At 41.2% G+C, this 1,153,433-nt stretch overlaps 6 protein-coding genes across 22 annotated transcripts; 3 read left to right on the top strand and 3 right to left on the bottom strand.

Annotated features, from left to right (window-relative positions):
• Window positions 1-28,166: 28,166 nt before the first annotated feature.
• Window positions 28,167-54,686, top strand: PAX9 (paired box 9). The gene is made up of 4 exons (XM_077819994.1): window positions 28,167-28,254; window positions 33,091-33,717; window positions 36,776-36,915; window positions 54,432-54,686. Exons 1-4 carry the CDS (start codon window positions 28,167-28,169, stop codon window positions 54,684-54,686), a joined length of 1,110 nt encoding a protein of 369 aa, XP_077676120.1.
• A 4,257-nt stretch (window positions 54,687-58,943) lies between these two features.
• Window positions 58,944-467,462, bottom strand: SLC25A21 (solute carrier family 25 member 21). 15 transcript variants are annotated; one of them, XM_077819085.1, is made up of 13 exons: window positions 466,932-466,977; window positions 340,634-340,758; window positions 325,397-325,522; window positions 324,281-324,456; window positions 206,537-206,585; window positions 145,912-145,995; window positions 100,953-101,019; window positions 85,749-85,808; window positions 82,842-82,949; window positions 77,749-77,913; window positions 64,574-64,755; window positions 63,679-63,731; window positions 58,944-60,595 (listed from the first exon to the last, which is right to left on the bottom strand). In XM_077819085.1, exons 5-13 carry the CDS (start codon window positions 206,563-206,565, stop codon window positions 60,534-60,536), a joined length of 810 nt encoding a protein of 269 aa, XP_077675211.1. In that variant the 5' UTR covers window positions 206,566-206,585; window positions 324,281-324,456; window positions 325,397-325,522; window positions 340,634-340,758; window positions 466,932-466,977; the 3' UTR covers window positions 58,944-60,533. The 15 variants fall into 15 exon arrangements, with proteins under 15 accessions (XP_077675211.1, XP_077675204.1, XP_077675203.1 ...); XM_077819078.1 differs by lacking the exons at window positions 324,281-324,456; window positions 325,397-325,522; window positions 340,634-340,758 and adding exons at window positions 364,777-364,818; window positions 467,336-467,462 and having other exon boundaries at window positions 466,932-467,009; XM_077819077.1 differs by lacking the exons at window positions 324,281-324,456; window positions 325,397-325,522; window positions 340,634-340,758 and adding exons at window positions 364,777-364,818; window positions 467,336-467,455 and having other exon boundaries at window positions 466,932-467,004.
• On the bottom strand, window positions 411,080-412,671 carry LOC144265978 (uncharacterized). Its single transcript, XM_077819093.1, has 2 exons — window positions 412,219-412,671; window positions 411,080-411,644 (listed from the first exon to the last, which is right to left on the bottom strand). Exons 1-2 carry the CDS (start codon window positions 412,601-412,603, stop codon window positions 411,124-411,126), a joined length of 906 nt encoding a protein of 301 aa, XP_077675219.1. The 5' UTR covers window positions 412,604-412,671; the 3' UTR covers window positions 411,080-411,123.
• Window positions 466,892-752,982, top strand: MIPOL1 (mirror-image polydactyly 1). 3 transcript variants are annotated; one of them, XM_077819074.1, is made up of 16 exons: window positions 466,892-467,028; window positions 477,305-477,357; window positions 515,828-515,901; window positions 521,998-522,048; window positions 525,441-525,567; window positions 526,948-527,027; window positions 545,815-546,043; window positions 549,192-549,324; window positions 552,095-552,200; window positions 574,697-574,826; window positions 581,105-581,138; window positions 581,399-581,569; window positions 621,578-621,685; window positions 679,215-679,309; window positions 718,488-718,718; window positions 748,337-752,982. In XM_077819074.1, exons 6-16 carry the CDS (start codon window positions 527,009-527,011, stop codon window positions 748,401-748,403), a joined length of 1,323 nt encoding a protein of 440 aa, XP_077675200.1. In that variant the 5' UTR covers window positions 466,892-467,028; window positions 477,305-477,357; window positions 515,828-515,901; window positions 521,998-522,048; window positions 525,441-525,567; window positions 526,948-527,008; the 3' UTR covers window positions 748,404-752,982. The 3 variants fall into 3 exon arrangements, with proteins under 3 accessions (XP_077675200.1, XP_077675202.1, XP_077675201.1); XM_077819076.1 differs by lacking the exon at window positions 521,998-522,048; XM_077819075.1 differs by lacking the exons at window positions 477,305-477,357; window positions 515,828-515,901; window positions 521,998-522,048 and having other exon boundaries at window positions 466,914-467,028.
• A 40,343-nt stretch (window positions 752,983-793,325) lies between these two features.
• On the bottom strand, window positions 793,326-797,168 carry FOXA1 (forkhead box A1). The gene is made up of 2 exons (XM_077820337.1): window positions 797,094-797,168; window positions 793,326-794,591 (listed from the first exon to the last, which is right to left on the bottom strand). The coding sequence occupies exons 1-2, from the start codon at window positions 797,166-797,168 to the stop codon at window positions 793,326-793,328; spliced, it is 1,341 nt and encodes a 446-aa protein (XP_077676463.1).
• Window positions 797,169-819,016: 21,848 nt separating this feature from the next.
• TTC6 (tetratricopeptide repeat domain 6) lies at window positions 819,017-948,092 on the top strand. Its single transcript, XM_077819995.1, has 30 exons — window positions 819,017-820,180; window positions 827,213-827,296; window positions 839,290-839,511; window positions 840,675-840,817; window positions 845,656-845,865; window positions 857,622-857,781; window positions 860,724-860,828; window positions 863,769-863,873; window positions 875,501-875,928; window positions 877,894-878,386; window positions 880,156-880,285; window positions 887,551-887,726; window positions 888,151-888,287; window positions 897,006-897,175; window positions 898,584-898,704; window positions 906,146-906,296; window positions 907,085-907,167; window positions 909,153-909,229; window positions 910,751-910,911; window positions 920,438-920,572; window positions 922,918-923,067; window positions 929,279-929,419; window positions 930,100-930,213; window positions 932,332-932,451; window positions 936,763-936,836; window positions 942,180-942,390; window positions 944,285-944,437; window positions 944,657-944,827; window positions 945,995-946,220; window positions 947,956-948,092. Exons 1-30 carry the CDS (start codon window positions 819,017-819,019, stop codon window positions 948,090-948,092), a joined length of 5,952 nt encoding a protein of 1,983 aa, XP_077676121.1.
• The last annotated feature ends 205,341 nt before the right edge of the window (window positions 948,093-1,153,433 follow it).

Below are 1,153,433 nucleotides of genomic sequence, written 5' to 3' on the forward strand. Positions count from 1 at the left end.
GGCAGGAAGCCATAAATGGAAGAGTCTTGAGCACCGTCTCTGCTAATCGGGCACTTCCCAGCCTCTGTAGATAATTTTGTAGGTTTTGCTCTGATAATTTTCATTGGGTATGTCTCCACTGCAATGTAAGCTGAGGGTTAGCAGGACTCGGTCAGCTGACCTGTGTTATGGAACCCTGGGCTTGAGCATCTACATTGTATTTTAACCCTAGATTAAGAATTTTCTGACCTGTGCTCAAACCTATGGCTCTGGCGTCCACACTGCAGAGTGCAGACCCCAGTCAAAGTAGCATATCCCAGAGTCACTATGACTTCCCTGCCCCCACAAAATGTGGCCAGTGTAGCTCTAGGAACATGTGGCTCACTTGGCAAAAGACTTGATCAGTTCGCTTTCCATGGCAAACCCAGGAGGCTCTCTGATAGTGTACTGCAGATCGGTGATCAGAACAGAATGGGTTAACACTGACCTGAGCTGCTGCCATTTCTTGGGGAAGGGGTGGGCTTCTATTTTCAATAGCGTGGATTACAGATTGTTGCGATAGAGAGGACTAAGGAAGAGGTCCCATGGAATTGTGGGATGCTTCTGGATGAGTCCTTGGACTTCAGTCAAGCTGGGTGAGGTTACATTGCAGAGCTATAGGGCTCGGACCCTGGGTCTTGGCTTAACTCTAGCTCAGACCCTCCAGCCCTGCATGGTCCTGGGACCTTGAGTCCAAGTCCTGGGTTAGAACAATTTGCATGTAGACACAAGGGAAGTTAGCTTTGTGCCCAGGCTCAAGCACAGGCCTACCATGCAGTGTAGACAGATTGCGTATCTTAATGGTGTTCTTGCAAAAAATAGAAAAAAATTGTAAGGGTGAATGTTTCTTTAGTGTACAATGTCCCCCAAGCTGCAAGCCCTCTGCAACATGAGAATTTTCCATACCTTCCTTTTCTCATATATATGCTTGGGGATAGATTAAGACTAAACAGAGGCTGGTCAAGACAAATGTCACCTTCTTGTGGCTCTTGGACAGACATTTTGACACAACACATCCTCCACCCTGGATGGACTCTGAGATCTAACCCTTTCAAAGGCTCTTGTCATCTTTCCACAAGTCACCTGGGGCTTTCTGGGCTTCCTCCCAGCTCATTTGGGCTTTAAACAGACTCTTCCTTCCAGCCACCCAGACATATTTCTTGATTTCCTCCACGCAGGCAGCCCAGTTGCACCCTGGCCACCTTGTGCAGGATCCTTGTTTCACTTTCTCTGGCCAGTGACTAGCCAGGGGAAGGGCAATCCCTCTCCTGGTCTAGTTCATTGCCACACCTGGGCCCCATCAATTCATGGGACATAGGTCCCAGAGATTCTTCTTTAATCTAACCCTGAAATCTATAAGAGTCTATGTTGCAAATAAACTGACTATACATTCTGCATGGAGAAATTTAGCCTGATACATATGATTGTATGAAAAGAAATAATTTGCCACAGTTGAGTTTCTCCAGTAGGTACTCATCAACCCATATCCTACCAGCAATGACGTTCCCACTAATCTTGTCTATCCAAAGGGAAGAATACCATGCAGTCAGATCTGCTGAAACATAAAGAGCATGTGTGAATAAGCAAAAACTCAAACAAGGTTTCTAAACTAGGTGAGTTATTCTTTTTGTTTTGAACTATGTAGCCACAACCTGAGGTGATATGCATATGTTTCATTGTCTATTTCAATTGTGTATATATTTAAAAGAAGTAGGTGAGGGAGGGAAAGTGCTGGCACTCTGTCTAAACTCTGTCCAATCTCGGTCTCAACAATCCCAAACTCCACCCACAATCCAAGAGCAGTTGATTGCTTTTGCTAAAATTATCAGCATTTACACAGTTAACAATAATGACTTCTAACCTGTCATGCTGGGGCTTCAGTGTTAACAACCTATTGAGATGAATGATGCAAAATAATCTCTCTCTTACATATATCGGAACAATGCTTAGCATAATGGGGCCCAGATCTCAGTTGGGATCTCTAGGCCCTTCTGTTAATAACAAATCCTCATCCCTTTACATTTTTAGCCCGTCACATAGTCTTTGAAGCATTTATAGCATTTATTTCCTCCAGCCAGATGTATATTTGCAGTGTATCTCATTGACAATCTTAGCATTATAGAAGAAAAATATGTTGATGTGATACTACTGTATTTTCTTATGTTGAGCTCAATTTTGCCCACAAATGAATTTGTGCAGCCCCCATTGGACTCTAAAGATCTCAAAGAGCTTTTCAAACATTCAATAATTTGCACAAAGTTCTGCCAGTTGGTTAGTATTATCTTCATTTTACAAAAACCCACATTCAGTCAATCTGCAAACAGAAATGGCAGTGAGTTTGGGTGTTAAGATATTTAACTACCCAATTTGCATTTAGAAAACGTAAGGTGAAAATTTAGATGCCGTTTTTTGAAAATTTGGTTCCAAATCTAAGTCTTCTTTGAAAATAGAATCTGGACATGATCTTTCCCTAGCACACGGAAGCCTTTATGCTTATCTCTCAGGTTTTACAATTTGAAATGTGAAAACATATTGCCCTACTCCTTTTGTCCCTTTTTCTTAAATTTCTTATTAAGCCAATTTAGGTCCCAGTCCAGCAAAGAAGCTAAAATCATGTGCTTAACTTAAAGCATATGAGTAGTCCCATTCAATTACTCACATGCTCAAAGCTCAGTACTTGGTTTGACTGAACAAAATTTGTTCTTCTGTCTTTGCTTCTTTGTTTGCGTATGAACTCCTCCTGTTTTATCAAAGCCAGACTGAGCCTGGCCTTTATTTGGGAATGCAGCTGTTGAGAAGATTTCAATGCGTCTTTACGCCCTTGCATGGCTCATGTAAGGGTCAGCACACTTGCAGTCCCTGCACTTCCTCTATATCCCCCCAGGGGCACACAGCATCCCAAGAGGTGAGGCAGAAGGCTGGGCGATGACTATACCCCCAACTTCCCCTCAGGGGACTGAGACCACACCCATGGGGGAGTGTGGTGCACCCCATAAAAGAGTGTGGCAGGAGTGCATGCCCTCTAAGTGCCAGAGAGCTCTGGGAGGAATTATGCTTCACTTAAATAGTTCCTTTCCAGTACTCTCCCAGAGCAAAGCTCAATTGTATCTTTAAGACATAGCCACTACTGGTACAAGTGAGCCTTTACTAATGAAGGATAACACACAAGCTCAGGTTATAAAAACGTTAGTTGATTTCCCTGAGGTGGCCCAACAGTGTTCTTATTGCTGACTATTTGTACAGCAGTTGAGACCAAAGGCCCCAGTCAGGATCAGTTTATTGCTGTACAAACACACAGGAAGACACAGACCCTGCTTACAAGATATTGAAGCCCTACGTATGGGCTGTTTATGTCATTTTGTTAGTTCAGGGTGGCTGAGCTAGAGCAGCCAAGGGAGACCAGGAGATACATAGATGAGACTTTCCAGGACGCAGTAGAACTGTCCCACTCCCTGGTCTGACAGCCTCTGTGTTGCTGAGGAGGATGAAAGCCTCAGGGAAGGAGAATTTCCAACTGAAGCAGAGGGAAATGATCCCATAGTTGGGACCCTCCTTTCAGATGATGTTGTGGTATCCTCTCACACTGAGGATACCTCTCCGGGGGAGAGAACTCCAGTTATTAGGAAAAGACAGGTATTAGTAATGGGTGATTCGATCATCAGAAACATAGATAGCTGGGTATGTGATGACTGGGAGAACCGCATGGTGACTTGCCTGCCTGGTGTGAAGGTTGCAGATCTCTTGAGACATCTAGATAGGCTAATTTGTAGTGCTGGGGAGGAGTCGGTGGTCATGGCACATGTAGGTACCAGTGACAAAGGGAAGGATAGAGAGGTCCTGGAAGCCAAATTTAGGCTGCTAGGTAAGAGATTGAAGTCCATGACTTCCATGGTAGCATTCTCTGAAATGCTTCCAGTTCCACACGCAGGGCCAGTTAGACAGGCAGAACTGCAGGGTCTCAATGCGTGGATGAGACAATGGGGTAGGGAGGAGGGGATTTATTAGGAACTGGGGAAACCTCTGGGAAAGGGGGAGCCTATACAGGAAGGATGGGCTCCACCTAAACCAAAATGGAACCAGATTGCTGGTGCTTAAAATTAAAAAGGTCATAGAGAAGTTTTTAAACTAAAGGCTGGGGGAAAGCCAACAGGTGCAGAGGAGTACGTAGTTTGGACATGCCTTAGGGGAGGATCTATAAATGGAGATTCCCTTTGTCCTAATAAGGAGGAGAGGAAGGAAGATGATGAAATACAGGTAGGATCTGACGAGAAACAGTCAAAAGAAAAAAAAGTCCCATTCAATTACGTCATGTAATGGCAGACAGCTAAAAAGTGGCAAGTTTTTAAAGTGCTTATATACCAATGGGAGAAATCTAAATAATAAGATGGGTGAACTAGAGTGCCTCGTATTAAATGAGGATATTGATATAATAGGCAACACAGAAACTTGGTGGAATGAGGATAATCTATGGGACACAGTAATACCAGGGTACAAAATATATCGCAAGGACAGAACAGGTCATGCTGGTGGGGGAGTGGCACTATATGTGGGGGAAAAAAAGCAAATGCAGTAAAAATATTAAATGAATCAAATTGTACCACAGAATCTCTACGGATAGTAATCCCATCTTCTAATAATATAGCAGTAGGGATATATGACAGACCACCTGACCAGGATGGTGATAGTGACTGTAAAATGCTCAAGTTGATTATAGAGGCTATTCAAATAAAAAACTAAATAATAATAATAATTAATAATAATAATGGGGGATTTCAACTATCCCTATATTGACTGGGTACAGGTCACCTCAGGAAGGGATGCAGAGATAAAGTTTCTTGACACCTTAAATGATTGCTTCTTGGAGCAGCTAGTCCTGGAACCCACAAGAGGAGAGGCAATTCTTGATTTAGTCCTAAGTGGAGCACAGGATCAGGTCCAAGAGGTGAATATAGCTGGACCGCTTGGTAATAGCTAACATAACATAATTAAATTTAACATCCCTGTGGCAGGGAAAACACCACATCAGCCCAACACTATAGCGTTTAATTTCAGAAAGGGGAACTACACAAAAACGAGGAGGTTAGTTAAACAGAAATTAAAACGTACAGCACCAAAAGTAAAATCCCTGCAAGCTGCATGGAAACTTTTTAAAGACACCATAATAGAGGCTCAACTTAAATGTATACCCCAAATTAAAAAACTTAGTAAGAGAACCAAAAAAGAGCCATGATGGCTAAACAACAAAGTGAAAGAAGCACTGAGAGGCAAAAAGCCATCCTTTCAAAAGTGGAAGTTAAATCCTAATGAGCAAGATATAAAGGAGCATAAACTCTGGCAAGTGAAGTGTAAAAATATAATTAGGAAGGCCAAAAAAGACTTTGAAGAACAGCTAGCCAAAGACTCAAAAAGTAATAGCAAAAAAACTTTTAAGTACATCAGAAGCAGGAAGCCTGCTAAACAACCAGTGGGGCCACTGGACGATCAAGATGTTAAAGGAGCACTCAAGGACAATAAGGCCATTGAGGAGAAACTAAATGAATTCTTTGCATCGGTCTCCAGTTGACAATGTGAGGGAGATTCCTAAACCTAAGCCATTATTTTTAGGTGACAAATCTGAGGAACTATCCCAGATTGAGGTGTCATTAGGAGAGGTTTTGGAACAAATTGATAAACTAAACAGTAGTAAGTCACCAGGACCAGATCGCATTCACCCAAGAGTTCTGAAGGAACTCAAATGTGAAATTGCAGGACTACTAACTGTTGTCTGTAACCTAGAATTTAAATCAGTTTAGAATCATAGAATATCAGGGCTGGAAGGGACCTCAGGAGGTCATCTAGTCCAACCCCTTGCTCAAAGCAGGACCAATCCCCAACTAAATCATCCCAGCCAGGGCTTTGTCAAGCCTGACCTTAAAAATGTCTAAGGAAGCAGACTCCACCACCTCCCTAGGTAATGCATTCCAGTGTTTCACCACCCTTCTAGGGAAGAAGTTTTTGCTAATATCCAACCTAAACCTCACCCCACTGCAACTTGAGACCATTACTCCTTGTTCTGTCATCAGCTACCACTGAGAACAGTCTAGATCCATCCTCTTTGGAACCCCCTTTCAGGTAGTTGAAAGCAGCTATCAAATCCCCCCTCATTCTTCTCTTCCACAGACTAAACAATCCCAGTTCCCTCAGCTTCTCCTCGTAAGTCATGTGTTCCAGTCCCCTAATCATTTCTGTTGCCCTCCACTGGACGTTTTCCAATTTTTCCACATCCTTCATGTAGTGTGGGGCCCAAAACTGGACACAGTACTCCAGATGAGGCCTCACCAATGTTGAATAGAATTTCTGTACCAAATGACTGACAGATGGCTAATGTGACATCAATTTTTAAAAAGGGGCTCCAGAGGTGACCCAGGCAATTACAGGCCCGTAAGCCTGACTTCAGTACTGGGCAAACAGGTTGAAACTATAGTAAAGAACAAAATTGTCAGACACATAGATGAACATAATTTGTTGGGGAATAGTCAACATGGTTTTTATAAAGGGAAATCATGCCTCACCAATCTACTAGAATTATTTGAGGGGGGTCAACATGCATGTGGACAAGGGGGAATTTTGTGTATTTTGATTTTCAGAAAGCCTTTGACAAGGTCCCTCACCAAAGGCTCTTAAGCAAAGTAAGCTGCCACGGGATAAGAGGGAAGGTTCTCTCATGAATTGGTAACTGGCTAAAAGATAGAAAGCAAAGGGTAGGAATAAATGGTCATCTTTCAGAATGGAGAGGTAAATAGTGGTGTCCCCCAGGGGTCTGTACTGGGCCCAGTCTATTCAACATATTCATTAATGATCTGGAAAAAGGGGTAAACAGTGAGGTTGCAAAATCTGCAGATGTTAAGTCCCAGGCAGACTGCGAAGAGCTATAAAAGGATCTCTCAAAACTGGGTGACTGGGCAACAAAATGGCAGATGAAATTCAATGTTGATAAATGCAAAGTAATGCACATTGGAAAACATAATCCCAACTATACATATAAAATGACAGGGTCTAAATTAGCTGTTGCCACTTAAGAAAGAGATCTTGGAGTCACTGTGGATAGTTCTCTGAAAACATCCACTCAATATGCAGCGGCAGTCAAAAAAGTGAACAGAATGTTGTGAATCATTAAGAAAGGGATAGAAAATAGGATAGAAAATATCATATCGCCTCTATATAAATCCATGGTACACCAACATCTTGAATACTGTGTGCAGATGCGGTTGCCCCATCTCAGAAAAGATATATTAGAATTGCAAAAGGTTCATAAAAGGGCAACAAAAATGATTAGGGGTATGGAACGGCTGCCCTATAAGGAGAGATTAATGGGACTTTTCAGCTTGAAAAAGAGATGACTAAGGGGGGATATGATAGAGGTCTATAAAACCATGACTGGTGTGGAGAAAGTAAATAAGGAAGTGTTATTTACTCATTCTCCTAACACAAGAACTAGGGACCACCAAATGAAATTAATAGGCAGCAGGTTTACAACAAACAAAAGAAAGTATTCTTTCACACAATGCACAGTCAACCTGTGCAACTCATTGCCAGGGGATGTTGTGAAGGCCAAGACTATAACAGCGTTCAAAAAAGAACTAGATAGCTATTGATGGACCTATCCTCCATGAATTTATTAGCCAGAATGGGCAGGAATGCTGTCCCTAGCCTCTGTTTGCCAGAAGCTGGGAATAGGCAACAGGGGATGGATCACTTGATGATTATCTGTTCTCTTCATTCCCTCTGGCATTGGCCACTGTCAGAAGACAGGATACTGGGCTAGATGGACCTTTGATCTGACCCAGTATGGCCGTTCTAATGTTCTTAGTTATTCACTTCTTGGTGACAGAACAAAGTTGTTAAAATAATAGCTATTTAAAATCCAAAGGATCTCACTAATTAGGGGCCTATTCTACCTGAGTGTCCTTATTAAAAAGCTAAGCACCCAATATACAAAAAGTCCAGTGGAACCAAATCTGAACTAGACCTAAAGCTCGGGACAAAATTATTGGTATGGCTTTTTCCGTATTTTTACCACCTTCGATGTTAAAGTTACATTAAAAAAATAAAGAAATTCACTGCAGTAACGCATAAGAACAAAATTCTTCCCTCATATGTGTGTGCCTGGCTATCATTGGCTTCAATGACAGCCCTACACGTGCATGTGCATCCGTGACCAACACCATCTTTGCTAATGCAGTGGAGATTGAACCAGGGACCTCCAGAGCTAAAAGCACCAGCTCCTACAGCTGTAGCTAAAGAACCACAGCTTCCTAACTGGGGAGGGGGAGTAACACCTCATATCCTCTGTATAGCAACACAGAGTGGGAGCTGTAATAAACACACAGTGGTAGGTTACTTAGCCTAGGATAAACTTGCCCTCATATCTTCCAAAATATTGCATACGAGAGTCACAAATTCCAATGCAAACAAAATAACTCTTTATATTTTAGTTACTTCATATGTTTATGCATGCAGCTCCATATGTCATTCGTGACTATTGAATACCAGCTATCCTATCTAGTTTAACCAGTTCTGCACTACCACTGACTTACTTTACAAATATTTGGGCTACAATGAAAAGTCAACAATAAAATAAAGCAATGGCGAGTAAAGAATCTCAATCATTAGTGCATTGACAATGAAAAAAAAATAAAACAAAAAGGAATAGGAGAACCCCGAAGTAACATTTATAACTTTCTGTAACAGATCCAAAGTGCTGGAATTAAAAGTTAATCAGAACTTTTAAAGGTTTTGTTCCATTTAAGAACATTAAAAGTGTTTCAAATCTTGAAGAATAGATTTAAAAGAAATTCTAAATCAGAGTCTCTAGATATTAAGTGGAATCCCATACTTTTCTAGATTCTTCAATCTCTAGAAGAAATGTACTTGTCTGTACAATCAAACGGCCAGTCCTGCACAGGGCTGAGCTGTGTTTGAGTGAGTACACTCTGATGTATTATACTCTAGAGTATGTGCTCAAGCATGCTCTGTTGATGCCCAAAGTAAACTTCAGATCCTTGCTCATTGTTTACTCACGCCCAATGCTAGCTGATTTTGTTACCACAAAAATAACATGGAGATGAGGAGATCTGGGGAGGGAAGGGTGGCTGGAACTTGGAAGAACTGGATTATACCAGATCCTGGGATGCATGTACATGTGAGTAGTAACCACTGTTTATAGCAAAATCTTATTCTTCTCAAGTAGAAGGTCTCTACTTAGATCCTAGCACTTCAGGTTCTGGTCATGAAGTGGAGGATAGGACATACAAAACAAAGGACACAGAGATCTAGTTCTCTGCCCCCAATATGTCCCTCATTTCTGACTGTTTTGTGAGGTTTATGACCCCATATTTGGGCTGTTAATCAATTAACACAATACAGGGCGCTCTGTCCACAGTACAGAAAGCCTGACCAGCACATACTCACATAACCAGTAAACAAGAAGCCAGAGCCAAATCTGAGGCTGCTGATTGGTGCAAAACATACCATAGGCACAACCCTCCCACAGCCAGAGATCACATGAGTTACAGGCTATTGAATAGGGCTAATCATTATCCGCATTGGTGTCAGTGAGATTAGGATCAGGCCCAGTGTTCTCTTTTCAAAGTGCAGGCTCAGGCCCTGATTTGTAATTGCAAGTGATTATAGGATTATTAAAATATGAGTTATAGCTAATAGCTACTGTACTGAGTGACACGCTACACATCATTGAGTTCCCAGTCCCGTTGTTTGAACTGTTACTAAGTTACAGTATTGTTACGCACATTTAATTTTAATACCTATTATGAACATAAGCTTTAGTTGGTGAGAGGTAGCTCTTTCCTTGCTATCTGGCAAGCATTTGTTACAGGAATCTAGCTCGTTATTTTCCAGACATAACCTGGACTGAATGGCTAAACACAGCTGCCTTACAGTCACTGTAAACATTCTGTACAAAGGGCAGTTTGCAGTGGAGGCCCCATGGAATGTGACAGTTTGATACCTGGATAAACCTGGGCTGAAATGCTATTTCTACAGCAAAGCTACAGTCACCTGTAGATGTAGGCAAGGAAACCCTGTACTAAGTGTTTCATTCAGTGCTGAGTACCAGCAGAGCTCAGTACCTTGCAGTATGAGGGCCCTATGTGACTGAAATGGGGACAATGAGAAAACAGAAATCTACCACCGCTGGCTATAGAAAGAGGATGAACTGTGTGCAGAAAGTAAGGCAGCAGAGAAAAACTACGACTTGAATGGCCAATTATACATCTTAATCATTCTGCTGTTGCATGGGAATGGAACAGTCACATGGTAGCCATATAAACTCATGCCTGTAAGCACACATGCCTGACCCTGCAGACCTTGCACCTAATCCTACAATCCTGACCCACTCAAGTAGTTCCAGTGGGTAACAGTTGCACGACAGACCACGCTCCCTACCTCCAAATGTTCACATATAGCTTTCATTGACTTCAGTATTCTGAAAGCCTAGATAAATCTGCAGGGAAGGTAAATATGAAACATCCCAATCTACATTCCTTTCTTCTGTTAGGTCAACATCAAAAGGAGTTATCCTCTTGTTTCCTTTAAATAAAGCAGTAAGGTTCTTCTAGGCTTCTGTTTATTCTTTTGGTTCTGTTTTTTTTTAAATGTTTTTAAAATGAGACATTTTCTATGTATCCTTGTTAAACAAGCCTATTATATTTTCCATAAGTACGTCATTTGGGGCCTATCCTGCAGCCCCTACTCATGTGAGTAGTACCACTAAAGCCAATCAGACCACCCACGTGAATAAGGAATGCTGTTTTCAGCTTTTGTTTTAAAAATTCTGTTTAATTTGGTCTTGTTTATTACATAAACTGCCTGTTGCCTTTATTCTGAAATCAGAATATTTGTAATGCAAAGTCAGTGGCTAGAAAGCACTCTCTGACTCTCAGTATTTCCTTTAATATTTGGAATCACAAAGAAGCCTAAGCTAAGATGTGTTCTGAGAAAATATATTAAGGATCAAAATTAGTAATAAAGAGAGATCCTAAAGAAAGAAATGAAAACAAAATAATATCGGAATAGTAACCATAGGCCCAGTCCTGCTCTCAGAGAGCAGATAGCTCTTTAATCTACCTGACAAAGGCGTAACAAAATCCAATGGCTGGAAACAAGCTAGACAAGTTAATACTAGAAATAGCAGGCATATTTTTAACAGTGAGAGTAATTACTCCTTGGAGCAATTTACTAACAATGGACCTCCTTGCTAAGTAAGGTACTACTCCCCAAGACTAATGGTGGCAGAATTGGGCCGATAGGGATTCATTTTTGGAAATTATAGGGCTCACCAGGTGAGGTTCTGAGCAACTCACAAGAGGGACCCTGCATCCCAACACCCTTTGACTGCAACACCCTCTGAGGGCACTCAGCAATTTGGAGTCACATGCTCAGCAGGTCACATGACTGGGCCCTGTGTCTGCAAAAAGATACTATAGTGTTTGAAGAGGTGGGGTGCATGGGGGCATTTCTCCGAACTCTAGTGGAATTCCTTCTGCATGCTGTAATCCACCCCTTCCAAGGACGGATCACTCTTAGGCACGCAACCCCCTGCTCTGGGTGTCCCTAACCTCTGACTGCCAAAAGCTGGGGCTGGATGACCGGGAACAGATCACTTGATAAATTGCCTTGTTCTGTTTATTCCCTGGGAAGCACCTGTCACCTGCCACTGTCAGAAGACAGGATAGTGGGCTAGATGGACCATTGGGTAACAGCTTACTGACCTAGTATGGCCGTTCTTATGTTTTATCCTTGGGTCATAAGGATAGCTCTAGACAAAGCACAGGTTTTTGCCCTTTGCATCGGATTGCACTCAATATTTTTTCATTTGGGGGGATGTATCCAAAAGCTTCCCAAAAGAACTTCATCCGAATGTCTGCAAATCACTTCAATGAGTAGTTTGTCTGAGGATGATGCCTAGTTCTGTGCATTGTGATCGGCTGAAAGGGGCTGTCTTGCAATGTATTGGAAGCTGGATTTCCACTTTTGGGGCCCTCCGGTACAAATGCAGGCACGTACAATTCACTGGAAACAGAGGAAAGACACCTCTTCTCAACGCTCAGAGAGCACTCCAGACAACTGGCTGGACCTCTAGCTAGGATCCCTGCGTGCAGCGCTGAGCCCCCGAGCAATCCCACGACAGTCAATGAGACTGCAAAGGTAAGAAAGACAGAGCCCACTAACATAGGTGCCCTTATTGATTTGGGAGCAGTCTGTTTCTATGAGGCTATTTAAAAAGAGCACAGGGCTATTGCTGTGGTTCTAGGCTTGGGCATGGGAAAGGAGCCGGCGAAGGGAAAGAAGTCAGTGAGAGCCTCGCCATTACTTTAAATGTGTATCGCTCTGGTTTCCTGCGGTCTTGCTTTAAAGTAAATAGACGAGGCACTCATGGTCACCACAATTATCCTGGGATTCACACTCTTTTACACGGATGGTGCCGTGTGTAAATGGGATGAATTACAACGCTTTGCGCGATCTTGCAGGATTTATTATTCTCAAAGCTCTGGGGCTGGGATTCCAGCGCAGGGGGGACTGTCGGCTCGGACGCTGCTCCGAAAGCTCCACCGAGCGCACGAGTGTCTGTCTGCTCGGTGACGGAGGGACCGGTTCTGGAAGCAGCCGTTCCTGGATATTTGCTTCGCATGCACTAAACTGCTCACTGCGTTACAAGTCTGTCCCGGACTTGATCCCGGCATTTCTCCACGAACGCTGTGAATGAGTTTCATTACAAGGACACACACATGCCCCTACATATATACACCGAGGACTTTTTCCGTGTCGATGATTGATCTAAACCAACCGGATTCAATGACTGCTACCAGGATGGCACATGCTCAGAGTAATTAAACTCCATTACCTTTTTTCTGTCCTGAGCTACTTGGCAGACAGCTTGGCTTTCAGTCAGCCCGGCAAGCTGAGCTTCTGGTGGAAAATTAAAAGCGGCCGCTGATCTACTCTTAATCATGTAAACAAGCCGTTAACGGAACCGCCTGTTGATGGGTTCAGATCGCATTGCAGTGAAAAGGTCAGAGCGGTCTGCAAGCTTTATCTCTGGGTCTGTGTTTGTCTGGCTACGTGTGTCAGCCTCCTGATTTAGTGAGATCTCCAGAAAGTCAGCAGAAGGGAGGAAAGTGACAAGGGCTCTAACTCCGGGGAAGAATTAAGTAGCTCGTAGCCTCCCTGTGTGTGTTTCATCGAGAGAGGGCGCCCCAGCCCGCTGATCTTTCCTGGGGGACAATGAAAGGAACACGCAGTGGGAACGCAGCTGCGGGGGATATCTCGCTTCGCTCCCTCGCCTTTCCCACTCGCGGGGCCCCATTCGAAATTCACCTTCCCAACAAGACCAGGGGCCAGCGCGCGGCTTTTCCAGCGAGGCCGCGGCTTGCCCCCCGCAGCCCGGGTGGCCGCTGTTTGCGGTAATGCATTCCAGGTGACGGCCGCGCTGTCAGGATGATGGACGGTGAAGTCCCTTGTCCTGCCTCTCCCGACAGCTTGCCCGCAGCCCCATGTATATCAGAGACATGCACACATCGCCTCGGCCGCTTTTTGCAACCGGCTCGAGGAAAAGAGACCAGAACAACAACAACAAATCAACTACCAAAATGGGCCTGATTCTTTCCTGTCCGGCTCTAAATGGCAACCCACTGATTGCAACGACAGGGACCCCTTCATGCGCTGCTTGTTTGTTCGTTTGTTTGTTTCTATGCTGGGTGACCTTTTTAACAACTCTGGTCGTTTATGTGCAGTCGCATAAATCTACCCCACCAGGCAGGGTCTACACGTCTTTCCGAGCTGGACATGCCCTGGTTTTCTCCTGGGGGCAATCCATTGTTAGAGGCGGTTTCTAACCTATTAGTGTGGACAGCCGTGGTAAAGGGCCATTTCTAATTGATGTCCTCATTGTAAAGCACAGCTGGCTGTGTCAGAGCAATGCATACCCATGGGGAACTTGATTTTTTGCATAAAATCCCTAGGTCCTCCTTTGAGGGAAGACTTGTTCTAAGCGCGGGGGCGGGGAAAATAAATCCCCTCTTCCCAAAGAAACAAATATCAAGCACGGGAATCTAAAACCTGGGACATATCCCGCATCACTTTCCTTTCTATATAGGGCCGATATGAAGTAGGTTTTTCTTAGCAGATAATAGAGCAAATGAAAGCTGTCGTGAAGTCAATACACTGTCTATATGGATATTTTGCTGGGTTAATTTTAAGGGGTTGCACTCTCCAGGTATTTCAAGAGTCTGTTAAATCTTGATGCAAGTGAATTAAGAGCTAGATTAGCGCTCCGGTCTGTAGTAGAAATAACACATCTTCTCGATGGAACTGGATCCTCTGTGGCCGTCTGAATAAGCCCGTGGGGGAAACGATGGTGCGACTCTTAAATGGGCAAGGCTTTCCCTGAACTGCCAGGGAGTTTTGCCTGAATGAGGGCTGCACGCTGGGCCCCTTCGTCGGTGATACACTCGCCTCTGGCTGGGTTAGCAAAGAACCACTCATCCCGCGCGGATTTCACACCGCTTCCACGCTTCTGCAAGGATGCGCAGGAGTGCCCGGGCTCCCGGAGCTAACGTGGGAAGAGATTTCTGCCTTCCCCGTCGCAGGGGGCTTTGGCGCACAGGTTCACACAGAAAGCTAGAGAGCCCCAAGTGAGGTGGATGCTCGGGTGCATTTGCTGCTGGGCTCCTGTGCTACAAACAGCTTGTTTGTGGGTTCCAAAAAGCCGCTAAGCGGATCACTTGCCGAGAAAACAAAGACGCGAGAGCAAGTGAATTCTGGCTGGTTTGTTTTTTAGCAAGCACGGCTGGAAAGCTTCCTAACTGGAGAACTAGGGGCTGCTCCGCTAATTACTTCGGCCAAACTCCGCTTGAAATCACAAGAGCCATAGCGCACCATCAGTTGACTCCATAAAACTCTTCCCTGCGCGTTCTGCTAAGAAGCGGCTGGGGTCCTGGGGTCCCTAATGCGAACGGGCTGCAGGAGCGGCCCTTGGCGTGTTCAAAGTGAAAAAGCAGCCAGGATTTTGTAAGACACAAAAGCTTACCGAGTCCTCTTGTCACGGGTGCCCGGCGTCTATTTTATTCATGGCTTAGCGACGATTTTAACGCTTAATCGTATTAAGAATCTCATTTACAGTCGTCTAACTCTTCAATTAATTGGGACAGGTTGGTCTGGCTAAATATGGATAAGCTGCCTTTGTCCAAACACATATACACATATATGTATCTGATTGGGTGCTTGCACACACAAGGCTATATATAAACATATAGTCTTAATTGTTGAATATAAACAAATACACAGTCTTAATGGCTATCATCGCTAGGTCATGAGGCTTTGTGACTTCATACTGTAAGCATTTTGTCGTATGTCATAGAAGTCAAAACAGAAATGGGGGGGGGGGGGAGAGTCTGTATTAACTATCCAATACCGTATAGATCAGCTTTGGGCCCTTGATGGAGGAAACCCTTCTGATACAATGTATGGAAAGGAACGTTCCTTTTTCTGACCAGGAAAGGAAATTACTCCAGTATAACAATATAATTCCTGGTTCCAAACACACATATGAGTAAATGCAGTAAAGGTTCTTCTCCTTGGGGACTCATTGACCCCACATCACCCCTAGTTACCCTAATGGCAACCCTTTGTGACGTCAAAGGGATACTGAGTCCCAACCTGCTCCCACTCAAGTCAATGGTGGGGGGTTTTACTTTTGTTCTTAGCAGTGCTTTGCAACAGATGCTTTGTGGAGGTGCTTTCGAGCCATGCTGACAGAAAGGTAGTGTGTTACGGTATTAGAGGTATTGCTAAAGGGCTTCTCTGCGGGTTAAAAACAAAACCTTTTGGCGGGGGGGGGGGGGGCACACCTATGCGGAATAGATTGGTCCGCGGTTCAGCAATGGACATTTTTAAAAGTAAACGCCCCCCACAAAGGGCCCGATGCTGAACCAACAGTTGTGGGAATTCAGCACCAATCAGGGCAGCGCCAGTGGCGGGGGGGTTCAGATCCTTCCATCATAGGCTAGTAGTCTTTGCGTACCCCCCACCAGCCCCCCAAATGCGCTCTGTTAATATCCCAGCACTCCATGGCGACAACAACTCTGCAGAGGAGATCTGCGATGGACGAACAGGCCGTTGACGTCTTCCTCATGGGTGACAGAATCAGCCATAGGGCCTCCCTGTTAGAAGAGTTTTACCATCTGAGAGTCAAAACTTGGTGACCAAACTCTGCCCAGTCTTGAACTGACCCGATCTCATTCCAGTTTCAGTGTTTCCTGAACACACTTTCTGTCTGTTACTTGGGTGTGTGTGCGCAACAACACAGAAAAATGAACCCTCCAGCGTCACCGACATAGCGCGAAGGTTGGCAGATCTGGCCCTCCAGCGTAAGGAAATGCCAGAAGCCAAGGTTTTACCCGCCACATTAACTGGGCCACCTTTGGCAACCTGCTTATTTTATGGACCGGTCCAACAACACAATATGTCAACGTTGACATTTAACACAAAGGAAAAGAGTGTGGGTGCAACCTAGCCAAGTAACGTCGCTATTTTCGAGCGTTTGAGCTTGCCACTTTCATGTTGCATTTGTGCTTGGTTTTGTGTGTAATGTTTAAGGAAGGCGGATGGGGCTTGCTGGAAGTTTAAAGGAAAGAAGAAAAAGGGAACCTGGAGGTAATTCGCCAGGGCACAGGAGCTTGCAAGGCCCTTTCTCTTCAGCGAGCCGGCTTGCCTATTTTACAAACTCCAGGCTGGGCCAGTCGCGCTTGCCATTTTCTTTCTCCACAACAATTTGCTGATACAGTCGTCTACGCTTGTAAATTCCGGTCTCCTTGTTTACCTTGCACATCTTGACGCTCCAGTGATTTTTACCAGCAAAATTTGCCATTTCTTTGAGCCAAGTGAACCCGTAGCCATGTCATGTTTTAATGCGCACCTGTAGATTTACAGAATAAATAACTACTGGCCATGATGAGTGTGAAATTCTAGTCAACTCAAAACCTTTTTTCTAGCCAAGCAGACACTTATCCTCTTTAGCGAGTCTAAATCCTCGTGAAGTTTCAAGTCTCAAAAATCAGCCATTTTTATTCCAGCTCTAAATAGTATTCTTAGATTTTTGTTTTTAAATGGGAAACTGTATTTTCCCCACCATATGAAATCCCAAAACGTCTTAAAGGAACTTTGTCCAGCCTTTCCAGGGGAAAAAAGGTATCTTTTGCAATTGAAAATGAAAATTGAAAATTCAGCCCCCAAAGGCAAAGGCTTTTAGCAAGTTGTCAGCATGGTACCCTAAGAAGATATTCCGGACAGTGTTTTGCAGACTCCATAGAGTGGGCATTCGCAGGTGCCTAACTAAAATGTGATCAGGTATTATTAATAAATAATAACTCATTAATCATTGACAGTGAGCGGTAATTCTGGACTGTAATGGTTTGAGTCTTCCTTTTCTGAATATTCTCACGCATAACCTCACAACTTTCTCCACCGTGAAGGGAGTGAAATTTATACTAGATTATATTTTTTGACGGTCACAATTTACTTGTGAAGGCTGCCACAGGGTTTTAAGCAGAAAAATTAAAATCCTGCGTAAACTGACCCTGTGTACTAGCCTGCGAGCATAGTTTTTTGGAAAATTCTGTTTGCCAGAGACCACACGGAAAACAGCAGGGTATTGTTTAGATTTTTTTTAAATGTACGTCCATATATTATCCTGGATCGGTGCACAAGATGTTTGCACTTGATGATGGGAGATGCTATGTGGCTCATAGCGAATTGTGAGCTATTTGCACTGGGGAATGCTGGGATTTTGACACCACAGAGACATCAGGTAATCCCTATATAGTTTATTTAAATTCATTTACGCGGGTACCTTAGTCCAATTGCTTAAATAGCTGTGAAAGCTGGTATGGAAAGTGGTGTATGTACTTGCGACACAGAGCGCTGGGTGACATCCCAGCGTTACACAGTCACTACCCAGCAATGAGCTGTTGTTCCCTACAGCTTGCGAGTTACTCACCTGGCTTAGGGGTTGTGTCTTGGACCTGAAACGTGCTGAGGTCCAATGAATTTTGGTGAGTTTTTGGCTACGCCCTACCCCAGAAACCAGATGAATTTTGCCTGATTTGGGATATTAGTTTGGCATCAAGCGGTGCAGGACCCCCCCACCCCCCGCCGCCGCTTCAAAAAGCCCTCTTTGCCAACAGCCTCTGGGTAAGGTTCGGCCTTAACTTTTGACTCCTCCTGTGGGACTGAGGGGTTGTGTCTGGTGGCCTTCTATTGCACCCTCGCCATCTCTCTTCAGGGATGCTGCTGGTCCAGTCCTTCACCCTTCCTCTCTGCAGAGCCAGCTAGCAGAGTCCTTGCCCCACATATGACCACACATGGCACAAAGTTCCCATCTCCGTCCCCTCTGCCCCCTCAGTCAATAATATAAGGAAGCTCCCCCGGGACGCTAGAGCGCTGCAGGTCCAGGATATGTTCTCCAGGCCCACGGCTGTGCCCATAATCGCCCTTTGACTCGTTTTGGGGGGCTGAGATGTCGGACATTATTACATCACGCTTTTGGGAAAGGGCATTTTTCAGCCTCCAGAGTGAGGGCAAGTTCCATGGGAAGTTACAGTAGCGGGACTGGAGGAGCACATCCTAGGCCTGCTGAGCATTCCCACTGGGGGGCGGGGGGTCAGCCAGCACCACCGCTCCCCCGCGCATGCAGATGTTCCTGCCGTGACGGAGCTAGTGTTAGGACCATGGTGAGGGGTCTGCCTTCAACAGGTAGCTCAGTGGAGGAGCATGAGCATTACTGGTGTGGCAACACTAGGGTACAGGAGTTAGTCTCCAAGGGGGCAATCTTCTCCCTTTCTTGCAGGACTGGAGGACGGGGTTGGGCAGTAAATCTGTCTGTCCCAGGGCGGTGTTATCTGCACTCTCCTACCCTAGCAAGGGATGAGCTGAGCCCATTGCATTGCGCCTTAAACTGCACTGCAGACTAAACAGAGACCTTCTTCTCTCAACTGCGTCCTGCTTCGAAGCAGGGATAGGGAGGCAGGAGGAGGAGAAGCCCCAAGATCAGCCTGCGGGGTGGTGGGGGGCATTGCTTGGGCGAGTGAAGGGGAAAATGGACGTGTACATGGATATGCCGATTTACAAACAAGGAAGGAGCATTCCTTTCTGGCAGTACGGGGGCAATCGTGTGCGGCTGTCTGGGGCCTTGCAGATTGTTTAGCTCAGGATACCTACCGCTCACAAGCAGGAGGCAGCCTATCCATTCGCTTAAACGATCTTTAAAAGGTGAACCCCTAAAGGAAAAGCTGCGGTGATCTCAGGTTAAGGCCCCGAACCTGCCTCCCTCCAGCCCCCCACCCCGCGCTTCCTCTGGCAGCTCGTGGTCGCTCTGAGTGTGCCAGGAAGGTTCACCTGGCTGGGCACAGAAGGCTCCGCAAACCCTGGTTCTGCTGCTAGGTGGCGAAGAGGTCAGACAATGGCACTGCGCGCCCACTGGCTGCGTGCCGCCCAGCGGTGCTCCAGAATGGCTCTGTCCCTTTGCGATGGAGTTGGAGGGCCCGAGGGTGGCAGGGCTGAGGCGGCAGCTGGTGGGATCCGCCATTACACAGAATCTCCGGGCAACAGAGAGGGGATCGTTGTTGCAGCCTGTGACCCCTGGCGTGGACTCTAGAACTGGTGCCCGGCGATGTACTCCAGTGGTTGAGCGGTAGTCAGCGGGCACCAGTACTAGATCTTAAAGACCCCTTGTGCGGGGGCTATTCACCTGGGGGGCCAGAATGGAGCGCGCCTATCCTTTTCTACCCGAGACTGTAGGAAATAGGATTTCTGTTTACATTGTACCACGCCGGGGAATCTCCTCTCTACCCGAGACTCAAGATGCAGGCTGTGCTTTAGCCCGATTCTACTCCTCAGGGACTCACTGTAAAGACTGTATCTATTGTGGATCTGAGATGTTGAACTCCGTATCTCTGTCCTGTGTTTTCAACACGCAGCCCTGAACCGCGGGGGGAATTCTCACGGGCTACAAGTAACAAAGGAGAAGCAGAACAAAATACCGCTTCGCTGGGCCTTTAGATCCTATCGGTTGAAACAGTAAGAAAGATGTCAGACAAACAAGCGTTTCAATACTGGTGTTAATGGGGTCAAACTTTACAGAAATCCTTACATGTGGTCACACCGATTTTCCAGCGCTACACATATATTGCTGTTTGTCCCTGGACCTAGACAGACAAAGTGAAGGTTTCATTCCGGATCTTTTCGTTGCATTTAATGATTAATCCTTTAGGGAATATCCTGCGCTTTTGTGTAAAGCAAACACAAAACAGAAGCCACTAATAAAAGTCGTTTTCTGAAGCCGCTAGAAATCCGAGCAGCAAATAACCTCTGTATTGAATCAATGCCTGACTCGAGTTCGCAAAGATATAGTATCATGCTACCCCCAGGAGTTATTTACATTTGATGAAAAATCACTTTATGTAATTAAAAACATGCAGCTGTAATAAACGTTTCATCAATAGGTTCGCTGATTTAGCTAGACAGAGAGAGATCTGTCCTTTTCAAAAGAATTAGTGTAGATGTTATTTCCTTCCTTTGCCGTAAGAAGCAGATTGACTCTCACATATAAGATAGTTGGTTTAATTTGCTGCCACTTTAAACTATTTTTCTCTTTATAATTGTAACACTAACTCTCAGGAGGACAAGTTTAAGCTAATGCAAAAATTTCCCCATCAACATAAAAGGACTAGTTTCTTTTATCCTTCCGGAAACAGCCAGTCTTGCGCAATGGAATGAACCCTGAATTAAATATTAATTATAATTAATTGATTAATGATATTAAATATAGTACATTATTATTTATGACATAGAGTCTTTCGTTTGAGGTACTTAAATGGAGACGAAAGGTATTTTTAATGGGGTGACCCTGTGTGAGAATCAGCACTAAAATCTGTGTTCTCTCCTTTCTGGGCCAAATGTGTTACTTTACATGGGCTGGTTTTCTAACCAATTTCCTCTCTCTCCCCCCGCTCCCCCTCCTCAATTATTTGTAATTACAAGCCACATAAGCAATTAGACCCCTCCTGGCTAGATAAGTAAATTGGACAACAGCACTTTTTCTGATTAACCAACCGAACAGGTTGCAAGTTTAAATTAAGCGGAGTATCTGTCTGTAATGCCATAAATAAACTCTCATTTCAGTCTCCCCCATCCCCCAGTGAAATCGGAGTACAAATGTACTTTGCTCTACAACTTTGGAAAACACCGTGAACCTAACTTCGGAATTGTTCAAAATATGGATCCAGGCACTTGGGTTATGAAGAAAACAATAACGGACACTGGAATCCACATCCAGGGACACCTTTGTTCTTTTATACGACAAATGAGTAAGTATATGGTTAAAAAGCAATAGCCCAGGAAGAGTTCAGGTGAGTGCAATGGTGATGTGGAGCCCTCTTCATACCAGGTAAACCAGGCAAGGCAAGTATGATGCCACATAGCTAGAGACAGAGGATTTTATTTGCTCTCAAAAGGACTTTTTTTTTTCATAAAGAAAAAGAATTAACCCATCTCTTAAATCGGGAATAACTGTATCCTGCCCAGTTTAAAATTTTAAACGGTAGCTATCCTATAAACCCTACAATGGTTAAAAGTCTGGGCCTGCAGGCCAAAATGTTATTTAAAAAAATTGCTTGGAATTCACCTTTCAAGTCATATGCCATTAATCTCGATTTAATAAAGAAGCATTTTGCATATGCACAGTCTCCACAATGTGCATATAACAGGTGGAAGACAAAGATAGGAAAGCTGCTTGCTTGCTTTCCTAATGCCTTTCCTTCCACTACAAATCCCTTTCTGTTGCAGTACTCAGCAGACCTTCTCTGTCTCCTACTCTTCCCTACAATACCCATCTGTATACGCTGCAGCATTATTCAGATGCACATGTACTCTTGTTCCCCAGAGTGCATACATACCTCCTGCTATCTCACTTCACACTAGTCATTGTAGATAAACACCAAAAATGCTGAATCATGGGTTTCTGGCTAAGATACTAATCATTTTGTTTTAAAAGCACCTCTTCTCCAGAGGGACTGCATAGTAAGAATTGAAATGCAATGATATATCTATATTTTAAAACGTATAAATATAATGTAAACCATTAAAAACCTTCCGATTACTATAAAAGAGAAAATTAGAGGGGCACTAAGAGGGGAAAAAATAAATAAATAAATAATGGACCAACGACGATCATAATAAACAAACATCTCAGCGGGAAATAGTTTTAAGGTGCAAAGTTCAACAGTTGGAAAGGATGAACTGAGATAAAAGTCCAGAGAAAGAAATTTCACACCAGTGGAACTCATGGGGGGAAAACACTATCACCTACCCCCTATAAAATCCGTAAAAGTCTAATGGTCTCAGTGTATCGGGATTTTGAATATATGGCTAAATTTTGCTAATTCCCGGCAAACCCACTGGAGTCAATGGGATTACATAGGTGTAAATAAAGACAGAATTTTGAACATAGTCAAGGCCTGCTCCACTGAAGACTTGAAAAGACACACTAGGCTTTTTTTCTCTCTGGATTGTGGGACATTCTTTATATATGATAGAGAAGCAGAAAAGGCCTAAAACTTCTTATACTTTTTCCTTGCAGTTCACCTTTAAAGTAAAACGTAGAAGAATAGACGTAGACAAATGTACACGTTGAAATTTTCTATCACGGGTATATTTCCCTATCCTGCTAGTTTTGTTGGGTTCTTCCTTTAGAGTCTTTGTCGCTTGGTTTAAAGGCGTAGACTACTCATTTAGGATTTGGAATTGTCAGAGCGGATTGTCTATCCCAGTTACCCATAAAACCTCGCCGCATAGTTGTGTCTTCCCTTTCTGGAATACCTTGTGCACGGGATATAAGTGAGGTACTTCAGCAAAGTAATTTCTTTTTGCCTTTGACTTAGTCAATGGCACATACCTTTCCACCTGTCACGGCACAAATGTGAGGGAGACTCTCAGAAGGAACGCTACAAAGATAAATAACATTTTCTGCAGCCTCAGTGTTCTGAATGGCAAATCTGTTAGCCTCTAAGGTGCCACAAGTACTCCTGTTCTTTTTGCGGATAAGGACTAACACGGCTGCTACTCTGAAACCAGTGTTCTGAATCAGCACCTCTCTCTCTCTCTCTCTTTCTGTGTGTGTGTGTAGAACTGAAAGATAATTTATAGGATCATGCCCTGAAATAAGAATGTTGCAAGAACGGTCATCTGAAATGTTTCCGTTTTGTTTTTAAAACTACTTGAGGAACTATGTATTCCCGTAGATGGCGCTCTTACTAGGTGTTCTGGAAGGAACTGTAAAGATGGGGAAAATTACCTAGAAATTCCCAATTGGTTAGTGTAATCTAGTACAGAACAATAGAGGGATTATTTTCATTTACTCTAAATTAATATAACGTGACACATGCAAACCTGATTTCTTTATTAGAAAAGAATATGTTTTTAAAATCTGTCTTTTTGCTGTTTTATAGCCGTTAGAATTGCCTATTTCCCCTTAGAGACTACGGCTGCTACTCTGAAACCTATTTCCCCTGGTGTCTTTAACCAAAAATCCTAGTGCAAAGACAAATTAACTCAGCACTGAGCATTTAAGTCAAATGTTTTTTTCACAAGGAAAGCCCTAATGAGGCACTGTCTGGTTTCCACGGGGTCTGCTAAGAACAAAGTGATTAAAAGGGCCAAAGAAACTAACACATCATTAAGACAAACCGACAAATGGATCTGGATATTCAAACTAGAATGCTAGGCAGTAATATCGCTGCCGTGATCCCGGATCATACCACTTAACCCAAGTAACTAGCTCCTCCAGAAGCCTCGCCTTAAGCACCCACAGCCTGATCCAAAGCCCACAGAAATCAATGGAAAGACTCCCACTGACTTCCATGGTTTTGGATTTGGCCTTAGCTGTAGCCACAGTGTCCGTTCAGCTGGAAGGAAATGTGGCATCGATAAGCTTAGGGGGGCCATTCCGTCCGCGTGGACAATTTACAATTTAAAAAATAAGGTTTTGGATGTATGTTACCCGCTTGTTTTTCTTAAAGAAATAAAGACATTGCACAATGGAAAAGCCTGGTTGCGTCCTCATTGAAATCGAAGGGAGATTTGTCATTGCTTTCAGTGGAGGCGGGATGAAGTTCTAATGTAAAACGAATGGGTCTGAGTGAGTTCTTCCCCCTCTTTAATTTCCCATCTCTTTACTCATGGGGAATGAAACCTATTAACTTATGCTAGCGCTAGCTGCTTGCTGCTCGCCTCAAGGTGCCTTGACTTTCATCAACGTTATAAGGTACCTACAAACTGTGTCCCCAAGGACTGATCAAGGCGATCTATTATTACACATAATGACACGGCTGAAATGACCGAACCCCTATCAAATCGATATAGACTGGCCTTCCCAGGAGGGCTTTTAAGCTTCCTTCTCACGTACTTACAGCCACGATTCTATCCAAATCCCTTTTGGGACACTCTTTAAGGACATTACAGGAGGACTCAGGTTTAGGGCTGAGTAAGGAACCAGGCGATGGAAACTGTGAATCACAAAATCAGAAACGTCGGTCCTTGCACCGAGGTGGGACGAAATTCACCTTCGGTAGCAAACGCATCCGCAAGCCTGCAAATCCTGCAGCCCCTTCCTCGGGCAAGCATCCCACTTTGAAGTGAATGTGAGCTTTGCCCGAGCAAAGGCGGAAGGATTTGGCCCATACAGATGGCCTTCAGGAAAGCACAGGCTGAGGGCTCCCTACAAATCCTGCGAAAATCATATGCAACAAATTTACTCTTAAAAAGCGGAACAAATCCTCAGTTTTTTTTAAAAAACTACCAATCCCTCGTGAGCTCGCAAAGTGCGCTTATTAGCCAAAGACCTTTACCCCCATAAATTCTTTGACAAGAGGGAGAGAGACTCCTCATTCATTGGCCGTTACTTTCCCCTCCATTTTGAACTTTGTGACTAAATAGATGAGTTTAAGATCCAATTCGATTTTGATTATTCTCCGAATGCGAACCAGTTTCCTTCGCCTTGTAACACGAGGGTGGAAAATGCAAGGTTATTGCTCAGATCTGATCTGGTTTTTGCCTTTTGAGATTTCACTCAACAAAAGCTCATCATATCAAGTCGCATCATGACACTTAGCCCTGAAAGCAAATCGATTCCTAAATGGGAGGTGCGGGTGGGGGGGGGGGGGGGAGAGAAGTATTTTTTCTTCAGAAAGGATGCTTAGGGGTCTGTTAAATCTGAAGTTCATTAATTGTTACACCCCAGTCTTTGGAAATATTTGCTTATACATTTGAATACTAGATTGTTTTCAATGAGTCACGTGTGTATATTATCCCTATACACTACTTTCCTCTAGGCACGTGTATACAGAGAGTGCACATGGATTCATTTCAAAACAAAGAAACTACACGTGTGCACACGTGTATTCCTCACTGATGCAAAGGTGACTGCAGTGTAGAGTAGAGCCAACAAGAGAACAAAAAATAGTGAACTGAAACATGCAACCAGGATTACTATTACTTTTTTCCCGCTCGAAGGCCTCTCCCCAGAAGACTAGAAAGCCATCCCAGTGCCGTATTAACCAGCCCAACTGAACTTCAGGTTTGTGGGGACTGAGTGATCACTGCAGTAAATGCCTAGTTTGCAGCGTTCCGACCAAGAGAGGAACTCGATTTTGAAAATCCCCCTCCCATGATGTCGAAAGCCACTTTCAGCAGCAGGGGTCTGTCAGGGACTTCCTTGAAGTGCATTTTGTCTAAAGACAGCGGAGGAGGATTAGTACCTCTGAGAACTCTGTAAAAACACCGAGCTCGGGGAGTTCCCAGGCGGCGGCCGAAAGACGAGAGAGGCCCTGGGCGATTGCACAGCAAGACCCTTGGATCAGATCGCGCTGGTTCGCGAGGCGCCGTCTGCTCTGCATGCGCGCTCTCCCTCAGCCTGCCGGCACCCGGAGAGGTTCCGCTTGGAGCGGATTTCTCAGTATCTCAAGCACGGTACAGTGCCCGAGATCCCGCGACGATGCTGCGAGAGACCTGCTTATATATATATATATATATACACACACACCCAGGTTAGCCACTGAAACTTGAAGGCCATTTAAACGCTAGACATTCCGGTCACCGGTGGAGCAAATGTTCACACTGTTAACTCATCGCAATCCATATCTAACAGAAAATGCCGAACATAAAGGGGAGGCGCTGTTCACACTGGTATTTAAAGGAAAAGTCCCGTTTTATAGCTCACTGTAGAGACATTTTTAATTGCCTCTGCGAGCGGACCCGGCAGCATACAGTCCCACTCGTTCAGGGCTCGGTCGCTTTTCTAATGTGTTGGCAACACACCTTTTTTCTTTTTCTTTTTTTAAGGGTTCTAAGGTTTTGTATTCCTGTTTGCTAAAAATACCAGCCCTGTTTATTCATCTGCACGCTGTGGGCATATTTACACCACTCACCCACTGACAATGACAAAACCGAAGGTGTGGCTCCCCCCTGCACCTGAGAAAGCTAACCTGAGCACAGGTTTGCCTTGCCTTTCCCCCGGCACCAACCCTGTCGAAAGACTCCACAGACGCTCCCCCAGGCCTTCCCCCTTCCCCACCCCCCCGTCACCCCTCACCCCGGTTGCTTGTTTTGGTGGCGTTTGTAATAACACTGCTCCCGGGGCAGCTCTAGGAAAATGTCTGTTAGGAGATCTCAAATACACACGCATCCTTGTTAGTTTCATCGAGCAGTGGCTGGGTGAAGTGTGCCCTTTTGATTGTGTAAATCAATCGTCCTGAGTAGCATTTCACTGCAATAAGCTCACTCCCCGGCATGAATATAATATCTATGTGTCTATATATGCGCCAGGAGTTTCGGTATTAGCGGAATGACACCACATGAACGCTTTTTCTCTGCGGCCCCATGACATCCAGCCTTTAAAACACACATACAGGGGGCTTTGTCCTTTCTGAAGGTCAGATTTAGGCATTTTATGTACAGAAATGTTCTATTTACCATCCAATTATCCCTATTTGAAGGCGTGCTTTTCAATCTCTACGCTTATTGGGGAGTGGGTTGGAGGGGATTTAGTTTCTGTCAAAAGTCAATCAACACATAACGAACAATTAGAAGTAATTTTAAATGGATCGCTGGGGTGACTGTTTTATTTTACTTAATTTTTAATACGGTTGAAAAGTTTGGGATTTAAATCTCATTTAAACAACAGGGAGTCCGGTGGCACCTTAAAGACTAACAGATTTATTTGAGCATAAGCTTTCGTGGGTAAATATCTTAGTCTTTAAGGTGCCACCGGACTCCTTGTTGTTTTTGTGTACACAGACTAACACGGCTACCCCTGATAAATCTCATTTGGTGTCTGTTGAAATGTCATGGTGGAGAAAAGTATCTTTTTAAAGCAATATTTTTAAACATAGATTCCGGCTGAGATCTCTACAGAAAACGATAGACTGACAGTGTGAGTGTGGATGTGTCTTGTGTCACATGCGTCTGGGTTGCCATTCAAAACTAAGCAAGCCTCAACGATCTAGTATGAGGGATTGATGTGCATTTGGTCTTTAGTAGCCAGAGCAAATTCTTCGTGCAATTCCAAGTGGAGGAAAGATCTCGAGTGAGAACAGGAGGGAAATGCATTCACTAAGGGTCTGATCGAACTCCCCCCATTGAAATGACGGGGAGATTTGCCATTTACTTCAGTGACTGGATCCTGTTCTAAGCCACCGGACTTTAGGTGAGTAAGGACTCCTGGATTGCTTCTCGGTACCAAAGATATCGATGAAGGCCCTTCCCAAAGGCACTCACCGCCAGTGTGTCTATGGCTGCCCCTATCCGTCCCTATTACTGAAAGATGGATCCAACCAGGAGGCCAGATCCTGCATGCTCTGTGACCTCCAAATGCCCATTGACTGCCATGGGAGTTTCGCCCGAGTTCGGCTAGCAGGACTAGATCCTAAATTTGTAATTGAGAAGGATCAGACTTAAGACAGGCGGCCGGGACCTCATTTTGGTAAAATAGGCAAAATCAGATAAATAGCAGCACTATGGAGTTACTCCACCAGCCACGGTGCATGGGAAAAGATTATAAGAAATACTGTCAGGCACGCACTAGTGCTAATTCGGTACAACCTGTTTCCTACCGGAAATACATTAAAACAGGTATTGAGAACTGGACAACACAAAAGAGCCATGTGTAGCGAGACAAGACCACCGCACACAGCCTGGCTTAACTGTAGCTCAAATGCTCAACAGAGCAGACCCGTGGAAGCCTTTACAGTGTGATATTAGTATAATATATGCACAGACGCTGACCTTTCAGGGGAAACCATCCATTTAAACGTGGGGATCCCGTCAATAACCTGCGGATGGCATGCAAAGAAAATCACTGGTCAGTCTAACGTCTTCTGCAGATATAATATACAACAGCTCGGGCCTGATCTAAGGCACCCGCCAAACTCCCCTGGCCTTGAAACGGGAGCAAGATCCGGCCCGCACGTTGCTACAGCACGGTGCAGTTAAAAAGAAACAGATTTATTGCATTAGCCGGCCGGGCTTTCGCGTGTCACCCCTGGACATGCACCCACTCGGCGTTTCCGTTGTTCTTAGGTGCGTATGCTGGCTGCTTTTCTACCCCACCTCTCTCTTATCTGTTCCCAGTAATATCCCTGGGATCAGCTCTGCTCTTGAAGCGGTGCGTTGCACCGATGCAGGTTTGCCTAACTGGGACTCTCCGACTGCACAGCTCCACTGGGAGCAATGGGATTTATCCGCTCTTTGGGTCTAACAGCCCCCTACATTCACAGTTATTCCGCTTGGACGCCCCCTGCGCTTTCCCCCAGGCGCCCCACGGACTGATCGGACTCGAGCAAGAGCCACTTGTCCTGTTTTCAGAGTAACAGCCGTGTTAGTCTGTATTCGCAAAAAGAAAAGGAGGACTTGTGGCACCTTAGAGACTAACCAATTTATTTGAGCATGAGCTTTCCGATGAAGTGAGCTGTAGCTCACGAAAGCTCATGCTCAGATAAATTGGTTAGTCTCTAAGGTGCCACAAGGACTCCTTTTCTTTTTGTCCTGTTTTCTTTCCCGTGTGCAAGCCTGCTCATCTCAGCCCCACCACCGAGCCGCACAACGGCTGGGGAAACTTCCCAAGCGAGCGGCGGTGGTATCCGCTGCCGGTGCCGGCCTGCTCGGAAAGAAGCCCCCTTCCTTCAATTATTTAATTATTTTGTACCTGAAATTAATCTTTTGCCAGGCAGTGGTCAACAGGCTGTTGTATATGATCATGTTTTCCTATTCCTCTCGGTTCCCCCTGCCCTCTACCGACTCACTGTGGCTGTGACCTTTGTTATTTCAGCCCACACTCAGCAGTTAAATGGAAACAAGTTGAGCACGTTCACTTCTGATAAACATTATCCTTAAACCACTGGAGACCCAAGCAGAGTAAACGAGCTTTTCCGACAGGACCACATCAGGAACACACATTGAGAAAGGAAAAGAAACCGAATATCCAAGGGATCAGAGGCGGGGTCGGGGGGGGGGAGGGGGGTTAGACAGGTTGGAAGACACTGAGAGAAAAAGGCACAATGCGAATAAAATAGTCCACACACAGACCTAGATTGGGAGAAACACAGGCAGAGTTGGGGAGAAGACTCTAATGAAGTCAATGGGAGTTTTGGGGTGCTCAAGGAATGCAGGATTGGGCCCTAAATCGCAACGCTAACTGCTAGGACAACTCAGTCTGACACTCTTCATTGTCTTTATAATTAGAATAAGAAAAGACACCAAGAACTAATGGGTAACCACACAGAAAACGATCACACATGCGAGGAAACCTGAAGATTATCTGTGCACTTAGCCATACATTGTGTAAGGCCCTAGTTAGGTCATTACTTACACAGACATTTAGCAACGATCTAGCTTATTTAAAATACATTCAGTTGGTTAAAATGAAAATTGTGTTTGGAGAAAAAGCCAGTCTTGTAATGGATTAGCCTCTATATCAGATTTCGGAAGGGAGTAGGTAATTAATGCAGATCGGAAGTTTTCTGTACATGCACTCCAGTGTATTGTTAAATTACATAATTAGCTTTGATTAATGCTGTATAAGTGTTCCACACATCATTGCCTTCTCTTTTAAAAAAATACACAGAGCACATCAACATACAGTGGCAAAAGGACTTCTGATTCACACTAAAGCCTCTAGAAAGATCAATTTTAACAGCATGCAACGGCGATGGTAAATGTGTGAGAATTGTAGTGTGAGGTATTAGTGAACTTTCACAAACTGAGGAAATCCCACAATTTACAACTAAGATATTTTGAACGTGCAAATCACACTGCTGGCACATAAACGCAGTGCAAAATACGTATCAGAGATCAAATGTATCAATATTCCGAATCTTTTCAAAAAGTCCACAAAATGACCATTCCCTTCCATCAAGAAATAGTTTCAACGTGCAATTGACTCCTGTCTTGTTTCCGGTATTATCCTACTCATTCCTGATTGTGCAGATTCACTAGGGTTTAAAATAATACTGCAAAGGAAGACCGAATATCCATGGAAATTCTATTCTGTCTTCTCACAACCTGCCGCCTTAAAAATCCTCCTCGTTTAATATTCCGTTTGAAAATGATATTTGGAAACAGTTCCAACACACTGCCTTCTGGGCCGATCCGATTTCTGTTATTTTCCGAGTTTATGTTTCAGTCTAATTAATGGATTCTATTTCTTCGCCATTATATAGCATTTACACATCCTATTCCTGCTAGATTCTACTTCTAAACGTAAATTTGAAAGGACAATATCAGAAAATCCTGGCTGGAATGGGAGAGTGCAGAATCTATGCGTGTAGTATGACATATGTGCGGAGTGTGTGTAAGTATGTACACAAACGTATCTAGTGAATCATACAGGCAACAATGCCAAACAAAACACATTCGCACACACACACACACACACCGCATGAAACGCAAGTACTCCAGCGCCTACCAACTTTTTCTGACGATTTTCTTCTATTAATACCAGTCTTAGTGTTTTTGCTAAAGTCAAAATCAGGCATTTACATCTTACAATTAAACAGAATGGAACACTTAAAATAGGAATGAAAAATATAAATTGTCTTTTTTTTTTAATCACGCAGCACGAGTCTATGGAGGTCACACACAATGATCCCCCTCCCCCATCTAAACACAGACTGTGGCATCCACGTGTTATGTATACAACTCACAGATTCATGTGGCTTTCGTACATGCTTTCAGTTCATGACAAAAATAAACTTACCTTTAACAATCACAACTCTCTGGGACGTATGCTAAATAATATATTCACTTGTTAAAAGGCTTTTATTTTAAAATTACAGCAGAATCATGTAAAGACACACAAATCTCCATTACCTGCAAAATAAATGATAAAGAGCTCTGCATTTTTCAAGACGTCGCTGTTATTCCTCCGTGAAACTGCTGACTCCAGTTATTGGATATCAACATCGACGTACTTCTCTGTCTGGTCATTTATTGTGCAAATAGCAATAGCCAGAGAAAACTTGCATGAAATAAAAGGCAGGCGTATCTACAAACTTTGAACAGATTGCTTTCTCTAAAGAGACATGACCAAAATATTGGCACCGTTGACAATAGCCTAGGAAAGGTATTACCAACCCCGCAAGTATGTAAACTCGAACTAACAGATCGGATACACACGTAGAGACAGGACCAACTGATTTTTCTACAAAATAATGCCTTACTACAGTGCTATCATTAAACTATTCCTCAAATTTCCTATATTAATTTCACTCTCTGTGCGACTTACCACTACGTAGGTATTTAATATTCGTCTCTATTGTATTAGGAATCCAGGTGCTGAGCATGCCTGCAAAAGAAAGCGGAAGAGCCTTCCAGGACTATGCTGTCTATCATCATCGAGCACCAATTGGGAGCCCTCTTTTCCTTGGCTCCGCCCCGTGGAGGGGGTGTGCCTCTGGTGACTGATAGACTGAGATGCCCGGCCCAGCTCAGCCCAGCCCACGTTGCTGTGAGATTGAAATGCAGAACTCAAGTCTCTTTCATCGGGAAACAGACTTCCTTTTAGCCTTTTTCCTTACTTTCTTGCTATCTCCTAGAGTGGAAATCAGAGGGACCCGTGGACTTTTCCAGCCGGGATTGCAGGAGGCCGGGAGACTGAATCTGTTGTTAAATTCCCTTTTGGAAGATTAGTCTCATTGGTGTCCTGCTCAGAGCAATGGGTAAGTGGCTGGAAGCTGCAGGCGGGTTCAAGGGCTGTCAAAAGGGAGAGCACCAGTGTGAAATCATGTGCAGCCGCAATTTGCTTATTGACTTTGTTCGTGTTCCTACAAGTTGTAGGAACACGTTAAGGGTCAGCAGCACAGAATGGAGCAAGCTAATGACTGGTTGGTTTATTATTAATGTGATTATGAGAGTACTGGACGGTTGCAGCCTAACGGATGATTTGAGCCTGTGTGGCACATTGTATATTGTTGCTGACATCGATAGCGCAGCGGTGTTAAAAAGTAACACGTTTGCTTCGCAACGCGGGGCTAGTCGTGCTGCTAACAAAGAAGTATGAACAGGAACAAACAGCACTAGAATTGATCTTTTTCTTTAATTACTACTTTCAGGTTCCCTCACCTTTCACGTTTTTGCAGAATTGTCCACCAATTTCGCTGGCTTTCCCCTCTCTTTTTAGGGGGGAGATAAAGAAACTTGTCTGCTTGGGTGATCTCATTTTTCACCTCTGGAATGTGCATTCTGGACTATTTTTAATGGCACAAATCAATGTGCATTGAAAATGTTGCCACGGATTTTTTTAAATGTCAGCCGCATTAGATTAAAACCATTGTAAGTGAAGTGACCGTGGCGCGTTCCCTCTAACCGGTGACATCTGCCTTTTGAGGATTAATAGTCGGGTGTGTTCAAACGGCCCCCCGTGAACCGTTTGCCGTGTCAAATGTGTTTGTGTGTGTGTGTGTTTGCTTGCAGAACCTGCCTTTGGGGAAGTGAACCAGCTCGGAGGGGTGTTTGTGAATGGGAGACCCTTGCCCAATGCCATCCGGCTCCGGATTGTGGAATTGGCCCAACTGGGCATCAGACCCTGTGACATCAGCCGACAACTGCGGGTTTCCCATGGCTGTGTGAGCAAAATCCTGGCGCGCTACAATGAGACTGGCTCCATCCTACCAGGGGCGATCGGAGGCAGCAAGCCTCGGGTCACCACCCCTACGGTGGTGAAACATATCCGGACCTACAAACAAAGAGATCCGGGCATCTTTGCCTGGGAGATTCGAGACCGACTGCTGGCAGATGGTGTGTGTGACAAGTACAATGTGCCTTCGGTCAGCTCCATCAGTCGGATCCTCCGGAACAAAATTGGAAATCTCTCTCAGCAGAGTCACTACGAATCCTACAAACAGCATCAGCCCCCTCCACAGCCTGCTCTGCCTTACAACCACATATACTCCTATCCCAGCCCCATCACTGCTGCAGGAGCCAAAGTGCCAACCCCGCCGGGAGTGCCAGCAATCCCCAGCACCATGGCTATGCCTAGGACCTGGCCCTCTTCCCATTCGGTCACGGATATCCTGGGGATCAGGTCCATAACAGACCAAGGTAAGAAAAGAACCGAAGACGACACTTCTTAGTCACATAGGAATACTATGTTGATAACAAAAGAGAGCCCCTTAACGCCTAATTTCTGGGCATTTTTCTTCGAATATTTCGACTTTTCTCTTTCAGAGCAGGAAGTCTCCAATTCTTGCAACGTTTAGTGATACTTTCATTTATTTATCTCCACAGTTTGTAAACTATATTTTCTCCAGCACACACTAAGATCAGGAACACATTTAATGGGCTTATGATTTTTGGACGTATAATACATAATGCAATGACAAAGGTTGACTTCAGCAATGATAATTTAGCTGAAGAACAGACAGCGTGGGCTAAAAACATTGGCACGTCCACATTAACTCTCTTTCTCTGTATCATGTATCATCACATCTATGGCTTCCTTATCAGTCATTAATGATATAATGATCTCGCATGCCTTCTGTGTATTACATATATTTGTTACCAAATCAGGCATTCGTAAGTGAAAGCATCTTGAAATTACAGAGAAATTCAGTTTCTCTAGTTTTTGCAATCAGGCCAAATTTGCTCAGACGGGAAGTTCAAATGTCACCTAATTGCTTTCATTCTTATGTTTTACTTTGTTTTCCTCCGAAGTGGTGGTCCAGGAAAACGAAACCACTGATACTTAACTTGTATTTGTCCCTTTCCAAGTGACTGCTTTTCTTCTACGCTCCTTCTTTTATTTTCGCTAGAAACATTAGCTTCTCGCTGAACAAGTCTGTGATTTGCATCAAAAAAGAACATTTCCAAGTTTAGTTTTTGTCAAGTAACAAACATTAAATGGGATGAAAGGAGTGTATTTCAAAAATAACTCTGGGCTGTAGCTGTCTCTGTGTCCTGCTCTTGGAAATAGAGTTTGGCTTTCTATTTTCATGGCATGTTTTCAACTACACCCGTTGACTTCACAAGATATCAATATAACACACGCTCCAAATGCATTGGTGTCAGAAGGTTTTTACAAGCAAAGGCAGCCCCCGCATGTTGGACACAGTTTCAGAATATAACTCCCCCGAAACAAAAAAACAAGCCAAACGTATATGCGTGTGGAGCTGGATTTAGAAAATATACATGCTAGAGTATGTTCATTACACGGTGGGTGGAATGTCTGAAATGAACATTACAGGCAAAATTAAATTAGAAATTGAGAAGGTTTTCATGTTTTCTTCCTTTATTAACATCAGATTGGCAACAGGGCCTCTTAAGGTACCATTGAGTGTTTAGATTTCTTTCCTCCTCTGTCAGACTTTGGGATTTACAAGATTTACTACAATATACATTCTCCTCTCCCCCAAGCCACGGTTTGGACTGCTGAACAGCAGAAACTGCATACGAGGGTTGTTTGCTCTTGATTTGTAGGATAAATTGACCTTGCTGACATTTAAAGGAAGCCCCTATTCATGGGAAAGTGTGAGATCAGCAGAAAAGGGGGCTCGCGGAGAGAGCTCAGTTTCTTCAGACAACTTCAGGCTTGTGCCACGGACTGCATTTTCCCTTGCAAGTTGGTTAGAGAGGTAGCTTCTGAACAGAAACAGTTTAACACGAGAGCTCGATCCAGCTCCGACTCAAGTCAACCAGAGGGTTTGCTTTTGATTTCAGCGGGAACAGGCTTGGGATCGCAGCAAGGCACACTTCACCGCTCGGGGAGGAGGTGGTTTCGGAGAACCGGTACTCCGGGTCACGCCGAACAATTTTCGTTGCATGTAAATGTTACAGCCCCGCGAATCCCTAACAGAGTCATAGGCGTTTCAAATCAATGCTTTTTAAAAGTTTTTTTTTTACTGGGGGAGGGGTCATAATTCCGCAGTGCCAGAAGTGCGAACAACACGGCTCTCTTTTCCCTTTGGGGAAAAAAAAGTTACATTATTCCCTTAAATCTACCTTGGAAATAATTATGTCAAGCACCCAGTTATTGTCTTACGCAATTTTCTCCTCTGAAATGACTTGGTGTCAGGGAAAGGTGATGATGAATGGTTCGAAACAGCCCTGGGGCTAGTGCTAATCGGTTGATACTATATGGGTTTCTTTGTATTTCGATTAAATACGGAAATGAAACTTTGAAGGTTTCGCCCCTCTAACTTATGATCGATCTTGTCTCCTATTGTCTTTCTTTCCCTTTGTCTCTCCTGTTTGTCAGTCTTCAACCCCCACCTCCAAAGAGAAACCCAACAGATTTTCTATAGAGAGTGGGGTGGCAGGGTGGGGGTGTACATACATAGAGGTATGCACGCCCACACACACTTATATATACCAATTTACACGTACAGCGATTACATGTATGTAAAAATATATGTGATTTACACACATGCTATATACTTTACACATCAAGTATTTGTAAAATAAAATGTTATAAGGACTTACTCCTTTTTCCAAACAAGCACCAGAAGTCTCCTTCACATTACCGAAAGCTGTAACTCGGTTTCGGGCCATTTGGGGAAGACGAGTACCGCCTATTTAGTACAGAAGTGGAAATGCTATTAAAATATCTTTGAGGTTTAACTTCATAAAGCAGGAGACGTGCATACGTACCTGCATCCCAGTTTTCTCCCCAGGGTTTTTTTATTCTGGGAGAAGAAGGAAATCCAGCTGTTGTAAATGTTATAAATAGGTGTCCGCTGGTGTCAGTCAGGCCGGATCAGTTCTTTTTCTTGATTGCGTGGATAGAAATAGGGAGGATTTGTCACTCAGCTGAGACGGTCTTGCCAGGAGCTGGAGCAGGAGCCCTTTTTATAGTGGGGGTGATGAGAGCCATTGAACCAAACTGTAAACCCTGGCTATGATGGAAACCACTTCACGTAAAGGGGCGCTGCAGCCCCCCCACCCCGACCCCCACCTATGAACGGGAGTTCTGGCCTCCGGTTTACTGGGGTTCTGGGTCACAAGTACAGTTTCAGAGCGATTTCTGGTGTGTGTGTTTGTTAGTGGTGAGCAGAAGGCACAGCCTGTAATCACACATAGCAATTCCTGCCACAAGCCCACTGCCTTGGCACTTCCCAGCTCGTTTTCGGAATCTCTAACGAGCCGCGCCCGTGTCTCCCAACAGTGAGTGACAGCTCGCCCTATCACAGCCCCAAAGTGGAAGAATGGAGCAGCCTGAGCAGAAATAGCTTCCCCCCTTCGGCCCAGCATGCTGTGAATGGACTGGAGAAGAGCTCCCTGGAGCAGGAGGCCAAGTACAGCCAGGTAAAGGAGACAGCGCTTGCTAACCTCAGGCGGGAGGGCTGCACGGTGGGGGGAGCTTTTCTCCTTTCTGTCTGCAAGAAGGTTGCCCGGCTGGATTTCTAATGGCTGGCTGCAGACGGGCCCAAACTCTCCACAGGCTTCTGGGCTCAGCTTGGCTACAGTCTCAAGTCCCAGATCTCAGCACTGTGCTGCTCTCTCCTTATTCACTGCTGTGTTCTGTACTGGGCCGGTTCCCAGGACCGTCCGGGCTGCTGCCGAGTCTGGGTGTCGGTACGATCCCTCCTCTGTACCCTGCCATGTTAGGTGCTGGCTTGTTTAAATGTGCATGAAAAGTCCGGGGAAGAATAATTATAACGCTCTGTAAAGGAACAAGGACCCCATTCTCCCCCACAACCAAACCATAACCCAGCTGCCAGACCCTGGACTGGAGTCGTACCGCTTCCCAATCCGCCTCGTTACCACGTGCGGGAGTCCTCGTGGATCATGGCCCAGGGGGTGTCGAGCTGTATGTGGCTCAGGCTAGGCTCTGATCGCTGCAATGATAAATACTAATAATTAACAAGGTGCCTTTGCCCAGGCGTCTGCACTCTTCAGATTTAATCTCAGCCCCAAGGCCCGCTCCAATGGAGGAGGGAAGGGGGAATCAACTGCACGGGCAATGCGGACTCTGCCTTCCTCACAGGGAGCCCTGGGTTCACGCCGGTTCACGCTGCTGGCGGAACGTCACGAGGCCACTCCTCGGTGCCGGGCTGAAACACCCAGCTCGCCTAGGGCCCGATCCTGCTCCCATTGAAGCCCCCGGGAAATCTCCCCCGGGAACAGGATCGGGCCCGGGAGCGCGGAAATCCCGGGCGCCTTTCTGAGCCCCTGGGCGATGCTGACCCGACACATCTCGGGGGTGGTGTTAAGAAGGCGGCCTCCAGCTGCTTCCCTCTCCTGCCCCCCAGGCCTGGGCAGCGGTGGGACAGCCGCGGCGCCCCTGCAGCGCGTAGGAACCAGACACATCTTAACTCCCCTCCTCCTGCCCTTGGCGCAAAGGTCCCCGAGCTCTTCTGCGCCCCGCGCCCGCTTTGCCAGCCGGCCAACAGGCCGAGCTCGCTCCAAGCAGGGCCCAGGGGTTCTCCAGCCCCGCTCCGTATTCACGGCAAACACCCGGGCCCCGTTTTATCCGCTTCCGAGCCGCACGCTCCCTTTGCCCCGCACCGGGCTCTGCCCTCTCCACTGCAGCCCCCACAGCGCGGGAGCCTGCTGGCACCCAGGGCACGCCAGCAAGGACCTGGCCTTGCAAGGAGTCAAAAAGAAATAGCCGTCCCAAAGCTTGCTGGGAACGTGGGAACGCCACCCACAGGCAGGCAGTCCCCTGGGAAGCTGGCAATAGCCAGATCGGCTTGTGGGCATTTGTATAGCGACCAGCGGCTTCACCCCCTATTGTGAACTGGGTTGGGGGAGATGCACAGCGAGCAGCTGTGAGAGAGGCCAAGTTCCTACTGACAGGTTTCAGAGTAACAGCCGTGTTAGTCTGTATTCGCAAAAAGAAAAGGAGTCCTTGTGGCACCTTAGAGGCTAACCAATTTATTTGAGCATGAGCTTTCGTGAGCTACAGCTCACTTCATCAGATGCATACCGTGGAAACTGCAGCAGACTTTATATATACACAGAGAATATGAAACAATACCTCCTCCCACCCCACTGTCCTGCTGGTAATTCAAGTTCCTAATGTCCATCTATCAATACACCTCACAGCTGGATGTTCACTAAGTGGATTTACCTAGAGAACAGAGCTAGATTTCTGACCCCAGGTATTTTAAGGGTAGCTTGGTTAGAATTCAGACTCACTGCCTTAAAAAGAATCATTCCCAATATGCATTTAAACATATTGAAAATCCACGCCATATTCAGCAGGCGATGGAATAGCTTGGAAAAAGGGGATACAAATTGCTTCTTTGTATGGTTAAGCATTTTTACTCCTAAATATTCTATTTAATTCCTATGCTTTTTCTTACTGAACAATATTAGAAACAGTTGTCCAACTTTTACATTTGCTGATAAGGGATCAAATCATGCCCCCAGGGATAAGCTTTAAATATGACTGACCGGGGTAGCACATTTGTAACAACATTTTTTACACACAGTAAAAACACATTTCGAAACCACAGCACATTTCCCAAAACATGTTAATTCTGCTCTCTGTGCAGAGTCTGAAATTCATGCAGGGGGTGGCTCTACTTTGTTTTGGGAAATTCATGTCCTATATTCAAATTTTGTTATAGTTGGAGGGCAGCATTTTCAGAAGCGTTCAATAAAGGTGTATGGCTTCATTTTTGGATGCCCACTTTGAATCACTTTTTGCCTGATTTTCAGAGCTGAGAGTTCTCCACCCTTTTGAAAATCAAGCACGAGGTGTCTAGAGTTGGGCATCCGAAATCCGATGTTCACAAAATGAACGAACGCTTCTGAAAACATAGCTGCATAGGTTTAATGGAAAAAGCGGTAGGCCCCAAATGTGAGCAACTTTTTTATTATGTTTGCTAACACTATGTACAGTGGTGCTGGAACTAAGGGTGCTGCTGCACCCCCTGGCTTGACGCAGTAACAACAAACACCAAATACATGGTTTCCATCATCAGCACCCTCAATATAAAAAATGTTTCAACACTTCTGACTATGTAAAGCTTTTCTTAAAACTAGCCTATTTTTCCCAATTTCAAATAATGCTAGCAGCCCAACTAAGAGTTGTGATTAATGAAAAAAGCTTTAATGAATTAATTTAATTTCCAAGCTTCTAGTTTTATTAAAATAAATAGTGCATATGCAAACCAGTTAGTGAAAAATATCTTGCCATTGTCCTTTTAAGAACAGCTCAGCTCTGTATATAATGGCTTAGGCCCCCGATCCTTCACACACTTATGCACATGGGTAACTTTATCATGTGACTAAATCCACAGAAGTATTTGCAGGATTAGACCCTGGCCTTGTAAACTGCTGCTTCTATTAGGTTTTCAGTCACCTTAACAGATGAGCTAAAGAACCGTGCAACATAAATTGAACCTTACAATTGTTTTCCACACGAGCGTAGGAAACTGTATTTTACGTCTCATCCTTTCACTATATATGCTTTTGTATATGTATATAAATGTTCTGGTGGAAACACCAATATTATTTAAAAGTTACAAACAACCTAGAAAGTGGACTACAAAAATTACTTTCAAAATGTAGAAAATAAAAAAAAATGGGGGCAAATTCTACACTATTAATAAAGTTGTGTCCACTTAACACATGTATATTGTCCACAGGATATAAAGGCTATGAAAGGCCAAAAAATAGTTAGCAGTTGTGGAAAATGTCATTTTCAGAGCCGTGCATGTTCAAAAATAAAATAAAAATAAAAAGTACTGCTGAGTACTTTTAAAAATATCTTTTTCCTAGAATAGTTTGTGTAGATTAAATCTGTTTTTGGGAAGCCCTAATTTATATTCTGGGCTACTTACAGTATAGTGTTCTTGCTTGTTTACCATAGTATTAATGAAAATGTGTATAACTGCCTTAATTCATAAATTGGCTACTTCTGTGACCCAGAGTATCCTCAAAAGGAAATAAATGCCCAAGAAGAATGTGAATTTTTTTTTTTTGCAGTTTTGACAAGATTCGTGGTTTGAACAGAGCTTTTCCAACAAGGTACAAAATGGATTTCAGATTGAAAGCTCAATGCACAGGCAATTTTCGTATCCGTTTGTTCATTTGGGTTGAAATTCACCCAGCGCGATATGTCTGTGGTAAACATTCTGTGGCAATTAAATCCATCAGCAAGACTGTGAGGCATCTCCACACCTGTTGCAAAGGGAGAACTGCCTGAGTAAACTGGCATGGGCAGGAGGAAAGACCCTTGGGTCTGCACTTATGTGGATGCAGGGTGAGGGTACCTAGAATCGATGGAGTAAGAAGTTTCAGCCGGTATTCATGCTGCACAGAGACTACAGTGAAATACATGCGCTGCCTGTGGGCTACTGGGTGAATGCCATTCCAAGGGGTTCTCTGCACAAATCCTGTTTACTGAAGCTCTATCCAGAGGGGGATGAATGTGCATTTTCACCCATAGAACAGAAGTGATTGGTCTAAAATAATAGATTCAACCCTGTGCTCCAGTTTTACACCAACATAACTAAAGTCAACAGTGCTTCGCTGGCCTAAAACTAGAGTAAAACAGTGGGGAATCAGGCTCTAATGAGAGTCTGAATTGCAGAACAAGGGTGGGGAGAATGTGCCACACTGCATTTCCATAAAGGGTTGAGTGGGCGATGAGAATACAGCTATTACTGATTATCATTATTTATAATTTGTTACGCACCAACAATGTACAAGACACAGACTGTGGTTCCCCTTTGTACCACTTGCACGGGGGCGGGGGGCGGGGGGGGAGAATGCCTCAGTCTGATCGGCTACCCTTACTCCTGTGGAGTGCTTCTTCACTCCACAAGTAGACCAATGGAAAGTCACTCCACATGAGAAAGGGTGGCAGAATTAAGCCCGAAATAAGGTTTTTGTATACAGTGCTGCAGTTTTTGCGATATTTACTTGTTCCATTCTTGTATAAGCAACAGAGTCATTTTAATGGGCCAGATCCTGCAGCTTTTATTCAGGCAACACCCTTTGCAACATGTAGGTGGTGCAGAGTCTCCTTTGTATACTGCCCTTCAGTCCCCACTCGCCACACATCAATGGGAATTTTGTCTGAGTAAGGACTAAAGAATGAGGCCAAAAATCTCCAGATTTTTTGTCCTTAGCCATCACATGCACTTGAAACAAAATCTACTTTTCACATGTACAACATTTTAAGCTCTCCACATTAATAATTTTCTTGTGTCTTTGGAACCCAAAACTTTGTCTATATTTGAGGTTCGACAGCATGAAAACTTTGGCTGGCACGTTCTGATTTTGCATCAAAAGTTCCGTAGCAAATCAAAGAGATGTCTAGTAATGCTCCTATTGATTTTTAATTAACTGATACCTCCAGTCTTAGATTGTATGCAAGCAATTGCATTATATTTTCCCAGTGCATCATTTTACACACTTTTATAGCCAAAGCAGCTTTGCAGACAGCACAGTCTGAGCACAGTGGAACCTGAAGTGGAAAATAGATTTTTCTGGGAACGTGACAGTTTTGGTTCACAAATGCCTCACATCTTTAAACTCAGCAACACAACCACATATATGCATGAAAACATACTTTATTAAGTGTTGAGGGTACTTGTGAGGGTAATTATTGTCTGTGGACATTGATACAAAAAAGTGAACATATCATGCATTTAAAGAAAAGTGATTTCAGGGTTAAGCCGCCTGTATACAGAGTTGCTTTTAGGGAAACTAATTGAAATCCTTGTGGAGCTAAGATAAATAGAATTCCATTTGTACATTGCATTTGAAATGAAGATGTTTTATAAGCATGAACAGTTTGTAAACTGCAATATTAAAAGGCCTAGGTCTTGAACAGACTAATTTTATGGAAGCACAAATTGAATAGTACTAAAGTTTGTATTTGCACTTCTATAATAAAATTAATGCAAGGATTTGGGTTAGGTGTACATATAATTAGTGGAATGTTAGGCAAATATTATCACAATACTTTTCTCAGAATTTATTGTCATGGATATTGCAGACAGAAGACATGCACATTTGACTAGAATGGCTGCTACTTTCTTAACAGGCCAACATTAAGGACTAGTGTCTAAGGACAGGTATCCTGCAAGTTAATTCTGTTGCGGTTTAAATACAAGACAGCACAAAGCTTTAAGCAAGCAAACAGGCTGGTTTGCCAACGGACTGGTTTTGTTAGCTTTTTATTTTTTTTTATATTTTTTTTTGCGCATTACATTTTTTAATAGATAAAAGGAATACATTGACTTTGTTTAATATTTTTATTTATTAATTTTTATTTACTGCATTTTTTGCTTTTGGGCCTTGAGCCCAGTTTTGGGAAGCTTTTCACGGTTTATGTTATTTGGGCGAGATTTTAAGGTTTATGCCTTTGAGAGGAGCTGTGTGTGCACTGCTCCTACACAACACTCCGGGTGTGCCCTGAATGTTGCCAAGTGCATGAACCTTGTATGCATTCTACATAATTCTGTTCTAAGATCTGATTCAAAACCCACTGGAGTTAGTGAAAAGACTCCCATTAACTTAAATGGGCTTTGGATCAGGCCCTGAATAAGGCCCCACTCTAGCAAATCAGAGACACTATTAACGGCTAGAGCTTACACATACTAATATGTAAGAAGCCCTGCTCTCATCCTGAGAGCTTCACTCACCCACAGCCAAACCTTTTATCAGCTATTGAGCATTCACTTTCACAGCCAAACCTTTATCAGCTGTTGAACATTCACTTTTGGAATTTTCAGGAGTTACTCTTCCATCCTCCCAATTGCACCGAGATTCGGAGGTCATGAACTCCAACCTCTTATATCGTAGGGGAGAAACTTTCATATCCAGGCCTCCATTTTAGGGCAATAGAGGGCAAATAACTGCAGATGCAATTCTGCACCCATAATTACTTGCATCAACAGTTTAGGCCACGTAAATATCTAGGATCCTACTCTTTGGTTACAGTGGACAGTGTATTGTGGGTGCAGTGGGCACAGCACCACTAATTATTTTCATCCACAATTATTTGCACCCACAAAAAATGGTGACCCTAGTAAGAGTGAGCTGAATACTTAGCCCTAAATGTTTTGGCCTATTATCTAATCCTCTTACAAGGGTTACTTGCCACAAAATGCCACTAGCAAATTAGTTAGCTGGCATCCTCCACTCCTAATCAGACCCTGAACAGCTGGATTCATAAGTGAAGGTCCAGGGATAGACAAGTCCCTGCTAATATCCTAGAAATGCACTTTCTCCAGGCATCAAGTGTCCTGGGCACTCAGAACATGTTCCCGTTGGCTTCCCTGCCCAGTTAGCTGAAGGGATTATGCTGCCTATTCCTCCCTGAAAAGGGAGGAGTTTAGACCAGAATAGTCTGGCCTGGGAAATGACCAGTCCTGCTGTACTCTGATTAATTGCTCTACACTGGTTCCCACCATCAGGACATTGTCACCAAGGTGGATGATGGTGAGGTCTAGGCATCCATGTCATTGCATGTTGTGGATGAGCGGCATGAGCTGATTCCACTACATACACCTGATTCCTTCCCAGGTGGTCTGGATCGCACCCCATTCGAATCCTATTTGTGAGACCTGCCTATTACTGGCCACCTGCTTCCACGCCCAAAACACAGTGCCCTGCCCAACAATCCACATGGCTTCAGGGCACTCCACCGGGATGAAACTAATAAAGAAAGTCAGAGAGGTGAGTGAATGGTTGGCACCCAGGCTGGCTTCTGAGTGCCAACTGCTTATTGCCTGGACATCACTGTCTGGGAACTCAGTCATGGTAGTCAAGATCATGGCACCTATTCTGAAGGAATGATGAGCTTGACTGTTGAGGGATCCTCATCAGGACCAGATCCTCAGAAACATGGGAATTTGTTAGAAATCCCATAAGCCTTCCTGTGTTTGGAGTGCAGGAGAATGGAGGCAGGAACCTACACCTTGTGCTTTACGGCTGCCATGGCAATTGGGTAGCCAGTTGGGATTGCCTATATTCCCAGTCACAGGCAGGGGGCTCTGATGTCACCCTCATCAGTTTGTCAGCACCTGATAATTGCCCCTGCAAGCTTGGAGCCTTGCTGGACAATGGGAATGCTGGCTTTGGGTGGCGGGTCTCCACTGGGAGGGCAAATTAGTAGCACTGTTAATAGCTCTCCCACCACTCCTATGAGCCAGCAAGTCCTGAGGGAGCCCCATCTCCCTTATTTTCTCCTTCCTGCTGACCCCAGCGTGGTCTGACTATATGGTTAAACATACTATATCAGATAGATATTTTCTATAGAACTTGTGAGAACAATAGACTTTTAACTATCAAAGTAGACAAACAAAACATTCGTTCTTTACCACGTATTATACAGATTTCATGGAGGTGCCAGTTGCAGTCCCATAGTTGGGGCTGAGTTTTAAACTTCTAGCATATCTAATTTCTTTGGAAATTTCATATAACTTTGCATCAAAGGGGGTCTGTAGGTTTACTAGATCCATCTTGGGTATTGGGAGAGCACCCAGCAGAGTTTCAAAGAAGAATGGCCTCCACTTCTATTGTATCATGTTCTGTAAATCGGATTTTGAACTGAAAATGCACACTGGAGCGAATGCACAATGCTCATATGTCACCTGCCTTTTAAGAATGCCACTGTCATGTCTGATGTTAGCAAAGGATTCAGGACAGAGAATTAGAATTCAAAATGATCTGGACAAACTGGAGAAATGGTCTGAAATAAATAGGATGAAATTCAATAAGGACAAATCAGTGGTGAGTTGGAGCCGGTTCGCACTGGTTTACGCGAACTGATTGTTAAATTTTGAAGCCGGTTTAGAGCCAGTTGTTAAAGGGGTGGGCAAACTCCGGCCCGCGGGCCACATGTGGCCCGCAGGACCATCCTGTGCGTCTCGCCTGAGCTCTCGGCTGGGGAGCCCCCCTGTGAATTTTTACGCACCCGAGCCTTCGGCAGCACTTCGGCGGCATTTCGGCGGCGGGTCCTTCAATCATTCCGGGCCTTTGGCGGCAGGTCCTTCAGTGCCACCAAAGACTCGGAGCGACTGAAGGACGTGCCGCCGAAGGCTTGGAGCGACTGAAGGAACCGGTTCTTCAGCTTCTGGCAGCTCATCACTGGGACAAATGCAAGGAAAGGAATAATCAATGGCACAAATACAAATGACTGCCTAGGAAGGAGTACTGGAGAAAAGGATCTGAGGGTTATAGTGGATCACAAACTAAATATGAGTCAACAATGTAATACTGTTGCAAAAAACCAAATATCATTCTGGGATGTATTAACAGGAATGTTGGAAGAAAGACATGAGAAGTAATTCTTCCATTCTACTCAGCACTGATAAGGCCTCAACTGGACTATTGTGTCCAGTTCTGGGCACCACACTTCAGGAAACATGTGGACAAATTGGAGAAAGTCCAGAGGAGAGCAATGGGTCCAAATGATTAAATGTCTAAAATACATGATCTATAACGAAAGGTTGAACAAAAATTGGGTTTGATTAGTTCAGAAAAGAGAAGATGGAGGGGGGACATGATAACAGTCTTCCAGTGTGGAAAAGATTGGCATAAAGAGGAGGGTGATAAACTGTTCTCCTTAACCACAGAGGACAAGACAAGAAGTAATGGGCTTAGATTGCAGCAAGGGAGATTTAGGTTAGACATTAGGAAAAACTTCCTAACTGTAAGGGTAGTTAAGCACTGGAACAAATTAGCTAGGGAGGTTGTGGAATCTCTGTCTCTGGAAGTTTTTCTGAACAGATTAGACACACACCGCTCAGATCTAAATCATACTTTGTCCTGCCTCAGCGCACAGGACCGGACTCAATGTGTGATTGAGGTCCCTTCCAGTCATACATTTCTATGATTCTATGACTGACCTTACCTGTGGTGGACTATAAGTGTGGAATCCACTCCACTGTGAAATCCACATTTCTTTTCTAGAAAAAAACACCCTGACGATATTCAATCCCCTTTCTCTCTCCTCCAAAAAAACGTAAGTTTTGTTTTGTTTATATGACCAATATTGGGTCTCATATGTGTTACCCTTTTATCCTTTATTTCTCTTTTACTACACTGTTGTTGTCATGCTCTCCTTGGGTCTGTTTTTAATGTGTTTGGCTTTTAAAGAAGGTGTTTTCACTTTTATTTCTGTTATATTTTGTTTTGGTGATGTTGTGCAGTGCCCCTGGAAACTTTGGGAGGGGGCTGTTGTTGGTGTGCAAATCAAATTTATTATTACTGTTTCTGAGAGAAGCTTTTTGCTCCCCTAAAGAGACTCAAACTTGGAATTTGATAGCCAAACATAATTAAGACACGTCTTGATGAATATTACAACTGTAGTTACAAAATTCAATTAGTCTGATCCGACTTTATGTGTTATTTGGTGCAGCTGGAGCTGTCTATGAAAAAAGGGAAACAACTTTAAGTTAATAAAAAAGTGCATTAAATATAGGGGGTGGAACCTGCTCATTATTAAGAGAGTGGACCACATTTTATAATGAAGTAGCGTGAATGTCTCTTGGAGTTGCATTACAAAACATTGCATATTGAATTCTAGTTACTATGAACCTATACTGACAGTAAAGTTCTGTGAAAAAAATTACCTCACTTCAGAGAGATCCACTGTGTCTGGACAGCTAGTTAATTAAATACTTGGACCCTGCTCCTGCAAATATTTAAGCATAATTTTATTCATCTGAATAATCTTGTTGAATTCAAATGTAGGTTTGTTAACCTTGCTCCATGTCATGTATATATAAAGAGTAAACCAAGTAAATCCCAGCTCCTGAAAAGCTGTCTTCAGTTTTCACAGCCAGATACTTTGGAAATCAATGCAATTACATTTCCCCTGAGCAATAGACCAAATATAAAGCTACCACACTTACACTGTTAGAATTTTTAAATAATCTAATTTCAAATCTATTGCAGTCTAATATATTTACTGTGCTGAAATTGAGGTAATTTGAATTTGAAGACAGTGTTCTACCTCCTACTAGATAATCCACATTCTTTTCATGTTGAAACTTTCTTTTGAACATTGAAGTTGTTGAATGAAAATTTCCTTCCCCAGTTTTTAAAACAAATCTTATCCTGCTCCCAGTGAAATTAATGAGCATTTGTCTTTGACTTCAGTTGGAAACAGGAGCATGTCCAGTAAAGGTAACTATTTCCAATATGCTGGATACACTACATTATAAAATACGCATAGATTTTTGGATCAAGCATAGTAATGAAAATTCAGCAAATATGGGGTTGCAGAATCCACTCTAAATAGACTACGCATGTATATCTGGCTATATTAGGGACACAACTTGTGGTCAAAATTATTTTTCAGAAAAGTTCTTTTATGACGAGCTTTGTCATAAAAAGGCCAAGTACTGCAGTCCTTACTTAGAGCTCAGCTCTGTAAACTCTTACTCATGCAAGTAATTTTGACTTACATGAGTATCCCCCATTAACATCAATGGAACATTCATGAGTGTTTGTAGGATCATGTAATTTCTCCCACCAATGCCAAAGGCCTTAGTAATGACTGCAGAATTTAGCCCTAATTCTATTTACAACAATCACAACCAAAATTTTATTTTATGTTATTTATTTTAAAAGGTTAGAAGAAATGTATTTGTATTAATTGCATCTTTAGGCAATCCACTCTCCTAAAAGATTTCCATTACATACCTGCTGATGATGTTTTACTTGGAAAATTTGTTTACCCGTCCCTCGGGGATCCCATATGTTAGCTTGATTTATAAATCATATTTACCATCCAATTAAAGGGAGTGATTTAGCATGTTTGCTTCCTTTATATTTACAGTTTGCTTTTGATTGCTTCTAGTCACATTCCTGTAACCTCTCTGACTAGTTATACGTACATCACGAAGTACGTTAAACATATTCGGGGCATTTAAGATGATTTACTCTTACTGTCGGAAGACTAGATTAGCAGCCATGCTCTCTGCTGTAGTTTTCCTTTGCTGTGGAAAAATTTACTCCTTCAGCAGCTACTTTGCAAATGTGTTTTCAGCACATTGGACGCACATTTCCAGTTTGCAGAACTTGCTCCAGCTTTTCATTTTGAAAATGAGCAGTGAGAAAATGTCTTATTTGTGGAGTTATGGTAGCATGCCTATAATTAAGGTTGCTGGCAACACTCCATTCTAAAGGCTAACTGCTGCTCTTAGAAAACCTAGTGTGATAACTTTGATAGTTTGTTTAGTTTGCTTTTGGGCGATGGCTCTACACTGGAGGATAATGTTAATGTGTAAAGTTTGCTGCTCCAAAGAGAGGCATTACATCCACACTGATATTGTGGTTGAGAGATAGCAGCACTGTTTACCAGAGATCCATTCCTATTGACCTGACACAGGCAAAACTGCATCTGATTTCAGTGGTTTGAAGCAAGACTACTGGATCGAGCTCATTAGTGTTGATAAACTTGATAGTCGAGGAAGGCACTGTTTGCCCATGAAAAATGTTGTTTCTCAAGGAAGTTACAATTTGTTTTTCATAGGTGTTTAAAACACCTCTTCAGAATGAAAGCTCCAAAAACACCTTAGCCTAATGGAATATCACAGCAAGCACCAGAACGATGGGTTGATGAGACAGAATAATGGAGGCAACTCTGTGAAAATAATAACCACTGATATTGTCCATCCAGAATATTATGATTTACAGTAACAGACATGAATGTACTGCAATAACTTTGCATGGTATTTTGCATACATTTTAAATAGACACAGTTCCTGCTCTAAAAAGCTCACAGTCATAGAAATCAACGAGGAAGATTTTGCAGGATCAGGCAATAAAGCAGGCACCAACAAACATATGTGTAACAGACAGACAAGGGGGTAAGGGGAGAAGGGATAAGAATTAAATCAAGTAAAAGTAATCGGAATAATTCACTGGTGGAACTCTGGATTTACACTGGGGTAACTCAGAGCAGAATTTGGCCCATGTGGTTTCTACAACCCAAGACTGGAAAAAATGAAAACCATCTAATGGAGATGGTAGAGACTGTGAGCTAAAATAGGAGGGATTGTCTGAGGAATTTGTTCCTTGTCTCTTCAGAAAACACAAGCTAGAGACTGACCCTGCCTCACTGAAGTTAATGGAGTTTGTCATTGACTTCAATAGGAATAGGGTTGATTCTTAAGTATGTCTACACTGTAATTAGACACCTGCAGCTGGCCCGGGCCAGCTGACTTAGGCTCACAGAGCTTGGGCTAAGTAAGGGGCTGCTTAATTGCAGTGTAGACATTCGAGACAGGCTGGAGCCCGAGCTCTGGGACCCTCCCACCTTGTTAATTAGTCTGAACCCTGTGAGCCTGAGTCAGCTGACATGGGCCAGCTGCGAGTTTTTAGTTGCAATGTAGACATACCCTGAGTGGCCAAATGGCCAATGTAAGCTACTTGTTCCAAAGATTATTGAGAGTCAAGTGTCAGTCATTGGCCCCAATGTAATCTCAAATATATAAAGCAAATAAAATGATTTGGCCAAATCCTCAGCTGGCAAAAATAAGTGCAGCTCTGTTGACTTCAGTGGAAAAATTCTGAATTGCAACAGCTGAAGTGCGATGTGGCCAACTATTTTTAAATTATTTTTAAATTTACACTAGTGTAAATCAGGTGTAACTCAGAGGAGCTGCACCTGTGTAAATTTGGTGGAAGCCAGAGCAGAATCAGGCCCTGAATCTTACAAGCACAGTGAGAGAACTTGTTTTGCTAAATTTACAAACCACTAACAAATTGTGGGTTCTATATTTTGAACATAATTCAGAATTGCTGAGGTTCTAGTTTCATTTTACTCTTGCAAAACATGAGTTCTGGGCAGATGCAACATTGGAAAGCAAATGTTTCCCGGGGTCTTCCTCGAAACAGAGCAGTAATTACCTTCCAACGAGATTATTATTTGTATAGCATAGGTTTCCATTCAGTTAGAAATACATTTGTTTGTTTTTAAAATTAAATGTCCCTTGAAAAACAATGGTTTAAATTAAAAGAAAAATATTTTTGAAACTTAAAAAAGTTTCATGAAACTCAGTCCTTTAACAAAGTTCTAAAGGTTTTGCAAACCCATAAACACCACAGGGTTCTCCCCCTCCTAATTATATATGTTTGGATTTTGGTGTTCATTTCCTCCTATTGAAATACACAGGTTGAATTATTCGTCCAATGCATACAGGGTCATGGAATGTAATCCCTTCCATTTAATTTGTAAGTGAATGTAGTGCTTGTAAGAATTGCCAGATTGACAGATGGAGATTCAAGCTCTCTGTTAACCCATACAAAGCAGAATACAGGCAGCATCAATGAAAGCTTCCTCTCACTGCCCCACCTATGTGCCTCAAACCTAATTTGGGAGGTAGACCCATTTCCATGACAGTTTGATCCTTGGTCTCTTTGCTGAAACTTCGGATTAGAGTGCCAATTAGTGCCTACGGTGATGATGGTTTTGTGAGACAAAGACTGGTTAGTTAGGAACTAAAATGAGGCCAATTCATTTAATCAAAGAGGCATCAGATTGTAACAGTTTTTCAGTCATTATCAAACCCTAGGAAAGATTTGAACTGGTGACCAATAGGTGAAAGGCTCCATATTGGACTACAAGTCTCTAGTGCAATTACATTTTAAATCCCAAAGCAATCTGTTTGGGTAATATTATAATATATCAAATCATCAGGGGTGGGGTTTAAGACAAGGGGGGGGCATGCGGGCTTAATTTGACTTTTACAAAATCAGGGTATATTTTTATTATTTATCTTTTATAAAAATGAATGAATCTGTAGTCAAATTTTGTTAATGAACCACCCAGGTAAAATATGCAGTGTAATTCAATAAAACACTGGAACCCTTTCAATAATTAAAATCCATGATTGTCTGTTTTATTCACTGGCATGGTATCATGCTAGGGAAGGTCAATGTAATGATATGTAAGAAGATGAAGTAAGTGTGCATTTGGGCCTAAGCATTTATAAAAAAAAAAAAAAAAACATGCAGTCACCTATCCTTGAATAATGCCTGACAAACTTATTTTAATGACATGGCATATTTTATTTGGTTCCAATTCTACTTACAATGCCAGATTTGCCTCACACAATACACAGTATTCAGTTCTGGAGTGCCAGTCCAGACAAAATTCTCAGTGACTTTAATTACAGTTTTGCCTAGGCAAAGCCTGTAGGACTGGACCCAACAGACAGTGGTTCTTGAAGACCAAAAGTTACACTGCTACCAAGCATAATTATTTTTAATTGTGTGTGAATGGTGTGAAAATAATCACCGTCACTGTAAATCGAACAGCGCATTAATATAGAAATGACAAAGTATCAGAGCACATCTTTGAATGACGCCTTTGAATTCTAATCATCTCTTTTTTCCCCCTCAAGTAAGATGATGCCTCATGCAGTAGAATCTTCAACATATTTTAAGAGGCACAAAGAGAAGCAGTCAGCGTTTGAGACATTCTCTGAGAACATTCTGGAGAATGATATTCTGTACAGCAGATGCTAAACATTCTGTTGTCTTCCTTGTTCACAAAACTGGAGCCTTGTTGTTCCCCCAGATCTGCACACTGTGGGGAATCCGCCTTGGCTTGTGCAGAAGAGGTGGGGAGGGGAGTGAAGTGGTGATGTGGGGGATTGGTGGGAGACACCTGTTACCCTCCAAAATCTGTGGGGAATCCTTGGAAAGGGAATATAGACTTTGGTTGTATAACTTCTGCACAGCGCCACTCATACTTTTAAAGGGAAGAGTTCCAGAGGAAGCCCCCGGAACAGCATTTCATAGCAGGTTTCAGAGTAACAGCCATGTTAGTCTGTATTCACGAAAAGGAGGACTTGTGGCACCTTAGAGACTAACCAATTTATTTGAGCATAAGCTTTCATAGCAGTGCAGCTTTACTTGGAGCTGTACTGACTGGGAACCAGTGAGGAGCTCACTGGGTTCCTGAGCTAGTGCAGAGGCATAGGATATCCATGTTTTGTGGTTTCATGGGAGTTGTAGGATTGATGACCAGTTTTCCCCATGTGGTGGGCAAGCCCCACACTCTTATCAAAAGAATTCAGAGGAAACTCCATGAGGGGCAATTGCCAGAGCTCTTCTTCCCCCTAGACCCCCTGTCAGGCACAATTTCCTTCTCCCCATTTTATACTCACATTATGTATCTTTGTGTTTCAGAGCTTTATAATACATATCTAAGGGCTCCCCTGCCTGTTTCACTCTGGCATGGTAAAGTGCTTTCTGTTATCTGTAGGAAAAGCCCAAGAACATGGTGCAGAAGTGCATTTTATAACACCAGAGCAGGCATGGGAGCCCTCAGGTACCAGAACATTAACTGGGGCTGAATTTCAGATCAAAATTTAGATTTGGAAAAAAATGGCAAATTCAGTTTCAGTTAAACATTTATAAATTTGAAAAACAATATGTTATTTCCACAGCTGTATAATTTGTGTTAATATGCCTGTTAAATACACAAGGCTGGATTCCTCTCTCTCATGCTGGTTTTACTGCTGTAAAACTTTAATTTGACTTCAGTGGATTCACTCCTGAATTTGATTAGTGTAAAAGACAGGAAAATCAGTCCTAACGGAGTTACACTGGTGCTAAATATATATGTGTGAGATCATAACCAGACCTTTACCATTTAGAAAGATCTAAAATGTAGATATAAATCTGAAATTTGGCCAGATGAAATCCAGAGAAGAGAAAAATAGGCAAAGTAGAAAATTTTAATATTATGTGAAGTTTTATTCAAAACAAAAGTCTGCCCCCTTTCTTACATCTCTGTGTTACACAGCTTGGCCCTAGTTCTGCAGAGCACTTAAGCACGTGCTTAACTTTAAGCATGTGCTTAAATCTAATTGCAGTGAATGGAAAAACAACACATGCTTACGTGCTTTGTTGAATCAGGACCCTAAATGCAGTACCCTTATATTTGAATAGAAAACTTCCTTCCTGAAAAAAACAACACTGACACGTAAAATAGCACTACATGAATCAAAACCTGAGCAAGATAAATTACTTCGCTTGGCATGTACTCTGATGAGGAGGCATCTGCAGTGTGTGAATTAAAACATTGACCATTTTTTCATTTGAAAAGGGTGGCATTCCCTTGTGAATTCCTCCTGTGACAGACTGAATGTCTCTCCCTTTTTATTTTAAATAGAAATCCTTACCATCAGCCATAAGTGCTGGAACTAAGGGTGCTGCCAGACCCCCAGGCTTGAGTGATTTCCATCATACACAGGGTTTACAGTTTGTTTCAATGGCTTTCAGCACTCCCACTATAAAAGTTGTTCCAGCACCCCTGCCATCAGCCTATATAAGCACCTAGCAAAAAATGGTAAGGCTCTTGCAATTGCCCTGTAATTGTTCTGCTCACAAAAGTCCCATTGAAGTTAATGGGAGTTGTGAGTAAAGATCATTTGCAAGAGCAGGTCCCAAAGATGTAGAAAAGGTTTAAAAAGACACCACGAATAATAAAACTAGGCACACAGATATCACTTTTCAGCTATACATCTAAACATACTTTACAAAGGCAGGTAAGTATAATTATCCCCATGTTCCAGATGGGAAAACTGAGGCACAAAGGGTGAAATCCTAGCCACATTGAATTCAATGGGAGTTTTGCTATTGACTTGAATGGGATCAGGAGTTCACCCAAAGCAAGCTGAAATGAATTGTCTAAGGTCACACAGCAAGTCAGTGGTAGAACCAGGTAGGTATAGAACCCAAATCTCCTTATTCTCTCACTCCAGTATCCTGCCCACTGGCTCTATCGACATGTGTACAAGTTCACAAGTATTAGGAGTTCATTCTTTCTGAAGCAGAAAAAAAATGTATCTTTATATTTTAGAACCTTTTTTTCCCTCTTTCCCTTTCAGGCACCAAATGGTCTTCCAACGGTCAGCGGTTTTGTCTCAGGACCAACTATGGCGCCTTACCCTACACCAGCCCAAGTGTCCCCTTATATGACATACAGTGCTGCCCCTTCTGGTTATGTGACCGGCCATGGTTGGCAGCATGCTGGAGGCACTCCGCTCTCCCCTCACAACTGTGATATTCCTGCAGCACTGGCATTCAAGGGCATGCAGACAGCCCGAGAAGGTAGTCACTCTGTCACAGCCTCTGCTCTCTGATACGAAACTCATTCTAGAACAACTCTACCTTTTCCCTCCCCTCACTGGCTCAGAGACTGATCTTTTGTGTTGGTGACATTTACAGATTTCTCCCCATGACTTTTCTCCCACAAAATCTTTGGATTGAACTAGCCAAAACAACATAAGAAACGGATCCATGGGTTGTTGCCCTTGCACTGTTTTAAGTAAAGAAGATCTTACATCCCTCAAAGGGCTCATGGGACTTTCATTGGTAAAACCACCCATATTTATTCTAAGTCAACAAGAACTCTTTAAATGTGCAATTGTCGTTGAGATTGTGTACAAATCAATAAAGAAAAATCAATAGGGAAAGATATGCTATGCCTCTAATCAACAAAAGTGGCCAAACAGAAGTTATTTGCTGATGATCTGTCTCTAGAGAACAAATCATTTATCGGCAAAGTTAAGTGATCCACTGTTATTGTTAAGATATTGTGGTTTTTTTTGTTTATCAAATATAGAACCAAGGCAATATGTGGCTCTCACATTCTTCCTGTATTTCATCCTGTTACAAAAACAGTAAGGTGTTTTCATTTCTATCTATTTGTAAATATAAGCTTTGGACAGCATCTGTGTTTTCATTCCACAGTACATTTCTGCTACTTTTTTTATGTTAAAAAGTGACTTTCTAGGTTGTTTCTGTTTCTTGCTTGGTGTAGGCAAGCACCTCAGGTGACTGAGGTTGAGACAGTTCTTTTGGCATGTTTTGTGCATACAATGGAGGCTTCAACATCTTAAGAAAGACATTTTGTTTCTTCAGCAGAGGACTCAAAGGCAATCGACCAAATAACTCTCCCAGGTCATACCCATCTTCCAGAGTCATGACACAACCACACATGTGCCAAGTGTACAAAACAGAAGCAGGTGGAAAATAGCTGAACAAAACCAAGAACTGTAGAGGAAAGTGATTTAAAAGTTTAATGTGAAACTTGTGAAACTTAAAAGAATCAATTTAAGTTAACAAAACCACTGTGAAACAAAACTGTACTGTCATTGTTGGCTTCCCTGTGTTCAGCAATTTCAGCCCCAACATTATGTTGTAACTTTTTGAAAAGAAAAAGCTGTCTTAAACTTTCTGCTTTATTGAATGTAAAAATGGCTCTCGATAAAGTTTACATTGTTGTACATAAACGTGTTTCACTCGTAGGTATACTGGTGGTGGTCCGACAAATACAAATTTATTTAATGTTAAACTCCCTTTTGGCGTTTCTGTATCTACTGGCAAGCATTCTGTCCCAATGATTTTGCTTTAAATTTTTCTACTTGACACTAACCCCCCAAAAGCTAATATTTTGGTCTTTTCAAACTTACCTGTTTTCCAAGGGCAATAATAAAGTTCTGAATATTACTCCAATAAGTCTTCCACATGCTTCCAGACATGTGTGGAACACATGCATGAAAGAAAAAGATTTGAAAATTGGTGTGACATTTCATATCCTTAATAGAATATTAATATATTGTGTACTTTTAGAATTCTTTTGTGCAATAACTTAAAAGAACATCACTAGATATAGACTTTAAAAGACTGCATTAATTACATCATCTTGATTTCTTCTTAGATATATTAAACATTGCTTCAATGGCACGATAAAATCCAGTACCTACTATGGGAATTTCATGCTTTTATTTATAACTCAAATGGCCATAGGCAGATTTCCATGGCACTGTAAAGGAAATAATGAGTAAATAGCTACATATGCCATATGATCAGCAATCCTACACAGAGGTACATACTCTGAGTAGTTCATTAACGTCAATGGGATTGTTCACAGTGTGTAGGTCTTTGCAGGATCGGGGACTAACAAGCAGCTTGAAACTTTGTGGAAAGCTTTCAGAAAAACATATTTCCACAGTAACCATTTGTAATTTCATAAACAGAATGAGGACTACAGATTAGGAATAATCAGCATGGCAGATGGACTCTAAGGGCTGTAGTTAGCTTTGATCTTTGCATAAAAAGACAGTTGAATCATCAGGACTTCTACACACAGAACACAGATATAACCTGGCCCTACAGAAACAAAGATCCTGGAATTCAGCAAAACATCCACTGATTTAGGCCCCAATTCAGCAAAGGACTTCAGCAGTTGTTTAACTTTAACAATGTGCTTAAATCCATCTCTATTCAGAAAAGCATTTGAACATGCACTTAATTTTAAGCACATGCTTAAGCCCACTAAAGGCAATGGGATTTAAGCATATTCTTAAGTGCTTTGTTGAATTGGGAGGGCTTGATTCTGCTCTCATTTGTACCATTTTTACATTGGTAAAACTCTAGTGACTTCAATGGAGTTATTCCATATTTATGCCATTGTAGCTCAGGTCAGAATCTCGCTCAGAGATCCTTAATTCCATGCTAAAGATAATGGTGTCTTAATTCCAGGCAAATTCCCTATTAAAAAAGTAAAAGGGAGAAGAAAAAAATAGGGGAAAATGATTAATAAAAGATTTTCTTGGCAACATGTCATATTTTCCAAGTTTTTTAACTTTTAAACTAATTCTTAGACAAGATACTATAAACATTGAATTAAGAAGCCCATCTGTAATCAGCAACATACGAACACAAACAAGGCACAAGAAATGAAGACAAAAAGAGGAAAAGCCTTCCTGAACTACAGATTTTCCATCCCAAAGCATTAACAGGTCTGTGATAAAAATGCCCCTGTTTCAAAAGGCTGATTCCCTTTCTTTTCTGATCCATAGAGTCCAAGATGGTGTCCCAGTTGAAATAAGAGTCTGCTTTCCTGTGACTCTCATGAGGCATGAGTGTGTCTTTAAATGATACTTAAAGGGTCAGATCCTCAGCTGGTCTAAGCTCTGTTGACTTCAGTGGAGGATATGGCCCAAAGTAATTATTCCATGTGTGGAAATGCAACTTTAATGCAAAGTTTTTTCCTGTATCTGCAGTCCTTTGTTTAGGGCCAGATCTCGGTACATTTACTCACTCTGAATAATACCTTAATCTGTGAGTGGGAAGTCAGTAGGACTATGTGTGGAGTAAGGTGCTACTCAAGGTGAGTAAAGGTATCTGATGTTAATCCTTATTGAGCTATTTATAATTGCTTCTTGGGGTAGTAGGGAGGTTAACATTGTTTTTTGATGTAAAATTACCATGCAGAATTTTCCTTTATCCAAGGACTTTTTGTACAGAATATACATATTGGTTAAACTGAAAGACTGTACATATTAGCTTAATGACCTAACACCTTTAAATCACTTTTAAAGACTAAATCCCCATTTTTATTTTAATGATAAATGGGTCAAAGTCTGTTCTCAGTTGCACAGATGTAAATCTGGAGTAATCCAAGTGGAGTTAATTTGGATTTACACCAGCATAAATGAGAGCAGAATTTAGTCCTCTAACAGTCAACATTTCCCACACTGTGCACATGAAGGGCCCAATCCTGCATTCTCAGAGTACCCAAATCTTTCAAAAGAGAAGCCTGGTGGAGCACCAGGAATAGTGAATAGTGTGGGCTTGAAGAGGTTAAAAAGACACATTTAAAAAAAAATGATTCCACGTTTTCTGCTAATGGTCCTCGTTTTACCAAATGATCAGGCTGAACTATAATTAAAACTAATAGATCATGTTGAAAAATATGTACAACAGAAGGCTGTGTATGTATATACTGAATGTTAAAAGCCTTTTATTTTTATATTTTGAATGCTCTAAATTAATAAAAGAATAATTATAATGTATTTGGTTTTTCTTTTTTCAAAATGTTCCAAGCACTATCTCTTATACTGCGTAAGGGCTGATAATACAATGATCAAATGAGGAATACTTGCCTAGGAATTGTAATAAAATTAAAAAAGGACCATATCTCATTTTGTTGGCTTTAGCTACTGAAGTAACACAGCTTTGAGATGTCAGTATGGTCAAATCCAGACAAAAGAGACATTTTCTGCGTGCATGTCAGTACAAGAATGTTTGAAAATGCTGAGAATGCATTTCTATTCTAACCTTTTTCCGTTTATAATGCATTTAAAAAAAAAAGCATTGCAGATGCCAGACTTCACACCTGAGTTGTCCTTAAAAAAATAATCTGCAAAGATATTCTTCTAGGATTGCTGAAGAGAAAGTTTTGCAATTATCTAGAAGGAAGAACATCTAATATTAGCCAGTACAAATAATGTGTACAGTGATAACATAAATGTTTCCAGCCATTTAAAAATATATAGACAATAGTCAGCAAACAGGACTAGATAAAGGTAATTGTTTATTGTGAACGAAATACAGCCCTTCTAGTATTTAAGAAGACAGCACTTGAACATCAACAGAGAGGTGATACACTACGTGAAGTTAGACTTTGTCTTCAATAAGCATGACAGAAATGTAGTATATCCTATTTCAAATAGCAATTGAAAATAGAAAAAAGTAGGAAAATATATTTGAAATATGAGCTAATTTATACTGAATATCTGGGAAAGCAAACATATTTAATTTCATAACAAAATTCAGTATTTGTTTTTCAGAAAGGCTTATGGTTATCGAATTAAGACTGCATATGGGATATCAGTATAGGACACTGTTTCTTAACCACAAGGGGGTCACGATAGGCAGTCAGGGTGGTCGTGAGGTGTTGAAACATTTATTACAATCTAAAGAAAAGAAAATCTTGATCCCCACTCCTCACCCACCTTTACCCTTCAAGGTCAAGTATTCTCTGTCAACTTCTTGAAACATATACACACACATATACACTGAAATGAATTATATAGGCTTACTGATATATTTTTTATTCTCACATTTACAGCAAATGAAAGGGTGTTCATGATCATTATTTCTCTTGTATCTTTTAATTTGATTTTTTTAAATCTGGAAATAAAAACACTTAGGGTGAAATGTTGGCCCCCACTGAAATCAATGGGAATTTTGTCTTGACTTCAATGGGGCTAGGATCTCCCCTCTGAACATTTTTGTGAAATTTTCAGATGATTACTGTTGGGCAGGAATCAATGGGACTACTCATGTGAATAACTGCTCACAATGTGAGTTCACAATCTGGCCTTATATATCCAAAATGAATTAAATTACCTGTTTGTTTGTTTATTGTCTACTTCACTGACTTCTTTGGTTGTTGTACAATTTTATGTGAGGACAGAATTTAGGTAAATTGAATTATGCTCATCATCTTTCTATGACCTGTTTGAAGTAAGGATAATATTCAATGTATAACTGAGACTATGCAGAATGTTTGACAGTAGGTATTATTTGAGGTATGGGGGCAATCCATCCATCCTTTTCCAAGCATCACTCCCATACTGTGTTAGAACTGCATGATTGGACCCAGGATTTACTTCAGATTTGCAAAGTATGGGTCAGGTCCTCAACTTTAAAGTCAATGGAGCCATGACAATTTATACCAGTGTAGGATTTGGCCCAACATGATTAATGCACTTCTCCTGCTGAGTTCACCTATCAAGAAACTTAACCTGACATTTTAACAATCACTAGTTAAAAAATGGATGCATTTACTAAATGACATAATTTACTGCCCATTACATTTGGTTTGTTCTTGAGAAATTAACTTGTTCCTGTGTTACCTTTATATTTTTTCTTGATCACTGGGGCCCTGATTCAGCAAAGCAAATAAGCACATCAGTGCTTAAAGCTAAACCTGTGCCAATGTGCTCTGCTGGATCAAGGCCATAGGGCCCAATCTTCCAAAGTGATGAGTGCCTTCAACTCTCATTCATATCAAAGAGAACTGTAGCATGAGTTCCTCTTATATTTTGCTTTACCTATGTCCTTTATATCATAACGTGAAATTTATCAGGTATATAATTTCAAACAGTACATTGTTTTAGAAGCAGTACTTCTGATCACCAGTTCTCCTGAAGCCATGCATAAGCATATTCATAAACCAGAAGCATCACTGCACCACCTAGAAAAGAGGACATTATCTTAAGTATCAAATTAGATCCCTTCGATATTTTGCAGGACATATATAGTGTCATTTCTCCTGAACTGAAATTATAAATTGAAATATAATGAAACTGCACTAGCAAAAACTCTCTGGATTCTACCCAATCACCAGTTCTTAAACTATACAAAATTTACCTAACACTGGAACACAAAGTCAATGTGAAAAGCTTGTAAATTAAATCAAGAGCACCCTTACTTTTAAATGCAATTTTCTTACATATTTTTCATACTTTGTTCTAAAAATTTTCAGCAGATGTTTATTTTATTTTTTTAGCTATGGTACAGACAAAACTCTTGATCTGCAAAAAAAAAAAATATATATATATATAGAGAGAGAGAGAGAGAAAGATTTGGACATGAAAAGAATTGAATGAAAAGACACAAATTCTTCACCAGAATTGTGAAAATCCTTGCAAGTAAGATTTGAAAAGGCTTATCAAATGTTTTGTTTGACATTTGGGTTGGATGGTTTAACAGGACCTGTTGTTTGAAAATCATGGTACTGGTATTGAATCTAGTCTTCCCATGGTTCTATCTCATGAATCCACAGGCAAAATGTGGGGTTGATGGATTGATATTGGTAGAATCAAAAGTGTGACTAAGCCCCAGTGCTAATGCAATGAGGGAACTCTGATCGGAGAGAAACAAGCATGACATTCTAAGACTGGGCTATAATTATTATGCAAGTTAAATAAATAGACCCGACACAGTTTCTAACAAGGGGGATTTTCAGAAGGCCTCTGCGTAGCCTCTGAAGAGGCCTATACATTGGGGAAATTATGAAAGATAATTGAAAGATTCTACCCAATACAAGTAAATGTAGCACAACCTCGACTGTAATAACCGAGTAGGGCCCAAAACTTTTCTTTTTTCCCTAATTTTGCCTGTTGGATCAGATAGCTTAATTAGAATGCAGCATCTCTGAAAAGCCAAATAAAAACATCTTCTACTGAACTGAGTTGACCTTTCTGTTCCCATGGGATAGGCTCAGACAATCAGAGACATAGAAATGCCATGTGACTTGTCGCATGTGACTTAGTCCAGCAAACCATGCTCAGACTTGAAATACACTACAAATAGCAGCCTAATAAAGTTCACAGATAGCCAGACCGGGGAGGGGGGGGAGGAGGAGGAGGAGAATTGCAAAAAGGCTTTCACAGACAGTTTGGCAAAGCCATACTAATTTGCAGTCACAAAAAGAACAGGAGTACTTGTGGCACCTTAGAGACAAATTTATTAGAGCATAAGCTTTTGTGGGCTACAGCCCACTTCATCAGATGCATAGAATGGAACATATAGTAAGAAGATATGTGTATATATATATATATACACACACATACAGAGAAGGTGGAAGTTGCCATACAAACTGTAAGAGGCTAATTAATTAAGATGAGCTATTATCAGCAGGGGAAAAAAACTTCTGTAGTGATAATAGCTCATCTTAATTAATTAGCCTCTCACAGTTTGTATGGCAACTTCCACCTTCTCTGTATGTGTGTGTGTATATATATATCATCTTACTAAATGTTCCATTCTATGCATCTGATGAAGTGGGCTGTAGCCCTCTAATAAATTTGTTAGTCTCTAAGGTGCCACAAGTGCTCCTGTTCTTTTTGCAGATACAGACTAACACGGCTGCCACTCTGAAACCTGTCATGTGCAGACATAGTTTGAACTCATGCCAGGGCTGATTTCAAGTACTTAGAGAGTGTGAGTTTTTCATACAGCTCTCTTACACAAACTATTTATGTTGTAGACAGATGGACTTACCTTTTCAGCCACAATTAAAATTGCTTTCTTATTTCATTCAGACAGCAAAACCTATATATTAGTCAATGGGACTATTCATGGGCTTAAAGTTAAGCACATGCTCAATTGCTTTGCTGGATCTGGGGCAGAGTGGTAGCACCTTCTGGAATCAAGTTCTTCATTATAAACTTAGCTACGCTGGCTGGAACAAGGAAAGTGGGGATCTTCCTCCTCCCTGCCCATTGTGGGGGCATTAGGCAGGAGAATGCTGTGTGCTCCCTGGATTGTATCTGGATTCCCTGTGCCCCACCTTTCTATGAAACTGCACAAAGGCCAGGCACAGTCTAGCTCCTGGCTGGAGAAAATCATTTACAGGAACACGCAAGCATTTACAGGAAAATCTCATACATTTTTTATAATGAAAAACACGAAACGTAGGCAGAACAGATACTGTTAACAGACACAGTTACCTATTGGCTTTTAAATCTGTGTAACCTTGCCTATTAAACCACCTACTCCAACTGGAAACACTTGTTTACATGGGAATAAGATTCTGGTCTATTTGCGGTACCTGCACTCTCAGCCAGGCGTGCCGGCTTGGAATGGCAAAACTCGAAAGGCCCCAGATCTGTTCAAACTTACACTCTGTTTCCCATTATCTCTTACAGGCACTGGAAGCAGAAAATAACTAGAGTACAGTGCACTTTGGCTCTGCCTCTACATGTCTCTGATTCACCCCCATGCTAGGCTGGTGTAGAGCCCTTATGCCCGTACTGACCTGGCCAGGGAGGCTCCCTGCAGAAAGGGTGTTCTCAGGGAGCCACTTACGCCAACTTTATGGCGCCTTTACACTATCAAAGAACATGAAGTAGCCTTAATGTAACAGAATCAGGCCCAAGGGGTGAGGGACTGACACTAACTGTTTCTATAAGCATATCCTTCAAGGGTCTTCAAAAGTGTGCCTGAAAAATACGTGGACACATCCATTCGCACATACAACCGAACCTCCTTGTACTTCATGATTTGTTCACTGATCAGGCATCTGCAGGCACCTAAGGTCATTGGGTACACAGTATTCCAATTTAGACATGCAAATATGCTTTTTTGAGGGCAAATTTAGCACAACAAATCCAATTTCTTTAAACAAAAATAAATAATGTAAAGATTAAGGGCCAGATTTATGTACAGTATTTCATTTGTTTTATTGTTATTTATTGAGTCTTAAATTTAAATGGAAACAAGACACAGAAACAAAGAATAAAGAAGAGACAAAAATAATGGAGGCAAAATTACCTGGGCCAAGCCTCATGATCTTGGGAACCAACCCTTTGTACAAAGCCAGGAACCTGTAGCAGAAAGAACAAAAGTTTCAAACAATATTATTTTTCTACAAACAGAATGGAATTTTATCTTATGTTTGCTGAGATACTGGCATAGCACTTACATGCAATTATTTGGAATGACACATGTCCAATACCAGACAGTATCTGGATTTTAACATTTTGCAGAGGTAGATCAGACAAAGAGAAAAAGTTAATCAATGTTCAGTACAAAAGCTATGCTGTGATCCCTCCAATCAGAATCATGACTTTAATCAGTGAGATGCTTTTTACTTTCAAGACAAGTCTGTTAACAACAGCTGCATTACATGGATAAAATGACTGCTATAATTGAATATCAAAGCCACAACTCATTGCTCACTTGAGAAATATTTAAAAAGTTGGAGAAACTTATTGCCAAAAGGTTCTGTCCTCCATTCACTCATTTCATCAATCATTCTCAATGTATAACTGTATTCAGAAATTGCAAGTAGAGATTTTAACTGTGAAATGTTCTGTTGTTCTACTGATATTTTGCATTTGCAAAGCAAAGAGTCAGTTTTGTCATTACCAAGCAAAAAATGCTGTGCTTGAAATGTAGTAGGCATGTATTTGTGGGACATAAATTTCAACAACATAACAGTAGTTTTGCAAATATTAAAAAAGAAAAACCCTACAGCTGAAATAGGAAGAGGTTTCTTCTTACATTTAAAATACATCTCTAAAATGTTACATTGCACTCTCTCAACACATAAGTGCAAGGTAGCTTCATGTTCCTCATCAAATCTGACATATTACAACATAGCTTTATGGACCCATATGAACTAAAACAGAGGCCTGGACATTTTAGTAAAATAAGAATGTTTTACCCTTCTTCCTTATAGACTGTTGCCATAGTTTTAAAACAGGTTCTATACTTGATCTCGCCAGGCTCTGGCTGTGGCCCTTGAATCCTACTTTTTGCAACATCAAAAGGGATATTAACCATTGAGGCTATTGTCCCTGAGACTAGCCCAATTCCAAATTTTCTCAAGAACTCCAAAGTTGGCTCCTAAAAAGAAAGAATGAATGAATGAAAAAGGAAACGGAAGCACCTAAATAGGTTAAACACTACAAAGTAATATGCATTTAATCAGAAAACTTGCACAACACGACACACTCATGTTATTCTAGCGGAACACATTAGGATTTCCTAGGCTGGAACTTGTTTTCTTGACAATCCTATTGGCTATGTTTTTACACATGGTCTAAATTGCTGAAGTACACATTTCCTCACACAGGATTTATAAACACAGTTCATAAAGAAAGACTGGTATGGCATATGGGGATGATTTGTATAATTGGGCTTCACAATGTACTTAGTATTACTGTATCAAAACAGGAGAAATCCAAGCACTCTATTAGCTAATTGGCCAGAATATTTTACAAATGACAGCAACTTCCACCATGAAGCCTACTAAAATGCTCATTTGTGTGTTGGACCCCCAAATGTTAAATTAAATAAAGGCTAATCTCAGTCTGCTGCCATTCCCCTCCAGGTTTTTTACATTTATTTTCACGTGTAGCTGATCCACTGTACTGAGAAGTGCTAGCTTCCTGTTATTAACAATCCAACTTGGTGCAACAGCAAAACAGCCTTCAACATTCTGTGCATTATAAACAGTAGTAACTCACTAAACTAATTGGCTGAAGAATTTACAACTCATTGTTTCTAAACCCTACTATTCTTTCATGGTAAAAGATAGAAACAGATTATAAAGCAGACCTTAAAACATTTTGTTCTCTCTCTGTTTGAGTCTAGATGATCCAATTGTGCTTTACTGGATTCCCTTAGAAAATCTTTCTACCTTGGCATTCTCTATGACATCAAAGTACTCAGTTTATTTGGGAGTCAAATTTTCTTTAACAAAGTCTAATCCCATTTCTGTGAACAGTGTTCATCACAGTGAACTCTGTCATAATGAATTTCCTAGGCTGTCCGTATAACTTTTTATGCCCCTGTTCTTCCATTCTACACCAGCAGAGCAAAAATCCTTTTATATCATACCATGCACTGCATTCATGTTTTGCAAGAAGGCACTCAACACACAGCAAATCAATAGTAAAACAATATAGGATGATGCAATGTCATACATTCAGCTTAATATTAAAAATGTAATAATAATAAAATAATAAGAAGAACAACAATGTTTCTTTTAAAGGTGTTGTTTGAGCCATACACATTCCTGAGGAAAAGAATTCTAAAAAGGAGGTACATAGTGGCCTTACATTTGTTACTGAACATAGGAACAGTCAATAGGTTTTCCTTTGCAGATTTGCAGCTAGGAAAATTAGTTAAAACTTCATAATATAAATTGGACTTCCACGTGTTGTAAGTTTAAAGAGAGGCTTTTAAATCAACACGGTGCTTATATTTAGTTACAGAAAAAGTAACTCCATAATTTCACAATAGAGGGCATTTACTTGGATAATCCCTTTTAAACTAAAAGTAAAACAGCTTTTGTTATAATTAAACATTACACAAAGTTCTCCAGAATGCTTAGCAGCAAATTATTGTCAAGACTATCTGTACAAATCCAAGCTGTGTGCATGCAATTACAATTAAGGCGGGGGGAACCCTGCAACATTTCAGGTTTTACAAAACTTCTAAAACCAACTGTAGCCAGGAGGCGACAAGTGGCACATTTGTATTCAGGGCTGTAAAACAGTCTGAAACCCCCTTTGGGGAGGTAAGCTCTTTGGGGCAGGTACTGTCATTCACTATATGTTTGCATGACACCTAGCACAGTGGATTGCTATTCTAGGTGCTACTGTAATACAAATGTTAAGCAATAATAATTATATATTAAATGTTGAACCTGGGGCCAACTGCATTTGTGCTGTGTCCTGGCAGGTCAGCTCTTTTTGAAATGTTGAGCATTCTCATGTGTATTGGGGTGCTTTGAATTTCAGGGTTATATGCTTTGGGATTAATAGTACCACAGATGCCATGATGCACCAGAGTGTAAAAACAATGCAAATCTAATCAAAATATGACACTTTTATTTCAGAATAAGAGAACTCCTTGACTGAGATGATCCAAACTATTGAGGGAGACATCTAATTCAAAATGCAGCACTTCTGGATGTACCAATGGAATAACTGAAAAACCATATTAGACTATATTTGCCTGTCTTACCTCGAATACTAAATGTCACATGTATAATGGTGTTCAGAAACCAGTGTGGGAACCTGAACAACATGGGCATTCAGGAGTACTGCATTCAGAGACTCTGATTCTGCATCAAGCTGACTACTTGTGGAGAAAGGTCCTACTCAGTGTGGATAAAGATGACAGAATCTGTGCCAAAGAATCTTTAATTATAATCAAATCCTGTTTCTAGGCAAAGGACATGGACCTTACTGTAACTGTGGGAAGTGTTATTTTGTTATTACCTGTCTAATTGCAGCCAATATTTTTAAAATTGTCACTGATTTTGTGATTCAATTTTAGGGTGTTCCTCTTGAGACCCCTTGCTGATTTTCTGAGTGCTGAGGATAAACAGCTTAGAATAAATAATACTTTGCATTTACATAGTACCTTATATGCAAGGATGTCAACATGCTTTCCAAGCTTTAATTAATAATTTTTAACCCCTCTGAATTAAACTGTAAAAGAATGGTCTTCTGCTGTAAAGAACTATGTACAATTATGACAATATACATGATGAATAAATAGTAAGAATAAATTAGTATTACAGCCTGGTCTTTTCAAAGGAACCTAAAGGAATAATACACCAAACCCACTGATTTTCAATGGGATTCAGGCATCTAAGTCTCTTAGACTTCTTTGAAAATTCTAGTCATAATACTCAAGAGTTAAGTAAGACACAAAAGTGTTAAGTGATTTGAAATAAGTCATAAGAAATAAATACATAAACTAAATAAATTTGCCCCAGGTCACGGAGTGGGTCAGTGGAGAATCCAGGAATAGAATGTAGAGGCCAAACTCCTTCATTCTCTGCTCTATACATAGGACTACACTCCCTCTCTCTATATATTTACGACTTGGTGCTATGACTCTACTAGGGATCAGGATAGGTCCATCAAATTAATTTTTACTCATGATCTGATCAGGATTTGAATCAAAGTTTCTAGAGCTGCAATATCAGTACACTGACCTTGCACCATCTAATCACCGTTGCCTGACTTTGAAGGGAACAGCTGTAGCAGCATGTCAGATTGAACCCACTATTTAAGGGAATTATTGGTATAAAAGAAGGAAGTTTTCTGATTTTTTAAAATATGAATGGACGAGACCAAATTCTGCATTGGTGTACACACAAACATTTCTATTGAGTTCAGAGGGATTGCAGAGGTATAAATCAGTGCAGAATTGCTAAAACAACTCTTCAAAGTTTTAAACATGTACTATATGTTCCAAAATTCAACCAAGAAATGAACCAATTAGGTTGGGAAACTTTTGACCAACTCTGAAAAAAAGTTTTTCTTTAGTCTCTCAGATCCCTACCGTGCCCACCTTACAACATCCTAAATAATAGGGAGGTAGCGTAATCTAGTGGAAAGAGCATTGCACCTGGGCAAGTCTCTGAATCTTGGTTCCCTTCACACCCTTTGTCTGTCTTGTGTATTTACACTGAAACCTCTTTGGGGTACAGGCTACTGTGTGTTTAGTCAGACCCTCTAGGAACTAGTGGAATATAATAATAGTAAGTGAAAGCACCATGGAAGAGACTTGGTAACACAAGGTCTCCTACAATGCTCACTATTGCACTTCTATTTGCAATGAATGCTCTTGCTACATTTGTGCCACTTCAGAACCCTTCTTTGAAAGTCTCATTGCCCTAAAGTTGCTCATTTAAATTCTCTAAAATGACTGTAAAAATAACTAACTGTGTAAACAGATGCACAACAACCTTGGGGAATGAATGTACTGCAGATACAAAGCTGTTGTCACAATCCTCAGAGTAACATTTCCACTTGCTCCTGTGGTGGACAGCTGCAGCTTGCTGGCAATCCACTCAGCCCTGGTCTACACTAGGAGTTTAGGTCGAATTTAGCAGCGTTAAATCGATGTAACCCTGCACCCGTCCACACGATGAAGCCCTTTATTTCGACTTACAGGGCTCTTAAAATCGCTTTCCGTACTCCACCCCTGACAAGTGGATTAGCGCTTAAATTGGCCTTGCCGGGTCGAATTTGGGGTACTGTGGACACAATTCGACGGTATTGGCCTCCGGGAGCTAACCCAGAGTGCTCCATTGTGACCGCTCTGGGCAGCACTCTCAACTCAGATGCACTGGCCAGGTAGACAGGAAAAGAACTGCGAACTTTTGAATCTCATTTCCTGTTTGGCCAGCGTGGCAAGCTGCAGGTGACCATGCAGAGCTCATCAGCACAGGTGACCAGGATGGAGTCCCAGAATCGCAAAAGAGCTCCAGCATGGACTGAACGGGAGGTACGGGATCTGATCGCTGTATGGGGAGAGGAATCCGTGCTATCAGAACTCCGTTCCAGTTTTTGAAATGCCAAAACCTTTGTCAAAATCTCCCAGGGCATGAAGGACAGAGGCCATAACAGGGATCCGAAGCAGTGCCGCGTGAAACTTAAGGAGCTGAGGCAAGCCTACCAGAAAACCAGAGGGGCAAACGACCACTCCGGGTCAGAGCCCCAAACATGCCGCTTCTATGATGAGCTGCATGCCATTTTAGGGGGTTCAGCCACCACTACCCCAGCCGTGTTGTTTGACTCCTTCAATGGAGATGGAGGCAACACGGAAGCAGGTTTTGGGGACAAAGACGATGATGATGATGAGGAGGAGGTTGTAGCTAGCTCACAGCAAGCGAGCGGAGAAACCAGTTTTCCCAACAGCCAGGAACTTTTTCTCATCCTGGACCTGGAGCCAGTACCCTCCGAACCTACCCAAGGCTGCCTCCTGGACCCGGCAGGTGGAGAAGGGACCTCCGGTGAGTGTACCTTTTAAAATACTATACATGGTTTAAAAGCAAGCATGTGAAAGGATTAATTTGCCCTGGCATTCGCAGCTCTCCTGGATGTACTCCCAAAGCCTTTGCAAAAGGTTTCTGGGGAGGGCAGCCTTATTGCGTCCTTCATGGTAGGACACTTTACCACTCCAGGCCAGTAACAGGTACTCGGGAATCATTGTACAACAAAGCATTGCAGTGTATGTTTGCTGGTGTTCAAACAACATCCGTTCTTTATCTCTCTGTGTTATCCTCAGGAGAGTGAGATATCATTCATGGTCTCCTGGTTGAAATAGGGTGCTTTTCTTCAGGGGACATTCAGAGGAGCCCATTTCTGCTGAGCTGTTTGCCTGCGGCTGAACAGAAATGTTCCCCGCTGTTAGCCACGGGGAGGGGGGAGAGTTGAGGGGGTAGCCACGCAGTGGGGGGAGGCAAAATGTGACCTTGTAACGAAAGCACATGTGCTATGTATGTAATGTTAACAGCAAGGTTTACCCTGAAAGAGTGTAGCCACTGTTTTATAAAATGTGTCTTTTTAAATACCGCTGTCCCTTTTTTTTTTCTCCACCAGCTGCATGTGTTTCAATGATCACAGGATCTTCTCCTTCCCAGAGGCTAGTGAAGATTAGAAAGAAAAAAAAAACGCACTCGTGATGAAATGTTCTCTGAGCTCATGCTGTCCTCCCACACTGACAGAGCACAGACAAATGCGTGGAGGCAGACAATGTCAGAGTGCAGGAAAGCACAAAATGCCCGGGAGGAGAGGTGGCGGGCTGAAGAGAGTAAGTGGCGGGCTGAAGACAGGGCTGAAGCTCAAATGTGGCGGCAGCGTGATAAGAGGAGGCAGGATTCAATGCTGAGGCTGCTGGAGGACCAAACCAGTATGCTCCAGTTTATGGTTGAGCTGCAGCAAAGGCAGCTGGAGCACAGACTGCCACTACAGCCCCTGTGTAACCAACCACCCTCCTCCCCAAGTTCCATAGCCTCCACACCCAGACGCCCAAGTGGGGGGGGGCACCGGCCAACCAGCCACTCCACCACAGAGGATTGCCCAAAAAAAAGAAGGCTGGCATTCAATAAATTTCAAAGTTGTAAACTTTTAAAGTGATGTGTGGCATTTTCCTTCCCTTCTCCACCACCCCTCCTGGGCTACCTTGGTAATCATCCCCCTATTTGTGTGATGAATGAATAAAGAATGCATGAATGTGAAGCAACAATGACTATTGCCTCTGCAAGCAATGATTAAAGGGAGGAGGGGAGGGTGGTTAGCTTGCAGGGAAGTAGAGTGAACGAAGGGGCGGGGGGTTTCATCAAGGAGAAACAAACAGAACTTTCACACCGTAGCCTGGCCAGTCATGAAACTGGTTTTCAAAGCTTCTCTGATGCGTACCGCGCCCTCCTATGCTCTTCTAACTGCCCTGGTGTCTGGCTGTGCGAAACCAGCAGCCAGACGATTTGCCTCAAACTCCCACCCCACCATAAACGTCTCCCCCTTACTTTCACAGATATTGTGGAGCACACAGCAAGCAGTAATAACAGTGGGAATATTGGTTTCGTTGATCGCTAAGCGAGTCAGTAAACTGCGCCAGTGCGCCTTTAAACGTCCAAATGCACATTCTACCACCATTCTGCACTTGCTCAGCCTGTAGTTGAACAGCTCCGCACTACTGTCCAGGCTGCCTGTCTACGGCTTCATGAGCCATGGCATTAAGGGGTAGGCTGGGTCCCCAAGGATACATATAGGCATTTCAACGTCCCCAACAGTTATTTTCTGGTCTGGGAATAAAGTCCCTTCCTGCAGCTTTTGAAAGAGACCAGAATTCCTGAAGATGCGAGCGTCATGTACCTTTCCCGGCCATCCCACACTGATGTTAGTGAAACGTCCCTTGTGATCCACCAGAGCTTGCAGCACTATTGAAAAGTACCCCTTGCTGTTTATGTACTCGCCGGCTTGGTGCTCCGGTGCCAAGATAGGGATATGGGTTCTGTCTATGGTCCCACCACAGTTAGGGAATCCCATTGCAGCAAAGCCATCCACTATGACCTGCACATTTCCCAGGGTCACTACCCTTGATAGCAGCAGATCTTTGATTGCGTGGGCTACTTGCATCACAGCAGCCCCAACAGTAGACTTGCCCACTCCAAATTGATTCCCAACTGACCGGTAGCTGTCTGGCGTTGCAAGCTTCCACAGGGCTATCGCCACTCGCTTCTCAACTGTGAGGGCTGCTCTCATCTTGGTATTCATGCGCTTCAGGGCAGGGGAAAGCAAGTCACAAAGTTCTATGAAAGTGCATGTGAAATTTTCGCAGCCACTGGGAATCGTCCCAGACCTGCAACACTATGCGGTCCCACCAGTCTGTGCTTGTTTCCCGAGCCCAGAATCAGCGTTCCACAGCATGAACCTGCCCCATTAGCACCATGATGCATGCATTGGCAGGGCCCATGCTTTCAGAGAAATCTGTGTCCATGTCCTGATCACTCACGTGACCGCGCTGACGTCGCCTCCTCGCCCGGTATCGCTTTGCCAGGTTCTGGTGCTGCATATACTGCTGGATAATGTGTGTGGTGTTTAATGTGCTCCTAATTGCCAAAGTGAGCTGAGCGGCCTCCATGCTTGCCTTGGTATGGCGTCCGCACAGAAAAAAGGCACGGAACGATTGTCTGCCGTTGCTCTGACGGAGGGAGGGGCGACTGACGACATGGCTTACAGGGTTGGCTTCAGGGAGCTAAAATCAACAAAGGGGGTGGCTTTACATCAAGGAGTATTTCAGGCAGGACTTCACGGAGGGTTCCAATAAGAAATGGTGCACCTAAGTTATTGTTCTTATTGGAACAAGGAGGTTAGTCTGGCCTCTGATTGATACATGGCTAGATTTACCTCGCTGCACCTTCTCTGTGAGTGACTGCAGTGTGACCTAGAGGAATGAGTCCCCTAGACGGGGGGGGGGGGGGAAGCAAATGAGTACAAAACAAATCTGGTCTATTTCTTGTTTTGATCCATTCCATCTATCTTTTACATCTTTGGCTGGCAGCAGACAGTGCAGAAGGACTGCATGCCATCCACATCTCATGGCTGCTCGGCAGAAGACGGTGCAATATGACTGCTAGCCATCCCCATCTCTTGCCTGCCCGGCAGAAGATGGTACAGTACGACTGCTAGCAATGCGTATTGCCTGCCTGCTCACCATAAGACGGTTCAATAGGATTGACTGCAGGACTATAGAGAATGACCTGGTCAAGTCACTCCAGATTTAGTCCCTGCGCCCATGTCTGCCCAGGCGCTCCTGGCTGACGTGGCCAGGAGCACCTCGGACATGACGATGACGGCTACCAGTCATATTGCACCGTCTGCTGCCAGAAGGCAAGGGGTTGCTGCTACTGTGTAGCAATGCCGTACCGCGTCTGCCAGCACCCAGGAGATATACGGTGACGGTTACCTGAGCGGGCTCCATGCTTGCCATGGTATGGCGTCTGCACAGGTAACTCAGGAAAAAAGGCGCGAAATGATTGTCTACCCTTGCTTTCACGGAGGGAGGGAGAGAACGGGGGCCTGATGATATGTACCCAGAACCACCCGCGACAATGTTTTAGCCCCATCAGGCATTGGGATCTCAACCCAGAATTCCAATGGGCAGCAGAGACTGTGGGAACTGTGGGATAGCTACCCACAGTGCAACACTCCGGAAGTCGACTCTTGCCTCGGTACTGTGGAAGCACTCCGCCGAGTTAATGCACTTAATGCACTTAGAGCATTTTCTGTGGGGACACACACACTCGAATATATAAAACCGATTTCTAAAACACCGATTTCTATAAATTTGACCTTATTCCGTAGTGTAGACATACCCTCAGAGTGATTTGTTTTTCAGCCTTGGGAGTTTCTCACAGTGCAAATTCCCACTGAAATACACAACTCCTTTCTTTTTAATCCAGATTTGGTATGAATTCAGTTTATTATTTATATTACTGTAGAGCCCTGGGAACCCTAGTCATGGACCAAGGACCCCATTGTGTTAGGTGCTGTACAAACACAGACCAAAAAATTGTCCCTGCCACAAAGTGCTTACAATCTAAGTATAAGATGAGACAAGAAATGAATACAGACAGACAGATGAGGTAGTACAAAGAAACAATACTGGTCAGCATGGGTAAGGCAGTGGTATCAATGCACCAGCAGCATGACCATTGTCAAGTTTTTTGTAGGAAGTAATGAAAAGGAAAAATAGAAGAAGGGAGCATAAAAAATATAAAAAGCAGGTGTGAGCAACCTCTTGCCCTCACAGCCATCAAAACCCTTTTGGTGCACTGCTCCCTGAGCCCATCAAAATCAATCTCTCCGAGTCCCCTCCACTAGAAAAAATGCCCTGGTTTCTCCACCTCATCACCCTACATCCTATGTCCCTGTCTCTGCCCTCTGTCTCCAATGTCCTTGTGCAGCTGGTCAGAAAACAGAGACCACATTTTTTAAAAGGGTCTGGTTTGCATCCAATTTTTAGTTTGTCAAAATTTCTCTCTCCTGTATGCCCAGCTGTGCTTTGTCTCCTCCTTCCCCCATATGGCTGTGGGCCTGATTCTTCTGCTTTGCCATGCTCCTTACCTAAGTAACTCTGTACTGAGACATCGGAACTGGAGTAACTGAGGCAGAAGCACTCACTAGCCAGACTCTCTTCCCTTTCAATATAGCATCTCCTGGTGGGGGGAAGACATGTTTGCAGACTTAAAGCAACCCAGGCTGCAGCTGTCACAGCTTGCAGGACGGTCCTGGACAAATGAGATGGTGGGTGACTATGTTTCAGGTACAACATTGTCTTAGTCCTGCTAATTCACATCACATGTGGGAATTTCAGGGTGGGCTGTAGCTCTGAGAAATACCATTCCTTCCCAGTCTCCTCCAGCATGCCTCATAATCATCCTCTGCCTCAGATTTTTTACAGCACTTTGCACCAACAAGAATTTCCCCCCCACATTGGGCTTCTCTGTTTCTTAAAATGTCCTGGGTAGCGTACAACTAAAAGAAAATTCTTCTGCTCTCATATTCTTGCATGACTTTTATTGTTTTTCAAATTTAGCACTCAGGTTTTGCTGCCTCTTCTTTGCGGGCTGAAACTGAAGCTCAACCTGAGCAAGACAGAGCTGATACTGGTGGGCAGAGGAAAGCATTCTGCAGAATGTGTGGCTCTGTTGATGGACGATACACACCCACAAATGATCAGTCCAGTCAACTGACTAGGAATATTCTTGGATTCCTTGCTGGCACTGAGCTTTCACATAACAGCATTCACAAGAATTGCTTACTATCTTCTTCTCTTGGCTAGGAGACTCCGTCCCATCCTGGAGGACAAAGACATGGCCTCTGTCATTCATCCCTTTGTCACCTCCCACTGGATTACAGCAAAGCAATGTATCTGGTCATAAAACCTTCAGCATTTAGAAAACGCCAACTAATATAGAATGCTGCAGAGTGTCTCCTCAGCAACACAGGCTCCTGTGAGTACATCAGACCTGTCCTCTGCTCTCTATACTGGCTGTCCACAGAATCAAGAATCAAGTTCAAGGTCTCAGTCCTTATCTTCAAAGTGCTCCATGGTCTGGGGAATCGAAAAGATCTGGGATGAAGACCGTGGTCAACAACTATGCTTCTCAGGCACAATGGAACTCTGAACAATAACAGTAAGGTTTGTCTGTGCAGAAGAAAGAACTTTCTCTGGGGGTGGTCGGAGACTGTGGAATGAACTCCCTCAAAACTTAGGGTCAGCACAAACTTCACCACTTTCTGCTTCAAGTGCAAGGCACATTTGTTTGACCTTGCCTTCTCTAATATAAACACATCACGACAGGTATAGATATATTACAAAGAACCTCCACCACACTACCAAAACAAGACACCCTCCTGAACACACTTCTCCCTCTGGGAAGCCAATGAGAGAAAAAAATGCCACGTGACAGATGTGTAATCACATTGCTTAATGCACTATTGGAAGGTGCTCAGATACCACAGTGACGAGCACACTAGAAGAACCTATGTAGAATAGAATAGATAGGGGAGCCCTTTCTGTGACATAGCAACTGACTCATCAGCTCCCATATCTGGGCACAAAGGCCCCTTTAACAGGTGACACAGCATACACCTGCAGCAGCTGGATAGATCAATTTGTGCCCAGAAATGAATTTTTTTGGTGGCCACTTTTTAGGACTTATGAGAGTCTTAGGAATGCAGTGTTAAGGTGGGTGACTGCCACTTAGAGGTAGTAGTGAGCAAATATTTTACTTGTTATTCTGAAATTAACATTTACCAACAGATCTAACTATGATAAAAATAGCAAAGGAACATCTATTGGAAGTCTATGAAATGTGTAGCATAAACAAACTGCTATAAAATCAAGAAATTTCAAGGTGAAATAAATTACAAACCAATTCAACTGCTAGTGCAGATGTATAAAAGCTAATACTCTGTGGTGAATAGAACAAGTCTGATTTATTCTGTTTTTAGTAAACAGAGCAGGAGGTTGATTGTAAATGGCGTGTTTAACAAAATAGACTGAACATATGAAAAACTATTCACTTTGAAGACTTACAACCCACACATGTCATTTATATCATTCAGGCACTCAACACAAAAGATTTATTGTTTTTGGCAAAATAAGCTGCAAACATCCTTAATTGGGATGCAAATTTAATGCATAGCTTAACACTGTTGACAGCTAAAAGGCTTATATGGAGATTTCGATACATTTTTCCACTTACGTTACAGATGGTAAGCAGCAGATATATAGTAAAGAGCCAGAGCTATTTAAAAAGTGTACCATTTTTATTTCACAGTTTTTATATGCTTGTCAGCATTACAAGACTTACTTTGAGTTTTTCTTCTTGAGAAGCATATGAAATGAAAAAATTGGTTTTCAGGATGAAATACTTGAGAATAATTGAAAAGATGAAACAGTCTAATCTTTTCAGCTCCAACTGAGAAACAGCTTATTTTATCAAGCCCGTCAGACATTTGATAATTGTTGGCATCTATATTGCTTTCCCACTGATGAAAAAGGATTAGATTACAAATTACAAAGAATTATTGATTTTTTCTGTTCTCCAAATGCTGGAGTTCTTTGTTCACAAATATGTGAGACATAACGCTTGCATATTTAGACCACAGCTGGAATTTTAGGCCTGATCCAACTTCCACTGAAATCAGTGGAAAGATTCTCACTGACTTCAATGAGATTTGGGTCAGACCTATTGTGGTCAGGCCCTGTGCAAACTTCTCTACACAATTGTAGTTAATGCAACCTAATCCTGTAACTGGCTACACCCTTGAAGATGTCTGTCTTCTGATTGTGGTGTATTTGTACACTGAGGACAAGTAGGTGGATTCTGGCCAACAGACTCACTTCCCTTAGATTTAAAATCATACATAAAATATATGTCTCCAGATCTGAATAATTCATTGCATCATACAAAATCTATACAAACTCTGAACTGTCCTCTCCCTCATAATGCAATAACAGCTTTTTATGACATTTTATTTTACTCTAAAAAGTTAGAAAATGGTTGTTATGCCAAATCCTATCACTATCCCTTGACTAGCAGGCAGGAACTCTTCATTATTTCCTAGAAGAAACACCTGACCCTCCATGTCCTTAAGAGAATCTGACTTTTCATATTTTGAAATTTACGATACTCTAAGAATATGTAAACTGGTGAACGGTATTCAAACTAAGGAGCACAATGTAAATATAAATGTAATTTACTCCCATTTCTTAGCATCTTTATGCTGCCAGAAAGGTGCAAAATGGCCTTCATGTAAATGAGAATTTGGCCATTCATATTTTAAAGAATTCCTTGTAGCTCACACTTTGCTTAAAAAGTGAGAATTGCCAATTCTTGTTTTGCTAGAGAAAATAATCTTTGTAATAAAACTTTGTAGGACTCCCAAAAATAGACAAAATGAAGCAAAATGTCTCTCTGAAAAGACCACAGCTTTGCAAGGAAAGGTAGAATTTCAATTAAATTGCCCTGTTTATGACTATCTTTTTGTCTTTCATACAGTACAAAACACTTACCTCATTGACTGGAATAATGTTTTTGACGTTGAAGTAGAATCCAAAGTAAACCATATTAAAAACTCCATGGCGGCCCAATGTTGCAGTGAGGCCTTTGTTGAGTCCACGGAATCCTAAGCCATCAGTTGTAATAATTCGCCGTGCTTGGACAAAGGTTGATGGTTGCTGCACATGTAAAACAAAAGAAAGAAGAAATAATTTTTACAAACAGTAAGTGTAGTAAACTATCCACAGAGCCTCATTTCAAACCAGACCACTATCAACGTGTTACCAACTCTTGTGATTTTATCACGAGTCTCAAAATATTTGGTGCGTTTTCTCAAAGCCCCAGCCCCTGGAATCTTGAGTTATGTGAGAATCACAACTTTCATTGAAAAAAAAAAAAGTTTCTAACCCTCATGATTGCAGAGAAAAGCTTGAAACCATGATCCAAATGTGTCCTAAGGGCTCAGAAACCAGGAGGTGAAGGAAAAGACCCCAAAATTCTTATGTTTTGAAATCTCATGATCCTTATACCAATCTCATGAATTTTTGTTGTCCAACTCATAATTTTTGAATGCGTGGAGTTGGCAATACTGTTATCAGCAGAGACGCTGTGTTGCTAAGGTTGCAGTAGATGAAAAGCCACATACAAAGTGTATTTGAAAATGCCTCTGTATGGATTTAAGAGCCTAACTTTAGGCAAATAATTTTGAAAATCTTGGTCTATATTTATTATAAGTATATTGAAATTAGTGTTTGCGATCTAGTCAAAATGGTTCTCCATTTTCCTGCTTACGCGTCCTAATGGAAATTATGGTTTGCCTCTCTAATGAAACATTTTACTTTAATGGGAGCTGTTGGATTTTGAAAATCAGGCCACTTATTTAAATTCCCTAACCTGGATTTAGGAATCTCATTTAAGATATCCTGTTCTGAAAATCCTGGCCTCAAGGGATAGAAACCTTCTTAGTTCAGGGCATAAGACAACCACTAACTAATGGACGCTAGGAAGAAATTTCCTCTATGGGCAGGTTATTACCTAAGTATCCATTACAAAGATTCTAGCACCTTCCTTTGAGGTATGTGGTATTGGCTGCTGTTTGACAGGCCATCAGAATAGATGCACATTTGATACCACATGGCAAGTCCAGTGTTCCCAAATGTATTGTATTAGATTTGGTACAGTGAATTACTTTCACAGGTTAACATTAACATTTTAGCTCTTTGCTTTAAGTCACAAGTATTAAAAAGGTCATTTAAAAAGCCTGTTTGCTGACTTGTCCTTGGTTTTCACTAAAACATAATGCCACTTTTGTATAACCAAATATTTAATCAGAAAGGCAAAACATTACTTCCACTAAGATGCTTAAACAGGAAAATGTAGAACAGTTTTGACTAGAACTCTGTAAACACTGCTGATGTCAATATACATATTTGTTTAATGGGCTTCAATTTTAAAATATCACCCTGGCAGATCAACATCATCAGCCAAATGATCCCAATTATACCCAACACAACAGGTTACTGCTTATTTAGGTTACAGCCAAGTTTTCTTTTCTTTTACTATTTAGGTTCATTTGTCCTTTGCATATTTAGTAACGAATATTGACCCGCTGATGCTCTGCTATCCATCTCTGTCTGTAGAAATAAAAAACAAACCAACCCTATTTTATCATAATGATTTACTTTTGTAGCTACACACAAAGATATCAAAGCTCTTTACTATAGATGAGCATCTATACACTGAATGCAGATATTCAAACTGGAATTTGATCAGGAGACTAGGATTAATGTCTTTGCTCTTGGAAAAATTCAGACTGGATCTTTAAAGATAACCAGCAGTCATGAACTCAGTTTCAAGTCTCTGCTAAAGAAGGCAACTTCAACAATACAGTGCCCACTGGCATTAAGCTGGATTATTGATTTACTAATGACTCAGAGGGGAAGGGATGCCAGCTGCTGAACACCTGATGCCAGTTTTGGCAGCAGAAGATTTTCGTTGGCAAAGCACAGCTCTGACCTTGGTTAGCTTTTGAAACCTGAAAAGATCCAATGTGTACGGCTGCTAGCGTTTGGCCATTGATAAATACCCACTGCAGTGTTTCTATTAGGGGAATTCCATGATGTCAGAGTGCTGGTGTGTCAAATCTGGGGGTGTTCCTCTTTAAACCAACAGACCCCAGAAAGATGCTCAGATATCACAGAACAATCCAATGGTCAGCATACTATTGGTGTGCAGTCTCCCTTGTTCCTTGAAACAGGCTGTATTTCTTATTTAAAGGTAACAGCCAACATAATATGTAAATTGAATTAAATTTCATCACATGGCATGAACTACACAATGGGATAAGTGCAGACACTGCTTAATCCTTTTAGAAAAACGCTGCATTGTTACAGAGTGAAGACACATCATATAGTAGGTAGTAACAAGAATATGCTACTCATGAGGAAATAGGTCTGGGTTTTGGTAAGTTAAGAATTTTTAAAAGAAAAAATATAATGTCTTCTATTTCTGACATCTCTTTTAGCATATTCAAACAGGAATGGGACAGATCCTCAACTGGCAGAAGTCAACACAGCTCTATTGAAGTCATAAAATCATAGAAAAATGGAACTGGAAAGGACCTCGAGAGGCAGGACTAAGTATTATCTAGACCAATGGTGTCCAATAGAAATTCGATGCTAGCCACACTGCTAGCCATACTTGTGGTTTTGAATTTTTCTTATTAGCCACATTATAAAAAAGCCACATGCATTAGCCACAATTCAATAGCCTACTAGCCACATGTGGCTAGTGGTGAACGTATTGGACACCGCTCATCTAGACCATCCCTGACAGGTGTTTGTCCAACCTGCTCTTAAAAATCCTCAATGATGGAGATTCCACAACCTCCCTAGGCAATTTATTCCCGTGCTTAACCACCCTGACAGTTAGGAAGCTTTTCCTAATGTCCAACCTTAACCGCCCTTGCTGCAATTTAAGCCCATTGCTTCTTGTCCTAACCTCAGAAGTTAAGAACAACAATTTTTCTCCCTCCTCCTTGTAACAACCTTTTATGTTCTTGAAAACTGTTATCATGTCTCCTCTTAGTCTTCTCTTCTCCAGACTAAGCAAACCCAATTTTTTCCATCTTTTCTCATAGGTCATGTTTTCTAGACCTTTAATAATTTCTGTTGCTCTTCTCTGGATTTTCTCCAATTTGTCCAGATCTTTCCTGAAATGTGGCACCCAGAACTGGACACAATACTCCAGCTGAGGTCTAATCGGCACGGAGTAGAGCGGAAGAATTACTTCTCATGTCTTGCTTACAATATTCCTGCTAATACATTCCAGAATGATGTTTGCTTTTTTTTTCAACAGTGCTACACTGCTGACTCATATTTAGCTTGTGATCCACTATGACCCCCAGATCCCTTTCCTCAGTATTCCTTTTTAGGAAGTCATTTCCCATTTTGTATGTGCGCAACTGATTGTTCCTTCCTAAGTGGAGCACTTTGCGTTTGTTCTTTTTGAATTTCATCCTATTTACTTCAGACCATTTCTCCAAGTTTGTCCAGATCACTTTGAATTGTAATCCTATCCTCCAAAGCACTTGCAACCCCTCCCAGCGGTATTGTCTGCAAACTTTATAAGTTACTCTCTATGCCATTTTTGAAATCATTGATGAAGATATTGAATAGAACTGGACCTAGAACTGATCCCTGCGGGACCCCACTCGTTATGCCCTTCCAGTATGACTGTGAACCACTGATAACTACTCTCCGGGAACGATTTTCCAACCAGTTATGCACCCACCTTATAGTAGCTCCATCTAGGCTGTATAGTGAATAGAGTTCAGCCAATTTACACCAGTGGAATATCTGGCATTATATTTTTAGTTACATAAAATGTTAGTAAAATTTACAAAGCACCTAAGTGACTCAGACCCATTTACTTTTTTTTTCAAGAGGACAAATAAAAACTTATTTGATTTTCAATGGGAATTAGGTCCCTAGGTGCTCATTTAGGTGCTTTTGAAAATTTTACATGAATGACTATGACATAACCATAGTACTGCAATTAGGGCATTGTTAGCATTTTCATTAATCATCAGTGTATTTTGATTCCTTTTTTTAAGCTCAAGAGCTTTGATTTCAAAAATTGAAGCTTTGATTTTCTAGAACAATTACTATGAGGAATATCACTGATTTTTTTATTTTATTTTTTTGAAGATCAGAGGAGAAAAACGTAGAGGATATAGGTTTCATTTGGGGGGGGGTAATAATTAATTATAACTCACTGCAAAGAAAAGCAGTGAGGTGGATTAAAAACCCTGTGAGGGAGAATAAAGTCTCTGGAATTTATGTGCGGAGAGGATGTTGTGTTCCCATTTAGTGCTGCTGGAACTAGTTTGCTCACAATATGGTATTAATACATTTATACTCAAAAGGAAAAGTTTGTATCGAGGCAGGCCAATTATATCTGCAGAGGTATAGAGAAGGTCTGATTATTTGTTCATGGAACTGACAGATTGTAATACTGGTTCACGATTTTTTCATATTACAGAGCATGTCATACGAGAGAACGAGAGAGAGAGAGAGAAAGATCTTTTCATTAATCACCTTTCCAGCTCCCCAATTGCTTTACTTTCCATACAGTATTCTCTGTGGCCCTATTGACCATGGAGGAAGGAGTGTCCATGGGTTAGAGTGTTAACCTAGGCTACAGAAGACATAGGTTCAAGTCCCTGCTCTGTGTACTTTCTGTGTAACCTTAGGCAAGTCACTTAACCTCTTTCTATGCCCCAGTTCCCCATCTGTAATATGGCGATAACAGTATTTTCGTATCTTATATGGGTGTTGTAAGAGCATCACAAAGAGGAGTAAAACATCTGGCTCCTAATGTGCAACTAGGTACTTTCCCTATATTTATTATTTTGTCAGCAAAGTTTCCTATTCCACCTTTGTTAAAATAGCATTGCTTAGAGGGAATGGCATTATTTCATCCAAACAGCCTCAGAGAAAGTTTTCTACAATGAGCATAGAGAGTCTGATTAAATATTAAAATTAACTTTTAAAGTATTTCTTATATTTAACAAAGTATTGAAAAAAGAATGGAATAGTTACCATACCTCTGTGAAAGCATTCCGATTTGCTTGTAAGCTAACCTTTACTACTTCAAATGGGTTAACCACAACTGCTTCTGTTAATCCAGATCCCAGACCAGCAACTGCAAACGTCTAGGGAAATTAAATCAATCAATACTTAAAAATCAAGTTTTCATGAGCACTGTTGTAAAATGTCTCATACATCACATGATGAAGCTGAATGATATGATGAAAATGGAGAGACCTTCACTAATGCAGGAGTATACCATTACTAAACAGCTTTAGCCCTTGATTCGATGTTGACAGTTCATGAAGAAGAAATTACAAAAACCAAAACCACATTCCAAAAATTCAAAATAAAACGTCAAAGTCCTATCAACAATGAATTCTCTTTAGCTGGAAGGAAAGCTGTGTTACTGATTTAAGATGCATACATGGAAAAATAATGTTCCTATGTTATATTTGGGTGGAGTTTGAATGCAATAAATAATAATTTTGGTTTTTTAAAATATAGATGTAGCTATGTAATACTTAAAAAAACTTCTGTGTATTCAGCATTAAATCAAATGCACTTAAAATATAGTAAAAGTAATGAATATTCCAGGCTAAATTGTGAAGCACTTACTCAAGCAAAATGCCCACTTAGAAGGAAAATTCTCCATAGGTAAATTTCAACCCTGAGATGACTTAAGTGGTACTTAAGTGGTGCAGAGGGCTGGTGCTGGCCCCCTTCACTGGGGTGAATTCACCCCATCTACTCAAAAGATCAATGGCACAGTATGGCCCTGAGTAAGGCCTGTGCTTTGCACTCAGGTAGAATACGCCAAATTTAGAAAGATAAAAAATGGTTTTCTTTGTTCATAATCGATAAACAACAGCTAAGTTTCAGAGCAGTTAAGAAAATTCAAAATAATTAATCTTGGGCTGTTTGTTTCTTTGTTTTAATCTCCAGTGCCAGCCACGTATAAGCCGCTCCTCTACCACCTTAAACCCACAGCATAGTATATGAGTAAACTGGCTGAAATAGGAAAAGAACCAAGGTGGGAGGAAAGCAATAGTCAGGAAAACTTTCCATTCAGCTCACAGGGGGCCAGACGGTGACTGACTCTGAATGTTCAAGAAGGGAGAGGGTGGCAGGAGCCTTTAACCCTTTGTTCACTTATACAGAGGCAGTCTCTGTCCCAGTCATTCTGCACCCGGAACACTGGCCATGCTGCCAGGAGGGCTATATTTCCCTCATGGGATGGGAGCATGGCCCCACCCCTTCATTAGCAGTTGTCAGTCTGAAGCCAAGGGGAAGAGGGTGGGAACACTTGTTTCTCCTTTTCAGTGGGACATGAACTCCACCAGAAGACCTGGAGGTATTCCACTTGCCTCAGCCTGGAGGTATATAGAAAACCTCTAGGATTCCTCTTCTCCTCCCCACCCCCAATGGCTATGGCATTTAAGACACAAGAGAGCCCTAAGTGTAACTGAAAACGATAGCAATGTAATGAAAGCGGCATTATTCATTAAAAAAATTATTGGGATGTTTGTTGCCCAGTACAGCTGCTATACGAATCAAAGCTGCTCTTTGTTAAGAATGTACGCTGTTATGTTTACTAGTTTTCACCATGCTGTTCTTGGAAAAGGGTGGCAATACACCAAAAAACCTGAAACCTGCTCTTTCCACTTGCCAGGGATGCAAATGACAGCTTCTCCATTGTACATTAAGAAAGGGGGAGTTTGCTGACAACATGAGGGGACTGTAAACAACCATGGCACCAATGGAGTACTTAGGAGGAGGAAGTTTCATGTGAAGAGTTTACTGTCCTGCATGAGAAGGGCAAGAGCATGTTGTTTCACACAGACAGTACCTGGGGTAACGATAAACTAAAGGTTTCCTCTCTATTTTTACACCCTTTAGCAGGCACAGTATAGTCTAATATAGGGCACTTATTCTTACAAGACAAGTAACCATATATTTTCTTTGTCTATCACGAACTTCCATCCCAGGAACCAAAACTGTAAAAAGAATTCTAATCCCAAACTCACCTGACCACAAAATCTATAATCCAGATGTTCAGGATTTTATTATTTATTACATACCCTTTTCCAAGTAGTTCACATTTTTTTAGTCTTGCTTAAAACTCAGATACATGGATTATTATAAACAGAATACAGGTGTCTCTACAAAGTGTGAGGTGTTTTATGCATGCCAAAATCTTTTTAAAAGGGAGTAGACAGGAGACAAGAGATTAAAAGTAGAAACATCAAAATGAAATCTGGTTGAAATTTTTCAGACAAAAATTTTCAATTAAAAATAGCCTTTTAAAAAAAACCATGAAAATTGTTGACATTCTTCATTTTCCCCAGAAAACAGCATCGTGCCACTTTTTCACATTTGTTATTGAAAATATTATAGAAAATGATATAAAAATGGTTGTTGATGTTTTTTGTTTACCAAAAAAAGTTGCTGAAAAGGTTAGCAAGATCTTCATTTAATGAAAAGCTGGGTTTTGATAATCAAAAAATGTCAATAACCATTTCAATCACATTTTCAATGGTGTCTTTGATAAATATATTTCCAAAAATATTGAAAAATAAACAATGTTTTGACCACTTCAAAATGAAAACTTTGAAACTTAGAAATTTTTTTACAAAATGAGTTTTTCCATTTTTTGACCAGCTGCAACTGAAATGTATTTACTATGGTAACTTATTGATTTTTCCAAGATATCACACATTATACTTTTGGACCCTTCCCATGTTTTCCAAGGCAACACCTTCATTTCTGCTATCTGCAGCTCAGATACCTGGCATGTTTTTTCTGTTGTATTTCACACGGGCATCACGCTAAGTATCTTGGTCCTTTTACTTTTGGGGAAGGGTAGAGGGACATCCAATATTTCCTTAAATGAAAGAAAACCCTAATTATGTATTCACACTTACCAATCCTGGTGATAGTGAAGCATGTCCTAGTAATTTCTTGTATTGTTCAAAGGTGAAAAACTATAAATTAAATACAGTTACATTTAAAACTCAGCATTGTTTAGAAGATTTTATTACAAGATATTTATCTGATTTAGAAAAAAGAGACAATGAAGGCCTGATTCTCCACTGTCTCATACCCTCTGTAGGTACAAGTGTAAATGACTACATAAGCTACAAGGTAGTGGAGAATCAGGCCCTTCAGATGATTTCATGAGTAAATAAGGCATAAAGTTAACACAAACGGAATTAAAGACAATGAGCTATTGTACACAAGAGAAGATTTGCAATACATAGTTCTTGCTTTCAATTTACTAACCTTTGCTCTAATGGCTCATTTTCAGATGTTTTTATGTAAGTTACAGAATAGCTAATGTAATCTTTTTTGTAATAAATTAACTATATTATTTCCATTTTTGTCTGATATTAGTACACTTCTCATCAGAGAGATGCAAACTGATAGAATTGCAGAATGGAAGTTTATGTATCTTTCTGTAGTCTTCCACCATGAAATGATATTTTTCTTCCAATTTCTTCTCTCCTTTAAAAATAAGTCTCACACAGAACTGTCTAATTTTGCTTAAGGGACTGTCCTCAGAAGTGCTGGGCATATACAACTCCTCTGAGGATTAGTTTCACAATCAGTGCCTTTTGTACTGTAACTTCAGGGGAGAGATGGGAAACTGGGAAAGCAGGATTGGTCCTGCTTTGAGCAGGGGGTTGGACTAGATGACCTCCCGAGGTCCCTTCCAACCCTGATATTCTATGATTCTAATTTAGTTTTTCCTGCACCTCATTGTAACGAGCCAGCCAGGATTGAATGATACCCATTGTCACCTAAAACTTTCCTTGGATGTTTCAGCACACCAATTGTCCAGTGTTGCCAGATTCAAAGACAGAACAACTGGAGGGCCTTGTTCTTGAAAGAAGAATACACAGGGTGAAACCCTGACCCCACTGAAGTCATTGACAAAGTTCCTGCTGACTTTAATGAAGACAGGATTTCAGCCACAGTTCCCAACTTCTTGGGTGTAAATTCAGAAAGTTCCAAATCATCTAAATTTGCAAATGTACTGCTGAAATAGCTGAAATAATGTTTCATAGAATCATAGAAGATTAGGGTTGGAAGAGACCGCAGGAGGTCATCTAGTCCAACCCCCTGCTCAAAGCAGGACCAACCCCAACTAAATCATCCCAGCCAGGGCTTTGTCAAGCTGCGCCTTAAAAACCTCTAAAGATGGAGATTCCACCACCTCCCTAGGTAACCCATTCCAGTGCTTCACGACCCTCCTAGTGAAACAGTTTTTCCTAACAGCCAACCTAGACCTCCCCCACTGCAACTTGAGACCATTGCTCCTTGTTCTGTCATCTGCCACCACTGAGAACAGCCTAGCTCCATACTCTTTGGAACCCCCCTTCAGGTAGTTGATGGCAGCTATCAAATCCCCCCTTTACTCTTCTCTTCTGCAGACTAAATAAGCCCAGTTCCCTTAGCCTCTTCTCATAAGTCATCCTTTCTGTAGTCGGGGCCCAAAACTGGACACACTATTCCAGATGTGGCCTAACCAGTGCCGAATAGAGGGGAATAATCACTTCCCTTGATCTGCTGGCAATGCTCTTACTAATGCAGCCCAATATGCCGTTAGCCTTCTTGGCAACAAGGGCACACTATTGACTCATATCCAGCTTCTCGTCCACTGTAATCCCCAGGTACTTTTCTGCAGAATTGCTGCTTACCCAGTTGGTCCGCAGCCTGTAGCAGTGCATGGGATTCTTCCGTCCTAAGTGCAGGACTCTGCATTTGTCCTTGTTGAACCTCATCAGATTTCTTTTAACCCAATCCTCCAATTTGTCTAGGTCACTCTGGACCCTATCCCTACCCTCCAGTGTATCTAACTCTCCCCCCAGCTTAGTGTCATCTGTAAACTTGCTGAGGGTGCAATCCATCCCATCATCCAGATCATTAATGAAGATGTTGAAGAAAATCGGCCCCAGGACAGACCCCTGGAGCACTCCACTTCATGCTGGCTGCCAACTAGACATCGAGCCATTGATCATTACCCATTGAGCCCGACAATCTAGCCACCTTTCTATCCACCTTATAGTCCATTCATCCAATCCATACTTTTTTAACTTGCTGGCAAGAATACTGTGGGAGACCATATCAAAAGCTTTGCTAAAGTCAAGATATATCATATCCACTGCTTTCCCCAGATCCACAGATCCAGTTATCTCATCATAGAAGGCAATCAGGTTGGTGAGGCATGACTTGCCCTTGGTGAATCCATGTTGACTGTTCCTGATCACCTTCCTCTCCTCCAAATGCTTCAAAATGGATTCCTTGAGGACCTGCTCCATGATTTTTCCAGGGATTGAGGTGAGGCTGACCAATCTGTAGTTCCCCGGATTCTCCTTCTTCCCTTTTTAAAAGATGGGCACTATATTTGCTTTTTTCCAAACATCTGGGATGTTACTAGGTTGCCTCCCCCATTCAGTAAGGGTCCCACACTTTCCCTGACCTTCTTCTTGTTGCTAACATTCCTGTAGAAACCCTTCTTGTTACCCTACACATCCCTTGCTAGTTGCAACTCCAGTTGTGCTTTGGCCTTCCTTCCATGTCCTGTATGCTCGAGCAATATTTTTATACTCCTCCTGTCATAAATATAAAGGGAAGGGTAAACCCCTTTGAAATCCCTCCTGGCCAGGGGAAAGCTCCTCTCACCTGTAAAGGGTTAAGAAGCTAAAGGTAATCTCGCTGGCACCTGACCAAAATGACCAATGAGGAGACAAGATACTTTCAAAAGCTGGGAGGAGGGAGAGAAACAAAGGGTCTGTGTCTGTCTGTATGCTGGTCTTTGCCAGGGATAGACCAGGAATGGAGTCTTAGAACTTTTAGTAAGTAATCTAGCTAGGTATGTGTTAGATTATGATTTCTTTAAATGGCTGAGAAAAGAATTGTGCTGAATAGAATAACTATTTCTGTCTGTGTATCTTTTTTGTAACTTAAGGTTTTGCCTAGAGGGGTTCTCTATGTTTTTGAATCTAATCACCCTGTAAGATATCTACCATCCTGATTTTACAGGGGGGATTTCTTTATTTCTATTTACTTCTATTTTCTATTAAAAGTCTTCTTGTAAAAAACTGAATGCTTTTTCATTGTTCTCAGATCCAAGGGTTTGGGTCTGTGGTCACCTATGCAAATTGGTGAGGCTTTCTATCCAACATTTCCCAGGAAAGGGGGGGTGCAAGTGTTGGGAGGATTGTTCATTGTTCTTAAGATCCAAGGGTCTGGGTCTGTAGTCACCTAGGCAAATTGGTGAGGCTTTTTATCAAACCTTGTCCAGGAAGTGGGGTGCAGGGTTTTGGGAAGTATTTTGGGGGGAAAGACGCGTCCAAACAGCTCTTCCCCAGTAACCAGTATTAGTTTGGTGGTGGTAGCGGCCATTCCAAGGACCACGGGTGGAATACTTTGTACCTTGGGGAAGTTTTGACCTAAGCTGGTAAAGATAAGCTTAGGAGGTTTTTCATGCAGGTCCCCACATCTGTACCCTGGAGTTCAGAGTGGGGGAGGAACCTTGACATGGTGGCATAGCGGTGGGATTAACCTGAAATCATTTTGAGATCCAGTTGAGATTTTTTGAACTAGAAATACAAATTTTAAAAAGAAATTATTTTTTCCTTTGGAAAGGAAGTCCAGAAAGCAGTTGAAACTGAAAGCAGATTGTTTTTCTCTGCTTTGTGGCCAAGCAGAGACAAAAGGGGATTATCTTGTGAATTGCAGGTTTTCTTTGCCTGGAGGCAGGGTACTTAACTCCTGCAGGGAAATTCACAGTCTTCCAACCCAGAGGTTTTTTTTTCTTTTCTTCCTAAAAGTAAATAGGGGGTGTGTGTTCTACCCATTTGCTTTTCTTTGGGCTGGATAAGCAGGTTTCCAAGTAGTTGGAATTTTTTTGCTTTAATTTGGGCCCAGAGCAGAGACAAGGGAATTGTCTTTTTCTGTAGGCTGACAATCACTATCAGAGAATAGGTATTCTATTCCAGCACAGCAAAATTTTACAGCCAAGTTTTGTTTGTTTATTTCTAAACCTCGGGTGTAAAGTTAGTTAAAAACAGAGAGGTTAGAATGACCAAATCCTCAGCTCGACTACAGCTGGAATTAGCCAAATTTCAGGCTGAGGAAAAACAAAGGGAACATGAAAGACAGATAGAACTCATGCGGCTGGAGAAGGAGGTACAGGAGGCTGCCCACAAGAGGGAAATGGAGGCAAGGAAGCATGTGGAGGAGGAGAAGGAAAAAGAGAGGAAGCATGTGGAGGAGGAGAAGGAAAAAGAGAGGAAGCATGTGGAGGAGGAGAAGGAAAAAGAGAGGAAGCATGTGGAGGAGGTGGAGAGGATAAAGGCCCGGCAGAATATACCAACAAACCCTAGCAATCCTTCTCCAGGTACCACTTCCCATCCCAGAAAGTTCCCCACCTACAAGGCAGGCGATGATACTGAGGCCTTCTTAGAAAACTTCGAAAGGGCCTGCCTTGGGTACAACATCTCTACTGACCAATACATGGTAGAGCTGAGGCCGCAGCTCAGTGGACCCTTAGCTGAGGTGGCAGCTGAAATGCCTAAAGAACACATGAACAAGTATGAACTGTTTAAATCCAAGGCGAGAGTCAGAATGGGGATAACACCCGAGCAGTCTCGTCGGAGGTTCAGAGCCCTAAGGTGGAAACCAGACATGTCATTTACCCGACATGCCTACCACATTGTGAAACATTGGGATGCCTGGATATCAGGAGCAAGTGTTGAATCTCCAGAAAATTTGCCCTTCCTAATGCAAATGGAACAATTCTTAGAGGGTGTTCCTGAGGAAATAGAAAGATACATCCTAGATGGGAAACCCAAAACTGTAATCGAGGCAGGAGAGATTGGAGCCAGATGGGTGGAGGTGGCAGAGAAGAAGAAAACTGGTCGCAGTTGGAGCGGAGACCAGAAGGGACAACCCCAGACCACACCCTATTACCGGGGGCCGCCCAAGGCCCCACCTACCTCCCAAAGAACCCTCCAGACCCCTTATCGTCCTGCCACCCCGTTCTCCAGCAACCCTCCTCGCCCCAGTGACCCGTCAGCTGGACGATGTTTTAAATGTAACGAGCTGGGGCATGTAAAGGCCAACTGCCCCAAGAACCCCAACAGATTACAGTTCATTGCACCGGAATCACACCAGAGGTCCACAGGCCCAGATACTTCCCAGATACCCTTGGAGCGGAGGGAAACTGTGAGTGTGGGCGGGAAGAAGGTCACCGCGTGGAGGGACACCGGAGCACAAGTGTCAGCTATCCATGCTTCCTTGGTGGACCCCAATTTAATCAACCCAGAGATCCAAGTGACGATTCAACCCTTCAAGTCCAACTCTTTCAATTTGCCTACAGCCAAGTTGCCTGTCCAGTTCAAGGGCTGGTCAGGAACATGGACTTTTGCAGTCTATGATGATTATCCCATTCCCATGCTGTTGGGGGAAGACTTGGCGAATCATGTGAAGCAGGCCAAAAGGGTGGGAATGGTCACCCGCAGCCAGGCTAAACAAGCCGTGAGACCTAGCTCTGTTCCGGAAACTTCTATCAGGACCCAGTCAGAGGTGATGGACCCGGACCCCAGGCCAATGTCTGCAACAGCAGTAGTGGATCCAGTCCCAGAGACCCAGACGGATCCAGTCCCAGAACCGGAACCAGCCGAACAACCAACAGCAGACCCCGTGTCAGCACTGAATCCAGTACTGGCAACCTCAACACCAGAGGGCCCCACCGAACCTGAACTGGCAGCAGCCGATAACCCTACACAAGAGGCTCAGCCGGAGCCTGAATCCCAACATAGTGCACCAGCGGAGAGCGGTTCACAGTCAACAGAAACAGCTCCATCCCCTATATCGCTTCCAGAGGGACCAAGCCTAGGTCCACAATCCAATGAGGAACTGATGTCCCCAGCATCAAGGGAACAGTTCCAGACCGAACAGGAAGCAGATGAAAGCCTCCAGAGAGCTTGGACGGCGGCACGGAGCAACCCACCGCCTCTCAGCTCTTCTAATCGATCCAGGTTTGTTGTAGAAAGAGGACTTTTATACAAGGAAACTCTTTCTGGTGGACACCAGGAAGACTGGCATCCTCAGAGACAGTTGGTAGTTCCAACTAAATACCGGGCCAAGCTCTTGAGCTTAGCCCATGATCACCCTAGTGGCCATGCTGGGGTGAACAGGACCAAAGACCGTTTGGGGGGGTCATTCCACTGGGAGGGAATGGGCAAGGATGTTTCTACCTATGTCCAGTCTTGTGAGGTGTGCCAAAGAGTGGGAAAACCCCAAGACCAGGTCAAAGCCCCTCTACAACCACTCCCCATCATTGAAGTTCCATTTCAGCGAGTAGCTGTGGATATTCTGGGTCCTTTTCCGAAAAAGACACCCAGAGGAAAGCAGTACATACTGACTTTCATGGATTTTGCCACCCGACGGCCGGAAGCAGTAGCTCTAAGCAACACCAGGGCTAAAAGTGTGTGCCAGGCACTAGCAGACATTTTTGCCAGGGTAGGTTGGCCCTCCGACATCCTCACAGATGCAGGGACTAATTTCCTGGCAGGAACTATGAAAAAACTTTGGGAAGCTCATGGGGTAAATCACTTGGTTGCCACTCCTTACCACCATCAAACAAATGGCATGGTGGAGAAGTTTAATGGAACTTTGGGGGCCATGATACGTAAATTCGTAAATGAGCACTCCAATGATTGGGACCTAGTATTGCAGCAGTTGCTCTTTGCCTACAGAGCTGTACCACACCCCAGTTTAGGGTTTTCCCCATTTGAACTTGTATATGGCCGTGAGGTTAAGGGGCCATTGCAGTTGGTGAAGCAGCAATGGGAGGGATTTACACCTTCTCCAGGAACTAACATTCTGGACTTTGTAACCAACCTACAAAACACCCTCCGAACCTCTTTAGCCCTTGCTAGAGAAAACTTACAGGATGCTCAAAAAGAGCAAAAAGCCTGGTATGATAAACATGCCAGAGAGCGTTCCTTCAAAGTAGGAGACCAGGTCATGGTCTTAAGGGCGCTCCAGGCCCATAAAATGGAAGCATCGTGGGAAGGGCCATTCATGGTCCAGGAGCGCCTGGGAGCTGTTAATTATCTCATAGCATTCCCCACCTCCAACCGAAAGCCTAAGGTGTACCATATTAATTCTCTAAAGCCCTTTTATTCCAGAGAATTAAAGGTTTGTCAGTTTACAGCCCAGGGAGAAGATGATGCTGAGTGGCCTGAAGGTGTCTACTACGAAGGGAAATGTGGTGGTGGTGTGGAAGAGGTGAACCTCTCCATGACCCTTGGGCGTATGCAGCGACAGCAGATCCAGGAGCTGTGCACTAGCTACGCGCCAACGTTCTCAGCCACCCCAGGACTGACTGAACGGGCATACCACTCCATTGACACAGGTAATGCTCACCCAATTAGGGTCCACCCTTACCGGGTGTCTCCTCAAGCTAAAACTGCTATAGAACGGGAGATCCAGGATATGTTACAGATGGGTGTAATCCGCCCCTCTGAAAGTGCATGGGCATCTCCAGTGGTTCTAGTTCCCAAACCAGATGAGGAAATACGTTTTTGCGTGGACTACCATAAGCTAAATGCTGTAACTCGCCCAGACAACTATCCAATGCCATGCACAGATGAACTATTAGAGAAACTGGGACGGGCCCAGTTCATCTCTACCTTGGACTTAACCAAGGGGTACTGGCAGGTACCGCTAGATGAATCTGCCAAGGAAAAGTCAGCCTTCATCACACATCTCGGGCTGTATGAATTTAATGTACTCCCTTTCGGGCTGCGAAATGCACCCGCCACTTTCTAAAGACTTGTAGATGGTCTCCTAGCGGGATTAGGAGAATATGCAGTCGCCTACCTTGACCACGTGGCCATATTTTCGGATTCCTGGGCAGACCACCTGGAACATCTACAAAAAGTCCTTGAGCGCATAAGGGAGGCAGGACTAACTGTTAAGGCTAAGAAGTGTCAAATAGGCCTAAACAGAGTGACTTACCTTGGACACCAGGTGGGTCAAGGAACTATCAGCCCCCTACAGGCCAAAGTGGATGCTATCCAAAAGTGGCCTGTCCCAAAGTCAAAGAAACAGGTTCAATCCTTCTTAGGCTTGGCCGGTTATTACAGACGATTTGTACCGCACTACAGCCAAATCGCTGCCCCACTGACAGACCTAACCAAAAAGAAACAGCCAAATGCTGTTCAGTGGACCGGAAAGTGTCAGAAGGCCTTTAACAAGCTTAAAGCGACACTCATGTCTGACCCTGTACTAAGGGCCCCAGACTTTGACAAACCGTTCCTAGTAACCACAGATGCATCCGAGCGTGGTGTGGGAGCAGTTTTAATGCAGAAAGGACCTGATCAAGAATTCCACCCTGTAGTGTTTCTCAGCAAAAAACTGTCTGAGAGGGAAAGCAACTGGTCAGTCACTGAAAAAGAATGTTATGCCATTGTCTACGCTCTGGAAAAGCTACGCCCATATGTTTGGGGACGGCGTTTCCACCTGCAAACCGACCATGCTGCACTGAAGTGGCTTCACACCGTCAAAGAAACTAACAAAAAACTTCTTCGGTGGAGTTTAGCTCTCCAAGATTTTGATTTCGACATCCAACACATCTCAGGAGCTTCTAACAAAGTGGCTGATGCACTCTCCCATGAAAGTTTCCCAGAATCAACTGGTTAAAATCGTCCTTGAGATGTGGAAAATATTGTTAGTCTTTATGTACTTGGTAGTATATTTAGAGATGCATGTGTCTTATTAACTCTGTTTTTCCTAGAGCTCCAGGAAGAAATCCCAGCCAGTGTTTCACCCTAGCTGAGATTTGGGGGGCGTGTCATAAATATAAAGGGAAGGGTAAACCCCTTTGAAATCCCTCCTGGCCAGGGGAAAGCTCCTCTCACCTGTAAAGGGTTAAGAAGCTAAAGGTAACCTCGCTGGCACCTGACCAAAATGACCAATGAGGAGACAAGATACTTTCAAAAGCTGGGAGGAGGGAGAGAAACAAAGGGTCTGTGTCTGTCTGTATGCTGGTCTTTGCCAGGGATAGACCAGGAATGGAGTCTTAGAACTTTTAGTAAGTAATCTAGCTAGGTATGTGTTAGATTATGATTTCTTTAAATGGCTGAGAAAAGAATTGTGCTGAATAGAATAACTATTTCTGTCTGTGTATCTTTTTTGTAACTTAAGGTTTTGCCTAGAGGGGTTCTCTATGTTTTTGAATCTAATCACCCTGTAAGATATCTACCATCCTGATTTTACAGGGGGGATTTCTTTATTTCTATTTACTTCTATTTTCTATTAAAAGTCTTCTTGTAAAAAACTGAATGCTTTTTCATTGTTCTCAGATCCAAGGGTTTGGGTCTGTGGTCACCTATGCAAATTGGTGAGGCTTTCTATCCAACATTTCCCAGGAAAGGGGGGGTGCAAGTGTTGGGAGGATTGTTCATTGTTTTTAAGATCCAAGGGTCTGGGTCTGTAGTCACCTAGGCAAATTGGTGAGGCTTTTTACCAAACCTTGTCCAGGAAGTGGGGTGCAGGGTTTTGGGAAGTATTTTGGGGGGAAAGACGCGTCCAAACAGCTCTTCCCCAGTAACCAGTATTAGTTTGGTGGTGGTAGCGGCCATTCCAAGGACCACGGGTGGAATACTTTGTACCTTGGGGAAGTTTTGACCTAAGCTGGTAAAGATAAGCTTAGGAGGTTTTTCATGCAGGTCCCCACATCTGTACCCTGGAGTTCAGAGTGGGGGAGGAACCTTGACACCTCCCTATTCATCTGTCCAAGTTTCCACTTCTTGTAAACTTCCTTTTTGTGTTTAAGCTCATCAGAGATTTCTCCGTAACGCCACGCTGGTCGCCTGTCATATTTGCTATTCTTTCTGCCCATCGGGATGGTTTGTTCCTGCACCCTCAATAAGGCTTCTTTAAAATAAAGCCAGCTCTCCTGTACTCCTTTCCCCCTCATATTAGCCTCTTAGGGGATGCTGCCCATCAGTTCTCTGAGAGAGTCAAAGTCGGCTTTTCTGAAGTCCAGGGTTGGTATTCTGCTGCTCCCCTTTCTTCCTTTTGTCAGGATCCTGAACTCAACCATCTCATGGTCACCGCTGCTGATGCCATCCAGAGTAACTACTTTAAGAACAGTAAATTCTTGCCAGAATGATGAAGTAGGACAGGAGAGAACTTTCAGGGATAGAGAGGGAAGGAGGGGGTCCAAGTTTCAGGTAGAACTTAGAAATATTACAAGTAATAGTCCATATAAGTTTCATGGTTTTATATTTTTGAGAGAGATGAGAATATGCCAGGCTTAGAAGGACTATAAAGCTCACCAGACTTGAGTCTCCCATAATTATCAAACAAGTGTCCAGTACTTCCCTGTCAAAGGATGGTGACTTTGACATGAGGCTTTCAGTACTGAGGGAAGAATAAAGCAACGAAAAATGGAGGTTCTCAGGGCTTTACCACAGATGTATTCTGGGACTTTCTGAACATTTATCAGAAACATGGGGCAAAAGTTACCACTTCCCCACCTCTAAAAAGTGAGTAACCAACAACCTCTTATCTTCCAGACTCCTGCCCAATGTTCCTGCTGCAGTGCTGAATGTGCCCTAGCATTCCATTATTTTTACGAAGCTGATTCAAGCCACCGTGGTATCTCTTGGACCGCTGTTCAATTGGATTCCAACTACAAGGCCAAGATTGTGTGTGGAATCTTCTCCCACCCCTTCATGTGCAGCCAAACTATTCTGCCATGTCAAGGGAAGCAATGGGAAATGTGTCCAGAACTGATATATGTTTCTTGAGAGACACAGGGAATGGAGTTTTCCTGTTAAACACAAGGAGGTGCTTGACCTGTAATGTGCCCAGACCAAGGGAGACAACCTGATACCCCAAGGACTTAGTTTATCACAGAGCTCTGCATATAAAACAACACTTACTCTACAACACGTGTCACTGGAGCATAAGCAGTAAATACCACACTGGCATTTCAACTTGTTCCTGGTGATGTGGGGTCTTCCATGACTCAGGGCCCTGTGCTGCAGCAAGTTTGATAGCATTTTCTGGACCAGATCTGTTTTCTAGTTTCTAGAAAATTTACTAGAATCACATCAGGTACAACAAAGGACCAGACATGAATGGGCTAATGTAACAATGCCAAACTTAAAGCTAGAATAAAATACATATTACATATCTATGACGGCAAATGTAACCCACACACTTCCTGGGTGTGGTGTTCTGTCCTCTCTAGTGGCACCAAGACCACTTAGAGATTAATTAGCCTGTTCTACAGCCTTAGCTAAAAGCCAGTTGGCTTTTAGCTCATGCAGTAGAGACTCATGCACTAAGCTCCAGAGACCCCAGGTTCAATCTCGCCTGACGATGCCCGGGATCTGTCAGTGTTACACGCTGTTGAAACTGTGAAATCTTAGAGCCTGACACTCCAGCCACAGGATACAAATAGCTTCCTCTGTATTCAACAGGAATGACTCTTAGACTCCAGCAGGAGAATTCAGCCCCTAGAATTTAATTGCTTTCCAGACACTGTATTGACTTAACAGCAATCTACAGCACTTAGTGCAAATATGTTTAAGATCAATGCAATAGGTCTGTCAATAATCAAACAAGATAAAAGTGTTAGGCATAAACCTATAATTATCTTTATTGCTAAGTTAAATAACCATGAAATACACCTCTCTTAAACAGTATGCCATAATTTCCAGAGTCAATTTTACTTGTATGGCAAAAGAAAATCTCCGGAAAAATCTCAAGTACCGCAGGGTCCATTATGATACTAATTAAATTCATTTCTTATTTTTGTAAAGTTGCTTTATTCTCTCTCCAGTGTCTTTCTGTAGAGTGCTACCCTTCCCACCTTTCAAGGAATTTCTGCTATTCCGTAATGTTTTCCACAGTCTCCTAGATCTGTGAAATGGCCATAAAAAAAGAAGAAATATACTACCTGGAAATGTTTTGGTCTTAAAAATTTTACCTTAAAGTACTGATAGCTTCCTAAAGTCCCAAATAAAAGAACTGCTTAATAGTAACTCTTTCACATTATGTGAATAGAGGTTTTTTTTAAAGAAAAATAATCAATGCCAGTAAAAACTTAATATAAAATTTAGTTGGACATACCAAAATGACTCTGTGTGTGAATAATTTTGTCAAAAGGCTCTGCATAGATAGACAGGCTTCTATGTCCCCAGTCACTGAAAGGGATGAGCACCCGAAGTGCCTTTAATAACATAGAATGAAGTAATTTATTTTATTATACAATTATATTAACAGCTATCCTCACAAAGTCCAAAGAAACATATATTTAAAATATATGCATTCATATATTTAATAACCAATACTGCCCATCTGGCAAAGATACACTTAAATCTATGTTACACAGAAAAAAGCCAAAGTACTTACCATATGTCTCAATAACTTTAAGGTTAAAATATGCTTGAAACAAGATGTCTGGGAACATATGCACAATATACATTTTCCCAAAAAGTTCATCTGTTAACCATTGTACTGGCACCACCGATTTCTGTTATCCAAGCCCAAGCTAACTCAGGGTTATAAAGTTTTCATCCTTCAGAAATACCAGCTTTCTTTTTAGAAAGGAAAAAAGAGAGATGGAGAGAAAGAGACACAAAGACAGACAGACAAAGGATCAAACTTCTTCAAAGGTGAACCCAGGTCTCTGACACCTAGCTTTAAAGTAAAATATTGCATCAGAACACTTTGGTTTTAATGACTTTATTTTTACATGCAAATAGATGTATCCAGCGAATACATTATTCCATGCAGACAATGTTACATTTCTTCTCAGCAGGAACTCTGCCTTGTTTGTTTATCTTGGTGATCTTTAATTAGTGCAGTCATTTCATAATTCAAGTCACCCTCCCTGTACAATTGGAGCTGTGAAAAATATTCACCACCAAACCAGAAACCACACTGCCAGAAACCAGAAAATGCCCTTCCCACTGTTGAGGCTCCCTCACTGATGGTGAAAGGGAAAAGCTGGAGTTTCCCTAGTTACTGCTCAAGCCTCAAAGTCTTTTGCATGGATGTTGTGGTCCAGATCACCAACAGTTTCACAACCCAGCATACCTAAATGGGAAGGATGTATCCCGAGGCCTGTTAGAGTGAGTGGGGGCTACTGAGGAAGGGAAGGAGAGAAATGAATCTAAGAAACCAGTGATCTTCCTTGGTGTTTCTTGTTCATATCCAAGAAAAGCTAAAGGAATTTTGAATCTACTTAGATTCTCTTTAGCCCAATGTCCATGGGTTTCACAGAGCTCTAAGCAGGATGCTATAACTTGTGCTGTCTGGTAACAGCTTGCAGCAAGTTGCTCCATCAGCCAGGATCTCTGGAGCATATTGCACTCCTATCCTGACCCCTCCTGCCACTGAAATGCCCCCTCTGTGGAATAGTGCTGCTGCATTTAGGCAGCTTTAGATCCTTTTTATGCCCACAGGAGCCGTGCAAAGGAACTTAAGGGAAGCCAAGGATCTCAGCATTGCCAATTCTCACAATTTTACTGAGATTCTTGCGATATTCGGTGTTTTTCTTAAAGCCTCAGCACCAAGAATCCTGTTATTATGTGAGCATATCAGCCTTCATTTAGCAAAAACAAAAAGGTGTAAGTTTTAGCTCTCATGATTATCAAAAGTATGTAGAAAATGTGCATCCTAACAGCTCAAAAACCAGAGAGCAGAGAGATCCTCACATTTATTATTCTTTAACATCGAATGATTTTTAAGACAATCTCATCACTTGGGGCTGGCCTGACTCATGACTTCTGAATGATTGAGGTTGGCAGTACTGGAATCTAGCCCAGTGCCTAAACCTACCCTTTTACTAAGTATATACCAGTACTTGTGCTCAGAAGCAACCATCAGACTGACTTTCTGACCTTTTATCAAGTTAATGTGAAGAAAAGAAAGCACATGATCCAAGTCATTAGGAGGGTTTCAAAATTTCAACCTTCGACTCTGTACTGCAATTCCAAATTAAATACAGCCATAGTTTTTCTTTGTCATATTCAATAATTGTAAGAGACAGTGATTGTCTCATTTGTATCCACAATGATAATAACAGCAGGACTCTACCAAGAGATCTTCTTTAGGATTACGCGATGGGGCTACATTCTATCATTTTACACACATGTAATATCTACATAAGTGAATGGGAACATTGTGTAATGACTGATGGCAGACTAAGGCCCAGATTGATCTGGGGCCTTTGGGGAAAGTAAAACAAAAAAGAGAGAAAATCCAATGAACAGCATTACGCACAGGAGGTCCTTCTACATGTACACACTCAACTGAAGAACCAAAAAATATTAATGCAGAAAACTCCACAATTGTGTGGTGAAAGGTTTTAAAACATCCTAATAAAAGTAAAGTTGTAAGAAGCAATGTAGAGAATGAGGGAAGCATATCAGAACAAATAAAGTTATCATTTAATAGTGAAGGCAATTTGATAGGCCAGTATTAATTTATTTCTACTATAACAGAGCTAAAGGCATAATAACTGTTTGCAGGATTGGGATTTCTGTCTATTAATATGGGTGACTGTAATACACAGAAGGGTATAGGAGGGCTTGTTTTTTTTGAGTGATTGTTCTCAGAGTATAGGAAAACAGCAGGAAGAGGGCACTTGAACTGCACTGACATAATGCTTAATAAATGTTTACTTTGAAGAGTTTCCTTTATGTTTGCATTCATACACATACATATTCCTAGGATTAGTTCTTTTGCATGTTGCTGAGGATTCATAATGAAGTAAAACTTCTATAAAAAGCAAAACATATTAGGATAAAATATTACTTTGAAGTCATAATTTGTTCTTCAGTAATGTCATGCATCTTGCTTAACTATATACTTAGTAATTAAGAGCTTGATGCTTCAGTCCTTAATCAGGCAAAATTTCCATTCTGTCATCAGTAAGAGTTTTTTTTCCTAAGTAAAGACTAGAGGATCATGTCTTAATTCTAACATCAATCGGCACATTTCTTTGGTGAGGGACAAATAGGACATTTTACAGTTACCGATGTTAGTTACTATAACACTTATTTTTAAAAGGAGGAAATATAGTGCTTTACCTTCACTGCCCTTTTGGGTGTTTCAGCCATGATAGGAGGGAGTATGCCTTTGTAGAAACCAAACCATCTATTGGAGAAACAAACAAAGAGTTTTTTGTACACATGTATGAAAGAGCATTAGCCAACAGGGAATTCTATTTTCATTTCAGAATAAAGTAACTAATCTCAGAGCATTCCTAATTATTCAGAACAACCCTCACCGTCAATAGTGAAACTCTGTTTTCTTGCTTATTATGTAACTAACATGCTACCATTTCCACTATACAGTGTTGGAATGACAACTGGAAGCAGCAACGAGTTAACAAAAATGCAATCCACACAGCCAGTACAGTTTAGAAACCTGTTTAAAAGAAAAGAAGAAACTTCTTGTTAATGAAGAACAATCACTTTAGTTTAATCGTTCTTTCTGAACTTCTTAGCTACCCCTTCTTTCCATAGTAACGATGAAAATAGAAAAGTTAGGGCCAAAAATGTGGATATGAGGGGCAAAAAGCATATTCAGAAAGCTGCACACAAAAAATGGCAGGCACCCGTTCAGAGGCTGGATAAAGGCCAATTTGGTTCTAAATGTTGGTTGAAATGTACGAAGGACATTTTATTTGATAATTTAATTTTAAAGATAAAATTTGTAACTACTTCAAAAAAGCATAACAAAGTTAGCTAGTCATATAGAATTGACTGAAATGCAAATTTTTCATCTTAAAAATTCGTTTGGGTGATATAATGTAACTCCCTTAGTGTGGATCTTTGTTCCAATCTAGTGGCTGGTCCCCATAAGAGGTTAATGAGTTGTACAGCTAGGTTTGGGACTTAGTCCCAGTTTAAGTGATAGAGGTTTCTACTTTTTGCGCCCAATTTAGTAAGGCACTTATACACATGCATAATTTAAATCATGTTGTTAGTCCCATTGCTTTCCATGGAACTACTCACATGCTTAAAATTAAGCACATGCTTAAATACCTTGCTGAATTTTGGCCTTCATGCTTAAGACACAGGTTCAAACCTCACTGTAAGCCCAAGTGAGCTCAGTTACAACTACATAAACCTATATAAATAGTGTTGTTCTTACTGGTTTTAATACATCAGTTTTCAGTTTATACAAAAATATTTTAAATATGGTAATAATTAAAATTCATTCACCAGCACAGACTTTATGGTTTTTCAGTGTAGTGAGAAGATACAGAACTAAAGGAGAGAAAGTGCTCCACAGATCCATTCCCAGATCTGCCTCCACCATAGAGAAGGGAGGAGTGCCATCTCTGCCAAAGGCCCTCTTTGTTAAGAGCTGTGTAATCAGGTAGCGATTTGCAATGGACAACAACAACTTTATTGGTCTTAAAAACTTATGAACGATGTTACATATTCTTACATGCCAGTAGATGGTGCTCCTCCTATGAACTAGTTTCATATAATCACATATATACAGTTATATACATAAGTCCTATCACACTCCCTGCTCTTTGTAGGCCTAGGGATAAGTGTGAGGGGAATGTGCATGAGGAGGACATGGAAGTAGAGTTGAAGGGAAATGCATTTGTTCCCTTAGCAGTGGGGAAACAGGTTAGGAAAACAATATTCTGCTATGAATCAAGCAATTTTCAGTTTCACACTCCCTGTCACACACTCTCCCTGTCCCCCCACTCCCCCACCTTAAGTTGAAAAGCAGCTGTCAATCTAGTAGGATGCCCATGGAACGATCGATTGAGAAACCTGCATCATGTGATGCTGTACCTGCCCCATGAGGCATTGCAAACCCTTCCCAAAGCATCCTGCAGCCAGTTGGATGGGGAATAGCTACCCACAGTGCACTGCTCTCTGTGTCAATGCAAGAGCTGCTAGTGAGGATGCACACTGTTGACACAAGGAGCATAGAGTGGACATGCAACAGTGATTTAATTAAAGTGGCATAACTTTTGTTGACAAAACTCTGTAGTGTAGACAAAGCCTTAGATGCAGGCCTTCATCAGAAAAATTACAGAGCAGCAGCGACAATCATTGCAACATGTAGTAAAAGAGAGAGGAAGTGACATCAGATCCCAAATTTGGGAAAATTGGAAAGAATTAAGAAGTAAATGTCTAACAGAAACATAACTACAGTGTTTTATTTTGTTTCAGCATTAAGGATCTAAATGAACATCACCATTCAATTGTATTCTGGGCAACAGCCCAAACTCATCTTTGGAATAGTTGATTTTGAAACATTACAGTCAATCATATCTTCTCAATTTGTTCTTCTTTCAGGCTTTAGGCATCCTTCTGGTTTCCATTTCTTGTTTGGAAGTCTTGAGTCATCTATCCTGGCAACATGACCAACCCAAATCAGTTATTTTCTCCAAATTATATTGAAATAGGGATCTTGCTTCATTTTGCTTGTTTTCTTCCCGTCTTTCACATAATTTTCCTTTTAAGGACCTAATACAAAGCTGAAGGCATGCATACAATATCCTCTTTCTTCTGCTGCTGTCAAATCCAAGTCTTTTACCCACATAGTTCTATAATTGAAACAATGACACAAAATACCTTTAGGGTCCTATTCCGCCTTCACTTACACTGCACCAATCTCAGAATTTGAATGAAAGGGCTGGATTTCATGGCTCTGTCATTTAAGGTTGGCAAGATCTGCAATGTGAATTCACAAAATTTCAGGCATCTTGAGGAGATGGTAATTTAGGTGGGATGCAGATGGATGTCCTTCAACAAAGGAGGGAAACATTCCCAAATGTGGTGAAAGTTACCTAAGTCTTTGCTACGAAACAAGGTGTGTTCTTATCTTGTGCTAGCTAACACATTGTACATTTACAACTAACACAAGGTAAAATCCTACTGATGACAAGGCAGTTGTATTTTTAACATGTGTTAGCAGGTTGAGGCAAGCTCTAGAGTTTCTCCCCTCCACTCTGCCCCGATCTCTACCTCAACTTGCAAACATGTATGAAAAATACATGTTATATGTTACCACGTTAGCAACCTAAGACAGCAAGTTACATAGATTATCCTATTGATACCATTTTAATAGAGACATATCAGTTAAAACTTTCATTGACACATGGAGCCCAGAGTTAGTTATTTCCCTTAGTTCTACCTCATAATTCCACAATCAAGACAGCCACAATCTTAGATACTTGTAAACAACATGACAAGTCATTTTTTTTCTTTTTTATGTACTTACATTGCATTTATTTGCCTTTAAGACATCATTTAGTTTATTATACCAGTATTCTCAACCTTTCCAGACTACTATATCCCTTTTCAGGAGTCTGATTTGTCTTGCGTACTACCAAGTTTCACCTCACTTAAAAACTACCTGCTTACGAAATCAGACACAAAAATACAAAAGTGTCACAGCACACTATTACTGAAAAATTGCTTACTTTCTCATTTTTACAATATAATTATAAAATAAATCAATTAGAATATTACTATTGTACTTATGACACTGCACCCCATATTATTAATAAAATGTTATGATATGAATATGGCATAACTGAGATATGTTTTAAGCAAGATGGGTCATGTGAGGTATCATTGGAAAGGTTATGATTTGCTGAATGTGGTTATCCAATTTGTATTCATGTATCAGTCCTGTATCTGAAGTTAGGAATATTGACTATGTAACAATTACAACTGTGTGTGTACTTGGGGAACACCCACAAGACAGTAGGCAATCAGCCTGAACAGGCTATTAGGAAAGACAATGAAATGGGTCTTTGAAGATGCTCCCATCTTCCTGGAGTTCCTTTCTGTGCACATTACAAGTAAACCTTGTCTCATGGTTGCTTTGACACTGCAAGATCATGTGATCATGTCACCTGGTACAGGGCACCATCTTGAGCTGGTACTTTTCCACTGAAGGGGATGGGGATCAGCCTGGGAAACAAAAGGTTCCCACCATATGTAAATCCTATTTAAGGATGGGAAGGAAGTTAATCAAGGTGGCCAGCTCCTCTCCACTGCCTCCCCACCCAAGAAGGAAGACTGCTGAAAGCACCGGAAGAAACAAAGGAACTAAGCTCGGGAAAAGCAAGGGCTGAGTCCAGACTAAGCCAGGGGTCTAGCCTGTGAAGAGAAATAACTGGAACTCTAACTGCAGAGACTCTGCAACCTGCCTAAAACAACATTTAGGGTGAGAAATTGTTATTTGTAACTTGTTTCTTTAGTGAATTAAGTTTAGGTTGCGTGTTTTGTTTTATTTGCTCAGTAATCTGCTTTGTTCTGTTTGCTATCCCTTATAATCACTTAACGTTTACCTTTGTAGTCAATAAACTTATTTTTGTTTATTCCAAAACCCATTTTGTGCAATTCATATCGGGGGCGGGGCGGGGGGGAGAGGGCTGTGCATATCTTCCTCCACATTGAGAGAGGGGGCGATTTTTATGAGTTTTTGAGGTACAGATCTCTCTTTTCAGCTAAATCCTCCTACACAGAGCTGATTTCAGCCTGTGTCTACAGCTGGGTGTGGCCTTACCTGTGTGTATGCCAGAGAAGGCTTGAGGGCCTGGCACAGCAAGAACAGGGGGAGGAAGCCCGAGCTGGTGGAACGGGTGGGGTCAGTGGGACCCCAGCATATCAGGAGGCATCCTGGGCGGGGGGGTCCAACCCGTCACAGTACTTACACTTCAGTATATAGTACATAGAGCAGTATAAACAAGTCGTTGTCTATATGAAATTTTAATTTGTACTGACTTCACTAGTGCTTTTTACGTAGCCTGTTGTAAAACTAGGCAAATATCTTGATGAGCTGATGTACCCACCCTGGAAGATCTCTGCGTACCCCCAGACGTACGCGTACCCCTGGTTGAGAACCACTGTACTATACAAGCTTTCATGCAGCCAAATAAATATCAGTTTCAGGGCAGAAGATTAAAAAAATATCCACAACATATTTAAATAATTATAATATGTGTTAACACAATCCTAATCTTTTAATATTGTGAACACAGTGCTATAAAGAGTCTTACAAAAAAGAACACAATTTATTTGTGTGACATTTTTTTCACTCCAGAAATACAGTTCAGAGGTATGTATAATATAGGAGGTGCCTGAAAGCCCATTTCCCGGAAACCTGGCCTAATATTCGTAGTAGGGTTAATGTTGTGTTATACGTCCACCACAATACAAATGTCCATGATATAAGAAGCAGGGGAATCAATGGAAGAAGCCAAAGAGAAAGAAATAGGGACAATGTACAGCATGAAATGAGCAATTAAAGAAGGCGAGAATATCAATTAAATGTATTCTTAAAGCACTTCAAAAAATATAGAGCTTTGGAGGAAGAGGCTCAGAAACCATTGGATTGTCCATCATACAGATTAATAATCAGCATCAATCTACTTAATTCATTCAGAATGAAAGTCAGCAGTATATTCACTGCACGCAGGGCAGATTATGAAGTTGTTGAGAACTATCATCCATGTGACTTTTTTTTATTCTTGAAGAGAAATAAGTCCCTTCTCCATGAATCTTAATTACCTCTCAATATCTAGCTCAAAACTCTTGTTAATTTTTAGCTTTCTATACTGTACACTGAATTTAAAAGGGCTAGAGGACTCACCCATAAATAAACCCCAAACAATATGGAAAGATGAGAAACCTGGACCTTCCTCTCTTTTATCTAGCACAACAGAAAGTGAGAATGGAAAAAGGAGATCTATATTAAAAACTGGGCAATGTTCACATTAAAGTCAATTCTTCTCTCACACCATATATTACTCTCATATGTTTTCCATGTTTTGCCATACTCGAGTGCTTATAAAAACAATCCAGTGGGGAAAAAGTCTCATGATCTCTACTCTGTACCTCACAACATACCCAAGATATTCACTAGTGCTCAAAATGCAGATCTTATTCCGGCTTTTTGTTTCTAGGTTACTTATATTTTTTGCTTAAAACTTAACTAAACAATACAGTAGCATACATTGTTAAAGTAGGTTTCAGAGTAGCAGCCGTGTTAGTCTGTATTTGCAAAAAGAAAAGGAGTACTTGTGGCACCTTAGAGACTAACAAATTTATTTGAGCATAAGCTTTCGTGAGCTACAGATCACTTCATTGGATGAAGCTCACGAAAGCTTATGCTCAAATAAATTTGTTAGTCTCTAAGGTGCCACAAGTACTCCTTTTCTTATTGTTAAAGTAGAAGCTTTCATGTATTTTAAATGTATTCTATATTCAAAAATATTTGTAAATACTTGCTTTAAAAAGAGTTATGTTTGAAAGTCTGATAAATTTAAATAAATGACTATCACAAGGCATATGATTTTTCTAATAAATAGGTCAGTCCGTCATGGAACTGAAAGCCATGACCTTCCATGGCTGCTGAGACTCGGCAAGGCTAGAGGCCAGATCTTCATCTGGCATAGATCAGCATATCACCATTTCCTTCAATAGAGCTACACTAATTTACACTTGCTGAGGATCTGGCCATAGGGTCTGGTGCAGCTCCCGCTGAAATCAATGGTAATCTTTCCATTCATTTCACTAGGTGTTACATTGAGTCCTTACAGATCTCTTGTCTGGATAAAAGCACTGACTAGCCTGTAGAATGGGCTGAAATGCCTCACTTCTTTTAATGCACAGAGTTTTGTTCCCACAATAGACATTTCTCTAACTTCCCTTCTGTTTGCAGTAGGAACAAGTTATAGACATGCCAAAACAATTTTGCCTACAGCTTCTAAAACAGAAAAATGCTTCTTTACTGTTCAGTTTGTCAAAACTGGCAGAATGCTTCATTTGTTCCCTATGATTTTTAGCTGTTCAAACACTAGAAGAGAATTTAAATTAATTTCTTTCACCCTTCTGCTAACAGTACTGCCTTTTGCATAACAGGTACAACAGGAAACAATCACTGTTATAAAGCTGCACCACACCTAGATCTATTTAAGCCAAAGAATATACAAAAATACTTTCATTATTACTTCTTGTTACTAAAGGAAATTTAGGTGCTAATGGTTACGTTTATAGCTGTGTATCTATGTCTCTGACAGCAAAATAATTCAACATTGAGGGTACCTGCAGATTTGTTTTCCAGAATGTTTAAAGATAAGGGAGGGAAGTTCTACAGTTATCTAAAAAAGATTTTTGTTTGTCACTTTCCATGAAAAATGATGGCAAATAAATGTACATTTTGAAGTGTGACTGTCTTCATTGAAGATCTCTGAAATTTAGCATTATTTATGCATTTAAGAAGCTGACAACATTTTGTCTCTCCTAATCTCTAATGCCATCTTCTATAAAAGGTAGTTCTTATTTGCACAGTTTCCCTGTTTGCATTAGCAGCACCACCTGTTCTAACCAATGGTGAGATAATAAAAATACAACATTAAGCTGTTTGGAATCATCAGAAAAGTGTGGATCAGGAAGGAAAACTGTGATTGCAAGTTAATTCTAATCTTCATTGGAATAACTCACATTCTTCAGTATCCACATGTGTAGTCACTAGGGAGTTCTCTGGCTACATGTGTTCTTTCCCATCTGCCTGCTAAATCAAAGATCTAAAAGGCACTCAGAGTCATTATACGGATTTGTGACACTCCCAGGAGGATACTGGTTCCATAATGCAGTGAATAATTTACCGAGATATAAAGCCGGATTTTCAGACATCAGCCTCCATTTTTGTGGGCACAGCTTTGCACCTGCAATTATTTGTGCCTGTAATTTAAGTTACTTAGATGTCTCCAATTTGCAGGTGCAATCATTGATGTAGATGTCTAAATAATCTCAATTGCAGGCAAACAGAACTGCAGGTGCAAAATTGTGCCTGCAGTTATTTTCACTTTCAGACCCAGAGACCTGCCTGAGTTCAGAATTAAAATTGGACCCATACTATTTGCATCTATACCAAAAATTATCTTGCTTCAGTATTTTTCATGTTAGGTCAAGAAAACTGTACTTATTTCCTTCACTTTTAAATGGAAAAAGAAAGAAGTGCCTTTTGGTATGAACAAACTAAATATACATATGATAATTAATATGGTGCCATCTTTTCAAACTTTGTACTTTCGGGTACTGTTTTCTCTTAATTTTTGTTCAGCATCTCTAAATGATGAAAGATTCGTGATCTTGTAGTAGTACTGCCCTCAACATCTGTGTTCCATAGAGGGTGACATGGTCATATATGCTTAGGGATTACAGTATTGTAGGCTGTGTACTAGTATTTAGCCAATAGAGGGCAATATGATCATGCACGCACATGTACACACACATTTGAATTTCCAACTACTAGAGGGCTGCGGTACACAGGGATATTGCGGGAGTAAAGCCTATTACTGTACAGATGTGGAAGAAAACCCACAGTAATGGAAAATGTATATCAAAAATGTGAGATGGATATTTGTGGCATCTGCTATGCATGTCAATGAAATCAGATTCTACTTTGAGTCTTTGATCATTATATTAAAAATATAACTGTGTCTTAGATAGTGCTGTTCGTCATAAGGAAAATTATTAATGTATTTTCAGATCAGAAAAATTTCTAGGAGGAGTGTTGTGTGCCCTGAGGAAAGAACATGACTCTTCGAATGAACAAAAAGTTCATACAATGTAGTCCCAGATCTAGGGCTAGAATCACATTGTGTAATAATGGCATGATATATAAAAGCACTGGTACAAGACTGAACTTAAATTCCTGACCCTACTCACCTGACTTGGTTCAGAGTTAAAAAGTTTAACAATTCTGTCACATGAAAGGGCTCATTATGCACTGAGTTTCATGGATGCACACTAACTGAAAGGTCAAAAAATGGAGCACACATTTTCAAATAATTTTGCTTAATTCTAGTTAAACCTAAGGCACAAACAGAGTAGATTGACAGTTATTAGAATTACACTTATTTTAACTTTTTAATCATGATACGTTTCTAGTCAAGCAGCTTCATTTTCAGGCCATAGCCAAAAATGCTACTGAGGGACTTCTAGAACAGTCCACAGTTTTGAATTCTTTCCACCTCCAACCCCTCCCTCAATTTGGTTATACTTCCCTTTTCTTTCCTTCTCACACAGTTTGTAAGGAAAAGACACCCACTACTATTTCGCATGACATGTGTTTCCCCTGGACTTTTTGGTAATCTTTTGGGCTGAATTTCTCAAAGAGGAAGAACACAGCCAGAGCAGATTTAGATGACGCAGCAGTAGTAAAAGCCTTGTGCCCTCTCTCCATTAGTGTCTGCCAGCTGGTGGGGAGGGAGAGAAAAAACTGGGGTAGAGGTGAAAAATAGATGTCTTTCGGTGTTTCTTATGTAATCTATAAGACTAAGCCTATCCTCGGCCTGCAATTAATTAAATGTTTACCAAAGAATACCAACCAAAGTTCTCTGTCAAGCTGTTAGAAGAGGAACTTAACCATATCATATTTGCAATTTGTAACCTATATTCATTACTCTAGATATTAGCTGAGCATTGAGTATATAACTCTGCATTACAGGTCTGCTAATGCCTTCTGCAGCCAGATTTACCAGCTGAGATGCAAGTTTGTGAAAGGAAAAGTCTGTAGAAGTTTGGTGGCCCTAATTAAAAGATATACTGATAGTTTGATGTAAGCCATAGCCCCCTCAATTGTAAAGCACAGAGCTTCCCTTTGCATGTTTCTTTCAGAAAGTAATGCAGTTTGTATCTCAGTGGTGACACATCACACCATGTGATGTGGCAGTCCTTAATGAAGTCTTTATTTTTTTTAAAAAAATCTGCAATCTTTTCTTTGAGTAGCAAACCTGCCTTGGCAGGTCTAACTTGAACATCCCTTTTGAAATGTTTTCTTTTCTTCCTGAATATACTTTTTTGATCAGGCGCCCTTTCCAACTCAACCTCTTTGGTGGAAAAGAAATGTTGCCATCTCAGCATGCAATAAAACAACTTAAATTAATCTTAAATGAGCATACAGTACTTTACTCAACAAACAACAACTGAAAATGTGTCACATAGCAAACCGTGTAAATTCATGACAAGCTCTTCTAACATGTGCATCATGCATTTTTATTCAAGTCTTTTTTTTTAATATCTAAATTGATAACACACTTTAAAAAGCAAGAATATTTCAAACTGAAGTCTATTTGAGTCAAATCTATTTTTTTCTCTGTGTGTGAAGGGACAATTTCTCTGTTCCTTAGTATCAGTTAACCTGACATTTCACAAACATCTGACTAAACTTGCTCAGTAATCAACTCTGTGCATTTATAGCAAAGCTAGGTTAGCAGCAGATTATCTTTCTAAACAGCATATGAAATGATCTCACAGACTGCAAGTGTAACTGCTGTTAGTAACCACAATGCTGTTTTCTTATTTGGCATCATCACAGACCATTACAAAGCCAATATGAATAGTATTTCACTAGGCGTGACTAAATGATTACCTGTTATTGTACAATATTGATTTAGAGACATGCAAAAAGTTTGTCCACCAACAGTAAAACCAGAGATGCTGCAAGAACACTTTTGTATCATTTTGCCAAAGTAACAAGCACTTATAGATGCAATTTCCTTGCAAGCCCAGGCCTTTCAAAACTAGTGGAGTGAAAAACAAACACAGACTTGTATGGCAAGGGTGTGTCCATAGTTCAAAATGCCATGTTTTGTATCATAATTAAAACTGATCTTGAAGGACAAGGTTACAAGCAACTTGAGGGCTGCACACTAGGGGCTCCCACTGGACCTTCCCAAGGAAATGTATGAAATGTTCTCTGTGAAACACACCATGAAAGACTCATTTAAGTGATGTGTTTTGTTATGAGCTTGAAACAACTCATATCTTTTGAAAGGTCAGCAAATGTTTGTGCGTCTTCAGAACACCTGTGCACAGTTTCAGAAGAATCTGGATCACTTATGATTTTATATTGAAACCATGTGAAACTGGCAGTTTCATATGGCTTGGAGACTAAATCAGGTGAAACTCAACAGTTTTGATAGAGTTTCACACTGTGTTTTGGGTTCAGGAAACTCAGAGGATGGTGTCAGCTCACGTGGACTGAAACTGAACTAAATACTCACATTGACTCTCTGAGCCATAATTGCAAAATTTACCACAGTTTTGATCTTTAGTCCCTGCATAACATGTTAAGTAGCTCATCCACTTGTCTAGCTGATGACTGGCATGACAGGAATTATAGTTCTTCTTACTTCTTCATATGTGAAAATCAATAACTGAGTTTCAGGCTCTTACAGCATGATTCACCACCCACTAACATCAATGAGAGCCTTTCAGTAGGCTTCAGATGAGACCTTTAGAGAGAAATTCAAACTTTTAGAGGAACCTTGAAATGAGTTTTAGGGTAAGTTTAAAATCCCCTTCCTTTTCCTGACCACAGATTCTCTTTAGCAGCATAGGTTCCACTAGGTTGTCCAAGTTCTTTCCAGTTGTTTTCATATCTGATCATTTCTTCTTATTTTAGTTCAGCTTCTTGAGAAAGCTTGTGACCCCCAACTCTAGGTAAATAAATGGCCAGAAATAGAAACAGGGCTTTTTTGATGTCCATAGTTACCCAAAAACACAAACATAAAACAGAGCAGGCTAGTGCAATCAAGCACTAAGCAAAGTGTACCATACATCAGTGAAGAGTAAAGTGCAATCATGGTTTAGACTAGAGTGTAAAATAGAAATACACTTTGTTTGCTGAGTTGTGAGTTAAAGTGAAATTCTGATCATGAATATGTAAAACTTAGACATGATAATGTAAAAAGCCGTATGCAACCAATGGAGAGCAGAATGGTAAATGTGATTCTTTCCATTGTCAGTGGGGTTACTCTATTTCCATCTGATTACTCACCTTTTCAAAATTATACAAGCCTCTGGGTACACAGCCTCCATACAAAATTTATACCCAAATTGTACTACACCACAGCAAGCCAAAGCTCATAAAATCTGGTCAGAGATTATTCATAATTAATTGAACTCAAGAATTTTCCGCCTCCCTTTGTCTCTCCATATTTGTTTGTGACGATGTAGTAAAAAACAATGACAAAAGAACCCTTGAAAAACAACCAAAAACACCAAATCAAACCAAACAAACATGCTTTGGATCTCAGTTTTAACCTTTTTATGGAAATCTGGTGCTTGCTGCTTAAAGTTTCCTTATTACCAGGGTCATTGTAATTCTATAAGAGCATATCTGGGCCAAATTCTGTAACAGACTTTAGTGAATTTTGTATCACTGGAAACATCTGCAGCTGTGTGCAGTTCCATATGTGTAGAATCTCTAGGTAGATTTTACAATATTCTTGGTCTTTTTACATTTCAGTGGCCATGTAATCACCCACAGATAATGAAAAATCTTTTCAGTACATTGTCATCTTCATAGAATGGCAGCATGGAAAAACCTCAAATTAGGCCTAAATTGGAAAATTCAAATCACTAAGATTGCATTTTTGTTACAGTTGTCAAAGAAATAAAGGATTACACAAGCCTTATGTTTTTAAAAACACCCATGTAATTTGGGGATTTTTACATATGGGTGGATTGATGTGATGGTAACAGATGCTCATTTTCACTGACAACCTTGAGAGCTGCCAAATCAGTCCTTTGGCTGCATGAGAAACTAAGAGTAACAATAACTCACCAACATCCTGCATCAGCACTGGACCAGACTAATGATCTTTAATTCTTCTCTGGGTGGTGACTTTTTTCCATCATCAAAGGTAAAAATAACTTCAAAATGTGGGGTGTTACTTTGCTTTTGCAAAAGTTGGTTCTGCATTGGCAACTAATATGTTAACATTCCTTCAGTTGTACCAATGCACAAGCTGAGTTTTGGTTATTTGCATTAAAATGGTAGCATAAAGTGTAAGCAATGCTTGTGACACATATCTCCAAACCCCACAGGCACGGAGGATCTACTGATAAAGTAGTCATGGATTCCGACGTATCTGTGCCATGTGGTTAAGATGAAATCACTGAAGTTCACCAATTTACATTGGGCTGGATTTGGTTCAAATCTCTGTTGCGCTCAAGGTCATTGCTAGACCTAGGCTTCATTTCCAGGTGTACGACACACCACTGGCTGAGCCATTTAGACAAACCAGCCCAGCATGTTTGGTTATTTGCTAAGTCACAAGCAAGCCCTGTTTTATGCACAGGGATGGGCAAACCGACTCAGATGAAGTCAAAACTTCCCCTTCACCTTGCTGCTCTTCTTCCTTCTCTTCTCCATCTGCCCCTCTCGCCACATGCGCGCCAAGGACACCACCACTTATTTTTAATGTATAAACCTGCAGGATCCAGCAGCTTTGGCAGCCTCTCAATTCAAATATCACACACGTGGGGATTTCCTTATCAGGATTAACCCACAGTGAGCTGCATGTGAGATGTGCTTCCAACATGACAGCTCCAACACAAAGAGTGTCACACCTAGTGAGCTCCAAATCTTCACTGATTTTCATTGTCTAGGTGCAGTAAGTGAGCAATGGGCATAAAGAGTGGCAAAATGCCTTCACTTTTAATAATCCAAGGCAGTGGCTATCAAACATTTTCATAATCTGAATCATACCTTGAGAGAAAGGTTATAACGTAGACCACCTTCTCTCCATTTCATGGTGACATGAACCACTTCCCTTCCCACTTGTGAATAAAGAGCATCCCTGTGGTGACAACAGTACTGTAAATGTTTACATGGACACATAACATTAGGAATAATTTTTTTGCGCAGCTGCTGGAAATGAATTGAAGAGCCAGCCCCATGTGACCAGCCAGCTCTTTGAAGATCACCAGCAAGATCTCTGTGGACTATGATCCACAGTCAACAGTTTGGAATCAATCATCTAGATGTTACTAATAATAAAGGTAAATAAAGTGATTTGTTTACAACATACAAACTTCAAGCTGACAACATCCATTATTATTTCTACTGTTCGGTTCTTTGATATATTTTCTACTCATGTGCCAAATACAGTTTTTTTGTTTTACATTATATTTTATGCTATACTTAGCTGGACATAAATCAGTATGTAGCCTGTTATGTCTTCCTTCTTCAGTTGATTTTCGGATGTGTTCATTTTTTGCTGTATGTTGTATCCATCCAGCTATGCCATAACAATAGCTTTTTTACTCTCTCATCTAGCGGTAATTTTGAATGAAAAAGCCTCTTCTAGGGATTTCTTCTAAAGTACAACATACATACTTCCTCCTGAATGTGGTAACTGATACGTCAACATTCCACAGTGATAAATAGGTGAGGATGTGGGCTTTCAAGGATAATCTCTTGCCAGTTAATGCTTCATTATCTGACAGACTATTTGATCCCAAGTCTGACACTGCTATGTTTTTGAAGACTCCCAAACTATAGGGAAATCTTCAGTTCCCTATACTTGATTATTGCCTAATATTTCCATTAATTTGTAAATCACAGAAGTGAAAAGCAAGAGTCTTACAAAAACTGTAGAAGGCAAATCACCATTCAGTCATATGCTTGTCATTGCTATTTGTTGATGAGAGTCAAACAATGGATTTTTCAATGTTACCTGTGAATTCAAAGTATAGCATGCTCCATTGTTATCAGAACAAAGATCACTGACTTTGAAAGGTTCAAGATATGTAAACACAGCTGGCACCAGTGACTCAATTGGTAATGCCAGGCAACATACTGCTATGCAAGAAACCCCGGTTCAGGTATGACCTCAGGACTCTTGCCACTCCAGCTATTGGAGTTTGGGAGTCTTACAGAGATAATGTTCCTAGTCCACCGGGAATATATGAGGAATCTCCTTACTGGGACTGCAATAGGAAACCTTTGAATTGTAAATAAGAATCTCTATTGGATATTTCAGAGTAGCAGCCGTGTTAGTCTGTATTCACAAAAAGAAAAGGAGTACTTGTGGCACCTTAGAGACTAACAAATTTATTTGAGCATAAGCTTTCGTGAGCTACAGCTCACTTCATCGGATGCATTCAGTGGAAAATACAGTGAGGAGATTTATATACACACAGAACATGAACAAATGGGTGTTACCATACACACTGTAAGGAGAGTGACAGACTCCAATGAGAGACTGCTGAATTTGCAAACTGGATACAATTAACTTAGGCTTGAATGAAGACTGGGAGTGGATGGGTCATTACACAAAGTAAAACTATTTCCCCATGTTTATTCCCACCCTCCCCCCACTGTTCCTCAGACATTCTTGTCAACTGCTGGAAATGGCCCACCTTGATTATCACTACAAAAGGTTCCCCCCCACTCTCCTGCTGGTAATAGCTCACCTTACCTGATCACTCTCCTTACAGTGTGTATGGTAACACCCACTGTTTCATGTTCTCTGTGTATATAAATCTCCTCGCTGTATTTTCCACTGAATGCATCCGATGAAGAGAGCTGTAGCTCACGAAAGCTTATGCTCAAATAAATTTGTTAGTCTCTAAGGTGCCACAAGTACTCCTTTTCTTTTTGTGGATACAGACTAACACGGCTGCTACTCTGAAACCTGCTATAGGAAAGGTGTCCTCAGTACAAGCTCTTATCTGAAAATGGGCTCAAATGAAGTACAAAGTAAATGGGACTTCTTATTTTCAGTAAAGAGAAAAAACACAAACTCAGTGGGCACTTCTGACATCTCCATTATCCCTATTAAACGTTACCAAACATGCATCTAAGTTGTTCCCATTTTTAGGGCTTTCTTCTGTCAGTTTTGTGCTTCTCCTTTGTGCGATTGATAAGAAACTAGCACAGGCCCCAATCTCACAAAGACACACATACTTCCCCTCTGACTGCAGTGGAATTACTCTCTTGCTTAAAGTTAAGCACACGTGTAACTGTTTGCAGGACCAAGGGCATTGATTGTGTACAACTGAACTAGAAACACACTGTTTTAGTGAGGTAGACAGAGAGACTGTCTTTTTATAAATACCAATGAATCGCTAGTGAATGCTTACTTTTAGCTAAAATATTTTTGCTGCTAGGGCTTGATCCTGGAAGATACTGAGTGCTCACAAACTTAAAACAAGAATCAGCGGTGACTAATTTTGTCTGGTGTTCAGTCTTATAAAACTTAGTGGATACCACAGTAACTGCATTAGTCGTGACTGAAGATACAGTTATTTATTAAAGAAGAGGTTCAAAAGTTCAGTATAAATCTAGATGCCCAAGGATATTCTACAGCTAAGTAAATATAAAACTCATAGATCAAATTCTTTTGAGCAAAGATGCTGCTCAAAATAAGGAAAATGCATAAATAATTAATTAACAGGAATGTTCTAAATCCCCATGTTCCTCTTTTTCCAGTTTCCAACATGCAATGTTGTTGTTTTTCTGAGAATACCCAAACCAGTAAGGTTCAAATTCTGCTCTCCAATGCTTGTTTGTGGCACCTTTCCCCAATACTGTGGCATCATCTCAAGCAAAACAAAAATATAAATATCAGCAGGTTACTAGACAAGAGAGACAAAACTGTTCTGAAAAAAAAAAGCCTTCACAATTAGATTAGATTGATGAGAATCACCCCTGGCTTAAATTTTATCCTAATTGTTCTGTACTGGTCAAGCGATACATGACAAAACAGGGCACAGAAAGTAACTCGGAAACCATAGTTTCCCTTGGCATAATATTATTCAGAGTCTAAGGGATGCCACTGAATTAGAGCCTATTTTTCATAAGCCATAAAGATACGATGATTCTATTTTTGGAACACTCAGGTAAATATTTGGCTAGAAATTTTGCCGGACACCACATGTGATTCTTGGTAATGAGTAGGCAGTCAAGGACTCATTTAGATCTGAGCTACACAGGGGGAAAGACGGTGATACACTACCACAGCTGCACTGCCTAAAGAAACCTGGACAGAGGAACCCCTTGCTACTTCTGTAGCGAGTGCTGCTCCCCACAGTGCAACTCTACTTTCATAGCGATGTCATGCAGAATCTCCTCTCCCGAGGTTGCAAATGCTGCCAGTATTCCAGTGGTCCCAGCTCCAGCTCCTTGAAACCCAGTCAGGATTGCACCCTTTGCTGGTGTGCTTGGTGGGACAAATTGCTCCCTGTACCCTCACCCCCAACCAGTGCACTTGCGCCAGAGCAACCATAACTGGCCCAAAGACTCTGCTGTTCAAAGGCTTTATGACTCAGCATCTGAAGTGCTATGATTCAGCATCTAAAGACTTTAAGGGCTTCGTTCTTTAAGACACACATCTTCAGCACACAGTGGATTCAGCACCTGTGTGTTTAGGGTCCAGAAGGGTGTATATTAATGGGAGAAACAGGCAGAGGGTATCTGGGGACAGGAAAACCTTGGGAGAAGTAGCTGGATGCCTTCTGACAGTAGTCAAAGTGCTTGCTACCACATGGGCTGAATTGCAGAGTACAGCATAGGCTGTCTAATTGGGCATTCTGTGACTGCTACAGAAGGTATTAGAGGGACATGGTGGGTGAGGTAGTATCTTTTATTGGACCAACTTCTGTTTGTAAAACAAAAACATATCACTTCACCCACCTTGTCTCTCTAATGTCCTGGGACCGACACGGCTACAACTACTCTGCGTATAAAGAAGGTATTGTAATCTACATCTATTCAGTGTGGGGCTCTGTCCCCCTTTGGCTGTGGCTGGCTGACAGTTGATGACGCTGGTACGACCTTGGTTAATAGACCTGGTTCTTTTAGGTCAGATAGTAGAGGTTCATGCTTTAAGATACAGAAATCCTAGATTCGATCCCTGGTACTGACAATACACCTAGAGTTGTGGCATTACAATATTCATATTCATTCCTTTTGGAGCAGGAAGAGGACTTTGCAGCTGTGGCAGATCCCTGGGCCATGAATAGTAGAGACTCAGTTTATTTTGAAGGGATCTATTGTTAGAGGGGGATTTACCTTTACATCTGAGGGACTTTGTCTTACCACTGACAAATGCAAACTTTCACTATCATTGGAATGGGAATGACTATTCATTAAGCTGCACGTGCTGTAGTAAACTTCAAATATTCTGTTTCATTCAGGGTCTTATACCACACCCGTGGTTGTGGGAGTAGAAAAGTGAAATTTCCTGCAGGAGGGATTTATTGGAAGGTAGGAAACCTGACAAAGAACTGATGAAATCTGAATGACAATATATTAGCGAGTGGAGGGAAAGTTCCTGTTTTGGAGAACTCTGAATTTAGTAGAAAACACTGCACATTCCCATGAAAGAAACATTAATTTTCATGATATTTTTTCCTCTGAATTATTATTATTATTATTTTGAAATGTCAGCTATGCTGACAAAAATATTGTTTGGAAAGAACAGCTTGATTTTGGTTAATTTTAACTTCTGTTTGGATGAAAGGGATTATAATGACAGCTTGGAAGATTAGTGGTTGACAGTCTGTGACAGTAGTGGTGTATAAATTCTACATGAAGGTATTTTCAGACTGGCTGACCTGTGCTGTCTGCAGAGCTGGAGTTTTGGGTGGCTTTAGGACACCTTTGCAGCTCCCCAATCCAGGGGCTATTTTCGTTCAGAATGAAATTTAGAGCAGTTTTAGGCCTGCTGTAGATTGCAGCATGCTACCTGTGGCCTCAAGGGACTGTTTCTGCAACTGGGGATCATCAGAGTACAGTAACGCTCCTTTCCCCCCACAACACTATGCCAATACCAGACCACTCAAGGCTTTCCCCTATATAGGGGGATTATCAAGAGGGCAGCTAAGCCAGCTTTGAGGTCTCTTTGCACTTCTATAGACAAGGCAGGATTTTATCCCATATGTTCAAGGATGCTTTCTGTGTTCCACTGAACAGAAAATTGCTCCTTCTTTTCTTTTCTTTTCTTTTCTTTTCTTTTCTTTTCTGCTGAAATGATTATCAGGCACACAATACAAACTCAGTAGCAAACCTTGCAGGCTACCAGAACTCAGTTCAGCTGGTATTCAGCTGATGGTGAAGCCAGTGTCATTTAAGTATACACATTACTGCAACAAAAATATATCTGTCTAAGTGTTCTATAATTAACTTTTTCCTGTGAGAGACTTCCTATTCACAGGTGTTTATAAAGTCGTCTCAGATGAATCACAGAAGCAGAAGCTCTGGTCATGCATCAGTTAAAATCAGAAATGAAGCAAGGCAAGGTTAATTGGAATTCTACTAGGCATGCTCATTTCCCATCATTGTTGAAAATATTTTAGATAGCAAAGACAATGGAAATCTTTCTAATGAGCAGGCAGGCTGAGGTCCTTTAATGAGATATAGGAATTGAAGGGTTTTAAAAGAAATGATCGTGTAAGATAGTAAATAGAAAATTATGATTAGTTCAAATGTTTCAATTAGTTTCTATGTGGTTTTATTTGGACCCAGACTTCATGTATTTTACATCTGTTGTGATTCCAAGGGTGCAATCCAGACCAGAGAGGGGTTGTGTCACTACTTGCCCTGCATCCCTGGGTGCCTTACAATGCTTTGGTGCTGTAAAAGCACCAATGGGGGGGAGGGATAGCTCAGTGGTTTGAGCATTGGCCTGCTAAACCCAGAGTTGTGAGTTCAATCCTTGAGGGGGCCATTTAGGGATCTGGGGCAAAAATTGGGGATAGGTCCTGCTTTGAGCAGGGAGTTGGACTCCTGAGGTCCCTTCCAACCCTGATATTCTATGATTCTATGTAGCTCCCAGCCTGGACTGCTCAGAGCTAACCTATAAGCATGCAGGTCAAACCCTGAGTGTCTGCATGCTAGACAGCCCTGGTTTAGCAGCTCTGACCCCAGCAGCTTGTGTACAGCCCTACCGTCCCATTCTGGCTTTCACTAGCCTTGGTTACAACCATCAAGCTGACCCCAACACACTCCCAGTCCTGAATTTCCCCAAAACCATGTGCCCTGATGTGTCCAGTCCTCTGGATAGCTCACAGAAATAATAAGATTCTTTACTCCTTTGAAGAGACAAAAGCACATTACGGTTTATTAACGTAACTGAAGTAAATACCCTTCCCTTCAAATACAGCACTGAGTTGGTTTATAGTAAAAATAAAACAAATTATTAACAATGGGACTTAGGTTAAGGGATGCCAAGTAAAAGGACTAAAGTTAGAAAGGGTTACAAGCAAATAAAAGTGAAGACACAAATCTAAAAGTCTAAAACTTAAGTTGACAAGGTAAATGCTTTATTCAAGATGCTTTATCTCACCAATCTTCCTTCTTCCCAGCCATGGCTGATTTTCCCCTCAATCAGGACCTTCACAGAAGCACAAGATACTGGCTTCCCTTGTCTTCCTAATTGAAAGATCTTTGCCTAAGCAGGTTCCTCACCTATATTCAGTTTCCAGAGACTTCAACTCCCTTTCCCCCTTTGTTGAGGGACGTATCTTTCTCAGCTTGCAAGAGTTATGTTCCCTTGGCTCTTTCTAGTGATGTATGCCAAAGATGGCTCCTATCTTTGCTTATATCTTCCAAAGTTCAGTGACCTTGTTTCAAGAGGCAGGATGACCTCATACTGTTTTTCCCTTCCTGTGGGCTTCCAATCCCCCTGTATCTAAGTAGGGCTTCCTTTGGTTTGATTCCATCATGCTTAATTTACATAGGAGACAGGTAAATATCTGTGACATCTCTCGTGTCTGGAAGAGACCTGTTTCTCCCTTTGTTTGGATACAGACTGTAAAGTCTAATATCAATAAGTATCCATAATTCCTTCTATAGTGGTAATACATACATTTTACAATATTAATCACCAGTGTGTTATCGGTGTTCATAAAACACCTCAGTTGATAAACTTTTATAATACAATAATATTGTATACAATTAGTTGTTTCAATTGCTTGTCACTTGAGATTCAGACCCCCATCTTTATAACCCTGATAAAGTTTCTCTTCCCTGTTTGAAGCTGTGTCCTCTCCCACTTGTTAGCTTGATAATTTTGTTTACCTAATATGTAAATGGACCTTCATCATCTCTGCCTGATGACTGGGCTCCGAGAAGTAAATACACATTCATTTGTCTAGACCCACCTGTTTACCAACTCCCCATGACATGCCTGGTTTAAATACATTTTAGTCATCATTCCAGCATATATCCATAACTCTTAATACACACTGCATACATACATCACACAAGAATATTAATGATCAGTGAGTTATGAGCTTTCTGATGACATATTACACGACACCTTTTAGATACAGATTATAGCCTAGTGAGTTAGGGTATAATGAATTGATCAGGCAAGCCGAAACTCATTAGCTGACACCAGTGACAACCTGGTCCTGTGGCACTGAGATGCTCTTAGGGTCACACCTCCCCTCTTACAAAGCTTCAGGAAGGTTAGTCACTGGCTGACCTCAAGGCAGCAGGTCAGAGCCCTCTTTCCTGCACAAGGCATCTGCCACCATATTTTCTTTTTCCTTTACATAGAGGAAACCTATTTTGTCACCTTTGTCTGTTCAGTTTCAAAAACAAAATATCAGAGGGTATCCATAATTTCATCTATAGAGTTGCTATAAACATTTCACAGTGACATTAATGACCAGTGTGTTATTAGATCTCAAACAATATATTAGATGTCATCTTTCAAATAAATATCATGACACCAGTATGTGAGGTGCAGTAAGTCAGGTCTGACAAGAGTTGCTGACACACAGTAGTGAACTGCCAATGGGCCTGTGGCACACCATCATCTGCAGAACTGCACATTAAACAGACACCAGCTTAGCATAATATATGTATAGTATTTATGGGAGAGAATTATATATGTCTAAATTCTGCTTTCCATTATGCCATTGTAAATTCAGAGTAATTCCACCAAAGTCAAGACATCTGCCATTTAAAGTCTTCTTAAACAAAGATTTAGATAATATGCCACAAAAATCTGTGAAAGAGTAATTCAGTTGATTTTAGCAAATACTATGTATTTTTGTCATTAATGAATGCAGAAAAGGAATACTGTCTATAAAGATTGCTGAGGTAGCCCGTGACACTATAGACCACAATGACCATCTGAGAGGATATAAGGAAAATTCACATTGGAGCGATGCAGTGTCTTAAAAAGTAATAGGAGTTTTCTTCTGAGCCAAATGAATTATCCAGGATGGGAAGAATCAAAGCAGGTTTTAGACAGAAGATAAGCAGCAAAAGTTTGTACAATTCAAAGGTGTTACATTTTCTTATTGGAAAAATTAATTGGAAAGCATTACCATAGCCTAAGCAGTTGAATATAAAACATTATTAGCATTTTCACATCTTGAGTATATACTGTATTGACTATTTTCCTCTGCTTTAAAAGGCCTAATAATACTGTTTACATGATTCATAAAGAATCCTGAATCACAGCTCTGCTCCAGCATATATCTCTGTTCACCTTTCCCCCTATTCTCACTTCTTACGTTCCTTTCAAGTCCACTTCCTGAAAATCTTATTTCTATCCTTCTCCAACTATTGGTTTCATGCCTTCTTCCATGCCATTCCTCATGATTGGAACTCTCTGCCAGCCCTTAAGTGGCAATCATTAGCTCTCTTCTCAGTCATATATGCCTCCACAAAACTTCTTCCATGAGGTCTTAGCATTAACTCATCAAACTGTCCACATTTTATGTGCATTTTCCCCACACACACTCTATTGTCTAGATTTGATTTATATGTTAGCTCCTTAGAGAAAGAGAAGTTTTGCTCTAGGTCAACTGGCATTTAATAAATAACTAGAAAAGAATAAATCCTTAAATAATACTACTATCAGTTTTTCCAAAAGCAGTGGGGCTGTCTGACAATTACCAGTTCAATTTATGAGGACAAATTACTTGTCAATTAAAATATAAAGTTGTAAATTTAGACTGTATATATTGTTGGCTGTATTATATTAAAATGATATGCAGCATCCCAGATGTGGGATATATATTATATCACTTGAAGCAGGAGCTGTTATGGCAAACATAGCAACTACTAAATGAAACAGTTGTACAAAACTTTTATGGATGTGGCCAGAGTGAACATTGGATCAGTCACTGTAAGCCTCTCTGTTTTAATCAAAACAGTTGTGAAAAACATGAAAACCAAGAAGTTAAAATAAAACAACAGGTGTATTAGGAGTAGTATTTTGTAAAGATTATTAATAGGTATAAAATATGTGCATAGTGAGAAAGGGGAAAATGTATTTTAATTACATACTAGGGTTCTGTTTCTCAAAAGAGAGGAGAATAAGGGCTTGATCCATAGGTCATTAAAGTCAGGGGAGGACTTTCCATTGACTTCAGTGGCCTTTGTATCAGGTCCTACAACAGAAACTTTTTCAGTGCTTCTAAATTTATTGTACTTCTTTATTTTCTTAAAGCATAGCAGCATCCATTCATCACACTGGAGTAACAAAGCCGTAACCCGATATATGACAAATATTACAAGCTTAATGGCTGATGTCCATTACTGATGGGACCTGCTTGCTATTTAGAAAAGTTTGGCATTGAAGGATTACTGAGCAAACATAGCACCTGAAGAAACTTGCAAGCAGGAGTCTGTCATCAGGTGTGTGATCGAGGGCATTACCTGAGAACGCTGGCTCTTATCTTAAGTTGGAAACTTCTGCAATTGCCAACAATTCTCAACAAAGAGCTCCTGTCATGGAAGGTTGATACACCGAGTCAGTCTGATGGTGGTTTACCTTCCCAAAGCTTCATTCCTCTTTATGGATCACCTGAGACCAAGCAGCACACTAATCTTTAATAGCTTAAATAGCAAGACAACCTAACAAAATGATGACAATCAAGAGAAAACTGATCTCATGTGGTAGAAAGACAAAATACCAAACATTCCCTCATGATAACTATGAATGATCTACCACTGAAACTGCATTTCCCCCTATCATTTAGCATAGTATTGAGGATAAATCTTCTAACATATCATATCTTAGAATTTCACAAAGGGTGTTGCATTCTACCAATATTAAAATTCCTATTTTTCCATGAAGAGGTCTTCAGCTTCCCTCACTTAGAATTAAGTTTTCATCACTAACCCTCATGAAAAATAAGTCACCTTTACCACAATTTCCCTACTGTAACACTAAAAGAACCAATTAATTTCTATGGTATTTCTGAGAAAGCCAGAGAAACATGGCATTTTTATAAATATGTACAATTATTTTCATTGCCCTCTTACGCAGCAGCACATAACATTATTGTTCCAGCTATGTAACAGCATTTTATTATTTATAGTTTATTAACCTAAGTTGTGAGTAGAGCTGGTGGAGAAATGATTTTTGTTCCTGTGAAAATTTTTCACAATAATGAAAATTTTACATTTTCAGCAATGTTTTTCTTTGAACACTTTTTAAAATGACAATTTTTTAGTTTATAGGTTTTCAGGCTTTTTTTTTTTTTTAATGAAAATCCAAACATTTTGGATGAAAATTTATTTCGGGGTGAAAATATCCATTTTAATCAAAAATCCATTTTTTTGCTGAAAAAAGTTCTGATGAAAATTTTTGAACCAGCTTTAGCTGTGATCCAATAAAAGTGCAAGTGTGAGTAAATATATGGAATGCATACTTTTAAAATTTTCAGATATAATGTAGAACCCTGCTAGAAACAAAAATCGCTGCCCATTAGTTAATACTTTTATTTTATCTATAATATTGTTTGATCATTTTAAGTTAAACGTTAAAAAAAATGGGGGGAACGGAGGGAGATAAATACAGGCTGCACCCTGCAAACTTGTGCTACCAGGCTAATAGAGCTGGTCACAATTTTTCAAACCATTTTTTCTTCTTGTTGTTGAAAAATGATCTTTTAACACATATTTTATGAAAAACTGTTGACATTATAAAAATGTTTTCCACAAAAGATTTTTTGAATTGATATTTTTATGGAACACATCATCAAAATTTATTGTCCACAAAAATCCTGGATTTGGATCAATGAAAAAGTTTAGTTTGTTGAAATATGGCTTTTGGAAAATGAAAATGTTGGATGACTATTTTAGTACTGTTTTATAATATTTTCCATTAAAAATATTTAAAACACTTGAAAAATAAATAATTATGAAGGGCTTTTTTGAACCCTTGAAAATGGAGCAATGTCAACATTTTTTGTGAAGTATTTTTTGACCAGCTATGCTTCCTTCCTGACTAGTCCCCTTGCCTGTTCACAGTGTTAAGCGCTACCCTCGACAATAAGTAGTTGCAGGATCAGGCCCTATGGCTGGCTCAAGAGGCATCAGAAACACGAAGATATTTGTCTGTGCCACAGCGTGCAACTGATACAGGAAAACAGTGATTAAGTATTTTGGTTTTGGCTACCAAATTCCTACTACGCAGAAGAGGCAGGTTATTATTGAAAAGTCCATTTATCATACAAAACATTCTAAACAAAAAAAACCCTGAATGTCACTCAGTCGAAGAACAACACATAGGCAGGTTCAGGCAAAAACAAAGTATGTCAACATGCATTAAGGTGGAAGACAGGCTTTAAAGAACACCCATTTTTTCACACATGGGAACAGATCCCATGTGCATAGCCAGAGTCTGAGACTTTTAGTAACAGTTTCTGCCTCACATGATACATAAGAACTTTAAAAAAACTTGGTTCTGGTTTACAGTGAAAGAGAATGTTCAAAACGAGATCAGAGTGACAGAAATTGACAACATTCTTTAATTTTGTGTTTCTGAGTATATGTTCCAGTGAGAAGATGCAGTGTGTTTCACATAAATGTGTTGCAGAAACTGTTACAGTGTTTGTCATATAAATAATAACAATAACAAAAGAAAAAAAATCAGAAATACAGAATTAAATAAAATAGTGACTACAGCAAAATGGAGCCCCGTTAAAAATATTTCTCAAAATCATTTTTGAGTGTTGAGGTATTTTAGCCATTTAAAACAGGCTAATACCTTATTTTTCACGATTTGACTCCAATTAGTTTTAGAATGCACAATCCCAGTGTGCTGCGGAGAATGATTTAGTTGTACATGGAAGAAAAGTGCTTCTATAAATAGAAAAAGGAAAACAAAAAGAAAACCACAACAAACCCTGCATAAAATGTGAACTCTCCATTTTATGCCCTTTTGTTTAGTGTAAATTCCATTGAAAACCTGTGTGATTGTCATGGATGTATTACTAATTGCACCCACATTGTATTAATGTCACTGTCTTCTGATTTAGATTAATAGTACTCCTTCAATGGTCAAGCATGAATATTTTTGGGATTCCTACAGAACCTGAGGGATGAGATATATAATGTCTTCAAATGCTGCCCAACTTGCATAAAGAAAATTACAAACAGAACAGCACTTTGGAAATCTGGTCAGAGATGAAAGATTAGCACACTTTTAATAGTCATTGCCGCAGTGACTGCTGTATCTCTCAAAGGAAAAAAAATCTGCATGAGAATATTTGACTGACAATGACTCTTTCCTTTAAAACAATATTTTAGAAGTGTCTAATATGTGGATTAATCTCTAAACATTAATAAAACAACTAGCCCATTTACTGGAACAAAACAAGATGATACATATGTTTTCATTGTATATTGCATAATCCAAAGGCAACAGTTCATTAATAAAGGTATTTTATACCTTCTGAAAATTGAAAAATGAAATGTACCAAGAATGTGTATTGAAAGGTGATGGTTTACATTTCAGTATTATGAAATTTTTTACAATGTACTACTTAAAACAGGGAACAAAGTTTTTTATAAAATGTAAATCTCAAGTACATCTATTAATGTGAAAATGTGATCAGTGAATACAATACTACATTTTGCATAGATAACGTTCATATACATTTCATCCCAAAATGCATTTTAGAATTAAATAATCAATTACTCTACTGAATTAAATAAGCACGGCAATGACAAATTGAAAATTATTATAGGTAGGGGAAAGCTGCTATGTTTTCAGGTGAGATTAGTAAAGAAACTGAAATGGTGGAGACACAGAGACTGACTAGAGGGAATTGTAATAGATTTGTTACAAATATACTTTAAGTCCGAAAACAAAAGGAACACTCTGAAATTATGTCTCCTGATTAATTTGATCAGAATATATAAAAAATTGATCAGCAAATAATTCCCCCCCCCCACAAAAATATTTGTATTCCGCACCCTTTTACATACACATTTATGAAGTTTTAATTGAATTTCACAAAACATTGCCAAACATCCCTTTGTAATTTAAAAGGAAGGCTCTTCACCTAAAAGCAATGACTGTTGCTCATCATTACTTATATGCTTCCTGAAAGCTAAATAAAAGTGCTTTGCTTTATGTTCAAAGTACATTCTACACTGTCTGCCAGGTATTTCCTGTGCACATCCCACCTAAATTCTCCTGGCCCTAGTAACTAATGTCTGTGAAGAAAATACTGGCATAATTATAGTTCTAAGCTTCACAAGCAGCCATTTTAAACAGAAAATTGGCTTAGTTGTGTTGACAATCACATTTAAACTGATTCTTTCCAGATGAAAAGATACTTTTTCAAACAATGTAATAAAAATGCAAAGTCAGCTGTTTTAAAAGACATAAAAGTGATTTACAGTACATGTTCTGTGTGTACTGATTTCTTTCCCTCTGGCACAATGGAAGATTTTTTTAAAGGAAAAATTAATTATTAAGAGCTAGCAAAACCCAAAATTACAGAGGAATAAATAATATTGCTTCTTTTAAAAAAAATAACATAACACAGATTTGAAATAAATATTGCTTTTCATTATGTATTTTCTATTGCAATTATGTTTAGAAAATATTAAACATTAAGTTATAATTTTACACTGATGTAATTACACTGAGATAATTAACAATATGGAATATGGCCCCATCATTAGGTTTCAGAGTTACCACCCCAGTGAGAGGAAAAGGGCAATATACAGTTTTCAGAACTATTGTTTCAGCGGTCTGCAGACTACTTAGAAGCAACACTGCATTGGTTCAAATTTGAGAGGGTTTCTTCATAACCATTAGGGCTAGATCCAGTTTCCTTTCCTTTTAAGTGTACAACCTTCAGAAACTGTTTGCAGCACCAGAGATGCACAGATGTATGCAGTTTCAAAACAACAGAAGACATTTAATCATTTTGTTTCCAGGGCTCAACTGAGTTATTGTGCCACAGCCTGAAGTAGAGAATAGTTTGGAGATGACCTGCCCCATGTGGGAGCTCCAGTCAGCAGGACCAGCTCTAAGCACTAGCAAAGCAAGCACGTGCTTGGGGCGGCACAATTCCAGGGGCGGCCTTCCGGCTACCGGGTTTTCGTTTTCTTTTTTTTTTGCTTGGGCAGTTGTGCTCTTGGAACTTGGGGCAGCAAAACACCTACAGCCAGCCATGCCAGTCAGGAGTATTATGCCAACTGAAGAACAGAGGAAGTGTTGTCACTGTATCACATTTGGAAAGCATGCACTTCCCTCTGTGGAGCCAGGGGCTGGGTGATAGAAATTCAGGGACATTGCCCTGGTCTGTCTAGGAAGTTTAGGATTGGCAGATGTGCCCTTGTCCTTACGAGAGCACAAGGACCATTGCACAGCTCTTGTACAGGTTTGTAAAGGATCAAGAATCACCAGACTCAACCAAGCCTTAGGGGCTGTCTCCAGATTTATGTCATGGAGTTACACCACTGTAAAATGAAAGCATTTAAAAACATGTCTGATAATGGTCAAAAATCTTTTCCAGTGTTCATGGAATGTGTGCTTTCTCTTGTTCTTAATTTGCATGCAAGAGTCACATGCTGCGGTGTAAACAGCAGCTTGTTAGAACACACTAAGACTATTTTATTAAATAAGAAAGGCAACTTTCAGTCTAAAATTTTATACCATTTTGGCAAATAAAACCTCTAGTATGTATTAAAAGTAAAGCAAATTCACTGTATTCTGTAAATATGCCAGGTTAAAAACAAAAAACCCACATAGTATAGAGAAAAAAAATCTAAATTATGTACAGCTATTAGAATATAACGTACCCTCTGTTATCCATAATGAATGGAAGCATACAATACATGAGCCACCTGCAGAGGTCAGGAAGGGATTCCCTCCCACCCCCACGTATTCTGATTTGTTTTTGAAATCTCCTTCTTCTGACGCATCAGGGATGTCTACAGTTGGAGATGGAACATTGGATGGGGTGAGATGGGGGCTCTGAGGTGGCACCAAGCATGCTCTCTCACAGCTGCTTGGCTGGCTGGTTCTTGCTCACATGCTCTGGGTCTAACTGATCATCAAATGTGAGGTCAAGAAGGAATTTTCCTCCAGGTCAGACTGGAAGTTATCTTGGGTTTTTTTTCCACCTTCCTCTGCAGCATGTGGGAGCGGATCACCGGCCAGGATTACATGGGTCTATCTCAATCAGTTTCCTGCCACTGGGGGCAAAGAGAGTGGAAGGGGGCTCTGGCATTGCTACACCTTGGTCCCCACCTATCCTCTACCTGTGGCACATAATAATCTGGTCCCTGTGAGTTGTAATACTTTGGTGTAATTTCAGTTGTAGAGGTTACTGTGCAGGTGCTGGGTGGTGTTGATATAGAGGAGGTCAGACTAGATGATCTGGTGGTCTTAAACTCTATGACTATGTAGGGTGACCATATTTCCCAAAGAGAAAACAGGATACCCCCAGCCGCTTGCCCGAGAGCCCCCCCATGCTGTTGTCTGGTTGCGGGAACCCTGTCTCTCCCCCGCCCCAAATATTAGGCTGTTGCCCAGTCATTGGAACCCTGCGGGGCCCCCACATGCTGAAACACTGCTTCCCTCACAACCCTGGCTCCTGCAGGGGGCTGGCATCTCTGCTTGCCCCCTCCACACCACACCCGACTTTTTTGACAAAAGTTGGCAGTCCTGTTTGCTCTTGCCAACTGATCAAGTCAGCAAGAACAAACGGGACAAATGCCTCCTTTGGGGGAAAAAAAAAAACCAAACAGTCAGGATGGCCAGGACAGAGCCTGTAAAAGGGACTGTCCCAGCCAAAATGGGATGTTTGGTCACTCTAACTCTATGATGACACAGACTGATCCTGCAAACCTTATGCATGTGAGTAACCTCACACATCTGAGTAGACCCACTGAATGCACCCATATGTTATCCACTTGCAGGACTGGGACCATAGATGTTAGGATCTTAAACTTGTATTCTACAGCCTGGCTTCCAAAACACAGAGCTTAATTAGTGCTATATGTTTTGTTTGCAAACCAAGCTTAAACTCATTGATTATAACACATAAAATGTTAATAATATTGTTCCTCTGAAAAAAGAAAATTCATACTTGAAAAAAATAGCACAACTAATAACAGCTGGGTCTATGAATAGATAAAATAATGTTGTAGATCATTTCTATGCCTGATTCAAAGGAGGGTTTGAAAGCACAATTATAGAATGAACCCATTTAAATAAGATGGCAAATACTGTGCAGCTGAGACAGATTAATTAACACTGTGTAGATAAAAATATAAATGTCTTCCTATAGCAAAATTATAAGCAAGGAGTGTAAATGAAGTGCTGCTGATGTTTTACTAAATACTGTAGATGGGAAAACTACCTTGTAAGCTATTTAAGGCAGGCACAATCTTTTTATTATGTGTGTACACAACTCCCAGTACAACTGAGCTGATCTCTAATTGGGGCTTCTAGGGGTTATCACAAGGCACTACTAATAAATGTAGGTCAGATATATGTTCTACTGATGCATTTGTGGAGGGCGTGCATAGAAATAGTTAGCACCTCAGCAATATTTAACAGATTTTAAAAGATCTGATTTTAAAAATGTATGAAACTAAAAAAAATATAAGCCAGATAGCTGGTGTAAACAGGCATATCTCCAGTCACTTAATTGTTGTCACAATGATTTACACTGAACTCACATGTCTCCAGTGAGTTGTCATTACACCGACTTACACTAAACTGGCATATCTCCAGAGACTTTGTTGTTGTGAAACTAATTTGCACTAACTTGGCATATCGCCAGTGAATGCAATGTAGTTACACCAATTTACACCAGCTGAGGATCTGGCCCATATGGTCCTAACAAATATACACAGATATATATATATATATATATATACATATATATATATAATTTCACTGCATTCTGTTCCAGTGGAAAAACAAATGAGCATATTGAAAGGAGCACTGATATATTTTGTCTTTCAAATGTTTGATTCTCCAAAGTTATTTTCTAAAAATGGTGTCCTTGTTTATTTTGCCTCTATGACTTCCAGATCAAATTTACTCATTTTCACAGTAAAATGTTTTTCCTAAATACCACCCTTCAAAGCCAACCTAGAATCTGAAAGTTGACCTGTGTTCTGTTTGGTTTGCATATTCCATCCATAATAAAAATTCTGTGAACCAAATTCTGCCCTCAATTACATCTGTGAAACCTCATTGTATTTAGTAAGGTTGTACAAAATTGAGACTAGAATTAGCCCTCAATCCAGAGTCAGAGCAGAATATTTCTCATGTGTTCGAGTGTTAATATTTGAAGGTGGTGTCAGGCAAGCTGTGGGCAGCAATAGAAGATAAATACTCTACACCTAATGACGAAACCTCCTGATAATAATGCCATTGTGAACAGTTAACTATTTGAAGGCAATGTGGCCCACTGGATCTAGACAGGGACTCAGAATATTTGGATTTTATTCTTGGCTCTACTACCGGCCTGCTGTGTCACTTCACTTCTTTATATCTCCATCTGTAAAATGGGGATAATTATAGTCTTGTAGCAAAGCGTTCAGAGGTCTACAGATGAAAAGAACTGTAGAAGAGGTAGGTATCATTATTATTGTTTCACTACTGATCATTTTAGCAGAAACAACCAACTATTCTGGGTTTGTTAGCTGAGCTTCTCTTGATTATAAATTCTTTTTTCTTTCCTTTCCTTTTTTCAGTAACAGACCCACACTTGCAGAAGGGATCACTGTGATCATTCAATTTGACCTCCTGTGTAACTAAAACACACACACACAATGGAACATACTTTTCTATTGTTTGAAAATAAAAACGTCAGTCAAGATTTTTTTGAGGTTTGTAATATCTGTGCGTGGAAATAAGAGACAAAATTGCTACATAAAATGTGAGTATGAATTTTCACAAGAGAGCATGATGTTTTTCACCTACCTTACTAGGCTTGGCAGAATGTATAATTTTGACTGACTATATCAATGTTTATTTTAAAGAATTTTCTATTTTTATCAATTTTGATTTTCACAGTTGCAGGAAATTATGGGAAGGTCAGGCAATTATTTAATGACAGAAAATGTTGAAGTTCAAAAAATTAAAGTTTCATGACGGTTAAAACACAAATTTTCAATCATATAAGACAAAATAGAAAAAATAAATATCACTAACTCAAAGTCTAGTAAGTTCTCAAGCAGCATTTTTCTTACTTTGCTTTTCTGTAAATTTCTATTATTGTTGATGGAAATATTTTTTCATGTGTGTGTGTACAGTGAAATTGACATTTACTGACTACCAAAAAATTGAATCTTTCCCAAGCCTACACATAATCTAAAAATTTGTTCCTCATGCTAGCTACATTTGCTCTAATTTTTTCAAGCAACATATAAATAGCAGTCTCAAAACACAAAGAAAACTCTAAAAATCACAGAATCTTTCCACTTCCTTCCCCCAAAGTTAAACCTAATTTTAATACCCTCATAGACTCTATGCAATGCTTTAGAGTGGTTCTAATCCAAGAGTTTGACATTCATTCAAGCAGAGAATGTAAATGACATGGAGAACACACAATTCTAAAAAAAGAGATAAACAACCAGCCAAAATGGAAAACAGGAATATCATCTGTATACCATATTGCATAGGAGTCTATTTAAAGCAGGGATGCAGATATAGTGAGTGCAAGGATATTGGGGAGTGTACTGAGAAAAATTACATCACATTGCAAACATATACAGAAACATTGTGAGCTATCTTTAAAAGGGCAACAATTTTTGTTAATTTTCCATCAGGAAGGCTGCAATTTCTTCCATAAAATGACACCAAAAAACTAAAATCCATGCTATGGCATCTATTTTCCTTTCATTGTAAGAGCACATGATAAGGCCCCAGTCCCGAGATGGGATCCACATGGATGGATGTCTTCATTCCATGTGGAGCCCTACTGAAATCCGGTTGTAATGTGAGAGTCTTAATTTTGAAAGGAGAACTGGAGAAACAAATAGAGATCTTCATTTCCAAGTGGTTAGTTTAAACACAGCTGAACATTTTCATTATGCACTAAAATAATTCTCTATGTACCTACCCATAATTTGCAAGCATAAATTTCCTGTCAATAAATTCATGCTCACTGAAAATATGCAAACACTCATCTCATCCTGTGCACTACTTCTTTAAAGACATGCAAAGCAAGCACAAGGTTTTGAAAATTTAGCCCTAAGAGTCAAAGTTAAATCCACAAAAGAACAAGGTTCATAGTTAAAGCTGACATTCAGCCCTTTACACTTCCTGTTATATTTACTTACCTCACAGGGGTGTTCTGAGGTTTAATTAGTTGTTTGCAAAACACCTGGAGATTTTCAGGTGATAATATTTTACACATTAATATAGTTGCCATTTCCAATATTTCAAATCACACTCCTTTCGATGAAACCTGTCATTTCTGCAGTAGACACAACTGTATAGGAGAAGGATACATGTGCAGGTTATACAGTGGGTAACCCCCACACAGAAAGGTTAACAAATGTGCAAGGGCAAAGAGAGGGAAAATTAGCTATATGGAGAGGATCCAATGAGCAGTTTGGGTGGGTGAGGAGGCCAGGTTAATGGTCTCCAGGCCTTCTCAGCACCACACCTCCCAGTTCTGGGTGTATCCCTCTCCCACCAGCTGGGGTTAAACGAGTAGCACAAGTTGCTTAGGTGGGAAGTATACCAGAAGGGAGTGGGGAAGGATGGATCTTGGTCTGGTCTTTGGATTTCCGTGAAACTCCTGCCCCTGTTCAGTGGAAGTTAATCCCCACTCTGCAACAGCCATTGAGGGGAGGGGATTTGGGGCATGGTTTTGCCATGCCACCTCCTCCTGACTGGCAACTCCATTTAGGGCTTTGTGCATAGGGCAGCCAAGTGACATGCATCTGGTGTGACACTCACTCATTTGGCAGCTGTCATGCATTCCCACAGCCCAGCTGAGATGTCACACATCCAGCTGGGCTGCAGGAATGGGCAGCAATTATTGCTCGCAGCTGCCAGCAGGCTGGTAATCCCTCTGTCTTTTCCCTCTCTCTGCTCCCCTACTGGATCACAGTGAGGAAGAAGATGAGAGGAACAGCCAGAGCCAGTGGGGAGGGCCACACATCCAACTCTTATCGCCACCCCTATCTTCCAGGCACACAAGCTCAGTTTACCCCACAGCCAGCTCCCAGTTTAAACCCAGCTCCCCAGACAACCCCTACTCTCAATTTTATACCTACACTCAGCTTAACCCACAGACAGCCCGCCCAACCTCCACCTTACCCTGCAGATGGCCTAACCAGTTTCCACACACAGCTTTCAGTTTCTCCTCAGACAGACACCTCCAACTTCCCACCCAGCTACCTCACAACTTCTACCATGCATCTAATCCAAGAACTCAGACTCTCTCCAGCAGTTCCGGCCATCCTCCACCACCCACCCTCCTACCCAGAACCCCCAGACACCCTCCAGCATTCACCCACCCACTTACCTACCCCAGCCAGAGCTGCCAAGATTTGTGCAGTTCCATGTCCTACCTCTGCCACTGCCTGGGGCAGTTTATGGTCATATGCAAATTGCCATATACAGCAGGCTGGCTTGATGGACTCAAGAACAAGGCAGACACTGTTCTAAGGCTACCAGATTCTGCAGACATGAAGGCAATTCTGAGCAGAACAGCCTTGAGCATCTTTTGAGCCATATATGCTTAGCTTACTAACACTGTCAGCACTGTGCAGACCCAAAATGTTGTAAGTAGCTCTAGAAGATCAAGCTGGATTGTTTTCTGCCTGAAGGTATAATAAAAAAAAATTGCCAGATAAATTCTGGCTCCAGAGTTTTTATTGCTATTGATGTTCATGGAGCATGCATAATGCAGAAAATACACACCTTGATTTTCAGATAAACAGGCTTGGCAGTGGCACATTTAAAAAGTGACCAAAAAACCCCCCGAGTTTAGAAGGGGCTTGTTTTGGCTTGCAGACTGTGAAAATTTGGTCTGGAAGTCATTGCTGGTAAATAAATATATAATACCAAAACATCCTTGTTCTCTAACACCACTTTAAAGGATGTAGTTTTTGGCTTAACTTAAAAGTAATGTAAAGAGTTTAGCATCTAACTTAAGCACCCAAAAGCAAGGAAAATTAATACTTATGTCTTCATTTTTTATGGTAGTGCACTGTTTCAAATCATTTTGTTTTATTGAGATCTCAATGGAAGTCTATAGAAAGCATAAGATAAGATGGTGTTTCCACTGAGATCAGAGTTTATCACTGTGCAATAAAATGTTATGAAAAAATAGTTCCCGCAAAAGCTCAGTAGCTGCTTTCTTTTAAAATTTATTTAATTTAATTTTTTTAGTTTATTTTAACATCTTACAATATAGGAAAATGATCAGGGTTATATAACAGGAATGTAATATTATCATTAAAGGCAATTATGAGACAGCACAGTACATAATTCATCTCAGTTGTAGTGCTCGATATATAATTTTTTCCCCTTGAAGTCATTAGTCCTGAAAATAAAATCAGAATTGTGGTTCCAGGTCTACACTTGAAGCGCTTTACCAATACAGGTATACTTGTATACTACACTGGCAAAGCACTCCTATTATGGACACAGCTTATACCAGCCAGCATAACTGTCCATTAGAGATCACACCTCTTCACAACCCTGACCAACATAACTATGCCAGCAAAAGTTTGTAGTGTAGACCAGGCCAGTTGCATTCAGGTCCATCTGTGTATAATGTAAGCAAAATTTATCTCACTCAGCACACTGTATATAAATACACTTCTAAAATGAGCTACCAAATATACAAATATGCAATAAGTCATTTTTTCAAGAAGCTATCATCTTTTACAAGAGTAACACATCTAAGTTATCATTAGTTTTGGTAAAAAGACAGACAACTGAACCTTAAGCAAACTTTATTTCTATTCCCTCTCCCCCAAGTCATTTTTTAAAAAAAACAACTCTAATCTTAGCCCTAGTGTAACTCTACTGAAGTCATTGGAGCCGGACCAGCAATAAATATGGCTCAAAGCTTAATGAAACTAAAAACAGATTCAGAAAGTGTTCCTTAACCAAATAGATTTAACATCTAATGTCTCCACCAGGAATAAAGTCTTAAATAGACTAAGAGAAACAATTTCATTTGCAAAAAGAAAAGGAGTACTTGTGGCACCTTAGAGACTAACCAATTTATTTCAAGCATGAGCTTTCGTGATCTACAGCTCACTTCATCGGATGCATACTGTGGAACCTGCAGAAGACATTATATACACAGAGACCATGAAACAATGCCTCCTCCCATCCCACTCTCCTGCTGGTAATAGCTTATCTAAAGTGATCATCAAATTGGGCCATTTCCAGCACAAATCCAGGTTTTCTCACCCTCCGCCCCCCCCCCACACTCACTCTCCTGCTGGTAATAGCCCATCCAAAGTGACCTCCGCCCCCCCCCACACAAACTCACTCTCCTGCTGGTAATAGCCCATCCAAAGTGACCACTCTCTTTAAAATGTACACATTTTAAAGAGAGTGGTCACTTTGGATGGGCTATTACCAGCAGGAGAGTGAGTTTGTGTGGGGGGGGCGGAGGGTGAGAAAACCTGGATTTGTGCTGGAAATGGCCCAATTTGATGATCACTTTAGATAAGCTATTACCAGCAGGAGAGTGGGGTGGGAGGAGGTATTGTTTCATGGTCTCTGTGTATATAATGTCTTCTGCAGTTTCCACAGTATGCATCCGATGAAGTGAGCTGTAGCTCACGAAAGCTCATGCTCAAATAAATTGGTTAGTCTCTAAGGTGCCACAAGTACTCCTTTTCTTTTTGCGAATACAGACTAACACAGCTGTTACTCTGAAATTTCATTTTGTACTCTCCAAAGACAATCCAGATTCAAGAAAGACTAAACTGCATGTCAAATTTTAATTTTTTACATTCAATGTTTTACTGAATTGGGAACCCATAAAAATTTGACTTTGCTCTCTTCAGACAAATCAACCAAAGTAACAGACTCCTTGACTGAGAACCGGCCAGTTATAGCCCAGAACAATATTTACTGATAAAGTTACAAACCCATGAAAATCCAGGTTTATAATAATGTTGTTACTCACAGACCTTAAACAATAGCATCTATAATTTTAATGCTTTTAACTCAAAATTAGGACAGTGCAGATGAGTATAATTTCCAATGTTTAATATCAGACATAATCCCAAGTGTGTTTAAATACATTTAACATATATATTCCAATAGACTGTTGCTTTATTCTTACATTTCATATTCAAATCAAAGTCACTATCAATAACATAGATGGATGCAGTGGTGAGGAAGACAGTGACAAAAAAAAGTTCATATAATTTGATGTAACCTCATATCTGGAGTCTGAAAAGAATGATTTTTTTTCTGCTCAGCAGTTTCAGTTAATCCTCTGTCTAAACATTTGCCCCAATAAACATCAGATTATTTTTATGTTGGCTATAAACCTGTCAGTCCTCAATAAACAGATATACTCATGGTCGTTTTACTTCTGCTGTCAAAGAACTGTCAATATACACACCAACTCTGAAACTAACCCAAACTGAGAAATCCAAATGTACAACTATTAATTAGCTAAACAGAAAGTTGTTCACGGCATGATAGGTTTCAAGAAGCTCTGGCCACCATACAATAGGCAGCAACTGGAAGATTCCAACAGAAGTTAGCAAAAGCCCTGAAGTTAATACTCCAGCTTCTCTTTAATAGAAAGCTATGTGACCTTTAATGCTCTGTCAGACGGAGCCCTACTTTAAGTAAATCTCAATTAAATTTTATGTTTTGTGGCTCCCGTTTTCTTGTAAGACAAGAAAAAAAAGTTCAAGGGATGGATCCTACTTTGAAGATTTTAATTCCCTGTGGGGACAATTTATTTCCACCTAGAGGGCCTTTCATAGATTTTTTTATTTCCACTTTTGTAGTTGTCAGACTATTTTGTGGATGGAAAGAATCTTGAAGGCCTTTGAAAGTGACAGTGTTCTGCAATTGACTAAATTTGAAATGCTTTTTCTGGTGCTCTGACTTTTCCTTCTATTTGAGAAGAAGAGTGGAATGATGAAAAGTGAATGGTTAAAGAGACCATGGAGAATGTTTATGATGAGGTAGTGTTCTGTGCAACCATGACATTTCAATTATGATACAGCAGTAGCATAGTAGGGGTAACTTTTCATTAAACAGGCATGGCAGTAAATAAAGATGTAAACACACTGGTAAATATTCAGAACATTGAGCAGCATTTTAGGGACTGACCCTGAAAACACAAACTCTTGGCAGAGGGTAGATCGTAACCTTTGAATCTGTCCTGAGTAAGAGATGGTTGCACATTGCCTCAGGAGCAGATCACACAGTTACTCCCTTCCCAGGGCAAAGTTATTTTATCTCTTTTACATGGCAAAGCTTTCTTGCCCCTATGGGCACAGGCAGCTATTCTGTCCAGCAAGTGGTGAGGTGGTTGGTGGTGTTAGGGATGTGGGGAGTACTGGATGAGTAGCCTCTGCTCTCCTTCCTATCTCCAGTGTCACAATCTGAGCACAGCCAAACGAGCAGGGCAGTACGAGGAGCTTACTCTCCCTTAATCCTCTGCACAGGCAAGTAAGGGCTGTGCCACTCTAGCTCACGGTGATAAGGACTTGAATAAATACAGAGGATAGCAAGCACTGTGGCCAGAACTAAACATTTGTAGAAGCAGGCCCTTAGTAACAACATTTTGTTTACCCTGTTATTCCCTGTTCCCCATTTGGTTTATCCACTATGTTTACCTACCTTATGTGTAGTTACATTGTCAAAGTGTATTGGAAAGAAATGCCTTCTTTAATACGAGCAAAACTGAAAAGCAGTAATAAGCACTGATAAAGACAGTGGCTGGAATACAGAAGAAAAAAAGACAGGTAGAATGACTCACATGCTTTGGCTACTAAAGCTGGTCACATTTACTTTTTAAAAAGTAATTGAAAATAAGGGGGATTGGTAAAAGGCATGCTGGTTGCGCAGCTGAAGAAACTGCACCCAAAATTGGCAAGGTCAGATCAGTGCTAGATGCAATAAAAGAGGTTCTATAAATACAATGAGAAGAACTGGCTAGCCAAGATATGGGATTTTTTGAATGGGTAGCTCACGTTGCATAAATCAAGCTAATGCCTTGCACAACACCCACTGTTTGAAGTTCCAATTAATTCTTATTTCAGAACAAAAAAATCTCATGTGTCTTAATTACAAAACTTTGGACTTTATACACTTCAGGAGACTATAGAAAAATATAGTACTTGCCTTTAAAGGTCAGTCAGTTAAAAACATTCATTTGCATGACTTTTTAATTATTTATTGGTTCATGGAAGTACAAACATTGCCTAATTTAAAAAATCTGGCAGTAACAAAACATAATGAAATTTAGCCTATGAAACAATTAAAATGACATTTAAACAAAAAAATAAAACCAGGTCACAACATATCTTTTAACTTTATGGTATTTTAATTTTTTAGATTTACAAAGAAACGTGCAATGAGCTAAGCATAGTTTCATCTGCACCCCAAAACCAGTTTTTTGGGGTGTTCTCTGCCATTTTAAAAAATACACATGCAGGGCCAAATTTTCAACTGAACAGCACCAATTTACAGAAGCAGAGAATTCTAGCCCTTAGTCTTTTGCTGTTTGATCCGACCAATCCACAAATCAAATCTGCATTGAAACCAAGGAAAACCCTTAAAGACTGTACAAACTGGTAATTTATATTTTATTTATGTACACAGCTTCTTTTTTATGAGATGGGCCAGATGGGAAGTACTGTCACCATAGTATTTATTAGGCAGAAAAAAAATCAACTGCATTCTACGGCATCTGGTCAAGATTTTGTGACCACATATTTCAACATATATTTCAATTATATCTGGCAGGATACCATTTTCTCTAAGATCTCAGCTCAGTGATTATTCAGTCAGAATAGCCTTATATGGCAAGACTATAAGGCCAGGAGATCACATGGTTTAACGATTAGAACAAAACAACTGGGGAGTTCAGATCAGTGTATCTAAACTTGGCTGACTTACCACGGGTGAAATTTGCTCCTGTGCAGAGCGCCAGCATAAGGCCCATGCACCATTTAAGTCCCACTTAAGTCTTCAGAATAGGTCCTACATAGCATTTAAGTGGTGCTTTTCATTGGCCGACTTCACAGAAGGGAATTTCTCCCTGGGTGAACTCAAATATTTTACTCTGGAATGAATCTTTCTCTGTCTCCTCTTTATGATTTCTGTCGCTCACGCTGAGCGAGCACTCTCATAATTTCTCTTTGGGCAGTTGCCTCCAGACTTGGGACTGACAGAGCAGCTCCTATATCATACATTTTTTCTGGGTTATTTGTTGATATCTGTTTATTTTAAGCCAAAATTGCTGACTGTGTCTATCAAACTGTCTTTTCTACACCTTCTTCTCTCAGTTTCTTCCCTCTTTAAGCTGGTACTCATGGACAGATGACTGTGACAATGTGACCTCCTGCCTCCCTCCACGCCCCTGGAAAAATGGAATAATTACTTTACAGCTTAGGCATTTCATTTATTACTATAAAGAGCCTCTGTTACAGGGCAGTACATTTATTTTTTGTACATGCTGCTACTTCAGTTACTTTTTCGTACTCTATAAATTTGCTCCCTCCATATCCTCTTCCATACTTCAGTGCCATAGAACAACTGATAGTATTCATTGCCGTCCCTCAGAAATAGCTTCTTCTTTGGGGCACTTAAACTGTTACTTCTTATGATCTGTCTACATTAGGGGATTTTTGCACTAGTGTAGTGCAAAAATCCCTAATGGAGACAGGCCAGTAGACTCATAATTGAACAGAGCTCTGAGAAGAAATTATTTTTTTTGGTCTGTTGGCAACCCGCCCATTCCCCTCTCTCTCCAAATCATTTTGGATTGACTCAACAGGAAAACATGTCAAAATTTCCAACAAATCGAAAAGTCAAGAACATTTTTGTTTCAGATCAAATTAAATGTTTTGTTTGACCCTTTGAGTCTGAGCTTTGACTTTAAAAAAAACCTGAAAGAAATTAACAAAAAAAATCATCATTGTTTTGATTTTTCTCATAAACTTATTTTATCATTTTTAGATTTTTTTTAAATGTTTCAGCAACCCTGAGTCTGAATTTTTCACCAAAAAAAGTGTCAGCTGAAAAAATTCACCCAGCTCTACTGTTGAAGACTCAGGATGAAATCCTGACTCAGCTGAAGTCAATATAAACCCCCTTGTTTATCCAATCATGTAAGATGGGACAAAGGCACCGAGGGGCAGACTTTAAGACTTTGAGCCTTCAATGCCATTTTAAGGACCTGTCTACATTAGAGATATTTGTTCTTCAGTTACAACACGAATCTCTACTACAGATAGACCATAAGTGGAAACAGTTTAAGTGTTCCAAGGTAGCAACTCTTTGTGAGGAACAGCACCGAACAATACCAGTTGTTCTATGTCACAGCAGAGGAATTACAAAATAACATCTCCAACCTTACCAGGGAATACTAGAAGGGCAACACAAAATGTCCTTTTTCAAGCAAACAATAGATTGACAAGAACACATGCATGCTTGATGTTGGATGAAAGAAGCCCATACTATAGAAAGTGTTCATCCCGTAAAACAATAAATCCCACAATCTTGCCTGGGTCATTTTCAGCTTTTGTTATTAGCTTGTTTAAGGTCAAAAGAAGGATCAGGTGAAATTCATAAAGAAATTTCATTTTTCTGCCTCTGAAAATCACCTTTTGTTTCTGCCAAAATATTAGAGACGAATGTAATCACGGTGTTTCACTGATGGCAAGAATTTCTCTCATAGCTTTAGCTAGAACCCACTAGAAACTCCGCGCAATGCACTAGTAGATTAAAATCTTAATTTAGAACCTTTCCCTATACAGTGCTCAAATTCTACTTCTGCCCAGAGGTTCAAACATTAACACTTGAAAACATCAGAAATATTCTGCTCTGACTCCAGACTGAGGTCAACACACTTTCAAAATTAGAAAAATTCTCTACATTTTCTTCTTGTTAACACCACATAACTGAGATCCCTAATCAGTTCTCTTGAGATAATACCACTATCAAGGTTTTCCTTTATTGTTTGTTATCAGTTAAGCCCACCAAAGGACATGCAACAAAGAAGAAAACACTGGGTAGCAAAAGGCTATGGCAGCAGTATTAGGGATGTAAGTGTTATGGTCAGTTGTCTGTGATGTTGCTGATAGAAGAAAGACTGGGAGCAGATCTATTTTGAAAGTTATTGACTTTGTATTTCATATCAAGAACTAGAGATTTTGTAAAGTTGTTTTTGAAGGCAAGCTGCACCACAGATGTCATAAATATAAAGGGAAGTGTAACCACCTTTCTGTACACAGAACTATAAAATCCCTCCCGGCCAGAGGCAAAACCCTTTCACCTGTAAAGGGTTAAGAAGCTAAGATAACCTTGCTGGCACCTGACCAAAATGACCAATGAGGAGACAAGTTACTTTCAAAGCTGGGGGACGGACGGACAAAGGGTCTGTCTGTTTGTGTGATGCTTTTGCCGGGAACTGAACAGGAATGGAGTATTAGAACTTGTTAGTAAGTAATCTAGTTAGAAATGCGTTAGATTTCCTTTTGTTTAAATGGCTGGTAAATAAGCTGTGCTGAATGGAATGTATATTCCTGTTTTTGTGTCTTTTTGTAACTGAAGGTTTTGCCTAGATGGATTCTCTATGTTTTGAATCTGATTACCCTGTAAGGTATTTACCATCCTGATTTTACAGAGGTGATTCTTTTACTTTTTCTTTAATTAAAATTCTTCTTTTAAGAACCTGATTGCTTTTTCATTGTTCTTAAGATCCAAGGGTTTGGGTCTGTGTTCACCTATGCAAATTGGTGAGGATTTTTATCAAGCCTTCTCTAGGAAAGGTGGTGTAGGGCTTGGGGGGATATTTTGGGGGGAGGACGTCTCCAAGTGGGCTCTTTCCCTGTTCTTTGTTTAACACGCTTGGTGGTGGCAGCATAGGATTCAAGGACAAGGCAAAGTTTGTACCTTGAGGAAATTTTAACCTAAGCTGGTAAGAATAAGCTTAGGGGGTCTTTCATGCAGTTTCCCACAACTGTACCCTAGAGTTCTGAGTGGGGAAGGAACCTTGACAACAGGTATGGTATATATTCTGAGTAAGGTAATTTACCACACATTTCCTTGCAAATGGCAATAATATCAGCATTAACTGAGTTATATTAATGGGATAAGTAGTCTTTGTGTCTTTGAGAAATGATTGAAAGTACAATATTTATGTGACAAAAACTCTTGAACAACAAACATGTCTGAGTCTCGCTGCTGAAGAGAAACTCCACAAAGACATATATAAAAAAACTCATTCTAAAGAATATTAGAAAGGGCTATTTACTTGAAATTTATGGTAGGTTATAAATTTGAGGGAAAAAGTCTACCTTTTTAATGTAACTTAATTGAAATGAATATTAGTTGTTCCTTTTCCAAATAAAAATAGAGCAGGGTGAAGGGTTTGTACCTCCAATAATATATTCAAGTTCATATAGTCTCTGTTACTTTACACCCCTGGACTGGACAAAACTACCCAATGATAGAAGAGTTAAAAAAAAGGCTCAAAGTTGGCTAAATAGGAAACATTTTATTCACTTAGTCCCTGAACCTCCAGAGACTCACACACATGCTTAATTTTACACACTGTGAGTTGTCCCACTAAAGTCAAGAAAGACTTCCATTGACTTCAGTAGGCTTTGGATCAGACCCAAAAGACATCAAGCCTCCAGTCCTGCATTCATATCACACCCAAATGCCCACTGAATTCAAAATACTGAATTACTGGTGATTTATACCTGATTTATGCTTTTTTTTAAACAACTAGATGAAGGGATTATACATTTTTCATTTTTCTTTCAGAAGGGATAAAGAATAACACACACACAAATCAGGAAAAACCAGAAATCCTAATTATTTTAGCAAACTTTTGAATGTTTTTTAAAATGTCACATGTCTGATAGGTGTGATGCACAGCAGTTCTTCACCAGGAATCAAAAAGTAACAGAAAGCAACATAATCACTGCAGACGGATTTGCAGACTTCTATCTCACAAACTTAATGGAAACATTTGTAAAGATTTCTTCACTTAGTGATTGAAAACATTAGTTCTGCTACTCTGTACTTATGTAAAAGCACAATTCTATTTAATCCATAGTAAAGTCAAGTACTGAAAATCCATACAGTATAAAATCAGGTTTCTACTGTATTTTCAAAGTTCTTGGGAGTAAGCCTGCAAGCTGTATAAAACTGGGATTTGGCTAATTTGAGTCCCCTCTATTAAAGGTAAGCATCAATCATGCAGAGGTCCTGTTGCTAATGTACTTAACTTTAAACTTGTGAGTAATCCCACTGAACTCACTGGCATCAGTGAGACTGCTCATGTACTGAAAGTTAAGCACATGCTTAAGAGATCTGTTGGATTGGGGTGAGGAACCCTAGAAAAGATCTTAGATGCTCCACAGAACCAAGAAGTTGCTCCTGTGGAGCATTAGTTAGGGCAACTGCTGGGAAGCTAATCCACCTTGGCTAACTTGAAATGCCAGATAATCAGAGTTCAGGAATTGGTGCTGCACTGGATTGGTGTTATTATATATTAAATAGAGAGGATTTTAATGACATAGGTTCTAGGCCAAATCAGTATTACACTATTGAATTCAGTGAGTCCATATTGGTGTAACAAAGAGCATAATTAAGCATCCTGCATCTAAATGATGTGTAAGGCATTTCAGATTGTGTTTATTATGTCAAATAAAATGTTTGCCAAATTCTGACCACAGGAGAAAGGGTTAATTTAAAAGCAGTGTTCCAATGTCTGGAAAGCTGGGTGATTAGAAACAGCCACATAAAATTGACAAATATAACATATGTATTCTTACCCTTCGGTCCGGAAAATAGTCCTAAAACTGTCCCCCAAGCTCTTGTAACTGGTTGGATCAGTTTTCCCTCTTTGAATTTGGAACCTAAAAAATACAATTTATAACAGTATGTGAAGTTAAGGATTTTAAAAGCCACTTTCAGCTTTCCAATTTCTATATAAAAGGGATTTTAAGGTTTATTGATATATCTTATTCATTATTATAGACTGTTCCTGATATTTATTCTTATTAACGCTACTTTCATAGGAGTTATTAAACAAAGAAGAAATACAGTTTTAAAAGTAACTTTTTAGTAGTTCATAGTATTCAGATAGCCAACACTTTTACAATTTACACCTCTTTCTTGTTGTGTAAAAAATAAACTGCTAATCATGGACTTGATCCAAAGTCCATGGAAGTTCATAGGAGTCTTTCAATGGTCTTTGAATCAGACCCTGTTTTCAGAAATCTGAAGTAGCATATTGTAATGCATTTTACCACTGTGAAATGAACCTACCATACAATTTCTTATTTTTAGTGTCTGATCCAACTCCAACTAAAATCATCAGGAGATTCTATTGGAAGTTAGATCAGGCGCCTAACAGTCATTTTTGGACATTTAACACAGAGGCGAACAATATAAAATGCAGCTATCAATACTTTAATGAAGTCACCTTTCTTCTGCTCATATTTTGACACATAATGAGCATTCAGCAGCAGGCTGACAATGCTTGCAGCACATCAGCCTTAAGAAAAACAACAAGATTATGATTGAAGACTGCAAACATACATGCCAGTATTTATAAACTCTGGATAAAGGTGGTCAGCATAACTCACTGTGTTAATCTACTGAGTGCTCCAAATGGGGGTACACCTAACTTCTCAAAGTGCCAATAGAGAAAAGGAAAAAGAGGCTAGAGCGTACATTCCCCATCCCCTCCACCCTTTGTTTTAAAAGTGTGTGTGCGGGGTGGGGGTTGGGGGGATCATGACATCTTTTTCCAGTTTGAGCCTTGGATATACTGTGCTTTTGTTCACAGTTTGATTACACTTAGAAGTCTTTGGCTACATCCTACACAATAAGGGGACTTTGTAGAAAAAATTATCATCTAAAACCAAAATGTGTAGTCTTTCATTATATCTCATTTTTAAAACTGTAGAGCTACAAAGATGCTCACTTGAGTAGCCTAGCCAAGTTCCACATCAAGGGAACTTCAAACAGAGTTGGAAGAACATAATTTCTTTTTAGATTTTTTCAATTACTATCCAGCATCCAAAACAACACAAACACAAATGTTAGTAATCTCAGTTCAGAATAGCATTGTTTGAGGCCATCTACAGACTGCCATTATAACTCATGTAACATCAGCCCTGTGCATTAAATAACGCCTGCTTCAAAGAATCATTCAGACATTAATTATTATAATCAAATACTGCTGGAAGTCCTAAGCAAAAGATAAAACAAGCATGTTTACCTTTTTATTTATGTTCTTCACACATAGCATACAGTGTTTTAGTGTTTTAGACAGAAAACATACAAATATGGCTTCTTAGTCTGATTAGACACCCTCAGCTTCAAATAATACCACCAACTAGTACAATTTTAGTTAAATGATATTAAACAGCAATTTTCTCTTCCATCTCAACTGGATTCAGCAGGATCAAAAAAGGTTTTCACATTTCAGCAAAAGGCATTCTTAGTTTTGCCTATCAGTGTTTCCTAAGCTGTTTGCACTAACAAATCTAAGCATTTTCTTCACTCTGGGAGACAAATTTCCAGTGATGTAATATAATTCTTTGGGCAATTATGAAGGCAAACCCACATCTTTTTTGAATGCATTTAGAAGGAAATGTTGGATCGCTCCATAGTCCTAAGAAAAGCAGTTCAGGCACATGTGGGATCTCCATCTGAGGTAACCTCTTTTATTAGTGAGAGAACTTGCTGCCAAGTTGGCAAAGCAGAGACTGCTGTTCTAGAGGTTTACACTCATGTGAGAGTTGATGCATAACATTTTGTCTGAAAAGAACCCTTGGGAAGGTTAATAGCTGAAAATGCCTCAATGGCATCGCACAAAGTCCAACAGTAATAACAGCAACGGAATGTTGTAAGTTGTTACATTACACTAGCCAAGAAATCAAGACTGAAAAAAAAATCTTAGCACACACACACATGTAGGATTTATACTAATATTAGTATGTTTAAGCCTTGATCATTTATACCTCAAAGTTTAAATTCAAAAGTGATGGGCTCCATTTGTTGTAAAAAGAAACCTTGTAAAAATTCACTAGTAATTGAAAGAAATTGTAGACTAGTATTTACATAGAAAGACTGTCCTAAACCATAAAACTTTTTTCAGAAGTTTTAAGACTTTCGTCCTAAGCAGAAATTTAGAATAAAGGTGATTGTTTCTAAAATACTCTTGGAAAAACGTAGGCCCCTATCCTGTAAATACCTATGCATGTGCTACCTGTACACATTCACATTATTTAACAAGACTACTCATGTGCATAATTTTAAGCACATGCATAAATATTTGCTGGATTGGGGCCTTAATCCTGGGCTACCCCAACAGAGATAATATATATTAAAATTATTTTACTTTAGCTTTATCCTATAGCCACATACAACTGTCCTGTATATTTCTTAATTCTTAATATTTCTGCTCATAAAATGCAGAAACAGAATAAACACTTTAATAAAATAATAGTTAATTTATTTGTATCAGTTTATGGGGTAAAAGGATAACTTCTTACTAAAAATGTTAAATAATATTTTTTACATTTATTTCAATTTCTTTTTTAAAGGGAGAGAAGATCTTAGTATTAAGTGAGTCCATTTGTAACACTGACACAAACAACATATTCCTTCCTTTAGGGTTTTTGGATTAATTCCTTCCCTAGTAAATCTTTTTAATAGCTTTAACAGCAATCCTAAAATATATGCCAATTATGTGCTCTAATGTAGATCTGTGAACTGGGTTATTTGATTTGGAATTGCTTGCCTCAATAAAATAAGGTTTAACTTTTTAATGTACTAGCTAACTGATCACCAGTACTTGTTAGAAGAAGCTAGAGGAAGAACTGACAAGATGTTTATTTGTTTTGCTGGGGGGAGGAGCAGCAGCCACAGCAGCACCCTGTAGTTGTACTAGTAATAATAAAGAAGGGTGAAAGCATTCACTTCAAAAACAACCTGGTCTGTTTTACATTATTCACTAGGGGATTGAGCACAACCTGGAGACACACAATGCTTTTTTTCTGCTTCAAATCTATTTCTCTCTGAAAACAGTATTAACTAAATGCTTATATTCAAGTGAATTTCTTGCGCTTTGGAAACCGGAAGACTGTGTCTTATACATTATTGGCTTGCTAGAATTACAGAAGCGAACCTGCCTGACTAAATAGAAAGGAGCACACATTTCTGGTCTGGTTAAGATTCCGAAGTCTAAAAAGCAAAACCTGCAACTAAACATTTTTCAGAGTCAGAGTGAAAGGACGCTAACAAGATAAGGCCACAGTCCTTTTCTAGGGCTCCATATGGGCACCTGGATCTGCCCATGCAGAGCCCTTTGAAGCACCCGGGTTAAGAGTGCATTAACAACGTTGCCACACAACAAGAAGCAATAGACAGTGGATGCTGCGACAAGGTGCAAGTTTATTGAACGTATCACTAGAAAAAGGTTCAAACAACTGACATTTTCCTCAACTGTAACCTCTTCTCCACCAGCTTTGCTGATTCTCTAGTCTGTTCAAAATGCTGCAGCAATAATTATCTCCCTCTCCCTCCTAAGTCTACCACAAAGGCTTCGTGATGTTTGTAAGAGGAGGCAGTAGCCACTGTCCTCAATCCACCCCAGAAGATTACATAAGAGGAGGGATTCCCAAGCTAGTTGAGGACAAGAGCCTGAAAAGGGAAAGGAAAGGACGGGTCCAGGAACGGTTATGGTTTCAGGTGGAAACCATGTAAAAATAGCCATTTTAAATGCTTTTCTTTTTGAGATTTTTGGTGTTTATTCAAAACCTAAACTCCAAGTTGTAAACCTCTGTGATCCAAAATCAAAGAAGCTATGATTAAATGACCCATATTTGTGCAGCTGTACAACTGCTATTTGTAGGACAAATAATCCCAGGTCCTTCTCACCTGGACATCATGAAAGGGGTAATCTTTATGGACAGAAACTGCCCTTGAATGATTCCTCTGATGTCTTTTGCTTCATCACTCCATGAACCCCCTGGGGAATTAAATCCAGATAGACCGCATGGAAATGCTTGCATAGGTATTGTAAGCAGTTGATCAGGAATTTGTCTAATCATCTCTCTGCCAACAAGTTCCTCAGATCCATAATCCACATGTCTCACAGTTAGGTTGTTACCTTTTATGCTGCTAACTTTTGCTCTGTAAAGTTTTCCATCTTCACTATACTTTGCCATGCAAATATCACCACTTCTAATACTAGATCTGTTAGGCACAAATAAACTCCTCTTCAACACAAAGGATGCCCGTTTTCTTTTGCCATCTGTGCCAGCCATTTCCCATTAGTAATCATTGTACCATTCTGTGAAGCAGTTTCTGTGCAAAACCCTCTTACGTAGAGTGATCATATGTCCCTGAAAATCACACATCTGTTTCCACGGTCTGTCCCACTGTCCTTGCTGTTTTTACAAAATCCAGTGTTTTCTCCCAGTTTTTGTAAACTCCCGCAGTCCCCATATGCTTCCCAGTGACCCCTCCCTCTGCAAAAGTTTGCAAGCCAGTTTTACTCTGAATGCAGTGAAATCCACAGGATGGTGGGGAAAGAGAGGCTGAGGTGAGAGCCAGACACCTGGGAAAGAATTATCCGTAGAAACTCAGCACCCTCTCCATCTACTGCCCCATCGCCAGCTGTTGGAGATATTTGCCACAAGCTTTTCAATCAATGTTAAAAATACTATCATTTCCTTATTGTCAAAAAGGGGTAAATCAGTATTTGATATCTGTATTTAAATATACTGTCAGCAACCAAACCTTGTCCACACAGCATAGACTCATGGAGTCAATCCTGGCTCCATTCAACTCAATAGAACAGGGGTGGCCAACCTGAGCCTGAGAAGGAGCCAGAATTACCAACGTACATTGCCAAAGAGCTGCAGTAATATGTCAGCAGCCCCGCAGCAGCTCCCCCCACCTGCTCCCAGCTTCTCCCACCCACCAGCAGCCCTGCTGATCAGCACCTCCCCCTCCCTCCCCACACATCCCAATCAGCTGTTTGGTGGTGTGCAGGAGGCTCTGGGGGCAGGGGGGAGGAGTGAAGGCACGGCAGGCTCAGGGGAAGGGGTGGGAAGGGGTGGAGTGGGGGGAGGGCCCGTGGCAGAGCCAGGAGTTGAGCAGTGAGCAGCCCCCGGCACACTGGAAAGTTGGCACCTGTAGCTCCAGCCCTAGAGTCGGTGCCTCTACAAGGAGCCGCATATTAACGTCTGAAGAGTCGCATGTGGCTCCGGAGCCACAGGTTGGCCACTCCTGCAACAGAAGTTTTGCCCATTGTCTTCAATGAGGCCAGGATTTCACCCATGAATTCCAGAGATTCTTGGTGCTCAGTACTGTGCTGCCAATGTACCAGTTCTGCTGCTGAGAAGATCAAAGGGAAAGAAAAAATGGGTGCTTTCTCTCTCGCAAGAAAAAAATAGCATTTGGACCATATTCATGATCTTTGTTAATAGGTGAGTCTTCTGTCTCCCCTTTAACTTACACACCCTTATTACGTCTAACTGAGATGACAGCTGCACCGTGCAATTTTAAGATGTGAATCAAATCCTTGATATTTCCTTCCCTGATTGCAAAGTATGAAGGAGGGAAAGCATTTATATGCATACTGTAAATATATAACTTTGGGTACTCAGTCAATTTAGATGATAGATGGAAAATTGTTCAGCATAGTAACAAAAGCAAATTAAATCTTCTGTGCAATGTAAATTCTAAAAAAGCTTTTAAACATGTATAGCTTTCTGAAATGTAAGGTCAACAGCTAGAACTTATACTTTAATTAATTTCCTGTGATTCCAGACATACCTCATTGCAGTTGCTCCTATAAGCATAACTAGATTTGAAAATTGATAGTCTGAGGCTATATTTTTAGCAGTTTACATGCTTATATTCAAATATAACTAGATCACAATTTAAACAGCTATCAAATTTGTTAACTTAAACATTTACTCTGGTGCCATTTGTTAGGGCTGTATATGAATGCAGATTTGCACAGCTACTATAAATGCTGTATATGGCATTACTAGTGCTTAAATTTCATGTGAAACCCGATATTATAAAATGGACCTTGATAAGGTAGTTTATTCTACTATTTGGCACAAATTCTTCAGGTTGTTTATATTACTTATGGGATAATAACTAAATTGAGAGTATAATTCTGCCGTTTATTTTAACAGTAAATCCTTCTAGTCACACAAGCTGTTGAACAAATGAACATTACGTTTCAGAACAAAAACCTAATTATTTTAAGCCATAGATATAAATTATGCAATATATGTGGTTATATTTTAAGTATTATAGGACTGCATTGATGATATTTTAAGTACAAGGCCATAAAGAAACATAGCAGAACAGTAACATTATAGAAACAGGCAAGGGGCAGAATTTTTTTAAAAACCATTTTGCATTTTAGACCTATATTTAGTTTTTACTCTCTACAGAGCTATCTCAGTTTTCTCTACTGTAAATTACTTGCTTCACAAAGGATAAATCATTAGTACAGATGGACAAATACTACAAAAAAGTGTATTCCAACATTCATTTCAATAAAAACTTCATTCACTTTGATGGGATTCATAATCCTTCTTATTTACTTTCTGTGACATTTGGAGGAGCAAATATTTGTTTTTGGAAAGGCAAAATTTTTCAGTTATGTATACAAATATGTATTTGTATGAATATTCACAATGGACATACTTGTATAGCTATCTTGAAAGCTGTATGTGGGTTTGGGAATCCCCTAATTTGGAAGATGAATTCTATGCAGATTAGGTGACCAACCACAGAGTGTGAATAGCAAGTTACAAATACAGTAGTGAAAACTCGTAGTAGAGTTCACAACCAATTCACAGATGGAAGTATTTTCTTGTCAATGAATAATTTCAAATAATGAACAAATCCTGAAAAAGCAAAGTCTGTTCAGAGATAAATTAGCTCCTATTTCTATCTAATAATATGTAGTTCCCTGTGAATAGTTCACCCAGTTCCAGTCATGAGAGTGAGATTACAGAACATTTTCTTTATGCACAATAAATTGATCCCACTTCATTGTAACCTGTTTGTATTATTACACTTTTTGGAGATTTTGTCGCACATCAGTTGCTCAACAGCTTGAGTGGTATTGCATGGTAGCTATCACCAACTGGTGTGCATGGGTTTTTTATCTGGGCAGGGAGGAGGACTGGATGTGAAGATATGTACTAGGGGTAAGGCCAGTGAGATGAAGGAAAAGTAGCAGTCATATTCTTGGGTAAAGGGTATTGTAAAAGTTAGGTGAATTACAAACAACTTAAAAGAGAGCACTGCCCCATATGGTGTCGGGGGCAGAGGGGAGGACAGAAGAAGTCAGGCTGAGGAGAAGCAGCAGACTTAATGCTTTTGTTTTTTGTTTTTTCCTTTGACTGGTAGTAACTACATGACCTGGCAAAAAGGTTTACAAATGTAAGTCACAACACTTAGCTCCAGGTCAAATCTTCTCATGTTCAAAAAAAAATGGACAGTGATAGGTGGCATGGATCTGGCAGAATTCTGGATGGTAAAAAATGGAGGAAGGGGCAGGAGGATTGCCTCAGACCTAGCAGGAGTGGAAAGATTCTTCCTGGAAAACAGGCAGGATGATCTAATTAAAGTCCAGGACTGGGACTCAAGAGGTTCTATTCCAGCCTCTGCCATGGACTTCCTGTGTAGCCTTAGGCAAGCCAATCAATGTGTCTTGATTTACCCATTTGCAAAGCACACATAATGCTTTCTTTCCACACAGGAGTGTACTGTGGCCTGATAAGTACTCTGAGAGATCCACGTGGAAGGTACTAGAGACATGTAAACTATAAATCAAACAATACAAGTAAACATTTGCCATTATTACATTCTCTTGCTGGGACCTGACTGAAAAGCACAGTGGTCAGTCCCAATGAAGAAAACAAGTTAAGAGGCTGAAGAAGAAGAAGACCCAGTTCCTGTAAAGTGGCAAAAAATTAACAATATATCAGGATAAAACCAAGCACAATTAGGTCTCCTCCGAAGTAACAAAATAAGGTTTAGAACTTGTATTCTATTACTAGAGCATGCTGTAGAGACTTGACAAACCATCAGCAGGTTTCACTGAACTACTGTATATTGTAAGTTTTGCATATACATGTTTGAGTATGTGCTTGCATATTCAAGGAAAAGAACATTTAAAGACATCTGAATCTGCCCTGGGATGTGTGTGGAGTTTGTCAAACCACAAACTTTGGCTCAGATTTCAAAACAAGGGCACAGAGTTTACTCTTTTATTTTCAGACTATAAGAGAACTCTGAAACCAATGCTCAATAATCACTCTGCACGGTGTTCATCAGTAAAGGAGGCAGCTTATTGTGTTGTTGTATATTGCACAGGAATTTTTAGCTTTATGGCTGCGTGGGAGTGCTCCATCAGTAAACTACTCATCACTTTGACAGATGAACTAGCTCAAAGGCAACATAATAACCAGCCCAAACAGTCTCCCATCCTGCATCAAAATTCTAACTCTAACTTGTGCATACAATTTAAAAACAAAAAATTTTGTCTGGGAGAAATTCATCTCTGCGCAGAAGCAGAAAAGGCCTCTGCACCACCAAACTCCTTTTCTGAAGTTTTAAGTGGCTCAGCGGTGCGTGGAGTTGGCTCTCTGCATAGGGGTGAATTTCACACTTTGTAATTAGGTGCAATAATCTTGTTCAGGAAGGTTCCTCATCCCTTTTATATTCCCCATTCCTTTTAAAAACGCCTTTCCTTTATTCTTTGTGTTCCAGCTGAGAAGTCTTTTAGTCAGTGAAAAATCCAGGTGGGAGAAGGAAACCAGCACCGACATTTCTTGTCCATATTATGATAAATCAGAACAATTACTTTGCTCTTGTCCCTTCCCAGTTGAAGGGCCGTGAGAAGACGCTTGTTACAAACAAATCTTCTGACAACCTGAAATAGGTGAGGAGCAGAATTCATTCTGAAGTTCTCTTGGGCAACATCATGGTAATTTAAGTTATTTTATTTACTGCTCCAATACTACATGGATAAGGGCTCTAAAAATACCTCCGATACGGAGACAAATTTACAAATCCAAGTCTTCTCCTAGATGTTACCCTATCATAACCCTGATTCATTAAAAAACAAAACAACAATATGAGATCACCAGGAGACAAAAAAGTGCAATGACCTTCTGTTAGGATTGAAGCTCTGAGGAATTATTAAGTCTTTTTTCTCCACACACTAATGTGACTTCTCCTTTATGTTGCACAATGCAAGACAAAACATACAGTAGCTTAAAAGGTAGAACCAAGAACTTTGTTCAAAAATAATTACAAAGCACTTAGAATATTTGGCAAAAACAGAGATGCATGAATTAAACCTGCCCAGGAGCAGGTCTAACTTGCCCATGGAACAGTTCCATGGAAATGTGCTACAGTAATTATGCTGAGGGCTAACAAAAGAAATAATTATAGCAGTCTCACTAGTTCATGACTCTCAAATATTTTATCATCTTCCTGAGAAAGAAATACAGCACAAGCCTCATTCAAACCATACATGTTTTTAATAATCTCATTCAGGAACTGCATTTTTCAAAACTAAATAACTCAAAGTTACCACTATTTTATTCCACATCAAAAACGGGCCAGAAAAATATCAAGCAAACTGCTAGCTGTGATGTTGTGCAAGTACGTTTTTAATTTTGAGGAATGAAATGAGAACATTGCTCAGTACTCAGTCAGTGCTGGTTATACAGTAGAAAAGATACCATATTACAATCTTGAACCTGCAAGCATTTGAGCAAAGAATCTACTGATTTCTATGAAGAATAGAACTACTGCTTATTTCCAAGTTCTGTACTGCACTTACAAAGAAAAGCTAACCTCTTATGCTAATTTCCTTCTTTGCAAAGAAAAACATTTAGGGTATGTCTACACTATGAAATTAAGTCGAATTTCTAGACGTCGGTTTTTTAGAAATCGGTTTTATATATTCGAGTGTGTGTGTCCCCACAGAAAATGCTTAAGTGCATTATGTGCATTAACTCGGTGGAGTGCTTCCACAGTACTGAGGCAAGCGTCGACTTCCAGAGTGTTGCACTGTGGGTAGCTATCCCACAGTTCCCGCAGTCTCCGCTGCCCATTGGAATTCTGGGTTGAGATCCCAATGCCTGATGGGGCTAAAACATTGTCGCGGGTGGTTCTGGGTACATATCGTCAGGCCCCTGTTCCCTCCCTCCCTCCGTGAAAGCAAGGGCAGACAATCGTTTCGCGCCTTTTTTCCTGAGTTACCTGTGCAGACGCCATACCACGGCAAGCATGGAGCCCACTCAGCTCACTGTCACCATATGTCTCCTGGGTGCTGGCAGATGCGGTACTGCATTGCTACACAGTAGCAGCAACCCATTGCCTTGTGGCAGCAGACGGTGCAATAGGACTGGTAGCCACCATCGTCATGTCCGAGGTGCTCCTGATCGCCTCTGTGAGGTCGATCAGGAGCGCCTGGGCAGACATGGGTGCAGGGACTAAATCTGGAGTGACTTGATCAGGTCATTCTCTTTAGTCCTGCAGTCAGTCCTATTGAACCATCTTATGGTGAGCAGGCAGGTGATACGGATTGCTAGTGGTCCTATTGCATCATCTTCTGCCGGGCAGGCAAGAGATGAGGATGGTTAGCAGTCCTATTGTACCATCTTCTGCCGAGCAGCCATGAGATGTGGATGGCATGCAGTCCTTCTGCACCATCTGCTGCCAGCCAAAGATGTAAAAGATAGATGGAGTGTATCAAAACAAGAAATAGACTAGATTTGTTTTGTACTCATTTGCAAACCCCCCCTCGCCCCCTGTCTAGGGGACTCATTCCTCTAGGTCACACTGCAGTCACTCACAGAGAAGGTGCAGCGAGGTAAATCTAGCCATGTATCAATCAGAGGCCAGACTAACCTCCTTGTTCCAATAAGAACAATAACTTAGGTGCACCATTTCTTATTGGAACCCTCCGTGAAGTCCTGCCTGAAATACTCCTTGATGTAAAGCCACCCCCTTTGTTGATTTTAACTCCCTGTAAGCCAACCCTGTAAGCCGTGTCGTCAGTCGCCCCTCCCTGCATCAGAGCAACGGCAAACAATCGTGCATCTGAGTTGAGAGTGCTGTCCAGAGCAGTCACAATGGAGCACTCTGGGATAGCTCCCGGAGGCCAATACCGTCAAATTGTGTCCACAGTACCCCAAATTCGACCCGGCAAGGGCGATTTAAGAGCTAATCCACTTGTTAGGGGTGGAGTAAGGAAATCGATTTTAAGAGCCCTTTAAGTCGAAATAAAGGGCTTCATTGTGTGGACGGGTGCAGGTTTACATCGATTTAACGCTGCTAAATTCGACCTAAAGTCCTAGTGTAGACCAGGGCTTAGAGTAATGAACAGAGGTAGCGTCAGCACACTCAAAATGAAGGGTACAGATCTAGCTTTTGTCAAATTAACTCACAGCCTTGGGGTGCTTTTTGGCTCTTTGTTGTTCCTGGGTTCCCTGATATAAGCGGGGGGTCTTCAACAGCTATACCTGTCCAGGAAGCATCAACCATTACTTTCAGATGTGAACCTGAAAACTGTCCACAACTTGATTACCCTTTAGAAACTATTATAATGTTCTACCCCTGAAGTCCACCCAGATGCTCTAGACAGCGCAGATGAGGGAGGCTGAATATAGAGGCAGGCGGCCAAGGTAACTGCCTCGGGTGCCAGGCTTGCGGGGCGATGAATTCGCAGATTTATAGATCCTAGCTGCAAATGTATTGTCTTATATGACAGGGATAAACCATGCATGCAAATAGTACATCAAAGTTATGAAATGGGCTACAAATGCAATAAAAAATAAGGTATTCAAAAGGTTATTCACAGAGGTTAGGGATCTATTTCAGGAGTAGCTGAGGTTCTGTGGCCTGCAATGTGAAGGAAGTCAGACTGTATGATCACGATGGTCCCTTCTGACCTTGAAGTCTATGAGTCATGGCAGGTAAGATCAAGTGGGAAGCACTTGTTGTAAGAACCCTAGTCGTATTGGTCCCAGGATATCACAGAGATAAGGTGACTGAGGTAATATATTTTATTGGACCAACTTCTGTTGGCCAAAGAGATAAGCTTTCAAGCTGCACAGCACTCTTCTTCAGGTCTTTACTAACCTAAAGATTATGTTGACACTATTGGTTGCTTCAATACATAAATAAACAAATAAATAAATAAATAAAATCAAAGCTATCCTCAGTTATTCTGAAAAGCCTGCTACCAACAAAGGCTGGTCTACTTGTAGGTGTCTAAAATAAAGCACACCTTTGATGAACCACTAGACTGCTGGCAAGTTATTCTAGTGTTCATACTGCTAATTATTTGCTAGTACATTCAAGCAGGAGATTCACTATGAAATTATCTCTAATATTAGATTAGTCAAAATATTAAATTATGTATCTCTAGTAAATCCTAATTAAGTTTTATATCCAGCAAGGAAAGGTTTCAGATTTATTTTAATTCTTACAAAAAGGGCTATGTATTTCTGAATCTTTTTCTTTATGAGGTTTCAATTTCCCTTTTGGTAATCACACAGCACCTTTCCATCTGACTCGGAGAACAGGAAAATGGCTGCTAGTCGATGGTTTTCTGGCAAGAGATTTTTTAAACTGCTATTGAATGAGAAATTAAGATCCCTTTTCAGTTTTCATTAACATTCTGAGTTCTTTTGTGAGATCAACCCCTCTACCCCCTGGTGCATTACTATATTTTTTCATATTGCAATGAATCGGCAAAGAAGAAGTTGTACACCACAACACAGCACACATTAAATTCACTCCCTACTGCCAATGTGGTATAGTCACATGAAGATTTTTTTCCCCTGCAAAAGAAAAGAAATAAGTCAAGACATTTTAAAATATGAAAGCAATATAAAATATGAAATGCATTTTAAGTGAAAAATTGCCAAGAGCAAGCTGCAGTAAGTAAAGTACTGTAAGTAATGTTAGTTTGAGTATCCACCCTGCTTTCAAAAGCTGTACTGAAAAATATATTTCAAAGGGGGGACAGGTTTCAGAGTAACAGCCGTGTTAGTCTGTATTCGCAAAAAGAAAAGGAGTACTTGTGGCACCTTAGAGACTAACCAATTTATTTGAGCATAAGCTTTCGTGAGCTACAGCTCACTTCATCGGGGGGACAGTATCATTAAAGTGTCGTGGTTGAGATTTTCAAAGCAGCAGAGGGGATTTAGCCACATACTGAAATGAGTCGCTAAATCCCATGCATAGCTTCACAAATCTTAACCTGAGTGTCTATTGTTATCAAGAGACAAACCATTTTAAGTGACATACAGTATTTTACATAACTTATATGTTGCTGAGAGCAGTGGTTCTCAAACTAGGGCCGCCGCTTGTTCAGGGAAAGCCCGGTTTGCTTACCTGCCGCGTCCGCAGGTTTGGCCCGTCGTGGCTCCCACTGGCCGCGGTTCGCCGTTCCAGGCCAATGGGAGCTGGGGGAAGCGGCGCAGGCCGAGGGATGTGCTGGCCACCCTTCCTGCATCCCCCATTGGCCTAGAGTGGCGAACCGCAGCCAGTGGGAACCGCGATCGGCCAAACCTGTGGACGCGGCAGGTAAACAAACCGGCCCAGCCTGCCAGGGGCTTTCCCTGAACAAGCGGCGGCCCTAGTTTGAGAACCGCTGGCCTAGAGTAATCATATTTATATGAAGATATTCGCTCTCTCCATAGAAAAATTACCTTTGTTTTTTATTATTAGCTGTAGATAGTTGAACCACCAAAGACACAATTAAAATAAAATTATAACTCTGAAACGAATCCCCTAAAGCAAGGAAATTTACCATTAAAGCCTGAAATTCTATTCTCACCCACCCAGCTGTGCCCCACTATTACAACTTATATGGTATTCGTTATCAGTTTGTGCTTAGCAGCCACACAATTCTTAACATACAGTAGGGCATAACAAGGCAAGTTAAGGGTAAAGTTTCAGGTGAAACTCAATGCCTTCCTTTGCTGTGGTGAATTTAAGTCAAACTACTAACAATATCTAAACAGTTTTAAAGGTTCTCTTATATATAATTTTACTCTACTTTTTTTAAAAAAACCTCTAAGGCATTTTATTAGAATTGAAACAACAGATTGCCTGTCTGTTTTAGAATGGATAGATGTGTAGCCACATTTTAAGGGAATTTTTGATGCAACAGATTCAATTTTCTCCTACAAAGTCACTAAACAAACCTCTGACATCATACATGATAATATCACATTAATCCATAGCATGAAGACATTACAGTGTTAATGTAGATGGGTACTAAGAAATATAGTGGGGAAAAGATACTGTGCCAGAGCAGTGGCCAGCTACTTTTAGACTTCAGTAGCCCTGCTTGTATTGAGTTTTTTCAAAATTTCCCTTTTACCGCCCCTCACAAAAAACCCCACTCAAGATAATCCAGTCCAGGTTGCACAGAAAATTGCAGTTTTAGTACCAAATGGCCAGAAAATTGCAGTTTTAGTACCAAAAACTGTTTGAATCACAGTTGCTAAAAAGGTGTCAGGGTATTATTTTTTCCACAAACAGAACTTAAAAAACCTCACCAAAATGGAATTTTTTGTTATTTGTAAATACATTTTGAAAACTATCAAAGTTCAGCCTTTAATGTTTTTTTACAGCCAAGTTATAAACTCCTGAAAACAGGACTTAATATCGTAATGGAAACACTAACAGACCCCTGACAACAGCAGAGCTAGCCTGCACCTCTATAACACAACACACTTTCCCAGCTGAAAAAACTAGCCAGTTGCCCAGGATAGTGTTGAAAAAGGAGCCCTGTTATTTTAGGAGAGACAGTTACTTGAGAATTGGCACAAAATGGTGAAAATTAAAAAGGAAGGGTTTTTTTCCCCCTAGTCAACCTAACTACTCCATAAAGTAATGCACAAATCATTCATTATAATGAGTCATAACAATGATTTGTGATCTTCCAAGTTTTCATTTTATGCCCCTCTGTTTTTCCTTAAAGACAGGAGGAAAGACAAAGACTGGAAAGTTTGGGTCATATGGATCACGGCACCACTGCTATGTCTGGAATTTTCTTATAAATATCCTATTGCTCTGAGGTTCATAGGCCTGACTGAAACAGCAGGGACAATCTCATTTGTACTTTTATAGTTGTAGAGGGATTTGCAAGAGTTAACATAATTTTCCATAATATTTCTTACTGACTTCAGGAATAAAAGGAGAGTTCCCTTTGTAATCAGTATCTGAAACGTGAAACCTAAAGAAAAACAGGACTTCTTTTAGGTTTAACAAGATTTTTCAAAGTGCTGATAATTTTAAAGGTACAAACAAGATAATTTTTGAAAAAGGGAAAGGATTACAGCCAAATGTTTGTGGGAAGCAGCCACTGCAGTATCTGAGGGACATACTTTGCAACAGGTTTTACTGTCTCTTTGCAACTTTATGTCTTTTTTAAGATTTTTTTTTAAACACTGTTATGTGACTGTTTCTAACCTCATGAAAATCTTCACATCAAAGAAACATCTTAAGGCTCCATTCACAATGGTTTTATACCTCTTTCACCCTCAAAAAACAAAATGTATTATTTTAGCCATCAGCTGGAGTTGAGCACTATCTCACCCTTTTTCAGATTCACAGAAGTCTTTTAAAACCACTTTGTTTGTGTTCTTCTTCAGTCCTCTCCTGTGGATAGCCCACACAAATATGGTTCACTCTTGTCAGTTGTTAGTCCCATCTGCGAAGAATATATATATGCAAAGCTCATTCAGATGTTGGCATGTAACATTTGTAATGGACTAATGGTTTCTCCTGCTTTGGTTCTTCATCACATTCAGTACTTGTACCATCAACCCAGTGAACCAAACCCTGTGGGATCAAGTGGGCCAAATTAAAGATTCACAGATAAAGCTGCAGTGATAGTAACTCATTATCTTAAAAAGACACATACTTATTTTAAAAGCGATATCTGAAAACTAAATATTTCTACTTGTTCCTACTGGGGACAAAATATGGCTAAGAAGTGTATAAGGAAGAGAGTGGTGGCTTGTTGGCATGTTACATTCCACCCCTCCCCCCCCCACACACACACACTTGTGATAGAAGTGACTGGTCAGAAAACGGGAGGTGCTTCACCTCATACAACTTATGTGTCCAATTGCAATATGAAATAATTCTGCTCATTGCAGTTAACTTCCTTTCTGTGGCTCCTCAGTTTTGCTGAGAGAGAGAGAGAGAGAGAGAGAGGCAGCGTGCAGTCATGAATGGGAATCCAGTGGTACCACACCTTGCAAATTCACTCTGCTTCCCCAGTGAAGGGTTGCAAGAACAGGGTAAGGGATGGACTAATACTGCAGATAAATGTTGTAAAATATTGGGCAAAGGAGGAATCAGATGGGCTCCATTTCTCCAGCCATGGGACCTAAAGATCCCCTGCCAATTTTGCAGTGTATCTCAAAGAACAATTGCTCTAGCCTTTCTCCACATCCTCAGGCTGGCCCTATTCATAGTGGGGTGATAACTGTGGACAGGAATTGGTTACACTGGGAGATTTGAGGAATTGGGATAGCAAAACCATCACCACCTTTTTTTTAAGGCCTACCCAAAAATGCTAGGCCAGCTCTGCCCCTTTAAACTTTTTGAACCTTTCTGGTGCCAGGACTGATTTGGCTGCTGTTCACTTTGTGTTAGATTGCCTCAGGTCTCTGAGCAAGTGGACAGAGGCATGGGGGGTGCAAGGAGTCTGCTTTCCTTGTGTGTCCCATACAAAAGCCAAACCAGGAGAGAGCGGAGGCTACACCCTGCTTCCTCCCTGCTCCGATTATTACGTCCATTCCTAAGGGAGACTTCAGGTCCTGTATCCTTTGTACATCACTGGGTGGGAGCATGTATTGCTACAGAAGGGGCAGGGAGGAAATGGGACATGGTCCTGTCCCTTCTCCACACTGGTCTACAGATCAAGCTTGACACACACATCCTTGTGTACCCAGTCCCATTACACATACACACACACACACTCTTATATGCAGGGCAGTGTCTAATAAACACAGCCTAGCCCTCAGGCAGCTGCAGCACCATGGGTATTTGTCTATCATGGCTGCAGCAGCTACTTCAAGAAGAACTTCTCTCCTGCATCCTTTACTTAATGCCATTAAGGTGGACAAAGGGGATGCACCATGTAGATTCTCCCTTGCCCCACACACTCCAAAAGCTGCTCCAACGGAATGATGAGAAGAGGTTGGGGCAAGCTGCAGCTGTACTGAGCTACAGTTGCTGCCATTTGCCTCTCTCCCTGCCTGCCTAGCTCCAGTCTGGAGTTTGAAGAGCTGGTACTGGGAAGGAGCCTGAAACTCCATTCCTCTGATCCTATACCACCAACCAGGAGAAACTTGCTTCTTTTCCTACCTCCCCACTAGGGATTCCATGCCAGCTTGGAGAGCTCTTTCTAAGTCCCCACCAAACACCCAAAATAGGTTATGGGAGACAGTTAAACATCAGCCTCACAAACTTAAGGGGACACATTCCCCAAATGACCACTCAGCCCCACCAGCAAAGAAGATCCCCAGTTTCCAGAAGCTACCTAGATCTACTATACATCTCTGATCTTTACATGACATCAGCTGGCAGCTTTAGTATATCTTAAATTATTTCTTGGGATCAAAGTCACATCTTTTGCTTATCAGCCTCTTTAACATTCTCCTGTAACCCACTTTTTCCTTCCTAACACCCCAACACAAAAGGCTTGTTTAAAGGATCTAGTAAAGTAATTTTTTAAACGATAGTGTCAAATGAGAATGTTTGCAATAAGTTCTCGACAGGATTTGCATCGCAGACATTATGGCCCACGTTGCACTCTCACATGAGGAGGAAAACACCAAGGTTCCTAATGCGTTTTCCTCACACTATCTTCTCTGGTGAGAAAGGCTTGGGAGATTGCAGATTTGGGAGGCTGCATCCCCACTCAAACTACAGACCTGAGTCCTCAGGACTGCACAGTTGGCTCCTGCTGCTTCACTGGTCCCCTGTCAGCATAGCTCCTGCAGAATATGCCTCCTGCTGTTGTTCAGTATTAACAGATAACAGAAGGCTATGACATCGAAATTGGATTGTAAAGCAGGAGATGCTGCCCTCTAGACCAGCACCTTTGCGGTTCCACCCCTTCTCCCTTTGCCCCCACCCCTTAAGAGGTATTCCTGTGTGGCGTTCCAGTGGAAGAGCTTTTCTGCAGGGGAGAGGGATGGTGTGGCAGAGGCAGTGCTTATTCCCTTCCAAATGGATAGGTCTTCAGCATGGATCAATATGAGTCGTTCTGGCCATGTATAAGGGCCAACCAAATCTGGCATCCTGCCTCTGCTTGTGGACAATTTCAGTAGAAGGTGAAAAAACCCACAGAGCACCTAGCCAATTGAACACCACTGTGTATAGAGGAATAAACCCTAAACCTCTAACTTATGGTTAGTTTCCTAACACAGAAGGTTTGATTGCTCTTGTTTTCACATAAGCAACTATATAAGTCTGGTTAGTCTTAAAATTATTCATCCCTTTAAAAAAAGATCACCCGCAGTATTGCTTTCAGTAATCTCTAGTAGCATTTAACTGCACTAATGCTATAGGTTTTTTGCTATGAGTGAAGAAGTACATCCTGAAAACTGCAAGCAGGCAGAACCTGCAAGTCGTTAAACGTCATCAGTTCCCCACATTCTGATCTCACCATTTCAAAACTTTTTCATGCTGGATATCAAAAAGATGTGCAAAACACAGTATAATCTATAAACCACAAATTGCTTCAAATATAAAAGACAGGGAACCCTGACAAGTTCAGAGATGCTTTTAATTTGGGTACTTTTATCTATTTTTTTTCCTTTCCTTTCTCCCCACAATCACAATAAGCACTGTTTTAAGGCGTATCAGAAAAGAAAGGGTTTTTAGGGGTTTGGATAGAGAAAGGATGGTGGCCGGGTGAACATGTTACCACTTTAATATTACAGTTCAAATCTCCAGCCTCTTTGTTCTGCTCACCATTCTCTTATTCATTAATGTTACTCATCTAAGCATAAATCAATAGATTGACATGTGCCACAGAGCTTAGATACCAATTTAACACCTCTGCATAAATTTAGAGAGGAGAATAATAAAATCACTTAGAATTTATTATTTCTAGAATAAGCAGACACAAGTCTTTGAGGATTAATTTCATGCTGTGGGTTAAATTTCACTCTCACGATAGGCCAACTGTTGCCTGGGGCTCTACAGATAATGAACCTGCCAAGGGATTTGCAAGGAAACACTTGTGTTGTTATAAAGCGCATACACTTCCCTTTCTAACCAAGTTCATCCTACATGGCATTAACAAATTACTCTCTCTGTGTCCACGTTTCAGTATAATGTGAGCCTGTGAATGACCCTGAACCAATAGGACATCAGATAAGATCTTCTCAATGCATAAATAGCTATTAAATTTGTCTGAAAGACCCAGACCTCCTGGAGTGAAAACATGAGACATTTTATCTTTTCGGAACTTTATAAGAGCCACAGAAATATTTTCCATGTAGACACGTCTATAGTATGTCAGCTGGCACAATCTAAAACACCTTAAAAATAATTGCAAATGCATTAAATGCAAATGAATTAGCTGTAACGTTGGAACAATAGAGATTTTTTTGGAAGAATTAACCTACCCTAAACAGTCTAAATTAATCTAACCAAAGAAGTTAAGGATTTGGCATCACTGTTTAAACAACTGATTTGCTAAACAGATCAGACACAGTAATTTCTATTATGTCTCTCTCTCTCTCTATATATATATATATATCCTACAGCAGTTTGCATGATCAGTGACCAGAAACTATTTTATACTTTTAGACTAATTGGAACATTAGCAGTGAAAATACGGACCTTTTTCCTATTCAAACCTTTCTTTCTTTTTAGCAAAAATCTTTAAAAGCTTCACCTATTTTTTAAAAAGCTTGTGTAAAGCCATTTCAGATTTTCCAGCCACCCTGTGCTGCTCTGTGTCAGTACGCACTGATAGTGAAGGTGCATTAGATTATTAGACTAGACTTAACCTGATATTATGGGCTAGATTGTGAGTGGCACCTATACAACCACAAAGGGGCAGAGGGACAAGAAAGAAGCTCCCCACTTTGTGCAGCTGCACAAAGCCTGCTCACAGCAGCCATCCCTGTGCCACCTGCATTCTGGGGACAGCAGGGACTCAGAGCCAAAAGGGGGTGGAGTCACGGCCCTGCAGCTCCTCCTACTCCAGACTAGGGTGACCACCTTTTCAAAAGGCAAAAGCAAGACATATGTAGGAGCCATACCCCCTCCACGGCCCTGCCCCCACCCTGTGTCTTCCCCTGAGGCCCTGCCCCCTGCTCCTCCTCTTCCCCCCGAAGTCCCACCCCCTGGTTGGAGGCTGCTCTCAGGCACTTCTGTCCCCTACCCAAGGCAGGTGGAGCGTCCGGGGTTCCCCACAGCAGCCCAGGCTCCCTGGGCAGTTCTTACCACTGCCTGTCTCTGGCTTCTGGCCTGACCAGGTGGCAGGGCCTTGTGGCACGCTGGGGCTAAGGCCCGCCTCAGCCCCTCCTCCAATCAGGAAGAGGCTGGTCCCTGAGTCTCGTGCTGGCACGGAGCGGCACCACAGGGAATCTGGGACAAATGGTATCCTGAAGTAATTCAGCTGGGGACTGGGACTTGAACTCTGCATTTCAGATTTGTCCAATTCAGTGAGCAGTTCTTGCTGGCGGGGGGCACACACTGCTACTCTTGGAAGAATAGAATGTGTCCCCCCCTCTCAGCCACCCTGAGTAATTCAGCCCTGTGCCATATGAGTCAGGCCCACCACATGGCTGGTATCCTCCGCTCTCCTCATGTGGCCAAAGAGAGGACAGGCCAGATTTTGCCCAATGTGCCACATGAAATCATTATGCATACATAAATAGGACCAGATCCTTGGCCTCCTCAAGTCTTTTTGCATAGCTCTAGCAGATTTCTAGAGCATAAGGGACTCCTTGGTTGGAAGAGTGAAGCCTATTGCAGCCTGTCGTGTTGCCAACTCACCACCAATATAGGAGGTACTCCAGGGTGGGGTGGTAGGGCCAAGCAGGATTAAGAAGTCCAAAAGATTCAATAAGGTCACTTATAGCTCCCCTATTCATGTGCTGTGAGTACTGCTCTGGGCTGCCTGGGGCTGCAGTCTACAGTCTTCTCAGCCATAGTTTTAAAAATACGTATACAGGTGCAGTTTTAAGCAAACACAATTTAACAACTACAGAGATTTTAATTTCTAATATTTATATCTGAGGCTTTGCAGATCATACATCTTAAGAATCTTTTTATTATTCACAAGTCAAAATCTGATGTTTGATGCACACGTCACTCCCATTTAAATTAATATAGTTATACTTCTAATTCATTCTATCTATGGTTTTTCTAATCCACTGATACTTGCTTCATGCTAGTGACAAATTCTGCCCTTGGGTACCTGCATAGCTCCTATTCAGGTAAATAATTCATTGCTAAATAATTAATGACAGCCAAGTATGTACATCTGAGAACTGAGACTAAGATTTTCAGAAGTGACCACAGTGATTCTGGGTGTCTCAATTTATGGATGCCTACGTTAAGACCCTTTAAAGGGGACTGATTTTCAGAGGGTGGGTGCTGAACACTTTCTGAAAATCAGGCAGGCCCTTCAAAATGTCTAAAGTTGGGTATGCCAAAGTTGTAGCATCCGAAGTCTCTAGTTACTTTTGAAAACCTTGACCAGAATTTGGCCCTAAATGTGGTTAGAAAGCAATATATATTAGTAGTTAACAAAGCATAGTTAGGAGTTACTTCAAGCAAAAATGCATTATTTGCCTATTAGCATTATTAAATACGATTATTATTGTGGATATGCAAAAGCATTTCACTTTTCACAGCTTTAAAGTCATAAAACGTACAACCCTCTTAATTCAATATTAATCTTTGAGATCAAATTAACTATTACCATGTCCTGAAGCAATTATGTTTCATTTAAGCCAATCAAGGTGATTATTTTAGACACAGTTTATATATATTAAAGGACATTTATCCTCCACCGCACTTGCCTGCCTCACCCCAAGTTCTGTCAATATGGCATCTTTATATTTTTTCTAGAATAGGTTCATAGGAAAATGCTATTTTTCAAGGATCTACCTATTTAATATTGTAAGACTGCATAATCAAACAGACAGTAACACAAAACAGCTCTAACTCTTTCTGTTCAGTATTTTAATGCAGTACAAGACACTGACAAACCACAAATGAATATGGAATCAGTTGACATGACCCCTGAAGAGGAAGAGAATGTAAAAAACACTAACAAGACACATGGTCTCCAGCAGGCTGGAACAAATGAGATTTCCTTTTTTCCTTTTACAGAACGAACATGGTTGGCATTAAGTTTTCCCAAAGTCTAACCAAAGTATCACCATCATTTCTATCTTCACTTCTTCCTGTATTAATTAAAAACTACAGATTACAAACATGCAGTTTTCTTCTGTTCTTGAGGGGGGAAATTCACCTTTGTGCAAAGGACCGCCCAATGTCCTGTGCACCATCTAAGCCCTGAGTTACAGGGTTAAGTATTTCATAGGGTGTCATGCAGGCCCTGTGCACGAAGATGCCTTCCATGCTAATGCATCAGCAGATGTGTACTCCCTGCCCTCCACCCCAATACATTTATTCTTCATATTTACTTCGAGTGACATCTTTCAGGTTATTAAAATGTACATTACACTACAGTCAAAACTCTGCCTCCAGACACTTGCGGCGCATTCACACTAAACTCAGTGGACACTGTGTATATATACTACTTTGATTGTGAATTCTTTGGGGCAGAGACTCTCTTTTTGTTTTTCACAGGCCAGTGCTTGCTTACAGACAGCCCCCCCAACCTGAAGCAAATACTCACCAACAACTACACACCACACAACAAAAACACTAACAAATCCCTGCAACAAATCCCGTTGCCAACTCTGTCCTCATGTCTATTTAAGGGACACCATCATAGGACCTAACCACATCAGCCACGCCATCAGGGGCTCGTTCACCTGCACATCTACCAATGTGATATATGCCATCATGTGCCAGCAATGCCCTTCTGCTATGTACTTTGGCCAAACCGGATAGTCTCTATACAAAAGAATAAATGGACACAAATCAGACATCAAGAATTGTAACATTTAAAAACAAATAGGAGAGCACTTCAATCTCCCTGGACACTCAATAACAGACTTAAAAGTGGCAATTCTTCAACAAAACCTGCAGAACTGGAATTAATTTGAAAACTGGACACCATCAAATTAGGCCTGAAAAAAGATTGAGAGTGGATGGGTCACTACAAAAAGTAATTTTCCCTCTGCAGATACTCACACCTTCTTGTCAATTGTTGGAAATGGGGGCAACGTCCACCTTGATTGCATTGGCTTCATTAGCACTACAAAAGTAATTTTTCCTCTCTTGATATTCACCCCTTCTTTGTTGAGAATAGGCCACTTCCACCTTAATTGAATTGGCCTTGTTAGCACTGACCACCTACTTGGTAAGGCAACTCCCATCTTTTCATGTGTTGTAATACTTATACTGCTCACTGTATTTTTCACTCCATGCATCTGATGAAGTGGGTTTTAGTCCATGAAAGCTTATGCCCAAATACATTTGTTAGTCTCTAAGCTGCCACAAGGACTCCTCTTTTTTTTTGTTCTGTGTTTGTACAGAGCCTAGCACAATGGGGACCTGGTTCATGAATGGAGTTCCTAGGCCTTATGATAATATATGTTTATGGTCACATACACTTATAAAATCTCAACTGCCTGTTCTCTCAATCTCATCTTTCTCTAGAATATAAAAATAAATGCAACCCTGTCTTCATTATTATTCTCTTACTGCACTGATATTAGCCTATTATGCATTGATACTATTTTTGTTAATATATTTGCATTACTAATAAAAACCTTAATAAGAACTTAATATAGAAACAGATACAAATCACCAATGACAATGTTAATTTCAATGAACCATTATGCTACATTTATATTACCTGTGGGACTATTTCATGATGGAGCCTAATCCAACCCAGACCAATTGTGTTTCTTCTATTCCATTTACTTCTAGGCAGAGGACTGCCTAGTTAAGGTTGTCTAATACTTTCTATTATAAGACCCTGTATTCAGTTTCTGATACCTTTGACACACTTTAACTCTTTGGGCTGAAATTTTCCCTGCAGAGTGTCTGCCTCAGGTTGATATATATATACACATTCTTTTCCCCACATTAAAATATTCTTATAACTGTTTTGATGAGAAGCTCCAGTGTCTCCATGCTCTGGAGCAGAGACTTGAAAGTTGGCAGGAGAGTGGCTTTTGTATCATGTACATACCTTTTGCTGTTCCCATGAAAATTCATTCAAATGTGGCCACGTTATAAGCCTCCGAAAAATCTCAGTTTGCACATGCTCAGTGGAGACTTCTTTGGCAGCTAAAGTCTCCAAAGATTCCAAATGCATTGGGCAGGCTCCAGCCCAGAGCTGCAGGGGCCGAGCAACACTCTCCCTACAATTGCTCCTTCCAGTAGCCGCGGGCACAGGAACTGGGAGCAGGGATACTGTCTTTCCTATGCTTTCAATGCTCTTCCAACTTGCACCCAGACAGAAAGGAGGAAAAGGAGGAAGCAGCCTGACTGAGATGCAGAGGGGTGAGGGAAGAGGGGGTTGCAGGAACCAGAGAGTGGGAAAAGCATAGGAGGAGGGGGACAGGACCTAGTGGGGTGGATTGGAGAGAAAGGAGAGGGAGCTAGAAGGTATATAGGTACAAAAGGGAAGGGGGCCAGAATCCAGGGTGGGTGGAGTGGATTGGAGCAGAGGTGGAGGTTGGCAGGAGCTGGGGTGGTGGACAGGAAGAGAGAAGGAAGGGGGCAGGAGCTGAGGGTGGATTGGAGAAGAATGGGTGGGAAGCAGGAACTGGGATGGGAGGAGGATGCATATGAGGACAGGGGGACAGGGACAGGAGTTGGGGTGAGGCTGACAGAGAGAGGCTGGGAACACAAAGGTATATAACCACTGTGCAACCATAATTCGCCTCTTTTTATGTACGCACTATGATACAGACTTTAATTATATGATTACACACTATTAGAGGTGGCTGGAGAATGACAATTGCATTTTGTGACAACTTTCAAGGTTTCAAAATTTGTTTTTGTTCTGCATTGGAATGAAAACAAACCCTTTCAAATGTTTTCAGGAAACAGAATTGTGTCCAAAAGGTCAGTTTTTCAATCTTTCTCACTGTCACTCTTTTTTTGGAAGTGACCAGCAAGTCCGTACTGTATCTCAGAAACCTTCCCTGGAGAAAACTTTGTCAAAATTGATACATATCTGTGAAATGATTTGGTTTAGATGAAACAACATTTTTGGATGAAAAAAGCTGAAAATATTCCACCAGTTCTCCATATTTTTTTTTCTCTGAGATCCCTGCCTCACTCTGTGCACAAGGTGGACAGCGCTCTGCAAATGAATCCGGGTTGTGTCATGAACGAGGTTGTATGAAGCCCATGTAAAGAGCAGAAGACAGGTTTGATGTGCTCACAAGAGTGTGTGTTGTTGAGACTCATTACTGAATAGTTGGCATTTCCTGAGGTATGATGGCTATATGTTCAGGTATACTGCACTGCTGTAGTTCAGCTAGGCGGTGACAACTGTGTGTACTACTGAGTCCAGGTCATTGTTAGATTATCAAATCCTATTCCAATGTCAAAAGAATAAAAGTGCTTTTCATGTTGAACCATTCTACTTTCTCAGCGCTGATTAAAAGCATTGTTGCCCTTAGCTCAGACAGTAGTAAATTGAAGAAAATCAAATTCATGTTTTTTCCTACCAGGAAATGGAATAAGAGAATCAAGAAAAATTTCCACTTGCTAACCATCACTCACTACCACCTATGTTTTTTTCAAAGGGAAGTCATACTCAGGTGAGTTGTATGAGGGAAAAGAACAGCCTTCCTAGGAAGAAATCTGTGATGGGTTGTGCCAGTTTGTTGCCATCTGATCAATTTGAAAAGCCACTTTTGACATTTATAGACCATGAGCTTTCTATCAGTGTATGCCATGTACAGAAAATGTTTTTCAATGGACGATCAGGTGGTTAAGAATCTTATTAATCTCCAGATTAATGGCCACTATAACCCACTGGTACATTAAATCTAAAGCAATATTTACAATGTCGCATAAACACTGAAAACAGTAACTGGACAGAAGCAAAATAGACTCAAGACCATGTTAATTAAGTTTATCAAAATAAATTACTTAATTATCTGTGTCAGGTAAAAATAATTTCCCCAGCAACCTGTTTTTTGTCACGTTTTCAAATGTATAGCCATTCTAGCAAAGAGCTAGGCATCACTTGACAAGCTGAATTAATGCCTCTATAAGCATTAAGCCCATGCTACACAGTGACATCTCTCCAGTAGGTAAACTGCCTCGGAGACTAATGTGTCTTCACTTATTACTTTACTCCTCCTCGCCTAAGCGCTGACATGTCAAAGGGATATAAATGATCTTGTCCTCAAAATAATGTAAAGCTTGCTGCAGTGTAAAATGGAAAACAGAGTGTGCAAGGTCTTGTCAAAATGAAAATCAAGAGCAAGTATTAGGAGGCAGAGCCAGCTCTCTGTAATTTGATCCTTCCACACATCATAATCTCCATTTTATTTTGCCTAATGAGGCAGGAGTTGAAACAGTTGGCTTGATCAAATTCAGATGGCAGCCCTAGAGGAGTGAGCCCCCTGCTGTACTCTTGTCCCGACACCCTTTGTTACCTCCAAGTGAGCTGAGACCAGGCTGTGAACCATGTAAATAGGAGGTTTCCAGGTTAATGAAAAGCTGCAACACCATTTAAAAACCTGGACGGAAGGTTATGCCTTCCTAATCCAAAGAAACTTTCATGCACCTCAGTAATAAAGTTTAATGAATGCTGGTCATTTTGAATCATGGAACTAGAAGCTGAACAAAGGCTAATAGTTTCCTTATAAAATCTCTTTAACTTGTAACCAGTGCTCAGCATTACATTAAAAAGGTATTAATTCATTATCTGATGCCAAAATCAAATATATCAATTAAAAAAGGAAGTCTTTGAAAAGGGTAGTTAATGTTTCTTATGAACTGATGTTTTTATTAGGTGATGGCATGTTTTGTGTTTCATTTCATTAGTTATCTCCTAAGGATCTGCTTTCAACACCAAATCAGAACCTACATGCTACAATCATGTAATATAGTCAATGTAGGTCCACTTGCAGCTTTCAAGTATTCAGAAATGTAAATAAAAAAACTTATTTGCGGCTATATTCGAACAAACAGCAATAAAAGTTAGCAAAATAAACTTTGGTACAGCTCCTCAGCTATTGTAAATTGTCACAGCTTCACTGAAGTTCAGCTGAGGATCTGCCCCTTGATTTGTAATGAAATAACACTTAATGTGAAATTATTTATGCTTTTGACACTAATATTTAATAATGGGCAGAATATAAATACTGTATAGATCATCTTCCAGTGTACTTTACAAATTAAGAGACTTTTACACAAAGGATGAAGAAATTGAATTCGTCGGTTCTCATCCTGCCTCTGTCACTCAAGACAGGATCCCACAAGATGCTGAGAACCCTCAATTCTGTTCCTCATCTCAGTCATCTCCAAAATGGGTAGAAAATACATAATCCCACAGTGTTTTTGTGAGGTTTAATGAATATATTTAAAGTGCTCTGAGATTCTTGGATGTTTATACAGTGCTTTGAACATGTAAGGAGCTAAGTGCCATGAACATTATCCTGTATAAAACATTAAACCATATAGTAATGTGTTGGTGCCGACGTGCCAGGAAAAATTTTAAAGGTTTACCCTGGCCTTGTGTGTGCATAGTTATTTTCTACATTGAAAATATATTAGTTTGATTAACTTGAGGAAAAGTGGTGCAGGCTTTTTAGTCTCAGTGTTTCCTTTTTGGGGGGTGAATGTTAATGTTTTGCAGGGTTCCCATTTCTATGGGCTGTATTTGCAAAAAAAATCTCTCTTGTGTCTTCCCCAAAAAGATGCTAGTGACCCTATTTCCCAGAAATTCAAACTATCAGTTCTGAAGTCATTCATCAGTATTTCAGAAGCCAGTCTTGAAAAATGAGATACATGTGCTCAATGTAAATGAGAATTTGGTGATTTATGATGTAGGTCATTCTGAAAGCCCATGAGCTCTTCTCCAGTGACTTGCCAGAAATCATAACTCTTACTACAGGGCCATGATCTGTTTATTATACAGTTTATGGGTGGCGTGCAATGTCTAATTCATTTTTAATGTGTTACATTTTTTCTGGTCTATTTTTTGAAAACAAAGATTTATAACACTTCAGAGCTTGACAAGAATAGTAGACTGATGGTTAAGCAAATATGTTTCTAAAACAGTCCAATTAAACTATCAGCCTGTTTGAACTCAATGTTCCAACTAGGAGGGCAGTATTGTTTTATTTGTAACTACAACATTCAGCGGTTCTACAAATCATGTGGTGTTGTGTGTTCCTGAATGTCACTCCTTTCAGCCTGGGTCATGGGAGGAGACCAGTAGGGAGGAAAGTACTCCCTGGGGTCCTGGTCTGTCTACAGAGGGAAAGGGGTGCCCACCCCTGTAGACACTGGGAGGCCTGCCTGCATCCCTTGTACAAGAGGAGAGCACCTGGGCAGGTTGGAGCGGATGAGCAGCTGTGGCAATGAGGACAGAGTGGTGTGCTTTCCCCATCCCTTCAGCTCCTGATTAGCTGGCCCTAGGGAGGCAGGCGAACATGATTGGTCAGGTGTACGCCTGCACCGTTCAGCTCAGAAAGCCTTCCCCTTATGCCACCTTTGGTGGTACCTGAGCAGCTCCAAAGTACCCTCCTTGTGAGTTAGTAGTCCCAAGAGTGGCAGAACTGGGTCTCCTGGCATGCTGTAGGCCTTGAGAGATCAACCTTCTGGTGGGGCATTGCCCCCTCACATTAGAACTGGCCATGGACAAAGGGCTTTTCATCATCCTCACAGCACCAGGGATGCCTGGGTGGGTATTCAGGGCATTAGAATCATGACAACTTTTGTCCAGTGCAAGGTTAGGGTAGGTGTCAGTTGGTCAGATCCTGGGGTAAAACAGAGCATAGAACCCAGGAGGCCTCTAACAAGTTTGGTATTAGTAGGGCAGAGGGAAGTCTCTTAGTCTAGGACAGATTGAGGCACCCCATCTCTCTACGGTCACTCCCTTGCACGAAAGGGCAGGTATTGGGGAACTTAGCAACTGGCTAGTTTTGTTGAGTGTTTATTGTGTAAAGACCTGCCCTCCCACACCAGACCACTCTTTTCCCCAAAACAATTTGCAGTACCATTCATCCTGGTATTAATTCAATATAATAGAAGTTGCAGCCTGCTGCTTAGATCCCATCCTCTGTGTGTTGTGTCTTCATTCACATGCATGTCTAGGTCAAATGACAATTTTTTCAGTGGATCTTATTTTTTTCAATCACGATTTTCATGTACAGTAACTATTGAGAAAGTAAATCCCCAGACCGAAACTATACCTATTGCATACAGGGCCAAAACTACATAAGTAGCATTCATGCTCAGGATTTACATCTTCACCCAGGCATACCTCAAATGTAGAAATGGGCTAGAGAGCAGGCACTAAATTAACAAAGCTCCTCTGAAGTCCTAGTGTGCTCAGTATATCTCCTCCAAGTGGTATTGGAGATATATTGAGCACAGTAGGACTTTAAGTTTTAACGGCATAATGTGAAGATCATTTTTGTTTATGAGGGTCCTGTAACTTCCCCCTGCTCATGCCCATGGATCCACCCTACTTCTAAGGGTCATTCAAAAGAAATTTAAAAAGGTAATAGGACACAGATAAATAACCACATTATAAAAGCAAGATCCAAATAATTTCTCAGGCACCATCGCACCTTATTATGACTTGTGTATGAATCTTTCATTTGTACAGACGGGCAAGGAGAAACTGTGCTGTGAAGTGATTGCATGTGCAAGAGAAACCCCTTCTGTGTTTTACATATCCCCCTTTGTACCTGATCCAAAGAAAATGAAAATCTCTAACAACTCTCAGCTTCTGAGTCTGGCTCTTTAGCTTGAGATGTAGAGACTTAGGCCTGGTCTACACTACAAACTTATGTTGACGTAAGTTGCCTACTTACCCATGTCTCTACACTCAAATTTGTCTCCAGCTGATGTAAGCGGCCCAGGATGATGATGCAGTAAAACCACCTCTTAGAATGGCGCAGAACCATAATCGAACTACTTTGGTTGATGCAGTGCAAATGTAGACACTGCATGATCTGTGTCATCCCTAAGAGTCTTCCAGCCACTGTCCCACAATGCCCCAGTCTCCATTACTGTGACCACTCTGCTCACAGTTTTAAAATCCACTGCCCAGGGATCACAGAGACCGGAAGCTTGCCCCCCAACCCTGCTTAAAAAACCCAACATGTTTTTAAAATGCCTTTTCCTCATTGCCCACCTTCATGAGCACACCTCACTGCTCACCTTTGTTTGTGGCCAGCTGACCTTGCTGGCTCCATGCACCCATAGGGTTGCCAACTTTCTAATCACACAAAACCAAATACCCTTGCCCTGCCCCGTTCTCCACCCCTTCCACAAGGCCCCACCCCCATTCACTCCTTCCCCTTCCCTCACTCCCTTCGTCGCTCAGTCTCCCCCACCCTCACTCACTTTCATCAGGCTGTGGGGTGCGGGAAGGGGTGAGGGTTCCAGCTGGAGGTGTGGGCTCTGGGGTGGGGCCAGAAATGAGGGGTTCAAGGTGCAGTAGGGGGATCCAGGCTGGCATAGGAGGTTGGGGTTAGGGGTCCAACAGGGGGTGTGGGATCTGGTGGGGGCTGGGAATGAGGGGTTTGGGGTGCGGGAGGGGGCTGAGGGCTGGGACAGGGGAGTGGGGTGCATGAGGGTTTGCAGGCTCCAGCTGGGGGTGCGGGCTCTGGGATGGGGCTGGGGATGAGGGGTTTGGGGTGCAGTAGGGTGTGTGAGGTGCAGGCTCTGGGAGGGAGTTTGGGTTTAGGAGAGGCTGAGGGATGGGGTAGGGCATTGGGGTGAGGGAGAGGGTGAGGGGTATGGGCTCTGGGAGAAAGGTAGGGTGCGGGAGGGGGTTCTGATCTGGGGCAGGGGGTTGGGGTGTGGGAGGTGGTTCAGAGTGCGGGCTCCGGATGGGCAGCACTTACCTCAGATGGCTCCCGGAAGCAGCTGGCATGTCTGGCTCCTAGGCAGAGGGGCCGGGGGCTTTGCATGTTGCCTGCACTCGCAGGTGCCACCCCTGTGGCTCCCATTGGCCATGGTTCCTGGCCAATGGGAGCTGCAGAGCCGGTAATCAGGGTGGGGACAGCACATGGAGCCCCTGTGGCAGCCCCTGCGCCTAGGAGCCGGACATGCCAGCCGCTTCCAGGAGTCGTGTGGAGCCAGGGCAGGCAGGGAGCCTGCCTTAGCCCCGCTGCACCACTGCCTGAATTTTTAGCAGCCTGTTCAGTGGTGCTGATCAGAGCCACCTGGGTCACTTTTCAACCAGGCATTCCAGTCAAAAACCGGACGCCTGGCAACCCTCTGTGCACACAGAGATACTACGTGTGCTTCTGCTTGGAGCAGACAAGAAGTGTTGGAATTCGTGGGCATGTGGGGAGAAGAGGCTGTGCAAGCACAGCTATGGAACAGCCATAGAAACATGAACATCCATGGGCAGATTGTACAGGGATGCTGGCAAAGGTGTACAAACAAGCAGCAGTGTCATGTGACTGTGAAGGAACTTTGCCAGGTATACCACTAGGCAAGGGACAGCAACAAGAAATCTGGTGCTGCCCCACAGACCTGCCGCTTTTATGAGCTACATGGCATACTAGGCAGTGACTCCAGCAGCACTCTGCAGACCACCATGGATATCTCGGAGGGGCCCAGACAGAGACTTTGGCCTTGAACAGCGAAAAGGAGGAAGAGGAGGAGATGGGAGATCCGGTGAGAGACTCAAACCCTGCAATGAACCAAGACCTATTTGAAAGTCAGCAGAAGTCTAGCCAGTTCCACCAGGTGAGCACAGATGATCCTGCTGATTAAGGGGAAGGGAGCTTGGGTAAGTGTGAGCATGCATTTCTCCTTACAAGGTGAGTCGCATCATACGCGCATTTAACTTACGCAAATTCAACTATACGTGCTCGGCAAAAAAAAAAAAAAAAAGAAAAATATCAAGATACTTGTAAATCGTGCGGGTAATTCTGCCCACCATTCCACTCAATGTGCATATGCCCCAGAGTGAGCGTGAGATGAGAGATGTGAATCTGCCGTTCCCTCAGTCAGTCTCAGTTCCCGTGTGCTTCTCATAGTGTGAGCATCTCACCGCGCTGAGTGTGATTCTAGTGTTTAAAGATACTGTATGTATTTTTCATACAACATGGCCCCTTAACGCAAGCCAACTACTTCATCTGGTGCTCAACCAAAGAAACAGCGATCTGTTCCAACGCTGGAGGAAAAACTGGCTGTGTTGGACTTACTGAGAGACGGTATGTTGGTCTCCAACATGGCACACAAATATGGCTTCAATGAATCTAGCATCCGTGCCATCAAGATTTGAGAGATAGAAATTTGTTAAGCCGTGGCATCAAGTGCTCCAATAACTGCTAAGGTGATGAGCTAGGTGCGTGATACGACTTTAGTGAAGACTGAAAAGGCATTAAACTTATGGCTGGAAGACATGAACTGTAAATGTGTGCCTATCGATGGCAACACATTGCGAGAAAAGGCTCTTAGCCTCTACGCGCTGTTCAAACCTCCCGCCGAAGAGGGACAGCCTTCTGATGAGAAGGAATTCAAAGCCAGCCAAGGTTGGCTTAACAGTTTTAGGAACTGTTTCAACCTCAAAAACGTGCAGAGTACTGGTGAAGCTGAATCTGCCAATGAAGAGGCAGCAAAAGCCTACCCTGAACAATTAAAGAAAATCACAGCAGAAAAGGGCACAAGTTTTTAATGCTGACGAGACTGGGCTCTTCTGGAAAAAAAATGCCCAACCGCACTTACACTTAGAAATCAGAAAGACAAGCACCTGGCTTCAAAGCATCTAAAGACCGTGTGACTGTGTTGTTTTGTGGCAATGCGGCTGGGCATTTAATAAAGCAGGGCTTGCTCTACAGGGCTGCAAATCCCTGTGCCCTAAAAGGCAAGAACAAAAGTCTCCTGCCTGTGTTCTGGCAATCAAATAAAAAGGCTTGGGTGACAGCAGCATTATTTCTGGATTGGTTCCACAAGTGTTTCATTCTGGAGGTCAAGCAGTACCTCGAAGAGAAAGGACTTGACTTTAAAGCGTTGCTGATCATAGACAATGCTCCTGGCCACTCTGTGGCACTCTGGTTTGTGCATAATGACACTGAAGTCGTCTTTCTCCCCCCAATACCACCTCCATCCTCCAACCTCTCGACCAAGGCGTGATTCGCTGTTTCAAGGTCACGTACACAAGGCTTACGTTCTCATGGATACGTAGCACTATGGATGCTGATCGCAATCTTAACGTGATGGAGTGTTGGAAGTCCTTCAACATTGCTGATTGCATCACTTATATTAAACAGGCAATGGATGCACTCAAACCTGAAACAGTCAATGCATGTTGACGAAACCTATGGAAAGAATGTGTGAATGATTTTAAGGGTTTCCCGACCATTGACAAAGAAGTGAAACGCATTGTTCAGGGGGCCAGGCAAGTGGGTGGTGATGGCTTCGTCATCATCCTTGAGGAAGAAATTGAAGAATTAATTGAGGGCCATAGAGAAACATTGAATAACAAAGAGTTAGAGGAACTGATAAAATTGTCTACAGAAGGCGAAGATGATGACAACGAACAGGAAGAGCCAACAAGTTGGAATCTTCATAAATTTGCTGAAACACTTCAATTGCCCTGAAACACTTCAATGATTTAATTTCTGAATACGATCCCTCTATGGAATGAAGCCTCAAAATCACACGTAGTATTATGGACGATTTGAGACCATATCAAGAAATGTTTGAGCAGCTCAAGAGACAACAGTGACAGCTGCCGATCACCATGTTTTTCACGGAAAACAACCAGCAGCAGATGAGCCTACACAATCAACTTCTTGAGCTGAACCAGAGCCAACCACTTCGTCTATGACTCGCTCTCCATCACCCAAGCTCTCCGTCACCTCCGTCTCCTGGATCGACATCAAGTCCTGACGACCCCCTGTAATTACCCCCTGTAATTAAAAATACAGTACTGTAAAATTATATTTTGCATATGTACTCTTTATTATATACTGTACATTACTGTATACATTATACATTTATACATATTACTGTACAGGGTTGTATACACAAAACCATGTACAGTATACTGTACTTTATGGGCGATTTAAGGGATTTTCAAGGGCAATTTTGACTATATGCGATTTTCGCCTTACTCGCTGACTTTAGAACCTAACCCCCGTGTAAGATGCTACTCCACTGTACAATGTTTTATTTGCTTTTACTTCCTCTCTCTTCCCCCTTACCTCAACCATTTAAAGTTGGTGCTTGGTCCATCCTCCAAGATAAACATATTGACTTTTCATTGCTTTTCTCATATATTGTGAGAAAATAAAAAGTTAGAAAGTAAATTCAAAATACATTTGTGAGCATTATTATGGCAGTCTGATTACATGCTCCATATCAATTTTGTGTCCTGTGCTCAGGTAGAAGTGGAACAAACAGAGGTAGAGTTGGCATCTGTTTTTCATACCCTTGCTGGGCTAGGTAGGTGAGGGAGTACGTGGAGCATCTGTGTATGTGGACAGGAATGCCTCTCTTATCTTCCTGAAACATCTCAATGAAACGTTTGTGGAGATACTCTGCATCCTCTCCCAAAGGTTTCCAGGGATGGTGTCCTTATTTCTACTTGCACAATAGGACACTTTCCTGTGTGATTAGCAAAGAGGCTAGGAGCATGTGGGCTGGGCAGCTTTGGGACACGAGTAGCAGCCGGGTTCCTCATGCCTTTGTGACCCTCAGGAATAAAATATCAGCCAAACTCACCATTGCCTGTGAATAACATTGCCATCATTCACTGCCATAGCCCTGTACTTGTACTCATGGAATAGAGGACAGAATTTTATAGCTTTATGCAACAGAAAATCCATGCTCCCTTCTCTCTGCCTGGCCACCCTCATTATGGGTCGAGCTGGAGAGCGGTGCTGTGCTGAGACACTCCAAAGCTGAAGTGCCATAAACATTTCTTATTAAAAAGTATTTAAGGAAATAAAGGAAGGGAGTTTTGAAACTTATCTTTCCCTTTACACTGTGACTGTAAATCTAATGGTGCATGTGACTCTTTTTATCAACAGCCTTTGGCATGGTGTCTTGAGGGGTGACCCTTCCACACCCACAGAACATCTGACCCTGATGAGGAGAAGGAAGAGGACAAGGAAAGAGATCCTACAAGCAAGTGCTCCATTGCCCTGTGAACAAAGAGCTTGGAGAGCCAATATAACCGAGAGCATGGAGGAAAAACAGGAAGGCCTGGGAATCCCATCAGGAGAAGGAGTGGGAAATGTCTACACTGCATTGTAAACTGGGGTTCATACTCATATTTGAGCTCAACCCCCTATCGTCCACACACAAATCTGTCTGACTTGGGTCAGCAGCACTCAGAACCTAAGTCCTAGGACCCACCTGGGGGCAGTGGGTCTGAACCCGAGTCCCACTGAGACTCAGATTCAAGCCCTATCATTTTGCAGTGTGGACACAGCTCAACCCACAGACCTGAGTCAGAAGGTCTGTGTAGTGCAGTATTGACATGTTGGCATCGTTGTGAGACTCAGGTGCAGCAGCTATAAATCCAGGTTACAATGAGTGTGGACACTCAAGCAGCTTGGAAACACTGCATGCAAAAGTGCAGGTCCCACAGAACAGTGTAGATGTACCCACTGAATTTCCTCAGTCAGCAACCTCAAATGCTGAAGACCCTACAGATGGATGACCTACAGATCCAAACATCCTGGACTCAGCCCTTGCACTCACTGTAGAACTCCATGGTCGCTGCTCCTTATCTCCCCTGTCCCCAAATACCATATGGGATCATAGACCACATACTTCCCCTACTGCTCCATTCTGGGAGACAGCCAGGAAAAACCACAGCTTTACATATGCTGACCTGTGAAAACCACACATTAGTGTATGAGTAGCCACAACAAATGACGGAAAACTACCTTTCTATTTACATGAATGGATATAAATGCTTACTTCCTTTTTAATAGGAACCCCGTTAAGTTATAGTAGAAGTTTTATATGTGTTTGTCGGCATTGTGATTTTGCTCTTTGTACTCAATCAACTTCTGTTTTTGGAGAAGCAAAGTATCTTGATTCGTTCACAACAAATGTTACAGAATGCACATCGGACATCAAGAAATCGAATAGTACTTATAATGCCCATGAAGCACCACAGAATGCATGGCCTTGGAAAAACACCCAGCCATATATATAATGTACAGCCAGCACCACACAATTCACAGCAGTAGGCAATGCCCCAGATCCAGCAGTATTTATAATTTGCAGCAGGCACAATGGAATAGATACCAGCAGCAAAACAAAATACATAATGTAAATTACACAAGAGAGACCTTATCTCAAGACAGAACACTACTGTGGCTGACTGGGAAAATAAAACTTTAATGTCTCCATCAAAAACATAGCTCCATATTGGCTCTTGTAATAGCCCTGTTATCTGGCTGTTCAGAATCAGCAAACAGCTACTCCACCTCACTCCTCCTCAGTGGGGGCAGCTTTTCCCTCTTTGCCGCACATATATTATGCAGTACACACCTTGTAGCTGTAGCTGTTGGGATGTGGTAGTTGAACCTTTCACTGCTTGGGAAAGAACATCCCTGCATGCAGCTTTCTGGACAGACCTGCGTTCTCAAAGATGCGAGCATCATGCACCTTCCCTGACCAACCCACATTGATATCAGTGAAGCATCTCTGGTGATCAACAAGTGCTTCCATAACAATGGAAAACTATCCCTTTCTGTGATGTACTCAGTAGCATGGTGGGCTGGTATCAAAACAGGGATATGAATACTATCTATTGCCCCACTGCAGTTTGGAAACCCATTGTTGCAAATCCATCATTATTTCTTGCACATTGTCAAAAATCATAGTTCTGCGTAGCAGGGGACGATTAACAGCCCTACATACTTGCATGACAACAGCCTCCACCATTGATTTCCCAAAATGGTTTCCACTGACTGGTAGCAATCCCCCATTGCCAGCTTCCAAAGCATGATCACCACACACTATTCTCAATTGTCAGTGCAGCTCTCACATTGGTGACTCTGTGCAGGAGGGCTGGAGCAAGCTTGGCACACAGATCCAGGAATATGGCTTTTCACAGTCAAAATTTCTGTAGCCCTTGCTTGTTGTCCCACACCTGCATTACGATGCATTCCCTCCAGTCACTGCTTATTTTTCAAGTGGCGCTTCACTGTCTGAAGCTGCTCCGTGAATGCCCCCAGCACCCTGGAATATTTTTCTCCATATGTCCATCAACAAACTCTCCCAGTAGATATCTTCATTTTCCTCATTGTGATCCCAGCTGTTGTGGAACTTCCTGAAGATGTGCAATTATAGGAGAATCACATGTCTTGTATTTGCAATGTTCATGAGAATAGTGCTGAGCTCTGTGGACTCCATGCTTTTGTCAGAGATGTCAGAGACCAAAAAGCATCTTGTGGGTTTGTGAGATTTCAAAAAAATGTGTGAAAATTATGGGATGTGGAATGTATAATGGGATGCATCCAGGGAAATTGACGCCTAGCTCCTAGAAATCCCTAGGCAAATCATTATGATCCCACAAAATACTGTGAAAGTGTCCCAAAAGTATTGCACTGGACAGTGGCGCATGGCACAGTGGGATACCTATTCATGGTTCAATGCAGTCTACATTGATGCAAGTACTTCTGGTGAATACTTGCAGCAGTGACGCTCGCAGACAGATATGCCTGCACCTGAGCAATATGTAAACTTTGGTGGCTGCAAGACAACGTAATGTGTGTCGACTGAAGTTTGTCATGTAGAAATGGCCTTAGACTTACCTCTGGAGGTCCCTTGTTCAATTCTGGTGAAGCCAAAATAGCCCCAATGACAGATATTGCAACCATTGTATTAAATTCATGAATGGTTTACGTATGACTGTGTTCTACTGCATGGGGAAGGGTCACCACAATTCCTCCAGGAACTAAAATCACTGGGGGCTGATTAAAGTGAGTCACTAAGATTAAACAACTTCAAAGAGGTTCCACCCGGGGGTGGTTTGCATATACTGGTTCAAGCTGGGCTTTCCAGAGACTAGGAAACAATGAAAGTGCTTTTGGTATAAAAGAATGAGCTTTCACTGACTCGTGGCCTTCATTTTGATCAACAAATGTATGACTCTCTGTGCAATGGGAGGTCCCAACCCTTGCTGAAAGTTTGGAAGGGACACTGGCCTGTCTGATTCTCCATGTGGAAAACTGGTGATTTCTGGTATGTTTCGTATAGGGCTTAAACTTTGTTTTTTTAATTTGTTGATTCTGTAATGCTTTTGCCTTCTAAATAAATGTGCTTGCCTGGAAGAGCTGTTTGGTCACTGGTAAAAACCCTGTCATTGTCCTCTGAAAGAAAGCAATGTACAGGGGCTGCCTTCAGGCAGACTGGTTTTCTGGGGCTACCACAGTGGATGGCAGGGGGCTGTGCCCTTAAAACCCCAGTCAGGAGGAAGAAATATGTGGGTCTCTGTCCAAGAGAGGTGAAAACTAGAAGCCTGAAACCTTAAATGAGTGCCCTTGAGGGACCCTGGAGGGGGAATACAGGTGCAGTTACCCTGAACCTGTGACAGCACCCATCACATAAGAATAAAGACCAGGTTCAAAGGAGCAAGAGCAAACATGCTGCTACATTTTCCACTAGCTGAAAGTCTTGGCTTACGGGCAGCCCAGAGCAGAGGATGTTAAAATAGAAAAGCAGTGATATAACAATCAGGATTTCGATTTATAGTCACCCAAAAGATAATAACAATGTTAACTGCTTGGATTTAAGCAAGCTGGGAGAATTAAAAGGAGTTAAAAGGATGCTATTGGGTCAACTTTTATGATGGGGCATTAGCTATCATGTACATTGGGTTCCACTCCAGTTCAGTTTCTGAGTATTTAATAGCAATCTTACATTTACACAGCACCTGTAATGTGTGCATGGGATTTTGGGGGGGGGTTAGTAGGAGAAACTTTGGGCAGCAGGAGGATGCCAGAATGATCCCATCCAAATTTCTTCTTTGTGAGAACACTCCTGTCAGTTGTGTGACTGCAGGGATATGTTCAGGCTTCTACTTATGGTGGAAAAAGCCAAATACTGCTTTCAGGGACTCTGGGACGATTGGATTTGCCTTTCAATCAAGAAACTAGCAGGGTCCAGTGGGTGTCTGAACACCGAACTTCTGTAGACTGGTGTGGGTGAAAATTATTCCTCCCTCAACTTGGCTAGGGGGAAAGGGAAGCTGTGTTTAGGACTGACTTATCTAACAGGTCTGGTTGCCCTGATAATACATTTAGACTGGTCTCATCTCAAAAGGAAAGGATCTTAGAACATTAGCCAGCTCATGCAGGAGTCTTGCCTATAACTTGGTTGGTCTTTGTTTAAACTACTTATTCCTTTGGCTTGAGTTAAGTTTTGCTAGCTGTACGAGGAAGAGTGACTCAAAACATTGATATTTTTATCTGAGTCACTAGCAGCATAGTACATGCAAACCACAGGAAAGAACATTTACCAAAATCTCTTGTGAGCTGCGTCTATTCTGCAATGCTGATATTGGACCGTCTAAGTATCTTTTATCCCAAAGACTCCAAAAATGCTTTGCAAAATAGCCATTTAACAGTGCACAGCAGCATTACATAAAAGTTTAGGACAGGAAGGAAAGACAAATGACTTGGTCAGACTTTATATTAAGGTTACATTCATTAATAATTTATAAAGGGCTAACAAATAATTAACAGTTATAACCATATTACAGACCACAGTAGTATGTGTTATAGAGGGTTAAAGACACATCGCTCAAAGGCGGTATAACTGATTATAAGCCATTATTATAGCTGATTATAAACCATGATAAAAAAAACTGATCGACCTGCTGGATTCTATAACAATTTAACCTTAATTCAAAGTGTGACCAATAGCTTATACAGCTGAAATTCCAGGCAGAATATAGGAACACAGAATAGAATGTTACTCAAATTAATATGTGACCAGAGCAATGATCTTTGTCTCTTTACTGACCACATGTAGCCACGACGTGGGTTTTTAAGTCTCATCTGAAAGATGTTGCCATACTGCCATCAGCACAATATCCTCTTTACTCTTCCCTACCAGCAGCATGCTGGGCATTGACAAAAAAGTGATTGAACGCCATCAGTGACTGAACCAAGGCCCCAGCATAGTGCTGAAGGGTTGGGGAGGCACTTTTTACAAGTACAGAGGTACTAACCCCAGGATTCTGGTCAAATTTTCTAGATCAGGGTGCAAAAGCATGAACACCATTCCTCCTGACACCTAGGACTCACCACAAAACTGGTTCATGTAACAGCAGCAGGGCAGTCTCCCTCTACTTATTGTGGGAGGAGTTTCCTTTTGTAACTTCTTTGTAGTAAGGAAATTTAAGTAAATATTTTCCATGTCAGAAATTAAATTCAAACGGAAGAATCAAAGTATGCAAAAGACGGGAGAAACGAAGTAATATTATTTCTATTTTATAGATGGGGAACTGAGAGGATATGTTATTTGTCCAAGGTCATCTAGCAAATCTGTAACAGAAGTGGAAAGTGAATCTAGGTCTCTTCAGTCCCACACCAGTGCCTTAAGTATGAGACCATCTATCCTCCCTTAATTTTTACTACCTATCAAGCAACAAACATATGATCGGTAGTCAAGCAGCACATGACTGATCGTGGGCCAATCACAATTTATTTCAGTGACCATCGGGAAGAAGGACAAATAGAGCAAACTACGGTCAGATTCTGTTTAACAAAAGGGCAGAAACTAAAACAAGCTGGAGGCAACTCTTAGCAAATTGATCAGAATTCCTTTACCTTAACTACGGCTTAACTAATACATTGACTTCCATAATTTTCTGCAGTCAGCCTAAATGTATTTAAGAAATTAATGAAACATTTAATCTTGAAGTGTTCACTAAATCTTGAGCATGTAACTTTGAAGAACATGTTACATATTTTTCCCCTTTTGGCACAGAGACAAACTAAGTGTTTTATAATCAAACCTTGTTAACTGAACACACGGACCAACAGGTAAAACATGTTCCTTACTCATTTTGATGCAATAGGGTTAAGGTTTTCTAATTTTCACTACCCACTTTCATAATGCTTTTTTGTTTTAATGTAGGTGATGTGGAAGCTTTTTTTGAGCTATTAGTAATAAATCCACAAAGCATTTGAAAGAACTGTACATGTTTTGATGTTTGCTTTCCTGCCAGTGCTTTCTTTATAAATACTGTTTGTCCAATAGACCTTTTCCCCTGGATGGATCTATTTCCTTTAAGAGGCTTTTTCAAATCCCATACAAACAAGACATTCTGGAACCCTCCCAAACGTATTAGAATTTGGAAGATTTAATTAAAACAGGTTTCAGAGTAGTATCACACATTTTCAATGAATCTGATGTGACTTTCTTTCACCATTTACCAGATTACTTTTGCAGTAATAGACTGGCAAAATCTGAAAGTAATAGAAATGTGTTATTCACTATATAAATGTATATACTAAATTCTTTTTTTCCCTAGAAGCCCATGGTGCAAATCCTCCTAAGGGACAAAATATAACAAGAAAAAGATGGAGTCTGAATTCAAAGCAAACATAAAAGCCTTACTTACAAAAAAAATCAATTACACAGCCCAATTTGTTTTTACCAGCAGGCAAAGGAAAACCTAGTTAGCATGTTGCGGTATCCAAACACCTTCCCCGGATCTACATGTTTCATCAAACATTACATGATGGCTATTCTTAAGAAACAAACTAACAATTAGACACACCTGTTTAAAGTGCCTGTGCTCTGTTCACACTTCATGTGGTATCTTAAAGTGACAGCATATTAAAATGTCAGTGCAATTCTTTTGCATTACTTTATTATTTTTAACAGAAAGTGCAATTAAATTCACCACTACCATATAACTCTACTCTACTCATTCAGCATACAAGTGTTATAAGGTGTCAATATAGAAAATATATTGAAAATAAATATACATAAAAGCAAAACATACTATAAATTAATATATTTAATTTAGCCTGTGTATAATTCAGTGTCTAAATCCAAAAGTACATAATCTTATATCACATTCATTTAAGAAAAGAATATGGTCTGTCAAGATACTGACAATTATTATGCAACAACTGCCTGTTTATCTATGAAGTTTGCAAGGAAATGAAATAGGATTACAGTGAAAATATGTATTCTAAATTAGGCCTCCAAAGGTATGCCCACACAGCAACGAAACACATGCAAGTCTCAGAGCCCTGGTCAATTGACTTAGACTCATGGAGCTCAAGGTGTGGAGCTAAAAATAGAAGACACATTCCCACGCAGGCTGAAGCCCGGGTTCTGAGACCCTCCCACCTCACAGATTTTAGAGCCTCGGTTCCAGCCTGAGCCCAAACATCTACACTGCTATTTTTTAGAACCATAGCCCAAGCCCCATGAGCCTGAGTCAATTGACCTGGGCTCTGAGAGTTGGTGCCATCAGAGGCAAATTAGGGGGTTGTGTGGCCCTGGGCCAGAACAAGTGGAAGCCCCTCCCCGCCCCTTCTGCCTGCAGCCCCTCCCCGTCCCCAACCTCCAGTGCTCCTGCCAGGGAGTGGGATCGGGGTGTGTGGGCATCCCCCCATTCCCCAGCAGGAACGAGGGGTAGGCGGGCAGAGTGGGGCAAGCCCACAAGAGTGCTGGGTGGGCGGAGCGGGTCGGGGCGCACCCATTTTTCCGGTGACCCCCTGGCATGGGCCCTGTTGGCCCACTGGCTAATCTACCAATGGGTGCCGTGAGTTTTTCTTTGCCACATACACATACCCTAAATAGACAGCAGGACACAATATATACAATTTGTATGTGTTTGAATTGTACCTTGATATCCACCACCAAACCTGGAGCCGAGGTTTTTGTGTGTGGAAGATAGCTGGGTTAGGGGCAACATCCAAGTAAGAGCTTGCATTAATTCTGCAGTGAAGACATACCCACATGCATTATTAGTGGAGCTTTCTCGTAGAGAACTCTGAGACCATGAAACTTTGTTTGTAGCAAAGCAAAACGAAAGCTCTAGATTGTAATTTGCAAATTGCAGTTCTGTTTGAAGTTTTTCTAAGAAAAAAACAGCTTCATTTTCAGAGGAAGGTTCCACTGAATATAAATAGCGACATTTATTAAAAATGAATTTCTCCACATGAGGTGATATTCACCTGTATGCAGAGGGCTAGCATAAGGCCTATGCACTATTAAAATCCCATTTAAACCGATTTGGAATGGGGTTTAAGAGAGATTTCAGTGGTGCTGCATACTGTTATGCTGGCTTCCTGAACAGGCATGAATTTAGCCCACAGTCTGTTAAGAAAGTTTCCTGTTTCAATCTACTGGAACTGTTATATGGACAATATGGATTTTAAGATTCCTCAAGTAAAGTTAATCTCTCAGTACTGTATGGGAGTCTATCTGGTCTGCAAGGCCAGCCCTCAGTGTATTGCTGCCCAGGGTGGAAAACATTTTTAGCACCCCTACCTCACCCAGCCAGGCATGCTGGTCTGGACACTTGAGTACGAGATTGAGAGAGCTCCACTCCTGGCTCTGCCACTGCAGGCTGTGGGCAAATCATGTCACCATTCTGCCTCACTTTTCCCCGTTTGTTAAATGGGGATAACATTTACCGCTCTTGGAGGAGTGTTGTAAATATTGTTTGCATTGCCCTCTGAATATGTGAAGTGCTTAATAGATGGTAAGTATCATTCTTTCTGCTTGTTTGCAGTGTCGGTGTAGCTATGTTGGTCCCAAGATGTGAGGTAATATCTTTTATTAGACCCCTTGGGGTTGGTAAAAGAGACAAGCTTCACAAAGCTCTCTTTCACCAACAGAAGTGTCCACTAGAAGATATTACCTCACCCAGCTGGTCTTTCTCATTATTTCTGTAATTTGACGTACACTGCCCAAATAGTAATGCTATTGTTTTGAACCCCATGAACATTATTATGGAAGTTTCAATAGTTGGTGTCCTAATTTCAACGAACGTTTCACTGTTGTATACTACTATCCCTGTTTACTTGAAGCATGGCTCATCAAAACTCTTGTTAACCAAAGCTTGTTTACGTCTCTCTGGTTTGTATTGTACCCTGGATAAGAAAGCTGGCCTGTTTTTCAGATAAGGCAGCTTTCAAGAGGCTGTGCTCCAAGAAATTCTTGATTGAAGGCATCTGACCTCTCCTGGGACTATTGGCTAAATGGGGTTGCACTTTACCAGCTTCATGATTTGACTGTCCAGATGATTCTGCATTGTAGCCAAGCCATACTTATAAGATGCTGTGGCAATTCAGCATTCTTGGGCTGGCCAGGGGCCCAGCTTGAACTTAATCACAAAGGGCTGTTCTGGCTGCCAGGACTAGTCAGAGTATAGAGATGTTTCTCTGTGGACTTTTCCCCACAGCAGTCCCCTGCCCCCTGTCAAATCCTGTGAGGGGAAGGAGATGTAGAGCCATTAAACCATCTCTGTATCACCCTGGGATTTTCCCTCAGTGGGGGAAATTCTCCAGGGGATAAATCTTCTTCATTTTTGGGTCCTTTGTGCTTCCAGCATGGCATAAAAGAGTGGTAACAGAACAAAGAATCGGGCCCTCTATCTTTAACACATCTAGCATTCCCAATGTATACATTTCTTCAAAGGTTGCAAAGCATATAGATAACATTCTGCATGTAGTATCATTAATATATTCTAATTAATCTCTAAACAATGGTGAATGTCTCAACAAAACAGTGTCCAGGCTTTCAGTAATGGTTACCAATATCTTGCAACAGCAGCTGGTCATTCAACAAATTACTTAGATCTCTCGCAAAATATTTGTTTCTTTTTTGAGCAATGCTCTGCCAGGCAAGGTGAACTTAGCCTGTTTACCACACTGAACTCTAACAACTGTTAGCTTTTACTTCTGTTGCTCTGGTGAGATTATCTCTTTTCCCTGTGCATGCTGTCGTTATACTTTTAAGGTTATCCAGGTGGCAACACTGCTTTCATCATCATTCTCACTACAATCACTTGTATGAAGATTATTCACCCATATTTTTCCCTTCCTACTACTAAGAGCTTGTTTTTTATGTTTAGGGCGCATACTTATCTCGTGTGTCCATTTGTATTTTCTGGGCATGAATGGCAGATTGCCTGGATATGGCCTATTTTCCTCATAAGTGGCTACGTGTTTCACAGCTAAATCAACGGCCCCTTGCAATGTGTGATAACTTCGCACGATATGAATAGGAAGTAACATGGTGCAATTCTGTTTATTTTATTCGCAGGCAACTGAAGAGAGTCTTATTCTCTTTTGTTTTCCAGTTCAGCAAAGTATTTAAGTACAGCTTTAAGGTTTACAACATTTAACTAAGCATGAGCTTAAGTGCTTTGTTGAATAGGGATGTATTTACTTATGAGCTTAAATGCTTTGTTAAATCAGGGTCTGTCTCTAGCTACATTACAGTACTGTATATACCCAGAATCCATGAGATATGTGCCACACGCTGTCCTGCATGCTACGGGCTGCCATTATGAGTAGAACTAAGGCACTGCAAGCTGCTCCAGTTTTTTGGTTTGTCAACAAATGGTTTAGACACTAAAGCAGCATTGCAATAAAAAATGAGGAAAGGGGGCAAGGGGAAAAAAGGAAGTACACGATGACATCTTTGGATGGGCTATCACCAGCAGGAGAGTGAATTTGTGTGGGGGGGTGGAGGGTGAGAAAACCTGGATTTGTGCTGGAAATGGCCTAACATGATGATCACTTTAGATAAGCTATTACCAGCAGGACAGTGGGGTGGGAGGAGGTATTGTTTCATATTCTCTGTGTATATATAAAGTCTGTTGCAGTTTCCACGGTATGCATCCGATGAAGTGAGCTGTAGCTCACGAAAGCTCATGCTCAAATAAATTGGTTAGTCTCTAAGGTGCCACAAGTACTCCTTTTCTTTTTGCGAATACAGACTAACACGGCTGTTACTCTGAAAGATGACATCTTGGTGTTCCTTTAGGAGACAATGCACCTTCCCATGACCAAGCTAAGAAAGCCTTCCAGCACAACTGACATTCTGGAATTATTTGCTACTCATCTTTAAGGAATGGGGATGGAACTCAAACAATGTCCTTAGAGAAAGAACACTTTTGTCCAAGTGAATTACTTCAATGTTTTCAAGATGTGTTTTAATAACAGCAGGTATAATGCTGTGAAATATTGGCAATCAGGCAGGATACAGAAATTGGTGGTTATGTAAACTAGAGTCCTTATTTAATCAAATCAGAGGTAGAGTGAGATACGTGCCATACAGGCATTTGTAAAAAGAAAAGGAGTACTTGTGGCACCTTAGAGACTAACCAGTTTATTTGTGCACTGATTCACTTACCGGGGAACTGCAAAGGGAAAGGAAAAATAGGTTTCACCCTTTTTTGCTTCTTTATGATTTATAAGAAAGAGTTGAAAAGTGTATTTTCAACCTTTCTTTCCTTCCTACCTGTTTTTTAATTTAGTAATCTCAGGAATATCTAGTCTGGTCTTTCTTGGTTCTGCTAGTAGCCTCATTGGGATTCTCAGAGATGCATCTTATCATCTTTTTCAGTTGTTAACTGAAGGAAGGGAAGTGTTGAATCTTAACGATAGCGATCTTTCCCCTGCAAGTATTCCTCAGGCTTTTGAGTAACATAGGCATTGATAAAAAACAAACAAAAGTGAAGAGTTTTAAACAATCTGGATGTAACCTAATTTCTAACTCAATTAATCAGTTTTCACTTAGTGAGCAGCTGAGATGATAATCTTGCCAGTTCTCTACAGGTCCATATTGCTTTCAAGGCTGAAAAGACCAGAATTTCTAATGTAAGAAACATTGAAAATATAAAATTTCATTTTCAGAGAAAGCATTTCTACTGTCTACATTCAACATAAATAAGCAAGAAAGAGTTACAATCCCCCTTTTGCCTTTGCAGATTAGATCCAGGTTGATAATTGGCCAGATTGCCAGTGTCAAATGATGGTTTCTTGAGCACACACATGCTTCTTTAAGAGTGGTTGGCACTCTGCCCTCCTTAAACATTCTCCTCCAGCCAAGGATGTTGCACTGGCCTGCTAGCCTATACCAGCCAGGAAAGACACGTGGCCAAAGCACAGGGTTGTAAAATGAAGATTTGCCAGCCCAAGAATGTTGCAGAGGTCTTAACCCATGCGGAAAAGTCCTGGTCTTCATGCCGTGCAGATGAACAGCACAGCCTGAATCACAGTAGTTTTCTCTAAAAAACAATAAAACTAAGACACGCTGCTTTACCCAGGAAGCACTTTAATCAGCTCCTGGGAGAAAGCAGCCTGGATTAAGCCACTGCATGGAATGAGATTTGTGTAGATGCTAGATCGTTATTACACGAAGTAGCAATTTAAAAGGTTTCTCACTCTTCTCAATGACAAATATTGGGTCCGCTCGTGGCCCCGCATATGTGGCAAGGATATAGTGTGATGTAGGACACCCTCCTCCCACAACACTTCCACTGCAGGGTATAGCAGAAAGTCAGCAGGGGATGCTCATCTATTATTTTACCCCCAGCACAGGTGCACAGGGAATGGGCAGAGACGGGTGAAGGATGTCTGAGCCTTGGCTAACGTAAGTAATTTGATACAGATATGGACCAGCTGTTCATTATGAAGGGAGGAATTGTACTTCAGAGAGGCATAATTCCCTGCTTAGGGTGATCTTGGGGTAGAACAGCTACAGTTTGCCCCTTGCTCAGTGTAGGTTGTTATAAGCACAGTCTAGCCCACTGGACTTTTAACCAGAGAGCCATCAGCTTACTACAACATATTACAGCGGTTAAAAACTTGCAGATATTTCGTTGGAAATATTTTGCAACCTCTTGAGAAATAAATAAAAAACCAGAACTCTGTCTTGCCAAGATTATTTTGGATATGGTATTTTTATTTCCATGAAGACTCTTGTTTCTCAAAAACCCCTCTAGACCTAGAATACACACTGATACATCTGCTAGTAAAAACACACAACACATAGTTCCTCAAGTAAGATATTATCTCTATTTATTTATAGATTTATTTGGAACCCATTGGTCAAATGTAGTTATTTTTAGGGATATACAGTATTTAAACACAATATTAATGGCCAACTACTTTGAAAGAATTATTGGCCTCACTACGGTTATATTGTGTTTCCAACAGCTTTCTTCTTTTGGATCAGTAGCTTCCAAAAGGCAGCTCACCAAATAGTTAAAAACAATACTATTGTAAAGCGGTCAATAATTGTCCTTCTGTTTATTGTGCATGAAATTGTTAAGTAGTGGTATTCTATCCTTAAATTATCTCAGTAGTATTGCCACATGACCAAACACCAATAAAAATAAATAGAGTTTTTTGCTATTTAAAAAAAAATAAAGTGGTTCCTTGCTTGCTTTATTTCTGGCATGTTCTATCCATAGTTAGAAATCAGGCATGACAGTGGTCTAACCCTAAATTTTTGTCCCTCAGTTAGAAATCAGGCATGACCATGGTCTACCCTGAATGTGATCTTAATGTTTCATACCACTGACAAATCATTAACATCTGTTAATAACCCACCCATCTGCTCTGTTAAATTGTTTTTTTAAAAAATCATATGTATAGCATAGATGTCTCCAACCCATGGCCCATCTAACCTTTCCCAGCTGCTAAATCCTAATTTTAAGTATTCCTTTAAAAAAATAGGATACATTTTAAAAACCATTCCCTGTTCAGTTGTCTCCAGCCTGCTATTTTACATCAACATCTGCTCATTTCCACTCCCCAATTCCCATTTTAAATACTTAATTTAAACATATATTTTTCTTGTTAATATAATCCCGTGTCCTTTCCCAACACCTAGCCCTGTGCTTTCTGCCTTCCTCTCATTTATAACTGTCCCCTATGGTTTCCTTTTAAATACTTATATTTTAAATAGAAGATTTACATGCAGAGAGGATTTTTTAGTAAGCCTGTTTGTCTGATCAGCTCACCTTCATAAGGGGTTGGGTGAAAGAAAATGGGCTCATGCTAATAGTCTACACATATCGGGAGGATGTCAACACAAACGTGGGAGAAGAGTGATGTAGCATAGTAAAAGGGGAATAACTAGCAGTAATGGGATGAAATTATGTTATGGAAAGTTCAGCCCAAATATTAGGAAAAAGCTTTCTAGCAGAACTGTATTAGACTGTATAATAGCCTCCTGAGGGACATGGTGAGAGCTCTGTCACTTGGCACATTTAAAACTTGACTGGACAAAACACTAGTAGTTGTACAATTGACAACAATCCTGTGCTAGCAGATGGATGGACATGACAATCTAATAGGCATCTCCCAGCTCTAGAATCTATGGGTCAAATTCAGAAATGATATATAAGGTGGTCTACATTGGATTCCATTACATTCAGGCTCCCCCAAACCTAATGACACCAACTCTGCCATGGAGTAAGGGGGGGTGGTGGTCTAAATTGGTGTAATTTACACAACAAGGAGTTAGACAATGGTTAGACAAAGAAATTGACACCACTTCTATCTACACCTTCTTCTAGTTCCTTGGTGTGTAAGTTACACCAGTTTGGACCCCGTTACACAGGGATAGAACGGGCATCATCAGGTCTGAAGGAGTCTAAATGAGTCAAATAGGATATAATGTATACAACCCTACATATCACTTTTGAATTTGACTCTGTGAACCAACCTAGCTGCTCAATCTCATCCCTTCTGACCAGACTCTCATTCCTCTCTTTTCCTCCACGATCACATTCTCTGTCAGAGGACAAACACTTGTATTATACCTGCATTGCTTTGTGACTCAATACCAGCAAGAATTCATCTCTGTAAAGGTCATTAATGACACTGTCATCATATGTTAATGTGTTTAGAGAGAGAACTACTTACCTGGATCAAAGTGCTATACACAAATCAAATGAACAATCAAAACTAAATAAGACACTGCTTACCAAATATATTTTTTTTAAAATCTTGAACTGGAAGGTAAATGGATCAGGGGATTTGTAATGGGATATAGAGCTTGATCATAGCTAATTCACTGGTTAAAACCTACCTCAGGTAGATAGTGATCAAAAACTGATATACAATCTGCCAGCTATTGTGTGTTCTACTTTAAATTAGTTTGGTGGTCTCGATATATTTCCTAGTGGAATGGTGATACTCTAGAACCCTCACTATAACTGCCATACCTGTTATCAGTTGTAGTAGAGAGGCCAAGGACTAAACAGACTATAGAAACTGAACACCCATCTCAACCCTAGAGGTGGTTTCCCATAAGAACGGCCATATTGGATCAGATCAATGGTCCATCTAGCTCACTATTCTGTCTTCTGACAGTGGTCAGTGCCAGATACTTCAGAGGAAATGAATAGAACAGAGCAATTTTCAAGTGATCCATCCCCTGTAGCTCAGTCCCAGCTTCTGGCATTTGGAGGTTTAGGGATGCTCAGAGCAATTTCCCCTTCTGAATCAAGGAGGATACTTTGTACCAGTGCAAGCATGGGGTTGCCATGGGTTTACCAACCCATGGATTTCCTGAGATCTGTCTGAACCTTGAGACACTACAGAAAGGATTGTCCAAGTATCCAAATGGCTCCACACTTCATCCTTTCCCTTTCTTTCTTGGTAGCATCACTCCCAGATAATCCCTGCCTGCAACTGCATCGAAACCTTCTTCAGAGACTGAAGTGTATGGAGGTGGAGATATTCCTGTTATTTGTGGGCAGATTTCTAACTGGGAATGCTGCCATTCTCCACAGGGGCATGTTTTGGAGAGCACCTGCTCTCTGGCTCCTTCCCTTTCCTGCATCTGCCCTCTCAGAGCCACATATAGGAATTCTGTCATGTCTGGAATCAGGATGGGGCTGTCCCCTACTACCACAATGTTGGGCCATTTTTGTCACAGTCATACATGGCAAAGGATGCTATGTAGCCCTACATTATGAAAGGAAATATTTTCATGAACTTAAATTAAAAAAAAACAACAGAATTTTTTGGACATATACCAGGAGTACACAATGTGCAGTCCATGGAATCATAAAATGCAGTCCATGGCCGCCCTCTCCTTGTAACTGCAATATGAGGATAGAGCTAATCAACTGCAGGTTTTTCCACTGCGAGTGAACTCAAACATCAAGCAATTTCCCCTTCTGTATCAAGGAAGACACCCAACAACACAAGCAAACGGGTCTGTGTGCTTTCATATATATATATATATATATATATGCAGATTATAGAAGGGAAACCCTCAGGCTCCTGTCAAATTACTAATGCTGCCCTTGTAGCTGCCAGAAAATGTTAATACAAAAGGGGTACCCGATCTTTGCAAGTACTGGAAACACAAACATATAAAGAGCATTGTGCTACTGCATTAGAATGAAAGCAAAACATGCTTTAAAGGGAAGTAACATGGGGTATTCTAACTGTATTATCCAATCTGAGTGAAATGCAAGATAAAAAGAGCATAAAACTGTGAAGAGTAAATTCAAAGTTTAAAATTTACCCAGTGTCCATAATCTAAAGTCTTGTTAATGGTAAGCCAGGTAAGGAATTTAAAAAATACTGACATGTTGAAATAGTGTCCTTTTAGCATGCTTTCAATCTGTTCCCGGATCATCTTCAGTGAAGAGTACTTCGAGAGATAGGCCAAGTGTGCAAAAACCTGGCACTTGTGGTATTTTAAATAAAGGGAAAAGGTGGCAAAGAGAGACCGAAACAAGAGCCCCAAGTCCAAATATGGCCAGGTTTGATTCAGAGCTCTAGATCTGGACCACTTCCTGTGGTTTAGGATTCAACAGGATTCCAAAACTGCAGGGGGACTTCTACACATCCAGGTCTGTGCTGGGGAGGAAATAAGTAAGAATAACTATCACTGATGTCTTGCCCTTAGTCCCAGCACTTGCTCAGAAATCTCCTTCCTCTTGCTCCTGTGAGAGACTTTTAATCTACTTCCCTTCCTCCCAAAAAGCTTACCTCACCACCTGCTAATGCGTCTCTCCCCATTTCTCCCAAGGGGGGTGTCAAGGTTCCTTCCCCACTCTGAACTCTAGGGTACAGATGTGGGGACCTGCATGAAAACCTCCTAAGCTAACTTTTACCAGCTTAGGTTAAAACTTCACCAAGGTACAAACTATTTTACCTGTTGCCCTTGGACTTTCGTTGCCACCACCAAACGTCTAACCGGGTTTATTATTGGGAAAGAGCCGTTTGGAAATGTCTTTCCCCCCCAAATCCTCACCAAAACCTTGCATCCCCCTTCCTGGGGAAGGTTTGATAAAAATCTTCACCAGTTTGCATAGGTGACCACAGACCAAACCCTTGGATCTTAAGAACAGTGAAAAAAGCATTCAGTTTGTTACAAGAAGAATTTTAATAGAAGAAAAAGTAAAAAAAGAATCACCTCTGTAAAATCAGGATGGTAAATACCTTACAGGGTAATAGATTCAAAACATAGAGAATCCCTCTAGGCAAAACCTTAAGTTACAAAAAGACACAAAGACAGGAATATCCATTCTATTCAGCACAGCTTAATTTCTCAGCCACTTAAAGAAATCCTAATCTAACGCATATCTAGCTAGATTACTTACTAAATTCTAAGACTCCATTCCTGTTCTGTCCCCGGCAAAAGCATCACACAGACAGACCCTTTGTTCCCCCCCCCCTCCAGCTTTGAAAGTATCTTGTCTCCTCATTGGTCATTTTGGTCAGATGCCAGCAAGGTTATCCTAGCTTCTTAACCCTTTACAGGTGAAAGGATTTTTCCTCTGGCCAGGAGGGATTTTAAAGGTGGTTACCCTTCCCATTATATTTATGACAGGGGGTCCCTTCACTTGCTTCCTATCCTCAGTGGCTTCCCTTCCTGTCAGTGCAAGGAGACTGGCCACCTGTATATTTCTAATATGCAGATATCTATTGAGGATTCTGGAGTTTTCATTTATTTTATGGCATTCCCCTGACAGCCCTAGAAACATGGGAAAGACCCTTTAAAGGGGAAATGGAGATTATTGTTCTATTTTGAGCATGTCAGGTGTGTGCAAGGGATATTTGTCAGACACTTCACATTGCTGCAAGTCACAGGTGAATCAGGAAACTAAAACCAAGGGTGTTTTTTGTTTGGCCATTGTAATGGCAAAATACAACAATTGAGGATTTGCCAAACCCAGAGCAGAGTCCTGTGAGCCCTTTATCTCTAAAAGGAAGTGACTATTCTGCTAGATTTATTTCAGTTGTTCAGAAAAGCACTTATTATTTATAAAATCACACACTGAACAATAAATCTCCAAAACAAAACACTACATTTGAGCACTGTCCACATAAGGACCCCCCGCCAATAAAATAAAAGTCTCCCCCAGCCATCCCAACTCACTCATCACTCATCCCGCCCTGTCAGGGAAGGCCTGGGAAAACAGGTCCAGTAATGTAAACTGAGGGACAATGAATCTAGCTTCTTTCATAACAAGGGGAAGTAAATTCTAGAATCAAGACCCTGTGATAGGGTGCTATCAGCAGCACCCTAATGGCTGACATTGCTGAAGGCAATTATACACTTTCTGATGGGGGATTGTGAGCACCTGGGTGACAATCACTGGGTTAACAAGGTCATTGTGGGAATATAAGGGGACGAAACAAGAAGCAACTGGCAGCACAAGAGGAACTCAGAGTGTGAGCCTGGGCTGGGGAGCCCAGTGTGTGTTTGTAACTGTGAAACCATCTCAACTGGCTAGACAGTGAGGTTCTCCAGGTAGCAAGGGAGGTGCCTTGTGTCAGGGCTCTTCACCAAAAATACCCTGGTTTTAAAAAGGCAACTGTAAAGCTCCTCTGTTTCTTGATCACAAATGCCCCAGTATCACATGAACAGATGAGAAACCAGCATTTGTATTAACTACATACATGGTATGTCTGCGCATACAAACAGGAATCATTTTGCCCAGCACTGAAAAATGCAGCATCTGTTTAACAGTGCACACCAATACTGTTCTTCAGTTCTGGGCAGGATTTAAATTGGAATAGCATATCTCATTGGAACTATTAGTCCATATGCCCTTATTAATTCCTAACAGATTGTTTTCCTTCTTACAAAGCGCAAATGACTGAGCTCTGGAGCACATCCACATCAAAATTATTGTTAACTTGAGATAAGTTCTTATTACATAAAACCTGGCATGAATAATCTGTAAGGAAACATTCAAACTATTTAAGTGCTGAATCCTGAATGCCAAAACCAGAAGATCAACTACAGCATGCATGAGGATCCCATGAGTGAGTATATCCAAGTTCACTGATAAATCAAGAAAGATACTAGTGAAAAGCCTTGCGGTTTGGCAGAAATAAGTTGGTTAAGAACCTAATCAAAGCTGGTTGGTCAAATAACCTGAACCAAACCCAGGTCAACATGAACCAAGTAAATTATGATCATGCACTGATAGTAATATTGGGTAAGGACAATGCACTCAGGTATGTTAGAAAGAAATGGAAGTCAGATGACAATTGTTATCAGTCTTTTACTCTAAGCCAAGGCTTTTCAGAACAGGCTCCACTACTGCTCACTTGAATGAAAAAGACCCGAAATCAAAGAGGAATTAATGATATAAAAGGAAGGAGCTCTTGCAAAACAACAGATGGAATGAGATCGGAAACACATGTAGTAAGCTGAACTCTTCTAATATGAGCAGAAACAACAGAAATTGGAACAAGAGGCAGGGGGAGGGAATCACCAGTAGAAAAGTTTCTGACTGGAGCTAGGAGAAAAGTTCATATCTGGACTTGGATCCTCTCTTAACTTTTCCAAAGCTCAGGGGGTTTTGAATCCAGGGTGTTGGTTTAGCTCGTTACAAAGATAACAGTCACGCATGAAATCTAAATCACAAAATGGATCAAAACTTCCCCAAAATTTGTGGGCTGGAGTTTCAGTCTCAGGTTTTTGATGCCGGCCTGTGTCTACTCTTGACCACATAAGAGACAGAAGGGCATTTTCTCATTTACACTAAGGTGACTGTAACAGGGCACCCTCTATCACTGTCCTCGGATCTGATGCCACAGAAACCCCTCAGTGGTAACTTTGTGTGAATTTATTTATATTCCCATCACCAACACCAGTACAGCCCTGCGCAGCAAAGTATTTTCAGTGATTCTTTCCCACAGGACCAGGGAAGAACAGAGGGTCTCTCTTTCTCAAGATCTCAGAGCATACTGGGCTCAGCTAGCCCAGGGTCCTCTCCCCTTACTTCTTTCCTGTGTCTTCTTTTATATCCCACAGCTGATGGCTAATTGGTTCCTCAGTTCTCCCAGACTGACTAGCTAATTAGCTGCATATCCCCAATGAGCCTTCTCCAGGGGAGCTGTTTGGTGCCTAAGAGATCAGAGTGCTGGCTCACCTGTTAGCTTCCAGCCCTCTGTCACACATCTTCCCCAATTGTCGAACGCTGAGGTTCCTTTTCCCTCATGCCCTCCCTTCTTTAGAGGAGGCACCAGGTGCCCTTTTCCTGCACTTGCCTCCAGGGTGGTTATCTCATCTACACCCACAAAAGTCATATTTCATAGGGGAGGAACATCCTCATAATTCAGTTTCAGTCTACTGGTCTTCATACCAGAGGCAATTCGAAGATCTAATCTCCTCCCGTTCACCCTTTTTATTTTGGGTCAGGGTGAATCCCTTCATCTCCTTTCTCTATGGTCTCTTGTTCTCCTAGTCCAGGGGTCAGCAACCTTTCAGAAGTGGTATGTCGAGTCTTCATTTATTCCCTCTAATTTAAAGTTTTGCGTGCCAATAATATATTTTAACATTTTTAGAAGGTCTCTTTCTATAAGTCTATAATATATAACTAAACTATTGTTGTATGTAAAGTAAATAAGGTTTTAAAAATATTTCAGAAGCTTCATTTAAAATTAAATTAAAATTCAGAGCCCCCTGGACCAGTGGCCAGGACCCGGGCAGTGTGAGTGCCATTGAAAATCAGCTCGCGTGCCATAGGTTGCCTACCCCTGTCCTAGTCCTACCAACATATCTCAGGGTTCCTCCTCTCAAAACCATGGCAACAAACATTCTGTGGACAGCCCATCCTCCTCTGATACTTTTGGGCTCCCTTTCTTGCCTCCCCCGCCCCCAATGCCTGCTTGGCCAGTTCTTCCCTTTTTCCATTTTCTTCTGAGGAACGTTCATTTCCCTCTTTCACCCCCTGGCTTGTATCCTGTTGTCCAGGGTTCTTCTGCTTCCCTACTTCAAGCCATTTCTTTATCTTCCTCGGTGGCTCAGTTCCCTTCTGCTATGGACCCTAGATGCCTACTTTGTTCCTAAATGGGAAGGAGTTCCAGTTCATCCCTAATACCAACAGATGGGACAACCTAACCACAACTCCAAGTTGTTTCTATCTCAAATTAACCTGGACCTTTAGAGGTATCTTGACCATTGGGTAGAGTCTTCTCTCCACATGGATGCACTCCAGACTCAGCCTTTCCCTGGTAGGATCTAGAGTGACTTTACCACATCTTTCCTAGCCAACAAACACCTGGCCACTCTCTCATCTCCTCCCCCATCTTCATCAAGATGGTTGCTTTTTTTCTCTGGCACTCTCCCAAGGTTCCAGTCCAACCACAAAATTCAGACAGCGCAGAGTCTGTATAGGGGCCTGTCTCCCACACTGTCAGCAGATAATTTCCTACCTCCCCAAAGGAGTTCCTCTGTTCTCCATTTTCTTCTCTGCAGGCTTCACCCCTTCCATTTCCCCAAACTTCTTTTCCCAGTTCAGGTTTATTAAATGGACAATGTACCTGTCAGGGAAAATCTGCTTCCTCAAACTCCTCTGTCAGTTTGACCTTCTCCTCCAGGGTTTTGAATTGACGCCTCCTAACCAACCCAGGCACGGCCTTGCAGAAATTGCTCCAGAATTCTGGAGTCCATAATTTCAACCACACTCTGCATATCAGGCTTTAACCAACCGTTAGGCCAATCTGCTAATCTCTGGGCAAATATCTTGGGTCATACAGTTATGATTGCCCTGATAAGGAATGAGGTATGGTTTCCGTTCCCTGATAGGATGATTCACAACCATATGCAAAGCAAATACTTACACCCTAATCAAAAGTTCACAATTTCTGTGAATACTTGCACTTGCAACTTTGAAATTTGCTTTACAGGAACACTGATGCCAGTAAAACACAACTGCACAAATATTTGTGGGAGTGAACAAAAAGAGAGCAAGCATAGAGAATGTGAATTGAATTCATTTATAAATCTGAGTAAATATTAACATCATTTTTTATTTTTATTTATTTATTTATTTTGCATTGTTTACCCAGCTCCAGTCACAATCCCTGTGCATTCTAATGCTGCAATGTTGTTTTTGGATGTACCATTTCTTTAAGATGGTATATCTGAGAATGATGAAATTTCATGGTGGTGCCCACGAGTTGGAAGTTATTGGGCCTAATTCACCACTTTTTACACATCAACTTTACGCTGACAGGATTCCATTAGAAAATCTGGAATGGGGAAAGTGAAAGTTTTGTGCGGGTATTTTCTTAACCCTTTCAAACCTGTTTGTGAGGATGGCCAAAACTCTAACACTGGACGTAAAGCTACTCAAACACTGCTAAGTTTGGACCTCCAGTTACAGCTTGGCCTAACTTTATTTATTTGGCCCAAATCCTCTTCCTCCCAAACAATTTTCCATTAGCATTGGAAATTCCATTGTCCCCCCAAAATTCCCCTAACTAGCTTAATCATCCCTTAAACGGTTTCTGTCAGTTGTTGCTCAAGTGTCCATTTTCCCAACAATAAAACATTGTGAAGTTATGACATTGGTACATTTGTTTGAACTAACACATATACCAATCAGGCACAAACTACAGCTGTCTAGTTGGAAAAACACTTTACTATATCTAGCTCAAAAATAATGAGTATTACAAAATCATTTCTTTGTCACACGTTGGTAAGTCTGATGGGTAAAAAGTATGATACCTCCCTTCAATCAAGGCTAAGCAGAAGGAGAAGCAAAAGTGATTATTCATTCAGACTAGGATACCCGTCAGCTCGCCAGTCTTCCATTCAAGTGATATCATCAAGGTTTATTAGTCAAAAAAACCTGACCTTCTGTATTTTGACAGCAGCCCTATCTGGAAGTTCTTAGCAATTGGAATCCAGGGGCTGTATCCTCACTCCCTACCCACCCAGAGGATACAAGTAACTTTTATTGACTTTAAGGAAAGTTTGTTGTTGCCATCAGGGAGACTATAGGGACCCAGTACTTTATTTATTCTACTGACTGCTGCATCTTCCATAAGGATAATTCAGTTAAGAAAAAAAAAAGGTAACAAAAGATTTGCTGTGAGATTAACAAATGCACCATGGGCTGTTTAGGCCTTCTTTTATTGGAAAGTACAGCAATAATCTTCCAACTGGGTATATCATTTCATTTGGAAGAGGAAATGGGATGCACTGGGCTAAAATAACAAAGAGAGAAAGAGAGAGAGAGACCTTTCTGTTTTTTTAATATGTATAGTAATTTAGATGAATTCCTCAGATTTGAGATCTTCTTTGGTGTCCTAATGCAGAATGAAACACAATTATTTTCAAATGTACATTTAGCAAGAAATAACTCCAATGAGCACGTTGCTTGTTTATATTTTACAAGAACATAATTTTATATCTCATCCCTTCTCCAAAACCTTCCATGGATAAATGATCATATTATTATTGTACAGTACAATAATAGAAAATTATTAAATACAGCAGACATATTGCAAAATATTCTCACAAAAAATCCAAACCATTATCATAAGTGTTTCCTGAGATTCAAAATAATCTCAGGCAGGAACTTCCTTCTCCAACGTATTTATTAAAAACATAGTCAAGCAAACAGAAAACACATAAGAATCAAGCAAGGATACACAGCCACAAATCCACAAGATGTGGGCCTCTGGCATTGTCTTGATGTTCCTCTGGAGTGCTAACCCAGTTCAACCAAAGATTCACTAATCTTAAAAAGTCACGTTGTCCCCTTTGTAAAAAATGTAGAGCAGAAAGTGCAGAACTCCACAAAAATGAACACTACATAGCAGAGTTGCATCAGTTTATATATGTACATAATGTTCCCATCCAGTCAAGAGGAAAACCATTGTAGTAACTGAAAGTAGCTATGTTACTGAAGAGACCAAGAATTGTGGATACTGTGCTGAGGAAAATTCAGAGAAAATTCCTAATATGGAATCACTTCCTTCTCCTCAGTCCTTAGCGTAATTATAAAAAACAAGCAGAAAATGTCTTTACAAACTTTCAATATCACTGTAAGCATCCCAGAGAACTGCTGTCTCTTTTTCCTACTTCAGGCACCTTCTTCAACTCTCACTTTTCAACTGGCAATGCTAGCGCTTTACTACAGTCAGTTTCACAAATAGTTGGTACTAGTAAGGTCTACGTAGATTTGTTACATTATGAATTCAGATGTCAAGTTCCAATAGCCAGAAATCAAATACCATAGATTTTTTTTTCTTCTAAATGAACAATATGATAGAACAGAAATTTTAGGACAATTTTTTTCAAAATTGGTTCACCATGTGTACTCACAAAAACACAAATTCGTATGGCTAATGCAGGAAAATGGAGGGAAAAATATAGTTGACGTGAAATAACCAATTTTCATGTGCTAATTTGGGGAACATCCTTTTGTACTAACTTTTGAAAGCATGACCCATTGCAGCAGGTCTCAAAATATTTCTAAGGCAATATGGCATTTTAGTTTAAGCAAATTTAAATGTTCAACTTTTATTTAATACGATCTCCTTTTGCTATTATTTGAAGACTGTATTTCATAAAAAGTATTTAACACCTTCAGATGACCTCTAACTAGAAATGCATCATGCCATTCAAATTCTGTCTATCAAGTGCTATAAAAAACAGTAAGTAAACACAAATGCCATTAAATGGAGAAGTTATCTTACTTGAACAAGTTCTAGCATTTTATTTTCTGACAGCTCCCAATTTGGACAGTTTCCAGTGTCAATAAAACTTGTTCAAGCAGAACCTTACCTGGTTTTCACTACATCAAGAGGGTGCATGAGGCAAATTTCTACAAGACCTGTAAGATGATAAAGAAGAGAGGCCTAATCAACATTTGTAAAAACAGCAGTCTTTGTTGTACTGACCCCAATAGTTTTCTAAGTGTGAATGTGAAAATAGAAAGCTGAGTACAATGAAGGAAACGGAGTTAAAAGCCGAGGGCAAAGTACAAAAACATATATTACATAGTAAAGATGCTCTTCTGAAATATATTGTATTTTAAAAAAATATTTATGGAAAAGTAAGCTCTTTCCTCTCAAACAACTAAATAGATTAACTTTCAGTGAACACTCAATAACAAGAAGACATAAATAAATATAGGGACTGAGTATTACTATTAGTATTAAAAACTTAGTGTACTGAACCATTATTCCCAAGAACTAAACTTGTTCTATGGTAACAGTTTTGATTATTTTTAAAATGACTGCTCTCAGCTTCATCATTTATAAAAGTGAAAGTTCTTTTTCTGTACCATTTTGGCCAATATAAATGCAACACTGAGATCAGAGGGCAGACCAAAGATGTCGTTAGTAGTCACCGTAGACACATTTTGAGGTAGTAAGTTTTGGTGATGAGCTATTCATGATAACAGTGGGAAAGTGGAGGATCCAAACTGTATGCTCCAGTTTGGATCCCCCACAGGCACATGTAGTCATTCCCAGTGCGGCTGCAATTACTGACTCTTGAAGTAAGAGCACTTCTCTTATCTACAAGTTGTTATACACTCTACTCTTCTAGCACACATCAGAGCTCCTTGACATCTGCTTGCCGTTTTCTACATTCACTGCTCCATGCCCACCCATCCAGAAGCCTCCATTCGAAACAACAACATACCAGAAACCACTGTACTGATCGGTCCACAACAAAAGTGCATTGCTGGGATTGTTCTAATGTCTATGAGTGAAAATTTAATTTTTAAGTGTTCACAACTCAAAGTATTAAACCAATTTAATGTAGCATTGGGCCTTGATGGTGCAGCAGATGCAGCATGGCTGGACCCGTCAATGGGGCTCTGTACAGGTGTAGAGGTCTGCTTGCATGAAGTCTATTGTAGAATCGGGGCTGTGAGTTGTTTTTTCCCCAAATATTGTCTATAAACCAAGCTCAGTTCAATGTTTCTAGCTTCAACTACTTCTGAGCTATTAAAATACAAACTTTCAAGTAGAACAAATCAGAAAAGTGTATTTTCTTCACACTTGAGTAAATAAAATTGGATTCAAACTCCAGACATTATTTTCAAACTTCCCATAAAATCTAGGCATAGCAGTTCCTACATACAATATGATATATAACTGAGCAAAACATTTAAACTATTAAACAAATAGCATGGAGGAAATTATTTCCATCTTAATTGTTTTGTCAGCTGCTACACCATGATATCCTAATTTCCTTGTGGTTAATATAGAAGTATGGAGAAAATGCATAGCAGTACAGTATTATGGTATGGTATGATTTGTCCATGAAATTAAGGGACATTTTTAAAACGTGACCTTTTGTTTTCCACCCACCTGACCAACAATTCCTCTCTGTCCATTTCAGCTAAAAAAAAAAAAAATCGTATTTTCTGTTGGTATATGTGCCTCAAAATATCAGAGATTTTCTATTTATATAATAATACAGATAATAATTCAGGCTCCAATCCTGCAAAGACTTAAGTATATACTTAATTATAAGCACATGAGTAGTTCCTTTGTGTCAGTTGCAGGACTGGAGCCATAAATCTGAAGTAAAGAAAGCTAATCACAGACACACCTGTACACCCCCATATGATTAGAACTTCCATCCTCATATTTGTTTCACATTCGAATCCAAAGGCCCCTTCAGGATCAGAGCTCCACTATGCTGGTGCTGTACAAATTAAGAGCTTAATCCTGCCCATATTTATGCAGGTATTCAAAGTTATTATGAACATAAATGGTTGCAGAATCAGGTTCTAATTAATGAAAAGCTGAGACAACTGGGTGTAATAAAAAACAGAGAAGGCACACAAGAAATTAAGACAAGGGGAAGAGTAATAGGAACACGTGGTTAAAAGACTAATTTAATTACATTGCACTGATTCTAAACTAGATTTTGTGGACTCATTTTATTTACTTTAGATTTCTTTTAAAAAACCTGCACACACTTTATTTTATACTTTTATTTCAAAATAATGATTACTCCGTATTTGGAGATACAAAAGTATTTGTTATATTTCCATGAAATATCATTTGTTCAAAATCTTGGTCAAAGTATTAAGCAAAACATCTCAGAGTAGCTGTTTTACATACTGCTGTTGAGGTATTTAAGTCTGTACACCTACACCAATTTTTGGACATACTGACAAAATAACAAGGTTTCCTGATTTCTCAATTATAGCTGTATGGGAAGTTTATGGAACACACAAAACTTGCTAGATAGCTATTTTTACCTCAGCAATCAATACTATATCTGAATGCCTACATAAATTAATATTTAGTTATTGTTTTTTCATACTTTCTTCTCCCCTTTCCACCCCCGCCCCCATATAAAATTTTATTTTTCAAGGCTGGATTAAAGGGAGAAAACACAAGTAGTATATGCCCAGAATATTAATATATACTGGCAGGGACATGCAGTAAAAGTAGCAGCAGTTCAACGTTGTTTTTAATCATATTTTTCTGGAAAGCAAGAATCGCACTGTTATTCCTGACTCCCCACTTATTATAATTCTCATTGCTCATGCCTTGCCTGTATTGCACTAAACTAAGAACCAAATTACATGTCTGATGGGGGAACCCAGAACCTAGGTTTTCTGTTCTTATTCTGTCCCACCTCCTGTACAGAAACAGCTCCACAGCTTCCAACAGGTGCTTTACAAGTGGAGCTGCAGAAGAGTGTTTCAGCATTGGTGGGAGGGGTATGGCCTATGACTTTTCTTTCCCTTCCCCAATTTTTGATCTTCCATCTTGCACTGGCAGGAATGATTGGTGGTAGAGGGCCAAGCATTTGTTCACCCTACCCTGTTTTTACACATTAATGTCCATTTTGGGAGAAAACTGTACTGTGCCAGAATTTGGTTCTAGTTTCTTGGTCCTCACAGGACAATTTTTAATTCAGGCATTTTTCCAGTAATTGAATCCCATGAATTCCAAGTTCTTTGGCAAGAAATATGTTTTGATAACTTCAAGATTCTATTAGTTATCTGCGTTTCTCAAAGGATAAAAATCTTTCCTTTGTTCTCATCAATTCATTATGCACAAAGTTTTAAACAGTGCATAGGTAGTTTCACCAGACAGCAGTCTGCAAAATAGCTAAGGATTGTTACATAGTTTTCTAAAAAGCACTAAAAAGAGAGAAAACTGCAAGACTCCAATGGAACAGCTACAAACACAAGCTACATTTTTCCATTTACCATAGTAGTCATGCAAATCATTACAACATCCCACTTGATAGCTTGCCCAGAAATTGTGGTGGCCCTACTAAATTACAAGCAATCTGAGATGTGCACAGAAATAAAATATATTGCACTTTGTCACAAAACTTATGCACATTAGCTGGAGAAAGTCTGTCAGTGCTATGAATAACTAATTCGCTAAATATGCAATCCCACGCTGCAACGTAATCTAGCTATTCATACTAGATAGCTGCTGTTTACCAATTCTGATTCTATGATAAGATGGTATTTTAAGACTGCTAGGGACACAGATAGTCCAAAAGCATACTCTGATTGGCCTGTGGGAACAGTTTAGTGATGTCACATGCATCAATTAACAGCGGTGCACAGATGGAATCTCATCAGCAAATAAAGGGGAATCCACACAGGGTGTTAAAAACATCCTACTGATTATTTTAAAGGTTAGACCTGACCCTCTTCAAAAGTTCCTGGTCCGCCTTGGCATCATCCTGAGGAATTGGCCAAGGGAACCCTGTGATAGCCATGTCTGGCAACGATGAGGACGATGATGGTGCCCCGGGAACCTCCACATCCATTGGTGGTCAAGCAGCTTGCTCCCCTGGGTTCTCCTGGATCTGCAGGGTCTTACCCCCTGAAGTCTCCAGCACTGGACGGGGATGGGATACCAAGCCCGCTGGCCTCTCCAAGGCTCCTGACACTGATCGGGAAGCCTGGGAAGACTGGGTGAACCCCAAGGGTTCCACTGGTATCATGGTACTGGCCACTGCGTTTGGGGCCATGGGGCAGGTTTCAGTGCTGATAATATAGTCAGCACCATTGGTACCAGCGGAGTGGTCAGTTCTGGGCGACCAAGATCAGGCTGAGCAGTGGCTCTTGTCCAACCGGTGCCGGTGGCTGCATCCCGAAGCCCACCTGTCCGAGCGAGACTGTGTTGGTCTGGCTCTCAGGGATCGATGGCATTAGGCAGATCTGCATCGGATATTCAGCGATCCACGCCTCACGCTACTCGACCGGTACTGAGACATCGAACGGGACTGGGTGCTATGATGAGCGAGTTGCTGGGAGGATCATCCTGAGTAGGGAGACCTTCCTTTTGGAGACGGGCGATGACAGCCTGGCAATCGGTGGTCTCTGGTACCCGATGGGTCCCAGGATCGGTCCTGGGCCCTTGAAGATGGTTGGGGCTGGTCCTGGAGTTCTTGCCGGATGGCACATGCCTCAGAGGGTCTGCGCCAATCTACCGGTGAGGTATGCCTCGAGTCCCTCAATCGGTGCCCCCCATGCAGGGACTGAAGAGGGCGCCACTGAGCCTGTCAGCTGCGAACCAGATGAGCGGCAAACAGCAGAGAGGCTAACAAAGAGGGAGTTTGCCTGGGATCTGTCTGAGAGGAGGTAAGCTAAGGGCTGCATTAGGGAGGCTGTGTTGGTGAGTATCTGAGTATCTGTTGTGGAGACAGTTTGACAGTGTGCTTGATTGGTTGTTTGTTTGAAAAGTTTGAATTGGGAGTGCTTTGTTCCAGGTGAGCCTTGAGTGGGCCTAATTGTTATAAAAAGCCAGTCAGCTGCGAACCAGCTGAGCGGCGAACAGCAGAGAGGCTAACAGAGGGAGTTTGCCTGGGGAGAACCCACTGAGACTTACATCTTGCCGGCTTCTCTGAGTAGTTACTACAACTCCTGAGCAAGCTCGTAGAAGGAAGGTAATATGGATGGGGAGTGTTCAGCTGTTGTGACCTGCACTGGATGTGCCATGTTTGTCTTTCTTCCTCAGGACAGAAGCGACTTTGTCTGTACAAAGTGCAAGCTGGTCTCCATATTGGAAGAGAAGGTTCAAGGCCTGGAGAAACAAGTATCGACCCTGCGTTGCATAAGAGAAACTGAAGATTTCCTGGACAGACATCAGGATATGCTTCTACAGGCACAATGTTCTGAAGATTCAGAGCAGGCTGCGCAGCAGGGACAGGAGGACGGTGAAGAAATTTGGCAGCACGTGACCTCCAGAAGAAGAAAGGGGAGCGTCCATGTACCAGCAGCGCAGATACAGGTAAGCAACCGTTTTCATGTTCTCTCCACAGGTACTAATGCGGAGAGTGGACTAGATGATACATCTGAGGGAAGGGAACAGAAGGAGACTCCGCCAATTGGAAGGCATGAGATGCACTGTCCTAGGGATGGGGGTTCCAGGACCATCGCTCCCAAGAGAAGGAGGTGGGTGGTGGTGGTCAGGGATTCTCTCCTCAGGGGGACTGAGTCATCTATCTGCCGCCCCGACCGGGAAAACCGAAAAGTCTGCTGCTTGCCAGGAGCTAGGATTCATGATGTGACAGAGAGACTGCCGAGACTCATCAAGCCCTCGGATCGCTACCCCTTCCTGCTTCTCCACGTGGGCACCAATGATACTGCCAAGAATGACCTTGAGCAGATCACTGTGGACTACATGGCTCTGGGAAGAAGGATAAAGGAGTTTGAGGCGCAAGTGGTGTTCTCGTGCATCCTCCCCATTGAAGGAAAAGGCCTGGGTAGAGATGAATGGCTACGCAGGTGGTGTCAGAGAGAAGGCTTTGGATTCTTTGACCATGGGATGGTGTTCCAAGAAGGAGGAGTGCTAGGCAGAGACGGGCTCCACCTAATGAAGAGAGAGAAGAGCATCTTCAGAAGCAGGCTGGCTAACCTAGTGAGGTGGGCTTTAAACTAGGTTCACCGGGGGAAGGAGACCAAAGCCCTGAGGTAAGTTGGGACGTGGGATACTGGGAGGAAGCACGAGCAGGAGAATGCGAAAGGGGAGGGCTCCTGCCTCATACTAAGAAAGCAAGTTATCTCAAGTGCCTATACACAAACACAAGAAGCCTGGGAAACAAGCAGGGAGAACTGGAAGTCCTGGCACAGTCAAGGAATTACGATGTGATTGTAATAACAGAGACTTGGTGGGATAACTCACATGACTGAAGTACTGTCACGGATGGATATAAACTGTTCAGGAAGGACAGGCAGGGAAGAAAAGGTGGGGGAGTTGCATTGTATGTAAGAGAGCAGTATGACTGCTCAGAGCTCTGGTATGAAACTGCAGAAAAACCTGAGAGTCTCTGGCTTAAGTTTAGAAGCGTGAGCAACAAGGGTGATGTCGTGGTGGGAGTCTGCTATAGACCACCGGACCAGGGGGATTAGGCGGATGAGGCTTTCTTCCGGCAACTCGCAGAAGCTACTAGATCGCACACCCTGGTTCTCATGGGAGACTTCAATCACCCTGATATCTGCTGGGAGAGCAACACAGCGGTGCACAGAAAATCCAGGAAGTTTTTGGAAAGTGTAGGGGACAATTTCCTGGTGCAAGTGCTGGAGGAACCAACTAGGGGCAGAGCTCTTCTTGACCTGCTGCTCACAAACCGGGAAGAATTAGCAGGAGAAGCAAAAGTGGATGGGAATCTGGGATGCAGTGACCATGAAATGGTAGAGTTCAGGATCCTGACACAAGGAAGATAGGAGAGCAACAGAATACAGATCCTGGACTTCAGAAAAGCAGACTTTGACAACCTCAGGGAACTGATGGGTAGGATCCCCTGAGAGAATAACATGAGGGGGAAAGGAGTCCAGGAGAGCTGGTTGTATTTTAAAGAATCCTTATTGAGGTTACAGGGACAAACCATCCCAATGTGAAGAAAGAATAGTAAATATGGCAGGCGATCAGGTTGGCTTAACAGTGAAATCCTTGCTGATATTAAACACGAAAAAGAAGCTTACAAGAAGTGGAAGATTGGACAAATGACCAGGGAAGAGTATAAAAATATTGCTTGGGCATGCAGGAGTGAAATCAGGAAGGCCAAATCACACCTGGAGGTGCAGCTAGCAAGAGATGTTAAGAGTAACAAGAAAGGTTTCTTCAGGTATGTTAGCAACAAGAAGAAAGTCAAGGAAAGTATGGGCCCCTTACTGAATGAGGGAGGCAACCTAGTGACAGAGGATGTGGAAAAAGCTAATGTACTCAATACTTTTTTTGCCTCTGTCTTCACGAACAAGGTCAGCTCCCAGACTGCTGCACTGGGCAGCACAGCATGGGGAGGAGGTGACCAGCCCTCTGTGAAGAAAGAAGTGGTTCGGGACTATTTAGAAAATCTGGACCAGCGCAGGTCCATGGGGCCGGATGCGCTGCATCCGAGAGTGCTAAAGGAGTTGGCGGATGTGATTGCAGAGCCATTGGCCATTATCTTTGAAAACTCATGGTGATCGGGGGAGGTCCCGAATGACTGGAAAAAGGCTAATGTAGTGCCCACCTTTAAAAAAGGGAAGAAGGAGGATCCTGGGAACTACAGGCCAGTCAGCCTCACCTCAGTCCCTGGAAAAATCATGGAGCAGGTCCTCAAGGAATCAATTCTGAAGCACTTAGAGGAGAGGAAAGTGATCAGGAACAGTCAGCATGGATTCACCAAGGGCAAGTCATGCCTGACTAATCTAATTGCCTTCTATGACGAGATAACTGGCTCTGTGGATGAGGGGAAAGCAGTGGACATGTTGTTCCTTGACTTTAGCAAAGCTTTTGACACGGTCTCCCACAGTATTCTTGCCAGCAAGTTAAAGAAGTATGGGCTGGATGAATGGACGATAAGGTGGATAGAAAGCTGGCTAGATTGTCGGGCTCAACGGGTAGTGACCAATGGCTCCATGTCTAGTTGGCAGCCGGTATCAAGTGGAGTGTCCCAAGGGTCGGTCCTTGGCCCGGTTTTGTTCAATATCTTCATTAATGATCTGGAGGATGGTGTGGATTGCAGATGACACTAAACTGGGAGGAGAGGTAGATACGCTGGAGGGTAGGGATAGGATACAGAGGGCCCTAGACAAATTAGAGGATTGGGCCAAAAGAAATCTGATGAGGTTCAACAAGGACAAGTGCACAGTCCTGCACTTAGGACGGAAGAATCCCATGCACTGCTATAGACTAGGGACCGAATGGCTCGGCAGCAGTTCTGCAGAAAAGGACCTAGGGGTTACAGTGGACGAGAAGCTGGATATGAGTCAACAGTGTGCCATTGTTGCCAGGAAGGCCAATGGCATTTTGGGCTGTACAAGTAGGGGCATTGCCAGCAGATCGAGGGACGTGATCGTTCCCCTCTATTCGACAATGGTGAAGCCTCATCTGGAGTACCGTGTCCAGTTTTGGGCCCCACACTACAAGAAGGATGTGGGAAAATTGGAAAACGTCCAGTGGAGGGCAACAAAAATGATTAGGGGATTGGAACACATGACTTATGAGGAGAGGCTGAGGGAACTGGGATTGTTTAGTCTGCGGAAGAGAAGAATGAGGGGGGATTTGATAGCTGCTTTCAACTACCTGAAAGGGGGTTCCAAAGAGGATGGATCTAGACTCTTCTCAGTGGTAGCAGATGATAGAACAAAGAGTAATGGTCTCAAGTTGCAGTGGGGGAGGTTTAGGTTGGATATTAGGAAAAACTTTTTCACTAGGAGGGTGGTGAAACACTGGAATGTGTTACCTAGGGAGGTGGTGGAATCTCTTTCCTTAGAAGTTTTTAAGGTCAGGCTTGACAAAGCCCTGGCTGGGATGATTTAGTTGGGGAATGGTCCTGCTTTGAGCAGGGGGTTGGACTAGATGGCCTCCTGAGGTCCCTCCCAGCCCTGATATTCTATGATTCTATGACAGCTGTGGGCAGGTGAATGTTGGTGGGACATCCCTCTTGATGGGGAATGGTACCGCTGAGGTGGGGACACATGCATAGGTCCCAATGCGGTTTTCCCTGAGACCGGGGTACTGCAGGAGCCAGCGAGGGTGGCACTGGAAGTGTCAAGATCTCCTGAGGTGCTTGAAGGGCTTCAGGAGTCGAAAGCACCTGAAGCTGGCTGGGGCCTGCACTGCTCTCTTGAGTTGCAGGTAAGGCATGGGATGTTGCCCGACATGGGTCTTGGCTCGCCCCCTGCCCTCTTCTTTCCCTGGTGGGAGGTAGCAGATCTCCCCCTCGCAGTCTTTTTCGGCTTCTTGACTGGAGCTCATGGATGGTGCTGGGGGAGCACTGCGCATGGAGGCCATGGTGCTCGGTGCCAAAGCCATTAGGAGCACTCTTAGATGGATATCGCGCTCCATCTTCGTCCTAGGTTTGAAGGACTTGCAGATATGGCACTTGTCACTTTATGTGCCCTTCGCCTAAGCACCTTAGGCAGCTGGTATGGAGATCTCTGATGGGCATAGGCCGTTTGCTGTGATTGCAGGGCTTAAAGTCTGGGGACCAGGGCATGCCCTGACCCCTGGCTGGGTCCCGTTCAGGACTAGCTAAGATTTTGAGAACTACTTCTAAGGGTAACTAAGAAAACTACTATGTATAATTATTTTACAGGATTTCAAAGTTTGCAAGAACAGAGAAGAAATCAATGTTAGCCAAAGAATCAGATGTTCCAGCACCGTCACTGGCGGCAAGAAGGAACTGAGGGTGTGGTAGCCGGCGGGCACCACTCCAGAGGGCGCCAGAGCTGGTCCCCTACTGATACCTCTGAGGGAAAAACTTCTGGCACTGGTGCATGTGGCGAGCACACACCCCTAATATGGAATAGACATGAGCAACACATCTTGAAGAAGAGATGTGGTTCCACTCCAGTTGCAACACAGCACATGCCTTTTCCCTACTAAAAACTGTTTTCATTCTGGAAGGATACATACTCTTCCCAAATTGGCTGTTAAGATGTATTGTAATTTATATTTAAAATGAGCAAGCTACAGACTTCAACAGCAATATGTCACTCCATGGTGTGTATTAGTTAGTGATTGGTGTACATCTTGGATGATTGAATTCCCTCGGCTTTTATCCTTCTGCTTTGCAGCACACCTGAAGCTAGCACCCATATAATGCACATCCTGGAGTGGTTTATTGCTGTATTAAAGGGGCTGGGAACATTGTGATTATGTGACTGGCTCTCTGAGTCTTTTGGATGATGTCATACTTACGAATGATACCAATTCCCAATACTGCTAAGTTAAGAGCTCATCAGGGTAGAACTACAAGAATAAAATGCTCCTATACACGTTATATTAATTGAGTAGGGAAAAAACAAACAAACTATAAGTGGGGAATATAGATAACAGAAGTAGGTGGATTATACACATTTCAAAAATGGAATTCTTTATGCTTCTCTTTATTCTTCTCTTGGGACAAACTCTGGCTCTGAACTCTGCATACACTCTAAAAGCTGTGGCCAGGAGGGAAGTGTGGGGTACAATTGATGCACATTAATATTTGCTCCTCAAAAAACTGTACTTGAACCTCCCCAGGCTTTCTGTGCATTGTACTCTGTAAAGGATGCTCTAGTGCAGATCTGAGTGTTCAGGGAGCATCATCCATGTGTTTTAGTGCAGACACCCCATTTAGTGCAGAAGTCATTAGACACCCTCCTCACCGTGTGTTACTCATTTTCCTGGAATAACATAGTCACCAAGGAAACACAACAGAATGGAGATTGCTCATAGAAAATGTGGCAATAAACACGCCAGACACTGTATAGCTGGAACACTACATATTTATCTTGGCCTTCGCAGAGACACAGTTACGATATAAGAAATGATAATAAATATTTTACTGTGTACCTTACATTTCCTTCTAAGAAATATGTCTGACACAAAAATCAATCCATCAAACAATCCTAAGGAAGTGTGAATTATATTGATCTTTCTTTCCTAAAAAAGGAAAACACAAACAAAAACAACTGTTACACATTTCCTTCTTAAAATCAGCTTACTTGTTGGCTAATGCTAGTTATCTGACAAGACAAATACTTCCAGCAGCCTCTAATTGACTGTAAAAAACATTGTTTGGAGAATAATCAATGTCTGAAACACAAGGGTCCCAGCAGTCAATCTTCCATTATGAGTTCTATCCAGACTACATTTTTTTCATGGCTGCTGGCCCACGGCATCTGTGCAGACACATAAAGCTTTAACCTGTTCCATCTCAGAAGCAGCCATAAAATGCCATTTTCAGCTTTATAGATATGGCTGTCAAAGCCCACTCCATCCACATATTGTGCTTTTCCCGGATGTAATATGTGTTAATTAGGCTCAAAAGAAAAGAGTACAGGGATGCTCTGAGCATGTTGGAAAAGATTTACATGACATTCACCTTCATTTTAAAAAATGACATTTCCTTTAACTCTTGCCCATTATTCTGGTTAGCGGTGGGGTATGGGATTAGCTAATGGGACCCTGGAGCTTCTGGCAAACATTAATTAATCTTTTAGGTAATAAGCCAAATCAATCCTTTCCTTAGAAAAATGGGTATAAGTGGAAAGTTCTTTTAAAAAATGCTCCGTAATGGCAGTTAGCATTCAAGTAGAATGCGATCCTCAGAGGCCTTGACTACACTGAGATAATGCATCATGGTAGAAAACATGTCAGCTAAGAAGATACTGAACCCAATTTGTCCTTAGCATGGACAAGAATGTGTAAGTCCCAGCAGGTCTAAAATCCTGTCCTAGAGAGCTGCCAGGCAACCAGCATCTCCATGCTGCCATCCAGCAGCAGCTGTAACCAGCTTGTGCTCCACTACGCATGACCCACTGTCGGACACGGCCCATGGGAAGTCCCAACTCAGGAAGTCTGACAGGCAGCAGCCTCATGGCTCCTGCTCACTGCCTTATATACACCCCAGGGGCCTTCCAGGAAGTGTGGATTTCTTGCTGCCATAACCATTCCTTTTCCTGAACTCCTGGCTTCAACCTCAGTTTGATTTGGACTTTGTCTCCTTACCCAGACCCTGAAACCCGACTCAGACTCTAACTCTTGAAGTCAACCCTGGCCTGGAACCTGCAAACTCCTTCACAGTGTGGACTCATATCCGGACACAGTCTTCCTCCCAGAATTTTTTAATGAGGACCACCAAAAATGGAGGGGATTTATAAACCAATGCGGCCTACTGTTTCTACTCCACCTCCAGTCCTACCCCACTCACCAAGCAAAAAGTAGGACTCATTATTAGCCTCCTGGTGGCAGATGCATTGGATTGGGCCTCACTAATACTCAAATGAGTGAGCTAGATGAAATTCCTCAAGGCATTTTCTGCCATATTTGACTGTATTCGCTTGGCAGAGGCAGCCCTGTGCAAACTCCAGCAGGGGCAAGGATCGGCTTCCTCCCATGCTGCCCACTTTTGGGGACTAGTCTCTGACACCAAGTGGAACAAAGCGGCACAGCTCTACCAGTTCTGTTGTGGACTACACAAGGAGAATAAGGACAAGTTAGCTCATGTGGTGGCCTTATGCCTTCATCAACCTTGTCCTACACATTGTCAATAGGGCTCAGGAAGCAACATGAGGAAAGGAAGCAGTCTGTGTAACTACCTGATCAGTGCCCCTTGGTACCTGTCTCCAAACCAGAATCAAACCATGCATCTGCATAGTGCCAACCACCATGTGACCCCTGAGGAAAAAGAGCACTGTTGCTGCCATGGGCTACGTGTCCACTGGGGAGGATCTGGCCATGGTCTTCCCAACTGCCCGCCCTGAGCTCTAGCAAGACGCACTTCAGGAAATTACCACACCCAGGACTGGTAGAAGGGGTTGGCCAGGATGAGCCCTGAGATAATGACCCCTTACTCTTCACTGAGACATACCCAGTTCATGGTGAGCTATCCCTGCACCTCAAAGTCCAGGTCTGTGTCTGGGTTCCAGGGGAATCTTACCGAATCTCACCAGAGTGGGCACTGGTGCATTCCAGGGCAGTGAACAACTTTATAGATGCTGAAATAGACCATGCCCTGGGTATTCAGGTTCAACCAAACAATCTCCCTGACCTAGTGAAAACTACAGATGGCTCACTCCTGTCATTGGGGCTAGTGACACAGAAGACATGGCCAAGGAAAACTACAAGTGGTATACTGACTGCCAGTGCCTAGAAGGCCCAGCATTCACCGTTGAGCAAAAAGTGTGGCTCTCAGCCCAAAACTTCTGCACCAACAAGCTGTGTTGTAAATGGGACTACCATACCATGGGCCATATTCCATCAGCCAGATAATCAACCCAGAGACCATGAAGCTTCTGTTACCCAGCTCCCTCAAAATACACCTAGTGTTTCACATATACTTGCTAAAATCCTCCATTGACAACCCCTTCACTCACCGGGGTCAGCCGCTGCCCCCTCGGGTATGGATCCAAGAACACAATGAGTACAAGGTCCATGGACTCAAAAATCAGACAGCTCCCTCTGGTACCTTATAGGCTGGAAGGGTATGGCCCAGAAGAGTGATCCAGAGAGCCCATCTCCCTAGTCCATGCCCCTGATCTCATGGTAGCCTTCCATGCATCCCATCCAGACAAATCCAGGCTGGTGGGAGGCATCGGTTATGTAAGACCCAGTTGGTCTATGACCTGAGCCTGTTGAGCTGCCAGGCAGCAGACATTTCCATGTTGCTACCCAGTGGCAGCTGTAAGCAACTTGTGCTCCACCACTTGTGACCCACTGTGGACACAGACCATGGGAAGTCCTGCGTTACGGGGTTAGACAGACAGCAGCCTCATGGCCCTTGATTGGCTCACCACCCTATATAATCCCATTGGGCATTCCAGGAAGCGTCCTGGCTACAGTGCAGATTTCCTGTAGCTGCTACAACCATTCCTGCTCTTGAACTCATGGCTTCAACCTCGGCTTGATTTGGACCTTGCCTCCTGACCCAGACCCTGAAACCAGAGTTGGACTCTAACCCTTGGTATCGACCCTGGCCTAGAATACAAACCCCTTCACTACTCCTAGTCTCAGGTTTGACCCTGCTCTGACCCTTGACTTCCACTGTTCTTGTTAGGATTTTGATAGGATGGTTATGTTTAAAAATATTAGCTGATCACAATTAACACTACAAAGATCATTGGTTAACCACAGCTAGCTAACACAGGTGCTAATACCAATATGGTACATTTTACCAGTGTAGACATGACTATAGAAAGTAGGGTAGAGTGAGTAGTTTCTGCATGAAAAGTGATGATGGCCTGGCCTCCTAGCTACACAGAGCCCAAGGATCAGTAGGAAATACTGGCCTCAGACCTTCAGCACCTGGGCCATGTACACTGAGTGCCAGTCCCTTTGCACAATGTACTAGGTCTTCTCACTCCAATGGCAGGACAGCCAACTTTGTGGCTGTGTTGCCATTGCTCGCTGGTTCTTGACTGAACAGTACACTTCCACTTCAGTCCCCCAAAGGGGGGTTAAAACATAGACTGGAAATCAATGATAAGGGGGTCGCAAACTTCTGGGGAATTTTACGGCAGACCTTCCAAATGAGTTGACTCATGGAAACAACTGAAAACCGGAAAAGAGTTTCTCTGGGCAGCATGTCATCTAGTGTGGCTGTTCCTCCATTCTGACATTCCCATAGCATAAGCTGCAAATTGTTCATGCTTAAGCTCTATCGTCTGGCTTTGCTGGAAGGACAGGAGACACTGGATGTGGTTTAATGTTAGTCTCTAAGGGGCCACAAGTATGCCTTTTCTTTTTGCGGATACAGACGAACACAGCTGCTACTCTGAAACTTTATTCTTAAATGTCTGGTAGTACCCAGCAGATAAAAGTTTACAGTGCAGATAATTCCATAATCCATTCAGTATATACCAGGGGGCTTGCGTCAGCCCTCCCATTTACCCATCCTGTTCCCCAGCCAACCCACTGCTGAGACCTAACCAATCCCCCCTGCTGTACCAGTCATAGGAACCCTGAACGACCCCATTTCTGCTCCTTTAAAGAAAACCTTCTTTAAATCCTTTGCCAATCCATTTTATCAGATCACCATATCCCTTCCCTAGGGAGGACCTGCAGTGGACATCTGCCACAAGGAGGTGCCAGCAATTAGCTAGGCTGCCTCCCTTCCATAGCTACCTGGGTTCCCAGACATCTCCATTGCAGAGCGATGAGAGAAGTTTTAATGATTTTATGCAATTTCAGGATCTGGAAGGCTTATCACCGATATGGCCCATTACAGAGGAACGTGTGCTGCAGTATGTGGTGTCGTTAGCAAGCTGAGGACTGGGATCCTCAACCATCTCCACTCACCTATCGGCCCTTACGTTTGTCAGGAAGCTGAATGGTTACCCACATCCTTGCAGCAGTTTTGTAGTTCAAAGGTTTCTAGCAGAGTGGTCTCAAAGCACCAGCCCTAGAAAGGATACACGTCCCATCACTGTTAATACACTCAGGGATCTGGTGTCGATCTTGGAACCCATATGTCATTGAGGGCAGAAGGTGGCCTTGTTCAGGGCGACATTTCTGGTACTTTTTTTTGAGCTTTTAGGAGTAGTGAGCTAGTGCCTGGGTCCTGTAGGGACCCTTCTGGAAGGCCTTTGGAACTGAGGGACATACAGTGGGAGGGGTGATTATTAACCTTATTAACCTAGAGGAGGTCAAAGATGGCTCAAGGAGGCTGGGATGAATCCATTATTCTGCAGGAGGGTGGTGAGCCCAGGATCTACCTGATACTGTGAGGGCACAGATCTATATAGTCCCCCACCCTCTTCCAGTCACCTCGGGGAGATAGGTCAGCATCTCCTGCTGAGCTGGTCTGCAGCTGCAGCAGAAAGTCACTGCCTGGCTCTCTAGCCCTTAAAGGGACACACACTTTTTCGTGCAAGCAAAGCAGAGGGAAGCATAAGATCCACTATTATTAACCACTAGTAAATTGGTCAGTTATGTTGCAAATAAAGCCTGAGTAAAAATTCCTGTTCCGTGTTTGACAGTTGGAGTATTGCAGCAAAATGCAGAAATATAGAACACAACCTGGATCTTCCAAAACACCTAAGGCATGATTACAAGGCACCATACACTAAGCTGGCATTGCACCTTGCATATGTCCATGGAAATCTCACACTTACAAGTGGATCTTCAGAAAGGGAGAATTTGGCTTGTGATACATATAAAATTAGCTAAATGGTGTTATAGGAGTAACCCAGCATTTATACTGCTATGTTTGAGTTATTAAAAATATGACTAAGGTCTTTACCATGCATCTTTACTTAAATGTACATCAGACTTGGTTTGAAAGCAATAGGAAAATAAATAAAAGAATCTCTTAAATGACGTAAGCTTAGTGCTGCATTTTACCCTGGAATTCTGTATCGTATTATATTTCATCATCTTAATTCCCTTGTTGCCCATCTGCCAGATTTGGTTTATTTTTGTTGAGACTGCTTAAAAACTGAGGGGAATGTTCCTATTGGACTACTCTGACGTCCTCCTAAACTAGATCTACTGTAGGTAATTTGCATTATTTTAGCTATTTCACAGTAAAGGTAATATATGTAGATTTAATGCACCTGTGACAGGTGCAACCATGCTATCCATTATCTTTTGGCAGTGATCCAACAATATATTGCTATCACCTATCTGTGTGGCTCCCAGAAGCAGTGGTATGTCCCCCCCTCCGTCTCCTACATGTAGGGGCAGCCAGAGGGCTCTGCACACTGGCGCCGCCCCACGAGCTGCCGCATAGCTCCCATTGGCCAGGAACCGCGGCCAATGGGAGCTGCAGGGGCTGTGCCTGCAGACAGGGCAGCATGAAGAGCTGGAGGAGGGACATGCCACTGCTTCTGGGAACTGCTTGAGGTAAGCGCTGCCTGGAGCCTGGACTCCTGGCCCCCTCCCGTGCCCCAAACCCCCTACCCCAGCCCTCATACCCCTCCCACCCTCTGAACCCTTCCGTCCCAGCCTGGAGCAACCTCCTGCACCCCCAACCCCTCATTTCCAGCCCCACCCCAGAGCCTGCACCCTCCCTCCCCCACCCCAACCCCCTGCCACGGCCTGGAGCCCTCTCCTGCATCCCGAACTCCTCATTTCTGGCCCCACCCCATAGCCCACACTCCAACCCCCAATTTTGTGAGCATTCATGTCCCGCCATGCCATTTGCATACCCAGATGTGGCCCTCGGGCCATAAAGTTTGCCCATCCCTGATCTAAGGTGTAGTCAAAAGAAGGCCATAACCATGGCCATATTTGAAATTCCTGCCTCTTCACACCTTTTCTGAAACCCACCCCTTGATCTTAAGGATCCAGACATTAAGCACATCTACAGGACAGAATACCATTAAGAGAGTGCACAAGTAGGTAATTGTACAAGAGATTATGGAGAAAACATATCAAAAATTAACAATAGGTCAGAACCGCAGGCAGTGTAAATTGGTGTAGCTCCACTAAGGTCAATTGAGCCACACTAACTAACAGCAGATGAGACGATCTGGCCCTAAAAATCTTTATGTTCAGATCTACTTGACTATGTCTCAAGAGTGCCTTAACTTCTACTGACTATTGTTGGTATGACATTATATGCTCTTCCATAAGTCTTTACTTAACATGTTATTTAAAATTTCTTTGGTCAATGCCAAATCTGAGATACAAAATGAAAAATATTGGCAATAGTAAAATATCTCACAACATGCATCACACTCAGCTGACACTTGAACACTGTTTATGTGCAAAAATCACAGGTTTCCTAACGTGATTAACAATAGTGGTAAAAAGGCATTTATACATCAAACCATTTTTTTCCTCCAGTAATTAGACAGTATTTATGGACATTTTAGAGACTGCCCGTGTTGGCCTTAAAGATTTGACTTACAAAATAAATATCTGCATTTTAACATATTTAAGTACCGGAGTCTCTGCACACAAGTGAACTGCAATTTATCATGTAACATTCTCCATACATTTCCCAGCAAGCATCACATATTGCTATGTTGCTCACAGATGACATATTCTTTCTGTCATGTGTGACTGAAAAGGAAGTTTTTTAAAACATGATTGAAGGGATCAGTGAGGTCAACACTGGGTTACACTGTATTTGCGCCATGACAGCTTTTGCTGTTTCAGTGCATACTGAACCAATATCCTTGCAATGAAAATGTGCAAGCTATATTTTCTTTGCCATTATAGTAAAATGCTTCTCAATAAACGTGTTTTCACAAGAAGTTTGCCCACTCATGTGTCCCAGAGCTGTTGTAATCTTCATTGCTCAGACTGATCTAAGAGTAGGGACATTATTCTAATTCTTGACATGTTTAAAGTTCTCTAATGAATAAAGCTAACAGCTTATGGCTTCTTGGACTGTCACTCGATTGCCCCTGAGCTCTTTAAGGTCTTTAAAACAGGCCTCCTAGTTTGTGTTTAACTACCTTGTCCACAGAGGTCTGAAGAGTAAAGCAGATCAAAGATGTGCTGGGAACATAAAGAGCAGCTGTCCTTCATTTACCATTAATTAACTACATCTGACTTGATTCTTTATGACCTCCTTGTCACACATTCAACAGGCTATAAGCCTTATGACCTGTCCCTAAGTACTGTACCATTGCACAAGTTTCAAGGAAATATAAATCTAAAAATATTAAATGTGGGACAGGAAAGAAATTTTTGGTCTCACACCATGGGGTTGCTGTTTAAGGAAATACAAGGCTTGACTCTGGATTTATATGCAACTATCACAGGCTGCTCAGTTGTTTGGGGAATCAAAATGTTCTTTCAAAACTGGATGATTCTGGAATTTAGAGTCTACATTTTATCTATTTTATTTATAGGCCTTTGTATGTTACCTATCACTGAAGGATATGAGTAAAAATGACACAACAGGGATGCCTAAAGGAGACTTAAGACTAGGGCCATATCTGGAAATATTGGCCAGGATTCTGTGCTAGAGCCTCAGCACAGAAAGCCCTGGGGAAATAGGACCAAAGGTGGTTTTAAGCCACCTTTATGCTCTTCAGATTCTTGATGGCTGTGGTGGCCAGTACAGCTCCAGTGTAAACTAGAGCTTCTAGAAGCTTCTCTACTTTATGATACCCTTCCATACTGGGCTGTTTATGCCCACCACAGCTGAAAATCCCCCTCCAACTCTAACATGCCCCCTACTGTACCCACCATATTCCTTTTTCTGGGGCTTGTGAGGGGGTCTGCATAGGGCTGCCTGTGGCTATCATACACACTGCTGGTGTTGGGGAGATTCTCTCCTGGCATGATAAGGAGTTTTTATGGTCCTTGTACTACTCTTCAGTGGCAAATAGGGGCCCAAGCAGAAAGGTGAATCCTTCTTAATGTCTCCTTTTCAGTAACCAACAGGAGGCACTGCTTCAGGAAATGGCGATTCAGTGTAACGATGCAGATGGACTGAAATAGTAATAGATTGAGAGTTACATAATTAATAAAATCAATACAATTACATAGATGAGAGTAATATGTTTCTATTTATCACTCCTGTAATTATTCTGGCAAATTACTGACAGGGTGATTAGGAAGGCAAATACCCCCTTTGCAGGCAATAAAGACTAGGGGCCATAACCTCAGCTGGTGTAAAGGTACATCACTCTACTGAAGACAATAGAGTTACACCCCTTTATACTAGCTGAAGATTTGGCCCTAAGAATCTTTATGTTCAGGTCTACTTGACTTTGTTTCAAGATTGTCCTTATTGGTTCTATGGTTAAAATCAAAATGCCCTTCAAGATCAAAGAAATAAATCCACCACAACACTGGCTTGGTCTGACATCTTACTACTATGAAATGGAATTTACAAATCCAAATAAGGCAATTGTTAGGCAGATGAATGTATTGATGTAAGCATGATAGCTAGTGCCCTGCAAATCCGTGGGTATCCGCTTCATATCCAGTGGACCATTTCTGCGGATAGCAACGGTGGATGCAGATACAAATTTAGTATCTGTGCAGGGTTCTGACGGTAAGAGCCCAGCAGACAGCTGTGAGGAACCATGGCACAGATCCTTCACCTGCCCTGGGTGGGGGGCCTGAGGGGCAGGGACACTGGGCGGGAGCTGCTCGGGCCCCATGCCTAGGGCAGGTGGAGGGTCTGCCATGGCTCCCCACAGCTGCCCGCCCAGCTCTTACTATGGCCAGGCTGTGGCTCCGAGCCCCTAGCTCCCAGCCATAGTTGGTTTGAGGAGACCCATGTGACAGCTGTGGGGAGCCTCGGTCCCTCCACCTGCCCTGGGTGGAGGGGCCGGGGGGCAGGGACACTGGGTGGGGGGGCAGGGACATTTGATGTGGAGGTCGGGGGGCAGAGACATGGGGTGGGGAGGCGCTGCCCTTGGCTGGGCTCTGGGTGTGGTGTCTGGGGGTCTGGGGTGCAGGGACATGGGCCGTGGCTGCTGGAGCACTCTGCCCAGGGCAGGTGGAGGGTCTGCTGTGGCTCCCCACAGCTGCCAGCACGGCTCTCCCTGGCCCGGCTCCAGCCAGGGAAGCTGCAGTCTGGCCATGGTAAGAGCTGGGCAGGCATCTGTGTGGAGCTGTGGATGATCCTCCATCTGCCCTGGGTGAGGGGCCCAAGCAGCCCTCGGGCATCTCCATAGGTCTCCCCGCTTCTCCCAGCCAGGCCAGTGTGCAGCCCAGCTGGGGAGCCGCGGCAGACCCTCCACCTGCCCACGGTGTCGCATGTGTGTGCTGAGAGCAGTCCCTGGCCGTGTCCCTGCCCCTCAGGCTCCCAGCCCAGCCGAGGGCAGGTAGAGGGTCCGCGACTCCATGTGGGCTCCCCACAGCTGCCCACTCGGCTCTCCCTGGTGGGGAGTGGGGGGATGCCTCAGAGCCTCAGCCCAGCCCCCGGTATAGAGCCCTGCAAATCCGCAGATAATTTTTGCAGATAGCAGATTGCATGCAGATATGCATTTGCGCATCCATGCACGGCTCTAATGATAGCGAAAGAGGAAGTTCTATTCCATCTGGACCAGCAGTTTGCTTTTGGAAAATGTAGTGATGATAATAATTTGTTAGTGTGGACAGTCATGCTGTGGTATAACACCTCTCTGTCCCTACCTACCCAGAAACATTTCCAAACCCTGGGCCTGTTCTAAGGAAGATTATCTAAAATTGTCTGGGGACAGTTCCTGCAGCCCTCAGGCAGGCACAAATCCCACAGATGCCAATGGAAACTTTGCCTACACGAGGTCTGAGGGATCAGGCACTTTGCGAAAGATTCACATCCTCCATCTTTTCCTGATTTAAACTGTAAATGGTGGGTCCTTTGTCTGGCAGGCCAGAAGAAAAGGGATTGTTACCATTATAAGGGCTTCATCTCTAGTTGGTGGCAGAGTGGGAGGAAGGCAAGGGTTTATCTGGACAAAGCAGGGAGGAACAAGAAGTGGCTGGGCCAGGTGGAGGGGCATTCCCCTTCCAGATGACCATAGGAGCCGGGTAATTATACCATAGGCAGTTCCAGAGAAGACCTCTCTCCCTGGGATTGGGGTGGATGCACCCAAGATTACAGCAGGGATTGGGGACCAAAACCGGGGAAACAGGAACAAGACAGGCAGGGCTGGATTTCCACCTTACACACCCCTAGGTACAGCATTTTTGGCACCTCCCCACCACCAGCTACAGTTGACCTTCATGTTGCACACAGTTTCAGAGAAGTAAGGGGCCCTTGGCATGTGCCTGCTGTGCCTAATTGGAAATCCAGCCCTGAACACAGAGTGGCTGCAGCCAATCTGCCAGCAGATATTGCAGACAGGCCTGGCCCAGGGTGGCCAAGATCCTAGCTGAAATTTGGGAAGCTGAGGAACAGCCCAATATGGCGGTGTCCAAGATTCATGTGGAAATTGGGGAAACTGTGACATAGCCCAGTATTGCTACAGCTAAGACCCCAGCCAAACCTGGGGAAACTGAGGCATGGATTCCACATTACATGTGAAGCAACAAGGAGGCTGAGGTGTATAATAGAGGACTGTTTACAGAGGATTGCCATGGACATTGGGGGACACCTCAGTCAAGGGACCATGACTCACCACACACACTTAGGCAGGGCAGAGACAGGAAGCTATCCCTGCGGAAGGAACGTAGGATTAACCCAAAAGAGGGGAGATGGTTTCCTCATACACACAGCCCAGGGGTAGAGATAAAACTCCAGAAAAGCAGGGTATAGCGAGGAGTGAGGGAGCATGAATCCCTTCCCCACCTGACACTGGATAATTGAAGTCCGGGTGTTACAGCTTACTTAATATCAGCTTTGTATGTGGTAGACCATTTGGATGCACTTTTGTTTGTAGCAAAGGTTGATTACAAAGATAAAAGCCTATTAGCTTCATTGCATGTTGGCTGGTAGGTTAGGAATACTGCCAGCAAATGAAATATAGAACACCTCCCCGCCCACTAGGCTCGCTTGTCTGGAGATAAATTAGAAGGCAGGTATCTCTCTATTCACTGTTAAGAAGCTGGCAGGATCGTGGGACTTGAGGAAGAGGGCTGAGGCATGAATGATTACTTTGCATGAATGACAAGTTTGGCCATCTTCAATATCACACCTCAGGTGGTGCCCTTGGGGAGCGTGTTTTACACTTGGCAGTGAGCTGCCTCCTCAGTCACATCCAGACCTGATTTACTGAAGAAAATTTAAGAAATGGAGGTTTTTACAATTCCTTAGTCTGGGCAATAGAGTTTCCTTGAAGGGAGGCTGGGGTGCCACACTGAGACCTGAAAGTTGAGTGGTGCTCATTGGATCTGGGCAAGGATGGGAGCATAACCTATGGCAGCTCATTCCCAGGGGCAAGGGAGGTGATTCAGGCAGGGATCCACATTGGTAACATCCAGTTCTTCAAGTCACTCAGAGTCTGGAGTGGGTGGATTTTGAGAGCTGGTGCAGGGAACCCACAAGAAGCCTATTTGGGTAGTAAGGCCTCAAAAAGCCTTTAGTGTCCAATTTCATCTGATTGCAAAGCAACTATCACCTTGGTCATTCAAGTGTGTATTGGGAGTAGGGGGGAATTTATTCCATTTTGCTATCAGAGTTAATAAAGTGTTTGTGGAGAAAGAATTTAGAATTTAGGCATTGGAATTTGGGGATCTGTAGGAGAGATCGATTCCCCGACTCTCACAGTGTCAAAAACCCAACTGAGGGATGGCAATGCTGCAAGAGTATGGGGAGGCTGGTTGGAGGGATGATTTCAATCAGGGTAAAGAAGGGTGTGGTGTTACTATGGCTTTAAGATAATGAATAGAATCTCCAGGGTGTGGGACCTGACAGTGGGAGAAGACTGTTGGTTTTAGGTTGGACTGATAGATTGATTGGAGGTAAGATGCCCTGTATAGATGTTAATTACCTATTCAATAAAGGTGGTTGTTAAGTTACTAGCAATGAATTATTATTAAGATGAGTGGATCACTTGAATATAAAACAAGCCATGGTATCAGGAGTGAAGGAAGTGATAAAGAAAACTAGAAGACATTAAAAAAAATGGAGGTAAAATTTGCTCAGAAGTAAAAAAACAAATCTGAATGAAATAAGATGGATCAATGAAGAGTTCCCACATTTCTAAGAATGTTGAGAAATGTTGCAGAAAATTGGAAAGGCTTAAACAAGAATTTGGTTTATTTTTGAGGGCATTGGGATCTACTCATAAGGAAGATGGACAAAAGGTTGCCATCTTTTTTTGAATATTGCAGGTACTGAAGCAATTTCATTACATAATTCATTTGATCTTAATGCTAGAGAATGAGCTGACTATGAGTTTGGTCTTAAACAAAACAACAACAACACTGTTTACCAAAAAGAAACGGAAACAGCAGAAAGATTCCAGTTTCAGTCAAGAAATCAAATGAAGGCATAGGCACAAGAACAAGGGATGCAGGGGGCGTTGCCACACCCCCGATTTATTCAGGGTCCTGGATGCCGACCCCACGCCCAGGGTCCCGGTGGTGCCAGCCCCTTGCCCGGGGCTCTGCTCCCCGCCTTGCACCTGGGGTGCCGGCTACCGCTGGCCCCACACTTGAGGCTCCTCTCCCGGCCCCATGCCCAGGGTCCTGGCTGCCGCCGGCTCCGCTCCTGGGGCTCTGCTCCCAGCCCCGCATGCAAGGTCCTGGCTGCAGGACCCACACCCAGGGCTCTGCTCCTGGCCCCACACATGGGGTCCCAGCTGTAGGACCCATGTCCAGTGCTCTGCTTCCGGTCCCATGCCCAGGGTCCTGGCTGCCACCAGCCCCGCACCTGAGGCTCCTCTCCCAGTCGCCACCGGAATCCATGGAATCCACCGAATCCACCGGCCCCATGCCCAGGGCTCTGCTCCCAGCCCCACACGCGAGGTCCTGGCTGCAGGACCTGCGCCCAGGACTCTGCTCTTGGCCCCAGCTGTGGTCCCAGCCTCAGCCTTCTTACCCCCATCTGTGCCCCCATACCCTCCTGGTTCCACGGCCCAGTGCTGGCCCCACCTCTGGGGTCAGGGGGCGTGGACAAGAGTAAAGGGGGTGCAAAGCAAAAAGTTTGGGGACCACTGGCTTTCAACACCCCCACTGTAAAAAGTGTTCCAGCACCACTGAATGAAGGAAGAGATTTCTGAATAATTTTTAACAGATCTCAAGATAAGAAGTCAGACATACAACTTCCAGAATCTATCTGAGTCAATAATAAGTAAGACTACGATTTAGTCATGGGTATTTTTAGTAAAAGTCATGGACAGGTCACAGGCAACAAACAAAAATTCATGGCCCATTACCTGTCCATGACTTTTACTAAAAATACCCATGACTAAATCTTGAGGGGTGGGAGCGCTGCTGGGGAGGGGGCCGTTGCTCAGGGCAAGGCACCCCAGAGCCAGCAGCACCAGCTGCCGTGGGCCGCCGAGCAGCTGCTGCTCCAGCCGCCCCGGGACCACTGCAGCAGGGATCCAGGGGGCTGCTGCTTGAGGGAGGGCAACAGGGGACTGCTGTTGTGGGGGAGCCAAGGCCACCGGCAGCAGTTGCTGGGGGACGCTCTGGGACCACTGCCGGGAGCTGACGAGCAGCAACTGTGCTGACCGCCCCTGGGACGGTTGCTAAGGCTGTCCCTGGGGCGAGCCACACTGACAGCTGCTGGAGTGGACCAAGGGCCAGCCACACCAGCTGCTGCTTGAGCGGTCCCCAGGGCCAACTACCCAGGGCCATCCGAGCAGCAGCCAGTGCAGCTGGCTGTGGGGCCGCCGGAGCAGCTGGATGCAGAGCTGCTTTAGCAGGGACCAGTGTGGCTGTCTCCAGAGCCACCTGAGCAGCTGGCCCCAGAGCCAGCCACTTGGGCGGCACTGGGGTCAGCCACACTGGCTGCTGCAATAGTCATGGAGGTTGTGGAAAGTCATGGAATCTGTGACTTCATGACCACTATGCCAGACATGGAGCCCTAATAATAAGAGATCAAATTGTGATTAGTGTAAAAGATATCAGTGTACAAAAAAGACCGTTTGAAGAGCTAGATCTAAAGCTGGAAAAAGCAGTGAGAATTTGCCAAAGAACTGAACTTAATCAACAACGATTGCACATTTTAGAAAGAAAACAAATGGATGTGCATATAGACTTAATAAGACAAAGTTAAAACAAGTCTATGGAGGAAAACAGAAGGAAAGTAATAAAGTTAAAACATATCAGCAGCTGAAAGGATGTTCTAGACGTGGAAGGAGGCACCAGCCTAGACAATGTCCAGCATATGGTCATACCTGTCATATCTGTAAGAAACAGAATAATTTTGCAAAAGTTTGTAAACAGAGAAGTCTGAAAAAACATAGACATATACATTTAGTTCAAAATTCAAACATCTCAGAGAAGATATTGAATAAGGAGTACAGAGATTACATTACAGATGGAGAAAATTTGTTTTTGGATATTTTGCAACAGAGTCACATTGTGGACCACAAGGAAGATTGGACAGTTACAAAATAAATGTGCCACTAGCAGATGGTGTATGTAATACATACAGGTTCACAAGCTAATGTAATTTCAGAAGAAACCATAAAATGTTTAAAAGTAAAACCTATAGCAAGAGAACAAGTACATATTAATTTACAATCTTATAGTGGTGAAAAAATTTCTGTTATGGGTATTTGTAAATTATAGGTCCTAGTTAAAGATAATTTAGAAAACATAAGATTTGTAGTAATTAAGGGACAAAGTATTTCTTATTTGAGGTTTACCTGTGTTTAGTACTAAATCTAATGGGTAGAATTCAGAGTATTCAGGATTCTGAACATCCATTTACAGAATTATTCACTGGAATTGGTAAATTGGATACAAGGTATAAAATAGACTTAAATGAAACAAAGAAACCAGTTATATATGTAGCTAGTAAAAATACCCTTAGCTTTAAGAAAGGATATAAAAGGATTTTGAAAGGTTAGTTAATTTAGGTATAATTAAAAGAGTGGAAGAGCCAATTGAGAGGGTGAATTCATTAGTAATAGTCGAAAAGAAAGCTGGATCCTTATGTTTATGTTGAGATCCAAAAGATTTAAATAAATATGTTAAAAAGGAACATTTAAAAAACTTCCGAGGGAAGAAATATTTGGATAAATGTCAGGAGCAAAATATATTCTTTTTTATATGCTTCAAATGGATTTTGGCATATAACATTAGAGCAAGAAAGTCAATTGCTATGTAAATTTAACACACCTTTTGGACATTGCCATTTTAAAAGATCACCTTTTGCATTATGTTCAGTTTCAGAGGTATTTCACAAAGCAATACAAAATTTGTTTTGAAAATATAGATGGCACACAATAGCACATAGATGATGCAATAATATGGGGAAGAACTTTAGAAGAACATGATATAAGATTAACTAAAACATTACCTAGACCAAAAGAAACAGGATTGAAATTTAAGAAAAATACATGTAAATTTAGAGTGAAAGAATTAATATTTCTAGGAGAAAAACTGACCAGTGAGGGATTACAGATTGAGCCACAATGAATATAAGCCACTGGTAATATTGTCTATCCAAAAGATAAGCAGTCATTACAGAAATTACAAATCAGTATTTGATTTATGATTGTGAGATCACCAGAAAGTTATTTTCAGAATATGCTCAGCCCCAGTTTGATTGAGGAAAGCAATCATAAAGGAGGATAGTAAATACTGGACATGTCATGTAGGTAATGGGAATTTATTGTACATTCTCTAAGTTTGCCTAAAAGTAAATCAGTTCTGGGATAAGTTTAACAGAATTAATATGCTCTTGGTTTGGCATATCCCAAAGAGCCCAGGAATTTTCATATTAGTACAACTTAATACAGTAACAATATACAAGAAAAAAAATCTCAAGAAAAAACACGTTGTCCAAGGCCAAGGTTAACCTTACAGAGAGTTTATAGAGTTTAGTGCACTGGAAACCCCAAAGATAGACTTATTTATCTTCTTTTGTATGAGCACAAACTGTTCTTATGACTGAAAAATTCCAATGAATAGACTATTAAAAATTCAATAACACAGAATATTGCCAAAAATAAAGAAAACTAGGCAAGTCTTGAAAAGATTTTGTTTCCCTTTTTTAACTGATAAATGTAAAGTATTGATACATCACAGTATGTGGTATGGCTAAGAAACAGTGTTTATCAAACAAGTGAAGAACAACACTTGCTCTCAAGATTATGCAAAACCGGAAGGATGTTAACTCTCCGGGCTGAATTGTAATGGCCCTTTTGGGTCACACACATAACTGCTAAGTTTTGTGCAGCTCCATGTGTGAGATTTTGTGCAAATTATATGCAAATAAGGCACATTAAATAATTGGCATATTTGCAAATAATTTGTGAATCACCATAAACATCCATTTAAAGTCAATATACCCTGCTCCAAGAGGTGGTTGGGGGCTATTGGAGGCACTTGATGTGTCAGGGTATCCAGGGAGGTGGCTAAAGGAAGCAGGGTTTCTGGGACATCTAGAGGATAGCTATGTGGTTGGGGTGGGGGTAGAAACTGGGGCAGCTGGGTTTGCAGCAGCACTTGAATCATGCCAGAACACTCCAAAATGGTATTCTGGAACTTTTTCTGGGAACTGGATCAGCATTCCAGTATTTCTGACCAGGCTACCCACTCCAGAAGGAAAGATGGCAACTCAGCAGGTCACCACGCCACTATTTTTCCTTTGGTAGCGTACTCGGAAGTGGAAGAGGCGAGGTTACCATCTTCTCACACTGCCTTCATTTCAGTTCCAACATGCCTTAAAAACACCAAGTACTTTGGGTCAGATTCTGATCTCAGTTATACTGATGTAAATCCAGAGCAACTCTCTTGACTCCAATGGAATTACTTTGGATTTACACTAGTACAACACAGATCAAAATCTGACCCTTTAACTTTTAAATTCACAGTAGATATTGGGTGTGTTTGTCCATATTTGTATGTGCATGCTATGCTTTTCAGAAGCACTGAGTTCTATTCCACTCATTTAACTAAAACAACAAATCAAATTAACAGCCTCATTTAAAGATATATCTTAATTAAAATTAGTGAACATAAAAATATATAAGTTCATAGTCAATTTACTGATTTATTGAGACAACATGACATCACATAACATATGTGTATATTAATGCATTTTTACAATTTGTGAAAAATTAAAGAGGGGTGAAAACCCGAACCATTTTTCTGAGCTCCTTATCCTCAGATCACCACCACCACCAAAAACAACAACTTGGGGAGTTTGGCTACAAAATGGGATCTAGTTCTGAATAATACTCATGGCATAGTATGTGAAATCATTGTCCAGTCAAGTTCTGCAAAACCAAAACCATCCGCAGTTTTGTCCCATCTGTATTTTGAATGGAACAAACTATTTAGAAATAAACATAGTACAAACCAACAGAGATGAAATAATGTTTTCAAACACTTCCACTCATCCATTGAAACATAAGGTGGCTCTTGGATTTGAACCACCCTTGGTTTTGGATCTGCTTTCCAAAACAAAAACGGCTGACAGGGTTTTGAAAAAACTAAGCTAAAACCAAAACCACGTCTGGTTTACGCTCTCTAGTGAAAACAGATTTCTGTTACAAGCTAAAGATATAAAACGTTGGTAAGCTATTGCAGTACAAATGCAATAGCTGATTTCCAGATGGATACTGCAAGATTTGATCCTTAGCACAAACAGCCTCTTTCTGTGTTTTAACAGTGAACATTACATAAGAGAGAGATTTGGGGGAACATTTTTTCCCACAGTCCAATTGCCATAACACCAGACTACAATGGTACTGTCTTCATTCCATTTGACCTTTGCTATCAAAGATTGGATTTTTGGGGGGAATGGGTGGGGAGGGAGAGTTCCTGCAAAAACATAAAGTGACAACAAATCAGAGATAATTGCACCAAAATGCACTTGTACACCAGAAAAAAATCCATCTTTTATAAAGAGCCAACACTAGAGTGTTCAAAAAGTGATGTCTTGCAGGAAACATTTTACTCTATCAAAAAGTAGAAAGGCTCAAGCTATAACAATTTGGATTGTGACCCAGAGTTTGAATGTCCTGAAGTTTGGACAGGTTTCACCACCAACATTAATTACTATCATGCCCTATCATGGAAAGATTTATTAGGATTAAAATTAGGTTAATACAGCATTGTTTATAGGTATGGGTATTTTAGGGGAGACTTTGGGTCAGATTTTGTACGCAACTCCCACTTATTTCACAGCTTGTTGTATATAAACCGTATAGGACCCAGAGGCTATTACAGAGTGATTGCTTTTGCAGAACAAAGGACCTGAACTTAGAATCATAGAAATGTAAGGCTGGAAGGGATCTAAAGATGCCATCTAATCAATTCCCCCCACACTGAGGCAGGATTAAGTATACCTAGGCCATCCCTGACAGATGTTTGTCTAACCTGTTCTTAAAAACCTCCAGTGACAGGAATTCTACAACCTCCTTTGCATTGCTTGCACACCTAAAATTCCCACTGTAGCCAGTCGGAGTGTCACTGTTGCAGAGTGCAGGATCAGATCCCAAATTACTGATCTATGCAAGAAAAAAAAATGTGGACTGCAACTGTGAATGAAGACAAAATAGTGTAACCATTTAGAATGCAGAAGCCCAGTCCAGCAAACAAATCTGCATGCACAGTTCCTTATTCCCATCCAATGTCCCATTGATGTTAATGACACTTGCTGTGGGCATAAGATACATACATATGATCCACTTGCAGGATTAGGTTCAAATTAATAGTTTGGGAGTGGGGGAAGACACTATGAGCCAAATTCTCTGCTGGCGTAAATGGGCACAGTTGCAATGCTTTCAGAAGTATTTCCACTGATTTATACCGGAAGAGAATTTGGCCCTGTGTGTTAAGGTTACAAAAACACAGTTTCTAACTGCGCCATTGTAGATTGAATACAAAATGGTAAAATATTTTCCTGATGATGACTTGCATACACAATGCTGTCAAATAGGCAACAGTCTTCTCTTTGCATGTGTTTTTTCCTTAAGTCTGTGTTGTGGCAACAGGTGATGACAGCACTACTATTTTGTGTTATTTTAGCAGTCACTGGTCTTCCTAGTATTTTTCACCACTCCCATTTGCTGGCAGTGTATCACGGCCGAGTTTCAACAGAAATCTACCATGAGCTATGTGCTAACTGGGAAATGTCAACATGCAAAGCCATGTCTAGAATTAACCTGTCTTTAACATTGGTAGGCTCCCACACCCTCTCTCTTTTCTGAAACTTCCACCAGCATCACAGCAGCGTGTGCGGGAGGGGCGAGACATTGTTTTATATAACACAAATGGAGAGCAGTAATCCTTCATTAATCATTAACATTACAGCAGAGACATGGATTCACAATGCCGACCTTGCCAAGGAGCAAACTTCTTCAAGGAATAGCAATATGACCATCCAAGGAAATAACATGCCACGAAAAAAGTGAGGGGATTTAATACTCGACACTGCAGTGATGGATGTGCTAGCTTCTTCTGACTCTCATTGAAGGGGCACCAGATGTTCCTGCTGTACCATGATGAAAGCAATGTCACCTTCCTCATCTGAGACCTTCTTCCCTTGTGTTTTATATAAAGAGATCAACTTCCAGAGCAAAATGAGGCCTTATAGTGAGGGTCCTCCTGGCACCTCCACTTAATTTTGTGATACAGGTTACCAGCCACCATGGGAATGATCAATAATGCCTTACAAGGCCACATCCCCTATAGCCAGGCCATGTAATTTGATCAGCACCTCAGAAGTATTTTGCAGATCCAAATTCAAAATGTTATTTCCCATTTCTAAAAAGTGTCTAGCCTGAGACACATCCCCATCTCACAGCTAATGATACTTCAGCACAGAACCTCACTACATTTCACATCTTTGGGCCAGATTATGCCTGCTTCTTACATGAATGTGCAGAGAGTAAGAAACAAGGTGTGGGGTACTCATAAGCATCCTCCCTTCTCTCCATATGGCCAGCATAAAAGCCAGGCACAATTACAGACATGGGTGTGCAGAGATTGTTCCCTCCTTATTCCCCCAAAGTAGGAACCAGGAGAAGCCATGGCCCTACTACTCTATCTACATGGGCCCATGGAGCACAATCATCACAGTGGCGGCAAAAAGCAGCTGCAGGTGTATTCTCCATGCACACAGGAACTCAGCATTGCACCATTAAATGCAAGATTGTGCTTAAGTGGGATCATTGAGCCCTCTATTTATTTTCTTACTACTTTGCATGATCTTCTTGTTAACCTACCTCTATATTTTTTCCACAGAGCCAGATATACTGCCCATTTAAAAGTTTGTAGAGCTTCTAAAGCATTTTCTGTGTAACTTGAGAATAAAAGAAAATAGGGAAACTCAGCAAGAGGACGAGAATAACTTGAGGGGACTGAGAGTTGATCAGAAATCATCAAGTATCGCTTGATGTGCATTCAGAGGTTATAAAATATCCAGAGCTCTGGCTGAGGGAACCGTTATCAGTTGTAGGGTTTTAGGCACCGACCACTTGAGAATGTGAGCTCTGTAAAGGGAACCGAAGAAATGCTTTTAAAAAACAGGTACTATGTTTTGTCCTGATTTGGACTCATGGGCTCAGAAACTAGAGATGGGCCAAACATGTGTATGTAAATGAGGCCAATATTAACATCCTCTAAATTTGAGAGTTTATTAAATCTGCACAAAGCCTGGTGTATTCCAATGTAAAAGAAATATGAATATGAGGATAATAATTATTTATAGTTTCCAATCAGTTTTAGATCTATGGATGCCACAGGGTCACTTCTCTCTGAATATAAATTAAAAATAATGTAAGATTTGAACAGGCCCATGATATTCCTACTTTACAAATCCAAAAGCACGATGAATTAATTACAGTTCAGTCCCTAAACAATATTAAATGCATATTTGTGCAACCAAACCTACCAGGGATCTGGATTTAACAAATTTCACATACCTATTACAGATGTTTATAGCTGATCTAACATTTCTTGTAAAGCTCTCTTTTATAGTTAGTAATGACCAACAGTTTATGAATTTACCTAGTTATCATATAATGGTTTGACATTAAAAAGCTTGTATAAGCAGCTTCAGATTCTGACTCCCAGGCTCCTGAATGAGTTATTTTCATTCAACTGCTGGTTGCTATTTGATTGCATTCTTTAAAATTGGACATAAATTAGTCTTTCAGATTTTCCCATTTAGATTTGGATAAGAAGAAATTACCAGGGATTAATCCCCTTAAATCAGGAATTTTACCATAGATCGATAGCTAATCAATACTGAAGTCAAAGTGCCATATGTCAGAAGCCATGGGCCCTGATTCAGTAAAGTCCTTCAGGAACATGCATAATTCTAAGCAAGTGAATTGTTATATTGAAGGCAATGGGAATACTCCTATGCTTGAAGTTATGCATGTGCCTACGTACAGGCACAAGGCCCAATCAGGTCTTTAGGGAGCATCTTCTAATATTCCTTATTTTGCATGTGACCTTGATTCTACAAATTAGCAATCTCCTACCTAGCATATTTATTAGAACTGACCAAATCAACTGAGAAGAGGAATCATTTTAGGGTACATTAAAACATTGTATGTAAAGACTTTCTGGCATTTTGAGCACCAATTCTATTCTCAAAACTGATTTTCTAGACATCGTTTAAGGAGCTTGTGCCTGGTCCACCATATGACACATAGGTCTTCAACTCATTTTAGGCCAAACCCGGTCATAAAGTTAGCGTTGGCTATGATGGATATTTTTCAGTGTAGACAGACTTTTGGTTCCCTGCTCCACTGAAACATCTATTCCTTCTTCCTCTTTTACTTGCATGCTTCATATCACATGTTCAGGGTGCTCACAGCCTCCTTTCTGTGCCTTCATCAGCTATATGGACTCCCAGCTACTTATTTGCAATAAGCTACAGATCCTTACGATAGCCTATGGGAGATGTCCAGTCACCAGACCACAATACATATAGTGGCATCAGGAGGCAGGCTACTGCTGATCACAGAATCTGAGACTCCATCATAGGACCAGGCGGTAGACTCAGAGAACCCAACCATTGTTTGTGCCTCAGGCAGAGGATCCAGATGGACCAGCACTTCTGGAAGTGGCAGAGGAGCCCATAAGTGAAGTGGTCTAAACACTGCAGAAAGAGCATTGTATTTATCACTCCTGCTCCACTGACAGTGTAGCCAAACAACAGAAAGGCATGCAAGTCATTGGTGGTGACAGAGGAGGTACCAGAACTGCCAGCCACAGTGCAGTTCATACAAGCACTGAAACACCTATTGTGGCAGTATTGGGCAGTGCCACACATCAAAGTAACATTAGGCCCCTGTAAATACAATTGTATTAGTGTAACTAGGTTGTGGCATATTCATCTGACCAGTTACGACAAACACAATTGATGCAGACACAGTAGTGAAATGAGGATAGACACATGCACGGAATTAAGCAGAAGGCCACAACTTTTATTAAACTTTAGCATAGGGGAGGGGCACTATCCACCCATCATCCATACTTTCTTATACCAGACATTTGATTGGTTCCAGTGCAGGGATTACTGGGTCCTTACCACATAACCCATAACTAGTCCAAGGGTTGCAGGGCTTCTTACCAGATAACCTGTAACTCGGGGTACACTCTCCTCAGCCTATCCCTCAGGACTCAGCTCTCTCTGAGACCTAGCATCCTCCCCCCACACAAGGGGGAAAGAGGGTACAGAAGTGTATTAACTATGCTGGATCATTTTTAGAGCCATGTCCTTAAATGGTACATATGCATGTAAAATTTATGGTGTAGACAGGGCTTTAGTTCTGGACTGGGAAATTATCTAATGAAGATTAGCTCAACCTTAAATTTAATTCTGGGGATTACAATGGCTGAATACCATATTTTAAAGTGATATTATGCAGAAAACTATTTTAGGTCATAAGTAACATTGTAGCATTCATGGAAACTGCATTCTGTTTATATAAACCAAATCTTATATTCTTATAATTCTTATATGCATTCTAAAAGAGCAGATACAAAAACTGTGACAACAAACTGACCTATCACATACCTTTACTGCTTTAATGGAAAACAGTTAACATTCTGCAAGGGATATTGTACAGATCTTTTTCAGATCTGCCTTTTAAGTGTAAAACACATAAATGTATTTATTTATTTATTTTACAACTCTCCTTCTTTGACATAAGATTTTATTTTCAACAACAGTATGGTAACTAAGCCTGGTGAAACTGACAGGAATTTGGGGCACATCCATGTAAAGGTCAATCAAACACAGAGACATAGGTGAGTTCCTTAATTACACAGCTGAGGAATTATCTTAAGGAAATAATATCAAGGAACTAATAATGCTAAGGCAAACTTTCCTATCCTCAGAACTTACTACATCTCTATAAAAGAGGGTAAGGGTTGGTTTATAGAAGAGATGCATGTGTGAATTCACATATATCTCTAGAATGGAGTTAGGGATTGTGTACATATACAACTGAAAATAAATAGAACTCAAACAATTATGTAGAAAGACAGCCAGGATAGGTTTTATTTTAAATGATGCAACATGATGCATAGCTATCACCATCCTGATCACTTTGCCTGTATATGTCTGCCTTATGCCCTCCTTCGTCTCTCTTTAGAGAGAAAGGTCGTGAGATATATCTTTCATTTGTTGGTGACAGAGACAAACTTTCAAGCTTACACAGAATTCTTCTTCAGGACTTTGTCTCTCTCACCAACAGAGGTTGGTCCAATAAAAGCTATTACCTCACCCACCTCTTCTCTCTAATACCCTAAGTCCAACACAGCTACAACAACACTGCAAACGTCCACTTTCTTTGTCTTTTTGGATTGCAATTTTTGGGGTGTAATGACCATATCTTTCTTTGTCTTTGGAAAGTACTTAGCACATTTTGGACACTACCCAAAACTAACTAAATAACAATATTTAATTTTTAAGCTAATTTGTTTCAACCATGTTTATGCAAAGCTTTTGACACAGTCTCCCACAGTATTCTTGCCAGCAAATTAAAGAAGTATGGGCTGGATGAATGGACTATAAGGTGGATAGAAAGCTGACTAGATTGTCGGACTCAACGGGTAGTGATCAATGGCTCCATGTCTAGTTGGCAGCCGGTATCAAGTGGAGTGCCCCAAGGGTCAGTCCTTGGGCCGGTTTTGTTCAATATCTTCATTAATGATCTGGAGGATGGTGTGGATTGCACCCTCAGCAAGTTTGCAGATGACACTAAACTGGGAGGAGAGGTAGATACGCTGGAGGGTAGGGATAGGATACAGAGGGCCCTAGACAAATTAGAGGATTGGGCCAAAAGAAATCTGATGAGGTTCAACAAGGACAAGTGCACATTCCTGCACCTAGGATAGAAGAATACCATGCACCGCTTCAGCCTAGGGCCTGAATGGCTCGGCAGCACTTCTGCAGAAAAGGACCTAGGGGTTACAGTGGACAAGAAGCTGGATATGAGTCAACAGTGTGCCATTGTTGCCAGGAAGGCCAATGGCATTTTGGGATGTATAAGTAGGAGCACTGCCAGCAGATCAAGGGACGTGATCGTTCCCCTCTATTCGACATTGGTGAGGCCTCATCTGGAGTACTGTGTCCAGTTTTGGGCCCCACACTACAAGAAGGATGTGGAAAAATTGAAAAGAGTCAAGCGAAGGTCAACAAAAATGATTAGGGGACTGGAACACGTGACTTATGAGGAGAGGCTGAGGGAACTGGGATTGTTTAGTCTGCAGAAGAGAAGAAGGAGGGGGATTTGATAGCTGCTTTCAACTACCTGAAAAGGGGTTCCAAAGAGGATGGATCTAGACTGTTCTCAGTGGTACCAAATGACAGAACGAGGAGTAATGGTCTCAAGTTGCACTGGGGGAGGTTTAGGTTGGATATTAGGAAAAACTTTTTCACTAGGAGGGTGGTGAAGCACTGGAATGTGTTACCTAGGGAGGTGGTGGAATCTCCTTCCTTAGAAGTTTTTAAGGTCAGGGTTGACAAAGCCCTGGCTGGGATGATTTAGTTGGGGATTGGTCCTGCTTTGAGCAGGGGGTTGGACTAGGTGATCTCAGAGCCATTGGCCATTATCTTTGAAAACTCATGGCGATCGGGGGAGGTCCCGAATGACTGGAAAAAGGCTAATGTAGTGCCCATCTTTAAAAAAGGGAAGAAGGAGGATCCTGGGAACTACAGGCCAGTCAGCCTCACCTCAGTCCCTGGAAAAATCATGGAGGAGGTCCTCAAGGAATCAATTCTGAAGCACTTAGAGGAGAGGAAAGTGATCAGGAACAGTCAGCATGGATTCACCAAGGGCAAGTCATGCCTGACTAATCTAATTGCCTTCTATGACGAGATAACTGGCTCTGTGGATGAGGGGAAAGCAGTGGACATGTTGTTCCTTGACTTTAGCAAAGCTTTTGACACGGTCTCCCACAGTATTCTTGCCAGCAAGTTAAAGAAGTATGGGCTGGATGAATGGACGATAAGGTGGATAGAAAGCTGGCTAGATTGTCGGACTCAACGGGTAGTGATCAATGGCTCCATGTCTAGTTGGCAGCCGGTATCAAGTGGAGTGTCCCAAGGGTCGGTCCTTGGGCCGGTTTTGTTCAATATCTTCATTAATGATCTGGAGGATGGTGTGGATTGCACCCTCAGCAAGTTTGCAGATGACACTAAACTGGGAGGAGAGGTAGACATGCTGGAGGGTAGGGATAGGATACATAGGGCCCTAGACAAATTAGAGGATTGGGCCAAAAGAAATCTGATGAGGTTCAACAAGGACAAGTGCACAGTCCTGCACTTAGGAAGGAAGAATCCCATGCACTGCTACAGACTAGGGACCGAATGGCTCGGCAGCACTTCTGCAGAAAAGGACCTAGGGGTTACAGTGGACGAGAGGCTGGATATGAGTCAACAGTGTGCCATTGTTGCCAGGAAGGCCAATGGCATTTTGGGCTGTACAAGTAGAGGCATTGCCAGCAGATCGAGGGACGTGATCGTTCCCCTCTATTCGACAATGGTGAAGCCTCATCTGGAGTACTGTGTCCAGTTTTGGGCCCCACACTACAAGAAGGATGTGGAAAAATTGGAAATGTCCAGCGGAGGGCAACAAAAATGATTAGGGGACTGGAACACGTGACTTATGAGGAGAGGCTGAGGGAACTGGGATTGTTTAGTCTGCGGAAGAGAAGAAGGAGAGGGGATTTGATAGCTGCTTTCAACTACCTGAAAAGGGGTTCCAAAGAGGATGGATCTAGACTGTTCTCAGTGGTACCAAATGACAGAACGAGGAGTAATGGTCTCAAGTTGCACTGGGGGAGGTTTCGGTTGGATATTAGGAAAAACTTTTTCACTAGGAGGGTGGTGAAGCACTGGAATGTGTTACCTAGGGAGGTGGTGGAATCTCCTTCCTTAGAAGTTTTTAAGGTCAGGGTTGACAAAGCCCTGGCTGGGATGATTTAGTTGGGGATTGGTCCTGCTTTGAGCAGGGGGTTGGACTAGGTGATCTCCTGAGGTCCTTTCCAACCCTGGTATTCTATGATTCTATGTGATGGCTGGCATCAGGGAATGAACTGCGGATCTCCAGAGTTAAAAACATAGATCACCACAGCTTGAGCTAAATATGTAGGCACTGTTGCCATTAGCTGTAGCAGACTGTAGCTTGCAACTAACAAATTAATCTGGCAGAAGTAAGGCCCCACCAAATTCACAGCCATGAATAACACATCATGGACTGTGAAATCTGGTTTCCCCTGTGAAATCTTGTAGGGGGCCACAGTACTTCCACCCTTACTTCTGTGCTGCCTTCAGAGCTGGGCAGCCAGATAGTGGTGGCTGCTGGCCAGGCACCAAGCCCTGAAGACAGCACCACAGCCAGCAGCAGCACAAAAGTAAGGGTGGCATGGTATGGCATTGCCACCTTTACTTCTCCGCCGCTGCTGCTGGTGGTACTGCCTTCAGAGCGGCGTTCCTGGCCAGCAGGCGCCACTCTCCAGCCACCCAGCTCTGAAAGCAGCGCAGAAGCAAGGGTGGCAATTCTGCGAGGCCCCCCTCTTTTGGGTCAGGACCCCCACAGTTACAACACTGTGAAATTTAAGATTTAAATATCTCAAACCATGAAATTCAAGATTTTTTAAATGCTATGACCATGAAATTTACCAAAATGAACTGTGAATTTGGTAAGGCCCTAGTTATAAGAACAGAATATAAGTGCCTAATACCTGATAGTTTAAGGTTTAAAGCAGAAATGCAAGAAAACTACAGGCTTAGACCTATAAAAACTTATTTTAATCAAATTAGGATTTAGGATAAATTAGCTATATTATAAAGATAAATTAGCATAAGTAAATTGTTCATAAATCTGCTGATGTTAATGTTTGTAATATACTGATGTTTTGAAAATAACTGCCGAGTTTGGATAATAATGTCTACAACAGATTAGTAGACACCACAAGATGACCATTGGTAGCCAGGGTGAAATGTTAGAAACTTCCTCAAGGTAACCACATGTTGCTATGGTGATAAGGTGACATAAATGCTAACGAGTTAAAAGGAGAACTATCCAATTGGCTTAGCTGGTGAAAAGTCCCGCAGTACTACTGGGGTAACAGTCCCAAAAATGGACATGAAAGTTTCTACCCTCATGAATATTAACAAACTTTGAAGGCCATATGCATAACTTATTAGAAATGAGGGTTGGCTGATGGCTAGAGGTCATCGTTTTCATGAACCTCAACAGGAGCTGGCCACTTCCACTTTTCTTCAGGATTCCATATGGATATGTGAGTAAGAAAGAACTGGAAACACTGGTGGCTGGACACTTTGTACTTTCCAACTATTGTAATCTGTGTGGCAGTTCTATTAAGTGGGTTTTTCTGTGTGATAAGGCTTTTAATAAAGGTACACCTAATTAGGTGTGATATGACTGTTGTTTCTCTCATACTCCTCAAGTCTCCAACCCCAACAATGATGCTAGCCCACTTTGGAGTTCACCGTAATGTTTTGATTACTGGAGTAGCCATGGAGGTTGGACTTTTGTCTAATATTAGGGTTTACAGGGGTTATCAGTATAATTCAATACAATAATCAATAAAGGACACAAGACCCAGATCTTCTGTAGATTGAGGGAAGATAACACATATTGACAATCTGGTTACACACTCCCTCTGGACAGCAAAAGATCATCCCAAGCATGTGAAGGCCACAGAAGTTCAAATCTCAGCCCAGCCCCACTTTTGGGACAATTGCCACCTTGGTCAATATTGGGCACTGAACGGGGCACTCTAGAGCTAAAAGTGCAAATGGCTACCTCTTGAGCCAAAAAGCCAACCTTTCTAGCTAGAGGTTGTAAACTGGGCAAGAGGCGAACGTGCAGCAAACACTGACCAGCGGGTTACAATTAGTCTTTTTGGATTCACCTTCTGCAAACATTCAAACAATAGCTTTACTGGCGTAAAAGTTTGCAGAATGCAACTTTTAAAAGTTGCATGTGTGAGTATTCACAGAAACTGGTTTTTAGATTCACATGCATAAGTCTCTGCAACAGAAATTCTTGCTCATCTAATCAAAGAACAGAAACAATTCTATGTATCTTTCTTACCTAACCAGCCAAAACTAAACACAATTTGAATAGCTCTTGCAGGCTGCAGAAACAGTCTTTATTTTGTATCTGATAACCAAGATTTTTCTGCTGTTTGTGGACGTTACACATCCTATGGCTCTCTCCATACAAACAGTGGCTTGCCCTGGGCGAAATGTACCTTCTCCCCAACCCACTGTTTTGCACTGTGGTGAGGGATCAGCTGTGCATTTGTCTGCTGTATTCTATTCTCAAGGTGGCAGCACTTTAGGATTAGGAAAAGTATAGTGGGTGTATCTTGAGCACTTTATGAAGGGATTTATACAGAAAGGAACTATATACAAAAGTCTGCATTTCAGCTAATATAGTGATGAGCGCAATACAAATGCCTAGGACAGATGGAGGTTTTCATATCTGTCTGTCCATCTCTCTATCCCTTCATCTGAAACCTCCTCTTAAAACTTATGCTCAGACAGCTTGAAAGCAGAATATATTTAACTTAGTTTCCAATATGCCAAAATACTTAATATGTCAAAAATAGCTATTAATTCATTTATCTAGAATATTTTTAGATGAAACAATTGATTTATATGTTTCATTACCTTTCAAGTGGGTGTTACTTGATTCCAAACATACATATCTTCATAACAAACTTACATATCATTTATGGAAAATATATTTCCATCCAAGAAGTCTTATATTTTATTAGTGAAAATAAAAATATAATGTAGTAAAAATAAAGTAGAGATTACATAGAAGATTATATCTTACTTAAAAGTTAAATAATGATGATAATCAAAAGTTCATTTTTCTAGAAAGCTGCCGTCAAATCTTCAAGCCTCTAGAATCCTCTCAGTAAGTGAAATTACAACTATTTTAAAGACACCTTCAGTTATTACAGATACACTATAAATATTTCTATTGTAGGGTCTCCAGAACTTTCTTCTTGATTGCTCACTTCAACTTTTTCCCTTTGGAACTCAGTCAGGTAAAAAAGTGGTATAGGATATATGGTTGAAAACAATTTTAATATACCTCCTTCTAGACCTATTCTGGCCCACACCTTCCCCTTCTGCCGATTTTTTTTTATTAATGAACCTCAGCCTGGGCACAACCCCCCGTGGCAGTGCATGCTTTTGTGTGGTAAGAATAAAGATCACCAGGCGTTGTGCCTGTCAATATGCTAGATACAGGACCAGATTCTTAAGCAAAATTTGCTTAAGTTGTGCAAAATGGACAAAACTGCCCACAAATCGCCAGCAGGGTTCCCCTGCACCCACTGGTGGAGGTGGTTGCATTAGCTGTTCCCTCTTCCCTTGGTGTATAGGGAGGGAAATGTTGTGTGAGGGCATGCTGGGGAGAAGAGAGGCTGAGTAGAATGGAGCTCTTCCAAACCCAATCTTTCACTGGTTTAAAGTCACAGAAGGACCTTATATCTGTGGTGTAAGTTAGCGGTGCTCCTCAGCAACTCTAATTTACACTGGGGTTTGGACACATGTGACCAGGAAGCTGCCACCATCTCCTTGATTCTCACTCCTCCACACAAGTCAAAGTTTTATCCATAATTAACATGCATCAACATTTTTCATAAGATAATGCCTCTGGGTATGTCTGTGCTGCAATAAAAGATCTGTTGCACTGAGTCTCAGAACCTGGGCCAATTGACTTGGGCTCAGGCTGCAGGGCTAAAAATGGCACTATAGACGCTTGGGCTTGGGCTGGACACCTGATTGGGCTTGGGCTCTGAGACCCGCCCAGGTTTCAGCCCCTGGGCTTCAGCCCAAGCCCAAACATCTACACTGCAATTTTCAGCCCAGTAGCCTGACTCCTGCGAGCCCAAGTCCACTGACCCTGGCCAGCCACAGCCATGCATCAGGTATTTTATTGAGGCATAGATGTATTCGCTGAGTACAGAGAACAGAACATGTATACAAAAGCATTCATACAGATTCAGAACTGATTAGCAGCGGCATATTATTATACGTGATTCCTTATAATAAGTGAGTCACATACAAATGAAAAGCTGCTTAGCAGAAAAAATCAAACACAGAACAGATTCTTTATAAACATAGAAAGTCACTGCTAAATTATCTCAATACAGACATGGACAAGAAAACAGTTGCATAGCTTCTGGGCCTCATCTTTATTACACACTCAAAGTTTAGGGTGCAATGATACAGTTCTCAAGATGGTACTGACATGGCCTGCAAAATTTCGGTAGGTCCAAATTGGTAAGAAACAGACTCACAGATCCCTGGCCTTCTGCATGACTGGAGCCTCACTCTACAACAGTCTTGGGCCTCACTTCCACCGTCTGATAACATTTTGGTATCTGGTCCTCACTCTGGGCACATGCTGCCTTGAGTTATAAAAACCACAGAAGAAGTTACTGCTATTTGGGGCAGCAGTAATGAACGATGATAAAAGCATCAAATGTTGAGCTGGAGTTCAAGGGGAACATTTATGTTGGTAACTTTTTCCCTTTCCGCCCTTCTTCCCCCCCCCTCCCATGTCAGTGTTTCATCCAGCCACAAGAGGCTGAGCTCCAGAATAGCTGCTGCCAACAAGGGATGGCTATATGGTGCGGAGGATGATGCTGCATAACAGCCATTATCCCTCCTACCTCTGTTGTTTTCTACAGGCTATCTGGGATTTGAATCCACTTCCCACCACACACAGGGAGGGGGAGTATATCCCCCTTGGCAAGCAAAATGAAGGAAGAGGAAGGGATTGCACATTTATATGGATAACAATAAAATCCAGGGTTATAGGTAATGATAACACTGATTTTAGAAGGGATATTAAACCTCATGCTCCAGGGATCCAGCCAGTATTTAATTATTAGAGAGCAGGATGAGACCCAAAGTGCGGGGAAGATTATTCCACATCTACCCACTGTGGGATTCTTATACCTTTCTCTGAAGCTGCTGGTATTGGCCACTGTCAGAGACTGGCTACTGGATTAGATTGAATTTGAGCCTGACTCAGTATAGCAATTACTACTTTCTGATTCTTTATGCTTTTTCAATCTTTTCTGTACAATCATGAGGACAAGAAACATACTTTAAAAAAAAAAAAAAAAAGAAAGGTGAGATTCTCATGTAGTCCAATGACACCAGGACCTGGGATTTTAAGAAAAATACCTCAAACTGGCAGATTTAGCTGGAAAGTTGGGGAGTAGAAGCCAGGGAGGAGAGTTTTTTCTTAGTTATTCCCAGTGTGCCTGCCAGGTCCTTCTACCTCTGCACTGGAAGTGGGTGTATTGCAAAGAAAACCAGATTATTACAGGGTAGAGAGGGAGAGATAAAGGCAGATATATGGATGCATTGTAAACATTCTTAAAAATGCATAAAGGAGGAAAATAAGGAAAAAATTCAGAGTAAGAATTGTTGGGAGAGCTGAAAGGGAATATCACCATTTCTGGCTTCTCCCTCCTGGTCTTGGGTGAGGAAGGTGATGAGGAGAAGCAGAAAAAAGAATCTGTGCAGAAGTGTTGAAGCTGGAGATAGTTGTAAGTATTAGAAAATGCACTTTACTTTAGGGGGGCAAAGGGGTTATTTGGCTCTTTTTGGGTATCCAGCTACTTATTTTAACCCTCTTCTGGCTGAATGCTGCTGGTTATTTTTCATCACAGTACTAGTCTGTTCCTGCAGATAAATTCTTATTTGAACAGTTCAGAAAACTGACCCACTTTCCCCAGAAAAGGGGTGCTTTCCAGAACAGGCATTTTATTTATATGAGTTGTACTCTGATTGAATAACCAGATGTAGAGTCAAAGACATTAGCGTTTAGCAGAGCAGTTCAGTGTTCTCCACTGGGTTCCAAAGTCGGAAACCAAATAAAAATTAAAATTTAACCAGGTGTGAATTAATGATTCCACAACATACATACAGTACTTCTATATGTACCTATAGTTATACCTATATATCTGTGCATACAATAAAAAATGTCGGTAGGAACACATACAGATGGTGTCCTATCAACCACAAGTCTCAAGTTTCCAAGCTCTCCTGCAATTCACTAATGCAATATTACCTCCTCATGGATTCTCACAATGGATTATGGTTCAGGAGGACAGGACTCTAATCTTCAAGAGGTGTTTTATGATTCTTGAGAGAACTAATTCTCAGGGTAAACTAGAGAAACATGCTGTCGCTTTGTGCTCACACGACGCACCAAAGGGTGAGAACTCATACCCTAAGGCTTAAACAAATTAAATGAACTGTTAATTATAGTTTCTGCATTTTCTAATACTTACAACTATCTCCAGCTTCAACACTTCAACTCTAGCACAGATTCTTTTTTCTGCTTCTCCTCATCACCTTCCTCACCCAAGACCAGGGGGGAGAAGACAGAAATGGTGATATTCCCTTTCAGCTCTCCCAACAATTCTTACTCTGCTCACAATCCTAAACCAGTTGGATATTTCTGCATGAGATAATTAAGAATGCTGACTTGACATTATCATTATTAGGTTTCAGAGTCAATGTCCAATGGAGAAGAATCGCTCTCAGGACCAGTGCTGAAACCCAGGTAAATAAATGCAATTTTTGTGGAGGATCTAAGAGGCTTTGAAGGAAAATCCACCCCTGGAACTGGTGGATCGGCATGGACCACTTGGACAGTCTCTCTTCTGCCTCTATGACTGCTTCAGCAGCAGCCAAGGACTCCTTGGAATCCATTATACAATTTAGGCCTGAGGATCCACATAGCAGTGGATCTATAAGCCAGTCATGTGCCCTGTTCCCATCATGCCAAACTCCTCCATGTAGTGTCCCTCTCAGAAGCCTATTCTCCCCAACCCCATGCCCAGCGCAGTAGAACCATCATACCTCTCAGATAGCCCTCATTTTGAGGAGTGCTATTCATTTTATTCCCATTTATCTATGTTCTTCACAGATTTGGTGACCCCATACTTTTATTGTAGAAAATTATTTCCCTCAGAAAGAATCATTTAACTGAGGTTATAAACAGAATTACTTATACTAAGGGAAGGAATCCCACAGCATATTAAATGTCATGCATGAATACTTTTTTGTCTTCCTCATTTTGGGTCTTGTCACATATTGTGTCCCATATCTGTGCCTTGCCACATTGAGAGGTATGGGAACATGCCTGTTCTCATGTAAGATCTTCATTTCCAGTCAACATTTAGGCCTTCTACATTTGTTTTGATCTGGCTGTAGGCCCAGCACTGCATTGGTTCACATCCAGAACAGTAACCTGGCAATCTAAAGGGCTCGATACATAAGCCAAACTTTTCAAAAGTAACTAGTGATTTTTAGATGCCCCAATTTTTGGTGGTCCAGCCTGAGACTCCTTCAAGGACCTGAATTTTCAGAAACTGATGAGCCCTCAATCAGGCCCTTGTTAGTGTCTCAAGCTCAGCACTCCAAAATTGAGGTACTCAACATTACCAGCCGCTTTTGAAAATCTTGGCCTTAATTTTTTTTAAATGAAAGCTTAAATATGGCAGAAACTTTTGAGGCCAAAGTAGAAGTGTTAGCACAGCGTGCCACTGTGAACTAGTGCAATATGGCACCTTTCCGGGAACCTACTAATATCACCCGTTACTGTATACATCTCCTGCCTACTCAACCAGACTGATTCCCTCTAACCCCAAATCCACTCCTCTGCCTTCAATTCCCTCTTGTGCCAAATACTTTCCAGACTATGAATGGACACCACAGCTTGTTATGAAAGAATGGTGGATTGTTAATAGAGTGTCCCCCAGAAGTTACAAAACTATTACATTTTTATATATAAACAGGGTCATGTGCTTCAGATAAGGTTGCAATGCTATTTTCATTATAATCCCCTTCCAACCTCTTTTTAGATGTTGATAACTAGAGTTGGATGGAAAATGGAAAGAAAGGTTCCTCAACAGCTTTTCCATTTTTTGGACAAAATATGTGAATGAAAATTTCCCCATCAGCTTTACAGCTGGCTGGAAAACAGAATATATCATAATGAACGTATGCATGTACCTACCACTGTATTTCATTGCAATGGAAATTTCCCAGCCAGCTCTTCTCAGAACTTTCTAATGCATCTGGATTCTTTGGTCCTAATTCCGAGGTAATTTTTAAAAAAAAATCAATCGAAATCCCAGACTATTTATGCCAGACTACACTGCTATCTCATAGTTCCCTAGACAAGGGGGATTTTCCTTGATACATACTGCCCTGCAGTCACTGTTGGAGCCAGAATTGGAGCAACAGTAAACATATGGGCAAAGAGAAGCTTTCAAGACTTTCCCAATTACTGTCTTAGCTTCCTGCTGTGAGGGCGTGCTTTGGCATATTTCTCCACTTCTGCTGGACCTTTGCTCACCATTTCTCCTGCTTCTTCCTCAAACCAATCACAAAGCTGTAATACTGTACAGACAGATATGCAATTACATTAGAGGCTGGATTTTTAAAAATACCCTTAAGCAAATGTACTGAGAATTAAAATGAAGTGGTCAGCTCTCCCAAGTGTGTCAGACCATGGGGTTATCTTGTTCTTTCACTTCCTTCCAAGTTACTGTTAGGTATTTCAGCTCAATAAAATCACCTGGTATGTCAGGGACAGGTCACAGGAAGCCAGACCTAGTGGTCAGAGCTGCAGTCCACAGTCAGGAGTCAGCCAGGTCAGGAACCAGGAGGTCAGAGGCAGGAGACAAACCAGAAAACAGAACTACAACTCAGCACTCACAATGCCAGGAAGTCAAGCCAGAGGAGTGGGAGCTACAAGGTACACAGTCCAGACTAGGGTGGATCCCAGTTGTTCAGACAGCTTCCTGTTCCCATTGCTGGCTTAAGTAGGGCCAGTGAGCCAATTGGCTGCTCTGGGATGCTGCCAATGGGGCACTGGGGATGGAGCCTCAAACTGGGGCTGGGCTTCATGGGTCAGCAGTTGTCAGCAGGCAGCCAAGTGGAGGGTTATCGCATGGCTGCTCCTGTGGACCCAGGTTTGAGGCACTTCAGCAGACCTCCCAGAATCTAAACAATCTGTGTACTACACAATCCTTCTACTCAACAGTGACAGACATTGCAAAACATGTGTGAGGATGGTTTCTACCATGATGCCCACAGAATTCATCCGGGTGCTTTTGGCTCGACACATGGTGAGCCACATTGTGCATACAGCTAATTCATGCAAAAACATGGGGCCTGGGTAGCAGTCTCTGCCCCAAACTCTCCTCATCGCTCCTCATCCTCCCTTCCTTCCCACCCCAACCTGTTTATTGTTTTTCCACCCAACACAGACCAGTTCTTGCCTACAGACAGCCCCCCAACCTGAAGCAAATACTCACCACCAACCACATACCACACAACAGAACCATTAACCCAGGAACCTATCTTTGCAACGAAGCCCGTTGCCAACTGTGCCCACACATCTATTCAGGAGACACCATCACAGGGCCTAATAACATCAGCCACACTATCAGAGGCTCGTTCACCTGCACATCCACCAATGTGATATATGCCATCATGTGCCAGCAATGCCCCTCTGCCATGTACATTGGTCAAACTGGACAGTCTCTACGTAAAAGAGTAAATGGACACAAATCAGATGTCAAGAATTATAACATTCATAAACCAGTCGGAGAACACTTCAATCTCTCTGGTCACGCGATTACAGACATGAAAGTCGCTATTTTACAACAAAAAAAAACTTCAAATCCAGACTCCAGTGAGAAACTGCTGAATTAGAATTCATTTGCAAATTGGATACAATTAACTTAGGCTTGAATAGAGACTGGGAGTGGCTTAGTCATTATGCAAGGTAGCCTATTTCCCCTTGTTTTTTCCAACCGCCCCCCCCCCCGCCCCAGACGTTCTTATTAAACCCTGGATTTGTGCTGGAAATGGCCCACCTTGATTATCATACACAATGTAAGGAGAGTGGTCACTTTGGATAAGCTATTACCAGCAGGAGAGTGAGTTTGTGTGGGGGGGGGTGGGGGGGGTGGGGGTGAGAAAACCTGGATTTGTGTTGGAAATGGCCCAACTTGATTATCATACACATTGTAAGGAGAGTGATCACTTTAGATAAGCTATTACCAGCAGGACAGTGGGGTGGGAGGAGGTATTTTTTCATGCTTTGTGTGTATATAATAAGATCTTCTACACTTTCCACAGTATGCATCAGATGAAGTGAGCTGTAGCTCACGAAAGCTTATGCTCAAATAAATTGGTTAGTCTCTAAGGTGCCACAAGTACTCCTTATCTTTTATTGGACCAGCTTCTGTTGCTGAGAGAGACAAGCTTTTGAACTCACCCACCTTGTCTCTCTAACATCTTTGGAACCACATGGCTACAACAACTGCATACAATAATAATACTCCATTTCAGCTTTTACACTCTATCTTGTACCCTATTTGTTATTTTTTTCTTTTCAGTTTAAGGCATAATTTTTCCTCATTTGCAGTAATTTTTTTCTCATTTATTAGATGAGACACTGCGTAGTTCCCCCAAAACACATTTGTTTAAAATATGCATATTCTAGTTGATCCATCAAGATTCCTAATCCTGAGCATAGAGCATAGTGCCACTTATTAGATTACCCCAGGCCTTTACATTACCACAGACTGTACTTACACTGGCCCCCTGCCAACCCTGACTATGGTTAAGCAATGTTCAACTTGAGAAGGCCCCCTTCTCTCCCACCCCCTTAACGAATATGACAACCATTCTGAAGAGCAGCTTTCTCACCTGGTATGTTAAACTGTGGAAATTCACTGTGAACATTGATGCTGTTCTCTCTATATTTAGCACTGAAAACTAAACTATTTTTTCAGGTGCAATAAGATCCACATGAAAGCCCCCTAATGTGTAGAGGCTCTGTACTAGTATTTTTAATGGAACGGGTCCATTAAAGTTATCTAGGAGTGTTAAAAATAAAAGCCTGGAAAACAGGCTTTGTTAATTGAACCCAGTGTTTATCATTGGATAAAAACTCACACACTTGCTATTCTGCCAAATACCATGTGGTACATTTCTCTTTCTGAATATTATTTCAGTTGTTTGTAATGTCATTGTTTCACTGCTGGCAGTTTCATGATTTAATTCAATGTTTTCCTTTTGTACACCGACTTTGACAAAAAAGTGACATAAACTGATGTTTTTACAAGTATCTGTAATTCGGCCCTTCGGAAGACACTTCCTAAGGGCTGAATTACAGAATGCCCTCAGAATTACAGAATGCCCTCAGATGCATGCACATGACTGCCATTTAAGTAAAGGGCAAATATTTGGCCCTAATTGCCTGTGGCTGCAATGTCGTTTCTTATTATTTCTGCATATGCTAGAAAGAGCAAGGAGCTAGTGCAAAGGCACAAGTCCTTTGTACAGGCAGAACCTCAGCTGTTTTCCCTCAACAGAAATATATGCATCACAAGCTCCATGAGTACAATTTGGGACTAGCTGCCTATGTAGGGAATGGTAGGGCTCTGTTACTTCTGTGCTAAAAAAAATGTATATTTCCCAGTTGGTTTTCATTCATCTTTACAAGAACTATACATTTCAGTGCATATGTTTGTCCCCTCCACTACATTTTTAGGATGTTTGGAAGTTCAACGTAACAGAATCATGCTGATTTAATTAGTTAAAGTATTTTAAACACTGTGAAATGAGCTATTTTAATTTGGAGTCATCAAATGTTCATTATCATCAGCTTATTCTAAAGAGACATTCCAGGATTCCTTCTGCTACTGGTATTACATTTTTATCTGCTACAGCCTCAGTAGTATCAGTTTCTAAGTGTTTTCCAGCGGCTCAATTCACAAGCCATGAATCACATGAGATAAAGACCAGATAGCCACATCAATGGGAACCAATACTAGTGGGGCACTAAACACCAGAAGTAAATCCGCATCTGCCTTTACCAAGCTGAATCACAAACAGACCCCACCCACTATGATCCTTCTTCAAATAATTTCCTCATTTACCTGAGGTACACTTCCTGAAAGTAACAAATAGTTTTGACTTGAGTTATTATCTCATTAGGACTTGTGAAGGAACTAAATGGATTGGAATGCTTTTCAATAAGACCCTTCCTTCCATCTCCCATAAACTATTACCTATGCTTGTCCTGATGTTTGCCTTCTCTTACTGTTTTCTTACTGGCCTTTAAACAGATAGGCTTTTTAAGCAATTACCAGTACTCTGTATTAGCTTTCCAAGTGGAATTTGGAAATATATTTGCTATATATTTGTTAATGATGTTAAAAAAGAAGCTAGAAGTAGATTTTCAAAAGTGTTCAGAACCCAGCAATTTCCCAAGTAAGCACCTAAAAAAAGTGTCCATATTTTTCTTAGTGGGTGCCAAACTCTTGAAAATCTGTCCTAACTGTGGATGCTAAGCATGTTTAGAGCTCTGGGTCCTAGAGTCTATATGCACATCCCTAGTGAGAAAATGGTATGTTTCAGGTGAAAACCTAAGTGATCAGTGTAGTTAAATTATCATTCAATATACTCTAAACAATAATCAAAACATAAACATGTATTTTAAGATACATATGTAATTTATGTGAATTTGTAGTTCCACCAGGACACATCCAATTAATTCCATGCTTAATTCTGATGCATCCTACATTTTAAAATGAACTTCTGTATAAACAGGAAAAAATCTATTTTTCTCATCATATTAGTATGCCTTAGGTAGAATTTTTTCTTTCACTCAGTAAGGGTAGATAAATACCATCTGAAGAAGAAAATAAGGCAATAACATTTAAAAATAGCCTTTTCTATTTTATGGCACTCATTATGGTTTTCACTAACAATGTGTCTGAGTTGCATGATGGAGCGGTCCCAGCCATCCGTTACTTTGTAGAATTTTTTAATGAGCTGTAACTAATTCTGATACACAAGCAGCTTACAAATTTACATAGGGCCAAATTTACATAGAAATCTCAAAGAATCTACACATTTACAGCCACATTTTTGCTTGCAAGTTCATTTCTGTCCGCAAGAGAAAAAGCGTATGTAGAAGCAGCATTTGGTATGCAATTCATTGTAGCTACTGTAGTTAATATGCCATTTGCATACATAGATTGAGGTTTTTTTTTTTTGCAGGTGCAAATTTAGAGACTGTTTTTCAGCATGTGGTCATACCGCCTAAAGTTCCTGAAAACTAAACAGTGTATTGCATTAGACATTGACGTACCGTACCACTAAAGAGAAATGTGAACAGAGAACATCTTTCAGGCACTTTTCTCTTTTCCCCCCTCAAATTAGAATTGGCTCCCCCAACTTTTCTCCCTTTGCTACATTTCCTCTCTCCCCTTCTCCCTCCTCCCATCTCTATATCTGGCTTTGATCACTCTGTATCTTGTCTGACCACTGACTAGTATACCTGAAGGACAGAATAAAAACTTTGATCTAAAAATATCAATCTGGGGGAGAAGCTAAGGCATACAAACACTCATCTGGGACACTTTAGTATAGCAGCACTTCTATGAAGTAGCAAATAATCTAAAAATGGGATCCATCCCTACAGCTATTGCAGTTGGGGCCCAACCATCCATTACCAAAACCAGTCAAAACAGGTTTGGACCCTTATTACAGAGGAGCTTCCAGCATTATATGATAGGGAAGTGAGAGAGAAGCAATGGTGTCTTCTGAAGGCTGAAATCACAGTTAAAGGCTGAAGGCTGAAATCACAGTTAAACTGAAATGAAGAAGATTTAAACATTTTTACATAAATAGTCTAAATATTTCCCCACGTTTGCACCCACAACATAGTAATTTGTGCATTCAGAAAGCCTGCATTTTTATGTACAAGTGGCACTTGTGGGAGTACAGGGAAAAGAGAAGATAGATGCCTGCTTTGCATGCAGAAGTACCTTTTATTTGAAAAAGAAAATACACCCGACATCTGGATGGAAATGATTGCAAGCGCAATCTTGGAGGCGGGGCTGAGGCCTATTCAAAAATTTGTCTCAGTGTGGTTAATTCCTCTGACCAAAATTCATATAACCTGAACAGTGAAAAATCAACTCTGGGAGCTACAGAAAAGAATTTCTGCAGCCAGTGCATAAAGAGACCTTAGATTCAAAAGCTGCAAGATGAAATCCTGTTGAGGCAGCATTGCTGTGAGTGCTGTACATTGACCACATTTTTATATTATTTATTTATTTATTTATTTTTCATGGCTTACAGAAAGCCTACGGCTGTTTCATTGTGTACCCAATGAAATGCTGTGGTTGTTTTTGGAATGTCAGTTAATATTTTCGTTCTCTGGCTTCTGGACTTATTTTGCACCTGGACACTTGAATCATTTTTTTCACCTGTAAATGAAGTGTGCTTTTATATCACAGTTGAGCTGTTTGGGGTCATTCCTTACCTAGTCATTCCTGGATTGATGGGTCTGAACAACAGTTTATTCCCTTTGCTTTCTAGCTAATAGTGGCACACATATTGCAATGCCAAACAGATTCATGCACAATAGACCCAACTATAAAATAACCAGAATATGGTACTAAGTTTAATGACCAATGAAGTGACTCCAAAAAGATACATAACAGGAGTACGGTTAATTTAACTCTTTTGGCTGGCCCTAGGGATGTGGTCAGAGTGAGGGTGCACCTGGCATTCACTTGCTCATGGAACCCCACTGATGACCAAAGTCACAGGGCTGAGAGTCAAGATAATAATTTCAATTTTTTTAAATATAAAAATGGTAGGGATGAAGGTCACAGGAATCTCACTGAAGTGGTGGGATGTGGGGAAAGAGAAAGGAGTGTGTGTATGGGGAACTTTCTGATGGGGAAAGGTAGGAAGGTGCCCCCAAAATGGGTGAAACTGGCACTGGTAAATATTATAGTAATATTGTTACACTCAAATGGGTAGGTATAGGAAAATATTAAATGACACATTAAAATTGCCTAGGGTGACAGGTTTGTATTGTTTGAATTGTCACACTAGTAATATCACTCGCTCTAAACAGGCTGAAATGGGTCTGAGTACAAGCCACATCTGAGGCTGATCCTTTATGGAGTGGGGCCTGGAAGGTGTGGCATAAGAAGAATGTGATAGAATCTATGCCATCCTGATCTCAGCGTTATCCCTGCAGTTTACACATAGATCTAATCTTTTAAGTAAAAATTTGTGGAAAATCTATCTTTTTCCACCCCATGAAAAGTGGAACACTTTCCAGCTGCTATCATGCGACTGGATTTTGTTTCCAGCATTTTGCCTCCAGTCATCATTGGTAGTAACAGTACAGAAGTAAATTTTACATTACTAAATTCTTTTGAATATGAGCTTTCTGCCTTTTCTTTTTGTGGCAAGTATAGCTATAATGTGGTTGAATATGACCTGTCAAAGAGCAAATGGGTGCCTAAGACAATATTTTCAGATGGCTATTTTCCAATATTTTAAAATAGATAAATATATTTGCTGCCCCATCTTACTGTACCGCTTCCACATGTTTCACTCCAGTGCTTTGTACTGGGCTTGTCCTCTAAAATGTGATTACCTATTTCACAAAAAGGGATGCCATAGCACACCTCCCCTCATTTTTTAAATTTGGCAGAAATGAGATGCAGAGTAATGAGGAGAAGAAAGATGGTCCAGTGGCTAGGACTCCAGTCTAGGACTTGGGAGTCCCTGCTTTACCACAGACTTCCTGGTATGACTGCATGACCAGTCACTTAGCCTTCCTGTGCCTCAGTCAAAGGGGATAATAGTAATTCCCTACCTCTCTGGGGTGCTGGGAGGATAAATACCTTAAAGACTCTAAGGTTCTCAGAAACTACAGTAATGGGGGCCATATATGTATCTCAAACCAATAGGTTTGGCATAACAGCTGCTCCTGTCCCACCCAACCCGAGTATTGTGTTACTGTTAATAGTTCATGTGACACAAATATTACTCATCCTTTCTCTTTCTGTCAGAATAGTATTTTTTTCTGTAAATATCAACATTTATCCAGCTATGTTTTTAGCAAAGAAGAAATAACAATTATAAGAAATAATTAGTTCTCTTTAAAAAATAAAATTGTATAGAAACCTATGGATGTTGATTCAACAGCATGAAAGTGCAACCTAATATAGAAATACAAGCGCAGAAAATATATAAAATTATAGATAACTCCACAGAATCAGAACACAATCCAAGAGTGACTTAAGTACATGCCAAACTTCACTTAGGTGAAGCTAATGGGACTTCTCACATGAGTTGAATATGTGTGTAAGTATTTACAGGATCAGGATCTAGGGCCTTATTCAGCACCCATTTAAGCTGATGAAATAATTCCCATTGACTTCAATGGACATAGGTTAAAGAACCTCTATCTGGAACAGAGATACTCTATTTTGTCATTTCTGCTGTCAGGTATAAGCATAGCTGATCTGATTCTCTCTCAAAGTGGTATAAATCAGAAGTAATTCCACTAAAATGAATGGAGTTACATTGGTGAAAAAACAGTAAGATAAGCAACAGGTCCAAAATGTACATACAAGGGGCCATGTTGTAGAAGCAGCTTTTAAAGAGAACTCCCTACTGACTTCAGTGATGGCACGATATAGCTCACTGAATTTTGCTTCACAAAAAAATTACTGGCAAAGTAACGTGATTGTTTTTCTCAATTAGTATACTCGATAGTTAGTTACCATTGGTATTTGCTAAGAATTAATGGCTTCTAAAATTTCATTTAATAAAATTTAACTGGCTTTAGGTTATAGGTCGACAGAAATGTGTCTGAAACCACTAACATTTGTTTTTGTTTTCTTATAACTTGAAAAGGCAGAGCTATTTTTTCCAAATGTCTACTAAAAATTTCACTGCCAAATAAAGACCTCACAGCCTAGATTGCTTATTTTTTAAATGTCTGAGTTGAATTATAAACATCTCAACATAGAGGTTTATAGTGGAAATGACAATTTTAACTATAAAGGTAATGTCACAATACTGAAGCCTAAATCAATCTCAGAAAAACATAATGTATTGTAAATACATTTTGTTTACATTCTCCTAAGAGCCCTTATACGGTTAACAGTGCAATCATTTTTTCTTTTAAAAAATATAGGGAAATTATAGACATCATGGTTACACAATAGCTTACATTTTAAGGAATCAAAAACAAAGTAATCGCTTTGTGGTTTGGGCTAAATTCAGTATTGAGGCCTTTGTATTTTGTTTAGCTCTTCTACAAATAAATGAAAAAATTGAGAAGAGTGTCCAAGGTAGGTAGAATTTTATCGCAACATTATGTGGTGCAGACAAAGGATGCAGTATTTTGGCACATGCCTAAAATAAATTGAAAAAAATAAGGCAAGCACTTAAGCATTATATTCTATAATACAGTGTATCTGATCTTTCCTATGTTCTGAGACTAAACAGAAGACTCTGCTGAAGATTAAGAAGGATTTAATTTTTTTTTAATGAAATGCTCTTTCACATTACATGTCGTAATGGGACCACAAGTAACAGAAATATATAGTATGTAGTAAATGTATAGAGAAATTGATGTCTCAAAAATGAACCACAACCGTTTTACTAGAAGTGTTGAAATGTGCAACAGCATTTAATGTCTCTAGAAATCCTAGCTCAAAGTACAAAGTGAACCTTTGTAATGCTCTATCATAAATTTTAAATGTGTAACACTTTCGTAGTCCTCAATCATTAAACATAATGGGCCAAATTCTGCCCTACCTTGCACCCTAATGGGGGATTACACAGAGTGTAAATCATAGCACAGTTTAGTCCAGCAAGTGTTACTGTACGTCATACTGATGAAAATTTTCTTTTTCTTTTAAGAATGATGTTTTCTGAGTTATGTAGGCTCATGATTATAATTGGTTTTTGCTAAAATGTTTAAAATAGATTTTTTATAAGGTACATTTTGAAGGTGTTCTGTAAGAAAGTGTGTGTTGTGTATATCAGATCATTAGTTTATTTAATTTTCACTTTTCATTAAATTGTATCTTTTATTACTACTGTAAAAATGTTCATTTTGCTTATTATATTTTATAACTTTTGGGAATTAGAATTTTTAAAAAAATGGCTATTACTTTGTCTATTATACAGAGACATTTGTTTCCAGAATGTAATAATACCATGATAAAAATATGTCTGTTATGCTATGAGAATAGTTTTGTTCTTTCCTCTAATAGGAATCAGAGGTTTGTCAGTATTTACAAACAATATTCCAAGTGGTTTCAGCATTGCATTATAAATTAAAATAGCCTCTGCATACCTATATCATTCTAAAGCTCACTCTAAAATCTCACTTGTAGTTACAAACACAAATGTTTAGTTCTTGGGATTTTTTATTACTTTACATGGCTCAGAGGAATAGTATAAAAATATTGTAACTATTAAATTATAATTTTATATATTCATATCATCACACAATATGAGTAGCATGTAATTTTTTTTAGTGTATGTTTTATCTTGTACATGGTAGTGGTTGCAGGACTGATCCTGTAAACATTTAGCCATGAAACTTTACTCATGTGACTAGTGTCAATGAAATGCATGTTTGAAGAATCAGCCCTTAGAACATACAAAATATCACACTCCAGCACATTTCGATATACTATTTTTCCTTTACCCTACCTCCAGGATTTGTTCAAATAAAAATGCCTTGAGAAGTATGCAGACGAAAATGGGTAGCAAAGGGGAACTCTGTTTTATAAAATTTTCAAATACAAAAAGAAACATTTAGTTTTATTGTGCATAAATTAAATATAAGCCATGTGGCAGAGTACAATGGAAATGCTGAAAATTAGTAATTTATTTTCATTCTTTTTAAAAACAGTTTAAATAACAAGTCATCTAATTCATAGTGTAACTGTTTATTAAAAGGGTTAACGATACTGTACATATTATTTTATTTAAAAGGAAACTTTAAAAATCCATCTTTCTTCTTGGAGATCAGTGCTAAGATTCAGGGTTTATTTTGCATATCTTACTTTCAGCTGTCAAAAACGGGTTCATTTTCAGTAACTTTCAGTATTTATGTTTTCCATAGCTATTTATCAGTCTACAATTAAGATAAAATGTAAGGGGTCTTTTGGTTAAAAACAAATAATAGCTTTGCTTAATGATAAAGAACTCCTTTATTTGCATTAAGCAAATTAACTTATGAGAAATATTTCCTCACAATACCAAAATTATAAACAAAAAATTCACACAGAGTACATATTAATTTTCAACTGCCAAGAATATATTCTCAGAAGTTGTTTACATTAACTTTTTTCTTTTGCTTCAATCACCTGTGGATAATAATAAAAAAGGTAAAAGAGTTGTACTGTCACCTAGTGGATAAAGGTAGTAGAAGAGTCCACCTATAATATTACCGCAGCTACTTCCAGTGTTTAAGAAAAATAAAACACACACACTTACATATTAATTTCCTAGTGGAAACAATTTAAGATCAAGAATCAAACATCAAGGATCAAACAAAACTTGACTAGCTGCACTGGAGTTACAACAGCAGAGAATTTGGCCTCTAATGTACATTTTAATGATCCTTTGTTGACTAGTAAATCTTTAGTAATATTAATGTTATATTTCCATTTTTCAAGGGCCTGCGCTTGTAGTGAAGAAGCTAAGTAATCATGGAATTGGGAGAATGACACTAGAGATAGGAATAAGGTAAGGAGATGCAGTCCTACTTTTTTTCATCTTCTACACTGACCTACAAAACCCCGTTAAGCATCTACACTAACAGAAACTAAAGCCATCAAACTCAAATCACTTATTATCTAATTTAGAACTGCATCCATATCTCCATAGACAAAAGGCTGGATTAGTCCATTGCTTCCATCATTTTCTAAATTCTGAATTTTCAGCCAAAGAAGTTTGTTACATGTTGTGGACCTGCTGCTGTAGTCATAGATGGACAAACTCCCATCCCATTGAAACTTTGCAAATTTTGCTTACATTAGGACATCAGGTTTGGGACCAAGGATGAAATTCACCTAAGGATGTTGGTGCCATAAAAACCTTCCAGTGCAACAGAACCATAGTCAAAAGCTGCAGAACAGGTATGCAGGGGGACATCACTCCACATAGCTCAGTATGATGGGAGGTAGGCAGGTGACATAAGGAGCAGTCCAGGGGTGGGGACATGGCTGTTGGTTCCACGCTTAGTGGAAATAATTTAAAAAAAAAGAAGGCAAAGTATTATCACAGAAAGTTTAATAAAATGTGTAATTGTCTAATAATTACACACAAGGGTCTGTAACAGCAGCAGTGGAAGGGCTTTGGAGCTGCTTTCCCCAGATGATCATTTCTTACAAAGTTCTTGCTGCATCACACAGTGAAAACCCACATTCGTTTTGTAACAGTTATATAATTCTGTGGGAACTCACATTGGACCATGTTACCACAAGCTATTATTGTCATAAGAAACAATGGCATATGCACAGGAACATTCTCAGAAACGCCTCCTTGGTGTTGTATTACCTGCCATTAAAACATTTCAGCCAGTTTGCCTTAAGTGAAGCAAACAATCTTTTTATCTAATGCTTTTGTCTGAGTATTTATTCAATCAACTAGGATCAAGTTTGGAATAAATGACAACACCACACTTTTTGGAAGCCTCAAACTTGAAGTCTACAGCTTTCTTGTGACAAAGAAACTGAAAAACACCAACTGCAACAATAATAATAAAAAAATAGGTTTCTCTTCATATACACTATTTCTGTGTGTTTTAAACATAAAAAAAGAACCTTAAAACCGAGCTGGAATGGAAATTCAAATAAGACCTGAAATACAGATTTTGGATTCAGATTCCAATTCAGACATATCCGATAATTTAGGGATTTTCGGAACTGTGTTTTGGTACAGGCTCATCTCTGAAGAGAAAAGTGAGTTTTCAACGTACATATAAATACATTTACTAAAAGATCATTTCTCATACTTCATGGGAAAATTTTCACAAATTTATTTATGCCATAACATAATCATATTAGTCCCATCAGAATTCTTTTTTTGTAGTGGACATGCATCTCCTACATGGTAGGACACGTGGTTAGTTTAATGAAATTGTTTCCATAGAAAATCCAAAATACACAACTTGGAATAGAGCTGAACAGACTACCAGCAGCAAACACATTAGTCACTGAATTTAGAGCTTTTTCTTTTTAATTAATTAATTGTCCGTGAACACAGAGTGATTCCTATTACCAGTAATTTGTTCATTGTTCAGAATTACTTAACAAATGCTAATAAATGTTTTATGCAAACATATTTCAGCCTATGGATACCACAACTGGTTCATGCATGTATTTGTATTTCCAATTGGAAATGTGTGCTGTTTTGCTTGATGATTAAGTCACATGGTATATTTCTTTGCATTTACTTGGTTGAAAATTTCTCCTAAATCAGATGGTTAGCAAAAGGGCTTGTGGTTACAAAGTCATAATCCACTTTATCCAAGTATTCAGCACTATGTCCTTACAATTTGTTCTTTCAATGAATATTCCTACAAGTAAACATGTTTGCTAAAATATTCATGGAAAGCAAGCATCAAAGAGACATGATCAGCCAAACCAAATTTGTTGAAAAGTTTGAAAAAGTGCTCACACATTCTCTTTTGCAGCATTCACCCAGCTCATATCTGGATTCTACAGAATACATATTTTAAACTATATTAAAATACAGAGAGGTAGTCTGCATGGTTAGATAATTCATATATCTAAAAAGTATTGTGTATTATTTTGCAACTAAATATAATCTGTCGTTGGTGGCAGTATAGAGAATTGGGACACTTTAGATCTTTACAGTTCAAGGTGAACAAAATTCCCTCTTCAGTTTCTGCTTCTTGCCCACAAAAAGATAAGGAGAGCAATAAATGCCAACAGTTGCTCTTAACTAACCCCTTCCCCAACCCAAAAAATTGAGAAAAAATGTAAATGCAAACAATGTCTTGTTTTCTATTTTTACAGTATTTTGCGGCATACACAAGATAATTCAATAGAGCTGGATACCCTTTTAATGGCTGGAGTAAATGGGCCTGGAAACAAATGGGTGGAAGGAAAATAAATTTTGATCTGCTAGTGAAGTTGACTAGTGAAGTTGGACTGCTAAAGTTAATAAGTCCTGGACTGATCCATGAAGTAAATGCTAGTAGAACTAATGAAAGTTACAGTACCTGCCGCAGATGTGACTTATTCACCAGAGTTTTCTGAAATCTATAGAAAAGATATTTCGGGTAACTTTAATTCCTATGGATCTGGCTAGTTGCCTCATATGCACATTGTCAGGAACTGGGAGTTGGAGATGTTACTTTTTCTGAGATATGTGAACAGTAGTTCACTCAGGCCCAAATCCTGCAACCCCTGAAGCACATATACTGAGGCTCAAACTGGCATAAAAGCTGCAGGTTTGCTGTGCAGAAGGGCCAAATCAGTGGGGAAGATCAGGTATTAGACCCATTTCCAAGGTTCTCTGTATAGAGCAGACAAATGTGCCCAGTGCGTTTCTGCACTGCACATATCCAGCTGACTGTGTCCACAGTTCCTCTCAGTAAGTTAGAATGGTTGTGACTGGACTGTGGAGGCACCTAGGAGTGGATTCCTTTACTTTCAATCCCTGCACAGTTTCTGTGAGTAAACATTTTTTACTCAGATTTTGCTCAGGGTTGAGGATTTTAGATCTGTTTCTTTCCTCTCATACCTGATTAAAAGGCCTAGGGTTGAGAAATTGGGCTGAAAATCTCATAAGAAAAGACTTTCCTGTGAGATTTCCTGTCAGTGCTGATTTCAATAAGGCTGAACAGATTACAGGAGCAATTTTCTCATGGTATTTCCGCCTACTGTCCCAGCCAAACCAAAAAGTGCAGAGGCATGTGGAGAAGAAAGTTAAATAAAAGGGACATTTAGTAATCTTTAGGAAGGAAACAAAAACAAACGTGCCTTCCACCCCAAAAACAACCACCACCACCAAAAACCCAACCAGTTTCAGTTCAGACTGGATGAAGATTTAGGACTCTTATTTTATTCGAATGGACTCACCCATCTTTAAGGAGGAGCTGACCCTGAGGTGTTCTGTCTTACCTCCAAAGTGATGGCAGAGAACAAGCAGGATCAGATGGTATAGACTGGTGGATAATCCACCCTAAAATTTTACATAACATTATAGTTATTTAAAAAAAAACCCTATCCTTACAAAAGCCCTGGATGAGGACAAAAAGTAACCAAAGGATTGATTTATGGACATAAACAGTGCATAGAGCACCACACTGGGACTCAAGAAACCTAAGTTCAGTTCCCAGATCAAACAGAGACTTCCTGTGTGATCTTGGGCATGTCACTTAATCTATCCCTTATTGCAGTTCCTTGCCTAAATAATAGGGATGAAGTTCATTAATGATTGTGAGGCACTCAGATACTATGATGAAGGGGGGCATATGAGTAGACAGATATCTAGGGATGGTAGGGAATGAGTGCTGCAGTGTTTGATAAGGCTCAGAATAAAAATCAGAACTTCCGTAAGTGTGGGTATTTAGAAATTGCAGAATCTTTAAGATCTCCCATCTCTAGTACAATAAATAAATGAAATTAACTAACAACTCGTTAACGAGCTGATAATTATATAAACTTCTAACACAGAGACCAGGAAAGTTGTAAATACAAAATTACTTTTTGCAACTGTGTTAAGTCTGGACTTAGCCTATAATAATTTTAACAACGAACTAAGTGTAATTTATTCAAATGTGCTTGCCTTTTTATAAGTTCTGTCCCTGACACATATGTGATAAAATACTGGTGTTAAAAGCTTTTAAAGCAGAATCAGGATCTAATAAACTGCTGATGCCTGCAAGGCTTTCTTCTACTTCCTAAAAAACACTTGCATTAGCCTGTGTAACAGACCTATCATCATTTTAGAAGATGACATTTTCAAACACTGAACAACTGCAAGTAAGATACAAAGTTAGCTGCATATATACAAATCAGCCATTTAATTAGTGACAAACATCTTAAGATGCAAAACATTTTAACTATTGTTTAAAACGTATTTAAACACAAATAAGCAGTTGCAATTTTGCTTTTCTGTATTTTTCTTGCCATATTTTTATTAGTGTTAATGAAAGGAATGAAAAACAGCACAGGGGTGAAATTTAAAAGAGTATCATCAATACTGGGATTCATTAGAAATCACCAGAAGTGTTCTGGGAAAACAATGGTGGGAATCAATTAGTAGCAGGCCAGGGTCTAGCTCTAACCAACAGACAGCTTATCTAGAGATACATTTACACTTCATATCAGTGCAACAGGTCAGTGGAAGAGGGCTACACTTCAGCAATCTGACTACATACCTAATATGCAGCCAGAGTATCGCTGCTCAGGCACTGGCTCTGTTTTGATAGATGTTCTTAGCATATTGTTAACGCAGGCTGACTTGCCCCGTCAAGCCTTTAATATTTCGTGTATGTCTCTTCATGTTTCATTACATAACAGCTTCTTTTACTCATCTCACCTCTGATGACACTGTCAATAAGGAACCTATTTCCTCAGTAATAGAAACCGGTAAGATTCTCTTGAGTCAAAGGTCAAACACAGTCAATTTATTCTTAAAAAAGAGAGAGAGAGAGAGAAGTGCTCAGTTGCAAGTTACTGAAAGTTAGTCACTACTTTACTCCAAGAAGTCTTATATTTTTACTCGTCCTTTGAAACAACCCGTAAGTGATAATGAAATGCTTAAAGGCAATAAGAAAGGGAATCAGATTTCATCTACCTGGACAGTCTGGCAGCATACTGTGCAACAATAAACAAGTGTTCTTAAGTCACAGCATTGCACTGGAAATGAGGCAGAACTTGTGTATTTTAACAGCTTTTTACAACTAGTAACCACTAGCGAATTTATTTTACTTTCTCAAGGAAGACCAGTGAATGTCCCTAATTTAAACTAAAGGGCCTTTCAGCCTTGAAGACAAAAAGCACTTCTGCTTAGCACCTGAGTAATAACATGGAATATGTACAGGTGAGTCGAGAAGACTGGAATCAAAGATAGTTTGTCTTTGGCTAGTCTGAAAAGTCTGACTCATTTCCAGCCCTGTGATCATTTATTATCCAGAAAAGAAAGGCTGGCTTTTTGCTCTGCAAACACAGTGGTGGTCTTCAGCTCATGATGAATAGATTTACCATGTCCGGTCTGAAATGCATGACATCGAGTTTTCCAGAAGTGTCCAACACACACATGCACACAAACCCTGATGATGTTTTTAACGTATGTTTTAAGTTCTGCAGTATAGAAAGAAGTGGATATCTACCTACATGTAATTTTTCCTCAAATTATTACATACAATATACATTTTTGTAGGGTGACCAAATAGCAAGTGTGAAAGATGGGGGTGGGCGTAATAGGTGCCTACATAAGAAAAAGCCCTGAATATTGGGTCTGTCCTTATAAAATTGGGACATCTGGGCACCCTACATTTTTGTGAGATATTATTTAAAATAACATTACTTAGAATAGTGTCATATTTTTCACAAATTATTTTGCTGGGTCATCACTGGCTAAATATAACATTTTCCCCTTCAGCCAGGAACTACTTTTAAATTAGTTAGAGCTTCTATTGAAATATTATTCTTTTGTAAAAGAAGAAAATAGAGCTTCTAACAAGCAAAATGCTAATGTAAGACGTATTTTCAGGTAGCATACAAACTTGTGCTGTCAGATTTATTTTAAAATAAAATAATAAATAATAAAAAATGCTTACTTTTTAGTGCCAGAATCTGGTCTCATATATCCAGTGCATTTCACAGTTCATCTTTTAAAATCATTTCTCTCACATGTATCCACACAGATAGTCGCTAACGTCACAACGTACACTTTAACTGATGTTGTAATTTACTATCACCACAGGTGTGTGTGGCACTTTGAAGACAAATTAAACAAGACAAGGTCAGTCTCTGACCTGAATATTTTACAATCCAGGATATAATACATCATATGCTTGAGACCGGAATCCTGTTGCCTCATCTAAAGTCCACTGAAGTCAGTAGAAGTCTTTCCATTGACTTTAGTGGGCTTTGGATAAGTCGGTAAAGCTACAACTTTGTTATAGCTAAGATGCCCACATTATCAAAATGAAGGGGGGGGAAAAACCCAGATACCTGTCACTCCTTACCCAGTGAGGAGCCTGTTCTCTACATTCACACCCTCTCCTGACCTCCTGGGTTGGGGCTGCCGCCGGCTAGGCACCACACTTACCAGCCCTCAGCGGTGGTGCTGCTGCTGTTCTTTGTCTAGAAGAGCTCTCCCAGGGGCTAGGGTTGGGGCTGGGAAGAATGCTTCCCGAGCCCACATCAGCCCCATCTGTTGGGAAAGGTCAGGAAAGCTGCTGAGCATAACTGGGACATTTAGGTGTCCCATTTTCAGACTTCAAATTTCCAGAACTGACCACTGGAAAACTGGACATCTGGCTCCTTTTTAAACATCAGAGGACCAAACTGCATGCATCCATTTAGGGCTCCCAAACACCTCAATGGATATGAATAAGTTGGTGGCATGTATATCTAAGGTGAGTGAATGCCCTTTTGAAAATCTGGCCCATTTTCTCCTTTTAACATGTAGTCAGTGCTTTGTGGTGCTCTATAACAACTTCCATACATCATGGAAATAAATCTGGTGTTGGTCCTAAGTGTCAGTTCTAGTATTTTAAAATTACACAGTGTACAAACTTTGCACAATGTTTGGATATAGATTTGCGCAGTAATGCTAAAGTAAGAGATAGTAGTGACTCCCTTGTCCAAGAATCAGCAACACTAGCAGTTTTCTCTATAATAATTTTATAAATAGTTGCAAGGACAGCAGATAGTTGTTCCTGAGCTTGCCAGGATGTGCCAAACGTAGTTTTGCAAGAGCTTCAACTGCTAATTAAAATCAGAGTTCTCCCCACAGGCAGAATATCACAGAACTAAGAGAAACTTAACTGGCAACAGTTTACAGTTGTCAGCATGATAGCTTAACTGTTCTTTGCAGTTAGGATAATTTTCGTCAGTGCTTTGGAAGATGACAGTACCTTTTAATTTCAAAGACCTTTGTAGTTTTTGTTTCTTATGCCTTAAATCACACATAACCCAGGATGGACACAGGGCACTAGAAAAAAAATTCAATACTATATAATCAAAGATTTTACGAATGCAAATATACTCTCTTGTTTTAAAAATCCTTTGAATTGGAACGAGAAAAATAAAATTGATCACTATGTTTCCAAGTAGTCTCTGACAAATTGGGGGGGGAGAAGAAGGAGAGAGAAAATCAGAACACTGTGTAACTATATTAATAAAGAGGTAGGAAAATACTACAGAATAAAACAGATTGTGGTTTTGTCTACTGTAGCTCCTTTCATATCCAACTGTCTCAAATAGTAACCTCTTAATAGAAAGACATTTTTAGAGCAAATTCTGTATATTCATTTTGATTTTGTAATGAAACTTGTTTGGTAATTGATCACATGTTGGTTCTTCTTGGTCCAATGAATGCCACAGATGTCAATCCATACAAAAAAAGCCAAAAAGTAGCTAACTTATTAAAGAAAAAAAAACTTGAGTAATGCCAAAATGGATCAACACTAGGGAGTTCCACACGGCATTACTCAAAATATTTAACAAAGTAATTTACTGGAATTTACTAGAACAAAGTAATTTACTAGATATAGTAATATTATATAATATTAGCAAAAAGAAGCATCCACTGAGTGTTCAGCAATGTCGAGATGCAGTGTTGCACATCTATGCAGCATACTGAATACTTCTGGTTTCAATACTTTTATTTTAATCCCTGTACCATTTTTTTATTAATATTTCATAAAGTTAACACTTATTGATTCTACTTCCAAGTGCAACTGAATTTGGCTCTTAGTTAAGAAACAAACTACCCAGAACATTTATATTTTCTATTTTAAAATTTCGGGTAACATTTATCAGTAAATGTGAACCGAACAGTTACTTTCTGAAGGAAGGTGTAAGTACGAATGTGTTATACTGTCTTACCAATGACCTGAATTTTGCTCTAAAAATTCTACCTTTGTAAAGGCAAAAATGCACTATCCATATACTCTGCAGGTAACTTTTACCCCCTTTCCCAAAATACTTTTACAGATAAACCATTCCAAAGTTTTGTCAGGGATTTAAGTTGAGTATTACCCCCATTATCTCTCCATCCCTTATTCACACAACTTAATAATTTCCCTCCCAAATTCTAACTTTTTGTTTCTCCATCTCCACTATTCTCTCCAATCTCTCCAGCTGTCCACTGCACAAAGAGAAGGATGTATCTTGGGTCTTAGAGGGAGTGGTTTTTTTACTATCCCTACAAGGCTGTTATCTGCATCCCCATCCAGAAGCCATTCTCTCACCTCTTAAGGCTGTTGTAGTAAGACAGGGGCAGAAGCCAGACAACGTCAGAGAGAAGAGAACGAGGCTAGAGAATGCCAGAGGATTTCTTTCCAAGCTCCTGGCTTTAGATATATGTTGGGAGGTTAGATGGGAGAATGATTTCCTAGTTAAGAAATAAAGGAGACACTACTTGAAGGAGAAAACTGAAAAACTTAGCCATGGAGAACCAGTTTCTGCTTGTGGAAAACCAGATAAGCAGTTTTGAAAACTAGGATCACAAGCTCCCGCGTGAACTGAATGAAAACCATCAGAACCTGATAGACATTTGGATGGCATTCAGTAGGTTCAAAGGAAATCTGAGTACACAACTTTTAGAATTAAATTAAGACCTAGGTAGGAGGGTATAGACTAGATAGAAGATCATGTGGAAGAATCTAATTGCCAAAGGGTGAGACCAAACTGGAAAGCTATTAATGGTATGTTAACACTAAGTAAGCTAAGAGCTGAAGTGGCTGACAGCTGGCCATTATAAACCACATCTGCAATAAATCTAAGAATGGTAAAGAAAGAAGTCTTACATGCTGAAGTCTCTGGAACCTACTCCAGGCAGAGATGGTCTCCCAAACACCAGCAGAAAAAGGGAATTCCCTTCCTATGGGAATAAAGCATGGTGGAGAGGACACAATCTGAGCACCTCAGTATTTTCTAAAGGCTCTTCATAAAACAAACTTTTAATCTGAATAAGGCCTGGAATGAAGAATGGGACCCTTATACAGGAAGTCTCTTTTTTCTAAGAGCTGAGTGCTCTGGACAAAAAAGAGGCCCACAGACCTATAACTTCTTGCATATTCTGGGGCCATTAGCATCTCTGTGGTTTTATGAGGACTTCCCAGGTCATGGGAAGCAGAAGGAATGTAAATAATATCTCCTTGGTCCAGTGAACTGAGACAACATCTTGGACTCATGCTTTAGGGTTTTCAGTATACCTTACAGTATCTGGGTAGGAGTTAGATGCAAAGTGGACACTCAATGCTCTTTGTGTATTGTTACTTATCCATTAGAATAGCTCCTTGTGTGACAAGACAATCTTCTTGAGTATATCTGGGCTCCTCTGAGCTAATCTACTTAAATAGCCTACTACATGAAAAGTTGTTCTGGATTCCAGATTTTGCTGGACCATCTGAACAAAGGGGAGTATTCTTTAAGAAGGGACTAGCTCTTGGTCCTTTCCATCCATGCCTCTGACAGGTCAAGTATGCTGAGACTGCTGAGTTGTCTGACCTAATGACAATATGTTGGTGGCCAAGAGAGGATTCAAAAAGAAGGGCCAGGCATATTGCCCTATAGCTCCAAAATCCTGATGTGCAGCTTTCTCTTACTGGAAAAATGATTCCATTAGTTTGCCTTGATTGAGGAATGAACTCTCTAGCCCAAGGGACTGGCATATGTTGTGATATAAATGCAAGCCCACCCCAGGAGACTCAGAGAAGACAGAGTCAGAATCGGTTGCAGCTGACCTTAAGGGGCAAGGCTGGTATTAGGATTTGTGGGTCTTGATAGATTTTCAGATTTTACAATGTACCTAGTATCTTCCAGAGAAGGAGGTAGCAGTGAGAGCAGTGAAAGATCATTACCCAGATTGGAGTAAGGAATGTGTTTTTCTTTTCAGAGATTTTTTTTAAAGGGTAATGTCAGAGTTTTGACCTGGTATCCAGGATCTATGAACAACCTGAGCCAAAGAAAAATGGATAAAAGCACTTAAAATGTCTTCATATTTCCCTTTCCCTCCTTACATTAGCTTTTTTGTCTAGATTTAAGTTTCTGATGTCATTTGTCCCTTGTTGCCATCAAATATGTCTTTATTTTTTTACTATTATCACCATCAAGTAACATATTAAAAAATACCATCAGCTAAATTCTGGCCCCAGATGCATGCATAGGGTTTATATTGACTTCATGGTATCCCTGTCCATACATTCAAGAACAGAGTTTAGTCCTAAAATTACCAAGACAATTTGTTCTTGTACACAAAGAGATCAGCTTATCCCATGAAATGTTAAATGGAAACGAAGACATTTCATCCTATTCACTCAAGTGGGCACATGAAAGACACAAAACTATTTTCATTACCCATTTTCCCAATTCCCAATTCTCCCATTTGACATAACTAAGTGATATACATTCTCAGCATTTTCCTTAAGTAAATTTCAAAAGAAAAAGTCCTCCATGGAGAAAGCATATCCATTTATACTAAGTGTTAATAACTGTAATTTTTGCTTTCAGTATAAATGTATATCACTTCAAACAAACAAATCAAGTTCTGTGACAACTGACATAAAGGTCAATCTTAGTATGCATTCTATAAATATTACTTGTTCTGAACTATACATCTAACATTATCAACTTTGGTAAATACTTTTCTTTTTAAAGGAAAATACAATTATGGAAAATAATACAAATAAAATACTCTAAGGCAACTACTGGTGATCAGAGGGGGGGAAAGAAAGAAAGAAAATGATTCTAGAAAAAGTAGAAGAAATGCAGGCTGTACAAAGTCCCAGTTTGGTCATACATTTTGGTATTGGTCAGTAAACTAGACCACCATATTTAAACAAAACATTCCATTCAATATTATGTCAACCTTTAACAAAAAGTTTGTCATTGTAAATTAATGTTCTATGCACCTGTAAAATCTGATGTGCATTCTTTCAAGTTTTTATTTCAACACTATGTCTGTCTGAATTATCCCCCACAATAAACTTATAAATTAATGTTAGAAGTTTTCCAAATGTCAAAAATGAATTAGTATCACACTGAGCCAAAGAGTTAAAAGAGACACCATGTGCATTCATGTGTTTTCCCTACTGTAATACTGACACATTTATATCATTTCCATGTCTGTTTCAGGTCTGGCAGAGATGGGTTGTACGTGCAGATTATTTTGTTAGAACACAGTCACAAAAATAGAATGTTATTTGCATAAAGTTTGTTGAAAATGTGCTGGCACAAAAAAACTAAAATAATTTAAAAAAACCCACTAGCCATAGTAAATCTAATAAAAGTTGTTGTGGAAAAATATGAAAAGTGTAGACTTTATTGAAGGCTCAAATGAGGTAAAGTACACATTGTGCTCTACATTGTGGTTCTAATAAGTAAAAGTTGGTTATGTGGTTTTAATAAAAAATTCAAGCCAGTTAATGTCAAAGCAGTTCTGGGCCTGTATCAAAAGTTAACCTGTTAAATATATTTATAAATTTTTAATCTACACATACATTCTGTGTATTTGATAATAACGGGATATTCCGTCTAGCAGACAAAGTTATAACAAAAATCAATGGCTGGAAGTTGAATCTGGACAAATTCAGATTAGAAATAAGGCACACATTTTTAACAGTGAGGGTAGTTAAACACTGGAATGTAACAAGGGTTATGGTGCATTCTGCACTGGAAATTCTTAAATCAAGATTGAATATTTTTCTAAAAGATATGCTCCAGCTCAAACAGGAATTTATTCAGGGAAGTCCTATGGTCTGCGTTATGCAGGTCAGATCAGATGATCACAATGGTCCCTTCTGGCCTTATTATCTTTGAATTTATATTTATTTTATGATTTGGATCTTATGGTTTTGGGGATTTTTTTAAATTAAAGCTTTACAGCTCAATTTGTTAAAGTATAAATTTCACTCTGTGAATCTAGTATCATTTTTGTTTTAAGAAATTAGCATTATTAGAATATTAATTACTAGAATAGTAACTAGATGACACTTTCTAAAACTGCCAATCATTATCATCAAGGTTTAGGGCGGGTTGCGACCTTTAATGTTTATTTTCCAAAGGTTACAGGTGGCATGCAGATATGTAAGAATAATAATTTAATCTGTTGCAGCTATAACATATGTATATAAGTAGGAACACATTATTACAAATAATTAGCAGGAGGTGAAAAGGATACAAACAAGTTGTGGGGAGGGAGACAATATCATTTTAAAGAAAAGTGAATGTTTTCCATTTAAGGCCCTGATGCATCGAGGTACATAAACACATGCCTGACTTTAAATATGTGAATAATCCCTTTGATTTCAATGTATCACATGCTTACAGTAAGATACGTGACTTAGGTCTAGACTACACCACCCGCTATTTTGGCACAGCTGCACCAATGCAGCTGCGATGCTGTAGCACATCTGGTGAAGTCATGGTCTACTGACGGGAGAGCGTTCTCCCATCAGCATAATTCCTCCACATCAGTGAGAGGCAGAAGCTATGTCAGTGGGAGAGCGTCTCCCACCAACTTAGAGCTGGTGTGGACAGCGCTTAGGTCAATATAACTTGCATTGTTCACGAGCGTGGCTTTTTCACACCCCTGAACAACATAAGTTACATCAACTTATGCGGTAGTGTAGACAAGCCCTTAGTACCTTGCTGAGTCCTATGCTATGATTTTATTACATAAAACCCAAGCAGTGCATCATGATATCTTCCTCACAGTACCTGAAACATATGCTGTACTCACTGACTTCCTCACCATATATACAATGTAAAAAAATTCCGAAAGCAAGCCTGTTAAATTTATTAATAGATTTGAATGTCCTATAATCTGGATAGATTTTCTATTTGTGTTATATGATCCTTCTCTTGCACTACTAATTCAATAATCTACTAGGGCAATCTATAGCAGTCATAAATTTATAGCAACTGAATGGTTACACTTTCTTCAGTCCTCATTTTGTACTCTACGCAATCCTCATTATGGAAAAAGCCGAGTCCTAGACAAATGAATGTTGATCCATATCTGAACTCTACTAATCTTTTTACATTGACAGAATCAGTAAAATACCTTAAGGTTCAGATCCTAACACCCTTACTCAGTTTTTACTCAGGCAAACTTCCAAATCCCATTGACTTCAGTGGGAGTTTTCCTGAGGAATAACTTAGTAAGGGCTTTAGAATTCGTCCTAAAGTGGAGAACGGTCACTTACTCGGTAATAAGGAATGGACAATAAATAGATACAATGCAGGTATATAAAAAAACAGAAAACAATGCCTCTGAAAGCAAACTTTATGACTTATCCGGTTTACGAATTCTTGGCTGGATTTTGGAATTGTTTCACTCAGACTATGTGTTAGGTGTCTCTCTACAGCTGTGTGAATCCTGCCAAGCTCACTTCTCAAAATGAACTCCTGAAGCTTGAGTCACAAGGACTGGAAGGGAACCAACTCTTCTTTGTTCACTTAGAGATTCCAGCTCACGGTCATCTCTTGATTTCTTAGCAACTGTGTTACAAGGTTCACTCCCATAATTCCTAGTGTGTGAATGCAAGGCAACCCCCAGGCATTTCCCAGATGCATTTATAAGGATTATAACTTATAGGTCTTCACAGCCCTTGAGCTCCTTAAGGAGCTGATTGGAAGCAGGAGGAACAGGAGTGATGTCCTGCTCCACTGTACTGTTGAGAGGGTTGAGGCCACACACATTCAGTCTCATCAGCAGAATCTGATGGATTTGTAAGGCAGAATGACCAATACTAGTGAACCCCAAACCAACTGATTCAAGATACTGAAGTGGGGGGGGATGACCAGCTGCTGCCCTCTGCAAAGCTCACTGAGAGAGCTATCCAACCACAAGAAAGCAGGTAGAGACAAGGACTCCCTTTGATTCAGAGAAGTTAAAGATTGGAAAGATTTATTAGGTTATCCAGACCACCACCAGAAAAAATTCTCTTAAAACACCTAAAATTAGCAAGAAGACTGTGAGGCTTCTTCGGTGAATAAAGGGGTTGACCGGGCCATTGGAGTTACAGGTTTTCCAGCAATGGGAACAGCCTCAACCTTTTTGTGAATTTTCACAAGCACAGACTGAAATTCTCAAAACCCTCAATTCTCACACCCAAAGATAAATGCAAGCGAATTGAAGGTTTTACACAAAGCGTTTGCGCATCTTTCTCTCCCCCCTTCCTTTCTTCAGCCAGCCCATTCCAGCTGCCTCCTCATTTCCTCTATTTTAGGAGACTAAAGATATGCCAAATAGTCCCAGTTCAGTGCATATGCCTGAGCAAGTTAGTAATGACTTTTAGTTGATTGTGTTACTAACTCTGTTGCCTGTGGCTGCTTCATATCACAGTTTACTAGAACCAGTAAATACAGTATCAAATAAGTAATTTCTTTCATCCATCCCTCATACCTCTCACATCATCTAATTAAAGTGAAAATAATAGGTTACATTTGCAAATCATCTGTGCACCAATACTATGGCTAGGCTATGACTTACACTCACAGATCTCAGTATCAGATCACTCACATGCAATATTGGCTTCTAGCATTTCTACTAAAATGTTTGCAAAATTAGACAGACAATAATTGAGGACCCCTCCTATCTTCCAATGAATGGGCTTGGGTTCAGTGGAAGATGAGGATGACCTCTTTCAGTGTGAACAAAATGTGTGAGCAAAATGCTGCTGTATATACTCTGGTTTCTGTTCATGCACAATCTTAACATTGCAGCAACCAAGGTGGGTGGAAAGACTTCTGAGATTTTGGACTCCAACAAGATAAGTTAACAAACAGTGGAACTTGAGGAAGTACACAATCCCTTCTCTTCTTGGGTCAGGAGAAGAAAGGAAAGAAAGGGTCCTTAAACTGAACTTTTTCTAATCTCACAATAAAGGTGCAATTGAAATGATGGGTATGATTTTAAGTGAACTGGTTTTCCTGTCCCTAGTGAAAATTTTCCACTTCAGTAGCTCGTTCAACCAGATGACCTCCAGACTGAATTATTGTAATATGCTCAGTGTGAGACTGCCTTTGAAAACCACCTGTAGACTGGAAATTTTTGTAAAATATGTCCATGAAATGCACTGACGTCTGCATTCCATGAACTGCACTAGCTGCCTTTTATTAGAAGGGAAAGCTCTGAGGCACTGAAGTCTTACATTATTTAAGATCAGTCCATCTGAGGAGCTGCCGACCCCACCACAGCAACAGATCTACTAACTCTCCTGAGAGACAACTGAAGAGGATGAGGGACAAATCCTTTTCTGTTGAAGGCCCACAGTCCTGGAAATCTCTATTGCTAAGATTCACCTTCTGCCTCATCAGGGCAAAGAGTTTTTGTTTCCATTGCAATTTTGTCTATGTGTTGGAGTTGTAATGGCTTTGTATGCTCCCATTCCAGAAGTTATGTGGTACTTGTTAGCCTGTGTGTGTGTGTACTATTTAATATTAAATTAATTTATGTTAAGGTGTCCACAGGTCCAAAGGGCATCAACACAGTGATAACAGTAAAAAATAAATATTAATTTATTAAGTCCACCTCTCCCCCAACATAAAAGGTGGGAATGCTGTTGAATCTTGGTTTTCATATTGAAAATTCCCCTCATGGTATAATCTGTCTGACACAGTTAAGGAAAGAAAACATCTCAAAATAGAGTCATTAGTTATACTGCTAGATAAAAATCTGCAAGCGGATACTGTACTAGAGGTTGCTTTCCTAACATGATAGGAATGTTGGTATTAAATCAGCTTATTTTGACACAGTTCCTGGAAGCATATGTGTTGCAGTATTTTTAATATTTTTTCACTGGAGACTGGATGCTGCCCTCACCATATGTGGGTGGACGGAAGACTACTAATGTGAATACATGATAGGGAGCATTTAGGAGGTATAGAGGAATACAGCAGAAGTGTTGCATGCTTCCTCGTCTATGTAAATTCTGTGTAATTAGAGCTTGAGGTGTTTAATCATGGTGAATCATCTATATCCAGTCATTAGCACTTTTGTTTTCTTTCTAAGGGCTAAATTTCGGTAATTGCTCAGGGTTGGTAGGTAGGGGAAGAGAGGGATAAAGAAACTTTCCCCAGGTATTGCAAAGCCATTCAGAAAACCTAGGCAAAAGGCTGCTACTAGTGTTTCTTTAGCTCTAGGGGAGGGTGGTGTATGTGTCCTGTAGCAAGGATAGAAGGATAGCAAGAATAGAAGTTGATAGAGTACAGGTAAGAACTACATCACATAATGGCAGACAAGTAAAAAGTGCTTGTACACAAATACCAGAAGTCTAAATACTAAGATGGGTGAACGCGAGTGTCTGGTATTAAATGAGGATTTTGATATGCTAGGCGTCACAGAAACTTGGTGGAACAATGATAATCAATGAGACACAGTAATTCCAGGATACAAAATATACAGGAATGACAGAGTAGGTTGTACTGGGTGATGAGTAGCACTATATGTGAAAGAAAGCAGAGTCAAACACAGTAAAAATCTTAAATGAATCAAAGTGTATGATAGAATCTCTGTGGATAGAAATTCCATGCTTGAACAATAAGAGTATAGCAGTAGGAACATACTACTGAGCACCTGACCAGGATGGTGATGATGACTATGAAATACTCTGGGAGATTAGAGAGGCTATAAAAATAAAAAACTCAATAATGGGGGATTTCAATTATCCCCATACTGACTGGGTACATATCACCTTGTGATGGGATGCTGAGATAAAATTTCTAGACACTATTAATGACTGCTTCTTGGAGCAGCTAGTCCTGGAACTTACCAGGGGAGAAGCAATTCTTCATTTAGTCCTAACTGGACCACAGGATCTGATCCAAGAGGTGAATGTATCTGAATCACTCAGTAATAGCAACCATAATGTAATTAAATTTAACATCCTTGTGAGAGGGAAAATACCAAAGAAGCCCACCACAGTAGCATTTAACTACACAAAAATGAGGAAGTGAGTTAAATGGATATTAAAAGGTGCTGTCACAAGAGTGACATGCCTGCAAGCTTCATGGAAACTTTTTAAAAACAAAGTAACAGAGGCTCAAATTAACTGTATACTTTAAATTAAAAAACAAAGTAAGAGGACCAAATAAGTGCCACTCTAGCTAAACAACAGAAATGGTTAGAGGCACAATGACATCCTCTAAAAATTGCAAGTCAAATCCTAGTGAGGAAACTAGAAAGGAGCATAAACTCTGGCAAGTCAAGTGTAAAAGTATAATTAGGCAAGCCAAAAAAGAATTTGAAGACCAACTAGCAAAACACACAAAAACTAACAGGAAAAAAAAATTGTAAGGGCATCAGAAGCAAGAAGCCTGCCAAGCAATCAGTGTGGCCACTGGATGATCAAGGTGCTAAAGGAGTATTGTCTGGCTATGCTGAAAGAATGACAGGAGACATTAGATATTGGTTTAATCAGGCCGCAACTTTATTAGATGTCTGGGACTAACCTCGCAGATAAAATGTGCAGTGTGGGTGAAAACACCCACAATTCACCGGGGGGGGGTGAGTACTTTTTTCAGCACCCTCCGCCACCCCCTCACCTTTCCGTTCATGTCCCTCCAGCAGATCCACTGCCAGGAACCTCCGGGAGGAGGAGGGGGCTTCCAATTCTGGGGGGAGCTTTCACCAGCTCCCCACCCCCTTTTCATCCAGGTCCCTCCAGCAATTCCTTTGCCAAGACCTTACCGATCACCCCTGCTCGTAGGAGGGGTTAAGGTGGACTATAATGATTGGGGGTTGGCTCCCTGCTATACCAATCAGAGGAGTCCGCAGCTGCCCCCAGCTTGCTCAGTTACCAATGACCTCTCCTTAATGCCTTTTCCAAGCCATTTTCCCCTTTTTTTGTGTCTTAGTTTATGGAGTATCTGTACTGAACATCCGCTATACACTTAAATAAAGAGTTGAGATATATGGCCTACCGCCCGTCATGCTGTGCATGAACAGAGCCCACCTGAACCTGCTGCGAGGAAGGTGAAAACCCCACCACTGCACCTGGCCAATATGGTGGTAAGGGAAAAATTCCTTCCCAGCCACCCTTAACAGGGCGGCTAGTGTAATGCCCACAGCAGATATAGCTAATCACCCGGCATATTTCTGACATAAACAGGGAGGGAGGCTGGGTGCTGCCTAGCCTGTTTCAAGTGATGAGGGAAGGGTCCAGGCCTAGGATGACCTTTTAAAACCCCTCATTCCTAGGTGGTGAGTCATCCACCATGCTGACTGCTTTTCCAGCAGTTTTACGTCCCCCCTCTTCCCCCAAGCCAGAAAGCATTGCCCTCTTCTCCTGGCCAGCCAGTCAACAATTTAAAGTACAGGGCGGTGACTGTAGGAAGACAAAGCCATTGTGGAGAAGCTAAATGAATACTTTGCATCGGTCTTCACTGCAGAGGATGTGAAGGAGATTCCCAGAACTGAGACATTCTTTTTAGATGACAAATATGAAGAACTGTCCCAGATTGAGGTGTCAACAGAGGTGGTTTTGGAACAACTTGATAAATTAAACAGTAATAAGTAACCAGGACCAGATGGTATTCATTCAAGTGTTCTGAAGGAACTCAAATATGAAACTGTAGAATTACTAACAGTGATATGTAACCTGTTGCTTAAATCAGCCTCTGTACTAGATGACTGGAGGATAGCTGATGTGATACCAATTTCTTGAAAAAGGCTCCGGAGCTGATCCTGTGATTACAGGCCGACAAGCCTAACTTTAGTACCAGACCAATTGGTTGAAACTATAGTAAAGAACAAAATTATCAATTACATAAATAAACATGATTTGTTGGGGGAAGAGTTAACATAGCTTTTGTAAAGGGAAATCATGCCTCACCAATCTATAAGAATTGTCTGAGAGGGTCAGTAAACATGTGGACAAGGGTGATCCAGTAGATATAGTGTACTTGGACTTTCAGAAAGCCTTTGACAAGGTCCCTCACTAAAAGCTCTTAAGCAAAGTAAGCAGTCATGGGGTAAGAGAGAACATCCTCTTATGGATAAGTAACTGGTTAAAAGATAGGAAACAAAGGGTAAGATTAAATGGTCAGTTTTCAGAATGAAGAGAGGTAAATAGTGGTGCCTCCCAGGGATACCATGATCATGAAGATGATTTTCCCAGGATGAGGCTCATCCATTGCACTGCGGTTGTGCTGACCCCTGCGATTTCCCCAAATGAGGGATCTATAGTGGGACAAGTCCTGTTCAACATACTCATAAATGATCTGGAAAAAGGGATAAACAGTGTGGTGACAGAATTTGCAGATGATACAAAATTCCTCAAGATACTTAAGTCCAAAGCTGACTGTAAAGAGTTACAAAGGGATTTCACAAAACTGGATGACTGGGCGACAAAATGGGAGATGAAATTCAATGTTGATAAATGCAAAGTAATGTACATTGGAAAACATAATCCCAACTATACATACAAAATGATGCGGTCTAAATTAGCAGTTACCTTTCAAGAAGGAGATCTCGGAGTAACTGTGGATAGTTCTCTGAAAACATCTGCTCAATGTGCAGTGGCAGTCAAAAATGCGAACAGAATGTTAGGAACTGTGATGGGGCATCTGTCCCACACTAGTCCATAAAGGGTTAACAGAACCCTAGGGAAGCTGTGCAACAGGCAGCTAATTGGTGAGGACCCTAGGGAGGCAGTGCAGGACACAGCCAATTCGAGAGGGCTAGGAGGAGCAGCCAATCAGGGCCAGGCAGGCCAATATAAGACAAGCTTCAGGGCAGAACAGGTCAGTCACTTCCTGCAGCTCGGAGAGGAAGAAGGACTGGCTACCTTTCAGGTAGAAGGCAACTAGCACCTTCGACAGAGCAGTGCTGGACAGGATCAGGGGTTTGAGAGTGAGCTCTCAGCCGACTGCTGACATGCTGGGGTCCTGAGACAAGGGTGGAGAAGGTGCTGGAAAGTAGACTGTGGGGCTAGAGGGGATGCAGCACATGGCTGCCATCTACAGGGTCCCTGGGCCGGGACCTGGAGTAGTGTGCAAGCCCAGGTCCCCCCCCACCGTCCCCACTCACCACAAAGGAAGTGGGTGGACAGTGGACTACGGTTCCCGCCGAAGGGGGGAGAACAGAGTGTGACACAGCCAGAGGGCTGTGTCCTGAAGAGTATTCTGTGTTCTTTGGGACAACACGCTTCCTGGAGCAGATGTGACACGGCAAGACATCACCAGAAGAGGGCGCACTGGCAAACTAAGCTAATTCCCAGCATTGCCGGCAGGAGGCGCCACAGTGGTCAGTCGAACCCCATCATAGGATAAAGGAGTTTGAGGCGCAGGTGGTGTTCTCGTCCATCCTCCCCGTGGAAGGAAAAGGCCTGGGTAGGGACCGTCAAATCATGGAAGTCAACGAATGGCTACACAGGTGGTGTCGGAGAGAAGGCTTTGGATTCTTTGACCATGGGATGGTGTTCCATGAAGGAGGAGTGCTGGGCAGAGACGGCCTCCACCTTACAAAGAGAGGGAAGAGCATCTTTGCGAGCAGGCTGGCTAACCTAGTGAGGAGGGCTTTAAACTAGGTTCACCGGGGGAAGGAGACCAAAGCCCTGAGGTAAGTGGGAAAGTGGGATACCGGGAGGAAGCACAGGCAGGAATGTCTGTGGGGGGAGGGCTCCTGCCTCATACTGAGAATGAGGGGCGATCAGCAGGTTATCTCAAGTGCTTATATACGAATGCACAAAGCCTTGGAAACAAGCAGGGAGAACTGGAGGTACTGGTGATGTCAAGGAATTATGACGTGATTGGAATAACAGAGACCTGGTGGGATAACTCACATGACTGGAGTACTGTCATGGATGGTTATAAACTGTTCAGGAAGGACAGGCAGGGCAGAAAAGGTGGGGGAGTAGCACTGTATGTAAGAGAGCAGTATGACTGCTCAGAGCTCCGGTACGAAACTGCAGAAAAACCTGAGTGTCTCTGGATTAAGTTTAGAAGTGTGAGCAATAAGAGTGATGTAGTGGTGGGAGTCTGCTATAGACCACCGGACCAGGGGAATGAGGTGGATGAGGCTTTCTTCCGGCTGCTTGCAGAAGCTACTAGATCGCACGCCCTGGTTCTCATGGGTGACTTTAATTTTCCTGATATCTGCTGGGAGAGCAATACAGCGGTGCATAGACAATCCAGGAAGTTTTTGGAAAGCGTAGGGGACAATTTCCTGGTGCAAGTGCTAGAGGAGCCAACTGGGGGGGAGCTTTTCTTGACCTGCTGCTCACAAACTGGGAAGAATTAGTGGGGGAAGCAAAAGTGGATGGGAATCTGGGAGGCAGTGACCATGAGTTGGTTGAGTTCAGGATCCTGACACAGGGAAGAAAGGTAAGCAGCAGGATACGGACCCTGGACATCAGGAAAGCAGACTTCGACTCCCTCAGGGAACGGATGGGTAGATCCCCTGGGGGACTAACATGAAGGGGAAAGGAGTCCAGGAGAGCTGGCTGTATTTCAAGGAATCCCTGTTGAGGTTACAGGGACAAACCATCCCGATGTGTCGAAAGAATAGTAAACATGGCAGGCGACCAGCTTGGCTTAACGGTGAAATCCTAGCGGATCTTAAACATAAAAAAGAAGCTTACAAGAAGTGGAAGGTTGGACATATGACCAGGGAAGAGTATAAAAATATTGCTCGGGCATGTAGGAATGAAATCAGGAGGGCCAAATTGCACCTGGAGCTGCAGCTAGCGAGAGATGTCAAGAGTAACAAGAAGGGTTTCTTCAGGTATGTTGGCAACAAGAAGAAAGCCAAGGAAAGTGTGGGCCCCTTAATGAATGAGGGAGGCAACCTAGTGACAGAGGATGTGGAAAAAGCTAATGTACTCAATGCTTTTTTTGCCTCTGTCTTCACGAACAAGGTCAGCTCCCAGACTGCTGCGCTGGGCATCACAACATGGGGAATAGATGGCCAGCCCTCTGTGGAGAAAGAGGTGGTTAGGGACTATTTAGAAAAGCTGGACGTGCACAAGTCCATGGGGCCGGACGAGTTGCATCCGAGAGTGCTAAAGGAATTGGCGGCTGTGATTGCAGAGCCATTGGCCATTATCTTTGAAAACTCGTGGCGAACGGGGGAAGTCCTGGATGACTGGAAAAAGGCTAATGTAGTGCCAATCTTTAAAAAAGGGAAGAAGGAGGATCCTGGGAACTACAGGCCAGTCAGCCTCACCTCAGTCCCTGGAAAAATCATGGAGCAGGTCCTCAAAGAATCAATCCTGAAGCACTTACATGAGAGGAAAGTGATCAGGAACAGTCAGCATGGATTCACCAAGGGAAGGTCATGCCTGACTAATCTAATTGCCTTCTATGATGAGATTACTGGTTCTGTGGATGAAGGGAAAGCAGTGGATGTATTGTTTCTTGACTTTAACAAAGCTTTTGACACGGTCTCCCACAGTATTCTTGTCAGCAAGTTAAAGAAGTATGGGCTGGATGAATGCACTATAAGGTGGGTAGAAAGTTGGCTAGATTGTCGGGCTCAACGGATAGTGATCAATGGCTCCATGTCTAGTTGGCAGCCGGTGTCAAGTGGAGTGCCCCAGGGGTCGGTCCCGGGGCCAGTTTTGTTCAATATCTTCATAAATGATCTGGAGGATGGTGTGGATTGCACTCTCAGCAAATTTGCGGATGATACTAAACTAGGAGGAGTGGTAGATACGCTGGAGGGCAGGGATAGGATACAGAGGGACCTAGACAAATTGGAGGATTGGGCCGAAAGAAATCTGATGAGGTTCAGTAAGGATAAGTGCAGGGTCCTGCACTTAGGACTGAAGAACCCAATGCACAGCTACAGACTAGGGACCGAATGGCTAGGCAGCAGTTCTGCGGAAAAGGACCTAGGGGTTACAGTGGACGAGAAGCTGGATATGAGTCAGCAGTGTGCCCTTGTTGCCAAGAAGGCCAATGGCATTTTGGGATGTATAAGTAGGGGCATAGTGAGGAGATCGAGGGACGTGATCGTCCCCCTCTATTCGACATTGGTGAGGCCTCATCTGGAGTACTGTGTCCAGTTTTGGGCCCCACACTACAAGAAGGATGTGGATAAATTGGAGAGAGTCCAGCAAAGGGCAACAAAAATGATTAGGGGATTGGAACACATGACTTATGAGGAGAGGCTGAGGGAACTGGGATTGTTTAGTCTGCAGAAGAGAAGAATGAGGGGGGATTTGATAGCTGCTTTCAACTACCTGAGAGGTGGTTCCAGAGAGGATGGTTCTAGACTATTCTCAGTGGTAGAAGAGGACAGAACGAGGAGTAATGGTCTCAAGTTGCAGTGGGGGAGGTTTAGGTTGGATATTAGGAAAAACTTTTTCACTAGGAGGGTGGTGAAACACTGGAATGCGTTGCCTAGGGAGGTAGTGGAATCTCCTTCCTTGGAAGTTTTTAAGGTCAGGCTTGACAAAGCCCTGGCTGGGATGATTTAATTGGGGATTGGTCCTGCTTTGAGCAGGGGGTTGGACTAGATGATCTCCTGAGGTCCCTTCCAATCCTGATATTCTATGATTCTATGATAGGAACCAATAGGAAAGGGATAGATAATCAGACAGAAAATAACATAATGCCATTATATAAATCCACGGTGTGCCCACTCCTTGAATACCATGTGCAGTTTTGCACATCCCATCTCAAAAAAGATATATTAGAATTAGAAGAGGTACAGAGAAGGGCAGCAAAAATTATTAGGGATATGGAACAATTATAAATCCTTTATAAATTATGAATGTTGTGGAGAAAGTGAATAGGGAAATGTTATTTACCCGTTCACATAACACAGGAACCAGGAGTTACCCAATTAAATAAATAGGCTGCACGTTTAAAACAAACACAAGGGGGTACTTCTTCACACACTCACATACAATCTTTGGAACTCGTTGCCAGAGGATGTTGTGAAGGCCAAAAGTATAACTGGATTCAAAACTGAATTAAATAAATTCATGGAGGATAGGGCCATCGATGGCTATTAGCTAAAATGGTCAGGGATGCAACCCCATGCTCTGGGTGCCCTAAGCCTCTAATTGCCAGAAGCTGGGACTGGATGACGGGATGGATCACTTGATAATTGCCCTGTTCTGTTACATAAGAATATAAGAACGGCCATACTGTGTTGGACCAAAGGTCCATCTAATCCAGTATCTTGTTTTCTGACAGTGGCCAATGCCAGGTGCTTCTGAAGGAATGAACAGAACAGGTAATCACCAAGTGATCCATTCCCAGCTTCTGGCAAACAGAGACTAGGGCAGGGGTGGGCAAACTACAGCCCCCGGGCTGTATCTGGCCCATCAGGGCTTTGGATCAGGCCCGCGGGATTGTCACCACCCAGGGCGCTGTGGGCCCTGTGCTGCTACTGGAAGCGGCTGGCACCAAGTCCCTGCGGCCCCTGGGGGAGGAGGGGCAGTGGGCTCCATATGCTGCCCTCGCTTCTAGGCACCGCCTCTCACAGCTCCCATTGGCCAGGAACGGGGAACCATGGCCAATGGGAGCTTCGGGGGAGGTACCTGCAGGTGAGGGCAGCACACGGAGCCTTCTACTCCCCCTCCCCCAGGGGCCACAGGGACATGGTGTTGGCCGCTTCCGGGAGCAGCATGGCACGGCGCCAGGGCAGGCAGGCAGGGAGCCTCTCTTAGCCCCGCTGCGTGCCACTGCCACCCCGGACCTGCTCCAGGTATGCAGCACCTGGCCAGAGCCCGAACCCCTCCTGCACCACGCACCCCAACCCCCTGCCCTGAACCTGAGCCCCCTGGTACACTCTGCACCCCTCCTGCGCCCCAAACCCCTGCCCTGAGCCTCCTGCTGCACTCCACACCCCCTCCTATACCCCAACCCCCTGCCCTGAGCCCCTTCCTGCACACCGCACCCCCTCCCACACCTCACACTCCCTCCTGCACCCCAAGCCCCTGCCCCATTCCTACATTCACAGCCCTGCATGCAATTTCCCCTCCCAGATGTGGCCCTTGGGCCAAAAAGTTTGCCCACCCCTGGGCTAGGGACACCTGTCCATCCTGGCTAGTTCATTTCCTCTGAAGCATCTGGCATTGGCTATTGTCAGAAGACAGGATCCTGGGCTAGATGGACCATTGGTCTGACCCAGTATGGCCATTCTTATGTTCTTAAGACAGAGAGGAAAAATGGAAAAAATGTAAATGTATCCTTTATAATCAGTTTAATTTAATTAGGAAGTACAAACTCTATTATGTGCTAATCATAAATCTGACCTTAATATGTTTGAATTTCTTTTAAGTTTAACCATAATGTTGAATTTCCAGGGGGTTGTTTCACTTATTTTGGGGATAACTGCAATAACTCTTTGATGTTTTTACCGTGAAGTTACTAAAATATACTCAACTTTAACTCCAGTTTAACACAGGCTTGATCTACACTTAAAAGTTTAGCCAATAGAGCTAAACTCCTATAGCTATACCAGCAACCCCCGCCCAGTGTAGACAGCTTATACTGGTAAAAACAGTGCTTTTGCTAGTATAATTTATACTGGTTCGATGAGTGAAATAAGCTAAACTGGCAAAAGCATTTTTATGCCATTATAGCTGCATCTACACTAAGGATTTTCCTGGTATTGAAATTCTGAAAAAATATCATACACCTGACAGTGCTGTACCAGCAAAAGTTTCTAGTGTAGACCTGGCCACAATTTTTATCCTGGTGTATTATTAATTTTGGGGCAATCAGTGGGGATCTTAAAAGAAAATTTTATATTAGCTTCATGTATTTGAGGAGTTACTGACAAGAATCCCATGGAAAGGTATATTTTAGAATGAGTGTTCTTTTAGTGTTATCTTTCCAATCATTTCCTGTGACATGTATGAATGAAAGATCCAGAATATGCATTGCAGTCGTCTGTACTGAGATGTCAACATTTATCATACAGTTAGCTCCGTTTTTAGTCTATAATTAAAATAGGAAATATCTCTGTAACTGTTGGCAAATGCTGCCATTTTAATGGGAGATCATTACCACTTATTACTACAGAACTGCTTAAGAATACATCCTATTTTGAGAACTATTTCTGAAATATATATATATATATATATACACACACACACACACACACACACACACACAAAATGTTATGGCTAATAAAAACAAACAAAAAAACAGCCACACAAACAAAAAACACCGGAAATGTTTTTTTATATACAGAAATGTTGGCAAATTCAAAAGCATTTTAAAGTGGTGTTTGTTCATTTCATAAAGATTTGATTTTTTTAAAATTTTTTTAAAATTTCTACTGAATATTTTAAACACTATTTGGTTTCAAAATCAGGTTTTTTTATTTTGAAGATAAAAAATTCTGAAAACAAAATGATTTTAATTTTAAAAATGACCCACCCATAGAGCAAAAAAATTGGCAACATAAAAAACAAAAAATCCAAAGCAGAAACAATAACTGGAAAAACATTTTTTAGGAAAATCAATAGACAAAAATAGTCTCATTAAACTTTTCCATCAGAACTTTGTGAAGAATACAAAATTTTGAAAAAAAAATTAAATAATAAAAATGCTTCTTCTTAAATGAGACATAAACTAACACAATTCCTTAATTAGACAGAGAATTAACATTCATGTGAGCTAACAGGAGCTCCAAATTTAGTTGGAATTTTAATATTTTTTTAAAAGTACGTGCATACTTTAGAACATTATCTAATATTAAAAAGCAAGGAGTAATACCATGTACAATAGGTTTAAAGTAGACATGGGCCCAGATTCAGACACTGACTGAATATTGATGAAACTTGGATCTGGATCCACACTTTACGGATGTGTCCTTCACCATTTTAATGAGCCAAATTAAAATTCTGTATCCAAATACATGAAAACTTTAGAAAAGTTCAAATAGAGATCTGACCTTGGACCAGTTCCTAGTTAAAAGTAATTGCTGCTTTTAAATTGTAAATGGCTTATTTAGAATACTATTAGGACAAGGAATAAATTACTAATTTAACATTCCTATCATAAACCACAATGAAAATCACACATTGTCTGTTTTGGTATAATAAAACCTGAAGCCACTTTTTTTGTTTTTAATTCAGAATATAAATCAGGCAAAGGGTAACCAATATTTTGAAACCAAACTGGGTAGAGAAGAACTCACAGCATACCATAAGGAAAACCTCCCTGGCACAGGAAGTCCTTTCACTTTTCAGAATGTCATCCATCATGCTGGGGAAACTGCAGGAAAGTAACCTACTACTTCTTAATAGGCTTCTGCACAGAGAGTTGCTTTGAAGCCACAGCTGCCCATAGTAAATTTCACTGACCCTTAGAGCCTTTCTCCAAGTTCTCCAACTGTTTTGTCTCCCAAGCTACAACTCAGTGTTAGGTCCAAGTCAGAGCACCTGACAAAACTAAGGAGCCCCAACAACATGAGAATTTAAAGCTTTCAGTGATGTTGTCTTTTCCATATAGCACCAACAGAGAGACGTGATGCCATTACATCTACCAACAGAGTGAATTCACTCTCTGAGAGACAGAGCTCAATAAGAGACTTTAAAGTAAAGGATGGTATTTCATTGTACACATTTTCACTGTTAGAAAATGTAAAATGCATACAGGAATCAGTGGCTTCTGTCCCTTCCCAGCCATCGTAAAAGTTAACATAGAATTGAAATCAAGGGCATGTACCAAACTGAAGAAATAAATTATTGAAGTGTAATAATACTTTGAGAACTTCAGATGCAAGGCATCATAAAAGTGCTTTAAAACATCAGTTAATTAAGCCTCACAATACTAATTCAATTCCTTCTTCCTGGTCAAGCAGAATTCCTGTACTTTTCATTCTTTCTGACTCTTTTGCCCTCACTTCTGGCTACCTGTATTCACTCCCTTTGACTAACTCCTTATGTCCCCTCCCCTATCTTGACTGTGTGAAAAAGATTGACAAGATCCAGTGTGGCACCCCCACTATATCCTATTTCTCCCTGTCATAGATGCCAGTGTTTCTTGTCTCCTATCCTCTTCCAAGCCTCCACCTGTCCCAGTGACCTGATCCTTGTCCCACCTCATGATCTCCCTTGATGCCATTCATACATGCTTCCTCCTTCCCCTTCTTAATATAAACATGCTATGGTCTCAGCCATCTTTCAAATGTTACAGGCCAGCGTTAAAGATGCTTGGGTGACATAACTGTGCAGTTGCTCATTTTATCATGTTTGAATTTCTTTCAAATAGAACCCTAACTCTGAATATCCTGGGTTTGTAATGTTTGTTTTTAGGATAATTACCACACCCCTGTAATGTTTTTAACTCAAGATATAGATCTGTACTCTTCACCTTAACTCTATCTTAATCTACTAAACCTGACAAATGTCCTATATATCACAACACACCACACAGCTTCCTTCTAGTGTAAACAAGCCATTACATGCTTGCTATTTTCTATCAATGTATATATACTAATTTGTTAATTGTGACTAATTATGAAGTTCTAATGGCCGAATTCTTAATGAAATGTAAGAATTGGGGATTTTTATGAATATATGCACTTGTTTCTGATGTGCTTTGCTGACCAGAATTTTGCAAGTTTTTCCCACTCGCAGCCTCCATACTTGAATAATATTTGAGTTTTACTGTGATTGCCTCTATAGTATTCATTTTATTTTGGACTAATCACAGGATAAAGTACTTTTTAGTGTAAGGATGCAGAATCTAGACCATTATAATCGTTTGGCAGGCTTATGCTAATGTTGAAATATTGACAACTCAATTAATGCTAATGGTTAAGGGGTTTGTACTGAATATTTCTATTTTTAATTGCACAGAACACCAAGAGTATAAGATCAGCACACTTAGGGCAAGATCATCATTTGCCCTTCACAATCACACAACATGTGATTAAGGAGTAAGGATTAAGGACATGGAGTAAGGAGATGTCAAGTGTCACCCTACTACCCTATATGGGCTACCCACATGTTGGGTCACACCTTGTGTAGAGTAGCACTACAGAATCAGCACTCCCCATCCCTCACAAGTAGGCAGGGAATGGATTCCACCCCATTACACACCAGCCAACATAGTGGGACTGGTGGAGAGAAGGAAGCAAACTGCTACCAATATAGACAAGTAGCAGTTCATTTCTTCCTTGAACAAGGGCGAAGATGTGGAAACAAACTGTGACTCAGAATCATAGTTCATTGCCTTGTCTGTTCCTGAGGCAGTGCAACTTTCGGCTGTCATCTATGCAGTGCACACTGTAAAGATAAAATCTAGTTCTAAATAAATAAAACGTGAAATTTTCTTCCTCCATTTTTTCTTCTGGAAGAGGGTTGAATGAACTGAAGAAATTAAAAGGACAGAACAACAACAAAAAAGAACTGGAAGAATTTACGAATGGTAGATTTGTGCCCCATAAAGTTCCTTTATTCCAGAGTATAAAAAGTACACATTTTGTCAATGGCCCTGAAAACCTGGCAATGCAAAACTACCCATTAAACTTTGAAAAGATGATTTTACAAGATTTTTCAAAGAAAAGCCTAATTTTCAGCTTTAAAAGAATTTATATAAAAGGCAAGTGGAAAAACCCTGTGGATACACAGTATCTTGGGAAAGCAGTGGGTTGACCCAAAACAGAGCAGTAATATCTTCAACATGCACTACAGTTAAGGAAAATTCTGATAAAAATAAGTATCACTGGTAACTGACCCAGACAAATTACACAAGTTATTCTAGGCTGAATCATCCTGTCAATGTCCCTGTTCAGGAAATCTGTGCAAATACTAGACAAAATGACTTGGCACATGGTGGAGGTGGAGAGTAAAGATGAAGTAAAGTAGCAGTAGTATTACCTCTGGGAACCTGCAGAATTCCCTCTGCATGTACTTTGAGTGGAAGGTGCCATGAATTTCGAGGGATCACAGGCAGGGTGGAAGAGCTCTCAGAAGCAACATCTACCTCTGAATTGCCTGCAATTTACCACATAAGATAATGCTGATCCATTTCATGCCTCTAGGCCCACATACTCCTCCAGCTCTAGTCCTTATGTTGGACAACGTTTTGCAGCAAGGGATCCAATCTATTTAAACTAAAGAGTAAACAATTTGGGACAGAAACAATGCCTTCCTGTGTGTTTGTACAAAGGGGGTCTATGATCCTGACCGGAGCCTCTGGACACTGACATGAAACAAGTAATAATAGTAATAATAACAACCTATGACCATTACAAAGGAACCTGACCTGTACTACACAGCCAGCAGGACTGCTCTGGTGCCAGCCCCCTGGAGGTGGCATTGGCAATACCTCCTCTCCCAGCACATTTTAAAGGCCATGCCTTTCCGTAGGCACAGTAACTACATCATCCTTCCTCATGACGAAAAACAAAGAATTTTCAGAACATGCTGAAAATTAGTCCTTCGGACAGGATAATTTTGTTCCTGATATACTACAACGATCTACTCTTGAGGAAACTTGGAAGCCATTCTTTTCTTATAAAATGGGAAGGACCTCAGATGCAAGAACTATGAAGGAAATCCGAGAACAGGTTATAAATAAATTTTAAACTGACCCTTAAATCTATTAATTTTACTTATATGGAGCTGGTTCAAATAGCAGCAAACTAACTCATGTATGTAGCTAATTGTAGGCAAATCAGAAATTCCCTTTTAGACATCCTGTGTTGATTTTCCAAAAATTTTGGGACAAAGATAAAACGGCATCTTTGTTTGATACCAGTGTTTGTTTTTCACCTCTCTTTAGTAATCAATTAGATACAATACGAACGATCAGTCTCTATTTCATGTATATCTGTAATTACCACAATATGAAAGACCTTCAACCAACAAACCTAAAAGCTGCCAACTCATGGAGAATGAAAAAGCACCAAAATCGTTTGCAATTGTGGGTAGAAAACAAACAAGCTTTCTATTTATTAATCTTTATCAAAAGACTAAACTTGGTTTCAATTATGATGTCAAGTTAATGTCAACCCACAGAAAAAACATAGAAGTTCAAGGCCAATGTGTTATCCATTTTTCCAGTGACACAAATGAATACAGCATTATAAATACTTTCATGTAAAAATTGGTTTAATCTAGTGCTTCAAAGAATAAAAAGTAAATTCCTTAATTTTTAAATTACTATTAAAGTTATAGAACATTATAAACAGCAACAAGCTAGCCTACTTACGTCAGCATTGAATTTAGCACTTACTGTAATGTGACCTCATGATTAAACAAAGAAAATGTCTCTGAAGATATGAATTGTGGACAAATTCTTTATTCACAAAAGAAAATTTCTACACTTTATTTAATAAAGAAATGAAACTTATGCCCCAACAGCTGGAAGAGATGGGCGCTCCAGGGAGAGGCACACTTAAGTTTGGTGAAAAGAAGGCAGAAGAAAATAGGTCCCTTTAAATTGCATCGGAATTTTCAGTCTGTGATTCCTCCTGTTCCTATCCTGGCTACTAAATGACTAAGTACAACATGGTGCAAATTAGAAACATGATAAAATGGGCTATACTCTACTCTCAGTTACAGCCTTGGAAACCAAAAGGGGCTGAATGCTCACAAGCTCTACCTTAAGCGCTCAGGATTGCTAATGGGCATGATATTCCTAACTCTTACACTGTGCTGACAACATATTGCCTGCAAGACTGTTCTTGTTTCGGTCTTACCCATCTCACATAGAAATCCTACTGCAGTTTCCTTGCACTAGAATCCTATCTTATTCTTACAGGAAATTACACAGAGTATTTTTGTATAGAAATTCAATTTCTCACAATAAAACAATAACAGGACCCCATAAATAGACCCTGTGTACAACAAACTTCTACTAAGAGGTATTTAAGAGAGCATTATGAATACTTTCATGTCAGAGTCAGTAAAAATCAAGTGCTCCATAGTGGATAAAAATTAAATTAGTGTTACAGAAAATATGACAAAAATAACAACAGAGGCTACATATTTAAGGAAGCTTGCAAATTTCACAGACATTTTAGTACTGAGATCTGAAGTTAAAAGTTTAATTAACTATACATAACTTTACTTAGAAGTAAACTAGTCATGCTAACAAAAATAAAGTTTCCTTTCTCTTTTTTAAGGAGGGAAAGTAAATAGGAAAGATGACTACGTATTTCAGTTCACTATGTACAGAGGGTGAATCATAACAATGGTGGAAGCCCAAGCCAGGTACACCTGTCCTGTTTCATTACAAATACACACTGACACCAAAGAGAAAATTATTGAATCTGATGATAATGATATGGCATTTGTTACAAAGTCCCAGGAGGGAGAGACTTAGAAGAAAACAAAGTTCAAGGCACCCAGTAGGAGTGAGGGTCACAGAGGGAAAGAGGCTAAACAAGAAAGTCACAAAGAAAACATCTGCACGTAGTGCTACTGTTGAGGGAAGAGAGGGAGGCACATGCTCACGCACACCATTGCTAAGCAGCCTGAAACTTAAACCAAAACCACTGGTATGGGATTTTTCTTTCTAGATCAAAAGGACAGCAGCAATGCCATCTGCTGTTTGCTTAGAAAAATTGTTAGAGCAGATGCTCCAATGTGAGGGCTCTCATCCTTCTACAAAGAAGCCACTTGAAAAATAACCATGAAATAGCATGGGAGAAACATCTGCACCCTGTAGAGCAGCAAAGGAGAGCCAAGAGAGGAGGAGAAACAGGACTGAAACAATTCAAGCACGTCTAAGACTAGATCAGGGACAGGCTCCCCATTGAGTGGCATAACCTCCAAATGTATACATATGTATTACCACTCACTGGTTGTCTTTTCCTTTCCTTACTCAGCAGGAGGAAGCCAGATTTCTCACCCATCAACCTGAGGCAGGAAGGCACTCAGAGTGCAGTTTAGAAAACTCTGAACGCCACAAAGAATGTGTTAAGGGAGCTGCATGACAAGGCCTGAGAGAGCCTTATTCATTGCTTTCTCTTTCTACCTCGGTTCATTGCCTCTGGCACAATAAAAACATGGTATTGTGTCATTATAGATGGGGAATTGATTTGTTCGCCGCATTTTAAAAACTGCTTTCATTTAACAATTTGTGAAATCTGAAGCAGATAAAGGAAAGTAGAAAAGTGCCTTCTCACTGCATGCAAACATGAGTCATGTCATTCCTCCACAGATGAGTAATACTTCAGCAACAGGTTGGCTCATATGGTACCTTCTATATCTTTATATAATTCTTTGGAGTTCAATAATTGCATGCACCTAGATATTAGTTCATTAATTGCATGCACCTAGATTTTATGGTGATTCACACCCTATAAACATAGATGGATGGATGCCTTTGTGATGCTGCAGAAAGAGGATAAGAAGGTCACTCTATATCTAATTGTTCTGGAGGAGACTGGCCTCATATTACATACCACAACAAAAGGCATGCTGAACATTCTTGAGACTAGATAGATCGATTGTCTATTTGCTTGATTAAAATACATGCAAAAACATTCTGAAGAGCATGTGAAGGGATAGCAAATGATTTCTACTAAAGAAGACACATACAAAGTGATGCAATGTAGTAAAAAGGATTTTGAGATGTCACTGAATTGGTATTTAGTGGCACACGTGAAAAAGTGCGTTTGTTAGCATTTTTTTCAGACCACATAAAAAGATAAGTAGTAAATCCCAGTGGAGACATCAGAGTGGATTGACCACTTTTCTTGATCTTATCACCTCATAAAATTTTAAAATAATAAACATATTTCACAATAATCTATCTAGCAATACATCTCTTCCTCATACTTGCTATAAGACATTCTGGTTTGGCTTGTGTGGCAACACAAGGGAATAGGGAACATAAGACTCTCAATTATTTCCTTGTGCTGGCTAATGGAATGGGAGGGGTAGCAAGCTTTGCAGAGCTGCTATGTCTCTCATTGCTACCTTGGCTTCATCTTTTAAAGTGCCTGAGAATGTGGCTATGCCAGGTGTAGATCTGGCAGTTACTCTCTTCCTGGAGGAGCAGGAGACCAGGAAGGAGATTGAGATCACATGAGCCACAATATCCCTACAGGGCTGCTGCAGAGACAGCACAACAATGTGCTACTCTTTACTCTGGATATATTGTTAAATCATAGTCTAGCCCAATGTAATGTCTCCAGCCTCCTCTTCATATGGTGTGATTGAAGAATTGGTGCCTTTTCAACCCCAAGGTGTATCTGGATGCCACCAGTGATATTCATGCCTGTAATGTTCTCAGTTTGAGACCAGATGAGGAGGCAGCTCAGACAGAGGCGCCAGTTCAACAAATAGAGCTTCACTGCAGCTTTTGAGAAGTCAGACACTACCTACCCACAACCAGTTCCAGCTGGTTCACTTCCTCATGTGTTCTCTTGTGGATCTCTGACTGGCACAATCCACTACAACGATATCCTGGATATATTCCAGTCTGAGTTAAGACTTTTTTTTAAATTGAGACTGCACTCATCAATAAATGATGTCCTCCTGACTTCACAAGGTGGCCACTTTATCATTTTCGCCATACTGGATCTTTCAGCAGCTTACGACACAACGGATCATGGGTTCTTGCTTCAGCAACTAAGGAATATCTTTGGTGTATCTGGGAGTGTCCTTCAATAGTTCTAATTAATGCCTGGAACACAGCAGTCAATTAGTAGCAACAGATGTGCCACCCTCCAAAGGTTCTCAGAAGAAGCAGCCTGCACAGACCTATATAATCTTTCCTGCTCTTCAACCCACATCTGAGGCCTTTTGTGCAGATGATTTCTAAACGAAGTGTGGCATATAATCAGTACAGTTTATTTCTTGACCGCCTGCACTGCTGCCTGCCTTGAAATAAGGCTTGGATGATATTGTGAAATAAATCTATCAGAATCAGCTCTTTTTCAACCCTGACAAGAAAAAGAAATCTTGTTGGTAAAGGGGTCATTATTAGGGACTTGTTATGTCCTCAGTTGAGGGAGTTTCATGAACATAACCATTCATGAACCACATTAAGAATCTTAGCATAATTTCAATAGTGCCCTTGAAAGGTAGTACAATATAAACAAAGTAAAATTATATTATTGTTAGCAATAGGTACAAGAAAGAGCCCCAGAACCGAACAACCTCAAATTTGGGGACTGTTTGGATTTGGGTTTGAACTTTGCAGGCAAGGTCCATCTCCAAGTATAATTATTAAGATAGGGACTCTCTTTGTGGAAGATAGACAACTGAATTTTTTACAGGTGAAATTACTTTTGGAATAAGAACAACTTCCCTACCCATGTTTTAAAGTATTGTCTTGTCCCAATGCCATATACACATCATAGAACTTTTTACAGCATAATTTGAAACAATACAGTGAAAACCTAACCTGGGCTAACAAGCCTACTAATACAGTTTCATTTGGGGCCTGATCAAAAGCCCCATGATGGCAATAACAGTCTTTGGATCAGGGCTTTACAGAGGAAAGTATTCCTAATTTTGAAATTGATCTAAAACAGAAAGGGAGAAAACCCCCAAACAGAGGACACACTGGAAGTGGGAAAATAAAGATATTACAGTTTCAAGATAATCAGTTGCATACACTAGGATACAATCTAGTAGATGTGAAATGATAATATATCATTTCTCCTTAGGAATTTTGACTGTTTGCAGTAGTTTGTGCATCATGCACACATATATGCATAAATACCAGCTATAGCACAAGTGTTAATAAAAATTTAATATGTCACTAAACAATAGAATATGCCACACAATTTACAGGAAGTGCAAAGCTGACTCACTGAAGTCCAGGGATGAATTTGACCTATTATGTTTCAGAGGAGTATCGCTCATGAATCTCTCAAGGATTACATATGAGCCAGTTCTTCAAGTAACAATAGAGGGCAGAACGCCACGTATACATAAGACTGTGCAAAAAAGGAAATACGATCAATTTAAAAGAATACGTTGATGTATGACATGGTACTCTTTCCACTCTACCATATCCAACTTTCTTCTCTGTATCATTCCCCTCTCTACAGATCCCCCCTATCTTCTCCATTAGCTGTTCTTCCTTCCTTATTACCCTTCCTGATGATTCTTTCTTTCTTTCTTTCTTGTAGTGGTACAAGAGAGATCAAAATCAGCTTCACATTGGACCATGGTAACTACTGTAATTACTGAGAAGCTATCACTTTTCCTTAATCTCTCTCTCTTTGTCACATGCACACACTCACACACACACACTCTCCTACCCCTTCACCCCACACCTGCACAGCCATAACAGGAAGCCTGATCATCAGAGATCCTAAAACATATGGCTCTACTATCACCTGAGCTAAAATAATTGAATATTGTGATCTTTCAAAGATACAGCCATCTCATACAAAGCGATTTGCTCACATACATTCAGGGCCAGTTTTGCAAGAGTTCAGAACCAGATACTCAAATACTCAGCATGCAAAACTGGGGCCAGATTCTCAACAGAAATCAGCACAGGTCAACATCCATTGTGACACCAACATGCTGAGCTCTTTTGAAAAACCTGGTAATTTATTTTAATGCCTAAATAGGAACTCTTAAAAATCTGGTCCATGGTGCCCAATACTACTAATGTAATTTTTCCAATACGTGTTAAAGACGGGAGAAAACAAGACTTTAAAATGAAAGCTGGATGCAACTTTAATTGCCTCTAAATAATATGAATGGTATCTTCAGTATTTTATTATGTAATTATGGGGGAAAGAGAGCAAACCTTGGCTAATGCATACAATAATTGTACTAGTTTACTGAATGTAGAGAGTTTTTAAATACTTTTTATACTCATACACTTTGCACAAGTTTTCAGACATTTAAAAAGTAAGTACTTAAACATTATTTCCTTATGATATAATGTTTACCTGTAATTGTTGAACTAATACCATAAACCAAACAACTAGACACAATATTACATATGTATATTACATTTATATTTCCATCAATGGATGAATATTCAGGCCACAAAGGCAAGTGAGGGGCACTCTTAGTTCCATAAAACACATCTTCCCACCTAATAGATCTAGCCACAACACTTCCACTTACCTGTTAACCTTGCAATCTGCCCAGTAACAAGGAATTTTACCAGTTTCAAAAGGGAATAAGTGACAAAAAAGTGACACTTTTTGTGCCAGAAGATATTAGTTTGTACACTAACGCAAGGAGCCAAGATAATAAAACGGAGGAACTAGAGCTCCTGGTGCAGGAAGTGAAACCAGATATTATAGGGATAACAGAAACATGGTGGAATAGTTGTCACAACTGGAGTACGGGTATTGAAGGGTATGTGCTGTTTAGGAAAGACAGAAATAAAGGCAAAGGTGGTGGAGTAGCATTGTATATCAATGATGAGGTAGACTGTAAAGAAATAAGAAGTGATGGAATGGATAAGACAGAGTCTGTCTGAGCAAAAATCACATTGGGGAAGAAAGCTACTAGAGCCTGCCCTGGGACAGTGCTTGGGGTGTGCTATAGACGGCTGGGATCCCATGTGGATATGGATAGAGACCTCTTTAATGTTTTTAAAGAAGTAAATACTAATGGGAATTGTGTGATCATTGGAGACTTTAAGTTCCCAGATATAGACTGGAGGACAAGTGCTAGTAATAATAATAGAGCTCAGATTTTCCTGGATACGATAGCTGATGGATTCCTTCACCAAGTAATTACTGAACCGACAAGAGAGGATGCCATTTTAGATTTGGTTTTGATGAACAGTGAGGACCTCATAGAAGAAATGATTGTATGGGACAACCTTGGTTCAAAGGACCATGAGCTAATTCAGTTCAAACTAAATGGAAGGATAAACAAAAATAAATCTAACCAATTTATTTGAGCATAAGCTTTCGTGAGCTACAGCTCACCTCATCGGATGCATACTGTGGAAAGTGTAGAAGATCTTTTTATATACACACAAAGCATGAAAAAATACCTCCTCCCACCCCACTCTCCTGCTGGTAATAACTTATCTAAAGTGATCACTCTCCTTACAATGTGTATGATAATCAAGGTGGGCCATTTCCAGCACAAATCCAGGGTTTAACAAGAACGTCTGGGGGGGAGGAGGGGGGAGGAAAAAACAAGGGGAAATAGGTTACCCTTCCCCATTTCCCCTTGTTTTTTCCTACCCCCTCCTCCCCCCCAGACGTTCTTGTTAAACCCTGGATTTGTGCTGGAAATGGCACACCTTGATTATCATACACATTGTAAGGAGAGTGGTCACTTTAGATAAGCTATTACCAGCAGGAGAGTGGATTTGTGGGGGGGAGGGGGGGAGAAAACCTGGATTTGTACTGGAAATGGCCCAACTTGATTATCATACACATTGTAAGGAGAGTGATCACTTTAGATAAGCTATTATCAGCAGGAGAGTGGGGTGGGAGGAGGTATTTTTTCATGCTTTGTGTGTATAAAAAGATCTTCTACACTTTCCACAGTATGCATCCGATGAGGTGAGCTGTAGCTCACGAAAGCTTATGCTCAAATAAATTGGTTAGTCTCTAAGGTGCCACAAGTACTCCTTTTCTTTTTGCGAATACAGACTAACATGGCTGCTACTCTGAAAAATAAATCTGTGTCTAGGGTTTTTGATTTCAAAAAGGCTAACTTTAAAAAATTAAGGAACTTAGTTTGGGAAGTGGATTGAATTTGTGGATCTAAAGGCAGAGGAGGTTTGGAATTACTTCAAGTCAAAGTTGCAGAAGCCTGCATCCCAAGAAAGGGGGAAAAATTCATAGGCAGGAGTTGTAAACCAAGCTGGATGAGCAAGCATCTCAGAGAGGTGATTAAGAAAAAACAGAAGGCCTACAAGGAGTGGAAGATGGGAGGGATTAGCAAGGAAAGCTACCTTACTGAGGTCAGAACATGTAGGGATAAAGTGAGAAAGACCAAAAGCCAATTAGAGTTGGACCTTGCAAAGGGAATTAAAAGAAATAGTAAAAGGTTCTATAGCCATATAAATAAGAAGAAAACAAAGAAATAAGAAGTGGGACCGATTAACACGGAGTATGGAGTGGAGGTTAAGGATAATCTAGGCATGGCCCAATATTTAAACAAATACTTTGCCTCAGTCTTTAACGAGGCTAATGAGGAGCTTTGGGATAATGGTAGGACGACAAATGGGAATGAGGATATGGAGGTAGATATTACCGCATCTGAGGTAGAAGCCAAACTCGAACAGCTTAATGGGACTACATTGGGGGGCCCGGATAATCTTCATCCAAGAATATTAAAGGAACTGGCACATGAAATTGCAAGCCTGTTAGCAAGAATTTTTAATGAATCTGTAAACTCAGGGTTGTACCGTATGACTGGAGAATTGCTAACATAGTTCCTATTTTTAAGAAAGGAAAAAAAAGTGATCCAGGTAACTACAGGCCTGTTAGTTTGACATCTGTAGTATGCAAGGTCTTGGAAAAATTTTTGAAGGAGAAAATAGTTAAGGACATTGAGGTCAATGGTAATTGGGACAAAATACAACATGGTTTTACAAAAGGTAGATTGTGTCAAACCAACCTGATCTCCTTCTTTGAGGAGGTAACAGAGTTTTTAGACAAAGGGAACACAGTAGATCTAATTTATCTCTATTTCACTAAGGCATTTGATATGGTTCCACATGGAGAATTATTAGCTAAATTGGAAAAGACGGGGGTCAATATGAAAATTGAAAGGTAGATAAGGATCTGGTTAAAGGGGAGACTACAGTGGGTCACACTGAAAGGTGAACTGTCAGACTGGAAGGAGGTTACTAGTGGAGTTCTTCAGGGACTGGTTTTGGGACCAATTTTATTTAATCTTTTTATTACTGACCTTGGCACAAAAAGCGGGAATGTGTTAATAATGTTTGCAGATGACACAAAGCTGGGAGGTATTGCCAATACAGAGAAGGACCGGGATATCATACAGGAAGATCTGGATGACCTTGTAAACTGGAGTACTAGTAATAGGATGAAATTTAATAGTGAAAAGTGCAAGGTCATGCATTTAGGGATTAATAACAAGAATTTCTGTTATAAACTGGGGACGCATTACTGGAAAGTAACAGAGGAGGAGAGGAAAGACCTCGGAGTATTGGTCAATCACAGGATGACTATGAGCCACCAATGTGATATGGCCGTCAAAAAAGCTAATCTGGCCTTGGGATGCATCAGGCGAGGTATTTCTAGTAGAAATAAGGAGGTGTTAGTACCATTATACAAGGCACTGGTGAGACCTCAACTGGAATATTGTGTGCAGTTCTGGTCTCCCATGTTTAAGAAGGATGAATTCAAACTGGAACAGGTACAGAGAAGGGCTACTAAGATGATCTGAGGAATGGAAAACCTATCTTGGTTTGTTTAGCCTAACTAAAAGAAGGCTGAGATATGATTGCTATCTATAAATATATCAGAGGGATAAATACCATGGAGGGAGAAGAATTATTTAAGCTCAGTACCAATGTGGACACAAGAACAAATGGATATAAACTGGCCATCAGGAAGTTTAGACTTGAAATTAGACGAAGGTTTCTAACCATCAGAGGAGTGAAGTTCTGGAACAGCCTTCCAAGGGAAGCGGTGGGGGCAAACGACATATCTGGCTTCAGGACAAAGCTTGATAAGTTTATGGAGGAGATGATATGATGGGATAGCCTAATTTTGGCAATTAATTGATCTTTGACTACTAGCGGTAGATATGCTCAATGGCCTATGATGGGATGTTAGATGGGGTGGGATCTGAGTTACTACAGAGAATTCTTTCCTGGGTGTCTGGCTGGTGAGTCTTGCCCACATGCTCAGGATTTAGCTGATCGCCATATTTGGAGTCGGGAAGGAATTTTCCCCCAGGGCAGATTGGCAGAGGCCCTGGGGGTTTTTCTCCTTCCTCTGCTGCGTTGGACACGGGTCACTTTCTGGAAGATTCTCTGCACCTTGAAGTCTTTAAACCACAATTTGAGGACTTCAGTAGCTCAGACATAAGGTAGGGGTTTGTTACAGGAGTCAGTGGGTGAGATTCCATGGCCTGCGTTGTGCAGGAGGTCAGACTAGATGATCATAATGGTCCCTTCTGACCTTAAAGTCTATGATTCTATACTCTTGCTTACATAGAATGCCAAAATGAAAAAACTCTATTTAAAGGAATCACATCTGTAGATGATTATTGCTATCACACTATCAATAATGACCTTTTGTCCTGTAGGGAAGTTTGAAATGTATCTTTGAGAATAAAATTCTGGGAATGGAGATCAATAGATATGTGTACATTGTTAACAATAGGCAGACAAAAATCATTGATTTCAACCAATTCACATAGTCTTTCTTTAAGAGTCTCATTAAGTATTAAGCAATAAACTGATGATTCCCAGTGTATAGAAAGAAGGCAAGCAATAACAAATGAAATTTAGTATTATTTTGGTATTATGGAGTGCTGCACTGAGACTTCCATATTATGAAATGGCACTCTGCTTTTACTCATTCAACAAATTTCTAAAGCTTTTCCCTTTTTCTATTTATTACCTTGATCCCGAGCTCTCGTTTTTTCTCTCAAAACAGCTTCCAACAGATTGCAGAAAGACAATTTTCTGTTTCTCTGGCTTTTAGCACAATATGTAGTGTTAATGCTTCCTGTTCACGCTGCTCACATGGCATTTCCTTAGTCACAAGAGACTATACTGGAAGAGCATGGAAAAATATAATATACAAGATACTGATAATATGCTATATATTATTGTTGATGAGGAAATGGGGTACTCTAGGTGATATTTGGAATTAGTAGTTCTAATGCTCGGGTTACAGTCTGATTCCAATCCTAATATTATCCAATTTGGAATCAGTCTGAACATACAAAACCCTGCTCAAAATATCTTTCTATATGTGGACCCTCCTCCTCCAGTTATCTGAAGTTGTATTCTGGCAGGAAGGGGACAGGCAGAGTAGCGGCTGCTGGCAGCACCATGGGCAAGTGAAACATATTACCATGTGAATTCACACACATGCTGATGGACAAACATTGCCGATATTTGCAGTATTTGGCAAATTGTACATTTGATTTGCACCTCCCTACGATCTACAAGAAATGCTGGTATATATCCTTGATCTTCCCTGTCGTCATTAATCTGAAGGGCCTCAGCTGGGGATTTCAAACTGTGAAGCAGATGTCACTGATCCTTCTAAAGGGAATGAAAACTAGCCAGGATGAATACTGGTGCCATTGTTTGCTCAGCTTCCTTATTTCTGCTATTGTGCAACCATATTCTTGTCAGCCCTATAACAACTGTGTTAAAGTTGGAAGCACTGTCTAGTGGATGTATACAGTAGGTAAAGCAACGCTCTTTGAATTGGTCTAAATATTTTGATCAAAAAACTATTTCAATTAAGAATGGTCATTTTTGGGAAACAATTTTTTTTTTGTAGAATTACTTTAATTTTGATTTATTTATTTTGAATTTTTCCATTTTTTGCAAAAGGAAGAAAACCAGAAACCAAATATTTTCAGTTTTCAAAACAACCAAAAATTGAAAAAAAATATTTTTCTTTAAAAACACAGAAAATTATACAAAAAAGAAGAAAATGACAAATCTTTATTTCAAAAAAATTACAAAGAAAATACTTAACATTCTCCAACTAGTTTTAATCTCTACTATCTGACCATTCACATAAATAGAAAATATTGGTTGTATGGGGACTGCAGTATGCCATTACACTAGTATAATATATTTAGAATGAAGAAATAGCCATGTTTACACTTGCACACAGATGCCAAAAGATAATTTAAATTGTTGATTGCAGGTAGGATCTCTCACCACAGTTACTGTTTCCAAGCAATAATTTACCAAAACATTCATGATATACCAGACACTAAAACACAATTCCATAATTTCAGTTCAGTTTAAACTGGCCAAAGATTGTTCATTTTTTTTGTTAACCTTGGGAGCCACAAAAGGGGGTAGAAAGAACTGGACCATATGCAGAACCTTAAGTTCAGAAAAATTTGTGTTTGAAGAATGTCATGAGTCTAAGGCCTATAAGCAAATCAGAGATGATGAAGCAAAATAAAAAGCCAATGCAATAAGAGCACATGATGAATGTGTCTAGCTATGTAAGAAGTCCCATCTGGTTCCATAACCCCTCTCCCCTCCAAGTCTGGTAACTAAAGAATAGCATGAATCCTTGACACAAAATTTTGATTACAGAGTTTACACCTGTAACACTTGAAAATATGCTCCCACAACCACCTGATTAAGGATACTATAGTAGAATGAAAACTAACAGCTGGATTGGACATCCTACTATTGTGGCTGAACTGAAAATAAAGAATAGAATAGAATTAAATACTAGACTGTACACTAATTAATATGGTTGTAAATTCAATAATCAGACATCTGAGTTTATGTGGCCAAATAAATATTTTAATTTAAAAGTTTAAACTGTTCAAAAATCAGCAGAAACCCAAAAAAGGATACTCATGAGACCAAGATCTGACTAAAGAATGGTCTGCTACAGATAATGAAGTTAGTATAAAATCATTACAAACCCTGCATTGTTATGTACTCCGCCATATTCATATACTTATCCTATTGCTATTATTTGAGTGAGTCCAATTTTGTAAAAGATTAAATTTCAAGGTATAAATTGTTTTTCTCTGGATATAAAATGGCATCAAGACCTGTATTAATATTTCAGTTCAACAGAGAGTTTATCATTGTGCAGAACCTGAAAATATCAGTTCCCAACAATTTCTAACATATATGAAGTAACCATGAGTAAGGCACTCCTTCTATAGCACTTCTTTCACTCAGTGTATAAGCTCTGTCAGGGATCACTTTGTTCTTGGAGCATGCTCAAACTTAACCTTAATACAGAATGCATGTGAGACATGTTCTGCCTAAGACCAGCTTCCCTGGACTGAACACCAGGTAGCTGTTATATAATATTAAGAATGAATTCACCAAGAGGTTGTCATACAGACTTATCTGGACAGGACCTTTATATACTGATTTGCTACGATTGCTGTCTGGAAGCAAAGCAAGAATTGTCCCGAGTACTCACACATGAGAACAGCTAGCCCAGGAGCTGAGTGAGAGATTTTATCATTGGGGAATGTGCTAATGTTTGGCCAGTCAGACACTATCTTCTTCCATCTCTCTTCTGAAACAAAGATTGTCATGGGCAATACCTTAGATGCTGGAGTTTTGTGAGGGCTTCCACTTGTTTGTTCAAAGCCATATTTCTGAAAGCTTTTAGCAATAGCTGCTGGGCCCCATATAACAGATTGAGAAGATCAGATTGTCCAGTGTAGATATGTATCCTATTCACCTGAAGGGAGGGATGATATGGCATTTGTGAATACCCGTGGAGCAGTTAAGAGTCCACAAAGGAAGTACTCTATATTGAAAATGTTTCTTGTAGCAAAAGCTAAGGGATCTCTAGATGACTCTCCTCTATTGTATCTTCAGTAGATCTCCAGGAGTTTTATTTTCATATTCTGAAGTTTTGGGAAGATAAAGCTGCAATAACGCATTTCAGTATTTTCACCTGGAATATTGATGATCTTAGGGACTTGCTCAGAGATCTGAGATATAAAATGGGATGCATGCCATTATTCTGCGAAGAACTCTTTCCAAAATCTCTCTCTTGCCACAGAACCGGTTCTGTCATTCCAATGCGCAAGAGCTGGATTACTGCACCTTTCATCTTTTGATGCTACAAAGTTCTCACCGATAGCGTTGGTTTACTTTAATTTACTTTGGTGAAAAGACAAACTTGTCCCTGGGACAATGAGTGAATTCTATTGAATATCCTTTCCTGATTATCTCAAGCATCCATTTTCTCAGGTTGTTCACTCCTAGGTGAGGGCCCACCCTGAAGCACCCATCATAGGACTGGGGCATTGTGGGGAGAGAATCAGACTTGGGAAACCCAAAACCCAGACTTGGGAAACTCAATAATCAAGATATGCATTTGGAGTTAAATGGGTTTCCAGAGAAGACTCCTAGCTTTGACCTTTCAATTCTCAGGAAAGACAGCAATAACTTCCTCCTGATGCGCAGTCTCTATATTGGAACCTGAAGGAGCAGCAGCTCCAAAGGAAACACCTGCTGAGACAAGGTAGTTTGAAGATGTTGTCTCTGGGGAGTCCTATTCCCCGGTCAAAAGCCTCAGGCTATGGCTACACTGCAATAGAAGACCTGCAGTACGGCTCTGGCTTGCCCAGATCTGCTGACTTGGGCTCACAGGGCTTGGGCTGCGTGGCTAAAAATTGCAGCATAGATGTTTGGGCTCTGAAACCCACAAGGACAAAGAAAGGTTAGTGGGTTACAGTCTGGCACGTAAAATTGCTTGAGGCCTTTCCTTTCTGCCTGATTCAGGAGGTTCCAGTGAAGCATTTCGGTGGAACTGAATTACATGTATTTTCAGTGCAATACCATTATGATTTTCCATGCTGTTTCACACATACGATTATTAATCATACAGGACCACATAAGAGACTATAGTCCAGGAAGACTACACTGTGAACATGAGATATACTTTTCTCACAATGAAAGTCCAACACAGAGTCTACGTAGAGATTTAAGAAACTAATCCTGAAATGTTTGAACACGTTTTGAGTTCCTAATGCGATAGGCAATGCTGTAGGGAAATAAAGGCTTAAGATTTCTTCATAAGCTTTACTATATTGGACGGTATTTAAATCCATATAGCTTAAACTCTGTTCTCAACACATCACATAGCAAAAAAACCCTGAGATTCTATTAAAGTCTCATTAAATTCTTCATTATATGATGTATGTGAACTCCATTGAATAAACAATCAAAAATGACATGGTATAATGCATTTTAGATGTTAGACTAGGGAAACATAAAAAGAAAAGGAGTACTTGTGGCACCTTAGAGACTAACCAATTTATTTGAGCATAAGCTTTATGCATCCGATGAAGTGAGCTGTAGCTCACAAAAGCTTATGCTCAAATAAATTGGTTAGTTTCTAAGGTGCCACAAGTACTCCTTTTCTTTTTGCGAATACAGACTAATACGGCTGTTACTCTGAAACCTGTCATTATGCTAGGGAAACATAGTAGTCAAACCCATAGTATATATAGATCAACATGCATATATGTAAATATGGTACAATAAAAATAACACCATATACAACAGGAGCCAATAAAAAGTAATTTGTCAACAGTTATCACAGAAACAATGGTACCTGAGATATAGGTTTGCCTATGCTTAAGATAGGAAATAACTGAGACACTTGTTGATACACAACAATCTTTAAATAATATTACTTTATAATAAATAAGGATAAAATAGAAAAACAAATAGTTCTAGCTGTAGAATACAATTTTCAAGAGCACTCAGAAAGCTTATGCTCAAATAAATTGGTTAGTCTCTAAGGTGCCACAAGTACTCCTTTTCTTTTTAAGAGCACCTATTTGATTTAAGAGCATAAATCCCATTTTCAAAGTGGTTTAGGCACTTGAGAGTCTAAGTCCCATTGACTGTCAATTTTACTCCATATTGTTATTGAACAGTGTTCATCAAATCAAAACTTCAATGAATTTAGACTGTTTTGGTTTGCAAATCATTAACAAACTATTCCAGGTTTCTGACAATTAATTAGATATTGATCATTATTCACATAATAGTTTAGACAAATAGTTTTCTAATTATGGGTTCTTGGGAATTGTTCCCTTTAAATACGTTATTTGCCATTCTCAATTCATAGTGTGTGGTTGGTCATGTGCTATATATTCTGCTCCCGATTGGATGTCAAACTTTTCAATGGGAAGATAATGAATAACAACACTGAAATAAGAATAGCAAATAGTGCATCAGATTAACAAATGCTATAAACTTGAGATCAGGGTGGTGGAATAATTTTTATAGTCGGGGTGGTGAGAGCCATTGAACCAAATTATAAATCCTGCATATAATGGAAACCACTTCAAGCCAGGGGGTGCAGCAGCACCCCTAGTTCCAGTACCTACGCTTGAGATTCATGAATATTTGTTTCTGCCTGAATACAAGTGATCATCAGAATACTTGCAAATAACTATTATGACAACATAAATAGACTTCAATCTTTTGTAAGAGTTTATTCATGAATCGGTTTAATTATTCATGAGCTCAAATTGGATATTTCTATTGTACTGTGTTCCCAAAGACTTATTTTCAAACATACAGTAGAAGCAAACGTGTTTGAATAACAACCTTATTTAGGAGTACTTGTGGCACCTTAGAGACTAACAAATTTATTTGAGCATAAGGTTTCGTGAGCTACAGCTGACTTCATCGGATGCATTCTTAGTCTCTAAGGTGCCACAAGTACTCCTTTTCTTTTTGCGAATACAGACTAAAACGGCTGCTACTCTGAAACCTAACCTTATTTAGAAATCTGCTAAACCAGTAAAGCAATATTTACCTGCTATCCATAACAAGCTGCCCTTTCCCAAAAGACAGGCCACAGATACTAAGTCTATTTGAAAGGTATTCAGAAGAAACAACTCTCTTCAGGGGTTCTTGTAACCTTCCTAAACAATATCTTCATTGTTAAATGCTCAACAGCCAGATTAGGCTAAATCAAAGCCAGGAATGATTTAACTCACTAGGAAAGAGTGCTGGGAGAGTTGTGTATGTTCAGGGGTGAAAGTAACTTAAAGGACTTGCTGGTACTTCGGAGTCCTGAGTGGGCGGGGCCTCTACCGGAAGAGGCGGGGCCTTTAAATCCCTGGGCTCTTTAAATCAGGATTTAAAGGCCTGGGGCTAGGGCTTTGGTAGCAGCAGCTGAGAGCCCCAGGCCCTTTGAATCACCCCCTGAGCTCCCAGCTGCAGAGGTGGCTGGGAGCCCTGGGGCCCAGGGGCGATTTAAAGGGCCTGGGGCTTTAGCTGCCACTACTGCAGCAGGACCCCGGGCCCTTTAAATTGCTGACGGAGTCCTGGGGGTCCAGCAGCAGGGTCCAGGGCTCTGGCGGCCACTACCCTCCAGGGCCCTTTAAATCGTCCCTGGAGCCCTGCTGCCAGAGCCTTGGGGTAGCAGCGGTGGGGCTCCAGCAGCTACTTAAAGGGCCCAGGGTGGTAGAGGCAGTGGGAGTTCCGGACCCTTTAAATAGCAGCCGGAGCCCCGCCGCCACTACCCCAGGACTCCGCCAGTGGGGCTCTGGCAGCAATTTAAAGGGCCCTGGGCTCCAGCCACTTCTGGGAGCCCCAGGCCCTTTAAATTGCCGCCTGGGGAAGCTGGTCTGCCCTGGTACGGCACACCAGCTCTTGCCGGCAGGGGTGGCAGGTTTGTAGAAATTTTGGTGGTGCCCAGAACCTGCCCCTTCCCAAACTCTGCCCCCACCCAAACTCTACCCCACACTTTGCCCAGGCTCTGGGAGGAAGCTTGGGTGGGGGAGGTCTGGGGTGCAGGCCCTGGGCTGTGGCAGGGGATTGGGGTGCAGAAGGGGTGCAGGCTCTGGGAGGGAGTTTGGGGATGTGAAGGGGTGTTGACAGAGGGGGTGCAGGTTCTGGGAGGGAGTTTGGGGATGTGGGGGGTGTCGACAGAGGGGGTGCAGGTTCTGGGAGGGAGTTTGGGGATGGGAAGGGGTGCAGGGGTGAAAGCTGTGGGATGAGGCTGGGGATGGATTTGGAGTGTGGCTGAGGATGAGGGGTTTGCAGTGTCAGAGAGGCTCAGGCCTAGGACAGAGGGTTGGGGTGTGGGGGGATGAGGGCTCTGGCTGGGAGTATGGGCTCTGGGGTGGGGCAGGGCTGGGGATGAGTTTGAGGTGCAGGCAGGCTGCCCGAGGACTGGAGCCAGAGAGGAGGACTCCCCCCAGCCCTCTCCCTGCCAGCAGCAGTGAGCTCTAGGGTAGGGGCCCCCCTCTCCACCCCGGCAGCACACTCATCCCCACCACTGTCACTGCACGTGCTCCTAAGGCCCCTCTCAGGTCCAGGAATCTCCCTTGCCTCCCCTGTGGTGGATGCCATGGCCAGGGGAGGGGGGGAAGAAGTGGGCTGCCATCACATGTGCACCTCGTCCCCTGCTGCTGCCCCTCACTGTAGCCTCATTGGGGGTGGGGGATGGGGCTTCCCCTTGCCCAGCGTGGGGCAGGAGTGGAGACTGCGGACAGGGGGGCGGCTGTACTGGTGAAGGGTCCAGCCGCAAAATGAAAGAGTCTGAGGGGGAAGGGCAGGGTAAGGGCAGCCTGTCCTGCCACTAGTGGCTGGGAGGCACTAGGACCCTGTGGCTGCAGTTCATGCAGGGAGGCAGCATGGAGCTGCAGGGGAGAGACAGGGACACTCTGCTCTGAGACCCAGGGAGGTGCGTGGGGGCAGCAAGGTGGGGTGGGGGGTCAGGAGACACTCGGGGGAGGCATGGGGGGGCAGCAGGTGGGACCAGGGGGGATACCCGGCCCCGAACACTGGTGGAGCCGGGCCCCTGGGCCCTCAATATTGCTGGAGCCATGAGCCCATATAATTTGCCTCTGCTGCTTCCTGGTACACTGTCCTGGGGTGTACCGGCTTACTTTCACCTCTGTGTATGTTACAAACTTTTTCCATTTTGGTTCTTCCTTGGACAATATATATAAAAGTAAATAATCTATTTCAATAAAATGAACTATTCTCTTACACAAGTCCTCTCTGATTGAGCTCCATTTAGAATATCTAGTTTGAAAGACATATAGAAATTATAAGTAAGGTCCCACATTTCATCAGATAGTACACTGATATGTAAATTGGATAGCAATGACTGCCTTCTTTACAAACTAAGGGTATGTCTTCACTATCCACTGGATCGGCAGGCAGCAATCAATCCAGTGGGGATCGATTTATAACGTCTATTCTAGATGTGATAAATCGACCCCCAAGTGCTCTCCCGTCGACTCTTGTACTCCAGCGCCGTGAGAGGCTCAGGCAGAGTCGATGGGGGAGTGGCAGCAGTCGACTCACTGCAGTGAAGACACCATGGTAAGTTGATCTAAGTACATCAACTTCAGCTACGTTATTCACGTAGCTGAAATTGCGTAACATAGCCCTGGTCTACACTATGAGTTTAGGTCGAATTTAGCAGCATTAGATCGATTTAGCCCTGCACCCGTCCACATGACTAAGCCATTTTTGTTGACTTAAACGGCTCTTACAATCAATTTCTGTACTCCTTCTCGACGAGGGGATTAGCGCAGAAATCGACATCGCTGAGTCGAATTTGGGGTAGCATGGATGCAATTCAATGGTATTGGCTTCCGGGAGCTATCGCAGAGTGCTCCATTGTGACTGCTCTGGACAGCACTTTCAGCTCAGATGCACTAGCCAGGTACACAGGAAAAGCACCTGGAACTTTTGAATTTTATTTCCTGTTTGGCCAGCGTGGCGAGCTCATCAGCAGAGGTAACCATGAAGAGCTCATCAGCACAGGTGACCATGCAGTCCCAGAATCGTAAAAGAGCTCCAGCATGGACTGAATGGGAGGTACTGGATCTGATCGCTGTATGGGGAGATGAATCCGTGCTATCAGAATTCCGTTCCAAAAGACGAAATGCCAATATATTTGAAAAAATCTCCAATGGGACAGAGGCTATAACAGGGACCTGCAGCAGTGCTGCATGAAAATTAAGGAGCTCAGGCAAGCCTACCAAAAAACCAAAGAGGCAAACGGCCGTGCCAGGTCAGAGCCCCAGACATGCTGCTTCTGTGATGAGCTGCATGCAATTCTAGGCGGTGCCCCTACCATTACCCCACCCCTGTCCGTGGACCTCTGCTAGGGGGGAGTCTCATGCAACACGGATGAGGATTTTGGGGACAAGGAAGATGATGATAATGATGAGGAGGAGGATAGTACACAACAGGCAAGCAGAGAAACCCGTTCTCCCCAACAGCCAGGAACTGTTTATCACCCTGGAGCCAATACCCTCACAACCCTTCCAAGGCGGGTTCCTGGACCATGAAGCCAGAGAAGGCACCTCTGTGAGTGTACCTTTGTAAATATAATACATGATTTAAAAGCAAATGTTTTTTAATGATTAATTTGCCCTGAAGACTTGGGATGCATTCGTGGCCAATACAGCTACTGGAAAAATCTGTTAATGTGTGTGGGGATAGAGCAGAAATTCTCTAGGGACATCATTAAGGGGACATTCAGAGGCGGCCGTTCCTGCTGGGCAGTTTGCCTGTGGCTGAAAAGAAATCATCCCCACTTTTAGCCATGTAGGGAAGGGTTGGGGAGGGCCCATTCACGCTTTGGCTGGCAGGGATCTTCCCTGACACTAGTCAAGCAGTGGGAGGAGGGGTGAAGCAATCATCCCAGAGAATTAGCTGGGGGAAGCGGTTAGTTGGGTTTGTGCTGCACATTAACCCGAAAACCACAGCCCCTCCTTTTAAATGGCCAACCCAATGGGTGCTTGGTATGGGAAAGGAGGGCGCTGCTGTTCGAAACCATTCCCACATGTTATGAAGGTTGAAGAAGCCAAAAGATTGTGGCTTATCATGGCTGCCTGCAAGCCAAATTCTGTTGCCTGGCTCTGAGTGTATGATCTCTCACACCAAACCTGCAGGCCTTCAATATAAGAGGCAAAATGCGACCTTGTACCAAAAGCACATGTGCTATGTAATGTTAACAGTTTGGTTCATCGTGAAAGAGTCTACCCATTGTTCTCTAAAATGTGTCTTTTTAAATACTACTCTCCCTTTTTTCCTCCCTCAGCTGTGAATGTTTCAATGCTCCCCCTATCATCTCCGTCCCAGAGGCTAGCGCAGATAAGAAGGCGAAAAAAACGCACTCGCAATGAAATGTTCTCTGAGCTCATGCAGTCCTCCTGCACTGAAAGAGCTCAGCAGAATGTGTGGAGGCAAACAGTGGCAGAGTCCAGGAAAGCAGAAAATGAATGCGAGGACAGGAGGGATGAGCAAGATGAGAGGTTGAGGGAGCAAGAGGTGGCAGCAGCATGATGAGAGGAGGCAGGATGCAATGCTGAGGCTACTGGGGGATCACACTGATATGCTCTGGCGTCTGGTGGAGCTGCAGGAGGGCAGCAGGAGCACAGACCGCTACTGCAGCCCCTGTGTAACCACCCGCCCTCCTCCCCAGGTTCCATAGCTTCCTCACCCAGACCTCAAGAATGCGGGGTGGGGGGGTCCTCCGGGCACCCAACCACTCCATCCCAGAGGACTGCCAAGCACCAGAAGGCTGGCATTCAATAAGTTCTGAAGTGCAGTGTGGCCCTGTCCTTCCCTCCTCCACCACCCCACCCCGTGCTTCCCTCCTCCCCCACCCCCTCCCAGGCTACCTTGGCAGTTATCCCCCTATTTGTGTGATGAATTAATAAAGAATGCATGATTTTGAAACAACAATAACTTTATTGCCTCTGCAAGCGGTGATCGAAGGGGGGAGGGTGGGTGGCTTACAGGGCAGTAGAGTGAACCAAGGGGGTGGGTTTTCATCAAGGAGAAACAAACAGAACTGTCACACCATAGCCTGGCCAGTCATTAAACTGGTTTTCAAAGCTTCTCTGATGCGCAGCATGCCCTGATGTGCTCTTCTAATCCCCCTAGTGTCTGGCTGCGCGTAATCAGCGGCCCGGTGATTTGCCGTAACCTCCCACCCTGCCATAAACGTCTCCCTCTTACTCTCACAGAGATTGTGGAGCACACAGGAAGCGGTAATAACAATGGGAACATTGGTTTCACTGAGGTCTAACCGAGTCAGTAAACTGCGCCAGCGCACTTTTAACCGTCCAAATGCACATTCTACCACCATTCTGCACTTGCTCAGCCTATAGTTGAACAGCTCCTTGTCCAGGCTGCCTGTGTATGGCTTCATGAGCCATGGCATTAAGGGGTAGGCTGGGTCCCCAAGGATAACTATAGGCATTTCAACATCCCCAACAGTTATTTTCTGGTCTGGGAAGCAAGTCCCCTCCTGCAGCTGTTGAAACAGACCAGAGTTCCTGAAGATGCGAGCGTCATGAACCTTTCCCGGCCATCCCACACTGATGTTGGTGAAACGTCCCTTGTGATTCACCAGTGCTTGCAGCACCACTGAAAAGTACCCCTTGCGGTTTACATACTGGCTGCCAAGGTGATCCAATCCCAAGATAGGGATATGCGTTCCATCTATCGCCCCACCACAGTTAGGGAATCCCATTGCAGCAAAGCCATCCACTATGACCTGCACATTTCCCAGAGTCACTACCCTTGATAGCAGCAGCTCAGTGATGGCATTGGTTACTTGGATCACAGCAGCCCCCACAATAGATTTGCACACTCCAAATTGATTCCCGACTGACCGGTAGCTGTCTGGCGTTGCAAGCTTCCACAGGGCTATTGCCACTCGCTTGTGAACTGTGAGGGCTGCTCTCATCTTGGTATTCTTGCGCTTCAGGGCAGGGGAAAGCAAGTCACAAAGTTCCATGAAAGTGCCCTTACGCATGCAAAAGTTTTGCAGCCACTGGGAATCATCCCAGACCTACAACGCTATGTGGTCCCACCAGTCTGTGCTTGTTTCCCAGGCCCAGAATCGGCGTTCCACAGCAAAAGCCTGCCCCATTGCCACCAGGATGTCCAAATTGCCAGGGCCCATGCTTTGAGAGAAGTCTGTGTCCATATCCTCATCATTCTCATCACCGCGCTGCCGTCGCCTCCTCGCCTGCTTTTGCAGGTTCTGCTTCTGCACATACTGCAGGATAATGCACGAGGTGTTTACAATGCTCATAACTGCCACAGTGATTTGAGTGGGCTCCATGCTTGCCATGGTATGGCCCCTGCAGGAGAGCAGAGTTGCAGCGGAAGTGGTGGCTGATGATGGATGCCATGAGAATAGATATTTATATAGAACGACGAGAGGACCTGCGAGGTGGATTCATGAGAGCAGCAGAGCAGAGTTGCAGCGGAAGCAGTGGATGATGATAGTTAGCACCGCACACATTTCCCGAAGAAGAACACATGTACCTGGGAGCCCATTACAGACAACATGGAGAAATTCGCTATTGAGACAATAGCAGCAGAGCAGAGTTGCAGCGGAAGCAGTGGATGACAACTGTTAGCAGTCCTACTGCACCATCTGCTGAAAGCAGTATGGCATCCACATGGAAAAAAGGCGTGAAACGATTGTCAGATGTTGCTTTCACGGAGGGAGGGGTGACTGGTGACATATACCCAAAACCACCCGCGACAATGTTTTTGCCCCATCAGGCATTGGGAGCTTAACCCAGAATTCCAATGGGTGGTGGAGACTGCAGGAACTGTGGGATAGCTACCCACAGTGCACCGTTCCGTAAGTCGATGCTAGCCACGGTAGTGAGGACGCACTCCGCTGACTTAATGCGCTTAGTGTGGACATACGCAATCGACTGTATAAAATCGATTTCTAAAAATCATAATATCAACCTAATTTCATAGCGTAGACATACCCTTAGATCGATCCCCCACCAGTGTAGACCAGGGCTAAGTTCTTACAAGAAGAGGTCATGTGCCACCCAAAAGGAAGAAACCTTATTCCTAGCACTCTATAAATCAGCTGTCTTTTCACTGAGGCGAAATATAACAAATTGGAATTATCTAATATTATCCTTAAAGGAAAGCTCTTAGCATATATTGGTACCTTAGGCTGAAAAGGACAAAACAACTCCACAATTAGAGGCCTCACTCCTCTTACATGGTGACATGCAGCTGGTCTTCTAGCAACTCATAGTTAAAATGAGCAGTGTTACAAATTCCAAGATCCTAGCAAAAGGAGAAATGGACCTGTCTTTGCAATACTCTGTGTGAAATTAGAACAGAAGACAAGAACACTGGCATGCAACTAAATCTGAAAACATACCTATCTAATTGTTCATTATTGGTTACTGAACATCAAGTAGTAATGCAACATGAAACAATGCAAGTGACTGACAGCCTTAGAATTGGTCCAAAGTCTATTCTGAATGGCATAGTTACTGCACACTTGGTTTGTCCAGGAAGCACCAATTTACCAAAATAAAATAAAAAATGTTTCAAAAAGGGGCAATGAAAAAAAGAGACATGTCTGACAAATATATGAGTCAATCATATCAACCATAACAATAACACAATTCTTTAGTATGTATAGTTAGTCTACCAAGTGATGGAAGGTCGGAATATACCTCTATCCACAATTAGTAAAATATTGATTTTGCTGCAAGAAATAAACTGAATTTGCAAGATTCCTATCAGCTCAACAAACCCAATCCAACATCTCCAATTTGTTTTTAACTTGCAAGATGTTGCTTATCTTTAGGAAGGGGAAGATGTGCTACATTCTAACCTGACACTGGATGTTATAGAACTCTGAGCCAGTTATGTACACACCACCACTTTGAATAATAGTCATAATATGTTAGAAAGTGACACAGATGGTTTTATCCTTCTTTTGGATCATTTTCAAATTTAATTTAACAGTGTGGATCATGAAAGGAACAACAAAAACAAAAATTCAAGTATATTTCAATAAAAGATGTGTTTCAGGAAATCTATGGTTTTGAAGAAGCCCCTGTATAGTTTCAAAGCATCGTGTTTATTGTTAGTAATAACTGTTTTATAAGATGATTGCAGACCCTGGAGACAATCGGAGTTTCCTATCTACAGCCCATGCCCTACACTTTGCAAGTTCAGCTCTCCTGATGATCCTCCTTTTTCCAATCATGCAATCCCATGTACTTGAACATCCTCTTTGTGCCAGTGTGTCTGCAACTTCAATCCTCCTCACTTTTCAGATACCATTATATGGCCTATCTGCACCCAGGTCTTAAATTCAAACATTGTCCCTAAATTTTTAAGTTTAAAAAACAAGATATACATCTTGTTTCATATACATCGCATCATCTTTCACTATTTAAACCCTCACCCTCCCAAGCTATTTCATCCATTTTCAGATAACTGTCAGCCTTGCTGTCATCTCTCTCTTATTTAGGCTGAAAATTACAGTACTCAGGATGAGCTTCTCATCATTTGTATGTAAAGTGCTCTGTATCTCGATGGTGCTGTAGATGTTAGATAAGAACCTTCTGCTGTGGGACCCAAGGCAACCCGCATGAAGAAAGTCAGGAACAGAAGCAATAGCAGAGGAGCACAACCCCCCACTCCCCAACATTTCTACAAAGAGAGGCCTTATTATAACCAAATGGCCACAGTCAGGGTCAGAGGACACACTGTGGCTTCTTCAATGATGGCCACCTCCCAGGAAGGTAGCTCTGCCCACTGACCTCAGAGAGCTGATGCCCAAAAGCTTAAGTTTAATAAACCACATAGAACCATAGGGTTAGAAGGGACTACAAGGGTCATTCGTCTAGTCCCCAGGCAAGATGCAGGATTTGTTGTGTCTAAATCATCCAAGACAGATGGCTATCCAGCCTCCTTTTGAATACCTCCAGTGAAGAAGCTTCCACAACCTCCTGAGGCAATCTGCTCCACTGTCCTACCGTTCTTACAGAAAGTTTTTCCTGAGATTTAATCTAAAGCTGTTTTTCCTAGTTTGAACCCATTGCTTCTTGTCCTGCCCTGTAGCAAGAGAGAACAACTTTTCTCCATCTTTTTAATGGCAGCCTTTCAAGTATCTGAAGACCCCATCATATCCCCCCTTAATCTCCTCTTTTCCAAAGTAAACATACTCAGTTCCTTCAGCCTTTGCTCATATGGCTTGTATTCCACCCTTTTGATCATCTTTGTTGCTCACCTCTGGTCCTTTACAGTTTCTCTACATCCTTTCTGTACATTGGTGACCAAAATTGGACACAGTTCTCCATCTGAGGCCTAATCAGTGCCAAGCAGAGTGATACTATCACCTCCTGTGACTTGCGTGCTATGCCTCTGTTAATGCAACCTACAATTGCATATGCTTTTTTTGCAACAGCATCACATTCTGACTCATGTTGAGGTTGTGATGCACCACAACTCCCAGATCCTTCTCAGTAGTGCTGCTGCCTAGCCAGTTTTTCCCTATTCTGTATTTGTGCATTTGGTTTTTATTACCTAAGGCTAGCATCTGTCTTTGTTGAATTTCATTTTGTTGCCTATATCCAAGTTCTCCAATGTATCAAGATCCCTCTGAATTTTAGCTCTTTCCTCCAAAGTACTGGCAAAAAAGGGAGGCCCAATCAGTCAGAGAGGCTCAAGTCAGAGTTAGAGGCTCAAGAGCTAATTTTTAACACAGAGCATAAACCTGCTATTGATACCACTGATTTTTTAGAAGGGGAGGATTCTTTCTGTGTGTTTGTTTGAGATGTGATTGGAAACCGGCATTTTCATTCTGTGGAAAATTTGACATTTTGGAAAAAAATTGAATTTCAAATCATAACAAAAACCAAAGTTTCAAATTTTCCACAAAACTAAAATTCTAAAAAAATTCAATTTAGGATCATTGAATCATTATATTTTGATAACATTGAATAATTTTGTCTCAAAAATGTTGAATAATTTTGTCTCAACAAGGCAAAAACATTTCATTTTGACTTTATCATTTCAATTCATTTTGTTTCAAAATGTTAAATACAGTACAATATACTATAGTGGGGCTGGTAGCACCACCTGTTATTAAGGTTACCCATTATAAGACCTTGTTTTGAGTTGTTTATAACTGTGCCAAACTTCAACCATTTGGGCTGAAATTTTCCATTCTGGGTATCTGCCTCAGGTTGTATACTTTTGGAAAATTTCAGCCAAAACAGAGAATGTGGTTATGGAAAAATACATCTTTTTTCAATATAACACTCTAACCACAACACACCTGTGATTTAGAACATGGACTTGAAATAGGGAGGAAGGTATCATTTGTGTCAGGAATGTACCTTGTGCTGTCTCTGTGAAAATTCACCTGAATTTTTCCAAGCTATAAGCCTTTAAAAAATTGCATTTACACACTCAGTAGAGACTTACTAGAAATTAACAGCTAAAATTTCTGAAGGTTAGGTCCTCAGAGCTCCTAGTGCTGACCAGTCTGTGCATGGGCCATCTCCACCGAGCAAATGAGCATAGGCCATCTCTTCACAGCTCCTACATTTGACTGGACTGCACATGCCCAATCCCCACAGAGATAGGGCTTCCTGGGCAATGCATATGTTCATATAATTAAAGACCATGCATAAGCACCTAGGGGCCCAATTAACGTTGCCCAGGCAGTCTTAATTCTGTAATTTCTTAATTTTTGAGTGCTGTACTTTGGGACCTTATTGTTCTTTTGATGTGTTTTTGCATATAATACTATATATCATATTTAACATAATAATATATTACCGTCATGATAATATAAACATTGAAAAAAATAATCTAAATACAAGTCAAAATGAAACTCTTTTATCTTATCAAAATGACATGCTGTTAGCTTATCAAAACAATTCATTTTCAGTTTTTCCCAGCAAAAAATATTATCATAATTCCCATGACATGTTTCAATTCCAACATAACCACTTTTTTTTTAAATAGAAAACTGTTCCATCAAAATTTTTTTGATCAGCTCTAGTTGTTTATTTGGAAACAGATGAGCATGCACCCATGGAGCACAAGTGACAATGAGAAGTAGGTATGTACTGATGAAAAGTGGTCTGGGTGAAGCTGGGGATGGAAGGGAACCCACTTCAAACTAGTTTACTGGTCTCATAAACACTGCTGTTACTCTCTGTCTGTGATTCCTTTGGTAGAAACATTCTTTCTCCAGTCCTATGACTGCCTAGCCACAGAGTACAGGTCAGAGTCTGTAAATGCTTAGACTTAGAGAGGTGAAACTTCTCTCTCTACTCCCGCAACTGGTCTGTATGACAGTTTATTAAAAGAGTAGGCAAAGTTCAGGTGTGAATGTTATGTATGGAGAGATACTGCTGATCTGTGTCCAGCCTGCTTGACCTGATCTAAGTTCTACTCTATCTGACCTATGACCATCGTTTTAATGCCAGTCTGACAAAAATGCTGGCACACAATTTACTGATGCTGACCTTTGACGACTTGGAGTATTACAATTCTTCTCACCATCATTTCAGCAAGGTAGATCTGACACAAAATGTGTATATGAGAACCTGGTCTGGCACAAAAAGTTAGACAAGGAGAAGGAGAATCATCTCTGTAACATCAGCATGATGCCAGGCTGTGCATGTGCAATATTAAAAAAAACAGAACATATTTTGCATATAGTCCTTTGCCTCCCCCCCAGTTTGTACAACCGATGAATATGGACTGGATCTATTTAAGTGTGTGACCTCAGATAATAGGGAGATTCTGATGGGTGGGGACGTGTTTATGTGTGTATCCTAATGTGTACACGCCAGTCTTCCTTTCTGAGAATTCCAGAATTCCAGAAATTCAGAAAATGGACCACTTCTGTAAAAATAAAATTTAATCCCATTCATGTATACCGTTGTGGATACATTCTCATTCATTAATTTTTTTAAATTTGGCTCCAAAGGTTAGATGTTTCGGCCCTATAAACACATGTTGCAGACCATGTGCCTCTATGTGAGCACTTGGCCAGGCGGATTTTTCTAAATAAGATATTGTTCTATTCTCACGATTCACATAAAAGAGCTCATACCATTGTGGACAGTTAAAAGGCTATCCAGGAAAATACCTAACTATGCAAAAATGTCTGCTTAATGTATGGATTCATTTTGGGACATCTTGGGAAACACAAGACCTAAAAATATCTTACCCGTAGGCTTTATGTTCACATTTCACATGTACTGGGAGTGAATGACTGTACTAGAGGCCCTTGGTACCTGCTGCTGCAGTTTCTTTACTCAGTATTTTTCTTGGATTGGATTTGCAGCCAACTGGTTGTAATTGACCCTCTATTGGGACAAGTTAGGATATGAACATATGCCTTTCCTTAAAAAAAAAAAAATAAAAGAGAGAGAAAGAAAAAGAAAGAGAGAGAGAAATACCATCAGTATTTATTTTAAGTTGCCTCCATTTCCAACTTTTCTGGCAGAAAGTCAAGCTTCTGTCATAAAGCAGAACTCCATCTAAAAGCAGCTCCTGGAAAAAAGACTATACATATACTTCAAACCTAAGTGAAATACAAAATGTAATGGAGCAGTGGAGTAATTTCTGTCCTTTAGGGTAGACAGTACACCTGAGTATTACCATAAGATTGCTGCCTATGAAATGCCAGGCTGGCATTTCTCTTTAGGGCACTCATTAGTCAATTTGTCATACATCATGCAAACACAAATTACTAAATTATAACTGCAGATGTGCAAACCTCCAATGATTCTTTACCTCAGGCCAAGTATTTCCAGGCTAAACAAACTCGACACCAGGCTTAAACAGCAACAGCAACAATCCCACAATGATCTCAATAGGAGTTAGCTGCTGTACCATGTGAAAATATGCAAATTCTACCTAGCTTTCCATGCATGCCAAAATGAAACTTTATTTTTGTTAAACTTTTACACAGAAAAAACATAAAACCTGATCAATATTATTCTCTGTTTACATTAATTAACCTCTGTACCCTAGCCTGTACAGTAAGCTTTAATACATGCAACTGAAAACGGCTATTGTCTTGTCTCAGTTGGTGAGGTCATATCAACACTTATTTCATTCTGATTTTGAGCAGGTAAAGTGAGCCTTCCCCTGAGTTCTGCAATTTCATGCTCAACAGACTGAATGCCCTCTGCACCTCCCAGAACCCAAATACAAACTGGCAGGAGTCATTCTATTAGACAGCTTCCAGGTTTCCCTTGAAGTTGGTGTCAGAAAGTTAAATGCTTCTGAAGTGTATTTTAAAATGATTTTCTTAATACAAAAATAATTATTTTAGCACCTTTATTGTGAGGCTATCAGAATGTTTCAGACTGTCGATTCATGCCGGGGCAATGATCCAATACTCAGAGGGCAGACAACCACCTTCTGAATCACCAACAGCACTTCTTGCAGCACCCACGTGTCCCTTGAAAGTAATTAATCACAGTATTAACCCAGCATGATCCTGCTTAGCTTAGCACATTTCTGCTACATGAAAGGGAATATCTGTCATAACTTACTGGGAACATTGAACAGAACTAGGGTAGTCTAACAATGCGGCAGTAAATAAAAGACAGCCATTTTTACTCATTTTAGGGTCTATCCAGCTGGAAATATTTTCTATTTTCAAGGGTGCAAATGGCTGTTCAGCAACTGATTTATCCAGGGGAAAGTTCAGCCCATTGCAGCAGGCTGATAAAAGGAAAAGAACCCTATTTCCACAGCAGGTAGTTATAGAGCAGAGCCCACGTACTGTAAATGAGCTTCCTACCTCCTGCACAACTGCAGCTCCCTGTGCTGCAGTCATCTGTCTGTCTTCGTCTTTCCATTCTCCACTACTCAAGCTATGCAACCTGCAGGAGTTATGACAGAACTAAGACTAATATAACCCTGTAGGAGACCCCATCATGTGGGGTGAGGGCAGAGGGAAACAGACAGACAACATCTGGTCAATTTTGTTTTAATGTATCTGTCAGTCATGGAAGTACTTGCTCCCCTAATTGTTGTTGGGAGGCTAGGGACGGCCTCAGTGTTGACAAAATTCCCGTGAGCCGGATTGCCATATATGGAGCCTGTGACTCCACCCCTGTAAGAACAGGCATAGAAAGCCATGCAATACCAGTTTAGGTATTATGCCTCTGCTACTGATGGAGAAACAACTTCCTGAAGGAAGAGTCGTCTTCACAATCTCAGCCCTTCATGGAGACTGTTTTAATCTGGAGAGTGTCCTACATGGATATTTTAACCTTAGATATACTATAAAAACACCAACTATATATAAATTCGCCCCAAATGGTTCTTCTGATCACTCTTTGCCGTGTAGGTAGCTTAGGGCAAACAGAAGAATGTTAGAATATACAGAATGAGAAACCGTCTCTTTTTTTAAAAGCAGAAACTTAAACCCCCTGCCTGTAACAAATTATGGCCTTAAATTCATGGAAGAGGTTATAAGAGCTATGTTATCGAAGCTGGAATCATCAAGAAATTGTATCAGAAGACACAGTGTTTAAGTATAAGTCTAATTACTGCAATCATTTCTTTTTTTGCTTCCTTTGCATAGATCCACTTAATCCCATCTCTTAGTGTGGGCAAAAGCTGACAGTTGCATGACAAAGAATGTTTCCCTTTATAAAGCCTACTTCCTCTCTATGTAGTTTTAGCCTAATTGAAATGTTTCCTATTAAGCTCAATCAAGGCAGCAACTATCTAATTACTCACTTATGCTTTTCCAGCCAAAAATTGCCCAAACAAGCATATTAGATTGGCTGGATACATATTTATTATTGTTTTTACATGTGTCTGTCTGGCTTTAAGCAACAATCAAACATTTTTTTACAGTTCTTTTTTTGTGCTGTCCCTAATTCATTTTGCTTGGGTTTTTTTGGTAGAAAATAAGTGCAGATCACCATATAAATGGTATGAGGCGGTGTCTAGAAATTGTATAGTAGTTAGGGGATCCTTTTAAAAATATGCTATTACTACAAAAGATAACAAAATATAGCAAATAAATTACAAACACAGCCCAGATCTAGAAAACATTTACTCATATGAGTCGTCCTTGCATGAGTAAGGATTTGCGAGATTGGACCCAAATGGGAACCCACATAGGAAACCTTTAGAGCTTTGTAAATTAATTTTTTGACTGAAAAAATTACAGAAAAGATTGGGCTCAACTCAGAGAGTAATTTTACAGGATCTTTTTTAAAAAAAACAACGTGTCCCACATGTCCTGATTTGTTCTTTAAACAAATCCCTCAAATCAAGATGATCAACACCACAAGTGGTCTCTATTGTGTGTTTATATAAATTAGCGGCATCTCTCATTAAAAGAGAATTTTAGAGTAACTGAACCTGAGATCACCCATGATTAACTTCATATTGATAGGCGCTACAATAAAGTACAGAGATTACAGTATATATGAAACACTGGTAAACCGTATTCCTCACAAGACAGAAAATGTCTCACTTGTTAATGTTTTGTTTAGAAAGGGTAATATTTGTATTTTGTTTCAAAGTGTTTGGTTGCTCTTATATTAACTATAGTGACAATTATCTTTGTATTAAAACGTATTTTCATTTACTGTAATATACAATATGTAATCCTTGGAATTAATATGTGTTGATGTAGTCTAAACGTTCAAAAGTGACTAGTGATTTTGGATGCCTTTATTTTCAGGTGCCCAAACTGAGTTGCTTTAAAGGAGCGGTTCTTACATTTTTGTACTGGTGACCCCTTTCAAATAGCAAGCCTCTGAGTGCGACCCCGCCCTCACCTTATCAATTAAACACTTTTTTATATATTTAACACGAATATAAATGCTGGAGGCAAAGCGTGGTTTGGGGTGAAAGCTGACAGCTCGTGACCCCCCCCCCCATGTAATAACCTCGTGACTATCTGAGGGGTCCTAACCCCCAGTTTGAGAATGCCTGCTTTAAAGTATTTAGATTTTCAGAATTGGTGAAAACCTGTGCTCTGAAGCTGAGGCTGCTTTCAGATATCTCAAGGTGGGTACCCAGAAACTGAGGTACCCAAAATAACTGATCACTTTGGGAAAATGTCATAATATTTATTCCCCCAGTGTGCAAACATCTTTGCTACTATCAAAGCTAATTATCAATGTGACTTCGGAGACTGATTGCAATGCTGGAATATGACTGACTGGTTGGGCCACTTGGGAGACGTCCTACCCATGTATATATCCCCCTTAAAAATACAGTATTATATCACCTGTCTGATCTTCACATCAATCATTTCTGTAAGTAGTATCTATACACCTACTATGTAAATGAGATGGATGCAGGGAGATAAGGATAAATCCTGTTCTGTGTGACATTGCTATACCAGATGGGCAAAGAGGGCATAAAAAGCTTCTTTTCCTTCCTTAAGGCCTGATCAAAAGTGCATTGAAGACTACTGAAAAACCCCCATTGACTTCAATGGCTTTGAATCTGATCCATAAGCAACTAGGCAGGATCTCTACATAGCATTTGAGAGCACCAGGAATAAGGGAAGATTAATACCCCAGCCCACTTTCCATTTCCACAATGTGGTATGGTCTGTATTATAGAGCCCTCTCTCCCCCACAGTAATTGTTCGCTAGGGGAAAATGCTATTCTTGTTCATAAGAGTGGCAGAATGAGCTCTGCAACATGTCTTCCCCAGCCAGCTGAGAGGAATCTTGCCCTGGCCTGTAGAATTTTCTAACAGAGAGGTTTCAGAGTGGTAGCTGTGTTAGTCTGTGTTAGCAAAAAGAAAAGGAGTACTTGTGGCACCTTAGAGACTAACACATTTATTTGGGCATAAGCTTTCGTGGGCTAAAGCCCACTTCACCAGATGCATGCAGTGGAAAATACAGTAGGAAGAATATATATACACAGAGAACATGAAAAAATGGGGGTTGCCATACCAACTCTAATGATACTAATCAATTAAGGTGGGCTATTATCAGCAGGAGAAAAAAAAATGCTTGCAATGATAATCAGGATGGCCCATTTCAAACAGTTGACAAAGAGATGTGAGTAACAGTAGGGGGAAAATTAGCATGGGGAAATAGTTTTTAGTTTGTGTAATGATTCATCCACTTCCAGTCTTTATTCAAGCCTAATTTAATGGTGTCCAGTTTGCAAATGAATTCCATTTCTGCAGTTTCTCGTTGGAGTCTGTTTGTGAAGTTTTTTTGTTGAAGAACTGTGACTTTTAAGTCTGTAATTGAGTGTCCAGGGAGGTTGAAGTGTTCTCTGACTGGTTTTTGAATGTTATAATTCTTGATGTCTGATTTGTGTCCATTTATTCTTTTACATAGAGACTGTCCAGTTTGGCCAATGTACATGGCAGAGGGGCATTGCTGGCACATGATGGCATATATCACATTGGTCGATGTGCAGGTGAACAAGCTTCTGATAATGTGGCTGATGTGATTAGGTCCTATGATGGTGTCCCTTGAATAGATATGTGGACGCAGTTGGCAATGGGCTTTGTTGCAAGCATAGGTTCCTGGGTTAGTGTTTTTGTTGTGTGGCGTGTGGTTGCTGGAGAGTATTTTCTTCAGGTTGGGGGGCTGTCTGTAAGCGAGGAATGGCCCGTCTCCCAAGATCTGTGAGAGTGAGGGATCGTCCTTCAGGGCAGATTGTAGATCTTTGATGATGCGCTGGAGAGGTTTTATTTGGGGGCTGAAGGTGACAGCTAGTGGCGTTCTGTTACTTTCTTTTTTGGGCCTGTCCTATAATAGGTGACTTCTGGGTACTCTTCTGGCTCTGTCAATCTGTTTCTTCACTTCAGCAGGTAGGTACTGTAGTTGTAAGAACGCTGGATAGAGATCTTGTAGGTGTTTGTCTCTGTTTGAGGGGTTGGAGCAAATGTGGTTGTATCTTAGAGCTTGGCTGTAGACAATGGATCGTGTGGTGTGGTCTGGATGAAAGCTGGAGGCATGTAGGTAAGTATAGCGGTCAGTAGGTTTCCGGTATAGGGTGGTGTTTATGTGACCATCACTTATTAGCACTGTAGTGTCCAGGAAGTGGATCTCTTGTGTGGACTGGTCCAGGCTGAGGTTGATGGTGGGATGGAAATTGTTGAAATCATAGTGGAATTCCTCAAGGGCTTCTTTTCCATGGATCCAGATGAAGAAGATGTCATCAGTGTAGCGCAAGTAGAGTAGGGGGTTTGGGGACGAGAGCTGAGGAAGCATTGTTCTAAGTCAGCCACAAAAATGTTGGCATACTGTGGGGCCATGCGGGTACCCATAGCAGTACTGCTGACTTGAAGGTATATATTGTCCCCAAATGTGAAATAGTTGTGGGTGAGGACAAAGTTACAAAGTTCAGCCGTCAGGTTTGCCGTGACATTATCAGGGATACTGGTCCTGTCTGTGACATCAACTCTGAAATCATAATCAAAAAGGCTGACAAAGGAGGTGCTGTCATCATGAATAGGTCGGAATATGAACAAGAAGCTGTTAGGCAGCTCTCTAACACCACATTCTACAGGCCATTACCCTCTGATCCCACTAAGGGTTACCAAAAGAAACTACAATATCTGCTCAAGAAACTCCCTGAAAAAGCACAAGAACAAATCTGCACAGACACACCCCTAGAACCCCAACCAGGGGTATTCTGTCTGCTACCCAAGATCCATAAACCTAGAAATCCTGGATGCCCCATTATCTCAGGCATTGGCACCCTGACAGCAGGATTGTCTGGCTATGTAGATTTTCTCCTCAGGCCTTATGCTACCCGCAGTCCTAGCTATCCTCGAGACACCACTGACTTCCTGAGGAAACTACAATCCATTGGTGATCTTCCAGAAAACACCATCCTGGCCACTATGGATGTAAAAGCCCTCTAAACCAACATTCCACACAAACTTGGACTACAAGCCTTCAGGAACAGTATCCCTTAATTGATTAGTCTCATTAGAGTTGGTATGGCAACCCCCATTTTTTCATGTTCTCTGTATATTTATCTTCCCACTGTATTTTCCACTGCATGCATCTGATGAAGTGAGCTGTAGCTCACGGAAGCTTATGCTCAAATACATTTGTTAGTCTCTAAGGTGCCACAAGTACTCCTTCTTCTAACAGAGAGCTGACTGGAGATCATCTTTTCCCCCCTCTCACAGCAGTGGCCAGCTTTAGATTAAGCCCATTGTGAAAATACAATTTTCCAGTATTTTTTTTAAAGGCACATTATACGCTTTAGTAACAAAGACTGTTTAAAAGCTATTGGGGATTTTGATTAATTGTTTTAAACAGGAGGCGTAAAAGGAGTAAGAAAAATGAACATTCAAGAAAACAAAACTAGAAAAAGTCCCCCAAATGAAGCATATGTGTCAGGCTGCAATAACTAACTTTTTCAACTAGCAGGCCATTCTGCTAGAATTATGATCACATTATCCCCAGTGTAGGAAAGCATGCTCACTTACATGTACTGCGGCTTTAAAGCACATACATACACAAGCCGTCTGGGAAAGCTTAAAAGTAATTGTCTTCACTGGCACACAGCAGACCCAGCTTTAATTCCTGGTCTGAGGACAGTTGGGACAACAGAGATACGAACTGCCATTCATTATACAGTTGATCTTGATTAAAATAAAGATTGTAGTCCTTCTAATTAAAATGCTGTGAATATTCTTCTGTTTCTTACTTTTAAAGTGAGAATAGTCACTATTAGGTAAAAGCTTATTTTACGAATAATAAGTAATGTCAGAGCTATGTTGTCATAATTAGGATTTAATTGGATGCCTATACAGTATTTCATAATTCATGAATATTTTATTTTCCTCCATACGTAATGAACTGTTCATATATCAACAAAAATACAGCTATCTGGGATTTTTGCAGGATATATGTATGTAGCACAGGCTCACACCCCATATATATGGAGGTGGTATCCAGGTGAAAAATTAAAGAGGAATTTGATATTCATGACTGCATCACCTGCCCACTAATCCATCTCCCTGGGAGATATTCTATCGTTCCAACCCTCCTGAGCAATTTCAAACACCTGCCAGTAATAAATATTAATCTAACAGAGATATATTTCCTTTTCCCTCCCCCACTTCCATGTAGTTTTTCCACAAAAATCACCCATGCTAGAATCCCAAGATGAGCAAAACTGAGTTCTGAGCTAGTAACAATCGCTCACTGCTGTATTATCCAATCTAGATTTTTAAAGTTAGTACTGGACATATGCCTCAGTGCTGACTATTTAAATACTTTGCACTTTAATCTGAGTGTAAAAGTAGCAACTGTTTAAAATGGGGCAGTGTGGTTTTTAACCTTTATATAACTTAAAACTGACCATGATGATCTTGTTCAAACAGTCACATGATGTGAATCATTCACTTCTTTTGTTGGATGGGAAATGGTTTTCCTGTCCCATAAGAATTTTCCAGATTTTGAAAACATTTCCCATCCAGACTTAATCCAAAAAGTCAAAATCACAACATTTTTTGGTGAATTGATAATCCAAAGAAAATTTCAGATCAAATCAATGTTTGGTTTTGATAATTTCAAAAATGTTTCATATTGATTTCAATATTTTAACCTTTTAAAAAATTGTTTAGTATAAATTAATTAAAATTGCAAAACAAAAAAATCATTTGAAACCAAACAATGAAACTTCATTTAGAAAATATCAAAACTGGACATTCTGAGAATTTTGAAACTTTCTTTTAAAAAAAAAATTGAATTGGGAGATTTGTCAAAACCAACCTTTTCCCATGAACAATTTCAGTTTTAACAAATCAGCATTTTCAGTTTCTGACCAGGAAATTGTTATTATGAGAAGTTCTTAACCTTAAAAAGCATTCGGAGATTCAGAGTTCCTATTATGGAAAAAAATGAATTTCATATCACCACACAAGAAGCACAGGAGAGTGCTCTGACTATTAAAGGCCTTTCATGTAAGCACAGAACATACAGGGACTTCGACTAAAGATCACAATTAGAATCACAAAAGAAAAGGAATAGCAACTGTGAAACATATGACATGTACAGTCCATTCAGTTCCTTAGCAAGACCTTAAAATAAACATGTTCTTGCGCCTTGGCCACAATGGGCATGTCTTGACCAATGAAAGCAAGGTTCCCGTTACAGTCAATGAGAATTTGGAGGAAAGAGAAACAGAATCAGGCTCACTATCTATAAACCAAACTTCAGAGAGAATATGATTTGGACAGTATGAATAATACATTTCAACACTTAGCATAAATAGTTTGGGATAATCTTGCTCATGTTGAATACTATCCTACATTATGAGTACATCCACTGAAGTCAATAGGACTTCTTGTGGAGTAAGGAACTGCTTAGCCTGAACAAAGGTATCCCAATCTGGCCCTAATATCTTACATTATCAGTAACAAATAACAAGTGCATCATTTTATGATGGAGTTTGCTACACATTAAAGCTCTAATCCTGCAATGTCTGAGTAATTCAGCCATAAGAGTGGTCCCACTGAATTCAAGTGGCTGAACCATCAGAAGCAGTATGATTTAGTGGACAGGGCACTGGACTTGGCATTAGAAGATCTAGGTTCTATTCCTAGATGTGTGTGTGTGTTACTTCACTTCTTTATCCATCAGTTTTCCCTCCCACCTTTAGTCTGTCTTGTTTATTTAGCTTGTAACTTCAGGACAGGGTTTGTCTCTGCTATGTGTTGGTGTAGCACCCATCACAATGCATCTTGGTTTGGGCCTCTGGTTGTTACTACAATACAAATAAAAAATAATAATCAGAGCCTAAAATAGGTCACAAAAAACCCTACCTACACCCAGCTTGAGCAATGCAAGATAGCTGTTTTGTTTGTTCCTCTAATTTCTTTTGTCTTCTTAAGAATCCATATCTCCTATGGCAGTGAAACAGATACTGGTATCCAGAAACTCATAAAAACGTAAAACTTTTTAGATTATAAAATGTAATGTATGAAAACCATTAATAAGGCTATTATTTATTCAAGGCTAAAAAAAAAAGGCTTTGAATTATGAAATAAATGTCACTCCTTTCCCAAAATTCTAAATACTTGGAAAATGGTCTGGTTTAAGCTTGTTAAAAGTTTAGAAGAAAAAACAATGTAACCTAAAAAATACAATCCAAAACACAACATTATATCCCTGTATTTTATGATGATGTGGGTTGATGTTAAGGCATTACTAAAATAGCTGAATCGGAATCCTGTTTTTATGGCACACAGTAATACTTAGAGATTTTAATGAATTTAATTAGGACCAATAGCTACAGTAATACACAAAGTAGTATTAATTAATCCTTACAAATCCTCTGTATTGCAGAACACGTACAAAAGAAATAAAACTACAATATTTATTAGAAGTAGCTACTGATCATTCATTTTTCTTGAGACACCATTAAAATCAAAGGTAGAAATGAAAATAGTATAAAGGAAAAAGTCTAGAAAAATTTAAATCCTTAAAATCTTTAAGTCATTATGAAGTCACAAAGCCAAGTGGGGATTGAGATCATTAAGAAAGAACAGTGAAAAATCCCAACTGTTCATACAAAATAAAAGAATGAATACAACATATGTAAAACCTATATGTTTTTGCATCCAGGGAGCACTGTTTCAATTATTGCTCTTCTGTCTGATTAGCAAACTGCTCACTAGTAAGAACAGTAAAGGGCTGGAAAGCATGATTTGTGCAATTTATCATACTGACTTTCAAGAAAAACATGATGTCAGAATCTTGATTGTAGGTGGTCTTTGAAGGCAATATGTCGATTTCATATAACACAGATTCAATTTTAAATATATGTAGAAACAGATAATAAATATGCAAAGCACAAACCACAATACATTACTGATGTACATAGATATGTAACCAGCACAAATTCCTCAAAATTAAAGGTTAAATTGCTCCCAGAGGAAGCATTGTCTAGCCAGTCCCACAGTCATATAATCACATGAGAGACCCAAAGGCAGTTCAAAGCCATCAGGAGACCAGCCAGTGAGATCCACCATACTGCTAGTAGCCCATTTTTCCACAGAAAAGAATCTGTTCCCTTTAAAAAAAATTCTAATCTGTATTGCTATAAATGCCAAATTTAAGCTGAAAGATGAGGTGGCACATCATCATAGATAGAGCTGGCAGACACCTATAAAGGTCTAGCACCTTTGTCAATGAGGGATTGTTTCCTATTGTCCTAATCTTTCATTACACATGGGACATTATTGCACTTTGTTGATATTACTAGGTGAAAGATTTTCCTAATTCTCAGCTCATGTATTTCATCTCATCACTTTACTTATCAATATCTTAAAAATTCTTCTCCCTCCTTGGTGTTCAGATCTTAAAAAGACTGATTTCTTTACTCACATGCATTGCTTAACCATAGGGCTGATTGCAATGGGGTTGCTTGTATAAGGACAGCAGGATTTGGGCCATGGTGGGTATTTTTCAGGCACTTGAAACAGTTTGGGTAGTTTAAGCCTATACTAAGACTGTTTCTCCATTAGTCTTATCAGGATTGATGTGGAGTGAATGGGAACATTTTCTGTGCAATTGCAAGGTTTGCTAGACACTGTTTGGGGGAAGGAAATATATTTGGTGGTAACAGTGGTATATGCTGACTGACCATACACAGTATGAGTTTATCTAACCCACTGTCTATTCCTGAGGTAAATCTGTACAATAGTTATAGTGCAAGAGGTCAAGTACAGAAGGACTCCATTCCAGTTGTGACAAATTGCTCCCTAAGATGTGCAAACACACTGAAAAGGAAATTCCACAAAACATGTACTGGAGTTCCAAAAGTTTCTTTAGTGGCTTTGCATTCAACTTGGCATAGAAGCTTCACTCTTCTTTGCCAGATTGTTTTTCACCAGTACTCAGAAAAACGTTGCTCCCAGACATTTTTTCCTCCTCTGCCATCCTATTCACTTACTTCGCCATACATTCAATGCACCACTCTTTCCATCTCACATGGGCCTCTTAAAACACCTACTCCTCTCATAAGGAGCCATTACTGGGGTTCATTATAAAAGTAATATTTTCTTAAGAATTAGCCTAAATGTGAATATTTGTCCATTAATACAGTAAATGCCAAGGTATATTAAAATGTGATAACTGAAACCGTAAACACACAAAAAGAAAAGGAGTACTTGTGGCACCTTAGAGACTTTATTTGAGCATAAGCTTTTGTGAGCTACAGCTCAGTAACTGATGAGGTAAAGAAGCTAATAATTTATTCCCTTTCCAGGCACTTATTTCAGCATAGACCCAATATTATGTATTCGCATATAATTTCAACTATGTCTAGAAAAAACTTTCAGCTGACAAATATGATTTAAAAGGGACTTTCACAAAGGCACTAGGGATAAGGGCCCTCAATTCCCATGAACTTTAATGACAGTTGAAGATACTCAAACTCTCTATCTTTCAAGCTGTTTAGGTAGTTGAAATGCACTCATCACTGTGGTAGCGGAGTATTAACAAACTTATATAAAGATACAAGCAGTACTTGTGAGAAGTAGGCAAGCCCACATTATCCTCACTGGATGGAAAGGCAGAGTATGAGATGTTATGTGGCGTTCCCCAGTAGCTCCTAGTCCTGCATTCACACCACCACAATAGGCTCTTGTTAACTTTATCAGGTTTTTTGTACACCTCACAGAAGTGCCATTCTTCATTCATATTTCTGACAGTTCATCCAAAAATGACTAGAGAAGTTATCATCCATTACATTTGTTCCACAATATTTAGGGCACAAAAAGTTCTAATCATCATAAAAACATATTGCCAGTTCCACCTCCTTTTCCAAAAAAATGTGACACGATACTTAGCAGCTTAATGAGCACACCGCATGTATATCAAAATTACCTTAAAATAATTAAGATTCAGCTCTCTTTTCATCTTTGAGGAAATTAAAAGGAAATTATGTGAATTTTTTACTCCCAGGTTCCCAGTTTTGCATGTATAATTTAGAAGTCAAAAAATTGGCCATATATATTTTGCACACTGAACTGTATGAAGAAAAAAATAGTTTTCAAATACATTATATTATATTTATGTGAAAAAATAATTACAAGTCCATACTTAAATATTCTAGGTTAGATCAGATTGGCGAACACCAGTTTCAAGGAAAAAATATTTCTCTCTCTTGTTCATATGTTCTAGCTACCAGTCCTTACAACATTGAATTAGCTTGCTGTAATGAAATAGGCTCATTTGAACAAGCTGCTATAAACACCCCTGCTGCTCCAATTCCTTCACTGACTTCCATTCTAATACTGGGGATAGCCACTAGCTGGGAATTGAAGGAATACAGTATTTTTCAGCCACATCCATTCCTGCCCTATATACCAGGAGCTGCAAGTGTGGATGCAAAGGGAACTGCTTTCTACAAATAATTTAAATACTTGAGCTGTATGAATATAAGGGTCAAATCATCATTATAGCACAATAGATAATACAGTAATCGGGCCATACAAATTCATAGATTATAGAGCAATAGCCTACAAAATGCAGTTTAATATAGATATTGTAATGGGATTCCCCATCCCCACTAGCTGGGTTGTACATAGTTTTGGCATATTTTGGGGGATGCCACCACCTGTTGCCAGCTCTAGGGAAGATAAGCACTTTTGTGTGAAGGCTCTGGCTGCATTAAAGTTTGTTGAAGTTTTTTATTTTCAACAATGTGGCCTTCACCATTCATTTGGATAGCCTGATGCTAGAGTATTATTAGTTAAAAGAAAAAGGGAAAGTATTTATTTTTGTCGCCTTATAACTAAAAATGGCTGAACAACTTGTTATACAGATTCAAAACAAATATTCCGAGGTGAGAACTGTACCAGATTTTAGCCTGCTGTGATGTGATATATGGCAGAGTTGTAAATCCTTGCCTATGTTTGGTTGCTGTCCAAGTAGAAATTGATCTCATGCCTTGTCTTTTTTTGAAGGGTGGAGGTGGGGGTGGGGGTGGGGAATAATCCCAATGTCTTGGCCAACATTTCCTCTCTTAATAAAAAAGGACCTAAATATGTCCAAAGCTGTGTGAGAGCCTATTGCTCAGCTCAAGCTGGGTGCCACATTTGCCTACCCAGCGTACTACCAATAGCTAGCATGTTGCTTTGTAAAAGACTTTGGGATCTCTGAGATTTGAAAAATAGTATATAAAACCAAATATTGTGTATATAAATCTATAAAATGGCTTTTTTTGAACATTTGCAGTTTTGTGTTCATAGGGCCCCTGACATATAAATTGTAAAAATAAAAGTTAAAGGTATGTTCACATTCCCAGTTCCTTATAGAAGTGGATTGCTAAAGTTGTTTCCAATAGTTTGTCAGTGTTCATTGTAATGGATAAAAATAAATGGTGATTATTACAAAACAATGAGCCACATTTCAAATAATCCACCCAATCCGTGGTAAGGATTTTAGGCCTCCTGTTTTTTATTTGTGTGCAAACAGCTGTATTTCATTTTTCAGCTTCTTTGTTTTCCAAAGCTTTTTCTTTTTTTCAACTTCTTGTCAGATAAAATACAGTTGGTATCATGGCCAACACACTAGTAAAATTAGGGGGGGGAAGTCCTTTAGTTGAGGTTTTGTTAAAAAAAAGAATCTAGAGAAAATAACAATAGTTGAAACAAAACTGCTTTTGAAAATTGTTGCTAAACACTGGTTACTGCAAAATTGCTCCAGTCAATATTGAATAATACATTACTACTGCTACCTAGATAGTCTGTGATATAACATGACAAATACATACAGACTTGGTACCTTGAAAAACAAAAGTCCCCAGCTTCCTAATTTTGACTGTACTTCATTACTTCCATGGGGAAAAGTTTGGATTTTTTTTTTTAAAATACAGCAGAGCTGGGAAAGAATGAACACTGGAAGAACTCCAATTACTTTCCATGTGCTTCTTAAAAAGTAAAAATAATGACATATATGATATTTCTTTAAAGGTTTATTTCCCCTTTTGAGATTTACCTTAGAGTTTATTGCTCTATAAAGATCTGGATAGCATTTCATCTGTAGGACAATGAGTAAGGACTTGACTGGTTGGAAAACAACATTTCTGTTTCATGAAAAATTCTGAGATTTGGAATTTGTTTTCATTCCAATTCAGAACAAAACTGAGTCTTTTTGAAATATTTTGCAAAAGTAAGACACAGACACTACAGAACAGCCCAGTCAATCTCTCCTTTGGAGTTGTTCCATTGTCCAGCTATACCAAAAAGATAGGAGACATTTGATATAGATTTAATCAGGCCGCAACTTTATTATTAGATGTCTGGGACTACCCGGCAGATGAAAGTGTATAGTGTAGGTAACCCCATGTTTATTCCATAATTACCTGGGGGGCTTCTGCCAGCTCCCTCTTTTTTTCCATCCAGGTTCCCCCCCCCACGACAATTCACTGCTGGGAACTTACTATGCATCCCCCCTCCCCCTCATAGGAGGATTAAGGTGGGCTATAAGAAAGGGGGGTTGGCTCCCTGCTGTAACCATCATAGGAGTCCGCACCTCCCCCCTTTAACAAATCTGTCCTTTTTAAGTCCATTTCCAAACCATTTATCTGGTCATTGTATACCTTCCCTATGGAGTATCTTCACTGGACCTTCACTGTCACATACTTACCTAATGAGTTGCGACATATAGCCTATTGCATGAACAGAGCCCTTCCTGAGCCTGCTGTGAGGAAAGCGAAAAAACCCCAACTGCACCTACGTCAATCTGGTGGTAAGGGAAAAATTCCTTCTTAGCCCCCCTAAAAAGGGGCGGCTAGTGTAATGCCCACAGCAGGTCTTGTCCAAACCTGATATTTCACTACCTAAAGGGGAGGGAGGGTGGGTGCTACCTCAGCCTGCTCTGTGTAAAAGGGGGCTTCATGCACAGAGCTGCCCCCTTTAAACCTTTCTGCCCATCCAGTTCCCAAGCGATGGGTCAGTTTTGCCAGGTTGGCCCCAGTCTCCTTTTGCAGCAGTTTTCCTCCCCCACAGGCCACCAGCCAAAAAGCACGGTTTCCTTCATTCGGCCAGCCAGCCAAATTCCCCACCCTGCCCCTTAAAGGTGTGGTGCGGTCATTTTGCATAAATAAATTAATATTCATTGGTCAGAGAGAGCTATAGTCCTAATCACTAGGCTATTGGCTATTCTGGGGTGGGTTTCTTTCTCACCAGAAATTCCACCATGGCCCCAAGAATCCTTCCTTAGAAAAGTTTAGTCAAAACAAATATCTTTTCACAAAAAGTTTTAGTTTTGATGAATCAGCATTTTTGACAAAAAAAAGTTTCATAAAAAACTCCCAACCAACCCCCAGCTCTTCCAGAGAAAAGAGTCTAAATCTACTTTGAGCTCCAAATTAAAATGAGTTTGGTGTTCTCAATTTAGTCCTAAGGGGACAACATTTTATTTCAGAAGATTACGGCACATGGGCATGACCCAATCAGTGCTCAGCAAACAGGAAACTCATTTGCAGGTGCTCTGCATGTGGAGCGCTTGCTGTAGCAAGCTTATACTTTAGTATTACTTTAGCAATTCTGGAAAGGTGCAAGAAATGGATGCTTGGAAGATTTACATACTTCATATTCCGAAGGGGGTTCTGGCAGGTCAGATAACTGGGAGTGTGGGAGGTTCATACTGCAACGTCTGTACACAGATATATCTGCCTTCTGCACTTCTTTTTAAAGGAATTCAGTTCCCATTACTGGAGAATATTTTTTGAAGAAAAGAAAAAATTTAAAAAGTAAATATTTAAACACTATGGGCCAAATTCAGTCTTCAAATGCATGCACATATAGCTCCCACTGACTTTAACAGGAGACCTGCCCACACATCCATAAGCAGAACTAGAACATAGGTTTTAAACACAGAGCTTCATCATTTTCATTAGAGAAAATTCAGTAAAAAAGTAATTTTTTTCAAATCTCACATCTCGGATATGGCCCGAGCTGACCTCGAATTCCATTGGACATTTTGCTACAGAAATGCAAAATGTACTTGTTCAAAATTGTTTATGTAAAATTGATTTTTTCTTTAATACTGAAATTTGGTCCATCTGTTGAGAAAACAAAATATTCTGAATATATACAAAGAATGGAACGGCTTTATTCCACTGGCTATATCCTGTGGTAGATGCATTTTCATCAGTATGTTTGTCTTGCAGACAAAATGAATATCAGATGGTGGTTTTGAAAAAGGGCAGACTAAGATGAGGTGATTAGTTTCAAAAACAGATTTTTATTCTTGATAAATTATTACCAAATACAATCATCTGTTGATTGAGGATATAAAACAGATTGGTCATACTATAACCCACAGGTTAAACGAAAAACGGAAATAATAAGTTTACTTAACATGGTCTTGCATTAAAGTTCCCAGCAGTGAACCTCTAAGGCAAATAATTAGATTTTCAATTTAAAGATATACATTTGTTAAACCAGACATTTCTTGAGGTCATCTATTTCTCTGTTGGCCACTATACTGCCTTTATATAAAGAAGCTATTTCCACGTAGAACTCATGATTACTATGCCTTGTGTGATATAATTATCAACCAGAATTGCCTTTGCTGTTTTATTTAATTATAGTCTGTTCTCTGTTACACGTGCTGATTATTTGTGAAGACTATTGATGAATCCACTAGCCCTACAAAGAAATTGTAGAAAAGTATCACAGACTAAAAGAAAGCCATTGCTACAGGGGTAGGAACAACAGAAGAAGAGAAGAACTTTGATTTATTAAAAGCAGCTATTAAAAATATACATCTAGTATCCCTTACTAAGTGATGGCATAATGAATACAGCCTATTTATTATGAAAGTATTTGTACTAGTGACAATTGACTTCCTTTCTCTTTAAGGCAACTAAAGCTCTTCTGTGCTTACCTTCAAGTTAGAAGAAAGAAATGGAAAGAAATGGCCTTTACCTGGGAAAAACTCACCTGGGCTTAAATAGGAATGTTGCTTATGTTAGGAGCCAGAAAGACTTGAATTGTTTGCTACGATCAATAGTTATTTGCTTTTTCATAGTAAGTATATTTTGTCATTTGCATTATATTCCATAATATAGGAAAGGAGTACTTGTGGCACCTTAGAGACTAATAAATTTATTTGAGCATAAGCTTTCGTGAGCTACAGCTCACTTCATCAGATGCATTCAATGGAAAATACAGTGGGGAGATTTATATACATAGAGAACATGAAACAATGGGTGTTACCATACACACTGTAACGAGAGTGATCACTTAAGGTGAGCTATTACCAGCAGGAGGGGGAGGGAACCTTTTGTAGTGATAATCAAGGTGGGCCATTTCCAGCAGTTGACAAGAACGTCTGAGGAACAGTGGGGTTGGGGGGCAGAATAAACAAGGGAAAATAGTTTTACTTTGTGTAATGACCCATCCACTCCCAGTCTCTATTCAAGCCTAAGTTAATTGTATCCAGTTTGCAAATTAATTCCAATTCAGCAGTCTCTCCTTGGAGTCTGTTTTTGAAGGTTTTTTGTTGAAGAATTGCAACTTTTAGGTCTGTAATCGAGTGACCAAAGAGATTGAAGTGTTCTCCAACTGGTTTTTGAATGTTATAATTCTTGACTTCTGATTTGTGTCCATTTATTCTTTTATGTAGAGACTGTCCAGTTTGACCAATGTACATGGCAGAGGGGCATTGCTGGCACACGATGGCATATATCACATTGGTAGATGTGCAGGTGAACGAGCCTCTGATAGTGTGGCTGATGTGATTAGGTCCTATGATGATGTCCCCTGAATAGATATGTGGACACAGTTGGCAACAGGCATTGTTGCAAGGATAGGTTCCTGGGTTAGCGGTTCTGTTGTGTGATGTGTGGTTGCTGGAAAGCATTTGCTTCAGGTTGGGGGGCTGTCTGTTAGCGAGGTCTGGCCCGTCTCCCAAGATCTGTGAGAGTGATGGGTCGTCCTTCAGGATAGGTTGTAGATCCTTGATGATGCGTTGGAGAGGTTTTAGTTGGGGGCTGAAGGTGATGGCTAGTGGCGTTCTCTGGCAAACATATTCTCTTTACAATTACAGATTCTTCTGTGGAGATCACAGATCTGTATATAAACATTCAGAGTTCAGTAACAGATTTCTTAAAATGTTATTTTGCAGACTTTAGGCAGATACAAGGAAAAATCATTATGAAAGTTCAAATTACAGTACAACACAGTGGGAAGTTTTTGGAACCAAAGCTATTAAAATATTAGAAGTTTATTAGCCATCCATTCTATTAATAGAAAACAGAGTCTACAGACTGCAAATATTTTGTTGTAAATCAAAATTTCTCAGGTCTTTGTTTTTCTTGTCTTATTTCTTCTCATATTTTAGAAATGATAGCCTGATCTATAAGAAACAACTGTTTACTCCTGTTTCAGATAATTTTTGAGATTTTCGATTACCAGAAAATACCACACCTTTCTGACTTCAAGTTGTTATCACCAGGATCTCTCTTCTCTCAAAATTCTGCAGAGCACACATTAAGGCTATTAGACAGTGCAAGGGCACTTCTGTATTCTGGAGTAGCTAGGCCTCTTTAATTTGGGAGATCCAAAAGTACTCTCAATGCCACTTGTATTTTCACTTTTCTTATGTTCAGGTTGAGGTTTAAAATCCTTTGCTTTGGATCACTCCCACAAATATGGATAAAATGTTAGGCTTATTCCAGACTCTCCAGCCATCACTCAAACACATCTTCATAGATTTCCATTAACTTGTAGGGTGTCAGGTCCACTGAAATAGTCACTGAAAATGACATGCATCCGATGAAGTGGGTATTCACCCATGAAAGCTTATGTTCCAATATGTCTGTTAGTCTATAAGGTGCCACAGAACTCTTTGTCACTTAAAATGTTTCTCTCTATCTCTCAAACCCAAAATACCAACAAACAACCTGTAACTCTTCTAACACTTTGGTAGCTATTTCAATTGGAACTATGCGAATAAAAACAATCTTTGGGAAAAGGATAATTTTTACCGATATTATTAGCTTGTCCCATTTTATTCAATCATTCTACTTTTTTCAATAGAGACATGTAACATGAATTGCAGAATTTTTCCAGATGGGAGGTAATATGGACACTTACAAGCTTTATCAAGGTTTTTGCCAAATGGAATATAAGTTTTTTCTTGCACTGACTTTTAGGTATCTTGGTTTATTCCAAACGCTATTACTTGGGATTTGATATAATTGACTCTAAAGCCCTGAGATTTTTCTGAATGCCATCATTTGTTTCAGAAGACATGAGGCTCTGAGGTAAGGCAATCTGCAATCATCATTAGAACATCATGCACATTACATTAGTTCATTTTTTTCTCCCAAACCATCTGTACTGATTCCCAAGGTAGTGCTATTTGTTTCTGATCTTTTTGTGCAGGAGGATGGAAGCATTCCTGCTAAACGTTTAACTGAAGGGCAATTGAATGGAGCAAAAAGGAGGATCCATTTGCCTGAAGGTTTCTTATCTGGGTACACCATGATGGCCTTTCTGGGTTCCAGTGAGGACTAGAAACACTGAAAGGAGGTGTCCTGGTTTGGTGAAAGCAGAATAGGACTTTAAAAAAAAACAACAACCCTAGGAGAGGTGCTAAGGACCACCTTGTGGCTATGGGTGACCAAATATGAAGGACTATAGGACAGCAAAGAGAGAGCACACAAACATGGCTGCTATCTAGAAACTATCTTCACAGTAAAGAATTGCAAAGCTACCAAGCAGAGAATCTTGAAGAGAGGTTCACAAAACCTGAGGAGGACTGGGTTCAGCCTTCTAGAGACATTAGGGAGCTCACTGGACAGTGGAGAAAAGTGCCTTCAGGAAATGGGACAGCAGGGAAGATCTCACTGTTCCTTCATCTCCTGGACACTTAGCACAGAGAAAGCTAGGGGAATGGATTTAGCCCTAAAACCCCAGGTATTTCCTGTTAAGTGTTTGTCAGTTAGCTGGAAAACTGTCCTGAATCGTATGGGAAAAAAACCACATGCTACCAATAGACACAGAAAGAGCAGAAAAGAAGAGGGTGCTCTTAAGAGCATGAAACTTCTTCACTGTAATTGGTTAACATCCTGCCTATCAGAGCGGGTGAGCTGTTGCAGGGTGAACCACAGAGTAAAAATAATGCAGCCCGAAATCCAGCAGCAGAGTGGGGGCTATACAGTTTATTGCACAGAATGCAGAATGTATAACTACCTGCTCTGTGGACAGTTGGTGTATGTGTGCATTCAGTGCAAGTAACTCATGGTCATCAGAGACTGAGTGTGGGCTCTTAAGACCACAGTGGCTGAACTGGAGGAGCTGCGAGAGACAGAGAGGTACATAGACAAGACTTTCCGGGACACAGCAGAGCAGTCCCTCCCAAAGCCGGACAGCCTTTGGGCTGTTGAGAAGACGAAAGTCTTGAGGAAGGAGAACATCAAGCTGGAGTTCAGGGAAATGATCCCATAGTTGGAACCCTCCTTTCTGATGATATCATGGTATCCTCTCACACAGAGGATATTCTTCCAGGGGAGGATATCCCAGTGATTAGGAAGAGACATATAATAGTAATGAGGGACTTGATTATTATAAATATAGATAGTTGGGTATGTGATGTAGTGAATTCCCTGCCAGGTGTGAAAGTTGAGGACCTCTTGAGACATCTAGATAGACTTATGTGCAGTGCTGGGAAGGAGCCAATGGTCATGGTACATGTAAGTACCATTGACAAAAGGGAAAGTTATGATATGGGTTCTGGATGCCAAATTTAGGCTCCTAGGAAAGAGATTAAAGTCCAGAACATCCATGGTAGCATTCTCTGAAATGCTTCCAGTTCCAAGCACAGGGCCAGTTAAACAAGCAGAACTACAAGGTCTCAATGTGTGGATGAGTTGATGGTGCTCAGTGTATTTAAGTTTATTAAGAACTGGGGAACCTTTTGGAAAAGGAAAAGCCTATACAGGAAACATGGGCTCTACCTATTACAAAACAGAACCAGACTGCTGGCTTGTAAAATTAAAAAGGTCATAAAGGAGTTTTTTAAAATAAGGGATGCAGGAAAGCCAACAGATGCAGAGGAACACACTGTTTAGACAGAGACATCCCTTAGGGGAGGATTTATTAAAGGTGATATTCTATATCCTAATAAAGAGGAGAGGATAGAAGTTGATAAAATACAGGTAGGTACTGAAGAGAAAGAGTCAAATGAAAAAAGAGTCCTATTCTATTACATCACATGAAGGCAGACAACTAAATATTGACAAACTTTATAAGTGCTTGTATACAATGCGAGACATCTAAATACTAAAATGGGTGAACTTGAATGCCTGGTATTTAATGGTATTGATATAGGAGGCATCACAGAAATTTGGTGCAATGATGATAATCAATTGGACATAATAATACCAGCATACAAAATATATAGGAATAACAGAGTAGGTCGCGCTGGTGGGGGAGTGCCATTATGTGCGAAAGAAAGCATAGTCAAATATTGTAAAAATCGTAAATGAATTAAACAGTACCATAGAAACTCTATGAATAGAAATTCCATGCTTGAATAAATAAGACTATAGCAGTAGGAATATACTTCTGAGCACCAAACCAGGATGTTGATGGTGATTGTGAAATGCTCTGGGAGATTAAAGAGGCTACAAAAACAGAAACCCAATAAAAATGGTGGATTACAACTATCCTCATATTTATTGGGAACATGTCACCTCAGGATGGGGGTGCAGAGATAAAATTTCTAGACACCATTAATGACTGCTTCTTGGAGCAGCTAGTCCTTGAACCCACAAGGGGAGAGGCAATTCTTCATTTAGTACTAAGTGGCGCACATGATCTGGTCGAAGAGGTGACTATAGCTAAACCACTTGGTAATAGCAACCATAATCTAATTAAATTTAATCCTTGAAGAGGGGAAAATACCAAAGAAAACCATCATAGCAGAATTTAACTTCGAAAAGGGGAACTATACAAACATAATGAAGCTAATTAACAGGAACAGTCACAAGAGTGAAATGGCTGCAAGCTGCACGGAAACTCTTTAAAAACACCATAATAGAGGCTCAAACTATATATAAACCCCAAATTTAAAAAGTGGTAAAAGGACCAAAAAAAATGCCACCATGGCTAAACAGAGTAAAAGCGGTGGTTAGTGAAAAAGACGTCTTTAAAAAATTTGAAGTAAAATCCTACTGAGGAAAATAGAAAGTACATAAACTCCGGCAAGTCAAGTGTAAAAGTATAATTAGGCAGGCCAAAAGGGAATTTGAAGAACTATTAGCAAAAGACACAAAAACTAAGAGCAAACAAATTTTTAAGTGCATCAGAAGCAGGAAGCCTGCCAAACCATCGGGGGGGGGGGGTGACTGACTAATTAATTAATTATTGTAATGCCCTACTGAGGTATGTAAGTAATAGCCCCAGCTCATCAACATGTAACTCTAGCCCCTGTAATACATATGTGAGACCTACTTTTATCAAATATGAAAATGCCAGTTATGGACATCAAAATTACCAACTTATCTCCATCAGAACTTTTCAACCAGTGGGGCTGGCCTGGAAAAGAGTCATACCCATTTCCTGATTGTGTCATCATGTGCATAATTGCCAGGCCATTGCACCCAAGCATATCTGTGGTGTGAAAGAGTGTAGCATGTTGCAGTTTGTGGATAAAGCACCATTGCCATTCCCCAAAAGGGAGAGATAAGCCAGATAAATTGGGGGCAAGAAAATAAGACAGAGGGTGAATTTTGCCATTGACTTCAATGGGGCCAGGATTTCACCCAGAGGGGTTAGTTTTCATCATCCCTTTGGCCTTACAGGTGTACTTAGTTTTCTAAATCTATTACGTGTATTATGTAACATTTATACTAGGTAATGAAAGCATGAAACCAAACAAGCTGCTCAAGAGCCAGTTAATAACATCATAAAGAGCATGCTGGGAAACTTACAGAATTATTTTTAAAAGGATGCTAACTGCCCTCAAAAAGCAGAAAAGTACTTTTCAAAAGGTTAACGTTGTTTCAGAAAAAAGTCTTAACGTTTGCGGTATGCAGTGTTGTCGCAGCTGAGCCCGTGCCAAGATATTAGAGACACAAGGTGGGTGAGGTAATATCTTTTATTGCAGCAGTTCTCAACCAGGGGTCCGAGGCCTCCTGGGGGGGCTGAAAGCAGGTTTCAGGGGGTCCACCAAACAGGGCTGGAATTAGATTCACTAGGACCCAGTGCAGAAAGTCGAAGCCCTACCACCTGGGGCTGAAGCCAAAGCCTGAGCAATTTAGCTTTGCGGTGCCCCCTGTGGCACGGGGCTCTGGGCAAATGCCCTGCTGGCCTCCCCAGAATGCCAGCCCTGGCTTTTAGATGCAAAAAGTTAGTTGTTGTGGCAGAGGTGGGCCATGGAATTTTTATAGCATGTGGGGGAAGTGGGGGGGGGGGTTCAGAAAAAAAAAGGTTGAGAACCCCTGTTTTATTGGACCAACTTCTGTCGGTGAGAGGGACAAGCTTTTGAGCTACACAGAGCTCTTCCTCAGGTCCACGAAACATACTCAAAGTTTGCAGTCTGTAAGAAATTGTTGAAGAAAGGAAACTTTGCAATGGTTGAGGGGCTAATCTTACCATGCATTACTGAAGCTGCTGAAATGATGTCCCACACACATGCGCAAAAGAAAAAGAAATTGATATAGTGAAAATGTTACCAATCTCCAAGATTGCGGTCATATGCCAAATGGATGAAATAGGTCTTGTTGTTCAGTGTCAAGTGAGTGAAACACTACACACTGTAAAGTAATTTCCACTGCACCATGCTGAATCTCCTGATGTTGCTGTACTAGCAGAACTTATTGCTTTGTTTTTTGTTAATAAATTATAGTATTTTTATCATGCAGACCAATCCATTCAAATTTTCCCGGGAGCAAGGATTTAATTTTGATTTTTTTTTTAAAGGAAACCAAAAATCACTGGGAATGGCATTAGTTTATCTGTATTAATAGTGCGGAAGATGGGGGAGAGGAAAGAGAAAGGCCTTATCACTCATACTGAGACCGTCCATCCTCAAATATAGCGGGTTCATTACACTATGCACAAAAACTACTTGCAGAAAAGCAATTGCCTCTTCAATTAAGCACAGCATAATCAGATGCTGTAAAACTGGTACATTTTATCTATATACTTTGTGAGAAAATAGGGTATAAGAACCAGTTGCACCTTTTCCTTATTGATGGCTTTCACGAGGAAGTTTTGAGCTGGCCAGTTGAACTCAGAAATGAGTTATTCCTCTAAGAACATAAGAACGGCCATATTGGATCACACCAATAGTCCATCCAGCCCAATATCCTCTCTTCTGACAGGGGCTGGTACCAGATTCTTTCAGAAGGAGTGAACAGAACAGGACAATTTATTGAGCGATCCATTCACTGTCCAGTCCCAGCTTCTAGCAGTCAGAGGTTTAGTGACACCCAGAGCATCTTGATCAATAGCCATTGATCCTTCATAAAATTATCTAATTCTTTTTTGAACCCAGTTATACCTTTTGGCCTGCACAACATCCCCTAGCAACGAATTCCACAGGTTGACTATGTCTTGTGTGAAGTAGTACTTCTTTATATTTGTTTTAAAAATGCTGCCTCTGTACTTTTTCCAATTCTAATATATCTTTTTTGAAATGTGGTGACCAGAACTGCACACAGTATTCAAGGCATAGGCATACCATGGATTTATATAGTGGCATTATGAGATTTTTGTCTTATTTTATTTTCTCTCCCGTTCCTAACATTCTGTTAGCTTTTTGACTGTTCCTGGACATTGAGCAGATGTTTTCAGAGAACTATCCATAATAACTCCAAGATCTCTTTCTTGATTAGTAACAGCTAATTTAGAACTTATCATTTTGTATGTATAGCTAGGATTATGTTATTCAATGTGCATTACTTTGCATTTATCAACATTGAATTTTATCTGCCATTTTGTTTCCCAGTCACCCAGTTTTGTAACATACCTTTACAGCTCTTCACAGTCTGCTTTGGACTTAGTACTTTTGCAAATTCATATCAGAGTTCCTTCAGAACTCTTGAGTGAATACCATCTGACCCTGGTGAATTATTACTGTTTAATTTATCAGTTTGTTCCAAAACCTCTGCTATTGACATTTCAGTCCAGGATTGTTTTTCAGATTTGTTACCTAAAAGGAATGGCTCAGGTGTGGGAATCTCCTTGACAGTGAAGACTGATACAAAGAATTCATTTAGCTTTTCTGCAACAGCCTTGTCTTCCTTGAGTGCTCCTTTAACTCCTCAATTGTCCAGAGATTAAAAAAATGTAAAAAAAATTTTGCTCTTAGTTTTTGTGTCTTTTGCTAATAGCTCTTTAAATTCCCTTTTGGCCTGCCCAATTATAATTTTACCAGTCCCACTGGTTGAAAAGTTCTGATGTACATAAATTGGTAATTTTGATGTCCATAACTGGCATTTTCATATCTGATAAAAGTAGGTCTCACACATGTATTACAGGGGCTATAGTTACATTTCGATGTGCTGGGGCTAGTGCTTATGTACCTCAGTAGGGCATTACAACATTTAATTAATTAATTAATGCTTGGAAAGAGATTTGAAGCGGAGAAGTGTTATGTAAGTGCTACAATATTGATATTTAGTGCTTCACAGCTGCAAAGACAAGCAGCCAAGAGAGTCAGCACAAGTTAAAATGCTCCTCCTCCTGAAGAGGTGCTGACTTCACCCAGTATGCTGGAACACAAATAAGGAAGTAAACAGAGTACAGCCTTGCAGGGTGAGCTCCATAAGGAACCCATGCAATTCACATTTACCAAATGGAAAAGTGAAAATCAGAAAGCAGGGAAATGCTATTTTCAAGTTTTTAAGAATATTATAAACAATGGAGTGTAAAACCAAATTAAGAAACTATTTGAAGAGATGTACTTGGCAGTTTCCCTTTCCTTTGTCTGCCTTCCTAGTGGATGCATTTAGAATATTATAACAAAAAGCAGATTAAGACAACAGAAGCACTATTATAATAATAATCACCACCTTATCAGAAGTCATCTTGACTCTGCAGACTGAAACACTAGCTTCAGAAAAAAAGTACATTGCCAAAATTTATTTTACTTCCAAACCTGAGACCTAGAATTCTTTTTACTTCCTAGAGTGTCCAATTTGTTTCCATATTAGAACTAGTATGTTTACTGAACTTCCATGTTACATGTGCGATAGTGGGGTGTGTAACTAACTGGAAGAAACCCTATGGAATGTTCTGCTTTTCAGTGGCAGTGTTTGTCCTGTGGTGCCCCCCTGCAAAACTCAATTCCGGAGCCCCTATTAGAGTGGCCACCCATCACACTGGTTAGGGTATGCATCACTGCCTCACCATGCTGGGCATAGTTTGCATTTCACTTGTAACTGAGGCCCCATGTCGGGTGGCCCCCATGCCCCTCACCGCCTTGTGGCCCCCTGTGATTGCATGGGTTGCAGGTCCCTAACGCTGCCATTTGCTTTGGTGAGAGGGGATAGAATACATTGCACTAAGGGTGTCCAACCTATGGCCCACAGGCTGTACATGGCCCTCCAGAGAATTTCATAATGCCCATGGCCTGCTTCAACACAATATACTAACGGAGGATTCATTAGCATTTTGTTGTCATCTTTACATCATTTTATTTTACACTAGTGTGTAAACAGATAATACTGTACCCAGAAACAACCTATCTAAATACATATGAAACAAGCTGAACTTAAAATATAAATAAATACAGGTGACTTTAAATCTTATTAAAATATGTAGAATCTGTTTGGCCCACACAAGAGTCTGCTTAGGTATATGCGGCCCTCCTGGGTAATAAGGTTAGGCACCACTGCATTGCACTATAAGTACAACAATAATGATCTAGAGCAGTGGTTCCCAAACTTGTTCCACCACTTGTGCAGGTAAAGCCCCTGGCGGGCCGGGCCAGTTTGTTTACCTGTTGCGTCCGCAGGTTTGGCCAATCACAGCTCCCAGTGGCCGTGGTTCCCTGCTCCAGGCCAATGGGAGCTGCTGGAAGTGGCGCGGGCCAAGGGACATACTGGCCACCACTTCCAGCAGCTCCCATTGGCCTGGAGCAGCGAACCGTGGCCACTAGGAGCCACGATCAGCCGAACCTGCGGATGCGGTAAGTAAACAAACCGGCCTGCCCCGCCAGGGGCTTTCCCTGGACAAGCGGTGGAACAAGTTTGGGAACCACTGATCTAGAGATTCTGGTTATCATTACATATAATCTTGGAATCCATAACAGTCAAAAATATGTTCATACAACCCAAAGTAAAAACAATAACAGAATGTTTTACTTCTTTGTATTCTCCTACCAATAACACTTAATTCAAATAAAGACAGTTCACTAGGAATGCCACAGTGCAGTGGTCATTTCAATTTCATGGTAGATTATCAAAAGGCAAAAGAGGTCATGTCTTCTTGTTTAGGTTAAGGTTTGGGTTAGAGGTTGAATAAGGGTCAATGTTCAGGGTCATATTTGATAGCACCAAATTCTTGTGAAATTTCAGTTAAAGATGGTGGAAAGCTCATTATATTTGTTGATCTTTTGTGGTGATCTTGTAAGATTTTTGGCTGCATCCAAACTGAAATCAGAATGTAGACCCATTATGGTTTTGGGTTGAAAACCACAAGAGTAGGTTCAAATCTGAGCAGGTAAATTTGAACACTCCTATGATCCACGGAACTCTTAATGTCAAAGTGGTAGAGGGAATAAAGGGTGCATGAGGGTTACCAGAACACTTGGGATCTGGTACTTACATTCTGGTTCACCAAAAAGTATTATATGAGGTCTGTAATAAAAGCCTATGTCACACTGGTCATCAATAACATGCAAAACACATATATGGATATTGTGTACAAAGTTATGTATAGACACTGAAAAATTATGTTCATAGGGTCTGTATCTAGGATCTGGTCATTAGCAAAGGTGAAAAGCAGGTTTTCTTTCAGACAAGAAATGTTTATCTGTCTTTTTACATGTTAATTAAATATTTTAGGGTTTACAATGAGCCTCCACTCACAAGTGTGAGACAAATGCTAATGAAGGATTGTGAAATCTTCAAAGATAGGAAATTAACAGGAATAGGTGAACAGTAGCAGTTATCCTGTTTAGGGGTACCACAATGAAATTAAATGAATTTTGGAACTATATTTGGGTTACAGATGAACCACTAGGAACACATTCAATCTGTGAGCACAAGTGGTCAGTAGGCTTGATCTTATTGGAAGGGGTCTCAAACAAGCTAATTGAAAACACTGAGGAAAGACTTTTGGGTAAGTTTTCTTGTAGGAGATATCTAACAAGGTATTCTCCTAAGTTTAGTCTCTAGAAAGTGTGTTATGATTTTGTTTAATGTGTAACCATTTCTTTCCAATATTCTCTCACTATCACTTGAATTTCTGTTCTTTGGTAATGAACTTCTTCTTTTCACTATAAATATATCTAAGTGCTGTATGTTCAACAGAACTGTGTTCTTAGGTATAACTAGTAAGCTTCAGTACTCTGTTACCTTGGGAACAGCAGGCTTGGTAATTCTATTAGTGTTCAGTGGATACGGGGCTGGGCACTACAGGGAATCCTTGAAGGACTCTGGGGTTGGTGTATACCTATCACTAAACTGTACAGAGACAATGAGGCACGCAGAAGCCTAGAAGGTAGTTGCCAGAGGTTGGTGGTGTTAGGGAGCTGATGCACAGCAAGCACAGAGAAGAAAGACAGCTTCACAGTAAGGGCAGGTGATGATGAGATGATGCCTCACACTCTGGATACCCTTGGGAAGTGTCACAACCCCAACATTTAAAGTGGTTTGGATTCAAGGTTACAGTTTTGGCCCATCCGTTCAGTAAACATATTCACAACAGTGACTTGTCAACATCTGCAAACGGATTTTTCTTTTCTTTTTCTTAGTTTTCAGAGGGGGATGTAGAAATGGATTTGGGATTTCATTCTACCTGCATTGAAACTTCTACCTCTCATGAAAATAGCATTGACATAAAACTCAGCAGTAGCTCCCTAGCATGCTGAATGACTGTGACAGATCATGCATACAATTTTATAGCAGGCAGCAAACAAGACTGGGAATTCAGGGTTAAAAACTCAAGTAAAATTTTGTATTCTACAGTAATGAAAGTTGACCAAGAGAGTAAATCAAATGGATCTCTTAACAAACTGAAAACAGCTGTTTGGCTGAGTTTGTTTCTGATTTAGGTTAGGTAATTATTGCCCTAGTGTGGTTCAAGGTTGTTCTGTATTAGTGAAATATGATATCATATGAAAATCATCCAACTTCTTTATTTACTGTAGCATCAGAAATTCCACTGCATAAAAAATTCCAGAAACGCAATCTTCTAAAAACGTACCTCTAAACTTTTTTAAATATCAATTTCTGTATTATTCCACCACATAATTATTCTAGCTTATTATAACAATGTAATTAAGTGTTATGTATCTATACTGAGGAAATGATATTTTGATTCTAAACTGCTAAGTCACTTAAATTTTGTTTTTAAGCAATATATATAAACAATAACATTTTAAAGAAATGCAGCCAATATACACTATCTGGGCTTAGTCACCTAGTCATTCAATAGCTACTTTCAACCTTAATTTTGAAGAAAAACAACACTATCATTCTTACAATATATCACTTATACACTAGAAATTTCTTTTACAGGCTTTGCGTGCCAACAGTAACAAAAAATAAAGAGGTGCTAAACTTAAATGTTCAGAGTTAGAGAACCATTCTTTAAAGAAAATATGTTAAATGTTAGAGCAATTTAAAGTAAATTAAGTCATTCAAATAATTCCAAACTCCATCTTTGTTTCAGGAGTTACTACAGTATGATTAGTTGCTTTAGCACCTTTATTACCTACAATCAATATTCTGGCTGTGCTGGTAATTAAATTACTATTTTACTTCAACTATTTTATTGACTTGGCTGTTGGACACCATACAGTGCACAAGTATATGAAAATGTTTAAATGGCTGAAGCATCATTTTTAAATGACTGAATGGTAAAGAGACACCATGTGTGTTCTAAGTGTACTGTACTACAGTTTCAATTCTGGAAAGTCAACAAAAAAATTGGCTTCCATTCTCATATTGGCTGCAATTTCTGAGTCAGTAACAATTACTGTATATTGCTAGACTGAATCTTTAATTTAAAGCCCAAGAAAATAACACCAAGAAATATTTTAATAACTATAATATAATCCCAGTAAAGTGCTACAAATTGAAGTGCTTATTTTTCTGAGGCTTCAGTTTAAGACCAACCAAAAGTTTCAAATAAAATGATTTGGGTGATTTCAGGTCAGCTCTTGGCAAACAGTGACTCAACATCAGTAAATTAATATACAGAAATCTGACTTGGAGGCTGAAATGGTCAGGGGACTGATTATGGATCCACATATTAGAAGTAAGCTTACCATGCCCAGCAGATAATGCTGTTTTATTTCCAGTATTGCAATATTTTCTTAACTTTGATAAATGCTAACAATCCTGCTCAAACCAAACACAATAGAAGAAAAGTGCAATTTTCGTATACAAATATTGCAGTCTAATAATTCTGGTAATTAGTGTGTACCTCCAGACAACAAAGGAAACATCTTTCATACATTGTACACATTCAGTTGCAGTAAATTGTTCCATGCAAACATCCCAATGAACAACAGAATCTGAAAAGGATTAGACACAAATTCAAGCTAAAACAGCATTAAAGTTATCTTGTTATCAGCCATTATCTTGCTTTTTAAAATATACAGGGCAACATTATACTTTTTTTTTTTTTTTTTTGAATATCCAAGCACAAGCAGGAGAATGGAAATCAATCTGAAACCCTTTCTGCATGATTCTCATTGTCAGAGAGATTCCCAGATCTAGGCTGTTTAAATGAGGGCCAAAGAGGTGCCTGGAGTATAAACTGTAATGGACAGGAGCTCCCAGCCAAATCCCCCCAAAATGGATATAGAGAAACCCACTGGAAGCAGGTGAAGTTCCTCTGTTCAAAGCAGGGTTGGGCCTCATTCTTGATGCAGCTGAGGCAAAGAGGAAGGGAAAGATGAAAATATGACTTTAAGCCATCTTTCCTATCTCCTGATCCTGAAAATTACACCACTATCATTTAGGCAACCTAAGAGACATCTCTACCAACAAAGAATCAGCCAGAGCACAATGAGCTCCAACTCTGTCCCTAACATGCCCCCAAATAGGAATTAAAGGCAGATGACATACAGCTCGCTCTTTCAGCTTCATGCTGCTTGAGAGATTGCCTTGCATCAGGAGAATCCTCAGCTACCCCTCAGGAGCAGCTTTCCAGCTGCTTCACACACTGAATATGATCTAGACTCAGCCATTTTTATAGTTTGGCTTTATTAGTCACTTAATCAACAACAAAACAAACTTCAGCCTAAGGTTCGTCCCCAAGTTTCACTGTCCTAGGGTCTTTGCTGCAGCGACTCTTCTATCCCACCACCTACTCCCCTCTGCCAAAAGAAACACTCCATGCACCTCAAATCAAGATGCCTCAACAGATATACTATAGGACTGCTGCAAATATTGAGGCAACCATATCTACAGAAAGGCAAAATTGGCCATATATCAACTGTGGTCCTTGTACTTTGATGATGGGCCCATAAGAACTACCCAGATAGATACCAATAGGCCACATCCTGCCTCTTTTCAATCTGCTTTGCATGACTGGCATCACAAAGCAGCCACAGCTGGTCTAAATTGTCAGATGAGGATTCTTCTACATAGGAGAATATTTCAGTTATAAAGAGCTGACTCAGCCAACCTGATGCCATCCCTCTCACAGCCTAGGGTAATGAGGCATGGCTGGAGCACTGCTGTGCTCTGGTAATCCCCAGCTCTTTAAATAGCCCTTTGGGACCATTGCAGCTGAGTGTAATTTAGAGCAGCCTTCAAGATACTCTACATTGGGCTGGGGGCTAAACTGACCTCAGAATCAGGAGGAAGGGCGCATAAAAGTTGGATTATAGACATCTTTGCCCCCATATACTCCAAGGCCCTGTATCTAGTACAGCTCCTTGGTCAAGGATTGGGTCCAACAATAATATTCTTCTGCTGTGCCTGAAAATATCTAAAATCAGGTTTGTGCAGAAATGTTGTAGAATCTATATAATGAACAGCTAGCAGAGAAAACAGCTAGCAGAGTCTGCGGTAAGCATGCTCCTTTATGCAATATTTTACATAGACTCTCATCTCTATTGCTTTTAAAAACACTGCTTTTGCATTATACATCATTTAATAAATATATTTCACTTCTGCTGAGAAACTGATTGGCAATTTACATAAACTGAGTCAATAAATTTTTGGCTTATGCTACCACTAATAAAAATAAACTGGCCATGTTAGCTCTTTAAAAAATATCTTTCCTCAAGAAAACTAATGTAGTGCCAATCTAATTCAGAGGAAGTCATGCCACTGTTATATCCCTAGATGTTTCTGAGTCCTTTATAAGATTAGGACATTCAAATCTGAAGTGAATAGAAACACAGATGTAATAAAAAGCAAGAATAATTAATTGCTTTAACTGCTAATAATGTAATGTACAGTTAATATTTTTGTTCTGTTATATTTACGTGGTGCCTTTCACCTGAAGGATCAGAGTGGGGATTGTTTGTTTGTTGGGTTTTGTTTTTTCACACACTAATATACAAAATTATACACACAATTTTCCAAGGTCAACCTCAGTTTCTACAGATGCAGCCAACACAGTCATTGAAATGTCCCAAAGTCTACTACAGAACAATATCTGCATGAAGAGCAGTTGGCTCAGACTCAACTCAGGCAAGGCAAAAGCAATGCTAGTCAAGAGAAGGAAATGCTTTAGAGTTGTCATAAATATAAAGGGAAGGGTAAACCCCTTTGAAATCCCTCCTGGCCAGGGGAAAGCTCCTCTCACCTGTAAAGGGTTAAGAAGCTAAAGGTAACCTCGCTGGCACCTGATCAAAATGACCAATGAGGAGACAAGATACTTTCAAAAGCTGGGAGGAGGGAGAGAAACAAAGGGTCTGGGTCTGTCTGTAGTCGTCTTGGCCGGGGATAGACCAGGAATGGAGTCTTAGAACTTTTAGTAAGTAATCTAGCTAGGTATGTGTTAGATTATGATTTCTTTAAATGGCTGAGAAAAGAATTGTGCTGAATAGAATAACTATTTCTGTCTGTGTATCTTTTTTGTAACTTAAGGTTTTGCCTAGAGGGGTTCTCTATGTTTTTGAATCTAATTACCCTGTAAGATATCTACCATCCTGATTTTACAGGGGGGATTTCTTTATTTCTATTTACTTCTATTTTTTATTAAAAGTCTTCTTGTAAAAAACTGAATGCTTTTTCATTGTTCTCAGATCCAAGGGTTGGGTTTGTGGTCACCTATGCAAATTGGTGAGGCTTTTTATCCCACATTTCCCAGGAAAGGGGGGGGTGCAAGTGTTGGGAGGATTGTTCATTGCTCTTAAGATCCAAGGGTCTGGGTCTGTAGTCACCTAGGCAAATTGGTGAGGCTTTTTACCAAACCTTGTCCAGGAAGTGGGGTGCAGGGTTTTGGGAAGTATTTTGGGGGGAAAGACACGTCCAAACAGCTCTTCCCCAGTAACCAGTATTAGTTTGGTGGTGGTAGCGGCCAGTCCAAGGACAATGGGTGGAATATTTTGTACCTTGGGGAAGTTTTGACCTAAGCTGGTAAAGATAAGCTTAGGAGGTTTTTCATGCAGGTCCCCACATCTGTACCCTAGAGTTCAGAGTGGGGGAGGAACCTTGACAAGAGTGGTATGAATCCTCAAGGTCTTGGGGGTCTCACCTCCAACCCTGGGTGAGCAGACAGTGCAGACTGGCAAATATGCCTTCTTCTACCTTCAATTACTTAGGTGATTTAGCCCTTTTGTCTCACTTGAGAAGCTGACCACAATGATCCACACGTTCACCCTCTCCAGACTGATTACTGTAATTCACCATGTCTGGGGCAGAAGTAAGGCAGAGGCACCAGCATGGGTAGATTTCAGCAGCCTACCTCCTCAAGGATCATCTTAGCACCTACAAAGACAGATCGCCCTGACGCATCCTGCAACCTCCACGGGCTCCCAGACCGCTTTAATTGCCAACTGGAAGTAGCCTCAATCCTAATTTCCAACACCATCAGGACCCAGAGAGACTTTAGGCCATGGCACGCTAAGACAGATCTGTTCCTCTGGCACAATATAGCTACCAGAACAAAATGAAGTACAAGACTGGAGACAAAGGGTTCTTGGTTGAAGGAGTTCAGCTATGGAATGAGTTAGCAAAGAGGATGAGACTTACCAAAACTGACCACTTCTACACACAGTGCAAGAACCTCTTTTTTTAAATAAAAATGTTTTCTATATATTTTTTAAAATAGATGATAAACATGTTCCAAGCAGAGCTTCCTGGAATCTGAGAAGGGTGAAAACAGAAAACTCCATCAAATCCACTATTTACCTCATTATGCAAATCTAAATTACTATTGCAGTGCTCAGAAAATGTAGAGGTGGGCTCAGAGAAGAACCTATAATAGGCCTCAATGTTTCATCTTACCTGAAGGATGGTACTTCTAGTAGTACTTCTAGTGTTAGTGCCCTCTAACACCCTAGTGAGCATTGGCTGATTCAGTACAGCCTCAGGGGAAGCGTGCTACTTACTAAATCACCAGAATCACTTTCTGAACCAGATGGTATTTACCTGCAGGTCTCCAATCTGACTAGCCTAATCCTGTATAGCATGTGAGAGCAGACTGAATAACAGCAGCACATGATACTAGCTGTAGGCCATACCACTGAACTAACACATTATTGCACATATGGGATGTCAACAGGAGTTGTGCCCATGTGTATGATGGTAGAACGAGAGCCATGGTACTTTTATTTAAGTCTGACATATTATTTAAATTTTTCAATCATGAAAATACAAATCTTATAAAAAAAACTAATAAAATTGTCAATGAAGAAGGATTGTATATAAAACCCAGCTAACAATGGGTTCATTATATTTGTGTTTTCAGCTTAAGACATTTTATTTTAGAACAATGACATTTTTTCTGCCAAACAAACACATATTTAGAAGAATGTGTATGGATAGCTGTACTCTAAAGGGTTACAGAAAAAAAATTAATAAAATAATAATTAAATAATAATAATTAATAATAATAAATTGCAACATCCAGTATTCACACAAGTCACCTGAACAGCTCTTCACACTCAGTTTACAACCTTAGATTCACCCATTTCAAAACATTGAATTACGGTCAATTTTTCCTTCTCCAGGTTTTTCCTGTTATCTACAAAAATTCTGTTATCATTACAATACATTAATTGGTCTCCAGTTAACTCTTTGCTTCCAGATCACTTATAACTATACTCTGGGCAAGATCATCAGCCTATGTAAATTGATTTCTGTGGAGTAAAACTAATTTACATCAGATTTGGCCATCCTCAGTTTTCAAATTTCAAATGAAATGAGGCCACGTCAGCAGCTTGATATACAGTTTGAAAGTAATGCTTTGGGCAAAAATAAAGTGTGCTGACTGACTGTACAGATATGAACCCTGATCCTGCAATCACTTATGCTTGTGAGTAACTTTACACAAATAGTCCCACTGAGTTCAATGGGGCTACTTGCGTGCAAGGTTAGACAGGTAAGAAAGTGATTGTAATACAAGGGCCATGTTGCTGGACCACGGTGCTGGACCACATTCTCATCTGCTTGGGTCTTTTACTTCTCCATCTCTTCCCCTCCCACCACTGGTTTCCCCTCTACTCATCCCCTTGCAACTCCATTTTGTTTCTGAAGTGTTCACTCAGGAATAACTGTATAAGCCAATAAGCTATCTCCTCTACTAAGACACACTTTAAGCCACAAAGCTCTAAGGAAAATGGTCACTTCATCCACCAATTAGCCCATATTTTCTTTCTCACACACTCTCAATGTACCCATGCTATGAAGAATTATACCCTGTGCTATTTGTGCCAAATATTACGTATGTATATCTGTAGATATAGATAGAAAGTTATATAGTTATATAAACTCTCGCTATATATTCTGATATATATTTATTTTATTTTTAGATAGATAGAGAGATAAAGTGTTATTTTTATTTTTGAACTTTGATAACTATAACAGAATATAATGCTATGATATCTAGCAATCTGAAAAGGAAACAATTTACCTCCTTTAAACCAAACTTAGATGGGCATTTGAAAGGATGTAAATGGTAACGAGGTCTCTTGTCACTGGATAAGGTCCACAGGGCAGACTCACCAGGACTAAAAGCAACGAGTTTTTTAGGAAGAGTCCAACTATTGCTGAATATCTTGGGCCTGATTCTCCTTTTATCTCCTTTTACTTTCACCAACATAACTGCACTGATTTCAGTGAAAGGAGAACAGGCCCATTTACCACAAGTGTAATGGGAAAGCTTGGGCCGAGCCCAGTCATAATTTGCTCTAACTCCAGAAAACCCTTGACTGAGGAGATCCAAAGATCCTCAATACCAATAAATGTACTGTAATACAGTGATGCACTAGAACTTTGAAATACACAGTACGTGAATTAGAGATGGACCTCAGTTAATAAATTCAGATCCACATACTGTATACACAAAGTTCAGGGCTGTCCACATGGAAGGGTTTAGTTTTGGCTCAGTTCTATTGAAGTGTGTATATTCATTAAAAGATTCAGACCCACCCACCCTACTGAAAACATACATTTTATGTGGCAACTGAACAAACTAAGGGCCACATTCTATTTAGATTCTGCAACTGTCAATTACATAAGCAGTGCCACTGAAGTTAATGTGGACTGGATTGTCCAGCCCTTACCTCCATAGGCAAACAATTACTTGTACAAATATTCCTAGTGACTCAAGTGAGTAACTGGTCTCTAGTGGGAGTAAAGCAGCTCACAAATCTGGCCCTAATTAAGCAAGTGCTACCTGTGACAGTTTGCCTGCTCCCCCCCCCCCTTCCAGAATGCCAACTAATGTACAGGAGTTCCACTGAGCCCACCTGTTCCACCAGCCTGGGCTCCATAACCCTGTCTTGCTGCGCACACACACACAGGTAGGGACACACCCAGCTGCACAATGACACCAATACTGAAATCAGTGCTGCATGGGAAGGCTTTCAGTGAGGGAATCACCCAGCACTCATGTACACACAACTTCTTGAGTGTAAACCCAAAATTATATTGTCTTGCACTGCAGAGAAATCTATACAGCATAAGCGCATGAAATCCACCCCTTCCCTCAGTGTGGAGGAAAATATTCACAGCTTTTTGCCCACCCACCCCTATCCCCAGTTATGAATTACACAAACTCGTTTTAGAATAAACAAAACACAAGTGTAGTTAATTAACTACAAAAGGTAAATTTTAAGTCATTATAAGGGACAGCAAATTATAATCAAAACAGATTACTGAGCAAATAAAGCAAAACACGCAATCTAAGCTTAATACACTAAATTAACTGGTAAATAGTAGCATATTCTCACCCTAAATGTTGTTTTGTATAGGTTGCCGAGTTTCTTGCAGGTAAACTGCACTGCTTGCAGTTTAAATCTCCATATATTCCTTTCACAGGCTAGACCTTCTTGCCTGGGCTCAGCCCCTGTCCCTCCTAGCTTAGTTCCTTTGACTCTTGTTTTCAGCAATCTTCCTTCTTGGGTGGGGAGGCAGTGGAGAAGAACCAAGATTAACTTACTTCCCCAGCCTTAAATAGGATTTGCATATGGCGGGAATCCTTTGTTTCCCAGTTTAACCCCCAATTCCCCTTAATGGAAAAATACCAGCAGTCCAAGATGGTGTCCAATACCAGATGACATGATCACATGGCCCTGCAGTGTCAAAGCAGCACCCCAGGAAACTTCTCAGGAAAGAGGGAGATGAGTATCTTCAAAGTCCTATTGTTCTCCCTAATGGCCCATTCCAGGCTCATTGCACAGTGTCTGGTGGGGGTTCCCCAGGTGAAAACACAGTTGTAATTGTTACATAATCAATGTTCCTAACTTCAGGTACACAAATGACACATGCATACAAATAGGATAATCACATTCAGTAAATCATAACCTTTCCAATGATGTCGCACATGACCCATCTTGCATAAAACACATCTTAGTTATGCTATATTCAGATCATAATATTTCTATAAAGAATATAGGGCATAATGTCACACTACCCGACATAAAAGATGAAAGAATGTGTCCTTAAATTTGCAACAGTTCTTTTTTTCAGTATTTCTTTCTTTACTTAAAAGAAGATTGAGGCTTGTGCCAATTTTTTTAGTTAACACCCCCACCGTAATACCAATACCTTAAAAAAACCCCAAAACAGTTGATTCACATATATAATGACAAATATAACTGCTGCTTCTTAACAGCTATGAAACAAACTGAAGGTTTCACAATGAGACATACACCATTATTACAGTAATAGCTTCTCTAGTGGATTGTTCTTTTTTTTATTGGTATTCTATTCAGTGTTTTATATTTTCTCTTATAAAATAATTAGAATATATTCTATAATATAATGCACCTGAATACAATCACATGTATTCTGAAGAGTTGTGAATTATTGCAGAATTCAGTACTTTTGAAAAGCAATTTTAACTTTGCATTCTTACTTTCTATGTTAAAATTAAGGAGAGGTTGAGGTCCAGTTGAAAGTGTTTACTATAGAAAACTTGGTCAAGCTGGTGTTTGACCTTTGACAAGAGGCTGCCCTCAGTCCGGCTATTCCCAACAAACCAGGCCCAAGACAATAAGCTGCTTTATAGCTATTAGCTAGGCCAGTGTGTTTCTCCAGGAAGACCTCAAGCTGAAAAGCCAACATGCCTGACAACCACAGCCAAGGTACCAAGGGTCCAAGCACTAGACATTGGAAAACAAATGGAAAAAGCACACATGGCTACATCTGGAATCCTAATGGGCCACCAATGGTTCCCAGCTAAAGGAAGAATTACCAGTGTTATTTTATCATCCCTTGTGCTAACTTAGCTGTTTATGTACAGCAATAAATGATTTTTTAAAAACATATTTGGGTCATTATGTCATATACCACCAGCAAGTAGGGTTGTTTTATTGTGCTTGGAGTCAAAATACATTGCTATACCCAGATGTGAGGGAAGTTCAAAACCTCTAGTCCTGCTGTATTCATTCCTGTTGGACAAATGGATTAAGTTTTTAAAAAGGAAACTGAGAATTTTTATGGCCTGTAATCCCATCTCACCAGTAAAATTCACACCAACATTTTTTCTATATAATTTTGCCTTGCCAATGATAACACTAAATATTAACATAGTAAGCAAAGCAACATTTCAACCAACAGGAAATGCCAGATATCATTGCAAGACATCTCTCAATTCTCTTCTGCCAGGGCCACACTATGCAACATTCAAGAAACAACTTCTGGCTGAAATTTTTTTTGAATATTAGAGCATATGCTTTGTACCTGAGCATGACATAAAATTCAGAGGGGCGTGGGGAGGAGAGATTTCTTATTGTGGCATAAATATTTTAAAATGTCTATCCTATTAACATGCCAAATCATTAAAGGGGAACTCTTCAAAAGTGGCCCTAAATTTAGATCTTGTAAAAACAAGCTCTTCCAAAACCAAAGAGCAACATACTATACTTTCTTTCAAAATGCGCTGGAAAAAGCAGTTTACATAAAATGTACCTCCTGCAGGGTTTCTAACCCAAGCATTCCAGTATTGGGAACCTGAAAGTGAAACAGATTATAAAGAACAGTGAAACCAGATTCATTGGCACTCCCTGCTGAAGTTGGGAGAAATGTCAAAAAATGACCACGCAGTATAAACAGCGAAAAACTAAATTGGATTTTAATTTTTTTAAATTGTAATTAGTTAACAGATTACCAGCAAGGATGTTTATTTAAAGTAAGATTTCTGAATTGACATATCGGCACAATTTGATCCAACTTCCATCAGTAAATACATTCTGCCATTACCTTTCACTTCACGCTCCTTCAATAGATAGAGATTTGAGCTGTTTAAAGGTAAATACAATTTAGGCAGCAAGAGCGGGATCCAACTCCAGCAAAAGTAAATGAAAAGATTCACATTGATTTCAGTGGAAGTTTGATCAGGGCCTAAGCTAAGTATATAAAATAATTCTCAGTCCCCTGTCTGTTTTTATTTTATTTATTTTTTACCTGTTCCACTCAGTTTCCTTTTCTCCATTTGTTGTCTACTCCTTATTCTGTTTTTCTTTCCTGTCCTTTCTCAATTTCCCCCCGTTTTTCCAGTGAAACAAGTTATGTCTTCACAAAAAGAAAAGGAGTACTTGTGGCACCTTAGAGACTAACCAATTTATTTGAGCATAAGCTTTCGTGAGTTAGTCTCTAAGGTTAGTCTCTAAGGTGCCACAAGTATTCCTTTTCTTTTTGCGAATAAAAGACTAACACGGCTGCTACTCTGAAACCTGAAGTTATGTCTTGCAAGTGATTCACAAACAGAAAAAAAAGACATGTAGTTGCAGACTAGATGACTATATGTGGGAACAGGGTTAGTCTTGCTTTTTCAGCACATGGTCTGCAAAATGACCTTGAAATCAGATTTAGAGAATAACATTTTACATGTCCCTCCGACACAGAATAATTATCATACCCATACATTACCAATATACACATAATGTATTGCATAATACACTATATTAAACAACAGGATAGGGGACAAAGGCAACTCCAGATGAATGAGCTGGTCAATAGCCTATAGTAAAGTTAAATTAAATTCACTTTAGCTGTAGGTTTTAAAGTAGGACAGGAAGCCTTCACTAAGTAACTTTTCATTCCTGTAGCCCACATCAACAAGAGAAGGTGTGATTAAAAAAATATTCACAGCAACTTAAATGCTAAAGTAACTGCTTTTCAAAACAGTTCTTCCTCCCTGTTTTCCCTTTCAAAATACACTCTGAGTAACCCTTATTTGCCATGGAAAAACAGACATGTGAATTTGATACTCTGTACTTGTTGATGTGTTTTTAAAGCTGACTAGCAAAGTGCAGAATGTGAAGTTTTCTTGTTTCTGGTGCCACATGACAGATTAAAAACACAATTAAGTAAATAGCTAAATGTCTCTCGTGATTTCCAAGAACAGCAGAAGTATTACGTTGTACTGAAAGAGAAAGAAGAAAACCAACTCAAATTACCCCTTGATATTATCAAAAATCTGTTTCAAAATACCTATTTCTTGTGTTTGGGAACAAAATAAACTTATATATTCAAATGTAACAGTGTCATTAACTGCCAATTTTCAATATAATGGAACAGTATAAAATATATAAACCTCCCAAAGTTAATAATTAAGTAGAAAACAGCTAAGCAGGCTACATTAAGAGTCGGAATACCTTTTTCTCACCACTTCCCCAGATGTTTTCTTACTTAATGAAAGGAGCAGAGCAAGGATTAGAGAACAGTTGCAAAGAAACACAAAACACCTTGACAAATACTGCAAAAAAATAATAAGGCTTCACTTTGTTTATGAAAATTATTTTCTATACATGTTAATTACACCCTGGTTTTGTCAGTATTAAGAAAATCCTGTCCTTGAAAAAAAAAAAAAAAAACTATATGAAATGCAACTCACTATGAAGAAAAGAACAGGAGTACTTGTGGTACCTTAGAGACTAACAAATTTATTTGAGCATAAGCTTTCGTGGGCTACAGCCCACTTCATCAGATCCATAGAATGGAACATATAGTAAGAAGATATATATATACACATACAGAGAATATGAAAAGGTGGAGTAAGAGGCTAATTAATTAAACATGAGCTATTATCAGCAGGACTAAAAAAAACCTTTTGTAGTGATAATCAAGATGGCCCATTTAGACAGTTGACAAGAAGGTGTGAGGATACTTAACATGAGGACAGTCACTTTACTGATGCAAGCAAGAGTGCAGAAAAAAATTAAAATGTACTGTACAATCTAAATAAATGGAAATATTTTGTCATTTTATGTTACAATTTTCCTTGATATATAAAAGTTATTTCCCTCCTCTCATCCCTCATTCTCCTCCCACCCCCAAACCAATTTCAAAATAGAGGAGAAATTAACTGGTGCTGACAAACAGGTTGAAACATTCTCTTGTGACAATGCTCATTGAAGCTAAGGTTTATGAACTAACTGCACAAGTGACTTTAAATGGCATGTCTGGTCAGTGAAATCTTGAGGGTGAAAGTGACCTTCCCATACTGACTCAGATCCTTGTGCAAGGACCCGTGCATCTCTTAAGTACTGTCAATTACACTAAAACAGCGTTTAAATCTGTTTTTCAACTACCGTTCCATGGACCAGTGCCAGTCCCTGAGATCTCCCTGACATAGCTTAGGATGACAGCAAGCTGGTCCCAGATATCAAAAAGGTTGAGAAAGCTGGTTTAAATAATAGGGAAGACTTGGAGAAAAAGTTTTTCACTAACAAGAGTTTCACCATTGGTTGGTAACTTTTGAGAAAACCTAGATTCACAAATGATGCTAGTCTTTCTCTGAAGAGGCCCATGTGTCCTTTCCAAGCTTTCTGTGTTGCAATAGTATAAACTAACTAACTGAATGAACAATGAACAAATGGACAACAAACACCTAAAACTAGAAAAAAAAACCATAAACAAGGAACAGAAGCACTTTTCTTAGTGAGCTAAGAGCACTGAGGAACAGGGGCTCTGACTCTGGCCATGCGGTGGTAAGAGGGAACTGGAGCAGTATCGACGCACCATGCGGCCGACGCATGTGAGGGTCAACTGACACTACTATGAACAGTTCCGGCTCTGGAGCATAATGCGCATGTGCACCGATGTTTGGAATCCACATAGGGACCATCGCTCAGAGAAGAACTACTGTTTTTCACTACACTGTATCAGCTCAACAAATGGAGAACTCCAGTTTCCATTTCTATTAGTCTGTCATTTTTCACAGAAACTGCATTTCATTGTGGAAAATGTCCTTTCCTTCTAATTGTGAACATTTGGCATTAAAACTCTGCTAAAATTGCTCAAGTTTGTTTACTTCTCTTTATGTCCTAGGATTGCTAACAAAGTTAAAAGGAATCTACCAATTGGACAAGACTTACTTAAAAGTGTGATGCAGAACAGCAGGAGGTGGTCACTCCTTTTCAGAATTTCTCTATGAGGATCTGAGCTGGTTATTTTCCTGAGAAAATAATTATTTAGAATTCAAGTACATTCCCTACTAGATAAACAAATCTAATTTAGGTTTAAAGTATGTCTAAGGTATATACATTTTAAAAGCATACTATATATTTGCAAAGTGTCATTTAATATTTCCATAGTGATTATTTCATATTAATTTTTATGGTCAAATAAGATACTAGAGCCAAAAATATTGTAATTGTAAAGCAAAGCTTGTTGCAGCCTATTCCTTGGCAAGCTCTTCATACAGCAGATGTCGGGATTCCTTCCCAAAGCACTGCACATATTTGCTGATGCTCTTACGTTTTCATATTAGAAGTCCTGTATTTAGCAGGTTTCCTCAGTAGCAATAAGCAAACAGTTCATAAAGTCAGTTTTCAAATGTAGCTGTAAACATCCATTTTTGCTTCACCCAGCCATTTGTTTCATGCTCCCCTTTTGCCATAACAGGGGCTAGGCAAGACAATTATCTCTGGATGGTCTGTATCTTATGTTGAAAAACCTGCTCAAAAGCCAGTATGATCCTAAGTAGGATCTTGATTCAGCAAGGCACTCAAGCACATTCCTAACTTCAAGTTTAAATATAGGCATGTGTTTAAGCACTTTGCTGAACTGAGGCTTAAGTGCACCATCCATAAATAAATTTGTCTTACTGGAAATGAATTAAATTTTAGTCATCCGGAGATTTACTAATTACTTTTTTCTAAAAATCACAGTATTTGGAAAATATTTAATAATAACAAATAATTGTTGATGTATTGAAATAACAAGAGTGAATCCAGAAATCAGTATACAACAGTATAGGAGTTTGCACTGCAAGTTAAGGTGCTTTCTGACTTACAGGCTATAACTAGAAGGTGAGATTTTCAAAAGTGCTCTGTGTCCGCCTAATGCTGCTCCCATTGACATTAATGGCAACGCAGGTGGGGGAGACAGAGCGTTTGCATGTGCATGTACGCATATGGGGTTGTGGAGTGATATCGAGGTTTTATTGGAATTTGTTTGAGATGATTTGCATAACTTACTAATGGCTTCACAATTCACGTTTAATGCATCCCCCTTTCATGCCAATAAAACACCTATACCACATTATCGTGTATTCTCTGAGTGGGATTTTCAAGTGGGCTCAGTGTTGGCTTAACTCTTCTCCCACTCAAGTCAATCCCATCTCCTGTAAACTCCAGCTCCTTTAGTATCATAAGTGCCACATAAGAGGGATAAAATTTCTCTAAGTGACCTAAAATAGATTATTTTATACCTATAAATGTCATAATTTTAAAGTCTAATATCTCAAGAACTCCCAGAGCTAGAAGCAAGTGTTGTGCATCTCATTGGAAAGCTGAAAATCTCTTTCCAAAATGTATAACATTCCCATTTCTAGAACTAGTGGATTGCAAGGTATCAGACCTTATCACTGGTGTAGAGTTGATTATTGCCCATTGTGGGGCCCAACTTAGGCCAGTATAATTTTTGAGGCTGGGGTAATTCTTTGCTGGGATGCAAGAAGAAAATTTTTTTTCTGACAGGTTGATTTTCTTTAAAAATAGCAGATGTTTGAAGCTGCTCCAAGGTTTGGAATGCTAGAATAAATCCCAGTGGAAATGGATTAGTGGGCAGAGAGCAGGTGAGACGGTCAAAGGTGGATGTAAATACAATTTATCAGATGACTCTGCAATTTGTCACACTGGTATCACCACCCCATATGCGGCATATATACAATTCTTTCCAGCAAAGAGCTAACAGTTTCTGTGCCCAGCATGCTCAAGGATGAATTACACAGTAAACCAGTGATGTGGTATCAGAATTTTAAACAAGGAAAATTCCTTCTTAGCTTATGATAAGTCTGTATCCTAGAATGCGTATCCTTGAAGGGAAGGAGGATAAGGGACAGGGGAATCTACTCATTTGTTTTTCCATTTAAATAATAAAAACACTCTTTCCCAACCATGGAAGCTGGCAAACAAACTTAGGTGAAATATACTTTTTTTGGAAACTATTTATACTGCCTGAAAAGTATACTGATAGTATGCAGTCCCAAAGCCCTCAGTGATGAGACCCTTGTTGGCAGCATTTAGGGGTATTCTCCTGTGATAGGGTGTATAAACCCAACACAGACCAACGATGGGTTAACAGGAGCCTGAGAGCCCAATTAGCTCACCTTGTTCTACCTGGAGGCTGTGTCAGGCTCAATTTAGGAACACACCTAGATGGGAACGAGCTGGGTAGTTACCATAAAGAAAGGCATTTAGAGCAACATTAAGAGGATACCCAGGGTGGGAAGGCCTGAGGAAGAGGCAGGGTGGAAGTCCTCTCCTGGGTGAAGAGACTGAAGAAGGACTCAGATATTGGTGGGGAGGGAAGAGAGGAATAAGCTATAGGAACCAGGATTAGTTTCTGTGGTGGGCCCCTAGAAAGTGGGGCGGGACCCAAGGGAAATGGCCCTGCAGGTCAGTGTCCTGACAATAGGACAGAGGACAAAGGGGAATCAGAAGAGAGACTAAAATCCCAAAGCAACATGGGTAGAAGTGAGGTGGTGTTATCATTTTGATGTCAGTCGGTGAAGATACTGGAACTGAAGACCCACAATGGGGCAGAAGTCTTTATGGTTTGCTACTTGTGTTTTAAAAACTGGTGAAGGACATTATGTAGGACATGAATGCCCCGAAAGGGGCAGGACTCTAGAGGGACCTGGTCAAAGGGTTATGTACCCACTACATGAGATAGACAGCAATGCCAGAAGATGGTGCTGTGGGATGGTGGGTGACAACAATGCCATGAGGAGGTGTTCTGGGATGGTGAAGTCCATTAAAGCTTCCCAGAAGCATTTTTGAAAATTCTAGCATCTGATGCCATCTGGGCCATTCCAAAAGCAACAACATTACTTTCAAGACCTGGGATAAGTCATTATTCACCCACTATTGACCAGTTCAGTCCATAGTTTATGAGAACTCCTGGATTCCTCCCTGACACTAAGCTCTCACAAAGCAGGGTCCTCAAATAAAGCTTTTTACCATTTCAAGTTGGCTAGGAAATTATCTTATGGATAATGACCTGACCTGGCCTCAATTATACACCTCTCTCTCTCTCTCTCTCACACACACACACAGAGTGGGACTACAAGAAGGCACTATACCTGAGCGTGAAGCCACCAGCCCTTAGCCCTACTACAAAAAGCCATAGCACATCTCCTCAGCAAACAGGCTATCACAAACACATCAAATCTGTCCTCTGCTCTCTACTCTGGCTTCCCACTGAATATAGAGCCATATTCAAGGTCTTGGTTCTTATCTTCAAGGTGCTGAAATGGCCTGGGCCCAGGATACCTAAAAGGTTGCCTAAAGTTTTGGGACAAGAGCCCTAGTCAATAATTTATCTCCTCAGGAACACTGGAACTGTCACATCTGTACAGCAGAAAAAGCCTTTCTGGGGGCAGGTATACAAGTATGGAATGAACTCTGACAGGAACTAAGAACCACCAGACACTATCATCTCCTATTCCAAATGCAAGATGCACGTCTTTAACCTTGCTTTCTCTAATGTAAACACACACAACAGTGTACATATAACTTTTATGATACCCACCAAAACAGAACACCACACTACTCACATAATTTTCCCTTTGTGAAGAATATGAACTGAATTTGGTGGTGAAATTTAACAAGGAAATCCGAGGAGCCTGTAAAAGCCCCTGTCCAGCATGTCACTGGTTGTAAACTATTTTACAAATCAGTATAAAGATCCTGACTGTGCAGTAACATGATTATAACAAGGTTTATTCCACCTACACATACAATACGGTTTGGTAAGACATCATCATCATACCAGAACAGTTTTGTTAACGTAGCTGGTCCCAGTAGGTTAGGGTGACCAGATGTCCCAATTTTATAGGGACAGTCCTGATATTTGGGGCTTTTTCTTATATAGGTGCCTATTACTCCCCACCCTCCACCCCCTCTCCTGAATTTTTCACCCTCGCTATCTGGTCACCCTACAGTAGGTTTCTCTAGATCGGCCAGGACAACCATGTTAGCACCTTAATTTCGAGAATGTCCCAGCACAGTTTGACCTTAAGTGTAGAAAGAGGCTAAAGAGAGAATGCCTTTCTCTGTATGCCATAATGCTACAGTTGAGATCAGAAGAGCCACTCGAGCTGAAGCTCAATTGGTATAAACAGGAAGGAGCTACTGGCAAGGTGTTCTTGGAAAGAGCCTTGTAGACATTTTGAAACTCACTCCCTGTTTTGGTCTGAAATAGCTCAAATGTGGTGACCTTCATGGCACATTGCAAAGCTCATCTTTTTTTCCCTAGGGAAATTGTAAGGGTGGGGTATTGCTGGAGAGGAAGAGGAAAATGAGTTTTTAAAGTGCCTGGCTTATTGGCAGCTGTTTATTTTAAATCGTACTGCTACACTTAGGGTATTATTTGTGATGTATTTTTAAGTGATGTTAAGGGTGCTTAGACCATGTATATGGGAGCCCTATTTTTAGTATTTGCATAAATCTAAATATATCAAATAAAGGGCATGAACACTTTAGAATGGAAATTGCACATTGAGGAAAATAAACTGTACTTTCACTTGGCAGTTTATTTTCATCATAATGTGCAATTTCCATTCTTTAAAGTCCACCTGTCTCCAAATCAAATAACCTTGTCTTTACTCTTTTCAGTAGTCCCTTCCCACTTATATACACACTCACCTCTTTGCTAGGCACTGTTTCACTCTCCCAAAAATAAGTTACTATAGTAGTCTTTGAGAATTGCGGGCCATAAGTGCATCTTGTCATCGCTTTTTTTTTTTTTAATGGAAGCCTCCCACTGACAAATGAGAGTTCTATTTGTGAAATTATGGCAGGACATTGCCCAGTGTTACATTACTATATCTGGCAACAAAAATACACCATGAGAGTATGAGTAAGGAAGGAAAATATTAAATGAGGAGAAGAAAAGAAAGCTAGGAATTAAGAAGTGACATTTTAAACTAGCAGCAATAATTAATCGTTTCACTGTTAATAGTGACAGAAAAGTGGAAGAAAAAGAACAAGAGCAGAGATAGTTACTGTATGTTCTTAATGAATTTGCTCTATCATTTGATGAGGCTTACATTTTTGGTAATGAAAAACACATCATAGAAGGTAAACATACATTATACTTCTAGCAGAAAGTCCTCTGCATTTCAGAAATCATGATTCAGTTTTCCTTTGGGGAAGCTCTCCAGTGGCAGCATTTCAGCTTCTTTGAAATGCCTTTCCCTAACGCAGACTCTGGAAATATCGTCACAAACAAAAGCATTATATTAGACTGGCAAATGCTTCCATGGGAAAACGGTCAGCTGTAACTTGGCTCTGTTGCAGAAAAAGCTGATGCATTGCCTTGTTTTATACCATTGTATCAGTGAATTACGTGGTGAACTGTGAAAAGAAACAGAATATTCTGACAACAAGAAACACTCACCCTGCGACTGATACAAGTTAAAAAAGTATAAGATATTTTTGCTAATTTTAACGTCTGCATAAACATTAAGAAAGTTACTGCCTGTATCACATACATAAAAAGAAAATTTGACTATACAATCATGATGAAAGTTATGAGGAAAAGGAGAAAGATATGTTGTTCCTCTATGATACCAGAAGTAATTGAAGTACAGTAACAACAGTATTCAGACTAAGCTTTTTATGCATTCATTTTGTAGAAATTAATGATGCTCCAAAAACAGAGTACATTTCATTATTTTCATATTGCAGTTAAAAATGTTTTTCTGTAGATTTATACTCTGACGCATCTTGTAAAATTGCATGTGAGAATGGAAATTATACCTTTATTTGTGAAGATAAAAGGTGAGAAAAGAAGTCCCATATACACTGTATTACTATTACTTTTTAAAAATCTAAATGAGTCTCGGGCTTCTTCTTCTTCTTCTTTTTTTTTTAACAGGAATAAATTATGGAAGCAACTAATTCACATTGGGCGAGACAAAGAATGCAAATAACTTTTATTCATTAAAATACTATACAATTGATTCTATCACATTTCCAGTTTTAAAAAATTAAGAGATGAAGGAGGTTTCTCAAGAACATTTGCAAATGATCTGGTTTACATTAAAAATTTCAAAAAAATATTTCCTTTTTTTTTTAAACAATTGTGTCTTAGAGACAAAATTTTATTTTTCAGACGAACCCAAACACACTGGCCCAAACTTCATTACCTGTGGATGGCTCAGACATGGCCTATGTAATACAAATTGGGGGTCTCTATGCAAGTCCTAGCCAACTGATGTCCATGTCATGTATTTATTAAGGCCACAATCAGAGATCAGAGCCCCATGATGCTAGGCGCTGTACACACAGAATTAAAAGATGGCCCCAAACAGTTTATCATATAACTAAAATACATGACTGCATGAACTAGTAGGCCATGAAGACACTTTCATTAAAGAGGCACAGGACTGAATGGATATAGATATTTGGGAAGGGATAACTAATTGGGTTCACGTCATATTTTTATTTAGAGAGACTATTTATTTGTATATTTGAAAATATCTAACTTCAGAAAAAATACAGAATTGAAATAATGCGGTAAAACGTGAACAATGCTGGGTAGAGCAATGAAGTCAACAGGTACATCACAAGAGTCATCCTGAGGGGAGAGACAAACTGAGATTTCAAATGTATATTATAGTTTTCTGTATCTTTCATTAGATAGTCATGGTAGCAGTGAGAGAGAAGAGAAACAGGCAGATTTAAAAGGACAGTAAGATGAGCAGCAGCAGCAAAAAAGCAGACCAGGATTTTAGTTTTTTCTTTTAATGATCCAAGCATTACACTGTCAATTATATGACCAGGCATGATGCAACATCCATCCCAAAGATATATATCAAAACTCCATCAGTAATGGCAAGTACAATGCACAACTACACTGGCTCTCAGGGAACTAAGTAGTCTCAAATCCTAAAGCCTAGTGCTACAATGTGTCTGCCACGTGTCATTCTGCTGGGGGGCTCTGTTATGACAGATTTTTATTTATTGAAATATTTTATTAACTTTTGTAGGCCTCAATTCTTTATTTTCATACATAAGAAATAGGAATTACAAGATAAAGAGTATAGGAAAATTGAAATTGTACAAGTTACTCTATATGGAAACTGTGGATTCTGTGCATCATAAACATGTATGTGCACCTATGTGTGAATGCAAATTTGACTTTTGCACTTATAGTAATTAAGTGTGCAAATACACCAACTGTGCATGCAAAAATTGCCCATGCAAAATTAGAGGCCCAATTACAGGTCAGCAGATTAAAAGGCAGAAGAATTTTGTCTTAAAATTAAAGACATATGACCCTCTGGACGAAACCGAATAAAAGAGTCCCTTTCTGCAACCTCAGGGTCTAAAACAATAACTTGTAAACTAAGCCAAGCAGACTAATAGAGCAGCTGAACTTCACCCAACTCTCACAAGAGCAACCACCAAAACCCGGAGAGCAAGATGCAGAGATTCCTGGCATGTAGGTGTAGTGCTGTCTGAAGTTTTCGTATCGGTCTACCTAGTGCTAATACTGCTCACCAGTGCACTAGCACTACAGCCAGCAGCAGAGACTGAGAAAGTGCCCTCTTCCCTCAAATCCTCATCTTATGCTATAAAAACAAACAAACCCGAGAGTATTGTGTGGGAGGAGGAATATTATAAAACAAAGGGGCATGTGGAAGTTTGAGAGAAAGTGAGGCTTTTTTCCTCTCTGCTTCCATCTTCCAGACATGCCAGCATCCAAAATGAGTGAGAAATGACTGGGAAATGGCTGTTCTACATGATGATACATTCTACATCTAGCTACTGACTAGATCAAATAGACTTGAATGTAAGACGTGAAAGTTTCCCTTGAAACCCTTATTGCTAGTTGAATGAACATGCTCCCAAATATCTGTCTGCTATCTGGAAACACTTGCCTGACCAAACAGGTATAATTCTTGCCATTTGGCAAATTAATTATTCAGTTGGCCCCTTCTTTATGGAATCACATAAACAGTGCTAAGTGCCAATGCCGTGATTGCCTTTGTTATGCTTGCTCTGGGGAGACAGAATATCAGTTTTTGGACTATCACTTCATAAGTGTTTAATTCACATAACCCCTTTTCATGGACGCATTTTAGAACCTCTCACATATAGATCATCATCAGTTTATATATTTATTAAGGACTTAAAATGTTTGTTGAAAGTAAAGTATAACACTAGAAAAGATTATCAAGGCTGTAAAAAAAATCTCTATTATAAAAGCCTTTATAAAATCAACATTTTAGAATAATTATTTACAGGTTTAAAATGACTTTTCTGGAGCAATGCAAAATCACATTATTTTGAGGTAATATAAAAACAATTAGGTTTAATTTTTACATTCTGAAAACATACAAAATATTTAAGCTGTTTAAAATTAATCTCAAAAGATCTAATCAGATAGGCTTTTGAAGGATTCAGACACTGCGTGTCTTTCAGCATTGTGTTTGCAAAGAGATACGGCTGGTTGTTTAACCACACAGATATCATTTAGTCTATAACTTAAACAAGCATTGATAAAGTTTTTTACAAAAAGATGCTATCAATAAAACAAACAGGGTATTTTGTATTACTTCAAAGCTTATTTATAATGTGTTTAGGAAAATTCAATGGAAGCAGGAAAATAATGTCTTGATTTTCTAAACTTTTCAACATCTGCTTTTACTTACTTGAAGCATTGTAAAGTTCTCTGCCTTTTGAATGTATAACTTTTTTTCTTTTGTCTACTCCTGTATTTGAATATCTTCACATTATGTTACTCAGAAGATCATGTGTATGCAACCACAGGAAAATCTCTGATGCTTTTTAGCAATGGTGAGCACTGGTTAACAAAAATGTTTTAAGCAAGCACACTAGAAATATAATAAAAGTTATTTTCCTCAGAAGGCTAACATTACTATATCCTTATATTTTTCTCATGCACATATGTAACATTAGCAGAGATATTTTTAAGCTAAATATAGGACTGTTTACACAAATTCCCCCTCCCAAATGTGTATAACCCACATCAATTTCTATTCAAGGAAGTATCCTTTTTACAAATGGACTTCTTTTTAGTGTTCGCCATTACCCAAGCCAAGCTAAAGTTCCAAAGCGATGAATTTCTTCCTTTAAGGTTTTTCCCTTCCATAGTAATTTCCAGGTTGCTGCATGACTAGTCTACCCATAATCATCTTCTATTTTTGATTACAAATACTAGAAACTTAAATTCTATGTAATCTTAGGAAATTAACACAAATAGAAAGCAACAAATTCATGAGTGTATCACGATTCAAACAGGTTGGTATGACCAGTTTGAATACTTAACTATAAACATATTATATGTCAGAGAACAAAATCTATTTAAGTTAAAGTTTAAATGTGTATCCAAAGGGACTTTAAACCATAGTAACAGAGTGAGAAATCAGGTCCAATGTCTTTAATTACAAGTTAACATACTACTTGATAAATACATTGTAAGATATGTTCTTTCCCTCTACAGGCTTAGATGCTGGCATATAAGAGTATCAGTATCTACTGTTGTTGTGTGTGCCTGACAGACCAAGACAGTGAAGGAGGCAAAGTTTCCTGTGGAGCTCTTGAATATGCAAAACCATATTTTATACTCAAGCTCTTAAATAAATGTACAAATGAACAGCTTGATGTATCTGAATACATATCTCCCTCCCTTTGACATTTTATTTCCATAATTGTAAATACTTAGTTTTTACTGTAACATTCCTCTTAATATTCTTCATAGGTATGTGTGGAATAGACTATAAAGAGTATTGTTTTATATGGTCTTCAGTAAGGCATATAGATATAATTGGAATAGGTGACTTATGTGTCAAAAGGAGAAATGAGGTGGAACCAAACTTCTGGACTGGACCCCCTCATCCTGAATGTGTGTGAGAAGGCGGATTTTTCATCCAAATTCATATTCATATCCAAAGTTCTCCCTTCAGTCCATCACTTTTAATTGTAGCTGAACGAACATACTGGGCCCGTGCCCCCTAAAATTTTGAAAAGGTGTGGACCTCCTCTGACCCATGGCTAGCTAAAAGTGAAAGGGTTTTTTGTTTGTTTCTTTTAAATGACTTAGTATAACTCAATCCATAGAATGATATCTATAGCTTGGAGGATTGAATTAAGAAGACTTCAGGAATATCTAACATGAATTTTCACACATTTAGATGTTTGAGAGAATGTTTAATATTCTTGGCATGTAGTTTTCAATTATTAGGTTACTTGCAAACTAGAAGTTTAAGCTGAGTGTCAGGGAATTTCCTATTTTTTGTTAATGTATTATTGTCATGGAGCTGGGCCAACAGTTAAAGTTGTATTGGAAACTGCACTGCAACGGGAGGTTCTGGTGCTTTTACAGTGGATCACACAGGTATGTTGGAGAAAATGAAACATGGAGTCTCTTGTGATCTGAGGCCCAGATCCTCAAAGGTATTTAGGCTCCTAACTTCCATTGATTTCACTGGAAATTAGGAACCTAAGTACTTTGGGGATCTGGGCCTGAGTGCTTTATTTTTTGAGGGCAGTAACACTTCCACAGGAGTTAGACAGTGTCTGTTCTTTGAAGAGAGAAACAACAGAATGTGCTGGAACTCAGCATCTAATCTCAGCTGCTGCAGAAAGCATGTGACAGGGGCCTGTTTTGTGGAGTGTGTGTGTGGGGGGGGGAGGCGGGGCTCCTCTGATCTTACACTGTGTACCTAACTCCCTATAATGCATTTCCCTTCTCCTTGTCCCTCAAATAACTGATGGACTCTAAGCCCCCTGCATGGATTCCCACTTCCCCCAATCAGGGGACGTGGACTCTATTGCAGGATTGGACCTGGATGGAATGGAGTTCTGCAGTAGTTTGGGGATGTGGAGGCATAAGCCAGGAAGTTCTAACATCACTGGAGAGGCTAGAATTAGGACAGCCCAGGTCTGGTATACATCAAGGGCTCTCCTAGTGCCATGCACAGGCTCAGAATTGTCCAGCTGCAGTCTCCACAAAGATCTCTGGATCCCTCATCTCAGCCATCCCACCATCCACAGAGCCCTGTTCCCTCTCATTCCAGATCCGCACTTGACCCTCAGAACCAGCCTACAACCCCTGCTTTATGAGGATGAGGGCTGAAGGAATGTGGGTTCAGAGATGACAATGCTGAGGGAAGCTGAGGCAGGAACTGGGAGTCTACAGAACATATGTGGGACAAAAGGAAAAGAGCAGAGATGTTGAAAGAAGGGGAGAAGAGTGGTGTGAAAAGTGGTGTGAAAAGAGTGGTGTGGGCTGATGAAGTATGAGAAGTGGAGTACCAGTTATCTCTGCTCTGATGAACCAATGATGATTCATAAAAGAACAGAGAACAGATGTACCCACAAAAAGGTCATCTGACAGACAATTTGTGTGAAACATTTTCTCTGACTCATCAATCCCCAGATCCTCACACATGAGCCTTGAAAGGTTTACCAGGGTAGAAATAAACTATCAGCCAGTTCTTGTACTTCAAGAGCCTTCAATAAGCCCCACTTCCTCAGCATCTCCGTTACAACTCACCATACTACTGGCCTGCCATGCACTCCTGCTGTCACAGAAAAAAGGCAATGGCAAAGCTGGGAATAGAATCCAGAATTCCTGACTTCCAGTCCTGCACTTTGACCACTAGATGGGTCTCCCATGCTAAACAAATAAATTCAACTTTTTAAACTTAATTCTGTTTGTTTCCTTTCTTTTTAGTTCACCTTCCTACATGTCCAATGGAACAGAAGCCCAGAGAAGCCAAACTAGCTCAGTTTACAACTTCCATTTATACAATGTACCAACATCATCAACAATGTCATGAGACACGTCCACACCCCTTGGAGTAGAGTTTGTTACTTAACTGTTTGTGGCTGAGTGGAAAAGCAGTTAACATATTTATTTTCTTACCGTCACATAAAAATAGCGGTTATTTAAAAGAAAATTCTCAGGTATTGTGCCAATTTAAAAAAAATAAAAATAAATATTTTAAAAACTGAAGACTTAACCAGAATGGAATTTTGTTTTCTTTCCCACTGTCAGGAAGGGGTACAAAACTGACAAAAAATGAGTACCAACAACATTAGCACACTACAATGACTGCACCTCACATTCAAGTGTGAGGGGGGGGGAGGGAGGGGGGGCAGTATTTGTCTGGCTGGCCAAATGAAGGGAACAGTGCTTTATGGCTTGGCGGTGGGGGAGGGGACGAAAACTGTTGCAAAAGGGGTCAGTGTGGTCGCTGATTCATCCACTAGGAATGCAGGGTTTAAAAGGGGCAGCCCTGTGCCTGAAGCCTCCCTTTTACAGGGAGCAGGATCCACCCTCCCTCCCCTTTAGGTGGTAAAATACCAGGTTTGGTCTAGACCTGCTGTGGGCATTATGCTAGCTGCCCCTTTTTTAGGGGGGCTGGGAAGGAATTTTTCCCTTACCACCATATTGGCCTAGGGGCAGTTGGGGTTTTTTCATCTTCCCCACAGCAGGTTCAGCAAGGGCTCTGTTCATGCATGGCATGACAGGCGGTAGGCTATATGTCGCAACTCATTATTTAAGTGTAAGGCGGATGTCCAGGGCAGATACTCCATAGGGAAGGTATACAGTGACCGGATAAATGTCTTGGAAAAGGACTTAAAAAGAGGTGTTTGTTAAAGGAATGAACAGGGAGTGGTGAGGGACTCCTATGGTTGGTATGGCAGGGACCCAACCTCCCGTTCTTATAGCTCACCTTGACCCTCCTACAAGGGGGCGTGGATGATAAAGTCCCAGCAATGGATTTGCTGGAGGGTTCTGGATGAAAAAAGATGGAGGCTGGCATAAGCCCCCTGGATAATTACAGAAAAAAAGTGCGGGTTACCTGCACTGTGCACTTTTATCTGCTGGGTAGTCCCAGACATCTAATAATAAAGTTGCAGACTGATTAAACCAGGGATCGGCAACCTTTGGCACGCGGCCCACCAGGGTTCAGTGGGAGCTGCAGCTGGCTAAAGCTGCAGACGCGGCAGGTAAACAAACTGGCCCTGCCCACCAGGGGGCTTACCCTGGTGGGCTGCATGCCAAAGGTTGCCGATCCCTGGATTAAACCGATGTCAAAAGTCTCCTGTCCTTTTTTTGGTATAGCCGGACAATATAATATTGGTTTAACCTAATCCTATTACGTCATTATTCATGTACTTGGTGGAACAGGGGAAGATCATGCAGAAATGCCAAAGCACATGGCTTGCAGCTCATTATATGCCCCCAAATCTTCACTATTTCCTACTGAAGTACAATTACAATATATTTTTTTCCAGCTGAGTTGCAAAATTTGGGCATGGGGAGGGGCATATTTGCCCACTGCTGTCACCAGATTGCAACACTGCTTAAAGCTGGTCAGATCTGGGGCATAAGCCATTTGATAGCATCCCTTTGGAATACAACATGCTCACTGAACAGCAAGTACTTTTGGTTCTGGGTTCTCACAGTTTATTTTATTATATAACAGCATTTAAAACTTTAACCTAGGAGGATGTATGGAATACATAACCTATAGTTTACATTCCCCTGCAAAAGTTAGACAGTATGAATTCCCACAAAGGTCTTTGTCAAAGTTAAAATCAAGGACAAAAGATATTTAACATTGGCACATATGGGTAAACATACTCCGGCCAAATCCATTCTTCCCCACCCACTGCTACTTCTGGGCAAGGATCACAGTGAGTTCACTCCTACATTAACTGAACCAAACTATTAGAGTTGGTTAGTGTCATTTTCTACACCTTTTAATAATATTTATAAACATTGATGTGAACAGAATTATGTTTGGTGAACATGGCTGTTCTTCATGTAAATACCAATATCCACACACAAAGAGTATTTGCCATTTGTTAGTCACCATTCTCCTTTAAGACATCTCAGTCATTGAGTTAGGAGCAGAAACATCCAATTAGAAGCAGAAACAATACCACATGCCTGAGCTGACCACTCACACAGTAGGAATATTGAAGAGTCAAAGTAATCATCTCAAGCAATCCAAAAGCTGAAAATTATTCACAAATTGCTTAAATAATTATGAAGAGAAAATACATTTATTAAGAAAAAATCAGTCTGCTTGTAAACAAAAAGTGTTGGATTTGTCAGATAATTTATTTGCAACAAATAATTTAATCAGCACTACTCACAAACAGACATATGGAATCAGATAACTAACATACAAGCAACAAAGGCTATAATCCTGCAAACTCTTAACACATGCTTAATTTTTTCCATTGACTTCAGTAAAGTTATTCAAATGAGTAAAGTTAAGCATTGTAATCATTTGCAAGATTGGGACCAAATTAATATTTTTTCTTTGTGATGGGCCCAAACAGAAATTTCAGATCCAAGCAAACCTTCCTGAATTACAGGGAATAAAGACCCAAATTTTGTGGTTGTGCCATATAGAATCTCTGCAATTGGCTGAGTGAAATCACAAATCTGAACAATCCTGAATGTTTTCAAAATCGTGATCCAATTTTGTATTTGAATATAGTTGTTTCTACAGTTGCATGTGTCTTATAAAAAGCAACTTGTAACATAATATATCAGGCCTTTGTCTAAAAAGTACCAGGAAAAAACACAACATTCAACTATTGGCAAAATAATTTGATCCACATATATGTTCAATATTAAAGAATATTAATTAATACAAAAAACAAACCAAAATGTAGATCATACAAAACTGATAACAGCATGTTCTTAAAAATAGCATTTTTCTTGCTCCAATTGATTGTTATAAAGCATCCATAAAAGTAACTCCACAAAGAGCATTTAACATGCTGAATTTTCCACTGATTTTTCATATTAAAGATTGAGATTTTACTTTGTGCAACAGAGCAGCCATGGATTGGTCCACTGTTATTCTCAAGAGCATATTTTATTTATTTTTGAAACACCCATTTATCATTTTAATTATCTGTTTTTGCATTAAAATTATGCACCTCAACCTGACATTGTTAATGCAGAAAACTTATATTTCTTTTATATGCTTTTCTCTGTCTGTCAAAACAAAAAATGCTTATGGGACTGACTATAAAGGCTGTTAACCAGAAAACATTTAAAAATCCATATCATTTTGTTTTAACCATTTTACCAATAATATTGTAGCTAATTATCCTAACAGTACTGTATTCCAAATATATTACAAGAGAGGCTACTAAGTCAGCACTGAAGAAATTGCTAATGTGCCTCAGACATCCAAATTAAGATTTGTTGAATGCTCATTTTATATCAACCTGCTGTGAAAATATTACTATACCTGCTGATTTTATGAGGTTGTTTTGGTTTTGTTTTGTTTGTTTTTTTAAAAGGAAGCTTAGGTACAAGGAAGTTAATGCTATAATTTTAAGATATTTAGCAAGTGGCTTAACATTTCAAAGGCAACTAATTAAGCTGCCATCTAATTAAGGTCATATTACAATTTATAATTTTAAAACTTTTCAGTTCACAGTTCATCTATTTTTTTCTGCTACATGCTTTTCTTTCCCTCAAAATTAGAAATATCAGGACTTGACTAAAACTCTGCTAAGTGTCTTGAAACCTATGGTTCAAAAATCTTAATTATCAGGAGGTAAATAAAGAGCATGTTGAAGCAGACCAGAGTTCTAATGAGTTAATGTAAAAAAAAAAAAAAAAAAAACACCCTCATGCAAAAGCAATCTGCATCAAAGCTAGCAAGCTATAACCTGACAGTCATCCATCAAACCAAAAGTCTCCTTAATAAATGCCAATTATAGGGCAAATATGCACAAACGTGGATAGCATAAGCCATGGGATCATTTCCTTCCGAGAAAATTAGTGACCAGCAAAACACCCATGCAGTGTAAACTACCAGACTGCCCTACAGCAAGGCTCACTCCTGATCTGAATACTAACTACTATTATCATTTCACTCCTTTTTATTTTACTTCATGTTGTGCTGTTGTAAGAGTTTAGAACCACACGGAATTTTGTTTGGGGTTATACAAATTCTTTCACAATTTGTATAGAAGTCTAACATAACTTTTTAAAAGCCATGACATGCCTATAATGTATACAGAGTCTCTGACTTCCGCCGTAAGCGAGCCTTTTTCCTAACTTAATCATACTCAAATTTCACCCCTTTTAAAGATCCTGATTCAAAAATGTTCACTCATTCTCCACAGTCCACAAATTTATACCATCTCTTCCTGTGGTATTATATGTGCATAAATTAAAAAAGAATGGTATTGAATAAAGCCTAAAAACTTGACATTGGTAGGTTTTTCTAAATTTAGATTTAGTTTACAAAGTGCTCAATTATATGTTCTTATAAAATTATCTATTTATGTATGTAAAGGATGTTTTGAATTCGAGCTGAAAAAGTTATGATCCCCAAATCTAAAACAAAGGGTAATATTGATACATAGTACAATATGTAGAAAATAAACTCACTGAACAGTATTAAATGGTTCTTCATTATTAACTATGCCAGACAACTGATTATTTTCAGGCCCTTTTGCAAACATCTTCTGCAAATCACACTTGACCATACCATGCTTTAGATTTCCCAACAGCAGATTTGTTGGTTTTATTGTAACTGATAAACAGCACACTGAAAAGTAGCAAGTTGTCTCATATATAATGTTACAGGTCCACATCCTGGCATTATAGTTAAGCTCCAAAAACAAAGAAACATCATGTCAATAAGGAAAAAAAAAAGCTTTCCAAGTATTAATATTGTATACTAGTGTAATGACAGAGAGAATAAATTTCTTAGATGAAAATGCTCATGTTTGCTATATTTATACAAAATGGATTAGAAAATGCTGCATCAGTTCCCGGTTGATGTCTTACCTAATTGACCTCTAAAGTGACATCTTCCATCGCACAGGCTGGCCCGTGCTATATTCATTTATTTCCATCTTGCCTGAAATTATGATGAATGGTCTGAGCTCCATTCAATTATTGAAAATGTGCAAAGAAACAGAAACAATGAAACTGGCAAAGTTCTCCGCATTCTTAGGAACAATTTAGGCTAATTAGCATCAACTTCTCTCCCATTCATCATACCCCTTTAGAAATATAAACAAACTGTCAGCTCTAACCTAACAAACAGATCACTGAGCTACTTAACACAAATTATTCTTACATGAAAAGCTCCTTCTCAGGCAATATTCTCCTCTAGGGCATCTGGGAAGCTGAGCTATTAAAATTGAAGACATATGTTTTAGTCAAACTTAACTCCCAGATTGTAGTGATCACTGTTGTGACAGTTTTCAGTCAGGATACTGGCTGCTGGCAATGTACTACACATTTAGATGAAATGATGCAACAACAGATCTAAATGATTCATGCTCATTTATTGTAGTATTGATACTAGGTAATTAACATTCTGCATCTATAAATGCAAGTATTGATTTTTTCGGTAGAGCTCAAATCTTGGATTTTTTGGCTTATAAATTTCGTGTTCTCTTTTCTGCTTAATATAGATCATTTTAGCACTCATTTCATAGGCTATGGGACTAAGACACTAGCCTGTCAATTTGGATCAAGCAAACACAGAGGCTATGCTCTGAAGGGGCCAGATAAGGGAGCAGCTCTGGCTCGCCTGCATTCTAGCTAGACTTCTCCATATGTGCTACAGATAAAATGATAGCTTTTCAGGAGGAAGAGCAAAAGAGGAATCTTAACACTCAGAATTCTTCTGAACTGTTGAAAAAAATCCCAGTGTTACCTCCAATCTTAAAAGGATAATGAAAATATATTTTTTAATTTATTCAAGTGCATGAGTAATTAAATGTGGATTCCTCCTTCATCTGACTACAGGCCTTTATATTCAAACCTTTAACTGAGAAATTCTTCATTATTTCAGTAATGGTTCCAAATCCTGCAGAAGGGAGAATGAAATGACCTCTTTTCTACCTCAGAATGCTAGGATTGTGTGTAAAGGCAGTGTAATAGTTCTTTTCAAATCCAGTAACAGTTTATGCTGAGAGAGGCTGTACTAGGAACAGCGTTAACTGTTGCATGCATGAGAGCAAGCATAGAAAGGGAACTTCCAATATCACCTTAAATATGTAGTAGCTACAGGTGCTATTTTCAACAGGGTTGTTTTTGTTTGTTTCTTTGTTATTTTAATATATTTTTTCCTACTTTAAGTCTTTTCTTCTACTGTATCCATCTTCCCTGGGGTGGTTATATATGCAATCGGAAAACTGAGAATTAAGAGGAGAGACTCTTCAATCCCTTCTCCTTTGAACTTTCTGCTTTGCTACTTCTTCATGGGACTAACTCTGTTTTGTTCCAAATTGTTCTAGTGAATTGCTGGGATGGTCTGCTTTGGTGGGAGTGTCTTTGAGAAGGGTTTTGATAGAGGTACAGGAAAGCTGGTAGTTAAAAGGGAAGAAAAGGATACATACACTCCCTCTGCCACCATACTTCCCCTTCCATAATGAAAACGTGGGACACATTACTGTAAACAGGATGGAAGAAAATGGTTACTTTTTTATGCAAACCAATGCCCCTCCCACTCACTCTCCCCCTTCCAATGTAACTCTTATGTTCCTTTTTCCTCCTTACCTATATATACTACCAAAATTCATGAACACACACAGCCCATTCTACCAACACGCCCCCACACATTCACCTACCATTAACTCTGACAACCCAACCCAACTCAAACCCTCCAACCTCACCCCCCCACATCCCAGCAGGTTCAGAACACACTCAACTCCCCTTCCCACCTGATGTTCAGCATCTACTGACAGCTCAGACCCTCCGTCCTGTCGCTAAATTAGGTCTAGTTGAACATTTGCCACTGAAAATTTTTTTCAAATAGAAAAAAAAATTGATGGAAAGATTCACTTTCCATGGAAAATTTAATGTTTTCATAAAAAGATGAAGAAATATTTCTTTCCTGAACAAAAATATTTCAATTTGGATATGCAGCCACAGTGTCTCTTGGGAGTTGTAGTTCAGTTGTCTCATGTTCCCCATTCTCCTCAAAGGACTGGGCTGTGTGATTGAACTACATCTCCCAAGACACCTCTACTCAAAATCCTGATACGGAGACCATGATGCACCATGGGAGATGTAGTCCAGCCAGGGAGCCTAGCCTATGCAGGAGAATTGGAGCATGAGGTACCCATATTAAAACTCCTATTAGACAATACAGCAACATTTCCAAATTGAAATATTTTGATGAAAAAAAAATCTAAATTTTCCATGGAAAAATATCTTATCAGCCCTACTCAAAATCCTTGCTGGCTCAACTCACCCCCTGCCCCCAACCCTTATACTTACCAAAAAACAGACTTCTCCAGACTCAAAAGTTTTTCCCTCCTGCCAGCCCCTCTTTCCCCTGAAGCAAGAGCAAAGACAGCACAAGGAATGGAGCAGTGATTGAAGGGAGCATGTGCAGTTAGCTCCGTACCTTGTTTCTGTGGGATTAAATTGAATTAGCCCCTCACAAGCCTGCATTCCCTGCTCTGTGGCCTAGAAAGCATATAATGTGGTGAGTTGGGTTGACACCAGGATTACAACCACTGGAATCAACAAGGGCAGAAGAAGCTACAAGCCCTCCAGGTATCCCCCAGTGGCAGCATATGGAGCTGCACCCAATACAATAGCCATATTAGATACTACAATGTCTATAATGTGACTGTTAGCTAGAACATAATATTTGGGACTGAATCCCAACAGTCTCTAATTAATAGCCCACCCTAGGATATAGGGAGGCAGGGAGATACCGAAGACTGAGAATCAGCTTGTTACCTCAAGAATGGTTACACCATATCCATATATGTTTTCTGTCAGGTTGGTGCAGTATGTCATGGTATTATTGGGGTGTACTGGGGCTTTTGAGGCCCCCAGCAGGAGGCCTCCCAGTCCTACCATATCCTGTCCCAGAATAGGAGCAGTAAAGGTGGGTCCTCTAGGCCTGCCTAGAAAGGCTGCAGGGAAACTGCCAATCAGAGCCCAGTAGGCTCAGTTAAAAGGAGGGCTTGAACAGGTCAGTTGTTGGCTGGGATCAGAAGAATGAAGGAAGACTAAAAGGCTGTGAAATTCCACAAGTAAACAGACTGAGAGAAACCCTGCTCAAGCAGGGACAGGACTGGGAAGCTCTCCAGGCAAAGAGGCCTGAGAGAAGACCCTGAGACGTCAGGACAGAGAAACTCTCCAGGCAAGGAGGCCTGGGAGAGATCCTGCTCAAACAGGGAACAGACAGAGAAACAAAGAAGGTGATGGGACAGAGTGGGAGGCAGCCCAGGAGATGCAGTAGTAATTAAAGAAAGCAACACGTGGCTGCTATTTGTAGGGTCCCTGGGTTGGGACCTGGAAAAGTGGCAGGCCTGGGTCCCCACGAAACAGAGTGGCCAAAGCCCTGAAAAGGAGAAGATGTTGTTTAGAAGTCCAAGAAAGCTAGAATTTAAAGGGGCTCAAGGATAGAGCTGAAGGCCATGCAGAAGGCAAACCATTTGTTGAACTTTGTTACTCCCAGAAGGGGACTGAACTTGAAGGAGTGAGCAGGCTGGAGAGCTGGGGCGATAAGAATTGATGAAGGCAAGGAGTCCCCAGGGAGAAAGCCCCAGGGGCACTGCTCTATACCAGGGCAGGCATGGAATTAAAGCTAGCCCCGAAGAGGCTAAGGACTGAATCCAGAGACAAGGCTAAAGACATTACCAAGGGCACAAGGACAGGCCCTGTTGGACCTTTTACCCCAGAAAGGGTTCGTTCATGCATTTGACTGTGTGACTTAGTTGGAGGCCTGCGCCACTGCAGACCTGCCCAACAAGGGCAACAGTTGACAGGAGGTGAGCATGCACCTGGCTTTGGTACATCTGGCTTTGGAAACAGTGGTATGGTTTGTGCTACATGGGCACAATCAATTCGCCAAAAAGCACATTTCACGATTCACTTTTTAGTATTTATTTCACAGTGTAATGGGTGTGGAAGTATAACATTGTATAAGTATAACGTTGTATAAGGGGACATGCTGGATACATTGTATATGAGAGGGCATGTCAAAACATGTTACAAAGTATCTGAGGGAGCACACGTACGGACAGTTAGCTTTTGAATGGAGAAGCAATTAAGATAGAGCCAGCACGTCTAAGAAGCAGGCATCAGAATGGAAGGTGTGAAGGGCAATTAGTTCAGTTAACTGGAAGCTGTTAAAGGAGATTGTTAAGGGTGGCAGGTAACTGAAGATACTTGACTGGTCTCAGGGATCTCGAAGGGTGGTGACTAAAATCTTTTTCTTCTTTTGTCTGTAACTTCTCTGTAACTTGTTCTCCAAAAAACTGTATAAATTAAAAGACACAAGCCCCACTCGGGGGGCTCACTTCTAAATGTATTAGCAGAGCAGCTTTGCTAATAAAACAGAGTGGTCTGATAAATTGTGAGTCTGAGTCAAACTTTGACAATTCGGAGGTTCTACCAAGATGGCAAGCGGCTTCACTGAGGCTGTGTGATCCCTGACTGCCTTGCAGGATGATCGTGGCAGCCGGCGCCTGGACGCTTAGTCCAAGCGATCCTCCACAAGACAGAAAGGTACAAAGCAGCAGCGCAGTCTACGCCATTGAACTTGTTGGTTCCCACTCTGTTCGGGTAGGGGTCTTTGGATCCAGCTTCTGGAATCAGACGTCTCAGGTAGTTATTATTTTTGTGCTTTAACAGGTTTGAGGACTGTCTTGTCTTTGTGTCTATCTGTCTTCCCCGTGGTGTGTGTGTGAATCTGGGAGCCATCTCTGTCCGGAGACTGGCTGACCAAGGGGTCCCCGTCCCCACGGTCTGAATAAGTGGAATCTGCACAGCTGCAGCCGCACCACGCCTTGGGTATAACCCCTGGTGTGAAAGCAAGGGCAGTTGAGGCAGTAGCCAGTGGGCTCCTTTCTGTGTGTTGCACCGGGCAGCGCTCTGCTGAGCCCGAATTTCCTTCTTGTGTGAGTGCTGTGTGGAGTCCTCCTGGATGGGTAATCAGAAGTTTAAGGTAGAACAGTTCCCTAAGGGAACTCCAGCTTATTTTATGTATTTTAGGAGGGGTCCGGACTCTTGTAGGTTTCTTGAAAAATGGTCCAAATTAGCTCGAGAGAACCCCAAATTACAGTGGCCACTGTTAGGTTCTTGGGACAAGGATCCAGTGGACGCTTTAAAAAGCAAACTCGTCCTCCCAAAAACCAAATTGGACAGAGGAGAAGTAGACTGCTTCATGCAGTGGTGGGAAGAGGCAAATCGTAGATGGACTGAGTCAAAACTCACCTCTCTTAAAAATTCTATCAAAAAACTAACAGTTCAATTGGATGCAGTCTCTCCCACCACTAGTCCGAGCGCTCCCCTTTGCCCAGTCCTGTGCAATGATCCGGATCAAACCCGACCCCCACCATACTCCTGCGCAAAGAAATCAGAAAAGGAAAAATCTTCATTGACTACAGATAATGAAAGTGAAGAAGATAACTTCATTGGCCTCGCAGCTCTGCAAAATATTATGAAGAAGAAATCCAAAGAAGACTGCAAAGATTCTCTTGACATCTCTTCTTGGAAAAGAGAACCTGATGGGAGGTTAATGAGAGACTCTGATCAAACTGTTGTGGCACCCTTACGAGTCCTTAAGATGGGAGAAAGTGAGTCCATATGGGATTATAAGCCCTGGACTCGTACGGAACTTTTATCTATAGTTAAAAGTTTTCCCAAACCACAGGAAAACTCTGTCAAATTTGCTGAGGAGTTTCTGTTAATCTGTGAAACCTATGAACCCTCTGAGACAGATCTCCTCCAACTGTGTAAATTGTTAGCTCCTGCCAGTTATTATGAAAAATGGTTGGCTGCCGCAGACTGGCCAGCTGAGGCATGCCACTCAACCATAAAAGGTACTGGCCCAGATTCAGCATACAGAGACCGGTGTATGGCTCTTTGGAAGCGCCTGCATCAAGCCATTCCCAAAGTGTGGTCTCCTAAAACAAACTGGACCGCAATACGTTGCTGTAAGGAAGGGCAAGGAGAAAGCCCAGGCGACTATAGGTCCCGGCTAACTGATATTTTCCTACAACATTCAGGAATACAAGAGCCCGATGTAAATGGGCAGGAGCCCTTGGCACATGCATTTGTTGATGGTCTTCTCCCTGCCACAGGCAGCATGTTAAAATGAATAAGTGTGGGATGGGAGACTGAAACCATGGACAAATTGCTGGCAGTATCAGAGCATTGCCACCGCACTTTAAAAGGAAAGGAGGAACAGTCCTCCCAAAAGTTAATGGCTCTGCAGATACAGCATTATTCAGGACTAAGCAGACCACACCGGGGACAGGGACGGGGTTGCGGAAGGGGGCGGGGGGCTGGATTAACTGGGGTTTGTAACTACTGTAAACAGCCTGGACACTGGAAAAAAGAGTGTCCAAGACGACCTTATAATTGTATGGGAAATCAAGTGAACCCCCCGCTGGTTCCTCCAGCTGATCCCCAACCCTATTTTTCACCCCAACAATGACGGAATGCTGGGGAACCTCACAAAGTTTTAGCTCCCTTATTACCTCTGTCCCCTACTGGAGAATATGTCCTGACTGTAAATGATTTCTCTCTCCCTTTCCTTGTTGATACTGGAGCTTCTCTTTCTACAATCCGCACCACTGACTTGCCTGAGGTTCCCCGATCTGGAAAATCTGTGTCTGATGTTGGCATTACAGGGATCCCTACCTCTTTTCCCCTCTCAAAACCTTTGTCTGTTCAGGTCGGTCCCCTCTCTGAGGAGCATGCAATCCTCCTCTCTGATTCCACCCCTACAAACCTTCTGGGACGGGACTTGCTATGCAAACTTGGCTGTTCTATTTACTGCTCCCCAGATGGTGTCTATCTGCAAATCCCTCAGTCTTCCTTATGTGATTCTGTAGCCTCCCTGCTGTCTGAAACTTCCCTCTCCACTCCGGTCCCTTGCTGTCCCTTAACTCCGTCCCTAGAGCACCTAATCTCTCAGGTTCCTTCCTCCCTATGGCCATCGCACCCATCTGAAGTGGGCCGATTAAATACTGACCCAGTTTGGATTACTGTAGACAATTCCAAACCTCTGCCTCGCCTGTCTCAGTATCCTTTGAATCCTGAGGCAGAGGCTGGGATTGCTCCAGTTATATCTGCATTAAAAGAACAAGGAATTATTGTCCCTTGTTCCAGCCCCTGTAACACCCCTATCCTCCCAGTTCAAAAGGCTGATGGCAAATCGTGGCGATTTGTTCAAGACCTTCGAGTTATTAACCGTATTGTCATACCTTCTTTTGCAGTGGTTCCTAACCCTGCTACAATACTAGCGTCTATTCCTCCAAATGCAACCCACTTTACTGTTGTAGATTTGTGCTCCGCTTTCTTCTCTGTCCCAGTTCACTCTGAATCCCAGTATCTCTTTGCCTTCTCCTACAAGGGTCAGCAATATACATGGACTAACCTTCCCCAGGGGTATACAGAGAGTCCATCCTATTTTTCTCAAGCCCTAGCCAGGGATCTCGCTGGTCTGGTTTTCCCATCAGGATCCACACTGATCCAATATGTGGACGACTTACTCCTGTGCTTCCTCTCTCTGTCTGCCTCAGAAACTGATTCACTAACACTTCTCACAGCTTTAGCGAACAAGGGTCATAAGGCTTCTCGCACAAAATTGCAGCTCTGCCAAACCTCTGTCACATACCTAGGCTTCCTTCTCTCCCAGGGCTCCCGTACACTCTCTCCAGCCCGGGTACAAGCCATCCTTAGCTTTCCCCAGCCTTGCTCTCCATGCCAGGTCAGAAAATTCTTAGGCATGACAGGGTTCTGTAGGCAATGGATTCCCCAATATGCTTCTCTGGCTAAACCACCCAAGAACTCACTCGATCCTCTGTACCTAACCCCATGCCATGGCCACTTGAAGCAAATGCTGCTTTCATCTCCCTTAAGCAGAATTTAGCCTCTGCCCCTGCCTTAGGGTTACCTAACTATGACAAGCCTTTTACCCTTTTCTGTCACGAACAATCTGCTTGTGCCCTCGGGGTTCTTACTCAGGAGCACGGTGACAGAAATCGCCCGGTGGCTTATTTTTCTGCAACCTTGGCCCCTGTAGCCCAGGGTTTACGCCCTTGCCTACACACTGTAGCTGCTGCAGCGCGCCTGGTCGAGATGTCTGAGTCCCTTGTCCTCCGCTCTCCTCTCACTCTCATGGTTCCCCATTCTGTGGAAACTCTCCTTCTGCAACGCAACACTGCTCACCTCTCCTCTGCTCCCCTCACTAGGTATGAACTTTTGCTGCTTTCAGCCTCACATATCACTATTAAGCGCTGCTCCCGGTTAAACCCTGCTACCCTCCTTCCTTTACCTAGTGATGATGAACCCCATGACTGCCTTGCAACTGTCTCCGCTATCACTGTCCCGCGCCCCGACCTTTCAGATGTACCTCTTCCTAACTCTGACCTGGTATTATTCACTGATGGGTCCTCTTATAGAAATGACCAAGGCCACCTTCTTGCAGGGTACGCTGTGGTCTCTCTCTCTGAGACCATAGAAGCTGCGCCCTTACCCTCTGTGACCTCTGCCCAGGTGGCTGAACTGATTGCTCTAACCCGTGCCTGCTTTCTAGCCGAGGGGCTCTCTGCCACTATTTTTACTGATTCTCGGTATGCCTTTGGGGTTGTGCATGACTTTGGCACCCTCTGGCAGGCTCGAGGTTTTCTTACCTCTACTGGTACCCCTATCAAGAATGGCCCCTACATTGCCGCCCTCCTGTATGCAGTTTTACTACCGTCTGCCTTGGCAATTGTTAAGTGTACTGGCCACTCAGCGGCAGACACCGAGTTGGCAAAAGGTAATGCACTTGCTGATGCTGCTGCAAAACATGCCGCCACTATAAAACCTTCACCAGAAGCGTTTCTTGGTCCCCTCTCTCTCTGTAACGCCACCATCCCTGTCTCATCTCGCTCAGCTCCAGGATTCTGCCCCAGAAACAGAGAAAGACTCCTGGAGTGCTTTGGGTTGCTCTTTGCATTCTGATTCCCTTTGGCGATCGCCCACCGGTACCTTTGTAGCCCCCCTCTCACTCTACCGGTCTCTAGCCGCCCTGCTACATGGTGTTTCGCATGTCGGCAAGGAGGGGATGGTCTCTGCTATGAGTAAGGCGGGGTGGTGGGCTCCCCATTTCAGCTCCTTTGCAACCCGCCACTGTGCCGCTTGTGTTACTTGTCAAAGCCACAATGTAGGCAAATCTGTAAAAGTAACACAAGGGTTCCAGGGTTTGCCTCAAGCACCTTTCCTACACTGGCAACTTGATTTTGTACAAATGCCAAAGTGTCAGAAATATGAATTCATTTTATTTATAATATGTCTGTTTTCGGGTTGGATTGAAGCCTTTCCCTGTCGCAAAGCTGATTCATTGTCCATTGCAAAATGTCTGTTAAACCACATTATCCCTACCAAGGGAATTCCTGCCACTTTGTCTAGTGACCGGGGAACACATTTTACTGGAAAAATTGTTCAACATCTAAACCAGGTATTACATGTCACCCACCTGTTGCACTGCCCTTACCATCCACAGAGTGCACGGGCAGTTGAAAGGCGAAATGGTGTGCTTAGAAATAAGCTGGCAAAAATCTGTAGTTCCACAGGGTTAAACTGGCCAGCTGCTTTACCACTGGCCCTTATGGAAATTCGGTCATCCCCATCCCAGAGACACAAACTGAGTCCATTTGAAATCATCATGGGACGCCCTATGCGAACAATGGCTACTATTACCCCAGCCCCAGACCTAAACCTAACTCACAGCATGCTCCTCCAGTACTGCAAAGGGTTGATGCAAGCTGTGAGCTCCTTCCATTCGCAGGTGCGAGCAGCTTGGCCGACGGAACCCACCTCTGCTGCCTGTCACACTCTTGAGCCTGGTGATTGGGTCTACCTGCGGCACCACCTTCGGAAGCACGCCTTGGAACCCCGGTGGAAGGGTCCATACCAGGTACTGCTCACCACCCAGACAGCAGTGAAATTATCCGGCATCGCTGCATGGATCCACGCCTCACAGTGTAAGCCAGTGCCACCTCAAGGGGACCTAGCACCTCTGCAAGACCACGCAGAACCAGCTTCAACCCCAGAAGACAAAGAGGAACAGCCTGCAATACCTTACAATCTGCGCTCTCGTAAGGGTTGCCAGAAGCAGAGGGTAAGCAGACTGCAGGACCCAACAAACAAGAAGCAGTAGTGAGCCTAGCGCCTGCTGCCTGATGGACGTAAAACCGTGACTGCGGTTCCCTCGAAAGGGGTTGTCGGAACCAGAAAGGGTCCTGCTTCCAACATGTGTCCTTTGAGAAGCTTAATCCTCAGCTACTGTGTCCTGAAGGTCTGGGGAATCCAGAGTGACAGTGACAATTCTTTCATCCAACAACAGGTGCAGATAGCCCAGATCCTGAATATTTCTAATTGCTGGGTCTGCAGCCACATCCCAGCTCACTCACTAGCTAGTATCCCCACCATGGCAATCCCTTTGAATTCCTCAGAGCTTGCTGGAGAACCCTATCCACTTAAAAGGACATGGAAGGAAAATGACACTTGGGGGCTGGGAAAAACATATGTTCCTAAACTTATAAGTGTGGTGAAAGGAAAGGGCCACTGGTGCTGGGTGTGTAATGGGACAGGGCTGAATCTAGGGAGGAGCAGCTGTCTCCAATACATCGTGTCCCATGGTGTATGGGACTATTCAAACAAAGTTGGAGAATGGCAAACCGGGTATGGAAAGATAAACTTCCTCTCAACCTGGGACCAAACCAAAGATTCAATCCCTTGCTCCCCCTACAGCCTCCCTGAGAAAAACAGCACCATCTACAAATGTCATGTGAATGCTGCCTCTTCTCCCAGTAGAAAATCATCCTGTGCCCTTTGGGGGATACTATTCCTCCTTCGTAAATTCTTACATGTCAAAGGGTTGCAGTCAACCCTTCCCAGCTTTAATGGGACATCATTGCGTTTGTGGGGAAAATGCTTTCACTGTGTTACCAGCAAATTGGTCTGGTATCTGTTATCCTGCTCAGCTTTTCCCACAATTCCGGGTGCTTCAATCCCTCCCACGAAATCGCCTCCGTAATTTTAGGCGAAAAAGGAGGGACTTGCCAGATGCTAAATGGTATGTGGATAACATAAGCCCCATAACTTGGGAAGAAGCTGTTGGCATTTCTTTAGTCCCAGTAGGGGGGGTAATCCACCATGCAAAAAGGCTTTTAAGGTTACAAGCGGTGGTTGAGATCATGCCCAATGAAACAGGAGAGAGCTTAAAAGCTCTAGCCAAAGAAGCAGGAGCGGTCTGACAAGTGGCCCTCCAAAACCATCGGGCATTAGATATAATACTGGCAGCCAAAGGAGGGACCTGTGCTCTAATTGGAACAGAATGCTGTGTATACATACCTGATAATACTAATGAGGTAGTAAATCGTGCTAGCCATCTGGAGCAAATTGCATACCTTCCCCACAAAGAACCAAGTTCCTTGTGGAAATGGATAAGTAACTTATTCAATTTCTCTAGTCTGGGAAACTGGTTGTTTCAAGGAATCCTGACTATCCTATTTGGAATTCTAATAATCTTTGTGTGTTTTCAATTGATTTCTTGTTGTATCCAAAACTGCACAAGACACACCATCCATCAGGTTACCCCTAACCAGAGTGCTAATCTAATGTTGTTAAATGTCACCAGTGAAAGTAATGAAAAAGAACGATTGATGTATGGAATCCAGTAAGTCATTGGTCATGGGCGTAGCCTTGACCAAAAGGGGGGATTATGGAAGTATAACATTGTATAAGTATAACGTTGTATAAGGGGACATGCTGGATACATTGTATATGAGAGGGCATGCCAAAACATGTTACAAAGTATCTGAGGGAGCACACGTACGGACAGTTAGCTTTTGAATGGAGAAGCAATTAAGATAGAGCCAGCACGTCTAAGAAGCAGGCATCAGAATGGAAGGTGTGAAGAGCAATTAGTTCAGTTAACTGGAAGCTGTTAAAGGAGATTGTTAAGGGTGGCAGGTAATTGAAGATACGTGACTGGTCTCAGGGATCTCGAAGGGTGGTGACTAAAATCTTTTTCTTCTTTTGTCTGTAACTTCTCTGTAACTTGTTCTCCAAAAAACTGTATAACTTAAGAGACACAAGCCCCACTCGGGGGGCTCATTTCTAAATGTATTAGCAGAGCAGCTTTGCTAATAAAACAGAGTGTGGTCTGATAAATTGTGAGTCTGAGTCAAACTTTGACATGGGGTATATAAACCCCACCCTGGAACTGAAGGAGTTCAAAGGAGAAACTCTGGGTCAAGGCCAACCCTCCCATCCACACCTGCAGAGAATGCTCGAGCTGCAGGTCGAACTTAAAGGGAATCAGCTAGGGCAAAGAGAGAGAGAGACCTACCCTGCGAGCTCCTGCCTGCTGAGCCCAGAGGGGCTGAAGGTTCAGTTTCTCTTTTTCTTTACTACTTTACTTTGTATCAAACTGTAAGACTTTGGCAGGAGAGTGGGTATTAGAAGGTGGCCAAGGGAGGCAGCCTTAAGACACTCCTGGGTGCTGGACATTGTTGCCTCTTAGAGTGTCCTGGGCTGGAGCCCAGTAGAGTAGGAGGGCAGAGGCTCCCTACCAACCCCCGTAGTTATGAAGTTACCCTACCGACCCCTTTAGTTACCCTTCACCTCCAGATTTCTCCTTGGTGAAGCAAGGGCAGGGTAAAGACTTTGAAAACTGTGTGACTGGGGGACTGGACACCTGCAGGGGTCAACAGATGGAGTGATAATCCCCCACAGTGGTCAGGGTGTGGGACCCCATATCTTCCTGAAGATTCTTTTAGTACAGAGAGGATTAAGGATAATTGATTACCTGACCAAAGGATTGAGTCAACACCCACCAAAAGGCAGGCTGCCACAGCATGTGACAATGGCCAATGAGAGACATTGGAGGTAGGACAAGTAGAAACCTAGTAGCCTAACCATTAGGTGATGCTGCCAGTGAGCACTGTCCATCACACACAATATCAGCACTTTAGGCAGTGCGCCCTGTCCAGAGGGTTAATTTCCCCTCAATGGGATAGAATTATTGGGGGTGCCTACTAGAATTTCAGAAAATGCAAAGATCAACTTTCCTGAAAATTAGGCATCAATCTACCTTCTGTGCCAAAAGGATGTTGAATTTGCAAGGTGGCCAGAGCCTTTGTAGCAAGTTTCTGGGACTTTTTTGTCTAGTGTCCTATGTGGACTGATTAGAGAATTAAGTTTAAGTCATTTGGTTAATCCTGGAACATGTTAGGATACTCTGGATTCAATCAAAGAAAGGATGGGGTGAAGTGGGAGAGGTCAGTGATAGCCCAGAGATGCTGTGGCTGTCCCTTCATTCCCTACTGCCAGGACAGATTTATTACATCAAAACAACTCCTAAAGGCAATTTTAAGAAGACATGGCCACTGAGCCACAAGTTCTAATGTTTGTTTCTCATTGCCCTCCTTCCATTTACAAAATATGTTTATCTTAAAGTTCAGTTGTTCTTTCACTGGTCTCTGGATTGTGCACTATCAGCATTGTTTAAAGTTTTTCAACTTTTTTTTTTAAATGACTGTGGTTCTTCTGTTTTGTTGTTGTTTTTAACCTTCTGCAGATGCCCAGCACAGAATAGGGTAGGTTGCCCCTATGTATGTCATGTGATTAGACAGATACCTGATATGAATCCAGGTTGGCTGCCTCAGCTACACCCAGCAAGATGATGCTTATGACTTGGTTCCGTATGTATAACTGCACTACTACTAGGTTTCTTTTACACAAATACTCACATAACTAACCTGTCAGGGGATCTGGATCTGAGACAATTATACCAGCACAATCCAATGAAACATTTCATACTAAGAATACGAGAAGGTTGCATACATTGTTGATTCAGTAGGCCAAGTACATTGCACACACCAGGAGCTCCTTGCATTACTTCATTCCACCTCCTCCCCCCACAGCACTCTGCATACCACCCTCTCATCCCCCTCTATTTCAGGTGTTAATGACTCCAATAAGAGGTTCTTTGATCTATAGAAAATTACACAGGCAGATGGAATTGCTGGCTCTGGTAACCAGATGTCAGGGGCTATGTGCCCCCCAAATCCCTCTTTTCGTTTTTGTCCATCAATCAGTAGGGTTCTGCCCACTGCTGCCTAGAACATCCCTTTAAATTCGGTAGTTGATCTTGTATGGCATGCAAGTTATCGTATTACAGAAGGACGGACAGAGAAATCCCATTGCGTTGAGTGTTAGATATTGCTTTGCTCTGCCAACCAGTTTATGAAACAAGATTACATTGAAACTCTTCCAAATTAACTGAATATTTGCTCAGAAAATGTTTTCTTTAATGAAATATGTTAGCAGTCTTTTATAATGCCTTGCATGAAAAGGTATTATTTGTAAAAAATCAAAAGACTGCAAGTCTGTATATAACATGGTATATTGCCGGGGTTCTCAAACTGTTGTATGCGATGTAAGACATCTCCAGGGGGCTACATGGGAGAAATTATGTAATGGTGGATTTTATGTATTAATAATTTTATTTATTGCATTTTCATAATAGGCTCAGTGGTAATTTGTTATATAAAATAGGATAGTTAATTTACTTTGGGATGGACCAATGAGCACACAGATACACAGCTTCTGACGTACAGAACCTCCAATCACTGTACAGCTCAGGTTCAGTTACCCAGCAATTGTCCAGTCTACCTGAGCTCAGAACTTAGGGGTCTTTTTTTGGTTGTACACGTCACACTATAACTATATCTTTACATAACAGTGAAATATGGACAGATGGCTAAAGACAGGTAGTGTTAAGAACACACAAAGTATCAGTGATAAAATGCAAAGTGATGAAATTTGTCTTCTTAGTGCAAGTGCACTTGCTGAAATTGCTGGTGAGACAATGACTATTGACTCAACAAGTGGCTCTCAACCTATGAAGCGAAACATTGACACGAGGGACAAAACAGGATCTATCTCAAACAGACATAAACATGACGAAAACTACAACAAAAAGGGATTTTCTTAGACTGGCGACAATGAATACACTCAGCCACAGCGTGTGTTATATGGTGAAGTCCTGTCGACTAACAGCCTAAAATCATCTCTTCTATGCAGACACTTGGAAAAAAAAATGAACACCACAAGGACAAACCAGCAGAATTTTTCAAGCAGATGTAGGTGCAGATAATGGGTGAGCAAGAAAGTTTTGTGCTCTGCTGCTAACAATATTAAGGCCCTTGAAGCATCATACTTAGTGAGTTACAGAGTTGGAAAGTCAGGAAAACCTCCCACCATAGCAGAGGAATTAATATTACCTGTGGCTGCAGACATAGAAAGCACTATGCTTGGAGACAAGGCCCAAAAATTAATTCAGTCATTATCAAACAACACAATGTTGCATCAAATTGATGATATGGCCAGTGAGGTCCTAACTCAGTTAGTGAACTGTGTCACTAGGGGCCAGTAATTTGCTCTGCAGCTGGATGAATCCACAGACATGGTAGGCTTAGTTCACCTTCTGGTGTACGTGCAGTACATTTACGAAGGTACAATATAGGAAGACCTTTTTTGTTTTACCAGTCATTGCCTACCAGAACAACACCAGAGGAGATTTTCCAGTTGCTTGACAGCTTCAAAAATCAACATATCATCATCTGGTCATGATGTATTGGCATCTGCACCAATAGAGTAAAGCCAATGACTGGTAGGAATAGTGGAGTAGTGACAAATATCAGAGCAGTCACTCCCAATGTGATGTGGGTGCAGTATACATAGGGAAGCACTTTGCCAAAAGCATGCCCACCAACTTGAAGGTGTTGAACAATGCTGTGAAGATGGTAAGCATTATTAAAGCTCAACCCTTTAATTCCAGAATCTTTTCCACTCTATGTAATGAGATGAGAATGCTCCACACGGAGGTTCGATGGCTGTTGCCTAGGCCTGGAAGCGACCAGAATTTTTTGTGATCTTTCTTGTATGGCAACCAACTATCACTAAGTTCAGTTTGCCTGGGTGACAAGATAGACTGGAATGTCCATGGGGACTGTCTGTGACTCCATGGTAAGACTGTTATAGTGCTTCAGGAGGTCACATTTGTTACCGGGTTGGTGAAATTTAATTATAGAACACACAACCAGTTTGGGGTGTCTGCCCTGCCTTTTGACAATCTGCCCTGAGGTTGGCACTCCCAGTTGTGAACCACTCCAGACACTGACAACTGGCGTAGTTGGGAGGATTCACATGCCACGGGTCAACTGGGTGTATAGATTATAACCCCAGCACTGTTAAAAGTTTAAATTAGATATTGAGAATTTTTAAAGGTTAAAGATTAGACACACTGAGTGAACCACTCCAGACAGCATGACAGAAGCAGAAGTTTCTGAAAAACCAATGGTGTTGTTCCAGTCTCACAGTAAGGACACTACCCTCTAATAGTGAATTAGTGGCCATGTCCCAGGCCTGGGCTACCCTGGGGCCGGGTTCGAACTAAGATATGCAACTTCAGCTACGCTATTCACGTAGCTGAAGTCTAAGTATCTTAGTTTGACTTACCTGGCCGTCCTCATGGCGGTGAGTAGACTGCGGCGGCTCCCCCGTCGACGCCACTTACTCTTCCTGCCGAGGTGGAGTACATGCGTCGATTCGGAGATCAATTTATCACATCTAGACGAGACGCGATAAATTGATCCCCGATAGATCGATCACTACCCGCCAATCTGGAGGGCAGTGAAGATGTACCCCTAGAAAGGGAAAGTCATACAACAGAAGATAAAAAACCAAAGGCGTAATTTTCCAAGATGGGGATGGATTATGTATTTTTAGTAGGGTGGACTATTATAGTCAAAGCATCATTTCAATTTATTTTCACTGGAAGCAAGGAAGATTTTCCTTCCTGCTTAATATTTAGAATAATTATTAGATTTTTTTTCTTTTTACAATTTATAGTTTTTAAAACAGTTTATTCTTTGACCAGAATTATATTTGCAACAAGACCAGAAACATTTTATAATGAAACATTTGCACTGCAATAGCTTTTGACTTCTCATTACTCTAATCCTAACATGTCTAGTTTGACCATTATTTGTTACCATTTAATAATCTGATTTGGAGTAACAGTACCATTCATTAGTAGGAAGCTAAGCAAAAAACACTACAAGTTGGAAAGCCTGTCTAAATGTGACAACTTCCTAACAGTTAAATCTATAGTCTGTGAAATAGGCTCACAAGTAAGTGGTGAAAGCCTCACTACTTGCGACATTATAAAATGTATTAAAAGGAACAATCCTGCATGGGCAGGGATATGGACTAATAGGTCATTTCCATCTCTAACTTCTATGAGTGAATAGTACTATTAAAAAGTTCACTACCACTCTTCTTAATAAGGGTTTTTCAACATTAGTCACATGTTCACACACCAAGACATCCAACCATCAGCTAAAGTAGAATAGAGAAGCATACAAAGTACTTTTGTTTTAAATCACGTGGACATTGAAATAACAAAGCATATGGACAAGAGAAGTTCTTCTTAGGGCATAAGGAAGACAAATGGTCCATTGGGCTACCTGTGCCACAAGAAGAAAATATAAAATGGATTACAAATTGCATTAGACAAAAAAAGCACCAGAGTTTTCCAGTATGGTGCTGACACAAGACAGAGAATAGGTCAATAGTAGTCTTCACATGCCAGGAGGGGAGCACAGTTACCAGAAACTTTCCTAGGTTTATCTAGCTTTCACAAGGGCAGCAATACACTACAATCTGCATCCAGTCTGTTCTACCTCCTGCTCCCTGCTGGTGGAGGGATCCTCTGTGTAATATCTCTCTTCCACTTATTGGGACAAATAGTTAAACAAAATAATTTAAAAATATTTGTAACAACATCATACAAGAGGCTGTACTTACAAAGCTCAATATACAGATTATCCAGCCAGTTAAAGACACTTACTATTGCTGTGTAAAGGGTAGTTGTTGTGTGATGTACTAATCTTCATGATTCCCAAAATATGGATAAAGCTTTAGAACAACCTTTTCCTATTTTCTATATTTGACAAAGAGAATATGAAGCTCTGTCTCTGGATTATGGAAAAATACTTTACATAACACAGTTTATAGATGCCAGCTTCACTATTGTAAGACCTAAGGAGCTTTCAGAGCATTCAAGGCTTTCTACTGGAGGTAGGCTTGACCTAGAAAATTCATATCTAGTTTGGGGTTCAATCTTTTATTATCCTCAATGTTAGCATACTCAGATTTGGAGTTCCTAGCCATGGCCATAGAAGCACATATAGCTCAAGTAGAGCTCTCTTTGCCTGAACACTCCCCAAACTGTTGTAGTGGGGGTCCTCCTCACTCGGCCCCAAGTGCTATTTAAGCCTTTTGTGTCAGAACAGGGTCCCAGTGGCTGGGCCTCCAGGCAAACTTTTGAGGTGTAGATCTTCTGTATATTACCCCTCCTGAGAGCTGGGACCCCATGGTCCAACTGCCTATCCCTTCGACCAGTTTTAACCCCACAGACTTCCCCATAGCTTAAACACACCCTCTCCCAGAACTTCAGCCATGTAGACACTCTTGGTTTGCACTTTCTCTTCAGGACCACATGATAGAGAGCCAACAAAACAGACTTTTACAAGATTCTAAAACATTTAGAAATTTAGAACTATTTAGAAAAGCTGGACGTGCACAAGTCCATGGGGCCGGATGCATTGCATCCGAGAGTGCTAAAGGAGTTGGCAGATGTGATTGCAGAGCCATTGGCCATTATCTTTGAAAACTCACGGCGATCCGGGGAAGTCCCGGACGACTGGAAAAAGGCTAATCTTTAAAAAAGGGAAGAAGGAGGATCCTGGGAACTACAGGCCAGTCAGCCTCACCTCAGTCCCTGGAAAAATCATGGAGCAGGTTCTCAAGGAATCAATTCTGAAGCACTTAGAGAAGAGGAAAGTGATCAGGAACAGTCAGCATGGATTCACCAAGGGCAAGTCATGCCTGACTAATCTAATTGCCTTCTATGACGAGATAACTGGTTCTGTGGATGAAGGGAAAGCAGTGAACGTGTTGTTCCTTGACTTTAGCAAAGCTTTTGACACTGTCTCCCACAGTATTCTTGCCAGTAAGTTAAAGAAGTATGGGCTGGATGAATGGACTATAAGGTGGATAGAAAGCTGGCTAGATTGTCGGGCTCAACGGGTAGTGATCAATGGCTCCATGTCTAATTGGCAGCCGGTATCAAGTGGAGTGTCCCAAGGGTCGGTCCTGGGGCTGGTTTTGTTCAGTATCTTCATAAATAAATGTTTTGTTCAATATCTTCATAAATGATCTGGAGGATGGTGTGGATTGCACCCTCAGCAAGTTTGCAGATGACACTAAACTGGGAGGAGAGGTAGATACGCTGGAGGGTAGGGATAGGATACAGAGGGACCTAGACAAATTGGAGGATTGGGCCAAAAGAAATCTGATGAGGTTCAACAAGGACAAGTGCTGAGTCCTGCACTTAGGACGGAAGAATCCCATGCACCGCTACAGACTAGGGACCGAATGGCTCGGCAGCAGTTCTTCAGAAAAGGACCTAGGGGTTATAGTGGACGAGAAGCTGGATATGAGTCAACAGTGTGTCCTTGTTGCCAAGAAGGCCAATGGCATTTTGGGATGTATACGTAGGGGCATTGCCAGCAGATCGAGGGATGTGATCGTTCCCCTCTATTCGACACTGGTGAGGCCTCATCTGGAATACTGTGTCCAGTTTTGGGCCCCACACTACAAGAAGGATGTGGAAAAATTGGAAAGAGTCCAGCGGAGGGCAACAAAAATGATTAGGGGACTGGAACACATGAATTATGATGAGAGGCTGAGGGAACTGGGATTGTTTAGTCTACGGAAGAGAAGAATGAGGGGGGATTTGATAGCTGCTTTCAACTACCTGAAAAGGGGTTCCAAAGAGGATGGCTCTAGACTGTTCTCAGTGGTAGCAGATGACAGAACAAGGAGTAATGGTCTCAAGTTGCAGTGAGGGAGATTTAGGTTGGATATTAGGAAAAACTTTTTCACTAGGAGGGTGGTGAAACACTGGAATGCGTTACCTAGGGAGGTGGTGGAATCTCCTTCCTTAGAAGTTTTTAAGGTCAGGCTTGACAAAGCCCTGGCTGGGATGATTTAATTGGGTATTGGTCCTGCTTTGAGCAGGGTGTTCGACTTGATGACCTCCTGAGGTCCCTTCCAACCCTGATATTCTATGATTCTATGATCATTACCCTTTACTTAGTTAATGTAAGAGATATACATATCTATAAAAAAATAAACACACCCATATGTGTTTTCCTGCCTTAGGTTCCTCACCAATCTGGAGGTTCTCTGGGCTTGGGCAGAGCCTACTGGTGTGTCCTGGATCCTTCCCCTGCAGCTTACAGCTTCTCCTCAGAATGATAGAGCCTTTTCTAGGTCTGCTAGTTTTCTCTGTTCTTGGTTAGTCATACAGTTAAACTGGACCCCCTTGCTACAAGAGTATGCCTGCCTCTTCCTTGTTCCTGTCCAAAACTTCCTGTCCCTCCAAAAGCCTTCCCCATTGTTCTTTCTGAGTCCTTTTGAAACCCCTGATTTCCCACCTCTGTCCTGTTTGGGACAGTTCCACTCTCCAATTCTCCCTCTCTGAAGACAAGTTGAAGGAACTAGCTTCTCTCAGCTCCAGCTAACCGCCTCAGCATACTCATTGTCTGGTCACAGCACAGTCATTAAGGTTAATGACTCTCCATTGTCCCTCGTCTGGAACATATGTGCTACTGCCCCTCTGAGCAAATAGTGGAATCCATGTAGAGGCATTCTGTGACATAATAATTTCCCAATGACTTCATAACATCAATGAGAATTCGTAAGTTGTACATAGTCAAATTTACAGGTGGTCACAACTCCATCTCTACCTCTTACAGTTTCAAATCTTTATAATTTATAAAATAAAAACCATAAGTGCTTCAGTATTAACCTGGAAATTAACAGTATTTCTACTATTTTCTTAAAACACATGGAAAAAATACAACTCTAACCTAATTCCACCATAAAATAGTCTGTTCCAATATATTTATTGTATGTTCTCGCCAATGGAAACAAACATACATTATAAATTATACTCTAGAAGACACAATGTGCTATGAGGGATATATTCCCCGCCCCCGTCTGACTTCAAATAATCTATTTTACAGCTCTAAAGATAAAATTCTTGTTGTAAAATCACATTGACTAGAATTTTATTTAGAACCATCAAAATAAAATAAGTATTCCATTTTTCACATAATATGGAAAAGAAAAACTATAAAACTGTAAATTATATATACACACCTTTCACTAAAGAAAATAAAATGCACACAAAACAAGTTTCTCAAGAAGATATACTTGCAAATGTTAATGGCTCATACTCATAATACCTATAATAACCCAGCCTAATGCTAATATATATTATTAAGATCATATTCAGGGAAAACATCAGAGAAGCAAAAGGCAGAGAAGGAAAGAATAAAAATTATGTTTTTAAAAGCTGTGAATCAAATTCTGCCCCTACCATAGGATTGTCTGAGTGTAACTGAGAGCAGAGGGCCAAATTCTTTTTCCTTTACTTAATAAAGCAGCCCCTGAAGTAAACTGGATTACTTCCATAAGAAAGAGAATGGGATTCATTCCAAAATTTGTCCCACAGTGTCTTTAGGACTCAATCTGTAACCTTTTAGTCAACAGAGTAAGGGGCTGCAGGATAAGAGTCCTTTATTTATAAGCGTGCTCCAAAGATTGGTGGAGGATTGTAAAGTTATTTTTGAAGAATTTAAACAAAAACCAATTGTGATAGGGCTTTAAGTATGTAATAATTTATTTCATTTATTATGCTTCTTTATTGTGTGTATCATGATTATTTCTTGAACCACAATGTCTGATTTAATGTGAGACCATGTTTTCTAAAAATGTTTTCTAAAAATCTGTTCAATACTTGGGGAAAACATAGTTAACAATCCCATATTGTTATATAAGAGCGTTTTTGTGGGAACATCAGGTTACTTCTTCAGACTTGTTTAATCATCCTCTGGGGAGCAATAGCACATTTCCTGTCTACTTCTATTACCTGATGCTGTGTCCTAAGAAAGCACTGCAATGAGGCAAAAAGCAACTTCTGAACTACAAAAAACATTTAAAAATGTAAAGAAAAAATGGAAGCAACAGAATTGTGAAGGAACAACTCATACTGAAAACTAGAAACTTAGCCTTGAGCATTACAAGATTATTCTACATGCATTTAGCAATAAAAAATAACATTTCGTAATGTTTGCCTGTTTAATATACAGCATGATAAAAATCTCACATATGTAAGGAACTTACATATAGATAATTTTTAGTTAGTATTAAAAGCTGTTAGTATCTCCATAGTACAAGACTGTTTAAAATTAGTCACATTTTCAGCTGCAGATACAGCAAGTAAAGCCACAAAGACACACCTACTGTACACACAGAATTGCATGTTTACATGAGCACCTAACTGATCATATGCAGGAATCTTTGGTGTGCAAAGGTGTGGTTTCCCACAAATATGTGTGTAGGAATTTTCGCATAGTCCTGTTGCACTATCAATCCACAAAAACTCAACGGAACGAGATGTCTCACTACAAAACTATAGGTTTCCCATTCCTCTATATGAATCTAGAAATGCTAATTAGCATATTAAAGGGATTGTTCTCCTGTTTACATCCCCATATTTGATATATCAGTAGTTTAAAAAAATGTATAATCTTATGTGAAGAAGTTTATCCAGGATTTAAAGCACATCATACAGCAGAGATACAGTTAAGCTTGGAAGGATTAGATTTTTACTGGCAAGTGTTGATTTCACAGTACACACGAACCTCGGAAAAAATATTTCCATCTTTGCTAATCAAAATGTATAGATAGGCTAAGTAAGAAAAATGCTACTTGAGAACTTACTAGAGTTTGATTTAAGGATATTTATTTTGTCTTTTAGCGATTATAAAGCTTTAACTTTTTGAATTATTGAATGTCTGCTAAAAGAAAAGGAGTACTTGTGGCACCTTAGGGTATGTCTACACTACGGAATAAGGTCGAATTTATAGAAGTCGTTATTTTAGAATTTTAGGTTTTATATATTCGAGTGTGTGTGTCCCCACAGAAAATGCTCTAAGTGCATTATGTGCATTAACTCGGTGGAGTGCTTCCACAGTACTGAGGCAAGCGTCGACTTCCGGAGCATTGTACTGTGGGTAGCTATCCCACAGTTCCCGCAGTCTCCGCTGCCCATTGGAATTCTGGGTTGAGATCCCAATGCCTGATGGGGCTAAAACATTGTCGTGGGTGGTTCTGGGTACATATCGTCAGGCCCCCCTTCCCTCCCTCCCTCCGTGAAAGCAAGGGCAGACAATCATTTTGCACCTTTTTTCCTGAGTTACCTGTGCAGACGCCATACCACGGCAAGCATGGAGCCCGCTCAGCTCACTGTCACCGTATGTCTCCTGGGTGCTGGCAGACGTGGTACTGCTTTGCTACACAGCAGCAACAACCCCTTGCCTTGTGGCAGCAGACGGTGCAATAGGACTGGTAGCTGTCATCGTCATGTCTGAGGTGCTTCTGGTCGCCTGTGTGAGGTCGATCAGGAGCGCCTGGGCAGACATGGGCGCAGGAACTAAATCTGGAGTGACTTGATCAAGTCATTCTCTTTAGTCCTGCAGTCAGTCCTATTGAACCGTCTTATGGTGAGCAGGCAGGCGATATGGATTGCTAGCAGTCCTATTGCATCATATTCTGCCAGGCAGGCAAGAGATGAGGATGGCTAGCAGTCCTACTGCACCATCTTCTGCCGAGCAGCCATGAGATGTGGATGGCATGCAGTCCTTCTGCACTGTCTGCTGCCAGCCAAAGATGTAAAAGATAGATGGAGTGGATCAAAACAAGAAATAGACCAGATTTGTTTTGTACTCATTTGCCTCCTCCCCTCCCCTGTCTAGGGGACTCATTCCTCTAGGTCACACTGCAGTCACTCACAGAGAAGGTGCAGCGAGGTAAATCTAGCCATGTATCAATCAGAGGCCAAACTAACCTCCTTGTTCCAATAAGAACAATAACTTAGGTGCACCATTTCTTATTGGAACCCTCCGTGAAGTCCTGCCTGAAATACTCCTTGATGTAAAGCCACCCCCTTTGTTGATTTTAGCTCCCTGAAGCCAACCCTGTAAGCCGTGTCGCCAGTCGCCCCTCCCTCCATCAGAGCAACGGCAGACAATCGTTCCGCGCCTTTTTTCTGTGCGGATGCCATACCAAGGCAAGCATGGAGGCCGGTCAGCTCACTTTGGCAATTAGGAGCACATTAAACACCACACGCATTATCCAGCAGTATATGCAGCACCAGAACCTGGCAAAGCGATACCGGGCAAGGAGGCGACGTCAGCGCGGTCACGTGAGTGACCAGGACATGGACACAGATTTCTCTGAAAGCATGGGCCCTGCCAATGCATGCATCATGGTGCTGTGGAACGCCGACTCTGGGCTCGGGAAACAAGCACAGACTGGTGGGACCACATAGTGTTGCAGGTCTGGGACAATTCCCAGTGGCTGCGAAACTTTCGCATGCGTAAGGGCACTTTCATGGAACTTTGTGACTTGCTTTCCCCTACCCTGAAGCGCATGAATACCAAGATGAGAGCAGCCCTCACAGTTGAGAAGTGAGTGGCGATAGCCCTGTGGAAGCTTGCAATGCCAGACAGCTACCGGTCAGTTGGGAATCAATTTGGAGTGGGCAAATCTACTGTTGAGGCTGCTGTGATGCAAGTAGCCCACGCAATCAAAGATCTGCTGATATCAAGGGTAGCGACCCTGGGAAATGTGCAGGTCATAGTGGATGGCTTTGCTGCAATGGGATTCCCTAACTGTGTTGGGGCCGTAGACGGAACCCATATCCCTATCTTGGCACCGGAGCACCAAGCCGCCGAGTACATAAGCCGCAAGGGGTACTTTTCAATAGAGCTGCAAGCTCTGGTGGATCACAAGGGACGTTTCACCAACATCAGCGTGGGATGGCCGGGAAAGGTACATGACGCTCGCATCTTCAGGAACTCTGGTCTGTTTCAAAAGCTGCAGGAAGGGACTTTATTCCCAGACCAGAAAATAACTGTTGGGGACGTTGAAATGCCTATAGTTATCCTTGGGGACCCAGCCTACCCCTTAATGCCATGGCTCATGAAGCCGTACACAGGCAGCCTGGACAGTAGTCAGGAGCTGTTCAACTACAGGCTGAGCAAGTGCAGAATGGTGGTAGAATGTGCATTTGGACGTTTAAAGGCGCGCTGGCGCAGTTCACTGACTCGCTTAGACCTCAGCGAAACCAATATTCCCACTGTTATTACTGCTTGCTGTGTGCTCCACAGTATCTGTGAGAGTAAGGGGGAGACATTTATGGCGGGGTGGGAGGTTGAGGCAAATCGCCTGGCTGCTGGTTACGCGCAGCCAGACACCAGGGCGGTTAGAAGAGCACAGAAGGGCGCGGTACGCATCAGAGAAGCTTTGAAAACCAGTTTCATGACTGGACAGGCTACAGTGTGAAAGTTCTGTTTGTTTCTCCTTGATGAAACCCCCCCGCCCCTTGGTTCACTCTACTTCCCTGTAAGCTAACCACCCTCCTCTCCTCCCTTTGATTACAGCTTTCAGAGGCAATAAAGTCATTGTTGCTTCAGATTCATGCATTCTTTATTCATTCATCACACAAATAGGGGGATGACTACCAAGGTAGCCCAGGAGGGGTGGTGGAGGAGGGAAGGAAAATGCCACACAGCGCTTTAAAAGTTTACAACTTTAAAATTTATTGAATGCCAGCCTTCTTCTTTTTGGGCAATCCTCTGTAGTGGAGTGGCTGGTTGGCCGGTGGCCCCCCCACCACATTCTTGGGCGTCTGGGTGTGGAGGCTATGGAACTTGGGGAGGAGGGCGGTTGGTTACACAGGGGCTGTAGTGGCAGTCTGTGCTCCAGCTGCCTTTGCTGCAGCTCAGTCATACACTGGAGCATACTGGTTTGGTCCTCCAGCAGCCTCAGCATTGAATCCTGCCTCCTCTCATCACGCTGCTGCCACATTTGAGCTTCAGCCCTGTCTTCAGCCCGCCACTTACTCTCTTCAGCCCGCCACCTCTCCTCCCGGTCATTTTGTGCTTTCCTGCACTCTGACATTATTTGCCTCCATGCATTCGTCTGTGCTCTGTCAGTGTGGGAGGACAGCATGAGCTCGGAGAACATTTCATCTCGAGTGAGTTTTTTTTTCTTTCTAATCTTCACTAGCCTCTGGGAAGGAGAAGATCCTGTGATCATTGAAACACATGCAGCTGGTGGGAAAAAAAAAGGGACAGCGGTATTTAAAAAGACACATTTTATAAAACAGTGGCTACACTCTTTCAGGGTAAACCTTGCTGTTAACATTACATACATAGCACATGTGCTTTCGTTACAAGGTCACATTTTGCCTTCCCCCACCGTGTGGCTACCCCCCTCCCCGTGGCTAACAGCGGGGAACATTTCTGTTTAGCCACAGGCAAACAGCCCAGCAGGAACGGGCTCCTCTGAGTGTCCCCTGAAGAAAAGCACTCTATTTCCACCAGGTGACCATGAATTATATCTCTCTCTCCTGAGGATAACACAGAGAGATAAAGAACGGATGTTGTTTGAACACCAGCAAACATACACTTCAATGCTTTGTTGTACAATGATTCCCGAGTAAGTGTTACTGGCCTGGAGTGGTAAAGTGTCCTACCATGAAGGACGCAATAAGGCTGCCCTCCCCAGAAACCTTTTGCAAAGGCTTTGGGAGTACATCCAGGAGAGCCACGAATGCCAGGGCAAAGTAATCCTTTCACATGCTTGCTTTTAAACCATGTATAGTATTTTAAAAGGTACACTCACCGGAGGTCCCTTCTCCACCTGCCGGGTCCAGGAAGCAGCCTTGGGTGGGTTCAGGGGGTACTGGCTCCAGGTCCAGGGTGAGAAACAGTTCCTGGCTGTCGGGAAAACCGGTTTCTCTGCTTGCTTGCTGTGAGCTATCTTCTTCTTCGTCCCCAAAACCTGCTTCCGTGTAGCCTCCATCTCCATTGAAGGAGTCAAACAACACAGCTGGGGTAGTGGTGGCTGAACCCCCTAAAATGGCATGCAGCTCATCATAGAAGCGGCATGTTTGGGGCTCTGACCCGGAGCGGCCATTCACCTCTCTGGTTTTCTGGTAGGCTTGCCTCAGCCCCTTAAGTTTCACGCGGCACTGCTTCGGGTCCCTGTTATGGCCTCTGTCCTTCATGCCCTGGGAGATTTTGACAAAGGTTTTGGCATTTCGAAAACTGGAATGGAGTTCTGATAGTACGGATTCCTCTCCCCATACAGCGATCAGATCCCGTACCTCCCGTTCGGTCCATGTTGGAGCTCTTTTGCGATTCTGGGACTCCATCATGGTCACCTCTGCTGATGAGCTCTGCATGGTCACCAGCAGCTTGCCACGCTGGCCAAACAGGAAATAAGATTCAAAAGTTCGCATTCTTTTCCTGTCTACCTGGCCAGTGCATCTGAGTTGAGAGTGCTGTCCGGAGAGGTCACAATGGAGCACTCTGGGATAGCTCCCGGAGGCCAATACCGTCAAATTGTGTCCACAGTACCCCAAATTCAAGCCGGCAAGGCCGATTTAAGCGCTAATCCACTTGTCAGGGGTGGAGTAAGGAAATCGATTTTAAGAGCCCTTTAAGTCGAAATAAAGGGCTTCATCGTGTGGATGGGTGCAGGTTTACATCGATTTAACGCTGCTAAATTCGACCTAAAGTCCTAGTGTAGACCAGAGCTTAGAAACTAACAAATTTATTTGAGCATAAGCTTTCGTGAGCTACAGCATCCAATGAAAAGTACTCCTTTTCTTTTTGTGAATACAGACTAACATGGCTGCTACTCTGAAACCTGAATGTCTGCTGTCATTCAGTAATTACTGTCTCCCCACCCCCAATTTCCCACAACTGTGAAAATTTAAATTGATAAAATTTAAAAATGAAAATCAATATTATCCATCAAAATTATAAAAAAACACCTGCATTTTGCCAAATCTACAGTTAGTTGATAGCTCCCTCTCAGACAGAAAGTTTAGATGTGAACTTCCTGAAAGTTTGAGGATATTTGGATCTATGGGGTTTAGATTTTGCCCATCGCTAACAAAATGACATTATATGCAGAAACACAAAAAAGATATTTTAAATCCTTCACTCATATTAATATGCAAAACAATAATCAAATGCTGTTACTTTGCTGTAATCATACCAAAAAATCATGGTCTGATTCTGATCTCACTTACACAGGAATAATCTTCAGTAACACAAAGGAAATTACACTGAAACAAGTGTAACTGAGATCAGCAACAGAATCAATGTGTATCTCGTATGAGCTCTTCCTAGTTTTCAAACACGTTAGTATGTCCTCAAGCAAAGAAGCAGCAATTTCTGGAGTGCAAGGCAGTCTGCGATCACAATTAAATTCCCAGAAATTTTTTTAAGAATGCCAAAAAATGTAACAATAATAGTTAAGAAACAGAAGTCATGAAAGGCAGTCGCTTTGGCTATGGCAGCATTAGAACAGCAGCAAAACAAAATGTTTGCCTAGTAGGGAGAAGAAAAAAACTGTTAGAGAAATAGATGCAAAGTTTCAAAGGAGATATGTGTGAATGGTAGACAGCAAAAAAAACCCATGCATGCACACAAGAAGGAAACTTCTTTAATTTTAAATATTAAAGTCTTGGGGAGAGAGCCGAGTATATTTGATGCAACTGTGCAGAAGTATTCCTTGCTCCCTCAAGTTTAAGTTTACATTTATCTCTTGGCAATTCTTCTGAGCTGCTGAAGAACATGGACCAAAATCTGTGCAAATTTATACATATTCTTTCCATGTAGGGAACTTTAAAGGCAACATGAAATAGATCTTTATGTAGGTTTTTACCCCATCTTTTCTTTGGCCTGGCTGAGTCCAGAGCTTCTCACTACCGTAACAACAAAATACAAACTAGACATAAGTTTCTTCAAAGTTTAAAAGTAATGCTCAAAATTGTTCTATCCCTCAAATTAGTGACCTGATCCAGAATTAAATATCCATGCCTTCCAGGCTGCACAAGCCTCAGAAGACAACAGATGCAAGCTTTATAGCTAACCGAAGCTCTAGGGGAAAGCCAAAAAACTGCTAAAGTATTCCTACTCCTTGGTCAGGAGCTGTGCAGTTCTCAAAAGCAGGGGGCAGAGATGGAAAATGACAGCTTATGCAAATACCTCCCATGCTATGAAAGTCATGATTCCCAGGGAAGGCCATTTCCTCACTTGGGGTTACACAGCCTGAGCAAGCATAATACCTCTGAAAAGCCATGACTGGAGAGGCATGTTCTGGGTCAGCTTCTGGACAGAGATTGCTTTTATTTGTCTTTTAAAAAAAACAAAACAGAATACCCATCACTCGGGATAAGTGCAGGGAAGATGGGTTCAGGCCAAGGCATGTTTACAATTCCATCCCAGCTGACAGATGTTCCTTGAACCAAGGAAAACACCACTTATGCACTGAAGAGCTGATCTAACCTCCACTGAAGCGAATGGAAGTCTCCCCATTTGCTTTAATGAGTGCTGGATCAGGCCTGAATATGTCAGAGTCTCAATAAACATTATTCCCAAGTTTACAATTCCCATTTTAGTAACTATTTGCTTAGTGCCTAAAGCTTGCCAGGTATGTAAAAGAGGACACAACCCCTGCTCCGAGAGGCTTACAATTTAAGCCCCCAATCCTGCAATCAGATTTGTGCAGTCAGACTCTTGCATCCATAAGCAGCGTCATTCACTTCAGTGGAACTGCTCTGGATATAAGCATATGCCCATGTAATTTGACTGCAGGATCAGGGCTTACATTAGATCCAGACCGTACCCTGCAAGACACCAGGTTAAATCTTGCTCACCTTCCTCTCACAAGACTCCCACTGAAGCTAAGGGGAATTGTGCGAGTGAGGCCAGCAAGATTTTGTGTCCAGAATCTCAAACATACAAGACAGATGGATTGAGATTGGTATAGTAAGAGAAAGGCTTTTCAGCAGAGGTGATTGGCCTGGAAAAAGCATGACCATAAAATGTCTTCTCTGGCATTCTGTGGGTGCTAGAGGTGAGGGGCTTACTTTTTAGAATAGGACAATGGCCTGCATGGCTGGCAAGCACAGGAAGTTCTCAGAGTTTCTGTTGACCAGCAGTCAACATGGTGGAGCCTTTCAGTTGGCTCAAGCCAGAACTTCTCTGCACTGACTTAAATGTTATGACTATTTGGGAATGTCTGTACAAGGTATGAATTCTGTGTAAGATTATTAACTCTGTGTATTATTACCAAGCTTCAAACTCCATTCTAAATGTGCAGCCTTTTGCTTTCTTTATGGTCTTTTTTCCTCCACGTTGGGTTGAGATACAAAGGCTGGCGGCAAAAGAATAACAAAAGAGTCATTGACTTAAAATGCTTTGACTATTGAAATGTAACTGCTCTAGATAACAGACTGGCTCCCAACCAGGGGAACAGGTTTAGCAGGGGAGAGGTCGCCTTGGCAACAAAGTCACCTGGCAGAGGTTTGTGCTCATACAGGTGGATGGCAAGGATATCACCTGACAGAAGGGGCTAAAAGGTTTTCAAAGAACAGAAACTGTTCTGCTCCAGGGCCATTTTTGCCAATACATGAAGGAGAAACCACCCAGCATGGGGAGCCTGCCTTCATGCCTGGACCCAGATGGTCTCACAAGGAAAGGGTGAGCTAGTGAGGTACAATGGTGTTAGAAGTTTATTGTTTTGTATCATCTGTACTCTTGTGCTTTATATGATTAAGTAAAAGAGCATTAAGATGTTGGACTCTCTGCAAAGTACCTTTCTCTCTCTGTGTTAAATACTTCTCATCCACTGCATGTGTCTGGAGAAAGTTAAATTGTAACCACATGCTCCATACCTTTGGGGTAGAGTTCTAGGACAGGATGCATTTAAGCAATGGGGGTGTCTTTGGGTTCAGCACCGGTCCTAGGAGCCTAAGGTACATGGGCTGCAGGACTATGTTTCCATGATAGGGTCGCAGACAGAGTAAGTGGGTAAGAAATATGCCAGAGAAGCCAAGGGAAGAAAGAGAGCCTGCAGTCTGCTGATGCTCCATAAGCTTAACATACCTAGGAATCCAGGGAACACAGAAGCTTGGATTCCTTTCAGAGCAGTCCAGTGAGTGGCTAGAAAGGAGTACCTGTCCAGATCTGTGACACATGTATCCAAAGCAGTAAGTTCTAAATAGCTACTGTACACCTGAAAAATATCCATCACCATCCAGTAAAACATCTAACATGTCTGAAGAAGAGAAAACCACTTTTTCTCCTACCTCCCCTGACCTCCCACCAAACACACAAGCGTCAAAAACTATTTTAAGAAATCTTGACTATTAACCGGGAGAAATCTAATAGTCATTCTAGGTAAACTTTCCACACAGATTCATAGAATATCAGGGTTGGAAGGGACCTCAGGAGGTCATCTAGTCCAACCCCCTGCTCAAAGCAGGACCAATCCCCAATTTTTGCCCCAGATCCCTAAATGGCCCCCTCAAGGATTGAACTCACAACCCTGGGTTTAGCAGGCCAGTGCTCAAACCACTGAGCTATCCCTCCCCCTAAAGTCATTTTAAGTGCCTGGACATGCTGATAGACACTATCACTATAGTCATAAAAGTGTCTTCTGAAAACCCTCCTCCTTCCAAGATGCCTACCTGAAATGAATTTCGTATTTTAACTTTTAAAACTATAATTTTTATTATAGTGCATATTTTTAAATTTGAATGGAACCCCATCACAATGTAGATAGGCCAATGCCACTCTGGCTAAACAACAAAGTAAAAGAAGCAGTGAGAGACAAAAAGGCATCCTTTAAAAAGTGGAAGTTAAATCCTACTGAGGAAAATAGAAAGGAGCATAAACTCTGGCAAATGAAATGTAAAAATATAATTAGGAAGGCCAAAAAAGAATTTGAAGAACAGCTAGCCAAAGACTCAAAAAGTAATAGCAAAACGTTTTTTAAAGTACATCAGAAGCAGGAAGCCTGCTAAACAACCAGTGGGGCCTCTGGATGATTGAGATGCTAAAGGAGCACTCAAGGACGATAAAGCCATTGTGGAGAAACTAAATGAATTATTTGTATTCTTTGACTTCTTTGTGGCTCAGGATGCGAGGGAGATTCCCCAACCTGAGCCATTCTTTTTAGGTGACAAATCTGAGGAACTGTCACAAATTGAGGTGTCATTAGAGGAGGTTTTGGAACAAACTGATAAACAGTAATAAGTCACGAGGACCAGATGGTATTCGCCTCTACACACACAAGTTCTTTTTTCAATTTATCTTATCCCACTTCAATTTGCTTTGGAAGTGACATAAATATTCCAGAATAATTATACAGTATGAGGTTCTAGTAGACACATCTCTATTTCAGACTAACTATGCTGCTTCTGGCAGCCCTTCTCACTATTATCCTAGAGTACATTGCTTCACTTCTGGATTGGCCTGCATGCCCTCTACTGCTCCAGGGTTATTCTGAGCAGATGTCACCTCCCCATTTAATTGCTGGCATACAGACAAATGTACACATTTGCAATTCTAGTTTGTGACAAGATCCCAAACCCGGAGTAGCATACACATTATAGCAGCCATGCCCTGTGCTTCTGTGTGATCCCATCAGGAGGTCCTTAACTTCCTTTTCCTCTGAGGAAAGGAGCTTGTCCAGTCCCATCTGAACAACAGTCATCAGAACATCAAGATCTACAAGTGGATTGCAGAGCAAGTGAAGAAGGGATATGTCCAGGACATGGAACAGTGCTATGTCAAAGCAAAGGAGCTTTGGCAGAGCTACAGGGGACAAGGACAGAACCTTTGGTAATGGTCCCAACTGAACTGGATTTTTGCAGAAGAGGCCACCACCAAACTCTAGCCTTAACTATGAATTAAGAATTAGTTGAAAATGCCCACTGGCAGCAAAGTCGGGGAGGTAATATGTTTTATTGGACCAGCTTCTGTTGGTGAGAGAGACCAGCTTTTGAGCTTACACAGACCTCTTCTTCAGGTCTGGGAAATGTACTCAGAGTGGCACAGCTAAATACAAGGTGAAACAGTTGGTTTAGCATCTGAAATTAACACATTTTGCAAGAAACTATTCCAGGTGAAGTGGGCAGTTAGTATCTCTGCAGTCAAAAGTCGGGGAAAATCCAGTGTGTCTATTCAGTCCATGATTTTTAGTGTCTAGGAAAATTATGAATTTAAGCTCCCAGGCTTGTCTTTTGAAGGTGTTGTACAGCTTTCCTTTGTGGATGAGGAGTAGAGGCCACCTCACCACTTTACACTAGCCCTTCTCTTTTCACTTAACCCTCCATGTCTTCTCTTCCTCCAGTATCAGACATGGAGGTATGTTGCCCTACCTAGATAGAATTGTCATGTTCTAGAGCAGTGATACTCAGATCTCAGTGGTTCAGGAGCCAAATTAGAGATCAGCATTACCCAAAAGAGCCACAGTAGTGTGAATTCATTGTTTCATTTACTATATATATTATTCTTATGGCAAAATGACTGGCCAAGTATTATTTTATCAACTATAATTGGTTAATAACATAGTAAAAGAATCTTGATTGGTTAATAATGAAATCACACAGTGTTTTAATATCACGTGAGGCAAAGAGCTGCAGGGGACACACTAAAGAGCCACCTGCGGCTCTCGCGAGCCTCAGTCTGAGTATCACTGCTCTAGAGCCTACCCTAGAAAGCAAAATAAAGTGAAAGACACCATAAATGGTTCTAAATTGGAGTTTCAATTGTCTTGTCTAAATATTGCTGGGAGAGGGTTTGGAGTTCTTTATTTTGGACCCTAATTTTCCTCTGACTTTTCTTATTATTTAAGGAGGATGCAATTACTACCATCCCATCCCCCATGGGAGGGCTTTAATTCTCCCCGCCACACACACCCAAAAGCCCAGAACTATTGTTAATTTAATTTTGTTTCAGGAGTACTCCATATTTATGTTTTAACATATTTTAAACAAAGTCTTTTTGCAGATGTGTATCTTCCAAATCCAGGCAGGTAAGCGTTAAAGGCAGTGGGGAAAAAAATCAAAGGTTGTACAACTATGTGATGCAATAATAATGCTTAGCATGCCCTGACACTCCACTGTATCCCCCCTCAGACATCTAATTGTTTGCTTTTCCTCCTACATACAATAATTAAATGAACTACAATCAAAGTGTGATGACAAATGGTCCCAGGGTTTGCATTCTTCTGAATATATTGGCATTTGTAAACTGGAAAAAAAAAATAGATGTAATCAACCACCCTCATACAAAAGTAGGATCTGGGGGAATATTCTGGCAAAATCTTCAAACCACATTAAGCAATAATTTGAAACTATGTTTGAAAGGAAGAAAGCACTGCATCTAATACTGGTTTATTTGTCTAACAACAACTAAAAACTGAACCCGCTAGACATATTTTGAAAGATGGAAACAATTAAAATACATTAGTGATCTAAACAGGCACAGTATTTTAAAAGGAAAAGAACTTTAAACAACCAAGGTTACGCATACCACATTATGTGTGCTAATCCCACACCTTTCCTTGATCTGCTAATAACTCAGTAGTTTACTAATATTATATGAAAATGTTGCATCTTTGTTTATAACACAAAACCGTTCAAACAAGAATGTCACTCTATGTCACTCAAAAGCCTAAAATATCTGTAGAGTCAGGCTATGCGTACACTACCGCAGTAAGTCGACCTACCCTACGCAACTCCAGCTACATGAATAACATAGCTGGAGTCGACGTACCTTAGGTCGAGTTACCGCGGAGTCTATACCGTGGGGGGGGGGGTAGATGGGAGAAAATCTCCCGTTGACTTAGCTTACTCTTCTCGTCGGGGGTAGAGTACAGGGGTCGACTGGAGAGTGATCTGCAGTCAATTTGGTGGGTCTTTACTAGACACGCTAAACCGACTGCCAGTGGATTGATCTCAGAGCGTTGATCCCAACTGTAGTGTAGACGTGCCCTCAGTGTGAAGCGATAGAAACAGCTAGAAGTATGGTCGAGAGCTCTTTTTGTTCAGACTATCCCAGGATCAATCATCACTGGCTTTTGTGGTCTATTACCATCCATTTTTTAAGTTTTAAGTGACTTTACAAATTACACCCATGCAGCATACTGCAAAAGTAAGGCATGTATCTATACCATGCCATCAGAGGTAACTCAACCAATCACCACCCTTACTCTACAGGTAATTTCCATGCAACAGTTTAATTGGTTGTATGAGGGAGAGTGCACAGGTGGTGGATTACTTGGCCCAAGTGCCACACCCATGCACCTCATTGCCACCTACACAAATCAACGGAACCAGCACAACCCCCCATAAAACCATGCACACAATAACCCGAAACTCACACAGCCCCTCATCACAGAACACACCCCACACAAATCAACAACTCTCCCAGCACAACATGCACATTTGTCTTCCTCACTCACTCATATTGTCTGTGAGAATCAGAAGAAATGTTGGAGTCCAAAGGCCCTGTGGCAGTTTGAATAATATAAATGCAGGGCTGGAAGGCAGCTTGAGAGGTCATCAAGTCCACCCCCTTTTGCAGAGGCAGGACCAAGTAAACCTATACCATACCTGACTATATTTGTCTAACCTATTCTACAGAAAAAAAAACCCGCCAGTGATGGGGATTCCACAGCCTTCCTTTGAAGCCTATTCCAGTACTTAACTATCCTGGTAGTTAGAGAGTTTTCCCTAATATGTAACCTAAATCTCCCTTTCTGCAGATTAAACCCTTTATTTCTTGTTCTGCCTCTTTATAACTGCCCTTAACATATTTGAAGACTGTTCTCAGGTCCCCCTCAGTCTCCTGTTCTCAAGACTAAACATGCCTAGATTTTATCATGCTTTCCTCATAGATCAGGTTTTCTAAACCATTCGTAATTTTTTGTTCTCCTCCTAACTCTCTCTAGTTTATTCACATCTTTCCTAAAGCACGATGATGCCCAGAACTGGACACAGAACTCAAGGTGAGGCCTTACCGGTGCCGAGTAGAGTGGTACAGTTGCCTCCCATATCTTATGTATGAAACCCTATTAACACACCCCAGAATTTTATTAGCCTTTTGTGCAACTACGTCAAGTTGACTCACTCAATTTGTGATTCACTGTAAACCACAGATCTTTTTCAGAAGAACTACTGCCTAGTTAGTTATTCCCCATTTTGCAGTTATGCATTTGATTTTTTTTCTTCCTAAGTGTAGTACTCTGCACTTGTCTTTATTGAATTTCATCTTGTTGGTTTCATATACTTCTCTAATTTGTCAAGGTTGTTTTGAATTCTAATCCTGTCCTCCAAAGTGCTTGCAACCCCTCCTAGCTTGGTGTCATGCACAGATTTTATAAGCACACCATCCACTTCATTATCCAAGTCACTAATGAAAATATTGAATAGTACCAGACCTAGGATTGACCCCTGCTGGACCCCACTAGATACATCTTTCCAGTTTGACAGAGATTCATTGATAAATACTCTTTGGATATGGTCTTTCAACCAAATGTGTACTCACTTTATTTTAAAGTAATTTAATCTAGATCACATTTCCCTAGTTTGCTTATGAGAATGTCATGTGGGACTGTGTCAAAAGCCTTACTGAAATCACGGTATAGCACATCTGCAGCTTCTCCCCTATCCAGTAATGCTGTCAAAGAAGGAAATTAGGTTGGTTTGGCATGATTAGTTCTTGAAAGATACATGCTGTCTATTCGTTATAACCTTATTATCTTCTAGGTGCTTACAAATGGATTGTTTAATAATTTGTTCCAGTTATGACAGTTGATCAGAGATGGTGAGAGTAACACCTATGTGGGGTAACAATTAGGTGGTTGTGCCTCTAAAAAAGGGACAGCTCTGGGAAACAAACTCTGGGAAACACATACTTTTAAGTTCTCAGTCATTTTGACTTTATAAATTATATCCATGTAGTGTACAACTTAGTCCTGTATCTATGCAATTCCAAGAGTCCTAGAAAAACCATTGTGATATTAGAGGTAACTCAACCAATCACAACCCTTACTCTACCATTAATTTGTGTGCAGTAATTTCATTGGTTGGATGAGGGAGACTGCACAGATTGTGCATTACTTGCCCCAACTGCCACAGCCGTGCAACTGTGTATATACTAAAGGTGGACTTCTCACCCTGGGAACAGTACACCAATTCAGCTGAAGAGTATCAATTGTTCTTGACAGTCTGACATGCTGGGTCATGGCCATCCTGCTATATATCATCACCTCAACCACTAAATATTGTATTAAACTTACTACCAAACCAAAACAGGTAATGTGTGGTGTAGGGACAAGCTGATCTCACACTTGAATTCTTTTCTTCCTTGGTAACATCCTGACTAGGAGAGGAGGCTCAGAATTCATAACGAGTTGTGAGTCTAGACAAGCAGTGCTGCTGAAGGTTCCCATGATGCATGGCTTCAGAATGTGTGTCCTTTCTGGTACTCTTCCTCCTCCTCGTTACTGGAGTGCTACAGAGAAGTCTGGCAATGCATATGAAATGAACAAAAAGCTCAAGCAACGGCCAGCAGAGAGCACAGTTAAGCACTGCTTAAGTCCAAGGCACAGAAAAGGCAGGAAGGAGAGAAAGCTAGCTAATTTTTACCTCATTATAACAGCTCCTCAAGAGTAAAATTATTGAGTATTGTGTAGATATTACAACCCTGAAAATCTATAGATTAGGCCAAATTCAGAAATTTAAGTCAATGGAGTTGCACCGGCTGACACTAGGTCAGACTATGACCCAATATCCCTAAGGATCAAGGTGTTCATGTGAAAATAATGACAAAGTATTTCCCAAACTTGTGAAAGCTGAGAATCCATTTAGAAGAACAAAACTAGTCATGCCATCCTGAAATCCCAGCATATACTGTTAAAGGCCTAACCATCTTATTTTAGGTTTCAGAGTAACAGCCGTGTTAGTCTGTATTCGCAAAAAGAAAAGGAATACTTGTGGCACCTTAGAGACTAACCAATTTATTTGAGCATGAGCTTTCGTGAGCTACAGCTCACTTCATCGGATGCATACCGTGGAAACTGCAGCAGACTTTATATACACACAGAGAATATGAAACAATACCTCCTCCCACCCCACTGTCCTGTTGGTAATAGCTTATCTAAAGTGATCATCAAGTTGGGCCATTTCCAGCACAAATCCAGGTTTTCTCACCCTCCACCCCCCCACACAAATTCACTCTCCTGCTGGTGATAGCCCATCCAAAGTGACAACTCTCTACACAATGTGCATGATAATCAAGTTGGGCCATTTCCTGCACAAATCCAGGTTCTCTCACCCCCTCACCCCCCTCCCAAAAACCACACACACAAACTCACTATCAGTACTCCTTTTCTTTTTGCGAATACAGACTAACACGGCTGTTACTCTGAAACCTGTCATCCTGCTGGTAATAGCTCATCCAAAGTGACCACTCTCCCTACAATGTGCATGATAATCAAGGTGGGCCGTTTCCAGCACAAATCCAGGTTTTCTCACCTCCCCACCCCCATACACACACAAACTCACTCTCCTGCTGGTAATAGCTCATTCAAACTGACCACTCTCCAAGTTTAAATCCAAGTTAAACTAGAACATCTGGGGGGGGGGGGTAGGAAAAAACAAGGGGAAATAGGCTACCTTGCAGTGGGGTGGGAGGAGGTATTGTTTCATATTCTCTGTGTGTATATAAAGTCTGCTGCAGTTTCCACGGTATGCATCCGATGAAGTGAGCTGTAGCTCACGAAAGCTCATGCTCAAATAAATTGGTTAGTCTCTAAGGTGCCACAAGTACTCCTTTTCTTTTTGCGAATACAGACTAACACGGCTGTTACTCTGAAACCTGTCATTATGCAAGGCACTGCATTTAGCCGTATGGAGTGGAAATCTATCAACTGCATGAAAAAACTTGTACAGATACAGACAGACATCATCTTCCTTTCCAAATGCAAACAGATGGACATCGTACCAAAAGGACTGAAGGTAAAAAATCCATTACAATCTACATACCACACAGACTATGCTGACAGCTTGTGCCACACGCTCTCAAAGAAACTCCGGAATCACCTGATCAACATCCTCCACAGCAAACAGGGAAAGATTAAGAATGAGCTCTCAAAAATGGATACTCTCATAAAAAACCAACCTTCCACACAAACTTCCTCGTGGCTGGATTTTACTAAAACTAGACAAGCCATTTACAACGCACACTTTGCTTCTCTACAAAAGAAAAAGGACACTAAACTTTCTAAACTACTACATGCTACAAGGGGCCACAGCAATGGTTCCCTCAACCCACCTAGCAATATTGTTAACCTATCCAACTATACTCTCAGCCCAGCAGAAGCAGCTGTTCTATCTCGGGGCCTCTCCTTCTGCCCCTCCACCCCCACGAACATGATACAGTTCTGTGATGACCTAGAATCCTATTTTCGACGTCTCCGACTCAAGAAATATTTCCAAAATACCTCTGAACAACATACTAATCCACAGAGGTCTCCCTACCAACACTACAGAAAGAGGAATTCTAGGTGGACTCCTCCTGAAGGTCGAAACAGCAGACTGGACTTCTACATAGAGTGCTTCCGCCAACGTGCACGGGCTGAAATTGTGGAAAAGCAGAATCACTTGCCCCATAACCTCAGCCATGCGGAACGCAATGCCATCCACAGCCTCAGAAACAACTCTGACATCATAATCAAAAAGACTGACAAAGGAGGTGCTGTTGTCATCATGAATAGGTCGGAATATGAACAAGAGGCTGCTCGGCAGCTCTCCAACACGAGTTTCTACAAGCCATTACCCTATGATCCCGCTGAGAGTTACCAAAAGCAACTAGAAATGGAGTACTTGTGGCACCTTAGAGACTAACCAATTTATTTGAGCATGAGCTTTCGTGAGCTATAGCTCACTTCATCAGATGCATACTGTGGAAACTGCAGCAGACTTTATATATACACAGAGAATATGAAACAATACCTCCTCCCACCCCACTGTCCTGCTGGTAATAGCTTATCTAAAGTAATCGTCAGGTTAGGCCATTTCCAGCACAAATCCAGGTTTTCTCACCCTCCACCCCCCCACACAAATTCACTCTCCTGCTGGTGATAGCCCATCCAAAGTGACAACTCTTTACACAATGTGCATGATAATGAAGTTAGGCCATTTCCTGCACAAATCCAGGTTCTCTCACTCCCTCACCCCCCTCCAAAAACCCACCCCCATACACACACAGACTCACTCTCCTGCTGGTAATAGCTCATCCAAACTGACCACTCTCCAAGTTTAAATCCAAGTTAAACCAGAACATCTGGGGGGGGGGGTAGGAAAAAACAAGAGGAAATAGGCTACCTTGCATAATGACTTAGCCACTCCCAGTCTCTATTTAAGCCTAAATTAATAGTATCCAATTTGCAAATGAATTCCAATTCAGCAGTTTCTCGCTGGAGTCTGGATTTGAAGTTTTTTTGTTTTAAGATAGCGACCTTCATGTCTGTGATTGCGTGACCAGAGAGATTGAAGTGTTCTCCGACTGGTTTATGAATGTTATAATTCTTGACATCTGATTTGTGTCCATTTATTCTTTTACGTAGAGACTGTCCAGTTTGACCAATGTACATGGCAGAGGGGCATTGCTGGCACATGATGGCATAAATCACATTGGTGGATGTGCAGGTGAACGAGCCTCTGATAGTGTGGCTGATGTTATTAGGCCCTGTGATGGTGTCCCCTGAATAGATATGTGGGCACAATTGGCAACGGGCTTTGTTGCAAGGATAAGTTCCTGGGTTAGTGGTTCTGTTGTGTGGTATGTGGTTGTTGGTGAGTATTTGCTTCAGGTTGCGGGGCTGTCTGTAGGCAAGGACTGGCCTGTCTCCCAAGATTTGTGAGAGTGTTGGGTCATCCTTTAGGATAGGTTGTAGATGACCCTAAAGGATGACCCAACACTCTCACAAATCTTGGGAGACAGGCCAGTCCTTGCCTACAGACAGCCCCGCAACCTGAAGCAAATACTCACCAACAACCACATACCACACAACAGAACCACTAACCCAGGAACTTATCCTTGCAACAAAGCCCGTTGCCAATTGTGCCCACATATCTATTCAGGGGACACCATCACAGGGCCTAATAACATCAGCCACACTATCAGAGGCTCGTTCACCTGCACATCCACCAATGTGATTTATGCCATCATGTGCCAGCAATGCCCCTCTGCCATGTACATTGGTCAAACTGGACAGTCTCTATGTAAAAGAATAAATGGACACAAATCAGATGTCAAGAATTATAACATTCATAAACCAGTCGGAGAACACTTCAATCTCTCTGGTCACGCAATCACAGACATGAAGGTCGCTATCTTAAAACAAAAAAACTTCAAATCCAGACTCCAGCGAGAAACTGCTGAATTGGAATTCATTTGCAAATTGGATACTATTAATTTAGGCTTAAATAGAGACTGGGAGTGGCTAAGTCATTATGCAAGGTAGCCTATTTCCCCTTGTTTTTTCCTACCCCCCCCCACCCCAGATGTTCTAGTTTAACTTGGATTTAAACTTGGAGAGTGGTCAGTTTGGATGAGCTATTACCAGCAGGAGAGTGAGTTTGTGTGTGTATGGGGGTGGGGGGGGTGAGAAAACCTGGATTTGTGCTGGAAATGGCCCACCTTGATTATCATGCACATTGTAGGGAGAGTGGTCACTTTGGATGAGCTATTACCAGCAGGATAGTGAGTTTGTGTGTGTGGTTTTGGGGAGGGGGGTGAGGGGGTGAGAGAACCTGGATTTGTGCAAGAAATGGCCCAACTTGATTATCGTGCACATTGTGTAGAGAGTTGTCACTTTGGATGGGCTATCACCAGCAGGAGAGTGAATTTGTGTCGGGGGGTGGAGGGTGAGAAAACCTGGATTTGTGCTGGAAATGGCCCAACTTGATGATCACTTTAGATAAGCTATTACCAGCAGGACAGTGGGGTGGGAGGAGGTATTGTTTCATATTCTCTGTGTGTATATAAAGTCTGCTGCAGTTTCCACGGTATGCATCCAATGAAGTGAGCTGTAGCTCACGAAAGCTCATGCTCAAATAAATTGGTTAGTCTCTAAGGTGCCACAAGTACTCCTTTTCATCTTATTTTACACATCTTCCCAGCTCCCCTCTAGCAAGTCCTTTAAGACAACCCACCCCCATGTGCTCCTCTCCCACCCCTGACACACTTTAGGAAATGCTGGTGTAGATCTTCATAATACGATATTTCCTCTCCTTTCTTACATGCTTTGATGAGTAGCAAAATTGTTAACAAAATGTTGACATTTAAAGTATTATCACTGACATACAAGTTAGCACTTATTGAAATGAATGGATAGTTCACAACCCAGAGCACGTTTCCAGTTCTCTGCAAACTCAGGCAGACATCACTGTATTGGCTATAATCACTTCAGATTTTGAAAGTTTTCTTTGCATCCATAACAACTAGAGACTGACTTTTATTTTTCTTTAAAAAGAAAGAAAAGCTAAGGTTTGTCCATACCTCCCCGGTTAGTCCTTTGGCCCCTACACTTTAGGAACCCCTGTTCTGATTTATTAGATCTTGGAGGGGAACATTTTCCAGCTGTTTCAACAGCAAGACAATGTAAATATTTCTAAAGGCCATGTTTAAAAATGTATGGATTCTACCCATAAGCATCTCTTGCAACTATAATAACCAAAAGAAAAAAATAGTATTTCTGGTTTTAAAATTAATATTTTCTTTGCAACCAACACATGATTTTTTAAAAAGCAGAACTAATGTTGCCATGACAGTAAGACTGCTATTTATTTTCTTAAATTGAAGTTAAGAAAACTGTCAGTTATTACAGTTGTAATAGAAGTTGTAATAGTAAGGGTTAAAATCTTATGATGCTGATAACATCAGATATACTTACTTCCACCTGTATAGACTAGACTACCATAAGGGTATCATCTAATCTGAAAGAAAAGCAAACAGTCTCATCGGAATATATTTCACATTATTTATGTTTTGAAATTAGTGCTACATCTTGTTACCTAATTGGCTGAAGCCAGTTGTCAGGAAATTCCTGCTTCAGCAGAAGAGAATGGAAAAAAGTAAAACAGACCTTGAATAAGTTACAAAGAACCAGGACTAAAAAATCTGAATGATGTCACCCCTTAAATACCAATCAAATTTATTAAGGTACATTAACTGCAGACAGACCTGCAGTTGTAAATACAGTTACAGCCATTAAAGAAACGAATAGTATATACAGAACATAAATGTATCATACTCAAGCCTTTCCAACTCTTCTCATGTATTTGTGGCTCTTCAAATGCCTAAGTATCAAAGACTTCACTTGTAAGATAAAATAGGCCAGTTTTGGCAGTAGTATAAACCCTGCCTGTGTATGTATATGAAGGGTTACGCTCTTGCACCTACCATTTATGTCAATGGCAGATTCAAGAGGAATAGATAGCTCTAAAAATGCATGCACCACTACTTATATATGATACATTAATCTTGTGTACTGTCTGCATATCATACTATTTCTAAAATATTTGATGTTGTTATGTTACACATGGTCTAACATGACTTTCAAAGTCATGCACTTGTTATTGAAGTCTTTTAATGGATACCTTTCAAAGTCACTAGACTATATCCTTTCAATAATAATTATAAATAAACCCACAAAGTTAAAAGAGTAATACCTACAATGAAAGAATCCAGCTGAGAATAAATTTTCTCGTGGGTTAAAAACAATCATTAAAAATATCCCAGAACAACTTGAAATGAAGGTGTCATTACCACTACCATATTAGAGAATTCAAATAGTGTTGCCTTAGCTGCATTAATTATTGGTCAAATGTAGCATCAATTTAACAGCTCATCAAATATGATGTAGAGAAAAAGCTCTACTTTCAAAAACTGCAAAACTAACCAAATATAGTTGTTCTACCATATGATTTGTTAGCCTTTAATTTCAGAGGGAGTCATAATCGATAGCTTTAAAAAGTCAAAGGAGGCTCCACACAAGCAGACCCCTAGTTCAGACCCCCCTCTTGTCAATGGGACTCCAGGTGCAGGGGTCAGCAGGTGCAGAGCAGGTTGCAAGACTGTGGTCTGATATATTTCAATATGGGAGGTCAACATTTCAAATGACAATTAGTACTACTGTGGTTCTATAAAGTTTCACTTAAGACAAAGCATTGTATGAATAACTGATTTTTCAGTTTGCTGGCAGTTTCAAAAATTAAAACAATCAAACATCACCTTTTGTTTGTAGGCTGTTCTGAAATTATTTTATTTTTTTACACCAAACCAAAAAGTTAAAAATTTTCATTTCAGGTCAAACAAAATGTGTTGTTCAACCCAAAATGAAATGTTATTTTGAGCCTTTTTAAGGTTAATTTTTTAAATAATATGGTAGGAAACTTCAAACCAAGTCATTTAGAATTGAAAAATCAAAAACCATTTCAAAACAGTCAAAATGTAATGGTTCAGTTTTTTCCAATATTATTATTTTGCCTCCCGCCCTGAAATAAACCATTTGGTGAAATTGCCACAAATTCAATAAACATTTTGGCATCCCCAAATCTGTATTTTTTGCCCCCAAAAAGTTTTGGACAAAATTTTTCCCCAGCTCTATTTAAGCCAGGCTGTATTTTCAGCTTGGGTCTCCCATAGTTGGCTCAAAATTTAATATAGTAGATATTCAAGTTGTTTTTTTCACTGATCACCCACATTAATCATAAGGGAAAACTTTTTTTAAAAAAGACAACTAAAACTATTATAGAAACTTTAAGTTACTAGGCTATGAACACTTTGAAACTCAGAGCTTTCCTGTGCGTTGAGAACTACCAAAAGGAAAAATTATATGGAATAAAATTAGTACTAAGTCTTTTTGAAATATTTTAAATTATTATAAATGTAATACAAACAGATCTCAAAAGTTTTTTATAAAGGAAAGAAAGTTAACCTTTCTTGACAAATCCTTTCAGAAACCATTTCAATTAATGAATTATTCTCCTTCCACACCAGGGCTGCAGAGTGGAGTTAACTTTTAAAGAACTATTTTCACACTTGTAATAATTTAATAATCTTACATTTATTGCCAGAAAATTAAATGATACTCAATATATTTTATAGTACAGACTACATATATACAAATACCTCCAAGTACTGAAGCTTCTGTATGCACACATGAATTCAGCAACAGCAGTTGCCAAAGACAGTCCCAAGAGGTAATACTGAACTTTAGCCAACTGGTATGTTACTTGCCTTTACATCTCAGGAAAACATAAAGATAGTGAACAGACAACACTGCCATCTCCATTTTAAATCCTGAAGTACAAGTATCATAGGCATAAAAAGAATAGTGAACATTTTAAGTTGAAATGTTCTGGCAACACAAAGCACCTTCAGAATGCTAACTTTTCTTGTGTGAATCATTTAAAATGGCAGGTAAAAATAGCAATGGCAGGTAAAAATAGTTTAATCAAAAATTATTTTTGAAAGTGTTTTAATTTAATACTCCTAACAAATGCCAGATTAACAGACCAGAAGACTGGGGTTAACAGAGGAGGTTCAACACAGGCTACTCAAATCTCCTCGCACTCCCAACTGCCCTGGAGGAAATGGGGTCAGTGAGGAAAAAGAGGAGTGTTCAGTCTCAGTGTGCTTTCCTTCCTTGGCTTCTCGGCTAATATTGCAGATTAGTGCTGACCGTGATGGTGGCTTTTGTGATACAGATGCTTATGCATTGCGAAGCAAGATGAGACCACCAAACACATTCCACATTGTCAGCAACTAGTTGGCAAATGATTTCTAAATATTTTCAGTTTCCCACCCCATTGCATAAATTAATGAGCCAGCCCATACTTTGCTGCTGTCTGTGTTAAGCTTCACTGAGGTTCAGAATCTGGTGAAGTACTCCTACCACTCAGACCTTTATATGGAATTACCCAGCTGAAAGGGGACTGTTGAACTTTGGCATTTTCTTTTCCTCTAATTTATGCTGGTCCAAAACCAATGCATTAGCTTCTGACACTATGTCACGTCGCCCTGGTAAAGGGTCATTTTCTTCTAATTCTGAACAAGAAACTTCTTTAGATTAAAAAAACTCAGTATTATTCTAAACATGAACTTCCTCCCTCACACATATATACACACACTGTTGTTCTTGCTTTCCGTCTGCTTCACTTTATAGGTTTTGCCTACAACTTTCCCCCCATCCACGCCTGTCTCTCTTCTTGCTATGGATTTAAAGAAACAATATACATTCTCACATAAGATTTCTAGGACAACTGTCCTCAGAGGCTAATTATTTCACCACAGAAATATAAATTAGATATGTAATAAATAGAATGATTTTAAAATGGGAAGAAAATTATTGCAAATTTATGGTATGTGGGAAAGCTGACTTCAAGAAATTTACTTCGGGGAGAAATTCATGGAATTTTTATTATTTATCGTAGAGCATTTGCCAACAAATTTTGCCTTATCTGCATATATACATGGAGATGCCATTAAACAGGCAAATCTGAATGTTTTCAAATGACTTTAAAGAAAAATCCTAGTAAACAATGTCAGAAGTCATGGATAATTTATTTAACACTGAAATAGCCATTTCCAATTTTAAAAAAAAATCCCCTTTAGCTCATGTTTCATGGCATTTTACATATTTATGTGCTGATAACATTTTCCAGTCATTTTCTATCTTTCACCACTATATTCACAGTTACAAAGCAAAGTTTTGGGGAGAAAGCTATATATTTGAGTTTTAAAGAACTATAATCCATAAACAATTTTTTCCTTTTAATGTGTTCCTTTCTAAAACTAGGCACTTTAAAGGCAATAAACATGGCATGTGTGACAGGGTCTCAGAATAACATGGTGATATTTTTAACATGCTGTCCTATGGTCCCCAGCTGTGTTTTTGGGGCCCACGGTCAGAGTCTTGGGAGCAAAACTGTTGGCACTTCCTTTAATGATCTGGAGAATCATCTTGTTATGTTAGAGACTGTTATGAGAGCGCTCTATAAAAGAGATGTCTATATATGTGATTAGTCAGTTAATAGATAACGTGACTGTACATGGTGCCCAAGAATATGCAACTTTGTTCCTGGATTTTGTAGGCCCAGTAAAGCTGTTTCTTGTTGTGCTAGGGTTGCCAACTTCCTAATTGAAGAAAACTGAACACCCTTGCCCCACCCCTGCCGTGAAGCCTCGCTCCCGTTCACTCCATCCCCCCTCCCTCTGTCGCTAGTTCTCCCCCACCCTCACTCATTTTCACCAGGCTGGGGCAGGTGGTTGGGGTGCCAGAGGGAGTGAGGGCTCCAGCTGGGGGTGCGGGCTCTGGGGTGGAGTCAGGGATGAGAGTTTTGGGGTGCAGGAGGGGGCTCCAGGCTGGGGCTGAGGGGCTCTGGGATGGGGAAGGGGTTGGGGTGTGGAAGGGAGTGTGGGCTCTGGGCTGGAGGTGTGGGCTCCAGGATAGGGCCAGAAATGAGGGGTTCAAGGTGTGGGAAGGGGCTTTGGGCTGGGACAGCGGGGTTGGGTGTGGGAGTGGGTTTGGGATGCAGGCTCCAGGCAGTGTTGACCTCAGGTGGCTCCCAGAAAGCAGCAACATGTCCCTCCAGCTCCTAGGTGGAAGGGAGGCCAGGTGGCGCCGCCCGCTGCCCCCGCCCGCAAGTGTTGACTCTGCAGCTCCCATTGGCTGCAGTTCCCAGCCAATGGGTGCTGCGGAGCCGGTGCTCGGGGTGGCCCCAGCAGACTGGGGCAGCGTGCAGAGCCCCATGGTCATCTCTCCACCTAGGAGCCGAACATGCTGGTCGCTTCCTGGGAGCCACATGGAGCCTGTGAGCCCTGCTGAGCTGCCAACCGGACTTTTAACAGCCCGGTCAGCAGTACAGACCCCTTTTTGAGTGGGTGTTCCAGTCGAAAAATCAGACACCTGGCAACCCTATGTTGTGCACTGAAAAAGCTTATTGTGTGCAGCTCTTTACATGAGACTGAACAGGGACCATGTAAACCAGCTTAATACTTATGACAAATTGCCCTGATGATATTTTCCCTCTTTATTTACCCACAGGTTTAGTTTCTGTATCTACCTCTTCTGGAAGGACCACAGAGAAAGAACAGAGTAGACCAAGCCATGTGTACTGGGAACTTTGCTATCTAGAAACTGTTAATAGTCATTAGAGAGACAGGGTGGGTGAGGTAATATCTTTTATTGGACCAGTTTTTGTTGGTGAGAGAGACAAGCTTTCAAGCTACACACAGCTCTTCTTCAGGTCTGGGAAATGTACTCAGAGTGTCAACTACAAGGTCCTACAGATAGTTTAGCATAAGTAGTTAGCATATATGCTAAGAAATCAGTCAAGGTGAAGTGACCCATTAACATCCCTGTTGTCAGAGGACAGAAAGGAGGTGTAGTGGGTTATAAATTGTTGTAATAAGCCATAAAACCAGTGTCCTCATTAAGATCATGATTTTTAGTGTCTATCAAAGTTATGAATTTAAGCTCCCAGTCTTGTCTTTTGAAGGTAAGGTTTTGTGCAGGTTTCCTTTGAGGATAAGGTCTGAGAGGCCAGAGCTTTGTGATCACATAAAGTGATCGCTTTGTGAAGTGTTCACTGTGAGGTAATAAGGTGTTTTTGTCTTATTTTCCCATGTGAGTTCAATCAAGATCATAGTGATTAGTTTCACCCACATAATTGTAATTGGAGCATTTAGTACACTGGATGAGTTATACCACAGTTTTCATTTAAAAAAAAAAGTTATTCTGTGAACGAACACACACACACACACACATACACACACACTTTGTAATCTGGGGGTCTACATGGGGACATGAACTACTTACAAAAATGTTTATTCCCTTCTCTTCTCTCTGAAATGTCTCATCACCCAATATGAAGTAGTCACCTCACCATGCGACATTAAAACCAGTAATGACATACAATCACCAGATTTGGAGATCTCCTCCTCCAATTTTTATCAGAGCTGTCAAGTGATTAAAAATTATTTGCAATTAATTGCATGATTAAAAAATTAATTGTGATTAATCACACTGTTAAACAATAATAGAATACCATTTATTTAAATATTTTTGGATGTTTTCTACATTTTCCAATACATTGATTTCAATTACAACACAGAATACAAAGTGTACAGTGCTCACTTTATGTTTATTTCTGATTACAAATATTTGCATTGTAAAAAAACAGAGTATTTTTCAATTCACCTAATACAAGTACTGTAGTGCAATCTCTTTATCATGAAAGTTGAACTTACAACTGTAGAATTATGTACAAAAAGAACTGCATTCAAAAATAAAAACAAGCAAACAATGTAAAACTTTTGAGCCTACAAGTCCACTCAATCCTACTTCTTGCTCAGACAATTGCTCAGACAAACAAGTTTATTTACATTTGCAGGAGATAATGCTGCCTGCTTCTTGTTTACAAAGTCATCTGAAAGTGAGAACAAGCATTCGCATGGCACTGTTGTAGCCGGCGTTGCAAGATCCTTACACGCCAGATGCAATAAAGATTCATATGTCCCTTCATGTTTCAACCACAATTCCAGAGGACACGCGTTGATGCTGATGATGGGTTCTGCTTGATAACAATCCAAAGCAGTGCAGACTGACACATGTTCATTTTCATCCTCTGAGTCAGATGCCTCCAGCAGAAGGTTGATTTTCTTTTTGGTTGTTTGGATTCTGTAGTTTCTGCAGTGGAGTGTTGCTCTTTTAAGATTTCTGAAAGCATGCACCACACCTTGTCCCTCTCAGATTTTGGAAGGCACCTCAGATTCTTAAATGTTGGATTGAGTGCTGTAGCGATCTTTAGAACTCTCACATTGGTACCTTCTTTGCATTTTGTCAAATCTTCAGAAAAAGTGTTCTTAAAAAGAACAACATGTGCTGAGTCATCTTCCGAGACTACTATAACATGAAATATATGGCAGAATGCGGGTAAAACAGAGACATACAATTCTCCCCAAGGAGTTCAGTCACAAATTTAATTAACACTTAAAAAAAAAAAAACCGAGCTTCATCAGATGGAAGCATGTCCTGTGGAATGGTGGCCAAAGCATGAAGGGGCTTATGAATGTTTAACCTATCTGGCACGTAAATATCTTGCAATGCTGGCTACAGAAGTCCATGCGAATGCCTGTTCTCACTTTCTGGTGACACTGTAATTAAGAAGTGGGCAGCATTATCTCCCATAAATGTAAACAAACTTGTTTGTCTTAGCAATTGGCTGAACAAGAAGTAGGACTAGTGGACTTATAGGCTCTAAAGTTTTGCACTGTTTTGTATTGAGTGCAGTTATGTAACAAATAAAAATCTACATTTGTAAGTTGCACTTTCACAATAAAGATATTGCACTACAGTACTTGTATGAGGTGAATTGAAAAATACTATTTTATCATTTTTAGAGTGCAAATATTTGTAATCAAAAATAATATAAAGTGAGCAATGTACACTTTATATTCTGTGTTGTAATTGAAATCAATATATTTGAAAATTTAGAAAACATCCAAAAATATTTAATAAATTTCAGTTGGTATTCTATTGTTTAACATTGCAATGAACACGGTGATTAATCACAATTAATTTTTTAATCACGATTCATTTTTGAGTTAATCGTGTGAGTTAACGGCGATTAATCAACAGCCCTAATTTTTCTGTGTTTTAATCATTGAGTAAGACTAAGAGAATCTTCAGTCTAATGAACCACCATCAGTCACCACCACCTTTTGTCCTCAAGGTCAAAGTCGATTATTTGTATTTTTCCTCTTTCTTTTTCTGTTCCTGGCACTTGAGCCTGGTCTGGGAGCGGGCCGCCACTGCTTCCCAGCCAGACTGTCAGGCAGAAGTGGCTCTGTCCCGTTCCCCACCCGGCTGTCAGGGAAAATGGCCGAACATACTGTGGGGAGGGACAGAGCACCCCCCCATACACACACGCACAAAACAGGTAACCTGGGGTGGGGAGAGCATGATGGCCTTGGGCTGGACACAGGGTGGAGAGGTCACTGGGCAGAGGAGACATGTGGGGTGGTCACGTGTCCACCCCTTTAGATTGTGCCCCACCCAGCATGGGGAGGCATGAGTTGTCTATGTTTCTGTCCATCCCACACACTAGCTTCTCCCTCCCCCAATTTCTTTATCTGCAGTTTCCAGCATGATTCCAACTCCTGATAACCAGATGCAGCAATAGAATTCTGCTACCCGAGTATTGGGAGAAGAGAGATTCTCACAAACAAACCAACCAAATAAAGTCAAGTGAGCAATGTAATAAATTGTCTACTGTACAGTACAACCTAGGGCTAGCAGCTGAAGTTGGTTATTCATGTCATTCACCACTTGGTACTTCCCATGGCACCATTCCTCTGAGATAGCTTTTAGGCTCATTTTGTGGGGAGGGAAACCACAGAAGATAGTGATGGCGTGTGTGTGCAGGAGGATCTGGGTAAGTTTCTGGTTCACAGGCATGGGCCCCATGCATTCAGCAGGGATGCTTACCACACAGTGATTTTGGGAGATGTGTAGCCTGGGTGCTATAAATAATCCATGGGTATGCACCTGGGCCTGTGCTTGGGAGAGAAATGGGAATTCAGGTTAGGATCCCTGAGCTCAGTGTCTATCCTCCATTTTAAGCCACTCTTGAAACTTTCAATCTTGGGAATCTAAACATAGGCACTTAAATCCATTTATATAAAAGCTATCTATTTTCACAAGTGTCAGGCACCTGCAACTCCTATGGATTTCAGTAAGGGTTCTGGGTAAAAATCAAGCCTCATACTTAAATACCTAAATATGGCTGTAGGGGCCTAACTTTAAACCCCAAATTTGAAAGTTTTGACTTAGTCAGAATATCTTGAATTACAAGTTTAAATACTGAAATATTTACAAAAGCAGTTAGCAAATACACAAATAGTTCCAACCAAACTATAAAATCCAATACAATAAACAAAAGTGATTTGTTATTCTGTCTGAATTTAGTTTCTTAATCTAATAGTCTGTAGGCAAGATATAGACAAAGCAAGCCCACAAACACTAGCCATCTGTGCTGAATAAAATTTTTGCAAAATGGAGAATTACTACACATTTACATAAACTTCTATAAATGTCCCTGGGTAGAAACTTACAGAACTTCAAAGATTAGTCATCAAGTACTGTATTGTGGTGCAATTCAATAAGCTATATTTATGTTTGTGCTCACATTATTCTTATGGTAACTTTATGCGAGTCTACTATGTTCAATATTAGACTGAGTTCTTCCGGATGTAACCCTTCTGCCAGATGTTGTCACGAACAAAAAGGGCCAGGTTCAATTTTCTAGGAGTTCCTCCTGAAAACAAACACCAATTTGAACCCCCACCCAGAAACCTGGCAAACTATATAGAATACCATAGGTACCCTTGATAAGCGATACTTCCCCACTTGCAGCACCAGGTCCAGGTGTCTAAAACAAATAGAATTTTACTTGAGGGGAAGAGAAGGAGGAACAGACACAACTGAATGAACTTGGGAAAGCCGACAATTAATAAATTAATATTATCTATTAGGTAAAACTCCTCCCCCACTGCATCTTATCATTAGTAGTCCCAAACTCAGTTCACTGGGCTTCTCTTGCAGTTGTGAGTGGCTAATGTGTTCTAGGCATTTCCTGCCACCCCAGCTCCCCACTCAGTCTCTTGTCCAGGCTTCTTGCAGTCCATCTCCTCCCCCTGAGGAGTACTGCCTGGGCTGCTCCAGGAGCCCCAGCACCTGACCCAGCTGAAGCGATTTCAGCTTTGATTCCTGGATAGGGGGCCCAAACTTGAGTTCAGCTTGCAGGCTACTGCTCTTCTTAGCTTCAGCCCAAGCCACTCAGGAACACTTCTGTGTTGTCTGCTATCTCACAGCCAGCTCAGCCCACTGACTTAGTTACTTCAAAGCTACCTCAGCTCAGCCTGCAGCCATAATGCCATCCACTATGTTGAAGTTGCTGCTATGCTGACTCTTTATAGAAAGTGTCCTTACAGAATCCTTAGCAGCAGCAGATCAGCAGCAGATCCCAGAAGATAGTGGGAAGCCATTTCCCCTCTGTCCATTGGCATCGCTACCCAACTATGCCAAACTGTTGTTTTGGTCAGGGTGAACCCTCATCCCAGGTACATTTGGTGTAGTTCTCTTGTCAGTTCATTTCTCAACAGCATTTGATTGCTCCCAAACTCAAACCTGCCCCAAATGGTCATATAACTTAAATGCAAATGGCCTGTTCAGTCATTTCCCCTTGCTCATCAACAAATGTTGGCATGGAGCTCCCTCCCCTATCGAGCCCCTGTCCATCTGGAGTTCTCAAACAGCTCTGGGCTGCACTTTTCACCAACAGGTGCCAAGAGTGACTTCCCTAGTATCCAGGGCTTCAGGGCTTCCATGGTTATTAAAAATAAATAAATAAATAAATAAATAATGTTCAGATTTCTGGAGAATTACTGTAATATCATCCCAGTGAAATGATTTTGTGGTTTCATAATAGGCTGTACAGCTCTTATAGTTGAGAAGTGTGTGACACTGTGGTTCAAGAGCTTACCACCCCCTCTTTAAAATAACTTATTTTCAAAAGATAGTAACTTTTATGAGTTGGAACGTAATCTAGTCGAACTCTAAAGTAAATTGAGAAATGCAATTCCATAATAAATGCAAAGCCACAAAGGAAGCAGAGCTTGGGCAGCCAGTCAAAGCTCTGTATATGGAAATTAAGCATTACAAGTACTTAAGAAGTCCCTAATTTGCAGAAATAGTGCAGAGAATCTAAAGGACATCTCTTTTGTTCAGTTTCACTGTATACAGAGACCTCTAAGTAAGTCTTTTCTTTCCAATAAAAAAATATCCTGGGAATACTCTGGAAGAGCTTAAGTTTACATTCTTCATAGTGAATTTCATATAATCATTGATGCTTCTGTCCCTTAATTTGAAAAAAAAAAAGTGGTTCTTAGTGCAAACATTAGTAGTAGTTTATATATTACAGAAGCAGAAAGGTGCTTCAGCAGAGCAGCAAATTCCTGTGAAAAAGGAATATGAAGAGTGAATAAAATACTATCAGTTCTCAGATTCACTGGACTGTCTCATGCAATCAGAGGGGATGGGAAAGAATTTCAAGTTACACTGAGGTCGCCTTAATTCAAAGAGTGGAATTAAGTATAGAAGTTTTTCTTTTAACTGCACTGCTTTTGAAATACGGTTTCATACCATGAATAATAGTCAATTGTAAACTCTTTTGTTCCTCCATTGCAACAGCAGACAGAGAAATTTAGCTGTTCAAGCTAAAGGGAACAAGCATCTGTATTTACTAGCGCATACTCCCCTCCAGAATTTGGAATAGAATCCAGGAATAATGGAATCTCAACATTCCTCTACTGTCCAGCAAATAGCTGTGAAATCCACTGACAAGGTATGGGTCTCTTTCTCCTCAAGTGGTTGGCCACACGGTGGAAAACAGCCTATTACTGCTGCCGAGTTTCTCCATTATCTCGGTAGGTATAGGGTTGTAGTGTAAATCTAAAGGTTCCAATCATGATAATGAGGCCGGGGGGGGGGGGGGTGAGAAAGGAGGAGGAAGAGGGAGAAATCCATAAGGTTCTGCATTATGGAATTTCTTTTTTCCAGTCTTTTTTTTTTTTTTAATTTCAAGATTTTAGAAAAAGCAGAGAGGGAGACTGAAGGAGCCCCAGCTCAGAATATCATATAGCTGAGTGGTTAGAGCACTCACCTGAGAAGTGTGGGATACCCTTGTTCAAATCCTCTCCCCCCATCTGGCAAAGGTGGGGAATTGAACCTTGATCTCCCTTGTCCCAAGAGAGTGCTCTAACTACTGAGATAAAAGTTCAAGCAGGCACTACTAATACCTCCAGAAAGGGACCTGATCTGCTAGGCAGCCTCTGACCATGCCTAGTGGATTGGGCCCCCTGGGTGAGATATACGTTCCCCTGCCTATCTTCCCCAGGTTTGTGGAGTGAATTTAGGCACCTACAGGGTAAGGCAATGTCTGAGCAGGGATTTTGTGTATCACCGTGGAGCCTAACACTGGGAATTAGGCCCCTAAATATGAGTTTTAGGGACTTAAGTACGTTTGTGGGTCTGGGCCTCAGATATCATGGCAATAAGCTCTCATTAGGGTTGCCAATTTTGGTTGGATGTGTTCCAGGAGATTTCATCATCACATGACATAATCTTTAATTAAAGATTAATCTTTAATTCCTGGAGACTCCAGGACAATCCTGGAGAGCTGGCAACCCTAAGCTCTACAGAAAAGTACATGAGAAAGTTAATAATCTTTGTTCATTGCAGGGTTTGAATGCTGTTCAGTAAAGATGACACAGGGTAAATATTGACAAGGATAAATGAATTATTGACTAGCTAGCCATTTAGTGGGCATGGTCCATCCTGTGCACCAAATGAGGCAAGTGTGCTGTGGAAGAACTAGTCTGTGAAAATGTGTGTATGTATTATGGTACATTCTTTAATTACAAGAAGGCAGAATTAAAGTTAGGGCATCTTCAATTCTGATATTTCCTAACTTTGGAGTGCTTGGCTTTGCAACCATAAGATCATTTTAGTGCAGTGTTCTGAGTTGGGATGGGTTTTTTTTTTTCCAAGTAATAAACAGTTTTCACAAACCCTGAAAAAAAAGTGAACAGAAAAAAAGCCAGTGCTATCCATTAAAATTAACAACTTTTGATAAAACAGCAAAACGATGAGCAGCCCAATTTAAAAAGTCATAGAAATTTATCAATATTTTGTTGTACTGTAACTGTCAGATCATTTCTGAATGTTAATCTATCTGGATGTTAATATTTAGATTCTACTGATTCCTCAAGTTTGGGTATCAATATAGTCGAATTTATTTGTATTGAAGGTTGTTCACCTTCGTAACACTAATCCTGATAAGTGACATGTAAAATATTTTTATTGTGTGTTTTTGAAAGCTTGGCTGTTACTTAAAGTTATGAATGAAGATTTTGGAAGATAAAATAATTCTGCTGAGAACAGAATTTTTAATTAACTTTTTTGTCCTTTTACTTCTGATGAATATCCATGAAAAAAAAAAAAAAACTAACTTGTGTTTAGAGTTTGTGTGCTCCTGTTGCTTATTCCCCACCTGAAGTTATATTTGTAATATGTTAGTTGCTAGATGTCAGCAAAGATTATGGAACAAATTCAGAGGAGACTCTAAATTGGTGTTATTTATACCTTTTTCCAAATCAAGACATGCATCTTAAACTTCCTTACACTTACTAATATAAGAGAGTCTCAAATATAGGCCTGGTTTACACAATGAGTTTATGTCAAATTTAGCAGCGTTAAAATCGAATTAACCCTGCACCTGTCCAAACAACGAAGCCATTTTTGTCGACATAAAGGGATCTTAAAATCGATTTCTGTACGCCTCCCCGACGAGGGGATTAGCACTGAAATCAACATCGCCGTTTCGAATTAGGGTTAGCGTGGATGCAATTCGACGGTATTGGCCTCCGGGAGCTATCCCACAGTGCACCATTGTGACCGCTCTGGACAGCGCTCGGAACTCGGATGCACTGGCCAGGTAGACAGGAAAAACCCCGGGAATCTCATTTCCTGTTTGGCCAGGCGAGCTCATCAGCACAGGTGATCGTGCAGTCCCAGAATTGCAAAAAAGCTCCAGCATGGACCAAACAGGAGGTACTGGATCTGATCGCTGTATGGGGAGACGAATCTGTGCTATCAGAACTACATTCCAAACGACAAAATGCCAAAACATTTCAAAAAAAATCTCCAAGGCCATGATGGACAGAGGCTACAACAGGGACGCAACACAGTGCCGCGTGAAACTTAAGAAGCTCAGACAAGAGTACCAGAAAACCAAAGAATCAAACGGACGCTCTGGGACAGAGCTGCAGACATGCCGCTTCCACGCTGAGCTGCATGCAATTCTGGGGGGAGAAGGGGGGAGGGGCGCCACTACTACCCCACCCCTGTCTGTGGACTCCGATGATGGGGTACTCTCCACCATGCCTGAGGATTTTGCGGACGGGGAAGATGAGGAGGAGGAGCTTGACGAGAGCACACCGTTCTCCCCAACAGCCAGGATCTTTTTGTTTCCCTGACTGAAATACCCTCCCAACCCAATCAAGCTGGAGAAGGGACCTCTGGTGAGTGTACCTTTTTAAATATAATACATGTTATAAAAGCAAGCATTTTTTAATGATTAAGTAGCCCTGAGGACTTGGGATGCATTCATGACCAGTACAGCTACTGGAAAAGTCTGTTAACGTGTCTGGGGATGGAGCGGAAATCCTCCAGGGACGTCTCCATGAAGCTGTCCTGGAGGTACGGTAAAAGCCTTTGCAGAAGGTTTCTAGGGAGAGCAGCCTTATTCCGTCCTCCATGGTAGGACACTTTACCATGCCATGCTAGTAGCAAGTAATCTGCTATCATTGCATGACAAAGCCTGGCAGCTTATGGTCCTGGTGTTTGCTGGCATTCAAGCAACATCCGTTCTTTATCTCTCTGTGTTATCCTCAGGAGAGTGATATTGTTCATGGTAACCTGGCTGAAATACGGGAATTCAGCCTGTGGCTGAAAAGAAATCCTCCCTGCAGTTAGCCAAGCGGTGGGGGGGAGGGGCGGGCATTGGCGCTGAGCTGTTTGCATTTGGCTAGCAGGGATCTTCCCTGATACCAGCCATGTGGTGGGGGGAGGGGTAAAGCGATCATCCCAGAGAATTGGATTGGGGGGGGGGGGGGTTAGTTTGGTTTCTGCTGCTGCACGTTCACACGAAAACCGCAGCACTAAACGGCCAACTCAATGGGCTTTGCTTGGTATGGGAAAGGAGGGCATTGCTGTTATGAAGGTTGCAGAAGCCGAAAGACTATGGCTTACCATGGCTGCCTGCAAGCCGAATTCTGTTGCCCCGGGCTGCATGTGTGATCTCTAACACCAAAGCTGCAGGCACGCAATATAAGATGCAAAATGCGACCTTGTACCGAAATCACGTGTGCTACGTAATGTGAATAGTGTTGTTCACCATGAAAGAGTATAGCCATTGTTCTGTAAAATGTATCTTTTTAAATACTTCACTCCCCTTTTTTTTTCCTCCTGCAGCTGCAAATGTTTCAAGCCTCCCTCCTCCGTCCCAAAGGCTATCTCAGATAAGGTGGCGAAAAAAACGCACGCGCAGTGAAATGTTCTCTGAGCTCATGCAATTGTCTGACACTGACAGAGCTCGGCAGAATGTGTGGAGGGACACAGTAGCACAGTACAGGAAAGCGGCCAATGAACGTGAGGACAGGAGGGACGATCGAGATGAGAGGTGGTGGCAGGAAGGTTAGAGGAGGCAGGATGCAACGCTGGGCCTACTGCGGGATCAAACGGACATGCTCCGGCATCTGGTGGAGGTTCAGGAATGGCAGCAGGATCACAGACTGCTGCTGCAGCCTCTGTTTAACTGCCCTCCCTCCTCCCCAAGATGCCCAAGAACGAGGCGGGGGGAGGCTCCGGGTACCCAACCACTCCACCCCAGTGGACAGCCCAAGCAACAGAAGGCTGTCTTTCAACAAGTTTTGAAGTGGCCTTTTCCTTCCCTCCTACCCTCCTCCCACACCCCACGCGGGCTACCTTGTGAGTTCTCCCTATTTTTATAATCAATTAATAAAAAAAATACATGGTTTTTAAACAATAGTGACTTTATTTCCTTTGCAAGCAAGCAGTGATTGAACGGAGGAGGGCGGGTGGCTTACAGGAAATTAGAGTCAACCAAGGGAGTGGGTTTTCATCAAGGAGAAACAAACAGAAGTGTCACATGGTACCCTGGCCAGTCATGAAACTGGTTTTCACAGCTTCTCTGATGTGCAGTGCTTCCTGCTGTGCTCTTCTAAATCGCCCTAGTGTCTGGCTGCATGTATTCAGCGGCCAGGCGATTTGCCTCAACCTCCCACCCCGCCACAAACGTCTCCCCCTTACTCTCATAGAGATTGTGGAGCACACAACAAGCAGCAATAACAATGGGAATATTGGTTTCGCTGAGGTCTGAGCAAGTCAGTAAACTGTGCCAGCGACCCCTTAAACATCCAGATGCACACACTGCCACCATTCTGCACTTGAACAGCTCCTTACTACTGTCCAGGGTGCCTGTGTACGGCTTCATGAGCCAGGGCATTAAGGGGAAGGCTGGTCTCCAACAATAACTATTGGCAGTTCAACATCCCCAACAGTTATTTTCTGGTCTGGGAAGTAAATCCCTTCCTGCAGCCATTTAAACAGACCAGAGTTCTTGAAGACGCGAGCGTCATGAACCTTTCCCGGCCATCCCACGTTGATGTTGGTGAAACATCCCTTGTGATCCACCAGGGCTCGCAGCACCATTGAAAAGTACCCCTTGCGGTTTATGTACTGGCTGCCTTGGTGGTCCGGTCCCAAGATAGAGATATGCGTTCCATCTATAGCCCCACCACAGTTAGGGTATCCCATTGCAGCAAAGCCATCTAGTATGACCTGCACATTTCCCAGAGTCACTACCTTTGATAGCAGCAGCTCAATGATTGCATTGGCTACTTGCATCACAGCAACCCAAACAGTAGTTTTGCCCACTCCAAATTGATTACCGACTGACTGGTAGCTGTCTGGCATTGCAAGCTTCCACAGGGCTATTGCCACTCGCTTGTGAACTGTGAGGGCTGTTCTCATCTTGGTATTCTTGCGCTTCAGGGAAGGGGAAAGCAAGTCAAAGTTCCATGGAAGTGCACTTACGCATGCAAAAGTTTCGGAGCCACTGGGAATCATCCCAAACCTGCAACACTATGCAGTCCCACCAGTCTGTGCTTGTTTCCTGGGCCCAAAATCAGCGTTCCACAGCATGAGCCTGCCCCATTAACACCATGATCTCCAAATTGCCGGGGACCGCGGTTTTACAGAAATCTGTGTCCATGTCCTCACTCTCATCACCGCGTTGCTGTCGCCTTCTCACCTGGTTTTTCAGGTTCTGGTTCTGCATAAACTGCACAATAATGTATGAGGTGTTTACAATGGTCATAACTGCTGCGGTGAGCTGAATGGGCTCCATGCTTGCCGTGCTATGGCATCTGCTCGGGCAATCCAGGGAAAAGGACGTGAAATGATTCTCTGCCGTTGCTTTCACGGAGGGAGGGTTGACTGACGACATTTACCCATAACCACCCGTGACAAATTTTTGGCTCCATCAGGCATTGGGAGCTGATCCCAGAATTCCCATGGGCAGCGGGGACTGCAGGATAGCTTCCCACAGTGCACCGCTCAGAATGTTGATGCTTGCCACGGTACTGTGGACGCACACCGCCGAATTAATGTGCTTAGTGTGGACGCATGCACTCGACTTTACACATTCTGTAAAATCTGAGTAATTTCGTAGCGTAGACATTCCCTTAGACATATTCCCTGTATTTGGCCCTTTGCTTTTTATGAGAAAAGCAGGAACAGATGAACTCTTAGGACACTATAGATCCTGATTTCCATGCAAAGCTATTAATAAGAAATTAGGGTAAATATTAGGAAATTATTTGTAAACAGAATGTTTGCCAATATTTTTCAGCAGATATCAGCATCTAAATCCCAACTCTTGATTCCCACAGGAAAAGCCTGAGTAAAACCTCTTTGCCCACAGAAACAATGGTAGGTAGACACTACATTCACCCTCCCTCTCCAACCAGCAAGTGGATCCATGCTCTAGAGGAACCTACTGGCCATATTTGATACATCTATATTTCACACACCTGTAGTGAGCCACAGAAACATGATGTACAGAGGATGCAAATTCCCTCTGGTTTGGGTTTCTGGTGCTTTGTCCTTTGTATGCAACACACATATAGCTTTTATGATGTTTTAGACACTAATATGCCTTTTTAAGTGAAAGAAGGGTTTAGCCCCAAGAATCGTAACATCACTAATGTTTTCGGATAATCTTTTCTTTTAGCTTACAGAGAAAAAAACCTGAATCGTTTTATTATTCCAGTAAAATATTAATAATTTTTTCCAGGTAGTAGTGACAAGGATAACTACACATTAATCACTACAGTAACTTTAGTTACAACTGCAAATGGCTAAATGCCATTTATTGAATAACTTCTCTTTATCTAACAAAACACATTAAAAGGCAAAGTGTTGCCTAATGCAAGTAGTAAGTCACTTCAATCTTTTGAAGATCACTATTTTATCTGTCAATTAATACACATCCATATATTTTCAATTGGCCAATTTTGATAATTACTTTTGTTGAAATACTGATGATTTCATTATTATGGGCCACTGAACTGCCTCCCATGTAGAACAATCATACTTACCTACCATGATCTTGATTGTAACTAGGTCGACACCATTGTTCAAAGAAAGCAAATGATAAAATATTTGCTCTCATGGAGGTTTACAAAGCAATCTTCAAGTGATATTACATTATAAATCCTGTTGCAGGCTTTTACCAGCTTTTTAGGGAAGGTATAAATGACATGGTAAATTTGCATTTAAATTCATGGAATTTTAAAAATCTGTTTCCCATTTAGCTCTCCAGCCAGAAACAATATTTTCATTTGTAAACAAGCTGTTTCATAATCAGACCTTTTGTAGCATATAGACTCCTGGAAAAAAACACCTCTTTTATAGAAATACAGTAGTATCTTTCCAATATAAATTATTGATTACTTTCTGCATCCCAAACTACTCTAATATATAAGGAAAGATTTTAAGCAAAATTTAATCTGCTGTCCAAATACAACATTACTTTAAACATGAGGTCATCTAAACATCTGTCTCCAATATATCCCTAGGGATTTAAATCAAAAGTCTGCTAAACATGTACAATCATTTTGAAAATAAATAACAGAACAAATTTAGTCTTGATTATGATTATCATCCATTTTAAGAGGAAACATTTATTCTAATAAGAAAAGTCTGAACCAATTTAAATGTATTGACATTACGGTAAAATAGTTTCATACCCTAAAGACAACTTTTTTTTTCCATTTACTCTGATCTTTAGCAATATTCAATGTTTAATATTTGAGAGGGGAAAAATGTCTGTGACTGTTTCCTCACAAATACCATTCTCCTCCTCCCCTTTATAGATATGTAGTGAACAACTGCTCAAAGAGACAATTTTAATATTTCTCTCGTCTATCACAAATACTGCGTACTGGCCCAATTACTTGCTTACAAGCTCCCTCTGAATTTTCCTTCCCTTTGGGCAACCACTACATGAAAGAAAAAAGTTATATATATTCTTTGTCAACATTACAGAGATATCAAATACATTTAGTGATCAATCTCCATTTTGTTCCGATGGGAAAGAAGTGAAGATGCAGAGGGTGGAGAGGGGAGTGGGCACTACTTTAACCATTCACAAAGAAACAAAATATTGTGCAGGTTTTCTCAACGAAGCACCATCTCATGTCCCCATTTACATCCCAACTTTGATATATGATCATTTTAAGAACAGATACGAGTTAAATAAAGCTGCTATTTGTTCCTCACTCACTTGCAGCCCTGCTCTCATCCATGAGCAAAGATGCGGGGAAGGAAGTGATCGCCTCTGCAACATAATCCCACAATCCCACAAAGTCCCCCTGCATGGTTCAGGCTTTACAAACCAAGCAATGAGAGGGGGGAATTGAGACAATGAAAAGTAACTGGGCTCCTCTATTGAATCTTCTAAAACCCTTTCCTCTCTGCACAAATTAATATATTCCAAGGCTACATTAACTTGTACTACTTCCCTCTCCCCTCTTTAGGTTGCCTCTTTGGTAGGGACCTGTATCAAAGGGCAGATGTAATCAGGGTACCTAGCATAGCTCTGAGAAGAGCTTCTGGTACCCAGAGCAAGCTTCCAGATATTTAGAAGAGAGCAAATTATCCCCAACACTAACTCATATATCTACCCAGTTTAAGTATTGTGTATTTCACATATTCACATTACCACATTTAATAAGTTAGTAATTAGCACTATTTTATGTGTATATTTAAATACACACTTTTTTTTCATTTTTGTGCCAGTATTTGTCAGATTTTACAGAGTAGTAGCATCTTCTGTACTAGACACGTGGGAATAGTTTCAATAAGCATTAGGATGGTTATTTCACACTAGTGCTTTATTGGCCTCCATGAGACCAATATTTCCTTTATAGTGTATCTGTATTTCCACTGGCTCCAAGACAGCATTCCAAGCTTTGCCTGTAGATTATATCTTCATAGCTCCTGTTAATTAAAGCCGTAAATTATTACCAACCCAACCAGTCAAAAATCATGACTAAGACACTAAAAAAACAGTATCAGATTGACTTAATTATGAGATTTTTAATAAATAAATACGTTTGAGGTTTTATTTGTCTTCTGGTTTTTAAGACTTTAGGGTTCATGCTTTCAAGCTTTTGTCCACAACCATGAGGACTAACAATTTATCTTAAAAAAACAAACAAACTAAGATTCTTACATAATCACATGACTCTAGCAGCTGAGGAAAACACCAAATACCATGAAACTCATGATAAAAATCACCAAAGTCAGGAACACTGCCTGATAATGTGGTAGTAGAACCAGAACAGGTGTAATAATCATTCTCTCATGGAAGATCAGTCAATCAAGGATGGTACCTGATGTCAACCGAAAGACTAAAGTTAAGCTGCTCTTCAGTTTTATGAGTACCCTACAAATAAATATACATTTTGCAAATGTAAGCAACATTACACGCATTTTAACAAATAAAAGTTAAGATTTGCATTCAAAGTTGAGTTTACAAGAGAACAGGGAAGTTTCCCAGTTCTGTGATAACATTTACAGAATGAGCATTTGAATATAAGTTAAATATGAAGACTTAAAAAAAAAAGTTTTAAGCACTGGGAAAGCATCACATTTTGTTTTTGTCTGGGTGGGTCCTGGAGCAAACCAGTCATCAACACATTTCAGTGCAACACAAACAGAGTAATGTCAAGGAAACCATGAAAAGAATGTCCCAAACTGGGAAATGATCTATTAAATGAAGGATGAAAAGTGACCTGTAAATTACATTTCCTACCAAAATTAAAATTGAAGAGGGTCTAGAGAACAAGAACAGCAGCAACCATGTAGTCTAATGGATTGAACACAAAAGTCTAAGAGCCAAGAACATACGAATTCTAATCCTACAAAACAATTTTCAGGCACCCCCAAACAACATTTGTCCAGGACTACACCACTATACACAAGTTGGCCTAGGGCTTTGGAATGTCAGTGAAACAATCTTTGGGGGCATCACTTTTTAACTGTCTTGAGCTGCAGCAAAAATAGAGGCCACATGCTTGCATTGCAATCTTTGTATAACTGCCAGCATAAATAAATAAATAAATAAATAACATAGTCCAAGGGACAAGCCACTAAATAAACTGGGATGTGCAGGCCACTAGACCTTCAGTCATTGGAGAGTCTGGTGTTTACAGTGGTGAAATTTAGCACTTGCCATTAATGGCATTTTACAGCATGCTAGATGCTTAGAGGAACCGGCTTAGCTATAGGTGCAATCAAAAGCAGACTAAGACCATGTCTACACTACTAGAAGTATAGCAGCCTAGCTACAGCACGGTAGCTATGCTGGCATAACCGCATAGTGTAAACACAGCCTACATCGACAGAAGGGGTTTTTCCTTCAGGAATTTTACCTCCCTGAGCAATGCTAGCTATGTTGACTGAAGCATTCTTTTCATTGATCTAGCTACATTTACACTGGGAATTATCTCAGCACAACTACAGCACTCAGGAATGTGTGAGTGCTGTAGCTATGTTGACCTAAATTTTAAGTGTTGACCAGACCTTAACGGCACTATTACTCACAAACTGGTCCATGCTTCCCTTCCCCCCCATCCCCCTTTGTTTTTTTAAGCAGATTCAGAAAACTTAGTCATAAAGTGTTAGGAACTCAGCTGCCTCTAGGCTCAGTCACCTAGCAACCCAATGAGTTCATCTTAAGGTTGCCAGGCATCCAGTTTTCGACTGGAACGCCTGGTTGATAAGGGACCCTGGCAGCTCTGGTCAGCACTGCTGAGCGGGCCGCTAAAAATCCAGTCAGCAGCGCAGCAGGGCTAAGGCAGGCCCCCTACCTTCCCTTGTTCCGCACGGCTCCTGGAAGTAGCCAGCATGTCCGGCTCCTAGGCGCAGGGGCGGCTATGGGAGCTCCGTGCACTGCCCCCACCCCAGCACCGGCTCTGTAGCACCAACTGACCAGGAACCACAGCCAATGGGAGCTGCGGGGGCAGGCAGCGTGCAGAGCCCCCTGGCCACTCTGCCTAGGAAGGCGACATGCCAGCCGCTTCCAGAAGCCACCTGAGGTAGGCACCGCCCGGACAGAGCCACACCCCAAACCCCCTTCCACACCCCAACCCTCTGCCGCAGCTTTAAGACCCCTCCTGTACCCCAAACCCCTTATCCCTAGCCCCACACAGAGCCCAAACCTCTCTGCCCCAGCCCTGAGCCCCTCTTGCACCCCAAACCCTCCAGTCTGGAGCCCCCTCCTGTACCCCAAACCCCTCATTCCTGGCCCCACCTCCAAGCCCGTGGAGCCCTCACCCCCTGCTGCACCTGAACCCTGCCCCAGCTAGATGAAAGTGAGTGAGGGTGGGGGAGAGTGAGCGATGGAGGGAGGTGAGATGGAGTGAAAGGGAGCAAGCCTTCAGGGAAAGAGTGGGGCCTTGGGGAAGGATCAAGGGTGTTTGGTTTTGTGCGATTAGAAAGTTGGCAACCCTAGTTCAGCTAGGCCCAATAAACCCGCACTAAATGACTGTGCTCTTGACTGGCCAGAAGAGCCAACTGACCACCATTTAAGCGGCGGTCCTCAATGGGTTCCAGGCCTGCAGCTGCACTTGATTGCTTCCTGTCCAGCCCTTGCTCCCCCCACCCTTGCCTGCTCTGCTCTAGCCCTAGTCCCTGCCACCCTCAGAACTCCTGATTCTGACTTGTCTTCTGACCCTACCTTTTGGTCCTGTTCTGACTCCTGATCAACTATTGGCTTGTCTCCTGACCATGCCTCTGGTTTTGACCTCTGATTCTGCTCTGACCACTAAGTCAGCTTCCTGCTCTGACGGCCAGGTTGTGCTGCCTACCCATTGGTGGGTGACATAGAACAGCGGTTCTCAACCAGGGGTACATGTACCCCTGGGGGTACGCAGAGATCTTCCAGGGGGTAAATCAACTCATCTAGATATTTGCCTAGTTTTACAACATGCTACATAAGCAGTAGCAAAGTCAGTACAAACTAAAATGTCATATAGACGATGACTTGTTTTATGCTGCTCTATATATTATACACTGAAATGTAAGTACAATATTTATATTTCAATTGATTTATTTTATAATTATGTGGTAAAAATGAGAAAGTAAGCAATTTTTCTGTAATAGTGTACTGTGACACTTGTATTTTTATGTCTGATTTTGTAAGCAAGTAGTTTTTAAGTAAGATTAAACTTGGGGTGGTACGCAAGACAAATCAGACTCCTGAAAATATCGTAGTCTGGAAAGGTTGAGAGCCACTGACAGATTAAGTGATTTTTGAAAGGTCACATGAAGTCTGTGGCAGAACTAGGTATAGAATCCAAGGGTGAATTCCTACTCTGTTGAAGTCAATGCAAAACACCCACTGATATCAATGGAACCAGGATTTCACCCCAGGTGTCCTGGTTAATAAAACAGTATCTTAATCACAAAACCATCCTCCCGCTTCTGGCCAATTATATATTACTATGTTATGTGATCTTTACTGTAGATTTGTTGTAAAACAGAAAATTTGATGTTGTCACTTTTATCTTCACAGTATGAACTTTTGGGGAAAAGATATTGCTGTTTCTTAGACTGTAGAATTCCTAACAAAACAGAATGTTTAACTTAATTAAATTTAGGTATGCGTATATACACAGAAGATTATGTAGTATGTGTGTTTGTTTTCAGGCCCTATTGATTATGTATATGAACTTTTCGTTCCTCTATCTTTACACTAATTTTTCAAACATTTTTCATCTAGATTGACATATTGAAATTTTATATCTCACCTGCAAAGGCTAAGTATACAACTTAATTTTTGTTCCTTCCATAACCAAATACTACACATTTAAACACAAGATGGCAGTCTTACACTGCCATCTTGTGGATAACGCAGAGAATGAGTGGCAAAAGTAAAAGCAGTTTTTTGTTTTAATATATACCTTAACCCTTTAATTTCAAGATTCCTTTTGCTATATACCCAAGCTTATTGTCGGTGTTTTTTTTTTAAAAAAAAAAACAATTTTACCTTCAATATAATTAGAGTCCTTAATTAGGAAGAAGCCCCAACCCACTTGAAAGAATCATATTAGCTCTCTGATGTTTTAACATGTAGGTCGGACTAAAGGTATAAAATTTTAGGGACAAATGCTCCCTTCTGTCTGCATGAAGGAACCCAAACCTGCATATCCTGACCAAGGAGTTGCCCAGGAAGTACTGACATCATTAGCTAACTTTGTGCCCAACTAGTTACTCCCTTTTCCCTAAGATCCCCTCTGTAAAGGTGGGATTAGGGATGTCTGGCTGCAGTCTGCTGCATTCTTCCCCCCTGCACCTCTTCAAGTCCACATGAGGAAACAGTACAAAGTAAGACTGACTTAGTCATCGATGCCAATAATGAACCTGCATAATCAGCTAGAAATTGTTTAGTGCAGATCACCCCTTGAACGCTGCCACACTTATTATTTATATGTGGTCAGAGCTCTGGCAGGTGGAAAGTTATGCAAATATTTCAAATATCAGTTTGTAAACTACTTTCCATAATTCCTTTGTGCATATAATGTACTGTTCAGAAATAATTCCAGACTCTGATCACCAAAGGGCAAATAGTCCATTTTTTAAAATGAACATGTGATAAGAAACAAGGTTGACAGTTCTGTGTGGATTTTAAGACGTATGTTGGAGTATGGACACTGAACGTACTAAAATCAAACTCTAAAATCAGTGGGACTCTCCCATGCTTAAAGTTAAGTGTTTTGCTGGATCAGAGTCTAACAGTGAAAGCTATGATGTTGCGGGAGGTACTAATCTCATTTATTATTGTCTTTAGTTTCCATACTTCTAAACACATTCACTTCAGTGAGACTACCCATGTGCTTAAAAGTAAACAGATGTTTGTGTGCTTTGCTGGATCTGGGTCTTAATGACATTATTTGCAGGGTTGTTGCAGCCATGTTGGTCCCAGGATATTAGAGACACAAAGTGGGTGAAGCAATATATTTTATTGGACCAACTTCTGTTGGTAGAAGGGACTAATGCTAGAGGGCATACCAGGAAATTGTTCAAGGGCAATAAGTAACTTGTATGAGAAAAGGGATTTTAGCTAATATGGAAATGTAAAGCCTGAAGTCACATCTTTGTTTATTTTCTGTGTAACTTTTATACATTTGCTTTCCTTTACTATTTCATCTTTGAATCTGTGGTTTTTCTATTAAATAAACCTTTTGTTTATTTTTACCCAAGCAGATCACTGGTGTGCAAACTGTATGTAGTTTGTGCGCATGCGCCAAACTGATAACTGACAGACGGTTTTCACACAACGGGGTGATGAACCAGAGGGGAATGGTATGAATGTCTGGTAGCTAAGAACTTGGGGAGCATGGATTTTGGAGAGACTTGGGAAGAGAAGGGCTGTTGGTATCACCCTGCAAGGAGTAACAAGGCTAGTGAGAGCCAGGGTGACACTTTGTGCTTCTGGGATGGCTCCTGGTGTCAGGCCCCAAAGCATCCCAACATTACAGGGCACATGGAGACAGAACCCTTTACCAGGTAGGGTTATCACCAAAATGTCACAGCTTGTCCCTTCCACCAACAGAGGTTAATCCAAGATAAGATATTACCTCACCCTCCTTGTCCCTCATGATTTATATATGGATTATTTGTACATTACCATAAATGGTTTATTCTGTTCTATTTGAAGTACTGGAAAGAATAGACTTTAATGGTATTGCAAATGTATTGGCCCTCAAACTCTTTCATATCGAAATTTCCTCAGCTTATAAGAAAAATATGCTTTTGTGAACTGCCAACTTTGCAAACTCAACAGGCATCAAAGCCAAAATGAACCCTCTTAGGCTTAAGGGAAATTGCACAGTGGTTTCTGAGGATGGAACTTCACCTACAGCACCTTAAAGTGTAGGAGATTATGGTGCAGATGAAGGAAATAGCCCAGCTTGACTTTCAGATCCTTTGTTGAATTTGCAGGGCTGGTAGTTGGATGCTTACCGGGTTGCTGTACTTGCATTCACAACTCTGGCTCAGGGTCTTGAGATGCACGGTCAGGGTACAGATCCTCCATCTAGCAACTTCTGACAGACAGGACTCCTCAGTCCAATTGTGTACATCCTGAAACCAGTACCAGTTCTCCTAAGCCTCTCCAGTAGCCCTTATGGGCTCTCAGAGTTCCACTGAAGCTGTGGACCTTCCAAATTCCAGCTTCCACCTTCAGGGATACATGACAGTGAATGCAAGGGGCACTCAGACTTTGCAACAGAATGTTTAAATGAACCATACTTTACTCAAAGACAAAGCACAAGAGATATATAGATATGTAGAAAGTAAGAGACCTGCATGCAAAACCCTGCCTGTTTCCTCACCACTTTTACAACCCTTTTGGGTTTTGGTCAGTATCTTCTAAGGAGTCCAGGATCATCCTTTTCCTTTTACACAGCCTTACCTGGCTCTACGTCTTGTCTTCCTCCCCCCCCCGTTTTCCTTCTCATTCCTTGGCTCCTTCCCTTGATATGGATTCTTGGATAACATAATCCACTCACATGGTATGGCAGAACAAAGCTGGCCCTTTAAGAGGGGATCAATTTCCAGCTCTGCCCTATTCCAAGTTTTACCCAGAGCACAGACATTGTGAGGAACAGTTGTTTCCAGGGTACTTGGGAACCGAAGGTTTGATAGCAGGCCAATCTAGGAAGAGAAATGAATCATAGAATATCAGGGTTGGAAGGGACCTCAGGAGGTCATCTAGTCCAACCCCCTGCTCAAAGTCAGAACCAATCCCCAATTTTTGCCCCAGATCCCTAAATGGCCCCCTCAAGGATTGAACTCACAACCCTGGGTTTAGCAGGCCAAAGCTCAAACCACTGAGCTATCCTTCCCCCTGGATGGTATAAAAGCATCCTTTTCCTTATAGATAGATAGGGAGAAGGACTTGCTGTGATTCTTTTACTAGACAAAAAGTGAAATGTGCAGAAGCAGCACAAGTTCCTGTGGGCAGCAACCAGAAAACCATTTAGTGGCTCAGAGGAAGCTCAGGGAAAGGTTTCTCGAACAAGTGGTTAAAGGAACTTTTTATGTCTGTTGGAACTTGATGTGAGGAGCTCGAAGTAGGAGACAGACTGGACACAAGGTGAAGGAAGCAACCTTTCGGAAAGTGTGGGCTTGTGGCCTAGAGTGGGTCCGCCTGGCTACTTTACAGGGACTTAAACTGGAAATTCAGAAGGCGGAAGTTCCCCTTCACCACTTCCAGGGAGAAGTCCATGACCCAGCAAAAACTGGGGTAGATCTGGTTGTGACTTTAGACTTTCAGTATACTCTCAAAAGGAGTAGAGCTTTCAGTCTAGCCAAAGAGCTAAATTATTTCAGCACCAAGAAAACCAAAGCAGTGACTGCATCTGATATGGAAGAGGTAAGAAATCTTGCCACACATGAGTTTAACTGATGAACTACACAGGTGACTCAAATGTAATTCTGCACCTATCTCAGCCGACTTGCTGTCACGATCTAGATGTACACTCCTAATCTTTCCTCCCCATAAATCTTTGGATTACCTTCATTTTCCATTACAGGTGATCATACCTCTTCTTCCATTTCACCCTGGCCTGCAACCGGTGGGGGGGTGGGTCATGTTTGATTTCCCATCCCCCTTCTCCTCCTCCCTTATCAAGGCCATGAGCAAGACCCAACACATCTGTCACCATGCTTCAAATTCATCCCTTCTTTTCTGTCCTGACAGCTTCTTTTTGTCTTTATCATTTTTCCATCTCACCCATTGGAGTCTGCTCTACTCAGGTCTTTTTGACACTAAAAACTCCCCTCAAGTCCATCCAACCCACTGATACCAAAATAATCTCTCTCACCTGTTACTTTGACAATGTCATTCCCTCTGAGTCACTTCACTGCCTCCCCACTGCACAGTGCAATTAGTTCAAACTTCTTCTCCTGCTCACATTCCTACCCTCGTCTCTCTGCTCTGCCAGCACCATCAGCTTCTGTGTCCAGTTTCCTTTTCTTATAATTGGCTCTATGCCTTCTTCCCTGCTGCCCTTTCTGACAGGAACACCCTTCCAAAAATATCTATGTACCAAAACACCAACCTGACTTTATTCAAATCCCCCGTAAGAACTCAGCTCTACAGCATCACCCACAAGAATACTTTTACATTACAGTAACTCCTCACTTAGAGTTGCATTTTTCAGGACCATAACTACAATGTTAAGTGAAACTATGTTAAGCGAATCCAATTTCCCCATAAGAATTAATAAAAAGAAAAAGGAGTACTTGTGGCACCTTAGAGATTAAAAAATTTATTTGAGCATAAGCTTTCGTGAGCTACAGCTCACTTCATCAGATGCATTCAGTGGAAAATACAGTGGGGAGATTTATATACATAGAGAACATGAAACAATGGGTGTTACTATACACACTGTAACCAGAGTGATCACTTAAGGTGAGCTATTACCAGCAGGAGAGCGGGGGGGGGGAGGAGCGGGGGAGGGAGAGGGGAACCTTTTGTAGTGATAATCAAGGTGGGCCATTTCCAGCAGTTGACAAGAACGTCTGAGGAACAGTGGGGAGTGGGAGGGGGGGAAACATGGGGAAATAGTTTGACTTTGTGTAATGACCCATCCACTCCCAGTCTCTACTCAAGCCTATGTTAATTGTATCCAGTTCGCAAATTAATTCCAATTCAGCAGTCAGTCATTCATTGGAGTCTGTTTTTGAAGGTTTTTTGTTGAAGTATTGCAACATTTAGGTCTGTAAATCGAGTGACCAAAGAGATTGAAGTGTTCTTCAACTAGTTTTTGAATGTTATAATTCTTGATGTCTGATATGTGTCCATTTATTCTTGTATGTAGAGACTGTCCAGTTTGACCAATGTACATAGCAGAGGGGCATTGCTGTCACATGATGGCATATATCACATTGGTGGATGTGCCGGTGAACGAGCCTCTGATAGTGTGGCTGATGTGATTAGGCCCTATGATGGTGTCCCCTGAATAGATATGTGAACACAGTTGGCAACAGGCTTTGTTGCAAGGATAGGTTCCTGGGTTAGTGGTTCTGTTGTGTGGTTGCTGGTGAGTATTTGCTTCAGGTTGGGGGGCTGTCTGTAAGCAAGGACTGGCCTGTCTCCCAAGATCTGTGAGAGTGATGGGTCTTCCTTCAGGATAGGTTGTAGATCCTTGATGATGCGTTGGAGAGGTTTTAATTGGGGGCTGAAGGTGACGGCTAGTGGCGTTCTGTTATTTTCTTTGTTGGGCCTGTCCTGTAGTAGGTGACTTCTGGGTACTCTTCTGGCTCTGTCAATCTGTTTCTTCACTTCAGTAGGTGGGTATTGTAGTTGTAAGAATGCTTGATAGAGATCTTGTAGGTGTTTGTCTCTGTCTGAGGGGTTGGAGCAAATGCGGTTGTATCTTAGAGCTTGGCTGTAGACAATGGATCATGTGGTGTGGTCTGGTCTGGATGAAAGTTGGAGGCATGTAGGTAGGAATAGCGGTTAGTTAGGTTTCCGGTATAGGGTGGTGTTTATGTGACCATCGCTTATTAGCACCGTAGTGTCCAGGAAGTGGATATCTTGCGTGGAGTGGTCCAGGCAGAAGTTGATGGTGAGATGGAAATTGTTGAAAATCATGGTGGAACTCCTCAAGGGCTTCTTTTCCATGGGTCCAGATGATGAAGATGTCATCAATATAGCGCAAGTAGAGTAGGGGCGTTAGGGGACGAGAGCTGAGGAAGCATTGTTCTAAGTCAGCCATAAAAATGTTGGCATACTGTGGGGCCATGTGGGTACCCATAGCAGTGCCACTGATTTGAAGGTATACATTGTTCCCAAATAGTGATGGGTGAGGTCAAAGTCACAAAGTTCAGCCACCAGGTTTGCCGTGACATTGTTGGGGATACTGTTCCTCATGGCTTGTAGTCCATCTTCGTGTGGAATGTTGGTGTAGAGGGCTTCTACATCCATAGTGGCCAGGATGGTGTTTTCAGGAAGATCACCGATGGATTGTAGTTTCCTCAGGAAGTCAGTGGTGTCTCGAAGATAGCTGGGAGTGCTGGTAGCGTAGGGCCTGAGGAGGGAGTCTACATAGCCAGACAATCCTGTTGTCAGGGTGCCAATGCCTGAGATGATGGGGCGTCCAGGATTTCCAGGTTTATGGATCTTGGGTAGCAGATAGAATACCCCAGGTTGGGGTTACAAGGGTGTGTCTGTGCGGATTTGTTCTTGTGCTTTTTCAGGAAGTTTTTTGAGCATATGGCGTAGTTTCTTTTGGTAACCCTCAGTGGGATCAGAGGGTAATGGCTTGTAGAAAGTGGTGTTGGAGAGCTCCCGAGCAGCCTCTTGTTCATATTCCGACCTATTCATGATGACGACAGCACCTCCTTTTTTTTTTTATTATGATGTCAGAGTTGTTCCTGAGGCTGTGGATGGCATTGTGTTCTGCACGGCTGGGGTAATGGGGCAAGTGATGCTGCTTTTCCACAATTTCAGCTCGTGCATGTCGGCGGAAGCTTTCTATGTAGAAGTCCAGTCTGTTGTTTCGACCATTCAAAAACCAGTTGGAGAACATTTCAATCTCTCTGGACACTCGATTACAGACCTAAAAGAGGCAATACTTCAACAAAAAAACCTTCAAAAACAGACTCCAACGAGAGACTGCAAATTAATTCCAATTAAGCAAACTGGATACAATTAACTTAGGCTTGAATAGAGACTGGGAGTGGATGGGTCATTACACAAAGTCAAACTATTTCCCCATGTTTCCCCCCCTCCCACCGTTCCTCGGACATTCTTGTCAACTGCTGGAAATGGCTCACCTTGATTATCACTACAAAAGGTTCCCCCCCTCACCCCACGCTCTCCTGCTGGTAATAGCTCACCTTAAGTGATCACTCTGTTTACAGTGTGTATGGTAACACCCATTGTTTCATGTTCTCTATGTATATAAATCTCCTCACTGTATTTTCCATTGAATGCATCCAATGAAGTGAGCTGTAGCTCACGAAAGCTTATGCTCAAATAAATTTGTTAGTCTCTAAGGTGCCACAAGTACTCCTTTACTTTTTGCGAATACAGACTAACAAGGCTGTTACTCTGAAAGCTGTCATAAGAATTAATATAAAGGGGGGGAGGCGTGTTAGGTTCCAGGGAAATTTTTTTCACCAGACAAAAAACTTTACATAGATACACAATATAAGTTTTAATCAAACAATTTAATACTGTACACAGCAATGATGATTGCTGAAGCTTGATTGAGGTGGTGAAGTTAGAGGGTGGAACAGGGTGGGATATTTCCCAGGGGATGCGTTACTGCTAAACGATGAACTAGCATTCGGCTGATCCCTCACGGGTTAACACATTGTTGTTAATGTAGCCTCACACTCTACAAAGCAGCAGTAATGGAGGGAGGGGAGACAGCATGGCAAACAGAGACACACACCCTCTGTGTGTGTGTGTGGGGGGGGGAGAGATGCGCATTGCCCCTTTAAGTACATTGCCTTTTTAAGTACATCAGGAAGTTGAGACAGCAGCTGCTGTGAGCAAGCTCTCTCCATCCTGAGCCCTGTCCTGTCCCCACCCTGCTCTATATGGAGAAGGGGTAAGCGGGGGGCAGGAGCAGGGGGGAGGGGCTGCTCTTCCTGCAAGCAGTGGACAAAGCAAGTGGCTGCCAAACAATGTTATAAGGGAGCACTGCACAACTTTAAATGAGCATGCTCCCTAATTCAGTGGTCTCCAAACTGGGGTGCGCGCACCTCAGGGGGTGCACGAGATGATCCCGGGGGTGCACAGCAGCAGTAGTGCCACCGGACGGCACTCCGCCATTTTTTCCTTCGGCGGCAGCTCTGCACATCCACAGCTGGTGTACCCCGCCTGTGGCAGGTCTTCCGGTCTTCTTCCATAGGCAGCGCGCCTGCGGCAGGTCATCCTGGGGGTGCGCGAGCCAAAACGTTTGGCGACCACTGCCCTAATTGATCAGCAACGTAACAACGTTAAACAGAATAACTTTAAGTGAGGAGCTACTGTATATGAAAGTGTTTTTGAACCACCAAGGGACATATTCTGTTCTAATACAATTCACAAGTTCCGTACTTCTCTTCCTTTTTTTTTCCTTCCGCATCATTTTTAATAGTCTGTAATGCAAAGAAATTGGGGAAGCTTTTCTGATCACAGAAAATAGAGATTGAAAAGACCTATTCAGTCATCCACTCCATTTTCCTGTCAATGGTGGATAGTTCTGAATACATATTCTAGGGTTTTGGGAAGTCTAGTTTTAGATCCCAACAAAAGGGTTTTCCTCTCCCTAATTGCATCCTGTAGGTCCTAGTTATACCCCCTTGTACCACGCTGACAATATTCTGTCACCTTGAAGTTTATACAAGGGCCCTACCAAATTCATGGTCCATTTTGCTCGATTTCATGGTCAGAGGATTTTTAAAATAATAAATTTCATGATTTCAGTTATTTAAAACTGAAAGTTCATGGTGGTGTAATTGTAGGGATCCTGAAGCAAACAAAAGCTGTGTGTGGGCAGAGTGGTGGTGGGGGTTGCCAGGTTATTGTAGGAGGGGGTTGTGGTACTGCTACCCTTACTTCTGTGCTGCTGCCCGCAGCTGCTGCCTGCAGAGCCAGGCCCTCAGTCAGCAGCCATCACTCTCTGGCCACCCAACCATGAAGGCAGCAGCGCAGAACTAAGGGTGGCATGGTAAGCTATTGCTATGCTTTCTTCTGTGCTGCTGCTCACAGGGCACTGCCTTCACAGCTGCTGCTCTCCGGCCACCCAGCTCTGAAGGCAATGCAGAAGTAAGGGTAGCAATACCATGACTGCCCCTAAAATAACCTTGCAACCCCACTGCAACTCCCTTTTGGGTCAGGACCCCCAATTTGAGAAATGGTGGTCTCCCCCGTGAAATCTGTATAGAGTAAAAGCATACAAAAGACCAGATTTCACAGTCTATGATGTGTTTTTCATGGCTGTGAATTTGGTAGGGCCCTATTTATACCCTTCAGATATTTGTGGATACTTATCATGCCCTACTTTCCACACACCCAACTCTGACACACACACACTCCGCAACTCGTCACTTGCCAAATTGCATATTTAGTTTAAATCAGGTTGTTTTCTTTTCACAATGTTCTGCCCAATTAGATTACATTTTTCAGGTATGAGGTGTCCACAAAGGAGTCAGGGTTGCCTTCAAGGGGTGGCGTAGGGAGGATAGACAGAGGTAGAACAGCTGGAAAAATTATCTAAGGCCTTGGCTGAGTAGGGGGCCTCGGTCCTCAGCCAGTAATTTAAGGTTAGATATTTACTCACGTTTCTGGTGGTAAAGTGCATCTCATCGCTCTAGGAATGACATGGCTTTATTATTTTTCTGCCAAACTATTAATTCTGTCTAAGGAACACTGCATGTATTTATTTTTTCAAACCAAGGATAGTAAATGAGTGTTATCTGCTTGTAGCAAAGATTAAAAACAAAACTAAAGAAAAAAGTGTGATAGTCAGGAAAAGAAAAATCCATTATATTTGGGTAATGAGCTGCGAGGGAAAATCTGCTATTCCAGACTAACTGACGTTTGTTGTGCGTACGTGGCTTTGTTTTTGACTCTGTTTGATTTATTTATATTTGTCATATTTATACTGTATATTGTGGGATTTGAAATTAAACATTTATATTCTGTACTATATCAGGGCCTAATAGACCAGTGGTTTCCAACTGCGGGTCATGGAATGTAAAGCACTGGGTAGCAGCGGCTTTAGTCAGCACTGCCGACCAGGCCACTAAAAGTCCCGTCGGTGGTGCTGCCCGGCTAAGGCAGGCTGGTTCCTACCTGTTCTGACACTGTGCTGTGCCCCAGAAGTGGCCAGCAGTTGGTCTGACTCCTAGGGGAGCTGGGTTGTGGGGGTGGGGGTGTGTGCCTGTGGAGGAGAACCACATGGAACCACTTGTGTGCCTCCGCCTAGGAGCTGAATCTGCTACTGGCCGCTTCTGGGGCACAGCGCAGACCACGGTGCCAGGACAGACAGGAAGCCTGCCTTTGCACCCCTGCTGCACTGCTGACCAGGAGTCGGCTGAGGTAAGCCCATGCCCCAATCCCAACCTCCTGCCCCAGTCCTGAGCCCCCCAAACCCAGCGCTCCCCCTGCACCCCAAACCCTTCATCCCCAATCCCCACCCCCAGCCGAGAGCCCAGACCCCCACACACCCCAACCTCCTGCCTCAGTCCTGAGCCCCCCCAAACCCCCTCCTGCACCCCAAACCCTTCATCCCCAACCCCACTGCCCTCACCCCAACCCTCTGCCCCAGCCCTGAACCCCTCCCACGCCCCTCATCCCCAGCTCCATTAGGTTGCAGGCATCAACAATTTTCCTCAATTAGGTCATCAGAAAAAAAAGTTTGAAAACTACGGTTATAGTACTTCAATGACAGATTAAGCATTTTAAGCCAAAAAAGATACTGTCTACTAGTTTAGGTCTAATAAAAAAAAATATTTTAGACCACCTGTCATAAATATAAAGGGAAGGGTAAACCCCTTTGAAATCCCTCCTGGCCAGGGGAAAGCTCCTCTCACCTGTAAAGGGTTAAGAAGCTAAAGGTAACCTCGCTGGCACCTGATCAAAATGACCAATGAGGAGACAAGATACTTTCAAAAGCTGGGAGGACGGAGAGAAACAAAGGGTCTGGGTCTGTCTGTATGCTGCTTTTGCCAGGGACAGAACAGGAATGGAGTCTTAGAACTTTTAGTAAGTAATCTAGCTAGGTATGTGTTAGATTATGATTTCTTTAAATGGCTGAGAAAAGAATTGTGCTGAATAGAATAACTATTTCTGTCTGTGTATCTTTTTTGTAACTTAAGGTTTTGCCTAGAGGGGTTCTCTATGTTTTTTAATCTAATTACCCTGTAAGATATCTACCATCCTGATTTTACAGGGGGGATTTCTTTATTTCTATTTACTTCTATTTTTTATTAAAAGTCTTCTTGTAAAAAACTGAATGCTTTTTCATTGTTCTCAGATCCAAGGGTTTGGGTCTGTGGTCACCTATGCAAATTGGTGAGGCTTTTTATCCAACATTTCCCAGGAAAGGGGGGGTGCAAGTGTTGGGAGGATTGTTCATTGCTCTTAAGATCCAAGGGTCTGTAGTCACCTAGGCAAATTGGTGAGGCTTTTTGCCAAACCTTGTCCAGGAAGTGGGGTGCAGGGTTTTGGGAAGTATTTTGGGGGGAAAGATGCGTCTAAACAGCTCTTCCCCAGTAACCAGTATTAGTTTGGTGGTGGTAGCGGCCAGTCCAAGGACAACGGGGGGGAATATTTTGTACCTTGGGGAAGTTTTGACCTAAGCTGGTAAAGATAAGCTTAGGAGGTTTTTTCATGCAGGTCCCCACATCTGTACCCTAGAGTTCAGAGTGGGGGAGGAACCTTGACACCACCTAATTAAAATACTTAGATTATTTAAATCATGTAACTAAAAAAAGTAATATTTTCTTTAGACATGAGTGCACTCTGCACTATTTGCAACCCAAACACTGAAATATTCTACTACATGACAATCAGAAACTAGAAATACTGTCATTGTCCAAGCTGAATTAAATGCAAAAACTGAATATCATAAATTTGTGATATTTAAAGTTTACAGTTTGAATAATCTAATGAATTAGTGATCGGTAAATTTTTAAAAATAATGTTATTGATTATTATAGGTTGATTTTGTTAGTTTAATGCTATATTTATGTCAGAAAAGTGTAAGATGTTACTTTAATTTCTTCCTGGAGATGCAACAGTATATCTGATTTTAAAGATTACTGCTAAAGTACAAAGAGTAGTACAGTGTACTTCCATTTTAAATAGAGTAGTTACAGTTTCAGTGCAGTGCAATTTTTACTATTAATATTTCAGAATTGTAAACCCTGAACTACATAACTTCAAGTGCTATTAACAATGTGTCATAATATTCTAGATCAGTAACAACAATCCAGCATCTATTTTAACTTAATAATATCAAATGTGCTACAAAAATGCTACATAAAATAAGTTTCTGAAGTTTAACACTGCTTTCTACATGGTATGAACACTCCAATAAGGATTTATAGACGATCATAGTATGCAAATATGGAAAAGATATTAAATTAAGTCCATGCTTCTGCAAGGAAAAGATAAAGCAGTCACTTGTTAGAAGAGACTACAGTGGGCCAGTAGCACCATTATAGTTAAACAGTAAACCGATCTAAATCTTAGCAGCCTTTCAAACATAATCATGGTGCACTATATCCAAGCTTAGTCCAAAGTACAGCAGAGTCCTCAAAACCTTGGAGTTCCAGAAATTGGAACTGGAGGATAGGGGATGGATCCCTCCACAAATTGCCCTCTTCTGTTCGTTCCCTCGGAAGCATCTGGCATCAGCCATTGTTGGAAGGCGATGGACCACTGGTCTGAACCAGTATGGCCATTCCTATGTTTTAAATATTTCACAATTGTTCCATAATGGCCTAAAATACTGTTGTAACACTATTGTAAATGTAGCTTTTGGGGCCTCAGACAGAATACTGTAATTCCTCGCTTAGTGTTGTAGTTATGTTCCTGAAAAATGCTACTTTAAGCAAAATGATGTTAAGTGAATCCAATTTCCCCCATAGGATTTAATGTAAATGGGTGGGTTAGGTGCTAGGGAAATTGTTTTTGCCAGACAAAAGATTTTTTTTTTTTAGTATCTATACATACACACACACACTAAGTTTTAAACAAACAATTTAATACTGTACACAGCAATGATGATTGTGAAGCTTGGTTGAGGTGGTGGAATCAGAGGGTAGGATATTTCTCAGGGAATGCCTTGCTGCTAAATAATGAACTGTTAATGTAGCCTCACACTCTACAAGGCAGCAGTAATAGAGGGAGGAGACTAGGGTGACCAGATGTCCTGATTTTATAGGGACAGTCCTGATTTTTGGGTCTTTTTCTTATATAGGCTCCTATTACCCCCCACCACGTCCCAATTGTTCACATTTGCTATCTGGTCACCCTAGAGGAGACACAATAGACGCATGGCAGTGGCTGCAACCATTCCCTGTGGAAACTGAATGTGATGATGAACTCATGTTATCCCACTGGAGCGCACCACTCCCTCCATTTTCCAAAGTGCCTGGGGATGCATGTGTGTGAGAGACAGACACACACATGCACATTGCCCCTTTACGTATGCTAACCACACTCTAAGTACATTGCCTTTTTTAGTAGATCAGCAAGTTGCAACAGAAGCTGCTGCCAGCAAACTCCCTGTATCCTGAGCCCTATAGTGTCCCCTCTGGTCTGGGGAGATTGGGTACAGGAGCAAGAAGCAGAAGCGGGTAGAGGGGGACACCCTGACATCAGCACCCCTTTCCCCCCCCCCACCTCCTGCACAGCAAGCAGGAGGCTCCCACGAGCAGCTCCAAGGCAGAGGGCAGGAGCAGCACACAGCAGTGCGGGAGGGACAGCTGAACTGCCAGCAATTGATAGCCTGCTGGGCAGCTGCCACACAGGGAACTTAGGGGAGCTGATAGGGGGACTGCCGGTCCACCATGGTTTCATGACCCCACCAGCTAGCTGCAATGGGCTGCTCTTCCTGCAAGCAGTGGACAAAGCAGGCGGCTGCCGAACTAGGAGGACATTAAGTGAGGAGTTACTGTATTTTACCAGCAACCTACAGTCCACTGCTATATATTGCAACAGACACTGACAGGAGAACGACACATGCTAATTTCTACCCCCATGTAGTTTGTTTGTAAAATCAAAGGAGAGGAAACCTAGTCGGTTCTTCTGGGTCAAGAGAGCTGCATCAGAACGCCAAGGGGGCTGGTTTAAACTTCCCAGACAGGGGAACTGTTGAAGCAGGGAACCAAAGAGCAGGCTGTCACCTCGCCTCCTTTAGTCAGTGCAACTGGCTGCAGGCACACACAGGGGGAGGAGCAGCCCACAGCCAGCGAGTGGGATGAGACTGGGCACTTGATCAAGGCTTTTTGGACTCCAGGGCCAGGACACATTTGGGGTGGGGGGAGGACGCGCAGAGTGGGTTTTCAGATGCCCAGGCTCGGCTTCGCAGCGCACACACCAGGGGAGGTTGTGCCCACGACTAGCCAGAGTCAGGAAATGTTGGTGAACTGAATCACACCCTCCAATACATAATAATGAGAGAGCAGGGAGCGCAGAGTGCTTGCGAGGAAAATGTCTGACTTACCCGCTGAGCCGCCGGCCGTGATCTGGTGAGAAGCCTCCTGCAAAAAGCCGCCCGGCTTCCTGGACATCTTCACCTGCGCTGGGGAAGCAGCAGAGCGGTCAGTCCCGAAGTACCCGGCAGAGGCGGCCTGGGGGCAGAACTAGCGTCAGCCCCAGTGAGGGGAAAGAGCCCGAGACAGTGGGAAGTCGGGGGGAGCGGGGACTGTCGCAGACCGGCTCCTGGCAGAAAGTGGCAGCTGGAAGGGTGAAGCGCGAGCGCCCCTCCACCCTGGGACCGTGGCTGGGCGGGAGGAGGAGGAGGAGGAGGAGGCAGAGGCTATGCGAGCGAGGAACGAGCCCAGCTACACGTGCAGGAACCTGCCTGTTGCGTGCGCTCCCCCAGCCCTTCCCCCGCAACCTTTATACCTAGTGGGCGGGGGGGCAGCTACGGGCCAGAACCTGGGCCTAGAGTCGTTGCCCTGCTTGAAAGGCCAGGTCCCCTGTTGCTTTGCAGTCTGCAATTCAGCCCCTGCTGGTAGACTGAGAGGGAGCAAGTTTGGAGAGTGGAAAGGGGGAAGTCCTGTCACAAGGGGCAGGGAGGCAGGAGGTACAGTAACTCCTACTTAATGTGGTCCTGGTTAACTTATTATGTGGCTGATCAATTACAGAACATGCTAGTTTAAAGTTGTGCAATGCTGTCTTATAACAGTGTTTGGCAGCTGCCCGCTTTGTCCATTGCTTGCAGGAAGAGCAGCTAGTTGGCTTGAGCTGGTGGGGGCTTAGAACCAGCGTGGACTGGCAGCCCCCCATCAGATCCCTTAAGTTCCCTGTGTGGCAGCTGCCCAGCAGGCTACCAATTGCCTGGCAGTTCAGCTGTCCCTCCCCCCACTCCCCTGTGCTGCTCCTGCCCTCTGCCTTGGAGCTGCTCCTGGGAGCCTCCTGCTTGCTGTGCAGGTGGGGAAGAGGGGTGCTGATGTCAGGGTGTCCCCACCCCCACGTTCCTACACCTCATCTCCACAGAGCAGGTGGGGACAGGACAGGGCTCAGGACAGAGGGAGTTTGCTGGCAGCAGCTGGTATCTCAACTTGTTGATCTACTTAAAAAGGCAATGTACTTAGAGGGGGGTCAGCATACTTAAAGGGGCAATGTGTGTCTCTATCTCTCACACACACCGTGTGTGTCTCTGTTTCTCTCTCTCTCACACACACACATACACACAGATGGGTATGTGTATGTCTGTGGAGGGAGTGGTGTGCTTCAGTGGGATAGCGTGGGTTCATCATCACTGTTCAGTTTTGCAGGGAATGTTTGCAGCCACAGCCATGCATCTATTGTGTCTCCCTCTCTCCATTACTGCTGCTTTGTAGAGCGTGAGGCTACATTAACAATAATGTGTTAACCCTTGAGGGCTCAGCCGAGTGCTAGTTCATCATTTAGCAGCAAGGCATTCCCTGGGAAATATCACACCCTCTTCCACCCTCTGACTCCATATATAAATGTCTTTTGTCTGGTGAAAAAAATTTCCCTGGAACCTAACCCACCCACCCCCCAACTCCCTTTACATTAATTCTTATGAGGAAATTGGATTTGCTTAACATCATTTTGCTTACAGTAGCATTTTTCAGGACCATAACTACAATGTTAAGCAAGGAGTTATTGTATAGGCAGCAGCCCCAGGCATGGTGATAGGACAGAGCATCCTAGTAGCCAGTGGAGCAGAGAACAGAAAGGGCCTCCACTTTCTGGTCTCAAACCCAATCAACTAAGCCAGCTCCCCTGCTCTTCTTCCCCGTTCCCCCCTGTCCCACCCCACTGTGCCAGCTCCCTTGCTGACCCCAGTACCCTCCTCAGATTTCTAATCCCCAAATAACTCCGTGCTCCCTGGCTGCCCCCAATCTACTAGCACAACACTCTGCCCTGCCCCTGACCCCGACCCCTGCATCTGGCTGCCCCACCCCCTTTCTCCTCCAGTTGACCCCCATACTTCTTGTAACCCTTTTGCCCACATCCCATAGCTCCCCTCTCATGGGCTAGACATGGACCCCTCAGGCTTCCATCCCCACAGAGCCACATAAGCTAACCCAAAGCCAACCAACACCTATTTCGTCACCCTGATGACCCTTGACCCAATCTGAATCTACAGAGGGGAGAGGCAATGCCTTTTGTTTTCTGGGGATGTCTGTCTAACTTCCTGTCTCCCACCTTCAGCTAGGTGATACCAAACCTCTTCCTCTAGTCTCTACCTGCTCAGGAGTCAGGCCTGGCAGGGCTTCTATATCCTGTACTTGTTTCAGATACACAAGTTGCACCTTCAGGTAGTTTTGAATGAAATTCAGTCATTTCAGCATACAAGCATCTGCGAGGTCCAAACTGCATGTATCAAGTCACTCTCTTCCAAAAAACAGAACAAAACAAACAGAAAACAAATGTATGATTATCCTTACAGACACTGAGAATTTTCTTTTGCCACATGGAAATTGAGCTGTCTGTCCACCATGATAGGCCTCAGCCCTCTCATTTTTTTTAAGGATCAGGAAATACATATCCATAGACTTGATGCCTTTCTTTTCCAGGAGGGATTGGATTTCCTGAAATTTCTTATTGATTTTGTTGATCTCAAATATCAGAGGGGTAGCCGTGTTAGTCTGGATCTGTAAAAGTCGCAAAGAGTCCTGTAGCACCTTATAGACTAACAGACGTATTGGAGCATGAGCTTTCGTGGGTGAATACCCCTTCGTCAGATGCATGTCAAATGCATGTTGATCTCAGAGGCACTCTTGAACGTAGCTCAGATGGTGAATTTGGTGGAATTTCTTTTAACTGAATTCTGTAGCCTTCCTTGGTAAAGCTGAGGGACTATTTATCCAAGGTGACTAGGGACCATCTGGGATAAAAAGCTTCCTATTTTCCTTCCATGAGGGACACCCTCGAAACTGGATACCAACTGACTATTAATTCTTTACCCTTTAAAACGCAAGAGGTTTTTGTTTCTTGGAATTAGGGATGATGAACACCCTGAACATGAGTGTCCTGACTCCAGAGGTCTAGGTTGGCTAGTGGCTTCTGGTGAAAGGACTAGATGACAGACGTGAGGGAATGAAGGGTGGCTTTTGTCTCTGTCACTTTGAAGCTCTTAACTTCTCCCTCAAAAGGTGCTCACCATCATACAACAGGAACCCTAGGTTCTGCTGAACTTTCTGAAGACAGAAAATATTTGTAGCTGTGTGTGTCTGCATGCTCTTGCATCCCAGCCACCAAAGACCATCTGAACCTTAGTGCCAAGTCATCTCCAAGCCAAAACAGATCCTACAGTGGAGTTGCGTCTTATGTGGGGGTTAGGTTCTGAAGTCAGTGTGTAAGACTAAAATTGCATATAGTCAAAATTACCCTTGAAAATTCCTTAAATCGCCCATAAAGTACAGTATACTGTACATGGTTTTGTGTATACAACCCTGCACAGTAATATGTATTAATGTATACAGTAATGTACAGTATATAAAAAAAGAGTACATAGCTTGGGTGATGGAAAGCGAGTTGTAGACAAAGTGGTTGGCTCTGGTTCAGCTCGAGAAGTTGATTGTGTAGGCTCATCTGCTGCTGGTTGTTTTTCCTTGAAAAACAGGGTGATGGGCAATTGTTGCTGTTGTCTCTTGAGCTGCTCAAACATTTCTTGATACGGTCTCAAATCATCCGTAATACTATGTGTGATTTTGAGACTTCGTTCCATAGAGGGATCGTATTCAGAAATTAAATCATTCTTCATTGGCAGATGCAGCTTCACCAGTAGTCTGCACGTTTTTGAGGTTGAAGCAGTTCCTAAAACTGTTAAGCCAACCTTGGCTGGCTTTGAATTCCTTCTCATCAGAAGGCTGTCCCTCTTCAGCGGGAGGTTTGAACAGTGCATAGAGGCTAAGAGCCTTTTCTTGACACGTGTTGCCATTGATAGGCACATGTTTACGGTTCATGTCTTCCAGCCATAAGTTTAATGCCTTTTCAGTCTTCACTAAAGTCTTATCATGCACCTGGCTCGTCACTTTAGCAGTTATTGGAGTACTTGATGCCACGTCTTGACGAATTTCTCTCTCTTGAATCTTCATGGCACGGATGCTAGATTCATTGCAGCCATATTTACACGCCACTTTGGAGACTGACATACTGTCTCTCAATAAGTCCAACATAGCCAGTTTTTCTTCCAGCATTGGAACAGATCACTGTTTCTTTGGTTGAGCACCAGATGAAGTAGTTGGCTTGTGTTTAGCGGCCATGTTGTATAAAAAATACGTTATCTTTAAACACTAGAATCACACTCAGCGCGGCGAGATGCTCACACTATGAGAGGCATGCGGGAACTGAAACCGACTGAGGGAACAGCAGATTCACGTCTCCCATCTCATGCTCACTCGGGGCATATGCTCATTGAGTGGAATGGTGGGTGGAATCGCCCACACTTTTTACAAGTATCTTGTTATTTTTCTTTTTTTTTTGCCGAGCGTGTATAGTTGAATTTGTGTAAGTTAAATGCACATATGATGTGACTCGCCTGTATTTTTAAATTCTGCCTGCTTTCTTTTTGGGTAGAATTTCCTTTTGGGTAGAGCTGTTTTCCATATTCTGAACTGGTATTTACCCTTGTATGACTCAATAGATTGGTGTCAAAGTGGGTGGTACTAATACAGTGTTTCATTTACCTCCTGGTGCCTCTGATATGTTCATTCAGGGCGCCAACTTCTTGTCATAATTATGTGGCACACCAATAAAAGGGCAAGGAAGCTTTCAGGTGCTTGCCCAGAGACCTGCCAAGCCACAGTGACTTATAGGGTGAAATTCTGGGTGAAGTCAATGCCACTGATTTTAGTAAGGCCAGGCTTTCATCCAAAGCAGTTAGGCCCAGTCATTGCAGATACAGTGAGCCACAAGATTCACCAAACACCGGTCCTTTTAGCCTGCAGTGAATATCACCACACATGGAAGAGTTTTTGAAGTCACTGTGATGTTTCTTCTCATCCTTTTTAGCAGGATTTTGGAAGACATGGCTAAGGAATTATACACAGGACAAGTTTTAGGGAAAACTAGATTATTTTAAAGAGAAAATGTTCACATCAGAGGACTAAGGCACCAAAACTTCATTGAGTAAGTGTGAATAAGAGGTGTGTAACAATAAACAATGTAGTCACGCAACAGAAAGTAAAGAACACTTGGAGACACTTGGAAGTTGCCATGGGATGTGGTAGCATGTGACACTCTTGCAGGAGATAATGACGTTAGACTACTTTAAAATGTGAGAGTTATGATAAGTCTGCTGCTAAGAGTATGGGCCCAAGTGTGGGGTTAAATGAAATCTGGTAGCTTTGGAGAAAATAAATAACTTTTCTTCTCCCTTCTTATCTGGAATGATTCTTTGGGTGTACAATCTGATAAATATATTTAAAGTGAAAAGTGTAATATTTTTAATAATGATAAGTATTTCTCTACCTCATAGGGGGTGTTGTGAGGATGAATACTTTAAAGATTGTGAAGTGCCCAGAAACTGTGGAAATAGGGTAATATAAGTACCTACACCAGATAGTAAGATTACAGCACAACTTAATTTTGTATTCAATATTTCCTACAAACAGCACCCCAAAATGTTTTACAGAGTTAATACCTTCACGGAGTTAAATAATTAGTAACTGAGGAAAACTACATTAAGTTACTGGAAAGGGAAAATATATTTTGAGCTAGGATTAAAGTGTCACAATAATGGCAAAATGCAATAGAGATAAAGGAAAGTTGTTTCACTTGGCAGGAGTTGCAGAGACGGTTCTTATACTACCAATGGAGAGATCGTATGGAAGGACTGTGAAGAGGCTAATCTTAGATTTATATAGGGAACAGGAAGGGAAATCAAGTTAGACTATTAAATCATTAGAAACCAAAATTCATCTAATTTTACCATTTTAGCCCATTTATGTGGCAGAAAAAGCAGGTCCTCTACAAGCAAAAAAGCAATATTTTTTAGACAAGTGGTATGCTGAAGAAGATACTTTAGTTGGCTGTAGGTAGTTATTGTGCATGAACTTCTGAGATAAAGCACATTTTTCCCCCAGAAGCAGGCCTTTCTGAGAATTTGTCAAATCTCTCCAGAATGTGTTCTGCTACTTGGAAAATGAATAGCTAGTGTGTTATTACTTAGAAGCCAAGACCTGAAAATATGTTGTTGTTAGAAAGATATTTTCACCAAGCTACAGTACAATTCTGATAAGTTCATTTGCTGAGCCTCTCTTCTTGTGATAAAGTGTTACCAACAAGTTCTGGAATAAGTAGATACTTATTCCAATACAATAAGTAGACACTTATTCCAATACAATAAGTAGATATTCCAGCACTGTAAGAAAATGTAGCTGTTAATTGCTTTGCAAAACCTGTGATTGTCACTATACAGTATATGAACATGGATAAGTATTAATTATATGTAAAAAAATTAATGCCGCATTAAAGCTTGAGATTTTAATTGTAAAAAAATCAGGAAATTCAAAATTATTCTTCACACAGCAAACATAGTTCGTCCCCCTTGCACGTATCAGGAAACAAATAGTAATGTGAATTCTTTAATATATGCATGTTATAAAGACTGAGTAATCATTGTGATGGGGATCTAGAGTAACTCCCCTAAGATAATAAACTTTGTTTGTGGTGACCTTCAAGTAATTAAAATCTCAACATTAATGTTTCATTAACATTTGCATTAGTTCCCTTGGTTTTTCTCAGTAAGAACATTGCTTGATAAATGCTGCAGGATCATCAGGCCCCCAGTGTTCTAGGTTGTCAAAGAACTACTTGAGCATCACTGCTTATCCAGAGATGGAGAATCTACTGTACAAGATCCCCTTTGATACAAAGAACAGAAATAGAATTAGGATGGACTAACTATAGCAGTTCAGCCTAACAGTATCAGCCGGGGGAGGGTCTACAGTTGATCAGATCTTTCTTCAGCAATAAGTACCATTGCAACAAAACAGGAATTTGTGTAGAGAATTTGTATATGTCTACAGAATAAAATTAAATTTCAAAATAAAATACCCAAGGTGTACATAATTAACATTGAGATGCGTCTGTTGTGGATCCATGTCCCCATAATGTCATTCTCTTATATAAAACATTAACTACTACTTTAGGAAACCTTACAGAGGATCTGCAATATTAAAATAAAAACAAATCCATTATCACTTTCGTACTAGGTGTCATATACCCCAAACAAACATGGTTAAACACCCCTGCAGGTTACTTTAACTTATAACATATACCTTTTCTCCTTTGACATCTATCTGCTCACACTCTCAAAATACTAATGGCTGCACCTCCACTGGACTGATTTCCCGAAGTACTACAAGGTTTAATCCTGTGTTCTCATGAGCCTTGTCTTCTCCTGCCCTTCCCAAACACTGCGTCACCTGTGTTTACCGGGACCACAACATCCTCCTCTTTAAAAGAACTAGTTCAGTAATATTATTATCAAAATACAGTTTATTTGATTATTTCCACCTTCGAAGGTATCTGGGGTGACCATATTTCTCAAAGTGAAAACGGTACACCCAAGCCACCTGGTGTCACCACTAGCCCAAGCCTGTTGTGCATGGCAGGTATCTCCTTTTCTCTCCCCCTCCACACCACACCCCCGCATCCTGATTTTATAGGGACAGTCCTGATTTTGGGGGCTTTTTCTTATATAGGCTCCTATTACCCCCCATCCCAATTTTTTATACTTGCTATCTAGTCACCCTAGGCACACCCCACTTTTTTGGCAGAACTGGGCATTTGTCCCGTTTGTTCTTGCCAACTGATCATCAAACGGGACAAATGCCCACTTTTGCCAAAAAAAAGTCAAGATGTCCAGGACAGGGTTTAAAAAGGGGACTGTCCCAGCCAAAACAGAATGTATGATCACCCTAGGTATTAAATTATTAGTGAATGATCCCCCCTCTATACACACACACACACACTTCAACCAACTTTACTCTTGAAACCAGACACCTGTCAGGGCCTCCATTCCTGATCTCTTCAGAAACAAGGACATTTCCTCACATGCCATTAGTAAGAAACACATCAGATTCCTCCGGTCCCGTAACGTTCTTAACGTTCTTAACAAAACAAACAACATTAGCAACACAAAAACAAACACCAAGCAGACAAACACAGGAACTTTGTCCTCTCCCGCCAACCCCACCCCCTCAAAAAAACCCCAGTGTGCTCCAGCCCTTTCCCATTAGCCATCTCTCAGAAATACCTAGCCTTTGCATCCCTTCCCCCCAAAATCCCCCACAGGTCCACCACCACAGCACTCTCCAAAGCAACAATCCACCAGCAATCACTCTCAGCCCCCAGTAAAAACATCCACCGAAGATTCCAGCCCCTACTTCCTCACCAGCTTCAGTAAACAGCTAATCGAATCCTAACCGCTCTCTCTAGCCCCGCTTCCCATCCCTGCTTATGCTCCTGCTCCTCTTTCCCAGCTGGGGCTCACCTTTCGCACTCCCAAGAGTTGTATGCCTTCCCCCCTCCACATCGGTGTCTCCAGAGCGTGCCCGCTGTCCTTGTCTGCCTGTGCTCAGGGCTTTGTTTGTTTGTTGGTGAGCTGGTGCCGACGAGCATGGAGGTGGCAATGTGGAGCTGTGGGTGCACACATGTTTCCCTAGAAAGGAACTATCACCTCCCTGATGATGCAGCCTCTTCCCATAGATCACTTTTATTTTATTTTTTTTGCTGCTCCGCTGCCTTGGGGATAGCAAATGAAATGTGATTTTTCTATCACCCACTGTTTCTCCTTGACATCTAATCAGCTTTTTCTCTCTCATTCACTGTTTCACTTTATTTCTGTTCCGAGTTATTAGCTTGCCATTTTTTGTCCATATTTCTAGCTTCGCTGGTTCTCTGTGCCATTTCTCTGTTCTCGCTGCTATTTGGTACCCTTTCCAGTTCAGTACCGTTTGAAAATTTCACTCTTGTGGAATTTACTCCTTTTTTCTCAACCATTAATGAGCATATTAAATCAGATCAAACTTACCATTAATCTTTTTGGCATGCCATCTTGATACATGATAGTGTAGGGGTTGCTGTAGCACACTGTTATTGCCCTAAAGGAGAGTGTGTGATGTTGCTTCTATAAGGGTTCAAAAGTCAGCTCTGTTCTTGTGAAGCTCTCAACTGCTCACTCCTCTAATTTGGTGGAAAATTAAAGGAGAAGCTCGGCTTTCACTTAAATATATTAGCTTTTCTTTCCCCTCCCCATGTGCAGATAGCCTTATGAATGTAAACTGGTCACCAGAGTTGGGCTCAACTTCTGCTGCAGGAGGCTGAGTGCTTAAAGTTTTGTCTCACTTGTGTGATCCACAATTTTATGTAAAACAAGTCAATTGCTTTTGATGTATATCCCCAAGCGTCCTCTGGCTAACTCTTCCCAAAATCATTAGGCCATCTTTGTGCATAGTAGTGTAGGCAGGAAACAGTTACATTTGTGGAAGGAGGCCAGTGGTAAAATATATTTTGCAGGAGCACCCAAAAATGCAAAAGCATAGCCTGTAACATATTAGCTCAAACCTCTCAAACCTGTGCTGAGGCTTCCTTTCACTTGTGTGGATTAGTGACTAGTTTAACATTTATTTTAAAAACTTACTTTCAGACTAAGGCTTATTTTAGTAAATTTCATCTCACAGCAATATTTCAGCAGCTAAATACTGTTGAAAAGAGGATTTCTGGTTTTGCCTTTTCCCTTCTCTTTAAATGTAAACTATTTGTGAAATGTCATGTAAACATCAGTGGAGACTGAGAAGTTCTGTTTATTCACAGAATAGATACAGCATGGAAAGCATCAGTGTAAGTTCCTTCATGCTTTTCCATCAGCATGCCTCAATGCTACCGTGGGTCTACCAACTCTTAAGCATGAGAGGGCAGTAACCATGCTGTCGGCTGATATAGTATTCCTTAACATGTACAATATATCCACTTTTTGTAGTTAAAACACTTTATAAATACTGATTTGTACAAACTACCACCAAGGGTGCTTATCGCTACCAAATTGATTGTGGTTATTCGTTGTGGACTCCTATGCACTACGAACTCAACAGGAAAATGGGTGGTTGTAATGGAAATATTAGTATATCTTCAGTGGACTGGCTTAGATATGTTATAGAAATTATATGGATATAGTTAGATAACTTAAAATTAGAATGGCTAAAAGAGTATTGTGAACTTGAAGATGGCAGGAGGTGATATTTGATTATCCGTGCTGATATTAATGAGCTAAATAATATTAGTTGAAGTTTTAGTATGTGCTGATTTGTGCAGATCCAATAGAACAGAAACAAGTTAACAAATGCTTGAGAGTTTTTTACTGTAGCTGTTCTGTCTCCCTTGTAATAGGTGCTGTACAAACACTTAAGAAGACATATGACCACATACACTGAATACCAAAGGTTATGTATTACAGAGCTGTTTGTGGCTTTCTTTATACTCAGAATGGCAAAAAACAGTGATGTTGAAGTAAATTTAATTATGGTGGATGGTAAATGTCATTTTTTTAATTGCACCAACTGTTTACAACATGATTGAAGGGATTTTACTCAAAATTTTAAAAAAATTACCTTTGAATTTAGAATAAATGTATTTTTAGTGTATAAGGATAACTTTTAAGAAATGTCATTAACAACTGAAAACCAGGTATTTGGGATTGTAACAGGGTGCTGGCCAGGAGGTCCTGGCCAGGCCCCTGTTAGCCCAGCTCCAATTAAGGGGCATTAATTGGAGCTGGCTGGGTATGGCTCGCGTAAGGGCTTGATGAGAAACACCTGTAGACCTTATTAGCCAGGGGCTATATAGAGCTGGCAGGAAGGAAGCAAAGGGAGGAACAGGAAAGGGAGGAGCCTGTGGCTGTAGGTCCCTCCTGGCTGAGGGAGCTAGCTGTCCCCCAGGGAGCAGTGTTGAACAGACTGTATATAGATGGTGGTAGGAAGTGACACTGTAAATAAAAGGGCACTGGTGCTTGCACTCTAAGCCGTCTCCGGCTGATTTGTGGCACGAGCAGTGAAAGGCTCCGTTACAGGGATGAATATGCTTTCATAACCTTAATTATAGCATTTGGTTGCCACCTGGCAAGACTAATATGTAGGATTTAGTTTTAGTCAGCACACAGCAATCTTAGGTCAGCCTTACATTTCCAAAAGGTGTGTGTAGCAGTAAACTGTATGAGAAAATGTCAACTGCATATACAAATAACTTGCATAATATTGTGTGTCACTGAAGTTGGCTGAATCTCACTGAACAGATTACCAGATTCATTTTTACTTTTGGAGGAAATGAATCTTAGCTGAAATTATGTAGGTAATACTGTCATTTGTCTTTCAGAGGCTATTGTTTATAATTAAGTCTACATTTTAGTCATGGGTATTTTTAGTAAAAGTCATGGAAAGGTCATGGGCAGTAATCAAATATTCACGGCCCGTGGCACGTCCATGACTTGTACTATATACCTGTCAAGGTTCCTTCCCCGCTCTGAACTCTAGGGTACAGATGTGGGGACCTGCATGAAAACCTCCTAAGCTTACTTTTACCAGCTTATGTTAAAACTTCCCCAAGGTACAAACTATTTTACCCTTTGCCCTTGGACTTCCCCTGCCACCACCAAACTTTATCTGAGTTCCCGAGAAAACGTAGTTTGGAAACGTCTTTCCCCACAAAATCCTCCCAACCCTTGCACCCCACTTCCTGGGGAAGGTTTGGTAAAAATCCTCACCAATTTGCGTAGGTGACCACAGACCCAACCAAACCCCTGGATCTTAAGAACAATGAAAAAGCATTCAGTTTCCTTACAAGAAGACTTTTAATAGAAGTAAAAAAGAATCACCTCTGTAAAATCAGGATGGTAAATACTTTACAGGGTAATTAGATTCAAAATATAGAGAATCCCTCTAGGCAAAACCTTAAGTTACAAAAAAGACACACAGACAGGAATATTCTTTCTATTCAGCACAGCTATTTTCTCAGCCATTTAAAGAAATCATAATCTAACACATACCTAGCTAGATTACTTACTAAGTTCTAAGACTCCATTCCTGTTCTGTCCCCGGCAAAAGCATCACATAGACAGACACAGACCCTTTGTTTTTCTCTCTCCTCCCAGCTTTTGAAAGTATCTTGTCTCCTCATTGGTCATTTTGGTCAGGTGCCAGCGAGGTTACCTTTAGCTTCTTAACCCTTTACAGGTGAGAGGATTTTTCCTCTGGCCAGGAGGGATTTTAAAGGGGTTTACCCTTCCCTTTATATTTATGATAATACCCCTAACTAAAACTTGGGCCAGGGGGCTGCAGGTGCTGCGGGGTGGGGTGGGGTGGGGGGCACCGTGGGTGCTGGGGAGAGGGCGGCCTGGCTCTCCTGCCCCAGCCCTGGGTCCCCTCTGACACCCAACTACTGCTGCTGCTGGAGGGGGTTGGGGGCGATGGCCAAAGACTGCCCCACCAGCAGCCAGTGCGGCTGGCCCAGGGCAGCCCTGGATCCAGCTGCACCAGCTATTGCAGAAGTCACAAAGTCACGGAATTTGTGACTTCTGTGACCTCCATGACACATACGCAGCCTTATTTATAATGCTTGTAGCAAACTATTATACTGTCATGAATGAAAACAAGTTATTCTGCATCCAAACAAATAGTGACTTTATTCTTGGGACACTTTTGAGAGAAAGCAGAAATAATGATTGTTTGAAATCTTCTGGAGCTGTCAGATGATTTTAAAAATTGCAATTAATTGTGAGATTAAAAAAATAATCACAATCACAGTTTTAATCGCACCGTTAAACTATAATAGAATACCAATTTAAATTTATAATAAATGTTTTTGATGTTCTTCTATCTTTTCAAATATATTGATTTCAATTACAACACGGAATACAAATACAATACAGTGCTCACTTAATATTATATTTATTACAAATATTTGCACTGTAAATCTAGAAGTTGAAGCATGACGGGGCATACAAATGTTTAGCATATCTGACACGTAAATACCTTGCAACGCCGGCTACAACAGTGCCATGCGAATGCGTGTTCTCACTTTTAGGTGACCTTGTAAATAAGAAGCAGGCAGCATTATCTCCCATAAATGTAAACAAACTTGTTTCTCTTTGCAATTGGCTGAACAAGAAATAGGACTGAGTGGATTTGTAGGCTGTAATGTTTTACATTGTCTTATTTTTGAGTGCAGTTATGTGGAAAAAAATTCTACATTTGTAAATTGTACTTTCATGATAAAGAGATTGCACTACAGTACTTGTATGAGGTGAAGTGAAAAATATTATTTATTTTTTCTTCTGTAGAGTGCAAATATTTGTAATCCAAAATAATAATATAAAGTGAACACTGTACACTTTGTATTCTGTGTTGAAACCAATATATTTGAAACTGTAGAAAAAATCCAAAAATATTTATCATACATTTAAATTGGTATTCTATTATTGTTTAACAGTGTGATTAAAAACTGCAATTAATCGTGACTATTTTTAAAATCTAATTAATTTGTTTTGCGTTAATCTCTTGAGTTAACTGCAATTCATTCACAGCTCTAAAATCTTCCTTTAGCTCGTTCTCATTTCTTCCTTCCAGTATTGAGTTTTCATTTCAGAAGGATGCGGGTAGGCTAATGCACAATTGAATTGATTCTGAGGTTGGAACCAGGTGTACTCTTTCTTTGGTGTGTGTAAATTAATGAAAATATTCTATTTAAAAAAGAAGAGGCTTATAGTTTTATTGGCATCAAAGAGGTAATGGTTACATGCAGGGCTTTACTTTCAATATGTGGTAGTTCATTATTCCGCTTTAAATCTCTGTTTAAAAGTAGAAGAAAAAGACATGCTGAAAAACAGTATGAGCAGTCATTGCTTTTCTTGTTTCTGAACTTCATTAAAAAAAATTCAATGTTGAAAAGGTTCACAGAATTTTGTTGTGACTTTATTTACAGGAGTAGTTGCAAGTATTGTTAAAATGTTGTTCTCTGTTTTTAGTAAAGAATAAGTCTACTAGACTGATATTATAGATCTCCATTTGATGTCTACTTCCTAGTGAGGAAAACTGATATGCGTACATCACAATTTATAGTAATTGAATTAGCCAATTAAAGGCCTGATCTTTTTGAATTCAGTGGCAAAACTCCCATCAATTTCGATATTGTGGGACTGGGTCCTAGGTATGGAAGAAATAATAGGTAATGAGTTAATCTTCTCGCTGTCAGTATGGTTTTAATGATGCAGAATTTACCAAAATCCATATAACATCATAATGTCCAAATTCAACCCTTACTTTCATCCTGGGTAACTCCAATGAAGGCAGAATTTTAACTTCGTGTAATATGTTAATTTGAATAGCAATGTTGGAACCAAATCTGCAGTAAATTAAATGATACGCATTTCTAACAGGCAAAAAGGCAAAATCTAAATCTCTGCCAGTAGATTCTCTACTGCTAGTACAAAGTGTGATGCTTTTGGAATGTAAAGATAATTAATATATTAATAGAATGGGGAAAAAGTTTAGTTCCTTGATCATGAATGCCACTTACAAAGCTCAGTACTGAGTAAAAGCACAGGATTTTTTTGGTGTCTGGTCTGAGTTTGTATCCAAATGCGAGAGAGCTTAATAGAAAGCTTCTTCTATGGTCCAGAATTGTGTACTTGAAGTACATTGGCTGAGTTTTTAATAGTATTTAGAAAATATGGAGGCTTTCTGGTGATTTCTGCTTGCTCTATATTTTAACTTTATGAGGAAAAGGTGCAGTTAGCTCTGAAAAGCTTATTGATCAAATTTCTGCATGGAATCGATTACTTAAATATTTTACAGATACCGATTTAGCAAATGGTACCAAACTTAGGGTATGTCTACACTACGAAATTAGGTCGAATTTATAGAAGTCGGTTTTGTAGAAAGCGTTTTTATACAGTCGATCGTGTGTGTCTCCACACAAATACTCTAAGGGCGGAGTGTGTCCACAGTACCGAGGCAACCATCGACTTCCGGAGCGTTGCACTGTGGGTAGCTATCCCACAGTTCCTGCAGTCTCTGCTGCCCATTGGAATTCTGGGTAGAAATCCCAATGCCTGATGGGGCAAAAACATTGTCGCAGGTGGTTCTGGGTACATATCGTCAGGCCCCCCACTTCCCTCCCTCCCTCCGTGAAAGCAAGGGCAGACAATTGTTTCGCGCCTTTTTTCCTGGGTTACCCATGCAGACACCATACTACGGCAAGCATGGAGCCCGCTCAGTTCACCGTCACCATATGTCTCCTGGGTGCTGGCAGACGCGGTACTGCATTGCTACACAGCAGCAGCTCATTGCCTTTTGGCAGCAGACAGTGCAGTATGACTGGTAGCCATCGTCGCCACACTCCAGGGTGCTCTTTTAGCTGACTTCGGTGAGGTCGGTCAGGGGCGCCTGGGCAGACATGGGAGTGACTCAGCCAAGTCATTTCCCTTTTAAGTTTCGTGTCATGGAGATTCAGTCCTGCCAGCAGTCATACTGCACCATCTTCCGCCGAGCACCCAGGAGATGATGATGGCTAGCAGCCGTACTGCACCGTCTGCTGCCAGCAAGATGTATAAAGATAGATGAAGTGGATCAAAACAAGAAATAGACCAGATTTGTTTTGTATTCATTTTCTCCCCCCTCCCTCCCTCCGTGAAATCAACAGCCTGCTAAACCCAGGATTTTGAGTTCTATCCTTGAGGGGGCCATTCTCTTTTTCCTTGATGCAAAGCCACCCCCTTTGTTGATTTTAATTCCCTGTAAGCCATGTTGTCAGTTGCCCCTCCCTCCATCAGAGCAATGGCAGACAATCGTTTTGTGCCTTTTTTCAGTGTAGACGCCATAGCACTGGGAACATGGAGCCCGCTCAGATCACCACAGCAATTCTGAGCACTATAAACACCACGTGCATTATGCAGCAGGATATGCAGAACCATAACCCGCAAGAAAAGCGAAACCAGGCGAGGAGAAGGCGACTGCAGTGCGGTGACGAGAGTGATGAGGACATGGACATAGACTTCTCACAAAGTACGGGCCCCTGCAATGTGCACATCATGGTGTCAATTGGGCAGGTTCATGGCGTGGAACACCGATTCTGGGCCCGGGGAACAACCACAGACTGGTGGGACTGCATAGTGTTGCAGGTCTGGGATGATTCCCAATGGCTGCAAAACTTTCACATGCATAAGGGCACTTTCATGGAACTTTGTGACTTGCTTTCCCCTGCCCTGAAGCGCAAGAATACCAAGATGAGAGCAGCCCTCACAGTTGAGAAGCGAGTGGCAATAGCCCTGTGGAAGCTTGCAACGCCAGACAGCTACCGGTCAGTCAGGAATCAACTTGGAGTGGGCAAATCTACTGTGGGGCCTGCTGTGATGCAAGTAGCCAACGCAATCATTGAGCTGCTGCTATCAAAGGTAGTGACTCTGGGAAATGTGCAGGTCATAGTGGATGGCTTTGCTACAATGGGATTCCCTAACTGTGATGAGGCAATAGACGGAACCCATATCCCTATCTTGGCACTAGAGCACAAGACAGCGAGTACGTAAACCGAAAGGGGTACTTTTCAATGGTGGAGGAAGGAAGCACCGGGTGGGGTGGTGGAGGTGGGAAGGACAAGGCCACACAGCACTTTAAAACTTATTGAATGCCAGCCTTCTGTTGCTTGGGCAATCCTCTGGGGTGGAGTGGCTGGGTGGCCGGAGGCCCCCCCCCACCGCGTTGTGGGGCATCTGGGTGAGGAGGCTATGGAACTTGGGGAGGAGGATGGTTGGTTACACGGGGACTGTAGTGGCGGTCTGTGCTCCTGCTGCCTTTCCTGCAGCTCAGCCATACACTGGAGCATATGAGTTTGATCCTCTAGCAGCCTGAGCATTGAATCCTGCCTTCTTTCAGCAAGCTGACGCCACCTACCGTCTTCAGCCCGCCACCTCTCTTTGCGGTCATACTGTGTTTGCCTGCACTCTGAGATTGTCTGCCTCCACGTATTTTGCTGTGCTGTCAGTGTGGGAGGACAGCAAGAGATCAGAGAACATTTCATCGTGAGTGCGGTTTTTTCGCCTTCTAATCTTCGCTAGCCTTTGGGAAGGAGAAGCATATGCAGCTGGTGGAGGGGAAAAAAAGGGAGAGTGGTAGTTAAAAAGACACATTTTATAGAACAATGGGTACACTTTTTCACGGTAAACCTTGCTGTTAACATTACATAGCACATGTGCTTTCATTACAAGGTCGCATTTTGCCTCTTTTTGAGGGTATGCTAGTTTGGTGTGAGAGATCACTCATGCAGGGCCAGGCAACAGAATTCGGCTTGCGGGCAGCCATGGAAGCCAAAGTCTTTGGGCTTCTTTAACCTTCATAACATGTGGGAATGGTTTCAAACAGCAGTGCCCTCATTTCCCATACGAAGTAGCCGTGGGGTTGGCCTTTTAAAATGGGTTGGCAATTTAAAAGGAGGAGCTGCGGTTTCCGGGTTAACGTGCAGCAGAAACCCAACTAATCCCCCCCCCCACACACACACATCCAATTCTCTGGGATGATGGCTTCAGCCCTCCCCCCACCGGGTGGTTAACAGTGGGGAAGATTTCTGTTCAGCCACAGGCAAACAGCCCAGCAGGAACAGGCACCTCTGAATGTCCGCTTACTAAAACCACCCTATTTCAACCAGGTGGCCATGAATGATCTCACTCTCCTGAGGGTAACACAGAGAGATAAAGAATGGATGTTGTTTGAATGCCAGCAAACACCGGGACCAAACGCTGCAATGCTTTGTTCTGCAATGATTCCCAACTACGTGCTACTGGCCTGGCGTGGTAAAGTGTCCTACCATGAAGGATGGAATAAGGCTGCCCTCCCCAGAAACCTTTTGCAAAGGCTTTGGGAGTACATCCAGGAGAGCTTTATGGAGATGTCCCTGGAGGATTTCCGCTCCACCCCCAGACACATTAACAGACTTTTCCAGTAGCTGTACTAGCCTCAAATGCCAGGGCAAATTAATCATTAAACACTCTTGCTTTTAAACCATGAATAATATTTACAAAGGTACACTCACCAGAGGTCCCTTCTCCGCCTTCAGGGTCCAGGAGCTTGCCTTGGGTGGCTTCGGGGGGTACTGGCTCCAGGTCCAGGGTGATAAACAGATCCTGGCTGTTGGGGAAACCAGTTTCTCCGCTTCTTTGCTGTGAGCTATCTACAACCTCCTCCTCATCATCATCTTCCTCGCCCCCAAAACCTGCTTCCGTGTTGCCTCCCACTCCTTGGACGGAGTCAAAGCACAGGGTTGGGGTAGTGGTGGCTGCACCCCCTAGAATGGCATGCAGCTCATCATAGAAGCGGCATGTCTGGGGCTCTGAACCGGAGTGGCCATTTGCCTCTCTGGTTTTTTTGGTAGGTTTGCCTGAGCTCCTTAATTTTCACGCGGGTCCCTGTTATAGCCTCTGTCCTTCATGCCATTGGAGATTTTTGCAAATATTTTGGCATTTCATCTTTTTGAACGGAGTTCTGCCATCACGGATTCTTCTCCCTATACAGCGATCAGATCCCATACCTCCCGTTCGGTCCATGCTGGAGCTCTTCGGCGATTCTGGGACTGCATGGTTTCCTGTGCTGATGGGCTCTGCAGTGTGACCTGCGCAGGTGAGCTTGCCATGCTGGTCGAACAGGAAATGAGATTCGAAAGTTTGCGGGCCTTTTCCTGCCTACTTGGCCAGTGCATCTGAGTTGAGAGTGCTGTCCAGAGCGGTCACAACTGAGCACTCTGGGATAGCTCCCAGAGGCCAATACCGTTGAATTGCGTCCACAGTACCCCAAATTCAACCCGACAAGGCCGATTTCAGCACTAATCCCCTCGTCGGGGGTGGAGTAAAGAAATCAATTATAAGAGACCTTTAAGTTGAAAAAAAGGGCTTCGTCGTGTGGACGGACGGGTGCAGGGTTAAATCGAGGTAACGCTGCTAAATTCGACCTAAACTTGTAGTGTGGAGGAGGCCTTAGACTAGCTTGGGAGAAGCAGAATAAGGCTCTTTCAAGCATGCTAGTGGATATGTGTGAATTTTAATTTTAAAAATTTGTCACAAAATTTGTACAATTAAAAAAATTATCATGCTGCATTCCAATTTTCAATGCATAAATCTTCGCAGGACAGGGGTCTTAATTGGCGTTTTCATAGTTACAATAGTTTATTTTCTTTAGGAGAATTGAGTTTCACTTCAGTTTTCTTGCCATACTACATTCAGTGTTACATATTAAGTACAGGATTCAAATGTGAACCCCTTCTTTGCATTCTACTCCATCAGCTAGTGCTAGTGAGTGGATTGCCCCATTCTCGGATGTACTAATAATACTTCTGATATAAGAATAAAATATCTTAGCACATACTTTGTTTTTTTAACAATTTTCCCCTGTGCATTATTGATTAGCTTAATTTTGAGAGCTTGTTTGATTGGCAGAAAGACAAGTTTATAGACAGACAAGTGGCTGTTTCCCTGCAGAGTTGGAATGGATTAAAATAACATTGTGGAAGGCTCGCATTCATGTGTTGTTTCACGGGTGCAAGCACACCTCTCAGTGGCCTTTCAGTTCGTTGCAGCAGGATGCGTATCTAAACATTTCAGAAGTAGGAACTGCTTACCAGCCACCCTCCATATGCGGAAAGTGTTACTTGCTCAAGTAACTTTATTTGGTTTGGTTTGTGTTATTTTAATTAATTTTATTCTGATTGTGTGATGGAGCAGTTTGCAACATAAGAATTCCCTGAGAAGCATGAGTTATAATATCCTGCTGTACAAAAGTGTTTGTGTTGGAAGTCTTATTCCTTCATATTTAGTTACAACATAGGCCTTTGTCTTGTATCAAATTAGTATTAAAGCACTTATCCTACACCTCATCCTGTATGTTTTGTTCTTGCCACATTTTTAATACACAAAACTATTTTACAAATGTTTTAGACACTATTTTTAAGGAAATGTTGTTAGAACTACTTTGTGTATCTCTTCACCTGTAAAGCTAGCATGCATACTGTGAATGACATAGGACTTGGAAGAAGATAAAAATAATAATATGAAGTATTTGTTCATATCTCTTAGGTACATTACAATAAAATTATAATGTTGTGATGTTAAAATCCAGGATCTTGTCAGGGCAAGAAACAAGTGCTGTAGACCACTGGAAAGAGGTGAACCAGCTCTCCCATTTGAAATGACTTTCCCATGGATTGTCACTCAGGATTCAACATGAGGCCGTCAGCACAAAAAGCACAGGCCTCTTCCATTTGAGCCAAAGGAGTAACAGTACAGTATGTAGGAGCAATAGTAGGTTCTACTCTAGTCACTAAAGGGGGATATGACATGGTTATCCTGCATGTTACATGTTGTACATTTATTTCCAGACCAGATGGTTCACAAGGTACTGAATGTTAAATATTTTTCTTGCCCAGAACTAAATGCTGCAAGTACTGGATATCTTATTTTTGGGTGGAAAGAAGTAATTTTGTAGTATGTTATTTTCTGAAAAATACGTTTATTTTCCTAAATGGTGGTATTTTACCTGAAAACTGTTTAGAAGCATACAGTGTAACCATGTATGCCATGTGGAATGGTTTATTTTATACATTTTTAAGAAAAGAAAAGAGAAAATAGTTCTGGCTGAGGTGGATTAGAGGGTAGTGTGCAAGCAAGGTACACATGGTGATGCCATTTATTGCCTTCATGTCAACACAGTATACAGCTAGGGTTGTCCTGGAGTCTCCAGGAATTAAAGATTAATCTTTAATTAAAGATTGTCATGTGCTGAAAACTCCGGGACTACGTCCAAGCAAAATTGGCAACAGTGTAAATAGCATATACATGTATTATATTATGGTGGAGCAGTAGCTAAACTATAGGCAACATTATATCAGTTTTCAGTTCAATAGGAGTCTTTACCCTTTATATGATGTGTGTACTTTTGTATATATTATATTAATTATTTGAGTGTATAGATAATGTATGTAACTATAATAAAATTTACCAATGCTAATATGAATGCTGGGCTTCAAGGTAGGTGGCACTAGTTTCCCATCAATACAATTCTCCTTCTCCAAGGTTCTTGATCTGTAGTTGGATTTTTTAGAGTTCAATTCTTCAAGGTACAGAACTGCAACTCACATTCAGGTCAATAGAAATTTTGAGGTTGTTCAGGGCCTTGCAGTATTGGGGTTCAGCAGTGATGGACCTACAGAGAAATTGGTTGGCTGGTTTTAGATGCATTCCCAGTGAGTGAAAGTAGCAATATTTCTCATCCAATTTATTTTGTACATATGTATTTATCTCCTCTGTTTTGTTTTTATTTTTCAGCATTATGTGTATGGCATTTATATCACAATTTTTCCTGTCTTGTTATACATAAATGCTATTCTCTGTTGCAACAAAATATTGGGACATGGTTTCCCTTGACAGAAAAATCTCTGATAAAAACATCATATGAGCTGCTTGCTTTGTGGCAATTTGTATTGTAATTAAGGTATTGTGAATGAAGAAAAGAACATAAAACATCAGCAATAATTTCAACATGTATTCAATACATTTTGCCTAATTTCAAACCCACTCAAGTATCACAAGTTTGAAACTGAGAACAGAGCTTGAACCTTCTGAGGCTTGCATTCTGTTTGGCACTGGAATTTTGCCAATTCCTGTCTTTTTGCTATCAGTACCTTGCCCTGGGCTAAGACACGTGGATTTCGACATCTGGCAGGGCACTAACTTTCATCCCATCACATAGTTAAAAAGGGGAAGAGAAGCATCTCCATGACCTTTGGGTAGGATGACAGATGAAATGCAACCCTTTTTCCTGCCCTATGTCAGGAAGAGATGGTGGAGATCCATAAATGCTTTCTGTCATTCAAGGGACCAGGAAGTGAAGTTCTCACAACCCTTGAGAGCCATGTCCATCTGCACTAACCCACCCCAAAAGGCTCCAGGTACCATACCCACTTTCTTACCAGTGTTGTTCGATGGGTTGGGTGTGGTTAGCATTTTATGTTCCCCTCTAGCACTTTCTATAGGAGGCAAATTGCTTTACCGCGCATTTTCTGTCTTCAAGTAGCCTAGCAAAAAGTCTACTACACCCCACCATCAAAGGGAGACTGTTCTGGTGAGCAGGCAGGGGAGGAAGACTGGTCGTTCAACACTTCATCGAGCAGCAGCAAAACACGGGAAAATAATTTTGACTATGTTCCACAGTGCTATGAAAAGCCCCAAGAGACCAAGGCAATTCATAGTGTATGAGAAGCTTAGGGAGTTTGGGCATAGTGTTGTGATATATTCACTCTTTTTTTTGTCTCCAGCATGACTGAGGGTGCAGTGCAGTTCTTCCCTGCCTGATGATGGGGGCTATGGGAATGGTTTGAAAGCTTTGGATTTCCAAAAACACAGACTTACTTTGTGAAAAACAGAACTCTTGGAGAAATAGTTGGAAATTTTTACAAGGTTCACTTGTTCCTATTTAGATTTTTTTTTGGAAAAGTGTTGATTTGGTTTTGTACTTTAAAATAAAAAAGAAAATTAAACCCTACAAAAATACAATACAATACTGTGGTGAAGGAACAATGTTAATGCCACAAATGAAATATGAACTTAAATGAAGATGTTCCTTTTTAAAATAAGTCGTATGGCTTGACCTAAAGTCCATTGAAGTCAGCGGAAAAACTTGCATTGACTTCAGTGAGTTTTGAAATAGGCCCTTTGTGAATTATATACAGTGTAAACCCAGGATTTCAACTTTCAGTAGTTTTCTTGCTTTTGTGAGAATAATTCAGGTATTCTACATTATCTAGACATAGTTTGGTAATTTAAGAAGGTCTGTGTACTTAATTGTGCTATTTTTTGTGTGTGCACACTCTTTCACACCCTCTGGGCATATTAGTATGTAAATGCATACATTTCAGATAACACTAATAAACCTGTGTAACTTGTCATTGTGTAATGGTAAAAATGATGGTACGCTATGAAGCATGCTTGAAAGCCTGGTAAAATAATCCTATCTGGTGTATCTATAAAAATATATTTTCTCAGGTTAAATTGCTTTTGTTCTCACAAATATTATCTTTGAATGTGTAATAAAGTTAATACCCCATTGGATACATTGCTTTATAGTAATTAAAGTAAAATATTCAAGTATTTAGCCATTCGATTTTAATCTGTTTACAAACATGTTAATTCACAGTTGTTTTTCGTTGCATGTTATGTCAATATTTCATGAGTTTGTTGACATTATATTTTATTTTTTAACAAATCTTAATTTAGAAAGATGCAGTTAAACATTTCAGTTGGCATGATTGTCTTTAAAGAAAAGCAAACATAATTTTTTTTATAAATCTGCATTCTTGGCTCTGTCTCTAAAACTGTTTGTTTTTATTAGACCACAGGGAACTTTAAAGTTAAGCTTCTATGTTTGCACCTGACTACATATCATGAAAAAGGATATAGTTCCACACCTATATCCTTGTGAAGTAGAATCCTTCCTAATTTCACTGTGTTCCTTAAAGGAACAGTACGTAGAATAACAACCTTACGATTATTGCTACTCACATTTTAAAAATACTTTTTAGAACAAACTACAGTAATTTTAAAATACCAACATTCGTATTGAGATATTTGCTTGTCTTTAACTTAACCCCACCCCGAAAAAAAACAAACTGCAAGTTTTGTAACCTGTGATCTGATACTGCTCGTGTACCTCACATCCCAATTCTCTGATTTACTGTCCGCTACCAAACAGCAGATTATTAATGTGTTGAGCATAAGCAAGCAGTAGAAAACAAGTGTAGCACACTTTTTACCTGTATATGAGGAAAAATATTAAATTGGGATCATATTTACTGTTTTAAAAGGTAAATGCATGTTATGGAAGTATTTGCATTTCTATAAATTTGAAGAAATGAAGTCCATATGTGTCTAGAACAGTGCTACTGTGCCAATAATAGTTACCTGCTGTATGTATTTTTCTAGGACATATTGAACTTTACATGTGCATGAGGAATGAATACTTTATGATGGGTTTCAGAGTAGCAGCCGTGTTAGTCTGTATTCGCAAAAAGAAAAGGAGTACTTGTGGCACCTTAGAGACTAACAATAAGGTGCCACAAGTACTCCTTTACTTTTTACTTTATGATGGTTCTCATGTCTTGATTTGGGTACCCGTTAGACTAATGGTGGTAGTTTAGGAGCTTCTTGAAATACATTTTGAGAGTACATTTATTGGGAACAATAAAGGAGATCATACACTGATGAAGATTGTCATTTAACCTTTTTCTTTTGTTCAGTCATTTTTCCGAGGGCCGGGCCCTTATTACCACATTTGACACGCTGAACTGTTAAAACATCTTTCAACAAATACAGCTTTTTTGAGAGTTTCTTTAGTATCTTTAAACACTAGATGGAGCTATGTGCCAACAGTGGATCTCTAAAATAACAGGTGACAATACTGGCTATCCAGTCTCCCAGAAACCCCATATATATAATTGAAAGTGCTTTCATGCCTATGATTCTATATTACATGTTCAAAAAATGCATGAAGTATTAAAACTTTTTTTGAAATGTATTGTACAAGTCATGGATGCTGATCCTGCACTGAGACACTAAGGCCTGGTCTACACTGAGGGGGATTGATCTAAGATACGCAACTTCAGCTATGAGAATAGCGTAGCTGAAGTCAACGTATCTTAGATTGACTTAGAATCACTTGCTTCGCGTCCTCGCATCACGGGATCAACGGCCGCCACTCCCCTGTCGACTCTGCTTCCTCCTCTCCCCCTGGTGGAGTTCCGGAGTCAACGGCAGAGCGATTGGGGATCAATTTATCGCGTCTACACTAGACGCGATAAATCGATCCCTGATAGATTGATCACTACCCGCCAATCCGGCGGGTAGTGTAGACGTAGCCTAAGGCTCTGATATCCATTTAGCCTTTGAGTTTTTAACTGAAAATGCAGAATACAACTACAGAAAATAGGTCAGCAAAAAACTGCGCACTTTGTTGTGCCTGATGCATATTCATACCCTCAACTTAAAAAACAAGTAGTGTGAATGGGCTCGAATGAATTTGGTTTGTTACCAAATGAAGCTAAATCCATATTGACCACTCTTAACGTGATTTAAGAGTGTCCACACAAGGGGAGTTATGCTAATTTAACAAAATACATTTTGAAACCAATTTAGTTAAAATGGCGCCATTTCTGTGTGTTGACACAAGCTATGAGAGTGAAACAACATCTAAAGAGCAGGATGATGTGGTTACAGTGATGCTACAGTTCTTTTATATTTTTACTCGGAGGGGGGGAACCAAGGTTTTCTTGAAATTGCTGTCTGAAAGAGTGTAAATATATAGTATTGATTGGAAAAAAAATCTGTCGGTCTAAAGATCAGTGTTTAAAACTTTAAATTTGGACTGTTTTGGTGTTTTCTGAAAAGAAATTAAATACAGTGCATCTCTTATTTGATGTTCTTGGTCATTCATATTTTTCTCAGAAAATCTGGAAATTGATTGAGTCCCAACTGTCCTACATCTGAATAACATCATAGTACAATAACACTTTTGTACAGTATCTGATATCCCAAAAATAAGGGATTCATTTATGTCCAAATGTTACAGATTTGGGTTACTACTGTGCAGTAATAGTGAATTGCAAGCTGAAGTAGTGTCAGAAATTGAGTCTCTGCACACTGCTATTTATGCAAGTAAAACAAATACATTCAAGACATGATGTTACACATGAGACAGTGAAAGGTAATGTTTTGGCGTTTGTCAAAAAGAAATTTAACAGAACAAGTTAGTTTCCTCAGAACACCATCTTTGGTTTGTGTTCTTTGAAGGTTGAAGCACACTTGCTTTTACTCACATATTACGGTTTTGCAGACTAACTTTATGGAATATTTTTCGTAGCACAATTCAGTGCTATTTCACAGCAGCATTAGCCAGTCATATTTAGGAATTTGTTACTTTGAATAGAGTTTTGGGGTGAAACTATTATGATTTCTTATATGAAGCATTTCTTATATATAAAACATCCTTGTGCATGGGCGGGCAAGTGAAAAATGACATTTAACATTTTTCTAGGAGTGAAGTACAGAGAAGTTTTTCTGGAAAGCATACTATTCTGAAAAGCTTTTCAGAACTTAGAAAAATGGTTTTAGAATTTTTAGTTGCATATACATCTTTTCTTAGAGAGAAGCTTATCTTGGAATGAAAACGAAGTATAAGGGTTTTCTTCCATTATTTCTGGCTTACCTTTGTCATAACATCACTACCTCTGGCTAAATGTTTTTTGTATTTTGTGAAAATAACAAAAGACTCGTACCCAGTAGTTTGTCACCACTTAGATGGAGCTTTAAAAATCCCTAATGTAGCATTCATTCTAACAGATTCATTTACCTGATTTAGAACCAAACAGGATTCAAAATGACTGTTTTTCTTCTTGGATCATAGCACATACTGCTCTTTTTCAACAATAATATGGTATGAAATTTAAGTCAGATGTTAATCTACTAACTGTATGCAGAGTGCTGCCCAATAACTGGAGGAAAGAACAATCTGAACATTATTATGACATCTTCAAGGCTGTAATATATTATTTGACTTCATTGTTCTGCAAGTTGCGAGTGAATTTAATGATTTTGAAATTGGATTCACTAACTGCGATGGCTTGGCGTACGCAAATGGCAGAGATACTGGGCAAGCTTTCCCTCTTAGCTCTGCTAATGTACTTGAATTTTGACCTATATTGTTGGTGTTACTGCAGTGATAATCAGTTGTGTCAATTTTCTACATGTGGAAGTTCTGTGATGTAGAGACCTTGGATGAGGCCACAAAACTCATTTTTCATTTATCTTTAGCATTGACCTTGTGTGAAAAGATCACCTAAAATATCATCACCACCTAATTCCTCCCGCAGTGTATGTACGTACAGCCTAATGGGGAAAGGGTGTTCTTAAGGAATTGCCAGCATTTGTAGGCCCAGTATTTTCTGTCCCAAAACTACCTGTGGCTAGGCTACAGTTTTTGTAAAGTACTGGTATAAGGCACTGCCCAGAGGCAACACTAATTAATTATTTATTTTAGATTTATATGCATGTCCTAAAAATGAGCATCGATATGTATGCAGTAATCACCCCGGACAAAGGTTAAACTTAACTCCAAATTTAGTTTAGACAAGCCAGAGAAATGCAGGTTGATTTCTTGTCTCTTCTATGTTATTACAGAATTCCACTCCAGGACTTTCTTTAATGAATCTTTCTTAATTTGAAAAGAAAATTGCAGAACCTCTGTATCACTATCTTTTATGCATAGTCTAACAGTAATACTAAGAATAGATAGGTTTCAGAGTAGCAGCCGTGTTAGTATGTATCCACAAAAAGAAAAGGAGTACTTGTGGCACCTTAGAGACGAACAAATTTATTTGAGCATAAGCTTTCATGAGCTACAGCTCACTTCATCGGATGCATTCAGTGGAAAATACAGTGAGGAGATTTATATACACAGAGAACATGAAACAATGGCTGTTAGCATACACACTGTAAGGAGAGTGATCAGGTAAGGTGAGCTATTATCAGCAAGAGAGCAGGGGGGAAAAAAACCTTTTGTAGTGATTATCAAGGTGGGCCATTTCCAGCAGTTGACAAGAACATCTGAGGAACAGTGTGGGGGAGGGGAGGAGGATAAACATGGGGAAATAGTTTTACTTTGTGTCATGACCCATCCACTCCTAGTCTTTACTATCTAAACTAAGAATAGATAGTATCAGACACATTCCCGCATCAGTTAACACTATTTCATTGTTTTCAATACTGTCTTTTGCAATAACCTAATATTTCAAAATATGGAATCGTCTATATATGTAAGGCTTGGGTGAGCAAATAAATGATTAAAATACCTTGTATCTTGTAATTTTTAGAGGTAATTAGGAAATGAGTGTATAGTTTTGGTTTGTATGTTTTTGTGGATTGGGTGTGAATTAATCACAAATATACAGTTCTGGTTTGAATGCTTAATTATTCAAATTAGCTCAATTCCTGTTTCATTATTTTATTTAAATGGCAATAGTTTGAGCAGGTCTTTTCTCTGAATAGTCTGAAGTGAGCTGTCATTGGAAAAATCTTTAGTATGTTCAGAGTAATGGAAAAATTGCTTTCAGTACATCCTAGCAAAGATCCTGTTTAAAATGGATGACAGCCCGTCACATTCAGTAAAACATCAATCATCAGATTTATTCTAATTCTTTAAGCTGAACATTTCATTCAAGCTTGTAGCTTGTCTTGTCAAACAACCAAGAGCTTCATAGCTTTACCATGGAACATAGAGTTGCACCAGCAGTTCACAGATAAATGCTAAGCTGCAAAAATATTGTTTGTTTTTTTTAACCTTTTCTTTAGTTAACTACAGTGTTCTTTCATACTATTTCTCCCTCTCCTTGCTGGGTTTACCACTAAGGAATTCAATGGGCTTCTTCCTAACCATGCCTCACTCTGACCCAGGGCCACTTCAGACTCAAGGTCACTCATTCTTGGGAATGCTGTTTTTATTCAACAGTCTAGACCACCATGGTTATGACATTCCTCCTGCAACCAGGGAGGCAAGGTGAGCAGCCTCCTTTGATACTAATGCAATTACCAATCCACCATTGGTGCACAGGTGGCATTTACACAGCCAGCTTCCTTCCTTACCCCCTTCCCTTATCCATTTTAATGCCCTACAGCAGCAGTTCTCAAACTGTGTGTTGGGACCCCATTTTAATGGGGTTGCCAGGGCTGGCTTAGACTTGCTTGGGTTCGGGGCTGAATCCTGAGCCCCACCACCCGGGGCCGAAGCCTGAGGGATTCAGCCCTCAGGTCACAGGCCCCTTGGCTGGGGCTGAAGCCCTTGGGCTTCGGCTTTGACCCCTTCCCTGCCCAGGACAGTGGGACTCGGGCTTTGGCTCCCCCACCTGGGGTAGTGGGAATCAGGCAGACTCTGGCTTCGGCCCGCACTCCTGGGGTCGTGTAGTAATTTTTGTTGTCAGAAGGGGGTTGCGGTGCATTGAAGTGTGAGAACCTCTGAGCACTACTTGTCCAGTTTCATGACACACAGCATTGTAGCCAAGCCACAGAGCCAGATCTATTCTTCATTTTTATTTACTCAAGATTTTTTTGTCCATGCTGTTTGAGGACTTTCTATGACATCAGCACTGTATTTTTGTGTGTTCGAAGGGTGTGCCTAAATGGGGTTAAAGATCAAGCTCCTTGCCTTCATTTTTAAGGCTCGACTCAGCTCTGCCTTAGTCTACCTTCCCTCTTTCAAGTTTTTCTCCTAACTGCTCCTTTTTGTTGTTTCCTCCTGCTATCGGCTTTGTACTTTCTTTTATGCTAGCTTTTATTCCTCAAACTTCCCTTTATGACTTACTCACTAAGGACTAGATCCTTGAGGGTGCTGAGAAATCATGTCAGGATTCTGAACACCCCCAGCTTCCTCTGAAGTTAGTGGGAATAGAATGTATTTGGCATCTTGGATCAATTCCCAACTGACCCCCCTTTCCTCTTTCATATAATTTTTTGAACAATACTTCTCTGGTGAAGCCTTCCAATGGTGGATTTTCCTCACTGATCATGCCAATGCCACCCATGCACCTCAACTGTTCACCACTGTTAATGCCTGAGCTAAACTGTAAGCTTCTTGGACAAGGACCATGCCTCCTCTGACGAGTGCTGTGTACATGTAGAGTCCTATATATAATTATGTAATCATAACATGTGTACAAGGTCATGTACTACAAGTTTGAAAAGGGCCATGACATTTTTGTAAAAATTGAAATTAACAAGATTGGCAATTTTTTGCCCCCCTCCCCCCCTAAAATTGGAAAACGGACATTTTTTATGTCATTGAAGGTTCTTTGTACTAGCTTCTGATGAAAATATTCTGTTTAGAAATATGTAGAGAAAATTTGGAAGGACTATAAACCCTCATGCTTTGGAAGGACTATAAACCCTATAATTTGGAAGGACACTATAAACCCTCATAAGTCAGCCACTAATTGAGAGGGAAGAAACTTCTGTTGGCAGCTTATTCCATAGTCCTCTATTTTGGTATTTCATGTATCTGTACCTTCCTCAGAAGCATCTGGTACTGGCTGTTGTCAGAAGCAGTATACTAGAGAGAGGAGGCAGTATGTTCTAGTGGATAGAGCACTGGACTGGGCTTCAGCAGATCTAGGTTCTATTTCTGGCTCGGCTACTTGCTTGCTGGGTGATATTGGGAAAGTTATTGCCTCAGTTTCGCAACCTGTAAAATGGGGATGCATGATACTTGCCTCCCTTTGTAAAGCTCTTTCAGATCTACTGATAAGAGCTAAGAATTGCTATTAAATGGAGCATTGGCTAATCTTATGTTCCTAATTGGGGAAACTTCTAAAAGCAAGGAAATCAATCAAAGCCAGTTTCTCTCTTTAATTCAGTTTGCTGTAGGCAGATGTTGAAGTACACACAGTATTCGGGATCATTGACGTGCAGCACTACATATTCTTCTTTACTCTGATTTTTCCTTTACAATGAATTCCTTTTATTTCTTGATACTGTATATTTTGGTTTGCTAGATGGGAAATGTATTCTTTTAACAGGCTTATTCCTTGAACAGGTATTCTGGAAGAGTACATTGTTCATGGCTAAAAATCAACTGTGGGGTGGAAGCCCTAGATAAAGTAAAGCCTATGTATATAAAAAATGATTGTTAAAATGTCAAGATAATGAAAAGTCAGAAAATAAATTATAGCTGTTATTAATTTTGAATTGTATTCAAATATAGAAATGTGTAGCATAGACAAAAGCTGATTACAGAGAGATAAAATTCAATTTTACTCTAGGATAATTGTTTTATGTATTTTACATTTATTTATAAGATTAGATAAAGTCTTGGAATTCTCAATATAAATCACAGTATGGTCCTGATGAATGCCAAGGTCAGTAGATAGAAGCACCTTCATTTGCAAAATACATTTCTTTTGTTGGAAATATAAAGTGAATAAAATGAGATTGAAATACATTGCCCTTGTTATTATATACACTCCACATTTATTGTAACATTACAGAGTCAGGTATTTTCAGTGTTATAAGGAAGTTGAGATGTATTAATGCCCCTAGTGTCATCCCACATATCATTTGTAGCCAAAAATAAAGTATCTTTATTAAAAAGAGATTAACGTACATTTTGCTGCAGCACTAAGGCTGTGGGGGGGACATTTGGCCAGGACCACCTAGAGAAGATCAGCTATGATACTTGTACAAGGTCAGTCAGGATCAGAGACTGCTGTTGACTGGATCAAATCTAGTATGGGCAGGTGCAGCCTCTGATTTAAAGATATATTTACAGCAGGTTGCTGCTGTAAATATATAACAGCCTTTCTTGCAGAGAGGATAGCATTGCTAATTACAAGTTTGAGTTTTGGGAGAATATCATCGCTCTCACCATACACCAGATTTGAAGTTGCAATACAACCACTCCCCTTTGGAAATAGTTCAAGTGAACCAAATTCTGCTGAAAAATAAAACTCTAAGCAGTTGATGCCAGCAGACAGTAGCATCAGGTAGGCTTCCTGAAAACTAAATCTGATCACCTGTAATTTATATATTCCCTTCAATAATAGTTACATACTCGTTAATATTTTTAAGTGTTCCTATATACTGTTACTGTATCCCTTTAATAGATCTCTTTTATATGTACCATTGCCACATTCTTAGCCTTCTTTACAAGTTGCCAAATTAATGTTACCTGGAGTCAGACGGCTCTGTGAAGTTGTCTATCAGCATAGCTCAGTGAACATTATTTTACGAGGAGTGTGATTTCAGGTAACACGTTGCACGTAAGCACAGGTTCTTGGGACATGATCCTTCATCTTTATTTTGTCAAAAATTTGAGAGAGATATGTTGGTTCATATGCTACTTGTAATCCTTGAAGTAACACATTTACATGTTTTGCTGTGGCATTTTGGCAAATTATTTTTAACTAAAAAATGAAGAAAAAAAAACCTTTAAACTTCATAGTGCTGTATTTCTTTCTTGATAAATATAGAACAACTATTGAGAATGACAAAAGTTTGTGCCCTCTTTTTGGTAGGAGGAATGATATGAGGGGGTTCCCAGGAGCTCACAAAGAACCCTTATTAATAGATATTACCTGTAAGCCTGGTAAAAGAGAATCAGTTGGGTCTGATAGAGAGAGCCTTGAAAACATAAACTGGTGTAAACTGATGGCTAAGATTGAAAAGAATTTGCAGCTCTGCTCTATTTCTGCAGCAGGAAGCTATGGGGACTAAAGATCCCCTCTGCATGTACCATTTTTGACAAAGAAGGCAGTTAAGTTTGAGGTAGATTCCAGAGAGTCACCTCTCTAACCCTCCACACAGTCCTTGAGTTGGCCCTGTGCACAACAGTGTGACAGTCATGGACTGAAATAGCTTACATTTGTGGGGGAGACAGCAAAAATTGCTTTGCAACCAACCCAGAATGCGAAGGCTGGCTCAGCCTGTGAAAATACAAAGCACTTGCTACTTGTGTGACCAACAGTTGCTTCAAATGTAACTTGTTTCTTCAGTCCCTGGCTGGTACCTCTAGGAACGAGTGAAGGATATTCAATCATATAATTCTGCTGTGCACTGCCCTTCCACTGCACCTCTCACACTGCACAGCCAGCTGGAGGAGAGGAGATGGAACAAAGCCTGCACTGCACTGTGTCCCATAACCACTGCAGCCCACTTTCCTTTCCTCTGTGCAGGCCCAGCCTGGAGTCTTATGATACTGGAAGGATACATATGATACTGAAGTCCTGTCTTCTCCCCCTCTATACCAGATAGCAGAGACCCTTTCCCCTGTCACCACGTGTGCTGGGGTAGTGCCTCGGTAAGTCAGTGGAACCCACTTAACATTTGGCACTAGGATCCACACATAGTAATGGGGTAGGGTGTTCCAGCAAACACGAACAGCTTATCACATACCTTTTCTTCCTCTGCCGTACCCCATATCACGGCTATCTCCATATTAATAAAACTAAACCTCAGGGAAAGGATGAGTTTGGATTCTGTAGACTGCATACTCAGTTTGGGAAAGGCCACCTACCTGCTTGATTTCTGAGGCTAGTTTACTGTGTATTAGGGCTGTCAAGCAATAAAAAAGTTAATTGCGATTAATTGCACAATTAAAAAAATTAATTGAGATTAATCGCACTGTTAAATAATAAGAGAATACCGTTTATTTAAATATCTTTGGATGTTTTCTACATTTTCAAATATATTGATTTCAGTTACAGCACAGAATACAAAGTGTATCGTGCTCACTTTATATTGATTTTTTGATTACAAGTATTTGCACTGTAAAAGAACAAAAGAAATAGTTTCAGAGTAACAGCTGTGTTAGTCTGTATTCGCAAAAAGAAAAGGAGTACTTGTGGCACCTTAGAGACTAACCAATTTATTTGAGCATGAGCTTTCGTGAGCTACAGCTCACTTCATCAGATGAAGTGAGCTGTAGCTCACGAAAGCTCATGCTCAAATAAATTGGTTAGTCTCTAAGGTGCCAAAAGAAATAGTGTATTTCAGTTCACCTAATGCAAGTACTGTAGTGCAATCTCTTTATCTCTCTTGAAAGTTGAAATTACAAATGTAGAATTATGCACAAAAAAACTGCATTAAAAATAAAACAATGTAAAACTTTAGAGGCTACAAGTCCACTCAGTCCTACTTCTTGTTCAGACAATCTGTCAGACAAACAAGTTTGTTTACATTTTCAGGAGATAATGCTGCTCGTTTCTTGTTTATAATGTCACCTGAAAGTGAGAACAGGCGTTCTCATGGCACTGTTGTACCCGGCATTGCAAGATATTTACGTGCCAGATGTGCTAAAGATTCGTATGTCCCTTCCTGCTTCAACCACCATTCCAGGGGACATGCTTCCATGCTGATGATGGGTTCTGCTTGATAACAATCCAATGCAGTGCGCACCAATGCATGTTCATTTTCATTATCTGAGTTAGATGCCACCTGACTCAGTTGATTTTTGGTGGTTGATTTTCTTTTTTGGTGGTGCGGATTCTGTAGTTTCTGCATCGGATTGTTGCTCTTTTAAGACTTCTGAAAGCAAGCTCCACACCTCGTCCCTCTCAGATTTTGGAAGGCACTTCAAAATCTTAAACCTTGGGTCGAGTGCTGTAGCTATCTTTAGAAATCTCACATTGGTACCTTCTTTGCATTTTGTCAAATCTGCAGTGAAAGTGTTTTTAAAATGAACATGTGCTGAGTCATCATCCGAGACTACTGTAACATGAAATATATGGCAGAATGCAGGTAAAATAGAGCCGGAGACATACAATGTGTAATAAAAAATAATAATATAAAGTGAGAAGTGTACACTTTGTTTCTGTGTTGTAATTGAAATCAATATATTTGAAAAAGTAGAAAAACATCCAAAAATAGTTAATAAATTTCAATTGGTATTCTGTTGTTTAACAATGCGATTAAAACTGTGATTCATTTTTTAAATCACAATTAATTTTTTTCAGTTAATCACTTGAGTTAACTGTGATTAATCAACAGCTCTACTGTGTATATAATAAATTTGTTTCCATTTAAATACAAAAAAGTCCTCTCCGCTGTCCTATATTCCCTGGCAGTTTTTGAAAATCACAATTCACACAGCAGGCTAACATAAATCTACACACAACAAAATCAACTGCACTGGTCAGTAATTTTAAAATTGCATAATATACTTCATCTCCCTTCAGAGCCCCACCGTGCTCATATGCCAAGTCCTCCCCGCAAGTCTTAGCAATTGGATGGTCTTTGCTGTAAGCACCGATGAGAGAGACCTTTGAACTATTTCTCACTGAGAAAGAAGAAACAAATTCCAGAGTCATCACTGAGAATGCTATGCTGGCAACTGCCTTTCTTCTAGAACAAGCTGGAGCACTTGTGCACCTAAGTTGATTATAACAATGGCTCTCCCTAGGTAACTAGATCCCAATGAGGCTGTCATATTTTACACCAGCTTGTGAAAAAGTTACAACTATAGCTGATATTTTTAATTTTGAAATTTCAACAAAATTGGTGGGGTGGGAGAGAAATGGAGCAGCAGCTTGAAAAAAAATTTCCTCTGTTCGCAACCAGCTCTAATCACAATCCCCTAACCTTCCACAAAACTAATCTGGTCCGCTTTGTAATATGGTCATCTAAAAGCTACTGGGGATCTAAAGATCCCTTCTCTTTACCCTCCAATCCCTTTTAAGTTGTGAACTCATGCAACTAATGGTGGAAGAGCAACTTCAATTAAAGGGGCAGAAGTATCTCTGCCGTATCCTCCTGCTGCTTCCCCCAACCTAGCATCTTTGCCTCAGTTTTGTATGGGTAGAGCTTTGGCCAGTTTACCTTCATCCATGCCCCAGCCCCAACAGTTCTAGCCCAGGGTGCCTGTATGAGTTGTCTGGTTCATGCCTTTGTAAGCTCTCTGGTTCCACACTTCTGGCTTGCTGACAATTACTGGCTCAAAGCCTCTCTTGTTTTCTGGACTGATGTGAAGGTATGAGCTTCTGTGAGGTCAGTGACTTGCCTCATCTAGCTTGCTAGGCAGAAGTCAGGAGATGGTGACTGTGAGACCTGTGGCTCGGCAACTCTGTAATGCAGATCTGATGTCTACATGCAGACACCTCTGTGAAGTTTACTAGCAGAGCGGCCACAGCTTGCTGCACTGGGTTAAAGATATGGGCCTTGGTGGGGGTCCACTGGTAAGCTCATTTAGGTAGCTGGTCTGATGTCAAGGCAAGAGGAGTCTTGCTGACTTGGGACCTGTAGCCTGTTGGTCTGACATCAGGGACAGGGTTCTGTGAGCTCTTGGACTGAGGATCTCTAATTTGCTGGGTAAATTTCAAGGTTCACGTTTCTTTCAGGTGTCTGAGGCAGCTCAACATCTGTAGATAGTGGTGTGATGTCAGTACCCGGGCCTCTGTGATGTCACTAGCTCAGGAGTTTTAGCATGCTGGGCTGATGTTACAGTTCAGGTCTCTGTGATGTCTGTGGCTCAAAAAGTCTCGCTTGCTTAGATGACACAAATGCACAGACTTTGGCGGTGTTGCTGAGCCAGCAGCCTCATCACCTTGCTGGATTGTTGGGCAAATGCAGTTCTGTGTGTGGTTACTGGCTCAGCACCACACCTCCATGGTATAGTGGAATTTCCTTCATCAAAAGAGAGTTTCTATGATGGAATACAGTTGCTTTAGGGCCACCCTGAGACAGACTTTATCCACTGCACCAGCCTCTTGATGCCACTGTGGCAGCAAAAAGGGGGATGGAATAGCCCCGTGGAGATTTCTCCCAGTGCAGGGGTTGATTGGGATGGAAAAGTGAGTGGAGAACACTCTCGTTATTCTGGGCTGCAGAGCAGCCTACGGGCAGTCATAGAAAGATGGTGTAAGTTTGTTTGCTGTCCTAGAACTAGGGTGGCACTAAAGTGACTTGAAGCCAATTTTACCTTCCTGCCCCCTTCTTGCTGGGGCTCCAACTTCTGTGCTTTGGAGTGGCAGCCAAAGACCTTTGTGGAGTGTAACAGTTTTTCTCTCATTGCACTGAAGGTGACTGCTGTGTGGGTGTACTAGGTAACACTAATTAAAATACAGTTTCGCCTTGAAATGTAATTTTATTCCTCCTCTTTGCTGTCCTATGCTAGGCTAATATTTGTCTCTAGACTGTTTTCCAGGATTTGAAGTGGAATTACAGTAGCTGAAGGTTACTAAATATTAGGGGAAAAATGTAATTCTGTTCATATTTTGAAAGTATCTATTTCACATTCCAAAAAAAGTTGGTGTGCATAAATATTCCTGGTAGACATTCACTGTTTTTTCATATGTAACTTTAGCTGTGGGTCACAAATAGACCACAACATTATGTTTGAATATTTAGTAGGAAATTTTACTTGATGCTAAGGGGGCCATCATGACTTTGCCTGCCGGTACTTGTTTTTTGTTTGGTATTATACAGTTGGAAATCATATATCTTAACTGCTTAAAGAAATGGAAGAATATATCTATACTTTCACCATTGATATGAAAGTTTTAAAAGTTACATTAATTTTTCTCACTAGTATCCAGCAATAATATTGCTGTCCCACCCATTCAGAGGGATGAATGAAAATTAAAGAACTTGTCTACAGATCTACAGTTTTAAAATTCCACTTGTACTATAGAAAAAGATTGTCTGTTTTACAGGAATTCAAAGGTACACATGGTAATTCACATTGCATTAAAAAAGTGGCATTTTTGTAAAGACAGTATAAGTGGTTTGGGTTGTTAATTGAACTCCATTCAAACATGCTTTCAATCTTAGCTGTGTGTTATTTAAGTTTTTATTTTTTGTGATCCTCTGAATGTTTTCAAGCTCATTCATAAAACCAATGCAGTAGTTTTCTTCTAATTGAAGAAGTAGGGGGTGTGTAATATGTAACTGATGCATCTAGCAATGGGCACCTGTGAGCAGATGCCTTTCTCAACCTACTGTGACAAAGTTCCTCCTCTACCTTGGTGGGTCTTGCGCTTATTGGCAGATTTGCTCGCCTCGGAGATTCACGGCAGCCCTCAGTTTGGCCATTTTCATGAACCCACAGTCCAGGTCAACTCCTCCTGTGTCTGACCAGGAGTTGGGAAGTTTGCGGGGAACCCAGGCCTGCCCTCTACTCCGGGTTCCAGCCCAGGGCCCTGTGGAATGCAGCTGTCTAGAGTGCCTCCTGGAACAGCTGTATGCCAGCTACAACTCCCTGGGCTACTTTCCCATGGCCTCCTCCCAACACCTTCTTTATTCTCACCATAGGACCTTCCTCCTGGTGTCTGATAATGCTTGTACTCCTCAGTCCTCCAACAGTATGCGTTCTCACTCTCAGCTCCTAGTGCCTCTTGCTCCCAGCTCCTCACACACACGCCACAAACTGAAGTGAGGTCCTTTTTAAACTCAGGTGCCCTGATTAGCCAGCCTTAATTGAGTCTAGCAGCTTCTTGATTGGCTGCAGGTGTTCTAATCAGCCTGTCTGTCTTAATTGTTTCCAGAAAGTTCCTGATTGTTCTGGAACCTTCGCTGTTGCCTTACCCAGGGAAAAGGGACCTACTCAACCTGGGGCTAATATATCTGCTTTCTATCACTCTCCTGTAGCCATCTGGCCCGACCCAGTCACACTACTATAAAATAAAATTCTGACAATGCGTAGTATCAAAATCTTACCCCTTTCCTCTGACTTGGCTGTATGTTTTAGTGAATTTCTTTGTTAATAAAATTCAGCTCAAGACTTCTCCCCAGGCTTGGCTATTCCTGGAGTGCCTACATCAAGAATGCTCATCTCAGGAAAAGATCCTTTTTCTGATAGCCACTCTCCTCTTCCTTACATTTACTTCAGTAATAAGCCACTTGCCTCAGTGAGGAAACTGAGCTCACTTAACCCTTTTCCAGCAGAATTATCTTCTGACAGGGTGAAACATTTTAGGCAAAAACTGCCAGCTTGTTACAGTGTCCTCCATTCTCAAGCCAGCCTGCTGAACAAGTTCACAATCTGGGAGTTCAACAAAGAATACTTTTTTTTAGATAGCCAAAGAAAGGGCATTGGCATATTTTCTTACAAGGCCAAACCATTTATTAGATGATTCTGTCCTCAAAGTCCTGAAGAAATTCAAAGAATGGGGCTAAGATCCATTATAACAGCTCTGATGGCCTTACACATATTCACAGATCGTCTCTCAGACAACTCGAGTTCCTTTGCTTTAAAGTTTAGTTTTTGATAACCAGATAAGATTTGTGCTAACAGCTTGACAGTTTGGTTCATGAAAGTGAAACTTTTTAAAGAAATGTTGACTCCCTGGATAAGTGATTTAAGAATTTATCTCTTGCATACCCTCCTCCAGTTTTATTGTGAACTCAGGGTGTGTGGTTTGATCTGGAAGTCTTTCATCATGCTAAGACTTGTCCTCACGACCATTTGAGACCATTATTGGTGAATGTTGTATATAGTCTCTTGTGTTTCTTCAGGATGGTTGGTAAGATCAAACCTAGAGTCCAGCAGATGCTGACAATGCAAAATATCAATATGTTTCTTAAGTATTGGGCCTCTAAGCTTGATTTTCCTTGCATTTCTGTCCTATAAGGTAGTATTCCTAGTGCTGTAGGCCTGGTTTTTAGCGATGCTGAGCAAAGGGAGTGGTGGATGCACAAAACCTCTGAAAAACAGGCTCCTAATGACTGACAAGGTTCAGCAAGACTACTCACACGAATAAATAATCCTCAGCATGAGTGAGGGTTTCAGAATTGTGAGCTGATCAAGGATTTACTTGCAGGTGGAGAATAAGCAGATGTACAGCTCTCTCCTCCCCAAGAATGTACTCTTGCTCCACAAAGAGTAATTGTGTGAAGGTGCTTTGATATTGATGTAGTAGTCCAAATCTTTAATCCATCAATACTTAATTTCTCCCTTTCCCCATGATGCCTAGGGCACTGCTAGTAAAAACATATCATTGTAGCTTGATGAAAAGGACAATCTCTATTTGTAAACTGGCCTTCTATGATTAATCAATACGCAGCTTGCTAAGCTGACACTATAGTTACAGGATAGAAGAGATTGTCCAACTTCTCTTTTCTAGGCAAATTTCAAGTAGAGAATCTTGCTGAAACAAGCTAAGTTGTCCATGTCTCAACAAGAAAAATGTTTGCTTCCATTTGACTGTTTGCCATAACATATTGGTAGCAAAAACCTATTCTGTTTGGGTTTGAGGATCTGAACCATAGAGAGAAATTTCTCTGGCAATGGTGTAACCTAAAACTTATCTATACTCCACCATCAGGTAAATGACCTCAGAAGAATACTTTAAGGGTTTTTTTTAATTCATTATGTGTGAATCATGATTTTCTATTCACATTTCTGGCCCAGGAAATATGCTTGTCGTGTGTGTGTGTCATATGCACCATATAAAGGCTTGCAATTGATCTTTATTCAAGGCGCAATAAAGGAATGTTTTAACAAAGCAGGTCTGTTCAGCTTCTTCATGACCTAGGTTGTATAACTTTATAAATGATGGAAGAATCATGTAACTAGAAGGTTCCATTTATTCACACTATGTATTGCAAATAAGATTTAAATAATCAAATTTAATTGAGGATAAAAAGAAAATACAGAAATCATGAAATGAATAAATAGTTCTGTGATAGGTGGTGCTGGTAATGTCACCGATAGTTACGGTTGCCCACTGGTTCCCATTATAAGACTCTATTCAGTTGCTTATAACTCTGATAAACTTTAACAATTTAGGCTGAAATTTTCCATGCTGGTTGTCTGCCTCCAGTAGATTTTTTTTTTAAACCTTCAGCTCAAAAAGGTGTATCTTTTTCCAAGTATAAGATTAGGGAAAAATCCATTGTTTTACACGTGTAAAAAAACATGTCATTGAGGAGCTCTAGCACCTCCATGTTATTCAGCAGCGGATGAAATTTGGCAGAGAGATCATTCTAGTCTTCAGGACGCACCTCTTGCTGTCCCTGTGAAAGTCTTCCTAAATCTGGTCAAGTTCTAAGCCTTTGAAAAAAATCTTTGTTCACACGTGCTCAGTAGAGGCTTGTTTGAGTTTCACAGCTAAATTATCTGAAGATTCCTTCTGCACTGAGCATGCTCCATTTTAGGACTGCAGGGGATGAGCATGGCTTTCCCTATAATTGCTCCTCTCATCTGCCAGGTACCAGAACTGAGAACAGGTAGATTTTCTTTTCTTTGCTCTCTGCTCCCCTTCCTGGTGTCCTGGCAGTGGGAACAAAGAAGACATGCTGGAATTCAGAGAGGTGAGAAATGGGTAGAGACTAGGGGGTTGTAGAAGCTGAGGATGTGGAAGCAGCAGAGAAGGGATTGGAGCAGAGGAGGTTTGGTGGGGCACTATAGCTGTAGAATGGGGAGCACGCACCAAGGGATGGGGTTTGGTTATGAGCAGAAGGGGAAGGGGTTACAGAGCCAAGGGGCAGTTAGGGGCAGAATGGTCTATATCCACTAGAGAACACTCCCCTATAAAGCCTGAATCCAGGAGTCCTTCGTCTCTCCATTTGTCTGTTATCAGCAAATACTGGTGAGCACACGATCCATTGTCTACAGCCAAGCTCTAAGATACAACCTCATTTGCTCCAATCCCTCAGACAGAGACAAACACCTACAAGATCTCTATCAAGCATTCTTACAACTACAGTACCCAGCTGCTGAAGTGAAAAAACAGATGGACAGAGCCAGAAGAGTACCCAGAAGTCACCTACTACAGGACAGGCCCAACAACGAAAATAACAGAAAAACATTAGCTGTCACCTTCAGCCCCCAACTAAAACCTCTCCAGCGCATCATCAAAGATCTACAGCCTATCCTGAAAAATGATCCCTCACTCTCACAGATTTTGGGAGACAGACCAGTCCTCGCTTACAGACAGCCCCCCAACCTGAAGCAAATACTCTCCAGCAACCACACATCACACAACAAAAACACTAACCCAGGAACCTATCCTTGCAACAAAGCCCAATGCCAACTCTGTCCACATATTTATTCAAGTGACACCATCATAGGACTTAATCACATTAGCCACGCCATCAGGGGCTCGTTCACCTGCACATCTACCAATGTGATATATGCCATCATGTTCCAGCAATACCCCTCTGCCATGTACATTGGCCAAACCAGACAGTCTCTACACAAAAGAATAAATGGACACAAATCTGACATCAGGAATCATAACATTCAAAAACTGGTAGGAGAACACATCAACCTCTCTGGCTACTCAGTAATAGATTTAAAGGTGTCAATTTTGCAACAGAAAAGCTTCAGAAACAGACTCCAGTGAGAAACTGTTGAGCTTGAATTAATATGCAAACTAGATACCATTAACTTGGGTTTGAATAGAGACTGGGAGTGGCTGGGTCATTACACATGTTGAATCTATTTCCCCATGTTAAGTATCCCCAGACCTTCTTGTCAACTGTCTAAATGGGCCATCTTGATTATCACTACAAAAGTTTTTTTCTCCTGCTGATAATACCTTATCTTAATTAATTAGCCTCTTACTCCACTTTTTCCTGTTCTCTGTATGTGTATCTTCTTACTATATGTTCCATTCTCTGCATCTGATGAAGTGGGCTGTAGCCCATGAAAGTGTATGCTCAAATATATTTGTTAGTCTCTAAGATGCCACAAGTACTCCTGTTCTTTTTGAGGATACAGACCAACACGGCTGCTACTCTGAAACCTGGCAAAGTGTATGTCTCATCCCGTTCTAGTTCACATTATAGGGGATAACAGCCTACTACTGTTACTAGTTAATCTTAACTGCACAGTTGAGGTCTGTGCTGTAGAAATGAAGATCAGAACCCTGTTGATGAACTGGGGATCAATATGGTTTAACATGATGGAATTTATTTTTCCAGTTTTTTTAGGAAATCACATTGTTGTTTTTCTCAAAGTTAACCAAATGTGAAGTTTGTCAAGTCAAACATTCCAAAGCTACAAAAATGCCAGAATTAAGGACCCCTGCCTTATTCAGTGAATGAGTAGTCATTCATGAGACAACTCTGGTTCATTCCCAGAGCACTGAGGTAGGGGTCCTGTGGAAAAAATAGTATGTGATCATTTAATTAAATACTATATCATAATGCATGTGCTGATAAGGGTGCCAGATTAATGTTGCAGAGGCAACCTTAATTCTGGCACTTCCTTACTTTTGAGTGCTTGACTTTGTATCCTACTGTTCTTTTAATGTATTTTTATGTAGTAGTAAAGTATATAGACGAAGTATTGGGCTGAGAGGGTGGAAAGTAAAACTTCATTATGTACCAACATGTTGGCTTTGTAACCAACTGCATTCACTTACTGCACTGACCTTTAGCTTCATTGTGTTTTAAAATACAATAATTACCTTTTGACAGGTTTTGAATAAATGGACACAAATCAGATGTCAAGAATTATAACATTCATAAACCAGTCGGAGAACACTTCAATCTCTCTGGTCACTCGATTACAGACCTAAAGGTTGCAATATTACAACAAAAAGACTTCAAAAACAGACTCCAAGGAGAGACTGCTGAATTGGAATGAATTTGCAAACTGGTTACAGTTAACTTAGGCTTGAATAGAGACTGGGAGTGGATGTGTCATTACACAAAGTAAAACTATTTCCCCATGTTTATTTCCCCCCTCACCCCCCACTGTTCCTCAGACGTTCCTGTTAACTGCTGGAAATGGCCCACCTTGATTATCACGACAAAAGGTTTCTTCCCCCCCACCCCACTCTCCTGCTGGTAATAGCTCATCTTAAGTGATCAGTCTCCTTACAGTGTGTGTGATAACACCCATTTTTTCATGTTCTGTCTGTATATAAATCTCCTCACTGTATTTTCCACTGAATGCATCCGATGAAGTGAGCTGTAGCTCACAAAAGCTTATGCTCAAATAAATTGGTTAGTCTCTCAGGTGCCACTAGTACTCCTTTTCTTTTTGCGAATAATTACCTTGTGAGTCTGAAGTCTTGGTGGCAATGATGGTGATTTCCAGATTCAGGTTTTCTTTATCATTCTCTTATCAGCAAGAAATACAGCCTTGTAAAAAGACATCTGATATACTTCCAGGTTTAACCCTACTAAAGGCAGGGTGTGTGAAATTACAGAATGTTGTGGGGTCTTTTAAAAAAAAATGTCTTCTGTACACAGTCTGAAAGATAGATACCCCCACAATATGTGTATCTCATATACTATGTATTTGATATTCCTTTAAGTTAATATATATGTAAATAATATTGGCATGAAAATTTACCAGCCCAGCCAAATATTTATTCACCTACCCTATACTGGCAGAAAGCCCCTAACATTTAATTTGGCCATCAAAAAAGTATTGCTTGCAAGTGGGTGAGTAGGATTGTGCTAGGCTGGTGTCTGTATGAATATAATATTATTATAAAAAAATGCAATGCAGGTCTTGAAAAACTTCTCAGAAACCTACTATCCAGGAGAGAGAGAGGGTATGTTTACACTGCAATTAGACATCCGTGGCTGGCCGGTGCCAGCTGACCTGGGGTCAGGCAAAGAGGCTGTTTAATTGTGGTGTAGATGTTTGCGCTCAGGCTGCAGCCCAAGTTCTGGGACCCTCTCACCTTGCAATGTGTAGAGCCTGGACTCCTGCCCAAGCCCAAATGCCTGCAGCACAGTTAAACAGCCCTTAGCCCGAGTCAGGTGGCATGGGCCAGCTGCTGGTTTTTAACTGAAGTGTAGACATACCCAGAGAGATCATTGGCCTCACAGGGAGGTCCAGCAGAAATGCTCTGGTGATAAGCCCAGCCCCCTGCCTTTCCCAGTTGGATGTTGGGATTACTATCAAGGTGTTGTCTCTGGGCCCTGACCAGTGGGGAAGGAGGAAATGTGATAGTTCTCAGGATAGCCAGGACTGAGAATCACCTTGCTACTCTCTGCCTCCAGCATGAGGGAGTCTTGCTTTGTGCTTAACTGGGTGTCAGCTCCCTGAGACCACTAGCCTGTTAGCCACTCAAGCACAATTCATGGGAGGTTCTTCTTTTGTATTGGCTTTCGGCTAGTAGATGTAAACCTGAAGTTTCACCTGACCTTTTGCTGTTGCTGCTGTGGGACAACTCATGGCAATATGTATTTGCAGGATTGGGTCCTTTTGATTTTCATCATCCATTTAAATTCTGAACACTGTTTTCATCATATTTAATTCCTGAAGAGATCCAGCACTTATCTGCTGTTTTCATTAGGCTCTAGCTTGCTTTAAAATATCTGATTCTCCTGGGATGGTCCCAGACTGTCCTCCCTTCCCCCCCGTCTAAAGGTGTTCTTATCCAAGTACTTTTCCCCTTTTCCCTGTTAGCTCTCTTTAGTGGTATGTATAGTCTGTGAGAAACATCTGCGTTACATTTACAAAAACACTAGTCTGCTTATCATAGCTAAATAAGCAACAGCACATGACAGGGCATGTGTTATACCCTTTGCCTTAGGTGTGATATAAGGCACAAGGCTAATGTAGAGTGTTTTCAACACCTGTGAAGTGTTGTTAATGGAGTATAACACATGGACCCTGAAATGCATTACGCTTTTCATAACTTAGTTTTTTCTTGCCAATTTTAAAATGTTGGGCTATTTTTGTCATGAGTGGGGGAAGCATTTACTTGCTAGATGTGTTTGCAGTACTTATCAAGCATCTTAAATTGAGGAGAGGAGCCCAATAATTACTATTGAAACTTTACAGATCTACAGACAAATGTATGCTTTCATTTACACCAGTGCACTCCTGTTGGCTTCAATGAGTCAGAAGTAGCATGTAAGTGAGGGAAGAATTCAGCACCTAAGTTTCTGCATTTTTTTTTCTCCTCAATCATTTAGTTCAGAATATGAAGTCCAAGTTAATTCTCCTCACAAAGCCAGTTCATTTCAGTGGTAGTGTCTTTTTTTACTTGCCTGCGCCTCATTCCCTCTATAGATTTTGAATGACTGATTTAACTCTAGTGTGGCTGGCCTTTATAAGTGTAGTATGCCACAGAAATTGAGAGGATCAACTATTCTGGATATGTCCACTGCACATCCAACAGTTTATGATAAAAAAGGAAGTGCATTCTTATTTGGAAAACCACCTGGAAGGCATGTGAGAAATACTGTTGTGCTGATTGTAAGGGATACAAAAGGGCTTCTAGTTTTTCTGTTCTATATCTAGAATGGATTGAGTACATGTAACATGACTGTATGTGTTTACAGTTAGTGGCAATATAGTTCGGGTTGCCAACTTTCTGCTCGCACAAAACTGAACACCCTTGCCCGGCCCCTCCTCCAAAGCCCCACCCCTGCCTCACCCCTTCTCCAAAGCCCCACCCCCACGCACTCCATCTCTCCTCCCTCTGTCCCTCACTCACCCCACCCTCACTCACTTGCTCATTTTCACTGGGGTTGGGCAGGGCGTTGGGGTGCGGAATGGGGTGAGGGCTCCGGCTGGGGATGCTGGCTCTGGGGTGGGGCCAGAAATGACGGGTTTGGGGTGCATGAGGGAGCTCCAGGCTGGGGGGTGGAGCCGAGGGATTCAGAGTATGGGAGGGGGCTCTGGGCTGAGGCAGAGGGTTGGGGTGTGGGAGGGAGGTGTGGGCTCTGGGCTGGGGGTGCAGGTTCTGGGGTGGTGCCAGGAATGAGGGGTTCAGAGTGAGGGAGGGGGCTCTGGGCTAGGGCAGGGTATTGGAGTGTGGGGTGGTGAGGGCTCCGGCTGGGGGTGCAGGCTCTGGGGTGGAGTTGGGAATGAGGGATTTGGGGTGCAGGAGGGGGCTCCGGGCTAGGACCAAGGTTTTCAGAGGGTGGGAGGGGGATCAGGGTTTGGGCACGGGGTTGGGGTGCAGAGGGGGTGGTCAGGGGTGAAGGCTATGGGCTTCGCTTACCTCAGGCAGCCCGGAAGCAGCGGCATGTCCCCCATCCGGCTCCAATGCAGAGGCATGGCCAGGCGGCTCTGTGTGCTGCTCTGTCAGCAGGCACCGCCCCCACAGCTCCCATTGGTCATGGTTTCCGGCCAGTGGGAGCTGCAGAGCTGGTGCTTGGGGCGGGGACAGCGTGCGGAGACCCCTGGCTGCCCCTATGCATAGAAGCCAGAGGGGGAACATGTCGCTACATCTGGGAGCCACGTGGAATCAAGGCAGGCAGGGAGCCTGCCTTAGCCCCGCTCTGCTACCGACCAGACTTTTAACGGCCCTGTCAGCAGCCGGGGTCTCTTTTCAACTGGGCATTCCAGCCGAAAACAGGACACCTGACAACCCTAAATTTAGTGCAGAAATTAGAGACTGTTCAAGAACTGCGTGTTTGTTTTATGTTTTTAATAATTTGGCTTTCAGAAAAATGGAAGATTATTTGTAAAGAGGTGATTATGGCTGAAGAAAATTTGGATACTGTCAGTTTAGCCAGTAGATTTGCAGCTCCTCTACTTCATTTCTAAATTTGTCGTCTCCCCCCTCCCCACGTCTCCTCCAAATTTCTTCTGTCTCTCGAAACTACTGAAAATGACTGTGTTGTTTTGATTGTGAATTATAGGTTGTGTTTAAAATTATGGCCCACATGCATGTAGACATGTTTGTTATGATACCAACACTGAGACACCCCTTTGCGTGCTTGTGTGCGACATGATACCATGCTATGATGTCATCCTATTGCTTTAATTTCATTCTTTCAGTATATTGGGGTCAGGGGGGAATAAGACAGTATTGACTTGTTTTGCTGGTAGCGGAAGCTGTAATTAGGAGTATTAGGACATCTTAGATACTCTTGTGATCTATTGTACAGTGGATTTTGCAAAGAGAAGATAGTATAGCCATGTTATCAGATGTCTCCTAAACCATTTCTAAAGTTTGTTTTGGAGTTTCACTTTAAGCATATCAACATTTTTTACCGGCTTTCATTTCAGTCCTTCTCTAAGATACAGTAAATGGGAAATATCTCTGGACTTTTACTTTAATCAAATAGTTTCAGAAAGTCTGGTCAGTATTTCAGTTCTGTCTGCATCAGAGGTCAAACTGGGCTAGTTCATGGCTGCCCTACAAACCAGTATTCTTGGGGTCTGGTCTCATTACTCAGAAACTAACCTGACAGATCACTGTGAGAAGCTGATATTTATTGGGAACTCTGTTGATGGGCCTGCTAAAACAGTGCTCAGAATAGTTACAGACTAATGCCCTTATTTCATGATAAAAGAAATATCACACACAGGTGGAAGTGTGTCTGCCATGCCATGTTACATGTGTCATCTTCCCATCATTTCCTATGATTCTTGTCCTCTACTGCCTTACAACATAAAGCAGAAAACAAATATGTGTTATTATTGTAAGTCAGGAATATGACTTTATATTGTATCGTTGTGCTTGTTGTTAATTGTTAATAACTGGAATTGTTATGTTACGCTTGTTATTATGAAGGGAAACCAAAACATTTAATGCTTAAAAATTGTCTTTTAAGCCTTCAAGGTTGCAGAGACGATTGTCCGGTTGTGGGGACAATGGAAACTGATGCACTAAGGCCTGTCTGACTGCATGACTGAAACAATAGCTTTGAGAATTTTCAACTACCCATTTTCATCTCAAGGGGTGTTTTGCATTGAAGCCTAATGATGCCCATTTAGATGCTGAAATGGACTATTTCACGCTTGATCAAAGCAGGTTATGACCTCAGCAGTGGTTTTCCACACTGCCCTGGCATGGAGGATTTGGGGGTTTATCCAAGCTCAGATCCAAGATCAGATGCTCTTTAGGCTAATATTTGGGCAGACTGGAAATGTGGAGAATGGAGATGATGAGGCCTAGCAGGAAAAATACACTTGAGGGGGAAAGTATAGGGAGAGAAAAGATGGAATTTAAAGTAGGGACAGACTTTGAGGGGAAAGAGAGTAAAGGAAACCGCACAGACACCTCTTTCAAAACCTCAGGCCAGCACTTGTTTGGAGGCAGGGGGAGAGAGGAGCAAAGAGCAGAAGACAAAGTGAGAAAAAAACGAAATAGGAAACAAAAGAAAATTCAGGAGAAGGAGGGCAGAACATATGGACAGAAGAGAATTAATAAATAAAGGTGCAAATGGAGTTTGTTATGGGGGGTTAGAGGCAGAAAGGAGACAGAGAGTGCAAGTTTATGGTGTATAGGGTGTTTTTAAAAATCCGTTCCCCCCCAAAAAAACCACCAGGGACATGAGGGGTCCTGATTTTAATATATCAATAAAATAATAAAACAGTTCTATTGTATGTAAATGAAAACTTGAGTCTGGTGTTTTTTATTATATTTTTGATATGTATGTGAATTAATTATTATAATTGTTTCTTATAATCTTTTTCTTTTGAACAATAGGGACTTTTCATACCAGCTGTCTTCATAGATTGATCTGAATTTGCTTTGGGTGCTTATAGACTTTTGATTTTCTGGTAAGTTTGTTGGTTCTATGGAAATATAAGCCTTTTGTGGAGGAGTGTGTCACTTCATCAAAACTTGGCTTCCATGTGAATACAAAAAAGCAAAACAAAACAGGCTGTTTGTTCCCTGGGGAAACTATTCTGTAAGCTGACTTTTGTTTTTATATGCTGTACCCTCCTAGATTAAGTGATTTAGTTTACCTTGGCCTGGAGCAAAACGTTTCAGGATATTTTAGAAGATCCTGGTATCTAATTAACCCTATGAAAATAATCCTAAATTTCAAACTTTACTTCCTTATCAATAGAGCATATAATCTTCCCTCTTCTGTATCCCTCCCTGCACCCTCTAATATGTCAATGGTAACTGTCACTTACATCCAAGGTACAGGACAAATATTGGCTTGGAACTATTCCAAATGTATAGTGGCCTGATGAGGCTGGGTTGTTTTTTTTTTAAGTCTGTGTAAACTTTTCCTTTACTGTGCGATATCTAGACAGATCTACAAGATCTTTCCAACATGGCAAGTAGCAAAACTGTGGCTGGTGAAAGCACACTGAGCCTTTGCTTTTATGGGTGGATGGTGTCAAAAATGAGGAGTTCTAGGTAACAGAGCATGTAAGGAGCGAGTGCCATCCACCTTAGCATCAGATACTGCCACCTTTTCACAGGCCCACGGAAAGCTCTCCAGGTGGAATTGATGAGTCTGCAGTTTGGGAGAAGGCAGAGCTGGGAGGAGGATGGTCATTCAAGCACTGTGGCGGCCCCTTCCCCCCCCCCCCCCCAACCCCTGCAGGATTTTTGCTGGTAAGACAGTGCTAGCCTTATCAACATTAACTTACACCCAGTCCCATGAGGTGGTTCGGGGGCAGCAGCAGCAGCTATCAGGAGGAGTCTCTATTCCAAGGCTGTTCAGAAACGGTGGTGCCAAGGAGCAAGAGCGGCGCTTGAAGGCACCATAGGTGGGAAAGGGCTGGAGGGCTGCATTGCTCAGCATTGCACTTTATGTCTACACTGCAGTTAGACACCCATGGCTAGCCCATGCCCGCTGACTCAGGCTGTGGGGCTGTTTAACTGCAGTGTACACATTCTGACTGGGGCTGCTGCTCAAGCTCTGGGACCCTCCCACCTTACAGGGTCCTAGAGCCCAGGCTCTAGCCTGAGCCCAGATGTCTACACTGCAGTTAAACAGCCCTGCAGCCCAAGCCCTGCGAGTCTGAGTCAGCTGGCACAGGTGAGCTCCGGGTGTCTAATTGTAGTGTAGACATACACACAGTGTCTAAATTTTAAGTGTCCTGCTGCCTAGTGGAATTCACAAACCTGAGTTAGGCATCCAGGCTCCCTATACAACGCCTAGGGGAGAGTTAGACGCCTAAGAATGGGATTCACAAAAGCCAGCGTGCTTCCTCGGGAGCCACCTAAGCTAGCCAGGAGAAAATGCTGAGGGGAGAGGCGAAGCCTAACCCTTGCCTCTGAAAGGGACTTAGGTGCCGAAGTTCGGGACAGAAGGAAGTGTCCATTTCCACCTGAGGGTTCACTGTTGTGAATTCCTCCTGGAGTTTGGTGCCTAATCCAGGTCAGTTCTTTTCCAAGAAAAAATGAGAAGGTGGAGGTTGCCCCCTCCTTATCGCTTTAAAACCAGTGGATGAAGCATTCACCCAGGATGTAGGAGACCTAGGTTGAAATCCCCCTCTGCCTGATGCAGAGGAGGGATTTGAACTGGGGTCTCCTCCTTCTCAGGAGAGTGCCCTAATCACTGTGCTGTGGGATATGGTGGTGTAAGTTTCTCTGTGTCTTGTGTTGAAGCTGTTCCACTGTGTAGAAATACTTAAATATTCTTTGGGACAGAGAGAGAGAGAGAGAGAAAGAGAGATTGACTCTATAGCCCAGTGGTTAGAGCACTCACCTGGGAGGTGGGAGAATAACTTCAGATCCCTGCTCCACATCAAGCAGATGGGGAATTTGAATTCAGCTCTCCCACATTGTGGGTGAGTTCTCTAACCATTGGGCTAAAAGTCATAAGGGCACCACCACCACCTCTTCTTCTTCCATGGATTTGGGCATGCTATAAGCATACCTACTGAACTGGGCCCCGAAGGCAAGATAAGTGGAGAATTCCTGATTTGTGAATCCCACTGGGGCTTAAGCATGAGTTAAGTGCTGAGCTACTGGGCAGTGTCAGGACTTAGTGACTATGTGCATGCCCAGATGCTCAGGACCCTTTAATGGTGGAAACTTAGGCACCTTGGGTTAGGCAGCAGCTGAGCAGGAATTTTCTCAATGCCAGTTGTGGCTAATTGTTGGACTTAGGTATCTAAGTTCCCCTTGTGAAACTCACCCTACGCCTCCACGTGGATGGTAGTAGCATTGGGTGAATCCCCAGAAATCTGCTGAGTTTAGGGACAGAATTCCAGACCTTTCTAACTCAAAATCTGCATTCTTCTTATCCCTTCTTCACCAAGGGAAAAATGCACTGGAAACTATATGAGTGCCAGCTCAGTTTCCTGTCGCTTAAACAGGAGTTGTTTGCTTGAAAGACAATAAAGCCATGGAGGAGTGGCTGAAGATTAAAAGACGTTTGTAATATGGGGTTATCAAGTTCATTGTGGAATGCACAAATTAAGTAAACTTTGTATTTTGCCCTTTTTATGCAAATATCTTCTTCCATCTAGTGGCCACATTTTCATGGCCAATTTGTAGTTCTAATGTTGACCTACATCCATTTTTTTCTTTTAAGTACAAACTGCTTAGAATTTCACACTTCTGAAGAATGTTAGCATCTATTGATTTTATAGTACTGCATGTTTTAACCAGATCTACTGAGCTGTCTGTGGTATTTTCCTAGAGCATACAGCATTTCTATCAAAGATGTAACCCCAAGAGAACGTTTGTGTAGAAACAGCAGAATTTTACCTAGTGCAGGGGTGGGCAACCTTTTTTCTATCAGGGGCCACTGACCCACAGAAAAAATCAGTCGTGGGCTAGACAGCCCTGTGGGTCGGGGCATGGAGGCTCAGGGCTTCCCCTAGGCTCTGAGTGGGGCCAGAAATGAGGGGTTCAGGGTATGGGAGGGGGCTCTGGGCTGGGGCCAAAGGGTTTGGAGTGTGGGACAGGCTCAGGGCTGGTATAGGGCGTTGGGGTGCGGGAGGAGGTTCGGGGTGTGGGTTCTGGGAGGGAGTTTGGGTGTAGGAGGGGCTAGGGCTGGGGCATGGGTTTGGGGCATGGGGTGCAGGCTCTGGGAGGGAGTTAGGGTGCAGGAGGGGGTTCCAACCTGGGGCGGGGGGTACGGGCTGCGGTCAGGCGGTACTTACCTCAGGCAGCTCCAGGTCGGTGGGGCTAAGGGAGGCTCCCTGCCTGCCCTGGCTCCAGGCTGCTCTCAGACGCAGCCACCATGTCCAGACCCTAGGTAGAGGGGCCAGGGGGCTCTGCACAGTGCGTGCTTCCCACGCCCGCAGCTCCCATTGGCCACAGTTGGTCAATGGGAGCTACGGAGCTGGGGCTGGGGGCTGGGGCAGGATGCAGAGTTTCCCTGATCACCCCTCCGCCTAGGGGCCGCAGGGACATGCCATTTGCTTCTGGGAGCTGTGCAGAGCTGACCAGACTTTAAATGACCTGGCAACCCCAGTTTCCTTCTGCAGCGGGCTGAGCCGGCACTCGCAGCTCCAACCCTGTGGGGGTGGCGCCAAGTCTCAGGGATTCCGGCCCACGGCGCAGAGACTTGCTGTGGGCCAGATGAAATGAAGCAGCAGGCCGGATCCAGCCCTGGTGCCAGAGATTCCCCACCCCTGACCTAGTGTAATGAACAATCTCTGGTCACGTATATAGAGGGAATATTAGCTAAGTATACACATTAGGAGTACAGTTCACAGCTTTTTGGCTCCAAACACACACTACTTGTTCAGATAATGGAGCAATTCTACTAGTTCATTCATTACAGAAAAAGGATATATACTTGATTTCAGTCAAAGCCTTTTAAGATGACTTGAGAATCACTATATTGAGTCCAAGGTCCTGTTTCTTGCTTCATGGGCTGGCATGGGAAGGCAGCTCATGTAGACTTGGGGTGGAGGGATGGAGCACTTATGTTGCTGTCTAGAGACAACTGGTAACCACAGTAGGATAAGTTTTGGTGAGCTTTGAATGAAATCCTATTCAGCCTTACTCTATCAAGGAAGGTAATATGACAGGGGGCCACTCTCTGTATGTAATTTCAGATTTTTCAGTACATGAGGAGGGTTATGTGACTTGTGAAAGGAGTTGGAGCCCACTATCAAGGAGAGAGGAAGAAAGGAGCGCTCCGTAGAGAATCCTGTCCTTTTCCAAAATAACTGATTGAGATAGTTATTCAAGAGACCGCAGTTAGACTGTCTGTCTTTGTCATTTGGGAAGGGGACATTGAGTTTCCCTGTGGTAGAGATGATAGAGATGGAAGCTGCAAGTGAATGCCCATTTGCACTTTTCCTACAACTCTCTTCATGCTGCCATGCCACCTCTTGCACATGTAATACACTTCCTGAGTTAATCCATCAGTTAATCCATCCACTCTCTCCTTCAGACCACTCCTCAAGACCATAGGTGCTGCTGCACCTCCTGGCTTGAAGAGACTTCTATCATACACAGGGTTTACAGTTTGGTTCAATGGCTCTCAGCACCCCCATTATACAAATTGTTCCAGCACCCCTGTTCAAGATCCACATCTGGTGTGACAGCTAAAAGAAAATCAGCCAACTAATGACAGGCTGACCAGCACTTGCAGCGAATATATATATATATAAAACAACCCCAAACAAACAAACAAACAAACAAAAACACAATTCAGGAACATAAATATGTGCACATAAGATCACATGGTGACTTGGCTCACCTATAGCTTGTTTCAAGTTAGATGGTAAGCTCTTCAGGATAAGGACCATGTTTTATTGTGGGTTTGTACAGTGCCTTGCACAGTGGGACCCTGATCCTGATTGGGTGTTTGGATGTTACTGCCATATGAACAGCAGTAACAAGAATGGTCTTAATACACTTCAAAGAGAGAAGCAGAATCTGGTACAGAAAATGTTCAAAGAAAATTATTTGTTGTGGATTTTTTTTTAATCTTAAGCAATAGCACAAATCTGTGGTATCCGTATCCAAAGCGTGGTCTATGGATCACTTGCTATGGGTGTGTGGAGACCTGGCTGGTCACAAGGTGCTGCCGCCAGCTTCTCCTTTGTTAACATGGCTATATCACTGTCAAGGTAGTTATAGATAAATTAAAGGCTTTCCGAATATTTTTTATATAAGTGATTGCTGTGGTTGCCCTGGCGTGCTATGCAGTTCTGAATGACAGAAGAGGTGTCCATGAGACACACTCTCGTAAGACCTTGTTTACATCTAAGGTTTTAAGAACCCCTGGCATGCATCTCTCATAAGTAGTCTGTTTGGTTTAGGTAAATGGGTTTTGTCAAATTGCTTGGTCAGCCCACACATCCTAAATGAATTTGACTGTATTCCTTCTAGCACAGGAGAGCAGAACAACTGTGCAGAGATCAGTAGATCATACCCCTTCACATACCAACCTTCACTCAAAACAGTGCTTTGCAGGGTATCGGTGGTTCACCAATGTGCATTCTAAGAGCTCAGAGCCCAATATGTAATGATATAATCATGTAACGGTACACGAAGAGACCAGGCCTAACCTTATACTGATACTGCCAAAAACATATATCTCTACTAAGTGAAATAAAAGAGTACTCTGCTAGTTCAGACAGTAGGGAAAACAGATAAGGAACCAGCTCAATTTAATAAGTCTGCAAAGCACCTAGCATGTTGTGGGCACCAAACCAATAAAAATGCATACTATAGTGAAGGACAGAGATATGCATACAGGCTGTAGAAAATCCTCATTAGCTGGAAAATTAATTTGTTCATACGTTGTAGAAAGTGACTGAAGTCTAAAAACAAATCATCCTCAGAAATTATTTACTCTGAAAGTTTAAACATTTTAAAATATTCTAACATATAACTTCTTCTGATAATGAGTGAATTAAATAATCTTGGTAATTAGTGAATGTAATAATTAAGGCCCTGTTCTTGCAATGGAATCCATCTAAGCAAACGTTTATACCTAGGGATAAAGATTGAAGGGGTCCCTTTGCAGGATTGGGCCCTAACTGAATGAGGTAAGTGATGCTTCTATTTCATATTCCATGATGAAAATAAAGTAACTTTTTGTACTGGCTATAACACAGGACAGTTTGTCCCAATTTTTCAATCTGATGTCTGACAAAGCTGTACAGAACCTCTATGCATGTACATAAATCAGAGTTGCCCATGCATGTAGCTAAGGATTTGTTAGTTGAAAGCATGTGTGTACTTTGGCGTGACCCTGTTAGAAAACTTAGGCCATTTTTGAATGAGAACAGAAGTACACCAGGTAAATGTTAATGTTGTTTAGTTTAATTTGGGTGTCTGATATGAGTATGGTTTTATATGTATTAAAAGATTTAAATCATTATACTTAAACTGTAATAAATGCACTGTGTGCATGTATTTGGTATTTAAATGTACATAACCAAAGATCCATCAATACTTATTTTCCTTTAGGGAAACTTTAGGAATTCTTTTTGCAACTCTAAAACTCATATACATGAGTTAAGACTATATCGTCTGTTGTTTAAGGTGAGTGTAAGGACAGACATTAGTATTTTATAATAGATCCTTAATCCTTTGTTCTGGAAAGTGTTGAAGTTTTCATTAGAGTTAAAATATGTTGCATGTTTACAGAAAGGTCCACATATTAAGATTTCAGGCTATCGGTTTTAATTATTTGAATCATTAGATCATCTAATTTTTGCTTAAGAATACACAAATGTACCATTAAATCTGTTTTTTAAGATTTTTTTCCAGTTTAATATCTGAATCCAAATTCATAAAGAGTTGGAAAAATGAGATGTCTGAGCTATAGGATTCACAGGGATTTCATATGAAGCCTATTTAATCAGGATAACACTGTTATTAATATTCATAAAGTCAGCTGGAACACAAATGACAGACTATGGGGCCTAAAAAATTTTACTTGGTGAATTTATTAAAAGCAGCTTAAAAAATTAATGGAATTTAAGTAAAGTTGGCAAAAATGAAAATCTTATGTTAGCAGAAAAGAATCTTTATTAGAACTTTCTTTAAGACCATCTTGCATTGATATCTCTGACAGATTTCATCGGTACTTAAAGAAGAAAGATGCATGAATGGTCATTTAAAAGGATTTAAACACATTGGCACATTAATTTTTACATGAATAATAAGTAGTTTCCAAAAGCAATTAACTTACAGTGTACAAGATTTGAATAGAAAAATAAGACTGTGACATCAAAGGGCAAAGCAAGTGTGCTGTACATTTTAAACTTGGAAATGTGACTTCTTAAAAGAATTTGATTTATTTCATCTCGACAATGAGTATAGTGTCTGCAGATATTTGTCCATGGCCTCTGCTTGCTTTTAAGTGTGTAAAGATCAATAACAGAGACTTATTTTGCTAGCAGGAAATCTTATTAGTAAGGAACTATTCAATGTCTTAAAGAGCAGTAATCATGTTTTTGAATGTACTTTTTGTAAGTTTAGTGTTTGTGGAAAAGACCATATACAGGACATTTGCAAATTCTGTTTACATATTCTCTGTACACTTTACTAGAAAGCAATATGTAAAGACAGGTTAGGGCTGGAACTCGTTTAAAAACTGGGACGTTATTAATAAATTTATACTCAGGTACATAAGTAACTTTTCACTTAAATTTGCAAAGCCTTGTTTTTGCAGTTATTGGATGTGGCATGCCACAGTTATAGTCAGTTTATAATTTTCCTTGCTTAATGTCCTGGTCAGTTGCTGATGTGTACAGGACGGAAGCTGTAATAGGATGTCATGATTATATCAAAACAGGATATGTATAATTGATACCACCTTGAATTGAAGGATTGTGAATAAGGAAAGAGCATTTTAAATCAATCTTGAATTGTGTCATTGAAATATGTTGTTTTGTGGCCTTAATTTCCTCTTACCATTTTTAGAATTTGATTTAACCTTTTCCCCAGTGGTATACTGTCACCTTCTTCTCGCCTTAGACCCATCTATATGGAATCGATGCTCTTTGAGTCCTTCTTCTTCATTCCAGTCTGTCTTGCAGCAGTTCCTTGGAAACTCTGGAGCTAATCAAATTCTTTTGTGTGACATCCATCCATCTAGTTTTGCCCCTTCCAACCCTTCTCTTACCCTTCGCTTCTAAGTTTAACACCCTGTTTCCTGTATATTCTTCCACTGTTTCTTAAATTTTGATTTATTTTGATTATCACTTTAATTAGGTTAACCAGAAGACTGTTTCCTTAATAAAAGCACTCAGTAATGCCTGCGGTAGTAGATCAGTTACAAAACTTTCATTTCATTTCAAAAGGGAATTTAAGTAGAACACTGTATTGCAATTCTTTAGTGATTCATTCACAAAGAAACTTTTATGACCATGCCCAACTTCTTGTTGATTTGTATGAGTTACTTAGTGCTGTCAGAATGGTAGCATTGTAGTTAGTTTTGTTACTCAATGTCACTTAGAGTACCCTATGGAAACATATATTGTCTTGCTTGCAAATATTGTGTATAAGCTACGTTTTATGGTGGATTTTTTTAAGAATAAGCCTGGACACATACTTAGCAAAATTGAATAATGAGATATTTTGAAAAGTAATATTTTGTTGATAACAGAGGGAAAAAAACAAATAAAAAAAACCAACTGCCTGGAAAAATCGTATTAGTTGACTTTTACCAGTAAGTTACCCAACATAATTTGATCACCATAGTTGACTTTCTCTCTATGTAAAACAAAACAGTTTCTATTAATTAATTCTGGGTATTTGTGTATCATATGAGAGAAGCTACAACCTCTAAAAGTTATGCCATTCTCCAAGTTATGGAGTTGATTATTCAATAGATTTATTATTCACTATTATCTCCAGGAGAGGGCAGCCTTTTCCTACAACAGGTACATAAAAGAACATGCCCTGCTTAGACTGTCAATGTTTCTTGTAATTACTCCCAGTATATTTGTTGCTTGCTTATGAATTAACTTGCATTTATGGAACTAAATCATTCCAATCATTTAATTACACCTGAGGAGCTGAACTATAATTGCTTGCTTCCAGCTAGGATCTGATATGGCTTGAGCAGTATTAATTTGATGTTTACTTTTCTGAGTGCTAAAAGCATTAAAATGATTGTGCAATGGGATTACATTTTACTAATTGCTGGCATTCATTAGCTGGGTAAATCACGAGGAAGAATGACTGTATATTGTACAGGGATAAAATTATGGTTTTAAATAGTATATTACTAGGCGCATTAAGGCTTTAAGACATGTTTTAAAATACTCTGGAGGTTATTAAAGACTGTATTTTCTTCATGTCTTGCTATATGAATATCTTATTAAAAGACTGCAATTATTATGAATCTTTTTGTGCAATATGTAGGGAAATGGCTTCACTGACTGAAACATATTTCTTTGATATTAATAACCTTCTATATTTTCAGCTAATCCAAAAGTAAATGAGGAACTTAGAAAAAGGTTGCCAACTCCAAATCAACAGTTATACAGAATCAAAAAAGAAGAAGCTTACAGCTTCATTTGAGGACTTTTGTAAGGCACTCACTGTTCTAGGTATGCGGTAAAGTTATCTTTTCTTTCACTCTTAAGAAGCAAGCACATCAAATAAACACTTGCACTGCTTTCATCGTGTACACTTAGACTTAGGACAAATATGAGCTAGAGATACTACTAATTCTTGAGTGTTTACTGTAAATGTTAGTCTCAATAAATAAAGTCTTATCAGTTGTCTTCAGAATTAATTTTTTATAATCTCAAATTAAAAATGACAGGCCCTTCAGTTTTTGATGTAGCATAGAAGGAAAACTCTCCTCCCCCCCCCCCCTTCTTCACTAGTAAGTGGGGAGGAGGAAAGAGAAACCTTTATCTTGGTATCATTTACTGGATTTTATACATTCACTTTTAAGGTTTTTCACCCTACATCAGATTTATTTGCAGAGATGGTAATTCTCTGCATTTTCATTAGCCCATACATTATCTCTTCACACTGTATTTTTAGACAAATGCAGAATACAATATAGTATTTATTTTTGGGTGTTTCACCAACACCTGTACTTGAAGGGTAAAAAATTGCTGTTGCTATAGATAATTTAAAAAGTTTATGGTAAACTTAGATGGTAAACAAAAAGCAAAGCTCACAAATAAAGTGTACGGTAAAGTGTTTAGACAAAGTATCATAAGATAATATGTTGTATGTAAAAATGAAATAAAATGTTTTATAGAGAGAGTTTTAAAAATCCATCATATTAAATAGTTCATGAAAATCTAAAGAAGTAAAAGGTCTTATAAATACAGTAAATTTACCATTAACCGTAATTAAATATTGTCATGACTAGTTGAAAAGTTTTGTTTTATATTACAGTATATAATATGGAACAGTATATATACAGTGCAGTTTTTTTTATTATAGAGGTTTGAATTATCTTCTTAAATACAAGCTTAAAGTACAAGTTGAAAATGTTCATGGTTATTTTGTGTGTTTCTCATGAAATTCACAAACACAAGCACATTATAAACAGCTCAAAGACTCAATTCCGCAAGTACTTACTAGCACGAGTAGCACTTGCCACAGTGGTGAACAATGCCTTTGCCTTCAATGGAACTACTTGCTGTAGTAAATGCTGCATTTGGTAGCATGTGTTTGCAAGATCAGGACTTGAACAAGGAGGCAAACTAATAAATACTTCAACAAAGGCATTAAACCCAGCAGAAAGCTGAATAAACCATTTTATAAACTAAATGTGTGAAGAAAAAAATCTTTTACTGAGAAGCATAGCTTAGCATTAACTGTTAAAATACACAGAGTTTATTGTCCTACTATAAATATTTTAAAAATCATTTGTCTTGTAAATTCTCTGTCAAATAAAGGGTAGGCATAGGTGTGTTCTAATATATCGTTTCAAGTTTATTTATCTAGAGTTGGCTTTATTTTAGCTCTACAGTCTTGGAGCAAAAACCAGAGTGAGTGCCAGATCAAACAAGTTCAGAAGTACAAATGGAGGACTGGTCAAAAGGTAAGGACTTTTAAGGTGTTAATGCGTAACCCCAGGTGGTGTACCAGTGCTAGGTACTGACTGGAATGTATTTGTTCTTGCTGATATATTGAAGTGACTTTTTTTTCCGCAATCATTTTGCTCTGCCTCTTGGAAACATTTGGGGTGAAAGAAAAGCAGCTGCAAGATTATGTTTTTTAAAATAGAATTGTAAAACTTCCATGAAAGACAAAATGTGTAAATCTTCAACCAGTGTAGTTTTTTGTAGATTACTGTAGCTTTTCGGTATTTTGCAATGTTAAGGGACTTCAGTTAAACTCTCAGTTGTGATATTCAGTATTATTATTACTTATGTGTATTACTGTAGTGCTAAGGAGTCCTAGGCACGGACTGGGACCTTATTGTGCTAGGCACTGTGCAAACACAGAACAAAAAGACAGTCCTTGCCCTCAAAATGCCATTACTTTCTAACTTAGTTCTTTCACGAATTTAATAAAAAAAAGTTTATCTTAAAATTAAGAGTCATGGTATTTTTTCTGTTATTCAGACCCTCATTGTGGTGGGAATCAAAATGTTGTTATTAATATTTAAAAAATTCTTAATATTACCTTAGTTCAAATCACATGACAGTGTAGCATTTGATCCAACAATGTGCAGTGTCTCCCCTGTTGACTTCAATGGGGCTTTGAGGGCACTTGGCACCTTGTTAGGGGTTGGGGCTCTTAGAATATGTCTACACTGCAGCTGTGAGGTGTGAGTCCCAGCACAGATAGCCAGACTTGCACTAGTTCAGCTTCAATTAGCATGCTAAAAATGTCAGGGTGGATGTGGCTGCACTGGCAGGGGCTTGGGCTCACCGACCAAGCTTGGACGCAAGGGGTCGGACGGTCTTGGACTCCGGGGGCTATCACAAGCCACTGCCATTGCCGCAACGTCCCCACTGCTATTTCTAGCATTTTAGTTCTAGCTGAGGTAGTGCAAGTCTACCTGTGCTGGGAATCACACCTTCCAGCTGCAGTGTAGACATATCTTTAGCCTCCTGATTGGGAAAGGGAAGAGTCATCTTATATTGGAAAGAATCAAAGGGAGTTCTCAGTGGTGACATAGAGAGCTCTGGGGCAGAGGGTTATCTCATGGGGGAACTGCATGAGAATTAAGCGTCTAAGGTGGTATCACATGAATGAGCTAGATTCTTCGTAGGAACAGAATGCCTAAGGGGTCTAATGGAGAGATGGTAAGTCATGAGTGGCCCATATATCCTAAAGAAAGGAAAGGATGTGGGAGGAAGAGCCCAAGTGTCTCATGAAAGAGAGGAGCTCACAGGCAAATGACCATTACTGTGGGCATAGAGATAGGGTTAGGAAGAGTGGGGCAGAGACGAATCAGGCCGCTAATGGCCTCAACCACAAAGACCTCTGCTATGTCAAACCCTAGTGGCACCTCATGTGTCTGTGACCCAAATTTTCACCTACCCACTGTTTCTCCAAAGAGAATAAATTTCAAATATGCCATAAAACCAGTCTTGCATTTGCAAGGCAAGGCAGAGAAAGCATTCTTTTTCTTTTGGGGGAGGGGATTTGCTTCTTACTGGTTTGGAGATTCCTAATTTTCTAGGAGTGATACTGTATGTAAAAACAATCTACAGGCATATTTTAATCCCCATTATGAAGAATGCCTGCTGAGGTAGCTGAAAAATATTTCGGAACCAAAAACTTATGAAATATTCTCAGTGCAGTAGCTAAGTGGAAAATTGGAGAACTGGTCTTTCACTATACTATATTTTCAATTTTATGTAGCTAATTCAAATGTAGTACCTTTAGACCTTTAGGGGTCAGCATACCCTAAGAAAGGTTCAAAAGGTTAACTGTTCCAAAGTAGCTAACAATGAGTACCGTAAATTTACTGTGCATTAAACATTTCCTGTCAAATTTCAAGAAATGGTATTAATTTCATAGCTTACAGAATCTTTAAAAAAACTGCTGGCTATTTAATGAGTTCCATTTATTTGAAATATCACTTCTGATGAAAGGATTTCAAAGTTTTATATTGCTTAGGAAAGGACATTATTTCATGCAAATGTTTATGTATTTGTGGGTCCAATAAAAGATATTATCTAACTTTATGAAATATTGAAGATGAAAGCATGTATAGCATAACATAGAATTAAGTTGTAATTAGTAATTTACAAATCGTATGATTCTTATTTACTTGTATCCATAGGAAAGTTAAGAAAGAGGTACTTACTATGAACAGTGTTCATAGTTTTTATGTTGTGATTTACGGAGATCAGTTGGACATACAGAGCTCCTTGTCATCACTTTGGTTTAAATTGAAAAATATTATTTCAAACAAATAACTCCCTGAAACTGTTTTCCAGTACTAAGAGTCTAGATACTTTATTGGAGTAATTGGCCTGGTTACCATATTGGTAACAGGTAAAGGCCTTTTATGTAACCAAGGTGAACATCTGATTTTTTTTGGATGACCCACTACATCCAAAACGACTTCAGGTGTTCTACCTGGATAATTAAAGTAGTAACTTGCCATTGTTTGTGTCCCTCAATCCTCCATGCTGTCCTCTTAGCTGTTTTTCCTTCCTGCATTGGATACTATACTGCCTCCAATATTCCCCTCCACATAGGTTGCTTCTAGAAATAGCTCCTAATGACTATTTCTGATTCAGAACCTGTTTTACAGCATAAGCAAATACCATTAGGCATGGCTGAGGTTAAATTCATGTGGTTAGAAGAAACTCAACCAAACAAAGAGATTGGAAAGATAAGTTATTACCTCTGGAGAAATGGCAGTTTTAATAATTACATGGTACATTGGGCAATTTGTTTATGTATTCCAGCAAATAAAACATTTGAGAGAGCAGTTGAAGCAGGACACTGTATTTTAAATTTTGTTTTGGAATTCAGTTGGTCTTTGAAACTTCCAGACTGTTTGGATTATAAATGTCTTCATGAATTGAAGACATGCTTTTGCCTCTGTTCATAAGTATTAGACAGGGTTAAAAACTAGTCTGTGTGTAAGGATTACCGTTTTGGTCTTGGGTCTAATTTAAATTTACTGTTTATGTCCACAGGACCTCGTTTTTAATAGGGGGATAGTGGTTTCTCACATATTTCTCTCAAGTATTCTTAGATGGAATGGTTTAGGATCATTGGCAGCTGGCCAGTGAAAACTGTTTAATTTCCAGATGAATGCTCAGATTCCAAGCCCGAAAGCATAGGACTATAGTCTATTCTAAAAAGAAATTTAATCTTACAAATGTATGTATAAAGTTTGCATGAAAATTAAAAGAAGTTGTAAATTGGGATGTAAAACTTTTATCTGGTGATGGCCTAAATGTGTGGCAAAGCACCAAAATATGGAGAACACACAAATATAAATAAATAAAAGCACATGAGGAGGCTTGGAACGGCATTGGCTCCTTTTAGGTATATAGGTTTCTGTGACCTAAACTTCAAGATTCAACATTTTTATACCAATTCACAGGAAATAGCAGGATTTGGAAAAACGGCAGGTAAATTTACTTGGAGGTAAATTTGTGTTTGAATTGAGTGATGTCCTATGTGAAGAGCTATATTTGAAAGGTGTGCTTGAAGGGTTGGGGGATGTTTCATTGTTAACTATAAATATGTTCACATTTCTTATACTTTTTGCAGTTGTGATCTTTTTGTCTATGTTGTGTTTTTGTGTGTGAATTTATTTGGTTTAAGGAAAGGAGGGAGATAACCCTTCTTGGATATGTAAGGTAGTTTTTGATTTCTTAACCAAAAATGACAAGAGATATTCTATCACTGACTCCAAACTGGAGAAAATGATCATGATAATCTGATTGCTGTGCATCTAGAATTACTAACTTTGTAAAAGTATGTAACTTAATTTGTCCCTTTTTTGTTGCTTTTAAAAGTGGCAAAGTGATTTATTCACTTAACGGGCCAAAGACTTACAAAGCTTGTGGTTTTTGCTTTTGTTTTTTAATTAGATTTTTTTAAAAAAGATTACATTTTATTATTGGAATAACTGAATTTCAAAGATACAAAGAGTCACCAGACCAACAACTTCTTTTGCCCCATATGATTACACAGTAGAAAAAAAAAAATTAGTATGAGAGTCGAGTTACCAGCATTGTGTTATCAAACAACCCTGGAGTTTAAACTCCTTAGGAGAAGGAATTGTCTTTTAGTAAGTGTGCATGAAAATTAAAAGAATTTTCAGCATAATGAGGGCCTGATCCCTGATTTGGATGTATAGGTGCTACTGTAAAATAAATAATAACTCCCTCATTTATTTTATTTGTGAGAGTGGCCAAAAAGTATCCAAAGTTTTCACCGCTGTTTTCTATAACTCACATTCTGATTATTGTATTTAAAACTTTATTTTAAAACAAATTATGATCCCAGCTGGAATCTTGCATGCCCAGTTTCTTTCTGGAGAAGGAGTTATGAGCACAAAGTGTATAAGTTCTGAAAATAGGAGTTTTTAATTAACACCTTCAACCATAGTTATATAAGTATCACAGAATAAGATCAGTAATATAGTTCCCTCTCATTTTACATGTTGGTATAGTGAGCTAATGAACCAGTGTTTCAAAAGATCGGGTGTCAAATTCTAGTGTGGTGACAATTAAAATGAATACACTGATTTCATCTTAGTCCCTAGAGGACATTTGTCTGCTTCATCAAAAGCACTTTAATTTGTACCAAATTTAGCATGCATGTCACTGACTGTTGAGAGGCCCACAATTTAATCAGGTTGTGATGATGTAGGTTGGATTTGAGTTGCATTGGCATAGCAGCATGTGGAAATTGCCATAGAATTTACTGTGTGCTATGCTCATTCTAACTTACTATCATGTTCAAGAATTTCCCCCCTCTCACCCCCAGGAAAAACAGAAGAGGGGTGGAGGGAAGTAATAGACATGTGGGCCAGATTATCATAGTTAGATACATACAGTTCTTCAGATATATTTGCGTGTGCCTGGTTTATGCATTTAAATACTTAGTGTTCATGTACAGCTGCCTTGTGTGTGCACATATCATCTCAATAAAGATAAACTGGCATTAGAAAAGGTTCAGAAAAGGGCAACTAAAATTATTAGGGGTTTGGAACTGGTCCCATATGAAGAGAGATTAAAGATGCTAGGACTTTTCAGCTTGGAAAAGAGGAGACTAAGAGGGGATATGATAGAGGTATATAAAATCATGAGTGATGTGGAGAAAGTGAATAAGGAAAAGTTATTTACTTGTTCCCATAATATAAGAATAAGGGGCCACCAAATGAAATTAATGGGCATCAGGTTTAAAACAAAAAGGAAGTTCTTCCTCACTCAGCGCACAGTCAACCTGTGGAACTCCTTGCCTGAGGAGGTTGTGAAGGCTAGGGCTATAACAGGGTTTAAAAGAGAACTGGATAAATTCATGGAGGTTAAGTCCATGAATGGCTGTTAGCCAGAATGGGTAAGGAATGGTGTCCCTAGCCTCTGTTTGTCAGAGGGTGGAGATGGATGGCAGAAGAGAGATCACTTGATCTTTACTTGTTAGGTTCACTCCCTCTGGGGCACCTGGCATTGGCCACTGTTGGTAGACAGCATACTGGGCTGGATGGACCTTTGGTCTGACCCAGTATGGCCATTCTTATATGTGATGTCTGTGCATTTCCTTCATCTATTTGTACATGCATGTGAGTTATACACACGTTGTTTAGGTACATGCAAATTTTGGTACCTAGCATTGAAAATCGGGCCCTTTTTCCTTATGTCAGCAAAGTTATGATATGTATTTCAGTATATTTATAAATATGTTGTTCCATTTTATAGCATACTGAAAATGTATTAAGAAATGAAACCTCTTTAGAAATATATATCATGTATGTATTGCATTTACTTCACTTGCAGATTACTTCCATTAGTTATCAATAATCCCAGATAAATTCATTGTAATTGATATGTACAGCTATACACATTTGGAACGTAGATGTAAAATGGGATTAAAAGTTAGCCAAGACACATTTGTTATTGACGTTTTTATTAAAAGCAAACAAAGAAAACCCTCCATTTCCATGAAAGATATAGACCATGTTAGTAAGGAGCTCTGTCTGATTGCGGTGATTTCGTAGCATAAAGATTTTACTATGATTTCTTTCTTTCTAAATGGAATGAAATGTAAGTCCTGATGCAACGCTGAAAAGAAATACTAAGCCACTGAGGGAAGTCTGTGCTATTCTCCTTGTGTTCCTGAAACTCCCATTGCATTAGTTACATATATAGTTAGATGTAAATTGTCCAATAGACTGAGTGTGGGTCTGGGAGCCAGGAACTGCTGAATCCAATCCCACATCTGCTATTGACTTGCAGAGTCACCTTGATCTAGTCTCTTAATTTATCTGTGTCTGTTCCCCTCTCTCTGTAAAATGAGGATAGCACAAAGCTCTAAGTTGGCCATGGAATTACAGGAACTTCTGTGTGGCTGGAGTCTCTGTGGTAAGGGATGGTGAGCTTGTGCTCCACTGCCACTTAGCACTTTAGCCTTCTAACTTACTCAACGAAGCTCTGGGGGTAAGACACGGCTGTAAAACTGCTTCTCACCTCCAGCCAATGCCCTAATTGGCTCAAGAGTCGACTGGATACAGACTTGAGGTGATGCTTCTTCTTTCTCCGAAACACACAGTGCTGCTGCGGCTGTTGTGGGGAGGTGGTGACTGATGCCCCTCACTCCAAGAGTACTGCTGATGTGTGGGGGCAGAGTGGAACCACACTCAACATGCTTGGCTCAGATCTTCTCCCTTTGAACGCTGCAGCAGGAGAAACCGCAGCCGTTTCCTCCTCTCATTCTGCCTTCAGAGGTGGGAAACCCACCCTAGTGCTTACATCAAGATAAAGGGACCTCCAAAGAGTGAGCACCGGGGGAGCAGGATAAGCAGCATGATGTTAGAAGCAGAAGAGGCACAAGGGGCAAGACAAAACATCACAGGTGGAGGGGGTAGAAACAACGGGGCAACAGTGGACATAAGGAGGGAGACAAAAAAATCTCAGGTTGAGGAATGTGGAACAGGACACCCCAAAAGAACCCTGGGAAGAGAGAAGGGATCTGAAGGTTAAGAGATCTAAAAATGAAAGTGAATTTAATTTTGTGAGGAAGTTGTTTTGTTCTCTTTGATTGTTAGACTTCTAGCCACACTAAATGACTGTCTGCCTGACTGAACTCACATATTATCTGATCTGCCCTCCAAAAACAACCTTCCCTCCCCCTCCAGCCACTCATCCCCCACCCCATAAACTTTAAATCACTAAACTGGAAACTGTTTGCAAGTGTGTTGGATGGAGCATGGGGGCTGTAAGAGTCTCCCTAACTGCTCTCCACCAGACACAAAATTAAAGCTTTGCAACATTTACCTAATTCTCAGAGCAATATTGTGAAGATTGTTGTTAGTGATTATACACTGATTAGAAAACTCAGTGCTTTATAAGTACCACGCATTTATTACTTGGTTAAAGGGTTGGGTCAATGAACCCCTTAAAATATTTCACTTTGTATCATTTTAGTCTTTAAAATTGGGGGTACCGCTAACTTTAAAAAGACTTTAAATGTCCGCTCAGGGTAGTGGCAGTTATTACCACAGCCATCTTTTATACTTTGCCTCAGAATCAGCTTTACAAGAACTATCACAGGTACAAGAAGAATTGGTTGTTTCCTTCTTTAGAAACCTTCATTGCTAGTATTTTATTATCAACTGGTATGAAGCTTAAATCCAGAACAGGCCTGCATTAGCACAGGTAAGATGAGAAAAGACATAACAAAAAATTTCATTAAAAAACAGCCCTTGTTCTCTGGGGAGTGCATTGGAGACTAGCGTCAGAGATTTCACCTGCATCTTTAATAGACCATTTGCTCTGAATGATTTTTATTGGCATTTTATTGCCAAAAGTGACCTTTCCTTTCTTTTTTTTATGGTGGACACCTACAATTAAAAGAAATCTTTAAAGGAAAAATCATTTAAAGAGTAGTGTGTTTTTGTTTTGTTCAGAATTCTAAATACAGTAGAACTTTAATTATTCAAATGTGATGGGGAATGTTGAATATATTGGTTAATACAGATAATTTTCAGTGTACTTAATGACCCTGCTGTAGATAAAAGGGAATTGTGAATAATCAAGATTTAGGTAATTGAGTTGGTCATATATAAATTGTAATTTTCTGGTATCACAATAACAGCAGAAAAATGAGATGGGAAGATTTACTTTATCCCATTTATGTTTTCAGTTGTTCTAGAAAACATAAATACTAGGGTGCATGAATAAACCTCTGCCAGTCACTGTGTTTGGAAATTATGTAATAACTCCATATAGGCTGTAATGATATCCTGAAACCCTGTATTTAAACTAACCTGAATTACAATGAGAGATAAACAGAATATTTACCCATCCCTTATGAGCTGCTGCTGATATGTAAATTTATTCTTCTACTTTGCACAAATATACTTTTGAGCTACTGCTTAAACACTTCAAGGTCCTTAGCCAAACAGTTTTAATGATGCCTCCAATATTATGAAAGTGTGACATTTGATGAATGCCTTGTATAGTTGTGATATCGGGGAAAGTGTAAACAAAAAACGCACATAAAGTCATCGTGCAACACCTAGATAATTTATAATTTTACTGTTTATATCCATCTTGACATTTTTTATCTGCCAAAGGCAGGTTTCATTTGGAATCTTAATCTGAGATTTATTTGGTGGATCTGGAAGTCATAGCTAGAGTTCCCACAGGAAATGGTCCATCTACCAACAGATTAAATGGCAGTCCTGCAGTTGTTAAGGGAGCTCTGCATTTAACACACATGCATACTCATTCAGTCAGCACTGTGGAGAAAAATTAAAGTAGTAACCCAGGTTTAGGAACAATGTAGCTAAAAAGTCCCATATTTGCTGAATGACAAAGGGTTATATAGCAGCATTTCATTTTATTATTCGTGCTTGAATTTCTTGTTTGCTTTGTTGAGTCTGCTGACGAATACTAATAAATGCCTGCAACAATCCAGACGAGAGATGCCTGGCAACAAAGCTATGCGGTGGACCTCCCTGATCTTCTCCAGTTCACAACCTGACCTTTTGAAAAATTGGCTGGGCTAAGCTGCAGAATTTGGGTGTAATGGTTATTGTTAACTCCAGCTTTAGGATTTATTAATTTGTGTGATCAAGACTTACCTATACTTCAAAGTTTCAAAAGACCAAACACAATCATCCATCCATTAGAACTAACATTGTGTTTCAGTGAATCCCACTTAGTGTCTGACTAGAGATTCTGCTATTTTGATGTGTTCAGAATCTAAAAATGCTTTTAAAGTAAGAGAGAAACCAATCCAACAAAAATCGTTTTTCTTCTCAAATGCTAGTATTTTTTTTAAATGTTAATTGAAAAATGAGAATGGAATGCCAAAGGAAGTATGTCATATTTACCTATTAATATTTGCATCATGATTAACTGCAGTGAATACCAGAAGTGCTCAATCTTGTAAATATTTAAGTCTTCCCATTTACTTCAGCATTTTGGATGCAAAGAAAGATAGTAAAAGGCTAACAATGAGAGAGAAAGAGAGAGAGAAAATATAATAGCTAAAATAACCAGTGTCCTTGGAGAATTGTAAAAATTGCCATTCTGCCAGAATAACTCCAACAGTTCTTAAGCTCTTTCAATTTCTTTCTTTCTAAAGGATGTTGCCGGGATTCCAAACAAGTACAGGTGAAATAAATAAGCATTCTAAGTAACACAGATGTCCTTCTTTAAATTGCTTACAGAGAATGAATTCAGTATTCTCTTTAGATTCCATCAAGATTTAAAGAAATGAACCATTACACTTTGAGTTTTGTCTATATTCTAGAAGACAAAGGACATCTGACTTTTTCAAAAGTTATTTTAAAAGTTTTTTTATCATGTGAAATAAGTGACATTTCAGAATAAAACTTATACAAGTTTTGCTTTGTGAACTATTAGCAAAAAACTTCCTTGTTTTAACAAAAATTTCTGTCCATTTCATCATCATTTTGGACTCTTAAAAATACAAACCAAAACCAGAAAAGCCTCAGCCCTTAAACTGCAGCGCTGTACTAATGCAACTATCTGTCAAAGCAGTTTTGGTAGTTGAAAAGTTATATGTTTGAGAATTACAATTTCATTTTAATTAAGAGGATAATTATTTTTACACAAACCATTAAAAATTATAAAAAGTTTGTAAACGTGCCTCTTGGGTTTTTTGTGACAGATCATATTGTGATCTGGCATGTTCATGAAAGTTATGGCCATCCTGAGTTTTGGAAGAATACCACTATAATTATTTGAATTTCCTCTTTATTTCTTGGTAGGGAAACATTATTCCATGTTCACTGTTTAAAAAAAAATCATTATTCTTTGACTCCATTTTGTTGTGTCTCTTAAGGTCCTAATGAAGCCAATGAAAAAGAAAAGAGAAACTGTGGGAGTAATCTCTAAATGTCACCAGAATAGAAGGGGGCAAGGAGAAGGGCCAAAAATGAGGTAGTGGACAGAGCACTGGAGTGGAATTCAAAAGACCTGGGTTCTATGCCCGTTTCTGCCACTGGCGTGTGGGTGACTTTGGGCAAGTCTCACTTCCTGTATTTGTGCCCCAGTTACCACATCTGGAAATCGGGATGAGACTGACCTTCTTTAATGCAAGAGCTTTGATTTCTACTGATGAAAAGTGCTATCTATAGAAGAGCTAAGTGGTATTATTATTAATGGGTCCCTGTCACAGAGTGACTAGCTCTTTCAGGGGAGTCAGGACCAGCCTCACTTGTGATTCTCCCAGCTGATCCTGATGGGCTAAAGATCAAATGACCCTGTTCAATTATTGACCCAGCTGGGAAGGAGTCAGAGGAATGAGGAATCTAAAAAGAGTGAGATAGAGCTCAGTTAGTAGAGGAGCTGGCTCCTCTGACAAGCTCTGGAGAAGGGCAACTCCTAAGCAGATGGCTTTGAGGAGGAATGAGGAGCAACAAGAGGGAGACTATGGTCGACTCTGAAGCAAGATGGACTAAGAGGGATAAAGAGGAAAAATCTTGTATCTATTTCAAGGTTTTGCCTAAATTGTATTTTTGGAGAATAAAACTATGCTTGAATAAAGACCCTAGGTGTGGCACTGAATCCTCCATGGGCAGAGATGACAGGCCATCAACCTACAGCTTCTTAAACGTGTGTGTTTTCAAAAGAAAACAAACAACACACTAAATCTGCCTTGCATTGTGTTTGGAGGAATTCCTTAAGAGACCCTCGCCTGTCCCAGTCAATTGCCGGGTATTTTAGGGTCTTCAGCCTAATGGGAGTCTCTTCTCCCTGACTTGCACCCAGTTGTGAACCAGGTGACTGTCTTCAGGCCTTGTGGCCTGTTCAGTCTTTACCGGGCTGTTAATTAGGGACAGATGAGGGAACTGGGATATACTGCACCTGCTCAGCACTTTCTCTGATGTAATTTTCAAGGGCCTGGCTGTCATCTGTGGAAGTCAGTCTAGGTGGAGTTACAGGAAAGGGAAGGGATTCAATTAAGTGACACATTGAGTGTGATACGAGCCCCCGGATGTCCCTAAACTTCTGTGGCTGCAGATCCCAGCCTCCCCATGGAGCTGCTCTGAACTCTGCACAGGTGATGCTATTAGGCCTCGTATGGAGTCCTAGTAAAAAGCATATTTTTTTAGTAGTCCCGACACAAGGAAAATACATAATAGGGCCAAATTAAAAGAGAGTGTCAATGAAGGACAGTTGCAGGATAATAGCCTGGTGCTCCTAGACAAATGCCAAGTTTAGACACTCAGTACTATGACTATTAGGTCAATAAAACGATCAACTTAGGCCAGTCTATGCTAAAACCCCTAGGCTGAGGTAACCTGAGGCTTTTATTTTGAAAATGGGAGATGTTGATCCTGTAGCAATATTTTGTATTAAATGCTTGAGCCAGCTGTTACAATTTTGCCAAACAGAAGTTGGAATTACTTTCATTATCTAGGTTTCAGAGTAACAGCCGTGTTAGTCTGTATTCGCAAAAAGAAAAGGAGTACTTGTGGCACCTTAGAGACTAACCAATTTATTTGAGCATGAGCTTTCGTGAGCTACAGCTCACTTCATCAGATGCATCTGATGAAGTGAGCTGTAGCTCACGAAAGCTCATGCTCAAATAAATTGGTTAGTCTCTAAGGTGCCACAAGTACTCCTTTTCTTTTTTCATTATCTACTTGCACTGAATTTCCCAAGTCCTTCTCCATCTTCTCACTAATTTATTTGGGCTGAATCTTGAAGACTTCTGGTTTGCACACACATAAAGGACAACAGTACTGAGAAAGAGGCATGTCAACTGAGTAGAGGACATCAAAAAGTAGTAGAAGCTCTTTGCCAAGGTACTTTGCAACCTCATACATACTGCGCTTGTGCTGACCCCAATGGGAATGAGGGAGGAGAAAGCACGCATATGTAGATCCTTGCATACAGCCCAAACAAAGCCCGCCCCTCCCCACCTACACCAAGCAACGGAAGTAGATTACTTCCCTCAGTGTCATTTTGTTTCACTGCATGTTTATTCAAGTAAAACCCTTTTATATGAGCTTTGCCCTCTTTTTCAGGATATAGGACCTCTATTCAGGAAGGGGGTGAGCTGTTTAGCAATCTGGTTCTCTTGCAGACATTCTGTTTGGTAGACGTTTCAGAGGTAATATGTGTATATGTTGGCCTTGACAAAAAATGCTGATTCATTCCTTTCTGATCCTTAAGTTACCCAGTCATGGTACTGGTTTCTTTTGCATCTATTAAAAATGGGTTAGTTACAAGATTCAAGCTGAAGTGTTGTCTTTTCCATAAGGCTTAATATATTGATTAGTAGAAGTGCAATAATGTACAGTCAAATTGCATTAGATGTTATGAATTTAAGATAACATTGTGGTGGGTTTGGACCCCTTGGGAAGCCACCTGATGTGCTGAAATATCACGGAGTCTACCTGTTCTGCCGGCATGGGCCCCCTTTAACCTGTCTTGCTGAGCCAGGCTCTTAAAACCTCCTCTAACACATACAGGAAGGGCCACACCCCACTGCAGATCAGCTCTGGGAAGACTCAGTTTAAGGGACTTTCTCCAGCCCCGAGATGTCCATCTCCCTTGGAGTACAGACCCAAAGATATATTATAAAATTCACCCCCTCCCTCAATGTGGAGGAGGGTATACACAACTTCTCGCCTCCCCCCCCCAGTTAGAAATCACATAAACTATTATATATTATATAAACCAGAAATAAATGTATTAACTATAACAAGTGTATTTTAGGTAGTTAAGGAGGTGGCAGACAGAACAAGGCAGATTACTAAGAAAATAAAACAGAGCACGCAAACTAAGCTTAATACATTAAAGAAACTGATTACATGTAAGCTCTCACCCTAAATGTGGTTCTAATAATCTTCTTAACAGGCCAGATGCCCTTACAGCTCTTTCCACCAGTTCAGTCTTAGTTGGTTCCAGCAGTCATCTTGGGTGGGGTAGCAGGGGAGAACTGAGGACCTTGATTACCTCACTCCCCACCCTTAAATAGGATTTGCATAAGGCGGGAGTCCTTTGTTTCCTAGTTTGACTCCCCCCACCCAACTTCTCATGGAAAAGTACAGAATTCAAGATGGGTTCCAGTATCAGGTGACATGGTCACATTCCTCTGTAGGGCCCCTGTAGTCATTCTTCACAGGCTGAACCACACGTTCACAGGAACACTAAACTCTTTTACAGTCAATTGTCTCTTGCTGATGGGCCATCAGCACTGTCAGGCTTTTTCATTGTTATACCTGAAGTTCTTAGCAGTGGGCGTCACCCAAAGTAGCATAGTTGAAATACAGCTACAAATACAGATACATATTCAATATTCCTAACTTCAGATACAGAAATGATACAGGCATACAAATTGGATAATAACATTCAGCAAATCATAACCTTTCCGATGATACATGAGCCATCTTGCACAAAATATATCTCAGTTATGTCATATTCATATCATAACTGTATTTTCATAAAGAATATGGAATGACACATCACAAACACTTCAGTCTATTTTCAGCTGAAATGGTTCAGCTGATATTGCTTGAAGATAATGATGGTAATAGTCTTGTCAGAACAAACATCTTGTTTCAACCCAAATGTACAGCACTGGTGGAATTTTTGAAGCAGGAACATCTGGATTGTTGCAGGTCACGGGAAATTTTTAGAAATTTATTTTCCACCACTCCACGAAAGTTAAACTTGGTTTGGACTTTTTTGACAAATCAATAATAAAGTAACAAGATCAATCACTGCCTCAAAAATGAGAGGGAAGGTTTGCAATGAAGCTTTTAGGTGATAGTTTGTTGCCTGATATTAGCACCTGGACATTGTATAGATTGGTTGTCTTTGGTTTGACATAAATATCTGGATTTTCAAATTTGACCAGATATGTGTATTGTGGTCAGTGGTGGTGGAATAAGTATTTGTAATACCGCTATAAAGGTTTCTTTCTTTTTTTTAATATTCGGTGGGAATAGATTTTATATTTCTTTTTAAACAAATGAACATTTGCTCAATGTCCCAAACATCGTAGCTTTGTGCTAGTGTATGCAAACTAGAAACAGATTGGGGGTATTTCTTTACTATGGGGACTATATGGTGTTATAGTTCTGCCATAGCATAGACACAGCTTGCACTCATGGAAGGGGTTTTCCTGGGCGACAGTAGCTAGGTCACTGGAAGCATTCTTCCATCAGCCTAGCTCCATCTACAGTGGGGTCTAGGTCAGCATTGCTGCGTTGCTCGGAGGCGTGGATTTTTCACATTGCTGAGTGACATAGCTATGTCGGCCTACAGACATAAACAGAATAAATAATGAAAAGTTAATATAGATTTTGTTACCATTCTTTTTTTAATCATCTAAGCTTGCTGTTGATACCATAAGTATGGAAATTTGGGTTTTATTTAAAGTATGGGGTTTTTAATATGATTTTCAACCTGAGTGTCCCTTTAACAATGACAGCATGGGCCCATGAGCTTGTAATTTAGTAATCTGCTTTCCAAAAAAAGCTTAGTTCATTTTCCAGAATGTATATTGCTCTTTGTCTTTCTCTCTGTCTTCCCTCTTCCTTCCTTTGTCTAATTTCCATCCCTCTTGGCCATCTCTGTCCTCTGCAGGTAACTCCTATCTTACCTACCCTACTGCCTGCTCAGTTCTTTCCTTTCCCTTTACATATATGTAAGTCCCCAGATATTTCCTGACAAACTAAGTGCTGATTAGCTGAGTATAACAAGTGGAGTGTTGGGAAGTCCCAGAGAGCTATGCATCACCAGTTTTAAACCAGCATATCTCCCCTTTTCCTTTATTGTCTGTGTAGCTACAGGATTCTCCAGTAGTCTGCTTCCCCATCCCAATGTCTCTGACATTTCAGTGATGATAGAAATAGTAATGACTGCTGTAGCTTAGACTGCGGCAGTGCTCAAAAACTGCTAGGTGTTTTCCATGCACAGAGGAAGTCATGGTCCTTTCCTCAAAGAGCGTACAATTTAAAAAGACAAAGACAGAGGAGGACTAGGGGGAAGGATGCATTTATATGGTAGGCTCATATTTTTTGGTTTTTTACTACTTGTTTCATCCTCCATCACTCCCAAGTTAAACGTGCTAAATTTCCCTCCACCTTATTCTCAACACAAACCAATTCCCCTTTAACTTTCTCCACCCCACGGACCTGCCAGCTTCAATTATAGTGTCTTTATATCCCTTCTTAACATTTGCCCCCCTTTCCCTCAACATGACTGAGCAATTCATTCAAGATAAATTGATGATCAGCAATTTGGTTTCACCTTTCCCGTGAAATATTGATATGGAATTTATATAGAAAAAAGGTTGGTTGGCCCATGCGAGAAGAGTCAAAATCCATGTTGTGGTACCACTTCAATGAAAATATATTCTAGAATGTCTAAAAAGATGCTGCGAGTCCCATCCGTGGCACTCTTCATGCAGCCTGATTATACATATACTTTCAGTGTCTGTTGTGTCTGTGCACTAGTACTGATTAATGCACACCTTAGGATTCACAGGAGGCATGAAGCAACACACCCAAGGTGGGCAATGATCCATATTGTTGCATAATTTAGCAATAAGCCAAGTTATCATCTTGATCAGCCCCAGGGTTTACATTATTAGTTAGGGAGTTGAAGGTGGTTCTGTAGCTAGGACAAATGGTCATGCTTATTTGGTGAATAAAATATTTCTGAAATTGATAAAAGTCACAATACACAGTAAACCTGACTGCATTTACAAAATTTTCCTCAAAGCACTCTGGTCCAGACGCGCTCAAATGAGGACAATGACATAGTTGTAGTGCCTTGGCAAAGAAAGGATGCAGCTTTATTGAACAAGCAACAACTTCACCCTTAATGCCCCATGACAGATAGTCCTTCCAATTCTGAGAGGGGGAGGCTGCCACCTTTCCTCTCTGTCTTATAAAATCAGCAAGGAAAGACCAGGTCCCATAAGCATCCCTCAAGCCAGATCAATTACAGGCCCTAAGACCAGCTAATTGAAATGTCCCATGCAAATTTGAATCCATTGCAATGATGACTGGCTTTGCTGATGACTCAAAGGAGACATAGATTTCCAAGTCCTAACCACACCTAGATTGGGAATCAGAGAGCACCACCCTACTAGTGCCCTAAACAGTACAGTTCAGCTCACCCTCCTGCAAGAACTCAGTACATCCATTGATGAGGTTTAAAAGCTGCAGATGTGAAAAATAGGAAAAGGAAAACCTCTGCTATCGATCACCTTATGCCCTGGAGTATGAGAGCTGAGATCTCTTGAAATTTTGATCTGTCCCAGTGTAACTACAAAGGCTGATTAGCTTGTTATATACTTGGATGATAAGTATTTTAGGGCAGGAACCATCTTTTTGTCCTGTGTTTGTACAGTTCCTAGGGAGTCCTGATCCATGACTAAGGCTTCGAGGCCCAAAGGTAATACAAATAATAAATAGTAGGTGTGTGGTGGTTGGAGAGTTCATCGCAGTCACTAATCCATCCCTGCCTGAGGTGCTTCAAATAAATACTAGTTATGGAGTTTACTGCTAGAATACAGAAAGAAAATAATTACCTGAGATTGAACCAAACTATTGAGAGCAAGTACGAATTTCAGTAATGCAGCACCCATCCTATAATGTGCAGGGGGGTGGTTTGTATTACTTTGTATGCAAAGCAAAGGGTATCTAAAGTGGGAGAAGTGGAGGAGACAATGCATTTGCAGACAAGATTCGTCAATGTGTACTTTGGTAGATAGGGAAGCAATTAAAGGTAGTTCAAGGAGAACTCCCTTTAGTGGTTACACAACCAAAAGGGATTCCACCCCGCCCCCCACAACAAGGGTTTAAAGGCAATAAAAACTCCCATTACCTTAGTTCTCTAGTTAATAGTGACTGAATATACCCAGAATGTCCCACACCCTAGTGGGGGCAAGATCTGTACTCAGTGTCTCTGCTCTGCCTTGTTCATTACAGCGAGGTCTTCCTTTGCTATGTATTGTAGCAGGGAGAAAGAGGCTGAACCACTTTCCCCCAATAGCTCATAAATCCAGCAGCAGTTTCAATGAACGGCCAGTCAGAAACCAGGGGTGCGTGGGACAATGAGCACTAGTGCATACCTGATTCAGGAGTCCTGCCTGTCCTGCGTAAGTTCCGTAATAGTGCTGCGATAGCCTAACCTGAGGGAGCAAGCTTCAACCCCAGTGCTGAGGCAGAGTTTGCAGCAAGTGACCGTGTGTCATTGCTATTCCTCCCTCAGGAAAGAAAGAGTCCCACAATTTCAACAGATTTTAGGGAATTACTTTGAGTATTCTTGGATTAAAGTCTCTGCTTCTCAGTTTTATATGCAGTACAGTATCCTGGGTTTGTTTAATGGGTATTTTAAGGCTATTCATAGAACAGTAACAGGGCATAGACAGTTTTTTCTTGTATCTGTTTTGAGGGGAAATAATGAGTCTGATCAAAGTACAGTATGTATAGAATAAAAGTAATCTTAATAAACAACAGTGACACAAAACAAAAACCCTCCTCAAGAAGTTTTAGAAATAGAACTCTTAGTAGTCTCTATTTAATCTACATAAAACAGATAGCTAAGAGTATACCTGCTTCTGAAGATTTGCAAATATTATTACACTCTCTGGGTGAATGATGCACTGACATGCACTGGCTGCATATTCCAGCAGACTTCCACAAATTGTGGTGGCAAAACTATCATAGCACATGCTGGAGTATCATATTTCTATAGAAGCTGGAGAGCTGAGTGGAGCCAGGTGCTTTGGGAGCTAAGAGGAAAATTAACATAAGCTTTGAAGTCAAGGGGCCTTAGTGTAAATGAAAATCAGGCTCATAACCCGCTGTAATACAGGCTTACCCTGGCTATTGCAGGTCATCTGTCAGGACCAATGATCTATCCTGTTAATAAGTAATTGAGAGGGAAGAGAAATCAGGAAATGGGGAGCAATTTTTGACTTGCATGTGAAATATCCAGTAAAAATCAGTAACTCCTGAATATGGACTGATCTCCTGAGTCAGTGCTTTGGATACATTCCTCTCCTTTCATCAGTAGGATGAGGGAGCAGTGGATCTAAATTGGTATGTTTCCTCCTTCTGTTACAAAGAAAAGTGTGGGTAGGTTTTAAAACTTCATAAATTATTTTAAGTGTATGCGTTCCTTCAATTTAAAAGGCAGTTCAAGGACAACTTTTTGTTAATTTTTATCTTCAAATAGAAATCTGTAATCTGGAACAGCAAAGAGAAGACTTTTGTCCGAAATTTCAGCTTTATCCAAGTTCTTCAAGAAGCCTACGACCACAACATGAATTAGTCATCCAAGGCAATGTTGAAGCAATGAAGCTGTCAGATTTGCCAACAGCCACCTCACTCAGTGTTCAGAGTGCTAGCACCCAGAATGTGTGTCTAGATCATGTTATTGCCCCTTGTACTGCTGAAGAATCAAGGTAAATACAAGCTTCTTTTATATATTTTTCCTGGATTGAGAATATTTCACTATTATGGGTAAAATTTTCAAAGGCGATGAAGGGAGATAGCTGCCCAGCTTGCATTAAAATTCAATGGTATTTGGGTGCCTAGCTCCCTTAGGCTTAGAAAATTCCAAAAATATGGAGCATTTCTGTGTAATTTGGAATGAGTGTAAGGCTGCTTATGTGTTGGATTCATAAAAATGGTCAACATGCTCTCCCACCCCTAGGCCAAGTCTCCTGGAATCCAGTGTGTCTCCCACTCCTTTCAGCTGTTTCTCCTCTAGCACTAATCCAAAGCTATTGTGGTGCTGATAAATATTTACCTAAGGCTATAATAAACCTGCACAAAACACTACTGAAATTTAAACAAGGCATGGTCACTGCCCCAAAGAAGGTAAAATCTGCATCAGACAAACATTGAAAATGAAGCTAACTGTAGAAAAGGAGGGGTAGCAAAATGAGGGGCAATGGTTAAAACAAAGTCTCTTTATGTCACAAATGAAGTTCTGACACTAATTACAATTGGGTATTGGGCTGGGCAGCAGGAGAGAGAGCTCAGCAGTGTAGGCCACTTACGAAAACCAAGGCAAAAGAAATGGGTCTTGGAGAGAGGGCTTGAAGGAAGAGAATGAGGCTGTTGTTGGGTGCACTGGAAGAGGGGCTTTCATTCATGAGTGAGTTGAGTTTATGGGAATTAAGACAAGTGTAGGAAGAGGAGTAACCAAGGGAGCAATGATGGGTGAGGAGTGGGCAGACCACCTGGTGTGAGTTGGGGGAACAAAGGCAGATAGGAGGTGAGATGTAGGCAAAGCCTTACAAGTGAGGATGAGGATTTATAACACTTTGGAGAAAGCACCCACAGAAGGAATCTAGGGGGCTATGGAAGAGGGAGGAATGGTCTGTGGAGTGAGAGAGAGATTATAACGTGGCTACAGAATTGTGGATAGATTGAAGATGGGAAGATCAGGGAGGCTGGGGATTAGGTGGTTGTATTATAGTTCAGGTCAGAGAGAGGCATGGTGTGTGAACCAGGGTATTAGCAATGGGGACTGAAAAGAAAGGATGGTTTTAGAAGTGGTGAATACTGGGGTGTGAGAGGAGAGAAGTGAAAGGGTCAAATGCAACTCTTAGATGTGAGTTGGGCAAGTGACTAAATTGTCAGTAGCAAAGGTGAAAGGAGGGGCAAGTTGATACGTGTTTACATCTTTCTGCCTTCCATGTAGATTCTCTCTTATCTTTTTCCAGTGTTAATAACGCTTCTTGTGTTCACCTTCATAATACCAACTTCTTACATTGGTGAGTCCAGTTGAACTGATAACTGGTCCTACCACTTGCACAGCTTCCCTCTTGCTTCAGTGCAAGCTACCCTTGTTTGACATAATTGTGCTAACATGCTACTCAATATGGATGTCTTTGATAGAAAGTGATGAATCAACTGCGGTAACCCTAGAATTCCATGAATAGTCCTCTCAACACATTCCTGGGGGCAACTGATCTCTCCATGGCTCTATGGATCCAAGATTTGTTTCTTTGTGTGCTGGAGATAGGATCCATAGTTTCATCCTTGATCTATTCATGTTTATATATAATAAAAATTTCTGGGGTCTGTATATGTTAATCATTGTCTTAATGCAGATATTCTGTAAGGCCTTTAGTAGACTTATCCATATTATTTTCCATTCTTTATTTGACCTGTTTTGAGTGCCATGATAATCTATATTGCATTTTCATTATAATTAGAATGTAAAACGCTCCTTCATGTAATCATGTGTGTATATACTTATGAGAAACTCTGATTTATTTACTAGGGGTTAAATTTTCAAATGCACCCTCATGACTTTGGAGTCTGAATCCCATTTTCGAAAGTGACTTAGGCAATCAGGAGCCATTGATTTAGGAAGTCTCATTGAAAGTCAGTGGGACTGTAGTGTCTAAGTAAATTTTTGAAAATGGGATTTCGGCTCCAAAGACACTTAGCCACATTTGAAAATATTTTGCTAGGTCTTCAGCTGTCTGGGAAAGATCACCCTTGGTTTTCTCCTATTTATTTTTGGGAAATGTATTGTATTTGAAGATAGCGTGCACAAAAAAAGTTGCAGAGTTGGTATGTCAAAGGTAATAGGTTATATTGTATAAAACTTAAGGTTTCTGTGCCTGTTACTTATAATCCATGAATTTCTCCCCTAATCCATGAACATGTCTACATTGGTTCTGCATTAGAGCTAAGATCTGAGTTATCTGGAAATAACAGGTGACAGAGTAAAAGGAATTTTTAAAATCTTACTTTGAGTTGGGTCCTAGAAAGGTAGACTACAAAACAATATTTTGTAGACATTGGTATACTGTTAATGAAGCCTAAATTTTTGTCTGATTGGTATAGCAAGAGTGCCCAATTCAGTTTTTAACCAGGAAAGGATTTCACCCCTTGTTATCAGCTCCCTACAGTAGCTGGTATCAGACCTTAGAAGCAAAATAGGTAGTATAAAGGTTCAGCAGGAAATTTCACCACATTGTATTCCAAAAATTAACCTTTTCAACTCTACCTTATCTCTCTTCTTTCCATCACTAAATAAATGCTCTTGGAATAGGGTGGTATAAAGTGGGAACATCCTGTGGTCTGATATAATATTCAGAATAACATAAAATCATTTTCTAGAATTCCAAAAATATGTTTTCCTTTGTCTCATATCTTTTGAATATTTTGAATATATTTTGAATATTTTCATTTCTTTTCGTTGAGTGACCCATTCTCTTGGAATACATACTTTATCCTGAGCATAAATTTGATCCCCCAATATTTTCCTTACATTATCACTCCAGATTAAGCTCAGGATTTTTGATATTTACTTCCTTTAAGCATTTCCAATTTATAGACTTCATAGCTTATTTAGCTTAGTTTATTTTATATACTAGCATTTTAATACATTTATTATTTCAAATACTGCTGCTCTTGTAGGTTTAAAAGATGAGAAATAGCATTGTCCAGCTCTATGGCTAATTTATAAATCCTAAATCTGTGATAGTTTTGTAAACTTCAGATGCAGGTAGTGGATGTCTTGCTGAATGAGAGAATTTCTATTCTATTGATTGATGAATTTTTTTAATCTTTTTTTAAAAATCATAGTATTACAGAAAAACAAGGTAGAATGCTCTCTGACCTCATGACTTCTTGGAAGGAGACTGGAGACCTAGATAAAGAGATGAATATTGCATTCCTTTTAAAAGAATTGGATGTTGTAAGGGCAAAGAATAAAAAGGTACAATAGAGATATTCAGATTAAAGTACTTGCTGTTTTATTGTTTCCCATTAAACCTTCATTTCAACCTTTTCTAATATAGTTTTTTAAATTATTTTATTTTATTGCATTATTAATCAATAGATCTCTTGTCATTTCTACTCTTAGTATTTGCATAATGAATGTTTCCAAGGAAGTGAATAATCTTTTATTTTTTGACTTTTTTAATCAGTGACATCAATTCCTATATCATAGATATAGATGCAAAATAAATATATCACTGTAGGGCCATCCATTAACATTTTACTAGGTTTCAGTCAGACTTGTGGAGACTGGGGAATTTAGAAACAGAAGGGCTAATCTGAAACCTACTGAAATTAATGGAAAGACTCCTGTGGTCTTCTGTGAGCTTTGGATCAGGGCCCACACTGGGCTAGTTTCATGTCAGTCATTCACGCTAATGACTGGGAGATCCAGTACAGATCACAGAATTTTGCAAATGAGTGATTAAGTAAGCACAGTACAAAAGCGAGAATAATGTGTCGCAAAATGTGCTTTGTCCATTTATTTTTACAATAATTTGATATTTCACAGCAAACTAGTAGTAAAGGTATCATACAATATTTTGAAGAAGTAATAATATTTAGTAACATGAAATCTCACAACAGTGCACTCCTATTAAAACTTTTCTGAGAAGAGGGGAGAGACCAATGTTTTAAAAGCAGAGCGTAAATAATTAGACATAGCAAATTGTTTCAGGCCCCAATCCTGCAAACATGCATATGCTTAACTGTACTCATTTTGGTTGTCCTTTTGAAAACAAGTACAGAAATGTTCACAGATTTGAGGGCTTAGTAAATTCCGCTGTATTTATTTTCCCTTTTTATTAGCATTTCCCCGTTGTCATTTAATTAATGAATTTCTGCATTGCAGCTGATTGACTGAACTTGATTTATTTAGCAGCAATGCCTCTTCAGGTCTGTTACCGTATCTGGCCTCTAACAGCACCTCTGTTTGTTTAATGCTGACCACATTTTTCCATCCCAAGCTTTAATTATCTACTCTCTCACATTCCCTCTCCTGTTTGCTTAATTCCACCTTTAATTAGACTAATACCAAAATAACAATTGCAATCTCTACATATATTTCTCCAAATTTCTCTCATTTTAGATAGAAAACATTTGAGATTTTTCCCCTACTCCCTCATGTCTTAATCTTGAGGGAAACCCTAGAGATTGTACAAATTCTTAAGCATTGATCATTTTAATATAACCTCTGTGTCCCTCTGTTCGTGTACTGTAATCTCCATTGGATTTCTCTCTCTAGAATTTGGAGGAGTTTGAGACTCTGAGAGTTCTTGGTTCCAAAGTTATTCTATCTACCAAATGAACCCCAATCCATGTTTTATTAGTGTTACTTTAATTCCCTCAGCCTCCATCACTGTCTTGGATTTGGTTTTGTTTTTTTCGTGAAGACTAGACTTAGCCTTCTAATATAATGTTGATGGTAGAGAGTTTGAATGATGGTGCTTCCACATTTTTATGAAAAGTTTGAAACCTACTTTCCAGAATGGCATTCATTTAATCTGTTCTGTTAAACAATTTATCCCCATGGATTTTCCCCCATTCTCAGACAGCTCAAGCATTTCATGACGCTGTTATCAGCTGTTTGGCATAAACAGTGGCTAGAAGCTTATAAATAAGAGCAATAATTTGTAAACTGGAGCTCTTGCTTTATGAATATAGTCCATCTGATAGGCAGGCCCAAATGTCACTTGGTTGTTTTAATGTAAGTTTTGGGGTAATTTCTGTTATTGGTTACACCAGGGATTGGCAGCCTTTGGCACGCTGCAACCTTTGGCAGGCTGGGCCAATTTGTTTACCTGCTGTGTCCGCAGATTCAGCCGATCGCAGCTCCCACTGGCCGCAGTTCACCACTCCAGGCCAATGGGGGCTGCGGGAAGTGGTGCAGGCCGAGGGATGTGCTGGCCGCTGCTTCCCGCAGCCCCCATTGGCCTGGAGTGGCAAACTGTGGCCAGTGGGAGCTGCGATCGCCCAAACATGCGGACGCGGCAGGTAAACAAAACAGCCTGGCCCGCCATGGGGCTTACCCTGATGGGCCGTGTGCCACAGGTTGCCAATCCCTGGGTCACACGCTGCAGAGGTTTCCATTGTCAGTGAGAGTCACATGTGCATAACCAAATGGCAGATTCTGACGTTTCTGCAGGTACATTTTTTTACAGTTAAATGACAGCCACACTTTACTGTTTCCCAAGTACAGATCCAATTGATTCCCAAATAAAAGAAGGGCTCAATATGGGGAGAAAGTGTCAAAATTCTGGCTTGAAAAGAATACAGAAAAGAATGTATTGCACCTACAATCTTGGCCCAAACCTTTCCGTTTATCTGAACTGAACACCATTGCTATGAAAGGGCTGTAAGATGAAAGAATATTCCAGGGAATAAGATGCATCATTCATCCCATGCTGCTTCTGAATTTCTTAATGTAACACTGTTACAGCTAGTAGTTTCTGAGTTGGAGTGTCCCAAATAAAAACAGTGCTGTCTGTCGTACAGAGTAGATGAAAACAAGGGGGTTGAAAACAGATGGTATTTTCTGCTTTAGTGTTTTAAATAAATAGAAGTACGTTAAACACCTGTGTTGTTTAATATTTAATTTTCTTTGGGAGGAAAGGAATCATTTTATAACGGGAAATTTTTATTTTGCTGAAGATTAATGGACAGGGTATATTTGTCAGACAAGAATCTTATTGTCCATTTGTTCAATTAAGCTTCAGGATAAGCTGTCTGAAAAAGACAAGGAGCTGAAGACAATAAAGCTGGACTTAGAACTGCAAGAGAGAGCTACAGAAGCTAAGATTGCGGAAAAGACTGCAGGTACAGTAGACAAGCATTTAACAGATGGCCCTATGGATCATACAGTACCCATGGTTGCTATATGACGTGGCCTAGTGACTGTTAGCTATGTTTGCTAAAGGAGGGAAGATTTGATAATTTTTTTTTTATGTGTGGCTGTTTAGAGTTGCTTAGAAAATAGGTGGCTTTAACATCCTGGTACTGGTATTAGTGAGAGCTTTACCTGTATTCATACTGATTTGGGCATTAAGTGCATTGTTAACACCATGTCAATCCAATCACAAAAAGGTTGTTTGTTTTGTTGGAAGGTCCTGAACAAACAAGAAGAAATAATGATTACCAGTGCCTCTACCTTTCAACCAGCAGTTCAAATACCACTTATTGTTTTAGCTTGTTCAGAGCAATACTACCCCCCCGCCCCCCCTTTGTATGGAGATAGTCACACATTCACCTCAACTGGAGACCTGCACTTTACTTGAAAAATCTGTTCTTCTGGTAGTTAATGAATTTTCATCTCATGACATTGATGATGGTATGGCTCCAGAGGATGAGGTTTATAAAAGATTTCCAAAGTGCAACGATTTTAAAGTTAACAGTTGAAAGTGACTACTTTAAAATAGATTTTAAGAACAGTACAGATGTGAATATATTTAACCATTGTTCTCTGGGTAGGTATATAAAAAAAAAAACAGTTACCTTGTTAAGTTGCAAAAAGTTATATTTTAAGTAGAATATATTTACATTTGACAGTGATTTCTTATATACAGCCAGTACACCGTGATGCTAAAATATTATAAAAAGATGATGTTTAGTACCGTAAAGAAAGATGACAACGTTCTTTGAGATCTTTCTCCATGTGATTTAAACAGTTAATTGCACCAGAATTTTATGAAATGCTTCACGCAATTTATTCTCAGCCATATTTTATTAGGTTTAAGTTAGGTGCAAGGTGTAAAATTATGTGTCTAATGACCTGTCTCCAAGATATTGGTACTGAAAGGGAGATTAATCATCACCAGAAAAATAGTGGAAAAGAATATAAGTAAACTCTCCAACTGAAAAATCAGATGGTTGGCTATCAGTTTAATGTCAAGCTCCTAAGAATACGATATTCTTTTGTGTGTGTATATTACAGATGGAAGAGGAGGTTTATGGGGATGAGGAGCTAGATAGTGTGAAACAAAATAAGAGAAATTCTGGATATTATTAAACTCTGCTAGTTTCTTTTTTTGAATGAACCCTCTTGTGTATATTCAGAAGAAACATAAATCTTCTGTATGTGTCATGATAACATCTTTTGTTTGCATTAAATTCAAAGTTATCTGTTTGTTTTCTGGATGTTTGCATAGCGTCTTACCTATTGTATATAATACGAAATATTCTATTTAAAGTAAACCTTCATTGCTCATTAAAGCCTATAGGGAAAAAGCCCCTGTAGATATAAAATACATAGTCAAAATCCTAATCAGTTTCCTGTAAGGATAGGAAGAAACAACTGTTGGCAATCAGTTCCCATCTTAAGTTTTTAATTTTCTGTTTACTTTAGTAAATTTATTAATGATATCCTCTCAGAAGGATATGACATGATATGATAACTAGATACGGACATAGCAATAAACCATTGAAACCCGAATGTGAATCAAAGCTTTGAAGTCTTAAGAACATTAGGGTAACTTTTTAATAAATTTTCCCCCTCTCATCTTTTCTTTGTTTCTGAATCTCCTGTTCTGGAAGAGCAGAAGTGTCTAATTGCTGGGAGACTGGGTGTCCTTTTATTTCTAGCCTGACTGGAAGAAGAAAGCCTCCAATATCTCTCGAGTGTTTGCTTCCTGCTTTTTACCAGTGTAAAAGTTTCAGATAACTCCAAAATTTGGAGTGCTTATCCAAGTTATCTAAACCAAACTGAACTTGTGGAGGTTTGCCGATCTGTCTAATAAAAACTTCAGGGGCAGACCTACTTTATCATTAAAGAGCATAATAATGAAGATTCAGGGTATTTAGACAAATGATTTTTTTCAATCTGTTAAGTTCATTGAGAAAAGGGGAACACATGGTGTTATGATTTCATGTAACTAGTTAATGTTTAATTGCTATTGTATTTAACACATCAAGAATGAAGCTTAGAAATATGGGTGTTTGCATTCTTCCTATTGCTTAGTACTGACTTTGTGATAAGAAAATTACTCCAGAAAAGTACATTGTAAAAAGCATCACATAAGGACATCATAAAAACATTTACCACCTTCTTTGGGAGGGATTACAATTCACTTTTTAAAAATGAACCTTCCAATTTATAGAAGGCCTTGCTGATTTAAAACCTGTGTCAGAAAGGCAGAAAAAGATACCTGACATCTCAGGCAGTCCAGTTTCTGCATTGATTATGGTTACTCGCTAGTTGTGGTACTTCTTCCCAGGTGATGGCAATTCACTCAGTGTTCTCACTTCCTGTGCCAGATCTTCCTTTGCCTTCCTTGCTTTCTCTTTCCTCTTTCGGGTATGCAATTCAGTGTTTGCGTAGCATGTTTCCCATGTGCCATGTGGTGTTCACATCCCAACCACCTGAGCCGTCTTACTTTTATAATATGTCCTGCTCTGTCATCAGCCTGGTCCTATAAATCCTGGAATGGTTACTAAGTGCAATCTGGAATCAGATCTACGTTTCTGTGTCCTTGAACTTTTCTCTTGCTAGAACACTGTCTGTGTGTCTTCATGATCTTTGAGTTTAAGTTGTAATGTGGACATTAAAATATAATGATCTGAGCCAACATCTGCTCCTCTGCTGACTCTGACATCCCTCAAAGAATATAGCACATTTTAGGTATACACACGTGCTCTGTCTGATGGATAGTTGCATAATCTCGTGATCTCCGTGTGACCTTGTGACTCCTCTTGTCCTCCTATCTTTAGAGTGTTTGTGCCACTGAGAATCGAGACCTATTCGTCATTATCAGTTTGGATGCCTTCCGCTGCTCTGCCTGTGACTACTTCCCAGCCAGTAGAGTTGTTACCAGTTTGTGCATTGAAGTTGCCTATCATCACCTTGATTTTGTGGGTAGGCACATCGTCCAGTTGTTGCTGCACCTGCTTATAAAATGTATCTATTTCACTGTGGCCTGCTGTGTTTGTTGGTGCATATACTTGTACAGGTGTCCTGTCTTATTTGCAGCATGGCTGTCGTTATTCTGTCATTCGCTGCCTCCCAAGTCAGCAGAGTCTTCGCTGTGATTTTATCCAGCATAATTCCTACACCTGAGTATAAGATTGTAGTACTATCAAACACCATCTTGCCACCTCCTGCCCATCTCATTTCACTGATATTAAGTATGTTCATATGGTATTTTCTCATTTCTTATGTAACTTATGCCAGTTTTTCTGTACTATACAAAGTTCATAATTCCATGTACCTGTTCTTGTTACAAATTTGATCATGAGGATTTGATGTCTTGATTCTAGCTTCCTTTTGGCTTTCACTGAGATCTGTCGTATTTGGGTTTTAAGCTCCATTTACATCTACCATCCTCGATTTTTGGTTCAAGACAGGGATGGGCAAACTACAGCCCATGGGCCACATCCGGCTCGCCAGCCAATTTAATCTGGCCCTTGAGCTCCCACTGGGGAGCGGGGTCTGGGGCTTGCCCCACTCCCGCACTCCAGCCAGGGAGCGGGATCAGAGATCACTCTGTATGCACATGCTGTGGCTCTGTGTGGCTCCCGGAAGTAGCGCCATGTTCCCCATCCAGCTCCTATGTGTAGGGGTAACCAGGGGGCTACACACTCTGTCCCTGCCCCAAGCACCACCCCCGCAGCTCCCATTGGCCGGGAACTGTGGCCAATGAGAGCTGTAGGGGTGGTGCCTGCAGATGGGGCAGTGCGCAGAGCCGCCTGGCCGCGGCTCCGTGTAGGAGCCAGATGGGAGACATGCTGCTGTTTCTGGGAGCTGCTTGAGGTAAGCGCCACCCGAAGCCTGCACCCCTGAGCCACTCCCATACCACAACCCTCTGCCCCAGCCCTGATCCCGCTCCAGCCCTCTGAACCTCTCAGTCCCAGCACAGAGCACCCTCCTACACCCCAAACCCCTCATCCCCAGCCCCACCCCAGAGCCTGCACCCCCAGCCGGAGCCCTCACCCCCCACATGCCCCAATCCTCTGCCACATCCTGGAGCCCCCTCCCACACTCCAAACCCCTTGGTCCAAGCCTGGAGCACCGTCCTGCACCCCAAACCCCTCATCCCCAACCCCACCCCAGAGCCCACACCTCCAGCTGGAACTCTTACCCCCCACCCCAGCACTCCAACCCACTGCCCCAGCCCAGAGCCCCTTCCTGCACCCTGAACTCGTTTCTGGCTCCACCCCAGAGCTCGCAACCCCACCTAGAGCCCTTACCCCCTCCTACACTCCAGCGCCAATTTTGTGAGCATTCGTGGCCTGCCATACAATTTGCATACCCAGATCTGGCTCTCAAGCCAAAAAGTTTGCCCACCTCTGGTTTTGCCCACCAACTGTTACTGTTGCAGTAAGGCTTTACCTTAGTGGGTTAACATAAGAATGACCATACTGGATCTAAGGTCCATCCAGCCCAGTATCCTGTCTACCAACAGTGGCCAATGCCAGGTGCCCCAGAGGGAGTGAACCTGACAGGTAATGATCAAGTGATCTCTCTCCTGCCATTCATCTCCACCCTCTGACAAACAAAGGCTAGGGACACCATTCCTTACCCATCCTGGCTAATAGCCATAAATAGACTTAACCTCCATGAATTTATCCAGTTTTCTTTTAAACCCTGTTATAGTCCTAGCCTTCACAACCTCCTCAGGCAAAGAGTTCCACAGGTTGACTGTGCACTGAGTGAGGAAGAACTTCCTTTTATTTGTTCTAAACCTGCTGCCCATTAATTTCATTTGGTGGCCCCTAGTTCTTATATTATGAGAACAACTAAATAGTTTTTCCTTATTCACTTTCTCCACACCACTCATGATTTTATATACCTCTATCATATCCCCCCTTAGTCTCCTCTTTTCCAAGCTGAAAAGTCCTAGCCTCTTTAATCTCGCCTCGTATGGGACCTGTTCCAAACCCCTAATCATTTTAGTTGCCCTTTTCTGAACCTTTTCTAATGCCACTATATCTTTTTTGAGATGAGGGGACCACATCTGTATGCAGTATTCAAGATGTGGGCATACCATAGATTTATATAAGGGCAATAAGATATTCTCCGTCATATTCTCTAAACTTTTCTTAATGATTCCTAATATCCCATTTGCATGTTGGACTGCTGCTGCACTCTGCGTGGACGTCTTCAGAGAACTATCCATGATGACTCCCAGATCTTCCTCCTGATTAGTTGTTGCTAAATTAGCCCCCATCATATTGTATGTATAGTTGGGGTTATTTTCTCCAGTGTGCATTACTTTACATTTATCCACATTAAATTTCATTTGCCATTTTGTTGCTCAATCACTTAGTTTTGTGAGATCTTTTTGAAGCTCTTCACAGTCTGCTTTCGTCTTAACTATCTTGAGCAGTTTAGTATCATCTGTAAACGTTACGACCTCACTGTTTACCCCTTTCTACAGATCATTTATGAATAACTTGAATAGGATTGGTCCTAGGGCTGGCCCTTGGGGAACACCACTAGTTACCCCTCTCCATTCTGGAGAGGAGTATAAACCCAACTGCAGAAGCCTCCTTTTTTATCCACACTTGGGACTGGCACTGTTGTTAAAAAGAGAGTTCATTTTTAAATGGAAATTTCCATAGAGTTCAGCAGCAAATAACCCAAAGCTTGTCACTTTATACTTTTCATTTCTAGAGCTTTGTACATGCATGGGAAGAGGTAAAGAGGAAGAACAGAAATATCTGAGGGGTTAATGGGAGAATAACAAAAGGTTAAGTAAAGAAGAGTGAGGAAAGAAACACAAGGCGTGTGTTTGTAGTCATATATAAGAGATAATGTACTGTCAAATATAGTCTTTATCATTCCTTTTTGCAGCCCTAATAGTGAGTTTCAAGCTCTGTCTTGGGTTCCTGTCTCTGCCCCAAGTAGCTGGGACTAGAAATAGGGAAGAATTTTGTTGTTGTTGTAGTTCTTTGGCCACTAGAGGCTATTATTCCTGCTGCTGCTGGTTTCCATAGGCTCTGTCTCACTCTCTCTCTCTCTCTCTCTTCTAATTCTTTACTATTCCCCCTGCCTGATTCTCTCTCATCTAAGCCATCATCTATGGAGGTATTGTTCACTTAATTATCCCTCGGGAGGAGGAAGTAATTGAAGAGGCAACAGGTGAAGGCAGAGGAAGAGAGAGCCATATAGGGATTGAGTGTAGGGTGATGGAGAGGAAAACAAGGAACTCTGTGGGAGGGAAGGTTGTGGGAGAGGAAGGAGGAACCTCACAGGAGGGGCTGTGAAGAGGAAGGAGAAACCTCTCAAAGTGGACAGAGGAAGGGATGGACACCAAAGGTGGAAAGGGAGAAAGGAAAGTTGCCCCCCAGGGGTGGGAGAAGGGGGGACCACACCAAAAAAGGTAAAGGGAGAGTGGAAAGTAAGGGTGGAGACACTGCAAGGAAGAGATGGGAAGACAGAAGGTGAATATCCATTCAAAGGTGTGAGAGGAGGGAATGGATCTCAGTCTGAACCAGGATGATAGTCCACTAGACCTTCCCCAAGAAGAAACAAATAGATATATAGGGGGCAACCATTGTCTGCTAACAGGAAGGAGCAGTTGTGTGTAAGGGAGAGTTTCAGCGTCTAGTTGAAGCCCCCATTGGTTTGTAAAAACTTCCTAAAGTGCCAGACGTTTGAGGGTTGCTCCTTCACTGGTTTTGTACTCTGGGTATATTTGCTATATAGAGAGTCTTGCAGGTTCTTTATTTTAGTAGGGCTACATCACTGCCACAAAGTGTTACTTAGTGACACAATGTCATGCTGCAGTATAAGGGGGCTAAGAATGTAGAATGAGACTGATGACCAAGAATGGCAACAGTGATGTCTGTTCTCAAGTCTCTCTAGAAGGTCTGAGCTTCAGGCTCATTGCATCACAGGGTTGCTCAATACAATCTCATGGCCAATACAGTCTCTCTCAAGCACAAAAATACTTTTTCTCTCTCAGTAGATTAGCCTCCCCACTTGGAAATGGGAGATGAGACTTGGATCAATGACCGTGAAGAGTAGAAAATTCCTTCAGGTTGAGGAGGGGGAAGAGTCACATCTCTGAACTCGTACTTTCCAAAAGGGACAGTCCAACCATGCTGATTAAGCAAGTGGTCAGCATACTAATTCTAAAAAATGACTGGCTATTTTGACCAGCCATAAGAAGGCTTCCAGGTTATCTGCTCTATTCAGTGCATCTTGGACAAGGAGTGGTCTGTTCCTACATTCCTTTAGATCATGTAAATAACTTTCTCTCCCTTTCAAAGAAATAGGCCAACACATTTCTTGGGTGCCACTTTGGCGATCCTGTTATCTAGGTTGGCAAAGGAGGAGAATGTAGACTGGGAACTTCTTACTTGGTAACCTAGTTTCTCCAAGTCCTGACTATGCAACCTGAAACATCGTAACCTGTATTTGTTGTGTTGATAGGGTTGAAACTGTTTTTCTGAAATGCGAATAAATGAAATATCATGCTAGGTCAACAAAGCAGGGTTACTCAGCTTTACTAAGGGAGTGACATTGCAATCATTTTGCTTGTAGAAGGACTTGTATGTCACCCCAAACAATGGCTATAAGGAAGGACATGGAGCAATACAATAAACAGAGGGAATTACCACTAGCCTTTCTTTTGTGTTTTAATACATCATCAAAACCTCGTAATATAACTACAGCTTTGATGCACAATTTTAGATTTTGTGAAGTTTTAGGTTCCTTGTTCTGTGTTATAGAAGACAAACTTATTTTGAAAATGTTGGTTTATTGGGGGGGGGTTTAAGAGTTGCTGATGAAGGAATTAACTACTGTTGGATGTGTGAGGCATGGCTGGTTGTGTTTTTATTTTCTGTTCTGGTTTTAGCTGTTTACTTGGACACGTTGCCTCACCTTAACATTAGCAGGCAGCATTTCCAATCTGCTCTACAAACTTGTAAAGTCTAATGTCACCCCCTTCATGGAACTCAGCTTTATTAATGAATAAAACAAGAAGATACTATTAAAGAGCTGATGAAACCTTGGTTGCTGCAAGGGTTCCTCCATCGCCACTGCTCAGCCCACTCCTTAGAAGACTCTTTATCTTTGGGAGCCGCTCCCGTTCTCTTATGTCTACATAGGGTAACAAGACACATGCCTCAGTGAATCAGCCAAACCCACTTATCTCTTTCTCAGCTGTATTAACACTGGCTAACGTGGTGAAGCGTTTCAGATAAACACTGCCAGCTCATTACAGTGAATGGTTGAAATCTTGGCCCAATTGAAGTCAATGGCAAAACCCCTATTGATTTCAGTGGGTTCAGGATTTCACCCACTATATTTCATTTAGCTATGTTGCCACTGGGAAAAAAATTGCTCTGTATACCTTTTAAATGACAATTGCACTAGAATTGCTATTAATTAACAAAATTTACAATAATTTAACTCTTTTTTGGTTAGTTTTTATTGTGTGGAAAATCTGTTCCCTTTCCCTCCCCGTACCATGCACAATCCAAACTAAGGGCAGGTCTACACTACCACTTAAGTCAATCTAACTTACGTCGCCCAGGGTGTGAAAAAGATACCCCCTGAGCGATGGAAGTTACAGCAACGGAAGTGCTGTCTGCACTAGCCCTATGTCAGCGGGAGATGCTCTTCCACCAATATAGTTTCCGCCTCTCATGGAGGTGGAGTAGTTATGCCAAAGGGAGAGCATGCTCCTGTTGGCATAGGGCATCCTCACCAGACACCCTACAGCAGCTGCGCTGATGTAGTGCTTCTAGTGTAGACTTGCCCTCAGTTATCATGAATTCAGAAAGTGTGAATCAGCAGCAGAAAATAATTTGTACCATAGAATCATAGAATATAAGGGTTGGAAGGGACCTCAGGAGGTCATCTAGTCCAACCCCCTGCTCAAAGCAGGACCGATCCCCAATTATATCATCCCAGCCCGGGCTTTGTCAAGCCTGACCTTAAAAACTTCTAAGGAGGGAGATCCACCACCTCCCTAGGAATGCATTCCAGTGTTTCACCACCCTCCTAGTGAAAAAGTTTTTCCTAATATCCAACCTAAATCTCCCTCACTGCAACTTGAGACCATTACTCCTTGTCCTGTCATCCGCTACTACTGAGAATATTCTAGATCCATCCTCTTTGGAACCACCTTTCAGGTAGTTGAAAGCAGCTATCAAATCCTCCCTCATTCTTCTCTTCCGTAGACTAAACAATCCCAGTTCCCTCAGCCTCTCCTCATAAGTCATGTGTTCCAGTCCCCTAATCATTTTTGTTGCCCTCCGCTGGACTCTCTCCAATTTTTCCACATTCTTCTTGTAGTGTGGGGCCCAAAACTGGACACAGTATTCCAGATGAGGCTTCACCAATGTCGAATAGAGGAGAACGATCACGTCCCTCGATCTGCTGGCAATACTCCTACTTATACATCCCAAAATGCCATTGGCCTTCTTGGCAACAAGGGCACACTGTTGACTCATATCCAGCTTCTCGTCCACTGTAACCCCTAGGTCCTTTTCTGCAGAACTGCTGCCGAGCCGTTCGGTCCCTAGTCTGTAGTGGTGTATTGGATTCTTCTGTCCTAAGTGCAGGACTCTGCACTTGTCCTTGTTGAACCTCATCAGATTTCTTTTGGCCCAATTGTCCAATTTATCTAGGTGCCTCTGTATCCTATCCCTACCCTCCAGCGTATCTACCACTCCTCCCAGTTTAGTGTCGTCTGCAAACTTGCTGAGGGTGCAATCCACACCATCCTCCAGATCATTTATGAAGATATTGAACAAAACTGTCCCCAGGACCAACCCTTGGGGCACTCCGCTTGATACTGGCTGCCAACTAGACATGGAGCAATTGATCACTACCTGTTGAGCCCGACAATCTAGCCAACTTTCTACCCACCTTATAGTGCATTCATCCAGCCCATACTTCTTTAACTTGCTGGCAAGAATACTGTGGGAGACAGTGTCTAAAGCTTTGCTAAAGTCAAGGAACAACACGTCCACTTCTTTCCCTTCATCCACAGAACCAGTTATCTCATCATAGAAGGCAATTAGATTAGTCAGGCATGACTTGCCCTTGGTGAATCCATGCTGACTGTTCCTGACCACTTTCCTCTCATCTAAGTGCTTCAGAACTGATTCCTTGAGGACCTGCTCCATGATTTTTCCAGGGACTGAGGTGAGGCTGACTGGCCTGTAGTTCTCAGGATCCTCCTTCTTCCCTTTTTTAAAGATGTGCACTACATTAGCCTTTTTCCAGTCATCTGGGACTTCCCCGGATCGCCATGAGTTTTCAAAAATAATGGACAATGGCTCCGCAATCACATCCGCCAACTCCTTTAGCATTCTCGGATGCAACACATCCGGCCCCATGGATTTGTGTACGTCCAGCTTTTCTAAATAGTCCCGAACCACTTCTTTCTCCACAGAGGGCTGGTCACCTCCTCCCCATGCTGTGCTGCCCAGTGCAGTAGTCTGAGAGCTGACCTTGTTCGTGAAGACAGAGGCAAAAAAATTATTGAGTACATTAGCTTTTTCCACATCCTCTGTCACTAGGTTGCCTCCCTCATTCAGTAAGGGGCCCACACTTTCCTTGACTTTCTTCTTGTTACCAACATACCTGAAGAAACCCTTCTTGTTACTCTTAACATCTCTTGCTAGCTGCAACTCCAGATGTGATTTGGCCTTCCTGATTTCACTCCTGCATGCCCGAGCAATATTTTTATACTCATCCCTGGTCATTTGTCCAATCTTCCACTTCTTGTAAGCGTCTTTTTTGTGTTTAAGATCAGCAAGGATTTCACTGTTAAGCAAAGCTGGTCGCCTGCCATATTTACTATTCTTTCTACACATCGGGATGGTTTGTCCCTGTAACCTCAATAAGGATTCCTTAAAATAAAGCCAGCTCTCCTGGATTCCTTTCCCCCTCATGTTATTCTCGCAGGGGATCTTGCCCATCAGCTCCCTGAGGTAGTCAAAGTCCGCTTTTCTGAAGTCCAGGGTCCGTATTCTGCTGCTTTCCTTTCCTCCTTGTGTCAGGATCCTGAACTCGATCATCTCATGGTCACTGCCTCCCAGGTTCCCATCCACTTTTGCTTCCCCTACTAATTCTTCCCGGTTTGTGAGCAGCAGGTCAAGAAGAGCTCTGCCCCAGTTGGTTCCTCCAGCACTTGCACCAGGAAATTGTCCCCTACATTTTCAAAAAACTTCCTGGATTGTCTGTGCACCGCTGTATTGCTCTCCCAGCAGATATGAGGGTGATTGAAGTCTCCCATGAGAACCAGGGTGTGCGATCTAGTAACCTCTGCGAGTTGCCGGAAGAAAGCCTCATCCACCTCATCCCCCTGGTCTGGTGGTCTATAGCAGACTCCCACCACAACATCAACCTTGGTGCTCACACTTCGAAATCCACAGACTAAATCACACTTTTTAATCCACAGACTCTCAGGTTTTTCTGCAGTTTCATACCGGAGCTCTGAGCAGTCATACTGCTCTCTTACATACAGTGCAACTCCCCCACCTTTTCTGCCCTGCCTGTCCTTCCTGAACAGCTTAAATCCGTCCATGACAGTACTCCAGTCATGTGAGTTATCCCACCAAGTCTCTGTTATTCCAATCACATCATAATTCCTTGACTTTGCCAGGACTTCCAGTTCTCCCTGCTTGTTTCCCAGGCTTTGGGGGAGAGAACGTTGGTGGTGAGAGGAGAGGAACAGGAGTGTAGTAAAGAGATCCATATCCAGTGTGCTGGCTGGGACAGATAAACTAATGTTAGGCTGGGATTTTCAAAGAAGCCTTTGAAAGTCCCAACCTGGGTCATTCCTTGGACTGTTCTTGTGAGTTTAAAAAAATGCATTCAGAAACTGTTACAAAAATAAAATAGGTTGGCAAGTATTTCATACTTACATCCAGTTTTTGACTGTAGCAGTGTTCTTAAAATAGGAGACTCATAATGTGAAGGTAAAATTTTTCACAGCTCTAGAGCACTGTAAGTTGTGAGACAAGTGCTTTGAGATCCCTGAATTTTCAGCAGGATAAATTATTTTGTTATTAAAAATCCAGTAGATAATTGCAGAACATTTGGTTTTGTGTTTATATATGAATGTATTGGAAAAAGATTGGTCCGTGAATTTTGCTATATGAATGTTTAAAATATTGTTTTATGTAAATTGTGAACTCTTTTGGAGGTTTTTCCTCTCTCTCTCTACTTTTAAAAATAAAAAAGGAAAATTTCCACCTTTTTCTCAATCTATTATTTGCTGTTTGTGTTCCATATCGCTTACTGTTATACCTGTTTTGCAGCTTTATATGTTTGTCTGTCTCTCTTTTTCTCGGTCTCAAAAAAAAAAAAGTAGCAATGGAGTACAGTACAGGAAAACTTACGTTTTCGTTCAGTCTGTTCAAGTAGTTAATATTGTGTATTCATGTTTGTGCAGTTCTTTGGAATACTCAGATGTGGTATAGGGTATGAACATCATGAAGTGCAGAGCATTATTGAAAATATCCTTAATTTACTTGAAAAATTATAATTACTGAATAAATGTGCAACAGTTCAAACAGCAGAATTGAAGAAAACAAATCATCCAATAGGATGCTAGGCTAGAGTTAAAGTTTAATTTAACATTACTTATTTCCTCTTACTTAAGTGGTCGTTTCACTAATTAAGTGCCAATGGTGGTTATTTCTAGCACTGAGAAAAGTATTTTCCATTTCTTTAAAAGCTTGCTGTAGAGTCCCCTTTTTAGATGTTAGTTATTTTTCTTTCTTGCATGTCATCCATTAAAGATTAGCTGAGGAAGGTTGGAGCATGGAGAGATTATGAATGACAGAACAACTCCTGTGGAATAATAATCAGTTTTTTGGTATTTAATGCTGTTTGACTTTTGCAGACACATTTCTTATTAACCTTTGGTACAAAGAGAAATCCAGGTTCCTGATAACTCATGGAGAAGATGAATTCAAGATCCTCTTCCAATTAAACTGAAATAAGGCCAATATTGGGCTTTAGCCAAAAGAACTCACTAGTTCCCAACCCTTATGTTTATAAACCTAAATACATATGACATTCTACGTTTTTAAAAAGTATGTAATGCATATACTTTCACTAATTATTCAGCTCTCTGTGTATAATTATTCACTGTGTATACAGTATACATAATTATTTCTTGGTTTTCTTGTCATTAATGTTGCATTATGTAAACCCACTTTCTAAATGTTTTATCAAAATGTATCTTTATACATAGTAAAATCTTTAAAGAGACAATAGTGTTTGAGTTACGAGAATGGGAAAGTACACAGCTGTCAAAAGAACAGACAACGTAGAGTTTTCTTTGCAACTCTGATGACTGTTGGCAACATAATGAACGTTTCACTTTAAAGTTTACGTTGAAATGCTCAGAAATGTCAATAGTCTAAAAACAATATACAGGTCACAACTATCTAAAGTATAAAATTTGATTGGATGGAACAAGTTCAGTATTTTAGTTATTGAGCCGTATACAGTTTTGCTTTTATGTAAAAATAAATCCAGCATTTATTTCAGATAAGGCCCTGTTAGTGAGTTTTTGCTCCATGATGCCAAGTAAACCATAAATATAAGATCTGTTTTTCCTTTATACACAAAAGAAAGGACTTCAAATCATCTTCTTTTTAGGGAATAGCATGGACTACACCGGCTATAGTTGTTGAAGTATAACACCCAAACATGACCATAATGTGCTTACATTTGTATACATACCCATGTTACTTACCAATCCTTTTTCCATTAAAATAATTAAATAAAGCTATTCAGGAATCAGTTACTCACAGAAAAAGGCTGAACAAGATTGCTGTGCAGTTTTTGAAAAGTCAGCTGTGTGGAATTCAGTATGTTGAAAGCAGAGAGGTTAAAGTTGTACAAGGATTAGCTTTCACAAGAGCCAGGTTAGGCAAGTCCTGTGGAGAGTCGGTATCTAAACCCACAAAAATTCTTTTTTCTTTTTTCACTGAATTGGATCTGAGTACACAGTGAAACCACGGTACAGAGCCACATTTGATAAGTGCCAACTAAATAGTTTTAGCCATTTAGTTAAATCAGTGTGTTTACAGCATTGGAAATTTAGGAGCAGATGAATACAACAAACTAAATACATATAGCAAACACAAAGCAATAAAAGTGTCAGTGCATCTATCTGTGTTTGTACAGATTGCTTTATCTACAGAGTCACATTTATATGTAAATAGCTTGTAGTCGGTAACTCCTAGTATAGACCAGTCAAAAATGCTTTGCAATTTTTGTTCATCAGCATTGTGCTTCTAATTTTTAGTTACCTGACAAAATTTAAAATAAATTAATGGTAATTTTCAAAATCGCAATGAAGAACCTGGTCGTGTTGTCCGTTTCATAGCAGAACGTTAGAGATCATTTAAAAAAAAAAAAGTAAGACATGGGAGTTTTGCCACTGAGTTCAATGAGAGTAGAATAGGTCGTTTAGGTTTACAACATTTCCAGGGATTATCAGCATTTTGCAATGTGTGTGTGTAGGCAGATTAATAGTACATTTTAATGACATTCACAGTAATGTAATTACTCTGTTTCAATTTATTTGACTATTATAAGTTCAATTTCTAAAATAAGAACTGGGGGTTAATGACTAGACCCAAACCTGAAAAAAGTCTGTCAATTTATTTTGATTTCTAAAGTAAATGAATAAAGAAAAGATTTTTTTAATGGAAATTGAGTTTTGGCAAGTGTTTTAAAACAAATATCAATAGTAGTGGTCCATCTAGAAATGGCATAGACAGGCTCCAAACCTACTCTGACCAGAAGGACAGGGCACCTCAATGCTGGGGGAGGCTGCAAACATGAAAATGAAGGTGGTTCTTAGTGACCCTCTTCCTTGTTTTTCTCCTTTCTTTCCCCACGTTTGCCCTCCTTCCAAAAACAAACAAACACAAAAAAACCCAAAACCATTTACACCCATTCCCCGGGATAAATTTCAGCTGACAGATCCTTCATAGAAACAACTAAGCAGAACAAACAAGAGACCCATTACTGGAATCTTAAATTCAAAGTATGACTTTACCAAGTGTGGTGTTTCCTGTATTTTACTTTCACTTTAATATATGTTTGGTGGGGAGGGCGAAATAGAAAATACATCATTTACTTTAGAGACTAACAAATTTATTTGAGCATAAGCTTTCGTACAGCTCACGAAAGCTTATGCTCAAATAAATTTGTTAGTCTCTAAAGTGCCACAAGTACTCCTTTTCTTTTTGCGAATACAGACTAACACGGCTGCTACTCTGAAACCTATCATTTACTTTGTTTTCTGACAAACTAAATCTTAACTCTCTATAGAGCTATATGAATTATCAGTGAAATCATATAGTAAAAAAGACTTAGAAATATTTTATTTTCAGATAGTTCTGAAAAATTTTAACTAAGGAAACTCCAAGCATTTCTTCATAAAAATGTACCCTGTTGCCCCCAGCATTGACTATAACATTAAAAATACATACTATGCATAACCATTAAAAGTGATAATTCCAAAGCCAACTCTAAAGAAAAGCTTAGGTCATGCAGAGTTCAACAGCCACTAATCTTGAATACTAAATCCAAAACCCAAAGAACCCTCATATCATCCACCAATATATTAACAGCAAGTTGCTTTTGCCACTCTTATTCCATGAAAATGCCCAATAAACAATCACAACTAGAGTTAGTAACAAAATACTAACAAACAAATAAAACCTTTCAGTACTTCTTAGAGCTTTTGGTTTTTGTTCTGAGAGAGACATACACACGAGTGTGTGTGTATATATATATGGCAGAATTTTATTACTTCATTTATAAAACACCTTATAAAGTTCCAAAATACTGTACTGGTATATTTCATAAGAGGGAATTATTCTGAAAGTCAATCCTTACAGTGTTGTAATATTTATTATATCTTCTGAGATAGTACTGTGGATAGCGATCTCATCTTTTTGTTATAAGGTCTTGCCTTTCTTCTGGCTTTTTCATTTTTTTGATAGGAGTAATGTTAAGTGATTTCTGCTGAGGTAGATGTTTTAAATCCTAACAATTTCTTCTTTCTTGCCTTTCCTATTCAGCTTTTCTATTTACACAGATGACCTCTAGGAAATCAGCAAACAGTCTTCTTTCCTGGGAAACGTACTCCTTCCCTTCCCCCAAAGTTCTGTTGTTTGGAGAATCATGAACTAATGTTTAAACTAGAATGATTTCCAACACGCTCTCTTGCTACTACTGTATTTTAAAGGTAGTTTAAAAAGTGTGGAAGACAGGTTTGCCAACAGAATCAGGTTTAACTAAGAAAATATGTACACTACTTTGACTCAGTAAACTCATACTTGGTATGGTTCATCTTCTTCATATTTACTTTCACCCATATTAGAAAACAATTAGCTTACTAAACAAATTTGAGTATTTGGGGAAAAAATCTACTTTGAGTCTCTCATTTGACTAAGAATTACAGGATATTTGATAAGCTTGTTTAAAAATGGACATATCCAAATATTATTGTAAACACCCAATGATTTGTTTTACCTGCAATATAAGTATTTTACTTAGCTGGCTTACATAGTAGCTAATAATATTTGTTAATGTAATTTAACTGCTGTGAACCTTTACTGAACAAATATTGAAATTTATACAAGTTAAAGAAAGAGACTCTCTAATGACTTTTGTAAAAGCTTCCATTTAATAGTTAAGGAGAAAAGTTTATATGACATACCAGAAGCAATTAGCAGCAGATTTTACATTTAATAAAAAGAAAGAAGCATATGTATTTGCTTTATTCATTCCATCATAATTTGCATTAGAGCTGTGGGTGTTTAATGAGCAAATTCCAACTAAAATGCTATATTGATTTTCTAAGTGAACTTTGTAATAGCTATCTACCTTACCAAAGCTCTCTGTTTACAGTTGTTTTCTTTACTAAAAAATAAAAATGTTTTAGAGTTGATGGACTTCGCATAATGATCATTTTGAAATAAAGAGCTCCAGTATAATAAGTTTTTTGGTAACAAAGACAAAGATGTTATTACATTATTCCAGAGCAGATAAAATTTAGCTGTTCAATGTACTATATAAATATGTTTCAAGTACGCTTTTAGTAAGCATTGGAAAACAGAAAAGGAGTACTTGTGGCACCTTAGAGATGTCTCTAAGGTGCCACAAGTACTCCTTTTCTTTTTACGGATACAGACTAACACGGCTGCTACTCTGAAACCTGTCATTGGAAAACAGTCGGGGGTGTTTTTTTCATTAGGTGAATTTTATCTAACATTGCAGGAATAACCTCTATTAACTCTTGCATGTCCTGAGATATACATGCTATTACTAAAAAATAAGTCTTCATTTTACCGTAATGCCTGAAGATACATGTTCAGTTCATGTATCATGTTTCAAGGGGGGAAATTGTATACAAAATTTTATTCTTGTTGGTCAGCTCTTGAGATAAACAGGGGAGGGTTGGTTGGTACTTCAATGGCAGGCTTCCATGGAAAACCCAGGAGGGTGGATTAAGTAGCTGGTTCTCATTTCTTAGAGTCAGGCACCGAATTAGTGTGCTAGCATGGAACTATGGGCCATTGTGCTGCTTGAGGTGCCATCTTTTGTAGTGGACATAAGAACCCCATTGCTTATGTTCATTCACAATCCCATGACACTTTTCATAAGCATAGATAGGGTTGTGGATCCTGATGTTCCAACCTGGATAACTGCATCCTTTCTGTCAAAATATCTCCCAAGGAGTTTTATTTGGACTCTCATTCTTCAGATCCTGTCCTAAATATAGCATTAAAATGTTGTGCTGTTAAACAGATGTTCTGATTCACTCCAGAGGTGGCTGTGTTTCAGTGGGTGATGATTTCTTTATAAAGTTTGTAAAGCATTTTGAGATCCTTCTGGTTGAAAGATGTGGTATTGCTGATAGTGGTATTTTTCTGTAACAGAATGCTAAATTATATAAAAATACTCTCTTTTCCCTCTTCACTCTTTTGGTCCTTATTTATAGAGCTGTTTTCGATAAAGGAAGGTGATAAGTATAAGCCACTTACAAATGACATAATGCTTCCCAGAATTCTCCAATGGACACAGGTAGCATGCCCACCGCAACGGCATGTGAGGGTTCAGTGTGCCTTGCCCCTGGAGTGGGTGTGGCCATGGCTCCTCCTGGCCATCCGTGGGGTAACTGGTGTCATTCAGTCCTAGTCCCCATAGGATCACAAGGACTGAGATTAGCTCAACCCCTCCATTGGAGCTGGGGGAGGGAAGGCATACCTTGTCCCCTGCTCCACACTCTGTGCACATTCATGCAGGGGTAGTTCTAGGAAAAATCCTTTTTTGCTTATTTATCTTCAAATATGAGCTTGTTTGTGGGTGGGAGATTTTTTTTATTTTTTTTTTTTTGCACAGTTGGGTGTTTCTCTTCGTTATTAACTTTGAAGAATTACAGTCTTATCCTCCAGCTCTCCTGAACTCAGCAGGGCTCTGTGCAGCTGCAGGAGTCTGCCTTTGCCAAGTAGCTTGTAGGAGTGGGGCTGTACTTCTATACACGACTGTAAAGGAGCGGACACACCCCTGCGGCGCCTCCTTCTGGTTGTTGGAAATTAGCTCTTTCAGCCCCAGAGCACCCTCTGCAGGCTAGTGATCCGCACAGCTCTGGCCACCCTGTCCCTCACAGACCCCGGTGCCCCTGGCAGTACCCCCACACTCTGCCTCTGGGTCTCCCCTTCCTGGGGAACCCCCAATCCACTATCCCCACCTTGCCTCAGTCTGGGCTACTGCCAGTCATCACCAGCCCCCGCTCAGCCTGCTTCTTCCCCAGCACTGCACCACCCTTAGTACCTTGGCTGGCTGGCTGGCTGGCTGGCTGGCCCTGCTCTCTCCCAGCCTGGAGAGAGACTCCTTGGGCCTCTGGCTCACAGCCTTTTTATACAGGCCAGCTGGGGCCTGACTGGGGCATGGCCCAGCTGCGGCTGCTTCCCCAATCAGCCATCCCCAGCTACAGCCCTCTCCAGGGCTGCTTTTAACCCCTTCTGTTTTAGGAGCAGGGTGGCCACCCCGCTACAACGACATATCAATAACTCTTTAAAATGTTGATTGTTGCTGTGAAAATAAATTTCTCAGCCCATTTAGCTACCAAAATAATTGCACCCTGTATGAAATTAAAGGATTTTTAAAAAGAAATATTGATATAATTGTAGAACTTTTTAAATTTATGAATACTAAAAATGATCTGATATGGTCAGAAATGAATGTACAAGTTGAATGTGAAAATATGTATGTAGAATCAGTAGATGATCTGGCCAGCAGAGAAATCTGGCAGATGGCATATAAGGCTTCTACAACCAGCCAAGTGAGTTCAGCAAGAGACACAAAGGCTCTAATGTAAGCCTCTGCAGTTGGCATCATGATGCCATCACAAATTTCAGAAATCTTATGTCCCTTTGGGAACCTGATAGGTGTAAGGACACAGTGCTTATCTGTGCCACACAACTGTCCAGATATCAGAATCATTCTCCGCATGTGCTACTAATTCTGTCATCTCCAAATCACATGTGTAGATCTGGAGCTGCACGCTCTGCCCATCCACCTAACTTTATCCCTGCACAGTAGCAAGGATATCATCTCACAAAGAGACAGGTATCGTCTGGTGTTGTGTCTACATCCATCTGCAGCAGAAAAATTCTTTTCCTCTTGCCACCAAACAATATTCAGGTTGAAGATATCTAAATGAGTATTTGATGGATGCTCCAAATCTGGGCAGAATATTCTTGGACAATCGGGTATGGTTTTTCTTATGATACAGAATTATTTTCCTGCCAGAAACACAATTTGGCATATATCTTCTGTGACCTCTCTAATGTGACTGAGTTGAGGGCTCCTTTTCAACCGTGAACAAGAGAGTAGACCATACCCCTAGAAGCAACTTGTGTAGCTGTCCCCATTCTCCTTGGCCCTCTCACCCTACCCTCAGAAGCACAAAAATCACATCTTTCTTCCTCCTTTCATCCACTTCCCAATAATGCTTCTGGTTCTGCTCCAGGGGTGACAGAAGTCTTTCAACCCAGAATTCCTTTCTAGATGATCTGTCAGGATTAATTCTTCCACACCTTCCCCCAGTGTCCTACATCTCTCAGCTGCCAAAGCTGCTCATGGAAGGGGTCAAGGAATCTGCAAGTTAAAGGGTATTCATTGTATAGACTAAATTTTCATCGAAATGTTTTGATATGCTTGTGGTTAACCCTTCAAATGACCTCATTTATTGAACAGTCCTAATGGCACAGTCGGCAGAACTGTAGAAATCATGGCATTTGTGATGCTCTATCTAGGGTGACCAGGATAGGAGTTTCCCCTATGTCAAGCCTCTGTGGTTTGGACATTCTAGATCTTCCCTGCTCGAGTAATGCCAGGAAATGAATTGCTGCAGCACTTTTAGTGACCAAAAGAGTCATTTTATGAAAATGGATATCAGCTTCTTCCCATTTCATTCTTTGATTGGCTAACTGACCAAACCAACACCACCCTCTTGGAAAAACTGACATTAATCTATGGAGACATAAGATGCAACTATGAAGATGTTTGGTCTTTCATGAGAGTATTACAATTGAATCCAGGTAGATTAGGTGTCTGATGCTTCTCCACTTTTTTAGTTTTGTGGTGGGAGGTTGTTAAGGAATTATTTATCTTATAACACTCAGGAATATTTATCGGTGAATATTTCATGCTGTGATAGTGTTAAATCCATACTCCTGCTGTTTTCTTTGTCATTGTACTTGAATATATCTGTATGGCTATATTAAAACTTCTGAAAAATAACTAAAAAATGACATTTCATCATGGGGTATTTTCTCAACAAAATTTAGTCGCGAGCAACAGTTTGTTCTGGTATTTTTGACTGCAGTGACATTTTATTGCTAGTTTGTCTTTTAAATATTTTCTGTAAATATTTGTAAATGTATTTATTTGGTACCAATGATATAAGTGCAGTAGTAAGCAAAAAGTGTATTATAAAATATAATTACAATTTTATATAGTGCCATTCCCATGAAGTATCATAAAGTGCTTTATAGTAAATTGGATGGAGCCACTTTAATACAGACATAATAATAATGCACAAAGGTGAAGCAGGAAAAAAGAAACTAAGATAGAAAAAGCAGCAGAGTTGGCTCTAGGTTAAAGTGAACAGAATCTATTTAAGGTGAGACTTGAAGAAAGGAAATGACTGATCCGTGACTCAGAGAATGGGAGGGAATTCCAGGTAGAGGGGGAAGGACAAATGCAATTGCCTTTGACTCAGCAGAATCTTGAGAATACTGGAAAACATGCCAGCATTTGGAGGCGTCAGAGTTGGGTGCAGGAGAACTATGTAAATTAAAGATCAGTTCATTAGAGTGAAAGGGGCCCACGGAGAACTTTGAGACCCAGAGGAAACAATTTTGATTTGAATTTGGAGATTCCATTCCAGTGCCATGGTAGAAGATATAGTCCTCCTTGGAATAAGAGTAGTCTCACTGCAGCGTCCTGAGTGCCCTGAAGTTGAGAATAGGGATTTAGGACGACTGCAAAGAGAGATCTGCAATATTAGAGAGGGGAAATGACGAAAGTGTGTGAATAAAGATTTTAGCAGAAGCAGGGTTGAGGTATGAATTCTGACGGTGTACCAGAGATGATGTTAGCCATGTTGACAAGGGAGATGCAGGAAGAAAAAGTAAGCCCAGTGTGAGGAATGACTTGAAGGTTTCTGTCTTTGGGAGCAAACTAACAGTAAATCTTAGTTTATTGGCACTTAATGCTCAAAGGTCCCTGAATGCTTTAACAGATAATAGAACAATATATTAACAATAAAGTAAAGGCTTGACAGGGAGAGAGGGGTGCTGACCATGTTATCTTTGTAATACCAGAGAGGCATCGTGCAAGAGCTAAATTGTGCACCACTTTGGGGCTAGTTAAAGTGTGGTGTTAAAAGCACCTTCAGGAGATCTTTTCTCTTAACCTGATGTCTTGCTGTAAGAGAACGGGGTTAGTTGTATCTGATATGAATGTGTGCATCAGGAATTAGCTTTGTATTCAGAGTCACTGCTTCAAATAAGTGATGGTTTCCTTGTTCTGTGTGATGAGTTTGAAGGTCAATCTTGAAACCTTGTCCCTTCCTTATTCCTCTAGGTATGTTAACTAGCAATAGCACTTTGATATTCTCAAAACTATAAAGCAAAATCTTGTTATGGTATCTTCACATTAGCAAATATTTTGTATAGGAAGTACAGTGAAGACCTGATCCAAAGGACACTGAAATGAGTGGAAAAACTATTGATTTCTATAGGCGTTAGATAGGGCCCCATGTGAGGATACAACTAAAGCAGTGCTAAACACACTGGTCATTTTGCAGCACTCATGGAAGAAGTTTATACAGCTCAACGAGAACGTGATGAAGCTGTCATGGCTAGACTTAGGTTAGCCAATGAAGAGCGAGATGAAGCACTTCTTCGAGCCAAGGATTTGGAGCAGTCCCTTAAAGAGTATGTATGTTTTTTCTGCTATATGTGAAGAGATGGCTATTTATTGGAAGCCAAGGGAAACTTGATAGTACTAAAAAGTGAACATGTGGTAAATCTTAACATGAATTTCAGTGTGATAGAACGTAAGAGGATATCGATAGTCTAAATATTCCAACTGTGTGTGTAGGTTTTTTTAAAAAAAAATACATGATCAAATGAGGTCATGTTTTTCTCCCCAGATGGAGAACAAGGTGAATGATTCTGGTTGCAAAAAAGAAAAGAAAAGAAAGAAGAGAGAGAGAAAAAGATCCAGTATTGATTTATTCAGAGATAAATTAGGGAAGTGTGACATTTCATACAGTGGTTTCTTCACATGGAGTACAAGTTTGTCGGTCAGAAGTTGCACTGTATAGGAAATCAATCGAATCTTTGAGCCCACTAGACATTTCTTTTAGCAAAATATCTACTAATTACAGTGGAAGTGTGGAAAAAATTATCTGCATTACCCTCCTACTTGTTCTCATTTAAGCAAAAGTCATTCTTAATTTAGGAAGAACTATTTTAATTTCTCATTCTCTTTCTCTTTTCCTTTATATTTTTTTATCCTTCTTGTTCTCTTTTCTCTTTCTCTCTTCCTCTACTGTTTCCTCTTCTCACTTTCTTGCCCATCCCTAATTTTCTCCTTTTCCCTGTTTCCCCAGTACATCCTCCCTAGCTTGCCCTTTATTTCTCATTTGCCCAACAATTCCCACCTTCCTCCCACCCAAATATGCATGCTGTCATGCATGCATACACACATACCCTTCTTAATTACTCCCATTCCAGGATAGACCAGAACCCAGAATGCTGTTTCTTCATAATTATTGTTCTCTTCTCCTTGTGTTTTTTTGTCTCGACTAGTCTGTCAAGCACAAACTCGTTGGGTACAAGACTAGATTCCTCTCCCACTACTGCTGACCCCCAGGCTAGGCTCCAAAAGCCAGATTTTTTTTAAGGGTTTGTTAGGGTCCTATGTCGCCACTACCCATGGGGCCTCTATCTTTCTGAGAAGACAACCTAGTATCAGAGTATGAGCGCTAGGGTTGGCTGGAAAACAAGAAATCTATTTCATGAAAACGTTCGTGGTTTTGAACTTGGTTTTTGGTCCACATAGGAATGAATCAGAGACCTTTTTGAAATATTTTATGAAAAACATGAGAGCGGCTGTGATACATTCTGGGCCAATGAATCTTTAAATATTTATATAAAATGGAACAGCTCCAACAGGACAGATTGAGAGACTGGATCTATGGCCTAGCACAGAAGTGGGCAAACTACGGTTAGGGGACAGGGAGCAGGGGGGCTTGGATGGGTGTGGGATCCCAGGGGGCAGTTGGGGCAGGGGTGTGGATAGGGGTCGGGGCAGTCAGGGGACAGGGAGAAGGAGGAGGTTGGATGGGGCAGAGGTTCTGGGGCAGTCAGGGGACAGTGAGCAGGGGGAGTTGGATAAGGGGTGGAGTTCCAGGGGGCAGTTAGGGGTAGGGGTCCCAGGAGGGGGTGGTCAGGGGACAAGGAGCAGGGTGGGTTGGATGGGTCGGAGGTTCTGAGGGGGGTGGATAAGGGGCAGGGGCCAGGCTGTTTGGGGAGGCACAGCTTTCCCTACCTGGCCCTCCATGCAGTTTTCCAACCCTGTTGTGGCCCTCAGGCCAAAAAGTTTGCCCACCCCTTGCCTAGTGGTTAGGGCACTGACCTGGGTTGTGGGAAAGACTGCCAGAGGCAGAGCAGGGACTTGAACTTGAGTCTCCCACGTCCCAGGAGAGTGCTATAACTACTGGTGGGGAGGTGTGTCTGACCAGAAACTGCATTCTGGACCTGAGGACCCATCCGAACAAAAGTTTTATTGAAACCAATACATTTAGACAGATCTTCATTTTCCAGTGAAAAAACATTCTGTCAAAAAATGCCAGCTCTAGTGAGCAAACGAGGCTAGTGTTTCCAACCATAGAGAGTGGCAGACTAGCTAAAGTGGAATGACAGAATAGGTAATGCTGGTGAGGGAATGGCGTTATATGTGAAGGAAAGCATAGATTCAAACATACTAAAAATCTTAAATGAATCAAACTGCACCATAGAATCTCAATTTCATGCTGAATTAATAAGAATATAGCAGCAGAAAAATACTATCGGCCACCTGACCAGGATGGTGACTGTGTTTGGAAATGCTCAGGGAGATTGGAGAGGCTACAGAAACAGAAAACTCAATAATAATGAGGGATTTCAACTATCCATATATTGATTGGGTACACGTCAACTCAAGACAGGATGTAGAGATGAAATTTCTGGACACCGTTAATGACTGCTTCTTGGAGCAGCTAGTTTTGGAACCCACGGGGAAGAAACAATTCTTGAGTTAGTCCTCAATGGCACACAAGATCTGGTCCAAAAGGTGAATGTAGCTGAATTGCTTGGTAATAGCCACTATAATGTAATTAAACTTATCCCTGTAGGGTGGAAAATACCAAAGAAACCCACCACAGTAGCATTTAACTTCAAAAAGAGGAACTACACAAAAATGAGGAGGAAATTAAAAGAACAATCATGAATGAAATCCCTGCAAGCTGTATGGAAACTTCTTTAAAATACCATAATAGAGGTTCGTACTAAAGGCACAACACCATGCTCTGGATGTCCCTGAACCTCAACTGCCAGAAGCTAGGGACATGATGAAAGGGGATGGATCCCTCAATAAATTGCCCTGTTCTGTTCATTCCCCTGAAGCATCTGGCACTGGCCACTGTCAGAAGATGGGAGAGTGGGCTCAATGGACCATTGGTCTGATGCAGTGTGACCATTCTTTTGTTGTTATGAATGCAGAGGTTTAGTGTGGGCGGGGAAAGATGTAGGACCCAGATGCCCCCCAATACACTCTCACTCTTTCTCTCTCTCTCTGCAAATGTGCTGTTGCATCTGAAGATAAAACAATAGTTAGCTTATAAGCCATTCCCCTTCCCTCTTTGCTTCTGTTGTGGACTCTGATGGAGCACATTGCAAGAGCCGCTTGTGTATGGTTCCAAGTGTCAGGCTCAGGCAGCAGCTTTACTCCTTTCATGACCCTTGTTCAGCCCTGGGTTTCACCAACAGACAACTCTCACAACAGCTGCATAAAGGCTTCTGGTGCGAGAGGACATAGGGAAGGGCAATAGAGTACTAGAAAGGAGGAGGGTATCGGGGCATAAGGGAAGAAGAGCCAGCAAAGCACATGTAAAAGAGCAATAAGTTAAAAGGGTAAATAAAGAAAAAGTATACAGAAAAGAGAGACAAGAAGGGGGGGGGGGAAGCACATGGGAAAGGAGAAATGAGAGAAAATAACCAGAGAGAAAGGAAAGATGACATCTGCTGAACTGGCAGTAGAGAGGTGTTCTAACAGAAAAAAGTTGGGAACCACTACTCCAGGGAGCTAGAGAGAGCCCTAAGCATGTCTGTTTGTATGAAGCCACTAAAGGGCTCCATGTATCAGGCAGGTAAAGAATATCAAGATGATATATCTGACTCTATTTCCCCAGTATGATCCCTTGGATTGGTCCTTCTTTGCAGAATGAGAATTGAGTATTGGTCCAAATGTTCACAATTCTGGAAATTGTGCTGCAACTTGAATTCATCCCAAAAATACATTATATCACTGAGAACAGACAGTATTTCACAGTAGCAAGGATAGTATCTGTAAGTGTTGTACCACATAAAGTAAAAAGAAAAGGAGTACTTGTGGCACCTTAGAGACTAACCAATTTATTTGAGCATAAGCTTTCGTGAGCTACAACATCCGATGAAGTGAGCTGTAGCTCACGAAAGCTTATGCTCAAATAAATTGGTTAGTCTCTAAGGTGCCACAAGTACTCCTTTTCTTTTTGCGAATACAGACTAACACGGCTGTTACTCTGAAACCTGTCACATAAAGTAAGAACAACAGATTTTGTATTGTACTTAGTTGCTACTTTTTAAATATTTGACCTTAGTAGAAAACCTCATTAACTGTTTCTTTTCTCTAGGACAAAATGGATATCTGCCTCTTGTTGGGTATTTTTATTAGCTGGCATTTTTTTCTTACTCTAATGCCCTAGAGTAAATGTGGTTTCTGTATCACAGATAATTGGTAGGAAAGACTTCATTAGAAAAACTATTCTCATGAAGCTTCCCTTACAAACTTTTTTCTTGGTGGTGCTGCTGATTTTTACACAGTAAACAACCTGCATTTTTCCAGACTGAAATGCCCCCATTATTTTTCCACTTTTGTATTCAACCTCTTGGTATTGAGAGTTGGCAATTTGCATTCATGCTTTGTTGTTTGTACTTGTTGATTGCATTAGAGAATAAAGCTGGGAAATGCCAGTTGCCACTGGCCAATGGGTTAAAATAAAACTAGATCCCTTGCAATAGTATGGCTGCCTTTAATGTGTGCTCTGTTAGTCAATTGATTTTTACAAGTTACTTAAGTATCATTGCCCATAAATCTGGCCCAAAATCAGATTTAGGAGATAGCCTTACCCACAAAGGGTAATAATACTCATTTTTCCCTTCTAGTCGGCTGGGTTCTACCATTGACCCACCCTGTTAGCAGGTGTTGGAAACGCATAGGGAGTTGCCAGTTGAATCCTGCTGACTCACAGTGGCAGGTGTAGATCATTTGCCTGCTCTGGAAATGATGATGGCCGCATTAGTCAGAGGAATCTAGGGGCTTGGACTGACCTGTTTGAAAGGAGTAACTCTAGGAATAACTAATCTATGAGTGAGAGTTCAGGCTGGAGTTTACATTTTGTGTGTAAACTTGTTAATAAGGTCAAATCCCATCAAAGAGGTAAGGTTCAAACCTACTCAGCACATGTTTATTGTTTTGGGGTATGCTGGGAATACCATCTGCTCAGAACCTCCCAAATAAATGTCTTCCACTGCACAGCAGCAATAGAGCATTCCTTTCTGAATTGCTTCCCGTGATTACAAGAATTCGGGTGACTTTGTCTGACTATGAACCTGTACAAATTGAACAGAAAACACAGAGGAAATTCACTAATTATGATACTAGGTAACTGCACTAGTATTAAAAGTCAAAGGTCAGATGGCAGGAATGGGTTGAGTTCCTAGCTTAGTGTGCATAAGAGGCTATGCCATATTTAGGGTCATGAAGACTAGTGCATTCAAAGGCACAGGGTTAGTACACTGTCAATTGCTGTGTGGCACAGGGATGTTTGAAGGGTGATCTCTGACAACAGCATCACAGTACAAATTACACCTAGTTCTTTGGCAGACATTGGAAGTGTGATGATTGCAGTAACTGTTTTTGAAATGTTACATTACAGCCTCTGCCAGAACTGCTTTTTCTTAAGCTACTTAATATGTACTGGATCCACCACTTGCTTAAGTAGCCATGAACTGGGAGAGGCTGCACTTCTTTAATGTTTAATCTTAATTTTAACAAGGTATTAATCTCTGTATTTTGGACCCCCAAATGTTCTGTAAATAATCAGATGTTTCGATATTAATTATAATTAACTTGTTAATTATTATAGAAAAAAGTGTAATTTCCTGTTTAATCATCTCTGTATGCAGAAATTTGTGCTATTACTCATTGCTGTTGCAGAGCACGATAGCAGTTGTTCGGCAAAGCAGTAAAACTGTTTACTGCTTCTTTACATATGAGTAAATGTGCCAGTGAAACAAAGAGGGAAAGAGTTCAATATTTTTGTTCCAGAATTAAGGAAGGGCACCACCGGAGGCTTAATTTAACTCCTATATTTTGTGATAGGATAAAACAAAATTTCTAAGTGAGGTTTAACTAAAATGTTTGTCCTCCTAGGTGGAGGGGAAGAATGACATTTTGTTAAAACAAACCCACCCCCAACCCTCCCCACCCACCCCACCCCCACACACAAACCTACTGTCCCATTGCATTTTGGGGTGCAATAAAGACAACACGAATATGATTTCAGGTTAAAGTTGTAAGTCCAGAAATAAATAAAATAAGAGCACCAATGCCTTCTATCACTAGGGAACTTTCTTCATCTAAGCACATATGAACAATTGATCCTTGTAGTCATATATAGCAGTAAACATTAATAACTTAACAGTCTGAAGTCAGTGCTGAAGATATGGAGCATTATTGAAAGATGGAGTCGAGCAGGCGGCACTTTAATATGTTCAGTGTCATGGTTGACTCTAAAGACTAGTAGAATGAAATTACTTGAGGTTCTAAAGATTTAAAAAGCGAACTCATTTTGCTGCACTAAGGAAATGCTACTGATCAGGCTTTCTGTGTCCCTTTTTTCTAGGCTAGAAAATATTAACCCTGAAGAAAATGACATGGTAAGCCATTCTCTGAGGAGATTTCTTGATGTCAGTCTTATATCTTAGAGGCTTAAGTTCAATTGAGTGGGTTTCAAGAACTAAGATGTGGGAAAAAAGAAGAATTGACACACTAATAATGTACATCTTTGCTGCAATATGAAAATTCAATAACTTCACTCAGTCAATTTACAATTCACATGTGCCTATTAATTAAAACCCTATATTAAATAAAATATATTAAAACTTCATGTCTGACTAACATATAATGCTGTTGGTAGACATTACAGGAATTACTGAACAGAATAAACAATGCAGACACAGGGATAGCTATACAGAAGAATGGAGCTATAATTGTGGATCGAATACACAGGACCAAGGAGCATAGAAAGAAAATAACAGCTGAGGAAATGAATGCAGTGATAGAAGAACGGGATGCTGCTTTGTCTCAAGTAAGTCCCTACTAGTCTATAAAAACATTCAATGCCAAACTCTCTCTCTTCCCCTATGTTTGGTGAAACAAAGTCTTCCATGTATGTTTCCTGTTCAAAGTTCACCTTTTAAAAAGTCCTTCCACATAGAGAACTCATGAACACTATGCAATTATTGTAGTACCATCGGAATGCTATTTAAAATGGCTTTAACAATGTTTGCAAGCCACTGTTCAAAGAGAAAAGATTATTTTTTTGCATCTAACACTCCTGGTTACAAAAGATGCTTCTCTGTGGTTTTTTTTTCTTTTTTTAAGTATAGCTTCCAAAGTACTAACCTTTATAGAACTGCTAAGAGCTCAGTTGTGCAGCTCATTGTCCGGCTATGCCGAAAGAAGGACAAGAGACATTTGACATGGATGCAACTTTATTATTAGATATCAGGGACTACCCAGCAGATAAAACTATACAGTGCAGGTAACCCCATGTTTATGCTGTAATTATCTGGGGGGCTTTTATCAACTCCCCCTCTTTTTTCCATCCAAGTCCATCCAGCAAATTTATTGCTGGGACCTTATCATACCGAGGGGCTCCCACCAGCTCCCCCTCTTTTTCCATCCAGGTCCCTCAGAAAATCCAATGCTAGGAATTTACCATCCATCCCCCTCGTAGGAGGGTTAAGGTGGGCTATAAGAATGGGGGGTTGACTCCCTGCCATACCAATCATAGGAGTCCCCAACTTCCCCTATTCATTCCTTTAATGAACATCTCTTTTAAGTCCTTTTCCAAAACATTTATCTGGTTACTGTATACCTTCCCTATGGAGTACCTGCCCTGGACATCCGCCTTACACTTAAATTATGAGTTGCGACATATAGCCTACTGCCCGTCATGCCATGCATGAACAGAGCCCTTGCTGAACCCACTGTGGGGAAGGTGAAAAAACCCCAACTGCACCCAGACCAATATGGTGATAAAGGAAAAATTCCTTCCCAGCCCCCCTAAAAAAGGGGCGACTAGCATAATGCCTACAGCAGGTATAGACCAAACCTGGTATTTTACCACCTAAAGGGGAGGGAGGGTAGATCCTTCTTCAGACTGCTCCATGTAAAAGGGTGGCTTCAGGCCCAGAGCTGCCCCTTTTAAATTCTGCATTCCTAGGGGATGAGTCAGTGACCATGCTGACCCCTTTTTGCAACAGTTTTCATCCCTATTCCCTTCCCCACCCCAAATCCATAAAGCACTGTTCCATTCACTCAGCCACCCAGCCAAATTACCCCCACTTAAAGGTGCAGGGCAGTCATTGTGATGGTGTAAATGGGCACACAAGGTGCAGGGCAACATTGCACTGAGTCCTAAATATTTGTAAAGGGATAACCATTATAAATGGCAGAGAAATCCTGTCACATATAGCTACTCTTTAAGACAAGCAAATTCTTCCCTAGGGTTCTGCATTCAAGAGCTAAAAATCAGGTCCTTGATATACAGTCCTGGTATTCCGTGTCTTTGCCTCTTTTACTATACTCGGCAGAAGTTTGATGTCCCTTCCTGCTCCTGATACCTCTGAACACACAGCCCCTTCCATCTCCTTAACTCCACAAAAAAACACTGTTCCCCTTCCCTGAAGCAGGCAGAGAGCCCTCCTGCTCCTCAGTTGCTTCCATGGGCTACCAGTCGTACCTCACCATAGAATCGCTTTGGGTTCTGTGCCCAGTCTTGGCTGCTCCTAGACTTAGCACCTGATATGACCTGTTTCCACATTCCTGGGTTCTGTCCTTTGGGATCAGGTCATAGGAATAGGCAGATCATGTGGCAGCTGGGAGAGAATAAGGGGACTTTAGGTTGGGGGTACGTACAGCCATTAAGCACTCACCTCATGCTAGAGCTGTGATCTGGCCCTGCCTCTCAGAGAGCCAGAAATCCAACATGCTCCCTGAACCTTAATTATCTAAATTATCCAGTCTCCAAGTAGCATCCATCTGGGGATTAACTAGTTTTTAAAGTCAGTTTATGGTCTTTGTTGGTGCAATGTAGATTCAACTAATGTTTTCAACAGGAAGCTACCAGGTAGGAGAGTGTCCTCTCCAAACCCTGAATCTTCCTCCTCTTCTGCTGTCACGTCTGTTCTTATGTTCTACCCTATTTTACCCTGGCCAGGACCTCTACTTGGCATGCAACCATGTTCATGTAGTTATGGAATTGCCACTGGCATTAATGTTGGGTTCCTTTATTTTTTGTGTTTTTGCATTTCCGCTCCACAGTATTCCAAACACAGAAGACAAACATTACAAAATAAATAATTTTTCTTTAAGATGAAATAATATCTCTGGGAATCTGGAAAGTTGTATTGCATGAAATGTCATGAATGAGCCAGGTGATTAAGAAATTGTTCAGAGATTTTTCACTACGCTTCCCTTGTCTGTTGGTTCATTCTTTGCTCAGGACAGATATATTAAAACAAGATAATTTCTGAGAACATGTGTTGGAGCAGTTGCTTTGCAGCATTGGATGGTGTGAATATTTTTTTTTATTTTTTTAGTTTCAAGGGGAGTAGGATCTGTGTCTTAATGTATATATCAAATAAATGATAGGCATTTAGAGACAAATTCTGCTCTTACTGTGCAAGAGGTTTCTGTGCAGGGGGTGTATACACAATGCAGAGAGGGCTCCTGCATCAGGGAAAGGGGTGGAGTCAGAGGACCTACTTCCATCAGAGTCTTTGTTCCTCGTTCCTGTTGTGGGAGCCTGCTGGAGCCACACAGGGCTACTTCAGTCAGCCTCATAAAGATGTCCAGAATCTATGTACCATTAAAACCACATGGTCTTGTGTTGGCCCTCTGCACAGGTATGGGCATCTTTCACAGACTAATGGGGTTGGGGTGTTCTACAGTAAATGGATAATAACTGATAGAGTACAACGGATAGACTAGCCGAGGAACAAGTGTGACAAGAGTTTCAGGTAGAATTATAAAAAGTTATTTGAGCAAAGCATAAATAGTTTGTCAAATCACCTGTATTTTTATTGGCTTCTCAACTATTTTTAATTTGTTGATTAAATTTATACAAATTTACCTGAACATATCTCAGTCATTTCTTTCTCCTCAGTCCATCTTTGGCTGCTTCCTGTCTCCTCCATTCATTTGCCATTCCAGAATGTATTTGATTATATTTTTATTTTTTAAAAAACCTTAGTAGCAGCATAGTTACTGGTGAAACACCCAACAGTCCTATGAACATTTTATGCTTGTTTTTTTTATTATTATTGACTTTTCTTACACAGGACATTGACATTTGGGCAACCAATAAGAGAAAAGATTTTGGCAAAGGAGGAGAATATGTTTGGTATTTTTATTTTTGGTTTGTTGCTTTTATGGGGTTTTTTTTTCGTCCTTGTCCTTTCACATAGGAATTGTAAAAGGTCAGTAAAACCTATAAATTCTTGAATATCACCATTTGAGTGATACGGTATGCACATGCGCCTATATATATTTATATATATATATATATATATATATATATATAATCTTTTTTTTTTAAAAAAAATTGCTTGTTTGAATAATCTCACAGAATCATGTATGATATGTTGCTCTCCCAAATAATTAAAGTAAGCATTAATAAAAGGTCAGTTATTCCACATAATAATGGTTTATGTGCCAAGAGCATCAAAGGCAATTTATACATCTGTCAGCATAATACACAGGTAGTTTTAAGTAGATCGTGCAGGTCATAAAAAAACATTGTGATGTGAATTATATTGTACTACCAACATTTGATGCCAAGCAGTACTGCTCCACTTGATGTTCATTAAAAAACGCTTCTGCTATGAATTGTAAATAATTATTACGAATAGAACTCTATGAAATTTACTGATGGAAAACCTAACTTATATTTTTACACGTAGTTTTATAACTAAAACTAATATTCTAGAATGTGTAAGATAAATCTTAGAATTGTGGCCACCATTTCAAACCACATTTCTTAATTGATAATGGTTTGGGTACTTGTGCAATATACAAATTACTGGTCTTTTGTTAAGATTGTAATAACAGTTATTACAATTTATCAGCAAGAAGAATAGGAGAGGGAATCTTGCATTAGAGCACAAAGGAACTGAAGGTAACTCAGGCAATATCTATAGTTATACTATAATAAACCCAAATTATTGTCATTTAGACCTGGCCCTGCCACAGGTGTTGGTAGCATCCGCAAGATGAGAACTCTCCATTTTCAGTGGACATAAAATCACATTCACACAAAGGCACATCATAAAAATTGAGCCAAAACAGGGGTTACAATCAGTCACACCCATAGGGAGACATTTGTAGTCTGTGGTTGTCCCCTGGAGTGCAGCATTTAAGAGCTCAGTATTTGTGAGGCTCTGTGAAAGTTACATCCTCCTATACAACTTGCTAGTATCTGGTGAAGGAGCAACACTGCCACTTGAGTTACCAGCATAACTGATTTCACTTCCTCCCTGCTTTCAGAGTTTTACAGGGGGTATGTTTAATTAAGCTAATCCATTAACCTTCTGAATGAGTCCCTTCACAGCCTGACACTTGACTGTTAACTACAATTTACCTGAATGGCATCTAGCTCTTCTGGTATTATTGATAGGTTTTCAGATTTTCTGATTGAGAAACTGTAACACAGAAGACCATGAAACTTTAACTTATCAGTTTCGTTTCAGTTGGACAATATTTAATATTCTTAAATAATGGATGCACTGTAATAAATTGGGTGCCCTCTCTGAGCATGTAAATATAGGCTGTTTGAAGTAGTCTTTCAGGTGTGATTTTTGCAATACATTGTGGTGGCTCTATTGTATTTATTTAATTAGACTGCTATTGTACACATGCTTGACAATAGTTAATTAGTTATATTTTGTGACTTAGAATTTTACTTGCATATTTCACTGCTGCACAAACTAGAAATGCTCACTAATTTTTAGGAAATGTGGTTTTAAAAAAAACCACCCCTTTGTGAACCACAAATATCTAGATCACCATGTCTTAACAGAAAGCTGGACACTATTATCACCGTATTGAATAGCACACATGTACGCAATCTTAGATCATTCACTAGATCGCTGAGCAAATACACAAACTACATTTTGTATGTGTGAAAACAAATAAAATGATATAAACTCAAATATTTGATACTACTTTTAGTATGTATTTTCCAATGAATAAAAAACAAACAGCTAAAGTATGGCTAAACATTGACATCCCTACCTTCCCACCCCACATACCAATGTCAACCCCCTTTTTACAAAAACCCAAACACAACGCAGTGGTTGCATTTGCCAAGATATATTTGTTAGTGAACAGATACTGTGTTATGGTGTGGAACTTGTGTCTGTTTTATGGCTGCTCTTTAAAAAGAAAACAGAGATGCTGACTGCCACGAGAATGAAGAAATCAGTTTCTTGATTTATTTTCAGTTTAACCTTAACCCATTCATGGAAATATCCTGTCCATTCAAATGTTTGTAATGTAGTTCTTGTATTTCTTCGCAAGTCTTGCTTGTTTATTGAGTAATCAAATATATTTGTGATTAACATTTAATACAAATATAACACACTGTAGTCACAATTTGGTAATCTTCATTAAATTTTGGTAATCTTCGTTAAATACTTCAAAGATAATAGTTACCAGCAGGAGGCAATATGGTGTAATAATGCCTCAAAGTAGCAACTGGCTGTAAGCCATTTTACACCTTCTGGACAGGAATGTTAATATGATTAAAGGTTTGGCAGCTGAAACTGGGGCACTGAGTAAGGCATTGCAACTTTTTTTTCTTCCCTTTTGAGGGACAAAAAGAGATGTTTTTATCAGTGCAGCTTGAAGGTGCTTTTAAAGGTTGTAAACCAAGACCGTGGATCATACTACAGAAGGGTCATGTATTTATTGTGTTTTCAGCCCTAACTTCCATTGAGTAGATATTTTGTAATCAAGGTATAGCCTGTTGCTACGCAAAGTTTAATATTAAAGGTGTAGAATTTGTTGTAGAAGAAAAGCAATAGTTTCATGACCAGTATAGCATTGTCTGTTTAATACCCTGGATTGAAGCAGTAACGTAATTGGCAAGCAACCCTGGTTTTACAGTTTTGAATAGTTTGATCACATCCTGCTGTGCAGGAACATGCTTATGACTGTTCATGTACAAAACTGGCACACTCCCAGTTGCTCATCTGAAACAAGTTAAAGTGCCTTTCTCCATTTCAAGGCACTGTTTGGCATCAGACAGTGTTTCATGGTAATTGAGAACAAAGATTAGAAACAGTACGCTTCACTGCCTACCATTATCAATTTCAGCTAACGACTAATACTAATAAATGTCAGTAGTCTCAGTAGGCCAACTTCTTATTAACCTTTCTGAGGCTGTTCTCAAACCGCTCTTCTGGTTTTAAACCAAATAAGGTGTAGAGCTCAGTGTTTTCTGTGGTTCCTAAGGCATTCAAGATTTCTTACCACACATCGGTGAACATTTCTCATTTAAGAAATACGCCTTGTGAGCTGTAATAACTTTAAAAACCACAAAAGAAGTGGTAATTTGAAAAATAGGTTGGGGCTGCACTCTAAACTAGGGAATCTGCATCCTCGTGTTGAGGGGGGCAATCGCGCATGGCCACACTGTTAGAACAGAGGAAACTACCTTTTGTTTTTTATTTTTATTTTTTTTAAAACACGAAATCTTTTACATTAGCATCTCTGTTTTACACTGTGGTGCTTATTCTAGCCTTTGCCAACACTTGCTGAGTTCACTCTGCTGGTGTTGGCATTAGCACACCAGAAGGTACATCTGACAATGATCGAGCTACTGTGCTAGGACACTGCTCCTTCTACCCCCTCTTCTGCTGCCTCTAATACTAAGGGTCAGAGGAGAATACCAGATTCTTAGGTATGATTCACACTTGTCTGTGTGAAGCAGACAGCTGTGGGGCTGGGGGTGATTTTTTCAAACTCACTGGCTTGTGTGGAGTGTGATTGCAATTTGATTAGCCCTAGGACTATCTTGGTTCATTTCCTCTCTTGTGCCAGCATACAGCAAGATCCCTACACCCACACATTTCCTGTGCTTTTTCTCTAGCTGGTAGCAGGCAAGAGGATGGGAGGAGGAAACTACCACCAGGAAGAGTGAGCAGAGGGAGTTAATGCAGTAAGCACAAGAGAGTCAGTATAGGCTCAAAGACTCTGCCTGCAAGATGCCCCTTTTGTGTAGCTCATATTGGAGTGAGCCCTGCTTTCGGTTAGAGGGGGATAAGAGCTGGGGGAGATAGCACTTTCATTTTTTATTCTAATCTAAAAGGTGGGATTTAACTCCAAAAAATAACCCTCTGGGAGGGTAGAACAGGGGAAATGGCTACTAGACCCAAGTCATCTTTCTCACAGGTGGCTGTAGGGATACATCCTTGCCCCCTCACTCTGAAGCCTAAGCCCATGAAGCTGGGCGGCATGCACCCTTCTAAGAAATTCACCAAAAAACAAAGCCCGGTCACACAAACAGTGATTTTTATTTGTAAGTTGGGCTCAGTTTTCCATTCAGTTCTGTTCCACAGAGTTAATGGGGTAAATACTTTAATTACACTGCAATTCTAATTATTTTTAAGAGTTTCCTTACAAAGATTCATCAAAACCTTCATTTTTGGGAAAGGTGAGTAGATCAACTGATTTATTGTCAGAACACCAGAGGCAGCAGGGGCAGTCTTGTAGGGACACACAGGACACAGCTGATCCTAACAGGGGCTGACTATTTGACTGTACTTCTTGATTGGTGGAGGGGTGGAGCTAACTACTATTTAACCCAACAACAGCCAGAAATGGCTGGCTGCTCAACACATTCCTGGTCTGCAGCTGCTCTTTGTCCGGCTTCCTGTGCCTGCTGTAGCCCCTATCCTTCTCCATTCTTGACACCTCAGGCTCCTTTTCCTGACCAAGTCTCTGGCTCACCCATTGCCTCTGGCATTTGGCTTCTGATCACTGGTTCTAACTCTCAGCTCTGCTCTCGACTATGTCCCCAGGTGTCCCAAAGCCATGATTCTTGACTCCAGCTTAGCTCTCCTCTAGCCTCCAGGCCTAGCAACCCCCATTGATCTAACCATTAGGCCTGACTGCCAACATCCAGTCATGTACTTGACAATTTGAGCAGTGCAAGAGAGAAAGACTGAAGACTGTTCAGCTGTGGGTTTGACATCTGTTAAGGCCTCCCTCTTTCCGATGGATGTAATGAACACCTTGCAGAGGCTGCAGTCCCAGATCTCAGCCTTGTAGGAACAGATCTTCCTATCTGGGACCCAGATCCCTCAGGACCTGAAGAGTCTGCTGCCAGCCCAGTTTCACGGTGACCGTGGGAAATGCAACTTCATGAATCGATGCCAACTCCTGTTCATGCTACATCCCTGTCATTTCCCACTGATTAGGCCTGAGTGGAGCTCATTATCATCCTGTTAACTGGGGAGGCCCTGGCCTGGGCATCACACCTCCTGGAGACTTTCTGTCCCTTGCTGAGGCAACTGGAGGAATTCAGTTGAGCCATAGCAATTGTTTTGGATGATCTGAACCATTCCCATTCTGCCGAAAGCATGCTTCGGAATGTATGCCAGGGAAATAGACCAGTCACCAGGTTCGCTGTGGAATTCCAGTGCTTACCGGCCAACACTAGGTGGAATGAGACAGCGCAGAGCTACCATTTTCAGCATGGCTTGAATGAAGAGCCAGCACAGGTAAAGCCAGCATCTGACTTAGATCCCCTGGTCAAGCTGTGCCTGAGCACTGGTGATCGCCTGGCTGAACAGTGACTATAAAAGGAGTCCAGTTTTCGATTCCCCACAAGCCAACCAAATTCAACCCTGCCTTACTGATGCAGAAAGGAGCCACCAATAAGCCATAGACTTATGCTTATATTGCAGAGAACCTGGGAACTATGTCCAGGAGTGCCCCGGTAAGACTTCTGTCCTGTCCCAGTCAGGAACAACCAGTACCCTGGCAATGGCTGGCCAGCAAGCCTCCAGCTTCCTTTTTGATTATGATAAACTGCCAGGTCTGAGATTGGGCTGAGAATGCTGGTGGATTCAAGGTCCTCAGACAACTTCATGGACATAGATTTTGCTTGGACCCATAACTTCCCCACTCGATGTAACTCGATCCCCAGTTTGATAGAATCCATTGATGGGTCCCCACTCTCCTCTGGCCCAGTAACTCACCAGACAACACTGTTGACTGTGACCACCCTCCAGGGCCAATAGGAGGTTCAGAAATTTCAACTGATCTGCCCCCTCATTCCTCTATCATCCTCAGTATTCCTTGGCTGGTTGCCTGTGATGCACATCTAGTGGAGCTGAGTCATGATGCCCTTTACCACAAGGTTCTGCTGCCAGTCAGGTCTTCCAAGGTTAAGTGTTAGTCCTTAATCCTCTTGCAATGCAGTTGCTGAAGGGGGACTTAAAAAGTAGATGCCACCATCTCTGTCACCCTTTTATCCCCTTCAGATATTTTAGAGAAATATCAAGACTGTGCTGATGTCTTTGACAAAAGGAGGGCAGATGTTTTGCCACTACTTTACACTGAAGATTGCCCCATTGACCTGCAGCCCAAGTCTGACATTCCCTTTGGCCATATTTACTCCCTCTCAGAACTGGAATTCCAGATGCTCTGGGACTACCTCCGTGAGAATTTAGAGAAGGAGTTTATTCATCTTTCTACTTCTCCAGTGGGGGGCATCTATTTGTTTTGTTGTTTTTTCATGGCAAAAAAGATGGCTCCCTGTGCTCTTGTGTTACTAGCTCCTGACTAGAGTGACAGTTTGAAATCGTTACCCTTCGCCACTTATTAAGGAACTTTTTGAGAGACTTTGCTTGAGTAGGGTTTTGCCTAAACTAGACCTTCACACAGCCTATGGGCTGGTTTGTGTGAAGGAAGGTGATGGGTGGAATACAGTGTTTCACACTTGACAGGGACATTTTGAGTATTTAGTTATGCCATTTGAGCTATGTAATGCTCCAGCTATATTTCAGATTTTGTGAACAATGTTTTATGAGATGTGATGGACCAATTTGTTATCTATTTAGATGATATCCTTGTGTTCTCTGAAAACCAGAAGCTACATGACACACTGTGACGTGGTTCAGTCACAGAGACCCCCTTGGGACTGTCACCTGATGTGCTGAAATTACCTCTGAGCCCATTTTCCCTGATGGCTTGGGACTCCAGAACCCTGCCTTGTTGAACCAGACACACTAGCCTGCTGCAACACAGACCCAGGTCTGAACCACACCCCCAAAGCTCCAGGCTTTAACTGAGAACCACTCAGCAGGTTACCTATCTCCAGCACCCAGACACCCAGTTCCCAATGGGATCCAAACCCCAAATAAATCTGTTTTACTCTGTATAAAGCTTATACAGGGTAAACTCATGTCCTCTATAACACTGATAGAGAGATATGCACAGCTGTCTGCTCCCCCAGGTATTAATCACTTACTCTGGGTTAATTAATAAACAAAAGTGATTTTATTAAGTAAAAAAGTAGGATTTAAGTGGTTTCAAGTAATAACAAACAGAACAAAGTAAGTAACCAAGCAAAATAAAACAAAACATGCAAATCTAAGCCTAATACATTAAGAAACTGAATACAGGTAAATCTCACCCTCAGAGATGTTCCAGTAAGCTTCTTTTACAGACTAGACTCCTTCTTAGTCTGGGCCCAATCCTTTGCCTGGTACAATTCTTGTTAGCTCCAGCTCAGGTGGTAGTTAGGGGATTTCTCATGACTGGCAGCCCCCTTAGTTCTGTTCCACCCCCTTTTATAGCTTTGGCACAAGATGGGGATCTTTTGTCTCTCTGGGTTCCCACCTCTCCTTCTAAATGGAAAAGCACCAGGTTTAAGATGGATTCCAGTACGAGGTGACATGGTCACATGTCCTGTGAGCCCCAAGCCTCCATTCTTTCTGGCCTGACTCCCAGGAACACAGGAAGTCTTACAAGTAAACAGAGCCATTTACAACCAATTGTTCTAGTTAATGGGAGCCATCAAGATTCTAAGTCACCATTAATGGCCCACACTTTGTATAATTACAATAGGATTTCAGAGTAATACCATATTTCTAGCTTTAGATACAAGAATGCTACATTCATACAAATAGGTTGAACACACTCAGTAGATTATAAGCTTTGTAATGATACCATACAAGAGACCTTTTGCATGAAGCATATTCCAGTTACATCATATTCACACTCATTAGCATATTTCCATAAACATATGGAGTGCAACGTCACACACACATTCTCTTTGTCCTTGACAGACTTCACCAGGCTCGCCTCTATGCTTAACTGAAGAAATGTGAATTTGACAATGACACTATTGAGTTCCTCAGTTACAACATTTCTCCCAAACAGCCTAGCAAATGACCTATGGAAAGTGTCTGCCATCACTAGGTGGAAGGCCACAAAAGATACTAAGGGAGTTCAGCATTTTCTTGGATTTGCCAGTTTTTATCCACAGTTCATTAAATGATTCTCCCAGCTAGTGGCACTCATAACTGTACTCCTCCAAAAACAGGTTCGTTTTGTCAGGTCAGAGGAGGAAGTCATCCTTCAATCAGCCAAAGAAAGCTTTCACTTCAGTTTCTGTTCTTGTGCATCCAGACCCTGCTAAATCTTTTACTGGGGAAGCAGATGCTTTGAAATTTGCAGTGGGAGCTGTACTTCTGAAAAATGTAGGCCCCATAACCAACTCCATCCTTGTGTGTATTATACTTGTAAACTTACACCTGCTAAGGAAAAACTGTGATGTCTGGAACAATGAGCTGCTGGCAATCAAAACCACAATTGAAGAATAGCGACATCTTTAGGATGAGTCTCAGTTCCCAGTCCAGGTCCTTACTTATCACACGAACTTAGAGAATCTTTGAACAGCCCATCATTTTGAACAGCAGCAGATCCATTAGTCACTTTTCTTTAACAAATTTGATTTCATCATTACCGACTACCCTGGGTCATGAAACAGGAAAACTGACACCCTTTCCTGCAAGGATGAATAGGCCGAAACAAACACAGCTCCCTGAGATACTGTGCTATGCCCATCTAATTTTATTTGTGGAGCCATAGCCTGGGATTTAGTGTTCCTTATTCTGACATGACTCCCAAAAGACCTGCAAGTGACCAAAGTCTGTCAGACACTTGATTTCCCCCAACACGCTGGCCAGCTCAGCTTTCTATTTGCACAATGGTCTTCTGTATCATGGGAAGTCTTTATATGCTAGAAGGTCAGCCCAGAATCAAAGTGTTGAGAATGTGCCATGATATGCTGATGGCCAGCCATTTTGGCTGCCATAAAACTCCAGACTTGGTGGTACAAAATTCACTGCTGGCCAGGGGCAAGTACTGACGTGAAAAAAATATGTCCACTCCTATGACCTGCACTGTCGGAACAAGTGCCCACATGCTAAACCGTACTCCAGGCTCATCCCTTTCCACCTGAATCCTGGATTTTACTGTAGAACTATCTTGTTCCCAAGGTTGCGCCAACATCCTAGCAGTTGATCTTTTCACTAAGATGGCACTCTTTATTTCTTTTCACTCTCTCCCCACTACTCAGGAAACAGCTTGCCTTTTCCTAAACTATATTTTGGTTCCACGGATTGCCAGCCAGAATAGTGTCTGATCAGGGCCCGCTATTTACTTCCCAGTTGTGGTGCGAGCTCTGTAAACTCCTAGGAATTGAACTCTTTACCACCTCATCCTGTCACCTGCAGACCAACAGGCAGACAGAACAGGTAAATCAAATGCTCAAGCAATGCCTTCAGTGCTTCCTTAACTACTGCCAAGAGGATTGGGTCACTCTCCTGCCATATGCCAAATTTGCTTAAAATAATTCCATCCATACCTGCATCCAACACAGTCCATTTTATGCCAATTACAGTTTTCACCCTCATTTCCATCTAGTTGCACTCGCAAGTTACTGCTGTGACAGATCTCATTACCCACCTTCAAGTTCACCAGGAATTTATGGAGCATCTGGAGTCTGCCAAGGAAACATAAGCATCAGTCCCACTACAGCTGCCCGAATGTCCATCCAGTTTTTTGTGTGTCCCCCCTGAAGCCCTACACAGAAAATTACTTCCCTGACTGCTCTGCTCCATCACTTTCCTTCAAGGACAGGAAGAATGCAAAGTCAGAGAAATCCTGAATTCTAAGCAAATCAGAAGTCGACTTTACTACCTGGTGCAATGGCAATGTTGTGGCTTGGAAGAACGATCTTGGGAACCAGAAGGGAATGCCTATGCTCCTGAGCTTGTACTTGCCTTTCACCAAAAAAATCTGGGCCTTATGGCCCTTAGGAGTTGTCTTTGCGGGGAGAGGAGTGGTACTGTATGGGGAGTCCTGTACAGCAGGGAAATCTTTTAGCAACATACTGGACGCCTGATTCTAACAGGTGCTGCCTGTTTCCACTTCTTGCTTGGTGGAGGGGTGGAGGCAACAACTATTTAACGCAGCAACAGCTGGAGCTTGCTGGCTGCTCAACACTTTCCCTGCTCGCAGCTGCATTTGGTCCTGCTTCTTGTGTCTGCTCCTGCCCCACCTGCTCTTGTGCGCACTTCAGTCCCTGTCCTTCTCCATCCTTGACATTCCTGGCTCTGCTTCCCGACCAAGTCTCCAGCTCAGCCAGTGGCCCTGGCATTTGGCTGCTGATCACAGCTCTGCTCTCAACTACGTCCCCAGGTGTCCCATGGCCCTGATTCTTGACTTCAGCTCAGCTCCACTCTAACCTCCTGGCCTGGCTGCCCCCAAGGCTCCAACCTTTAGGCCAAACCACCCATTTCCTGGTCATGTCTTTGATGTTTATATTCTGTGCTACTTCCCTTAGGGAGTAAAATAGGTAAAATGAGCCTCTTTGGCTGCAGAGTTTCCATAAGCTCCAAACTGGCTAGGTTCCTCAGAAGTAGCAATAGCCTCTATGGCTGTGAAGCACAGAATACCTACTTCCCTCATGGTATCTGAGGTACTGGGAATGGCATCGGAGAGTTGCCCAGTCCCCCAACATCTTACCAAAGGTCAGGTTCTTTCATACCTGACTGTATGTCAGTCTGTTCTTCAATAAATAGAGGTGTTTTTTATTCAGGTACCAAAAAACAAAAAAAAATCAGAAATGGTCTCTGATAAACAAGCCAAAACATATGTGATTCTGGTACTTGTCAGTGTGGTTTTCTGCTGTATGAGTATGTCATGGAGTGACGTGCAATTAAACCTGAATGTTAGCTCACCCCTTGCTCTTTCCTAAATTTTGAGTGACATTGTATTAGATCACACTGAGTAAATGTGCAAAGTGGTGGTGGTGGGGACGGGGGGTTGTTGTTTTTAAAGTGAACTATAGTCCTCTGGAGTCTTGTAGTAAGTGAACTCGCCAAACTTAATCCTCTCTATACCGTGGATTGGGTATGTTCACCTGTAATACCCCCACCCCCAGAGAAAATAATATTCACTTCAGTTTTCATTTAGTAATGTATTCAATCATTGCATATAGTTCTATAGTCTCAGTTTATATGTTGTTGCATAAAGGGAGGAAAGCTGAGACTGTCCAGAGGGAATAAGAGATCCTTAATACTTCCAAAAGGAAGTATTTTTTCACAATGCACAGTCAGTCTGTGGAACTCTTTGCCAGAGAATTTTGTGAAGGCCAAGACCATAACAGGGTTCAAAAAAGAACTAGATAAGTTCATGGAGTATAGGTCCATCAATGGCTATTAGCCAGGATGGGCAGGGATGGTGTCCCTAGCCTCTGTTTGTCGGAAGCTGGGAATGGGCGACAGGTAATGGATCACTTGATGATTACCTGTTCTGTTCATTCCCTCTGCGACACCTGGCATTGGCCACTGTCAGAAGACAGGATACTGGGCTAGATGGACCTTTGGTCTTACCCAATATGCCTGTTCTTATGCCCTAGTAGGGCAGTTTGAGAAGATTTTGAGATCTGTATCTTTGGAATCTCAACTAGTTTCCTCACTTTGACATGGTAGAGGCTGTGATTTCTGTATTGGCAGATTTTTTGTGCCTTGCCATGAAACCCTGGCCCTGTTGAACTCAGTAGCCAAACTCCCATTGACTTCATTGGAGCTAGGATTTCACCCTAAGAAAGTGAATCTGTCACGCTATCTCTGAAGCTATCCTCTCAGTTGACTACAGGTATGGCATTGACCCATGCCATTGGGAACCATGTTCCTCAGCTGGAAGGACAGGTCAGCGTGTAGGACATGGAGGGAGTGAAAATAGAGGATTTGTAAGGATTTTCTAATCTTCCTTCAAGAAGTTCTTATAATAGACTCCTGTATCTAGTCTGAATGCTCAATATGAGTAAATATGTGAATGCATAACTTCCTTGAAAAGAGGGATTAAAATTTGTCTTTTTGAACTTCTGAAGCAAAATTTTAATTAATATTGCATTTTCTCCATTTAATGTCACAAACTTTTGGCTGGATTCTGCCCTGAGATACATCACTATTTGTATTGTTAAATCACCTGTTGTGCTTATGCAAACAATGTGTTGTGTAGAATTTACAAGTTACATATCTACATAGTATTTGAGGGCATGATTAAGCCTTGTATCTTTAATTATAAGCTTTAATAAATTTTCAGCTGGAACATTCATCTTCTATTCAGTACATAAAACACCTTCCCTTTTCGAAAATGACAGTAGGTAGTGCCCATAAATTTGCATACAAGCTTGTTTGATTAATTGCTGTTTGACTCATCTATCATAATGCTAAGCTCTAGGATCACACAGCTCAGACTCCCAAACCACTTTCTAGAATTAATTTAAATATTTAATGTCAAAACCTTAGGATGAAACAGGAAAAAATGGTTTATCATTGGTGGTCTGTTTCATTAACAACCTGTAGAGGAAATTCCCAATGTGTTATAAGTAACATACAGTACTTAGTCCGAGAGCAGAATTGTACTCACTGTGGTTGAAATAAGTTGTATAGGTGCCTGAAATTATATGCTTAGATATTTTTAAAGTAATGTTTCTACAGTACTTAGAAGATGTAAAGTGCTGTACACTTCCTAAATGTTAGGCCAAAATCTGATTTGCTTACAGACCAGGTAAAAATCACATTGACTTTAATGAAAATTTTCCTTGAGTAAGGACTCAGGTCTTTTGGATTTGGCTCAGTGGGTATTACTTTTAAAAATATACATTATCCAAACTGCTGGGGAGGTTTTCCTGTTAAATTGTAGTATGCACAGGCAACATGCTTATGAAATCTGCCTACAGAAATACATTGTCATACATTTGAATTATCTCTTTGTTAAAAAAAAGAAATTATAAAAAAGATTGGTTTTGTTTTATTTTTATTATACACTCCCTTCCTAATAACATAAGTGGAATCCAGTATACGCATTTATATGGAAAAATTGGTACCTACATTGTGTGTGTCTGTCTTTCTATTACCCTATAAAAGATTTCTGAATGTAAAAAAAAATTGCATCTTTATACTCAGCCACCATAAATCCTGATGTCTATTTAAATAGTAATTGATTATACGTTTCTCAATTTAATATTGCATATGAGTACACTTTAGAAGTGCAAAGCATCATTATTTATTATTATAGCAATGAAAACTCGATCCATTTATTTTATGAAGACAAAAAATAACTAATTATATCAAGAGTTCTACCAGTCCTGCCTAAATGAAATTAGGAAAGAGAAGGTGGGAAATAATTTTTATTTCCTTTTGTCGTAATGTTTTTTCCCCTCTTCTCCCCTCTTTGTTTTAAGTTATCACTGTTTATTCTAAGAATGAATCCTAAAATATTCCATATTTGACACTTTTATTTTGAAATCTATGACTTGTATAAGAGGCTGCTTTTGTGGTCATAATTATCTTTCTGGTGGACATTTAGGGCCATATCCTCAGCAAATATAAATCAAAGTCGTTCTATTGATTTCAGTGACTCATAGTTTTTCTGAAGTAATAGCGAAGTGAACAATGGATGGAGGCACCTTCAAATAATAGTGGCCAAATATATCTTTGTTCATGCTGCTATCATGCTGTTACATCTATTAGCTGTCTTTGATATGGATCATGGGGGTGATGGGGTGGAGTTGATTTGTCTACAGATCAAAGCAGAAAAAATGGATAGAGCTATTTTCTGGTAGCAATATTATTTCTTTTGAGAGCTCCCAAAGTGTAGTAATGTCCCAGTGTTGCTGCAGAGTTCTCCTTAGCCATCTTTGCTCTTCAATATGCCTGTGAGCCTATTAAGAGACTGAGCACAGAAGTATTAAAAGAAGATTAAGTGCCTTTAGTATGTTGGTGACAACTAGGTTTATATCTCCAACTCATTTACAGTAGAACCTCAGAGTTACGAACACCTTGGAAATGGAGGTTGTTCATAATTCTGAAATGTTCGTAACTCTGAACAAAACATTATGGTTGTTCTTTCAAAGGTTTACATCTGAACTGTGACTTAATATAATTTTGAAACTTTACTGTGCAGAAGAAAAATGCTGCTTTCCTTTTTTTTTTTTTTTTTTTAAGTAATTTATGTTTAACATAGTGTACTGTATGGTCTTTGCTGCTGCTTGATTGTGTACTTCCGGTTCCAAATCACATGTGTGGTTAACTGGTCAATTCGTAACTTTGAGGTTCTACTACAGGGAGTGTGGCCAGGTGTTTTTTTATCATTGTCTGGGTGAGATTAGCTATGGATGAGATTGAGTTGGTTGAGACTGGTAAGAATGGGGAGATGATGATAATGACTTGGTAGAAACAATAGAATATATAGCAGAGGTTATATAGGCCTCTTTGATAGGTGACTTTGCAACTTGGGCATGTTCTTAAATTCCCACCTGTTTTTAAGTGGCCCGATAGAATAGTGACCAAGACATCTGCTTTTGGTAAGGAGGTTGTGGCCCCTTCTCTATTCTTTGACCGAAAGACCTGAATGACTTGAGACTTGCCTACTCGTGGGGACCCCACTCTTTCCTATGATAATACTGCAGTTGCAAACAATGGAATGGTTCAAGCTGAAGTCTCTCTGGCTCATAAGGAAGAGAGTTGTTGACAGGCTGTTCTCCATGAGGACTTGAGAATTGAATTTCCTCTCCCTTGGTCCAAAATGACTTGAATTGATCTGGACATGGCAGTAAATGAGGAGAAACACAAGCATGGATTTCAAGTGGCAAGCCGCAAGTTTATTAAACTTAACCCAGGGGCGGAGTGCTAGCTGCTCTGTTAACCATATTCTCAAATACCATTTTAAGTGGTTCTAGTGTGGGGGTTACAGGTCTACTACCAGATAACCCACAACCCAGGATAGACTCTTCTCAGCCTACCCCTGCTTGCTCTTCTACCATCTCCACCTCACTTTGCGAGGGGGACAGAGGGTAACTAAAAGGGGATCTCTGCCCAGGAAGGCCACAAGCTGTCCCTCTATACCGTAAGAACAAGGCCCATCAGCAAAATCCCAGGTGTTTTACTTCTGGCTACTGTTCCTCTGAACCATAGTGGAAACCTACTGTAAATTGTGATGAACCAACATCCTCACCAAGTACTACCACTAACTACTAAACCCTATTCCTTGTCAACTTAACTGTGCCTCTAGGGTTCCGTGAGGAAAGCGACAACCTCCTCAGGCCTCTGCCAATTTTGCCCTTATGGGAAGAAAAAAATTTCTCCTGTCCCCAAAACAGTCAATCAGTCACACCCACAGTATCTACAAAACACAACTCTGAAGCTATCAGCGCAGGGTGGAATGGCTGAAAAACAGCAAAAACAGGCTTCATGTGGCCTGAGCTAAAATTTGAAACTAATGAAAGGGGAGGCTGAGGGACCAATCAGCTTCCTTCCTTCGGTTGGCCAATTAGTGGCTAGAGATTCTGCTAGAGGAGGGGGCCACCCCTGCAGCTCCCTCAGCATATGTTCTCCTCCTCTGTTCAAATGGGGTATTCCAATCACCACCTGCCCCAACAAGTTTCCCACTTGATGAGGTGGATTGGTGGAATTGGTTGAGACGAATATGCAATCCTATCTGCAAATACTGGCCCGCCTTCCCCATTTCTTTTTGGCTAGGTTTAATGTAAAAGAAAGCTTGCACATCTTTATTAGAAGCAGTTGCCATCCTGCCCTGTATTGTGCATTTTTTACCTAACATATCAATACAGTATCAATTCTCTTTAAGGCAATTATAGAAACCCCTACACAATGAACACTTGGTTTTGTGTCCTATTTCTGGGATATCAACAAGTTGGAGAAACATTGGAAAACTACAAGAAAATGATTTACTGGTTAGATTGGGGTAGGCAAATTTTTTGGCCCGAGAGCCACATCGGGGTTGTGAAACTGTATGGAGGGCCGGGTAGGGAAGGCTGTGCCTCCCCAAACAGCCTGGCCCTGCCCCCCTCAGCTCTCCCGACCCATCCAGCCCCCCCTGCTCCTTCTCCCCTGACCACCCCCTCCCCGGACCCCCGCCCCTAACTGCCCCCCCAGGATCCCATCTCCTATCCAACCCACCCTGCTCCCTGCCCCCTGACTGCCCCAATTCCTATCCACACCCCCACACCCTGACAGCCCCCCCCCCGGGACTCCCACGCCTATCCAACCCCCCTTGCTCCCTGTCCCCTAACTGCCCCCCAGGATCCCCTGCCCCTTATCCAACCCCTCCTGCCCCCTTACCACGCTGCTCAGAGCAGCAGGAGCTCACAGCCCGGCCAGAGCCAGCCATGCTGCCCACACTGCCCAACAGGAGCAGAGGGCCAGAGCACTGGCGGCGCGGCGGCATGGCTGTGGGGGAGAGAGGACAGCAGGGGAGGGGTCAGGGACTAGTCTCCCTGACCAGGAGCTCAGGGGCTGGGCAGGACGGTCCCGTGGGCCGGATGTGGCCCGCGGGCCGTAGTTTGCCCACCTCTGGGTTAGATGACCATCTAAGGTTAATGGTGACTTATGAGAAAAGGCAATCCACCTAAACTATTTGAAGGACATAAACAGTAAGGAAGAAGAGGAAGTGTTTAAGGTGGTAAAAAAAAAAAGGGAGGGAGGGGAATATAATTGTGATGGAATAAAACTGAGCAAAAGTAAAGTTAAGTTGAATATCATGAGTAATTCCAAACCAGGAAGAATATTAAGCCATTGACTAATCTCTCTTGAGAACCTGTGGAAGCCATTTAAGCCATTGAGAACCTGTGGAAGCCATATTTTAGCCATTTAAAGTTAAATAGCAATAAAGACTCAATTTTAGGGAACAATTCTACACTGGCAAAAGGACAAACCTACATGAGCTAATATTTATTTTCCACCTCTAACTTCTATGAATTCATGAATGTTGTCCTGGGAAGTCTTGAGTCATGTGTAAACTTTTTTTTTTTTTTTTTTTAATTCTTGGGGGGATACTGGTTCTGCCAGGTATCCACTGGAAAAACTGAAAGGAGGAAGCATGTAATTGTGAGAGATTACTGTCTAAGAGATTTTGGACGTTGTGCTCTATGCAGTTTTTATCACCATTCTTTTCTGTAGTGTGTTTTGACACATTTAGCATGGTGTATGCTATTGGTACAGTAGAAACAACAAATTCTTTTTTTAAAAGTTTTTTGAATTCAAGTTTATATTTTGGTCGCTATAGTAAAACTATGATTTGCCCAATTTTAATGGACAAAGGTATTTGAAAGATTCTTAACAAAAGGTAAATTTGAAAAGTAACATATCCTCATTGACATTAATATTTAGAAGGCAGTAAAGGATATTTTAACCTTTAAGCAAAAATAACCGAACCATCTGTTAAATCTTGTATGTTTAGGGTCATTATTGATTTTACATGTAACTACAATAATTGCTTTTCACAATCATATAACAATGATCATAAATATTTAATATCTGAGGTAGCTAAACTAAAATACTGTAGCATAGACCTTATACTGTAGTACTGGATAAATATCAATAATATTTACTTCAAATTTTCTATGCCGTTGATAATATAGAGTGTCTCTTTGGAAGACAAATTCAGCCATAATAAAATTTTTGCCCCAGAATTAATAAATTAAATATAATGAATATATTAACCAAAAGTTTTACTGGAATTAGTGTTTGACTCGTGATTCTCCTTACAGTCATTCACAAAGTTTCTATTTTCTTAGGCAATTTTGATTTTGTTTTTCACCCTCTTCTGCAAAGTAATTGAGCCTTAGGCATTCATGTCTAATTATTACTAAAGTTCACACAGAACTAGAAAGCAAAGGTGAAAGAATTGTGTTGAATGAATGAGATCAGTTGTTTTACAGTCTCATTGGAAAGGTTCTAAGTTGTTACTGGTCAAGTGTTCTTTCCACGTAATCTTCAGAAGGTGGTGAGCTGATTTCGTATCCCAAAAGGGGATTACAGTGCACTGTGCGGACTGATGCGGTGTTGGGTAGAAGAGGAAGGCTTCCACTCCCCCTCTGCTTGAAGCGACTTGGATATCTCTGGCCTCCTGCTATCAAGCCTGCTTTGGGGAGCTCTGGTCAGGAAGTGAAAATCTTTATCCCTGTCAAGGTTCCTTCCCCACTTTGAACTTTAGGGTACAGATGTGGGGACCCGCATGAAAGACCCCCTAAGCTTATTTCTACCAGCTTAGGTTAAAACTTCCCCAAAGCACAAGGTCTTTGCCCTTGAATTAGGTAAACACTGCCACCACCAAGTGATTTAACAAACAATCAGGGAAAGGACCACTTGAAGTTCCTATTTCCCCCAAATATCCCCCCAAGCCCTTACACCCCCTTTCATGGGGAGGCTTGAGAATAAACAAGATGAGCAAAGACCAGCCTTGGATTTTTAAGACCCAAAAAACCCAATCAGATTTTTAAAAAACAGAACTTTATTAGAAGAACAAAAAAAGATAAGAGAACAACTCTGTAAGATCAGAATGGAAGATAATCTTACAGGCAGTCCGATTCAAAACATAGAGAATCCCTCTAGGCAAAACCTTAAGTTACAAAAAGACACAAAAACAGCAATACACATTTTCTCCAGCACAGCGAATTTTACAAGCCAAAACAAAGAAAACCTAATGCATTTTCTAGCTAGATTACTTACTAACTTTACAGGAGTTGAAGGGCTTGCATCCTTGATCTGTTCCCGGCAAAGGTATCACACAGACAGACAAAAGCCTTTTTCCCCCCCTCCAGATTTGAAAGCATCTTGTCCCCTCATTGGTCATTTTGGGTCAGGTGCCAGCCAAGTTACCTAGGCTTCTTAACCCTTTACAGGTAAAAGGACTTTGCCTCTGGACAGGAGGGATTTTATAGCACTGTATACAGAAAGGTGGTTCCCTTTATATTTATGACAATCACTTTGTAGGTTGCTTCCTCTACCTTCTCAACTTCTCTAAGCCCAACTATTCTTTCTCAATCTAAAAACACTGGTTATAACCCCACTTCTGAAAGTCCCAATGACAACTAGAACATGTTAGGGTTTTGCATGGGGGTAGGGACGTTAATTTAAACCAATTAGCAAAACCAGGCTAATAAATCTCTTGATGAAACTAATGGCATCTAGCAGCTTCTTCTTAGATCTTTCTTTATTTCTCACTTGTAACCAATACTCGGGCCATTCTGCTTTCCATGCTGGGGCCAAATTCTTACTTAGACAGCTGCTGCGTGTCTCATTACACTTTCTCTTTTATGTGCTGCATACTGTCCTCCATGGTATATAGACGCTTCTCAACTGTTGAGACATTTATTCATTTTGTTTGTTTTGGCAGATGGATCCACCCCATTGCTTTCAGGAGATGTCATAACATTCTGTAAGCTTTCTGTTTTGCTTAAAATTTCCTCAGATCTCCCTCTACTTAGGGTGTCTTTCCCTGTAAATGTGAATGATGGAATTGCCTGGAGACCTTGAGGTGGGTGTGGGTGCTGGGGGTTGCACATGTTGCAGGCTGCACTTCAGAGAAATTCTCTCTGCTGCTTTTTAGTGTAGACCTGGCTTGACATGAATAACTGGACATGGGTGAGGCATCATTTTTTGGGATTAGGGAGGTAAACGAATCAGCAGGCTGGAAACAGAATATCTGTTCTAGCTAAGATAAAGGGGAACACCCAGGGAAACTATTTACAATGGACAAGATAACAATGGATAAGTCAGAAATGTAAAGATGAGGTAAAGAGTAAATTGTACATGGTCAGTGTGTGGACAGAGCATGGTGTACAGGGATTGGTTCCTACAGATTAACCAAGCCAATCCCAATGATGCAAGTATAGTATATGCAATGTAATGCCTAAATGTGTATAGAGGAAGAAGTTTTCTGTGTAACCTTGGATGTGTCATATACCCTATGCTCACCCCCTATGCTCAGTGGTGCTGGAACATTTTTAATAGTGGGGATGCTGAAAGCCAGTCCCCTTATCCCTGTCCGTGTTCGCCCCTCCCCCGGAGCTGAGGCCGGGAGCAGGGCTGTGTCTCTGGGAGTGGGGACCTGGACAGAGGTACAGGGGCCGGGTCCACAGCTGGAGGTGGGTATGGGGTCGGCAGCTGGGACCCCACGTAAAACCTGGAGGTGCTGCTGCACCCCCCCCTGCACCTGTACTTCCCCTGCCTATGCTTCAGTCTGACCAACATCGCATAGCTTTGCTGTATCCAAATAAAGCAACCTGAGTGATGAGACTGAGGTTGAACTGAGTTCTTGAGGAAACAAGTGAAGAGGTCTTGAGGGAACCACAGTGTTTAGTTTTCGGCTTTCTGCCTGTTAGTGGTCTGAAAGCTTTTAGGTGGATTTTCTGAAATAACAGCAAATTTCCATTCAGAACTGAATGCTCTCAGAAGCCCCCATCAGCTTGGGTAGCTAGTTCCATCCCCACACATATAACATTAACGAAACAAGATTTTTTTAAATACATACACACACACATTATATATACATACACATATATAATAAATCTCATGTTGATAGTATACACTATTGTTGTGTAAGCTGAGAAGGCTATACATTCTAAACCTATCTTTTCTGTTTTATATAATTTTTAGAAATATTTTCCTCATTTGATGTAACATCACAGGATTAGTCTCTCCATATGTCATTCATTTTGAAAAGTTTGAGCAAAATTGATAAGTTTTGACCTTTGCTTGTACTAGAAAAAATGATTTTGGGGTGAATTTGATCAAATTTGACAAAAATATCTGAAATTTACATGTTCAGTTCTGTCCTTGTTCAGCTCTCTGTAAGGAACAACTGCAGTAATGTTCTGGAGAAAAAATGATTTAATAATTTTAAAGTTTGAAGGTTTATAGTTGTGTGTTTATGCATGCAGAGCACCTTTTCTTCTATATAATATAAGTTCTTGGCCTTTATGTAGCATTATGTAGAGTGTGTGTGTCAGGGGATAGGGGCTGTTTTCATTGAGAATAATGAAAGCAACATGTCCTATGTCTCCATTCCTCATTCCAAGGAGAAAAGAGGAACTACTCTTTGATTGTTCAAAAGTACCTGTTGCCACCGTTAGAGCCGTTGAAACTTTCCCTTCTAATATACCTAGTTAGTTATCTTGGCTTAGATCCTCATAGCCGGTCTTGTTTAAAGTAGCCTTTGTTAGGGTTTAAAGATGTTTGGGGAACACACATTTTCAATGAGAAAATCAAGACCAGGCACTTAAGCAATTGACAGCTCAACTGAGAGTACAGTACTTATCATCATGACAAACAGCTAGTTTGTGTACCATGAGGAAGCACCTGTGATCCCAGGATTATAATAACCGAACAAGGAAATGAATAAACTATGGCTATTGCACAGCGATCCCTGATACTTGTTTCCTGAACTAATGTGGTGGTATTTAAAAAAGGACAAGAAGCATTCTTGTCTTTTTGTGTAATAACTGCCAACTTAACATTTAGGCAATAGTCTTGTTTGCATATGGATTTCAAGAAAATCCATTGAAGCTTATTTGAAAACCAGCTCATTAGAATGACACATTGTTTACAGAATTTTGTTTTCCTGTCCATCAATTTACATTAGTTGCATTCAGTGAAACAAGGTTACAGTTGTACAAAAACATACCTATATCAACAGCAGAATACTCTGCATTAGCCTGAGAATTAGATTCCTCATTCCTAGAAATAGGTGGAAAAGAGGACGGATTACGCTGGATGTTTGCTTCTATAGCCCTGAAATGTCTATAGAGAAAAGGCTAGTCTCGAAATGTGTTGCTCTAGCCAACCATTTAAAACTGTGGTTACCAACCTTTTCCAGCAACTCCCCCAGTTTACAAGGCTGGAACTCAGGTGTCCCAGACTCTGTCCACTGCCTCCATTCAATTCCTGTGAACAATGCTGGTGTGGGTTGCTCAACTTTTTCCCCAGGGGGGAGAGGTAAAGCAGCTGTGTGTAAGGGGAGGTGCTGTGCCAAATGGTGACAAGCTGCCTCCTGGCTGTAAGCCCTCTGATTGCAGTGGAACCAGGCAGCATAACATGTGGCCACCAGAAGCAATAGCTAAATATCATATAGTCTAATGGGCTAAGCACAGTAGTGAAAGCAAGGGTCTTGTGTGTACTCATTTTAGTTCTAACATGGGATCCCTTTGATTTAGCCACTTGAACTTTCTCTTTTAACTTCCCATCCCATAAAACGGGCAAGTATTGCTGGCCCTATCTGCTAACCTCAGAAAGCTGTTGTAATGACTTATTAGTTTGACAGTCAGCTGCTATAACATTGGTGCATACTGTTGTTATAATGAGAGAGACTTATGAGGAAAGACATATAATACAGAGAACATCTGTGGGGATAGGGAGAACAGATTAGAGAGACCAAAGGGAAATAGACATTGTAATGTGGGGAGCACGGTGGGGTGGACGACACAGGACAGGGTGAGGATGAGAGGAAAGAAGATGCTGCTTTTCAAAGGAAGAGAGACAAAAGAAGAAAACAGACAAAATTGGGAAGAAAAAATGGGGCATCTGTGATTCACATATGGAAGGAGAGAAAAATGAGATAACATAATAGAAGGGAACGAGCAAGTAAAAATGTACACAATTTGTAGGGTGGTGAATTTAGATGAATTTATGCTCCTTTCTGTTCTTCTCTGTCAGAAATCTCTGTGAATTTGAGGGAATAGGATGGAATGACTACTTCGATAAGGTCTGTTATATTAATATTGCTGGATATTCTGATGTGTGTAGTTAAATAATTGGAGGAAAAAGACAATCTCAAATGTACTAGTTTGTGCATGTACACATCCAGTTGTTTGTGCTGTAATAGCCCTTCAACCCATAGGTTATTTGAAGAATTGTCCCTTGAAACTTTTAAAAACATTAGCAGATGTGAACGGAACTCAGAACAAACAGCTGGGCTTCACTTCTTCCTGCAGCAGAGGAGACTACTAGCAGCCTGAAGATCTTCACCTCTCTCTTATAGGAAAAGAATAATTTAAGTTTATGGGGACTCAAAACATGCTCCCTGAAGTCCTAAGGCTGGTCTTTTGTATAGTGCTGTGATCATGATGAACCAAAGTGAGTTAAGTTTTCAGGATGTTAGGAAGTAGTTTTGGAGGTCCATTCCAAAATATTACAGCTACCTAACATCCCAACACAAGGAGTGACGTTTGCAGCAGCCATAACTGAATTTCAAAATAGTTTACAGACAACTAAATGGGGATCACTGATACATAGCAAATAGAATTCTCACAAAGGGTTTGTCTGCACTGAAGCTGAGAGTGGGCTTCTTGCTTTTAGCTTCTGGCTTTTAGCAAGCTCCCAGCTGCAGTTTAGATGATGTACCCCAAGTACCTGATTCTGATACCCATTCTCAATGTGCATTGCATTTTACCCTGCAAGTAGCCCCTTGCAATGAGACTAATGAAGTAAGGGTAGCAGAACTGGGCCTTGAGTAGTCAGTGGATTTATAGAGTATCAATACTGATACGCATGTCAGTGTCCAGAAACACATGATTTACTCTAAGAATTAATTAGTATGTTAGACATATTTTTATCATTATATTCTTTAAACATTTTAAACGGTTAGTGCTGTTTAATATTCCAAGCTAATTACATTGGAATTGTTTTTTGTTCATGCTGAAATTCTTTTTTTGAAGTTGCTACTATGCATTGAATGTAATAAAGAATTCCCCAGCAAATATATTGTACTTCTAGACCTCTATCCTGTGATCATGATTTTTGCTAACAAAGATCTACAAGTTGTTTGGTAGAATAAATGTTTGTGCTTCATTATCAGTGACAGTGATAAATAAAAAAACTTTGATTTTTAAATTATTGAGCCTTTTTTCTCCCACGATGAACTCTTAATTAAAATGTACAATTGGCTGAACTATTTGGGATCATTGGTAATGTTTTTTGTTTTGATATGTACAATGCAGAGAAGTATAAACTATTAAAGTTCATTGTACTATATTGATTTCCCGTGCACGAGCTTACTAACCTATTACCATGAGCACTACTTATCAGCTTACATGTTTAGTTTATATATTATTTATTAGAATTATAGGTATGAAATTAGAAAATTGAATGAGTAATGTGACCTCCATGTAAAACAGAAGTCTCTTATTTATTTATATATGAGATGCACTTAAAAAACCTTAAAGATGGGTGAACATATTTTTGCTTAATTTCAAACCTTTGTGTGTAAAAGTTTCACTCAGATTCTGGAATTATTACTTTTTGCATTCTGCTTAGAAAGGACTATGAAGAAAGTAGCAGAGGGAGGGCAAAGAAAAAACTCCACTGGGGGATAAAAGGTAAGAGAGGAATATAATCCAGAGAAAAGATATGCAATATATGTGCCAAGTAGAAGGCACCCACTTATTCCAGCATTATTTGAAGGGAGTTTGTCTTTTTCCAGTACAGAGTATAGGATTCTCCTTTGCTAGAAAAAACTTATCGCTTTTTGTCTTTTAATTGAACGTTCTTAGGTAAATTGCAAGGGTCAAACATTCAAATGAGTTTTGCAACCCCTAAAAACAGTTTGAGAGGTTGCAAATCCTAGAACTTCACTGAGTTTACCCATTCCTTATACAAACCATTTCTATATACTGTGTGAAGAGAGAACACTGAGTTACATCTCGTAACCAAGCCCAAAATGCCAGAGAATTGAGAAGAATTACATTAATAGTTAGATATCATATATGTGGAAGTGAGATCCATGTGATAAATGGAAAAGTTCTGTGACAAATTGCACATGCATATGAAAAGTGTTATACCTGTAATCTCATTACCTACCCACTAAGACCCCAGTCCCACAAAGACTTATGCATGTGCTTAACTTTCTAGGAGTGGGTAGTTGAGTGAGACTGTTTACATTGTCTGAGACTAAGCACATGCATAAATCTTTGAAGGACAGAGGCCTAATCCATCTTCTGGGACTTCACCATTCCAGATCACTGAGCTGCTTCAAACAACAGCAATTAGTTTGCAATGAAAATCTTGTCTTTCCACCAAATGTGGAATTTCCCTCCAAATTACCTAGGTCCCCAATGAGTAAGATTCAGATGTGGGCCAATGAAAGTTTTTCTACACCTAAAAATGACAACACTTGAAAGTCAGATACTTCATGGCCTTGTGGGGCTAGGAATAGAAGCAGTACCCCATTGAGAATGAGAGATTCCCTATTTTCCATTGGGACTGAGCACACCAGTTTTCTGTTCTATTACTTGCAACAAAATGTGAAAGTACTCTCTTCTCTTCCAGTGGATACTGATGCAATTATTTTATCTTGTGATAGCATGCATACAAAAGTATACATTGTATCAGTGCAAGAAAACAGACAAAAGTAATACACCTGCTGTGAAGGTTGGTGGTGTATGACCTGAGAATATCTAGCAAAAGACCTGTAGACTTGTCTCCAATGGATCAGATGCTCAAGTGGACCGAGCCTAGGGGCTCTAAACCATCATTCTGCCTCCAGGATCTTGAGGTCACTGTGGGCCCAAACAGCTTCTAGATAATTTAGAGCAGCATAAGAGCTGTGGAGTTTGACCCCATACCCTCCTAGCTGTTATACGCTGCCAAAATCCTGACATGCCCCCTGAGCCAGAAGCTCTGCTGGCTTTATGCCAGGTTTGAATTTCCCTCACACTAGCCTTAGCAGGAGACTGATCTATGCTTATATTGTTAATAGAATTAGATGTAGCTTTTTATTCAATCTAGCATATACAGTTTTTTTTTTCAGGGCATGGCTAAAGATATTTTGGGTAGAATTATGCTCTGTTTATATCCCTGTAGAAATCCATATTAAATCCATTAGGCTTAATCAATAGTTTTGCTGTCAGACTAGGGGGATGTATGTGGTGAGGTCCCATGGGTCGGTTCTGGGTTTGGGACTATTCAATATTTTCATTAATGGCTTTGATAGTGAAAATTTGTCGGTGACATCAAGCTGGGAGGGGTTGCTATCTCCTTGGAGGACAGGGTGAGAATTCAAAATGATCTTGATAAATTGGAGAATTGGTCTTAAATCAACACTATGAAACTCAATAAAGCAAGTGCAAAGTACTACACTTAGGAAGGAAGAACCAAATGCACAAACACAACATGGGGAATAACTGGTTAGGCAGTAGTACTGCAGAGAAGGATCTGGGGGTTATAGTGGATAACAAATTGAATATGAGCCAACAACATGATGCAGTTGCAAAAAAGGCTAATAACTTTCCAGGTTGTATTAACAGCAGTGTTGTATGTAAGTCAGGGGAGGTAACTGTCCTGCTCTGTTCAGCACTGGTGAGTTCTCCAAACTGGAGAATTGTGTCCAGTTTCCCACAGCTCCCATTGGCTGGGAACAGCGAACTGCAGCCACTGGGAGCTGCGGGGGATCATGCCTGCGGACAGTCAACATAAACAAAATGTCTCACGGTCCACCAGCCGATGACCCTGATGGGCCGCGTGCCGAAGGTTGCCGACCCCGACCTAGGTTTACTTGATCCTGCCTCAGTGCAGGGGGCTGGACTAGATAACCCCGAAGACCCCTTCCAGTCCTACATTTTTATGATTCTGTGGTTCTGTTCCTGAAAGGCCAAGATACAATGACCTCTAGTTTTGTGGCCTTTTTAGTCCTACAGAAGACTATTTTAGGTAATTTCTAGAGATACTACTTTTTAAAATTATTTTTTCTCTCCTTTTCATTAAAAGTCAATGAGACCTAGACTCCTAAATGCCAAATTAACTTTTGAAAGTGGAACTTAACACTAACTAGGTCACTTGGACCTTGCAACAATAAATGGAGCAACACTGAAAATTGGGGCCTGACACCAGTTTTGACTCTGTTACAGGCCTACTTAATGAAACTTTTCACTCATAGAAATAAAGTCTTCTGAAATAGCCTGTACTTGCAAGTCTTCGATCCTGACTTCCAGAACTTAACGGAAGCTTAAGCTTTATACTGCTTATTCAAATCAAACTACCATATCTCTTTAGGTTCAGCCATTACCAGTCTTTGCCCTTTGCAAGAACAAAGATAGTTTTGATCATTTCTAGGCCGTGATTGTGGTCCTACATCATAGGTTTGACTCTGTCCCCACATTGCCAAATGTTGAGGGCTCATTATAATATGGTAGAAATGTACATTGAGAGCTTACTGAAGAGAAAATTTATCTTGTCATGGATCTTCCAAACTTCATCCTGAAAGGGAAAAAAAGCTGTATAACTACATAAACGTTACAGCTAAATTACACTTGAGGCCAAACAAAATTGCACAGGTGTGGCTGGTGGCACTATTTGGTTGTACCTGTCTAGATTTTTAATGAAGAGGGACAGAAGTACTTAACCTACATCACCTGTGTACATCTTGTTTTATGGTATGCGTGTGACTATGGTTCCTTAAAGTACTCCAAAAAAAAGACATGAAATCTTGATTTGCTGTTCTTCGTCATGTTCATAATTACATATTTTGTGAGGTTCATTGTGTATTATCTGGTTCCTTTAATCTGCCAGGCTCCAATTGGCTCACAGTAGCAATGCAGACAAAGAGTGTTTCATCTGTATTTTAATGTTTCTTTTGATGACTTCTGAGTGAGCAAGACCCCAATGCACAATTGCAAAAAATGTTTCTAGCTTGAAATGTTTCTCTTACTAATCAAATATAATTTTTTTTTAAGAGGCAGCTGTTTCTGAGGCCTAAGCGCTATAAAAGCACTTCTCTTTCTTGAAATTCCGGTAGTTTTAAGCTGCTAGGCATTGTATAAATAATCATTTAAACACATTTGTTGAGTGTTTGCCAAGACTTTGAAGAAAACCTTTTCTTTCAGACAGTAGAAAATTTTAATTCAAAATTATAGTTTAATGGAAAAATCCTTCTAGGGATTATTGTATAGAAACTCATTTATTTTTTAACAAAAATAATTCTTCTACATGAAAAAAGATAAAATCTATTTATATAAATATAAGTGCGTCCAAACATCTGCAGTTCAATGTACATAATTCACATTGACACCAAAGGTTGGTTTGTGTTTTGACTGGAAGAGTTTGGTATTATTTTTGTCTGCAAAGGAAAGAGTTGTGTAGCATCCAAGTGGCAAGATGTTTGCCTCTCAAGCAATCATGATGAATTTGGGACAAGGAGCAGACTGTTCAAAAAGAAAAAAACTGTCAAAAACTAAGAATGTTTGCATTCCATTAGGACTCTCAAGTTGGGTGCTATTCTCATGTGAAGATCTTTTAAAAGAAAATAAAGAAAAAGATAATAGAATAATAAAACAAGAGTAAAATCAGTTAAACTGTTTCTGTCTCCTTCATATTATTGTATTCATTCATGTCTATAGATGACTGAGAAAAAAAATCACATGTAAAAAATAGCCATAGTTTCAAAAAAATATATTTTTCTAGTGCTTCATGTACAGATTGTCTGTGAGTTGCTTTTGCTACTGATGAAGTGATTGCTATTGTAAATCCTAGTATTTGTCACTTGCAGAAATACTACTCTGGCCAGTAGGAACATGATATTCAAAGGTCTGTTTAATTTCTCTCTTGTATATTTCTATTGAAATATATCAAAATTTATTTTTTAAATTGCTTTTCTCCGTGCAGAACAGTAACATTCTCTTGACTCTACATAAGGAGATAAATGCATTTCTGTGAAAATGACGTACATACGATTGTTTAAATGAACACCTAAGTTGACCATAACTGAAAGACATTAAAGAGGGAAATACTTCTCTCCCCTTATACATATTTACTTTGGGTATTGGCTGCAACCTATATGGTGACCAGACGGCAAATGTGAAAAATCGGGACAGGGGGTAGGGGGTAATAGGAGTCTATATAGGAAAAAGACCCAAAAGTCATGACTGTCCCTATAAAATCAGGAATCTGGTCACCCTAGCAACGTGGTTCTTGTCAATTTCACTACTTCACTTGTATTTCAGCAAGGTATTTAAGAACAGGCCTAACATAAAGCACTGAAGTAATCCCGTTGAGTTTAGGGAAACTAATTGCATGCTTAAAGTTGGGTGCATGCTTAAATACCGTGCTGAACTGGACCATAGTGATTTTGACCTAAATCCTATATCAGAATGCATCCTGCATCTATATGGAGCCTCAATGAGGTCAGTGCAAGATTGGGAATTTAGATTCTCACTTGTTTGAAAAAAAAAATCCACATAAACATCAACAAGGGAGGGAAAAATATGCGACAGGGCTTTTTTTTTAAGCAATTGTTTTATATGTCAGGACATACAATTAAGTGTATTCTATCAAACTGGATTTTTTTAAGTTATCAAATTTAAATAAATTTATTTAGATAATTATCCCTGTAGGTGCATTAGTATAATTCAGTAAAATGGCTTAGGTTAGTGACGATCACTTTTTATCTTTAAGGTTAATAAATATTATTGTTTTTTATCAAATACATAAAGAGAAAAAAGAGAACTACTATTCAAATATAGGGTCTACATCAAGATGGGACTGCAAATGCAGAACTAGTCACAGAATTATCAACAGTGCGGGTTCAGACAAAGACTGCAGGATCTGCTCCATGGACATGATATATATTCATAGAAGAGCTAAATAAACAAAGGCCTTTTTGTTTTTGTTTTTAATTGCATTATCAATCTAATCTATCTCTTTTAGGTATTTCTGCTGAATTCCAGGTATCAATAAAGAACTCTGGGCCAAGTTCTGCACTGGTTTACACCTGGTGCAATTTATTTAAACAAATGACATTGTAAACAGGTGTCAAATTTTAACCTCAAACCTGTGATTAAAAGGAGAAATCTACTCATAATTTGTGTCGCATCTGAAAGGTACAATGCATTTTCTTCTTTTGGAGCATCTTCCCATAACTGCTCTTTCCATTTTAATAAAAGCCCCACTCTGCACAAAAGTGCACAATATAAATAACAAAAGTTAGCAGGCTCAAATAGCCCTAAAAATTATATTTCCCCTCACACTACAAATAGTTTTCTTACCACAACCCCCTCCTATTCTGTTCAGCCTGCCATATTATTGGGTTGCTTCTCCAGCCAATAAAACCTGGGTCTTCTCTGGGTTGATCTTAGCTAGTCTTAGTTGTCGTTCAGCCTCTGTATTCAGATAAGAAATTAGTAATTTGGTCATCTGCTGCATCTGGTTTGATGAAATAGAGACATAAGTCCTCATCCAGCAAAGCACTTGGACACATGATTATTTTCAAGCATATGACTAATCCCATTAAAGTCAATGGGACTACTCATACTCAAATGTTTTGCTGAATCAGAGCTATAGAGCTGTCTGTACATTGCACAGGAGGGTGACAGGATGGCTCTTAATCCTGTATAAGCATTGCCTTGTTTCCCCCACACTTAAAACAACTAGTGACTTTAGCTGTTTCTCCAATTACTTTCACATTTCTCTTCTTCCCTTTGTAACCTTGTTGGTCTTAACTTTATTTTCTAGTGAAGGCATGTTAGAATCCAGCTTTGAGGACTCAGACTCAGTAATGTGATAGAAGCAATTTAGCAGTCAGTGTAGACAAAAGAAAGTGGTGTGTAACACCATGTTAGCTAGTTGTAGATAAACCGTGAGAAAGAGAATGCTGGGGGCTTCCCTCAGGTCATGCTTAACATGTTGTGTCAGCTGATCAATCTGTACTGACTATAAAGTCATATTTAGCATCATGTTAATACAACCTCATTTTCTAGTGAAGACAAACAACATGAGATGGTTCCTTTGAATGCCTCTCCTCTAACACACCTCTGAGCCTATTCCAATCCATTTCCACCCCCTCCGTGCCACTGGAACTGTCATTACCGTAGTTCTAATAATTTCTTCCAAGTATCTAGGACTCTACACCATGCTTATCCTTCTTAACTTTCTGATGCTGTCAGTCTGTCCTTCCTGAGCATTTTGACACTGTCCTTACCTGGTTTTCTTCCTATCCCAGACTGTTCCGTCAATGTCCGCCTTCAGCAGTTCCTGCTCTGCCCTGTTCCCCACCTCTGTAGGGGTCTTCCAGGCTCTGTTCTCAGCTTTCCCATGTTTTCCTTCTACGCTTTTTGTCACTGTGTCCTCATTGGTTTGTGTGGGTCCAATTACCTCCTCTGTGATGACTCTCAAATCTACCTTTCCTCATTAGACCTATCTCACTCTGCTGAATCTCACATCAGATGCTGTCAGGTGCACAGAAAGAGCAATTGACCTGTAAGGGCCTCTAGCACCCTCAGAGGTGCTGGGGGTGCTACCACATCCCCTTTCTTGAAGTGGTTTTTATTATATACAGGGTTTCCAGTTTGATTCAATGACTCTCAGCCCTCCCCCCCCACTATACAAATTGTTCCAGCACCCCAGGCACCCACAGGAGTTTCAAGTAAGGGGAGGAAGAATAAGTATTTTTTTTAAAACATACTTTGTCTATTCCCTTCTCCCCACTCTGAATCCGTCCCCACCACTGCGTCTCCCTGGTGTGTGGGGGGGTTCTCAATGTCTTCTGTCTTTGTACATCTCAGCTCCCTACAGTACTTCTCAACCTCCTTCCCGCCCCCTCTGAGCTCTGTCACTCTCGGATACATACCAGTTTCTTTCTCACACTTGCTTACATTTATTGTTCTCTTTCACACACAGTTGACTTCCTTACTCTGTTTTACTCCTGTGATGCTGCAGTACCACCACAGGGAAGATCCTCAATGCCTCCAGATGTGGGATGGGATATAGCCTTCGGAGGATGGAGACACACGCACACCCCCAGCCAACCCCCTTACTCCAGATCTGGAGGATGTTCATCCCCTTCCTGAGGGAGGGACTAATCTACAATGACCGCTCTTCCCCAAGCTCTGAGTCGGCACACAGCAGGGGCACACAGCAGGAGTATCTCCACCTGCCTCAGGCCTGATAGAGGGCAAGACCTAGGACTTTCTTTTCCCTTCAAGGTGTAGTGGTGAAAAGCTCTCTGACGGATCCTTTTGCACTGCCCTGCTCCAAGGCCTAGCAGGAGGGAAGAAGACTGGCTGAGCTGGGTGGGACTGCTTCAGCCCTTTGATGCATGGGGGATGGGAGATTGGGTGGCAAATGCTAATTATGTTGCCCATCATATCTGTCCCTTTCTCACTACCTCTCTGAAATTCATGGGTGTAAAACTAAAGCCCTCTATACATACGTAATTCAGAAGGAGGAATATAAAAATCTTGTCCAAAGTGACTACTTTTTGAATGAGTGTGTGGTGATCACCGTTAAAGTGTCACCATATTCCAACACTTACCATGCAGTGGTTCTCTAGACACTGCAGTTGTTTCCTATTTTAATTATAGAAGAAAACTAGTACAACGGTGAGTGGCAAGTGTTGGGAAATGTTGCTGTTTTACTGGCAACTGCTGTACAAAACGGAAAGACTTATTGCTAAGGGAGCAGAGCTGGGGGTGGAGTTAAAGAGGAGCACTGTTTGGGTTAGAGGCTGTTGGTGACATCGGCAAAGCCGACTTAAGCGTGGTAATTTTAGAGCTAATGTGTAGATCCAGATTTTATAATAGTTTGTTCTTTAGGAAAATGTCTCCTGTTTTCTATCAAATCCTTTCACCCTTTTTTGACATTACACACTTGATCTCTGCATAGGTGATGCCTATCTTGACTACGCAGCTTTTCTTGGTGGTAAAATCCATTTACATGAGTGAGCTTTGATCTTCAATGGGTTACTTGTGTGAAATCTCCATGAAACGAGACATTCCTTCACCAAGGCTCTAATGACCCCTCCCTAGCTAAGTCTCTAGGAGTCTACTTCATGCTTATCCCCCGCCCCCCAGCCCTCTTGACCTGCAACAACACTGTGCATATGTGCCATAATTGTGTCCGAAGTATGTAAGATATTCGATCTAGGAAAGAAACAGAATCCTAAATGATTATTGCCTTTTACATAATCTAGTAAGTAGCTTAATTCAGGATTTCCTTTATGTGAGCAGTTTTCTTTCAAATAAGAATCTGTAGACAGTCCAAAATCTACTTTAGTTGATATATCATTTTCAAATAGTTTCACATCTCTGATATTGCTAGGATATAGCTTGAATGTTTCACAAATAAATATCTTCACATATTTGATATGGCAGGGTTTAGAAATTCTTATTTATAATACTAAAAATAAAAGACTTCCTCCATTAGGCCTTAAAGGCAAACATCTGATGCTTCCTTGTCAGTATTAAACTGGGCATGTCTTCTCTGCCCTACTCCAAAAAGATTTTTATATATGTTTTTAGAAGGAAGTCCAGTTTCATCCTTGCAGCTGTTGGCATCTTTCAGCAAAGCAGGGAACCAATAAAAACACATGTTCTTTTAAAGAACATCTATTTTTATTGGATCCTGCTAAAAACCAACGACACAGAAGTCAAAAAATGTTGGCTGAAATGAGTAGAAGGCCCACATTGTCTAAAACTGTTCTTAATGCTACTTCCGAACAGCAAAAATATTGGCTGCACAGAAATTCCAGATACTCTTGCCCTTGTGAAAAAGGAGTGTAGTTTTAGTACAGTATTGTTAATGCTAAAAATATTCTAACTGTACATTTTTGTACAGTTATGATTTTTATGCCATATACACCATTAACATATAAATACAAAATTGTCACTGTAACAACAGTCCTTCATAGACAAGGCATATCTAGGTGCTATTTCCTGGACTGGTGAAAATAAATTTGATTTGTGATGTACCTGTGACAGGTCTGGTTAATGAATTATTTTAAATGTATCAGGTGACTTGTGCCTTCTACTTGGGTGACACTATCATAGATTTAATTAATTAGACACTTTTTCTCCTGTGATATGTAAATTAAGTCGCTAACTTTGTTTTGTTTTGTTTGGGGTTTTTTTTTTATGATACCCCTAAAATGGATTCTAGCAACACTAGTCCTGATTTTCTATTGTCAGTGTTTTTAGTGAAAATGAGATCATTTTATCCACTGAAGATGGAAAAGTGCACATCTAGCATATTTAAATCAACTTAGACACTGTTGAGATTGACATACATTTAATTCTACCAGCTGCTTTAATGTGGGGGTATGCATGCTTTGTGCTGCTTCTCTTTGACTTGCCTGCTTGCCCTGTGAGTAGCTAGGATAGTGCAAGAATCTTGCTGTTTCTGTTTATGTCAATATCCTGTCTTCATAAGAGTGGAACAAATAGAGTGGAATAATATTATGAAGTGCACACAGATGCCTGCAGTTGTGCAAAACATCAGGCCCGTGAGGTTTGTTATTGAATTATCCAATAACTAGTTTTAATATTACCCATGTACCTGCGTTATTTTTGGAGCCAGGAGGGCAGCGTGAATAAAAATGTGTGATATTTTTCAGATGGATTAAATTTTTGGCCCATCTCCTTATGTTATCCCAGTGTGTTTTAAGTGTCATTGGTACAATGAGTATAATGTTAAGAGATTTCAAGACAAAAGATTTTTTTTTAAAGGAAGGCATTTTTGAAAGGTTGAAATGGCAATTTTGCTGATGTTAAGTTGCAATTGAAAACTCATGATTTGTGATAATGAGTTAACTAACTGATTTTTAAAACTCTGGTGTTATGAGTCTGCCTGTCAGAGAAACTGTACCCATATATACATGGATTTAATTAGAACTGATTTAGAGTTGTTGGAGTTGTTTTCCTACCACCTTACTTCTCGCACACTTGTTATGAAAAGGCATTTTAGGGGCATGATTTGTGATTGCTATTTTCTATAAAATGAGCATTAAAATTATAATCAGTACTTGAACCATTGCTTTATACAAATAAACACAGACATACACAAATCAAATCAAACGTATTAATATGTCATCTTAGCCTTAGGCTTTAACAAGGAAAAAAAATCCACAACCACCATCCATCATGGTGCACTTTAATAGATTTTTTTTTCTTTTCTCTATCTTTTTCTCCTTTGTTGTTCACTATAAAAATGAAATAGCTGTGATACAGTTAGCACACTTACACACTGCCACCACTTCGAGAGAATATACTAGTTCCAGAAATATTCCCTCTTTTTAAAAAGGAGAAATTCAGTAGAGCTGGTGACTTTTTTGAGCTCAGGTTTCATATGCAAATACATAAAATAGACACCCAGATACTTCATTTGGGTGCTTAGATCAGCCCTTATTTTCCCATTTTGAGCAACTGCCGTTATTTGGATACCCATGCAAGCCTTGGGATTTGGCGTCCAGTTTAGGTGCCAGTGTTTGGTAATGGGGCCCAGAGTCCATTATTTGTGGTTAAGGGTTTAAAGAAGGAAATAAAATAGTGTTATCTAAACTTGTGTTGGAAAATGCACTTTTGGATACAGTTTTAAAATTTTATTTGGGACTGTAGATAGACTCACTTGCCTGTGGTCTTCTGGTTCAGAACCACTTACCCTTTTTAATCATTGGGGCTCACATGACCCATGCTTCCTTACTCGCTAGTCCTGCATCATGACAGATTATAAATTTGATAGGAAATTTGATTCCTTACATAGCTTCCAAAATAATCCAGAATCATATCTGTCCATAGTAATATTATTTGAGTTTAAATTTTTAGTTTTGAGATCACAGTGCTAGTGGCCATTATATCTTTGATCTTCTCCCTTCCCTTCATGTGTACTCTGAGTATCAGCAGAAGATGTTCCTCATCTTTGAATATTCAGATGCTGTGCTGTCAAGCTCCTCCATGCTTTGGTTTTCAATGGTGCTATCATAACTCCTTCCTTCTGCTTCCCAGTAATATGGTGTATGCTGAAAATATTTTGGTTTTGCTAATGTTTTCAGCTAATATGCTCTCTTACATGCCCATAGTAAGACATCTCTAGTACCCCTTTCCCTATTTTTATAAGAGTTTTTTTCTGCTAACTGTTTAATTACTGTGGTAAGCCAGGGTAGCTGGGTTTTGCCCCTCATTGCTATCTTGAAAACTGGTTAAATCTGCTTTGGGTACCAATTTGAATATCCTAAATATTTTGGCCTTTAAAATACTTATTCAAGTTAACTCCTTTAAGTGTTTGTATGCACACACTCAGAATAGGAAAAACTAAAATTTTCTATCCTGTTCTTGGTTATTTTAAAAAGTTGATTATTAAAAAACAAACATTTTTTTAAAAAACTAGTTGTTGTCCAAGATCTGGTATTTGGGAATGCAGTCTCTGAGTTTTATTAATATGTACTGTATAAATCTATACATATATTTCCTTATTAAAAAGTGAGGGGTTTTGTGAAGGTACACGCTTAATTTTTTCATATTCAATTATATTTAAATATATAATGGGGCAAATTCTTCTCTGTTACACTAGCACAGCTGAGACCAGAATTTGGCTTAGTGTCATATTAATTTGTAAAATATATTTAAATATTATTTGGCAGAGTTTCTTGATATACTATACCTGATATATGAGTTTTTCCTTCAAACAATTGGATCTGAACAAGACAATGAATAAAAGATTGATTTACATATATGTGTGTGTGTATATATATATATATAGAGAGAGAGAGTATAGAGTATAGTATAGATCTAATATGATTTCATCTCTTTGATTACAACTTGCTTTTGTTGGAAGCTTTTTCCGCTGCAAAAATGGTGATGGTGTTATTTACATTAATTCATTTGGCTTCTTGGGAAAAAAAATATGCCCCATCTCCTTTACTTAATGGAATTCTTTCCTCGTTGCAGTGCAAACGGCTGGAGCAGGAGCTTCATCATCTGAAAGAGCAGAACCAGACTTCAGCAAACAACACGAGACATCTGACTGCTGAAAACAATCAAGAACGTGCTCTGAAGGTAAATCTCCGTTCCTTCTTGCAGGCAAATTAAGGTTGTAAGCCCATGGTGCCAGCTTTCCGTGCTGCATATATCAATTGTGTACATTTCGGCAGAAGTGAGCTGTGCTGTTTGCCAACAACCCCTTCTTTAAACACAGATACAGCACCCTTCTGTTATGGTATTATTTTATTTTGTGTGTTGTATGAAAACAACAAGAAAGAAATAATATATTCTCCAAATCAATGGGCTGTGTTGTGGTAACTAGCACTAGATTTGGTTTTGGTTCTGTTCTTGCAATATTACATTTTTATCATGTGTAAAAAACTGCTGCTGTTTGTCTCAATTGCACAAAACTAACATTTTAAAGTACGGCTGTTTGATCTGCTCTCAGCAGCATGTGCTATATTAATAACATTATTGACCTATACTACTAGTGACCACATAGTTGAGACTACTATTTGCAAAAGGGTAGCTTATTTCAGTTGGAATTGGGAGGAAGAATAATAAGCCTTGTCAATAAGAATAAAAATTGGGAGAGTGGGAGGAGGGGGACAGAGAAAAGACAATGAAAAGATTTGACAGGGTTTTTCTACTTTGATTTGAGAAAGTGGCATTGTGACGTTGTTGAAAGTGGTAGCTGCCTAACTGCAGACACCATTACTTGCCAGCATAAGAGAAATTGCCCGGTGAAGATGCAAAAACTTGTAAGTGTGTTCAACCAATAAAATGTTCAGAAATCTATTTCCTGTTTATGTGTGAAGGAATGAAAATAAATCTTAAGTAGAAGCCAGTATTCCTTTATCTCTTTAATCTTGTCACTTTAAAATTGTGTTTTATTTAGGCAGGAGGAAATGAACATATCTCATTATAGCCAAATGTTGCCCAGCCTCTTTTGTTACTCTTGAGAGCATGAGAGAATTGTCATTCTTGCTTGGTAGATTTGGTCAGCTCAAGACAACTCATCTTAGATGAAAAGAAAAGGAATACTTTTGGCACCTTAGAGACTAATAAATTTATTTGAGCATAAGCACCACTGAATGCATCCGATGAAGTGAGCTGTTGCTCACGAAAACTTATGCTCAAATAAATTGGTTAGTCTCTAAGGTGCCACAAGTACTCCTTTTCTTTTTGCGGATACAGACTAACACAGCTGCTACTCTGAAACCTGTCACCTTAGATGGTTTCTCTCTCTTTTACCCTTGGTCACTTTCAGGATACAGTGACATGTTCAACCTTCATGCTGCAACAAAGAAATTAAGAGTTGACCTTTCTGTTGACAATAAAGTGGATCCACAGTTGTTTACTATGGAATGCACAAAAGGCACTTGAGTGTGAAGAAATTTGAGATCAAGTAGATCATAGTGACTATCAGCTGATTTATATACCTCTTGTTTAGTTATTCCTTCACTAATTACAAAAAGAAGGTACAGCACTTTATCACTGTGGATGTAGAGGGCTGAATTTTCAGAGCAGACTCCACTTAATTTCTAAAATTTTGCATACATATATATTTGTACATGAAAACATTCAGATTTGCATGTAAGAATGAGAATAGAGGTTGCATACACAAATCCAACTTTTTGCTTGAGCAGAAACTTGGCCATATAAAACTGCATGCACATAAATTTAGTAGCCAAAAATTGCTGTGCAATTTTTGAGGATATTTTTGGAAACAGATTTTTATTAAATAAAGTAGAAAAGACTCTATGCCACATGAATACCAAGTGTTGCATGAGCTTAAGGTTACCAGTAAAATCTTTGCTGAATATTGCAGAATGAAGTCTATGCTATCAAAAGTAGTACAGCCTTCTTCAAGATAACTGATGGTCATCATAGAGAGAAACCATAGACTCCAGAATCATTTATGTTCACAGTAATGCAGGTGCCTTGAATCTGGAGTCACCACAAGCTAGTGCTGGACAGATACTCTGTTGATTGCAAATAGGAAATGTTTAAAAAATATTAAGTAATTTCCCATAATTGTACTAAGTTACTTATTTAATGGCATTGAATAGTTACTGGCATGGGTGCTGGAACTAGGCATGCTAGGGGTGCCGCTGCAGCCCCAAGCTTGAAGTGAATTCCATTTTATGCCAAGTTTACAGTTTCGTTCAATGGCTCTTAGAACCCTTGCTATCAAAATTGTTCCCGTGCCCCTGGTTGCTGGAGAGATTCTTTCCATCAGAAAACAATATTTTTATTGAGATTACAATTTATTTTTATTTTTATTGAGATTACAATTTTTCCTTTTAATATTATCTGAAATGATGCTTACTGTATAATTTTATTTTCAGAGCCATAAGAGAGACCTAATAGTTCAAATTGAAACTAGATTTTATTTTTAATCCTGCTATTGCTGTCCCTGAATCCAGTCCTCAAAGAATCTAAATTCTGCCTGGCCTTTTTCAGGCATATTTCATTTTGCAAAGTTAGAGGTTAATTGGTCAAGTTGTTTTGGATATATGAAATGTGGAAGGCTTTTCACTTTTGGAAAAGCTGCTTTTGGGGTCTTTTAATATTATATCTCCAGAAATCTAGTGAGTCCAGATTTGTTGTATTTTGTTGTCCTCAGAGAGAACTAGTCCCTTTTGAATACTTTTTGAAAGATTGGGTGGTTAATTTAAGTTAGGGACTTAGAACCTTTGAAAACTCCCATCAGGAGTGCTTGTGATCTTTGATATGTAACTAAGCTTTCATTTAGAACAAGAAGCTAATCAGCCCTTTTTCTGGTAAAAGTAGAAAATGTAAACCAAACACTAGATATAAAAGTTTATATCCGTGACTTTTCTTAAAAATCACAGATTATTCTCCTGCAGCTGCTCTTCTCTTGCCACTGCAATCTGAACCACCTGTCCCTATGACTATTAGCACCAGAGCTCACTGTGACAGAATTTTCACACACACCCTACTGGGAGACCGAGCATGACTGAAAATATGCATGCACACACACTCCCCCCTCCCCCTTCTCATTCCCAACCACCAGGTCTCACCTCTGGTACACTTCTAACAGTGACCATAAACCTTCACCACACATAGAGTAGTTACAAATCTAAGAGCCCCTTCACATCAGCCACAGAACATCCTCTAGGTCACCTGACTGTTTTCAGAGAAGCATACCATATCTTTTATCCATACAATGTACAGCGCAAAAACAACGTCCTCCCAACTCCTACTGTCCCACTCTGATCCAGGGAAACAAATTTACTTCATCCACCCTGTCACGGTGTCTGGAGTGGTTCATGACTGAGCATGCCAACCTCCGGGCAGATTGTCATAAAGCAGGGCTGACACCCCAAACTGGTATCTTGTGTGATTAAATTTCACCAACCTAATAACAAATGTGAACTCCTGAAGTGCTATTACAGTCTTACCATGGAGTCACTGATAGTCCCCATGGGCACTCCACTCTATCTAGCCACCCATGCAAATTGGACTTAGTGATAGTTGATTGTCATATGCCAAAGATCACGAAAGATTCAGGTTGCTTCCAGTCCCAAGAGACCAATCACTAACTCCAGATCAATTTTGTACCTCAGACAAAAAGACAACACCACACCACACCACACCAAAGACAACACTTGTAGCCAATCCTATAGTAAACGAACTAAGTGTTTATTAACTAGGAAGAAGAAATGAGAGAGTTATTTACAGGTTAAACTAGGCAACATATATACACAAATGAGTTACAGTCTATGCTTCCAAAAGGTGACCGAGGTTTGTAGTAATCTGCCAGCACTGAATGTCTTTTAAGGCTAACCCAGGTTGACCCTGGGGATCTCTGCTTCTGTTTCCTAGCTCCAGTGCTGTGAGAGTCCAAACAGCAAAAAGAGAGAGAAAATTTTCTTGTGTCCCTGTTGTATCCCCTTCTTCCAGCATTCACGCTGATGGGACAGGCTTTCTTGCACATAGCAGCTTCAAGGGTGTGAGAGGGCTGTTAAGCACGTTTTTTTTATTGTGATGTTCCACAATGGCCCATTTAGTTTTGATAGCCCTTCTTGATGGGTGGTGGACCATTCCTTCTGACTGGGTTCCCAGGTTCAGCGCAAGCATTTTGACAGTTATAAAGCAAAACTTCCATATCACCTTATAGCATGGGATATAGACATGACAAGTGAAATCAATGCATGCAGCGACTTGCAAGCATTCCATAGCATCTAAACACTAAACACATTCCTGTAAGTCTAACGCCTATCTTGAATAATACTAACATACAGGTGAGCTGGTCTGGTTTCCAGCTATGAATCTGCCTATGCCCAGCTGACACCTACAACCTTGGCAAGAGCTGGCACCTGGTCTGCCAGCATCACATGCACCCCATATATAAACCACCATGTATATACTGAATCCATCCTCCAAATACGGCTGTAAGACCTCACACTGCAGAAACAAGGCTTATGTCCACCTTTACTCTGTCCACTCTGCACCAATTGTTTAAAAAAAAAAGGGGGAAATTTCTGTATTTTTCTAACTCCCATAAATTTAACTCTTCTCGTCCAATTCACCTCAAATTTGCCAAAATAATCTATTCTGATGAGAATCAAAAAAAAAAAAAGATGTTTCATGCCTTTTGGATTTTCCTTTAAAAATAAAGGAGGGGTCAAAATCAAGGTGACAACAGAAAGATAGTTACACCCTTAAGTATAGAAACAATGGAGAGAGCAGGAATATAGGATTGGAGTTAAGGTTACTTATTGAACCTTTGTAATGAATTTTTCTACTTCCAATTTACTCTTTATAGTCCACATGAATAGTCAGATTGGGTTGAAAATTGTTATGACAATTCAGGGCCTGAGGTAGAGTTTGTGATACAAAGTTGAGATCATTTGCTCACAGGGTTTCTGAGATAAAACTCCTCAAATAATAACCTGTTTTTAAAATATCAGCTTCCTTACACTTTGTTATTCAAAGAAAGGGAAAAATCCATGAGCAATGCCGCCACTAAACATATAACACTGGATTGATTGTTGAGATTTAGTGATTGATACCTAAAACAAGCTGCCAAACTTCATAAACAATCATTCAACTTTATTTCCAGAGTAGTGAACAGGACCGCTGCAATCCTTGCTTGCATGGAGCACCAGCAGTGTGCAGGGACTGACTGAAGGAGAGGAGGATAAGGGGAAAGAGATAAGGAAAGAGCCTCTTAGCCTAGTGGCAGGTGCTCTGATTTGGGATGCCAGGGTATGGGAAGCAGGAAGCACTGTTGGGTGGCAGCAACCATAACTCTACCTTTGAGTAAGCGAATACTTGTTTTGTAATTGAGCAACTCTTTCCTTCATAAGATGAAAGGAGAAAATCTGCAAAATAATAGTAAGGCCCTGATCCTGCAGACACTCTCAAACAAGTGATTCTTCAAATGAATGATCCCACCGACTCATTTATGGAAGTAAAGTTACTCATGTGCATAAGTGTCTGTGTGATTGGAGCATTTCCTTACAAATGAATGGTAATAGTTCATATAAAGGTGTTGAGTTAGTCTCAGAGAAGGGCTACGAGGCCTCTGGTGTGTTATTGCTAAAGTAAAGAAGTGGGGGATTAAGACAGTGAATGTACAGTGTAAAGGATTAATGGAGTTTTTTCTTCTTATGGATGAGCTAAAGAACCTTTCATACTATCTCTGCAAATTGCAAAGCGGGGAAGACAGACAGGGAATTGCAGAGTGCTTTAATGCTTCCCAGTAACGTCTCCCATGCCTTGCAAGTCTCTCTGGCTTAAAAAAAAGATTGGGTGTGTAATGTCTAACTTCATAAATGAGATAGAAGTACATAATTTAAAATGAATGTCTTCTCCACTAATAGCTACTGAATACGCTTTATAATGTGGGTCTCTTGTGAAATGGTTGTTTCTGTAAGATGTTTGGGGCACAGGCCACCTTCAGTAAGGTGCTAATTACCCTCACGTACTGGAGTGGGTTTTGAGGACTTTCAGCACTTCCTAGGATCATAGCAAAGGAACTGAAAGGGGCAGAAGGCTGCTGTAAGTTGTGCTGGGGTGAACTACGCCCTAGCCAGCCCCAAGATCAGGGGGACACAAAAGTGAAGTAAAACCACCCTTGTGAGCCCTTAGGTCTTGTCAGACTTGAGGATCATGCCTCATGTATGAAGTGTGACGTTATTGCATGTATACAGCTTTCCTCTAGTTCCATATCAGTCATTTACATTAGCTTACGGTACAGTACATCTTATCTTCACCTTTTTGGTAAGGTAGTTGGTTTAAACCAATCTGTCTCATGCAGATCAGTTTATGGGGTTTAGGATTTACATGACTAATTAGTGTAATGGGCCAAACGCTCCTCATGGTGACAGTGATCCAATCCCACTGATGCCAAATTTGTGCTCTGAATTTTGTTTTACATTTTTTTCTCCACATACTAGAGGATTACACTCATTTGAATGAAAATGTCGGTCCCAAATCCTTCTCATAGTGACACCCAGAGTTGTGCTGATGCCACTGTGAGGAGAATTTGGATCAGTATTTCCATTTTAAGGTAATATAATCCTCCTCTATCTGAAACCATTTTAAAAAAATCTCTTACAATATTCCAGATTGAATTATATCTAAATCTTTTAGGAATAATTACTTCCTAAAAGCACAAATGTATATAGATCCTTTGTACATTTTCATAAAATAAGATCTGCAAAGTGCTTTACGGGACTAATATGTCAGGGTCTATATATAAGATTATTCATTTGTGTTTGGCCTTTGTAATTAACACTTGGTCTTTACTGATTCTGATAAATGTATTCCCACATTACACTGAAATACCTGACTCAGTTAAACTGTGCAGTTTTTCAGGAATCACCGTTTTCTTCATCAGTATTAGAATACCACCTCGAGTTATTTTGTTGTTGTTGATTTTGTAGTTGATAGCTGTGGAGAATATGTTCAAAAAAAGAAAAGGAAATGTTTCTACCATGCCTCAGTCACCATCATCATAACATTTCTGTATTTTTATGTGAATATCCTCTTTGCTCTGCTAAAGAAAAAATGGAGAAGAAGTCCTGTGAAATCATAAACTTCATGTGAAAACTCATGCAACATATTTAACTGGATTTGAATATGAAGTTTGGAGAGCTGATTTTTTTTCAAAGGCCTATGATTTATGTTGCAATTTTTAATTAGGTGGCACATTCTTTGTAAAGCTGCTATTAATCTGCTTTAAACACCAAAGAGACACACTAATTTACTTTTAAGCTAAACCCTTAAAATGGGGAAAGGGATACACAAATCAGGTGACCTTTAATGACTTAATGAGTTTATTCCAGCCAAGTATGATGTCAGTAGACTTTCTAAAGGTTATACATCTCCTTCAAAGCTGTTAGAATGCTAATATTTGGCTGTGATTGTTTTATCATATTTTATTGCCTGGCCATCTCTCTAGTTGTAATTTTATGTAGAATTCATCCTATACACTTTCATGATTTTATTAAGAACTTAATACATTCAGGCCACATCCTCAGCTCCTGGTCCTGCTGCACAAGGGAGCCAGAAAGCTGCCCTAAAGGAGAAGTCAAAAGATTCCCCTGGAGTAGGTATATCCTACACTGCCTGGCTCTACACCTCCCGGTTCCTTCGCTCTGTGTGTGGTATGTGGCATGTGGCAGGGACAGGAGGCCCACTCCAGGTGGTACAATTTAGAGCACCCCTTAGGCTTCCCTAAGTTGTGTCAGAGGCCATTTTGGCCCCCAGCATCCCAAAATTTTTGGAGTGGAAAGGTGTGCCAATCACCCTTAGTTATGCCAAGCACAAGAGCACCGCAGCTGAGCATTCAACCAATCGAGTGAAGCACATAACCCTTGACTTTATAATGAATCTGAAGGATCAGCTGTAACATAAACTTTAACATGCTCACTCCTATTGGAATTATTGTAATGTTAAGTAATATACAATGTGGAATATGATTCTTGTTTCTGAAGAGAGATTGTATCGCCTGCTTCTACCTTTAAAAAAAATGACTACAGTTAACACTGTGGGCACACATGGCCAGCAAAGCTTCACTTTTAAAGTGTCTAAAACTGGGTTGTTACTGCAAAGCAGCGGAACTGATATCAGTAAAGTGTGTGTGTGTATGAGAGAGAGAGAGAGAGAATGAATGTGTCTGACTCTGATGCCTGTAGCCCAGGTGAAAGTTCCCTGAGCTGGGAAAAAGAAAAGGTGAGATTTGAACTTCTGGTCTCCTAACTGCTGTTTAAATTCCCATGCAACTGACGATAGCCAATAACCCTAACCTAGAAGATAGTTCTGGAAGAGCTGCTGAACACTCCATTATCCACTTTTTTTTAATAAGTGATCAGAGAGCTTATGTAAGGCTGCTGCAGGCCCACATCCCAGGTCTGTTCCATGACAAAACTCCATATTGAATATCTAGTCAGTTTTGATTATCCTGGCTCTAACTACAATAAACTATAGTGCTCGCCCAGAGTCAGAGATCAAATCCAGGGTTTCCAATCACCAATATTCTCCTGCTGACAGGTAAATAGTTGTGTAACCCACTGAGAAGTTGAGTGTCAAGTCTTCCTCAAGTAGTAGTTCTACAGAAGGGCTGGCAATTACTCCTTCACCTCAAATAGTAAGGGTGAAAGATAGGGATCTGATCCAATTCTTTTTTGAGATGGGATGACCACATCTGCTGCATGCTGTATTCAAGAGGTGGGCATGCCATCAATTTATATAGAGGCATTATCATATTTTCTGTTTTATTATCTATCCCTTTCTTAATGATTCCCAACATTCTGTTCGCTTTGGAGGTTGAGATGTATGCTTCATTCTGCCATGGAAGTGGGAGGGCAAAAGGCAGATCTGCTGGTGCAATGCAGGAATGCACACCCTGCTGCTGCAGCTGCACTTGGCTGTAGCCAATTTCCAGAAGTCTATGAGAGGTGACAGAGTATTTTGGGAAGTGAGTGATTACATAGACTTTTTCATGGAAGTTTCTTCTGTGAACAGTTATGTTGTCATTGCCCATCATGGTGGATTGCTCTTGCTGTACTTATGTTGAGGACCTTTTCAATGGGGATGGAATGTTATAGACACAGAATTCACTGAGACATGTTACAACCTCTCATGCTCTTCAGCAGGATTGACAGCAGCAGCTTCAGTTTCTCCCTGATTCCCAGGCAGGTGCAGCTTTTCTTCTCTAGGGGAGCTATCCAGTGAGGTACACCGAAACTATGGAAGGCTTTCACTTCCATCTCAAACAGATACTCAAAAGCAATATGTACCCCAGTTTAAGGCTTTGCCATATGAGTGTAAGTTTAACAGAGATCTCAACAGTGTTAAGGCAAAATAATTTCACAAATGCATGGAATGTGTGACAGTCAGATGTGCTGATCTGTTGATATAATTAATGTAAAAGCATATGAGATCACTGTTAAGGTTTTGCATTATAGTGTAAGTTTGTTGAAGCAGGGATGCATATTGCTTTTGGGAATCTGCTGCAGATGAAAGTTAAAGCCTCGTAGAGCATGGGAGTGTGTTATTGACAATGTTGCAGGAATATGAAGGTGGAAAGGAATACACTCATCTTTTCCCTTAACTTTTTATTTCCATGTTTTAAGGTTTTGGGTGGATGGGGTATGTCCTGCCAGAACCTTAACGGTGACTAAATATAATGTTTGTTTGCTAGTAGACTAAGTTGTAATGACGTGCTCTGTGTCTGTGTGGGATGTCACTACATCTAGGCCCAATTTGGTAACCCTCACTCAACTTGAATAGTGCTTACATGATCAGTCTTACTGAGTTAAATGCATTAAGTACTAGTCAACATGATTAATGGTTGGACTCTATGTAAGCAGTGCTATTATGCACTAGCGGAACTTTAAAGACTGTGCAATCTACAATTACTGGCATAACAAATTGAGTACATATTCAAGACCAATGTGAATTGAGTGTGTTTTCTTCTTACTGTCCTATAATTCCCATTAAAGATATGTCATAGACTTTTGGCAACCAGCCCGTGCATCATCATACACAGTGGGGCAGAAAATACCACCGATAACCACACAGCTTCAGGGAATTCTCTGTCTATGTGGATCACTGAGTGGAGAAAGTTTGAGCATCAGTTAGAGCTTCCTCTGCCAGCAGTGTAAAGTTTTAAACACATCAGATACCATTCACCTGCTCTCCAGCTTCCTTAGCCCTGTTCCCTGGTCAGTTCGACTCCTGAGACCCTCAGCTAGTTGCCTTCTGTCCCAATCCGTTGTCATATACATATGTCTGGAACAACATTTGTTTATGTCTGTTATCTATGCACTAACTAATGTATCATATACATTTGACCATCTCACTTAATTCTGCCCAATAATCCATCATCAGTGGGATATACTCTGGATATTCCAAGCCTCCAAGCAGTTTTCAGTTAGTTTCAGTGCAATACAATCCAAAACCTGCTAAAAAAATGTTTCTTCCCTTCCCCCAAATGTAGAATTGCATTTCAAAATTATGCTGATCTGAGGTACAGGTCATGCAATTTTCAGTCTTCAGACAGGGGCAGGTTAAAGTCTAATATTTCTTGAAGTTTCAGGGCTAGAAATAGGTTCTTTATATCCAGGGTCTCTCCCCCACTCACCTTTTTCAGCGGTGTAAGGAATGTTTCCAGCACTAGTAGATTACAAAATATTGGACTTTACAACTGTCTCATTATTAAGCATGGAAGTTACTTTTCTATGTGATCTTTAGAGGAGTCTAAAATGTATCAGTTAACTTGTTCCTGTCATTCAGACAGCTGTACAGTTGGACTCATACTAACTGAGACAGACTTGCTTTATGTGGGAAGGACTACAAGAAATTTTCCCAAAATCAAATTTTAGAGCTTTATCTCGGTATAATATTTAAAAGTACCTAAGTGTCTCCTAAGCCACTTAGGTGTTCTGAAAACTTCCCTTGATCTTTGTTCTTTGGGGTTTTTGTTTTTATTCCTAACCTTCGAGACAAAAGTCAATTTGATGAGTCTGGAGCCAGTATTTGATAAAATCTGATAATTCTGAAGGTGAAGGACTTAACTTTAAAAGCAATGGTAAATTGGTGATTGCAGCAATGAAACAATTGTAATGTCACTCCAGTCCCAGACGATGCTGTGGCTGTCAGACATTTTTTATTTGGTGCATCATTGCTAGAGATACTTGTCATGACACACACACACACATGTGCATCATTGACTGCTTCCGATACTTGTCACCACACACACACACACACACAAATAAAATGGGGATTTAAATGTCCTGGCGTAGGGGTCCTGACTTGATATGGGTTTGAGACAGCATGGAAGAAAGAAGACTGAATAGCATGAATCAGTCACCCCCACCATATCTTAGTCACGATAGTATAATCCCATCCTGTTGGATTAGTAAAATATTGAGTGCAACATGGTGTGCAGCTGCTTGCAGTTCTTCACTTTGAATATTATAGGTACTGTGAAGCTTTTGAATATTGTTGAAATCTGGACTCCTTTTGCACTGATTGTGTTTTATTTCTGCTCTTTCATGATCTGATCCTGAAGTAATTTCCTTATACTGGAATTTGGATAACTGTAATCACTTTGGGGATTTTCCCCTTTATATGAGCTATGATTGTCAGATGGGAGCAGGTGGATGTGGCCATCTGGCTTTGAGTCATACCTTGTGCTAAAACTTTATAGAGCATTTTTTCTTACTGTTCCTTTTTTTTCCTGTTGCTGTAATGTGTTGGCTTTACTTCTTTTCTTTTTATTGAATAGGTCCATCACAAACAAACAAACAAAAATGTTTAGCTCAGTCTTTATTTTCCCTTTCTCTGAGGCTTCTCCTGGAGACAAGGTACCAGACGTATGTGAATGGCTATGGCAAATAATACGTTGCTGTTAAGTATTACTTTATTTGTTTCATAAAACTTAATTTTGTATGTAAGTCTTGTTTCCATCCACCCCTGACAGTGCAGTGGATCCCAATTTCCATGTTCATGCACCCTTCTCATGCCCTATTTTACATTGTCAGCTTACAGGATGCACAGAGAAAATAACTTTTATTTGAGCAGTAACTGTAAACAACATCTGGAGCCTGAGTGCATGATGATACATTGGTTATTTGTCCTACAATAAAATGTATAAAAGGTAGTAGTAACCTAAGCCCTCACCCAAAAGGAGCGTTAAATAGCAAAGGTCTTGCTCTGACCCACCCATGACCTCCTTATCTGAAAAGGCTCTCAGAGTTAATAGAATCCACTTTAGGTCTGAGGTAGACACTGAGGAGACATGGGGGTGGGGTATCAATCTAAATATTTCTGAGTTTTACACATTTGCTAAAATGTCTTCTGGGGCTTCTTTATCTGAAAATCTGCCCGGTTTATCTCAGTCTTATGCACTATTGGATAGGCTTTTTATTGTGGTTTAAGAACCAATTATGAGGTAGTTTGAGTAGACGAGGGGGAGTTGGCAGCAGATGACACTAAAGCACAGGGCCCTAATGCAGTCTCAAGCCTACAGATCAGTCTTGCCTCAGAAGCCCACAAGATACTATATATCTGCTCCTACCCATCTTTCTGTCTCCCCTAATCAGAAGATCTTGTCTGTTCTGCTGTTGTGAGTGGGGAAGATCCTTTTGGTTTGCATACATAGATCAAGTCAGAAGGGCTACATCTAGGGTTGCCATATCTGAACATTCAAAAGAGAGGACACTCCACCCGGGGGGAGGAGGGGAGTATTTGCTCGCACCCCCCCCACCCCAACTCCACCCCTTCCCTGCCCCCATTCCAACCCCTTCCCCAAAGTCCCCGCCCTAACTCCGCCCCCTCCCCTGCCCCATTGGACCCCTTCCCCAAATCCCGGCCCCACCTCCTCCCCTGAGCACACCACGTTTACCCTCCTCCTCCCTCCCTCCCGGCTGCACGAAACAGCTGTTTCGCGGCGCAAGCGCTGGGAGCTAGGGGGGAAAAAGCGGGCACTCTCTCGAGTGATCAACGTTCACTTTCTTTCTCGAATGATCAACTCTTCTTTGGGGAAAAATAATAATGGCAAAATCCCGGACATTTTTAGATATTTAAAAATTCCTCCCGGACAGTGATTTAAGAACCAAAAAGCCAGACATGACCAGGAAAATACAGAAGTATGGTAACCCTAGCTACATCAGAACTTGCAGTTTGGTTCCCAGTTGTCACTTATTTGCAGAAATAGCTTCTTGAGACCCTAGTTACCTCACCTGTTTAATTCAGTCTGTTTGTTTGTCCCACGTATTGTGCAACATTGGATAAAATGTTGTGGATAAATTGGATAAAACCTGTGCTCCTAAATCACTGAGGCACTTCTGAAAATCCCATCCATTTGATCATAAGTAAGGGTTAAATCCCACCTTTACCTTTGTGGGTGTGTGGGAGGAGTGCAGTTCTACTGTGTAAGTGTTTGAGGGTGCTACACGGGGGACATGCACACCCTGAAGGCTATGGAGTCCTGTTTTATAGGTGCTTCCTTCACAGTAGCACACAGGATGTGTGGGGCTGGGTGAGGGGTGGAGTGGGGCTAGTGGATTTGCCTCTGTGTTGATCCTTTGGTTTTCCCTCATGGAGGGGGCCTGGGTGATGGACTCTGGCTTTGCTCCTAATAGTGAGCTTTTTAGAATAGTAAACATTTAAAAATGCAATTGAGCTGGGTGAAATTTTTCAGACAAAAAGCTTATTTGCCAAAAAATGCAGTTTCGAGTCAACCAAAACTATTCACAAATACAATATGAGTTTGAGGAATAATTTCAGTCAAAAAAAAATTGGGTGGGGCTCAATTCACAATGGGCCATAGGCACTATTCAAGGAAGCTGTGATGGTAGTGTTGCCCTATAGTCCTGTGGTTAGCGCCCTCACCTGGGATGTGGGACACTCATGTTCAACTCCCCATGCGGCTTGATTTGGAGCAGGACTTAAACTTGGGTCTCTTGCATTTTAGATGAGCTGAATCACTTTGTATAATTAAGTGTTCATTGGAGGAAGGCCTGGATCCCAGGTGAGTCCCAGAACCACCAGGCTATTAAGTTTTCATTCTCTCACTCCGACCTGTCTGTATCTTCACATCCCAGGTGACTGCTCTAACCTTGGGGCCATGGGATATAATGGGGGGAGGTTCAACCGCCTCCACCAGTTTTGTGAAGAGCACCTTTGTGAAATTATCAAGAAAAAAATTCTTTGGCTGAAACTATTTGTTTGGTTTGACCTAAAATGAACTATTTTCTGACTTTTTGTGTCACTGAGAAAACTGAAAAAAATTGTGTTGAGTCAATCCAAGACAAAATTTGTTTTTGATATTTTTGGTTTGGCCAGCAAACTGAAAAATTGATTTGCATAACTCCAGTGAGTAATTCTATGAATGCAGTAGCCCTATTAACTTAGGCCTTGATCCTGTAAACATTCAGGCGAATGACTGTGCATGTGAATAGTCCCACTGAGTTCACTGGCACAATTCAAAGGCATGAGTACGGCCCTACCAAATTCATGGCCATGAAAAGCACATCCCGGACTGTGAAATCTGGTCTCCCCCCATGAAATCTGGTCTTTTGTGTGCTTTTACCCTATACTGTACAGATTTCATGGGGGGAGACCAGCGTTTCTCAAATTGGGGCTCCTGCCCCAAAAGGGAGTTGCAGGGGGGTCGCAAGGTTATTTCGGTGTGGGAGAGGGGGGTCATAGTATTTACACCCTTACTTCTGGCTGCCTTCAGAGCTGGGCAGCCAGAGAGTGGCAGCTGTTGGCAGGCGCCCCACTCTGAAGGCAGCACCCCACCCAACAGCAGCTCAGAACTAAGGGTGGCAATATCATATCATGACATCTTTACTTCTGCGCTGCTCCTGGAGGCGGCTCTGCCTTCAGAGCTGGGCTCCCTGCCAGCAGCTGCCGCTCTCCAGCTGCCCAGCTCTGAAGGCAGCACCACCGCCAGCATAGTTCAGAAGTGTAGCAGTACCGCAACCCCCGCATACAATTACCTTGTGACCCCCACCTCCCACAGCTCCTTTTTGGTTCAGGATCCCTACAATTACAACACTGTAAACGTTTGGATTTAAATATCTGAAATCATGAAATTTAAGGTTTTTAAAATCCTATGACCATGAAAGCAACCATGTGAATTTGGTAGGGCTCTAGGCATAAGCTTTGGCAGGATTGGGACCTTATTTTTTCTTCTACTTGCTTTGGAGTGTCAAAGTTACTCACACACTTAATTGTTTGTAGGCATGGGCCCAGAGTTTATAAGGTCTTCAGGGAAGTGCCATGCACATTTACATTGGCGTAGAAAAATAAACCATTTAATATCCAGTGACATCATTAGAAGCTATGTGTAGACCTGTGTAGTAAAGTACATATGTATGTTGTACAATACTATTAGTTGTTGCTAGAATAAGTTGTGGTTCTATACAATTTTCAGAAAGGCTCAGGAGAAGTAGGCATTTTATTGAGGAAAATGCTTGATTCCAAAGTTAAATTACTGATCCAAGTCAGTATCCATTTCTCAAATATAAATATTGTATCACTTCAAACCTTCCCATCCAAAATGTCATTAGGAACCACTCTAAGTACAAATGGCACTCTTTGTTCAGTTAGATCTTTTACTCACTAGTTTGTACAAAAATAAAGTATGACTACTTAAAATCAGTTTCGGTCTAAAAACAATCATGTTTTCATTTAAAGATGTATAGCTGAGTGGACAGTTTGAGTACTACACTAGGTGTCAACCTCCTGCAGTTTTAAATAGTTAAGATATCAAACTGTACCCTGGGAGGTACAGTGCTCTATGTTACATAGTATAGAATATGGATTGACACTAAAAACATTATGAAAAACAATTTTTGCAGTATGTTTAATAGAATTTATAAAAGTAGTTAATGACCTATTAAAAAAATCAAAATACCAAATGAAATTTGTCAACTTGAATTGCTTGTCTACTCTTATTTCTCACCTTTGAGCTATACTTATCTTAGATGTTGGAGGTGTGGGGGGAAGTGTGAAATCTTGAGTGTGTGATTGCTAGGAATTCCAAGTAGAAGCAGTTATACATCCAACAATAATTTTCTATACTAGATAAAATAAAATCTGTTTATCTAGCCTACTAGAGCTGTGTGCCAACTTTCAACCAGATGCAGTTTTAAGCTGCGTAGATACTTAATCCTGAAATATTCAATCTAGAAACAAAAAAGATGACATCAAATATAGCATTGCTACTACACATAGAAATGGTGCATATACTCTATTCACACACAATAGAGAAATGATTGTGTTTGTGTGTGTTGCTTAGGTTTTTTTCTTATGTTGGAGTATTAAAACAGATATTAAATTTTATCATTAATGCAGTGCATGGTCTCTCTTCAAATCCCCTTAATTACAGATTGACTCCAAGGATTAGACAGCATAGATTTTAATTTTAACTGAAACAAAAAGAAAAGCCGCTTAAAAATTATTCTTGCAGAGCGACTTGTTGGACCACAAAACAATGTTAACATCTTTTGACATGTAGCGTTGTCAAGTTTAAAATATTAGGACAAAGCTGAATGCACCTTTAAGCTCATTGTGTCATGTCTACTTCCAACATAAAATTAGCTTTATCCTTACAAAGGAATGTCTGCCTCTCATAGTTTTGTTTTTTCTGTTATTCTTCAGGAAAAAAAAGAGAGAGACTTGCAGTCTTGCTGGGATTTGTTTATGTTTGTAAGAAAATGACATCAGACTTCGTTTCCTCTCTTTAGTAACTTGAAAAAAATTGCCCAGCAGAGCTGACGTTCTAACAGCAGCATAATTCACATTACTGAATTGTTTCCATTCTAACCCCCTATCTTTTGGGCTTAAGAATTCAACAGTAAAAACTTCATTCCAGACTGAAACTTAGAATAGCACGTCCAAGTCCAGAAACAACATTTTCACGAACTGGGGCCTAATTCAGTAAATTTCACTCATGGGATTATTTGTGTGAATAAGTATTACTCAAATGTATAAGACTTGCAGGACCGGGGCCTTCGTTTAAAAAATCAGTTTGATGTTTTTTCTTGTTTCTTAAAAGATAAAATCAGCCAAGCATCTAAGATGGTTTTCTGTCATTTATTAAAAACAGTTTTGTTTTCATAAACAAAATTTGATTAAAATTTATTATAATATCTTACTTTATTCAGCACCATAGTACTGTGCTTTCAAGATGCGTAGAAAATGACCAGTCTCTGCCCAAAGGTAATTTACAGATATATCCAGTAATTAATCAGATGTGCTGAGTATTTCCAACCACGGTTAAAGTTAGTGTCAGTTGTGAGTGCTCAGCACTGCAAAGGAGCAGGGCAGGAGTTTTTTTGCTTAGAAAATTGGTTCCTTTTGTGCACGGGTAATAACTTTGAGCACAAAGGCTTGGAAGGACTTAGTTTTCATCCAGGACGGCTGCATGGTGCATGAAAGATAATCATTCATTATTTAATGGTAGCCAGTGACTTGGCAAACTAAACCAACTCCAGTCTGTCGGATTAAAAATACACTTTTAAAATGTTTTCAGACATACAGGTAAGTAATGGACCATAATTGCTGCTTCTCTCCACTAGGTAAATATCACACAGTTTAAAACCACTGTTAAACAGTCATTTGTAAATTCTCTTGTACTTAATCCAAATTTTTTTAAATTAGAGGTTTTTTCTCTTTAGCATCAAGTATGCATATGAGAGATGTGATTCACAATTCACATTGCATCTTGTAGTTCTATAGTGTGAATTAAAAAAAATCAAAGAAGCCTGAAAAACCATCTTGTGTTTTTTTTCTATTAAAAACTCCCAGAAAGAGGGGTTGTGAAGGCATAAATCCTTCTTATGTTTATGAAAAATTAAGTTTAACACCAACCAATAAAACAAGCTAACTTATATATGTAAACTTGACATATTCTCCCTAACTTTTGCCCCATTATGTGCAGCGGTTTCAGGGTAGCATGTGATATTACAGTCCGTATGTCTTATGCTTGGTGCAGGGGGCGGAGTTAAGGACAATTAATGCTAAATGAATTATTTATTTGCTGTTTATGGATTAGGTCACAATCTTAACATTATATATGTTTTGTCTCTTAACACCCTGCATGTGTGAGGTGATGCAAGGGACGGATGCTTCCCTGCAAGATGATGGAATTTTTATATTTGTTTTACTCTCATTTACATTCTGTTGCCTCTTGTTCCTGACAGAATGCATCTTTGAAAATACTACCCCTTCAGACTTTTAATACCACATTAGAAAATAATTCATAGGTTTTATGAATCCAACTTTCCATGAAGAATCAATATCAATCTAACATGGCCTAAAAATGACTAAATGTGATAACTGATTTGTCTTGTATAATTTAAATTTCAGGAGTTACCTAGTGATGCTCTTTTAAGGCTTGATGTGTGACGTGCTGAGCACCTTTCAATTCCCAGTTAGGTTAACTGAATGGGAGGGTGCTAAGGATCACTCAGGCAGATCTTTTGAAAGCAATATGTTCCCTTCACCATACTGAGAAATTCAAAAAACCCGACCCCAAACTGCTTGTGTTCTAACATAAATAAATGTATGCATGAGCACTGTCTATCTCATGAAGTACTGCACATGTTTGTTTAACTTAGAACACAGAACACACAGTAAGTCTGGTGTCTGGTTTATAAAACCGTTCAGGGCGTGTAAGCATCTATTTCCAAAAGAAAATTGTTCTGGAGTCCTGATGTGGAGACTGACCAGAAAAACCATCCTTTAAGATAAGTAATATTTTACCTCGTTTTGATAGGCATTGTTCTTTTAACAACACTAATTTTTGAAGTATGTCAGCTGCTTATGCAAGGAGGAGTGGAAGTTTTATTCAGTTTTGAGTATAACATTTACGGATGTCTTGGTTTATCTGCCGTATCTTTTCATATTTAGGTTATGAACCAATTATAGACTTTGTGGGGAGTGTTGATGGTTTTGGTCCAGGTTAACCACATTTGTTTAGTTTACCTATTTTTGAAGGTGAAATATTAAGTCTCTTTAATAGCTATTACATTTTTAAATGATTTTTTTAAACATCTTGGCTGCCTAAGTGGAGACTAATTACATAATTGGTGGGGAATTGTTCTACTTTTATTTACCATAGTTTTTTGCTAACTAGTGCCAATACCTCTTTGTGGCTGTTAAACAGGATGTGCAGATTCCTGGGATAGTTGACTTACAACAAGTTAGTACTTTTACAGTGTTGCATCTGTTCTTGCACAATGACCAAAAAGCCATGGATTTTTTTTATCTTCTTATCCATTGGATTAAGTCTATCTGTTAGGCATTGCAAAATTCCTTCTCATATTTTCTAGCTGAAACTGAAGCAAGCAGTCTAAACTGGTTTTAGGGAAAAAAATATTCAATTTGCAACACAGTGCTTGTAGTTAAACCAGCAAACTTATCTTGAAAATAAAATAGAAATAAAATGACTTTATTTTTATGTGGATAATTTTTAATTGGCTACATTTGAAAAGATATGAAAAAATGATCTGTTTGCTTGAGATTTGCCAAACAATGCTTTAAGCTCCAAGTTATTTTGAGGTGGTGAAAGGTGAAACATTTGACATTTTCTTTTTGGGCATTGCTTTAAAAAAAGGGAGGGCGGGAAAGAGGCGTTGCCACATCAGAGTTGAGGGTGTTTGTGGTTGTCCCTGACAGCGGCTCCAGTTTTAAAACACCTGTGTTTACTTTCCAGCTTTTCTCAATCTGCCTGAAAGTGGCCTAAGAATGACACAGACAGACCTGCATGATGGCTGTGTTGCCTTTGCAATACAAAAAAAAGAGAGAGAGAGAGAGAGAGAGAGAGATAGCAGACCTCTTTATGCAGCTAATCATTAACCCCAAGTTGAAAACACTTGGATTTTTTCTTACATTTAGTAGTATACCAGATCATATCTATCTATGTAGCTAATTTTAGTCTTACCAATATTTTATTCCTTTTACTAACATTTTATGTCTCTATTTGAAATTTTATTGCATAAAGTTGGGGACAAACCATGGATTTTTTTCTTTTTTTTTTTAGTACCTTACAGAGTTGTATGGTAAGAATTAACTGTATCTTTGTCAATTTTATTTTTTAGAGATGAAATAAGAAAATATCTAAACTTGGCTTTCTGTCGAATGTTGAATATCATATCATAGTATTTTCAAAAGGTTAATTGTACACATTATCTTCCAGTAAAAAATTAATTTTGAACTCTTTTTAGAATGGAGAGTTTTATTTTAAAGAAACATTTTTTTTAAATAATGGGTAATACACCTGCCTCTATTTTATCATGTAGATGATATTTTTTCTGTCCTTTGTCAGTCAAAGAATTAAGCTAGGTGCCATCTGGATTCGTTTATCTCTTTAAAATTAATTACAGTACCCCTTACACTCTTTTTAAAAATTGAAATTCAACAGGTATTTTTAATGGTGTTGCTGGAGCTTTGAAAATGTTTTGTTTTGGCTTATTATTTAGAAATTCATATTGTGATAGGATGAAATTTTTGTCTATTGCTGCTTCCAGTTGCCATTTATTGTTACTTTAAAATGTTGCTGGTGTGGTTTTGATACTATAGTTTTTTAAGAATTGCTTTCTTTAATATTTTGTACTTAATTAGACCTCTATTTTGCCTTTCTACAATGCCTAGTATTCTTGACTATAGAATTTGTTGTCTCATAATTGTAGTAATAGTTGTTTCTTAAGAACTATTCAATCTAGGTCAAGTTCTGTGCTTTTGAAGGAGAGTGAAAGAAAAAGTTACTTTGTTGGTCTTAGCACTATGCTCTATATCCCTCTTACTCTTTGTTCTCCTTAGAATTTTGTGTTTGCTCGATAGTTTCAGGGTCAGTGTAGGGGAAAGAACAACATGAAACCCTTGATCAAAACCCATAGGCCAGAACACAGTTACTGTAATATTGTTGGTCTGACATCTTAATGGGACAACAGTGGGGGAGTCTGCTGAACATCTTAGATATATATTCACAAATGCAAAGGAGTATGTGGAATAAACATGAATAACTGGGAGTCTCGGTACACAAGCTAGATTATGATTTAATTGGCATCTCAGATGACTCGATGAGATAAATCTCATGACTGGAATATTGGTATAAGAGGTTATAGCTTGTTCAGAAAGGACAGGCAGGATAAGAAGGGAGGAGTTGTTGCATTATACATCAAAAATATATATCATTGTTCAGAGGTCCTGAAGATGATGACAAGCAGACCAGGTGAAAGTCTCAGTGTGAAGAAAAAAGGGGAAAATAACAAAGATGATGTCATGGTAGGGGTCTACCACAGATCTCCAAATCAAGAGGATGAAGTGAGTGAAGCATTTCTAGAACAAACAACAGAAATATCCGAAACACAAGACCTAGTGGTAATGGGGAACTTTAACTACCCAGACATCTCTTGGAAAAATAATATGGCAAAACACAAAATGTCCGTTAAGTTCTTAGAATGTGTTGGGGACAACATATTTCAGAAGGGGGAAGAAATAAACAGGTGAGCAGCCATTTTAGAATTGATTCCAACTAACTGTGAGGAATTGGTTGCAAATCTGAAGGAAAAAGGCAATTTATATGAAAGTGATCCTGAAATGACAGGTTTCAGAGTAGCAGCCGTGTTACTCTGTATTCACAAAAAGAAAAGGAGTACTTGTGGCACCTTAGCGACTAACCAATTTATTTGAGCATAAGCTTTCGTGAGCTACAGTCCACTTCATCGGATGCATACAGTGATAGATTTTGTGATTCTAAGGAAAGAAAGGAGTGAGAACAGCAGCATTAGGACAATGCACTTTTTAAAAAAGCAGATTTTAATAAACTCAAGCAACTGGTAGGTAGCATCCCATGGGAAGAAAATCTAAAGGGAATAGTTGTTCAGGAGAGCTGGCAGTTTCTCAGAGACAATATTAAAGGCACAAAAGCAAATTATCCCAGTGAGAAGGAAAGAGAAGAAAAAGTCATCATTGTCGTCAATGTGACTTCATCAGGAGCTCTTCAAATTAAATGGCCTGCAAATTAAAAAGGAATCCTTCAGAAAATGGAAACGTGGAAAAATTGTTAAAGGGTAAGTACGAAAGAAGAGCACAAGCACAAAGGGACAAAATCAGAAAGGCACAAAATGAGTTACACCTAGCAAGGGACATAAAAAGCAATAAGAAGAGACTCTATAAATACATTAAGAGCAAGAGAGACAAGGTGGGTGAGGTAATATATTTTATTGGACCAACTTCAATTGGTCAAAGAGTCAAGCTTTCAAGCTTACGCAGAGCTCTTCTTCAGATCTGAGAAAGGAACTCAGAATGTCACAGCTAAATACAGGGTGGCACAGATGGTTTAGCGTAAGCAGTTAACAGAAAAGAGAACTTTTTAGGTGAAGTGGGCAGATAACGTCTCTACAGTCATAGGACAAAAGAGGGTTAGTGTGTTACACATTGTTGTAATTGCCATAAATCCAGTGTCTTTATTGATTCCCAGATTTTTAGAGTTTAGCAAAGTTATGAATTTAAGCTCCCTCGCTTGTCTTTTGAAGGCATTGTGCAGGTTTCTTTTGAGGATGAGGACTGAAAGATCATATATGGAATTATCATTTTTTGAGAAGTGTCACCCACAGATGATACTGTGTTATTTCTCTTTTATTTTCCTGTGTGAGTTCATTTGAAAGCATAGTGATATCTGGTTTCACCCACATAGTTGTTATTGGGGCATTTAATGCGCTGGAGAAGGTACACCACATGTTGTAATGGGCATATGTACGACCCATAAATCTTGAAAGGTGTGTTGTGGGGGGTATTGATTATCATAGCAGTGAAGATATGTCTGTTGGATTTGCATCCATTGTCTTGGCAGGGTCTGGTGCCACTTTGAGTTGGTGTGTCGTGGTCTGTAGGGAGCTTACCTCTGATGATGAGCTTGGTGAGGTTTGGAGTTGTTTGAAGGCCCCAAGAGGGGGTACAGGCAGAAGCAGATTAAGCTTTTGTGGGGCCTGGGCCAGAGCAAGTGGGGACCCCTACCCACCCCTTCCACCTGCATTTCCTCTTTCCCCCCCCCACACTCCTACTGGGGAAATGGAGTTGCGGTGCAGGGGCTTCCCCCATTCCCCAGCAGGAGCGCCAGGTGGGCGGAGCGGGGCAAGCCCCCAACTCCAGTCCCTGGCAGGAGCATTGGGCAGGCAGAGCGGGTCGGGGCATGGAGGTGCCCATTTTTCTGGGGGCCCCCAAGTGGCCAGGGCCCCTGAGCACAGGCCCCGCTGACCCAGTGGCTAATCCACCACTAAGTACAGGAAAGATTTATTTCAGGATGTTGGCCCCAACAAGTATGGTTTGTAATTGCTTAATGATACCCTGTATGGGCTCCAGTGTAGGGTGCTCGGTGACAACTAAAGGGGGTGTTGTCAGACGTTTTTATTTTTTCTGTATTGAAGCAGGTTCTCTTGGGATATTTGGGTGGCCCATTCCATGATCCAATCTACTTCTCTGGTGGAGGTTCCTTTGTTTGGTGAAGCTGGTTTTAAATGTGTTAGGATGTGTATCCCAGACTTTCTCCTCAGAGGACACCTTTTGGTATTTGAGTGCCTGACTACAGATAATTCATTTCTTAATGTGTTTGGGGTGGTTACTGGATCCGTGAAAGTAAATGTGGTGACCAGTGAGTTTCTTGTATATATTTTTCTGTAGGCTTACATTGTTGCAGAGCATTGTGGTGTACATAAAGTTGATGCTGGTGTCATAGTGTTCTAGAGAGATAGTTTGATGGATGGATGGTGGCAGTTGAAGTTGTGGAATCTATGAGGGATTTTAGATTGTCTGTCACACTGATATTTTCATCCTTTGAGCTGAGAAATTTCTTTGCTTTTGTGATGCATTTGTCCAGAAATGCTTCCTCGAGGTGGCCTATGAAGAGGTTCGCATACTGGGGAGCCATTCTAGTCCCCAGAGCTGTTCACATGGTTTGCACAAAATGTTTGTTGTTGAATGTAAAATTGTTACGGGTGCGGATGAAATGGATGATTCTGGCAATGTGTTTGGGGTGGATATCTGAGCGGTGTCCTTTGTCTTATAGACATGCGTTATAGAGAGTGATTCTGTCATTGTGAGGGATGTTGGGGTACAGGGAGGTGACATCTGTGATGGCAAGGATGGTGCTCTGAGGGAGGTTGTTAATGCTGCAGAATTTCTGAAGGAAGTTGGATGCCTCCTGCAGGAAACAGGCCTGTTGCATAGTAAATTGTTTGAGAATGGTTTCTTTGAGTCCCAATATTCCTTCAGTAAGAGTGCTGGGGCCAGTGCCAGGGTCTGCCTGGTTCCCTGGTTTATGCATTTGAGAAGCATATTGAAGGTCCCTGAGGTGGATTCTTGGGGCATGAGGATGTAAAGTTTCTCTTGGAGTTATTTGGGGTTGGATTTCATGATATCCTTAAATTCCTAGGTGAGTTGTGATGTGGGGTTGTCTTTGAGATCTTCATAGTAAATGCTGTTGGAGAGTTGTTGGTTGGCCTCATTGTCATAGTTGTCATGGTAGAGGACTATGATGGTGCCCCTTTATCTGCTGGTTTGATCACTATCCGGTTGGTGGATTTCAGGGATTGTATAACTACCCTCTTAGCAGCGTAGGGGATGTGATGTTTGTTAAGGGTTTCAGACATTTTTTTTCCTTTTAAGCAATCAATGTAATGATCAAATGGGTGGTTTCGTCCAATGTGGGGTGTCAAGTCAAGTGATTTTTTTTCTTCTGACTGACCATGGGGGTGTGGTAGTTGTGGTGGTGTCACTTTGCTGTGAAAGAATTATTTGAGGTGGAGTCAGCGAAAGAACAAGAGAAAGACAAAGGAAAGTCCCCTACTTAGTGGGGAAGGAGAGCTAAATAATAGATGACACTAAGAAGGCTGAGCTGTTTAATGCCTGGTTTGCTTCAATCTTCACTAAAAAGGTAAATTGTGACCAGATGCTTAACACAATTTAATATTATTAACAGGGAGGAAGGAACACAAGCCAGAATAGGGAAAAAGACAAGTTAAAGAATATTCAGAGAAATTAGATGAATTCAAGTTGACATGGCCTGATGAAATTCAACCTAGCGTACTTAAAAAACTAGCTGAAGCAATACTGGAACCATATCTTCAAGAATACATGGAGGACAGGTGAGGTCCCAGAGGACTGGAGAAGGGCAAACATAGAACCTATCTTTAAAAAGGGGAACAAAGAGGACCTGAATATTTATAGACCAGTGAGCCTAAATTTGATAACTGGAAAGATGCTGAAACAACATATTAAACAGTTTGTAAGCACTTGGGGATAATAGGGTTATAAGCAATAGCCAACCTGGATTTGTCAAGAACAAATCATGCCAAACCAACCTAATTTCCTTCTGCGTAGGGCTGTCAAGCGATTAAAAAAAGTAATCATGATTAATCGCACTGTTAAACAACAATAGAATACCACTTATTTTAAATATTTGTGGATGTTTACTACCTTTTCAAATATATTTATTTAAATTACAACACAGAATACAAAGTGTACAGTGCTCACTTTATATTTATTTGTGATTACAAATATTTGCACTGTAAAAAAAATGTATTTTTCAATTCACATCATACAAGTACTGTAGTGCAATCTCTAACATGAAAGTTGAACTTACAAATGTAGAATTATGTACAAAAAAACTGCATTCAAAAATAAAACAATGTAAAACTTTGGAGCTTACAAGTCCACTCAGTCCTACTTCTTGGTCAGCCAATCACTCAGACAAACAAAGTTGGTTACAATTTTCAGGAGATAATGCTGCCTGCTTCTTGTTTACAATGTCACCTGAAATTAAGAACAGGATTTCGCATCACACTGTTGTAGCTGGCATTGCAAGATATTTACGTGCTAGATGCACTAAAGATTCATATGTCCCTTCATGCTTCAGCCACCATTCCAGAGGACATGCTTCCATGCTGATGATGGATTCTCCTTGATAACGATCCAAAGCAGTGTGGACTGACGCATGTTCATTTTCAACATCTGAGTCAGATGCCACCAGCAGAAGGTTGATTTTCTCCTTTGATGGTTTGGGTTCTGTAGTTTCAACATCAGAGTGTTGCTCTTTTAAGACTTCTAAAAGCATGCTGCACACCTCATCCCTCTCAGATTTTGGACAGCACTTCAGATTCTTAAACCTTGGGTCAAGTGTTGTAGCTATTTTTAGAAATCTCACATCGGTACCCTCATTGCTTTTTGTCAAATCTGCTGTGAATGTGTTCTTAAAACAAACATGTGCTGGGTCATCATCCGAGACTGACATGAAATATATGGCAGCATGCGGGTAAAACAGAGCAGGTGACATACAATTCTCCCTCTCCTCCCCTCCCCCCAAAGGAGTACAGTCACAAATTTATTTGACGCATTATTTTTTTAATGAGCATCATCAGCATGGAAGCATGTCCTCTGGAATGGTGGCCGAAGCATGAAGGGGCATACTAATGTTTAACGTATCTGACATGTAAATACCTTGCAATACCAGCTAAAAAAGTGCCATGCAAACACCTGTTCTCACTTTCAGGTGACATTGTAAATAAGAAGCAGGCAGCAGTATCTCCCGTCACTGTAAACAAACTTGTTTGTCTTAGCGATTGGCTGAACAAGAAGTAGGACTGAGTGGACTTGTAGGCTCTAAAGTTTTACACTGTTTTGGTTTTGAGTGCGGTTATATAACCAAAACAAATTCTGCGTTTGTCAGTTACACTTTCACAATAAAGAGATTGCACTTGAAAACTTGTATGAGGTGAATTGAAAAATACTATTTATTTTATCATTTTTACAGTACATATATTTGTAATAAAAAATAATAATATAAAGTGAGCACTGTGCACTTTGTATTCTGTGTTGTAATTGAAATCAATATTGAAAATGTAGAAAAACATCCAAAAATATTGAATAATTTTCAATTGGTATTCTATTGTTATGTGTGATTAATCGCAATTAATTTTTTTTATTTAATTGTGTGAGTTAACTGCGATTAATTGGCAGCGCTACTTCTTTGACATGATCCTGGCTCAGTGAGTCAGGGGAAACTGTAGAGGTGATGTATCTTGATTTTAGTAAGGCTTTTGACACAATCCCACATAACATTCACATAAGCAAACTAAGCAAATGTGGTGTAGATGAGATTACTGTAAAGTATCTGTGCACAACTGGTTGAAAAAACATAGTCAAAGAATACTATTCAGTATTTTTATTAATGACTTGGACAGTGGAGTGGAGGGTATGCTTATAAAATTTGTGGATGACACCAAGCTGGAAGAGGTTGCAAGCCCTTTTGAGGACAGGGTTAAAGTTCAAAATGATCTTGATAAATTGGAGAATTGGTCTGAAAGCAGCAAGATGAAAGTCAATAAAGACAAGTGCAAAGTACTATGCTTAGGAAAGAAAAATCAAATGTATGAATAGAAAATGAGGAGTAACTAGCTAGGCAGTAGTTCTTCTGAAAAGGATCTGAGTATTATAGTGGATCACACACTGAATCTAAGTCAATATTGTGATGCAGTTGAGAAAAAGGCTAATATCATTCTGGAGTGTATTAACAGGAGTCTCATATGTAAGACATAGGAGGTAATTGTCCTGCTGTATTCTGCACTGGTGAGGTCTTAGCTGGAGTACTGTGTCCAGTTTTGGGCGCCACACTTCAAGAAAGATGTGGACAAATTGGAGAGTCCGGAGGAGAGCTACAAAAATGATAAAATGTTTTTATAAACCTGACCTATAAGTAAAGAAGACTGAGGAGGGAAACCTGATAAGTCTTTTAATATGTTACAGGCTGTTTTAAAGACGACTGTCATCAATTATTTTCCATTTCCACTGGCAGTCGGACAAGAAGAAATGGGCTTAATCTGCAGCAAGGGAAATTTAGGTTAGATATTAGGAAACATTTTCTAACTACTAGAAAATTAAATACTGGAATTGGTTACCATGTGAGGTCATCATCTGAGGCTTTTAAGAACAGATTAGACAAACACCGGTCAGGGATTGCCAAGCTGTCCTTGGTCCTGCCTTAGCGTGGGAGGGATGGACTAGATGACTGCTTGAGGTCCCTTCCAGCCCTACATTTCTATGATAGCTCAGCATAGCAGTGTGGTAGCATTCCAACCCTCCATTCCAAGCATTCCAAAAAACTTACAGGTTGTATCACAATTATCTCAATTTACCAACACAGGAAAGTGGGAACATTTCTATTATGTTCCAGAAAGTGATTAATAATATAGCAACTGTGATACAAAAAGCACTGTGTTCTACTTTGAAAAGTAAAGTGATATTAGTATTGGCAAATGCTTTGATGAAGTTTTCTCCAAGTTGCAAAGCAGCCAAGCAAGTGGGCTGCAATCTTAATTTACTGCAAGGAAAGGAACTCATGGAAAAAATTAAAAAATGGTTCCCAACCAAGTCAAATGGAAGGATGTCAAAGTGACCCGTCTGAATCACCTTCGGGCATGGAGGACACATGGTGGGCCTGATCCTCAACCAGTGCAGATCAGTGTAGCATTGTTAAAATTAATATTTCTGTGCTCATTCACACCATTTTAGGATCTGATCCAAAAATTGGATTGAGAGCTAGGGAGAACAAAAGAAAAAAGAGCACTTAAACTCAGGAAGGGCTCTAAGGGAATTTAGGTGAAATGTCTGTATAATTAAATAAATAGCTAATAAAAGTACCAAGTGTAAAAGGGAGCAAGGTAAGGACAATATCTGAAAGGGAAAATATTCTTATGGACTGCAACTGTTACTTTAAAGGCTGGGTCAGACATAGATAGGTTTTAGAGCCAGATTTCCTAAGGTATTTAGGTGCCTAAAGAGGCAGATATTTGCATAGTGGGATTTTCTAAAGGAGGTTAGCTACCTTATGCCTATTGAAATTAATGGGAATTAGGTGCCTATCTTGCTTAGAAAAGGAGTACTTGTGGCACCTTAGAGACTAACCAATTTATTTGAGCATGAGCTTTCGTGAGCTACAGCTCACTTCAGCTGTAGCTCACGAAAGCTCATGCTCAAATAAATTGGTTAGTCTCTAAGGTGCCACAAGTACTCCTTTTCTTTTTGCGAATACAGACTAACACGGCTGTTACTCTGAAACCTATCTTGCTTAGGTGCTTTTGAAAATCCCATTAAGCAACTGTGTGCATCTTTAAGCACCAAATATCTTTCAAAATTGGGTTCCCTGCTCACTTCCTGCTCACCATAAGTGCTGACAATGAAATAAGGCTGTCAGAGAACCTCTTGCCATCAAATGCGAGGGCTATTGTGCCGTAGCATTTAAAATTGGAGTGGCTGTCAAATTGGAATTGCTTCTAAAATATCATGAAATCTGATCTATTTGATTTCCATTGGGTGTGTTAATTTGGTCTGCTAGAAGTCCAACTCTGAGCATGTCCTCAGGATGTATTTCTATAACTGACGTTAAAGCAGAATAAATCCATGTATTTTCTTATCATTTTTATAAATGTGTATGTTGCTTACATCATTGCCTATGTGAACCTCAGGTTGTTTGATCAGGTTTCTCATAAACAGGTCTATTTTTACAAGATAGGAACACACTATGTAGCTAAATAATTCTGTCATGAACGAATCAGTCTCTTTTAGTCTGTTCTTCAGTGTAAGCTTATTTAATAGATTTTCTCTAACTTCCATTCTCACTCTGCATACAGTAGTTCAGTCTCTTTTCTTCCAATACATATAAAAGAAAGCCAAAAGCCTAAAGACAATTCTGCATCTCCTCTCCATACAGGTAATATCAGACTCGTCACATAAAAGATTCGGAACTTTTCATTCACTCTGCTTCTTGTTGAAGAAATGTTGGATTTGAAAATTAATTAGAAAGTTAGAAATTTCCTACATGTTCAAGGTGGATTCCACACAGACACTCTAGTTGTTCCCCTGTGGAATTTCTTAGCATTCCCATTCACCAACATGCTTATCTGTACTTGCAGATTGCTCTCCAGCACCAATTTTATCTTCCAGTTCTGCTTCTGCAATCTATACCTCCAAAACTAAGATCCTTCCTTTGGCTTCTCTTTAGCCCCAGTGTCTTTATAAATGCATGATAATTTTAAGAGAAGCAGTTAGTCTTTTAAGAAAAAGCACAACTTTGCTGACTCTACTTCAGACTTCTTGAAGTCTTGGATGACTGTCTGTTGTGCAACTCTTTGCATGAGATGCAGCCAATAGTGTCCTGGCTTTGTCTGTTCTGGTTCCTAGTTTTAAATCTCATCAAGAATTTTCACCTGGGAATCCAGTTCCACACAGAGGCAGCCTTAGCATTTGTGGTGGGCCTGTAAAACAATTTTTTGGGATCCCTTCCTCTCAAACTTTACTGACTCTTTTCCACCGTGATCACATCACTATTGAATGACCTCTTCTGTTGAAAAAAAGACAATTAAAGTCAGACATCCAGAAGTTCTATGCTCTCTACAGCATTGTTCACATCATCAGACAATGTATCCTGCCTTCATTTACATGTATCCTGCTCAAAGTAATCCTCTGGACTTGCTTACAGCTCTGACCTCTACAATTGTTTTGTTTATGAGCTAGAACAAATTAGAAGCCGAAGTTGGACAAATAGATAAATATTTCATGATAAAATGTTCTCATGGTGGATCCAAGACTTCAATCTATTAAAAGGAGAAACAGCCAGGAATCAGAATTTCTGTTCCATGAAGAAACCTGACATTGGTGGGGCGGAGGGTTCTGAATCAGAACAAAAAGCTGAAATTTCCCATTAAATGAACATTTTGATTTATTTTATTTGGGACCATCAAGAAGTTTCATTTCAATAAGGTAAAAATGTGGCATTTCAATAAGTTATAAATATGTCATTTTCATGAAGTCCAAATGAAATATTTTACCTTATTTGTTTTGACTTTTAAATATAGAATGTGTATAAATTATATTTAATATTAAATATCTGTACTGTACAATTTAAATGAATATTTAATAGAATATAAAGTTGAAACAAAATCAAAATGATAAAGTTGAAATGAAATATTTTAACCTCATTGAAACAAAATGTTTTGACATTGAAATTAAAATGATTGAAATTAATGAAACAAGAAAGTCAAAAGAATTTTCTCAAAATGAACACATTCCCACAAAATGTTTCAGTTTCAACAAAACTGCATTTTCTGTGTTTGACTGATTCTGGGACTTCTATTAAGTCTTCGAAGAACTTTCATTGCAATAGATGCAAATCTGGCCAATTGTAGGGTCAATGACAAAATGGCTTAGAGAAAATAATTCTGCTTGGAAGCAAGGTTCTAGATACTTGTTCTGGAGATATGAGCTAAAAGAGATGGTGCCTCATGCAAATTGTATCAGGCAGGCCAACGTTAGTCTGGACAGAGAATATATCTGCAATAGCATAACTTAACCAACAGGAGGCAGTTTTTCACATGAACTTCCAGTGACTAGCTCTGACAGCCCAGTGCATAAGAGGTTAACTCTTCAATGTATCTCTAATTCTGAATAACATTCACTGAGACCCTACTAAAATCTCAGGTGCTGTTCTATGTTCTTTTCCCATTCAAGAGTTTGGAAGAGATTCTAATGTAGAAGTAAGGAGAGATCCATTAAACCTACCAAACCCTCTCTCAGTAAGGTCCCAGACTTTTTCCCAACAGGTTTTTTATGAAGGTAATTTAATCTGCTCCTAGAGGCATCAGGCATCAGCTTTGGGGATGAATAGGGACACTGCTCAACAATATATTGGTAATCATATTGTTTAGAAGCCCTAGTTCAATTTAAGCCTCCTGTGAACCTGGTATATGCTCTTTGCAGTCCTCATTTGAAGATCCTTTTGAAATGTTTAACCCTTAAGGTCCCGTTTCGAGTTGCATTTGTCTGTGCTCACTTGGTTTTTGAGATGGCCGCCTGCAATGCAGCATGCAAGCCACCATTCAAGGCAGGAAGGGGTTAATGGGCTACAGAAGGTCCAATCCACCCAAATTGAGATACCTGGAATAGAAGGTAGTCTTCCAGGGAGTGACCTAAATAGAAGAGACCTGTGCAGCAGGAGGGGAGCTGATGTGGAGTTCTCACTGCAGGAGAAAAGGCTGACTAAGGTCACGGACTGCTGGAAGACTGGTGCCTAGAAGATCTCCCAGAGGAATAGGAAGAGTTTTTATATTGCTTCATACTTGTGGATTTTGAGTATCCCAGAAGGGTTAGAAGTGAAAGTGACCTAGCTGGAGGACTAAGTTTCTGCAACCAAGAAGGCATTGGAGGTGGTGCAGAGCAGAGACCAGGTGAGCTGAGGCACTACATAACATGGGAAGTGAGCAAGCTGGTAAGGACCTGCTATAACACACCCCTTTTCTACAAACATAGTTTTGTTTGTTTGTTTTTTAAGAAACAATCTAAATTTTCCATGTGGACAAAGTTGTTCTGCATATTGTTCCAACCGTGGTGCACAAGGGCCCTCTTCATATTCATCAGAATCAGTAGGTTGTCCTTCCTTCATTATGTCTATCTTCCTATAAGACTGGGACACATCTCCAGTCCTTGATGAGAGAAGGGAAATGAAATTCTCTTTAAAGAAAATATGACTTCCATGTTTTTGTGTTACTTTATTCAAAATAAATAAATTAACTGAAAAAGGCATAAAGCATGTACTGTGCCATTCAGGGATATCCTTGCCCCACAAGGATTACAGACCCTTTCATGAGAAGTTACTGCCTTTGTTGATTCTTCCTTTATCTTTTCCTCTATGACTTGACATTCAGGATCTTGTAGTGGGCCTGCAAATTTAAAGCTGCCAAGAGGTGTATATTCACAGTGAAGAGCTTCAGTCATTTCTTTATATTGCTCATTGTATGCTCCATTGAAATTGGTGATATTAGCATAGAGTGAGGTTTCAGATTCCTATGAAATTCAAGTCTGCTTTTCATTTGTTTTTATGGCATAAAGAACAAGAGTACTTGTGGCACCTTAGAGACGAACAAATTTATTAGAGCATTCTCTAAGGTGCCACAAGTACTCCTGTTCTTCTTGCAGATACAGACTAACACAGCTGCTACTCTGAAACCTGTTTTTATGGCATAATCACTGATTGAACATTGGCATTTTTTTGAGGCTGAAGGTGACCAGAGACACTTTTACCCTGCTCTTTGACTTCTGTGGACAAAGGTTCATTCAGTGACACTTTTGATCTTGAAAAATCTAAAGAACCAATTATGATTTTTTTTTTTAGAAGAGCACAAATCCTTGCTGTTAATTTACAATTTTTGACAATGTTTACTTTTTGTTTTAGAAGAATAATCTGTTTTCATTACTTGAGTCTATTCAGTAACTTGTTCTCTGCACTTCCTTTAATTTTCTAGGTACGTTGGGCCAGATCATAGAATCATAGTGTTAGAAGGTTTCAGAGTAACAGCCGTGTTAGTCTGTATTCGCAAAAAGAAAAGGAGTACTTGTGGCACCTTAGAGACTAACCAATTTATTTGAGCATGAGCTTTCGTGAGCTACAGTGTTAGAAGGGACTGTAAAGGTCATCTAGTTTTGCCCCCTGCCAAGAAGCAGGATTTAAGATAAATTCATACTGACATTTAGTAATCACTAAATATTATTTGCCCATTTTCTGTATTGTAGCTTTCACATTTACTGCTGTTTAAATTGAGAAGTCACCACCTAGTGAATCCAACACTGAAGATGGAATTCTATCTACTTCTCTCCCTTGAACATCCACTTACAGTTGATTCGACTTGCTAAGCATGCCCCTCTCCAATTCCCAGTGATTCCACCATTCTCTTTCCTCTCAAGGCTTCTAGACTATTCCAAAACTTTTAGCCTAAAAGATGTAACAAGAACCTTAATATTTTATCACACCCCTTTTAACCATTAAGAATTGTTACTTGTCATTAACAGGTTACAATAACAGTCTAATGGCCAAGCTTTTAAAAAATAATTCCAAGTTTGGCTGTCTAGGTTGAGACACTGATTTTCAGATTCTGGGTGCTCAAGAAAATCTGAAAACCGGGTCCATCTAAGATGTTTCAATCTGGACACTCAAAATCATGAGCCATTTTTTAAAATCTTGACCAGTAAGTCTTGTATCAAAAAACTTTCAAATCTATTTTATGTTCATGTAAATACCTCAGAGTGAAAAAGAGCACTAAAAACATAAAAAATCTGATAAAGCTGAATAGGTTTATTTATTATTTAAAGCACTTTGCATATCCCATTTTCTTTTCTCACTAACTTCCTTCTGTTCCTCTCTTTTTTTTTTTTTTTCTTTTTGGCCCAGTTTTGAAAGGAAGATGCTGTTGTTTACTTGTCCCTCTCTCTCTTTGCCCTAAACCTTCACATCATCTGTTTGGCACCTCTCAGGTCTCCTTTATTGTTCTCCTTGAAGTGTTCCCTCCCACATTCCTTCCTTGTAGGTTTTCTCCTTTGTTCTTCCTTTCCTTGGGTTCTCATGCTCTCTCTCACTGGCCCCCATCTTCCTCATCCACAGCCTACCCAAATATTGGGCCAGCCTGAACACTCTGAAGACCTTTCTCCCATGCTGGGAGCAGCAGCTAATACACTGGTAGTTTTGTTCCTCTTAGCTGTGCTGTGAAGCACAAAGATCACTTCAAGTCCACACTGAGCAACTGGAAAGTGGCCGGCAGTGGGCAGGATAAGAAAAACCTTCTGGTGTCCACTGGACACACTGTTGTGCTATAATCACAGTGCAGAAACCTCAGGGGACTTGAGTAGTGTAAGACAGGATGGCCAAATGTTCTTGGTTTCAGTAACCTAATTCTTATATAGTATATTTCATCCATAGATCTCAAAGTGTAGTAGAATTATTCACACAGTTCCTCATTCTCAGGAAAGCAGGTTATCTGGTCATATTATAAGTATCCTGCAGATTATGACTACCCTGCATGACTATCCAGATTATGACTATGTGTGGGTGAGTAAAAACTATGTTGAAAGAATGTTGTTATGGTTGCAAAATCAAGCACTCCTAGATTAGGAAATGCCACAATTAAGGTTGCCTTTTCAACCTTAAGCCCCCTTGTGTCAGGCTCTGGGTTCTAGATGATCAGGCCTGGTGGTTGAAGTCAGCCAGAGTTGGGACTGGGCCAAGGGCAGTGCTGAAATTGGGATCCGGGGTCAGGCTGTGGGTCAGAACCACGGTCAGAGTCCATGGACAAGCCAAAACAGGATTGTAGTCAAGAGCAAGGAAGCAAATCAAAGGTTGAAGCCGGGTTGGTCCAAAGATCTGGGGTTCAGAAGGTGGGTACATGGCTGGAGCAGGCCAGGAACAGGGCTGGAGCAGGGTTAGGGTAAGGTACGAACAAGGCTGAAATGAGCTGGAACAAGGCACAGGCGAGGCTGGGCACAGGAACAGGAACTGGATCAAGAGCAGGTTGGAAGCCTAGGAGTCTGTAACACTGCAAGGTAGCAGGAGGATTCCTGGCCATGTAGTACTGTTGCACAGATGAACTTTCAGCTCTGGCAGTCAGTGTAATACCTGTGCCTGGGGGCCATCTGACCGAGGGTCTGCTCAGGGATAGGCTGCTGCAGCATGCCTTAGGGCTGAGTCACTGCAGGCTGTGCTGGAGGGATGAGTCATGACATGCAAGTGAGCAGTCCTGGTTTAGTTGCTGGTTTGCCTCATACCGTGTCCCTGTACGTTATTATAGTTTTTAATTACATGATTACATACTCTTTTTCCACAGAACACATGACTCATTCAGTGCACAGGATGGACGGTGCTCACTTAGTGAGCAACTATTCAATATTTTGTTTTATCCTTGTTCTTTGTGGCCCCAGGCTTTATTTTACTGTCCACTATTCAAATCATGCTCTGAAGACAGAATTATTAATTTCCTCATATGTCTATCTTGTTCATCACTATAGTATCTGGGTCCTTCATAAATATTCATGAATTTATTTTCACAACACTCCTGTTAGATCAGGATGCGCTAAAATCTCTATTTTACAAATGGGGAACTGAAGAAAAGAGAGATTACAGTCAAAAGTAGCCACTAATTTTAAGTGCCCGATTTGAGACACATTAGACCTGATTTTTCAGAGTGGTTAGCATTATATAGCACTTTGTATGTTCAAAGCACAGCTCCTACTGACTTGAGTTGCAGCTGTGAGTGTTCAGCACTTCTGAAAATCAGACTTTAGGATCTTATATCAGGCATCCAGAAACTGAGTGCCCACCTGTAAAAAGTTTGGTTTAAGTGACATCACATAGAAATTCTGTGGCAGGTGCAAGGATATAATCCAGTTCTCCAGAGCAGCATTGAACTGCCTTAACCATGATTCCATCCTTTCTCTTCCTACAATTCCCTGCCTCAGTTGCTACACACCTTCCAGCTACTGCAACAAATGAAGCAGTGGTCCTACAGACAACATCCTTCTTTACTTCACAACTCTGATTCATCACTAGAGCAGGTTAAGCCTGTGCACGGAATAAGGCAAGGGTTTTGTGGAAAAAATAGAATGCAATCATATAATTAAAGACTGTGCCATAATGTATACGGACAAGGGGACTGAATTAAGATTGCACAGGCAACCTTAACTGTGGCATTTCCTAACATTTCAGTGCTTGATGTTTCAGTCTTAATAATGCTTTTTAAGCATTATTTTTGTGTGCGATATATGTCTCTGTGTGTGTATATGCACACATGTATATATTCATCTACGTACATACTTAGTGTGTTAGCCTATTACTATATTTTATAGTAATTGTGATTTTCCGAGTTGCAGTTGAAGTATATTTTAGATCAGGCCTCAGAAATAGTACTTCAGTCATCCTATATTGAGCTGTAGAATCTATCCCCAGTCTTAATCTGCTTCCTTAGTGTCTGGAGAGAACCACTTCTGTCCCCCAGATAGTCTCAATAATGTGATATGGTTATAACACTGATAAAGAGATTATCCTGGTTGATAAAGAATAGTATTTCACTTTGAATAAGCCCAGGGGTTTCAGGTGGGTTGTTTTTAATGGGTTTATATCTGAAGACTGATAACTTGTTAAACAATCAAGGAATGTCTGATTTCTGTCCTTCATTGTTTAAAATGAAACAAAGACAGTATGGTAAGGTGTGCTCTCTGGAAATCCAGTAGTATGTTTATTTTTACCTTAATCAGTTGCCAAATCTATCCACTTTTATAAGACATATGTTTAGAGGATTAGCCTAACCTTGAAACAGGTTTATTTAGCATTGTGCTTCCTTTTTCTTGTAATTATAAATGTTAGGTACAAAAAGCATTAATACCTTTCTTAACAAAATGGTCTTCTTAACCATAATTAAAATCTAAATTGTGAGGCTAAATATGTCGTGATGTGGGCTTCTTCAAATCTATACACTGCACAAGAATTAATGAGACAATTTTGTGGCTCTAGCAAAAGATGATCTTTTTGTCTCTTAAGGTTTGTGTGTAGGATGAAAGAGTTTGTGTGAGATCAGCTAAAACTGAAGTTTAGATTAAATCATTTGAGGAACTTTTGGAAACCTCATTGTAAAATGAAAAATCCTGTGTTTTTGTTAATTTCTTTGACCCACTGTTGAAGCAAAAACTCTACACGATCGTTGTATCATAGAGTAAATGTTTACTTTCTGTGTTTTTTCCTTAGTGGTAAAGTTTGTTGTAGATGCTAACTTCCAGTTTGCAGCAATAACTCTCTCAGCCTAAATCTTAAATGGTGGTGGTGATGATGGCTTTTAGCAAACATTAATGTCAGTCTGTTGATATCCAAAGACATTTTGAGGGAAGATTGCACAGCATGTCCAAAAATTAAGGTACCTTAAAAATATTAAAGTTGTTCAGAGACAGTAAAAGCAGTGGGCGCTGCTGGGAGCTCAGTCAGATGAGTGGTTATCTGAAGGTGAAAGATTGCTACCTATTATCAGTTTCTTGAGGTTGGCATTTTTCCAGTAGTAATGTAAATTCTTTATTCTGTAAGTGGATGTGTTCAGTGAAATCACCCATTTTCCTGGAGTCTTGATGCTATAAAGACGGGGGTGGGAAGGGTTGTGGAAGATTCTTAATCAGATACTTACTTTACAAATTCCCCCCTGTTTAAAGAGTACTACCATGAAGCAGATTAAAAAGAAAGCTAATGAGTTGCTACAAGAGGGCATTTTAGAGACTGGAGTCATAATAGATATTAGTATTTAAATAATGCTGCTGTGGCTGGAAAAGTATGGTATCCTTTTAATATGAAATATTAATGAAGCCTTGTGGGAACATTTCTACTAATGTAGAAGACCCTTATTAAGTCTAATTTTGGGAATGTATGCAGCGTAGTTGTAGCCATGTTGGTTTCAGGATATTAGAGAGACAAGGTGGATGAGGTAATATCTCTTATTGGACCAAATTTTATGGTGAGAGAGACAAGCCTTCGAGCAACTAAGGTCTAAAGAAGAGTTCTGTGTGACTCTAAAGCTTGTCTCTCTCACCAATAGAAGTTGGTCCAACAAAAATATTACCTCACCTACTTTGTTTCTCTAATTTTGTGAAGACCATTGTGAACTAGCTAGGAAGGGCCCAATCCTGCTCCCACTGAAGTCATAGGGAAGACTTGCACTGACCTGAGGGGGAGTAGAATCAGGCCCTAAGTTAATAACCCCTGCAAAAGAGCAAATATACTTGGCTAACTTATTTTGACAGTCACAGTTCAACTTTAATTACTTATGTCAACATTCCATGAAGTAGAATTAAATCTGTAGTATATTTTGTAAAATTGTACTCTAGCCTCTATCCATTAATAAATCTTTGCTGACAGGGAAAAATGACCAGTATTTTGTGTGCACTCTGAAAAGTGTAGAATAAATAGCAAGGTTCTAATGTAGTCAAAGAATCCATCTAAATGGCAGAATCTTTTTGAATAGAATTGACAGAATTTCAGTACCTTATATATAATGAAAATGGGGATTTTAATTTCAGGGGGAAAATAATTTAGGGGTCTAACCCTTACTTTTGCAAGAATCTTTGTAGTAATTAACTTAAATGTAAGGTTTGCTTACTTTATTAAGTGCAATACTTGAATTATGTTTAGGTTGCATGTTTTACAGAAAATTCTGAAATGCAGTTATAGTGCATAGTAAATGTAACTTCTACCCATGTTTCCGTAGCAGTGTAAAACAGCAAAGCATTACCTGGAAGCATGGAAATTGACATTTTAAAACTTTTATATATGAACTATGAGTCAATCATCTTGTGCATGTAAGAAAAAAATGCAGTGGTGAAGGATCTAATCCATATTTCACTATTTTTGTTCTTTTTTAATTTATTTTCTTTGAGGCTTCTTTGCTGCAGTGCCTCTAGCAATAGTAGTCCTGGATGTTAATACAATAGCAGAATTCACCCAAGGCTGTTGATGATTTAGTCATGCGAATCAACTTCATCTAAACAGTGTCACTAGGATCTAGTTCCTCCCTCAGAGGGGTGTGACCTTTTGATAGACATATGTAAATCTAGAAGCTCATTTATTACCAACACACTACTAATTCCTGTTGTAACCTGTAGAACCAGGAATTGAACCACACTTTCCTTCGGTACAGTAAACGTTCGGAGCTACAGTATGGCATTCTCTTTACTGTCTTGATAGACTCAAACGAAGGAAGATTCAAATCAGTGAAGGATTTGCTTGCCACATTTTGCAAATCAACTTCTATCATATATTGATTAAAAAAAAGTGTCCAAAACATCAAATTTACTTCAGCTTTTAACATAATGTTGAATGCAGATACACTGAATCTTAATTTTGATTGATTACATAGCAGGATAAGTTCATACTAAAAATCTCTTCTTTGTCCTCTTTATCCTTTGCTCACCTTTTCATTCTTTGCATGTCAATTATTAACATTGTGACGTTACCTGTTGCTGCAGTAACTTTGTTTCAATGCAGCTGTTGCCTGGTAAAATTTGTTGAGAGCTTGATTGATTGGAACATTTACCAACATTTGATGAGATATCAAAAAGGATTTGTTATGGTCACAAGCATCAGTTTAACATTTTTTTAGGGAACTGTTCTTATTGTTTATGACATACTATAGATTTGGATAAATAGGATAACCCCATAGTGTGTACAGTGCTGACGTGTACATGTTTCATTAGCAAGGTAAAGATTAATTCGAGTACAAGAGATATAAAAATGCATTGGAATAAATTCAATGGGTCAGATTTTGTTCTGAGCCTTATTCAGTGGGATTGCATGAATGTAGCAGAAGACAGAATGTGGTCCGGTTGAGTATGAATTCAGAGCATATCATAGAAATGTTGGGCTGGAAGGCACCATGAGAAGTTGTCTAGTCCAGTCCCTCATGCTGAGGAAGGACCAAGACCATCCCTGACAGGTGTTTGTCCAACCTGTTCTCCCTTGGAAACCTATGCCAGAGCTTAACTATCCTTATAGTCAAAAAGTTTCTGATAATATCTAACTTAAATCTCCCTTGCTGCAGATTAAGCAAATTACTTCTTGTCCTACCTTCAGCTGAGTTCAGTTGATCACCATCCTCTTTATAACAGTCCTTAACACATTTGAAGACTGTTATCAGGTCCCCCCTCACCCTTCTTTCTCAAGACCAAACTTGCCCAGGTTTTTTTTTTAACATATCCTCACAGGTCAGGTTTTCTAAACTTTTTATCATTTTTATTGCTCTCCACTGGACTCACTCCAGTTTGTCCACATCTTTCTTAAAGACACATTTCTGCATCCGAGGCCTCACCCGTGCATACTGGCTCACAGTACAGTGACATCACAGTCTTATGAATGGCACAACTGTTAACACACCCCAGAATGATTTTAGCCTTTTTCTCAACTGCATCACATTATTGGCCCATATTCAATTTGTGATCCACTATAATCCCCAGATCCTTTTCAGTATTGCCTAACCAGTTATTCCCCATGTAGCGGTGCATTTGATTTTTCCTTACTAAGTATAGTAGTTTGCACTTGTTTTTACTGAATTTCATCTGGTTGATTTCAGACCAATTCTCCAATTTGTCAAGGTAGTTTTGAATTTTAACCCTGTCCTCCAAAGTGCTTGCAACCCCTTCTAGTGTGGTCTCATTCACAAATTTTATAAGCATACACTCAATTCCATTATCCAAGTCACTAATGAAAATATTGAATAGTACCAGACCCAGGACTGACTGCTGCATGACTCCACTAGATATTCCCTCCTGGTTTGACGGCGAACTCTTTCAATCAGTTGTGCACCCACTTTATCCTAATTTCATCCAGATCACCTTTCCTTAGTTAGCTTTTCATGTAATTCTTAAGGCTAAGAAGGTTTGTCTTAATTGTGCAATGTTGCCTTAATTGTTCCAAGTTAGGGTGTGCCTTCCTGGACTATTAGGGTATGTCTACACTACAAAATTAGGTCGAATTTATAGAAGTCGGTTTTTTAGAAATCGGTTTTATATATTCGAGTGTGTGTGTTCCCACAGAAAATGCTCTATGTGCATTAAGTGCATTAACTCGGCGGAGTGCTTCCACAGTACCGAGGCAAGTGTCGACTTCCGGAGTGTTGCACTGTGGGTAGCTATCCCACAGTTCCCGCAGTCTCCGGAAATGAGATTCAAATGTTCGTGGTTCTTTTCCTGTCTACCTGGCCAGTGCATCTGAGTTGAGAGTGCTGTCCAGAGCGGTCACAATGGAGCACTCTGGGATAGCTCCTGGAGGCCAATACCGTCGAATTGTGTCCACAGTACCCCAAATTCAACCCGGCAAGGCCGATTTAAGCGCTAATCCATTTGTCAGGGGTGGAGTAAGGAAATCGATTTTAAGAGCCCTTTAAGTCGAAAAAAAGGGCTTCATCGTGTGGAGGGGTGCAGGTTTACATCGATTTAACGCTGCTAATTTTGACCTAAAGTCCTAGTGTAGACCAGGGCTTAGTGCTCACCGTAGGACTGTTGCAACTATGAGGCCTCTAAGTCCAGGTGCCTTCAAGTGTCCTAGTAGTATGCTAAGGGCCAAACAGTACACACTATAAGGTAGCTTGTTACTGTTGGATTATGTTTCAGTAATTTATTCTATAGAGGTAAAGTGTTGGTTATAATAAATTCATGCAGGTGGTTTGGTAATCCCAGTTTCTAAGAACTTTAGAATGTTAGGCAGGTCTCCCCAACCCCAAAAGGTATGCATCTACAGTCAAAGGTCATGGGTCCTGTCCCTGCTTAGGTGTGACAACTCCTAATGCTAATGGTGAATTCCTCGTCTTTCAGCTCCCACTTACTACTGCTGTTGCTGCTGCAGCCGTCAAAAAAAATAAATTTTTTTAAAATTGATAAAACTCGAAAAATGTCCTGATAGCAGCAGGTCTAGCCTAATTTAACTAAAAGTATCTTTCAGTCTTAGGTATAATCCTTCCCTGAGCTCTTCCTAGGGACTAGTAGTCCTGTGCTGTCCACTTCTCCACCAAATATCCCCTCCCAGTACCATCTAGATCTTAGTCATTTCTTAGCAGAGTGGAGCCAGGCCACAACTTGTACCCTTTCCCTCTCCTTGTCCCCGTCAAATCATACATGGATATAAAAGAGAATGTAGGGAGCCAAACCGTGCCTTCTGAGGGGGAAAGCTATGTGACGGCCCAGAAGCTGCAGGGATGTGTACTGTAGGGGAGAGGCATCTATGCAGAGGGAGGAGAAAAGAGAATGAAAAGTGGTGGTTTAAAACAGCTTATTTACTCTTCCACCCCACCCTCAGGAACCTTTAGGCAGCAGGTGACCATTTGTGACCATTGTGCCATTTTCAGATGTCATTTCCTACTCTAAAATCTAACTTGGAAGATATTTAATATTCCTAATTTCATTTCTACAATAGAAATGGCTATGAAGAAACAAACTGCATCTTAAAGGTCAGCAGGAATCATGAGGAATAGGTACAAGAGGAAGAGTCCAAATAGTTCAGGCAGTTTGGGGAGTGCAAAGAAAGAAAAGTTAAGAATACAATAGAGAAGAGGTCTGTGCAAGCTCCAAAGTAGTAAAGACAGAGTGTATTTTTTCCCAACTTTTTTCTGTTCTGTTTCTGCCACGAATCATGTTTTGTATTTGAAGTGTTTTGTTTTGGTTTTTAACTTCAATTACGTTTAAAGTCTAATAGCAATGTCCCATCAATATGTGTATTAGTATTATTAAGCATTTGATACAATTCTCGGATGGTTCAAAAACACCTTGCTGTGGCTTATTGTTGTGGTGTTTGCCTACTCTCCAACATTGTACAATTGTTCCTAATGGAAATTAAAGTAGCTGAAGGGGGGGTTACTTTGTTTTAGGCATTCTTCTAAAAACAGAAAACTGATATTTATACTCATGCTTGATCGGGTGTTTCTTTTACAGTATGAACTGAAAGCATATTAATGGATGTAAAGGTGTATGTGCAGAGATCTGTTTCCATGACTCTTGATTCCATTAAAAGCACTTCTTTTTCTTTTGGAGTAGGAAAGTGGGGATTGGAATATACTTTGTTTTTACTTTAGGATTCTGTACCATGTAGTTTACAATGCTTCTTGCTTTATAAGTAGTTAATATAGAATTAATATATTTGCAGTTTTACAAATACATTTAGATGAAACACTTTTGGTTGGCTGATTTCTTTAAGTTTCCTTAAAGTTTCTGTACTTCCTATGAATTGCCCCAATGCCTACTGATGAGGGCAGAACTGGTTGTCAAGCTTCTCTACTTAAAGCTGAGTGAACAAGCTGCTTATGATGACCCAACAGAGACATAAGGGAGGTCTATGAAAGGGCAAGTATTCAACCAGCCTTAATCCTTGTTTTCAGTAAGGCAGTGTCTTTAAGTGCAGACTAATTAGTGAATAGACATGGTTGTACATTGTTGTAGACATGTCTTTTGTTGGCCTGAGATGAACTGCCTGGCTAATATAAATGGTCTAAAAACTATTATTTTCCATTGCTTTTCTTTTTTTAATGCACTTTAATAGGCCATAGAGATGAGAAAATGTAAAACAAAGCAGGAACAAAATGAAATAAAAACCATATGACTATATACGCTGATGTAGTATGATTCATTCAGAAATTTTCTTTTATGCAGGTGGCCACCACCAGTGTAGATCTGAATGGTGTTATGCCACTATATGGTCTATACATTTTGATCCTTTTGATCTACTTGAATTAGAGAAAATATTTAATGTCCCTTCACAATAGCATACTGTAATACTTTGCATTTATATAGCACCTGGTAGACAACAATCTTAAAATAGTATACTAAACTGGGCAAGCATTATTATCCCATTTTACAGCTGAAGAAACTGAACACAAAGTAAATTATTTGCCTCAGGAGTCAGTGGTCTAGTTTGGTCTCTTGAGAACCAAACCACTGCCCTAACCACTAGACCACACCATTTTCATTATATGTTGTATAATGCTATTTCCTAACACCTAGAATTAGTGTTTATATATATTTTTTAAAAATCAAGTGATGTACAGTGAAGTTAGGGAAAAGGTATATGGTAAGGATGTCCATTAAATGTAAATAAAAACCAGTCACAGAGCCAGCTGAGAAAGAGAGAACAGCCCTTAAAGATAGGCAGACATTTGAAATATGGCAAGCTAGTGAAAAGAATTTAAAGTGTCTGTTTCTGCTGTGTATTCCTCAGTTAGTGTTTGCATGACACTTGCCCCTTAAATGATATAATGCACATGGCAGCCATAACAAGTTACTATTTTTCTCATTTTCTAAAAATAACCATAGATTCCAGTAATATGTATTAACAGTGCCTTAGTTATTGAAACTCATAGATATAAGCTTTTTATTGCCTTTATCACCTGTATTATTGATTGGAGATAATTACTGCAAGGCAGCTGGCTGTTGGTTTTAGGGAGCATCAATTGTTCTCCTGCCCCAGCTGTTGGCTAATAAGCACAGTCAACACATCTGTTTCAACAGCTGGTAATTAACAAAAGCCTAATTGCTGCAACTCTTTTAACAACCAATCTATGAAAGAGTGGGGATGTGGAGGAATATTATTTACTTTGTGCTCTGCACTTTCTGTGACCAGTTTCTTTTTTCTTTTTTCTACTTTGAACACCACTGCCTTTGTCTGACGCATTGAATAGCAATAGAACACAATATGGTAATCCAGAGCTTAAGTTTTTCAGATCTTTGTTGGTGTTTCTTATTGCAACATTTCTTTGCTAAGTTGCAAGATAAAATGGATCAAAAGCATTTTGTAGAGTTCCATACAATGGCTGAAATCCACAGCGGTGTGCCTAGGCAATAGGGCTGCCAACTCTTGCCGCCTCCAAAAGAGGATGGTGGGTGTCACCTTTTCTATATATGTTTTATATCATTGGACCCCTTTCCCCCACAAAAAAAAGAATGTTGTCATTCTAAAGGGCTGGTCATCTGAAGAATTTTACTCTTGCAGTCCAGGTCCTTCATAAATTGGGTTGTGCAAATGGAACCAGGATCTTTTCATCGCTCCATAAAATCTATGTGTGTTGGTCAGTTTAAAAGTGAAAATCCTTTACCACTGTGGAATAGATAGCATCTCAGCTTTCATAGTATAGATTTGGAAAGAATTCTACAGTCTTTACATTTATAGTATCTGTTAGTAAACATAAAATCAGAGAAAGAAAGAGAGCATGCACACACATCCTATCCTATCTATTTTCCCCTTCATACAATACAGCATATGTATATTTATTTGATATATCTATGTCTAAATAGAAGTTGTGTGAATGCATATGTAAGTTAATGGCAAAACTCCCATTGACTTAAATGGGGCAGGATTCCTCTCTCAGAACCTAATTTTCTTAAATCGAGGCTAAGATTTGCATGCATTTAAGTACTTGCTTCATACATGCAAAAGAGGTGCTCAAATATTAATGGATCTTGTGCCTCAAGTATTATGAAAGTTAGACCCATATTACAGATTGTATAGCCTGAATTAGACGACAAAATATTTTCCATGAACCATTATTTAAAGTTAATCCTTATACATTATATTTAAAACATTCAGCTAAGGCTCAAAAACACTGCTAAAATGTCAGTGAAGATCACTTGATTAAACTGGTTTCCCTAACTTTTCAGTTGGCAAATATTACTATACACTCAGTTCTTTAATTGTCTGTTGGTTATGTTGAAAGGTATCGAGGAAATTCTACCCAAGTGCTTGCCATTGATAGAATACAGGTTGCATAATTTTAAAAAATTTTGTTGGCAAGACCAGTTTAGTTGCAGGTGTTCAGGTGATGAAGTGTACAGTAGGTGCAGTGAGAAAGTATGAGACATCCTTTGAACAAACAAAAACAAAACTGTTGGCTAAAATTCTAACTATAGAAGGACACTGTTATATCGGGAAATGTTTACTGTGTGGGTTTAACAAGACATGACTTTTTCACACTGTAATTTTGTCTGTGGTGACTGAAATGGGCTCAATAGCATTTCACAAGTCTAATGCAAAAAATATGCCTTCTGCACTGGATTATAGATATGGAAATGTGTCAGAGCATTTGACAGTTCATTAATAAAAGGATTTGTTTTTCCAAATGTGTTTGCTTGGCTTTGCAAAACTGTAATTTTAAATAGAATATATTAACATTTTGTTCTTTTCACCTTCCAAATTTCAAATGCTTATAAGTGTTATCAAATACGCAAGGATTCCTTCTTTCATTGCTGAAATGTACCCATGCGTTGAAAGGTGACAGAGGTTTAACAGTGCACAGCAACTGCACACCACAGCTAAGGATAGCAATTGAAAAAGAAAATTGTTTTCAATTGAAGCTACGTGGAAATTTAGTAAGGAAGAATGCAGTTACCGCAACTGAAATTTAATTAAGGACATATCCACCTTTCTCGCAAAAAGTGCCAGGAATCTTTAGCATCAGAACCTTGTTTTTATGTCTGATCTATAAGACTGCACTTCCTATAGTATAGTGCTCCAGAACCCCATATGGAGGTGTTTATCCCATATGGATTCAGGAGGAAGAGTGTCACCTATTGAATCCTCAGTAGCATCTTCTGCAACAGCTAAATGTTTTTTTGAGGGCTCCCATAATGTTTTAATAGGTATATCTTAATCAGAATTCCTGGCTGGACTTGTATTTGGGTGAGAAAAAAAGCATAATTCAGAATAAAGATTTTGGTGATATTTATATTCAGAACAGGTCATGATAAATCATAAAGGACAAATCCATAGCCCCACTATGATTGGTCCTTTTGTATCACTGGAATGGTGCAAGGAACCCTAAAGCCACCATAAATTGTCTGTAGAGGATTCCTGCAGCATACGAGACATTCCAGGGGCCTACATAGATTGTGTCTCAGCAGTCTTTAGTTTAACCAGTGTCATTATGAGATGGATCAAGTTAATGCAGCCCTTAGGCTGCTCTAAACTGAGTCAGGGATCAGTTCAACCCCCAGCCCGTCACAGAATTGGGAGAGCAGAAAGATGGCTTAAAGCTACTTTTTCCTTCCTTTTCCGAATATGCCAAGCAAGATGGCGCAGTTTGGGACTGAGCTCAAAATGTTTCGCTAGGTGGTCTGATTGGAGCCTCAAATATCAAAGGAGAACACACATACAAAATGGGCTCCTATACAAGTCCATTGCAAAAGAAGCTCCTATAGTGACAAGTGTCTTGATACTTGCAGAATGCTCACCTCTGTTGTTTATTTGAGATATAAACATTGACTCTTTACTAATCCTAAATTTCCTAATCACAGATATATTGATTCTGTGTTGATAATTTCTTTGCTCTTTTCTTAAGAGTGACGTATTTGTCTAAAGTCTTAGTATTAAACTCAGCATTTTGATTCTGTGTTATGTATAGATGATAATATCTAATTAGATTTTTTTTTTGTGTGCCTGTGCATACTAATAGCTCAATTTCCCTTTCACGAACACAGGCCGTGTATATACAAATAGACATTAACCCAAACTCCCCCTCCTTGCCTACCCAAATCCTGCAAAAAATTACTCACGTGAGCAATGCCACTGAAGTCAACAGGCCTACTCATGTTTGTGATTCTTTGTAGGATAGTGATCTTTGTGAACTGTTCATGATGTAACTGAATTTTTTGGTACGGTCTCATTTAATAGTTTCAAATAGTCAATATAAACAACAACAAAACTCTGACACTGTTCTTCTCAGCAGAAGTGCCTCAGAGTGGTATATATGATTTTGGCACTATGAATGAAAAAGTATTACTTTGGGATATATTAATTATTTGTTTGCTCAATGAAATTAGCAAAAACTATGTTTTCCCATTTAGCATAAATTGTAAGCATTCAACACAAATTGGTTAACTGCTTTTCATTGAGTACAGTATTTTGCTTAATTACCTGAATTGACTTTTTGTACTTGAATGAGGAGTGAAGAATTTAAATGTGTGGATTTTTCCTTTCAAAGGGAAATTTAGTGATTGTGAAAGATATTGGACTAACAGCTCTGAAAACAGATACTTTGTCTACAACACAGATATAACTAGAGTTGGCAGAATTTGATTTTTATTTTTTTATAATTTTGAAAGATAGTATCCTTTTATTTTTAAGTATTTTTTTAGATTATCAATTTAAATGTTCACAGCTGTGGGAAATTATGAGGGGGTGAGACACTAAGTATTTAATGACAACAGACACTGAGATTTTAAATGTGAAAGCTTTATAACCATTAAAACACAAATTATCAACATCACATTAAAAAACACAAATTAAACCTGCTTAAATCAAACTCTAACAAGTTCTCAAACAGCATTTTTCTTACTTTGCATAACTGTAAATTTTGATTAATTATTGATGGAAATATTTTTCATCTGTTTGTGCATGTACGGTGAAATTTAAGCCTAATTATAACCTATGACAGCAGCAGTGTTAGCTTCTGTAGGTCCCCCCACCAATGTACTTCAACCCTGATCTGGATGCTAGAGGGATTGTTCACTTATTGTACATGGCCATTCGGTCCTAAGTCACTCTCAAGATTTCCAAGAGAGATGTGTGGTGTATTTTGGAACAGGGAATGATGAACAAACTTAGGTCCAGATTTATAAAAGTATTTAGGCATTGCTTTGCTCAGCACTGAAACGTCTAACTGACTTAAGAGCCCAAGTCTCATTTTCAAAAGCACGGAGGAGCCTAAGTGCTTAATTTACTTTTGAAAATGAGACTTGGGCTCCTAAGTCAGTTAGGCCTTGCAGTGCTGAGTGAAGCACCACTTTTTAAAGTCTTGGCCTTTGTGCTTGTGACAGGTGCTAGCTTGATGTCACGGGAGCCCTTTCGTTGGACAACAGGTATCAACACTGAAACTTTCCCACACCACTTTGTCACCTGTGGTACCAAGCTAGCACCTGTCACAAGCACAAAGATCCAGACTTTAAAAGGTGTTAAAGTGGTGCTTCACTCAGCACTGCAAGGCCTAACTGACTTAGGAGCCCAAGTCTTGTTTTCAAAAGTGGCTCATGCACTGAGGAATCATAGAATATCAGGGTTGGAAGGGACCTCAGGAGGTCATCTAGTCCAACCCCCTGCTCAAAGCAGGACCAATCCCCAACTAAATCATCCCAGCCAGGGCTTTGTCAAGCCTGACCTTAAAAATATCTAAGGAAGGAGATTCTACCACCTCCCTAGGTAACGCATTCCAGTGTTTCACCACCCTCCTAGTGAAAAAGATTTTCCTAATATCCAACCTAAATGTCCCCCACTGCAACTTGAGACCATTACTCCTTGTTCTGTCATCAGCTACCACTGAGAACAGTCTAGATCCATCCTCTTTGGAACCCCCTTTCAGGTAGTTGAAAGCCTAATAGAGATTTGGGCTTCTAAATCAGTTAGGAATAACTGTTTGCTGATATATGCAAATGGCGTCTGTGGTTTTCTCACCTTTTCACAGTTTGTGTTATGATTGGTGATACAAGAAATTACTTGCTAGGCCTCCATATACAGGATTCTTGTTGTTTTAAAAAATTGCCTGTAGCTAGATTTCATAATAAAACTATTTCTGCCTGGAATCTGTTGTAATCTCTGCATATAACATTACCTGCCTGCAGAAACCAATCTGACATCTGGTTTTGAATGCACTACTTGGTGCTGTGACAATTGAAGCACTTTTGTTGACACGTAGGGTATGTCTACACTACGAAATTAGGTTGATTTTATCTAAGTCAATTTTTAGAAATCAATTTTATACCGTCAATTATGTATGTCCCCACTAAGCGCATTAAGTCGGCGGAGTACATCCTCACTACCTTGGCTAGCATCGACTCACGGAGCGGTGCACTGTGGGAAGCTATCCCACAGTTCCCGCAGTCTCTGCTGCCCATTGGAATTCTGGGTTAAGCTCCCAATGCCTGATGGGGCAAAAACATTGTTGTGGGTGGTTTTGGGTTCGTGTCGTCAGTCTCCCCTCCCTCCCCCTGTGAAAGCAACTGCAGACAATCATTTCACAACTTTTTTTCCTGGGTTACCCATGCAGATTCCATAGCACGGCAAGAATGGAGCCCACTCATCTCACTGCTGCTGTTTGAGAGCATTGTAAACACCTTGCACATTATACTGCGGTATGTGCAGAACCTGGCTAAGAGACGGCAGCACAAGGACGATTATGAGGACATAGGACACAGACGTTCCTAAAAGCACAGGCTGTGGCAATTGGGACATCATGGCAGCAGTGGGGCTGGTTGATACAGTGGAACACCGATTAGCGTTCAGCTGTGCCCTATCAGTGCAGGAGGACTGTATGAGCTCGTAAAACATGTCATCACGAGTGTGTTTTTTTCACCTTCTAATATGCGATAACCTCAGGGACGGAGATGATAGGGGGAGCATAGAAACATTTGCACCTGCAGGGGGATAAAAAGGGAGAGTAAAATTTAAGATGATACATTTCTGAGAACAAAAGGGAGACTCTTTCACAATTAATCAAGCAATTCACAGCAGACAGCACATGTGCTTTAGGTACAAGGTCACATTTTGCCTTTTATATTGAGCGCCGGCCGGTATGGTGACACATCACACATGGCTGGGCAACAGAATTCGGTTTCCAGGCAGCCATGGTAAGCCAAAGGGTACTTGGTTTGGCTTCTGACGCCTTCATAACATGTGGGAATGTTTTCAAACTGCAGCATCCTCCTTTCCCATAGCACGCAATGCCAGTTGGGTTTGCCATTTAAAAGGAGGAGCTGCGGTTTTCGGGTGGATGTACAGCACACACCTTCCTCCACCCCTCCGTGTGGCTATTTGGGATGATCCCTTTACCTCTCCCCCCACCGTGTGGGGCTATGGGATGATCCCTTTTAGGGGAGCGCTACTGTTCCCTTACAAAAATTCCCTTATTTCAACCAGGTGACCATGAATGATATCACTCTCCTGAGGCTAACACAGAAAGATAAAGAGCGAATGTTGCTTGAATGCAACCAAAACCCAGGACCATTCGCTGCCATGCTTTGTGCTGATTCCAGACTACTTGCTACTGGCTTGGCGTGGTAAAGTGTCCTACCGTGGAGGACGAAATAAGGCAGCCCTCCCCAGAAACCTTCTGCAAAGGCTTTCAGAATACCTCCAAGAGAGCTTCATGGAGATGTCCCTGGAGGATTGCCGCTCCATCCCCAGACACGTTAACAGACTTTTCCAGTAGCTGTACTGGCCACGAATGCATCCCAAGTCTTCAGAGAAAATCAAACATTAAACACTGGCTTTTAAACCCTGTACTATAGTTACAAATGTGCACTCACCAGAGGTGCCTTCTCCGCCTTCAGGGTCGGGGATCCCGTCTTGGGAGGGTATTGGCTCCAGGGTGATGAAAAGGTCTTGGCTGCCAGGGAGAATGGATTCCCCGCTTGCCTGCTGCCCATTCTCCTCCTCCTCTTCCTCATCCACAAAATCCTCCTCCTTGTTGTGTGAGACTCCCCCTTTGCAGGTGTCCACGGACAGTGGTGGGGTAGTGTTAGGGTCCCGCCCTAGAATGCCATGCAGCTGATCATAGAAGTGGCATGTATGGTGCTCTGACCCAGGGTGACCATTTCTCTCCTTTGTCTTTTGGTAGGCTTGCCTGAGCTCCTTGACTTTCACATGGCACTGCTGTGTGTCCCTGTTGTAGCCTCTCTCCACCATGCCCTGTTCGATTTTGGCATATATATTAGTATTTCTTCCTTTTGATCGGAGTTTTGCCTGCACAGATTCTTCTCCCCTTACAGCAATCAGATCCAGTGTCTCCCGTTCACTCCATGCTGGAGCTCATTTGGATCTAGACTATTCTCAGTGATAGCAGATGACAGGACAAGGAGTAATGGTCTCAAGTTGCAGTGGGGGAGATTTAGGTTGGATATTAGGAAAAACTTTTTCACTAAGAGGGTGGTGAAACACTGGAATGCGTTACCTAGGGAGGTGGTGGAATCCCCTTCCTTAGAAGGTTTTAAGGTCAGGCTTGACAAAGCCCTGGCTGGGATGATTTAGTTGGCATTGGTCCTGCTCTGGGCAGGGGGTTGGACTAGATGGCCTCCAGAGGTCCCTTCCAACTCTGTTATTCTATGATTCATTTGCGATTCTGGGGGGACTGCATGGTCACCTGTGCTGCTGAGCTCACCATGCTGACCAAACAGGAAACAAAATTCAAAAGTTCCCAGGGCTTTTCCTGTGTACCTGGCTAGTGCATCGGAGTTGAAAGTCCTGTCCAAAGTTACAATGGAGCACTCTGGGAGCTCCCGGAGGCCAATAACGTCAATTTGTGTCTGCACTACCCCAAATTCAACCCAGCAAGGTCAATTTTAGTGCTATTCCCCTCGCCGGGGAGGAGTACAGAAGTCGATTTTAAGAGCCCTTTAGGTCAGCGAAACGGGGTTGCTTGTGTAAATGCATTCATTATAAAAGCGACCTAATGCGGCTAAATTCAACCTAACCCTGTAGCGTAGACCAGGGCTAAGATGGCCTTCTGCCTGAAATAAACTATCTAGTTTGCATATGTAATAATCCATATGTGCTGAATAGATTACATGTGACTTTTGGGTTTTAGAGATTATGTGCTTAAATCCACAGAAACTAAGGGTGAAATCCTGGCTTTACTGAAGTCAGTAGGAGTCTGCCATTGACTTCGGTAGGGCCAAGATTTCACCCTATGCCGCTTCACTATGTGATTAAAACAGTCCTTTGGTTTTCAGAAATACCATATGCAATAAAATATTTCAGGGTGGTACATTCCATGTATTAATCACGCGTATTTGCCTTGGATTGCACTTGAGATAACTAACTCATTTTACCTCTGCATTTGCAATATTTCAGGTATTTCCTAAAGTATAGGATATTAAAAAATGTTACTGCAGATACTCAGGAAATGTTATCAATGTATCTAAGGTAAAATAGGCAGGTTCTTAAGGTAACTTTAATTCAGAGGAATGTGAACTTTTCATGTATCAATTTGCCTCCATAATGTGATAACATACTAGAATTAGCATGTAGTATTTTTATGGGCACATAGTTAGCTCCTACATGTAAAATATTTGCTATAATAATATTTTATGCCACACTCCCCAGTGTGAGGTGATCGTGTAAGGGGAAGACTATGGAACTAAAGTCATAAACAAAATGTTACAAAACACTTTTCTTTACATGGGTTAACTAGCATCAGGCTCAATTTGCTTTTATTACAATGAAACAAATCATGTGTGCACTACCTGCTCAAAATTGCTGTTCAGCCCTTTCCTTTTCTTTGATAGAGCAATAAAAGCCATATTCTTCCCTGACTGTACTATCTGGAAAATGTTTGTTCTGGCCTATATCCATAATACTGAATCATGACTGAAGTTTTCAGAAATGAATGATCATGTGATGTAGCAGTAATATTCATGTGAGACAGACAGGGAATTCTAATGCAGGATTTGTTGTCTGCAACCTTAAGACTAAGGCAAAACACAGACCGCTATGAGTGTTGTCATTTACATGTCTGCTGCAAATATCCCTGGACAGTATTAAATAACAGAGTAAGGATTGGGTTGGGGAGCGTGGTATTAGATTGCAGAGTGAAACAGTTTAATTTGCTGTTCCTGCTGATTAAAATTTCTAGATACGAACTAATAAGAGTTATATTCTCTATTGAGATCTATCCCGTTTGTGCCCCTGAGGAATGTCAGCCAGTCAATGGATCTGAACCACCCCCTAAATCCTGCCATGCCCCCTCCAGCAAGAGGGGGCACAGGTGGTATAAGCCAGCTACACCAACTTTGTTCCACCCAGGCCAGGGGGAATCTTCAGCTGCCCCTTTAGGATTAGGTTAGCTTTCTGGCTGCTTTGATCTACCTCAGCAATGCAAAGCAACCAAAGGCAGGGCTGAGGATTTAACCCTAGATATGCAACCACTTGAGGGCTGGTTACACCTCTTTCCTTGTACTTTTCAGAAATTGTGTCTGTGGCAGTAGAAAGTCACAGTTGTCCTCTCCGCTTGGGATCTCTATTATACGTTCTGCAGTTAGGCCCCGCTTTGGCCAAGTACTGAAGCATGTGCGTAACTTTCAGTACGTAAGTAATCCTGTTAAACTCAATGGGACTACTCAAGGACTTAAAGTTATGCACATATTTAAGTACTGTACTGGAGCCTTATTCCCCATGAGACGCTTTCCTTGATGTCAAGAGGAGTTCATCATGTGATACATGCATGTAACATGCCATAGATGTCCCACAGTGCAGATAAGGGGTCGGAATTTTATTCAGTATGTTGAGCATTTTTTAAATAATTAGAAAGCATCCCCTGATAATGCAGTATGCAGGGTCCTTTATTTTGTGACTATCACTTAGGTCATTAGGATATACACAGCTGAATTTTGGTACCACTTTCAAAATTGAGGAGGAAAGATCAGCACTCTGTAAAATTTGCTGCCTACGTCAAATTAATGTTGATTTTCCATGCCCTCTTCTCTCCTCAGCTTAATCAAAATTCTGTTGCTGGAACACAGTAACAACTTTCCATCCTGTTCAAACATTTCAACTATTTTTTAAGTCATAAATGTTTATGGACACCAGATCTCGACTGGGCACAGGAGAGTTGTGCCAGGGAGCCAGTTACAATATCGTGATTCTCAGGCCAGCTCTAGCTCCATTTCTGCTTAGATCTGTTGTGAGAGAGGTCTAAATCCCTACACTAGCATTTGGCCCTTAATAGACCTTCTGCTAGTGGAGTATAAATGCAGTGCACCCCCACATCTTAGAGGGGGACAGTGGGTGCAGGGCATGGAGCCAGCACACCTAGGCCAAAAAGGGAGTATCTGTAATGCAGGGCAATTCTCTGCTGGCTATGTGCTGCCAATTTTCATTTAGCTCAGGATTGAGGGAGTAGAAAGGTAGCTTAGACTCATATGCCCTCATCACCCCACAGCTGTACCAAGCGTAAACAGTTGAGCCTCTCCACTACTGAAACAATCTTCAGGACTTTCTCTTCCACTATATAATCTCCAAATTAGTCAGAACAAGGACTTGAACCCACCTCTCCCACATCCTAGGTGAGTGCTATAACCATAGAGCTATAGAATCAGTCTTTCCCTGGCCTGCTGAATGTTTGATTACTTATACGAGTGGAATAGCTCCATCAGGTGCAATTGAGGAGAAAGACCACCCCAGAATAGCTGGAGCAAGAACTTGAACCGGTCTCCCACATCCCAGATAAGTACCCTCACTGCTTGGTGCTTGCTCTTGCCTTCTCTCTCACCCCACTCCCAGCTAAGTCCCCCTTCCCTGTCATGATCACGTACCCAGGCTGAAATTTTTTGTTATCCACCCCCACAAATCACATGCGAGAAGATTGGCAACATGCCTATTACTTTTCTGTTTTTGTTATTTTTGACTATATTGAGTCTAGTGAGCTGGATTCTCCTCTCATTTATGCTGGTGTAAATCAGGTGAAACTCCAATGAAATCAGTGGAGTTAGACTGGTACAAAGTTGGCATAAATAAGAGTCTCAAGCCCCAATGTCTTCTGAACTTTGTCCTGAAAAGCGTGACTTGAATGGTAGGTGTACTTTTTTGTATACTTCCCTAAAGAGACTAGCCGTTAATCTCTCTGTGCGTAGGTGTGTCTGCTGCAAACATTTCCTTCCAGTCTACCATTTCAATCACACTTCACAGTACACTGAAAATTGGCAAGGATGTTAATTATTGGCCTCTAGAACAAACCACCTACTTTGATTTGAGCATGTTTTTTCCAATTTTTAAGTATGTTGTTTCACCGACAGTACGGTATAATTATAGAAAATCGCTTAGTTTGGCTAACATTCTTGTGTTCTGTGAGTTCTCTTTGCAAAGCTGTAAGCAGCACCAGGCTCAGGACTTAAACAGCTCACCTGGAGAGTACTTTAACCTCTTAGTGCCACGAGTTAGGGCTTGCCAACTCCAAGTGCTCATGCAAAGCGCATTGCCGTTCAGCATCAGGCACTCTAAATCAGTGTTACTGAGAGGTTAAGCATTAATATGCTTCACTTTCAAGGCTAAAAGAGACCATGTGTGTAGTAAAATAGTCTGTGCTTGCTGTTCTCTTAACAGCTTATTATAATTTGTTTATATTACAGTAGCACCTAGAGGTTAACTGATATCAGGGCCTCTCTCTGCTGTGCACTGTACATATAAATATTAAAAGACAGTGCCTGTCCTGAAGAGCTGCAGTCTAAATACACAAAAGAAAGGGGGATGAAAGGAAGTATTATTATCCCCATTTTTACAGATGGGAAATTGATGCACAGAGAGATTGAGTTGCTCAAGGTCATACAGTGAGTCTGGCAGACCTAGATCTACTGAGTCCCAGTCCAGTGCCTGAAACATATCCTTCCACTCTATGTATGCACAGCTCATCTATTGTGTCTGGAATTCACCAAGACTTTTTTTTTTGTAGCCTCAGGGAGTTGGTGGGTGCAAGGCCAGGGACACTGACAGAATTCACACATGGTAGTACACTGAGGAGTTGCACACACCCTTTTGGGTTTTATGTCCTATGACTTCTGGTAATTGGTTGATCTGCAGTAGCTGTATAATGTACAATATAATAAAAAATATATTGAATGGTAGGGAACCCTGCCTAATGCAAGCCCAGTCTTATTTGTAGTTAAATCAGTTAATCATCCTGTGAGATGTTAAATAAATGATATGAAACCTGAGTACTCTGGGGAGTCCTAAATCACTATTAGTACTAGATTTTTAAATATTCAAAGTGATTAAGCTATGGTCCTATATTAAACATACGTGCACTTATTTCTCCATACCTCTTCTCAGACAATTACAGGAACTGGTCAATACCCTTACTTAGCACTCTAACAACAGTACTTTAGTTCAAGATTTAGCATTCTGAATACCATGTAAATATATTTGTTGGCAAACAGCTGGATAAAATTGAAGAAGAAATTAATATGGGGACTGGGAATATAGAAAAGCAGAAGGGAAAAGTAGGGAAATTTGTTTAGAACATTACCAACTGAAAGATGTCAATACTTACAAACAATTACAATAGTATACCAACTAAATAAGAATGTTGTAATAATGAACAAATGGGTAATATTACAGAGGACTACGGTTTTGTGTATAATCAAACCTACAACAGAGCTGAAATTAACATTCATAAAGGATTGCTGTATTTTTTTCATTGTGCTTAAAACAGCACAGTCTTCTCTTAAATTATCACCTATCTATTTGCAGGCAAAGTTGCTAGCTATGCAACAAGAGCGAGAGACTGCTGTTCAACAGAATAAAAACCTAGAAGAAGAAATTCAGACGCTACGTGTTTATTACAGGTAAAATCATTTATATTATTGTAAATGTGATGACTCATAGGGGAAATTTTCTGCATGGCTTTATAACTGTAAGTGAGGAAATGGCCTTACTGCTTAGGTATTTGTTAGGAACATGTATAACTGCCTTGGGTTATACATATTCCATGGGCCTTAAATTCCAAAGAGTGTGAAGCTAGCAGATTTCTTTTCTAGATTTCCCACCTTTCTGATCTTCAAGCCCTATTCCGAAATGCAAAGTGTCATCTCCTGTGATTGTTGGTTTATTAACAATGACTCAGTGCCATGAAGTATCTTTTTATAAAGATGGTCGCATGGCTAATTATTACCAACAGGAGAGTGGGTTTGTGGGGGGGGGGAGAGAAAACCTGGATTTGTGCTGGAAATGGCCCACCTTGATTATCATACACATTGTAAGGAGAGTGATCACTTTAGATAAGCTATTACCAGCAGGAGAGTAGGGTGGGGGGGGAGGGAGAGAAAACCTTTTGGAGTGATGATCACCCATTTTTTCATGGTTTGTGTGTATAAAAACATCTTCTGTATTTTCCACAGTATGCATCCGGTGAAGTGAGCTGTAGCTCACGAAAGCTTATGCTCAAATAAATTGGTTAGTCTCTAGGGTGCCACAAGTACTCCTTTTCTTTTTGTGAATACAGACTAACACGGCTGTTACTCTGAAACATGGCTAAAATAGTTTCATTTCAATAGTCCTGCTCTTTATTCCTTTGGGTTTTTTTTCTGTGTAGTAATTCTCACTCAGTGTTCTTGATGAAATTCAAAAAGTTAGATGCAGCAATGCATTCACTAAAAAATAGATAGACCCATATGTGCTGGAACTAGGGATGCTGGGAGTGTTGCTGCACTCTGTGGCTTGAAGTGGTTTCCGTCATGGTTCAGTGTCTCCTGGCACCTCCACTATACAAATTGTTCCAGCACCGCTGGACAGAGCCTATTTCTTACTTGATTATCTGCACTTACCTAGCTTTATTTGCATTGATTTAGGAAACACAAAATCTGTTGAATTCTAGAACTGTGTTTTCTTTTCTAGACTCCTACATAATGCAGAATTTTGATTGCCTTATATTCTACAATAGTTAGTGGCGCGGACAGCCATTCTCTCATTAATTTTGGAGGCCTGTGAAAAACTTCTCCATGGATCACTGGATTTGTTTAGTCTCTAAGGGAAGGCTGTGTGGTCCAGTGAAGAAGTTAGGTTGTTTTATGGGGGAGCGGTTGTGTTACTATTTCTCTTCATCCTGACCACCTAGTTTATCAGCCTACAATACGGGCAACAGATTAGGTGCAGAATTCTTGACATCAGTACAAGAAGAAAGTCTGAAAGTTGAATGTATAGCTATTGCAAGGGACATGGTCTGCAGAAATAATACAGTGATACATGACTGGTGTGTTCATTTAAAATTTAAAACAGAAGGGGACTCGTTTGTTACAGCTGAAAAAATAACTGCAACGACACCGCATTTTTCTTGTGTGTCTTCTGTATTTCCACACAATGTTTCAGCTGAGACGGAGATTCCATTTGCAGGTTTCTAGTAGCTGTTAACGCTTCCCTTGTTCCTTATATTTATTAAAAACTTGTATTCCTAAATCTCCTCAGCATTTCTGAAAACCTTTGCTTTGGTTATTAGTCAATAGAAACTCCAAGGAATCTTTTAGTATTTCTTTTAACTAATTTGTTCAGCATTCAATGAAAAATTCCTAGATACACTATAGTAAACTAGAAATAATGCATTACAAAACAGCATTATTCACTTAGAAAGGACTTGAAAAATAGTAAAAATAATTTGATTTACTTTTTTATCATGCCACTTCAAAAATTCAAGCTCAGAATTTACGAGTTGGTCTGTAAGCATAAAGACGGAGCACATTTTTATTCTAACGTGAAAAAGTTCCACAGGAGCAGACGTTAAAGCAGACAGTAGACTATAGTCTGTTGATGCAAATACTTCCAGTCACATGAATATTACCTCCATATCTGAATATACCACATAGTTAACTAAGTTCTGACCTTTAATTTCACCTAACAGTTTAGTGCTAATTTGATTATGGTATTTGATAATCTATGATGATTATGGTCTGGTATCATTAGATATATGAAATTATAAACTGAATTAATATAATATGCTCTGACTGTAGAGCTTTCAGTACCAACTAATAACTAGGTTATAGAGCCCTTTATAAGGTTAGAAATAGAGAACTTTGACCCGTAAATGCCATTTCTCCCTTGATGTCTTAAGTGGTTGCTTTTTTCTAGCACATTTAGAATTCACTCCCATATGTATACGTACATGTCATCAAGAAAAGATACAATGCAGCTTTTAATATTATCTCCAAAACTTTTGTAGAAGTCAATATAATAATAAAGAATAAAAAGGGATTAAGTTTACTCCCGAAAGTTACATTGAACATTTCTGCAGTTTCACTTCTGTTTATCGTTGGGGAATAAATTAACTTATAACAGCAGTGGATAGCCACTTGTATTAGTTTGGGCCTGAACAAATTCACTGAGGAAGAGAATGTTAAATTTAAAGGGGTCAGAGTCATGTTCAGGACATGATTTATTTTTTTTTTGGTCACAAACTAGTAGCACTACATTCCAAGACTCAGCCAGTATAATAATGACATCCTCTTCTGTAATAAAGAGTACGCCTAAGTCTCTCTGCTGATTTGCAGTGCTTCCTTATATTTCCTATTGTTGAGAAAAAATGCAAACTGAAATAATCAAACATTGATCAAATCCTATTGTTTGCTGCCATCAGAACAAGATTTATTGTGTTAAATAATAACAGTGATACTAGTAGTTCAGTGTTCTTTAAATCTTTGTTAGAGGGTGTGTCTAGTTTTCACAGTGCACAGTATGCTACCTTTAGTAGTAATCTCAAATATGAAGTTTTCTGTTGACATGTTGGATACAAGTTCATTAGAAGGTGAAGAGGGGGTATGATATTTTCCCTTTTTGCTTCCCATATTTTTGTGGTAAAATGAGAAAGGTCTATATAAAAGAATGTACAAACTTGACACAACATGAACTTTCATTATTTTCACTAGCAAAAACAGTTATTGGGTGTACAAGTGACAAAGCCCTCCTCCCTACTCTGTCCCACTTCCATTCATCACCCTCATCTCCTTTTTCCAAAACCAAGGTTGGGTAGGGCCAAAGTTATGAGCAGATTCCATCTGCATCTATTTTGAGCCACCAATTGAGCAAATTCGGTGGGTTCCCTGGATGGTTTTATATACTGTTATACCACTGTCTCCTTGGATGTCCCCGGTCTCTCTCACCATGCTATTTACTCCTGGGAGAATTCTGTGCCAAGAAATTAAAAATCCTGCACACAGTATTTTAAAATTCTGCATATTTTACCTGTCAAAGTAACACAATATAATCATGCCAGTTTCAATTATTTTGGTAGTTTATTTCAAAATACCTGTCAGCAAGTATCTCTGTAACAATACAGACAACAAAAAAAAGATTCAAGAAATGTTTTTTGACAAATAGATTCCTTACTAGGCCTATTAATGCAGAACTTTTGAGTAATAATTCATTTAAACTACAGCACAGAACTGTATTTCCCACACCCCTCAGAAGCAGTGCAAAGACATGGGGGAGTCAAGGGTAACAAAGGAGCCGTGGGAGAGGGAAGTAATTGCTGGGAAGGAGCCTGGGAGTGAACCTGGAGGGTTGTTGGGTGTGGGTGGGAGAAGTATGGAACAGGTTTTCTTGTGGGGGGATTGTTAGGGAATTGGGGAGCCTCCCCCATGCAGACCCTGGCTGACCCCTAGCCTCTCCCATTCAGTCAGGCACATCTGCCCATGTCCCTGTGTGTCCCTGCACCACCACCCCCCATTCAGCCAGGCATATCTGCACATATCCTCATGTGGCCCTGCACCCTCCCACCCCTGTCCCCATGTGGCCCTGCACCCCCACCCCCATTCAGCCCCGGCTCAATGTTGTCATCCAACTAGTTCTTGTGCCCCCATCCCAATCTGTACTCTCACTAACCCTTCTGAACTCCAGTATTTGCGACCCCCCCCACACACCAGCCCTGTGTGCCTTGGTCTGTCTGCCCCCTCCCCGCCATATCCCACGCCTCCTTATCTAGCCCTGAAGGCAGGACACTGTGAGGAAGGCAGCCTCTGCCCCCTACCTGTCTGCAGCTAGCTGCTCTGGCCTGTGAGCCAGCTGCCCTCTCTTCTGGCATCACATCAGCCCCTGGTGGGAGAAAGGTGTAATTGCAGTTTCCCTTTTCCTACCCGTCAGGATAAATTGTTCTGTGTCGGGAGGAAATCTGTAGGGGACATTAATTCTGTGCTTGTGCAGTGGTGCAGAATTCCCCCAGGAGTATCTCTTCCATAGCGATCAATTTTAGGCAATAGGTATGGGGTTGTTCTAGCAACACGGCCAAACCATTGCAGTTGGCGGCTTTTGATAGTTGTAGTCACGCACTATGCTTTCAGTCTTTTACGGATGTTGTCATTTCTTAGTCTATCTAGCCTTGTCATGCCTAGAATATGGCACAGGCACTTCTTTTCAGATGTTTGCAGCTTTTGTTCCGGATGCTTTGTAGGCACCCATGTTTCACAACCATAAGGTAATGGAATATATAATTTGGTTTTAGGTGTCATAGACACTGACTGGAAATTCCAAACATTTTTTATTCAAGCATACAAATGTTCTGCTGCAATAACTATCCACTTGATGATATCTTCATCACAGTGACTGCCATGTGTTATGATGGAACCCAAATAAGCAGAAGCTGTCTACTTGTGTGACATCTATATCATAAATTACTAATTTAGCCTGTTTCTTGATTTTTGATATTTCTGTTATTCTTACCTTTTGTTCATCCAGTTTTAATCTCCATTGTTTGGCTGTTGTATACAGATTGTCCAATGCTTTTTGGTTGTATTCCTCTGTAGACATTATCATTATGATATTTTTTGTGAAGTTAAGATGATAGATAATTTGCTCCAATATCATCAGCCTCCATCAATGTTACTTAGGGAGTTGGACAAGATGTTTTCTAAATATAAAGCAAAACGTATTGAACAGAGTATGCATCCCTGTTTGACTCCCGGTTTCATTTCAAACCACTCAGTCAGCTTACCACTGACTCTCACTGCACACCAAGCTATGCTATACAGATTCTGCCATATTTGAATCAGCCTGCTGCTAAAACCATACCACTTGAGTACTTTCCACAGAACCTCTCAGTTAGTGGAGTTGACTGCTTGTATAACTAGTCCAGGACTAAAATATTGTTCATTCTGGAAATTGGGCTTTTCTTAAGGGAAGGAGTGTAGAAAGAAACACAAATGTGGGGAGAAAATAGGAAACGCATTTGTAGCAGGTTAGTTTTATTTTAATGTCAACTGTCTAAAGCTGTTCGAAGTTTGGAATGTTACACATCTCCCATGTTGGGATAGATTAGCAAGCAGATGAGGCTGTCCAAGATATGTGGCAACTCCAAGCATTCAAACATCATGATTTCAGGCCTCCAAAAAATCACAATATTGGCTCAAAATAATGAGATTTTAAAAAATATAATACATTTTGGGGTTCTTTCTGGCCAAGCGAATAAGGACACTCAGCTAAGTGGATTTCTCTGACTGTCTGCGTCTTTGTTTGTCTGCAATGTAATTGAACCCTGAATCTGATAATTTTGAAAATTTCAGGAAATGTTCTAGGTATTTATAGACAGAACCCTACTGATTTTGGTGAAAATTGGAAAAATTAAAAGGTGAAAATGGGGGACACACAGAACCCCTAGCATCTGGTTAACAGACTCACCAGCTTTAATCAGATCTGTAATTATCTAGAGGTCACAGAAGCAGTTGATGATGACCCTTAGCACCTTCAGCATAACACCCACCATCTCAGTTCTGCCCATCTTCTGAATACAGCTTAAAAACGCTGACACCCTGGAAGACTTCTCTCCCAAACAGAAAAAGAATGGGATACACACAGAGCACCTGGCATGGGGAGAAAGAAGGCACAATGATATGGGGGTGGGGGACATGGGGGACACAGTATCCTTGGCATTTGGTGGGGGTGGGAGGCACATAGAGCCCCTGGCCTGGTGAAGAAAGGGAGAATTAGGGGTATGGGGAGAAATGAGGGGGGAAGGTGGAGATGAGGGGCACTCAGAGCCCCTGGAATGAGTGGGTGGTTGCAAGGAGTCCCTGAAATAGAGGGGGTTGGGGGAGTGGCACACAGGGAGCTTGGGAGGGGAATGGAGGAATACAAGGGAGCCTTGGTGTGGTTACTGCACTTAGCCTACAGAAGCAACAAAGTGTGCAACCCTCTAGTTATTTGTATTCTGGTTTCAGAGCTTTTAGAATCCCTTGGTTCATGTTTTCAAACTTTCTTCTGCAACCATGAAGGAAACTTGTTTTTTAAAAGGAAGTTGAGATTTTCACATAATCATTTGACTCCCGGAACTGGGGATTTAAAAAAACAAATACCATTAGACTCATGAAAATAATGAACATTGGGAGCAGTATAAATGTATGGCTCAATGATTTATAACATGAATACCATATATGGTGTGTGTGTATATTTATACACACACATTTGCTGTGGACACAGCAGCAAAATGAGGACAGACACATGCATGGAATTAAGTGGAAGGCCTCAACTTTTATTAAACATTAATAAAGGGAAGGGGGCGCTACTCCTCCATCACACATACTCTCCTATACCAGGCATTTAATTGATACCAGTGCGGGGGTTACAGGACTCCTTATCACATAACCCATAGCTTGGGATAGACTCTCCTCAGCTTACCCTCCAGGACTCATCTCTCTGAGTCCTAGCACCCTGTCCCATGCAAGAGGGGTAGAGGGTGCATCAGAGTGGGGACCTGGTCCCACGAAGGCCACAAGGTCTCACCCATGGTCCATCACAAAAGTCCCAGATCTTTACTCTCTGGGATCTGCTCATTTTATTCCCTTATCTTCACTGGAAACTGGCCACAGGGGGTGCCGGTGACTATCTTAGCCGCTCCCACACCCAACCACACCACATGGTGTCATAACATGTGCCCAGTATATGCCCTTACATTCCATAGCCATATGTTAGCACCTCCATCTAATAAATGTACGCCATCATCCCTGAGAACTTCCAGCTGTTTGTAAACAGATGTCCCTGTGCTGTATCACTGAACTCCGGATCTCCAGGAATAGCTTGGTGACCTCTCTCTTTACTTGCTTTCTAGCCTTGTCCACGTAGGCTCCCAGCCCTTCCCTGTCTATGAGTGCAAAAGTGGTATGAGCTGATCCCACTGCATGTCTCCTCTGGATGTGAATAGCTTCAGCCCTTAAGTGCAGCTGAGCTCCGGCTGCCGTCCTAGCTGCCCAGACAAAGTGCTCGCAAATCCAAATGTTGCGTACGCTCTGGGTAGCTTCTGAAACAAACAAGCACATTGGGTTAGTTACATTTCGCCCTTCCCTGCCATCTTTTCCTTGGTGCGGACATAAGTCCTGTAAGACCTTGATTTCCAGTGCCCTATTGCCTCCACCTGTCATTGGCCAAAACCCTCTGCGGCCACTGACATCACTGCCCTGATCCTAAAAGAATGAGTACCAAATTTATCCCGGTCAAGACCTCAGAAGCGCAAGGTGTTTCTCAGCAGCTGCCTTCACCATGTGTGAACAGCAGGCCCAGATGCTGGCCTGAGGTTTTTAGTAGAGTTCTAATCACCTTTAGAAGGCATAAGCACTCATCTGCACATTTCTTGAACACCACATAAGCCCCCCTTCCCTTTTTGTCTGTTTCTGAGTACCTTCAGCACAGGGACGCCAGTCCTGCAGCCAGTTGCACATTGGTTACTTTTAATGCATGCTGGGACCTATCCACAGCTGCCATAAGGCACCAGTTCACTCGCTCTAAAAGCACCAAAGAAGGCAACAACAAATGCTGCTTTAAATAACATTGCCTCCCTCTGACAGCTGTAGACCCACAGCAGAGCCTTTGACAGCTCTGTCACGGTTTCCTGTTTCTGTTTTGGGTTTCTGTCTCTAGCATCCACTCCTGCTGGACCACCCTTGTCAGAGTTTCCATACAATGAAATGCCCGTATGGGTCTGGGAAACCCACCAACCTACTCCAGTAGGACAGGCCCACTAACCGGCCAGAGATAGTGGAGGGAGCCAGCCCGTGGTGAATCAAAGGCACCACATATCGCACCACCAGGTGTGTGGGGATGGTCCATCCACAATAAAGTCCTTCATGTGCCCTAAATTCCACAAACTCCTTATAGGACCTCAGAGTCTGAGATAACACTGTGTCCTCAACTAGTCCCACAGCTGTCATGAGCCAAGGTCCCATAGTTGTTGGGACATCACCCATGGATCCCTGCTGGCCAGTGGGTCAAGTTCCCGGAATCAGTCATCCTGAAATTGAGAGAGCATCAGCAACACGATTATCCACTCCAGGGGCATGCACTGCATGAAAAAAGATATTAAAAAACCACAGGCAGTGTAACACGAAGGCATTTAAAGAGCAGCAGTGCCCCTCCCAAGAGACTCCCTCAAGCATTGTAGCCAGGAAAGCACCTCTTGGCACTCAGAGCTTAGGGCAGGGAGCAAGGGCTGGCAAAGCAGAGAGCCATGCACGAGCAGAACAACCAGGCCCCCAGTAAGAGAGCTACAGCATTCAATACCACGTACAGGGGCGGGGAGTGTAGTGACTGTGTATGCATACGTATCTAGTGGTGAGTGAGTACATGTGTACACGCTTACTTATAGATATATAGGGCCTGATTCTTCTCTAATGTACATTCTCTAACTGAACTAATTTCATCACACTCATGTTATAATGATATAAAATTGATGTGGAAGGAGATCAAGTTTGTGTGTGTGTGTGTGTGTGTACATTCACCTACAAAGTGGGGGAGGAGCTGAAGCACCTTTGAAAAGCAAAAGTCTGGTTTTGCGAGAGGAACAGATTGCTCCTGCGCCTCTAAGATGTCTGGAAGCTGGAGGACATAGTCCTAGAAGGAAATCTGCCTACCTATCTGCCAGTGAAGGAGTGATTTTTTCCTCCCCTCCTTCACTGCTTCCCCCGTCCCCAGCAAATGCACAGAAGATAGGGAGTCCTGAATGGTCTATGCTAGCAGACAGGGGCCTAGGAACAGAGAAACTTAGGGTATGTTTAGAAAACAAAACCCAAAACAGCAAATCTCAGGGCCCAGGGCTGCAGATTAGGGCTCACACTCCCGCACTAAAAATAGCTGTGTAAACATTCCAACTCAGACTGCAGCTTGGGCTAGGAAGTCCAGGGAGTAGGGTGGGTCTCAGAGCCCGAGCCTGAACATTTGCATGGTTATTTTTTAGATCCAGGGTGCAAGCCCAAATCTGCAGACATGGTCTCTGAGATTCATTGCCATGGTTTGTTTTGTTTTTGCTGGTTTTTTTTGCAGCGTTGACATATCCTTGCTGGCAGAAACCCCTGTCCTTTCACTGGTAAGGGAGGAGGACAGAGGCAGCCAGTCCATGTGGCATGAAGGAGAGGAGTTACTTCACTTCTCTTGGGTGGCTTTATAACTTAACTGGCACTGACCTTGGGTAGAGTACTGCCCCTTTCCCTAGCAGCAATTTTCCCTTATGCACCCTCTGCTGACCCTCCAATAGCAATGCATCTCCTGTTCCCTCCCAGGTCAGCTTTCTATTTAGTTTAGTGGGGACGTATTTCTCTCCCAAGTTTCCCAGATCCCAAATGTGTTGGGCCGCAAATGCTATCTGCCCTCCCTTCCACCCTTCTAAATATCTCAACGTTTGAGCCCCTGGCAGTGCTTCCTTTTCTTCCCTGTGCATATCATGTGATCAGGCTGCTGCTGTTTTGAAACTATTATTTGTTTCTCTGCCAGAAGCCACTGTTGCAGGCCATGCTCCCATGCAAAGAACATGGAGAGAAACTCCTAGAAGGAATGAGTTTCAGAAAGGAAAGAAAATTAAATTTTTTTCAAAGACCAAAGTTGATCATCTATTTCAATTTGAATTTGAGTTTTCTGAAAACTGAGGGTGAGCAAAAATTGATTCCATCATGCTTTAAAAGGAAAGAGAAATGAGAAAATATATATATCAGGAATCAAATTCAATCATACACGCCAGAAGAAAGTTGGCTCAGAATGAAGTTAGGCAAGTTCTTTGTCTCTCTGTTTATTTTTTTTATATTGTGGCTCAGAAGCAAAATCGCAGTTTCTGATGCATAACCTGGAAAGGTGAGTCTGAAATAAAAATTTGCATAACAGTTCCGAGTTAGTGTTCCCAACTGAGTTATTCTAATTCTTTCACAAATGTATCCTTTAGGCTGAGGATTAATGCAAATCATAGAAAATTGAGTGACATGATGAAGGATGTGTTAGAATAATCAGTTTTGCACTATGTAGAAGAGTTACATCCTCTCAGATTGTTCTGCTGTTTGAATTTATCAAGTATATTTTTCTTTCATTTGCATAATTTTTAATTGCATGATCTATATCAGTTTTGTACAAGCAGTTTCCTTTTAATTTTATTTTTATTTAAAAGTCTATATAAATCAAAACAGCATTTCACATTTTACTACCCATTTTGTTGTCAGGGCTTTCTATTTAACTTCCACAAGAATGTGTGGTTTCAGAGTAGCAGATGGGAGTAAGTCTGAAAATGCCAGATTTCAAGTATTGGAGCTGGGAGCTGAAGCGCTGGCCGATCTTGGGGGGCTTTTCACAGCTGAAACTCTGCATCTTGTTCTGTGTGAGTGGGAGTGCGGCTCTTGGTCAGGACTCTGTCAATTGCCACTGCAGGATGTAACAAACAGTGTGCCCTGGTTGTCACAGTTCAGAATTGCTGAACAGTTGCCCAGTCCATTTTTCTCCCCACTGGCTTAAACTGGGCCACCAGACAACCCAGGATTTCCCTTGTTGGTCCTGCTTCTTCCATATTCTATGTTAGTCCCTAATCTCTGAGAATAGAGAAATGAAAATTAATCCAGTCTTTGGGTCTAGTCCCAAATTTGTTGGCCTTCTGAGGCATGGAAAGAGCAAATGTCCACCAGCCCTACTTTCTCACTGCTCTGGTAGTGGGGGGGGGGGGAGGAGTGAAAAATCTACTTCTGGATTTACCCCTGATTTTTCTGGGCCCAGAGAATGAGAGATCCTGCTGCTGATGAGCTCCACCTCCACACAGTTCTGTGCTATTGAAGGTGCTGGTAGTGACCCCCCATAGTTAAGGTTGCAGGACATATCCTATTATAAAACCCCATTTTCAGTTGGCTATAACTTTGCCAAACTCAGACCGTTGGAGCTGAAATTTTCCATGCTGGCTGTCTGTCTCAGGTGGACATTTATTTAAAGTTTCAGCTAAAACAGTTCAGCCATTTCAGAGAAAGAGGTTAAGGAAACATATGCTATTTTTTTCCAAGTTAAAAAAATTCTTACAGTCATTTCACTGAGAAGCTCTAGCACCTCCATGCTTTGGAGCAGGGACTTGAAATATGTCAGGGTGGTCACCCTGATGTCAGAGGTATACCATTTGCTGTCCCTATGAAAATTTGCCCAAGTTATAAGCCTCTGGAAAACTGCAGTTTGTGAATACTCAATAAAAGTTTGATAGAGGCTGGCAGTATTATTCACTTAAGTTTTCAGATGCACTGAGTATGCTCCGTCCCCAGAGAGTGACTGAGCATGCTCCACCTCAGGGCTGCAAGGGTTGCATTGCTCCTCCTGTCTTCTAGGGCTGTTGTGGCACCAGAACCAAATAGCAAGACTCTCTTGTGCTCTCACTGCTCCCTTAGTAATTTGTAGACATCAATGAGGAGAGAGAAGTGCAAAGGAATGAGAAGCAGAGGGGAGGAGGAGGGATAGTTGCACGCTGGGAATAATATGTCTGAGGGGGACAGGGACAGTAGGATCAGAGGATAGGGACTGAATAGGGCTGGTCAAAATATTTTTGAGATAACTTTTTCCAGTGTAAAAATGTTGTTTTGTCAAAACAGAAATGTTTCATAGAAATACAATGTCATCAGGAAGGTTTCTCAGGTCTAGGATCACTGTGGTCAAAACAACAGCAACTGACACTTTCTCTCTCTAGCCCCGTGTTTAGGGCACTGGCCTGGACTGTGGGAAACCCAGGTTCAAATCCCTGGTGTGACTCAGAGCCTTTCTTTGTTTCACAAAAACTTTTGCAAGGTCTCCTTTGTGTTCTGCATTGGATTGAAAACAAATTTCAGAACCTTGAATTTTTTTTGCAAAATGGAATTGTTGTGTTCCAGTAAAACCTAAAGTTGAGGGACACAGGAACAGAAGCTGGGGAGGGAGAATAGGCTCAATGGAGGGAATGAGGTTCATATTTCTCTGTAGTCAGCTGTGAGCCCACTGGCAAAGTGTGTCTCTTTTACCCCTCTAACAGCCAGTCCCCATAGAGGATAACCGCTTGTACTACTACCAGTTTGAGGTTCTGTAGAAAAAGATAATATGTGATCATATAATTAAAGATCATCTGTGATGAATTGGGGCTATATCAGTACAAATTATGAATTCTGATTGACATTGGAAAGTTGTATTATGAAATAACTGCTGTATTATGAGTGTCTATACGTATGTGGATCCACTATTGCTGACAGGGCTTATAGCAGATACACACCTGGCAGGAACAGTAGGAAATACTTAAGGTTAGCAACAGTATTTAGACCTCATAAAGCTAAAAAGCAGCACTCGGCTTGAAAATCCAGTTTTAGGTTAACCGCTCTTCCCCCCATCCTCACCCCCCAAAGGGCAGGGGGAAGGTAAGAGTAGTGGGAACTTACCAGGACTAAAACAAAAGAGACCAGTTGACCGGGCGGGGGGGGGGGAGGGTTAAATAAAGAAACACAGAGAAATGGGGGTAGCCACAGAGGAAGAGCAAAATGGGGCAAGAGGGAGCAAGGTCACAGAAACTGGGTAATGGGCTCCAGAAAGAAGAGGGTACTAGCATGGGGCACAAGGCCCTACTTGCTTTCCTGAGCCAAGATGGCCTCAAGGATTTTGGCAACCCAAGAGACTCAGACCCAAGCCCAAAGAATGCCTGGAGTGTTGAGAGAATTGAGGCAGGGACATGCGTTTAGTGTTTGGTATGTTCTGTGCTCTCCTTTGCTTTGCATGATTAAGTATAAAGGAACATAAAGGTGTTAGACTGAGCAAAATATGTCTGCTGACTGCTTTACACCTACTGTGTCCCCTGAGAGACTTGAACAATAAATTAGAAGCTTCACACCTTTGGGATGGAGCTCTGGGATAGGGGTGTATTTAAATATCTGAGGTATCTCTGGAATCAGTGCTGGTCCTGGGGGGCTAAGGCAGGTGTTCTGTGGAGCCCCATTTCTGAGAAATGGTAGCAGACTGAGTCAGGCTCCAGAAACTTAACACATATAGGAGGATCCAGAGCACAGAGGCTTGCATTCCCTTTACAGCAGTCCTAGGGGGTGGCTGGGAGGGAGTGCTCGCTAGGGTCTGTAAAGCTATCATAACATATATACATAAAGGGACCAGATTATTTTGGCATTTCCAAAATTTTGAGTGCTTCACTTTGTAACTTTAACTCTTCTTTAATGTGGTTTTCTCTGATGTAATAAAAGATCTACGCATACCTACAGAAAGGAGGTGTTAGGTACTATAAAGAGTTCCATCTCTTGGGATATAAGAATATGCAACATTGTTGATAAGTTTGTAGGGTCAATGAAGTTGTTCTTATGCAGTACAAGTAATTAATTGATCTTTAAATATTCATGGTAAATAGGCCTGATGGCCTGTGATGGGATGTTAGATGGGGGGGATCTGAGTTACCCAGGAAAGAATTCTCTGTAGTATCTGGCTGGTGAATCTTGCCCATATGCTCAGGGTTTAGCTGATCGCCATATTTGGGGTCGGGAAGGAATTTTCCTCCATGGCAGATTGGAAGAGGCCCTGGAGGTTTTTCACGTTCCTCTGTAGCATGGGGCACGGGTCACTTGCTGGAGGATTCTCTGCTCCTTGAAGTCTTTAAACCACTATTTAAGGACTTCAAAAGCTCAGACATAGGTGAGAGGTTTTTTGCAGTAGTGGTGGGTGAGATTCTGTGGCCTGTGTTGTGCATGAGGTTGGACTAGATGATCATAATGGTCCCTTCTGACCTTAGTATCTATGAATCTATAAGTAGTTTCCTGAGGGCAGCTCTTAACACTCACCACATCTAATGGAGGAGATGGCAGGCTGCTGAGTTTCCCGATGTGGTGGTTGTGGGGTTGAAAGAGTTTCTGGCTAGGGAGTAAGCAGCTGGGTTGCAATGGTTACAAGGAGATGGTGGGGTTACAGCAACAGAGCATGTGTGGATGCTGGGTGAGGTTAGAGAAAGATTGCACTGTTGATAGGTGGTGATAGAGGGCCTCACACCAAAGGTTCTAGCTGGTTGTACGCTGCTGTTAATATGATGGCTCCTCTTCAGATGTCATGAGATCAAAGCCGCACCTCTCATCCCAGTGTTCAAACAGAAACTGAAGGCAGGGACTGCAAAACCAGAAAACCAGTGTAAAAATAAGCAGGTAAAGCAAAATTATGAAACATTAGGGGGTTATTATATTAAGCTTACATATTTCAAAAGTTACATTGTGATCAGAAACTGTGACACTCCATAATCATATCAGTCAATCCCAACATCTGGAGGTTAACATTACTGTTAACTGTACACACTATGTAAAGTATATATAAACTCATGTTAATATATGTTATCTTGCAGTGAGGCTACCAATGGCAAGGCTGGGCCCTAATGTAGGATTTAGTGTTTTAGTTTATTTTGTTTTCTTAAATGCACCAGCAGTAACTTAATAATTTAAGGGTGCAACAATAAAAAAAATTTTACCAAAAATGTTATAAAAAAATTCTGTTTGTAGTATTGTTGTAGCCATGTTGGTCCCAGGATATTAGAGAAACAAAGTGGGTGAGGTAATGTATTTTATTGGACCAACTTCTGTTGGTGAAATGACAACCTTTCAAGCTTTCACAGAGATAGGGTTGCCATGTGTCCGGTTTTTGACCAGAACACCTGGTCAAAAAGGGACCCCAGCGGCTTTGCTCAGCATGGCTGACAGAGCCATTGGAAGTCTGGTCAGCAGGGCAGGCAGGCTGCCGCCCAGTTCTGTGTGGCTCCCGGAAGCGGCCAGCATGTTTGGCTCCTAGGTGTAGGGGTGGCCAGGGAGGCTCCATGCGCTGCCCCAGAGTGCCAGCTCCGCAGCTCCCATTGGCTGGGAACATGGCCAATGGGAGCTGCGGGGGCAGTTCCTGCAGACGGGGGCAGCGTGTGGCTCCTCCCTGGCCACCCCAGTGCCTAGGAGCCGAACATGCCAACCGCTTCTGGGAGCTGCCTGAGGTGAGTGCCACCCAGAGCCCACAGCCCAATCCTCTGCCCCAGCCTGGAGCTCCCTCCTGCACTCTGAACCCTTCATTCTGGTCCCACTCCGGAGCCTGCACCCCCAGCCCAGAGCCCATACCCTGTTGCACATCGCAACCCTATGCCCCAGCCCAGTGAAAATAAGCAAGGATGGGGGAGAGTGAGCGACAGAGGGAGCGGGGAAGGAGTGAGCGGGGATGGGGCCTGGAGGGGCAGGGCCTCAGAGGAAGGGGTGGGGCCTCAGGGAAGGAGCTCAGCAAGGGTGTTCAGTTTTATGCAAATAGAAAGTTGGTAACCCTACACAGAGCTCTTCTTCAAGTGACCTCTTCCTGAGAAGAGCTCTGAAAGCTTGAACGCTTGTCTCTTTCACCAACAGAAGTTGGTCCAATAAAAGATATTTCCTCCCCCACCTTGTCTATCAAAATTTTCTTGCCACTTATAACTGAAATGTCAAAATATCCAAAACATTTCGTCCAGCTCTAATTAACAGAAAGAAACTTGATTTTATTGTATCAAATTGTCTAAAGAGCAGACATTTTTCAGGTGGTACAACTGCATTACAATTAACGTTCCTCTAGAATAGGATTTTTTTAATGTATAATTCTGTCACCAGATTGAAATGAAAAGCTTAGGCAGCCATGTTGGTTGTTGGCATATGAGTAGTGAGTCCTGAGGGCAGTAACAAGTCAGAGTGTAGGGATTTACATACTGCACAGTCATGAAAACAATGTGCTATTAATAGCCAGGCAGAGAGCAGAGAAGATATCTTGACTCATCTGTGTTGTAGTTTTCAAAAACCACACAGCAATAACCTCAGTGGAATGACTCACTATATAATAGCAGTAGGGCCTATAGTAAATATTAATAGAATCAGCCCCTTAATTAGAACAGGTGGCTTTCTCATGTGAATTGTTGCAAAGCAACTCCTTAACGAGTCCTGTTACTTTTAAGAGTTAAGTACTTCTGAAGAGATTTATTAAAATTTTAATCCAAAAGCAGCTAGAGATACTATTTCCACACTTGAATAGCTTTCTTTTTTGCCCTTAATTTTCTCCTGCTATTGTATTTCCTTAACCTAGTTTTATGATGTAGTTACTCCAAGGGCATTTCTATAAAGTCAGCTCCTGATGCTTCAGTTAAGCTAGAATTCATAGTTTAAGTGGCATGTGCAAACAGTCTCAAAAACAATTAATTTTATGGAGTTTTGCATATTTTTCTGCAGACTATCTTGTACAGTGACATGAAGGTTGATATTCCTAAAGATTAAAATTAATAGACTTGAAAAACAAGGGAACCAATTTTTTTTTCAATTTCTTCAAGTGACAGAAGTAGAAGCGTAGTGTAAAGGAGACACACCAGATTTTAATTTTAATGCTACCACTGACCCACACTATAACAGGAGAAATAAAAGAAGAAAGATGCTTTATGGGGTAGTATTTGCATTCTTGGCAAAACTGAGGCTCTGTGTACAATGGTACATGTTTAACTTCTTATATTTTATAGCTTCATGGTCCAAATTATGGATTATTACACTGAAATAGGATTACTTCGGCCCATCATAGTACTTGGATTCTGTGCACCAGTTGATACATTACTGCATGATTTTGTGCCCAGTTACGCAATTCCCTACACACTGATTGTTCGGACTCTGGTTATATAGTTGTGTGTAATTTTTCAATAATCATATCCTGACTGTATTTTAATTGGCTGACAATCATTGTATTAGCCATTCAGAATACAGGGATTAGCATAATTAATGTATGGTTATTTCTCAGTAGTACTGTGAATATGCAAATCTGTCCAACTCAGCTCTAACTGACTCCTGTACTTAGATTTTTCAAGGTTTTTTTGCCTGCAACAAAGATGCTTCCTCGGCTTCTCACTCTTTTAAACTGAGGTGGAAAAGTGGCAAAATTTAAAAATCTTAACTAAAAAACTATATTGGTTTAAAAGAAAAAGGTTGACTCTCTTTACTCCTCCTTCCCACCCTCCTACCCTTTTCTCCTCTCCCCTACAGATCAGTCTCCATGGCTTTAAAAGCGTTTTAGTGTGGTTGGTTGTAATCATGAAAGAATAATAATAATAAAAAAAGACTAGTTCAAACAATTATACTGATAAATAATACTGTTCTTATTTTTCATTCTGATTTTGTGGGAGTTCTTTTTAGTATGATAGAGACTTCCTGTCTTGACTGGTTTTCCATACAGTACAGACATGCTTGCCTCCAAATGTTCTTCTTGTGCTTATAGTTTCAGGGCACAGGAGGGAAGGATTCTTTTTCTGCTCTACCAAAGTGAAGAGGAGGTATTTGTTTACATGCATTATGCAGTGGGACACAATGTGATATGTCTTGAGTTATTCTCTTCCTGTGAAGGAGCCTAACCCACTGCAATTTGATATAACACAACTCATCTAGAACAATAGAAGTGTAAGGAAATGCTGGGTTTTTTATTTCTTTCATTATTTTAAAAAATTGCAGGTACCACCTATGCAGGATACCATGTGATGTGTCTTGGTTTATTCTCAATCTGTAAAGTCCCATTGATTTTAGTGGGAGTTTTGGACAATGCAAGGAATGTAGGCTTGAGTCCTTACTTTGTTAAAAATACATGATTTTTACCTGATGGGTCACTAAAGCAATTATAGAAACGTTGAGCAAGAGAGGCCACTCACAATTTCCTGAAGGTGTTTCATAAGTTTCCAACTTCTTGATGGAATAATGAGTTGCCTCATGACATCCATGTAGCAAAGACTTAATCAAATGAAAGCTGTAGTCCACTTCCTGGTTACCTTTTCTGCAGACTTGATTTTAAAGAATTGTTTCAATTCAGTGCCGATCTTAATTGTTGTATAATGCAATTTTAATTGCTTACTGAATATTATGTATTCTGGAGGTTTACATTTTATACCTTGTATTCTGCTTACTCACCTACTTTTAAATCCTCTGAACAATGTCAGGTCTATAAAATCCACAAGGCAGGGACCTAGCATTTATCTTCTAGTCAACACTAAGGCAAAAGGCAGTCTCAATCTGTAATATTCTGTCTTTCATCAGACTGAACTATTCAAGGGAAAATGTCAGATTTTTTGCTTTTTAGTAAATCTAACTAGAAGGATTTTTTGCCAGTTTTGCTGTTGTAGATTTCTTTCAGGTGGTCATTGAAGTGCTGTCTTGGGTCATTAGTTGACCTGACAAAGGAATTGTTTGCAATTGGATGCTGATGTGGTTGCATGGTTCTATTTCTCCCTTCATACCAACTTCCTGTTATACATCTAATGGAATTCTCTTCCTTTTTTTCTCTGTGATTTTTCATTATTGACTTTGTTCTTAATCAGCTTTTCCATTATAGACTTTTCTTTGGTTTCTGGGGGCTTGTCTACATGGTGCATTAGCCCACACTACAGGAGTGTACATTCTAGTGCCCACTAGCATGTTGCACACTGACTGGCCCATGTGAACCCTGCTGGAGCTTTAGCTTTGGCATGCAACTAAAAAGAAGAAAATCTTCCACTTCTACTTCCTTGATTTGTAAATACAATGCCTCCTTGCTCACAGTCTATGACAGTTATAAGATGTTATTGCTCATCACATGAGTTCTTAGTTATTTGTTCCAAGTGGAAAAATCATTGAAATGATGAGACTTTGCACCACTTTTTGCCACATCTGTCTGTGAGAAAGATAGTTCTTGGGCAGTAAAATAGCACAAAAATGGCTGAAAATTATGGTGATGTTTCTGTCAAAACTGAAAAGATTCCTTTTTTGTGATAGCCCCAAAATATTTCACAAGTCTTAGATTTCACCCACTCCTGCTGTCATGCCACCTAAAAGAACACACCATACCAACAGGCTTACATCACATCATCTCTCATTAAAACTCTCTTAAACATCAGCCTCAAATTTTTTGTAGCCTTAAATAGATGACTAAACTCAGTGCACAATGTTTTCTTTTTCTTTCCACAATTCTTGAGCCTACATTCCAGGTGGGATTGTATGTCTGCACCAAAACCAAGATGGGAATTATGTTTACCATCACCCCCACAACCTACTGTCTTTAAGGCTGCTGCTTTCATGTGGGGGTTATTTCTTGTGCCTAGGAATTTAAATACTGTTGTGTAATGTGTCTGGCTTCTTGGCTGTTTCCAGACTTGCAGCAAGGATCAACTTATGTCCACCCTCAGTAGTGGCCAATAGTGTTTGCCACACATTATACACAGCAAAATCTGAGATGCCAGATTTTTTCTTTATACTTGAGTTAGGAAATAACTCTGACAATTGTGTAAAATTTGTTGGCAAATGTTGATTTCTTAGTGGCAATCATACAACTACAGCAAACTCTCCCTTTTTAATCTGTTCCTTCCATTTGAATTCCATGTTGTTGGGTTTGGGCCAGTATGCCCAAATAAGATTCAATTAACATTAGACTAAACTACAAATACAGTAGTTTATTTGGGATTGTTGTTTGTTTTTTTCTGTGTTTTTTCTTGGAAAACCAAGAGAAAACATACTGTGGAGTGTTTATTCCTAATATTTTGTTCATACTGTTTTGCTTTTGTGTTAGTATTTCAGTGGTTTGCATCAGAAAAGCGATTTTTATTTCATTAGCCTATTCTTTTAAGGTAGAATAGTAAGAAAGAAAAGTGTGGTTTAGGGGATGACCAGTGTGAAGTCACAGTAGGATACCTACTGTTATAAGATAGGAGACAACAATAGTATCTCTTAAGCTTATCTATGTGTAATCACTAGTATCATTAAAACTAATGATGTGGTAGATAATAAAAGTAGTCTTAGCAGATCTCCAGGTTTTATAAGCAGGGGTTCACTGACCCCAGTTTTTCAGTGAACAGTGTGTCAGAGTTGTCATGTCCCTGGGTTTCCTGTGATTTTAGGAATCAGTCTTGAAGTCAGGCAACTACAATTTGGAATGCTTTTATTCTGCCCACAGCCTTTGTAGACAGATAGCTGCTAGCTCTCCAAAATGATTAATATATGTTCCAAGTAAGACTTGATTTGGGTACTCAACCTGTCATTAGTCAATAAAAGTTCATGAGGTGGAAAATCATAACTTTGAAGCCAGTGAGGATGTTGGCTTGCTCTGGACAGTCTCTTTAGATTTGATAGCACAGAATCCAGTGTATTTTAAGGCTTTTTTTAAAGATCTGTTTACAAGGGGGTTCCGAGCACATCTGACCGTAAAACCAAAATTTTCAAACTTGGATGCATAAAGTTAGGCACCTAACTCTGTATTTCGGGACAAAGGCCTGGTCTACATGTAAAATTAAGGTCAAAAATTCATACCCTAAAAGATATAAGTAAGCTGACCAAAGCCGTAGATTGACAGAGGAATTTGTCAGTCAACCTACCTACCACCTTTCGAGGGGTCGGATGTATTACAGTGATGGGAAAACCCTTTCAGTCGCTGTAGCAAGCGTCTGCACTACATTACTACAGCAGTGTAACTGCAGTTGTGCCACTCTAGCACTTGCAGTGTAGAAATACTCTTAGGAAGTAGCTTGTGGCCTGATTTTCAAAGGCGCTGACTTAAGTGGGAACTGCAAGTGCACCTCTGAAAAGCTGGCTGCTCATTTAGGTACCAAACATTAGGCTCCTAGGTATGAACATTTTGATCTCATCTTACTTTTGTTAAAAAAGCCTCATAAATTAGTCGAGTGTAAACACCCAGAACTCCTACTGCGTACTTAACCCCTTGATGCTGGCATGTCATACAAGTAGTAGTCCAGAATTTCTAGCAACCGTCCTCATCAAATGTTTTATAGTGCCCACAAATGTGCTAGATGCTCACTGTATTATCAACATATACAGGTCAGTAATACTTAGCTGATATAACTCATGTTTACATCTTCAGGAGTCAGATTGACCATAGAGCGCAGTACCCACACGGAAGTCAACTGAACTTCTGTTATTGACTTCAGCAGAAGCAGAATTGGAGCCATAATGTCTAGATTATGCAAATAATGTTGAACACCAAATCTACCTGGTGCTCTGCCGTGTCTGAAGGACACTTTGATTGTATTCACCCTTCTCTTGCCTAACTGAGAGTTATATAAGAAACCAGTCGTGGGCTTATTTGAATGCAAACAATCTGTAACCCTCTCATCTCAGAGTGATTGTAGTAGCAGTAAACATCTGTTTAATGTGATATTAAAGAACCCAAGGTTTCTGTTTTGTCTTTGGTAACAGTGCTAGAGAAATTTGTTCTCACAATTTTAACACAGCAGAAGTTTGCAGTGTAACCTTGTTGCAGAAGGCTCGGTATTCCCCACAAGTTTTACAGTGTCTGGATGTGTTTATTCTCCCAATCCCTTCAAATTTTTTAAAGCCCGTTCTGGCCCGCTGCTAATGAATATAAAAATAAAAGGAACAAGCTTAAAATAACATTAAAGTTTTGACATACACCAACCAAAGCAAAAAAAGTCAGAGTGATCCCATTAGCTCAATGCGATCCCATTAGCTGGATTGTTCAGTCTGTCTTCTTTCATCTAAGGGATAGTTCTCACATTCCATTTGTCAGTACTTGATGAGGCAGGCTGCTGAAATTCTTCTCTACACCATAGTTACTTTGAGAATTACATACTCTGCTTCTCTTTTCCTTGATCTCCTTGTTAAGGTTTTTCAGTACCACGTCCCAAATTTAGCAGCCAATCACTTTTACTTCTGTACTTATTGTAGAAATAGGCAACATATTACTCTTATTTTAGCAAATTTACATCTGTGAGACTCTAGATTCTTTCATCCAGAATGATTGTTTAAGAGATCTGACTGATATTTTTCATCTGTGCATTGTGTACACCAGATCTTTTGTATACCATATAAACAATGCTGTCATCTGCTCTACTGTGACAGATGACTCCTGAACCAGGTTACTTTCATCCTGAAAAACATATAGCTCTAGGCACATTGGTTGTTCACTCTCTGCTCTTTGGATTCTGTCTGTGAACTTTTTTCAGAGTAGCAGCCGTGTTAGTCTGTATCCGCAAAAAGAAAAGGAGCACTTGTGGCAACTTAGAGACTGTGTGCCACAAGTACTCCTTTTCTGTCTGGGAACTGTTTTCTTTTCCAAAGTTTTAGATGGTGCTAAAAGCTCAACTTTGTATTTTTCCTGGAGTGTGCTGCTTGGGTCACAGACCACGAAGCTATGATGAAAGCACAGGACACAACCAACATGCCTCCTGATTAGTGCCAGTATACAACCGTCCTTTCCTTCCCCTATGAATGCATACGATCACCTTAGACCATATCCAAAGCCTGTTATAGTCAGGAGGAATCTTTCCACTGACTTCAATGAGCACAGGACACAACCAACATGCCTCCTGATTAGTGCCAGTATACAACCGTCCTTTCCTTCCCCTGTGAATGCATACGATCACCTTAGACCATATCCAAAGCCTGTTATAGTCAGGAGGAATCTTTCCACTGACTTCAATGAGCTTTTCAGCTCTACAACTATTTGACAGTATGTAAGGCTCATAGGACACTGGGACAATTTGAGATAGCAGCCACCTAATTAAGGTCACAATTGAAGCAGGAGGGGAAAAGTCAAGATGATTATCCCAATGTTGTCATTTTAAGATGTGATATTTCATGAATAACTAAGGCTAGGGAAAAATAAAAGGATTCCTAGCTTTCCATTAGTGTATAGTGGTTCAGCCAGTACATCCCTCGGCCTGCGCCGCTTCCAGCAGCTCCCATTGGAGCCTGGAGCAGTGAACCGTGGCCACTGGGAGCCGCGATCGGCCGAACCTGCGGACGCAGCAGATAAACAAACTGGCGCGGCCCGCCAGGGGCTTTCCCTGCACAAGTGGCGGAACAAGTTCGGGAACCGCTGGTGTATAGCATTAATTTTCTGGTGGCTCCCAAGATAAATTACTTTAAACTTTAAATTAGTCATCAGTTCATCAGACCAGGCAAAATATAGGTCATTTACTAGGCATGACCTGGGCCTGGTCCAGAGGCGGCTCTACCAATTTTGCCGCCCCAAGCAGTCGCCGCCGAATTGTAGCCGCCACAATAACGGCGGACCTGCCACCCAAAAGCCGCCGCTCTGGGAAGAGCAGCAGAGCTGCCTCCGAATTGCCGCCGCAGGACACGGACGGCCGCCCCGTTCTAAACGCCACCCCAAGCACCTGCTTGGAAGCTGGTGCCCGGAGCCGGCCCTGGCCTGGTCAGAGACAGATTCTTTGAAATAACATTTTCATTTCTAGAGAGTTTGTATAAAGTGGTATATGTAACTTTAAAAGCACAAAGAGAATCTTTGCTTAGGCTGTGCACTGTAAGCAAAGCTCATTGAGGCTGCGCTCTACTGTGCCATTCCTAAACTTACCACTTACTGAGAGGATGTCACATGACACTCAACTAGTGCACCAGAATCTGAGGTCTCCAGAAGAACCAAGCAGTTCTTCAGGGATTGCATGAACCCAGAGCTGTGTGTTTCCTACATGCCCCAGAGTGATTTGGAGTTCTCAACTAGAGAGACGTTAGGCCTGTTGTTCAGAGTTGCTGAGTACCCTCATCTTCCAGGGACTTACATTGAGCTGTAGGTGCTCAGCACTTCTGAAAATCACGGCCAGGAAATCTCACGTTGGGCATCCAGAATCAGAGACAACTTTTGAAAAGGTTGTTCTTTTTCTCTTTGCATCTCAGTCTTCCTAGCTGTAAAATGGGAATAATGACACATTCACCATTGGAAAGTACTGTGAGAGCTATATAAATTTAAGTATTAGTTATTAGACTCTCTGCTACAATTTAGGTGGGGTAAAAAAGTAGTCTATGGCAGCTGTTGCTTTGCATCCAGTTTTCCAAGACTAGAGAATGCTAATCTGCATTTTTCAGGCAAATGATGCATTGTGAATGACTAATTATTATCTGCGATGCTTAATGACCAACAGTTCCATCTGGTTTCTCTAGATTACTCTCAAGATACAAATTACAATCAAGGTAGGTACAATCAAGGAGGGAGGTGTCAGCTCACCATCATGCATATGGGTGGGGCCTGTAGCATCCATCAGTTGGAGTGAGAATTTATTTCCAGATATGTCTAACATTTCTTCTACATATGGACAAGGGGTGTTTGAAACAGCCTCATTTGAAACACGATGTTGTTCTGAGACAGAGAAAGAACGTCTGCACTCTGAATAGGCGAGCCCTATTATTGTAGAAGTGCAGGTCTGGAAAATGTTCATGGTCTGTCCATGAACATATGTAGCACTTGGTTTATGTCAACAGAGCTGAGTTCTTTTTCTTTGCTAGGTAATGTGGTATTGCATTACTGGGGGGAAACTAGTTGAGAGAAGGAGGGGTTGAACCTGCCAGTGTTGATGGAGGTGGATTTGAAAACCAGTTTAGCGTGGGATGGCTAGACAAGAACAGAAAAACTTGTAAAATGAGTAGGTTACTGCAGAATTATGCTTGCTGGGGCAAAACAGGCAAATTGTTCTTGGGTTTAAAGATCCTAAACTTACAGATTTAAGTCAAGATGTACAGTTTGAAAACAAAAAGCTAACAGTGTCATGGTCTCTCTTTTGGGGATTATTGTGGGGGAGTTTATAAAAATGTAGAACTCTTAAAAAATATTGATTCCACTAATGCCTCAGCAATGGACTTAATTCTAATACTATTGAGATTTATTTATGGACATTTATTTGTGGATTGAGTGCACCCCGTATAATCAAGTACTTATAGAACCAAATATAATTACTGCTGATGAAATAATATTACGCAGTTTAACAAAATTATGTCACCTGTTTATTCACTGTAAAAGTAAACCTTGCTTAAACGTGAATTTACTTAGCTTTCTCCTCTAGGGGCATCGTATGCATTTATGAGTCATACTTTATCTTCATGGCAACCTTTCCTCTGTAACAGCTTTTAGTACAAGTTATTACAATTCTTTTTGCATAAGATAGGTCATATGAAGTTCAGCTGTAGGTGGGGCAGCCATAGTGGGTTGGGGGACAGTCTTAATAGATCCATTTCATTAATTAAGTCATGCATTTTTTTATTAACGAAACCTGTATGTCAGGTTTAGCCAGCTGGGAACTGTTCTCGTGGTTCTTTTTGTCAGAAGGAATATTGTGAAAATAAGGAATTGCTGTACATGTTTTAACTCCTGACTGAACAGAGGAATGACATCAGTTTCACCCACTATCCATGAAACAATAACTTAGGGGCATATTATCAACTTGATTCATGGGCTCTGAGCTGTGCACCTCCCATTAATGTAAGAGGCCTGCATATAGAGTACAAAATATGCCCCTGAGGAATTGTGTCATAGCCATCTCTTCGCTATTAGGAGGTAAATGAGGTTAATGTCAAACTCCAAGCATCTAGACTTTTAGTAATTCTTCTTATTCTTGAAAGAACTTTTTTCATATTGCCCCTCTTTTTGGATTTTTTAAAATGCTTTTAGAAGCATCAGAATTGTTCCCTTTAGTCTGGTATTCTCATTCTAAGTGTGGCCATTCATGAAAGATTAAGAGGAAGGAGTAGAATTTTCCATAATGCATCTAATTGTATTATACACAATATAGGATGGGGCGCTCTCATCCCAGTAGGCAAGGAGAAAGGAGAGATGTTGGAGATTGCAAGCCAAAGGGAGGAAGAGAGTTTTTAGCAGAGATGGGGAGTCGTGCTCAACCCCTCTCCCCATTCCCTGTCCCATTCCTCCTGCTTCCCCTTATTTTAACCCCTGGATCTACAAGACTGAAAGGATTGTAATTTTATCCACGCTTGTCTGACTTCAGATGCTATGTGCCTCAGGAATATTTTGCAACAGTGAATTCCACAGGCTAAAGCTGGTTCCTAAGATTTTTGATAGAGATGCGAGGATCCATGTTCTCCCTTTTAAAAAGGGAAAACTCTAACTCTGTCTAACCAAATGAGCCTGATAAGAAGCCCATCTTCCTACTTCCATTTTAGCTATAATGGTAAAACAAGTGGCCTGTGATATGGTTTCAGTTCTACTTCTTGAGCGGTTTTATAATTCCAATAAGAAAAAAGCAAAATCCTGATTCAAAAAGTATATTCTAGGTCATGTTAATACTTAGCTTGTTCCGTTGTCCTCTCCCAAAAGATCTGCAGTGCACATTGCATTGGCTAGATTTCAGGTGGATCCTATTCAGCTTCCTTGTCATGGTCTCAGAAATAATTAGCCATTTGGTTTAATGCAATGAACACACTTCCTTATATTTATATTTTACCTACAAGTTACAGAGAAACGACCTGCAGTTTTTCATAAGAATTCTTGCCTCATTAAGTACATATAATATGTCTTCCTGTTAACTCAGACTTGCTTATAGTACATGACAGCATAGGTTTTTCCCCACATCATTTAAACAGCTCAGCATTCAGACTCAGCAGGAAAAAAGGAAGAGAAGAGCAACTGTCTTATAAGCTCCAGGATACAAGATCTGTTTTCAGCCCCCTTCCAGCATTTACTTCCTGGAGCCTTCTACTGCTGCTTCTCTGATTTTCTTTAGCAATGGCAGACTGAGTTCATATCCTATAAGCTACCTGTGAGTCACTAAGGCCGTGATCCTAGAGTGAATATGTGTACTCAAGTCTTCTCATTATTAGTAATAAATTGTATTACAGTGGTTCCTAAAGGCCCCAGCCACAGTCAGGGCCCCCATGTGCTAGGTGCTGTACATATACACAGTAAGAGACAGTCCTTGCCTCAGAGAGCTTATAATCTAAGTAAACCAGACAGCCAAAGTGTGGGAGAAAGGAAGTGTTATTCCCCATTTGAAGAAAGGAAACTCAGCCACAAAGAGGCTGTGGCTTGCCCAAGGTCACATAGAAGGCATGTGGCAGAAGCAGGAATTAAACCCAGATCTCTGAATCCTAGTCCAGTGCCTCAACCACAAGATCATTCTCCCACTCCAAGTCTTCGAATAATGCCTTAGCGTTCAGGGGGATGGCCCAGACAAGTCTGCCAATTGTCTCAGTAATGGTTGGTACGTTGGTGAACAGACTTTCAACAAATTAGATTTCCCAGGCATTCCCCCTCCCTTTCGTCATTTTGAGCTGGCATTTCAGCTGTCTTTTGTTTCATAGATCTATATGTCCACTTAACAAAGTGGCTTCTATGAGCAAGGGTTTGGCAGGAGCAAGCCCTAGGTAAAATATAAGGATTAAAGTGCAGTTGACCTTCATTGCATGCCTTTGAGCAGGTGATTTTTGTAAGGGCTCGTCTACACTACCACTTAAGTTCATGTAACTTATGTTGCTCAAGGGTGTGAAAAAGCCACCCCCTGAGCGACATAAGTTACGTTGACTTAAAGCAGTGTCTACACTGTGCTATGTCAGTGGGAGACGCTCTCCTGCCGACATAACTTCCGCCTCTCGTTGAGATGGATAATTACATTGATGGGAGAGTGCACTCCCATCAACATCGTGCATCTTCATCAGACGCACTACATTGGCGCAGCTGCATCAATGCCCCTGCGCCGCTGTAGCATGGTAGTGAAGAGAACCCCTCAGACACAGTCCACACAACCTGGTTAGCATCAGAGCTTGCTCCATCCCTGGGACTTGACTTTATTGATAGAGCTGGGTGAAAAATGGCAGGAGGAAATTGTGAAAAATACCAAAATTTCAAAGTTATTTTTGTTTTCCAGGATTCAGAACCAACCCTTATTGTTGGAGTGTTTTTTACTGAAAACATCAAAATTGTTATCAAAGGGGCTTCTGTAAATGAAGAATTCCTATAATATCTTCAATAACACTTCTGATGAAATGTCATGAATGTTTTTTTTTAAACTGACAATTTTTAGTGAAAAATTTCATTGTCAGATAGGGCATTTTTAAATTTAAATACTTAATTTCAAAAAGTTTTGACCACTTGTATTTATTAACAAATGAATAATAAGATAGCGTAGTTCAGTGAAAGTCTTTCACCCAGGCTTGGCTACCACTGGAGTCCCTGTTTCCGAGCTGCTCAACCCACCCACTGGGTCATCTCTGCTCAAACTCAGTATCTATTTGGGCAGCCTAGCTTTGAAGTACGTTTCCATCTTTTTTATTCTTTCCATCTGGAGAGACTCCTGCCTTCCCCTTTCCAGGCTTGATGTTGATGGAAGGCAGGGCTGGTTTTCAATCCAATCCATTAATTTCTTTCTGCTTTGGTTCAGGGTCAGATTTAGCAACCTCACTGCAATGCCCAAACCATGAGACCCATAATTTCACCAGTGACAAATATTTTCTTATGCTTGATTTGTATAACAGTAATAATGTGTTAAGTGCAAAGCATTTAATGACAATGATTTCCTTTCTTCAACTGCTCATTCTTTCCCATATAATGCCCTGCACTTTGTTATTGTTTGATTGATTTATATTTTTTATTATTTTATTAATATTGTTTTCTTCTTAGATTATTATTGATTTGGAAACTCCTGGGTGGCTGATTTACCTGTGTATATTGGAATCATTCCAAAATATAATGAATCAATATTTTTATCTGTTGAATAGCTAGCTTCTAGAGCAGTGAAGAGGTCCTTTACAAATATAAATATAAGGGCTTATACTTCTTTAGTGTTCTAGTGTTTTAAATTTCAGAGGCGGAAGCACTTTCAATTTTATGTTCCCCAGACTGTTGATGAATCAATGTCTTCAAAACACACAGGTTTACCTGATGGTCAGATCCTCTAATGGCAAATGTCTAAGTCCTGGATCCTGCAACAGATATCACATTGGTGTACCTGTGCAAACCCCTTTGAAATCAATTGAGTACTGGGCAACGTGTACCAGCCAGCCCACATACTATTTTTTGATGTATCAGGGCTTAAATGCTTGAAAAGTCCATACATGCTGCTTGTATAGAGAAAAACATGACAAATGGGAGACGTCCAAATGAGATTCGGTGGCTAAGGATGTTTCCAGTTGATGGGGGAACATATCCACTGTCTGTATGGGATGGTCATGGGAAATAAAAATATGCAGGAACTAAGGCAACTGTTGAAAACTGGATTTTTTTTGTCCCCTATATTGGCTAAGGGATGAAAATCCAGGCCCGTTCTGATTCTAGAGGGTCGTGGAGATTCTATAACAAGAGAAACCTTGTCAGAGAACCTCAAGCGTGCACTCGTATAACAGGTTTTGAACAAGTCTGATGCAGTATTTACTACTGAAGTATAAAGGGTTGGGTTGGTTCCTGTGTATTTGGAGCTGGCATTTTACCAAGGAAGTAAACTTTTTGATTTTTCATTGTTATTTTGTGACAGCAGAGCTATTTTCATTATTTCACCACACAGAGTGAAACTCAGTATTCTCTCTCCAAAGCACTGATTTGAATGCATTAATGTAAGTGCTTTTGCATCAGGACTGTATGGTAACAGAACAAATTATTTATGCAGAGAGAAACAAGATAAAGTTTCTTTTAAGAGTTCTTTAACATATCTGTTTGATAAGACTCAAAACACCTTTACTGCCATTAAATATTTACCAAGACTTGGCTTTTGGAAGAGGGGCAGTTCAGTGCAGTGTGTTTGGCTCCATGCGATGCTATTGATTAGCTATCAGAAGGACATAGTTAATGAGTAACTTGAGGTATTACAGAACACTCCACATGCTTGTCAATTCTTTTCTCTGAAGATGACCTAAAATAAAGTCAGTTACAACTGGCATTCACCCTGCCACAGATTGCACAAGCGCACCTACGGTATGAACAAAAGGTTCAGGAGAATCAGTTGATCAGTGCTTAAGCAATCCTTTCTAGTGGTTGTTGTCATCGCTGTTGGACTTTAGAACTGAACATGTTTACATTTAATTAGAGAGGACATATGGTTTACATTGCACAGTAGCTACCAATATAGAATCAGAATTGATTTCCGCTGTCTCTCCCAAATGACTATTTCCTTCAAATTAATTAAAAAAGGCACATAACAATGACTCATATAAATTTTAAAGCAAGGTAAACAGTATTCCCTGGAGACAAAAATAAAAGTAAATAGCACAGGATGGTCATTAAGTTGAACTTGTTTTTAGGCTATTCTGCTTGTGTTATTATACGTTCCAGTGTTATCAGACTGCTGATATATCATAAGTATCGCTTTTAACTGAGTGAACACTTTACTGGGTACTTCAGTTTTCAGAGGCAATATTCTTATTCCTTTCATCTTTATTATTCTTTTAGTTTATCAAATAGAGCAAAGTGATATGCTATTATAGGCAGACAACTCTTTTCCAGGGAGGGCTTTTCCTATTTAAAAAAAAAAATCTTTAAAACTATTCATGAAGCGAGGGTTGGTTTTGTTTGTGCCCTTTATTTTTTTTATATGCAACTCCTAACAAAAAGCAAATCTTATTTTCCATGTATATATTTTCCATTTGGTTTTCTTAGGTATGTGTGCTGATGTAAAGTCAAGCAACCATGACAGCACAGATTTTTAAGGCCTCCGACTGCATATGTCACGGTGCTGGACCATGACCCAGCAGGGGAATCAAGGTCCAAACATGCAATTTGCTGAGCACTCTCAACATCCCGTGAAGTCAGTAAGAATTGAGGCTTTGCACCCCCAGAACACATTCAACACCTTGTAGGATGCAGCTCTGGGGCTTGAGCCTCACATGATCTAGAAACAGTTTGATCCGGCTCATAATAAGGATAAATAAAGGAGGGTAATATCTACTACTTTTTATTTCCTACCAAGTTTAATTTGCGTTAAAATAGCTGTAATATTTTAATATATAACCAGGGTTTTAAAAAAAATTGTGCTCAGTTTTTAGCAAAAATATGCACTGCTTTTGAAACTAGTGTAGTTAGAACCACACACTTAGTATAAAAAATTAACCTTTTTAAACCCCTGTGGTAGAGCCTCAGACCCCTTCCAGAGACTTTGTGCTGCTGTAAACCCTTGACATAGGCAAATTCTCAGTTGACATAAAGCCAGTGTAGCTGGCTTTACTCCACCCATTCACAAAGACTTCCCTATGTAGGGGGAAGTGCCACAATACGTTGGCCTCTAACAGTTCTAGTTAATGTAGTGGCCTCCACAAGCCAGCAGAAGTTAACTTGCACTTCCATTTGACCCCGGTGAGCCTAAGCTCTGGTCTGGTGCAGCTGTTAATTTAGCCCTTTATGTGTAAAATAATCAGGTTTGTCTGATAGATTTTATACATGAAAACATCTTAAACATCTTTTTTCTTTATATATTGAGGTCACTCTTAACTACCTTTGATTAATAGATAAGGTTACCTCAGTATTTGTTGTATTACCTAAACAATTAGATGATTGCAAATATTAAGTTAAAGTCATTTAGTTACCAAAAGCAATTGGTAAGTATTTAAGGCAGACTAGACTACATGAATTGACAATAAATAGTAGATAAAAGATAGGAAAAATCTTTTCTATAACTTTTAATGGTGGGATAAAACAAAGACGGCACGATTCAAAATGCAGCCATTCTGCAAATTTAAGTTCAGTTTTACCTAGTCAGAAGGGGTATCTCAAAGATGCAGCAGCGGAGTCACATGGCTATGATGTAGCCTTGGTGGCACATAGGAATGAACTTCCATCTTGAACAGTCTCTTGCAAGTCTTTTTCCTGTGGCAAAAGTCAGTAAGGAAGGAATTAGGCTTCTTAAATCCCTCAAAATTGCATCTTCCAACCTCATTCATGGTTGGCCTCCTGCTCTTTGTTCCTTCAGCCTCAACTCTATAAATTTGCTATAGAAGTGTGCCTTCCTCTGTAGGTTGGGCATGAGTCCACCATTGCAATTGTCTTGTTCTCAGTTGGTGCAAGACTGCAACGTGCCGGGATTGTCTGAGTTTTAAGGATGCACAGATTTGTGAATGCCTATACCAAACCCTGTATGCAGCTACCCTACTGTTGTTGTAGCTGAGTTGGTCCCAGGATATTAGAGAAACAAGGTGGGTGAGGTAATATCTTTTATTGGACCCATTTCTGTTGGTGAAGAGCTTTGTGTAAGCTCAAAAGCTTGTCTCTTATCACCAACAGAAGTTGGTCCAATAAACAACATTAACTCACCCACCTTGTCTCTGTACAAAACCCTGTATACTTTGTTTCTTATGAACATTATGAACAGCCAGTTCTATATCAAAGCTCAACAGAAACATTCAGATTATTCACAGAAATATGTAGGTGTATAGTGTAATAAGTAACAATGGGCACCCACAACAATTGCAGCTGCACTAATTTGAAAATAAAATCCACAAATGTGGAAGCAAAGAAACATTAGAACATATGAATGGGTGTGCATTGCAAATAACAGGTACACATGTTTAGAGGCTCTTTAAAAATATATCACTAATCTGAACACACGCACACAGAGAGAGGAAAATTCAGAATTAAGGCAGCAAATCCAGAATATCCTGTTCTGTTCTATATAGGTGCTTATACTGCACTCATTGCCATAGTATCCGAGCATCTCCAAGTAGTGCATTAACCAATGTGACCAACATCTGTCACGTGTTTGTTCTCTCGTCCTGTTCCCAGGGTTAGAAGTGTGTTCAGTCAAGCATTTTGTTTTGGATTTTTTTATATAATATATAGCAACAGATGAATGTGTATATATTATTGGAGAAGGCAAGGTCAAAGAAATGTGCCTAGCACTTAGAAGTCTAGGAGTACTTTGGGGTCTGCTATTGTGTGGTTTCCTCCACAAATTACATGAGTTAAGGTCACATTAACAGTCTGACCAACACTGGAAAGAACACCTTGGATACACTGGTTCTAGTCAACTGCTTTTCAGTGTGTCAAACTTCTGTTCCTGAGCAAGCTCATAAAGAAGCTAGCCAACGGCCATTTTTAAGCTTATCTAATTGAAGCGAATATCCTAGACCTGGCATAATCTGAATTCAGGCCAGGACATGGAATCAAAACCGCTTTAGTGGTACTGGTGCATGATCTGCTGTCAATGGATAGATGGCAGATAATCAGTCTCGTCCTTCTGAACCTCTCTGCAGCATTCAACACTGTGAACAGAGAGATGGCAAGGGTCCAGAGTAATGCACTAAAAATGATTTGATTCCTTTCTAGAGGGATGCATCCAATGAGTCATGATGAGAAAATGCACCTCCACTATTAGATCCCTCACTCATGGAGTTCCACTAAGAATTCTCTCTCCGGTCCTAATCAACATCCATATGCAGCCACTAGGGGAAATGGTGAAATGAGAGACTCAGGTGCCAGCAATATGGAGATAAGATACAGGTCTATATCTTTTACCACATACAACCACATGATTACCACCAAGATGACTTTGTGCTTGGAAAAGATCAGCTCATGGACAAAGAACAGCTGACTGAAATTGAACCTGACCAAGATGGAGGTGATGCTGATAGGCAGAGGAAACCACCTGAAGAGTTTACAAACCATGTTCAATCTTCGCTTGGAGGTACACAGCCACAACTGGTAAGTTCTGTCCACAGTTTTGGCGTGCTCCTGGATTCCTCACTGACACTAAGTTTTCACACAGAAGTAATTGCTAGTGATGCTTTCTACCACCTCCACTTGGCTAGGATACTCCATCCCATCCTGGAAAACTATCTTTATTCATGCTTGGCTACCGCAATGCAATATATCTATACATGACACCTTCAGCACTTAGGAAATTTGAACTAGTACAGAATGCTGCAGCAGATCTCCTCAGCAACTTCCTGCAAGCTCATCAAACCTGTCCTTTGCTCCCCCTACAGTGGCTTCCTGTAGGACATCGAAGGTTTTGGTCCTTATCATCAAGGCGCTCAATGGCCTGGGTCCAGGGTATTTAAAAGATTGACTAAGGTTCTGGGATGAAGACTGTGGTCAACAACTTCACTCCTATGTCACATGGGAACTTTCTACAATAGAGGCAAAGCTTGTCTGTGCGGAAGACAAAGCTTTCTCAAAGGGGCTAATTGCACACTATGGAATGAACACTACAAGAACAGAGGATTATCTGTGGCAGAAGTCCAAGATACCAGACTGTGGCAGAGGAGTCCATTCTAGTGACTGATTAATGGCTGCTGGACTTTCAATTAAACATACTTACATTTAATAATCGAAATTTGACCAATTTTTAACCCTCTTTTGCAGCAAAAATAGCTCAGATGCATGTGCCTTGTAGGCCTCGTAGGTTCAGGCCTGAAGAAATCTGTCACAAAAAGTTATCAGAGAGACTTACTCCCTTTGGGATACTATTCCATCAGCTCCTCAGATCCTACCTTAGCTAATCACTTGTTATCTCAAGAGTCTCAGGACTCTCTTCACAAAGTTCAAAATGCAAAAATGTTATCAAGACTAAAGAACATACTGAGATCTCAGGTCTCCTGGATGTTGCCAAATAAAGCGATCAATAAGACAAAGGTAATGCATTGATGTAGAATAGGTATAGGGCTAGATAGATGGCCATGAAACAGCAGTGCAAAAACACTCTAAATCTCCCCTTTATGGGCAGGTGAGGATTCCCCAAAATGTTGTCATTTTTGTTTTATTTTATTTTATTTGTATTATGATAACATTAAACAACTGTATGCCAAAGCCAGCAGTGCAGTTCTCATCAGTGGCACAACAGGAGAGAGGTTTCGCACCACTGTTGGAGTCTCGCAAGGCGGCCTTCTTTTGCCCACACTGTTCAACATCTACTTGGAGCTCATAATGACTGATGCCCTAGAAGATTACATATGCACAATCAGCATTGGGGGGCGAACAATCTCAAATCTTCGGTTCACTGATGACATTGATGGCCTGGCAGGCAGCGAAGATGAACTTGCCAACCTTGTGAAACGATTGGATGGAACTTCCGCAAAATATGTCATGGAAATCAGTGCAGAGAAAACCAAGCTGATGACAAACAAACGTGATGGGATCAACTCACATATCACCGTCAGTGAACAAGAGCTGGAGACAGTGAAACAGTTCAAGTATTTGGGGGCAGTCATCACAGATGAAGGATCCAAGGCAGAAAATCAGGCAAGAACTGCGCAAACAGCAGCAGCAGTGGCAAAGCTAAAGCCAATTTGAGAGGAATAAGAACATCTCCCTGGAATCTAAACTGAAACTGCTGCACACATTGGTCATCTCCATTTTTCTGTATGAGTGCGAGACATGGACCCTTATGGCAGAACTTGAACGGAAAATACAGGTAGTAGAGATGAGATGCTTCCGTAAAATCCTGGGTAGCTCCTACTTCAACAACATCACTAATGAAGAGGTCCACAACATCATCACCCAATGCGCTGGGTCATGTGAAGACCTCCTGATGACCGTGAAGAAGTGCAAGCTGAAGTGTTACGGCCATGTAACAAGATCATCTGGCCTATCCAAGATCATCCTCCAAGGGACAGTACGGGGAAAAGAAGAAGAGGTAGACAGAAGAAGACATGGATAGGAAATGGACTTTCCCGTCCATAACAGGACATAAAAGAGTGGACAGGAATGGACTCCATGGAGACTCAAGCACTGACACACAATTATCAGGGGTGGAGACAATTGGTTGATTGCTCATCACTGATGGTGCCCCAACGACCAATAAGGTTATGGGAGTGATTATGATAATTATGATAATATCTAGGGGGCCCAGACATAGATCAGGGGCAGTACTTAAATACTGACTTAAGGTATGTCTACAGTGCAGTTAAAAACCCGCATCTGGTCCGTGCCAGCTAAGGGTGTGTTTAATTGCAGTGTGGACATCGAGGCTTGGGCTGGAGCCTGGGCTCTAGAGGCCTGCAAGGTGGGAGGGTCCCAAGGCTTGGGCTTCGGCCCAAGACCAAACATCTACACCACAGCCCCTTAACGTGAGCCCTGCGAGCCGAGTCACCTGGCACAGGCCAGCCACAGGTGTCTAATTGCAGTGTAGACATACCCTGAGGGGCTTAACTTTAAAGGCTGCCACTTTTGAAAATCTTGGTGGAGGAGTATAAAAATGAGCAACAGCATCCTCAATTTGCAGCTTTTAGCACTACTTCCAAATGTTGTTGTTTACTTTTTCTAGTAGGTCTCAGTAGTTGCCCACTAGAATAAAACATCAGTCAATATATTTTATATGCAGCTACTAATATGATTTTATTTTTTTAATGCCTCTCCTCTGTGGATTTGTCATGTCCCTTCATAAATTATGGATATATTCAAAATGTCGTGATTTAATTGAATAGGTGCTTCACACCATTTTCAAACAACCTCAGGTGCTAGGTGTAATGACGTACCTGTGTTCTAACCTTTAACTTTTCAATTTCTATTAATTCATCCATATTTTACTTATGCATGTATATTATATTTTAATTTGTATGTGATTTCGCTATATAGCTTGACGGGGGGATGTTTTCTGTATAAATGTTTTAACAAAAGGAAAGGGAAATAAATATGCCACTGCATACCAGCACCCTGGATGCAAAGTATGGCTGGCGTGTTTTATTCACCCTGCATTTCAGATAGGAGACTAGGACAATACACTTTAAAGAATGGTTGATATTTTCATAGTCATCATTCTGACATGACTTCAGGTCATATTCATCAATATGGTAACAGCTTTCATCAGTTTCTCGTGTACAGGCAGCAGTTCTGAAGTACCCTAAACTATGATATAAACTGCCTACTCATTATAATGTTTTTATTTCTACCACCTCGTTGTAAATGTGCTCCTTGAATTTCTTCTACTTTTGGTCCCGTTTTGCACACAGGTGAATGATAGAATAATGGAAAATAGAAATGGAGCAGACCTACTGTCTAGTCCATCACCTGGTCAGTGCAGGGATGTTCCCTACTCAGCATTTGAAACGGGAGTACATCAAAGCACACTACAGAACTTTTAGCACATGGTTGCAGGGTTCACATGGCCAGTTAGTGCTCAGCAACCTGGTGCACTGTCGAGTCACGCCCTGGCTTGCTGCACACTACATCGCTAAGTAGACAAGCCCTTAGTTATTAATCAATCTCCTCATCTGGTGTTCTTTTAATCTTTTCTCATAAATCAGTCCCTTCAACCCCATTAGGTAAGTCTACGCAGCAATTAGAAACCCGCAGCTGACCCATGCCAGCCAACTCAGACTCGCTGGGCTGAGGCTGCGGGGCTGTTTCACTGCTGTGTAGTTTTCTGGACTCAGGCTGGAGCCTGGGCTCTAGGACCCTGTGAGCTGGGAGGGTCCCAGAGCTTGGGCTCCAGCCAGAGCCCAGAAGTCTAGACAGCAATGAAACAGCCCCACAATCTGAGCTCAGAGAGACAGTAAGGTTTGCATTGAAAACCCTTTTAGCTGCAGCTCACCTATTGCTTTGGCTTCATATCCAGACAGGTACTCTTCACATTAACCTTTGTTCTCTTCACACCCTACTCCAACTTGTTTCAGAAACAGGATGACAGAAACAGTCCTGCCCCTTCCACTATTTCCAAGAGTTCAAAGAAATCCAGCTGGCACAAGGACAGGGAGAAATACAAGATAGCGTCTTTCCCTCTCCTTTTAGTGTGAAAAGCTCCTATTTTTGTTTTAATGTAATATTAAAAATGGAAATCCCAACCTGTAAGCAATTGAAGAAATAAAGCCTTTGAATCATGCTGGGGGGGAGAAAAGCCCAAGTCAGCTGGCACAGGCCAGCTGCAGGTTTTTCTTTGCTGTGCACATATAGACACTTTTGTTGCTGCTTTTTAAACTCTGTCCGTAGCTTCCTGGTACTGAGTTGCTGAATACTGTATACCAGATCTTGCAATGAAGAATTATTACCACCATGCTCCATGACTTAATGTCTCCATGAATACAGTCCCAAAGTCATATAAAATACAGTGGATGAATGCATAGCCAGGGCTGATAGAGGTTTTTCTGTGTGAAATAGTTGCTAAAGGTGATTTACTTATTATATAAATGAATCCAAAATGGTGGCTGTGGATGGCTTGGCAAGAAATTGTGATTACCATGATGCAAGGAGTTATGGATATGGAATTGGCCCAGTGATTGCCATCTGATAGTGATAAGTAACATATTTCTACCTAATATAGAAAAACTTATTTAAGATCAGTTTATCCTTATTTATACCAGAATCAGGAAGGATTTGAGATTTCTGACACTGAAAAGTTGACTGAGATGGTTTGGAGTTGGGCTAGCCTGTGCAAACTGTATTTCAGAAAAGCACATTAATTTCATTAATTTATTTTAGTCAGTTGTATTTTTACTCCCTTTGGACCATATTCTGATATCCTTACCCATGCTGAGTCATAACTTACTTCACAAGTAATCCCACTGAAGTCAATGGGGCAACTCATGCTGTTCAAAATGAGTTAAGGGCATCAGAATCTATCCCTCTGTTTCATTCTACTCACTTATTTCAATATTTAATGAGAAAACAGCTGACTCTTCCATTGCACACTCAATAATTCATGGTGATTAACTCAATTTCTTGTAAATCACACATTCAACTTTATCATACAACCTATAGAAAAATTATGCTTAAATGTGGCACAGATCTTATTTTTAAAGAGTTAATTTTGGGGTGTATTCTATTTTTTTTTTAAATCTGAGTTTTTCACGGTTTTTTTTCTTTTGGAATTTTTAAATATCTTCTGTACACTTGAAAAGAAGCTTTTAAAATTATATGTTGTTTTTAGTTTATAGGTTCCTTGAAATTAATATAAAGAGATTTTCCAGCTCAGTGTTACATCTCTGCATTTTCAGTCTTCTTGTTTTGTTCTATAATAAAGATCTTGCTCCAGAATTAGTTTATATTGATATACGTGTAATATTTTAAAATACATTAATATAATTTAAGTGTGGTATTCTTGCAGTTCAAACTCAAAGCTTATACTGTGAGTCAATAAAATGTATATTTTTGTTTTCCCAGTTTACACAAATCTCTGTCCCAAGAAGTGAGTCTTAAGGATCAGTTTAACTGTACTCTTAGTACATATGAAGATGCACTGAAAAGCAGCGAGGATATTGTAACCATCACACATCGCCAAAATGAGCAGCTAGCTACCCAACTGCAGCAAGCCCTAACAGAGCGAACAGACATGGAATTAAAGCTTCAGCAAGCTTTAGAAGCTTCACAAGAGGCCAACGAAAAAGTTCAAACGTAAGTCAGTTGTCTTTACATTTGGAAGAATGTCATTTGACAGACAAATGAGACATTATTCCTCCTGATGGTTACAGTGTGGTTGTAGTCACAAAAGTGGCTGTTTAAAAGTGGCTTCTCACAAATTGGCTTCTTGTTGTAGTCAAGAGTCACTTCTGCTGCTTTAGTGACAAAACACTACTACTGCTTACTGCCTTAGCGCTGTGTAACCAACCTGCCTCTGGGAGAATGACTTCACTGCACGTTAAGGGGTAGGGGTTGTTGTTTGGCTTGTTGGAAAACGTGTACGCCCCTTTAAGGGCTAGCGAGCTAGGGAGTGACTTTCTGCGGCAGTTGTAGACCAAGTCAGCATAGGGGCACTGACCCAACAACCCCCATGTGACCAAAAGAGAGGGGGGACTATGTAAGTCCGTGCCAGTGGAGAAAAAGCCCTCTTTTACCTGGACCAGACAGAGCAGCACCCACCCTCCCACCCATGAAATGGTGAAAGACTGGGTTTTGTCGAGATTCTCTATAGGCGCTGTGCTAGTGCTCCTTTCTCGGGGGGCTGGGAATGAATTTTTCCCTCACCACCAGATTGGGAGTTTTTGTCTTCCCCACAGCGGGTTTGGGGGAGAAGCGGCTTATCTGGGGGCAAACATGAAATGGGAGTTAGTCTATGATGTTGCAAATCATTATGTAAATGTGGGACGGGTGTCCAGTGCAGGTATTCCACAGGGAAGGGATATAGTGATCAGATAAAATGGATTGGTAAAGGATTTAAAGGAGGTATTCTTTAAGGGTGCAGAAACTGGGGGGAATGAGCTGAATGGGATTTGCCTGTTCCAGTTGGCCCAGATCCAGCAGCCATTGATCAGCCCCATAGGTTTTTATGTTCTCTAGATTCTAAGCAACTTGTCTTTGAGTTTTGTAAAACCACTCTTCAGTTTGGGACAGATCATTTTGGATAAGTGACTGAGCAAAATTAAATCCTCGCATGCCAGAACTCTGACATCCATGGCTACAAGTGTTAAAGGTTTCTAGATGATGATTATTTCAACAGCATTGTAATGAAATAGTAGGATTCATGATGTGCTTTCCCTTAATGTCATATGGGCACTGCTTTTATACATATACAAGAGGCTTTAAAGTATTTTCTGTTAGGTTGGAATGGTTTTCAGTGTTCTTGGAACACATGGAATCCCTGCTACAGTATTATATTTGCCTTTAGAGCTACATGAGACAACATGGGTGAGGTAATATCTTTTATGGGAACAACTTCTGTTGGTGAGAGAGACAAGCTTTTGAGCTTCCACAGAGCTCTTCACCAACAGATTTTGGTCCCATAAAAGATATTACGTCATCCACATTGTCTCTCTAATATCCTGGGACCAACGTGGCTACAACAACACTGTCTACAACAATTTATAGTTACATGTGAGAATATTTGCAATGTACATATATATCAGTTTTTGTCTGGTTCATACCTGGTACATTTCAGGCCAGGTGTTTGAGTCTGATCCAAATCCTATTGAAATGAATGGGAAGACTCTTGTTGACTTCAGTGGGCATTGGATTGGACCCTGTGTTCAGGTAAATGACAGTGCTCCGTAACTTAAGACTTCTTGTTAAAAGGCTGCTAAACTCTGAACCCTGGAGTTCAGCTTTGTTGAAGTCCATTATAAGTTCCCTTTTAACAATGTACTAGTTAGTACACAGACAATTCTATGCTCCATTTAGCAGGTTTTTAGAGAGGAAACACAGCAAAGCTGACCAAACAAACTTATATAGTGAAAGTGGAATATGAAATATATCTTAGTGACAATCACTGTACAACACTCTGGATGAAAACCTGGCTCCACTGAAGTCAACAGCAAGCCTCCCATTGGCTTCAGTGAAGCCAGGATTTCACCCATGAGATCTTACAGTCATAATGACTAGTCATTTGGATAATGGTTAGTTACAAGCGATAGTTGAATATTGGGTAATAACTAGCTGATAAAACAAAGATATGACTTTGTAGTCAGCTTTAAAATAATGTACATAGAATTATTACAGCCACTACAAGTCAAACTCAACTTGTGAATTTAAATTAAACTATTTGTATATACTCCTAATATTTGCTTTAGTATATGTTTCACAAGTTTCAAGATTATACACTATCCAACCTGTTGTTATAAATGCTCCTCTAACAGACACTTTTGGCCTTGTGAGAAATAAATCACGCAGACAGAAAGAATACAGTATACTGTTAAGAGGAAAGTGTGCGTGTTAATTCTAAATTTCTGACTTTATGGTCTCCAATGTGAAGACTCCAAATTTACTCTTGCTCTCATTGAAATCAAAGGGGATTAAACTGTTGTTCTCTGAAGGTACTGTTATTTCTCAGTGAAGTACACTCACCCACCTCCTCTGAAGAAAGATGTGATCTATTTTGTTCCGTCTTGTTACTTTCTTGATCATATTAATGTTCTGAGATCAAAACATAGGTCTAGTGTTATATATTGTATATACAGACAAAATCCTAAGAGTTGTCTTTTTATTTATTCTACCTGTAAGTTCTTTGCCCATAATTCTCATTGCTGGATCAGGGCAAACGTGCAGACTATACCTCTTCATTGCTTGGCCCAGCTCGCACCTGTATGACACCTGGGGGTTCCAAAATGAACTCCCTACAAGTTTTTTAGGTGGTGATGCCTGAATCAGGGCAACATTTCTCCCTGTTTGTTCCACATCTGCCAACAAGTTTCCTAGTGTGTGTAATATACTCACTTAGCAACCAGAAATTAGTCCATAATTCGTTTCAGGCACCCAATAAGTTTTTTTCCCTGTTGGGTTAATCTTTTATATATATTAAGCATGCATATACTTGGACTATTATTAATTAAAATAATTAAATAAATAAATTAAATAATAAATTACAGTGCTTAATTAAAATAACCTTATGAAAAATAGATATGGTGCATATGCAGGAGTTGCTTTTTAATATCATTTTTGACAAATTAATATAAACTATCTATATTATTTGTTCAGTGTCAATACTGCTCAGTGCTGTACAGAACGTAGAGGACTCATGGTCCATGTCCAAACATCTATTAAATCTTCCTTTGCACTAGCATCATTTTCAAGTTGTCATGCTATTGTTTTTCATTTTAGTTGAAAAAACACTTGCTATTTGTAAACTGGGAATTTATAGGCCAATATTTGTCCCAGATAATATTTTTCAGTCATGTTTTAATCCCCTGAAACCACAGTGGTCAGAACAGAAGTGCAGACACAACTTGAACTATAGTGGTGCCAATGCACTGCCATAACGAAAAGAATTCATTCAATTTAACATGCTTAACTACTTGGGAAATTTTTCAGGTTATTGCTAAAATCAGTCCTCTAGCAAAATTAAACAGTTGGTTGAAGTCTTTTGATGACAATAGCATGCCCTTTTTATCAAGAAACTGTGGAAATGCTCAGTGCATCTTCCCAGCACCCAGTCATCCACCCCCATCCTATAATTCAACCTGCAAACAGATTAAGCAGCTGAGTTTGTGGAAAGTGTGTTTACTCTGAGCTAAGAACCCTTGTGTGACACTATAGAGATTCCACTGACACCTCTGGGAGAACTACACAGACAGTTCCTGCTCATCAGCAGGGAAACCAGGCTGAGAATTCACAATTTCTTTGTAACCTCAACTGCTTCATTCAAATCAGTGTTTGGCAATTAGGCAGGAACTAGTTTGTTAGCTTTACTTTTTTTTTTTTTAAGATGTAGGATGTTCTACATTTCAAAAAGGACTGACAGTTTTAAAACCTATCAGCTGAAAGGCTTTTTGCTATATTAGTATTTATTTTTATCATTATCCTATAGAGATTTTTATTTATATTTAAAATATTAAACTAAATTTCATAGCCCAATTGAGAATTCAAAGTATAGGCTTACCTTTTCTTCTCCATAACATCTTAAAAAACTGCCAAAAGGAAGTGTAATGCTGATTTGTGAGTGAAGTATTTTCTGGTGATGTGCTAGTTATTTTATTTTTTCAGTGTTATTTTATAATTACATTAGTAATGGATTTACAGTTAAAAAGGGAAATAATCATGAGCTTGATTAAGGAAGAATGTAATTCAGAGCATCATGTCATTAATAGAAGTCAAAATCAAGTCTGGCAAGCAAATCTTTCTTTCTTAATGTCATTGATTGACATATACCACACTTTAGATGACCGGTTCTTTGACATTACTGAAGAATGAATAAAAAAATTAAGATTTTAAAATAAATCTTAATTCTTACAATATATGTTATGTCAACAGTTTAGAAAACAGCATAGCTTTCATTTCTCCATCGAAGGTGGCACTATTGGATTTAATTCATTTGTGTATATATTAAGTTACTTACCTGTAATTGTTGCTCTCTAAATGTAGTATCTCACATAAATTAGTGCTCTGTCCTTTGGCATATGGACACAAAGCATCTAAAAAGTTTCTGGATTCCACCCCATGTGAAGCAGCAGTTGTGAGCCAGAAAGGGGATACAGTGGAATTTGTTTATAGCAAACCTGGATATAGCAAAAGTACAGTTTTATACTTAGGTAGAATGAAATTCTTACTTTTTTTTTTCAATGCATTGCAATATATAAATAGCAATATATGCAACAGAGTAAATATTAACTTAATAGATAAGATCTATTATGTAGAGAGCTGGGCAGAAATTTTTGAGCAAATTTGTTTTTTTGCCAAAAAAACAGATTTGGCAACACCGAAACATTTTGTGAATTTGTGTCAATTTCTCCAAATTGTTTCCATTGTGGGGAAAAAAACTTTTTAAGAAATCCTGTTTAATTTTGACATTTTCAAAACAAAAAGGTTTTATTTTTTAATTCAAACATCTTTTCATTTCAAAGCATCCTTTAATTTTCTTTAATTAAAAATGTTAAATTTTCTAAATGAAGTATTTTATTTCTGGGTAGAACTAAAGGTTTCATTTGATCCAAAACAAAGCAAAAAAGTTCAACTTTTTGTTTTGCCAACAATTGGAAAAAAAATTGTTTTGGGTTCAACCCCAAGTGAATTTTTTCCAATTTTTTAGAATAACCAGTAAACCAACAAATTTTTTATTTGCCCTGCTCTGCTTAGGGACTTAAATAATATTTAAACTGTCTGCAACAGTATATGTAATTACCAGACTGTAAAAATAAATATAATTTTCGATAAATAAATTTTTTATTTCATTTTGATCAACAAAGCATTTGGGGCAGTGGCATAAATCCACCTGAAATGGTGACACATAGGCAGAAGGCCCCTAAAAATTTGCTCTGATGGTGGGCCCAGATGTTGCAGCCCCAAAAGGGAAGTGGGGTTGACTTGGAGGAGGTGGGGCCAAGCCAACTGGAAGATGCTGTGAATTAATTTGTGCCTCTGCCAACCTGAATCATATGAAGTCCACACTGGATTTTAAAGTGGTCCGCCCTGGTGGAACTAGTGGGGATTGGCAGTGGCTGTCGAGTTCATTAAAAGCAGGAAGAGGTCCTAATATAGTGCTAAATCAATGTTAATAATTTATAGTAAAGACTGATGTGGTTATGATATATTTTCCCTAGAAAGAGCTCCATTTCTATAACATTAGTCTTGAGGATACTGTGAATTTAAGTGTATGAGATTTTAGTTATGGGTTTTTATTGGTAAAAGAGTAATTTAATGACACTGGATAGATCAGTAGGGTCTGACGCTGTGTGTGTGCGTGCGTGCGTGCACACAAAATATTGCTACACATACAACTGAAATGACATACATACAATTAGAACGGAAATTCACTTTGGTTGTTAACATATAAATCTAAGAAAATAAACACAAACTGTGATAAATGCTTGTACATACATTTTGCCAAGTTAGTTTTCTTAATGGACTAAGAAAATATAAAAGTGATAACACTCTTAGTTGTTTTCTCTGTAATTGTTTACTGACGCTCAGTTCTTTTCTTAAAAAAACCCTGTTTCTGCTTTTAAATTGGAAAAAAATGCAAGACAAAATTAAAGTACATCATATATAATTAGGTAATTTCAGCAAAGGGAATTACAATACCCTACACAAGATATATTTAATCTTACCAGTGATTTGCCTAATTTTTTGGTGATTTTTTTTAGTGTAAAATAGAATGAGAATTCCTGCATGTTCCTTGCCAACATAACCCTTACTGTTAATAGAACATATCCATTTTGCACAGTCCTGCATTTTCCCATTGCATTTCTGGTGTGCAAGCTCTGTATGTTTTCAGGTATTTTACTATAAAACTTTGTTTTGTTTCTTTGCTTCGCATGATAAATATGTCCATTAATGAGAGACACAAAAAGGAATATTTCTCTTTTCATTTTATACTGGCATTTGACACATGAAAAGAATGTGAAAATGAAAAGAAATGAGTACTGAACATTTAATAAACGTTAGACTCCTCTGCCTCTGAAAGTAAAACTAATCTGCCTTCTGAGTATAGGAGTTGTGTGCATTTCACATCAATGTCCAAGACGTTCTCTAGTGCCCACTGGAGGGTCTAATCTTTCTCAGAATGATCTGAGCAGAGCAGTTCAAGAACAAGAATGAATCTTTGAATAATCACACCACAATGTGAGGTGACCCCCAGACAGGGGACTGACCAGATACACATATGGGTTTTGGGAAGACGCTCTGATGCTCTTTTTTAACACAGCTGTGAGAAGAATGTGACTAAGACCCAGTAGTCTTTCTGGAGTATAGCTGGCAAAGGAAACCATGAGGAGAAGAGAATTTAACACATGGGTGTAAGAGAGTCCGCTTCATTGATGCGATCTGAGGGGAATGCCTAATGACTGGAAGAATCAAACTTGGCAATGAAAACACAAAGCTCTTTTCATCAATTCAAACGCAGACTCTAAAGCTGCAGATGGTTACCTCCAGCCTTGCCTATTCAGTGTGGGGTTTTATAAAATGGCACTTTGGTGAATACTAACAGATCAAAACAAAGATTTAATAACATAAAGATGTGGTGTTCATTTTTAAATGAGGATACAGGTCAGTGTCTCAGAAAAGGATAAAATGGGTATCTTTTATTTGTAGGTCTAAAGTCTTTTGAGATTTTTAACTGCAAGCATGATATCTTTAATGTACAGATTATATTATGTAGAGTACAATTTCTGTTAAACAGGAAACAGATAAAAACTAGACTTCAGGATTATTATGCTGATTGAGTCTTTTTCTTCCTATAAAAATCATACCTAAATATATTTAGTTGAAGTATATCCGGTGGCATGTATGCCTTCAGTCATTCTTCAAAGATAAGGATGGGTCTAGCTAATTAAAAATTACAAGCAGAAGCACTGCACAAAAGAAACAAGTTGTACATTCATGGAGAATAAAAGCTATTTGTTTTGGAGAAATCACCCAATATCGGAGAACTCAGCTGGCTTTACTTTAAATATCACCAATAATTTTCTCTGTTTTGCGGCTTTCACAACATTTGGTTTGTTCCTGTTAGTTTAGTAATATGTTTAATGATTACATGTTCAAATTCTTCTATTAAATTTTGACTGGATTCTTCCCCTTAATTATAAAACAGGATTTGGGGGATGATAGGACCAAATTACCTAATGGAGTAAATGGGAGGAGCTCCATTCATTTTAATGGAGTTTCACCCATTTATGCCAGCAAAGAATTTGGCCCATAATGTCAAAAGTGGTTTTGATCTTAAAGAAGAGTGCTATAATTCTGTGTCAGTGAATGTTTGTACTGGTGCTGAATAATCAATAGTATTTTTAACATTATTGTGAGAGTAATTGTAATGAGTTCTGGTGTTCTGAAACATAAAGTAAGCTCTGATATTTTATGGAAGAATATAAATATAGGGCCAGCTGGTATAAATAGGCCTAGCTTTATCCAGCTGAGGATCTGACCCATAGTTTATAGTGAAACAGATAGTCTATACTCAAAAAAACTAACTAAAATAGACAACTGAGTAAAGGTTGAATGTGGAGAGGTTCTACGAACTTTCTACTGTTTTTAAAGACAATAGAGTTGATGTCTAGTGTCAGTAGTGTCTCCCCCTGTGAAAGGTCTATGATTGATAAGATTAGTGTAATACTGACAGTGATGAAAATTAACAACTTTATGGAGTTTCATAATTGGATCAAAAGTTATTGGGTAGGATCTGTTAGGGAGAAAATGCTAGGTGAGGACTGGTGTCCTGAAAGAATGCAGTTGTTAAAAGCAGGTTATGTATATTGTATGATCAGTGTAGATACTACCTCCACCAATAGGAGCAAAATTGTTTTGTTTTGATATTATGATGTATCTTTTTGGGGAAGGAGAGGTTTGAGGAAGTTTTCAGTCCTGCCTGTGTGTGATGGAGTTATTACTTGCAGTGTCCCTATAAATCTATTGATTTCTGCAAGTGACTATTGCAATATACGCTTCATGGGGCCCATGATCTAATCTCCCCTTGCTGGCTTTTACAGAGTTTGGGAAGGCAACACTAGTCAGTAGCAAGATTTCCAAATGCATAAAAATACAGTGCGCCCCAAAGGAACTCTGCAAAGTGTGGCACAGCTGATGCAAGCTTTCTTAGGCCTGCATGGCATGGATGTGTACATGAGGAAGTCTGAAATAGAAAAAGAAACATAAGTAAGTTTGAATAGAGGGAGTGTAAAGTCACTAGATTTTGTGACAGCGGGTATGGAAACTCTGTCTGTTTTAGGGTTTAAGATTTGTGAAGAATGAAGAGTAATTGAAATATATAAAGAAGTTCATGTGTGATCTAACTGAAAGCAATTCACAGTACTAACAGAATTTATTTAGGTGTTTAAAACTAATTGCACACATCACAGTTGTTTTAAACCCTAAAATAATCCCCATTATTACTCCACTCAGCAAAATTCCATTTACACTGATAGCAGTATGCAGGAGCTAACATGTATGGTGAAATTACAACTTATAAAGAAAGTCAGTGAACCAAGTATCTAGGTATATCTAATTGTAGTGGTAGAAAAACCAAACAAGTTGGTGAGGGTATGCCTAGATCTAAAGGAACTTAATAAAGCTATAAAGTAAAAGCAATTTTCTCTCTTAGCTATTGAAGAAATAAGTAGTAGACTGGACTGGAGCTGAATATTAATTTGTGTTAGATGCATGCAGTCACTCATCACAAATTTGCCTGGATAGTTAGAGAATGTTCTGGGTATAATACATTTCCAACATCTCTTGGTAGATATTTTTTCTCTCAGTATATCTAGTGTACTGTTCATGTTCCATAAAAAGTAGAGGTCATTCTTGCAAAATTCTCATGAAAATTTACTAGCCCAGGCATAAAATCTAATCACCCATACTTTGCTGTGTTGACTGAGGATAATTTAAAAATATTTTACTTGCCTATAATAATAAATTGCTTACCCCAGGTGAGTGTCCAGTTAGAATTTTGTAGTCTGTGTTAGGAGTAGTTGATGGTATCACTGATGCTGTTGATTTTGTGGCCTAAGAAAGGAATACAGTATTAGAAATTGTGGCAAGGAAATGGGGCTTTAAATTTAATAAATAAAGGCAAATGCTGCAAAGCCAGCAATACGGGTAAAACATTTCCATCTGTATTAACTAGAAAAGTCACTAAGCAGGGTGACCCTAAAGTAGAGGCTATCACTAAACTTCTAGTAACTTTCAAATAAATAGGAATGACAGATTGGAATGCTTATGTACTTTCCCAAATTCCTGCTACCAAGTTCCACAGCAACTCTGCCACTTAAAGAATTATTAAGGAAGTACTGTGAATAACTATGGAAATTGAAACACACTAAAATAGTGAAGAAATAGTAAATAAAAGCCCTTATTTTGCAATATTTATATCAAAACAAATGGACTGGTAGGTGCTGCCTAACAAAGTAGATAATGCGGATTGTTGCTCCATTTCTTTTTGCTTCCATACCGATGATTCAAAGAGGAGCAAAAAACCTCCCCGTCGTAGAAAAAAGATAACTTGCTATAGTATTTCGGTCAGAGAGATTTCATCAGTACATTTATGGGAATGAATTCCTGGTACAAATTGAGCATAATACCTTAGAGGCTTTTGTTTAAAAACATTGAATAAAGTACAATATATATGGTTGAGCTTGCAAAGGTATCAGTTTAACCTAAACCATGTGCCGAGTGACATCTTGGCTGCAACATGTGCACTATTTATGGCATAATTACCAGAACTCAAATTTATTACCACAGTCATTTACCTTTACCATGGATCACTACACAGCAGTACAAGTTAATGCACCTTCAAGTCTCTACTGGTAGATGCAAGAAACTTGTGTGGCTGCAAAACATGTTCTGAACAGGATGATACTTGAGGCATCACTAGAGGCAAAGAGAAATGGCTCATCCCTTCTTTGCCGATTTGTCTGTAATGCAGTAGCTGCTCTTAGTGATGTAATTTTCAGGAATAAAATGAGTGATCTCATGCAAACTGGGGAACGAACCTTCTTGAAGAACTTGTGGTTATGGAATTATATAAAAGAAGCACCAGAGAAAACATTTACTGGCCTGTATGAGCAAACAAATGGTTGTTACGGTTTGAAAATCATACTTATCAAATGTTGTTATCCAAAAAACCTAAAGAATTATTGTATCCTCAGTATATACGAGAAAAACTTGGTAAAGCTGATACATTTTGCCTTTGAAGGCAAGACCTGTTTTATAGAATCATAGAAATGTAGGGCTGGAAGGGACTGTGTCGCAGAGTATGCACACCCCGTCCTATTTCAGGGTGTGATGGGGTTGTGATATCAACAGGACTACCATCTATCAGGCGATCCTTAGGCTGAAGGCAGCATGGCTTCAGTGGTCAGGGCCAAGAAGGCTGCACTTGGGCGAAAGGCTGGGCAGCCTAATTTCTGGAGTCTATGCAGCTTCCTTTGGGTTCAAGGCTGCACGGGCTAGTGGCCAGAGTCAGTACAGCTGCCCTTGGGCTCAGGACTGTGCGTCCTAATGGCCAGAGTCAGTGAAGCAGGCTGCCACCTAGGGGTGGGTGGCGGCTGGGGTAGGGGGACCTGGTCCCTCTCTCTCCACCGAGTCCCAGTCCAGGGCCCTATTGGCACTAAGTATGGTCACCACCCAGTCATGGGGATCCTACCACAACACTCCAACTTTCCTCCGATGGGAGATACCACTCACCCCACCTCCCTGGGCTACTTCCTACTGTGAGTCCTGAAGTTGGGGTCCATTCATCACTGGGGCCTTCGAGCTCCCCGGTGCTGTTAGCTTATTGGGACTCCTGTCGGCTGGCAGTAGGCAATCGGTCTCCTGTCTGGGCCTCAGGGTTTCTGGTTCCTGCAGTCAGGGGCTGAAGTGGCTCCTGGACTGGAGTCTCCACCGAGCATCGTTCCTCCCCGGCAGTCAGCCCAGAATGAGCTGGGCAGCTCCCTTTTAAACTGAGGCTCATAAGATGGGGTTAACTCTCGCCTAGTGTAGGGTATGCAAACCCCGTGACAGACTGCAAGAGATCATCTAGTCCGGCCCCCTGCACTAAGGCAGGACCAAGTAAACCTAGACCGTCCCTAATAGGTGTTTGTACAACCTGTTTTTTAAAACCCCCAATGACAGGAATTCCACAGCCTCCCTTGGAAGCTTATTCCAGTGGTTAACTACTCTTATAGTGGGAAAGTTTTTTCTAATATCCAATCTAAATCTGCCTTGCTGCAGATTAAGCCAATTACTTCTTGTCCTACCACCAGTGGACATGGAGAAAAATTTATCACTGTTCCCTTTATAACCCTTAACATATTTGACGACTATTATCAGGTCCCCCCACAGACTTCTTTTCTCACGATTAAACATGCCCTGATTTTTAAATTTTCCTCACAGGTACAGTTGGTAGGATTAGATTTGTATTGGTAATTGGCTATTTCACCAGACACAAACTGATGAAAAAATATTTCCATCAGTAATAATAAAAATTTACCAATAGAGTCAAAGTAAGAAAAATGCTGCTTGAGAACATACTAGCATTTGATTTAAGAATATATACTTTGTATATTTTGAAATGCAACGTTGACTTGAATACAGCTAACGTATCTAAATAGTCTTTAATCCATTCTTTTCCTATTTTGGTTTGTGTTCCTTCCCCCTTGTTAATATTATTTGTGTTAAGTATCTGGTCACAATTCATCTTTTTAGTGAAGACTAAAGCAAAAAATACCTCAGCTTTCTTGATGTCATCCATTATTAGCTCTCCGTCCCCATTAAGTAGAGAACCTACACCATCTTTCATCTTTTTCTAGCTCCTAATGTGTTTATAGAACTTATTGCCTTTTATGTCCCTTGCTAGAGATAATTCATTTTGTGCCTAAGCCTTTCTGATTTTGTCTCTACATGCTTGTGATAGTCTTTCATACTCATCCATAGCAATTTGTCTATGTTTCCACTTTTTTGTAGGATTCCTTTTTGATTTTCAGGCTTAGAGAGCTCCTAATGGAACCATTTTGGCCTCTTATTATTCTTCCTGCCTTTCCTTTGCATTGGGATAGTTTTCTGTTGTGCCTTTAATATTGTCTCTTTGAGAAACTGCCTGCTCTGCAGAGCTCCTTGTTCCCTTAGATTTTCTTCCCATATATCACTCATATTCAGGCTACTTTGAGCTGAGTAAAACAGTAATTAGTCACCTGAAAATCTATCTTTGCAAAGCATGAAATTCTTGATCAAATGTGTTCAAATAATGTTCTGCTACATACTAATACAAAATGCATAGCATTTGTAAAGTAGTGGGCTTCTGTGCATGTTATACCCAGTTCAAAATATCCAAGGTCAAAAGGATTAGCAGAAAAAACTGGTCAAAAAATATACTCAAGAAAAGAGAATAATCAGAATCATCTGTCCAACTATGAATGGGTAGACATCTGAAAACAAGACTTCCCGTTGCAATTAGCTTATTTAAAATAAGCAAGAGAGACTGTACTACAAGATAGAAGTTGATAGTTCATAAATAGATGCTGAAAAGTTAATACAGCGGGATGATAAAGCTACTGCCCTCCAGTAAATGCTGGTGTTCAGAAGAGATACATCCAGGAGGTAAGTTGAAACTTTCTCAAGTGTTGGTCAAAGAAAATACTCCCAGATCCTGTACAGTACAACTACACAGTGGACATGAGTTCAGAAATAATTTGGAAAGCATATTGAAGGTACCTGTGGACTCTGAAACATACATATACAGAGGAATTCACTGATGTGGATTCTACAGCTGATGTAAAAGACACAATTCAGGATCTTTCCCCAACACCTGAAATGTCTGAGTGTTCCAGGAATAATGCCTTAGTGTTCCAAGAATAAAGCAGTACTTCTAATGGCAGACTGTCTGTGTTGCTATTCAGGAAGTAGTATGTCTCAGCCCTGGCCTATCTTCAATGTTAATACAATTTGATACATACTGATTAAAATTAACTAGGTAGAGTCTGCTACATCACCTTGATATGATGAATCTAAGTCAACAAATCAATTCAAAATATTTAAATATGAACTAAGGTAAAATGAAAACTGATGCATGTGCTGAATGCCTCCTCTGCCATCTACTAGCCAGATTGTGGAGACCTTTCAGCAGAGAAATAAATTTGATCTAATCTGTTTCCCATCTCTGAATCCCTCCTGACACTTCCTGCTTCTTTGAGGATATCCCATAATACATCTGTCTTTGAAATCAAATACCAAAAGTCTCATTGCAAGCCTAGTCTCTGGGGTATCACAGAGTGACCTGTCATTCTGGGATATCTTTCTCTTGAGATCCCCGATGCCATGGGTTGAAGTGAGATTTCTGGCATCTGATGGCTTGTGTTGAATGACAACATTATGTTCAGTGATCTACATAAGAATGAAGTCAAGAGACTCTGTCCTCAAGATATTAACAGAGAGGCTATTTGCACAGCCCAAACTTACGTAGCCTTCATGGAATTTCGGGTGCATATGGGATGCAAAATCAAGCTCAGAATGTAAGGGTTGGTGTACATTGAAAAGTTACATGTGTCATAGCTACATGTTTTGGGGGTGTGAAAATCCACACCCCTAAGAGATGTAGTTAAGCCAACCTAACCCCCAGTGTAGACATTGCTAGGTCAATGAAAGAATTCTTCCGTTGATCTAGCTACTACCTTTAGGGGTAGTAGATTACCCACAGTGATGGGTGAGCCCCTCCCATCACTGTAGTAAGTGTCTACCACGCTGACCGCTACAGCTGTACAATTTTAAATATAGACATAGCCTAAGTCAGGTATTTATCTACTTACTTGTACATATGATTTAATTTACTTGTCTACTATAAAATATGGCCTGCAACACCAATCCTCACAATAATTGTTTTTAAACATGAATAACTAGGATCTAAACCCATATATTTATTATCATTTGAATATTTATCACTTTAATGTTCAAGAAAATACAGGCAGTGCTACAACTTATTTTACCTAAACAGTAAAATGTATGAAAATCAAATGTTTTCAGAGTCAACATAATCACAGTATCCCATTTTTTGACCCGTGTGTTCATTTACAGTTTGCTTATAGCTGCTTCACAGAGATGGAAGTTTGTACATTACAACATTGTTCTATTGATTTATCAGTAACAAAATATACTAAGTATACTCAGTAAACTGGAAAAGCTAGCTCTAAGGCTAGTATTATATAACATCAGCTTGTTGTGGAATACTTCAGAACAAAATCAGAATGTTGGCATAGTCAAGATAAATGGTGTAAACCAGACTAGCAAAGACTAATATTTAGTAAGACCAATAACACAAACAAATTAGATCTTGGAGTTGTACACTTTGTCCAGTACCAAGAAGCATATTTACATAGCATTTTAAAGCATATAGTCAACTGTTCTATGACAAACTACTAAATTACCTTTTTGACAACACACTAAATACCCCTTGAAGACAAGTAAGAAAACTTTTTTGTGGAACTTGCTTTTTTTCCTAGGTGAAAAAGTAAGTCTCTCAGTAAATAATCATTAGCTTTTATCATTTCTATCCAAATAAAATATACCCATGGCATTTATATTGCTGTTACTAAATGATATTTAATTGTCTTGCCAGAGCCATTTATCAAAAAAGGTAAAAAAGTAATTTAATAGTGAGTTGGCTGTTGGAATAAAAATAAGGGTATTTTTTAATAATATTGAAATTGTTTCTGAAAATATGCAAAAGATTGAATGTTGTAGCCAGATAAATCTGTGTTTGCAAAAACTCAGGAAAAATTCAGACTTTTTGAGGCTTATGAATTACTTCTAAGGTTTTACTGAAGGGCTAGTCACTCTTGTTTTTTACAAAGCCAATGGAAATAAGTATTGCCCCAATCCAGCAAAGCACTTCAGCCCATGCTTAACTTTAAACAGACTTGAAATCAATGGGACTACTCACTTGCTTAAAGTTAAGCAGGGCTGTAAGTGCTTTGTGAAAATGGAACCTACCGAATTCTATGAAGAAAAAGTAGTTTTTCATATTTCTAACCCAATATTAAGTGACTAAACTAACAGCCAGCTTTTCCCATAAGACTTTGAGCCGGTTCTAATATTTTAAATGAGGAACTCCTGTGGAGAGGCAGCATGTCTACAGCATAATTTGAGGAGAGCTCCATGCATGTGCAGATGGCACATTTTGCTGAGTAATGTTAATCCTCAAACAATGCTTTTGCAATCTTTTTTCTATTGCGTGCAAGTGATCACCTCCGCATTCTTGTCTGTGTTTGCACAGCACCCAGCACAATGGGGCCCCAATTGCCATTAATTCTCCATTAATAATGCCCATCCAAAATATTTTAAAATATTACAAGAAATAGATATTGTAGGTAGAGAAATGGTTCATCCACAGCATTTTCCTTACATTGTTTTTTCAAGAAATGGTTTGCAGGATTTGACCAACTGTCAGTACCTCCAAAACGAGAGGTACTGAAAGGTCTATGGGCAAGATGTATTGCTCGGTGTGTGCCATTGGATTCTGCCAGAAGGTTGGGCAGTTTGGGCTACTCGTCTGTCGCCTGTCATGAGGGAGATATCACAAGTGAGAGCTTAACTAACTACTTTCCTGTGCCTTCAAACCCTTTCCCATTGTCATTTGATCTTTCTATGGCACCATCTCTTCCATTTCAGCTTGAGCAATATCACCTCAGTTATGCCAGGAGGGAAAATCAACTAAAACACATCACGCCTATATAAAAAAGGGTTTTTCTAAAAGTATATGGAAGGGGAATTGATGGTGGTTTGGGGTGGGGGGAAGGGGAGAGTTTGCTCCACAGACTCCGCATTGCTCTCAGTCATAGTGGTACAGCTACCTACAAGGAGATAGAAGAAAAATAAGAGCTATCTAGAGCCCACGGAGTCTGCATCAGTGTTTGCAAAATATGCACAGAATCAAGAAAGAACACAATCTTGTCTTCATTGTTTACAGTGTCAAGAGGGTGTTTAGTGTTTTAAGCAGGTACCGCCCAAAACTACGGCTTGGTGGGATGCGTTTGAGAAACAGAAACCTGGGCAGTGTAACAGTGTTTGCAATTTTGCAAACCTCATTATAAACAAGTCTTGACTAGGGCACACATAAGAGAGGTGGAGCTGACCTGGAATAGACAGACAAGAAGGTCAGATCTGGTCTTACAAGGAGGACTTGTCTGAAGCACGCTGAGAGGCATTAGAATGATGGCATTAACATTTAAAGATAATCACAGCTTCCCTAGAGACTTTTAAAAATACACCATTTGGCTTACTGTGTAACTAACAGAAAATACTCCAAAACAGATTTTTATGCTTAAAAAAGTTTTTACAGTTGTCAGTTAATCAGTTTTTGAGGTCATTTTTGAGTATTTCTAAAGAAGGCCAAAATCTCCAACAGAAGATATTATTGTATTAATTCTAATTCCTGCAGCACATACCTTCTGACACATATCATTAAGAGAGTTCTCAAAACCTGGAAGCATTCTAGATCCCCAAGTACGAACTTGGTCCAATAGATAGGCCATGGGACTGGGAGCCAGGAGAGACAGGGTCTATTCCCAGCGCTCTCTTCAGTCCTGATCCTGAAAACACTTATGCATGTGCTCAACTCTGCACACATGAGCAATCCTGCTCAATAAGACTACTTCTGAATAAAGTTAAACACATGCATTAAATGTTTGCAGGATTGGGGCCTTACTGGTTTATTGTGTGAGCTTGAGCAAATCTCTTAACCTCTCTGCCCAAACTTTTTCCCATCTGAGAAATAGAGCTAATGTTACTCACTCGCCTTTGTAAAGTACTTTAAGTTTTATGGTAAAACGAACTCTAAGTGCTAAGTAGTGGTAATAGTTAAGGCTACGTTTCCGTCACGGAGTTCATGGAAGTCACGGAGCTGATACCACGGAGTTCATGGAAGACTCTGGAGCTGATATGCTGGCAGGGTTCCAGCGACAGGCAGCAACAGGGGCACCCTGCAAGGTTCCAGCGACAGGTGACAGACTCCTGAGGGGGCCCCTCCTCATGGTTCCAGTGACAGGCGACAGCCTCTTGTGGGGGGAGGGGGAGGGAGCACCTTGGGCGAGCAGCTGGGGGGTGTCCTGTTTTTTCTTTGGGAAATATGACCACCCTGCAGCTCCCAGGTGCCGTGGGCAGAGGGCTTCCAGCTGCCTCAGGCGAAGGGGGATCCCCACAGCTCCCAGCTACCACAGTGGCGGGGTAAACCATGGAGCCACAGCAGCAAAAGTCACAGACGGGTCACGGCTTCCATGAATTTTTGTTTATTGCCTGTGACCTGTCCGTGACTTTTATAAAAATAACTATGCCAAAGACTGAGCCTTAGTAATAGTGCATTTTATTATTAGAAGCTCCTCCCACGACTAGTGGGGGACTAACATGCATCCCTGGAGGGACCGGTGTTTTGGAACAGGGACTGCTGTCCCATACAGAATAATTGCATGGAGCAACAAAACTTTCAGTATCTGCTAGTGTGGGTCACTGCAGGACGTTTGCCTATTCCACATAAGAAGCCCTGGAGCTAGCCCTGCATTGAAAGGGAGAATTCCCAGCTCGCTATGATTGTACTCACATTCTTTTCCAACCCTGGTGTTTGGGAGACCATGGGCCATTAAAATCTGTCACTGTCCCTCTGTCTAGCAGGCACTGATCCAAGACTGAATATAGCAACTGCCGGACTTAGGAACAAAGAAAATGTCAAACCCTGCTCTTGTGCCTTGATCATCTTATTCTTTTTCAGTGGTTTAAAAACAAAAACGAAAATGAGAACCTCATAGTCTTGATTTTATTACTTTACAAAAATGTGTATGGCTTTATTAGCTTTCTCAGCTTTGTACTGGTTCAGTTTATTGGTTAGCAGGCAAGCTTTCTCACTATCAGTCTCAATCTCTGTGATCACAAACCTCATCTCTTATGGAAAGAAAAACATCCACATACTGTTCCATGATTGTTCCATGACCACATACTCTAACCTAGAGTTTAGAAATACTCTGCATGGTGACAATAGGCACAGCAGGCTGTGTTAGTCAGTTTTGATGTTAAAAAGAGAGAGAGAAATGGATTTTTGGCATTGCCCAGCAGGCTAAGCAAGGGCTTACCTTTGGCTCCATTGCAGATATGTACTATCTATTCTGTAACCTAATACTACAGGATCTAAAGAATAGTTCTTTAAAACAGCCATGCAAACAAAAAAAACCTCATCTGGGACCTTGCAACCACCTCAGTCCTAGCTTAGATTTGAACGATCCCACAGAGCTACTGCTATCCCACATCATTCTTCCATCTTGCCAGTAACTTGCCTTTTGTCTGTGTGGGTATCTGATGACACTTGTCAGCTGGCCTGCTTTAGCAGCAGTAAATACTACTCTTAAGAAGAATGTTGGTTGTCTTGCTAAATGGATTGTATATAACAGGACACTGCAGAAAATAAGTGACCCTATCAGAAGTATTATTGAAATAACTCCTCAGCTGATGTAAATCGTCATAGTTCTGTTGGAATCAATATGCTGATTATGCCAGCTGAGAATCTGCCCTTAAACTCCGGGCTGCACATGAATATCACAGCTATATACACATGCAGCTTTTCTCTGGAGAGAATGCTCTTGAGAGAAGGGTGGGGAGCTGTTAGGAGAGAGACTGAGCCTTTCAGGAGTTCATGACTTTTTAATAACATCAAACAGCACTACCAAAATGAAAGACTAGTATTCTTCTGTGGTTGATGGGAAGTAGTGATTTCTCCTCCCTTCAAACCAATAAATACTTTGGCACAAAGGCTTTCTATGGTAAAGCTATCTGACCTGAAAAGCAAAACTGCTAGTTTTTCTTATGCATATGACAGAGAGAATTGTTCCAGTAAATATTTGGTATGTAAATTAAATAAACCCCCAGTTAATGTAAGCAAAAAAGCTGTGAAAATGTGGTCATTCCAAGACACATGTTCTGATGCCAGGATTTTTTAGATGAACTCTACAAGAAAGAGAACAAACTATGGAAAAAAATTACCTGAAGCAATAATGTCAGTGACAAACTGTCATGGAGAAACCAGCATAAAATAAGTCACACATAAAGAAAGAATTTAGAAAATGGTTTCTAATACACATGTGGGATCAGAAGGTCACTACTGAAGCTACCGTACAAGTTATTGGGCTCCACAAAGGGATAACTCGATGAAATTCTCTGGCCAGGAGGATCTAATGGTCTCTTCTGGCCTTTAAATATATGAATCTATCATCTATTCTAATTATTATTATTTGTTTAGGGTCAACAACTTGCGCAGAATGGTACAGTACAGCAAACAAAGATAGTCCTTGCTCCAAAGAGCTGGTTGTACTGAAACCCAGTTGAGGTGGTAAATTAGTGATTTCAGGGGGTTTTGTCTTATTTGTAATAAGATAATGTCTTGTGGGCAATCAATAAATGCTCTTAATAAGCATTCTAAAATAGGGGAAGAGCTGAACCCTTAGCAAGAATGACTTAAGTCCCAAATACATACACGGGGCCTAATTCTCCATTAGGAGTAAAACACTATCAAAACAGAATGGTAGTGTTTTACACTCACTTTTCCTTGATGTAAGTGATGGTAGAAGGTATGTGGCAATGCTGATGTCAGGTTCATAATCTTTGAGACAGAAGGTATAGGGGAAACTATTTGGCGAGATTAACTATTGTGGGCCACAGAACAATATTTAATATTTTAGCCAAGGCCCATGTAAACCAGGTCTATTTTGAAAAGAGCCCAACTGGCTGTATTTACCTCTAAGTTTAATCCAGTACAAAATTATTCTTTCTGGTAGAGAAGATGCTGAAGGAGTGAAGAAGTATGAGGAAATCAGCATGATGCCTCTAAACCATATCAAGGTGTTATCCGATAAATAATCTATTACAGGATTGTAGCAGATCTGCACTTGGTCTGTTAAACACAGACATCTCCCGCTCTTTCTGTCTACTGCCTCTTACTCATCACGGAATGTGTCAGAACTGTTGGGTTTGGGAGAGGCCTTAATGTCAGCAAAATACATTCCACAAGAAGCCAGCAAGCACCCAAGTAAGGCCATCTTCATGGCCTGAGCCTAATCTAATCTGTTGGACAGATAACCAAAGGTTAGAGTATAGGTTTATAGGCCTTTATATAGTATTTCAAAATCCACAAGGGTTTTGTTTTTATCGCTTTTATCATCCATCTGCAGGTAGAAGCTATTGTTTTGTCCTAGTCTATGTATTGCGGTGCAGATTAGGACGTAAGGCTAATTGAAGAATGCTATTCTCTAGTAGAGGTATATTTTAGGTAGACCTGAGCTGTAATCTTTCCAATGATCCCCTTGGAGCAGTGCAGATCTACACAAGCCCTTACTCAAGGTTTGTGGCTAAATGCCACTGTCCACCATAAAATGGGCAGCTCAGGCCAGAGAAGGGGCACAGGTGGGGGAATGCGCTGTTTCAGCACATCTCTTAGCCTTCATCAGTAGATCTTAGAGTAAACTCAAACCCCAGTTTAAAGCTGTATTCCTTCATCTGGTCTCCTGTGGGGGGGCAGTGGTGCAAAAATTGCACACACACACACACCCATAGTAGAGGGGTGAACTGAAAGAACAGTGAAAAGAGCCCTATAGCTAATATTAAAAGTTCTGTCATCAAGAATTTTTAAATATATTTTAATAAGGAAACTTCCAGATAATTCAGAATTATTCAAAATCAGAGTAGACATCAGACTCTGGAAATCTGGAGCCCACCTCCAATGTATGGCAACCCAAAGGGAAACACCAAGGAAGGGAAATCCATAAATCTACTAAAAATCAAAGCAGTCAAGCACATAGAACTGTTTAACCACATCCAGTATTCAAATCAGAACAGCATGCATAAGGGACAGGAGAGCACAAACCTAAAGTAACTGCATAAGCAAGCAAGCAGACTATGTCTTGGAAAAGAAATACCTGACTGCTTAGGCAGTCTGCTTCTATAGATGGGACCTTCTTCTCAAAGATTATGAACATTTCATGAAGAATTTATTCCACCTGATAACATCACAGTAGCAGACCCCACTAGTAAAGCTGTTTGCTGCTACACTCAGCCATAGATTTTCCTTGCTTTTTGCCTAGAATTAACTCCATATAAAAAAGAGCACCATTAGTCTAGCACCACTCAAGAGTCTTAAAGGCAATACGTCTATTGCTAAAGTAAGAAATACTCATGTACCAGCTTTGCAGATGTCTTTGCCTTTAAACTATAGGACTTTTCTTCTTGTGCAAGGTTATTAGCAGAAGCACTTAGATAGGCACTATAGAAATAAGATAAAGAATATTTCTCACTCCTTTTTATGCTCCTCAAATATGGCAAATTTTATCCATCCTTTAAGCATGGAATTTATTGCCCTTGGAATGTGCAGCTCAATATGACTAAAGGCAGAGCAATCATATCCATATGAGGACATAATTTGGCCCAGTGTTTTTTTTCCCCTTTTAACATGGGTCTTTGAATACATAGATACAACATAGCAAAAAGAAATTGCACACCAGTAAAGTGATATTTGTAAGGTGAATTAATCTCTTAGAGCTAGATTTTCAAAGGCATTTAGGCATCTAACAAGGCAGATAGTGCCCTGTGGAATTTCTAAAAATACCTAAGCAGGTTAGGAGCCTGTCCTATTGAAATCAATGTGAGTTAGGTGCCTAACAAGATTAGGCACTTTTGAAAACTCCACTATGAGCCTGTTATCTTCAGGGCCCTAAATATCTTTGAACGTCTGGACCTTGGTCACTAGAGTTGATTTTTTCCACCAGTCAGTCATGCATGTTCAATCTTCACTAAAAGGTCAGAAAAATCTCTGAAAGCTTATGCCCAAATAAATTTGTTAGTCTCTAAGGTGCCACAAGTACTCCTCGTTCTTCCTGAGGATACTCTTTGGGTAGCTTCAAGAGGTGAAGCAAATTGGTTATACTTTGGGATAAGCGTTGTCTTATGCATCTTAGTTATCCTCAGAAGAGTACCTCCTCCGCAAAGTATTTCTTCACAGTATAAGACTCACAGCAGTGAAAAGATTAATTCATCCTGTTTTGCAAGATCATAGACAAATGTAATAAATGTGTTTGCAACTTAACTAAAATATATCAACACAAATATACAAGATGAATAAAAATGAATACATATGTATTAGGGCTGTCAAGCGATTAAAAAAATAATCGTGATTAATTGCATTGTTAATAATGGAATACCATTTATTTAAATATTTTTGGATGTTGTCTACATTTTCAAATATATTGATTTCAGTTACAACACAGAATACAAAGTGTACAGTGCTCACTTTATATTTATTTTTATTACAAATACTTGCACAGTAGAAAACAAAAGAAAGAGTATTTTTCAATTCACCTCATACAAGTACAGTAGTGCAATCTCTTTATCTTGAAAATTGAACTTACAAATGTAGAATAATTTATAAAAAATAACTGCATTGAAAAAGAAAACAATGTAAAACTTTAGAGCCTACAAGTCCACTCAGTCCTACTTCATCCAATTGCTCAGACAAACAAACTTGGTTACAATTTGCAGGAGATAATGCTGCCTGCTTCTTGTTTACAATGTCACCCGAAAGTGAGAACAGGCATTTGCATGGCACTGTTGTAGAAGGCGTCGCAAGATATTTATGTGCCAGATGCGCTAAAGATTCATATGTCCCTTCATCTTCAACCTCCATTCCATAGGACATGTGGCCATGCTGATGATGGGTTCTGCTCAATAATGAGCCAAAGCAGAGCAGACCAACACGTGTTCATTTTCATCATCTGAGTCAGATGCCATCAGCAGAAGGTTGATTTTCTTTTTTGGTGGTTCGGGTTCTGTGGTTTCTGTATCTGAGTGTTGCTCTTTTAAAACTTCTGACAGCATATTCCGCACCTCGTCCCTCTCAGATTTTGGAAGGCACTTCAGATTCTTAAACCTTGAGTTGAGTGCTGTAGCTATCTTTAGAAATCTCACATTCGTACCTTCTTTGTGTTTTGTTAAATCTGCCGTGAAAGCGTTCTTAAAACAAATGTGCTGGGTCACCATCCGAGATGGCTATAACATGAAATATATGGCAGAATGCAGGTAAAACAGAGCCAAAGACATACAATTCTCCCACAGGGAGTTCAGTCACAAATTTAATTAATGCATTATTTTTTAGCAAGCATCATCAGCATGGAAGCATATCCTCTCGAATGGTGGCCGAAGCATGAAGGGGCATACGAATATTTAGCATATCTGTCACATAAATACCTTGCAACACCAGCTACAAAAGTGCCATGGGAACACATGTTCTCACTTTCAGGTGACATTGTAAATAAGAAGCAGGCAGCAGCATCTCCTGTAAATGTAAACAAACTTGTTTGTCTTAGCAATTGGCTGAACAAGAAGTAGGACTGAGTGGACTTGTAGGCGCTAAAATTTTGCATTGTTTTGTTTTTGAGAGCAGTTATGTAAAAAAAATCTACATTTGTAAGTTGCACTTTCATGATAAAGAGATTGCACTACAGTACTTGTATGAGGTGAATTGAAAAGTACTATTTCTTTTATCTTTTTACAGTGCAAATATTTGTAATAAAAATAATAATATAAAGTGAGCACTGTACACTTTGTATTCTGTGTTTTAATAGAAATCAATATATTTGAAAATGTAGAAAAACATCCAAAAATATTTAATACATTTCAACTGGTATTTTATTGTTTAATAGTGCGATTAATCGTGATTAATTTTTTAAATCACGATTACTCTTTTTTAGTTAATCGCATGAATTAACTGCAATTAATTGACAGCCCTAATATGTACAAAATAATGGGATCTAAATTATCTATTACCAGTCAAGAAAGAGATCTGGGAGTCATCATGGATAGTTGTCTGAAAACATCGGCTCAATGTGCAGTGGCGGTCAAAAAAGCTATCACTGTTAGGAACCATTAGGAAAGGGATAGATAATAAGACAGAAAATATCGAGTGTCACTATATAAATCCATGGTATGCCCACACTTTGAATGCTGCATGCAGTTCTCAAAAAATATATATTAAATTGGAAAAAGTACAGAGATGGACAACAAAAATGATTAGGGATATGGAAAAGCTTCCGTATGAGAAGAGAGCAAAAAGACTGGGACTGTTCATCTTAGAAAAGAGGTGACTAGGGCGGGGATAGTATAGAGGTATATAATGAATGTTGTGGAGAAAGTGAATAAGGAAGTGTTATTTACCCCTTCACATAACACAAGAACCAGGGGTCACCCAATGAAATTAATAGGCAGCAGATTTAAAACAAACATAAGGAAGAACTTCTTCACACAACACACAGTCACCTTTGAAACTCATTGCAGGGGATGTTGTGAAGGCCAAAACTATAACTGGGTTCAAAAAAGAATTAAGTAAGTTCAGGGAGGATAGGTACATCAATGGCTATTAGCCAAGATGGTCAAGGACACAACCCCATGCTCTGGATGTCCCTGAATTTCTGACTGCCAGAAGCTGGGACTAGATGTCAGGGACTAGATCCCTCAATAAATTGTCCTGTTTTGTTCATTCATGAAGCATCTGGCAATGGCCACTGTTAGACGACAGGATACTGGGCTAGATTGGCCTTACTGGGTCATACCAATGGTCTTTCTTATGTTCTTAATATTACTTCCTATAGGTTATTGGCTTCCATCCTTTTTATGAAAATTTACCAAAATTAAGAGATCTGGTGTACCCACTAGTTTCTTACACCTCCCATTCAGCTATGCATGCACAAAGGAATTTAGGCTACTATCTCTGCCATAAGAATGGCATTTGGAGCAACAAGCTCCACCGTGGATTAGACGGCACAACCTTGAAAGGGAGATAGGAAATATTCAGCAGCCCATCTGAGCTAACAAAGAGGCTAATCATTCAGGGCCCAATTTTGTCACCTTTACTCACTCTGGGTAATACCTTACTACACAGGTAGTCTCATTACTTTAGTTGACTATTCACAGAGAAAGGTGCTACTCTGTAAGTAAGGGTGGCAGAACTGGGCTCTGTGATGGACAACAGGGACATAGAATTATAGTTCCCAAAAGTGAGTCCTGGGGCTTTTACCAGGGGTTGTTAACCACTGATTTAGGCCATAGCACTATTTTATGGGATTAAGAGGTATGTTAGGGGTACAAGTAGGCATTTTGCTGGCTCTCTGCACAGGGGTGAATTTCACCCTCTTTGTGATTTAATTTATAATTAGCTGTTATTTTTTATTTCACAGAATTGTTTAGATCCATGTTAGAAATGTGGTTTCTTAATCTCCTACAATTAAAAATATTTTTTCTAATAATAAATAAATGCAAATCCATACAGGACTGACATAAAAGGCACATAGGCTCTGCATAGTTTGTACTTGTTGCTAGATACCTCATTTTGATGATTGCAGTCATCATTCATCAGAAGAGCAGAAGCTATGATTGTTAAGCCTCATTATTTTCAATGAGGCCTGACAGTTGCAAGGTTAAACAGAAGACAGCAACTTTCATCCTACTGGTATTTCTTTTCAAATATGGGCAACTCTTCACTAACTTGTCTACTTTGGTGTCCTCTGCCATTGGTTGATCACAAAATTGTGATCATAGCTACATATCTAAGCACACCTGCAAGAGAAAGTTTAAACATTGATCTCTATTCCATATTTATCTTATGATCTTAAAGGTACTTAAATAACTGAAACCATTGTAGTTTTTTCCCCTTGTGTGCAGCTGCACAGCATTGCTTTTAATACAACACTGATTTAAATAATCACGCTATCAGGTGTTTCTGTTTTCCAAAAAATAATGAACCCTCAAATCTCAGACTTTCAGTGTGTCAGATTAGTTTCTTCATCTCTTTTGTTCCATAGCAGGGGTTGTATTATCCTGGGGATAAGTACTAGTATGAGAGAGATTTTCATAGGTGCTTAAAGTGGCTGAGAAGGTTGTTGTGGTGCTATTGAACATAATAAATAAGATACCTGTGAAATCCAAAGGTCCTAGCAGCTGCTGAAAGTAAAGGGAGATGAATGATAACATCTAAATGAGGCCTGGCCTCCTTCCCTTTCCATATTGCTATAACACTGAGCTTTGTGGGCCTGAACAGGTCTAGAGCCAGCAACAGCCCGAGCCATTTTGCCAGCCAGGACAGAAAATGTTTTAGGACCATGCCTCCCGACAGCAGTTGAAAGTGGGAGAAAACACAACCAGCCAATCAGGATTAGAGTGGGGCAAAAAACCAGCACAGCACTTCAGTACTCCTGGAAGTTGGCACCCAAGACAACCACCCTGCTTGCCCACCCATAGAACTGGCCCTTCCTACAGCCCCTATTCGTGAAGATTAAAAATGTCATCTTAATCCTTAACCTGAAAAAGCCATCAAAGGGAAGCTACTCTTCTTGGTTATCTCCCAGATCTTTTGCAGAGACATTAGGCAATTCCTGATTGGTGAAGGTTAGGGAACTGATGTCTATTCCATGAAAAAGGGCATATTTCCTGCAGATGGAAAACAGATAAGATACAGTGGGTCTGATCCTCAGATGATGTGAATTGGTATCACTCCATTGACTTCAATTGTTCAAATTAGATGTGGTTGAAAAATGGAATTCCTGTCCCATGGGAAAAGATTTTGAAATTGTGTTTCATCCTGAATTGGGACGAAAAGTAGAAATCTGGGAATTTTTCTGTGAAACTAAATATTTAATTTGGACTTAATTAAAAGATTTCATTTCAATAAGGTCAAAACGTTTTGTTTCAACTTTATCATTTTGACTTTTATAATTTTATTATTTTGACTATTATAAAAGTTGAAAGATTTCATTAATAACATATTTGTTATCAAAATGATGAAGTCTGAATGGACTGTTTCATCCCTATGAAATGTTTCAATAATTTCCCATCAAAAATTTCAACAAAATAGATGCAGTCCCATGAAATGTTTTGATTTTGTCAAATCAGCATCTGCTAACAGAAAAACATTACATCATAAATTTTTCAACCAGCTGTATTCCAAATTATTTTAATATTGTCCCTGAAATAGGAAATGATAAAATATATGAACTTCTAAGTAAGAGGGAAGAAAAATATGGCATATCATGTGAAAGCTATGAGGTAAAATCCTTCGATCTTCTACGACCTAAAAGGCACTCACTTAACCAGCCTGGAAAAGTATTTCTGGTTAGAGTAAACTGCATAAGAACTGACTTAAGAGAGTTGTGTAGGTCATGGTGGGTAAGTTGTTTCCTGCCGGATCCTCACCCCCAAAAGTTTGATGAACTCCTGTAGATGCATGTGTTATGGTAAATAATGGAAATTATAGCAAATAAAAGACAAAAGAAAAAATGACAAAGGTACAAAGATATATAGATCAGGGGGAAGGGGAAGAGGAGGAATAGTTAACCTGTAATGATACTACCTATGCTAGTACTTAAAATGTGAAACTACACATAAAAACTGCATCTCCAGTACCTTCACCATGGAAAATGCAACCAGTACCATCTGCATTTTCCATGTGTTATTTCCTGGTGCCTGTCGATAATCTTCCCCTCAATTGTTTTTGGTAGTGAGTTCCTAATCTAGTTTCAGGATTTAAGCCATCTGAATAGCACAATAAAAGGTGTAGTTTCATGGTACTCAGAGGTTACTGGAAAATGCGAGTGTTTCAGTACCTAATTGTACACATTAGTGATTATCAGATGTTATAACTTGTGGCAGTAAATCCAAGAAGCATGAACTAATTCTTTTGCACTAAGTCACTAATTCATCCATTAGGTCAAATGCATTTTTCAGCTTTAAGGGGGTTAAATTATTTTTATATTGTATTTATGTTCCCGTGTTGTGCAGTATACAACACATATACACACAACATTTTCTCAGACCAGAAAAGATGGGGAACCTTCAGTGTTGTGTGCAGCTAATTGGACTCACAAGTCACAACTCTTGTTAGCTGGCATAGGCACTGAAAATATTCCCATTCCCTCAATGTCCAGCTTTATGCTCTGTGTTTATTTGTGGGAGGACCTTCATTGGAGTATTACATTTAAAAAAACAGATTAAACCAAGGAAATAGCTAAATACACTTTCCCTAGAGTGCTTAAGAAAAATGCATATGACTGTGAACTCCTGGAAAAAATTTAGAATTTGGGTTTGGCTGTGTGCCAGGAAGAGTCTGATCTTGTGAGGCACTGAACACCCTTGCTCCCACTGCATTGGAGTCTATGGGAACTGAGTACTCTGAGCATTTTGCAGGATTTGACGTCAAATTATGGTATGCTCTTGTTTGTATCATCAATTCAAAACATGTGAACCCGTGTAGACATAACATCTTATACACTCTCAACTCAGAAACTCGACTTTTATCATGTATTTTGAAAAGAGATTTTCACACATGGGATTTTTAGAGATAAACATACAGTATGTGCAAAGCACATTGCGCAATTGAGCTAAGGCTTGGTGTATCCTTAAAAATTAGATCGACCTAGCTACAGTGCTCAGGGCTGTGACAAATTTGGCACCCTCAGCACCTTAGTTAGGTCAACCTAACCCCCACTGTAGGTGCAGCTAAGAATTCTTCTGTCGAACTGGCTACTGCCTCTCGGAGAGGTGGATTAACTAGTGACAGAAAAAAACCTTTCGTCAATGAAGGAAGCACCCATGCTACATCAGCATAGCTGCAGTGCTGCAGACTTGCCACTGTACCGCTTGTAGTGTACACATAGCTTTAGTACCACGTGCTAGTTTTCTTTTAAAGAAGACAAGACAATTAGTATTGCGTTTAGTGAAGGCAACAGCCACCGAGTCGGGTTGTTGTTTTTCTCCAGGAATTGAATGTGCTGCCCGTGTATCGCGGCATATCTGCAGCAAGATTTATTCAGACAGTCCTGTGTAAACTAGTGTGTCATGGGGGTCTCAGACACCGTATGTGCTACACAGAGGGAAGATGAGTTGATATACACCTCGGACTGTGACTGGGTTGGGCTGTAGGTTAAAAGTTTCTCTCACGTTGTCGGCATTCTGCCCTAGTGTCTGTCTTTTACAGTAATGCTTTGTTTCTTAGCATGACCACCACCAGGACAGCTTGGTTCAGTGCAAACACTGTCTCTTTCAGCCAGAACATTCCTAATGTTAGCTTCCTTTTTATTTTCTTCCCTCCCTTCCCCACATTGCCCGCATCTCAGGTTGGAAAGACTGGTGGACGTCCTGAGGAAGAAGATTGGAGCAGGGACCATTAGGACTGTGATCTGACTGAAAGCGCCAGCCTAGGGAAGTATTCACATCTGGTGACCAGGCTGCTTCATTCAGCACTATGTAAACACTAAAGCCTTAACTTAGCAAACAGTTGTTAGAAGTGGGACACTCCAATGACATTCCAGACTGAGATAAAATCAAATCATAAATGTTTAACCACTTCGCTGCTGAGTTGTGTTATTTGTCAAACTGTATCTCTGCAAACATGTATTTGCTTTAAGCAGCTGTATTGTGGTATGGTCAGTGAGTATTGTGGAAATCATTTGTGTGCTGTTTTAACAGTAGTCTCTTCTCTCAGTTAACATTGTCGGACTGCAGTGTGCTGAAAGGCATAGTCTGGTCATGTTGTTACATACGGCCTGCTTCAGGGGCCAGTCCTACAAAGCACAGTCTCAAAATGTAAATCTACTGTGCTATTTATCAGTCTGCAAACAATTGAATATTTTAATGTTGAATGTATTTCTTAATTGATAATAGAAGTTCAGATTGAATGTTCTATGTATATTAATATCATGGAGATGTTTTCCTTCTGATGCACACTCATAATCCCTCCATATTGTAGTTTGTTAATCAGAATTATGTAAATGCATCATGGGGAAGGTATACACGTGGCTTTAAAAAGAATTTCTATAGCTAGCACAGAATCCTACTATAGATCAATTTCAGCTCCTTATACACATGTATGTACAGTTAGATTTCACTAAAAGAGTAGATTCATTAATTTGTAAAAACGTAGTTACATTGATTAGTGTTGAAGCTGTAGAGAAGATTATTCTGATTGTTATATGTCACTCTTCTTCCCTCTCCTGTGAAAGAAAATCTCTGAGGGGTTAATACTCCACCTTGCTGGGGCAAAGGAACTGCCATTCACCTCCACTGTGTAAGGCACAGCCTCACCTCTTCTATATCAATCTTCTTGCCTCCTCCTTTGAAATGGAAGCACTGAACCTTCTGCTCAGCCCCCCTCGTCTGGCTTTTGTGTGTTTATGCTGTCTTCTCTCTTTAGTGATTGTTTTTATAGATACAATGAAATAAGAGAATAGAAGAATGAAGGAAAGAAATCTGCAATATTCTGTTTAATGTGGAGAGTCAGACTCAGGGTCCGTCTTTCTGGTCAGACACTGCAACGTGCAGAATGCAGAATACTCTGCATTCTTTGTCTGCAGACCTAGGCTCCTTTTGGTTTCAGTATGCCAACTAGGCCACTTGCAGGGGAAGGTACGTTTACCTACAGTTCATAGTACTTGTTATGCCCCAGGAGACTCTATGAGTGATTCCAAACCACCCACTCTGCCCCAAGACAGACTGTGATTATTGCTTCTGAACCTCCATAGTCATGAAACCACAGATGACCCTTTAATGCTTCCAGACCTGGGAACTGGTAAAACCCTAGAGGAACCAATGACTGCTGCACCAGGCCCTAGTTCCTCTTGTGCGCAAAGTGAGCCTGTAATTACTCTCTTGAGGATGCTGCTCTCACTAGATTGGAAGCAACTACTAACCTATTCTAATATCCTTACTGTACCCCCAGTGGTGTACTGAGTGGCATGCCACATGCTGTGGACACCTTTGTGCCAATTCTGCTTGAGGGAAATGGCAAACAAGGAAGGAAGAAGTTTTCGTCCATGCTTGAGTGACCTAGGTGTCACTTTCACATTTATCTAGGTATATCTAGAATTTTCCCCTTGATTCTCTCTTAAGGGTAGGGCTTCTGATTTTCAGTTTTAACTGATACAGTGCTCTTAGTACAAAAAATGAAACTGGTGTTTATCCAATGAACTGCAGAAATGGTTACTTGTATCGAAGAACTTGCCTACGTGGAGCAATAATGTGGACTGTGGGATGTGATTTCTAAAGCGCACTAATGTATTACACATTAATTGGTCCATGTAGACGTGGCTGGCATGCACAAAAGGTTCCCTAGTGCGCTATGACATAGTGCTGTTTGAAAACAGTACTGTGTTAAAGTTCACTAGGGAACATTATAAAGAGATTAATCATTACAGTGTATGCTACTGTAATGAGTAATATATATAATATACATCACTCATTGCAGTGTATATAAAGAGGCAGCCCACAAAAAAATCTACCCTGATTTTTGGACAGCTACATAAAACTAAAAAAAAAAAATTGCTAAAAATAACACCCCCCCCCCAAATGAAAAACAGACTCCCTAATGAAAGAGCTCCTAATCCTTTACATGCAGACTTTACATAATCATGCTTCCATCCTCCCTTTTTATCCAGGAAAGTAGGATTGATCATACAAGATCAGATCAGTAGTCATTAAGTCAAATATACTCTTTCTGGTTGTGGCCAATAGCTGATTCTTCAGAGCAAGATGATGACCATCCATAATACAGTTGTGCCATGTTGTATATGAGGGAAAATTCCTTCCTGACTCTGTGTTACCACTTACACCATGAAGCATGAGATCAGATTACCTTTTAGCATGGATTTTTCACACCCTTGTAGTGCAACTACAAATGACTTTTATTCATTGTTAAATTACCCATCACTTTTTAAAAAGTCAGCTACAAATATTTGTCGTCTTTGGGAAAATGCTTGGGAAGGCTCATCTAAACGAGAAGGACCCCTTGAGTTCTAATCCTGTCCTGCTACTGGCTTGGTGTGTGGCCTTGGGCAAGTCATTTAGGGCCCGATTTTTAAAGGTATTTAGGCACCTAAAGATGCAGATAGGCACCTAGTGGGATTTTTCAAAAGTGCCAAGGTATAGAATCATAGAATATCAGGATTGGAAGGGACCTCAGGAGGTCATCTAGTCCAACCCCCTGCTCAAAGCAGGACCAACCCCCAATTTATGCCACAAATCCCTAAATGGCCCCCTCAAGGATTGAACTCACAACCCTGGGTTTAGCAGGCCAATGCTCAAACCACTGAGCTATCCCTCCCCCCAATGGGTAAACTCCCATCGAAATAAATTGATTTATTCTCCTGCTCCCATTGAAATGAACGGTTAATCCCCCCAGTGACTTCAGTGGTATGGGATCAGGCCTTTAATCTCTGTAGTGTAGGTGAATTCCTGGACCCATTAAATTCAAGGGGAGTTTTGCATTATCTTTAATGGGAGGCAGGATTTCACCCTCTTAAGTTTCCCCATCTGTAAAATGGAGATAATAGTATTTTGCTTTTGCTTTTCCTCACAGAATTGTTGAGCGGATTGATTAGTTAATGTCTGTACAGGTGTAAAATACTGTATAACCGCAAAATAGACATTATTTATTAGTCTCCTAATTTATGGGGAAGGATGAGACTGTGTCAGATTACATCCCGGTAGTGATAGTGCCTTTACCACCAGTTCAGAGTAAGGGCTTGTCTTCCATAGGCAAAGACTATGACAATGGTAATTACTGGTGTAAGCAGTGTCACCATTATTTTGATGTAGCATGGAGATATATGTACATTTCATATCCCTCCTGAGATTTTGTGCATTTCTCTGTGTGATCATGCAGCGAATGACAGCACTGGGAGCCATTCATGATGCATGCCATGATAAAATATGTAAATAGTGTCACGTTGTCTCCGGATAAGAATGTTATTAATGCTTTTCAGCACTGTAATTATATTCATAGTAAGCCTTCCCTAAGCCCTCACTAATTAACAATATTGTGACAAGTCAACTTTAACAGAACAGAACTGTGGCCCTTTAGTTATTTAGTACTGTTTTTCATTCAACCCACAGCCAAAATCTCACAGCATAGTTTTGTACATTGGTGTCAGGAAAGCTGCTGATAGTTGAAAAGTTCATAGCCCACTCAGTCTTGTAGTGGAACCCTATAGATGAAATCAGTTATAACCCTCTTTAAATATATTCAGCTGATAGGAAGACTCATTAGTTAATTATTAATGTATGAGAATTTGAAGACAGCTTTTACAAATAAGCTATCATATTGAAATAGTTTAATAATGTCAATGTGTTGTCACAGAGACATTCCATTTTTTTCAAATTATAGGATATTTTATAAGATTTTCATTCACTTTAGTTTCCACATTAAAATGGTTTTATAAAAAAATCTTATTAGGTGACCTTGAATTGTAATTGCTTTAGTTCACACACAACAATGAAGTTGCTATCTAAATGTAAGTTTCTACATGCCTTTGTTTTTCTTTGTTTAAAATAATGCCATATGAAAGCTGCTTTTTGGGGGTGCTGTACCCCATGTACCAGCATAAAACAATTTACTGTGAGGCAGAGAAAACTCTTGCAACAAATGAATGGCAGTTTTTCTGGTACTATACTTGACAGCGTTGCAGCATTATGTGAAGTTCATCTGGCTTTTATAAATACACCAATTAGCATAAGGTCTGTGCAAAATATTCCTTTTTCTTCCACTGCACTGATAAATAAAAAATGTATTCGCAAATCCAAGAAACAAAGTGTTTGTCTTGTTTTAGCTTGATCGTAAGTCAGTTGCTGGGCTTCAGTGGTCTAAAAATTTCATTCTCCAGTTTTGTAGGGAGCGCACGTGTTCTGTGAGGCTTTTAAACAAATACTTGGAATGGTTGAAAGATCTGCATTGCCAGTGCCTAGCTAAATATGTAGTCTTTAGAAAAGATGTGGTTTATTTTGGCACTGTTTAAAAAACTCAAATATTTTAAACATTTGTTAAGTTCAAGCTTGCACATTTGAACTAGCCGTATACATTCCAAAGTTGATTCTCAAGTTACCTGTCTTTGTTTTTTGTATTTTTAATCCCTTCATTAAAATAGTCTTTGTAAAGGTTTTTTTTAAAAAAGTAACATAAAATGTTGTTATTAAACTAATGAGAGTCAAAATTAACTGCAATGGCTGACATGCAATTTCAAAAATATCTTTTAGAATCTGAAGCGTCATGTCAGTGGCCCAGATTTCTTCCTCATAGAATGAATAAAATATATTAGGGGCCTAATCCTACAGACCCTTCCTCTTTGGAGTAACGCTTACAGTGGGTTAGTAAGTATTACCCATAGTACTTTGCAGGATCAGGCTATAAGCAGACAGTTTGCCTGTGTAGTCTATTGATAAAGTAGAATAACTTCAGAAAAAAGAAATCCTTCTTTTCTGTTTCCAACATGTGATAGGGAAATTTTTATAATTTAAAGTAAAAAAAACTAAACTTACTTTGAATTTTCTGGCTAGTTTGAACCTGAAATTCATAGTGAAACTCAAGAGATGAAAACCACTGCAAACTGAAACTACCATGTTTCATGTGGCTCTAGTTAGACGTAAAACGTAATCCCCAAGTCCACACTTGCCCCCTTCCGGGGTGGGAGTTTAACCGCAGTCTTTCCAGTTCGCTCCTGCCGCAGTGGCCAACCACAACCCCGCGAGTCTAGCCCCTCTGTTCAATGGCCGGTTGCAGTCTGTCATGGCCACCCTTCCGTGGCCAGGTGCTGTACAAGGAGAAAGGGTGAGACCCAGGCCCACCCACTACTCTGGGTCCCAACACAGGGACCCTCTAGTGGCAGCCTCCCTTCCCTCCTTCTCTCCCCTTGTCTAACTGTCCCTGGGCCACTTCCCCTCTGGCCCTTCACACCCTCTAGGCCCTTTCTATCAGGGCCCGCAGTCTGACAGGTATTGGGCCAGAGCCCTTCTATGCTCCCCCAAGCCTGCCCAGCACTGCTCTGTCTGAGGTGCCTGTCTCCTGCTCAGGAGACAGACCTTCCCCCATGAAGGTCTGGGACAGACTCCCTGCTCCCTTCCTGGGCAGCCTTTATATAGGGCCTAGCCTAGCCCTGATTGGCTGGCTGTAATACTGGCCCTGATTGGCTCCCAGTAGGCCTTTTCCTGATTGGCTGCCCTTCTGTGCAGCCGCTCTGGCCTACTCTAGCCCTATCTCTCATAGGGGTGGGGCAGTTGCCCCACTACAGGTAGAAACTCTTATATGGTGTATTTGTCACAGAACAGATATTAGCTGACCAAATTTCTGAAGCAAACCTTTTCAAAGAGACTTCCATAAATTAAAATGCACGATAAAATAAATACACAAATAAAGAAATAACCACTACCTGGGAACTGCTCTAACTTGCAAATTGGAGACCTAGAGTTTTGTTTTTCAGTATTTGACTTTCACAGACGTAGTTATATTGTTTCACAAATTCTTTATGTGGCACAATGGGTGTGTTCTCTGTATGCTATTTATAAAAATCAATCTCTGTAATATCAGGCCACAAACTGATGTCTAAGCAGGATTTCAGCTATCAACAGGTTAGAATCGCCTTCCTTTCACAAAATAAAATAACTGTAGCCATTAAGTTGACTTGGTGAATACACTTTACACTTTATTAACCAACAAAGCAGCAGTGTATCAGAGTATACGTCTACCAGAATATACTGGACCCAAAAGAGAGTAACTAACGGTGGGAAAACTGCATTAAATCAGATTTTGCATTACCACTACGCTTGATATCTTAACATTTCCAATAGTATCATTATTTTTGTTTCATCCACTTCACACATTGGAGCAAATTTTACTTTCATCCTCAGATTCTAACATAATAAAACTGATGACGAACAGGAATATTATTAGTGAAGATCACTAAAGACTAGTAGTTACACTGTGCTTTTGAAGAAGATCAAGAACTGACAGAGATTGAAGCAAGATCAGCTACTGCCTTGCTGTGTCAGTTTGTAGTAATATGAAATGCAGAGGGTGGCGGATTTTATGCGATGACTCCAGCGTGTTTGAAAACAAAGGAGTGAAAGACTAATATGTTTGTGCCTGGTATTGATAGAAAACATGTTGGTACTTAATAAACTGGAAACATTGTTTGTTCTTCCTTGTAATAATATTTCTCCTCTAATAGTGCCAACATCAGTGAGTGGTTATTACTGGCACATAAAGTATTGGCCATGTAAATTATCTTGTGGAGGTCAGATTAACACTTCCCCTGACTTTTGTAAATCCTCCTTTTTTGTTTATTTGGGGTAATTTTTCTTCCTGTTTTCCATTCACTTTTCAGTTTGCTCATCACAGCAGTGTATACCACTAGAGGCCTTCTTGGTAAGGAGTCTCTGAAGCCAAAGCAGTTGATCAATCCAAATTAGTTTGAGCAAGACATCAGTGTTGTGATAATGAGTCTTTCAGAGTCTGAACTCTCTGCTATGTCTGATATACCCGCAGTCCTATGGTTTATAATCCTTGCTCAATCACCAGTTCATCCATTTTGCTTTAGTGGGTATTCCAGAGGTTTGGCAAAACTTGGGGCAGATTACTTTTGACCATTGGGTTTCCCCACTTGGCACTTATAAGAATCATGATTGACACAATAGTTTGTTGAGAAAAAACATAAGCAGTTCTTTCACCAAAGTCTTTTTTTGAATCATTTACAACAGATTGAACTGGCATGTTCATTCTTTCAGTTAATTGAGCTCTATCTTTTTTTGGGAGTCTTGTGTTCTGCAAAAGCATCTGCTTATGTAAGTTCATTAATTCTGTTGTAATTATGATATCTATAGAACAAAGATTGAAATGTAAAGTCAAAGAACGTGAGTACATTTGATTGCCAATCGACAACTTTCTATGCAAAGATGACCGTAAAGCAGCTGAACATGTGAACATCAAAAAAACTCACGAAAAGAGACACTTCATAACTCATGAAGGTTTATGGTGCAAAATCTAGAGCCAATATCCCAACTACATGCACGTCGGAAAAAACAAAGCACAGTGTCGTGTTGGGATACTGCAGAAATTGGTGCCTCAAGCAGGCACAATAAGTCGTGGAGTTTCAGGGAGTGTGGAAGTTATGCCATTAGTGAAGAGGGTGCATTATCTATGCTGCATGCCACGCCATAACTGCCCCTGTGGGCACTAGCCTCACCACTAGTCCAAACATTCACGGGAGAACAAGAACCACATTGTGTTCTTTGGATCCAGTCCTACAAGCACTCATCAAGTGGAACACCCAGTCAGTTCAGTTCAGTGGGAGGAGAACGCTAGGAATTCTGCAGTTTAAAATTTGAATCTCCAGAAACTGGACTCTTTCCTATGGACAAGCAAAGTGCTAATCCATATAGCAAAATTACCCCACTAACACTGAGGAATGCACTTGATACAGCAAGTACAAGTCACAAATTAAACTTCATCTGGAGAACAATCCCACAGCAAACCACGCAACTTCTGCATGAGAATGCAAACTTTGTTTGTTTAAAACTTAAAAATGGGATGAAAAGCAGTTGTTTGGAGACTTAAATAAAAGTGGCCAGCTTTTCAGAACTGCCAAGCGCTGGCAAACCCCATTGAAGTCAAAGAGAGTTGCAGGTGCTCTTTTACTTAGATACCTATGTGGATCTAGGAATCTATTTTCAGGCACCTGGATTGAAAATATTGGCTATCTATGTTCATTTTCTTGATTTACTTCTTATTTGATGAAACAGGCAAACCTAGTTCCATATTTATAATAGAGTAGGACCTTGCTCATTCACTTTTTGCTGGTTCAGACGCTTCATTATTGGTATAAAAAGCTGTCAATCTCTCCACAACTTCTCAAAGATTGACTAGCCAGGGTTGCAGTGAGTCACCCTATTATTAAGACTTCCATCCTGTAAAACACTTACTAGTATGTTGTGATGTATTATCATAAATAATTAACATTGAATTATAATTTTAAAAATATCTAGTTCTTATGTAGTATTTTCTTCAGTAAATCTGAAAGTGCTTTACAAAGGGTATCCCCAAATTGGCAAAATAAATCCTAAAAGTGCATTTGGTGATCTATTTGCTTGCTTACTTATTGTGTTTATTCAGATAGGGCCTTAACTGAAACCTATTGATGTCAATGGGAGTCATTCCACTGATTGCAGCTGGCCAAGAATTGGGTGATTAGAACCAGATTTTACTATTTTCCTTGATGTTGAGTAATACCATACTCCATGAGTAGCCCCGCTGAGACGGGGAATGAGGAAGGGTCATAGAATCTGGCCATTACTAGATTGCAAACTTCAGTCATTCACAGTTACCCACTCCATCATTAGTATTAGTTAGTAAAGAAATATTGTATTAATAAACCTCTCTATAGATCTTACTTTTGTCATTGTTGATTATCTGTTATATTCTATACTGTGTTTATTTGCTAAGCAATTAACACATCCTCTACTTCTAACATTTATCAAGCCATAAAATTGGATTAACAAATATATATCGAAACTTGGTGAGTTTCACACACTCAGGGCAAGAAAAATGGTCTTGTTTTCATTTGATTTCATTATAGACTAATAATGAACCACTGGGCCAGAATATGGTGCAGCCTAACAAGTCTGTGCAAAGTATCCTGCCAGAATTTGACCTTTGATTATACTCCAGGTTTTTGCAAACTCCGTACTAGTGTGAATAATACATATATTGTTCCACATTATCAAACATTTATTAACCGCCAGAGACAGTCATCATAAAGTTCTCTGGAAAAAGTCCAGAAAGCTTCACAATTACACTGTTCTTTGATCACACACCTTGGAAATCTGTATCAAATGTTTTTCAAAAATCTACGTATGTTGCTTTCTCTTCATTTTGCTTGTCTACCCATGACAGTTTTATCTTCTAAAAACTCCAACAAGTTACTAACGCCAAGCTTCCCTCAAGTAAATCTATGTTGGCTTTATCTAATCAAATTATGCCTTTTGCCAATATGTTTTCATGAATCTCACAGAATAATTTCCAATATTTCCAGGCATTCACATATCTGACTGTCTCTTTTTGAAAAATGGAATAATGTTTGTAATTATCCAGTCATTGAGATACTGAAAAGTACTGCTAACATTATCAGTGAAGTATTTCTTATTTAAGTGTTCACTCATTTGTATCCTCATTTCCTTTAAAAATGTATGTTATCATGTGGACCTGCTATTTTGTCTCCTATTATGTATGTCTAATATTTTCACAGGTATTTACATTTTTATGCTCATATTATCTAAAGCGTCTCCTGCTAGCAGAAAATATAAACCTGGTTTTGGTGCCTCTTCCGTTATATAGATGTATTTATTATGATTGATTATTAATTATTATAATACATGTGTGTATAAAAAATTTCTTTGCTTTCAGAGGTATTCCTCATTTTAAGTTTAAGAAATCTTTCTCTATCTGGTAGGATATTTCAAAATGAAAAGAACATCTGAAGTGCATCCATTTTCTTTACATTTAAGTGTTTTTCTAATTCACTCACTACTGAGAAATCCAGACACCAAATAAAATTTCATCTAGGTTTTCAATAATCACAGCATCCTTGCAGCTATATCAGGGGATTGTAGATGGAAAGGGAGTCTCTAAAATAGCTATGTCCAGCCCACAAGGAACTCAAAAGATTAGGACGAGGACCTTAATGTATACCTGGAATTAAATGGAGTGGCAGTGGAGAGCAAACTCTACTGGTATGATGTCCTCTTATTGGTCTTAAAAGGTAAGGCTGCTGCATTGCACAAATTGGGGCTCCGGTGTGACCTTCACAGTTGTCATCTGATATAGTGAGTTGCAGTTTTCTGACTGAAAGGTGATGCAAGTACAGATAACAATGGCTAGTTCCTTTTCAGAGAGGAATGGATACAATGAATGCAAAATGTTGATGTTACAAAACTGGACAGGACTGAAACCAGCCGTCAAGCCCTTTTGTTCCTCTCCATCCCCCAGCTACTGACTCCACCTCCTGCTCCAATATACATCCACCTGTGACAGTCTTAACCAACAGGTGGTTCTATGGCTCTATCTAGGGCCACTCAGTGTTTTTGAAGACCTCCTCTTCCCCTTCAGCATTGTTCTGCTTCCAGCAACTTACCTAGAATTAGCAGGGAGCAGATTGCTCTATTTCCCAGCTGAAATGAAGCCTATGTGGAAAGCGGGACAGGAAGAGACGTGTTTCACTGCCACACTCACTATCACCGTGTGCCAGCAGAACCCTCTCAGTGCCATGTAAACCCAGCTGGGGAAGCACAGAGAAAAGGGAGAGATAATGGATGGCAGGAGGAGAGATAAAGAGGAGGGAAAACAAAATGATGGAAGAGAGAAGAAGGGGCAGGGTTTGCTTTCTTAACCATGAGATGCTGTTACAGGAGGGAGGACTGCAGGAGAGAGATGGGGTCCACCTGATCAAGAAGTGGAGGAGTATCTTCACACACTGACTCACCAACTTAATGAGAAGGGCTTTTTAAATTAGGCTTAAAGGTGGCAGGTGACCAAAGCCCAGAGGTAGGTATAAAAAAAGTGACTTTAACAGAGGACTAGATGATGGGGAGGGCGGCTGGAAAATTACACACCAACCATGTATGCCAGGGTTTTCAAACTTATGGTGACAGGGCAGTACATCTTCGAGTGGAGTGGGCTGATGACCTACAGAGGATAGCCTTGGAAATATGCACTTCCCCAAAATGCGACTACCTATCTGGAGTTCCTACTACATCAGCACCTGGGATTGACTCAAAATTCATGCTGGCATCAACAGGATGCTGCATTAACATCCACATGGATGGCTGCCTCCCTGTGGCTCCATATAGTTCTCAACGTAGGCTGCTCTGAATGCATCTGCCCAGGGACTGCATGCAAATACGCACGATCATAAGGACTCTACAAAAACTACCCAACCATCCTCCCTCCCCCAGCACATTTCTGCATTGCATACAACCTCCCAGCCACACTCTGGACATTGATTTAATCACCCAGGGATTACGTTTAACCTTCCACCCCCCCAACCTCCACCTCGGGACAGTTTTTTCTTTACAGATGCCTCATTATGTTGTAGCCTGATTTGTATGGCTATGCATACTAAAAGGGAAGCCAACAAAAGTCTTACTTTAAATACATAGGCACATCTCTGTAAGTCAAAATTTAATTGTGAATGCTGCTTTCACTTGTTTGCACTTCCCAGGCTCCATTTTGAATTCCACGTGATGGTGGTGGCAGGGGTGATAAGGTGCTGGCTTGCAATCCGCCATTAACAGCTACACTCTACTGCCTGTGATTCGCCATAAATTTTTTGTTGGGTAATAAACTGAAAATCGCTCCCATCCCTATATCAATAACAACAAACATGGTACCAGAAACGTACCAAGCTCAGGGGCTACTTCTTCTTTTTGTGTTACTGCTGCTGGTTCCACAGGGGGCAGCTCCTGCAGATTAAATGTGCCTAAAAGACTGAGGGAGAACCTGATTAATATCTTCAAATATGTTAAGGGCTGTTATAAAGAGAACAATGACCATTTGTTCTCCATGTCCCCTGAAGGTAGGACAAGAAGTAATTGGCTTAATCTGCAGCAAAGGAGAATTAAATTAGATATTAGGAAAATCTATCTAAGTATAAGGATAGTTAGGCACTTGAATAAGCTTCTAAGAGAGGTTGTGGAGTACCCATCATTGAAAGCTTTTAAGAACCAATTAGACAAACACCTGTGAGGGATAGAATAGATATAGCTGGTCCTGCCTCAGTGCAGGGGGCTTAGATGTGGCTGGATTTCCAATTAAACACAGTAGGCATGTGCTTAGGGGTCCCTAAAAATTCAAAGCTTGACACTCCCAGGTTCCAGCAGGGGGCGGGGCTGGCTGAGGGGGAGATGGTGCCACGCAGGCCTGCTGAAGCACTCCTGCCAGCTGGGAAGGCAAAGCAGCCCCCTTTGGCAGGGGAAGAGGTCAGCAGTCCAACACAGGGGGCCATGCTGGGCAAGTGGGTCCTGAGGGAGCCCCGCCTGGGCAGGCCCTGATCCTGCTCCAGCCTGACTGATCGCGCTGCTTCCGAGGGGCCCAAGCGATCCCCAACCGGCCCCAGCTGTGCTGCCAGCTCAGCCTGGCGGACAGTCACCTGCCAGCAAGGCTGGTGAGTGCGGCTGGGGGGCAGGGTGTGGGGAAGTGGCTCTCTGGGGAAGTTTGTGGGGTGGTGGTGGGCAGTGGGGGGCTCTGGACAGTAGGAAGTTTGTGAGGTGGTGGTGGGCAGTGGGGGGTCTGTGTGGGGTACTGCGCAGTTGTGGTGGTGGGGCTGTGTGGGGGGCATTGGGCAGTGGGGGTGTCTGCGGGTGTGGGGTACTTTGCAGTTGTGGTAATGGGATCTGTGAAGGGGTCCCTAGGTGGGTGGCACTGAAGATGCTGTGCCTAGGGGTGTGTAATGTGTAAATTTAGCCCTGAGCTTAGAGCTCCATTTCTCTGATTCTATTACAGAAAAGAGAGTGAAAGAAAATGTAGAGGTACCCAGTGAAGAAGAGAAGAGGGAATCAGAGCACCAAAACAGGAGGTATGCTTGTGCATTTCTGTAGGGGAAGGGATGGGGGTCCACAGATGGAAGGTGAAATGCATTTTGGGGAAGAAGCCAGCGATAAATGTTGTGGGGCTGTATGTTTGTAGAGATGTGAGGGTTCAGAGCCAGACTGGAGATAAATATGTGTGTTAGTTAAAGGTCTGTTCCCCAGGTGTAGCGATATCAACATCATCCTCAAGCTGTTCTCAGCATTGAGGGAGCAAATAGAGTTCAAAGAAATTCTGGGAAAAGGAACAGATTAATAGATTTTAAGGCCAAAGGGACCATTATAATTATCTAACTTGATCTACTGTATAACACAGGCCAGATCTTGAATCATTATGAACCTGTTACAATTTTTCAACATCCTTTTTGAATTGTGGACACCATAGGCACTGACTTCTAGTTTTCCCCGGGGGTGCTCCATCCCTGCCCCGACACCCTGACCCCCTTCCCGCAAGGCCCCACCCTTGCTCTTCCTCTTCCCACCCCTGCTCCATCCCCTCGCCTGGGCCCCCCACCTTCCCGCCACTCTCCACTCTCCCCCAAGTCCCTCCCCTAGCCACCAATCAGTTGTTTGGTGGCATTACCAAACAGCTGTTTGGCAGCACCCCCCATTAGCTCATCGGGGGCACTGACGAACAACTGTGGCTGGTGGGTGCTGAGCACCCACTGGAGCACCCACGGAGATGGCTCCTATAATATATGGTGCAGACTATAACTGGACACAGTATTCCAGTAATGGCCTCATCAGTGCTATATACAGAGATAATGCCAACTTCCTTCTATTTGATTTTTCCCAGCTTCTATATCCAAGGATTGCATTATCTCTCTTAGCCATAGCATCGCACTTGAAGCTCAGGTTTGGCTTGTTATCCACCATGACCTCCAACTCCTTTTCAGTGCAACTGCATTCCAGGATACAGTCCCCCACCTGTAAATGTGACATACAATCTTTGTTCCCAGATGTCTACACTTGCATTTGTTTGTCTAAACCACACATTCACATGAGCCCACCTTGCTAAGTGATCCGGATTGCTTTCTATAATTGTTGGAGGAAAGCTAAATTGGGAGACTTGGAGGGGAAGTAGCAATGGGTGAAGGGAAGGAGAAAAAGATAAGGAGGACTTTTCAGAAGAGAAGCCAATGAACAGAATAGGAAGGAAGGTTGGACAGAAAAAAGCACAAAGGAATGAAAGATGGAATATAAAAGAGATGGAGGAGAGGGTGCAAAAGAGCCAAACAAGACAGGCTACAATGAAAAGAAGAGAAAACAGATGAAGGGGGTAGCATGTAAAGGGAGACACCACATCATACCGGAAAGCTGGGAATAGGAAAAGATAAACAGAACCGGGGGAAAGGAGAGACAAGGAAAGACATGAAAACATTACATAGAAAACAAGGAAAATAAAATGGTAATGGAGATAACGAATGAAAGAGTAGGATGGAAGATGGATTGGCAAAATAGGAGTAAAACAACCCATGACCTAATGACCTTTGTTTTATTTATTTGTTATGTATTTATTAATTACTACAGATGATTTTTTTATTTCTATAGCACTGCTGCTGTGCCATGGGGCTTTGCAAACATGTAAGGATTGCAAAGATCCCACAGTTTAAATAGCCAAAGTCAGAGAGATGGACAGAAAGGATGCAACATAAAAGCTAAGTGATTGAGCAGTTAATCTTATTAGCTTGGTTTTGTATTATGGTGATTTTAATTATACTGTAATCTGAGCTAAAGCAAAGGATTATTGGGTGACGTATTGTAAAATCAGTGGGTGGGCACTTGCTAGTGGAAGGCAAGCTGGAAGAAGTAATTTTCGGGAGAGATCTGAAGGAGGACAGTGATGTTTGCGTGGCATTTTAAGGAGGGGGGAAGCTATTCTTGGCATAGAGAAGAGGGTGAAAAAAGTGTGAAGATGTAAGCTTCTGAGAGGCAGGCAGAGTTGGCAGGTCATAATGCATCATGGGGGTGTGGTAAGAGAGGAGAGCCAAGATGCACACAAGAGCAGCACTGCAAAGAGCACTAAGGGTGAGGTGAAGAAGCATGAAATTGAGGTTGAACCCAGTAGAGAAGCCAGTGGAGGGACTCATTAAGGTAGGGGAGAGACATGAGCTGAGTGGCAGCGAAGGAATGTAATGGCAGTGTGTTGAATGGGCTGGAATGGGGAGAGATCAGAGGCAGAGGGTATATTTACACTGCAGTGTAAGCCTGGACTCGCACTCAGGCTCAAGCCCAAACCCGCTTCTGTCTATACACAATTCTGTCTGGCACAGTAGACCCAGGACCCATTAGGTAGAGCCCTGCGCAGATACAAAAATGTGGATCTGCATCCGATCCGCATCCGCCAGAATCAACATGCATCCGGCTGGCAATCTGCTAGCTGTCTTTTATGTGTATCTGCATCCGCAGCAGCAAGCCGTCTCACAAGGGCTAGCAATGGGGGTGGGGGTGGGCGGAGGGAGCAGAGTTGAGCTAGCAGGGGGGTGGAGTCTTGAGGAGAAGGGGGACGTGGGGGCAGGGGCTGGGGGAACGGGGCATTGCATCGCGTGCTGCTCCCATGTGCTCGCAAGCAATGGTGGCAGCAGTGCATGTTGCATCACAGCAGGGCAGAGGGGTGGGGCCCCAGGGCCCCGCCTGCTCCAGTCCCCACAGCTGGGGCAGGCCCCGCTGCCCGGGAGCCAGCAGGCCAGGAGTGCGGCCAGTGCTAGCAGGTCATTCCATGGCGGGCACGCTGCCACTCCCCAAGGGGCCCAAGCTGCTGGACAGGAAGCGGCACAGCCAGTGGGTGGTGGACAGCTTCGACTCCAGCCTGCTGCCCAGCCACTGGCTGTTGGCCACAAGCCCCAAGCATGCTGTGCCCCCGCCCCCGGGCTGCCCAAGCCAGATGCCACTGGCCAGGCACCGCCAGTGAGTAGAGCCCTGCACGGTTGTATCTGCATCTAACCCATATCTGCAAAAATGGTCCACAGATATCCACGGATTTGCAGGGCTCTACCCTTAGGGCTGGGGGATTTGAGACTGAATCCGGTGGGGGCAAGGGACCATACTCCATTGTTTTGCAGTGTGAATGCAGCTCAGGTCCAGGACCCCCAGACTTGGGTCCTGAGAGTCCATCAATGCCATTGTAACAATACCATGGGCCAGTGTCCTTTGTCCCTTCTATCCCAAGGAAACTCCCAGGAAATGGAAGCAACCCCCCTGGTTTAAGAACATCTGTGAGGTGTTTAACCCTTCCATTTTGTTCTGACTGCTGAGCTGCAAGCAGAGTGAACCTACTTCTGCATTTGTAATGGCCACTGATATGAAGAAGCCCTTTACCGAGCATGCTGCTAGCTGGTCCCGGGAGCACAGCCAGATTTTGATTAATCTCTCATGCAAGGCAAGTGAACAGTTCAACTTTAGCAATGGTTCCAGGAAGATAATGTGGACCAGCTAATAGCAAAGAAGCAGGCAACATTGGGAATTCACCAGATGGAAGGAGAGGATTTCGTGGCTCAAGACTGACTACCAGAAAGCCAGGGATGTAAACCACACCTCTGAGCACTCACCATTATCCTGCCCCTTTTACAAGGAGTTTGCTTGGGTACCGTGCCAAGCACTTTGCCACCAGCACTTCACAACAGCCTCACTTGAGATGATCTTTCAACTTCTGCTGGTCCTTCCACCTCAGCAGCATGGACCCACTCCTGCAGATCCCTGGGACTCTGAACTGTCACAGACCGATCCAAGTGGAAGCATTTCCATGATGAACTTATGGTGGCCATTCTGGACAGAGCCAGCAAGCAGAAGGAGAAGGATTTAAGGGAAGTGGGAAGGCACAGAGAGGTTGCAAAGTGAAGACAGAGTTTCAGCATGCAGGGAGAGGCTTGCATTGCAGTTTCTGGAGTAGGAATATTGGCTGAGGGAAAGAGATAGAGGCCTGCAGACAGACCTGTTTGAGAGGCTGCTTTCACTTATGACCTCCGGAGCACAGGCTCGTGCTGCACCCACACCATGTCCTGAGTCCCTGATACCATGTGTTGCAGACCAAGAACACTCTATTCAGTCCATGATTGTGAGTGACTAGCAAAGTTATGAATTTAACTCCCAGGCTCATCTTTTGAACGACACTTTCAAAAGAGCCTGAATAGAGACATTGGATGTATGGTTTATTAAAACAATCTATAACCCACTAAACCCCACCTCCCAGTTGTTCTCCCCCACCCTCTGCCTTTCCTTTCCTCCCTATGACAGGAGGGGTATTAACAGGCCACTTAACCTTGAATGGTCTCTTGAAATATGTATTAACTACCTATGCTAAACTATCTATTCCATCTTGTAGTTAGCTGTGACACTGTAAGGCCAGGTCTACACTACAGACCTATATCAGTATAACTACATCACTCAGGATGTGAAAAATCCACACCTCTGAGTGATGTAGTTGTACCAACCTAACTTCCTGTGTAGACAGTGATATGTCAATGGGAGAGCTTCTCCTTCTCACATAGCTACCACCTCTCAGGAGGTAGATTAACTGTGCCAATGGGAGAAACATACTAGCATCTTCACTAAAGTGCTGTACGTGAACACAAGCCCTGAATAAGTTTCCCAGATTCGAAGAAGAGCTCTCTGTAAATTCAAAAGTTTGTCTCTCTCATCTACAGCAGTTGATCCAATAAAAGAGATTGCCTCACCCACCTTGTCTCTTCTCGAGCTTATTGATACGTCAGATTGTAATGTCTCCAAGGTTTCAGGATCCATAAAATAAGATGTCCCATATGAGGTCTTGTTATGGTCCTGTGGACCAAGGTTTTGCCCAGAGCAGGATCCTCTGTGTTTTTAATCTGAATACCCTATAAAGATTTTCCATCCTGATTTTACAGAGATGATTCTTACCTTTCTTTTTTTTTAAAATAAAATCCTTCTTTTAAGAACCTGACTGATTTTTCCATTGTTCCAAGATCCAGGGGTTTGGGTCTTTGATGATTTTGTAACCAATTGGTTAGGATATTATTCTCAAGCCTCCCCAGGAAAGGGGGCGTGTAGGGCTTGGGGGGATATTTTGGAGGAAGACGTCTCCGAGTGGTCTTTTTCCCTGTTGTTTGTTTAAAATGCTTGGTGGTGGCAGCATACTGTTCAAGAAAAAGGCAAAGTACCTTGGGGAAGTTTTTAACCTAAGCTGGTAAGAATAAGCTTAGGGGGTCTTTCATGTGGGTCCCCACATCTGTACCCTAGAGTTCAGAGTGGGGAAGGAACCCTGACATGGTGGCAGAGCGGTGGGATCATTTTGAACCAGAGATCATTCTGAACCAAAAGCACAGACCTGAAGAGGTTTTTTTTTAAGCTGAGAGCAGCTAGGGGGTTTTCTGTCTATTTGGCTGGAGACAGAGGTGTTTTTTTACAAAGGTATTTTTCTTTTTTGAGCTGGAGTTTTCTTTACCTAAAGGCAGGATAGTTAACCTCCTTGCAGGGAAATTCACAAGTTTTTTTTTTTTTTTCCTAACTCTCGAGTATAGCTAGAGTTAAGCACAAGAAAGCAGGAAAATGACTACAAGTGAAGCAGCTAATAAATTAGAGCTGGCCAGATTCGAAGCTGAAGAGAAACAAAAAGAGCATGATAGACAGATGGCCTTAAGGTGTTTGGAGGTGGAGTCAGAAAAAGCCAGGGTGGAGGCAGAGGCAGCTGCCCACAAGAGAGGTATGAAGGCAGAAAAAGCCAGGGTGGAGGCAGAGGAAGCTGCCCCCAAGAGAGCTATGGAGGAGAAAGAAAAAGAGAGGAAGCATGTACTGAAGATGGAGAAGGCAAGGGCTCAGCAGAATATACCAACCAACCCTAGCAATCCTTCTCCAGGTACCGCTTCCCATCCCAGAAAGTTCCCCACCTACAAGGCAGGCGATGATACCGGGGCCTTCTTAGAAAACTTTGAAAGGGCCTGCCTTGGGTACAGCATCTCTACAGACCAGTACATGGTGGAGCTGAGGCCGCAGCTCAGTGGACCCTTAGTAGAGGTGGCAGCTGAAATGCCTAAGGAACACATGAACAGTTATGAACTTTTTAAAACCCAGGCGAGAGTCAGAATGGGGCTAACACCCGAGCGTTCCCGTCAGTGGTTCAGAGCCCTAAGGTGGAAACCAGATGTGTCATTTACCCGACATGCCTACCACATTGTGAAACATTGGGATGCCTGGATATCAGGAGCAAGTGTTAAATCTCCAGAAGAGTTGCCCTTCCTAATGCAAATGGGGCAGTTCTTAGAGGGTGTTCCTGAGGAAATAGAAAGGGACATCCTAGATGGGAAGCCCAAAACTGTAATCGAGGCGGGGGAGATTGGAGCCAAATGGGTGGAGGTGGCAGAAAAGAAAAAAACAAGTAGCAGTTGGAGCAAATATCAGAAGGGGCAACCCGAAACAAAACCCTATCACCGGGGTCAACCCAAGGCCCCATCTACATCCCAAGGAAAACCCCAGACACCTTATCGTCCCACCACACCATTCTCCAGCAACCCACCTCGCCCCAGTGACCAGTCAACTGGCGATGTTTTAAATGTAATGAGCTGGGGCATGTGAAGCGCAACTGCCCCAAGAACCCCAACAGATTACAGTTCATTGCACCGGGGTCACACCAAAGGTCCTCAGGCCCAGATGCCTCCCAGATACCCTTAGAGCGAAGGGAAACTGTGAGTGTGGGCGGGAAGAAGGTTACAGCATGGAGGGACACTGGAGCGCAGGTGTCAGCTATCCATCAGTCCTTAGTGGACCCCAACTTAATCAACCCAGAGGCCCAAGTGGTGATTCAACCCTTCAAATCCAACTCTTTCGATTTGCCTACAGCCAAGTTGCCTGTCCGGTACAAGGGCTGGTCAGGAATGTGGACTTTTGCAGTCTATGATGATTATCCCGTTCCCATGCTGCTGGGGGAAGACTTGGCCAAGCAGGTAAAGCTGGCCAAGAGGGTGGGAATGGTCACCCGCAGCCCGACTAAGCAAGCTTCCACACCTATTCCTGTTCCTGAGCCTTCCACCAGGGCCCCATCTGTGTTACCAGAGACCCAGATGGAGGTGGTGGAACCGGAGACCCTGCCAACGACTGCAACGGCTGTAGTGGATCCAGTCCCAGAGACCCAGCCAGAGCCAGTCCCTGAACCGAATCTGGTGAAGCAACCAGCAACAGAACCATTGCCAGCACTGAGTCCAGCGCTTGCAACCTCGTCTACAGCTCCAACACCAGAGGGCACCACTGAGCCTGCACTAACAGCAGCAGCAGATGACCCTACACAAGAAGCTTAGCCAGAGCCTAAAATACCCCATAGTGCACCAGCGGAGAGCGGTTCACCATCAGCGGAAACAGCCCCATCACCTGCATCACTTCCAGAGGGACCAAGCCCAGGTCCACAATCCAGTGAGGAACCGATGTCTCCAGCATCAAGGGAACAGTTCCAGGCCAAACAGGAAGCAGATGAAAGCCTCCAGAGAGCTTGGATGGAGGCACGGAGCAACCCACCACCTCTCAACTCTTCTAATCGATCCCGGTTTGTTGTAGAAAGAGGACTTTTATACAAGGAAACTCTTTCTGGTGGGCACCAGGAAAACTGGCATCCTCAGAGACAGTTGGTAGTTCCAACTAAATACCGGGCCAAGCTCTTGAGCTTAGTCCACGATCATCCTAGTGGCCATGCTGGGGTGAACAGGACCAAAGACTATTTGGGGAGGTCATTCCACTGGGAGGGAATGGGCAAGGATGTTTCTGCCTATGTCCAATCTTGTGAGGTATGCCAAAGAGTGGGAAAACCCCAAGACCAGGTCAGAGCCCCTCTCCAGCCACTCCCCATCATTGAGGTTCCATTTCAGCGAGTAGCTGTGGATATTCTGGGTCCTTTTCCGAAAAATACTGACTTTCATGGATTTTGCCACCCAATGGCCGGAAGCAGTAGCTCTAAGCAACACCAGGGCTAAAAGTGTGTGCCAGGCACTAACAGACATTTTTGCCAGGGTAGGTTGGCCCTTCGACATCCTTACAGATGCAGGAACTAATTTCCTGGTAGGAACTATGGAAAGCCTTTGGGAAGCTCATGGGGTAAATCACTTGGTTGTCACCCCTTACCACCATCAAACAAATGGCATGGTGGAGAAGTTTAATAGAACTTTGGGGCCATGATACGTAAATTTGTAAATGAGCACTCCAATGATTGGGATCTCGTGTTGCAGCAGTTGCTCTTTGCCTACAGAGCTGTACCACATCCCAGTTTAGGGTTTTCACCATTTGAACTTGTATATGGCCGCGAGGTTAAGGGGCCATTACAGTTGGTGAAGCAGCAATGGGAGGGGTTTACACCTTCTCCAGGAACTAACATTCTGGACTTTGTAACCAACCTACAAAACACCCTCCGAACCTCTTTAGCCCTTGCTAAAGAAAACCTAAAAGATGCTCAAAAAGAGCAAAAAGCCTGGTATGATAAACATGCCAGAGAGCGGTCCTTCAAAGTAGGGGACCAGGTCATGGTCTTAAAGGCACTCCAGGCCCATAAAATGGAAGCGTCGTGGGAAGGGCCATTCACGGTCCAAGAGCGCCTGGGAGCTGTTAATTATCTCATAGCATTCCCCACCTCCAACTGAAAGCCTAAGGTGTACCATATTAATTCTCTAAAGCCCTTTTATTCCAAAGAATTAAAGGTTTGTCAGTTTACAGCCCAGGGAGGAGATGACGCTGAGTGACCTGAAGGTGTCTACTACGAAGGGAAAAGTGATGGTGGCGTGGAAGAGGTGAACCTCTCCATGACCCTTGGACGTATGCAGTGACAGCAGATCAAGGAGCTGTGCACTAGCTATGCGCCGACGTTCTCAGCCACCCCAATTAGAGCCCAATTAGAGCCCAACCTTACCGGGTGTCTCCTCAAGCTAAAACTGCTATAGAACGGGCTTGGCCAGTCTACAGGCCAGTCAGCCCCACCTCAGTCCCCGGAAAAATCATGGAGCAGGTCCTCAAAGAATCAATCCTGAAGCACTTACATGAGAGGAAAGTGATCAGGAACAGTCAGCATGGATTCACCAAGGGAAGGTCATGCCTGACTAATCTAATTGCCTTCTATGATGAGATTACTGGTTCTGTGGATGAAGGGAAAGCAGTGGATGTATTGTTTCTTGACTTTAGCAAAGCTTTTGACACGGTCTCCCACAGTATTCTTGTCAGCAAGTTAAAGAAGTATGGGCTGGATGAATGCACTATAAGGTGGGTAGAAAGTTGGCTAGATTGTCGGGCTCAACAGGTAGTGATCAATGGCTCCATGTCTAGTTGGCAGCCGGTGTCAAGTGGAGTGCCCCAGGGGTTGGTCCTGGGGCCGGTTTTATTCAATATCTTCATAAATGATCTGGAGGATGGTGTGGATTGCACTCTCAGCAAATTTGCGGATGATACTAAACTAGGAGGAGTGGTAGATACGCTGGAGGGCAGGGATAGGATACAGAGGGACCTAGATAAATTGGAGGATTGGGCCAAAAGAAATCTGATAAGGTTCAATAAGGATAAGTGCAGGGTCCTGCACTTAGGACGGAAGAACCCAATGCACCGCTACAGACTAGGGACCGAATGGCTAGGCAGCAGTTCTGCAGAAAAGGACCTAGGGGTGACAGTGGACGAGAAGCTGGATATGAGTCAGCAGTGTGCCCTTGTTGCCAAGAAAGCCAATGGCATTTTGGGATGTATAAGTAGGGGCATAGCGAGCAGATCGAGGGACGTGATCATTCCCCTCTATTCGACATTGGTGAGGCCTCATCTGGAGTACTGTGTCCAGTTTTGGGCCCCACACTACAAGAAGGATGTGGATAAATTGGAGAGAGTCCAGCGAAGGGCAACAAAAATGATTAGGGGACTGGAACACATGACTTATGAGGAGAGGCTGAGGGAACTGGGATTGTTTAGTCTGCAGAAGAGAAGAATGAGGGGGGATTTGATAGCTGCTTTCAACTACCTGAGAGGTGGTTTCAGAGAGGATGGTTCTAGACTATTCTCAGTAGTAGAAGAGGACAGGACAAGGAGTAATGGTCTCAAGTTGCAGTGGGGGAGGTTTAGGTTGGATATTAGGAAAAACTTTTTCACTAGGAGGGTGGTGAAACACTGGAATGCATTACCTAGGGAGGTGGTAGAATCTCCTTCCTTAGAAGTTTTTAAGGTCAGGCTTGACAAAGCCCTGGCTGGGATGATTTAATTGGGGATTGGTCCTGCTTTGAGCAGAGGGTTGGACTAGATGACCTCCTGAGGTCCCTTCCAACCCTGATATTCTATGATTCTATGATTCTATGAACGGGAGATCCAGGATATGCTACAGATGAGTGTAATCTGCCCCTTTGGCAGTGCATGGGCATCTCCAGTGGTTCTAGTTCCCAAACCAGATGGGGAGATACGTTTTTGCATGGACTACCATAAGCTAAATGTTGTAACTCGCCCAGACAACTATCCAGTGCCACACACAGATGAACTATTGGAGAAACTGGGATGGGCCCAGTTCATCTCTACCTTGGACTTAACCAAGGGGTACTGGCAGGTACCGGTAGATGAATCTGCCAAGGAAAGGTCAGCCTTCATCACACATGTCGGGCTGTATGAATTTAATGTGCTCCCTTTCGGGCTGAGGAATGCACCCGCCACCTTCCAAAAACTTGTAGATGGTCTTCTAGTGGGATTGGGAGAATATGCAATCACGTACCTTGACGATGTGGCCATATTTTTGGATTCCTGGGCAAAACACCTGGAACATCTACAAAAAGTCTTTGAGCGCATAAGGGAGGCAGGACTAACTCTTAAGGCTAAGAAGTGTCAAATAGGCCTAAACAGAGTAACTTACCTTGAACACCAGGTGGGTCAAGGAACTATCAACCCGCTACAGGCCAAAGTGGATGCTATCCAAAAATGGCCTGTCCCAAAGTCAAAGAAACAGGTCCAATCCTTAGGCTTGGCCGGATATTACAGGTGATTTGTACCACAATACAGCCAAATTGCCGCTCCACTGACAGACCTAACCAAAAAGAAACAGCCAAATGCCATTCAGTGGACCAAAGAGTGTCAGAAGGCCTTTAACCAGCTTAAAGCGACACTCATGTCTGACCCTGTGCTAAGGGCCCCAGACTTTGACAGACCTTTCCTAGTAACCACAGATGCATCCAAGCGTGGTGTGGGAGTAGTTTTAATGCAGGAAGGACCAGATCAAGAGTTCCATCCTGTTGTGTTTCTCAGCAAGAAGCTGTCTGAGAGGGAAAGCCACTGATCAATCAGTGAAAAGGAATGTTACACCATTGTCTACGTTCTGGAAAAGCTACGCCCATACGTTTGGGGACGGCGTTTCCACCTGCAAACTGACCATGCTGCGCAACAGTGGCTTCATACCGCCACGGGAAATAACAAAAAACTTATTTGGTGGAGTTTAGCTCTCCAAGATTTTGATTTCGACATACAACACTTTTCAGGAGCTTCTAACAAAGTGGCTGATGCACTCTCCCGTGAAAGTTTCCCAGAATCAACTGGTCCAAATCGTCTTAAGATGTGGGAAATATTGTTAGTCTTTATACAGTTAGTAGTATATTTAGAGATACATGTGTCTTATTAACTCTGTTTTCTCCTAGAGCTCCAGGAAGAAATCACAGACAGTGTTTCACCCTACCTATGATTTGGAGGGAGGGAGGTGTGTCATAAATATAAAGGGAAGGGTAACCACCTTTCTGTATACAGGGCTATAAAATCCCTCCTGGCCAGAGGCAACATCCTGTTACCTGTAAAGGGTTAAGAAACTCAGCTAACCTGGCTGGCACCTGACCCAAAGGACCAATAAGGGGACAAGATACTTTCCAATCTTGGAGGGGGGAAGGCTTTTGTTTGTGCTCTTTGTTTACGTGGTTGTTCTCTCTTGGGACTGAGAGAGCCCAGACAGAAATCCATCTTCTCCAACCCATCCTAATCCAAGTCTCCAATATTGCAACCAGTATAGGTAAGCAAGGCAAGGAGGATTAGTTTATCTTTTGTTTTATGTGAATTTTCCCTGTGTTAAGAGGAAGGTTTATTCCTGTTTTCTGTAACTTTAAGGTTTTGCCCAGAGGGGGATCCTCTGTGTTTTTAATCTGAATACCCTGTAAAATATTTTCCATCCTGATTTTACAGAGATGATTTTTACCTTTCTTTTTTTAAATAAAATCCTTCTTTTAAGAACCTGGCTGATTTTTCCATTGTTCCAGATCCAGGGGTTTGGGTCTTTGATGATTTTGTAACCAATTGGTTAGGATACTATTCTCCCAGGAAAGGGGGCATGTAGGGCTTGGGGGGATATTTTGGGGGAAGACATCTCCAAGTGGGCTCTTTCCCTGTTGTTTGTTTAAAACGCTTGGTGGTGGCAGCATACTGTTCAAGGACAACGTACCTTGGGAAAGTTTTTAACCTAAGCTGGTAAGAATAAGCTTAGGGGGTCTTTCATGCGGGTCCCCACATCTGTACCCTAGAGTTCAGAGTGGGTAAGGAACCCCGACAGGACCCCATAGTTATTTTGTGACAATAATAATAACCCATTTTGTAATGTTTTTTTCCCCGCAAATGTTGACTTTTGATGGGGGGGAAAGTGGAAATATTTTTCACAAAAATTTAAAACGCTTGACATACGTATATATACAACGAACTGGCCTTATTATGGGGGGTGCTTGAGTGCAGATGTTTGTGAGTATTTGCCTGTGTCACATGTGCATGTGTATTTTATTTCTTACTGGGCAAGTCCAATCACACAGTCACAGACCACCCTGATATAGTGGAGCCAGTGTAATTCCAATGCATAGGGGGAAGTATGTGGGGCTTGAACCTGTAATTTTTTAATTGCTGTCACTGACTTCTTTGGAAGCTGAGAACACATAGCACCTTATAGGACAGGTTGTCAGCATCTTGCAGGATCAGGACCAGAAGTCCATTGACTTCAGTGGGACTTATTTACACCAAAAAGGGGCACAGGATCAGGCCTATTCCTGCCAGATGCTGAGTTTATTCAACCTGCTTTGACTGTACTTGGAGCTGAGGGTGCCCAAAATCAACCTTTAATGAGGAGGAAGACTAATTTGATTTCTTCCACTGCTGAATGCTTCATTCATATGAATATGTACAGGGGTTTTTGTTTTGTTTTGTTTTAAACTAAAAATGATGTATTTTAAATCCTCTTCCTGGAGAAAAAAGAAAAAGAAAAGGACACTCCCCTTGGAATGTAACCTTAATTTGAACCAAGATCAGTGAAAGAAAAGCACTTCTAAGTGCATTGTTCACTTGCTCCACCCATACAACCCCTTATCTAACCTGAGTCTCGATTACCAATAGCTTTATAACTTTTGCAGTAGTAAACTCTGCATGCTCTTACATGCTTTAAAATGGACTTCTAGAAAAGAACATGAATATATAATATTTGGAAATAACCTATTAACCCTGCTTTTATTAAACTATTCCTTAGACTGTGAACTCCTTGGAGTGGGGATTGTCTGTCTTAATTGTTTGGAAAGTGCTTAGCACATAGTGGGCACTATTGCAAGTAAATAATAAAAAACAATAAAAATTCCTGACCTGTGGTAAAGATGATATTTTAAAAGTACAGTTTTGCCAACAAATACTCACAAATCATGAGTCAGAGCCCCAAATCAGGAGATATTTAATAAATCAAGTTTTTAGCCTGACTTCTGATTTTTTTCATCTTTAGGGGAAGCAGCCAACCCCCATTTTGTGTGCAGTTATCTCAGAGTCAAAATGTAGCCTTACATACACACACAAAAAGCAGGCTTCTCTGTTCACTATTCACAGGGAATTCCACTGAATTACTGCTATCCTCTGGAGTGCGGGGAGCTGCCATTCTATTGCTGTGCTCTCTCTTTCCCTTCCTGGAAAGGATAGGTAGCAGCCCCATTCACATTCTGTCTCCATGCTCCCCACTCTCTCCTGTCCCCCGCCTACTCCCTACATTCACTTTCCCCCTGTATGTCCTTCCTTTTTTTCCTTCCAGTTTGCTACCCATTTTAGTCTCTGCCTGCCATGGCACACTGCCCTGTGTACCTCCTCAATCTGCCTCCTGCTCCCTGCATTTAGCCCTCTGTTTGTTTCTGGCTCTCCACTTTCCCCTGACTCTTCCCTGTTTATTGTTCAGTTTCCTAACACATTCCCCCTCCCTCCTGTCCTGGTAAACTCCTTCCTGGCACCTACACATTATCCTGTCCTTTCCACGGCCCTCACAGACAAGGGCCACCATATTCTGTGAGAGAAGTCTGGGCTCAGCCCCATGGATAATAATGGGAGACAGTGGCCATCTTTTCTAGGGGCAGTCTCGACTTCACCTGCAAAGTGGTGGCTACCTTGCTGAGGGAAACCTGAGGTGTTGGTCCTATTGAGAGTAATGGGAGATAGCAATCATTTCAGATAAAGGCAAAATTGAAAGCAGAAAGCAGAAATTAATCAGAATGTTTAAAATAAAAGCAAAATCTTGTGAAATGTTGCCAAATATGGATGGCAATGCTAAAATGCTGTGATAATTATAAAATGTATCAGTTTTTTTACATGTAACTGGCTGCTTTTGTTTTATAAACAATTATGTCAGACACTTGTGTCTTTGAATGAAAAAAAACCCAGTAATAAAATTTTTCAAAGAAATTCTGCTGCCTACAGCATAGTTGTTATATTTGTAAGGGTTTCTTGGAATTGTTAATCCCAAAGAGATTGGAAGGAGGAAGCAGGAAAAAAGTCTAAATAAGAAATATCTAAAAGACACTGTCATGCATGAAACATTTGGGGCTTTCAACTGAACCAGAAGCAAGATCAGGTTTCACAACCAGTCCCTCCCCAGACTTGACTGGCAGTTTTCAGAGACACTCAAAAGGAGAGTTCAGTTGGTTTCCTGCTTGTTACAGGCAGGATTAGCTTAAATTTGTCCTAAAAGTTAGGTTTTGTAAAAATATTTTTGGACAAAATTTAAGATCAATAGAAATATTTTCCATGATAAAAATCTTGTACTGATGCTATATAGGGTTTTTTAAACAAACAAACAAACAAAACCAGAATACTTTCTTGTAGAGCTTACAACTCAGACCTTAGGGCACTAAGGACCTGAAAGTGAAACTGACTGCAAAAAAACATGAAACTGACTTCGATGTTTTTCATTGTCTGAGTTAAAGGAAATGCAAAAAGTGACCACAGAAAAGTGTAAGGGAGTATTAAACGTTCTTTCAGTTTTAATCAGGTATAGGGTGTTATTAACAGAGATGAAGAACTGTGTGTGTTTACTATATACTGTTTTATTTAATTTATTTATTTATTTATTTCATTTTTACAGGAGCCCTTGAATAGGAGTAAATAAAGAACTCGGTGTGCAGTTAGTTCTGTGGCCCTTGCGCCCCCAGTGGGGAACTCCACACTCCCTTTGCTAGAACTGAGCAGGCTGCTGTCTCCAGGAACAGGAGAGATGAGCCAGACCTGCCTCAGCATCCAGAGACTGAGTGGTGAGGATAGAGTGGAGGGGGACTAGAGCCCCCATGTTTTCTATGGAAACACTTGCCCTCAGGAAATGGAGGAGGAAAAGTGGCTGGGAAGTTGAGTGCCATTGAAGGAGACTTCGTCACAATAAGTTTCAATGTGTGATAAGCTTAGAGGAACCTCCTCCCCTCCCCCATGGTTTTGCATCCTTGGCTCTATCTATAGGGCACCAGTCTCCAAAACCTTTCAGGCCAGTCCCCACCCTCATTTTTCCAGGGCAGATTATCCCTGCTGCTGTAGATTGCAGCCGCCACACACTGGAGTGGGGGGGAATCCCTATAGCGCTAAAGGCACAGGCTGCCTAATGTCCCTTCTGTATTTCAGAGCAACATGCCCACAGGCAGCACTGTGCTTATGTGCGGTGTTAATAAATAACTACTGGCCAAATCTTCCAGTCCTTACTCAAGTCAATGTGCTAGTTTCACCCTCCCGGTCAGTCTGATTGAGAGATAACTCTCTCGCAGCAGTTTCAGTGAGCCCCTCTGCGGCCTATGCTTCTCTGAGCATCAAAAGGAGATGAAGCCTGATTAACCATTTTGAAACCGATCGGATGAGGAGCAGTCCTTACAAAACAACTTTTTATACGCTTTAATTAAAAACGTGTTCCGGCAGCCCGAGCTGAAAGGGGTTTAGAGGGGATGGGGGAGTGGACAGGGCTGAGCTGGTTGCTATAACTACGCCAAATCTTTTCACTCCTTGTCTTCCCCAGCACACTCCGTCTCGCCCTCTCCAGCCATTAATTCACATGTGTATCTGTCTATTAACCCTTCAGTCTGTCCATCCAGCTATCTACTCTTGAGCCCACACCTGCTGCTGCTAAGCTAACTCATCTCTCTCTTTTTCTTTTTCTGGCCTTTTCTAAAAGACCCATCCTGTGAGATGTTGAGCAGCTCCAGCCCCTATTGAGATCAGTCGGATTTGGTGACACTCAGCACCACCCAGGAGCCAGGCCCATACTAAATGCTGTCCTGCCTCACCCTTCGCTTTCCAAGCTTCAAATTCATATTTTGACAGGGACGTAATATTGAATATTTATTTTAGACCTTATGAAAAATTACACTTGAAATGTGATTTCATTTCTCATAGAATAATTTTGAAGCCCCAGTGTTCAATAATCTTAAAAATAATGTTACAATTAAAATGAGGGTAGCATTTTAAAAAAACACTTTTTTCATTATTGGTCTTTAATTTTCAAAGTTTCTTGTTAAGCTGATATTGTCTCAGGTGTGTTATATGTATGCATAGTCCACATAGTCAATAAACCACAGGCTCTTGTAGATGAGTATATGTATATTAATGTAGATCTGTATATTACTGGGCATATATATTTACACACTTTTATAGGATTTCACGTGCAATTCAGTGCTGAATATATTGGGAAAATGTATTTTTTAAAAGCTAATTACATTGTCTATATTTCCATTTGTATTTATTGCTAAAGATATTTGCATTAAAACAGGATTGTTGTACTTTATTAGTAGTGAATCTAATCCTGCTCCTTATTGCTTATTGCATAGGGCCAGACTCCACAATTTATGACATAATAATTTCCACAGCAACTAAATTTCCACATATTTAGTCCAAAATAGGTATAATCTATTCAGTTAAAAAGTGTTTTGTTGTATGTTATTTACCTGATTAAGTAAAATGTCTCTCTTCCTTTTCAAAATTAGAATCGATTACAAAACAATTTAGCTCATATCTAATAACTACTTTCCACAAAGATTATTTTCCTTATCATTCTATCCCATAGCTTTTGTTCTAGATAAGCATTTCCACAAAAAGGAATACAAATTTGTCCTTTAGAAAAGTATACTAATACATATTTAAGTGTGCCAGGCTATCCAGGACAGAAGAGACATTGTAAAAACTGCTTACGTACATATTTACACTCAATAGACCAAACTGTAAATGCTCTCATTTATCAGATAAATATCTATTTGCCAAGGAGTTCCGGACTCTTGAGCAAATAATCCCCATTTTATGACCTCTCATGAAAGAGATAGTCTTCTGTTTTTCTTTTTTAAAAAAATCCTGTATGTTACGTGTAAAACTGGATTTTTATTATTTTCATATCTAGATGAAACTTCAGTAATCTATACAGTACGTAACAGAAGTGTTTAAGATAGTACAAGAGTCCAAGCAGTTGTTACAAATTACTGATATGTGACTTTGACAGCGACATATATAGGGCTCCATCCTGCAAGGTGCTGATCAACTCCTAGAGGTACTGAGCAGCATTGTTTATTTATTTCATGTTATCATTTATGTGACAGTAGTACGTGTATTGGGGCCATTGTGCTACATGCTGTACAAATATACAGTAAAGAGACAGTCCGTGTCTTAAAGAGTTTACAGTCTACAATAGGACTTGAAGGCACATAGCACCTAATAAAACCCATCCTTCTTCCACTGAAATCTCTTGCAAAACTCCCTTTGACCTCAGCGGTAACCTGTGATACCCATAGTTCTTACCCTCAGAGCCTGTCTGATGCATGGGCAGTGTAACTGAACACTTAGGGTTCTGCGCAGACTTTGCAGTTCCTGGGCTGCTCTGATTCCACCTTGGCAATGGGACGAGATAGGAAGGGACCTCACCACCCTTTCAGATTGCCCTAACTTCCTAAAAAGAGCAAAAGGAAGAAAACAAACCCTCTGATATATCCTGCTGGCTGTAGAAGAGTGGAAATTAGTTGCATCACAATCCCTCTCCTGCTCTTTCTCAGTTCCCTAAGGCACCTCTTTGGCTACTTTAGCCCTATAATGGCGAGACCAGTATATTCCTCCCAGTAATTGGTTTTCTCCCCATACTGTTCTAGGGGGTAGGGGAAAGTATTTTAAAATTTTTGAACCAGGAGGTAGAGGCAGTAAGATACTGTGTTTTCATTCATTGAGATTTTGCTCTCTGTGTATAGCTTATTCATCGATTCCCTATCTATCTAGGTCCAGACATGGTGCCCATCACATTGGTATCTGAGCCCCTCCCAAAATTATGCAGTGTAAATACACATATGATTTCTTTCCCTATTTTTCGCTCCCCCGCCCCCTCCATTTAGCAGGAACTGAACTTTGGTTACTTTTTAAATGTCAGAAGAACCAATGTTCATCTTTAACATTACCCTGGCAACAAAAGACACCAAAACAAAGAAATTCCATGTTAAGAGGGGAAAATTTGAGGGATACAATGGTGAAGGGGGAAAATCTATTCTGTAAGTACAGTGCCAGCAGGTATTTCCCATGAGGTTCCTCAAAAGGAAATTATACCTTCTGTGTATTGCTAGTTTTGTTCATTTTTCTTAATGGACAGAACTGAAAATGAAATTAATGGGCAGCAGGTTTAAAACAAATAAAAGGAAGTTCTTCTTCACACAGCACACAGTCAACCTGTGGAACTCCTTGCCTGAGGAGGTTGTGAAGGCTAGGACTATAAGAGGGTTTAAAAGAGAACTGGATAAATTCATTAATGGCTATTAGCCAGGATGGGTAAGGAATGGTGTCCCTAGCCTCTGTTTGTCAGAGGGTGGAGACGGATAGCAGGTCAGAGATCACTTGATCATTACCTGTTAGGTTTTACTCTCTCTGGGGCACCTGGCATTGGCCACTCTCTGTAGACAGGATACTGGGCTGGATGGACCTTTGGTCTGACCCAGTATGGCCATTCTTATGTTCTTAAAAGATAATGTGAACCTTAAATTAGAATAATCTGGCTTTAGTCAGGTTGTAACAAACAATCTTAATGGTAATTTAAATACAGGTTGGTTGGGCAGGTTGTTTTTGAAAAAGGGAAAATGCTTAAAATGCTTTCATACATACTGCATTTGATGGTTATATCTTTAGATGAAAATATTTTGGACACTAGTATGCAGGCAAACTACCAAATGTGATGTATCAATGTAAATTTCCATATTTAAAAATCAAGAGTATGTGAAGCCTAAACAGTAAGGGCATCATCCCAAAAACCCTTATTCACATGGGTATTCCCACTAAAATGAAGGACTACTCATATGTATTTGCAGGATTGGGTCCTTAACAATATCCCATTGATTGGTAGCAGTTATTTTACAAGCCTCTGGAGTAGGAAGGAACTTCCTGTTTTAAACATTATGGTTTAATAAAATTTGGTGTGTGTTGGTGCTTGAAAAATTCAGCTATCAATAAAAAATGGAAAGAATATTTTAAAAATAAATCACCTTTTACTGAATTTATAGAAAATAGCAAGTTTTTAGTTCAGCTTCACTCATTCTTTGCTGATTCGTGATTTTTTAAAATAGTGATTATGTTTAATGCAATAGCTTTATAGAAAGAGGGAAATCTATCTTATTTATTTTCACTGCATAGTGTTCTGTGTAACGTGTAGTAATATGGAAAAACAAGGCCAGTTTAAAAAAAAAACCAGGGCCATTGGTGCTGTAATTTTGCTTTCAGGTATCCAGGAAATGAGAATGGGGTCACCTCCTGCTTTTTGTTAGTACAAACTGTTGCATGAAAACAGAATCTGTGTTGCTTAGGGTTTCTTATTCCTCACCTGAAAATCATGTTTGTGCTGTGGCATAGGACAAATTATTTCTCATAGACAAAGGGCTCCCTTGTAGCAATTAAGGTCTATTGTGTAAATGCCTATTTAGAAAATGTGTGGTGGAATATTGACATTCAGGGTAACTAGCCTTGTAAAAGACAGTTCTTGCACATGAAGTATGCGGTCATTTAATATATTTTGGAGGAGTCATTATACGTAATGAGGCAAATCATATGCACAGTAAAATCTGTATTTTACCAGATGAAATATATTCATGTTGGCCTATATATACCTACCTCAGTGTTATGAATGTGAGGTCTGCTCCCATAGAGCATAAGGCGAGTTTTGCCACTGCCCTCAGTGGGAGAAAGATTAGGCTCCTATTTATCTCATGTTTTTTGTTTTGTTTTGTTTTGTTTTTAAATATCTAAGCAACCTAAAGCACTTTACAAACTATGGGAAAGATACTGAACTTCCTGAATACTCTGCACCCCCTCTGAAGTCAAAGCAGGTGTGGTTCCACACTCACACTTGGGCCAAAAAGAAAAAAAAAATCCCTCCAGGGCATACCTGAGAGCACAGAGTGGGAATCCACGTACAATAATCCTGTCAAGGTCAGCCCAATTTCATGAAAGGAAAGATGACAGGGTCAGCTTTATTGCACATGGGGAAATCCCCACAGGTTTGGAAGAAGCTATCTCTCCCCTGACCCTGACCTCTCCCCCACCCAGCCAAGTAACCTAAACCAGTCCTTGCTTAGGCAAAACTCCCACAGAAGTCAATGGGAATGGGAGGGGGTTTTATGGGGGGGGGTGTTTTGTTTTTCTAGAAGGATGCAGAATCTGGCCCTCATTTAAAGTAGGAACTGAAGGCTGATTCTATCATATTCAACTGGAAGAGTAGGGGGGTTTAAGAAGGTCTTGGTTACCTAAAGTGGACTTTGGCCAGGGACCCCTGCTCTTGTGAAATGTGTCATAGGGTCGTTGATGTACTGCAAGTGGTCAGGACCTTGGTTTTTATGTCTTATCTAAAGGACAAATTAGCCTAAAGAGGCAGTCTCCTGTTTAACTAATACATGTTTTATAACCTTCCATGAAAGATTTAAAATATAAAAGATAACTCCTCTTATGAAAATGAATAATTTTTTTAAAGTCTGACTAATACATGGAAGCCAGAAGCTTCTAAACTATGCCTTAGCAGTTGACTTTCCCTCCAGTATCAGTTAGATTTCCCCCTACAGACACACTCACGTTTTCACCCTACCACCACCATGAAAGTAACTCCCCTTAACACTAGAGAGAATTGCCTACACAATTATAACATTAAGTGTTGACTTTCAAGGCACTGGAATTTTAGCAATGATCTTTCCCTTCTCCCCACCTCCAAACCTCCACACCCCCACTTCCCCCTCTTGTTTTTTAAATTTATAATAATGGTGTCCCCTAAAGATTGTGAGGCCTGGCTTGTTAGGGGCCTGTCCTCCAAGGTACTCATCGCCCCCAAATCCCATGGCAATTAATGGGCTTGACTTCCATGGGAGCTGGATTACTTCCCGGGGTGCTCAGCTCCTTGCTGAAAGCACTCAGTACCTTTTAAGGTCTGGTCCTCACTCCCTTCCTCTCTCCATTTATGGCTTGACATTGCAATGGGGATGAGTGATGGTTCTTCACATGAACCTTGCTCCAAAGACAGCCAGAAGGGGTGCTAAAGAGCTGTAGAAGAAAGGGACTCCTGTGCAGTGAAAGAAGACCTAGAGCAGGGGTTCTCAAACTGGGGGTCAGGACCGCTCAGGAGGTCGCAGAGTTGTTACGTGGGGGGTCACGAGCTGTCAACCTCCACCGCAACCCCACTTTGCCTCCAGAATTTATAATGGTGTTAAATATATAAAAAAGTGTTTTTAATTTATAAGGGGAGATTGCACTCAGAGGCTTGCTATGTGAAAGGGGTCACCAGTATAAAAGTTTGAGAACCATTGGCCTAGAGCTAAGGAGAGGGGATTATTATTATACTATCAATATTTAAGGGGGAATGGAGCAGGGGGATGCAGAACTCCTCATGGGTTCCAGCCAGTTTTGCTTAGAATTGGATGACACCATATAGCCCTGAGGGTGAGTCTTGAACTCTGAACCCTTCCTTATCCTACCATTATCTGCTATGTGCCCGTTTCCCTGACTTATTCCTCAAAGATTTTAATTACATATTTACCTTATACAAAGTCATAATCTTATTTAAACATATTTATGTATGGGGGGGAGGGTTGGCGGTGTGAACAGAGGATGTATATCCTCTGTTCACACTGCCAAACCCCTCACAAATATAAATACACACACACACTATTTAAACATTCATCTCTATATTGGTTGGCTTTGAAAGGAAACCTGCTTGAATAACATCCGATAGAAAACAACCACCCTATAAACAAAGAAGCAGGGAACTCTTTTAATCCCTCATTTTAATCTAGTCGTTAGTCTTGCCCACGACCAAGTGGAGTGGTAGCTGAATTTGATCAGAACAAGGGCTGGCTGTTCCTGTTTTCTCTGGAAGCGTTAACGTTTGATTGAGTTTGTTTACAATCATTTGCCTCAAACTGTGCCGCGTTTAACGGTCTATAATGTTTGATGTCAGGCTCTGTGCTTAGGCACATTCCCACCGCCCTGATCTCTCCTGGGCACACTCCTGAGTTTTGCTCTGCTCAGTGGAGCAGCAATTCTTACAGAGTTCAGTCTGTTGGTTCTAACGCTCTTCTGCAAAGTTGTGGGGGTAAGACTGGGTGTCTGCGGGCCATCCCCTGCAGTGAGCTGTCGGTCCATTCATGTGGCACTTAAAACAGGAGCGGTTAGCAATGGCAGGTTCAGCCGGGTAGGATCCTTTCCCCCTCCTCCAAGCTCAAGCCATTCTGGAGTGCAGCATCTAGTGCCTAAAATGCGGTCCGTTTACATAGGAATTGCTGTAAGGTTTAGATGAGGAGGGTCCACAGCCGGGTCCCTGATCCGGACTTGCACCTCCCAACGCCACCTACCTATTGCTAGGAGAGAAATGTCAGGAACCTGTTTAGCGTCGGCTCCGCCAGCAAAGGCAGGAATGCGCAATCGGACCACCAGCGCGCCCTGATCCGCGCAATGCGCCACTTAATACACTTCTGTAATTTAAAGTGCCGGGGACCCCCACTTCCAAGCCGATTTTCGATATAGGTGTTTTCTGCTTCCCCCCTTCGCCTTTGAAATGTCTCCACATCCCCCCCTCCCTTTCTTCTCAGCCCCCTCTAATTCTAGATGAGTATTACTTTGCTCTTTTCGTTGGCCAAGCACAATTGTGTTATTGGAGATAATGAATTCAATCCCCATCAAAGAGTATTAGGAGCGCCTTGGCCCTGTAGTGGCTTTTTCAAACTCGGAATGAAAGGCCGGGAGAAAATTCTCTGGGTAGCCTCCCTGATAGCGGCTTTTGAAGTGAAGGGGGTCGAGCATTGTTGTTCAAATTTTTGTCCATAAGGCTGAAGAAAGACCGGCGGCTTTTGATGAGAAGATGAGAACCGCCTCGTAAGTTGAGCAACAAGTTAGAGGGCAGCGTCTTACTGCTGCCTACTGCCTGTGGATAACATATGTCCCGCATTAATAGGGGCTCAAAGGGAACAATTGGGCAGGGGGGACGCTAGCCTGGCTTACACCGGCTAAAGGCTTTTTCTCGGGACCGCTGTGCCGCTAAGTATGGCTATTGGAGGGGAGATTGATGAGGTTCTGCCTGGCATGCTGGTTTTGAATCACGCCGTCTACTTGGCCAGCTGTTTCGGTATGAAAGGGCAGAATATTTCTTCCACAGGAGCAGACCGTATTGTTTCAAGGCAGGACTCGAGGGCACCTTAGAAAACTCACCGTGGCGGCTGTAACGCAGAGATTTGCCCCTAGCCGTCGGGTGGCCGGTTAGTTGGGCACCAGAGCTTCTTTTGGTCTGGGGCTCGGCTTGCGCGGTGGGTGTCTGATGGCGAGGGCGAGCCTGCGTTTCTTGGGCGGACTTTGGTGTTAGGTAGCTACGAAACTGAACGTAGAGCTTATGCTCAAATAAATTGGTTCGTCTCTAAGGTGCCACAAGTCCTCCTTTTCTTTTAGCTAGGGTATTGCGTCCCTTCCTCGTTTTGTACGCCGTGGTTACACAGCTACAGGCTGTAAGGGATCTCCTCAGCTAAAGCAGCCAGACAGGGGACAAAAGGAAGAGATCTTAGTCACATGAGATAACCTCATCACTAGAAAACTTCTTGCATATAGTTGAATGAAGTTCGGACGTTCTCTTATTCCAAGCCGCACGCTCCTCCAGCCATGGAGAGATCCCCCGCCCCCCAGAAGTTTCTTACGCTAAAGGAGCCCTTTTTAACTACGGAGAGCAACTATGGAGAAATCCCAAGTTTTCATAAGGAGGAACCCCACCTCCTAGTTACCAAGATGCTTACATTTTTTGCCAGTCATAAGCAGAAGGGCATGTATACCCGCTGCCCAGGCGCGGCTGGCTATGAGACGAGAGAGGATAAAGGGAACGATGTATGTCAGCTACCGCGCAGTTCGTTTCAGCTTTAGATGGCTGGCCGGCGAGGGTTTGAAAGTCTAACACACAAAGGCAATGTTTACAATGGCTATGCAGCGCCTAGGCCAGATCCTGCTTCTACTGAAGCCGAGAGGGAGCCTGGCAGTTGACTTCAGTGGGGGCAGGATCTGCCCCAGGGGGCGTCAGGCTCCCAGCTGCACTTTTGTGCCAGGCTTGTCGTGGCCGTCGGGCGTTGCTGCTCGCCGGAATACGCCGCTTCACAAGCACAGAATACGTGCCATCCACTGCTCCGATTCCACCACAGTGCGGGCTTTATAAAGCCTCCTGAATCCGCATAAACGGAGACAGACCTCTGGGGTCACGAGGCACCCAAGTAAACACTCACTGCAGGGACATTTTAAATGTTCATTTATAACGCCTCGAAGGGAACGGGGAGCCTATATGCCCCTGCCTTCAGCTTCGGAGGGTGATTTCATTTCAAATAACGACTAATTCTGCTTTATTGTATCGGTATGAAGTAGCTGATCCAGGACAGAATCCGCAAGCAGAAATGAGTTCAATTAAAGTCACCTGGAAACGTCCTCAGGTGGTCTCTGGGTATTACTGGCGCCTAGTTTACAAGCCAGCTCTTTCGCCGCAAATGATTCTCAGGGTCGTCAAATCTATCAAATGGGGCTAGTGGCATTAAAAATGGGGAGGGGGGAAGGGAGGAATCGCCTTTAACTGATCCGTTTCCCACCTGATGATAAATCACATTACTTCAGTGCAAAGGCGTTTTGCCTGAATTGGGCAGGGTTTGTTTCTGGCCATTCAATCTAGTTGCCCATGTTCCTGGAATATAGTCGGAGTGCGCTGTAGTCGCGGCGCGTTCTATTCGGATTCTGGTTGCTGCGGCGTAAGAGAGCTGCAATGCATCATCGCAAGGCAGCTGATCTCCAGATACTGCCGTTCTTGCGTGTCCAGCTTGCTAGCGATCCTCTGCACCGCATCATGCTCTCAGGGCTCCAGCGGAGAGTACATAGTACAAGGCTGAGATTTGGGACCAGTAACTATTTGAAATGTATTCCGCCCGCGGGGGGCGGGGTGGGGGGACGGGACGACACTTTTTAAAAAATAATTCTCCATCTGCGAGAAGCTCTTTTGGAGGAATGCGAAGGTTTGAGAATGAAGAAACGCGTTCTCTTGACAAATTAAAACATAATTGTACAACGATCAACAATTGTACCGAGCTTTCTCTTAAATTGTTCAGTTTTGCAAAGCCCATTTGACAAGTGAAAATGACCCAGTCGTGCCATAATACGAAAATTTTGTTTACATTATTTAAATTTCATTTCATAGTTTGGGGGAGAGCAGTATGAGGGGATTGAAGGTTCCCATTTTTATTAATTATTATTATTATTATTTTATTATTATTTTTACCTCAAACCCAGCTGGATTTTGTCAGGAGACTGCATGTGTTTTAAATCCTAAAGACTGAAAACAAAGGTGAGGGCTGATAGTTTAAGCTGTCCAAAGTTCAAAGATGTGAAATCTCAATGAGTTTCTATTTGAGGCGAAGAGGAGAAACACAAACAGCATGGAATGTCTTGGGCCAGAAAGTTGCACTATATTGAGAATGAAATGTGAGGTTATTTGGACTAATCTGTCTTTAACTGTTACTCTGTCACAAAGGGTAGAATAATTAGTGGGGAATAACCAGCCGGAACAAAGGCTGTGTTTTTCCTTATCACCCTTCCTTTTTAACTCGTTTTTCAATCTTTTGCCTTCTGAAAATTGACCTTTAGCCCTTGGAAATTATAGGCAATTGTTCAGTCTATAGTAATTAGTTATTACACTGTATTTGCTGGGAAATGGAGACTCCCGTGCTTTGATTAAGGAGAAATTACCTGTCTTACTGCATCACCTGTAAATTTAGTCACCAAGTTAATTGATTTTTTAAGTTATTGATCGGCAGCAAACATTCTATACCACAATCTGCCTTAGGAATGGAAAATCTAGCCTTAACTGCGCACACCAATCAGTCTGTATACGCTATTGTCATGTAATGCTACTTTGTTTATTTGTCTATATTTCCATTGCATGTGTTTTTCCGGTGGAAACAAATTCATATTAAATATATATGTTACTACATGCAATGCAGGCACATGAATCCTATTATCCCCAGAAAACATTCCGCTCTCGGTATATAAGAGGGTAATTTTGGTTAAACATTAAGTCCAAATTAACAGCCGAACGTGCACTAAAACGTGTGTTTTAACAAGTGTCTTTCCTCTCTTGCGTGTTTTTTAAAGAAACTGGTTTCCAAATGGAGTATTTTTAAAAAAATCTAGAACTAATATTGTTTCATAGCAAAAAGGAACAGTTATGTGCACTGCTCCTGCAGCCAAGCGTTTTTACATACAGTATTGCTGCAAAATCAACCCCCATTCAATTGATTATTTTAAAGGCTAGTTATAGTTACAGCGGGGATGGTTCACTTAGTTCAGGATGCAGTGGTTTGTATTGACTGATCATTGACCAATAAAAAAAAAAAAAAAAAACCCTTCCCCGGTCATTTTAAAACCTGGCAGGGGCATATGTTAAAGTGAGATGTGTTTTCTAGGATTTGACTATATTTATACTTTATTGATACAGTAACATGTAAGGCAAAAATAACAGAAAATTCTATTTCTCTCATGATTCCATATAGAGGTTTTAACTCATTTATTTCAATAGATACCCACCCTACAATGGTTCTGCTGTTACATATACCAATATTAACCTGATAGATCAAACAATACCGAAGAGATATTGTTCTATTCCTTTCCTGACACCGATGTGTCTGTCTTCCTGCCCATTCGTTGAGTGTCACGATTTCATTCCCCTTCAAAGAAAAATAAGGATTTCCCCGTTTTAAAAAGTGATGCAAATTTAGGGCTTGATCCTGATCTCGCTGCAGTTACTAGTACAGCTCCAGTTGTCTTCCGTGGGAGCAGGATTGGGCCCAAATTGCTTTATGGAGGGGAAAAAAACGTATTTCCTTTTAGACCTGTGACAATCTGGGCATGTGTTTCTTCTCATTGCTTATAAAACTTGCCAGAGGTACGAGTTACCTAGCGTTTTAAAATGATGAAATGAAAAAGTTACTGACACTAATCCCAGCCCCTATTCGCTGCGAACTCAAAAATTCCCATTCAAGGAAAGCGTGATCCATTTCCAGATCTGGATCTTTCAAACCATCTAAAATCCACTTAGACCGTTTAAGAGGTCCCCTAATATACTGAATTACTCCCTATTTGCATTTAATTAGGTTAAAGGAACCTGACGGTTGCCAATAGTTTTAGCTTTCTAGCATGTGGTTGATTAAAGATAATTGCATTTTTAAAAGGCAGAAATTCCCAGATAAACTGGAATACAGTAATGTCCGAAAGTCACAGCGCGACTAATCCTGAATTCACCCATTTCCTTGGCTTCCTATAAGGCAACAGGGCTAAGACACCAGGCGTTGAAATGTAGTAAAATCATGCTCTGTGTAGTGAATTTGATCGTGGCAGAACGATAGAACTGGCTGAAAATAAAAGCATGAAAGTGGTGCATTGCACTCCTTCCCTTGCAGTCCTGTCTCGAGCTTATTTTTCTGCTGTTACTGAAGGCTTCTTGAGGAGAGGTGTAAAGAGGAGAAGAAGCAGGAACAACAGAACTTGATAGATGAGCATGGGGCAGAAAATACACGACTTTCCTTCCTTTTGGTGACTCTGTCTTGAACTAAGCACATAAGCTGTATTCGCTATATTTGTTAAAATATACTTTTTTCCATGCTGGCAATTAATAATTTCCCCTCTATTCCATGTATATGGTTACCCACATTGTAGTCACTGTTGCTCTTATTATAGAAAACAGAGATTCTAACGTTTATCATATTTAATGCATATCCTGGAAATATATATTATTTATAGTATAGACTGAACTAACTATAGCTAGATACCTAGATAGCCGGATAGATCATTTTGAACCAGAATGGTCTGGTTAATCATTTTACATTTCTTCCAGGTCAATTACATCCTGGCTGTATTCCACAGCTAAGGTCTGAATCCTAATATTTAACCACTGTGGCTCAATTTATATTTTCTGTTCAAAGCCCCAAAGCACTGCATCCATGTTTTCATTTTGAAGTAGAGTGTTATCTTATAGCACTGTTCTACGGAGGACTAGGTACATTGTACTTACAATGGGTTTGACTGTGTAGTAATTGCTGGGGTAAAAACTCCGTCTGACAGAACGAGGTAGGGCGGTAGACTAGGGCTCATCTGGCCTGACTTCCAGTGGTGCTGAGCAGCCTGCAGCTCCAGGCGGCATAGACAGTCTTATGCCTCTGGGCAGCAAAATAATGGCATCTAGATACACGGCTAAGCAGCTCATGTTGCTGACCAGGCCGAGATTTGCATTTCCCAGTGTTCTAGAATACGTGATATATCATTTGGAAAACTCATTTTCTAAATCTATATTCGATCAAATATAAGTATGTAGCAAAAGGTGGAATGTATTTCACTCTGTGTGTCTGTGTCCTTAAACCCCCGTCAGAGTAGTGGCTTCATTCAGTGAATGATCAAACTATTTTTTTAAAAGCCCAGAGCTGCTTGCCTTTTATATATTTTCCTTTCCTTCCTGGCTGGGCCGCAGGGTTTGAAGAATTGGGTTTTGCTATGGGATTTCCGTGGTTTCTCTCCCCCCCATTTAGTTTGTCTCCACTTTCCCCGACCAGTCAGGGGGCAATTATGTGATAATTAAGAGAATCACACCGTTCTTTTATCTCGGGTTCTTGTATGAAGCAGCTTGATCAAAGTAAAATCTGTTCAAGTTCATACCCCTCGCGATGATGCCGTTCACAAACAAGTGCTGCTTGCTGGGGATCAGCGTTTGCCAGAGCTGTTGTTGTTGTTGTTGATGTCAATCTGAGCAAAATCCACAAAGAAGTAGGTGGACTGGAAACTGAGCCTAGGATCTGAGGAGATTAATGATTTTTGTGATTTAGAGCAGCATTTTGGTGTGAAGTTGCATTGAAGAGATTTTCTTCAAGTGTAACAATGACCAACAGCTTAACTCCTGGAAACTGCGTCTTTAGAAGAATAGGTACCAAATGTGTTTCTACAAAACCACACTGCTATGTTGCATTCTATACTGCAAATAGTTCTGCTGCATTTCAGCACAGAGAGGAATGCACACTGGCATACATAACAATATCAGCGAGAACCAATTAATATTTAGGAACAGCGGTAAGAGGGACAAGCACATTTTGTTAAATTAGTTATCCACAGCTGGACTCGGAAACATCTGCATAATTTGCAATAAATACAGATTAAATATACAGTAGGGAGCATCTAATGGCATTTAAAATAAAAGCACACTCTGCGGTGGATTTTTACCTTTTAAATATTGTGTAAAATGTTAGTTTTACTTTCCTAGTAAACTGTACACACACTGAGACATACTTTCAGTTTCTTTCCCGCCCTAAAATGACAAAAGATTCACAGCACCGGTTAAGATAATTTCTGTAGTCTTAAAACGCTAAAGAAAAAGGATATTATACTTTCATCTAACTGCAGTTTTTCCATAGCGAGTGAATTTTAAATTCGAGGTGGATGTTTATGCATGAATATATTTACTATATAGAGAGAGCTTGTGTGGTCTATCTATCTATCGAATAAAGCAGATATCACTTTCTTTATTAACGCCAGCATCCCCATTCTGGTTCACAGTGTTAAGAGTTCTTCAACATTTAATAAGTCTTTATCATGCCTTCATATCCACCCTCTTTTTTTATATTTTATGTAAGTCTATTCTATCCTTCACACATATGCAATCGAAAGAAAATAGCAGAAATCATTCATTGTTAACATTTGATTTATTTAAAGTCCTTAACTGCAAATGATCAAAAACATACTTCACGGCTTAAATTCTCAGTTATCATTTTAAATCAAAATATTTTTCAATTACAATCACATTTATAAAATTAACATTTTTTTAAAAAATTCATGTGTAATTTCTTGCTGTTATTTAAAGCAATTTCAGCTGTAAAGAAAGAAAATATAAACCATGCAATAAATTAAGAACATTGAGAAAGCGAACAGGAATAATAAAACCCGTCTGTCTATGCTAACACCGTGTAAAACTGTGGAAAGTGCATTAACACTGGATGAAACAAGCTAACAATGGCAATAATTAAACGGCCATAAAAAATTCTGGATGTGTCATTCTGAAACAGATAGAAGGAGAGAGAGCTCTCTCTCTTTCCTCTTTCTTTGCGTTGGGTTAATATTCAATATTTTCTGGGGGGAAAATAACGTTGTTATACATATATAGGTCTAGTTTGTACACAATGAAGAGACTCAAATGAAATAATCATGTCATCCACATGTTGAAGAGAGTTCCTGATGAATGAGAATCTTCAGTAACAGCCTGGGAGGAAAAAAAATCCAACTGATTGTGACCTCTGTAACTTTATATTAAATCCCAAGAGAGGTAACGCTTGGAAATATCTGGCCCAAATTCTGCGCTCCAGAACTCCCCTTGACATCAGTGAGAGTGCAGGATCCGGCCCATAGCATCTGTGTTGATGCCTGTTCTACCAACCGACGAGTGTTTTGCAAGTATCAAAAGGATAATCTGAGAAAGTAAATGGTTTTCTTGTTGCTTAGAGATTAGTGTTTTGCTACTTCACAGCAGTATTGTCCTTCAAAGTTTTTTAATTAAAAAAAGAACCTTATATGTCTGCTTGCTTGCTTCTTCATCTCCGTATTGTTAAAAGTATTGCCACATACCTGTAAACTTGCTTGAGATTCTAGAGCACAGAAGGGGGGAGTGGGTGGGGATGGAAAGCACAAACAAATAGTTTACAAGCTTAACAACCTTTTCTCTCTCTCTCTTGTTAATAACACCCCGCAGAGGCGACAGCGATCTTTGGAGGGGCAGAGGCGAGGGGCGGGGAGTATGTACAACGGGGGTTCGCTCAACTTCGCCGGAGGGCCAGTTTTATAATAACATACACAACGCGTTGGAGCACAATAATAAAGTAACAGTCCTTTCGCACGCAGCGTGCGGAAACGTGACAGTTTTGTTACCGGGCTAGAGACAGGGAGAATCAGACTCGCCATGCGGGAGGTGAGGGAGCAGAGCTAGGACGTGTTTAGCACGGGTCTGGAATACACACCTTGATAGTAGGACGGCTCCAGTGCCGAGGGCTCAATACCACTCCTCCCGGCCATGGAGGCGCTGCTCAGGGGCAGCCCGCCTGGGATGCCCGCCCCGTAAGAAGAATATTGCAGAGCCTGCTCGTAGGCTTTAAAGTCCAGCTTGTGCTGCTGTTCCGAGGAGGACATGAGGTTGTTGATAGAAAAGGGGTGGTTGAAGGAATAATGGGGATCGCCTTTCAGGTGGAGCTGGGACTCGTGGGCTAGGGAGTGCGGCGGGTGGGGGACAGGCGCCAAGGCTGGGACCGAGCTGATGGCGGAGGGCGCCGCGGAAGCCGAGGTCTTAAGCTCAGTGCTGGATCCATTGTGGTCCAGAGACGGGGGGCTGGCGGGAGGGTTGGGGTTGGAGACGGAGGTTGTTGCGCTTTCCAGCTGGGCAGGTTTATTGTGACCTCTGTGTAAAGGGGAATTGGAGCTGGAATTGGAGGCGCCGGAGTGGTCTTTCCTGCCCTCCTGCCCGGCTTTGCCGTTCGCTTGCTTTTCGCACTTGAAGCGCTTCTGCCGGCGAAGGTAGCAGCCGTTTTCAAACATGTTGCCGGAGTCGGGGTGCAGGGTCCAGTAGGATCCTTTGCCGGGCTTGTCGGGCGACCGGGCCACTTTGACGAAGCAGTCGTTGAAGGAGAGGGAATGGCGGATGGAGTTCTGCCACCGCTGCTGGTTCTGCCGGTAGTAGGGGAACAGATCCATGATCCACTGGTAGATTTCGCTCAGCGTCAGCATCTTGCTGGGAGCCTGCTGGATAGCCATTGTAATCAGAGAGATGTAGGAATAGGGGGGTTTGGCATGGGGGTAGCTTCGCTTAAAGGTCTTGGTGTCTCTGGTCCTGGTGAGGTTGGACTGAGCGTACGCCATGGGACTCATGCATGGGTTCATGCTGGCATAAGGGCTCAGGCCGTTCATTGAAGCTTGCTGAGCCGACATGGCATTCATGCTGGTCGGGGTAAGCGCTGTCCCCATGGCCGTCACCCCGGCAGTCATGCTGTTCATGGCGCCTGTGGGGCCCCCAGACATGCCGGCCATGGTGCCCGGGCTCAGGCCTGCCCCAAGCCCTGTGTTAGCGTAGGACATGTTAAAGGAACTGGATGTCATGTTGCCACTGGTAGTCATAGTGTTCATAGTCATGTAGGTGTTCATGGTGTTCATGGATCCCAGTCCCGAGTTCATGTTGCTGACGGGAACAGAGGAATAGGCCTGCAGCAGGGACACAAGTTTAAGAGCGGCGGTTAGCAGAAGAGAAGGCGGGACACTTTAGGAAAGCGACCCCCCCCACCCCCAGCAAGAGTTCATTACACGAGAGGCCGGGGCAATGTCTCCCTGCCTTACACAAAGCAATAACGCCCCCGAGCCCCAGGAAAGTTACCACGGCAATTCTGGAGGCGATCTGACTGTCCGGGGCAAGGCAAGACACTCAGGCTTCATTGAAACAGATTTGCTCCTATACCTCCACCCTATTGACATATACAAAGCAAAAATATATAAAAACGTGTATTAGCTGACGTGTCTTACAAACGGCCAGCCAACGTGAATGCCTTTTTGCCTTTAATATTTTGTCACTTCATTACTGTCATACTGAAACGATGCTATCTTTATTTGCAGCCGTTTTGTGCACAAGGTAGTGGGATGAGAAAGCTAAATATTTTTACTCAGTGCTTATTTGGAAAAGGCGCCTGTATTTGTATCCCCAACGGCTGATGCAGTACACAGTTACGTTACAAAGTTACGCTAAAGTACAATCTCACCTTTTCATACCAAAGCCATACTTACAAATAATGGCAAAACAATTGGCTAAAACAGGATAGATTTTACTCTTAGACTGTTTCCATATTACTAATGTTTTGATTAGTTAATAAAAACTAATACAACTAATAAAAATGAACAAACGTGTGCATTGTCAGATTACATTTTAGACAAGGCGGAATTAAATTGCCTAGGTTTTGCTACAAAAGAATCATCATACATATGGCTGCCATGTACTTGAATTTTTTGTTAAACAAGCTAATGATATACTATTACAAGAAATTCAGCAGTTCCTGCTCAGACCGTATTATTTTACTTATACATTTCTGAAAGACAACGCATGCTCCGTTATTTGTTTTATATCTAATGTGTCACATTATTTAACATTAAAAAACACTTCCCAAAGTATAAATACTCTGAATTCTATACTGTGTTTCCTTATGATTTTCTATAATCTTCTTATGTGCAATATAATTACGACTTTGACATATTTCAGAACTATTATAAAAATCTATCACCAAAATTAGTAAAGGTATATAAACCGGTACTAAATCTAATTTAATAGAAATGGGGTCAAGGCCTTTTTCGTTCATTTACAATTAAGAGTGAACAAATGCAACTCTGTCAAGTAAAAGCTATGTTTAATTATTTTGTTGATGTACTGTAGTATTTGCAGCTACTTATTATAAGCAACCCTGCCTTTTTCTCTAAAAGCCTGATTTTAATTTAAATTGAGGTAATTATTTCACAGAACAGTTTAAAACAGGAATGCGTTTCCCTTATAAAAATATGTACAGTGAGTTTATTGTAGTAACAAATAAGGATAAGTTATTGTCTCTAACATAGTAAAAGGGAGGCTTCCAGGACTTTATGGTAGTGAATAGTAAATACAGAAAAGCTAAGTATTTAATATGACTCTTATTTTCCCCTTCATTAAACACATATACACTCAAAAATGGGTGTGTAAATATTTAGCATATATCCCGCATTTTAGCCCTACACATTTACAATTCGGCTGTGAAGTGTCTCCTTTTTATGTACTAATCTGTGCATGACTTTAGATATTCTCTAATGCTAACTGTGTTGTGTTTCACAAACATGCCAGTGTGAAAGCTGCATGGCCACATCCACAAATGTGCAAACAGCAATCGCTGTTGTGTTTTAATCCATATTCCAAGGGGAGGTAAGTCACTCCGTAATGGTGATTTATTTGCCCTCTATCATTGTGCATTTCTTTATGTTTGATCTTTTCTTTCTGTTCCTTCTGAGCATAATTGTAAAAATAAGAACAACACGGAAATGCAAAGGGAATGGAGAAAGAGACAGGTCCCCGGTGTCAGCCTGATCCGACTCTCAGCAGCGCCACCCTCCGGTTCCGGGCAGAAGCGCACCCACGTTTCAAAAATCTTGTTGCAAAGTACAAACGCCTGATTATTTTGCCCAGTAAACCACCAGAATTAACAGGTGAGGCCGTTGAAAACTGTGGGACGAGAAGGCCTTAAAAGTCAAGCTCGTCCACGGCGACGGAAGGCGCTAGTGTTCTCGAGGGTTTTTGCAACTCGTGGCCCTCACACTGCACCATCTGGAGAGCCTAGGGCTGAGGGCGCTCAGAGCTCGGGCACAGTCCTGTGCACCGACCCAAGAGTTTACGGGGGGCTTTTGTTTGTGCAAAAGTACAAATGACGCCTCTTAAACGAGCTCGCTAACTCCCCCCTGCACCCCCACTCACTCCAAGAACAAGCAGCAGCCCCATTATCATGGGGCTATTGGAAAGCGTGGCGGTTTCTTTATTGCTTGGCCGGCTTCAGTGTTGGAAAAGGCACGTTTGCACTGGCAGGATCTAGAGTGCAAACCGCTTCCCCATATTGTTACACGCACACCCAGCCTCCCCCCCCCCCCCAGCCCGCTACAGCGGCTCAGGGGCAGCAAACAAGGGAGCTCTTATGATTCACTCACCTCCTGATTGTCGGTGTAGTAGCTGCTCCAGTCGCTAGTTTCATGCCCTTCCATTTTTACAGCACCTAACATCATGGAGCCAACCTGCCCGGTGTAACCATCCAGCCTTTTTGCAAGAGACAGGCAGCAGGAAAGGGAGCTTGACACAGCCCCAGTCTAGCAAGAAGCCAACTCGCGGGGCGCGGGGGAGGAAGGGGGTTGAGATCTGGTCTATAATAAGCCAAAAAGGAGGCAGGGAGCGGTGTTGGGCGAGACACTTGAGAAAGTGAGGAAGTGCCGGCTGGGATGTGAGTGGAGTTGAGCTGATGTGGATCTTACGTCGCAGAAGTGCCCACCTCCTCCTCCTCCTCTCCCCATTTGTCCGCCGCACAAAGACGTTCGCACCTACAAAGCCGGAGATGCACCTGCAAACAAGGCAGTTCCACTCGCTTGTAACTCCCCCGGGGCGTCACTTTATTTGCAAAGCAGTGTAATTGGTTTAAGCTACGGGGAATGAAGGAGAGACCGGGGTGGGAGGAGGGATGGGGGGGAAGAGTAGGAAAGGAAAATACCGTCCTTTCAAATGGCCAGTAGAAATGCTAGCAGGGATCGTTGGAAATTACACGAAGTAGATAAGGAAGGGCAGCCCTCGCTGTGTGACTAGAATACAAAAGGCCACCCAGCCTCCAAACCCGGAGATTAGCAGGCTGTGTTTACTAAAGTACAGTAGATGCTCCTTTAACTTGACGACCGGCATATATTTCAAAGTAATGACTGAGCACTGCAGCCAACATACACCAAGAAATGAGAACTAGTCTTATGATCACACCACACAATACTTATCCCCACCCCCACCCCCCGACTCACCAAGGCAAATAACTTTGGGGCTTCCAATTTCAATCAAGGTTCTCGAACATATGTTTCCAACATTCTATTGACACGTTCATGGGCTAAATCCAGTCCAGTCCTTCATACAAGGCTTCTATTTCTGTATATTTTATTATTCTCTTTTGCCGTGTCACACGTTTAGAAACCATGCCATGTGAGTCACAGCGGTGAGACATGACGCTAAGCCATCCAATAAACACGAACACCAGCTTGAATGCGGATCCACTGACATTAACCTATATTTGACAAACATCAGGTGAGTCACTGAAACCATTTTATATCTTTGTTATAGAAAGCATTCAGCCCAGAAGCTTGCTTGGAAATAGTCACCCAAGAATAGTGATAACAATGGGTAGCGGATGCCTGATTAGTAACTTAAATTGTGCATTATTCTGACTTCTCCCAAGAAATGCGGGTGCCTGCCTGACAATGGGCTTACTTGGCTAAAAGGTGGAAAAGCACGTGAGCGATCCATCCAGCCCTTGTAGGGGGGGTGAACTGGGTGAACTAAGATATCAATTTCTAGCTTTTGTGATTCTCTGATCTGATGTCAAGATCACAGACTCTTCCTGGGTTTCTTAGCAACATCCTTTATGTTTGTCCCGATGACAGAACTTGTATTACTTCGTTGTAAAAAAGCTTTCGGGGAAAGGCAGGGGGCCGGGAACAAACCACCTTGCAATTTCATGAGCGTTTGAAAATCGATTATATACGAATCATAGCAAACCTTAAAAATACACTAGTGATCTGAATTTCTTTGCCAGTTGTTTATCAGATGGGACATATACAACGGCTTTTGGTTGCTTCCACATTTAACTGTCCTTGGTTTGTTTTGGTTTTTTTTTTTACTAATAATGTGGTAAATTCTAGTGGATCACACCTTGAACAACTTTCTTATTGAAGCACCTAAAAATAAATTAACATTCTAATATATAGTCTCATATATAATATCTCTGCTTTGAAGAGATATGTTTTAACTTGTCTAAGAAACGCGGTATCCCTTTCTTTGTTATTTTTCTTTCCCTTTTTTCTTTAAATCTGGCGACAGAATTAAGTTAAATCCTGGAAACAAACAAAACGCTGAAAACAGCAGGCGAGAACAAGGGATAAAAATGTGCCGTTAAAGAAATAAAAAGATAAAAGCATTGGATTACAATCCACTTTTTAAAATGGTCACACTGTAAATAAAAGATTTAGGCTGAAACAAAATCCACATGGAACGTATTAAGAGACAATATCATTACACAATGCAGTATCTATCTATCTATCTATCTATCTATCTATCTATCTATCTATCTATCTAATGAGTACTAATCAATCTATGGATTAGTACTTTTTGAGTCACGTGCTTATTTCAATATTTTTGGTTCTGTTTGGATAACATACAAGTACACACAAATGCACTATGGAACTGGCAGTTTTCAGCAGCAAAAGGTCCTCTCTTTTTCAGGTGACTATGCTACAAACTATTCTTCGTTTGAGTGAGATAAGCAAGATAGTATCCTATTTTCCGCAGCAATGTAAGACTAGTGAACAACTGCCTAAATATATTCGCCCCCAAAAGAGATCAGTTAAAACCCACGAAAAGACGACTGCCCACGCCACATGTTTGCTAGATACACTTGCAAAATTATATAGACACGTCTCAAGGCAAAGTGTAACAGAAATATCACCTGGCTCGAAAGTGAGTCTGTTTAAAATTACATTCTCCGTCCATCCAAAAACCGTAAGCAATGATATCAGCACACATAACTGATTAAAGAATCAGCCCCCTTTTTAAACGTTTAAAGGTTTCCTCTGCTGAAAGGCAATTGTAAGACACTTGTTTCACTGAAGTTATAGGTGTATAGGAGACTTATTTGATTGAACAAAGTCACAGCGCCTCCTGTTGTCCAGCTGCTACGTCAAACTCACATACCTGTTTTAAACACAGCTACTGGGTACAATACCACATGAATAACTGCAGCTTATAATCTTCTTACAACAGTTTTTTCGTATACTAATCAAGCTGCCTGAGGCAAAGAATCGGCCGCTACTGGAAATTCCCGCAATGCCCACCCCCCCTTTACTGCACTGCAGCCTGCTGCTTGAGAGACTGGCTTCCAATATACTTTCTTGAGTGTAGCGGTGGATCTAACCTCGAGGATCAGGGCGGTTATCTTTTGCGGGTATTTAAAAAGAGGACTTTTCAGTCGATCGCTCTAGCCAGCTAGCTGTTGCAACTCTATGTAATAACATGCCTGATGATCTGGGCGTCTACTGCATTGTGCCATACTTTTAAGTCACTCCAGGCAGGAAAGAAAGGAGACTCTTCTTAGGATGTGAGTGGGTGACTCCAGATAAAACCTTCTGGGATGAGTCTGGTTGCCAAAGTGTGTTTGCTAGGCTATAATCGTGTGCCCCTGGTTCAAGTGATAGGGTTCCTCTCCTCTTACCGAACTAGTGCGGATTGTGCCTATTTCTAACGAATCCGTGAAATCGTTTTCTTCCAAGATAATTTGTTTTGCAGAGTAATAATACAGAACAATAATACAGGGGAGGGGCTCTGCTTTGAATTGTCTAACTGGGGGTCAGAGTCTCAATTCCTGTCAGTGATTTCTCCGCATCAGAAATCGGAGGATGTTGCAGATTGGGGAGGGGCGGGCGGAATAACAAGATTAAAATGAGAAATACGTTAATGTAAATTGTTAATATAAGCGAGTCACGACTTGTCCTACTTATTTTACAGAACACACACAATTTTTGAAGCCAGTTTGTGCAATATTTCTGAGTAACGGTATTCCAGGCAGGCCTCAGGTAGGGAAATAATGACAATGAACGAGGTGAAATGGCATATTTTTGGACAATTTGCCATCTCATTTAGTGAAGAATAAAGTTGGGGGAAAATAGCGTTTGCCATTCTTACTAACTTGCCAAATATAAAAGTTATTTATGGATTCCAACCTCTCCACAGTTTCGTTTCTCCACAAACCGGGTAACAAACGCAGAAACAAAGCTTTAAATTATCAGGAGTTATTTAAAAAAAAGAGAGAGGGAAAAGCTGTTTAATTGTTTTTCCTAGAGCAGAAGAACGTTGCCGCTTAATTTAGGAGAGACTGCGTTTGAAATGGACAGGACCTGCAGGTAATTCTTCAGGTTTAATTTGAAGTGGCGACTTGGTTTTTAGCCAAATGAGATCTTCTGATCGACATTAAACAGATGTTCTGTTAAGGGACACATCCCTAAAGTGCAGCTGTTTCAATCATCTGTCGCTTTCCATGCAGCTAAGGATATTTTTCTTCTACGTTACTATATAGACTTCGTTTTATTTTCCTTATATACATTTAATTGCAGATCTGCACCGTAGAATTGGTCATTATCACAAAGGATTTCCATATTATTCGAGTGTTATGGGGAAGGGTTAAAATTGTTTTGTCTAAACTTGGTGATGGTATCATCTATTTATCTATCTATCTGGAAAAAGAAGCTTACTTCTCTTCTACAGAAAAGAAGCAGAAACAGGAAAGTCCTATTACTTCCATTCATACAAAACCGCACACGAATGGCAATAAAACGAAAATCCTAAAATTGCCAGATCGCCAGGTGTAGCAAGTGTTTCTTTTAAATACTGGGCAGAGACAACACAAATTGTGAAAGCCTGAATCCTCCTTTCTCACTCCCAGAAAGCACTTCGATTAATTTAAACAGCATCTGGATTCCACGAAGAATCCGGTAAATACCAAGACAAAATGAAATTTTATGGAAGGTTTCAGAGTAACAGCCCTGTTAGTCTGTATTCGCAGAAAGAAAAGGAGTACTTGTGGCACCTTAGAGACTAACCAATTTATTTGAGCATGAGCTTTCCTGAGCTACAGCTCACTTCATCCGATGCATACTGTGGAAACTGCAGAAGACTGCTGGTAATAGCTTATCTAAAGTGATCACCATTTCCAGCAAACCTGGATTTGTGATTTGATTTGGATTTGATTTGGATTTGGATTTGAGAAAACCTGGATTTGTGCTGGAAATGGCCCAACTTGATGATCACTTTAGATAAGCTATTACCAGCAGGAGAGTGGGGTGGGAGGAGGTATTGTTTCATGGTCTCTGTGTATATAATGTCTTCTGCAGTTCCACAGTATGCATCCGATGAAGTGAGCTGTAGCTCACAAAAGCTCATGCTCAAATAAATTAATTTTATGGAAGGATCTAGACAGAATAAAACCACTTCGGCAGTTTGCAGCATTGATTGAAATGTAAACAGTGATTAAACGGTTCACCATAACAATTTTTGGGCAAAATATAGCCTCGTGCATTTTAACACCTCCCAGGCCAGCCCAGCATATGACATCTCTTTGTTTTAGAAGTATGCCTCAGACTCAGACGATACCCATTTGGAATCTGTCTTTGATTTAAGGGTTGAACTCTGAGTCGCTCAGCAGGAGGAGTTCACGACCAGGTGAGATGCGATAAGGTTGCATTTACTTTCCTCTCTTTTGGGGATCAGTTTACCTGCCTAGACAGGTAAGAACACTTTATTGGGTCAACAGCTTCTTTTAGTCTTTTCCACATGAACTTTTCTTGCCTCGGATTTTGTCAGTTGAGTAGTTTTTCCTTAACTAATGACCTGCCTTGAAATGGAGAGCCTCTTCCCCTAGCTTCTGCTTGTTTTGTTTGTCCTGCTAAATTGTAAAAAGAATTTTCTTCTCCTTAAAGTGAACATACGGGGAAGTAGATTTTAAACGTCGCTGAATCACTTGTACAAGTGACATTTAACTACACTACATGGTTCCGTGATCCCACTCACACGGACAACACCCTTTTTCGTTCTGAACTGAATCATTTATCTCCTCTGGTGTCTACAGGCAAAAGCCCATTTCAAAAAAATGAATCTCGATTAAGCTAGTCAAATGAATCGATTTTTCTTCCTTTAATTTCAGTCTTATGCAAATAAAGGGGTATGACTGTAAAATACAGGATTACAGCAGAACTGTTGTCAACCACCAGGGATTAGTGCTATTTCCATATTACAATAAATCCAAATGGAATGGGAGCCTATAAATATAGACGGTGACAACTTATACAGTCTAGAGTCACTCCTTTAAAGAGGAACTATATGAAAGTATAAAGGGGACAAATTATATGAGAAATTCGGCAAAATTATCAATATTTTGGACTTCACATGTTATTAATAATGGGGAATTAACTATTACCCGTAGCTGGATTCTGGAGAATTGCCAGGAAGTCTGATTAATGAAATCAACACAAATGTCACCTGGGAACTGGCGTCTTTCGCCGCCATCCTCCACTCCTACTCCCGTTTTTGTCGCTCCAGTTGGGTGACTCGCAGGTTGTCCGATAATCGAGTAGTCTCCAACATTACAACCTGTTTTCTTGTATTCCCCCCCCCCCCGACACCCCAAACTAGACAGTATGTTTTCCTGATAGATGAAGCAAAGAATTTGTAGCGCAGGTGCATACGAATTCTTCCCCCCAAGCAGTAGTCGGGGCTGTCGAGTTCTCTATTTTGAATGAAGCAGATAACTGCAAATTGAAGGTTCGCCGACACAGGGCTCGATCCTGCTGCATTGCAGTCCGTGAGACCAGGATCCGGGCCATCAGATTCATGGAGTATTGGGGGGAGGGGGGAAGATATAAAAGAAGACATTGGTTTAGGAAACAGTCACGTCTGGTCCCGATCCTGATCGGTACTGAGCCGCTGCTGAAAGATGTTGAGCATCCGCAACAACACCGCTAAGGATCCAGCCCTAACAACCTCGGATTCTTTAATTACTTGATTGTGACAATTTAGTCATGTCACAAAGTTCTTTTGCCCACAGTCATAGGAGATACCGCTTTGGACATTGTTGTAGGGATGCTGTACTGCCAGGATTTTTTTTTTTTTTTGTCCTATGATTTGTATTGATAGCATCATAGCGTGTTAGCATCTATTCTTTTTCTAGATTTAATTCCAGTGTAATTTAGGGATCAGAATACATTTGGTTACATAGTTCATATTCCTGCTCTAAAACCGACCAGAAAATATCTGTGTACTAAACCAGTTAGCGAGGGAGACAAATCTTTACAATTAAAACTACTAATAAATAGTGTCTGTCCAATCATTACAATTGGACAAAAAGACCATTGGGTAGTAAGGAAATGTATGTCTTATTTGTTTAAAGCAACTTTTGTTAAATACTTTTTGTTAAAGAGTTTACCATCCAAATTAAGCTATGTAATAAATACCTTACCTTAATTTTTGTGAATGCTGCTAGATATATACATGTTATTCGAATAGTTCAAATTGTCAGGATGTCCACATTTATATGTGGTCTGGGGTGGATCTTTTTAAGTATGGGAACAGACCTATTAAAATACATTTGCTTTTTTTTTCACCAGTGTCAAAAATAAGCATTTATTTTGAATGTTGGGTGCAATGTTTATATTATAATGTATGGAACTGTAAAAATAAATGTTTATCTTGTATATTGGGTGCCCTGTACCCAGTCTCATAAATCCAATTTTCAAAACACATTATTTATTTTGAAAGTTAATAGAGTCATAATTGTTTGCAGTGTTGCTGTAGCCGTGGTGGTCTCAGGATATTAGCGACAAGGTGGGTGAGGTAATATCTTTTATTGGACCAGCTTCTGTTAGTGAAAGAGACAAGCTTTCAAGCTTACACAGACCTCTTCTTCAGGTTTGAAGAGCTCTGTGTGAGCTGGAAATCTTGTCTCTTTCACCAACAGAAGCTGATCCAAATTACCTCACCTACCTTGTCTCTGGAGTTATAATAACATACTAGCAGTAGCTAAGGAGTGAATTTAGGGAAAACATGCACAAATCCCTATGGTTTCCTATTTGTGGAATCCAACTCAAACAACTAACATGATCTTTCAGGGTTCAGGTGGGGCTTTCAACAGAGAACTAAGGAAGCAAAAAAAATCATTGTTATTGAACTGGACCTCTAGCCCTAACAAATGACCTATTAAATAGGCAATATATGTGGTTTTCCAGGCAAAATTTTGAATCCTAGAATTGCAGCAGGGTTACCTATCCCAGAGAAAGGTTGGCTCAACTTTAAAGACCATAATAAATCAAATAATTCCATACCACTCTGGACACCAGCTCCAGAACTGACTGTGGCTGGCAGTGCTTATGCAAATACTACTAACTCTAGGTTGAAATGGCTCTTCTTGAGGGAAGGGTGGGTTTGGTAGCTCCCATTTTGAATGATGGGGATTGTGGAGGGTTCTTCCCTCCCCCCCCACATTTGATAGTTCTCCCACCCCACAGGACTGTGTTTGGACCTTTTTTCCTGGGCTGATGGGGGTCTATTCTTTAAGTCAGCTAGGGAGACAGATTTAATTCAGCTGTGTGCCTCTAGCTCTCCATCAGTATTAGAGGGATGTGCGGTAGAGACCAGTGGCTGTCATAAATGATTGTCCTGGACTGATTTCAGTTTTGAATTCACAGTAATAGAAGAGCTGAATATAACAAAACACAGGGGTGGTTTATTTAAAGTTCCTTCCTGTGTAATGCTACCAGAAATGCTACTCATCCATTTCACAGTTCATAGAACACAAGACTTTCTGCTACAAAAAAGTCAGGGCCCTATCACAAATGAGATAAAGATGAATCTCCTTGAGCTGAGTTAGCAATGCTCATACTCTGTAGATTGTAGGGCAGTATGATCACATATGCAGGAGCAGGTGTGATATTTCATCTGTCAGAGGAACACCCCCCACCACCACTAGCCTCTGCAAAGGAACATCTGTACCTCACTTTGAGCATGCTCAGTGGAGTCCATGGAGTAAAGGACTTTACTGAGGGGAAGTGAATGTCAGTGATATTTCCGTAGAATAGGAGTCCCAATGAGATTCCATGGCATAGTATGCAGAGGCTGGTTTTGGTTTGCTTGGGGTTCTATCCAGCTCATTATTGCCCCAGTGACTGCAGGGATCACCAAAGTTCTGTGAACCTCCTGAGCACCACAGCCCTGCTAGCGGTTTCCTATTCTGAAGGTTAGTTCCCCCCTGTATCTGGCTGCGTGAAGCAGATTTTGGCTTTACACAGCTTCCCCAAACCATCCCCTTCAGAGAGATGGAGCTTTTTACGATGCTCAGGATCTAGGAAATCACATCAGAAAAGGCACTTACCACACTAGGTGCCTGCCCTTCCCTCCTCACGCAGCATCAGTTTTTCCTTGGCTAACAGGCAGTCAGTGAAGAGTCAAGCAGCATGAGACCCTCCCCAAGGCTGACAGCTCCAAAAGGGAGCTCTCTTTAAAGAGAGTTTCCGGAATCTACCCAGCTTCAGATTTCTTCCTCTTTAAATGCTGAGTGAGAGAAAGCCCCCCAACACAGTGATGGTGTGAACAGGAGGGAACCCAAACTTCTCAAATAGAACCCTTCCCAACAGCAGCGATTAGGGACTATCTCCCCCACTCTATTTGCAGGATTGTGGACAGAATCCTTTCTTATTATCATCTGTAGGGTTGGGGGAAGAGGCCCTTTCCCCACCACCTTTTGCAGGATCACTATCAGGGAGTCACTCTCATACCAAACCTCAGCCTTTGCAGGCTCACAAACAGAATCCCCACAATTCTTTTTAGCAGCTTTGGCCCTGGACTCTCCAACCTCTCTGTACCCCTGGAGCCACAGCAGATTTAATTCCCTCTATGCCTAGGGTTGACCTTTTAATTGCATAGTCTGCACGTATGGGGCTTGTATGCCCCCAAAGGCTGAGCTTTTCAGCTATGAAGTCAATGAGAACTACACACACATTATTTCAAGGTCAAAATGGGATGCTTTAGGAAGCAGATGAAATGGACTGGGACTGAAATCTGGAGAATTTGCCAGGATAACTCAAAGAAAGTGGAGAGCAGCCAGTAATAAGGTCAACCTTTAAAAACTAAATTAAAAGTTCAGGGCCACATCTAGCAAAGATTTCTGCAGGGGCTTAACTTTAAACTCCTGAGTAGTCTCATTGAATCAGTGCACGATTAGAGCCTTAGATAAATAGAATAGCACATTACCTAAGTGAAAATGTTTTATTTTTACTTATTGCTTTTGGCGTCTATCAAAACAGGGGAGGTTCTGCCCTTCTCACTGTAAAGATTATGACTAACTTGTAAAAGTGAATCAGATATTTTTTCTTTGGGTACGTAATAATATTACACTTATTTAGATTATGAATAGCACAGTGAAAATCTGACAAATATAAACTTTTGGTTTGTGTTCACTAAAAGTGGTCATAATGTCTCATTAAAAATATTGCTTAACAATTAAAGGTCATCATCAATTTTCCAACTTTTTGATCAACTCTGCTGCTGTCAAGGACATGTCAGTGTTTAAATAATATGTTTAAATTGGCAAACAAATAAAGCCTAAACACTTAGGAGGAAGAGATATTTATTTACAAAACTATTTCTGTTGATATAATGTTGGCAAGCTCAGATATTCTGGAACCACAGAGGAGCTTATCAAAGAAGAGTGTGAATATTTGTTGTGGGTCAGAGATACGATATAATGATTAGAAGAATTACAGTTTTCTAAGTCCCATAACTCTCAGAAGGTAACGGCCTGAGCTACTTAAAGTACTGATTCTGTAGACACTTACTACTTTTTATTGTTATAGGTAATCCCAATAGGGGTTGATCAAATACCCATACACTGACAATGGAAAAGCTACCAATACCCTATACATCAATGGAGCTGGATCAGGCTTTTGTAGTTAATGGGACAACTCATAATATTAAGTACTACTCTCAACAGGTAGCATTTACAGGTTTGGGCCCTAAATCAGATAATTTGAATACCACTATGTATTTTTGCCTGTAATATAAAGTACATTATTTTACAGTCTACCTTCTTGTAATTCATCAGTTATTAAAAACTGCAATGTCATTGCAGCTATACACAAGCAATGACAATAACATTGTTTTCCAAGGATAGTTTGTTTGCTACAATAATTATTGGAGGCCAAATATTGATTATGAACTTGCAGTTCCCATTAAGGTAACACACAGAAGACATAATTTAGTTCTAAATCAGACAATTTACAAATTTATGAAGGAGCACTTTTCCTTGAATTCATAGAATACATATAATGCCATGTAGAATAGTCATAATAAAACCCCATTTCAGGTGATAATGATTTTGAGGCAGAGCAGGTCTCATTGCAGGATAGATGTCCAACTCAGCCCCTTTTTCCAGTGCCACAGAAACTCCCTTGCACAGCACAAGTGGCTTCACTAAAACACTGAAGATGAGGTAGTCTTAAATTACAGCAACTAGGAACGGATCAGTTTCCTAAGGTTAAACTGGATAGTGGTTTGTTTTGTAATGTATTTAGCTAGTTACCACACATATGGATTATGGTATTTCCAGAGTTAATATTCACTGTAGTTATTTATTAATAAGAAGTTGTCTTTGGGACACTTATGCTTATTTTATTTGTATATATGGGAAAACTAAAATATTAAAACATAGTTATTGGTTTATTTAAACAGCAAATATAGGATTAACATCTGAGTAATTTTATCAAGTTTTTCTATTTATCTGAGATAGAGGATATAGAAGAGAAGCACTGTACTAGAAGTTAGGGGACACGGATTCAATTCTTGAGTTGACAATGCTTCTCTTTGTGGCATTAGGAAAGTCATGTAATCACTTTGTACCTCAGTTTTCCATTCTTTACAATGGGGATAATGTTACTTAGCCTTCTTTCAGATTCTTAGTAAAAATAATATACAAGTGATAAGGAATATTATTTATTATTATAGTAGTTGGTTATAGACAGGTGGTTCAGTGTAAACTTACTACTTTTTGCTACAAAGCAGACAATTTCTTTTCTTTTAAAATTATTACTTTTTAGCTTTCCTAGGAATGTTTCTTTAAAGAGCTTGTGTTAATTAGAAATGAAGGAAACTAGTTTGCATTTTCCCTCCAGCCAATTGAACACTTTTCTTTTTAAAAGAACAAAGCCTTCCTTGTAGCAGTAGTAGCCTGCTAGAAGGTACAATGTATATGAAGTTAGAAAGCTTAGTGATATGGTGAAGTATAATTTAGAAAAATAATAGTGTGTACCCAGGGACTAAACTATGCAAGGTTTCCCAGATCTAGATCCATCTACATGTATCGAGATTCATCTACTGATTAAATCCTTGGACTAAGCAGGCTACAGAGACGAGGATTAAACTGTTCGACTAAATGGCTTACACTAAAAAAAAAGAAAAAGACTCTTCTAGGCTTCAGGTATGACTGTGATGGCTAAGAGAGGTTCATAAGCCACACACTAGCTTTTGGGGAGAGGGGATATCCCCCTCCCAGTGTCCATGTGTACAGAGGACTCTCCATGCACAAAACTGCAATCTAGGGGTGAGGTGGAGGGGTGTCAGCTGCCTCCATGACACTGTACCTTCTGTCTTGGTCCCCACAAAGGCCCTTCATGGAGTGGTAGATCTGTGAGTAGAGTGGAAGTAGAAGGGGGAGGGCTGTCAGGATGTACATCATCCCCCAAGCCCTACAGGGAAGTCTGGGGAAAGAAGGGGTTCCAGAAACTGTACTTTCTGGCAGTCAGGGCCTGAGAGCCAGAGCCTCCTGTGTAGATGGCCCTGGGCTTCAGAGAGTTGTATGGGTCTTGAGGGAAAACAGAGAGTTAGGAGGTAAAAACCATTCCCCCTCCTCCCCAGAATTCTCTCCTTTGAATTTTCTGCAGGAGGGACTATTAGACGCTTACTAAATCCTATCTAATTGCCCTGCCATTCCCATTTAAATCAATATGAATTTTGCCATTGATTTCATTGGGAACAGGATCAAGTGGCTTAGTGCCTATTGCAGCCTAACTATTTATAATAAATTACCTCTAGCCTATTGCTCAAAATGAAGAATAATCTTACAGTACTAAATAAGTCACATCACTTTTTCTAGATAGCGTGTGAAACAAGAATGCAGAGTGTCACAGAATGTCATTAAGTACATTCAGGTATAACTTTTATAGTATACCTAATGAGAAAGGGCTCAGTCCTGTAGTCCTCATGCAGGCAAAACTCACCAACTACAGTGGAAGTTCTGTTTGGATTATATGTTTGGGCCCAAATTGGTGCTTTGATATAATTTCTTGGAATGAAAATTGTAACAGTGGCTACTATATACTCTGTCCTGTGTCAACTCACTAGGGCTAGGAAATACAGATCACTTTCTTACCAGAATATATGTATGTCATACTTTTCCTACAAAAAAACTATGCACAATTTTTTATGTGATTGTCCCCAGGATGAGTACCATGGAGACAATTCACTGCAATATCTAAAGCAGCTATGTTAATCCATGGCATGGAGAAAGCTATTTGCAGCATTATTTTACTTCTCTCTGTTTCAGTGAGACTCATCCATGTTATTGTTTTATATGTTTTTATTTCAACCGACCTGTACTTTTGATAGCCTTTTGCCATTATTCCTCTTAAAATGAATCAATGGATCAGTTCAATCACCAGTTGCAGTCGCATCCATAAGATAAATGTCCTGCTCAATATTATTACTAACTTTTCTGATTTTTTTTTCCATCACACCTCTGACTTTTGCCTGGCTCTTAATCCAGGCATTTGTTCTGCAATTTCTCTTAGCTGTTCCTAGAATCTGTTACATCAAGCTTCTCAGCACTATCTGTATCTTCTGCTGAGTGCATTTGGTTAATTTTCATATCTCTGCTCCTCAGGTAAAATGCCTTCTCTTCAGCTGAAAGTCAAAAGCTGCAGAATCTTATTTGTTTCATTGTGTCTAAATTTCTCAAGATACTCCTGACAGCTCTGAATCCCCTGCCAGTCATTTCCATTATTTTTTTTTTATTCCAGGGCTCATTCTTATTCACTGTTTTATGTCCATGAACATATGCTTTCTCTGGTAGAATTCTTTCAGGGATTGTCTTGTTGGGCTTGCACTGCAGGATAGTCTCAGACTGGCAAACAGCAAAGGTAGCATGGCCACCCTTAAGCAGATGAAGAAAGGCAAGGTGCTTTCAGAAATGAAAGTGAGAGGAAACACCTGGAACTGATGAAATCACAGTAGACATCTGAGAGCTGACTGTTCATATTTTTGCTAAGCTTCTCACAGTAGGCCAGATTCTATCCTTGTCATTCCACATGCAGAACTCCCACTGTTATCAATTAGTTGTAACACTAGTTGTTCTTTTACATGTTGGCATATGTTTTTCCCAATCCCTGCAAATTTCTCCCTCAACATTTTATTTTAATCATAGTTTTTTCCGCACTGTTAGATATATCATATATAAGTGATTCTCCCCAGAACAATCTCCTTTGGATGCTTTCAACCAGGCTCAGTGAGCCTATATACAGCTCTTAAATTTAGACTGAGATCTAGGTTTAGACACTGGATTGAATTTATGTAGACAGAACCTTTTGATACTATTAAAATCACTGGTATAAAAAACAGAGCTTAGAAGAGTGTCAGCACAGGGTTGTGCCCTGTCCCGTCTGCTTTTCACCTTGGTAATGGCACTATCTGCCTAGAGGATAAGAGACAACCCTAATATAACTGAAACAGAAGTATAGAAAATAACAGCCCAATATGTGCATAATACCTTGTTGATAACATCCCAACAGCCCTCTTTCTTCTGGAGTTAGTCCATGAAATGCAGACACTGTAGTGTCTGGAATTCAAGTAAATCACTAGGTGATAAATTGGCAGCGCTGCCTTTTGGACTAGCCTCTGAGGACAGCCCTACTCAAAAAGGAAACTAAATGATATTTGCTATTTAACTTGACATTAGCCCCACAAATGTTTTGCAGTGTTAGCTTTTATCTTTCCATCCTTGGTGCCGTGGGTGCTGACCCCAGCTAGCTTGCATGGCATTGAGGCCAGGTGGAATAAGGGGGAAACATATGCAAAGTAAATCTTGGGCCTTTCTTGCAGCCCAAATGAATACTTTTGAAGGGGATCCCAGTTTTGCTTGAATCAGTCCCGAGAACAGAACAGATACAGGATGGGCAGCATAGAATGCTAATTTTCCTGCAGTGCTCCACCATTGTATCACAACCCTGACCTGGAAGAAGCAATCTCTAAGGTTTTCCCCTCCTTCCTGAAGCTTCCTGATGCAAATACCTCTTTCCATTCAGTGCCATCTTCCTAAAGCTTCCTGATGCAAATACCTCTTCGTGTTCAGTGTCCTCTCTTCCATCCCCCACAGTGACTCCTGCAGAGAAGAACTATCAAAGATAAAGTGAGATGCTGATTTATTATTTACCATTAGGTTAGTTTGGGACTGAGCTGCTTCCTAGAATCCCAACTATATGACTCAGCTAATGATTCTTACCTCAACAAAGAAAGCAATCTCTATCAACTTTTGCTTGCATTCCTATTGTGCAGAATAGTAGCATGATGGCTTGAATGATTAACTAGGTTACTGCACCATAAAACAAATAGCTATTTATTAATGAGTGTATTGGGGAGAAAGGGAAACAAATTACATAGCAAAATAATGGGCTGCAGAGGGCATCCTACATTGGTAGACTACCCCATGCTGAAGTCATGTTCCCCAGAGCAAGCAAAAGTTCTTAAAGCTTTAATCAATTACTTTGCTAGTAGAAGGAACCCTTCCAGTAACTCTGGACGTAATGTGACAGGCTCATGTTCTCTGTGCTTTCACACATCCTTTGTTGCCTGAAAAAGTAATAATCTACCTTCTAGCTTAGTCTAACCTGAACTATTTTCAAGAAATACATTTGTTACTCCCTTGAGCTATAGGAACACAAATAGGTAGAAAAGCCTTCTCAAGGCTATAGAACTCAGAAGCAGAATAATCTGAAAAGATACTTACCATATAAAGCCATTATAATTTTGGTTCTGTGCTTTTCACTGCCTCTCTGCCACTTGGGTCACTAGTTTGAATCTGGTACAAGTAACTTATCACAAAAGTTCATTATTATCAGACAGCTGTTTGCAGACCACGACGGGTGAAATAAAAGCATCCATTTATAGCGACAATTCATAGACATGACCAGATTAGGCAAACAGGTATGCAAATTTGCTGCAGCCACAAGGCTCCTGGCAAGTTTTGGCTCTATGTCACAAAAGTGGGACACTTGCCTGCTTATATGTTGATGCTGCAGAGCGCCAGGAGGCCAGGGATAACTGGACTGTGGACCCCCTCCCCCCCCGGGTATTATCTGGTATGTTTAATGTTTAATATCAGGAGATTATTTTAAAGGGAAAAATTAATAAAGGACTATGGAAAAGCAGATGCAGGGTATAAAAGCTAGTGAATTATCTGAACTTCAGAAATTTGGTGCTTGGAGCAACACAGTAAGGTAGAGGTCAGGTAATTAGAATCCTGTTAGAGTGCAATGGAATTGCTGCCTCTCCAGGGAGTGGAGAGTACCAAACCCTTCACCTAAATTCAGATTATGGTAAATTATGTGGGGCTTTGCTTTGTATATTTTTCTAATGCATTTGTGATGGCCACTATCTTGGCCAACACTAGAGACTGAACTGATCTGGAAGTGTAAATCTCTAGAGCTTGGGCTAAAGAGCTCTGTAGCTGGGGCCTTAGCAGACTCAAATCCTCTGTTGATCCAGCCCAGGGGGGACCAGTAACACACACTGACCTTTCCCCCTGGGTTTCCCAGCAACCTGGTTTGTTTTGTACATAAATATTAATGAGGGTAAGCACTGTGGTACATAGCAAAACCATTAGGTTGAGAGCCTTCCAAACAGTTTGTACACTAAGTGAAAATAGAAGGAATAAGTATAAAAACTGGAAGGACAGGTATTCTGCTCTGTATCTGTCACTTGGGTTTGAATGTCTCTGAATTAAGTGGATTCATCACCAAGCACCTGATGCCGGTCTCCCAGATGTCGTGAACCAGAAATGTTTCATCTATGATTCTTCTAGCCTGAAAGAAACAACACTTGCTGAGGCAGTTTCTTTGGTACTTCTTGTTGGGTTTCTTTCCCTTGCCACCTTAAAGCTAAATGCAATGAATGATGACAAACCCTCTTAGAGGTTTCAGAGTAGCAGCCATGTTAGTCTGTATCCGCAAAAAGAACAGGAGTACCTGTGGCACTTTAGACACTAACAAATTTATTAGAGCATAAGCTTTCGTGGGCTACAGCTCACTTCATCAGATGCATAGAATGGAACATATAGTAAGAAGATATCTATCTATCTATATATAGATATATACAGAGAAGGTGGAAGTTACCATACAAACTGTAAGAGACTAATTAATTAAGATGCGCTATTATCAGCAGGAGAAAAAAACTTTTGTAGTGATAATCAAGATGGCCCATTTAGACAGTTGACAAGAAGGTGTGAGGATACTTAACATGGGGAAATAGATTCAATATGTGTAATGACCCAGCCACTCCCAGTCTCTATTCAAACCCAAGTTAATGGTATCTAGTTTGCCTACTAATTCAAGCTCAGCAGTTTCTTGTTGGATTCTGTTTTTGAAGCTTTTCTGTTGCAAAATTGCCACCCTTAAGTCTTTTACTGAGTAGCCAGAGAGGTTGAAGTGTTCTCCTACTGGTTTATGAATGTTATGATTCCTGATGTCAGATTTGTGTCCATTTATTCTTCTGCGTAGGGATTGTGCAGTTTGACAAATGTACATGGCAGGGGCATTGCTGGCACATGATGGTATATATGACATTGGTAGATGTGCAGGTGAACAAGCCCTTGATGGCGTGGCTAATGTGATTAGGTCTTATGATGGTGTCATTTGAATAAATATGTGGACAGAGTTGGCATTGGGCTTTGTTGCAAGGATAGGTTCCTGGGTTAGTGTTTTTGTTGTGTGGTATGTGGTTGCTGGAGAGTATTTGCTTCAGGTTGGGGGGCTGTCCATAAGCGAGGACTGGTCTGTCTCCCAAGACCTGTGAGAGTGAGGGATCATTTTTCAGGATAGGTTGTAGATCTTTGATGATGCGCTGGAGAGGTTTTAGTTGGGGGCAGAAGGTGACAGCTAGTGGCGTTCTGTTATTTTCTTTGTTGGGCCTGTCCTGTAGTAGGTAACCTCTGCGTACTCTTCTGGCTCTGTCAATCTGTTTTTTCACTTCAGCAGGTGGGAATTGTAGTTTGAAGAATGCTTGATAGAGATCTTGTAGGTGTTTGTCTCTGTCTGAGGGATTGGAGCAAATGTGGTTGTATCTTAGAGCTTGGCTGTAGACAATGGATTGTGTGATGTGTCCTGGATGGAAGCTGGAGGCATGTAGGTAAGTATACTGGTCAGTAGGTTTCCGGTACAGGGTGGTGTTTATGTGACCATCGCTTATTAGCACAGTAGTGTCCAGGAAATGGACCACTTGTGTGGATTGGTCTAGGCTGAGGTTGATGGTGGGATGGAACTTGTTGAAATCATGGTGGAATTCCTCAAGGGCTTCTTTTCCATGGGTCCAGATGATGAAGATGTCATCAGTGTAGCACATGTAGAGTAGGGGCGTTAGGGAACAAGAGCTAAGGAAGCGTTGTTCTAAGTCAGCCATAAAAATGTTGGCTTACTATGGGGCCATGCGGGTACCCATAGCAGTGCCCCTGACATGAAGGTATATATTGTCCTCGAATGTGAAATAGTTGTAAGTGAGGACAAAGTCACAAAGGTCAGCCACAAGGTTTGCCGTGACATTATCGGAGATACTGGTCCTGATAGCTTGTAGTCCATCTTTGTGTCGAATGTTGGTGTAGAGGGCTTCTATAGCCATTGTGGCCAGGATGGTGTTTTCTGGAAGATCACCGATGGACTGTAGTTTCCTCAGGAAGTCAATGGTGTCTCGAAGATAGCTGGGAGTGCTGGTAGTGTATGGCCTGAGGAGAGAGTCCACATAACCAGACAACCCTGCTGTTAGGGTGCCAATGCCTGAGGTGATGGGGCGTCCAGGATTTCCAGGTTTATGGATCTTGGGTAGAATACCCCTGGTCAGGGTTCTAGGCATGTGTCTGCCCAGATCTGTTCCCGTACTTTTTCAAGAAGTTTCTTGAGCAGATGGTGTAGTTTCTTTTGGTAATCCTCAGTGGGATCAGAGGATAATGGCCTGTAGAATGAGGAGTTAAGAGAGCTGCCTAGCAGCCTCGTGTTCATATTCTAACTTATTCATGATGATGACAGAACCTCCTTTATCAGCCTTTTTGATTATGATGTCAGAGTTGTTCCTAAGGCTGTTGATGGCATTGTGTTCAGCACGGCTGAGGTTATGGGGCAAGTGATGCTGCTTTTCTACAATTTCAGCCCATGCACATCGACGGAAACAATCTATGTAGAAGTCCAGTCTGTTGTTTCGACCTTCAGGAGGAGTCCCCCCAGAATCCTTCTTTTTGTAGTGTTGGTAGGAAGGATTCTGTGGGTTGGTATGTTGTTCAGAGTTATGTTGGAAATATTCTTTGAGTTGGAGACGTCAAAAATAGGATTCTAGGTCACCACAGAACTGTATCATGTCTGTGGGCCTGGAGGGACAAAAGGAGAAGCCCCGAGATAGGACAGACTCTTCTGCCAGGCTAAGAGTATAACTGAAAAGATTAACAATATTGTTGGGTGGGTTCAGGGAACTACTGTTGTGGCTCCTTGTGGCATGTAGTAGTTTAGATAGTTTAGTGTCCTTTTTCCTTTGTAGAGAAGCAAAATTGGTGTTGTAAATGGCTTGTCTAGTTTCTGTAAAATCTATCCATGAGGAATTTTGTGTGGAAGGTTGTTTTTTTTATGAAAGTATCCAGTTTTGAGAGCTCATTCTTAATCTTTCTTCTTCGAGAGGAGAGAATCATTTTCCATCTCGGGAGTAAACATCTTCCTGAAAATAACAAGGCATTTTTCTGGGCTTAGATGGACTATCAAAAGAAACAATGGAAGGGCAGAAGTGTTCAAATTTATTAATCTGTCTCTCTGTTCTGTCTTTTGGGTTCTCTTGTGGGAAATATTGCTCTTCTTTCATTTTGAATGATATATAAACCTTGGTGGTGAAGACCATTTACAACAATGATGGGCCAGCCTCAGAGATACCCAGGTTCAGTTTGGATAAGTATCTAAAAGGTTTTGCTATTGCATTGGGCATGATTATTTTAAGGAAGGGATCCCCATCCTCCCAAATCAGAAATACACAAAAGGATTAGCGTTAACATGGAACTCTCAGATCTTAGCTATATCAGGTATAGTGGGTACCTCTATGGATAGGAAACTAGGTTATTATCCGCAACCGCAAGCACAAGGAAGGCTCCATTCACAACTGTTTTCTCTACTTTTGACTCCCGTTAGCACTGCAAATTGGATACAGTTCTGGGAGCCAGGACTGGATTCTGTTCTGTCCCACGGGTCCTCAGCCACCTTTTTAGTTAAATTCCAGTGATCGAAACTTTATTGCTGCTGATGAATGAGCCAGAAAGATTCAAGTTTGACCTTCAGCTCCAGGCTGAGTTTGCAGGGCTGGCAGTTAGAAAGAGGTATTTGGACTTTATCTGAAAGTCTCTGAGAGATAATAAATATGAAACACCATGAATGCCATTTTGTCAGTCAGGCTCCGAGTAGAAATGTCATGGAGCCAGTGCACAGCATCAGCGACCGCGCAACGGAGTTTTCTTTATACGGAGAAGAAAAGAGGTTGAAGGAAAATCCAGGATCAGAGTGAGAGTTACTTGCTTTCGTGGCTGGGAGACATCCGACCCTGGTCGCTGCCCCTCAGCCAGCGGGTAACCTCAGAGGACAGTTCCCACAGCTGGATCGCAGCTACCAGGCTTCCCGTTCCGTCCGCACGTGGGGCTGGGGAGGAGACACAGCTCACGCAGCCCGGCGGCCAGACCGCTCCGCCTGCCTCGGCAGCCAAGTGTCCCCCTTCGTCGGGTGACCCCGAGATGAGCAGAGCAGGGGCCACGTTGGCGGCTGGCCTAAACGGGTGCAGCTGCACCGACTGCTGGAGGAGCTGAACCCGCTCCGCAGGGAGTCCAGCACCAATGCCCCGCAGCGCTACTCGCTGAAGCCTGGATCTCATCAGCTCGAGCTGCCTCGCCTTTTGCATCCCCGCCGAGACCAGCCCTGGCTACCGCCGGGGAAATCCAGCAGGGACCGGGAGAGGTTAATCCGGGCAGGGCTGGAGCATGCTCCCCTCCGCCCTTCATTGCCTCTGGAAGGCGCGCGGCGCTGGACCCTCCCCGGCTGCAGGGGGCGCTCTCGGGAAGCAGGCGCCCCGCGGGTCCCTCTCTTCTCCCGCCGGGCCGCATGCACAGAGCCGAGCTGGTCTGTTGCTAGGTTCCCGAGCGCGTCCCCCCGCCCCTGGCCCTGTGCCTGGACAGAGCCGCCGCCCCGCGGGAAGGGCTGTGGCTGTGGGTCTCCCTCCCTGCCCTCCAGCCCGGGGCACGCAGGCCTTGCCCAGCTGTCTCCCTGGGGGCAGGTGAGAGAGCTCGATCTAGGGTCTCACTGACCCTTCAGCGCCACGGGGCCAGGGGCTGTCCTTTCGCCTGGGGGCGCGTTATTTTGGGGGGGAGGTCAGGGGGCATGGTGGTATCTTTTTGAGGGTGTCTTGGGGCGGGCCAGGGGGTGTCTTTGGGGGTTGGGTGGGTGCTTAGGAGGGGTCCCATTTGGGGGACTTGGGTGGTATATTTCATGTTGAGGAGGTCAGGTTGTATCTCTTTTTGGGGGTAGCTGGTCTCCTTTGGGGCTGTGAGTATCTTTTCCAGATACTCGTTTAAAGGGAAGTTTCTTGGGGGGGATCTTTTTCTTTGATTGGAGAGAGTACTGTCTTTTTGGAGGGGGATAACTTATTATTGCAGGTGAAGGCCATCTTTTTATTTTTTTGCATTTAGCACTTCCATATTTAGGCCTTCTCTACACTAGATTTCCAGCAGTTGCTAGCAGTGGTAGGAATGGCTCAAGTTGCTGTAGATAAAGTGCTAGTGGCTGGTCAGACGTGCTTAACTGTACATACTGTGAGTAGTTCTGTTGAAATGAATGAAACTACTTCCAGTGCATAAAGTTAAGCATGTGCACAAGTCTTTGCAGGATTAAGGGGTCTATGTTTGTATATAACATATATAAACACATTTCTGTTTTGCTTTACAGGCCACATACATTAAAAGGAAATGGCTAGAAAACATGAGCACTTTGGACTAAGTTATCTAGAAGAACTAAATATGATTAAGGAGCGTGAGATTATATGCAAGGAATCTCGGAAGGATTTTCTTAAATTCAAACAAGCAGTAGCTACTGCTTATACAAATGTGAGCACTCAGCCTTTACTGGAAGATTTAGCAACAGATCAGTCACATCAGTTAGAGCAGTATCATCTTCAGAGGTCAGAGAGTCCACATAAGCCCATCATTAATATAAATAAAAATGTCCCTAATGAATTCATTGGCAGTTCTGAAATTCACAGAAAAGTAAGAATCTCTCCTGAAGTAAGAGACATGAAAAAACAAACTCGTGATCTCAGCACGATGACTCAAAGGAATAAATCTTCTGTAAAAGAGGACAGTGCTGACAAAAATCAGAAAAGTTACTCTGAAAAAATAAATGTGGAAAATAGTAGTTGTAGTCATGGAAGTACAAGTGTAAAGATGCCAGTAATAGCATCTTTAGCAGGTACCACTAAAAAAATCACTATGTTAAAACAACCAGCACCACCTCGGAAGCCTAAATATCGCAAACTCATTCTTCATCCAAGACTAGTAACTTATAAGCCCCCCATTCTGTTACAGAAAGTCAAAGATACTAGAAAAGTGCAGGCTAGAGCCCATTCTCTAAAGATAAACATTCAGGTTGTAAAAATAAATAGAACCGAAGAAGCTAGCAATGACAGTAAAGAAAGTGATGAATCTAGTTCTACAGATTCTGATTCAAGTGAAAAGGCTTCTAAAAAGGAAATAGTTATTAGGAAAAAAGATAAGAAAGTATGCAGAGAACTTTCAAAAGCAAGTCAACAAGATTCAGTTGTTGAGCCGGGAAGAGCACTGAGTAAAAGAAGCAGTGTCTCCTGCAGCCATCCAAGTGTGAGGTCTGCTTCAGAGCAGTTGGAAAAGGCTAGAGACATAACTAGACCAGACAGTTCAAAAATATACGAGAAGAACTTCCAGCAGAGCAAACCAGAAGAGCTTACTTCCACACCAAAGTTGCCTGTGAGAGTGGCTGCAAGGTCTATTGATGAAATAATTGCTTCTCTGCAGTCTACTTTTCAGTCTCCCTCAGACCAGATGATCAAAGAACTCCTGGAGAGTGTTCTTGGCCGGAACTACAGCATAAAAATGGAAGTAGGTGAACCAGAACAAGAGCAATATTTTCTGTTGAGTAAATATTACTTTTAGAAAAGTTGTATATTTGTTTTTCAGATCCTACAATGTGTTATAACACAGAGGCCAGACAAAACAAATGGATAAAAACACTGATGTGTTATAGAGCTTCCTTCATTGTATCTTACTGTCAATTTGCAGTGTCCTTTAAAAGTAAAATCAAGCCAATATTAAAACCAGTTAAAATATAACTTCATTTAAGGGCCTCTTTTTGGACATTGGTCCTTTACATTGCTTATTATTTAGATGGTTTTTCTGTTTCCCTTTTAAAGAGAGATGTTTGATATTGACAGATTAATAAGTGTTAAATATTTATAAGGTAACGATATTAAGGGTGTCAGTTTTAGCTCAGCATTGTGAAATCACAGAAAAACTGTTAATATGTTATTGTTAGATTTATTAATGTGGTGTTAGAGATTCCTCTCATCTAATGTGGTAATGTTTACAGTAAAAGACTACAATAAGGCATCAAGCATTAAAAAAAATGCTACAGAAGACTGTTAATTGGATACAGAGCCTTTTTACTTGGTGATTACTGATTCAGTTTCTAACCAGGACTTCTGTAGTTCTGTCTTCTGCAGTTTCCATGGTATGCATCCGATGAAGTGAGCTGTAGCTCACGAAAGCTCATGCTCAAATAAATTGGTTAGTCTCTAAGGTGCCACAAGTACTCCTTTTCTTTTTGCGAATACAGACTAACACGGCTGTTACTCTGTAACCAGGACAGTAGATATTACTGTCAGATGGCTCGTTGGCCTGTGTGAGATAAGTTGATGAAAGAAGATCTTATTCCATTTCCAAGTGGTCAGGTGATCATGCAGAATCGTTGAAATTCAGGCTGGAAGGAACCTCCAGAGGTCATCTAGTCCAGCCCCCTCACCAAAACCACTATTGCAACTGGCACCCATGTTGGCAATATCATCAGAGAATCCCAGGAATAAATGGGCATGGAGACTGAACTACTCTTTCATGCAGAGGTGCTTGCCTTAGAACAAGGTGAGGCAAATTAGTGGAGCTGTGTGACTGTATGCATTTTATGGGTAGGCAGAGAACATCATTAGTCTGCAGAAGAGAAGAATGAGGGGGGATTTGATAGTTGCTTTCAACTATCTGAAGGGGGGTTCCAAAGAGGATGGATCTAGACCATTCTCAGTGGTACCAGATGACAGAACAAGGAGTAATGGTCTCAAGTTGAAGTGGGGGAGGTTTAGGTTGGATGTTAGGAAAAACTTTTTCACTAGGTGGGTGGTAAAGCAATAGAATGGATTACCTAGGGAGGTGGTGGAACCTCCTTCCTTAGAGGTTTTTAAGGTCAGGCTTGACAAAGCCCTGGCTGGGATGATTTAGTTGGGGATTGGATTGGCTTTGAGCAGGGGGTTGGACTAGTTGACCACCTGAGGTCCCTTGCAACCCTGATATTCTATGATTCCCTACTGCTGTCAATACAGTTAGGATCAATAAATTCACTTGAGATAACCAACATCATGTAGTTTGATTAAATGCAAAATTTAGAAGGAGAGCAACAATAATCGTGTAAGTTAACTGAACTTCTATTTTAAACAGTAGTATATGTGAGCACATCTCATTGTGACTTCCTGTTCAGTTTGCAATAAAAATTATTATTAGTTTTGTGCTACATTACTTTTTGTCACCTATTTATAAGAACTACACATGTCTTAGGCCCAATTTTCAAAAGGGCCCAATAACCTATAGTTCCTATTTAGGCACCTAAATAAGTGGCCAGGTTTTTAAAAAAGCTCAGTACCCAGTTTGAGGTGGGGAGGAGAGATTCTCCATTGTTTTCAATGGGAGTTGCTGGGCGGAGAGCACTTTTTAAAATCTGTACAGTGATCTTGAATTCCTTTCACTTAAAACTTTTCATTGACAGGTTCAGGTTAAAAAAAAAATCTGAAATGGAGAGTCTTTGCAGGTCTGGTTGTTCTTTAGCATTTTCATTATCTAGAAGATCTGAGCCTTAACAAGGGTGAATGCTGCTCTAACAATTGTTGATTAAGTTGTGTAAAGTCAAAGGCAGTTGCAGCATGTATTTTCTCAACTGAAGTAATTTTTGAAATAGGATGAAGAGTCTAGCAATTATTTTTAATCTGTTATGCACAACTTATCTCATATCTTTTGCTGAGTTTCAGTCCTTGCCTTTACAAACAAGGTATGAAATTTATTCTTTTAGGTGAAATAGAAATATCCAAGAAATACATGTATTGAAATGAAAACAAGCTATTGTAATTAAATGAGATTTTATTTATTTACATATTTCCCCTTCTTATTATCTCATTCTTGATTGGCATTGGCTACTTAATGTTGTTAGCTTATTATATTGTTACAAGGTTGACCATAATTTACCCAGTAGCCTTAAAAAGACTACTGTTATCCAGGGAAAAGTATGCCAGCCCAGCAGCGGGACATGACCCCTCAACCATGTTTTCTTTGGATTCCTCAAGGGGAACTAGTTATGAATAATAGTTCCCACCATGTTTTGTTGAGAAGTAGAATTTTAATTATAATTTTAATTTGATTGTCAGTGCTTGCTAACTCTTAATATACTGAGTTACCAAGTTACTTGTTGACTTTATATTCAGTTTATATTCATTGCAGAAATGTATTTCTTTTGTTCAGCATTAAACAACCTGCAGCTGATCATCTGTATTTTTTACAGTACAATAATTCTTTGGCGGTCCAAATAACTTTTTGGGTTATATGGATAGAAGAAAAACTGTTTTGTTAGTAAAATGAAAATCTTGGTAAAATAACTACAAAAATTTGAGCATGCAAATATTGTTACTATACAAGAACTGTGTAATGAACAGTATCAAACCAAAACCAAATATACAGTATTTTTATCTTTTTAACTTATGTGTGTGTGGCTGTCTGTCTGTCTGTCTCTGGGTACTGTGAGTCCATGTCAGAATGATGGCCTGTTGTGATCTTCTCCATTATGCTTAATAGTTTGGCTAATCACTTACTGTGCTTCAGAAGTGGGTTGGTAAGGGTTAGTCACTGTTGACCAGGTCTGTTTCCCTTTGACATTTACATCTATTCATGATATTTATGTCATTTTAATGTTTGCTATTTACATTCTTTATGTTCTAGTTGAGGTTTAAATTATAGTTCGGACATAACTGGCTTATGCTTTTGGATAGATCTATGTATGGTGCACCATTAGTTGAGAAGCAATTCTTGTAGAAGATATAAATACTAATACTATACCTGCAAGCTTAAGCGGCAATGCTGAAATTGACTGAGCATACATTTTCCACCAATTTATCAGCAAGCAATACATGAAAGGTGGTTAAGTGAGAACAGTTTCATACAGAGACTATATGCAGATATTTTAAACTTTTTCTTTTTCACTGTTTCCTTGAGGCCCAATTCAACTCCTGTAAATATAATGGGAGTCTTTTCATTGATATGAATAGGATTTGGATCAGGCCTTCAAGCAGGAAGGTCAGACTTTTCTCATCTTTATTTTTCTGGTTACAGTAGACTTGTGGACACAGCTCTTACTTGGCTCCTCACTGTTCTTCTGTAAAAGAAACATAATGTTTTTTTTCATTGCAAGTGTGATTACAAGAGCTATTGGTTGTCATGGAACTGATGTCCATCCTTTTCTTGTACTGCTTCTGCTTTTTTGTTTAATTGCTAAAGGAATGGTAACATTATTTTGGAATGCAGATCTGAGCATCCATTTCAGACTGTGTCCAAATGTTGCTGGTCCTTCCTCTATAACATATCTAAGATTCAGTCTTTTCATTGGTTTCAGAGTAGCAGCCGTGTTAGTCATAGAATCATAGAATATGAGGGTTGGAAGGGACCTCAGGAGGTCATCTAGTCCAACCCCCTGCTCAAAGCAGGACCAATCCCCAGTTTTTGCCCCAGATCCCTAAATGGCCCCCTCAAGGATTGAACTCACAACCCTGGGTTTTGCAGGCCAATGCTCAAACCACTGAGCTATCCCTCCCCCCGAATCCGCAAAAAGTCTGTATCCGCAAAAAGAAAAGGAAGTCTTGAATAAATTTGTTAGTCTTTTCACTGTTGTTTAGGCTCTTTTTCTTGCCCGTCTTGATAATTGCAACCTCCTTCTCTCTGGTCTTCCTGACACTCACCCTCACTTCCTGACGCTCACCTGAGGTATATTCAAAATACTGCTGCTAAGGTCATCTTCCTGACCTGTATGTCTGAACACAGCACCCTGCTCTTTGAGTCCTTCCACTGGCTTCTCCTTCAGAAGCTGTCTGTTCCAGACTTGTTAAGGCCCTTCTCAATTTAGACCCATCCTTCTTATCTGTACATGTACTTTATTGTGTCAACGCCCCATCTCCTCTGCTCTACTAATAATGCTATTCTTTATCCTACATTGCCCAATTATTCACTTGCTTCACAAGCACCATCACACAATCTTCCATGCAACCGTTATGCATGGTATATTGTCCCTGAAATAGTCTGGTAAGCCACTACACTTTCCTCCAAATTTCTCTTCAATACACACTTCTGTCATGATGCTATGGGAAATTGCCTGGTGATGGTGGCCTAGAGGTAGGGACCTCTGATGTTTAACTTATTTGCTTAAATCTTCTATAAAAAACCTAATCAGCTCAAAATAATCTAATTGTGCAAAGAGATGTTCTATATAGACACGTGTTCTTATTACTGTTTCCCTCATCCTTAGTGTGCGGGTCCTGCGTGCTGTTGGTGGCCTGTGATATATACTCCTGGGGGAATTCTGTGCAGAATTCATGTCCCTTGCAGATTTCTTTGCTTCCCCGCAGAAAAATGACTTTCTGACAGGGAAGCAAAGGGAAGCTGCAAGAGCAGTCAGGCACCACTCTCTAGCTGTGCAGGTAGATCATTTCAGGCACCTGGAGCATCAGCAGAGAGAGAAATCACCACAGGGCTGGGGACTTCTCAGCCAGTGGCTCCTACCCTGAGTCGGGTTAGGTGTTAATCCCGGCTAGGCTGGAGGCAGGTGAGGACAGGACTTCCTCTTCCCCTGTGAAGGGGGGCAATATGTGCAGGTGTTGCAAAAGGAAGAAGATTGTGTGTTCCAGCTTGGGAAGATGATATTGAATGTATTCTACCTGTTCTTATATGTCAGGAGCTATTCTCTCATTCCACTGCTTTAAGATACACCTTTTGATCATTAGTAGGAAGAATAGCAACATCTTTGTATTCTTTTATTGGAAACCTATACCTTTAAGCATACCTACTACTCAAAATGTAAGTGATAGTGGGATCTTCATGTTGTATATTCCATGTTATGACTTCCACAGAATGCAAACATGGTTTGGGCCAGCTCTTCAGCATGTGTAAATCAGTGGTGCTATCCTGATTTAGTACAGCTGAAGTGCTGGTCTTTGGGTTTTCAGGGCATGCCTATTTACTGCATATAAATAGAATATAGATTAAATATAAATATAGATTCTTCCTTAAACTTATTTTAACATTTTCTATCTATTGAAGAACAAATGTGATCTCTTAGGTAAAATAAAACTGCTATGTAAAATATCAAATTTTCATACATAGTGAAAAACATTTATTAAAGGTAGATAACATTAGCAGGACTTTAAGAATTAAAAATAGAACTGTGAGATTAAAAAGAGGAATTTATTTTGGTTACAATGAATTCTCTGCACAGTTCAGTTCCTTGCCTCTGAAGCAGGGAAAAACTACCTAATGCCTTGAAAAGCATAGTTTTTCCTTTGTCTGTTGTTGCAAGTCATTGGTGAATTATAAAGGTAGTTGTAATAAACATATATCAGGGTCCCTTTCAGAGCATTGTATAGCTTTTCATTGCTTTTCAGATTAAATTTGTGGGATAGGAGGAGACCCAGCTCTCTTTTTCTTGGCCTCTGGACAGCTTTTTTACTCAACATCATTGATAAGTCAAAATTTTGAAAATACATGGTCTCTGATGCTTATTTATTAATGTACTCTCAATGAAATGTTACTCGGTAGATTAAAATTAAATTGAGTATTACATGCAAAAAACTGTTTGCTTGTATATTTTAAAATCTTCACTATGCTAGATTGAAAATGTATCCAATAAGAGAAAATTGCATTGTCTTGAAAAATTGTACATTTAACTTAAAAATAAGTGGTCTCAATCCCAGTAGGCGTTTCGTTGCTGAAGGGTTCTTTTTTCTTTTCTTCCATTTTTGGTCTCTAACGTGTTTTGTTGAGGGCTTTAATGAGCTCTTGTATTTATTTGCGTCTGTGAATTGTTTAGATTATAAATGTTTCCAATTTCTTTGTGATTTTTAAAGCATGTTTTATTTCAGAACGTTTCTTAAATATAGCTTTAGCTATGAAACTCACACTAGCTAGTGCTGTCTTTAGGACTTGACCCCCCAAACCCCTATATGTCACAAAGGGTAAATGCACACTTGCTGAGTTATCTGCACATACTTGGCAGATGCATAGGACGCAACCATGTGGAGTAAAGAAATGCACACCTTACTTAACATGGTGAGTTGGTGCTTCTACTTTGGTGCACCAGAAACAAAATGGCATATGTTGAGCACAGACATGGTGTGGCTCCACACCCCAACTTCACAAGAGGATGAGTAGTTCTGCAAGGAGCTGAGCATCCTTCTAAACCCTGTAGTAACTCTTTTGCTGGTTCTGCCTGCAGAATTCTGCATGTGAGGTGGTGCATCAAGAAATTACTCAACATCCTGCTCTTTAGGGCTCTGATCCTGCAAATGCTTTTGCTTGTGCTTAACTTTACTACCATAAGTAAGTCCATTGAGGGGCTGCTCATGGTAGTATAATTAAGCATGTGCAAAAGTGGTTGTAGGATCGGGGCCTAAGATCATTTGTCCATAAATGTACTTACTAGTTGCAAATTAATTTATCAGTGTTTGCAGTGAAAAACAAAACTCATGCTTATGAGAATATATCACTTTGTTGGTGTTTTGTTCTGTAGGATAAAAATATAAGTCATAAAATCATACTTAATTTTCTTTCTTGTTTGCAAAGCAGACATCAGCTGAATCTCAGGAAAAGAAGACTGAATCTCAAGCTAATGAAGAAATAGTGACAAGTTTTCAGGAGCCGAGCCTGGTAAAGTTCAGCGTTATCTAGGAATGTTACAACATAATAATTATTATGCTTGTGTTTGCTTGCTGTCTTGCTCAGATAGGCAGTTCATGTTTCAAATTGATAAAAGTGAAAGGAAACTAAATAGTGTTTTAAAACATTTATAATACTCCATAAAAGTCAAATATGCAATTCTTTTCCTCTGTCTCCCCCTGGATCTCATTCTCCTACTACTGGACATATCCAAAATCCCATTGAAATCAATGGCAAGTACTTTTGAGGGCCAGGACAGTACACTACTCTGTTTGTACAGTGCCTAGCACAAAGGGGCCCTGTTCTTGGTTGATCCCTAAGTACTACAAATAATAAACACGATTAATCAACTGTTCAAGTTAAGTGCTTGTATTGAGTGGGTCCTTGAGTAAATAAAAGTTCTTATATATTTGTGTGTATATTTTGTTTTTCTGTAACATACAATCTAGCTATATATGGTTACACATTTAAGCTTAGACAAGTTCTTAGTGTTGCTCACAGTTGTAAACTGAGCAGCTGAGAGATGTATAATGTATTTGAGTGGTATATGTCTTTGTTGTATATCTCTTTTCAAGTTTTCAGGTCACACGTTGTAGGAACCATAGACCAGATCATGCCATCAATTTTTGAGCAAAAATCCCCATTAATATTAATAGTTAGTGCAATTAATTATAGTTTCTTTTGGTTTCTATTCCACCTTTCTTTGTAAGTCCATTTATTCATAGAGGAATTGATTGCTTTTAGTCTTAACTGATCAAATATTGCAGATGCTGTATAAAATAAATATAGGCAATGAAGGAAAAATTGCACAGCAGGAAACATTATGTTGAGAAATTTGCCTTGTAGGATACAAATATCTGTAGCCCAGTGTCTCCTGCAGTTCTGGATGCCTGGGTGCTTACATCTCTCTGCAGCTCATGGAAGCAGATCAGTATTTTGGCACTGCCTGGTATGGCCAAACTCAGTGTACTTCTGCTTGCCACCAGATTCTTTGCCTCTGCAGCAGAAGACAGTAGCAGTTTCGTTTGCTTCCATCCTTACTCCTTCTATTTTAACTTTTCTGCTGAGTTTTCTGGGTAGTGGGGAGCAGTGTTCTCCTTTCTCCGTATTCCTCCTCCTCCCTGGGTTGGTTAACCTCTCTGGTTTAACCGTCTCTGAGTTTCCACTACAGTGTCTTCCCTGCTGGCTACTCTGCCCCTTACAGGCATGGCAGAGCAGCCAAGAAAGCACCAGGTCAAATCCAAGTGGTGCTCTATATATGAGGCAGCCTTCTCAGGCTTGGAAGATAGTGAGTTGTGCTCACCCTGCATCCAACCTCTGTTAAGTCCCGTGACTATGAGTCAGACAGGTGGGTGAAGGTCACTCAGTCACTGAGGCAGCCATGACTCCAATTGGGGAAAAATGGATCAGGAACCCCAATGCAGAGCTGGGAGAGGCTCCAAAAGCGAGGAGGACCTGGACCATTCGACTCAGGGGTAAGTACCAGGGGACCACTGCAGAACAAAAAGGGGAGGCTTTTGGGGCCACAAGTCCTGTCCCCCACAATCTTAAAGTGGGTCAGAGCACCGTGGAGAAAGAAGCAGGGCATTTAATCAGCCCCCTCCCTCCCAAGCTCAGGAGGGCTCTGACCATGAGTTTCCCCCTCCCTGCTCTCAGAGGAAATAGGACCCAGTAGGCAGATTCTGAGACAGACCTCTTGAGAGGATTCCAGGCTCTAAGGAAGGCAAGCCACAAAAGTCCTCACCAAATCTGTAGCAGAGCTTCTGTGCTCCCCAAGTGCACGAAAAGGTTTAAAAAAAAATCTAAAAAGCATAAAAAGGGAAAGAAAAAGTTAAAAAAAATCCAGGCGATATAGGTTCCCTGACTCCTCTTCCTCCTTCACTCTTCCTTCTCTGAGGAAGGTGGGTTGTCTGCCTCTGAAACCTGAGCAGGTTCCTGAGAGTAAGCCCTAGAGTCAATTTCTCACCTCAAAAACTTCCCCTGAGATGGCAATACCCCTTCACTCTGCCTTCGATGAAGTGATTAGGGATGAATGGAACGAGTCTGATAAGAGCAACCGCATTAACAAGAGCGACCTCAGGCTATATAATACTCAAGAACCAAAGGGATTTATTGCAGAGACATTGAAGGTGGACGCTGCTGAAGCATCCCTTGCCAGGGATATGGTATTCCCTCGGGGGAGTTCTACCTTATGGACCTCACAGATAAGAAGATGGAGACCACTCTCAAAAGGACTTTGAAGCCTCCTCTGAGTGTCCCTGTCAACTGCCTGCTTTGTAGGAGCATCTCGTTCCTGGCTGAACGATCTCAAAGCCTTAAGGGCAGAGCTCACCCTGACTGTGGCTCCACTTTAAAGAAAGTCTCCCTAGCAACAGTATTTGCAGGTGACGCATCAATGGATGCTATGAGGTGCTCAGCCTGCTCCATGGCTTCCAGCTCACTAGCTGGGCACACCTATGGCTTTGTGGATGCTTACTTTAAACAGGTCCTATGCTTGGCCAAGTTTACAGGCTCCCTCCATTTTGGAGAAAAGCTGGAAAAGGTGGTGCCTGACGATACAAGAATATCCAAACAGTCTCTCCATCCCCACTAAGGACCCTCAGGAGAGACTATAGACCAGCCTTCAGCAGGAGTCACTCCTTTCTCTCCTTGTCCCTTTGCTGGTACCACTGTGAGGACAACAGATTCCCCAGTGGAAAATAGTGGAATCAAGGTCTTGGAGGAAAGTCCAGAGGGACCTCAGCCCTCCAGAAAAATCCATTTTGACAAAAATCACATAGGCCTCCACCCAGAGCAGAAGCTATGGGGCAGGTTTTCCCATTTCCTAGAGGAATTTTTCATTGACCACAGAAAAGTGGGCCAGGGAAATAATGAACAATGGATGCTCCCTGAGTTGCAGGCTCCACCCCATGCATTCTTCATACAGCTACAACGACGCCATATAACACAATCTGATCCAGAATTAAATATCTCATCTTCTGGATATCCGAATAATAGAGAGTGTTTCCCTCAGAAGAAAAGTTCTTTGGGTTCTACTCCATCTTCTTCATTGTGCAGAAATGCATGGGGGGTATCAGAGATCACCTCAAAAGGCTCAATTAGTGGGGTGAGGGGAGGAGACTTCTTGACTTCAATAGATCTAATGGTGCATATCTCCATATTCCAATCACACCATGCCACTACAGCCTTCTGGGATTCACCTATGTCAGGAGACATCAGTACTGAACGCTCCGTTCAGCCTGTCCTTGGCCTCCAGGATTTTGATAAAGATACTGGTGGTGATAATAGCCAGACTCAGGTTGCAAGGAGCTCATCTGTACCCCTTTCTGGATGACATCTGATCAGAGCTCCATCAGAGTCAGCAGTGCACAGGCCCCCACGTTGGATGCTGAATCACCTCCAGGTGCATGGCTTCATCATCAGTGCCAAGAAAAGTTCTCTGATTCCACTCAGTAATTTCTTTTCTTTCTCCGGAGTCGCAGGAGGCCCACCATAGAGCTATATCTCCAACTGCTAGGACTCCTGATGTTATGCATAGGGATTGCTCCATGGGCAGTCACACATCAAAAGCCTTCATACTAAAGGTCTGGGGCCACTCTACAGAACCCATGAAAGATCAAGTATGGGTTCCAACACAGGTGTTCAACTCCTTACCATGGTGGTCAGACCATGACAAGGTCCGTAAAGGCATGCCGATCTACCTTCCAGATCCTTTAGTCCTCACAACCGGTGCTAGCGTGGAGGGCTGGGATGCTTACTTGGAGATCCAAGCAGCCAGGGGTCTCTGGAGGGAAGAGGAAAAGGCTCACTGGATAAACCTCGTAGAGCTGAGAGAGGTCAAGCTAGCCCTGAAAGGTTCCAGCCACCTTAAAGGGAAACCACATTCTAGCTCAATCAGACAATACAACTACTGTAGTGTATTTAAACAGTCAAAAGGGAACAAAGAATCTGACACTACACACAGAAGCAATAGAAATAATGAGGTGGGCAGAACAGTTTCTCCTTTTTTTTTTCAGAGTGATCCATATCGTAGGGGATCTGGACCAAAAAGCAGACTGGCTCAGCAGGTGTAGGGTCAACAACTCCGAGTGGTGCCTGAATCAAGTTTTCGATCTCATTGTTCAGATGTTTGGCCTCCCTTCAACTGACCTGTTCACAAAAAGAGGCCAAAATATTTTGCATACAAGGCAGACCCCAGAGCCATGGGAACAGTGCCTTATCACACAGTTGGCCACAGGGCCTATTTTATGTGTTTTACCCTTTCCTCTACTGCAGAAGGTGATCCAGAAAATAAAATGAGCACATGAGATGGTAATACTGATAATTCCCCATTTGCTGAAGAGACCTTGGTTCTCAGACCTGATAGAGCTGACATGAAAGCTCCCACTCCAGGTTTCATGGAGACCGGACATTCTCTGGCAAGATCCTCTCCTTCATCTGGATCTTAAACAGCTCACCTAATAGCCTGGCTATTGAAAGGGAAGTAGTAAAAGGTCTTGGTCTGTCCTCCACTGTTATTAAGATGTTGCTTTAATCTACGAGGGTATCAACACTAAAAGCGTACTCTTCTATCTGGTCCAGAGTCGTCAACTGGTGCCAAGAGCACAATGCAAATCCCAGAAATTCAGGAATTCCAACTGTTTTGGACCTTCTACAAGAAGGTATAGACAGATTAGCCCTGTACCAGTGCACATCAGCTGTCTGCTCTTACTAGCATACTATTTGCAGGATCCTTGGGCTGCCTGGCAGACAATCCACAGGTAGCCAGATTCTTTTGAGCAGTCAGTTAGTCAGGCCACTCTTCCCAAAATGGGACCTTCCACTAGTTTTGAGGGCCCAGCCAAGCTATCCCTTTCAGTGTTTGACTTCAGTGTTAGACTTTTTTAAAAAAAAATCCATTAAGACTTTCTTCTTAGTAGCTGTCACATTCACGAGGCATGTGTAAGAGCTGGCAGCCTTATCTATACAGGAGCCTTACTGTGTGTTCCATGAGGACAAACTGGTGCTCAGAATACTAGAATCCTTTCTTCCTAAGGTAAATTCCTCCTTCCACACTTCTAAAGCAGTTGTGCTTCCTTTATGTCCAAAACCACAAGATACAACTGAATAGGTATGGCATACCTTAGATATCAGAAGAGTGTTGAAAAATCCATCTCAGGCATGCAGAATCCATGAGAGGATCAGGTTCCCTATTCATGTCCTTTCATGCGAAATTCCAAGTCCTCCACTGCTAGGTGGATTAGTCTATGTATTGTAGAATCCTTGAAATCAGAGGTTCATGTCTTGGAAGGGATCAACGCACACTACACGGGATCTTTAGGAGCATCATGGGCAGAAAGAACAGGTGTGTGCACTTCAGAAATTTTCAAAGCAGCCACTTGGTCTACAGCTAACAACTTTATTATTCACATAAAGGTGGACCTTCTGTCTTCTCCAGAGGCCTTCTTTGGCAGGAAGTAGCCTATAAATAATACATACTTTTGCATGACCTCATAAAAAGGGGGATACTTCTTTCCTGCTAAACTTTTGTCTCATAACCCTTCCTACTTGCTGCTCGCTACTTCTCAGTCATTGAGAATTGTGGGAGAAACTGGGCTTCAGAATGGAAAATTTCTTAATGATGATTTCCTTTCGGCTAGTAGCATCTCCCACAGTTCTATCCACCCTGGATGGCTCAAGAACAAAGGGTCGGATATTAGGTGGAACCATTACCATATGACAGTCTTCCTTGTTCTAATGTATTAGTTATTTACTTATCTCTGGAATATTTGTTGATAATGGTGTTATGCAAGTTTTACAGCATGGGAATAACTCATCTGGCAGCATGTGGGAGCAGAGTGGGTGTGGTCAGACCATATGGCACCAAAATACTGATCCACCTCTGTGAGCTGCAGAGAGAATATTTTAGCTCAAATGTTCAGAATTGTGGGAGATGCTCCAAGCAGACAGGAAGTTATCGTTAGAAATTTTGCAGTCTCAGCACAAAATACATCTCAAGCTAAAAAGAGCTATCAATAGATTTTCAGCAACTGAAAAAAGTGAAGTTCAACACTATTCTGGAGGGGTAGTAGAATTTCCATAGTTTAGGTTACAGACAGGTACTATAAAAAAAAACCTTATTTAAGTCCCCTCTGTAATATTGGTTTAAAAAATTAGTTTGGCCTTACAATTGTTATGTGTATTCTGAAGGCAAAAAAGAATATTTGCCAGTACAGGCCCTAGATTTGTAAAAATTTTTGGTAGGGGTCAGAGAGCAAAGGGGAGTAAGGGACAGAGTCCCTTATATTTGGGTGTCTGGGGGAGGGTGGAGCCTCCCAGGTGGGCATAAAATTGGAAAATAACTTCTGGACCTGCATCCCTGCTCCAGAAGGAGAGATGGCAGCTCAGTAACCTGAGCACAACCCAGGGGGAACCCTTGGCCTGGCTTCCCACTCCATTAGGAGAGGTCATAGAATCGTAGGACTGGAAGGGACTTGAGAGGTCTTCTAGTCCATTCCCCTGCACTCAAGGCAGGAGTTAGTATTATCTAGACCATCCCTGACAGGTTTGTGTCTAATTTGCTCCTTAAAATCTCCAGTGACAACCTCCCTAGGCAATTTATTCCATTGCTTAACCACCCTGACAGTTAGAAAGTTTTTCCTAATGTCCAACCTAAACGGCTTTTGCTGCAATTTAAGACCATTGTTTCTTGTGCTAATCTCAGACGTTAAAGAGAACAATTTTTTTTCTCTCCTCCTTGTAACAACCTTTTAGGTCCTTGAAAACTGTTATCATGTCCCCTCCCAGTCTTCTCTTCTCCAGATTAAACAAACCCATTTTTTTCAATTTTCCCTCAGAGGTCAAGTTTTCTAGACCTTTCATCATTTGTTTTTCTCTTCTCTGGACTTTCTCTAATTTGTCCACGTCTTTCCTGAAAAGTGGCACCCAGAACTAGACAAAATAGTCCAGTTGAGGCCTAATCAGTGCAGAATAAAGCGGAAGAATTATTTCTCATGTCTTGCTTACAACACTGCTGCTAATACAGCTCAGAATAACGTGTGCTTTTTTTTTGCAACAGTGTTACACTTTTGACTCCTATTTAGCTTGTGGTCCACTATGACCCCTAGATCCCTCTCCAGAGTACTCCTTCTTAGGCAGTCATTTCCCATTTTGTATGTGTACAACCGATTGTTCCTTCCTAAGTGGAAGGATGGTGGCTTGGTAACCTGGGAAGACCCCTGGGGAGCCTCCAGACCTGGCTTCCCGCTCTGGAAGGAGAGATGGAAGCTCAGTCACCTGGGTAGTCTCCAGAGGAACCCAGGAGCATCCCCAGGATTTGGATCCCTACTCAGCAATTACAGGTCAGAAACCCTGACTTCAGTACTGGACAAGCTGGTTGAAACTATAGTAAAGAACAGAATTGTCAGAGACGTAGATGAACATAATTTGTTGGGGAAGAGTAAACATGTTTTTTGTAACAGGAAATCATGCCTCAGTAATCTACTAGAATTCTTTGAGGGGGTCAACAAACATATGGACAAGAGGGATCCAGTGGATATAGTGTACTGAGATTTTCAGAAAGCCTTTGACAAAGTCCCTCACCAAAGGCTTTTAAGCAAAATAAGTTGTCATGGGATAAGAGGGAAGGTCCTCTCATGGATCGATAATTGGTTAAAAGATAGGAAGCAAAGGGTAGAAATGAATGGTTAGTTTTCAGAATGGAGAGAAGTAAATAATGGTGCCCCCAGCATCTGTACTGGGACCAGTACTATTCAACTTATTCATAAATGAACTGGAAAAAGGTGTAAATAGTGAGGTGGCAAAATTTGCAGATGATACAAAACTACTCAAGATAGTTAAGTCCAAAGAAGACTGCCAAGAGCTACAAAGGGAGCTCACAAAATTGGGTGACTGGGCAACAAAATGGCAGATGAAATTTAATGTTGATAAATGCAAAGTAATGCACATTGGAAAACATAATCCCAACTATACATATACAATGATGGGGTCTAATTTAGCTGTTACCACGCAAGAAAGAGATCTTGGAGTCATTGTGGATAGTTCTCTGAAAACATCCACTCAATGTGCAACGGCAGTTAAAAAGCGAACAGAATATTAGGAATCGTTAAGAAAGGGATAGATAATAAGACAGAAAATATCATACTGCCTCTATATAAATCCATGGTATGCCTACATCTTGAATACTGCGTGCAGATATGGTTGCCCCATCTCAAAATAGATATATTGGAATTGTAATTGGAAAAGGTTCAGAAAAGGGCAACCAAAATGATTAGGGGTATGAAATGGCTTCTGTATGAGGAGAGATTAATAAGACTGGTACTTTTCAGCTTGGAAAAGAGACGATTAGGGGTGGATATGATAGAGGTCTATAAAAGCATGACTGGTATGGAGAAAGTAAATAAGGAAGTTTTATTTACTTTCCAAACAAAAGAAAGTATTTCTTCACACAACGCACAGTCAACCTGTGGAACTCTTTGCCTGAGGATGGTGTGAAGGCCGAGACTATAACAGGGTTCAAAAAAGAACTAGATAAATTAATGGAGTATAGGTCCATCAACAGCTATTAGCGAGGATGAGCAGGGATGGTGTCCCTAGACTCTGTTTGCCAGAAGCTGGGAATGGGCAACAGCGGATGGATCATTTGATGATTACCTGTTCTGTTCATTCCCTCTGGGGCACCTGGTATTGGCCACTGTCGGAAGACAGGATACTGGGCTAGATGGACCTTTGGTCTGACCAGCTCTTGTGTTCCAATGAGTGAGGGCGGCTCATTAAATGAGCCACCATCTCTACTTCTGGAGCAGTGAGCTCAGTCAGAAGTACCAGACTATGTTCTGGCTCCCCAAAAAAGTGCTGGAACACTGTTACACAGTGTTCTAGTACAACATGAGCTCTGGTATGGGCCTTTTTCCTCTAAGTGGTGCCAGCTCCAATCCACTCCCAGGATATTGGTGGGGCCTGGGCCCAAAGGCCCATATAACCGGTACCCATTTTTGCATGCGCTTGTGAAGGCCTTATAGTTAATTTGATGACATTTCTCTGTCTGTCTGTGACACAATAACTTTTGAATTTCAAATCTGATCATTTCCCAAATTTCAGGGCATGTTCTAGGCATCTGTGGCCAGAATCCTGGTGATTCTGGGTGCAATCAGAACACTGAAAGAAGAAAAATGGGGGACTCTTGGAGTTGCTATCATCTGTTTAATACTATACAGCGTAATAATACCTATGATCATTCTGCCAATAGAGTTCAACATGTTGACACCCTGAATGACAAAAGAGAAACAATTACTTTCTCTGGTTGGAGCTGTTGAGCAGGTACTCAGCCAGTAGGGGCAGCCAGAGAGAAAGGAGAGAGAGAAATCTTTCTTCCTTGCTTTGTAATGTCTTGCCTCCTCAAAGCCTGAACCAGGTGTGGGGAGAGAGCACCACCTGGCATCCACCCCTCCCAGTCTAGGGGAATGAAAGGTACTTCAGGGGCAGAGGGAGGAGAGAGACACAAAGCCCTTAGCGTAGTGCAGATAAGAGGGGACCTTGGTGTGAGGGAAGGGGGAAAGGGTGGGGGAGGGACTGTATCCTTGGCATGGTGCAGAGAATGTGGGGCCCTGCTATGGGGGAGGGAGAGGAACAGAGCCCTTGGCAAAGTAAAAAGTACAGAGAAGGGCAACAAAAATGATTAAGGGTATGGAACAGCTTCCTTATGAGGGGAGATTAAAAAGACTGGCACTGTTATGCTTAGAAAAGAGACAACGAAGGGGAGATATGATAGAAGTCTCTAAAATCATGAATGGTGTGGAGAAAGTGAACAGGGAAGTGTTATTTACCCCTTCCCATAACACAAGAACCAGGGGTCACCCAATGAAATTAATAGGCAGCAGGTTTACAATTAGTAGAAGGAAGTATTTTTTTCGCACAACACAGTCAACTCATGGAACTCATTGCCAGGGGATGTTGTGAAGGCCAAAAGTATAACTGGGTTCAAAAAAGAATTAGAAAGTTCCTGGAGGATAGGTCCATCAATGGCTTTTAGCCAATATGTTCAGGGATGCAACCCCATGCTCTGAGTGTTCCTAAACCTCCAACTGCCAGAAGCTGGGACTGGACGATGGCAGGGCTGGCTCCAGGCACCAGCGAAGGAAGCAGGTGTCTGGGGCGGCCAGTAGAAAGGGGCGGCACTCCGTCAGTTATTGGGGCGGCACGTCCGGGTCTTCAGCGGCAATTCGGCGGCGAGTCCTTCATTCTCTCCCTTCCACTTCAGTAGCACTTCGGTGGCAGCTCAATCAGGGTTTTTTTTCTTTTCTTTTTTTTTTTTGCTGCTTGGGGCCGCAAAAAAAGCTGGAGCCGGCCCTGGACGATGGGATGGATCTCTTGATAAATTGTTCTGTTCTGTTCTTTCCCTGTGAAGCATCTGGCCACTGTTGGAAGACAGGATACTGGGCTAGATGGACCATTTGTTGGACTCAGTGTGGCCATTCTTATATTCTTCTCTGAATGATATATTATCTGTTTCGGTCAGGAGTGGCAATGGTTGTTTTTGATTCTGTTTCACAAGCCAGAAGGGGCATGGGTCAGATTCCCAAGTTTTGGGTTGAGACTTCTTTAGGGTGTCCAGAACTTTCTGATGAGGGAATGTTCTGAACTCTGGGAATGCAGAGTTGGATAGTGGGTATAGGCAGCATGGATCCAGGCTGTTTAAGAAGGCTTCCTGAATGTGTCTAATCTTTTCAGAGAAGCAAGATGATAGCTCTTTATGGTGCTTGAGGCCCAGCTCTAATGCAGGTTGTGGGCATTCAGGATTGATAAAGCACTTTACTACCCTTGATAGCTCCTTGAGGCAGGATTTGGCAGCCTCAGTGCAGGCTGAAAGAAAAGTTCTTTTGGCCTGTTATACAGCCTCAGCTTTGAGGAATCATTGTGTTTCATCTTGTGAGTATCAGTCTTTCTCCCCCACCATTACCACTTGAGTTTCTGCTCTTCTCTCTTCAGCTGGTTCAGGGTGTCAGAAAACCAAGGAGATCTGTGGGTGATGGGAAGAAAGGTGCCATTTGGGGGCAGACATATTAGTTGTTGAAGCTAGTGTAGAATGGTAGTGATTCACCAGGTCCTCAGCTCCTGATCTTATGGCTGGAGTGCTGTCATTCTTTAGCAGGCTTTGTAATTTGTTGGAATCCATGGCTGAATCAGGATAATTCGTCTTTCTGGTTGCTTGGGCACTGGAAGATCTCTGACCAGTACTTTAATGAGGTGATGGTCTATCCAAGACAGAGACTGGGTTGTTATGTCTTCTATCTTGATATCTAGGCCAAAGATCAGGCCCCAGGGGTAACTGGCTGAGTGGATTGAACCAAAGATGACTTGTGAAAGTCCTAGGGACGTAAGTGAGGAGATGAGTTTTTGGATCCTTAGTAAGGTTTTTGAGTCTTTTTCTTCCCCTCCTCCATTTTGATATTGTTCCTCTCTTCTCTGTTTTACTAGCTAGCTACCTCTTTCCTTTCATTCTTCAGTTTCTTGACTCTACTACCTCTCTACACTTTCCTTCGTTCCGTGGGAAAGCATCTAAGTGAAGTTCAGTAGAATCCTGATTGTCTGTAGTACCATTAATCAATGCTTTAGTAAGGACTTTTGCAACTTTTCTTCTGCTGTCAGCATACAGTGAGGGGCAATGTGAGAAAACAGCACAAGAACATGGATTCTTAAAATAATTGTTCTGAAGGATCTAGCTCTCTAAAAGAAGACTCCTGAGAAGTCATGAACTTTTAGCCTAAACCCGCCAATTCTCTTCTTGTGTACATAAAAAATCATCATGATATCATAGGTATGTTCATGGCTAAAATACCTTGAGCTGTTCTGAATATTAATTTTAGGATTTTAATGATCTTTTGATGATTTTGTGTTTACATTCTATATTTCAGAAAAGTCATATTAGAAGTATTAACATGTCATGTCTACAAAAAATAAAATTTTAACTGTTTTCCCCTTCTTAGATCAAAGAATCACTTAGTGGAACAACTCCTTTTGAGGCACCAGGAACTTCATCTCCACTTTCAGAGGATATGCCTACTTCTGTAGAAACTGAGGAATATAAATTAAAGTTGTCTTCTTCAGACATTCCATCCTTATATGAACCAGCTTTTCCAGTGCCTAAAATTTCAGCGGATGTAGAGAGAAAACAAGAATCACAGACAACTGTAACATCTCCTTTAGAGGTAACATTTGTATATCTGATTAATTATAGTCTTAGAGGTGGATCGTGTTGTGCATCTCTAGCTATGTCTACACTGCAGCTGGGAGTGTGGGTCCCACATGAGTAGACTGGCATGCGCTAGCTCTGCTTGAGCTATTGTGCTGAAAATAGCAGCATAGCCAGCATAGCTGAGGCAGCTTGGGCCAGACTCCTGAGTACAAACCTGCCTGGACCCCTTGGATGCGTATTCTATGTAATCCCCAGATACTCTGCTATTTGTAGTGCGCTAGCTCAAGCAGAGCTAACATGTTTGTCTACCCATGTCAGGAAGCACACTTCCAATCTCAGAGTATGACTGCACTACAAACCTAAGTCAACCTATATTAGGTTGACTGTGTAATTATTGTGGTGGTGCATGTCCACACTACTCTCCTGGGGTTGGTGGTGCGTGTCCTCCCAGGAGCGCTTCCACTAACCTAAGAGGGGCAGTGTGGGGAGCTGAGAGCCGGATTTCTCAGCTCTGCTGGCAGCTCCCTGACAGAAGCCTGGCTGCCTCATAGGCTCCTGGGCTCCTGGCAGGCTCCCTCCCCCCCTTATTCCCTCCCCTCCCCCCCGCAAACTCCCTTTTCGCTGCAGGGAATTGGGGAAACCACCTGGGGTTTCCCACCCCTTCATTTCCAGCCAGGAGTGGGAGGGAAGCTCCCTGGGGTTTCTCTCCTCCCTGTTCCCCATGGTGAAATTGACAAGATAGCTGATGTAAGCTGCGTCGCCCTAACTACACCGACATAAGCCTTACACCTTTCGTGAAAGTGGAGTCAGTGTAGTAGGGCACTTACATTGGTGGGTGGAAGGCTGAAGTGTAGACACTGACATAAGGCAGCTTATGTTAACCTAACCGGCCCTCAGTGTAGACATACTCTCAGAAAGTGCAGCCTGGGAAGGAGCATGGCAAATTTGTGTCTGCCAGATTCTGGATTTCCCCTGGAGCTGATGTAACAAGTGGAGTAAGTTACAGCAGTCACTATGGCTACTCTAATTTATAGCAACCTTAACTGTGTGCTATGGTTTGCTCTGAAGTGTAGAATTGCCAGAGTTCAGAGTACTTCAACATGGATAAAAAAAAATCCATATAATATTTAGTTTCTCATAACATTGTTTTTACCCTTCAGTTTTATTGCTTTTTAGGCTATATCCTCAGACATGCTACAGGTGAAAGGAGAAGCAATCATAAAGGCTAAACCATTTGAAGTTCAGCAAAAGTTATTAGAAGAAGATCTCCAGCTACAGCAATCACTGTCTTCGCTGTCCACATGGAATCCAGAGATCAAGTAACTTTTAGAACATTTCATTGTTATGAAGTGAATATTATGGAAATATTTTTGCAGTTATTTTAAATACTTGGAAAAAATTAGTATAGTACATGTTTAGAGTAGGCATAGGGCCATTTCAAAATCCTAAATCTGAACACCCAGAACCTTGGGGAAGTTCAGATTCAAACTTTGTAGCTCAGAATCAACTGTAGTTTGAATTTTCTGTTTATCTCCTTAAAATAGTTTTCAGTTACAACTTTTTAAACCTATAGGGCCAAATTCAGCCCAGGCATTGACTCAGCAGGAGTTGGAGGCACTTATGCTGTGGTAGAACTTGGTCCATACAATCCCAAGCATAATCTAATTAAAATATTTAAAAACAAACAGTGGAAAATACTACAAATGTAATGTAAACAATTCCGGATTTAAACCATCTTCTTTACTTATGTACTAAGAATTCGTTGACTTGTATTTGTATTATAGTCAGTGCTTATTATTTCAGATTCAGCAGTAGAGGCGGGTGAAATTTTTTGGATGAAATTTATTTTAGATAAATGTAGATTCAGATTGACTGAAACTTTCTTGAATTCATGTCATATTTGCCATATTAAACACAAATTCAGAAAAAGTCTAAATATTTTGTTTCGATATTTTTGAAATAAAACACATCTTCATATTTTGGTTGGAAATTATTTTTCATTTCAGATTTTACCTGCATTTTAATTATTTTAAAAAGGAAAAAAAACCCCACAACCCTCAAGCAAAATGAAATGATTTATTTTGGGTCGAATGAAACATTTCACTCAACTCAACACTAAATTTTTTAGACGTTTTTGGTTCACCAAAAATTTTTTGTTTTGAGTTGACTCAAAACAAAAATTTTTGTTTGTTTTTTGTTTTGGTTCAGCTAACCAAAAAATCAGATATTCGCACAGCTCTATTCAGCAGTTTTTAGTTGAAGCTGTAATTTGAGGACAGCTCCTATTTATTCTGCTGTTGTCATAGGTGGCATATGTCGTTCTCTAGCATGTGTGCAGATATAGAAAGAAGTACAGTTTATGCACTAATTTGTCTGATCCTGTTCACTTCATGACAAGTGAGATTCTCTGGTTTTACAGTCTTCCCTGTCAATTAGATCTTTATGGCCAGGTTTGTTTTGGTGTACCTTAAGTTGCACCTCCACTTCACTCTTTATTGAGGTGAAAAAAAAAAAAAAAGCTTTAATTATTAGCTTTTGTTGGGCTTAGGGCCCTGAAAGGTTTGCTGGACACAGAAGAGAGCCTTTTTATGGCAGGCCTAAAGTTTGTAAATGGATATTACTTTCAATTAAGTAGCCGAGACTAGACTCATGGGGAAAGAATGCCTAAGTTTATGAAACAGTCAAATTGGCATTTAAGTGACCCTCTGCATGCCATTGCTTATCTACATGGCTTAAAGATCATTTGGTTAGCAAGATTATATATTAAAACAAATAGTGACTGCAGACAATGAGTATTTTACCTTCAATAAATAGTTATTGTCAGATTATCAATGGTTCAGAAACTGCATGATTTTCTAAAAAAACCTTTATTTAGCGCATTAGATGAAGGTAATGTAGGCCACACACATAGTATTGTTTTTTCATGTCCTCTTTTTCAAAGAATGATAAATAGTCAGTCATCTTAAGGGAGACTGTGTGCTGTAAAAACACACCTTTACCTGCAACATGCCCCAAATATTTTAGTTTTTATTGCTTATACTTCCAGCTTGTCCATCCAGTGAAATGACAAACTTCTGTACTAGAAGAGTAAGAACATGACCCAATTAAATTTATACTTTGCCTGTTTTTATCTATTTTAAATAAGTAAACAAGAATTTCTGATCAATGTTCTGGGACAAATTTTCAGTTATTTCACTTTTCTTTATTTACAGAAATCACTGAAACTATTATATTTTAAAGAAAATTTAAGAAACTCTTTGCCCATAGAAGTCTTATCTCTCTCAGTTATTTTTTTAATTTGCAGGTGAATTGTACTGTGGGGAAAATGTAGTTTTAGTGCACGGATTTAAATAAGCCAGGCTATTGCATACATTTATGGAGTATATTCAGTATTTCCTCCTTGTAGAAATACTGTGTGAAATCTTTCTTCTCTTCTCTAAAATAAACCAATATGTAAGCTTCTCATTAAAATATTGGTCTGCAATTTCACTCTCCTGAATCTAAGCTGACTCTGCTTTCAATCCTACTATACTGCAAAACTTATGAACTCTTGTCCTGAAAATGTCCCCTCCACTGCTTGGGTTTCCAGGGGGTATCCTTTAATCCAGACTAGCCCATTCATCTCATGTGTGCCATGCCTGTGAATCCCCTTCTTTCATGGATACTCCTTTCTTTTTTATCCTTTTAAATTTTATCCCAAAGGCTTGATCCTGTACTCTTTATGCAGGAAAAGTTCCCACTGAGTTCAGTGAGCTTTTGCTTGGGTTGTAGGATCTGGTGAAATTTTGCATTGTTGCATTTTGCATTGTTGAGGGAACTAATGCCTTGTCTACACCACAAAAGTTGCACTTGTTTAACTAAAATCAGTTTTTAAATTATTTTAGTTAAACTGGTCCATACACTTGGGGGTGTTGGCTGAAAACTATTTATATTTGTTTAACTTGTGCCTGTACGTTTACTGACACATGCTAAATCAATATGAACCAGATTTAAAATGACAAAAGAGTGTTCATGCAGGGTTTTGCATTAATTTAACTAAATAATTTAAAAAAACACTTCTTTAGTTAAACCTAACTTTTTTGCACAGAATAGACATAGTTTGTTTCCCCCCCAAAGTGTTTTCTCTTTCATATAACAATTAATTAAAACATATTGAAATATATTCCCAAATAAAAATTAAAATGTAGTTTAAGGTTTTTCAGATATTGACGAACTAAGTGGGTGTTGCAGTTTTCTTTAAAATCCATTGATGTCACTGCTGGACTGTATAACAATTTTCTGATTCTTGAGTTGTATTATTTTCTTCTGAGTGGTGTTATATGTTGTGCATATCCTCTTGCCTTCATTTTCTATGGCTGCTTTATCTTTCCTCTTTGCTTTCATTCTTTTTGTAATGTTATTACAACATAAATATAAAATATTATTTTAGAACATGACAAACATGGCTCTGTGTTACACTAACCTCTGTATTTTTCTGATTTAATTGTAGTTATTAGTGCTGCTTTCCCCCTTCATAAAATAAAAAAAGTTACACTCTGGCTTGTGGAGTTAGGCACAGCCCTGAGCAAGAGGGTGATGTGTAAGCTTCATGACTCCAGGGGTAACCCTGCGAGGTATCAAGAAAGTTACTCAGTGTATCTTTAACTTTGAATTTCCAGCATTCTCACACAGATGTTTCCCTTAGGTAATTGATAAACTGGAATTAAGTTTGTAAATACTTCATAATTTTGTTTCCCTATTAATTTTCTTAGATCTTAAAATGAAAACAAAAAACAAAATATGTAAGAACAATTCAGTGAAAGGACCTTTGGTAGAATTTGTAACCTGCACAGGGATGGACTCTGCTTCTTCCTAGAAATCCACCCTCTCTAAAATCCACCCTTTCTCTCACTCGCATACACTCTCCGACCAAATGACTCTTCTCCATTAACCCCTTCATGGCTCTCTGCTACCTATTTTCTTTCTTCATGGTGAAGGCTTCGTTGCGTCTGGTGGATGATTGGGTGCATGTAACGTGGATATGTGGGAATCACTTGAACCATCACTTGGACCCTCTTTACTTCCTAGACCATCCTCATTCGCACCAGGTGGTTTCCTGCCTGCTACCCGCCCCCCCCCCCCCTGCATCATAGCTGTCTGCATCCTGGACATTTATTAACTCTGTGGAGCCCATAAAATGGGCGGAAATGCCTTTTAGGTCCTGATACATTGCCGGTTAAGTTAGTAGAAAGAGTCTCATTGACTTCAAGGGGTTTTGGATCAGGATCTTAAATGGTGGAAGTAAATAATTTTAACTTTCCAAAGTTAATCAATGGCATCAGGTCTTACAAAGCCAAGAGATGAAAACAAATGTGTAGAGTATGGGCCAGACTGTTTTGGAATTATGAACTGAAAGAAGTTAGGAAAATGTTCAAGTGAAGATAGCACCTCATTAACATAATTAAGTCCAAAACTTTATAAACATTATTTCCAAGGAACTCTGTCAAAAGATTTAGGGTTCACCTACACTGCAGCTGGGAGTGTGCTTCCCAGGTAGACAGATACTCCGCTCAAGGTAGTGCATGAAAAATAGCAGTGTGGCTGGGAGTAGCATGGGTAGCAGCTCGGGCTAGCTGCCTGAGGACAAACCCACCTGGACTCCTTGGTTACATACTAGGGTGGCTAGCCCAAGTTGCTGCTCATGCTACTTCCAGTTACACTGCTATTTTTAGTACTCTAGCTCCAGCAGACCTAGCATGTGTTTGTCTACCCACCCTGGGGAGCACACTCCCAGCTGCAGTGTAGACACACCCATAGTCTTACTCATGAGTTCGTGTAAATGTTTCAGCATATTTACATATGTGTACAATTTAGGGGTCTTATCCTAAGTACTTACACAAGTGAAACTCTCAATGAAGCTCATAAAAGTTGTGCTTGAATCAGGAGAGTAAGACTTTGTCCTATGTAATTAATTTCTACTTTAAAGCTACTGTCAGGGATTTTAGCATCTTCTTTTCCTTTCTGTTAATTGTACAATAATTTCTACTAATTATATGTATTAAAACTTCAAATACAGTCTGTGTGATTCTAATGCAGTAGTAGAGTAATCTGTGTATGTGAAATCTAGATGTCAGAAGACAGTGAAAATGCTAAATAGTTGATTTTTTTTGTCCCCCAGAGGTCAACATTATCCAGTTATTCATCACCTGTGTACTGCTTCTCCTAGTTTTGCACTGCCTGCTGATCTACAGCTGGCTTCAAGAGTATGTCATACTTTCAGCAGAAAAGGGCATTATCTTTTATTTACAGCAAAGGATCTGGATCACCAGGAGGAAGCATCACTCTGCTCAGAAAATATTACTTTTGAAGAGCAAATTGAAAGAAATAGGTATGAACCTATAATCTGTTTTCAGTTTTAGTTTTGTAATTATAATTTAGTTTAGATGAATATTAGTTAAAGAATAACTCTTCTGAAGGCTTCATTATTTTAATATTTTATTATTAAAGAAATGTTCTGGACACAAAATGTCGTAATAGATTCTGTATTAGGCTGGCACTACAGACATATTTTAATATTCTTGTTTATATTAATCTTTAAACCACAAACACCTGGAATTCATATTGCTCAAAACATTAAAGATATTGTTTTGCATTTGACTTATTAAAACAAATACATTTTTAGTCAGGTTTTCAGTGAATATTGTGCAGATTTGACCTCAGTCTTGAAAATGCTTATGCTCATGCTTAAGTTTACAAACTTTAGCAGTCCCATTATTGTCAATAGGGCTACTTAAGGGAGTCATGTTATGCATGCCTATACGAATTTGGACTTTAAAGCTCAGTCCCGCAAACCATTACTCACAGAAGACCTTACTCACACAAGTCCTGATTCTGGAAGCACTTACATTTCTGTCTACCTTTTAAGCATCTGAGTAGTTCCATTGATTCCAATGGAAAATTCATGTACATAAAGTTAAGCACAGCTTGTGAGTCAACAGGATTACTTTTATGAATAAGGGCTACTCGTGGAAGAAAGCGTTGCAGGATTTTATCCTTTAATTTGTGAGTAATTTATTTAAAATGAAGAGACTGTTATGTAAAATATTTTTAAAAAATCCAGGTTAACAATGATAGTACAACATACCAAACAACAGGATGATCTGTCAACAGGTAATTTGTTTTACAAGGAACAACGATGAAACGTTAACAGTACTCTGCTTTGTTGTCCGCCTACTCATGTTTTATAGTGTTGTTACATCACTAATTTATGTCTTTCCAGTGTCATTCAGATTAGTTCCTAAATCTCTTTCTGATTTTCATACAGGTTTTTGCAGTTCCTTTCTCTTAATTGAAAAAAAGTTAAATATAAATAAGTATTATCTTTCACCTTCATTGTGTAGTGATTATTTTAGTTACATTTTTGCTGTATTTATTTGTGACTTACTGTGTTCTGTTGTTGATCGGGGGATTTAGGATTGGACACCTAATACTTTCAGATATTCCTTCACAATTTTCAGACTGGTTGTTCGCTTCTTATGGGCTGTTTATATCTCCAGATCCAGTCATACTTACAAAGATATAAAATCATTTCTGATAAGTTTTCAAATGACTCAAACATTTGTTAGAATGGTAAATAATGACGACAGGTCAGTTCTACACAGCAGTCTGGATTGCTTGCTAAAATGGGCTCACTTGAACAACATGCATTTTTAAAAATACAGGCACATGTAAGGTTATACTTCTAGGAATAAAGAATATAGGTCATGCTTGCAGGATGGGGTACTATATTTTGGAAAGCAATAACTCTGAAAGGGACTTAATAGTCATGGTAGATAATCAGCTGGAGATGAACTCCAAAGGAATACACTGGCAAAGACAGCAAACATTATCCTTGGATGTATATGCAAGGTGATATTGCATAGATGTAGGGAGGTGATATTACGACTGTGTATGGAATTAGTGAGACTATTACTGAAATACTGCAGTCCATTCTGGTGTCCACACTTTTTAAAAAGGATGTTGACAAATTGGCTCAGAAAAGAACTATAAGAATGATTCCAGGTCTGGAAAACCTCTTGCCTTATAGTGAGAAATTAATGAAGCTCAGTCTATTCTGTTTATCCGAGAGAGAGTTAAGAGGTGGCCTGATCAAGGTCTATAAGCATATGCATGGGGAGAATGTTTCGAAAGAGAGCCTTTAATTTAGCAAACAAAGGAATGTGAGATTCTCAGTCACTTGAAGTGTTTAAATCAAGACTGAATATCTCTGAAATATAGGCTAGAGCTCAACCAGAAATTATAGACTTGATGCAAGAATCGTTTGGTAAAATTTTATGGCCTGTATTATGCCAGAGGCTCAGACCTGATGATCATAATGAACTCTTATAGCCTTAAAATCTGTGAGTCTGTGAAAACTCTTGTGTAAAGATTTCACTTGAGCTATCAAGATGACTTAGTAGTTTTCCTTGAGTATTTTTGTCAGGCTACTGTGTTAGGCCCTTTCTTACATTTTGATCTGTGCAGACTTCTTTTCCTCCCAGTAGACTAATACTGCTCCTTTTGATTTGAGTATTCACCAGAGGTGAAGTTCTCTTAGAACCTCAGTGAGTAAAATTAGCAAAATAGAGTAGATTTTGTGTTTGTCTTCACAGATGTGGATCTACCCCAATGAATGTGTTCATCCAATTCCATATCTAATCAATCATTTCCATAAAGTAGATAAAAAATTCCTAACAGTGTGAAATATCTGACTCTGTTTTTGAATGGTGACAGCTAGGATTTATGAGGCTGTCAGTTACCTGGAGGTATGCCACCTGGTGAAACTTTGTGAAGTAAATGGTGAAGGAGGAAAAACCTTCTGTAAAGTAAGCTCTCTAACACATGACAGGTGAAACTTTCCAAGCCTCTAAAGTTTTTTTGACCCCTAAGGGTCATGGCTAGGAAGGCATGTCATGCCCCTTACTGTTGGCTGCATAACACCCATAAACTAAACTCTTTCCTTGGAACCATTCAGTCAATTCCTTTTAGACCATAATTAGAAGGCCATTTTACAATTATTGGCTTAATAACCACATGGAGCCAGAGGCAGATTAAGGGTTTGTGGGGCCTTGGGCCAGAGCAAGTGGGGGCCCCTGAAGTCCCCCCTCCGTCTGAAGTCCCCCCTCCCCTGCCCGGCACGCCTGCCGGGGAAATGGGGTCAAAGCGCTGGGGCAGCACCACCTGCCCAGCGCCCCTGCCAGGGAAGGGGTCAGGGCGCGGGGGCTTGCCCTGCCCTGCCTGCCCGGGGCTTCTGCTGGGGAGCAGGGTTGGGGTGCAGGGGCTTCCTCTGCTCCCCAGCAGGAGTGCCGGGCGGAGCGGGGCAAGCCTCCACACCCTGACACCGCTCCCCGGCACGAGCACCGGGCAGGTGGAGCGGAGCGCAGCGCAGGGCTGCCCATTTTCCGGGGGTCCCCCAATTGGCTGGGGCCCCTGGGCATGGGCCCCATTGGTCCAGTGGCTAATTCACCACTGCATGGAGCATTGGCCTTCTCACCAGTGCTGCTGGTACTTTGTGTACTGAAGAGCTCATTTCTCCTAGATCTTCCATCACTACATCATAATCACTACCCAAATTGGAGCAGAGTGGTGACCAGGGAGATGATGATTGCTGCTTGTACTCTATTGGGCTGATGTTCTAATCTGTTGCCAAATATGGTTCTGCTGCAAAGAAGCAGGAGGATAGGGATAACAACTCTGACAGAGGGTTTGACTTTCCCCCAGTTTTTTAAAAAGCTGGCTATGTTGGCTGACCCAGTTAGCAGTGGGCCAGGGATCTACAAGGGTTGTAGCCAAGTGATAACTGAGCCATGCAGTGGGAATGCTGTGACTTTGCAAAGTATGTTGGACCAGCTAGTGAAGCATTTATGGCTGTCATCTCCAAGGATCTTCCCTGAGGATGCTGCCAGCTATGGGTCCTTCCTTCTGCATGAAAGGATAGTGGTTGAAATGGCCATGGTCTAAGGAAAGGCCAGCCAACTATGTGGTACTACACCTCAGAACTCTGAGCTTGAGTCATAGGATTGATTTGGAGTAAGGGGTTTACCACACCATAGCTGCATCCCTTCCTGTTGTGGTCTGTCTTGCCTTCCTGACTAAAAGGCAGGTTAATGTCCCTCAGAACAGAGAGCCTAAAAAGCTAGTTTATGAAGGTGTAGACCTGGCCTGACGCCAGGCATTGGCACTCCTTGATGGGGGTGATACAGTACAGAAAATTATTGATTCAGGCTGATGCCAGCAGGTGCACTTGGTTGCAAACTTCTGCATTCCACTGGGAGGTTCAGAAAAATCTCAAAAACCTATTTTAGTTCATAGAGAACTACTTTGGGTAAGAGGTGGAGACCTCTGTACAGAAGGCAAAGGAGTTGAAAATGCTTTACCTAGAAAGGCTTTCACATCAGTGGCTGGTTTCAGAAGACTCACTATCCCAGTGAACGTGGCATGCAGCTTCAAAAGCAGAAGCAAGAATTTCCTAAGCCATTAGCTATAATACTTCTTCCTCCCCTTCATTTTCTTTTTAAGTGACTTCTGGAAAGATCCCAACAGTTTAAGATTTGCGAGTCAGAGAATGTTAAGTAAAAATATTTATCAATATATGATGCTTTTGTATCTTAGATGCAAGAATCTAGAACAACTTTTGATGATTTTAATATTTTCAATAGTTGGCTAGTTTTCTAGATTCCTTGCTACTCAATTTGTGTTATGGCCTCAGTTTTTCACTTTTTTATTTACTAGGCGTAGAAATTACCATTATATTGTATGTTTATGTTTTATCTATATGTCATTGACATTGATGGAACAACTTGCATGCTCAAGTATTTAAGCATATGCCTGACCTTGCTGAATTAAGTATAGAAAACTGAATCCTCTGGAGCACTGCCATCTTGTGGCACCACCTACTGCTTTGAAATTGCCTGGTTTTAAATCTACATGCCATGTGAACCTACAACCTTATAGGTACAATTTATCCTAACACCAGATAAGGCTTCTTTCAGAATATAATTGCACACACTGAACTACTGAGACATGACTAGCTCCTGCATTTGACAAATTCTACAGATACAATTAATCAAATTAGAGCAAACTCGTTTTTCTGTGCAACGGATAGTCAAAATCAAATTATACTGATGTCTGCAGTTATAACAACAATAGTTTAGTTCTCTTCATGTGTTGGTGCTAGTTTTAAGTACTTATATTGACGCTTGTTTGTTGTAACAAAGACCAAGGAAATCTGCAGCGGTCTATTATAGAATTTATAGAGGAATGGATCAAGAAAGCTATATCTTCAAGTTTGCCTAAGCTAGTAATGCTTATTTCATTCTTCTGTTTATCTTATACACCAATATGTTCAATTTAAACATTAAAAGAGGTATTTTGTCACCCCATTTCCAGCAAAAATATCCTACAAGATATTGTAAAAAATGTCATATAGTATTGTATTTTATAAACTCCTTTCAGCAGGAATTCCTGTACTTCTCTGGGAGTGCAGATTATACTTTTTTGCCAGCAGATAGAAACACAATACTGTTACATCAGTATTACTACTTCCTAGCACTTTCCCTCAGTGTGTTTTTGTCTCCAGAAGGTCAACAGTCTGTAAGGCATTTCAGGTTACATCAACTTTTTATTGTTTGACATAGACTTCTTAATCTGAAAACTACTTTGATCAAAAGTGCAGTATAAATAGTGAATAATTGTTTTTGTTGCTCATTTCAATTACTTCTGAACTCGGGTGTTAAGTGTGTTTTACTCAAGGGTGTTTTATATCTTTTATCATTTTAATTTATATTCATTCTATACAAACTCTCAATGGGAGTCAGAACCTGCAAAGTCTTAGAAATAAAGAGGAAACTTTAACAGGTAAAAGGCCAGACACTTGCCAAAAAGCTAGTTTTTCCCGCCATCAAGTTAAGTAACAGATCTTTCGTTAAGACTTCTATTTGAAGAAAGAGAAATCTCAGATATATGTCAGAGACTGTTCAAGATCATATTACTTTCAGGTCCAAGGCCTTTCTCTCTGAGGCCCTAAGTAAGAATTACAGGTTCTTTTGTTCCAAAGTTACCTTTTTTGGACTCCTTTCAAAAATTAATCACACTCCAAATTAGAAGGCACTTTGTTTTAAACTGATGCTCAGGTATGCTAAAGCCCCTTTACACTGCTCTGGTAGTGTAAAGAGGTGTTAAAATGAGAGTAAATTATATATCGTGTAAATGAGAATCAGGCCAACTATATTGTATGTGTGTGTCGGTTAGATTACAAAGAAATGTGAGATGAAATAATAGAAACTTAATTGTATGAATTAAAAGAGAAACGTATTGTCGTAGCCACATTGACACCATGATAGAGCGACAATGTGGTGAGGTAATATCTTTTATTGGACCAACTGCTGTTGGTCAGAGGCAAGCTTTCAAGCTACACACAGCTCTTCTTCAGGTCTGGGAAAGGTACTCAGAGTGGCACAGCTAAATACAAGGTGGAACAGATTGTTTAGCATAAGTAGTTAACACAAATATTACCTCATTCACCTTGTCTCTACAAAGAGAAATGTCATTATTAGTTTAGCCCAGTGGTTTTTGATCTGTGGTCCGTGGACCCCTCTGGGTTCACGTGAAAGGTTGTCGTTACTATAGAACAATGGTTTTCAACCTGTGGTCCGTGGACCCCTGGGGATTTGCAGACTATGCCTAAGATTTCCAAAGGGTTCCACACCTCCATTTGAATTTTTTTAGGGGTCCCCAAATGAAATAAGGTTGAAAACCACTGGTTTAGTCTTTTCAAAAACCAAAACTATATAAAGCCAGCAGATGTCACTCTGAGCATGTACTAATGAGGTTAGAATGCTCAAAAGTCAAACATAATGTATATTTTTGTGTATACATAGGTATTTAGCAATAAGTTCTCTTTCCTGTGTGTGTGTATATACACTACCTTTCATCATTTCCATTTAGTTATATATTTTTGTGATTGTATTATTTTCATAAAGACCAATTATAACCAAAACGTTGAGTATTCAGTGTGTTATGAAATCATGACAAAAATATAAATTAAAAGAAAAATATAAATATAATCCTTACTTTCTATTAAGTTAATATATTTAAAAATATGATGCAGAAATTCTCTATCGGTATAAATTCTCTATCATTTATCAAGCTGAATGCCTTTTAAAAATAGCTACTTAGCTGATAAATATTAATCAAACCTGGAAGAATGAAAATAGTAGTGGTTTTTGGGTAACCCCGTCATCCCCACTCCAAATCTGTTATTGACGAGGTACCAGGCACAAAGTGAATAGAGGTAGAGAATGGCAAAAATGCTTATTCAACGTGACAGTTTTATATACATTATGTAAGAAGTGGTTAGTAAGTTTTAATCTGAAACATCTAGACACATGGCTTTTTACTTCTTATCTTACATACTTGAGAATGTCACTTTCTAAAGTGAGATGTTCCATTTGTGTGGCATTTGCAGTAGGTGATTTTATAAAAAACAAAAAACCCTCCCAAAATCAGAATCCAAATGACAGGATAATCACTTAGGGTATAATCCAAAACCCACTGAGGACAACGGAAACTCTCCCATTGACTTTACTGCACTTTGAACTTAAATATGTACCTACTGTAAAGTATGTCAGTAACTCCATTGACTTCAGTGGGACTACTCTTTTTTTTTAAAGTTATGCATGCACTAGTTAGGCCTCAATGCTGCAAACACATGCTTAAATTTAATCCTGTTAAAATAAATGGGGCTACTCACATGCTTAAAGTTAAGCATATTCATAGGTGTTTGCAGGCTCAGGGCTGTAGGTCCAACATGCATGGGAAACACTAGTGTGGCCCTCTTGCGTCTTCACATAATGTACATCATGGGTTTGATCTCACAAGCTTTCCTGAAATCACTTCTTTGAGTGTTTGCACGTGTCCATTCCACTGTGGGTGTGGGCGTGGACGTGCACAGTTGTTTGAACATTTTCCCTCGATGGTACCCACTGGGGCGGCTCAAATGCCCCCGTCACCATATACCACTGCATGCTAGTATGAGAGCATGGAGCTGTCCCCAACTCCCTCAGTTCCTTCTTACTGCCCCTAGTGATGGTTGTCGGAGTAATCTCAGACTTGTTGTAGTTAGCTTCCTTCACTCCTTTGTATATATACTCTCTGTTATTGTTAGGAAGTAGTTAGTTGGTTAAGTTTGTTAGTCTTAGTGATAGATTTTAGTCGTAGGTGTTTTTGGACTAGTTTTTGTCTTTCAATACTGGGATCAGTACCGAAATGATGCCGCATTTACCAGGTTTTCAGTCCTGCCACACTTGCACTAAATCTGTGCTACTCAGTGGCCCACACCCAGCCTGTTTGAAATGTTTGGGAGAATCCCACAAAAGTCACATTTGTAAGGGATTTAAGCTCCGCTCAAGGAGAGTTAGAGTGGTGAGGCTTAAATGTTGCTCTTAAAGGCAGCACTTTGCCCCCCATCGGACTCGTCTCATGCAGAGAGAACCCCAAGTACATCAGCCTCAGTATGGAGCACACAGGAGGTGTCTGCAACTCCTTGGTCCCATTCGCTGGTACTGAAGAAAAGGCTTACATCCTCCTCAGGCTTGGTACCTCACTTGGGGATGTCGGTGCCGAAGCCTAGTAGAGTTAGAGACTTTAAGTGACAATAAGGGTAGAGTCTCTCACTGGAGCACTCTTCAGCTAAGAAGAAGGGATCGCCACCTCCGGAGCTGTGCCAGGTCCTTTGAAGGCATCCCCTGAAAGATCTCTGCAGCAGAGCCATCAGTCATTGCTGCTCCCAACCACCCCAGAGGCATAAGCAGTCACAAGGGACCTATTTAGCCTCTTGGTACTGGTATCCGCGGAGGTGTAAGAAGGTTTAAAATCAGTACTGATGCCTGTGTGACCTTCCTCTCCATGTCAGGAACTCACAGTATTGTTACCTCCAAACTTCCACAAAGGCTGTTGCAGTCTAAGGGCAAGCCTCCAATGATATCATCAGTACCACATCCATCCTCTCCAAGCTTGGGCTACCTATCCAAAGTCCCAACTGGTTCTGTACCCCCAATGTCAGATGTTTCAGATTCTTCCTCTTCGTACTCAGAGGTGCATTCCTCTGTGTCCCATCCAAGACAGAGGGCACACCCTCCATCAGACCTTGGGTCACGCAACAGTCACAGCACTGGTCTCCTCCTCCTACGGAGCAATGGCCCAGTCAAGGTGCGGTTCCAGGCCCATATCAGTGGTCGTTCTGGACACTGTGGGGTGTCCCTGCTCCTGCTAGGACCTCCCCGCAACCATCTCATCTTTTGTCATTGAGATTGCTCTGGGGGCATCGGCACCGAGAGTATCGTTCTCCAGTACTGAGCACTGAGGTCACAAGCGTGGCTTCCTCATCACAAGTCATGGAGCAGCTACCACCTTGGAATCCTGTGCTGTCCTTTTCCTCACTGCCAGACAAAACTGTTGAGGTGCTTTGACTGAAAGCATAGGCTCTCGCCATGGCACACAGATGCTTCAGCCTCCTGGGTCGCATGTCAAGGTGTACCTATGTGGGTTAACACACAGGCTGCATCTCAGAAAGCTGCATGCATGGCTAGCGTCAGGGAAAGCCCCAAGTAATCATCATTTGGATAAATGGTTCATGTACCAGTGTCAATTTTGTTGTCTCTGGATTGGTGGATGGACCCTCTGAAAGTCTGTGTGGAGGTCCCTTTTATCCCTCTGCTACGAGCCCACACTTTAGTCACAGATGCATCAGCCCTGGGTTGCAGGTCCCACATGGGGTCCCTGCAGACTCAAGGTCTCTGGTTGTCTTGGGATCTGATTGCTCATATAAGTGTCAGGGAGTTAAGAGCTTTGCGACTAGCCTGCTCAGCTTTCTTCTGACATATAGATGGAAAGAATTTGTTAATTCTAACAGACGAGTCTGTGATTATGATTTACGTAAACAGACAGGGAGGAGCGCAGTCGACCCAGGAGGCAATGCCGGGAGGCAATTTGCTTCTGGGACTCTTGTATAACCAATTCAGTTAATCTCAGGGCTGCTTACCTTCCAGGGAAGCAGAATACATTAATAGATTGATTGAGCAGGACTTCTCTGATCACCATGAGTGGTCTTTATGCCCTGATATCGCCAGATCCATCTTCCAGCTCTGGGGGACTAGTAACATGGACCTGTTCACAGCAAAGGCTAACAGAAAATACCATTGGTTTTGTTCCGGGGAGGTATCAGACCAGGCTAGTTGACATGTGTTTTCTGTTATCCTAGAAGGACCCCCTCCTGTATGCCTTCCTTCTGATTCCCTTGCTGTCCAGAGTTTTGTTCAAAGTCAAACAAGACCATGCTCATCTCATCCTTATAGCACCAGTGTGACCTCGACAATACTGGTTCTTGACCCTACTGACCTTGTCAGTCAAGCCCCTGTCTCTCCCATTGGATCTAGATGTGATTTTGCAGGACCGCGGCTGCCTGCTCCATCCCAGCCTAGAAGCCCTCCAACTGACAGAATGGATGCTTCATTGCTAATGCATTGTTAACACAGCTTTGGAGAATCCTGTTCTAAGGATGTCCCTGAAGTGCTTCTGAATAGCAGAAAACCCTCAACTAGGGGCATGTACCGTAGTAAATGGAAGTGCTTCTCCATTTCATCCTGTCAGAAAGGCATATCCCCAGAGCATGCACCCCTGAATCTTGTACTGGACTGTCTTCTATACCTAAAGCATCAGAGTTTGGAGATTAGCTCTGTAAGAGTACATCTGGCAGCTATCTCAGCCTTCCACATTTTGGTGGATAATAAATCCCCTTTCTTCAACCCATTGTTACCAAATTCCTAAAGAGTTTGATCAGATTGTACCCACATGCTGAAGATCCTATCCCTCCTTGGAATCTGAACTTGGTTCTAGCAAAGTTAATGGGACTGCCATTTGAACCCCTTGAAACTTGCTCTCTATGAAGGTAGCATTTTTACTTGCCATTATCTCAGCCAGAAGGGTGGGCAAGTTGAGAGCTCTAGTGTCAGAGCTTCCCTATCCAGTTTTCCATAAGGATAAAATTTATCTCTGCCCTCACCCAAAATTTGTCATCAAGGTAGTCTTTAATTTTCATGCTAACCAGGCAGTCTTTTTGCCTACATTCTTCCCGATACCCCATGTGCACAGAGATGAGGAAAGACTTCATTTGTTCGATGTGAGAAGGGCTTAAGCTTTTTATCTGAAGAGTACTATGTTCTTTAGAATCTCCACGCAGCTGTTCATTACGGTTATGGACAGGGTTAAGTTTTCACTTAGAGAATCTCATCCTGGATCTCTTTGTGCATTTGTTTATGCTACCAGTTGCTGGAGTATTGATGCATTCTACTAAAGCATAGGCAACTCCAGTGGCTTTCTTGACACAAGTGCTGATCATAGCTATTTGTAAATCAGAAACTTGGTAATCAGTTTACACTTTTGCTTCTCATTATGCCATTTCCCATCAGTCCAGGGACAATACCAATTTTTGATAGGTGGTCCTTCAATCACTATTCAGGTAGACTCCGAGTTCACCTCTATGTTTGTCTGCTTGTGAGTCACCTACAGTGGAATGAACATGTGCAAGGACTCAAAGAAATAAAAACTGTTACCTACCTTTCTGTAACTGTTGTTCCTCGACATGTTTTGCACATGTCCATTCCACGACTTGCCCTCCTTCCCCTCTCTATCAAAATCACCTAGTACGAAGGAACTGAGGGGAGTTAGGGGGAGCTCCGTTCTTTTATACCAGCATGCAATAGTGTATGCAACAGAGGGAGTTCAAGCCGCCCCAACAGATACCACTGAGGAAAAAAGTTCTCCGACAACTGTGCATACAGTGCACACGCACCTACAGTAGAATGGACACATGCAACACATCTTGAAGAACACCAGTTACCCAAAGGCAGGTAACCATTTTATTCCTGACATCTCCCCTTCTAAGGAAAGAACTTGAGTAATTTTATTTATTTCATTTATTCCTTCACCTTTGGTTTAGTCACAAAGGAAACTAATTTAAAATTTGAATTAAGTAACATTACATTATTTTTCTTAATATTTCAAGTAACTGATATTTGAGTAGTTTATTCATGTTTTATTCCACTTTAGAATTTGTTATGATGGAGTTCCTGTTTCAGAACTATATCAGGATAATCAGAAAGATGGAATTAATGTTTTGCCTCCACATACATCAAAAAGTCTAACAGAATGGCAAAAAATAGCTGCCTATTATGTTGAAAAGCCACGACTGGAACTGTTAGGAGAGAAAGTAAGAACTAATTTTGATAAAAATGTACACTGTTTGTGCAGTTTTACAAATAATTACACAGAGCCTGAAAACAAATTCCTAAATCATTTTGTTAGTGTGTGTCATTCAGGAATTCAATGACACACACTAATGACACATTTTATGTGTCATTTATATGTTGTAATATGCAGTCTTTTATATGCTGTAATAAATCACCCTCATCCCCAGTTCTTTATTTGAAATATTATTACATGGGTACATAGGAATTTCCCTACTCGATCAGACGTGGTCCCAGCATTCTGTTGCAGTCAGTGGCTAGTACCAGATGCTTCATAGGAAGGAGCAAGAATCCTTGGAACAGCTGGTTCCTAAAGAGGCTTCCTCTTAACCCCCAATAATTAGAGGTTGGCTTGTGCTCTGAAGTGTGAGGGCTTATATCCTATCCAACACTTAATTCAAAAAATATAATATCCTAACATAACTCTGGATATTATTGTTATCCATACATTTTTCTAAACTTTTTTTTTAATCCTCCTAAGCTGTTGGCCTCAATTATATCATGAGGCAATGAATTCCACATGCTGTGTGTGCATTTGGCTAAAAAGTATTTCTAAAATCTGTTTTAAATTTGGCAATTTATTATTTAAAGGGAAACTGCACTGGTATTGGTTGCATTGAACAACAAATATTTAAGATGGTAAGAAATATTTGAGGCCATAGATAAACCAAAATGTTTGTTTTAAAGTAGGGCTGTCAAGCGATTAAAAAATTGATCTCGATTAATCGCATGATTAATTGCACTGTTAATAATAGAATTCCATTTATTTAAATTTTTGGATGTTTTCTACATTTTCAAACATATTGATTTCAGTTACAACACAGAATACAAAGTGTACAGTGCTCACTTTATATTTATTTGTGATTACAAATATTTGCACTGTAAAAAACAAAAGAAATAGTATATTTAATTTGCCTAATACAAGTACTTTAGTGCAATATCTTTATCGTGAAAGTTGAACTTACAAATGTAGAATTATATAGAAAAAAAACTGCATTCAGAAATAAAACAATGTAAAACTTTAGAGCCTACAAATCTACCCAGTCCTGCTTCAGCCAATCGCTGAAATTTGGTTACATTTGCAGGAGATAATGCTGCCCGCTTCTTGTTTACAATATCACCTGAAAGTGAGAACAGGCGTTCGCAGGGCACTGTTGTAACCGGCGTTGCAAGATACTTATGTGCCAGATGCACTAAAGATTCATATGTCCCTTCATGGTTCAACCACCATGCTAGAGGATGTGTGCCCATGCTGATGACGGGTTCTGCTCGATAACGAAAGCAGAGCGGACCAAAGCATATTCATTTTCATCATCTGAGTCAGATGCCACCAGCAGAAGGTTGATTTTCTTTTTTGGTGGTTCGGATTCTGTAGTTTCCACATCAGAATGTTGCTCTTTTAAGACTTCTGAAAGCATGCTCCACACCTCGTCCCTCTCAGATTTTGAAGGCACTTCAGATTCTTAAACCTTGAGTGGAGTGCTGTAGCTATTTCTAGAAATCTCACATTGATACCTTCTTTGGTTTTGTCAAATTTGCTGTGAAAGTGTTCTTAAAACGAACATGTGCTGGGTCATCCTCTGAGAATGCTATAACATGAAATATATGGCAGAATGTGGGTAAAACAGAACAGGAGACATACAATTCTCCCTCAAGGAGTTCAGTCACAAATTTAATTAATGCGCTATTTTTTTAATGAGCATCATCAGCATGGAAGCATGTCTTCCAGAATGGTGGTTGAAACATGAAGGAGCAGATGAACGTTTAGCATATCTGGCATGTAAATACCTTGCAACGCTGGCTACAGAAGTGTAATGCAAATGCCTGTTCTCGCTTTCACGTAACGTAAATAAGAAGCAGGCAGCAGCATCTCCCGTAAATGTAAACAAACTTGCTTGTCTTAGCGACTGACTGAACAAGAAGTAGAACTGAGTGGATGTATAGGCGCTAAAGTTTTACACTGTTTTGGTTTTGAGTGCAGTTATGTAACAAAAAAATCTACATTTGTAAGTTACACTTTCACAATAGAGATTGCACTTCAGTACTTGTATGAGGTGAATTGAAAAATACTATTTCTTTTGTTTATCATTTTTACAGTGCAAATATTTGTAATAAAAATAATATAAAGTGAGCACTGTACACGTTGTATTCTGTGCTGTAATAGAAATCAATATATTTGAAAATGTAGAAAAACATCCAAAAATATTTAATACATTTCAATTGGTATTGTTTAACAGTGCAATTAATTGCGATTAATTTTTTTAATCACAATTAATTTTTTTGAGTTAATTGCGTGAGTTAACTGCGATTAATCGACAGCCCTACTTTAAAGTTTTATAAAGCTAAGTTTTTAAGTAGAGTGATCATGTCTGAGCCAAATGCTGGAACCTGCCATCTTCTGAAAAGTTATATCATTTGTAACAATGGCAGTGTGTGAGACATGAGAATCTGCTAGTCGGTTTCTTATCTGCTTTAGTATTGATTTAGCAATAAGAAGGAAAACTTTTAATATTTAAAATTGAAAATGTTTGTTTTAAGTATTAGGGTTTCTTTTAATTGTTAAATGATTAGTAAAACAAGTTAGAAACTTGTAGTTCCTTCTTGTTGCTAGTGCCAAAAATGACCTCACTTTTCTGCATGATAGCCAATGCCAGCATTAGGTTGAGAAATGCCAATTAACAATTAATTAAAAATTTTAGAGAGCTACACTGAATAGTTTATTTTGGCGTAGAAGTGTGTTTCATCTCTTGAAATTTCATTATTCTGGTTGCAGCTTTCCTCAAAAGCATATTAAGTGAACTTTGGCATTTTTTCACCAAACAGTTATATTCAGATAATAATAATATAAAGACGTTTAATGTTTAGCTTGGTTTTAGTAGCTAACTGTAGTTTGTTGGTTTTGAAGGTTTCTGTTTATCCAGGAACTCTAAAAATGTTTTGGGCTCCAGCTCCACCAAAATTTTCTGCTCCACTGTCTTTCATGAAGGAAACCTTATTTCCTACGTATGAGGTAAATATTTTAAATGTTTTCTGTGTATTGTTACCTTTTGAAGATGTATACCACTCTAATTGTAGTTATTTATACTACTATTTGTATTAGAGTTTCTGTATTAATATCTATAGATGATACTATGTATGATCTGTTGTTATAATATGTATTGCATAATTTGCTGTGGTTTTAAGTTCAGTTTCTGAAATAATAGAATTTCCAGTAGTAATTATGCTATATGTTATAGTGGCCACCTTTGATATGGTATAGTGTTTATTTTAATTACATTGTAATATATACGACCTTTACCACTTAATGCTTTTATATGCTAGTACGTTGTTTTTAAATGTGTGTTTTTTCTTTTAATAAAACTTATAAAGCTACTTTACATGAAGTCGCTTGTACAGAATCCTATCACTGGTTCCTATTAAAATGTGATAACCCCTCCTCCCCGCTCCCCAGCATTTTAGACAGAGAAAACAATTTTAGAAAATGTCAGTGTTTTTTTAAATTTTGTAATGTTGTTGTACAATAAAATCTTCGTAATGCAAACATGTTTGACAGCCGACATGCCATCCAAGCTAATGGGCATATCTAGTTCCTGGTGCTGGCACTCAAAGTCATTACTCTGCACCTTTGCTGGGACCAGTGGCTATAGAGAAGCCAGCAATCCATATACAATATCCAGTGCAAGAGATGCAGTAAAAAGAGGCATTCTTTCTTATGCATAGGGGAGTCTACAGCAGGAACAGACCTGGGATAGTTAGCTCCTTTGCCAGTCCCTCTCAGTCTCATCATGAGGGGGTACAGCCAGAGTGAGCTGTGCTCTGCCTATCCCTAACTGTTAGTGCGTTGAGGACCATTTCCTGTGGCATAAATTACCAAGGCCATGGAGGAGCTGTTTAGAGAATCAGGGAGCACCAGCCAGCTTGGTGGTAGCTTCACTTGCTGTCACACCAAATAGATTTTGACCATAACAGAGAATCTGCCTGCAGTGTCTGCACATCTTAAATGTGAACTAAATAGCAATTCTATAAAAACTTTAGTAGGGCTGTCGATTAATCGCAGTTAACTCATGTGATTAACTAAAACTGGAAATCATCTTCTGGAAATCATCTAAAAATCCATCTTTCTACATTTGGAATTCCATCAGAAATCCATCTTTCTACATTTTCAAATATATTGATTTCAGTTACAACACAGAATACAAAGTGTACAGTGCTCACTTTATATTATTTTTTATTATAAATATTTGCACTGTAAAAATGATAAAATAAATAGTATTTTTCAATTCACTTCATACAAGTACTGTAGTGCAATCTCTTTATCATGAAAGTACAACTTACAAATATAGATTTTTTTTTTGTTACATAACTGCGCTCAAAAACAAAACAATGTAAAGCTTTAGAGCCTACAAGTCCACTCAGTCCTACTTCTTGTTCAGCCAACCACTCAGACAAACAAGTTTGCTTACATTTGCAGGAGGTAATGCTGCCCGCTTCGTGTTTACCATGTCACCTGAAAGTGAGAACAGGCATTTGCATGGAACTTTTGAAGCTGGCATTGCAAAGTATTTACATGCCAGATATGCTAAACATTAATATGCCCCTTCATGCTTCGGCCACCATTCCACTGGACATGCTTCCATGCTGATGATGCTCGTTTAAAAAAAAAAAGTTAATTAAATATGTGACTGAACTCCTTGGGGGAGAATTGCATGTCTCCTGCTCTGTTTTACACGCATTCTGCCATAGATTTCATGTTATAGCATACTCGGGTGATGACCCAGCACTTGGTCATTTTAAGAACACTTTCACTGCAGATTTGACAAAATACAAAGAAGGTACCAATGTGAGATTTCTAAAGATAGCTACAGCACTCCACCCAAGGTTTAAGAATCTGAAGTGCCTTCGAAAATCTGAGAGGGAGGAGCATGCTTTCAGAAGAGTTAAAAGAGCAACACTCTGATGCGGAAACTACAGAACGTGCACCACCAAAAAAGAAAATCAACCTTCTGCTGGTGGCAATTGACTCAGATAATGAAAATGAACACGCATTGGTCTGCACCGCTTTGGATCATTATCGAGCAGAACTCGTCATTGGTCTGGGCATATGCCCTCTGGAATGGTGGTTGAAGCATGAAGGGACATATGAATCTTTAGTGCCTCTGGCACGTAAGTATCTTGTGACGCCGGCTACAACAGTGCCATGTGAACGCCTGTTGTCGCTTTCACGTGACATTGTAAACAAGAAGCGGGCAGCATTACTGCCTGCAAATGTAAACAAACTTGTTTGTTTGAGTGACTGGCTGAACAAGAAGTAGGACTGAGTGGACTTGTAGGCTCTAAATTTTTACATTGTTTTATTTTTGAGTGAAGTTATTTTTTGTACATAATTCTACATTTGTAAGTTCAACTTTCATGATAAAGATATTGCACTAAAGTATTTGTATTAGGTGAATTGAAAAATACTATTTATTTTGACAGGTTTCAGAGTAGCAGCCGTGTTAGTCTGTATTCACAAAAAGAAAAGGAGTACTTGTGGCACCTTAGAGATTAACAAATTTATTCCACTGAATGCATCCGATGAAGTGAGCTGTAGCTCACGAAAGCTTATGCTCAAATAAATTTGTTACTCTCTAAGGTGCCACAAGTACTCCTTTACTATTTATTTTGTTTTTTTACAGTGCAAATATTTGTAATGAAGTAATATAAAGTGAGCACTGTACGCATTGTATTCTGTGCTGTAATTGAAATCAGTATATTTTAAAAGTAGAAAATATCCAAAAATATTTAAATAAATTGTATACTATTGTTGTTATTTTTTTAATCGCTTGACAGCCCTAAACTTTAGATTAGCTATAGTATGTTCTTTAGTAATTGGCATATTGCTATATTTACTGTAGCTGACTAAAATTTTAATAGTAATGTAAAATTAATAGTAAATATGTTAATATTACAGAGTAATGTTATTGAGGGTGTTGTAACTGAAGACTTTTCTGCTGACCTTCAAGATGAAGAAGACTCAGAGTCTGAGGATGATCTTGACATCTACAATTATATGGTGGTATGTATGTATCTCAGTAAGATAGCTTTCAATTTAAATTATTCCCAGTTGCTTCCTTTTCAAGAGTTAAAGGCTTACCAAAAACATTTGTAATCTTTGGATAAATCTGTTACACTCAAAGATACTTTTTGTCAGTTAACTGTTTCCCTGTCTTTCCCCCTTCTGGTCCCAGCCAGGAACTGCCATGCTTAGCCCCTGCAACTCCTTTTATCTGAGGCTGCTGTGCTCTGATTGGCTTCTTCCTTGCAGCCTTTCTAGGCAGCCTGGAGGACCAACCTTCATTGCTCCTTTCCTGGGGCAAGGTGTGGTAGGACTGAGAGGCCTCCAGCAGGGAGCCTCAAAGGTCCTGGTTCACCCTGTCACACTACTATAAAAGTATTATATGATACTGTAGGATTCTCTGTAATGCAATTAAAGTTGTTTTGGAAGGAAGTGTAACTGAAAGGAGTTTATCATCCAAGGTTTGTCTTCACTAGAAAGGTAGGTTGTGTTAGAACACAATTTTGAGTCATGTTATCTCACATGCTGTTAAGCATGGCTTTGCAGTCAAGGATCTCTGTGTTTAACATTGTGTCAGCTGATTGTGGGTAAACTACTGGAACCATATATTTAACCATGACAAGCTGACACAATGTTAAATATGCCTTGTCCCTGAGTTTACTGTCTACTGCAAAGCAGCATTTAACATCAGGTTAACTAATACAACTCCTGAAAGGCATGTTCTAACTTTAATTTAATTTTCAAGTGAAGAATAGCCCTTTAATGACATCACTGCACATTCTGGCCTGACCAGGTGCTCAGCAGGCATACATGCTGCTGCTGGGACAATTGCATTAGCTCATTGGAACATACCTACTGAAAAGCAGTATATACCTGAGCTTCATCCAACTCATGGTCACGTGCAAAACTGCGATGGCAGTCTCAACAGAATTAAGGCAGAATAATTTTCCAAATGAATGGTCTATGTGATAGTTAGATGTGCTAATCTGTAAATATAAAACATATGAGGTCACTATTAAGTTTTTGCATTAGATTATGAATTGGATGCAGTTGCTTTTTTATACCTGTTGAAGATGAAGTGAATACCCTATAGACTATTGGAGTGTGTCATTGACCACATTGTAGGTAATGTGAAGGTAGGAAGGAATGTTAGAGACTTTACCTTTAGCTTCTTATTTACATGCTTTCAAGATTTAAGGGAGGTGAGTGTGTCCTCATGCAACCTAAGATATTAAACTAACTAAATATTTTGTTTGTGGTAATATTTTATGGTATGTACTTAATAACATAACTAGAGCTATATTAAGCTCTATATCTAACAAGAAAACCAAGATTTGATGATAAGAAATATGTGTAACATAGTCACTTAATGTTTTCTTGCTTTTGTTTTAATTTTAACTTTGTAATCCTAGTGTTGTGTTAACATAGTTTTTGCATAAATTCATATCATAAAACCAGCTCTAAAACAGAAAATTTGTCAGGAAGAACTATCATTCTTATTGAAAATTGTGTAATTAAGAATGGAGTAAATGAAGACTCCACTTTTACTTGGCATGGACTATGATAGACCTATTTTCATTTTATTTTATTTGTAGGCAAAAAGCACACTAAGAAGAAGCCATTCCTGCCTAGATTTTTATGCTTCTGAAAAATTAAAGGTACTGTAATTTAGTCACTTTTATTTATTTTTTCCTTTAGATTTTATAGACCAGTTTTTATCCTTTTGGTGCTTGATTGTTTCAATCTGCAGTAAATTTTAAGAAAGAAAACTTCCAGCATAATAATTCTGTATAAGAAATATTTACAGTTAACTGCTTTTCTAAAGTTTTCCTTTCTGCTTAATTTAAAAAAAATGAGATTAAATCAAAGTTCTCTTTCAAGTGGATTGCATGGAATCTTTTAATATCAAAATAGAAAGCTGGAGGTCTGTATTGAGAGTCTCCTGTTGACTTCAGAGGGAATTGGCTAGCGCCTTTATTCATGTGAGTAGTATTTACCTACTTAATCACATGTAAGTTGGACAAGATCTGTGAGTAAAGGTTTGCTTCTTAGATTCTAACCAGATTGGAATAGCAACATTGTGGATTTTTTTCTATCTGTAAAGTGCCATGCATATTTAAGGTACTATAGAAATAAATAATATTTCTAGCAACCTGTCAAATTGCATAAGACAGCAATAAATTATGCATATTTTGTTTACCAATCATGCAACCTATGCAAGACTTTGACCTTAACAGCATTATAAGGGTAATATTTTATTAAGGCAGATCAGTTTGTGGACTCTATTTAAGATGACCCTTTCCTGCCAGGGAAGGGATTGTGAATAGATTGCAGGGAATGTAACGTGGTGCCTGGAAGGGGGGTGTGTGTGTGGTGGGGAGGAGAATGTGAAAGCAACTGGCGAGAAGTAGGGCTTCCCACTTCCTTGGGAAGTCAACTCCGAAGCTGGCTTGGGAATCTTGGTGCTCTGGGGTACCCAACACTGGGGCAAGGAGCCTCAGCAGTTGCTTACTGAAACTGACATTCTTGTTAGTTTCACTGCTGCACTACTGCTGGACCTGGGAATTTATTTCATTTCAGGAACACAATATGTTGCTGTTTCTGAAACATTTTTTAGGGTTTCTGATTTGCAAGAAATTTTTAAAAATTTGGTTTTGTTGTTCAGAATTAAACCAAATATTGAAATGCTAAAATCTTGGGTGTTACGACTCATGGTTCTCAAACCCAGGCCTGCAGCGTTCATGGTAGCAGCCAGTTTTCAACCTTCCATCTAGCTATCTGCTGACAATCACTCACCTGGACCCATAAAGCTCATCCCCAGTGTGAGGTTTGAAACCTGAGGTTTGATTGGCAGAGTCTCAGAGGGGCTGATTGGCCTGCTCCACCTTGCTCTGGACTTTCTGCCTTGTGCTTCCTGCAACTGCTCCGCCTGCTTGATTTCCTGGCATCCTGACTTGGCTTGACTCCAGGCATCTGACTTGTGGTTCCTGCCTTATGGTTTTGCTTCAGCCTCTGACCCTCGGGTATACTGACCTGGCCTGACTCTTGTTCCTGATTCATGATTCTGATGTCCAGTTTGTCTTCTGTCTCTGATGCCAAGGTATCCTGACCCAGCCTGACTCTGGTTCCCAACTTGTGGTTCTGATCTCCAGTTTGCCTCCTTCTTCTGATCTCCTGGTATTGTGGCCCAGCGGACTTTTGACTTGTCTTGTGACTGCCGACTCTGGCTCTGACCACTAAGTCTGGCTGCCTGTGACCCAGATGTGACAGGTTATTTGGACCAGGCTAACCCTGCAGAGCAAGAAGGATGAAACTAGCAGCACCACCAGAAGCACCGGAGTTGCTCAAATGGGCCCTCTCCCTTCAGGCAGATCATCAAGAACTGCAGGCCCAAGTTGTGCCACTGACCTCAAACAACCAGCAGCTGCAGGAGCAAGTGAGGCAGCTCAGTATGAAAAATACTGTGCAGCTAACACAGCCTGCAGTGCCTTGCCCTGAACAGGGGCTTGTGATACCCTTGCCTGAACGGTTCGATGGGAACCCCCGGTTGTTCCAGGGATTCATGAACCAATGGTGCCTTATGTTTCTGATACATCCCCAAATATATGCCTCTAATTGGGCCAAGATAGCCTTGGTAATCAGCCTGCTGACAGGTGATGCATTAGACTGGGCCTCCCTGCAGCTGGTAGTCCCATATCCCAGTGCTGTCAAACTGGGTTGGCTTTTTCTATTTGATGTCAACCATCTTCCATGACCCAGCTCAAATGACAGAGGCCATCCTGAGGGACTCCAGCAGAGGCACAGCACAGTGGCCTCCTTAGCGGCGCACTTCCACCGCCTCCCAGCGGATACAGAGTGGAATGAAGCAGCGCAGCTGTACTAGTTCCAGTTGAGCTTGTGGGAAGAAATCAAAGATGAACTGGCCCACGTAGAGAAACCTACAGGCTTAGATGCCTTGCGGACCTTACCATCCACACAGATAATTGGTTGCAAGAACAAAGGGAGGAGAAAAGAGGTTTCCTGCAGCCCTCCTATCTGTGAACTGTGACTTTCTCTATCTCCCGTGAAACCAGTCTGGCTCATCAGTGGTTTACAGCTGAAGAAAAGGAACAGCTTCGTCAATGCCATCTGTGCTTCTACTATGGTGAACCTGGCCACCCTATCTCAGCCTGGGCAGTATGAATGCCGAGGAGCATGGGAAACAAGCTGGTCCAGGCATGGTGGTGGGAACAAGCTTGGGCCTTTAGAGAAGAGAACTTCCCCATATCCTAGTCCCTTACTGACACACACCCTGAGCCCTATCCAGGGGCTTCTCATTTGCAGTGCCTGTCCAGCTGCACATCCTGGGGGACCCACAACAGATGTCCCTTGAACAGGCCCTCATCAATTTTGGAGCAGCGGACAATTTAATGGATGCAGCTACAGCTTGGGCCGTACAGATTCCTGCTGCACAAGGCCATTCCTGACATGATTGAAACTCTTGATGAAACTGTCTTCACGTCTAGTTGTGGAAGATACTCTCCCAATGGAGACCATTATTGAGGGATACAGAAAAATAATGCAATTCCCTGCATGTTCCCAGATCTTTGGCATCTCCTGGCTGCACCTTATTCACTGGCGAGAGCAGAAGGACATTTTCCTGTCAGAATTTGGTGGACAGCATGGTCAGGGACCAGTGAATGTTGTATCCAAACCCAAGTAGGCTCAAGTAGGTGTAGTCGCCTCCATTGAAACACTTGCTGGGGGAATGATGGAACTTACCTCCCAAGCACCAGAACTATGTCTTTGAGAATAACAATGCAGAAAGCCTCCCTCCACGTTGGGACAATTACTGAGCCCTAAATATGATAACAATCTGGAACCATTACCCACTACCCTGATCCCTGAGTTCTTGGACCATGTGGAGGCTGCCCGCATATTCACTATACTGGATCTCCAGAGAGTTTACAGTCTCATCTGTATCTGAGAAGGGGATATATGGAATACTGCCTTTCAGACCTGCTATAGCCAGTTGAATATTTAGCTATGCCATTTGGACTGACTAGTGCCCCAGCAATGTTCCAGCACTTCATTTACAATGTGCTACAAGACCTACTGGACCAGATTGTGATAGTATATTTAGATAATATATTGATCTCAGATGATCTGGACCAACACACCACTTATGTCTGTACAGTCCTAGAGAGACTACAGAAACACAGACTCTATGCTAAACTTGACAAGTGCATATTGGATCAGATTTCTTCTGAATTCCTGGGTTTCATCCTGTCTCCAGAAGGAATCAAGATGGATACATGCAAGGTCCAGGCTATCTGCGACTGGTTAGCCACCTGATGTGTGCATGACCTGTAATATTTTTCAGGCTTTGTGAACTTTTACTCGAGATTCATTTTGAATTTTTCAAAACAAGCCAAGCCCCTCACTGTCCTACTCTGGAAAAATGCCTGGTTCCATTGTTTGTTAGAGGCCCAGCATGGATTTGAACAGTTGAAGCTTGCCATCACCACTGCTCCTGTATTGGCCCTCCCAGACATGATACAAGCTTTGATTGTGGAAGCCATTTCTAGTATGGCAATTGGGGCAGTCCTCTCCCAAAGACATGGACCTGAAAAAATACTGCACCCCATCTCCTACTGTTTGAGGAAGCTTACCCCTGCAGAGAGAAACTATAAAATCTTGGAGAAGCAGCTCCTGGCAATTAATACTGCCTTTGAAGAGTGAGGACACTACTTGGAGGGGGTCTGTCTTCAGATCCAAGTGTTTACTGATCATAAGAACCTGAAGTACCTGTGCCAGGCCAAGGCCCTAAACCAACAACAGCTTTTGTAGGCCCTATTTTTCTCCTTGTTCAACTTTATCGTGACGTACCAGCTGGGAACTAGAAATGGCAAGGCCAACGCTTTGTCCTGAAGATGTGGCTGTGACTCAGCAGGGCCCCAGTCCAGAACCAGCCAACATACTCAAATCCCATAATTTCCTCAATGCGAGTTGCTGCCAGAACCTGTTTGCACTCATCCACTTTGCCTGTCTCTGGAATTTCACCCCATCAGATAGCCATTATCAACTGAGAACCACATGACACCCAGGAGGGGATCACATTTAAAAGTGACTGCATCTGTGTTCCCCCAGGACCTGCAAGAGTGGTGGTTCTTCAACTGTGCCATGCCTCCACCCTGGCAGGACAGTTTAGGGTGATATAAAACCTTACGATTAATGTCCTGTTTCTTCTGGTGGCCCTGAATGCACCCCACAATAGAGAGCTTTATAGCTTCCTGCCAGGTGTGTCCACACCAAGAAACTGTGTGGTCTCCTCTAACCTCTGGATACCTCATCTTGGCCCTGGAGGGACATTTCCTTAGACTTCGTGGTGCAGGTACTAGAATCCAGTGGTTTCACGACCATTCTGATAGTGATAGATTGCTTTTCTAAGAGGGCTCACTTCATTGGTTTGAGAGTTCAATCCTTGGGGGCGCCATTTAGGGATCTGGGGCAAAAATTGGGATTGGTCCTGCTTTGAGCAGGGGGGTTGGACTAGTAGACCTCCTGAGGTCCCTTCCAACCCTGATGTTCTATTCTATGATTCTTTGCATGGGTTTACCCTCTCTGGGTGAAACCACCTGACTCTGCATAAACTATGTAGTCTGCCTTCATGGTCTCTAGTATCACATCACTTCCGACTTGGGACCACAGTTTACTGCCTGTTTCTGACATGAAGCCCTTCATTAAACAGGAGTCCATGTGCACCTGTCCTCTGCCTACCATCTTCAGTCTAACAGCCAAACAGAAAGAATCAACCAGATCCTCAAACGATATTTATGATGCCACATCAACCATTACCAGGATAACTGGTCTTCACTGTTTCCCTGTGCTGAGTACTTGTACAGTAATGCAGAACATGCATCCACAGGCCACAGCTCCTTCTTTATCAACTGTGGGTACCACCCCTGATGTCACCATAGCTACCCACATCTTCCGCCAACTCTGCATTGGACCTAGTACAATACATCTATTGCATACAAGATGAAGTGATGGGACACCTTGAAAAGGTGAAGGAAGACTACAAAATGCATGTGGACAAGAGTAGATAACAGAGCCCTGCATGATCTGTAGGACAAAAGGTATGGCTTTCTACAGAGCACATCTGCATGGACAGATCCTCTCAGAAACTAGGCCACCGATTCCTTGGCTCGTACTGGATATGGTGACAAATCAACCCAGTCACCTTCGAGCTCCAGCTCCCTTGATCCCTCAGAGTTCACCCCATGTTCCATGTCTTGCTTTTAAAACCATACACTCCATAGAACCCAATCATTGCTCCTATCGGTGAAAGTACAGGGTCAGGAGGAATACATTGTTCATTAAGTTCTCGACTCTAAGATCAAGTGGGGCAAATTATGGTACTTAACTGATTGAGAGGGTTACGGCTCAGAACAATGCACTTCGGAGCCAGCTGAAAACATTCATACTCCCATCCTGGTTTGGGTCTTCCATGGGAGCCATGCTGAGAAACCTGAACCCGTGTCTCCTGGAGAGTGCCCTTGGGGGAGGGGGTGGTGATATGACCTGTGAGTCTTGAATCCAGGCCCACAGGGCTCATGGGAGCAGGCATACTTCAACCCTCTACCTAGCAGCCTGCTGACAATTCCTTACCTGGGACCCACAAAGCCCAGCCCCAGTGTGAGGTTCCATCCCTGAGGTCCAGCTGGCAGAGTGGCTGATTGGCCCACTGGCCTTACTTAAGTCAGAAGCAAGAACAGGAAGCTGTCTGAACAATTAGGCTCCACTCTGCTGCCCACTTCCCCAGCTTGATTTTTCTGGCATCCTGACCAGGTTTGATTCTTGGCATATGACTTGTGGTTCTTGACTTCCAGTTTCGCTTCTGCCTCTGACGCTCTGGTATTCTGACCTGGTCTGACTCTGGTTCCTGACTCGTGGTTCTGATCTCCAGTTTGTCTCCTGCTTCTTACTTTCCGGTATCCTGACCCAGCTGACTCTTCACTCCTATCTTGTGACTGCAGAATCTAGTTCTGACTGCTAGGTCTGGCCCACGACCTGGCCATGAGATTGGGGTTCTCAGGGCTTCCCAGCTTCCAGCCATAGAACCAGGAACTGAGCCCCAGTTAGAATCAGGGCTTCCAGGCTCCTTGCTGAGGAGCTGGGAGCCCTGGAAATCCTGAGAGCCCATGCCTGAGTCAGGTTTCCTGGACTGCCAGGCTCCCAGTTTAGCAGCAGGAAGCCTTGAACCCCTTGAAGCTCTGGCATAGCAGGGCTGCGCTTGAGCTGCAGACACTGGAAAGCTGGGGTACCTGGCCGCAGGGCAGGGCTACTCAGCAGTCTGTGTACATTTTTAAAATAGACCAGTGAATTGGTATTAACAGTGTAAAAACTTATGGCAAAGCATACTTTTATCACTGCAAATTGTACCTGATTTATAATTATTCAATTTAAACACCAGCATGTAACAGCTGGTCTGTATCCTGGATGTAATCAGGTTGTGGTTTTTCTGTTTACACAAAGTATAGCAGTGTACCGTTCCCCTCAAACTTTGACTCTGATTCCCTGTAGCACAAATTGCAATCCCTGCAACCTCAAGGTGGGGAGACTTTGTCTGGACTGGTGGGGAAGAAAGGGTAGTAGCTCCTTAAGGGGTACCCCCCTCCAGATGTGTGGGGTCGGGGGAGAAGGCATCACCTCAGATCCTATTGGGATCCAGGAAGTGGACGGGTGGAAGCCCGCCCACTGCTAAAAGGTCTCCCCCCAGCCTAAGGGGGGGATCCACAGGACCTGGAAGCCAAGTGATTTTGGGGGACAACTAACAAAATAAAAGGAACAGGAGTGCGGTCAAAGGGTCAAACAAAGGGAACCTGATGGGGACACCGAGAAGAGAACCCCAGACAGCGCCCACTGCTCCTCGAAGGCGTCAAGGGAGTTAGTGGATGCTGCCCAGAGGAACTCTGCCCGGACACGTGAACGGACGGAGGATCGGAAATAGGCCCCCAGTCACAGGAGTCTCCATTGGCCAACCTCCTCTCCCTGGTTTTATAGATGGCCATTTTAGCCAGAACCAGGAGGAGGTTGACCAGGAGGTCCCATTGCTTTGTGGGGCCACGGATAGGGAGTGCATAGATAGGGAGGTGAGGGGAAAAGTGTAGCCAGAAATGTAACAAAATATTTGTGAGGAGCCGGAATAGGGGCTGCAACCTGGCACACTCCAAGTAAACGTGTGCCAGGGTCTCCCTCGCGCTGCAGAAGGGGCAGGTGTCTGGGACAGGGGTAAACCGTGCCAAATACATGCCCGTGATCACGGCCCCATGAAGGAGCCGTCAACTGATATCCACGGCAAGCTTCAGGACCAGGGTAGAGTATAGGCTGGCCCACCAGGGTTCCTCACCCTTTAAAGGTGGCAGGAGGCCCTGCCATTTTGTGTCAGGGCGGGACACAAGGGTGAGGAAGTGAAGGGTGTGGAGCACGAGCGTGTACAGATGTTTCCTTGGTGCGGTCTGGAAATGAACCAGCTGCAAGTCATGCAGTCGGCTCACAGTGAAGGGGCGGGGGGGGCCGGTTGTGTCCACGGGGCAGGAGCCCGATGAAAAGGTCCGGAGGGCCTGGGGTGGAGGGTGGGCAGGGCGTGCCCTCTTGCAGGACCTGGTCGAGGTGGGCCCAAGCAGATGGTGGGCAGGCCAGTGGGGCTAAGATAAGCCATTGTCTTCTGCACATCTAGTGGAGGGTATATAAACCTTGTCCCTCCAGTCTGAGCCCCCTCCTATGCCCAGTTAACAGCTCCCCACCCTCCCATCCCTGGGATTAGCAGAGGAGTGGGTTTTTGATCTGCTGTGAGCATTGTGTTCTTCACCTTTTTGAGGACAGGAAAGGGATTTTTCTCTCACGGCCAGAGTTGCTAGAATGGGGTGGGATTTTTCATCTTCCCCAGAGCAACTCAGAGACCTAACAGGGTAAGCCTGGAGGTATGGGTCAAGTTTTATACAACTTAGCAGGTAGAGGGTGTCCAGTGCAGGTACTCATCTCAAAGAGCATCCAGTTTCCTGATAAATCAGAATTGGAAGTGGATTTAGGGGAAGGATGTTACAGTTTAGGACAACTGCACTTGTATTCACCCTCTGTGGTCACTTGAGGACACCCACTCTACTCTCCCGGCTCCTCAGCCATCACCTCTCTTCCTCCTGACTGGGGTTTTTCCAGGCTGTATAGTTCCCTGCCTATACTCTGATATACCCAGCAAGCCAGATTGCCTTACCAGACTAGGGTCTGTGCTTTGTTTTCTTTCGAAAGGTTATGAACTGCTGTAATTGCCAGCAGTTACAAATTACCACAGCTCTTTCTAAGCAAGCACATTTAATCTTAAAGTGAAAGCATTAGAGAGAAAACATATTCAAACAACAAAAGAACCTATGTGTATGCTGATAAGCATACCAGAGATCACCCCCAACTGCAACAAGGACTCTTATAGGAGCCAGTCCTTCAAAGGGGTTTTTCTGTGGTTACAAGTTCATACCAGCCTTGGCTCAGAATGGGAACAACTATGAATAGTGCAGTCTTTTCTTGATACAGCATGGATCTTTGATGTTGGCCTCATGTAACAGGTGACCAGCAGGCAAATACCCTCTCCTCAGGGGGTAGCTTCAAAAGGCTGGGTATTTGCATAATTGGAGGTGGGGAATTTGCATTCATCTCCCATAGATACTTCCACTTCATATGTCCCAATAGACTATTTTTGTCCGCCACGCTGTTCAATATAGTTTTGATCATCCAGACCCACAATAATACATGAACTTTGCATTAATAATATGTACTCCAAAGATACATACACTTGATTCGGTAAGGTTTTTCAAGGATAGTGCAGGAAATTGCCATATCTTTGACAAACACATTCCCTAAAGTAGCTGGGGAACAGGCTTGGGACTCCTAATGTCTGGTAGAATGAGGAGACAACCCTCTTTCCCCAGCTCATTAATCCTCATACAAGGGACAGTGATAGGGGTCACAGCAATGGGCTGAGACTAGCTGTGGAGGGGTAGGGTGGCTGATGGCAGCACTCGACCAGGTAGAAATCATTAAGGTAGGAATCATGGCCTACATTGTACAAATTATCACCAGGTAGTTCCCAGATAAGTAATAAATTTTTGGCCTAATTAAACCACATTCCTCTCATCTTGTCTCTCTTTCCGTGTGTCTAGGACAAACAGTCTCTCACTAGTCCTGATTCCATGCCTGCCTCAATACACGTTTCTATGAATGGTGGCTCCACTGGTATAAATCTTTTGGTTTGAATAAAATTAAACTTGAATAAAAGATATGAATTTTACATCTTCATCTCTGGTTCCTTGTAATACTTTGCTGTTAAGATTAACATCTGTCAGCTTCAAATAATGATGTATTACTGCATAGGCTTACATACTTTCAAAAACATGTTGACAAATGTAGGTTTTTTTAGGTTAAATACTATTTTAAAAATGTTTTGAATAGTATAGCCTCTGTGAAACTATGTATCTTTTTTATTATTTTTAAATTAAATACTAAAATCCAATCTACTAAAATTGTGTAAACGTAATACATAAATATTGTTTCAGATGAACATCAAATAAATTCAGCTTTCTTTTTTCTAACAGATAAGTTTTATTAAAAGATCAGTCTCTGCACCAGATATGTCTGCTTTCAAAGGCAAAACAGTGTTAAAGATTTCTGCTAATTTCAAAACCAGCATGAAAGAGTTGAAGGTTATGAAGGGACAGCTATCTGAGCGAGCGGCTGAGACGGAGATTGAGAAAAGCTCCCCTTCTAAGCACCTATTGACTAAAAGCTGTGATGAGTCTTTACCAGCACTGGTAGACTTACCAATGGAAAGAATACCTATTTTTAGAAGAGAAGAGGATACTGATGATGACATCGTTCTTGTTGAGAAAGCTCGAAAAGCTGGGATGAAGTACATTATTTTCCCAAAAAGAAAGAAAACAAAGAAATCAAAGAAAATGATAGACCGTGGAAAATTAGAAGCTATGGCTGAGGAATTAAAACAACCCTCAAAGATTCTTAAAAGGTTTTCTTTAATTAATGCATACTGCATTTGTAAACCATTTATTTAAATTTGTGGTCATATTTTTGATTTTTGTATTTAATCTTTTTGAATGTGAAGTGTTACTCTGAAACACAGGAATATGTTCAGTTCATTAAAAAGGGAATCCTATACTTTAATTAATTAACTTATTTATAGAACAACAGTAGCCAGTGAATACTGAAGTTTAAAAAGTAGTGTGTTCAAAAGCTTAATCTAGTTGTTATAACAGCACAATTTAAACTGAGATTTCTTTCCTCTGAAAGAATAGAATGAAATCCTAGGCTGGATTAACGTCTTGTGTTCTGTGAGGTTGCACAGTTTATATCCAAGGGAAGGGGTTCTCTCTTTACTCTTCAGACTTCTTGTATCACTCTAAATATATTCATTGTCATTGTTTATTTTTATTCATTTTATTATATAGGATATAGAAGAGATATGACTTTAGGAAGCTATCAAGGATTTAAAAGGCCACAGATGCAGTAAAAGAATGTTAATATTCTTACTTAACAGTTTTGTATTAGTATATGAAATGGACAACAAATTAATTCTTAAGTCTGATGCATAGATCTTCACTTTTGGATTAAGTTGTGTGTGTGTGGGTTTGGGAGCTACTGAAAAAATGTACACTACCCGCTTGTGCACTGATTGATGAAAAATGTACACACACTGTATATAAACGGGTGCTCAATACTGGCCTTTCAGTTCAGTTTCTTCTTCCAGCTAATTGTTTGTCTCTGTAGCTATCTTTCATGGGCTGTTATGAGTTTGTGTTTCTTTTTTCCTTATGTTTAGCTCTTAAATTTTTCTCAACTAGCAAAACTGAGGACAGTGTGATTTACTGTGATGGTATGTTGAAGTGGTGGTAGGTTTTCAAGATAACCTTATAAACAGAAAGAAAAGGGGTATTTGTGGCACCTTAGAGACTAACAAATTTATTTGAGCATAAGCTGCCGATGAAGTGAGCTGTAGTTCACGAAAGTTTATGCTCACATAAATTTGTTAGTCTCTAAGGTGCCACAAGTACTCCTTTTCTTTTTGCGAATACAGACTAACACGGCTGCTACTCTGAAACTTATAAACAGAGGTGCTCTCTGCTTTTTGTTGACACTGAAGTTTTCATAGCCCTTTTGCTGAGAGTCAGGGCTTTCTACCTCTGTGTGGTGTCCTGCATGTCCTTCACCCTAGATGTGGCTACATTTCAGTGGTTTTGTATATAATTAGATATGGTTTTAATTGGGATTTTTAAGATGAAAGAGTCTGGATAAACGTAAAATATTATCTCAACATTCCATTTTAGAACTCTGTGTTTTGGTGACAGAGATAATATTACAGCTACAGATAAAGACTTTTATATTTCCTTGGCATTGAGTGGCTTGAAATAGGTCTTAAATCTGACACAATCAGCAGATTTTGATGTTGAACGTTGTCGAGGCTCTCAGCTTGGAATCTATGTACTGTCTTTAGAAAAAAATGGTCATTCTGGGCTTGGTTTTGGCACTGTCCTTGGCGATTAGCATGTTCCATGCATTACAATTTGGATGATGCACGTAGATCTATGTTCACTGGCCTCCTTAGAATCCCATTAGTGTGTCTCATCCATCTATTTAATCTAATCTTTTAGGTTATTATGCAGCTCTTGAATTTGGTCCTTTTCTCAGGTCTAGCTTTGTCCTTATATACGTCTGTTGAGAACTTTCTGAGGAGGTGTGTGTGCTTGGAACTGAGCAGCAGGTGCTGATTTATTTTGGAGTGTGAACATCATTTATCATACCTGTGCTCACTTGTGACTAATTTGTAATAAGTGGCTCTTAGACCAAAAAAATTATATAATTATTAATTAAACTAATTAAGTGGTTAATTAAATATTTATTGATTGCCAAATTCTCCGTATCATCAATATAGCTAAGAACCTGTAGTTAACGTCATCATTTTTCCCCCCTGTTTCAGCTCTGTATCCCTTGGAAGACTGCATCTACAGGATAAATTCAGTATCAGAGTATCTCCGGCAGTCCAACGTTATCGAAGTCCCAGTCTCCCTTGTTTGTTAGATTTTGAGAAATTTGAAAAAAGTAAAGGTGGAATTCCAAAAGACCTTGGTGTTCGTGAGTGGGTCAGAGGAATCTGGGATAGCTGGTTTGATGAGGCTTTCCCTCCTAGTAGGGCTTCTACTGAGGAAAAAGATGCTAAAGTACTAACAGACACTAAGAAGGTGGACTCTGCAGAACAAGGAAAACCTGATCTAGAAATAGAACTAATGGACTCAGTGAATCCTGCTTTGGTAGAAGATATTGCTGAAATTGAAGATTTGGAAACAGAAATCAATAGACTAACAGTGTTGATTGAAAAGGAAGAAAATTCCTCAGCATTTCACTATTGTAGACGTGGAGCAATAAACAGGAAATTAGGCAAGTTAAAGTCAGCCATGGATGATTTAGAAAAAGTAAGTTTAATACAAAGTTTGTTTACTACCAAGAAGTAGGTGTTTTTTATTTCCTTGTTGGGCATCTGAGTTCTCCCAGGGCTGGTAGAAAGCTGATAGCCAGCCTCTATGCCACCTTCTTTTGCCTCTCTCCCAGAATGGGATGCTCCCAGGTGCATATTGGGGGAATGGAGATGCAGGGCCAAAATACGCTGTGCTCTAGCACCATAATGTTTCTTTGGAGTCCATAATAGCTGTCTCAAGCTAGAAAAGTTCTGAATTGGGCCCTGGCTGCGAAGAGAGAGTGTAGAAAGATGGCAAGTAAGTTTTTTGTTTTTTTGTTTTTTTTTGTTTCCAGCTGTTCCAAGTACTACTTTGGGCACAGCTGATGATCGAGCCTTTATTTTCTATAAAGTGCAGCATATTTATTACGCATAAGTAAAATAAATGTTCTTACAATAATTAATATTTATAAATTAACATTGGTATTTGGTATGTTTTTGAAGATTAAATCTATCAGTAATTTAGAGGGTACCCACTTCATAGAGAAACTCTTCACCTCCACCCAAGAAACTACACAATCTAAACTAAGCATAACAAAAATAAATTATAAACAGCAAAAATAAAAAGATAAAATCTAAAGTACATTACTTGAAGGTAGAAGGTGTATTTAATGCAAAAATCTTCACTTACAGCCAATAGCATAGTTCTTCATATTTATACTTATCTTTTACTATATGTTTGCACAGCATCTAACATGTTGGGGCCCCAACCTGCTTGGTGTCCATACACTATTGGAATATAAATGTTAAATCATGATTATAATGATGATAATTAATCTCAGCCCCCTCAGTATAAATAAATTGTTTATATATGTGTTTTAATCATCTGTGCTGTCCTGCTCTCTCAAGATCTACAATGTGAGAAAGATTTACCCTCCAGTCTGTCTTTGTTGGAGGATCTTATTCTTCATTAATTCAAATTGTATCCAAGCAGCGCTCCTTCAATTTACTTATCTATTTTAGGTATTTCTAAGGTGCCTATCACCAGGACGTTTCTTGATGAAATAGTCTTCAGATCAGGAATAGTGTTTATTTTAGATAGGTGCAGTAATTATAAATTCCAAATCCACATTGCTCATCTTTCACATCACCTGTTCTCATTATGCATAGATCCAAAGCATGTGGGTAAAAATCTCTTTACCTGGTTTTGATACTTCCCCCCAAAATGTGCCTGTTCTGGATCCAATTTACATATTATCTCCAGATTCCAGTAAACATTTATAAAACATTTTAACTTTAAATTTGACTTACTGTTTTATAATTAAGAAACTAGATCTTTTCCCACAGACTTTCCATGTAAAGTGATACATAAGTGTAAAGTATGTATTTGTTTAATTTCTTTTGATTTATAAAATATAGGTATCTGTTACATGTTCTGACTCTTTACAGTACATTATAATACACAATATCACCTATAATCTCTTAGATATCTTCTAGACTGTCTGAAATTACCTGCACAGGACATTCATTTTATTCTTTTAATTCCTCATCTTTATCATCCTCCAAAGCCTTAGAAAACAGGTGAGCCTTGCAGTGTGTCTTGACAGTTTACAAGTCCAGACTCTAGCAGACCAGTGGCAGATATGTATACTCCTGTAAATTTTCCCTAGACTTATGTTAGATTAATATTATGAGCACTATGAATAAAATGCATAAGAAATTATTTGCTTGGTGAAATCTCACTGTCTAAATAATAAATTATTATTTATTTCACATTTTCTTTTGTAGGCCATAAGCTTAGAACCACTTCTACTTAATGCTTATTGGCACAGACATTTGATTTACCTCTTTCAAGAAAAAAATCAAGCTGCCTTGGATGACCTGAATTTTATAATTAAGTGGAACAAAAATAATGCAGGTATGTATCTACTGAAGTATGACTGATTTTTTTTTTTTAAAAACAGTTTTTTCTTACAAATGCTGTTTCTTCAGGTGTATTAGGCCCCGGTATCACAAAGACTTATGGACATGCCTAACTTTATGCACCAAATAGTCCCATTTACTTCAATAGGATTGCTTGTAGTTTGTAAAGTTTTGCATGAGCACAAGTCTTTGAAAGATTGGGGCCCAAATTTCTAAAACAATAACTAACTGTTTTATTTCAATACATACACAATTGTCATGACGTTATATCCATTAATATTTCTAGGAAAGCTGGTAATGACCCTGCCTAAAGATTTCTATTATAAAGTGTTCTTTCAACCTTTTATTTTTTTTTGGTTTGTGAAAGGAAAGGAAAGCCAAAGGAGCTGCAGTGGATGCTACTCAAAGTGCTTGGGAGCTCCCAGAGCAGCTGCAGCAGGTTGGGTGAGGTGGGAGGGCTGGGTGTTCTGCTCCCAGCCTCCCCCTAGACCCAGGCACTACATGCAGCAGGAGATCCCTCAACTCCTTCAGTGGGGAACACAGAAACACAGGCTTCCCCAACTAGCCATCTGAATCCAGCATGTGGCCCGAGCCATCCATCCACCGTCCTCCCAGGGCACAGTATGGATCAGGAGATTCCCCACTTCTGGGGTGGGAAGTGGAAGAGAGATAAGCCAGGTTCCCCTAGTCATTATCTGGGCCAGGAAATGGTCCCAGAGGTTCATTCCCTGTTGTGGGGGCTCCACATGGGGCAGGGGCTTTCCAACTCCCAGAAAGGGTGGGGGAGTGAGAGGGAGGTGGACCATACTCCCCCAAACCATATCCTGTCCCCAGTGGCCTACTCCCTCTCACCAACTGCAATTGCAGCCTTCTTCTGCCACTGACTAATGTTATTCTTGTAGTGCAAATGATAAAAGTCTGTGCTGTAGTACAGAAGGTACAGGGTTCAAACGTGCTCAGGGTAAGTTAGAAGCATAGAATCATAGGACTGGAAGAGACCTTGAGAGGTCATCTAGTTCAGTCCCCTGCACTCAAGGCAGGAGTTTGTATTCTCTAGACCATCCCTGATAGGTTTTTTTCTAACCTGCTCTTAAAAATCTCCGATGATGGAGATTCCACAACCTCCCTAGGCAGTTTATTCCAGTGCTTAACCACCCTGACAGCTAGGAAGTTTTTCCTAATGTCCAACCTAAACCTCCCTTGCCATTTAAGCCAATTGCTTCTTGTCCTGTCCTCAGCGTTTAGAAGAACATTTTTTCCCCTTCCTCATTGTAACAACCTTTTATGTACATGAAAACTGTTATCATGTCCCCTCTCAGTCTTCTCTTCGTGTCTTGCTTACAACATTCCTGCAAATACATCGCAGAATATTGTTTGCAAGTGTTACACTGTTGACTCATATTTAGCTTGTGGTCCACTATGACCCCCAGATCCCTTTCGTCAGTACTCCTTCCTAGGCAGTCATTTCCCATTTTGTATGTGTGCAACTGATTTGTTCATTCCTAAGTGAAGTACTTTGTATTTCTCCTTATTGAATTTCATCCTATTTACTTCAGACCATTTCTCCTGTTTGTCCAGCTGATTTTGAATTATAATCCTATCCTCCAAAGCACTTGCAACCCCTCCCAGCTTGGTATTGTCCGCAAACTTTATACTCTTTCTATGCCATTATCTAAATCGTTGATGAAGATATTGAACAGAACCGGACCCAGAACTGATCCCTGTGGGACCCCTCTCATTATGCCCTTCCAGCATGACTGTGAACCACTGATAACTATTCTCAGGGAGTGGTTTTCCAACCAGTTATGCACCCACCTTATAGTAGCTCCATCTAGGTTGCATTGCCCTACTTTGTTTATGAGACGGTCATGTGAGACAGTATCAAAAGCTTTAGTAAAGTCAAGATATACCACGTCTACTGCTTCCCCCTATCCACAAGGCTTGTTATCCTGTCAAAGAAAGCTATCAGGTTGGTTTGACACCATTTGTTCTTGACAAATCCATGTATTATCACTGTATTATCCTCTAGATCTTTGCAAATTGTTTGCTTTATTATTTGCTCCATTATCTTTCTGGGAGCAGAAGTTAAACTGGTCTGTAATTCCCTGGGTTGTCCTTATTTCCCTTTTTATAGATTGGCACTATATTTGCTCTTTTCCAGTCTTATGGAAGATGGGAGATTCCAGGACTTTTCAAAGATAATGGCTAATAGCTCAGATATCTCCTCAGTCAGCTCCACTCTAGGATGCATTTCATCAGGCCCTGATGACTTGTCTAAGTAATTTTTAACTTGTTCTTTCCCAATTTTAGCCTCTGATCCTACCTCATTTTCACGGTCATTCACTACGTTAGAGGTCCAATCACCACCAACCTTCTTGGTTAAAACTGAAACAAAGAAGTCATTAAGCATCTCTGCCATTTCCACATTTTCTGTTATTGTTCCCCCCCACCCTTATTGAGCAATGGGCCTACCCTGTCCTTGGTCTTCCTCTTGATTCTAATGTATTTGAAGAATGTTTTCTTGTTACCCTTTACGTCTCTAGCTAGTTTGATTTCATTTTGTGCCTTGGACTTTCTAATTTTGTCCCTACATACTTGTGTTATTTGTTTATATTCATCCTTTGTAATTTGACCTAGTTTCCACTTTTTGTTGAACTCTTTTTTTGAGTTTTAGATCATTGAAGATCTCCTGGTGAAGCCAGGGTGGTCTCTTGTCATACTTTGTATCTTTCATATGCAGTGGGATAGTTTGCTCTTGTGGCCTTTGAAAAACTGCCAACCATCTTCAATTGTTTTTCCCCTTAGATTTGCTTTCCATGGGATCTTACCTACCAACTCCCTGAGTTTGCTAAAGTCTGCTTTCTTGAAATCCATTGTCTTTATGTTGCTGTTGTCCCTCCTACCATTCCTTAAAATCATGAACGTTACCATTTCATGAAAGTGGAAGTGCCGCTTGGGTGAATTTGATCAAAATCTCAACCAGTTCCTCCCTATTTGTCAAAATAAAATCTAGAACAGCCTCTCCCTAGTAGCTTTCTCTACCTTCTAAAATAAAAAATGGTCTCTAATACATTCCAAGAACTTGTTGGATAATTTGTGTCCTTTTGTGTTATTTTCCCAACAGATGTCTGGGTAGTTGAAGTCTCCCGTTACCACCAAGCCCAGTACTTTGGATGATTTTGTTAGTTGCTTAAAAAAAGCTTCATCCAACTCTTCTTCCTGGTTAGGTGCTCTGTAGTAGACCTGTACGATGACAGCACCCTTGTTTTTTACCCATTTTATCTTTACCCAGAGACTTTCAACAAGTCCGTCTCCGATTTCCATCTCAACCTCAATCCAAGTATATACATTTTTAATATACAAGGCAACACCTCCTCCCTTTTTTCTCTGCCTGTCCTTCCTGAGCAAGCTGTACCCTTCTATACCAACATTCCAGTCATGTGTATTATCCCACCAAGTCTCTGTGATGCCAGCTATGTCATAGTTGTGTTTTATTTATTAGTATTTTGAGTTCTTCTTGCTTATTCCCCATACTTCTTGCATTAGTATACATTTAAGACACTGATTTGATTTCATGCTCCCCCCACCCCCCGAGTTCTGTCTTGTCTCTCCCTTATCCCTGCTATAACAGCCCATGCTCCCACCACATTCTGACCCTTCTCTCAGGTCTCCATGTTTACTTAACTGTGGGGTTTGGTCACCTGCCCCCTTCAAACTTAGTTTAAAGCTATCCTCACGAGGTTAGCCATTCTGTATCCAAATATGCTCTTCCCCTTCCTCGATAGATGGACCCCATCTCAGCTTAGCAGTTCTTCTTCCGGGAACAGCATCCCATGGTCAAGGAAGCTGAAACCCTCCTGGCAACACCATCCTCACAGCCAGGCACTCACCTCCAGGTTGCATCTGTCTCTGCCTTGACTCCTACCCTTGACCGGAAGGATTGAAGAGAACACCACCTGTGCTCCCAACTTCTTCACCCTTACTCCCAGAGCCCTGTAGTCACTCATGACCTGCTGAAGGTCATACCTCACAGTATCATTAGTGCCCACATGGATGAGTAGCAGTGGGTTGTAGTAAGAGGGCTGGATGATCCTTGACAGTCCCTCAGTAACATCTCGGATATGGGCCGCTGTCCCTTAGCCATACCTTCCAGGATGCCATGTCAGGGTGACAGAAGAGATTCACCAGCCTACCCTATGTTTCCTCCTGGGACTGGTGGCTGCGATCCTCCCAGCCTTGTGGGTATATGGCTTCTCCTCCTCCACATTTGGGGGTGATTCCTCATCGCTCGTTGCCAGGGCAGCATAATGGTTTTCCATCATCATGGTGGGCAGTTTGGGAGTAGGGGTGGAGCACTGCCTGTTGCCAGAAGTAACCAGTAGCCAGTGTCCTCCCTGTGACAGAGCCATATCCTCCTCCCCTGGTGGTGTGACATCAGTCCTTTGAAACTGGATAGCTTCCTCAGCCTTGGATGTCTCCATGTGGATACTCTCAAAGAATTCTTTGTGGGCATGGATGCTCCTCAGCCTAGCCACCTCCTCCTATAGCTCTCCCCCCTGCTTCCTGAGATTCCACCAGCAGGCACCTTTCACGCTGGATGGTCCCCCCAGCCTGGCTTTCTGTGAGTGGGGAAATGCAGCCCACGGTCTCTTCAAATCCACACCAGGATCTGGGTAGAGGCATCCATGCTTAGGTGGTTTGTCTGGGTACAGGTGCAAGTGGAGGAGACTGGAGCAGTACTGGCACTGGCGATGTGTCCCTTCCTAACCACAGCGATTATATTACAGCTCCCGCCCACAAAGTCCCTCTCAAACTCCCCTGTTTGTGGTCCCCTTTTTGCTAGCTCCCTTGGGTTGCTTAGCCTCTGGCTTTTAAGGCCTTTTCTCCTAGGTCAGCTCTACCCCATTGTTAATCACACAGGGGGAGGGTGATCGCAAGGCTGATTGAGGCTAATCAAAGATGATCAAGGATGATCCAGGGAACAAAGGCTCAAACAGTCCCCAGACACACAATCTCAACTGACCCTGTAACTGAAATAACCTGAAAGAGAGAAAAAACACAAACAGCCAAACAAACTCACTCACCCCAAGATTAGTACTTGCAACTTGTTCTTTCAGCAGGGGGATCTCCTTCTCCCTCTCTCAAACTTCCCTGTTTGTGGTCCCCTGTTCACTAGCTTGTCGCAACAAGCTCCCTACAAATACCCCTCACAGGGGCCCTGTCATAAATATAAAGGGAAGGGTAATCACCTTTCTGTGTACAGTGCTATAAAATCCTTCCTGGCCAGAGGCAAAACGCTTTCATCTGTAAAGGGTTAAGAAGCTAAGGTAACCTCTCTGGCACCTGACCCAAAATGACCAATGAGGGGACAAGATACTTTCAAATCTGGAGGGGGGGAAAAAAGGTTGTCGTCTGTCTGTGTGATACCTTTGCCGGGAACAGATCAAGGATGCAAGCTCTCCAACTCCTGTAAAGTTAGTAAGTAATCTAGCTAGAAAATGCGTTAGGTTTTCTTTGTTTTTTGGCTTGTAAATTCACTGTGCTGGAGGTAATGTGTATTTCTGTTTGTGTCTTTTTGTAACTTAAGATTTTGCCTAGAGGGATTCTCTGTGTTTTGAATCTGATTACCCTGTAAAGTATTTACCACCCTGATTTTACAGAGGGGATTCTTTTACCTTTTCTTTAAATAAAATTCTTCTTTTAAGAACCCAATTGATTTTTCATCGTTCTTAAGATCCAAGGGTTTGGGTCTGTGTTCACCTGTACCAATTGGTGAGGATATTATTATCAAGCCTTCCCCAGAAAAGGGGGTGTAGGGCTTGGGGGAATATTTTGGGGGAATAGGACCCCAAGTGGTCCTTTCCCTGTTCTTTGTCTAAAACTCTTGGTGGTGGTAGCGTTTTACCTAATCCAAGGGCAAAGACTTTGTGCCTTGAGGAAATTTTTAACCTAAGCTGGTAGAAATAAGCTTAGGGGGTCTTTCATGCAGGTCCCCACATCTGTACCCTAGAGTTCAGAGTGAGGAAGGAACCCCTGACAGGCCCTGACTACTCCTAACCCCTCCCTCCTCCTGGCTCACACCCACCCAGGCACTGTGCAGCTGGAGGGGAGGGAGGCAAACCAGGGACACTCCCCCACCTGTGTGCCCCAGGGGTATGGCTTGCTCCGCCCTGACCCACAGCGGCGATGGCTGAACCCTCTGCAGAGTTTCCCTCATGGCTACAGCTGCTTCCTGGAGAAGAAGATAGAAAATTGCAATAATTGGACTTTTGGTGTCTAGTCAATACTTCTGACTGGAGACCATACAGGTCCCCTTAAAACTGGACTTTCTGGTTGAAAACTAGACACCTAGCAACCCTAGGTGAGATTGTTTTTAATGGAAGATAAAAAAATTACAGCAAACAGAAACCTAAGGGATTGCATACAATAAAACCTGCATGAAAAGAATGTTACTTAGGGTGCACTTGAAAGTTAGGAAACAACAAATTTACGGTTGTCCATGCACCCTTAATTTTGTCCCCTTGTATGTTAGTTAAAATGTAATTTTTATGATTAACTCCCTTTTTTAACTGCGCTAAACAGACAAATTCATTTTAGGTTGCAGTTTTCCATGCTTGATGATTGCCTGAAGCAAATTGTTTTTGCGAAGTTCCAGCAAAATTTGTTCAGTGTTTTGAGGTGTGCGTGTGTGTGTAAAAACTGCCGTAAGTTTTTTAATCAGGAATTTGACACAAACATAACTAACTTGTGACTGATATTTTTTGCTCAAACTTGCTTTGTTTTGAGGAATACATTCTAAGGGGAGCTAAGGAAACATGCTGTGTTTGAAATAAATTGGTGTAGTAATTTAAGTTGCTGGAAGTTTTTTGTGCATGCACAGGTTTTTTTTTTATTTCATCTCTTTGCTCAATCTACAGATTAGAATGTTGTTGAGAAACATCAAAATAGGCCTGTTAGGTTATTTTACTCAGGCTAAAATGGCTTTGAACATTCGGATCACTTTGAAGTGCTTTACGTTAATCTGAGTTTGCAAAGACTTTCAATAACTGAGAAATCTTACACAAGCTATCTGTCGGGAGGACTATGGAGTTAGAGGTCTGAGCACAGAGCTGAAGTTCCAGTACTTTTGCCATGTATCACCCAGAGTGAAAAAGAATTGGTCATGCTTTACTTTCATGCTTGTGCTATTTTTCTACAGATGGCAGATGAATCGTACATATTTTGTGCTGCTAAATGTATTTTATATTTTATTGGTTCTAGATGCATATCTGTCAAAGGCTGAAATTTACAGAAATCAAGGCAATAATGCATTGGCCATCATAAATTGCACGTTAGCAGTGAAATGCAACCCTACAGATGATGACATTTATTTTAGGAGAGCTGAGTTGTTGGAAGAGAAACAGGACTTATTGTTGGCAATGGATGATTATGCCAAAGTAGGTTTTCCTTTTTGTAGTGTAACATTATTATAGTAACATCACTGAATTACAAATATTTAGATTTATCTGGCACAAATTTCTGAAAGCTATGTATCCTTTTAAACAAACCATTCAGTGTGATGGAGTTAGTACATATTTTATGTAATTTATCCTGGAGAGTGATTCATAGCTAAATTAAGAGTCAGTTTATAAGATTGCCTAGTTGGTTATGTGTTCCACTTTTACAATTGAAGGGAAAAGAATGGCAAAGGAAATTAAAGGACAAGGAAATTTTTTTAAAAGAATGGAAGATTTTTTTAAAAAATGTATAAACTAAAAGTTTATACTCTTTGGTACCTTTTCATTTCAGATTTTTAATTTGTAGGAAAATAAGTATAACTATTATGCAAATATTATGTACTTCTTAAATTTTTCAATGTAGTGTTTTCAATATAATCCAAAAAGAACAGATGCATTTATGAAACATGGAATACATTTCTTTGAGAAATCAGTTTGGACTATAGCTCTTCAGGATTTTACAGCTGTGATTAAGGAAGACCCCAGCAATGTTCAAGCAAGGTAAATATATAGTCCGTAATTATTATTTGATTTTTAAAATAGCTTTTAAAAATAATATAGTAACATCTCATCTGCAAACACAAATTAAACTACCATCTCTATGCAGGGACTGACAGATCCCTGTCTCTACTCCAGACCTGTCTGTCTATCCAAACTAAAATCTCAGCCTGTCTCACTGACATCTCCTCGTTGATATCTAACAATTAATTTACGCTGAACGTGGCTAAAACAGAGCTCTTAATCCCCCCAAAGGTTGCCAAGCCTCTAGGATTGCCCTGGAGTCTCCAGGAATTAAAGATGAATCTTTAAATAAAGATCATGTCATGTTATAAAATCTCCAGGAATTCATCCAGCCAAAGTTGGCAACTCTATTCCCAAGCCTTTTCCATTACCTTTTTCTTGACCATGGTGAAGAACACCATAATTCTACCTGTTGTTCAGGCCCGTAATCTGGGTGTCATCTTTGACTCCAGCCTCTCTCTAGGTCCTCGCATCCAGGCCAAGTCTAATTCTTGCAGATATTTCAAGTGCTTGTATATTGATGATTATACTGTAGGTGTGTGCATGTCCCAGGCACCGGTGGTGGAGAGTTTTCCCTTAGTGGTACATATAGGGGCAGCCCCCCTCACAGCTGAGCTCCTCATTCTCTGAAGTGAGGGTATAAAGCGTGGAGCCAACCCTCTGCTCCTGCAGTTTCTTGTTACCATCCGTGGTTGGTGGTCAGAGCATTTGTGTTCCCTGTTAACAAAAACTTTTAGTCTACTCTGTAATACCTAATGGTACTCCTTTTTGTCACTTGATGCTTTTAAAATTTTTTATTTCATTTCAAAAATGTTTAGTTCTTAGTTTTTTTCCAGTCAGCAGGGCATCCAGTCCCTACTTGGGATCCGGGGAGCCTGTGCCAAGATCCCTGGGTTTTTAACTTTGCTCAGGCTGCGGAAAGCCTATATCTGTCAGTGACCCTCATTTGCCTTGTCTCAAGTGCTTAGGCAAGGATCGTGTTAGAAATAAGTGCTTTATTTGTTGTGGTTTCAAGGCCAGGACAGAGAAGCTGAGGAAGGAGCATCTCCATTACATCCTCATGAAGGCTGCCCTTAGAATGGTGTTGGAACTTCCTCAGTTGTCCAAAGGTAGTTCTTCGATGACTCCTTCCTGAAGTGCTCCTGCAGCTATGCCCACAGACAGGACTGCAGGAGAGTTCTGTCTCCACGACTGTCTTCTTTGAAGTCCAAGACTCAGAGTAGTTCTGGCCTCAAAAACACAACAAGAAGATTGTTCTGGTACTAGTGGTACAGTCTGCCCTTTGGCTTGCTGCTTCCTTGTTCTGGCTCATATAGAAAGACCTGAGCTATCAACCCAGGTGCCCTCCCAGGGACCATTGAGACTAGCTATCTCTCCAGCTGCAATGGAGCAGTCATTTCTGCTCACTGTGGGACAATAGCCATGTTTGTACTGACTACAACAGGGGCTTAGGCCATGCAGGGACTTGTTACGTCCATTGCTACCACAGTCACCATTGTTTCAGGACAAAATCTGTCATCTGGCGCTGGCAAAGCTGCCAAGATGTGGTATTAAAGGTAGTCCTGCCTATCAATGAGGACATTATGCAGCTGGCTAAAACACTTTGGCAAACCCCTTCCTCCATTCCCCCCGTGGCCAAATGAATGGAATACCAGGTTCTGACCCAGTGGTTTGAACAGTTTTAATTACATCCCACACTTGGCTCTTTGATAGTGGCTGTAGTGAATGAGAAGAACTGGCAGGACCAGGCCAAGGCTGCCCCCAAATACAAAAACACCAGGAAGCTCAACCTTTTTGGTAGTAAAACTCATTTTATGGAAAGTTCACACCTCAATATTGTCCATCACTATGCTCTCTTGTCGAGGTCTGACTTCTCTAACTGGGAGGCAATATCTCAATTTGTGAGCAAGCTGCTGGATGGTTCCAGAGAACAATTTCAGTCACTCATTTTTGAGGGCCACCTTGTGTCTCAATCAGCTCTTCAGGCTTCTTTGGACATGGCGGATTCTACAGCCAGGGCTATGGCAGTGACTATGTGCTGCTCTTCCTGGTTGGAGTCCTTGGGGATTCCTGTGCAGGTGTCACAGACAATTAAGGACTCCCCTTGAAGGAATGTGCATTGTTCTCACCTAATATAGATGAGGAGTTGCACCCACTAAAGAACTCTCGGACCCATCCTAGACCTTTGAAAGCCCAACAAATACCTCAGGAAGATAAGATTCTGTATGGCATCCTTGGCTATGATTATCCCCTCCATAGATCTGGGAGGCTGGCATGCTTCCCTTGACTTACAGCAGGGGTGGCCAACCTGTGGCTCCGGAGCCACATGCGGCTCTTCATAGGTTAATATGCAGCTCCTTGCATAGGCACTGACTCTAGGGCTGGAGCTATAGATGCTAACTTTCCAATGTGCTGGGGAGTGCTCAACCCCCTGCTTGGCCCCAGGCTCTGTCCCCACTCCACCCCTTCCCCCAAGCCTGCCATGCTCTCGCTCTTTCCCCCTCCCCACCAGAGCCTCCTGCGCACTGCGTAACAGCTGATTGCGGTGGGCAGGAGGCATGGGGAAGGAGTTTGAGTTTGTCTTAGTAGATGACCATTATCAGTTCACTGTCTTACCCTTCAGCCTATCATCAGCATCGAGGGTCTTTACCAAGTGCATGGCAGTAGTGGCAGACTGTCTTCACGGAAGAGACATCACTGTTATCCTTACCTGGACAACTTGTTGATTTGGGGTCACTTCAGATGCTAGGTGCATGTTATGGTCCATCAAACTCTGTGTCTGTTCAACATTCTGGGCCTGAAATTAAACAAAGAAAAGTTGATATTATTGTCTTTGCAAAGGTAGAATTCATTGGGGAAGTCCTGGATTTGACTTCTGTCAAGGTGTTAGTCTCTTTCTAGATTTCAGACTCTCTGGGACCTCTGAGCGTCCTTCAAGGACCATCCTGTGAGGAGTTGCTTCAGGCTCTTAGGTCACACTGGTTCACGTATATGTGTGACCCGCCTCAGAGGACTGCAGGCATGGCTCAAGTCAGTTTATTATCCTCAGATTCACTGTCTAGATAAGCTGGCATGCATTCCTGACAAGGTGTTGTCACCTCAGTGGATGAGCCAAGGGAGTCCCTTTCTCTCCTCTTTTCCCTTCCAAGACTTTGGTAGCAGATGCTTCAGCTTGGAGTAAATCTGGGCATTTATCAGGCTCAAAGTTTATGAGCTGCCCACGAGGCCAGGTTACACATAAGCATACTTGAGTTGCACACAATTTGGCCTGCAAATCAGCAGTGCCTGCCTCACATTCAGGGCAAAACTGTCCAAATGCTCACTGACAACACCACAGTTGTGTATTATGTGAACAAGCCAGGGGGTGCCAGCTCAAACAGCCTTTGTCAGGAAGCGGTAAAATTGTGTAACGTGCATTTGGAGCCCAGACACTCTCAGGGCATCTCGCTTTGCTGGGGGTTCAAAATGGTCTAGTGGCTCGTCAGAACAGAACTTTCAGTTTAGACCACAAATCGTTTCTCAGCATAAACATTCTAGCTTGGTTGTTCCACACAGGGTTTTTTCTGTTGGTGGATTTGTTTGTGACTTGGCAGAACAGGAAGTGTTCCTGGTTCTATTCCAAAGCAGGTCATAGCCCCGGATCAATATCAGATACTTCTCTGTTTCCATGGGACAGAAGTCTGCTGTATGCATACCCAGCTCTGATTCTCAGCAGTACCTCTGATTCCCAGGATAATTCTCAAGTTCAAGAAAGATCATGACAGAATGAGCCCTATAACTCCAGCCTGGCCAAGACAGATTTGCTATTCAGAGCTCCACAAACTGCCCACGCAGGAGCCCATGCTATTACTGATAACTGGCCTCATAACACAGAATTGTGTCGGGTGCTGCACTGAAGTCCCAAAGTGCTGCATGTCAGTAGTTGAATGCAGAAGAGGCACATTGCTCTGTGGCAGTCGAGAATATTCTTCACAGCACAAAACCTTCCACAGGAGTTACTTATTGAGTAAGTGGAAGCCTTTCTGCATTTGAATGGCCAGCCTCCATAATGTGTCTCCCCACTCAGACTAATATTTAAACAATACTGGACTGTTTCTTGCAACTTAAGGAGTCAGGTCTAACCATCAGCTCCATATGGATGTGTCTTGCAGCCATTTCAGCGGTCCACCCTTGGACCTTCCACAGATGGTAAGACTTTTTATTCATCATATCATGAGCAGAGTCCTGAAAGATCTACATAGATTTTTCCTATCTAACAGGGACTCAACTTCTTCTAGTGTAGTCTGCCCTATGGATTCTCTTTTCAAGCCTTTAATATCATGTTCACTTCTACAACTGTTAGCGAAGGTAGCTTTCTTAGTGTTTTAGGAGGGTGGGAGAACTAAGTACATTGGTCACTGATCCACTATACACAGTTTTCTACAAGCAAACTCCAGCTTAGACCACACCCTAAATTTCTCTCAAAAGTGGTATCTGATTTCCATCTGAATCAGTCTATACACCTGTCAGTTTTCTTCCCAAAGCCACATACACACAAGTTCAAGTGAAGGCTCCACTCTGCATGTTTGTCGAGCTTTTGTTTTTTACCTCAGTGGGACAAAGCTCTTTTGAGTTTCTTCCCAGCTCTTTATTTTTTAGGCAGACTGTATGAAAGGTCAGTCAACCACAATGCACAGACTCTCAAAATGGATCACCAGCTGTATTTCAGAATGTTATGCTGTCAAAGTGGTCACGCCAACTGACAGACTCACAGCACACTTAACCAGACAGCATTTGGCCTCGGCAGTGTTTGTGGCACATGTTCCAATTATGGACATCTGCAAGGCGGTGATGTGGTCTTCCATTCATACATTTACCAGACATCATTCACTGCCACTGCATCAAAGGAAGATTCAAGTATAGGGAAAGCAATCCTACATTCCCTTCTGTGACGAGACTCCCAGTCCCGCCACCTGGGATAACAGCTTGGGTGTCAATTACAGTGTAATGGACATACGCGAGCACTTGAAGAAAAAATGATTACTCATCCTCTTGTACCTGTTGTTCTTAAAGATGCGTTGCATATCTCCATTATATGACCTACCTTTCTTTCCCAATGCATTGAAGTCTACGAGGGCTGTCGATCAATTGCAGTTAACTCACGTGATTAACTCAAAAAAATTAATCGCGATTAATCACAGTTTTAATTGCACTGTTAAACAATAGAAGACCAATTGAAATTTATTAAATATTTTGGATGTTTTTCTACGTTTCATATGTATTGTATTCTGTTGTAATTGAATTCAAAGTGTATATTTTTGTAAACAAAAGAAATAGTATTTTTCAATTCACCTCATACAAGTACTGTAGTGCAATTTCTTTGTCATGAAAGTGCAACTTACAAATGTAGATTTTTTTTGTTACATAATTGCACTCAAACATAACAATGTAAAACTTCAAAGCCTACAAGTCCACTCAGTCCTACTTCTTGTTCAGCCAGTCACTAAAACAAGTTTGTTTACATTTACAGGAGATAATGCTGCCCTTTTATCATTTACAATGTCACCACAAAGTGAGAAGAAGAATTTGCATGGAACTTTTGTAGGCAGCATTGCAAGGTATTTACGTGCCAGATATGCTAAACATTTGTATGTCCCTTCATGCTTCAGCCGCCATTCCAGAGGTCATGCTTTCATGCTGATGACGCTCGTTAAAAAAATGCATTAATTAAATTTGTGACTGAACTCCTTGGGGGAGAATTACATGTCCCCTGTTTTGTTTTACCCACATTCTGCCATATATTTCATGTTATAGCAGTCTTGGATGCTGACCCAGCACATGTTGTTCATTTTAAGAACACTTCCACTGCACATTTGACAAAACACAAAGAAGGTACCAATGTGAGATTTCTAAAGATAGTTCCAGCACTCCACCCAAAGTTTAAGAATCTGAAGTGCCTTCCAAAATCTGAGCGGGATGAGGTGTGGAGCATGCTTTCAGAAGTCTTAAAAGAGCAACATTCTGATGCGGAAACTACAGAATCCGAACCACCAAAAAAGAAAATCAACCTTCTGCTGGTGGCATCTGACTCAGATGATGAAAATGAACATGCGTTGGTCCGTTCTGCTTTCGTTATCGAGCAGAACCCGTCATCAGCATAGGCACACATCCTCTGGAATGGTGGTTGAACCATGAAGGGACGTATGAATCTCTAGTGCATCTGGCACATAAGTATCTTGCAATGCCGGTTACAACAGTGCCCTGTGAATGCCTGTTCTCACTTTCAGGTGACATTGTAAACAAGAAGCGGGCAGCATTATCTCCTGCAAATGTAACCAAACTTCAGCGATCAGCTGAAGCAGGACTGGGTGGACTTGTAAGCTCTAAAGTTTTACAGTGTTTTATTTTTGAATGCAGTTTTTTTTGTACGTAATTCTACATTTGTAAGTTCAACTTTCATGATAAAGATATTGCACTAAAGTACTTGTATTAGGTAAATTGAAATATAATATTTGTTTTGTTTTTTACAGTGCAAATATTTAATCACAAATAAATTTAAAGTGAGACTGTAAACTCTTTGGGGCAGGGACTGTTTTTTGTTTCATGTTTGTACAGTATTTTGCACAGTGCGGTCCTGGTCCATGACTGTGGCTCCTAGGTGTTACAGTAATATAAATAATAATATAAGATTGGCAAATATGCATTAAATAATAAAAATAATTTAGTTTCCGAAGAGATTTGTCATAGAAGTTGAAAAGTAAGTCTTCTAGGATAAGATATTCCTTAGGGAGTTTCAGAGTAACAGCCGTGTTAGTCTGTATTCGCAAAAAGAAAAGGAGTACTTGTGGCACCTTAGAGACTAACCAATTTATTTGAGCATGAGCTTTCGTGAGCTACAGCTCACTTCATCGGATGAAGTAATCATCATCGGATGAAGTGAGCTGTAGCTCACGAAAGCTCATGCTCATATAAATTGGTTAGTCTCTAAGGTGCCACAAGTACTCCTTTCCTTAGGGAGTGTTTCCATTGGTTTGATGGACTTTGGATCCCAATTCAGCAAAGCACATAAGCATCTGCTTAAATCCATTTGAAGAGGTAACTACAGAGTTAGCTGGATTTAACCACATGCTAAAGTGATGAATGGGGATAGATTTAAACACCTGATTAAAGTTAAGGATGTACTTTCATCTTAGTTGGGTACCTAATTCCCTCAGGTTACCTTGAAAATTCCAGCGTTAGTGCTTTTGCTGAATTAAGGTCTTAGTTCTTTAGTATTTCTTTTTATGAAGCATCAAAATCCAAATTAATTTTTCTTTGTTTCTAAGTTGTAGTGGTGGTTTGAGTTTTGTGGATTAAGCAATGTTTTTGAAAATATAGAGTTTGCTCTCTCTTAGGTATCAATCACACTCTGGAACGGACTCTCCACAGTGGACATATGCTGACAAGAAATGTCTAGTAGAGAACTCTCCACCTGCAGAGGGGAGCTCTCCAGTGGTGGAAGGGGCATAGCTGCTTCCTGCACCAGCCACTCCGCATCCCCCAGCATAGGGGACATGGTAGAGCAGAGATCCCCTACACTCAATACTCCTCTGGCGTATGGTCACTGAGAGACCTTGTGCCAGTGATGTAAGTTACAGTTGCTCCTCAGCAACTCTAACTTACACTGGAGTAAGACTGTGCAGCACCAAGAACTACAAGATCCCTGGAGTCTGCCTTCTCCCCCCACCCCCCAAAGTTCAAGAGGCAGATGAGAATTTAGCCCTATGGCTAGTCCCATTGACTTCAGTGGGACAACTCACTGTATGTACGTAAAGTAAAATACATGGTTAAATCTTTAAAGGAACACAGTCTTAATTTGTGCATCTTTTTAATCGGTCAGAGTTAATACATATTTTAAGTGACCTTTCTGAATAGAAGTAAAGTACTTTTATTATGTTTTATGGAATGCAGCATACGTCCCACTGGATGACATAGCAATGGAAAACTTCCCAGAAAGAATCTTAACTGCATGGCTTTCCAGTCAGCTCTGTTTCATCTGAGCCTGCAGTTTACTTAAGTATGTTGCTAGTTAATTGAAGTTAAGGTAGTAATACTGTGAAATTAAGAGGCATAGATGGGTCCCAATTCTGTAAACTGAATTACCTGAAGGAAATATTGAATGACAATAAATGTTTATAGGCAGTTTTAGTGGTAGTAAGCAGAGCTCCATTTCTTTTCTTTTAAACCAGTGTACCAAGTCTGTATGAGTCTGATCCTGCAAATTGCTCTGCATAAGTGTTCAGTTGCACTCACACAGAGCCCCACTCGGTTCTGTGAAGCTCCATGCAGGTGCACGGGTCCATTATGCAGAGCCCCATCAACTTCAGTGGGGCTTTGTGCTGGTGCATGCAGTAGACTGCCCATATGAATCCATATGGAGGATTTGAACCTCTGAGTTGTTTTGTCACTGCTGATTTAAACAAAAAAGAAAGAAAGAACTTCTAACAAAAGAAATAAAACTCTTACTACCACTAAAACTACCATTAACATTTATTCTATCCTTTGACATTTTTTTTCAGATAATTACTTTAAGATATGCAGCAAAGAAACAAATTAAGTACTATTAATGCTAAGCTGATCCAAATATTCAAATTGTAGATAGCATCCTATGGCTTCATTCTGTAAATATAATTTTTGTATGGAAAACTGTAAATAAAGAGATTATTTTTTCTCTACTAGGATATATCGAGGAAGAACATATACTAAACGACAGCAGTATAAAAATGCAGTGGAAGACTTTTCTGCTGCAGTTCATCTAGACCCTTTTAATTGGTTAGCATTCTATTGCAGAGGTTGCATACTGCGAAAGATTGATCCAAAGAGAGCGCTGCAGGACTTCAGTGTTTCTGGTATTACTGTTTTTTAATTTTAGGTTGATGAATGTCAATGCATTGTTGACTTTTTACAAAACATTCTCCATCAGTTACCAGACCACAATCTGAGATATCACAGTTATTTCCTAGTGTCAGTACTGAAAGGGAGAGAAGTAAATAGCAGAGTTGCCCACAGTTCTGCACTGGTACCAGTCGTGTTCAACATATTCAAAAATGAGTTGGAAAAGTGGGTGAACAGTGAAGTGGCAAAATTTGCAGATGATACAAAATTAGTCAAAATAGTTAAGTCCAAAGCTGACTGCAAAGATTTACAAAGGCATCTCACAAAACTGGATGACTGGGCAAGAAAATGGCACATGAAATTCACTGTTGAATATGGAAAAAATAATCGCAACTAAACATACAAAATGATGGGGTCTAAATTTAGCCATTACCACTCAAGAAAGATCTTGGAACCATCATGGATAGTTCTCTGAAAATATCTGCTCAATGTGAAGTCGCAGTCAAAAAATGCTAATAGAATGTTAGGAACCATTAGGAAAGGGATTGATAAAAAGACAGAAAACATCATACTGCTGCTATGTAAATCCCTGGTATGCCCACACCTTGAATACTATGTGCAGTTCTGGTTGCCCCATCTCGAAAAAATACCTTAGAATTGGAAAAAGTACCGAGAAGGGCAACAAAAATGATTAGGGGTATGGAACTGCTTCAGCGATGACTAGAGGGGTGATATTACAGAGATTTATATAATCTTGAATGGTATGGAGAAAGAATAGGGAAGTGTTATTTACTCCTTCACGTAAAGAACTAGGGGTCACCTGATGAAATTAACAGCAGCAGGTTTAAAACAAACGTAAAGTAGTACATCTTCATACAATGCATAGTCAACCTGTGCAACTTGTTGCCAGGGGTTGTTGTGAAGGCCAAAAGTATAACTGGGCTCAAAAAAGAATTAGAAAAGTTCCTGGAGGATAGGTCAATCAATGGCTGTTAGCCAAGATGGGCAGGGATGCTGTAGTCACTCCGCACTTTGTGATGACTTTGTCCTTTTTAATTTGTATTAATTTAGTGTTAGTATTGGATGTTGGCTGTAAGCCATTTTCAGTTATTTCCCACTGTTTCCAAATTCCCCCTTTGTTTTATTTTAATCATTTGAGAGTAGAAGTAGTAAAGTATAATTATATACTTGTATGTACATGCTCCGTTTTATACATACCATTTTTCATGTTACATAAACTAGTTTCTTTGCATGGTAGTCCCATCAGTTAGTTTATACTTCACTTTATATTCACTTCACTGATATTAAGTATAACACTAAGAAAGCTAGAATAAAATATGCAGATAAGCTATATAATAAACAACTACAATTTAAATGTGAATATCAAAAAGTTACAATTAAAATATATTCTTTTTTCCTCAGTGCTCCTCAATGACTCTTATGAAAATCTCAGTTCTTTCATTCACCGTGGGATCTTATACACAGAACAGTGTCAGTGGTCACTAGCAATCTGTGACTTTGAAAGTGCTCTAGCTCTGGACAGGTGATTGGACTTTTAATATAGATTGTGTACACTTCGAATTAGCTAAGGCGGAAAGTTATGTTCATTTCTCTCAATCTATGTCTGTCATCTAAGTACTGCTATGGCCCCCATCAGTGTAGACTTACAAACATTTATGAATTTATCCTTTATGAAACAGGAAAGCATTATTATTATTCCTATGTTAGAGATTGGGAACTGAGCAGTAGAGAGATTAAGAGTGGGATTTTCAAAAGTGTCTAAGTGCCTTAAGGGAACCTTTTGAAAATTCCACCCTCATTGACTTGCCAGAGATCACATGAGAATTCTGTGCCACAGCTGGAAATGAAATAGGGTCTCCTGCATCTCAGTGCAGTGCCTTAGGCACAATACACCTCTACCCTGATATAACGCGATCCAATATAATTGGAATTCAGATATAACGCAGTAAAGCATTTCCCCTCCTCCCCTTCCCAGGCTTGTGCAAGCCTAGCAGGGAGGGGGGAGAAGCAGAGTGGCGGCGGTGAGCTCAGGTGGGGAGGCAGTGGAGCGGAGGTGAGCTGGGGCAGGGGGGGGCGCTGGGAGGGCCACAGCAAGTAACCTGGGGGTGGCGGGCGGTGGGAGCAGAGGAACTGCTCCCCACCCCAGCTCACCTCTGCTCCACACCCCAGCTCACCTTTGCTCCGCCCCCTCCCCCGAGCATGCCGCCGCTCCGCTTCTCCCTCCCTCCCTCCCAGGCTTGCCACACCAAACAGCTGAGTCATGGCAAGCCTGGGAGGGAGAGAGGGAGTGGGGAGAAGTGGAGCAGTGGCAGTGTGCTCAGGGGAGGAGGCGGAGCGGAAGTGAGCTGGGGTGAGGTAGGGAGCTGCCGGTGGGTGCTCTGCACCGGCCAATTTTTCTCCGTGGGTGCTCCAACCCTGGAGCACCCATGGAGTTGGTGCCTATGGAGGCAGCGTGTCTGGCTCCGACATGCTGCTGTAAGTGGCGTGTTAAGGGCTGGGGCCGGGGGGCGGGATTGGATAAGGGGCAGAGGGTCTCGGAGGGCGGTCAGGGGACAGGGTGGGTTGGATGGGTCGGGGGTTCTGAGGGGTCAGTCAGGGGGTGGGAAGTAGGTGGAGGTTGGATGGGGCGGGGCCAGGCTGTTTGGGGAGGCACAGCCTCCCCTACCCGGCCCTCCATAGCAAGTTCGATATAACGCGGTTTCACATATAACGCGGAAAGATTTTTTGGCTCCCGAGGACCGCATTATATCGGGGTATAGGTGTATTATCCTTCCTCTTATTTGTTGGAAAACTATAAGTATTTTTGCAGCCCACCATCTCCCACAATTCTGGACATCTGAGCTGCTCACCTCTGTCGGCAGCTTCGCAGAGACAGATCAGTGTTTTGGCTCCACATCCCTCTGCTCCTGCTTGCTGCCAGATTCTCTGGGTCCATGCCAACAGACAGTGGCAGTTTGTTGCTTCTGCTCTTACTTTGCAATTTGAACTGTTTCTGCCCAGCTTTTGGGCAGTGATGACAGCATTCTCCCTCTCCAACATTCCTTCCCTCCCTGGGGCAATTAACTCTTCAGGGATTTAACCCTCTCTGAGCCTCCGCTTCAGTGTCTCACTGCTGGCTCCTCTGTCCCTTGCAGGTGTGGTGAGTAACCAAGAAAGCATAGGGTTAAATCCAAACAGTGCTCTGTTTTTGAGGCAGGCTCCAGGGTGAGTGGTGCCCACCCTGCACCTGGCCTTCTGTCCCTATCTCTGTTAGGATTCAGGGCTACAAGTCAGACAGACAGGGTCCCCAACTCATCAGGCAGCCCTGACTCCACTGCAGGAAAATGGACCAGGAACCCCAGTGCAGAGTAGGGAGAAGCTCTAAAAGGAAGGAGGACCCAGACTATTCGACAAAGGGGGTAAGTCCCAAGGGACCACTGCAGAACAAAGAGGGGAGTCTATGGGTCCACAAATGCCCCCAAGTCTTAAAGTGGGTCCCAAGCATCTTGAGGAAAGAAGCAGGCCTTCTAATCAGCCTCACTCCCTCCCAAGATGACCTGGATGGCCCTGACTGAGGAGTTTTCCCCTCCCAGGGGGTTGGGCACAGTGGGGAGGATTCTGAGACTGACTTCTTGAAAGGGCTCCAGGCACTAAGGAAGGCAAACAGCAAAAGGCCTCATCAGAGCTGCAGCAGGGCTTTGTAGCAGAGCGAAGACTCACTGGTGCGACACCTCCTGCTGGTTGTTTGGGAATTAGCTCATCCAGCATGTGAAGCGCCTCTTGGTGGCTGGTGTCTCGCCCTTTCAGGCCTCCTGGACCCCGGTGCCCCTTTCCTCGGGGTTCTGCCCCCCCCAGCAGTCCCCATGCTCTGGGTCTCCCCTACCAGGGGATCCCCCAACCCTCTACACCTACCCTGCCTCAGTGGCTACTGCCAGTCATCATCTATTGTAGCCCCCCTTATTGGGGCAAACTGCAGTCTGTAATGGCCACCCATCATCGGTAAGGGGGTTGCACCAGCTGCCTCTGCCTATTCCTGGGCTGCACCTCCCAGTCGCAGTACCTGTGTAGGCCTTTATCAAAGCCTCAGCCTGGGGAGTTGCCAGGCTGGAGCTGAGCTGAGCTGAGCTGAACTCCGCTCCGCTCCCAGGCAGCTAGGTCCTTCTCTTTCCACGGCTAGAGAGAGACTAACCCAGCTCCTCGCTGAGCCCATATAACAGGGCCAAGTATGGCCTGATCGGGACGTGGCCCCAGCTGTGGCTGCTTCCCCAATCAGCCTAGCCTTTTTCTACCAGAGTGGGGTAACTGCCTTGCTACAGGCTTCTACAATCCCAAAGTGTGCAAAAAAGTTTTAAAAAAAATTTAAAAGGAACAAAAGGGAAAGAAAAAGCACAAAAAGTCAGGAAGTATGAGTCCTGTCTCCTCTTCCTCCTTATTCTCCACCACAGAGGGTAAGCTGTCTGGCTCTGAATTGAAACAGGATGGGGGGGAAAATGCAGGAAAGATTTCCCCCCCCTAAGAAATGTCAAACTATATGCAACCAGATTGTTTCCAGGATTCACATGCAACCTGGATAAGCCTGAGTAAGTTTCTCCCCTCAAAATTTTCCCCTGAGTCAGCAATACTCCTTCACTCCTTCTTCAGGGAAGTGATTAGTGATGAATGGAACAAGCCTGTTAAGAAATTAACAAGAGTGACCTCAGGCTATATAACATTCAAGAACCAAAAGGCTCTGTTGCTAGTTACCAAAGGTGGATGCCACTGTAGCATCCTTCACCAGGGATATGGTTATTCCCTCAGAGGAGGAGATCTGCTCTAAGGACTCCATGGCTAGAAAGATGGAGCCTACTCTCAGAAAGGACTTTTAAGCCTCTTCCACCACTCTCTAAGCATCCCTCGCAGCTATATACACTGGGTTCTACTATATCTTTTTCATGGTGCAGAAATGCATGGGATGGGGGCGGGGGTAGGGAAGTAGTATCAGAGCTATTGCTGACCTCAAAAGGCTTAATTAGTGGATGAAGAAAATGAAGTTTCAGATGGAGACACTGGCCTCTGTGGTGTCATCCCTGTCTCAGTGGGACTTCTTGACTTCGGTAGATCTAACAGATGCATATCTCCATCAGATCATGTCACTGCATACTTCTGAGGTTTGCTTATGGTAAAAAATGTTGCGAGTACTGAACACTTCCGTTCAGCCTGTCCTGGGCTCCGCCAGGTTTTTTATGAAAGATGTTTGCAGTGATAGTAGCCAGACTCAGGTGGTAGACCCACCTGTACCCTTTCCTGGATGACATTCTGTTCTGAGCTCCATTGCAATTAGCAGCACAACTGGTCACATGTTGGAAGTTGAATCTCCTCCTGGAGAATGGCTTCATCATCAGTACCAAGAAAAGCTCCCTAGTTTCATTCATCAGAGTAACCCATCTGGGGATGGAAATAGACACCTTGGTAGCAAGATCTACCCATCATTAGAAAGATTTCAGAAAACCTAGGATTTTATCATCTTGCTCCAGAGCTGTAGGGGACCTACCATAGCATTATGACTCCAATTGCTAGGTCTCTGGGTGTCATGCACAGGAATCATTCAGATCAGGCAAGGCAGAGTCCAAGTACCAACTAGCAGACAATGGCTTGTTGCTCAGACAAGGCTAGAAAGGAAGCAGGAAGTTTATATATGGTCACCAACCAATCCGGGTCAAGATCATGTGGCCAGTCAGGAAGCAGGTTACAGAATCCTGATAGCTGTCCCACCTAAGTCTGTGAATTCCCTGATAATTGGATGAGTTGGCAGGGCACAACAGCCAAGACTGCTTCCCCAGTGGATCTAGGTTCAGGACCAGGGTTTGAGACCACATCCTGCACCACATAGTAGGCATCCTGTTCAACAGGATTAAGATGGACATCATTGGGTGCTTTGAAAAAAGTGAACTGGGTATAAACATGTATTAGTTATAGTTGATTGTGCCATCTGCTATCCCAAAGAAATCCCACTGCATACCCCCAATGCAAAGACTATTGCAGTGGAACTGCTAATTGTCTTTGCCAAAGAAGGGATATTTAAGAAGATCCTCATTGATCAAGGCACCAACTTTACATCTCAGCTGCAGAAGAAGGTGTGTGGTCTCCTAAAAATAAAGATTATATACCTCTGATTATCATCCGCAAGTGCTGGTTGAACGATTCAGCTAGATCCTGAAAAGGATGTTAAAGAAATTTATTGCTCAGGATCCCTTATTATTTGATGTTTGAGAAGTTCCACAGTCATCTACTGGGTTCTTCCCATTTGAACTCTTATATGGGAGACAACCCCTGGGAATTCTTTACCTGGTGCATGAGATATGGGAGGAGCAGCCTCCTAGCATGGAGAATATTCTATAGTACATTCTGGGAGAGGCCTGAAACCCTTCGGACCTTTGCAAAAGAAAACTTACGCAGTGCTCAATGGACCCAGGAGCAAGCCTATAACAAAGGAATGCATATTTAAGCTGGGTGATTGGGTACGTCTACTCCTGAATGAAGAGTCCAAGTTACTTGCTAAATGGCAAGGGCCATATGAAGTAGTCCACCAAATTGGGCCAGTTAACTACTAAATCAGGCAGCCTGATAAGAGGAACCTAACCCAGGTCTACCGTATTAACCTTCTGAAAACATGGAAGGAGAGGGAGAGCTTATTTATCACTCTTTATCCCCCTGAGCCTGAGCTGGGGCCTCAAGTGATCCACCTCACTGATCCCAGACCCTATGTAGATGGGGGAACACCTCTGCCTGGAACAGAGGGTACAGGTAAAAAGCCTAGTAAAATCTTAAGTGTTCATCTTCCAGCTGGGGCGGACTCATTTCATGCAACACCATATCCAGACTGAGCCTGGGAGAACCCATGGCTGCTCTCCCCAGAAATTCATGAAGCTGTGTGGCAAAAGGTCCAAGCAATGTTGGAACCAGAGATCACTGAAGAATCCCTCAGCAGCTATACCAAAGCTTGATGGCTGGACAGCATTATCTGGTTTTGTATAGACTTTAGAAAGGTCAGTTCTGTCTCCAAATTTGATGCCTATCCCATGCTCTGAGTTGATGAAATAATACACCAACTGGGTGAGGCCTGATATATCACCTTGTTAGACCTAACCAAGGGATGCTGGCAGATCCCACTCCACCAGAATCATGGGAGAAAAATGCCTTCGCCACGCCGTTTGGCCTCAGTGATTTTAGGACTATGCTTTTGGCCTCCATGGTGCCCCAAAAATGTTTCAATTGCTCATGGATCAGTTTCTTCAACCACCTGGCTTATATGTAGCAGCCTATTTAGATGATGTGGACATCCACAGCTGAGATTGGAAGGAGCATCTAGGTCAAGTCGCCTCTGTACTTCGGTTCCTATGGGAGGCTGGGCTAACTGCAAACCCAGCCAAGTCTAAGATTGGAAAAGAAGAGACCACCTACCTAGGATATACTTTTGGGAAAGGACCAGATCCAGCCTCTTGTGGACAAAGTCCAGGCTTCAAAGCATGCCCTATCCCAATCATGAAGAAACAAGTCCAGAGATTTTTGGCACTGTCAGGTTACTACTGCCGATTTGTACCAAGTTTTCGATGTTAGCAGCCCACCTCACAGATCTAATTAGGACAGTAGCCCCAAGAAGGTTCACTGGTCAGAGACCTATGAAAAAGCCTTTCAGAAGTTGAAAAACCACATCTTCAAAGAGCCTGCCTCGCTCAATGTTGACTTCTTCAAAAGAATTCATTTGCAAATCGATGCCTCAGAAGTGAGACAAAGAAAATGTTGGCCCAGGAAACAAATGGAGAGGAACTTTTTGTACTCTATCTGAACTGTGAGCACAGAGTGAGAAGAGCTCACCAAAATGCTGATTTTTTTTATTCCCCCCCGCACCCCCTCCCCGAGTTGGGGGCAGTGGAGACAGTCTGCTGGCTCTGGTTCTCCAGGTACCATCTGGAGTGGGAGGGTATGCAATGCGGTATACAAACTCCATACTGGACAACCAGGGGCTAAGGAGCTGCTCTGGGCCTAGGCAGTTCAGTCCTATCACACTTGTAAGGCATGCATAGATTGGAGGAAGAGCTTAAAAGGGGAACAGAGTAGCTCACTTGTTGGCAGACAAGGGAAGACAGACCTTCAGCCTTTCTCAGCTCCTGAGGAAAGGGCTAACTGAAGGCAGGAGCTTCCCAGATGACCACTTGCCTGAAGGCCACTCCCTAAGGGAAGGAAGGGCCAGATTCTGACGCATCCTGAGAGGGAATCATTCCCCTCTATTTCGTATTAATTCTCCTTGCTTTTTGTTCATGGACTACCCTGGAAAGAGAGAGACTTTAAAGTGACCTGACTGGAGGGCCAAGTCACAGGAAGAGGCAGTCCACCACAGAGGCAGAGGAGGCATCGGCAGAAGACACCCAGTAAGGAGTGAGCTGCTATGCCATGCCCAGCCACAAGGAGGTGCTGGTGGTGAGTCAGCCCATTCACAATACCCCAGGTGGGGCAGTGGCACTTCATGGTCTATCACATCAAAGGCATCTGATAAAATAACATAAGAATGGAGACATGGTGGCAAAAAATCAACAACCAAAGAAACTAATGAACCCTCTGTACTAAATTCAGCCTTTAAACCAGACAGACAGGGATCTAGGAGAAAGTCAGAGGAATGCTGATGAAACTGGACTTGCATATCACAGACTTCTAATAAACATCCACCAAAAAAGGTGCAGTCCGTATTTTGGAGAAGTCACTAATCATGCATATATACAGCTACCAGTGTTCAAGGGAATTAAAAAGGGAATTAGTAATGCATTTGATGTGTGTTATGCAAGCAGATAGGTGTAACTCAAAGCCTACCTTTTGACTACTTACAGATGTGTTTTTATAATACTATAGTAATTAGATGAAACATGTTGTATTGGACATTGATGTATACATCCAAGTGTTTCATATTGTATGACAAAATGAAAAATAAGATCATCTTTATTCTTTTTTAGTGGTATTGCCTTGGCTTACGTAAATATTGGCTTGATATTACTGTTACATCTGGAGCATTACTATGAAGCTATTCGACAGTTCTCTAAAGCCATTGAAGTTGACCCAACAAACATTAGCGCTTATATATGTAGAGCTCAAGCATATCATCAGGTATTTTATCCTTTTTGGTCTTTTATATCATTATAACACTACTTTTACATTTTATAGTTGCTATGAAAAACATTTTAATAGATATTTATGCCCTGGTCCTTCAAAGACTTACATACATGCTTAACTTTGTGGACAATAAGTACCCATATTGATTTCTATGGGACTACTTGCAATGCATAAAAAGCACATATGTGAATCTTTGTAGGGTTCGGATCAAAGGCAATAACAGATAATCCCATCTGTAGTAATTGTAGTTTTAAAGACTTCCTCCATGAGCTGTATTTAGAGCTCTATATTTAGAGCTCTATGGGCTTTTTAGGGCCTTACCTTGCCATCTATCAGTCCTCAAAAAGTGGAATGGATAAAATAATAGTAGTAAGAAGTAAGATTAATAGATAAGCTTTTGTAAAATATTATAAAAGCAGTTTAGGAAGTTTGCATGTTTGTATCTTTTGTCAGGATTAAGGATCTCTGTGCTGTTTTAGGCATTTGTTTTAGTGTCACCATTAGATGTAGGGAGAATAGAAAATCCTGAAATTGGGTGTTGGCAGATAAGTGAAGCAGAAGCTGATTAACAAATATTTTATTTTAAAATGTATTTATTCATGATGTGCAAGTCACTGTGTGTATTGTACTATTATTTAAAACCTAAAGAAAAGGACAGTGTAGCCATTAATTTACATATTTTATTACAAAGAAATCTCTTGTAGAGAAGAATATACTCAATAGGGTAGAAAAAGTGATTAGAGAGTATGTAGGAGTAACTGAATTTTTTTTTTAAATAACAGCTGCACAATTTACAGCGTGCATTAAGAGATATAAATCGAGCCATTCATCTTTATCCAACTGAATCCTATTTATGCATAATAAGGTAGGAAAGTTATCATTAGAACTTAACAAGTATTCCACTTTACAACTGTTTTCAACAGTAGGCTTGTTTAGTAGATGTGTTAATATAGCTGATATTTTTAGTGTGTTTCAATGTAGAAAAGTATGGGTAATGGTAATATCCTTTACAAATTATATCCATGTAGTAGCAAAAGGGCTTTGGAGCCCGGAGCTGGAGCGCGGAGCATATCCAGAGCAGTGGAGCTGCAGGTTTTTGCCTGGAGCTGGAGCGGAGCCGGAGCACAGCTCCAAAGCTCTGAGTAGCACCTCACTGGTGTTACCTCTGGGATGGAGAGAAGGATCCAGCTTGATATACAGGATGCTGCGTGATAAAGTACATGCAAGGTCTGGGGACGGGGGAGTGTGAATATGGACAGTGACAACAGGGCACACCTATACTCTTCTAAATTCATATTTTAAATGTCCATTAAGAGTGGATAAATATTTCAGTGTCCTATCTGAAGAAATGACACAGTAAAATAAGGGTGAAGTGCTGAGTCCAGCCTTTCCCCTAGGCTTGAACCTATGAGTTCAGAGAGAGTAAATATTTCAAACCTGATATTTAGCTGTTCTCTCCAGCTTAGCCTAAAAGCTCCATTTCGGTGTAGCTTCACTCATTTTCTCTGTAAATCTGTTTCTCTCTTCAGAGAAAATAATTTTGCTAAAGATCTTCCCTCTCCTAGTCTCAGGATTCTACCACCATTTGCTCTTTTTCCTTTTCTGGTCTTTATTTGGTCTCAAAAGTCAAATCTGAGCTTCCCAAACTGTTCGTGAATGTCCTTAGTATTTTCTGCATAGTTGATGGTTTTTTTACAAGCTTCTTAAGGCTTGTCTAGAACCAATGTACCATTTGGCATATCTAAATTCTGCCTGTCACTTCAGGCACATGCAGTTTGAGAAACTCTCCTTTGGCTGGTGTGGATTTCCAAAACTCTGTGAAAACTGACATATTGACTAATGAATCCATATAGTTCCTAAAGTATGCATAAAATACATTTTTAATCATGAACTAATTCCTTCACTCCACTCCTCCCAAATTAGTGAAAGGTACCACCCCTTACTAAGTCAAACAGATAAGCCAGTTTTCATCTGAGAGGAACCAAATAAACTGTAGAAAATGTTTAAGAAGTGAGAACATCTCATTGTCATCTCATCTCAGTGCAGAAGGCCAACTCAATGCTCTATGCATCAATTAAAACTCACATTAAGGACTTAAAGTGAGGCTGTACTCTAAATAGTGAATATATAAAAATGTTGCCTTAATCAATATTCCTTGTGTGCATGTCAAGTCCTCTCTCCTTACTTTAGGAACAACAATAAGTTTTTACTGCTTTTTGCTCTTATCAGTACTATAGAGCTGCAACAAACTTAAGAAGGAATGGGCGAAAAGTTCATCCTTCTTGTTCATCATCAAAAGAGTTTACTAAGTTTCAGTCAGTCCCACCTCTGTTACCGCAATACCAAGAATGGGGTGGTGCAGGTATCTCTGAAGGCCTGATTTGGCTTGCAAGTACCTTTACTACTAATGGTGATGCATGGGAAAGCAAGAAACCTAGCTTGGCCTTCAGAATCAGATTGAATTTACCTACAACCACTCTATGGTAAAACAACATTGATTTTAGAAATAGCATTATTAACAATATTTACATGGTTCTAGAGATTGTGTGTGTGTGCTATTAGCTGTGGAGCCCACAGAAAATGTGTTTTTGTGAGCTTTGCCATTTGAATAGCTATGCATTTTTAAAATTTCTTGGTGATAGTGTTTTAAAAAAGTATGTTCAGAAGGAACAAGAGGAAAAACCTGGATGGTATTTCTTTGAAGATGTGATTCTTACTAGAAACTTTAGACTTTTACTTACTCCTGCACTATTTGTACTTTTAAAATACTGCTTAAATAAGAAATCTTAGCCTGAAAAAATGGTTTTACAGTGAGCAAATTACATACAACAAAAATTTGTTTTGTTACAGGGGACAATATTTAATTGAGATGGAGGATTATAAACTTGCAAGCTTCTGTATTCTTCAAGTATCAGAAATGGGTGAAGGTAAAATCAGTTTAATTGTCTAGGTTCTTATTAACCATAGTATCTGAGCCCTAACATAAGGAGTAATTTAACTACTGTAATTTATTATAAGGGACTCTGACACTTCCTTATGTTGCTTGCAATTCTTTCACTTACCTTTCTTTACTTGTGCTGTTTATGTTTATATTTTGACTTATAAATAAGGCTACGTTTTAGTAACGTTTTAGTAAAAGTAATGGACAAGTCATGGGCAGTAAATAAAAATTCACGGCCCGTGACCTGTCCATGACTTGTACTATATACTCCTAACTAAATCTTGGGGTGGGGGCAGCCCGAGAGTGCCAGGGTTGCTTGGGTAGGGGGTGTCACAGGTACCTGGGTTTGGCCCAGGACCGCCGCTGGTGCTGCGGGGGGAGGAGGGGAGGCTGTGCGCCACTGCCCAGGAAACCCGCAGGCACTGGAGGGGGGAGGGTTGGTGGAGCTGGCAGGCTCTCTACCTGGCTCTGCACCTCCCTAGAAGCAGTGACATCCCCCTCCCTCAGCTCCTAGATGGAGGCGCGGCCAGGCAGCTCTGCTCATTGCCTCCACCCTGAGCGCCGACTCTGCAGCTCCCATTAGCCAGGAACCACAGCCAATGGAAGCTGCAGGGGCGGTGCCTGCAAGTGGAGGCAGCGCGCTGAGCCCCCTGGCTACGCCTTTGCCCAGGAGCCGAGGGATGTCACCGCTTCCGGGGAGCCCCTGAGGTAAGTGCCGCCCAGAGCCCTCACCCCCTCCCGCATCCTAACCCCCAGCCCTGGGCTCCCTCCCACACCCAAACTCCTACTGCTGCTGGGGGAGGCGGGTGCAGTGGCCCAAGACTGCCCCAGCAGCAGCCAGTGCGGCTGGCTCAGGGGCTGCCTGAGCTGCTCAAGGAGCCCCCAGGCAGCCGCACCGGCCGCTGCAGAAGTCCTGGGCCTCCGTGACAAATTTGCAGCTTTACTTATAAATATTGGTAGTAGAACTTTATGTGGAATTTATTGTAATACTTTGTATTTACTTAGGACCTTTCTTACTAAGATATCAAATGGCTTTACAAACATTAAGCTTCATAACACACCTGTAAGGTAAAATACTGCAATGGCTATAGTAACTCTTGTGGGTTGTAATAGTGGTCTCGGAGTGGCAGAACAAGTGCCCCATGCCCTCAGTGGGGACGATTCTATTGCCCCATTGACCCCTCAGCAATGCCTGTGTAGTAGTTTGACGTTGTCTTTTTCCTTTTTTCTTTCTTTGGAGAGGGGAAGTTTGCAGATGCCCATTATTTGACCCTAACTTCGTTGCTTACAGTTGAAGTTTTCTACCCCAGGCTTTGATGTGAAAGGATTAAAACTCAATTCTTAAAAAATTGTTTTGGTATAGCAGTTAGAGCAAACAACCTTGGAGTCTCATGGATTTTTGAACAATGTAAAGTTTGTTTATCCTATGAATCTATCTTATATTTAGAACATGCAGTGTGAAATAATATAATATAACGTGACCACTGTTTGTTTTTCTTATTTTTAGTATCCCTTAAAACCTCTCCTGTTCAGCAAGCACTCGTTCAGTCATTTTGTCAAAATCACAGTAAAGCTATAGAGTGTTTACTTGAGGTTATTGCAAGTCAGCCTGTGCCTTCCATATATGTTCTGCTAGGAAAAATACAAATGAAAGCCAAGAAAACCAAGGTTAGAAAATTATTTCTAAACTATTTACAATAAAATGCCAAGCAATACAATGTCTTGGTTTCTATAGCCTTGATGCTTTACAGAGTATCTCATTTTATCAAATATTCCCTGCACTTCAATGTTTAAATTACAAAAGGGAATAGTAACACTCTTTTTAGCTTAATGCTCCTGCACTATAATGTTCCAGCAAGTGTTACACAGTGTTATTTAAAACAATGTAAAATTTAGTTTAAAAGAAATAATTATGTAGACTGGAGTTCAGTTAAATTTCATAATGTTGCTTTTTTCAAAACATAATAAGAAAGCAGTGTGCAAATACTGTACTATCTAATGGAGCTAGAGGCAATACAAAAGTTTGGTTGTTTCATATTTGTAGAATGAATGTATAAGAATTTTAAGAGTGATTATAACTAGTCCCTCAGCTTTGTGAATACAGTACTTGCTTCCCATTGTATGTTACCAGTAGAAATATCATACTGTTGGTCCTTTGACCCAAGCAGTTAGACAATAATCACGGCCTTGCAGGGTTATTTTCGTTAGGAGGAGAAATAGATGATACAAGTCAGGCATGTATTTTGGTTCAATCCTGTTTATTTACAAAGAACGTACAGCAAGCCCTGTTTCCTCAAACACACTAGAAACAAACTGTACCTGGCAGTTTCCTTGTTCAGAAATCCTCAAAAGTCTGCCTCTCTAGCAAGTTCTGTGTCCAAGAAGCTCCATCCCTCTGCTTTGTCTCAGGATTATGCTCACAACTGCTTCTCTGGCTTTCTCCTGTATTGCACACACATGCACATAGCTTGCAGAAAGAAAACACTTACATCCTGTGTTTCCACTAGGCAAAACCCCTTGAGCCACATCATCATACAGCCTAGTGCCTTAGGCAGTAGCCTCCATTATTACATCTGTGTCACCACAGAAAAGATGCTTAATGTTTTCCTTATACTTCACCTGAGAGAAAGGTAATTAGCTCATCCATTGGCTTTAACCATGGCTGTGATAGTTTCTGGATCAATGACCCCTTGATGGCAGCCATTAGTAACTTTCAGCATAAGAAAAGGAGTACTCTAGGCATTAGGGATAGAGCCTGAAAACATGCTGTCATGGTTGCAGGTCTATCTGCACCACTGTCCCCTTTCTGGTCTCTCTCAGTGCACCGCCTCAGATGTCAAGCCTTGTGCCTTTACCTCTCCCACAGTGGAATTCTTCAATTCTCCCACTCTTAAAGTGGTCCCTGTGTTACCATATCATTTGTATTGAGCATGCTTGCTGATCAGGTCTGACTGAGTTCTGGCACCTTTGGGAGTATGTGACCAGTGGTATACAGTGACCAAACAGCCTTCTTAAAACCAAAGTACTGTTTATTTTAACAGTAGGAATAAAGCATTTAGAGCGAGAGGATTTTAAAACAACAAACGGTCTATATGCATGTCTGTCCTACCACTCAGATACCATAGAATTTTCTCCAAGGAGAAAGTTCAGGATATACACCTCAATGCACTCACAACTGCCTTCACCAAACAAGGACACTCCACCAGAGAAGTAGATCGCATCATGTACCAGGCCACTCAAATACCCCAAGAGAACTTACTTCAATTCAGAAATAAAATCCCCTCTGACTGAACACCCAGTTTTCACCTCACACTGGAACCCATACCGGGTATCATCAAACAACTACAACCCATACTTGATGGGACAACCCACAACCTCTCCAAGATGATCATTAGAAGCAAGCTTTCCTCAGACCAGGACACATCAACTCAAGGTGGCACCAGACACTGCCACAACAACAGATGCAAAACCTGCAGACATATCTCACTGCTATGATGATCCACACCCCCCACAACATGCCTGTCACAGCATGTGGTATACCTCATCTAGTGCACTAAATGCTCCAATAGCAGCTATGTGGGTGTCGCCAGGCTATCACTACACTCTTGAGTGAACTCACACAGGAAAATGATAGAAGACAAAAACCTCTGGGTGAACACTTTTCACAAAGTGATCACTCTGTATCTGACCTATCAGCCCTCATCCTCAAAGGAAGCCTAAACAACAATTTCAAAAGATGAACAAGATCATAATTTTGCTAATCACTAAAAATCATGGACTGAATAGAGACACTGGATTTATGGTTTATTACAACAATCTGTAAACCCACTAACAAGTGCCCTCAGCTGCATTTTCTCCCCATCCTTTCCTTCTTATGACTGGAGGGGTGTTAACAAATATTTCAATGGACCATTCAAGGTGAAGTAGCCTGTTAACTACTTATGCTAAACAACCTATTCAAACCTTGTTTTTAGGAGTGACACTTTGAGTTAGGCTATGGCAGCACTACAGAGCTTACAGTGGCTGCTGTAGCTCTGTTAGTGTAGACACTCTAAGCTGACAGGAGAGAGGTCTCCCCTCAACTTAATTACTCCAGCCCCCACGAGTGGCAGTAGTTTTATGTCCACGGGAGAAGCTCCCCCCGCCAACATAGCACTGTCCACACTGACGCTTAGGTCAATGTAACTTACATTGCTCAGGGGTGGCTTATTCACATCCCTGAGCAACATAACTTAGGGCACGGCTACGCTGGAAACTTCAAAGTGCTATTGCGGGAGCGCTCCCGCGACAGCGCTTTGAAGAGCGAGTGTGGTCGCGTTCGAGCGCTGGGAGAGAGCTCTCCTAGCGCTCCTGGTAAACCAACTCCACGAGGGGATTAGCTCCGAGTGCTGGGAGCACGGCTCCCAGCGCTCAGAGCCTGTTTACACTAGCGCTTCAAAGCGCTCTGACTTGCTGCACTCAGGGTGGTGATTTTTCACTTTTAACGTGAGCCAGCAAGTTAGAGTGCTATACAATGTAAGTGTAGCCGAGCCCTTATACTGACATAAACTGTAGTGTATACATAGCCTTAGGGCATGGCTACACTTGTAGATGTAGAGTGCTTTGAGTTAAACCCGCCTTTGGAGAGCACAGTAGGGAAAGCGCTGCAGTCTGTCTACACTGACAGCTGCAAGCGCACTGGCATGGCCACATTTGCAGCACTTACAGCGACATTGGGAGCGGTGCATTATGGGCGCTATCTCACTGAGCACCTCTTCCCATTCTGGCGCTGTGGCTTGTGGGAAGAGGGCGGGGGTACAGGGCATTCTGGGTCCTGTCCCAACACCCTGTGATGCATCGGTTTGCATCCCAGCAATCCCTGTGCTTTCGTCCACGTTTGGCGCCATCTGTCAATGTTTTATGTACTGCGTGCTCTGTCTTCCCCTTGGGAAATGAGCCCGAAGTACTGTGGAGTATGATGACAAGTCTCGCCAGCACGTCATGTTTGGCAGTTGAGTTATTCCTTATGATCCAAAGTGACAGTGAGGGCTCCGACAATGATATCGACTTGAGTAACGCATATGACATGAGTTTGCTTGTGGCATTCATGGACATGCTCACCACCATGGAACGGTGCTTTTGGGCTCAGGAAACAATCACTGAGTGGTGGGATCACATCATCATGCAAGTCTGGGAAGACGAGCCGTGGCTGCAGAACTTTCGGATGACAAAAGCCACTTTCATGGGATTGTGTGAGGAGCTTGCCCACACCCTGCGGCACAAGGACACGAGATTGAGAGCTGCCCTGACGGTGGAGAAGCAGGTGGCTATTGCAATCTGGAAGCTGGCAACTCCAGACAGCTACTGATTGGTTGCTAACCAGTTTGGAGTGGGAAAGTCGACTGTTGGAATTCGTGTTGATGCAAGTTTGCAGGGCCATTAATCGCGTCCTGCTCAGAAGAAACGTGACTCTGGGTTACGTGCATGACATTGTGGATGGCTTTGCACAAATGGGTTCCCCTAACTGCGGAGGGGCGATAGATGGCACACATATTCCAATTCTGGCACCAGCCCACCTAGCCTCCAAGTACGTTATTTTGCTGTGGTTCTCCAGGTGCTTGTGGATCACCGTGGGCATTTCCTTGACATTAACGCAGGCTGGCCTGGAAAGGTGCATGACGCACGCATCTTTCGGAACACTGACCTGCTCAGGAAGCTGCAAGCTGGGGCTTTTTTCCCAGACCATAAGATCACCGTAGGGGAAGTCGAAATGCCCATTGTGATCCTTGGAGACCCTGCTTACCCTTTAATACTGTGGCTCATGAAACCCTACACGGTGAGCCTTGACAGCAGCAAGGAGCGGTTCAATAACAGGCTGAGCTGGTGCAGAATGGCTGTGGAGTGTGCTTTTGGCTGTTTAAAGGGCTGCTGGCACTCTCTGTATGGGAAGCTGGACCTGGCTGATGACAGCATCCCTGCGGTTATATCTGCGTGCTGTACCCTCCATAACATTTGTGAAGGGAAGGGTGAAAGATTCACTCAAGCATGGAATTCGGAGGTTCAACACCTGGAGGCTGAATTTGAACAGCCAGAGAGCAGGGCTATTAGAGGGGTCCAGCGTGGGGCTGCAAGGATTAGGGATGCCTTGAGGGAGCAATTTGAGGCTGAAAGCCACCAGTAATATCTGGTCCCCTGCACAGGAGTGAAGTGCAGTGGTTCCAATGTTAGTAGGAATCTGTGCTTACTACTCTGACTTGCAGTGCCTGTTTCTTTCCTGGGCTAAGTTATCTTTTACTTTATGCAATAATAAAAAATGTTTTCAAAGCCAAAAAATCCATTTATTGAAAAGAAACTCAACTGCTTGGGAAACAGAAAGGGCAAGGTGCTGGGGTGGGGAACAGTACAATCACAGATTTGTGTATGTCCTGTTATCATACTCAGCCTTCCTGTCTGGAGTGCTGTGCAATGAGTGCTGCACTTCAGGATGGTTATACTGCATGGTGATGGGGGTTGAGTGCAGTGGGTAAGGGTCGTAGTTTTCAGAGCTGGGTGGCGAAGCTACAGATGTTGGAGGCAGCTGGTGGTGGTAAGAACCCGGATGTTGGGGAAAGTGGGTTGGAGGTGACATGGGGGTACAAGGGAAAGAGTTTTGGGACAAGGGCTACAGGGGGAGGTGGGCACGGTAGTGCTCCGTCTGCATGGCTGCGAGGGCCTGAATAGAGTCTGCTTGGCGCTCCATTATGCTTATCAGCCGATCCATGCTTTGCTGCTTGAGCACCGTGCTTTTGTGCCGGCACTCCTCATTCTGCTGGTGGACCACTGTCACGCCACTCCTGCACTTTTTGATTTTCATTTCTTGAATGCTGCATTACTTCATGCAACATGTCTTCCTTGCTTCTACGTGGCCTCTTTCTGATTCTTTGGAGTCTTTTAGCCAGTGATAACACGGACGGCTGAGAACTCAAGGTTGCATCTGTAATGGCAAAATGCAACGCTTAACAGAGGCAGCATTGTTCACACCAGACAGAGCAATGATTCCCCCATACTTAAGGGCAAGCACAGTCTACACAATAGCATAATTTGCCCGTCCCAAAGCGAGCGCACATAACCCACGGGCGCCCCAAAATGGTGAGTAAACATAGGGTCAAGCGTGACTGATTGTTTCATGGCTGTACTGTCCTTTGGGTTTCTGTGCCTTGGGGAGAGCCAAGAGCTGCAGGGGGCCCCTATACTGAACACTGTCCCCACATTTTCCACAGGAGTTCGTCCTGGAAGATATCTCGCTGCTGAGGGTGACCTGGGAAGCAAGGGAGGGTCTTCTACTGCAATGCGGCTTCCGCTCTGGCCCATATGCAGCTTGCCTGTGTGCAGCAATGGTCCCCCTGCCCCTCATGGCACAGTGGGGCAGACAAGTTAGCCTTACTGGAACAAGGACCACAGTGGCTCTCCCAAGAAACCTGCACAAGCGCATTGCCCAAGTTCTGGATGAGACCTTTGAAGAGATCACTGAGGCCGATTACCGTGATGTGAGAGAGCACCTCAATGCCCTATTCCGCATTTAGGCATGCATGCAGCCCGAACTCTCCTCGCCCCAAGATCCCGCACCGAATAACTTCCTTCCCAAAATAAAAGCCGCTTACTGGGAACCTCCTCTGGTGTTTGTCCTTCACCAAGCACCGGCCGCCGCGACTGGCTACCTTCCTCCTAGCTTGAGAACAGCTCCTGGCTGCATGCATCTAGGGATTCCGGAATGTCTTCCTCTGCTTCAGCACCCTCGCTCCCACTTTGGTCCTCCTCCTCCTGCCTTGTTGAACTGGGCTCTGAAGTGTCCATGGTGGTACTCGGAGTGGAGGTGGGGTCGCTCCCAAGTATCGCGTCCAGCTTTTTGTAGAAACGGCAGGTCACAGGGGCAGCACCGCAGTGGCTGTTTGCCTCAAGGGCTTTGAGGTAGGCATTCCGCAGCTCCTTCACTTTAACCCTGCACTGCAGTGCGTCCCTGTCATGGCCCCTTTCCATCACGTCCCTTGATATCGTCCCGAAGGTATCGTAATTCCTACGGCTGGAGCGCAGCTGGGACTAGACAGCTTCCTCCCCCCAAACATTGATGAGGTCCAGCACCTCACCATTGCTCCATACTGGGAATCGCCTGGCGTGTGGAGGCATGGTCACCTGGAAAGCTTTGCTGAGAGCACTCCACGCCTGGCTGAGCAAACAGGAAGGGGATTTTCAAAATTCCCAGAGAATTTAAAGGGTGGGTCTGGGGGTTGGTCACCTGAGAGCAGGGCAGTAGAGTTCAAAGTGATGACCAGAGTGGCTATAACAGGCATTGTGGGGTACTTCTGAAGGCCGATTAGAGCGCACTAACAGACCAGGGCGTCCAAACTGGCACCACGGCGCTCCAGCAGGGGCACACAAAACATTATTCCACTCGCAGAGCGCTGTAGCCATGGAGTCAGAGCACTCTATGTGCCTTGCCAGTGTGGATGGGTAGTTAGCTAGTGCGCCCGGGGCTCCTTTAATGCGCTGTAACTCGCAAGTGTAGCCAAGCTCTTAGTTTCTCAGACCTGAAGAAGAGCTCTGTATAAGCTTGAAAGCTTGTCTCTCTCACCAACAGAAGTTGCTCCAGTAAAAGATATTACCTCACCCACCTTGTGTTACCTAAAGGCTTACCATCCCCTGATGGTCTGGTTCCTCAGTCTGGTTCCTCCAAACAACTCCTTCACTCTCTTGAGAAAGTCTTCCTTTTAAAACTGCTATATCCCTTTTTGTTCCTCTGAGTACCTAGGTTCTGTCCTTGCCTTCTGAACCAAACCAGTCTGTATGCTGAACAGGAGATAGAGTCAGTCTTCCAAACCAGTGGCTCTGTCATTGTCCCTTAGTAACTCTCAAGTGTTTTCTGAGGAGTGGCTTATCTCGTACCATTCTTTAACTTCCTATTTGTTTCACCTTGTAGCCCCCCATTAAATTAAACCAATATTTTCAGACAGTAAACATTCCAATAACTAAGTCAACATACAGTATTCATAAATTATTACAGAATACCTCCACGTCCATCACACATGTTATGTGAGTAGCTTTATTCAGTGAGATTACTCACTTGAGTGAAATTACCTCTGAGTATTTGCAGGATTAGCCCTTAACCATTGTATTATAAGTGAGATGTTTCATGGCTATAAATTGAATATTATACATAGTTTATCACTGTTCGCACAGAAAACCCGAAAGCAAGTATTTAAAATGTGACCTGAAAAGTGGGACACATTGGGGTTTTTGCCTCTGCCTGATATATAAGGAAGGCCTAAAAGATTTGGCTTTTGTTTGTTGGCATGTTTTGCTTGTTTGCTTTAGAAATTCAGGTGATGTCTCACTGGAAGAGTCTCTACTGCCTGGAGCATTAGTCAGGTTATGACATCGAAGATTAATAGATTCCAAGGTCAGAAGGGACCATTGTGATCATCTACTCTGACCTCTGTATAACACCGGCCATAGAACTCCCTCAAAGTAATGTCTGTTGAACTGGTGTGTGTGTGTGTGTGTGTGTGTGTGTGTGTGTAAGTGTAATATATACATAAAAATCCAATCTTGATTTTAAAACTTGCCAGTGATGGAAAATCCACCATGACCTTCAGTAAATTGTTCCAATGGTTAATTATCCTCACTGTTAAAATATTACTTCTTATTTCTGCTGTGAATTTGGCTAGCATCAACTTCCAGCCATTGGACCTTAGAATCATAGAATATCAGGGTTGGAAGGGACATCAGGAGTCATCTAGTCCAGCCCCCTGCTCAAAGCAGGACCAATCCCCAATTAAATCATCCCAGCCAGGGCTTTGTCAAGCCTGACCTTAAAAACTTCCAAGGAAGGAGATTCCACCACCTCCCTAAGTAACGCATTCCAGTGTTTCACCACCCTCCTGTGAAAAAGTTTTTCCTAATATCCAACCTAAATATCTCCCCCACTGTAACTTGAGACCATTACTCCTTGTCCTGTCATCTTCTACCACTGAGAATAGTCTAGAACCATCCTCTTTGGAACCACCTCTCAGGTAGTTGAAAGCAGCTATCAAATCCCCCCTCATTCTTCTCTTCTGCGGACTAAACAATCCCAGCTCCCTCAGCCTCTCCTCATAAGTCATGTGTTCCAGACCCCTAATCATTTTTGTTGCCCTTCGCTGGACTCTCTCCAATTTTTCCACATCCTTCTTGTAGTGTGGGGCCCAAAACTGGACACAGTACTCCAGATGAGGCCTCACCAATGTCGAACAGAGGGGAACGATCACGTTCCTCGATCTCCTGGCTATGCCCCTACTTATACATCCCAAAATGCCATTGGCCTTCTTGGCAACAAGGGCACACTGTTGACTCATATCCAGCTTCTTGTTATACCTTTGTCTGCTTGATTGAAAGCTCATTATCAAATATTTCTTCCCCATGTAGGTCCTAATAGACTGTGATTGAGTCATCCCTTTGCCTTCTCTTTATTAAGCTAAATATATGGAGCTCCTTGAGTCTATCAGTTTAAAGCATGTTTTATAATCCTTTAATCATTCTTGTGGTTCTTCTCTGAACCCTGTCAATGTCCTTCTTGAATTGTGGACACCAGAACTGGACACAGTATTCCAGCAGCAGTTGCACCAATGCCAAATACAAAGGTAAAATAACCTTTTTACTCCTACTTGAGATTGCTGTTTATGCATCCAAGAACTCATTAGCCCTTTTGGCTACAGGAATCACACTGAGAACTCATGTTCATCTGATCATGCACCATGATTTCCAAATCTTTTTCAGAGTTGCTGCTTCCCAAGATAGAGTCCTCCAAAAGTGTCAAGAGGCTGAAAGTTGCTAAGCAACTGCAACAGGAAGAGATTATTAGTCAGACTGCTTAAAGTTCTACTTTTTATTTTTGTTAACACTTATTTAAACCAATGACTAATGAACATTTTGAAAAAAAGTTGTACTTAATCATGCCCACACCTTCAATTAGAGCAATTCAGAACTTTCAGCAAAACCAAGGAAGACCAGACTTCACATTTCTTAAATTTATAAGGCTAAAAAATCAAAAGTACTTTTCAGGCCTTCTTTACGTATAATAAAGAAGCAAAAAGGGCACAGGCCCAATTAAAAAAAATTCTGTGTATGTCACCTTTAAAACTCAGACTTTTTTTTTACTAACCGTGTTTTACAAATATTAGAATAATATCCTTTGTTATTACAGGATGCTGTGGAAAGTTTTCAACAAGCATTAAAGATACTGACTTCTTCAGCAAAAATCTTGCCTCATACATTTGAGGCTGCAGAAATTTATTATTTCATGGGCCTGTGCTATATGGAGCAAGTCAGTTTATTACCGGTATGTATTTATTAATTAGAACATATTAGCCTTGTGGCTTTAAGAGCTGGAAACAAGATTGACTAAAAAAATTAAATATTTTAAGGGTTACTTTCCACTTCTTTTTACATATTTTTACTCTTTAGTTTTTATCAGACCGTCTTGCAAATGTGTAAACAATTTTTTCCATACCAGTATTACCATATTTAATTAGTTATGCATACTTTTTGCTGTGTTTCTAATGGAGGTGAAATCAACATGAATATCTTATTTGTACATTAATGTCTTCACTGTTGTTTTAAGCAATGTATGCCACGCTAGGGATAGCATTTTAGTTAACGGATTGTTGTACTTTTACAAAAGTTAAAAAAAAATCCCTCAGCCAACCAATCCTATGCTAGTTCAGTTTTTGGCATTTATTTTACACATGATATCAATTTTTTTTTAACTAGGTATTTTTTGTTAGGTAATTTAATACATTTTTCTAGGTGCATTTTAATATTAAAGGACTTTTTTGTTCTTTCTATGTTTTTAACTACAGTTACAGGCTTGTTCATTAACAGTCTGATCCGAAGTCTATTGCAATCAATGGGACTCCTTTAGTGGGCTTTGAATCAGGCCTTATATGAGTAGGATCCATTTTGTATATGAATAATGCCAACTTTAAAAAGCTTATAAACCCGAGCCTTCCCCTCATTTTGAAGTGTTACAAAATTGACATTAGAAAATCTTTTTAAGAGTGCCTTTTTGCTTATCGTTGCATCCCTTTTCACCATTCTTTCCTATATTCTATTTGTAGAGCCTAGTCCTGCAAACATTTATGCACATGTATAATGTCTTTGACCTCAGTAGGATTAGTTATCATCATATATTTGTATTTCAGTAGCACCTAGCGGTCCTAAGCGTGATCGGAGTACATTGTTAGGCACTGTTCCAAAACACAATAAGAGATTGTCACTACTCTGAAAAGCTTACAGTCTTATGTAAACATGAGAGACAAGCATGGGTGAAAGGGAATATTATTATCATGCTCATTTTACATATGGGGAACTAAAGAACTGAAAAATTAAAGCCTTGATTCAGGAAAGCACTTGTTAAGTTCATTCCTATTCAGCAAAACACTTCAGCATATGCATAAGTCCCATTGACATCAGTGGGACCTAAGCAAGTGCTTAAATGTTTTGCTGAGTAGAGATGGGCCTATGCATGTGTTTACAGTAAAGTTCATGCCTACCTGCTTTGTTGCATCCGGGCCTAAATTTACTTGCCAAGGTCACTTAGAAAGACTATGGAAGAGCCAGGAATGTATGCAGAGCTCCTGAGTCCCAGTTTGGTGCCCAATCCACTAGGCCAACCTTCCTTTCATATGAGTAAAGTTAAACAAATGTATAAGTGTTTACAGGACTGGATATTAGAGTGGTATATCCTTAGGTAGGAACCCTATTTTTGAATAGAGCCTTGCATGCTTCAAGCATTATTTCAACAATAACAATATAAACATTAATAATTTCTTTAGTCACAGAAGACCAGTGAATAATATCTACAGTATATTCAAAGTAATTTTATATGACTAAAATTTGAAATGTCACCTGGAATAGGAACTTCCCTCATAGTAACTGTTCTATTTTGAATAGAGAAGCGTGTAATATTTGAGCTGAATGGTCCTTGTCTTCTGTTTTGTGGTTTACCTCCAAAATGGATCTGTTAGCCCAGGTTATCTCTAAATCTTCAGATCATAGCAACTTTAAATTCCCTGGCTGACTTGATGTTTAGTTGTGAGGACAAGAGCTTGTCTCTGTATTACAGTGTTGGGAAACTCACCAAACATAGTAGTATCACAACATTATTTTTATAACCCTGTTAGCCTCCTTTTCCAAGACAGTTATAAATGATAGTCAAGAGTGGCTGAAATACCTGATGTGGCATACCCTGACCACTAGGAATGGGTTACTTTCCCTTTAGAATATGTGGCTGCCACCACATTAGCAGATCCCCGAAAAATCTGTGTTTTTGTATGAATAAAAAAAATCTGCAGAAGGACCTTAAAGAAATCACATTTTAGGTGTTCTCTAATGTAGCAAATAATTTTAGTATGTTAATCATTGATGGTCACAGGACCAAATTCTGCCCATGGTTATACTAATGTAATCCCACTGAAAAAAATGGACTAAGATAAGTATTAAATGAGGGCAGAATTTCACTTATTGTGTTTGTCTCATATGTTGTATTAAAATTTTAAAAAAGTAGGAGTAAAATAGTGAAAACACAAGAAAAAATACTACTGGGTTTTAAAAGTTGATATTCTGCCTATGATTGCAATTGTGCAAGTAGATTACATTAATTCAAACCATTATGTCATCTTTTAGGCCCTTGAAGCTTTTAGCCTTGCTGTCAAGATATACGCAAATTATTCTGATGCTTTTTATCAGAGAGGGCTGTGCAGAATGCAACTCAAACAAGCTAACTGCATCCAAGATTTCAATCGAGCACTTGCCATTAATCCAAAACATTTTCAGGTAATACTGAATTTATAATTCTGATGGTTTTCTTTTGGGTAGATTTTGAGAGCAGTTTTAAAGAATTCTGAAGTCAGGGCCAGTTAGGCAGGCAGAACTGCAGGGTCTCAATGCATGAATGAGATGGTGGTGTAGGAAGGAGGGGTTTAGATTATTAGAAACTGGGGTACCCTTTGGGAAAGGGGAGCCTATGCAGGAAGACTGGGCTCCACTTAAACCAAAATGGAACCAGATTGCTGGCACATAAAATTAAAAAGGTCTTAGAGTGGTTTTTATACTAAGAACTGGGGGAAAGTCAACAGGTCTGGAGGAGCACGTGGTTCCAACAGAGACATTCCTTAGGGCAGTGGTTCTCAAAGCCAGTCTGCTGCTTGTTCAGGGAAAGCCCCTGGCAGGCCGGGCCAGTTTGTTTACCTGCCACGTCCGCAGGTTTGGACAATTGCAGCTCCCACTGGCCATGGTTGCTGCTCCAGGCCAATGGGGGCTGCGGGAAGTGGCGTGGGCCGAGGGATGTGCAGGCCGCCCTTCCTGCAGCCCCCACTGGCCTGGAGCAGCGAACTGTGGCCAGTGGGAGCTGCAATCGGCCGAACCTGCGGACAAGGCAGGTAAACAAACCGGCCTGGCCTGCCAGAGGCTTTCCCTGAACAAGTGGCGGACCGGCCTTGAAGACCACCGCCTTTGGGGAGGATCTATTTATGGCGATTCTCTTTATCCTAGTAAGGAGGAGAGGATAAAATATGGGTAGTGTGATGGGGCAAGGCCAGATGGCTATAGAAAAGTAGTGGGAGAGAGATATATTAGCTCCAGGCTAAACAAATCCCTGGTACCAGGTTAAGTGAAATGGAAGCTGCTCCAGGTCAATTAAGACACCTGGGGCCAATTAAGAACTTTCCAGAAGGCAGGGAGAAGGCTAGGTTGATTGGGACACCTGAAGCCAATCAGGGGCTGGCTGAAACTAGTTAAAAGCTTCACAGCCAGTCAGGTAGGTGTGCATGTCAGGAGCTGTGGAAGGAAGTTGTGCTATTGGATGGAGAGGCTGAGTAGTACACACCATATCAGGCACAAGGAAGGAGGCCCTGAGGTAAGGGTGAAGTGGCGCTTGAGGAAGTAAGGGCTGCTGTGGGGGAAGTAGCCCAGGGAATTGTACATGTCATGTTTCTAAAAGGTCAGCTACCATAGCTGATACTATTAGGGTCCCTGGGCTGGAGCCTGGAGTAGAGGGTGGGCCTGGGCTCCCCCCCCTTGCCCCCTGATTAATCACTGAGACTGGGAGACAACAGAGACTGTGCAAGGAAGGATAACTTCTCCTCACCTCCGTCGCTGGCTTATGATGAAAATGGCTCAGTAGAATGTGACCCTTGTCTCTAGAGAAAGAAGGGTTATGTGGAGGGTCACAGTGAGCCTCTGAGGCTAGCGAAATCCGCCAGGAAACACGGTACCCACAGAGGCAAGGACAGAGCTTTGTCACAGTAGGATCTGATGAAAAATAATAAAATGAAAGAGTCCAATTCAATTACATCACATAATGGCAGACAGCTAAAAAGTCACAATTTTTTAAAGTGCTTATATACAAATACTAGAATCTAAATACTAAGATAGGTGAACTTGAGTGCCTAATATTAAATGAGGATATTGATATAATAGGCATCACAAAAACTTGGTGGAATGAGGATAATCAAGGGGACACAGTAATACGAGGGTACAAAATATATTGGAAGGACAGAATAGGTTGTATGGCTGAGGGAATGGCACTATATGTGAAAGAAAGTGTAGAGTAAAATTAAGTAAAAATCTTAAATGAACCAAACTGTACCATAGAATCTCTATGGATAGTAATTCCATGCTTGAATAATAAGAATATAGCAGTAGGAATATACTACCGACCACCTGACCAGGATGGTGATAGTGATTGTGAAATGCTCAGGAAGCTTAGAGAAGCTATAAAAAATTAACTCAATAATAATGGGTGATTCAGCTATCCTCATATTGACTGGGTACATGTCACCTCAGGACGGGATGCAGAGATAAACTTTCTTGACACCTTAAATGACTGCTTCTTGGAGCAGCTAGTCCTGGAACCCACAAGAGGAGAGGCAATTCTTGATTTCGGTGACACCTTTAAGACTAACAGATTTATTTGGGCATAAGCTTTCATGGGTAAAAAACCCACTTCTTCAGATGCATGGAGTGAAAATTACAGATGCCGGCATTATTATACATGAAGAGAAGTGAGTTACCTTACAAGTGGAGAACCAGTGTTGACACGGCCAATTCAATCAGGGTGGATGTAGTCCACTCTCAATAATTGATGAGGAGGTATCAATACCAAGAGAGAGAAAGTTGCTTTTGTAGTGAGCCAGCCACTCTCAGTCTCTATTCAAGCTCAAATTAATGGTGTTAAATTTGCAAATAAATTTTAGCTCTGCAGTTTCTCTTTGAAGTCTGTTTTTCAAGTTTTTTTGTTGAAGTATGGCTACTTTTAAATCTGTTATAGAATGTCCAGGGAGATTGAAGTGATCTCCTACTGGCTTTTGTATGTTACCATTCCTGATGTCTGATTTGTGTCCATTTATTCTTTTATGTAGAAACTGTCCAGTTTGGCCAATGTACAGAGGGGCATTGCTGGCACATGATGGCATATATCACATTTGTAGATGTGCAGGTGATTGAGTCCCTGATGTTGTGGCTCATGTGGTTGGGTCCTCTGCAAATTTAACACCATTAATTTGGGCTTGAATAGGGACTGGGAGTGGCTGGCACACCACAAAAGCAACTTTCCCTCTCTTGGTATTGACACCTCCTCATCAATTATTGGGAGTGGACTACATCCACCCTGATTGAATTGCCCTGTCAACACTGGTTCTCCACTTGTTAGGTAACTCCCTTCTCTTCATGTATAATAATGCTGGCATCTGTAATTTTCACTCCATGCATCTGAAGAAAGTGGGTTTTTTACGCACGAAAGCTTATGCCCAAATAAATCTGTTAGTCTTTAAGGTGCCACCAGACTCTTTGTTGTTTTTGTGGATACAGACTAACACGGCTACCCCCTAATTCTTGATTTAGTCCTCAGTGGAGCACAGGATCTGGTCCAAGAAGTGAATATAGCTGAACTGCTTGGTAATAGTGACCATAACGTAATAAAATTTAACATCCCGGGGGATCATCAAAGCAGTCCACCACGGTAGCATTTAATTTCAGAAAGGGGAACTACACAAAAATGAGGAAGTTAGTTAAACAGAAATTAAAAGGTACAGTGCCAAAAGTGACATCCATACAAGCTGCATGGAAATGTTTTTAAGACACCATAATAAAGATTCAATTTAAATCTATACCCCAAATTAAAAAACATAGTAAGAGGACCAAAAAAGTGTCACCATGGATAAACAACAAAGTAAAAGAAGCAGAGACAAACAGGCATCCTTTAAAAAGTGGAAGTTAAATCCTATTGAGCAAAATAGAAAGAAGCATAAACTCTGGTAAGTAAAGTGTAAAAATATAATTAGGAAGGCCAAAAAAGAATTTGAAGACTGGCTCTTTTCAGCTTGGAAAAGAGATGACTAAGGGGGGATATGATAGGGGTCTATTAAATCGTGACTGGTGTGGAGAAAGTAAGGAGAAAAGTGTTATTTACTCCTTCTTATAACACAAGAACTAGGGGTCACCAGATGAAATTCATAGGCAGCAGGTTTAAAACAAACAAAATGAAGTATTTCTTCTCACAACACACAGTCAACTTGTGGAACTCTTTGCCAGAGGATGTTGTGAAGACCAACACTATAACAGGGTTCAAGAAAAAGAAAAAGAACTAGATAAATTCATGGAGGATACATCCATCAATGGCTATTAGCCAAGATGAGAAGGGATACAAAACCATGTCTGAAGTGTCCCTAGCCTCTGTTTGCCAGAAGCTGGGAATGGGTGACAGGGAATGGATCACTTGAGGATTACTGTCTGTCCATTCCCTCTGAAGTACCTGGCATTGGCCACTGTCGGAAGACAGGCTACTGGGCTAGGTGGACCATTGATCTCAGACAGTATGGCCATTCTTCTATTCTTATGAAGTTCTTCATATAGTGGTATATGTGAAAGACACGGTATCGATCTCTTTTATGTATTTTCCTGACAGTTATGTCCTCTATGTGTTAATCACTCTTACTTATTTTTCTGCTGTGCTTCTAATGGAGAAATAATTAAGATTTGAGGATTATGTTTACTTTTCTGTCTATACACCAGCAGCATAATTTCCATAAGAATATGTAGTGCTCTCAGTATGTTTTAGTTAACTGTTTGAAGCAAAGTAGCAGAGGGAGTTCACACATTATGTTTTGTTGTGTTGCACAAAACAGTTATTGTTTTGTTGCAATAGGGTGATGGATATTAAAAAATCTGGAGCACATTTTCCATCAAGTTATAACTGTGATGTTCCCAATGGAGGTGCAAGAACATGAGTAACAAACTCAGGGCAAACTGTTAAAAAACCAGGACACAAACCGCAAATTGTAATTCTAAACTTAGATTTCACCAACCAACTGCACCAAGTGCAAACTCCTCAGGCATATTAATAGCCTTAAACGAAGTCACAGACTTCCTTGGGTCCTCTGGTCTCTCCTGTCACTCAGCTGAGCATATCTCTGTCATACATGGCTCTTAAAACCAAGAATCACAGCAATGTTGAGGTAACTCCTAGTGCCACAGAACCAGTCACTTACCCCAGATCATTTGTGCCTTAGATCTCGCACAAAGGACAAAGCTTGTAGCCAATCCTTTAATAAATTATATGTAGAGTTATTAAATAGGAAAAGGTAACTAGAGTGTTGTTTACAAGATTAAAGCAAGCGAATATAGACACACAAATGAATTACAGTAAGGTAATAGAGGCTCTTCTAATCAGCAAGCTCTTTTTGTCATTTAGGGTTAATTCATGCTAAGCAACTGATGATCTCTTGCTTATACCTAGAAAACTCATTGTCTCTCAGAGTCCCAGCAACATAGAGATCCTTAGTTCCTTTTGCTTGTGGTTTTGATCGCTGTCCTGCCATATGCTCTCAGCTGCAAAACTCAGCTGATGGGAGGAGTTCACTTGCATGACTCATCTTCACGGGGAGGAGAACAGAACAACAATAAGTCTTTAGTACTTTTGTTGACAGTTCCTCAGTCCAGATATAGGGAGTGTCCAGTTGTAAGAGCCAACCATAGCCTGTCTGGTGTCGATCGGACTCCTCTTTTGGGAGGGGCATAATGATTTCTGTAGAAGAGCAGCTCTTCACACTAATTAATGTCCCTCTCCTGTATGTCCCTGTATGTAATTAATTCCCTCTTCCCCAATACCTGTTCCAGCCTACAGGTCTTCATTTTAGCTTTCTCCTCCCAATTCTTTTTGCTACCCAGAGACATCTCAGTTCCCATACCTCACCTCCAAGGGACTACAGAATTTTTCTTGTTGAATCACCATTCCAGTCCTTGAAGCCCATCTCAATAGGCATCAGGAAGTGGCAGGAATAGCGGTGAAAGTGGAGCTGACCCATCAACTGTATGGTGATTCATACAGTCACAGAGGCTCCCACTACACTCACTCAAATAGTACATTACAATATGGAATACAGATATTACAAGGAAGATCAATGCATGCAGCAATTCATAAGCATTCGACAGATCCAAACACTAAGCACTTTCTTATATTTATCATATTAATATTAACGCACAAGTGAGCCAGAGAGGTTCCAGCTATTTATCTGTCAGTGTTCATTTGAGACATGGGGACCTTGGCATGAGCTGGTGTCTGATCTGCCAGAGTCACAATAGCAATTTCTAAATGGTAATTTTTGTTATTAAACAGCTTAGTAGTTTCCCTTTAAGGGATGACTTGGATATCATGAGTATTGTTTTGTTAAAGTTTGTTTTATCTGTGTCGTTTTTGTTTTTGTTTTTTCTTTTTGCTTTCCAAAGATCATTTTCCTGCATTTGATTTTTGTTATATCTAATGGAATATAAGTTATTTCTTGTTTCAATATTCATGTTGTTTTCCATTATTATAACCAAGGTACCCAGTGTTCATTTAATTTGCTTGGTTTTATGACCGCGAGACTTAGAAGTTTTAAGTTCTTTATGAAAAAAGTCATTTATTACCTTTACTCAGTGGTTGTCCAAAGTATTATCAAAGTTTTTTTAGTACTTGTACTGCAGCATGTTTCTGTCTTCATCTATAAAGGCATATTTAAGTCGAGCTGCTTACTATGGTAGCAAGGGAAGATACTCCAAGGCAATTATGAATTGTAACGAGGCTATCAAAATTCATCCTGACAGTGTGAGAGCCTATCTCTACAGAGGAACTTTGAAATATCACAATAAGGTAGAGACGTATTTTATCTTTTGGATGAAGTACATGAAATATTTTTGTTAGTCACCTGTAGAAAGAGATAAAAGCGGGGGACCAATGCTACCCAGGCTTGTGGGGAATTCCACCGATATAGCATACTTCTAGTTTCCCCAGTGCCTTGGAAGCCACTTTGTGGGGGGCTCTGTGGTTCTGGAGAGGGTGCAGTGGGGTGGGTTGGCTAAGCTAGCTAGATTTATCTCTATTTTACCTCTCCAGGACCCATGGAGGAAGCTCCCATAAGTGAATTTGGCCACAGGAGCAACTGCAGCTCCGTAATAAACTACCATCCATGTTAGGAGATGATACAAAGTGATCATGAAAGGGTCAAAGAGAGGGTAAAGAATAATATAGCTAGATAACATTAATGATTGACTGACTAATAAAACCATGACAATGACAAAAATATAAAATAATAAGCCTCAATTATGCAGTCCTGGTCCAGTCAAAATCCTGTAGAAATCCTACCTAAGGGAAGACTACAATAACTGGCCCATATTGTCAAACTGATATGAGAGAATGCCTTCCAGTACTGATGAAGAGACAAGAAATGTAAAACTGTATGGTCAAATTTTACACTGTTGTGTTCTTTAGGACAGAACATATGATGCTGTGAATTATACAGTGGTTTTATACGCAATGTTTTTTATGTGCAGACATACAAAAATGCCATTGAAGACCTAACCAAAACTATTGACTTGGACAAAATCTGCATTTTGGCATATTGCAACAGAGCAATCTGTTATCACCAAATAAAGGACTTTAGAAAGGTATTATATCCTTTTATTCAAGAGCACTTGATTATGCAATTATTCAGAAATGCTAATAAACTGTTTCTGAACATTAGTAGCATGCTTTCCTTTTTGCATCAACAACCTTTACAACTGCATTGCTGTCAGTTGAAGATCTAAGTACCTGTTTTGTGGGTATAATCAGGTACTTGGATGTATACATGACAATACATTTATACAGTGAAGGCCAGGTTGAAAATCTGGCCTTTATATCACTAACATTTGCAGTGATTATTTCAGGATGTAGTGTTGTTCAGACATATGCATTTCTGCTGCAATATGTGTATCTCATACACATGCACGCCCACCCACCCACCAAAATCTTGCAGGGGAGTTCAGAAAGGGGAAGGAAAGAAGGGGAGCATAGAAGCAGAACAGGGCAAGATTAAGGCAGTAATGGGTACGGTAAAAATTTGAGCCCATCTCTATCTTGTGGGGGTTGATCTGGTCCCCTGTGGCCTTGTCCATACCCATCTGCTCAAAGGAGCAGGATTGGGACAGAAGCTCCACAAAGCCCACGTCATTTGGGAAAAAGACACATGGGATCGCCACAGAGGTGGGGTTGGGACTTCATCACCATAGAGGTGGGACTTGGGTGTCAACAGCCCCACAGAGCCTTTTGCTTGATTACTTCCTCCCTGCAGATCTTTTTGCTCCAGAGGGAACTGTTACCCCATATAGCTTCTAAAGGTGCAAAAATCCTTAGTACCCGAGCTCCCTGCAATACTTATTTTGCCTCTTAAGGCTTCCCCAACACCTGTTCCAGCCTACAGGTCTTCATTCTAGCCTTCTCCTCCCAATTCTTTTTGCTACCCAGCGACACCTCAGTTCCCATCCCTCACCTCCAAGGGACTACAGAATTTTTCTTGTTGAATCACCATTCCAGTCCTTGAAGCCCATCCCAATAGGCGTCAGGAAGTGGCAGGAATAGTGGTGAGAGTGGAGCTGACCCATCAACTCATGTAGACTCTCAGGAGTTAGGGATGGAAAAGACCTTTTAGATTAATCCAATGTTTGCTTAGTCTAGTTTTAAATATCGCTAGCAGTAGGACTTCCCCTGGGAGACTATTGTGTCTGTGCCACTGTAGCATTTCTAGTGTAGATAAATCCTAAAGTACTAAAGGCCTACTTCTCATTTACACTATGGCCTCTTTACACCAATCTGGCAGTGTAGAGAGGTCTTAGTGCAACCCACACACCTTCTGGGTGTGGTGTTCTGTCCCATCTTGTGGCACCCAGACCACTTAGAGATTAATGAGTCTGCTACAGCCTTAGCTAAGAGCCATGTGGCTTTTAGCTCATGTAGTAGAGGCTCATGCATTTAGCTCCCGAGGTCCCAGGTTCATTCCTGCCCTCCAACAAGCGGGGTCTGCCTAATACTATCAGGAAACCTTTCAAGATATGAAGGCCTAAACTGTTCTAATTATCCCACATTAGTTATCACTTGACTTAAGGCATATACTTTATTTTCCATTTTAGGGTTGGTGAGATACTGTCCAACTTTGATAAGTTTGTGAATTGATACCTGCATTTCCATTCCACTTATTCATGCCATTGTGCTCTCTACTGAGATTTAGTTAATAAGACTTTCCAGTATAGTCTTAAATTAGGTTTTGAGACATTTAATTTTCAGAAGTTTCTTAACTTTATATTAAAAATGCTTGATGCATCTAAAGTGAAGTTAAAAAAATTAAAATAAAGTTTAAACACAAATATGGGAAACAGCAAATTAGATACAGAAAGAATAGCAGTTTTATCTCTAAACATAAATCGTTTGTAGCCTCAGTGCAGACTTAGTCTCTTTGCTATTGTGTTCTGCAGACAGGGGTATATATAAGTACAGAAAGGAATAGGCAACACTGTGAGAAGAAAATAACTGCTGTATTGTGTTCCTCTTTATCATTTAGGCCCTAGTCCTGCAAACATTTAAGCATGTGCTTAACTTTTAGCATCTGAGTAGTCACACTGAAATCAGTAGGACTACTCAGGTACTTAAAATAAGACATAAGTGTTTGCAGGATTGGAGCTTTAGATTGTAAACTTAAGTATCATTGTATGCTTCTCAGTAAAATTAAATATTTTTAATTTTTTTTTTAGGCTTTGAAAGACTATGGAATTCTTCTTCTTCTTGAATCGACTAAGGAAATTGTCTTGACAGTGTTAATTAACCGTGCACTACTCTATGTGGAGCTGGAAGACTACTCTAATGCATTAGAGGTATAAGATTCTCTTTATATACAAAATTTCACATTTCATGTTTATTTTATGACACATATCGCTGACTTGAAGAATAATGTGCAAATTTAGGGCAGGTCTACACTATAAAGTTAGGTCGGCTTAACTACATTGCTCAGGGCTGTGAAAAATTTTACGCCCTGTGCAATGTAATTAAGCCAGCCTAAATCCTGGTGCAGACACTTCTAGGTTGACAGAAGAATTCCTTCATCAATCTAGCTGCCATCTCTTGAAGAGGTGGATTTACTGCAGTGATGGAAGAACCCTTTCCGTCACTGTAGTTCAGTGTTACATTAGCGTGGGCATAAATGACAGTTACACTCTTTTTGCTGCACCTTTACACTGCCAGAGTGGTGTAAAATGGCCACAGTGTAAACAACAAACAGAACCAAAATATGCAAGTTGTATATTAAGTTAAAAAGTGAAGGCCTGCCTCCACTGCCTTGCATTGTGAATAGTCATTTTCTGTTTTTACAAGGTGAGTGTAAGCCAATGCCACAGGTGTAAGTGAATGGAGGATTCTGATTTGGTTTTGTTTTACATTCTCTTTGCAGAGGGTGAAATGATCACTCAAGGTTAAAGTTACAGGAGACTCAGGCCTTGAGTTTTTTTTCTTCAGGTTTTCAGAAAAAGGATTGCAGTCTTGTCATTGATCCATAATCCAGACTCCCCTCTTATTCATTGGGCGTTCTGCCTGCAAAACAATAGCAGGACTGAGGCTTAAACATATTAAATAGTCTCATAGATACCGTTTTTCATTCTTAAAGTATAATTTCTCAAAAGCCTTCAATTGTTATGACTTAGAAGGAATACTTTTCTCAGTATTATTTGTGTTTTTATTTTGGATGGGTAACTTTAGGCTTTGAATTTTTTGTTCATGTGACAGGAATGATTTCAGCATAGGCATGCTACAAAATTGGGTAGTTTATTTGTTTCAAAGATAGATATTCTATGTAGATGCAAGAATGAAGATGGATACCTTTGTGATGACCCAGAAATGTCCCACTAGAAATGCACAGGAAAAAGTCCTTCACACTTTGTAGACCTTGCATAGAAATAGCTGAAACAGAACAATTACTGTATAGGTCTCTGTCTTATGCTACTAAATGTAATTCAGCAAAGAGGCTCAACGGAGAGACTCAGATGGTATATATTTTGATGTGTAGGGGCTCCTAAAAGGAGAATAGGGACTCATAGTAATGCAGTAGAAGCAACATGATCAGGAAAAAGTGTTAATTCCTGAATGTATTTTAGAGAAGAGTGATTTACAAAATGAGAGTTGAACATTAGAGACTCAAAATCCTAATGCATCCCGTGTACCTAAATATTTTCACAAGATTATGTTTTTCCTACATGTAATTTAGAGAATCTGGTGTACAAATCAGTTTTGTTAGTGTGCTGCTGGGGGGAGCTTTCAGAGAACCCACATGTACTATGCCTGTTGTGTCAGGAGGTAGTCTTTTAGGGGTCAATCCTGGAAAATGTTTTCTGCCATGATCTAGCAAGAGAGACGAGGTGGAAGAGGTAATATCTTTTGTTGGAGCAACTTCTGTTGGTGAAAGTGAAAGAGAAGCTTTCGAGCTACACAAATCTTTTCTTCAGGTCTGGGAAAGGTACTCAGAATGTCATAACTACACACATTGTGAACAGATTGTTTATCATAAGTAGTTAAAACTTATAAGAGACCAATCAAGGTGAAGTGGCCCATTAAAACCTCTGCAGTTATAGGACAAAAAAGGGGGAGGGGAAGTTAGTAGGTTACAGATTATTGTAATAAACTATAAATCCAGTGTCTGTATTAAGACCGGTTTCAGAGTAACAGCCGTGTTAGTCTGTATTCGCAAAAAGAAAAGGAGTACTTGTGGCACCTTAGAGACTAACCAATTTATTTGAGCATAAGCTTTCGTGAGCTACAGCTCACTTCATCGGATGCATACTGTGGAAACTGCAGAAGACATTATATACACAGAGAGGTATTGTTTCATGGTCTCTGTGTATATAATGTCTTCTGCAGTTTCCACAGTATGCATCCGATGAAGTGAGCTGTAGCTCATGAAAGCTTATGCTCAAATAAATTGGTTAGTCTCTAAGGTGCCACAAGTACTCCTTTTCTTTTTGTATTAAGACCATGATTTTTAGTGTTTAGCAAAGTTATGAATTTAAGCTCCCAGGCCTATCTTTTGAAGGTATTGTGCAGGTTTCCTTTGAGGATGAGGACTTCTAGATCAGATATGGAGTGATGTATAAGCAAGGTAGGGGAGTGGTTTGAAGGCCAGAAGAGGGAGGTTCAGGAAAGATTTATTTTAGGATGTGGTCTCCATAGAGTATGGGTTGTAATTGCTTAATGATACCCTACATGGGTTCTGGTGTGGGCTTGTACGTGACAACTAGGGGTGTGTGGTTGGAGGTTTTTGTTTGTTTTTTTTGTTTTGTTTTGTTTTTTCCCTGTATTGAGGCAGGTTCTCTTGGGGTATTTGAGTGGCCTGTTCCGTGATGCAATCTACTTCTCTGGTGGAGTGTCCTTGTTCGGTGAAGGAAGTTTTAAATGTATTAAGGTGTGTATCCCAGACTCTTTTCTTGGAGCACAATCTGTGGTATGTCAGTGCCTGGCTGTAGATAACAGGTCTTTCAGTGTGTTTCGAGTGGTTACTGGATCTGTGAAGGTAAGTGTGGTGGTCCAGCAATGCAGTTAAGCACTTGCGCAAAATTAGCAATGTGAGCAGTGCCATTGACTTCATTAGAACTATTTGTGTGCTTACAGCTAAACACGTTTAAGTGCTTGGGTAGTTTGGGCCAGAATGTCCAGCCCTGTTTAGAGTGGGCCTTTATTTTACAATATTTTAGTTACACAAGTAAAATAAAATTGTCACTACAAAAGAGAGGTTTGTACTAACATAGTAGCACATTTCTGTACATATGTGTATATCTCATTACAATGTCGGAACAATGTGATGATAGTCTCTTGAATACGAAATCTCTATAGATAGTGAGATATTTATTTTTTCCATTTGAAGAGCTAGAAAATACCCTCTAAACCAGGGGTGGCCAACCTGTGGCTCCGGAGCCACATGTGGCTCTTCAGAAGTTAATACGCGGCTTCTTGTATCGGCACCGACTCTGGGGCTGGACCTACAGGTGCCAACTTTCCAATGGCCCAGGTGGTGCTCCCTGCTTAACCTCTGGCTCTGCCACAGGCCCTGCCCCCACTCCACCCCTTCCTGCCCCCTCCCCTGAGCCTGTAGTGCCCTCGCTCCTCCCCCTCCCCTCCAGAGGCCCCTGCATGCCACGAAACAGCTGATCAGGAGGTGTGGGGAGGGAGGGGGAGCAGCTGATCGGCGGGGCTGCCAGTGGCAAGGAAGCGCTGGGAGCAGGGCGGGGAGGAACTGATGGGGGGGTGGGGAGGGGATGCTGACATATTACTGTGGCTCTTTGGCAACGTACATTGGTAAATTCTGGCTCCTTCTCAGGCTGGCTGCCCCAGTCTAAACTATTTTTCCATTGAGTGCATCAGTACAAGTGCTGTTTCAAAGCCAAACTGTTCCTGTAATTATATGTTGATGGGAGGTGCTGTAGACTGTATAAAGGTTACTTTCCCTTGCAAGGACTTAATCTACTTCCTTATTATAACGTTAAAAGGTGTTTTCTCCATATCAGAAACATCCAAACAGTGTTTTCCTTTTAAATCTTATATATCAAAAGCACACAGAGAAAGTATTCCAAATTTTAGTTAAAAGAAGAGTTAGAAATCCCTAAACTAGTGATTTATAATGGAAATATTGACACATCTTTAATTGGAATATTACGAACAGGAAACTCTAACCAAAGAATCACTCAGTTCAATCCTATCATTTATTTTTAAACTACTTGAGTTTACTTGTTTATAAATACTGTAGCAGAAGCGAATGAAAAAATGTTTTTATTATTAAAATGTTTTTATTACTGAATTTTTTAACGAGACTGTGTATCAGAAAATAATATACCCTTAATATGTATGTTTAATTGCAATTATATAGGTGTTTCTATAAAAAATACTGGAAGTAATATTGCATCCAGCTCTGTAGGAAATACCTGGATGTCAAATATATTGTCTGACTAGAAAAACTATGTTCCCCCAAGAACCTGAGCATTAATTATGGAATGGAAAACAGTGCATTAACTCTCCAATTCTACTGAAAACATACTGTGTTCTTGTTTAGGTTTCATCCCCTTGTTGATATAAATTTGATTTGCTAAGGCCATGTTATTGAAGCAAAACAATACAGACATATATAATTGAGTATCCTTTTTTTTCAGGACTTTAAAGAGGCTTCATTGTGTAATCCAAGTAATAGTGAGATCTATCAAGCTATTGGAATCTGCTACCACAGGTATGATATGTGGTTCGGTATGGCATAGGGTAGGAGAAGAGAAATAGAGGGGGAGCTGGATGATGTTCCAATGTATCTTTTAATAACTGTCCGAGGGAGGACTGGATAGGAGAAGAGGAAGAAGGGAAAGAAAAAAGAGAGATGAGTAGGTATTTGTCAGATTTGCCATTGATGTCCCAGTCTCACATGGGATCATTCATTACCTAGCAATAAGATGTTTATAGCAGCGGGGGGGGGGGGGGAAGGTACGAGAGAAAAAGTAAAGCTAGGAAAACCAAGAGGGATGAAATAGAATGAAAGGTGGTGAGGAGGTAGAACAGAGCCAGTAATGCCTGTAATTATGGCACCATGTTAGTGTCTCCATAATTTTAGTAGTGACACAATTTCCATTTTAAGTCTATGCACCTTCCTTTTTACAAAATCACCTCTGACTTTTTAACTTGAAATTTTTCATGTTTAGTCTCAGCTAGCAGAGATATATTCTGAAAACTTCAAGTAAACCTATTAATCATTTTAAAAGTATATAATTTAGAGGCATTAGAGTATACACTTAAGTTATTCTATTTTATCATAGTGATAATCAGTAAGAATGGGAAGTCTCTACTTTTTAATGTGGAAAGGGTAGGTTATAGTATGATGTTGGTTGAACTATCTATTAATTTACTCTTATCTATTCTAGGGTTTTCTCTAGCACGTATCACTGTATTATATAAGTGCTGCTTAGGCACTCTTTTGGTGGGCATATTTAAGATCTATCATCATGAGTCTTGCCTGGCTATGGCTGATTTGTGTTGCTCTGGTGATATAACTGGCTCCTTGATTCTCCTTGTATCAGGGGAGTTCTGGGAGGGCATAGAGCTGACACAGTGGCACTGTGTTTTCTGGTGTACCCAGGTGCAGTGGGTGTGACTGGGATGTTCCTCTGACTAAGAGATCCTCAGCTTCTAAAAGAGCTTCTCAGGCCCCATTATCAGCTAACGCAAATTAGAAGCTGTTCTAAATTGCATCTTGGTGCTGGTCCTGTAACTCCAGAATCAGGGAGTCCCCCTCCCTTGAGCTTACGTGAGTGCTAAAAGGGCCAACTCAGAGATTAAAACCATAGTGCCAATACAGTTTTTTACTTTTAAAAAATTATTTAGATTTATAACAAAATCCTTGTCCTGAATCCTTGTAGTTGCATTTTAGCCATATCTGTTAGAGTTGTTTCTGTGTAGTAAAGAATTCCGTCTATGCTTCAGGTAGAACATGGACATCTAGTATATCTTTCAGGGTCTCCCTGGTAAAATGACTACACACTTTGGCACAATTTTGACCTCCATACATAAAAGAGCTTTTGACATAAATTAGAGTTCCATGCACAGATTGTTTGCAGACTTGATCCCTTTAAAATACATTAATTTATGTCACCATATGAGTACACATTTTTGTCATTTGCAGATAGGGTAAATGTTTTGTTTTCATCTGTCATTGTTAAAGGGCTAGCTGCACCTCTGTCTCTTTTCTGGTCTCTATCAGTGCACCTCCTCAGATGTCAGGCCTCCTGCCTTTACCTGTCTTGGGGTGGAATTCAGCAGTTCTTCCACTCTTAGTCCAGACCCTGGGCTACAGTATCCTGTTTGTTTACGGTGCTTACCCAGCAGGTCCTATACATTTCAGGCTTATGCAATTCTTCCCTTCTGGAATCTGTGACCAAACAAACTTATTTTTTTTTTGTGCAGTGGCAACAAAGCTTTTAAAGAATTATTTTTTAAAATAACAAACACTCTACACACATGTCTGTCTTATCTAAAGACTTATCATCCCTATTGGTAACCTAGGCAGGCCTATCTTTTTCAGTGGGATCTTTTGAATAGGTTTGGTTCCCCTCCTTCTTCTTCCCTGAATAACTAGTGCCTTTTTCTTGAGAGTGACTCTTTTTATCCTTGCTGTTGTTCTTTTGTTCTTCTTTGTTTGCAGGCCTTTTCCTGTCGTGATCAAAACCAGCTTTGTAGGTTTGCTGGAGACAGAGGCAGAATCATCGAAGCACTAATAGTTTTGTCATTGCCCCTTAACAACTCATGTATGTTTGCCAAGAGGTGGCATCTTGAGCTATTCTTTTCTTTCCTGCATGTTTTTCCAGACAGACTCCCATTGTGTTAAAACAATATAGTCATACAGAAAACCCATGTTCAAAAAAGATGAATTCAAAATGGAACAGGTGCAGAGAAGAGCTACTGGAATGATCAGGGGAATGGAGGACCTATCTTACGAGTGGAGACTGGAAGAGATTTCTTGTTTAGTCTAGCAAAAAAGTCTGAGATGGGATATGATTTATCTCTATAAATACAACGGTAGTGGGGCGAGCGGAGGAAGGAATACCAGGGTGGCAGAATACCAGGGTGGGAGAAGAGCTATTTAAGACAAAAGTCAGTGTTGCCACAAGAAAATGGGTGTAAATTGGCCATGAACAAATTCAGGCTGGGTTGCCAGCAAAAAAGTTTGAAAACCACTGGTCTAGTCTCCTGTATACAATAATACTTTAGTCTAATTTTGGTTGCTGGATTTAGCGTGCAGGTGGTGTCGGTGGCCTGTGTTATACAGGAGGTCAGACTAGATGATATGATGGTCCCTTCTGGCCTTAAACTCTATGACTACAAAACACCCAATAACCAGGCCAACATACAGTATTTATAAATTATCACAGGGCAGCTCCAAACCCATCACATCATCCATACTAATAAGAAACACATAAGACATCAAATGCTGGTTTTGAGCAACAGCTCCAAAAGCTTGCTTTAAAGTTACTAATATTAATAAATTTGAATTGCCTCAAGGGGTGTCTGCACTTTGCTTTTTTGGCCTCAAATTTTCCCTGGTTGCTTACACTGTTTCACCTCTGGATTAGTAACAAGGGGAGGCCTAATGGAGCCAGGGCTCCAGGTGGCTACCAGTGTTTTAAGTGTTGTGTTGTTGTCTAATCCTGCCCAGCGCAGGTCTGTGTGAATGGGGCTTTGAAACGTTAGCTGACACCAGAGCTTTGTCTATCCCAATGCTCCCACTACTGATGGCACCAGTGGAGCTGAAACTCTAGTGGCAACGCTGCAGAATGAATTTTAAGGAAATATTCCATAGAGTGGACAAGAGTTAAGGGTGAGGACAGTATAATCATTGAAACATCTTTTGTAATCATACCATGGAAAGTTTTCCTGTTTGGTTTGTATTTATTTCCCCTTTACTTTTTTTGTTCTTGGAACTTTGGGAATCATGACTTTGAAGTAGGCGGTAGTGGTTTCTGGTCATTTTCTTGTGGTTGCTAAGAGACAACATCCCTTAGGCAGCATATGTGACTCATAGACAACTCGTGCCTCTAGATAATACTGGGGGGACACAATCGAAAGGGGAGGACACGTGACTGCCCCACGTGTCTCTTCTGCCCGGTGACCCCCCGTCCTGTGCGCAGCCTGGGGCTGCCGTGCTCTACCTGCCCCACCAGAGTTTCCTGCAGGGGGCAGGGAAGGGAAGAGCTCTGTCCTTCTCCCACTGCGCCTCCCTCCCCTTCCATCTTCCCCCGGCACATTCAGCCTCTCTCTCTGGCAGCCGGCCCTGGAGAGCAGGATGGAGCCACTTCTCACACAGCTGAAGCTGGCTACTCTGAGTCGCTGACTCTGTGCAGCGCGGCGGCTTCCTGAGCAAGAGTCTGGCTGGGATGGCAGCCCGCCCCACCAAGGCCCAGCTGCCGGGGACAGAGGCTGAGCAAGCTGGTGCCTCCCCACCCCCCAGCATGATTCTGACTCACTTGTCCCCTGTCCCTGGTGGGGAGCAGAGGGGGTGGGGCCACTTCCCCAGCCAGGCTCTTTCTCAGGCAGCTGCCATACTGCACAGAGCAGTGATCTGGAGTTGCCAGCATGAAAAGTGGCAGGTCCCACCCCTTCCACTCTCCGCCCAGGCCCGGTTGCCAGGGTCAGAGGCTGAGTGTACTGGGGGTAGGTGCAGCAGGAGAACGGAGCCCCTCTTCCTCCCCCTTGGCAGGCCAAGCAGAAATCTGGGGGGGCACTTGATCCCACATGTCCCCCCCCCACATGTTGCCTATGGTATGACTGGTGCCAGATTTGGCAAAGCAATAGGCTTGTTATACACATGATTATAAAGTGACTTCGACAAATCATAGAAAAGGAAAAATCTCTAAGGGTCTATACATGCGGCTCTGTGCACTGAGTAAAGGTCCTCGTCTAAGCACAATAAATCAGATGTTTCAATCATAAACGTTACTGTTCTTAACTAAATAGGAAAGCGTGCTTGAAGATTTTATTATTGAATGCTGAAGATCAAATTCTGTGCTTTTGGATGTATATGTTCATAACAAGCATTTTGGTGGATCTCAGCCCAGGACAATTGCACAAAAATGTGTGTCACAGCCAGGAACTGAACCCAGTTCTCAAGTCCCAGTGCCTTAAATGCAATACTATCCTTCCTCTCTTTTTATTATTTGAGAGCTTTGTGCACACCCAGAGCTGTGCAGTCATATAACAAGACACAGCCCTTACCCCAAAGAGTTTACAGTATAGTTTAGAAATAGATCAAATAGTTCAGATATTTTTAATGCACTGGGAAATTGTATTTGTTGAGGTGGGGCAGACGTTATAGCTGAAAGTCTTTGCATAAAGTGTATTTGAAGGAGAAAAGGTAGTCTGAGGAACAAAATAAGTGGGAGTCTTAATGGGCATTGGATCAGGACTAAAAAGAGGGAGTCAGTTCCAAATTTTACAGGCTGGCATGAAAAAGAAGGGGCAGAGTTGAGACTGGGAGAAAGATGAAGAAAGGAATTGGTGAGAGTGAGTCTTGGAGGAGTGAAGAGAGTAAGATGAAACAGGAAGAAGAAGGTTTATGGTAGAAGTAAACTATGCTTGGTTGAAACGGCTGAGTCTGAACAGACTGGCACAAAGTGTGTTTGGTCTTGAAACTGGGCAGTGTGAATGGTTCAGCTGGAAATCTGAACCTGAACAAACCAAGCCAAGTTGGAATCTGCTGAGTGTAATCCTGGCTCCACTGAAGTCAACAGGAGTTTTGACATTGACTTTATTGGGGACAGGATTTCACCCTAAGTGTTTAAAAGTTCACAGACTAACAGCATTGGCCTCTGTAATGATCAAGAAAAGGACTGTGCATGGAGAATTAGTCACAGTCATATTTCTTTAACCATTGTCCCTGGTTGGGGAAGTGTGCACTGCCAGTGCTATCTGTTTAGTGGATGAAATGAGAACCTAAGTCTCTAGAGTTGTAAATCTGGCACCTTTCATTAAAATGACTGATTTAAAAAAAAATAAAAAATAAAACACTGACCATCAAGTGTATATTTATTTTTAGACTTGAGCAGTTGGAAGAAGCTGTCAATTCATTTACCCAAGTGCTTAAACTAGATCCCTTTTCTCTGGATGCCTATGTTGCAAGAGGAAATTCATACATGGAATATGGTAATGAAGCTGGCGATACCCTAGCACAGAAAGACTTCCTGAAAGCACTGCATCTTAACCCAAAGTATGTGAAAGCCAGAATTTGCTTAGGATACAATTTGCAGGTAATACACCAAAGATCAAAGTCTGTAATATCATGTGACAAAGAGAGGAGCATTATTTTTCATATATAAAATTGTTTAGTCCATGCTCCATACATAGTAATACTGCAAACTAGTTAAACACTGTTCAGCCAGATAAAATAACTTGTATCCTTTGTTATTCTCTATTTTTCCCCCTACTCACTTTTTCTTTTCAACTAAAGGGATAGGCTGCAATTCCCTTTGACATTTGTCTGTGCTGCATCTTACTTGATTATTGGATTTACTCTTGAGTACCAATAGACTTGATCTCCTTAGTCAGCCCAGAGAGAAATAGAGCGTTATTAGTAATCATGCCTAGATACCTTGTATGGTATTGTAATCAATAACACTAGAGACTAGGCCGCTACATAAAAAGTGACTTAGATATTTTTGGTGAATCTTATGTAAAAGGATTAAGTCAATCCAAAACAAAATGTTAACATTTGTATTAAGCCCCTTCAAAAAGAGCTTATATATAATGAAATCTGAAAACCACTTAGCTATACCCCAAAAAGAACAATCCTGCATAAGCAAAGTCATGTATGAAATGACATATCATGTGTTTTCCTCCTCTCTAATTCCCATGATTTTACAACACTGTTACTGTGCTTTGTTGTTATACCCATTTGTCTGACAAAACTCTTTCCAACAAAATTGTGAGTTAATTTTGTGCCTGTGTAAATGAGGGACTAATTTTATCAGCCTGCATCGGGCTTACTTGGATAAGCCTTGTGCAAATTTCCCCACGCAGCTCTGCCAATATGTTTTAATTCTAATTAATTAATGTTTTCACTGTCCTTTATAAAGTACTATCTAAGTGCTGAGTGTTATCATCAGTCTTAACAAGGAGCCTTCCTGCCATTGTTTTCAGTCATACAAGGAAGTCTCTTTCAACAACAAAGTGCTGGTTCTGCTGAATGAATCCAAATTGTGTGACTGTTTCTTGGGGAACCAGATAAGATTACCAAACTTATTTGTACTTGGTCAAAATTCAAATCCAGGTCTTCCAAGGTAGAATATTAGTGAATCAGTCATCAGAACTTGAAGAAGTAGGGTCTAGCCATTTATTTCCCTCACATCTTTCTATTCTCCCTCACTCAACAGCTTATCCTGCCCCATGCATATTTCCATCCCCCTTTTTGTCTAGCAACTCTTACTACTCCACAACCAGTGGGGCTGGGCCTACTTCCAGTCTGGGGATAAAATATCAGATCACTTGTCCATGGGCAGCTAAGACCTCAAATTTGGCTACATGACAATAAAACATAGCTGTCCCAATTTTAAGGTTATAGGCTCATATTCACAAGTAAATGAAAATGAGATATTGTTGCTGTCTAACAGAATTTCTGTGCTTTCTTCATATACTGTTTTGAACAATTATGCTGGTGTTTCTCATTTTTATTCTGTCGTATTTAGTGAGTGGCTCTCACTAGGTCTTACTTATTTAGTTTTGGATAGTGTGTAACCCAAGGATGATTATTGTTATTTTAATATCTCCAGGGAGAGAGGGTCACACCAAGACATTTTGATGTTATTGTGGGAAGGCAGGTGCATAGAGATGAGTCTTCACTTCATTACATTATCATACAGGGCCAGACATTTAAAACTTGAGGCCAGAAGCCGAGGTACAAGAGCAATTACGTGTGCAGTTCCTGCAAAGGTAGCATATAAATCAAGTAACTGCCCATGCAATGGGTGTGTGGATATCTAACTAATTATTTGCATGCATCTTTTCCCAATTTGTGCACAAAATTAAATAACTGAATGTGGCAACATGGGGGCATGTGCAATTTTCCCACATGTATATAATTTTTGAAAATATGTCCATTGGTATGTGGTACGTTTAATAATATTCATATGTTAAAACTCATTATAGGCCTTTGGAAAGTTTCAGAAAGCTTGGAATCAATTTACAGTTGCCATTGACATTGATCCAAAATGCCATATTGCCTATGACGGACGAGCTGTGGTCTGTCTTCAGATGGGTGATACTTTTGCTGCATTTCAAGATACAAATGCAGCACTAAAGGTAAATGTTTGGTTTTCAGTTGATTTATAAATATGAACCTGCTATTATTAGGCCACTGAATAATGCACATAAATTTGAAGAACTGTGTATGAATAATTGTAGGTTTAGATTAGGAGGTACTTTCTATTTTTATACATTTCCTTTAAAGAAAGAGTCTTGTTATTAATGTAGAAATGTGGACTTTATTCAAATAAGAGTGCATATATTGTTACATTTCAGCTCACTACCAATGCTCAGCTGCTTACAAACCGGGGTGTCATTAACCAGTTTATGGGTCACTTAAACTGTGCTATGAAAGATTATCAGCAAGCAATTTCCATCAACCCTGGCTATGCTTTAGCCTATTTCAATGCAGCAAATATCTACTTTCATCACAGGCAATTTTCACAGGTAGGTCTTGTGTTCTATTTTCATACCATTCTTAGAACACTTTTCCTTGACTAAGGAATAATGCTATTGATACAAATTAGTGTATAAATGTAAGCTTTTACTTGAATCTTTTTACAATTAATTTAATCATTTAGCTGTACTCTGATAAGGTATGAATTAATATATAGAAATGAGTGATACATAATACTACTATGTTCTTCTACTGTCCGTTTTATCTGACGATCTCAAAATGCTTTACAAATATTTATGAATAAAGACTCATAACAGATGATTTTACAGATGGGGGCCAAAACCTTCAAAAATTCCTAAGTAATTTAGAAATCTAAATCTCCCTGACTTTCAGTGAGACTTAGGCTACTGAATCAGGCAGGTGCTTCTGAAATCTTTGCCCTGGAGACTAAGGCAAAGAGAAGTCAAGTAATTGTCCTAGTTTACACAGTAATTCAGTGACAGAGTGAGAAGTAGAACCCAAATCTCCTGTCTCACAGGCCTATTCTTTAACTACTAAGCCAGGTTTCCTCTCTGTTGTAATACCCTCAGAGTCCTGAATCCCCAGTCCCTTCTGCAGAAATGCCCTGGGGAGGGCCTGAGGTAATCAAACACCAAAGTTTCCCTTGCATTTTCCTAGTAAGCTCTTTGGAGGCAAGGACCATTTCATACTCCCTGTACAGCCTCTAACATAGTGGGAATAGGGTTGCCACCTGTCTGGTTTTCACCTGGACAGTTTGGGTTTTGGCTTGTGTGTCCCGGATGCCATTTAACAAACCCCAATGTCCATTTTTTAAAAATCTGGGTGAAAAAGGCGGAGCAGGAGTGGGTACTTGGGGGAAGAGATGGAGCAGAGCCAGGGCCTTGGGGGAAGAGGCAGGGTGGGGATTTGGGGAGTCCAGTTACCAGCCATTAGAAAGGTAGCAACCCTAAGTGGGAACCCAATCCTGATTGAAGCCTCTGGGTGTTACCATAGTACTACTAATAAATAATAATAAATCATTCTGTTGCGAAAGAGTGGCTGAATTCTTCTTCTCAAAGATCCTTGCAAAAATCTTGTCATTCTTGCATAAATCCTGTGGATTTCTGCTACCTTGATTATTAATACAATATAAAAATATATACAGCATTTCAGAAGTTTACATGGTGCATAATATCTTCATTTTATATATTTCACAGGCCAATTCATACTATTCCAAGGCATTACAGCTTGACCCACGGAATGAATCTGCAGTCCTGAATCGAGCTATTACAAATACGTTATTACAAAATATCGAAGAAGCAGAAGAAGATTTTGAGAAGGCAGTTTGTCTCTGCCCTTTCTCTGCAGCAGTGTACTTTAACAGGGCAAACCTCTATAGAACATTAAAGCAATATGAGCTAGCTGAGAAGGATATTTCAACAGGTACTTTTTGTTCAGTACCTGACATAGTTTCAGTTATAATAAGAACAACAAATTATTTTGGCTCTATTTCATAGTTCAGAAAGTATTAGCAACTATTTCCATTTATGTATTTAATATATTTATTTAAGTTCTTAACTTATATAGGAGAGGCTATGAGATTGAAGAGGGAGTTGTAATGAAAATGCCAGCTAAAAATATTATTGTTTTTCTAATGAAAATTAACTAGAGAGCTGGGCAAATTTTTTTTTTCTGGACAAATAATTTTATTTGCCAAAAAATGCAGTTTTGGGTCAACAGAAACTATTTGTGAATTTGAGTCGAATTTGACTGTGTGTGTAGCGGGGGGGAGGAGTTAGTAATTTTTTTTTTTTATTTTTTACTTTTTTTTGGGTGGGGGAGATGGTGGTTTTGGTTTTAAAAAAAAATCTATTATGGATTCACCCACAATGATTTTTTTGAGAGGGGGAGAAGGGTTCAGTTCAGCCATGAAAACCAAAAAATTCAATTATCTGTTTATTTCCAATTACTGATTAGAAGTAAATGTGTCATATGTAATATGTACCATAGCAGCTGAACTCTGAGCCAGATTTTCAAAGAAAGTTGTAGCAGAAAGATGTGCATTCATGCTACCCTCACAAACCCTGAGGGCATCTGAGTTCATTACCTACTCAGTCACTACTGCTTTAGCCAATTACAGATAAAGATTTTTTTTAAAATTAATTTTATAATGTATACATAGAGCTAAGTTTCACAAATACCACATTTGTGTGTGCAAACCAGCCAAGTGCATCCCTATTTGCTACCCATCTTCAACCACCCCAGATTCAATTCCTGTCTTTCCATCTCAGCTACCAAATCCATGGTCAGGCTGTTTCAATGTTCCTAAGATGAAGTTACTTCATTGGATTTTGATAGCAAAGTCCTTGAGTCAAAGCCCTATTCAAACTAGAGTACCACTGTTATACTACTGTCTGTACTTTGAACCAATTAATAGTTGATTGCAAGTGCAATAATTTTTCCACCAACAATAAATATGATCAAGTCTTACTGAGAAGTTAACCGGTATACGCTTACAATATAAGTTTGTCTAAATTATATGAAAACATGATTTGGGTAAAGATGTATAGAATTCCTTATTTTCACTATGAATTTTTTCCATTAAAAGTAGATTTTCATGATGTCAGAACAGAATAATTATGAAATCTTGTCTAGGGAATTGATTACTGTAAAACAGGGAGTTTGCTGGGACCTAGACTCTTTAAACAACAGATTAAACACTTGCCAATAGTAAGTTATTTAAATACCTTTGAACAATAGGAAATCTGACTCTGAGACAATGTGCATTGCTGACACCAAGGAATAGATTGATAATGGTTTCCTATTGCTTGATATTTGTTTTGGTGTTGAACCTGATTTGGGAGGGCAAATGTGGCTTCTGATGCTTCAGCAGTTGCTAGAGTCAGATTTATAAACATGCCATGATATCTAACATCAAGAGGAGAAAAAGGAGAGTCAAAGGGAGACAGTAAGATTGTAAATATCTTAACAAAATTACTTAGCTCCTGCTATAAAAATATGAATTGGACATATGTATTTCCTATTTAGATCAAAACCCACATGCTCTCTGCTTTGTCTCAACTTCCAGATGGGCTTTAGCATGTGCTGTTTTTTATAACAATCATAACAATCTTTTGAAATTTAAAAATGCCTTAACATTTATTTTTCATTTTTACAGCATTGTCAATTCAACCTAATGATGCTTTGATGTATAAAGTTAGAGCTGATGTTCGTGGTAAAATGGGATTCAGTGAAGAAGCCATTGCTGATTACAAGCAAGCAATCAGCATTCAAGAAATGATCGATGCAATGTGAAAAGATTCCAGTTCCTGCAAAACATGGTAACAAGTTGGGTCTATTTACAGAGATTTGCCTTATTTAATTAAGAGATATTTGTTTAATTATATCTCAAATACTATTTAGAAGAATGTATTATGTTAGCACTAGACTTGGCACAAAAGGTTAGTTTTGTATACAAGGAAAAAATTGTTAATACTGTAATAATCCATCTTCATTTTCTTCTGCACATATGTTATCTTCCTGAATAATTTAATTGCTTGATTCAGTGCAAAAATTGTGCAAAAAACCCAGAGATATTTAAGAACAGAATGCTAACATTAAAGAAGTAATTTCACAAAGCGAATGTTAGATTTTCTTTATTGATTGGCACCAAATGGCTGTTGGAGAACGAAACACAGACAAAGGAATAAATATCATTGGGGAAGGCCTCATCTTTATTTACTTGGGTCCAATGTGACATTAAATGGCAAAATAACCAATATTTAGGTTTGGCCCCCTTTCATCCAACCCTTAGGATTCAGCCTACCTCTGATTCCTCTCTCCCTCTCCCAGTGAGAGGGAATGAACATACACACAAGGTATACCTGAGTCTTTGTTGACTTCAGGTCTTCCTTCTACCTTAGGTTAACATGGTCCACCTGCCATCTCTTGGGCCTCTTACACATTTGCCCCTGAGAGCTGGCCCCTTTGAGCTTCTTACCTACACTGGACACCAGCTATAAATTGCAACAAAATTTACAAACTCCACTTGTTAAATTTACAATGTGTAAATTACTGTTCTTTCTCTAAACTAACCTAAATCAGGCCTCCAGGATGCTGCTGGTGATCTAGTCAGACCCATTGCAGTTTTGTATATAGTTTGAATTGTATTTCCCTCAGTTAAAGGGTGGGGGAACAAAGCAGTAACAGCAATAGGATGGCTGCTGCATGCCAGTGAGGATGGTGCTGTATGAGTGCTAGTCAGCTATCCCTTCCTCCTACAGTCCAGCAAATGGGCGGCAGGAGGAAGCAGAGAAATCTGTCCTTCCCTGCCCTCCCCAATCTCTACACAAGTAGTGTCCATGTGTATTATGGGCAGGGAGGGTGTGGGGAAAAGTTCCAGAGCAGCCAAGCCAGCCCCTCCCTTCCTCCTCTTCCTAGGACCTGGAGTTTGTCTGTCCCCTGCCAATTGGCTCAAACATCCCCCCCATCTGAATGGAGGATGGGGATCATTGGCTAAGGTATAAATGTGTCCTAATTATTCCAAATTGAAATCTGAAACACAGATAATTTGTCCACTTACCCACATCCCATGTTGGAAAAGGTTGATATCATTGAAAAGCAGATTAAGAAAAAGGATTTAAGAACATAAAATAAAAAATTGACATGAACACTCAGCATGTATTTTGTACTTTTCTTCAAAGTGAATTAAATAATAGATCACAGTCTTGGGGTATGAGCCTTAAGAATGAGATTTAGAATGTTGCTTTTGATAATGTTCATTCAGATTTGAAACTTAGGGTATAACTCCACATGAACAGAAATAAAAATATGTCAACCCCCAACCTCATACATTGAAGTTAACAAGTTTAGTCCATATCTAGTTGTAACGTACCGCTGAGTTCTATACAGCTATGTGCTCAGATATTACTTTGAGGTGGGTGGGAAAAGAACCTAGCATTCGCTGAGAACAGAAAACTTGCTACAATTTCTCAAGATAGGGGGAAATTTTCAATGACACAAATCGCAGTTAGGCACCTGACTCTCATTGAACGTCTATGAGAGTTAGACACCTACCTGCCATTTGTGTCTTTAAAAAGTCCCCCTTTGCCTTAAAATAATATCCATTTTCCTCCTGAAATATGAATTCAGAAAGGAGTCTTCACTGTGAAGCTGATAATAAAATGCTAGTTCATGATTATCATTATATTGTCTTCTCTATGTAAAATAAATCACTCAATGGCAAGGAAATAATTCACATTATGTCAAATTATATTTTTTCTTATTATGAATGTGAATGTAAATTGATTATTTAATGGGTCTCACAGTTCTATTTTCACTTCCTGACAACTCCCAGTAGATTTTTCATTGCTGAGACCGGAGTAAAAACGTCAAAATTACTTTGCCTAAAGCATTCCCTTTTTTGAATATTTCATACAATGCTATTCACCCCCTTATTTCTGCATAAAGATTTTTATTTGTTTTTTCCCTTGCCCAAGCAATCAGTGTTTAGCTAATATGGCACAATGATGCAAACTGGTTTTATAGCTGTCTTCTCTAACTTTCTGCAGTTGTGACAATAGGTTCCACTGCTAAAATTCTCACTTCATGATATTCTGCTTTTGAAAAATGTTTTTGTAAAATAAACTTTCATTGGGGTGGAGAAGTGGAAAAGATCATAGCTAAGGCCACAGTCCACAAAAGTACTTAAGGATATGCTTAAGTCCATCTCTATTCAGCAAAGTAGGCATTGTCTACACTGGCAAGTTTCTTTGCAGTAAAGCAGCTTTCTGCGGTGTAACTCCTGAGGTGTACACACTGCCAAGCCACTTAGTGCACAGAAACTCCTTAGTTGCAGCATTGCAAAAAAACCACCTCGACGAGAGTCGTAAGGCTTACAGCACAGATGCTTTTGTGCTACATTGCCAGTGTAAACACATCAATTGCTTTCAGCGCTGTAATTGGCCTCCGGAAGTGTCCCATAATCCCTCAAGTGGCCACTCTGCTCATTGTTTTGAACTTGGCTGGCTGGCTGCCCTGAAGGCATGCGCTTCTCCCCTTTCAAAGCTCCATTTCTGACAGCTGTTGCGTGCTGTGCTGATCTGCTCCTGATGGTGGAGGGCAGGGTTTGGCAGCCCTACAGTCCCTTCCACCTTATGTCTTATGTTCCTAAAAGTTCATGCTTTGGGACTTCAGATACTCACCTATAGGGGTCAGGAAGGGATTCCACCACTTTCCCCAGTGTATTCTGGGTTGTTGGGTTTTTTTGGTCTGCTGCTTCTGAAGTATCAGAGATAGCCATGACTGGAATGGGATACCAGACTGGGTGGGCCAGTGCTCTGAGATGGCACTGAGCATTCACTCTCTTATGTGCTTGGCTGGCTGGTTCTTGATCACATGCTTAGGGTCTAACAAATCACCATATGTGAGGTCAAGAAGGAATTTCCCCTTGGATCAGGTTGCAGTGAGTTTGGGTGTTTGTTGCCTTCCTCTGCAGCATGTGGGTGCAGGTCACTTGCTGGTATTATTGGGGTATATCTCACTTAATCAGTTCACTGCCTTGCAAAGGCCTCAGGCATTGGAGCACCTCCGTCTGTCCCATTCTCTGCTTGTGGCACATAATAGTTTAGTCTTCTGTGGGCTGTAATATTTTGGTCTAATTTTGGGTTGCTAGGTTTAGTGTGTGGGTGCTGAGTGGTGCTGGTGGCCTGTGATATACAGGAGGTCAGACTTGATGATCTGGTGGTCCCTTCTGGCCTTAAGCTTTATGACAGTGACAAAGCAAATGGTGAAACTGTTGCTTATTCCAATGCAAGGAAAAAAGGATTTTTATGTACAAGTTAAATTTAGAAATTAAATGTAGAACCTATAAAATATTAGCTAGACTTTTGTTCCAATAATCTTCAGCAGATACAGTTCACATGAAGGACAACTGTTTTTAATGGGTGAAATCCAGGCTCCATTGAAGTAAATGGTAAAACTCCCGTCGACTTCAGTGGGGCGAAGATTTCTCCCACTATGTTTCAGCTGTACCAATATGGTGCCTTTTGTTTTGTACTGTGGAACTTCACAATACAGAGGCACTAGAATATTAGAAGCATAATACTTGATGTCAGCAGCACATCACCCTGTATAGATAGTTTAAATTGGTTTCCACTACATTAGAGCTTTAATTAGTGGACATTTATTTGATGGAGAAGCTTTTTGTTAAATCTAAGAGAGAATATATGCCAGAGGTAAAAGTGGCTGTCAGCCTAGTTTATTAGAAAAGGGGAAGGTCCAATAGCAATTCATGCCTCCAGCTCTGCAGTAATAAATAAGAGATTTATAGTATTTCTGCAATAGCCTGTAGAATTCTTAGGTTTCTGACAGATGACAAAGTCAAACAGTTTCTCTAGAGTTTGTAACTTCAATAAAGAGAACTCCTGAGACTGACATTACAAACAACAAATTTTTGTGGCTATTAGGAAATAAATTAACTTCCCAGTATCATAGTAACATAGCTTTCTATGGCCAGTTCTACTCTTCAGAAGTTTCAGTTTGACTCAGTGACAATGGCTCTTTTATTACTGGTTGTTTGCTCAGCCCAGGATGGGCATACTCAGTTCTGATCACTTTGCGGGGGGGGGGGGGTTTGCCCCATTTTCTTGTTTGTTTTTTCCTCCTCTACAGTCTCCCCACTCCTGCTTTGCTTCCCTATGAAAAGATGAATATTGAGTGATGGGTTTGTGATAATAGAGACCAAATTTGTGAAGGGTAATGTCCTCTTTCCCGCCCCCCGCCGCCTGAGTTTACAAAAAGTGAGTATACTTGTGCCCCTATTGGTGTGTACAATTATAATGATTGCATATGCAAATAAGGTTATGCACCTAATTAACCATATATACACACATTCTCAATTTAACAGTGGTAATGGGGTGTACAAATAAGCATTCAAAGGTATTTTTGCATGTTTCATGTTACTGTAACAGCAGTTTTTTGGCTGGTGGGTTGTTAAATCATGTGGTATCAAGGCCTCGTCCTTTCTTACTCTTTTCCTCCTTCCACACCCCTAAGAAAGGCTCAGTTATGGGTCATGAGATTGTGACAGTCTCCTTGTGGAAACTGCAACATCAGAGTTAAATCAAAATGAACAGAAATCAAACCTTTCCCTTGGATGCTTTCTTTGCACTATCTACAGTAGATTTTTTTAATTTAGTCTTGCCATCACCATGGGATGAATTTAGCCATGGACATTTTATAAGCTCTTTGATTTACATTTAAAAACACTTCAGTCAAACTCTGTCAGTTATGATTAACTGGACAAATTTCCCTTTGCTTAATATTGGCAGGTTCTGGCTATTTTAAATAATGCTGGCTAAGTGTCCTGTTTTTCAGTTTGTTCTATCCTTTATGGTAGATACTGTAAATTTTACAAAACCGGAATACTGAAATATTTTCACTTCTATAATTGGCTAAGTAATGATTCATTTCAGTACATTTAATCTATCACACAGTACTAGGGGTATGGGCTAGCCTTCCTATTTCTATTTTCTGTATGCATCGCTGCCATATCACTGACAATTAAGGAAGTATATCGACTGCCTTTAAAATTAAACAGGAAATAGTTGATGATCTTATTTTTCATAATAGAGCAGCGAGTCTTAAATTGTGGTTTGCAATCCCAAAGTGGGTCATGAATTCGTTTTAATAGGGTTGCCTGGGCAGGGCCGACATTAGACTTGCTGGGGCCCAGGGCAGAAAGCCGAAGCCCGAGCCTTGCTGTGCGGGACCAAAGCCGAAGCCTGAGTAACTTAGCTTCACAGGGCTCCTGTGGCGTGGGGCTCTGGGCAATTGCCTTCTTGCCACCCCCAATGCCGGTCCTGTTTCTAAGCATTTTTTATTTAAAGTATTAACTATTCTGGGGTCATGTAGTAATTTTTGTTGTCGGGGGGGGGGGGGTCATAGTGCAATGACATTTGAGAACCTCTGTATAGAGCATTAAAACCTTGAGCTACATAAATCAAAGCTCACGGAATCATTTGAAGCCAAGTGGCAAGTTTCTGGTAGCTCTCAGGTTCTTTTTCTTCAGCTCTTATTTTGATTTTCTTTATGATCCAAATAATTTTTTTTAGAAAATTTAAAAAAATAGTGGAAAGGTTTATATGACAAAACTAATTTCAAATCTTTTGAACAAATTAAAAGAGACCAAGTCTGTGATACTTCTAATAGCCATTGCTGCCACTTATAAATTAAGGTTATTTTTGATAGGCTATGGCTATGCAGTAGCATTTGTGCCCTCTTGGTGGGAGGGACTATGAATGATGCATACCATTCTGAATTTTGCCTAACCTGGTATGATTTGGATTCCACGCAGCACCACTGTGATTATTAAAAGTATCATTTTTAATCAGTATTTGTAGCTAACTTTTTTTCACAACTGTTTTTTTTTTCCATTGGATATTTTACATTTTTTTCCTCGTTGGGCCAACAGCACACACTGGGTATGTTTTGACAAGGAAATAGATTGTATTTAAAAATATCTGAGCAAACACATTTTAACTACCACGTTTTTAAACACTAGTGTAGATAGAGTTGTCCACAGTATTTAAAAACATAGTAGTTAAACTATATTAGGTAACATTTTAAAATATGACCTATTTTCCTAGTCTAGACAGGTCTTACAGACTGCTCAGTCCTCCCTTAATGGTGTTCAGAAGCAAAAACATTGCATTTACTCTATGGAATGCTGCAGGTCTGACCATTCCTTGTTGTTCAAGCACTTGGCCCTGTGTGGATCATATAGAATCCCATAATGATGTGATCAGATTGTACCTGACCCTTGTATAGCTGTATGGTGGGGGTGGATAGATGCAAGGCACCTTCTGACCCATTGTGATTGCTTCCTCATGCAAGGACCAGAAAAAATCCCAGCTTTTGCATTCAAAGGAAGGTTCAGTGAGGGTGCTGCCCCTGAATCTCTCCAGCCCACAGGACATACTGCAGCTTCTGAAATACAATCCATCACAGAGATCTCTCTGGGACAGTGCAGCTCTGCACTGCCCTCTACTCTGGGCTGTGGCTAAATACCACAGTCTAGCCTTATATGTAGTTTGACATGGGGAAAAATAAATTTTCTACATACAGGAAGATCTGGTAGAGATGTGTGGGAGGTTGAATAATTGGAGACAAATCCTGTAATTCTTACTCGGATCTCACTCAGATCTTACTTGGGCTGCAGCGGCACAAGAGCCAGCAAACAGAGCTGTAAACAGGGGAGTTTCAGTGGGAGTTCTGTTGGAGGAGAAGGTATTTGTGTTTGGTTTTGTATTTTTATTATTTGTATGTGTAGAGGCTTTTAGGGGCTTTGTGCTGGGAGAGAAGCTGAGCCCTGATTAGGGGGTGGGGCTTCTCTGAGTAGGGGTCCTATAAAGGTAGCCAATCAGGCAGCGGCACAGACAGCTGCAGCGGCACAGGAGCCAGCAAACAGAGCTGTAAACAGGGGATTGTGAGTGGGAGTTTGTATTGCGGTGCTCATTTGGGGTGGGTTTTGGTGTGGTTTGTTTCCCAGACTAACCGGATTTAGGTGGGAAGGCTATGACAGATACAGAGGCAGCAGTGGTAGTGATCCAAGTAGTGGAAGACACAATGAAGATGACTGGATGTGGAAGCTGCGGTATGTACATGATCCTGGAGGGGGTACCTGTAAAGAGTTTTGTCTGCATGAAGTGCTACCTGATAGAGCTGATGGAAGAAAAGATCCAAGGATTGGAGATGCAGGTGGAAAGTCTGGTTGAGTTTAGAAGGGGGTTGGAGCAGATTATGGAGCAAAGACACGAGGCGGCTGAAGGGAAGAGCTCAGACTTGCAGATGGAAGCAGGACTGAAGAACTCTGAGGGGAGAGTGCTGGGTGAAGAAAATGGACAGTGGAAGCATGTGACTAAAAGAACCAGGCAGAGGAAAAGACAGGCTAGTGAAGGAGAAATAGAGCTCAAGAACAGGTATGCAAAGTTAAAAAATGAAGAAGGGGCACAACAGGTGATCTCTGAAGGTGGAAGGGCAAGGAAGAAAAGAAGAGCAGCTAGTCCTACAGGAAAAGGGGAAGAGTCAATGGAGACAACACCAAATATGAGCCCCAAGAGGATACAGGATGGGTTGGAGAGGATTACAAGGGAGAATAAGAATGGAAAGAACTTGCAGCCAGAGGGAACAGGGAATAGACCAGAGAATCGCACCATCACCAGGAAAAGGCAGGTCTACGTGATCGGGGTCTCCCTACTGAGGAGAATAGACAGTCCTGTAACCAGAGCTGATCCAGAGAATAGAAGGGTGTGCTGTCTACCGGTGCTAAGATATGGGACGTGGACCTGAGGTTGAAGAGGATCCTAAAGGGAGCGGGAAAGAATCCACTGCTCGTCCTTCATGTGGGAACGAATGATACCAATAGATCCTCACTGGAACGTATCAAGGGAGACTATGCCAGGCTGGGGAAGACACTTAAGGAAATCGAGGCTCAGGTGATCTTCAGTGGGATTCTGCCTGTTCCAAGAGAAGGGCACCAACGTGTGACAAGATTATGACTATCAACAGATGGCTCAGGCGCTGGTGCTATAAGGAGGGCTTTGGGATGTATGGCCACTGGTAGGCATTCATGGACAGAGGACTATTCTCTCGGGATGGACTTCATCGGAGTAGGGAAGGAAATAGACTTCTAGGATGGAGGCTGGCACAACTGATTAAGAGAGCTTTAAACTAGGAATTTGGGGGAGATGGTTAGGAGATGTCCAGGTAATCTCCACGCCATTGTCTTTGAGAGGGAAGAAAACAAAGTAATAAAGGATACAGCCGTGGGTAGGAGAATGGACATAAGGAGGAAGGGTAGTGTGGATACCAGTCTAATAGGTCATACTTGCGGTAGAATGTCCATGCCTAATTGGGTAGAGAATGTGAGCGAGTCCAAACAGCAAAAATTAAGATGTTTGTACACCAATGTGAAGTGTTTAGGTAACAAAATGGAGGAACTAGAGCTACTGGTGCAGGAAGTGAAACCAGATATTATAGGGATAACAGAAACATGGTGGAATAGTAGTCATGACTGGACTAGAGGTATTGAAGGGTATGTGCTGTTTAGGAAAGACAGAAATAAAGGTAAAGGTGGTGGAGTAGCACTGTATATCAATGATGAGGTAGAATGCACTGGAATGGATAAGACAGAGTCCCTCTGGGCAAAAATCACATTGGGGAAGAAAACTACTAGAGCCTCCCTGTGATAGTGCTTGGGGTGTGCTATAGACCACCGGGATCTAATTTGGATATGGATAGAGTCCTCTTTAATGCTTTTAATGAAGTAAATACTAATAGGAACTGCATGATCATGGGAGACTTTAACTTCCCAGATATAGACTGGAGGACAAATGCTAGTAATAATAATAGGGCTCAGATTTTCCTAGATGCAATAGCTGATGGATTCCTTCATCAAGTAGTTGCTGAACCAACAAGAGGGGATGCCATTTTAAATTTGTTTTTGGTGAGTAGTGAGGACCTCATAGAAGAAATGGTTGTAGGGGACAATCTTGGTTCGAGTGATCATGAGCTAATTCAGTTCAAACTGAACAGAAGGATAAACAAAAACAAATCTGCGACTAGGGTTTTTTATTTCAAAAGGGCTGACTTTCAAAAATTAAGGAAATTAGGTAGGGAAGTGGATTGGACTGAAGATTTTATTAATGTAAAGGCAGAGGAGGCCTGGGATTACTTCAAGTCAAAGCTGCAGAAGCTATCGGAACCCTGCATCCCAAGAAAGTGGAAAAAATTCAAAGGCAGGAGTTGTAGACCAAGCTGGATGAGCAAGCATCTCAGACAGGTGATTAAGAAAAAGCAGAAAGCATACAGGGAGTGGAAGATGGGAGGGATCAGCAAGGAAAGCTACCTTTATTGAGGTCCGAACATGTAGGGATAAAGTGAGAGAGGCTAAAAGTCAAGTAGAGTTGGACCTTGCAAAGGGAATTAAAACGAATAGTAAAAGGTTCTGTAGCCATATAAATAAGAAGAAAACAAAGAAAGAAGAAGTCGGACCTCTAAACACTGAGGATGGAGTGGAGGTTAAGGATAATCTAGGCATGGCCCAATATCTAAACAAATACTTTGCCTCAGTCTTTAATGACGCTAATGAGGATCTTAGGGATAATGGTAGTATGACAAATGGGAATGAGGATATGGAGGTAGATATTACCATATCCGAGGTAGAAGCGAAACTCGAACAGCTTAATGGGACGAAGTCAGGGGGCCCAGATACTCTTCATCCAAGAATATTAAATGAACTGGAACATGAAATTGCAAGCCCATTAGCAAGAATTTTTAATGAATCTGTAAATTCCGGGGTTGTACCGTATGACTGGAGAATTGCTAACATAGTTCCCATTTTTAAGAAAGGGAAAAAAAGTGATCCGGGTAACTACAGGCCTGTTAGTTTGACATCTGTAATATGCAAGGTCTTGGAAAAAATTTTGAAAGAGAAAGTAGTTAAGGACACTGAGGTCAATGGTAAATGGGACAAAATACAACATGGTTTTACAAAAGATAGATCATGCCAAACCAACCTGATCTTCTTTGAGAAAGTAATAGATTTTTTAGACAAAGGAAATGCAGTGGATCTAATTTCCCTAGATTTCAGTAAGGCATTTGATATGGTGCCACATGTGGAATTATTAGTTAAATTGGAAAAGATGGGGATCAATATGAAAATTGAAAGGTGGATAAGGAATTGGTTAAAGGGGAGACTACAGCGGGACATACTGAAAGATGAACTGTCAGGCTGGAGGGAGGTTACCAGTGGAGTTCCTCAGAGATCGGTTTTGGGACCAATCTTATTTAATCTTTTTATTATTGACCTCGGCACAAAAAGTGGGAGTGTGCAAATAAAGTTTGCGGATGACACGAAGCTGGGAGGTATTGCCAATTCAGAGAAGGATCGGGATATCGTTCAGGAAGATCTGGATGACCTTGTAAACTGGAGTAATAGTAATAGGATGAAATTTAATAGAGAGAAGTGTAAGATCATGCATTTAGGGATTAATAAAAATTTTAGTTATAAGCTGGGGACACATCAATTGGAAGTAATGGAGGAGGAGAAGGACCTTGGAGTGTTGGTTAACCACAGGATGACTATGAGCCGCCAATGTGATATGGCCGTGAAAAAAGCTAATGCAGTCTTGGGATGCATCAGGCGAGGTATTTCCAGTAGAGATAAGGAGATGTTAGTACCATTATACAAGGCACTGGTGAGACCTCATCTGGAATATTGTGTGCAGTTCTGGTCTCCCATGTTTAAGAAGGATGAATTCAAACTGGAACAGGTACAGAGAAGGGCTACTAGGATGAGCCGAGGAATGGAAAACCTGCCTTATGAAAGGAGACTCAAGGAGCTTGGCTTGTTTAGCGTAACCAAAAGAAGGCTGAGGGGAGATATGATTGCTACCTATAAATATATCAGAAGGATAAATACCAGGGAGGGAGAGGAATTATTTAAGCTCAGTACCAATATGGACACAGAACAAATGGATATAAACTGGCCATCAGGAAGTTTAGACTTGAAATTAGATGAAGGTTTCTAACCATCAGAGGAGTGAAGTTCTGGAACAGCCTTCCAAGGGAAGCAGTGGGGGCAAAAGACCTATCTGGCTTCAAGATTAAGCTCGATAAGTTTATGGAGGAGATGGTATGATGGAATAACATGGTTTTGGCACATTGACTATTCATGGTAATTAGGCCCAACGGCCTGTGATGGGATATTAGATAGGGTGGGATCTGAGTTACTACACAGAATTCTTTCCTGGATATCTGGCTGGTGAATCTTGCCCAGGTGCTCAGGGTTCAGCTGATCGCCATATATGGGGTCAGGAAGGAATTTTCCTCCAGGGCAGATTGGAAGAGGCCCTTGGGGTTTTTTGCTTTCCTCTGCAGCATGGGGCCTGGGTCACTTGCTGGAGGATTCTCTGCACCTTGAAGTCTTTAAACCATGATTTGAGGACTTCAGTAGCTCAGACATAGGTGAGAGGTTTATTGCAGGAATGGGTGGGTGAGATTCTGTGGCCTGCATTATGCAGGAGGTCAAACTAGATGATCATAATGGTCCCTTCTGACCTTAAAGTCTATGAGTCTGAGTCAATGTGCATGTTGCCTGGGTAACAGCTGAGTAAGGATTTCTGTTGCACAACTTCTCTCCTCATTCATTATTCAAGACCTAAGGCCCCTCACCCATGGAACTTGGAGGTGGTCCAGTGTTGTTACTGGAGACTCCAGGACTAGAATTCTGTTCTTCAGCTCACACCACCAGATTTTCTGCCACCAACAGTGGAACAAGTTGGTGGTTCAGTTTCTCCCTACCATTTAGTTTTAAAACCTGTATTTGTATTTGTTTTCATGTAGTTACGACTTATAATCTTCCACCCCTGGATCGAGTAACTAGCAGCATTGTGGTTTCAGCCACCTGGATCTGCTGCTGTAGCACCTCTGTGCTGGCCTCCTCTGTCCCCACTCAGGCACAGCAGAGCTGTTCTGCAAACACCTGATGTAAATCTAAGCACTGTTCCCTTTGTGAGGTAGCACTTACAGGCTCTACAGAGGTTGAATTATGTCCTGCCTGTGGCCAGCCACCTGACCCTTGCACTGCCAGGGTAGGGGACTCAAAGTCCAACTGGTTTGTTGGGTCCCCACCCTACCAAGGAATCATGGCTCCAGCAGAGAAAAGCCCAGTCAGTAGCTTCTGAGGACAGGCCTGGTCTACACTACGAGTTTATGTCAAATTTTAGCAGCGTTAAATCGAATTAACCCTGCACCCATCCACACAATGAAGCCATTTTTTCCAACATAAAAGGGTCTTAAAATCGATTTCTGCCCTCCTCCTCAATGAGGGGATTAGCACTGAAATATACATCGCCGTTTCGAATTAGGGTTAGTGTGGATGCAATTTGACGGTATTGGTCTCCGGGAGCTATCCCACAGTGCACCATTGTGACCGCTCTGGACAGCACTCGGAACTCGGATGCACTGGCCAGGTAGACGGGAAAAGCCCTGGGAACTTTTGAATCTCATTTCCTGTTTGGTCAGGCGAGCTCATCAGCACAGGTAACCATGCAGTCCCAGAATTGAAAAAGAGCTCCTGCATGGACCGAACGGGAGGTACTGGATCTGATCATTGTATGGGGAGAGGAATCCATGCTATCAGAACTACGTTCCAAAAGACGACATGCCAAAACATTTCAAAAAATCTCCAAGGCTATGATGGACAGAGGCTACAGCAGGGACGCAACACAGTGCCAAGTGAAACTTAAGGAGCTCAGACAAGCGTACTAGAAAACCAAAGAATCAAACGGACGCTCTGGGACAGAGCCCCAGACATGCCACTTCTACGCTGAGCTGCATGCAATTCTAGGGGGGCCACCAGGACCCCACCCCTGTCCGTGGACTCCGATGATGGGGAACTCTCTGCCATGCCTGAGGATTTTGCGGACGGGGAAGATGAGGAGGAGAAGGACGAGCTTGAGGAGAGCACACAGCACACCATTCTCCCCAACAGCCAGGATCTTTTTATCACCCTGACTGAAATACCCTCCCAACCCAATCAAGCTGGAGAAGGGACCTCTGGTGAGTGTACCTTTTAAAATATAATAAATGTTATAAAATCAAGCATTTTTTAATGATTAAGTAGCCCTGAAGGCTTGGGATGCGTTCGTGGCCAGTACAGCTACTGGAAAAGTCTGTTAACGTGTCTGGGGATGGAGCGGAAATCCTCCAGGGACATCTCCATGAAGCTGTCCTGGAGGTACAGTAAAAGCCTTTGCAGAAGGTTTCTGGGGAGAGCAGCCTTATTCCGTCCTCCATGGTAGGACACTTTACCATGCCATGCTAGTAGCAAGTAATCTGCTATCATTGCATGACAAAGCCTGGCAGCGTATGGTCCTGGTGTTTGCTGGCATTCAAGCAACATCCGTTCTTTATCTCTCTGTGTTATCCTCAGGAGAGTGATATGGTTGACCTGGTTGAAATAGGGGAATTTAATTAAGGGGACATTCAGAGGTGGCCGCTCCTACTGAGCTGTTTGCCTGTGGCTGAAAAGAAATCCTCCCCGCAGTTAGCCAAGTGATTGGGGGGGTGGGCATTGGTGCTGAGCTGTTTGCATTTGGCTAGCAGGGATCTTCCCTGAAACCAGCCACGTGGTGGGAGGAGGGGTAAAGCGATCATCCCAGAGAATTGGATTGAGGTGGGGGAGGTGTTAGTTTGGTTTCTGCTGCTGCACGTTAACAGGAAAACCGCAGCACTAAACGGCCAACTCAATGGGCTTTGCTTGGTATGGGAAAGGAGGACGCTGCTGTTATGAAGGTTGCAGAAGCCGAAAGGCTATGGCTTACCATGGCCGCCTGCAAGCCGAATTCTGTTGCCCCGGGCTGCGTGTGTGATCTCTAACACCAAAGCCGCAGGCACTCAATATAAGATGCAAAATGCGACCTTGTACCGAAATCACGTGTGCTATGTAATGTGAATAGTGTTGTTCACCGTGAAAGAGTATAGCCGTAGTTCTGTAAAATGTATCTTTTTAAATACTTCACTCCCTTTTTTTCCTGCCGCAGCTGCAAATGTTTCAAGCCTCCCTCCTCCGTCCCGAAGGCTATCTCAGATAAGGCGGCAAAAAAAACGCACGCGCGATGAAATGTTCTCTGAGCTCATGCAGTTGTCTGGCACTGACAGAGCTCGGCAGAATGTGTGGAGGGACACAGTAGCACAGTACAGGAAAGCGGCCAATGAACGTGAGGACAGGAGGGACAATCGAGATGAGAGGTGGCGGCGGGAAGATCAGAGGAGGCAGGATGCAACGCTGGGGCTACTGTGGGATCAAATGGACATGCTCCATCATCTGGTGGAGGTTCAGGAATGGCAGCAGGATCACAGACTGCTGCTGCAGCTCCTGTTTAACCGCCCTCCCTCCTCCCCAAGTTCCATAGCCTCCTCACCCAGACGCCCAAGAACAGGGGATGGGGGGGAGGCTCCGGGCACCCAAGCACTCCACCCCAGTGGACAGCCCAAGCAACAGAAGGCTGTCATTCAACAAGTTTTGAAGTGGCCTTTTCCTTCCCTCCTACCCTCCTCCCACACCCCACCCGGGCTACCTTGTGAGTTATCTCCCTATTTTTATAATCAATTAATAAAAAATACATGGTTTTTAAACGATAGTGACTTTATTTCCTTTGCAAGCAAGCTGTGATCGAAGGGGGGAGGGTGGGTGGCTTACAGGGAATTAGAGTCAACCAAGGGGGTGGGTTTTCATCAAGGAGAAACAAACAGAAGTGTCGCACGGTACCCTGGCCAGTCATGAAACTGGTTTTCAAAGCTTCTCTGATGCGCAGTGCTTTCTGCTGTGCTCTTCTAACCGCCCTGGTGTCTGGCTGCACGTTTTCAGTGGCCAGGTGATTTGCTTCAACCTCCCACTCCACCATAAATGTCTCCCCCTTACTCTCTCAGAGATTGTGGAGCACACAGCAAGCAGCAATAACAATGGGAATATTGGTTTTGCTGAGGTCTGAGTAAGTCAGTAAACTGCGCCAGCAACCTTTTAAATGTCCAAATGCACACTCTACCACCATTCTGCACTTGCTCAGCCTATAGTTGAACAGCTCCTTACTACTGTCTGGGGTGCCTGTACACGGCTTCATGAACCCAAGGATAACTAAAGGCATTTCAACATCCCCAACAATTATTTTCTGGTCTGGGAAGTAAATCCCTTCCTGCAGCCATTTAAACAGACCAGAGTTCCTGAAGACACGAGCGTCATGAACCTTTCCCAGCTACCCCATGTTGACGTTGGTGAAATGTCCCTTGTGATCTACCAGTGCTTGCAGCACCATTGAAAAGTACCCCTTGCGGTTTATGTACTGGCTGCCCTGGTGGTCCGGTCCCAAGATAGGGATATGCGTTCCGTCTATAGCCCCACCACACTTAGGGAATCCCATTGCAGCAAAGCCATCTAGTATGACCTGCACATTTCCCAGAGTCACTACCTTTGATAGCAGCAGCTCAATGATTGCGTTGGCTACTTGCATCACAGCAACCCCCACAGTCGATTTGCCCACTCCAAATTGATTACCGACTGACTGGTAGCTGTCTGGTGTTGCAAGCTTCCACAGGGCTATTGCCACTCACTTGTGAACTGTGAGGGCTGCTCTCATCTTGGTATTCTTGCGCTTCAGGGCAGGGGAAAGCAAGTCACAAAGTTCCATGAAAGTGCCCTTACACATGCAAAAGTTTCGGAGCCACTGGGAATCATCCCAAACCTGCAACACTATGCAGTCCCACCAGTCCGTGCTTGTTTCCCGGGCCCAGAATTGGTGTTCCACGGCATGAGCCTGCCCCTTTAACACCATGATCTCCAAATTGCCAGGGACCGCGGTTTTAGAGAAATCTGTGTCCATGTCCTCATCACTCTCTTCACCACGCTGCCGTTGCCTCCTCGCCTGGCTTTTCAGGTTCTGGTTCTGCATAAACTGCACGATAATGTATGAGGTGTTTACAATGGTCATAACTGCTGCGGTGAGCTGAATGGGCTCCATGCTTGCCGTGCTATGGCATCTGCTCGGGCAATCCAGGGAAAAGGGCGCAAAATGATTGTCTGTCGTTGCTTTCACGGAGGGAGGGTTGACTGATGACATTTACCCATAACCACCCGTGACAAATGTTTGGCTCCATCAGGCATTGGGAGCTCAACCCAGAATTCCAATGGGCAGCGGGGACTGTGGGAACTGTGGGATAGCTACCCACAGTGCACCGCTCAGAACGTCAATGCTTGCCACGGTCCTGTGTACACACATCGCCGAATTAATGTGCTTAGTGTGGACGCATGCACTCGACTTTATACAATCTGTTCCCAAAAATCGACTTCTGTAAAATCGGAGTAATTTTGTAGTGTAGACAAGGCCCAAGGATGAGGAGGAAGCTTTGTCTAGTTCGGGAGGCAAGTCCCACATCAGATCTGGGCTGGAGGGGGAAAACCCTGAAAGGATCCAGAATCTCCTCTCTGATACTGAAGTGTGTCCTAGCTCCCTGGGGAAAGAAGCAAGGCTCCTACACAGCTCCCCTTCTGTCCACTGTGAACCAGGGGAGTCTCATGATACTCAGAGGTAAGGCCTACAAATCCCACAGACTCCACAAAAGGCAAAAGCAAGTGTGTCCTTCACCCAGCAATGATTAGTATTGTTCCTGAACAAGTGGGGGTGAAAATGAGGGGTTAAACCCCTTCTCCTCTCTCTCTCTTCCTAAGGGGTGCGTCTGGGGCTTTTCTCCTACACACAGCCCCTTTCACAGTGCTCTGTGTCAGAGCATTGGGCAACAGCAGCTGAGCCAGCACTCTGGTCATTGCAGTTCTAGTTACAGCAGAGGCTGAGCAGATCTCATTGAAAAGAGGTGTGCCTGACTGAGCTGAGGAGAAATAAGAAGCTAATTAAGCCATTAGGCAGATGGTACAAAAGACACAGGAAGAATGTGGGAAGCAGATAACTAGAGAGAGAGAGCGAGATCACTTATCAGTCGCTTGCTCACTCTTCCCTGTTTGCCTCAGGAGCTGAGGGCTCCCCAGAACTGTAGGATTGAAGCTATATAGAGTACAAGGGTGGTGGAAATTAATATTGTAAATAAACTGGACTGGGTGTTTTACCAGCAAAAAGGTCTCTGAGCTGTTTGTGGACTTGAGCGGGTGGGTCCCGCTACACATGCACACTGCCCCTTTGCTATCCTGACCTGAGCATGTATAGGCAATCTGATTAGGGTTGCCAACTGTCTAACTGCACAAACCCAAACTCCTTTGTCCCGCCCTCTGCCCTGCCCCTTCTCTGAGGCCCCATCCCCCGCTCACTCCAGCCCCCCTCCTTCGGTGGCTCACTCTCCCCCACCCTTATTCACTTTCACTGGGCTGGGGCAGGTGGTTGGGGTGTGGGCTCTGGGCTGAAGGTTGGGGCCGAAGGGTTCGGAGTGTGGCAGGGGGCTTCAGGCTGATTCTGGAGCAGGGAGTTGGGGTGCAGGTAGGGATGGAGGAGGGGGGTGCAGGCTCTGGGAGGGAGTTTGGGTGTGGGAGTCTGGAGCAGGTAGTTGGTGTGAAGGAGGGGTTTGTGGTGCGGGCTCTGGGAGGGAGTTTGGGTGCAGGAGGTGACTGGGGCAGGTGGTTGGGGTGTGGGAGGGGGTGCAGGGTCCAGCCGGGTGGTGCTTACCTTGGGTGGCTCCCAGAAGGGGTGGCATGTCCAGCAGCGGCTCCTAGGCTCAGGGGCAGCCAGTCAGCTCTGCGTGCTGCCCTAGCCCCCGCCCCCGCAGCTCCCATTGACCGCGGTTTCCCGTTCCTGGCCAATGGGAGCTGTGGAGTCGGCGCTCAGGGTGGGGGCAGTACACAGAGACCCCCTGGCCCACCGTGCACCTAAGGGCCACAGGGACCTGTGGGCTGCTTCCAGGAGCAGCACGGAGCCAGGGCAGGTAGGGAGCTGCACCACTGGACTTTTAGTGGCCTGAAATCTCCCGATTTGGCTTCAGTAGCTTCTGAGAGATCAAGCCCAATACCGGGAGACTCCCAGCCAAACCAGGAGGTGGGACATCCTCCATCCTATCCATCCAACCCTAACTTGGATGCTAGCCAGCTTGGTGGGGCAGGCAGGCAGCCTTTCCGCCTCCCGGGGACATCTAGCAAGCTACTTCCACTACTGAGGTATGGGTATCAATGCCCTTCCTCTGTTGTGTGGGCTTCATGCCAGGATGAATAGTGTACTACCTCCCCTCTGTAAACAGCCAGGGGAAGAAGTACCACACATGTATCACACATAACCACCACAACCAACAACAAAAACCCAAACCACAACTGTTTTCCAGGACTTTTCCAGGACAGTGATTCCATCTAGTCCGGTATCTACTCTGTGACCATGACCGCTACCAGCTGCCTCAGTAGAAGGTTCAAGAAACCACATAGTAGGCAATAATGGTACTCACAGAGGAAGTATCCTCCTACTTCCTGTTAGGGGTTGGCTGATGATTGAGGCATGAGTGTTTAATCACTTCCATAGCTAGGAAGTAACCAGAGATCAAAGCTTCTCTGTGGCAATATAAATCATGTTCTGGTTAGAGAAGAATCTGCTCCCTTTCAAGACCGTTCCATAAAGGATACAGAAAAGAGGAAAAAGAAGAGTTGTGGTTCTCCTCCTCATCCTCCACTGGCCCAGAAAGCACTTTGGACTTGCTAAACAGCCAAGGACCCCACACTAGAAGACACTAGAGCTCCTGACACAGGGACTCTTTCAGTCAGACTGGGAACACCTACAGTTAACAGCCTGGGCATCGGAAGAGAAGTGTATTTCAGCACATGGATTCTCCATTAACCTATCGTACAGTTTGGTATCCAGATAAATAATTATGCTTGTTGAGTTCTAACAGATCTGGTCAAATTTCCATTTCAGGTGTGGGGGAGGGAGAGCATTTTGTAGATGGACACATTGGATTCTTCATTTGAGTAGCAGGTGCTAAGTTCTATCACAATGACAAATCAGACACGCCTGTGACTGACCTTTCTAGTCGCTGTTACCTCTGTAAGGCAAGTTTTGGAATGAGTTCCCATAACCTTACAAAAACCACACTGCCTTTGTCATGAGGAAAAGATTATTCTTATAGCTTCAGAGACCTTTCTGTTCAAGGTAAGTTCCTCTTTTCACAATTCCTGGGAAACAGTTCTCCCATCGTTTTGTTCTAACCTTTGGAAGGTTGTGGCATAAATGGGCATTCCTAGAACTCTACAGATGTATCTCAAGCATATGGAGTACATATGCCAATTGTACCCTGTACCATCTCATTCTCTCCATGATGCCAAGTCCTTTGGGTCTCAAGGTTGCTGTAGGCAAGATGTATAAATCCTGCGCCAGTTGACATGGTAGGCATCTGGGAAACTATTCACAGAAGTCTCTAGAAACACAGGGGGAGAAGTGTATGAGGATCATCTCAGGAAAATCTGCAACCAAGCTTCCATTCCTCTGCAAAGACATCCTTTGGTAGGAACGTGCTACTGTGCTGGTTCCCACATAACCCCTTAGTTTATAAAGCTCTTGCTTTATCGGGGGGAACTTCAGTTCCTGTCTATTACCCTACTATAATAATTAAATTCTGCTTGTCCTTTCCCTCCCTACTTCTTGGATTCACCGCTCACTACTTCCCTTGAGTAAGACTAAGATTTTGTCATGGTTATTTTTAGTAAAAGTCATGGACAGGTCATGAGCAATAACCAAAAATTCATGAAAGCCTGTTATCTGTCCCTGACTTTTATTAAAAATAACTATGACAAAATGGGGAAGGAGGAGGGTCCAGCATCCACCATTTCTGGGGCTCCAGGGTTCTCCCCACCAATGGTGGCTGAGAGCACGGGGTCCCCCTTTTCTGTGGCAGCAGCTTCAAGCCATGGGTTCTGACCTTGGCATCTTGGAGCTACAGGGTCCCTCCCTTGCCCCGTGGGACTGGGAGCTGAGGGGTCCCCCCTGATGCCCACTGCGGCAGCTTGGGGCTGCGGCATCCCCCCAACACCCATGCTGGAGGCTATGGGGGTCCCCCTGATGCCCACACTAGCTGGGAGCTGCAGGGTCCCCCCGCTGCCCAATGGCTTGGAGCTGCAGAGATCCCTGCCAACCACAGCAGCAGCTTGGAGCTGTGGGGGTCCCCATGATGCCCGCAGCAGCGGCTTGGGCTATGGGGTCTTCCCGTGGCAGTTGTTTAGAGCTGCCAGGGACCCCTGCTGCCTGCCGTGGCTGGGAGCTGCGGGGGGACTCCACCGGTTGACAGTTTCAGCCCCACTGCCCTGGGTCTGAAGCAAAAATGCCACAGAGATCTTTGGAAGTCACAGATTCCGTGACTTCCATGACAAAATCACAGCCTTGCCCATGAGTAATGAATGAGGAGAGAAGCTGTGCAACAGAACGAGAAATTTCTCACCTGATAATTTTTGTTCTGCTAGCAGCTTCTCTCTAAATTCAACCCCCCAGTAGTCTGGTAAATGGACAGACTATAAATGAAAGATTTTTCTCTAAAGAGAAACAGACATATATTGTTTCAAGGTTAATTTAATACATTATATCAAGTTTAATACATTATATCAATGCTAATAATTGGTGGCTGAAGTGTTTCTACAGCTGTGGAAGTACTCTTCTGCTGGCCTGAGCTGAAGGGCAGAGCCTAGTCCTGGAGCCTCCAGCAACAATGTTGGACTGCATCTGAATTCCATGGGGGGTGGGCATTAGCCCATGCATACTGAATTTGGAGAGTAGCTGCTAACAGAAAATTATCAGATAAGAAATTTCTCATTCATGAGTTCACTGAGAGTTTTGATTTGAATGAGTTAGGACTTCAAGATTTAGTCCATTGCAATTGCATGAAAGGATTTCCGCAGACTAGACTAAACCATTCAAAATCAACTGCAGGAGTGTCTCTGCAACTTCAGGATGTTTACTGAATTAGAAAAAATTGGAACCTTCTTGACTTCTCCTGTGAATGAATCATTCATTTTCTGTTATCCCAACACTTAGATGCAAAACTTGTATCTGAGGTAAAGATGTGGGGGTATTTTCTATCTCCGTTGATAAATTATAGATCCAGAGATTTGCTTATTGGAAGTATCAAAGTGATTTTGCTTTTCAGATTTACTTAGTATAAGAGAAGATGGTGATCATCACCAAATGATCATAATGGTCCCTTCTGACTTTAAAATATATGAGTCTCATTGTGATTTTATTTTCCAGCTTCTTCATTCTTATTTTCTCCAAGTAGATAGAAAGCCAGATTTACTAAGAAGCTTTGCCTTTGCTCAGATAGATAGGGAAACTGCCACTGTAAACATTCTGCCTCATTTAACTTAAGAAAAGTGAAGATATATAAGTAGTGGCAAATCCTTCCCGTTCAGTAGCATATTCAGTTTTGTCTGGTGCACTTAATTCATTGAGGATTGCCCTTACCTTTTTTCCGAGATATTTTACTAGTCATTTTGTGGTTATAATGCTGTCATTTTACTTCATTTTGTATTTGATCATTCAGTAGAAATATCTCAAAAACAATTTTCCTATGTAATATGCTTTATCAAGGAAATGATATGAGAGAAGTATTGCATGTTATTGCTTCAGAAAAATGATCCCTGTGATTGTAAGTAAGACCAAGGGAAAAAATAAGAGTTTTCAGCTTCATATTGACAAAGAAAGACAGAAATGTCAGCATTTTTCGGTTTTACATGCATGCCATAGTCATCGTGATGTATAGGCCTTATAAAAACCAATGTTTCAAGTAGAATAATTCCCTGCTCACTTATGCATAAGTGTTCAAGAAGTTATATCAAATTGGATAGAGGAGATTGGAGGCATTACTGAAAAGGATCTTTGTCACCTAAATATAGGTCTATGTATGTAAAGGACTGAAGCATCTCTTCACCACCGCCACCACACAAACACTCTTTGCTTTAAAACACTGATATATATATATATCAGCAGAAAGCCAGTTGCTCTGAATTAATAAGTGATTGAAAATTAAGTTAGGAGGTATTGGGAAGAAGCAATGACACCAGCAGGGTAGAGAAGAGGCAAATAAACTTGCACTTGTTTCTTAAATGTTGGCCAGACAATACAGAACGTTATTACAATCCTGGATCAATACCTGCCTCTGAATTTAGGTGATAAAAGGATCTCATTGATATGATTCAGGAAGAAGACTAGAATGTTTTATGAGAAACTACTCTAAGATGATAGAAATATCAGTCTTCAGCTCTACAATAGATCATAGTAATCTAGGAGATTAAAATACAATTAAGGCTTTGGGGTGAGGCTAAAGGGTACCAGGGGTGCAGGATTAATTTATTGTATTGATTTATAAAGTGCTTATTGCTGAAGCAACTAGACCTAAATCCTCCATGGTTTTGAAAGCAATGGAAGTTAGGAGCCTAAATATCTTTGAAGATCTTGGCCCTGGGTGCTTATTTACAAAATTATAAACATAATGACAATCGGTAGCATTAAGGAACTACTGCTGCATTGTACAGAAGTGTAAGCAAACTCCATGATCATTCTGGATATTAATGTTTTCCGTAACTAATGGGCAGTGCCTTAGTCTGCATGGATGTCGGACACACCTTTGTCATCTGGATTTGTGCACTCATATTTTATAGCTACATAAACAACATAATAAGAGAAATATCATTAGTGGCTATCTGGGCACATGGGAAATCCCCATGAACATATTTGGATATCTGTATCTCCTAGACTATTTTAAAAATAATTGAATCCTTTGGTTCAGCTTGTGAGTGCCTGACATTTTGGCTGTGAACAAGTGCACTAGGATGTTTGAAAGCATTTCATGACAACCTAATGGTTAAGGCCCAGTAGTTATTATTTTGTACAACACTGTAAACCAAAGAAAGAATATTGACTGAGCTAAATTGCCAAGGATGCATTAACTGTAATGGTTGTAGTATGAGTCACACCTTGATTGTAGTTAAGTAGAATACCCAGACATCTGTTAGTTGACATCAGCTAACAGATCAGGATGAGCTTATGGTTAAAGGGTAGAATTTGGAGATAGATATGGGTTCGCTGTCCAAGATTTACTGTGTGACTTTGGTCCAGTCACTTAACCTCTTTCTGACTCAGTTTTATTGCCTGTAATATAGGGATAATAATACTTCACCAACTCTCCAGGGGCATTGTAAGTCTTAATATTTTTAAAGCATTTTAAGAACTTTGGCTGGAAAGTGCCACAGAAGTGCTTTTAATTAGAGTTGATAAAAAATGGAATTTCCATTGACTGAGAAATTTCAGAATTTTGAAAATTGTTTTCATCTCAAATTAGAATAAGATGGTGAAATAGCTAAACTTCTTGCAGAATAAAAAAGTTGAAACAAATTTTATTCTGAAATGTCAAGACATTTTGTTTCAACATTTTTGATCAAAATGAAACATTTTGACATTCCTTAATTATTTAGATTTTCCTGATGGAAAAAGTCACCAAATCTGATCTTTTCCCACAGAAAATTTCAGCTTCAACAAAATCCCATTTTGTGATGGGAAAATATTTCATTTGAAATTTTTCCAACAAGCCCTACTTTTAACATTATCAGTTAGGCTAGAGTCACATTTTGTGAACATAATTTTAATAATTCCATAAACTGATTTTCCCAACTCCAACATCTAATTTATTCTGTAGTTCTATTTAAACAAACAAACAGCAAAAATAACTTTGTCCTCATTGGGGAAAAAAATCCAGTTTCAGAGGGAATACCACTTATATTCAATGACAAATAGCAGCCAGACTCTGTCTGAGTAAAACAAACAGGACTTGCAAGTTCTGCTTTTTCTTTCTTCACAGTACACAATGGCAAACATTGGCTATTTTCTCACCCAGTGACAATTGCGAATGCTATCCCTTTCTTTGTGAAATAAAGTGGATAACATTTCATTCAGAAATCCTTTAAAATATCCCTCTTGGTGAAAATGGTTCAGGTTCATGGCAGTTTAGCTTGAACAGAGTGATAAGTTAGTCCATAGGTGACAGAAATATAGCTGTCAAAGGGAAACGGAAGTTAAAGAAACAAGTCAAAAACTGCCAATGTCAACAAACAAAACAGAACAAAAGCAAAATAAAATGTCACTGCTCTCTCTATGGGGCCATTTCTTGCTCTCTGGTGATTTGGATTTTTTTTCTAATGAAAAGCATAGCTAGAAGAGAGGAGACATGAGGAATAAAAAACAGGTGCCGTCCCACCCACGCATCTGGAACAGGAAACCTAACAACTAAGAAAAATAACAACGTAAATTGGTAGCTGGCACATAGAGGTGTCAGCTCTGCAAGATTGCCAAACCGATAAAAGTGAAAAACACATGAAAGTGAACTAAAAACACACTGACTTGGCATGAAAAAAACTCATGTGGGGTAAAGCTGCCCTGGGGAAAACACCCTTATTAAAAAAAAAAAGTGTACCTGGCAGTGGAAGAGTTTTATAAGATCACCTGAGCAACACAGTCAGTGTTTAGAATCAATAGCTAGAGCTACAGCTAATCTAGTGCTAGATTTGAACTTTTTGTTTATTTCAGCCTGTGACCAGGTGCCTGGGACAGACCACACTGAGAATGCCACACTCAGGGCAGATTGCAAGAAATAGGACAGACAATCCCCCCAAACTGGTTGTTTATTTTATAATTTGACACCAATGCAGTAACAAAAGAGCTTCTGCAATACCACACTGGTTAACAAGAAGCCAAACACAGCCCCCTTTAGGCATTCCAGTCCTTGGCCTCCATCCAGACAACCCAATCTAATATAGTGAGAGATTACTGAAAACTCAGTTCCCCATATGTGAGGTTCTTTCTAATCCCAAAGAATCAGACACTTACGCCCAGGTTAATATGAATCTCAGATCTTATCCAAATATCATGCTGTCAACCAATCCTTAGTAAACTACCTAAAGATTTATTAATAAAACAAAAGAAGAGTTATAAATGGTTAATAGATCATATACATACAAATGATTGCAAAGTCCTTATATCAGGGTTTGTAGCAGTGATGGAACAGACTGCTGGCTTGTAAAGTTACGTCCAGAAGATTGGAAAGTCCTCAGTCCATAGTTCAAGAGGCTACTTTTAGTTGTAAATCCACAGTCCAGAGAATTAGAGCAGGAAAGAGGCAAAATGGAGGTGTCTCAGATGTCTTTTGTATCCTCTGCCATGTGGCTGGAAATGTACTATCCCAAATGAAGCCCACACCTCAGGTGCATGGAAAATTATTGGCCCAAGATGGAGTCCAGAGTCACATGTCCTTATCACATGTCCTTACATGGTTTCTTGAATCACAGGGGGTGGACACTGGCTTCTTGCTATTTGAGGCATCCTTAGGAAGAGCTGTCTGGATGGGATGAGTTTCTTCAATGGACCATTGTGAGAGTGGAGTATCCTTGATGGGCCGTCCACACATAGATGTCTAGCCCTAATGTAAATTCTATCTGAGGCTGTCACCCAAGAACAAACATGTTTAAGATACAAGTACATATCCAATATTCATAACTTCAGATACAAAGATGATACCTGCATATAAGCAAGATAATCATACTTAGCAAATCATAACTTTTCCATAGTTATCTTACATGACACATACTTTGTACAAGATTTGTTGCAATTATATAAAAGTGGTAATATCAAAATGTTCATCTTTAATCATACAGCATCACACAACCTACCTTGTTTGGGCCTAAAAATATACAAAAGGCTGTAATGTACTACTGGCTTTGTGTGTATGAGTGAAGGAAGGATGTTGCCCTCTAGTGGCTGTCTCACAAGAAGCTACAGCTACAGTCTTCCTCTATAGGTCAAGTGGTAAAGGTTTGTGTTTTCAAAGTGGTCAGGTCAGCATTCTAGTCCCTGCTCTTCAACAGTGGCGAATTAATGCATAAAATAACTAAGCTACAGCTTAGGGCCTCACAATATGAGAGGCCTCTAAAAAAGAAAAAACCGATCCCATTTCAAATTTTATCAAAATCAGTTGATAAATAAAGGAGATATGGGGAAAAGAAGATTCTCTCTAAATACAGACATTTCATTCAAATATGACAAAAATACACACATCTGGCAACACAAATACCCTTAACCTACCCTTACCCTTCACTAATTGTTAATTATTGACAGGCAGGAGGCCAAGGCTGAGAAAAAAAACATAATTGTACTTGTAAAATTAGTATTTCTACGAGTAAATCTGCTATCAGTCTCCTAAAGCAGCGTTTTGTTGGCCAGCTGCTACTGGTAAAATTCTGACCCCATGCCTTCATAACTTATTTAAATAAATGAATAATCCAACTGCTGATAAAATCGAACAAAATGTGAGGTTGGAGACTGCAGTGTCGTGAAGCCATTGTGCTAAGCTCATACTCACATGGGACATGTCCTAGGAGTGACATCATGTATAGCATCCCCCTTGACGGGTAATAGCCGAAAGAATGCCATCTTTTGTTTACGGTCCAGCACGCTCAGGCGTACAGTGCCTTTGCTCCTGTTTGAATTCGTTTTCTTAAAGTCTTAGTGTTAGTTTCTTCTTTTGAGCTGTGCATACGGCTGTGCTGTTGTGTATTTTAGTGTGCACACTGCTTTCTGCTTCATGCACTACCCATGCTTCACATGATGGAGTTTGCAGGTGATCGTCTTATGGCCTTGGATCGAGTGGATCTTGAGGAGGATAAATTTGTGTTGGCTTCTCTCTGTCAGTTTTGGGAACTTTGACAGTAAATATCAGAGAGTGCTGACAAAAGGATAAATAGAGGGTTTTGAGAAAAGTGAAGGAAGATATACATATATATTATAATCTGAGTACTTGATGAGCAATTATTTCAAACTATGTGCATATATGATTTATAGGCTATTAAATATTCATTCTAATGTCTTGAATATAGGCTAGTTTTTCTCACTTTCTCAGTGCCTGTCTAGAGATTACCAGTCTTTTTTCTGGTAAATTCTTTCTCTTTCATGCATATAGCTTGTTGTCACTCTGTGTATCCGAGGTGTTCACTCGAGATTAATTAGTGGTCATGGGGGAGACAGAGTATAGAGAAGTGAACACGAAGAGAGATGTGTGCCTAGAAAAAAGACTGGGATTTTTTGCTTGGTAGGTTTGGAGCGCTCAAGATAATATTTTATTATAGGTAGTATGCTATGTAAAAATTATTGTACAGAGTTATAAATCACGTATCATATGCATCATACATTGTATTTTTATAGTATGGCAAAAGAAAAACCCCAACAATTCACTGTTTCATAGCAAAAATTAAATCGGAATAAACATTTGTAAATATATTTTGTATATAGTGTGGATAAACTTTGTATTTCCCTAACAAATTAATCAAGCGTTTTTTTCATTTATTCATATGAAAAGTAGGATAATTTTCCTTATTCATGGTGTAAAAAAAAGATATATCCTCTCTTGTTTTCCTGTGAGAACATAGACAAAATAGCACTAACTTTCACAGAAATATCCTGGTAAAATAACACAGGTTTTCAGCATGCATATATATATATATATAATTTGTTGTATCAATATATAAATCTCAATATTTATAATATAAATTTTTTTTTTTACTGGTTTTTGAAAGTGATTTTGTGGCTTATTTTTAGTCTAATTGTAACAAACTGCTCAGGAGAAAGCTCATTTTTGCAACTGAACTATAGCAAGAATGAACTGCGGACAACAATGCTGCAAGAAAAGCTATCTGCCCTAAGCATTCTGTGCATCGAAAGTGACAAACTCCATAGCTTATCGTTTGAGGACATCATCAATGACTTTGCTCTCCAAAAATCACGAAAGAAAATGTTTTAAATGTCAGTGTTAAAATTAACGTGATGTGCAAACAGACATACTCAGGTTGTACTGCTGCCATTAAGTAAGCTGGTCTGTGTAACTGTAACTGCTTTTATGTTTCTGTAGATATAAAGTTTTCATATCTACGATTAAGAAATCATAGATGAAAATATGTTAATTTGAAACTATTTTATAATGAAAACAAGCATTTTGCAAGACATGTATTTTAGTTAGATTATTATTCTATTTTTACAACTTCACCTTTGTATATATGCAAATATAAAGCTTTCATGTTTATATATTCAATGTCCTTTTTGAGAAAATAATAAATTCATTTTTTTTCTAGTACGGGGACTCTTACACTTGGCATAGTTTAGGGCCTCAGAATGTCATAATCCGTGCTTTTCAGGTGTGTGCATGTGATTTGTCTGCCTCTGTCTGCTGCACAGAGACTTTTTTGTTTCAGAGTGGTAGCCGTGTTAGTCTGTATCAGAAAAAACAACGGAGGGTACTTGTGACACCTTAGAGACTAACAAATTTATTTGGGCATAAGCTTTCGTGGGCTAAAACCCGCTTCATCAGATGCATGGAGTGGAAAATACAGTAGGAAGATATTTATGCAGAGTACATGAAAAGATGTGGGTTGCCTTACCAATTCTAACAAGAAAATTCAATTAAAGTGGGCTATTATCAGCAGGAGGAAAAATCACTTTTGTAGTCGTAATCAGGGTGGCCTATTTCAAACAGTTGACAAGAAGGTGTGAGTAACAGTAGGGGGGGAAATTAGCATAGGGAAATAGTTTTTGGTTTGTGTAATGACGCATCCACTTTATTTGTGAGGCTCCCTGGTAAATCTACCTGAAAGTATAACAGGAAATATTATCTCAAGAACATTTCCTTGGCATGAAAGCTCATACTTGTCAAAAGATTGCAGGATGACAGTATTTAGCCAAATGAAATATCACAAATAAGGCCCAGCAGTATTTAATAGGAAGGTTGTCAGTGTCTAGTGCCCTTTACGGGGCTGATCCCACATTTCTTTAATTGAAATGCACTTAATTTTAATGAGAAATTTGGGTGTATATGGTGTGCAGGATTGGGACTTGCATGTTTTCTACTAAATATTCTGTGGATGCTTCCAAACACTAGTTATATACTTGGTAATTCAGAATACCCAGTTCTTGTGCATTATTCCCTTGGGAATGCTTGCAACATTTTGTTTCATGTGTCAAGCGCATCAGAAGAGCTAGAGATATTTCACACACATGCTTGAAGACCGTGGTAAATCACCTACGCCTGTATCATGCAACTGCTGACTTGGAACATGACACATTCTAGGTGTCTTGCCCAGTCAGAAAACATTTATTTGACACTGCTATAGATCCACTGCCATGCATGCCACATACTAGTATACAACATCATGGACCTTTTTCCGTAAGCAGTTTCCACTGTGGTGTGTTTGTTTGCTCCAGGATGGTGTTCTAAAACAGTAAAAAGGAAACTTTATTCATTTTGCTTATTCCAAATCAATAAAGTTCCAAAAGATAATGATTAATCCACTCTTATACAGTATGTTCTGTTTTTTTACTGTCTTCATGCTTGCATTTCAGTCTATGGAAAGTCTCTCCATGGAGTATCAAGAAAATAAGTAAGCTTTGAAAATGTGCATTGAAGAATACACTGTGAGTAAAGGACAGAATATTAAACTTAACTCTGTGAAAGTTACATACTGTGACATCCACAGAAAGAGTGAATTACAGCATAACCACCTGTAGTGGCAATGTGGAAGCTCTACTAGGACAACCTTATGAGCTGTATAATAAGAGATGCTGGAGTCATAAATATCAGTTGTTGGTACTGGAGCTATTCTTAGTAGAATGTTACAGTATAATGTCTCCAAGTCCATTGACTATATGGTTCTCTCTCTGTGTCTGATATACAGTATAACGTTATTTGATATTTAAAAACGAAACCAAAAACAGAAATGAAGGCACTGTAGGTCTGGCATAACTACTCATTTCTTGCTATGATTTCCTCTGCCTAGCTCAGATTTATTGATCTTTCCAAAGAGAGGGATTCAGAAAGGGAAGGAAAACAGTACAGAATCTTCTAACCATCTCCAGCAGTTATATTTTCCAGGCTGTTCTTTTTGATTCATTGCCCCAGTGGCTGTTTTATTTTCGCAGAAAAAGAAATCACGTACTGCACCCGAAGGAAACATAAACAGAAAAAAAAAAACCCAAAAAGCAAGTAAAAAGAAGAGAAAGACAGCTCCTTGTCTGTGAGGCAGCCAGTCTCCCTGTCTGAATTGTGCATCCTCCCTTTCTTGCCACCCCCGTCCCCAAAAGAGATAATTAAAAGGGGATGACTATTACTGATTGATAGTAATGCTATGCCAGCTGCAGCTGGTTCTCCTTTATTTTACTTTACAGAAACAAATCTGGCTTAGTGGTTTCTCTTTTAAGTAAAAATAAATATCCTAGAACAGAAGCAGAGTTTGATACCCTCCCTGAGACTTGCTGTCAGTCCTTAAAAACAAAGGGAAAGCAGGTATTATACCTACTAGAGGCAGCAATAGAAGTTCAGGGACCTAGTGTCCCTGCTGAACAGCACTTTTAGCTGTGCTGCAGTCTCATTTTTTTGTAAACAGGCGCACACACAAACCACCCATTAGGATTCTGATCCAAAAGCTATTGAAATCAATGGGAAGACCCTTAATGACTTCAGTGATCTTTGGATCAGATCCACAAACTGCAGATTAACAACAAATACCCACCCACATTTTTGAAAGTGAAATGGACAGATTGAACTGTCAGTTGAAATGAGAATGTTATCTATCCTCTGCCCATGCTGACATGATTGATTGTGGCCCTGTGTTTGCTGAGTGTTTTAATCTCTGACACAGTATTCATGAATGCTGGGTGTGCATGTGTTTCAGTCATCAGCTCAGGAACTCTGGAAGGATCACTAAGGTCACAGTTGAATGCAAGTGAATGTTAAAAGCCTGATTCTTCATAATGTTACACCAATTTTATCCCAGTGTAATGCCATTGATTTCAACAGAGTTATACTGATGTGGTAACACAGTGGAGAGTCAAGGCCTCTAACTCCTAATTAATCCCCAAACATGGTAGATGGTACCATGACCCCATTTCATTTTGCACCACCCAGTCAAGCAGAGCCAAGGTGGGTTTAGGAGAAAGTGTACAGGCTGTGCTCTGTTCAAAGGGTTTTGTTCTGGCAGCAGCTGTGTGCACTGCACTCCTCCAGCAGCTCCCAGGCTTCAGGCCCAATGCCTCCAGGAGCTGTTTCTGGTATGGAGCCCCTCCTCCATTCCCAGCCTCACTATGGGCTGTGGCTTAAAGGACATGGTCAAAAAAATCACACTTCTACCTGAAAATTCAATATCAAACTGTATTAACAAATAACAGCTCAGATGACAAGTGAAAGAGATTAGAGCTAACACCTGAAAATCTTCAGTTCTCTATGTGATACAAAGTGGCTTTAAAATGGCTGGATATGGCTAGTGGAGTATTTTCCCTGTGCGGTACATTGTTAACTGTGCTGGAACTGCAAGATATCACTTTAAGGGTGGGGGGGGGACAGTTTCTGGCCATGCTTGAGGGCTAAGGGTCTGTGTCGGAAAGCATATGATAAGAGTCATTCTGACTCTTGGAAAGAACTGATTTAAAGCATGGTGGGATCAGTGGTGCCTTACTGCCCTAGGGAGCAGCTTGTTTTCTCTCTCTCTGCTTTTGGTTCTTGTGTGTAATCCTTCTGAATTCTAAGAAATAAAATAATGTTTTGTTGTAACCTTTCAGCAAGAGTAGTATATGTTTTTATCTAACTTTCCTATGTGTACATCACGAACATAACACCTTGTGTAGGTGACCTCTCCACCTGCAGAAAACTGGTTGTGCAGGACATGGGTATGCTGCCTCCTGCTAGACGCCCTCACACCACTAATGCTGGCCTAAGGGAAAGAAAAGGTGGTGTTGAGGACATGACTCTGCTATGCCCAGTCCTCCCCTAACTTTCACCAGAGCCGATGACTACAGAAGAGAGAGCCACTCCATGCAGTTCCCCATCTCCATTCACTGGTCCTCCATCAGGAACCCTTCATATCCCTGATAAAGTATTGATACATAATAGATGATCCAGTATATTTTTGAACTGCTTAGATTTCAAGTTGATGGTGTGCCTTTTTAAAAAAAAAAAATCACAGATGTTGAAAAGTAGATGTTTAGGTTAAGTGCAGAGCTTCTGGCTGAAGTTTTCTGGAGTTTTAGTTGGGGGGCAGAGGGAAATGACCCTGGGAGCCCCTCTAGGCCAACTGGGAGAGGATCCATCACATTGTAACTCAAATCAGGCCTGACATTAGAGTGACCAGACATCCTGATATTATTGGGACCATCCAGCTATTAGGGGCTTTATCTTATATAGGCAACTTTTGCCCTCCCCCCAAAAAAGAAGTGTCCTGATTTTCCATACTTGCTATCTGGTCACTCTACCTGACAAATTCATTGCCCCGAACACATAATTGCCATAATATGTAGCTCAAAGGTGTCATGTAAAGGATCATATGTAAACTGGTAACATGGTGGTCTCAAAAAATCAGTGTGATGTATGTATGGGTTGTATGCAAAGAGTTATAAATATGTGCTGGAAATATATTCTTCAAATGTGCTTGGGAGACAGAGCTTGAATCCAGGCTGCCGAAGACAAAGGAATGTGTCTTTACCTATCTGATTGGCTTGATTACTGACAGAGGACAATGAAAATACATTGATGTATAAGGTAAATAAAGCCATCAAGCTAAATGAGCTGGGGAGAAGGCAGTTTAACAATCATGAGAGGGGACAGAATCTGCACCCCCACCCCCCCCCAGAAGCCTTCCTGGCTCTTAAACAGAGACAATGGACTTTGACTAATATAAGGTGAGCAAAAAGACCTTTTAGTTATCCATCACTGATGGGACATAGGGTACAGCACCCTCCGAGCCTGACAAAGTTAGATCCCCTCGTCTGGATGGCTAGAGATGCTGATAACTTGATGTAAGTTAGAAAACTGCTTATGCAAAGATTGTAACTTGCTAAGATTACTTTGTAATCACCGGAAAGTGTGTTTTGTTTTTGTTTGTAACAAAACCTGTCTCTTTTTCTCTTGCTTAATATCAGTTAAATCTCTGTTCTTTGTTAATAAACTTATTCTTATTTATGACAAAACCGTCTCAATGCTGTGTATTAAAGTGAAGTGTGAGTCTTCAGCTAACCTCTCAGGCTGATGTGTTCTCTGTCTCTTTGGAGGCAGCAAACTTAATCATTTCTGTGAGTGTCCAGCGAGAGGGACAGGACACTGCAGGGAGACATCTCTAGGGATCTCAGGAATTGGGGCTCAGTGATTAAACCTTGCCTTGCAGGTGACAGATTGGCAAAGTCTTGAAGAGTATTCTGGCAAGGCAGACAGACTGGTGTATAGGGAACTGATACACAGCTTAGCCGCAGCAGAGCTCTCACTCTTGCTAAGGCAGAGAGGTAATACAGTGGCTCACAGTTCTAGGTGTCTGGAGCATGGCATCACAAGGGGGTTTAAAGATTAACAGAAACAATAAATTGAAATTCATCTGAGCCCAACTTTATGTACTGAGCTCCCCAATAATGGGGCTGTACAGCATAGAATACATTGTAACTTCTGACATTCCTGATTTACTAAAGGTATGCCAGAATGTGTCATTCTGTAGTATTGCTGATAGCAGTAGGCCTTGCCAACACAGGGTATCAGTGATGTCACAGAATTGTGACATCAGTCTGGATTATGAGGAAGAAGAAGGGATCCCTAACTAAATATTCCCAATGGACAATAGACAGCACAAAGTTAGAAGGGACACAGAATAAGCTAATACTTATGCCTTACTAAAACTTGAGGCTAGTTTACACATTGATGGAGATGTTAAGCTAGCATTAGAAACAGATAGGAAAGGATACTACTCAATCATTATGCAGGCCTTGGTTGTCCATAGAGGGAGGTTTCTAACACCATTGTGTTGGGTGCATGACACCAGAGTGTCCCAGAGATCTGGCAATTACCTATTTGGACAAGGAAGGGACTTTATTCCCTCTTGATCATATGGATCTCAATGGGGCATCTGTTTTAGGGAACCCAGCCTATCCTCTAATGCCTTAACTTATGAAGCCCTACCTTGATGTGAGGACACCTGGCAGATGAAGCTGTAATTAACCACTGAGCAGTTGCAGGATCATTATAGAATGTGCATTAGGTGGACTGAAGGAAAGATGGCACTTCCTACAAACCCATTTGGATCCCAGTGTGCCCAGTACTGTACTGTTCATATTATTGGGGCATGCTGTGCACTGCACAACATATGGAAGGATCAGAGGAACAAATTTAATGACTGGAACTGTGTAGCAAGCTACAAGGAGAGTTGTAGAAAATTTGTCCTGCTCAGGAACCTCATGGATCATCTGGAGTTCCTCCTCTATGAAAGGTTCTTCTGTATCATCACACAGCAGTGGAGTAAACTTCAGGGAACATAAACATGTTGCTGAACTCGGATGCAGAATCTTGCTTACATGAGATATGCCTTTGCAACCTCTTTTCTGCTCTTTACAATTCCACCTGTGATAAATGGAAAATGGCCTAGTAGTACCAAGAGACTTTGAAAGTCCTCTGGACTTAATACAGCCACAGGTCATGCAATGGGACTTAAAATCTAAGCTTCCTCAGATAATGCTTTAATGCCTGTCAGTGTGAGGAAAAGCACACTTCAGCATATAGAGAGAGATGCACATATGTGTGTGCATCATGCATCCTGGTGTCTGCAAGCATTGCTTGGCTTGTACTAGTGTTCTCTGCTTTGAATGCATGCAGAAGTGCATGGCAGAATAAATCAGTAGTTGCATGTTTTCTCCTGGTTGGAATCTATCGTGGTTCAGATGTGTCTGGGGAAAGGGTATAGGAAGAAACGGGGAGCAGAGATATGGCATTTCTTTCATCCTCAACTAATTTGGCCCTCTGGCCAGGTCACCATTTAGTCCATCCCTTCTGGGGTTATGAAGTCCAACAGGACAACTGTGCAAATGGAAGATCGTGTTCAGCTTCTTTTCAGGCTCTGTGACACTATACCAATGGCTGGCAGGAGAACGCAAGCCTGCCCACTACATGAGTTCCAGCCCAGGTATCCTACAACCAGTAATCCAGGTTTGCTCATTCCCAGTCCCAGTTTCCTTGGGCTCCTACCTGCCTGGCTTCTCCATCTTTTCTTGCCTGCTTCTGGGTATACTCAGGCTCTACACCCTGTGGCTGCTTCGCTCCCCACCCCTTATTAGAGTCAGGGCAGGTTCCCAGGACTTACTCTCCCCCTAGACTTTTTCCTTGTTCCTGGAGGCCTCCTTCCTCCCAGGAAGCAACTGCAGACTCCTTCCCCTTCAGCCCCCTTCTACTTTCAGACTCTGGGCTTTACAGTGCTGGGCTTCACTCTCAATTAACCCTGGACCTCCTTCTCTGAGGTGATGCCAGGTAACTTAATTGGCCTCTGAGGCCCTGGTTTACCCTATCAGGGCTGGTGTGGGATGCATACCCCATCACAGGCTGTTAGAGCTAACATTCGAGTAAGAGCCCATGCTAACTCTGCAGCGAAGACATACACTTAGAGGCACAACATGGAATTTCCCCCTCTTTCTATTTGTTTTTTACACCATGCCCATCACCATGGTATCTGATTTGCCATAGTAGTGGCTTTTTCTAGAACAATATATTGTTGTTGATATTTCTATTTTGAAATGATTGGGAGGTGCTGGATTATTATGAAGATGGAGGCCATATAAGTGCCCAAAAGAGATGGACAAAAGTGGCTCTCCCAGGTACATCTGCAGTACTTTCTGTCAGTCACTGAGAACAAGGCTCACTTGTAGACGAGCCCACTCAACCTTGCATGAGGCTTCACAGTTCACTGGTTCTTGCTGCTAATTCTTCCTCTGCTTTCTGGAAAATGATAACAGGTGGATTACTGGGTTAGAATAAACAGAGAGGCCAATAACACTTCACCACCAATAGTGTTGATATCCTAATCACTCCCTGGCAGTCCATTGGGTCAGTTATTGACATGACTGCTTTGCCAACTGGGAATGGGCCGTGCAGTCACATGTGGGTGTTGCAGCTTTACCAGCTTCTGTTCTGCAGACTAAATTGCCAGCATTCCCCCTCAAATAGTTTATTTCGTCAAACAAAATGTAGAGGCAAAAAAATAAACCACTGAGCTGAAGATGAGAACATTTTTCAGGCCCTCTCTGGAAGGGAAGAGAAAGGAAAGTTCAAGATGTGGTGACAAATTTAGTTTTAAGGTAAAATTTTCAAAAGCACCGACATGACTTAGAAGCCCATGTCCCATTTTCAAAAGTGACTCAGGGCCAGATTTTCAAAGGTCCTTAGGAATGTAGGTGTGTTTGAAAATCCCACAAGGGCCTATCTGCAGCTTTAGACACTTAAATATCTTTGAAAATCAGGCCCTTTGGCTCCTAAGATCCTGTTTCACTGAAAGTCAATGAGACTAGACCTGGTTGGGAATTTTCTGACAGAATGTTTTTCTACTGTAAAATGCCAATTTATCAGATGTGAAACATTTTGTGGAAGTGTCCATTTGGAGAAACTTTCATGGTGAAAGAGAATGACCTGAAATGTTTTTCAATCTTGACATTTTCAGAACAGAACATTTTGGTTTTTCATTTTGAATTTTTCTTTTTAGAAATCTTTTAATATTATTACAAAAAATTAAACATTACAAATTAGAATGACATATTTTAATTTGATCAAAAAGAAATATTTCAACTGACTTGCTTTTTTTTTTTATTAGGTTTTTGCTTCACGGGAATTTTTTGTTTTCATTCTCTTTTCATTTTGTTTTCATTTTTCTGTAAGGGAAAATATTTTTCAAACCCATGGAATTGCCCATGTAACAGAAAATCTGTTTCCTGTCCAGACTTAGGCATTTTTAAAATTTTTACCTTTAAACTTTTAATTCTTTGGCTGTATTGTTGACAAGTCACTAGTATTGTTGGTGTCTTGGCCAGTGCTATGTCCACCTCTACTACATATTCTGAATACTGTGTGGTCCTTTTCTTTTTAAAAGTTAATGACGTATTTATAGTGTGCTACAAACTATACTTATGTGCATAAAATTATTATTGATTCTATTATTTCCATTCCCAATATAGTTTCTTTTTGTGAATTGGGACACATGGTAGTATATAGAAGAGCCATTAGAACACGGGAGTCTGCATCAGGAAGAAATCAAGGTTACTATGTGACCTTGGGCAATACACTATTCCCCCCTGTACCTCAGTTCCCCAATCCATAAAACGGAATAATAGTTTCCATTGAAAGCACTTTGCATCTGTATGGATGGATGTCTTTCATCCTGGCAAAGTGGTAGCATTATTATTTATAGATTGCCTCCAGTGATAGTTATAGGGGGACACAGGGTGATAAAAATTCAGAAAGATTAAATTAATTTGTCTATGATTAGGCTTAGGGAAAAAAGGTAAAGAATATGCTACACAAAAATCTTATTTGCATAATAGTACCAGACAGCAAAGTGTCCTGATATTTTTGTTATATTATCCAGGAGAAACAGACATACTGCCTAGAATAAACAAAACAATGAAGAATCATGCCTCACAGGAAGTAATATCTACGGGGAGATCAAAATAAACTACCATAGTTGTGATAAGCATATCTGACGTTTCACTATGATGAAAATATTTATTTTAATTAGTTAAACACTATGAATAAAGAAGGCTTAGGATCTAGCACATTTATTTTTGGTGCTAATTGAGTTTTACTTCCATTATTTCAATCACAGATAGAAACCAAATTTGATGAAGTTCACTGGCCATCCACATAACAACATATTTTTAGCTATTTGTAATTCTGTTGTTTCTTGAATACAAGTTTATTTAATCTGCTAATGCATATATTATTAGAATTAATGAAAGTCGAAGGGCATTGTGCCCATAAATGCAGATTGCAAAGTAGCTTAATGGTGTTGCATGCTGTACATATTTATGTCAGGCTGAGGTCAGTGTTTGCATCCTGTATTTCTTGCGCCAGAAGCTAGCACAATGTTTATTGTAGAGATAATGCATTCGGCTTCTGGCAGTAAAGAAGGTAAGAACTGCTGATTTATACATGAACCATCTATGATTGGTATTAAGGATTATTAGATGTATGTGCAACCTGAAAAAAGGAGTCACTTATCTAGACTAACTTAATGGTAGATACAAAGGTGTTTTCAACTGGCAGCTAAATAAACTCTAAATTTAGTCTCTAACCTATTTTTTATAGAAAAAATATTGAGAAACTGGATATCAAACATATTAATGATAATTTCCCTTGTGTTTTGTTACATCCCTTTTTTGATTTTCATTATAGGAAGTATCTTAAATAAAGGATCAGATTACCAGATGCCTTTAGGTAACTGCAGAACACATTAATGTTAACTGATTCAAAGATTCTGATTACAAACATGTAAGAAAACAGAAATATTGAATGTCGTTGGCAGGTAAAACAGGAAACAGTTTTGCATTTTAGCCTGATTTCTTTGTGGCAATGCAGTTAATTCTTTAATTATTTATTTGAAGGCCATTCCCTTTGTTTGACAATTTACAGAGTTCTTAAATCTATCTTCCTTAATAGACATCCACCGTCCCTTGCATAGCTATAGTAAGTAGTGTGCACAATATAAAATATGTTATTCCCCACTTTCAGTAGGAAGGTGGTTCACTGGGCAGTTCCAAAGAGAAGGTTATGACAGTGCCTTGTTTGCAGAGATCCAGAGTGCTACCATAAGAAGGATTTGCCACATCAGTTTAAAATGTGTTTGGCATTTTTGGGAATAAGATTGATCATGAAGATTCACATGCATCACGTTTGTGGTGATGCTTATAGTTCTTCAAGTGGCTCTGCATGGTCCCACTTATTGGTTTTGAGCCACCTGGTGGTGCCCAATGATAGAACCTTCTCCAAGCAATGTCTGTTAGAATACACATGTTGTACCCCTCTTCTCAGTGTCATCAAATGTTCTCAGTCCAAGGCTATTTAAGGGGGTAGTGCACCTCATACTGCTTCAGTTCCTTCCAGCTTCTGCAGCAGTTGGAAGTGAATTGGTCTGGTGCATTTGGATCTCAGATTTTTCTCCACTGAGCCTGTCTCAATAGTCTGTAGTTTATAGCAGTTAATTTAGTTTACTGTTCAATATAAGGTAGTGTTAAGTATAGATAGTTTTGTGTAGCTTGTGGAGTTGGTTCCGTGTGATAGTGGAACTACGGAAAAATAAGTCATGTTTTAAGAGATCCTTTTCATGCCCAGATGTCTTCCTGGTATTAGATGACTATTGAGGTACCTTAAATGCCTGGGTGAAGGCCCTTCTCCGTGTGGGTGTTCTATTTGCCAGACTTCCATGCCCAGCACTCTCAAGGAGAGGCAGAACAGACTGCAGGTGATCTACTTAAGGAAACCCTTGCTGCTGAACTGGTTCCAGAAGGTCATTGGATTTGAAGTCCAATAGGCCTGTTTCAGCTCTAGTAGCTTCTTTCAGCAAAGTTAAGCTGTGTAAAGATTCCCAGTCATTGGGACCATTATCTATTCTGGCTCTGGATCGTTCTTTCCAAGCTGTCAAGTCTCTGAAGGTCCCAATGGTGGAAAAAGGATGACTGCCACATCATCAGCTCCAAGTATATCATTTTCCAAGAAGGCCAGGGAAAAGAGAGCGACTGTTAGCAGTAACGGATCATGTGCATCAGATTTACTAAAGCTGTCTGATTCTGACATGACCTCTGCGGTTCCATCTCTGAAGCCCAGGTCAGTTCTGGTTTTAACTTTGAAGAGCAGAGGTGAAGTACTGAGTATTTTGCCTGATCTAATACTCTCCAGGTCTCTTGGATGCCAAGAAAATCTGATTCCCCAGTTTCACTTTCGGTTTCCTCTATTTCGGAACATTTAATGTATTTGAAATCTGACAGCTTATCTAATGCTTCTTTAAGAGTTCATCTGGCAACTATTTCCACTTACTATGTTTGCTTTGATGGTAGATCACTGTTTGTGCATGATACAATTAAAAGGTTTATGAGGCAGTTGTCCAATTTGTATCCCTTTTTGAGGGATCTGATCCCACCAGGGACCTCAATTTGGTCTTGTCCATCATTATGAAACCACCATTTGAACCCTTGGCAGAGTGTTCCTTGTTTTATTTGTCTGTAAAGATGGAATTTATTATTCTTATATAACATCAGCCAGAAGTATGAGAAAATTATATGCTTGGATGGTGGATCTGCCATTTAGTGTATTTCATAACAAGAAAGTGATTCTTAAACCTGACCACAGGTTTCTACCAAAGATAGTATCTGAATTTCATATAAATCAAACTATTAATTTACCATTTTTACTAAGTCACATCCTAATAAAGGGGAATTATTGGTGTTACATACTTTGGATACTAGAAGGATTCTGGCACATTATTTAAAAAGAATTAAGATTTTTAAAGGGATTTTATTTGTTTCTTATGCTAAGAAACATCTGAGTAATAGTAACAGTGTGTCTATTCAGACTAACCTTCATTTTTATTATGGTGATAGAGACATGAATTTGAATGAAAAATATGTGGCTCTATCCCCTGGATGGCTATGAAAATCTCCATCAAGTTTGCTTCAGACTCTGTAGGTAGTCTGAATGTCTTGTTCCAGGGTCAGAGTTAAGGATGTTTGGGTGCTGCTTAATAAGAATTATTTCCTCTTTAACCATCTGTGTCTAGGAACTGAATATTAAGGTTTGTGTCAGAATTGTTTCTGTAACTTAGCTTGTGATCTCCATACGTTTTAATGTTTGCATGTTTAAAATAATATGTTTAATGGGAAATCTTTCTTGAATAGCATATAGCAAACTGAACTATAATTTTAAAGGGTTGTTGGTGTGAGGCATTGGCTCAGTTTCCTATTTTTCAAAACATTTAAAAAATATATTAGTATTTAAATGCTATTGTGATGCTGTATAGAAAGAAAGATGGCCATGTGTACACTAAGGTGCAACCAGTGATGTACCACCTCTGTTGCACAATTCTGATAAATTTTATACAAAGTATTACTTGTAACGTGTCAATGAAAATGTTATGAGCTGCTAAGTATTATTATACTGTTTAAATCCATGTGTCATCATTGTATCTGAAGTAATGAATATTTGCTATATGTTTGTATTTCAAATGTGTTGTGTTCCTGGGTTACACCCACAAGACAGATTTACATTAAGGCCAGCCAGCCATGGTTGATGGGCCATTAAGGAGAATCAACTCTTCCAGTGGGCCCCTCCTGAGGATACACACAGGAAGAGAAAAAGGTTAATCATGCCCTGCAAGCTCAGATAAAAGGGAGCTGTGGGGAAGAGTAGGGTCAATTGCTGCTGAGAGCCCAGGGAGTAAGGACTGCATCCCCAGAGGACTGAAAGAACTAAACACGTTGGACGGAGCAGCTGCTAGAAGGGACCAGGGGAGTGAGAGGGAATTCCTGACTGGCTTCTGGGACTGAGCAGCTGAGTGCCCTGAGATGAGGGCGAAGAAGGTGCTGGGGCCATGGGGAAGTGGCCCACGGAAATATAGCAGCATTGATGGGGGTTACAGAGGAGCTATTACAGGGTCCCTGGGCTGGGGCCCAGAGTAGAGGGTGGGCCCAGGTCCCCACAACTCACCACTGGGGAAGTGGCTGGATTGGGGCACAGAGAAAGGAAGTCCCTGCATAGGAAGAAGAGGAATGGCTCAGAGAGGGGTAAAGTTCCTAGGAAGGGGGAACAGGAAGCACATACTGGGAGTGCAGAGAAAGTGGGTATAACCACAGAAAGGACAGAGGCTCCACCCATGCACTTGTCTGGGAGTAAGAAAGAACGGATAGACAAAAAGATTGAAACAGAATGGGCCCAGAAAGATGTAGGGGTGAACCCAGTGGCACAGCAGGCTATGGTGGGGACCCAGACCCTGGGGGAAAAGGGACTGGGGGACCCAGAGGGGCAGGTGAAGGAGCTGTGGGACAAACTGGCAGCTGTTGAGGAGGCCCTGCAAATAGTGGAGGGGAACTTAGAGTTCCAGAGAAACCAGGTTTGACGTGCCAAAAAGGAGAAAGAAAATGTATGTTTCCTGCTGAAAGGCGCAGAGCAGGAGAGGGATGACCTACGAGCCCAGCTGTGGCAGATACAGGGCCGGAGGCAGGGGTGAGCTGGAACGAGTTGTTAAATTTAGAAGCCCTTTTAGAACCGGTTGTCCCTCATGGTTCTAAAAGGGCTTCTAAATTTAACAACCGGCCAAAAGTGGTGCCTTAGGCGCCACCTCTGAGGGTGCTCCGGGGCTGGAGCACCCATGGGGAAAATTTGGTGGGTGCAGAGCACCCACCGTCAGCTCCCCACCCCGCGCCCGGCCCCAGTTCACCTCCGCTCCGCCTCCGCCTCCACCTCCTCCCCTGAATGCGCCCTGCTCTGCTTCTCTGCCTCCCCCCCCACCCCCCCCCGGCTTGCCGCGAATCAGCTGTTTGCACGGGAAGCCTGGGAGGGCTGAGAAGCAGGCGGCGGCTTCGTGCTCAGGCCCAGGGAGGCGGAAGCCAAGCGGAGGTGAGCTGGGGTGGGGGGGCTGCCCGCGCCTCAGCAGGTAACCCCGGGGAGTGCCCAGGGGAACCGCTCCGCGCCCCAGCTCACCTCTGCCTCCCTGGGCCTGAGCGTGAAGCTGCCGCCTGCTTCTCAGCCCTACCAGGCTTCCCGCGCAAACAGCTGATTCGCAGGAAACTGGGGTGGGAGGGGGGAAGTGTGTGTGGACAAGCAGAGTAGGGCGGTGTGTTCAGGGACGGAGGCGGAGGTGAGGTGAGCTGAGGCCGGGTGCGGGGCAGGGCGGGGAGCTGCTGGTGGGTGCTCTGCACCCACCAAATTTTCCGTGTGTGTGCTCCAGCCCTGGAGCACCCACAGGGTCGGCACCTAAGGCGCCACTTTTGATGTGATCAGTGGGGGGAGCGGCTGCTCCCCCTGCTCCCCCCCCAGCTATGCTTCACCGCCTCTAGGAGCCAGAGAGACCTGCCGGATGCTTCCTGGGAGCCGCCCCAGGTAAGCACCACTGGGACTCCCCACCTCATCCCCTCAGCAGGTCCTTCTGGCTCTTAGGGGCGGCACGTGGTGGGCACCCACTACGGTGGCCCACGAGACCCTCCTGCCTGGTTCTGGGGGCAGTCAGGGGACAGGGGAGGGGGGTGAATGGGGCAGGGGTCCCAGGGAGGGGGTGGGCCACGACCCCCTTGTGGAGTGAGGAGGGAACCGGTTGTTAAGATTTTGGCAGCTCATCACTGGCCGGAGGTATCCTTACCCCCCATACCTCCTTCAGAACTCTTGGGTGAATACCATCTGGTTCTGGTGACTTATTACTGTTTAATAGATCAATTTGTTCCAAAATCTCCTCTCATCTGGGACAGTTCCTCAGATTTGTCACTTAAAAAGAATGGCTCAGGTTTGGGAATCTCCCTCACATCCTCAGCCATGAAGACCAATGCAAAGAATTCATTTAGTTTCTCTGCAATGACCTTATCTTCTTTGAGTGCTCCTTTATCATCTCAATAGTCCAGTGGCCCCACTGGTTGTTTAGCTGGCTGCCTGATTCTGATGTACGTAAAAAATATTTTGCTGTTACTTTTTGAGTTAATATCATTGACACCTATTTGAAAATGTCTTTACAAATAGAACTGTCATGTTAGTTCTGTGGCTATTTGTCCATCCTGCTTTTTTACTAGTTCATTCATAAAAATGTTCTTCAATAGAAAATGCTTTACAAATTCTAGAAGCAGAGAATTCCTGCCAACAGTGCTTCCATAGATGTTTAGGGTTTTTTTATTTTTTGCCCAATAGATTCCTCAAGCAATTGTGAATATTTGCAGATAATCAAAAAACAAATACCCCCCTCCGCAACCTTTTGAAGCTTTTTTTATCCAGGCCTGGAACAGAAACAGCACCATGTAACTTCAGTGACCCAATTGCAAAATAACAAATATCATAGTGATGGTCACTCACGTATTTTCTGACAATTACCTAAACCAAGTGCCTGTGTTTCTGTCTCGTTCTCTAAAATGGCATAATGTACATTCAAAGAAAAATCATTTCAGTAAAGGCATGTATAGGACTATTTAACATTCAATTTGTCTGTTGTAAAAAAAATCAGAGTTTTTTCAGAATTGCAGCCCACATGTTTGTTTTCCTTTTATGATTCACATAGTTATGTCACTGTTTCTTCTGTGAATGGCTTTTGGGAATAGATATTTTGGAAAAGATATTTCCCCAATAAAAACTTACATTATCTTTTGACAACACATGAAAATTAACTCAGCATCTGATCTCCGAAGGTTTCACTGACTTAGGGGGGTGATTTCCGTGCAATGACAGATGTACCACTTAATAGAACTGCTGGATAGTTACCCTAAGGTACAAGAAGACTCAGGAAAAAGGGCAGAAATGTACTTTGGTACTTTATACACGGCAAGGCTAAAGAGTTGGCTGAAGCATAATTACATGTAATCTGTGTGTGCTCTTCCTTTCACAGTATTTCCAGGTATTTCACCATTATGGTGCTTATGTTATCAGACACAGCCCGCCCCCACCCCAACGTCTTTCTGAAGCTAATCTCTTTTCATTATGCTTGTTGCATTATCTGGCAACTTTCTAAATATTAGTGAGGATTTGGGGAAATTAACTAGCACTCTAATTAGATGGAAATTGGAGGCCCTGTCACTTAATTAGTGCTGCCATAAACAGTCTTTGGGGCATTACTAATTCAAAGGAGTCTCAAATGGCCTCTCATATGAACATGTCATTGATATAGTTACTATCGGTAGAGAACAAAAAGAGCATTAGGAAAGTACAACCATAGACACAATTAAATGAAAACGTTATTTATGTACTGTATGATATAAAATTATAATTTTCAAAGCTTAGTGCAATGTATTCTTAAATTGTCCAATATCTCAGATGCTGCAACTAAATCAAGTGCAATAAATATTCTTTGAAATCTACTTTTCCTTCATCTTCCTTGAATTTTCACCACATTGACAGTGTTGTTCTGGCATGTTTTGCTGCTGGGACACATCCATGTACTTGATCATTCATTAGGGGACTATTAAATGTATCAAAATTGATCACAGCTGTTGTTCTTGTACAGGGCTTTCACATATTACAGGTAGAGAGGGGCCAAACCTAGAACTATTTTTCAAGCCCCCATAAATTTAAGAGGAATTTATCTCTGCCTCTTTTACAGCCTCTCATATATAAAGCAAGGAACCCAACTGCATTCAAATAAAACTTCAAACTTGCAATTTCTGAGTAGCAGTGAGCACTGTACTGTAGGACAAACCTGGAGAACTACCCTGCCCAGAAAAATGAAAAAACAAAGATGAACAAATGTATCTTTTAAACCATTCACAGCTGTTAATTTAACAGAATGGGCTTCTAGATGTAGAATCCATGATGGCCCAGAGAGTGTGAAAATGAGTAAAGCCTGAGGTTAGGGCACTCATCTGGCAGATGAGACCTTGCTCCAATGAAAAGAAACCTATCCCAAAATGCCCAATAATGCAGTGGTTAGGGTACTCAGGTGGGAGACCTGAGTTTGAGTCCCTACTCTGAATCAGACAGAGTGAGATTTGAAACTGGGTGTCCCACATTCTGCATGAGTACACTAACCACTGGGATATTGGGTATAATACCATCACCACTGTTTTTTGTGAGAAAGGGCTCACCTGGTTTAGGTGCTTAACTCCCGGAGCAGGTTCATAGCTGTAAATGTCAAGCAGAGATAGGCACCTTCCTCCAGTCTGGAGTTAGGGGCCTAAATCCCATCTCTTTTCGGGGATTAGGCCACATGCCTCTCTTCAGTATTTCCAGCTGGCCAAATTAGGCATCTTCCTGTTCTGTGTGCTGGCTTCTGTGACACCTATTCCTTCGAGCCTAATACATTGATTGGGAGCCTGGGGGCCTGACAAGGGTGCCTAAAGTTAAATGTTGCAACCCTGAATCTAAGTCACCTTTTTTGGATGTTACCCTGAGGCTCTAAACCACCAGAAGAATCAGAACTTTGTTGAACAGCCTGGAAGCTACAGCAGAACAGCGAGCGGCCACAAGAAGAAACATTCTCAAAAGTGCCTGTATGTACTACACATAAACACATTCCTCTGGGGGGTTCCAAAGCAGCAGCACAATGACATCACTGCACTGCCTGTCGGGCACAGCAGAAGCACTGAGGGGCACTTTCAAAAGTACCCTTAGTAAGAACATGTAGGAAGTTACAGAGCTCAACCCAAAATCTTAACTAAGAGCAGCTATTCTTGGGTGGGGACAAAACTAGGCCAAACAAGTTCACGCAATCCCAATCAAAACCACCCCTGCTTTTGGACAGGGACCGAATGGCTAGGCAGCAGTTCTGCAGAAAAGGACCTAGGGGTGACAGTGGACGAGAAGCTGGATATGAGTCAACAGTGTGCCCTTGTTGCCAAGAAGGCCAATGGCATTTTGGGATGTATAAGTAGGGGCATTGCCAGCAGATCGAGGGACATGATCGTTCCCCTCTATTCAACATTGGTGAGACCTCATCTGGAGTACTGTGTCCAGTTTTGGGCCCCACACTACAAGAAGGATGTGGATAAATTGAAGAGAGTCCAGTGAAGGGCAACAAAAATGATTAGGGGTCTGGAACACATGACTTATGAAGAGAGGCTGAGGGAACTGGGATTGTTTAGTCTGCAGAAGAGAAGAATGAGGGGGGATTTGATAGCTGCTTTCAACTACCTGAGAGGTGGTTCCAAAGAGGATGGTTCTAGACTATTCTCAGTGGTAGCAGATGACAGGACAAGGAGTAATGGTCTCAAGTTGCAGTGGGGGAGGTTTAGGTTGGATATTAGGAAAAACTTTTTCACTAGGAGGGTGGTGAAACACTGGAATGCATTACCTAGGGAGGTGGTAGAATCTCCTTCCTTTGAGGTTTTTAAGGTCAGGCTTGACAAAGCCCTGGCTGGGATGATTTAATTGGGGATTGGTCCTGCTTTGAGCAGGGGGTTGGACTAGATGACCTCCTGAGGTCCCTTCCAACCCTGATATTCTATGATTCTATGTTCTCTATTTGAAACAGAATGGCCCAAATCAGAACCAGTTATCCAGACATCTCCTTTGTCCCAAAATTTGGGGTCTGGCATAAATGGGACTCTGGTTTGGGTTTTGTACACTGAAACCCCAAACTGAGAGCCAGTTGTCTCCAGTTCGGGCCATCTCCTTTTACAGCTCTGCATTATGAAACCCAGATTTAATGCCCTGTTTTGCCACAGGCTGCCTGTGTGACTGTGGGCAAGTCAGTTGGGTACAGATTTTCAAAAGGCAATAAGGCACTTAGGAATCTGAATCCCACTGACAGTTAATGGGATTTTGGCACCTAAGTGCCTAACTCTCATTTGAAAATGAGACTTAGGCTTCTAAATAAATTACCGGTAGGTGTTGCAATGCTGAGCATAGCAATGCCTAAATACGTTTAAAACTCTGGGCCTTATTGTATCTTATTATCCTCTCTATAAAGTGGAGATAAAGCATGTCCAACAAGTTGTCAGTGTAAATCCATTACAGATTTTGAGGTGCTCAGATACTGTACTTTTGCGGGTCACGTAAGTACCAAAGCGAGAGCTAAAATTTTACCTAAATTGTAAGCTCTCAGGATACGGATCATCTTTTTGTTATATGTTTGTACAGTGCTTAATACAATGGGGCCCAGGCTGCTAGGGACAACTATAATACAATTAATAATAATCACCACTGGCTTCAATACAAGATTTAAGGTTAAAATGTTTATATTCTGAACATGTATATTAGAAGTAGGACAATCCAACTATTACTATTTGGTTTCTATATGTAATTGCTCACTAGGTGTCCTCACAGGATCACGGTTGTTGGATATTTTCATGATCATGTTTTGGGGGCTGTTATATTTGCCCTACGCTGGATGGTTATGAGCTATAAACTGACACTAGGGATGTATATTTGTCAGCAATCGAGTTGGAAGATTTTGAAAGAAAGATAGAAGGGCCCAGCTTTACATTAACATTTATTACACTTCAGGTTTAAATCCTTTCTGGCTTTCTCTGGCTTTGCACAGACTCTGCTACCATGTAAGATACTGAACTCAGATATATAATTATCACTTGACAGAAGCTAAAAACGCATTCAGTTACTAACAGCACAAAATAAATAGTTGAGAAGTAGGGGAATATACTTTAGATGACATGTAGAATAGCTGAATGATATTAGTCTCAAATTAAACATATTAGTTCTTCAGGAAAATGTCTTACATTATATAATAATAGTATTACTATTTTGCTTATATGGTAAATTAATACGTGTTCATTTTATGGCTTTATTGATTACACAACTGTTTAACTTTGGTGGCCATCAGTTAACTGAAAATGATTGCCAAAATTGCCAGCCTATCTCTGACTTCCTCAATTTATGCTGCTGCTTCTTCCCCTTCTCAGGAGACAATATCTTTGAGCTAATCTGCTATATAATATAGATCCACAGATTTCAAGGCCAGAAGGGATCATCTCATCTGACCTCCTGTATCACATGGGCCATAGAATTTCCCTGTTACCCCTTGTGTCTGTCAGGGGTCAGACCAGCTAGGACAGTGATCCCCAAGCTTTTCATGTTGCACCCCCCCCTTACTCCAGTCTGCGTACGCCCCCCCAGCTGCGGCCGGGAGCGGGACTCTGGCTCTTGGGAGGCGGGGTGGGAGGTGCAGACAGGGGTTGGGAGGGCAGCGCTAGGACCGGAAGTGGAGCCACCACCGGGGACGGTAGCCGGGGCCACGGCCAGATACGGAGCTGGGGGTGGGGGCGGGGACACAGCTGAGGATGGGGCTGGAGCAGAGCTGGGGGCAGAGTGGAGCTTGGTGGCACTGCCTCCCCATCCCCCATGGGGGCTGGCCTCGGCCTGCCTGCTCCCTCCCCACCCCGCAACGTTCCTCCATGCCTACCCCACAGTTTGGGGACCACTGAGCTAGGACCAGCTACTGGCCTGCTTCCCTGCTAACTTCCCTGCTAGGCAATTAATAGGCCCAACTGCACAGCCCTGGAACTGCCTGATTAATCACAGTGCCTGATTTATAAGCCCAGCAGCAACAGCAGAGCTCCGGCTGCTCAATGCACTTCTTGCCTGCAGCTGTGCTTGGTCCTGTCCTGCCTCTGCGGTCTCTAGCCCTGCTCCGGCTCTAGCCTGTTACCTGCCCCAGTCTCCAGCTCCGTGCTGGCTTCAGACTCCTAGCCCTGATCCTCAGCTACACCTATGACTGTGAAGCCAGTTCACCCTTCGGCTTCTGACCCTGGCTTCTGACTCTGGCTTCTGACTCCCAGTCTGATTCTTGGCTATACCTCCTGACCACTACTCTGGCTTACCCTTCACCTTAGGCTTTGGCTTTGACTCCTGCCCTGACTCTTGGCTCCACTTCAGGACCTGCCCTTTCTGAGTTCAGCTCTAACTGGCTGGCCAGACTCTTGCTGTAACCATTAGACAAGACAGCCCATAACTTGCTCACTGACAGGGTTCCACTAAAGTACATCTTCCAGAAAGGTATCTGTTCTTGATTTGAAGACATCAAAAAATGGAGAATTCACCACGTCTCTTGTAGTTTGTTGCAATGGTTACAACGTTGTAAACAGTCAATAAATGGAAGCAATCATTTGTGCCTTTTGTAGGTAACTCTAAATGGACATCTGGAAACTTATATCAGGAAAGAGCACAGGAGTCCACATTCTTTGGTATGGCCAAGATGTTTTTGGTGCAGGACTGGTGTTAGGTGACTGATAAAAGGGTGTCTCTGTGCCACATTTGCAACTCTTGTACCTGAGTCCAGCTAAAGACCAATCTGGTCTCTGGTACAAATTCAAACAGCCTAAAGACAGTCCAAACTGTGGTATATTGAAAATTGTATTAAAATTACAAGCTATCACTTTAAATTCTCAGGGACTTTCCTGCTCCTGCTTCCAGACTCGGGGATTCTGTAAGAAAGCCTGAGATCTGGGTGTTTGTACCGTCCGTCTACAAAGAACCAGCCTAGAGCAAGTTAGGGTGAGTTGTGTATCTCTGCATTAAGAAGCTGCCTACTTTTTCTTTCTCAGTTTTTGGTTCTTGTATGTTAAGGTTCTGGATTTTAAGAAATAAGGTACTGTTCAGTTGCAATATCCACAAAGAATATTTTATGTTTTTATCCAGCTTCTCCGTTTACATGCCATGAACATAACATATACCAGTCATGCTCTCTGTGCAGAGGCTAGGAATAGAGTTGGTGCAGAGCTGCTAGACTGGCTCTTGCTGCCTGGAGTCAAGACAGCTTTGCATTTGCTTTATACCCCCAGAATAGAGACCAGAATTTGCCTTCTTGGGACACTCAATTACTACCCATTGGTGGCTGTCACCACAGTATCAGCCATAACAGAACTAGGAGTAGTGCAATAGAATTGCCCTCAATAAAGTTCTTAATTATTTACACTGTCTGACAAAGTCCCTGTGTTGCCTTGAAAATTGTTTCCAGGAAATATCACTAGTATAACATACACATTTTTTTTAATAAAAGAGATGTTTTACATAGTAGGGAAGCAAAACAACTGGCCTTCAATAAATGTAATTCTATCAAAGTTGATTTTGTTGGATAAATGTAAAAACACAATTTGTTGGAGAAGTCAAAATAAGTAGCTATTTTTAAAATGCAGTAAATAGAGACATCTCAGTTCTTATAAAATACAAGGATATCCTGTTCTTTTCTATTGAGGTTTTTTACTGTGGCTGATACTAAAGTATCTGATCACCTTCCAATGATTAGTTAAACAATATGACTAGCATCTGTCACGTGGTTCCTTCTCCATCCTCTCAAGGGGGAAAATTGCATTTGGCTTTTTACCCCATGTACTGTGTACTTTAATTTGAAAAGGCAAGAGACAAAGTTGTATTAGATCATTTGGAATGAAACTCTTGACTTGAGATATAAATCTCCAGTGGGAGCTGAGCCATGGTGAGAGTTTGCTGAAATTGAAAAAACCGGTAAAGCACTTGAGTCACTGTGCGCTTTTAAATCTAATGCAATACATCTGTCTAAAAAGTCAACTGGATATATTGGGCACAACAGTGATAGCTTCTGAGGGGCTTCTTTATAGATTATCAGTACAATATTTTAGATTACAAAGGCAGTATGTAATATTTTTAAATACAGATGTTAGTAAAAGATTTTAAAATCACAGGTTAACCAATAATAATTATACTTTGTTCTTGTCTAGCAGGATCTCAAAACATTTTATGAACATTAACGAATCCAGCTACAAACCAAGTCTGAGAGGTAAATAACTATTTCATTTCCAGTATGTAACCAGAACTAGTAATAGTGAGAATGGACTATTAAATTGACTGGTAACTTCTTAAAAACAAACCATAGGCTATGTATTGGCAGTGATTTATACTGATCTTCTCAAAATCTTACTAGACAATTTAATTCAAATTGGCTTGGATAGAAGCCTGGTCAATTGTATTGCACCATAGCTGAGAAAAGGAAATAAAGAGTAATGATCAATGGCAATACATTTAACTGGGGCGATGTGTACAGAGGATGCCATAGGGAACACTATTGGGTCCAGTTTAATGGAACAAATTTGTAAATGATCTGGAAGTAGGAAATAGCTCATCAATCCTCTGAAGATGTCAGATGTGGCTAGGGCCTGGAAATCAGTGCACAGGCTGAGTAAACAGGAAATGCATTCAGGAAATTAAAAACAAAAAGGTACAGAGCAGAGGTGTTCCATGGTCAAGCATAAAAAGAGAGAGAGCCAAGGCAGTGCACATTCAGGTTTTATTCCCTTCTCCACATGTACTGTCCTCTCTCATCAAGCCCTTCCTGAAAGTACAGATCTCTAAGCTCTTAAACATTATCCTATACCTAAGGAAACTATCATGTCTCTTATGGGGAAGCCATTGTAGCAAAAGGGACAAAATCCTTGGTTCCAACATGCAATAGCCAGTGCTCATCTGGTTTACAGCTGCTGTTACAGGACACAGAGAAGGGAGTAGTGGATCCATCCCATTGCTTCTCACTTTCATGGGGTTTGGCAATTCAAATTGTGCATGGAGTCACTTACCACACTGCTGCCATTCTCCCAACATACACACCCTTTCCCTTGGAGTATAGAAAGAATACTGTAGTGCACAGGAAATGGTGTAGGCCTATGTACTCTTTGTTACCTGGACCCTAGTGTAGCAGGAATGAGGTATTTCTACTATATCTGGGCTTTGTGTAGTTGTACAGGGCCACTAATGTAAATATATGTATAGGATGGCCTACTAGAGCCCTGAGATGTGGCTGCAGCCTTCTGTTTCTCCTCAGGGTTATGGATCCTAGGTTCACTTATAAGGGTGCCTCGTGCCTCCAAGCAATCAGACCGCTCCTAGTGCGGAGAACACAGAGGGCTTGTTCCTTGGGAAAATATTTAACACACAGTTTATTACAGAGGAGTGTAAGTGAGCACAAAAATAAAATAGCTATCACAATTCCCAGAGTAAGACAACTGTAACCAGGGCTTTATTAGGTATGGGGAACTCAGGATAGGGGACAATGGAAGAAGGGATCAGGATAATAAAAGACAAAAATGGCAATACTAAACTCGACCCTTCCCAAATGTACAGCCAGTACAAACCACCCTGTTCTCCCTCCCAGTACCAGCCTAGGTAAACAGTGAGTTTAGGCCAAGTCTTTGACAGGTGGTGCAGGGCTGAAGTCCGAGGCTGGATTAAAACAAAACAACAAAATAACTAAAACGCAGTGTTCTTATAAAGTATCCACGCCAAGGATGGTAAGATTGTCCTTGTGGCTCTCTTGTCTGGATTCCAGTGTGCAGTTAAGCTGGCTCTTCATAGCCTAACCATGACTCTTTAGCCTCCCGAGTTTCTGGTCTCTGCTGTGATGACACTTTTCAATGGCCCAGAAATCCCAAAGGGACTCAAAGTCTTCTCTTTAGAAGGAATGTGGCAAGTATAAGGTCCTTCCTGGGTGTGACGCTTCTCTCCCTGCTACACTCCAAACACAGCCAAAACTGAAAATGAAACCAAACCATTTGTCTCTGAGTTCTGCTTATGATTGCCTAGGATCCAGGGACTGCACTACCAGAACCAATCTGGGAAACGGCATCCTAAGCCTCTGTAGCTATTGCTGCTGTAGTCCAAGGGTGAGTCCCCTAGAGGCTCAGTGTGGTATTTCAAGAGCACCATCTCCAAAGGGGTTAATAAATTTGGCTAGAAATACAAGAATAAAATAGGTTTCAGAGTGGTAGCCATGTTAGTCTGTATTTGCAAAAAGAAAAGGAGGACTTGTGGCACCTTAGAGACTAACCAATTTATTTGAGCATAAGCTTTCGTGAGCTACAGCTCACTTCATCGGATGCATTCAGAGCATTTCCTTTAAGGGTTAATTATGTTGACAGATAATGCTAAACTTGGAGGTGTTGAAAACATCAGGAAAGAGAGCAATTCTACAAAAATAGAAAAAATAAATTGAGGTACTTCCTGGAAAATGCAATTAGAGAAAAACTGCATGAATCACAATGGGACAGCAATACCTAGGCAGTCACGCTGGATGACTTCCTCCTCCCCGCTAAAACAAAAAAACACACACACAAAAAAACCCAAACAAACCAGAGCTGATAATGATTGACAAATTAATGATGAGCTTGGAATGCAGTAAAGTACCGAATATAAGAAGAAAACCGGATGGAAAGTTTGAGTTGCAGATACCAAAATATCCCATCATGGACTAAGAGGGGAAATGCCATCTGTAGAGCTGGGCACATTGATTCCAGAAAGATGTAGCTGTTACATTCCCAGACCAGGGACAGTTTTGAAACTGGAGATTTATTACATTTAGTAGATTAAAAAAGTACAGCTTTCACAAGCACCATTGCTGCTCAGTCCTTTCAGGGCACACAGAACTCTGCTGTTGCAACCAGTCCAAAAGTAAGCCTTTTGACCCCCTCAGCAGACCTTCATTCCTTAAAGGGACAGGGCACAAGTAAATCTAACCCTGATATTCCCTTATGCATGCTACACTCCCCCTTTGTAAATGTAATGTCAGCCTGACATTTCTATTAACAAAACATAACTTAGTGTATTCATTTGACTTATTAGCAGTGGTCCATGAGTTTCACAAGCTGATAACTCATTTTCAACTGAGTCTTTAGGTTTCTCCTCTTCCACAAGTTCTGGTATTGATGGTGAAAACATCTGCATCTCTCCCCAGTTTATTTCACATTAAGCAGAAAGTTTCTGCGGCAGTCATAGTTCTGCTACCCCCAGAAAGTTAAGCCAGTTCTGAGTAGCTTAAATTCCAAAATATATTTCTATCTTATGAAATAACAGTTCGGATATGATCAATGATATAACTACATAATTCAAAGTCAATGGGCATATGGCAAGCTATTAAGAAAAGAATCTACTAATTTAACGTAATAGCAAACTATCCAGACCTATAAGATACTTCATTTAGAACAATATCCATAAATCAATATCACATCATTTACAAATATTACATCAGTCTTGGATAGAGATCGGATAAGGTGCAGGAGTAGGTATTAGGCATATGACAGACATACGGACAACCCCATGGTGTATTTCAACTGTTGGATTTAGACACTGATAAGCAGAGGTTTCTAATTGTTCTTATATCAATGTCTGTGGGGCTATTCTCTCTGTAGTTGGATGATCTCGCATGTCAGTGGATTGTCCTGGTGATCTGTCCTTTGGTGCACTACTGATTTCAGGTTCCATGGTCTCATTTTGGCATTCATGTCTTTCAGTGGATGGTGTGAACGTCACATCAGTCTGATCAGCAGTGTCCAAGTTTAAAAGATCAACGACATCCTCATTTCCCAGATGTGGATAAAATGTTTCTGCCTCTCGATTCCAAGTCTGTGACATGGACAGTATCTGGTGCCATTACGTAATGAAGGTCATCTTCACTCTCACTGTCAGAATCACTGGAGTCTGAATTCCTGTCCTCATTTTGGTCTCTTATTGAGCTAGTTAGTCTTGTTCTCTGGATCTTCTGCTGTGGTGGTTTACAGGGTAGTGTTATCTCCAAGTGTAAGAAGCCACTGGGAAGTAAAAGGTTGTGGCAAAGAACACTAACACATCCTTTTTCATCTTCTGCTTTTACTTTATAGACCGGATTATCCCTTTCCTTTCAAATATTGCATGAATTTTATCTTCCCAATAGTATCTTAATTTGTCTCGTCCCCATCTTTCCGAAAGATTCCTGCCAAGTACTCTGTCACCCATTAAGAGTGCAGCACCATGCACTTTCTGGCATAGTGATTCTTTCCACAAGCAGCAGATTTTTGAGAATATTTTGATGCCAGCTCATATATTCTTTCAATTGATGTTCCCATTTCTCAGCGTAATCATTATGGTCCCCAGATGCAGATTCAAAGTTAATAGGTAGGGCCCTACCAAATTCATGGTCCATTGTGGTCAATTTCACGATCAGAGGATTTTAAAAATAATACATTTCATGATTTCAGCTATTTAAATCTGAAATGTCACAGTGTTGTAATTGCAGGGGTCCTGACCAACGTTCCCTCTAATTTTTGACAGGCCGTGTGCACAAAAAATCTCTTCTGTGCAAACTGTTATGCTTCTGTGCAAGTTTTTGTGCATGCGGTGTTTCGGATCTGTGCGTGCATGCACACGCACCCGGCTTAGAGGGAACAGTGGTCCTGACCCAAAAAGGAGTTGGGGGGGGGGTTGCAAGGTTATTGTAGGGGAGTTGCAGTACTGCTGCCCTTACTTCTGCGCTGCTGCTGGCGGCGCTGCCTTCAGAGCAGGGCAGCTGGAGAGCAGCGACTGCTGGCGGGGAGCCCAGCTCTGAAGGCAGAGCCACCGTCAGCAGCAGCACTGCAGTAAAAATGGCATGGTATGGTATAGTCACCCTTACTTCTGTGCTGCTGCTGGCAGGGCGCTGCCTTCAGAGCTGGGTGCCCGGCCAACAGCCGCCGCTCTCCAGCCCCCCAGCTCTGAAGGCAGTGCAGAAGTAAGGGTGGCAATACTGCAATCCTCCTAAAATAACCTTGTAACCTCCTGCAACTCCCTATGGGGTCAGGATCTCCAATCTGAGAAACGCTGGTCTCCCCTGTGAAATCTGCATAGTATAGGGTAAAAGCATACAAAAGACCCGATTTCACAGCGGGAGACCAGATTTCATGGTTCATGATGCGTTTTTCATGGCCGAGAATTTGGTAGCGCCCTATTTATAGGTAGACCAAATGCTATGTTAATGAGCAAATGTGATGATCTTCCATATGATAAATAGAAGTCTGTGAACCCTACAGTTTCCTTTCATGTACAGTTATAGGCACAGATTACCTTATTAGGAGAGTTCTTCTAGTTTGACTTTTGTTCTTCTAGGAAGGTTCTCAAGATAGCCAGCAGAGTTCAGTTCAGGCTTTCTACTTGCCCATTGCCCTGTGGGAGATATGGGGTTATGCAAGATGTTTCAGTTTTATAGTGGTGCTGTACCCTTCTAAATAAATTTTCAAACTCTGCCCCTTTGTCATGATGAATTGTTTTAGGGAAACCACATTTTAAAACAAAGTAATTTGAGCTTTCTAAGGCGTGTCCTTGGGAGATTATCTTCCGTTCACTGACTCCAGCCTATGTATGCCAGTGTCCTATAGGGCATGAATTTTTATTTTGTTGAGGAAATGCCATGCCATCCATCTCTTTTCAACCAAATTAGCTACTGTAGATTGCTGCTTCGGTGTTAGATGGCAAATGTAAGCCACTCCTGGTAAATCAGAGACAGTGTCTTTAGTCTTTACTCTCTTGTGATATTCCTGCATGACATCCTGACTGATAGAGTTCTTTACTGCCACATATGAAACAGGAGTCACAAGTACCTCCTGTGCCAGTTGCCTGCAGCTAAAACATCTTCTCTCTGGGGTTGCTTGCTTGCATGTCTGGTAATTCGTTACCAGTGCTTTTGTTATGCACCTAGCCAATTTGCTTTAATATGTTAATTTTAGTTCTCATACTTTCGAGTTCATCAGCACTGGCCTTTAGTTCCCTTATCTCATTCATCAATGAGTCACTTTTGATACACAAGGTGGGTGTGGTAATATTTCTTATTGGACCAGCTTCTATTGGTGATAGAGACAAGGTTTCCAGTTTACACAGAGTTCTTCTTCAGGTCTGGGAAACTTACTCAGCATGTCACAGCTAGTAAGTTTCCCAGACCGGAAGAAGAGCTCTGTGGTGCTCAAAAGCGTGTTTCTCTCACCCACAGAAGTTGGTCCAATGACAAATATTACCTCCCTCACCTTGTCTCTAATATCCTAGGACTGATATGGCTACAACACTGCATACAACATGGAAGATACATCATTTTGAGACTTCTTTTCCCTTGGGAGAAGGTGCTGCTTTCCTCTCTGACCTGTGCTGTGTGTAGGGCAATTGCACAGCATTACAAACTACTGCCTTAGCAGCAGTGCTCCATTCCTAAGCTTCTGCTACTGCTCTACCTCATCACTTACAGAAGTGTGCAGGTTCTCTAACCAGGTTTCATCTGCAACCTGATTAGCTTTTAAATAAGGTTGCATCGCATTCTGAATATTGTCATTCAGCAGTGCTGGCAGGAATTAATGAAGAAAAACATTTTGTACAAGGCTAGGGTCATATCTTAGGTCAGAGTCAGTGTTGTGTGGGGCAAACTTACTGTCTCAAATCAAGTGCTCCAAGTAGGAAATCCTGAGGTGTGTCTTCTGACTCTTGTGCCTCTCTTGAGAGCTGCAGGTAAAAGTTCACTTGTACCTTTTTCCTGATAATAGGACCTAAGATGCACCTCCATTTTGGCAGGCTCAGATTAGTTTTTCCTTCCAAGTAGCTCCTGAGCTCAGCCCTGAGCAAACTGCCCTGATTACAGTTTCCTTTATCTCTGCCTTGGTGTACCCCCTTTCACATTTGGTTTAACCTCTCCTTTTGGTGGGAGTTCCCAATCTGTCAGGTTACTTTAAAGCTTTTCTTTAAAATTGGTTCTGTTTTTGGGGCAGGGTGATGGGGATAGATTTTCCTCAGTGGTTTTGCTTTTAATTTCGTCCATGCTTTCCTGAAACTGTATTTCAAGCAATTTGAATTTTTCGGCATACTGTCTTTGAATTTTCTCTACTTCAGTTGTTTTGGTTTGTGCCTCTTTTGCTGTAGTAATGAAGTGTAAAAATCTTATCTTTTAATGCCAGCAATCAGAACCGGCACATGACATAAGCAGAATTGCTTATGGCCCTGAGCAGGTCATGCGGCCCCCTATTAATTATTTGTGTGTGTGTGTGTGGCGGGGCAAAATATTCCTGCTTATGGCCCCCAATGGGCTAGCACCAACACTGCCAGCAATTTAGACAGTCTCTGATCCTTCAACTCTTCCTGCTAATATAAGTGGCTTCTTATATATCTGATTGAAGCAAAATGGCTTTTTGCTGCAGTTTCACTGTGACTTGTCCAAGAAATGCCCACAGAGTCAGACTTCTCTAAAATGCTCATCCATTAGCTGGTATAAAAGTCCTATTACTTCCATGTGCAGATTCTCTAATGTTCTCCCTGCCATAGTGCTTCAAATAACTAAATCTTCCCTAGCAGCTTTTCCTGGAACAGCTTACAGCAGATTCCATGTAGTTTTGTCTCTCTGAGAGGGTGGATTATTGCCACATAGATTCTTGTGCTTGCCAAATATTACACTGCCAGGCAAGGGATAGTTTTAAAAATGGAGTTTTATTAAACTAAGAATTAAAAACAAACAACTTGTACATGCCCCACTGCCACTCAGTCCTTTCAGGAACCACACAACTCTGCTGCTGCAACCAGAGCTTCCCTCTTTAACCTGATCAGAAGACCTGAATCCTTAAAGAGACAGGGCACAGATACATCTAACCCTGACATTCCCTTATAAGCGCTACACGGACAAAGTAGAGAGAATCCAGAGAACAGCACTATATAAAATGACGAAAGGTCTGCAGGGATTGATTTATGAGAAAAAATGTAGTCTGAATGACTCTTGGCTATGACAGGTTTCAGAGTAGCAGCTGTGTTAGTCTGTATCCGCAAAAAGAAAAGGAGGACTTGTGGCACCTTAGAGACTAACCAATTTATTTGAGCATAAGCTTTCGTGAGCTACAGCTCACTTCATCAGATGCAGTGAGCTGTAGCTCACGAAAGCTTATGTTCAAATAAATTGGTTAGTCTCTAAGGTGCCACAAGTCCTCCTTTTCTTTTTCCTTGGCTATGAGATCACTAAGGAAGATGTGATAACCATCTACTAGGATTTGAGAGACAAGGTGGGTGAGTCGGCTACAACTATACTGCATACTAGGGTTTGAAGCAGGTAAACACAAGAAGGGAAATAAATTGTTTCAAATAGTGCAGGTGCATATAATCATTGAAAATGAGCAGAAGAAAATGTAGCCAGGGTATCAGAAAAAAACCTCTAACTGTAGGGGCTTTCAGATTACAAAACAATCTCCCTATGGAAGTCATGGGTTGAAGTTGCATCACTTGAGTCATTTAAAAGTAAACTGTGCAAAGTACTTTGAGACCACGCTGTAAGAAACAATTGTGCACTAGTGGGGTATGACTTACATAACCTAATACGTCTAGATCTTCGCTATTTCTAATTTTTGTTATTTAAAATGATAGTAATACAAGAGTCAGGGGTTTTTTTTGCAATTTTTAACTTGGTTGTATATCCCCAGATAGTGGGGCTTATTATTAGGAGTGGGAAAGTCTTTAGCTGGCTTGCTATTAATTATGCTGTAATTCATGGGCTAAATCCTTGCTTACTCAAATGGCCAGTAACATTATTCAGGACACAAATAATGTAACAAAGGTCTTCATGTTAAATGTCAATGATTATTTTCAATTTAACTCAGAAAATAAAACAATTGCCTCATTAAAAAAAATCCAAAGTCAAGAAGGAAGGAGGGGACTGGTCAAGAACTCTTAGAGTATTAGAGAGTAAGAATTGTAGCCGCCTTAAGGATTATAGTCATCAGAGGGGAGATGTCGTCATTAGTGAATATCAGCCTTCCCTGGGGTGGAAAGAATGGTTTAATAGATATGGCATTTGGCTAGAACTCCGAACATGTGGGTTTAGTTCCTGGCACAGGCAAAGATTCTCTGTGCAAGACTTCTTTAGCGAATCACTTAATCTATGCTGTACCTCAGTTCCCCGTGTGTAAAATGGGGATAGTACTTCCCTATCTCACAGGAGTGTGGTGAGGATAAAATTCATTAGTGAGTCTGAAACAGGTATTATGGTAGTGATAGGGGACTGTCAAGGTTCCTCCCCCACTCTGAACTCTAGGGTACAGATGTGGGGACCTGCATGAAAAACCTCCTAAGCTTATCTTTACCAGCTTAGGTCAAAACTTCCCCAAGGTACAAAGTATTCCACCCGTGGTCCTTGGAATGGCCGCTACCACCACCAAACTAATACTGGTTACTGGGGAAGAGCTGTTTGGACGCGTCTTTCCCCCCAAAATACTTCCCAAAACCCTGCACCCCACTTCCTGGACAAGGTTTGGTAAAAAGCCTCACCAATTTGCCTAGGTGACTACAGACCCAGACCCTTGGATCTTAAGAACAATGAACAATCCTCCCAACACTTGCACCCCCCCTTTCCTGGGAAATGTTGGATAAAAAGCCTCACCAATTTGCATAGGTGACCACAGACCCAAACCCTTGGATCTGAGAACAATGAAAAAACATTCAGTTTTTTACAAGAAGACTTTTAATAGAAAATAGAAGTAAATAGAAATGAAGAAATCCCCCCTGTAAAATCAGGATGGTAGATATCTTACAGGGTAATTAGATTCAAAAACATAGAGAACACCTCTAGGCAAAACCTTAAGTTACAAAAAAGATACACAGACAGAAATAGTTATTCTATTCAGCACAATTCTTTTCTCAGCCATTTAAAGAAATCATAATCTAACACATACCTAGCTAGATTACTTACTAAAAGTTCTAAGACTCCATTCCTGTTCTGTCCCTGGCAAAAGCAGCATGCAGACAGACCCAGACCCTTTGTTTCTCTCCCTCCTCCCAGCTTTTGAAAGTATCTTGTCTCCTCATTGGTCATTTTGGTCAGGTGCCAGCGAGGTTACCTTTAGCTTCTTAACCCTTTACAGGTGAGAGGAGCTTTCCCCTGGCCAGGAGGGATTTCAAAGGGGTTTACCCTTCCCTTTATATTTATGACAGGGACATATAGGTAGATGGATGGATGGTCCTACTGCAGAACAGTCTGGTAGCACATACTGCTTCATCTGCAGCTTGTTCTTTCTTGGATGTTGGTGAGGGAGGACTTGTAATTGTTATAGTTTTCAAAGGATGTAAAAGTTGTACTTTAAAAGCCCAAGGCTGATGGCAATTCACGTGTCTCTTTCTATCCCCTGAGCTTTGTTCTGGACTTGAAAATAAAACTTTTGTTCTTTTCAACTGTCTACATCGATTTTTATCAACTATAAACATTTTTCACAAAAGTAAACACTCATGCTAAGTGCTGCGTTGGAGTTCAAGCCGTGTGTGTTCAACCCACTCGCCTTCATTGCTTTTCTTATCTTTTTATCTCTGGTGCCGTCATCAGTTTGGCCTCAGGAAAAGTCTTATTTTAAACCAAGATCACAATGTCTCAACCTAATGATGAACCTGAGTTTTCATTCCAACGGCTTATAAGGCTGAAATGTTAAAAGTTTGTTTTCACCAACTCAGAATCATGATGTTTAAGGTTTTCTTTATGCTCTTGATTAGGATCCTTGGGGATGGATTCTGGTTTGAAATGAAGAGTGCCCACCCAGTGACATTTGCTAAGCAGATGTTCACAAGTTTTATGTGATGAGTTTGTTTGAGATCACTGGTGTGCCTAACAAGGCTTACCAGATGGAATTAGACAAACATAATAAGGCTAATGTTTACTTATTCCATTTGTAGTATTTTATAAACATTCTAGTAAACTGCCAGATATTCCACAAGCAAATTCCCTAATAGCTACATACTCTGGCCCCTTCTCCTCTCCTTCTAGAGATCACGGTTTTCCGTTGGTTTACAATATTAGCAGTTATTTACTTCCCATAAAGTAATATGGGAAACAAGCATAAAATACTGCATTACAACAGCAGAGCTATTTCTAGCAGAATTTATGACCTTGTAGGTCACCAAATGCTCAGTACCCAAATGGTGCGTGTTCTGAGTTTTGGGAGCATAAAAATCCATCACTGTGTCCTAGGAGACTATCTGAAAAATGTGAATCAGAAGGACAAATCCCCCTAAGCACCTGTCTGCATATTTAGGTGCATAAATACCCCCCTCAGCTGTGCTGGAATATTTTTGAGCCACCCTGTTGGCACGAGGTGACCCTTAAGCTGTCCTACTAAGACACAGGAAAACCACCTTAGGCTAAGGAATACTCCACTGTTACAGAGCCAGCCTTGTGATTCATATATCACTCCACCTCCTTGTGGCCAGCCATGGGTCATGGCTGGGGAAAATGGGTCTGGATAGAGTTTCCCTGTGCCCTGGCTGCCTGAACTTGAGTGGACTACGCAATGCCCATTAAGGAATTCAGTGAATACTTTGACCCTGTGGGGAGGTTGTGGTCCCCTGAGTCCCCACCAGACCCGAATTCAAGTTGTTTATAATATTCCTCCCTTGTTCATGGCACATGAGGGGTCTCCAAACAAAAGAAATGTCCCTTTCTCTTTCTTTCCCTTGAGAGAGAGGGGAATCAGAGTAAAAGAAAAGAGAGGCAAAGGTGGTGTGCTTCTTAGGTAGTCTTTTGGGGTTGTCCCTTTGGGGCTTGGCTTATCAGCTGACACAGTGGCTTTAATTAGGGTCTACCTCCAGCCCTGCCTCTTGGGGCACCCTGCTTTATAGCTGGTCCCTGCAGTTCCAGGGGCAGTGAGGCCTGGGACTCTCTCCCTCTTGGCTGATCTGTATCTGTGGTCAGCAGTCTCTGAGGTACAGCAGTCTTCTTCCTGTTCACTAGCCCTTCCCATGGCAGGTTTTTCTCTTTTAAGCTCCAGGTACATCTGGCTAATTCTGAATGAGCCCAGAACAGTTTGTTAGTCTCCTCTCGGCTAGAGTGAGGGTGTGCCCCTTCACAGACCCCAAAACTAAACACTTATTATCACTTGTATATATTCTTACAAGCAAGACAACACCACCACCACACAAGCCATTAAACACCTTTCACATCTGGCTACCCCAGCTAGCTACTATGTGCATCTTTGCTGATGAGGACATAGAGAGGAAATCTCAGAGAGTCCTAAATTGTGCCTCTTCAAGGCTACAAATATGGGCTTTAAGAGAAGAAGCAATGATGCTCAATGACCTCCTCAACATTCTGTGCTTCTGAAATGTTGTGGTGCTGTATGCACACCCCGTCCCCTGCCAGAATGGATTATGGGTGTGTGGACACCTCAATTATTGTCTACCCGACTGTCTCAAACCTCATCACACTGAGGTCCAAGGGTCAGAGTGTAAACAGTGGCCCTTGTGTTCAGGGCAGCCCAACCTAGTGGCCAGAGTCAATAAAGCAGCCCTCAGATACAGGGCAATATGGCCTAGTGGCCAATACCTGAGGGGCCACCACCAAGGAGTGGTGGCTTGGGTAGGGGGACCTGGGCCCACCCAACTCCACCAGGTCCTGACTCAGAGCCCTATCAGTGGTGGAGTGGTCTGCCACTGGGTCAGCGGGGAATCCCACCAAAACACGCTGACCTCACACGGGTGGGAGATACTACTTGCTCACCCTCCATGGGTCACTTCCTACTGTGCTCCCTGAAGCTGTAGTCCATGGGGTATCGGGGTCTCTGGGTTCCTCAGCATGGGTAATTCCCTGAGGCTCTGTTGGCCAGAAACATCCAATCTGGTTCTCAGGATTTCCAGCTCCTGCAGGCAAGAGCTATGATGGCTTCTCAGCTGGAGACTCCACCAACAGTCCTCCCTCCCTAGCTGTCAGTCCAGGCTGAACTGGGCTGCTCCCTTTTATACCGGCATAGCACTTGGAGTCTGAGGGACCAGACTTCCTCCACCCACAGTGTGGTGTTAACCCCTTCCGGCCCAGTGCGGGGTATGCACACCCCGTCACAAATGTCAAAACACTGTAAGCGTCTGGTATCAAGAATAAACCACAATCCTTAATCAATACGGCATAAGCAGCAAATCTGAGAGACAACAAAATGGCTCACTATTACAGGCTGTACAAGGCTGGGCAGTAAGTATGTGCTGTAATGTTGTGGTTCCTCTCCTCATCTAGGAGGACGTTCATCCTCTCTAGCAGAGGAATAATCTGCATATCCCACAGCAAGACCAACTACTTTGTATGAGAGTCTATAGGTCTCAAGACTCTTGGAGACGGTGAGGGGAGTTGTATCCACACTGAAGTTCCCTGGTATTTGGAAAGGAATGTCAAATTTGACAAGTAAAATTGCTGCATGACATAATGTTTATCCCAATGACAATCCGAACCCAAGTCAGGAAAAGGGAAGCCATCTGCTATGGATGAGACAAATATAAAGCCAAGGTACAGGAACTCCAGGCTGGTCTGGAAATAGTGACAGAAGATCATGATACTGACTCAGAGGAAACCAAACACAATATCTTTCGACTAAAGGAGAGCTTGTGGCCTGCCAGAACCGCAGCGCTCTGAAAGCAGAACTGTAAGAGTAAGGGAGCTTTCGGTATGACAGCAGCATTATCTGGACGATGCTCATGTGAGAGAGAAACACAAGGACAGTTATGCTATGAAGAAGAATTTGAAGAAACTGAAAGATGCTGCCACAAAGCAGTTACAGGCTGAACGGGAAGTGTTTGAAAAAGGAGTCAAGAAGGTATAAGAACAAATTGACAAATTTATCAAACAGAATAATAAAAAGATGTTAAAACACGCAGCATCTCAGATTGCCAGTGCAGCTGGGTAAACACAGACAGAAAACAAATAACACGATTGTTGGAGCAACCCTAGATGTCCATTAACAGTAAAACAAAGAAAAGGCAGAACCAGGAAGACAAATATAGCCAGCCTTCCATTCTACGTCATTAAGAGAAAACAGGGAAAAAGGGGGTCAGAGCCTCAGCTAGTGTACATCAGTGTTGCTCTACACACTTCAACACCATTACTTTTTTAACCAATTACCACCTTATTTGCTGTGGAAATAGAAATCATGCCCGCAAGTATAGGCTCCCATACAAAAGCACAATATTTGGAGGAGGTAATTTTGGTGGATATTTTGCATCCCATATGGCATGCACATATTCACGTAGATTGCCCACACAGCAGCACTGGTTTCTTCTGCATTGGTGATATGCTCCCAAAACAGACTTTTCAAATCGGAATGGAATCAAGTGACTGGTTTCCTGCCGATTATTTGTGTGTAATTCCTTGAGAATGATGGAAAAGAAAAAATATCACTTTGATTTCTGATATGTGGGTTCAGTCAGATGCTCTCTGAAGATTCGGGCCTAGATCCTCAGCTGTGTCAGAGGAGCTGTGTCAGGAGCTCTGTCAATCCTCAGCTGTGTCAGAGTTCTGCTCAGCACAGCTGAGGAAGTGAAGATGGGGGAGCCATGGTGCTGCTAGGGGCTAGGTTGACCTTTGCCATAATTTGGAGCTGCCTCAGATCTGCTCTTCAGATACATCAATACTGCACTCTTCTTTTTGGCAGCGTGTAGTGCACATACACAGGTATAAATAGCAGTGTAGATGGTGAGGCACTGTTTCGGAGAGTAAAGACACCTCTTAAGCCTGTTGATATGTACGCAAGTACATACCCTACATAGCTCTCTACTCGCCTAAGCAGTGCATCCCAGCAGTGTAGTATCCCACTACCTCCCATTGCTGGAGTCTCCCTGATGGAGGGAAAGACTCCAGCAGCAGGGACAGGCTTTGGCAGGCAGGAGACAATACAGAAAGGGTCCAATGGTTCCCCTCCAGCAGCAGTTTTTCCCCACTGCCAGAGCCTTTCACTGATATGTAGCTACACTCCAGTGTGGACACAGCTTGCTTTTCACTGCGGTGTGGTGCTACACAAATCCTATATGCTGCTGGCACTGGTGTGCAGTGTAGTAGCCTAAATTACACTTCAGAGCATACCCACCAATGGGTCATTTCACAGCTATGAGTACTCAGAGTATAGTGTGTGTGTTGTGCTTCCTATATCCAGCTGTCAGGATTTCCATTACAAAGAGTCAGGAGTCAAGAATCTGAGTCCCTATGAATATAAAGTGCATGGTAGAAAGAACAATTTTTATACCTGTGTTGCAAATTCTTCCTTCACTGTCTAGTCAGCATTCTGACGCTGCCTTTGATCTAATTGGATTCATGCTGCTAACACCGAACATGTGGTCTCATTACTAATATATTAGGAATGAAAAGGGTGTGAGGCATTTATGAAACACTGTTATTACACCAGTTGGCAAAATTCCTTTTATACATATCCTCTGTGATGTACAACTTGCACGTGCCCTCACTGGAAGGTCTTTGAAAAGATAATTTTGCTGGAAAAAATGGCACTTCACTTATACCAAAATCAGAAATATTGAAGCTTGCAAACCTGTCAATAAGCCAAAGGCAAAAACTTTTGTTGTATGTTTCATCTTTTGAAAACTACCTCCTGACACTAAACTAAATCTGAACCTTTCCTGCATTGTCAGACGTTGCTTATGTCACGAATGGGGCTCTGCCATCCTTGTCTACCCTTGGCCCTTCTCTGCAAGTCCTCTATATTGTTAAATCCCATAAGTTTTCCCACACTAAGTCCTATTCTATGGAGGAATTCCTTCGGTCAGCCCCTTTTGCGTGTTCCTCCAGCTGCCAAATGGCATGCCTGCCATGGGAGGTACTCTGGCTTCATTCTTAACACATGTTCCAGATATTTCCTTTTTCTGTTCTGGATACTGTTAGAGATAAGGGGTTGTTGAGTTCTCAGATGAATCTCCTCAGTTATAAATTCATTCCATTTGATAACTAGTATTTCTCCAAGTCACTTTTTACACAACAAAATAATATTCAACTGTATCAGTACATGAATTTGTTTCTTCTCTCCTATTACTTTTTTTGAGCACTGGTGCTAACATTTCTGTCTCTGGCCTACTTTAGGATGCAGTCATATGAAGAAGACTGATTAACTAGACTTCAGTTATAACTGCAACAAGGTAAACTAGCAAGAGAACAATGCCAGTAGTATGAAATAGTTTTGGTTTTTTTTTCAGATAAACACCAGTGGGAGAGTCTGGAGTGAATCTGGAACACTGTGGACCGGATTCTTTGTGCTGCTCCAGCAGCATAAAGGAGCCATAAACTGGGCAAAAATAGCTCCCCGGGAGTGCATCTAAACCTTCCCACAGCATGATCTCCTCTCTCCCAGCACACACAGCTTCCAATGTCCTTGCAGCTGCATAGGTGAAGAGACAGTCTGTCACCACTCCTGGAGGGAATTTTTTTCCTGGCAGGACTTCTACTATTTAGACTGAAATTTTCTCACTGTATGTATGTCTTTGTGTGACAGCCTGTACCCCTATGCTCACCATTTTTTCAAGTCTATGATAATTTTTGTACAAAGTATGTCTTGTAAGGCATCATCTGAAAATTCATAATTCTCTGATTATTATTGTCCTGGTAAAATATGTGTGGCAATATTGTATGTAAAGTTATAAGATTCTATTGTATGATATTACTAAGACATATTCCAATTTGGGGAAGCATCCCAAACCAGTTCCTCAGAGACAAAAACAAACTGATGCCTCAGCCAGGTGTCAATAAAATCAAATGAACTATCAACTGGGTAAGTGGCCATTCTTTGGCAAGAAGAAGGTGTGAGTGAGAAATCTATGTTTTGGCAACAGAACAGTTGGGGTTCCCATGTAAACAGACTGGTTGTTGCCTGAATCCCAACTGGAGATGATTCTCAAAGAGGAGAAAAAGATATAAAAATGAGGAACAGAGGCCCCAAGTCACCTCTCTTCCCTCATCTTTACTCACAGCATCAACAACTTTTGAAAGACAAAGGAAGCATCAGTGAACTGGGGGGGTGGTCCTGACTCAAGGAATCCAGCCAGACTGCTGTGCACATATGGTTCACTTAGCTTGTTAAGTTAGGTATTAGTTTGCGTTATATGGGGCACGGGTCACTTGCTGGAGGATTCTCTGCTCCTTGAGGTCTTTAAACTACAATTTGAGGACTTCAATAGCACAGATATAGGTGTGAGGTTTTTTTTGTAGGAGTGGTGGGTGAAATTCTGTGGCCTGCGTTGTGCAGGAGGTCAGACTAGATGATCATAATGGTCCCTTCTGACCTAAATATCTATGAATCTATGAATCTATATCTTTTATTTCTTAATAATCAATTCTGACTTTTATGCCTCATTACTTGTAAATATTTAAAACCAATCTTTCTGTAGTTAAAATGCATGTTTTATTGTTTTATCTATACCAATTTGTTTGGATTGAAGTGTTTGGGAACCTCCAGTTGAGATAACAGGGTTTGTACATATCATTTTCTATTAATGAAATGACAGACTTTCTATGAGCTTGTATTGTCCAGAAGGAGAGAGCTGGGTGGTACAAGACACACACTTCTGGGGACAAGTCTAGGACTGGGAATTTGCTGGTGTCTCTCTGAAATATAACTCAGAAGTGGCTGGCTAGAAGCACTCATATACTCAGTTTGGAGTAATTTACATGCTGGAGGCTGTGTGTGAGCAGGCCAGGAGTGGCTACTCTCACAGCAAAGCAGTGTAAAAGGCACCCAGATTGGAGAATTGAGGGGACACACCTGTTCAACAATCCCGATTGTACCCTGGGGCATGTCACAGTTTGTGAGGAGAATAATAGTCATTATAACAAAGTTCTGTTTTATGTGTGCCCGGGTATATCACCATACCTGACTACGACCCTTATGCAGGGTCTCTGGGGCAGATTATTTCTGCTCCTCACAGGAATAATCATATCAGGAATACTCTGCCCAGGAAGGGGGAGTAGTGGCATCAGTGGCTGTGAATGGGGCCCTTACTGGCCAGATCATAGGTATATGTTAATGCTGCACATTTTGTGAAGTCCCAGACATGCATAATTTTGTAAATATCAACATGATTGACTACGGTGATGGTAATTTGCAAGGTGCGCTAATAAATTACATCTAGGCAAACTGAGATGTGTGGGTGTCCATCTCAGGGTTTGTGGGTCTCTTCCTCTCATTTTTTTTCTAAATCAGATGAGTAACTTGGAACTAGTAACTAGAACATCGGAACAGTAACTTGTTCATTTCAGCAAATTTAATCTATCTTTGTTTCTTCCTCCAAAGTATATCCTGCTAATTAATTTATTCTTCAATACTATATATTATGTATGTGCAGTTTAGAGTCCCATTCCAGGTGGGCCCTTATTAGTGCTGTTTTGAAAGTAACTATCTTCTGTCTGGTTTGTGACATGATGCCCAATATGGCATCGACTTTCTTTGTTTCACTACCTCATTGCAAGCTCATATTCTAATGTGTTCATTATCACCCCTAGATCTTTTCAACATTATTATTATTATAATATTATTGCTATGATATAGTATTTCCATTGGCAAACAATGTAGTATATGGGGACTCTACTTTGCATTTATACACAGTAATGAAATTAGTTTCATAACACACCTGTAAAATATCTAAGTTTCAGTCTCCCACTTCTGTACTGAGAAAACTGAGATGCTAACATATTAAGGGTTCATTTCAAATGTGCATGTTTAATGTTAGGCACCTAAATACAGGGCTTGATTTTCAGAGATGTTGAGATATTGACTTCAATAACTGTGGATGCTCAGTACCTCTGAAAATCAGGCTACCCATCAAACTAAATGCTAAGCCAAATTCAAAAATAGTGGCCTAAGTGATTTGTCCAAGTGATTTGTCCAGTAAGTCTATGGCTGAACTGAGAAGAGAACCTAGGTCTCCTAATTCCCAGTCTTGTGCCTTAACTACAAGACAGTGCTTCCTCTTTTCCCACATTATTGCTATCTAAGTATCTGCGTCCACTGAATATTAGATTCCTTTCAAAACATTTATCAATTTACTTTTTCATAGGTGGATTTTCATTGTTACTTTAGTATTTCTTCTAATCTTTCTCAGTCCCCTTGTGTTATTTCTTTATCTTCATTAGAATTTGTAATCCATTCCAATTTAGTTTCATCTGTGGATTAAGTTAATGTGTTGTTTATCACATTTTCCACATTATTAATAGATTCAGTTGCTAAGTTCAGGTCAGCCCACTGCTCTGTCCAAGTAGGTGCATCAGACCAATGCTTCAGATGGAAACATCTCTGGAATGACTAAATAGATAACTCAAAGTTCTTGGTAGGATTGCATGTTTGGGGCATCCTTCCTAGAAAAAGACTCCCATTGATTTCAACAGGTTTAGAACAGCCCTTAGAAATATGGATTTTTAATATCTATTTTAAAGTTGGAAGAGAGCTATTCCAAACTTATTAACAATTTTAGTTGTTTGGTTTATTGGTCTCTAAAAAATATGGGACCTCATTTGGGGGATATTTTCAAAGACACAAATTAAAAGTAGCAAGTCCATCTCCCACTGACATTCCCTTAACTTTTTTGCTTCAAATATCCACTTCTCCTTTAGGAGGCTTTTTTCTATAGGGTATCATACATTTCCTTCAACCAAGGACAATGGTTTTACAGTGTTTTCTCTCTTTATATATTTTAGCTCCTTAAACTAAAAGAAAAAGAAAAGAAAAATATTAAGGGTCTGATTTTCAGAGGTCCTGAGCACACCAACTCCTTCCTTTTGTATGTCAGCACACCTGAAAATTAGGCCCTAAATGACTGCTCCACTCTGCTTCAGCCTTTTTGTTAGATTATTGTGACACGGACTACGAAGTGGAAATGAGGGGCAATATTAATAATAGAGAGCTGTGGAACTAGCATGTCTATGCCAATTAACATGTAACCTGCTAAAAGAACAGGGCACGCTTTGTGAACCAATCACCTTAAAAATAGGCTTCAGGAGTGCTCACCCCAAAGTGTAAAGTGGCACAAAATGCCTTCTAGTCATCACCCTTTTTAGATAACTTCTTTCCTCTCAGAAATAATTAGTCTTCATCTCCCTGAGTTGGGCAAAAAGAATTGTGCTACTTACCAGCTACAGGGTTCAATCTGTAGCCAAAGCCTTTGCTGATAGATCTCCAACAGGAGCATCTTAATTACAATAACACCTTCCATTTATATAGCACCTTTCATCTGGAAGGAAACCAAAACACTGTACAAAACACACAAAGGAGTCATTTTTTATCCACCATTGAAATGCAGCTTCCTCTGATAAGGAACTTGGCAGCTGTGTAACAGCACACAATAAAACTATTAACAGCGTAGGTCAAGGAGTGAACAAGAGTACCCTGTCCAGTTGGATATATTGAGAGCATTTAGGCAGGTGGAATGCAGAATTGAAACTTGGCCACTGAGGCGGATTACTCTTTTGTGGGGCCCTGGGCCAGAGCAAATGGGGGCCCCTTCCAACCTCTTCTACTGCAGTCCCCCCCATGCCCCTGGTGCTCCTGGGGAGCGTGGTCAGGGTGCAGGGGCTTCCCCCGCTCCCCAGCAGGAGTGTCAGGCAGGCAGAGCAGGGCAAGCCCCCGTGCCCCAATTCCACTCCCAGGCAGGAATGCCAGGAGGGTGAGGGAAGCCCCTGTACCCCAACCCTGCTCCCCAGCAGGAGTGCTGGGCAGGCAGAGTCGGGCAAGCCCTCACACCCCAACCTTGCTTCCTGGCAGGAACACTGGGCAGGCAGAGAGGGTCAGGGTGCCCATTTTTCTGGGGCCCCCAATTGGCCAGAGCCCCTTGGCACGGGCCTGTTGGCCCAGTGGCTAATCTGCCACTGCTTGGCCAAAAAAACCGGTGGTAAAACAACACTGTTCTTGCCAACAGTGCAATGGAATCTCTTTTTGACCACAAGTGATCAGGACCTTTCTGGACCAGTTTGCCATCCCTCTGAAAGAACACAGTGCTGCCTTTTCACATTATCCTGGAGCATTGGTTCAGTACTTAACAAGAAGTCTGCTAGCACCCACATATGCAACACCCTGCATTTTCCAAATACTGACTAAAGCTGACTTTGTTTAGCTTGCGATATTTGAAGAAGTCCCAGTACAAAATGATGCATAACCTGGAAATAAACTAAGAAACTCTTGGGGGGATTACGCTAGTATAATAATTTGTCAGTAATGTGGACACAGAAAAAAAGAGAAAAACGTCTTTCTTGTCTCTCTTTTTAACATTTTCATTCCGAGAGTAAGCAAATGTGTTATTGAAGGTGGTAGTCAGATAATATACTTCCCTGTGTTGAAATCTGAAATGGAGACTGAAGAAATGGTCACCAGGAGGCTACATATATTTGGGTAAATTTACTAGGTAAATTTACTAGAATTATATATTTACACTAATATATTAGAATTGTTTAATTTTCTTTCACTGTTCTTACTGCAAAGCCTTACAAAACTGAACCAGTGATGCCAGAGCCAAAACACAGACCCGCTGCAAGTGGGTGCAACTCTGCTGATATCAGTGAAGTCAGTGGAAATGCCCATGTGAATAGCTGCTGACAGGTGGCAGTATGGGATTCAGATGGCTGTTTGCAATCTGATCAATGGTGGCATATTATAACATGTTGGTTTTATTAGATTATATCAGTTGGTACTTTAGTTTGTTTTGCTTACAAAGACATTAGTCATTTTGGATTTTTGTTTTAGCGATTAAACTAGTGCTGGTTCGATTTAAAATAGATGTGGTTTTGTCTGTGCCACAAAGTTTTCTGAAGTGCTGCCAAATCTTTTGATACGTTATGGGCCTCTAAAGCACCAGTCCTCCCTACCAACATCCACACTTTGATCTGAAGTGTATCATTGTTATTTTGGCACTTCACGACAGAACCTGCTGTGTATAAAGAGCAGCAACATGGTGTGAGTGAAGGTTTGTGGGAGTAGCACATCTCCTTGGCTCTAAAAATGGAGGGATTTTTAATGTTACACTGGAGAGATGAATAAAAACTCTAACCAACAATGTTGGGTTTAGTAATTGTAAAAGGACTTCCCATTTTATTTAGCCAAATTAAAGCAAAACACAAAAATCTGATAAAGCTTTATGCTACATGTAAGGTATAATTGGATTATATTTCACGAGGCACAGACAATTGCTATTGACTAAAATAACATATGTGCAATAATGTCATTTTATTTTCCTCCTTGAGAGGAATGTTTTACCTCCATACATCAGTTTAAATCATCTGCACCAGTTTGTTACAGACCAACGGCCAGTTTAAATAGAACAGCAGGTAACTGTCTCTGTACATCAGGGCAATGTTCAAGATCTTGGTCCTGCTTTGAGCAGGGGGTTGGACTAGATGACCTCCTGAGGTCTCTGCCAACCCTGATATTCTATGATTCTATGATCTTTTAGTTTTCCATTTCAGCGTATTGTGCTGTTGGGAATGTTGGGCTTTTCATTGAATTGTTTGTATTGTTTGTGTGAAGGGTTTTTTGTTGTTGTTTTGGACTTGCAAAGAGAATTTACTTTGGCATTTGCCTTCAGTTTCAGAGCTGTTTGAAGTATTTGCAGCTGGAATCTCATTTGAGCTCATGTTTGCTACAAGCTTTGAAACATGAATCACGTTTGTTGAAAAATTAATAAAAGGACTCCGAACTTTTGAGTGAACTTGGACAAATACGAGCAAATGTAGGGGCTAGCAGGTAGGGGCAGAGCTGTGATCTGTAAGGGCATAGGCTGAGCAGCCCGCATGGATGTTTACCAGCTCTGGCCCAACCCAACTCTTACTGATGTTAATGACTGCCTTTTTATGGGCTTAATTGGGAGTTAGATTAAGTCTTATATCAGGGAAGTGAATTTGTTAAGGTTTCCTGGTTGGCTGGGTTCAGTTCAGGGAGTAGGGTCTAAACACTATCAAAACCCTGAGGTGCACTCAAAAGCAGATAGGTGGGAGCAGAAGACAAGAGTGAGATTGTTGTCAGGGCTGAGCCTGGCAGGAGACAAGGATATACATCTCACTTCTGGTATTTACTGCTTTTTTGTGACTTGCAAGTCAGCTACTTAAGCTGTATTTATAAATAAAAAGCAAATCAATTGAAAATGGATAGTTCTCAATTCATTTCATTCTGACTGTCCCAGACAGAGCCCAAAGACACTAGAGTCTGTAGCTGGCACATGATGAATCATGATTACCTAAAATTCTATTTAGAAATTAGTTCTGTGCGGTGATTTGTCTGACTCCATTTTTTGACTATCCACATTATGGACTTTGTATCGTCTGTATCCCAATGAATCAAGTTATTAAAAATCGCTTTTGGCCACCTCTCATCATCTAGTTATTTGTGTGGACAGAGGTGCCTCTTTCTTAGTGGTGGGTTCTGAACTCCCGCCCATTCCTCACCTTGGAGTGGAGACCCCTCCAAATGCCTTTGTGGAGGCAGAAATTCCCCCAGTTACAAACACTCAGCTTTATCAGCAAGTAACCGTGAGCAGCAACAAACAGTGCCAGTATCTCTCACTGTCTCAACCCCAAGCAAAGGTGCCTTCACTTCCCTGCTGTGTCTGGGCTGCTTTCTGTGGGGCCTTTCTTCAGCAGCTTTCAGCTGTCCCCTTCTCTGCTGCCACCTTCTCCCAGCACAATACAAGACTTCAGCCAGCCACCATCATATCACACTCAGCTCCTGTGTCAGCCTCAGCCCTTCAGTCACGGATCAGGGGCATCTCCTCCCCTTCAGCCTCTGGTGGATTCTTACATGCAGTGTGATACAAGCCTGTGGGACCACACGCTCAGTCTGCCCACTGGGTTTGTCCTCCAGTGCAGAGCTGATTCTCTATCAGCTGTGTCACTGCTGCCCCTGAGATAGCCACCTGATACTTGTACAGCCACATGCTCTTCCTTCTGCTCCCCAAAATAACTTGCCACAGGAAGTTGGGGCAGGGCTTCATACCCCCATTTACTGGTCCTCCCTGTAGAGATGTGTTTGTGGAAGATTATAATGTAGAGATGCTCCCTCATAAGGGACCATATTATGAATATAGGAATTTAGAGATGTGCCCTGGAAGCTGGGGTTGAGGACACAGGGCAGCTGTGTACAGCAGTTCATCACAGACGCTCTCTAGTTTGTTTTATTAAAATTGTATTCCTATCTCATTCACTGTTTTTTATTTAATGAACCCCAAGATCATTACACTCCTCCTACCCCCAACATTGGCACTGTCATGTTGTGTGGGACTTCACACCTCCACGGTGGGACTTTACACCTCCACAACTGCATTGTGTGCTGGCATGGTACTCCCAGTGTGCTCAGGCAGTCTACATGTTGCAGTTGCAGTATATTAGCTCTTAGTTTTTTATTTATTTTCTGTGGGAGAGAAAAGAAATAAAGCATGGAATTCTTCTGTTTTTTTGCATACACCACTGACAAGTCAAAGAAGGGTGATACTCTGAAATCAGAAAACCATAATAAAAAGATAGTGTTTTATTTACTTCAGCAGAGACTGTGGCTTTCAATATTGCAAGAATACAAAGGACATTGTTCAGAAATTAGTGTTTCTAAAAAGACATGGCATTGCACAAGCCGGTTGTTTTAAGGTTAAGAAGTTCCTGACAGGATTGACGATATATAAGAATTTTTGGTATGGAGCAATAACAAAGCGGTTGTGGTAGGTGTATCAGTTACTCTCTGGTGAAAGAAGACATCAGAAAAATAAGAGAGTGTGAGAAAAAAAATAATAGATTTCCTTTTATTTTAGGATAGACTAGATTCTCAAAACTCACAAGAAGGGGAATTGGATGTCTCTAGCAATTAGCTAAAGGATAGGGAGCCTTCTGCTAGTAGATCACTATTTTAAAGCCCCAATTCAGCAGAAAATTTAAGCACCTGAGTAATTCCACCCCCATTTAACAAAGCACTAAGCACAAAGCACTAAGCACCTAGAGGGTCATCGTGCGCTTAAAGCTAAGCATATGATAAAATGCTTTGCTGAACTGGGCCTTGGTCTGTATTTAAGTCCCAAATACTGCAATCAGATCTGTATTACTGAAGCACTATGTCCATATGGAAACACACTGGCTTTGATGGGCTGCTCAGCGGCACCAGAGGATTGAGCCCTAAATCTTTTTAGAACACGCAAATGATACAGATATTGGACTGAATCCTGAACCCATCAACCTCAATGTGAGTTTTGCCGTTGATTTTAGAGGGAGTGGGCTCAGCCCCCAAATCAGGAAGCCAGCTTATAAGTGTGATGCAATTATACTATCTATAACACTGATGTACTTTTACAATTATACGACAAAGCATAATAAAACAAACTTAATATGAAATACCTGAAATATAGAGTAGCGTGCTGGATAGTGGCTTTCCAAATTACAATACAGTAACTCCTCACTTAATGTTGTAGTTATGTTCCTGAAAAATGCAACTTTAAGTGAAACGACGTTAAACGAATCCAATTTTCCCATAAGATTTAATGTAAATGAGGGGGGGTTAGGTTCCAAGGAAATTTTTGGGGGGCAGACAAAAGGCATTATATACTGTACCAGTACTGTACTCTGGTTGGGAAGTGCCCCTGACTTACCCCACACAGGCACAGCCCGCTGCAGGACGCTAGGAAGCACCTCGCGCAGCAGCAGTGGAAGCTTACCCAGAGAAGAACAGGCACCGACTTTGCTGGGGGATGCTCTAGGCCCGCCTCTTCCCACCCCGACTCCACCTCCTGTTCGGAGCACACCGTGTCCCTGCTCCTTCCCCGCCCCCAGAAAGTCCTAAGCGCTGCCAAACAGCTGTTTGGTGGGCTTAGGATTTTCTGGGAGGGAAGGGGAGGAGTGGAGATGTGGTGCTTCCTCGCTCCCTCCCAGAAATTCCTAAGTGCCGCCAAACAGCTTTTTGGTGATGGGGGAAGCGCTGGGAGGGAGGGGGAGGAGGTGGAGAAGAGGAACTTGTTCAATGCTCCCTTGTAAAGTCGCTGCTTTTCCACAGAATCTTACAAGCAGTGGACAGAGCAGGCAGCCAAATGATGTTATAAGGGAGCATTGCACAACTTTAAATGATCATGTTCCCGAATGGAGCAGCGACGTAACTTTGAAACAACGTTAAGTGGGAGGATGTTAAGTGAGGAGTTACTGTATACTGTTTTAGGAAGTATCACAAGCAGTCAGGACATATTACTCACTAAATCCATGATTAAGCAAAACATTTACTGAGTAAGGTATCCTGATGCTTAAAATATGAGGAAAGCAGTGGATGTGATATACCTTGACTTTAGCAAAGCTTTTGATATGGTCTCCCACAGTATTCTTGCCAGCAAGTTAAAGAAGTATGAATTGGATGAATGGACAATGGATGGATAGAAAGCTGGCTAGACCGTCAGGCTCAATGGGTAGTGATCAATGGCTTGATGTCTAGTTGGCAGCCAGTATGAAGCGGAGTGCTCCAGGGGTCAGTCCTGGGGCTGGTTTTGTTCAACATCTTCATTAATGATCTAGATGATGGGATGGATTGCACCCTCAGCACGTTTGTGGATGACACTAAACTGGGGGAAGAGGTAGATATGCTGGAGGGTAGGGATAGGCTCCACAGTGACCTAGACATATTGGAGGATTGGGCCAAAAGAAATCTGATGAGGTTCAACAAGGACAAGTGCAGAGTCCTGCACTTAGGACGGAAGAATCCCATGAACTGCTACAGGCTGGGGACTGACTAAGCGGCAGTTCTGCAGAAAAGGACCTGGAGATTACAGTGGATGAGAAGCTGGTATGAGTCGACAGTGTGCACTTGTTGCCAAGAAGGCTAATGGCATATTGGGCTGCATTAGTAGGAGCATTGACAGCAGATTGAGGGAAGTGATTATTCCCCTCAATTCGGCACTGGTGAGGTCTTATCTGGAGTATTGTGCCCTGTTTTGGGCCCCTCACTACAGAAAGGACGTGGACAAATTGGAGAAAGTCCAACTGATGGCAACAAAAATGATTAGGGGGTTGGGGCACATGACTTATGAGGAGAGGCTGAGGGAACTGGGCTCATTTCGTCTGCAGAAGAGAAGAGTGAGGGGGGATTTGATAGCAGCCTTCAACTACCTGAAGGAGGGTTCCAAAGAGGATGGAGCTAGGCTGTTCTCAGTGGTGGCAGATGACAGAACAAGGAGCAATGGTCTCAAGTTGCAGTGGAGGAGGTCTAGGTTGGATATTAGGAAAAACTATTTCACTAGGAGGGTGGTGAAGCACTGGAACAGGTTACCTATGGAGGTGGTGGAATCTCCATCCTTAGAAGTTTTTAAGGCCCGGCTTGACAAAGTCCTGGCTGGGATGATTTAGTTGGGGTTAGTCCTGCTTTGAGCAGGGTGTTGGACTAGATGACCTCCTGAGGTCTCTTCCAACCCTAATCTTCTATGATTCTGTGATACTGTGACAAAACTCCCATTACTTATGTCATTATTGTATTCAAAATGGAGTGCGCAATACATAGACAGATGTTGGTATAAAAGGATTAAGAGCATTTAAGACGGGGCATGCACACACACAAATCCACTAGATGAATTCAGAAAAAAAATTTCTTACACATAAAGTTGTTGAATTGAGGAGAGATTAATAAGCTGGGACTTTTAAGTTTAGAAAAGAGAGGACTAAGGGAGGATATGATTGAGGTCTATAAGATCATGACTGGTGTGGAGAAAGGAAGGGTTATTTACTCCTTCTCAGAACACAAGAACCAGGGGTCACCAAATGAGATTAATAGGCTGCAGGTTTAAAACAAACAAAAGGAAGTATTTCTTCACACAATGCACAGTCAAACTGTGGAACTCTTTGCCAGAGGATCTTGTGAAGGCCAAGACTATAACAGGGTTCAAAAAAGAACTAGATTAGTTCATGGAGGATAGGTCCATCAATGGCTGTTAGCCAGGATCGGCAGGGATGGTGTCCCTAACCTCTGTTTGCCAGAAACTGGGAATGGACAACAGTGTATGGATCACTTGATGATTACTTGTTCTGTTCGTTTCTTCTGAAGCACCTGGCATTAGCCACTGTCAGAAGTCAGAATACTGGGTTAGATGGACCTTTGTATGACCCAGTATGGCAGTTCTTATGTATTAAGTTAATTTCATTCTCTCTTCATAATTATAGAAGGAGAGCTATAAGAATTGTACTTCAGTCTGAGGCATAACATTGATAAAGGTATCTGGGGTTGAAATATTGATTATCATGCTATGACTCCTCATAGATGGTTTTGCTATGAATCGAGAATAAATCAACCTTAATTCATAACTAAAAGTGCTCGTATGTTGCTATTTGCTAACTGGAATTTTGTGTATGCCCGTAGACTCCCATTGATGGGCAGCCCAAAACAAATGGCATCACCTGACATCTTTGGGGCAACTAATGCTTTGAATTTGAAATTTTAATCTTTAATTGTGATTTTCACTTTTGCAGTGGTTCTTTTGCTTGCTTTAAAAAAAAGGAATAGTGAAAGTGCTGGGTTCACAGTCAATCTGCAAAATAAATTAGAAAGAAATGTATGAGAGCTCTCACCCAGGATAATCTTCTTAGACTCGTGTTATACACGGCCCCTGTTTATAATCCTACAAAAAGACACAGTGCAGACTTCATTACGTACCAGTTTAATCTTGTTTTTGAGATACTGGTCTATGACCATTTGTTAGTGCCTTACTGTCGTATGCAGTAGGCACATGAACTTTTCTTAAAATTTCAGGCTATAAATGACATCAGTCAGGATATTTCACTGATTTAAAGTCTGAAAATTAGCCTTCCACTTGATGAAAATGATTATTTTCGCTTGTTGGTATTTCAGCAACACTCAAATGGCCAAATGAGCATCAGGGATCTATTGTGCTAAGCGCCGGATAATGAGAATCTTTTCACTGGCTATTCTGGGTTTTGGATCAGGCCCCAAAGGAATTGTAAGAGATTGCCCTTAACCCAAATGCTGCCCTAGAAACCACCATCCTTTGATTTTTATTAGCCTATTGATTAACATCGTTCTGAATGAGGGTTGAAAGGGAATATTATTTGAGAAGTATATGACCATATAATCCAATATACTCCTTCCATATTGTAAACTCTGGTCAGTTTACATACCAGAGCCATATCTGATTTTCTGCAATGAAAGGTACAATATATGATGTTCTGTGCATTATGCTGCTTGATATAATTATGCTGACTATTTTGTTATGATATGGAGCTATGACCTTCCTTAAATAATGTGATTTTTACACTTGACTGGTATACATCAAAATAATTAACTAAACATGCTAAGAATCAAGACGGGTAATAAACTGTTCTTCACCCCATGCAGGAAACCAACAGACAAAAGTAACTGCTGTTACAAGGGAAATTATAATTGTAATTAAAAAGAACTCCTTTGTGTTTGGTGGGTTCAAGATGAGTGACTGCAATTGTAGAGTCAGACTGCAGGACTTGATAAGTGCTGGTGACAATGCATTGTAATACAGATCACCTCCAGGATTTTTCAGCTTCTCTGTAGTATAAGTCTCTGCCGACATACTGCTGCAATATGACTGTGATTTTTTAAAAATAGGTGAAGAAGAAAAAGAAAAAAGAACTGGGAAAAGCCAAAGGGAAAAATACGGCAGAAGAATGTAGAAAATCTAGACAAGTTTGTCAAGAGAATTCTGTGTCATCTAGCAGTGCATTTTCATTTGAGATGAACAAAGATTATAAAGATCCATTGACATGTTTGTCAACCAACAACATGTTAAATGAATTTTCTGACTGCCTCTTCTGATTTCATATAAAGGCTTCCAACGCTTGGGATAGTCTGACACAGAGATGTACATACACACCTCCCGCTTTTTAATACATTTGATTAGATGAAGTGTTACATGGTTAATTTTGTCTGTCTAAGGGCCATCATTTGATTAAAATCAATATAGTCCATCACTTCTGCCCAGGCAGGAAGTATGGCATGACTCAGAGGATCACTTGTAACATGGACATTGTTTATATCCCTGCAGTTTAATTTACAGAATGAAGGTGAAATGTTGAAAAACCCTGTTAGGTAGGATTTCAGAACACAGGAGTGAAATAAGAAGGCTTGTTAAAAAGTCATCCATGGTGAGGCATTTTAATGATTGGGAACATTCCTAGAAGAAGGGCACATTATCTGGTGAAGGAATGACTGAATAGATTGTAGAACTGGCATTTAGGAAAAACACATACATACACACTTCTAGGTTGCTTTGAATCTAGCACAGTTACGTAGGGAATCCAAAATCTGGACCAACTGATAGCTGGGTTTGGTAGTACAATAAACTGAGTTGGCAGTCTCCATCCACTTCCTAGTGAGCAAGTGTCTCTATAAAAAATACTGTTGTCCCAATCAGCCCTCCCTTAGAAGTCTCTGTAGAAAGACCTAGGAGTGACCGGCATTGGCACTATACTGAGTTTGCACTCTTAGAGGTGGTTTCTGCCAAACAGAGTTAAGGCTCAAATGCCAGCCAGTTGAATGGATCCTGCATTGCACCTTCCTCCGCTGTATCTATTTTACAAAGGACCTCAGTCTTTGGTGGTGGCCACCTGATGCATTTCATTTCATTTCAAGATCAAGCATTCTGTAAATACAATGACATTTATGGGGGTAGATTATATCCCAGGCCAAGATGGGGAGGAAATAAAAATTGAATAATGTACAGGAAGGTTGCAGTTTGGATTGTCTCTTTGGTACCTTCAACGTCTTCAGGACTGAATGAGAGTTCAGATGCAAATGCCTATTTAGGCAGTGGGTAAAAAGAAAGATTGGACTTATTGTTTTTTGTGTTTATCCTGTGAAAGAAACAAATGTTTTCATGGTTTAAACATAGTTGCTAGAAATGGGCCATTGCAAAGGCGGAGGTCTGAGGACATGTACCCCTGCATTTGTGCATTCAAATCCATTAACTGCATCACAGTTAATAACGCATGAAAATAGCCATTTGCATCTGTAACAAATCATTTGCACTCACAGCTGATGGACTTATTATGTGCATTTTTGTTCATGAATCTCACCCTTCGCTCTTTAAAAATGTGTCCCTTTGTGTGTAAGGACCGACCCCTGTTGATAATACTTCACATTCATATACTAGTTTAACTTCTGTAGATCTCAAATTGCTTTACAACACTGAGCATACATTCTTATCCCGATTATAGAAATGGGTTAACTGACACACAGAGGGGCTAAGGCCTACATTTTCAAAAAAGTCTATTGATATTTGTTATCTCTGTTTTTGGATGGCCTATTTATGATGGCTAGAGCCTGGTTTTCAGGGGTGCTGAGCATCTGCAGCTCCAGCCAAAATCAATTTGAGTTCCAGTGGGGTTACTCACATACTTAAAATGAAGCATACACTTACCTGCTGTGCTGGGTTGGGGACAGAGTGCTCAGCACCTTGCAAAATTGAATCCTTTATGTAGCAAATTTTCAATAATAGGCACCTGAATTTTACTTCCAAATGTATTTGCTTGGGCACAGCCTATGGGTGTGCCCAAAACGTATTTTCTCTTTTGCACAAGCAATTACTTGTTTGCAAGGCCACCAGGAAGTTTTTTGGAGACCGGGGCGAAATCAGAAACTCAGGCCACCCACCATTCCAAAAGATTACCACTGAGGAGAGGCTAGAGGGTGAGGTGGGCTGGAGAGCATTCACCCCACAGCTGCAGGTTGGCTCCTGTCATGTGGGGCTGGACCCATCCCCCCGCCCATTTGGGAGTCCCTCAAATTGGGTCCAGGGCAAACTGCCTCCACTCCCGCCTGCGGGCCCCTGTCTGTTTGAATCCATGTATGCACATTTTATGGATGCAATTTGCAATAGATGTATATACCTGAAAACTTGTCCCTGTAAATCAATGTATTAAAATTCACAGATCTTTATATGGTGTAAGTGCTGCCACTTACAAGAATGCTTCCTGTTTCATGTAATCAAGCTGGGATTGTCTCTCTTCAGGGGAGTAAGAGAACACGGTGAGTCTCATAACCCTTCTATAAGTCTAATGTTATTTCTGTTATTGGCTTTTCATGAAATGTGACAATTTTGAAAAGAAGATTTTCAACGGCAAGAATGAGAAAACATGGCTCATTGAAAGAAATACTTTAGGATGTCTTGATATAACATGTTTCAGAGTAACAGCCATGTTAGTCTGTATTCGCAAAAAGAAAAGGAGTACTTGTGGCACCTTAGAGACTAACCTATTTATTTGAGCATAAGCTTTCATGAGTGGCTAGTGGCATTCTGTTATTTTCTTTGTTAGGCCTGTCCTGTAGTAGGAGACTTCTGGGAAGTCTTCTGGCTCTATCAATCTGTTTCTTCACTTCTGCAGGTGTGTATTGTAGTTGTAAGAACGCTTGATAGAGCTCTTGTAGGTGTTTGTCTCTGTCTGAGAGGTTGGAGCAAATGCGGTTGTATCGCAGAGGTTGGCTGTAAACGATGGATCGTGTGGTGTGGTCAGGGTGAAAGCTGGAGGCATGCAGGTAGGAATAGCGGTCAGTAGGTTTCCGGTATAGGGTGGTGTTTATGTGACCATCACTTATTAGCACTGTAGTGTCCAGGAAGTGGATCTCTTGTGTGGACTGGACCAGGCTGAGGTTGATGGTGGGATGGAAATGGTTGAAATCATGGTGGAATTCCTCAAGGGCTTCTTTTCCATGGGTCCAGATGATGAAGATGTCATCAATATAGTGCAAGTAGAGTAGGGGCATTAGGGGACGAGAGCTGAGGAAGCGTTGTTCTAAGTCAGCCATAAAAATGTTGGCATACTGTGGGGCCATGCGGGTACCCATAGCAGTGCCGCTGATCTGAAGGTATACATTGTCCCCAAATGTAAAATAGTTATGGGTAAGGACAAAGTCACAAAGTTCAGCCACTAGGTTAGCCGTGACATTTTCGGGGATACTGTCCTGACGGCTTGTAGTCCATCTTTGTGTGGAATGTTGGTGTAGAGGGCTTCTACATCCCTAGTGGCCAGGATGGTGTTATCAGGAAGATCACCGATGGATTGTACAATTGCATCCATCGGTGATCTTCAAGCGTTCTTACAACTACAATACCCACCTGTGGAAGTGAAGAAACAGATTGATAGAGCCAGAAGACTTCCCAGAAGTCTCCTACTACAGGACAGGCCTAACAAAGAAAATAACAGAACGCCACTAGCCGTCACCTTCAGCCCCCAACTAAAACCTCTCCAACGCATTATTAAGGATCTACAACCTATCCTGAAGGATGACCCAACACTCTCACAAATCTTGGGAGACAGGCCAGTCCTTGCCTACAGACAGCCCCCCCAACCTGAAGCAAATACTCACCAGCAACCACATACCACACAACAGAACCACTAACCCAGGAACCTATCCTTGCAACAAAGCCCGTTGCCAACTGTGCCCACATATCTATTCAGGGGACACCATCACAGGGCCTAATAACATCAGCCACACTATCAGAGGCTCGTTCACCTGCACATCCACCAATGTGATATATGCCATCATGTGCCAGCAATGCCCCTCTGCCATGTACATTGGTCAAACTGGACAGCCTCTACGTAAAAGAATAAATGGACACAAATCAGATGTCATGAATTATAACATTCATAAACCAGTCGGAGAACACTTCAATCTCTCTGGTCACGCGATTACAGACATGAAAGTTGTGATATTACAACAAAAAAACTTCAAATCCAGACTCCAGCGAGAAACTGTTGAATTGGAATTCATTTGCAAATTTGATACAATTAACTTAGGTTACCTTGCATAATGACTTAGCCACTCCCAGTCTCTATTCAAGCCTATTTCCCCTTGTTTTTTCCTACCACCTCTCCTCCTCAGACGTTCTTGTTAAACCCTGGATTTGTGCTGGAAATGGCCCAACTTGATTATCATACACATTGTAAGGAGAGTGATCACTTTAGATAAGCTATTACCAGCAGGAGAGTGGGGTGGGAGGAGGTATTTTTTCATGCTTTGTGTGTATATAAAAAGATCTTCTACACTTTGCACAGTATGCATCCAATGGAATGAGCTGTAGCTCACGAAAGCTTATGCTCAAATAAATTGGTTAGTCTCTAAGGTGCCACAAGTACTCCTTTTGATATAACATCGCTGTCTTAAAATGTAAGGCAGTGAAATATTTATGAAGGTGACAGCTGAAATGTGTCATTCCCTGCAGCGAAGGGTTTATGAAATTCTACAGGGGGTCAGGAAAGTCTGCATTACAATGTAGTGTTTCCCACAGAGAGGGATATTACAAAAATCTAACATAAAATTGTAAAGTCACTCTAAGAGACTAGCAACATCTAAAATAAAGTACACATCTTTTCATAGAATCATAGAATCATAGAATATCAGGGTTGGAAGGGACCCCTGAAGGTCATCTAGTCCAACCCCCTGCTCGAAGCAGGACCAATTCCCAGTTAAATCATCCCAGCCAGGGCTTTGTCAAGCCTGACCTTAAAAACTTCCAAGGAAGGAGATTCCACCACCTCCCTAGGCAACGCATTCCAGTGTTTCACCACCCTCTTAGTGAAAAAGTTTTTCCTAATATCCAATCTAAACCTCCCCCACTGCAACTTGAGACCATTACTCCTCGTTCTGTCATCTGCTACCATTGAGAACAGTCTAGAGCCATCCTCTTTGGAACCCCCTTTCAGGTAGTTGAAAGCAGCTATCAAATCCCCCCTCATTCTTCTCTTCTGCAGGCTAAACAATCCCAGCTCCCTCAGCCTCTCCTCATAAGTCATGTGTTCTAGACCCCTAATCATTTTTGTTGCCCTTCGCTGGACTCTCTCCAATTTATCCACATCCTTCCTGTAGTGTGGGGCCCAAAACTGGACACAGTACTCCAGATGAGGCCTCACCAATGTCGAATAGAGGGGGACAATCACGTCCCTCGATCTGCTCGCTATGCCCCTACTTATACATCCCAAAATGCCATTGGCCTTCTTGGCAACAAGGGCACACTGCTGACTCATATCCAGCTTCTCGTCCACTGTCACCCCTAGGTCCTTTTCCGCAGAACTGCTGCCTAGCCATTCGGTCCCTAGTCTGTAGCGGTGCATTGGATTCTTCCGTCCTAAGTGCAGGACCCTGCACTTATCCTTATTGAACCTCATCAGATTTCTTTTGGCCCAATCCTCCAATTTGTCTAGGTCCTTCTGTATCCTATCCCTCCCCTCCAGCATATCTACTACTCCTCCCAGTTTAGTATCGTCCGCAAATTTGCTGAGAGTGCAATCCACACCATCCTCCAGATCATTTATGAAGATATTGAACAAAACCGGCCCCAGGACCGACCCCTGGGGCACTCCACTTGACACCGGCTGCCAACTAGACATGGAGCCATTGATCACTACCCGTTGAGCCTGACAATCTAGCCAGCTTTCTACCCACCTTATAGTGCATTCATCCAGCCCATACTTCCTTAACTTGCTGACAAGAATACTGTGGGAGACCGTGTCAAAAGCTTTGCTAAAGTCAAGAAACAATACATCCACTGCTTTCCCTTCATCCACAGAACCAGTAATCTCATGATAAAAGGCGATTAGATTAGTCAGGCATGACCTTCCCTTGGTGAATCCATGCTGGCTGTTCCTGATCACTTTCCTCTCATGCAAGTACTTCAAGATTGATTCTTTGAGGACCTGCTCCATGATTTTTCCAGGGACTGAGGTGAGGCTGACTGGCCTGTAGTTCCCAGGATCCTCCTTCTTCCCTTTTTTAAAGATTGGCACTACATTAGCCTTTTTCCAGTCATCCGGGACTTCCCCGGTTCGCCACGAGTTTTCAAAGATAATGGCCAATGGCTCTGCAATCACAGCCGCCAATTCCTTCAGCACTCTCGGATGCAACTCGTCCGGCCCCATGGACTTGTGCACGTCCAGCTTTTCTAAATAGTCCCTAACCACCTCTATCTCCACAGAGGGCTGGCCATCTCTTCTCCATTTTGTGATGCCCAGCGCAGCAGTCTGGGAGCTGACCTTGTTAGTGAAGACAGAGGCAAAAAAAGCATTGAGTACATTAGCTTTTTCCACATCCTCTGTCACTAGGTTGCCTCCCTCATTCAGTAAGGGGCCCACACTTTCCTTGGCTTTCTTCTTGTTGCCAACATACCTGAAGAAACCCTGTAGCAAGTATCAGGACTCTTGTCTTCATCTTGTGGGGATCACATGGAAAACCCAGAAGAAAGAAAAGGAGTAGCACGTTTCCTATATGTTCGATATATGTAGCCATACCACTCTGGCTTGTGGTCTCATAGGCTAAGCAGAGCTTAGCCTAATCATTACTTTAACAGGAGATCTTCAAGGAAAAACTATATACCCTGGTTTGTTTTTTTCCAGATTGTTTACTTTGACAACACCCTATATACAGTCAATTTCTCTGTAGCTATATAATCAGATGGTTAGTTTCCTGTGAGGTTTTGTGGGTCTTTCCTTCAGCAACAAGGAAGGATTTTTTTTAGTAGGACAATGTAAGTGTAAAATTGGCAGGGGATTAGTAGATTCAAGTTGACAGTGTACCCTTAATTTAGATCAATAATTAGTAATATGATCACTTTAGAGAAAAGATGAATGAATAGAATGAAGTTATCATCTTTTGACAGTTCTACATTTAGTAGTAAGCTGGTTATCACACATTCTGCAACATATGTGCTATATATAAACTGTGTTTGGCAGTTCTTGGGCTTCTGGTTTAGCATCAACATTTAAGTCATCTTTGAGCAGCAGGAGCTAACTTATTTTCAAATAGTTCTATAGAGTCTCACTGTCTACCTGAGACCAGTTTATAAATAACATAATTAAGACAAAAATATAAAACATTTTTGGGAGCACTATCAAGACACATTGTACCTGCAGTCACAAATATCATTCTACCCATATAAAAAGAGTTTATGACGGACTAGGGGTAGTTGCGTCATAAAAAAGAAGGAGATAGAAAAGGCACAGGAAATATTTTCTACAAAAGTTGAATTTGACAAGGGGTTCCTAAATTAGGACTCACTAAAGATTACATGTTCATCAGATTCAAAAAATACTCTGATTTTCTTTTGCCACTTTGCAGCGCATGCATGCTTGCACAAACACATAGTACTGCAGGAGACAAATAAAGCTTAGTTTATTGGACTTCCCTACCCCAAACCTATTTTTATGCTTTTTCATTTGATGCCAGTTGCAGCATGTGCAGCAGCACTGGGTCTCGAGAGAGCCCGAAGAGGAGATTTGGCTTTCGCTACATCCTCATCCCCATTAGGGAACTGTTGGATATCCTACTTGGGAACCAGGTAGGGTGAATCTGGGGGTATTTATCCAGGCCTTGATTCAGCAAAGCACTTAAGCATATGCTTAACTTTGAAACTTCAATGGGACTTAAGCATATGCTTAAATGCTTTGCTGAACTGGGAACCCCTTTATTCAGTGGTATGTTGAGGATGCTGTTTGGGATGGTGGGTTGTTGATAATAGCTAGAGCTGGATGAAATATTTCACACAAAACTATTTTTGGTAGAAAAAAAAGCAGATTCAGCAACACCAAAACATTTTGCAAATTTGTGTCTGTTTCATCAAAGTGTTTATATTGGAGGAAAAAATAATCTGAAAAAGTGGAACCATTTTGTTTGGTCGTTTTTGAAATGAACGCTTTCAATTGTTTCAGTTCCAAATTACTTTTCATTTCAAAATTTCCTTCAATTTTATTTTTTTAACATTCAAAAACACTAAACATTGAAACAAAATGTTGTGTTTGGCCCAAATCTATTCATTTGTTTTACTTTTCAATTCCTGGAAAACTTTTGCAAAAATTAATTTTTGGTTTAACCCAAATGAAAGTTTTTTTCTGAATGTGTGGGGGGCGGGGCGGGGGGATTGCCAGTGAACCAAAAAATCCATTATTCACACAGCTCTAGTGATAGCTGAAGGCACTTACAGGTTCCAGTACCAACAGGACACAGTATTCTTCTCGCCTTAGACACCTGAGTTCTAGGAGCAGAAAAGGAGCCTTGAGTAGGTGCCTCTCCACACAAGCAAGTCTGAGAAGATGGACTTTCATCCTCCTCCCAAGCAATTCAGCCATAAGCAGTGATCATGACATAACTTGGGTATTAGTGCTACAACAACCTACAGGAGAAGGGTTGTAGAAGTAGGCAATGTGTGGTGGTCAGGTTGCTTTGTGAGGAGTGGTGCAGCCTTTCACAAAGAGCATTGTGCACACTGGAGGTGTGAAGCCTGGGCAAGCAGGCTTCTAAGGTGAGATTTCTGAAGTGTGGCCCTGTCATGCAATGTGCTGGAAATGACTGAAGGGTAGGGAGGATCCTCACTTGCTCTCTGGCCATTGCCAGGATGTCTTGGTCTGCAATTCCCATTCTTTATCCAAGGTAGGGAGTACTGGAACGCCTTTCATTTGGCTTACTGCTCCCTGCACAAATGCCAACATGGTGCCCTCTTTGGCTTAGCTCTGAGCTTCAGTTCCCTTCATTTTTTTGTCCTCTACCTGTCTACCACCGCCGCCATTGCATTGACTTTGTTGAGGATCTGACCTCTCACCTGCTTTTTTGAGACTCCAGGGGTATTCTTGGACTGGAGACCCAGAAGAACAATATGATCTGAGCAGCAGGGTGAGGACATCAGCTCTCCATTTCCGGGAGATCTAATTTTTTCTTTTTAATGCAAAAGTTTTTGAAAGGTAGTAGTCACCCAGATAACTCAGAACTGCCTGTGACCTTAAATGTCAACTTAACTACTTATTTGTGTGGTAACAGAATAGAATTAAACTATCATAACAATGCTACACATGAACAACAGCTGAAGTTAGATTTTCTTCTTAGTGTACAGCCCACTGACATTTCCAGTTTTAGAATAAATGGGCCTGACACAGCAAACTATTGAGTAGAAAGACTGCATGCATGATTTGCTACAAAAAGGACTATGGTGCTCCCACTGAATCATTTTCAGACTTACAGACATCACTTTGCTTTGAGCTCCTCTTACACAGATGACGTGCTGAGCAAGATGAAAGCAGTCAATGTCTTTTTGTGAAATTTCAGGAGAAAATACTGAAAATTTTTCACAGCCAATTTTGCAGCCCCAGAATTTTTCATAAGCAGTTGTGATGTTTTTGATATTCACTTAAAATTTTTTATTTTTGAGCAAAAAGTACCCCCGCCCACACTTTCATAGATCTTCACCAATACTGAATCAATGTTGTGACATCAAAAGAAAAATGTTATTTTATTGTTTGTTATGAATATTTCCCATGCCAGTTATGCACACCTAATAACTATCTCCCTGTTCCTGCTCTGCCTTTTCCTGTCAGGAGCTTAAGGCATATTTTAGATCAGTGCCCTATAACTTGTCAGAGCTTTAAAGAAAACTTCAATGCAATACTTCTAGCTAAATATCAGGTGTGAATCTTTGTAAACTATTTCTGATACTGTGAATCTTTTAAAGAGATATTTTGGACCTTTTAGCACTATAGTAAGAAGACGGGGAGGGAAAAAGCCCATTCATGTCATTTTAAAAACATTTGAATCTTTTATGAGTCAAGTTGTATGACCTTTAGGCCATTCACAATGAAAAAAGATCAGCTTTGCATGCAGGGTAACTAGACAAAAGGATACAGATTATATACATAACTCCTTAACAACAACCTCAAAGTTCTCCAAAATATTTTCATCTGCTGCCAGTGTCTACAATTTCATGTCAAAACTCTGTCAATGGTACGACTGGTGTGATTAATGTTAAGGACATGTGTAAGTGTTTGCAGGATCAGGACTTAAAAACATTAGCTGATTTGACGAGGAAAAGTAACTAAGGAGTCTGGCAGGGCAGACATCTTTTCAGCCACAAACCTCCTAAGATGTCCAGGAAGGGGCCTTCTCTCTTGCACAGCTTGGCAGTTTCAGAGGCAGTTCTCTTTCCACACTTTAGGAGAAGTGTATGTCCTGCTCACACTTATGAGGTTGACAGCAGAAAGTAGTGCCCGTTGCATATATCCAAAGTAGGGGAGCCTTGGTGTTGCAGACTTTGTAAGCTCTTCAGGAGAAGGTCTCAGCACCTGAGCAGCTTGGGTGAAATTCATTCCTGGTGCTCAGAGCCAGTGCAAGTCCTCCACACGATTATGCCCTGTCACCATAAGGCTGGTGACTGCAGGGGCATCAGTCAGTTAACATTCGCATAGAGGATAGTTTCTGCTCTGGCCTATGCATGGTATCCTTAGTTTAGTGATTATTGAAAGGGTAGGCTATCCCTTTGAAGATAGGCCTCAGACCCAGCACTCTTTCTAGTCTGCTGGCCCAGGATTAAGCATTCTGGGAGGGTTTTAGTTCCCAGAATGGCTGATGGGAGCTGTAATGCCCGATGATGGGAAGGCTAAGAGTTATATAAATATGCTATCTGTTTGAGAAAGCAGAGACATGGAGCAAGAGTGGTGTTCTGGTGAGCAGGGGACCAAGGACTGAGCAGCAGAGGGCGTGTGGAAGGACTATGGAGGGTATGGTCTCTGCTACTGTGGCACTGGGATGTGGTGGGGAATACCCCAGACTTAAAGAGGGGTTTACCCTTGTAACCAGCAGCTGGATGTCACACAGGCCCTAGAGACAGTCTGAAGCTCAGAAAGGGTGAAGTTCAGTATTATTTGAAGCTTTTTGTTTTGTTTGTTCTTGTTTACATTGGATGGGGGGAGAGGTTGTACCCTAGCACCTAAGAGGAAAATGAACTTAAAGCAAGAAGGATAAACTGAGGGTAGTGGCTGTACTTGATGACAAGGAAGTAACCTGCCCACCTGTAGATGAGCTGGGATGTTCCGAGGGGGTGGGCCATTGACCAGTGGCCCCGGTACTCTGAATGATCAGTGAGTAGGAGCAGTTGATGCTATTCCATCCCCTAACGTGAAATTGCAGCTATGAAGGAGCTGTACAGCAGCCTCACAACCTGGTCCTGGGTTGAGAGGGGTGCTGCACCTGCTTGGAGTCCTAATACTCTGTGGATGAAGAGAAAATCACCTTATTCAGGGTGCACCATTGCAGAGCAACTGCCTTGCTCCTCTTGCTCACTTCAAGAAGCACACAGGTGGGGAGTTCTAATTTTACAGAACATAGGTCCATGGCAATGGGGCTGCCCTGCTGAACACCTACTAAGGTTAGGGACACTAGAGGTTGTCTCCTGCTGATTTTATGAAGCCTGCAGAGAAGAATAGAGCACTTGCATAAATGACCATAACTGGTCTCTTCCATCCCTTTTAATGCTTTGGGTTTATTTTTCATACAGTGCTCTTACTCTAACTAGTTAGATTATAAGCTCTTTGGGATAGGGACTGTCTTTTGTTCTGTGTTTACACAGTACCTACCACAATGGAGTCCTTGTCCATGATGAAGGCTCCTAGGTATTGTAACAATGAACTTGTCATATTTTATATAAGGATTATGTTATGTGCACCTATACAGTAAAATGTATAATGCACTTTCAGGAACTGTAGATATAACTTACTAGTGTTAGCTTATCTGTAACTTTATAGGCTCTTTTGAATGTGAATGTATAAGAACTTTAGAACAGCTGTCCAGATTTTAGAAATAGACTTAAAACCCATTGGTCTGATTTAACTATTTAATTATTTGTATTTTAATATAAACTTTATTCAAATCCCTGGGGGCACTCCATCAAGGGTGCTTTAGAAACGCACAGTGAATGAAGTATTTAATTTGGCACAGCATATTTACAAGCATGAGAACAAAAATTAAATAATCACCTTTTTTCCCCACATAAACAGCAATTAATATGTTAAGGGCTTTAATGTATCATTCATTATGTTAATGCAGAAGAGTCTCATTTCACAAGCTCAATCTCCCCACTCATAAACCACTATTATATATTAATTCTGCTGAAAAAGTCAAAGTATGCAAAGAAGAGAAGTTTATAATACCTGGGAAAATACAACTGAAGCAATCCACCACCTGGCAGATATTACTGAGATGAAGCTCACTTTCATTTAGGCAGAACAGTCATAATAGAAAGCTTCAAGGTGTCATGATATATTATCAGCCATCTGTTTAAAGAAAAGTTAATTACTGTCGAACAAAAATTACAGTCCAGCAAATTAGCTGTAAGTAAAGCAACTGGTAAATCATTCATATGATGTTTCAGATTGAAATGTAGCTGGAAATTATTATTGCAGACAGTCCACCTGGCACACAGTAAAGCAAAAGTTTATTAAAGGCCAGAGAAAATGAACAATTAAATGCAGTACAAATTGCTCTACAGCTAAGGGAAAAGGGGAAGACTGTGACATTTTGCTAACAGCACAACATATTTGCTTTTTTTCTTTCTAAACTTCATCTAAAGCTTAGTTAGGTACAATAGAGCTGTAAAATACCAAAGGAAATTTTATAGGTTTACATCAAACAAATGTAAAAATGAAAATGGCTTGACAAAAATGTGTGTGTGTGTGTATATATATATGTGTGTATGTATGGTGGCTTACACTTGTAAAACGTGGATAAAGTATAAAACTGCTCCACATTTTCATACTTCAATAGCTTTCTTTAAAAGGCAGATTTAACTGACAGTTGATTAACTGTCCAGAAATATTAGCAGAGTATTTGTGACTTACAGTGGCTGGTAAGGTTTGTCACAGATCCTAGGGAGCGCCCCTTCCTGGCCACCCACTAGGACTGCTGTATGGAGAATCCAAGCCCTGGGTGCTCTCGATCGTCTGGAGTGTATTAAACTTATAGAGCCTGAGCAGAGTCTAGGCACTCCCCCAATCTTGGGGTCCCTAAGCACACTCTCAGGGTGCAGGCCTATTTGGCACCCACCTTCTGAGTGTTGGAACCCACTGTCCAACTGCCTACTCCCTCTGGGCAGAGCACTGACCCCTCTGACTCTCCAGTACTTAAACGCATCCCTGTCCCAGAACTGCCCAACAGGTTTGAAGATTCTGGTTTACAGTTTAATTCCCCCAGGGGCACACTAGTTGTGAAGCAGTCAATACACACACACTTCAGTGTATCCACTTTGTGCTCTTTATATTTAATAATATAAAGTACAGATCACACAAAACAAGGAAACATCCTAAACACAGGGTCCCTCACTAGCTCACCGTTCCCTTGGGTGATCATCTATGTTCCAGTAGGCAGGGTCTTTCACCTCATTGCCTACCCTGCCTCTATTGCAGCCTCTGTCACCTTACTCTGGTGCAAGATGGTACTTGTTCCCAGTTCCCCCTTATGAGTCCCTTTATAGACTCCTCCTGGGGTCACCTGCTTATTTTGTTCTCCTGCTAACTTTCCATTACTTCCAGCCCAACCCCACCCTTCAGACAAGAGGAGCAAGTGTCTTCTCCCAGATAGAGCAAACCCATTGTCCCAGGGTGCTTTACTTTGAATAGAGAATGCTGATCACTCACCGTTGTCTCTGGCCTTGCAGAGACATGCCACAGCCCTGCTTACTCATGGGGGACCCAAATTCATGTAGACTTTCCATGACAATAATTTCATAATACAATTTCATTAAATCATCCACAAGTCAGAAGAGACACAGACAGAGCCCCCAATTTGTCACAAGATTCATAACAAGTACTTGTTTCCTGTATAAAGTGCATATCTCTGTAGATATGTCAAAAAAACCAGCTCTGGTTTTTTAATGCATGCCATTCTGACTTCATTTTTTCACAGCTATCATTGCACAGAATATAATCTCAGAGGAGACATTAGAAGTGGAATGTAGTAAAGAACTCAAATCAATCTTTTGTTCTTCTAATTTAACTGCTTAATCCTTCTGACCACAGCGCAAAGAATTCTTTACAGTACTGTGATTATTTTTTTTACAACAACTTATCAACAAAGATTGCCAGGGTAGCTTCCTTTACTTCTATTTCTTGAACTGAGTAGCTTTTATCTCTCTGCTTTCAAGTTACTTCCAACGCAGGGCAAGGAGAACAACCTCTTCGTGGCCTCTTAGGATATCTGGCAGTGATCCAATGCCCAAGCAAGGCTCAGTGTTGGCTCCAGTGCTGTTCAGGGTTTATATGTTTTCACTAATATGCTGACAAACCATCTTATGGGCATCTGAAAATAGGATGTCTCAAGCTAACAAAAATTAAGAAGATCTTTGTGTAAGCTCAGTAGCTTGTCTCTCACCAACAGAAGTTGGACCAGTAAAAGATATTACCTCACCCATCTGGTGTCTCTAAAACTTAAATTCTCACATAATGGAAATTCTTCTTTTTGCCTTGTCTGTTTACTATGAATATAAATTCTAAACAGGTGGAAAGGGAAGCATGAGAGAAACCTTCCTTCCTGCTCTTTAGTTTTCCTCAAAGAGAATTTTATCATATTGAAAAGCCAAGTGTCTCTGATACAGATGACAGTCTGGTACTAGGTGCATTGCACAGGGATCTCTCTGTTGAAAACAGCATGTGGTGCAGTCATGGAGCACACAGAATAGAATTAGGAAGGGGGATATCTAGCCCAGTGTTGTCTGCTGAATAAAAAGTTTCCAAGTGTGAGTGCTCTCCTGGGCTACTCAATAGATTCTCAATAATTAACATACCCGTAACTGGGATAGTAGCTTTATCTTGAGCAAAACTGTTACAAAGGGCACACACACAAAACACCATATTAAATAAAACAGATTTATCTCTTTCAGGAACAGCCAAAACACAGGAGACAACTTGTTAACAGGTTTCAAAATATACTAAACAATCCTTACACTACTTCCTATACTCAGATGAAAAAAACATACTAAACTATTTATTCTATATGTATGTCAATGGGTTATTTATGACTAGGTATGCTATCAGGTATTAGGAAGAGGATCTACAGATGGATATTATATCCAGTGTGACAAAGCTCTGTCCTTGCCTCCATGGGTCCCACGTTTCCCAGCGGATTTCGCTAGCCTCAGAGGCTCACTGTGACCCTCCACATAACTCTTCTCTCTCTAGAGACAAGGGTCACATTCTACTGAGCCATTTTCATCATAAGCCAGCGAGGGAGGTGAGGAGAAGCTATCCTTCCTTGCACAGTCTCTGTTGTCTCCCAGTCTCAGTGATTAATCAGGGCACAAAGGAGGTGAGGAGCCCAGGCCCACTCTCTACTCCAGCCTCCAGCCCAGGGACCCTAATAGTATCAGCTATGGTAGCTGACCTTTTAGAAACATGACATGTACAATTCCCTGGGCTAATTCCTTCCCACAGCAGCCCTCACTCCTCAAGGTCCACTTCACCCTTACCTCAGGGCCTCCTTCCTTGTGCCTGATATGGTGTGTACTACTCAGCCTCTCCAACAGCACAACTTCCTCCCACAGCTCCTGACATGCACACCCACCTGACTAACTGGGAGGCTTTTAACTAGTTTCAGCCAGCCCCTGATTGGCTTCAGGTGTCCCAATCAACCTAGCGTTCTCCCTACCTTCTGGAAAGTTCTTAATTGGCCCCAGGTGTCTTAACTGACCTGGAGCAGCTTCCATTTCACTTAACCTGGTACCACGGATTTGTTTAGCCTGGAGCTAATATATCTATCTCCCACTACTTTTCTATAGCCATCTGGCCTTGCCCCATCACACCATCACACAGCTTCCAAGGACTGTTAAATCTCAGTTAATATGGATAGTAATGATAGTGTTCATTCTCTATTATAATTTGGCTTCATGTCACTTTTGTGCATCTCAAACTCATATTTTCCTAGGATTAGTAAAATGTCATGGTATTGAAGACTATAATTGATGTTGGGGGATCATCCAGCTTAGGCTATGAAACAGCCAATGCTATATCTGTGCCATAACTGTGAGTTTGAAGCTGAGTTGTACCTTTGCAATTCTAATCATGTGAATGTTTTAGAACATAGGGAGTCTGTGATCGAAAGCACCCGAGTATTCACAGCCTACATATTATTGTAATATGCCTTGTAATATATCGTTTGAAAACTATTAACTCGCTGGGCAATATTATGTTGAAATGACAGACTGTATGTAGCAATGTTATATGTAAAGTTATGAAATCCCTCTGTATGATGATATTAGCACATGTTCAAAACCACGCAGCCATGCAAAAGTTGTTAAACAGGTCTAACCTAATTAAAGGAATGTGTGTTTACTTCAATTTACATTTAAGTAGTAAACAGGGTCCTGAAGACAGAAGGAGACAAAGCAAATTTTCATTTTAGTAAGCATAGGTGAGAAGAAGGAGCATGGAGCTTCCTTCACCATCAGTGTGTAATTTTCCCAGGTTACTGGGTGAGGGCTCAGACTGGTTCTATTGTTGAAAAGGAACCCCTACATATTGAACCCAGCCGTGGTTGCTGCCAGCTTCACCTAGAATAAAGGTTACACTTCCTTGAAAGGTTACACTTAAAATCCTATCTTCTTTTGTTTTGTTTTGTTTTCATTTTTTTTTAACTTAAACCAACCCTGTGCTGTGTTTAAACTGAACTGTTCGGTAACTCCAGTGAAAGTGGCAAACTGTTGAATATTGACTCTTTACAGGAGCAACAGATCTTATTATCTGAACTGTCCAGGAGACGCCTGGGAAAATTTGGGACTGGAAGTATGATGAGGTCACCATGCAAGTAGTAACTAAGGCTGATGGAAACCGGAGTCTGACTGGCATGTTGCTGATAAGATGCTGGGGTCAAAGCTGCTGAACCAGGGCTACAGCTGTATACAGACACTAATGGTGTGACTTATATGCTGTTTGGCTGTTTTGTGAGTGGCCCAGGTTGCAAGCTACAACAGCAAAACACTGTGAGGCACCTAAGGTTGTAGGGCAGGTGGTGATAGAACCTCTCACAAGTCTGGATGACACTCCAGAATGTGACAGTCTTACATATAATTTTGTACCATGCATTTGGTGTCTTGAAGGGAAGTTGCAGAACAGATGGCTGCAGTCTGGATCCCCCACTATCATATATACAGACCACCAGGAGGCGTTGGGGAGGAAGGAAGCTTCTGAAATCTGCATGCATCTTATGAGATAGCACAAGATAAAGGTCATCCACGCCTGGTGTGGGAGCACCTGTCCACTCTTCAGCTTCCTGACAATGAAACACATTTGAAGCTGTGCTTCCAGAATTCCCCTATTAGGGAGAGACCCCCATCATCAAGGTTGCTCTCTGCAAAAAGTAGCACAGCTTGGGGCTCTGTGTCTTGTGGAGTGGATTTACAGATGAGCACGGAGATGCTTTCCCCAGCTGTGGTCCCGCTTCAGGCCCTCTCCTTACAGAGGAAAGGGCAGTAGTGCCAGGGAAGTAGCATATCCCCTCAGAGCCTTGGGAAATCTGCAAACAGCCCCTTCTGCATGTGGCTACTGGGGATACGTTCTGGGCCCAAGATGGACATGACACTTTCAGGACCTCCCTGGTATGCAGTGAGAAGGTGCGGCATGCATTCCCCCCGAGACCAATCAGAGAGGGAATGTGCAAACCATGGCCCTGCCTCTTTTTCACCTGAGTGTCTAATGCTCAGGACAGCACATGGACTGTAATTGGCTGCTGCTTGTGCAAGGGGTGGGAGAAGGTCCTTTGAGTATTACCCTTTGCAGGAGCCAGCAACAACTTCTACTAAAGAATTCCATTAATGAAAGGAAAAGGGTCCACCTAATTAGAAATACAGGACAAATACTAATATACCCTTGAGGATTATCTGTATAGCTGCTGCATTGAGTACTGCAAACATCTAATAGAGGGTCCTGATTCTGAAACCCCACTCATGATTAGCATTTACTTGCTATTCACTGTGAGTAAGAATTGCAGTATTGGGCCCACAAGTAACAACGTGTATGATGGCTGATCAAACTTGAAAGTGGCATCTTAATGGATTTGCCATAGTCATGATGGAAATATTACCTGTCATGCTTTGACAGCAGCCTGTGCCTCTATGGTAGTCTGAAAAGCACTAGAACATGTCCACGTGGTTCTAACATTAAGGTAGTGCAACTGCAGGAATCTTTTCCCCAAAGATTTGAATTTTTGTGACTAATCCCCTTCCAGGCGTATTTAGAAATTCTCATGAAATGACTTCCCTTTGCCTGTGAGGCTGGGGATGAATAGCAAACTGTGCTAAGCCTTTGCTGACAATTCCAGCTGCTCTAAGTCTGGGAATGAATAGAGCAATTCCCAGTCTGCTGACGCAAGGCGACAGAAGAGAACTCAGAATAAGATTACTGTATCCTACCTAATCTCATTCTGATGTGGATTCACTTGCTCTGCAGGAGTATAGAGTCTTAAAATTAAAAGCTTACAAGTTCCTAAATATTTTTTAAAAAATTCTGGGACCATGCAGGCAAGAGAAGACCTTGGACTGGTGATAGGACCCAGGGCAACCAAAATTCTCTGGAGCATCAGATTTTGGCTATAAATAACTGGAGTGTTTACAGTCTTCTGGAGGATGTGCTGGCCTTCATTTTGCTATTCTGAGGGTCCCATATGACCTAGGGCCACCCTTGGTCTGAGATCCCATCATAGATAAATCATGCCACTTTCTAATTTTAGTTTGTTAAAAACAGGAGAGAAATCAGAAACCCAGATAGAACATTATTTAATAACTGTTTTCTTAAATTTCATACATTTAAAATGTAAGGTATTTATAAACAAAACATTTGTTTTCAGTGTATTCAGTTCTGATTAGTTCTTTATTATTTTGATAAAATAAAGTATTTAAAATATATCTACATTGAAGTTTTTTTCTCTCCCAACTACTTCCACACTGGAGAAATCCTATAAATTCACTTTAGATGATATTACATTTGAAAATGTGTGTTTATGTAGATACTCTCTGGTAAACATGATGGCCTTGCCTAAAATCTTGCCAATTGCCTGAGACAAGACTCAATACGATGAGGTGCTGAAAACCTCTTGGGGTGGGCGGGGAGGGTAACAGAAGTACCAAGTAGCCTCTGCTCCCATTGAAGAACAAGATACTATTCCATGTGATAAGGGTGGCAGAAATGAGTTGTAAATGTGCCAATTTTTCAAAACTGGCTTACTTCTGTGTCCCTAAAAATATCAGGATGTTTTAAGGAAATGGCAGAAGTCTCCAAATACCACAAAGGATGTTGTTCCTGCAGAAATTCCAAATGGACCAGAATCGGGAAGCACTGGAAATTTAAGAAGCGCCTGTTTATATGAGATTTGCAACTCAGTTTAAAGACTCAATATATTTGGCAAAGCAGCAGGATGCTTATCTGAAACAGAGCATAGCTCTGGGCTAGATTCTCTGATCCGCTGTATCCTTTGCATATGAGTTAACTTTTGGGAGAGGAGGGGAGGACTTTCCAGCAGGGGTAGAGCTGGTGTAGCTCACTCCTACATACCTATTGCACGAATGGTTGGAGAGAGATGTGAGGACATGGAGGAAGTAGTGAGGTGGGGGAACTAGCTGAAATTCTTGGCACTTTGCCTATCCCCAGTTGATGGATTGTCTTTTAGGGGCTTTTGCCAGCTGGCATGAATTAGAGCAGTCTACAGACTTAGACTCTTTAATAAAAGGTAATACAAAAGTACAAAGCATTATTATTATTTATTATTATTTTATTATTATTCAGCTAGTTTTGAGAACAGCTTATTTCCCCCTCCCCCCACTTCCACCTCTCCCCAAAATACCGAGTGCAGTCTGGTTGAAAGAGAGTTTTCCTCAAACTTCAAATGCATTTTAAATCTCGGAGTTAGTTCCTATGTTTTCTTAGTGGTACCATTTTTAGCCTGGGTCCATGGTTGTGTTAAGGTTATTATCAAGTTGTCTTTACTCATTTATGTGAACCATTAAAACAATGCCCTTTCCTGCCTCTGATACAATGAGCACTCATCAACCCTTTCCTCTTAATTACATGCCTCAGTGGGCACTTCTTGATTGAAATATTCTCTTGCTTTTTCCTTTGCTCTGTGCAAGCTAAGTTACTACTCAGGTTTGAAGAAGTTATGTGGAGACCCATAGCGTCTGTTCCTACAGTATGCTGTCTGCATTTTTGTGCCCTTTGAAATGCTATGCTCCATGGCCAAAGATTACCTGGAAGAGGCCGGGATAATAGTAGGTGCTTCATCTGCTCCTCAAATCCTGCCAGTGAGGGTGGGATCCCATGGGGCAAGAGGTTATGGTAGGTCTCATGCTGTCTGGGCAGCAGAGAAGCCACCGAATGCATTATGCACCTCCTTCATGTTCTGTCCTGAGCCAAGTCTGTCACGTTACAGAATAGATTGCCTGTGAGGGACAAGTGTCTGATGCCAACCAGCCATCATGTTTTCAGTCTTCCGGGAGATGGTTTTTGCTCCAGCGAAAGCAGGATGGAAAAAGTGCGGATGATTCTCACAGGGAAGTGGGTAAGCATTTGGAGCAAATGAACATACCACCTTAGATAAAACTGAGTGATGGTTTGAGACATCAGGACATGTTTAGTTACAAAATAGATCTCTAATTCAACTTGAATTTCTACCATTTGATGTTTCAATCACTTGAAGATGCTTTGGGTAGATGGTGACCAACTTCTTTTCAATTCTGACAGTAAAGGGCCAGGTTTCAGTCGCACAGGTCAGGACATTCACCACTGAAGCACTATATATCCTCAGCTCTGTCTCTCTACTTATCATAGGGCAATAGGATAAATGGAAAGGATGTGCAGTAGGAAGCAATGTGGGGAGGCCACAGATAGTGTATAGTGCTCACTAAAGCGTATCTGCTAGACTTACTATTTTTATTGCATTAGCGGCTAATGATTCCAAACAAAGACTAGAGTTCATTATACTAGGCACTGTACAAATAAACCACACATATTCCCTGCTCCAGAGGGCTCATAGTTTAGGATTTATACCATGCACACTAGATGAATAAACAGAGAAATAAGGGGAGGAAAGGCAACAGCAGGGACACCTATGTTAGTAAGTTAGTAGTCACTAACCAGTGGTTCTCAACTTTATTTAGTCGATGACTCACTAGATGGCCTATCCCACAAGCAGACTGCACAGCCCCTTGATATGCAGCTTCTCTTGCCTCTCACCTGAGCGCTGTGTGCTTGGTGGGGAGGGGAAGTGAGGAGTGTTCAGATTAGGGTGGTGTCAGCCAGAGGAAGGGGAAGAGAAGAAGTTCTTCCTCCCACCCACCTCCCCACCTTGGTTCCCATTAGGTCTTAGACCTAAGAATTTTGCAGCTTTGAACACATACCTGCAACCCACACTCTTGAGTCATCTCTCACCAGTTGAGAATTGCTGAGCGGGGCAGTGGCAGGGCTGTCCACGTCCCTGGCTCACAGAACTAGGTTCTGGTGGCCACAATTGAATATGCATGGTCTGTTACAGGAGCTGGATGATACTCATTGCCATTTCTAGAGGGCTAGGGAGAACGCCTATCTGCTAAAATGCTTCAGGAGATGCCCGTGGCTTGCCCGGGAGGGGAAAGGAGGTTGATGTGACTGGAGTTAGGAGAACTGTTCAAGAGTAAAATACTTTAACTCACTGACATGTAGTCCTACTCAGTGTGTATTTTTATAAGTCAAAAGAGAGAGCTCAGTTTTTATTAAGAAACATTTCTGCCCCTTTCAAATTGTTATGTACATTTCGAATCATATGTTATATACTTTGCTGAGCTTCATACTTACTCTGTTTTACCTGTAACAGTTTTTAAATCCTCCACAGCTAATTAGTTAGTCAATAGTATAATTATTTTAGAAGCTTGGAAGCAGTTGGCCATGGCTTTTGTTTTTTGTTTTTTATCTTTTGGGAGAAGATGGTTGGCCACTTAATTCTCATAAACTGACATCTTATCCTATGGGCTATAGTAATATCTGCTTCATAGAAAGGGCGGGATTCAAATCTTAGATGTCAGCTACAATGTTTTATATAAAAGAGTCAGCATTTACCAACAATTACGACTCTTTGGTATTTTAAATTTTGCAGTTATTTTCTGCTTTGAGTATGAGGGAAAACTCTAGTATCCCAGATAACAATGTAGGCAAACAGTAATAACAACTTCTAATGGCAACCTGTGCACTTAACAGCTATTGATTTTGGAAATCAATGAACTGTGAAGTTCAGTAAAAACTCCTCTCAGCTGAGCGTGGTGGTTTAGTCCTATGGTTTGGTTCAGGCTGTTATGGAATTTAGGGCAAGCTGAAAAGTTCTTTAGGGTGGATAGAAAAGGAGTACTTGTGGCACCTTAGAGACTAACCAATTTATTTGAGCATGAGCTTTCGTGAGCTACAGCTCACTTCATCAGATGCATACCGTGGAAACTGCAGCAGACTTTATATATACACAGACAATATGAAACAATACCTCCTCCCACCCCACTGTCCTGCTGGTAATAGCTTATCTAAAGTAATCTTCAGGTTAGGCCATTTCCAGCACAAATCCAGGTTTTCTCTGTGTGTGTGTGTTCTGCCTAGAAGAAAGTGGCCCTGCCTATAACTGGGCCCTTTAGACACTACTGCAGTACAAATAATAAAGTTCAGACCCAAACTTTCCCAGCGATATATTGGTCTGTGTTCTCAGAGTTTCTTCATTTAGTAATGTATTATGTATAGGTCTATAAGACACAACCTAAGACAAGATTTCCCATAGTTTGTCACAGCACATTTCTGCCCCGTCCTCATAAGCCTGACAAAAGTACTTTGGCTTCTTCTAATGTAAAAGATTTTTTAAAATTCAATCTGCACTTTTATCTCGTGTGTTGAAGAGGAAAAACCTAGAAGCTGCATCCACCGGCAGTGAAAACTATTTTTGAATTGTCCTTCATTGTGGAGTTCTTTCCTTCTTTCTTTGTTTCTGAAAGGTGGAACGAAGCCAACCCATATTTATAGTTCAAAATGAGATGCTCACAAGCCCTTGAATAGTGAACTTCATTATGGAGATGGAAACCTGCCAGCACCCAGGCACATTGTACTTGCTTATATTAGTTTGTTTGAATTATTGGAGTCACCTTCACAGTGGTTAGGATCTATGCTTTGGGCACTAAACAGGATCATGTTTCCTTCTTAGAAGAGGTAGACTGGGCTCTATATTGGTAGCAAATCATATAATTGGCTCTAAGAGGTGAGCATATGATACTGCCTTTTAATTAACAATTTTTCAACTAGCTAAATAAGTATGCCCTTGATGTTTTTCGGTAATAATGCCATTAACCTAACAGCTTTTTCTTAGAAAAAGACATCATGCACCCACAAGTATACTCACCAGTGTAGGAGGAAAATAATATCAAGCAGGCTGGTTTGCTTAACAAAGCCAGTGATAAACTGTTACATGTTTTCAGTTGCCAGAATTCAATCTTTCTCCTAGCTGAGGCGTTATTCAGGGTATCTGTGACAAAGAAGCTGCAACAGACCAAAGCTGAGCTACGAGAGTCAGAAAACAATTGCCAGAATGCATATTCAACAAGCTATGTATTAGTACTAACCTTTTAATAGCAACCACTCTACTTGCCCAGCAGTTTCCAGGGTTTTCAGAACCCAAACCAGTGGTAACTTAACTGTTTCATTCCAAGTGGTGTCAGGCATAAATCAATGGAAATACAATTTCCATCTGATAAATGATTAATACAAGTAAGCGTGCTTTTATCTAAAACTACAATTTATTAGATTTAAGCAGACACAGACATAATCAATAGGTACCCACAAGTCTGAGATGGTTTTGAGTAATCACTAGCAAGACTTCAAGGGGCCCTCTTTCCATCCAGCTGATGGGGAGTTTAGATGTCAGCTCCTTTCCTGGAGAAAGCTCCCTCGGATTGCTCTGAGGTATTTACTTTTACCTAATCTTTTATAGCTAACTCTAACAAAATATATAACCTATAGTGACTCCTAATGGGTCAGCATAATAAATTCTACTGGATCACCAATTCTCCTAATTTCAACAAACTACTCATTTTCTCAAAGCATTTCTAATATTTCTAGCCATAACAACAATATATCCGGGGTACCTAAAACCAAGGTTGCTATTCACTCACTCTCTTCTATAACTTTCTGTCCCATCCTCCCATTCTGATTAACAAACTACAAATATGCAGCTGGCTGGCCTTGTCTCACAAAGGCCTAAGATTATTTCTAGCTATGTGATGTTTGGTTTTCAGCTAGCTATGGCTGAATATACAAAATAGCTGACTGCAGTACTGTCAAGTTCTGGAATACATGGAGGAATGTCAGATTCCAGGGCAACAACTACACAGGAGGTATCTGGTATTGCCACAGTTTTCCACGTATATCTATAAACTTCCCGTTCTGTAGTATCTGTTGGTAAATGCAAACATTAGGAGGGATCACTCTGAATGCCCACCCACCTGACCATATGCCTGACTGTAGCTACTTCCCCACAAGTTGGAATCTTGTTCTAATAACACACACACTCCCATTTTAAGCTAATGATAGAGAAGGTGAAATAATAACCTTAAACAAAACCCCAGATAATTTCTTATTGATATTCTAGTACTGTCTAGAAACCTCAAGCAAAATCAGACTTGTTGTACTAGCTGATGTATGAATACATATAAAGAGACAGTTCCTGCTCAGCCTATAGGAAAGAATGGAGGCCCCAAAACAATTCCCATAAGGCACTGCATGTAGAAGGAAATACAGTTTAATGGTTTATTGAACTGATTTGAAACTAAACATTTTAGGTCAGTTGGTTTTTTTTAAAGAAATATTCCTAACTGGGTCAAACCAACCTGAAATTAAATATCCAATTTCAATTTCCCGACTGAAAATAAATAAATAAAAAATGTCCCCGATCCATGCATTGCCTTATGGAGTTGGTTTTTTGGGCCCTCATTCTCTCCGACAGGCTTGGCTTCTTTGGAGGACTATATCTTCCCAAACTGTAATGTAAATTGTCCTCTGATTGAGTTCCATGGTGCACCACGGGAGTCACATAACTCTGCTCATATTATAGGCTAGATGTAGTCTGGCCAGGGAGCCTGACCAAACAGGGGATAACAGGGCCATCAACCACAACTCCCATGAGGCAATGTGCCATTATGGGGAAAAATGCAATTTAACATTTAACTGACTCAAAACAAAGCACTTCCAGTCACTTCAATAAACTGAAATAAAACTTCTTGATTTCAGGAATGCTGAAATTTTTCATTTAGGTCCAAAATGTTGAAATGAAACATTTTGACATCTCTGAATCAAATTTATTCAGAGTTTCTGTCCCACCACATTTTTGAAATTTCAACTTTTTTGTCTTAATTTTGGATGAAAACAAATGGTGAAATTTGCTGTGGAAATGCTAAATTTTGCTTGCTTCTAAAAAATCCCACCCTGAATGTCTCTTCTAAGGCCACAGAGAAAGCCTGTAGTTGAGCCAGAAATTGATCTCAGATCACATAAGCCCCAGGCTAGTGACTTAACCACAGGACCATTCCTTCTCCCTGGAGTTGTACGTCTTCTGCAACACCTGTTAGAGGTTCTACATTTAGCAATGAAGATCCTGGATTCAAACCCAGCTCTCCACCCAAGTGGGGTCATTGTGCTTATTGCCAATCACGTCATGCAAACTTTGGCATGCACCCTACTGAAATTCTGGGCAGCGTTGTACTAGCTGGTCATGTAAAGCAGTTCTCCATATGTGGCTTCCCCAAATAAAATGTGGATGTTTTTTCCCTATTTAGTATATGTCCGTGGACCAAAAAAGAGTAAAAATTTTGAGGAGCAGCAGAGCCTTGAGCTGCATGCCTGAAACTGGTAAATATTACTAAACGATCTGGGCTCTGGCATGTTTTTGTAGGTCAAGTAATCAGTAGTACTGAGGTCGAGTAGATGGCTATTGCAGCTCAGAAAAAATAAGTCTATGTGACTCTCCTGTGACTGAATCGGGAAGTTTCTTAGCAGTTGCTCCCCATTTTACAGGTAGCTGAGTTATTGTTGTTTTGGGGCATATGCTGACAGTCTTGTTTAAACACTTTCTAAAATGAATAGTTTATTTGGTAAACATGCTAATTATGAGCATAAAATTAACTTCACTGAATTTCTACAAACTTTATCTTCCACTGCAGTTGAATTGAAAAGCTTTCTAAGTGGCACTTAATAATATAAAATAGACTTTTCAGAAATCTGAGCCATTTCAGATAGTATAAGAGTTATTGAGCATGCAGATGCTTCTTTCTATATTTATTAGCATTTCTTTTTAGCCTTAAGAGCTATAGTATCACCTATTAATAATTATGACAGTTTTTCAATTGTGCTCCTGGAATTTCTTACCAGGTGTCCCTGCCCAACACCGTTTGTTCATTTGTTATGTGCTAGGAGATAGAAATAGAATTACATGTTCAGTGAGTCAAGATGTATATTTTATTAGGTGGGTATTTCAGTTTTCTGTGGTCCTTGACAAAATAGAACAGTGTCGTTAGTAATTTGCTGCCCTTGAAAAATGCAAGACATGAAATTGAGAACTAAAATGCCTTTGGCTCAGTTACGCAATATTGGGAAATAAAGCCTCATTATCTTTCACTTTGGGTGATCACCTAACCCTTTAAATCAACACCAGTTGGACAGAGCTAATTTTTCACATGCAAGCTAAAGTTTTCAGAGTGCTCTATATGGTACAAGGACAATGAATATGAATCTGGGCTCCCACCAATGTAAATCAGGAGTAACTCCACTGAAGTCAACAGCGTTATGATAAGTAACCATGGTATAAATGAGAGCAGAATGTGGTCTGTATCTTCCCTTCAAGGATATATTAATTACCTGATGCTCACCTAGACTGACAGCATGGAAGAGTTCCATCTCTCCATTGCAAACTGTGCCATGCCTCACCTGAGAGTTCCATGTGCCTCCCAGACTTCCTCTCTGCAACAGAACATGTGCCGACTACTACCAATTGCTTTGAGTTTGACCCAGACACTGCATCTGTCCATTTCCCTAATGAAAGGTCTGTAATGAGGAACCTCACAGAGGCCCAAAAGCTCATGTACTGCCTCCATCTTCTAAGGGCTGGTCCACATTAGAAAAGCTACACCAGTATAACCATGTCGATTGGGAGTGGGGGGGTGACTTTATTTTACTGATTATAGTTCTACCACTAGAGGGCTCCAATGTGGATGCAGTAATACTGGTATAAAGTGTAGCTATAGGTCAGGGGTTCTCAAACTTCATTGCACCATGACCCCCTTCTGATAACAAAAATTGCTACACAACCCCAGGAGCGGGGACCGCAGCCTGAGCTCTGCAGCCCTGGGCAGGGGGCCAGGGACAAAGCCAGAGCCCCATCGCTCTTGGTGGTAGGGGCCAAAGCTAAATCCCAAAGGCTTCAGCCACAGGTGGGAGGGCCTGTAATCTGAGCCCCACACCCCCAGGACTGAAGCCTTTGGGTTTCGGCCCTGGGCAGTGGGGCTCGGGCTTCAGCCCTGGGCCCTATCAAGGCTAATGCCAGCCCTTGGCAACCCCATTAAAATGGGATTGTGACCCACTTTGGAGTCCCGACCCACAGTTTGAGAACCGCTGTTATAGGTATTTGCTAGGTGAGGCACAGGTATAAATTAAGGCAATAATGCAACGAGTCTACAAGCCTCAAGGCCTATAAAACAATCGCTTAGCTAAACTAATTAAGGCATAAGGCCCCAAAAGCCTTAAGCATAAGTGGCTAACCGCGAGTAACCCTAGATCATAAGATATCACAAGATAAATGCTGTAATGACTCAACTGCTGACAGGTAAACAACAAGAGGCTAGTTTACACCAGCTGGGGATATTTTATGCTAGGGACATCAGCAGATGTCTAACCATAAGAATGCCATGGTAACTAATAGACGTATATTTTAATGAACTTGAGGTAAAGGGACTAATAATCTATGGGAGAAGGGCACCCAAACATTAGTAGGGTGAGGAACTGCAAATACAGAAAAGAAGCTGAAACTTCTACTGAGTATGCATTAGGCATGGTAGCATCAGTATAAGACATTATCAAAGCTGTATCCTGGCCTGTGTGCCTGGGGAGATGCCAGGATGATGACCACTGATGATGGGTGAGGGGAAAGATTGTTTTGCAAGGGATGGTCTAAGTATATAGATGATCAGCTCATTCTATTCTATCTCAACCTACCTTGCTGGGTTGGAGTGTTTGTATCTTTGCTAACTGTGAAAATACAACTATTACATTTACAGAAGGTTTTTCCGAAGTGTGAGTGTTGTCATTTCTATGCATATAGGGTCTCCCACCTGAGCAGTAATTCTGATAATACTGGGCCTGATCTTGGGAGAAGAACCTACAAAATTTCAGAGTGCTAATTGGGGAAATTAAATCAGTGATATAATCAATAGAGTAGGAAACAAAATATGCTTTATACCAGTACAACTTATTTCATTCCCCAAACAGTAATAAGCTATACTGGTCTAAGTACTCTTTTCTGCTTCAACCATATCAGCTATTGTTAAAGTGGCAAAACTTTCTAGTGTAGCCAAGCCCTAAGGAAGATTACCTAGTGTTGCAAAAGGGTATTGTCTGTCTCATAAGGGCGCCACTCCTGTGGAACATCTTTCTCCCACCTGAGCTTTCCAACAGCCCATCCCATGTCATCTTATCCTTGGAGCCCATGAGCCCATGAGCACTCAGCCTGAGGTAAAAACAATAGCTTTGACTCGGAACCACTTATCAAAGAACAAAATTCCTCTTTATAGGACTGTGCAGTGGGGCGAGGACTGCTCTGGCTCTGAAAGGGTTAAAAGCCAGCCCTTTTTGAGGGCTGGGGCTGAGATCCAATCAGGAAGAAGCGGGAGGCAGTCAATCAGAGCTGGCCAAGCCAGTATAAAAGAGGACAGACCAGATGGGGTAATCAGCCTTGCTCCAGGTTTGGAGAGAGATGGACATGGCTGCCTGAAAGAGCACCCAGTCCAGTCCAGTCCAGTCCAGTCCAGTCCAGGGGAAAGGCTGGGGGAGCTCCAGCCTGGCAAACCCCCAGGCAGAAGCCTTGCTGTCAGGGTTGGAAGAGGTAGTAGGGCTGTGGGGAGGAAGCCAGGGAAGGAAGAGGCAGCAGCTCCAACGCCCAAGCTGATGATGAGTGGCCACTTCAGACTGCAGTTTGCCCCTGAGGGAAAGGGCTAGAAAAAGACTGGCAGTGGATCACTGGGGTGAGGTGGGCTTAGGGAATTGGGGTTCCCTGGGGAGGACCCTGAGTGTGGAGGCACTGCTGGGGGGCAGTACCCAAGAGAAGGGGCAATGCAGGCTGGTGAGGGACATGGGGCTGAAGTACAGTGGTGGAGATTGATTAGGATGCCAGAGATAAGACAAGTAGTGACAGCAGGAGAGACACTAGCCAGCAGGAGGTGCTCCAAGGCTGGGATGAGCTAATTCCTGAGGTAACCAGCAGGAGGCACCGCGGTGGTGAGTGCATGCCCTGTTTCAGGCTATTGTACATTTGAATGTGAAAAATTAGCTCTACCTACCTGTGGTGATCACCCCTGAGTAAAATTAAAATAGCATGTTTTTAGTCCCCTTAAAAGAGCAGAATTACCTATCCTTAAAATCAAAGGTAAACTGTTCAAAGGCTGAAAGTAAAACTACATGAACTATTTGCAGTGAAGAATTTTTCTGAAGAATTGAACTCATTTTACTGTTTGAAACGAACCCATAAATGGACTTAGATTTTTAGGAATTTTTTAAATATTGAAAATCATTTGAATGGCTTAGGTAGATATATTTCAGGGGATAATCTTTTCACAAAATAGTCACTATTACTTCAAGTATTCACTATTTATAATTCATTGTCTACACTGTGTGACTGGTCAGCCAAGGCAAATGGTATCGGTATTGGTTTTCATCCTTGCGTGGATGACTCCTAAAAACAAAGCTGTCAAGTTAGCTGCTGAACACTTACAAGTGAATATTCATGCAAACATATATTTGCATGTGTCTTCACAGTATTTTTTCCTCCTGAAAACACTTTTGTGAACAAAACTTCAGCCATACAAATGTCCTTGAAGTGAATAAAAACAGTCACGAGTGCCATCAAAGAACACTTATGCTTTGTATCTAAAGCAATGCTCATGACAATTTCAGCAGTATTTCCCCAGATATATGGGAAAGTAAGTTTCAGGATTATTAGAGCAACATGGTACAGTGCATTGGATTTAATTCCTTTCAGGCTGAATTTAGATTTTTCTACCAGTATTTTTTGGATTGGGAACCCTTTTATATTTTTAATTAGATCTTTAATGTGGAGAACAGAACTATCTGGCAGAGCATAACCAGTATTAACATAATGTAAACACAGACAATGTGACACATCTTGGCTCCTTACAAGCAGGAACAAAAAATATGATCTTCTCACCAGATCTGTAAGGCATGCTACTTCCTTGTCAGTGAGTTTGCTAATGGCAGCATTCCATTTATCTGGCTGTGCCCTGACATCCCCCTTTCCTCTTTGAGAAATCATTTGGAAGCTCTTTTTGCCTTCTGTAGCATGTTCTTTTGCATCTGCTGTAGCCTCAGGTTCTTAGATTATGGGATAGTTCCTTAGTCTATATCAGAGAGGGCAAAGTGGCAAGGACTTTTGAAAAAAGAAAAGGAGTACTTGTGGCACCTTAGAGACTAACCAATTTATTTGAGCATGAGCTTTCATGAGCTACAGCTCACTTCATCAGATGCATACCGTGGAAACTGCAGCAGACTTTATATATACACAGAGAATATGAAACAATACCTCCTCCCACCCCACTGTCCTGCTGGTAATAGCTTATCTAAAGTAATCATCAGGTTAGGCCATTTCCAGCACAAATCCAGGTTTTCTCACCCTCCACCCCCCCACACAAATTCACTCTCCTGCTGGTGATAGCCCATCCAAAGTGACAACTCTTTACACAATGTGCATGATAATCAAGTTAGGCCATTTCCTGCACAAATCCAGGTTCTCTCACAGTTGTCACTTTGGATGGGCTATCACCAGCAGGAGAGTGAATTTGTGTGGGGGGGTGGAGGGTGAGAAAACCTGGATTTGTGCTGGAAATGGCCTAACCTGATGATTACTTTAGATAAGCTATTACCAGCAGGACAGTGGGGTGGGAGAAGGTATTGTTTCATATTCTCTGTGTATATATAAAGTCTGCTGCAGTTTCCACGGTATGCATCTGATGAAGTGAGCTGTAGCTCACGAAAGCTCATGCTCAAATAAATTGGTTAGTCTCTAAGGTGCCACAAGTACTCCTTTTCTTTTTGCGAATACAGACTAACACGGCTGTTACTCTGAAAGGACTTTTGAATGGCTCAGGAATGAGTCCTAGTAGTTATTGTCCCAACTTTAAAAACTGAAGTACATATCAGAAGCATCTTTACTGGGACACGGTGCAGAGCTTCCCTTTCTAAACTATTGCTCAGTCTTGGTCTCATGATCTGAGGTTAGGAATGTCATAGACCCCACTGCTAACTGGACAGTTCAATAGTTAAACAAAGAGGCAAACCACAGGAACTGAAAACAAAATAGGCCCCCAAGATCTACTAGGTAAGGATGTCGCAAGAGACTTGGAGGAATTCTGAAGCAGACAAAGGCTTCTGGGTGGGCAATGGTTGTTCAGGTGCGGAGAAGAAATATTGTGTTGACATAACACCCTCCAGCACTAGGCGTTCCAGCCCCCTCAGTTATCAGACCAGCAAGCCTACTCTCCCCAGACCCAAGTGACAAATTCCTGAATAGCTCTCCCTATTATTCTGGTTGTGATCTTCAGCATTCTTCAAGTGATAGGCCCTATGTGTATTCCACAGTGGGTGTGTATGCACCTAAGATCAGAGGATTGTTGCTAGCAGTGTCCATTGTTCTGTACCTGTGCCCTTCTCTTCCTCGGGCTATGAACTGAGGGCATAAGGGGTGGTGCAGACTGACTTCTTCCCAGTTCCTTTCTACTGCCCATCGGCTGAGATGGAACCTCCTCAGTGACCATATTGTTAGCTAGCTTCTTCTGCATCTAACTGCAATTATCTGTTTTTTAAATAAGAGTTTTAGCTAGTTAGTTTCCCCCCAGTTAAAGGTAGTTTTTAGTAGTTTATGTCCAGGGGCAGGGGGGGTCTTCCCCAACCTGAATCTTCTCCCGCCTCATATGCGGTGACTACTATGCTTAAGATCCTTGGAATCAAGAACTGTGTATCCTGCCTTCAGGCCTTCCTGGTCAGTGATGACCACCTCAAGTGCCTCTACTGCCTTAGAGAAGTTCGAATCACCTCAAAGTACAGCATTTACCAAGCCAAACCCATCCGGCCCATGAGTATAGGTGTCAGAGATTCCTAACTAATCATGCTCTGAGGCCCAAGTCAGGGGCAGTAGGTTTGTAGACATTTTGGTGGTGCCCCGAACACGCAGAGCCTGACCGCCCCCCCCCCCTCAAACTCCACCCCCCACCTGCCTAAGGCTCTGGGAGGGAGTTTGGGTAGGGGGAGAAGGTCTGGGGTGCAGGCCCTGGGCTGGGGCAGGGGATAGGGGTGCATGATGCAGGCTCTGGGATGGAGTTTGGAGGCAAGAGGGAGTGTGGGAAGGGGGTTGGGTGCAGGCTCTGGGACAGAGTTTAGGTGCAGGCTCTGGGCTGAGGCAGGGTGCAGGAGGGGGTGAGGCGTGCAGGCTCCAGGCTGGGGCAGGAGGTGGGGGGTGCAGGAGGAGGGTTTGAGGGGTGTAGGCTCTGGGATGGAGTTTGGGTACAGGCTCTGGGCTGGGGTGGGGGTGCAGGCTCTGGGAGGGGGAGGGGGTTGCGGCGCTTACCTGGGGCTCCTAGGCAGGATGGGCTGGGGGACCTCTGTGTGCTGATACCCCCAGGCACTACCCCTGCATTTCCTATTGGCCACAGGGGTGCTTAGTGCAAGCGAGCAGGCAGGAAGCCGCTCAGCTCCACTGCACTGCCCTGCCGGTGGTGGGTGGGAGCCCCTGGCTGTTTTAAATCTCCCAGGGGATGCGTGGGAGGGAGTGCCCAGGGGCAGAAGGTGGGGCCAAGGGAGAGACATTGCTGGAGCCAGGCCCCAGGGCAAGAATGTTCCTGGTGGCCAGGCACCACAGCCCTGTATAACTCGCCGCCCAATGGCCCTAGTCTGACCCTGGCCCATTGCGGGTCAGGGCATTGGGCAGAGGCATTGAGGAGTGCCTGTCTGAGCACAGTGATCTCTGGCTCCAGGGCTTATAGGACTAGAGCTAAGGACTTCTCCAATCAGGGACAGGAGGAAGGTAAGAAACACCCTCAAAAGAAACCAGAGAAATCCCCCTCCAATTCCTCATTCAAGAAGACCTCTTCTCTTACACCCTCTGAGTCAGGTGATAAACTGCCAGGAGCTCACAAGGAGCATGGTACTGTTTGCCTGCCTCTGAAAGGCAGAAGAACCCTGAAACCGGTGCTATCCACCAGAGCAGGCCCATCTCCAATACTGGCAAGAGAAAAGTAAAAGTGGACATTTCCTAAACAGATGGTACCAATGCACTATGAAAAGAGTTGTTACCAGCACCAAAAATTGCAATGAGATTAATTCTGCTGGTGCTGCAAAAAGAAAGGAGCCCATTCCATTCCCTTGCATCTGGCGATAGATGTTGACATCCTCTTGGACCTGGAATCCCCAATCCTGTCAGAACTGATCCTGACTGGGGAGATTCCCGCATCATCAGTCCAGGTATGCAGGAACGGTAAAGTCACTCACCAGTACCATCGACCAGCAAGGGCATAATATGACAGCACCCCGGCATTTGAAGCCTCGTCCTCTGACAAGTTAGTTGTTGGTAGGAGAGCATTACCACTCCCACTGAGACAAGGACAGTCCAGATGGAGGATCCTGAGTCTCTTGGGCACTGTCCCCCTGTCATAAGAAATTATGCATTTTGGAACCAATGGTATCCTACTCTGTGTGGACTGTCCCAGTTTCCTTTGGACTCCTCACACTGGCCTTACTGGGGCCCATGGACTCCATACATGCACCATCCCAAATCTATACATTCCCACTGGGAATCTTGACAACCCTCCCCTCGCAGAGATGATCCTGAACCTCCTCTAGAGCTGAGGGAGGAGGAAGAACCGAATCCAATGGAACCACCAACTCCGACAGGGTTGTCCTCTTCATCCCCGGATGAGGCAGTATCACCAGCCACACCTTTACCACCTGATGACTCTAGGCAATGTCAAGACCTACTGAGGAGGATCACAGACATGCTCCAGATCCCTCTGGAGGAAATGCAGGACACCCCTCGAACTGCTGGACATTCTCCAGTGCGTTGGTCCTGGCAAAGTTGCCCTTCCCAGTAACAAAGCCATCTTAGAACTGACCAAGACAGTTTGGCAAACTCCAGTCACTTGTGAACACCCTCCCTCCCCCCACACAAGAAAAATGCAGAAGGAATGCTTCATGCTAGCTAAAAGAGCAGATTTTTTTAATCATAACTTGCTTTAAATTTGTTAGTAGTTCAAGTTGTCTCTGAAAGAGGCAGAAAACATCAACCTAGATCCACCCCTTCCAATAAGGATGCTAAATGCCTAGACCTCTTCTGGAGAAAATATTTTACTTCGACCAGCTTACAGTTCTGCATAGCAAACGATCAAGCTTGAATGTCAAAATGTGATTTTATTAATTATACTAAGCTTGTGGAATTGACTGACAAACTTCCACAGCAGGATAGGCTGCAGTTCAAAGCATTTATTGAGGATGGTAAATTGCTAGCCAGATCATGCCTCCAGGTCTCAGTTGATGCAATGGATACAGCTTCCTGCTCAATGGCAACTTCTATGGTCATGCATAGGGCATTGTGGCTCCAATCCTCTGCATTTCCCGAAGAAGTACAGTGCATAATGGAGGATCTGGCCTTAGTGGGAAACAATTTGTTTAGTGAAAAGACAGATGAATTGTTACATTCCTCCGGTGACTCAAGGGCAAGCCTCTGTGCACTTGGCATCTACACTCCATGCCACACAAGAAATACCACAGATCTCAGCCCTACAGACAGCCAACCAGGAAGTGGCAGATTGTGCTTGTTATATGAACAATGTGTCCCTCCCCATCCTCATTCCAACCCCAGCCTCCCACCAGAAAATACTTTTGATGGGACCTTTGAGAGCTGCAGATTAATCCCTTTACCACATCTCTGTTCAGGAGTCCTGTACACAATGTGATGGCAGCATAGCTCACGTTTCCGAAGCCTGGCGTCTTAGAAAAGTGGGTTCTGGAAATTATCACTATAGTTACACCATACAGTTCCCCCACAATCCCTCTTCAGGGACCCATCTTACAAGAGCATTCACTGACAAAATGTAGATTCCCTGCTTCATCTGAAGGATGGAGACCCATTCTAGCTCTCAGGCAGTTGAACATCTTCAGCCAGTGCTTAAAAGTTCAGGATGATCACCCTGGCCTCCATAATTCTCTCATTGAACAAAGGTGATTGGTTCACAGCTCTTGATTTGAAGGATACTTATTTCCAGGTAGACCTCCATCCTGCACACGTGAGATTCCTGAGATTCACCAGTACAGAGTGCTCCTCTTTGGCCTCATGACAGCACTAAGGATATTCACAAAGGTGCTACTAGTAGTGGAAGCCCACCTCCACCACCAGGCTTCATCAGTTTTCCCCGTTTTCACTGGTTACTGATGAGGAGATCTCATCGGGAGGCATAGGTGGCTACGTTGTCCCTGTTCAATCTCCTCTGCTCATTGAGACTTTGAGAAGTCCATTTTAGGGCATGTCCACACAATCAAATATTTTGGACTCCAGAGGTCAGGGGTATTAGTTGGCCAGTTAGCTATAGTTCACAGCCAATTAACTGGAATCCCACTGGAGCCTGAAGAATTTATTCATATGTAGGCTGCTGATGTGAGATTGTGCTAAGTATTCCCCTTAAAAAAACAGGAGTACTTAGTACAAGATACCGTTTGCACAGGCAGCGTACAGCATTCTGGGGGGCTCCAAATGTGGTGTTTGACTGTGAACTATAGATAACTGACCATTAACAGCCCTGGTGTTCTCCAGTGTTAGAAATATTTGATTGTGTAGACATGGCCTTAGATCCCAGGTGACCTTGGACTCTATCAGGGCCAAAGCTTACCTACCTCAGGACAGAGTCCAATGCATAAAGGATCTCATCACTCAGCTTCAGCTGAGGCCCCAGACTACAGTTCACCTCTGTCTCATTCAGTTAGGTGATATGGCTTCATGCACTTATGTGATACCCGTCACAAGACTTTGCCTTCAACATTTGCAGGGTTGGCTATGGACTGCTACACTCTCCATGCCAAGAAAGCACAGTCTGGACAAACTAGTCTCTCTCCCCCACATAGCTCTGGCTTCTTTCTCCAGATGGGAGAACAGGGAGACAGTGTGGGTGGGTCCCTTTTGTCCCTCCACATACCCACAAAAAGACAAACCAAAGACACATCCTTAGTAAGGTGGGGAGCTCTTCTGGAGAATGAACCTAGAAAAGGCATGCTCAGAAGTGGTGGAATCCATCCATAACAATAGTAGGAAGGACAAGGAAGTCCTGCACAGCAAAATGGAAAAGGTTTTCTATCTGGTGCCAACATCATTAGATAACCCCAGAGGATGATGACATCCCTGCCATTTTGGACTACCTTATTTCCTTAGACTTCAGGACTATCCCTTAATTCCCTGCAGGTGCACTTAGCAGCTATTAGTGCTTGTCATCCTCTGGTGGACAACCACTTATCTTCACCCATCCTGTTACAGTACGTTGACTAAAAGATATTGTCAGAACCTCTCCTCCAGTAAAGTAATCTACTCCAATTATAAAATCTCAATATAATCCTATCTGCATTAATGAAGTCTCTGTTTGAACCCTTAGCCTCATGTTCCTCAGCCCAAGGTTACCTTTCTGGTTGCCACCACCTTAGCCGGAAGAGTAGGTGAACTGAGAGCCCTCATGGCTGATCTGCCTTACACTATCTTCCATAGATACAGTTTCCATGAGGTTACATCTGAAATTCACCCCTGAGGTAATCTGAGTTCCATCTAAATCAGACTGTTCATTTAATCGTCTTTCTCCCAAAGCCACCTGCCACCAGTAATAGAAGACATCGCTGTTCGTGCTTTGTAGGTAGGAGAGCCAGGGCTGGACAGATGTCCAAAGTCCTTTTGGAAATCATGTTCTACAAAGGTTATAAAGAGTCTAGGTATGAGAGGGGAAGCAATCTCCTCTCAAGAGACTGTCCAAAGGCACTTTGAGCTGCATCCTGCTCTGTTAATGGCTACCCCTCCTCCACAAGGTCTGAGGACTCACTCTACTAAAACCCAGTCTGCCTTGGTAGCCTCATTTTGAGAGATCCCTCTCCTGGAAATATGTAAAGAAGCAATGTGGGGCTTGGGTCACACTTTTACAAGACATTATGCCTTGGTGCAAGCTTCTACAACTGATGCATCCTTTGGCAAAGCAATTTTCCAATCAGTGGTACAGCCAGGGTCCTTATGCCCTCTTCTCCAAAGAATACTGTTTGTTAGTCCCCCACAGTGGAATACACCAAAGGACCATCACTCAAAGAAGAAAGAGGTTACTTACATTGTATAGCAACTGGAGTTACTTTGAGATGTGTGGTCCCTATCTGGATTCTGCTATCTGCCTTCCTTCCCCTCTGCTGCAGAGCGTTATGCTAGGGCTATTTATAATAGAAAAGGGACTGGAAAGGCAGTTGGTCTGCACTGCCACTATTGCCCAAGGTCAGTGTTTTTCAACCTTTTTTCATTTGTGGACCCCTTTGGAAATCTTAGGCATAGTCTGTGGACCCCTAGGGGTCTGTGGGCCACAGGCTGAAACCACTTCCCCAGGTTTAGAACATGAGGCGAAGGGTGCAGGCACAGATGGACACTGCCAGCAAAAATCTTCCAGTCCCGGGCACGTGGCGTGCGTGTGCTCCCATGGTGGAAGACAGATAGGGACCACACATCTTGAAGAATTCCAGTTACTGTGCAAGGTAAGGTCCTTTCTTGTTTAACAACAGTAAATCAGCCCCGTACCAGTCAATGTTAGTAATCCTGTTCTGTATCTTGATGTGTGCAAATCACAACTCTTATTGCTATAAATGGCTATCTGAGAGCACAAAGAGGAGAAGAGACTAGTTCGATACTGTGTTTTCCAGATTGTACTGCCACGGCTTGTCACTACTCTCCAAGGAACAAGCAATGCTGTATTTGTTATTGGGACTGAAATCTGCCTGGCACTACTAATGGTATTGGTTCTCTTCACTGAAGTCTGAACACGAAAATAAAGCAAAGCATCCTAGGAAAATTGCATCAAAGACCATTGTGAAAACTATCATTTATTTTATTACTAATAATGTTGTTCTTCACACATATGTTTCATCAGCTCATTTTCTTGTGCCAGGGACAAGTTCATAACTCCCAGATTACATTATCTCCCTAATTGTGGTGGGTGCTCAAATGGCAACACTTCTTAATCTTGCAGAGGGAAGTGTCATGACAACAGCTGCGAAAGTAATCTTCATATTAAGCCATAAGCGCTGTTCCAAATTGAACATGCAGCATATGTTAGTAGGCAGATTTACAATAATCTGCAATGATCTTGTTTAAAACAGGCTTTAAATGAGGTATTTATATAAAACTGAAATTCTTTTTATTAACAGAACTCTCTTCACTGAAACTGAAAATATGTCACACACTGAAATGATTTTGTAAATGATTGTTATACCCCTTTGCAGTTCATAACTTGATATTCATGTAACATTAGGCTTACAATTATAACCACTAACAAGATCAAAAATCTCTCTTAAATGTATAGCATGATAATCACCATAGTTTCTAAGCACCAAAACGCAATAAATGAAGAACAGCAAAGAAAATCTAGTGTCACTTTCCTTTGGGATTTGATCACTTATGTTTGAATATTTTTCTTCCTTCTCTCTCTTCTCCATCTCTCCCTTGTCCTTGCTTACGCCTGTCCCTTTTTCTCCTTCCTCCTATAATTCTATTCCTGTTCTGGATAAACTTCTGAAAAACTGAATTTTGCGTTGCACTTTGAAGGTGTTTGGGTTACAGCACACTGTGACTCTTTCAGTGTCATGTTCCACAGTTTTAGTGCAAATTAAAGATCTCTTAATCTCAGCTTGTTCACATTGCACATGTAGGACACAATTTTACTCTTGCATGCATCCATGCAACTCCCACTGAAGGCATTCTGGAGTTCTTTCAAGTATCTATCTTTTGGCTTTAGTATCTGAAGAGTCGTGTTATGTACTGTAATGTTAGGATTAAATTAAATTGACACAGGGAAACACTTTTAAGAGGGGAAAGGCAAGTGCACCTGTGACCAGTCAGCTGTGTTTAAGGGCTTGGCTAAATTTGTGAGTTAAAGCACATTAAAGCAGCCCTGGGCACCCTAGCTCACTACCCATCCACACTGGCAAGGCACGTAGAGTGCTCTGATTCCACAGCTAGAGTGCTCCTGGTCCTCCACCTCGGCGAGCAGATTAACACTTGCTGCGCCTTGGGGGTCAGTGTGAACTAGGTGTTGCATTACTTCGCTCTGATCAGCCTCCGGAAACGTCCCCTAATCTCTTTAAGTCAAGTGGCCACTCATTGTTTTGAACTAACTGTAGGAATGTGGATATGCCCTTTGAAAGCTCCGTTTCTGACAGCCGGCTGCTTATCTGCTCTGAGACAAAGCACCCATTACTGTGGAATGCTGTGTGTGTGAGAGAGAGGCGGGGGGAGAGGGGCTCTGCTGATGTCTGAATTTACAAGACAGCATGCTGAAATGCTCTCAGCCCCCCCCACAAAAAACCCTCTCCCCCCCCACAGATTCACACTCCACCCCCCATTTGAAAAGCATGTTGCAGCTACTTGCATGCTGGGATAGCTACCCCAATGCACTGCTCTCTGTGGCCATTGCAAGAGCTGCACTAATGTGGCCACGCCAGTGCGCTTGTAGCTGTCAGTGTGGACAGATTGCAGCGCTTTCCCTATTGCACTCTACAAAGGCTGGTTTAACTCAAAGCACTCTACAACTGCAAGTGTAGCCATGCCCTTAGAGAAGTCATAGTGAGGGGAGGAGAAGGGACTGACTGGGTGAGTCAGGCTTGACATGCGGTGTTGTAGCCTATGGCTGAATGGGTGTTAACAGGCTACTTAACACATTTCAAGGGACCATTCATGGTGAACTACTTATGCATCCGATGAAGTGAGCTGTAGCTCACGAAAGCTTATGCTCAAATAAATTGGTTAATCTCTAAGGTGCCACAAGTACTCATTTTCCTTTTACTTATGCTAAACAATCTGTCCCATGTTGTATTTTGCTGAGACACTGATTAAGTTTCCCAGACAGGAAGAAGAGCTTTGTGTAAACTTGCAAGCTTGTCTCTCTCACCAACAGAAATTGGTCCAATACAAGATATTACCTCACCCACCTTGTCTCTCAGGCATTAGAGTCAGTTAGGAAGGGGCAGAGAGAGCAGACAGGAGGCTCTCATTGTCTGAGAGAGTTTTCAGAGGGCAGAAAGCTCTGTAGGTGTTTCCCGGGAACAGAGAGACAGGCCATTAGCCAGGAGGCCTGGGCAGAGGGAGGAAGACTCTGGAGCAAGAGGAAGGCCCTGTGACCACAGTCCTGTACAAGGGGCAGGGAGTTGGGAAAGAACCCAGGCGGGTGGGAGTCAGGGCACCTGAGAGCCCTTTAGTCTGAAGGATGATTGAGACTGATGCAGAATCTGGAGTCACCGGACGGAAGTGGTGGAGCCCAAATCTTTTGAGTTGTGATATTGAACTTTATTTTGTGATTTAAGATTCCCCATATTAACAAATTACCACGGGATATGGGTGCTATTTGCTTAAAGTCTTGGAGAAGCATTCTTGAGGAGCCATGAGAAGGAGTTGGGGGGGCCTGCAGGGTCACCCAATGCCATGAGGGGGCACTCCAAGATTGCTATCCTATGACATAACCTTTCAGTGGCTGTCTACAGGAGATCTGGGAATGGGTCACAGGGCATGGATCACTTGATGATTACCTGTTCTGTTCATTCCCTCTGGGGCACCTGGCATTGGTCACTGTCAGAAGACAGGATACTGGACTAGATGGACCTTTGTTCTAACCAGTATAGCCATTCTTATGTTCTTATACAGTGCAAGGAACATCACTCTAGTGAATCATGGTAAACACTAGACAGCAATCCCCATGAATTAGGGAAGCATTAGTGAATGGTATGGCTCACACTATACAAAAGAACTATGCAAACAATGTATGAGGGAATATTGCTACTACCTTGTGAGTGTCTGTCTATCTATCTAATATACAATTTCCTGATGAATTAGAGAGGGAAGGTGACAGACTGAAGCAAATTGTCTGAATTCTTTGCTTGTGACCACGCCCTCTCGATCTTCTGCAAATTGGCTGTTTCCCTTTCGCTGCTTTTTAGCTAGCATGTTTGTCTCTTTGCTTTGGGCTTGAATAGGGACTGGGAGTGGCTGGCTCACTACAAAAGCAATTTTCCCTCTTGGTATTGACATCTCCTCCTCAATTATTGGGAGTGGACTACATCCACCCTGACTAAATTGGCCTTCAACATTGGTTCTCCACTTGTAAGTTAACTCCCTTCTCTTCATGTGCTGATATATATTTATGCCTGTATCTATAATTTTCACTCCATGCATCTGAAGAAGTGAGTTTTTTACCCATGAAAGCTTATGTCCAAATAAATCTGTTAATCTTTAAGGTGCCGCTGGACTCTTCGTTGTTTTTGCTTTGGAGAACTTTCAGCCCCTGAGTCAGATATGGACCATCACCCTAATCCCTCAGAGTGACATTAATAGGGGCCATTCTTGAAATGCTTAGCAGTTCTCAATATATTGGGTGAATAGCACCCCTTCCTTTCCCAAACCCTGACACTTCATGCTAGTGGGAACCAAGCCATTACAAATCAAACATTTACTTTGTTATTTTTCCCCCATGTGGTATGGACACCCGCTTAGGCAATCCACTTGAAATAAGGATATAAGAAAAATAACTAGCTCTAAGCAATAAGCTAACCTATTAGCTCTAAAAACTGAGGAGTAACCTCTTTAGTGTGACAGCTTTGGCAGTCATTGACTGGAGAGTTTGCAGTAGACAGACAGTGAAGGAGAAGCTACCACCAAAATTCTAGCTCCACCCCTGTTTGTCAAAGACTGACTGGAACTGAGTAGGAAAATGCCCAGAATTTACAGTGGAGTTATCACATCATAGAGAAGAATTAACAATGTAAACAATAGTTTTTGTCATATTTTTCTAGGCTTACTCAGCTAACTATTGTGGATTCCACCTTTTAAAAACAGGTGGGTCTGGATTTAAAACCAAAACTAGTCTTCTATTTTAAAAGAATTGAATGAAATGTCTACATGACCAATTAGTTGCATTTAAAAAAGGGAAGGGTTACAATATTGTGAATAGATTCTCCATCTGTCTTTACCAAAACTGAAATTAATATTCCAGAGCCTTGTTAAAATGATAATCTGGAGGAAAAATAGGAGCTTTTATCTAATATTTCTGAATCTTTAACACAGATAAATTTCTGAACACCATTAAATTGAGTTATGGAATGGTACATAATATCTGCTTTCAAAATCTTACTTATTTCATTATGAGGCATATGCTGTTTGAGAGGTTTAAATTAATAGCTATATGAGGGAAATTATAGAATAATTACCTCCTGCTTATTCTTCATTTCCTTTTTTTTTTCACTCCTTCTGTTATATGAATTGATTCTTTTCACCCTGCGTGTCCTCTTGTCAGTCATCAAAGTAGATCTGAGCACCTGTGGAGAGTTTTATGCTTACTTTTTTAGATATGAAATATAATTTAGCACAATTTTGTTTATAGATATTCATTAAGATTTATAGGCAACTTATTAATAGTTGAAACATTTAAAGAATTTACTTATAAACCTCTCTAACTTAAAATAAAAATGATCGTAAACCTTCAGTTGGTCAATTAAAAAAAACAAAAACAATCCCCAGGTCTTATAGCAATGCTCATATTAGCATTGCTATATCTATGTAATGTTCTCTATGTAGCTGGGTAGAAAAGTTTTCTACAGTGTTTTTTTTTTTGGTTAACACTTCTTCTAAAACAATAAAATGACACAGCCACATCAACTATTCTCCAAACTTGGAATAGAGCCATAATTCATAAAAGCAAGTAACTCTGTCTAAAATAGAGTGTAGCTACTGAAGTCAACCAGATATGAATAGCATGATTTTAACATCTGGCTAAATGTTGACTTATTCAGATAGGTAGACATTCTGCATGGATACAGGATATTTTATTTTAACATTAATAATTATGTATCTGAAATTGCACTTTGCCTTTATGTACATTTTTATGAAAACGTTTCTTCTTCCTATCTATATCGACTATTATCTCCTTTGGGTCACATTAAAAAGATGATGAGTGCCGTTAGTCACCCTGACAATGAGTGTAAAACTGCCAGTGATAGACAGGTCTCCATTGACTTTCCGTTTCTGTTGAGCAGAGAGAAACTCAGTGATTACCTGAATGTGTTGTTGTAATGCATTTGGGAATTGAGTAAGGCATTTAGATAAAAGCGTCTGACACATGTCAAAAGCAACCAATTTAGTGTGCTAAATGGATTAGGTAGTGTTTAAAGACCTCACAGTGGACTGCCTGGGAATCATAGTTGTGAATGCTGGTTTGTATGGGACCAGGTAGACACTAATGTTTAGTGGAAGGTAAATCCAGGCATACATACAAGTACAAGGCCCACATAACATACAAGTTTATGACAAGTGTGTACCTGAAGTTAAGTTTCTAAGTCCATGTGGCAAATCTGATTTTTTGAATTGGCCTGATTTTCAGATGTATTAAGCATCTACAACTCACAATGACTAGAACAGAATTTTTGGGTGCTCAGCATTTGAAGTTAATGGTACTTCTTGCAGTGTGTGAAGTTAAGCAAAAGTGTAAATCTGCAGATCACAGCCTTAGCATTGCCAGTTTGGGGTCATTACTTTGTATTCTTCATGCCAAAGAGAGGCTCAGTTAGGTTTTATTGAAAAGCTGAATCCAGACTTAACATACCTTTAAAATATTTTGAGGTCTGTCCAAAGCACCACCTGCTACCTTGTTTCTCTTTCAACTCACTGTCGGTTAATTTTAAACCTACAGTAACCCCTCACCCAGAATATAGGCATATTCATTTAGTAATTCAATAATTACTACTAAAGAGTCAAATGTACAGTAAGTGAGAAATCTATGTTGAAACCAGAACATTTTTAAATAATACATGATTTGTGCATAATAGGTCAGCAGGAAAGTCATTTTATGGCTGCATAGCTTTATTTTTAATGAATTAAGCCATGCAGGGTATGAATGTTAATGCTGTACAGAGAGCAGCAAGGAACAGAAATTGAAGACACACAAGGGAGACTGTCAACTGCTTTGACAATTAGGAGTAGATTAATGCTGAGTTGAGCTAATGCAATTTTGGAGACCTTCCCAAGTTTCAGCCTTGCCACCAGGCTCTTCAAACGAACTGTCCATAATAGATGTGTCTTCTGACCCTCAATGCAGCAGCTATATCTTCCGCCTCAGTTTAACACCTCTTCATCTTCCTCCAGAAGCCTCCTCTGTGCTGAGCTCCTTTATTCTCCCTTCATCACACATACATTAAGAAGTTTACATTTTTCTGGACATGTGGCTGGTTGGATCTGGCTCCTCCATTGGATGGTGGGGTAAGTAGCGGGGAAAAGGATAAGACTGAGTGGAAAATGAGAAGGTGGCTTGGTGAGATCTGAGAAAGGGAGGTCTGAGTAGGATCTGAGGAAGGAGAGGACACATTGGGGGAAAGGGGTAATAGAACAACTCCTGCTGTTATAATAGCTGACAGCACCAAACAAATCACTGGCTGCTTCACCTCCCTACTTCCACCACCAGGGTCATAACACATGATCACTATGGAATTACCCCCACATGTCCAGAAGATCAGCACCATTATGAGACCGAAGGTGTGTCCCATAGATTCCGAGGCCAGAAGGGATTACTGTGGTCATCTGACCTCCTGTATAACACAGGCCATAGGACTTCCCCAAAGTAATTCCTAGAGAATATCTTTTAGAAAAAAACATCCAGTCTTGATTTAAAAATCATCAGTGATGGAGAATCCACCACAACCTTTGAGAAATTGTTGCAATGGTTGATTACCCTCTCACTGTTTTAAAAAAAAATTACACCTGATTTCTAGTCAGAATTTGTCTAGCTTCAATTTCCAGCCTCCAGACCATGTTATACCTTCCTTTGCTAGTTTGAAGAGCCCATTATTAAATATTTGTTCCCCGTGTAGATACTTATAGATTGCAATCAAGTCACCCCTTAACCTTCTCTTTGTTAAGCTAAATATATGGAGCTCTTTGAGTCTGTCTTTATCAGGCAGTTTTTCTAATTCTTTAATCTTTCATGTGACTCGTCTCTGAACCCTCTCCAATTTATCAACCCCCTTCTTGAATTGTGGGCACCACAGCTAGAGACAGTACTCCAGCAGTAGTCACACCAGTGCCAGATATATCGGTAAAGTAACCTCTCTATTCCTACTTTTCTTCTATTTATGCATCCCAGGATCACGTTATCTCTTCTGGCCACAGCATCACACTGGGAGCTTATGTTGAGCTGATAATTCACCATGGTGCTCAAATCTTTTTGTGAGGTGAGTCCTCCCCTTCCTCTGCATTTTTTGTGGTAAGAACTGTGGCAAGCTTTCTGGCCTCCTGCAAGTATGTTGATTCAGGGTATGTCTATATGACAAGCACTGCAGCTGAAGCACTGAAATTATGCCACTGTAGTGTAGACACTACAGCAATGGAAGAGGTTTTTCCGTCACCATAGTAAATCCACACCCTCAGGAGGTGGTAGTTAGGTCAACGGAAGAATTTTTCCGTCAACCTACCAGTGTCTACGCTGGGGCTTAGGTCGGCCTAATTGTGTCTTTTGGAGTCTGAATTTTTCACACCTCTGAGCGACATAGATAGGTCAACCTAAGTTTTAGGTGTAGACAAGGCCACAGAAGGAGTTTAAGGAAGTGCTGCTCTTCAGAGCGCTTAGATCTTGGCTGCACAGCGGATAGCAAGCCCACTGTGATGGAATGAAGTATGTTGTCTCCAACAAATATTTGCACTTGTTGTGAATCACTTCCTTTCAAGTGAGCTAAAAGAGCTTCCCCGTTAGCTCAATTGGTTAAAGCGTGGGGTTTTGGATCCAAAGGCCATGAGATCTGTTTCTAATGGTGTATAAATGTGGGTATCAGAAAACTAATGATGGCTTCTTTGTTTGCAGTTAGTCAAAAAACATTACATAGCCTAAATCTACTTTAATTTCTCTGCACTGAATCTTTAATGCTGACAAAATAAGAACTTTTGAACAAATGTCAGCAGCTCTAGCTGGAGCCCCCTTTCTCTCGTGAGCGGTGTTGACATTCTGAGAAGTAGGAGTTCCCATTGACATAATGAAATAGTGTAAATCCACATGTTCTAAGACAGAAGCCTGTGGTACGCAATATTTTTCTCCCATTACTTGTTCAAATATCAGGGTGCCTGTTTGCACACGTGCCGGTCTCATTCCCTTTTGAAAGACCGATCAGAAAGTCTCTAGCAGTGACAAAATACAACAGCAGCAAATTTAGTTTTAGCAGCTTGTTCTGATTATGATGCAGCACGAAAGGCTCTGGCACAGAATGAAGTATTTAAACTGGAAGGGCAAGCAATGATGATGAACTAAATCAGCTGTTGTAGTGTTAGTGTTGAAATGCGGGGGCTGGATCCCCAACCAGTACATCAGCATGGCTTTGTTGGCTTCAGTGGAATATGCTGTCTTACACTAGCTGAGGATCTGGCTCTTTACAAATACTAATTCCCTCCACAAAACTGGGGGACTCTCCAAGTATTTATTTCTTCCAAAATGTGTGTGTCATTGGAACCACTAGAAAGTGAAGCTTTTTAAAATGAAAATTGCAAACTGAAATTGCATTAGCTTTTAGTGTTTCTCTTGACCGGCTACCTCAAGAAATCTAAGGACAGAGTGACCCAGCATACAGACTTGGAGGCATAAAGCAATCAACTCCATCAAGAAAATATTTGGAGATATTTCATTTTCATATGTTACAAGCATACTTCGGCATCCCTCTGTTATGATGTCTCAAATGACCTTGCAAGTCACCCATACTCATTGTGAGGGGGAAAATTACAGATATATCTTGCCTGGAGACACTATCTGCTGCTCTGTGCTTACAAATGGTTGGTTCTCATATTCTGCCAGCTGTCAAGTTGTCTCCTGATTCCTCTGTTTTTGTTAAGTTGTAGACGCCTCGGACTCCACAAAATACAAGCTGGGGGCTGCTGAATGATTCTTTTTTCCTCCCACAGAAGATCTTCAAGTTCTCCAGTGTTCTGTTTTAATTTGCATAAGTAATTGACATCTCATTAAGTAATTGGAAAAACCACATGATTAAAAACAACTCAACAGAGGAGACAGTCTCCACTTGTAAATTACATTAGCCACTGTATTGGATTTAGAATAATACATCAGAAAACAACCTGATGTATTATCTGGAATTCAGCTGAGGCGAAACAAATGTAAAAGTGTATTTTAAGACTTACATTTAAAATACCTAAGAATAGGATTAATAATATTTTTCTTTCTAAACTTTAATACAAATACAGCACTTTTAACCAATTTTTTCCATCTCTAAGTTATATGACTTGATGATTTTTGTTCAACCTTACAAAAACAAACCAATTTGGACTTAACAAAATTTTGTTAAGGAACCAAACTTCAGTTTCAAGTCTCAAAACAAGGATTCTTATTAAAAAATAGTGGATAAAAATCACTAAACACAACCCTAAATTACACTAAATCCAACCAGCACTGCGCAAAAGTATTAATGTGATTTTTATATATTAATCAAAAGTGGTTTTTGTATGTGCTGTTGGCATTATGCTAAATTTGATTATCCTAGTGATTATTTAGGGCTAGAACGAAATATTCTTAACATGCAGTGAAGGTCACACTTACACACACAAGTGTGATGTGCTTACTTCACAAGTCGCTCTGCTGACATCAGTGCAGCTGCTTATGGTGTAAGGCAGTGCTACTCAAAGTGGTGGTCCGCTGACCGGTGCCAGTCCGCGACCCATCGGCTGCCAGTCTGCGCGCACATTGGAAAAAAAAATTGCCAGTCCCCCACATCAGATAGCTTGAGAAGCACTGGTGTAAAGGACTATTCAACATCAGGAAAGATATGACGGTCTGAGCCTTAATCTGCACTACTCTGTGGCTTCATGCCTACTCGTCTCTTCTTTTCCCCTTGTTGATGAGTAGCTGTTTGGAGATTTTTAAAGATTGCAATTGCATTTAATTCAGCCTGGCATGACTCATGTTGCTCTACTTAGTACTATTCTGGTGTGAATACTGCAGCTTTGAATTATGTTGCAGGAAGCCATTATTTTATAGTAAATGATATAACTCTAGTAGCCATCTGTGTTTTTTAGTCAAACAGTTTAATTTGCTCTACCAGGTCATTCCAAAAAATGTGTACAAAACCATACTACAAAAATATAGTTGCAAATATATTGTTGCAACCTTTCAGCTAGCAACATCTTGATTCATGGCCATCATCTTCTGAAGTATTCCCGGTTCAGAACTGAACTATAATTGGGTCTACTATTCCCTATTTATCATTTGCTATTATGTTGTAGGAAGGGACTCTTCAGCATATGGAATTTTTTCTGCTTCGTGACTGGATGGCTCTCAAACAAAGAGCTTTCAAGATAGGCAATGCATTTTTACATGTATTCATGGCACTTTCCTTTTCCAGACATTCTTGAGAATAACAGTTTGTTTGCACAAAGGTCTGTGAAAAATGAATAAAAGGGGGCAAAAATAAAACTGAAGCAAATTCCCCTTTTTTTTATTAGAATAAATATCAGTGAATACTTTTTTTGCAGTCTTCAACCAGCTCTTATTACAAATTTCATTTTCAATTTTGTGGCTGGGTATGCAACATATGCATAACTTAGGATTCAGCATTTCCCATGTTTTGCATTTAAAGGTATGACTCTGACCTTAATGTATCAAAAGGCTAATGTGTACACAGCCTTCCTTTTTAAAAAAAATTTCTAACAAAAATATCAGTATATGTAGGCGGGATTTTCTGTTCCACTAAATCCACTGTGAAGCTGGCAGTGGAAGGTGGGACACTTTTTACAACAAGTCATGATCTTTGTCACCACAGCATGGCTGTTTGGAACATGGATTTTTAAATGGGTTTAAACTGTTAGTTAAATATTAAATTTAAACAATTTTTATTGTAAAATGAAGGGCATTTTCTGACTTTTCTCAATTTCCTATACCAGACAACTGTGATTGAAATGTAATGTGCCATTACTTATTCTTTTTTAAATTCAAACTCTGACTTTTTGGCCTGATAAAACCCAGTCTGGCCGTGACAAAGACTTGTGGTTTTAAAAAAGTTTTTTCCATCTAAAACTGATCTGTCTATTCCCTTTTTAACTACTCACACATGCATGAAATTTCTTACATGCAGTGTTCTAGTGCAGATATTTACATTTCTAGTTTATTTCTTCTGAGTGGCATAGGCGCCGACTTCTGCTCCCGGTGGGTGCTCAACCCCCGCTCAGCCTGTAGCCGTTCCCCAAAGTCTCCGCCCCCTCCCTGCCCCTATTCCAACTCCTTCCCCAAATCCCCGCCCCAGCCCCGCCTCCTCCCCTGAGCGCGCCAAGTTCCCACTCCTTCCCCACCCTCTCGGAGCAGCCAAACAGCTGTTTGGCGGCAACTGGGTGGGAAGCGCTGGGAAGTAGGCAGAGGAGCGGGGACGCAGCGCCCTCAGGGGAGGAGGCAGAGGAGGTGGAGCGGGTGGGAGGGGAGCATGGCTACCGGTGGGTGCAGAGCACCCACTAATTTTTTCCCATGCATGCTTCAGACACAGAATACCCATGGAGTCGGCACTTATGCTGAGTGGCTGCAATGAGTTGCTGAAATTAATCATCTCTGTCTCTCACCCCTTCTTCCTCATGAGTGGCTGTGTTTCAAAGCTTGGTCTCTCTCCAGTATTGTACAGCATTCTCATGGCTGGATATTAAATGTATATTGAATTTATATATTTGAATTTTAAGACAGTGATTTTTAATTGTTTTATGATCTGTCTTATTATGTTGTATTAAACCCTGAATGTCCCAGGAACACAAGGTTACAGGAACACTCCCCACCCCCTTTTTTTTTTCCAGTTAGACTTTGCACTGAAATTTGAGATTCCTCAAACTCTTTGACTTGACCAGTAGTTCTCAAAATTTTGTACTGGTGACCCCTTTCACATAGCAAGCCTCTGAGTGCGAACCGCACTAATACATATAAACACTTTTTTAATACATATTTAACACCATTATAAATGCTGGATGCAAAGTGGCGTTTGGGTTGGAGGCTGACAGCTCGCGACCCCCCCCCCATGTAATAACCTTGCAACCCCCAAGGGGTCCTGACCCGCAGTTTGAGACCCCCTGGACTAGACTCAGATTCAAGCCTGAACTACTCCAGCTTCATCTAGCTCAGGTAAGCACATCATGCCATATGAATGACAGCTAAGAATGAATTGCATGTGTAACTGTTTGGAGGAAAGGCAAGGTCTGATCCTGCAAGACTTGCTCACATGCAAGCTACTGCAGCCAGGCAGATCGGGACTGGGCACCAGAAGTACCATGCTTCCCAACCTCTTAATTACATGGGAGAAGGAAGGAAGAGCAGGAGCTCCAGAGTGAATAATTGCTTTCTTTCAGTTCAGTGGCCCAACCAAAGAATTGGGGGGGGGGGGGATTTCATTTTTGAGATGACCTTTCATTTTGAAATTGTTTTGACATTTTTCAAAGTTTTTGATTGTTTTGGGTTGGAACTTTTTCCCAAATTTGACTTGCATCGAAACTATTCGTGGATTCACTGAAAATACACTTTTTAGTAAATTTACTATTTGCTGGAAAAAAATCACCCAGCTCTATACCTGAATGCAGTGTTTTCCCCTCAGCGTGAAGCTTCCCTTTAGCAGGGGCTATGACAACATTGAGATGAGGCCTAGCCAGCTCATCACTTGACCTGTCCATATCCTTGCAGCCCCTAGAGCTGAGGGATATGAGATGTAGATCTGGGCAGAAACACTTTACCTTTTCTGTGAGAATTTTCAAGATTTCAAAAAATTTCCTGTCCTGAATAGGACAAAATTCTGATGAACCAATGATTTGGGGGGGAATTAAAATTGGGTTAAGTGAAACATTTTGACCTCTTAAATTATGTTAACCTTTTTTAGTGTAAATTAATTAAAATTCTGAAACAAAGTCATTTGAACTGGAAAATGTTGATTAGAAAATGTCAAAATAGGATCTCTTGCCATTTCAAAACTGTTTTTTTTTCAAAAATGTTTCTAACTGGGGGATTTGTCCATATCAACCTTTTCTCATATAAGAGAGTTAAAAACAGAAGGCTGAGGGAAGTGCTACAACTTACTATAAATGATCAAGATGATTGCATACCTTTTTAGTTCATTGTCTAGTTTTGTATTTTTATTATACAGCAGGGCTAAGGTGAGGGGGGAATGGTAAGATGTGAAATGTAATATGATCATCAGAGTAGGAAAAAGGAAGGAAAGGGAAGGAGGGGAGACTAGAATAGATCAGAGAGAGTGAGATTGGCAGTAGAGGAATTGAGCAAAAGGGGAATCTGGAGAAGCAGAACCAGAAAACTGAAAAGTATGTCCAGAGACCCTTTGTAAAATATAGTCTTCTGTCTAGAGCTAGTCATGAAATTTCCAACTTTTTTTTGTCAGAAAATGCTAATTCATTAAAACCAAAACTATTGGAACAACTTTTCAAGAGCGGGACTGTTTCTTTCTCTGAAACCACAATGGGTGCACAGCCCAACAACTACAAACAATAACAGTTCAGTGGAACTACTCTATGGAGGTACTACTCTATGAAAGGGTGTCAGAATCTGCCCATCTGAGGCCTGGTCTACACTATGGGGTTAGGTCGAATTTAACCACATTAGGTTGATTTTAAAATGAATGCGTCCACACAACCAACCCCGTTTCATCGACTTAAAGGGCTCTTAAAATCGACTTCTGTACTCCTCCCCGGCGAGGGGAGTAATGCTAAAACAGGGACACACAGCAGTGCCTCATGAAAGTTAAGGAGCTGAGGCAAGCCTACCAAAAGACTAAGGAGGCAAACGGTCGCTCCAGGTCAGAGCCCGATACATGCTGCTTCTATGATCAGCTGCATGCCATTCTAGGAGGGGACTCTACCACTACCATATCACTGTCCATGGACACCTGCAAGGGGGAAGTCTCACGCAACAGGGAGGAGGATTTTGTGGATGAGGAAGAGGAGGAGAATGCGCAGCAGGCAAGCGGTGAATCTGTTCTCCCTGGCAGCCAGGACCTTTTCATCACCCTGGAGCCAGTACCCTCCGAAGGCAGGATCCCCAATCCTGAAGCTGGAGAAGGCACCTCTGGTGAGTGCACATTTGTAACTACAGTACAGGGTTTAAAAGCAATAGTGTTTAATGTTTGACTTGCCCTGAAGAATTGGGATGCATTCGCGGCCAGCACAGCAGCCTCCACAGTAGATTTGCCCACTCCAAATTGATTCCCAACTGACCGGTAGCAGTCAGGTTTAGCAAGCTTCCACAGGGCTATTGCCACTCACTTCTCAACTGTCAGGGCAGGTCTCACCTTGGTATTACTTTGCTTCAGGGCAGGGGAAAGCATATGCATCCGATGAAGTGAGCTGTAGCTCACGAAAGCTTATGCTGAAATAAATTGGTTAGTCTCTAAGGTGCCACAAGTCCTCCTTTTCTTTTTGCGAATACAGACTAACACGGCTGTTACTCTGAAACCAGTTCCAGGAAAGTGGCCTTATGCATGGGAAAGTTTCACTACCACTGTGAATCATCCCATACCTGCAACACTCGCAGTCCCACCAGTCTGTGCTTGTTTGCCAGGCCCAGAATCGGCGTTCCACTGTATCAACCAGCCCTACTGCCACCGTGATGTCACAATTGCCACAGCCCGTGCTTTCAGAAACGTCTGTGTTCATGTCCTCATCAAAATTGTCCTCTTGCTGGCGTCTTTTAGCCCAGTTCTGCATATATTCCAGGATAATGCACGAGGTGTTTACAATGCTCACAACAGCAGTGGTGAGCTGAGTGGGCTCCATGCTTGCTGTGGTATGGCGTCTGCAGGAGAGCAGAATTGCAGCGGAAGCAGTTGATGACAACGGATGCCTCGAGAATAGATATTTATACAGAATGACGAGAGGATCTGCGAGGTGGATTCATGGCACCAGGAGAGCAGAGTTGAAGCAGTGGATGATGACGCTTAGCAGTTGTAAAAAGAAAAGGAGTACTTGTGGCACCTTAGAGACTAACCAATTTATTTGAGCATGAGCTTTCGTGAGCTACAGCTCACTTCATCAGATGCATACCGTGGAAACTGCAGCAGACTTTATATATACACAGAGAATATGAAACAATACCTCCTCCCACCCCACTGTCCTGCTGGTAATAGCTTATCTAAAAGCCATTTCCAGCACAAATCCAGGTTTTCTCACCCTCCACCCCCCCACACAAATTCACTCTCCTGCTGGTGATAGCCCATCCAAAGTGACAACTCTTTACACAATGTGCATGATAATGAAGTTAGGCCATTTCCTGCACAAATCCAGGTTCTCTCACTCCCTCACCCCCCTCCAAAAACCCACCCCCATACACACTGTACTGCACCGTCTGCTGACAGCAACACCCAGGACACAACAGCAGCGGTGACGCTGAGCTGAGCGGGCTCCATGCTTGCCATGGTATGGCGTCTGCATGGAAAAAAGGCGCAAAATGATTGTCTGACGTTGCTTTCACGGCGGGAGGGGCGACTGGTGACATGTACCCAAAACCACCCGCGACAATGTTTTTGCTCCATCAGGCATTGGGAGCTTAACCCAGAATTCCAACGGGTGGCAGAGACTGCAGGAACTGTGGGATAGCTACCCACAGTGCACTGCTCCGTAAGTCGATATTAGCCACGGTAGTGAGGATGCACTCCGCCGACTTAATGCGCTTAGTGTGGACATACGCAATCAACTGTATAAAATTAATTTCTAAAAATCAACTTCTATAAAATCGACCTAATTTCATAGTGTAGACACACCCTCAGTAGGACTTGCAGGACTGAGTCCTAGATGTGCAGTAACTATTTAAAGGTCTTAGTGGATTATCAGTCCCTACTAGGGTGACCAGATGTCCCGATTTTACTGGGACAGTCCTGATTTTTGGGTATTTTTCTTATATAGGCCCCTATTACCCCCCACCCCCTGTCCTGATTTTTCACCCTTGCTGTTTGGACACCCTAGTCCCTACACACTTGAATTTTCCAGTAACTTTTAAAACCTAGCATTAATGATCTTTACACAGTAGTCCCTCATCAGGGGGCTTCTGCTTCGAGCTGCTGGAATGATTATAGGCTGTTGTGATTTGCTTCTTGGAAATTTTATGTCGCCCAATATTTGCCTTTATTAGCAGAAACAAATATGGTAGCTAATATGCTATTAGAAGTGGTTGGAAATTTTCCAGCTAAACATTTATTTTGTGAAGAAAATATTGATTTTGTCCAAACTGAAACTCTTTGTGGAAAAGGGTCAGTTTCAAGGTGTCTCCGATTTGGGTGGGGGGGAAAAAGTTTTAAATTTTGTCAAAAGATGCTGTTTAGACATTTCTGAAACTAAGTTTCATTTCTGTTTTTGTTTTTCTTCTTCTTATGAAATGTTAGTTTATACTCAAAATAAGGTTAATTTATTGAAAGATTGAAATGGAAACGTTTAAATTTGCTCAATCCAATTTTTTAAATTAATTGTTTATGTTCAGATTTTGAGTTCGCATTCTGATTTGGGATGGGAAAATTTGAAATCTCAAACTCTCACAGGATGGAATAACATTTCCTATCTGACAGAATGCTGATATTCTATTTAAGTACCTCTAAGGTGCAAGATTGCAATTTATTATTATGTTGTAAATAAAAATATTGAGCTAGAGGCATAAAAAAATCAAACTATTCTTGCCTTGAACCATCAGAATGCTATTCTTAGACTCTTTCTTAATAGACTTTGCCACTGTAACATCTAGTTACTAGGATACAACCATGTGACAGGATCTTTATTAGAAATCATGTGGGAGTAAAAAAGGTCAGGAGATTTTTTTTTCCAATAATGGCTTGATCAGCCAGGAGAAAAGGGCAATAAGGAAGTCACGTCTGTAATCGTTCACTGTTCCTTTTCCAAATCTATGCTCACATGAAAGGAAAACTTTGTTTTTTAAGCAAAGTGTATTGGAAATTACAGGAACATCACACACACTAAAACTGAGGATACTGATTTATGTGTAACAATACTAGGGGCTGGGAATCTTTCCTTTGACTTCAGTGGGCTTTTGATCAGGTACACAAGAAATAAAATCCCTCCGCCATCGTCCCATGATCGAAAAAGGATTCCTTTTAACATTGGCTATATCATTACCCAAAATGTATAATTTTATTCTTCCTCATGGCCCTCCCCCTTCCCCACCGATGGAATACATGGGAGAGGTGGAGACCACTGCCACCTCAGAGCTCTATTATTCCTATGCCTGGATGGAGCAGAAATGTTCTCAGACTGTACCACTGCCCAGTGTTCGAGCCTAAGAGTTTAATCCCTGATTCTTCACGTGCATACGTGGTTAACCTTACTCATGTGAGTGAAGTTAAGCACCTGAAAAAATGTTTGTAGGATTGGGACCTTAAATAGTGCGGAGCTGTTGTTCAGGGCCATGCATACACTGTCTTCACAAAAATGAATTCACCCACTAGAATGCAAATCAGGCCTATAAACTGCCAATTTATATACAGTCTTTTTATTAACAAACAGATTTTAAATCTTCATACTTGTGGGTGAACTTTAAGATCACCCATAACTGTAATTTGTTAGGTTTTACACTCTTTTAAAGCTAAAATAACAACCAAAAATACAGTGTTGCATATTTTTAGAATATTGAACTCTTTGGGCCCTTTATGCAGTTATGATATGACTGGAAGTCAGGTGATGTGCAGATAATTATTCTAGTAATTTTTTACAAGAAATAATAAGGCTGTTGGAAGCAGAGGTATAGTCTTTTGTGTGACAAACTAACTCCACTTATGCAGTCACAATTCTGTTAATGTCTGCTAAATGTGAAATTAGCACTGTTCTCTAGATCATGATTTGCATAATGAAATAGCAAGATAATTAAAGAAGACATTTTAATAAAATAGTAGCACTTGAAAACAGATAAATATTGTACTTTCTTTTTTTTCAGATTAATTGCTTTAAAAGTCTTTTCAAATAGATTTCCAAAGTTTTCTGTTTAAATATCAGATATTTCACTTGCTGCAATTTTTGTCTTAAACGTCAAGGGTGAAATCATGGCCCCATTAAAGACCATGGAAATTCTGACACTGACTTCAACAGGACCAAGATTTCATTCCAAACGTATGTTGCAGAGAAACTCCTAATCTCTATTTATATTATAGAAAAATAACAATTTAGTTTATAAATCTAAATATCAAAATCATTAAGGAAGAAAAGTCACAAAATACTAAATTTCTTTCTCTGTATTTCATTCTGAAGACCATATCAAGCCATTATTTTTAAGAACTCCTGTTTACCTCAGATGTGTAGTTCTGCTTATAAACTGATGGCTTCCTATGTCCCTAAATTTCATTTGTGCTTCAACCACCTTCACCTTTAACTACACAGATTGTAGATTACTAGATATAAAAAGGGTCACAAACTGTACAGGAAGAAAGCACCTTGTTCTAATGAACAACATGGATCTAATCCATAGATATTGACTTTCTAGACCCTTTTGAACAAGAGACATGTCTAGAGAGTTGTCATAAAAGAGAGGGAATGCTCACAAGTAGTGGTAGGTCTTTCCTTCTGGGGAAAAGGATGAGTTTGTTAATAACATACAGGGCCGGCTCTAGGCTCCAACTAAGCAAGCTGGTGCCTGGGGCAGCACTCTGGCTGTTCTTGGGGAGGCACTCCGGCAGCAGCCCCGGCGGCAATTCGGCAGCAGCCCCTCTCTGCTGTTTCCCACGGCGGCAATTCGGCAGCGACTCCCTCCGATGTTCCTGTTCTCTCTGGCGGCGGCATATTCGGCAGGTGGTTTTTTGGGTTTTTTTTGGCTGCTTGGGGCTACAAAAAATGTCGAGCCGGCCCTGATAACATAGCTCAATTACTCTACACACTACAGCAATGAACCTCTTGACCTTTTCTCTTCCTTGTTTTAGTCTTGCCTCCCACTCTTAATTGGGTGATAGAGGGAGGCTATATTTCATCATAGAAGGGAAAGAACATGAAACATGGATTAGCCTAAAGCTTTTTCTCTGTCATTTTCCTTTCTGTTCACCATTAAGCTGTAAGCAGCACCCAAATATATTCAGTACATTTATCTAAGTAGGCTTATCTGTGTGGAAGTACTTAACAACTGAATTTGATCTTACTTCATGCTGTACATTCAACAGACATGCTAGATAACAAACAACCCTTTAACAACAAATACATATCAGCTGACCATCACCACAGGTAAACAGAATTGGTCAAATTAAAAACATTTTTGCTTGTTGAAATTCATTGGGTAGACCGTTCAGGCCTCTGTGTATGCTTCAAGGTTAATATGTCACCTCCTATACAAATAGTTAAACATATACATGTTAAGATGCAAATATCTGAAACCTAGCCTTTAACACTGGTGTGTGAGCTCCTGACAGAGATAATTGAATACGCTGTATGTACTTTTCCATATGATACAGAACCTGCCGCTGTCATCCATCTATTTGTCAGTGCCAGATTAAATTACTCCTACATCCTCTACCTTAGGCTATACATCCATCTATTTTTATACTGTACTCATCATCCTGGAGCTTCATCGTCTTTCAAAGTCTCTTGAAGACCATTCCGAGCCTACAGCAGAATACACCAGCCCATTGATTTAGTAGCGTAAGCCTTGGGGAGTATATTACACCAATGATTCAAAGACAGCACTGGCTTCCAGTTCACTTCCAGGTGCAACTCAAGGTGTTGATCTTGATCTTTAAAGATCTGCATGGTCTTCACTCTAGCTACCTGAGATACTGTTTCTCTCCTTATGTAATAGTAGAGAGAAGCTGATGGGCTCTCCCTCAAAGTCCCTAGATTTAAATGCCTGGTTGCTGGAGAAAAAGCATTTATAGTTGAGACCTTTGCTCTAGCATTAGGTTTCAAGCTGCATTGGGTAGTCATTTACACTTGTGCGAAGGGGCTGCAAAGCACTGCGCCTTGGCATGCAATTTGCATGACTATACAAGACGGAAGACAGTGGAGTATTGGACCCTGAATGTAGAACTGGCTGGAACATTTTTGATGCACAGGCCTGTGATCTGGGAAACCCAGGTTGGAGTCTCTGCTCTGTGTGATTTGGGAGGAAGAACTCTTCTCTGAATTTGGCAGAGCAAAGCCTTGAACTGGCATTTCCCACATCCCAGATGAGTGTCCTAATCACCAGACTACAGAGCATGTGTCTTTCTTTTGAGATGAGACCAGAAAGCCCTAGACTCAAAAAACTCCCTGAACTGAAAACCTCAGGTTTTGATCCAAAACTGGACACTTTGACACAACTCTGCTTTTGTGAACAAGTGTGTTTGTTCAATGTAGAACAAAAACAGATTTTGAAAGCTCACAAGTTGACTCAAAATAGAATTGGTGTTCTCAGCACAGCTCTGCTCTTGTTGTTCTGGCTTTTCCTCAGGAGGTGATGGCAGAATATATTGTCGCCTCTTAAATATAAATATCAGCAAGTTCTGCCTCTGACTTCAATGAGAGCTGAAGTAGGCTCTTAAAGAGTTCATGATGCAGGTCTTGTTATGTCCAGAAGTAGTATCACCTCTGTCTCTACTGGGCTATTACTAATAAAGCACTTCTCTTTGACCTTATCTATGTAACCCTTCTGCCCGTCAGAGTTGGCAGCAACAAGGGCCGGGTTCAATATCTAGGGGATCCATTCCAATAACACAATGCAAACCGGCTGGAGCCCCCATCCAGTGACCTGGGACAAATATATACCACCCCCGCTGGGTGCCTCCAAGAGACAATACTTCCCCTCTCGCAAGCACATAGTCTGAGTGTAGCAAAAAGCCTTTTAATAACAGAGAGAAACAATGTGGCATTATGTTGGGGAAACACCACCAACAGGATTCATAACACAACCCATGAGCAAAAAAACCCACCCCAAGCAAATTGGGGTATGCCCCTTTCCCTTTGGTTCTTGAGTCCAGCAACCCCAAATCACCCAAAGTCCCAAAAGTCCAATGACCCAAAAGTCTCTGTCCCGGGTTAGGGCAGCCCCAGAGTTCGAAAGTTTATCTGCGGAGCTTTACCTCCCAACCTGGGTGGAGATGGGACGGGGGGAAGAGGCACCTTACATGATCTGAAGCTGACCGCCCCACAGCTCCATAGGCCTTCGCTCTGCTCCGCCAGCTGCCCCACGAACTCCTTGGCTCAGCTCCGCGGCCCACAAGCAGCTCCTGCCGTCCCACGAACTGCTCCACATCCCACCAGCAGCTCCCACCGTCCTACGAACTGCTCTACCAGCCTGTCCACAAGGCACTCCAGCCCTCCCGCAAACTGCTCCACAATATATCTTCAGGCTCCCCCACTACTTAACACAACACTCAGTGATTTCAGCTCTTAGGTGAATTCAGCTTGTAGTAGGTGCTGGTGCACCATTAGCCCAAAGTGAATTCAGCTCAGCAGCCTGTAACTAGACATCTAATGAAATCAAAATTAGCTCTGATATTCCACAGTGGAGAGAGGATGAAGCGCAATTAGCATGTAAGGCCCTCACCAAGGGGGGGGGGTATACCACCAAGTATTAATACTTGTCCCCAGCCTCTCTCAATTCACAGAGTTTTGGAGCCCATGACCCTTGCCTAGCGAGTGCCACTTAGTTGATGGTGAGTCCCTCCATCATAACAAAAGGCCAAGTACAGTTCCAAGCACAGTTCCCATAATCAGGATAATAACAATTTATTCTTCCTGCCCCAATAACAGAGACACTGGGGATCCCACAGCAGCCAAAGTGACCATTTGGGCAGCTATGGCCTCATTCTAGGTGGGGTGGGTGTGCCTATGCAAATGAGATCGGCCCCTGAAGTTCTTTTCCACAACTTGCCACACCTCACCACTAGATGTCAGGGTGGAGCTCATCCTGACACTGCTTACATCTATATATAGAACTGCAATTGAAGGTGTGGCTTTTAAATCTGTTTAGTTAAACCACTGCAATACCCATTGTGGTTTTGCACTTGTTTAAATCACTTAAGTTGGTACAGCTTTGAATGTAAACATGGCCCCCATAACAACAACTTCAGGCACTCTCTGCGCCCTGTCCCAATGACATTTGTTAACACTAATTATTTTGGTCACTTTTCCTCATATAAATAATAGTTTGCATTAATATGGCTTCAAAGCTGAAATGGTCAGAGATTGTAAGTTAAATGTAGCGCCCTATTAGTTCATGTAGGCCTTCTGTATAGTCTAATTTTACACTAGTAGCTTTATAGTAAAATACTGCTATGTGAAAAGTTCTTGCTATCAGATGTGAGACCACTCCAAATGGCTTTCTAATGATGCTGTAAAAGACAATCATCCTTTACTTTAAAGCACCCTTGTGAGTTTAGCTTGCTTTGCTTTGAGTCTGGGTCTCTCTCTCTGCTACTACTAGGGACTAGCTCCTTACCCTTACACATCCTTATGAGGCTGCTCACAGATTATTGTCATTAATTTGTTCAATTCAAATCATCCATTTTTGGTCAACATTGGGTCTCAGACAACTTTAGCAATCTCAGAGTTTGGTTTGAGTTGAAAAAAGGACAAAAACAAAATTATCTTGGTTCTTGTATCTTGAGTAAAAATAAGGATTAAGAGTCAGAGTAGAACATTGCTTATTGAACTTTCTAGAAGAGGTGTAGAAAATTAATACAGCACATGGTATCAAGTTTGAAAGATATGTGTGGTAGGTTCGAGGAATTCCCTGCTGTTAACTTACAAATCCAGCAGATGGCAGTGTTTCTCAACTAAAGTTTTACCAATACTAGTGCTCCCCTAAGTTTATTTTTGTTTGTTATTATAAAATGCCATAACTGTGCATGGCACTGTACAAAAATCAGACACCTCTTACTGCAGCTGCTTGGATAAGAAGTTGTAAATAATACTTGTTTCAAATATTGCATTTTCTAAATGGTCAATTTCTGAATATATATTTTACTATCCAACCACCTCTGTAGATGGTCAAATAATTATTCACAAATTATTTCCCTATTATCATGTATTTTATTTATTATTTGTATTGTGGTAGTGCTTAGGACCCTCAGTGATGGAGTGGGTCCCTATTATGCTAGGCACTATACAAACACCTCACAAAAAGATGCAAAAAGAAAAGGAGTACTTGTGCCACCTTAGAGACTAACCAATTTATTTGAGCATAAGCTTTCGTGAGCTACAGCTCACTTCATTGGATGCATACTGTGGAATCCGATGAAGTGAGCTGTAGCTCACGAAAGCTTATGCTCAAATAAATTGGTTAGTCTCTAAGGTGCCACAAGTACTCCTTTTCTTTTTGCGAATACAGACTGACACGGCTGTTACTCTGAAACCTGTCACAAAAAGATGGTGCATGCACTAAATAGCTTAGCTCTAATCCTTTCCCAAAGCATTTACATTCTAGTCAGAAAATGGTAATACGTTTCAGACACAACGCTACGTAGCATAAATGTTAAGTATGCTAGTGGTCCATTGAAAAATATAGTACTAACATTTCTCTATTTCATGGATTATCAATGGAAGAGATGAGTTCTTAGTAAGAATTTAAGTATTCCGAAGGAATTTTCTATCTGTTTGTTGTTGATGACTGACTAACATAATCTTAGGTTGTATGATCTGTTCTGGCCAATTTTGCTTTGTAAGTAAAGTAGAGTCAAACTCTTAGATCATTAAAATGACCAGAAAGACTTTTGTAAATGATCTGGCAAACAAATAAGACAATAACAGCTTTTAAGGACAGTGACAACTTGTATTAAACTCATGAGTTGTTTCTAAGTCAAACTTTTGGCAGGCTGTATGTAATACATTTTAAATATTTTTCCCGCATGCCATACTGTGGCATAAACTCTTTGCAACAGAGGTCACTCAGATTATGGTTTAAGCAGACACATGTTGCAGGCCATGCTTGTCTGCCAAAGATTTTGACCCTTATTTTTCTTGTCCTATAAAAAACAACGTAAAGGGGAGCAATACAAAAATACTCAGCCAGAGGTCTGTAACTCTGTAGGTTTGCAGGGGATGGATTCAGGTTGCCACCTTTCTAATGGCTGGTAACGATCCCTGAGGCTCCAGCCCTGCTTCACTTCTTTTCTCAAGGCTCTGCCGCTTCTCTGCCTCTTCTCCACAAGGCCCTGCCTCTGCTCCACCTCTTCCCCCTCCATAAAAATACTGGACATCAGGGCCTGTCAAATGGGATGCGGACAAACAAGCTGAAATCTGGACTATCCAGGTGAAAACTGGACAGGTGGCAATCCTAGGATGGGTCCAAACTGTGCATCAGATGGGTAGATAAATGGAGCCTACTACTACATAGATCTCAGCCAGCAATGCAGAGGGACACTGCCCTCTGATTCCCCACCAGCCAATGTAATATGACTAAGCTGGCAATCATACCACTGTTACAAGGGAGCTTTATATCCGTACCACTGGCTGGCCTACCCAGCGTAGACTCTGCAACCCTTCTGAGGGAGGCATTGGATGTGCAGGGGATGTAATGCTTTCTTCAGCAATATTCTCTCAGTAAGTTTTTGTCATGGATCCAGACCACTTCAAGTGCTGGTTTTTGGAAGGCTTCCCCCTGACCATGCCCAGGTTTCCCACATGGCCCATCAGCAATGTAGATATTTTTTCCAGAGGTCAGTGAACTTGCTTTCCCTTGATTTTATTCCCCTCAGCAGCACACCATAAGAGAAGCCAAGGCTTCAGACACTAAGCCTAACTGAACACCATTCCTGTTAGCTTTCCCTGTGCATGGACTTCAGCATTTATTCTGATAAATGATATTAGCCTTCTTCGCTGACTTAAACAAATGTTCCCTAAGGCACAAGAAATGACCAAACTTTCCCCATTGAGAATAAAGCCGCATTGGATTTCAAGTAAATCAAACAAGGTAATTCTTCCTTCAAGATACTGATCACTAAATATCCAAAAAACCCCAAACCAAACCCCAGTGTGTCAGACTCTCCTCTCAATTACACAGATGTAAGTGCAGATGAACTCCACTGCTTTCAACATACTTACTTTGGAAACGCCAGAGTAGCTGAGAGCAGAATTCGGTCCAACGTTCTGTCAGTTAAGATGTAAACAATAAAACAAATAAGAAGCTACTGACTTTTTGTTGGGTGGATTCATCATGTTTGTTCCCTTGTTCAACAAGACAACTTTAAAGGTTTTTTTTCTTGCTATAACACTTTGGCAAAACGATTACACAATTATATGGCAACTGCGGGAAAGGACTCATCTATTTGGGTAGCTAGTTTGATGCAAGAAAATCCTCAGCAGTTCCCCACACTTCCATTTAACTTAGTCCTCTTTCTTTCTTTCTTTCTTTCTTTCTTTCTTTCTGTCTTTCTTTCTTTCTTTCTTTCTTTTTTTCTTTCTTTCTTTTTCTTTTTCTTTTTTTACTTAACACAATAGAATGACCAAATTTTTAAAAAACAATATTTATCGCTTAAGGCAGAGGAGAACTTATGAGGTAAGGGGCCAAGTCCTGTAAGGTGCTGAGTGCCCCATGGAAGTTACTAAGTACCTTCAATTCCCTTTGAAATCAATGGGACTTGAGGGTGCTCAGCACCATGCAGAGTCAGGCCCTAAATGAATTGCTTCTGTTTTCAATACAAATGTGAATGTTCTCTCTTAGAGATTAACCAAAGGACATGCTGCTTTTCAGTTACAAGATGATCATATCAGCAGAGGCAGATTTAGTGTCAGCTGTAATGATGGTTGTATTTTTCATACGATCATCCAGTGTATTTGTCCCAGGCCAGATAAGGAATAATTCTGCCCTCCTATACTCCCGAGCCACCACATTGACTTCCATGGGTTTTGCGCGGGCTGCACAGTTTTAACTGTTGGCAGAGTTTGGTCCTAAGACCATGGGAGGGCAGGGGGGGAATGGGAAGTTCAAGGGAAGCTGCACCAAATCCATGATGTATCTAGTGAAAATGGCTGAACATTTCCGATGGAACAGTTTTCTGTTGTAAAAGGTATATTGGACAGAATTAAAATGTTTGGTGGAGAACTGTCAATTCCATCAATATTTTTCACAGAAACCAGGTAGGCTCCCTGGATTCCTACCAAACCTGCCTCCCCAGACAGATGCCTTTCCAGGCTCCTGACTCTACAGAAGTCAGACTGAAAATCTTCCAAAACAGGACCTTTTTTCCCAAAATGTCCATCCTGCAGAAATTTTCACATAGCTGACTTTTTGTTCTGCATCAGAAATTATTTTTTTAAAAAAAGCAAAGTATTCCATGGGATGGGAACTCCAGTTCCTGCACAGCTCTAGTATGTAGTTATGTAACTCTTAAGTCTCTGCATTGTCTGCAGACAATATCTAAGACTATGCTGTCTGCAGAGACAGGCAGCCATTTTGTGTTCAGAGTAGACCTTTACAGAGGAGGTGCAAAAACCTTACTCTCTTTCTCGGAAACTTTATTTTTGTTCTTTCTTGGTTTTGCTCTTCTCCTAATTGCAAATAAAGCTCACTCTGATTGAAAGTGCAGAGAGACAGAACACTGCTGGGATTTCAACCTATGAATCCAGGGAAGCAAGGAGGTTTTCTCAATGTGATGCTTCGTTCACCAAGCTAACTGCTCAGGCAAAAGTGCCCTCAGGATCTTTCCATTCAGCATTTCAACATCTATCCCACAGAGTAATTTTTATTCATCAACCATAATAGGACTCTAGAGGGAGATAAATGAATACAAATGAAAACATAAGGGATCTAGTATGTCTCCATCTGCTCAGAAATCTCCCCCTGGCATGAATGGGATCTGCAGGGTGTGGATTGAGGCTGGTATATAGCCCTTATCTATGGACCTAATTAATCCTTGGTATAAATTAATTGACATTAATGAAGTTACACCAAGGATGAATTTGACCCTTGTTTCATTTAATTTATAATGTCATTTAACATGTTGTGTGCTGAGCACTCCCCACAGCTGCAGTAAAGGACAGAAAGTGACTCTTTCTTTGTATCTCCCCGAACTCCATTATGGGGTATTGGAAAGATGACGTTTCAATATTTCGCCATTTCTTTAAGGCAGAGGTAAAGATAAAAAGATTACTGTGTGTGGTCTGGTGAGTAACTACTTGAGGAACTCCTGTGTTTGACACTGGGTTCAGCTTGGCTTCAAGGATTTGATGCACTATCGTATTCCACTATATGCTTTTAAGAACATTTTGAACAGTCTTAAAATGTCTATATTGTCTTCACCTCTGTTCCTTCCTGAACATGGGACACTTCAAAGCTAATGAAGACTATTAACTGTTTATGTGAATGGATCTCCCTCCATTCTCTTACTTATGGAACTTCAGTACCATTTCAGTCTCCATTTTGAGTTTGTGGGAGGTTCATTTTTTTAAAAGAAGATGACTGTCCTGTTGATGAACAGAAAAAGGTCTGAAGGTGGGAGAGGGTTGGAGAAGGAGAGAGCAGTGTGAGTGGGTGGGGATAGAGGAAATTGGGAGAAAAAGAAGGGGGCTTAAAGGAATAGGAAAAGAGGAATGAAAATGGATGGGTGGAAAGTCAAGAAAGATACATCTGAGAATACTGACAATAGTAACTGCTCCATCTGGTTCTTTTCTTCTTACAGGGTGCTTTGTTCCCACAGCAAGGTGCCATTCAGTATGAGTAAGGGTGGCAGAATCTGGCCCACAGAGAATAAATCCTGAAGCAAGAAGGTGCCATTTTTACATAGACATTTTCTGAATATGACTAAGTTGCACTAAATCCTGAGAGATGCTGAACATTTCATTGCTCAGTAGGTGCTCAGCCTCTCTCAGAATATTGGAATATGTTTAAGAGGTACCTAATCGTATCATATACTTCGATACCTCTCAGCCTTATTGAAAACCTCATTTGCTTCTGAGTAGTTATCTAGCATAAAATCACAATATTAGATCCTAGCTTCTCCCAAAATTATTTCTATTAAAAATGATGGAAATATTTCCTGCTGGTTTCTTTTTTCTATTTTGAGGTTTCATTCATCCAGTTGGAATAGCAACATATGTCAAAGTACTTTAACTAGATAATATTTTTAAAAGAGATACTGTAGTCAGCACATATGTCCTCAGCTTATATTATTATATTTATTTATTATCATTTACAGAATTGTTAGAGGTTTCAAACAAAATCAGGGGCGTATTGTATGTATGCATAGGAAGAGATGGTCCCTGAACCAAAGTGTTGATAGGGTAGGTAGACATTATGGGCAAATGATGGGAGAAGGAAGTATTACTATTCCCATTTTATTGATGGGATAATGAGACACACAGAGATTAATCCACTTGCCCAACATCACACACAAAGTCTATGTCAAAGCCAGGAATTTAACTCAGACTTCCTGAGTACTAATTTATTGCCTCAACCACAAGACCAATATTTCTTCCTATACAGTACACTTCATGCAAACATATTGTACATTATGATTTCATCACTGTTAATATGGACTATCACATAGGAACGGTTATTTGTCCTGGCTGGTTATCAGAAGATACAGCTTTCATGTAACATCCTCTGTCCCTGGATGTGGTACGGCCAAATGCAAATGTGAACAGCTCTGTCTCGAAAGCTCAACCTTATACCTATCACATTCAGGCAAATACTGCTGATTTAGTGAATAAAGAAACAGGGAAGTCAGTAGCACAGCCTCCATCAATAATCTGTCTCAACTCACTGCGTAAAAAAAGATATTACAGAAATAGAATCTTCAAGACAGTGCTTACGTTTAATTGCTGTTGAGGGTGTGAGACGGTGAGACTTCATTTGTGTGCTGTCATTTCATTTTCATGAAGAAAATGGGGGGAGGGATAGTTCAGTGGTTTGAGCATTGGCCTGCTAAACCCAGGGTTGTGAGTTCAATCCTTGAGGGGGCCATTTAGGGATCTGGGGCAAAAATTGGGGATTGGTCCTGCTTTGAGCAGGGGGTTGGACTAGATGACCTCCTGAGGTCCCTTCCAACCCTGATAGTCTACAATTCTAAGACATTGCAGCCAACATGGTGTCTAACAGAACCAATTTTTTTCTTCATTGAAGAAAGTGGACTAGAAGAAAATGATTTACAAGAACAGTATAAAAACTAACAGCATAAATCTGGTGTTTATGAAAATGCATAATTATTACTATAATTAAGAAGGTGCTGATAATTTTTGGTTATGTCCACCTGATTTGATTTTTGGACTTTCTTGTGTATGTAATCATTTCTCTTGTGAAATATCTGTATGGATTGAGAGGTGTACAGAAGGCACAAAATGCTGCCCAACAATCGTTGTACCATAAGTATGTGTTGGTGACCATGTCGGATTTTGGGGGGACATCTACACAAGCAGGTGTTTTGCCTGCTCTCAGGATCTTAATGTCCTACTAATAAAAGGGTATGTGCTGTTCTTTACAGTAAAATAGAGAGCAAGCATGATGTGCAAAGGATATTCACTCTCCCTTCATTCCCCATCTGCGCTTGGTTCACTGCACAGAAAAACGCAGGCGGTTAGCTCTTGTGATTGCTCAGGCTAACTCTAGAAGCTCAGTGGGGACAACATTCAGAAGTTTGGCATGTCTGAGCTTTTCTGGTCCACACAATTTGACAGGACATCTTATGAGAGCAAAATTGAGCTGAGGGAGAGAACTCCTCTTTCTCCAGAACCCCCAGAACCAACCCCAGCTACCCAGGCACTATGCAGATAGGAGGACTTTCTCCGTCAGATAAAATGTCTATTGAAATCAAATGGAATTTTGCCAGAACAGGGAGGCTAAAGTGGAGCCCTAAATCAGATACTACTGATACGTCTAAGGAAATAGATGCACTTGCATAGAATGGCTGACTGCCTTGCCTTCTGTTTATGCTCCAAAAAGAATGTCTTAGAATGTAATCCTGTAATCGAGTCACGTTTAAAACTCCCATTGGCTGCAATAGGAATTTGAGGTGCAAAACAACAGTAAGATCAGCCATCACACCTGATAAAAGCAACCATTAATTTTTCTTGGTTCAAAACTAACTGGCAATTTAAAGCTCCCTTAAAAACAGAAATAGTCTCAAATCCCCCCGAGCAAGGGTTGTAGATTCCCACAGAAGCATATATCAAAATTGCTGACATGCATCAGATGAGTATCAATAATGATTATTTAATGTATTATTTGTACAGCAATTAAATTGTTTTCAGGACAAAAACAAATGCAGACCCTGCCTCAAAGGCCTTCCAGTCTAGGGGCCTGATCCTGCAAAGAGAACGGTGTGGCCATCCCCCTGGGTCTAGGTGGAGCCTCACTGTAGTCATTGTCTCCATGCAGATGCAGGCATCTGCCCATGTGGTTCTCTTGGCTAATCAGGGCCCACGTTTAGACATATAACATGATGAATGATAATGGACAACAGAAGGTTAAGGGAAAGGAAGACAAGGGGTAGCGTGGAAAGATGATGTGGTTGCTTACCTTTGTTGTGTAGGTGTCTTGGCTTTTTTGTTTGGATAAAGGCTTTAGATGTGATTTTTATTTTTAATGACACATTTCAATAAAAGTTGTGGGTTATTTTTATGTATTGGTGTAGAACTGAGGTGAGGGGGAAGAGGAGATGGAGGATGGGAGGAAAAGAGGATAGTTGCAGATGCCATTGTTGGATAGATTTGGCAGTGGGAAACAATAAACTGAATAAAGCTGGAATACAGAGGGTTAGTGGCAATGCGCAAGCAAAAGAGTTTGAAATTGTTACAGATGAGAGAAGAGCTGCTGATGTCAGAGTGGGGAGAACCAGGAGGCTGCCATCCTTGAAGCCCCCGTGCTGCTTCTCCATGTAGCCTGAGGGTGGTGTGAGCTGCTGTGGTCTCATGCCCTGGCATGGTTTCTACTGGTCCAGTGGAGGCAAGGGAGGAGCAGGGACTGACAGGCTCTGTACTCTCATCTCTGCCAGTGGTGTTGCATGTCTTGAGAGACCATATGGACCATGTTTTTTATATGCCTATGGACCATAGAATAATAGAATATCAGGGTTGGAAGGAACCTCAGGAGTTCATCTAGTCCAACCCCCTGCTCAAAGCAGGACCAATTCCCAATTTTTGCCCCAGATCCCAAATGGTCCCCTCAAGGATTGAGCTCACAACCCTGGGTTTAGCAGGCCAATGCTCAAACCACTGAGCTATCCCTCCCCCCCATAAGTGAGAGCACAACTGTTGCAGTGTAGTATGGAGCAGGCCCCCATCCATTAGTAAAAAAATCTAGACAGGTACCAAGAAGAAAGGGCTTAGACTGCTGTAGAGTTTCTCTCTCTACTGAAGCAGGTCAAGTGTGTTGTAAGAGTATTTGAAATGGCCTCTAGCAGAACATTCTGCTCTCTGAGATGGAATTGGATTGATATATAGAAGAATAAAGCAGTCTCATTGCCTGCCCTATTGTATATGTTTAAGGGAAGTTACTATGTTTATTATTTAACTCACGATTACTGATTTGGACCTCCTGTTACCTAGGTTACTTAAACACTGAGCTTTAATAGTGTTGTACATGAGTTTCATGGATTATGTCTGCATCACACAGCACTCACTTAAACACCCTCGGAGCTATCCCAGCAAGCACTGAGTAAAACCAGGACTGGATTGTCTGAGGGACTGTCTCTTCTTTATCCATTCCAAAGTTCTCATCAGGAAACTGGAGGGGCAACTCCAGTTGTTTCTTTCAGCCATTTGTTTTTTGCTTTATCTGTACATTAAAGAGTCTGCAAATAGTTTGTAAGATAGTGGGCATAGTTTTTTATAATACAGAAATCAATGACTGAAGCAAATGACAATAATACATTCAGATACCTGGTCTCTGTATAGTGGATCTGGAAGTGTGTAATATAGGCAGCTGCACTTCAGATTATTTTGCAGGTGTAATTACTCACAATTTCTTACAGGACAGTTTGTTGATTTGTTTAGAGGCGGATATATTGTTTAAGATGGATGTAGGAGCTTGCCCAGAATGTAATTATTAAAGTAGCTGTGGCCCTTTTACTATTGTGGATTAGTTAATAAGGCTATACCGTATTTCCATGTGCTGGGGCTCTAGAGGTTCAAGAAGAACAACTACTTGAGATCTTTACCAAGATAGACTGTCCTTTTCCATGTCTTCCCCTGCCTGTCTTTAGGAGTAGGTGTCAATTGAGATATTTCATCTCGGTTCTGTAGGCTTTGTCTTGTAATATTTTCCTTAAGAACACAGATGGTTTCTGGACTCCAATTTCTGCTGTTTAAATGCAAGGTCAATGGTGAATAAAATTAATGCAATCTATATGTTGAAGGGTGAGGCCCCTAACATTGCACATATAGTAGAGCAATGATACTCAGATTGTGGCTTGTGAATCAGAAGTGGCTCTTTAATGTGTCTCCTGCGGCTCTTTGCAGCACACGATATTAAAACACTCTGATTTAATTAACCAATCTAAGTTATTAACCAATTAGGATGTTTTTACTGTGTTATTAACCAATTGTAGTTGATATAATAATACTTACACACACACACACACACATATACAGTAAGTATTTCCCTGTCGTACTGTGTAAATATGAATTCACACTACTGTGGCTCTTTTGGGTAGTGTTGATCGCTAATTTGGCTCCTGAACCACTGAGATCTGAATACCACTGTAGTAGAGTCTTGGCTGGGGTAATATTGCAAGGCCAATATTTTCAATATTTTCACAGATATTTTGGGCCAAATAAAATATTTCACTCCGTTCTGTATGAAGCAAGTGAGAATCTGGAGGTGGAGAGATTGTGTGATCATGTCCCACACAGGAGTGTCCCATTCAAAATCTGGAATGAATAGACTGTATCCACCTGCTGTGCGAGTCTCAAGATTGGATTCAGTCTGGAATATTGATAGTATACATTGCACCAAGAATTCCCTGCTCGAGCTGACTAAATTCTTGCTTTTGGTGAGACTGGAGTCCCTGAGACTGATTGTTCTTGGTGTCTTCAGTGGGAAGGTCACTCCTTTGGATTAGCTCAGGATCTTGCCCACCACGATAACCAATCATGAACTACCAGGGGTAGTTTCTGTTTTAGCACACATAGTCAGCCACACTCTAGCACTGCTATTTGAGGTGAAATTAGAAGTGAGGACAGTGGAGATTACAGCCTAATTATGGAGCAGCAATTACCACCTCTGCTTTGGGGTCCAGATGCACTTTTCCAATTGGTTGGATGGAACTTTTTTAATGGAAAGCCCCCAGAGGCTCATGGGACAGATAAGTTTCTAGGTGATTCTGAAGGAGAACACTATCCTGACAATTTACTGTATCGGTGATCTGTTAGGATTTAACTCTGGACCTCAACTGTTGATCCAGTAGTTCTGAAATGTGATTTTCCTCAGCTTTATCCACACATATCATCATGTTATACACTAAGCCTGTGATGGATGGAGCAAGGGGGAAGAAGGGTAGCGCACCAGTTACATAAGTATCATTCAAACTGTGGTCATGGCCTAAATGACACCACATTTTATATTTTCAAAGGACTACAGGTCGTGGTGAATCACAGTGGTAAAATTTAAAGAAGGAGCTAGCCAATGGAATTTATTGCTCAGATCTTCAGATGGTATAAACTGGCATAGCATCATTGACTTCAAGGGAGCTACCCCATCTTTACACCACCTGAAGATTGGGACTTAAGAATCTATATATTTATATTTGAATGCTATATCAAGAATAAATACAAATGAAAAGTTTCTTCAAAGAAAGCATACATTTATTCATAAGTTATTCTAAACATTCAAAAACAGGCAAAACATTACATGGCGAAAAGACTCACCAAGAATCAAATTAAATGAAAGTCCTGAAGGAAGCCAGTAACAGTCCACTATCCCAGTATACTGTGTGCCTTTTTAATTATATACATACATTGAACTGACGGCATTAAAGATATTTCTACCATAACCTCTGAATCCCATCCCTGGCCAATGCACTGCATAATGGTTCCATTAAATACATACTGTCTATTAGCTTTATTGACCTCAGACTTAATATTTTATATTTGTCTTCATTACACTGCTTTTTCCATTTCCACACCAACTAATCCAGGAGTTCGAAATCCTTCAGAATCTGTCTGTTATGTGCCTTAATAGCTGCCATACTTTCAAATTATCATTGCTAAATTTGACATATTGCATTAGATAGTCTCATTAAAATAGTTAAACATATTTATAAAAGAAGACAGGCTCCCAAAGTAATCTCAGCCATAATGGTTAATAAAACCAAGACCTTTCCAGCTGGGTAAGTTATTTGCTGCTGCTTACAAGTTATTTTCCAGATAGTTCTAGTCCATATGCACTTATATCATTATTACAGTGGGGTTTTTCACTGGTGTTGACACGCGAGCTGTTTGACATGAAACTGGTGGAACACTTTCTATACCCTGTAAGGGTTAGATACATTCTTCCACTCAGAGCGTAATTCATGTTCCTGATCTAAATACCAGTGTGGGGTGAAGACACAGAATGCCTGCATGCGAGTCAGCAAGGAACAAATGCAAGCCCAACCTCAGGGTCTGTGGATTCGAGGAAGCTATACAGAGAGTGAGCACAACAGAGCCCAGTTCTGCAGGGAGTCCCTGGCTGGCAATGTGCAGAGGACAGGTTGACCATGGGCAGGCTGGGTGAGTAGCAGAGCCAGAGAATCCACAGCTGCACATACTATCTGGACTGCCCAGCAAAGGGGTAGCTTCGGGACAAGCAAGGTTACTCTTGGTAGCATGGTATGGTTGTGTCTCTCCTCTGGTCCTTGAAATTCATCTGTGGACTAATACTGGCTTGTTAAAATATTTTTGTTTGTTTTCTGTCAATAAATGACTATTTTTGCAACATCCTAGACTTTGAATTTATTTAGCCAAGGACAGAACTCTCCATTTTTTTCACAGGTGTATGTGTGTTCCAACCTTGACCCTATCAGCTATAATTTTTCTGTGGAAAGCATCTGTCATGGAAAGAGAGGTAGCGTTTGAGATGCAATAGCTACCATTTTAAAAAGTCAGCTACTACACAATAAAACTGTTTTTTAAAAAAAACAATCAGGACAATTCATTAAATTGTCCATAATTTCCGTGGAATAAGGCACTACTCAGCATGAGTAAAGGTGGCAGAATATGGGTGTAAATAAGCTGTTAGTGGTCTGTTTCATTACAGGTTGTTTTGTGAGGGTTCTGTGAACAGGAAAATAAATGGCATGTAATAAGCCTTTTACTGGTTACCCCTGAGTTTACATGTGTTTCTTAAGACTAATATTCTCTATTTGTAAACAGTTTGACTATTCTGCAGTTTATGCCTCAGACTCATGCACCCTAATAGATAATTGGTAAGGGTGTGTGTAATCAATTAAAAAAAGACCTTTGAATTTGTTAAGAAGTCATGTCCTTTCACCTTCAAAATAAGTATTTGGAAATAATCATTTCAATATCAGACTTTTATTAAAAATACTATTGCATCTATAATTTTATAATAGATAACAATATATTTGTAATTCTTTATATATAACAGCTTCCCAGAGATAGATTAATTTCATAATCTGCCCTGATCAAAGGGGCAGTGTGTAAATACACCTTTCCAGGTGCAGACCTGAGAACATATTCTGACTCAAAGTCACAGTTCTTCCCCTACTCCTCCTATGGTCTGTGGTAAAGGATAAACTTTCTTCCATCTTTTTTGAGGTGTGGCTTCCTGTGCACCCAGCCAGCTAAGATGGCCAGTTCAGAAATAAAGTTTCACCCTATTCCCACCCTCTCCAGGCCCAGTTTCTCATCAGGTATACTGGACAAGCAGCCCCTGCTCTCCCTTACTGTGGCTGGAGTTACAGCCTAAGGCTATAATCCTCATGAGATTGATCAAGGTCACTGAAAGCTAATCCTTAATTAACTGAACTTCCCCCTCCCCACTCCTCCTTTTCCGCTTCCCATTTCAATAGCTGAGTGATAGGTGACATAAAATGGAGACAGTTCTAAGGCTGAAAGAGTGATCACACTGATTATTTCAGGGTTCTTGATGACAAGGGGAAATGTCAATATGGTAGTTTTATTTATTTATTCTTTCTGAATTAAACAAGAAAGGTTTCTCTTTCACTATGTTTCACTGCACAAAGCTCAACTGAAGACTAAGATGTTCTAGCCAGGGGTATAGATAGGTTGGAGAGTAGAATACACAGCGTGATAGTTTTGAAACATCAGGAATTTTAAATCCTAAAGCATCAGACTTTTGTAACACCAAAGCCTTTGAAATCATTTGCTAAATTTGGACGCTGCTGCACAATGTTGTGATTGCAGTCTATGCAAATTAATGCTTTCATTTCTTTAAATTACAATCCATTATATCTCTAACATTCCTTATTGGTCCTTGCAGTATAAATTTGAATGGATGTATATATGTGCACAATATGTTCTATATTCTATGTTCTCTAGCATTAGCTTTTCTAGATCTCCGCTTTTGGATAACCCCCACCTTTAATTTCATACATTTCAACAAAACACTTTGAAAAAATAACCCTTGGTATTCTTATGCAAATGCTTTTTAAGTAGAACTCCCCCTCCATTGTTTTCAAAGATTTCAAAAATGAATGGCACAGTATGTCTCCATGCATCTGTAACTTGGGGACCTCCTATTCTGAAAATAGAATCATAGACGTGTAGGACTGGAAGGGACCTCAATAATTCAGGACTGTGTAATAACTAGACCATTCTGACAGGTGTTTGTCTAATTTGTTCTTAAAAACCTCCGGAGATGGAGATTCCACAACTTTCCTAGGCAACTTGTTCCAGTGCTTAACCACCCTGACAGTTAGGAGGTTTTTCCTAATGTCCTATTTAAACCTCCCTTGCTGCAATTCAAGCCCGTTACTTCTTGTCCTATCCTCAGAGCTTAAGAAGAGCAGTTTTTCACCCTCGTCCTTCTAACAACTATCATGTACTTGAAAACTGTTCTCATGTCATACCCCGCCACCCCAAGTCTTCTCTTCTCCAGATTAAGCAAACCTAATTTTTTCAATCTTTCTTCATAGGTCGTGTTTTTTAGACCTTGAAGCTCTCTAGAATTTGAAGTGTTTCAAACTAAGTCAATTTGAAACTCGAGTTCGCTGTTGTAACTGGGACAATAGACCTATAATTTGCTGTTGATAATTTCTACAGCAGTTTATTGTAAATATGAGTTCCCAGCAATAGTTATATGCAGTGAAGTGATAGAAAATAAATAAAATAAAAGAGAGATCAAGATTAATACAGTTCTCAAACATTCTGAAACATTCTGACAGCTGCCAAATATGTTGCATAACTAACCTTGACCCTGGTGACTTGTATACAGATACTTTGGCAGGGAGCTTTTATTTGCCTGCCTCTGTGTATTTTGAACAGTGGATTTAAACCTGTCTTTTAAAAATCTTCTTTCCGTGTTTTGATTCACTGTGGCTCCCTTGTTCTATTAACAAAGAATATTTCTACTCCAAATAAGCTCTTTGTTGTTCTGTGAAATACGGTGCAAATTAAAATGATACATTTACATTTCTAGACTGCAATAGGCATATATATGGGTGGTGATTGGATCTGAGGAGCCTAATGTGCAGATCCTAAAACATCTTCTGACTGTCACTTCATTCCATATAGCACCCTTTCCCCCAAATAGATGCTGGTCATCTCTTTGCCTGCAGTTCTCTTCTAGGGTGATGAATCACAGTGATATTTGGGCAATATTTGTCTGCTGAATATCACTGATATTCTTGCTATTCATAAAATGTATTACTGAGTTTGCCCATACCTCATATTTGAGAGTAGATCATTACAGACACACACACTCCGGTCTTTGTTAGTTAGCACGTTCATCCACATGCACTCAAGATTCAGTGGTTCTGAGTTATCAATAACTCTGAACCAGGTGATGAACATTTTTACTGTCAAGTGCTACTCCCCACCCCCATATCTCTTTCACATACTGTATCCTTCTTAAACAGGCTGTAGCCAGCTATGTTAACTTCCAACTTGTTAATAGTCCCACAGGGTTTAATAATGCTATTTATATAAAAGTTCTTCGTAACAAGAATTTTCAGTTTCTCTTCCTTATTATCTAACATTAGAATATAATAATACCTAGCTCTAAGCAACTGAAAAAAAAATCTTGTTTTTACCTTCTTTCCTACCTCAGTTCAATTTGTTCACAATACACTGAGTATTTGAGTTTGTACTACATTTGCCTCCTTTGCACCCAGCCATTGCATTCCTTCCTGGCTACTCCCAGGGATGGATTAATGCACAGGCAAACTAAGCATATGTCCAAGGCCTAAATACATTGAGGGGAGAGGGGAGTGCCAGGTTGCAACACCACTCGCTCTTGATGGAGGGAAGGCTGGGCCAAACCTGAGTGAGCAGTGAGATGGCCAGCACTGCTCCTCCTTGCCATTGCTGGGGGACCAGTACCTCCACCAGAGATTCTCATCAACTCTGGGGTGAGAGGTCCCCAGTCTGCCCCACTTGCAGCAGCCCATGTTCCTTCTGCTATGCCCACAGGACTTGCTCAGCAACAGCCTCAAGACCTTCTACAAGTACAGGGAGCTGGGGAGAGTGCTGCACAATGGAGCTGTCTGAGAGAGAGTAGGAGGAAGCCCTTAGGTTCTAGTGTTAATACTCCGTTGAATGACATTAGCTGTTTTTGGAACTTAAACACACTGTTGACTCATATTCAATTTGTGATCCACTGTAACTCCCATATTCTCTTTAGCATTACTACCACCTAGCCAGTTATTCCCCATTTTGTAACTATGCATTTGATTTTTCCTTTCTAAATGTAGTACTTTGCACTTGTCTTTGCTGAAGTTCATCTTGTTGGATTCAATCAGTTCTTCAATTTGTCAAGGTTGTTTTGCATTCTAATCTTGTCTTCCCGAGAGCTTGCAACCCCACGCAACTTGTTGTCATCTGCCCTTTCCATTCCATTATCCAAGTAATTAATGAATATACTGAATAGTACAAGTCCCACAACTGACCCCACAGGAGCCCCTCTAGAATCATCCTCCCTGTTTGACAATAAACCATTAATTACTATTCTGAGTACAGTCTTTCAACCAGTTGTGCACCCACTTCACATTAATTTCATCTAGACCACATTTCCCTAGTTTGCTTATGAGAATGTCATGTGGGACTGCATCAGAAACCTTACTAAAATCAAGATAAATCAGGTCTATTACTCCCCTCCCCATCCACTAGGCCAGTAACCCTGTCAAAAAGGATATTAGCTTAGTTTGGCATGATTTTCTTGACAAATCCACGCTGGCTATTCCTTGTAATACTATTATTCTCTAGATACTTACAAATGGATTGTAATTTATTCCTGTATCTTTCCATGTATCAAAGTTAGGTGAACTGGTCTGCAATTATCTGGGTCCTTTTTGTTCCCCTTCTTCAAGGTAGGGACGTCAACTGTCCTCCATGAGTGCTTGATGATAATTGCTAACAGTTTCATAATTGCATCAGGTATCAGGGGATAGCCGTGTTAGTCTGTAGCCACAAAAACAACAAGGAGTCTGGTGGTGCCACCAGACTCCTTGTTGTTAAATTGCATCAGCTAATTCTTTAAATGAACTAGGATGAATTTAATCAGGCCCTGCCAACTTGAATACATCTAACATATCTAAATATTCTTTAACTTGTTCTTTCCCTATTTTGGCATGTATTTCTTTCCCCTTAATGTTAACATTAATTATCTTGAATATCCGGTCACCATTACCTTTTTAGTGAAGATTGAAGCAAAAAAGACCTCAGCCTTCTTGATGTCATAAGTTATTATCTCCTTCCCCCCTAAGTGGAGGACCTACACTTTCCTTTCTCTTTCTCTTGCTCCTATTGTATTTAATTAACCCCTTAATGCTTTTTATGTATGTTGCTAGGTGTAACTCATTTTGTGCCTTAGCCTTTCTGATTTTGTCCCTGTATGCTTGTGCTATTCTTTTATACTCCTCTTAGCAATATGTTCATATTTCCACTTTTTGTAGGATTGATTTTTGATTTTTCAGGTCATTGAAGAACTCCCGATGGAGCCATATTGGCCTCTTATTGCCTTTTCTATCTTTCCTGCACATCAGGATAATTTGCAGTTGTGCCTTTAATACTGACTTTTTGAGAAACTGCCAGCTCTCCTGAACTCTTTTTCCCCTCAGATTTTCTTCCCCTTGGGTCTTTACCTACTAGTTCTCTGAGTTTGTTGAAGTCCACTTTTTTGAAGTCCATTGTCACTTTGCTGCTGCTTTCACTCCTTCCTTTCCTTAGTATCATAAAATCTATCATTTTCTGATCACTTTCACCCATATTGCCTTCCATCTTTAGATTCACAACCAGCTCCTTCCTGTGGCCCAGACTCAAGTCTAAAATGGCCGTCCCCCTGGTTACTTCCTCTATTTTCTGGAATTAGAGGGACCTAGTTCACTTATTTAGAAATTCTGAAGTGTTATGTGATGATCTGGACAGCAATCACCAGTCCCACGTTAACTTCTTCCTGGGTCCAACACACTGACTGGACACATTATTGGGTGTAGGTTGAGTGTTTGAGAGATCTTTCTACACTGAACTGCTGAACCTCATTTGCAAAACCTGGAATCTCTTCCATGAGAAAAATATGGTTAGTGTTAGCTTTATTGGCCAATGATCTTGCATGAAACAGCATGAGTGAAAGAATAGGGTCCCTGATCTCACAGCTTACACTTATGTTCCTGGTGGACGATGGGTGCAAGTGAGATTGATATAAAATCTGACCTAACAAATATAATAGATGGATCAAAGTTCCAAGCTCTCACAAGTTTCAGAGTAACAGCCGTGTTAGTCTGTATTTGCAAAAAGAAAAGGAGTACTTGTGGCACCTTAGAGACTAACCAATTTATTTGAGCATAAGCTTTCGTGAGCTACAGCTCACTTCATCGGATGTTGTAGCTCACGAAAGCTTATGCTCAAATAAATTGGTTAGTCTCTAAGGTGCCACAAGTACTCCTTTTCTTTAAGCTCTCACAACTGGTTCCTATGGGCACAGCACATCATTCACTCCTCTCATTCATCCCAATGTGATGCTGCAGGTAGTGGTGGTGGAGGTGGGGGTGGGGAGCAGGGTTAATCTTTTTGGTTGTAGACTAATTAGAGCAGTTAGGGCCATTTAACTCATCACTGGGCCCTAGGAAAATATACTTCTGGGCTCCTCTACTGGCCAGTTAAACTCGATGATTCTGCAGTATGGATGCATTAATATTAATCCTGGCTTGGCCAGCACAGCTGCACTAGTGATCTATTAACCCAAGCACATCTGGCTTCCACTGCACAGATGTTGCTTAGTTAACCATTTCCTATCCAGATCAATCAGGATTGGCTCCTGCTGCATGGACACTACCCTATTAAGCACCTGGCGTCTGTTGTATGTAAGACATGGAAGATAAATGTCCTGCTGTACTCAGCACTGGTGAGGCCTCAGCTGGAGTCCTGTGTCCCATTCTGGGTACCACACATAAGGAAAGATGTGGACAAATTGGAGAGTCCAGAGGAGAGCAACAAAAAATGAAAAAAGCCAGATAAATTTGGCTCTGGGCTTCACCTGCTGCACTGCCAAGTGGATGATGTAGCAGCAACGCCTCCTCCAGCAGCAGGAACTTCAGTCTTGGAGGAAGCAGGACAGGGATCAGGAAGAAGAGGAGGACCCTGGGAAGCTGATAGTACAGGACTGGCTCCTGGAGCAGATTCGTATCATACAGCACCATTTCTGGGCTCAGGAAACTAGCATGGATTAGTGGACTGCAGACCTGGGATGACCAGCAGTGGCAAATTTCAGGATGGGAAAGGCAACCTTTGTGGAGATATGTGCTGAACTATCCCAGAGCTGCAGAAGTAACGTACCAACATATGGTGCTCCAAGTCCCATAAGGCTAATGGTACCTGAAATGTTTATAGACGTCAAAAATCTTGGCAACTGCATAACACAATATGATGCAACATTGATTTCAGCACTTGAGCTTTTCTCTTATAATTATCACTGACTGAGAGTTAGCCAGCTACCAGATCAGACTCCAGCTGCCCCAACTATCCAGCAAGGAGTCTTAGAGGTATCCCAATAAAGTAGAATGTAAAACCTACAAAATACATGTATGAAATTTGTTCCTGGTGTGACTTCTTGATTTAAAAAGACATAACTCTTATCACACCTCTGTCACTTAACACTGACTATACTCCCAAGCACAGAGGTATTTTGAAGACTCACAAAAATGGTGAAAATTTGACTACCTCAAGCACTTCCCACCACTGACAATTGGTGTTATTTTATACACTACCCCAAGTCCTTAGCCTCTAAGCAATACTCTAAAATGATTTCACATCACTAAAAGCTGCTTCTGAGCTACTTTGATCAAAAATCTGTCAGAACAGCATTTGCCTCTGATACCCACATGTAGGAAAGACTTCAAAGCACAGATATTCAGAGTAGCTAAGGCTGGGTCTATACTTAAATTGCTACAGCGGCACAGCTGCAGTGCTCACTACAGGGAAGGGAAAGGTTCTCCCTTCTCCCGCTGCTGTAGTTAATCCACCTCCCTGAGAGGCGTTGGCTAGGTCAATGGAAGAATTCTTCTGTCAACCTAGCACTGCCTACCCCAGGGATTAGGTCAGTATAGCGACGTTTCTCAGGGGTGTGGATTTTTCACATCCCTGAGAGATGTAGTAATGCCAATGTAACTTTTTAGCAGAGACCAGGCCTAACAGTATTCACATAAGTAGGTGAATGTGGGTGCCAGAGATTCTGATTCTGACCTGTCCTTAATTTTCATTTCCTTATACTCCTAAATCCACATACGGCTCCAGTTTCCATCAAGAACTGATGGAGAGGGTAATATGGCTACTAACACATAACATAAAAGAAAACATTCAGCATAACATTAAAATTACCCACTACAGTTGAAAAGGCATCTTGTTCTTTTAATTAGAATGTGTAATCTGCTATAATATGCACTGTTAAGAGACTGCTAAAATCTGTGACTACAATAAAGTACTATAAATTACAAAATAATTAATTACCACAAATTATGTTTGTCTATGATGCTTAATATTATTATTAGCAATGCCTCATCCAGGCTTTGAAAGACCACAGAACTACTGAACATTTATATGAGAGGGCAGTTAGAACATAGCTTCTAAATAGCGGACTATGAGTTAGCAATAACTTCAGTCATTTTAGAGTTGTAAAAGAATATGTGCTTCTGATATTTAAAAATGCCTGCCCGCCTAGCCAGTGGGATGGCTTGAAGTTAACGGCTAAAACAACACGAGTAAATGGGTCTTAGTTCCCTGCGCGTCATTGAATCATTCTTCAGTGGCGGAGCGGAAATTGAGCAACGAGAGGTTGGTAAAAATGTTAGGTGCTAGGCCAACATGGAAAAGAACAACCCCCACTGTGTGTATTTACAACTGTAGGTTGCTGGTGAGGGAGGAAACGTTAAACCATCTGATGGAGGAGAAGAAAAGGATAAGATGCGATATCCTCGGTGTCTGCGAAACCCGACAAAAGAAGGAGTTGGAAGTCAACTGGAAGGATGGAAGCGCTGTGAGGCTCGGAAAGGGAGATGGTGCTAGAAATGTTGGAGGAGTTGGATTTATTGTCAATAAGGATTGGTCTTCGAAAGTCATATCATGCCAGATAATATCATCACGTATTGGTGTGCTGCATCTTCAGATGGAGTCAAAAGCTACCCTCAAGGTCATCCAGACCTACGCTCCCACAAGTGCAAGTGAGGACGAAGAAGTGGAAGAATTCTAACAAGAGCTCAAAAGAGCCCTCGAGCAAAAGTCCACGTACACTGTCACGATGGGAGATTTCAGTGCCAAGGTTGGGAGAGGGAAAGCTGGTGAAAACACCTGGTACAAAAAGAAGACTGCAAGAAGGTGGACGTGAATTGTGTCAAACGCGAAGAGCAAGAATGAAATCGACTATATTTTAGTCAATAAAAGGCGCATCATTCAAGACATCTCTATGGTGCAGACTTTCAACACCGGCAGTGACCATCGCCTGCTTAGAGAGAAGTTGATTTTCGATGAAGTGGTGGAAAAGAAGGCGTTACAGATGGCAAACAGGAAACAGCGGCCGAAGACATTGGATGAAGCAAAACTGAAGAAAGCGATTTCTGGGTTTGACTGGAGCCAGACAGAAAAGTGTGATGAGGACTATAGTATCTTTGCTGACAAGCTGAGATGTTACATAAAAGCAGCTGAAATTGAAAAGCTGAAGAAGGCGAAGGGAAGAATCTCTAATGAAACGAAAAGCTTGTTGGAGAAGCGGAAAAACATGAAAAGGATAACAATCGGAGTACTCTATTCTGTGCAAGCTTATATGGTGAAAACTGAAGGACGACTTTGAGAACGTCCAGAAGGAAAAGCTCCTCAAAACACTTGAATCATGCAAGAGCCTCAGGACATACAAGCGGGAATTGATGCAGTATAGGTTGAGCGTAACAGCATTGAAGAACAAGGACGAAGAGACAGTAATTGACAGAGCAGGGATGGAGGAGGTCTGCAAGGATTTCTATACAGAACTGTTCAAATCAAGAATCAATGTCCCTCTCCCAACGCTCCAAGAGTCAGAAGAACCCCAATAATCATCAGCAAAGTCCGAAGCGCACTACACTGGATGAAGAAGGGAAAAGCTCCAGGCAAAGATGGAATAACGTCAGAAATTATTTCTGCAAGAGGCAAAACACTTTGGAAGGCCCTCGCTTTAAGATTTAGTCGATATCTTGAAGAAGGAAAAAAACCGTCAAGCTGGAAGGAGTCGAATACCATCTTGTTGCACAAGAAGGGCGATTGAGAAAATCTTAAGAATTACTGCCCTATATGCATGCTTTCTCACATCTACAAGCTCTTTACAAAGGTGATAACGAACCGACTCTCGCAGAGTCTGGATGAACAACAGCCGAGAGAGCAGGCAGGGTTTCGAAGAAATTTCAGCACGATTGACCATATATTTACCCTTAGCCAGCGCCTAAAAAAGAGCGAGGGAATACAAACTCCCACTGTGCATTGCTTTAGTCGACAATGAAAAGGCCTTTGATAGCATCGAGTTTAACATAATATTAAAGGTGCTCACAGAGCAGGGTATTAACATGCAGTACATCAGTTTGTTGAAGGAAGCGAATACTGGATGTACAACAGACATTACTTTCCTCAAAACTCCCCTCCGCATCCCAATTGAGAAAGGCGTAAAGCAAGGAGATACGATTTCACCAAAACTATTCACTGCCTGCCTCGAAATGGTTATGAACAAGATCAATTGGAGGAGTGGTGTCAACATAAACGGAGAATGATTATCCCATCTCAGATTCACGGACGACATCGTATTAATTGCAGAAAGCACCAACCAACTGCAGAGCATGCTATGAAGACTCGACAAGAAAAGCAGTCAGGTCGGCCTGAAAATGAACCGCTAGAAAACGAAACACATGTGATCAGATGTCTTACGAAAAGCCCGAATAACGGTAACAGGAGAAGAAATCAAAGAAGTGGAACAGTACATATATTTGGGCCAAGAAGTTAATATTTGCCAAGATCTGAACGGAGAACTCTTGCAAAGGATTCGGACAGCATGGTGTGCATTTAATTCCATCAAGGACGTCTTCAAAGGAAAAATCGACAAGACCACATGTACAAATATCTTCAATTCAACAGTGCTGCCAGCTATGCTGTATGGCAGTGAAACGTGAGCACTGACAAAGAGATAAGAACAGCAGCTGTCGGTAGCTGAAAGGGCAATGGAACAAGTTATGTTGGGAATTTCCCTTCTGGATCGCATCCCAGATGAAAAGATCAGAGAACGCAGCAGTGTGAAAGATATTGTCATGGAAAGCAGACATAACAAGATGCGCTGGGCGGGCCACACAGGACGGCTCATGGGCAATAGGTGGACCGCAATCATTGCTGAGTGGTACCTGCGAGAACAGAAAAGACCACCCGGTCAGCCTCCAAGAAGATGGGAAGATGACATTGTTAAACGTTTCGGATGAACATGGAGAAGAAAGGCAAGAGTGCGAGAAGAATGGTGATCGGCGCAGTCTTAATGAGATCTGAAGACCGATTGATCCAGGCGATATTTAAAAAATATGCCAGGGATCTAACAGACAAAGCGCTGCAGTATTACCTGTGTAACGTTGTTGACATAAGATTGGAACAAACTCATGTCAGACAAACTATGGTATTTGAGCATATGAACAACATTTCACGTTTCATTTCTTCTCCTACCTTTCCTGGATTTGTTTACTAAATTGTTTCAACATTCTGATCATGTTTAATTACAATTCATGGTGACATCTCATAGTTTGTGACATTCTACTACCTGGTAACTTAAAGTACAGTGTTTTAAGCAAGCAGCCAAACACACTGAGAATTCTTAACAGTGAAAGAAACAGGGCAAGTATGAGTTGTACAGACACAGCTTGAAAACAGCACTTTAGAACTCTGAAAAACTTAGAGCTATAACTAGGGCAATGCAATTTATTTCCATTTCTAGCTAGCTTGCATACCAGGCCACGAAGAAATTAGTACAAAGCATGAAATTACACCCCCAAAAAGCTCTGCATTAAAAAAAACTTCTGGGGAGGTTTTTAAAACTCTCCACAGATTATTACAAATGTAAAATCCATAATCAAGCCAGCAATCTACTGAAATTGTTTTTCATCTTGTGCAGTTTTCTAGATATGGAATGTGTGCATAAGTATAATTTCTGCCTTAAAGGGAAAAAATATACATGCAATATAGTTTGACTTCTGTTTTTTGGAGTGGGTCTTTGGCCCTTGGCAATTAATCTAGCCATAACTGGAGTTGTACCTAGGACAACCACTCAGGATCCTAAAAATACATCTCTTGGTTGTTAAATTATTTTGAAAATGTAGCAGTATATGGGCTTTGTGAAGCACCTCTGGGGATGATGCCTTCTTACTTAGATTGACAATTAGAGAGACAAGGTGAATTTAAGCCACATGGTTGAAGGATCTACCTTTCACAGATTCCGAGAGCTCTGGTCTCTTTTGTTCCTTAAATGATGGATAACTCAAATGGCTTTTTGCTCTCCTTACATTTCCCAAAGTCCATTGTCTCTGCCTCAAAAACCAGGAAGACTTCCTGTGGTGCAGACTCTGTCCCCCAGCATGCTCACTAAACTCTCTCCTCTACCGCTTGTAGCTTGATGGCTTTATTTACCTTATTTGTAAATGTACTTTCATTGTTCTCTGCCTGTAAGAAAGCAAGTCATATGGGTAAATACACATTCCTTTGTCTAGGGCAGGCTAGATGTATGCACTGCCTCCCAAACACATTTTAAGAATATATTCCAGCACACACACAACTCTTTGTACACAAACTGTATGTGCATCATGCAATGATTTTCAGGAAAGCATCTCACCAATTTACATATGATACCTTATAAGACACCTTTTAGATACATATTATGACAACAGTGTTGCAGGTAGTGAGTGTGTCAGGCCAGATATGAGTTACAGCATGATGGGCAGGCTGCCAGTGGGCATTGAGGAGGTCTTAGAGTCACAAGGGGTTTGTAGATTTTAAGGACCATTATGATCATCTAATTTGACCTCCTGCATAACACAAGCTATAAAATTTTAGCTGGTAATTTCTGAATCAAGCCCAGTATTTTATGAAAATCCCTGTAAAATGAAATAATGCTTACCATGGTTACCCCTTATAACAAAGATTTTGATGCTTATGTATCAGTGGCCCGGTCAGATTCTCATTTCACTCATACTGGTTTTGCAGCAGCGTAACTTCATTGATGTCAGTGGAGCTAAATTACTTCTGATTTAGGGCCTGATCAAAGGAAAGACTCATGTTGATGTCAGTGAACTTTGGATCAGGCCTTTTATACCGATGTGTGATCAGACTCAAGCAAGTTGTATGTTGTACTTTACGTTTACCCAGAGCTGAATGTCAGTTATATGGCAGTCTGTCAAGAGTATTTTTTCTCTTGAAACAAAATACAGAATACAACAGGCAAGAAAATGACACATATTTCATGACGTTAAAAAGCATTTCAACATTTCACTGCCATCTTAACATTTTGAACTAGACTGCATTTTACAATGATTTTACATTTTTTGACAATGTGAACATTAGAACGCTATTCCTAATGTTGCAGACACTTTTTACCAGGCACTATGCATGCTTCCCATAATTCAGTAGGACTGCACAAAGGTAGCACTGTTTCCCCAATCTTGCAATCAGATTCACCCAAGCAGAGCCTTGAAGTTCTGCAAAGCCCCTGTCACGACTGCACAGTGTTACCAGGGTCAGTTCCATAATCTGATTGTACTTACTTTGCACTTTGTTTAAATTTGTATATATTTCTTCTGCTGAATGTATTACATTTGTAACGCTAAGAGCAAATCAGCTGAAAGAACTATTTGAACTGATTTACCCTGCATCTGTTAAGATAAAAAGAAAAGGAGTACTTGTGGCACCTTGGAGACTAACCAATTTATTTGAGCATAAGCTTTCGTGAGCTACAGCTCACTTCATCGGATGCATTCGGTGGAAAATACAGTGAGGAGATTTATATACACACAGAACATGAAAAAATGGGTATTATCATACACACTGTAAGGAGAGTGATCACTTAAGATGAGCTATTACCAGCAGGAGAGCGGGGTGGGGGGGAAGAAAACCTTTTGTAGTGCTAATCAAGGTGGGCCATTTCCAGCAATTAACAAGAACGTCTGAGGAACAGTGGGGGGGGGGAGGGGATAAACATGGGGAAATAGTTTTACTTTGTGTAATGACTCATCCACTCCCAGTCTCTATTCAAGCCTGAGTTAATTGTATCCAGTTTGCAAATTAATTCCAATTCAGCAGTCTCTCCTTGGAGTCTGTTTTTGAAGTCTTTTTGTTGTAATACTGCGACTTTTAGGTCAGAGATCGAGTGACCAGAGAAATTGAAGCGTTCTCCGACTGGTTTATGAATGTTATAATTCTTGACATCTGATTTGTGTCCATTTATTCTTTTAAGTAGAGACTGTCCAGTTTGACCAATGTACATGGCAGAGGGGCATTGCTGGCACATGATGGCATATATCACATTGGTAGATGTGCAGGTGAACGAGCCTCTGATAGTGTGGCTGATGTGATTAGGCCCTATGATGGTGTCCCCTGAATAGATATGTGGACACAGCTGGCAACGGGCTTTGTTGCAAAGATAGGTGCCTGGGTTAGTGGTTCTGTGGTGTGGTGTGTGGTTGCTGGTAAGTATTTGCCACTGAATGCATCCGATGAAGTGAGCTGTAGCTCAGGAAAGCTTATGCTCAGATAAATTGGTTAGTCTCTAAGGTGCCATAAGTACTCCTTTTCTTTTTGCAAATACAGACTAACACGGCTGCTACTCTGAAATCTGTTAAGATAGTACATCCTACACAAGACAATGAACCAGAGTTGTATTTTGATTAGAAGTAAGTGTTAGTGGATGATAAAGAGGTGGAAAGCTGCAAAACATTGTATATGAGGCAAAGAAAAGTCTCAATAGTTATTTTCAAAAGAGAAGGGCATTATCAGTCACAACATTTTATCTATTTGTGAAGCTGAATGCACAGCTGCTGCAGAGTGTTATACTGATTGAATGCTGTTACCAAGGGAATTTAGGATACAGATTCCAGACATTCCCTGGGTGAGAATAATGATTTTGACCTATGCTTGAGCTGTTTAATAAATATATTTTACAGAGTATAGGTGCTATATCCATTTCACACAGAGTGTTGAATTACTTGATTTACAAGATATGTAAATTCTGGCATACACAAAAAAACTATTGTAACTCAGGTTAATGGGGCTGATGAAAAAGGGAGCCAAGCTTGTTGTGGGTAGATGAGAGATGGGTAAGACAGCAGTGTGTTCACCTCACCAAGGCTGTTGAGCCTTCTGATTGTACAAACCCTGGGCGATAGAAGGCTAAGCCAACCGGAGTGGGAATGAGAGGAGGGCAGCTTTGCCTGAAGGAGTGCACACAATCCCCTGACTGTCTCTCCCCACCTGTGGGAGTGGGAGTGATCTCCTAACTGTCTCTCCCTGTCTGAGGGGTTGTCTGTTTTGCCCTGAAAGGGGCCTGCAGAACTACTCTGGAAGAGAGCAACTGGCTTTGAAATAGTGAGGAGGTAGCTATGGCGTGGGGGCTTTCTCCACTGTGAGTAATGCCTATTGTTGCTGCAGAGTGGTTTGCCCCCTGGGGGAATCAGCATCCTCATCAGCTTGCCATACTCAAGAACCTTCAGGCCTGCAAAGACTCACCAAGGTAGGTGGGTTCTTCCACATTACAGAGCCCACTAGAGCAGAATAAACTGGAGCCATGAATCCAGGGAAATCTACCCAGGGGTGGTTTACTTGTGGATTGTGTGGTGTTACTGATATACCTACTCCAAAGCAATTTTCTCCTTCCCTTTATATGCTTCCTCTATATTTCCCCTTGTAAATAAAATGTACATTGATTGTTGGTTCATCCATTACAGAGGTATCAGAAGAATATATGTAAGAGGTATCAGGCTAGTCATAGAGATAAGTACCGGGTTGGGGATAGTCAAAACCATATAGGGATGTAAGACAGGGTTCCTGATTACTGTAATCAGTCAGATGGAGGCACCACCAGTTAGCAGCTAAGAACCCAGGCCAATGAAACCTACTGCGGCCAAAGCAGATGGATACCAGGTAAGAGCGCCACTGTCCTCAAGGGTTAAGCAACCCATAAAAATCCCCTTACTTTCTTGGAGTCAATGCTGAGATTATGAAGAGGGGGGAAAAGCTCCCTATTAGCCCCTCTGTTCATCAGCATAGATAGAGGACAGGTCCTAGATTGATGTGAAGGGGATGAATTAGACTCACAACAGGCTGTAGTCATTGGAGGCTTTGGCAAGAGTACCTCCAAAGCACAGATTGTACAGGTTGTGAGTACAATAAAGACCACAGGAAATGTCACCTATTGGGACAAAGAATGGAAATAATATGACTTATGTTCTGGGTCTAAGAGATCTTATTTGAAGATGATACCCAGTGAAATAATTTTGGATGAAGAGGGGATGCAGTGGACTTTACAAGCCAAATGCCCTCTGCCAATTATTCTGCCTATTTCATGAGATAAGATTTTCAAGGAAAAATTCAACATTTGCTCCAGAGAATGGGAAAGAGGGAAGAAGATCTGAAGGCATTGTATAGTCCTGCCCCCATCTTCTTACCCTCTGACAGAAGATTAATTCCTGAAGGCCATTACCCAGGGCATGGAACAAGTGGTAGGCCTGGAAGCTGGAACTGGCAGTTATCAGAGACTAAAACTTTTCAGGGCTAAAACTGACCTCTGTACATAAGGGAGAATTTGATGCCTAGCTGGATAATGCAGTTCAGATGAATCAGGAAGGGGTATGCTCTGAAAGGGAAAAAGAATGAGACTAGTGGAAAATCTGCAAGGACGTGTTGCTGAATATATCAGGTCACTCAAGGCCAGTAACTTGGTGGTAACTGTGGTTGAATACCTCTCAGCTTTGGAGGGTGTGTTTGGAAGCACTGGGAGTGGAGAGGGTGTTATATTAAAATTCCAGACCACCTCTCAGGGACCCGGAGAAAAGCTGTCTCAATATCTGGCTCAGATGGAATGACTCCTGCAGAGGGTACACTATAAAATGGGAGTTGCAGGGAGCAATTTGGATCACTTTAGACTAGAGCAAGTATTAAAGGATGCTGGACTGATGCTGCTCCAGCTGTGATTAGAGGACAGAAAGGCGAATCCTCTATCTTTTACTACACTGATGAGAGAAATTAGAGAGTGGGAAACTCAGGACTTTGAAGATAACCCTTTCTGAGGGACTAAAATGAGAATGTGTACTTTAGACTTCACTCAACATAACACACCCCTGAAAGTGACCATATGATGAAACAGATAGCTGATTTGCAAGAGAAAGTAGCTGTCCTGAAAGTGAAAAAGAACTCTCTATTATCCCTCCAACAAATGACAAGAGGTTAAGGATCTCAACCCTCAGAGCAAATGTAAGGACAACCAAAGAGGTAGGAGATCAAGAAAATGATAGGGTCTGGTGGAACCCCTGCCTCTTTGACCCCAGTTGTTTGTGTTATTGGTATAGGCAAGATTGGCAGTACCTACAAGGATTTCTGAATCCTGTAAATGCCAGAAGAGCTAAGGAATGATTTAAGGCCTTCTACATCAGTAAGACAGTGGGAACTTCACAGGGTCAGGTAAGGGAGCACGCTGGGTCCTGTAACCACCTTCATTCCCACTAGCTTGAAGATATGAAGACTGATCATTACCCCCAGTGACACCAGGTTTGCGTGTAGAACTGTGTGAACTGAAGCCTGAGGTTGGCGTGACCACTGAGGGAATAGAGCATACAGCTGTCCTAGACAGTGGCTCTCAGGTCACTATCATCTACCATTTTACCAGCAACATCTGCCCTATCTGCCCCTGGAACCCCTAATAGGGTTGGCCATATGGGAGTTAGAAATTACCAGTATCAATACCTGGAGTATATGCTAGTGAAATTAAAATTCCCAAAGGATGTAGTTGGAATTGAGAAAGAGGTAGACACTCTTGCTTTGATCTGTCCATCCACTGGAAATCCAAACCAGGTGCCTTGTATTGTCGGATCAAATGCAGCCATGTCTGAGCCTTTGCTCAGCTATGCAAAGAGTTTGCCAGATCTAAGTACATACAAAGCCTGAAGATCCATACATTGTGTTTGGAAGCATATCAAGCTAAAGAAGGAGAGTGAGACCAGTGTGCACTTAGTGGGAATATTCAAACTAAGATAGGGACCTCCAGTTACTATTCCTGCTATGTCAACTCATTTAGTGGATGGAATTGCTCAAGTGGATCTGAAGGACACTAATCAGTTAATCCTGGTTGAAGCCCAAGTTACAGGTGCACTGCTGGGCAGATTGATGGTTAAAAGTAGTGTAGCCAAAATCTCATCTTGTACAAAAGTCTCAGTAAAACTAACCATGGCTAATGAAACTGAGCATCCAATCAGTATCCCTTGGGAGATTGTTTTAGGAAAGGTATACTCATCTGAAACAGTGGCCCATACAGCCCCCAGCAGGAAGACCATACCCCTATTTGACCCATAGAAGTTGAATTTGGGAATTCCACGATTTCTCTGGTGTGAGAGGAGAGACTGAAACAGAAACTAGCACAAATAACCCAAGTGTTCTCTACTTGTGAGTGGGATATGTGTTGTGCCAAAGGAGTTGAACATCACATTTGGCTGAATGATGATAGGGCTTTCCCTGAAAGATCAAGGATGCTAGCAGAAACTTATCCAGGAGTTGAAGTCCACAGGAATCATCGGGAATTCTAGAAGTCCTTATGCCTGCCCAATTGCTGTGACCAGGGAAAACAATGTGGATGTACGCATGTACATAGATTATTGTTCTTTGAATAAATGTACAATCCCTGACCGATATACCACCCCAAGGGGGGATGATGCCTTAGATTACCTAATAGGAAGCTGTTGGTTTTTTGTTTTGGATCTGAGATGCAGATACTATCAGATATCCATGGGACCAGTTGATATGGAAAAGACAGCTGTCATCCGTCCATTTGGATTCTCTGAATTTCTAAGAATGCACCAGGGAATATTTGGGGTCCCAGCCACATTCCATAGATTAATGGAGTGGATGGTTGGCTACATGAACCTTCTGGCAGTCCTGGTGTATCTGGATGACTTGATAGTGTTCAGTCACACTTTGGAAAAGCATAAAGAATGCTTGTTGAAAGTGTTGGACAGCTGCTGAAACAAGGGTTGAAACAATCTCTAGACCACTGCCAGTTCTGTCAGGAAAAAATGAAGTATATTTGGCATATCATCTCTCAAGCTGGAGTTACTACAGATTTGTACAAGCAGGAAGTCTTGAGGACATGGCCAAGACCCAGAACTTTGAAAGTATTCCAGAGTTTCTTGGGGTTCTGCAATTATTATAGATGAGGTATAGACAAATTTTCTGTTCTTTGGCAACTCGTAAATGAACTCATCAACAACAGAGAATTCCTCGACATCTCCCCATTAAAAAAGGTCATGATCTGCATCCAGATGGCAACTACTACAGAGTCAAAGAAGCCTTTGGAGATTGGTGGGTGCTGGATTTTGAGAATGCTTGTCAAATGTCAATAAATGCACTGACACAAGCTCCGGTGTTAGCTTATGCTGATACTAAAAAACTGTATCTACTACACATTGATGCTAAGAATTTGGTGGCGCCCTCTACCAAGAATATCCAGATGAATGGAAACCCGTTGCCCATGCTAGCAGGTATCTAGTATCATCAGAGAAGAACTATCCAGTTCACAAACTAGAATTCTTAGCATTAAAGTGGGCTGTGATTGAGAAATTCCATGATTAACTCTGTGAGTGCCTGGCCCTACCCTGGCCTAGAGTAGCCATTACAGGGAAGGTCTGGCTGTGCCCCTGTAGGACTGGGATGGAGGGAGCATACTTAGCTGCTCTGTGGAGATGGCACATGTGCAGTGTGGTCAGCAGTAGGCCCCATGAAAGGTTGAAGATGGAATCTTCAGAGATTTTTTGCCATTAAAATTGAAGAAGTGTCTACTGAGCCTGAGATGCGATTTTTCAAAGGTTTATAATTCAGCCATATTTGCACAGATTTTTACAGCGACAGCATACTCCTGACAAAAGTCACCCCCCCCACCAAATTTCAAGTTCCTGCTCCAAAGCATGGGGATTCTAGTACTTTTCAGATAAAAGGTCATCAGAATGCTTTAGTATGGGCAAAATAATGTATTTTTCCCTAGCCCTGTTCTCAATAACTGCTGAATTGTTTTGACTGAAATTTTCCCAAAACAAACAAAATAAATTAGTCTAAGGCAGACACTTAGCATAGAAAATGTCACCACAAACAGTTAAATATTGGCAGGTATAAGCAACTGAAAATGGGAAGAGTCAGGCAAACAATAATAGATGGTGCTACTCACTAGCCCTTTCTGTAACTAAGGCATTTAGAGTTTAATTACCCTATCCAGGTAATTTTTCTTCCCAGGCATTATTCGAAACAGGATCATTTATAAACGGCTAAAAATGTGGTGTGTTAAAGTCTTTGTGTTATCGAATTTATACTCGACTAACTGGAGCCATAAAACCATATATCCATCAGGCTTTAACAAAAAGAAAAGAACACTTGTAAGTTTGAATTTATATTTTTCCCCAAGCCCTGCTGCCTTTCTCTGTTACAGTGGACAACACCACTATTCTCCCTGCCAATCAGGTCCAACCTGGGCAATATCTCCAACTCAGCTTTCTCTCTAGATCGTCACATGCAGCCTGTATCTAAATCTGGCTGATTTTTCCTGCTCAACTTCTCTAAGATCTGACCTTTCCTCTCTAACCACAAAGCTAAAACTTTTGACCATCCCGTCATCATCTTGTATTTCAACTACTGTAACCTTTTCCTTTCCAGCCTTAACAATGTAATCTTCCCCCACTTATGTCCACTCAAAATGCCACTGAAAAGGTCATTTTTCTTGCTCATTGCTTAACCTCATCTCCCCTCTTTTTGCAGCCCTCCATAGCCCCCCATCACATAAAACAGAAACTATTTGCCTTCACTTTTAAAGGCCCTTCGCAGCCCTTTGCTCTCTATCATCTTTCATATGCTATTGCGATATCAGCTGCTTCCACTAGGCCAACTATGTCAGTCATCCTCACCTACTTCTTGAATTTTCAAACAGTCATCTCTGTGCTTTCTCCCATGCTGCTCCTCATGCATGGGAGGAGCTCTCCATAAACATCCACAAATCTACCTCCTTGTCCTCAGTCAATTCCGTCTTTAAAACTCTCCTTGGCTATGATGCTCACAAAACACTTGAAAATGGATATGAAGACAGTTTTCTGAAACTACTCCCAGCATGCTGACCAACACTGTCACATTGTTTGCTTGTGCCCACCCCACCCCCCACCCCCCCGCCATATGTTCATTGTATCCATCTGCTGTAATCACCTCTTGTCTTATACTTGGATTATCGCCTGTTTGAGGAAGGGACAGTCTTTTTGTTATGAATTTGTACAGTGCACAATAGTCCATGATAGAGACTAGTAGGCACTACCAAAATTCAAATAATATATAATAATTGTTATATTTTAAAATGCAACTATTCAAGATGGGCCTGAATTGCAAAGGTCAGATCCACATCTGGTTATGAAATCCTAAAAGTTTGGGTATGTTCAGACCAGGGGGTTTTATTCAAACCCATCTGTAGCCTGATATAAAGCTCATTAAAGTCAATGGTTGTCTTTACATTGGTTTCAATGGACTTTGACGGATGTGCTATGTGAATATTCAGTCCAATGGCACATTGAAACACCTTCTATATTTTGCTTTGGACATTGACATTTGAAAAGGTCATTCTGAAAGAATCTTTGAGCTGATGATTAGAAGCCAGAAGGGCTAAAATAATAAAATATGATCTCATAAGAAGCCTATTGTGCATTTAAATATAATGCCACAAAGGAAATCACATTCTCTGGAAACAGCAAAACAAGATTTGAAAATATATTTTAAGCAACACTTTGTGCTTTCACAAATATGTTTCTAATGTCTTTATTAGTATATGGCTTTAACATCTATGAGTCAATAGTGAATGAAATGAACCAAGAGGATTTTTATCTTGATGGTTACTGGAAAGGGATGTTTCAGTCTTTCGAAGCTACTACTTTTAAGGAGAGAAATGAAAGTGATGTGTCCCACAGAAAAGACATGATAAAGGACTCATCAGAGCCAAGAAAATTAGAACTCAACATAGCTCCCAAGTTTACATATTTTTCTTTAAGTATAAAGACACAAGAAAAAATAGTGACACCCCCCTCAACCTATGCCATACTCCCTACCCCGCCAAAATCCAACCAAACCACAACTGTATGGTATTTGCATTGTCCATATACCCAGCATTTAATAGCCATTAATATGGAGCAGCTCTTCAGTCACAGAAAAATGGACAGATTCCGATTAGTCTTTTACATGCATTTAAATTGAAAGTTCAAAGTTCTATTTCTGCTACATTATGTGGGTAAAGAGTAAAAGGACTTTTAGAATTCACTGCCCAACAAGAAAACCCAGCAAAGGTGAAGATCCCCTTCAAACAGTTCTTAGTATCTTGATTAAATCATTTCTCTCTTTAAAAAGAGACATGAAACAAGGCACTTTTATTAATAGCCCATGGGCAAATGGGCATGCAAGAATGGATTAATGTGGCATTGCATCATTTTAAGATATCATTTCCCCTCATATAAGATACAATGCACTTAAGGGGAACATGGAACAGCTTCTAGATTCTAAGATCAAATGCACTCTAAAAATTACCGCAAAATTGTTTTCTTAATTTTTTCACTTATTGTCAGGAATCAGGGCCTGCAGCAGAGCAAGTCTCCAGGCAACCTAAAGCATGCAGCTGGCCTTTAATAGGCTGTTTGTTTGGCTACACTGCCTGATTGGGGCAAGAGTCAGGAGATCAGCTCTTAAGCCCAGCTGTAACAGCAGTTTGGTGGCTGCTCAAAGCATTTATCCAAGCTGTGTTAGCACCTTTGTCTGCTTGTTCCAGCCTGTCTCCTGCCATGGACCCAACCTTATCCCTGCCTCGTCTCACTCCAGGTAACCTGGCTTTGACCCACAGCTCTGATTCCTGACTTTGGCTCTGATCCTTCCCTTTGGCATCTGGACTCTGACTCAGGTTCTGATTCTTGGCTGACTACTGACTCCTGCTTTAATCAGTACGCATGACTGTTCATGTCCCAGTCTCTGACACTTATCAGAAATGGTATGGCCATTGTACCTAAGCAAATTCAGATAACAAAGACACATGTGTCTCTCACTTCTAATAATAACATGAAAGAGATTAACCCACTGTGGCAAGTACATAAATGACAAGCAGATCCCAATGGTTATCTTAGGATATTTATTGTCCTATTTATTGTGGTATAACTACCTAAATACAAAAGATTGCCATCTGTAGTATGTGTCAAGTAAGGGACCAGGGGACCATCATTGTTTAATATTTGGTTCAGAATGATTTAGTTTTAAGCAGAAGAAATAAAGCAAGCAAGCAATACGTGACCATTTAGAATGAAAAATTATTATCCCTGAGACAGTGTGCTAGATTTATCAAAGGTAGCCAATCTGCACATCTTAAAAGCAGCAGTCCCTGCAAGGCAAATTGGTTCATAAATCGATAAGAACTGAGGATTGCAAAAATTAATATTAATACATTCATTTAAAAGGAAATTAAGAAAAGATGGCAAGGAGCATTCCCCCCACCACCACCACCACACACGCACATAATTATTTTTAAGCTTGAAATTGCTTTTTCATGCAATGAAGGTCAGGCTTTAAAAGAGACAAACACACCAAGGAATATGCACAAATAAACTTTCACAATAGGATTGGGGTCAAGAATATTGTGCTCTGATACCATGGTGACAGGCAACCCTATCAATACTTAGCTCCCTAGATTGACTCCTCCTGTAGCAAAACTTCAGCTACTGTCTCTGGAAGGAGAGGTTGGGGGTGCCTTGGATCCTGTAGCTCTCATGGCTCCACAGGCCAGGCCCCTTTCCATGCAGTGTTATCATGGAGGGATGGCTTGTGCTCCACAATGGTCATCTCCTCTCTGGCAACAGAGCTTCTGCTGGGGCCCTAATCATAACAAATCAAATAGTGTTGCCTGAGACCACCCTGCAGCTTTCTCTTCAGAGGGGACCCAGCGGCAGGTAATACAACTCCCAGCTAAACTACCTCCTGCTCAAATTTCCACATGGGAATCTGTGAGGTGACCACCTGCAATGCACCTCCCCATTTTCCGACCCAGCTTCATCCTTGTTCTGCTTCTTGCCACTAAGTTCATCTCCGCTGAGCCATGGTGAAGGGGCACTCCGTTAGTGCAACTGAATGATGCCATGGAGGCAGCACATCCCTGTGTCTCACTATGAAAGAGAGATCCCTGGACAGATGTCTGTTAATGCCCAGATCATGAGGGGCCAATTTGGGCCTGAGCATTTTTACCTGTGTCTCTATAACATTTGAGAATCAGTTTAGTTTAAGGGCGAAAGGACAAACGAAGAATATGGCTGGTCCCTGTTTTTTAATGTCCAGCATTCTCTCAAAATTATTAGTGTCACACTTCCAAAAAGGATGCTATCCCTCAAACTGTCCTGAAGTCAGCCAGAGTTTCTTGTTTTATGTTTTATACTTTCATTTTAGGGGGTTGGTTAAACTCTTATTTGGCTTTGTGTATGTTTAAGGGTTGAAAGGCTTTTGTTTATCATTCCTGGTATTTGTTAGTAATGCACAGTATGTAATACAGACTGGAAAATGGGATTCATTTCAAATGCATCTAGATTAATTTATCTATAATGTTCCATCCCCTCCACTGTAGCAGAGAATTGAATTCTCTCTGGTTCTGTCATAAATATAAAGGGAAGGGTAAACACCTTTAAAATCTCTCCTGGCCAGAGGAAAAACCCTTTCACCTGTAAAGGGTTAAGAAGCTAGGATAACCTCGCTGGCACCTGACCAAAATGACCAATGAGGAGATAAGATACTTTCAAAAACTGGGGGGAGGGAGAAACAAAGCCTCTCTCTCTGTCTGTGTGATGCCTTTGCTGGGGACAGAACAGGAATGGAGTCTTAGAACTTAGTAAGTAATCTAGCTAGATATGCGTTAGATTCTGATTTCTTTAAATGGCTGAGAAAATAAGCTGTGCTGAATGGAATGGATATTCCTGTTTTTGTGTCTTTTTGTAACTTAAGGTTTTGCCTAGAGGGATTCTCTATGTTTTTAATCTAATTACCCTGTATGGTATTTACCATCCTGATTTTACAGAGGTGATTCTTTTTACTTTTACTTCTATTAAAATTCTTCTTTTAAGAAACTGAATGCTTTTTCATTGTTCTTAAGATCCAAGGGTTTGGGTCTGTGGTCACCTATGCAAATTGGTGAGGATTTTTATCAAACCTTCCCCAGGAAAGGGGGTGTAATGTTTGGGAGGATTTTGGGGGGAAAGACGTTTCCAAACGGACTCATTCCCAGTAACCGGTGTTAGACGTTTGGTGGTGGCAGCAAAAGTCCAAGGACAAAAGGTAAAATAGTTTGTATCTTGGGGAAGTTTTAATCTAAGCTGGTAAAAGTAAGCTTAGGAGGTTTTCATGCAGGTTTCCACATCTGTACCCTAGAGTTCAGAGTGGGGAAGGAACCTTGACAGATTCACTGATAAACTTTATATCCTCTTTGAAAATCATCACCGGGAGAGGGAAAGGAAATAACTGATGTATGATGTAACAGTCTGAAAAAACCCAACATATAGTTTGTAGCAATCTTGGTTACGATACATTATATGTTTTTTTTTACTTCAGTAATAATAGTTTCTCATGTGAGTAAGACATTCGATAAAAAGCAAAACACACAGAGATTCTCTTTTTTATCTAATCTAATTTGTTATAGATTTTATAAAAACATGTTGCTCCAATTTTTAAGGCTATTCTCTAGTTGAGTGGCACTCTTCCACTTTCCCTTTCATTACTTTGCAAACAGACGGCCTTACATAACCGGCTTCTTTCTGTTTTTCCCACATCACATCATGTCATAATGTAGCTTTTAAAAACTGTGGACATCAAAAAGACCGAGACAAATCAGTCTGGAAAAATCACTAGCCACAGTCTCTCTCTTCACTGAAAACCAGGATGATCTTCCACACTGAAATAAGAAAGAAGAAAAGAAAAAAAATGCTGAATTAAATTCTCCCAAGAGTATCAAACAGGTTCATTACAATACAAATGGGCACTTGAATGAAGAACACAAAATATTTTTCCCATCAGTACTAAGTAGCAGCTGCCAATAAGAATTTTTTAAATAAAATAATAGAATATTCCAGCTATTACATTGTCATATTATGCACCACTACTTCTGAGAGGTCAGGAGATATGTAAAAATAAAAAACAATTTTACAAAATTTTTGTCATTTTGAAATAGTTTTTTTTTCCAGGGGAATTTTCATAGAAATTGATATCTTTCAAAATGTCTGTTTTGGTATTTTTTTCACCAAAAATAACTTTTTTTGACTAAAAATTTGGACCAGATGTCTAGATACTCTGAGATACCCAAATAGCAGCAGTAGCCAGAAATGCCTCTTTCTATCTGTTACCAGGAGACTGGATCCCTTCCTTATGGATGCAGAGGTAACTACAGTGACCTATGTCTTGCCTTCAGGCTGGACTTCTGTAATGCATTTTCCTGGGATTGACTGTGAAGGCCACATGGTTCTGCAAAGATATGCCACCGGACAGTCACTCGTGATGAAAAACTTGTGTGTTGGGCTCTATCAGAACTGTAGTTGTAGAAACAGAAATCAGAATGAGCTCAGGTCTTCTCACTGAAGACCTGATTCTGTGTGTACAAGCCCATCTTCAACAGCTATTGCAAAAGGATTCAGTAATATTTCTAATCAAGAATGCTCCCATTCAAGGAAACAGCATGTTGGTGAGGAGTGGGACAGTATGGTTACTTCAGCCAAACTGCTTTGCTTTCATTTGCATGCTTCTAGAAAATGCAGGCCAGATTTTCAAAAGCGCTCAGTGTTGGCCTAACTCAGTTCCCAAAGAAGTCAATGGAAATATTATCACTGGACAATGCTGAGTGCCTTTGAAAATTCCACCCCATATGAGTGGCCCTTTGGAAATGCATAGGTAGACACAAGGTATCGTAGCAACATTACAAAACTGAGGCTAATGGAGCACAAACTAAATGTGGCACTAGTTAAGAGCAGCCTTTAACTGGCCAAAAGGTGGTAAAACCAGCTCCCTTCAACTCAATTTGCTAATGAAGCAGCACAGAAAATGGAGGGAAAAGCCCTGACTGTTTCTCCTATTATTTTTCAGTGTTAATCCACTTTTCTGGAACCACATGGAATCTTGGACCCTGAAGCATCCAACAGCCAGAGGAGCTTGCATTTTATTTTCTGTGTCTAAAATGCCATAGCTGTCACTCACAGGGGGAGAAAAAGGCTGTTTGAAAATATGCATGTCTTAAATGGAGTGGCTCCCTTCTGAGATGCACAGCTTCAAAGAGGCTGCAGAGAAAGTGACAGCCACCCCAACTCAAACCAAAAATACAGTGAAAATCTAATTGGCTTAAGGCACTGTGATATCTTCCAAAGTCTTCAAGAAAGTTAATTCAGCTGTTGTATAGTAACTCAGGTGGGAAATAAGTAGTGGTTTTCTCTTGATAAAAATTGCCTAGATCCTGATTTGCACACAGAAAACAGAAGGGTTGTTTGGATTTAAAAGTTCTATAGTCACACTATTCTTAGACTCTAACAAGGAATGCACTAAAATGGTTTGAAAATAAATAATTGGTTTAAAAAAAGGGTAAAGATTGGAATCTTCTGCTTAGTTAGTCCCCAGAGCAGCAAAGCATTTAAGCATGAGGGGTTTCATTCACTTCAGTAGGTCAGCTCATTTGCTTAAAGTTCCACACTTGCTCAAGAGCTTTACTAGATTGGAGGTAAGGCAAATTATGGTCAGCCCTGTGTGGGTACAGAAGGGTGAGAGAGTGTGCTGACTTCTGTTCCCTATAAAGGGCTAGCTACAGTTGTAGTCCTTATGCCCAGATAGCACAAGGACTTATTTGGGATAGCACTCTGGGCAGTGCTAAGGCCTCCAAACGGAGCAGGAATGAGGTGAGGCCAAGGAATGGGGGCGCATGCTGAAAAGGCAACACAATTAACTATACATATTGCTATACAAAATGCTACATGTCTTCAAAGGAGTCTGAACTACAGTTGCTTTGTAAACCATGACTTTGAGTTCTCTTACTTTTGTAGATCTGAAATTTGGACCCTGGAATTAGATAGGGTAAGATTTGTCATTGAATATTTATTGGTTTTTCTCTCATTTTGTTTTTTTCTAAAAATGCACAATAAAATGAATGATACTCCATGTTAGGGGACTTATTACTTCACCCACTTACTTCCCTGGTCCCTCTCGCATGAACAGAGAGCAACAATACCCAAAGTCCAAAGGTGCAAACAATTCAATGTTTATTGGGGTGAACTTCCAGCAAGCATGATTCCAGTTTCCTTCCTTAGTATCCTCCTTCCCAGCTCTGACACCACAAGAGCCTTACACCTGTGTCCCTGTTCCCATTCCTGCCCTTAGCAAAACATTATTCCAATTTCCTTACCCCCATTCCCTGTTCCCATTTCCCCCTTTAGCAAAACAAGATTGCAATTTCTCCACCCCCATTCCCTGTTCCCATCTCTCCCACCCACACACCCATCCCCTCACTTCCTAATTGACTGCAGACTATATAGTAAAACTTGAGTTCGGCTTAGCTATACCTTAACCAATCATTTTCCTGAAATTTAACTAACCAATCCTAACATATTATAACATGATTATGTAACCAATTATATCCCACCACCTTAATTAGTTTACACCCAGCAAAATTAATTATACAGCAGACAGGAACAATCACAGAACCAGACAGAGATTATACAGACAAACAATAGCAAAGTGGGAACTAAATGACAAAACAATACAGAAGTGAGGATTTCACATCCCAGTATTGATAAGTGAGTTCTTGCCAGACAGGATGCTATCAAACTAAGTTTCCTTTTACATTTTCTAGGCACTTCCTTTTCTCTGGAGGCGATAGGCATTATCAGGACAGGATTGTATTCCTAACAGCCGAATAGTACCTTATTTCAGTGTGACTAGTTTGGAATGTGAGGATGTGACCGTTCGTTTCCCAGCTTATGGCTGCCTCTGCTGCTTAGCCAAGGACTTAGCCTAAGCACAGGGCCACAAACTGTCACAGTAAGAGAAGGCCCTTACACCAGCAGACAGTGATTTTGATTCTTTCTTTTGTACCTCTATAACTAGCAAAGTGATAAGAATACACTTAAATTCTTAGAGTATAGGCCTTTACAGACAGGCCTGAATATCTATATCCTAACACTCCAGCTCTTGACTTATTTGTGCAGCCAGTAATTCATACCTTCTAGCACGTGGATGGATGGCATTTGCCCTTCAGCCTAATTTCTAACAGTGAATTTGACATATGAAGCTAGAATTCATACTCTGCCATTTCTTATTGCTCAGTTTCACAATGATTACTGTACAGTGGAGTGTAAAACTCAAAGGGTTCAGTTAAATTTAAAGTAAACTGGATTTGTTAAATTAGGTTTACAAGGTTGGTTTAGCCTTTCATAGATGGATGACTTTGCATTAATAAATACCATAGAAAGGAATATTGTCTTTTTCTTTTTTTAATTTTGCATACTGAATAGAAGGAGCAGGCCCTTCACAGACCATGACCTTTCTGGAAGTTGCCTTGAAAACTTTATCCTGGTAGCAAGACTAAGTCTAGGGGACAGACTAGATTAGTACAGTAGTGTGTCACCTTTGGAGTTTCAAGCTGAGAAACTGAATTACTTCACTAACCAAACACTCCTTTAGTGAGTTAATCTTACTTACTCTCCATGGGTACCATGTCCTAAGTAGTGCTGTGTCCTTAATTTCATAGAACAGGAGAAAAGTTAAGGTTTAAATGAAACCACAAGAAAGTGGCCTTTTCACTTAAATCTTTTCCTATGAATAAAAACAGTTTAAGGTCTGATCCTGAACCAAAGATAAAAAGATGTCTGAAATTCTAGGGTCTATTTCCCTGTCACCATTACCCAATACCTGCCATCCTGAAAGCCTATGTTGCCAAATGGTGGTCCCTCATCTCTCAGGAGTATCATGAATCATGAGAGAGTGAAACGGTGGCCTTCATGATGTGACCAATATCTTGAATTCCCTCCTTCCAAGAAACAAGTTTTATGGAAACTTTTAAATGCTAACTCCTGGTCCAAATAAATCAGAGCAAAAATTCTGTTTTCATTTGGAATAGGATATGGCACTTTCAATAATCATTTAATCAAAAATAGGAGCAGAAGTAAATTACCAGACCCAGATCTTTGGTGAGTATAGTTAAGACTATCCAGGACAGCATGAAGAACAGATTATAGCTTCCTCTAATTACTATGTGATCTAAACATAAGGAGCAGAAAAAGACAGAATCAAATGTAAGTAAATCAAGAGTGCAGAATACTCAGGGGGAAAGAAATCCACAAGCAAGTGAGATTTGGTGCCCATATATGATAATAATACGGTCTCCTAGACTAGAGACAGATGAAAGACAGACTCAGAATAATCCTCTCAACTACTAAGAGACCTTGACAGCCTAACACAAAACATCCAAGAGGGGAAAAAATGTTGATTTGCTCTTGGTTAAAGTTTAAAGGATTCATACTGCACTACCGTGGTTATGATTTTAAAAGGCAGCATTTGCCCCCAGACATGCAAAATTACCCTACTTATTTCCTATTCTAAGCATATCCTGTGGTAACCATTGGCAAAGCTGACTACTGTAGCTAGAATAAGATGAAAGTTAATTAATGAAAATATATGGGGCCAGAGCCTCTGTTATAGGGTATTCACTTCGCTTCATACCACTTGTGAATACTGGCTTACAGAGTATACTGGCCCTAGGAGGATTACAGTGTGGAAAAAGAGACCCTTCTGTAATGTAGAGATATGGGGTCTGATCAGAGAAAATGAGTTATGTCAGAAACACCCCTATCCTGAATCAATTCCTGGCTACACTTTCAGGCCCTTGGGGCTGTAAGAGTAGCCTGTAGGCTGCTCTAAATCACCACAGGGATCTGGCCCTGCGCACAGCAGCCCTAGGAGAGATGATGCAAAGATGAACTTTAGGCCACCTACCTGAGTTGTGCCAAATGCTCCTTAGATATAGCCCATCACATTCATGTTTATCAGGTGTATGTTAAAGTCATACAATATTTGCAACAATAATGCCTTGAGGACCCTGAGGGAGGGCGCTAAGCACCTCTTGGGAGTGGGAAAAACGAGGGTTCTTAAACAGGAAGGTGGTAATTCTGGATTAGAATGTCCCTCCCATGGGAAAACTCACTTTGGGGAATCAGGTAAACGAAAACTCCATAAAATATCCTATTCGGGTTTGTTTCTTAAGTCTTCTGTCCAGGAGAGGGGGTTGCAGGGTGCTAGGAAGAAGCCAGGATGTGGACCCCAAAATGCATGGCTCTTGGGGAACCCACTGGGCCTCCTCATCAGTTTGAGAGGTCCCTGTCCCCTCTCCAGTTCCCTGGCACTCGCAGCTGTCTGGCACTGTGCTACCAGGGATTGCTCTGCCCACGGCCATGGAAGGGAAGGGGTGTTCTCCAGCCTGAAAGTGCTCTGCAGAAGTTCTATAGAAGCCTGAATTGATATTAACTCTCTTGTAGATTCTCCATAGGGTTAGAGGGGGTGATGATGCAGGGCCTCGCCCCAATTCACTTTCTCCCCATGCATAGAACTAGAACTACCATTGGGAAAGATCAGGCAAATCTACCAGTGCTCCACAGTACATCAGTTTTAAAAGGGACAAAACAGAAGAAAACAGAACAAAATGATGTGTTGCATTACTGGTCCCTTAAGGTGGGTAGAGATGAACTCAGAACATGAATGCATGAAGATTTCCTTTTCATTTCCTACGATAATTTTATATTAAAAAAAAAAGTAAAAGGCATATAATACGGTATCTGATCCTGAAACAGATGAAACTGTGCCTCTCACACATAGGGAGGATTTTCCAAGAACAGTTAATATGAATTAAAATGTAACCTCTGTAATAGAGATAGGGTGGGTGGGATAATAGCTTTTACTGGATCAATTTCTGTGGGTGAGAGAGACAAGCTTTCAAGCTCTGTGTAGTTGGAAAGCTTGTCTCTCTCACCAACAGAAGATGGTTCAATAAAAGCTATTACCTCATCCACCTTGTCTCTGTAATATCCTGGGACCAACACAGCTACAACACCACTGCATACCTCTGTAATAGTTTGTTATACTTAGGCAAGCTAAAGCTCCCCCGGTGGATTGCTGCTCACTGCCACAGCCAGTGTTTCTAAACTTGAGATAGGTGTCCAGTCAGATGAGTGTTTATTTATCTTAAGTACTAATATGGCCCCCATTACTGTGCTATGTGAAGGCCAGATCCACAAGAGGACTTCGGCACCTAAGTTCCACTGACTGCCACCTAACTCCTAAATTCACTCAGCACCTAATTTTTTGCTGTAAAAGTTCCCTAGGCACCTAAATTTCCACCACCAAGCATGCAGGCTGCTGCCTCAGGCAGGCATCTGGGTGTCTGTGTCCTGCCTGAGCCCCAGTGCAATGCTGAACCCCAGGTAAAACAGGCAGAAGAGGCCTGATCTGGCAGACATCCTCTGAGGATGACCAGGAGGAGGGGACAGCTTGCCTTATCTTTTGCTCAGTGGTTAGGGCACTCATCCAGGACATGAGAGATTGTGGTTCAATTCCCACCTCTCGTCAACTGGATCTGACCTAGGATCACCCATCTCTCAGATAGTCCTAGCCCCTGAACTATAGAGTGATTCCCACTCTATCTTTTGCCTAATTAATAATTAAATATTAAACTAAAAGTGGAATGGCTTCAACAAAAGAGATTGAGAGAGAGAGAGACACATCACACTACAGAATCATAGAAATGTAGAGCTAGAGGGAACGTCAAAAGGTCATTTAGTCCAGCCTCTTATGCTGCTGCAGGACCAAGTATACCTAGACCAGTGGTGGGCAAACTACAGCCCATGGGCCACACCATCAAACCATTTAATCTGGCCCTCAGCTCCTGCCAAGGAGCGGGGCTGGAGGTTTGCCCCGCTCCGGCACTCCAGCCAGGGAGCAGGGTCGGAGGCTTGCCCCACTCCACATGGCTCCCAGGAAGCAGCTGGCATGACCTCCCTCCGGCGCCTACGTAGTACATGGAGGCATGGCCAGGCAGCTCTGCACACTGCCCCATCCGCAGGCACCGCCCCCACAGCTCCCATTGGCCATGGTTCCTGGCCAATGGGAGTCGCAGGGGTGGTGCCTGCGGATGGGACAGCACGCAGAGCCGCCTGGCCACACCTTGGAGCCCTCCCCCCGCTGCACTCCAATCCCCTGCCACAGCACTGATCCCCCTCCCACCCTCCAAACCCCTTGATCCCAGGCCAGAGCCCCCTCTTGTACCCCAAGTCCCTCATCCCCAGCCCAACCCCAGAGCCCGCATCCCCAGTCAGAGCCCTCACCACCCCCCCCGTGCCCCAACAGCCTGCCCCATCCCCGATCCCCCTCCCGCCCTCTGAACCCATTGGTCCCAGCCCGGAGCACCCTCATCCGCAGCCCCACCCCAGAGCCCTCACACACACCGTGCACCCCAACCCAGAGCCCCCTCCTGCACCCTCAACTCCTCATGTCTGGCCTCATCCCAGAGCCCACACCCCCCAGCTGAAGCCCTCACCCCCCCTCCTGCACCCTACCCCAATTTCATTCATTCGTTCATGGCCCACCATGCAACTTCTATACCCCAATGTGGCCCTCAGGCCAAAAGGTTTGCCCACCCCTGACCTAGACCATCCCTGATAGGAATTTGTCTAATCTGTTCTTACAAACCTCCAGTAACAGGGATTCTGCAACCACCCTTGGAAGCCAATTCCAGAGCTTAACTACCTTTATTGTTAGACAGGTTTTCCTGATACTAACCTAAATCTCCCCAAAGCTGACTATTTCTTGTCATACCTTCAGTGGACATGGCTAACAATGGATAATTCTTTATAACAAACAGCCCTTACCATAGTTGAAGACTTATCAGGTCCCCATCTTTTCTCAAGACTAAACAGGCCCAGTTTTTTTTAATCATTCCTCATAAGTCAGGTTTTTCTATATCTTTTTATCATTTGTGATGCTCTCCTCTGGACTCTTTCCAATTTGTCCACATATTTCTTAAAGTGTAGCAGCCAGAACTGGACAGAATACTCAAGCTGAGGCCTCACCAGCATTGAGCAGAGCGGGATAATTACCTCCCTTGTCTTCTATATACCACTTTTGTTAATACACCCAGAATAATAATAGCCTTTTTTGTAACTGCATCACATTGTTGGTCATAGTCAATTTGTGATCCACTATAACCCCTAGATCCTATTCTATAGCATTACCGCCTATCCAGTTATTCCCCATTTTGTAGTTTTTTATTCTCCCCCATCCCCCTGTCCCCCCGTCCCACCCCCCCTCCTCCCTGGCTTCCTAAGTATAGTACTTTGCACTTGTCTTAATTGCATTTCATCTTGTTGATTTCAGGCCAGTTCTCCATTCATCAAGGTCATTTTGAAGTCTAATCCTGTCCTCCAATATGCTTACATCCCCATCCCAGCTTGGTTTCCTCTGCAAATTTTATAAGTATATGCTGGTAGCCAAGTAATTAATTAAAAAATTTTGAATGGCACCAGACCCAGGACAGACCCCTATGGGACCCCACTAGATATGCTATCCCAGTTTGACAGTGGACCACTGATAACCACACTTTGAATACTGTTTTGCAACAATTTATGTACCCACTTCATAGTCGTTTCATCTAAACCACATCTCCTTAGTTTGTTTATGAGAATGTATGTGGAACTATGTCAAGAAGTCTTACTAAATTCAAGATAAACTATGTCTACTGTTTCCCCTTCCCACTATGCCAGTCAGGGAAAGGAATTAGGTTGCTTTGACATGATTTGTTCTTGATAAATCCATGTTGGCTATTATTATTCACCCTATTGTCCTCAGGTGCTCATAAATTGATTGTTTACCCCTAGTCCAGTGGTTCATGCACTCCTCTGAGAGGTGGGGAAGCCCTGTTCAAATCTGATTCCTCATTAGGCAGAGGGGGGAATTGACCCAGGGTCTTCCACATCCTGAGTACCCTAACCACTGTGCCAAAGGTTAGAAGAAAGGCCTCCTCCTGGCCATTTTATATAGAGCTAGGCATGCTCAGAGCACACCAACTGGATTGGGCTCATGACAAAGATAGGCATTCCTCTGCCTATCTTTCCCTGGGTTGTGGATCGTGCTGGTGCCTCGGTTGGAGACAGGCATCTGGGTGCCCAGAGTGCGGCAGCAGTGAGCAGGCTCAGAGGCAAAAATGGAGGTGGCCAGGGAACTTTCATAGCAAAAATTTAGTCAGAATGAGTTTAGGCACCTACAGGCTTAGGTGGCAGCCAACCAGGGGTTTTGTGGATTGCAATGGCACCTAAAACTGGGACTCAGACACCTAAGTCCCTTTGTGGGTCTGGCCCTTAGAACCTAAGGGCTTGTCTACAGAGTTAGTCCATTCCAGAGGGAGGTGCATTTCAGTCCATAGAAGTGTGCACACGCTAACTAGCCCATTTGGACCCTGCTGTGGTGCACTAAATGTTTTCTAGTGCATGTTTATGTAGCAGTGTTTCAAATGGAACTACATTAATGCCCACTTGGGAACTGGCCAGCAGGGACCCCACAGGCTAGTTAGTGCACACTAAAATGTATATGCTTATGGTGCAGACTAAAGCAATAAGCAGACAAGGCCTTAATGACTTGCCCAAGTTTATGCAGGACCTATGGCGGAGCAAGGACTTGAACCCAGGTCTTTCAAGCGTTATGCTAGTTTCCAAACATAGAAATGATCCTTTCCTATTAGTTATGCCGCATAAAGTGATGGTATACACTATCTAGCAACAGCTTAATCAAGCACCTCTGAAGTGTTGAAGAGAGGATTTTCCCTTAAGAACTACGATTAGCCTTTCTATTTGTGCAGTACAGAAGAACCAGGGCTTTTTTCTGGTCTAGCAGCCACAGAATCTAAGATTGGCTGTACTATGCCTTGATAGTTAGGTAAAGGCAAGAAGTAGTAAATTATGGCACTTCTGCAATACTCTCTTCCCTTGACAAACCTTTTCCCCACTAAATGTGGTTGTTCTTTTATAGTATAAATTGTTACTCCTGCTATTATTTGAGGTCTCCTTTAATCTGATACAACACCAATGCAATTAATGCCCTCTCAATAAAAGAGAGACAAAAGGTTTTGCTTGTACCTAAGTGTTGCTGCTGTCCTATAGTCCATACAGCCACGTTCTAATGACAGCTTAGTAGTAAAATAATGGCACATTTCAGAGATTTGACAACAGTGGAATATTTTGAGCTTCAGACCTTTCTTCAATTTGTACTATTCTGATTGTCAAGGCGACTTGTAATCTCAGAGTCCTATTTGACTCATCTCTGCTCCCAGATTCCCATAGCAACAGTGACCAGAAATGTGTTTTTTTCCCCCCACCGCTGGCTGGCTAAAAGACTGCACCCTTTCTTCTCAGATGCAGCATTAGACATGGTGATCGCTTTCTCAAATACAGTCAAGGTGCTGTGCATGCCACCTGGGGTTAACTTGAAGGCTACCTGGAAGCTGTAACTTCAAAATTCAGTGGTTTGCCCTCTAGTCAGAGCAGATAGATTAAAACACATCATGTTCATGCTCTAAACTCTATATTGGCTGCTAATTCAGGTCCGGAGTCCATTCAAGATGTTGGTCCCTATTGACAAAGCCAAGAATTTGGCTAACTTTGATACCATCTTTCTCTGCATCGCAGCTGCCGATGATAGCATTTTTTAGCAGTTGGTCTCCAGGGCAAAACTTGGTGGCCCAGGTGTAGAATGCTCTCACTGGAGGGCCCCACTTTTTAAGTTTGCATGAAAGATGTTTGAACCTAAGTCTTTCCACTTGCAGAGTGCAACACAGAACTTGTTCAGGCTTTCACCTCTGCAAGATGCAGCAGGCAAAATTCACAAAAGGAAGAAAACCAGACATTTTTGTCTGCTCTAATTCCACTTTATAGCTATAGCGCCAAAAAAGATTAACAGTTACATAGTTTTTGTATGTATGCATTTTTCATGCCAACTACCAGCTCTTTATCTCATGAAAGCTACTGGTAAAAAAACATGCTATACTTAGACACACTCCAGGGATAAATGTACCTCAGGGTGTATGTGTCCTAGATTCCGAATACTCATGCATTTCACAGACACATCTTTGTTCTGTGAATGAAATACACTCTGCTGCGATTTGTGTGAGTCTCTGGATGTAGGGCCTAATCCTGCAAACATTTAAGCATATGGTTAACTTTACTTGCACTGAAATCATTGGGACTACTCATAGAAGTAAATTACACTTGTGCTGAAACATTTGCAGAGTTGAAGCCTTATACAGCAGATAGCCCCTGTTACATTTATTTCTTCATGAGCTTTTGCAGTTACTCTTCACAGGCATACCCATTTACTTAGCATGTTTATTTTCTGAGTATGAAATTTTCATATGCTAAAAACACAGCCTAAGGAAATGCAGATCCATACAGGATCACAGCTAGTCTGTACCTCCATAGAGTATAAAAAAAGCAAGTGTCATTACACATTGCAATACAATGTGCAATCACTAAACCATCATGTAAGTAGCAAATTTATGCCACATTTTCAGAGAGGCCTCAATCTAGGCTCCCATTTTGAACCAGCAAATCATTTAGTTAGCAATCTAGCAGCTATTTGCATTCTCAAATGGCAATTGTGTTAGGATAAGATTAACCATTTCCTTCTTTACATCACTAAAACTAAATTAAACGAACAGCATTACTTTGGGCTTAAAGACCAAGTCTTCAACTGCAGAACACACTCAACTTGTGTTCCCCACAAATGATGGCATCTGCTGCAACTTAGATTTAATTGGAACTTTCCTCGAAGATTCTTCCCTTTTTAATTGTATTTATCTTGAATTAATCTCTCCTAATAAGCACTGAAAGCCTGTTTCATTTTCAATATGTTAGCCAGAGAGCTACTGTTGTGCCTCATTACTGAGGGTTCTCTGCTTAGCAAAATTGAGATGAGAGAATGCAGCATCTTGATCCAACCATTTTGTCCACTCGCATTTAAAAAACCCAAAAGGAGGGATTTTAAGCAAAGTCCTTCATGTAGAAAGTCACCAAATTAATAGCTAGTGTGCAGACCCCATTAGTGGGATTAATGCCTTTTTTTCCTTTAAATGGTTTAATCTAAAATAATTGAACATTACTAGCAATATTTTTGCTATAATTGCAATTTATTTTCACTTATTCGAGGAATGTAGCTGTTTATTTTTCCTCCATCCCTTCAACTCAGAGTGAAGAGTTTACCAAAAGCTTTTTAAACAAAGCAGCAATTAAAAAACCTGGAGCCAAATTCTCTTCTGTGTTATACAAGTGTAAATCCGGAGACACCCTCATGACTTCAGAGATGTCACCCTGCATGTAGTCTGCTAAATAAGAAAGATAGCCTTGTGGTTAAGGCATTGAACTAGAATTTAGGTGACAGGGGTTTATTCCCAGCTCTACCATAGATTTCTGGAGGGAACCTGAGCAAGTCATTTAAGACAAGATTTTTAAAAGTTTTAGGCACCTGAAGATACAGGTGTCTGCACCTGTACTGTGTCTGTACTGTCTGTACCTGTTACTATGTGTCTGCACAGTGCCCAGAATAATGGGAGCCCAGTCTTGGTCATTGCCGCTGGGTGCTACTGTAATATAAATAATATAGTAACATAGGGGAGAACAGAACATAGGGGAGAACAGAGTATTTGTTCAGGTAGTGACAAAGGATCATGTGCTTTCCTCCACCAAAAGTAAGTGATGCAGTGGATGTTGAAAGGGCCACATCCCATTGAGAAATGTGGGGAGGAGAAAAGTGGTTACACATCATATGTTTTCTCACACTCACTGCCTAGCTGTGATGGCGGCTTTGCTCCGCTTGGGTGGGGGAGGTTGGAGTTGGTGAGAGAAGTCACAAGACGAGCAGTTCTACACAGCAAAGTCCTCTTCAACACGAAGCCAGATTGTGACAGTAAAATTTTTTAAGGCCTTATGATATTTTTGAGAAGTCTATTTAATTTCTTATTCCATCTGATCCTCACAATGGTCATATGAATGATCATGAGCAGTACCTAACCAACCTAGTTGCCCTCACATAGTTAACATGAGATTGTAATAAAGATGCTCTTTATTAAGATTGAAGCAAGGTCCCCATTATAATTATTGTGTGAAATTAAGGATTTAATGGAACAATCTAAAGGTGAACCTGAGAGGAGTTGACACAGTAACAAACCTGAAATTGGTCATAATTACAGTAACAAATCAATTTCACCTGTATTATTGGCATTGTAAAACTGATAGCCTGTAAGAGTAATATGTCACTAAATAAAGATCTGCATCAGTGCTTAGTAACCGTGTAAGAATTCACAGCATTCAACAGGAAAAAGGATTGCTGTCAAAATTATGTCAAAAATCTCCCATATTATTAACTTGAAAGAACAGAAAGACAAAGAAATCAAGAAAGAAAGCCTGATGGGCGTTTGAGATTTAAAATAAAAAAAACGGGGGTGGGGGATAGAACTAGCTCTTCACACTACTATCCTAAAGAAGAGATTCATAGATTCTAGGGCAGGAAGGGACCATTGTGATCATCTAGTCTGCCCTCAATCAGAGTGCCCATAACACACACTCTGCTCCATTAAACTCTCGATTTTTTCCAAGACTGTGGGAGCATCGACATTTTTGACACTGCTACCAGAAGCCCAAGGGGTAAGATTGGGATTCAAATCACAAGACGTCAATGTGATTCTTCTGACTGAAACATTATTAATTAGAGCTAAGTGAAAATCAGAATTTCTGTCTCATGGGAATTTCTAATAATTACACCTGGGGTTTTTTTCATCCCAAATCTGGGCTAAAAGTTGAAATATTGAAATTATTTAATGGGACAAAAGTACTAAAAAAAATTTATTTGGAAATGGTGAACTTTCATTTTTACACTTTTGATTGAAATGACAAGTATCTTTACGCCCAAGTCAAAACATTTCATTTTGGTTTGTTGAATTGAATAGAAACGAGTCAGCTCAATATTAAATGGCATCTCCCTGTGGTGTTGCTTTGTCTCATGGGAGTTATTGTTTGGGTGCCTTGTGTCCCCACTTGCCTATAAGAACTGGGCTCCTTGACCAGACTCCTATGGGAAAATGCAGCACCACAGAGAGATGCAGTTTAATGCAGAAACTGACTCAAAACAAAACATTTCCATTCAACAAACCAAAATACTTTGATTTTTTGCTCAAATCTACCCAAAATGAAAGGTTTCATTTTGGAATTCCCAACAGAAATTTTAGAAACTTCAGAAACATTGAAATATTCTAGTAAAACTGCATTTTCTATCAAAAAATCATATTGATGGACAATTCCTGACCAGTCCTACTATTAATGAATGGCCTTCTTTCGTGGTACTTTTAGAGATGAGTAAAAATAACAATGTGATACTGATCAAGTTCAATCTAGTTCAGAGAGATGACCTGTGTAAGTACTTATCCTTCCTTCAAACTCTTCAGCTTCTATCAGATTTTTTGTAGAATAGTTTTTTCCTCTGAGTTGTTTGGCTTCAACGCTTATATTTACTATAACCACTTCTTTCTTCAGCAGTCTCTGCACCAGCTATAACTTATAGCTTCAAACCTTCTCAGCTCACAAGTGACTTTTCAGTGCTATGCCTGCTGTGCCAGTAGAATAGGGTATTCAACCTACTAAATCATTTTGACAGGGTACGATTTGGGAATGGGGGGGGGCAGGTTTTTGGAGCTGTTCGACCACTTTGTGCATTGGCTCAGTGACCCTAACTACTTCCTGGGCTGATGTGCAAGGACACTGAAGTTACTGGCTCAGCAGTAACAATTAGAAAAAAAGTTTATTTTAATGATTAGGTAGTTCTGTTTTAGATGTACCTGGCATAAAAGGGGTGGATCCCAATGTGAGGCAACTTTAAACTAAGTCTGTGGGGGAAGCTGGACCTGGGTCAGCTGACCTGGTAGAGTTTCCCCTAAGAAGTAGTGGGAATTCAAAGATACTAAAAGCCAGACAATATATCTAGGCCAGGCCATCCTGCTTTGGATACCATGACTGCGTGAGATACAGAGAACATCCCAATTAACAGTGGGGTATGTATTTTAACAAGTATATCTTTCTCTCTTCCTTTTGGAACTAACTTTTTGTTTTTGTTGCCTTACCAAAAAAACTTAACTAGTCTTCAATAATATATTTTTTTGGACAATCCATTTTATTTTTCATGTCTCCTTTGTTGCACTGTAGTTTTGTAAACAGGGACAAATTAATTCCTTTCAGACTGCCCTCTCTTCCAAGGGATTTCATCCTTGCAGTATTGCCATCCCCAAGAAATCATAAATCATGATTTGGAGCTTCTCAGGGGATCAAAAATAATTGGTCAGACCCCCCCAAAATTATGAGCAGCCCAAACAATCATGAGATTTTTTTTTCCAAAAGGCTATATTGTATTTTCTTCATCTTTTGATTTTTTTGAATTCCCCCTGCCCATCCCCAGAGTGTGCTTGTGACAATTAGCATTGTCCATTTCCCAAATATATTGGGTAAAATGGATTTTATCCTCTGCTGCAGAACTCACCCCTACATCTGCCTGTCTCTGACATTAATCCGGTCTCCCAGCCCCTTCATGAGTTCAGTCCCTACCCAGCCTCCACCCCTGCCCAGTTCAGCCATCCCAACTGTTCAACTTCCACCCTATCAGTTCAGCACCCTGATTAGTTCCACTCCTCTTCAATCCCCCACCCCAGTTCAGCCCTCCCTCTGGTCCTCCAGGGTTTTTCACCCCACAACCCTCCCAGACCTTGGGTGGGGGGGAAGAGGGAGAACACTCTGCTGCTCCCCCTTCCAGGTTGGAGTGAGGCAACTCCAGGGACTCTTCAACCCCCTGTGCCCCTTCTCAGGCTGGGCTTCAGGGAGAGAGAGGGGAAAGTATTGCAACCATCTTGTCCTGTTGCTCACAGGAGGGCAGTGGGGAGGAGTAGAGGAGCCATCCTGAGATGCTGGGCAATTTAGCTCCCTCCTGTGATACTCCTGGGGGAATTCTGCACCACAAAATTAAAAATTCTGTGCACAATATTTTAAAATTCTGCATATTTTATTTGTCTAAATAACACAATATAATCATGCTAGTTTCAACTATTTTGGTAATTTATTTCAAAATACCTGTCACCAAGTATGTCTGTAACAATACAGACAATAGAAAAAGATTCAAGAAATGTTTTTTGACAAATAGATTCCTTACTAGGCATATTAATACAGAACTTTGAGTAATAATTCATTTAAACTACAATACAGAAATGTATTTCCCATACCCCTCAGAAGCAGTGCAAAGGCTTGGGAAACTCTCCCTCCTCCTCCCTGTTCCCATATGTCCCTGCACCCCTCCTCCTCTCCCGGTCCCATGTGTCCCTGCATCCCCACTCAGTCACCCCCATCCCCTATCCCTATATGTCCCTGCACTCAGCCCCTCTCCCCCATATGTCCCTGCACCCCCTCATTGATCCCCACCCCAGTCTGTCTCCCCACCAACCCTTCTGAATCCCAATCTGTGACACACCCCCACCAGCCCCATGTGCCCTGATCTGTCCATTCCCCTTATATCCTGTGCCTCCTTACCTGGCCCCATGGGCAGGGTTCTGTGAGGAATGCAGCCTCTTCTCCTCCCTATCCACATAGGGCTGCTCCCATTTGGGAGCATCTGCCCTCTGTTCTGGTGCCACAGCAGCCTCTGGTGAGTGAAAGGCATAATTGCAGCACCTCTCTGGCAGAATGTATTTTCTGGAGAGAGAGAAAAATTCTGTGGGGAACATTAATTCTGTGCATGTGCAATGGCGCAGAATTCCCCAGGAGTACTGTGAGAGTGACTCTGAGTTGCACTGGAGAAAGGGAGGGGGGAGAGTTCTGCCTGCAGCAGCTCTGATTGGTTGTCTGCAGGCAGGCAAGTGGAGTGGGCAGCCAATCAGAGGACTCAAATGCAGACAGGTTTGAGCTTCTCACATCATCTTGAGACTAGACCCACCAAAATCATGTCATTTGTGGGCCCTTGCTGCTCCTCTGGAAGACATACTACCAACAAAATCCTCAACACTGCTTCAGTGTAACCTTCTATGCACATCAAGGGCCATAATGGCAGAGTGATTTCTGAATGGATATGGGGATGAGGACTCTGGAAGAGAATTTTGTGACAATAATAGCTTCAGTTTCTGCTAGATATAGTCCAGTTATCCTATAGAATGCCAAGTACTCTTCACTGACTGCCTGTTCTTAGATAAGAAAACAGCCTCTTCTACCTTGCAGGCATTTTCTCTGTCCCTGGGGGGCACTATTTATATGCTAGGGACCTTGGGATAAATAATCCCCATTCATTCACAAGCACTAACAGAAACCCCCCTATAATCATCAAGCTATTTTTCCTACAAGCTGAGAAGGAAGACAGAGGGAGGGAATTTATTTCCATTTTTAAATAGAAATAGCTGCTCAGATGCTATGGCAATGGGGATTCAGACATATAAGTGGACAGATGAAAAAGCTTATCTGAGAGATGAAATACTGATGAGTAAGTCTCCCCAGATAAGCACAACAAGGATATATTATGATGGATTCATACCAATGTACAAAGGCAGAGCACACATTTCAGGATTATTCATTGCTCTTCTTATGATAAAGAAAATAAATAAATGCAGACTACTAATCATAAGGGTATGCAGTTAAAAAAAAATCAATGCAACACAAAGAGAATTGGGAACCAAATATACTACAAACAGCTGCAGAACACACTTTCGTAGAAAATAAACTTTACTCAAGTGCACAACTTTCTCAGAAACATCCTAATTAAATTAGGCAGTGAAAAAGAGGCAGAAGATCAACTATTGCTGTTATGAAATTCATTTTCTCTTCACTTCATTGATAGCTTTTCTGAGCGAGACTGCTTTTCCTTAGCTGCTGTTACACAGCTTCTTACCCTTTGGCCCAGCCAAACACTGCTTCTGTGCATTTTAAGCTGCTATCTCATCCATCTTGCAGTCCTGGCCAATGGCTTCCATGATAATGATCAAAATAGAGCCTATAACTTAAAAGAATTTATAAATGCAGTGTTGTTGTAGCCATGTCACTCCCAGGATATTATAGCTTTGGGGTGCACCAAGAAAGCTGTTATCTGTAGCCAGGCACTCAGATACCACAGAATATACTCCAAGGAGAAAGTCTGGGATATACACTCAAAACCACCTTCACCAAATGAGGACACTCCACCAGAGAAATAGATTGCATAATGGAACGGACTACCCAGATACCCAGCTTCAATACAGATCCTGCTTCAATTCAGAAATAAAACTCCCTCAGACTGCACACTACTTGTTGTCACCTACCACCCCACATCGGAACCCATATTGGGTATCACCAGACAGTTACAACCCATACTCAATGGGGAGCCCGGCCTGAAAGAAATCTTTCCTGAACCCCGTCTTCTGGCCTTCAAACAACCTCCCAACCTCTCCACGCTCATCACCAGAACCAAACTCCCCATAGACCAAGACAAACCAACTCAAAGTGTCATCAGACCCTGCCAGAACAACAGTTGCAAAACCTGCAGACATATCTTCACTTATACAATGATCAACACCCCTTCCACAACACACCTTTCAAGATCCATAGATCCTACACATGCCAATCACAAAATCCTGTGCACTAGATGCCCCAGTAACAACTATGTGGGTGAAATAATCACTTCATGCTTGAATGAACTCACACAGGAAAATGATAAAAGACAAAAAACACCCTGTCATCTGTGGGTGAACACTTTTCACAAAGCAATCACTTTATATCTGACCTTCAGTCCTCATCCTCAAAGGAAACATACACAATAATTTCAAAAGACGAGGCTGGGAGCTTAAATTAATAACTTTGCTAGACACTAAAAATCATCGACTGAATAGAGACACTGGATTTATGACTTACTACAACAACTTCCCACCAGTTGCCTTCCCCACTTCCCACATCCCCTTGACTGGAGGGGTGTTAATGGGTCACTTCACCTTGAATGGTCCCTTGAAATGTGTTAGCTACTTAAGCACCTTATATTTAGCTGTGACAGTCTGAGTATGTTTCCCAGACCTGAAGACGAGTTCTGTGTAAGCTCAAAAGCTTGTCTCTCTCACCAACAGAAGTTGGTCCAATAAAAACTATTATCTCACCCACCTTTTCTTGGTAGGAATTTATGACTAACTATTCACATGTAAGAAGAGTGGGCTGTATTTTTTAAGAGGCTTAAGAGATTGACAGAACCTGCAGATGAAATCCTGCTTGTATCATCCAGCAAAGATCTCTGATAATAGTAACACATCTACCCCCACATTTCCTTCTTAGGTTTGGATCCTGCAAGAAGCTGAGCATTTCCTGCAAGGTGTACAGTGCCCTCAATTCACTCTGACAGCCTCGTGTAAATTAAGGCTGCTCAGCATATGGGAAAAGTGCAGGTTCAGACCTGTTGGTTTTACAGATGAAAGGTGAGAGCTTTATCCATTAAGAGACCAAGTATTGACTAGCATCTGGTATCAATCACTAGTCCATCAGGAATCTGACTCATCAGTCAGTAAGACATCCAGCATATTTGGATGACACTGAACACAGTTATTTTATTCAACAGATCTGTATTTCCAATTTCTTGCTACAGTTTCAACTATCCTTACATTTTCTGCATCTCCCTCACCTTTAAAAAAAAAAAAAAAAAACTATGCTGCATCTTTAGAACTGATCCCCAATTTACTAATCTGAAATAGTTAAAAACACTGTCCAAATAGTACAGTAAATATGTGTTGCAAAACAAATATAAATGGGTTGTGAGAAATGAGATGAAAAGCCATGTTTATAGCACGCGCACTGCACTTATGCATCTATTGTATATTTAGACTTTGTGTATCTTTTAATTGTGGGGTGACAGAAGAAGGAAGTTGAAACGGTAACCACACATAAATGTATCAGCAGAGTTTAAAACTGCATTTATTCATTAGATTGAATCAGATACTGAGTCTGATCGTGCTCCCATTGAAGTCAATAGAATTTTTGCCATTAAATTAGGCCTTAATCAGGCAGTGGGATTTGCCTGTGTAGAAAACATCAAATCCAGTAGGAAAAGAAAGAAGATTAGATTTTTATGAAGCACAAATCAATAATGAGAAATTTCCTTTACTTTTCCTGGGAAGTCCTCAATTTGGAATCAAGTTCATGTAAAAGTACCAAATATATGAAATATAAAAGGGCCTAATTTTGAGACCTGTACTCATGCAGAGTACTTCCAGAGGCCCTCATTCAGAAAAGCATCCCTATTAAGAACAACATGCAAGCACATGCTTAACTTTAAAGTCAATGGCACTTAAGCACACACTTAATTTTAAGCATGTGCTTACAAGCCGTCTAGAATAGGGATGGGCAAGGTAGCATTTCCTAAATCATTGCCTTCTTCTGTGCGTAGAGAAACAAAGGGACTTCTTGTGGAATTGGTTGCTACTCAAGGTAAATAAGGGCAGCCTCTGAACCAATATTGGTGATAGGGCATGAGTAACAAAATACAACTGGGAAAGCGGTTACAAAAGGCAAAATATTAAATACCACTTTGGTGCAAAAAATGGTCTCCAGAAAAATCTTGGCTATCTTGTAGGTTGCACCATATGAAACCCTCGTCAGGAAAAGCTGGTCAGTCCAGACTGGTAAATCAAAATCATTTCTACAGATCATATAACATGAAAAAAATAATTGGTGCACGTCTGCAGTTTTAATGTACCAAGCCTCTTCATGAGAAAAAACCCGTCAATGAGAATATTTTCCCTGCATCAGATCACCAGGATCATTCCCAGTGTCCCCTAAAAACTGCTCTGGAAAGTACAGACAAAAAGAGAAAAAGACAAGCTGCAGTCAAGGCTTTTATCACTAATGTAAGTGATTCTATCTAGATAAAAAACCATCAATTTATGTATGTTTCTTACGTATATTTACTGACAGCTCTTCAGCATCTACAACATTTCTTCATTATATAGATTTAATTAATTTTGGACAATGAGACTAAGATGCTTTGTTTAGGCCAGTTCATTTTCTTTTTATAGTCACAATTTCATTATCTGATGCTCATGCATTTGCACAATTATGTTGTTTCTGGATTTCCAGCATTACAGAAAACCTTGACTCCTCCCTCCTTACTCCATAACCTTCATCTCCTTCCCTCAAGTGACATCCTGGCTCCACTGAAATCAATGGGAGTTTTGCCATTGGTTTTAATAGGGATGGGATTTCACATCCTGTTTTTCCTGACTAGTTTAAAATCATTAACAGTTTTCTAATCACAGTAGATTTTATGAGGGGGGGGAAAGTAATCAAAATGTTGGGTTTGTGCTACTTGACAGAAGTTCAAAAGTATCAGAGGAGAAAAAGTTGACGTTGTGCTATCATATCTGGAGCTGGGTGTGACAGATATGTTTGTTTTCATTTTAATAGCTAGTGATGTCTTCCAACTCTCAACTATTAGACGGCTCTGCTGGTGTTTGAGCTCTAGGGAAAACCATGAGAGGCTTGGCCATGCTAGCAAAGTATACAGAAAAAGGCCTCAGTTCACTCAGGAGCATTTCCAAGACCTTCACTTTTCCCCCAGAGCTCACAAACCAGCAGAGCTATCTGGTAGCTATGAGTTGGAAGAGCACTCAAGCTATTAAAATGCAAACAGACATATCAGCCATGTCCAGAACATAGGCACTAAGATACTGTGGTGATAGTTGCCATTGCAAGAGCCTAGATAGAAAGATGAGATTAGATAGAATAAAAGACTGTTCCAGAGGCTGCTGACACACTGTGCAACTCTTAATTTTCTCTGACATTCATCTGTCCGATCTCAAACACAGCTGCAACAAAGCTACTTGGAGTGAGACCAAGCAGCAGAGCCCTGTGGTGGCCCTTGGGCAAGCAGCTTTACATTATGAAAAATGTCAAATGTCTTATCACATAACTCCATGTGCCACAAAACGAAACCATTAGACTTAGTAAGGATGCAATAAACAAGGGGGCAAGGTACTGGGGAAGAAAATATAAAGACAGGAAATGTATAGGTCAATAGTAAAATGTAAAGCAGATGAAAGGAAGATAAAGCTGAATAATGTTGTGAACGTTCTCTTTGTAAGCACAACCATTCTGAAAGGTTGAGCGATCTGCAGTGGATCTCTCATCCCTTGCCTGGATGGTTGCAGAATTTCTCCTGGAACAAGGTTTCCAAACATAGAAGTACAGAGGCGCTGATATGTTGACTTTTAACAATGGTTACCAACATGAACCACCACAGTTAACTCCTGTTCTAAACACCGGGAGGAAAGACGGTATCTCACTGATACCACCGTGTGATAATTGTTGGCAAATACTGACTTTCTGAAGGAGGCTATTGTACCAGTGGCAGCTCTGGCAGTAAAGGAAAGTGTTACCAGCTGTGAAATCATCAGAATGAGGGTTTGAAATTTTCAGGACAGCTGGGAAAAAGAAGTTGGAAAAATGCCTGCTCTCCTTCATTCTTCATAGACAATGTCTGAGAACACCAGATGAATGAGTCCCCCTTACTAATTTAGGAAAGTAAAAGTTGCTGCCTTCTGTATCAGCATTTAATTAGTTCCTAGGCACTGTTCTTAAGCCAAGATCACAATGTCGAGCTCCTCCCAACCAGCAGGTTTATGCTTTAAAATTCTTTCTTCCTTTATATAGCTCTTAATTAGATTATTTCATATTGTTTGCATTTTGAGCTGAATGGTTGGTACAGCATCCATCAAGCACTCATTAGTGACTATGACAGTAAGTTGAAATCACAGTTTATCATCCTTTTCCATTTCATGCCCTTCACCTTCGCATAATAGTTATCCTCTTAAAGTATGTTTGGATTCCACAAAATGACTTTCCTATTTAGGAATTAAAGTAACTGGACAAATACAGATGGAAGATAAAAAGAGAAAGTAGAAAATATTCTATATTTATAGTGCTAAACAGAAAATAGGTTTCTATTATTCATTTATAGAATGTTAAAAATATCTCTGGAAATACAATACACCTGATAATCAAAGACCTGGCAGGAAACCCGCTGATCAACCCAATCCAAGTCAGACTTCTGTTGGGTTTCAGGAAGGTGAGTGGGCACAAGCCTGCCCATGGCTAAAGGACCCTCCCCCAGCCTATGAGGAGGATCCACAGAGCCCGGAAACTCAAGTAATTACAGGGCACAATGGAAAAAATAAAATGATGGGTCTGAAGGTTAAAGGGTCAAAAATAGGGACACCACGCAGAGAAACCCGGACTGCATGACTGCTCTTCAAAGGTGTCAAAGGAGCCAGCAGACACCGCCCAGAGGAACTCTGCCTGGATGCATGAATGGAGGGAGGATTGGAAATAGGCCCCACAGTCTCAGAGAACCCCCTCTGACAACATCCTCTCCCTGGTGTTCTAAATGGCCACCTTGGCCATAGATAGGAGGAAGTTGACGAAGAGGTCCCACGACTTTGTGGGGCCATGGATAGCGTGTGCATATATAAGGAGGTGGGGGGAGAAGTGCAGCCAAAAATGTAAAAGGAGGTTCAGAAGGAGCTGGAAAACCTGGCGTACTCAAGGTAAACGTGCACCAGGGTCTCCCTCATGCCACAAAAGGGACAGGCATCGGGGACAGGGGTGAACCATGCCAAGTACACGCTCGTGCTCACGGCTCCATGGTGGAGCCACCAGTTGATATCCCCAGCAGGATGTGAAACTCAGGCCTGGTCTATATTACGAGTTTGTCAGATTTAGCAGCATTAAATCAGATTAACCCTGCACCCGTCCACACAACAAAGCCATTTTTTCGACATAAAGGGCTATTAAAACTGATTTCTGTACTCCTCCCCAACGACGGGATTAGCGCTGAAATCGACATTGCCGTTTTGAATTGGGGTTAGTGTGGACGCAATTCGAAGGTATTGGCCTCCAGGAGCTATCCCACAGTGCACCATTGTGGCCGCTCTGGACAGCACTCTGAACTCAGACGCACTGGCCAGGTGTACAGGAAAAGCCCCGGGAACTTTTGAATCTCATTTCCTGTTTGGCCAGGAGAGCTCATCAGCACAGGTGACCATGCAGTCCCAGAATCGAAAAAGAGCTCCAGCATGGACCGAACGGGAGGTACTGGATCTGATCGCTGTATGGAGAAAGGAATCGGTGCTACCAGAACTACGTTCCAAAATACGAAATGCCAAAACATTTCAAAAAATCTCCCAGCCATGAGGGACAGAGGCTACAGCAGGGACGGAACACAGTACCGTGTGAAACTTAAGGAGCTCAGACAAGAGTACCAGAAAACCAAAGAATCAAACGGACACTCCGGAACAGAGCCCCAGACATGCTGCTTCTATGCTGAGCTGCATGCAATTCTAAGGGGGGGCCGCCACCACTACCCCACCCCTGTCCGTGGACTCCGATGATGGGGTACTCTCCGCCATGCCTGAGGATTTTGCAGATAGGGAAGATGATGAGGAGGAGGAAGAGGAGGAGGAGGACGACGAGCTTGAGGAGAGCACACAGCACACCGTTCTCCCCTACAGCCAGGATCTTTTTATCACCCTGACTGAAATACCCTCCCAATCCAACCAAGCCAGAGAAGGGACCTCTGGTGAGTGTACCTTTTTAAATATAATACATGTTATAAAAGCAAGCGTTTTTTAACAATTAAGTAGCCCTGAGGACTTGGGATGCATTCGTGGCCAGTACAGCTACTGGAAAAGTCTGTTAACATGTCTGGGGATGGAGCAGAAATCCTCCAGGGACATCTCCATAAAGCTCTCCTGGAGGTACGCTAAAAGCCTTTGCAGAAGGTTTCTGGGGACAGCAGCCTTATTCTCTCCTCCATGGTAGGGGGATGTGCTTAGTCCACCATGGAC

Source organism: Eretmochelys imbricata, chromosome 6 (assembly GCF_965152235.1).
Source record: "Eretmochelys imbricata isolate rEreImb1 chromosome 6, rEreImb1.hap1, whole genome shotgun sequence".
Lineage (NCBI taxonomy): Eukaryota > Metazoa > Chordata > Testudines > Cheloniidae > Eretmochelys > Eretmochelys imbricata.

Excerpts from the sequence above, each read along its gene's own strand:
- PAX9 (XM_077819994.1), top strand. The coding sequence starts at position 28,167 with ATGGGAAAAGATTATAAGAAATACTGTCAGGCACGCACTAGTGCTAAT. Across the intron at positions 28,255-33,090 it reads CCGGAAATACATTAAAACAG|AACCTGCCTTTGGGGAAGTG; the intron begins GTATTGAGAACT and ends GTTTGCTTGCAG. Across the intron at positions 33,718-36,775 it reads CAGGTCCATAACAGACCAAG|TGAGTGACAGCTCGCCCTAT; the intron begins GTAAGAAAAGAA and ends GTCTCCCAACAG.
- SLC25A21 (XM_077819092.1), bottom strand. The coding sequence starts at position 385,502 with ATGTCTTCAATTTTAATAGCTCAGCTTCCCAGATGCCCTAGAGGAGAA. Across the intron at positions 364,819-385,429 it reads CCTGAGAAGGAGCTTTTCAT|GTTCCCAATACTGGAATGCT; the intron begins GTAAGAATAATT and ends TTTCACTTTCAG. Across the intron at positions 63,732-64,573 it reads ACAGTCTATAAGGAAGAAGG|GTTCCTGGCTTTGTACAAAG; the intron begins GTAAAACATTCT and ends TTTCTGCTACAG.
- LOC144265978 (XM_077819093.1), bottom strand. The coding sequence starts at position 412,603 with ATGAAGGACAGAGGCCATAACAGGGACCCGAAGCAGTGCCGCGTGAAA. Across the intron at positions 411,645-412,218 it reads AGGTGGAGAAGGGACCTCCG|CTGCATGTGTTTCAATGATC; the intron begins GTGAGTGTACCT and ends TTTTCCCACCAG.
- MIPOL1 (XM_077819074.1), top strand. Across the intron at positions 546,044-549,191 it reads TGTACTGCTGAAGAATCAAG|TATTACAGAAAAACAAGGTA; the intron begins GTAAATACAAGC and ends TAAAAATCATAG. Across the intron at positions 574,827-581,104 it reads TTGGAGCAGTCCCTTAAAGA|GCTAGAAAATATTAACCCTG; the intron begins GTATGTATGTTT and ends CCTTTTTTCTAG.
- FOXA1 (XM_077820337.1), bottom strand. The coding sequence starts at position 797,168 with ATGATGTTAGGTGCTGTAAAAATGGAAGGGCATGAAACTAGCGACTGG. Across the intron at positions 794,592-797,093 it reads ACTACACCGACAATCAGGAG|GCCTATTCCTCTGTTCCCGT; the intron begins GTGAGTGAATCA and ends TCCCTGCTGCAG.
- TTC6 (XM_077819995.1), top strand. The coding sequence starts at position 819,017 with ATGGCTAGAAAACATGAGCACTTTGGACTAAGTTATCTAGAAGAACTA. Across the intron at positions 875,929-877,893 it reads CCCTCAAAGATTCTTAAAAG|CTCTGTATCCCTTGGAAGAC; the intron begins GTTTTCTTTAAT and ends CCCCTGTTTCAG. Across the intron at positions 907,168-909,152 it reads TCCTATTTATGCATAATAAG|GGGACAATATTTAATTGAGA; the intron begins GTAGGAAAGTTA and ends GTTTTGTTACAG.